The sequence below is a fragment of the Dendropsophus ebraccatus genome, chromosome 10 (assembly GCF_027789765.1).
Source record: "Dendropsophus ebraccatus isolate aDenEbr1 chromosome 10, aDenEbr1.pat, whole genome shotgun sequence".
In the NCBI taxonomy this organism is placed as follows: domain Eukaryota; kingdom Metazoa; phylum Chordata; class Amphibia; order Anura; family Hylidae; genus Dendropsophus; species Dendropsophus ebraccatus.
In genome coordinates this window covers 32636798-33790230 of record NC_091463.1, presented here as the reverse complement: position 1 = coordinate 33790230, position 1153433 = coordinate 32636798, and the positions used below count along the sequence as shown (strand labels likewise).

The 1153433-nt window shown below is 43.9% G+C and overlaps 18 protein-coding genes and 1 long non-coding RNA gene across 37 annotated transcripts; 13 read left to right on the top strand and 6 right to left on the bottom strand.

Moving 5' to 3' along the window:
- Positions 1 to 220833: 220833 nt before the first annotated feature.
- Positions 220834 to 252381, bottom strand: LOC138802741 (H(+)/Cl(-) exchange transporter 5). Of its 2 annotated transcripts, XM_069986364.1 has the most exons (14): positions 252284 to 252381; positions 252052 to 252119; positions 246550 to 246706; positions 236659 to 236804; positions 233787 to 233886; positions 232114 to 232301; positions 230437 to 230559; positions 229027 to 229233; positions 228019 to 228099; positions 227052 to 227594; positions 225873 to 226059; positions 223857 to 224255; positions 223253 to 223469; positions 220834 to 221753 (listed from the first exon to the last, which is right to left on the bottom strand). In XM_069986364.1, the coding sequence occupies exons 3-14, from the start codon at positions 246692 to 246694 to the stop codon at positions 221663 to 221665; spliced, it is 2427 nt and encodes an 808-aa protein (XP_069842465.1). In that variant the 5' UTR covers positions 246695 to 246706; positions 252052 to 252119; positions 252284 to 252381; the 3' UTR covers positions 220834 to 221662. The 2 variants fall into 2 exon arrangements, with proteins under 2 accessions (XP_069842465.1, XP_069842466.1); XM_069986365.1 differs by lacking the exons at positions 246550 to 246706; positions 252052 to 252119; positions 252284 to 252381 and adding an exon at positions 239241 to 239358.
- RPS4X (ribosomal protein S4 X-linked) lies at positions 224172 to 715028 on the top strand. 3 transcript variants are annotated; one of them, XM_069986367.1, is made up of 7 exons: positions 224172 to 224175; positions 707379 to 707457; positions 707871 to 708051; positions 709234 to 709331; positions 710133 to 710304; positions 712090 to 712247; positions 714882 to 715028. In XM_069986367.1, coding segments are annotated over exons 1-7 (792 nt in total). In that variant the 5' UTR covers positions 224172 to 224173; the 3' UTR covers positions 714984 to 715028. The 3 variants fall into 3 exon arrangements, with proteins under 3 accessions (XP_069842468.1, XP_069842467.1, XP_069842469.1); XM_069986366.1 differs by lacking the exon at positions 224172 to 224175 and adding an exon at positions 706685 to 706709 and having other exon boundaries at positions 707380 to 707457; XM_069986368.1 differs by lacking the exon at positions 224172 to 224175 and adding an exon at positions 706776 to 706794 and having other exon boundaries at positions 707380 to 707457.
- LOC138802561 (zinc finger protein 585A-like) lies at positions 256976 to 262087 on the bottom strand. Its single transcript, XM_069986000.1, has 2 exons — positions 262030 to 262087; positions 256976 to 258876 (listed from the first exon to the last, which is right to left on the bottom strand). The coding sequence occupies exon 2, from the start codon at positions 258818 to 258820 to the stop codon at positions 257747 to 257749; it is 1074 nt and encodes a 357-aa protein (XP_069842101.1). The 5' UTR covers positions 258821 to 258876; positions 262030 to 262087; the 3' UTR covers positions 256976 to 257746.
- Positions 268292 to 277931, bottom strand: LOC138802560 (uncharacterized). Of its 2 annotated transcripts, none has more exons than XM_069985998.1 (4): positions 277793 to 277931; positions 272358 to 273484; positions 271745 to 271942; positions 268292 to 269786 (listed from the first exon to the last, which is right to left on the bottom strand). In XM_069985998.1, the coding sequence occupies exons 2-4, from the start codon at positions 273469 to 273471 to the stop codon at positions 269614 to 269616; spliced, it is 1485 nt and encodes a 494-aa protein (XP_069842099.1). In that variant the 5' UTR covers positions 273472 to 273484; positions 277793 to 277931; the 3' UTR covers positions 268292 to 269613. The 2 variants fall into 2 exon arrangements, with proteins under 2 accessions (XP_069842099.1, XP_069842100.1); XM_069985999.1 differs by lacking the exon at positions 277793 to 277931 and adding an exon at positions 277541 to 277608.
- On the bottom strand, positions 522412 to 566247 carry LOC138802628 (TSC22 domain family protein 3-like). Of its 2 annotated transcripts, none has more exons than XM_069986140.1 (3): positions 565712 to 566247; positions 524491 to 524542; positions 522412 to 523708 (listed from the first exon to the last, which is right to left on the bottom strand). In XM_069986140.1, exons 1-3 carry the CDS (start codon positions 566041 to 566043, stop codon positions 523463 to 523465), a joined length of 630 nt encoding a protein of 209 aa, XP_069842241.1. In that variant the 5' UTR covers positions 566044 to 566247; the 3' UTR covers positions 522412 to 523462. The 2 variants fall into 2 exon arrangements, with proteins under 2 accessions (XP_069842241.1, XP_069842242.1); XM_069986141.1 differs by lacking the exon at positions 565712 to 566247 and adding an exon at positions 525377 to 525625.
- Positions 674273 to 688924, top strand: ERCC6L (ERCC excision repair 6 like, spindle assembly checkpoint helicase). Its single transcript, XM_069986740.1, has 4 exons — positions 674273 to 674452; positions 682380 to 684930; positions 685199 to 685342; positions 687559 to 688924. Exons 1-4 carry the CDS (start codon positions 674364 to 674366, stop codon positions 688828 to 688830), a joined length of 4056 nt encoding a protein of 1351 aa, XP_069842841.1. The 5' UTR covers positions 674273 to 674363; the 3' UTR covers positions 688831 to 688924.
- Positions 700783 to 704384, bottom strand: LOC138765776 (bone morphogenetic protein 15-like). The gene is made up of 2 exons (XM_069942828.1): positions 704144 to 704384; positions 700783 to 701588 (listed from the first exon to the last, which is right to left on the bottom strand). Exons 1-2 carry the CDS (start codon positions 704382 to 704384, stop codon positions 700783 to 700785), a joined length of 1047 nt encoding a protein of 348 aa, XP_069798929.1.
- A 9114-nt stretch (positions 715029 to 724142) lies between the features above and the next one.
- Positions 724143 to 860136, top strand: NHSL2 (NHS like 2). 2 transcript variants are annotated; one of them, XM_069986357.1, is made up of 8 exons: positions 724143 to 724769; positions 826408 to 826545; positions 835177 to 835328; positions 836486 to 836681; positions 845069 to 845254; positions 846428 to 848704; positions 849402 to 849531; positions 857033 to 860136. In XM_069986357.1, the coding sequence occupies exons 1-8, from the start codon at positions 724253 to 724255 to the stop codon at positions 857340 to 857342; spliced, it is 3906 nt and encodes a 1301-aa protein (XP_069842458.1). In that variant the 5' UTR covers positions 724143 to 724252; the 3' UTR covers positions 857343 to 860136. The 2 variants fall into 2 exon arrangements, with proteins under 2 accessions (XP_069842458.1, XP_069842459.1); XM_069986358.1 differs by lacking the exon at positions 724143 to 724769 and adding an exon at positions 794102 to 794619.
- Positions 860137 to 878041: 17905 nt separating this feature from the next.
- On the top strand, positions 878042 to 886909 carry PIN4 (peptidylprolyl cis/trans isomerase, NIMA-interacting 4). The gene is made up of 4 exons (XM_069986345.1): positions 878042 to 878174; positions 881111 to 881178; positions 884140 to 884259; positions 886721 to 886909. The coding sequence occupies exons 1-4, from the start codon at positions 878135 to 878137 to the stop codon at positions 886877 to 886879; spliced, it is 387 nt and encodes a 128-aa protein (XP_069842446.1). The 5' UTR covers positions 878042 to 878134; the 3' UTR covers positions 886880 to 886909.
- A 22060-nt stretch (positions 886910 to 908969) lies between these two features.
- Positions 908970 to 915467, top strand: LOC138802748 (thymosin beta-15A homolog). The gene is made up of 3 exons (XM_069986376.1): positions 908970 to 909048; positions 913576 to 913680; positions 915305 to 915467. Exons 2-3 carry the CDS (start codon positions 913581 to 913583, stop codon positions 915343 to 915345), a joined length of 141 nt encoding a protein of 46 aa, XP_069842477.1. The 5' UTR covers positions 908970 to 909048; positions 913576 to 913580; the 3' UTR covers positions 915346 to 915467.
- Positions 915468 to 935705: 20238 nt separating this feature from the next.
- LOC138802736 (death domain-containing protein CRADD-like) lies at positions 935706 to 941098 on the top strand. Its single transcript, XM_069986359.1, has 2 exons — positions 935706 to 935921; positions 939038 to 941098. The coding sequence occupies exon 2, from the start codon at positions 939050 to 939052 to the stop codon at positions 939635 to 939637; it is 588 nt and encodes a 195-aa protein (XP_069842460.1). The 5' UTR covers positions 935706 to 935921; positions 939038 to 939049; the 3' UTR covers positions 939638 to 941098.
- Positions 941099 to 950164: 9066 nt separating this feature from the next.
- Positions 950165 to 1015948, top strand: PHKA1 (phosphorylase kinase regulatory subunit alpha 1). 8 transcript variants are annotated; one of them, XM_069985835.1, is made up of 35 exons: positions 950165 to 950364; positions 950460 to 950563; positions 955851 to 956009; positions 959148 to 959195; positions 972674 to 972842; positions 985467 to 985549; positions 985628 to 985708; positions 985810 to 985908; positions 985986 to 986132; positions 986527 to 986586; positions 986984 to 987037; positions 987164 to 987286; positions 987377 to 987472; positions 987550 to 987657; positions 989594 to 989672; positions 991065 to 991199; positions 991717 to 991826; positions 992008 to 992152; positions 992683 to 992761; positions 993675 to 993754; positions 994507 to 994677; positions 996706 to 996800; positions 997547 to 997686; positions 998042 to 998198; positions 999278 to 999357; positions 999779 to 999857; positions 1000032 to 1000161; positions 1005441 to 1005542; positions 1007113 to 1007228; positions 1009591 to 1009629; positions 1012262 to 1012291; positions 1014143 to 1014310; positions 1014405 to 1014458; positions 1014600 to 1014800; positions 1015586 to 1015948. In XM_069985835.1, the coding sequence occupies exons 2-35, from the start codon at positions 950486 to 950488 to the stop codon at positions 1015757 to 1015759; spliced, it is 3669 nt and encodes a 1222-aa protein (XP_069841936.1). In that variant the 5' UTR covers positions 950165 to 950364; positions 950460 to 950485; the 3' UTR covers positions 1015760 to 1015948. The 8 variants fall into 8 exon arrangements, with proteins under 8 accessions (XP_069841936.1, XP_069841932.1, XP_069841929.1 ...); XM_069985831.1 differs by having other exon boundaries at positions 993675 to 993847; positions 1014146 to 1014310; XM_069985828.1 differs by having other exon boundaries at positions 993675 to 993847.
- Positions 1015949 to 1020236: 4288 nt separating this feature from the next.
- HDAC8 (histone deacetylase 8) lies at positions 1020237 to 1039719 on the top strand. 4 transcript variants are annotated; one of them, XM_069985556.1, is made up of 11 exons: positions 1020237 to 1020370; positions 1024749 to 1024801; positions 1025150 to 1025280; positions 1028289 to 1028430; positions 1029172 to 1029284; positions 1029368 to 1029445; positions 1031140 to 1031248; positions 1033005 to 1033177; positions 1034752 to 1034846; positions 1036489 to 1036594; positions 1039473 to 1039719. In XM_069985556.1, exons 1-11 carry the CDS (start codon positions 1020284 to 1020286, stop codon positions 1039493 to 1039495), a joined length of 1110 nt encoding a protein of 369 aa, XP_069841657.1. In that variant the 5' UTR covers positions 1020237 to 1020283; the 3' UTR covers positions 1039496 to 1039719. The 4 variants fall into 4 exon arrangements, with proteins under 4 accessions (XP_069841657.1, XP_069841658.1, XP_069841660.1 ...); XM_069985557.1 differs by lacking the exon at positions 1024749 to 1024801; XM_069985558.1 differs by lacking the exon at positions 1020237 to 1020370 and having other exon boundaries at positions 1024780 to 1024808.
- Positions 1039720 to 1053902: 14183 nt separating this feature from the next.
- Positions 1053903 to 1059646, top strand: LOC138766674 (uncharacterized). Its single transcript, XR_011358732.1, has 3 exons — positions 1053903 to 1054149; positions 1056662 to 1056767; positions 1058881 to 1059646. It is a non-coding gene; the product is annotated as an uncharacterized lncRNA (long non-coding RNA).
- A 3098-nt stretch (positions 1059647 to 1062744) lies between these two features.
- On the top strand, positions 1062745 to 1067107 carry RPL36A (ribosomal protein L36a). The gene is made up of 5 exons (XM_069943584.1): positions 1062745 to 1062832; positions 1063206 to 1063311; positions 1064764 to 1064831; positions 1066062 to 1066184; positions 1067035 to 1067107. Exons 1-5 carry the CDS (start codon positions 1062830 to 1062832, stop codon positions 1067053 to 1067055), a joined length of 321 nt encoding a protein of 106 aa, XP_069799685.1. The 5' UTR covers positions 1062745 to 1062829; the 3' UTR covers positions 1067056 to 1067107.
- Positions 1067108 to 1072026: 4919 nt separating this feature from the next.
- GLA (galactosidase alpha) lies at positions 1072027 to 1095085 on the bottom strand. 2 transcript variants are annotated; one of them, XM_069943582.1, is made up of 7 exons: positions 1094857 to 1095082; positions 1089259 to 1089433; positions 1087435 to 1087612; positions 1086448 to 1086539; positions 1084933 to 1085094; positions 1082248 to 1082445; positions 1072027 to 1072488 (listed from the first exon to the last, which is right to left on the bottom strand). In XM_069943582.1, the coding sequence occupies exons 1-7, from the start codon at positions 1095018 to 1095020 to the stop codon at positions 1072231 to 1072233; spliced, it is 1227 nt and encodes a 408-aa protein (XP_069799683.1). In that variant the 5' UTR covers positions 1095021 to 1095082; the 3' UTR covers positions 1072027 to 1072230. The 2 variants fall into 2 exon arrangements, with proteins under 2 accessions (XP_069799683.1, XP_069799684.1); XM_069943583.1 differs by having other exon boundaries at positions 1072407 to 1072488; positions 1082238 to 1082445; positions 1094857 to 1095085.
- Positions 1095086 to 1098979: 3894 nt separating this feature from the next.
- Positions 1098980 to 1110618, top strand: RENBP (renin binding protein). Its single transcript, XM_069986592.1, has 10 exons — positions 1098980 to 1099307; positions 1100995 to 1101070; positions 1101786 to 1101861; positions 1102211 to 1102383; positions 1102804 to 1103028; positions 1105292 to 1105373; positions 1105444 to 1105619; positions 1106534 to 1106665; positions 1108512 to 1108599; positions 1108757 to 1110618. The coding sequence occupies exons 1-10, from the start codon at positions 1099204 to 1099206 to the stop codon at positions 1108846 to 1108848; spliced, it is 1224 nt and encodes a 407-aa protein (XP_069842693.1). The 5' UTR covers positions 1098980 to 1099203; the 3' UTR covers positions 1108849 to 1110618.
- A 2006-nt stretch (positions 1110619 to 1112624) lies between these two features.
- NAA10 (N-alpha-acetyltransferase 10, NatA catalytic subunit) lies at positions 1112625 to 1121008 on the top strand. Of its 2 annotated transcripts, none has more exons than XM_069986057.1 (8): positions 1112625 to 1112706; positions 1114362 to 1114460; positions 1116167 to 1116225; positions 1116569 to 1116614; positions 1116741 to 1116856; positions 1117893 to 1117937; positions 1118456 to 1118540; positions 1119569 to 1121008. In XM_069986057.1, the coding sequence occupies exons 1-8, from the start codon at positions 1112686 to 1112688 to the stop codon at positions 1119812 to 1119814; spliced, it is 717 nt and encodes a 238-aa protein (XP_069842158.1). In that variant the 5' UTR covers positions 1112625 to 1112685; the 3' UTR covers positions 1119815 to 1121008. The 2 variants fall into 2 exon arrangements, with proteins under 2 accessions (XP_069842158.1, XP_069842157.1); XM_069986056.1 differs by having other exon boundaries at positions 1119566 to 1121008.
- Positions 1121009 to 1124161: 3153 nt separating this feature from the next.
- Positions 1124162 to 1137603, top strand: NUDT16 (nudix hydrolase 16). The gene is made up of 3 exons (XM_069986370.1): positions 1124162 to 1124376; positions 1127203 to 1127475; positions 1136467 to 1137603. Exons 1-3 carry the CDS (start codon positions 1124200 to 1124202, stop codon positions 1136647 to 1136649), a joined length of 633 nt encoding a protein of 210 aa, XP_069842471.1. The 5' UTR covers positions 1124162 to 1124199; the 3' UTR covers positions 1136650 to 1137603.
- Positions 1137604 to 1153433: the final 15830 nt, after the last annotated feature.

Sequence of the window (1153433 nt, the reverse complement as noted above, 5' to 3'; positions counted from 1 at the left end):
AGTCTTAATAAAAACTCATTTTATTGTATATACAGTACAGTATAAATATAACATACTTCATCCCCAAGAAACTCCCACATGAACACAACTTGTCAGGGCCATGTGATTTACAATCCATCAGCCTAAGTGAAGACTGAACAAAAGGCCTGAACTGGCGATCCTTCCCCCTGGGGAGTCACATGCTTGGCAGTTAGGGTACTATTACACAGGCCGATGAAGGCCTGATCAATATTGTAAAAGAGCACCAATAATCAGTAAGCAAGGGCTGCACAGATATCGTTAGCGATGTCCGTGCAGCCCTTGCCCAAACAGTTAATACTTCACCTGTCCACACTCTAGGTCTTCTTCTTGTCTGCATGCGGTGCCAGCCAGTGATTGGCCTGTCGGCTCTGACAGGCTGGACTGAAGCTGCAGCGCACAGTGCAGGGACACATAGAGAGCGCAGGAGAAGTATTGACTGTTTGGGTAATCGTCAATCAATGATTTTAGGTCTGGTCCTTATGAAATTATCGTTTCATCGGCTGATCATTATTTCTATTACACAGAGCGATAATCGATTAGGCCCATTATCACTCAGTGTAATAGGCCCTTTAGACTGTCACTCAGCATCTGTCTCCCATGCTGGAATCCTGACCTGATCCTGCAGAAACCTCTGACCATGGCGGTTTAGCTCCTTACTTGTCGCGGTCAAATCATGATCACAGCATGTAAGGAAACTGTTATATTTGGTATCACCATATCTGTACGACCCCCATCTATGAAAGAATATAACAATTTATCCAGCTTTGTACACTTTTTTCTTTTTAATGCAATCAAAAAGTCATATATACCCCAAAAAATGTACCTGACTTTCTGCAAAAATAAATAAATAAAAAAAAAAGGTCCCACTCAAGAAAATAATAGAACAACTCATGGGTATTCAATGTTGCTACACAACAAAAATGTTTTAAGGGGTGTGTTCACATGTACAGGATCTGCAGCAGATTTGATGGTGCAAATTTGAAGTTGCAGATTCAAAGCAAATATTCAGTTTCAAATCTGCGCCATCAAATCTGCTGCAGATCCTGTACATGTGAACGCACCCTAAAAGTCAACCTCCTCCCACCGCTGCACTTTTAACGTCATTGCAGCAGACATGCACATCAATCATAGCCCGGCACCCACTGCAACTGTTGGGACTAGAGCCACGCTCCGGTCCTGACAGCTAACCCTCCAGATGCTGCTGTCAGTGCAATTGCAGCATCTAACAAGTTTAAAAGAGAGGGAGGAATCTGATTGGTACTGTTGGTACTATGGTATATTATACCTGCATCAGGGGACATCACAGTGGAACAGTAAAAAAAAATGTATAAGGAAAAATTCACTGAAAACATAAACTTTCCCATTGTAAAAACAGCATACTTGTACATATTTACATATATGCAGGGCCGGCCTTTGGGGTGTGCGAGCTGTGCGGTTGCACAGGGCGCTCCACTCCCGGCCAGCTAGGGGGCGCTTCGGCAGACAGAGAGCTGCACTGCACATCTAACTCAGATATAGAAGTTAGATGTGCTGCCTGTTTGCCGGGGCGCCCCCTAGCTGCCCTCCTCCCCTGGTTCGGTCTGGGCGCTCCTGCAGACACACAGCACATCTAACTGCTGTTACTAAGTTAGGTGTGCAGTGCAGCTGTCTGCCGGAGCGCCCCTGCCTGGTGGTGGATACTGTGACCGGCGTCTCTCTGATAACAGGGTCTGTCTCATCTGAGAGGAGAGAAGAGGGAGAGGACCCTGGGGCTTCCACCAGATTGTGGAAGCTGTGTATAACCCTCCGGATTTCCTGGCCTCCTATTACAGGTGCATGAATGAATGGAGAACATGCAGCTTTCTAGTATATGCTGAACATTCTCCATTCATCTCCTGCTTTCCTCCGAAGCTTCCTGCTTCCTCCACTGTCGGGTCAGTGAGGAGGGGGAGGGACTAACAGTACGGCAGCCTGATGGGGCCAAACAGCAGCTCTGTACCCGGAAGCCTCATGCTGCCTGCTCTGTGCTGTGCCTTCCCTGTCTTCTCCTCTCTGTGGCCCCCTCATCTCCTCTCAGTGGCCCCCTCCTCCCCATAGTGCTGCCTGTGCTGACCCCCCCCCCCCTCCTCCTCCAGCTGCATTCCTGTCCCTGCTCCTGACCCCTCCATAGCAGCCTCATATTGGATGGAGAAGATCTGACAGGTGAAGGAATTGCATGACAGATCCAGCCCAGAGGTCAGTGTATTTTATGATTGTGTGTAAATGTGTGTGATTCTGTATGTAAGTGGTGTGTAAGTATGTGTGTGTGTGTGTGTGTGTGTGTGTGTGTGCCTATTGTATGTGTGAGAAGTAGGAAGATATGTTTGGGGTTGGGGTAGAGTCACTTGTGGTTTCTCTGCTGCAAATTTTGCACATAAAATATCTGTGTGCTAAGTCTGCCCCATATACAGGAGCAGCAGAGGGGATGAGAAATCCCACCTATACACTCAAAGGCTAGGTTCAAACAACGTATATTTTCGTAAAACCAGGGCCGTTGTATAACGGCCGTGATTTATACAAAGATATAAGTTACCTTGCTGTGTATGGGATCCCAGCCGGACTGTATATACATAGTATATTTTCCGCCCTGGATCCCTAGCGGCACCGTAAACAACTGACATGTCAGTTTTCTGCAGTCGCTATTCATTGAATAGCAGTCACAGAAAGCCATGTCAGTGGCCACTATGGAGCGAGCGGCTACTGCTGCTCGCTTCAAAGTGTGTTGTGGGGAGTTCTGATGCGGGCGCGTACGCATGCGCTCGCATCAGAACCCTGTGGCCCTAAAGATCATCTGGCCGGTACTGCTGTAGTCAGTCATGGAACGGCCGGTCTCTTGCAAATTGTACACATAGCCAAACACAGCATGTCAGTTTTCATCCGGGAAATACAGTGGATTTATTGCGGATTTTCCCATTTAATTGCTAAGGTTGTCAAAATATGCAATAAATCCTCTGTGCTGCACATTTTCCTGTAGAAACACTGCAGATCCACACTGCTAACAGATAACGGCGCAGAGAAAGGTATAGAGCTCTGGTGAGATCACATCTGGAATACTGTGTCCAGTTCTGGAGACCTCACCTAAAAAAGGACATTGATAAAATAGAACGGGTCCAAAGACGAGCTACAAAAATGGTGGAGAGTGTGCGGCATAAACCATATCAGGAAAGACTTAAGGATTTGAATCTGTATAGTCTGGAGGAAAGACGGGAAAGGGGGGACATGATTGAAACCTTTAAGTATGTTAAGGGACTAAATAAGGTTCAAGAGGGGAGTGTTTTTAGTAAAAAACTGAGCTCAAGAACAAGAGGACACAGTGAGAGGTTAGTTGGGGGAAAGATCAGAAGCAATGTAAGAAAATATTATTTTACTGAAAGAGTAGTAGATACCTGGAACAAACTTCCAGCAGAGGTGGTTGGTAAATCTACAATAACAGAATTTAAACACGCCTGGGATAGACATATATCTATCCTAAGATAATAAGGAAGAAAATACTAAAAGGGTGGACTAGATGGACCCAGTGGTCTTTTTCTGCCGACAATCTTCTATGTTTCTATGTTTCTATCCTGTTGGCACTGTCCATTTTTCAAAACACCTCTTAGTTCGCCCGTTTCTTCTTGTCCATCGACCCGATCTATGCACTAGAAGCAGATCCGGCACCCCCAGTGTAACACTATCCCCTCCCCTCAGCGATGCGCCTCCATCAGGATGAAGTCTGGCCGTGTCCCCAAGGGGAGGGGATATTGTTACACTGGGGGCGGAGGGTCCACTTCTAGTGCATAGAGCGGCCTTCTGCACATGAAGAATCAGTGGCGGAACTGGGCAGTGTTTAAAAAAAAAAAATGGACGCCATCACCGGATCTTCGCACCAACACTGACCAGGTTCCTTAAGGGGTTAGAACACATTTGGACACACATGGGGATTAGATTACTACCCACACCATGCATTAAAATGTAGTAGATGGTGGGGGTTGTAATTGAATTGTCATGTGGGCCCAAATGTGTGAACAGGCCAACTGCCCTGCTCTGGTGGTCCAGTATATAGACCACCAGTACATAACCTGTGACTAGTATACTGGTGGTCCCAGGACCTGACTAACAGACCTGGAGGTTGCTTTGTGCATAATGCACCTATAGTAAAGTTGACTTCAAGTTGTGCATTTTTCTAATGTAATTTACTTTTGAGTTAAGCGACAGAATATGTTTTTGATCGCTGAGTTTCTCTGCCGTGCATAACTAAGCAAAGGAGACACAGCTCTTCGCTCCATCAACATTGCACTGGTCTCCAACGCTTTGTAATTCTATGGCTCTGGGTCTCATGCTGGAGGCGGGTGATATGGAGACAGTGGAAGGCTCTTCCCCTAATGCATACGTGTGCTGGGGTGAATGAACGGCTGCTCAGAATTCCGGTGCCAAATTCTAAAATAAGGTTTATTAGTAAAGTAAATATTGTGCACAGTGCAGCATATGGCATATATATACATATATATATATATATATATATATATATTATATGATTGTGTGTGGCATATGACATGTACCCTGTGTGCTGGCCGAATATCAATGCATTACTCTATACATACACATAATATATATCTATACATAATATTTGTCCAGCATATGGGCCATTGTATATCATGGGATGCCCACAGCTGTGTGTTTTAAGCCTTACGGTACTCTCACATATACCATATCTGCTACAGATTTTACAGAGGCTTTAGGTGCTTTCTGTGATCTTTACTGCTTTAGAAATATTACAAGACTGATAGCTGATATATTATATGACTACAACCCCCAGCATACCCTGATAGCTGAAATAGAATAGGGCAATTTTAACAATTATTTAAAAACCGTAAACTTTTATTTTATTATTTTAAGGGTATAAACCCACACACCGTATATGCTGCGTATTTACTGCTGCGATACGCAGCAAATATGCAGCAAATACGCAGCAGATTAGATCTAAATAACTGAACACAGCATCAAATCTTCACCATCAAACTGCTGCGTATTTGCTGCGTATACGATGTGTGGGTTTTTACCCTAAAACTAAAGGTCGTTGTAGTTGTGTGTATGGGGGTAGTTGTTTGTGTGGCTGGGGGCTGAGGGGGTAGTTGTTTGTATTGCTGGGGGTCAGTTGCGCGTCTGGAGGGGTGGGAGGCTGAAGCAGCTTTATGTTACCTTGGGGGGGGGGCGCCGAAAAAAGGTTTCGCACAGGGCGCCATTTAACCTAAGGCCGGCCCTGCATATATGTAACTGTGTTTCATGTTACAATCCCTTTAAACCCCCAGGACATCTACAGTTCACACTTTCTCAGCGACACTGACACATCTGTTTAACATTATACCCGTTGTATAAGTGTTTCATTGCAATAATCCATTCGTTTTCCACATGATGCCTGGGAGAGTTGGCAGACATATACCGACATCTAACGATAAATGCGCTAACATAAGTTGCTAATATATACAACGCCTTAGGACTATTAATTATAATCATGTTTGAGTATTCTTAAGAATGAGTGCAGCCATGTGTGAAGGATATACAGAATCACTGCAGCTCCATACAGTGCCATATTATATTGCTGTTCTCGGCAAGAAGCAGAGCATTGTAGTATGGTGTTCAGTGGACTAGAACACAATTTTTTACTGTCTGATTTACTATGTATCTTAGTGAAATCATAAGGCAGTACAGTAGGGCCTCATAGATGTTTATGGGGGCCAAATTAGGGTTTGTCCTTCTTAGAGGCTGAGCGGGGCTGGAGTATGCTTCTATGCATGAGACCTAAATGTGAAGCGCACAGGAATTATAATGCTGTAATATCTGGCCATTAACATGACAATTTATAATTCTAAGGGGGGTACCCTCACACATAGTTTTTTTGTGCCATTTTTACGCCATAAAAAATACGCCACAAAAAACACCAATGCTATGCATTGCATTTTTCAGGCATTTTTGCAGAGCCTGGCACTTTTGTAGCTCAGTGTGCCAGGCTCTGCTGTAGAACGAAGACATCAGTTTGAGTGCCAATAGGGCCCTCCTTCACCCTCCAGCACTGCACCCATCCTAGCAATTAACCCCCTTTCTTGCTGGGATTGGTACATTGTGACATCAATGTGGCCCCCATAGGGTTAAGTGAGGATTGCATGCATCCTCATTTAACCCCCTAGGGGCAACATTGTATAGTCTTGCACACAAAGGGTTAAGTGTGAATGTCATGTTAATTGCCCCCCCCCCCTTCCCTGCTGGGATGTGTGCAGTTCTGAGGGGAGAAGGGGGGCCCTATTGATACTCACCCCAACGTCTTCTTGCTTTAGCAGAGCCTGGCACACTGAGATACAAATGTGCCAGGCTCTGTGAATCATCGGCTGTAACCAAGACATTAGTGCAGCCGATGATTGGAGATGATAATAGTGCGTTTACACAGAGAAATTTATCTGACAGATTTTGGAAGCCAAAGCCAGGAACAGACTATAAAAAGAGAACAGGTCATAAAGGAAAGATTGAGATTTCTCCTCTTTTCAAATCCATTCCTGGCTTTGGCTTCCAAAATCTGTCAGATAAATCTGTCTGTGTAAACGCACCATAATGCTCCAGCGTCAGAGTCACTGCTCCAGCCGCTAATTAGAAAAAGACCGGGAGAAGACCAGAGGGTAAGATAGAACGCCACAATTTGCAAAAAAAACACCAAACCCTCAGCATGCTGCGTTTTGCAAAAACTGCCACAGAGCCAGAGAGGAGAGGAAAATGGCAAAAAAAAAAGAAAACACCATGGGGACATTTTTTAAGCCCGGTGTTTTTTGCACCGGGCTTAAAAATGTTCCCACAGCGCCGATAGTACGCAGATTTATGTAGAGACGAACTGCCTTTACATAAATCCTGTGCGCACAGAGGGAAACTTATGCCAGCTCTGAGTTGGCGTAGGTTTCCTTATCATTTTTCTGTGCAAAAATCATAAATTCAGCGGACCTAGAGTCCACACCCCCGTTTTTTATTGGCGTTTTTACTAAAAATAGAGACAGTGTGAAGGCAATTTTAGTTATGTTGACCTGCATTAGATTTGGAGTGCAAGGAGGAACTCCTGTATAATATCCGACACGGTTATCTACCGATAGTTTGGTCATTGGTCAGTATTAGAGATGAGCGAGTAGTGAAATATTCGACTTTCAAGAATTCGAATCGAATAGGCACCGATATTCGACTATTCGAACGAGTATTCAATCCCATTATAGTCTATGGGAAAAAAATTCTCAGCACTTGGAAATCAAAATTCGACCATTTGGAGGTCACCAAGTCCCCCATGAAACCTCCCTAAACGATGCCAACACCTCTCAATGACACTGGGATATTAGGGGGAGCATGCCTGGGTGCACCCAACATCCTAAAATCGCAGTATAATGCCACTCTCGGCAGTTGCAAAGGAAAAATATTTGCGAACGCTTTACAAACATTTATAGCAATGTTCACACATTTTCTTTGTATTTCTTGCGCAGTGTTATGGCCCTATTCCACGGAACGATTATCGTTCGTTTTCGGACGATATCGACCGCTACGGACGATAATCGTTCCGTGGAATAGAGTGCAACGATCAGCCGACATCGTTCATGTCGGCTGATCGTTGCAGTCGCTTGTTTTTCAACATGTTGAAAAACAAGCGACTGATATAGCAGCGATCTGCTGCCGTCGCTCCGTTGAATAGGAGCATCGTCAGCAGACGCTGCTATATCCTATGGGCTGCCCGGACGATCTAGCGATCCCCCGGGCAGCCCCCCCGCAGCTCCCCGCCGCCCTCTCCTGCACTCACCCGCTCGCTGCAGCCGCGATGAATAGCGGCGGCAGCGAGCGGCGAACGAGGAGCAAACGAGCGCTGACAGCGCTCGTTTGCTCCTCCAACGACCCGTGGAATAGGGCCATTACATACATGATTTCAATGTGCGTCCACAGAGCGTCATGTTATTTGCGCGTATCACGCGTAATGCTGTATGAACGTTACTGGAACAGTATGTATGACGTGCCTTTTTCTGGGCTACTGGAACAATATGTATCACGTGCCTTTTAGTGGGCTACTGAAACAGCATATATCAAGTGCCCTTAGTGGGCTACTGGAACAATATGTATAATGTGCCCTTAGTGGTGTTAAACAGGGACACTATAAGTCACTTGTACACACAGGGTACTGGAATGAATACAGCTGCTGATGCAGCTGTATGCGCCTCACTACTCGATTGAATTCAAATCTTGCGAATACCGCAATATTCGATCGAATACCTACTCGATCGAATCATCTTTGCTCATCTCTAGTCAGTATACCTTGTGTATTTTGCTTTTATTTACCTACATTTATTGGCAGGCGAGCAGTTATACAGGTGTGTGATCTGCTGTTACATCCAGGACCTAGTGACTTAGGGAACCAACAATGTCTCATAAAAAGACATCTGTATTATCAATGACACTAGTAGAGGCCCCTGGAGTTTGCACGTCCACTTGTTGGGAAGTGTATTTGACAACCTTTTGTGTGGTTCCGCTGCCTGTTATATGCGCATTGTCCTATACCTCAGTCATTTCTGCTCATTTTGCCAATTTAGAATCTGATAAAATTTACTCCACTTTTGCAGACAGAACTGTCAGCTGGCAAAAACAACATGTTCTATAAATGTGCCCCATTGTATTCCAAAGAGCTGCATATAGTAATCCTTCAGCCTGAAACAATGAATATACTGGGTAAATCGGATGCTCCTCTAGCTGGAGACACCAGCTCGAAACTGATCAATGCTTCTAGTGTATTTAAAGCAATTTCAACTTTTTTTTATTTTTTTTCACGGGAGGGAATTGAGAGGATCTAGTAGCAATTTCCAGATAAGGGTCAGTAGCAAATCAAATGTTTTAAGCCACTAGAGATCTGCTGTCAAAGTGTATTTTTCACATCGTTTCACTACTTGCTTGAAAACATTGGTTGTGTTGGAAACCATAATGAATTTCTTTGCAGTCTTTGCAGTCTGTACCCTCATATAGTGGATAAGCACCCTTTGTGCCACCACATAGATGTCCTAGATACACTGATGTTGAGACACGTCATGGTGTCGCTGTGGTGTTTTGGTTGATCTCCCTGAGGTCAACCAGTGTCCTTACTAGGCGTTGCTCCCACTAGCCAGAATCCTACTCCACACTGATGAGGGGCACCCCCTCCCCCCCCCCAAAAAAAAACAGCTGTCTGTGGATTGATATCTAGCTTGGGTGGTTTCCTTGACTGGAGACATTCTTTGGCTCGGTTATTCCTTCCCGTAGGGAGGTCTGGCCAGCTCATTGACATTGAAAAACACGTGCGGTGTCTTAGCAGTATTTTTGAACATACCATATAGAAGACAGCACCAATATAGTACTTAGGTCCCCACTGTGAGTCTCATACAGAAGTTAGGTCCCTATGTCCCCTGTAGGTAGTCACCCCCTTGTAGGCATCCCCCCAGTATGCAGTTTTCCCTATGTAGGCATCCCTTCAGGGTACCCCCCGGTAATTAACTCCTCCTACCCAGGAAAACATCCCCTGAAGGTAATCCCATTGTTACTTAACTCCCCTTATATGTAATATAGTTGGGACTCCACAGTAGACATTCTCTTGTAACCTCCCCTTCCATCATGTTAGGCATATCCTCTGTTTTTTAACCCTCCCTCAACCATCTCCCAACTATGTAGGCACCCCCCCCCCATTTGTATTTAAAAAAAAAAAAAACAAAGCCATACTTACCTGCCTTCAACACTTTCCCGGCGACTTAGTTCCCACCCTCTTGTGGCCAAAATACTGCCTGCAGTTCCAGAGGTACTGTCAAAGAAGAGAGCCAATGGTTACTCCCTCCCTGTCAGTGCACTATTTAATTATAAGAACTCATTTGATGCATGGGGGGTGGGGAGTGGAGCTATCCCAGGGTAGGCCGGGGGCAGACCTTCCCGGGACATACCCAGGACATTATTTTGATGGGACTGTCCAAAAGGACAAAACCAGGACAAATCGCTCTAAAAATTGAGTTTATTTATTTACAAAGTAAAAAAGTAGAGAATTGTGATGTTCATTCTGTATGTAAATTGCCTTCCGCCTACCTGAGAATCGGCATCAGCAAATATTCACAATGGAAATATGTTTGCATCTAATTCCTGGGAATTTGTTATATTCATGCAACTATTTTTTATCTGTGTCTGATAATATGTAAATAAAAACAAATATGGGCCACAGATCTCAAACATTAACATTCAATACAGATTCAGTTGGAGGGATATTCTCATCATCTAAACATTGAGAATGCAAAAGAAAGCAACTTTGCAAAATTGCTTTCTTCTTGATTTTGGCTCCTTTCTCTCCCTATAGTGTTCACAGCTCATTGCCTAAGTTCCTGACCACTCTCAGAGTCATGGGCTGGCTTTGACATCACAGGGTGGGCAGGAGTTTTGGGAGCTGGTAAGTATGTTTTTACTCTCTCTGGGTATGTGCACACTAAGTAATTTTGACGGAAACTGCGTTGCGAAATTCTCAGCTCACGCCCGTTTGCGGACTGCGGAGGGCGCCCGTGTCTTAGACTCCATTCTATGCATTAGAAGATTCTTTTATCCGTCCAAAGAATGATCAAGTTCAAGAAAATATATGCAGGAACAGCATAGAACCCCACAGATGGGTCTCGGCCTCCAGACCAGGTCCTGGAAAGTTCTTCAGCAGGGGTAATCTCTTTTTTTCTGTGCTTTCTCTCACTTTGACTAAACCATAATTCACCCCATCTGCTCTACCTCACAATTAATATCTCTCACCGAGCTGTCTAATTGAGGGAAACACATCAAGAGACACAGAATCTAACCTCTGATAAGTTAGTGGAATAGAGGTGGGGCAACTGTGAGGGTCCCAGGTCAGGGATTGGATCTCAGTCAGCTTTACAGGCAGTGGTATACAGAGAAAATGACATGCAATCAGCCACATAGGCAGTTAACCTTTAACAAATTTTTCTTCAACTGTGCCATCTAGTGCATATAATATAGTGAGACATCTGGTGGTGGGAGTACAGAATGCGGGCTTTAGCCCATAGCATATACACTTAACAGTACTGACCTAAACACAAAATTGGTTCAATGAGAGAGTTAAAGGAGAATTTTGGTGATTTAAAAACATTTTCAAACGGCAGGGTCAGGGGGAACATAATAGACAATCATTAAGTACCTTTCCCTGTGACTTTGCAGCATGGATTGCCAGTCCAAGACTCCTGCCGGGCTCCAGGATCACCTTCACAGCTGACGTCACGACCCGGTTGACGGACCCCTCACTCAGCCAGTTAGTCCAGTGGGGGGCCCAGAGCCTGTGAGAGGCATGGGCATGGGGAGAGGTAATTAATAATTGTTTATTATGTTTCTTCTGCTGACAATTTTTTTTAAATCAATGGAATTCTCCTTTAATGGCAGTATGTGGATCGTCACAGCAATGTTAAGAAAGGGTTCTTCAAATGAAGGAGACAGACGCAGCCAGTTACAAACACAATAAAGTTTTAGGTTGCGGTGAAGCAGATACAAAACACTTGACAGTTCTGCACAGAGACACCTATAGCTTGAAGAGGTTCCTCACCCAAGTAGTGGAGGTACTATTTTTAATGCTTATTTAGTTTCCAGTTGTCGGCATATCCTTCTGCCACCAAGCATACTTTCCTTGCAGTTTCCAGTCTGCGCCTAGTTATTTAAAGACAAATGGCGGTTTTACCGCTACATCCGCACTTGTACCATGAAGTGCTGTGTGAATGTGTACCTGAGTTACTTGGTCGGAGGCTGTCGGTGCAAAGTGCAAAGGATTCACCTGGAGACCAACTGGAGCCAAAATAAAGCAAGAAAATGGTCCAGCACCACTGCCATCCATTAACAAAAATCCAATAAATAACAAACATGGTGATCAATCATGTCTGAGCAATCTCTATGGTTGTTATTTATTGGATTTTTGCTAAATAAAGGAAGGCTTTTATGGACATGGTACTTGACCATCTTCTTCCTATCCTACTCGATATTGTCTTAGCTCCAGTCTCTCTTTGGCAGTCTCTCTTTTCTATCACTTTGTGTAGTCAATGGCCTTATGAATCCCAAAGAGTCCGACTTCTCAAGTAAGTCCAAGTAGTGGACGGAATGCGTGGGTTGCTTACACCCTGACCTGAGACCCCCTGATTTGCCCTGATTGGTGATATAGTACCTATTTATTTAGTATTTATCTAGTTGTGTTTAAATCTTAAAATTTTCTGTACAATTTTTTTGTATTTATCATGATATATAATAAAATATTTTTGATTGTTGATTATCTTGGTGTACCAACCTTTGTTGCTATATACTGTGTTTTTGTATACATTAATGGCAGGCCTCACACTCCAGCTGAGTACAGATGAGTACACCCATCTCTGTCCTTCACTCTCCTCATTCATTCTGTGGTAATTACAGAGACTATAACATTTGTACTATAACATGGTAAACACATCTGGTGGATTATTTTTCAGCATATTGCTTCATAATAATATATCATACTGCAAAACAAAGCCAAATAACAAGTAAAAGAAGTAATAAACAAAAAACTTTTTTTTTTGGGGGGGGGGGGGGGGGATCTATTTAGGTAAAAGAAAACAAGAAACAGATACAATTACAGAACATAAAGTCACTTACTTTTGAAGTGAATTTAATTTGTTTCATGTGAACAGGAAATACTGGAGAACAACTAATTAAATAAATTAACAAGACAAAGCTAAGACTCTCCATTTAACTTGTTTCTTCTAAGGGACTGTTAAAATTATTTCCTATGGGGGGGAAAATAGAGATAAAATACAATAAGTTATGTTTTTTGGCAAAAGAAAAGAGTGAGGAAGCTGCTAATTCATTCTCGATGCTATAACTAAAGTCCCAGCCCCCAGCCACTTTTATGATATGATTGAACCATTTTAGCACAGTTGAAGCTTCTTGTTGCTTTTACAGGTCATAGTGTAATGGTATCGATCGATATATCTCGGTAATGAACTCGACAGCAGAATGTACAGTATACTGTATGGCGGAGAAATGTAACCTTTCCTTTTTTTGCTAAGCATGACACTGTCAGCTGTTCATACACCATTAAATAAAGTTAGAATATGGTCGTAATTTTGAGGTAAAAATACAGCTGCATTTTTAGTATAATAATGCACTCCATTGAAGTCAATGGTAAATTGGCTGGCAGTGCACACCGGATATAATAAAAACCATAATAGATTATGACCATCTAAATAATGAACATGCTCATTATTTACCATCACCATTGATTTTTATGAGACAAGTTCTACTGTTTTGGGCACATATAGCTTTTATTTTATTTTTCTAAGAAGTTTTCTGGGATTGTTTTTACTGTGCTATGAATAAAATTTAAAGGGAAACTAAGAAGCATCTAATGAGGATTTTCTTAGGTCGATTCTCAGTGACGTTTTTGTGTACTTTGTAGTTTAATCCATATGCTAATTAAGCAGTTTGGTGCACTGGGGGAGGGGCTACTGCTCTCAATGCGCCTTGGCCAGCCCACCCCTAGTAAAGAATATTCAGTTGGCGCTGTGAAGAGATGAGCACCATAGTGATGTCACTGCAGAGCACGGACCCAATATTCATTAGAAGGGGAGGATCTGTACACTGAGGGTGGTAGTCTCATCTCTAGTACACCAAAGTACCTCATTAGCATATGAATTAAGCTACAAAAGAATCCAGCAAACTACCTTCATCCTCAGTGCCCCGTGCGTTACAGGGAGATATTAGCAGGTTACAGCAGATGTTCTCACATTATTGAAATTAAATGGATGGCCATCATTTAATGACAAATTACAGACTTTTTTTTTTCTTTTTTAATTAAATGGCGGCCATCCACTTAATTTCAATAGTGTGTGAACATAGCCTTTCTGTGTTCTAAATCCACTCCTGGTTTCAGTGGAAAAATACTAAAATACTGAGTAAAAATACTGTGTGGGAACATAGCCTAAAATTGTTTTTCTTTGTTTTTAATTTCTCTGATTACTTATATACTACACTGCACTACAAAATACTCAATACTCATTGCAGTGTATTATTATTTTATTGTCAGGCAACCTAAAGAATCAGATATATTTACATGGTGGAACGCGGATGACAGCCTATCGGTATCTTGCTAATGAGGTTACAACCTTTTAGATACTGAAGGCGCTAGTGTCAGCATCATTGAACACAACAGACAGCCAAGATTGGAGTTGTCTCAGATCATGGCCATTATGATGATATGCCAGACCTCACGATGTGCAAAAAAGTTTTTTTTTTTTTACTTCATAAAAACATTATAAGGTTAGGCTCACACTGAGTTTTTGTTCTCCATTTATGGTAAAACAGATGTAAAAACAGATGCAATTGTATTCCATCCATTTTCCATTGAAGCAGATCAATTTTTTAGTAATTTTTTAGTGTGCACAAAAGCGTGGTTGACCACACTTTCCTGTACATTAAAACTAAACAATGGACAGTTAAATTAACAACAATCACTGACCCCAGGGAGATCAGAGGAGTAATTATTTAGGAGTCTATTGCCTTGTTAAAAAACAAACCACACTGATATGTACCCCTTAAGTCCCTCTCTGCTGTGAGTATTGGGAGGGATACAAATAAGGAAATACCAGGGTGTCCCTTTTATGTCAAAGTCTAACTCAGTTGCGAGTATTCATCATCCTCCAGCATCATGCCTCATCTTCCAGCATCATCTCCTCATCCTCCAGCATCACCTCCTCATCTTCCAGCATCACTCCCCTCATCCTCCAGCATCACTCCCCTCATCCTCCAGCATCACTCCCCTCATCCTCCAGCATCCCTCCTCTCATCTTCCATCATCACTCCTTCATCTTCCAGCATCATCTCCTCATCCTCCAGCATCACTTCCCTCATCTTCCAGCATCACTTCCCTCATCTTCCAGCATCACTTCCCTCATCTTTCAGCATCACTCCCCTCATCCTCCAGCATCACTTCCTTCATCTTCCGGCATCACTCCCCTCATCCTCCAGCATCACCTCCTCATCTTCCAGCATCACCTCCTTATCCTCCAGCATCCCTTCTCTCATCTTCCATCATCACCCCATTTTCTTCCAGCATCATCTCCTCATCCTCCAGCATCACCTCCTTATCTTCCAGCATCACTCCCCTCATCCTCCAGCATCACTCCCTTCATCTTCCAGCATCATGCCTCATCCTCCAGCATCACCTCCCTCATCCTCCAGCATCACTCCCCTCATCCTCCAGCATCACTCCCCTCATCCTCCAGCATCACTCCCCTCATCCTCCAGCATCCCTCCTCTCATCTTCCATCATCACTCCCCTCATCCTCCAGCATCCCTCCTCTCATCTTCCATCATCACCCCTTCATCTTCCAGCATCACCTCCTCATCCTCCAGCATCACCTCCTCATCCTCCAGCATCACCTCCCTCATCCTCCAGCATCACTCCCCTCATCCTCCAGCATCACTCCCCTCATCCTCCAGCATCACCTCCCTCATCCTCCAGCTTCACTTCCTTCATCCTTCTGCATTTCTCATCCTCCAGCATCACTCTCCTCATCCTCCAGCATCACTCCCCTCATCTTCCAGCATCACTTCCCTCATCCTCAAGCATCACTCCCCTCATCTTCCAGCATCACTTCCCTCATCTTTCAGCATCATTATCCCCACCCCTCAGCATCACTCCCCTCATCCTCCAGCATCATTATCCTCACCCCTCAGCATCACTCCCCTCATCCCCAGCATCCCTCTCCCATTTTCCAGCATAACGGACTTCCTCCAGCATCACTCCCCAGCATTGACTTCCTCATCCTCCAGCATCACCCCCTCATCCTCCAGCATCACTCCCCAGCATTGACTTCCTCATCCTCCAGCATCACCCCCTCATCCTCCAGCATCACCACCTCATCCTCCAGAATCCCTTATCCTCCAATATCACCCCTTACCCTCTAGCATCACTCCCCTCATCCTCCAGCATCACTCCCTTTATCCTCCAGCATCACTCCCCTCATCCTCCAGCATCACCTCCCTCATACACCAGCATCTCGCCCCTCATCCTCCAGCATCACCTCCCTCATACACCAGCATCTCGCCCCTCATCCTCCAGCATCACCCCCCTCATCCTCCAGCATCACCCCCTCATCCTCCAGCATCACCACCTCATCCTCCAGAATCCCTTATCCTCCAATATCACCCCTTACCCTCCAGCATCACTCCCCTCATCCTCCAGCATCACCTCCCTCATACACCAGCATCTCGCCCCTCATCCTCCAGCATCACCTCCCTCATGCTCCTGCAAAGCTCTCCTCATCCTCCAGCATCAGCCCCTCATGCTCCAGTACCCCCCTCCCCAAGTGGCAGATTAAAAAAAAAACTTCCACATGTTCCCCCTTAGCTGCAGGTCTCCCATCACTGCTCTACCGTTTCCACTTTCAGCAAAGGCAGACAACTGTCGCCTGCCTGCAGAAAGGCAGGACTTCTGGCACAGGCAGCATCTGTAACACACATTGCTTATGCCGGGAGACCTGCAGTGACAGGGAAGCGCGTGGGAGGTGATTCTTTTTTTTTTTTTTTTGCTTCTAGTGCACTCACTGGCCCTGCGGCTGCACATCACCTGAGGCCCACTGGAGAATCATCTGGTGGGCCCCCAAGTGATGTGCAGCTGCAGTGAGATTAGATTAGTTAGTGACGTAGCCCCTCATGTCTGGAATACCACCCAGGCAGGACTATCATTGGTGCCCTACTCTGCTCATAATGCTGTGTGTATGAGGATCGGGATCTATACAGATTGATATACATCTGTGTGGGTTTGCCTTGCAGCCCTGCTTCATTCTTGGCAAGGTTTGCCATAAACCATTAACCATCTAATGAACTCCCAGATCTCTATTATATATTGTACAAAGTGTCTCTAAATAACAGTAAAAGCGGAAGAGCAATTTAGGGCAATGTTATAGATACGCAGACACCGTATGTAATATCTATTTTACAAAATTAAAATGGTGCACGCCATGTTTCTTTAGATGGGTGAGCTTGACATTAATCATGGGGAGACTATTTGAAGGGCTCTTCTGGAAGCGCACCAGGGATTACCTGTCTGTCAATAATTCTATCAGCACAAGTCAGGGTCCGTAGCTTTATATGAGATTGATCTGTCAAACTCAATTAGTTGCTATCTAGGAGGAAACAGCGACCCAGAGCATTGTGGTACATGTTATCTAAACTCCGCTAAAACTTGCCACATTTAAAAGAAAAAGAATTGTCCCCTTCCAACATCACTGTTATTGCATATTTCCTATAGTGAATAGTAAATTGTTATGTAAAATTGTGGAATCCGAGGTTATAGAGTGTATACATAGTAATATAGGTTTAATGGTGATTTTATTTACAGAACATAGTTATTTAAAAATGTGAGCAATAATTTCCCCATTATTTACTCAGTCAACCATTTGACCCACATGTAATTAGATTATTAGACACGGCTGAATGAACACATCCAGGTTTGAGTACAGCCAGGCATGTTGGATTTTACATTGAATCGTGGGGTTTAGAAACACAATGCCTTATGGATTAGCTTGATTTGTGTTACCAAGTTGTGTTTTTCCATGAAGCGGACAGGGAACATGCACCAGAACAGACAAGTTCTGCAGTTACATGACAAGACGTGGAGGAGGTAAGGCTGGTATCACACACTGCAGTTTTTTGGAAAACTGCCACTGCAGTTTTTATGTCAAAACCAGAAGTGGATTCAAATGGAAAGGACATTACAAAGGGAGAACTTCTCTTTTCTGTTGGATCCACTTCTGGTTTTGGCAGAAAAACGACAGTGATAGTGTTCCCAAAAAGAGCTGTGTGTTTCCAGAGGGACGTAGCATTCAATGATTGGCATCAGAATTGGCAAATTCAACCAACACAAATCTAGTGGTATATGTGCTGTGGCCCAGGGTGCCAGATACTAGTGTTGTACCAGCTGTTGGGCTCTGGTGTTTTAGTGTCAACTTGTCATGGTGTCCAGGAGTGGTAATATCCACCCCAGACACATGGGCACCAGACCTTTGGTAGAACTTGTGTGAGGTGCAAGAGGTGGCAGAGTCCCCCTTAAACAATGCTTGAACTTTACATAAAAGTTTCAGTGCAAATAAAAAAATATAACAGTGGTTTAGGTACTTAGTGCAATAAAACAGTAGATTTCTCAACTGGCAACTTGAGGTAGATGAAGAATAGAAGTAAGGAGATAGGGGCCACATAGGGTCCCTTGCCTAATTAGTGCAGTACTCTGCTGGGATGTGTGTGAAGTGTATTTTGAAGAAATCCTCATACTCACATTTAGATAAATTTGTGTTATCTGACCGCTTCTGCCTACACAGTATAAGTGACCACCCTGTGAGGTAGTACAAGTCCCAGGCCTCTCTGGGTGAAAATAACTAGTGAAATTTTCCCACGTAGTCAAGCTTTATCAGCAGAAAGTGGCTAACTTGCAATCTTAGTTCTACTGTGGATCTGTCCCTCTTCCTAAAGAAAGTTTTACATGCAAAAAATGTTCAGTATACAACAGTATCGGTACAGCTGGCCATACAGTTACCAAACAATATCACTTTGCAAAGTACAAATATTACCACCATACATATTACCATCATTATGCAACCAAACAAAGCCACTCCCTGGTACAGGAACCAGAGGTTTATCTTTATTTTAAATGGGTGGACGCCTAATGTGAGGTCATCTCTGGCCTCCGAAGGGGCCGTTGATGGCCATTAAGATATATGATGTTCGCGATATTGCTTTACAATGAGAGACATACTTTTTGTTTTGTGTTCCATACTTTTATTTTCTGTGACTTATAACTATCACCTGTTTGGGCAATTGTTGTCTGCCCGATATTGTTTGCACATGACTGATTGACCGATTATCACAAAAAAACAATAAAACTTTTTGAAAACCAAACAAAGCCACTGTACTGAGATTAACATAAAACACCAAATAATACAACACAATGACAGCATTTTACCTCCTCATAGTGAAAAATAATGGCAATTTTACCACCACACCAGTGCATAAATTCCACCACATCCTAACCATGATCAAAAAATACCACCACTACTGCAACTGAATACAAACCACCATACAGAGTCCACCATTACCCCCCACATAGTAACAATATAATTACAGTGCGGTTACATCTAGTGACTCACATATGACATCTTTTCTCATCAGTTGTTCATTTTCCCCTTTCTTCTCCATTTGGTGCGGGCATTATGAAGACTTCCTATAGCCATGACTTGTGGCCGCACCATCTTTTGGACAAACATTTTAGGCTCCGCACATTTACAAAACCCTACTTATACCTTTACAATAGCCTATCCATAGTGCCCCAAACATGAATAGTTCCTCCTATTAAGGACCCACACAATAACTATCCCCTTTTTGTTCCTACATACTATACCTTCCTTTTTGTTCTCACACTCAAAATTCCTTCTGCACCTTCAAATAATTATAAATCACCCTTCTTTTGCCCCAAGCAGCAATAATCCCCCCACTGTGCTCCTAAGTAGCAATAATCCCCCCCCCCCCCTGTGTTCAGAAAAAGCAATACTCCCCTTTCCTGCTTCCAAGAAGTGCTACCCCCTTCTCCCTTTCTCCCTAGTACCAATAATCCACCTTCTGTGTCCAGGAATAGTATTAATCGCCTTTCCTGTGCCCCCCAATTAGTGATAATTTCGCCTCCTGTGCCTTTAAGTAGTGATAATGCCCTTCCTGTGCCCTCAGTTAGCAATAACTCCCTTTTCTGTGCCCAGAAATAGCGATAATCCCCTCTTGTGCCCCCCTAGTAGTTATAATCTCCCATTCTGTGCCCCCAAGTAGCCACAATCCCCCATATGTGCCCAGAAATATCAATACTTCTCCCAAGTAGTAATAATTCCCTTTCCTGTGTCCCCAAATAGTGATGATTACCTACTCTGGAGACCTTAGGCTTCCTGCTTCTGTACTGTAGTGAGCGGTTATACATACAATATATAAATATATAATATATGCATGGCTGCTCACTGTCTCACTGGGGCACCGGGTCTTACTGGGAGACCATTGGTAAAAAAAAAACTTTTTTTTTTTTTTTTTTTACTGTGTAGATGCCACCAATTAAGCCCCCCCCCCCCCCCCTTTCCTGCAAGGTGCAGCCTCAGGCACCAGAATATCAGCCAGGGATAGGAACAGAATTGACAAGCTGATTAGAAGGGCCACATCCCATCCCATGCTTGAGACCATGATAGCACTGGGCAGTAGTCAGTGACCGACTGCTTCACTAAAAATGCGAGAAGGATTGCTGTCAGGAGTTTTTTCTCCCCGCTGCGGTTAGGCTGTACAATCAACATCGACCTAAGTGGAAATCATTCCACACAGAGAATGGAAATATTTTTTTTAAACTTGTGATATCCTTTCTACCTTTGTATCTTTTTACCGTTTTTTTTTCTGTACCCAATGTCACTGTAATGCCTAGATTCTAGCCTTTTTTTTTTAACCTTATCCACTATGTAACTATATACCACACTGGCCCAGGAGGTCTAATTTAGGAAAACAGCTTTTCCATAGCCCATGACTGTAACTGGTGACCTTTTATTGCTGCTTCCAGCATCCCCCAGCACATAACCAGTTTGAACATACATAATGGTGAGGGATGTCTTTATTGGATTAAACACAGTGTAGGGATTGTGTTCTCCTGTTTTGTGTTTAGATTTGTGTTTACCACATTCTTGCATTAGTTTCTGTAATTTTGATGGACAGCTAACTATCAATGTGCAAATTCAGAATCCCCGGAGGGAAGAAGACAGCGCTGTGCTAACACAAGAAGTCAGTTCCACATCAGCTAAAGAACAAAACAGGTTTTTTTTCCTTGGGAAATAAATAGCGTTTCCTTCGGGGTTATCAGTAAGCGGTTGGGCCTATCATTAAACATCCTAGCTGTGAACATAATAGGAACATCACATTGACAGAACACTGTCAGTTCATAGTGATCTGTGACCTGCCTCAACTCTCAGTTTCTCAACAGCAGAAAGATAAGATGCTAAGTAAGATATTGATCTGGCAAGTGGTAAAAATAGCTATTGTCTCACATCTGGGTCTGTGCACAATCGTAACTCATGGTAGTAACTTCTTTAAAGTATAGTATATAGAGAGTGAGACAAAAAAATATATAGATTTCATTACTAAATAATTTCTAAACTCCCCAGGATACACCACTAATGGTCCACATGGAGCGATAATCTGCCCAATCAGGCCGATTCCACAGATTATCGCTCTGTGTAATAAAGACAACCCTCAGCTGAAGAAACAATCATCGGCTTATCGCTATGTTTCTGTTGAAATATCTTCAGCCAATGATTGCTCATTGCTATGAGTAACAGCAATGCACAGCCAATGGCTGATGAATGTATGATGAAAAAATAATAAACTTTTCACATACCTGCCCCCGCTCCCGGGTTTTCTGCTAGCTTCTGCCCTCTGCACGCTCCTCTCAGTCACCGCTGGAACGTCTGAGCATTGTCTTCTGTGGAGTCGTGGGAAATCATCACTCACCAATTGTAAGTCAACTGTAATATCAAAACTGTTAAAGGAGGTTGCTGGGCTCCTAGATGACCTGAGTCCAGCATTGGGTTTACTGCATATTGGTATTTGTGATGTACATCCCTCTCACAGGGCTTTATGTTGTAAAATCCTCACTATCTCTCGGCTGGTTATCACACGTAAGTGGAAAACACTCTCCGCACCTTTGATAGCTGAAGTTATCGGTGATGTGAAATACACTTTTGAGTTGGAAAAGCATATTTCCTATGGTAGAGAGCTCACAAAATCATTCCTTACACACTGGTCACCATGGATACATAGTAGGTATAATGTTTAAGGTTTATCATTATATATAGTCATAGTGTGAATCTGCATATTTCGGTATGTGCCATACCCTTTGGTGTGTTGTTCCTTTCCCCCCTGTTAATAGTTGTTACCCCCCCCCCCCCTTCCCCCACATGGGTCTCATGTACATCAATCTGATACACATACAGCCCATTTTATATGGGCAAATGGACTCCACTGTTTATTTACATCTGAAAAGATATGCATATGTGAATCACGGTGGAAACGACTGGTTTACTGATTACTGTTCAATGATATATGGGGACTCTTACATACTTTATAAACCTTTCTATGTAATCCTCGCACATTATTTAACCTCACTGCAATGACTCATGGGCTATACCCCTATCCCCTATGCCCTTACACCCTTCTTCTTTATTCCTTGTTTGTAAAAATTTACTTCTGAAAAATGCTTAAATAAATATATTGAAACATAAGTCAACTGTAAGTTCTAGTCTAAAAGGATTGGAATGTATTTACATTGTAGGACTGTACCACTTCCAAAAGTTTTGTTGTTGTAAAATAATAAACTTTATACACATACTTGTCCACACGGTCCTGTGTTCCTCTTGCTTCTGCCCTCTGCCTGCTCCCTGAGCCAGTCTCTGAAGTAACAGGCCACTTAGCCAATCACTGGTTGCAGTGATCTCCTGTCCCAAGCAGTGATTGGCTGAGCGGCCTGTTAATTCAGACAATGGCTCAGAAAATCCAACAGAGAACAGGTAGAGGGCAGAAGCTAGAACACAAGAGAGCATGGGCAGGTATATATAAAGTTTATTTTTTTACACTTAAGTATCTAAAACAACAACAACAAAAAAAAGCTTTTGGGAGCAGTACCGTCCTACAATTTGAATATGCAAAAAAGTTTTTCCGGCACTCACCCTATCTTCTACACACAAATTTATTATGTAAAAATATACTAGAATAGTTGAGAAAGTCAAAGAGAGACGAAACACGTCCTGTTTAGTGTGCTGTATTCATCGTGTATATTTGTACATAATAAATTTGTGTGCAGAAGATCGGGTGAGTGCTGGAAATACTTTTTTGCATAGACTGTATCCCGTCCGGGCACCCCCAGCCCTGAGTGCCGTCCAAACTTGCTTTCACTACAATGTGGATAGACTCCAATCCTTTCAGACTAGAACTTACAATTGGTGAGTGATGATTGACCACAGAAGACAATGCCCCAAACACAATTTCACAAACGGTTTGCTGCAATGCACGGCCACGGGCGCTAGGACCCAGGGACTCCGGCCAGCAGATGGGAAGATTGCGGCCAGGAACACGACCGCGGCAGAAGGTAGTAGCCGTGGCCGTTGCGATAATTTTTTGGGGGGAATTTTTCTCTAACAATCTATCCTCTATTATCTTACTCTGTGTGAAAAACACATCCTTTTTGGTACAATTTTTTCTTATTCGTACTATCTGGCCATCTTCCAGCTTTTTTGATGTTTGCTCCCGTTTGGGGCAATAGGTTAAAAAAAATCTTAGCATTAATCTTATCATCCTTAATGTAAATACTAAAATCCAATTAGGAAATTTCTGTTGGACTAATAGGACTTTATCCTATTATAACTTTAGGTATTTTATGATGTTCTAAACATATTTGTATTGATTGTTTGCAGATAGTCTCTATGTCGTTCTAGAATGACAATTTCATTCCAAGAGAATTAACCTATTATTGCAGGATGTTTTTAGAGTGTGTGTGTTGAAGGGGGGAAGTTATCCTATGGGAAGCCGATACAAGTACAAAGTGAAATTACAGGCCCCCGTGCAGATGTTGTCCTAGTTGTTGCTGCCCCCATGCAGTGCTAGCCATTGAGCCATACTAGTTGTGCTGTGTGGATATTACCTGCTTCATTATAAGAGCCTCTTAGAGAGCCGGAAGTAAATTATCCAAAATCATTTGCTTAATGTCCCCGCACTTTTTTTGTTGATTTTTTTTTTTTTTCCTTTTTTTCATTATAGCGGTTTGGATGCATCGTGACTCATTCCTGAATGCCTTTCTGACACAATTCTTTCTTTAAAAGCCACAATTATGTACTCAGTTTCTTGCTTCACCATTTGTCATATGCTTGTGCTCTCAGTCTCTGCTGCACTATAATAGCAGCTCTTCGCAGAGACAGAGCACAGATGTCTTGGTTATTAATGACCAGGCCAGTCATGGAGACCAGCAGACTGTGACTGACTGCTTGTGTTTGGAGCACCTCTTGCTCCCTATGCTGTTCTCAGTCTCTTACTCTTTCTCCGTGTCCTCCTTACTGCCTGAATGCTCTTTTCTAATTTGTCTTCCCCTAGCCTCCATAAAAAGACTTCATTGTTTATCTTTCTCTCTCTGCTTGTTTTTATGTTGTTTTTTTTTTTTTTTTTTTACCGAATATGTTTTTTTTTCTTACTTTGTGCTGTTAACTCATTGTGTTTCAGTCTTCTTTTTTCATTGGGTATCAGTAGTTGAATTGTTTGCATATTTTATTACATTTGTAACACAGTCTAAGGCTAGGTTCACACTGCGTTTTCAGCATCCGTTTAACGGATCCGTTTTTTTTAACATCCAGAAAAATAGGGTCAGCAACGTTTTTTGGTCCGCCAAAAAAAACGGATCCGTTTTTTTTATAATGGAAGTCAATGGAAAAACGGATGCACACAAATGAATCCGTTTTTTGCAATCCGTTTTTCATGCGTTTTTTCAAAAAACGGATGCGTTAAACGGATGCTGAAAACGCAGTGTGAACCTAGCCTTAGTGTCCTATTCCACGGAGCGATTATCGCTCCATGGAACAGAGACAATGATCAGCCGATGATTGTGTCATCGGCTGATCGTTTATTTAGGTTCAAGAAAAATATTTTTGCTGGAGTACCCCTTTAAGTAGCTGCTCCTAGTGCTAGGACTTCTCTTATATGGGCATATTCCTCCCAGTAATAATATAATAGAACAGGGGTGTCAAACTCATGGGTCTCCAGCTGTTCCAAAACTACAATTCCCATCCTGGCTGGAAAGCCAAAGCTTTAGCTTGTAATTATAGATTTGGAACAGCTGTAGGGCCCTGTAATAGAAGATTAAGGCCTATCAGCTATCAAAACTTTAAAATTAAATAAATCTCCTGGCCTGGATGCGTACACCAACAAATTCTATAAACAATACCAACACATACTTGCACCCTCACCAAAGCATTCAATCAAGCTATCCAAAGCTATCCAGAAATGCTACAAGCCTTGGTGGTCACTTTACCTAAACAACAAGCACCGAATCGGCTTATTTGCTGATGATGTTATCCTCTCATTGTCAAATCCCGAGGGTTCATTACAGGAAGCTACTAACATACTAAGTGAGTTAAGTTCTGTTAGCTTCTATAAGGTTAATACCACAAAATCCCTAATTCTTAACATGGGTATACCAGCAGCTATCCAGGCACGATTGCAAACTCATTTCCCATATCAATGGTCTAAGGGATGTAGTCCATATTTGGGTATAAAACTTACATTTCCCATATCTAACCTGCTTCTGTTCAATTGGAACACCTAAACTAGCATTATTTAGCAAGATATTGCACAATATTCTAAACTACCCATCTCCTGGTTTAGCCATATAGCCCCGACAAAAATGATGTTACCTCCTAAAATACTATATTATTTTTGTAACTTGCCAATTCCAATACCCATATTTAGGATCACCCAGTTGCAAAGGATTATTATGGTGTTCATATGGGAACACCAAAGGTCTAGAGTTCCCCTTAAAACTTTAGTAATGCCGCTGGATAGAGGTGGACTAGGTTGTCCTGATCTTAAAAAATATTATTTAGTTGCAATACTGGAACAACTTAAATCATGGTGGCATAACGACCTATCTAGGAAATGGGTTTCTATGAAACCCAAGTGAGAGGATATCCCACTCTTCGTGACCTATTATGGGCAACTAGGTTGCCGGGGATTACCTTCACATAAAGGAACGTTGTGTCAGCTCACCGATTAAGCAGTTCTCTGGTGCCCCGGACTCACATCTGGCCGATGCCTGGTACAATAATGCAGAAGAAAAAGGTCCATAGTCTAGCACTGAAGCAGAGAGGTATGCTTTATTTTTCAAAATGCAAAAAATGTACAAACAACACCTAAGTGCAGTGACCCCACAGGATGTGTTTCAAGCTGCAGCTGCAACTCTAAAATTCTGGAACCATCCCAGAATTAAGTCCACAACCATCCCGTCCAGGTACTTAAATGTGCCATTGCAATACGTGCACAATGTAATACCCAATATTTATTTGGATAACTGGATGGCGCACGGTCTAACTACAATGAATACGTTTTGTCATAATTTTGTGATAAGGACCTTTGACTCCTTAGCTCAAGAATTCTCCCTCTCCAATAGGGACTTTTTTTTTTTTTCGTTTTTTGCAAGTAAGGCATTTCTTTCTTTCTTTTTTTTCCGTTTTTTTTTTTTCGTTTTTTGCAAGTTAGGCATTTCTTTCTTAGGCATTATTTGGATAACTGGATAGTGCACGGTCTAACTACAATGAAGAAGTTTTGTCATAATTCTGTGATAAGGACCTTTGACTCCTTAGCTCAAGAATTTTCCCTCTCCAATAGGGACTTTTTTTTGCAGTTTTCTGCAAGTTAGGCATTTCTTGCAAGCATTACTAGAACCAACTAACTCTCCCCCTACAATGTATGTAACTTACATTAATAACGCTAAGCTAAAACTGAAGGGTATATCAAGAGCCCACACTGCATTGCAGGAGGAAGTCCAATTTCTACCTGCAGTTGCACGGTGGGAAGAAGACCTAAACATCAAACCTTCTAAGCAACAATGGTGTTACACTTTTATGATAACTACTAAAGTTTCGCATTGCGTCAACTATCTAGAAGCAGCACAAAAACTCTTATATAGGTGGTATCTCACTCTTTGCCGTCTATCTAAGATATAGCCATCCTGCTCCCCTCTTTGTTGGAGATGTGGCAAAGAAGTGGGTACTCTATTACACGCATGGTGGCAATGCACACTGATACAACCCTTGTGGCATAAGATTAGAGAACTGTTATAAAAACTCCTGCACTTCCCTCCGCCTTGGAGCCCTGAGGTAGCTCTTCTTCATTTATATTTTAACGATGTAAACATTCCTGATACTACAAACATTATCCATACCCTAATCACGACTAAAACAAAAATAGCCTCACACTGGAAAAGTACGACTTTACCAACTATTCCTGAAATAATAGCGGGAATCTCTTTAAATTGTGTTCTGGAGTTCTCTGTTGCTAGTAAAATGCATAAATTACTGCAATTTAAAACATACTGGGCCAAGTGGCTCGACTCAGATGTACTGTACACCCTCCGTAATGTCTATTATTTCCTTATTACTACTGATGTACCATTATTTTATACTTACCTAGTGGCATTGAATGTGTTTACCGTGGAGTACTAAGTTTTCCAAGTTAGCTTGTTCCCAAAAGTGGCCTCATGCCCAACTTATCATTCACCCTCCCACTAACCTTGCCCTCCCCTCCATCCCCTGTTCTTTTCTCCCTTTCCCTTGTTTGGTTTCCCCTTGTGTGCCATTAATGTTTTTTCTTAAGTCTGGCCTAACTATATGAAGCATAACAGCACTTAATTGTGTTTTTCACACTCTTATGTGTTCTACGATATTTACGATGAAGTGTACCCTATTGCCGGACTATGCTGTGTTATACTTAGATCATTGAACAATCTCTGTTTCCATGTATATTGTGTTGTAAAAATTTGTTACAGAAGATTAAGGCCTCATTCACACATTTAGTTATTTTTCAGGTGCTCATATAAGTCCGCTATTTTTACTCTGTGATCAATAAAAAGTGGTCAGTAATTACATCCGTAGTGCATCTGCATTAAACTGGTAAAAAAATGTAATTATCTTGCCTACATTTGACTCATATTGGCTATTCTGTACCACAATCATGATCCGCACTAGGACACGTCCTATTTTTATGCGGAACAGATTGCAAATCCGAGAAAAGGCGGATCGCATGAATAGAACAATAGAAATCAACGCGCACTAACTCGGTCCATGATTACAAATCCACACAGACAACTTTGCGGGACGTGTGAATAAGGCCTAAGGCTCCTTTCACACATCAGTATTATACTGTCCACAATTACGGATCTGTCATTGTGAACAGTGTAGTGTAGTTTCAATGGACCATGTTTACACATCTGGAATTTTACGGATTAAAGGGCAGCGATCCTTACCACAAAAACTACTGGCAGGCCATTATACAGCCTGTATTTGAACAGATCACCTATCACTATCAATGGGTTTGTGCAATTGCAGATGCCTATGGATGTGTGACTGTGAAGTGACTACACAAAGTGACTGGTGTAATTGGCTACAATATGGGACAAGTGTGCACCTCAATAGGTTGTTACTATTAAGCAAAAGGAAATAAGTATCTTTTCCACAGACCTACTCGGAATGAATAACATTACTAGCCATCCTCCCCAGGAACCTTACAACATACATTAAAGGAGAAGTCTGGCCAAAATTTATTTTTTATATGTTATTACTGATGGAAAGTTATACAATTTTCTAATTAATTATGGGAAATTCTCATATACTGCTATTTCCCTTAATTTAGTGTATCAGGAAGTGTTAGAATTATCTCTGAAGCAGTGACGTCACGACGAATGGTGTAATTCCTATGGAGTGTCCAGCAGGGGGCGTACTATATATAGAAGTCAATGAGTACCATTGACTTCTATTTATAGTGCGCCCCTGCTGGACACTCCATTGGAATTACAATGGATGTGTATGTAAATGTAATATACAGTGTTTTTGATTGAATACATTTATGAAATACTTTGGGGAGCAAGTGTCCTTGCTCCCCAAAGTATTCCATAAATGTAAGCAATCAGTACATCACAGTAAGCCCGCCGAACCGCCGCCGCCTGCTCGTCGCTACCGAACGCCCGCCGCTCTGGACTACACTCAACTACTACTCTCCCCACCTGCTCATAGCATGGGCAGGTGATGGGAGAGTAGTAGCCGGGTTATATCGCTGAGATCATCACTGCAGCCATCATCTCCCTCCGCTCCCTCCTTACTCTATCTGATGGCTGACTCGTCACATGTGCCGGTGGCCGGGCGGGGAGTCAGCCATCAGATACAGTAAGGAAGCAGCAGGAGGGGGATGATGGCTGCAGTGATGAGCGGCTCCCCTGCGCATCAGCGGCGGCGATCTCGGAGATATAACCCAGCTACTACTCAGCTAGAGTAGTAGTTGAGTGTAGTCCAGAGCGGCGGGAGTTCGGTAGCGGCGGGCGGGCGGGCGGCGGCGGGCTTACTGTTATGTACTGATTGCTTACATTTATGGAATACTTTGGGGAGCAAGGACACTTGCTCCCCAAAGTATTTCATAAATGTATTCAATCAAAAACACTGTATATTACATTTACATACACATCCATGGTAATTTCAATGGAGTGTCCAGCAGGGGCGCACTATATATAGAAGTCAATGGTACTCATTGACTTCTATATATAGTGCGCCCCCTGCTGGACACTCCATAGGAATTACACCATTCGTCGTGACGTCACTGCTTCAGAGATGATTCTAACACTTCCTGATACACTAAATTAAGGGAAAGAGCAGTATATGAGAATTTCCCATAATTAATGTACATTAGAAAATTGTATAACTTTCCATCAGTAATAACATATAAAAAATAAATTTTGGCTTCTCCTTTAAAGGAGCTCTCTAATTAAAACTTTCTTGTCCTATATCCAAATGATAGGGAACTAGTAAGAAATTGGGGGGGGGGATCCAACCTCTCCAGATCGCCCCCTGGTTCCTTTACTTTGAACATAGATGCAGTTCAGCATGTGACTCGCGGTTCTTATTATTCTCTATGGAGCCGCTGGAGAGAGCCGAGTACAGCACTCAGCACCTTCCAGCATCTCCATAGAGAAAGAATAGAGCCACAGGTCACATGCTGAGGCGCTGCTATATTCAAAGCAATGGAGCCAGGAGCCGAGCTGGAGATCGCTGGGGAAGGTCAGAGCCCTGTGATCTCTTACTTTTACAAGTAAGTTTTAATCGGAGGACCCCTTTAACATATGTTATCACCTTGTTACTCTTCAGCATTCTCCTAACTCATGGGTCTTAATTCCTTAGTAAATACAGTCTCTACAACAACGTCTATCAGATTATTTAGTATAACCACAAGAATTTCATCAATGGGAATAACTATTTATGATCCGGTAAAGCTCTTCTATACACGGTTGTCATTAGGTAACAGTAAATGGATGTGACTGACCCTTTTTCAGTACCGCACAGATAATCTACAATTGAATAGATGATTGTACGTGGCTGAAGCTTCTGGAAGGTTTTTAATGAAAACTGCTCAATGGCCTATTACACATAGCCTGGAACAGTATTAGGTAAACAGGAGCACAAGCCGCTTTCTACAAACAGGAATGACTGCATGAGATGAGCAGACTGGCTGTGACTGCCTATGACATGGTGTTTTCATGATGTTCATCTTTCCAGTGACTCACAAAAATAGGTCATAAAGAGCAACATTTCTTGTTCTTCCCTATTCAGACATATAGATAAAAGTATAACAATGTGAATTATGAAAATGTAATGCAAAATGCATCTTACTACTTAATATTTGAAGGTTTTTCACTAAAAGATTCATTTTGTTAAATGAGTCTCTACAAAAATAGCTACTTATGAGCTAGAGGTTACTTTAAGATAAAAGAAGTTGTACTCACCTACCCTGATCCCCCACCACTAACATCCCATCCCTACTTACTGTGAGCTGTAATTAAAGTATTTTTTTTATGGTAGCTCAGCATCATTAGAAGGTTTTCTTTAAGAAGTAAAGAGAATGACTTTTTCTATACATTACAAAATAATTAGTGGGAGCTTGCATATTACCTATGTGAACTGCTCCATATCTGTGATAGTGGTGGAGGACACTGGCAGGTTGAGATGTGATATTATACATAGAAGAGTTAATAAATATGTCTGGATTTTAGACCCAAATGCATCCTGTAATTTACTTATAGGTTACTTTGGTTCCTTTAGTATACATTTGACAGCTCAAATGTGATTTTCCAAAGGGAAAAATACCACAAAATAATGGAAGAACCGAACCATTATGTGTCTGATAAACCCCTGTGGGATGCTGCAGCGCACCCCCACTTTACTGGTCTTTGCCTATTGTGCTCTAGAGAATACGCTATAGATTAACTGTAACAAGTTGAAGCTTGTAAGCTCAACTGGTGTAGCTCAAAACTTTTTGGCAAGCTGATCATATTTTGATAGAAACCTATGTAATACTTTAGTTGCCATTAAAAATCCCATGCTCAAACCAAAATATTTACAGATTTTATTATATCAGATACTCTATGGTATTCACTAAAGATGAGAGAATTTTTCAAAGCTCGGTTTGGCAGGTTCACAGAATTTTAAAGCAAACTTTGGGTTCACCTGAACCGAACCTTAAACTGCACTAATACAACTGAACAATTGCAGTAATATAGCTATTTTAGTGTGGGTTATTTAGATTGCCCATCATACTTACCTGTCCCCACTCTTCCTCTATCCTCCTTCTTCGGTCTCCAGTATCACTGACTGAAACAGGACAGTGCCGCCAGTGACTAGCTGACCAGGCTGTCAGTCTCACCTACAAGCTGTTATTCTTGTCTCAGGAGTGACAGTCTGCACTACCAATCATTGGTCTTCATGCCGTCTCACTAGTCAGTGATTGGCTGAGTGGGTTGTTCCTCCAGAGATGAGACTGACAGCCTGCTCAGCCAGTCACTGGCCATGATGCTGTCCTATCTCAGACAGTGATTGGCTGAGTGGGCTGGAGGTGGCTGGGGGGGATACCGGAGACTGGAGAAGGAGGACACTGAGGGAGCACAGACAGGTGAGCATACTCTTTTTTCTTGTTTTTATGTATATTAAATTGTGCAGCCTCTATCTTTACTAACTCATTACGGACTTTACAAAAAGTGCAATGAATCCTGCTTTATAAGATTCGATTTGCTCATATTATTCACCTATTCCGAGTTCCATGTCCCAATTTAATATGCTGTCTCTCTATATCTAGGTGTGGTTCTCCTTTCCTCCCAGCTATTTGAGATTTATCCTCACCTTGCTCTTGTTCATGTGTTTCTGCTATTGCATTTGTCTTCTGATCCAGGCCTTCTGCTTCTGCTATCCCCTTTGGACTATCTGCCTGGTACCTGTTGTTTTACTCCTGGTTATGAGGGTTCTATTCTTGACCACTCTCCATTACTGTCCTATGGCCTGTTAAATTCTGACCACTCTCCTAATCAAAAATAGATCTTGGGTAGGTTTTTATTGTAATTCTTACAACTGTCGGTATTGTATTTTGTTGTTCTATGACACAGCTAGTGCCCCACGCCACCATTTACCTGTATGGGGCTGTGTCTTTGAGTTGCTGTGGCCATACCCAGTATAAACATATACAGCATCAAGGACTTTAAATAACATCCTGATGAAACGTGCGCACTCCACTAGAAATGCATCGCCTTTAGTTTTATCCCACAATGTGCTGCTTGCTGCAATGTTATAACCAGTGAACATATAGGCTGCATTTTAGCTTCAAGTACACTGGAAGATGTTGATGTGACTGTGATTCTGCATAATCAAAGAATCAGGAGTCTGTTTTGATTGCTTGCAAAGCCTGTAGTTTATTTGAATCTCAAGGTAAATCCAGTAATAAATTGCATTTGTAAGAATTTATTTCTTTTCTTTATAGTCAGATTATTCTGCAGCACTTGGGATAAATACAGTACAATATTGGCCTAGATGACTGAAGCTAGATCATTTCCCTATCAGGCTATATTTAAAGTGTCACTGTCGTTTATTTTATTTTATTTTTTTTTAAATCAATAGTACAGGTGATTTTAAGAAACTTTGTAATTGGGTTTATTAGCCGAAAAATGCATTTTTATCATGAAAAAACAGTTTGAAGCTCTCCCCCGTCTTCATGGCTTGCTTATGGAGAGGCAGGGGCATAGCTAGGGGTTCAGCCTAGGGGGGGCGAGTGAGTCTGAGTGGGCCCCCAACCTATTATGTTACCCATAGGGAACCTCAGTAGACCACAATGCTTTTCGAATAATAAAGGGTATATTCTGCTCCATTACTCAAAGTGATTAAAAGGGTTATCCAGTGCTACAAAAACATGGCCACTTTTTTCCAGAGACAGCCCCACTCTTGTCTCCAGCTTGGGCGGGGTTTTGCTGCTCAGTTCCATTGAAGTGAATGGAGCTTAATTGCAAACTGCACCTGAACTGGAGACAAGAGTCGTGTTGTCTCTGAAAGAAAGTGGCCATGTTTTTGTAGCACTGGATAACCCCTTTAAGGATTGAGAGCAGAGTAGGAGGCTTTCTAAATTTCACATATATAACCGTGTAAAAAAAAGGGGTTATTAGAAAACCATAGCCGCTTTGTTCCAGAAACAGCACCACCCATGTCCTCAGTTTGGGTGTGGTATTGCAGCTCAGTTCCACTTAAAGAGAATAAAGACAAATTGTAATACAACACACACAGCCTGCAGGTATGTTGCTGGTTTGGGAAGAAAGCAACTAATGTTTTATTTAATCCTGGAGAACCCCTTTAATCAGACTATCTTTGTCTACACTTAATGGTGGTATAGGTAATAAACTTTTAGTTATAAGAAGGTGTTAGCTGGTTGTCATCACCATATCACTATATCATCTATCTATCTATCTATCTATCTATCTATCTATCTATCTATGGATTGTGCTGTAGCTGATGGCCTAGCATTGGACACACATACTAGCTACAGGCTACAGCAAATTTTTGTATATATAAAGGATAATATTAATAACCTAAGAATTTTCTAATTCCAATTCTCTAAATAGCATCATAGCTGCCAAATAACACCAGTATACATGAAGTAAATATTCTCACTATACATGTTACTGCCATACTCACAAGAGGCGTCTTCACTACATGAATTACAGGTGATGTTTTTGATATTTCGCTTTTCCTTAGTTCTCCATCTGGCCCGGCCATCATGAAGATTTCTTTTACCATGACTCGTCCCCACAGAATCTACTAGAGAAACATTTGAGGCACCTCGTTCAAGCATCATCCTCATCTCCATACAAACTCCCCTGTAGTGAAGCCCCCTTTATGTAACCTCTTTATTGTATATCCCCCCATGTATATCCCCCCTCTGTGCAGTATAGGTCCCTCTGTAGTATACCCCCATCCATGTGGTAGTCGTACAAGATGTCTCTACTGGAGGCGCTGTCGTGGGGGGGGCGGGCCTCGGTGACGTGGTTTGCCGTGGCCGGCCTTCCCCCCGGCGCGCGCATCTGGTGACGTCACATCCGGAGGGACGATCCGGGACCGCACGCGGCATGACGCCGATTATTAACCACAGGTGCTTGTTCTGTCACATGTTGATGGTGATCTAGTATATAACATCCGTCCTGCTGTTATGACGTCACCCCCTGATGAAGGAGACGAAACGTACGTCGGGGTTTGGCGGCATCCAGGACGAGCAGTAACACTGCGTGATGGGTGTGCTCTGCACTTTGCTTTATTTATTTATATAGCACCAGTCACTTTATTATAGATAGCTTCATATATATTTCATTCATGTTTTTCATCCATTAGTAAGATTATGCATTTATGCATTTTTGCATGGTGACTTGTGCGATGGTCAGTCTTTATCTACCACTTTATAGCATTGTGCAGCCTGTATCATGAGGTTACCCTTAGCTGCTCTTCCTGGGTTGTTGTCTTCCATGTGTGATTCTCTGATTTTTACTGCGATTTCATTGTTATACATGATTATAGATAATAAAGGTATGGTTTATTACATAAGTATCTAGTTTATTTTGATTTATACTAGTACACTAAAGGTCTCTCTTTTTCTTTGGAGGATTATATATAGGTCCCTCTGTAGTATACCCCCATCCATGTGGTAGTCGTACAAGATGCGACTGGGAAAGCTGGGTGACCACCATTACACTGAGCAGGAGAGCTGGGTGACCCCCATTACACTGAGCTGGGAAGCTGGGTGACCCCCATTACACTGAGCTGGGAAGCTGGGTGACCACCATTACACTGAACTGGGAAGCTGGGTGACCACCATTACACTGAGCTGGGGGACCACCATTACACTGAGCTGGGAAGCTGGGTGACCACCATTACACTGAGCTGGGAAGCTGGGTGACCACCATTACACTGAGCTGGGAAGCTGGGTGACCACCATTACACTGAACTGGGAAGCTGGGTGACCACCATTACACTGAGCTGGGTGACCACCATTACACTGAGCTGGGTGACCACCATTACACTGAGCTGGTAAGCTGGGTGACCCCCATTACACTGAGCTAGGTGACCCCCCATTACACTGAGCTGAGTGACCCCCATCATACAAAGCACAGTGGCATTGACTGGGTTAATACCTCATGTGCTGTACAGCCAATCTCTCCTCCTCAGGTTTCCCACACTTCAGCAGTGATGGTCAGTCAGTATACAACCCGGGCTCGGACTGGGGGTGGGGCTTGTTGTCAGGGGGCGGGGCTTATCGGGCCGCCGCGGCTGTCCCCCCTCTGTGCAGTGAAACTTTCCCCTCCCTCTCCTCTGTGTTGTAGCCCCCAAGGTGAGAGTGAAAATAACAAACACCTACTCACCTCTCATCTGCAGCTCCTCTGGGGACTCCTCAGCTCCTCTTCTAGCTTCCGATGCAGGCAGCCAGACTAACATACAGAGGCTGCCTGCACAGGAAGCACCCTGCTCTCCCGCCTGCTATTCCTCAGCTGTGTATGTGGACGCACAGCTACAAGTCACTCTGGCCCGGGGATTTGGAACTTAGATTCCAGATCCCCGGGCAGGATTCCCTGAAGCTGAGGGGCGGGGCGCCGCAATAGGTGGCGGCTACAGCCCTAAACAGCTACTGGGGGACTGGTCCAAGAGGCAAATTTCACCCTGCCACCTGGATCGGCCGGCCTCTGTCAGTGGGCCCCAGCCTTGGTGGGCCCGGGAGCGACCGCCCCCTTTGCCCCCCTCTATTTCGCTACTGTGGAGAGGGGATGGGTGGAGAGAGATGAGGCACCAAAACAGGACAACAAAGAGTTAATCTACAGTTAATCACCCGGCTATCTCCTCTGACAGTCAGCACTGACCTCTCAGAATACTGCTGTCACCCACCTTCATGTTGTGTAATCCTTTGTTCTCTGCTCCCTGCTGCCGACTAATCTCCCTCCTTCCTCCTCCCCCCTCCCCTCTCTATAGAACAGACAGGATTGTGTCTGATGCAAGTCACAATTTCCTGATATTTTGCAGTGAATGGAAACGAGGAGGGAGGGGGGGGACCTGGGAAAAGGCTTTTGAATGCAGATAATGGCATATTTGCCTAAAAAACACAATTACAAAATTTCTTAAAACCGCCTAGACTATTGATTTCTGCAAGAAAAAAAAAAAAAAAATACGACAGTGACTCTTTAAGTATATGCTGAGGCTGAGTCTGAATTTTGTCGACATCTTCATGTTAAATGGAATCGGTCATGAACAATTCATGTTCCAATCTGCTCATACTTTTGGAAGTCTTCCCAAGCTAATGAAGTGTTAAGGGCTATAATGTATCCTTGCTCCCCCTACCATCCCTATCCCTGCTTGATTGATTGCTTTCAACACTGAGCAGTGCTTTTAAATCTTGTTCCTGTGCTGTAAATACATACTGTGTGCAGGTGTGATATATGAAAGCTGGAAACTGACTGTCAATCAAACAGGAACGGAAAGCAGAGGGGGAGCAAGGGGGCATTAAAGCCCTGAGAACATTAGGAGCTTAGGAGCTTTGGCATGTTGCAATAGAGAATAAAAGCAATGATCTATGGAAGCACAGACAGATATATGAAAGGTGCTGTGTAAATCCTTGATGTAAGTATGTTATGTGCTGGACAAGCTCTGGTCTATACTTATTTTCAGACCATCAGATGCTGGATGAGAGGACGGTCATTTTACAAAGAATTATATAAAACAGAAGATTTATCATTCTTTGTGATGTTATATACAGTATGTGTGTTCTAAAATAAAATAGATAAATTTTACAGAAATAAGGAATAATTATTCCCTTTACAGTGATACCTTGGTTTAAGAGTAACTTTGTTTAAAAGCGTTTTGGTTTAAGAGCTCACAGTTTTTCAAAATTGTGACTTGGTTCAAGAGCATTGCTTTGGTTTGAGAGCTCCCTGTACTGGATGGGAGGGGGAGTGGAGGAGGGTCTTGTTCTTTATAGCGGGGTCTACAGCCCTGTACCCTGACCCAGGAAGTCTCCCTCACAGTGTCGGACTGGGCCACCTGAGGATCCTCCGGTAGGCCCCAGCCCCCAACACAGTTAACACACTGTCACTGTCGGGCGGCAGGGCCCCCGACAGTGACAGCGCTGCCCATCTAGCAATGCGGTCACCTGACTGGGCCCTCACTTACTCAGTCAGGTGACCGCAAAGCTCCCTTGGATGACGGTGCCCCCCGGCCCCCCGTGGCGTAACTGGGCCCCCGCCACACTGCTCCCATTCTCTTGTGACCGCAAGCAGTTATTCGCTTGCGGTCACAAGAGGTACCCTGGCCCCTGGACGCTCCTGCTCGTGTCACGGGCGGCGCACGCATCAGCACTGAGTCAGTGCGTGCCGACAGCAGAGACTTCCGGCAGAAAGAGCCGGAAGTACCAGCCCTGGTGCACACTGACTCAGTGATGATGCATGCGCCGGCCAGGACACATGGAGACGAGCAGGAGCCATTGGAGAAGAAACTGGGGCGCGACTGGGGAGCGTGTTGTAAGGTGAATTGTTTTTTTTTTAAATTTTCATCTGCTTTGCACAGAGGGGGGAACCACCTATAAGGGGGGATAACAGGGGGGGAGACCATCTATAAGGGGGATAACACAGGGGGGGAGACCATTTATAAGGGGGATAACAGAGGGGGTGACCATCTATAAGGGAGATAACACAGGGGGAGACCATCTATAAAGGGAATAACACAGGAGGGGAGACCATCTATAAAGGGAATAACACAGGAGGGGAGACCATGTATAAGGGGGATAACACAGGGGGGAGACCATCTATAAGGGGGATAACACGGGGGGGAGACCATATATAAGGGAGATAACACAGGGGGGAGATCATCTATAAGGGGCATAACACAGGGGGGAGACCATCTATAAGGGGGATAACACAGGGGGAGACCATCTATAAGGGGGATAACACGGGGGGACATTTATAAGGGGGATAACATGGGGGGGACCATCAATAAGGGGGATAACGGGAGGGGAGACCATCTATAATGGGAGGTTAACACAGGGGGGAGACCATCTATAAGGGGGATAACACGGGGGGAGACATTTATAAGGGGGATAACATGGGGGGACCATCTATAAGGGGGATAACAGGGGGGGGAGACCATCTATAAGGGAGATAACACGGGGGGAAACCATCTATAAGGGGGATAACACGGGGGGGACCCTCTATAAGGGGGATAACACAGGGGTAGACCATCTATAAGGGAGATAACACGGGGGAAAACATCTATAATGGGGATAACACGGGGGAAACCATCTATAAGGGAGATAACACAGGGGGAAACCATCTATAAGGGGGATAACACGGGGGAGACCATCTATATGGGGAATAACATGGGTGGAGACCATCTATATGGGGAGTAACATGGGGGGAGACCATCTATAAGGGGGATAACACAGGGGGAAACCATCTATATGGGAAATAACACGGGGGAAGACCATCTATAAGGTGGATAACAGAGCGGGGAAACCATCTATAAGGGGGATAACACAGAGGGGGAACCATCTATAAGGGGGATAACACAGTGGCAAACCATCTATAAGGGAGATAACACAGGGGGGAAACCATCTATACGGAGGGTAGTACAGGGGGGACCCTCTATATGGGGAATAATACAGGGGGCATCAATAGGGGGGGCAATCTATAAGGGGGATAATACAGGGAACATCTATAAGGGGGATAATACAGGGGGCATCTATAAGGGGCATAATACAGGGGGATCATCTATAGGGGGATAATACAGGGGGCATCTATAAGGAGGCTATACGGGGGGGAACATATACTATAAGGGGGTCACATACAGTCAGCCTACCCACTAAACGAGGGTGTAAAGGGGCCAATACAGATGTGCCGTGTGTATAGAGATGAGGATGGTGCCAGAGTGAGGAGCCTAATAAGTTTCTCTGGCAGATTCTGTGAATTTATGGTTCAGAGAAGTTCTAATAACGGCCCAGGACAGATGGAGAAGATGAAAAGGAAAGAACTCTGATTAGAGAAGACGTCCCCTGTGAGTCACCTGATATAACTGCACTGTGATGTATATGGTGTACAAAATATGCTTTGGTTTAAGAGTGGATTTGGATTACAAGCACGGTCCCGGAACGAATTATGCTCGTAATCCAAGGCACGACTGTATATTATAGTGTGTGCTTAAAATATTCCCATAAGAGCCCTCCTTTTACACAACAATTACTACGTAAGTCATTGTCTTTTATTAAGTGATTTGATATTTCATTACAGTCATTTCTGAGTCAATGTCTACTTTGCTGTGCATTATATTAATTCTGCATCATAGCTACATACCCCACAGAGGCTAATAAACATCCTTCCTGCCCTTTATTAAATGTCATTGAACAAGCGGATATTGTTTACTTATTCTGTATAACAAAGTTTCAAGCAAAACACATTATTTTCAAAGAGTGACCTGTCAGCACTGCTTAAGAGAATAAGATCTGAAAGTCTGAGGACTGAGCCTGCAGGGAGACTTACCTGCACATCACAAGGAATTAATGACGAGGGTGTACATTGAGGTGGACTCAGCTGTGTATTATGTATATCTCATAAGGAATGCAGGGCCACATTAACCACACATTGCTAAACCTGCTACTCCTCAATATACATATCAAATGCAATATGATTGCTTCATTGTGCAGATCCTTCACTGGTGGATTATAGTCAGTGCTCTACATATAACTTACATCATAGCTTAATTTTTGTAAAATACTCCATAAAAAAAAAAAAAAAAAAAAATATATATATAATATATATATATATATATATATATATATATATATATATACACACACACACACACACACACACACACACACACACACACACTGGTCCAAAAGTAGGTGGACAGTATGTGTAATAGGGTTATGAAGAGGGAGATTTATCAATGGTGTAAAGTAAAACTGGCTCAGTTGCCCCTATCAACCAATCAGATTCCACCTTTCATTCCTCACAGACTCTTTAGAAAATGAAAGGTGGAATCTGATTGGTTGCTAGGGGCAACTGAGAGTTTCACTTTACACCATGTTTGATAAATCTCCTCCTTGAAGTTCATAACCCTATTACACATACTGTCCACCTACTTTTGGACCACCCTGTATATATAGTTGGATCCCTCTCATTGATATACTATAAGCCACTGCTTGGAGATCATGCACTATTAGGACTGGGTTACTCTATTAATGACTAGAGATGGGCGTGTAGGGAAATATTCGTTGGTTTAAAATTCAATTCAAATAGACCATGATGCTCGACTATTCAATCAAATATCGAACCCCATTCAAGTCAATGGGAAAAAAATGCTAATTTCTTGGAAACCTAAATTCGACCACTTGGATGTTGGAAGTCCATAATGACACCACTATCACAGGGAGCGGTATTAGCGATCCCCGGCAGTAATACAGCTCCTTGCAATAGTTAATATTTAATTATAACAGCATTTTCGTTTTTATATTGCTATTTTTTGTTTACAATAGCAGAACTGTTTCAATCAAATATACTGTTAATAAATAAATATTACATATATAGAGCATTTTGGAAGAACAGCTCACAGTTTTTCAAAATTGTGACTTTGTTTAAGAGCTCCCTTTACTGGGTGGGAGGGTGAGTGGAGGAGGGGCATGGTCTGCATAGCGTGGTCTACAGCACTGTACTCTGACCCAGGAAGTCTCCCTCACCTTCCAAAACATAGTAGATCCAGGCTGGGGCTGGGGCTGGGGCTTACATCAGAGGACAGGACTGTGAGGTAATCTCTTCATAGCTGTAACCCCTCTCTCCACAGACAGCAAGTGCTGCATTTATGTGCCCACATCTGCCCTGCTCATTCCTTTATGCTCCTTCCTTGTATAGTATGCCCTTACTATTCATTATATTCCACATGCTGATTGCTATACTGTACAGTAACATATAATATCACATATTCAGCTGTTTTCTTAATGTTTGTTTCATTAGTTTTACATTCAAACATAAAAAAAATTCAGAATAAAAAATAATTTTTGGGGTGTGGAACCAATTGTCTACATTTCAATGATTTTTTATGGGGAAATTTGTTCTGGTTTAGGAATGGATTTGGATATATCACAAAGGAAAACCGCACATCCAAGAAATGGTGAAGTGGGTGCTTGCAGAGAAAGTCCCTTGGCCGGGGATCCAAAATACAGACAGCAACAGTCTGCATACCTCCAATGTATAGTAAAAAGTTGTTTCTTCCATCAAAACAGGTGCAAGTACACATAGCTATGTTTCAACTCTCTCCAAGACAGAGGGCTTGAGAATGACTCTGGGAGAGAGTTGAAATGTAGCTATTTGTATTTGCATCTGTGTTGATGAAATAAACCACTTTTCACTATACGTTAGAGGGTTGCAGACTGTTGCTGTATATATATATATATATATATATATATATATATATATATATATACATACATATATATATATATAGTATATTTAATTGAAACAGCATTTTTTCGTTTCAGTTTTGCTATTGTAAACGAAAAATAGCAAAATGAAAACAAAAATTAGCTTGTTAAATTTAATATTAACTATTAGGATACAAACACACTGGGTGGCTCTGCAGCGGATATCTCACTGCGGATCCCTTCCCAGTACACTCCCCAAACAAACTCGCAGCAGGATGCACATCCCGCTGTGATTATGTCCGCAACCCGCCCCGTTAACCACCCCCACCCCCCCCGCCACCGATGCCTATACATCACCTGGTCACTGCCCCCGGCTTGCTTCAGGGGCTCCCGGCACGTCCCGCTTGGCCAATCAGCGCACTGATTGGCTGAGCGGGATGTGAAGACACCGGGAGCCCCGAAGCAGGCAGAAGCAGGGACCAGGTGATGTATAGGCTTCGGCGGCGGGGGGGTTAACGGAGCAGGCTGCAGGCTACTGACATACTCACAGCGGTATGTGCATCTCGCTGCGAGTTTGTCTGGTCATGAGTGTACTGGACAGGGATCCGCAGCGGGTCTCGCTGCGAATTTGCAGCGAGAAATCCGTTGCGGATCTGCCCAGTGTTCTAGTACCCTCACAGGGAGTTGTATTAGCTGATACCGCTAATACCGTTCCCTGTAATAGCTTAAATTTAATTAAGAGGATGCCGGGGGAACGTCGACGGGTAACTCTGGTATACTTTACTATTGTAACAATTGTTTAGCTGTTTTAGTAAAGCTCGTATCTTTTGAGTAGTGCAATACTCGATCAAATAACTAATTGAGTATTGCTCAGTCATCTCTATTAATGATGCTTTCATATATGTTTGTTTGTTTTGTAAATAACTTTCTAGCAATAATATCCAATTCTACAACTGCATGTACAGTAGTCGAGCCTATAGCTATTCCACTATGTAATTGTTGCATCAAACTAAATCTGTTTACACATTCCTTTGCTTCAGGGTTTTCTCAGTCCATGTGCCTCCGTTTTTTTCTATATCCCAGTGGACAACTGGCTGCTCAGAATGGATGTGCTAGTACAAGGAAAATTATGTACATGAGTTTATTTTTATACTGGAACTCCTCTTCAGCTGCCGGGCATATGATAAGTGAAGGTAGTTAGCTGAAGCATCATACTAGTATAATGAATAGTAAAGAAAAGAATCCTGGATTCTGGACACTCCTGATTAGTTTTGACCCTTGGATTCTACATGTCCTTACTAAATGGCGCCTGTGGGAATAACTTTGGCTTCATTCCTGATCAAGTTCATTATATGACCAGCTTCCTATGCTATCACAACGCTCTTGTGCTGTAAATATATTCCAGCTCCGGGCCATACTCCTGGACACTGTGTTTTTGTTTCCAGCTTCTGGATTATTCCTTGGTCATGTGTTCCTGGTTTCAGATCATGGTCTGTTCCTTGGCTTTGTGTTTGTGGTTCCAGCTCCTGGTCTGTTCTGGGCTTTAAAGGAGAAGTCTGACGAAAATTTTTATTAAAGTATTGTATTGCCCCCCAAAAGTTATACAAATCACCAATATAAACTTATTAAGGGAAATGCTTATAAAGTGCTTTTTTCCCTACACTTACTACTGCATCAAGGCTTCACTTCCTGGATAAAATGGTGATGTCACGACCCGACTCCAAGAGCTGTGCAGGCTGTGGCTGCTGGAGAGGATGATGGCAGAGGGATTCTCAGTGTCCTGTGTGCCTCAGTTTCCTTCAGTGTCCCTCAGTGCCCCCTGCCATCATGCAATACAATACTTTAATAAAAAATTTTGCCGGACTTCTCCTTTAAGTTCCTGGTCTGTTACTGGGTTCCTAATTCTTGGTTCCAGTTCTTGGTCCGACCCCTGCTTAATGTTCCTAGTTCCAGTTCTTATTCCAGTCCTATTACACAAAGCAATTATCATTCCGGACAATAATTGTTTGGTGCAATAGCTCATATTGAAAGGCGCCGATCAGCCAACATGCACAATGTCAGCTGTTCGTTGTCTTGCAGCATGTTCTAAATTCACGTCAACAATAGCAACAGTCTGCTGGTCACCACTCTGGGCAACAGGAGCAGCGGCAGCAGAACACCCCTTTCCTCTATAGGCTACCCTCCCGCAGCTCGCCCCCCCCCCCCACCCGCACGCGCGTTTCCCCACTTGATTTCTGTGCACAGACAGTGAGCGGGAAATGAGGGGCAAGTGAGTGCCAACTTGAGAGGTCAGCACTTGCTTTCTCCTTAAAATCGTGCTGTGTAATACGGCCCTTAGCCTTCTTCCTGTATTGTCCATGCCTGGTCTTCCTTCTAATGTTCCATTCTCCACATTTGGTCTTCCTCATCATGGTCCATGTTCTATCTCACCTTATCCCTCATCATGGCTGCTGTTCTGGGAAATTAATCCTTGGGATAGTTACAGGGGTTAAGAGTGAAAACCAGAGAGCCCTTATATTTTGCACCCAAATCTAGTCAGCACAAAGTCAGTTTCAGCCCAAGGGTCCACTATCTAGGTCACTCCTAATGTAACAGTTATGTAAGACTATATTGCAAAAAATCATTATATTGTTTGAATTTAAAGCGTAACTGTTAGGCAGAAAAGTAAAACGGGAATATTTAAAAAACGCAGCTGTAAAATTATTTAATTATATTCACAAATGTTGTTAAAATCAGGATTTACATCTAATTAGGGAATAAAAAAAAAATCATTTTCGCCCATGATTGGTTCTCTTTAAGCAGAAGCAGGATTTCTGCGTCCATTATTTTTCTAGGGAGAGGGGAGGGGCTGAGAGGAGTGAGTGAGCACAGAGGAGTCCTGCACAGCACACACCCTGCAATCTTCTCTCAGCAAATTCCTAGATAAGCACTGACCTTTCTGACCCCCTGTATCCAGTGTTTGAGGTGCCCAGACAGACTACAGTTGCCCTTCATGTCTCTTCTTCCTGCTCACTCATCTCCCTCGGCCCCTCCCCCCTCTATAGGATATAATGGACACAGCAGGACTCGTCTTCACTGGCTTCTCTGTAATGAGGACGGATTTGCCTGATAATGCACAGATAAGAAGTGAGGGAGGGAGGCTTGGAAATAACTTTTTGAGTACAGAAAGAGGCTTTTTTGCCTAATAAAACCTATTATAGAGTTTCTCAAAATCACTTATACTATTGATTTCTGTAAAAAAAAAAAATATATATGACAGTTACACTTTAAGCAATATTCTTTTCATGTGTATGCAAGCAATGATCAAACGACTAACAAAAATGTGTTTGTGTGTCTTTGATTGCATTGGAATTACGATTATGTAACTAACGACTATGGCTCCATGTACTTTGGTGAACAATTTCAGGTCGTTCACAAAAGCACCCCTTTGCCTTTGTTCATCATTAGTCATAGAAAACTAAAAATCATTTTGTCTTATAGCCACCTTTTTTTCAAAGTCAACAACAGATGTTTTCACCAAGTTGACTGTGCCTTTAAATAGCTTAGAAAGTTCTAGAAAATATTGTCATGGCTTTAGAAACTTCTGCTAATTGGAGCTGCTACCTGTAGCAATGGGTCTTCCAGAAAGACACTCACCCCAAGTATACTTCCAAAATTGAGGTAAAATTGCTTTAGGACAACAAACTGAAAGTAATAGAATAGTCAATGAAAAGCCTGAAAGAGCAGAGGAGAAACACCAAGAAGAGATGGGATGAAAATTAAGCAGCTGTTACCAGCCTCAGTATTATTATCAGCTACAGTTTTCTGTATATGCTGTTAATTATGTTATTTCCCCTAATCTTTCTTCTTGAAGCTGCACAGTCAGTTAACTATCTAGGGCATTGGCTTGGCCCCCTGAACAACTGTAACAGCAGATGTTTATGGTCAATTATAAATGTGGAAACATTAAAAATAGAAAATTCTGAGAATTGTCTAAGAAAAACTATTAGCCAGGACCACATTTATTTATAGCACTGACCTAAACGTTTTACCAATTGATACTTCTCTAGAGGTCGTCTAGTAGGTTTCAAAAATACCTACTACAGGATAGGACTGGGTTAAATTGCCCCTAAAATTGCTGCCCCAGCTCCACCACTGCTTTAGTGTTCTCCACCAGAAGTGCTGAAATTTGTGCATCATTAATGTAGTTTGTGCTATTTTTGAAATTTTTCTCTTTTTTTGCTCAAAGGGGGCGTGTTAGGTGCATGGTATATGTTGCCTACTTTTTTTTTTATCATGTGCGATGTTTTAATTTGCACTAAAAATACAACACAACAGTACTCTAGGCAGGACCTGGCGTAGTTTGTTAGCCATTTTTCAGCCCCCTAAAAAAACACAAATATTTTTCAATATCAATATTTTTTAAGGCCCATGCTCCTAACGATAATTTTTCCGCATGGACCGGAGATGTTTGCACAGCACGTGAAAAGTGCACTAGCAAACAGTTTTTAGAGCAAATAATAAATATGTAACTAAATAAGAGTCAAATAAAATGAAAGTTTTATAAATTACCTATCATTGTAATTGTACTGACCTGAGAAATATACAGAAGATAACATGTTGGTTTCACCACAGAGCATGTCACTGCAAAGTACAATTGGCGTTGCAAAAAAATAGGGGCTCATATGGGTCTGTAGATAAAAAAAATGCATGGTATGGCCTTTAAGAGGAGGAAAACAGAAGTGCGAAACAAAATTTTTCTTGGTCGTTAAAAGTTTAAACTTGTAGCAAACGTATCTCCTGATATGTTGCTCAAATGTTGTCCTCTACTTTGCCTGACTAGTATTGACTTGGCTTGTTTGACTTCTCTCCTCCCTACTGTGCACTTATCCCAGTGTAGGGACTGTCTGCGTTCACCATTTATGGTGGGTTATTAAAGTATATTCCATGGCACACGGCTAAAGTTCCAAACGTAGTAAAGTGTTTATTCCATCAAAGATGTGATTATAACATTGTGCAGCACAGCAAACTTAGGTATATGCGACGTTTCGACGGCCTCAACGCCGTCCTCCTCAAGCATGCTTGAGGAGGACGGCGTTGAGGCCGTCGAAACGTCGCATATACCTAAGTTTGCTGTGCTGCACAATGTTATAATCACATCTTTGATGGAATAAACACTTTACTACGTTTGGAACTTTAGCCGTGTGCCGTGGAATATATTTTGCTAACTACTGGGAGTCCATGGTCGGGACTTATCTACGGGCACCGGGACGTCTCTGTGACTGCGGGAGTGCTGCTCAGATATTATCCTGGGTTATTAAAGTAGGGACAGTGGCTGGGATGAAAGCTCTGATCTCTCTCTTATATGACACTAACAATTTGATCATGCTATTAACTATAGAAAGTCATACCTCCCTAAACGCTCAAGTGACCTTATTTGCACTGTAATTCCTTAAGAGCTTTGGTGGCAGATGGAGACTAAGTCTGCACAACCTCTGGACTCTGGTGGTCCTTTACCCTGGATTACAGGTTAAGTCAACTAAGCATGCTGGATGATGATTTTTCTGAATACATATGTGCTGAATAAATGAATATTATATAGGCCTGATTCACTTAGAATCCATCTACAATAATGTCTCTGACCCTTTGATGTAAAATGTGGATTTCATTGTAAGCCTGGTTCAAAGCAATAGTCGGTGCTGCTGGGCCCTACTTACAATTGAAATGGAATCTATTATTAATGAAATCCCAAGGAGTATAAAAGGATTGTGTATAACATGGAGACCTCCTATTGGCTTCTATCCATAGTAGTAAATCAGTTGATTAAGGAAGACGTAGCGCATTCTCAACTTTCACCCATTCACGGACTTGGGACCACACATGAAGCCTTTACAGATTTCGGGCACACTTAAACGTTCTCTATGCCAGGGGAATAGGAACTTTGGAATCCTGCTCATATCCACATGAGAACTGAAGTACTACTTTGGGACTGCTTCCAGGAACAGCACATTGACTGATGAGATCAATGTTGTTTCACGTGACTGTATTACTTTATTAGATCTTTATACATAATAGATGACGCCAAGATACATTGTTACAAAGAATAACAATACAGTATGAATATCAATTGCTGATGATCCTTTAGATAGATTAAGCACAATTTATGGATTGTGTTGAAATCTTGTATGATTCCTTTAAAAGTTATCAATTCTAAAGTAAAACCTTTCCAGGGAATTATGCATTTAGGTTAAAACCTTAAAAACAAAATTCTATCTGTCACAAGTATAGGACAGGGAAGGGCAGAAGCATTGGGAAGGTCCCAGTCCAAGACTAAGAACATCCATCAGAATGAAAAAGGTTACACAATTAGCCACAATTAGAACTAAATTGGAAGTGGCTCAATTAGATCTAAATTGGGCCAATTCTGCTGGTACTCATACATAACCTACAGTACAAGCAAAAGCTTTGGATTATCCTTGGAAGGTCCATGATTTTAAGTTATATTTCCAAATGAACATGGTTGTCCTTCAAAAATGCAACAAACTCAGTAAGGGTACAAACCCACTTGACGTATTTGCTGCGTGAATCAGTCTTAAAAATAAGCAGGCAAAACGCAGGTTGACTTTATACGATTGTTCTGCATTAAAATACGCAATTGCGTATTTTTGAAGCGTGAAGCTTGTTGTTAGCAAAGCATCAGTTGTTAACAACCTGTGCAAAAAACGCATGTAGCTTCACGCTTCAAAAATACGCAACTGCGTATTTTAACGCAGAACAATTGTATAAAGCCAACCTGCGTTTTGCCTGCTTATTTTTAAGACTGATTCACGCAGCAAATACGTCAAGTGGGTTTGTACCCTAAAGGACAACTCCAGCCAGAATTTTTTCCCGGGTAATTAAAAGACATTACAAAGTTATATAACCTTGTATATGTCATAATCACTAGAGATGAGAGAACTTTTCAAAAGTTTGTTCCGACCTGACTTTCAGATTTTTCCAGAAAGTTCGGTCCGAACGAATTTCGGATTTCTTCGGATTTCATAGTTTAAAGCATCTATATGATATGGGGGTAGTGTATTTGGTTGAATTTAGGGCTCTACATGTCAGTAACATCATTATCTTTTCGATATCTCAAAGTAAAATTTTTTTTTTAGACTTTAATATTCACCATTACATGGTCTATGCAGGAAATTCACCATTACAGGGTCTATGCAGGAAACTAACCATTACAGGGTCTATGCAGGAAATTCACCATTACAGGGTCTATTCAGGAAAAAGGTCACAAATGCAGTGAAGGAACAGCAGTAGTCATTGGAGGCCAGTGGAGGTCCAGCAATAGTCATTTGGGGCCAGTACAGGAGCAGCAGTAGTCAACATGGAGGCCAGGCAGGAGCAGCAGTAGCCAACATGGAGGCCAGTACAGGAGCAGCAGTAGCCAACATGAAGGCCAGGCAGGAACAGCAGTAGCCAACATGGAGGCCAGGCAGGAGCAGCAGTAGCCAACATGGAGGCCAGGCAGGAGCAGCAGTAGCCAACATGGAGGCCAGGCAGGAGCAGCAGTCTCTCAGGATAAGACAGATGTGATATACACACTTTCAATCAGAAGGGTCCAAGTATAGAAATTGGGTATATAGCACTTTTTTTTAGATACAATGCTCTACACCTGAACCAGGTATTTTAGTCTCTCAGGATAAGACAGATGTGATATACACACTATCAGAAGTATAGGACTTGTATATCTGTACTGCACGTTTTGGTTCCGTGCACCCTTTTCCAATGCCTAATCTATCTATCTTTCGCCCTCTCTATATTTCTCTCTCAATCACTTGATGTTTCTCCTCTCCGCTTTCCTAATCTTTCCTTTCCCACAATATCTTCTCAGTAGTCTGTAGTACACAACAGCAGCTTGCTTCCTCTCTCTCTCTCCCTCTACACACTGCGTGGTGCGGTCATGTGACCGCTCCTTTTAAAGCAATACCGACGTCACACAGGGGGTGGGCTAGTACAAGATCCCTGCTGATTGGATGTGTTCCAGGAATCATGGGAAAGCGCTTTTCCCGCACAGAACACTTCCTGCTTACTAGAATGGCGGCTGCCATTTTAGAAAGCAAGGGGAAAAAAATCGGAGCGGATTTCCCAAAATCCGAATCCGATCGGACTCGGATTTTTTTGGAAAATCCGAACTGGATCCCATAGAGGACGAACCGGTTCGCTCATCTCTATTAATCACCAGTCTGGGCCCCTTTCCTATTCCTCCCCCACTCGGCTACCTACCCGGAAGCATTAAAACATATACTTACGGGATCCCTGTCGACCATGGAGCTTTCAGCCACCGACATTTGAAGCATTATCAGATGACTGACAGCTTAATCAGCTCAGATTGGCTGAGTACGCTATAAGCCATGTGAGCTGCTGAACGGAGGGGCGGGAGATTCAAACGGCTGAACCAGGAAGTTGTGAAGAGCTGAAAACGGTGATCGGCATAGCGGAGTCCCGAGACAAATTTCAGGTGATGACAAGCTCTCCAGTGATGGTTAGTATAAAACCTTGCTTAGGGGGGCTATTCTCTCCTCCTCGTCCTTTAATAGTTTATAGAAATGAGAGAACCTTGAGCACTAGCGTGTAGCATTTGATTACCAGTGGCTGCAGTTGGGTGAGGCTCTAAGGCTGCCTGTAAAGCATAGGCACAACCATAGGCATAGGGCTGCATCCAACGTCTTCAGTTACCGATAGTCAAGTGCTCGAGGGTCACTTATCTGTAATAGTTAACCTAGATGCTGAGTTAGTCCCCCAACAGCTTTATCTCATGGTGGGATGTGGAAGACAGTAATTGTGGCCCAGATTTATTATACTGAATTTGTCTCTTTTTAGACGGCTGATGTAGAAACATTTTGGTACACATAATTTCCACAGATACTGTCCATTTGCACAATAATTTGTCCAAAATGTAGTGAGCCTGACCAGTTTTCCTTTAAATGTTTTAATAATATTGCTTTAAATATATATTTTTAAAGGGAATCTGTCAGCAATTGGAGCCGACCCGAAGTGCTGACAGTGTCCATTAAGTGACAGTTTCCTAGTTAGAAGGTGCAATAATATAAGGGAAAAGGAGGATTCCTAGACAAATTCCTGGCCCTGCCAAAAACACTTTCAGAGTAATTGTAAAAATGAAAAAAGCTGATTTATTGGTGAAAAACGGTATAAAATCATGCATAAAAAGCTGGAGTAATGCTAGTTTTGCAATTCCATGAAATGTGAGCGATTTTCACAAGGAAATCAAGAATATCATCCAAAATCTCAAAATCCCTTGAATAAGTTAAAGCATGCCAGAACCAATGGCGTAGCTACCATGAAGGCAGGGAAGGCAGTTGCTATGGGGCCCCGCACTGCAGGGGGCCCGGGGGCCCGCCTGGCCCGTCTCCCCTGTCTTCAAGGTAGCTACGCTACTGATAGCAAAGCACCCTGCCAGAGACGCAGAAGGGAGCGTCTGCGATCCCCTCTGTAACACCTCCGCACCTCCCCCAAACACAAGCTCAGAGCGTCCTGCACCAGTGTCCCCCTCTCCACAAGTGGAACAGTCCCGGGACGTTCTGCTAAGCCCCGCCCCCATCGCGGCAAGCCCCGCCCCCCAGCGCCCACCGCGGGTGGGATATTCGCTCATGGCAGAGTGCACAGGGCCTGAGGAGGAGACACAGCAGGAGGATGGTAACTATCACTGCCAGCTGGAAGTAACCAGCTTCCCTGGCATCCTGTATAATGGGGGTCACCAGCTTTCCTGGCATCCTGTATAATGGGGGTCACCAGCTTCCCTGGCATCCTGTATAATGGGGGTCACTCAGCTTCCCTGGCATCCTGTATAATGGGGGTCACTCAGGCTTAGCTTCCCTGGCATCCTGTATAATGGGGGTCACTCAGGCTTAGCTTCCCTGGCATCCTGTATAATGGGGGTCACTCAGGCTCAGCCTCCCTGGCATCCTGTATAATGGGGGTCACTCAGGCTAAGCTTCCCTGGCATCCTGTATAATGGGGGTCACTCAGGCTCAGCTTCCCTGGCATCCTGTATAATAGGGGTCACTCAGGCTCAGCTTCCCTGGCATCCTGTATAATGGGGGTCACTCAGGCTCAGCTTCCCTGGCATCCTGTATAATGGGGGTCACACAGCTTCCCTGGCATCCTGTATAATGTGGTCACTCAGCTTCCCTGGCATCCTGTATAATGGGGTCACTCAGCTTCCCTGCATCCTGTATAATGGGGTCACACAGCTTCCCTGCATCCTTTATAATGGGGTCACCAGCTTCCCTAACATCCTGTATAATGGGGTCACTCAGCCTCCCTGGCATCCTGTATAATGGGGTCACCAGCTTCCCTGGCATCCTGTATAATGGGGTCATTTAGCTTTCCTGGCATCCTGTATAATGGGGTCACTCAGCTTTCCCTGCATCCTGTATAATGGGGTCACCAGCTTCCCTGGCATCCTGTATAATGGGGTTACCCAGCTTCCCTGGCATCCTATATAATGGGGTCACCAGCTTTCCTGGAATCCTGTATAATGGGGTCACTCAGCTCCCTGGCATCCTGTATAATGGGGTCACTCAGCCTCCCTAGCATCCTGTATAATGGGGTCACTCAGCTTCCATGCATCCTGAATAATGGGGTCACTCAGCCTCCCTGGCATCCTGTATATTGGGGTCACTCAGCCTCCCTGGCATCCTGTATAATAAGGTCACTCAGCCTCCCTGGCATCCTGTATAATGGGGTCACTCAGCCTCCCTGGCATCCTGTATAATGGGGGTCACTCAGCCTCCCTGGCATCCTGTATAATGGGGTCACTCAGCCTCCCTTGCATCCTGTATAATGAGGTCACTCAGCCTCCCTGGCATCCTGTATAATGGGGTCACTCAGCTTCCCTGGCATCCTGTATAATGGGGTCACTCAGCCTCCCTGGCATCCTGTATAATGGTGGTCACTCAGCTTCCCTGCATCCTGTATAATGGGGTCATCCCGCTTCCCTAGCATCCTGTATAATAGTCAGTATAATGGAGGTCACCCACCTGGACTCACCCAGCTGCCCCAACCAGCATGGACTCAGAGCGGCCTGCTACCCCCCCCCCCCCCTTCAGCGTCTCAGAGCTGCCAAAGACAGCTCCATATCGCCGATAAAGGTAATATGTTGGGGGGCCCCATACACTTTTTTGCTATGGGGCCCCATGAATCCTAGTTACGCCCCTGGCCAGAACTATTACCATATAAAGTGAGACAGGTCAGATTAAAATAAAAATAGGCTCTAGTCCTTAAAGAGGCACTGTTGCAAAAATAAAAAATAAAAATAACTGGGTTTGTGATAGCAAGCGGTTTTTCAATATACTCGCTTTATTTTTTTTACCCATTTTTAAAGATTAGCGTTCGGGTTCGAGTCCATCCGAACCCGAACGTTCGGTATTTGATTAGCGGGGGCTGCTGAACTTGGATAAAGCTCTAAGGTTGTCTGGAAAACATGGATACAGCCAATGACTATATCCATGATTTCCACATAGCCTTAGGGCTTTATCCAACTTCAGCAGCCACCGCTAATCAAATGCCGAATGTTCGGGTTCGGATGGACTCAAGCATGCTCAAGGTTTGCTCATCTCTACCCATTTTTTAAGTTATCTATATGTAAATCAACAATATTATACATACATGTGGTGTCGCAGCACAGGGTGCTGCCATCGCACCTGAGTTAGTGACTCTCTCAGGTTCACACAAGTGGGAGTTGGTGCCACTGTACTATTGTGTTTTGTATGTGTGAAGAGCCAGCTGAAGGTACAAGCAGGGCTGTATTTACCACTAGGCACCCATGGTCCGGTGACTAGGGCAGCACCAGGGAGCAGGGGGAAGTAAACAACTTGTTTTGTTTTTATTTTTTAAATCTCCCACCTTCTGGGGGAGGGGGGGTATGGTGGTATTGGTCAGGTCTGGTGTGACGGTGTTATCCAGTCACAGTATGGCAGTATTTGTCAGGTCTGGTATGGCGGTGTTATCCAGTCACAGTATGGTGGTACTGTTCAGGTCTGGTATGGCGGTGTTATCCAGTCACGTCACAGTATGGTGGTATTGGTCAGGTCTGGTGTGGCGGTGGTAAATGTGACACCTGGAGCTATTACCTACCAATCTTCCAATCCTGTGGTGAGAATTCCTTCACACAATATGCAGACGGCTCTAATTATTGATTCAATGGTGAAATTTGTTTATGTCTTAAGCTGTCAAAAACCATGAAAACGTGATTCAATGTTTCTACATGTAGAGAAATGCATGTGGCCGAGACCACTCTCCCCCAAGCTCCCCAAGATGGGGCGTCTTCGTGCCTAGGGCAGCAACAGCTGTTAATACAGCCCTGGGTGTCACATATTCTGTATTGGCCAGTCACAGGTGCCAGTGCATTCTTTATCCTATCTTCTCTTTCTCACACACCCACTCAGCCCCACCACTCACAGGAGGGTTAACAGGAGGAGTGAGTTTTTGGTGGGAGGAAGTGTTCAGTTCTCAGTTAGGGACCTATTCCACGGAGCGATAATGGGCCGAATCTGCCCGATTCAGCCAATTATCGCTCCGTGGAATACAGAGAACGGTCAGCCGATGATTGTGTCATCGGTTGATCGTTCATTTAGGTCCAAATCTAAAATCATCAATCGCTACCCGCGCATCGCTATGTGGAATAGCGGGCACGGAGGGCGACCGACGATTTCACAAACATCATACATTACCTGTCCAGGCGCAGGTCGTCTCCTTCTACCGATCCCGTGCGGCAGCATCAGCTTCGGCACGGCCTGTCTGAGCTGACAGACCGCTCAGCCAATCACTGGCCAGGACCGCCGCGGCCGCATCGAAAACTGACATGTCAGTTTTGTGCGGCTGCTATTCATTGAATAGCGGTTGTACAAAACAAAACTGATGGTGCAGACAATGTAAAGTCCAGCTCCAGCTGCACTTTACATTGTCTACTATGAGTAATATGGATGTGGACACACCCGAATGTGCCCGCATCCCAATGAAAAAGAAATTAGGTCATCCGGCCGGTACTGCAGGTGAACCTCATTGACGCTAGCCGTTCTGTGACACAGCCATGTCACAGAACAGCCGGTGTCATGCATAGTGTGAACCCGGCCTAAAGGTGTATTGTCTCTTTAAGAATTGTTTAGTAAAGCTTTTAAGTGATTACGATAACCTGGTTGAGGTTCATCTGCACTACACCTACAACCCTTTTATAGAGTGTGTGTTTGGGACCTGGGGGGGGACATATATCACTTAAGCCCCATGGCAAATTCTTAGCGGCACACCAACACCTGCCCTTGCAAGATCTACCTAGCAACCAATGTAGTGGGAAAATGCAGCTATAAAGGTCCCCATACACTTCAGACAAAAGTTAGCAAACCCGGCCACCTGACTAAAGTGTATGCCATCCTCCTGACTCTCCTCTAAATGGTGTCAGGGAGAGAGGGTTAGAAACGTTGTATTTCAATTACCTGATTCTATTGTCATGGTAGCAGCTTACCCTTCTCTTCTCTCCATAGAGAACACATGAATTTGTCTCTGCCAAACATTCATGCATATGTGGAGATTGGGAGAAACATATAAGTGTATGGCACTTTTTAGAACGAATGGAATGAATACTATTGTTAATGGGGGATAGGTGGTGAGGAATAAAATGCTGCCAGTTCACAAGGGAAGGGGGGGGGGGGATGTCACTGTCAGTGGTGGAGAGAATGCTGCCAGTGGGGAAGAGGTGAGATGAATGCTGATGCCAGTGGGGAAGGGGTAGTTACGGGTGATAATGTTGTCAGTAGAGGAGACATGGGAATGGGCAATGCTGCTGCTAGAATGGGAGGCAGAATAGAAACACTACTGACAATGGAGAAGTTATAGGTAGGTGAAGAATACAGCTGACAGAAACATTGATAAAATGTTTCTACCAGTGAGGGAGGGATAGTTAGGGTTATATTACTGATGCCACTGGGGAAGATTAAGGTCTAAACTGAGGTCTGAGATTAATTTAGAGGGTCTGATTTAATATTGGGTTGTTTTCTAGGATCTGAAGTTGTGTTGCTATAGAAGGTAGAAACAGGAACAGAAAACAGAACACTCTAATCGTGTTATCTCAACCCAAGTTCCACACCCAGTAAAAGAATGAAATTACCTATGTTGTGTTACTGGTGCTATTACTGGTTTATAGTATATTGGATGGATGAAAGACATTGATGCATAAAGGGCCTCAGTGTGACCATATTACCCAAGGGCCGATGTAAACCTGGAGCTAGTCTGGTGTTTAAGTATTGTACACTAAAATTATGGATTACCAGAATAAAGTTGAGGAACTACATTACAGCTTCTCCAGATTAGTAAGTCTGTCTCAGATACATTTATTGTGAAATCCATAGTGTCTTCACATAATATCTTGTAACACAAAAAGAATCTGAAGGAGACATCTTTTTTTTTTACAAGGCAATTTTTTAACAATTTAGTACAGACATTTGTACAGAAAAGATTTCATTTGAAGAACTGAAGTTAGATCAAACCTGTTTTTATATAAGTTACTATCTTCTATAGAACACCACATTTATCTCGCTAAGTGAAGTTCAAAATGTTACTGTTATATAAATAAATAAATAAATACTTTTAACATGACATAGAGACATGTCAAAGCTTTTGATCAGTCAGGGTCTGGATGCTCTACTGACCGCTAGAATTTGTTGGGAGAAGCAACTCCATAGCAGGCTCCATAGCAGGCTCCATAGACTTCTATAGAATACTGCATCTCCTGGGGAGAGAAGCATTGAGCTAAGCACTTCTCCCAGCTTGTTCTAGCAATCACTGGAGGTCTTAGACTCTTAGAATCAACATGTTTTTTAATGACAGTGACACATTAAGGTTACGTGGGCACCATCATTAGGGGTGTAGAAGCCAAGGTGAAAATGAGGACCGCAAATAAGGGTTGGACCTTGCTGGATGTTCTTATTTTCACCTTGTCTTCTCCACTCCGGATGATAGTGTCCACTGTAATCTGCACTGTGTTCTAAAGATACTTTTACCCATCCATGGTGGTGTGTTCTTAGCACAACACATTAGGATGCATAGTAAAGACCCTTTGTTATTAAAGATATCACAGTATGGTGAGCCTATGTTCTCTTGCACCTGTTGTATATACCATATTTTTTAGGTGTATAAGACAACACCCAACTTTTCCAGTTAAAATAGAGAGTTTGGCTTATACTCGCCATATAAGACTATTCCTCTTCCACCAAATAAAAATTAATAAAAAAACATCAGACAGCAGCGAGATCTGAGAGGCAGAGAACGAGGAACAGTAATACCGGTAGGATACAAGGGTAGCCAGACAGGTTAAAGAGGTGTGTTTTTCTGGGCACAGTGCCACTCTACCGTTTCCTTTTTTGCATACCCCAGATGCCTACAGCTTGCTCTGCCCTTCATACGGTCGCCAAAAATAGAAAAGAAAGAAAAAAAAAAGAAAAAACTTTGGGAGCGGTAACGTCTTCTTTGTGAACTAGTCCTTAGAAATGGTGAACTTACACTTGGTGAGTGGTGAGGATTTCACCACTCCTAAAAGTAACACGCCCAAAGATAATTATGCACGGCTCGCTGCGATCCTCCCAGTGTGAACTCCCAGTTTCCCGATCTCCAAAATACCAAACAAAAAAATATAAAAAATAGGAGAGCGAACTTTACATCTGATAAAATCATAAATATGTACCGTTAAAAAAGGGAGCACAGATGTTACTCACGCTGAGGAGGGGAGTTTTGGAACGCTCCCCTCCACCTAGAGGTTCTCCTTCAGAAAGATCTCAGCAGGCATCCAGATCAGTCTTTGTTTCTTGTAGCTACCTTTCAGCATCTGGAGAGAAACACTGGGATTCCTGTATCGATTTCTCAAGTAAATTAAGGGTTCTGTATACACTTTACTAGGTTTTATTCATAGCCTTCATACGCCTTCATACGGTTGGCGCATACAGCGGGGATGCAGCCGTTTTTGAGGTCCGTCCATCTTATGTGGCGACTGATGATTCTCCAGTTGGTTTCAGCACCTGCCCTATAAGACGGCACCTGGCGACACCCTGACTTTTGAGATTTTCCTGGGTTAAAAACTAGTCTTATACACAGGAAAATACAGTATATGTAGAAAAAGAAGGATGTTACGTCAAGGAGGGTACAGTGAGCCCTATCTCTGCCTGGCCCTCTATCCCTGCCTACTTGACATGCTGGCTGTCCGGTCAGCGTTCGCTTGCTCTTCGTTCCCCACTCGCTGCCGGGGCTATTACATGCACCGACAGCAAACAGGTGTGCGGGGCAATACAAACCCCACTCTCAGAACAAACAGAAGCAAATGTGTGTGTTATGTCTTATCCACACGTCCCCCAAATCTGTCCGTAATTATGTTAAATTCATGTCCAAATTTACGTCTATAGATTGTTCTAGAGAATGCCCTTATATACAATAGCAGACAGACGGGGCAATGTATACATAGCCAGGTGGAGAGTGCCCCCACAGATATAATCTACAGATAGAAATAAGTATTCTCCCTACATTACCTTTTTAATAAATGTCTACTATTACCACTGCAGCCACCACTAGAGGAAGCTCAGGGGCTTACTGCATATAGATTTATTATTGAATTGAATAGCAGAGATACGCAGTACGCTCCGGAGCATCCCCGGTGGCTGCAGGCAGCCAGATCATTTAGAAAAGTATTCCAATCCTAATAACTGATGGGATATTCTAGCAGTATGCTCCTTCAGAAGCTTCTCCGCACACTGTGGGTCATAGTCATCCTCCATATGGTGCTGTATGGTGTTTTCCTGCACAATAAAGGGACAAGTAAAATTATGATGGACACACAGGACCCCTTTATTCTGAGGATCAGCAATATCCTGCTGATCAGGAAGTCATGGCATATACTATCAGTACAATATCTTATCACCTCATCTGGGGGGAAACCACTTTAAGATGTGCCTATCTGGGAATCAGAGATAATTATAGAAGTGTTTATTGATTATTTTGTACCAGAATTTATTAGCCAAAACCAGAAGGGGATCCAAAATATTGAAGAGAAAGAAACTTCCATCTCTTTCTGACTTGTCACTTGTATTGATGTGCACCTCAGGCTATTGTAAACTAGACAGTCCGTATGTAATACTGTCTGCCATCTGCTGGTGAACGGTTAACATTACATGGAAGATATCCACCTTTCATCAGCAGACTAGGGATAGAATCACTAACAGCAGTGTAGTTGGAGAGAAGGTGCAGCAGGGGAACAAACATTTTCAAAGCTTTAGCATTGGCACACACTGCTAACTGGAACAGCTCTGTCCTGCTGTGCCCAGACTCCTGTGTATGTCCCAATGTGAATGTGTGTCACAGCTTAGTGTGTTGTTTAATGTTCATAAAAATTTTAGTGGACTTAGATTAGATCCTTTGATTTTGTTTTTATCTAACTTATCCAATCAGTCACTAACAGAAAAAAATCAATGAATAGCGAAAAGCTTTGGATTTTTTTTACACAGCATGCTTTTAACTGTGCAATTCTGTGCTGCTGAAATAGCTTTCTTTAAAATATCAGTATGAATTTGGAAGGGGAACATTGATATTGTAGTTGTACAGATGCAGGCCATGACAGACAGTTCAGCATTGTAGCGTGTGACATGCCTAGTACAGGCACTGCTCTGGACCCATGGAATTCCTGCCATGCATACTGTACACTAAGCTTGAGATGTTTTATGCATCCCTGGCTTACTGTCGGCAGTTTTCCATGGCCAAGAACTTTTTTTTTAAATCAGGAATAAGACTGGATTCCTTCAGATCACAATGAGGGGCTTTTTGTCCCTACTATAGTTGGAAACTACAAGAGAGTACAGACATCTGTCAAAGACAAGTGTCCCCAGTCTTGTAAACCGTGCTACTTAAGCTACATATGTATGGATGACAAAATGGTAACAATAAAAACTGCATCTCACCCCCCCCCCCCCCCCCCAAAAAAAAAAAAAAACAAGTCCCGAAATGATTCTATTGGCACAAACATATTTAAAAAAACACAACAGAATAGAAAAACCAACCGTCCCCAAGCTATGGGGTCTGGGCTGTGTATCAGTACATCTCTGAACATGGCTCCTGCTCTGATTGGTCAGTTTCAGTGTGGCTTTGGCTGACGTCACACAAGGAGAGCCAATCACCTAGCAGGAGGTGTGTTTGGAGCTGTACTGGGCAGATACACAGCACAGGCCCTGTGACTCAGGGAAGGCTGGACTCCGCCCCTTTGACTCCTGATGGGTAATTTACATACTGCATGTATAAGGACAAAGTTTAATATCAGGACAACTGTGACTCAAACAGTCATGGCACTGGTATTGTTATAATGCCTTTTTAATTATCTACACCCTGCTGTTAGCAATTTTATATCAAAACTGCTGGAGCAAGGCTTTCTGTAGTCATCAAAATCCATGGGGACAACCTACAGTTTTATGCTGATACTGGTTTCCTCCTAAGAGGATTATTCCCATAATTGCAATATTCTTCTATCAAAGGGAGTCCTTGCTGGTTTGCAAATTCTCTATATTCAGAATTGTTGATTAATTAAATAGTTGTCTTATTATTTTCTTCTATATACCCGAGATCCTCTTCCTCTTCTAAAAACAAAACCTCCTTCTTTTTCTTGGTTCCACTTTTTTTTTTGCAAATGCAGGTACTACATGGGTTGAGGGTCCATTTACACAGAAAGATTCTCTGACAGATTATCTGCCAAGGATTAGAAGCCAAAACCAGGAATGGATTTGAAAAACGGAGGAATGTCCTGATGACCTGATCTCTGTTTATAGTCAGATAATCTTTCTGTGTAAATGGACCCTAAGGGTACTATTACATGGAACCAGGGGCGTAGCTAATGTCTCTTGGGCCCTGGTGCAAGAGGTCAACTTGGGCCCCCCCCCCCCCTTACCACATACTGACTAACACTGCCTCTGCTACCGAATAAAATCCTCTGTACATAGACCAATATCACCTCATCCAGTCATATAGAGGTGGCCCCAGCTCTACACAGGCTCTATACACCATATACATTACAGTGCAAATATATCAGGTGACTCACAGGGGACGTCTTCTCTGATGGGAGTTCTTCCCTTTTCATCTTCTCCATCTGCCCAGGGCCATTATGAGAACTTTTTGGAGCCACGAATCCACAGAATCTGCCAGACAAACATATTAGGCTCCTCACACTGACATCATCCTCATCTCTCTACAAACTACACATCTGTATTGGCCCCTTTACACCCTCATTTAGTGGGTAGCCTGACTCTATGTGACTCCCTTATAGTACATATCCCCCTATTGTATACACCCCCTGTGTGGTCCACCTTATAGATGGCCCCCCAATGTTTCTCCCTTATAGATGGCCCCCTGTGTTGTCCCTATTATAGATGCCCCCCATGTTATCCCCCATATAGATTGCCCCCATGTTATCAACCATATAGATGCCCCCCCATTTTATCCCCCTTACAGATGCCCCCCATGTTGTCCCCTCCTCCTGCCCCTCCATCATCATACTACTACCCCTTTCATCCTCCTGCCCCTCCATCATCATACTACAACCAACTCCACCATAATACTACTACCCCTTCATCCTCCTGCCCTTTCATCATCATACCACTTCACCCCTCATCATCCTCTTGTTCCAGCATCATCATACCACTACATCCTCATCATCCTCTTGTTCCATCATCATCATACCACTACATCCTCATCATCCTCTTGTTCCTTCATCATCATACCACTACACCCCTCATCATCCTCTTGTTTCATCATCATACCACTACACCCCCCATCATCCTCTTGTTCCATCATCATCATCATCATCATCATACCACTACATCCTCATCATCCTCTTGTTCCATCATCATCATACCACTACATCCTCATCATCCTCTTGTTCCATCATCATCATACCACTACATCCTCATCATCCTCTTGTTCCTTCATCATCATACCACTACACCCCTCATCATCCTCTTGTTTCATCATCATACCACTACACCCCCCATCATCCTCTTGTTTCATCATCATCATACCACTACATCCTCATCATCTTCTTGTTCCATCATCATACCACTACACCCCTCATCATCCTCTTGTTCCTTCATAATCCTCTTGTTCCTTCATCATCATACCACTACACCCCCCATCATCCTCTTGTTCCATCATCATCATACCACTACACCCCCCATCATCCTCTTGTTCCATCATCATCATACCACTACACCCCTCATCATCCTCTTGTTTCATCATCATACCACTACACCCCCCATCATCCTCTTGTTTCATCATCATCATACCACTACAGCCCTCATCATCCTCTTGTTTCATCATCATACTACTACACCCCCCATCATCCTCTTATTTCATCATCATACCACTACACCCCTCATCATCCTCTTGTTTCATCATCATACCACTACACCCCCCATCATCCTCTTGTTTCATCATCATCATACCACTACACCCCTCATCCTCCTCTTGTTCCATCATCATACCACTACACCCCCCATCATCCTCTTGTTCCATCATCATCATACCACTACATCCTCATCATCCTCTTGTTCCTTCATCATCATACCACTACACCCCTCATCATCCTCTTGTTCCATCATCATCATCATCATCATCATCATCATACCACTACACCCCATCATCCTCTTGTTCCTTCATCATCATCATCATCATCATCATCATCATACCACTACACCCCTCATCTTCCTCTTGTTCCATCATCATCATCATACTACTACACCCCCATCATCCTCTTGTTCCTTCATCATCATACCACTACACCCCATCATCCTCTTGTTCCTTCATCATCATCATACCACTACACCCCTCATCATTCTCTTGTTCCATCATCATCATACCACTACACCTCCATCATCCTCTTGTTCCATCATCATACCACTACACCCCCATCATCCTCTTGTTCCATCATCATCATCATCATAACACTACACCCCTCATCATCCTCTTGTTCCATCATCATCATCATACCACTACACCCCATCATCCTCTTGTTCCTTCATCATCATCATACCACTACACCCCTCATCATTCTCTTGTTCCATCATCATCATACATCTACACCCCCATCATCCTCTTGTTCCATCATCATACCACTACACCCCCATCATCCCCTTAAAAACAAAAAAATCTATACTCACCTGCATGATTTCTGTAGCCCCAGGTCACACGCGCTGGCGGGCTTCCCCCGGCGGGAGGCGGGGCTTAGCGCGGAGGGGGCGGAGCTTCGCGGGACCTGTTTGTTTTCTTAACGCGATGCTCCCTGCGCTGGAAGTACTTCCCCCCCCCCCACCGCACACAGAGCTCCCTGGGGGCCGCAAGACAGCCGGGGGCCCCTGCCTCTTGTGATCGCAAGCAAAACATTGCTTGCGGTCACAAGAGGGAATGGGAGGCGGGCAGTGCAGTGGTAAGGGGGGGCCTCGAGGGCCCCCCCTTGGTAGCGGCCCGGTCGCGGACTCAGCGGCCCGAGAAGCGGACTCAGGGGGGAAGTGGAGGAGCCCTAGACCATGGATAGTTAATGTATGCTGTTAAAAGCAAGGGCTGCAAGGACATCTGTAATGATGTCCATGCAGCCCTTGTTAAACGATTATCAGCAGACGATTATCAAAACGATTATCTAGAAGATTGGCGCTCGTTTACAGTTATTATAAGGCCCGTGCAATAGTACACTAAGGCTATGTTCACACAACGTATATTTTCGTAAAATCACGGCTGTTGTACAGCGGCTGTGATTATTACGAGAATATACGTTGCATTGCTGTCTATGGGATCCCGGCCTGAGCGTATACACATAGTATATGCTCCAGCCAGGATCCCTAGCTATGTGAACATAGCCTAAGGGTCCATTTACACAGAAAGATTATCTGACAGATTATCTGCCAAAGATTTGAAGCCAAAACCAGAAACAGACGGATCATAAAGGAAAGCCTGAGATTTCTCCTATTTTCAAATCCATTCCTGGCTTTGGCTTTAAATCTTTGGCAGATAATCTTTCTGTGTAAATGGACTGCAATGGTGCTTTTAGACGGAGTGATAATTTGCCCAATCGCACGATTAACGATTTTGAATGAACGTTGTGTTTTTTATAACGATCAGCGTTTAGACTGAACTATACATTGTATGGAAAAATAGTTTTGCGATCGTTTTGCGATCCCTTAAGCCTATCTCACACATAGGTTAAATCGGTGAATGACTGTTTACACGGAATGATCTGCGAATTTTTGCGAACGACGAACGACAATTTAAGAACATGTTGAAAGATCAAAATAAACGATTTCTCCCTCGTTGTTTGATCGTTCGCAGCGTTTACACTTACGATTATCGTTCGAATCCGATCGTTATCGCGCAAATTCAAACGATAATCGTTCCGTCTAAAAGCACCATAACTCTGCATGTTGCAATTTACTGAAATTGGTTTCACCTGCAGCCATTGTCATACATGATGCTTTGCAGTTTAACATCAGGGAGAGGAGGAGGAGGAGGAAGAAACCACTGAGACTCATTTGACTGATTTGTTTCCTCAAGCCAAAAAAAGGAATGCTTACACTCTTACCATTTTATCAAAAATCCCTTTTAGGGTGCCTTAACACATACTGTATCGCTGCGTACTTATCACACCGAACTTGCAGAAAACTCGCACGAAAGTAGTTGCATTTTTTGTGGTGTTGAACTTGCATGTAAAAATCATGTGAAAATCAAAATACTCGCATTTAAAAATTGCACCAAACACGCAGCGAGAATACACATACATTGACTTGATAGCAATCAGATTTATGTGCGAGAAGCTCGCAGCGATAAATAAGCAGTGAAGGCATAGTCATTTCTCCCCTTCTATGCTTTCAGGTTCTGCATCATGTCCGTCTCTTATCACTGCAAGTAGACTGGTTCCTGGTACCTCCCAAATCCCAATATCTAAGAAGTAGAAAAGGGTGAGTATAAGTAATAGGTATAAAAGATGACATTATACTGTTTGCACTAAAGCTTTGGCTGTCCAGGCATGATGGGAATTGTAGTTTTGCAATAGCTGGGGGCCAAAGGTTCCCCATCCCTGGTCTAGATCAGTCCTTAGCATTAGATTTTGTAAACAATAGCTCAGATAAAATGATAAAACTAAAACACTGTGACAGTAAATCATCTGTAAAACATGTAAATATAAAAAAAACCTGGGGAATCAGAGGCTAATGTCAATAAATCAATGCATAAACCACAGGGCCCCTGTGGCAAAATAAAAGAAGTGTTGTGTCCCACCACGGGTGTTGCTATTGGGATGGCAGGGTTGTCCTTTGTTTGTATGTCACTTGGATCTGTAGACCAATGAACATGTTCTCTTCTTCTGTCCTATCATTTCTCTCTTTACTTTTCACATATACACTCTTCACCCATTCACAGCACACTTTACAGGGGCTGTAGATAGGAAGTCACATGGGTAGAGGAAGTGTAGAGGTCTTTTGTCACTAGACTCTGTAGAGGAAGGTCACAAGCCAGAACGCTCTCTATAGCAGTCCAGTTGGGCCCTGGCCATCTGTCAGGTCCACAGTCTCAGTGTACAGTCTAGAACCAGACCCAGGCACATAAAATTAACCGTTCTTTTCAGTAGCACCACTCAGCACTATGTGTTAAACCCTTCACTAGAGAGGACAAGTCAGAGATAATCTCAGCCCACGCCTTGGACAAAGAGAGTCACAGTGCAGGACAGTATCCAGAAAGTATACGGCTAGGAACTGATCCGCATAGAGCAAAAATGCTAGAAGCCTATGAACTCTATCTCGCAGCGTGGGTGTCAGCAGGGAACCCTCAGCATTCTGCTCATCCCAGGTAACAAGGTATAGGGCTTGTGTCACCCACTAGGACGGGTCCCCCGACACTGGTAGGGCAATAGGTGGTGCAAAGACCCAAGAGTCAAAACACAGGTACAAGTATTCTCTTTTTCAGAGCACAGTACTGATTGGGTTGGGACTCTCATGACATGCCCCTCTCTACTCTTCTGATACTCTACTCTCAGCACGCAACTCAGTCCGCACGATTGTACTACTCCCTATCCGCTTACTACAGATCTGGATCCTAACTTATCAAGTGTCTTATTAAGTGTGAAGTATCATTTCAAGGCAAAGCTGCATGACTTGCTGTACACCAGTATTCTCAAAGTAAAGCAGATCTTATTCATGAAAAAGAGACTCTGTAATTCCTCACCCCACACCAACACAGCATAAGAAAAACATTCCTTTGGTAATTTCCCATAGACGGAGAGGTAACCTATATCTTCGTAATAATCACAGCCGCTGTACAACGGGCGTGATTTTACGAAAGTATAAGTTGTGTGAACATAGCCTAAGGCCGGGTTCACACAGAATATGACAGAACGGCCGCTGTCAGTGAAGTTTAAACCGGCAGGTGTGGGTGTGCTTGCATTCCAAATCACCATAGCAGACAATGTAAAGTATGGCAAGAGCCTTTACATTCTCTGCACTGTGAGTTTTGTGCAGCAGCTATTCAACGAATAACAGCTGCACAAAACTGACATGTCGTTTTTTTTAGACTCAAACTAATTTAAGTCTGGTACGAGACAAATCTGACCATCCCCGCTCGAAAGAATGTTTACACCCTTGTTGAATCTGTGCAAACAAATCAGGGATTTCTATCACTGAATATTATGCAAGGAAAACACAACTTGTGACACGTGTTTCATGCAAAGTCACTATATAGGACAATCAGAATAACCAGTTATAATTGAATTACTGTATATGCAGCAGCTCATCTGCCTGAGAAGCACAAAAGAAGACACAAGAGACAAGGTGCAGTCTGAATCCGACCTCACCTACGCTCATCCAGCATACAGATGAAAAACAAGAACAGAAAAGAGGCGACAAAGCAGCTTTACATCTTTATTTGATGTTGGCCTCATATAGAAGCTGCACTCAGCTAAACAGCATATATTCTATTTCATTAAACTTCAACTTTGCTTACAAAAGCAAAGTATGTGTCTAAGGTTTTTAAAGCATTGTTTCATTTTATTTGATGCAAACATTATAGTGACTATCCTGTCAAGGGGGTGTGATAGGCGGCTGTAGTGTGACCCACCTGAGTACCATGCCAAAGATAATAGACGTAGCAAAGAAAGTTAATCAGTTGGTCTAAATTCTGCCACAGGCAAGAAAATGCTGAGGAACGAGAGGAATTAAAGACTTAAACTTGAACGTACAGTACTAGAGCTTTTTAATTATAGATGAAGATGTAAAATTCTAATCATTTATCTAAATGTGAGCTGTAAACAGCCAGTAATACCAGCACATTACTTGGAGAGGCTTTCCAGCCGAAAACTATTGATGGTCTATCCACCGTATAGGCCATCAAGAGTTGATCTGTGGGGTTCTGACACCCAGCCCCCCTGCCAATTAGCTGTAGTTGTGGCTCTGGCTGCTGCAGAGTAGCTTCCATTCGGTTTAAAGGTGTTATCCAGGCATAGAGAAAACACAGTTACTATAGTACCCAGCACCACTATTACAAACAGTGTTTGGAGTTGCAGCTCCAGTTCTTGTACATTGTTCGTTTCCGGAGCCACAGATCAGCTGATTGTGGGGGTGTCACGGGTGTCAGCACCTAGATGATTACCTCTTGTTGGCCTGTCCTGTGAATAAGCCATCAATAATTTTTGGTTAGAAAAACCCTTTAAGAATATACAAAAGGCAAGAATACTCGAGAAATTTTGTGTAATTATAACTAGGGGTCTAATAAGAATACAAACCAATTGACTTAAATGGGCTACTCATCTTTACTCCAAGTTTAAAGGCCCTATTACAAATAGATTAAAGGGGTATTCCCCCCAAGAGCTAAAAAAATGTAATGCTCCCAAACCTAGCTGGCCTTCCTCCCCAAGTCCCCCTGAGTATTTTGAGCTGTCTCCCATCTTTCTAGCTGCTGCCATTCCTGAGTTACAAGTTTTTCTAAAAGCCAATCTAAGATAGAAAACTACATTTCCCATCATACAATGCTTATGCCTGATGATGGTGAAGTTGCAGAGCTGAAACAATGAAGGAGATGATGACGATGTAGCAGAGCTGAGATGGCGGTGTAGGTGTAGCAAAGCTGAGTTGGAAGTGACGGTGTAGCAGAGCTGAGTTGGGGGGGATGGTGTAGCAGAGCTGAGTTGGGGGTGACTGTGTGGCAGAGCTGAGTTGGGGGGACGGTGTAGCGGAGCTGAGTTGGGGGGGACGGTGTAGCGGAGCTGAGTTGGGGGGACTGTGTAGCAGAGCTGAGTTGGCGGTGACGGTGTAGCAGAGCTGAGTTGGGGGGAAGGTGTAGCAGAGCTGAGTTGGGGGGACGGTGTAGTGGAGCTGAGTTGGGGGGACTGTGTAGCAGAGCTGAGTTGGCGGTGACGGTGTAGCAGAGCTAAGTTGGAGGGAAGGTGTAGCAGAGCTGAGTTGGGGGACCGTGTAGCAGAGCTGAGTTGGCGGTGACGGTGTAGCAGAGCTGAGTTAAGGGGAAGGTGTAGCAGAGCTGAGTTGGGGATGCCGGTGTAGCAGAGCTGAGTTGGCGGTGACGGTGTAGCAGAGCTGAGTTGGCGGTGACGCGGGCGATTGCGAGGGACGGAGCTTGCCGCAGGTGATCGCGCGAGGGGGCAAAGCTTGTCGAGGGTGATTGCGGGAGGACTGTGTGCTGGACGGTGCGCCAGGAGGCTCTGGACACAGGGGGTGAGCTCTGGCCTGGGGGTGACCGGGTAGCTGCGCTGATGACTGTCTCCCTCTGTAACAGCAGCCACCCCATCAGTGTTCTCAGTCACTTCACTGTGCTGGGACTGAGGACACGTGATGCCGTCTCGGAGGGTCGGGGCCAGGAGCAGGGAGCGTGTCGGAGTGGACTGAGGTCTGATGATTCTATGCAATCCGTGGGGGTGAATGCAGCTGGAAAACAGCAAAACTGTGCAGAATCCATAATAACTTTATATTGGAAAGATGGAAAGCTACGGGTGGGCAGCGTATTAATGCAAAAATAATTTTGGGGGGAATACCCCTTTAACCTCTTAAGGACCCATGACGTACCGGCACGTCATGGATCACTGTCACTTAAGGACCCATGACGTGCCGGTACGTCATCCCTTTAAACGGGCGCCGCGGCCGGCCGGGTCCCGATCGGGGGAGATAGCCTGCTATAATCCATAGCAGGCCATCTCTCCCTGTCGGCATGGAGGGTTGTTAACCCCCCCCATGCCGACGATCGCCGCTATTGGCTGATAAGCCCATAGCGGCGATCGGAACCTTTCCGGGCCATCGGTGGCCCGATGACCCGGAAAAAAATGGCGGTCGGTGCTGTCCGAGGACGGCACCGACCGCCATTACTGTAAAAAGTAATGGTGGTCACGGTACCACCGTCCCGATCGCCGTGAACGGCCGGCCAGCCGGCCGGCCGTTCACGGCGATCAAAGTCCCCACAAGTAATAAATACCTGCTCCGGACCCCTCAGCTAGGTAGCTGAGGGGTCCGGAGCAGGTATTTGTACATTACTCACCTGTCCCGGGGTCCTGATCGGCGTCTTCCGGGTTCCCGGCGTCCACTTCCTCTTGTTGGGACTTCGGCTTCTTCCGTGAGTCCCGATCGTCTCTTTCCGGCTCCAGCGTCGTCTATTTTCGTATTTTTCCGGCTCCAGCGTCGTCTATTTTCGGATCTTGCGCTCTGCTGCCCCCTAGCGGCTGATAAGTGTAATACACGTATCAGCCACTACAGGGATGTTCAGAATGTAGTAAAAAAAAAAATTTTTTTCCCAATTTTTTTTTTTTCTATTTTCCGCACCCTATCGCCGCTGAGTGTTGATCAGCATCGCACGAAAGTGCGCTGCTAATCAGCAACTCCTCCTTTTTGGCGTAGGGTGTTTTTTTTTTATATCCTACTGCCACGGTCTGCTTATAAGTGCCGAACATAAGTGCGGCATTCATCAGCAACACCATTTTTGGCGTAGGTTTTTTTTGTATACTTACTGTAAAAAACACGTAAAAAAACACTACATTACACCACACTACATTGAATAAAGTTTTACACTACACCACTACATACCCCATATACCAATCCCCATATAAAGATGGCCCCCAGGGTGTTTTCGGTGTCGGACGCATACATTATTATTGCCTCCGACACCGAAACAGCCAGTGAGGATGAATTGGGGGGATCCTTCTTTCCTCCATTCATCCTCATCCTCCAGTGACGTGTCTGGGAGTAGCGTAGCGTACGCTGCCCCCCAGACACGTCTTTTCCGCCAGTACCGTCCCAATAAGAGATGACGGTATGGCGTGAAATTCTACAAACTCTTTGAGAGTACCTCAGGGTACACTTACAGATTTAGGGTACATGCACACTGCGGAATGGCGAAGGATAACCCTTCGTGCATTCCGCAGCTGGCACCCGCCGGCGGACTGATGCAGGGGCGCGTCTCCGCCTGTGTCATAGACTCTATCCTATGCATGGGCGGATTCCATTATCCGTCATTCCATCAACACGTTGGACGCAGAGCGGAATCCGCCCGTGCATAGAATGGAGTCTACGACACGGACGGAGACGTGCGCCTGCATCAGTCCGCCGGCGGGTGCCAACTGCGGAATGCACAAAGGGTTATCCTTCGCGATTCCGCAGTGTGCACGTACCCTTAGAGTGTATGAAGGAAGGGACACTCGAATCCAGCCGCCAGATGCCCCCCCCCCCCATCCTCGGAGTTAGTGGGGAGATCGTCCGGGAACTGATCTTCCCACTGCTGGATAAAGGTCACCACCACCCGTACGGGGATAACCTTTATACCAGCACCCCCTCTTCCGGTCCCTCGCTGCCCGAGCTACTGTAGCTTGCGGCACGATCCGAACATATCAGAAGCCGTAACAGAGCCCTAATATTTAGCAGCCATGGAGCGGACCCAGCGCTTCTGGATATGAAGGACCCCGTATCGCATCAGGACAACATTTTCCAGGTGACGTCCCCCACACTGGAGAACAGGAGACCCCAGAAGAAGTGCAGAGTGTGGGGTAACAGGGGGATCAGGAAGGACACCATTTACCAGTGTGACGCCTGTCCTGATCACCCCGGCCTCTGCATACTGGATCGCTCCAAGGCGCACTACACGTCATTGGGGTTCTACATTATCTAAATTCTGTCCCTTATTCCTATTTCAGGGGTCACGTTGATCCAGGGATTATTCTGATCGCCATTATGGAGTCGGGAAGGAATTTTTCCCCTGTGATGAGGCTACTGTCGTCTGCCTCACGAGGGGTTTTTGCCTTCCTCTGGATCAACACAGGTTGAGTTTGATGGACACCTGTCATTTTCAACCTTATAAACTAATAATTGGCCTAATACCCCCAAATAAATTAGAATTGTCCCTTTTCCCCAGCTAAATAGGTATGGCTGCCATTCCCATTAGAGGAGGCCATGATGCAATTACAAAGCCTCTGTGCGGCCAGGACAGTAGAAACCCCCCACAAGTGACCCCATTCTGGAAACTACACCCCATAAGGAATCTAAGAAGGGGTGCAGCGGGTATATGGACCCCTGGTGACGGCCACATTTGGGACGTGAAAATGAAAAAAATGGTATTTTTTATTTTCACGGCACATGTCCTACACATGTGCCCATCACTAGTGGGGTCCATATGCTCACTGCACCCCTTGTTAGATTCCTTATGGGGTGTAGTTTCCAGAATGGGGTCACTTGTCGGGGGTTTCTACTGTTCTGGCAGCACAGGAGCTTTGTAATTGCGACATGGCCTCCATCCCCCATTCCAGCCTCTAAATGGCGCTCTGTCCTTTTGGTGACTTGCCCTGTGCCCATATGGCAAATTATGTCCACATGTGGGGTATTTTCGTACTCAGGGGAAACTACCCTACACGTTTTGTGTTCATTTTCTTTTTTAACCCCTTGTGGAAATGGAAAAAAATCAAGGCTAGACCAACATTTAGTGTAATTTTTTTAAAATTTTTACTCTAAATCATTGATCTTGTCTTGATTTTTTCATTTTCACAAGGGGTTAAAAGATAAAAAAAAACACAATGTGTAGAGCAATTTCCCCTGAGTACGGAAATACCCCACATGTGGACATAAAGCGCCATGCGGGTGCAGGGTAAGCCTCCGAAGGGAAGGAGCGCCATTTGGTTTTTGAAGGCTGGATTTGGATGGAATGGATTTCGAGGGGCCATGTTGCATTCAAAAGGCCCCTGTGTTGCCAAGACAGTTAAACCCCCCACAAGTGACCCTATTATGGAAACTACACCCCTCAAGGAATGTAACAAGGGGTGTAGTCAGCATATGGACCCCACTGGTGACGGGCACAAATGTGGAACAATGTGGCGTGAAAATGAAATATTAAATTTTTTACACTATAATGTTGGTCTAGCCTTGAATTTATCATTTTCACAAGGGGTTAAAAGAGAAAAAAACACACAAAATGTGTAGAGCAATTTCCCCCGAGTCCGTAAATACCCCACATGTGGACATAAAGCGCCATGTGGGTGCAGGGCAAGCCTCCGAAGGGAAGGAGCGCCATTTGGATTTTAGAGGTTGGATTTGGCTAGAATGGATGATGAACGCCATGTCGCATTTACAGAGCCCTTGTGCTGCCAAAACACTGTAAACCCCCCACAAGTGACCCCATTCTGGAAACTACACCCCTCAAGGAATCTAACAAGGGGTGCAGTGAGGATATGGACCCCTGGATGACGGGCACATTTGTGCCATGAAAGTGAAAAAATGAAAATTTTCACTTTCACGTCACATTTTTCCACATTTGTGCCCGTCACCAGTGGGGTCCATATGCTCACTGCACCCCTTGTTAGATTCCTTGAGGGGTGTAGTTTCCAGAATGGGGTCACTTGTGGGGGGTTTCCAGTGTCTTGGCAGCACGAGGGCTCTGTAAATGCGACATGGCCCTTGAAATCCATTCCAGTGAAATCCAGCTTCCAAAAGCCAATTGGCGCTCCTTCCCTTTGGAGGCTCGTCCTGCGCCCGCTTGGCACTTTATGTCCACATGTGGGGTATTTCCGTACTCGGGAGAAACTGTGCTACATGTTTTGTGTTTTTTTTTTCCTTTTATCCCTTTGTGAAAATGAAAAATTGAAGGCTAGAACAACATTTTAGTGTAAAAAATACTTTAGTCTTTTTTCAAGCCATATTGTTTGGAAAATCTGTGAAGCACCTGTGGGGTCCAGATCCTCACCGCACCCCTTGTTACATTCCTTGAGGGGTGTAGTTTTCTAAATGGTGTCCCTTTAGGGGTGTTTTTTAGGTTTTGGCACCCCAGAGCCTCTGCCAACCTGAAGTGGTACAGTCAAAAATGACCAAAAATAACGGAGCCATTGAAATTCACTAGGCGCTCCCTTATATCTGAGGCTTGTGGTTGCGTCAAATAGCGCAATAGGGCCACATATGGGGTATTTCTATAAACTGCAGAAATGGGGCAATCAATATTGGGGTGCATTTCTCTGGTAATAGGTTTATAATTATGAAAAATATTGGATTACAATAAAATCTCTGCACAGAAAATTAAAATTTTCAAATTTCTTACACACTTAGCTTTTATTTCTGTGACTCCCCTAAAGGGTTAAAAAACTTTCTGGATGTGCTTTTGCAGAGTTTGGGGGGTGCAGTTTCTGAAATGGGGTGCTTCGTGGAGCTTTCTAACACACAGTCCCCTCAAATACACTTTAAACCTGAACAGGTCCCTAAAAATATCTGATTTTGAAATTTGACTGAAAATTTGGAAATTTGCTGCTAATGTTTTAAGCTTCCTATTGTCTAAAAATAATGAAATATAGTTTAATAAATGCCGCCAACATAAAGTAGACATGTTGCTAATGCTATTTAATATATAATTTATGTGATATAACCATTTTCTGTATAAGCAGAAAAGTTTTAAAGTTGGAAAAATGCATTTTTTCACAATTTTTCACGCTATTTTGGGTTTTTTCATAAAGATTCGTTATAAGTATCGACTCCAATTTACAAGAAATGTGAAGTACAATATGTCACGAGAAAACAATCTCAGAATCAGCCGGATAGGTAAAAGCATCCCGAAGTAATTAATGAATAAAGTGACACTGGTCAAATTCATAAAATTTGCTCCGGTCCTTAAGGCCATTTCAGGCCCGGTCCTTAAGGGGTTAAGCATATTTTTACAGCCAAAAGGTGGGTTCAGACTATGGAATTTTTGTGGATAAACTCCGCCAAATTCCGTTGCCTGTATGCGCTCACGGCCGCTCGCCTCTCTGCTCGTGCCATAGACACCATTCTATGCACGGGCAGATTTCCCATTCCGCCGACACGTTAATTCTTTCGGAGGATAGCGGAATCAGTCGGCCCATAGAATGGTGTCTATGGAGCCTGCAATTTGGCTGAATTTATCTGCGAGAATTCCTCAGTGTGAACCCACCCAAAGCCAGGAATGGATTTGAAGAGGAGAAATCTAGTCTTTCATTTATGACCTGATCTCTGTTTATAGTCCATTCCAATCTATCAGATAATCTGTCAAATATCTGTTGGTGTAATAGGGCCCTAAGGCTAGCTTGGAATTTCACTGGAGCCTTTTGTAGTGTCCCAGCACAGGTGTGCCACTAAGTCTTTATTGCACCAGGGCAAAGTAACTCGCTCAGGTTCCCACTGTGGGATATGGTCAGAGTGTGTTCTGTGTTTTCCCCACTAGGGGTCACTACTGTGTTCACTGTATGCCTTGTGTTATGCACAGCTGAAGGAAGCATTGGGTTAACTATGTTTGTCACATGTTTGTTGTTCTCTAATTTCAGATGCAGGCCTGTTTTCCCTCACTTTTCTACCTATTCCCTTTCCTCTCTTTTTGAGGAAAGGAGATAGCCCCACCAATCGCGAGTAAGCTAGTTTTGCCCCTATAAAAGGGAGATTAGCTCCTGGTGGGAGGGTTTCTTTCTAGTTCAATCAGGAGTTGGAGAAAGAGAGACAGTGTGAGAGCGTGTTCCTAAGTTGGTAGTAACTGCTAGCATGCAGTGCTAGACCCCTCAGGAGGAAAGGACATCCTCTTAAGTTCCCCTTGTCCATGCCAGGGATGCTCTCAACAAGATACATGCAGTATACCTGAGTTTGGTACTTTCCCCAGCAGGACAAAGCTGCAGATTATGACTACGTATCCTGCTGTAATGCATGGCTGTTCTGAAACGTTTTGCAGTCTGCTCAACCCAGCGCAGGGACCTAGGACCTTGTACGACCCTTATAGGACAGGTATCCGGACACTGTAGGGCATAAGGCGGTCAGATACGCGAGTACGAGTATCTTCTTCTTCTCCTATCAACTACGCTATCCCGGCAGAGTACACAGCTACCTTGGACAGGGCCCTCAAGACACTCACTACAGTTACTACTTCTTCTTCTATCTCTTGCCTGCACCTGCAGTTAATGAGGCTTTATTTTTTGTATTGCACTGAAGAACTTAAGTAAACGGACCTTATTCTGGTTAAGCTACTGGACTCTGTCTATCATTCTGCACCTACACCCCAGGTTACCCATAGGTTATCCAAACCTGGGGAAGCAGTGCCTGACCGAGGGTGGGTACCAACGCCACTCCAGGCATTTCAAGATAAGGAGGCTAGATTGTTAAATGAATCTACCCAACAAGTATAACAACTGTATGTTAGTTGAGATGGGAACACCCTTTAAGTAAATTTACTGTATTGTAATACTATTACTATGGCTTAAGTGCATTCCATTTACATTTATCAATTTTTAACTTAATCTGTCATAGACCTATTTAGGCTCTAGCTTGCCAAGGTCTTTCTGTAATATATTACCAAAATTTGTGCTTGAGTTGTGTTTTAATGTAATCCAGACCATAGGCGTTAGGCCTATATTTATTCTCAAGAATATTTATAAGCCCCCTTAAGAATGGCTTACAGTCTTCCCTTTGTAAGAAGTGATTCACAGAAGAGATTATGTCATATAAAATGTATGAAGAAGGGGAACAAGAAGAATGGAATATTGCATTGTGTTTTGGTTCATTTTTTATCCATTATTTAGTCAATTCAGAATAAACTTTCAATATTTAATCCATATTTATTCTGCCTTATTTCAGCATTTTGTAATTCACAGTGAAAACTTTCCTGTATATTGTGAGTTGTCTTGCAAGAAAACATATAAAAGGAAAATGCTTCTTCAAAAATGGATAAGTGGATTGAATAATACTCCTGTCTATTTCCATCCACTCCCACAGACTCACTGGGGAAAAAAATGAAGGAAAAAAAAAAGGGATGAGAGAAAAATTGGACTAATAATATGGAGCTGCATGGATCTTCTATACCCATTTACTGTAGGTTCTAATCTTATAGAAACGCTGTTACCTGTGCTGTGTGCAATTCTCTCCCAGTGACAGGTAAGATTTAACCTTTTCATAAAGTCTCTTATTTCTACCTACTGTTCTTCTTTCTTCCTTTGTGCTTTTTTCTGCATCATCTTTCTTTTAGCAGCACAGTGAGTCTCAGAAGAAAATCTCTTACATATACTCTTCTCCCATCTCTCAAAGCATAGCAAGTGGAAAGGATAAAGTAGAAATAAATCTATTTTATTTTTCTTAAAGGGGTGTTTTTTTTAATGCTGGGGCTGTAAAAAAATATAAAAAATAGAAAAAGTATACCCACCTACCCCTTCTCCTTTGCTGGTTCCCGCAGCTCCCCATCATCTTATCAGGCTGTTTCTGGGATGAAAACATCACCTGCTGAGCCAATCACTGGCCAAGAAAGGAATAAGAGAAACAGATCGCTGATCTCAGGGATACCAGCCAAACGACAACACTGCCGGCTGCTAGTGAAAGCGCTCAATGCAGTGAAGTCCTAGGTGCATTGCCCCCTAGAAAACATGAATATGCAAAAGAAGAGCCTGTGGAGCCTCATCAAAGAGTCTCGAAACACAGGACTAGCCAGATATCCCTCAGTGAAGGACCCAGTCAAGGGGTGGCTCCTGTACGGAAACAACCAAAAGCACCATTTTAAGTGGCCCTATAAGTCAATGTAATGACAAGGGAAAAACCAAGGCCAGGTATCCATCTACATACAGCTGTATCGGGGTGTTGCCCCTCATCAGTGTGGAGCAGGATTCTGGCTAGGTCGGAGCAATTTCTAGTAGAGCCATAAGAGAAACAAGTCGCTGATCTCAGGGAGACCAGCCAAATGGCAACACTGCCGGCTGCTAGTGAAAGCGCTCAATGCAGTGAAGTCCTAGGTGCATTGACCCCCTTGGAAACATAAATATGCAAAAGAACAGCCCGTGGAGCCTCATCAAAGAATCTCGAAACACAGGACTAGCCAGATATCCCTCCAGGAAGGACCCAGCCAAGGGGTGGCTCCTGTAAGAAAACAACCAAAACCACCATATTAAGTGGCCCTATAAGTCAATGTAATGACAAGGGAAAAACCAAGGCCAGGTATCCATCCACATACAGCTGTTTCGGGGTGTTGCCCCTCATCAGTGTGGAGCAGGATTCTGGCTAGGTAGGAGCAATGCCTAGTAGAGCCATAAGAAAGTGCTCAGGTTAAGTGATGGATGAGGTATTTTACAGTTTCACCACTAGTTGTCAGTATTTTTCATATACTTATGTATTATTATTTCTATGCACAGCTGAAGAAAGCAAAAGAGTTAATGTTTATATGTGTACCATGTGTTTTGTGCTTACCACTAGGAGGTCCTTTTTTCTACTATCCTATGCTTTGCCTGTGAGTGGTGGGGATGAGTGTGTGCAGAAGAAAGGTAGATTCTTTCTGCACACACTCATCCCCACCACTCACTGGCAGGCACACAAAGTCCCCTGTAGGAGGAGTTACTGGTGGAGGAAGTAAAGTTTAATTCTACCTAGATTCTCAGTGTGAGAGGACACAAAGCGAGCCTTTCCTGTAAAAGCTAAGCCAGGGCCTGGCTTATGCCAGGACCCCTGTCAGGGACAAAAATTTAGTTCAGTCTAGCTACCAGAGTAAGCAGATAAAGCTGAAGCCAATGACTTCTTCTAAAAACAAAACCACCTTCACTATGCAGTGCTAAGCACCAACAAGGGAGAGTAGCTACCAAGGAACACCCTAGCCCACACCAGGAACATGTCTAAAAAGAGCAGGGCAGTATCCTGAAGTAAGAGCAACCGACCTCAGTAGGAAAAAGCTACCTGTAAAGTAAAGGTGTATGCATCCTACTGTGCAGTGCAGGTAACTGGGACACCTTGGTTACCTATCTACACCCAGATAACCACAGCTGGGGCTCGTACTACCCTTCTGGGATGGGTTCTATGATACCAGAGGGCAGAAGTCAGTCAGTCTAAACGTGAGTATCACTTCAACACTAAGATATCTACCAAGGTTCCAGCAGTGAACAAGGCCGCATTGGGTTGGGGCTCCCCTGGCAAACTCCTCTACTCTACTCTCTACTCTTTACAAGCACTACTACAACTACTTCTCCAATTCCTCTCAAGCACCTACCTCAAACTCAAGTTCAGCACTAAAGTCAGTATCAAGATTATTCTCTGTGAAATGTATACAGTGAAACTGCAAAGCCTTACTGTCAGGACAGGGAGGTACAGATACGACAAGACAGTGGGCCCTAGTTCTAAACCCACCCACCGTCCCTGCCTATTTGCCTCATTGGCCCTAGGCGGCTGTGGACAACCACGTAGACTTTCCCTAAATACGTGCACATGGATCAAGACGGACAAACAAACACAAAAGAATAGTCAAACAGGCCTGGTCAAATCCAAACAGGCAGCGCAGAACATAATCAATAAACAATCGGATAGTCAAAAAGTCAGGCAGGAGGTCAGATAACGAGTCGAGCAAACAGAGATTAGGAACGGGGATAGCAGGAGAAGACAGGGAAGCTGGGACCAGGGGGTTAACCTAATAGCCAGTGCTGGGACTCTGCCTCAGCTTTGTTTTATGCTGATCAAGAGCCCGGTCCGGATCCCCATTGGACCGGCGCTCTGATCTACCAGGTTACAGACAGGCAGAGAAACCCGTCAATCACAGAGACAAGAAAGGTGCATAATCAAGTCCAAAAGCTTCTTAGCTTAACTCCTGCATTGCCGGAAGCTGGGAAGCAATCGGGTGTGGCACACAAAAGCAAACACCAGGCCCAGTTCACACCAGGCACATTCCTGACACTTACAGTAAAGTTATTATATTTTTATATAAACGCACGTGACTCTGTCATCTTCTGTCTGCACCTGTACACACACCACTGCACACCTTGGGTTATTTTTCCCCCTTCTGTGGGTGGCAGCAACGACAATCCGTGTGGGCCAGTTGCCACTCAAGGTTGCCGTGACAAGAGCCCAAGGGACCCACAACAACCTGGAAAGTTACTGACCATTTTGGTGAACACAGCCAGCCATACAAAACAAGCAGGTATCAACATCACACCTGTGTGCTGGACTAGCACTGGCATCACGACAACTAACATCACCGGCTGAGCTCACAACCAACACTAACTCCAAATCCCTACCACACAAGCATCATATAAAGTGTGCAAAAGAGTAAACAAACTGTAGACTCTTCTGTTCTTGGTTGTTAAAGTTGCTCTATGTTCTGTTCAGGCCCGGATTGGTAATCTGACAAATCGGCCAAATACCCACTGAGCTAGCCAGAGTACCAGTCTGTGTGCCGCCCAGGCGGCATGATAAAAAATTAACATTATAAAAAATGAACAGCACCGCCACAGCCCTCTGTCTATGTGCTCATTAATCAGCAGCTGATGGCCGCTGCCTGGGTGAGGACTGTGTGTGGTGGGCCAGGAGGGGAACATCAACTCACCTGTTACCTGTTCTCCAGCAGCTCATCTCCTGGAGCGAGCATCTACTCTGTCATCTTCCAGTGAAGGCAACGTGGTGCGGAGACACTGCCAACACGGCATGCGCTCCGCAGCCTCTATCATTAATGTGTGTGTGTGTCTTTTAGACGTACACACTGATGAATGATAGAGGCTAGAGAGACATCCGGAGCAAGCAGTGTCTCCGCACCACGTTGCCTGCACTGGAGGATGACAGAGGAGACGCTCGCTGCTGGGAGATGAGCTGCTGGAGAACAGGTGACAGGTGAGTTGATGTTTTCTTTGTTTTTTCCCGGTGTAGGCATTGCAGGGGGGCACAGAAAAAGTAATTAGGGCACAGAGGGGGCATAAAACAACTATATGGGACACAGAGGGTGTACTGAGAAACTAATTGGGGCACAGAGGGGACATATGAAACTATGGGGCACAGAGGGAGCATTTAAAATCTATTGGCCACAGAGGGGGCATATAAATACTATATGGGGCACAGAAAGGGGATATAAACACTATATGGGGGACCATATAAAACTATGCCATATAAAGGGGGTCATATAAAAATTATGGCTAAAAATTGTTCTGCTTGACACAGTTGGCACAATGGTTGAGGGGAGATATATATGTGGGCTAGTGGGGGTTTTGTGCCAGGACTGCTTTTCAGCCCCAGTCCGGGCCTGGTTCTATTATATGCTATGGTGGACAGTATGTTATGTATTTTAATACAGGATGCAGGTGGGCCATACAGTAACCTTAAGAAACATGAATGGAGATCACAATTACTAAGATTAATAGATAACATGTATATGTATATATTTCTTAGTTTATCTTGGCTGCACTAACAGAGATGCTTCTGTGCTTGATGTAACGTCCTTTTTTTCTTTCTAATGTTTCTTGAAGCTGTTAACATATTGGTGGTACTGCATGAAACAAAGCAGTGGTGTATAACATAATCAGAGAGGGCTTAGCGGAAAGAGATGACAGCACATGACATCACACAGTGCTAAAGGTCAGGAGAACTTTTTAACACTTTACTGGATGTAAGCAGTAAGCTCCTAGGTCCAGTAAGGTCATATACAGTGATTATGATAAGAACATGGGTGGCGTGCAGGTCTTTCGTGCAAACATTTGTTAGCAGATATGAAGAAAACATCATTTTAGTGAGGAAAATAAGCAGATTTCACACACCAGAGGCAGCACCGAGTTTAAAATTAAACCCCGCTGTGCTCATATAACACAAAGGAGATTAAACAGAGCTTGTTCTATTTAGAGCAGTACGGGAAGCAGAAAAAGGAAAATTGGAAAATAAAGTGAAATTTTTTTTTTCTGTATTTCAGGGGTTTGAGCATTTTTCTTTAGTTAAGTGATTTATCTAAACGAATAGCCAGTTCTAATACTATAGGGTGAAGTGGAAATTTGTAAACCTATTGAGAAGTAATAAACCTTACCTGTTACAAATGTCCTGTTACCACTATGATAATGTAAAGGCCAGCACTAGAAAGATATCACTCGTGTATTAGGCACGTAAAAGTGTATTTGTTGAATATTACCACATCTTCCCTGTTACAGAGACAGAAAACCTACATGGCTGCTATACGGCCTGGCGGACAGGGAGCCCAGGTCAGAAACCAAATGGCCACACCCCCAATTCACCCAGCAGATCAAATGTGGTAGGTTTGTGCAGCCACCCAGGGCCTGTGGCTCCAGGGAGCCTATGGCTATGAAAACCACCACCCATTATAATCAGACACACATGGCTAATGAGGGAACCGCCTGACTAATGTTGGGGACTACCTAATGAGGGGACATACCCATCTAAGGTGGACTAACTGCTGTGTAAAGAACAAATCTACTATATGGGGAACCTATCTACAGATAGGAGAGATTTTATGGGATGGGTGATGGAAAGGTGTGGACTCTACGGGTGGAAGAGTGTGGTGTCCTACCACGGGTGTTGGTATTGATTACACCCTTCGTAAAAGCCTGTACTTATTGTGAGTAAGTGGTGATGAAGCTAGTGATAAAGTTTCGCCACTAGATGTCGCTACTGCAGATGTATGTATACAGATGCTGCACGGCTGAAGTATGGAAAGGGTTATTGTTTATTTGTATGTCACATAGATCAGTAAACCTATAGGAGTCTTTTCTTCTTCTATCCTATCATCTCTCACTTTACTTCTTCTAATGCACTCTTCACCCACTCACAGCTCCCTTTAGATACGCTGGAGATAGGAAGTCACATGGGTAGAGGAAGTGTGCAGGTATTTTGTGTTGGACACTGTAGGGAAGGACGCAAGCTTGAAAGCTCCCCACAGTGGTCCCTTTGGGCCCTGGCCCTCTGCCAGATCCCCTACTCTCAAGGGACATTTCCCCTTTCTGTGGGTGGTGGTGCCGATAGTCCGGGAGGGTCACTACAACACTCCAGCCCACAGTCATAACAACCCAAGGGACCCCGTAGCAACCCAGCAGGTCACTCACCACAGGGGAACAAGGTGTAACCTGCCCTTTAAAACAAAAGCAGGTGTGCCACCATACCTGTGTGCCCAACTGGCACTGGCGTCACGACACAACATATCAGGGAGCGGCTACATCTTGGCCAACCACCACCGAAGTGGCTTCACACCTCACTATCAAGCAAGTGACCAGCCGTTCCTCCGCCATAGCACTGTGGGAGCTCACCACAAGAGGTCCACATGGCATTCTGTGCCAGATGAAGATGAAAAAGGAAAGAGAACTAGATTTGTATTTCCAGGGGAAAAATGCTTGAAAAGGACGCCCTTTTAACAGTGACTTCCTTTTAAACTTTAACCCTTGATACCCTCCCTGTAAGAGCGACTTTGGTACAGTCCCTTTATAAGCAACTTTGGTACAGTCCCTTTAAGAGCAACTTTGGTACAGTCCCTTTCAGAGCAACTTTGGTACAGTCCCTTTAAGAGCAACTTTGATACAGTCCCTTTAAGAGCAACTTGAGTACAGTCCCTTTCAGAGAAACTTTGGTACAGTCCCTTAAGGAGCGACTTTGTTGCCAACGCTTTGAGTGACCTATATACTGTCCCTTTAGGAGCAGTTTAAGTATTGTCCCTTTAAAAGAGACTTAGGTACCATCCTTTGAAGACCAGTATAAGTACTGACCCTTTAAAAGAGACTTGGGTACAGTCCCTTTAGAGCGGTTTGGGTACCGTTTCTTTAAGAGCAGCTTGAGTACCGTCCCTTTAAGAGCGACTTGCATACCGTCCCTATAAGAGCGACTTGGGTCCCGTCCCTTTAAGAGCGATATGGGTCCCATCCCTTTAAGAGTGACTTAGGCCCCTTTAAGAGCGACTTGGGTCCCTTTAAGAGTGACTTGGGTCCCTTTAAGAGCGACTTGTGTCCTTTTAAGAGTGACTTGGATCCCATCCCTTTAAGAGCGACTTGGGTCCCGTCCCTTTAAGAGCGACTTGGGTACCGTCCTTTTAAGAGCGGCTTGGGTATCGTCTCATTAGGAGCGGCTCTGCTACTTATATTGGTAAAAATCATTGCTCGGTTACTATGACCATCTTACTCATGTCAGTGAGACCAAATCGTTAGGGACCTTCCATCTTTTACATCTTCTATTGGCCAATAGTGGACATGTGACTGTGTGGATGTTGTGAGGCATTGACTGACAAGACCTTAGAATTTCTATTGGCTGCTCTATTTCAGCTATTTGCATATGTGCTGTGATTGGCTGTTAGTAGTGATGAGCGAGTACTAAAATGCTCAGGTGCTCGTTACTCGAGCCGAGTATTTCCGGATACTCGAGTGCTCGTTTCGATTAACGAACCCCATTGAAGTCAATGGGAGACTCGAGCATTTTTTGAGGGGACCCAAGTTCGGTAGAGGGAAGGTCGTGTGAAAACCTGTCAACCTCAGAAATTGATGGAAACACAACAGAAATGGACAGGAAACAGCAGGGGCAGCACATATGCATGCCTATGAGGCTGCCTAATGGCACCATTATGCCTAATTCTGTGCAACAGCCTGGTTAAAACAGAGGTAGGCATAGGGACCACCCAAAAACTTAGCCTGTCACAGCATGGCGGTGAGGACAGAGTGAACAAGGTAGAAGCGGTAGCCAGTCAGCCTTCCAGTATGGATGCCAGTAAAGGCCCAGCAGTAGTCAACATGGATGCCAGTAAAAGCCCAGCAGTAGTCAACATGGAAGCCAGTTAAGGGCCAGCAAAAAGGAGGCAAGGGCATGCACACCTAGTGAAGCTCCCCAAAACTAGGCCAGACACTGCAGGGCCTTGAACACACAGAGAGCCATTACAAGTGAGTGAGGAAGCTAGTGAGGCTCCCTAAAACTAGGCCAGACACAGCATGGCATTCGGCACACAGAGAGCCATTACAAGTGAGTGAGGAAGCTAGTGAGGCTCCCCAAAACTAGGTCAGACAGTGCAGGGCCTTGAACACACAGAGAGCCATTACAAGTGAGTGAGGAATCAAGTGAGCCCACCTAAAAATTGGAGTGTGTCCAGGGGCTGGGATATGTAGTGGACATGAACCCGGGTGCTAACTGGCTAGGTCTGCTCTCACTCACCACTCACCATCAAGAGTACACTTGATGCCTCTCGACCTGGGGTGGTGAAACCCCGGCCACGGCTAGACAAAAAAAAACAGCTGGCTGGTTGGCGGGGGCGCAATCGGCGGGCCCCCGGCAACCAGTCCCGCTCCTCTGCAGTTGTAGAGTGACGTCAGGCAGTGAGGACACATAGAACAATACAGTCTTCTTAAGAGGCCCTGGAATTTGAGAACACTGGGAACCATTAAAACAGAGGTAGCATATCATGAAGCACCCAAAAATTCAGCCTGACACAACATGGCAGTGAGAACAGAGCGAACAAGGTAGAAGCGGTAGCCAGTTAGCCTTCCAAAAATTATACCAGACCTAGCATGGCATTAAGCACACAGAGAATCCTTAAAAGTGAGTGAGGAAGCACGTGAGCCTCCCAAAAATTAGGGCAGAAGCAGCATGGCATTGAGCACCCAGATAACCATTACAAGTCAGTGAGGAAGCAAGTGAGCCTCCCAAAAATTGGAGTGAGTCCAGGGGCTGGGATATGTAGTGGACATGAACCCGGGTGCTGACAGCTAACTGGCTAGGCCAGTTGTCAGTCAGCACTCGCCATCAAGGGTACATTTGATGCCTCTCGACCGGGGGTGGTGAGGCCCCGGCCACGGCTAGAGCAAAAAAACTAAAATAAAACAGCTGGCTGGTTGGCAGGGGCGCGATCGGCGGGCCCCCGGCAACCAGTGCCGCTCCTCCGCAGACGTAGTGTGACGTCAGAGCATGGCAGTGAAGACAGAGAACAACCAGGCAAGGGCAGGCACACCAGTAGTCTACATGGATGCTAGTTAAGGCCCAGCAACAACGAGGCAAGGGCAGGCACACCAGTAGTCTACATGGATCCCAGTTAAGGCCCAGCAACAACGAGGCAAGGGCAGGCACACCAGTAGTCTACATGGGTGCCAGTTAAGGCCCAGCAACAACGATGCAAGGGCAGGCACACCAGTAGTCTACATGGGTGCCAGTTAAGGCCCAGCAACAACGAGGCAAGGGCAGGCACACCAGTAGTCTACATAATGCCATTTAAGGCCCAGCAACAACGAGGCAAGGGCAGGCACACCAGTAGTCTACATGGGTGCCAGTTAAGGCCCAGCAACAATGATGCAAGGGCAGGCACACCAGTAGTCTACATGGGTGCCAGTTAAGGCCCAGCAACAACGAGGCAAGGGCAGGCACACCAGTAGTCTACATGGGTGCCAGTTAAGGCCCAGCAACAACGAGGCAAGGGCAGGCACACCAGTAGTCTACATAATGCCATTTAAGGCCCAGCAACAACGAGGCAAGGGCAGGCACACCAGTAGTCTACATAGGTGCCAGTTAAGGCCCAGCAACAACGAGGCAAGGGCAGGCACACCAGTAGTATACATGATGCCAGTTAAGGCCCAGCAACAACGAGGCAAGGGCAGGCACACCAGTAGTCTACATGGATGCCAGTTAAGGTCCAGCAACAACGAGGCAAGGGCAGACACACCAGTAGTCTACATGGATGCCAGAGGTAGGCATATGGACCACAAATTATTTGGTACAAAATGGACAAAACAATGAGGCAAAATTAGGGACGCCAGTAAACTATAGGCCCAGCAGTAGTCGACATGTATGCCAGTTAAGACCCAGCCAAAAGGAGGCAAGGGCAGGCACACCAGTAGTCAACATGGATGGCAGAGGTAGGCATATGGACCACAAATCATTTGGTTTGAAATGGACAAAACCAAGGTTGACATCTGGCATTCCACAATGGCTCTGCGTTGCTGGTAAACCCTGGCTACCATCTGGAAGGTGGAATTCCACCTCGTGGGCACGTCGCACAGCAGTCTGTGAGCCGGAAGTTGCAAGCGCCTTTGCACTGCCCTAAGGGTGGCAGCATCCGTGGATGACTTGCGGAAATGCGCACAGATGCGCCGCACCTTGGTGAGCAAGTCAGCCAAATTGGGGTAGGTCTTAAGAAACAGCTGCAACACTAGGTTGAACACGTGGGCCAGCAGTGAAGTTCTATGCAGGATGTACTACAAATCCCAGCAATACAGTGTAGTACCCACTAGTTTTGGGGGGGCTGTACGGTACAATCCGGCTAGGCCAGCTGTCAGTCACCATCAAGGGTACACTTAATGCCTCTGGACCGGGGGTGGAGAGGCCCCGGCCACGGCTAGACAAGAAAAAATAAAAGAAAACAGCTGGCTGGTTGGCGGGGGCGCGATCGGCGGGCCCCCGGCAACCAGTCCCGCTCCTGTAGCAGTTGGGGTAACATTCCCTGCATCACGTGACTCCCCACTCCTACCCCAACCACCCTTTCGATTTTCAATTTGAATGTAGCAGTTGGGGTAACATTCCCTGCATAATGTGATTCACCACCTCTCCCCCCACCGCTTTTTTTATTTTGAAATTGACTTTGATCCTTGAGGATCTGGCAATTGTCTCACCATTACAAGTGAGTGAGGAAGCAAGTGAGGCTCCCAAAACTAGGCCAGACACTGCATGGCATTCAGCACACAGAGAGCCATTACAAGTGAGTGAGGAAGCAAGTGAGCCCACCCAAAAATTGGAGTGAGTCCAGGGGCTGGGATATGTAGTGGACATGAACCCAGGTGCTGACAGCTAACTGGCTAGGCCTGCTCTCACTCACCACTCACCATCAAGAGTACACTTGATGCCTCTCGACCGGGGGTGGTGAGGCCCCGGCCACAGCTAGACCAAAAAAACCTAACATAAAACAGCAGGCTGGTTGGCGGACGCGCGATCGGCGGGCCCCCGGCAACCAGTCCCGCTCCTCTGCAGACGTAGTGTGACGCCAGAGCATGGCAGTGAGGATACAGAGAACCATTAGAAGTGATATAGAAGCAACACAGTGCAGTGCCCACTAGTTTAGGGGGGGCTTGACGATGCTATCTGGTATGGGCAACAACTGTACACATTTTGTCACCCTAATACAATGAGCAGTGAAGTAACTTCTATGCAGGATGCACTACATATCCCAGCTATACAGTGCAGTACACACTAGTTTAGGGGGGGCTTGACGGTGCTATCTGGTATGGGCAACAACTGTACACACTTTCTGTCGCCCCAATACAATGAGCAGTGAAGTAAGTTCTATGCACTACAACTCCCAGCTATACAGTGCAATACACACTAGTTTAGGTGGTGCTATCTGGTATGGGCAACAACTGTACACACTTTGTCACCGCAATACAATGAACAGCGAAGTAAGCTCTATGCGGGATGCACTACAACTCCCAGCTATACAGTGCAGTACACACTAGTTTAGGGGGGGGGGCTTGATGGTGTTATCTGGTATGGGCAACAACTGTACACACTTTGTCACCCCAATACAATGAGCAGTGAAGTAAGTTCTATGCAGGATGCACTACAAATCCCAGCTATACAGTGCAGTACACCAGGACCACCAGCCCCAAAATCGAAAAGGAGTACACTGAGCACTTCTTAGGGGTGCCTAATGCCCCCTTTCTGCCAGCAGCCAGTTATTACAGTGTGCTGGTTAAATCGCGGTAGCAGCACTGCAGTTCCCAGCCAGCAGTCTGTAGTAATAGTATTAATAAAAGCTTTTAAGCCCTGAAAAGGGCTGTTTGTTTGTATTGCTAGTATATACCCTGCCTACTGGAACGCTAAATCCTACACTGACACTCTCCCTGACCAGCAGCAGCTCTGTCCCTGATCTCTCACAGCATGCGTCTGAAGCGAGCACTGCCGGCGCCGAGTTTTATATTCATCTGATCTGGCCAACCAATCGCTGCTATCGACATGTATGGGTCCCACGTCATCGCAGGATGTACCAAAGAGTCTCCTGCATGTTTATTGGCTGCGAAAAAGCACGCAAACTTACAGGAATCGGATGATAAGATTTCCTCGAGTATCGCAAGATGCTCGTTCGAGTAACGAGAACCATCGAGTACCCTAATACATAGTTACATGGTTACATAGTTAATATGGTTGAAAAAAGACACATGTCCATCAAGTTCAACCAAGGAGGGGATGGATACAGGGAAGGGGGAGGGGTGATAGGTTCTATACATATGCATTTATATTATTTTGCTCTAAGAACCTGTCTAGGCCGGTTGAAGCCCTCTACTGTTTTTGCTGTGACCAGATCCCGGGGTAGACTGTTCCACAGATTCACAGTTCTCATGGTAAAGAAGGCTTGTCGCCTGCGGAGATTGAACCTTTTTTTCTCCAGGCGGAGGCAGTGCCCTCTTGTCCTTTGAGGGGGTTTTACCTGGAACATCTTTTCCCCATATCTCTTGTAGGGGCCATTTATATATTTAAATAAGTTAATCATATCTTCCCTTAAACGTCTCTTCTCCAGACTAAACAAATGTAATTCTTTTAATCTCTCCTCATAACTAAGATGCTCCATTCCCCTTATTAGTTTAGTTGCCCGTCTTTGTACCCTCTCCAGCTCTAGAACATCCTTTTTATGAATCGGGTTCCAAAACTGGACAGCATACTCCAGATGGGGCCGCACCGAAGCTTTATAAAGCGGTAATATTATATCCCTGTCCCGAGAGTCCATGCCTGTTTTAATGCATGACAATATCCTGCTGGCCTTAGAAGCAGCTGACTGACATTGTGTGCTGTTCTGTAGTCTATTATCTACAAGTACACACAGATCCTTCTCCAGAGTACTCTCCCAGAGTAACTTCCCCCAGGACATACTCGAGTACCAAGCTCGGACGAGCACGTTCACTCATCTCTAGCTGTTAGCTTTTAGAGTGTGGCCATTATTTCCAATGGGCCATTATTTTCTAGGGGAAATTAGCGGTCTTTAAACGTAAATTTCTTAAAAATGACAAATCCGATCGGAACCAAAAATAGATAGCACACCTCTCAGCGTCGAGGGCTTCGAAACGCAGTTTGAATGGAGTCTGTGCACAAAGCGGTTCGGGCTGTATTAATCGCAGAAAAATGGCTGGAAGAAAAAGAAGAAGAAACGGAAGAAGAATACGGATTACAATATAGTGCTTTTTCAAGCACTATAATTACAATATAGTGCTTTTGCAAACACTATAATGTCATAATTAATAGTATAATCGTAGACATCATTGACGACATCACTGATAACAATCATTGACAACAATGATAACTTTATCGACAACATTACTGTTGACATCACTGATGACATCATTGATTACATCATCAATGACATCACTGAGGACAATCATTGACAACAATGATAACTTTATCGACAACATCCTCGTTGACATCACTGATGACATCATCAATGACACCATCGAATAGTGATAACATCATAGATTAAATCATTGAATAGTGATGACATCATCAATGACATCACTGATGACATCATCAATGACATCACTGATGACAATCATTTAAAACAATGATAGCTTTATGGACAACATCATCGTTGACATCACTAATGATCGTCAAAGAGTTACTTTGGTACAGTCCCTTTCAGAGCATCTTTGGTACAGTCCCTGTAAGAGCAACTTTAGTACAGTCCCTTTAAGAGCGACTTGGGTACTGTCCCCTCTGCTTTGCTACTTTACTGACTGACCTCTTCTACATCATGCTGGTATCGGCTCTACTACATCACTTACTGACCTCTGCTATTTATAATGGTAAAGATCATTACTCGGCTACCATGACAATCTTACTTATGTCAGTGAGACAAAATTGTTAAGGACCTTCCATCTTCTACATCTTCTATTGGCCAATAGTGGACATGTGACTGTGTGGATGTTGAGCAGCATTGACTGACAAGACTTTAGAATTTCTATTGGCTGCTATATTTCAGCTATTTGCATATGTGCTGTGATTGGCTGTTAGCGTATACAGTGTGGCCATTATTTCCAATGGGCCATTATTTTCTATGGGAAATTAGGGGTCTTTAAACGTAAATTTGTTAAAAATGACAAATCCGATCAATATCAAAAATAGATAGCACATCTGTCACCGCTGGGGGCTTCAAAGCGCACTTTGAATAAAGTTTGTGCGCAAAGCGGTTCAGGCTGTATTAATCGCAGAACAATGGCTGGAAGAAGAAGAATACAGATTACAATATAGTGCTTTTTCAAGCACTATAATGACATCAATAATAGCATAATCGTAGACATAATTGATGCCATCACTGATAACAATGATTAACAACAATGATAACTTTATCGACAACATCATCGTTGACATCGATGACATAATCATATAGTGATGACCTCATCGATGACATCACTGATAACATCATCAATGACATCACTGATGACAATGATTGACAACAATGATAACTTTGTCGACAACATCATCGTTGACATCATCGATGACATAATCGAATAGTGATGACCTCATCGATGACATCACTGATTACATTAGCAATGACATCACTGATGACAATGATTGACAACAATGATAACTTTATCGACAACATCCTCGTTGACATCATCAAATAGTGATGACATCATAAATGACATCAATGACATCATCAATGACATCACTGATGATGTCATCAATGACATCATTGATGACAATGATTGACAACAATGATAACTTTATCGACAACATCATTGTTGACATCACTGATGACATCATCGATGACATTATCGAATAGTGATAACATTGATGACATCATCAATGACATCGCTGATGACATCATCAATGACATCACTGATGACAATCATTGACAACAATGATAACTTTATCAACAACATCATCGTTGACATCACTGATGATCATCAAAGAGTAACTTTGGTACAGTCCCTTTAAGAGCAATTTTGGTACAGTCCCTTTAAGAGCCACTTGGGTACTGTCCCCTCTGCTCTGCTTTGCTACTGTACTGACTGACCTCTTTTATGTCATGCGGGTATCGGCTCTACTACATCACTGACTGACCTCTGCTACCTATAATGGTAAAGATCATTGCTCGGTTACCATGACAATCTTACTCATGTCAGTGACACAAAATTGTTAAGGATTTTCCATCTTCTCTATCTTCTATTGGCCAATAGTGGATATCTGACTGTGTGGATGTTGTGAGGCATTGACTGACAAGACCTTAGAATTTCTATTGACTGATATATTTCAGCTATTTGCATATGTGCTGTGATTGGCTGTTAGCGTATACAGTTTGGCCATTATTTCCAATGGGCCATTATTTTCTATGGGAAATTAGGGGTCTCCAAACTTAACTTTGTTAAAAACAACAAATCTGATCGAAATAAAAAATAGATAGCACACCTGTCACCGCTGAGGGCTTCGAATCGCAGTTTGAACGGAGTCTGTGTGCAAAGCGGTTCAGGCTGTATTAATTGCAGAACAATGGCTGGAAGAAGAAGAAGAATACGGATTACAATATAGTGCTTTTTCAAGCACTTAAATAACTATCATCAGAGAAGATGTCACCTGTGGGTCACCAGATATAACAGCACAGTAATAACTTATATGGCCTATAGTGGTATAATTTACGGATTTATAGGTGAATATTATCTTTATACATTGGATGTATTCAGTATAAGAATGTTAGCAATAACTATTTACTATGATGATAATGTGTGTTTTTGGTGTGACGGTATTATTTGGCCTTTATATAGTGGTAACGGTGGTAATATTGGTCTATTTATTGGTTATTTATATAGTGACAACATATTCAGCAACATTTTACAATTCTTGGTGTACATACTTAGACAAGAATCAGACACATATAGGCATTAGGTCAAACATGAGGATTGAGGGCCCTGCTTGCAACAGCTTACAGACTATGACGGTTGGAGAAAAAATTATCACTATGGAGGTATTCAGCAACTATGTGTTGGTAATGTGTGGTTCAATAGTATTATCCACTGTGTAGTAATAATATTGGCATTGTTATACTAGTTTGTCAGTAACAATATCATGGTAATATGTATGGTGATTATGTTTGCTCATTTAATACCTGTATTATTTGGTAATTGTATGGCTATTATTTAGAGTTATAGGGAATTGTTTTATAGCTGTGTGTGTGTGTGTGTGTGTGTGTGTGTGTGTGTTTTGTGTTTTTTGAGGTTGTCCAATGCTGCATTTATGTTAACCTAAGGGTCTAATGCCTAAAAATGCAGCATTTTTTCAGTGTTTTTTTTTTAAGTCATTTATTTCACCAAAGGCTATGTAATCTGGATCATAAACCATGATTATGTGGCCAACACAAAATATCAAAGAGAAGCATACAGTCTGTAGATTTGGTTCACAAAATGGCCCAAATGTGTTTTAAACCTTCTTACTCATAGCATGCTTATCGTTATATACCTGTAGTGTCCCGATACGGTTGGTCCACTAAGCTTTATTTTACCTGGGTAAAGTGCCTTTGTCAGGTATCGCACAAGTAGGGGATGATGATGGTGGTATTATGTGTTTCCCCACTAGGTGTCACTCTCTGTCTCTTGTTAAAGTACTTTGTGTGGGCACAGCTGAAGGAGAGCAATGGGTTAAAGTTTGTTGTAATGTGTTATGTTATTATCCTATTAGAGGTGCAGATGTGTTTCCCCACTCTTTTCCACATATTACACTTGTACTCTCTCCTGTTTCTAGCGTCCCCACCAATCAGAGAGCATCTTAGAGATCTGCTCTAGAATGCAGTGCTAAACCCACAAGGTAGCTGTCCTTTAAAGAAGCCTTCGGGAACCCTTCTCCTGAACTCTCAGAGCAGTTACCACAGCAAGGAACTGACCCCGAGCAAGACAAATAGCAATCCTCTGAGTTATCTTGCTGACTGAGCATGGCTATTCTGGGAAGCCTCAGAAAGTCTGCTACGCCCAGTTGTAATGGCTGGGGCTGAAGGCGGTCAGACAGCAGCCTGACTATACGTGAGTACGAGTATCCACTCTCTCTTCTACCTGTCTACTACTACCCCCGGCAGAGTACATTGCTACCTGGGCCAGGCCCCTCTGAAGATGGTCCCTACTTCTGCTTCTACCTCAACTTCTATTCACTCTTCACCTTCTGTCTCATCTGCACCTGTGTGCCTCTACCAGTATTGCACTGAAGATTTAAAGTAAAGCTATTCTTTTGGTTAAGCGCTGGTCCTATTTTTGTTGCCAAACCTGCACCTACACTTTGCACTTGGGTTATCCCCTTTTTTAAGGCACAGTGTCTGCGTGTCTGGGGGTGGGTTCCAACACCACTCCTGCCCATCATGACTAGTGCCAAAGTGACCCAACACCTACCTACCTGCCTCCACCACTGTGCAGCTACCCCAGGCCACTGCATACCTCTGCAGTACCGATGCAGTGAGAGATGGGACAGAATGTGGAGGGGGGGGGTCTGGGTCCATCATTTTCTCTGTGACCAATGGGATTCTAACTATGGCCCTGGCTCTGTCATTGCAGAGATCGGAAGCTGGTTATATAAGGGATATTGTAGCAGGAAGTGTGTCTATGTGTGGCTGAAACCACCTAGAATGCTAGAAGACCCTGCTCAAGTTCAACTATTGCTGCTTGACACTTTTGCACCTCACTTGATAAAGGCAATCGCCTACCAGAAAAGAGTATAACTTTGATAAATAAGGGGCATGTCTTGTACCCCAAAAAATTAGGAACTTTTTTTCTTACATTTTTAGTGCAACTAAGGCAACAAAAAGATGGTGTCAACTAGATCAGTGATGGAGAACCTTGGCACTCCAGCTGTTGCAAAACTACAATTCCCAGCATACCTTGGCAGCCAAAGCCATATCTCTGGTTGTCCAGGCATGATGGGATTTGTAGTTTTGCAATATCTGGAGTGCCAAGATTCACCATAGCTGGACTAGAGAGTCTAAAGATGTGCCAGATTTTAAAACAACCTAAGCCACCATCCTCTGATATGTTCCCAAAGTGGGAACATAGCCTGAGACCATCTTTTTGATTATCTCCCCAACCGAGTTTACAGATCATGTAGAAGTTGTCACTCTAAAGGCTAAATCTCCTTTAGCAATTTTCTATTAGACATTTTCACAGAAACTTGCGACAAGAAAAAACATCTACTGTATGCCAATCCCTTATGTAAACTCAAATATTTACCAGATCGATCCCCCATTCTTCTTCACGTCCACTGTGATGATTACGCTAGCAGCCTTGCTGCCCATCTGTGTGAATAATCCTGAAGATTGATCTTTTATGTTACTTTTGTTTAAGGAACCCAAGCGTCTAAATGAAATAATCTATCATTTACAGCATGAAGTCAATTGCATTTTCCACACCCATAAATCTATTTTTATATTTACACTTTAGCGGTGCCAACACTTTATATCTGCATCCTTGCAGAACGACTGTTTATTTACATACAGAGCTCCTTCTAGGAGGCACAGCGAACCCTGGAGTCAGCCCTGCTCCTCATAATAAGTCTAATAATAAGATTCTATTTGCAATTCTTCGGGCTACAGAATAATTGGATACAAAATTCCAGCAAGGCCTGAAATCCGGCTCTCTTTATCTCCCCGCTAATTAGGCAGCTCGTTAGTATCACAGCCTTCCTCCTGCAGCCCAGCAGATCTTATCTCCTATGGGAGACTGAGCAATGTCTTTGAGGTTTCTCCTTAGCGGAGATGGAGAATGCAGAGCACAGCAGGATATACTGAAGAAAATCTCTGCTCAAGAGTTATTTTTCTTTTCCCCTTTTGAGGTAAGATTGAGACCACAGAGTCGCTACAACCTCCTTTTTCCCGTTTTAAAAGAATAAATGCTGGTCGTGCACTGGTCATGTTCACATCTTTTCCTGATTTCCTTTGATAATCCTCTAGTAAGAATAAAGGTGATTAGAAAGGCTATGTTTACCTATTACAGACCCCCTAATATTTAGGTGGTGGTTGAGCAGTCTTAAAGCCCTTTAACACGGCCGAATGATTAGACAAATAAATGTTTCTACAAATGTTCATTCCCCATCATCGATCACGATTCGAAATTCCCGCCAGCCACAATCCCCGTCAGCCCCGTCCACGTCTTGGATCTTCTGCGCTTCTTGGTTCCTCTGGCATGAATTGGAGAGAAAAGGCTGCTGGCTTCCGGCTTGCTCAGCCAATCAGCACCAGTAGCCTTTTCTTCTCCAATTAATGCCAGAGCAAGAAGCTGAAGAGGAGAAAGGCCAGTACCCCCCCACCAACCCCCCATCTTCCCCCCCCCCCCCCCCCCCCCCCCCCCGCTTCACTTTGTGGCATTATTGATACAAACCAAAATGGCAGTAGGAGAAGTGAAGTGATGGTCGACAGTGAATAGCTTTTTTTCCTACCAGGAGGGAAGAAGAGGTGGAATGGCTCTAGGCAGCTGACCAACACACATTACAGAATTATATAAACTTTGTAATGTGTTAATTAGGGAGGGGGGATATTTATGTGTTCATATGTGGGCAGCCCTTTCCATAAGAACAGGGAATGTACCAATCCAAATTCGCAAAAAAATACCACTTGCTTAAATGAATTCGCGCTACAGTTATTATGAGTTATAGACACTTTTTAGACGCTGAAAAAAAGCAACGTGGCATCTGTAAAGGGCATGACTTTGAAAAAAAGGAATTTTTGGGCAATAAACTCCCTATGGCACCCTGGTTATATGTAAAAACTTACTGTCATTAGAAGTTTTTCAACTTTTGGTGTAGCAAAAAACAGGCAAGTGACTCGAGAGCAGTCTTCTGGTACAATTTACATGATATCACTGTCTTGTTCCCTTTGAGCACAGGTCATCTTTTTCCCTCCAACAGCTTTGACACTTGTCTCCCCCCTCACTCATGTCTCCTCACCTATAGGTATCATCAAAAAAGTGCATGCGCTGTTATGAAACAGGCAGTGATGTGGGCTGCCCCAGCTATGAATCCACCACACTGAATCCCTGCCCAGTTTGCTGCATGACAATGCATATTGTTGTGGTACTGAGGTGGTTTCATCACAGTAGTCCCACAGTCGGGGTGCAAGGATCCAGGGGTGCTAAGGTTGAGAGCACTGTAAAATTGTCACGGTAGCCAGGAGTGGGACCAGCTGGCCAACCCTGAATACGCTGACTTTGCACCACCACAAGTGCTAGGAGTTGCAGTCATTGCAGTTAAGTAGAGTAGTGAGTGTTGTAGAGCTGCATGTGTCATGTGGGAGGAACGACGAGTCCCTTATAAAATTTAACCATGACATAGTTAGGGCCCATTCTAAAACTGCGGTTCAGCTGAGGCCCTCAGAGAAATTTACTGAATCCATGGAAAAATACATCCGCCTATGCTAACATGTGGGCATGGAATGACACATAATCAGGGAATTCATGCCCACCAAGTAAGAAGAGCTAGTTGTCTGGGAGACCCTCTAGGCATACTCTAGCTACTTGCAGTAGAAGACTCAGCCCCAGTAGCGTAATTTGGTGGGGGCAGAGGGGGCAGCCGCTCCCGGGCCCACACAGGCAGGGGGCCCACTGAAGATTTGGCCAGTTAATGCTGTCCGCAAAAGCTATTGCTTTGAAGACAGACTTAACAAATGTCTATTGGCTGTAGGGGGGCCCTGGCCAGCAACCAGTGCTCCGGGGGGCCCACATGGCTACCAAATGTTGTGTCTGTCCATTTAGCTGCATAGGCTTGTATGTGAGGAGAACATACAGTTGAATGCAGCAGGGTGAGAGCATTGGGTCTCCACCCTGCCAATCACTGTTGTGGCCACAAGAGGCCGTTCCCTCCTATAGAGCTGTGGAACTAGAGTGATGTCACTCAATTGCTCACAGAGCAGGGAGAGAGTGGACATGAGAAGACTACAGTACTGCAACCGCACAGCAGGTAAGTATGTTTTTTTCCTTAGTTATGGAGGAGACCTATGTGGGTGGATGGGGCTAATGTTATCTGTGGAGGTTGGGGTATGGTATGTGCTGGCTAACTGAAAAGGGGGTACCTAATCTGGAGGTACAGTCTACTCACAGTGGTGGTGGTGGTGTTGTCTAGGATTACCAGGGAGGTTACTGCTGGGGAAGGGGGTGGCTGCATGAGGAAAAGATATGGGGGGGTTACCTACATGAGATGGTGCTAGAGGGGATGTCTACATGGAGGATACTTTCAGACAATGCTCTTTGGAGGAAAAGTATGCAAAATAGCTTTTGTGCTATCTTTTCCACTTATATTCCTCAGTGTAAACATAGAAATAAATAAGATCTGTCTGTGGATCTATCATGATTCATTTCTGTTGGACTGAAGGATACTGTGTACTGTCACTCTGCATTAGCTCCCAATAGTCCAGTGTAGTGTATAGGATGTTAAGTTCATCTTAATGATTTTGAACAATGGAGTGGTGCCCACCTGGTCATTCATAGCTGAGGACAGCTAAACAGAAAGTAGAATGTCTAAAGGGCCTTTTACATAGACTGACAGCTGTGCACTTAAAGGGAATCTGTCAGCTGTAATTCATGTTCCAAACCACTGACACTGTTAGATAGCTGTTAGGTCAAGGTGACACATGTTATTTTTCATATAGGTGTCTGTCCTTCCAGAATGTAAAAAATGCTTTTATTCTATACTAGAAAATATGCACAGCGCTGCCTGGGTAGAAAGTGTCAGTGGGTTAATTAGATTTCTTCCAAGGTCGCCCAGGAGGCCAATCTATGCCCTTATTGTTGTTTTTTTTGTTTATGGGGAAATCGCCAATACAATTTACAAATGTTAAATCAAAATCTCATACAGAGTGTCTATAAGTCAGTACTGATCTTGGTTTTAAAGGAACCAATCAGCAGAATTGTGCTAATATGGTTCCCTTGTGAACAGTATAGCCCTGTTGTGCAGTTCCCTGAGCATACCAGCCGCAGATGTATGCGGTAGCTTTACAGCAGGGAAGTAGTTTTATAACCCTGCGCAATGACAGAAGAGGGGCGGCAACTTGTCATCTGTGCGGGGGAACATAGTTCTCCCTGTCAGCACTCTTTGCAGGGATGATTGACAGGCAAAGAGAGCAGTTAGTTGCCGCCCCCTCCTGTCATCAAGCAGGGGAATACAACTACTTTTACCCTGCTGTAAAGTGACCGCCGTAGCCGGGCAGCTTCAGGAAGCTTAACAGCAGAGCTATGCTGTTCAGCAGGGAACCATATCAGCACAATCCTGCTCATTGGTTCCCTTTAACTTAGTGGGTCCAAACAATGCCTCTGAAGTCAGTAAGATCAACTGCAGGCTCACCCTTCTCTGTTATTAATGAAAACTGTAGAAAGTGCCCAAAGATAGAATGGCAGATGTTTTCAGATGGTTTTCCTTGATAATAAAAGTAGTAATCATTTTGGCTGATTAAGCTTCAGTGTGTGTGTGTGTGTGTGTGTGTGTGTGTGTGTGTGTGTGTGTGTGTGTGTGTGTCTAGTGGTGTGTGGTAAGACACTGACATCATCTCTGTGAGGTAAAATCTGATCTCCAGAACATTCTACCATTTAATTTCAGAGGCTTATTCTAGAATGTTGTCCCCAATGGAACGTTGAGTTACCACACAGTTTCTCCATCAATGAGAGATAAGACCAAGTATCTCATATAAAACCTCCCTGCTATTTCCTGTGTAGTGTTGTGTGTAGCTTAGCAGCGGAGAGAGAAGTGTATGCTACAAGTTCCGTTTTCCTCTCAAGATCCTGCCTACAGGATGATGGCCTGCTAAAGCCCTAAAGAGGGGCAACTACCGTTAAGGGGTTTCTACAACCTGCCTATGTCTGAGGTGACCAGTTCTCTTTAAATATTATCAGGAAGTCCTTTAGCTTACCAGGACTGTCCCCAGTGTGTTGGTTAAAGCCGAAGTACCCCACTGATACTGCTCAATCACCTAGAGTAATATTGAAGGATTAGCTCCTCCTGGTTGTTCAAGCCCAGGGCCCGTAGTCCTGGATCTGACACTCTGTGATTCCTTCCAGCAATAGGCAGTATTCTCCAAACCATGAGTACAAGTATTATATTAGGTCTTAAGGTCGCCCCGGCATAGTTCTGAACTGTCTAGATGGGTCCCCCTGGTAGCCCCCTATCTACTCTGCAAATCTCCTACTTAAAACCAACCAAAGAGACTCTTACAAGTAAAGCCACCTCTAACCAAACTATTCTCAATTATGACAATCATAGTGACATCATCAAGTGACAATCATATTCAAGTACAAGCTGCTGTATTCTAACTTGCTCTTACAAGTAACCGTGTACTGTCTCTTTAAGAACCCTTTAGTAATGCATTCAAGTAGTTAAGTTAACCTGGTCCATCTGCACTACACCTTCAACCCTTTTGAAGAGTGTGTGGGACCCTTGACAAGGGCTTTGCGGAACACCAACACCTGCCCTTGCTGCCCCCTGTTACCACAGTATTCCTGCTTGGGGCTCAGCTTGCTGGTGTCAATTAAGCACAGAGGAGAAGAGAGGAGACATTCCAGTTCACAGCTATTCAGGAGCTTGGTACAGCCTCTTTGACTCTTTGTACCAGAAAATAATAGCATTTTTCTACATTCTGGAAGCACAGACGGTTATATGAAAGGTACCACATGCCTCCTTGACCTAACAGCTTCTAAAAGTGTTAACAGTTTGGAACATGATGATGATTTAAAGGGGAACTCCACATAAGGAAAATGTGTTTTCTATTAAAATCTATTTTTCTATTAAAAGTTATATACATTTGTCTATATAATGTATTAACCTATCTGTATATAATGTATTACCCTGTCTAAACGGTTCTGCCACACTGGTAGCTGATTAAAATCCAGGAAGTGAAGAAAAATGGCCTCGGTGCCAATCCACATTGTCTCCTGCTCCTTCTGCCCTCCCCCCTTGGGAGACAAATATTCCATGCCTCTATGTCACATTGTGTGTGTTTGCTGAGTGCAGGAGGCAGGGGGTGATGTCACAGGAGGCTTGGCTGGATCCCCCCATCCCCTGAATGATTCACCATTTCTAACCACCCAGAAGCAGCTGCTGCAACTTCTCTGTGCAAAAGTCTGAAGTGAAATTAGGGCTATTTTCACACATGTTGGAGTTCCATTGCAGTACTGCAGAGTCTTCACAAAAATGATGCAGGAAGGAACACAATTATATGATGCTTAATTGCAGAGAGGATGAGAGCCGGCTCTGCCAATACCACCTGGACAAAAAACGAGGCATAAACAGTATATCCCATGTAAGATAATATCAGATAAAGTTCTTATTGTGGGGCTCAACCTCAAAGATAAAAGATGCTCGATCATAATACGTTGGTGGAGATGAAAAGACAAAAATTTAAAATTAAATTCAAAAAGTTTTTAACTTTATTCCACTTTTAACTTTAACTTTTAACTTAACTTTATTCCGTTACCGGGAGAGAATACAGCGTGCTGTGTGGGGGAGACTACAATGAAATGATAAAGTACTGCAAGTAATTCAGTAACACAATGAAACTGCAATGTGTGAACACAGCCTAGATGTTCTACAACAGGGAATGGGCAGGGTGGAGGAACCTGTAGTACTGTGTACAACTGCTCAAGCCACACAATACAGAACAAAGACCCCCAAAGCAAATGGTTTTGGTAGTTTCAAAACTGGGATAGATAAGTAAGTTATAAAACTACTTCCCTGCTGTAAAGCTACTGCATGCAGCTGCAGCTGGTATGCTCAGGGAGCTATGCTGTGCAGAAGGGAACCATATTAACACAATCCTGCTGATTGGTTCCCTTTAAATATCTTCACTAAATACACAATCAGTCAATGAACAAGTTTTTCTTTCATTCTACGATGGATTGCTGACCATATCAATAACCTTTGATCGTCTGTGTTAAGGGTATGTTCATACATATTGGAGTTTCATTGTGTTAACGCATTGAAGGGTGGCTGGATGGCAATTAAATGATTAATCACTGCAATGAAGTGATGCAGTAATACAATGAAATGATGCAGCACTGCATTTGAATGATAAATTAGTGCAATTAAATGATGCATTTACCTTGCATTTTCCTGCATGTGTAAATGCAACTTAAATCCTTAATTCATAAACTTAAGTTTTTCACCTGAACGCTGGGTACTCAGAAACCCCAGCCCCTCCATGACATGACTCCATTAGAATCAATGGAACCCTATCATAGAGGGGCGAGGGTTTCCTCCCACTAAGGGTGGGTCGGCCCGCCTCCAGTGCCTTAGCCTACACCTGGTGGTACAGTCACTTAAAGGAGCTGAGGTCTGGTCTATGTCTGACTTGCCAGGCTCAGCATTTTACAATGACTGTTATTACAGAGCAGAATAAAGTGACACTTTGTACAAACATTTAAGCAAATGAACCATCAGGTACATTCGCTTTTAAGTCTTGCACATGAATAGAAAGGCGCTGGTGCGGGGAAGTCGGTGCCACAGTCTTTTTTTTTAACCCTTAGGGGACACAGCCAGTTTTCATTTTTGCGCTTTCGTTTCTTCCTCCTCGTGTATATAAGGCCATAGCGCCTGCATTTTTCCACCTAGAGACCCAAATGAGCCCTTATTTTTTGCGCAACTAATTGTACTTTGCTATGGCAGATGTAATTTTTGCCTAAAATGTGCCGGGAAACCAGAAAAAAATTATATGTGTGGTGAAATTGAAAAAAAAAAATTATTTGGGGGGGGGGGGGTGTTTTTACTCTGTTCGCCCTAGGGTAAAACTGACTTGTTATATATGTTCCTTAAGTTGTTACGATTACAACGATATGTAACATGTATAACTTTTTTTTTTTATTTAGCAAACTTTTAATTTTCCATACCAGCTTAAAATCACATAATCATCAGCCCAAAGAGAACCAAGTAAAGGAACAATACAAGGAAAATTCACCAAAGTCTCTTTCCGAGACACTTTCATCATTTCAATACACAGGAGCCAAGGGGCCAAACAAATTCCAATCAATCTTTATGCCAGAGGACCTATTCCCCTGGGCACCCATATTCCACTGACTATTTAGCATTTATGCTTATTCCCTATCCCTTAATCAACTCCACCCAAAAAAAGGAAAAAAGTTACAACCTACAAAAAAATTACTCCACGGCAGCCCGGCCGCACCAGGGACGCCAGAGCACCCCCTTTACCTCACCATAATCTTTTTTCCATTTTCCCTTGGTATTTTACCTAGTATATATTTATTGGGACCTCAAGTAGACACCAGCACTGCCACACACCCATACCAGCAGAACTTTGTGGGCCTCATACTCCTTATCTAGGAGCCTCAGCACCTCTAAGTCCACTGTCTTCCACTTTATTCATGGCGCCCGTGACCCAGCAATAGCTGAGCCACTCACACCACCCCAACCCCCAACCCCCTACGATCCCCCCCAACCATCTACCATGGCCAGACGGACCGCCCGAGGGGGTCAGGTCTTACCACACACTTCTCTGGGTCAAAAATGAAAATACTATGTCCCACCTTCACCCTATTACTTTTGATCCGCATATACTATTCAGATATCCCCATTTCACATTGTAATAGTTTGATCTTTTTACGTTATCTGGGTGGTTGCCCCCATCATGCCCTGCACATCCGGGCCGCCCCGAAGCCCCCTCCCATTTTCTCTACACCCTCCAGGACATACTGAACTTCACTCTACCTCGATTTTTCGGCGCCCAGCGGAATGGTCCCCCGTTCACAGATTTCTAACGCCCCCTCTTTCCCTACTACTAATTTCCACATTACATTCTCCTCATTACTTCCATCCTGTATTGCTTTTTACCGGCCCTACCTTCAATTCCAAACCATTATAACCCCCTCCCTTCCCCGCACCCCCCCCCCCCCCAACATCGGTGTAGAAAAAAAAAAAACACATATATATGTATACCCATAAGGCGACACTAGCATGTTTGCCAATACTTAGCCCATATTTCATTATACTCCTTTAACTTCATATATGATTTTTTTTCCCTTATTATGCCATAATTCATATCTCAGCATTGTACTCCCTAATTCTTTCCATTCTTTACATGTTGGTGATTCTGACGAGGTCCAATTTCTAACTATTACCAATCTTTCAGCCAGGAATAGTTTATACAGAACTTCTCTCTTAACCTTCGGAGTCTGTTGACCCTCCATTGCCCCCAATATTGGACATAAATACCTATCATTAACCTTAAACCCATAAATCAAATTTATAACTTCAAAAATATCTTCCAAAAATTTACCCAATTTTTGACATGCCCACCAGTGATGATCAAGCTCCGTATTCTCCATACCACATCTAGCACATCTCATTACCTTATTTTTAACCCATTTATTCATATCAGCAATCGAATAATATAATCTGTGTGTAAAAAAAAACTGTGTAATCTTGTGCTTCTTATCTGTAATGTTATCCCTTGCATTCATATATATCCTTTGCCAAAATTCTTTCCCACTTTTTCTGTGAACTCATAACAATTTCATTACCCTGTGTTTCTGACAATAATTTATATATTTTCCCTATTATCCCTTTTTTACTGGTGCCCATCTCCACTATATATATATATATATATATATATATATATATATATATATATATATAATATATATATATGTATATATATATGTATAACTTTTATTTGATTTGATGGCTTGTAAAAAATGAAAACCTTTTGAAGAAAATATATGTTCCTTAAAATTGCTCTATTCCCATGCTTAAAGCGCTTTTATCCTTTGGTCTATGGGGCTGTGTAAGGTGTCATTTTTTTGCGCCATGATGTGATCTTTCTATTGGTACCTTGATTGCCCATATACGACTTTTTGATCACTTTTTATTACAATTATTCTGGATTTGATGCGACCAAAAATGCGCAATTTTGCACTTTGGATTTTTTTTTACGCTTACGCCATTTACTGTGTGAGATCAGGAATGTGATTAATTAATAGATTGGGCAATTACGCACGGGGCGATAGCAAACATGTTTGTTTATTTATTTATTTATTATTTATAAAATGGGGAAAGGGGGGTGATTCACACTTTTATTAGGGGAGGGGGCTTTGTGTTATTAAAAATAAATTTTTCTTTTACTTTACACATATACTAGAAGCCCCCCTGGGGGACTTCTAGTATATGCACTCTGATCTCTCATAGAGATCCATGCAGTATAGTTATACTGCATGAATCCATGAGATGAGTGCTGCAGCCGAAAGCAATAGAATGCCGAGTCGGGATCAGCGCCATTACGGATCGCCCCCCCCCCCGCAATCGCGCCACGGGGGGGGGGGGGGGCGATCCCCCCACCAGACCACCAGGTATGGAGATGAGCAAGTATTTAGAAGCAGCTGTCAACTTTGACAGCTGCTTCTAAGTACTTAATTAGCGGGCACGGCGATCGGACCGTGCCCACTAATAGCCGCGATCCCGGGCTACATGCGGCACCCGGGATTGCGGCAGTTCAGAGGGGGGTCGCCGCGCGACCCCCCTCTGAACTCCCATAGCGGCACTAGGACGTTCAGTAACGTCCTGGTCCAGCTATGGGTTAACCGCATATTGATTCCCGCACACGGCACTGGTCTATTACGGAGCTACAGCCCAGGTTGTGAGGAAACCCTCTCCCCTGTGTGATGTGGCTCCATTGATTCTAATGAAGCTGCGTCACAGAGGGGAGGGGGGTTTCCTCCCACTGGGGGCTGGCTGTTCCGCCTCCAGTGCTTCAGTGGTACATTCGCTTTAATTATTGGTAAAATTGATCCATTTGGGACATAGAACATTCTACATTCTGATTTCCAGGTTTACTTAGGGGAGCCTTCACACCTACCGGATCCACAGCAGATTTCACGCTGCGTTTTGCAGCTAAATCCACTACGTATCCTGGTATAGTGAAGTTCTATGGGGTCCCATACCCACTGCAGATATGGGACCCAGCCTCTTTAACCCCCGCAGCCCCGGCCTGCAGCATACAGTACCTACTCGGTGCCGGGTTGTGTGTGAGGCTCCCGGCTCCCCTCGCTTCTCATCAGCCAATCAGTGCTGTCATGCACTGATCGGCTGATGAGGAGCGAGGGTAGCCGGAAGCTTCACACAGCCGCGGTGCCAAGCAGGTAATGTATGCTGCGGGCCGGGGGCAGCCCTGGAGAATACATCACCTACACCAGGCTCCTGCTTGCTTCGGAGCCTCACGGCATCTCCCGGTGGTCAGCCAAACAGTGCACTGCGGGGGGGGGGGGGCAGCGCACTGATTGGCTGACCGTCGGGAGATCCTGGGGGGCCCTGAAGCAAGCAGGAGCCTGGAGCAGATGATGTATGGTCCAGGCCAGGGCGGCGGGGGTTAAAGGGGCCGGGTTACATATCCGCAGCATAATAAAAATTCTGCTGCAGATATGTAACCCCATAGACCTTCACATTACCAGGATCCGCAGCGGATTTTGCTGCAACCTCACAGTGTAAAATCCTCTGTGGATCCGGTACGTGTGAAGCGTGAAGCTACCCCCAATATAATTATCCACAGTGCCCAAGCTAGTTGGTCATAAAATTTAGGATTCTACCATAATACATCAACTGCATTAATTTTCAAAATGCTTTTGGAAGGGGTGGAATATGTAAAAAAGATATTCCTACAGTAAAAAAAAAAAAAAAAAAACATAGAAAAATCAATCATATTGTGGAAATAATTGTATGTTTGCCTTGCCTCACATATACTTTTCCTGAATGATAGCGAATATTCACTACTGACAACAAAGGAAATATATGAAGCATGAATAAGAAATGTTCTGAACAGGAGAGCAGATTTGCAGTTGCATTGTAGCTCTGAGCTGTTGCTATACAGTGTTATGTCACACTAACTACATACTATTAATGCTGAAGATAACAAACAGTGACTAATACACAAAAGACATACCGAGACACAGCTAAGGGACCTGAGGTGTGAAAAGGGACCTGGCGGCAGAATGCTCTGTCCCTTAATGACATACAGTCATAGCATTTTTACATCACCCGCCACCAGGAAGATGTTACTGCACAGAGGTTATAACAAATCCCACAATGTTCAATAGTAACTTTCTAAATCCAGTGTACTCACCCTTACCCTAGTGGTAGGTGCAAGCACACTACACACTACTCTTTGTTATGCAGTTCAGTTTAATGTCATACCAGTGGCTGTTTGGAGCTTGGCACGGCCCTTGGCTCAGGTTATGTGGCCGAGACTCTACCTGTAGTCATGTTTTGTGTTTGAGTTACATGTTTTTGCATTTGTGTGAGCTCTGTCTGAACACTGTTCTACTCCTTCTGCTCTGCTAATTGATTCATCTGGGACACCTGTATCTTTCCTGCTGAGTTCCTTCTGGCCACTTCTCTTGTGCCTAGGTTATTGACAGCTTTTTTTTCCTTCACTTTCTCTTGCTGAATTCTGAAATTCTGTTCAAATCACATTTTGGACCGGACACCTCACCTTATAAATACTTCCTCAGTCTGCTAACCTTGGCTAGCTATTAGTCTGTTTTGTAAAGCATGATACCGTATCTTGTGTTCTTTCTCTGTCTGGTTTTCTGACTTTGGCTTATCCTGACCTCGACTCTGTTACCTGACTATTCTCTTGGTTTCAGTTTTCGTACCTTGCTGCCCGTTTGGTTTTTACCTCGGCCTTGTAAATTTACATATCCCTTGTATGTTAGTTTCTTGCCTGTATTTTGTGTAAAACTTTATTGCAAGTGGAGAACATCTCGATGGTTGTCCTAGGACTTCTATGGCAAAGAGGCAGGGTCAGCTGGTGGGACTAGATTAGGGCTCACTGTATATGTCCTTCCCCGTCCCCCTCTGGAGCTACCCTTACCTACGGTTTTGACAGTTACTGTGTAGTTACAGAGGTTTGGTGGTGTGTGACAGGAGAGCTGACCATACAATGGAAGCTCTACCAGGATTCATTGCTACTAAATGTAAACGTGAAGCAGTTGTACTCATGCGCAGTGAAGACTTGTCCCGTTCAGTGAGTACTCAGGAATGACTGTCAATACCAAGCCATGTCTGTGAGAGCACAAAGGACTGGCACATCCTTTGTTTGGTCTCTATTCTTGAAACAGAGAAAAGACCAAACACACTAGACAATGAAAATTTTGCTTCTTGAAAACCTTTCGGTGTTAAGCTGCTGATCACGAAAATTGCCTTGAGATTTTCCTATCACTTACAATTTTTTTAAAAATCTCCTGTTCGAGTGCTTTGGGTTTTTTTTTGTTTTTTGTTTTTTTTTCATATTTTTAGTCTGTCCATACATTGTCTACAGTATATGTGCTGTTATGAAATTTACAGGTTATAATAGGCAGGAGTTCCTTGCATTTCATTGAAGTAGCAAAACTTCAGTGGAATAGTTACAGACTAGGCACACCTAGACATGTCTGGACCCTGCTGTAGTTTGGCTGGGTTTAACATAATCCTCTCATATTTTTAAGAAAGCAAAAGTTTCAAAAACATTTGTTGACCAGGGACATCAGCATGGAGGGAGCATGGACTACCGTGTGACAGGAAGGGAGACACCTAGTGGGCATGTGCATAATGTTGATTTAACCCCTTAAGGTCAAAGCCAATTTTTGTTTTTGCACTTTTGCTTTTTCCATTTTATGTTTAAAAGTCCATAGTTCTTGCATTTTTTCACCTAGAGACCTATATGAGCACTCATTTTTTGCAAAACCAATTTTACTTTGCAATGACAGCCATTATTTTTCCATAAAATATGCAGCGAAACGGGAAAAAAATCCTTTGCGCTGTCAAATTGAAAAAAAAAAAAAGAATTTGTTTTGATTTCGGGGAGTTTTGCATTTACGCCGTTCGCCCTATGGTAAAACTTTTGATGTGATGGCTTTTAAAAAATTCAAACCATTGTTAACAAATATGTTCCTTAAAATTGCTCTATTCCCAGGCTTATAGCGCTTTTATCCTTTGGTCTATGGGGCTGTGTGAGGTGTCATTTTTTGCACCATGATGTGTTCTTTCTATAGGTACCTTGATTGCGCATATACGACTTTTTGATCACTTTTTATTACATTTTTTCTGGATTTGATGCAACCAAAAATGCACAATTTTAGGATTTTTTTTCCGCTGACGCCGTTTACCGTGCAAGATCGGGAATGTGATAATTTAATAGTTCGGGCAATTATGTGCGCAGCGATGTTTATTTATTTGTTTATTTATTCATTTATATTTATAAAATGGGAAAAGGGGGGTGATTTGGACTTTTAATAGGGGAGGGGATTTTTTATTAATAAAAACACTTTTTTTACTTTTTTTTTTACATCAACTAGAAGTCCCCCTGGGGGACTTGTATATACACAGCACTGATCTCTCATAGAGTTGTCAGGTTTGACAACTGCATTGAAGTGCTTAATTAGCCGACACAGCAATGGGACCCGCGCCAGCAAATAGAGGCAGTGCCCGGCTGCAGATTGCAGCCGGGAGCCGTGCCATTCAGAGCGGGAACACCCCGCACGGCACCATGACGTACCAGGTACGTCATGGGTCGTTAAGGGGTTAAACATAGAAAATTTGCACACAAAAAAAAAGTATATTGCAAAATTGTTTGTGATCACAACCTCTGTTGATTTCTTATATATATATATATATATATATACATAGACTGCACAAGTGCCTTTTTAGGTTACTAAATATACATTCCTGCGTGCATGTATTGTTCCTTTTAGGATATCAGGAGGAGGAGCCTAGGAAATGTATGGCTCCAACCTAATTAATATAATTTTAAATATTTTCACAAGTAACAATCAAATCAAGCACTTTAATAAACAAATATAACATAAATTTCTAAACATAGTGGCCATTATACATTGCAATCTGATAACATTGTCAAAAAATCTTTAGACAATAGACAATGCAGCTACAATCTACCTGTGCTGTGTTGTTACTGTATGCCAGCAATCATAATGCATCTCATCCAAATGAATGTGATACATTCAACAAACACTACATTAACCCCTTGGGATAAAGCCCTTGAAAAAAAAATCAAATATGAATAAATATTAAAAATGCATACATAAACCATCTGTGCTTACACATGATTCATCATTAGTCAGTTAATATAATGTATATCCTTCCATCTAATCTCTACTTCAGAAACTAAAATATTGATGATGGTCTCATAACCACGAAAATAAATCTAATGTGAAAAATAAACCTTGAACAAGCCCATGCCATACATCACGTCTATACTCACTAAATATATATACTTCACATTTTGTTATGCTGTGGCATTTTGCTAAGATCAAAAAAAATCAAGTTTCGCCCCATGATTCTGCTCCACCCCTCTTCCATTTCTCTGTATCATCTCTGAGATGTTTAACACTTTGGAGTCACCTGTGCTAAATTCAGCTGATTGACCATGATTTAGAAAGACCAAGCCCTACCTATTGTTTCACTGCTGACCATATTCAGCATAACTCCACTCCGGACTATTGTGACAAGCACCCAAGGGACCCCCTCACATCTCTGGCTGAGCTATATTCCGACCAACCACCCTAGAAGTGGCGTCACCCATTACCATCTAGCAAGTGACTGGTCGAGCGTACACCACAAAAGCATGGTGGTGGCGGCATTATGCTGTGGGGGTGTTTGTCAGTGGCTGGGAATGAACAGGGTTGAGGGAAAGCTGTATCAAGCTACATACATTGCTTGAGAAAGGCTTATTCAGCTGAAACGTCACGCACTGGTGTGTCATTAAACACTTTTCATCTTCATTTTTGGACGTGCTGTCTTCTCCTTCATTTCAAGCTACATACAAGATATTGTTGATGAAAATCTGGTCCACAGAATTAAGCAAATGTCTCACTAGGTAATTCAATTTGTGTCTTTACATGAACACACTGGCGCCGGCATTGGGGATGCTGATGCCACAGTCCTTTTTTTGAACCACCGTCCAGTTCCAGTGCCTGTCTACCCCGGCACCTCTACCCCGGCACCTCTGCCTGTCTACCCCGGCCATGAAGCACTGAAGGTGGGCCTGCTGGCCCCGGTGTGATGATCTCCCCTCTTCTAATGGAGCCGGGTCACAGAGGGGTCTCGTTACACTGGGGGCCGGCAGGCCTTTCTCCAGTGCTTCATGCCCGGCTGGTGCTCGAGAATAGACTGGTTCAAGTGACGTGCCAAGTGGTACATTTGCTTTAAGCTTCACCTTCCAACACCACAGTGAACCATCACACAGCAAAGACAACACAGTAGCGGCTTAGGGACAACTCTGTAAATAACCAAGAAAACTAGAGATTGTATTCACTGGCAAAGTAGCTTAAAAAGTACAGAGAAAAGCGTCTAAACACTTTTAGTTTTTTTCCTTTTTAAATTATCAAAGCATTCTCTTTCTTCTTCTTTTTAGCACTAGGCTACAACATAACAAAATGTGAAAAGGTGAGAGGATCTGACGGCTCATTGTAGTCTAACAAAATCAGAAAACCTAAAATGTCACTAAAATTTCCACCACAAAAACACACTATCTGCATAAAACCCATAACCACACTATAACCTACCCTCCCTCCTCCTCACACCCTGCACCCCCTAAAACTCCCCTCCTACCGGCACCACTAAAAAAAATATGGATTTAAATAAAATTAGTAAAGGCTGTATTACATGGCCCAACCTTGCTTACAGAGCCTATAAGATGGCTCGATAATTGTGTGGTCAGGGCTGCACAAACATTGCTAGAGATGTAATGCAGCCCTTTCCTCTAATCAACTGTGGTCCTCGAATCTTCTATTACATGGAAACATGTGTGGCCAATGGAGGATTATTTTTTGACATAGACAGCGATCAGCTGTCAGCTAATTGATAGTTCTATTACAAGGGGAGATATCTGCCTGATTTGGTGGAATCACTGACTGTGGGACAGCACCAGGACCAGTAATTGGCTAGGAAGTGGAGGCAGGATAATCTTGGCGGGACTTGGGACAACGGTAGGAGGACACCGCAGGAGTGCGGAGAGGTAAGTAAAGCTTCTTTATTTTTTTTATACACACTTGCAATGATATAGATAATGTTTTCTGTATTCAGATCACCCCTTTAACTTTATTATAGTGCTTGAAAAGCACTATATTGTAATCCGTATTCTTCTTCTTCTTCTTCTTCTTCCAGCCATTTTTCTGCGCGTAATACAGCCCGAACCGCTTTGTGCACACACTCCGTTCAAATTGCGTTTCGAAGCCCTCGGCGGTGTGTGGTGTGCTATCTATTTTTCGTTTCGATCGGATTTGTCGTTTTTAAGAAATTTACGTTAAACGACACCAAATTTCCCATAGAAAATAATGGCCCGTTGCAAATAATGGCCACACTCTAACCGCTGACAGCCAATCACAGCACATATGCAAATAGCTGAAATATAGCAGCCAATAGGAACTCTAAGGTCTTGTCATGCAATGTATCACACCATCCACAGTCACATGTCCACTATTGGCCAATAGAAGATGTAATATATGGAAGGTCCTTAACAATTTTGTCTCCCCGACATGAGTAAGATTGTCATGGTAACCGAGCAATGATCTTTACCATTATAAGTACTCAGATCGCTCTTAAAGGGACCCAGGTCACCCTTAAAGGAACGCAAGTCGCTCTTAAAGGGACCCAAGTCTCTCTTAAAGGGACGGGAGCCATGTCGCTCTTAAAGGGACCCAAGTTCCTCTTAAAGAGACGGGAGCCATGTCGCTCTTAAAGGGACCCAAGTCGTTCTTAAAGGTACCCAAGTCGCTCTTAAAGTGGCGGGACCCAAGTCGCTCTTAAAGGGTCCCATGTAGCTCTTAAAGGGATCCAAGTCGCTCTTAAAGGGACGGGACCCAAGTTGCTCTTAAATGGACGGGACACTCCAAAAGGTATGGGACCCATGTCGCTCTTAAAGAGACCCATGTCCCTCGAGCGACCTGGGTCCCTTTAAGAGCGGCCCGGGTCCCTTTTAAGAGCGACCTGGGTCCTTTTAAGAGCGAAATATGTCCCTTCAAGAGCGACCAAGGTCCCTTTAAGAGCGGCCCGGGTACCTTTTAAGAGCGACCTGGGTCCTTTTAAGAGCAAAATATGTCCCTTCAAGAGCGACCAAGGTCCCTTTAAGAGCGAAATTGGTCCCTTTAAGAGCAACCTGGGTCCCTTCTAGAGCAAAATATGTCCCTTTAAGAGCGACCTGGGTCCCTTTAAGAGCAAAATATGTTCCTTTAAGAGCGACCTGGGTCCCTTTAAGAGCGAAATATGTCCCTTTAAGAGCAAAATATGTCCCTTTAAGAGCAACCTGGGTCCCTTTAAGAGTGAAATGGGTCCCTTTAAGAGCAAAATGGGTCCCTTTAAGAGCGATCTGGGTCCCTTTAAGAGCAAAATGGGTCCCTTTAAGAGCGAAATGGGTCCCTTTAAGAACGAAATTGGTCCCTTCAAGAGCGACCTGGGTCCCTTTAAGAGCAAAATATGTCCCTTTAAGAGCAAAATATGTCCCTTTAAGAGCAAAATATGTCCCTTTAAGAGCGACCTGGGTCCCTTTAAGAGCAAAATGGGTCCCTTTAAGAGCGACCTGGGTCCCTTTAAGAGCGACCTGGGTCCCTTTAAGAGCAAAATGGGTCCCTTTAAGAGCGACCTGGGTCCCTTTAAGAGCAAAATATGTCCCTTTAAGAGCGATCTGGGTCCCTTTAAGAGCTAAATGGGTCCCTTTAAGAGCAAAATGGGTCCCTTTAAGAGCGACCTGGGTCCCTTTAAGAGCAAAATATGTCCCTTTAAGAGCGAAATATGTCCCTTTAAGAGCGAAATATGTCCCTTTAAGAGCAAAATATGTCCCTTTAAGAGCAAAATATGTCCCTTTAAGAGCGATCTGGGTCCCTTTAAGAGCAAAATGGGTCCCTTTAAGAGCAAAATGGGTCCCTTTAAGAGCGACCTGGGTCCCTTTAAGAGCAAAATATGTCCCTTTAAGAGCGAAATATGTCCCTTTAAGAGCGAAATATGTCCCTTTAAGAGCAAAATGGGTCCCTTTAAGAGCGACCTGGGTCCCTTTAAGAGCGAAATTGGTCCCTTTAAGCGTGAAATTGGTCCCTTTAAGAGGGAAATTGGTCCCTTTAAGAGCGACCTGGGTCCCTTTAAGAGCGAAATATGTCCCTTTAAGAGCAAAATATGTCCTTTTAAGAGCGACCTGGGTCCCTTTAAGAGCGAAATTGGTCCCTTTAAGAGTGAAATTGGTCCATTTAAGAGCGACCTGGGTCCCTTTAAGAGCGAAATATTCTCCCTTTAAGAGCGAAATATGTCCCTTTAAGAGCAACCTGGGTCCCTTTAAGAGCGAAATATGTAGCTTTAAGAGCAAAATGGGTCCTTTTAAGAGCGACCTGGGTCTCTTTAAGAGCGACCTGGGTCCCTTTAAGAGCGATCTGGGTCCCTTTAAGAGCTAAATATGTCCCTTTAAGAGCAAAATGGGTCCTTTTAAGAGCGACCTGGGTCCCTTTAAGAGCAAAATTAGTCCCTTTAAGAGCGAAATTGGTCCCTTTAAGACTGAAATTGGTCCATTTAGGAGCGACCTGGGTCCCTTTAAGAGCGAAATATGTCCCTTTTAGAGCGAAATATGTCCCTTTAAGAGCAAAATGGGTCCTTTTAAGAGCGAACTGGGTCCCTTTAAGAGTGAAATGGGTCCCTTTAAGCGTGAAATTGGTCCCTTTAAGAGCGATCTGGGTCCCTTTAAGAGCGAAATGGGTCCCTTTAAGAGCGAAATGGGTCCCTTTAAGAGCGACCTGGGTCCCTTTAAAAGCCATTTGAGTCCCTTTAAGTGCAACGGGAGCCCTTTAAGAGCGACCTGGGGCCCTTTTAGAGTGAAATTGGTCCCTTTAAGAGTGATCTGGGTCCCTTTAAGAGCCAAATGGGTTCCATTAAGAGAGACCTGGGTCCCTTTAAGAGCGACCTGGGACCCTTTAAGAGTGACCTGGGTTCCGTTAAGAGTGACCTGGGTCCCTTCAAGAGCGAAGGGACCCACGTCGCTCTTAAAGTAACCCAGGTCGCTCCTAAAGGGACCCATGTCGCTCTTAAAGGGACGGGAGCCAAGTTGCTCTTAAAGGGATGGGACCCAAGTCGCTCTTAAAGGGACGGCACCCAGGATTAAAGTTAAATGGAAGTAACTGGTAAAGGGGCGCTCTTTTCAAGCACTATGTATTTCCCTGGAAATGCAAATCTAGTTTTTATTATTCTCCATGGGGCAACAAAATTAAACTGATAAATCCAATGTGATTCCACTCTCACCATTATAAGTGTTACATCTCCTCCTCTAGTATTAGAATAAACTAGCCTCATCTAGCAAACAAAGTGATCAGCCAACAATGGAGAGTTTGCTTCTACATCAGCTGATCACTGGATCCATTACACAAGACCAGTAATTGTTCTGTGTAATAGGGCTCTAAGACCACATGTGTTCTATGCTATAATCTGCTCTTACCTCATAGTTCCATATTGGATGGATTAAATAATCTTTTTTAAAGGCCAGTTGTACATAGTAATAAACTAGTTCTGGGTTTATTATCAGTTATAAACTGACAGGTCTTTCTGCGGCCGGAATTCACTGAATTCTGGCCGCAGAAAACTGCGTATGGGATCCCGGCCGGAGCGTGTACAATGTGTGTACGCTCCGGCCGGGATCCCATAGCTTAATAGGCTGTGTACCGCTGCACTAAAACTACGCCTGTTGTTGCCATCGGCAACAACGGCCGTTGTTTTACATAGTGTGAACATGGCCTTAAAGTGTAACTGTCATTTTATTTTATTTATTTTTTGCAGAAATCAGTAGTTTAAGCAATTTTAAGAAACTCTATAATAGGTTTTATTAGGCAAAAAAGCCTCTTTCTGTACTCAAAAAGCAATCTCCCAGCCTCCCCCCCTCACTTTTTAGCTGTTCATTGTAAGCAAATCCATCTTCATTACCAAGAAGCCAGTGAAGACAGGTTTTGCTGTGTCCATTATATTCTATGGAGGGGGGGGGCCCAAGGGAGATAAGTGAGCAGGAAGAAGAGATATGAAGGTCAGCTGTTTGTAGACTCTCTGGGACTTAAAACGCCGGATTCAGGGGTCAGAAAGGTCAGTACTTATCTAGGAACTTTTGAGAGTAGATTGCAGGGTGTTGTGCTGTGCAGGACGGCTCCGTGCACACTCACTCCTCTCAGCCCCTCCCCTCTCCATAGAGCATACTGGACACAGAAATACTGCTTCTTCTAAATTGAAGGGGGAGCTAGGGAAATAAAACCTATTATAGAGTTTCTTAAAATCGGTTGTACTATTGATATTTATTGTTTTCAGAAAAATGACCCTGAAATGACAGTTACGCTTTTAGGGCAGGATATGAATTATACATCGGTTTTGATTGGAAATGTTGTTTATAACTGATTGAGAAGTCTTGAAATGAATTGCAAAATTCCATTTCGGATACTTGTATCACGTACATCCTCCAACACATAAAAATATGGAATAGACATAAGTCAAGTAAATGACATAGCATCTGAACATGTCAGCGTGAGAGTATTGATAAATCTACCTCAGTGCGTTAAAACGTTGTCCTTGAGCTCTTATTTAGGAGCTGACAGTATTCCGGAGAGGTTTCCCCTGTATACATGCTCTTACAACTTCTCTGCATGGATATAAAATGCTGGCAGATAATAATGAGCACACCAAACAAAGACGTGATTGGGAATATGTATATAAACAGTATGGTGGGAAAAACACAATCTCTCAGGGATACGGTTCGTTTTCTTTAGAATATATTGGCATTTTATGCTAGAAAATATAGCACGGTCTTATTTATGCCTTAGGAAGGAAACTATACACTAAAGAGATGGGTAATTGATTTGTTTCCTGTCGGTATTTAAATACACATATTAGGTAATGTTTAATGTTTAAAAAGACTATGTCAGTAGGTTTAGGCTGTCCTATCTCAGGGGTAGCATAAACTGGTGACAGAGAAGCTGAACAGAATGATGCATCACTTACATTATTCTGTGCAGCTGATCCAGAGATATCCTCCTGAATTACATTGACATTATGTGCATGAGCCCAGTAGTCCTCAATATTCATGAGAAGCAGAAAACTCCGCTCACCAGATGCTGATTGGCAGTTATGTATCTATGCTGTGTATAGGTAGTCAACTGTCAATCATCAGCTGGAGGGCGGGGAGGGAGGGGGGTGGTAAGAATCCTATTCTCCTGCATATTAGGAGAACGGCTGAACAGAATGATGTAAGTAAAATACCAATCTGTTCAGCAGTTCTGTTAATAGTTTATGCTGCTCTCACTTAAGATTAAATAAACCTAGTGACAGATTCCTTTTAAATAACTGCATCTGCATTACTGAGAGCACACTAAGCATCAGTGACTACCCAAGAATCAACCAAAGAGCAATGATATCTTATGGAGATTGCTAATGTGTGACAATCCTCTACTGTGCCATGGCTCATTGTGTCATCCCTATACTGTCACGGTACATAGCACCACGGTACATAGCACATTGCACAGAATATGTCCCCCATGGAGCATCACCAGAAAAATGTAAAATTGTGCCAAGCATGGCACAGGGTTCCTTATGTTGCCAAAGGCAAAGTACCTGGTTTACCCAAAGGTTTAAAACTTAACTTTTATTGGTAATAAATAAGAAAGACGATACCCAGTTGTGTAACGTGTATATACAGTGCTCTTGTTAAAATAGGGACATCATAGTGCTCATTTATGTTTCTAGTAGTAGTATTGTAGTCTGCTGTGTTCACACAGTATACACTGATTAGTTAGGGATACAGTGTTACAATGATAATCTCTCTGTTGCTGCTCGCTAATACCTGGGGGTTGACTTCACCACCGCAGTGTATTTTGGATACGGAGCCCATATACTATCGCTGTTCAGCGTACGTTTGGGGAGAGAAATTGATTCTGTGTTGGCATCGCAAGATATGTATCACAAATTAACGTATCACGGCTATTGTGGTTCCCCGTGTCTGTGCACGGACCCAGGGCACCAGATCACCGTACGGTACTCTGTCAAGGGAGTAAACACTGCGGGTGACTCCCGTATAGTGGCAGAGATGAGTGAGTGTATGTGTATCTTAGGCGACGCACAGGTTAAGTCCTGTCTGCGGGCTGGCGGCGCTGGCCTCACTCGAGACTATGATCTCTAACAGCACTGATCTCTAACTCAGATACCATCACATATCATATGTAACTGACTCGTTCCCTCAATACATGTGAGCATACCTATGCTATGTCCCTAATTAAAATTGCCAAGCCTAGGGTCTAACTAGTTTCGTCAGATGCTCTGACTTTCTCAAAGTGATCGGCTATGGCGGGCGGCCGGTCAGAGGGATGCTTTAAACCCTCTGTAGACTGCATCACCCGTTGTCAAAATCCCTATCCTCCAATGGGAGACAAGATAGCATGATGGATGAGTTCAGTGGCAGTGACAGACAGCGCTATTTGTAATCTCATTGGGTTGAGGGAGCAAGCGTTTGAAACTAATCTTGGCGGGTATCACTCCCCCGTTCCTCCTACTGACAGTTAGAGTCCGTTGACAGTTTCGCGCATGCCCGCGAACTTAGAAAAAGAGCGAAGAGATTTGTGCGCGTGCGCAAGAACATAGAAGAAATCACTCTTAGATACATGGTTGATTTCGCGCATGCGCGCGAACTTAGAATTTGTTGTAGGGAATGTTCGCGCACGCGTGCAAACTTAGAAATTGAGGACCCATATTTTGTAATGTGATTCGCTCGTGCGCTCCATTCTTAAGTATGCATTGAGTGATTTGCTTGCGCATGCGCGCGAACTTCAACATCACATTAGGGTACTTCGTGGTCGGAGGAACCAGCGATATTATACTGGTGCTGCTGTGAGACAGATTTGTTCAAGACTCGATTGCCTACTGATAATTTGGTGAATATTGATATTGGTAAGTGATTTAAAGAACATGTTTATTGATAATTTATCATTGAAAAAATTATGATGGAGGAATATTGGGGATATTGACTTAAAAAGAGTACTGTCCATTACTGAACTGGATTTTAGCAGAAATTCTATATTAGTTACAGAAAGGGGGTGAAGGTGAAGCCTTCATTTAACCCTTGAGGCGCAAGTGTCTTCAGTCTGTGGATCCAGCGGGCTTCAGCCTGTAGTAGTTTTATATCAAGATCGCCTTTCCATTGGCCCAGTTTTATAGATTGTATGCCCCAAAACACAAGGCCCTGTGGGTTGCCGTTATGTTGTTGGTTAATGTGACGTGCAATACTGGTATCTGTTTTAGTTCTAATATTGCTCAAGTGAGACCCAATACGGTTACAGAATTGCTGGATAGTCTTGCCCACATAGATTAGATCGCATGGGCATTTCGCAGCATATACTATGCCCTTAGATTGGCAGTTGATAAACTGGCGTATTGTGTACGATTTTTCTTTCTTGGAATCAGTGAATGTTTTTATTTTCGTCAAAAATTTACAATATGTTCCGCAGGGGAAGGAACCTTTTACGTCTGATTTTAGCCATGTGGATTTCTGTACTCCAGGGTCTTCAGGTGAGAAACGACTATGAAAAAGATGGTCTCTTAGATTTCTGCCTCTTCTATATGTTACGCTGGGAGAGTTTGATATGACGTCCTTTAGGTCCGGGTCTGCCTGTAAAATAGGCCAGTATTGCCTGTCTGATTTTATAGGACCTGTCTGATTTTATGATGTGCTACATCGTACGTACCTATGCAGCGTATTGTTTTCGGTGTGGTGGTGGGGGTCACGTTTTTATTCAATAAGGTGTTTCTGTCAGTATTTTTGGCCCTGTAATATGCTCTATGTAATACTCTTTTGGGGTATCCTTTGTCGATAAAGCGTTGGTATAGGATATTGCATTCTTTTTGAAAGGCTACGTCGGAAGAGCAATTACGTCTCGCCCTAAGGTACTGCCCCACCGGTATACCTTGTTTTAGCAGTCTGGGATGATAAATCTGCCATTGTAAAAAGCTGTTCGTGGCTGTGGTTTTACGATGTATTTGGGTGGTTAGAGTACCATTTGTATCGATGGTTAGTTTGAGATCCAGGAAATTGATAGTGCTGTCATGAATTTCACTAGTTAGTTTCAGGCCGATGTTATTGCGATTGAGTTCTTCCACAAATAAATTAAAGGACGCTACATCTCCGTCCCACAAGAGTAGGACATCATCGATGTAGCGCCCCCAGAAAAGAATCCTATCTGTATGGTTTTGCATATTTTCACAGAATACCATGGTGGTCTCCCACCACCACCATCGCCGTGCCTTTTGTTTGCAAGTAATATTTGTTGTCTGGTGCCCTGGGTCCGTGCACAGACACGGGGAACCACAATAGCCGTGATACGTTAATTTGTGATACATATCTTGCGATGCCAACACAGAATCAATTTCTCTCCCCAAACGTACGCTGAACAGCGATAGTATACGGGCTCCGTATCCAAAATACACTGCGGTGGTGAAGTCAACCCCCAGGTATTAGCGAGCAGCAACGGAGAGATTATCATTGTAACACTGTATACCTAACTAATCAGTGTATACTGTGTGAACACAGCAGACTACAATACTACTACTAGAAACATAAATGAGCACTATGATGTCCCTATTTTAACAAGAGCACTGTATATACACGTTACACAACTGGGTATCGTCTTTCTTATTTATTACCAATAAAAGTTACGTTTTAAACCTTTGGGTAAACCAGGTACTTTGCCTGGTACATAAGGAACCTTAGAATATACCTCCCAAAAGGTCGGGATCACAACCCCTTAAGCATGGCACAGGGAGCTGAACAGGAATGTGCCCCTATTCTGATATATGACTGCTGACAGGGAGTGTATAATGCACCTTAGAGGGATTTTCCAAGATCCCCATGAACATTATATCATGTCTCATGATCATAAACCCCTTAATACTGCTAGTTTGCTGTAAATAAAAAACAAATTCAACAAAAGTGTAGATTTTTTTCCAATTTTTGAAGGACATCTGACACCATGACATTAGCAGCAGATCCTGTAAGGTGCTAGGTGGGCCCCCATAGACTGGATAGCCCTCTAAAGCCCTCTGCACTCTTTTCTTTCATAGCCAGAAAAATAAAGAAGTTATACTTACCTGTTCATGTGCCCCCATAGCACATTGTCACCCCCAGCGGCCTCCTGTCGCTTCAGGTCCTGCAACGTCATGACCCAGCACAGAGATGCCTCTCAGCCAGTCAGGGACTGAGACAGGACACCTATGCAGTCACAGACTGGCTAAGCGAGTACTTCCTGCCAGTTCATGACGACACAGGAAGCTAGGAGAAACTGGAGACAGGAGGCCGCAATTGAGCTGATGAAGCTGCGCTGTGGGGGCATAGGGACAGGTAAGTATAACTTCTTCAGTTTCACTTTACACCATGTTTGATAAATATTCCCCATAGTGTCCAAAACTTTTTAAAGGGACAGAGGGCTGAGAATGGAATCACATCAGTTTTGAATCAGTTGGACATGTGTTGCCGTATATTTAAAATTATATGCACACTGAAGTACACTACAATACCTGAGGGAACATTCTAGAATCAAGTGAGTAGCACAGCACCCACGAAACCACTATAAAAGACTGAAAGAGGTTATCCAGTCTAAGAAGAAGAGGGAGGGCAGTTGTTTTATATCTGCCCTGGTTGTGTTATATTCATTACTAAAGCACAGAATAGCACTTGCCATCATAACTAGCCTCTGGGATAATTTGTGGCGCTCTAATGTGAACTCATTTAGACTGTTTATACATCAGAACTCTTTTTCCTCGGGTAAACACACTCCCTTTTATATGCTCTCTCGGAGATTTGCATGCACATTATTACAAACCAATAACCACAAGTCTTTGTTATGATGGTACGATGTGAAAAGAACATGATGAAATTCATCTAACATGAAATTCTTCCATATGTTTGGATTGATGAGTCATTATCCAGTTATAGAGCATTACCATGAATTAGGAGCAAATTCTTCTGCAAATTCACGCGACAACCCAATTAATCATCCACTCCCTAATTAATGTCACTTTCCCTTGATAAATGGATCCACATCTCTCTCCACAGAGCAGAAAATTGGCTTGGTTAGTGTATATGACAAGCAAAACCAGTCATCATTGTTCTGTCATTGCTGGCGAAGCTTTATGGCTCCTTCCTGGGATCATTTCTAGAAGGGAGTGTTTTCTGTGATTAATCATCATTAGGTTTAATGGGTTTTGTTCATCGGTGAGGTGATAGTTTCAATCCTGAAATAATCATTGTACTCCTGTATGCCAACTATATAACAAACACAGTAAACAGAGATGTCAGAAATTCTCTGTTGACTATATTTATATTGGGCGTTATGTATGGGTAGAGCAAAGATTATCATACAGCTCACCTGATGGGTGCTGATGGGGGTATCTTAGTGCTCAAACATAATATAGTCCAAAGAAAAGGCAGAAGGTCACTAGGTATGATATGCATCATTGCTTATTACAGCACATTTACTGGAACAGGTGTGGTTTGCATCACTGCTTATTACAGTAAAATTATCGGATCAGGTGTGGTATCCATCACTGCTTATTACAGTAGCCTCACCGGGCCAGAAGTGGTATGCATCAATTCTTACTACAGCACATTTACCAAGCCAGGAGTGGTATGCATCACCGCTTGCTACAGTACATACACCGGACCAGGTATGGTATGCATCACTGCTTATTACAGTACATTCACCGGATCAAGTGTGGTATGCATCACTGCTTATTACAGTAGCTTCACCGGACCAGGAGTGGTATGCCTCACCGCTTACCACAGCACATTCACCGAACCAGGTATGGCACACATCACTGCTTACTGCACTACATTCACCAGGCCAGGTATGGTATGCATCACCGCTTACTACAGCACATTCACCAGACCACTCACAAAATGAAGATATACATCGCCGTTCACTTCAGTACATGCATCGGGTCACGTGAAAATAATTAGAAAATAATTTCCGTGGGAAAATAAAACAATATATGACTAAAATCCTACGCTTGCCACATCAGCTAAAAGAGGAACATATGAACCTCTACATTATTCTCCAGTAGGTGATGCTGCACTATATAAACAAATGATAAAAAGTAGGTACCAAAACTAACAGTAAGTTCGAAGAATCTAGCGCATGTGCTTATGATTTGGTGTCCCTTGTGATTTCAGTCTATTTGGACTATTTCTTGGTCTCCTGCTCTCCTGTTATCACGGCTCTCACCTATTTGCAGTAATTCTTCATCTCCTTTATGCGTCGTCAGGTTAATTGCTTGCAATTAATTGCAGTATGGCAGCCGCAAACACAAACCTGGAAGATAATTATGATAAAGGGAGTTGTCGGCTTTGTGACTATAAATTGCTCAAATTTTGTAATTGCCGTCCACAGCGAGAGTCCTAGCATTCAATAAGTGGAGATTTTCAATACACTATTGTGGGTGCATGTGGCCTGGAAGCCGGTAAGGAAGTTGTAAGGGTGCGTCGTATAATCCAAAATGGTTACCAGCAAAAAGACCAAGCCGGACAGAGAACTTTGGGTGAATAGCTTTTCATATTAATAGGTCAGACTATTCTCTGCCATTATCATCCAGCTTCTGAATAGAGAACATCTCAAAGCCAAATCATAATTATAGCTTACACATCACTATTCATACCCTCTGCATGATGTCCCAGTTACTGACTGGCACGTTATTATGAACGTTTCAATGAGCTTTAAAAGGAAACCCCACCTTTTTATTAACCTGTCATTTCTGCTGCCCGAGTCTTGTATTTACCGGTGTATATCATATTATTGATTCATTTGTTGGAGACGCTATTATTGTGTGTGGTCCTCTCTTAGGAAAAGTCTGGGCATAGTGTTATAGCTGTAAATGATGGACGCTACTGGTTAATCATGTCAGGTCCCCGGCTTCTTCTACAATTTCTGTCACAGAAACATTAGCGCTGACTCATCAATGTCCCATTTACTAACCTTCTGACCCATTCTGGAATTGTCTGTCTATTTACTGTGGCTTTATTTGCTGTCATTATTACTTCAGTGTTACTAATCCATTAACCTTTTGGCAGAACAGTTTGATGTGCACCTCCATTCTTCTGCCTAATAAATGAATCTCCACCTTTTATCATCCTGTTTATACGTCCAAAATACTCTGACGATTCAGTTTCTGATATACTTTATCTATGTAGCGGCTAGAGCGTGGTATTGCTGTGATGGATACGATTAGAGATTGTTCATCCAGCCTTTTACTTTATGACAAATAGACAAATCACAAGTGTTTGTTTCTCCGGTGGAACATTCTAGCTTTACAAAATAATAATAATAAATAATAATAATATTTTTATTATTATTATTATTATTATTATTATTATTGTTACAGGTAATGTCATGTTATCCAGGCAAAGAACAGCAAAAAAAAAAAAAAAAATGGAATCACCATGAAAAATTAGTGAGTTCTAGTGAGGAGTGCAAAGTGACCAATGTACTATGGAAAAGTAAAAACAGAAAGTTGGTTAAAGTGTTCAACAAGTACGTACACTCAAATAAACGCAAAGAACGATGAAAGAGCCAAACATCATGGGTAAGTAAATAAAAACTAACTACCAAACTGTCTGGCTTTCCCAGAGCAACCAATCACATGGCTCGTATATAAAAGCTGCAATCTGATAGGCTGCTGTGGGAAAGACAGACAGGTTTATTGCTAGTATTTATTTATTCATTCGTCCAACCAATGTCTATTGTCTTGTGCCAGTGGTTCCCAGGATGCTAATCCCTTAAACTCACCATCATTCCCTATATGTTTCCTGGTTCCCAGCAATGCTATCTATCTCCTTCCTAGTCCCTAACTAACTTGTTTATAAAAAAAAGAAAAAGAAAGCAGGTAAAGTAGGTTGACTGTCAAGGATCACCCTCTTGACATTGGATAATCTTGTCAGTTTCTAGGAAACCTGTTCCTTTGTTGTTAAAGTGAAGTGGCATACAAGTGGGGAAATAAAATTCTTACCATAACAAAGACAGGTTATAGAAAATATTGTTCATAAAAGATACACTAAAGCACTATAGAAATGGAATACCTAACCGAGAGTAATACTACAACAAAGACATTTTTTTTAATAGCGTAAATATTTATACTGTGACTTTTTATGTTCTGCATCAGTGTGTATGTGACTATACCAATAGACCTTACTGAATACTTTCATTAGAAAGATAAGAAGGACAGAAAATGTAAAGGAGTTGTCTCACTGAGCAAAGAGTACAACAACTCACATCCCTGTACTGTTCTCCCCATGGATCTGATTGCTTCCTTCTTTCCTTTCTGAACTGTGAACCTGCTACTGACATGCAACATTGCACACACTTTCCAACAAAATCCCCCTTGCTTACATACACAGGGGAGACCAATTAACTAGGATGTCCTTTTTGGAATCGCCGCCCGGTTCCCGTGCATGTCGCTGGTCTACTCCCAAGCACTGGTTGAGGGCACACTGGCCCAGAGTGTGACGATCTCCCCTCCCCTTTGTGACACGGCTCCAATGATTCTAAGTGCAGTGCATTCTTAGTGCAGTTAACTGCTGTGCCCTACTCCAACCACTAGGTGTCACACTCTCCCAAAGTACAGCTGCAGTTCACCAGGAAGGTCTATTTATACCCAGGCACCTATCTTGGACTCCACTTCCTATGGTTGATGAGTTGGTGCCTTGCTACAAGCCAGGCAGGATGTGTAAAGCTAGTAACCCCCACATTCATGTGTTGCTAGGCTCAACCCAAGGGTAGCTGGAGATAAGAGAGCAATCCCCCTTGCCTCCACTATGGATCCTTAACCTCAGGATAGACCCCCCCCCCCTAAAGTAGGAGAGAACAAAGGGACTGTCCCACAGTAGAGCAAAGTGCAAGATAGCCGCTCTCTACTGACTTACGCTCGGCTGAGTAGGAATTAAATTACTAGCTAGCTACCCCCAGAGACAAAGGCCTGGGACTGGTACTACCATTCATGATGGAAACTCGAAACTGAGTGGCAGAAGGTGGTCAGATGAGATAACTGAGACTTATCTATACATTTGTACTAGAACTTCTGCAATCCACTAGATACACTTCACCACATCCGGATAGGGGCCATCCTATCCGATCCCTGACACCTGCTAGTGTTCCATTCTTCTATCTACTCCTTCTCTACAAGTTGTTACTTCTGTTGTTGATTTTTGCACTAAGTACTTAAGCACTGCTACTTTTATTGCACTGAAGATATTTTTCTATGTAAAGTTGAATACTGTTTTAAGTGGGGCTCTGTCATCTCTACCGCCTCACCTACGCCTACACTCCACACCTCACATCAGTTCTGACCAAGGTCCGGTTGCTGTGAGTCAGGGGATGGGTGTTACCACTCCTGGCCACCGTGACACGTAGCCCCGAAAACACCAGAGCTCACCAGTAGGTTTAATACCAGTCCCAGTGACTTGGCCCACGGCCCTCATATAGGGGTTTCTTGGTACTATGGATTCCTCTGCCTTCTTCCTTCTCTTTTGGTCTGCATGGTAGGAGTGATCACTAAAACCCTAATGTATATGTATAATATAATATATATATTGTATAATTGTATAATATATACATCTTTAAGAAAAGATTTGTCATGGTGTTTTATTTGGTAAAAATTTTGATGCATTATTTTCTATACCAGTTATAAACATTTACATTTTTCTTTTTATAACTGTCACGACCAGCAAGCACAGACAGGACAGAGACAGTGGGCCCTAGATCTGAACCCACCCACTGACCCTACTTACTTGCCTCGGTCGACCCTAAACGGTCGCGAACAACCACAAAGGCAATCCCTACGCTGAACAGGTGCAACACATAAAACGCAGACAGACAGACAAACACAATAATGGAAGGTCAACTAGCCAAGTCAGAAACCGAACGGGCAACGCAGCACAGAATCGGGAAGAAGCGGGTAGTCAGGGGACAGGCAAAATGTCAGAATCCAGGCATAGCAATAGAGAGGGAATCGGGCAGAATGCAGGGAAGAACTGGGGAGCTGGGATCAGAACAACCAATAGCCAGCAATGTGAGCTGGCAGTGACTACACTTTATACTGGGTCAGGAGGCCGGACCAGCACACCATTGGTCCGACCTCCTGATCCCAGACACACAGCAGCTGGCATGCTACAGACCGAGTTGGCGGAGCGATCCGCTCCTCAGCCTGAGCGTGATGCCGTTCAGCTGCACAGTCTGGGCGGCCGCGTCGGCGCTGAGTCCCAGCGCCGACAGAAGGAAACGGGACCGAGAAGGAAGCCGCAGGAGCCCCGACAGGTGAGTTCCTAACAATAACTTTTTTTTTTTTTACATTTTAGAAAGCTAAAGTCTAGGCTTGGATAAGTTGTGTGATGTTTAGCATATCACAATACAGGTATAATATATGTAATATGCCCTTATGGTTAAAACTATATGAAACCACTGATAAAATCATTGCTAAATTATGCCCTTTCGCTTCCTAAATGCTGAAGGCTGCTAATCTCTGCTCTAATTCTTTTCTCAATATGTGACTTTGATCCTTTCATCTCAGACTAACAATAGCATTACTTAGCTGGCACTAAATGGCAGCCGAGATTGTGCAAATGATACATAAATAGGGCAGAGAAGTATCGTTTCTTTTAGTTAGTGATTTGCGCATTATACAAACTGCATATGTTGGCGTGGCTTAAATGTGCAGATATGACACAGGCCTTCTCTATCCCATGGAAAAGCTCTTTTATTAGAATTTCGCAGCCTGCAGCTATTGAAATAGTTCTGATTATCTCTGCAGGATTTGTAATTCCAGAAGGAATTTCTGAACACAATTGCTGTCATTCGCCTGTTTGCTATTTTCGGTCTTGATATTTTTCTGCTTCTGCAGAATTCTTTGAAAATCTGGCTCCTGAGGTGGTATCATGCCAAAGACAGTAGTGAAGAGGGTTTGGTGAAATGTTATCAGACGTTAGGATTGAACTCCAGCTAACATTTATCTGTATAAGAAAGATGTTTGGGATAGGATTTTCTTACTGATATTAAGGACTTTAATGTGCAGGTGAAGCCTTCAGAGGCACTTTGATGCGCTGACATTGCAGTAGGGATTGTAATGCTCTTATTTGTTACATGTCTCATACAGTAAATGTCATCAACCCTCAATGATTAGTTAAAGGGAATCTGTCAGCACTTGGATCCGACCTAAGGAGCTAAATGTGTTGAAGGTGGCTGTCCCCTAGTAAGCATGTTACCTTTGAGTAATGTGTCTGTAGAGGCAATTGCAGTTCTCCTACTGTAAAGAAGAGTCAAAGAGGAGTTGTGGTCTAGCGTTTGTGCTGTGCTCACGGCATAAAGACCTCACAATTGCTGCCAGATTTAGGATATTATAATATGTAACATGGTACACATTAGTAGGCACCAGCACATGAAACATCCATTTATTACTGCAGAAGTGTCATATACATTCTGCTTTCTCCCTTCCTATTTAGCACCACACAGTGTGACCAAATGTCCTATTTGATACCAAGGATAATAAAATGTTTTACTGCATGCTTAGGCTGTTCACACAGCATACATTTCATAATAAAAATGGCCGTTGTTTTCAATAAAATTTCAATTTCAATTAGTGAAATGTGTTGCATCGAAGTCAATGCAAACAATGGCTGTTGTTTACAAAATGTATTTCAATTATTTCCGTCCTTTTCTTTCAATGCAATTTTCAATGCAGCAACAGCTGTTGTTTTTGAGTGCCAAACGTTGTGTTAATATACTGTACGTCCTTAAAGAGAATTTGTAGGCAAAAATGATTGCTGGCCTATCCTCAGTATAAGCCATCAATTGCTTTTCTATGTTTCTATGATTGGCAGTGAGATACTTGGTTTCTGTAGCCACATAATATAGCAGCTGGATCCCTGTGTATTGCCAGACTCCCTGCTCCTGTACAGTAGTGACTGGTGACATACACCATATGCATTGCTTCTCACTTAATATTCGTGGTGCCAAAAACTCATGTACATATGTCTGTATGTGTGTATCCACCCTTTCTGGTTTGTGCACAGCTTGGCTTTGAAATGCTGTACATATAAGAATTTTCTGTCCAGTTGCCCCTGTGGTCCTACCCAAGCTATGTCACAGTAACACATTACTAGATTTTAAATGCAGTTGTTTTCTCTAAAATGCCACAGAATCTTTTGCGATTAAGGAAGCATGAAGCTGATGGCATGTGTCCTGGTTTCTGTTTACACTGCGAAACCAGAAAAAAATTCAATATGTGGTGAAATTGAATTAAAAAAAACCGCATTTCTTTTTATTTGGGGGGGGGGGAGGGGGATGTTCGTTTTTACCCCGCTCGCCCTGGGGTAAAACTGATATATATGTTCCTCAAGTCATTACAATTACAACGATATGTAACATGTATAAATTTCATTGTATCTGATGGCCTGTAAAAAAATTCAAACCATTGTTCACAAATATACATTCCTTAAAATCGCTCCATTCCCAGGCTTATAACACTTTTATCCTTTGGTCTATGGGGCTGTGTGAGGAGTCATTTTTTGCGCCATGATGTTTACTTTATATCGGTACCTTGATTGCTCATATACGACTTTTTGATCACTTTTTATGACATTTTTTCTGGATTTGACGTGACCAAAAATACGCAATTTAGCACTTTGGGATTTTTTGGCGCTTACGCCATTTACCGTGCGAGATGAGGAATGTGATTAATTAATAGTTTGGGCGATTATGCACGCGACGATAGCAAACATGTTTATTTATGTTTTTTTATTTATAACATAGGAAAAGGGGGGTGATTCAAACTTTTATTAGGGGAAGGGGCTTTTTTTCCCTGGGGGACTTCTAGTATAAGCACACTGATCTCTCATTGAGATCTATGCTGTATAGTTATACTGTATAGATCAATGAGATAGGCACCCGATTGCTTCCGGCTGCTGCAGCCTGACAATCGAGTGCCAACCCGGGATCAGCGCCATTACGGTGCAGACCCCGAACAGAGCCGGACGTGTGGATCGCTCCTCAGGGACAACGTCCCGGGGGGACGATCCACCCCACTAGACACCAGGGATGGCTGCATACAAGTAATCAGATGCAGCTGTCAATTTTGACAACTGCATCTGATTACTTAATTAGCAGGCGCGGCGATCGGACCGTGCCCGCTAATAGCCGCGTTCCTGGGCTACATGTGGCACCCGGGACCACGGCGGTTCAGAGCGCGGCCCCGCTCTGAACACCCGTAGGCGGCCCTAGACGTCTAGGGGTTAATCTGGGAAAGGTTAGTGCTGGATTTGCTTTAAAGTGAACCAGTCAGCAGGATTGTGCTGTTATGGTTCCCAGCAGTACAGTATAGATCTACTGTGCAGCCCCCTAAGCCAGCCACGTCTGCAGCAGTGGCTTTACATCAGAGAAAAAGTGTGGTTTCCCACACGGGTGTTCTTTTTTATGTACACCTGTCACAAAAGCTCTTAACTCCAGGTTAAGTGATGATGAAGGTATTCTATAGTTTCACCACAAGATGTCAGTATTTTATTTGTATGCTCTTATGTATGGCACAGCTGAAGCTACCAAAGGGTTATTGTTTTATGTATGCCATGTGCTTTTTCTGATCTATAGGAGATGCCCTCTACTCTGTCTTTCTTTCTTTCTTTCTTTCTTTCTTTCGCACACATTCCTTTCCACTACTCACAGGGTAGATAGCACATCCCCTGTAGGAAGTAGTTACTTGGTGGGAGGAGGTGTAGCTTCAGTCTTATTAAGATTCTCGTGGGAGAAGGACACACAGAGCAAACGTCCCTGCTGTAGCCATTCCAGGGCCTGGCTCTGCCAGGACCCTTGTCCAGGACAGTTCAGACAGTGTAGTGGAGTCTAAGACACATGTATACAGAAGCAACCAGAGATACTGATTCCTTCCATTCCACCTTCCATATCTATTATGCAGTGCTAGAAACTACAAGAGGGAGAAAAGTTGGGGATAATCGTAGCCCACCCCGAGAACAACTTTACAAGGTGCAGGGCAGTATCCTTCTTCACAAGAGCAACTAGCCGGGATAGAACAAAGCTACCAGAAGGTCTACATATTCTATCTCACAGTGCAAGTTAACCAGGAAACCTCCGACACTTACAGTAGCTTCACCCAGGTAACCAAGGCTGGGGCTTGTATTATGGCGAGTATTATGGCGAGTACTATTAGGGCGAGTACCTCGACACTGTAGGGCAGAAGGTGGTCAGATTATAGTCTATACACGGGTACAAGTATCTCTCACTCAAGTTCCGGCAAACTCCTCTCCTCTATGCTACTCTACTCTAAACTTTAAAGCACTGCTACAACTGCCTCTACTCTACGTTTTCAAGCATCTCCTTAGCATAACTGAGTTTAAGCACAAAAGTCTGTACAGAGATTTATCTATTTCTGCAAAAGTGTTTTGTACTATCAAGAGACTGAACAGTAAAGCTGTTCTATTTTTTCATCACTGGGACTCAGTCATCCTTTCCTCCGCACCAGCATCTATACCGGTTACATACCTTGGGTTATTTTTCCCTTTCTGTGGGTGGTGGTACAAATAGTCCAGGTGGGTCAATTACCACTGAGGACTACCGTGACAAGAGCTCAAGAGTACCACTACAGCCCGGCAGGTCACCGACCATTTTGGGGAGTACAGCCAGCCACCAAAACAAAGCAGGTACCACCACCATACCTGTGTGCTGGACAAGGACTGGCGTCACGACACTTACATCTCTGGCTGAGCTGTACAACAGAACCGACCAAACACCATAGAAGTGGCGTCACCAGTAACATCTTAGCATGTCATCGGTCGAGGTACCACAAAAGTTTTATTACGCTGCACGAGGCCAGATGAGGGGCGGCAACTAGTCATCTGGGTGGGGAGCCACCCGTGACTAATCACGGCTCTCTACCTATCAGCGATCTCTGCAGGGATGACTGCCACTAACGGGTCTCTTGACCTGTCAACCTGATGGTACATTAGCTTTAAAGCAGCAGTTTTTTTTTCCTGCAATAAGATGGCATGCCTCTTTGTGGAAGATCAGAGAGTACATACATGGATATTAGTAATCCAGAGCTATAGAGGCAGCCCCCCGTTTACATAAATAAAATACTTGTCAGCTCTTTTTTTTCTATGTTTCAATGTGCAAAAGCCAAAACTGTGCGATCAATATTATGGGAACAGAGGGCTGCAAATACTGAGCACAATTTTCCAGCACGATAGACAGAGATATAACATGCTGCTAACCCAAAACCGTGTCAACAGAAATTGACTGAGCACAGGCAATTAAAAACTGACAGAATCAGCAAAGTATGAGGCTCAGGAAGAGAGAGATCCATGTGATGTTTGCTTGCTATTATTATGTCTTAGGGACCCATAGGCACTCTATTTGCTGCCATATGGTTCCTCCATAATCCATCAAGAAAAAAAACTATATGTGTCTGCATAGAAAAACAAAAACATAATGAGATACCTTATGGGCTCATTGTAGCCTAGGGTAACATATTGTAGATCCATACAACACAGATCTATCATACAGCGCAGTTCCCGGTAGCTGGAGATCACAGCATATCATTAGGAGGTCGTTGTTTGTATATCAGCAGTTAGATTCACACTTTAAGGCTATGTTCACACAACGTATCAGACCGGCCGTTCCGTGACCCCGGCCGGGTCACGGAACGGCCAGTCTGTGCCCGGATCATCGCAACCGGTACTTAAGTACCGGCCGGATGATCCGTTCGACCGCAAAGCTCTGATGCGGGCGCATCAGCGCGCCCACATCAGGGCTTCCCATAGAGCACAGTGAAGTGAGTGGCTGGAGCCGCTCGCTTCACTGTGTGAACTGACAGGGCTTTCTGCGGCCGGAATTCACTAAATTCCAGCCGCAGAAAACTGACAACATAGTGAACATAGCCTAAAGCGTACCTGTCATCACAGCTCACTGGCGGACCAGCAGACATTTCCTCTCTTAGGCTGGGTTCACACACAGTATATTTGAGTCAGTATTGTGGTCCTCATATTGCAACCTCAACCAGGGTTGGATTGAAAACACACAATGTTGAAATTGAGTGGATGGCCGCCATTCAAGCATTTGCTGTTATTGAAAAACGGCTGTTGAATTGAAATAATGGCAGTTCTTTACCGTTATATGGCGGCCATCCACTCAATTTCACCATTGTGTGAACATAGCCTTTCTGTGTTTTCAATCCACTCCTGGTTGAAGGTAGGTTCAAATTGAGGAATTCTCGCGGATAATATCCATGGAATTCCGCTGTCTGTCCGCGCGCACGGCCACACGCCTTTCCGACGGCTCCATAGTCACTTCTTTCGGCGGATAGCGGAATACGCCGGCCCATAGAATGGTGTCTATGGAGCCGGCGGAAAGTCGCACGGACAGACAGCGGAATTCCGCGGCTATTATCCGCGAGAATTCCTCAGTATGAACCCACCCTGAGGTTGCAAAATACTGACCAAATACTAACTGAAATATACTGCGTGTGAACCCGGCCAGCACAGATGCGCCCACATCAGAACTCTGCGGCTGGAAAGATCATCCGGCCAGTACTGCAGTTACGGCTGGGATGATCTTTTCAGAGACCGCCCGTTCCGTGACCCAGCCAGGTCACGGAACGGCAGGTCTTATACGTTGTGTGAACATAGCCTATGTTTACACTTCGTAATGAAATTGGCGATAGGCAGACGTCTTGTTAAATAAACTTGTCATGGAGACCCAAAGTTTCGCATTAACCCCTTAAGGTCCGCGGGCAACCCCGCTCTGAACCGTCGTGGTCCTGGGTTCCGCATGTAGCCCGGGACTGCGGCTATTATCGGGCACGGTCCGATCGCTGTGACCGCTAATCAGGAAATCAGAGGCAGCTGTCAAAGTTGACAGCTGCATCTGATTACCTTATGCAGCCGTTCCCTGGTGTCTAGTGGGGTGGATCGCCCTCCCCCCGGGACGTTGTCCCGGAGGAGCAATCCACACATCAAGTTCGGGCCGGAGTCTGTGCCGTAATGGCGCTGATCCCGGCTCGAACCTTGGTTACCTCCGGCTGCAGCAGCCGCAAGCAATCGAGTGCCTATGTCATTGATCTATGCTGTATATCTATACAGCATAGATTTCAATGAGAGATCAGAGTGCTTATAATAGAAGTTCCCCAGGGGAACTTCTAGTATATGTGTAAAAAAAAAAAAAAGTGTTGTTATTAATAAAAAGCCCCCGCCCCTAATAAAAGTTTGGATCACCCCTTTTCCCATGTTATAAATAAAAATAAATAAAAAAAACATGTTTGCTATCGCCGCGTGCGTAATCGCCCAAACTATTAATTAATCACATTACTGATCTTGCACGGTAAACGGCGTAAGCGCAAAAAAATCCCAAAGTGCAAAATTGTGTATTTTTGGTCGCATCAAATCCAGAAAAATTGTAATAAAAAGCGATCAAAAAGTCGCATATGTGCATTCAAGGTACCGATAGAAAGAACACATCATGGTGCAAAAAATGACCCTTTACACAGCCCCATAGATCAAAGGATAAAAGCGCTATAAGCCTGGGAATGGAGCGATTTTAAGGAACATATTTTTGTTAACGATGGTTTGAATTTTTTACAGGCCATCACATAAAAGAAAAGTTATACATGTTAAATATTGTTTTAATCGTAATGACTTGACAGACATATATAACAAGTCAGTTTTACCCCCGGGGCGAAAGGCGTAAAAAATTCCCTCCAAATAAACAAAATGGGTTTTTTTTCCAATTTCACCACACATTTATTTTTTTTCTGGTTTCGCAGTGTACTTTATGAAAAAACTCAGCCTGTTATTGCAAAGTACAATTGGTGGCGCAAAAAAAAAAAGGGCTCATGTGGGTTTCTAGGTAAAAAATTGCAAGTGCTATGGCCTTTTAAGCACAAGGAGGAAAAAACAAAAACAAAAAAAAAAACGAAATTGGCCCGGTCCTTAACCCCTTAAGGTCAAAACCTATTTTCGTTTTTGCGCTTTTGCTTATTCCATTTTAAGTTTAAAAGTCCATAGCGCTTGCATTTTTTCACCTAGAGACGTATATGAGCGCTTATTTTTTGCGAAACCAATTGTACTTTGCAATGACAGGCATTATTTTTCCATAACATATGCTGCGAAACCGGAAAAAAATCATTTGCGCTGTCAAATTGAAAAAAAAAACGAATTTGTTTTGATTTCGGGGAGTTTTGCATTTACGCCGTCCGTCCTATGGTAAAACTGACTTGTTATGCATGTTCCTCAAGTCGTTACGATTACTATGATATATAACATGTATAACTTATATTGTATCGGATGGCCTGTAAAAAATTCAAACCATTGTTAACAAATATACGTTCCTTAAAATCGCTCCATTCCCAGGCTTATAGCGCTTTTATCCTTTGGTCTATGGGGCTGTGTGAGGTGTCAGTTTTTGAGCCATGATGTGTTCTTTCTATCGGTACCTTGAATGCGCATATGTGACTTTTTGATCGTCTTTTATTACATTTTTTCTGGATTTGATGCGACCAAAAATGCGCAATTTTGCACTTTGGAATTTTTTTGCGCTGACGCCGTTTACCGTGCGAGATCAGGAATGTGATTAATTAATAGTTCGGGCGATTACACGCGCGGCGATACTAAATATGTTTATTTATTTATTTATTAATTTATATTTATAAAATGGGAAAAGGGGGGTGATTTGGACTTTTATTAGGGGAGGGGATTTTTTATTAATAAAAACACTTTTTTACTTTTTTTTTTTACTGTAACTAGAAGCCCCCCTGGGGGACTTGTATATAGACAGCACTGATCTCTCATAGAGATCAATGCTGTGTATATACACAGCAAAGATCGATCAGATCGGTCATAGATTACTATGGCCTGCTGCAGGCCATAGCAATCTATTGCCGAGCCGGGATCAGCGCCATTCCGACGCTGAGGCCCGGCACGGGCAGAAGAACGGATCTCCCCCCCGCGATCGCATCGCGGGGGGGAGATCCGTCCTACTAGACACCAGGGATGTGTTTACCTAAGCCTCTAAGTGCAGCTGTCAAGTTTGACAGCTGCACTTAGAGGCTTAATTAGCCGGCGCGGCAACGGGACCCGCGCCGGCTAATAGAGGCACTGCCCGGCTGCACGTGTCAGCCGGGATCAGCGCCGTTCAGAGCGGGGTCCCGGCGGGACCCCGCGCTGAACACCCCGAGCGGCACCATGACGTATCAGATACGTCATGGGTCGCTAAGGGGTTAAGGGGTTAAGATTGAAAATCTCAGCTGATCCGGCAGTGGGCTGTGATAGGGGTATGGGTATAGGGTATGTTCACACTGCATAGTTGTCTGATAGCAAGAAAATATGCCATAAAATATGTGACAGAAATTTGGAAGGTAGTTGTGGACTTTTGTTGTGTTATTGACTCATTGTTATTGACATTGTTATTATTATTGATCGGCATCCTGCTTTTCTGATGTGTTTACCTGAGGATTATGTCACTCATTCCAGCATATATATAAAATGCATGCTCAATAAAATATACACTGGAGTTCTCCGAGAAACTGAGTATTCCAATTGAAAACAATAGGATGTAAATTAAATGGATTTTTCACCACATGATGCTTGCCAAAATGTATGCCAAAAAATGTGATTTGAACCTGACCTCTAAAGTGTGCTCAGTTTTGTGGCAACATTTTGCTGCAATTTAGAGAAAATCTTGGCAGCGTTGTGATCAGAGAGCAGTATGTAGCCTTACTTAAATCAAGAGTAAGGTGTGACCTCACTCACATCAAGAGCTATATGTGACTTCACTTATATCAAGAGCTAGGTGCGACCTCACTTACATAAAAAGATATATGTGAACTAATTCGCATCGAGAGCTAGGTGTGGCCTCACTTACATCAAGAGCTATGTGTGGTCTCACATCAAGAGCTATGTGTGGTCTCACATCAAGAGCTAGGTGTGGTCTCACATCAAGAGCTAGGTGTGGTCTCACTTACATCAAGAGCTAGGTGTGGTCTCACTTACATCAAGAGCTAGGTGTGGTCTCACATCAAGAGCTAGGTGTGGTCTCACTTACATCAAGAGCTATGTGTGGTCTCACATCAAGAGCTAGGTGTGGTCTCACATCAAGAGCTAGGTGTGGTCTCACTTACATCAAGAGCTAGGTGTGGTCTCACTTACATCAAGAGCTAGGTGTGGTCTCACTTACATGAAGAGCTAGGTGTGGTGTCACTTACATGAAGAGCTAGGTGTGGTGTCACTTACATGAAGAGCTAGGTGTGGTCTCACTTACATCATGAGCTAGGTGTGGTCTCACATCAAGAGCTAGGTGTGGTCTCACTTACATCAAGAGCTAGGTGTGATCTCACTTACATCAAGAGCTAGGTGTGATCTCACTTACATCAAGAGCTAGGTGTGGTGTCACTTACATCAAGAGCTAGGTGTGGTCTCACATAAAGAGCTAGGTGTGGTGTCACTTACATCAAGAGCTAGGTGTGGTCTCACTTACATCATGAGCTAGGTGTGGTCTCACTTACATCAAGAGCTAGGTGTGGTCTCACTTACATCAAGAGCTAGGTGTGGTCTCACTTACATCAAGAGCTAGGTGTGGTCTCACTTACATCAAGAGCTATGCGTGGTCTCACATCAAGAGCTAGGTGTGGTCTCACATCAAGAGCTAGGTGTGGTCTCACTTACATCAAGAGCTATGCGTGGTCTCACATCAAGAGCTAGGTGTGGTCTCACATCAAGAGCTAGGTGTGGTCTCACTTACATCAAGAGCTAGGTGTGGTCTCACTTACATCAAGAGCTATGTGTGGTCTCACATCAAGAGCTTGGTGTGGTCTCACATCAAGAGCTAGGTGTGGTCTCACTTACATCAAGAGCTAGGTGTGGTCTCACTTACATCAAGAGCTAGGTGTGGTCTCACTTACATCAAGAGCTAGGTGTGGTCTCACTTACATCAAGAGCTAGGTGTGGTCTCACATCAAGAGCTAGGTGTGGTCTCACTTACATCATGAGCTAGGTGTGGTCTCACTTACATCAAGAGCTAGGTGTGGTCTCACTTACATCAAGAGCTAGGTGTGGTCTCACTTACATCAAGAGCTAGGTGTGGTCTCACTTACATCAAGAGCTAGGTGTGGTCTCACTTACATCAAGAGCTAGGTGTGGTCTCACTTACATCAAGAGCTAGGTGTGGTCTCACATCAAGAGCTAGGTGTGGTCTCACTTACATCATGAGCTAGGTGTGGTCTCACTTACATCAAGAGCTATGTGTGGTCTCACATCAAGAGCTAGGTGTGATCTCACTTACATGAAGAGCTAGGTGTGGACTCACTTACATGAAGAGCTAGGTGTGGTCTCATTTACATCATGAGCTAGGTGTGGTCTCACTTACATCAAGAGCTAGGTGTGGTCTCACTTACATCAAGAGCTAGGTGTGGTCTCACTTACATCAAGAGCTATGTGTGGTCTCACATCAAGAGCTAGGTGTGATCTCACTTACATGAAGAGCTAGGTGTGGTCTCACTTACATCAAGAGCTAGGTGTGGTCTCACTTACATCAAGAGCTATATGTGGTCTCACCCACATCAATAAGCCTTTTCTCTTCATCCATTGGTTGTCACCTTCTTTCTAGATAAAATGTCTTTTAACAAAATAGATATTTTAGCAATTAATTTCTGAGGACGCAGATAAAATCTACATTTCATTTCTCTCCTGAAATCCCTATTTCATGGGTTTGTGCAGAGGCAGCAGCTGCTCTGAAGTGCTCATCAGCATATACAGGTAATGAAACATAAGCAGCTGTTCTCAATAGGACAGAATGAGTGTGTCCTTCTGCATAGTGCCTGTGGTAATAAGCATCTGCTCTGCCTAGCACACCACTGAGATACAGGAATCATAATGCCCCTCAGTGTATACAGTGACAACTCAGGAAACATATTGTCACATGGCCGTTATTTACACGCTTATTCTGCTACTTAGATGTGACAGAAGCCGACACATCTCTCTTACTTTGTGTATATGTGTTTCTTTTCTTATTGCTTATGTCACATTTGATATAAAGCAATGGACTACCAGGCAGCAGACTGGTAACAAATAGAGATGAGTGAACTGAACCTGTTAAAACTTGGGTTAAGTCCAAGCTAAAAGTTAGGTTTGGCATGAACTGGACCCTTGGTTCTGATGTGCAGTACCTGCTAAAATTGCATAGACTACTCGGCAGAAAGGAGAAGGGGAAGGATTACATGATCTCGGGGTGGTCCATAATGCATTGCATAATGCTTCTGGCTGATCAGGAGGCGGTGATAGGAGAAAATCTCTGAGGGGCAGTGATCAGTGAACAACGCAGATAAGATCACAGAAATACAGTAATCATGGTGCACTAATTGCTGTATAAAAGCAGTACATTGGGGGTTTTGTGTCAGCTTTGCGTTCAAAGTACTTAGAAACACTCCTAGGAGGCCGAACAGTGTTTTTTCCCCTTTAGAGGGTAAAAGACAACTCTGGCGTTACAGAATAAAAAACAACACAGACACGCACATTTTATACTCACCATCCCAATGGTGACTATCACCGCTTCAATATCCCATCGGCCTTGTCCCTATCAGCTCCAGTCAGCGACTTCGGATCTCTCTGCGGGTTCCATTGAAGTGAATGGGAGAGAAAAATTACCATGGATAATCCAATTCTTAGAAAATATTCTAGATATTGAGCAATACTAAAGGACTGAACTCATCCATAAATTCTGTGTTTGGTGCACTTGCACAGGCTACTGGTGCACTTGCACACCATTGGCTTGCTCAGCCAATCAGGGCTGAGCAAGCTGGAAGCCATGTGATGTGCTCCAGCCAATGAAAAGGCTGCTGGTGCACAAGTGCACCAGTAGCCTTTTCCTCTCCTATTCCCTTCACCGGAAGACACCGAAGCGGAAGAAGATCAAGCCCCTGCTCTAACGACATCAACACAATTGGCAATGGGAGAAGAGGACATGGTCGACAGTTATTAGGTATGTATGCTTTCTTTCTTTTAGAGGAGGGCGGCAGAGGGGGGGAACGGGGCCAGATAGCTTATTAACATACATTACAAAATGATATAACTTTGTAATGCGTGCCAATTAATGAAAAAACGCAAAACACCGTAGTTGTACTTTAAATATTCTAGTGCAAACACGGAATTTACAGATGAGCTCAGTCCTGCTCAATATCTGGGATTTTTTCTAAGAACTGGATTATGCATGGTAATCTTCTTAATTTATAAAATACAGTATTTTTAATCTACAAGTACTAAATTGGTTTACTTGTTCTGTGTATATGTACTTATTCAGAGCTGACCTACAATAAAATAAGAATAATTCAATCTAGTTCTAATGCAACAACAATACTATAACTAGATAAACCTAAATGTATTACTGTTTTACTGCTTAGCTGACCTATTTTAGAATAAAACTAAAAAAAAAGATTGAACAATTTGCCAAAATCTGTGTTTGGGGACTTAAATGAATTTTCATACAGCTGAAATTGACTGGACTTCCGTGAAATTATTTCATCCAATAAAGATGCACAGCAAACAAGTGAAAATACACACAACGTTTCGGCGTACCTTACGCCATTTTCACCTGAAAAAACCCTTAAGATGCAGCGATCACACTGCAGGAGGTAATAGAGAGGATATCACTGATAAAGGGTAAAAAAAAAATCTGAAGAAATAAAATACAGCTCGCCAAATATCCAGGTCACAATAGACTCTTTTAACATTGTAAGCCAAAGCCAGGAATGGATTTCAAAAGAGGAGATATCTCAGTCTTTCCTTTATGACCTGTTCTCTGTTTATAGTCTGTTCCTGGCTTTGGCTCAAAAATATCTGTCAAATAATCTGTTGGTGTAATAGGGCCCTAACCCCCATATGCAAGAGCGGGGACAGGTACGACACGGCAAACTACCATAGGGTATGTGTCAGCGGCAACCTGGGGAAACTCTTCAACAGCCTTCTAAATAAGAGGATCCTCAGATTTCTACACATCTACACCCTGCATCACCTCATCAAGAGCCACATACACAATTCAAAGCATGGAAACCTCTACACCTTTAAGAAGGCAATTTTTTTTTTTTTTTTTTTGCTGGATTTCCTTTGCTTAATAGTTAGATAGATAGGAGATAGAGAGATGTAAACTTTAGAAAAGAAGTGTAAAAAAAAAATGTAGGTTTAAATCCTCACAAAAGTGTATAATAATCTTCATCCATTTTGTAGTTCTCTATGTCCAGTCTGAGGACAGTTTGGGGTGTTATTTTAAATTGCAGTCGTATTATGTTTTTCCAGCAATTTTCCAGAATTGTTTCAAAGCTTCGGCATTTTGCTGAAATGTTTCTAAAATTGCAGCGTGAATAGGAGGTGTGTATATGTATATATATATATATATATATATATATATATATATATATATATATATATACAACGAATAGTCCGCAGCACTCCAAGTTGTGAAACAAAAAGTGGTATTTATTCCAAATATATCATAATATCAAAAATAGTGACATGCAGCAAATAGACGCGACGTTTCGGCAGCCTCTACGCTGCCATTCTCAAGCGTGTCTTCAGTGAAACAAACTCATATATTTATCCACACATGTGAAATACAAAAAAGCTTTCCATTGGTTCCTAAAGTGCATCAATTAGTCCACACTCGTGTGGACACATATGTGAATCTTAACCCTTTGTGTACATTACGATTGCATATACTGCAAATATACTAGTGAACAAGTAGTGAGTGCAGGCTTGAAAATGTTATGCGAGAGACTGGCTCTCTAATAGATTAACAAATGTCCAAAAATAAATGTCCAAAAATAAAAAGTCCAAATATGCATCCATGTGGTAATACCAGGAAATCACCCTTGCTTGTACTTGAGGAACGTAGGGCTCCGCATCAGATGGAAATCCAGCGAGCTTGTAGTTGCTTATATCATCCACCGGCTCAGGGGGGCAGTGTGGTCTCACCATTAAGGATCATTGTAGACACCGCTTCCTAGTCACATCATCTGATCCACTAAATAGGTGAATCGAGGTGTGCATCCCAGGTTGACACCCCTTCCACGCCGGACAAAAGTGCAGCAAGGAAACGCAAGGTCTCCAACAAGTGTGAATAATGATATGACGTTCCTCAATGTAGTTACTATATCATCCACCGGCTCAGGGGGGCAGTGTGGTCTCACCAATTAGGTTCATTGTAGACACCGCTACCTAGTCACACCATCCGATCCACTGGATAGGTGAATCGAGGTGTGCATTCCAGGTTGACACCGCTTCCACGCCGGATGGCCACTCCAGGCCGTATTACAAAAGTGCGGCAAGGAAACGCGAGGTCTCCAACAGGTGTAAATAAAAATATGAATATAACGTTCCTCAATGTAGTACTGGGTGAATTCTTGGTCCACAGGATCTACAAAACAAAAAGTATTCATGTAAATAAAGGTACAACATAAAAAATAAATGAACGTGAGTGCGTTTTCACCGAGCCCTCTCGTTGGGTGTGAATACTGTTCAGACTACAAAGGGCAATTAAATTACTTGTACATTCCACTTGTCACTTTATACTCTACATTTAGTCCTTTGGGAGTCAAAGATTGCAGTTTGTATATCCAGTGTAATTCACGACGTTTCAGAGTTGTTAATCTGTCACCCCCGTATTTTAAAGGTAAGACACGAGGTATGCGGTCAAAACTTAAACCCAACATGTTTATGCAAGATCTTGAGTTCAGGAATAAGTTTGAAATGATTTCCAACAGATATGCACTGGACATTATTATTTTACAGATGCAATGTATGCAAAAGCAAGTTAAAGATATAAAAACTAAAATTACTCCTACAGTGCAAATGTTACAGAATTTATTGACAACAGATGACTATGACAAATTTATCTCCAAGCAGAACAACTTTTTGGAGAAACATAAGAAAGAAATACAGGACGAAAAAAAACACAAATGGTACAGAGATGCACAAGATTACCTGTCTGGCAGGATTTACGTTTGGGGTGATGATGAATCTGGAAATGCCTATAGGAAATCCAAAAAGAAGGAATTTATAAAAACGACCAAAGTGAACAAAGATAAAGACAAAGATAATGATGTTTTTTTAGAGAACACCGACAAGATCGTGGAAGAACCCGTAGAGGAGGACGAAAAAGGAAAAGGACCAAGAAGAAACAACAAAAGCAGGAACACCAGCAGCACCAACCGCGTGGGAACATCACGGATGGGAACCAGAAGAAAACAACCATGAAGGTGGTGAATATTTCTTCAACTACTCTGACATCTGATCAGGTGACTTTATTATCCAAAGGCTTAAATTTTTGCCCTAGTACGTGTGTGAACTGGTTTGAGACTGATTTAGATCTCATTAAGTTTGTTAGAAGACTTAATTTACGTGTTTGGTTTAATAATGCATCCATGCAGAGTAAAGAAGCTAACCGTGGTATAACATTTGATATGCATAACTTGGGGCTTCGAACAGAGAGTGACTTTAATCCACCCATAACACCTGCACCCATTGAGACATTTTTTCACTTGATAAGACAGGAAATTAATATGATGAAGTCTGAATGTGTTGAGGGGGATGTTTTACATCCTAATATGACAAGTGGTGACATGACAGCGCTCAGGGCCCTGATCCATGACCACGATCTGGTTATTAAACCAGCGGATAAAGGGGGTGCGATCGTGGTCATGGACAGGTCACTGTACATGAACGAGGCCATGCGACAACTTACTGACGAGAGTGTTTATGAGAAACTTACATGTGACCCAAAATTTGAGATCATACGTAAAATAGATTCTATTTTGCAGGAAGGTCTGATGCACAACATCATTAATGAAAAGCTGAAAGAATTTTTGACTGTCCAATTTCCAAAAATGCCATTGTTATATTTTTTGCCCAAGATACACAAATCACTGACACACCCTCCAGGGAGACCTATTGTCTCAGGGAGGGGGTCAGTATTTAGCAACATTTCCATTTTCTTGGATAAAGTGTTAAGACCTTTAGCGATCAATGCAAAATCGTACATTCAAGATTCTACACAATTTTTGAATCAAATTAAAGAACTACAAATACCGGAGAACAGTTTACTTGTTACGTTAGATATTACAAGCCTATATACTTCTATTGACAAAGAGATGGGAATGAATGCAGTGACTAACATGCTACCACAATTAAACTTTGCAGCTAAGGACAATGATTTCATTTTGAGGCTTTTGGACATTGTACTGAGTAACAATTACTTTTGTTTTGACAATCAGGTGTATGTACAGCGACGTGGAGTCGCGATGGGCGCTAACGTCGCGCCCACGTACGCAAATATTGTTATGAATTATGTGGAGGAGAATTTTGTCTATGTGACGCCACTTTTCCAACATGCTTTGGTCTGGTGGCGTTACATAGACGATGCCTTCATGATTTGGACTGGTGACAGTAATACACTGGAGACTTTCTGTGACTACCTCAATACAGTAGATGCCACCATCAAATTCACGATGACATGGTCGCACACACATCTACATTATTTAGATGTTATGGTACACAAAGACCACAATAGACTCACAACTACTCTATATAAAAAACCTACTGACTCTAACAACTTACTGCACTTCACAAGTTGCCACCCGACTAAGATGGTTAGGTCATTACCATTAAGTCAAATGACGAGAGCAAGACGTATTATTGATGACGAGATGGAACTAGACAGTACACTAGAACAGATGATGGAGGATTTTAGGGAGAGAGGTTACCCTATTGATGTGTTGGCTGAAAGCCGTGAGAAAGCTACACACACCAATAGGGAACAATTATTGAGACAAAAGAACAAAACAAGACTGACAGAAAGAATACCATTTGTTTCCACCTATACACACTATTCACCTAAAATAGGTAACATCATTAGAAAAAATTGGAATGTCATAAAAAACTCTTTTCCCAACATAGCTGAGTTTCAAGTACCACCATTACTGTCTTATAGGCGCAGTTACAATCTGAGGGATAAGCTGGTGAAAACGGATATCTCTATCCCGAAAAAAGATCCACAGAGATACCTGAGTACCCCGAAAAAGGGTTCATACCCATGTTGCAGATGCATAAATTGCAAACATATGAACAAAGGCACCCATTTCATACACCCAACAACTGGCAAACAGTATAAAATCAATCATTTACTTACCTGTGATTCTGATTGGGTGATATATGCCCTCTGGTGCCCGTGCAAAAAACTCTATATAGGAGAAACAACATATGACATTAAGACTAGACTTACACAGCACCGATATACCATAAGAAAGAAAAAACTTGATTTACCTGTCCCAAAACATTTTGCTGAACATGCACATAGTGAAAAGGACCTTAAATTCATGGTCATAGACCGTGTCTTACCTTTAAAATACGGGGGTGACAGATTAACAACTCTGAAACGTCGTGAATTACACTGGATATACAAACTGCAATCTTTGACTCCCAAAGGACTAAATGTAGAGTATAAAGTGACAAGTGGAATGTACAAGTAATTTAATTGCCCTTTGTAGTCTGAACAGTATTCACACCCAACGAGAGGGCTCGGTGAAAACGCACTCACGTTCATTTATTTTTTATGTTGTACCTTTATTTACATGAATACTTTTTGTTTTGTAGATCCTGTGGACCAAGAATTCACCCAGTACTACATTGAGGAACGTTATATTCATATTTTTATTTACACCTGTTGGAGACCTCGCGTTTCCTTGCCGCACTTTTGTAATACGGCCTGGAGTGGCCATCCGGCGTGGAAGCGGTGTCAACCTGGAATGCACACCTCGATTCACCTATCCAGTGGATCGGATGGTGTGACTAGGTAGCGGTGTCTACAATGAACCTAATTGGTGAGACCACACTGCCCCCCTGAGCCGGTGGATGATATAGTAACTACATTGAGGAACGTCATATCATTATTCACACTTGTTGGAGACCTTGCGTTTCCTTGCTGCACTTTTGTCCGGCGTGGAAGGGGTGTCAACCTGGGATGCACACCTCGATTCACCTATTTAGTGGATCGGATGATGTGACTAGGAAGCGGTGTCTACAATGATCCTTAATGGTGAGACCACACTGCCCCCCTGAGCCGGTGGATGATATAAGCAACTACAAGCTCGCTGGATTTCCATCTGATGCGGAGCCCTACGTTCCTCAAGTACAAGCAAGGGTGATTTCATGGTATTACCACATGGATGCATATTTGGACTTTTTATTTTTGGACATTTATTTTTGGACATTTGTTAATCTATTAGAGAGCCAGTCTCTCGCATAACATTTTCAAGCCTGCACTCACTACTTGTTCACTAGTATATTTGCAGTATATGCAATCGTAATGTACACAAAGGGTTAAGATTCACATATGTGTCCACACGAGTGTGGACTAATTGATGCACTTTAGGAACCAATGAAAAGCTTTTTTGTATTTCACATGTGTGGATAAATATATGAGTTTGTTTCACTGAAGACACGCTTGAGAATGGCAGCGTAGAGGCTGCCGAAACGTCGCGTCTATTTGCTGCATGTCACTATTTTTGATATTATGATATATTTGGAATAAATACCACTTTTTGTTTCACAACTTGGAGTGCTGCGGACTATTCGTTGTATATGGACATTCATACCACTGGTTGGGGAATCTGCTGGCACCAAACTACGTTTTACAAGGTAGTGCTGCTTTTATATTCTTTTTCCTATATATATATATATATATATATATATATATATATATATATATATATATATATATATACACACACACACACACACACACACACACACACACACAACCTGACTAGTTTGTCTCCTTTGCTCTATTATTTGTTGATTTGATTAGAGTCATCTCTCGGTTTTACGTCTGGATTGGAAAATCATAGATTGTCATTTTAAAAAATATTGTTAGCTTCATAGAAGTTTCTTGAGATGATTTGAAATTGAACAAAGGAAATGTTTTACAGCCCTTCATGGTGGCGGACGAATCTGCTAGTAATCTCCAGATTACTAGTTAAATCAATGAGTTTGAGAGAGATTTTATCTCCGATTGTTGTGTTTTCTTACCTCCCAGGAGATGGATGCTATATCTCCAGCTATCTGCATTCAATTACTTGCCGCTTATAATTAAATCATTAATGTTTCTGTATTAGAGGTGAGCTATCATACAGTAAGTTCAGGTTTGTGCAAATCCAAACACTGAATATTTGAATCCCGATTGCTGGAGAAGATGGATGCAGCCCTAGGCTATGGCTATTTAATGTCTTTTTTGTTATTTTTCAGTGAGCATAGCCTTAAAGGGGAACTCCGGGTAGAGGTAAAAAAAATTAAACTTCTGCAGAAGCATATAACAATACTTACCTATCTATCCCAGTTTTGAAACTACTAAAAATCCATTTGTTTTGGGGGGTTTTGTTCTGTTTTGTGTTTCTGTATTTCCTGATTGAGCAGTTGTACACAGTACTACAGGTTCCAGAATGCAATGCTTTCCCTCAGCTGTTCCATCACAGTCCTCCACCCTGCCCATTCCCCGCCCTAAGCTGCTGCAGAACATCTAGGCTGTGTTCACACATTGCAGTTTCATTGTGTTACTGAATTATTTGCAGTACTTTATAATTTCATTGTGGTCCCACCCACACAGCACACTGTATTCTCTACCTGTAATGCTGATATTGGAATAAAGCAAAGAACTTTTTAAATTTAATTTTTAATTTTTTTTCTTTTCATCTCCACACAAATATTATGATCAAGCATCTATATTATCTTTGAAGTTGATTCCCACAATAAGGAAATTATCCCATATTATCTTACATAGGATATACTGTTTGTGCCTTGTTTTTTGTGCAGGTGGGATTGGCAGTGCCGGCTCTTATCTTCTCTGCCGTTTAGCATTATCTATTTGTGTTACTGCATCATTTTTGTGCAGATGCTCCAGTACTGCAATGACACTCCAACATGTGTGAACACAGACCTAATTTCTCTGTAGACTTTTGCACAATCAGGGAAAGTTGAAACACCTGCTGAGACGAGCAGACTGAGACTAGCAGACACACACAATGTGAGACAGAGGCCTGGAATATTTGTCTCCTAAGGGGGGACAGCAGAAGGAGGAGGAGACGATGTGGATTGACACAGAGGCAATTTTTTTTCACTTCCTGGATTTCTATTAGCTACCAGTGTGGCAGAACCGTACAGATACAGTAATACAATGTATAGACACATCTATATTACTTTTAATGAACTTTTAATAGAAAACAAGTTTTTCTTATCCAGAGTTCCCCTTTAAGGGAAACTAACAACAGGTTAGAAGACTCTAACCTGCTGTAATGTTCCCATAGTGCTGGAGATTCTGATGATTAATTTTTTTACCTTCATCCTCAGCTCTATTTTGGGGGAATCTTTATTTAATATGCACGTTTGGCACAATCGGGGTGGGGCTACCATCCTCCCCAATCTGCCCCCACCGGATGTTGGTATTCAGCTTACCCAGCTATTGATTGAGTCACAAATTATATACAGATATTATCCACCGTCACTTTGCATTTTCACTTGTACTCAGCACCATATGTGTATTGTTCATGATATGTTAATATGGTGCCCATTTATGCATGCCAATCCTATATGGGGGGGGGGGGGTATCAATGTGACACAATGTTAGGCTTTGGTTCTGGAACTTTGTATTAATGGGCTGTATATACATGATGTATGCAGAGTTATAGTAAGTTATATGGGGATAAGATCCATGAGGGAGAAGAACAGTACAGGGATGTAAGTTATTTAACTTAAAAAATATAACTTTTGCTATTTTATCACATATTTGTATGAGGTACATATCTTGCCAACTTTGCTTTATGGGATGAACACTTACTTTAATTTACATTATTTCAATTCCACTTACAGTATTCAGATGAGAGTGAGCTATCTGAATTTCTACTTCTCTTACCCCAGAGAGAAGGTATTTTGGTAATTCTACACCATAGATTTCAGCTATAATTTACTCCCATTTCTCGGATAAATCCTAATGAATATGCTGACGGCATGTGGCCACACCCCCATTACCTTAAGCCCTACCCACTTTTTAAAATGTACCCAGTGGCATAAAAAGTTTCTACTATCTGAGCAAGACTGAACATCTCCTATGGTGGCTGAGGTGGGACACCGCTGCAATGGTAAGTATAGCTTTATTATATTTACCACCTGTCGGAGCACCTTCATGGAGAATAGAAAATTTTCCCCAGACAATCCCTTTAATTCCACCAGAGTAATAGGTACAATTTCTATGTATGTATTACAGAATGACTCTCATTTATTCAGATCTAATGCTTCAGATACCCAATTTTTAAATCTAGGAGTGAAACATATTGTATTTATTTAGCTCGGTGAAATTGGGATTAATCAGAAAAGGTTAATACTTCTTTAGACTTAGGTTTTAGACGAGAACACTTTCCCTCTCAGCGTTGTCGGTCACATTCTCGTGTCACACTGGGTCACGCTGTAATGCAGCAGTTTCTATTTTGGGTTAGACTGACATGACCTTGATCTGCATTGCAATTTACTAATGGTTTTAACCTCTCAGCCTACTCACTGACAGGTGATAACTTAATGGCAAGTCACAGACGCTTTACAAATGTTTAGAGCCAGACACAATCAGTTCCATAGAAATAAACTACATTACAGTATGAAAGGTCAGTGCAATGGATTACAATACCTTATGTGCAGTTATTATATTAGTCTCATGTCCTGCTAGTGTTAAAGGTATACAGTGCTATCTATCTTGTGCGGTTATAGTAATAATAATTGTTGTGCATTACATGGGTTTTTTTTTCATAGTTAATACGGTTGAAAAAAGACACATGTCCATCAAGTTCAACCAAGGAGGGGATGGATACAGGGAAGGGGGAGGGCTGATAGGTTCTATACATATGCATTTATATTATTTTAGTCTAAGAACTTGTCTAGGCCGGTTTTGAAGCCCTCTACTGTTTTTGCTGTGACCAGATCCTGTGGTAGACTGTTCCACAGATTCTCAGTTCTCATGGTAAAGAAGGCTTGTTGCAATGCCCTCTTGTCCTTTGAGGGGGTTTTACCTGGAACATCTTTTCCCCATATTTCTTGTAGGGGCCATTTATATATTTAAATAAATTAATCATATCTCCCCTTAAACGTCTCTTATAGTCTATATAACATCTATTCATTCCTTAAAGGGAAGGTGTCATCAAAAAACGATCTGTTTAAATCAAGTTTTGACGCTAAACATATTTTTGATGATTTTAGAGTGATGACTGGCTAATGGCCACATCTAGTTTTGGCCTCCACTTCAGCCCATTTCCTCACCTCACCTCCAAAAGAATCAGGCGAAAAGTGCTAAAAAAATAAAAATCACATACCTCATGGCCATGTTAGAAACTACTGCAGCTCACCCAAAAGATGGCCTTACAAAGCTCCATAAATAGAATCAAAAAAGTATGACCTTTAGGAAAAAAGTGATTTTAAAAGATGCAATATATATGTGTATATATACAGTATATATATATATATATATATATATATATATATATATAACATTTTTTTTAATACAGTTAGCGTAAGGCTCTGTTCTTACTTCGTTGTTTTATAGAAAAGGAAGCACCACTCCACCCTGTCCATTCTTTTCTTTTAGGAAATTATGAGGGGTTATGGATTTGGCCCAAAATTTGTGACCTGGCTAAAGATACTGTATAAGACACCTAGCGCATCGTTGCTTGTTAACCCTTAGAGGACCGGACCAATTTCAATTTTTGCGTTTTCGTTTTTTCCTCCTAGTGCTTAAAAGGCCATAGCACTTGTATTTTTTCACCTAGAAACCCACATGAGCTCTTATTTTTTGCGCCACTAATTGTACTTTGCAATGACAGGCTGGGTTTTTGCATAAAGTACACTGCAAAACCCGAAAAAAATTCAAAGTGTGGTGAAATTGAAAAAAAAAAACCACATTTCTTTTATTTGGGGTTTTTTCGTTTTTACGCCGTTCGCCCTGGGATGAAACTGACTTGTTATATATGTTCCTCAAGTTGTTACAATTACAATGATATGTAACATGTAACTATCACTGTATCTGATGGCCTGTAAAAAATTCAAACCATCGTTAACAAATATATGTTCCTTAAAATCGCTCCATTCCCAGGCTTATAGCGCTTTTATCCTTTGGTCTTGCGACTTTTTGATCGCGTTTTATTACAATTTTTCTGGATTTGATGCAACCAAAAATGTGCAATTTTGCACTTTAGGATTTTTTCCGCGCTTGCGCCATTTACCGTGCGAGATCAGGAATGTGATTAATTAATAGTTTGGGCGATTACGCACGCAGCGATAGCAAACATGTTTATTTGTTCATTTATTTATTTTTATTTATAACATGGGAAAAGGGGGGTGATTCCAACTTTTATTAGGGGAGGGGGCTTTTTATTAATAACAGAACTTTTATTTTTACTTTTACACTTATACTAGAAGCCCCCCTGGGGGACTTTTAGTATAAGTGCACTGATAGATATGCAGCATAGATCGATGAGATAGGCACATTGATTGCTTCCGGCTACTGCAGCCGGAAGCAATCGAGTGCAGAGTCGGGTCCAGCGCCATTACGGCGCTGACCCTGGACGGGGAAAGACGTGTGGATCGCGTCTAGACCCCACTAGACACCAGGGAACGGCTGCATCAAGTAATCTGATGCAGCTGTCAATTTTGACAGCTGCATCCGATTACTTTATTAGCGGGCATGACAATCGGACCGTGCCCGCTAATAGCCACGGTCCCGAGCTACGAGTGGCACCCGGGACCGCGGCGGTTCAGAGCACGGCCGCCGCGCGGCCCCTCTCTTAACACATGGAGGCAGCCGTCTAGGGGTTAATGGGGCTCCACGGAGAGTTTTGAGCTGAATAAAGAGGCAAGATAGGGGTGTCCTCTCTGCCCCCTCATCTTTGCTCTGTTCATAGAGCCTTTGGACAAAAAGTTTACAGATATGGCGGAGTTTGAAGGGTTTGGATGGGGCAGGAGAGAGGACAAGGTCTCCCTCTATGGCAACAACAATTTTTTATATTTAGGTAATACAAAATACGGGCATATGGCGGCCGTACTTTACATAGTGGTCAATGGTTAATAAATAATAAAAAGAGACTGAGCCGGTAATCAGTCATCCACATTACCCACTAACAAGGATAGGATGAAGCTGCCGGATCTGCTCTGGAGGACTCGCATGCTCTTCTCCTTTACCTTTCACTTCTTTCTGCTCTCCATGACTGGCTGAGATTAAAGTGTAATGGACAGAAAAATAAGACACAGATCAGCCAGGCGAGGCCAGAAAATCTGATGGCAGAACTCAGGGGCGTAACTAGAAATGGCTGGGCCCCATAGCAAACTTTTGATTGGGGCCCCCCCCCCCCCTCTCGATCGACCACTATGCCATCAACACACTCAGCTCTACACAGGTTCTGTACACCATATAAATTACAGTACAGTTACATCAGGTGACTTACAGGAGACGTCTTCTCTGATCGGAGTTCTTCCCTTTTCATTTTCTTTTCCATCTGTCCTGGGCCGTTATGAGAATTTCTCCGGGCCACGAATCCACAGAATCTGCCAGACAGACATATTAGGCTCCTCACTCTGTCACCATCCTCATCTCTACCAACTGCACATCTGTATTGGCCCCTTTACACCCACATTTAGTGGGTAGCCTGACTCTATGTGATCCCATTTTAGTATATGGCCCTCCTCTCTGTCGCCCCTCCTTATAGATAGCTTCCTTATGTTGCCCCCCCCCGCTGTCCCCCTTATAGATGCCCCCCCATGTTGTCTCCTTATAGATGGTCCCCTATGTTGCCCCCCCTATAGATGGCCCCCTCTTCCCCTATATTGTCCCCTTATAGATGGCCCCCTTTCCCCCTTTATTGTCCTCTTATAGATGTTCCCCTCTCCCCCAATGTTGTACGTTTATATCCCCCTCTCCCCCTATGTTGTCCCCCTCTCCCCCTATGTTCTCCCCTTATAGATGGCCTGCTCTCCCCCTATGGTGTCCCCCCCTTATAGATGGCCCTCTCCCCCCCCCCCCTTCCTTATAGATGCCCCCCTCCCCCCCCCCCTTCCTTACAGATGTCCCCCTCCCCCCCTTCCTTATAGATGGTCTCTCTCTCCCCCCTCCCTTATAGATGCCCCCCTCTCCCCCCCTTCCTTATAGATGCCCCCCTCTCCCCCCCTTCCTTATAGATGCCCCCCTCTCCCCCCTTCCTTATAGATGCCCCTTCTCTTCTCCCCCCTTCCTTATAGATGCCCCCTCCTCTTCTCCCCCCTTCCTTATAGATGCCCCCTCCTCTTTTCCCCCCCTTCCTTATAGATGCCCCCTCCTCTTCTCCCCCCCTTCCTTATAGATGCCCCCTTCTCTCCTCCCCCCTTCCTTATAGATGCCCATGCCCCCTTCTCTTCTCCCCTCCCCCCTTCCTTATAGATGCCCCCTCCTCTTCTCCCCCCCTTCCTTATAGATGCCCCCTTCTCCCCCTTCCTTATAGATGCCCCCTTCTCCCCCCCCTTATAGATGCCCCCTTACCCCCCCCTTATAGATGCCCCCTTCCCCCCCCCCCTTATAGATGCCCCCTTCTCTTCTCCCCTCCCTTATAATGCCCCCTCCTCTTCTCCCCCCCCCCTTCCTTATAGATGCCCCCTTCTCTTCTCCCCTCCCCCCTTCCTTATAGATGCCCCCTCCTCTTCTCCCCCCCTTCCTTATAGATGCCCCCTTCTCTCCTCCCCCCTTCCTTATAGATGCCCCCTTCTCCCCCCCCCTTATAGATGCCCCCCCTATAGATGCCCCCTTCTCTCCCCCCCCTTCCTTATAGATGCCCCCTTCTGCCCCCCCCCCCTTATAGATGCCCCTTTCTCCCCCCCCCCCCCCCCGAGAAAAGCAAGTTTAAAAAAAAGAAAAAAACTCACCTAACAACACGCTCCCCCGTCGAGCCTTTTTCCTGTCACCCCGTCTGATACGCGGCTGCCGTCTGATGACGCGTCCTAGCCCCGGCAGCGCGCGTATCATAGAGTTCTGTGTGGGCCTGTAGCCGCGACTTCCGGCACACGTCTCTGTGCCGGAAGTCGGGGCCGCAGCACAAGCCCACACAGAACTCTATGATACGCGCGCTGCCGGGGCTAGGACGCGGCATCAGACGGCAGCCGCGTATCAGACAGGGGGTGACAGGAGCGCTGTGGACCGGTCCCGTGCTCCTCCTGGCCCAGTGACTCCTTTTCCCGAGGGGTGGGGAAAGGAGTCTCCGGGTCGGGAGGAGCACGGGACCGGCCCCCGGCTACAGCACCCGGGAGGCATGCTCAGCCACCGGGTGCTGCAGGATATGTATGCTCCAGGGGCCCGCGTCACGGGCCCCTGATGCGGCGGGGCCCCGTAGCAGCCGCTACGGCTGCTACGGCGGTAGTTCCGCCAGTGGCAGAACTGTAATATAATAAAGTCACAGAAAGAGAATTAGGACATAACCGGGATGTAGGAACTACTAGAGAAGGATGGTCTGGTAGTGGTCACTTTTGATCTGCGGCACAAATGGGATCATTCTGAATTGATCATAGCGAGTAATCCACAGGCTGCTGGTAACATTCCCTGGGAATCCTGCTCGCTGTGAACACTATGGGGGAAATGATCTTTCACAATTTTTTCACCCCTTAATTCACACTTGTACTCTGCACTTTATGAAATTCAGTTATGCAAAATGTAAATATATATGTTGAATCACCATGCACTCTGCTTCACTGTGCCAAGGCGGCAGCACTACTGACACCAGCTGCTTCCCCAGCTGTAATGTGTAATACTAGTGTACATTATATAAGATATTAGGGGAGATTCAGTATCACTAGCCCTCCATGCAGCAGCGTTTATGAGATGTAACCAGGCCGTATTGCCCATTAATGCTGACAGACAATGTTTGAAAAAAAATTACATTTTGTTTAATAAAGTTATATTACAAAGTTATATAACTTTATGTAGGAAATGTAAAAAAAAAACCTGAGTTCAATAGAACGCTAGCCCTTTCAGGCCTGAAAGAGGGGTAGCCTCCTCTGCCCATCCCATGTACCATCATTTACAACACATGGCATAAATTGAAGCTGAGGTCTACACAACAATGTAAGCTGTGGAGTGACCAGTTTATTAAAGGGGTATGCTGTATGGTTATGCAATTGTTATTGTATTATGTAAAAGGTTGTTGATCCAGGGATTTATTCTGATTGCCATTTTGGAGTCGGGAAGGGATTTTCTTCTTTTAATGGGGCAAACTGGCTCTGGCCTCATGAGAGTTTTCTGCCTTCCTCTGGATCAACACATTAGGGTAATACTGTTGGTGGAAATTCCTTCTTCTGAGGTGAAAATCACAGTTCTTCATCCAGGGTTATGGTAATCAAACCAGGGGCCCCATGGCAGTGACAGTTCTGCTTTACGGCAGTGCTGCTATCAGGGTGAGGGCCTGTCTGGGCGGTCTGCCCTCAGGAATGGACTCTTTTGGTTTTCTGAATGAAGGGTTGTGCTCCCCACTTGTGCTTTAATGATGCAAATAAAGAGGAGCAGATGCTGCACAATTTCCGCCAAAGTATCTTGTGTTTGTTTGTAAGGCATGGGCTTTTGGGTAGCTTTGGGAGTGGGGTTAGCAGGTTCACCCCTTATTGGTATTTAGATTATGCTAAGTCTGAGCCTATCTTCTTTAAGGTAATGACATAACTTGTTAGACTGGGGGAGGCGGTCTTAGATTTCTGGTGACACGCTGATCCAGAGATTTATTCTCATGCCATTGGAGTTTGGAAGGAATTTTCTCCCTGTAATGGGGCAATTGTCATCTGCCTAATAAGGGTTTTTGCCTTCCTCTGGATCAACACAGTAGAGTTTTTGTAGATTGAATTTGATGGACTCTTGTCTTTTTTACAACCTTATTAAATATATTACTACTATATGTATGTTACTATGTTAAATTCTCCACCAACCTCAAGTGTCTCAAACACAGAATTTGTTCTCACCCCAGAATGCTTACTATACAATAGAATACTATTACTAAGCTATTTAGTTTAGTCTGAACAATAACCAAAGCTCTTGATCATATATCAATCCTTTTATGTCATTTTTTTATTACCCTTTTAGGCTTTTATTGCATTGCTGCCCCCTGACCAGCCCAATTAATGTCATTAACTGGTGACCTATAGACCCATGAAAGAGATAAGGAAATATAGAGACGATCATTATGTGAATAAACATTGTTTAAAAAAAAAATCATAGTAGTAAATAAAACACAGGACAGGAGTAAAAAAAAAATAAATAAATTTAAAAAGCAATTAAACTGAATATCCATAGTACTGTATAGGAAATGTAGAAAGGAATCAACTCTAGCAAGATGCATTTACAGAAATTGAAGCATTCAATAACGCACATCACTTCCAGAATGGATTGCACTCATGGGGCTTCCAAGTAAATATACAAGTAATTTATTGTAGTCTACAGTGTGAAATCTATCACTTATACCTCCATGTAAAGCTCTTCGGAGTGCCATTTCTTCTGCATTGTAGAGGCAGAATATGACAGCGGTAAAAGACCAGTTGTCCCCACTAGTCAGCTACTTTGTCTAACCTCTTTGAACATTTCGGCATATATTTTATTTAGAACATAGATGGATTGCAGTAAAAAAAAATATTTCGGCTATTTTATGCAATTGTCGAGACTGAACAGATTTCCTACCACTTCTCAAAAAAGTCAAACCGACGCAGAAAAGGCCAAAGGCATTTATAATGCGGAGAGAGGCAGTAGTACGATTTTACATTGCTGTTCCTAAATATATACAGTATTGTCACAATGTATTCACGGTATACGCTCTGCAAGCAGTAAAGCAGATGACACACACACATAGCGAACATAAACATTGTATAAAAGAAACACAAAAATCTATGAAAATTGGTTTAATCTTCTTCATTATACATTAGGTTTATGTTTATTCTATGTAAAAATGAATAATATAATAGAATATTAGGATGTGTAGTTATAGTTACAGTGTACACTCAGATCAGACGTATCCATGCTTGTGGGCAACCAACTAATATACTTTTATTAGCCAAATTTACAGCAGGTAGGCAAGTCATAGGGCAATAAAATCATACTATATCAGACTATCAGACTATAGCCTGTATGACTATAATCATAATTTGCTGATGGACTTTAGGGAAAACTGCTGAGGATTTTGCATACAGTGGGTTAATTGCAGGAAATTTTTTTTTACAAAACAATGGTATCTGTTGCAAAGTGGCTGCAACGAATCTCCACAAAATAGGGCTCATGCACAGAATTCAGCTAGTGGGGGACATAGCCAACCTGGGCTTCTGCATGCTGATCAGGAGACAGCAGCTTTGTAATAGGTACCCTATATGACATAACTGCCATTTGGACTAACTTTTGCCATGACAAAAGTTACTGATAGCATAGGTTCTCATCCTGAGAACGGCTACAATCCTGTAATACAGCTGGGAGGAGTATAAGGCAGTGCACTTAAACCTCCACCGGCCAAGCATCTGACTTTTTTACTCCACAGATTGTAATGAAGCTAAGTCAGATTTGATTGACAGCTGGGGAGAGATGCGCACTGCCATGCACTCCTCTATTTTAGTATCACAGCTGGTCTCAGCAGTGAGGCCTGATGGGATCAGTAACTTTTGACATGTCTGATGACTTGTCAAAAGTTACAACAATTGACAGTAACACGTTAGCCTTGTAACCTCCAAAATCATCAAACATTATCACTCGGTTTTCATGTAAATTCTTCAAATCATTATGGAAATGAATAATTCAGTACAAAGAATACGAAAAGATCAAAACTGCTTCTCATATTCAAGATTGGGCCTCATGAAAGATTTTTAGTGGGATATATTAGATTTCAATCATGAGTTTTCATCTTTTAATGTAACAAGAATTAAATGATGTGTATTATTTCAAGAAACTTTAAAGGAGAAGTCTGGCGTAAACTTTTATTAAAGTATTGTATTGCCCCCCAAAAGTTATACAAATTACCAATATACACTTATTACAGGAAATGCTTATAAAGTGCTTTTTTCCATGCACTTGATGCACTGCATCAAGGCTTCACTTCCTGGATAACATGGTGATGTCACGACCCGACTCCCGGAGCTGTGCGGGCTGTGGCTGCTGGATAGGATGATGGCAGGGGGACACTGAGGGACACAGGACACTGGAGGGACACTGAGCATTCCTCGCCATCATCCTCTCCAGCAGCCACAGCCCGCACAGCTCTGGGAGTCGGGTCGTGACATCACCTTTTTATCCAGGAAGTGAAGCCTTGATGCAGTAGTAGGTGCAGGGAAAAAAGCACTTTATACGCATTTCCCGTAATAAGTGTATATTGGGGATTTGTATAACTTTTGGGGGGCAAGACAATACTTTAATAGAAAATTTCACAGGACTTCTCCTTTAATGCATAAATCAATGGTACAAGCAGATATAAGCTTTGAACATATATAATATATAATGTGCATAGTATAAATAACTTTGTACAATGTCTTTAGCACAGAAAAGTGCTTCTTTCTATTCACGCCCATGCTAAACTTTCATTCACAGACAAAACCCGCTCAATTACTTTGTTTACAAGGTAGACTAGTAACTGAGAGATCAAGTTACATGCTGCCAATACAAGTCTATTGAGAAGGGTGAAGAGAGATATGGGATGGAGAGTGATTTCAGAGAGTAGAGGGGAAGGGAGAAAATAAAAAACGCTAATTGTTAGTAATATACAATATACATCATCCTAGGGCTTGATTCTAGCTTACACTGTTCCTCACTACTCTATAATGTTATCCATGCTGATGCAGTTATGTTCAGTGTGTATAGAGACAAAGAAGAGCAGGATCATCCTTTGTGTGTATGTGGTATATGGTGGACACCATAGACGCTATGTTTCACCTAAGAGCTCAGAGACAACTGAAAATTTGAGAAGAGGAAATCTGGTGAAAATGCATTATACAACTAACAACATTTCTCTTGCTCCATGTACACCATATATTGGCCAACATTACATCTAATTCGCCATCTAAATGCCTGTTTTTCTGGCTTGTCAAAGTCTTCCAACTGAGCTCTAAAGTGAACATTTAATGAAATAATAATAATAATAATAATAATAATAATTAAAATAATAAATTTAAATAAAATAAATAAATAATAATTTGTTTCTAATACAATATTCTGTGCCGGTACATTATATAATATATCTTTCAGGGATCAGATAAAGAGTTGTTCTGTTACCAGAGCCTATGTTTGGGGGGGGGGGGGGGCAAACAGGGCAAATACCCAGGGCCCCCATCCCCAGAGTGCCCCCTGCAGCTGTATTGCCCTTTGGTCATTGCAGAAGATTGCAGCAAAAGTAAACATCTCTGCAGCTAATTGCTGCAGGGTGACGATTAGGCTAGGTTCACACTGCGTTTTCAGCATCCGTTTAACGCATCCGTTTTTTTGCAAAAAAACGCATAAAAAACGGATTGCGTACTGGCCGCAGCTGCTGCAGAAGCTTTATACCTGAGAAAAACGAGTTTTATTCCCCGGGCGAATTACATTTTTCTCCGGTATAAAGCTTCTGCAGAAGCCGCGGCCAGTATATATATATATATATATATATATATATATATATATATATATATATATATATATATATATATACAATGTGTGTGTGTATATATATATATATATATATATATATATATATATATATATATACTGTGCAATGTACACAAGAGCTATCCATTATAACAGGATGGCATACAGGAGATTACAACAGAAAATAATATCTCATGTCTCTAATAAAGTGGTCATTCAGTGTAGTTAAGTGCATCTGATGATAAATTTAACACTTTCAGTATCAATGGATTGGAGTGATATATATGATCAATGTATTGTTAGATCAAAGAAAATAAACTTGTGTCACCCACTTCACTTTCAAAGGAGTTGAGAATAATCCTGGAAACATAATACAAGGGGAGTTTATCATCAAACTAAGAAGGATAAATGGCTTCTCGCCATTGAGTTCGCCATTTTAAGTCGATACGTTCTGAACACTATGTACTAAGTTGGGTTCACCTTAAAGTAAGTTAATATTAAAAGGAAACTGTCGGGGCTTCCGGTTCCGGCGCCATGGTGTGAGGCAGCACAGGAGAGCATCTCTGTGTCCCTCTGGTGTAAACCTTCCCTAACCGCCCGCAATATCATACCGGTGGTGGCCCGATCCACGCAGCAGCAACCCAGTCGGTGTATGGACCGGTTTGTGCAAAAGATGGGGGTAAAATCCAACAAGAAAACGCCGGGCAAGCAGGCAAAGGCCGGACCGCACAGATCCAAGATGGCGGGCGCGAACGGCTCACAGGAGACAGGGCTGTCTGAGGAGGAAGCATCAGAGCCGGAGGAGGAACAGCCCCTCACCCAGGTGGACTATAAGCAGATTGCCAGAGAGGTAGCCCGGCAGATTGCCCCCGATATCCAGGAGACGCTGGCTAAGACCGTGGCCACTACTCTGCAGCAGCTACAGGCTGATGTGGCTAAGCATGGTGAGCGGCTGGAGGAAGCTGAGTCCCGGCTGCAGACCGTGGAGGATGCCATGGAGAACAATGATTCTCAAATAGCCACTCTGGTGAGTGATAATAAGAGACTGTGGGAGAAACTGCAAGATTTGGAAGACCGTTCCCGCAGGAAGAATTTGAGGGTGCTAGGGGTGCCTGAAAGTGTGGCTGCAAAAGACCTGCTGCGCCTGTGTGAAATAGACATTCCGCGGCTACTATATTTGCCTCATGATTGCCGTCCTGAGCAGGCACATCGCCTAGGTCCAGATATGAGACCGGCATCAGCTGCAGGAACTGCTCCAGACTTGGCTCATAGAGACAGGCCCCCCCAGGTCATAGTGCGTTATCTAAACTATGCAGACAAGATGGCGGTGTTACAAGCTTTTAGGCGCCGTAAAGAGGACCTCCGTCTGCAGGAACATAGGCTACTCATATTTAATGACTTCTCAGCGGAGACTACCCGTAAAAGGAGGTCCTTCTCCAATATATGTTCTGACCTTCATAATCGTCAGATTAAGTTTGCCCTTATGTACCCAGCTGTATTGAGGCTATTTCATGACAATGGATCGTTCTCCACCTTCCGGTCTCCGGAGGAAGCCGTGGACAAACTGACTCCCCTGCTTCATACCTGCCCTCCAAGACGCCAGGAGCTCATGGTGACACCCCGACGACATTTATCCAGTTTAAGTCCTAGAGGCTCACAAGGGCTGGAATGGGGGCCAGTGGAATTTAGATGCCCGTTTCCAGGACGAAGCCCTCCTAAAGAATAAAGACGTTGCAGGTCCTCCTTGCCGTCGACCTGAAGCTTCGGGACTGTTGCCGCATTTATACAGTGACGAACTGTGGGCGCTATAATACCTGAGCTAGAGATAATGGTGGTGGGCCACCGGACAACCACTGCGAAGAAAGTTTTGTTTCTATCCTTGAATAGGGATTGGTTTAGTTGATTGCTTTATCTTACTTAGTTTAACTCTCTACCACCAGGGGGCAGACGGTCTGCCAAGAGGGTGTGCATGTGATGGTGGCGGAGATGTTGGTTTATCTGTTGGTTCACATTTCTGCTTGGTCCTCACAACATTAGAGGAAGAAGGGAGTCTTGAGGCAATGTCTCTCCCCCCTGTGGTGGCAACAGGGTTTTATGTACAGGGAGAGTGCCTTCTCTATACGTTCTTGCTTTATGTCTGTGTCGTGTGTCAACCTGTCGGTCTTGTCTGTCTTGAGTAGGGGGAGGGATCCAGGGAGGGGTGGGAGGGAATTTATCCTGTGAGGGGGACCCTTGAGAACCACCAGATTATGTCTTTATCATCCTGTCAAACTATGCGATTAGTATCATGGAATGTGAAGGGGTTGCGTTCGCCCCATAAACGAATGTTGGTGCTAAAACACCTTAAGAAATTGCGCCCTGATGTGGCCCTTCTACAGGAGACCCATTTAGACACGAACGATTTTGACAGGATGAGGAAGATGTGGGTGGGAAAGGTGCTAGGGTCACCGGCGGTGAACCGGAAGGCGGGGGTTCTGGTGTTAGTCCATAAGCATTATGAGGGGGATGTGCAACTGATCTCACATGACACTGAAGGGAGACGCTGCTCGGTCCTGTCTTCTTGCATGTCTGATCAGATTGCAATTCATAATATATATGGGCCTAATGATAATAATAAGCAATTTTTCTTATGACCAGTTCTCATCCCCTACAACTGATTGCAGGAGATTTCAACTCTGTACCACGGGCACGGGAAGACAGGAAGAGAAAGGGCGTGGAGAGGGAACATCCTACAGCCAATGACACTGTCTATGGTAATTTCCTCACAAATACACGACTGATAGATACATGGCGACATCTACACCCAGATGACAGAAGCTATTCACACTACTCACACGCTCACGACTCGTGGTCCCGAATAGATGGTGTCTTGACCTCGGGATCTTTACTGTCTAGAGTCCTAAGTACTGAAATAGGGGACATGGTTATCTCCGATCACTCACCCTTATGTGTGACCTTATCGAATTCTATTGTCAGGGGCACAGACTTTCAATGGAAGTTCCCCATGTATCTGGCGAATAGTGAATCCTTCAGGGATATTATGCGAGGGTGGTGGCTAGAATATAAAACAACAAACACGGAACATGTCAATTGCCCACAGTTATTTTGGGATGCGGGGAAAGCTGTCCTTAGGGGACGTATTATGGCCTATGCCTTGTCCCAGAAGAAATTGATCCATAAGAAAATACTGCAGTTTAGCCAATCCTTGCATGAAGCATATACCAATTTTATTTCTGACCCTTCTGCCTCTAATAAGCAGGGGTGGGTCGAGGCTAAAAGGGAATACGATACATGGCTAGAGAGGAAGGAACAGATACATCGTTCCTACTATGATGCTCGTCTCTTTCGCCATGGAAACAAGGCGGGGAGACTTTTGGCACAGTTTGCTAGGGGCACGCGCCCCCCGGTGCATATTTCTAATCTTAAAGATAGCAACGGAGCATCTCAGACGCACCCGGCAGCTATCAATAAGGTACTGGCAGATTACTACTCGACCCTATATTTGGCCGCCCCCCCTCCCCCTCAGGGGTCCCTAGACTGGCTAAATCTCCTACCATCCTTAACAGAAGAGGAGGTGGCAATGCTTAATGCACCTGTTTCCTTGGAGGAGCTGACCGGGGTTATGTCACACCTTAAATCATTAAAGGCCCCGGGTCCAGATGGTTTCCCAGGGGAATTCTATAAGCTTCTGGTGGAGGATCTGGCCCCGGTGCTACTTCCTTTATACAATTCTTACCTGTGCGGTGAGGTAGTGCCTTCCCAAAGCAATACATCCCATATCATTGTGCTCCCCAAGCCGGGGAAAGACCTGTCACTGCCGGGCTCATACCGCCCAATTTCACTAATTAACGTGGACCTCAAAATCATCGCAAAACTAATGGCAGATAGGTTGGCGGTGTGTCTCCCCCGTTTGGTTTCTCCGATACAGGTGGGGTTCGTGAGGGGGAGGGCCGCTGTGGCTAATATTAGGAAAGTTCTGGCAGTACTGGATGAAATTCAAATGAGACCAGACGTACATCCATCCCCAGCCATGTTGTCCTTGGATGCTGAAAAAGCTTTTGACAACGTGAGCTGGGGATGGTTGTATCAGGTGCTGGGGGCTATGCGGTTCCCTGACGCATTTTGCAACCTGATCAGGGCCATGTACTCTCATCCGAAAGCACGGGTAACTACTCCGGGGTTTCTGTCAGCCCCTTTCCCACTAGATAAGGGTACCCGCCAAGGCTGCCCTTTGTCGCCATTGTTATTTAATTTGGCTATAGAACCCCTCTCCCGATTCCTAGTATCTACAACGACTATCAGGGGGGTTACCGTGGGAGGGGGAGAGGTCAAAGTAGGCCTCTTTGCTGATGACCTTTTATTATTTCTAGAACATCCGGAGCAGGATTTGCCAGCAGTGTTTCACGTATTGGAGACCTTTGGTAAACACTCCGGATATAAGGTCAATGTTTCCAAGAGCGTTCTACTTGTCCCCCCATAAGACCCTTTCTACAGCGTGTCTATCTGTACCGATGCAAGTCATGCACTCATCTATACGATACTTAGGGATTAACATAGGGAGGTCGCCCCACTCCATATATTCCCAATAATTCAAAAAGTGATTGGCGAACTACATTGGTCTCATTTGGTCTCATTTACCCTTACCTCTCTTAGCGAGATGCCATTTACTCAAAATGATGTCCTTCGCCAAGATGTTATATCCCCTGCAAACAATCCCGTTATTACTCAAACATTTAGATGCCATTAAACTGCAAAAAGCGTTCTCAGACTTTTTATGGGTGGGCAAGAGGCCACGTATAGCTTACCTTTTAGCAAAGGACCAAGGGGGGCTCAATATGCCGGATATCCGGTTGTACAACTTGGCATGCTTGATGCGACATGGGATTGACTGGCTTAGGGGGTCAGAGGGGTTTTCTTGATGTAGCTATTGAGAGCAATTTGGCCTATCCGTGGTCTTTAAACTCACTACTACACACTACTTTCTCAGCTCTCCCCAGTTATATAAAAAAGAGTGTTCTGTTTAGAGACCCAGTGGCAGCTTGGAAAACAGTTAGGACTAAAATGATGCTACCCCACAAAGTGAGCAAGTTTATGACCCTGTGGAACCATATAGAATTCCCAGCGGGCAGGGACAACAAACTATTTAGAGTATGGCGATCTAAGGGGATTCAGAGGGTTAGGGACATAATACACAATAATGATCCAAGGTTACTTACCTGGGATGAGCTCTTAGCCGACAAAGGGCTCCCACTAGGACATTTCTTAGCATACAACCAGGTTGTATCCTTTCTATCCTCAAGATTGCGAGACTGGTCGAGGGAATATGAGATGTCATGTCTTGGATGGCTATGTGGACTGTGAAAGTACAGGCCACTCGTTATCCCTCCTTTATCGTGACTTGAAAGACATGGACATGGTGTCAGTGTCCCGCTCAGTATTCCATTATTGGGAGGGGAAGTTGGGAAAATCCGACCTATTGAAGCCTATTCTGTCTGGGTGGGAGCCGGTGAGAAAGTCAGTCATGCTACTTATGGATTTTCCTTGCCTAAAACGCCTGCTCACCCAGACAGAATTACGGCTTGCCCGAATTGCTCCTCCCCAGGCACGGACCTGAAACATGGTCTGTTAGATTGCCCTGGAGTGTTCCAATACTGGAGTAACCTAGCCGATCTCCTGCACCGCAAACTAAACATAACATTGACCCTTGATCCTCTACCTTTGCTCTTACATATCTCTCCTGAGAATCAGCCGATGTCTAATTTAACGCATATCTTTATTTTAGTGGCTAAAAGATGTTTATTAGCAAAATGGTTGACACCCGAACTGCCCGCCATGTCCGAAGTCATAGCTCAGGTCAAACATTACTTGAGAATGGACCAACTGGAAACTGAACAGCGTAAAGAAAAACTGACACAATCTTTCTTTAAAAAATGGAAAACTTTTATTTGTGCCTTTCTCACATCTCAGGAAATTAAACAAGTGGTCTCTCCATTTAAGTTAACAGAGTGGTATCTAAAGGCTGCATTGGCGGGCTCTCTGGGTAGGCTGCAGATATAACTTAGAATGTCACACTTTGATATACTGTTTGTATGACATGACTGTGTGCTGGGTCAGGGGTTTCTCTCGCAGGATAAGGGTGGGGGGGAGTTCTGGGAGTTGGGGAGGGAGGGTATATGTTGTTTAAGGTTATGGGTTCACCAGAACATGAGATGGGATGCGATAGAAGAAGAATGGACGCTCGTCCCGGTTATCCATTGGGGGTATTTCTACTTAGCATTAACTGTATCTCGTGGAACTCTTAAGATATCTCATCTCTTATGTGGCACAACGATGATGTTTAATGGCAGCATGTAGCTGCGCTTTATGTCTCTTGTGATGTTATATAAAATTTATGTTGGAAAAACAATAAAAATATATTAAAAAAAAAAAAAGGAAACTGTCAGCTAGAAAAACTTCCTACATGGTTACACAGCTATGTAAGCAGTGAGACTATCCATACCTTTATTGTATTTGTCTGCAATCAGAGTCATAGAGGTGTGGTCAGAGCCATAAAGTGCTGTGGTCACGCCTCCATGACACTTCACAGCATCTTTTTGGGTGTTTGAAGCCTCCGACAACTACAATAAAGGTATGGATTTTTGCTTATATAAGTATGTAACCATGTAGGCAGTATGGGATTTCTTTTCTAGCTGACAGTTTCCCCTTTAAGCCTGTAGTCATACATATGCCTGACATATACAAAAACCTCCAAAGTCCGTTTTTAGAGAAGAAAAAAAAATCACAGTCCTTGCAATGTCTGTGATACTAGAAGTGAGTTCTAATATCTAAATGCAACATATATTAGCGTAATAGTTGTATCTGCTGTACCAAATGTGTCATTCGTAACACTACTCCTGTTTGACACTACAGGCTTTGACACTTGCCTTTGTCCGTGATCCATTCCTGCAGACATGTTCTAGTTATGTCTTTTCATCTGTGTTCATCTGCTAGTGCATCTGGCTGCCCAATGGGGACGATTCTGGGGCCTGGAGATAACATTCAGCAAAGTGCGAGTCAACTGAAGGGTTAAATTATGGTTTACAAAGATTGTGCGGAGCAGTGTAGCCAGTGTAAAACTGGTGTTGCCCTAAGAATCTACTATATTAGCCTGGAGAAAGGAGTTATTACTGCCTCCTGTACTAAAACCAGTTACATGTTTATGAATATAAGCCACGGTGAAATAAAAGAAAAGGCAGGAGGGTCATCGGAAAGTAAGGGCTCCATTACATAGGAAAATTCTCAGAGATACACAGGAGAGTGATTTCCCATCTATTCAAAAACGCACTGTGCATAGAAGAAAGTGATGTCACATGATCACACAGCGGGACTGGAGCAGCCTCTGAACTGGGAAATAAGGCAGTGCCAGGAGGCAGGGATCAGCCCAGGTGAGTAAGAGCACCACCTTACTCCTGGGCAGACAAAAAGTGGAGTGCTTCTTTAATAGTTCCTTTATTGGGTAGACTGTAGTGCCCTTAGTGATTCATAACATGGAAAGAGAGTATTTATAGGTCAAACACTGATTAGGATAGATATTGATTAGGATAATGAGGCTGTAGTTTATAGGATCATTACTCAAAATGTCATGACAAGAATTTGCCAAGAAATAACTTGACTACATTGTAAAGGAAGAAGCACTCACACAGGTTTGAAGGCTACATTTCAAGTATGTTGCTACCAGGGCCGATTCTGGGGTTTCTGCCGCCTGAGGCAAACCTCAGGCGGCCGCCCCGAGTGATGGCCGGCATCCCCCCCGCAGCCAGCCGCTCACCTGTCCCACGCCGCAGCCGGCCCGCGCTCTCCGCTGTCTCCACATCCCGTCAGGTCCCGCGATGTCACCCTGCAGCTGTCACGGACCTCCAGGCTGTGGTGAGTGAGTGGGGTGATCGGGTCGCGCAGGGCGGCCCCGTGCGACCCGATCACCCCAGCGCGTCCCCCACCGACCCCGGGCACTCACGACAGCCTGGAGGTCCGTGGCAGCTGCAGGGTGACATCGCGGGACCTGACGGGATGTGGAGAGCGCAGGCGACGGGACAGGTGAGCGGCCGCTGTCATTTTTGTTAAGTGATACTTAACAAAAATGACAGCAGGGGGGACATAATGCCGCCCCCTGCCGGACTGCAAAATCTGCCGCCTGAGGCGGAAGGCTCATTCCGCCTCATGGCAGAAGCGGGCCTGGTTGCTACATATGACATGTCAACAGCCATCTAGTGGCCTAGCTACCATAGAGGCAGGCCAGGCAGCTGCTATGGGACCCGTACCACGGGGAAGGGGGGGGGATACACAGGGAAGATAAGAGCCATCCTGTGTCCTTCTGCTTAACCTCTGATGTACTGCAGTGTGTAAGTGACCCAAAGTTCACTTACATGCTACAACACAAAAAAGGGTTAAAAAGCAGAAGTGCAAGAAGATCTCTGCTTCACTGCTCTGATAACCCCTGACCTCTGCAGGAACTTCGGAGAACAAAGGTCAGGGGTTAGCAGAGCAATGAAGAAGAGATCTCCTTGTCTTCTGCTTTTTAACCCTTTTTTTTGTTTTGCAGCATGTAAGCGAACCTTGGGTCACTTACACACTGCAGTACATCAGGGGTTTAGCAGAAGGTACTCTGCCCCTGCACCTATGTATTTAACTATAAGGGCTCCTAATGCAGTGCTTTGTGTTGTGCGTAGGAGGGCCCCCCTTTTTGTTTTTTGCTATGGGGCCCCATCAATTCTAGCTATGCCCCTGCAGCCATAATATATTTGTGCAGGCAGGCAATTTCAGGTCCAACCTCATTGCAGGAGATTTCTCAGTAGTAACTAAAACGAAGCCCATGGTATAATACATCTCAACCTGCTAGACACAGTTCTCCCTTATGCTGCGTTCTGGCTGGCATACACACTTAGCAGTAATCTGCAGCCATTACGCACATATTTAGCTGCATTATACAACAACTTATAGCTGCTACTTTCTCTTTGACGCTTTTAGAAATTTGCAAGGTGAAAGTAAAAGTGATAATAGCTGATTTGGCACAGACCATTTACATTTCTTATGGTTTCTGTTTGTGATATGATTCTGGTACATTTCCCTTGTAAATCTCTGCCAAGTGAGAATTGACGGCTCAGGAGTTGTGAGATTTCAGAGCCTTGAGAATCGTCCGCTCTAAGTTTCCCGCATTCAAAAGCACAAAATGACATTAGAGGATTTTATCACTGAATATTATAGTGATTGTGGAGAATATCACCAGAGACAACTATCTCCAATAATAGACCAAGAATTAGGGCTGTGAGGTGCTGTTAGCGTAAAAATGGGGAACTCCGTTATGAATTATTTAACCCCGTTAAATCCTTACCAGTAATGTAAGCTTGTGTGTATAATAGGTTTCTTTTATATGAATTGGGCCGTTTGTCTGCAGCACATCCTGAAGCTGCTGAAAATCCTCACTGCCTGGTCTATGATATCTCCACTCCTCTTTCCTCCCCCTCCATTCTGAGACCACAGTCACTTGATCTCTGTCTCTTTTGCTGCCATGCAAGCTGTAACACCTCATCTGTAACCCCGCCCACCACTGACATCACACCAATCAGTGAAAACCTGGCCAAGGGTGGGGAAACAAAAGTCTCTCCTGAGTAGTATAGGGGAAAGGAAACACTGTTGAAGTTGGATAAAAACAGACAGATAGATAGATAGATAGATAGATAGATAGATAGATAGATAAATAGATAGATAGATATCTGTGCGTTTGGGCTGCTATGGTATAATGATCAGGCCCCTGCACTAAGGCAGGGGTCTGATCGTGTAAATGAACTGTCAGCTGTAATGCTGACAGCTCATTCACTGGATAATACATTACAGCACAGATAATGTGCTGTAATGCATTATATGGCTATGTTCACACAACATCAAAAATATTAAAAAGGCGGCCGATTTTCATATTTAAAATAACGTCCATCTTTGCCGAGAGTTAACTGACTGCAATGCAATGCACTGAAGTCAATGGGAAGACAGACGTCCAATGCACACAGCATATTGAATAACGGACGTTTTTGCCGCAGGCATCAAAATAATGAACATGATCACTATTTTCGGACGTCTTTTGCAAACAGCGGACGTTTTTTATTTGTAGTTCACACATAGTTTTCCTTTTGTCACCGTTCTGTCTCCGTTTTTACTATTAAATTCAATGGACTTTTCAATTAAGCCACAGCCAAAGTCCAATTAGTAACTAAAACTAGAATAATGTGCAAACACCCGTCAGTGCACTAAGGGGAGGCCAGACAGCTAAATGACGTCCGTTAGTTTAGAATCAAAATGACGGACGTAATTTTAAACGGAGATGAAAAGACGTTGTGTGAACATAGCCTATACGTGAGAAAGTTAAAAAAAAAAACACCACATACACACATAAAATAAATAAATAAGTAAAATAAATAAATAAATTAATTAATTCTTTAATTAAATAAACTACTGAGTGTAACAACCAAAGTATACCACAGAATAACAGTGATAGTTAAAAGCCCCGCAGAGTTATCACTACAGGTCAGATTTGAAAAATAGACCTTGGGCATTAAAGGGGTTATCCAGTGTTACAAAAACATGGCCACTTTTCCCCTTACTGTTGTCTCCAGTTCAGGTGCAGTTTGCAATTAAGCTGCATTTACTTCAATGGAACTGAGTTTCAAACCCCCACCCAATCTAAAGACGACAGTAGGGGGAAAGTGGCCATGTTTTTGTAGTGCTGGATAACCCCTTTAAGGCCAAAACAGGCTGCAGCAGTAGTGCTTTATAATAGGTCCATTTCAGGCGGTAGCCCGGGGCCCTGAGCTCTTGGGGGGTCCATGGCCACCCAAAAACACTTGTACTTTCAGTAGTTTATTGTCTCCTGGCTACAGTTCTGCCATGATTTGCAAAAAGTTGCTGTTTTTTTTACCGTGATCTTGCACAAATTACAGCATCATGATATTATTTATCCTGTATTATGAACACTATAGTACCAGTTACAGTAGGATGGGGAGGCCCAGGCTTGGTTAACAGCCCAGGGCCTATGGTAGTGTTAATCCACCCCTGGGCTGCAGAGGCAAGGGGTTAAAGTAGCAATAGAAGGCAGATCTATGTATACTAAGGTCTATGATGTTTTTCCCCCTCAATGTCTTGAAAAATTACTAAATGGTTGCAGGTAGAGATGAGCAAACCTGGAGCATGCTCGAGTCCTTCCGAACTTTCGGCATTTGATTAGCGGGGGCTGCTGAAGTTGGATAAAGCCCTAAGGCTATGTGGAAAACACGGATATAGTCATTGGCTGTATCCATGTTTTCCAGACAACCTTAGAGCTTTATCCAACTTCAGCAGCCCCAGCTAATCAAATACCGAACAGTCGGGTTCGGATCGTCTCGAACCCGAACCCGGTTCGCTCATCTCTAGTTGCAGGCTGTGTATTTAGAGGACAAAATCAGAATGAGAATAATACAGTAACACTATAAAGATCCTGCCACTACAGAAAGCAGCATGCTGCTGGAATATTACAATTTTCAGTGCTACCAAAAATGAAACAGTAAATGTCCACCCAATTGGAAGTTCATAGTCCAGAACCGCTGTTCCATCGCTTTTATGTCTATAATAGGATTTCTCGATTACCGGGACCCTGACAATTGGACCATTGTGTTTGTGTAACCTTTCAATTGATGCTGTAATTGTTGGAATAATTCTGCATTGGACATAAAAGCACAGTGCAAGTGGATTTTGTTCATGTTCCGCTTCAATGAGCCAAATTTATGTGTCATATACACTATAGAGAACTACTCTAGTGGCATTTACATGTGACATATCAATAAGCTTTTACATACATACATTTCTTAGGGCTAAAATCTGATTCTGACTATCTAAGAAGTGACATTTTACAAATGCATTGATTTTCATTCTTTCATCATGGCATAGCTGAGACACAGGGCCCCGGGGTAATTAATACAGGAATGTCACCAGGACCTACGATATATCTCTCTATACTAAGGGAAGATTCGTGTAGATTTGTACATCAAAGAGCAACGCTAAGAATATCCATTAGTACAGGAATGAGAATTCGTGATTGCAATAGGCGTATAATGAACAGCCGCAATATGGGATAGTAATTGGCACTTGGATTGCAACACGAATTGCAGTTATTTACAGTTATTTATTGCAGATCCATTCATTTGCAACCTTTCCTATTGTTCCAGTGGTTGTAAAGTAAAAGTAACATTACAAATCGTCCTGATGACTGTTTTGTGTATACTTACCTTGTCTAGTCTAATCCTGCAGTTACCTTTTTGTTTTTCTATCAAGGCTGTTAACCTGTGCAGTGCCAGTGAGTGTCTTTAGCTAGTCCCTGAAATGTTCATGTCCCTGATGGGACAAAGAGAAATTACACCAGTTGGCTTCCAATGGTGGAAATAGTCCAAACCAACTGGAGGTCTATTTAAGGGGTTATCCAGCGAAAATATTTTTCTTTTAAATCAACTGGTGTCAGGAAGTTATATAGATTTGTAATTTACTTCTATTAAAAAAATCTCAAGTCTTCCCATACTTATCAGCTGCTGTATGTCCTGAAGGAAATGTTTTATTTTCAGTCTGACACTGCTCTCTGCTGACATCTCTGGCCGAGACAGGAACTCTGTCTTGGTTTTCTATGAATGCCCATAGAAAACCTCTTCTGCTCTGGACAGTTCCTGTCTCGGCCAGAGATGTCAGCAGAGAGCACTGTGTCAGACTGAAAATAAAACAACATTTTCTGCAGGACATACAGCAGCTGATAATTATGGGAAGAGTTGAGATAGTAAATTACAAAGCTATATAACTTTCTGACACCAGTTGATTTAAAAAAAAAGATTTTCGCTGGACAACCTCATGAATAGCTAAGAGGTCTTCTAAACTGCTACACTCACAGATTATAAAAGAGACGTGATGCTAGTCTTCTTTATTAGGCTGGGTTCACACTACGTATATTTCAGTCAGTATTGTGCTCCTCATATTGCAACCAAAACCAGGAGTGGATTAAAAACACAGAAAGGCTCTGTTCACACAATGGTGAAATTGAGTGGATGGCCGCCATATAACAGTAAATAACTGCCATTATTTCAATATAACGGCCGTTGATTTAAAATAACAGCAAATATTTGCCATTAAATGGCGGCCATGCACTCAATTTCAACATTGTGTGAACAGAGCCTTTTTGTGTTTTTAATCCACTCCTGGTTTTGGTTGCAATATGAGGACCACAATACTGACTGTAATATATGCAGTGTGAACCCAGCCTTAGACTGCAAAAGGGATGTCCCTATGGCCAGGGCAAAGCTACAGTATTACTTCAGATGTTAAAAGGGGTTATCCAGCGCTACAAAAACATGGCCACTTTTTTCCAGAGACAGCCCCACTCTTGTCTCCAGCTTGGGCGCGATTTTGTTGCTCAGTTCCATTGAAGTGAATGGAGCTTAATTGCAAACCGCACCTGAACTGGAGACAAGAGTTGTGTTGTCTCTGAAAGGAAGTGAAGTTGTCTCTGAAAGGAAGTGGCCATGACCACGCTCAGCTCCCTCCTCCCCCCACCTTTGTGGTCTGAGGACATGTGATCTCCTTTCTGGGGGCCGGGTTAGCTGTCTATTGACTTGGTGACCCGACCCCCAGGAGACATTATCTGTATCATCTCCATGCACCTGTGCTGCTTTTATAGACTTACATGTGTCCCTACGCCTAGGTTTCTGTAATATGAAACATTATAGTTCTATCTCTGCTTGCTGCTTGCTGGCAGTAAATGCAGGCATATGTACCTGTCTTTGTGTCACAGCTCTGTATATTGTGTTATAGATGTTCTTAGAGTATGGATGGAACTAGAATGTTTTCATTCATAGTCAGCAAGCAGAGATCTAAAATTACACTACACCCCCACCCCCTGGTAAACAGATGCCAGTTATGCAGCACATAGCTACACCATTCGCACATGTCAGCTCTGCTACATCATCAGTTAGTATGGAATACATATTGGGTGATGTGATGCAAAATCAGTGAAAAAAAAACAGTCCTGTGTTTACTGTGCAATAGTAATGACAGCAGTGGGCAGGAAAGAAAGCTAAGGGGGCGAGCACACAAATGGACCAATCAGGGAGATCCATGGTGGGAAATCTAGTTTCCTATCTTGGTTATACTGTAGATTGGCTTTTAGAAAAACTTGTAACTCAGGAACGGCAGCAGCTAAAAAGACCTGAGACAGCTTAATACTCAGGGGGACTTTGGGAGTAAGACCAGCTAGCATTTAAATTTTTCGCTCTTAGGTGGATAACCCCTTTAACATTGAAAAGGTTTATATAGAGTGTGATAAACACTCCCCTGCCAGAAAGTTCTCAACTCAACATTAATTGAGTTCAACTATGAAGAGACTAAGATGACATGTGTGTCAAAAATAAAATAAAATGTTGCTATCCTTCCAAAACAGCTCCACCCTTGTCCTCAGGTTGTGTGCGGTATTACAACTCAGCTCCATTCAGTTCCTATAGGGCCAGCAATGCTAAAAACGAAGGTAATTTTCTTACCTTCATTCTCAGCACTGTTTTATGTAAATCTTGACTTTATTTAATATACAGTATAGACGGTTTGGTCTATTGAGGACGGGACTAGTGCACTACTGCCTACTGCCCCCCACCCCCCATGTAAATAAGCAATGACCTGCAGTGACATTATTGAATATTTAAAGGGAACAAAGCCCGCTTGACCCCCCCCCCCGTGCAGCCCCGGATACTTACCCTTTCCTTCAAGTTCTGCTCCTGGAACCGGTCCCGGGACAGAGATATTGGCGCTGGAAGCTGAGCGCGCGCTGTATGCTAATCAGCAGAGATGAGTCCGATGCCCATAGAGAATGACTGGAGCGGTCATTCTCTATGGGCAACGGACTCCCCTCTGCATCGCACGGCTTCCGACTGGGATATCTTCGTCCGAGGACCGGTTCCAGGAGCGGGACTTGCAGGAAAGGGTAAGTATCCGGGGTTGCACCAGGGGAGTCGGGCGGGCTCTGCACCCGCATCCCGGGTGACAGGTTCCCTTTAAAAGGCGGGGTGTTCCTGAGGGGCAGATCACTGAACTGGTACAGTGGTATGATCAGTGCACAGTGATATGATCAGTGCACAGTGGTCCCATCTCCAGTGCACCAAACTGCCTAATTACAGCTTTGAATATGAAGTTAAAATGTACCTGTTGTTATAAAAAAACTCAACATGTCATGTCAAAAGTTTTCATCGGTCCAGGTCTGAGTGTTTAGGCCTGTACCGATCAGGAGATAGAGCGGGGAGAGGACCTCAGCTGCAGTGGACGGAGTTCTCCCCACTCTATCTTCCAATCGGTACGGGTCTGAGCACTCTGAGCACCTGGACCAATCAAAACTTTTGACATGTCTCTGCGACATAAAGAAAGCAAAAATTAGCAGCAACCCTATGCCTCTGTTCACACTATATGCTGTATATTGCATGTGGTTTAAGTACAGACAAAAAAAAACCACAGAAAATGCAACAGCATCATTATCTTTGCTTAAGCCACATGCAGCGTGCAACCTACAGTGTGAACAGAGGCATTGGAATGCTGCCAATTTTTGCTTTTTCTGTTTTATATGGAGGGGTGGCTACCTCCTGTTGGCTTGCACTCCACCCATATCTTGTGAGTGCTATAAATACAGATTTGGATCCTATCTGCCCAGTTGTAGGCTTATTGCCCAGGAGAGGCCGTTGCTAGTGTGAGAATGCTAGAGTAGGACCATGTCTGTGAGGACAACTTAATGTGGTGACATGGTACACTCTGTTTGATTAAAAATTTTGCTAAGATCCTTATTTTTTAATATTTGCAGAGCAGGTATTTATCGTGTATACGCTGGGGGGAGTATATACGGTAAGCACTTGCACCTGTGGGTTGCTGTTGCATTTTCTGTTTTTATATCTCTATGACATATCAATAGTTTTTTTTATAACAACAGGTACACTTTAAGAAAAGCACTCTGCGCGCTATGGAAACATAACAACGGGTTTGAGTCTTCTAACCTGCCATTAGTTTCCTATTAATCAACATGTAGCTCTGACAACATGGCACCTTTTAGTACAATTACAAAGTATAGATATGAGAAGCATAAATGTGCTTCAGACATTTAGGTTCATGATTCTAAAAATAATCCACAAGACAAGCTCTATAGTTTATTAAAGGCAATGTATCATCCGAAAATGCTTTATTTAAATCACCTTTTTATTGTAAATAAAAAAAAATATATATTTTATATATATTTTTAATGTTAAAATAATGAAAGAAAACTTAAATATCATTTATTGCATACTGCATCAGTTTTGTGGCATTTAGCTCCCATTACAGGGACAAAAAATATTTTTAAGTGGTGGTGTTAAAATAAAAAATTACTCATTCAACTCCAATCTACGAAAGTTTCTGGTTTGATATCACCTGGTTCCTGCTTATCACTAATTTTTTCTGATTTAGACTTGCTGTTTCAGCAGGATCTGCCTGCCAAGCCAATCACTGCCTGAGGCAGGACTGGCTGTACCAGTAATTGGCTGAGCAGGCCGTCCCTGCTGAGGTGGCTTGTCTCGGAACCAGAAAGAACCAACAACACTATCCCCAGCCATAATTAAAAAAATGTTTGTTAAAGGGGTACTCCACTTTACTCCACTTTTCATATGTTGCTGCCCATGGTGAGACTAACAATTCAATCCATACTTGTTATTATGTATTCAGTCTCCTTCCCTTAGTTTTGAGTTGCTGCTTTCTGCTGAAGACATGAAAATCTGTGTGTGAGTTTTTCTCTCTGTCCCCCCTCCTCCCTCCTCCCTTTCCAAGATGGCTGATGTAAACAATTTTTTCATCTTTATCTACAACTTTGTAAGTTATTTGTAGCTTATTTACAAAGTTACAGATAGAGACTTGTCTACATCAGCCGTCTCTGAAGGAAGGGGGTAGGAGGAAAAGATAAAGAGAAAAGCTTCTCACAGCAGCAGAGAGCAGCAGCTCAGAACTGGGGGAAGGAGACTGAATAGATTATAACAAGTATGGAATAAATATTGTTATACCATGGTCAGAAACATATGAAAAGGTATGTGTTAGGAATATGACTTTGCGCTCCTCGGTCCATGCTGGGTGGTCGAGGAAGCGCTGAGCTTGTCTGTGTTTTTCTTTTTTTACTCTGTCTGAATTGTGTTGTATTTGACAGCCACACCCACTTTTCCTGGCAGACTCCTGGCAGTGCAGGGGTTACTGCTCTGCTTGATCTTCTCAGCTGAACTTGCTGCTGGGATGAAGGCTGGTCCAATCATCTGCTGGACTTAGTCTCTGATCCCAGATAAAAAGCAGCAAGTTTCTCCCTTCCCTGCTGACTATTAGAGTTCACTCGCCTGCTCAGCTCCCTGTTTAGTTACTCTGATCTCTGTATTCTGGACCTTCTGCATCTGACCTCGACTATTCTCCTGTTTTGCTGTTTTTGTACTTTGCTGCCCGACTGTTGCTGACCTGGTTTGTCTGACACCTCTTATTGTGTTTTGTTTGTCTGTCCGTGCTCTGTGTGTCGCAACTATTTAGTGTAGGGACCGACTCCGTGGTTGTCCGGGCCGTTTAGGGCCGTCCGTGGCAATTAGGCAGGGTCAGTGGGTGGGGTCAGCTCAGGGCTCACTGTCCGTGTCTTGTCAGACTGCCTTCGCCATACTGACCATAACAGTATGTTTGAGCATAATACCCCTGCAGTAATACTTTAACTGCAGTAAAATGTATTCACACACTGTTGCACTGTCTATTCAGACAATAAATGGTAAGCAGAAAGTGTGCTTCCAATATGGCTGCCCCTATAAAAGTGTTAACGGGAACCTGTCACCAAGACAATGCAATCTAATCTATCACTATCATGTTATAGAGCAGAAACAGCTGAGGGGATTGATATATAGCTTTGTGGGAAATAATTATGGTAAACTTGCAACATGTTAATTGTAATCCCTGATCATTCTGTGATAAGGAGTCCAGTGGGCGGTGTTACTCAATGGACTGGACTCTTTAGCATAGAAATATCAAAGATTTCAGTCAATATATTACAAGTTATAAAGTATCTTTTTCCATAAAATATATATCAATCTGCTCAGCACCTCCTGCTCTATAACTTGATGGCAATAGCTTAGATAGCATTTTCATGGTGACAGGTTCCCTTTAACCCTTTAACGACATCAAGCGTAAATTTACGCCCTGATGCCGGTAAGGAAGTTCAGAGCGGGGCCGCGCGGCGACCCCGCTCTGAACCGCGCCGTTCCCGGGTGCCGCGAGTAGTCCGGGACCATAGGTATTAGCGGGCACGGTCCGATCGCCGTGCCCGCTAATACAGTAATCAGATGCAGCTGTCAAACATGACAGCTGCATCCGATTACCGGATTCAGCCGTTCCCTGGTGTCTAGTGGAGGAGATCGCTCCTCCGGGATGTTATCCCGGAGGAGCGATCTCCGTAACTGAAGCCGGCCGGGGACGCGTCCAAGATGGCACCGTCCTCGGCTCGGCACTCGTTTGTTTCCGGCTGCGGCAGCCGAAAGCAAACGAGTGCCGATCTCATGGATCTCTGCAGCATATCTATGCTGCAGAGATCTCAATGAGAGATCCAAGTGTATATACTAGAAGTCCCCAGGGGGGCTTCTAGTATATGTGTAAAAGTAAAAAAAAGTGTTGTTAATAGTAAAAAGCCCCCTCCCCTAATAAAAGTCTGAATCACCCCCCTTTTCCCAGGTTATAAATAAAAGTAAATAAATAAATACATAAACAAACATGTTTGCTATCGCCGCGTGTGTAATCGCCCGAACTATTAATTAATCACATTCCTGATCTCACACGGTAAACGGCGTCAGCGCAAAAAAATCCCAAAGTGCAAAATTGCGCATTTTTGGTCGCATCAAATCCAGAAAAATTGTAATAAAAAGCGATCAAAAAGTCGTATATGCGCAATCAAGGTACCGATAGAAAGTAAACATCATGGCGCAAAAAATGACACCTCACACAGACCCATAGACCAAAGGATAAAAGCGCTATAAGCCGGGGAATGGAGCGATTTTAAGTGACGTATATTTGTTGACAATGGTTTAAATTTTTTACAGGCCATCAGATACAATATAAGTTATACATGTTACATATCGTTTTAATCGTAACGACTTGAGGAACATGCATAACAAGTCAGTTTTACCCCAGGGCGAATGGCGTAAAAACACATTTCCCCCAAATAAACAAAATGCGTTTTTTTTTTCAATTTCCCCACACTTTGAATTTTTTTCTGGTTTTGCAGTGTACTTTATGCAAAAATTCAGCCTGTCATTGCAAAGTACAATTAGTGATGCAAAAAATAAGGGCTCATGTGGGTCGCTAGGTGGAAAAATGCAACTGCTATGGCCGAAAACGCAAAAATCGAAATTGGCTCTGTCCTTAAAGGGTTAAAAATCAATAACTAAAACAAAAAAACACTGTATTTCTCATAAAGACCGTGCAGTGGTAGGAAAGCCATGACTCTCCAGCTGTTGCAGAACTACAATTCCCAAAATGTCTGGAAAGTCAAAGCTTTGGCTTCCGCTGCCCAGGCATGATGGGAATTGTAGTTTCGCAACCGATAGGTCTGATGGACTGCCCATGGATTAGAATAATGGTGTCAAACCTAAGCGCACCCTGCTCCTGATTTATTGCGGCTGGATCAGGCCTGCCCACCTTGTTTGATAGTTCATACAATTAATTTAGAAGAAATAAGCACCATCTGTAGACCTGCATGACGGGAAAGCTGGCGCTCTCTCCACTGGCACTAGTTTGCAGCTTAACATTTAATAATGTTAAACAATGAGTGTAATGAATCTATGGCTTGAAATCTCAGCACATTCTGTAGTGATTTGTAAAATGTTAATTCAGTCTTGAATATAATATAAGGAAAATGTGTTCTCCATACCAAATGTGAATGAGATGGGAATCTATAGAATAATATATTCAATCCATAAAACACAGCTGTTGCAGCTGATGCTCAGGCCAGAGGCCAGCAGGACCCTCTGGCAGACAAAGCGCTTGCACAGTGTAAGCATAAATGTTCTTTTTATTTTACGGCTCCTGAAGTTGTAAGCTTTCTATGTAGGAAAACGAAGCAGAGTAATTGTTCACATAAATGATACATTTATAGTTATCAAGATTTCACAGCGAGGGATTGAATTTTTCAGCGCTGTTTAATGTGCAGTTGAACGCTCACTTCCTTTTACACCTCCTACAATCTGTTTCATAAGTTGTTTACAAAATATGGAGAAACTGCTTTGTGTGAATAATTGCTTCATGGTAACTTTGCACTGAAGGGGCCATATGTACAAAGACAATGCTCTGGAACGTCTGGGCCGTAACTCACAGGCAGTGAAAATAATGTCATGAGGTGAGCACAACGACCCCCTTCAAGCTCCAAAATCTACATATGTACAAAGTGATTTACCTCTTTTCACCAAAAACCAGCTGTTTTTCCTCCACATCCGTCAATGACCGGCTTTGTCAATCTGATGAGGCTGCAGGCTTCTAGCGAGCTTTACCGTATTTATTTTGCGTTTTGCAACCTGCAGAAATGTACAGTATAAAAAAAGCATGTCTACCTTCTTGCAGAAAACTGCACTGTGACTGAGCTGCAATACCAATTTGGAGGAAAAAAAAGTCCATGGGGAAGATTTATCAAACATAGAATTAGCTCAGTTGCCCCTAGCAACCAATTAAATTCCACCTTTCATTTTCCAAAGGATCTGTGAGGAATGAAAGGTGGAATCTGATTGGTTGCTCGGGCCATATAAGCAAGTTCTACTTTACAGCATGTTTGATAAATCTCCTCCTATCCAGGCTTATGACTAAGCCTGGATAACCCCTTTAAAGGGAACCTGTCACCCCCCGCGTCAGGGTGAAGGCCGCCCGACCCCTTCCTAGAGCCCTGGATACTTACCTCATCTCGCCAACTCCCACTCCTGGAGCCGGTCCCAGGACGGAGATATCCTTGTTAGAAGCCCGGCGTGCGCGCTGCATAGATGAGTCCAATGCCCGTAGAGAATGAATGAAGCTGTCATTCTCTATGGCCGTCAGACTCATCTCTGCAGCACGCGTGCTGGGCTTCCGACAAGGATATCTCCGTCCTGGGACCGGCTCCAGGAGCGGGACTACGCGAGATGGGGTAAGTATCCGGGGCTCTAGCGGGGGTCGGGCGGCCTTCACCCTGGCACGGGGGTGACAGGTTCCCTTTAAGTAGTTACAATAAGTTATAATACTCTGTCGATGCGTGGTGACTGCTGAATAAGATGTTATATGAAAAAGAAAATTAAAGATTTCTTGCAAATATCTTTTAGGCTATGTTTCCACTACGTACAAATGACGGCCCTTCTGCTATGAACGGCCATTGTTTAACACTACCTATGGCTTGAATTAATGATCGTGATCATTAATTACAGCCATAGGTAGCTTTAAACAATGGCCGTTCAGGGTGGAAGAGCCGTTGTTTGTAGAGCATGTAAACATAGCCTTAGGCAATTGCAGACAGTGTTGTAGCTATAAGGGTTTCAGCTGCAACTGGGCCCATAAATTAGACCCCTAACCCCCCTCTGAGGTTCACTTCTTATGCTATCTGATGTGCTAAAATTCAGCCCCAATACTCAGCAGCATATGGAGGTCAGAAGTAAACAGAAGACTGCACTGACAGGAGCAGAGGAGATAAGAAATGTGTCTTAATTTGGTAGCTGTCTATGCTGTTCACCAATAGGGGTTAAAAATAAATAATTTTAACTCTTTATTTTATAGTTTGGTTTTACTAATTATAGCTATGGCCAGGGCAAGATTAGCATTACAGCTCCGGAACCATCAGCTTCAGGCCCGCACAGGTACATAGCCTGCCTGTCTGCCTGTGCTGAGCTTCACCTTACCTCCTGTGGCAGCTTATTTTACCATGAACAAAATAATAGATATTCTTCCAGAAATCTAGGTATCCCCATGCACACTGCCTTCTCCACAAAAAAAAAGAGACAACCAGGCTCTTTTGTTTGCAAAGTTTCTTAGTGCCCTTCTATGATATGTTTGATGGACACAGAAGTGCTTCCAAGGAAAAACCCTTTAACTGACTCAAGTGATTTCATCCTGAATATAGACACAACATTATCTCTGGAGAGATGTAATTTCTCCTTGTATTCAGTAACAATCATTAGCCTTCCAATGACAGTAAAACATCATGTGCAATGAAAAGGGGCTTCACATACTCTCTGTAATAAAGTAGATACTCACACAGCCCGAAGATGGCAGACGGAATTATAACCTGGTAAGAAAAAATATCAAAATGATCCTGATAATTTCATTAAATGAAAGGTGAAAAGGAAATAACTGCGTGAGCTGAAAACAATCAGGATGAGAGCAATTACAAAAGTAGTATATAATCCTATAGTCTCTCGTCTTTTCTACTCCAGGTCAAGTGATGCTGATGCTGAGAAGGAGGATAATCTATAGGAAAACACTATATTTGGTATAGAGAATAACTTGACCTATATAAGACACCAAAATTGTATTCTCTTCCTAAAGGATTGTAAAATCTCATAGAGAGACAGTGATAAGCCGGCAGCACGGGAAAGAACATGGCAGCTAAAATGTAATGTTCATAAATGCCAAGTGATTCAATAATTGTAGAACTGCATATATTTTGAATGGAATATGGCTTAACTGAACAAAAAAATGTAACAGCTGTGAGAGAAGTTCCTAATACTAAGTGACTACTCGCCATCCATTAGGTCTCACTGTGGTACTCGGCTAGTCCAGCACACAGGTGTGATGTTGATACCTGCTTTGTATATAGCCAGTAGTGTCCCCAAAATGGTTGGTAACTACATAACCTGCTGGGTTATAGTGGGTTCCTCGGGCTCCTGTCATGGTAGTCCTGAGTGGCAACTGACAAACTCGGACTATCGGTACCATCACCAAAGAAAGGGGAAACATAACCCAAGGTGTGCGGTTTGTGTGTATGGGTGCTGGTGCGTATAGAATATGAGTCCCTGTGATGTAAAAATAGAACAACTTTACTGTCAAGTTCTTCAGTAATACAATCCACTTTTGCAGAATAGATAAATCTTTGACACAGACTTTAGTGCTTAAACTTTTTGTGCTTAAGGAGCTTAAAAATAAAGTAAAGGAGAGAAGTTGTAGCGGTGCTTGAAGAGGAGAGGAGTGAGTCAAAGGAGCCCCAATCCAATGTAGTTGTGTACTCTGCCGAAACCTGAAGATATGCTTTGTAGTGAATAGTTTACTTGTAGTTGTATTTAGACTTTGGTCTGAGCACCTTCTACCCTACAGTGTCAGGGTACTACAAGCCCCAGTCGTGGTTATCTGGGTGTAGCTAAGTGTCCGGGTCTTCCCAGTTACCTGCACTGCAAGATAGGATACGTGAACCTCCTTTACAGTAACTTTGTCCTATCCAGGCTAGTTCCTCTTGCTTCAGGATACTGCTCTGCTCCTTTTAGATGTGTTCTCAGCATGGATTAGGGTGTCCCGTGGTGATCCAGGTATAACACCACATCACCACCTGAGATGGCTTGAAGTATTACTAGGACTCCTCTGAAGAGCCTGAATCATCATGGATCTAACCATCTCTGAGGGAATAAGGGAGAAGTTAAAGACAGAGTTAATTTTCTGGAGATGTTTGTCAGGAACTTACCTGACTGGGATCCTGCACCGCTCTCGGCATGGCGCCGCCTCCTGACGTTCTCCCAAGTGACGTCACGTATACCCGATGGCGTCCCTGGTAACCAGGGACACCGTGAGCTCTGCTCCCACAGCCGCTCAGCTGAGCGGTGTTAGTGCTCACGGTGAGAGGCAGACGTCGCTGCCACTCACTCATCAGCGCTACAGCTGATCGTGGTCAGGACTCAGGAGTCCGGACTAATGGTGTCCTGGTCCGGGCTCCTGGTCCTGTATTTAAAGTGCCAGCAGTCACATCCTGATTGCTGATAATTAAGGTTCATACCCTGATCCCAGCTCCCCCTGTCTACTCCTGCGATGCCCGTTCCTAATTTCTCTGCTTGCTTGACTTGTTACCTGACCTCCCGCTTGACCTTTGACTATCCGTTTTGATTCCCAATTTTGTACTGCATTGCCCGTTTGGTTCTGACTTGGCTTGTTGACTCTCCTTTGTTGTGTTTGTCTGTCTGTCTTGTTCTGTGTTACACTTATACAGTATAGGGAACGTCTTTGTGGTTGCACGCAGCTGCCTAGGGCCGATTGAGGCAAGTAGGTAGGGACAGTGGGTGGGTTCAGACCTAGGGCCCACTGTCTCGTCTTGTCCCTACCTCCCCATCCTGACAACGTTTTAAGGTTTAGGCTATGTTCACACTACGTGAAAGACCTGGGGTTGCTAGATGGTAACAGCAGACAGCTAGGTGGTGGTGTTTTGACTGAGCATTTGTTACGGTGGCCAGGAGCGGTGATGCCCACCCCCTCGGCATACTAGCACTAAGCTTTGTAAAGGTAGCATCAGGGACGGCCTTAGGGTAGATGGCCCTGTTTTGCGGTGCCCCACCTGACTCTCCTCCAGCCATACAAATAATTACCTGACAAATGGGACACATTAATAAATCTGTCAGTTTGGAAAACTAAAAACCCTGAGATGTAGGGTTCCTGAAACCAGACAAACTTAATAAATCAGGGCCATCGCAGCTATTATATCACACATTTACTTCCAGACCTGCATCCCACAGTGGATATTGCAGCTCAACTATTATAAGTACCTTATAACTATATTATAAGTGATGTGTCCCTTCTTTGAGAGGAGAGCCGCCACAGTGGAGGAGCGTGCGCTCTCCCCTATCCTATGGAACACTGAGACAGGCGGGATTCAGCAACGTGAAGTTCCACTGCGCAATTCCGCCTGATTTACTCAGAGTGAACATACCCTTAGACTCAAATACCATGCCACGAAGCAACACTGCTGACAGCTCTCAGGTCTCCTCCACAAGACACAAGTATCCTAAGCTTTCTGAGTTTTTTAAAGGGGTCCTTCATTTTGGAAGCTCCCTACCTAAAAGGATCCTATGACAATATGCTGATCATGAAATGTCCACCTATTTGACCCCCAGTGATTAGCCTTAATTTGTGGCAAATTTCACTGCAGTGCCCCCACAGGAGAGTTTAAGTATTGCACAGCACCCATTCAAAATAATGTGCAGTCTGAAAAATAGGTGACAGGTCAGGTCCCTGAAGTAAGGGACACTTTTCTCCATTGTAGCCTAGAGATGAGTATCCTGAGTCATCTATTATCTCAGAATCCTCTAATAGATTTTATTTTTTTTTAAATGGTTTTCTAGACTGAACAATCCCTTTAAATCCAATGGGTTTCATCTTGTCCTAATGGGACCTTCAAGATTCATTGTGATAAGGTTGAGCTTAATACACACATTGTATGTACCTGTAAATTCCCATTTGACAAACCTAAGCTCTTCATATTCACTGTTACAGTCCTTTATTCTTATTTATTGACTTCTCAAGGACTCACTAGGTTCATATACTAATTATTATTTTTATTGCTTAGTCTCATAGGATTATGATATTAATAACTCTTTATGCTTTGACTTATTTTTTCAGTTTTTACAAGTTAGCCTTTGCAGAAATTGGAGCCATTACGGCTCGTCTCGGAAATGCACAGCCTGAATTAGTATGGCAAGCCGACCTGGTTGCTGTTTCTTATTCATATACTTCAGCATCAATTTGATAATACCCAGCAGACAGGCCGGGTGCTGCTGATGAATATATCTGCTCTGCCTCACTAATTTTAGCCCTGTCCCTGATAATATTGTATTTCACTACTGCATATATTCGGAGTTTCCAACATTCACAGAGTTTAATACTGTATTAATCATTTAGGGCATTGATAGATTTTTTTTGCCTTCGCAATAGAAAAAAAAAATCAGAATGTGGATCCAGCAATTTTAATGAGAACAGTTTTGATTTCTTTAGTTCACAGATGGAATACAGAGGATTCGGAAGATACACAAACACAAGAGTATGAGGCAATAGAGCTAAAATTACTCCCCGTGAGCATCACTGTATGGTATATAGTATATAAAGAAATGATGTTGTGTAGGCTAAAGAGTTTTCTGGTCAGTGGGGGTCTGACTCCTGGGATCCAACATGATCAACAGAACATGATCCCAAATCGGGCCAGCAGTACCAAACACAGCCACACTGGTACAGTGCTGTGCCTGGATATTTGGGCACACAGGGCTACTTAGTGTCCTTGCTGATTTATATTGGTATACATACAGTTGAGCATGCTCAAGTTGGATTGCTTGGCATTTGACTTGGTGGCTGACTTTGTTGCATGCAGCCCTAGGGAGTCCTGGAAAACATGGATACTGCCATACATTGACTCCCTAGGGTTGCTTTCAACTTCCTCAGCCACAGGTAACCAAATGCCAAGTGATCAGACTTGACCATGCTTGAGTCGCGCTCGTCTATCTTGGTCGAGCTTATCTCTTTTGATATACGATTTACCAGCTGTTTGGTATAGCACGGTCAGCAGTTATGTTCTACACAAAAACATAAAAAAAATATATTGTGCAATCTACTTTTTGTTTCTTGAAGGGGTTGTTTACAAAAGAATTTTTTTTTCAAATCAGCTGGTGTCAGAAAGTGCCAGAGATTTGTAATTTACTTCTATTAAAAAAAAAAAATCTCATGTCGTCCAGTACTTATCAGCTGCTGTATGTCCTGCAGGAAGTGGTGTATTCTCTCCAGAGCTCTCAACTGCCTCATCTGTCCATATCAGAAAGTATCCAGAGCAGTAGCAAATCCCCATAGAAGACCTACTGGCCAATATAATAGAATAACCAAATTTAAGGTCCCATTACACAGAGAGATAACCTGCTAAATCCGGAAGATTATCTCCCCGTGTAATAGAGCCAAGGATCAGTAGATGAGCTTGATCTCTGCTTTCCAACATGGTCAAAGATAATCTGCCACCAGGCACACATTTCTCCATGTAATAAGGAAAGGACTGCATATACACGACGTGATGTTCACACAGCCCTGGCCGCACGATTATCGAGCCATGTAATAGGCTTGGTAAGCGAGTGCCAACCTAGCAGATCAGCACTCGCTTGGGGTGTGGTTTGGGCCTTCTACCACAAATACCTGATGCCACTGGCCTTTCTATGCAAATACATAAAAATAACACAAAAAACTATGCTTGTTTAGTAGCCATACATTCAATAATATACAGTACCACAAATAAAAGTAAATCTTTTAGAAAATAGACTTCTACATATTCTACTTAAAGTTTACAACTTTCTTGTAGATAGATCAGCTTTGCAGAATGAAAACTTGTCATTGACCGAGTTTTAATAATTTACCATAAATTTTCAATCAGATTGAAACTCAAGCAGTTTGCTGGCCGTTTGATTGACGTGCTATACGGCTTTTACTGGAGAAAAGTTTGAAAACTCTTTGCAACAATATGCCTCATCCTGAAGATTTCCTTCATCATCGCCAAACTTGGTAAAATGAGAAAAGTGTCCATATAATAATTTAGTAGGGAAATAACCATTTTCCTCAGGCAGGTATTGTTATATGTTTTATTAGAAGACAAAAGGTATTGCATCAACCCTATGGTCAATGCAAATTTACAATTCATCAGTGAATATCACATTCATCCAATTTCTACACTCTATGGGGGAGATTTATCAAACATGGAGTAAAGAGAAACTGGCTCAGTTGCCCCTAGCAACCAATCAGATTCCACCTTTCATTTTCCAAAGAGTCTGTGAGGAATGAAAGATGGAATCTGATTGGTTGCTAGGGGCAACTGAGACAGTTTCACTTTACACCATGTCTGATAAATCTCCTCCTATGATTCTTTTCTTTACCACACAATAACCTTGTTTTTTGGTGTTGCTCTAGGTGATAATGCTGATTATAGTTTGACCTTTTTTACATGACTATCATTTAACTCAATTTTTTACATTTCTGTCTTTAAAGGGGCTCTCCGGAGAAAAATAATTTCAAATCAACTGGTATCAGAAAATTATAAAGGTTTGTATATTACTTCTACATAAAAACCCCAGGCCATCCAGTACTTATCAGCTGCTGTATGTCCAGCAGGAAGTGGTTATTCTTTCCAGTCTGACACAGTGCTCTCTGCTGCCACCTCTGTCTGTGTCAGAAGCTGTCTAGGAGAGGTTTTCTATGAGGAGTTGTTAAGGTGGCAGCAGAGAGAAAACTCTACTTTCTGCAGTACTTGAAGGTTTGAGTTTTTGAATAATTGTAGAAGAAGTAATTGCCAAATCTGTATAACTTTCTGACACAAGTTGATTTAAAAACTTTTTTCAACTTTTTTCCTCTGTAATATTTCTTTTTTTCTGTTATTTTTTATGTTTTCTCTATAACCCCCCTTCCCTCCCCTCCTACCCTAGTAGAGACACAATCCAGCGAAGGGAAAAAGAAAAAAAAACTCAGTTAACTAAATTACTTTATCATGTGTAATTTTTCAAATTTACTCGCACATTTTTCCCAATTTTGTATCATAGGGACTATAGGCGACATCCAGTTTCTAATCAATATCAATCTTGCATAAAACAATGACTTAATAATTTTATTTTTAACTTTCCTATCTTTATTCACTTTAGTAGTATCTCCCAAAATTGCAAGCCCCAGTGAAAGCTCCAAAACCCAATTTAATTCTTCCGATATCTTGTTAAATACTTGAGTCAAAAAAGCTTCTATGACGCCACAGGTCCACAGCATATGAGAAAAATTTGCGCTTCTCTCCCCACACCTCAGGCAGTTGTCATTATTCCTTTTTATTTTGTAAAGAAATTTAGGCGTATAGTATAACCTATAAACCACATTAAACTGTATAATCCTAAAATCTCCCGATTTTACCTTACCATTTTCCCTCAGAGTAACCCCCAGGGCATCCTTTAACCTATAATACTCAAACCAACATAGATTAGGCAACCTGTATTCCAGTCTAATTTCTTCCCAATTCTTAATACCACTTCCCTTACCTTTAACCTCTACCACTGTACGAATACCTGCCTTAACCAATAGAGGAGAGTCCCCAATTGTAAATAAGTCTGGTAAGTTCTTATTATGCAAAAGGGAGATTATTCCACGACAAATACGTAAAAACGCGCACTGGTTGAGTTTAGTTAAAGATAAAAAAAAGTTAGATAAAGAATTTAAATATATTTTAGATATAAATTGGGGTTCGGCACATGAATTCACAGTTTGGGAAACTATTATTATTATTATTTATTTATAAAGCACCTTTAATTCCAGAGCGCTATACAATAGATAGGCGTAACAAGCAGAATAATAAAAGATCAAAACAGGTTACATGAAGGCAAAAGACAGGGTGATACATGGGTCAAGAGGACCCTGCCCGCGAGGGCTTACAATTTATAACAAATAAATTAGTAATAAAAGGGGAATATTATAGGATTATTTGTAAATTAAAGAAGGGATTTTAAATATTAGAAATGAATTTAAGGGATAAAGTTAAAGTCACCGAAATAGAATTTAAGAAATCACGTTCAGTAGAGTGGGGGAATAAGTTGCAATACTGTCAGGAAGAGTTGGAAGTATTTTTGATAGAGAAGGCCAGGAATCAGGTTTGCCTTACAAAGGAGAGGAGGTTTTTGAGGTCAGGTAAACCAAATAGTAAGTAGCCTGATGGCTTTGATTTAGAATCAATGTGATAAGAGAAATATAACTGCTATTAGAAGGAAAGAGGGGTGACCAGTCACCCGGACCGAGTCATGGAAGCTTTTAGAGATTATTTTGGGGTATTATATACTGCAGAAAATAGACATGATATAAAGTTTTTACTTAGATAAAATAGAATTTCCACAGATAACCGAAAATCAAAAGGAGTTTTTAGATGCACCTATAAGGTTGAAGCTTTAGAAAGAACAGGGGGGAATTCAGCACCTGGTGGGGATGGATTACCATACAAGGTTTATAAAGTGCATAAAGATGTTTTAATCCCAGCCCTATATAAGATTATAAATATAGCCAGTGAAAGGGGAGAACTTCCAAACTCTATGGGGGAAGCTTTTATAACGTTGCTACCCAAGCCGGGTAAGGATTTACTGGAAGTAGAACAGTATAGTCCGATTTCCTTGCTTAATGGTGATGCTAAGCTATATGCTAAAGTTCTGGCCATGAGGCTTGAAAAAGTTATTGGTCATCTGGATCATAAAGACCAGAATGGCTTTATCCCAGGCCGGATGTCCAAATTTAATTTGAGACGTTTATATGAGAATATACAGTCGGTGTCAGACCCGGGGCCCCACTCCATCCTGTCTTTGGATGCTGTTAAGGTGTTCGACAGGGTGGAGTGGGACTATCTCTGGGAAGTATTGTGGCGTTTTGGACTGGGTGAGAAATTTATAGATATTGGTTGTTATACAGAAAGGCTAGGGCTGCTGTATGTGTAAATGGCAGAGTTTCGGATTATTTTAGCTTAAGTAGGGGGACACAGCAAGGTTGTCCACTCCCCCCTCTACTCTTTGCCCTGGGAATGGAACCATTAGCTATTAGGATTCGAGCAGATTCAGAAATAATAGGGTTTGGGGCGAAGGGTGGAGGGGATAGGATATCATTATATGCAGACGACCTGCTGTTGTTCCTTAAAAATCTGTGTGTTGCGATCCCTAGGGTTATAGCCATTATACAGGAACTGGATGAATATTTGGGTTCTTCAATTAATTGGGGAAAATCAGTGCTGATGTTTTTGAATAATGAGTTCAGAATACCTTTTGATACTTTGCGTATTTTGGGGAAGGGAGAAAGTTTTTGTTACTTGGGTGCAAAGGTGTCCAGGAAGATCGAGCAATTCAACGAACTGAATATAGAAAAGACTGTATATATTATAGAAAAGAAAGTAAATGTTTGGCAAAGACTACCGATTTCTAGGGCAGATAAGATCATACTATTAAAAGCGGTGGTTCTCCCAAAGTTGCTTTATCTATTTGGAGTGGCTCCAGTTTGGATAGAAGACAAAGTTTTGAAAAGAATACAAACAATATTTAATGCTCTTATCTGGGGAAGAAGAAGAGTACGGTTAAAATTAGAGGGTCTCTATCCACCAATGGGGAAAGGGGGATTGGGGGTTCCTGATATAAGGAGATAATTCTTTTCGTCACAGGTTTACTGGCTTACTAAGGAAGAGCAAATTCAAATTCTTAAATGTATTAAGTTGGGACAGGAGACTGAAGGTTTATATATATTTCAGTTACTGGAAACAGGGCATCTGGAAACAAAAGAGTATGTAAAATTAATCATGATAAAATCTTTAGTGAAAACTTGGGGGGAATTGAAAAAAGTTTTGAAAATAGAAGGGGTTTTAGATTTTGGCATAATAAGAACTCTGTAATACCCCTTTAACTGCTATTAAATTTTCCTTTGCTTTGTTGTGTTTTTCAGTTTCAAGTCAGATGGCTTTAAGTATTCTATTCTGATACTTCAACATCTTTCTTGGTTTTCTTACTTTAATAATCCTTTATAAGCTGTCTGGGAACAACCACCATCTTTAGCTACACCCTGTATTGATTGTGTCCATTGTTTCAGTTCACAATTGTCTTGTTGGGGTCATGTCCCACAGCCCAGTAAGGTCCGAATCTCTCCCTTTTACCTTCAGACATCAGCAGTTTTAAAGCTGTGCAGATATTTATGTGTTTGGAGTGTATTGTTGAGAGGCTGTGATAGTGGCGTAATGCTGCACCTTGGGCATGTTAGATGCACCCAGGTGTCATTGTCGTCTTGATGACCTCCAAATGGTCAAATTTAGGTTTCCAAAAAACAAGCATACAACTCCCATAGATTTCAAGGGGATTCAATATTCAATTAAATGTTTTGAGTCTTCAAGTATTTTACTACTCGTTCATCTCTAAAAAAATATCTGCCATTAATATAATTTACTTTTATTTGTTCTAGGTATGCTTAAGGAAACCTGAATGTCCAGAGATCAGAAAAGAAAGAAACCAGAACTCTAATATGCCAAACCAGGATGCTATCCTTAGTGTTAATTTATGCACAAAGTATCCGGAAAGAAAAACATAAAGTGTATGCACGCCCTAACAATATAAGGCTATGTTCACACTTCGTAAAAGTACGGCCGTTGTTACCATCGGCAACAACGGACGGACTTTATGCGCCTGTGAACACTGCCCTATATTCTATGGGATCCCTTCCGGAGCATATACACATCGCATACGCTCCGGCCGGGATCCCATGCGGACCGGCAAATAACTGACATGTCAGTTTTCTGCGGCCGCTTGCTTCATTGTGTGCTGTAGAGTGTTCTGATGCGGGCGCGTGCCAATGCGCCTGCATCAGAACACTACGGCCATAAAGATCATCCGGTCGGTACTGCAGTACTGGCTGAGATGATCTGTGCAGAGACCGTCCATTCCGTGACCCGGCTGGGGTCACGGAACGGCCGGTCTCTTACAGAGTGTGAACATAGCCTAATAGAGTAAACCTAATAGAGTTTATTGCTAAAATAAATAGAATAAAGGACATTTAGACTATGTTCATGTGACTTTTTCCTATCTGTTTTTAAAAAGAAAAATGACGCCTTTAGTCATTTCACAGCTGTTGGTACATTATTCTAGTTTAGGTAGACTGATTGGCCTTTGAGTGTGGCTTCACTTGAAAAGTCCATTGAGTTTAAAAGGAAAGACAGTAAAAGGACGGTGAAAAAAGAACAAACATGTGCAAACAACTAGAAAATAACGTCCACGGTTTGCAAAAGATGTTGGAAAATAACTGGGGTCCATGCAGTACAGTCTGATCCAGCAGCAGCTGTGCTGACAGTATGACAGTTTCAGCCATAGCAATGCGCTCCTGCCTAGTGTGAATGGTGTTCTAGGAGAGCTGACCAAATTTGTCCTTTTTCTGTGTTCCAGATGGGGGGATTGGCTGCCTCTACCTGGTCGTGCACTCCACCCATCCCACCCAGGTGGTGCAATTATTTTTGCAGGTATAAGACAGATCTTGCATGCCCAGAGCATGAGCGTATTGTACGCCATGGAGAGGCCATAGTACAGTGTAGGGTCCGCCCCGATATAAGGCCACCGAAACGTGGTGGGGTGGTTTACACTGTTTGCAAATGGTAACCAAAAGCCTCATTATTTTTGTGGGAATTTTTTTTAGCAGTTGGGGGGGCTGCTTTTAACTATTTTCATGTCTGTAGTGGGTTTGTATCTTGCCATTGCGGTGAGCTGTTGCATTTTTCTGTGTTTTTGTGTTTACAATTTCAGCCATAGCAATGCGCTCCTGCCTAGTGTGAATGGTGTTCAGGGAGAGCTGACCAAATTTGTCTTTTTTCTGTGCTGACAGTAACACCTTAAAGAAGAACTATCAACAGGTTAGACTATGTCCCTATTGTGCAGGAGACGCCGATGATGAAGGTATGTCTCATAACTTCATCCACAGCGCTGTTCCTGTGCATTTAATCCTTTACCCCATGGTCCGTTTGGAGCACTGGGGCACCATTAGGAGCATTGCCCTGCCCCCATAGCGCCGATATGCCCCAGGCAAGCTCGGCCTAATCATAATCAATGGAGTGGGCCGGATCGTTGCTATGGGGGCGGGGCATTGCTCATAACAGTCTTACCAGACTAAGGAGTAAACGACTAAGTGCACGGAAGTGTAAGAGACATACCTTCATCCTCAGCATCTCCTGCGCAATAGGGAGCTATCAGCAGGTTAGATCTGTCTAACCTTCCCCTTTAAAACCAGAATTCATATATACATATGCACTAATGTGCCTGCATGGAAAATTCAATCAATAGTCCTAAAGTGGAAGACAAATAGGCACACGCTTAAATACTTTGTACAAATCCTGTTATAACTCATAGAACGTATTGCCTAAGGAATTAGGAGCCTGCACAAACACTGTGAAGTAGAAATCAGGTCCTCATAGAAAAGTAATTTGCAATATATAACAAATAAGGCTCATAGATGCTAACAATAGCAAATAAGATGTAAGGAGGGGACAATTTCTTGAAAGATTTCCAAAAAAAATAATAAAATCCTAAACACATGGTGACAAATCTAGACAGTAGTGATTTCATCTATCGATCACTATCAAACGACATATAAAAGAAATATATGGACATAGTAAATAACATTGAAACCTTATGCCACCAAAGCCACTATCCTATAGATAATAATGAATCTGAAATAATTATGGAATCAGTACCTAATTCTGGCTGCCAGTACCATCATTGTGTATGCCAGTGCCAGATGTCATCATGAGAATAGCATTGTTAGATATAAAAGACATAAATGTCAAACATCAAAAGGTAAGTAAACCAGAAATTATTCCACCAATGCAAAATTACCTATTTCTTGTTATAATAGAGAAAATAGATTCTTATATAGTCAACCCACCCAAGTCATTAAAAGGGATAGAAATATCAATATCACGCCATTGACATTTATTAGTTAGTAATAGTGAATATTACACCATCATAGAAAAACAAGAGCTTAATATGAATGTTACATGAAGTATATAAACAAAAGCGATTAGATGGAGATAGTGGAATATAACAATAAGGATGGAACTAATGTGATTCAGCAGTGCATAAATTATTCACATTGTGTGGTGGATTATCAACAATTGGTATTCCAAGAAATTCATGAAAGTCTAAATTCTACCAAAGAAAGCATGCCATTAAGGTATTCCAGGGAAAATTTACTTTTCCCCTATCCACAGGATAGGGCAAAAGTAGGAGATTGCGGGGGTCCTCTGTACCCCCGCAGATCTCCGTATCAGTCCTTACCGGCTCTGCTATAAATGAAGCTGTGGGTACGGCGTGTGACCTGGGGCTCTATTCCTTCCTATGGAGCCAATGAAAAGAGCAGAGTATAGTGCTCTTCCGGTGTACTCAGCTCTTTCAGTCGCTCCATAGGAATGAATAAAGTCATGGGTCACACGCCATACTGACAGCTCTATTCATAACAGAGCCGATGAGGCCTGATACAGAGATCAGTGGGGGTACAGAGGTGGGTCCCCTATGATCTCCTACTTTTCCCCTATCCTGTGGATAGGAAAAAGTAAAATTTTCCTAGAATACCTCTTTAACCCTTTCCTGAAACCTATTCATATAATACCAGAAAGGATGTACAACACCGGCTCAGGAGCTGGCGGTGGTACACAGCTGACATAGGGCCCTATTCCACTGGACGATTATCGTTCAGATTATAGTTAAATCATTTGAATCTAACTGATAATCGTTCGGTTGAAATGCACTTAACGATTAACGACCGAACGAGAAATCGTTGATCGCTTTATAAGACCTGGACCTATTTTTATCGTTGCTTGTTCGCAAAACGTTCGCAAATCTTTTGCATTGAATAAGACGTCGTTCAGTCATTCGCAGTAGATACAAACACAATAGCGAAGAAAAAACTATCGCAAATAGCGAAGAAAAAACTATCGCAAATACGATCATAAGTAACGATTATCGCTCCATGGAAATGAGTGAACTTTTCAGGTCTTTTGCAATAGCGGTCGTTTGAGATTGTTCATCGTTAACGATTATGCGAATGATAATCATCCGGTGGAATAGGGCCCATACACCAAGGACCAGGATTGGAGATGACTCTGAACCTGGCTATTTAACTCCCTAGATGCCACAGTCAAAAGTGAAATCTAGGACACAGTGCCTGGATTACCTGTGAGATTTGGCAAAATTTGGGACAGTGACAAACAAAAGCATAAATAACATTGTAACAATAACAATTAACACAGTTCCTAAGTCGGATAACTTCATATACAATGGGCTGGTCAGTACAGACGTGGGTGGTACATACTGGCAAATGACATGGTCTCCACAGGGAATGATGCCTTATAGCTACAACCACTATCCAGCCTAGTAGTAGGGCTAGTAAAATGTCTACTGTTAGATGCTTTTAGGATAAATTTAAGGCAATTTATGTACAAAATGTTCCAGTAGGTCCTGAGGTTCCTGAGGAACCTACCTATATATTGGCTTATAGATTGTAGTCATTGTAATGAATCTCAGTTGAATATGACATGTTTAGTGTAGAGATTGCATTCGCAGCAATCCCTCTCCAATACAAACTTTAGCTTTCTCATTTGTCTGGAACAATACTTGATGCAAGACTAAGATAAAATTTAGAGAAATCCCTTTGTACCCTGAAAATTTGGCCAGTTGTTATTTCTTGACATGTAGCAGATGGAAATGGCAGATATGTAATAAGCTACTGGAAGCTGTGCTTTGTTGGTACGAAGGCTCCTTTATTTTTTATAGTTAACTGTAAGTCAAGAAAATCTATAACAAAAAATATGACAAATTAATGCGTACCTGTAATTTTTTTTTAAGAAATCATGTGGGGTTGTGATTGTAAGCTGTTCTGCAATATACTCACTTTAAAAAAAAAATGTTTTCTATTTTTAAATCAACGTTAAAGAAAAGAGACCAAACACAGGAAGTCTTAGTTCTTTGCACGCTCACGCAATTTTACAGGCTAATTATATTATTAAATTTTGCTAATTATATTTTCAGTTATACATGCGTACCAGGAGACAATGCTCTTTGTTATGCAACAATTTAGTCAGTATAATGTCACTGTGTGGTTACAGAGGTTTTGGTGCTGTGTGACAGGAGAGCTGACCATACAATGTGAGCACCCTTCAGGATTTTCTGTTACAGCAGCTGTACCACATGCGCAGTGAAGAGTTGTTCCCATCCGTGCGCCAACTCGACTGTCAATCCATACCAAGCTTTGCCTGTGAGTGTGCAAAGGACTGGGACTTTCTGTGTTTTTTTACAAGAAAAAGACCAAATATCATCATGGAGGGGACATAAAGCACAGTATGACAGGAAGAGAGACACCTAGAATGTATATCGTTGATTTAAGAGGAAACTATAAGCAGGCTCGTCCACACAAAGCTGCTTGATATATTTGTAAGAGGTAAGACGTCACATTGAGACAGTGAGGCAGACGGGATTCCGAGCCGCGGCACAAGTTCCACTCAGAATTTCCGCCTGTTTTGCTCAGTGTGAAAGGACACTTATTTCTACTCCCACTAACCTAAGATGGTAGGCCTAAGCTGCACCCATATACGTGTAAAATAAATAAATAAATAAAAAATACTATTTTAAGACAATTTGTATACCAGGAAAAAGGACTAACTTTTGCCTAACTAATTTTCTAAAAGAAGCTGGAAAACGATCTGCAATGTCACTGATCACAGACGACCGTGAATGCAACAGAACAAAGAGATTCCTAATTACCAGGGTTTTTACCAGGAGTCTCAGCTATTAAACATTGTTTTAGGTCATATCTGTGATTTGTTTGCTACAAAGTTAAAAGCGAGGTGACCATTCTGTAATTGTGGTGATACAAAGAGGAGAGATTGGGCCAGGGGTTATACCACATCCTGTCAATATAACATAAGGAGCTGTTGTGGCTTGTACGGGACTTATAATCGGCTTTTACTGCTTTTATTTGGCTAAAAATATAACATACATGAGGTTATGTCTCACCAGGTGCTCTACAAGCGCCTAATGTTCGTATATACAACATTACCATGGCGCCATGTTAGAGAATGGTTACATGACATTAGTTTTTACTCCAATCTAACTCTACAAAGAGAATGTTAGGACCAGTGACACCAAACACACAGACAGTGAGCCCTAAGCTCAGCCCCGCCCACTGTCCCTGCCTACTTGCCACTATCCGCCCTAAGATGGCGGTGAGAAACTGGGCGGCGGTCCTTGCACTGGCTAGGTGGAACATGTATGCATATATAGTTACGCATGTATGCATATATACTGTATACTTACGCATATATGTCTTTATTAGGAGAGTGAATAGTGCAATTTATTTACAACATGCTGCCTTTTGATGATGATGATACTGAAAAGGCAGACAGGGAGTGAATGCAGTGAATTCTGCAATAGTCTGCAGTGAAAAAGCAATGTATTCTTGGAATTGTAGTTCTGAGCAACTACTCAACCAGGAACTGCAACAATGAAATACGAACTAAGACCACAAAATAAATGGATTTGTGGTGGTTTCAGAAAAGGTAAACAATGTTATATGCTTCTGAAGCTATGCCAGTTCCCAACTAAATGCTGTTACAGAACATCTCATTTCAATGCAGACTATTGTATAATCAGTGAGTTTGCAGCACCTGCTGCATGTACTTCCTGTCTGCTCTTTCTGTAGCATCATTTAGTATGAGGCAGCATGCAGTCTAAACACACCTCACTCCTCCTAACTGTCCTAATAATGATATTTATATGTATCTGTGTATCTTGTTTGAGTTTTATATGATGCCCTGCATATCCATTTATTGTAAAACGATGCACTGTACCTTTTACCTCCAAATAAAATATTTATTAAAAAGAAAAAGCTATTATAGCTAAACCCCTAAAAATGAATGACGTCCTACCATAACACATCCTCCTTATAGAGATAGGCAGCTGACATCATAATCCGAGCTGTGAGTTATAAAGCTGGCTATAAAGCTGAATTTTTACTGGGCCATTCATCATATTCAGATCCTGAGATAATGACGTTATAATGACGGCCATTAAAATGTGATTTTGTCAGTAATTAGACATAGATTCTTCTGTTTTGTAGCCGTCCTGGCTTAGGACTCATTGCATGATGCAAAATAGTGGGCACAGAGCTAGCACAAATGATGCCTACAGTTCAGCATTATGTAGTTGTAGGCATTCTCCCATAGAAACATCACTTTTAGGGATGAATACTTCCATGATATGGTAGTCCTGCACGGCCTGCGTCATAGTGCTCCTGATATATTGCAGGCATGTGATCTACAATATGTAGGTCATTGAGAAAACATTTCTCAAAACACTTGCTTGACATTCATAGCACCAATACATAAGGGGCTTCCATACATACCTTCAGGTACTGTACTGTACAGTAATACTGATGCACTTAGCAATAGAATGGGATTACCTGGTATCTGTCACTTAGGTTATGCTGCCCTCACTATCCTTTACACCACAATGTACTGTAGGTTAGGAGAACCTACATCTAAAATCAGGCCAGACAGAGGTCACCAAAATAGGAAGAAATCCAGAAATCAATTCTTAATCTATGTTTTTAATCATGACCATCTTCCCATTGGAAAACCATTTCCTCCAATATGGCAGCTTTCAAGATGGTAGCCATGTTCTGGATATAGCCTGAAAGATAGCCGCCTTTACCCACTACTTGCCGAGGTATTTAGCTATATAATTTTCTCTTTCATTTCTGAAAAAAACAAAACTTATTCTGACTAGTGTTGAGCGAACCTGTCCAACTGTTAAGATTCAGCAAGGTTCTCCGAACCCGAACATTCAGCATTTGATTCCCTGCAGCTGCAGAAGTTGGATGCCCTTGGCTGTATCCATGTTTTCTAGGACTCCTTGCCAAACCCAAACAGTTTGAAAGGTCCGCTTAACACTAGCCCAAACACTTTTGACCCCCTATGCTATTCTGGAGGAATGGCTGGGTATGCACACACAAGGCAAACCTATGTGTCTTTATAAAAGCCACTCCCAGGCAACCACAACAGGATAGTAACAGCAACAAAAATCCTCCACACCACAACTGGGTCCAACGGGCGCAGGTCCAGGTAAAAAAAACAAGGCAAAACGGAGTCTTAAAAAACGACAGGACGTGTTTCAGGATCGCACTGATCCCTTCCTCAGGTGTCTTGGTAAGACACCTGAGGAAGGAATACCTGCGATCCTGAAACACATTGTGTTGTTTTTTTTAATACATTTTTTGTGTTGCTGTTTATAAAATTTAGGCTGCACTGGAAGCCCATCAGCACTCATTAGTCCAGTTTCTGGGGCATCAATAGGGTGATAGATAAGTCAGGAACTCCTTAGATAAGGGATTTGACTGCTGCATCTATGGAGTTATATACTGCCACGATTGGACGTTTCCCCCTTCCCAGCAGTAAATGTGGGAGCCCAGCTGTCATGTGACAGCCAAACCTCTATGTTACCCAACTATCAGATATCTGCCCACCATAAGGTGGCAGTGTAGCAGAAGGCTCGCGACCTCCGTAAAACAAGTTCGGCTGGTCACCGAGTGGTTAATGAGCCAGTCACCATCCGGTATCTGTGTGTTCTCACGTGGATAATACAAAAATAAGGCTCTGAAAATAAAGACAACTTGATAAACAGTTTAGCAGAATTTCCGATCAATAAAGCCTAGAACACCATTAAATGCAGCAACATTTGTCCAATTGCCAACAGCATCACAAAACCTTTCCAGCCATAGCCCCTTTTAAACAAGCCTGACTTGTAAGAAAAGCTATTATATTCAAAGTGCCTTATTCTGTAACAGCGCACCTTCCATCCGCTCCGAGGCCACAAGAGTTCCTATTAGAATCCCTGGAAGGGCTGAATACAATTTACAAGAGTCAGGTAATAGAAAACTTGTTATTTTTTTATATGAATAAAAGAAAAGAACATGAGCATAAGAAGAAAAGAACCATGACGGTTTCAAAGACAACTAAGCTCCTCCACATCGGCATATGTGGCTGATGAGTCCATTGGTGAATATTCTGAATTCCTCTTTGCTTTTGGAAATCTATAAGTTTCCTGGTTTTACAGATAAAGCTTGATAAATAAAACATGGCCAGATCTGAAATCCTTTTTTATCTTCTTTTTATCTTTTGTTGGGGGGGAAAATATATGTCTTTCAAAGGGGAAAAAAAATCTGTGCACCGGCTCATTCACAATCACAGAGTGAAGCTCCTATGAAGACAAGTAATGCAGCTTCACTGAGGTGGATATCCATGTTCCAGAATAAAATATCCATAGGGCTCAATTTACACAAAGTAATTTGCTGCCTTTCATGCAGTTTTTTTTCTTTTTTTTCTAGTTAAGAAGCTAAAATAAATACTTATATCACCCCATAGTAACTATATGTCCATATACAAATAACAAATATACAATAGAAACTACAAATATCTCAAAATATACAATCATTATTGATTTGATAAACTACATATATAAAAACGATTGAAATAGAGAAGCAATGTAAATCCGCAGATGGAAGCACCAAAATAAAGTGCAAATGTGCATACTGTATATTGTGAAGTGACACAAAGGCACAATACTATTCCTCTCGAATAGCGGAGGACAGTCGTGACTACTAAACTTCTGCGTATGCAGTCAAATGGTACACCCCATATTCACAAGATCACTACACGTGACACAAGCACACAACAATAATATAGAGGTCACAAGATTGGAAGATATGTGCACAATACCCTAAACCATGGACCCTCTGTGAGTATACTAAAATCAAGGTGAGAAAGTGTATAAGGTGCAACATTGAAAGTGCTAGGTGAACACGCAATACTTACCAAATATCGTGCAATAAAAAAATTAAAAAAAGGTGGTTATATGTGATACTAACACAAAATTAATGCAGTTTTTAACAGGAAAAAAATAATGGCAATGTTTGTGAAAAAAAAAGCCACTAACTTTCTATTGCAGCTAGAAAGCTGACACCTACCTCCCAAAATACATCACCAATTAAGAAAGCAGTCAGAAAAAAGCACTGCATAGTATTTTTACTTAGAAACTACAAAATCAATGTGGAAAAAAAAAATAGTAAAATTTAAATGTAAAGGGGGTAATAAATAACAAGAAAAGAAAGCATTTAAGATACTAAAACAGGGAAGCCGTTAAAAAGCACTAAAAAAGTTATAGAAAAAAAATAGATAAAAACTGAAAATAGTGGAAACATGAGACTCATCTTCAAAGAGAGTAAAACTAAACCTAAATGTCCTTCCATTATTTAAATTGTAAAAAGGTTAAAACTGAAAGCGTGTGGGGAATTGTGGAGGGTGATGAGGAAAAAGCCAATTTATTATACACTTTATTCTGCTGGTGAAATGCAGAGAGATAAGATAAACTTAAATGTTACTATTCTGTACTATTAAATGTACACTCTGTTTGATCAAATAGTTTGCTAAGATCCTCACTTTTTAGTATAAACAGAGCAGGTGTTTACCGTGTATACGCTGGGAGGAGTATATATGGTAGGCCCCTGCACCTGTAGGTTGCTGCTGCACTTTTTGTTTTTTGTCAGTACTTATGCCACTAGCAGCGTGCAACCTGCAGTGTGAACAGAGTCATAGATGTGCTGCCAAATTTTCCTTTTTTTTTCTGTTGAATGTGGGGGGTGTGGCTACCTCCTGTTGGCTTGCACTCCACCCATGTCCCAAGGCTGTTAAAAAAGAGATCATTTGGCTCCTATCTGTCCAATTGTAGGCTTATTAAAGCCCGGGAGAGGCCATTGCTAGTGTGAAAATGCTAGAGAAGGGACCATGTCTCGAGGACACCTTAACATTGGCGACATGGTACACTCTGATCAAATAGTTTGCTAAGATCCTCACTTTTTAATATCTACAGAGCAGGTGTTTATCATGTGTACGCTGGGAGAAGTATATACGGTAGGCCCCTGCACCTGTAGGTTGCTGCTGCACTTTTTGTTTTTTAAATGTTACTATTGTAGCATAGAAAAGAGTGCAACACCAGAAAAAAACACACAAACCTACCGATCGTGGCAAATACCCCAATTTAGGGAATATACTACCTATTCACAAAAAATGCTAACATTACTGGAAATCAGTTCATGTTACAAAACATCTTGCAAGTCAAATGCATCAGTAACCCCTTCTACCTCCACACGCTATCTATAGTATTGTATTAGTCAATAGCCTAGAACAGTGCAAACCTGGTCAGTGCACTCCAGCACTATAGTTACATAGTTAATACGGTTGAAAAAAGACACATGTCCATCAAGTTCAACCAAGGAGGGGATGGATACAGGGAAGGGGGAGGGGTGATAGGTTCTATACATATGCATATATATATATTTTTGCTCTAAGAACTTGTCTAGCCCTGTTTTGAAGCCCTCTACTGTTTTTGCTGTGACCAGATCCTGTGGTGACTGTTCCACAGATTCACAGTTCTCATGGTAAAGAAGGCTTGTCGCCTCCGGAGATTGAACCTTTTTTTCTCCAGGCGGAGGCAGTGCCCTCTTGTCCTTTGAGGGGGTTTTACCTGGAACATCTTTTCCCCATATCTCTTGTAGGGGCCATTTATATATTTAACTAAATTAATCATATCTCCCCTTAAACGTCTCTTCTCCAGACTAAACAAATGTAATTCTTTTAATCTCTCCTCATAACTAAGATGCTCCATTCCCCTTATTAGTTTAGTTGCCCGTCTTTGTACCCTCTCCAGCTCTAGAACGTCCTTTTTATGAATCAGTATACTGGACAGCATACTCCAGATGAGGCCGCACCAAAGCTTTATAAAGCGGTAATATTATATCCCTGTCCCGAGAGTCCATGCCTGTTTTAATGCATGACAATATCCTGCTGGCCTTAGAAGCCGCTGACTGACATTGTGTGCTGTTCTGTAGTCTATTATCTACAAGTACACCCAGATCCATTAGAGACTCTCCCAGTGTAACTCCCCCTAGGACATATGATGCATGTGGGTTATTAGTACCCAGGTGCATAACTTTACATTTATCCACATTGAACCTAATTTGCCAAGTGGACGCCCAAACACTCAGAGTGTCTAAGTCATCCTGTAACATCTGCACATCCTCCATAGACTGTACTGTACTACAAAGCTTGGTGTCATCTGCAAAGATAGAAACATTGCTGTTAATTCCATTCTCAATATCATTAATAAACAAGTTAAACAGATTTTGTCATAGTATAGCAGAGATCAGATGTGATTTGTTGTTCTGTGATTGGCTAAAGAAGTGAGAGAGGAAGCCCCTGTGTGTATTCTACTGGTTAACAGCCCAGCTCTGGTCCTGTCCCATAAAATGAGTGAATGAGACATATCTGTGCACTACTGATGAGCCCCAAAATCCCAGTTAAATATCTCCTAATGATTAATCTAATCAAACAATAATGTAAACACAATGTAAAACAATGCAGTTTTTTTAAAATAATTTAAACATCACTTCAAGGCCAGTTCCTCGTGTACCATATCACAGCAGATTTCCTATGAATCTGCCCAGTTAACACACCACTGCCGGTCTAATAGATTCCATGCCCATGCTCCTGGCTCCCTGACGTCCCGCTCAGCCAGGGAGTGGTTGCGGCATGACAACGCACTGATTGGCTGAGTGGGACACCAGAGTGGGGAGCCAAAGAAGCAAACTGGAGTGCAGCAGCGGGTTAAGTGGGCAGGGGCTAAAATGTAGATTCATAGGAAATGGACTGGACAGAGCATCACAATATTAGAAAAAGGAATGGAGGCTCATTGGAAATGAGCTGTAAAACCACACAGAAGCCAAGAGTATGCTCTTTCTGGACAAAAGCATTTGAGTCTTTCGATCCTGGATAAGCCTTTTATTTTTCACTTTGGGTAAAATGTTTGAAGGTTTTCTTAACCCCTTAACCACGACGGGCGCAAATTCACGCCCTGCGGCTGCCGTGGGGAGTTCAGAGCTGGGCCACGCAGCGACCCCGCTCTGAACCGACACGGTCCCGGGTTCGGCATGTAGCCCGGGACCATGGCCATTAGCGGGCACGGTCCGATCGCTGTGCCCGCTAATTAAGAATTCAGATGCAGCTGTCAAAGTTGACAGCTGCATCTGAATCCTTTATGCAGCCGATTATCTGGTGTCTAGTGGGGTGCATCGCCCCCGGGACGTTGTCCCAGAGGAGCGATCCACACATCCTTTACCGGCCGGGGTCCATAATGGCGCTGATCCCGGCTCAGCACTCAATTGCTTTCTGCTGCAGCAGCTGAAAGCAATCCAGTGCCTATCTCATTGATCTATGCTGTATAACTATACAGCAGAGATCTCAATGAGAGATCAGTGCACTTATACTAAAAGTCCCCCAGGGGGGCTTCTAGTATATATGTAAAAAAAAAAAAAAAGTGGTGTTATTAATAAAAAGCCTGCTTCCCTTATAAAAGTTTGAATCATCCCCCTTTTCCCATGTTATAAATAAAAATAAATAAATAAACATGTTTGTTATCGCCGCATGCGTAATGGCCCAATCTATTAATTTATTAAATTCCTGATCTCGCACGGTAAACGGCGCAAGCGCAAAAAAATCCCGAAATGGAAAATTGCGCATTTTTGGTCACATAAAATCCAGAAAAATTGTAATAAAAAGCGATCAAAAAGTCACATATAGAAAGAACAAATCATGCCGCAAAAATGACACCTAACACAGCCCCATAGACAAAAGGATAAAAGCGCTTTGAGGCTGGTTTCATACACAGTATATTTCAGGTAGTATTTGGTCCTCTTGGCAACCAAAACCAGGAGCTGATTGAAAGCACAGAAAGGCTCTGTTCACATAATGTTGTAATTGAGTGGATGGCCGTCATTTAATGGAAAATATAGCCTTTCTGTGTTTTTAATCCACTCCTGGTTTTGGTTGCTATGAGGACCTGACATGAGGACCAAATACTGCCTGAAATATAATGTGTGTGAACCCAGCCTAAGCCATTCAAACAATGGTTTGAATTTTTTACAAGCCATCAGATAAAATACATGTTACATATCGTTGTAATCGTAACGACTTGAGGAACATATATAACAAGTCAGTTTAACCCCAGGGCGAGCGGCGTAAAAACAAATACCCCCCAAACAAAATGCGTTTTTTTTTCCCCCCAATTTCACCACACATTTATTTTTTTTCTGGTTTTGCAGTGTACTTTATGAAAAAATTCAGCCTGTCATTGCAAAGTACAATTAGTGGCGCAAAAAATTAGGGCTCATGTGGGTGTCTAGGTGAAAAAATGCAAGTGCTATGGCCTTTTAAGCACAAGGAGGAAAATAACGGAAGAGCAAAAATCCAAATTGGCTCGGTCCTTAAGGGGTTAAGGGCCTTTTACATGGGCCAATTATCGTGCAATGGTTGAATTGTTTTCATTTAACCCGTTAAAAGACCAATGACATACGTCATGACGCCCTTAGGGGTGTTTAGAGAGCGGGTGCGGGCCTATCACTATGCCTGGCTTAAATGCATCTGTCAAAACTGACATAGTAATCAAGCACTAATCCCATGGATTAATGCAGTACATCAATGTACTGCATTGATCTTTATGAGAGATCATTGCTGTTATTATAGAAGTCACTAAGGAGGTGTATAAAAATAAAAGTTTTTTCATTAATAAAAAATCTCATCCCATAGTAAAAGTTTAAGTAACCCCCCCTTTTCCCCTTTTATAAATAAAAATAAATAAATAATAATAATATCGCTGTGTGCGGAATCACCCAAACTATTACATTACAGCATTCCTAATCTCACAATGTAAACGACGTAAACACCAAAAAAATGCTAAATGCTAAAAGTGCTAAATTTTTGGTCCCATCAAATCCAGAAATATTGTAATAAAAAGTGCTCAAAAAGTTGCATGTACACAAGCAAGGCACCAATAGAAAGTACAGATTATGGTGAAAAAAAATAGCACCTCACACCCCCATCCCACAGTAATTTTATGAACATTGTGTTTTTTAAAAAAGGTTTTAATTTTTTTTAAAAGCCATCAAATAAAATAAAAGTTTAAACAAGTTGCCTAGTGTTGTAACCGTTCTCACCTTAGTAAATTAGATAACAAGTCAGTTTTAGCCCTTGCTGTAAACAAGCGCCGATCTAGCGGTTCGGCAATCATTAACATTGCCGATCAGGCCCTACATCTTAGTTGAGTCTCCTTTCTGCTTGAAAATTTTTCAAAAAATATATAACAAAAGCAGCAGAAGTGTGGGTGAGCTTAGTTATGTGGGCTTGCTTGCAGACTTGGACAGATGATGGAGAGTGAGGGCGGGACTTCCCTCATGCAGTGTAATGGGGTGTGTCATACCAGCAATGGGAACGCCCATTCTATTTTTGAGAACTTTTAGTGAGACTGCTGGGGAAAGGAGGCTATAACCGGGACCGGGAGGGCAGAGTTTGAAAACAACCGACCAAAAAGGATGCAGGTAGTAAGTACAAGCCTGTATATATTTTTTCCCATTACCTTGTGACAAGTACTCTTTAAATTTCTGCTGCACAATAAAGATTAGATTATAAAAATACAGAGTATGGTATCTGTAAAGGGATCAGTATTAGACATAGTACAAACAGTAAGTATAAAACTAGCAAATAAATATGAAGTTAAACAGTTAAATTAGAATAAGACGATGTCAGATAAATGTGCAATTATTGGTACGGTAGTTAGGAAAAAAGGTTCCATGACAGGTTGTGTGAATAAGGAGGGGGGGGGGGATATTTTTGAAGATATTTTTAAGAAGGTGTTTTGTTTCTTCTTTTGTTCTTTTCTATTTCATTTAAATAATGTTGACTATTGTCAGGTCCATTACATAAAATCTGGAGAAAAAAAACACTTAATCACATATTGTATTCCAACGAAATAGTAGGGGGGAGGGGTGAATACTTCTGGAAATTACTGCATGTCTTTTTTCAGCGGTATAAGCAAAGTTACAGAGTTATCTGCAGATTTACCCTACTTCATCATGGTCCTTGTAAAATCATTCAGTGTGTAATATTGAGGGGGAGGAAAGGTTACGAGTACGTATATTTAGTACATAGTAAGGCTTTTAACATTAGTGCAATGTAGAATGAAGCGGGGATGTCTATAGGGTAGGCTATAGGTATTCTCTCTAGTAATGCATTATGACATTTCCACTAAGACGTGAAGAATGCGAGATGCGGCCATAACTTTGTGGAAGAGTAATCTTAAGCTGATTGTGCCCTTACAGTAGACTGCACATGTTATCATCTATGGGCTCATCTACATCCCAGCTCTGCCCATTTGACTAAAAATCAATGATCTGCAATATGATAATTACTTCTGGGAACCGGATGAATGTCTGCAAGTTACACTGAGCAACAGAGCCAAGTCTAGCACATTAGCAGGTTTAGTGCTGGTGTTAAGAACCTGTACTATGGGCACCATTGTTTAGTCAGGTGCATGAATATCTGGCAGCTCTAAAATAGGTGATGCAGATGGTACAGACTTTTAAACGCTGCTTTGCTAGGTTGTGAAATTACCTGGATTTATCAAATAGGGGCCAAGGAGGTTTAGGGATTTAAGACGGCAAATTTTAAAGGGGTTATCCAGTTAGATAAAACACATGTTCAATAATCTCCCCTCCTGGAGACTGACAATCTGTTCAATACTTGGTATTATCTTATCAGTCTCCTTCCCTAAGTTCTGAGTTTTCTGCCTTCTCAAGACATAGTAAATTGAATTATGCTGTTCTATCCATCTCCATCCCCAGTCTAACCCCCCTCCTCCTACCTCCCTTCAGGGACACTCCTGTAAACAGCCTCCCTGGCCGGCTGTTTCTGCACTCTGTGATGTCAGCCGAGGAAGCCCTGGAGGGTTATTTACAGAGTAGAGGTAGCTGGCCAAGGACACTGTTTACATGAGCGTCCCCCGAAGGGAGGGGAAAGAGGGACAGAAAGAACAGCTCACAGTTTTTTGTGTATTGAGCAGAAGATAGAAGATTTAGAACTCGGGAAGGAGACTGATAAAATAAGTATGGAACAGTATTCTCCAGTAAGGGAGATTATTAAACATGTATTTTACCTAACCAGATAACCCCTTACAGATAGAGGTCTAACAAAAAATGTTCTCGTTTTTAATGGAACCATACTGCTTTAAAAATAAACAAAGCATACTCACCTGTTCAGATCATCCGCCACTGCTGTTCCTACGAAACCTGGTCCCCAATGCTTTTTGCGTCATCTGGCATGCCGATACAGCAGGAAATACCCACTTGGTAAGTGACTAAGACAACATTTCTTGAAGTGTTGACACACTGGAGGAAGCACAAAGCGTCAGGGACCAGGTGAGATAGCAACAGCAACGATAGGGGATCTGGGCAGGTGAGTAATTTTCTCTTTGGAAACTTCTTTAAACCACATTACTGACTGTAGTCATTCACTATCCCCTCTTGCCCACACCACCATGAAACCTTCTGTCAGCTATGGTGCATCTCTTGAGAGTTTGCTGCCCAGGCTTTTCACTTTTATGGCACATACCTTTTATTTTATCAAAAAAATTTCCCTTCAACAGTCACAAAATCTGTCATGCCAGCCATTATGCCATCCCTTAGCCATTACGATGTCCCCATACTAGCAACAACATTCTCCATTCTCCACAATCATAAACCATCAATGCCCCCAATGCCCACCTTATATCTTAAGGAGAGGGAGTGGTGATTGGCAGTGGGAAAACAACAGGTGCCCTAGCCTATCAATGCTGCCAGCCAGGGGCGGATTAACTTTACTATGGGCCCCGGGCTGTTCACCAAGCTTGGGCCCCCCAGCCCACTCTAACTATGGCGGCACTAACTTAAAGTCTTTTTCCTCCATAGTGCAGCCTGTAAAGGACCTGTGATGACCTCATTGTCACATAATAAGGTCCTTCAATATATTCTCTAATGTTACTGCATTGTCTCCTGGCTGCAGTTTTGCCCTAATTTGTGCAAAATTGCGTTAAAAAGCAGTGATTTTTATGCAAATCATGGCTGAACTGTAGTCTGGAGATAATACACCACTGAAAGTATAAGTCTGTTTGGGGGGCCATGGGCCCCTCAGGAGCTCAGGGCCCTGGGCTACCGCCCGAAACGGACCTATTGAAATCCAATACTGCTGACAGCACTGCTCACTTAAACCATTCTTTTGCACCAATACATTTTATATAGGGTGTTTGGGGTAACAGCCCATATCCGTAGGCAAGCTGGCTAGACAAACTTTAAAAATCTTTTTCATCATGGTTTAGTTTTTCCCAGACAACAATCCAATTGTAAGAAAGATGCAGCCGTCACTGCTCCTGGACATACATGGTGCTGCACATATGAGGCAAAGGATACCGATGGTGCTCAGGGTTGCAGTAATGTAATAGCTTAACACTAAAGGCAGATCACAAGGCCTTGATAAAGTGTCATAGCATGCAAAGCAGCCCCATGGATTGTATATACCCACAAGGGGAGCATCAATATAGGACTGGGTATAAATAAATAACACTGAGAAAACAAGAGAAATTGCCATTTTGTCCTTAGAGATTGTTGAGCATGTGATTAAAATGTGTTTCCACTTTGAATATAGATATGTGCTGAATGGAGCTTTATTACCTGACCTTACGACTTTGTAGATATCTCTGGGTAATTGGGTTTTCATCTTTGGATTTAAGATACACAAGCGCCACCTGCTGGAAGGTTATAGAAGGGCTTTCAGATCAGTCTGGAGCTTATTGTAATGCTAATAGAAGAGATATAACAGTGTTTCTTCAAGATTTATACCTATATGGGGTTTTTTCCTAATTAAAGTCAGTGTGTTCTTCTTTGTATTTTTTTTACAGCTGCTTAGCAGTATGCCAGTATTTCATTGTACAACTCTATGAACATAGACAGAATATACAGCAGTGTTCCCCGCTGTTACAAGGCTACAACTCTCAGCATTGCCTGACAGCTGAAGTTGTAGTTTTGCAAAACCTGGAGATTCACAGTTTGGGGAATACTGCTGTATAGCATACATAGCCATGGACCCTGTATGGCAGACTCATACTAATGGTCCTTTTACACAAGAGATATATCATTTCAAGATCAATTGGTGGATTGTTTGTGGTTCAAACAATTGTTGTCCAACAGATCGGTTATGCCTTTAAGGCCAACCCACACACCATGGTGAATCTACATACGACTTTATACGAACCAACATGTCCAATTAGGAGATAGAGGTTGAAAGACTATGATTAACATTTATCGCTCGTTGTTAGCTGTATTACATCAGCAGATAAACGCTAAATTTTGATCACTTTCATGAATTTTTGAACGATAACCGCTACGTGTGAAATGACTGTTAGGCTATGTTCCCTCTTTGGGAATATATCAGGCAAAGGTTCCCATCTTGACGGCGCCAATAATGATCATGATGTTTGTTAGCTGCCATCTATAGATGGTCGCCTTTGTAAACTACTCATCAGGTTGAGGTTAGATGCACATTCATGTGGTTTGTACTTTGTATAGGTATTTGTTAGCCAAAACTAAGTTTCTTCATAGATAGGAACAATGATGGAAACATCTGCCCCTCTTCTGTGAAAGGGGCCCAAGGCCATAATACATGGTCTGGTAATCCGGGGGACCTGTCAGCTCAGCGCTCTCTTCTTCCTCGCTATTACATGCAGAGACATTGAGCAGGGAGCAGCAGGAAGGGCTGCCTAGGGTTTGTTCATGCAGCCCGTTGAAATTAGCGGCGGTCTGCTACCAGCGCTATTACACAGAGCGATGTGCTGCAGACTATCATCTTTCAACATGTTGAAAAACCACGATCAGCCAACATCAGGCATGTTAGCTGATTGTTGCCTTTCCACATTCCCTGTTAGGCTAGGTTTACAACATCAGGTGTCTATGAAAAAAAATGCCTGACGTGTAGCCCAGCGTGGAGCCGACAGCACCATTGACTTGAATGGGCAGGACGTAGCCTTAAACTGAATGATTTTTTACCTTAGGCCAATAATCGTTAATGTAATAGGGCCTTAAAGCGAATGTACCATCAGGTACATTCGCTTTAACACGACCCACGTATAGATTGGCGCCGATGCCGCAGTCCATTTTTTGAACCACGGCCCGATTCCCGTGCACAGCGCCGTTCTATCCACGGGTACCATGGGCCCCTCTATGACGCGGCTCAGTTAGAATCAATGGAGCCACGTCATGAAGGGGCACTCAATACTCCAGTTGTGTTAATTGTGTTATGTTTGCTATCCCTAAAAAGCTTTGTCCACACACTATTTTGGGCCATTTTCTGTACAATGAAAAAGCCATGAAAAACTGATTTTTTTTTTCTTTTTTAAGCTAAATGTGTGTACACAGCCTTAACATAGGACAATTATCTTTTATTTTATTTTATTTTTTTTAAATATGTGTCTCCCTCCACTAACTTTGACATACCTCTACACATGGGAAATAATCATCAGGACAGAAATTTGTTACTGGAGGTGAAAAGCAGATCGAGACGTGCAAAAAAAAAAGTGCCTAAAAGCAATAGTTTTACGTTAAGTGAAGCATATATTATGTATCAGGGCTGGATTGCCCATCTGGGCAAATGCCTGTAGGGGACTGTTTTTCCTAAACAACTGACTTTCAACTGTGTGGAAGGGTCACTGAGTACTATGGTGACCGTGTACCCCCCCCCCCCCCCCCCCCCCGGTCGCCCACTCAGGCTAGAAGAGAAACAGGGAGACCAGCCAAGCGATAACACTGCCGGCTGCTTGTGAAAGCACTCAATGCAGTGAAATCCTAGGTGCATTGCCCCCTGGGAAACATGAATATGCAGAAGAAGAGCCTGTGGAGCCTCATTGAAGAGTCTCAACACACAGGACTAGCCAGATATCCCTCCAGGAAGGACCCAGCCAAGGGGTAGCTCCTGTAAGGAAACTACCAAAACCACCATATTAGGCAGCCCTATAAGTCAATGTAATGACAAGGGAAAAACCAAGGCCAGGTATCCATCCACATACAGCTGTTTCGGGGTGTTGCCCCTCATCAGTGTGGACCAGGATTCTGGCTAGGCAAACTACTTACCTCTGAGTGGTGCGATCAGTGATCTTCTAATAAAGTCTGCTTCAGGGAAGATTGCAGATCACATTTATCAGAGCCTTTACCAATAACAGAGCCTATACTGCAGACAGAGCTCATACCGATAACAGAGCCTATACTGCAGACAGAGCTCATACCGATAACAGAGCCTATACTGCAGGCAGAGCTCATACTGATAACAGAGCCTATACTGCAGACAGAGCTCATACCGATAACAGAGCCTATACTGCAGGCAGAGCTCATACTGATAACAGAGCCTATACTGCAGACAGAGCTCATACTGATAACAGAGCCTATACTGCAGACAGAGCTCATACCGATAACAGAGCCTATACTGCAGGCAGAGCTCATACCGATAACAGAGCCTATACTGCAGACAGAGCTCATACTGATAACAGAGCCTATACTGCAGACAGAGCTCATACCGATAACAGAGCCTATACTGCAGACAGAGCTCATACCGATAACAGAGCCTATACTGCAGACAGAGCTCATACCGATAACAGAGCCTATACTGCAGGCAGAGCTCATACTGATAACAGAGCCTATACTGCAGACAGAGCTCATACCGATAGCAGAGCCTATACTGCAGACAGAGCTCATACCGATAGCAGAGCCTATACTGCAGACAGAGCTCATACTGATAACAGAGCCTATACTGCAGACAGGCCTCATACCGATAGCAGAGCCTATACTGCAGACAGGCCTCATACCGATAGCAGAGCCTATACTGCAGACAGAGCTCATACCGATAACAGAGCCTATACTGCAGACAGAGCTCATACCGATAACAGAGCCTATACTGCAGACAGAGCTCATACCGATAACAGAGCCTATACTGCAGACAGAGCTCATACTGATAACAGAGCCTATACTGCAGGCAGAGCTCATACTGATAACAGAGCCTATACTGCAGACAGAGCTCATACTGATAACAGAGCCTATACTGCAGACAGGCCTCATACCGATAACAGAGCCTATACTGCAGACAGAGCTCATACTGATAACAGAGCCTATACTGCAGACAGAGCTCATACTGATAACAGAGCCTATACTGCAGACAGAGCTCATACCGATAACAGAGCCTATACTGCAGACAGAGCTCATACCGATAACAGAGCCTATACTGCAGACAGAGCTCATACCGATAACAGAGCCTATACTGCAGACAGAGCTCATACCGATAACAGAGCCTATACTGCAGACAGAGCTCATACCGATAACAGAGCCTATACTGCAGACAGAGCTCATACCGATAGCAGAGCCTATACTGCAGACAGAGCTCATACCGATAGCAGAGCCTATACTGCAGACAGGCCTCATACCGATAACAGAGCCTATACTGCAGACAGAGCTCATACCGATAGCAGAGCCTATACTGCAGACAGGCCTCATACCGATAGCAGAGCCTATACTGCAGACAGAGCCCACATTTTTTTTTTTATTACATTTACCAATAAAACAGTATGCAACAAGTCACTAAAAATGATGCAGCTGACTACTTGTCCTCTTGAACACAATCCAGACAAATCCTTTTTATCGTACAACAGAACTCAGGATGCAAAAGGTTATGTGATCAATTGGATCCTGTTTTAGAGGTACTTTTTCCTTGTAATCTTGAAAAAAAAAAAAAAAAAACTTCTAACGGAGCAAAATTGTAGCTAACTCCCTACACATTTACAGCGACATCATCATGACAGCAATTACCCAAAGGGAAAGCGAGGGTTGGAAAATAACCGATTTCACCCCACAGCAACATCTGGGAATGGTGGAAATACCAGTCCTGGCCTTTTGACCCTTGAGATGCCACAATCAATGGCCATCAAAACAGGGAGTATCTACAGGCCATACAGAGAAGGCAGTGTACTTAGGCTCCATAAGACACCAGCATTACAAAGAGCACAAGGGGTCCTGTAAAAGATTGGGACAACTCTGCATAATAGGTTTTATATTACAAAGTGACTTTTTCATGGTGATACAGCTTTACAGGTTTAGAGAGTCTTGTTAATGCTGCGGGACGGCTTTCAGCAGTCAGTAGAGTATACTCCTTCTATGCAGATGTGAATGAATACAATGTAGTATATAAATACATGCTGTTAGTGAAGATAAATATAGCCAGCCACATGTCAGCCATTCACATGACTATATAACAGCCTTCATTATCTGATGGAGCAGAAATACATCATATGGTGCAGATTAAAGATTATCCGTGCAGAGAAACATCACGTGGGTAACGTCCCTAACTCATCGTCATGTGAAGAAGATTCTAGGAAAGTAATACAAAGTATTATGATCTAGACGACTCCTGTGCATGAAGAGAAAGAGCTACAATTGGGAGAAATCCATAACCTTGCAGGGTTTGTGTTACCCATAGCAAAAGCTAAAATCCGAAAAAGAAAATGTCACATGCCTAAGTTGTTCAGCATAAGTAAGAGGTTGTGTTAAAACCTACAGACTGTCTGCAGATTCTGCATGGAACAATTGCACAAATGATCGCTAAGGTCATCGGTCACATCCTGTTGTAGAGGTCCTTTTTTGGGGGGAGGGGAATATATAAAAACATGCAACAGGGTGAAAAATTGTAGCTAACCCCAACACTAACTGTTGACTGTATAATGGCCCCCAAACGACCAGGTGACCTTTATTTTTTGGGGGGGGGGTTGGGGCAGCAAATGACATCATTTTTGCCAGCCCCACTTTTTTCTTCACAACACCTTTTTTTGTGGATCCGCAAAAAAGCGGATAAAAATATGGAACACAATACAAGTGCAAAACGGATGATTTTTGGCGGATGAAAAATAGAGGATCCAGATTTTCATCCAGGAAAATATACTGACGTGTAAATGTGGCCTAAGGGCCTATTCACATTACAGAATTGGTGCTGAAATTCTGATCTGGGATCTGAAGTGATTTCCCATCACGATGACCCCAATCACCATCATCATCATCATCAATCAATCAATCAATAAATGGTCAAGTGAATCCAATACACCTTAGATTGACGGCCAAATCCGCCATGAGTGGTAGGTTCGGCCGACTTAAGTCCATGGTGTATGGGGACCTTAAAGGGGTACTCCAGTGAAAACCTTTTTATTTCTAATCAACTGGTTTCAGAAAGTTATAGATTATGCTTCTATTTAAAAATCTCAAGCCTTCCAGTACCTATCAGCTGCTGTATGTCCTTCAGGAAGTGATGTATTCTTTCCAGTTTGATACAGTGCTCTCTGCTGCCACCTCTGTCCATGTCAGGAACTGTCTGGAGCAGAAGCAAATCCCCATAGAAAGCTTCTTCTGCACAGTCCCTGACATGGACAGGCTTGGCAGCAGAGAGCACTGTGTCAAACTGGAATGAATACAACACTTCCTGCAGGACATACAGCAGTTGATAAGATAGCTCTATGTCTTTTAATATACACTCACCGGCCACTTTATTAGGTACACCTGTCCAACTGCACGTTACCACTTAATTTCTAATCAGCCAATCACATGGCGGCAACTCAGTGCATTTAGGCATGTAGACATGGTCAAGACAATCTCCTGCAGTTCAAACCGAGCATCAGTATGGGGAAGAAAGGTGATTTGAGTGCCTTTGAACGTGGCATGGTTGTTGGTGCCAGAAGGGCTGGTCTGAGTATTTCAGAAACTGCTGATCTACTGGGATTTTCTTTTTTTTTTTTCTTTTTTTTTTAATATAAATCTTTATTTATTTATCTTCATACATAATAACATAAATATAAATATACCCAATACTTCCCCTACCTCCCCAGATACCCCTCCCTCCCCTCCCCCCGAGCAAATGCCATTACAATACATAAATTAAGTATTACACTCAACATAAACAATTTCATCCATATCTCTTTTCTATTGCCTAGTTGACTGGGTCTATCTATTTACCTTCTCTTCCTTTTTCATAACTTCCATATAACCTGCATGCTTCTCTCCAGCTTGCCACACTCGGGATATTGGGGGAAATCCAATTTTTAACCACTTGCAATCTTGCTATAAAAAGTAATTTATTTAATCGTATTCTATCTTTCTTCTTTTTTACTTGGGAATCCTCTCCTAACAGCACTAGACCTGGTGTAAAGGGTACCTCAAATTTGACTTCTTTTACTATTTCCTCTATCACTGCACTCCAATACTCTCTTATTTTTGGACAATCCCACATTAAGTGCATCCAGTCTCCCGGACTTCCCTCACATCTTACACATTTCGGGGAATCTCTCTTTTTTATTTTAGCTAAGAAAGAGGGGGTATAATACAGTCTATTTACAATATTGAACTGTACCATTTGGTGGTTACTATTTACAGAGACAAACTTAATATTTTGCATAATTCTGTGCCATTCTTCCTCCGAGAATTTCCCCAGTTCACTTTCCCATTTATTCCGGCTTTTTATTGGCATATCTTTATATACATAATCTCTCATTTTAGAGTAAATTCTTGATAGCCCCTTTTTCTTATTTTCCATTCCTAATAAATGTAATACTTCAGGAGATTCTTGCACCAAGAATAGACCCTTCTCTTTTGATGACATATATGCGTGTTGTAATCTCCCATACTCAAGCCAACTTGTGCCTTTTAAGCTATATTCTCTTTGCAGCTCTGGCCAGGTTCGGAGATTTCCACCTACGAAGGCATCTTGTATTCTTTTTATACCCCCCTTTCTTAGCTCTTGCACATCTTTAATTTTATAAACTTCTTCTAAATTAGGATTATCCCACAACAGAGTTTTATTTAGTGACCCCGTTAATCTAAATATCTTCTTCAAGGATCTCCAACATTTAGTCCACAATCGGACTGTGGGGAAACAGTCCCATACTTTATTCTCTAACTGGCCTGACTCCAAACACTCAATTATATCAGTCCTATCTCCTTTTACACTCTTTAACACCCACTGTAGGAATGGGACGTTCTCTCCCTACAATTTGAGGTCTGGTACCCCAAATCCCCCATTATTCCGAGAGATACAAAAGTTTCTAAGGCGAATTCGTACTCTTTTCCTTCCCCAGATTAGTCTATTCAATAACTGTTCCATCTTCTTAAAAGAAACCATCAATCCAAACTGGGGAGGAATTAAAAAGGTATAGTAATTTGGGTAATACTACCGATTTTATTAGCATTATTCTATCAGCTTTAGACCTGATCAATTTGGTCCATATTGCAACCTTCTCTTTTAGGGATTTCATTACTGGGACTATGTTACTGGGACTAGGCTACAATTTGCACAAGCTCATCGAAATTGGACAGTAGAAGATTGGAAAAATGTTGCCTGGTCTGATGAGTCTCGATTTCTGCTGCGACATTCGGATGGTAGGGTCAGAATTTGGCGTCAACAACATGAAAGCATGGATCCATCCTGCCTTGTATCAACGGTTCAGGCTGGTGGTGGTGGTGTCATGGTGTGGGGAATATTTTCTTGGCACTCTTTGGGCCCCTTGGTACCAATTGAGCATCGTTGCAACGCCACAGCCTACCTGAGTATTGTTGCTGACCATGTCCATCCCTTTATGACCACAATGTACCCAACATCTGATGGCTACTTTCAGCAGGATAATGCGCCATGTCATAAAGCTAGAATCATCTCAGACTGGTTTCTTAAAAATGACAATGAGTTCACTGTACTCCAGTGGCCTCCACAGTCACCAGATCTCAATCCAATAGAGCATCTTTGGGATGTGGTGGAACGGGAGATTCACATCATGGATGTGCAGCCGACAAATCTGCGGCAACTGTGTGATGCCATCATGTCAATATGGACCAAAATCTCTGAGGAAGCTTCCAGCACCTTGTTGTATCTATGCCACCAAGAATTGAGGCAGTTCTGAAGGCAAAAGGGGGTCCAACCCGTTACTAGCATGGTGTACCTAATAAAGTGGCCGGTGAGTGTATATATATATATATATATATATATTGTATTTTATTTCTAAGATTTTTACCAGAATACACCTTTAGGGTTCCTATTAGATGGTCTGACATTTGCTCTTACATCGCTGATTGGTGAGCCACCATTTGCACAGGGCGATGTAAGCCCTCTGTAATAGAGCTCTTTCTGTTTAGGTGCAGCAATAAGTTAGGACAGGCGCAAAGTATTCCAAGGGTTCAATTACATGCATGGATAGTATTCTGCAGATTGGACCTCTGAGTTCCTGGCATCAGAATTCATTATGATGCTGGAAGCTCTGAAACGTTTTAAATATTCTTTACGCTACTGCACTGACACATTTTCAGTTGCACCTGAACTTGCCGCTGTGTAAACCCGCACGTCAGGATCACAAGCACTAGCCATAGCTGGTAGCCCTGCATGTAAAAGCACCTTAAAACACGGGTGGTATAACATTACTGTTACATTTACTGTATGTGAGCACATCTTCAGTGTGGCTATTGTATTCATCTCAGCTCCCTGTATTCTACAATTGTCTTCATAAAAGCTGTGATTACAATAGTGCGGCTGTCACGTCCTGTGCATACATTGCAGGCAGCAATCACTGTCTCAGCGGGGGCTTCCAGCCATTGATTACTGCTGCCAGTGATTGTGGCCACTTATTATGCAACCTATACCCATTAATAGCTCAGCAAACCCACTGCCGATAATATACAGTACGCTGTAATAACAATGGATGCATTTATAAGCTCTATGCCAACTCTAAAGCATCACCTCCTTGTTTTATCTCACAAGGTTATGATGTAAGCAATGATGTAAAAGAACAAAATATAAAGAAATCAAATAATAGATTACTTCTTACATTTAGGCCAGGACCACACAGACACTGTGGACGCACTGTGTGCACCATGTTGCGCTGCATCACAGCAAATAAGTGAATGTGGTAGCATTGTACCCCTGTAAGTTGCCAAAATGTGCAGGTTACAATCTGACCACATTCACTTTCATTAACTGTGGTGAGACATCAACCTTATTTTTTCCTATTTTTCCTTTCTTTCTGAGGCATCAACCTTTCCTAATACCTGGAAAGGGCAATCAAATGAATTCGCCTAGATTTTAAGAATCGATTTCAATTTGTTTGAAAATCGTAAATTCGATTTCCAAGTTAAAAAAAAGAAGAAAGAAGAAAAAAGAAGAAGGGCTCCGACCTGCAGGGGGAGCAGTGGTGCTCTGGGCAAGCTGCTCCTCCTGCAGGTAGAGCAGGACTGTCCGGCTGCCCGCACCCTGAGAACCGCTGCGGTCCGTTCGCGCCCGGAGCACCTCAGCTGCCAGCAGAGCACCTCTGCCACCGCCCACCCCAACCGGACAAGATGCTTACACGGACGGGGAGCGGCTCCCTAAGGCACCGGAGACTTGGAGCTGGTGCCTGCTTCATGGTGTAAGTAGTGGTGCTAGTCAGTGCAGTCAGTACTGCAAGACTACTCTACTACTACTACCCCCGATACTACTCTACTAATATCACCCTCATACTGTTCTACTACTACCCCCAATACTGCTTTTAATACTGCTCTACTGCTAGCACTACCATTGCTGTTACTACTACCCCCAATACTGCTCTACTACTACTACTATTCCCAAAACTGTTACTCCCCTTATCTACTACTACAAACTACATAAAATAAAAAATCAAGATTTTATTTTTTTTGGCCATATCGCTCAGCCCTACCTGGAAACCTAAGAGCTGTAGTGAGCATTGTTGTCTTGTAGCGCTGGGGTCCAGCATTCAAGTACAAACAGGGGCCCCACCTTTAAGAGGTTTGTAGCTTCTCCAAAAACATACGGTACTAAGTAAACCAACATAATACAAGGCTCTGTGAACACGACTGTAATAATAATGGCAATGATGAGACCAGATCCCATCACGGAAGATAAGGAATATTTGAGGAACAAAATCACAAAATATACTGCTCAGGAACATAAGCCATATAAGCCAGGAACATAAGCCATATTACTGCCGTGTGCACAGAGCCTGAATCGGTGTGTAAGACTAAGGAAAATTATATCGCAAGCCCACTGGGGACCAGAACTGCTGTGACTTCAATCTGTATTACAGATGTCAACAGAGCCACATTTAACTCTTTGGTGCTGGTGCCAGTGAAGTATTAAAGAAGTATTAAAGGTGTATTTGGAGGTATTAAAAAACTGGAGGAGCAGAAATGGCAGCGACTCCCAGCAGGGAGAGAGGTTGCAGCAGGGGGGCACTTCACTGCCCCGTCACACCTATTTCACTCTCCACAAGGGGGATTAAAAGCATCTTTTCACTTGTCATTCATTCAGTCTCTATGACATAATCGCTGTGCCACTACATTAGAAGTTTCAAAGCTATTTTCTAGATGTCAGATTTCCTTTGAAGGGAAACTATTAGCGGGTTAGAAGAATCTTCCCAGCTATCTCTTTATTGCGCACGGACTGCTGAGGATGAAGGTAGGTCTCTTACCTTCATCCTGTGACATTTCCATGCTATTAGAAGTTAAATCCTCATGCCAGTTAGATGTTCTGGTGCACTGGGGGCAGGACTACCACCTCCAGTGCACTGATCGGTGAACTATTGGCAGTATTCCCACCCCCAGTGCACCAAAATGCCCAATAAGCATGAGGGTTAAACACCTAATACCACAGAAACTGCACCAAGGAAGGTAAGAAACTTATCTTCATCCTCATTGCTCCATGTGCTAGAGGAACATATGAGCAGGTTATCTTCTTTTAACCTAAGCGTTTCTCTTTAGGTACCTTTACCCATTGTGTTAAAACTTACATAGTAACATAGTTAATAAGGTTGAAGGAAGACAAGAGTCATCAGGTTCAACCTAGAGTAATCCTACTGTGTTGATCCAGGAAAGCAAAATCCCCTTATGAGGCAGATGACAGTTTCCCCACCACAGGGTGAAAATTTCTTCCAGACTCCAATGTCAATCAGAATAATTCCTGGATCAATGTATCACCGGAAATCTAATGCCCATAACGTGGCATCCAGGCCTCCCTTGAACTTATTTAATGAATCGGCCATGACAATAAAAATATCACTAAAAAGATCTCAGTACTGTCCATTCATATATTTGTACATTGTGATCAGATCGCCCCTAAGACGTCTTTTTTCTAGTGTAAATAACCCCAAGCTTGATAACCTGTCCTGTAACCCACCCATTCCCTTAATGACCTTTGTTGCCCTCCTCTGCACCCGCTCCAGTTCAGCTGTGTCCTTCTTATATACCGGTGCCAAAAAACTGTACACATTATTCCATATGTGATAAGTGATTTATAAAGAGGCTTGGAGAAACTTGAAATTGTAAGAACCTACAAACTTCCACAAAGAAGAATTTGTAAGGCTGTATTCACACACGGTGCAGTTTCATTGCAGTACTGTTGTGGCAATACAGCAATTTTACTGAAATGATGCAGTATTGCAACAGTACCACAGGGAAACTGCAGTGTGTGAACACAACCTAAGGTTACCAAAAATCTTTACTACTTACCTAAAACACCTCTGTAAATTGTGTTTTTCTTTTTTTTTACTTCTGTGGAAAAACGCATAGGGGGAAACGCCAACACACACACTAGGTGTGAACAGAAAATTCTGCAGATCTCCAGTAACAATCCATTAGTCTATGATCACACACACACTTAGTATCATTTTTTTTTTTTCTTTTATTAGTGTGGCTTACAAAAGAATTATTTATCGACAGTATTGGCTGATGGGAAATTGCCAGCTGATCAAGTGGATAGCAAGGAAAGAAACCTTTACTACTTCTTATCCTCCTGTACTGTTGATAATATAGGTTCATTCTAGAATTTGGGACCTAATTTCATTAGAAAATACAAGTTAGATTGAAATCTGCTAGAAAACACACAGCGTCATGTGATGAAACTGCAATGGAAAGCAATCGGAGATAAGACGAGATTCTCTGAGGCAGAAGTTTACGTAGTGCATGTAGAAGTCATTACATGTTATAGATGGAGATTAATACAGTCAGCTGTACCTGCAGGTATGACAGTAGAGTAAGGCTGGGTAAGTGGTATCATCGTCACATAGTTCTTGGCACAGAATACTTGTATGAAGTCCTCCTTCATTGTTGCATACAGTGATATTAATTGACCTTTACAGACAAAGATGAATAAATATAGAATCTAACAGAAGGTGCATTGTCTGCCCAAGTTCTCCTTCTCTCCTTTATTCCTTAGTTTTCAGCTAGGTGCAGCCACTAAATAGACGGCACACAAAGAGCTGTAGCGAAGCCCCATGGGGCTGACTCAATGCAGACAAGGGCAGGTGACAGCATCCACAGAGACCTGCACGGAAGGCAATTTGCTGTCATTTTAGTGAAACGTCCAAAATAAAGTGCCGGTAGCTCCAATGCTTGAAGCAAGACACCTCTCTTCACAGTCTGAAGGTGTAAAATACACCATAAAGTACAGGAGTATGGCTTCCCAGGATCCACGCTTACATGAATACGTGTTCAGTTAAAGAGAATAGAGTCTGGATCTTGATTGGCCATCTGTGCTATGTGCTTGAGAACGTCCTTCTTTGTTATAATGCCCAATAATCTCCTGGAAGGGAAGAGGGAAGACACATAAGAATATAGAAAATACGATAGCTCCATGGATGTAATGAGTACCATCTTACAGCACACTTTATACAATACACATAAAAATGCTGAGTAACTTTGTTAATATACTATAGTTATAATATAATTATACCCCAGAGCTGCATTCACTACCAATACATCTCTGACATCTGTTATATTCCAGCACTGCTGCCGGTGCTTTTAGATTGTAAGCTCTTGCGAGAAGGGCCTTCACTCTTCCTGCTTGAATTTGTGTTGTCTGATATTAGTCTTTATTAGAGATAAGCGAACCTGGAGCACGTTTGTGTTTGTCCAAACCAGAACGCTCAGCATTTCATTACTGGTGGATGAAGAAGTTGGATGCAGTCCTAGAAGTCCTGGGAAAACATGGGTTGTATCCATGTTTTCCAGGCAGCCTTAGGGCTACCTCCAACTTCTTCATCCACCAGTAATTAAATGCTGAGCGTTCGGGTTTGGACAAACACAATTGTGCTCCAGTTCCCCTCATCTCTAGTCATCATTTGTACCCTTAGAACCATAAGTTGCTATGGAGTATGTGGGCGCTATCTAAATAAACATTATTGTTATCACAGAGTTCTGCAAAGTATATGCTTAGAAATGGACCAAACATATTCACCAGTAGAGATGTTCAGAAATGCATCAGGGTGGCATTGTCCCACTGCAGCAGTAGAACCATGGATAAGTGGGGGCAATATGTGCCTCACGGATTCTACCCAGTACAGAGCCTTTAATAATACAGAGCCACGTACTTGCCACTTATCGCTATAAGCCCACCCGCTTGAGACACGTACACTACTAGTACAAGTGTATATATTAAATGTATACACTTTCCCAATGTTGTATATGGTTTCCTGTATTTCAGGGGTATTTAGTGTATTATTCTATTACAGTTGCCAAAGGGATGGTCATTGAGCTATTCAAGATTATCTATGCAGTGACACAGCGCTACCCCATACTCTCAATGATCTAGGTAGACCTGCTTCAAACACTATGTATGTATAGCCAGCAACAAATCTGTGTGTTAAGAGAGTAAACCTTATATATGTGCACACAGTAATAAATCATACAGCATTATCTTTAGGCCATGTTCACACATGGCAAAACAGCGGACGTTCTTTGACATGGCCATATCACAGAATAACTGCTGTCTGGGATGTTCAACCAGGCGGGTACTGCAGTATTACCACTTCTTTTGAATTGGAATGCGGGAACATTAGGGTGTGCCCGCACTCCAATTAGCCACAGACAACAGTGTAAAGTACTTTACATCGTCTTCACTCTATTTCGTGTGGCCGCTATTCAATGAACAGCGGGCACGCAAAATAGACATGTCAGTTTTCTGTGCAGCCGCATGGAATACCAGCATGAGTGTATACAGTGTATATACACTCCGGCCAGGATTCCATAGTAACAGGTAAAACAGGTATCTACAATGAATGCAAATGACTGTCAATATCTCACCCATTATGTGTTACTAGGCACTGGCGGAGTCCAAGCTTACGGAAAATATCAACCACAATCTCCATTGGTGTCTGGTCTGTGATTGTGAAAGGACTAAGGTCCATAATACTGCGGAGCTTTAAGCTAGGTGGTGCTGTAGGCAGCTGCGGCGGAGTATGTTCCGTGAAGTAAATCCTGGAGGAGCTTACTATGCCATCTTGTTTCTTCCTGGCACTATCTGAAGAAAGAAACCCAGAGGAAAATATTAAAATAAAAAAATAAAAAAAGGCAATAGACAACAAGTTGTACTTTCTGTTCACTGCTCCAAGACATCAAGGCCAGTCCTGGCAGTTTCCTCTTGCTCTGGTAACCGTGACTGACAGATCTCTTCCTATCCACATATAGAAGAGATCTATCAAGGTTGTGCGGGTGCAGAGGAAAGAGCCGATACCGCTCCCATGATTCAGAGCCTCATTGGGTTATAATATAATCATCATTGTAACAGGCACCCTGGCTCAGTTTCATGCTGCCTCTAGTTTCCCACAACCTAAAAATGATGGCACATTGCCTCCCGCAATCTCGTGCCCCAGAACTGAAAGGGACTTTCTACAAAAAATCTTCTTACCAATGGAGATGATAAGGTCCCGCCTCAGGACGAAACCCATAAGCCTCTGAGACTCTCGTGAAACCACAACAGGGAAGCCACTATATGTTGTTTCCGTAATTGCCGCCTCAATGTCAGCCACAGTCATACTATCTTGAGTGAGGATGGTCAGTGATGGGTCATTACGTCGTGGTCGCATTACGTCCATTGCAAGGGTTTTATGGCTAAACTCCTCTTTGGCCTCCAGAAAAGGGTAACCATTCAAGCGGATATGGGCATCGTAGATACTTTCCCTTCCCAAAGCATCTGCCACCCACTTGCTGGTCATGGCCGCAGCCATTAGAGGCACAATGTACTCCAATCCACCGGTTAACTCAAACATGATGACCACAAGAGAGACTGTCATGCGAGTGGCTCCACCTAGAGGTATAAAAGTAATTGACACGATTTAAAGATTGATATATTTTTATTACAAAGAATCAGGTAAACTAGAACATGTGTAAAAAAATAAAATTAATGAGGCAGAGATGTGGAACGCTCCCTCTCCCTCATAAGATTCCACTGTACGCATTTGAAAACAGAGAGCCAAGCAATCGGAACTGTATTCTGGCACCAAATGCAAACTAGAACTACATTAGATGTAACTGGATGTACATAGTGTTGCACTGACAATCATTGCTCTGCAGGTACTGGCTGAGGCTGTAATTTACAGACTTCCTGCACCGACTGTTTACAGCACATAATCCAGCTACCCTCTGCTTAAAGGGGAACCTGCCATCACATTCATGCTGCCTCAAACAAGAGCCATCAGGGAGGTCCCCAGTGGCTTCTTCCCACCCCACCAGCCTTGGATTGACGGATCTGTCCTTATACCCAAACAGGGAGAGATCTATAAATCAAAGGCAGTGGGGTGAAAAGCGGAAGTCGGAGACTGACCAAATGACTCAAGGATCATTCGACCTTAAGGGTCCATTTACACAGTAAGATTATCTGATAGATTATCTGCCAAAGATTTGAAGCCAAAGCCAATGTATTTGAAAAGAGGAGAAATCTAAGGCTTTCCTTTATGACCTGATCTTTGTTTATAGTCTGTTTCTTGCTTTGGCTTCATATTTTTGGCAGATAATATGTCAGATAATCTTTCTGTGTAAATGGACCCTAAGTGATGACAGATCACCTTTATAGGGGTATTCTGGCCAATAACACTTATGTCAAGAGGAGGAACCCAGTTGTGTTTGTGCTTCACTGACTTATTCTGTCTATAGAAGCTGCTGGAGATTGTGAAGTACAGCACTTGGGTATCTCAAAAAGCTCCCACAGACAATGAATGGCGTGGCAGTGTGCATGTGTGACTCGCAGCAAATGACTTGGGTACCCCTTGTTGAGATTAGCGGTCCCAGCAGTCTGACCACCCACAATCCACAGGATTTGGGATAAATATTATGGGATGAAATGCACTAAGCTTCAGGTTGAAACCTCAATTTCTCTAATTATTTCAGACACCCCAGTATGCAGTTTACAACCTGCTCCTAGTTTTAACCCTTTCTTATTCAGCAGAGATAGCCAATAAATCACTGCTCCTGCCTATATGTTAGAAGCTGCAGAACAGCCAGCTAGGTAAAGGGATTACACATACTCTATAACACTGATGACCCATCCACCGGATAATGTCTGAACTGGCAGGGTGCCGACACCAGATATCCTGTCGACCAGCGGGAGTGGACAGGCAATCAATGTTATAAACATGGACAACCCATTTAATTATTCATTTAGGAAGCAGAAGAACTAACATCAAAAAAATTATACAGTGTTCATAGCTTCAGATCTCTTAGGATTATATATTATTGTTGTGTGTGATGCATTCAGAGATTACCATTCAGCCCTGAAGCAAAGTATTTACACAATGACCAGTCCCTCCGCGCTAACATGCAGTACAGGGGGTCTACAAATGGCAACTGTTAGGGCATGCTAGGATCTCGAGTTTTGAAACAGCCCAAGAGCCCCAGACTGGAGGTCTGGAACGGGTATTCCACTTACCTAGACAAGCAGCTGCTCCTACCATAGCATAAAGGCCTGGGGTAATGCAGTCTGCCCCCTGGCTACACCATCCCTTGAAGATAGGCCAGTCATGGTGATAGAATGCCAGCTGTTCCATACACACTCCCATGAGTCTTCCCATTATTGCACCCACAGCCATGCTTGGTATGAACAGTCCAGAAGGTACCTACATACAAATACAGCATGATAAGCTTCAACGTACTGAGCAGTATATAATGTATACTCAGGTAGTGACCTCCATCCACACAGAACCCATCACCTGTATCATATCTTTCTGATCCATAACAAGCATGCCTATTCTGCATGGATTGAAGAATACATTAAAGGGGACCTGTCACTCCCCCGTGCCGGGGTGAAGGCCGCCCGACCCCCCACTAGAGCCCCGGATACTTACCCCATCTAGCCAAGTCCCGTTCCTGGAGCCGGTCCCGGGACAGAGATATCCCCATCTGAAGCCCGATGCGCGCGCTGCTGAGGTGAGTTCGACGCTCATAGAGAATGACTGCTCCATTCATTCTCTATAAGCGTCGGACTCATCTCTGTAGCGCACACGCCGGGCTTCAGACGGGGATATCTCCGTTCCGGGACCAGCTCCAGGAACAGGACTTAGCAAGATAGGGTAAGTATCCGGGGCTCTAGCGGGGGGTGACAGGATTTTCTTTAACCAGTATTACCCGATGGAGCTGTTTGCAAACTCTTATTTCAATGTGTATGTATTTTTCAGTATACAGCATTGTTCTATCCCCATTTTCTCATATGGCACAGGACTGCTCCCCATGCATCATGGTATTGTAGTGATGTCACTTGAGGCATCAGACTTCCGGCAATTTCTGCTCTACCAATGTCAGGGTTAGACCAATACTCAACAATGAGCCCAAATTCTACTTTTCTACTACTTGGTGAAATGGAAGAAATGGATGCCCGGTTACCTTAGTACAGTTTTTCTCTAGAAATCTGCCTCCAACCTGTATTGTTCCCTGTAAAACTTTATAAACTACCGAACATAGCTAGTGATTTGCTAAGTACTTTTTAGTGCTATAGGTTTTGGCACATTGAGAGGAGATCATTTTGTAAAGTAGAACAAAAACACAAATGCGTTTATATATCATCCACAGACTAACAAGAAATGGAGGCAATAAGCGCCATCCGCTATCTCACCTTCATGCCAAATGTGAAGATGGTGATAACAGCTTTAAAGATCAAAGCTAAGGACAGCTGCCACAATGCGGTGTAGACACCACTACGGGCTGAGCGATCTGGCAGGTTGCCCACGTTTGTGCTGTTGAAATCGTTATTGTAGTCACAAAGTTTGGATGAATCCAGCAATCCACAGTCATTGAAGAGCTCCGATATCAGTTCACTAGAGCTTGTTCGCGTGTACTCATTAGGAAAGGCTATGACGGCAGTGATGGCAGTGACAATGAGAACCTCTGCCACAGGATAGCGGCCCAGCTTAGTGGTCTTTCTTCTACGGCACCAAGCAATATTCCCTCGAATGAAGAGAGCGCCCCATAAGCCTCCAAATATTCCCAGGAGAATGAAGGGGATGAGCTCGAGAAGATGCCACGGAGTGTGAAACTCAACATAAAAGAGGACTAAGCGGCTATTCCCAAAAGGGTTAATGGAGCGTAATGTAAAAGCTGCAACTAAAGCAGCAAAGAACGACCTCCATAGAGTCTTCAGTGGGAAGTAATAACTAACCTGCAAGAAACAGACAGCAAAGGGGTCAGGCTTGAGAAATGATTGTTCCATATTATCACTCATAACAAAACTTTTGACATGTTGTAAGGGCATGTAATACGTTTCGACCAGTCAGGATTTAGGTGTTCAGATGCTGAATTATAGATAGAATGAGCTGGGGGAGGGGAGAGCTAAGTGCATTCCCTTTATTGGCTTTTTGTTGCAAAACCAAGACAGAATCCTTAAGACCCTATAACACGAAACGATTGTCGGCCGTTACAGCCGATATTAGTCTTGTCTAATAGAAGACAACGATCAGCTAACATGAACGATGTTGGCTGATAGCTGTCTTTCAACATGTGGAAAGCCAAATGACTTTATTAATGACAGAATAAACAAGAGGAGACACACTCTGATAAAGAGAAAAGAATAAATGTATTGTTACCTCCTCCAGGCTGAAAAGAACTCCTCCAATGGGGGCACCAAAAGCCACAGACACTCCAGCAGCAGCTGCTGCAGACAGCACCTAATATATAAGAACACAGGGTCACCACCATGAACATGTACAGAGTGGTCCTAACTCTCTACAGTAGGTTTACTATCCCCAGGAGAACAGAGGGTTTCATCCAATAGAAGCTAAATATAGAGCTACAAAACTACCTTTACATCACCTCTAATCCCTTGTCCTCCATATTCCAGTCTTTTCTGCTTCCACCTACACACACAGCGGCTCAGGCGGACCCTCAGTAATGGACTGAGCATTGTGCTGCAGGCGCTTACACGGGTGTCTATTGTCTGAGGGTTCGGCTCTTAGCTTTACTGTGTTTTTAGAAATACTGCGTTTCAGCCAATATCTCCAAATTAGAGTCGTATTAAAAACACATCAATACAGAAATCCATGGGGGGGGGAAATGTTAGCAGACAAAAATATACAGTAACCACAGTCACAGTGGTTACTGTACAGAGTCTGGCCGCTCACAGTGTATGGTGGGTGCCATACTCCGGACCATCTTACACTATCTGTAGCATTTCCGTCACAGACCAGAATTACTACACGGGCGGTCCCTGCAGAACACTCCCTTAGTAAGAGGACAGGGAACGATTCCCCACTGCCGTTTCCTGGTATTAATTAATCCCTTGTAAGAAGGAAGTTTATTACAAAACCACAATAATCCTTATAAACATTAGGGGAAGAATATCCAGAAGGCAGGGTTTCACTTCAACAGCAACTTCTCAAAAAGAGATCTAAACCATCTCTAGCTGCACTGGAAACTTTTTGACTTTCTGCTCTTTGGATCTCCACAAAATAAGAGTATATGCCGACAAATACACCAAAAAAGTCACTAGTAAGCTATAATTGGTTCGTAGAACCATGGGCCTAGAAAGCAGGAAAGTGTAAACATAGGAAAAGGAGGGGGAAAGACTTTCTGCTCCTAATAACTCATCTTCTTACCTCTCTTCTCTTGGCTTCATTTTTACGATACTTGGTAAAAAGGTGGCACAAAATGTTACCACAACAGCATGCCACGTGAATCAAGGGTCCTTCTTTTCCCAAGCTAAGGCCAGAAGAAACAGCCAGGACCAGTGTCATAGTTTTGATCATCAGCGTCCACTTTCCCAGATATCCACGAATAATAAAGCCACTCAGTATGGTTTTAATCTTTAAAGGAAGAACAGATATCATAACGGAGGAATAACTATGTTCCATGACACAATCTGTACACTATTATGTAGATGCATTATACAGATGGACACGCTTCTTTTATTAACACCCATCAAGTAACGTCTACAAGCATTGTAAGCACAGCTATGTATGCATGACGTGAAACTGGGCTTACACAACTTATATCTAAATTATAAGTGTCAAAAAGTAGTAGTAGATGGAATTATAATGAAGCCTATTGAACTTCCGGTAGACACGACTGACAGAAGTTCTATATAGATTCCATAATAGTCTCCCCTGTAAAGTAGTGGTGGACGGAATTAAGATGAAGGAGCCTCAGGACCTGATGGGTCAGGAGAACAGCTCTTTACAACACGGCTGTCCCGAAGTGCTCTTCAATCTGGCTTCACTTACAGAGTGGAGAAAGTTCCATTTTTTTCACCATGGCAGTGACTATATTCCAATCATGACGAGAGGGTTAGAGATTGGACAATATAGTCAGGGCCTCAGCCAGATCTCAGGAAAACAGTATGGAAAAGTTGTCCTGATCGTTCAGGTCGTAGTACTAATTTGGGAGGCCCGACAGGTTCTCTTTAAAGTTTCGGTCTCCTTTGACACAGACAGACAATTGTTACATATGTTCAACTTGTCTGCAATCTTCATTCATGTCCAGATCCTGTGATATGCAGTTTACAGCCTGCTTCTAGACTAAGGTCTGTGCATTCAGGAGTCTAGAGTGTTCTATGTGTGTGCTCCGATTTCTCGTTACACTGTTACGCATTTTTTTGGCCTGTTTAAAGGGGCCCTTACACAGACTTGGCCGAATAATACATTGAAATCCAGTGTACATAGCCTGTAAAGGACTCAAGGATATCATTTAAAAAAATCTTTTGACATGTTACAGAGACACATCAATCTATAGAACCTGTCTCCCATAGCCAGCCATAGAGAGAAACGCTCAGTCCCACACTTATGTAACAATGAGTAGGGGCCTGAATACACAGACCCCTGACCAATTAAAACTTTTTATTGCTGGGACAATTAATATCTAAAGGAAAAAAAATTTATATACATATACATAAGCGCTAGGTCTTACCAATTTTATGTGTGTATATATACACACACCGATCATGTTAAAAAAAAAAAAAAAAAAAAGGTAATCCTTAATCCTCTCACATAATGAATGAGATAAGTTCTTACCTCAGGGATACCAGAGCCACAGGCATATGGCGCAAAGTTGCGAACCAACAAGACGGCAAGGAGAGAGAAAAGAAGGGCCCACAGAACATACATGAAGTAATCCAACATGTAGGGAAAGGCTCCCTGCAAACAGAGAAAGCTATGAGCCAAATATACATGGCAGACAAAAAGATACACCCAAACCCACCTTTATAACTAGGCTTACAAATAGAAACATCTCTAAACACAAAAAATATACTAATGATTTATTTCTTTTATGCAACAGAAAACCCCTGTAACCCCTTAACAGCTTTGCCTGTCCTGTTCAGGCTGAAAAGCCAAGGCCATTATAGTTTTGCCCGAACTGATTGATTGCCGGGGGGGGGGGGGGGGGGGATGAGTGCAGAGGCCTTACAATCAGCAGGATCTGCTGTAACTGTCCGGAAAGAGGCGGAGTCCGTTCCCCGCAGCTTAACCCTTGACATGCCATGGGCAGCATGTCAATTATAAAAAAAACGGATCCAAAGGAGGAGCATGAAGTCCATGGAAGAACGGGTCAAAAAAGATGCAGACAAAAGCATCTGTTTTTTCACCAGTTTTTTTGTGAATTCGGCAGGGTTTTTCCAATTTTTGTGTGGATGTTACAAGGTTAAGGCCAAGTTTACACAACACTTTTTGGGATTAAATGCATGCCCCATTGTTTTCAACAGGAACACAAGCCACAGTTCACAATTTGTGACACGTTTTCTTTTAAAGGGAACCCGTCACCCCTGGACTACCCCCAAACCCACCCTACCTCTGGATATGGCCCCTGATACTTTTCCTATCCTGTAGGTCCCACTGCAGAGATATGGCCGCCCGCTAATCTGCGCGCTACATGTGCAAATGAGTGGAGATGAAGACGTCCATGGGAAATGACAGCTCCAGTGGCCAGTGATTGGTTGAGCAGCCTTGTCAGTTCAGAGACCCGCTCTGAAACTACAGCAGCAGCCGGTGAACGTTGTCATCTGTTAATAGTTGTCTATTATGCTTCGTTTACACGGAATGATTATCGTGCAAATTTGCGCGATAACAATCGAATTCGAATGATAATCGTACGTGTAAATGCAGCGAACGATCAAGCGACGAGCGAGAAATCGTTAATTTTGATCTTTGAACATGTTCTCAAATTATCGTTGGTCGTTCGCAAAAAATTCGCAGATCGTTCCGAGTAAATAGTCGCTCACAGATTTAACCTATGTGCGAGATAGGCTTAAGCGATCGCAAAACGATTTTTCCGTACAATATATCGTTCTGTCTAAACGTTGATCCTTATTAAAAAAAAATTGTTACTTCGAAATCGTTAATCGTACGATCGGGTGAATTATCGATACGTGTAAACCCAGCATTACATGGAGTAATTATCAGCTCGATTTGCGCGTTTATCACTCAGTATAAAAGAGTCCTAAAAGGTGGATTCAAAAGTAATGGGGAATATAAAAGGAAGGACTTCTACTACTTTGTGCTGGATCCACTTCTGTTTTTGGCTCAAAATTGCAGTGTCAGTTTTCAAAAGAAAAAGAAAAAAAACTAATAAAAGTTGCTTGCCCAAACAATGTTTTTCCCCCCATTTTCTAATCTTGGATAACCCCTTTAACATACAATTCTTGGACTAGAGACTACTATATTACTATAGTAATAGAGTGTGTGATGCCTTACCTCCGACTGGCCAATAATGAGCTGAGACCAGTTCCTCCACTCTGGGCAGTTATTCCTGTCTTCATAGGTCTCATTAATGGATGTCCAGCAGCATTGCTCATGGTTAAACCAGAACCACTCCAAACATATGCCATCTTTCAGATCTGTCATCCAGTGAGAGGATATGTCAATAAGACCAGCTAAGGAGCCTACAAAACAAAAGATACCGCAATGTTAACCCCTGCTTTCAAATGACCCAATGTATTGTGAAGATCATTGGCTCAACAGGATCTGTCTGTGTTTAAAGAGAATCTGTCTACTACCATTCACGGTTCAAACAGCTGACACTGTTAGATAGCTGTTAGGTCAAGGAGACATATGGTACCTTTCATGTATTTGTCTGTACTTCCAGAACATAGATACATGCTTTTATTCTCTGGTGCAGTGTTAGAGACTTTCCTGAGACATTAAAGGACAACTCCAGCGGTAGATGTCCGGTTCTTCTGCACTTCCGGGTTCCTCTGGCATAAATTGGAGAGAAAAGGCTACTGGTGCGCATCTGCACCGGCAGCCTTTTTATTGGCTGTAACGCATCACAAGGCTTTCCCCTTGCTTAGACAATCAGAGCTGAGCAAGCTGGAAGCCATGTGATGCATTCCAGCCAATTAAAAGCCTGCCAGTGCACATGCGCACCAGTAGCCTTTTCTCTCCCATTCTTTACATAGGAAGGAGATGGAGGAGGAAGAAAAACGCCGGAGTTGTCCTTTAAATATCTCCTCACTCCCCCAACCACCTCTGTTCAGTCAGGGTTTGGCTTCTAGGTGACTGTCATTCAGGCAAGGATGGGAGAGGGAGCGAAGAGGCATTATAGACTTCAACAGTTCAGGAGCTTGGAAAAACCTTGGACTCCTGCATGAGCTTTTAGGACAAGCAATTCTTTAATTTATATGCATTAACATGAAGTTGGGAGCATACACTTGTCTTGTATGCTGGAGTGTTAAGATTTCCCTTTACTAGAACTAAGGGGCCCAGGCCAATCCCTGAGAATCCATAACATCCCCCTTTGCAATGCCCACCACTCCATCTGACACAAGTATTCTATCCAGTTTTTTTGTGGCATTAAAGAGTCACTGTCGTATTTTCTGTCGTCCAGGTGATTTTAAGAAACTTTGTAATTGGGTTTATTAGCCAAATCTGCCATTATCTGCATTTAAAAAGCCTTTTCCCAGGTCCCCCCCTCCCTCCTCTTTTCCATCCACTGCAAAAAAAAAAAATCAGGAAATTGTGACTTGTTGCATCAGACGTACCCAGTCTCTTCTATATAGAGGGAAGGGGGGAGGAGGGAGTTAGACAGCAGAAAGCAGATAACAGAGGATTACAGGCACTGAGCTGGGTGACAGCTGTAATCAGAGCTCAGAGAGGTCAGTGGTGACTGTCAGAGGAGATAAAGGGCGATGGATTTGTAGATGAACTCTTTGTTGTCCTGTTTTGGTCTTTTATTTAGCTCTCTCTATAGGAGAACAATGAAGACAGGGGGGAGAGCTTCAAACTGCTTTTTCATGATAAAAATGTATTTTTTGGCTAATAAACCTAATTACAAAGTTTCTTAAAATCACCTGGACTATTGATTTCTGCAAAAAAAAAAATTAATGACAGTGACACTTTAAGGTTTCATTATAGTTCATGTCTGTTACCTGCAGACAGGCCGATCAGCAGCATCAACAACCATCCAGAAAAGGCATCGCTGACGCTGTGCAGGAGAGCCCACGCCGACTCTTTACTTTTACTAAGAATCTGAAAAAAAGAGGTCACTGACATTACACGTTTAGGAAGTTACAGTATAACTATACCACAAATATAAAGGCCAAAAATATATAATGGAAATTCTGCTTGCCCTCAGTATTTGCACACCTGACATGCATATGAGCCTGATGCACTCCAAACTCCCCCTTTGTACCTATAACAGTATCCGCTCATCCAGGACACCGATGTTCCAGTTATGGATCATCCACTAACTTATTCCTCGTACCCCTCCGAGGTGGCTCTTCAAATGCTGCCTACACTTCCCATGATGCCTTTGGCTTTGCAGAGACAGAGGGGGTAGAGTCTGATCACTGCACTTTCTCTTAAGCCTTACAGTTCAGCAAGTCTGAATCTCAGGTAGTGGTACTGTATGAGAACTGGACACAGATTCCCTTTCAAATCAATAGGACACAGAACAAGAAGAATTGCCATGAAAAATTGATTGTGTGAAAATACCCTTGAGGCCACGTTCACACAATGTATTTTTTGATTTAAAAAAATGGCCGTTGTTTAATCACAGCAATCGATCGCATTAAAGGAGAAGTCCGGCCAAAATTAATTTTTGATATGTTGTTACTTATGAAAAGTTATACAAATTTCTAATGTACATTAATTATGGGAAATGCACATATACTGCTATTTCCCTTAATTTAGTAGATCAGGAAGTGTTAGAAATATCTCTGAAGAAGTGACGTCACGACCCAGGGTGTAATTCCTATGGAGTGTCCAGCAGGGGGCGCTCTCTATATAGAAGTCTATGGGACTTTATTGTTTCTATGGGTTTCTATGTAATGTAATGTAATGTAATGTAGTATTCATTCAATAAAGCACTGTACACATCTATGGAATACTTTGGGGAGCAAGTGTCCTTGCTCCCCAAAGTATTGCATAAATGTATTCATTCAATACATTCAATACACAGTAAGCCCGCCGATCCGCCGCATTTCCGCCGAATTTCCGCCGCATTCCCGCCGATCCGCCACACGCTGATCCGCCGCATTCCCGCCGATCCAGACCATATACATTGAACTACAGCTCCCATCATCTGCTTCTAGTATGAACAGGTGATGGGAGCTGTAGCTGGGTAATGGATATGACATGCCGCCGGGCGCAGGGGGGAGCCGCTCAGTACACAGGAGCGCTCCCCCCTCCTCCTCCTCCTTCCGTGATAACTTCCGCCTATACCAATGCTGAGTCCCTGCCTGGCCGCCGCTCTCCAGGCAGGGACTCAGCATTGGTATAGGCGGAAGTTATCACGGAAGGAGGAGGAGGAGGGGGGAGCGCTCCTGTGTACTGAGCGGCTCCCCCCTGCGCCCGGCGGCATGTCATATCCATTACCCAACTACAGCTCCCATCACCTGTTCATACTAGAAGCAGATGATGGGAGCTGTAGTTCAATGTATATGGTCCGGATCGGCGGGAATGCGGCGGATCAGCGTGTGGCGGATCGGCGGGAATGCGGCGGAAATGCGGCGGATCGGCGGGCTTACTGTGTATTGAATGTATTGAATGAATACATTTATGCAATACTTTGGGGAGCAAGGACACTTGCTCCCCAAAGTATTCCATAGATGTATTCATTCAATAAAGCACTGTACACTACATTACATTACATTACATTACATAGAAACCCATAGAAACAATAAAGTCCCATAGACTTCTATATAGAGAGCGCCCCCTGCTGGACACTCCATAGGAATTACACCCTGGGTCGTGACGTCACTTCTTCAGAGATATTTCTAACACTTCCTGATCTACTAAATTAAGGGAAATAGCTCTATATGTGCATTTCCCATAATTAATGTACATTAGAAATTTGTATAACTTTTCATAAGTAACAACATATCAAAAATTAATTTTGGCCGGACTTCTCCTTTAACCTCTATGGAATACACTCCAGCCGGGATTCCATGCGGCCGCACAGAAAAATCACATGTCTATTATGTGCAGCCGCTATTCATTGAACAGTCGCCGCATGAAACAGACTGTGCGGACAATGTAAAGTGCGGCCCTGGACTTACTTTACATTATCTACATTATCTACTATAGCTAATTGAAATGCAGACACCAGTAAAACCAGCAAATTCTCTGTTTCTCTATGGGAAAGCTTGCGCAGCTACGCTCTTCACTCAAAGAATTGACATGTCAATTCTTAGAGTGGACAGCCGCAAATAGTGAAGGCGTGCAAGCCATCCTATAGAGAAACAGTGTAACACTGAAGCAGGCGATTCCGCCAATTTTACTCTGTGTGAACTGGCCCTAAAAAGAAGAGATGTTAATCCGGCAGTACATCTCAGACAGCGGCTGTTCTGTGACATGGCCATGTCCCAGAACGGCCGCTGTTATGCCATGTTTGAACATGGCCTAAAGCTGAATGAAGCAACAGGCTACAAAAGGTTGCTGTGAGACCCTTCCAATAAAAGGGGATTATGCAAAGCAGACAACCCCTTCACTCTGATGGGCACTCTTTTTGGATAAGGTGTATACAGCTATAAAGATTCCAAAACATTTATAAGAAGTCATCTGAGATATAGGTCAAAGTGTTATCAGAGCTGCAAAAAGGAATCTAGGCACAAGACAATGAGATAGAACTACCAGTGCCTTGTGACATATCCACTGGCCCAGCGCACATACACACACACCTACAGGCATCTGCTAATATAGCAGACTAAATTTGGTGGTTTCGCTTTTACATTTATTATTTTACATTTATACAACAATGTATAATTTTTACACATTTATTTAGGTGTGTTTGTATTTTACCTCTCTGTGCCGGTCCCGGTCTCTGGATTTCTCCCGCACCCAGTCAATAGTGTTGAAGTCTTCATACGTCCCCACTCCGGGCACCTCCAAAAAGTCCATCACATTGCTTGGGCCATGTAAGCCATTCCCATTGTATGCAGTAAAACCTGGAAGCACAGTAAATGGTGTCACAGTAAATTACTATAGTGTCAAAGGGCTTATGGGTTTATATAAGACTGAAGTGGTCTAAGGGTGCCTTCACACCTACCGGATCCACAGCGGATCTCACTTCTGCGGAATCGAAGCGAGAACTGCTGCGGATCCGGCATTAATTCACCCCTATGATAGCACATATTCGCAGCCCCGCCGTCGCATTCCCCATCCCCGGCGGCGGCACATCCCCCCCATCCCGGCCACATTCCCCCATCAGCCCATCTCCGGCCCGCCGCGAGCATACATTACCTGCTCGGCGGCACGGCTGCAGTGAGGCTCCTGGCTCCGGTCCCGCTCAGCTGATCTGAGCGGGACCGGAGCCGGCAGCCTCACTGCAGCCACGGAATGCGGCCGGGATGGGGGGGATGTGCCGGGGATGCGACGGCAGGGCTGCGGGCACCAGGGAGTTAAAGCACATATTCACAGCGGGATGTCAATTCCGCTGCGAATATGTGCTATCATAGGGGTGAATTGATACCGGATCCGCAGCGGTTCTCGCTTCGAATCCGCAGAAGTGATATCCGCTGTGGATCCGGAAGGTGTGAAGGCACCCTAAAGAAGAACTACAGAAGACAGGGAGGTAATGAGGGATGGGGAACAGCGAATCTAATGACATGTCACAAGTCATTTCAAATGACAGTGACGCTTTAAAGAAAGAAAGGGGACAATGTTACTGCAGTGGCTATCCCACCAGCATACTACAATGACAATAGGAGACACTCCTGGCTGCAGGGTGGGCGGTCATGACACTGAAGTGTCCCAACACATGTTTAGTGGACTCCAGTGATCAATGCCATGCAGTACCATCCATCACAAACAGGCTATTATAGCTTTCCTTAAAGCGCAATGGTCAAGTAAATGTCATTTTTCAGACATTAATAAGTATCAATATAGTATAAGCAATTTTAAGAAACTCTGTAATAGGTTTTGTTTAAGCAAAGGAGTTTCCTTCTCCTTCAAGAAGATGTTTTTCCTACCTCCCCCCCTACACACACTTCAGAAGAAGCAGGATTTCTGTGTTCATTATGCTCTATGGAGGGGGGAGGGGCCGAGGGGAATGAGTGAGCATGGAGAGGAGAAAAGTCAGCCCTGCACAGCACAACATCCTGCAATCTTCTCTCACCAAGCTCCCAGATAAGCACTGACCTTTCTGACCTTTGAATCAACCATTGTATGTGCCCAGTCTCTAAACTGTACAGCTGCTTCTCTGCTCTCCCTGCTTACTCATCCTCCTGGCCCCTCCCCTCCAGAGGTTATAATTGACTCAGCAAACCCATCTTCACTTTGCTCCTCTGTAATGAAGACAGCTTTGTCTGATAATGTACAGAAGGGGGGGGAGGGGGGCTGGGAAACAGCCTATTGAGTACAGAAAGAGGCTTTTTTGCCAAATAAAATCTATTACAGAGTTTCCTAAAAATTGCATGTACTATTGATTTCTAAAAAAAACTAACATTTTATGACATTTACACTTTAAACAATGGTTTTGCTGGCTGCAGGCTATTTCCCTTTTTTTTTTTTTTTTTTTTTTTTTTTTTTTTTTTTTTTTTTTTTTGCAGGATACTGATGTATACCATTAAAATGAAAAAGCATTGGCCTGGACACATTAGTACGTACATGGTGTTAATGCTGAGTGCAGGATGCAAACCTGATGTGAACAGGCCCTTATGTATAACCTTCAGTTTTTATACTGATTAAGCTCCCAGATCCAGGTGACAGCCACAAGCCTTCTGCAGCTCTTTTGGCTGAGTGGGCAACTGCTCAGCTGGACGAGCCAGGTATGTGACGTACCCACATTTAAGTCGAAAATTACATCCAGAGTCTGTCAGCGGGACCCGGTAGTGGCGCTACAGAGGCACGTGGATGTGTACGTTTACTTTATTAATTCCTGTACCCCCTTCTGATTTTTCATTTCATGGTACTTCTCCTTTAAGGCTTCCTAATAACCACCTGACCTTCTCACCAGGAGCACATGAATGCTATATAACATAAAAGCTTCAAGAAACTTGGCATGGAGCAGGTCATGTGATCCCTCTCGGCACAGATTACAATGCAGCACACTCTCCATTAGAGCCTGAACCCTGAGCTCCAGCAATGCCCGTTAATAGAGCATCTAGGACAATTCCTTGCATCGGCAGTGTTAAACGATCTATTACAAGAATCAGGAGGGATCCGTATACTAGACAGTAGCAGTAGTGTAGATTTTATATTCTGATGATCGGAGTATGCTGCAAACTTGGTGGAGGCAATAAAAGTGACGGTAAGAGGCCGTCCACTGTAATGTCTGGCTTTGCCTCGTACACCAGGTTACTGTCAGACATTGCTGCGGCTTTACTTCTACCCGTCACTTCATCTTATTTTATAGATATGATATTTAAGAAGTCTCTGCTCACCTGGGTTCGGTGTATCCATAATCCAGACTGCTGCACTTCCTGTCTGACTAAAGGTTAATTCTCTCTCCTCCTCTTTTACTAATAATTTATTTCTGCTGGTCTCTCCTAGAAATGTCTCACGACTGGAGACGTTTCTCTTCTCAGTACTGCAGCTTCTATATTCTCTTCCCTATCACTGCATTTCTACATTGTGACTCTAGGCAATAATCTACCTACAGGCTAACCGTGCTGACCTTCAGAACAATTGAGTATTATTCAACTTGGTTACATTCAATAACTTTCTTCTCATTCTGCACATTTCCTGCAATATCTGACACTGTGCAGGTCCAGAAACACAAAAAGCACAAAAGATATAATCAGATCCAGCCATTGTGTAGAAGTATATACTGTATTATACATACACACACTGACTATATGCTGCTCAGAACTGGCACATATATCCAGATCATAAAGACCCTCTGGCAGATGTGGAGATCATCAGAGTAAGAAAAAGGCTACAGGATACTCATCACCATTATGTAAGTACATAGAAATATAGAAGATTTTCGGCAGAAAAAGCCCCCCCCCCCCCCCGGGTCCATCTAGTCTGCTCTTATATTATAACTCTTTTTTTTAAATCTAAGAATAGATACCGTAATTTCCGGCGTATAAGGCAACTGGGAGTATAAGACGACCCCTGACTTTTAAGCAGATTGTCAGGGGTATGCCTTATATGCCGGAAAATGTTAACCCCTGGGTTAACTGCAGCTAAAAAAAAAAAAAAAAAAAAAAAAAAAAAAAAAAAAATCACCTTTAACTCACCTGGGGCCCGTTCCCAGCATGGGCACGCCTCCCGTACAGTTCCCGGCACAGGCAGTGTGACATACACTACCTGCGCCGGTGACGGAGATCGCTGACCCTCTCCCGGGCGGCAGAGTGTCTCATTGGAGAGGCTCGGAGACGCTCAGCTGACGGGAGAGCTTCGGGAACTTCCGGCGCCTCTCTCATTGTCCCGAAGCTCTCCCAGCAGCCAAGCGTCTCCGAGCCTCTCCGATGAGACACTCTGCTGCCCAGGAGAGGGTTGGCGATCTCAGTCTCCGGTAGTGTAAGTCACACTGCCTGTGCCAGGAACAGTACGGGAGGCGCGCCGATGCTGGGAACGGGCCCCAGGTGAATTAAATGTTTATTTTTTTATAGTGGCGGCCATTTGTGAGCACCCCCCCACCGTATGGGGCAACCGTACCTAGCGTATAAGACGACCCCCGACTTCTATGAAGATTTATTAGGGTTAAAAAGTTGTCTTATATGCCGGAAAATATGGTAAATATATATTTATCACAGGCAGGTTTATATTCAGCTATTGTAGATTTACCGACCACATCTGTTCCAAGCATCTACTACTCTTTTAGTAAAGTACTGTGTTTCCACGAAAATAAGACAGTGTCTTATTTTAATTTTTGCTCCCAAAGATGAACTGTGTCTTTTTTTCAGGGGATGTCTTATTTTTTCATTAAGAATTCACAAAAAAATAAAATAAAGAACTTTTATTATATACTGTACAGTAGTTGTCATCACAAACCAGCATAACCGGACATAACCCTGGTGGCGGGGTCTTACATTTGGGGGGTGCCTGTACCTGTAGCGGCAGAGTAGCTTATTCTGACTGACGTACTAATTTACATATTGGCTTCTGCTCTAATGTTTCAAAAACACTGAGGGAAAAACAGACCGGCCTTGGAATCAGCAGCTCTGCCGCTACAGTTACATATCAGCAGTGTCGCATGTACAAATCTGCTGATTTCCCTTTAAATCTTCTTTCCTTCAGACTATTCAGGTTTAGATCCTTAAAGGGGTGGTGTCGTGAAGAACATTAGGTATATACTGCTGCATTATGTTAATTGAAACATATTTCAAATGTACAAGCATTTCTTAAAATGTATCATTTGAGAGATATAGACTCACTAATACACCATGTGCACTCATGCCTGCCGCGAAAACACATCTGTAAAACAGGCAAGCGATGAGGTCAGCACTCAGGAGAAATGACAGGACGGCCCCTTTGTGACGCTGCAGGCTCCTCCACTCCAAATTACGCCCAGAGAAGGCATGACTGCTTCGCTTCGGAGGAAGGCCCGATGCCTACATAAGGCTGATTTACATACGGTGCGGAGGGGGGGGGGGGGGGGTCAAAAGGCAAATAAGGTAAAATCAGATGTGTGCCACATGCATGTGTGCAAAGGAGATCAAATATGTTTTTAGTAAAGAAGCTTACATCACTGTGCCAGTTTTCTTCTCTATGCATCTGATTGTTCCCTGGTTTACGGAACTGTGAAGACACTTTCCCACAATCCCCCTTGCTTGCATGTGAAGTGAAAAACAACTGTGAGTACTGATGGGACAGATCAGGAGAGGAGACTGCAGCTGATCTCAATGACCCAACCTAGTGGAATCCTGGCATGCAGTTAACAAGGGCAACAGGTTTCGGAGTGGAGAAGCCTGCAGGGGCCATCCTGACGTTTCTCGCCATCGCTGGGCCATTTAACAGAACATTGGGCACTTGAGCCTTGTTACATTTACGTTAAAAAAAAAAAAAAAACCTGAGCTTCAACACCACACACAAACTGAGAAGAGTGGCACTGATTCTCAGTGTTATTATCTACATGTTTTCTAATCTTGGATAAGCCCTTTAAAAGGTGTTATCAGGGGTTCTCTCTTGCAGGAAGACCAGCACTCTTTCCTCAGTTTGGGTGTGGGTTTGTAACTCAGTTGCATTAAAGTGAATGGAGCTGAATTCTAATACCACACACAACCTAAAGGCAGGGGTGGTGATGTTTTTGCAAGAAAGAAGCTGTTTTTTTGCTAATCCTGGATAAACCCTTTAAGGTGACCATACACATAAAGCAGGTGTTCAACTAACTTAAAGGGGATATCTGGCACATTTGGACTTTCCATGCCTGTGGCAAATCTGCAAACTGAAAAGGTTTGTACTGGTTAAGCCGTACAGAAAACCAGCAGGTCTCACCCAGCGTCTGCTGGTTTAGTTCAGCCGTTGTTATTATATACAGAAAAACAATAAGATGGCCTTTGTCATTTGTCTTGTTGGTCTGAGAATCATGGGTGCCTGTGCCAAACACCAGTGAGCGGGCGGAACATTAAAGTGAGCATAATGTAGGAGCAGGAAGTGTCAGCATCCTGCTCCTACATTCACTCCCATAGGCTGCCGGCACTTCATACCAGCAGCCTATGGGACGCTGGGACGTGACCTCTCCGGCAGGCGTGATGATGTGACGTCATCACGCCTGCCGGATGTCCCATCCCCGCGGCTCGCAAGATGGAGCCAGAAGAGGAGGAGGAGAGCTGCTGCCTGCAGCCACAGTGCAGATAAGGTGAGTAGGAGGTTTGTTTTTTATTAGTTCATGGAGGGCACTATTAGTATATGGGGGGGCACCTCTGGGGGCATTATTAGTATATGGGGGGGGCACCTCTGGGGGCATTATTAGTTCATGGGGGGGCATCTCTGGGGGCATTATTAGTTCATGGGGGAACCTCTGGGGGCATTATTAGTTCATGGGGGGGCACCTCTGGGGGCATTATTAGTTCATGGGGGGGGCACCTCTGGGGGCATTATTAGTTCATGGGGGGCACCTCTGGGGGCATTATTAGTTCATGGGGGGCACCTCTGGGGGCATTATTAGTTCATGGGGGAACCTCTGGGGGCATTATTAGTATATGGGGGCACTATTAGCTCATGGGGGCACCTCTGGGGGCATTATTAGCTCATGGGACACCTCTGGTAGAATTATTAGCTCATGGGGGCATTATTAGTATATGGGGGCACCTCTGGGGGCATTATTAGTTCATGGGGGCACCTCTGGGGGCATTATTAGTTCATGGGGGCACATCTGGGGGGATTATTAGTTCATGGAGGCACATCTGGGGGCATTATTAGTTCATGGGGGCACCTCTGGGGGCATTATTAGTTCATGGGGGCACCTCTGGGGTAGGGCTGGGCGATATTGGCCTAAATCAATATCGCGGTTTATCGCACATGTAGTTGCGGTAACGATAATTGGACGATAAATATGACACGCCCCTTTGCAAGCCACACCCACTTAAGGTTAAAAAAAATGGAACTCACTGAGCAGCAACTCAAGGCAGTGAATTTAGTCTATTATCATTATTATTATTAGTCCTTATTAGGGGGTCTCAGCAGAGTTATACAGCTACATACACACAGGAGGGGGACAGATCTCTCTATATATATATACACACACACACACACACACACAGGAGGGGGGCAGGTCTCTGTATACACACAGGAGGGGACAGGTCCCTATATATATTATATACACACAGGAGGAAGAGGGACAGGTCGCTATATATACACACAGGAGAAAGGGGGACAGGTTGCTATATATACACTATGTACACACAGGATGGGACAGGTTCCCCTTCCTCCTGTGTGTACATAGTTTATATATAATAAATATAATATATAGGGACCTGTCCTCCTTCCTCGTGTGTGTGTATAGGGACCCGTCCCCCTTCCCCCTGTGTATATGGACCTGTCCTCCTTCCTCCTGTGTGTATATGGATCTGTCCCCCTTCCTCCTGTGTGTGTATATATAGCAGCCTGTCCCCCTTCCCCCTGTGTGTGTATAGGGACCTGTCCCCCTTCCCCCTGTGTGTGTATAGGGACCTGTCCCCCTTCCTCCTGTGTGTATAGGGACCTGTCCCCCTTCCCCCTGTGTGTGTATAGGGACCTGTCCCCCTTCCTCCTGTGTGTATAGGGACCTGTCCCCCTTCCCCCTGTGTGTATAGGGACCTGTCCCCCTTCCCCCTGTGTGTGTATAGGGACCTGTCCCCCTTCCTCCTGTGTGTATAGGGACCTGTCCCCCTTCCTCCTGTGTGTATAGGGACCTGTCCCCCTTCCTCCTGTGTGTATAGGGACCTGTCCCCTTCCTCCTGTGTGACAGCTCTGCTATTCCAGGTACAGACAGCCTGTGTGCACATGGGGAAACCACTTTCTCCTTTAACCTCTGCCTGATCAGTGATAAGATCTGGAGCAGCAGAGAGGAGTAAGCGGCTCCTCCGTGCAGTAGCTGCCACTAGTCAGACACCATCTCTTTCTCTGGCCAGTACACAACGGGAGGAGGTACAATGCTGCGGCTGCAGTGTGTTATCTCCTGGAGACCGGTGCCGGCTAGTTACGGGGGAGGGCTGTGTGGACGGCAGAAGCAGACAGTAGTAGGTTACCTCCTGAAGGCTGCTGCTGTTACACGGAGGGGGATATCTGTGGCAGCGTGACAGTGACTGGGGCCTGGGAACCGCTCTGGCTCCAGGTCACTGCTCTGCGCGGCAATTGCCCTGTTTGAATGGACGGCCCGGCAGTGACTGGAGGGGGAGGGGCAGAGCGGTCACCCCAGCAGAAGCTGTCCGGTCTGTGCTGCGCGCGCTGCCCGGGTAGGGGAGTGCAGGACACCCCGAGGCTGCGGGGCTCAGTGTCTGCCTCTTGGGGGTCCTGAGAGAGATCAGCCAGATCCCTGGACTGTAGTGTCGGAGCTCAGTGATCCCCCTCCTGTCTGGGGCCTGGGATACGACTCCTCTCTTCCGCTGCAGCCACGTCCTGCCTGGCTCTGGCATCCCTGCGTCTCTGCACATAAAGCACCCAAAACTGTGAAATACCGCAGATACCGTCCTGGCAAAGTTGAGGTCGGTTAACCGACGCCAGAGACGGTATCGGTATTTTCACGGTATACCGCCCAGCCCTACTCTGGGGGCATTATTAGTTCATGGGGGCACCTCTGGGGGCATTATTAGTTCATGGGGGCACCTCTGGGGGCATTATTAGCTCATGGGGGCACCTCTGGGGGCATTATTTGCTCATGGGGGCACCTCTGGGGGCATTATTAGCTCATGGGGGCACAGCAGGGGGCATTATTTGCTCATGGGGGCACAGCAGGGGATCCTATATACAGGGGGCATCCCACATTCCTACTCGTTTTACTGCACATAACACCAAACAGCGCAGTTACTTTGGGAGCCTACAGGAGGAAGAAAGGAAAGGAAGTTGCTAGAAATGTGCAGAGCCTAAATTGTTTGTCTCGCAGGTTCTGAAGAGATGAAACGTATCTGGAAGAAATCATCATCATCATGGAGGACTGGACGGGATGGAGAGGAAAAGGGAAAGTGACTCCTCAGATCAAAGAAGACGTCACCTGTGAGTCACTGTATGACGGTTTTCTAATTTTGTAGAACATTATTTAGTAGGGGTGCCCTGAGGAAATGTTTTTTTCCAAGGGGTGCCCGGAGGTGGAAAAGGTTGGGAAGCACTGGTATAGGCGACCACAGTATTCTAAGGGTCCATTTACACAGAAAGATCTGACAGATTATCTGCCAAATACTTGAAGCCAAAGCCAGGAATAGACTATAAACAGATCAGGTCATAAAGGAAAACCTGAGATTTCTCCTCTTTTTAAATCCATTCCTGGCTTTGGCTTCAAATCTGTCAGATAATCTTTCTGTGTAATCGCACCCTTGCTCTGTATGTGTCTGTCACAAGTCAATGTATACAGCAGACCATACACATTACACAGCTGTCTGCAAAAATCTGGTTTGGATCATCTGACATGGAGTACGGGGGCAACCCGTTTCCAGATGGGAGACTTCTAATCCTCAGATTCTTAGTCACCTAATGTGTAACATGAATATCCACTGTGGATTTCACCCGCTGCTACACTGAAACCAGGTAAAACTTGCCTTTTGCGAGAATTTGCAGCCTTGTCTAAAACCAATAGGGAATTTTAAAGACTTTTTTTTTGCTGATGGCCAAGAGGATCGGCACTGCAGTAACCAGACATAGCCACTACACAATGTATGGCGCTGTCTGCTTTAGTCTCTTTAGTGTATAGGCTTACATCATGGTAAAGAACTGATTGGCAGAGGTGCCAGGTGTCCATCGGATATTGATGGCCTACTTTGTAGTTAGGCCATCAATAATAAAAGTCCTGGAAAATCAGGGCAGGTATTTTCTGCTTTTATGATAGCTGATGTGTGCTACGACTGCTTGACTGGATCTGTAACAATAGTCTCTGTGTACACAAACATTACAGCTGGGACTACACAGTGACCTTTCGCTGCACATGAAAGGACAAAAGCAGCAGGAAACCAGGAGTTTAGGGTATACTGAAGGGATGACCAATGAACCTATAATTCTCTATGTAATATAATGTACAGTAATCTAAGGTAGACTTGGTATAGTGATATGCATTGAGGTGTGGGTTTATATGACCTGCATACAGGATAAGGAGCTATCAGTATCACACCTTACCTTCTGCCATTTCTCGGTCAATAGGTGGGACGTCATCAGCCATGGTAAAGTCCAAGGTGGCGTCTGTAATCTCCACCATATCTTCATCGCTCGTACTGCTCTGAAAACTGTTAAGGCTGGAGCGGCGGAATCCCTTGTTGTCCATCTCAGGGGCGACCTACAAGTATAGACACCAGTCATAAGCAGAAAACAACAAAACCCGACACTTCAGAGAAAAGAAAATACCTGCAACTTATACCACGGCGTAGGCATAGTCGTCTGAGGAGCAAAGTCCTGGGGTTTTCAGACAATGTATAGGTGCTGCCCGGCCTTATTTCCAGCTATACAGGAGAACATACACTCCCCAGTCAGTGCGCTCTGCTCCTATTACAGAGGAAGCAGCCCCATCCTCAGGCACAGTAAATGAAAACCATACTTAATGCTCAGAAACCACACAGTCCTGACCAAGATCAGAGGAAGGAAAGGCAGCTTCCTGCTCAGTCTTAAAACGCTGAGGTTGCTTCATCAGAAACAAGAGAAGAGCCGCACAGATTCCCCTGAAGACAACATTTACAGCTTTGTGTGACTCAGGCTTCCCCCCCTGTAAAGTCATCGCAGTGTCTCGGGCCGTCCTACTCCCCAGTCATGACCATCCTGTACTCCTGCCGCCACAGAGATCACTGAAAATGGGGAGGGCGGGCTTATTAACCCCTTCCTGCCACAGCAATCTTTGGTGACTTTGCTTCTGGGTTTTTTTCCCCTCCTTGCCACAACCTTTGTTATTGCCTGTAGGAAATATAGCTCTATATATTCTGTGTAACGTTCACACATGTATATTTGGCTGGAATGGTCTGTACATTCATTTAACCTATCCCCACCACAGCGACTACAGATAATTCTGCTTGCCTTCTATGATCCATAACTTTTACTTTACTTAAAGGGGGTGTCCATCTCGCATCTCAACCTCCCATCCGATTTTGTACATGTGATCTTGAGAACAGAGTAAATTATATATCCTGAGGACGTGCCATAAAGGTCAAATCTGGGACCTGCATCTATCTCTGGAATAAGCCCCCCAACCCACTTGTGGCAGACAGACAGAGTTGGTTTAGAAAGCTGAAAATTGTCAAATGGGCGGTTTACACACTTTTTGCGACTGAGGTTAATAGGAGTTGTAGTACTGCAGGCTACACTGTATCCATAGCTCTCGAGTTATACAATGAGCATAGCTTGTGGTGCCATCCGGTTAGGGAGGGATTGATAGCCCCCCTTGTCTGTAGGCTGCATCTGGAATTAAAGGGGTAGTGCGGCACTAAGAAATTATTCACAAAAGTTATACAACTTTGTAATGTATGTTATGTATGTGAATCGCCCCCTTCCTTGTGTTCCCCCACCCACGCTAGACCCGGAAGTGTAGTGTACCATACATACCTGACGTGAGTCGTCCCCGATCTTCTGTCAACGACGTAATCTTCGGGAGGCCGGCCGAATAGTTGCAGCCGTCCCTGATGCCGCGCGATTGGCTGAGCATAACTGTGCTCAGCCAATCGCGGCTAAGCAGCTGATGACGCGGCACAAATGAGTTATGTAAATTAAGCAATGTGTCAGCATCAGCTGTTATCAGCTTCCCGACCACCTCCAGCAGCCACAAACACACTAGAGGAGGCAAAGGAGCATTTGTTTCAAAGATAAATGTGGGTCACAGGGGTGGGATCCACATCTAGGGGACACGTATGGCATATACTGTGGACCCCGGATGGGCATATCCCTTTAAAGAAAGTGTCAATTAACGAATGTAACAGTCTCAGAGAACACGGACCACAATGACAACCATTCCTACTAGGAATGCCAGCCATATCAAGGGGGTGGGGGGTATCCATTATCCAAGATTAGAGAAAACATAAGCTATATTCCTCCAGAAACAGAACCACTGTTGGCTTCGGGTTCTGTTTGGTATTGCAGCTCAGTTCCATAGAAGTGAATGGAGCAGAATTGTAATAAAAGTTACAACCTTTACATCCAGGATAACCTCTTAGGGCAATGTTCAGACGTGGTAAAACAATGGCCATGTCACAGAACATCCGCTGTCTGAGATGTTCAACCCAGCCGATACTGCAGTACCAGCCGTGTTAACATCACTTCTTAATTGGAATACGGGCACATTCGGGTGTGTCCACACTCCAATTAGCCACAGCAGATAATGTAAAGCACGGCCGGAACCATACTTTACATTGTCTGCACAGTCTATTTCGTGCGGCTACTGTTCACTGAATAGAAATGCGAGTTTTCTGTTCAGCCGCACATAATCCCAGCCGGAGTGTATACAGTGTGTATACACTCCGGCCGGGATTCCATAGGGGTTAAGATCGGCCGTAATGACTTGCAACAACACCGATGTTTAATTAAAAAATACATTGTGTGAACGTGGCCTAAAAGGTACATTCACACACATACAGTATTCCAGTCTATGTTTTTCATGGTGTGTGCTTTGTCTTTTCTAAAGAAAGTACAAAGCATCAAACATGCTGTGAACACTGTATATGTGACTGTAGCCTTAGAAGTAGGACAGTCACTACAAGGCAGACTACGGTACCTATTGCTACAATATTACACTCACTGTAGGATCAATACATCTTAAGGACCATGGGCAAGAACTACCCTTAATACCATCACCGCACTGATCTTACCAGCAGGCATCGGGTACTAATATACAACAATGGTGTAAATAATGTTATTTATAACTAGAAAAATACCAGTACAGCTTACTATACATGTATGAAAAGAGTGCACAAGACAGGTGTCAAGGGTCACATGGATGGCTCCTCCATTTTCATGATTCAGGCTGGGATCACAACATGAAGATGACCACTATGATAGACTCTCTGCTTTCAACAGTCATAGGCTATGTTCCCACACAGTATTTTTGCTCAGTATTTTGCAACCAAAACTAGGAGTGCATTAAAACACAGAAAGGCTATGTTCACCCACTGTTGAGATTTACTGGATGGCCGTCATTAATGACAAATAATTATTGTTATTTCAAAACAAAGGCCATTGTTTTAAAATAACGGTAATTATTTGCCGTTAAATGGCAGCCATCCACTCAATTTCAGCAGAGTGTGAACATAGCCTTTCTGTGCTTTTAATCCACTCCTGGTTTTGGTTGCAAAATACTGAGCAAAAATACTGTGTGGGAACATAGCCATATAATAAAGACAATGGCCCAGATTTATCATCGGTCTAGATGTCTGATTTTTGTCTCATATTGAGAAACAAAAGCTGGGCTGTGATAGTTCCTCTGCTTCCCCCCATTCATAGAATACTGGCACTAGCGAGGACAGCCATGAGGATAGTCCCTCTGCTTTCTATAGCACACAGACACCATTCACAGAGAGAGTATGCTGGAAGTGCCAATGTAAGGACGGCCGTTAGGATAGTCCCTCTGCTTTCTTGAGTATGGAACACAGGCACCATTCAGAGGCAGCGCAGATAGTCACAGTATCCCGATGACCCCTATGACAGTCCTGCTGCTTCCTCCATTCAAAGAACGCACAGAATCAGTGCTGATGGTCACAATGTGTGGATGACCACTAGGACAGTCCCTCTGCTTTTTCCACTCACAGTATACAGACACTACAAGAGGTACACATACTTCTGACAGTATCTAAACCCTTCACCACACATACTTTAAAAGGGGTACTCCAGTGAAAATCATTTTCTTTCAAATCAACTGGTGTCAGACAGTTATATAGATTTGTAATTAACTTCTATTAAAAAAAAATTAAGTCTTCCCATATTTATCAGCTGCTGTATGTGCTGCATGAAGTGGTGTTTTATTTTCAGTCTGACACAATGCTCTCTGCTGCCACCTCTGCCCATTACAGGAACTGTCCAAAGCAGGAGAAGTTTTCTAAGGGAATTTGCTCCTGCTCTGGACAGTTCCTGTCTTGGCCAGAGATGTCAGCAGAGAGCACTGTGTCAGACTGGAAAGAAAACATTTCCTGCAGGACATACAGCAGGTAATAAGTATGGGAAGACTTAAAAGAAAACTACAGGAATTAGCATTTTTCGCTTATTTAACTCACATTACAAAGTTATATAACTTTGTAATTTGTATTAATAAGCTATCTGCTCCTTCCCCCCCCCCTCCGGAAGTGAAGTAAAGCATACAAACCTATTAACCGTCGACTACATCCTCTTCTCCCGGGCGCCATCCTGTGTCAATGTCTTCAGAGCTGGGGGCCGCGCCTGATCTTCTTCCTCCCCAGAGTCTACTAGTAAAATGAATGGAAGAGAAAAAGGCTCCCAATGCACTTGCCCACCAGCAGCTTTTTCATTGTCTGAAACGCATCACATGGCTCCCAACTTGCTCAGCCCTGATTGGCTGAGCTCGGTAGATGCCATGTGATGCACTCCAGCCAATGAAAAGGCTGCTGGTTCCCATGCTCACCTTTTCTCTCCCATTCACTTCACTGGAACCTGGAAGTGAAGGAGTTGCGGGGACACCGACTGGCGATCGTCACTAGAGGGATGGTGAGTATGAAGTGTGTGTGTCTGTTTTTTTTTTTGTTTTTTTTTTTAAATTCCATCGGAGTTGTCCCTTAAAATGTTTAAATAGAAGTAAATTTCAAATCTATATAACTTTCAGAAACCAGTTGATTTGAAAGTAAAAGATTTTCACCAATGTACCCCTTTTAAACAGAAGACATCCCATCGATCAGCTGATCTCTAAGGGTCTGGCTTCTTTAAAGGGGTAACCCAGTGCTACAAAAACATGGCCACTTTCCTCCAGAGACAGCACCGCTCTTGTCTCCAGTTTGGGTGGGGTTTGCCACTTAGTTCCATTGAAGTGAATGGAGCTTAATTGCAAACTGCACCTAAACTGATGATGAGAGGGGAAAAAGTAGCCATGTTTATGTAGCACTGCATAACCCCTTTAAATGGGTTATCCAGCGCTACAAAAACATGGCCACTTCCCCCCTACTGTTGTCTCCAGGTTAGGTGCGGTTTGCAATTAAGCTCCATTTACTTCAATGGAACTGAGTTTCAAAACCTCACCCAAACTGGAGACAACAGTGGGGGAAAGTGGCCATGTTTTTGTAGCGCTGCATAACCCCTTTAAGCCTAGGGTAGTGTTTCCAAACCTCCAGCTCCTTCAGTTGTTGCAAAACTTCATGTCCCAGGGTGGCATTACAGACACTCTGGCAGTTGTAGCTTTGCAACAGCTAAAGAGCCAAAAACTGGGGGAACACTAAGCTAGAAGAATGGCCGACACATGTGTGGGGCCAGCCTAACACGGCGGTCACAGAGGACACCACGCTGGGGATGATACTTTATTCTCTAATAAAACATACAGCACTGGCGGTCTATGTGATCTACCCCTTTAAGTCTTGGGGTACATGACATACGCCATGGTCACATGATCATGGTCAAACAACATTAAAGCGGCGAGGTGCCCCCGGTTGTAAAGGTGCTAGGATGGGGTGAAGACATGGAGAAGGCAGAGGGGTCCCTGCTGCTTACCTGCAGACCCTGTCCACACTGCGCTGCCTGCTCCTCAGTGACCTGTCATACCTGGAGGACACCACAGCCTACAGAGGGGGAAGACAAGGAGCACAAGGGGTTAACAAGCAGCGACCCGACAACTGTCCATGTATCCATAGTACAGGCAGCACAGTCACCTACTGGTGACGCACCTGCTCGCCGGATACAGAAGTCTACATTACAGTATATTAGCTATACATCCAGCGCTTACCTCCCTCACTAAGAGACGGAACTACGACATGTGACCTGCCCGCACCAACCAGAGGGCTACCCCCTCTGTCAGGCTGCACGGCTCCGCCCCACATTACGTCATCCCACCCCTCGACAGTTCACGGAGGGGCGTGCTTATCACTAGAGCGCGAGCTGTCCCCGTGCGGGCGCCGCCTCAGTCACATACAGTATCGTCATGTTTTTTAGGCTTCGCTAAAATGGCGCCCTGCTTAATAGGGAAAGGGTGACTCAGTGTTTGAGAGACTGTCAGCTGGTTATGTGTAATCTTTTAAAGGGGACGCTTCCTGTGTGTCTGGAAAAAAGCTGACGTCACTGCTTGTGGGCGGGTCCGAGTGCCAGAGCTCCTCTCATGAGTGCTGGTATATGGAATGAGCTGCAGTTTCCCTCTGGGGCTGTCATGGAGATGAGAGCAGACGCAGTTGCAAAACCTTAATGAGGCATGATGGGAATTGTAGTTTTTCAACATCTGGAGGCTGTCAGCTGATACCTCACACCCCCTAGATGCCACAGTCAGTGGCATTTAAAAAGCTTATGCCAGTTCCCTATAGCCTCCATGGCATGATGGTGGGGTGCTGGGCAGGTCTACCTGAGGAAGATCAAGAGGATGTCCAAGATGGTGAATGGCTAGGAAGCTCATCCCCATCAAAAACTGTAGAAAATGTTTTAAAAATTGAGGAAAAGTAAATTAAATGTAAAAAAAAAAAACAAGTCCATCCGCATAGTGTCAGAAATGTTGAATATTGAGATCACATTTTGCAGTTTGCTCAGTATGAATATGACACAACGCCTTTCTAAACCAATCCCAATTCTTTCTCAAGTGTCATGATGAGACTTGAGATATAGACCGGATCGGTTTAGAAAAGCGTTGTCACTATTTAACGCTTTTATATATTGTTTTATAATATATCATTTATTGTCTCTCATTTAGACCTGCAACCGTGGATACTTCTAGGTGGAGTGGAGATGTTTTCTATTTGCAATCTATCCCGCGTGGACAGACCTGGGGATCGGCTGCAGTCCTGCTGCATGCGATTTCGAGTGTTGTGCCTCACTTCGCACAACACAACCAGGTGAGAGTTTTTTAGCTATTGCTCTGACCTGCAGTATTGTCTGTGCTATGGAGCACTCTTTTATTTTCTCTTCATAGCAAGTTCAAAGTCATGTTAGGCCCTGTTCACACCATGGCACCCCTCATCCCACCAGTCGGGGCTTCTCTTTGCACCCAGGTTGTCAGGAGGAGGGGGAGCATGACTGGAAGCCGCCACATCTCCTTCCTACACCTCGTGCCTTGTTTAAAGCAATTTCTGTTCTATGCAAGGTCGCATACAGCAGAGAAGAACAGTATCAGAACCCTGTTCTCTTCCTCTGTCAGGTCCTCGGGCAGGTGCGTGAGCTCCTGCAGTCCTGATGGGTTGTGTTTATAGGGGTTTTCTAGGGAAAACAGATTAATGGCCTTTCCATAGGATCACTGATAGATATGCTGTGGACATGACTGAAATGTAAAGGCTGATGTCATCTAAGATATGAATTTATTTTTATTATAGTACATCAATAAACTACACTTATCAATAAGTCCCATACGCAGAACAAGAGCGAAGGGGAGCAGTCACACCGTGATTATCCCTTCCAAGGTAAGAATATGTTGGCACCCAGTCAAAATCTCATGCTTATGTTTCTGTGCACGGACTGGCACAGACCCCATTGGGGTCATTCCACACAAATATACAAGTTTTCACTTGGACTCAAATATGCAGCAAACTGCGCTTTGGAGTCCAAGTATGTTGATCTGCAGTTGCAGAACAAGGGGCAGCCTGATTTGAATCCTATGGTCTCTTGGATATGGAGGAACTACAAGACCCAGCAAGATCAGAAACAGCTTCTTTGTTCTATCCGGAAAGAAAAGAAATATAAAGACTGCCTGGATTCATTGATATACTTTTATTTGATTTTAGGACATGGATACTTTACACTCCGTTGTTATCTCAGGGAAACCTTTTATTGACGCATGAAATGTGGATTATCTAAAAGAGTAAGGGGTCCTAGATAGTGGATGGTCAACATTTTAAGACAGGGTAGATTCATACATACCGTATCTCCGTATCCAGATTTCACGCTGCAAGTTTCCCAGTGAAATCTATTGCGATACTGATTTCTATTAAAGTCTATGGCACTCCAATCCTGCAGTGGATTTAAATGCAAGAATATCTTGCAATAGACTTGTTAAAGTTAACGACTTAGCTATTGACTCCATGCTTACCTTCCCGAGTTCCACATGCTTCTCTAGGTCCCTACTCAGTGACGGCCTGCAGCGGGACAGCACAGTGATTGGCTGAGTGGGCTGTCAGTGTGCGGGGACCCAGAGGAAACATGCAGGAGCCCTCTACAGGTAAGCATGGAGTCAATAGCTAAAGTCGTTAACTTTTACTATGTCTATGGCACGATTTTCTTGCATTTAAATCCACTGTGGGAATGGAGTGCCATAGACTTTAAAGGAGAAGCCAACGAAAATTTTTTATTAATGTATTGTATTGTCCCCCAAAAGTTATACAAATCTCCAATATACACATATTACGGGAAATGCTTATAAAGTGCTTTTTTTCCCTGCAATTACTACTGCATCAAGGCTTCACTTCCTGGATAAAATGGTGATGTCATGACCCAACTCCCAGAGCTGTGCGGGCTGTGGCTGCTGGAGAGGATGATGGCAGGGGGACCCTGAGGGACACAGAGCACTGGAGGGACACTAAGCATCCAGGGGCGGATTAACTTTACCATAGGCCCTGGGCTGTTCAACAAGTCTGGTCCCAAGCAACCCACTGTAACTATGGCAGCACTAGCCTGGTGTTTGCAAATCATTGCAGAACTTTGGCCAGGAGACAGAACACAACTGAAAGTATGTCTTTTTTGGGTGGCAAGGGGCCCCCCAGGATCTCAGGGCCCTGGCCTACCACCCTAAAAGGACCTATTATAATCCGCTACTAAGCATCCCTCTGCCATCATCCTCTCCAGCAGCCACAGCCCGCACAGCTCTGGGAGTCAGGTCGTGACATCACCATTTTATCCAGGAAGTGAAGCCTTGATGCAGTAGTAAGTGCAGGGAAAAAAGCACTTTATAGGCATTATCCGTAGTGTATATTGGTGATTTGTATAACTTTTGGGGGGCAATACAATACCTTAATAAAAATTTTCGCCAGACTTCGCCTTTCATAGAAATGTGGTACGTGTGAATCCACCCGCAAAACAGCAGCCAATGTGTGACACAGGCGTGTCACAGAACAGCCGCTGTCTGAGAGGTTCACATCACTTTATTTTAATTGGAACATGGCACATTAGAGTGTTCCGGGAGCCGTGCTTTACAGGGTGGGGGCGTGGGGGACCCAAGTTCAATAATCCTAATTGTAGTAAATTTCAATATCCTAAATGTACCTCTTACTATAAATGATGAAAATGCCCACCGATAATAAAACTTTATGATTGCTTTGTACAGAAATATAAGTCTCTTAACAATAACGCCAAATGTATTGCATCTTTCTAATTACAAGATATTACACAAAACCTTCAGATAAATTAAGTTACAGATTTTAAGTATAAAGTGTCTGTATTTTAGTATTCAAGCTACAGGCTGCACTTTTGGACAACCCATCATCATTGTGAGTAAATCTTTATATTTCCCAGGAAATAACAATTCCGGAACCTCTTCTCCTATAGCTCTATCATGTGCCGTTCCTCTGTAATTCATAATAGAAGTCTATAAATCAATAAACAAGTGTGTGTTACCAGTTGGGGGCGTGTCTCTACACAGTGCAGCACTGTGATTGGATAATGTCAATTGGATCAGCTGTGATTGGATAATGTCAGACTGTGTAGGGACACGCCCCCAACTGGTCACACCCAGATGGTTATTGAGTTATACATTTCTAATCAGAATAAAACAGGAACGACACATCACAGGGCTATAAGAAAAGATGTTGCCGAATTTTTGGTTCATGGGCATTGTATGGATTTGTTATAACAGAGAGGTCAGGAGCAACAACAGGTCCTCTTTATTCCAGAGTGATAACATTTTAGTTAAAGAGGACCTGTCACCCCCCGTGTCGGGGAGACAGGCTCCCGACCCCCAGCTAGATCCCCTTATACTGACCTTATCTCGCCGAGTCCCACTCCCGGGACGGAGATATCCTGGTCAGAAGCCGGCGCACGCTGTGGAGATAGGTCTGGTGTCCATAGAGAATGAATGGAGCCATGGACGCGCTGCAGTGATGAGTCCGGCTCCATTCATTCTCTAGGGACGCCGGACCTATCTCCACAGCACGCACACTGGCTTCTAACCAAGATATCTCCGTCCCGGGACTAGTTCTGGGAGCGGGACTCGGCGAGATGAGGTCAGTATAAGGGGATCTAGTTGGAGGTCGGGAGCCTGTCACCCCGGCACAGGGGGTGACAGGTCTCTTTTAAATACGCCTCATATCCGACCTTTTTTTATCAAATCAAATGTCAAAACGTGTACAGTGTTATTGTTGTATACTTGTATAAAAATAATAAAAAAAAAATAGAGCCTGCGTGATCTCATTGTACTTATCTTCATCTGTGTGCTTCTTTTTTCACATTCCTTGAGCTCAGCTCCTTTATGGAGCTCAGTGGGTGACATATAGTTCCTTAAAGTGACAATGGCGCTGTTGCCATGAAGCCCCGCCCAATTAGCACAATCTGCAGTTGATAAAAGATCTCTTTTTACTTGAACAAGTACCATGACGTATGATATAAAATAAGTTATGGAAACTGCTAAATTTGCAAAAAGGGGGTGACAGTGTCACTTTAAGGTAAGGGGAGTGGGGAAAAAGAGTAAGGAGGCATTCACACATTTCATGTAGATGAGCTATGGAATCGCTGAGCTCCCCGCATCATGATTTATTATGATGCCAGGAGCGCAAAGTTTTAAACTGATTCAGAGTGCGTGGCCTCATAATGAATCATGACTCTGAGAGCTCTGCATTCTGTTCTGCTGCACATTGTCCGTTTATACAGAATGTACACGGTATGTGTGAATGCCCTCTAAAGTAGCCGGAACAACAAAGAGAAGAAAGATAACGGTATGCAGCTTCAGTGGCTAGGGTGAGTACACTGGGATCATATACAGGCTTCATTTTTAAAATCCAAGCATAATATAATCGTATATAAGTATACAATGCAAGTATTTAACTGCACTGTTGTCTCCCTGAATACCTTTTTAAGGGCCGTTTATACAGGAAGATTATCTGACAGATTATCTGCCAAAGATTTGAAGCCAAAACCAGGAACAGACTATAAACAGAGATCAGGTCATACGTGAAAACCTGAGATTTCTCCTCTTTTCAGATCCAGTCCTGGCTTTGGCTTCAAATCTTTGGCAGATAATCTGTCAGATAATCTTTCTGTGTAAAAGGGCCCTAACATTACTCTTTTTTCAGAAGGTGTCAGCAGTAAGTTTGGGCCCAGGATTGCTCTCTGTGTGCTGCGTCTGGTGGTTAATAAGATGACAGTGTTCAGAGAAAGTCTCCCCGCAGTCACTACACACATATAGAATTTCCCTGGTGTGAATTTTCTGATGTATAATAAGGTAGGATTTGCGCGTGTACCTCTTCCCGCACTCATTACATGCAAATGGCCGCTCTCCTGTGTGGATTCTTTTATGTAACACCAGCTGCAGCTTGCGGGTGAATCCTTTCCCACATTCAATACACACAAAAGGCTTATCCGCCAAATGAGTTTTTTGATGACTGGCAAACGTCAGCCGGTTACTCAGGCTTTTTCCACATTGGTTACAGATATAGATGGTGTTCTCCGTATGGAGTTTATGGTGGGCTACAAGGTTGGAGTTACTACTGAAGCTTTTCCCACACTGGGTACAGGTATAGGGCTTTTCTCCAGTGTGAATCCTCTGATGAATGACAAAGTGTGACCTATCACTGAAACATTTCCCACACTCTGCGCAGGAGTATGGCTTGTGTCCTGTATGGATCCGTTTGTGCAGTACAAGATGTGAGCTCTGGATAAAGTTCTTTCCACACTCTATACATGCATATGGCCTCTCCCCAGTATGGATCCTTTGGTGAGTAGCTAAAGTAGAACTCCGAGTAAAGCTTTTCCCACAATCTGTACATGCATAGGGTTTCTCTCCTGTGTGAGTTCTCTGATGTGTTGCAAGGGTTGAACTATGCGTGAAACTCTTTCCACAGTCCAAGCACACGTATTGTCTATGTCCTGGCCACGTTCTGCGCTTCATTCTCCGGCTTGGTTTATTGGCATTGCATTTGTACTTTACAGAGAGAACATCATCGACTCCGTATTTCTCCTTGTCTATAGTTGTGCTGCTGTTATGAGGCGTCCCTTGTCTTACTCCTGGTGGGGACATCTTTGTGTTACCCATCTCATCTTGGCTGGGGCTTTCTAATGCATCTAAAGCAGATTTTCCCCATTCGTGAGTCTGTAAACTTGCATCCAGCAAATTCTTCTTGTCAGATTCAGAATGTTCCTCCATACTTCAGGACGCCTTGAAATGTCCATGGAATATCGGGTTTTAAGAGTGGCTTTGACCTAACAGAGACATAGATGGTTGAAAAATTAGGTAACTTAGGCAGGTTAGGCAAAGTCCAGGACCCACCTGCCCCCTGCCCTGCGATAATTGGCTCGTGTAAAGACAGCGAACGATCAAGCGATGAGCAAGAAATCGTTCATTTTGATCTTTCAACAAGTTCTCAAATCATCGTTGGTCGTTTACTGAAAATTCGCAGATCGGTTCATGTAAACAGTCTTTCAGAGATTCACCCTATGTGGAGCTTAAGCGATTTTCTAACTTTTTTTTCTAATAATTTTTCTAATGATATATTGTTCCGTCTAAACACTGATCGTTATAAAAAACACATTACTTCCAAATTGTTAATCGTTCTATTGGGCGAATTATCACTCCATGTAAAAGGACCATAAGGCAACCACCATCTTCCACCTCAAGCAGCTGCCAAAACTGAGTAAAGCTTGCAGCCTCACAACAAGAACATTGTACCAACCATGTTAATAGCCATTCTAAGTGAAATTCACCAGCCCTCACCAGATTGCAGACTGTCAAACAGCTAAAGGATTAGCATCCCATGCTTCATTGACTCACATCTTCTCCCCTTATTTTGTTGAAATTGCTGGACTATGGGGGAGATTCATCAAACATGGTGTTAAGTGAAACTGGCTCAGTTGTCCCTAGCAACCAATCAGATTCCACCTTTTATTTTCCAAAGAGTCTGTGAGGAATAAAAAGTGGAATCTGATTGGTTGCTAGGGGCAACTGAGCCATTTTCACTTTACACCATGTTTGATAAATCTCCCCCTATGTCTTTTTGCAATTCTGTGACCCAAAGCCTAACAATTTTCCTACCTATTTTATCCCCAAACTGCTTCCCATGACCCTCGTGATCCACCAGCACCCTTCTCCTATTCTTCCCACAGGATTACTCTTATATTGCACCTATGCAGGTGCAGCCCAGATTTTTAGCCAGTGTAAACTTAAATGTAGTCTTCAAATGCAATAGATTCATCATACTGTATTAGACCCATTGACAAAAATGGTGTATTTGAAGACTGTCTAGTCTAAGTATAGATCAACTATTATTTGTCTTACTTAAAGGGTTTTTTTGGCCCAAAAGAAAACTGGTGAGCCATCCACAGAATAGCTCATCAGTCACTGGTGGGGTGCCAACCATTGAGCTGTTTGGCGCCCACTCTACACAATGAATTGGTGTGGTGGTGACCTGTAAATGCAGCCACACCGACATTTTTTATAAGGCCACTCCCAAGGTGACCCCCCCTTTTTTAGAGAGATCACACTTCTTTTGTCAAGTCCAGTATCATAGTATCTGAAATTTATAACAAATGTGGCTGAAAACATGGAATGCAGTTTTTTTTTGGTACGATATGCAATCTAATTTTGGAGCATTTGCAATAGGAATCTCAGCGTCAGAGACTATTAAGCTGGCGCCATCTTCCCAGCACCTTGAAAAATCGGAAAGAAACCTGTATAATCCTATCTGTATAAATAAATAGCACAAATACCCAATAATACAAAGCCTGTTGTGGCAGTAAGGAGTGGCAGAGGAGGACATGGGTGGATGAAACCAGGAGCTTCTATTTTGGGTAATGGTTATTAACATGTAACACCCATCTAATCTGTAACACAAGGTAGAACAAGGACATGAAGGGACTTTTATTTTCTTCTGTTATATTCTTGTTACTGTTATTTTGAGGACTTTTTATGGTTGCTTAATTTATATTTCACATGTGTGCCAAGCTATCCTCTGGTAGGAAAGATTTTCGCATTGCCGATACAGTGGTGCCTTCACCTATTAGCTAATACCAGTTGAAGTGATATTTCCATCTGAGCTTGTCATCCCTTATCCATAGACTAGGAAATGACGAGTGCCCAACACGGAATTGTTCTATGGCCCCATATGGACAGAAGATGACAAGCCCACATGGGAATATCTATGGGAATAGAAGGCCAATCTTTTGGATAAGTTATCAGTATTAGGTTGGGGGCATCTCCTCCCTCTCTACATATGCATTGCTGGGACACGTGCCTACTTATGCATAGATGAATATGCATAAGTAGGTGACATACAAGACAGCGGGCAGGACGGTGCACCGAGGGGCCGAGGAACGCTGCCAGTGCACCAAACTGACTAATTAGCATATTTGTTTTAGATCTAAATACTCTAAAACAGCACAACATAGGAAAAGAAGATCAACGCCAGAATGGTACAGGTCTGCAGGTTCCTATGTACAACCTGCTAATAGTTTCCCTTTAATATTAAAGGGTACTAGTCATTAAAAATAACATTGGACATGTCAGTACTGCTGAGACCCACTGTGATCAGGACACATAGCTGGGGAGAGACCACTCCCTGGTCACTCTCTTATTCTGACAATGAACCTATATCTCCTGATCACCGTGATCAATAACATGTCTGACATGTCCAAAGTTATTTTTGATGACAGGTATTCTTTAATTATCCCACTGATTAATATGGATACCATTTTATACAATACATAGCACTATACTTACCAAGTAATTGTGTCTGTGCGCCTCCCCATGGTATGTAGCAGCAGAGCACACACAGACAAGACTCCTTTACAGCTGCAAGCTATCATACCCATCTATCTCTGGGACAACCTGCTACTGCCATGACATGTCAAAAGTTTTTTTTTTTTTAAGTAACAGGACACCTAATATCACACTAAGAAGAGGTGAACAATACTGCACAACTAAATCACCATTGAAAGCTTAAAATGAGCCTAATAAACAGTGCATGCACATTTGGGCCACTACTCAATGGGCCCGGGCTAAGTTGTAAGTTTCATTCATTTTATTGTCATTCTGCCAATAGAGAACTGGCAAAGGTTTTATCCACCCATACTCCAATAATACACTGAGGTTATTTGAAATAACCTATGAAATTACTCTGTTTGAATCTACCATTAGATTGTGAGGGACTGATGTGAGTGTGGGCTGCAGGATATGTTGGCACATATAAGCCACAGCAAATACACACATATATAATCAGGCCACTATAAATCTATAGGATAAACACACGGTTACAGAATAGGTATTAGATGACACTTGCATATACTGTGTGCATCTAGCTGCTCAGCTTTGTGCTGAGAATAATAGAAGTCACATCTGCATCCCCATCAGTCTTTTCCTACCTGCTGCAGATGGGCCTTTATGTGTCAGCCAGCCTCTGACCGCAGCTCTCCGCTAACCACACAGAGAAAGAATGGAGCCCCGGGGTATGCAGGTAGTTGTAGTTACAATTCAATCCATGTGGTGTCATTGAGCAGGAATTAAACTACAACTTCCATCATGCTACAGGCTGGGAGGAGCCATCCTGTCAGACAGTTTAGGCCAGGTTAACCCTCAATAGTTCCCCGCTTGCGATGAGAATTCATAAATGACTGATGCTCAGAGTAAATGTGATTGCTTTACATAAATACAGAGATGAAAAGCAAACGATGTATACCATTCTTCTTCATCCTTATGTGCAAGAAATAATTTCACCTCGCTAAACAAAATTATATATTATATTAAATAAAAAAATAAAATAAAATTCTGTATTCCCCAAGCTGTGTCCGTCTAGTTGTTGCAAAACTACAACTCCCATCGTGTCCTGACATATTAAGGCTGCCTGTGCGTGATGGGAGTTGTAGTTCTGCAACAGCAAGAGACACAGCTTGGGAAACACTGTGTTACATAAAGGTTTATTATCTTATGGTGCTTTTACACGGAACGATAATTCGCCCGATCGCACGATTAACAATTTTGAATGAACAATGTTTTTTTTATAACGATCAGCGTTTAGACGGAACGATACATCGTCCAGAAAATTCGCTATGTGATCGTTTTGCGATCGTTTAAGCCTTTCTCACACATAGGTGAAATCGTTGAAAAACTTTACACTGAACGATCTGCGAATTTTTCGCGAACGATCAATGATGATTTGTGAACATGTTGAAAGATCAAATCATTCCATTTATAGTTGTTTATTTTAAATTTATGCAGTTTTATTCCCTACAAGTTTTGGGTTTTGTTCTTTGTACATTTATATAAACTGTATAAACTTTACACTTATTATCACATTACTTATTATTGACAGAATCCTTATTTGTCGTTATAATGAGGATTATTTTCATACATAGTACAGTCTGGGATATGGGTGACACGTTTCTGCTGTTTATGCGTCTTCCTGTTTTTTGTTTATCTTTTGCACTTTTGTTTTTTGCAGACATATGAATGGGGACAGTCAGCGGCGTAGCGACCACGGTCGCAGCAATCGCTTCCGCGACCGGGCTGCTACCAAGGGGGGGAGGGGCGCATGGTCCCCCTTGCCACCGCACTTCCTCTTTTCGACTCCCTCTTGTGACCGCAAGCAGTGTTTTGCTTGCGGTCCCAAGAGTCTGCCTCCCGGCTGGCGCGCGGCTCCCTGACTCTGTCCCCGTTCCGATGGTACTTCCGGCACAGAGAGCTTCTATAACAAGCGCCGCTGAGCGGGAAGTAACTTTCCCGGCGCACACAGAAATCAGTGTGTGCTGCCGGGGATGGGACAGAGCCGGGGAGTCGCATGTCAGCCGGGGACCGGACTGCAGAAGAGAGGATGCACGGCGGGGGAACGAGTTCTCAGGTGAGTTGTGTGACGTTATTTTTGCTTTGCAACATAAGGGTGCTAACATGGGGACAACAAAAGGTGGCTAACATGAGGGGCAGCAAAAGGGGGCTTACATGGGGGAGGGGCAGCAAAAGGGGGCTTACATGGGGGGGCAGCAAAAGGGGGCTAACATGGGGAGGGCAGCAAAAGAGGGCTAACGTGGGGGAGGGGCAGAAAAAGGGGGCTAACGGGGGGCAGCAAAAGGGGGCTAACATGGGGGACAACATAAGGGGGATAACATGAGGGGATTACATGAGGGGGCAACATAAGGGGGCTAACATGGGGGCATCTATAAGGGGGATAACAGGGGGTCATCTATAATGGGGACAACACAGGGGGGCCATCTATAAGGGGGACAACACAGGGGGGGCATCTATAAGGGGGATAATGGGGACAACACAGGGGGGGCATCTATAAGGGGGACAACACAAGGGGCCATCTATAAGGGGAACAACATGGGGACATCTATAAGGGGGAAACATTGGGGGCCATCTATAAGGGGGACTACACGGAGGGGGGGGCGTATACAATAGGGCATGCATAGAGGGATGCATGTACTATAGTGGTCTACACAGGGGGGGGGGTATGTACTATAAGGGGGTCACATAGAGTCAGCCTACCCGCTAAATGAGGGTGTACAGGGGCCAATACAGATGTGTAGAGAGTTGAGGATGGTGCTGGAGTAAGGAGCCTAATATGTTTGTCAGGCAGATTCTGTGGATTCGTGGCTCGGGGACAGAAGAAGATAAAAAGGGAAGAACTCCGATCAGAGAAGTTGTCCCCTGTGAGTCACTGGATATAACTGCACTGTAATGTATATGGTGTACAAAGCCTGTGTAGTCAGTATGTGGTGGTAATATTTGTTACTTGTAATCTGGTAGTGTTTTATTGGATTTAGTATACTGGATAACAATATGGTGGTGATGTTAGTGGTGTGGCGGTAATATTTGCCCCTTGTCTACTGGTATTATTGGTAATATTGGTCTCAGTATACAGGATTTGGTTAGTAACAGTATGGCGGTAATATGTATGGTGATAATATTTCCTGTATACTGGTATTTTTGGTAATATCGGTCTTGAGATATACCAATAGCATCGCTTGGTAGAGGAAGTCGGCCCAAGTTGACCTCTTGCACCAGGGCCCAAGAGACATTAGCTACGCCCCTGGGGACAGTGTAAATATGGGTTGCAACTGACATCATCAAGGGAATAAATCTGACATGATGCAGGTCATGGCAAAGCATGTTATGGAGGCTAATTTGTAAATTTAACACTTAGCATTTGTTTTCTTTTCTAACATCAACTTCTGTTAGCAGACAGGCCTGTCCTAGAACACAATGATCTGGAGACAGTGAAAAATGCAAGCTCTATACTCAGAAGTCATGTGAGTCACAGGAAAGACCCCAATAAACCAAGGGCTATTGTCTTCAAAAAAATGCATTGCTATATCAAGGCTAGTGTAAAAGACTTGATGCATAATCCCGGCCATAGTGCTCTTCTTGCCAAAGTCACGTGATCCCTGTTCATTGTAGCTGAGGAAATCTACACTGGTCAATCTGTCTGCTGCAGTAAGACATTTAGCTTAAAGGGGAATTATCAGCAGGTTAGATGAATGTAACCTGCTGATAGCTCCCTATTGTGCAGTGCACCCCTAGCAACCATCCAGCCCACGCTCTCCATTAATAAGCAATTAGAACTATGGGGGCAGGGCAGTGCTCCTAACAGTGCCCCAGTGCTCCAAACGGTCTTATCGGACCGTAGAGTGAATGACTAAGAGCATAGGAACAGTGACAAGGATGAAGGTTAGAGACATACCTTCCTCCTCTGTGCCCTCTGCGCATTAGGGAGATATCAGAAGGTTAGATTCGACTAACCCACTGATAGTTCCGCTTTAACATTAGAAATCTCCTCCCTGTTGCTAACAGGCCTGAATGAACCAGTGAGAAATGCAGAAAGTAGACAAGCCCATGCATCTGGCAACTACACCACTGGTATCTCCCTTAATTCTGAAACATAGACTAGAGTGAAGCTGCATTCTGGTTCTAAGATAGTCATCCCTTCTGTATACAGAACGATTGTTGGATTCGTTGCTGGAAGTGGACATATTGGACCCATTCTGAAGACAAGATGGGCTACAACAAGTACAGGGCCAGGTGAAGCAGCTGGATACATGTCTGTGGTGCGGCTATTAGCCCTGTAGAACATTCTTTGAAGATTGTAACTGGGGATGAAAAAATTTACAGTACTAAATTCTGGACTGGATCCAGCTTTTCCAGGAACCCGCAGCAGAGCGGCATGGAGTTCAAAGGCGGCTGAGCCTAGCAAAGAGATTCGCTTCGCTACTACTGAGGGTTCGCTCATCCCTAGTTGTAACCATCAGCGCAATGGTAAACCTTCAATTATCAGAAGAGATACTCTAGCTGTCACAATGTTGGTCTTATTGCTGCTCTTGGTTATACTGGTCATGTGTTCAGCATAAAGAACTATTAATTCATGTGTAACTTATCATTAAAGGAAAAAAATTTTTATTAAAGTATTGTATTGCCCCCCAAAAGTTACACTTATTACGGGAAATGCTTATAAAGTTTTTTTTTCCCCTGAACTTACTACTGCATCAAGGCTTCACTTCCTGGATAAAATGGTGATGTCACGACCCGACTCCCAGAGCTGTGCAGGCTGTGGCTGCTGGAGAGGATGATGGCAGGGGGACACTGAGGGACACAGGGCACTGGAGGGACACTGAGCATCCCCCTGCCATCATCCTCTCCAGCAGCCACAGCCCGCACAGCTCTGGGAGTCGGGTTGTGACATCACCATTTTATCCAGGAAGTGACATCACCATTTTATCCAGGAAGTGAAGTCTTGATGCAGTAGTAAGTGCAGGGGGAAAAAAGCTCTTTATGTGCATTTCCTGTAATAAGTGTATATTGGTGATTTGTATAACTTTTGGAGGGGCAATACAATTCTTTTATAATAATTGACGCCAGACTTTTCCTTTAACTTTTTAAATATATTATGTACATTAGGTGGCCTCTACGGTGGATTTACTACAACATACACCACAAATTGGTGGTAATATGCTGAAATCTACTTCAGCTTGTAGCAAGAAATTGTTTCCACCATCCCGTTAAAAAAATAGCTGCTGCATCCAAACAGAGAATACATGCAGAAGTGCTGGTGACTCTCCCTATTCACTTCTACCTGTTAAAAACTGGTGGAAAATTCTGTCTGGAAATCATTATGAGAAATCTACGTGGAAGTTGATGTGGATTTCACTTCGATGTGGATTTCACTTCCATGTAAAAACCCACAGATAAGTGACACTGTATTTTTTCCATGCTGAAAGATCGCTGATCCAGTATGGATTTTTCCGCTCAGTGTGGCTTTCCCGCAGAAGTCAATGGGAGATGGCTTTTAATGAAGAACCATGCTGCTGTGCTTGTGGAAATCAGGATCTTAGCTATGTGAACATGACTTTATCTACACTTTTCAATACAAAGGCTTCTAAGATTTTTTTTTTTCTACAACAATAGACAATGGGAATATGGAACTGTATGATGTGCTATGAGCCTAGTATTATGTTTTCACTATAAAGACCATATACAGTGGTACCTCAGTTCTCAAACTGCTTGGAACTCAGACAGTATTTTCAAGGAAAGTTTGCTTTGGTTCTCAAATTCTTGCTCGGTTCTCAAACACTTTTCGGGCACCCAGTACAGTAAAGCTCGGTTCACACTACGTATATTTCAGGCAGTATTTGGTCCTCATGTCAGGTCCTCATAGCAACCAAAACCAGGAGTGGATTGAAAACACAGAAAGGATCTGTTCACACAATGTTGAAATTGAGTGGATGGCCGTCATATAACGGTAAATAACTGCCATTATTTCAATATAACAGCCGTTGTTTTAAAATAACAGCAAATATTTGCCATTAAATGACGGCCATCCACTCAATTACAACATTATGTGAACATAGCCTTTCTGTGTTTTCACTCCACTCCTGGTTTTGGTTGCTATACAGCCTCACAAATACAGCCTCAAATATACATAGTGTGAACCCAGCCTAATACTGCGATATTCGAATGAAAATTTACTTTGAAGTAACGTTCAGAATTCAAACTTTGCTCTGTATCTGAACGTTTTTGCGAGTGTGGATGGTGGGTTGTACCTGGTAAGTATAGCACTGGTGAGGATTCACATACAGTACTGTATAAGACTACTTGAGTGCATATACAGTACAGTAGTAGTACAGTCAGTGCACCCCCATCTCCCAACCTGTACTGTATAAGAGTGCTGGGGTGTAGATACAGTACAGTAGTAGTAAAGTCAGTGCACCATCATCTGTCCTTTTTAGTGCTGGGATGGGGGGGACTCTATGCTCTATGAGTGAAGGGTTAGTGACTACTGTACTATAATTGCTGGTTTTCTTGCATGTTTTATTATTTATAATGTTCTTTACAGTATATAGTGCTGTTCTGTAATGTCCTGTACAGTATATGGTGCTGTTCTGTACTGTTGTGATTATACTGGGCACTTTTCAATTTAATAAATAAGTATTGAAGGTAATTATTGGTGGGTGCTGGAACAAATTAAAAACATTTACATTATTTCCTATGGGACACTGCTCGGTTCCCAAACTGCCTTCCGGAACCAATTAAGTTCGAGAACCGAGGTACCACTGTAAAAACAAAAGTGGCGCTTCATGTTAAAGTGGAGACATAAAGAAGAAATACAGAACACAGATGGAATATATAACATTGTACTTTTACATTAGAACAACATTTTGGTAAGCCTCATGTTTACAATAGTAAAAGAAAACTGAACAGGATGCAAGGATCAGAAGCCGAGCAGTGTAAGTGTGAACTAGTAACAATCTGCTTCGTATATTACATTTTAAAAACCCTTATTCATATTTGTGGCAGAACATAAAAAGCATCAAAACAAAAAATATACAACCTTATAATTTATAACACATGACTCCGATAATTTCACACCCCCATCATATAAAAAAAATCCATATAAAAAAAATCACTTATTAGTTGTATATACACATCTTATATGACACTTCATGAATGTTAAAAGGGTTATCCCAGAATCTATTTTTTTTTCTCTCAAAAGCCCTGTACCCTAATAGCATATCTAAGTAACCTAAACACACATTCTATATTCCTGCATACTGTTTTAGACTTCAGCGCCTCCGTGACTTTGTCTCTTCTCTATGTAAAGTGGGTGGTGCGTCAGGGGCTGCGGTTTACTTATGGGAAATTACATTTCCTGCATGCGCTTTGCCCCTTCTGTGCGCCACTGATGTTAGTCATTGTAATATTCATGACATGCATGTAATATCATAAAGAAGCTGTTATGCTTTTATGTTATGTTATGATAAAAGGTGATAGCAATGTACATACATATAATAGATGTAAAAACAGGGAGAGGAAAAGGGAAGCGCAATGCATTTTATTTGCAGGTTGGTCAGGTTTTAGCAACTATGGACATAAATATACAAATTTTAAAGATAACTTTCCACTGGTGGCTGGTTGGGCAGGTAATACTTTTCTGCTGACTTGGCTTTGTGTATCACATAGATAGAGAGATGGAACTAGATCAGAGGTGTCAAACTCCTTCCTAACTTTGGCTGTCCAGGCATGATGGGAATTGTAGTTCTGCAACAGCTGGAGGGCCACAAGTTTGACACTCGTGAGCTAGATCTCCATTGAGGGCAACTAGTGCACATCTGTACAGTGAGGACGGCATAATCGTACATGCTCATGAAGAATTATAGCTGTAGAGGATGAAATCTGGAGCAGCGTTTACTACTGAAAGTTATTTCTATCTGACAACTACTTAGATTTTCGCAGTGGGGAACAACGAGCCATGAGCAGAATTGTGGAAATACTCCGTTAAGGCAGCTGTGTGGATCAAGTCATATGATAAAGTAACAGTATATATATTATTGAAGGATATTGATGACCTCGTTCTTCAAGATGTCTCTGCATATTAAACTAAAGCCCCGATTTATTAAGCAGACAGGGTCAGTGATGATGGCTCCCTAGAATGGAGCTTGATATCCTCGCAGTGGAAACCTTGGTTAACATTCAGATGTGTCTTTTGAAGAATCTTGATCCATATTGAAGAGAATATAGCATGTTTCAAGTCTTTCTGGACCAATTCTATGCTCAAACTGTGGCTGGAGATCTTCTGGTGTTAAGCCCCTCAGGAAATGGTTGGAGATTTCATTGTATAGAGTCTGCCCCACATCTCCTAGGTAAAGACAAGACAAGGCAATTACATAACCTGAATAATATTATTTCCTACTGTAACCAGCAAAGCAAACAAGCCTAAAGTTACCAGCGTAATCTTCCAGCTCAGACCACAGAGAGACACACAAACACATTACCCCAATAAAGCAACTCCATTCAACTGTTTTAGAATTCACTGTCTGTGGTCCGTTTACTTTAACACTGATACAGCACTGTGAAACAAATAGGAGATTGTGCCAACAATTAAAGAAGTCCGGCCAAAAGCTAGAGCTGGGAGACAGGTACCGAGGGCCAGGAGAAGCTGTTCCTACCGGGCGAGTGTGTGGGGCTGCCCTGGCACTGGCAATATTATCCTGGGGGACGGGCACCACAACTGTACCAGGGGCAGGGAGAAGTGTGCCAGAAGCCTTGGGGGAAGACGCAGCAGCAGCTGCTGGGCACAGTCCTACCATCCATAGCCCTAGCAGCAGCCGCTGCACAACCCAGCCTGCACCTATGGGTCACCATTTTTGCAAGAAATTAAAGAGTTCATGCAGTAGTAAGTGCTTCCTCCACTTACTACTGCATGATGTCTTCTATTTCTTGCAAAAATGGCAATATATGTGCAGTTCCGATAATAAGTGTCTATTGGTAATTTGTATAACTTTTGTCGGGCAATAACATACTTTAAAATACTTTAACTTTGCTCTGGCGATTTGGGCTATTTCCACTAACCCTGCCTTGGATCCAGTTGGTGATGACGGCAACTCCCGAATCCTACTATATAAAACACTTCTGGATGTTTTGCCCATAGCATGACAACCGTTGATGATCACCCATCTTTAATAATTATATTGCATGTGTATTGAGGCGACAGTGGCCCATACATTGACTTTTCCTTTTTTTTACTATATAAATTATTGTCATTGATACTTTTTTTTTACAGTTTATAAAAATTAACCCAAGTTAAATGAAACCTACAGGTTGTTACAGTCATATGGATACATATTTTAAATTATATATGTGTGTGTGTGCGTGTGTATATATATATATATATATATATATATATATATAATGCTTTCTAGATTTGTTTAAATCCCATTATGGGATTACTGCTGTGTTTAGATATAAGAATATTCATGACGGCGGTCCACAGTGAGTGGCGGCAGAGGATGACATTACTGTGGTGTGCTATTATGAATATTCATAAGGAGGCATGCTGCTGGAGCTGACAGCTGGGCAGAGTGGTGCACTGAGGGCCACAGGACCACCTCCATCAAACCACCTATTTAAATATTAAGAAAAATAAGGTTATATCAGTGATGGAGCAGCGGACCTTCGGCAGGTTAGATCCTTCTTCACAATCACTTTGAGATTGGTAGTTGGGAAAAGGGGTTTTCAAGACACACACTTTTTATACCTTGTTTAAAAATATTCATACCTACCTGAGTCCCACACAGCTCCTGGTGCAACGTGCATCTGGTTCCCCAATAGTCACTCTTGCTTTTATTTCCGAGACGTACTTGTCCCAGCAGTGACTGCCCACTCAGCCAATGGGTGACTGAGGCTGGACACCAATGCAGGCGATCACTGACAGGCCTGTATCCCAAGTAGAAAGCAGAGCGACAACTGGGGAACCGGATTACATAACATATGGTGCAATATGTATATTTTATAGCAGTCCTAGAAAAGAAACAAATATATAGGCCTGGATAACCCTATGAGATAAAGATTGACCAGCCAGAACACTACATTACTGAACTGACAAAGCTGTGCTAGTTCAGAAGTGTAGTGTTCTGGCCGTTTGGGGATCTCACTGTCACATAATAAATTATGATGCTAAGAGACCAGTCACAGATAAGAGTTCAGTCCGTGATACGTGGCCAGCACATGGGATGTATATCACAGGCTGCACATGAATGTGTGGATGAGCCCTCGCACATCTTTATGACCATCAGAGTCTACGATGTTCTTTTGTACCTATGTACTGCTGACGTATTGTCTTGAGCGTCTTCGTCAATGAGTGTGCATCTCCATCTTCATTGTCATCTTGGAAGGTTTCATTATCAGCGGATAAATCCATAGCAGACCTGGCATGACTGACAACCATCTCCAGAGTGTTTCCTTCCACCTCCTCAAAATCATCAGGGTACTCAGGCACATCTTCATCACCGGAACCTTAGTGGGTACAAGTAACAAGTAAGTTAATAACTATACCATGCATAGTGTTGTGCTTTATTCTGTGATCAAGGTTTTAGTTCCTGAACAAAAAGAATATGACTATATGTACCCAATCTCATAGTCTCTCTATCTATCTAATAATGCATGCTTGTAAGTTATAAACAGTTAGTTTTTTCAGTCATTACACTATGAGTATATACCGGAGGCATACTTTTTTACATTCACCTGTTAATTACATGTACTGCATAATAAAGGTTTATCACAGCATATACACTATACTGCAGACAATAATACCCAACTCAGCAAAACTATCCTGACGTTTGCAGCCTCAGGTTCCTCAGAACTCCATGTAGAAGAGTATTGGATTGCTAATAACACAGAAAACATAACGTCCCTTTGTTTGGGCTCTTACCAATCTCCTCTGGAATGTCATCACTTTGGTGCAGAAGGCACGCGTCACCCTCAAGATCCTCTTCTATAGAAGAAACACTGTCTTTGTCAAAGTCCTCGGAGTAATCCGATCTATCGCTGGTAGTCGAGAATTCCTCAGGATCCCATATTTCACAAGAGCCAACATCAGGTTTATAGGAGGGAGGTGGAGCAGACTTACACCTCACCTCCACTTTGTTCATTCCGTGACTTGCTAGCGATGTTTTGCTCCGATTTGCCGGAGGAGAAACCTCTTTATTGTCCTTTTTGTAAAGGTGAAATTCGTGTTTTTCAATAAACTGCTTTAAATGTCCCTGAACAAAACCTAAGCTTAGTATGCTATTTGCACTAGGCCTTGATTCTGGACACTTGTCTAAAATGGTTTTAACCAATAGGTGTAACTCGTCTGAGTAGCAGTCCGGCAGCGGATGATAGTCTCCTCGGACAATTTTGTAGAAGAGGCTTATCAAATTGGTTGCATCAAACGCTGGCTTCAGGGCACACATCTCATACAGCAAACACCCCAGGGCCCAAATGTCTGACTTAGAGCTGTATGGAATATCCTGGCACAGCTCTGGGCTGAGGTAATACGGCGTTCCAACACATGTACTTGCCATATCCACCGTGCTGTTCATTACCTTAGATATGCCAAAATCCCCAAGACGAATCATGCCCTTTTTGGTGAGAAAAACATTAGAAGTCTTGATATCTCGGTGCAGGATTTTCAAGGAATGGATGTACTGAACGGCCATAGTCAACTGAATAAACCAGTCCATGATAACGTCTTCTGAGTCGAAATCTTTCCTCTGCTTGATGTGATCATCCAAAGTCCCTCCATCACAATAGTCCTGGACAATAAAAACATGCTCATCCTCAGGGTCACAGAAGTATTCATGGCAAACTACAATGTTTGGGTGCACAAGTTTCCGTAGGATGGTGGCTTCTTGCAGTACACACTCCTTAGTCCTCATTCGTTTAGAGGCGTCTACTTTAATCTTCTTCACAGCGTACGTCTTCTTCGTCTCCTTATTTTTCATTAGAAACACTTCAGCTGTGGCACCTCGCCCAATTTTCAAGATTTCCTCATAATTCTCCATGATGCGCCCACACCTAAATACAATAAAAGAAATTGTGACACCATCTGAACATATGTAGTATAGGCAGAAAATTCTGCCAGGAAGGGCCCCAGGCTAATGTCTGAATATAACATGTATCCTCTGCCAACTACACGATAATACACACAAACCTGGGGGGGAATGGTCTAGGGGCTATTTAAATAGGCAAGGTATGTAGATGTCTGAAAAAAACAATAAGGGTTATACATTAAAGGACAACAGTCATCTCCATACTGGCCCACAAACTTCTCCTAGTACCTTATAGAGGTGTTGATGTGCCTTCTGACCATGTCTCTATAGGTGCCAGCCGATGCCAGTTCAGTGAACCATTATTGGCGTTTGCCAAATGAGATGTATCCAGTCATGGAGGAGACATGGACACTGATAAGTCACTACTAGTCCTCCCTTCCAGACAGCCCTGGCCAATATCCCTGCGTGTAGGTGACATTCCCTGAATCGTGACCAACACTCAGGGATGTCAATGAGGGTGCTGATCAGACTGGGGCACATTTACAGATGTATAGCCTCCTTAAAGGAACACTGGGTTAAAATCTCTGTTTTAACGTTTCTGTTGGTTAATCTTCCAGGATGCAGCCATGGCTAGTAGTCACCTGTATATACTCACTCTTCCTACAAAGATGTCAGCTATCAGATGTCATAGATGTCAGCTGTCAGGTGCACACCACTAAGCCCCTCCTGAGCTGGGGAAATGTAATACTGCCAATTACAAAGAATACGTTAAAAGCTGACCTGACGTAACAGTGAGGCCCCATCATCACTCCTATCCTACAGGGAGGTTGTCACCATTGTACATGTGATGCTGTTTGCGTGTATGTTTCCTATACGGACTCCCGAGGGGCTTATGGCAGCACTCACCTGTTGTTATGGTGCTGTAGCCTGGCTGGGGATAGCAGGGGATCACTAGAAGGACACCCTCACAACACGCTATTCTTTCAGCCTTGTTTTACACTTGTAAAAATAAAATGGATGCCCCACATTTTTCATCGCATTTTTATTAACAAGTGCTCTTAGTTGCATTTTTTTTACCTTGTTACATGTGAATTATGCTTTTTTTCTGTCCTACAGATATACCTATGAAAACCTGCTCTACACTTACTGGGGCATTTTGGTCTTTAAAGAGGTACTCCGGGCTAGGGGTATTTTTACGGTATGGCCGGGGAGAGGGTGGATATAGATGCCGCCATCCACTTACCTCCCGGGTTCCGCCCCGTTCTCCCGTCCTGCTGCCCGTTCCTGGTCTGAGCTGCAGCTTGAGACGTGCGTCACATGACAGCTCAGCCATTCTGCGTCTGGATCCGGGACCCGATGCTGGAACCTGAGAGGTAAGTGGACGGCGGCGTCAATATCCACACCCTCCCCGGCCATACCGTAAAAATACCCCTAGCTCGGAGTACCCCTTTAACAAAATTCATATATATATATATATATATATATATATATATATATATATATACACATACACACACACACACACACACACACTATACTTATCTCCAAGTCTCCTGCAGGTGCCATTAAGGCTCTTTTACACTGGCTGATTATCGACAACAAGCTTTCCTAGCATCGCTCTATTAGCCAATAATCGGCCCATGTTATGGTGCGTTTACACGGAACGATTATTGTTTGGATTTTTGTCATAACGATCGCATTTGAACGATAATCGGCTCGTGTAAACACAGCGAATGATCAAGCCACAACGAGAAATCGTACATTGTGATCTTTCAACATATTCTCAAATCATTGCTGGTCGTACGCTAAACATTCACAAATCGCTTCGTGTAAACAGTCTTTCACCCTATGCGTGAGATGGGCTTAAGCGATCTTAAAACGATCGCAATAAAGATTTTTCTAACAATTTATTCGCCTAAACGCTGATCGTTATAAAAACCAAATTGTTGCTTCAAAATCGTTAAACGATTGATTGGGCGAATTATCGCTTGATGTAAACGTACCATAAAAGTGCCAGAGATAAACTGACAATCGAGCAAATATCATTGGCTGATTTGATTTATTGTGCACTAAAGTTCATCGCTATCAAGTGCACATCTGTGTACACAGGGGATGTGCGTCTGATGACAATGCATGTAGATGGCCACACGAACGATGCCTGCGGCCTGGCCATGCGGTAAACTGGACGTTGTAAATGGACCGCCAGCGTGCACTGATCTCACTGCGTCTGTACTCGGCCGATCAGCAGTGAGTACACGCTTTTTTTTTACTCCTCGCCCATGATACTTTTAACTATAAGAATTATCTGCACAATCCCAAAGTGATTATTATTGGAAATGTACAGAATATTTTTCAACTATGGGAACGTAGCCTGTATCTGTGTTTTTCGGACGCAAGGTGCCTAAAAAGCAGCAATTCTAACACTGGGTATTTTTTGTCTTGTATGCATTCTGTCAAAAAATATATTTCTTTGAGATTTATGGCCCTTCAACACATGCTCCCCTCCCTAAGGGTCTCTCAAGCATCACCTGTACAGTCAGTACACTGCAATATTAAAGGGGTAGTTCAGCAAAATGTTTTTTTTGAATTAACTGGTGCCAGAAAGTTATATAGATTTGTAATTTACTTCTATAAAAAAAATCTCAAGTATTCCAGTACTTGTCAGCTGCTGTATGTTCTGCATCTCTACGAAATTGAATCCTGCCTGCCTCAGTGTCTCTATGGCATGGCTTGCGTGCCTCCACTCCCGCTGCTCTCACACGTCAATTCTTTAAATGGAGAACGACGAAAATGGAGGCGCTCAAGCCATCCCATAGAGACACTGTGTGACACTGAGACAGGCGGGATACTTCCGCCTATATTACTTAGTGTGAACATACCCTAATACCAATGTATTGCAGAGTACTATCAATAGGGGTTGTTTAAGTGACAGATGATAAGGGATAAATAGCTGGTTAGTAGGACCCCCACTGATCCTGAGAATGGAGGTCCTTCGTCCCCAGAGTGGAGGGGACCTCCAAAGTGCAGCGTACATACTTGACTTTCACCCCATTCATTCTCTATGGGACTTCTGCACCTTGTCTAGCAATAATTGTGAATGGAGCTGTGGATGAGCGACCACCCTGCTGCCCCCCATTTTTAGGATTTGTGACCCCCCACCTCAACCATCAGCTCCTTACCCCCTGTCCTGTAGATCTCCATAGTGTGCACTGACAGGTTTTCAGCAGCCGCTATTCACTGAATAGCGGCCGCAGAAAACTGACATGTCAGTTTCTTGCGGCGCCGCTAGCAATCCCGGCCAGACCGTATACTATGTGTATACACTCCGGGCAGGATTCCTTAAAAGGTACTACTACGTAAGTGCCGAAGTAGTCAAGGCCATTGTTACAACAGCCGTGATTATCACGAAATTTACGTAGTGTGAACATAGCCTAAGGCTATGTTCACACACAGTATTTTTGCTCAGTATTGTGGTCCTCATACTGCAACCTCAACCAGGAGTGGATTGAAAACACAGAAAGGCTCTGTTCACATAATGTTGAAATTTAGTAGATGGCCGTCATGGCAAATAATTGGCATTATTTTAAAACATAAAATGACCATCCACTAAATTTCAGCATTGTGAGAACAGAGCCTTTCTGTGTTTTCAATCCACTCCTGGTTTTGGTTGCAAAATACTGAGCAAAATACTGTATGTGAACCCAGCCTAAGGCCATGTTCACACGTTGTATGAAACTGGCCGTTCAGGAATGGCCGGTTTCAGAAAAGATTATCCCGGCTGGTACTGCAGTAACGGCCGGATGACCTTTAGAGTGTGGCCGCATCCGAATTCCCTGCTTCTCACAGTGGGGTGTTTCTGACAGGGTTTTCTGCGGCCGCTATTCCCTCCGGCAGGCATTCCCTCAGCACAACGTAAGTTCCGTACTAATCACGGACGTTGATTAGTACGGAACGTACATTGTGTGAACATAGCCTAACACAGTTATAGCGTTCACCCTAGGGTCGGTGTCCACAACCTTTGGTTCTCCAGCTGTTACAATACTACATGGGCAGAACATGATGGGGGTTGTAGTCACTATACCTGAACACTGCCGCATGTAGGGGGCGCTATTTCTTGCAAGGCTTTCACATTTTGTACTGTCAAGCGTCAGTGTGATGTCATAGATGTGATGACGTCACAACGTGCAGGAGAGCGGAGCAGCAGTCCCAGTCAGCCCTGCCCCGTGTCCTCCCTCATCCCCCGGACACTGCACCACCTCCCCGCCGCCGCCTCCGTGCCTGGGCCTGCAGCGGCCGCCCCTCCCGGTACACGGGATCACTCCCCCGGTCCTACCTGTGCCCGGCTTCTCCGCACTGTCCCGCTCTCGTCCGCTCACATCCCCGCGCTCGGCCCCGGATCACGTTACTTCCCGGCCTCACTATTGTTATTCCGCTCTGGGCTGTTTCCAGTCTCCAGGGTAACGGAGTCCTGTACTGTGGGAGGGGGAGAGCAGCGCGGCCGTACAGCGGTGCCAGCAGCCAATCACGGCGCAGACAGCCGCCACCAATCACATCACTGCTTTCATTTTTCCACTGCAGATTACATAATGAAAGCGCTGATGTGATTGGTGGTTGCGGGCAGCACATTAGCGTCCATATAATGGCAGCAAGCACAGATCTAGTGAGCTGAACCAGCTGTATTATACAACTCTGTTCTGTATTCATCTAGGCTCTGTTCACATTGGCGGTTTTCCCTTAGAATTGGGTCATTCTACTGAACTCTACTGATACCAGCGCAGTACTGTAATAGGACATAGCCGCTATAACAACTTATATACAACTTCCTGAAATCTGACCCTCCTCCACGGCAGTTAAAGGGGTACTCCGGGCTGGGGTCATTTTCTGTGTACCCAGCGCTGGAACTGGGGAGGTAAGCAACCGGCGGCCTCTACATCCACCCCCTCCCTGGCCGTACACAGAAAATGACCCCCGCCCGGAGTGCCCCTTTAAATAGTTTACCAAAGCCATCACTACATTTGGGATGAAAATCCACTGTGAGAATGCAGGGCCATAGACTGTACCAAGTGTGCAGGGCCGTATTACCAGCTGCTGCTGCCCTGGGCACTAAACCTGAGGACGCCCCATCCTCACTCACCAATTAGCATCAGGATTTTCTAGTTTCTATACATCATATTTATATCTAATCAGTCTTAGGCCGCGTTCCCACATTTACTGTACGTCACCACATGCAGCCAAAACTAGGCACTCATGCGATAACCACTAGGCCAAAAATAGGTATGGCCAAAAATCCTGGTAAAAGCACATGACTACTGACCTGACCAATACCACCATACCCCCCTGAATGGGAGGTGGAGGACTAAAAAAAATAAAAACAAAAAAATGTTGTTTCCTTCCCCTGCTCCCTTGTGGTGCCCCCTGCAAGGTGCTGCCCTAGGTACTGAACCACCAGGGGCGCCGCAATCATGAGGCGACCTGAGTCGTCTGCCTCAGGCGGCGCCACCAGCTGTCTTCATGGGGGCGGCATTCAGTGGCAGATTATAATATGAGCGGTTCGGGCGGCCGCCCACATTATAATCCGCCACTGATTGTACCATGTACCGGATTCCCCTTGCGCCCGGACAGCATCTGTAATGAGATGCTGTGAGCGGGGGAGACTGTATTCATAAGCGCCGCACTGTAATGAATCAGCCGCGCGGTGCTGTTACTACAGCGCGGCGCTTATGAATACAGTCTCCCCCGCTCACAGCATCTCATTACAGATGCTGTCCGGGCGCGGGGGGACTCCGGTAAATGCATTCCACGTCCGTGATCCGGCAGGATCACGGAACGTGGGAATGCAGCCTTTAGTCCCCCGGCTGATGTGCGGCTGCCGGAGGTGTCCCATCCTGTCTCCGGCAGCGCGCGCATCAGAGAGATCCCCGTGCGCCGGAAGTCACAGCCACAGGCGCACAGGGAGCTCTCTGATGCGCGCGCTGCTGGGGACAGGACGGGACACCCCGGGCAGCCGCACAACAGCCGGGACCAGACCAGAGAGGCTCGACGGGGGAACGGAGGGCAGGTGAGTTGTGTGCTGTTTTTTGTTTTTGTTTTATCTGCTGTGCAGGGGGGGGGGGGGAGAGGGGGACCATCTATAAGGTAGGGGGGGAAGGGGACCATCTATAAGGGAGGGGGGAAAGAGGGGGACCATCTATAAGGGAGGGGGGAAGAGGGGGACGATCTATAAGGGGGGACCATCTATAAGGGAGGGGGAGAGGGAAGAGGGGGACCATCTATAGGGGGGGGAAAGGGACCATCTATAAGGGAGGGGGGAAAGAGGGGGACCATCTATAAGGGGGGGGCCATCTATAAGGGAGGGGGGAAAGAGGGGGACCATCTATAAGGGGGGGACCATCTATAAGGGAGGGGGGAAAGAGGGGGACCATCTATAAGGGAGGGGCGGGAGGGGGACTGTCTATAAGGGGGGGGGGGGAAAGAGGGGGACCATCTATAAGGGGGGGCCATCTATAAGGGAGGGGCGGGAGGGGGACTGTCTATAAGGGGGGGGGAGAGGGGGACCATCTATAAGGGGGGGGAAGAGGGGGACCATCTATAAGGGAGGGGGAAAGAGGGGGACCATCTATAAGGGGGCATCTATAAGGGAGGGGGGAGAGGGGGACCATGTATAAGGGGGGGAGGGGGACCATCTATAAGGGAGAGGGGACCATCTATAAGGGAGGGGGAGAGGGGGACCATCTATAAGGGGGGGGAGAGGGGGACCATCTATAAGGGGGGGGAGAGGGGGACCATCTATAAGGGGGGGAGAGAGGGAAGAGGGGGACCATCAATAAGGGGGGGGAGAGGGGGACCATCTATAAGGGGGGGAGAGAGGGAAGAGGGGGACCATCTATAAGGGGGGGGGAAGAGGGGGACCATCTATAAGGGAGGGGAAAGAGGGGGACCATCTATAAGGGAGGGGGGAGAGGGGGACCATCTATAAGGGAGGGGGGAGAGGGGGACCATCTATAAAGGGGGGGGAGAGGGGGACCATCTATAAGGGGGGGGACCATCTATAAGGGGGGGAAGAGGGGGACCATCTATAAGGGGGGGAAGAGGGGGACCATCTATAAGGGGGGAAGAGGGGGACCATCTCCTAAAAGATCAGCACCCTCCTCTCCTGACATCCTCTGTGCTGCTGGGACCTCTCCTATAGGATTAGCACCCTCCTCTCCTGACATCCTCTGTGCTGCTGGGACCTCTCCTATAGGATTAGCCCCCTCCTCTCCTGACATCCTCTGTGCTGCTGGGACCTCTCCTATAGGATTAGCCCCCTCCTCTCCTGACATCCTCTGTGCTGCTGGGACCTCTCCTATAGGATTAGCCCCCTCCTCTCCTGACATCCTCTGTGTAGAAAGGGACCAAACATTATGTTTATTGGGGACAGCAGTGGGGGGGGGGGGGGGCAGTAGTGGATTATAATGTGGGCGGATTGACGGGGGGGGGGGGGGCGTCATTCTATAGTTCGCCTCGGGCAGCAGAGAGGCTAGAATCACCCCTGTGAACCACAGGTGCCTAGTGGTAAATACAGCCCAGTATGTGTGAACCCACCCTGAAGGGGTCTCCCGAACAAAATAGACTGATAAGGCTAGCTTCACAGTGCTTCCACAGTGTGGACAGGCCCGCTTCTGCCATGAGGCGGAATGAGCCTTCCGCCTCAGGCGGCAGATTTTGCGGTCCGGCAGGGGGCGGCATTATGTCCCCCCTGCTGTCATTTTTGTTAAGTATCACTTAACAAAAATGACAGCGGCCGCTCACCTGTCCCGTCGCCCGCGCTCTCCACATCCCGTCAGGTCCCGCGATATCACCCTGCAGCTGTCACGGACCTCCAGGCTGTGATGAGTGCCCGGGGTCGTGGGGGACGCGCTGGGGTGATCGGGTCGCGCGGGGATCACCCCACTCACTCACCACAGCCTGGAGGTCCGTGACAGCTGCAGGGTGACATTGCGGGACCTGATGGGATGTGGAGACAGCAGAGAGCGCGGGCCGGCTGCGGTGTGGGACAGGTGAGTGGATGGCTGCGGGGGCGGGGGGAGGGGGGTGCCGGCCATCACTCGGGGCGGCCGCCTGAGGTTTGCCTCAGGCGGGCGAAACCCCAGAATCGGCCCTGAGTGTGGAAGACTATGCTTTTAAGTCCTGCACAAAGTAAGTATACGTCCAGGAAATCAGTAGCGGATTATAATAGGGGCGTTCCAGGCGGCAGCCCGGGGCCCTGAGCTCCTGGGGGGCCCATGACCACCAAAAAAGATTCATACTTTCAGTGGTGTACTGTCTCCTGGCTACACTTCCGCCATGATTTGCAAAAAAAATCACAGTTTTTTATATGGCAATTTTGCACAAATCAGGACATCATGACATTATCTATACTGTACTATGAACGCCAGGCTAGTGCTTCCATAGTTACAGTGAGGTGGGGGGGCCCAGGCTTGGTGAACAGCCTGGGGCCTATGGTAAAGTTAATCCGCCCCTGCAGGAAATGGACAGAACATACTCAAAAAACGCGATGTAAAGCTAGCCTTATCAGTCTATTTTGTCCATTCTAGTCAGGCAGTTGACTCCTAGCTGGGCAACATGATGGGCTTACTTCAGCGTCCTATTTCATTAATTCCCAACGTATAGCCTGCCGAGATGTGAAACTAGCCTAAGCTGTCCATATGATAGCCCATCAGTCACTCATCTGGCCTCAAAAGCAGTTGTTTCCCCTCATTGTGTAGTTGCCAGACTTGGTTACTGCAGCTTAGAACCAATCACTATAAAAGTATCACTTACATTTTCTTTTACTGATTAAAAACAAAAATTTGTTCTTTTATCCTAATCTGTGTCTATTTTCTGACTAATTTTTATTTTTTTCCGTTTATTGTTATGGAGGTTGCCATAATGCCAGGGCTGTGCTTAACAGCATTTTGTGACATGCTTTACAGCAAGACTCAATAAACAGAGTTTGTCTCCTTGAGATAAATGTTAAAGGACAACTCCCGTGCTAAGAAAAAAAAAACAATCAGAAACATAGTTTATATACTTATCATCCCTCCTGAGCTGTTACTGTTTGAATTTCCCACCGTCTGCATATCGCCTGATCTCTAGTCTTGGTCTTCATTTCTTCCCTACTTCCTGGTTTCAGCTTCCCATGATGCACTTTGGCTGCTGTGACGTTGCAAGTGCCTGCCCCTCCATTCACTTCAACTCCCATCATACACTAAACATGACCCCCTCTCTCTCTCTTCCATCAGGCTGCTGTATAATCACACAGGTTCTCAGTCCCTGCACTGAAGCTGCACACACATACTTTCACTTTGCAATGTAGTGTACATAGCAAAGTGACATCTGCACAATGGCCGTCCCTAATCAGGTCAGGACAGCAGGAGAGATAAAACTGGGTCTGTCACTGAGGGAAGATAAACAAGTGACAGGACTCTTTCACTCACTGAGTCCACTGGGCAGCAGGAGAGAGTATGAGGAGGGCTGCCTATGTGCTGGGAGTTTGTCAGGAGGGAAGATAAGCAAGTGACATGACTTGCAGTTTCTCAGCCAATCGGAGCTGAGCAAGCTGAGTCACCTGACAAGGCAGGGGAGGGGGAGGCTGGTGTAACAGGAGCTAGAGCAGCCCTCCTGCTGATGACTCATCCTCACAAGAAGGAGCTGAGAGAAGAAACTGGTGACAACAGTAATTAGGTATGTGTGAGTTTCTTACACTTCCTGGTGGGGGGTTGAGGGGGGAAAAGACAGGGAAGGAGGGCAGATAGGTGATTGAAGCACATTACAGAGTTATATAACTTTGTAATGTGCTTCAATTACTGGGAAAAAGTTTTTCATTGGAGTTTTCCTTTAAAAATTACTGAACGTACCCTGTGACCTTTGAAGAGGTCATTGCTTAGGGAGCTGCTATCGTCTTATATTGATGCTATCTATCTACTGGTTTCACATACCACAAAATGCTGTACAGATCAATTTAGAGCAGTCTCCTCTTATCACCACAGACAGAGCAGGAAGAGGTGGGAATTATAAAAAAAGAAGTTACACTTACCTGTTCTGGTGCCCCCACAGCCACCAGTTTACTGTCAGCCTGCAGATCTCCAGTTGCTTCCAGTTCCTGTGTCCTCACAACCCGGCAGAAACTATCTGCTCACCCAGTCAGTGACTGCTGTGGTTTGGTCATTTCTGATGTGGGTCGTGACATCATAGTACCGGGAGCTACAGAAGACCAAAGTGGGGGAGCGGATATGTATTACTTCTTTATCATGTCCCCCCCCCCCCCCCCCCCCCCCCCCCCCCCCTGCTCTCCCTGCTTTTTTAGTGTTCGGCTGGAGTTCTCCTTAAATGGGAACTGAGCTGCAGTTACAAGTCGCTACTACTACACAGTGATCAGAAACAACTAATTCTGGCACCGTTCACTATGTAGCCTGGACACCGAAAAGCTGATTTTCAAATGTGCTGTTAATGATAACACTATATTAGTAAGTTACATGTCTTTAGGTGACAGCTTTATTATAATAAAATTGTCTGATACTGGAATACCCCTTTAGGTAGGAAGGTTTATTTGCAAATCAGGTGTTATTTGGTAAAACGGAAGTTGGATGAGTACTGAGTAGTAAGGTGAAAGTTCATGCTGAACATGAGGTGCTCGATCTGTGACATCTGAGAGCGGTGGGATTGGCTGGTAGCTGGACAGGTGAACAGATTAGATATGTACAATGTTAGATGATTGTGGTTGTAAGATAGAGATGATATGCCAAGTGCTTCAAACTGGTGTAAGTGCTGCTTACTGATGTGGCCGCAGTACACGACCGTTTAAACTAATAAACAGCTAAACAGGAATTGCTTTTGGCTATTTACTGCTGGGGACAAGGAGGCATCAGAATATGGAGAAGGAAAGATCTTAGCAAAGAATGTGTGTAGCAGGGTGGTGTATTACTATTAAACTGAGTGGTAGTTTTGAGTAATTAGTGGAAAATCTTTGTTTGCTTGTGTTGCAGTTCTGCTTATTGTCAGTAGATGGCAGTATAGTTACATATACTAGATGAGGTCATATGTTCAGGCCTAGTACAGTGGTTACTGGGAAAAGAAATGTATATGCAGCAGTCAAGCAGCATGTTCAATCAAGGAGGGGATGTATACACGGAAGGGGGGTATACAAGGAGGGGATGTATACAGGAAAGGTGGACGGATTGGGGGTAGCTTCTATACATATGCATTTACGTTATTTTGGTCTAAGAACTTGTCTAGCCCTGTTTTGAAGCCCTCTACTGTTTTTGCTGTGACCAGATCCTGTGGTAGACTGTTCCACAGATTCACAGTTCTCATGGTAAAGAAAGCTTGTCGCCTCCAGAGATTGAGCCCTTTTTCTCCAGGCGGAGGAAGTGCTCCCTTGTCCTTTGAGGGGGTTATACCTGGAACATTTTTTCCCCATATTTCTTATAGGGGCCATATATATATTTAAATAAATTAATCATATCTCCCCTTGTACGTCTTTTCTCAAGACTAAAGAAATTTAATTCTTTTAATCTCTCCTCATAACTAAAGGCCCTATTCAACGGAATGATTATTGGCCGTATTCGGCCGATATCATCCGTTACTGGCAATAATCGACCCGTGAAACAGGAGCGTCTGCAGCAGAACGCCACTATCCTCTATGGACTGCCCAGACGATCTAGGGATCACCCAGGAAGCCCCCCCGCAGCTCAGCGCCCCCCCCCCCCCCCCCCCCCCCCCCGCTGGACTCACCCGCTTACTGCCGCCACGTGTAATAGCAGTGGCAGCGAGCGCTGACTCTGTTGGCCCGTGGAATAGGGGCTTAAGATGCTCTATTCCCCTTATTAGTTTAGTTGCCCATCTTTGTACCCTCTCCAGCTCTAGGACGTCCTTTCTATGAATCAGGTTCCACAACTGAACAGCATACTCCAGATGAGGCCGCACCAAGGCTTTATAAAGCGGTAATATTATATCCCTGTCCCGAGAGTCCATGCCTGTTATATACATGACAATATCCTGCTGGCCTTTGAGGCAGCTGACTGACATTGTGTGCTGTTCTTTAGTCTATTATATACAAGTACACCCAGATCCTTCTCCATCAGTGACTCTCCCAGAGTAACTCCCCCCAGGACATATAGTGCATGTGGGTTATTAGTACCCAGGTGCATAACTTTACATTTATCCACATCCTCAATATCATTAATAAACAAGTTAAACAGAAGAGGGCCCAGTACTGACCCTTGGGGTGCACCACTTATTACCGGGGACCATTCGGAGTAGGAATCATTGACCACCACTCTCTGGGTACGATTAGTAAGCCAACTTTCAATGCACTTACAGACTAAACTTTCCAAACCGATAGACTTTAACTTACCCATCAGACGCCCATGAGGAACTGAGTCAAACGCTTTTGCAAAATCCAGATACACGATATCCACAGCCGCGCTGCCATCCAGGCTTCTAATCACCTCTTCATAGAAATCAGGTTGGTTTGACAGCTTCTGTCCTTAGTAAAACCATGCTGGTTATCACTTATAATACTATTAGCCACTACATATTCCTGGATGTAGCCCCTTATCATCCCTCAAATAGTTTCCCCACAATGGGCGTTAAGCTTACAGGTCTATAGTTACCTGGGGAAGTCCTAGAGCCCTTTTTTTTTCGGCATTACATTTGCCTTACGCCAGTCCCTCGGCACAATACCAGTCACCAAAGAATCACTGAATATTTCATACAAGGGTAGAGAAATTACAGAACTGAGTTCCCTAAGAACTCTGGGGTGTAATCCATGAGGCCCCGGAGCTTTGGTTACATTGAGTTTATTAAATTTATCTTGCACCATATCTATAGTATACCAGTTCAGTACATTACATTTGATAGCAGCACTGGCCCCACCCACCTCAGTACTGGCCCTGCCCACTGCAGCTCCATCCTCTTCTTTTGTATACGCCGAGCTGAAGAACCCATTCAATAACTCAGCTTTCTCCTGATCCCCAGTTATTAACTCCCCGTCACCATTATTTAGGGGTCCAACATGTGTCATGAAAGGGTGAGGTTTAGCCCGTTGCCCCGTTTGTTTGTTTTTTAACTCTTCAGCAGATATGGCAGAACAGAAGCATCCAGTAGATGCTACAGGCACTACTACACAAAGCAATGTTTGAGGTGAGCATGGATGTGACCCTGTGACTGCTGAGACAGATGGACTGTAACCTGTAGTGATAGATACATATCATGATAGATACGTCTATTACCACTAGATGGCAGCGGAGACATAGTTAATGTAGGAATGATAGCGCCCACGCACTCAAATCGCTTAATAGTAATCCATCACAGCATATTCTACATCCAACCTGTGTCTCTGAAGGATAGGAGAGACCCCTATGTAACGCAGCGTCTGTACTCCTATTTACATATCATCATGTATTCAATTTACTTATATACTATTGAATAAAAATGCCACATAAATGTATACAGCTGCAGTTACTCAAAGTCGGTGTCTGTAAGTATATCCCTGTCTGTGGTATTGCTGTCAGCCATCTGTATTAAGCAGGTGAGGGATGTGATATGGCTGCTAGATCTGCAGTGCTGCATACATTCATGTCTTCCTGTAACAATGGCGGTGTGATCTGACACTGGTATTACATCTCATATAGCACATCTAGCACACAGCCCAATGTGTTATGCCCAGCGTGGCGGATGCCTTTGTCAGGCACATGAATCACGTGGAATATCTTGATCTAAGACTAAACAGATTAATACTGTCCTGAGTGAGTCCTGCATGCAGAGATCAGAAGATCAGTGACAGGACAGGGAATGCCCCCCCCCCTTTTTTTTGTTGCTTGACCAAGGCCTTGTATTGCCACTTTTTAATGTGGATATAAAAGTGAGATTTTTTTCTACCACAATATCAGTTTTGAGGACCCTGTGGATAAGTGTTGTTTAGTGCCAGAGCAGTGTCATATCCAGGGGGAACGTATACAATTGGTGGAGGGCGAAAGAGTTGTAACAACAGGGTAGAGGAACATCTTAGCTCTACCAGGACAGGACCGAACAAACAAAAATTGAGTAGTCTAGCAATAAATGTTATTTAAACATGATAAAAACATGATAAAAATACATAATAAGAAAAAGCAGGGTGGCAATCCTGGAGAGATATTAGATGTCACGTATATGTAAAATAACACTGGGACCGGGTATAAAGTGACAGTCTAGATGAGGATAAACCCCATATTCATCATAGAAACCCTTCCCACCCCATATCTGAACCACAATATTATTACCAGTATCACAAAAGTATCCTCGCTCTCCTGGACGCCACCACCCCAACGCGCATTTCGTGTCCTTCGTCCGGGGGTCTGCCAAGATAGTGTAGTGGTGAACAGAAGAAGAAGTAGATACTCATACTCACGTATAGATTCACTAATTTGACCACGTTTTGCCCTATAGTGTTGGCTTCCTGTCAGGGTAGTATGAGGTCCCAGGTCCCTGTGTGGTGAGCCCCCGGATGGTGTTATAGCGGTGGGACGGCCGGTCACTTGCTTGATGGAAGTGTGATGCCACTTCTTGTGGTGGATGACCGAGATACAGCCGGACCTTAACCCCTAGACGACCTAGGACGTACCGGTACGTCCTGGACGTCTGTCCCCAGACAACCTTGGACGTACCGGTACGTCCTGAGCTATGAAGCGCACTCCGGAGTGGAGCGCGCTTCATAGCAGGTGGGGGCCGGCAGCAATCAGCAGCGGGCACCTCACTGTTAATGACACGCTGCAGCGATCGCGCTGCAGCGGGACATTAACTCCTTAAACGCTGCAGCAGCATTTAAGTGTAAGTGACAGGGGGAGTCCCCTGTTACTTATCAATCGGGACCACCGCAGTGTGACTAAACCGGACCGCCGGAGGTCTCTCACCTGCCTCCGTGCGGTCCGATCGGCGATCTGCTGCACTAAGCCTGCACAGGTATGCTCAATAAGCAGAGCGCCGATAACACTGATCAATGCTATGCCTATAGCATAGCAATGGTCAGTGTAGTAAATGAATCTCATGTATGTACAAGTCCCCCAAAGAGACTTAAAATGTATAAAAAAAAAAAAGAGAATCTGTGTAAACTTGCATATGGTTGTGTTCAGACTGACCTATAGAATAATAGTATCATGTCGCCTTTACCATATAGTGCATTACGTAGACACAGGAACCCCCCAAACGTTACCATATTGCATTCTTTTTTACGATTTCACCTATTTATATCTTCATAAATAATATATTTGGGATTCCGTCATACATGTTATGGTAAAATGAATGACGTCATTACAAAGTACAACTATTCCTTTAACAAACAAGCCCTTACATGGCCCTGTAGATAGAAAACTGAAAGTGCTAGAGCTCTTAGAAGGGGAGGAGGGAAAAACGAAAGCGCAAAGATCAAAATTTGCGCGGTCCACTGGGTCATTTTGGGCCTGGTCCTCAAAGGGTTAAAGAGGTTGTCCAACATTTTTTTTCTTATTGGAAATGTGAATAATTAGCAACCTGTCCCTTTCCCTTAGAGGTTTTCTCTAACCTTTTTCCACCTCTCTGCAAGTCTATAGCTCCCCCCCTCCTTTCTGAATATAGCCCCGCCCACTCTACTTATAGGCAGGAAATGTCTGTATTACTACAAGTGTCCTTTGAGCAGCATGGTGACTCAGTGTCTGACAATTACTTATGTTATCAAATCAACTAGTTTTTTCACTCTTATCTGTTGTAGGACTACAAACCCCAGCACACATGTACATGATAGTAGTTGTAGTCCTGGATTACATATACACTGCAGTAGCCATCGTACAGGTGGGTGGGATTTCTATGAGCCAGGATTCTGTTACATGTTTACCTCAGCAAGAAATAGATAGAATGGTGACTGCCATGAGGTGAAGCAGCATCTCTCCTCTCCATATTACAGACAGCAGCAGCACTGACCTAACACTGTACAGCTTTACACTACAATAGTAACAATATAGGGGGAGATTTAGCAAAGCCTGTGCCGAGGGGAGCAGTTACCCATAGCGACCAATCAGATTGCTTCTTTTATTTTTTAAAAAGGCCTTGAAAAGAATCTGACTGGTTGCTATAGGCAACTGCTTCCTTGTTTCTCTGCACAAGTTTTAATAAATTACCTCCATAGTTCCTTTATTTACTGTTTATAGCTCCAACCTATGCTGCAGTGCTGTACAGAGATTGTAGTCTCTCTGTCATGCTCTCCTCACTGCTGCAGTTTCTTCTGGGCTCAGACACATAACTCCACCCACCTGGTGACTCACTGTTCCCTCACTGGCAGAAACAGGAAACAGAAAGGGAAAGTGACATCACAGGAAGTAAAGAAAACACAGGCAGAGTAGTCATGTGACTGAGCCTGAGAACACAGTAAGCGCTCTAAATAAAAAATAGAAGTGTATGTAGAATATAGAGCATCCGCAGAGGTCAATGCAATACTAGTCTATTAAAATATCCCGGACAACCCCTTTAAGGTTTTGTCACGTGACGCCAGTGCCTGGGGGGCACACAGGTGTGATTGCACTCCTGCTTTTAAGGTGTAAGGCCTGTTGTTCCCTTTTCCACTGCGGTCGATGTCCTGTCGGGCTGCTGCCGGGTCCCTTGGGATAGTGTAGTCACGGATAATATAGTCACAGGTGGCCAGAGCAGTGTATTGACCCTCCCGACTAGTAGGACCCACCACCCACAGAAAGGGGAGATGTCCCAAGGTTGCAGTGTATATTCTGTGTAGGTGGTAGTGAATAATCACAGATAACATTGATTTGCTTTACTATTGGCAAATAAGCAACAGGTGATACAGATGACCTCGGATATACACTTTGTAGAGTTCCAATAAATACTTAAACATAAAACCACCAGATCTGCGTGAGTAGAGAAGTGCTGAGTAGGATATCGTAGTGTTGGTAGTGTTGTACTGAGGCAGCGTAGTAGAGAGGAGGGTGCCGTGAGCGTCTCAACCCAAGTAGTAATGTGCTCTGCTGGGATGTTGGAAGTATATAGAAGAATACTTTTAGTAGAAGAAGTAAAATGAGAAAAACCTGTGCCTGTGCATTGACCTTTCTATAGTCTTCACACCACCTTATGCCCACTAGCGTTGGCTGAACCGTAGTAATAGGTGACACAGGCCCCAGACCTTGTTACCTGGGATGAGCAGTGCTGAGGGTTTCCTGGCTGACACTCGCGCTGCGAGATGGAGTCCATAGACATTTACAGTAACTTTGCTCCACCCGGATCAGTTCCTAGCTCTTTGGCTTCCTAGAAGATACTGTCCTGCACTGTTGTTTCTCCTAGTCCACAGCGTGGGTTGAGGTGATCTGTTGGTTAATCCTCTCCTGAGGGGTTTAACACTGCATCATGCAGGGTATAGGTACTGATAGAGAAGTTTGTAATAGAGCACTGTCCTGCATCCTACCCATGTGGGGTACTGCCTAAGACCACAAAAAGTACAGACTTTTGCGAAGGGTGTGAACAACAGTAACACCCCTAGTGGGACAAAAAACAGAAGGTGCAGCAGCAACCCACAGGTGCAGGGTCTCACCGTATATACTCCTCCCAGCGTACACATGGTAAACACCTACTCTGTAGATATTAAAAAATGAGGATCTTAGCAAACTATTTGATCAAACAGAGTGTACCATGTCGCCAACGTTAAGGTGTCCTCGAGACATGGTCCCTACTCTAGCATTTTCACACTAGCAATGGCCTCTCCTGGGCTGAATAAGCCTACAACTGGGCAGATAGGAGCCAATTGATCTCTTTTATAGCTCCCTTGGGACATGGGTGAAGTGCAGGCCAACAGGAGGTAGCCACACCCCCCACATTCAACAGAAAAAAAGGAAAAATTGGCCACACATCTATGACTCTATTCACACTGCAGGTTGCACGCTGCTCGTGGCTTAAGTACAGACAAAAAACAGAAGGTGCAGCAGCAACCCACAGGTGCTAGTGCAGTGTCCCAGAACATGCAGACTACTACTCCTATTATGGCCATTTCTCTTGCTGTGTCAATGCCTGTTCTGGTAAGTGTTTGCACTGCAACTGCTGCTGGTTTTCCCCTAGTATTCTCTGATAATGTGTATTCTCATGTGTTTTCTCATGTATTCCTGTGTATTATTGCATTGTACAGTGGTATGCAAGGCTGTTGATCACGTGACCTGTAACCATGGTTCCTCCAATGGCCGACTAGCTCTGGCCAGGAGCAACCATGTGACCTCCCACTTCCTGCTGACAAGTCAGTTGAGCCCCGGCTTCCAAGCAAGGAGGTTGTGTGGTTCTATCCTCTCCCACAGAAGAGTGACTAAGTCTGCTGCTATATACCAGTCTTCGGCTGTTTCTGCCTGCTCAAGTGACCGGATTCTTTTCTCTCATCTGGGTGTCATTCCGTTATTTCTCCTCATCGCTGCAAGGATTCACAGCAAGTATTATTCTCAAGCTAATCCACCCAGCACCGCTATTTCTCTCATACTCCTACTCCCATCATCCGGCACGTATTCTCACAGCCTATGCAGCACCACTCCTGCCTTATTTGTCAAAGCCTGCTATATACCCGGTTGCATCCGGACAGAACTGTTGCTACTAGTTACTTCATCTATAATAAAACCGCTGTTACTGAACCCTGGCATTGGTGTCCACTAACTGGTGCCCTGACTAAGTGCAGCGAAGAATCGCATGCCCATCATCACCCGCAGATTCCTCAGACCGGCCCTACAGCTGTGCTGCCCTCAGGCCTATACCGTGACAAGTATACACCCTGCAGCTGCCCCGGTCATTGCCCGCTCATAACACCAGCACTGCGGAAGTGGCCCCCAGGGGCCAGGGCATCGCATTTTTGGCGTCACGAACAGGATCTACCCGCCACGCGGTGTACCAGATCTACAGTTTAATATCGTCTCCAGAGACTGTGCTAAAATTGCCATGGGAGTTCTGATAACTGAGTCGCTGCACGGCTGGGACTGTACACAAAATGGCCGCTTCTTGCTGTTATTTCTACCTGCGCCATCCCCCAGTGACGAGGGGGTTAACTGCCATGCGGCCGAGAAGCGGGAATTGCTTGGCACCATTGATAATGACTGTGTCTCTCCTGATTGGCCGGCCGCTTCCACTGACGTCATTGTTGCTGGGCAGACTTTGGAGCCTGATCCTCCAGCCTGGCGCTCCTCCCCTTCCTGCTACAATTTCCGGCCAGTGGAACGCAAGATGGCGGCCTATGAAGAGCACCTGCCTGCAGCCCCAGCGCTTGTGATGCCTACACTGCCTGAGAGTCTGCCTCTGCTCAATCCTGCGTGCCTGCTAATGCCGCTACCCTCCGACAGCGATATCAGTTGGGGCTCTACACCAGTCTCCAACGGTCCGGAGGAAGAGCCTGTCTCCATTGCCAGCGTCTCGCCGGGATCTCGTTGCTCCAGCACTCCCGAGGTTGCCTTCTCTACAGGAGGATCGACCTCGCCAGAAAACTATGGATCCGTGAGTACCGGGGCTCCGGGCGCCCCTCTTCCTGCCTCTAGCCAGGGGGATAACTTTAAGGCCACCTGCTACGCCAGTCCCTGGAGGCTCCCCAGGCCCGGGACACCATCCCTGCCTCAGTGGGTGTTTGGGGACGACCCGGTTATCAAGAAGTTGGCGGATGAGATCAAGCAGGCCCTAACCTTGCTACCTCCGGTGGCTAAAGCCCCCCTCACCATGGCTACTACGGTGACTCCCCCTACCACTGCCGTGGCTAAAGCTGCGACCACCACCGCTACCTACCATGTGGCCCCTACTGTCTCTCCTGTGACCACAGTAGCCCCTACTGTCTCTCCTGTGACCACCGTGACCCCTAGCCTCGTGGTCACCACCGCAGCAGATGATGCTCCTGCTCCGGCTTCCTCCCGGTATTATCCCTGGGAGAAAAAGAGGGGTGCCACTTGGGGTCCTCCAGGACATTTCTGTTAAATGTCCTCCCAAGGGCTGGGTTCTATGACTGTTTATTTTTGTGTGGTTTCACCATTCCAGTTCCTGCAACGTTCAAGGTTCGTGCCTGGTCCTCCTGACCAAGTTCCCTGTACTAACCAGCCATGAGCTGATGGACACTTATCATAACAAATGGTTCTCTAGTGCCTGTCCCAGAGCCTTTTACATGGACGATGTCTAATTGCCTAAAAGAGACTCTACCTAACAGAGACACTTAACCCATTCCTTCCTAATGCACTTTCCTGTGATTGTGTGTTCCGCACAGGGTATTATTGCACTTATTTCATTATTGTACTTTTTCTACTATTGCATTCCAGTGTTATCGAAGTCTTTGTATTTCCTCCTCTGAGTAAGCACAAGGTTACATAGATTGCCTCAGAGTAGAGTGCCTCTTTTGTAAAACAGTATATTTTCCAGTGTCAAAGTCAGATAGCTCCTCCTCTGAGTAAGAGAAGTCAGTTTACATATACCTCAGAGAAAGTCCAGTTTATGTAGGAGTGTATTTTCTCATCCAGTCTCAGTATTGTGTATTATTATCGTATCTATAGCTGGAAAGATGTAGTTGAGCCAGTTCGTATGTAGATTTCTCTCAGATTTTCATTCAGATTTTTCTCAGATTTTCATTCAGAGTCATGTGAGCCAGTTCTCCTCAAGACCTCGCAGTATTTGTTGTCCCTTGTGTTTCCTTTCCTTTTGTTTCCAGTATTTGTTCACCTCTGTCTTGTCCCAACACAGTAGTTATCACACATAGTCATACCTAACCTTCACACTGATCCATACATATCGCACCTTGGATGCCTTTTCGTGTGTTTGGCCTGTGGAGTGCTTGTGTGTGTGATTGAGTGGTATGAAAGGGAGCTCCCCATGTATGTTTGCTTTTATTATTTTGTTCCTTTCTCTTCCAGGTATCCAAGACACTACTCAGACACGCCAAGGTAGCACACAGGTCTTCACAGTTCTTTTCCAGTAGGGTAACACATTTAACAGAAAACCTACTGTCTAACTGGCTGGAATATTGAGGGTCCCCCGCCAGCAGTTAAGTTGTCCTGGCTTACATGTCAGATGGTTCACGCACTAGCTACCTGGTCGCCAGAGTACGTTAGGCACCCCTAGGTGAAGTCCTGCCACTAGGGTTTCTCATCCTCTCTCTCTTCTCACCTGTGCCTTGGGCGTGGGAAACACACACCTCATCACACTCACTCTCATCATTCATTCCTGTTGTTTGATTGTCCAGTCTATTCATGTTTGCTGCCTTCTAGATTCGCCGAGGTCGGCTCAAATTTGCTAGGGAGGTATGCAGTGTCCCAGAACATGCAGACTACTACTCCTATTATGGCCATTTCTCTTGCTGTGTCAATGCCTGTTCTGGTAAGTGTTTGCACTGCAACTGCTGCTGGTTTTCCCCTAGTATTCTCTGATAATGTGTATTCTCATGTGTATTCTCATGTATTCCTGTGTATTATTGCATTGTACAGTGGTATGCAAGGCTGTTGATCACGTGACCTGTAACCATGGTTCCTCCAATGGCCGACTAGCTCTGGCCAGGAGCAACCATGTGACCTCCCACTTCCTGCTGACAAGTCAGTTGAGCCCCGGCTTCCAAGCAAGGAGGTTGTGTGGTTCTATCCTCTCCCACAGAAGAGTGACTAAGTCTGCTGCTATATACCAGTCTTCGGCTGTTTCTGCCTGCTCAAGTGACCGGATTCTTTTCTCTCATCTGGGTGTCATTCCGTTATTTCTCCTCATCGCTGCAAGGATTCACAGCAAGTATTATTCTCAAGCTAATCCACCCAGCACCGCTATTTCTCTCATACTCCTACTCCCATCATCCGGCACGTATTCTCACAGCCTATGCAGCACCACTCCTGCCTTATTTGTCAAAGCCTGCTATATACCCGGTTGCATCCGGACAGAACTGTTGCTACTAGTTACTTCATCTATAATAAAACCGCTGTTACTGAACCCTGGCATTGGTGTCCACTAACTGGTGCCCTGACTAAGTGCAGCGAAGAATCGCATGCCCATCATCACCCGCAGATTCCTCAGACCGGCCCTACAGCTGTGCTGCCCTCAGGCCTATACCGTGACAAGTATACACCCTGCAGCTGCCCCGGTCATTGCCCGCTCATAACACCAGCACTGCGGAAGTGGCCCCCAGGGGCCAGGGCATCGCACTAGGGCTTACCATATATACTCCTCTCAGCGTACACACGGTAAACACCTGCTCTGTAGATATTAAAAAATGAGAATCTTAGCAAACTATTTGATCAAACAGAGTGTACCATGTCGCCAACATTAAGGCGTCCTCGTTAAGGCCTTCCCCGAGTGGGACACCACACCTGCACTGGATTGAGTGACTTTACGAGACTTTCGAGAAAAGCCGTGCGTTACAGTCGGATACGTCAGCCTTTCACATTACTTGTACTACTTTGGCCAGTACATAACTCCATGTGACTGCCCTTTGTGTTGCAGAATGTATCCCTAAGAAGGACAAGGTTTTCCTCAGAGGACGTCAGTCCTTCCTAAGGGTCTAGCACTGCATGCCAGTGGTAGTAAGCAACAGGGAACAAGTAACTTGCTTGAGTGTCTCAGTCCCTCCCCACCTCTACTGACAAAAGACCCTTCAACCAGGAATAGATCCTTTTTGTAGGGGTACCTTAGCTAGCCTGTGATTGGTGGAGCTGTCTGTGGGTGAGAGAAAAGAAAGAGGATAGGAGGGAAATTTAGGCAAATAAGCCTGCACCTGTGACAGGAGAAAACACAACATATGACAAACAGTAACCCATTTCTTCCTTCAGCTGTGCATAGTACAGTACATACAATAAATACAACAGTGACACCTAGTAGGGAAATTTACACAATACATTCCCCTTCGTCCCCTTTTGTGTGAAGCTAAGAGAGTTACTTTACCCAGGTGTATAGAAACTTAGTGGCACACTTGTGCTGGGACACTACAATTTTCCTTATGCTCTTGAAGGTTCTGCGCAGAGCTCTTTTTGCAAAAATTCACTAACAGACGTGGAATTTTTTGGTAAATGTTGAGAAAAGTAAAAATATTGAGCATGGCTCCAGGTTATATCAGGGAAAAGTAGCCTAAGTCAGGTTCCTTTAGGTGATCTTTGGCCGTCTGTAGCCACAAACAAGCACCGATCAGAGAGATCGCACAGCATAAGCTTGTAAAACCTGATCCTTGTATTGTTCATGAGGCCATGAAAAGTGACAACACACATATCCATATATCCGTGCCCTCAGTTTCCAGATCACACAAGCAGTGCATACATACCTTCAACACTGCTGTGTGAACCGGCATCTTCACGTTCTTTATTCTGGGCTGGTACAGAGGCCACTCTCCGGCCACTGCTATGTGTTCAGGCCACCGCTCCGCCTCCTCTGGATGTCAACCATTCTGGAGGAGGCAGGGCAGTGGCCTGTAGATACAACGGTGGCTGGAGAGTGGGACGGGAGCTGTCAGTGTCACTGTCAGCTCGGAAAAAGAATGTGACAATGCTGGATCACACAGCAGTGCAAAAGGTATGCATGCACTGCTTGTGCGATCTAGAAACTGACCGCACAGATATATGCATATCCGTGCTGTCACTTTTCTTTTTGTCAGTTTACACAGGAAGATGTGCGGTCGATAGCCATAAATTTTAAAACCCGCACAAATGATGCGATTAGTCGAGGCTCAGGCATTTTCCTGCTCCCCTGCTAACCGCTGTCACTTTTACATAGGTCCTATTAAGGAGCGTTTCTAGCAGGACGTCTGATGACAACAAATTCCTTTTTGTGGCATTAGTTCTCTTTAGTTTCTGGTAAAAGAAGAATGCTGGACCACCTGAAGTATGTAAACCCAACCTTAGCTTTATTTAAAGGAGTCACTGATTGGTTGTACGGCCAGTCCATTAGCTGGGACAGGCCTCCCCCCAAGTTTTGACATCATCACAACTAAAGAAAAAAAGGCCTTCCAGCCGGGGTCCTGCAGCTGGTCCCGCACTCACCGCTGGCACGGGGAGAGGTAAGTCGGTACTTATAATGAATTTTTCCCCTTCCCCTGCCAGCTGCCGGATTTTTTTTATCTGCCAGACTTCTCATTTAAATACTTTTTCAAGTGGAGTGATACTAAGGATTAATATAGAAGTCAATGAATACACTGTTTCTGTGATAAGTTTTCCAATAAAGAAATACCTGAAATGCTTAAAGTACATATCTTTATCACATCTACATACAGTAATTCCACTATGCAGCAAACAATTACTGGGTTTTTCTTAATAAGATATAGGGGGATATTTACTAACAAATCTAAAACACGATTTTGTCAAAGATATTTTGGCATATTTTCCAATCTAATGTGTTTAGTCAAATTTATGTAAATTGTCTAATAGCATAGTAAATGTGTTTTAAAAATAATGGTCTTTTAATTAGTCTAATAAATTCACCTGGTTCGGAGCAGATGTAGCGATGCGCCAATATATGCGACTTTTTAAAAAATTGAGCAGTTAATAAATTTAGCTAAAAAAAGAATTCTGGCGTACTTTTGATCTAATTAACAACAAAAAATCTAATTCAAAAAGTTGCATCTAATTTGGATAGTCTTGTCTAAAAAAGCTTCATAAATTTATATTGGATTTATTTTGAGCACAAACTAGATATATTAGACTAAAAACAGGCGCAATTAGTTTGATAAATGTCCCCCATAGTGCTATTATTTTGCAAAGTTCACAAAAGGAAGTGCAGCAATATTACAACATACATTTCTCAGAATGCCCAAATAACGGTTAGCCATCAAGTGCCTAGAAGCTAATGTATAAAGCAGTGAATACCTGTATACCAGCCACTGTGGTGTAAAGTGGTTGGTCGACTACTCTCAGATGTCTTAAAGGGCAACTCCGGCGTTTTTGTTTTTTTTTTAGCTTATTTAACACACATTACAAAGTTAAATAACTTTGTAATGTATCTAAATAACCTATCTGGCTCCGATCCCCCACTTTCCACCCCCCTCCCCCTGGAAGTTAAATAAAGTATAAATACCCGATTACGGTCGACCCTGTCCTCTTCTCCCGGGCGCCATTTTGTGACGATGTCGTCACAGCAGGGAGGCGGGCCTGGTCTTCATCCTCTTCGGCGTCTTCTGCTGAAGTGAATGCGACATGAAAAGGCTGCTGGTGCACTTGCTCAGCCCTGATTGGCTGAGCTTGCTGGAAGCCATGTGATGCGCTCCAGCCAATGAAAAGGCTGCCGATGCGCATGCGCACTGGCAGCCTTTTCTCTCCCATTCACTTTACACAGACCCGGAAGTGAGGGAGTTCTGAAGACGGCTGCCAGAGGCGACAGAGGGGATTCAAGTGCCGTTCGTCACCGGAGGGATGGTGAGTATGATTTGTGTGTGTGTGTTTTTGTTTTTTTTCCCCTCCCGACGGAGTTCCCTCCCGACGGCACGATATAAGGGGGAAGTGAGTGCCGACCTGTCAGGTCAGCACTCTTTGCCCCTTGTTCCCAGCTCACTGCCTGTGCTATTACACACACAGACAGTGAGTGGGGAACAGTGGGAGGGGCCATGGGCAGGATTTCAAAACTACCCTTTTAAGGATGTTAATAAAAATAAAAAGTTCTTCACTGCCATCACTGGTGAGCTACATGTGTAAAGGAGGCAAGGAACATTGGTCACATAACCCTTTCATAAACAGCCTCTGTTAGAAGTGTGATCTCCTAAGGTCAACCTTTTTCCCAGGTTAAGGCCCTATTCCACAGAACGATTATCGTTCGTATTCGGCCGATATCGGCCGCTACGGACGATAATCGTCCGGTGGAATAGAGTGCAACGATCAGCCGACATCGTTCATGTCGGCTGATCGTTACAGTCGCTTGTTTTTCAACATGTTGAAAAACAAGCGACTGATATAGCAGCGATCTTCTGCCGTCGCTCCGTTGAATAGGAGCATCGGCAGCAGACGCTGCTATATCCTATGGGCTGCCCGGACGATCAGCGATCCCCGGGCAGCCCCCCCGCAGCTCCCCGCCGCCCCCTCCCGCACTCACCCGCTCGCTGCAGCCACGTTGAATAGCGGCGGCAGCGATCGGGGAACGAGGAGCAAACGAGCGCTGAGAGCGCTCGTTTGCTCCTCTAAACGACCTGTGGAATAGGGGCATTAGAATAAATAACTCCAAAACCAAAGTCCATTCTTCTCTCCCCAGAGGGCTGAATCGTTCTTATCAGTCCTGGCTAGGCCAGGGAAGGAATAAAAAAAAGCTTGCTTTGTACTGTGAGAAAGGGTTTAGGCCTAGTTTAATTCTCTTCCTGGCAAAGCCTGCTTCTAGGGAAAGTAACCAAACCAGTCAACTCCAGTTCCAGATGCTAAAGTTCAGCGGAGTCAGATGTGGGTCAGATTGCAGTAATATAGCACCTTGCCATTAGTCCACGCTGAAAGGACATTCATGTAAGAATTCTGTTCCTGCTACTAAATTCCCATTGCTCTTACTTTAGAAGTTTTTAACACATTAATTGCACACAGATCATCACGGAAACATTACCAGACAACTCACCAAGTGTACCCCTAGTCAAGATGCTGTCCCCCATTTACAAAAATTACATTGGTCCACAGGGGGATCTACAATGTTAGCCAGCCACAATATAACTATAGACTTTGCGGTTCAGGGAAGAAACAGAGTGCTACACCTCACACCTATGGCTGATACTAGTGCCCCTAGGCTAAATAAAAAACACATCAGAATTTTGTGTATGAATTGATCAAGCCATACTGCCCCATGTACCTCGTGCCGGTATCTGATACACATGGGTCCCTACACTAAGTCCACACCGTTTCAGTCAGTGGCCACCAACCCCGCAGGCACGGACAGTCAGGGAACGGGGGCCATGGGACTATAGACTTTCCTTGAGAAACTACTACCCTCAGCTTCCCTGCACCACTCCACCAATCCTCCGCATGGGCAACACACCAATTCATAACATTCACAACCAATATGCCAGCATTCCCCAGTCCTGCATACACAAATATGGCAGCATGCACTCTGTTTTATACAAAGCTACGTACGGTTGCTGAATACTGATCCTGCAGCTTTATATGGTTCCACCTCGCTGCTCTTCCAGTTTAGTACAGAGGGTGCAATGTTTTTTTTTTTTTTTCTTAGAGATCCATTGCAAATCTATGAGACAAAGTAATGTGGCATGTAGCATTACAAGGATATTGCAGAGTTTTTTCCCTAGGAGAATGCGTTTCTGCTTTTACAGCTTTTTTAGGCTTTTATGATTGTGAATACCATATGGTTCTGTCTTTATTCATTACTTATCTGTGTTATTCCTTGACATAATTGTAATTGACTCTTATTTATATTGTGGAGGTTACACAGGTGTTGTGCATTATCCTTTATTGTTTTCATTTTCATTTCTCTTCGTAGTATGTGGTTTGTATGCGAGCAGCCGGCATACACGCAACATTCTCATGCTAGATTTCTATCAAATCAATGGGTTTCTTAACAGTCTGTTAGTATAAAACACATGATGCACAAAAACGCAAAGTAATCGCCGACAGTGCCCTGACTGCTGTAAGGTACCAGGATGATATCCTGAGAGCCTCTGTCAGATCTCACACCAATGCAGTATGCCCCGGACTCCTCCATGTGCAGGATAATACCTAGCCTCCTGTGACCAGAATGTGTACACAGTTCCTGGACATTAAGTATCAACGCTGCTATGTTGAGCCACAGACAGTCCAGGAGCTTATCCTAATACAGGTTAAGGAGAAGATCTCCAAGACACTGTCACCTGCCGTCTCATCAGGAGCATGCACAGATGTAGTTGGGAGTGCATATAGATACATGAAGGCCATACACTCTACTGAGTCACATCAAAAAGGACCTGTCAATTAAGGATCCTGTCAATATGCAAATTAGGTGCAAGTGTCAAGGGGGCATTTCCCAGCATGGATAGAGCCCATAGTTTGCCAGTTGTCACGGCCGCGGCGGCGTCCCGTGCTCCAGGCCGCCGCCGCGACCTCTCTCTGCCCCATGCAGCCGCCGGGTTCCTTGTGCAGGGACCCGGCGCTGCTGCCTGTTCGGCCCCGGGGGGCGCCTTACCTCGCCCCGCTCCTGTCTCCGTCTGTGCCGGCCGGCGCGCGCGTCCCCGCCTCCTAGGGCGCGCGCGCCGGCTGTCTCAGATTTAAAGGGCCAGTCCGCCCCTAATTGGAAGTTGCACTTATCACTCCCTATAAATTCCAGCCCTGCCCAACTACAGGTGTTGGAGCCTCTGCATGCTTCCCATAGCGTTTGATCCAGCTCCCTGTTGTTCCTGACCTTAGTCCTTGTTCCTGTCCGCAGTTCTTGTCCCTAGTCCCTGCCCGCTGCCTTCCCATTGTTCCTGAGTCCTGTCCGCCACCTGCGATCACGCCTACAGACCTCAGCCTGCACTATCTCCTGCCTACTGCTCCTGCCACGCCTCACCTGCCGTCACTAGCAACCAATCCAGGGGTAGCGACCTGGGGGTCGCCTGCTGCAGCAAGTCCATCCCGCCTTGCAGCGGGCTCTGGTGAAAACCAGCGGCCCCTTAGACTCCGCTCCCTGGTGAGGTTAGTGCCATCGCTAGTGACGGTTCAGTGGATCCACTACTCCAGGCGTTACAGTAGGCTCCAACCATGGATCCCGGCGAGGTGCCTGATCTCCGTGACGTAGCCAGAGTGGTCGCTCAACAGGCTCAACAAATCCAGCAACAGTCGCAGCAGATCCAGCAACTGACTGCCGCCTTACAGCAGCATACTACAGCTCAGCGCTCACCACCTCCTGCAGCCTCTTCGAGACTTCGACTGGCTCTCCCGAGTAAATATGGAGGCGATCCCAAGTTGTGCAGGGGATTCCTGACTCCACCACCATGCATATTGAACTCTTAAATAGTCAGTTTCCCACCGAGCGCTCTAAAGTGGCTTTCATCATCAGCCTATTGGAGGGTAGAGCTTTGGCCTGGGCCACGCCGCTGTGGGACCGAGATGATCCCATTGCTGCCAATCTCCGAAACTTCCTGGCCGAGTTTCGCTCTGTCTTTGAGGAACCTGCCCGTGTATCTTCAGCTGAGACTGCTCTCCTCAACCTCTCTCAAGGGAGCTCCTCTGTTGGTGACTACGCCATCCAGTTCCGCACCCTGGCAGCTGAATTAGACTGGAATGAGGCCGCTCTAATAGCCACCTTCAAGAAGGGCCTATCCAGTCTGGTGAAAGACGTGCTCTCCGCCCGCGACTTCCCTACATCTCTGAACGATCTAATCCTACTGGCTACCAGAGTCGACAACCGATTTTCCGAGAGAGAGGAGGAGGTCCGGCAAGAACGGCGACTAAGCCTGCCCCATCGCCATCACCGCCTAGCACCGTTTTCCAGAATCCTGTTGCTCCTGTACCCCAGTCGACTCCTGAGGTTCCAATGCAAGTAGAACGAGTTTGCCCGACTCCTCATGAGAGGGCTCGCGACTAGAGCTGAATCTCTGTCTTTATTGCGGTGGCTCTGATCACTTCCGGCAGAGATGTCCCTAACGTCCTCAGCACCTAGGTCCGGTAGGAGAGGCCTCCCTAGGTGTGAATGCCACCTCTCCAAGATTGTATATGCCAGTTTCCATCCAGACACCCTCAGGACAAATTCACCAGACAACTGCCTTCATCGACTCCGGGTCTGCGGGCAGTTTCATTGCAGCTACCTTGGTCCAAAGATGGCGGCTACCCGTGATCCAGCTAGCCCAATCCCTGTCTATCTCCTCAGTCACGGGCGAGACTCTTGCTGAAGCTGTGCTCTACCAGACTGCACCTCTAGTCCTCCAGGTGGGCGCTTTACATCAGGAGAAGATCTCCTTCTACATCTTGCGCCATTCCTCTTCTGACATCATGCTGGGTCTACCTTGGCTGCAATTACATACCACTAAGCTAGACTGGAGAACCGGGGAGATTCTCAGTTGGGGTCTGGACTGTCCTAACCGGTGTCTGAAGCTTCCTCAGCCCAAGTGCTCTATGACGTCACCTGACTCCGTCAAGCCTCTACCCGGCCTACCGGCAGAATACCTAGACTTGGCTGACATCTTTTCTGCCAAAGAGGTGGACTCTCTACCCCCTCACCGGGCATATGATTGTCCCATAGACCTCCTTCCTGGAACTTCTCCACCACGAGGTCGGGTGTACCCTCTCTCCGTGCCCGAGACTGAGGCCATGTCTTCCTACATCCGGAAGAACCTACAGAAGGGTTTCATTCGCGAATCCACATCCCCTGCTGGCGCAGGATTCTTCTTTGTGCAGAAGAAGGACGGTTCTCTTCGCCCATGCATAGACTACAGGGGCCTAAATAAGGTGACAGTCAAGAACCGTTATCCTCTTCCACTTATCCCTGTTCGACCGTCTCCGTGGAGCCAAGATCTTCTCTAAGCTGGACCTCAGGGGAGCGTACAATTTAATCCGTATTCGTGAAGGAGACGAATGGAAGACCGCTTTTAACACCAGAGATGGGCACTACGAATACCTGGTCATGCCATTCGGCCTATGCAATGCCCCAGCGGTTTTCCAGGAATTCGTTAATGACATCTTCCGGGACCTCCTCTATGTCTGCGTCATTGTCTATCTTGACGACATTTTGGTCTTCTCCCCTGACCAGCAGACTCACGTGACACAAGTACGTCAGGTCCTACGAAGACTACGGGCCAATCATTTGTACGCCAAGCTAGAGAAGTGCGTTTTCCATCAGCGCAGTCTTCCGTTTCTTGGGTATATCGTCTCCGACCAGGGTCTACAAATGGATCCGGCCAAGCTCTCAGCTGTTCTCCAGTGACCACGTCCTGTGGGACTCAGAGCTATCCAACGCCTCCTAGGATTTGCCAACTACTATCGACAGTTCATCCTACACTTCTCTACCCTGGTCGCACCCATCGTGGCTCTCACTAAGAAGAAGGCGGATCCCAGGCATTGGCCACCTGAGGCCGAGCAAGCCTTCACTAGCCTAAAGTCATCCTTTGCTTCTGCTCCTGCGCTAGTTCGCCCGGATGCCACCAAGCCGTTTTCACTTGAGGTCGACTCATCTTCAGTAGGCGCTGGAGCCGTCCTCTCGCAAAGGGACGCATCAGGCAAAATCCGAACCTGTGGGTTCTTCTCAAAGACTTTCCCCCCTGCCGAGAGGAACTATACTATTGGCGACCGAGAACTCTTGGCGATTAAGTTGGCACTGGAGGAGTGGCGTCATCTCCTAGAGGGGGCTAGGCATCCGGTAAATATCTACACGGACCACAAGAATCTTCTCTACCTCCAGCCCAACGTCTCAATCCCCGGCAGGCCAGGTGGTCGCTTTTCTTTTCACGTTTCAACTTCATTATCCACTTCCGTCCGGCTGAGAAGAATGTGAAAGCCGATGCTCTCTCCCGAGCATCTGACGTTATGGGCCAAGAGGACTCTCCTCACCACATTATACCTCCCGATCGCCTAGTGCCAGTTGCCACATCCACTCTTCAAAGATTGCCTCCCGGTAAGACCTATGTGCGCCCTGCTCTTCAAAGACGGATCTTGAAATGGGGTCATTCCTCTATGGTGGCCGGGCATCCGGGAGTTCTAAAGACCGGGCAACTAATCTCCCGCCACTACTGGTGGCCTAGCCTACTCCAAGATGTCAAGGACTTTGTGACTTCCTGTACCATCTGTGCCAGAAACAAGTCCTGCCGTCAAAAACCTGCCGGCCTACTTCAGCCGTTGCCAGTTCCAGACCGCCCCTGGTGCCATATTGGCATGGACTTTGTCACAGACTTGCCTCCATCTGCGTGTAACACTGTCATTTGGGTTGTTACTGACCGCTTCTCCAAGATGTCCCACTTCGTGGCTCTTCCTGGACTACCATCAGCTCCTCGCCTGGCCCAGCTGTTCTTTCAGCATGTCTTTCGCCTACATGGTCTTCCTCTTCATATAGTGTCTGACAGAGGCTCACAATTCGTCTCCAGATTCTGGCGTGCTCTCTGCTCTCAACTCCAAGTGAAGCTGGACTTCTCATCGGCCTATCATCCCCAGACCAATGGGCAAGTGAAAAGGGTCAATCAGGTCCTTGGCAATTATCTTCGACACTTCGACTCCGCTCGCCAGGACAATTGGTCCAGTCTGCTTCCCTGGGCGGAGTTCTCCTACAACCATCTGGACTCGAGTTCCACAAGCAAGTCACCCTTCTATGTGGTCTATGGGCATCACCCTCGTCCTCCTCTGCCTCTATCTCCATCCTCTGAGGTCCCAGCCGTGGAGGAATTGTTATCTGACCTGCAGTCGATCTGGGAACAGACTCGACAATCTTTGCTCAAGGCATCTGACCGCATGAAGGACCAGGCGAAGTCTGGCTCTCGGCCAAATATGTCCGACTCAAGATTCCCAGCTACAAGTTGGGTCCTCGATTCCTCGGTCCTTTCTCGGTGCTAAAACGCATCAACCCTGTCACCTACAAACTCCGCCTACCCCCTACTATGCGGATTCCGAACACCTTCCATCAGGGGCGTAGCTAATGTCTCCTGGGCCCTGGTGCAAGAGGCCAACTTGGGCCCCCCCCCCCCCTGCTTGCAGTCACAAGAGTGATTGATCGGGAGGGCCTGGCGGGGCCACTGCCTTCCATGTTTCCCTCTTAAAGCCAGTGGTCCTCAACCGGTTCTCCAATAAGTCTTCGTTCACTGCTCCACAAGCCGTCTCTGACGACGTCTACATTGTTAAAGACATTCTGGCCATGAAAACTGTCAGAGGAAGACGGTTCTTCCTAGTGGACTGGAGAGGATTTGGTCCTGAGGAGAGGTCCTGGGAACCCGAGGCTAACATCCTGGACCAAGATCTCATCAAGAGGTTCCTGCAGGCAAGAAAGAGGGGGAGGCCAAAGGGGGGGGTACTGTGACGGCCGCGGTGGCGTCCCGTGCTCCAGTCCGCCGCCGCAACCTCTCTATGCCCCATGCAGCCGCCGGGGTCCTTGTGCAGGGACCCGGCGCTGCTGCCTGTTCGGCCCCGGGGGGGCGCCTTACCTCGCCCCGCTCCTGTCTCCATCTGTGCCGGCCGGCGCGCTCGTCCCCGCCTCCTAGGGCGTGCGCGCCGGCTGTCTCAGATTTAAAGGGCCAGTCCGCCCCTAATTGGAAGTTACACTAATCACTCCCTATAAATTCCAGCCCTGCCCCACTACAGGTGTTGGAGCCTCTGCATGCTTCCCATAGCGTTTGGCCCAGCTCCCTGTTGTTCCTGACCTTAGTCCTTGTTCCTTGTTCCTGTCCGCAGTCCTTGTCCCTAGTCCCTGCCCGCTGACTTCCCATTGTTCCTGAGTCCTGTCCGCCACCTGCGATCACGCCTACAGATCTCCTGCCTACTGCTCCTGCCACGCCTCGCCTGCCGTCACTAGCAACCAAGCCAGGGGTAGCGACCTGGGGGTCGCCTGCCGCAGCAAGTCCATCTCGCCTTGCGGCGGGCTCTGGTGAAAACCAGCGGCCCCTTAGGCTCCGCTCCCTGGTGAGGTTAGTGCCATCGCTAGTGACGGTTCAGTGGATCCACTACTCCAGGCGTTACACCAGTCCATCTAATTCACCACAGAGGATAGGTGTAACCCTGGGCTCTTTCCTTGCAGGTGAATGCTCCCTCGACACTTGAGAGGTCCACTTTAAGTGTTCTCTTGATTAACTCAACACAAATTGGACACCCTGAGGAAGGGAATTCTACCCCGAAATGCTGAATGCTGCTACAGCTTTATCTGTAACTCGGCTTCCTATTTTTTTACTGCACACAGTGACTTGTTCATGGTTTTGGATCATTAAAGTTTGAAACACAATAGCCATTTTGAAAAACTCACTTCCTGAGTTCTGTGATACCCTATGTGCCAGACACAGGTAATGCCCCAGTATCACATTTATTCTGCCTAATTATTAAACTGTACCTGGTACGATGGCCCGTATGATGCCGGATCAGCTGAGATTTCCTCTGTTAATCCTGAAGTTCGGGTCTCCATGGTTACAAACATCCCAAGAGACCATAATGTGCGCGACGACCCCCACTTGATCCAATCAGAGTCACGCGCATTATGTCATGTCATGTTCGTAACCATTGAGGCCCGAATTCCTGGATTAAAAGAGGAAATCTCTGCTGATTTGGCAACGGGCCATAATGACAGGTACACTTTAAGGTGCAATTTGAGAGAATTGGTAGGGGTTTAGTGGATCCCATTATAACATATTTATATATACTGTATTATAAAATATTTTGATGACGCTTGACTATTACATTAACTTAAAGCTGTACCTTTAGGTAGTAAATGTATACAACACAAATGAATCCTCTGCTGTACAGAAGAAGGATGCATAGATCTTACAATACACAGCATAAAATAAGAAGGTGCACAGAACACATTGGGCTGCACCATCTGTCTGCTTTTCTTAAACAGCGAGTATGGAATGAGGATTTTCGTGACTATAGGGTGAAGCCAGTACTCGCAGAACAAGATTGTCTTTTATTCCCAGAACAATCTGCTCCGTCTGACTTCCTTCAAGTGACTTAATCGAGAACACTGGTAGCGCACGACAGAGGCTTCTACTGCGTCTGAGAATCTTTATTGATCAGGCCTAAGGGCATTTTAACACGGGCCGATAATCGTTTACAAGCGTTCCTAGGAATGTTCTGGTGACCTGCCCACACAATTAATCGTGCCTTGTAAATGAACTGCAAGTAAGCACCAATCTGGCTGATCAGTGCTTGTTATCAGGCTCTATCAAAAAAACTTTAACCCTTAGAGGACTGGGTCAATTTCAATTTTTGCGTTTTTCGTTTTTTCCTCCTTGTGCTTAAAAGGCCATAGCATTTTTTTCACCTTGAAACCCACATGAGCCCTTAATTTTTGCGTCACTAATTTTACTTTGCAATGACAGGCTGAATTTTTGCATAAAGTACACTGCGAAACCAGACAAAAATTCAATGTGTGGTGAAATTGGAAAAGAAAAAAAAAAAACATTTCTTTTATTTGGAGGGTATTTTTTTTTTTACGCCATTCGCCCTGGGGTAAAACTGACTTGTTATATATGTTCCTCAAGTTGTTACGATTACAACGATATATAACATGTATAACTTTTATTGTATCTGATGGCTTGTAAAAAATTCAAACCATTGTTAACAAAAATGTGTTACTTAAAATCGCTCCATTCCCAGGCTTATAGCGCTTATATCCTTTGGTCTATGGGGCTGTGTGAGGTGTCATTTTTTGCGTCATGATGTGTTCTTTCTTGGTTGCCCATATGCAACTTTTTCATCGCTTTTTATTACAATGTTTCTGGATTTGATGCAACCAAAAATGCACAATTTTGCACTTTGGGATTTTTTTGCGCTTGCGTCGTTTACCTGCGAGATCAGGAATGTGATTAATTAATAGTTCGGGCGATTACGTACGCGGCGATACCAAACATGTTTCTTTCTTTATTTTTATTTACAACATGGGAAAAGGGGGATGATTCGAATTTTTATTAGGGGAGGGTTTTTTTTTTTTTATTAACAATACTTTTTTTTTTTCTTTTACACATATACTAGAAGCCCCCCTGGGGCATACAGCATAGATCAATAAGATAGGCACTCGACTGCTTCTGGAAGCAATCGAGTGCCGAGCCGGGATCAGCGCCATTACGCCGCAGACCCCGGCCCGAGCTGGACGTGTGGATCTAGACACCAGCGAAGGGCTGCATAAGGTAATCAGATGCAGCTCTCAACCTCGACAGCTGCATCCGATTACTTAATTAGCGGGCACGGCGTTTGGATCGAGCCAGCTAATAGCCGCGGTCCCGAGCTACATGCGGCACCTGGGACCGTGGCAGTTCAGAGCGCGGCCCAGCTCTGAACACCAGTAGGCGGCCCTGGACGTACCTGTACGCCCAGGGTCGTCTAGGGGTTAAAGGGGTTGTTCCTCAAAAATAATTTTCAAATCAACTGGTGCCAGAATGTGCCAGAGATTTGTAATTTTCGTCTATGAAAAAAAAATGCAAGTCTTCCAGTACTTATCAGCTGATGTATGTCCTAAAGGAAGTGGTATTTTTTCCTGCAGAGATGAGCAAATCACTCATCTTAATGAAGCGAAGTGCTTTATTTGATCAGTGCTCCGCTCCTTAAGCGTTCCTTTTAGCACTGCTCTGCTCCCTGTCGCTCGGGAAAAGCTGGATCCAATCCTGGGAAACTGGGGAAAGTTTTGTTTTGTTTGATCAGCGTTCCCCTGATCAAGCTGCTGGCCTTTCAGCCTTTTTAGTCACTACAAAGCTTAATTTTTTGGTTGAAGCATAGATTGGGTAAGCCACACTGTTATCTTTACTCACAAAGGTGCATTATGCTTTTTTGTGAAACTGTCCAGCCCTCTATTGTGGATAAGAGGGAAAATATATGTAAGCATGCAGCAGGAAAAGGACTGGAGGGCATCTCTATTTCACCTTAATTGTTAAAGACACTCTGTACCGACAATCTGACCCCCCCCCAAACCGCTTGTACCTTCAGATAGCTTCTTTTAATCCAAGATCTGTCCTGGGGTCCGCTCGGCAGGTGATGCAGTTATTGTCCTAAAAAACTACTTTTAAACTTACAGCCCTGTGTCAAATTGGCGTGGCCTAGAGTGTCTGTGCCCTAGGCCTGCGACACCTCTTCGTCCCGCCTTCCCGCCCTCCTCATCAATTAGGAATCATTAGGATTTCTCCTAATCACCACTTGTCTTAAACCGCACATATTCCTTACTATTCAGCACATGTCACTCTAGCCAGTGTAATTCAAAGCTAGAATCTGGGATGAACCCATAGTTACCCATACTAGAGATGAGCGCAACTGGAGCATGCTCCAGTCCAGTCATTCTGCATTTGAATACGGGTGGCTGAAGTAGTTGGATTAAGCCTTAGGGAGTCTGGAATAATGTGGATACAGCCATAGGCCATAGGTTGTATCCATGTTTTACCAGACTCCCTAGGGCTGCATCCAACTTTCTCAGCCACCCGTATTCAAATGCAGAATGATCGGACTGGAGCATGCTCCAGTAGTGCTTGTCTCTAGTCATAAGTTACTATCGGTTCATCCAGATTCTAGCACCACTTTTTTCCTTTTTGTTCAAGGTGTTATGGTTGTAACATTGCTCTATATATCATAACGTTAATGGGTTTTGTTTCTGCTAATTCAATATAGGATGATTTAATATGTGTTCTATATATAGAAGCTACAAAAGTACATTATGTTCTTTTATTTCATGCTTCATAACAAAGAGTTTCCTGCCTCGCGGTTGATGGCACCACATTTACATCATGTCCATGGAGTCGTTCCAAACCACCGGCTGGCATTACCACTGTGTAACACAGAGGGTGTACTAGTTACACCAGTGATCGAGTAATGCTGCTATTAGCATTGCCAAGTAACACATCTTGTACATACAATGAAAATTCCCTAACAATCAATGTCATAACTAGAGATGAGCGAACCGGGTTCGGGTTCGAGTCGATCTGAACCCGAACGTTCGGTATTTGATTAGCTGGGGCTGCAGAACTTGGATAAAGCTCTAAGTTTGTCTGGAAAACATGGGTACAGCCAATGACTATATCCATGTTTTCCACATAGCCTTAGGGCCCTATTCCACTGGACGATTATCGTTTGCATATCATTAACGATTAACGATCGCAAACGACCACTATTGCGAAAGACCTGAAAACGTTCACTCATTTCCATTGAACGATAATCGTTACTTATGATCGTAATTGCGATCGTTTTTTCTTCGCTATTTATTCGCTATTGCATTCGTATCTATTGCGAACGACCGAACGATGTCTTATTCAACGCGAACGATTTGCGAACGAGCAACGATAAAAATAGGTCCAGGTCTTATAAAGCGATCAACGATTTCTCGTTCGGTCGTTAATCGTTAACTGCATTTCAACCGAACGATTATCGTTTAGATTCGAACGATTTAACGATAATCTGAACGATAATCGTCCAGTGGAATAGGGCCCTTAGGGCTTTATCCAAGTTCAGCAGCCACCGCTAATCAAATACCCAACGTTCGGGTTCGGATCGACTCGAGCATGCTGGAGGTTCACTCATCTCTAGTCATAACATCATCATTTCTAGGGTTCCCTTATCTTTTGCCTACATTATCAGAATTCACTAATAGGCTATGTTCACACAATGTTTTTTCAGCTCCGTTTAAAATTACGTCCGTCATTTTGAGTCTAAAATAACGGACGTCATTTAGCAGCCTGGCCTCCCTTTAGTGCAATGACGGCTGTTAGTACATTATTCTAGTTTGGGTACTAATTGGCCTTTGGGTGCGGCTTAATTAAAAGTCCATTAAATTTAATAGTAAAAACAGAGAAAGAATGGTGACAAAAGAACAACTGTGTGTAACCAACTAATAAAAAACGTCCGCTGTTTGCAAAAGACATCTGAAACTAACGATCATGTTCATTATTTTGACGTTTGCGGTAAAAACGTCCGTTATTCAATACATTGTTTGCATCGGCCGGCCGTCTTCCCATTGACTTCAATGCTTTGCCATTGCAGTCAATTAGATCACGGCAAAAACGGACGTTTTATTAAGAGCAAAATTGGGACGGAAAAGGCTGCTGGTGCACATGCGCACCAGCAGCCTTTTCATTGTCTGGAGCGCATCACATGGCTTCCAGCTTGCACAGCCCTGATTGGCTGACGTTGCTGGAAGCCATGTGATGCGCTCCAGCCAATGAAAAGGCTGCCGGTGCGCACTGGCAGCCTTTTCCATCCCCAGGACCCGGAAGTCAGAGACATCGCTGGACGGCGGACGACGGTGACGGTGAGGCGGACGGCGGGCGAATGGAGTGGCGATCGTCACCGGAGGGATGGTGAGTATGGTGTCTGTGTGTGTCTGTGTTTTTTTTTTTGGGGGGGGGTCCCGCCGGAGTTGTCCTTTAAGTGCAGTACCATTCAGAAGTCAAGAATAGCATCAGGAACCTTAGGGGGGTTGTCCAGCGAAAATCTTATTTCTTTCAAATCAACTGGTTTCAGAAGATCAAACTGATTTGTAATTTACTTCTATAAAAAAAATCTTAAGTCTTCCCATACTTATCAGCTTGAGAAGACTTGAGATTTTTTAATAGAAGTAAATTACAAATACGTATAACTTTCTGAAACAAGTTGGTTTGAAAGAATTTTTTTTTTTTTTCGCTGGATAACCCCTTTAAGGGGGATATGGATGTCTTTGAGGGAGGTCCTCCTTGCTAGGTCATCCAATTTCCTCCAGATTCCACACCAATTCAGATTTGGCTCTACATACCTTAAGCCCCTATTACACGGGGCGATATTGAGGAGCAAACAAGCGCTGTCAGTGCTTATTTGCTCCTCGTTCCCCGCGTGTTGCCGCTGCTATTACACGCTTCTGCAGCGAGCCGGGGAGCTGTAGGGGGGGCTAGATCGTCCGGGCAGCCCATCGGGGGTAGCAGAAGTCTGCTGCTGCCGCCGCTCCTATTCCACGGAGCGACAGCAGCAAATCGCTGCTATCTTGGTCGTTTATTTTTCAACATGTTGGAAGACAAACAACAGCAACGATCAGCCAACATCGTTCATGTCGGCTGATCGTTGTCTTATATTACACCAGTCAATTATTGGCCATAATGGCCGATATCGGCCAAATATGTCCGATAATCGTTTAGTGTAATAGGGCCTTTAGGCCACATGCAGAGTGCCTGGCCCACAGAGTATAAGGAGTTACAATAAGAATAAGCCATTGTCATAGAAGTCTAGCAGTAACTAGCCTCTCATCTTTCTATTCAAAACACATAAATGCTTAACCAAGCCGTACGTGTATGTGTATGGAGGGAGAGATGGCCTTTATATATGCCTTTAGCATCCCAGCCCTTGAAACAGACTGAACAAAACTGGGATTTGCTTCTGGACTAAGCTCCTGCCTCCGGGCATTGAAAGAAATGATCACTAGGGATAGTTTTATTAAAGGCAATACAGCTCTCTTTACCCATCACCGGAACTGGTGTGAATTAGAAACGGCATTCAGGAAAATCTCTTGTGGTGTTGCAGGTAATGCGCCTTCTATCTAGACATAGCGTGCAATAGAGATTTGATAGCCGAGTGTGGTACACCCACGTGGTACTCCAGGGACACACAGTAGACGAAAATAAATCACAGTACTGAGCTTAGCTAATAGGACTGGAATAAGCTTATACCAAGCCCAGTGTATGTGCCCCAGACTGAACTGAGCTTCCTTTAATGGCATCCTGAAAGGTGACGACTAAGAGAGCAACTAGGCTATATTGATTTGTGTAAACCAAACCTATATACTACATAACAGATAGAAATAAAACAATAGGTATAGATTATAGTCTTTACAATAAAAAAAAAAATTAACACATTGTTTACACCTTTTTTCCTATAAACAAATGACCATTATACAAGAGTGGCAAGGCTGGCCAAGAGATAGGGGACAACCAACCCTATACATTGTCCGTAGATGAAAATCAGCATCTAATATATCACCGCCACTTATTTCAATGTAAATTATTATCAGACACTATAACAATGGAGTTTATATTTTAGTGGGATTACATCCTTTGTCTAAATATTGTTTTTGATCAATAAATTGTTACAATGTTAGCATGTGTTGGGCCAAGTGCAAAGAGACTAGTCCAACAAATATAGAGGAGTGAGTGGGCATTGATGCATACCACGCTGTATGTACATTGTATGCATTGCTGATCAGATTACAGGAGCAAGGACTGCTGTCTTTGACAGGAGTCCCTGCTCTTGTTCACACTTTCCTTGGTACACTATCATCATAGAGCACTACAAATTGTAGTGAGAGTCAATACACATGTATGTCTGGCAGCTCATTTGCACCTGTTCAGCCCATTGCTAATAGTTAAAAGCATTAATATGAATATCTTGGCTGTCATTTATTTCTTAATCTAAAATTATAAATTCTTTCCAAATTTTGCAGAAACCTATATGTCGGAGGTTTGGGCTGTCCTCAGGTAGAGCAGTATAAACGGAATAACTTGTCCCCTTTACAGTGGTCTATGTAACAGTATGGCTTCAAATGTACAGACATGTGCTGTCTGTACTGTCACTAAATCCCTAGAAATTAAATGATTGCGGTGGGAACAAAGTGAGCTTCTGAACTCCTTAATCCCAGATTATTTGTGTGTATTTTAAGACTGGTAGACGTCAGATTCCGGTGCCTGATTCTAAACTAATCTGGATTTACAGGCTGCAGTTATCTGATCTTCCCCACATGTATATTTTATCTAGAAATATTGTTAATTAGAAACTCAAGCTAAAATATTGCTGATTCACTATAAGCCGCTTCTTATGGCCACTGTAGTTATGGCTCTAAAAAATGCTGGGAATTTATACAGCGTAGCTTGTAGATCACAATGCCCCTATATATTTAATAATAAAATAATAAAAACAATAATAATAATAGTTTATGGCAGTGACCTACAGTGAGGATAATAAGTATTTGATACTCTGCCAATTATGCAAGTTTTCTCACCTACAAAGAATGGAGAGGTCGGTAATTTTGTATCGTAGGTACACTTCACCTGTGGCAGATAGAATCTATAAAAAAAAAAAAAAACATTTAAATTTAAATAATTATTTTAAATTTAATTGCATGAAATAAGTATTTGCTACAATATAAAAACAGAATTTAATATTTGGTACGGAAACCTCTGTTTGCACTTACAGAGGTCAGACGTTTCCTGTAGTTCTTGACCAGGTTTGCACACACTAAAGTAGGGATTTTGTCCCACTCCTCCATACAGATCTTCTCCAGATCTTATAGGTTTTTGGGCTGTTGTTGTGCAACATTTCAGCTCCCTCCAAAGATTTTCTATTGGATCTTGAAATGCTTCTTACGGAGCCACTCTTTTGTTGCCCTGGCTGTGTGTTTTGGGTCATTGTCATGCTGGAAGACCAGCACAGCACAGAACAGCACAGCCGTGTGCAGTAGTTTGGACTTGAACCAATCCAGAACTTTATCAGGCAAACCCCATTTAGCACTGCCAATAGAGTTTCATTCCCATAAATCTCTTGACCCAATGTTTGAAATGTATGGTCATTCAAGTCAATGGAGTGTTGTTCAGATGTCTCAGAGTGAGGCCCAATAGGTTTGAGCATTATGTAGCGTGCTGCATTGCCTTCCATATATGTGATCTTGTGACATGTATCTGTATCGGCAGATTATTTAAGATGAATTTCCTCTTAAATGTATAAGAGTGTCGGAGTAATAGCCTGTCTTAAAATTGAGAGTATCCTGAGTTCTTTAAGATGTCTCTTATTAAATCTGCCCCGGATCAGTATGAACACGACAAAGGCTTAATATAAACCTGATAGATTATAGCTGAAGAGGCCGAGAGATGAAAGCGTTATGCAAATGAGAAAGGTAAATGAAATACGTCGGGCTTATATCCCTGTATGTTTCATTCTAATAGTTAATGCTTTCTCTGATCGGATAATACGGAGCCTATTACTGAGAGCTGGGAGATGCCGCTCACTGCTGAAAGAATGATAGAAATAACCCATTATGTCTAATATATAATAATTTAAGAAGCGCATCTGTTCCATAGCCGAGAAAGGGTTTAGTCCTGCGGAGGATCTCGAGCCTGGTGACGTGCTTCTTTGATAGTATAATGTATGGTAAGTTAAACAGAGTTGATGGAATGAGGGGGCTTTTTGGAAATACATGAAGTTATTGGGGCAAATTCCATTGCATTAACTACAGTTACATTACGGCAGAGGTCTACAACCCATTGTAGGTCAAGAAGTGTGCAGCAACTCTTTTTTCCCTTTTATTATTTTATGACTCTTATTGCTGCTAAAGGGGTTTTACAGAACAGTCCAATTACATTGATGGCTTATGGTCAGGTGCTAACACCCCGCACCCCTGACAATGAGTTATTTAGCAGAGCCGTGCTCCAGCATATACACAATGAATGGGGACAGAGGCAGATGACACAGTTGGGTATTGGCCGCACTGGGTTTTTACAGCTCAGCTCCCATTAAAGTAAATAAGAGCTAAGCTGCAGTATCCAGCATGGCCATTACACAATGAATGGAGCCATGTTGACCCATGCCTATTCTGTGGATACACCATCGATGTAAAAGTCCCTTAAAATCCCTTTTACTGTCAATATATGATAGCATGACCCTGCTACCTATTTCTTTTACTATTACATGTATCATACCTGATGACTTTAGTACACAATAGGATCTGGAGCTACCAACAGCTGGGTAGGGGTACCCAGTGGGCCTGAGGGCCATGATTGTCTCCTCAACCTCTGGTTGGCAAACATTGAAGCCCTATAGTTTTAGAGTAATAAATAAGCATTTCTGTCTTTCAGAACAATCCACGTCATGACCACATAGTAACACCAAAGAACCATGTTCCCCAAACAGTGAAGTGATAGCCAAGGCAGGTTTAATAATATGAAGTGATCAGCCATAGACCCAACAGCAATCTTTAGACGGACATTGACGTGGAATGAAAGACTTGCTATGATGGTGGTAAGGTATGGGGCTTGCCGTTAGGTATGTGGCTGGGGTCCTATTATATTCACTGGACAAGTATCAATAACTGAACTATATATTCTTACTGCTATTTAGTTCCTATAGTCAGTGTTTAACTATACATATAAATTGTAAACCCCCCTTCAGTAGCTATAATACAAATTATTTCTTCTGCAGCTATTGCTGGTTCTATGCTGGATCATTAGAATACAGCTCGGTAGTAACATGTGTCCCAACAAATGGCCTTGCAGCCGGTTCCCTCTTGTGTACAGAACACTTTGTCTCGCTCATTTGCACTTTGTTGTCATGGTTATGTGTTGTTTCTCTATATCTATGTATTTCTCTTTATTTACCTGTTATTTTTTTTTCTTGCAGATTAACCGGATGATTTTAGCACAGACTGAATCTCCTTTTGCTTTATGAGGAAGTTCACCGTTCTCAGGGCTGAAAGGGGAAGCTGTGGTCAGCATAAGCCATCGAATGATTGAAACATTGACGTATGAGAGCGGTTCACATGGGGTGGGACGTACACTTGGTTACAAATTCTTGTTATGCCACTTCTGGTGATGCTAACTTTCCTTCCTGTGCAGTATCAGTGCGGTATATAAGGGTCAGAGTTTATATTTATCTAGCTCAGAGAAGCAGCAGACACCCTGAAGAACGTTACACTTCTTCTTCTGCCCCATATGTCTGCGTATTGCTAGTGACAGCATTGCTTCTAGGGGAGACTCCTTTTATACATATGACAGAGCCATATAGGTGAAGCAGCCTTGAATTGGGATGCAAGAGGTCCACCAGTGGGATTGACTCTGGGGGGTCCACCCCATAGTAACTGTACAGGAAGATATTACCTGATCATATTTAGGTCTTGTGCACATAAACTTATGCTCTTACCATCATTGATTAAATAGTGCCAATGACCATATGATCACCATGACCTAATAGTAAGTTGATGTTGTGTGTTTACTGTCTAACATCCTTGTGTTGCTATTATCAAGGTAGGGGGGTTTGCCCCTTAAAGGGGTGTTCCGGGAAATATTAACTTTTTCCCCCTAGCCACTGGATAGGGGAAAAGTAGGAGATCGCTGGGGATCCAACCCCTAACCCCCCCGGCGATCTCCGTATCGGACCCCGGCCAGCTCTGTTATGAATAGAGTCTCGGGTTGGCACACGACCTGCGGCTACAATTATTCCTATGGAGCGACGGAAAGAGCTGAGTCCAGCGCTCTTCCAGCGCACTCAGCTCTTTCCGACGCTCCATAGGAATGAATAGCTCTGCGGGTCACATGCCGATCCGGTGCTCTATTCATAACAGAGCCGGCCAGGGTCTGATACGGAGATCGCCTGAGGGTTCAGGGGTCGGATCCCGCACGATCTCTTACTTTTCACCTATTCTGTGGTGGGGGAAAAGTAAATTTTTCATGGAATACCCCTTTAATTGTGCAGCAAGTTTTTTTCCCTGTCATTACTTACTTTCCTGTCGACAAAGCCTTATGGGGGCTTGTTTACCAAATAGTATAGTGAGGAATCAATGTAGGCAAGCTTGGGTGAGGGAGAGCATGTCTGGTTTCCCTGTGAGTTCACGAGGGGGTCCAGGGCAGGAGAAAATAGGCCTGTAACTATGCTGACACAGGACACAAGTCGCAACATATCATCTTGCTGCCTTGCCATTTGCACAGTCAGTCAACCACAGAGACACAGTGTGTGAATAGTGCAGTGGTCCCAACCAGGGAGTAGAAGGTGGAGGTGGTTGTGGTGGGGAGAAAACTACCTGCAGAAGAAACCTATCTACTTAATTTGGAAACCTTATTACTCCTACCCAAACAACCTACCCCCTAAAACAGCAAAATACTTACTGTTTAATACTCTATAAGTGGGGAACAAGAAAGGAGGATGCTGGAAAAGCATGAAGGCTAAGATGTTTGTCTGACAGGTTCTGCAGTGATTAGTTATGCCTGAAAAAATTGTCAAGGCAGTCTGGGCCAGATAGAGAGTGACTGACTCCAATCAGAGAAGTCATCTGTGAGTCACTAGCTATGACAGCACTATAATTTCCATAGCAAATAAAGATATATGGGCATTGGGCATTGTGTCTTTTTAGCTGTTTGGCCTTTTTTAGAAAATTATTTGGTAGGGGTACCCCAAGGTAAATTTTTTTGAAGGGGTGTCCCAAGGTGGAGAAAGTTGGGAAACACTGGACTAGTATAAAACTATGCACAAGAGGTGGCCCGGGATAGCTTGGGGGCCCATCGGGGATTAATCCACTGTCCGTTGTGGGCCAGTCTGAGCCCTGACATAGATTGTCCATGACTAAGGACCTGTGAGCCTAAAACATGTTGGTCTGAAGTTTTTGGAGTTTGTTGTTATACAGTAAAGACGATTAGGCTACACTTAGATGCTGGATATCTCTTCCATTCTTGCTCTGGGCAACAGCTCCACCTTTCCTTTGCACAAGATTCGATAAATCTCCTCCTTTGTGTTTGTTTGTACAGGCTTTGCTGTCTGCCATGACATCTAAATCTCTTTATTTTGGTATTTTTGTGACTGACAGTAATTTCTGTATTTAATCTAGGAGAATATTGTGTAACGCCTGGAGTAGTGGATCCACTGGACCGTCACCAGCGATGGCACTAACCTCACCAGGGAGCGGAGTCTAAGGGGCCGCTGGTATTCACCAGAGCCCGCCGCAAGGCGGGATGGACTTGCTGCGGCAGGCGACCCCCAGGTCGCTATCCCTGGCTTGGTTGCTAGTGACGGCAGGCGAGGCGTGGCAGGAGCAGTAGGCAGGAGATAGTGCTGGCAGAGGTCTGGCAGAGGTCTGTAGGCGTAACCGCAGGTGACAGGCTGAACACAGGAGCAATGGAGTGACAGGGGAGCAGGAACCAGGAACAAGGACTAGGGACCAGGTAGCGGATAGGTATCAGGAACAAGGACTTGGGACCAGGTAGCGGATAGGTATCAGGAACAACAGGGGGCTGGGCCAAACGCTATGGGAAGCATGTAGAGGCTCCAACACAAGGGACAGGGCATGCTGGGATTTATAGGGAGAGATAGGTGCAATTAACCAATTAAGGGCGGACTGGCCCTTTAAATCTGAGACAGCCGGCGCGTGCGCGCCCTAGGAGGCGGGGACGCGCGCGCCGGCCGGCACAGACGGAGACAAGAGCGGAGGAGAGGTGAGGCGCCCCCAGGGGCCGAACTAGCAGCAGCGCCGGGTCCCTGCACAGGGACGCCGGCGGCTGCATGGGGCAGGAGGAGGTCGCGGCGGTGGCCCGGAACACGGGACGCCGCCGCGGCCGTGACATATTGTAACTACTGAGTAGGACTGCCCACTGGACCCCTAGTCGTAGCAGGGATTTAGGTGAATTAATTTACACTTTAACTAAATCAAAATTAAAGAAGAAGTCCGGCAAAACTTTTTTAAGTATTGTATTGCCTCCCAAAAGTTATACAAATTACCAATATACACTTATTACAGGAAATGCATATTTCCCTGCACTTACTACTGCATCAAGGCTTCACTTCCTGGATAACATGGGGATGTCACTTCCTGGATAACATGGTGATGTCACTTCCTGGATAACAAGGTGATGTCACAACCTGACTCCCAGAGCTGTGCGGGCTGTGGCTGCTGGAGAGGATGATGGCAGGGGAATGCTCAGTGTCCCTCCAGGGCCCTGTGTCCCTCAGTATCCCCCTGCCATCATCCTCTCCAGCAGCCACAGCCTGTATAGCTCTGGGAGTCGGGGTGTGACATCACCATTTTATCCAGGAAGTGAAGCCTTGATGCAGTAGTAAGTGCAGGGAAAAGAGTACTTTATAAGCATTTCCCATAATAAGTGTATATTGGTGATTTGTATAACTTTTAGGGGCAATACAAAACTTTTTTTGACGGACTTCTCCTTTTTAAGAAGTTTGCGGTACAATGACTATCACTATTATGGGCATCGTGTGAAGCACTAAAATGGATATGTGTGAAAGTATAAGCCACACTAGAAGGTGAGTGATGTGTTATATATTGTCAGTGACTATAATCTGAAACCAAAAATCTGTGACAGAGTAGAATACCATACATGTCAATGAGACTTTCCTCTGCTGTATGATTAATATGTTACGGATGTGATCTAATGCAAAGGGCAAAATCTATATAAAGACAGTAAAAAAAAAAGGAGAGCAAGGGCGCTCGCATGTGTGATTAAATCCTTATAAGGAACCAGCCACAATTAAGTCAGAGAATAAGGAGCCGCTCACCTGATAGGGTTGTGGGATAGACATGTGGCTCTATCGATAGCATCAGAAGAATTAACATAAGAAACAGAGGGAGGCCACCACCACCTGCTGAGGGTCTTTATGGACTCGGTACACCAATGGACACCGTAGAAGACAAGAGAAAACAGTGGTTTCATATGACCATTGGGATCTACAGACAGCTGGATCAAGTTTGGAACAACAGCAATTATATTTTGGGAAGTATTTTCCAGATTCCAGTCCAGAAAATACTTCCCAATAAAGAATCGCTGTTGTTCAAAACTGCATCCAGCTTTCTACAGATCCTGACGGCAGGAGCGACATATGGAACCACTGAATTCTCTTGTCTTCTCTTGTCTCCTTATGTACCCCCACTAATAAGGGGAACAAGTGAGGAGAAGAGCACAGCACCGCGCTTCAATTCCCTGCTCATCTCCACCCTGTGACCCCTTAGATCTACAATGGTGCTGCACTCATGTACTTCAGTGTTTTAAATCATAGAGAGGAATCCCGAGTAAGTTTGTGCACTCAAGTAATTGCAAGGATAAAAAAAAAAAGGAATATAACTATATTGGTGCAGTAGGGCCTAAAGAAGTCTGGAGTATAAATTACACACAATAACTTAAGGTCCTGTTACAGATTTTGAAATAGGGACTAAGAAGTCTGAACAAAACAAACACTGAAATCGAGAATCTTCCAGAATGTTGTTTCAGATGTTAAATGTTGTTTAGTAGCAATAATCAGAATGACCAGTAGAGAGCGCTACAGCTCCTTATAAAGCTAGAAACCATCTTCTCATGGCTGACACCTGTTATTTTGAAGAAAAGATTTTATGAGACTGCAGCTATGGTAAATCCGGTGTCTCTGTGGGATTACGGTTTATGTGGAGTTAAGTAACATCATTATATTGTGTGTGTTTTGGAGGCAGACAAGAGGGACCACTTGTCATTGTGAGAATGAAGAAGATATATGCTATTATTTATAGGCGTCCCTGGGTATATTAGCTTTTATTAGAGCATTGTAAAAAAAAATACAAACAAGTGGTGCCATGAGCGACATAAAGTGGGAAAAGTAAGAAAAGCCGAATGCGGGCGATAATTGGCATGTAATAGGATACATAACACTAGAGAGAGGCTGGAAGCCAAATTACTGAGAACAATGGAAGGATGGTGGCGGCACTGTGTACCCATGAAATCAGCTCAGAGGCTGAACAATGCACCAGGAATTAGGAGGCTAGTAAGGTGGTAATCCTGGGGAAAGTTTTAGCTAGCAATGCTGCTGTGTATACTCTGGGCATAAATATGGAGATAGGGGGGTCCAACCATTGACCTGCCGATCTATTCAAGACAAAGCAGTCGGGCCATTGTGGAGATTGTGGATGGAGGGGATTGGCTCTCAGCAGTCGAAGCCCCTGTGATCCCTTGTGCAAAATTAAATTCGGGTTGAATGTAACTTGCTTGGTGTCCACACTCTCTATAAGTTTTGTTACTTTTGTTACTTTACCACTATAGTCACACAACCTTTACCTACTAACTTCAGCCCATGTGATTCTAGATGGCTGGCAGTGGTCTGGGGTACATGTGACTCATCGCGACAACCTTTTTATGAAATGACGTCCACTGACCTTAGAGAACCCCTGGCAGCCGGCCATACACACTGCAGAGTAAGGCAAAATTACATGGTGGACGTTGATATGAAGGCTTAGCCAGGATGCAAGGATAAACTGGGTCTGACAGATTGGTTGCTGCTAATACGGAGCAGTAGTTCACTCCATAGGGCCCTATTACACGGGACGATTATCGTGTGAACAATCGTTATATCAATCGAATTTAAACGATAATCATTCTGTGTATTGGCAGGCAACGATGGAAAAATTGTTTGTATGTCGTATGTCGATCTGAACCTAAAATTATCGTTAATCGTTCGCTGTAATTCCACATTCGTTTGCTCAAGTTCCGCATTTTTTCACTAATCGTTTAGTGTAATTGCACATTGTCCATTGTTTTGCTGGGATCAAAAGGAATAAACGATCATAGCAACGATCGCAATAACGATCATAGTAACGATCGTATCTAACGACCATCGTTCTGTGTAATATGGTAAACGATTTCAGGTTATCGATAAACAATCTCGTTTGCGTTTATCTCGTTTATCGTTAGTGGTTAATCTTCAAAAATCACTCCATGTAATAGGACACATAGTCTCTGGAGGGTCCCAGGCTTAATAAAATACATTACTGACTCACAAATGTAAAGTAAGGCAACCATGTTCCCTATGAAAATACTGTAACATACATTTTTTTAAAGAGGTTTTCTGTTTAGTACATATAAATATCAAAGGCGAGAGGATCCTCTGCTTTTACCATTTAACTAGCAACCACAACAGCATATTTTATTCTGGCCGTGCCCTCTAAATGCACTGGGTGCTTGGCTACCAAAACAAAGACCACTATTCTAATAAGCTAGGAACAAAAGTGCAGGGCCTGTGCATGGAAAATGTTTTCTGACATATGAATTAGACATGGGTAAAGTCACACGATGATCATAACTTCTGCTTTGATATCAATGCTCTGTGTCTGTGATCACTGCAGTCCAGGATTGCACCACACTGACACCACAAATTCCCCCTCTGCAAAGATCCCATAACTGGTAACGATACAAAAATAACAGGAAAGACTTTGTTCTTTCTCTATGATAGTGTTAAGGGAAAGGGGTGTATACCTGCTGTACCACCTTATCTGTATGCTCCACTCCTTAGGGTGTGTCTAGGCAGCCCCCTGGTTTTCCCCCTTTAACCCCCATACAGGGGTATGCACTGTGAGGCAGGGGTTATCTAGAAGATGAATACACACCAGTGCAAGGCCCCAGGGGGCAAGCAAAGGCAAATCCAGGTTTAGGCCTGGGAAAGTTGGTTGGCAGCGTACAAATATAGTCAGACTTGGTGGACTTGGGTCAATCACTGCAATCACACCAATGTCCAGTGAATGGGGTTGTCTTGCAATCACAAATGGCTGCGACTGCAACAAGAAAGCCATCTCAGATACATCTCATTGGCAGGAGCAATCGTATGCCAGTGGAAGCAGATGACCAACTTTACAGGTACTTTCTGTGCCCCTTTTTTCCTCTAGTGATACTTGTGGAGGGTCTTTGTCAAAAACATTAAAGCAACTCTGTCCCCACAATCTGCCCCCCCCCCTGCCAAACCGCTTGTACCTTCGGATAGCTGCTTTTAATCCAGGATCTGTCCTGGGGTCCGTTTGGTAGGTGCTGCAGTTATTGTCCTAAAAAAATACTTTTAAACTTGCAGCCCTGTGTCAAATTGAAATGGCCTAGAGTGTCTGTGCCCTTGGCCTGCACTGACTCTTCATCCCTCCTCATCGCCCTTGTCATCATTAGGAATGCCCCTGGGCAGGATTTCTCCTATTCATCACTTGTCTGAACACTGAACATGTGTTGGATCGTTAAGGCCCATGTGCAGTGCTTAGACAAGTCATGAGTAGGAGGAATCTGGGGTAATCCTAATGATAAAAAGGGCGGCGCAGGCCTAGGGCACAGACACTCTAGTTCTCGCCCAGTTTCACACAGCGCTGCAAGTTTAGACATTATTTTTTAGGATAATAACTGCATCACCTGCTGAACGGACCCCAGGACAGATCCTGGATTAAAAGCAGCTACTCAAAGGTGCAAGCGGTTGGGGGGGGGGGGGGTCAGATTATGGGTACAGAGTCTCTTTAAGGCTGGGGCTACAGGGTGTCACGCTGCCTGGTTGCGTGAACCTTTCATTCATATAAGTGAATGCAACCGTGACCCCACAAAAAAATCCATGCAAATATATTTTACTGACAGAATGGGAACCTTCTTGTGTGTATCCAGATGTGGACACTGAGTACATAGTCAGTTTTGCTCTCAGCTGAGAAGTGGCCACAATTGTATCCAGTCTAGGCCATGATTGTGTACCTAGTGGTGGTTGTACAAACCTCTCTGGTACTTTGCCTGGATCCCAGACAGCTAAGCATACAGACACTGATTCAAGATAGATAGGCCAGCTAGGCAGAGGAGGAAGGGGCCAATATGTTTTGTCCATGCAGTTGCATGGAGGGTGTCTATATAATAGCACACCCTGTAAGATCCTACAGCCATTCCTATACAGTACATGATGTATCACTGGTAGATTGACTCAACAGTGAGGGTATAACCATTAATAATGTGCCCGTTAAGGTTGGGGGGTATGTACTGTAGCATGGTCTATTGTATCAGACACGCAAATAAAATGGGTTAAGGATAAAGACAGCAGGTCCAACACTTTCCATGTAGATGTTCTTCACCTAGTCTTTAACAGTAAGATGACTGCCTTCAGCTGCTTTCCCTTCACAGCTTCATGATACAGTATGTGCACTGACAGGAGCTACTATGCCGTGCTGCACTTCAAGAACCTGAAGGAGATAAGGCACATGACAAGGAAAGTGAAGTCGTGCATGAAACAGCAAGTCACCCACTCACTTTCATCACCTTCTTTTTTCCCCTGGGTAGCTGCAATAGAGACACTAACATATTTGTGTTGCTTATCATTACTCATTACACATGTCCCATACATTTCTCTGGTTTTAAATGTGTCATGTTAATTTTTTATCTTTGACACAAAGTATTTAAAGGGGATATCCAGAAAAAATCTTTTTCTTTCAAATCAACCGGTTTCAGAAAGTTATATAGATTTGTAATTTACTTCTTTTTAAAAATCTCCAGTTTTCTCATACATATCAGTTGCTGTATGTCCTGCAGGAAGTGGTGTTTTCTTTTCAGTCTGACACAGTGCTCTCTGCTGCCATCTCTGTCCGAGACAGGAATTGTCCAGAGCAGCAGCAAATCTCCATAGAAAACTTTTCCTGCTCTGGACAGTTCCTGACATGGACAGAGGAGGCAGCAGAGAGCACTGTGTCAGACTGAAAAGAAAACAGTATTTCCTGCAGGACATACAGCAGCTGATAAGTATGGGAAGACTTGAGATCTTTAAATAGAGGTAAATTACAAATCTATATAACTTTTGCGAAACCAGTTGATTTGAAATAAAAAGATTTTTGCTGGACAACCCCTTTAAATACTTTGTGTCAAAGACAAAACATTAACATGACACACTTAAAGAGGACCTGTCACCCCCGTGCCGGGGTGACAGGCTCCCGACCCCCTGTTAGATCCCCCTATACTCACGTGATCCCGCCGGGTCCTGCTTCCTGAGGCGGTCGGGTCATGGAGATTTCAGTGCCCGAAGCCCGGCGCGCGCGCTGAGAGATGAGTCCGATGCCCATAGAGAATGACGGAGCATCGGACTCCCCATTCATTCTCTATGGGCATCTGACTCTGCTGTCAGCGCGCGCCGGACTTCGGGCGCTGAAATCTCCGTGACCCGACCGGCTAAGGAAGCGGGACCCGGCGGGATCACGTGAGTATAGGGGGCTCTAACGGGGGGTCGGGAGCCTGTCACCCCGGCACGGGGGGTGACAGGTGTCCTTTAGAACCAGAGCAATGTATGGAGCATGTGTGAGTAATAATAAGCAACACAAATATGTTTTTGCCTTTATTGCAGCTACCCAGTTGAAAAAAGAAATCCTCTGCGGATACCTTCCCGTTCACTTCAATGGGATGACATACTCGCAGCAGGATTGTCATCCCACTGCGAGTATATCAAAGTCGGTGCTCTTAACCCCCCGTGTACATACTTTACCAGGTCCCTTAATCCAGCTTGCTTCGGACTTGGTAAAGTATGTACCCGGGCCACGGGGGGTTAAGAGCGCTGACTTTGATATATTCGCAGCAGGATGACAATCCCACTGCGAGTATGACATCCCATTTAAGTGAATGGGAAGGTATCTGCAGTGGATTTCGCTGTGAACTTGCAGTGTGAAATCCGCTGTGGATATGGTATGTTTGACCCAGGCCTTAGGGGTCAAACTGTCTGCCCAAGAATACCCATTGCAGTACAAGGATACCCTAACTAAAGGGGATCCCCTGCTTTATGTTCAACAAAGATTATGGTATACATGGGGTTGAGCAGCAGAGATCAGAGGGTTCTTTGATCTCCACCATTGGAGTCCTGTTACTATGGGTTTGTGATGAACAGACAATTCAGTACATGTTATGATGCTTATGGGATGTTCTGCTGCTCCTCATGTTATCAGATCTTCCATGTAACCAGACAAGTGATTCTAACACTGATCTTATAACCTCAGGCGGCTTGCGTACTTCTGTTTATATTTTTATTCCAGAAATTAATGTGCAAAGAATAACCAGAAAAATACCTCGTGTTTGACCCATTTATCTAAAACTGGATTGAACTGATGAGAACGGGTTGGGAGAAAAAGGAATAATAGGCTACATTCTGCTTCCATCTCAGCATTTCTGAAAATCACATGAAAGATGGGAAAGCTCAAGGGGACAAAGACTATTTATTACTTGTATAGTCCGTATAGTCAATATGAACATTAAAAGGGATACTCATGAAATACATTTATTTATTTTTTTTTACATTTATACATTGACTGGCAGCAGTAAGTTTCAACATGGTCCTTTTGCTGCCACCAATGGCTTTGTCAGGAACTGCAGGGCTGCTAACATATAGACCAGGAAGGGTTCAAACTTTGGTTGGAACTTTATTTTTCTGATACAATGCTCCAAATAATCAGCAAAAATCTTCAAAATATTTTGAATAACAAAAACATTATAGATAGTTCGCGGAACCACACAAGGCAAAAGGTAAATCAAACAGATTTTTGGTCAGGAGAAACACTTGCAACGTATGTTTTCAATTACCAACGGCCGTTGTTGCCACACCGGCTGCTATTTATTGAAAAAATACATTGCATTGTTTTCTATGGAATCCCGGCCGGAGTGTATACACTCTGGATTTCACTGGGCCACACAAAAAACTGACAAGTCAGTTTTGTGTGGCCCCTATTCATTGAATAGCGGCCGCAGAGAACTGACAGTGCAGACAATGTAAAGTGTGGCTCCGGACGGACTTTACATTGTCTGCAATGGCTATATGGAAAACGGGCACACCCATATGTGCCCACATTCCAATTCGAAAGAAATGAAGTTCACAGACGGCAGCCGTTCTGGGACAGGGCAGTGTGAACTTAGCCTTACACGGATAGCATATGCAATGCACAAAACTCACCACAACGGAAGGAAAAATTGATGGTGAAATGTTCAGCTGGGGTCATATGGTTTTTATGTTCTCTGGTGTCGTGCATTTCAGCCAGATGTATATTCACATTAGGGTTACAAGGTAGTTTTATACCAAACCATTACATGGGTTTTCACTAGAAAATAATAATACTTTGGTATTATACTAAATATGCCACAGCATTATATCAGCATTTAGTGGAAACAATAATCTATATTTAATACATTTAATAAATTAATAAAAATAAAACTATTATTACATAAAAAGTGGGTTGATATTGCAAAAGCATTGAAAAGTATATAGTGATAGGCGTCTATGTGTGCCGTAATACAACTGTATACAACTGGAAATCTGTGCAGAACCATAGAATAAGCATACCAAAAAAACTTCTGCGAGCATGACCATAAATCACAGCGGAGCACAGCGGAGTCTATAGAAACATGTAACATGAGAAAAGCAGAGAGGAGGCTTGTTAGTGTAATAATCAATGCTCTTTTCCATGACATGTTTGATCCTAATCCATATCATTGCTGTAATCCCCTGTACACATTCCCCACACCCACCTGATAGAATTAAATTTAGCTGAACATTGTTAAGCCATCACTTTTGCTGAGATTCCTTATTGCTCCGTGTAATAAAGACAATAATCAGCCAAAGAGCTGATCATCAGCTGATCGGTGTCTTTTAAACATGTTTAAAAATCATTGGACAACTGCCATTGCTACGTGTAGTGGTGCACGGCCGATGGCTGATGTGTGAAAATAAGTTTATACTTATCTATTCTCCCCCGGTGTCCTGGAGTCTTTTGCCCAAAGTGTCTTGTTCCCTGCTCACCACTGACACCTCTGGCCCCATCTTTTCAGTGACAGGCCGCTCAGTTAATTATTGGCCGCAGCGCTCTCCAATCTCAGCCAGTGATTGGCTGAGCGGTCTGTCACTGAAGAGATGTGGCCAGAAGTGTCAGTGGGGAACAGGGAACACAAACAAAAGGCTTCAGGACACCGGCAGAGAATAGGTAAGTGTAAATGTATTATTTTTCATGTAAAAAGCAAGGACTGCACAGTCATCGCTTACAATGTCTGTGCAGCTCTAATGCACAATTATCAAGCCATCTATAGCCTCGGTAAGCGAGCTCCAATCAGTCTAATATGGCCCTGGTTTTAGAGCGAAGGAGAACATACAAACTCCTAACAGATGTTGTCCTTGATGGAATATGAGCCCAGGACCCCAGTGCTAACCACTGAGCCACAACAAGAGAAACAACTAAAAACTAAACAAAGATCCAGAACAATCTTTAAAGTGTCTTGTTTCCTTAAGGGTAGAAAGAACAATGGATATGCATCGCAGACTTGGATCTGACTCAAGAATGTGAACTATTTGTTTTTCTGAGTCATATTCTATATCTTTAGTCTTAAAGGAGAAGTCCAAAGAAAATGATAATTTGACAGCAGACAGGGGGGAACATAATAAACAACCTATACTTACCTCTCCCAGTGCCTCCGCAACTCTGGGTCACAGGCTCCAGGACCCTTGCCAGAACTAATTTTCCCCCTGGTTGAAAAATAAACCAACCTGGCTGATGGATTGCTCGCTTAGCCAATCAGTGATTGCAGGAGTATCCCCCCCCAGTCACTGATTGGCTGAGTAGGCAATCCATCATCCGAGTCATGTTGTCGCTAAACAAGAAGATCCAGGAGCAGTGCAGGAGTCCTAGAGCGGTAAAGCAGCACTGTGGAGGCACGAGGTACGGTAAGTAGAGCTTGTTTAGCTGCCCCAAAACCTCAATAAAAATCCTTAACCTGTGCAAAAGGTTTATTCTTCTAACAGGTTTAACTATGTTGTTTTCAGTGACATACACCCATAGGCAACTTCTATTACACAAACATCCTGTGTTCTGAATAAACACAGACTTTGTATGTTATCATTTTATCACTTATGTTCTTTTCAAACTAGCTCCACCCCCCTTTTTTCACATTATACATTTCAAATATGTTTATTAAAAAATGTTGATAAAGTGACCTTTAAGTTTACCAAACCAACCATACACTTGCGGTAAATGGCTAAAACAGTCATTAGGTTAACATATGTGCATATAATAATATACTGTACAGTGATGTCTTGGATTACGAGCATAATTTTTTCCAGGACTGTGGAATCCTGTTGTAATCAAAATCTACTCTTAAACCAAAGCAAAACTTCCCATAAGAAATCACTGACATGCAGACAATTGGTTTCACAACCCCAAAATAATGATTTTTAAAAATTCAGAATAAAAGTTACTGCACAGTACAGCAATCATCATGTGGTGTATAATGTAAAGAAAGTGCATGCATAAACCTGAAAAAACAGCAGCAATTTGTAGTTACAGAATGGAGATGCAGATCCCCATAATGCAGGAGCGTAGTACAACAGCCTAGAATAGAGAAGCAGGGCTGCTGTCAGAGATCTGTGTGGTCACATGACAGAAATGGGGAAGGGGGATGTGTTCAGCATGGACCACAGTGAGAATCACAGAGCTGTGCAGGAGGACGGAGACAGAAACTTTATATACAGCAGTATGAATGGCTGAGTGTAAGTGCAGGCACATTATTCCAGCAGTGTGTATAGCTGAGTGTAAGTGCAGGCACATTAGAGCAGGAATGAAGAAGATAGGAAACACAAGGGCTGACAGAGACTGCAAGAAGCATGAAGGAATGAGCAGGGCAGATGTGGGCACATAAATGCAGCACTCTCTGTCTGGGGAGAGAGGGGTTACAGCTATAGAGAGATTACCTCCACAGTTCTGTCCCCTGATGTAAGCCCCAGCCTGAAGTGGGTCTGCTATGATTTGGAAGGTGAGGGAGACTTCCTGGGTCAGAGTGCAGTGCTGTAGACCACCCTGTGCAGGCCATGCCCCTCCTCCACTCGCGCTCCCACCTAGTACAGGGAGCTCTTTTTACTTTGAAACCAAGGTACCACTGTATATAGAATAGTCTTTGTCATGGAAACAAACCTGTCTCAGAGACATGCCTGGCCTCATAGATCACATGGAAACTCCTGATATCATTTATGTTTACCAGCGCTCTAGCAATCCAATTACATTGTGCTGAAATTAAATAAGAATAGATGAGGTTGTTAAGTTCTTTACATGTATCTACTTTGCAACAGATTGCTGTTCCTTAATAAGATATGTGGTTTATATTCCATCACGAGGTGTTAAATTTCACTTTATATTTGTCAAAAAATGTCAACTTAAGACTCAGAAGGTCGATGAAGAATAGATTAATAGCTGCCAGACTGGGTATTTATTCATCCTTTTGAGCTGCACTTTGTACATTTATATCATAAAATGAAATGGATTTGCTCATTAGTACAAGTATATAACATGGTGCTAACCCTCTGGGGCCAAGAAAAGAAACACTTTAATTTTCCAATGCTTGAGAGGTCATAATGGAGGCAGGCATTGAATATGCACCAGGTTCAGACGTTTTAAAGTGAGTACGATATTGGATCCCTTGAAAGAAAGGATATTCAAAGGAGCTCTCACGCTGCGTTAGGTAGATGGTGTCCCTTCAGGTCAGCGCTTTACTCCATCAAGGAGTCTTATGGTCCTATTAGACACAGCAGTTTTTACCGATTAACGATAAACAATCACAAATGAGATTGTTTATCGTTAACCTGAAATCGTTCACCATACTACACACAACGATACTCGTTGGTTATGATTGTTATAATGATCATTACTACGATCGTTTACTTCATCTGATCCCAGCAAAAGAATGAACGATGTGCATTTACACTTTACATTTTCCGCACGATAATCTGCCTATATAATAGGGACCTTAAAATGTTGACTAAGGATGAATGGCCATATAATGGCCCCCCAAACCCCTCAGGGGCCGCCGGTGGAGAAAGCGGCCACCAAGCACACTTGTGCACACTTGTGTTGCTTGGTGGCCGCTTTCTCCGCCGGCGGCGCCTGCGGGGTTTTGGGGGGGGGGCCTTGGGGTTTGATCCTGTGACAGTGGGGTTGCAGGGACATTCCATAGCTCCTCTTCCCGGCTTGCACACGCGTTGTGGGGTTGGCAGTCGCTGACTGGCACAGTGTTGTTTAGTTAGGGACCCATGTGTATCAGAGACCTGCACGTGGTACATGAGGCAATATGGTTTGATCAAATTATATACTAACTTCTGATGTTGGTTTTTAATGCAGCTGAACAGGCTTTGGTGTGATGTGTAGCCATTTTTGTTTCTCCAGGCTTGTGCATGTTAGTAATGTGTGTTTTTGTATGTTATTGGTGTCTCACGTAATTATGATCACTGACGTTGAGACACGTGATGGTGTCTCTGCAGTGTTCTTTTGCATACTCACGTGATTATGCATCATGGATGGATGAGGGGCCCGCTAAAACTCTGTTGCCTAAGGGCCCGCAAAAACCTGGAGCTGTCCCTGTAATACAGTGTATTAGTTCACTCAAAAAAAAACCATGGTGGAAATGGTGGAATCACCACAATAACGGACAGTGATTTATCAGATCATAAGTACCAATACTAAAACCACGCACTACAAATAAATGTGACCTTATGAATCACAGTCACATAAGGTCTTGTCACTCCTTTGCATGAAAGAGTGGTTGTGCCTTTGAGTCCAGTAATTCAATAATTCGTGAGATGCTAACAAAAATAAAGCATTTTGCTGAAATCCTCTTTTTTGTGTGACAGCTTTATATAAAATAAACTTCACTCATATTTCTCCCGCGTGATAGTTGTGCTAAAACTTGATGGTTGCAGGCTCAAAGGGCAGTACAATAAGCTTCATGGTTACAGAATAATCATCGAGACCTAGTATGTCTAATGGTCAGAAACACACAGGTGGTACAGGAACCTTAAAGAGACACTAAAAATCGTTTGCCATATCATAGATATATGTCAAAAGTTTTGATTGATTGATTGGAGTTCACACGGAGTAAAACTGGCAGAATTCTAATCCTGCCAGCCTCTGTGTCATACAGGCTGTCTAGGCTTGCATGCCTCCTCTCTCCACGCCTCTCCGCTCAGAAGAATCTTCATGCGGAGAGAGGTGGCGCGCAAGCCTCCCATTGACTGCCAGTATGACACAGAGGCTGGCGGGATTCCGGGGCGGAGAATTCCGACAGTTTTTCTCTGTATGAACTCTTCTTAAAGAGGATGTACCACCAGGTACATCCTCTTGAATTTTGCCCACCGATAGAACGGCGCCTTCATAGGGAAGCTGGTGCCGCGGTCCGTTTTTGAGTGCTCAAGCACTGGAGGCGGGCCGGCCCGCCCCCAGTGGGAGGGAATTCCCTCCCCTCTATGACGCGGCTCTTTTAGAATCAATGGAGCCGCGTCATAGAGGGGAGGGAATTCCCTCCCACTGGGGGCGGGCTTGCCCGCCTCCAGTGCTTGAGCTCCGTCCGGTACCGGTGCATAGAACGGCGCCATACACAGGAGCTGGGCCGTGGTTCAAAAAACTGACCGTGGCATCGGCTTCCCCATGGCGGCGCTGTTCTATCGTGGGCAAAATTCAAGAGGATGTACCTGGTGGTACATCCTCTTTAAAACAGTTATCCAGTGCTACATAAACATGGCCAGTTTTCCTCCTCTCTTGTCTCCAGATTGGGTGGGGTTTAAAACTCAGTTCCATTGAAGTAAATGGAGCTTAACTGCAAACCGCACCTAAACTGGAGACAAGAGAGGGGGAAAAGTGGCCATGTTTTTGTAGCGTTGGATAACCTCTTTAAGTGTTGGAAGTTATACTGGAAGGTTAGAAGGAAGACGCTAAAATACAGGAAGTGAGCACCAGGGAGCAGAAGGCTTGAGTCTTTTAATGCTCCCTAAAAACTCCTTAACCTAAAAGCTGTCACTTTCTATTCTATAGAGATCACTTTTCGGCAATCATCATGCTCAAGGTATTTATATATAGATCACACATATATATACCAGAGCCGACTCTGGCTATGTATAAAGCCATTTATTGCATATACTGTATACTGGAGCCATGGCTATGCTAAACAGCTGATTGGCTGCCACCTGTCCACCCCCTGCTGATCATATATTGGTGTCCTATCCTACTTGGACAGACTATTAATGTAAAATGGAGAGAAAACCACATTAAACTGAAAAGCAACATAGCTACAACCAAAGTTATAGTTAGTCTTTACTCTACTCAGAGGAAAGGTTCAGTTTTCTGCTCTAGCTTAAAGATTCTAGCCATGGAAAGGTGACTGAAGGCCCTTTTATATATGTTGGTGTTGGCTCCCCGCTAATCCAACATTGATAGCCTATACTGTGAGTAGGCCATCAATCTATCATGGTAACCTGATTTTCTGGTGTCAGCTGCAACTACAGGCCTATCAGGAAAGAGAATCATTATAACAGGTATCCTTTTAGTGTGCCGCCACTTTAATATCAATGTCTATATGCTTTAAAGAATGCTGCACCCTTTAAAATGCTCTTAAATGTATTGAAATGTTACAATGTATCAAATCACCCTGAGCTGTCCCAAATTGTAGAAATTATAAAACTGACTGGTTCGATGAGAAATATAAAAAAAAGAACAACAGCCCAGATCAGTATATCACTGTGAGCCGATAGTATACACTTTATTCCTGTCTGATGCCAGTGGCACAAGAAAAAATAAATTCCACTGATCACAACTTGCCTAACCCTGGCAGATCCTTTGGAGGTAGAAAGAAGGCTGTGTGTGACCAATACATTAATAATATTAGAATGACATGAAGGCACTGGTTGTCCTCACAAGTTATATTCCAATCAGTGCCATATTCTGAAGTGTGTTTTGCCCGGGCTATGACCTTGGATACCCTTACAACTTGTACAACTTGTCCGCTGTCTCAGAACATATTCACATCTGCAGTTTTTTTAGATAAGAAAGTTATGTTCTATGATATTCCACGAAAAGCGCCTGGCGGCTGATAAGGTGGACACCAGTCTCTTTGATATGTAGACCGGGTGATCATGTATGTGAAAAACACTTCACTGCTGCCTATCTCCCTGCACACTCGACTAAGAAGAGTGTGGTGAAAAGTATTTGCCCCCTTTCAGAAGTTTTTTTTTTTATTTGTCACATATATTGGTTTCTGATACCTAAACACAACATACTAGACAAGAGAATGTGAGTAAATAAATGAGAAATACTACTGCATTTAGTGTATTACAAAGTTATGTGCACCAACCCCTGGTTTCCATGCAGGAGCTATTTCTAGGTCTTCATCAGGTCTTTATTAGCATCTAGTGGGTCCTAGTCAGTGGTGACCAGTTTGTATGTTGTTCTTCTTCAGCAGCTAAATTTAAAATGGTTGTCCAGAATAAACACTGAATCTAGGATGCTGACCAGGCTATCACAACATACCAGTACGGAAAACAGGTCACTGATCTCAGGGAGACCAGCCAAAGAAGACACTGTTGGCTGCTGGTTAACCCCTTCAAGACAGAGCCCTTTGATGCACAAAAGTCCAGGTCAAATTAATGCAATGTTCCTCCCCGCCTTCTAAGAGCCATAGCGCTTTTATTTTTTAAACCTACAGGGCTGGTTGGTGTACGTTTTTGCGCCATGATCTCTAGTTTTTATCAATATCATATTGGTGTTACAGAAAAATTTTGATTGCTCTTTATTAATTTTTTTGTGATATATAATTTAATAAAATCAGCAATCCTGGTGCGTTTTTTTGTTTCCGTTCACCGTGGGGGAATAATAATGTTATATTTTAATACATCGGACAATTCTGCACACTATGATATGTAATATGAAATAAGAGAAGGTATAGGTCCTCAAGACTAACAAGAAATATTATGATATGGTGATAAAAATGATTGGTAAACATTTTTATCACCATTATTTTTAATCCACTATTCTCTACATTTCCCAGTAAATTGTTTTATATTTTCAGTCTATCTATTGTTTACCAATCATTTTTATCACCATATCATAATATTTCTTGTTAGTCTTGAGGACCTATACCTTCTCTTATTTCATATTTATACCTAAGTCTGTAGGGTACAGACACTCCATAGGTTAACCTCGACTAACTATTAGCAGTTGAACTCACACATACCATTTTTTTCTTTGTAGACAATGATATGTAATATATTTATATTTTTATAATGGGCAGAGGGGTATTTTAAACTTTTATTGTGGATGGGGGGTGGGTTTTAGGGTTTATAAGGTTTTTTTTAATACTTTTAAAAACTTTTATTACACTTTTTTTTTACTGTAAAATATGCAATCATTAGATTGCAAATACTGATCTATGCTATGCCATAGAATAGCATAGATCAGTGTTATCGGCGATCTATATATAGAGCCTGCCTGAGAGCCGACTTTACACATAGATTGCGGATCCGACAGGATGGAGGTAAGGAGCTTATCCCCGCCTGTCGGCACAAGCAATCGGGATGGTCCTGATCACTCAGTGACAGCTGACTCTTATTGTCTGCGGCCCCGGAGACTGATGTAAGCGGGATCGCTCCCGCTCTCTTTGCAGCGCTCCCGCTCACATCAATAACCCTGTCAGTACAGGGAATGATGATCAGCGATCACCCGGGCAGCCCCCCCCCCCAGCAGCTCCCTGTGCCCCCCCCCAAACTCACCTGCTCGCTGCTGTCATGTGAAATAGCGGCAGCAGCAAGCGGGGAACGAGGAGCAAACGAGCGCTAATAGCGCTCGTTTGCTCCTGTCAGTAGGCCCGTGGAATAGGGCCTTCAGTTACCAGTCTCAAAACACAGGACTAGCCAGATATCCTTCCAGGGAAGAACCTAGAAAAGGAATGGCTTCTGTACAGAGACCATCAAAACCACCATATTAGGTGGACCCTTCAGTCAGTATCAAACTCAATTCCGAGTCTGATGATATGAGCCATCCCACCAGGAACTAACTCCTTTTTATAGGGGTACCTTAGCTAGTGTGTGATTGGTGGGGCTGTTTGTAAAGAAGAAAAGACAGGATAGGAGGAAAAGGGAGGGACTGCACCTGTAAGTGGATAAAACTAAACAACAACAGTTTAACCCAATCCTTCCTTCAGCTGTGCTCTGTACAGTATACACATAATGAATACAGCGACATCTAGTGGGGGAAACACACATCAAAATCTCCTTCATCCCCTCCTGTGTGAACCTGAGAGAGTTACTTTACTCAGGTGCAATAAGACTTAGTGGCACACCTGTGCTAGGACACTACACTTACAAGTGTATAACTGGCTTATGTTCTCCATGGAGGTTAGGGAAGCAGGAATAATGGAATGGTATATGGATATGCAATGTGTGAAAACTACATAAAGCTCAAGGCAGACATATTGATCTATATTATATGATAGTAGTTTCATAGTTCAGTACTCAAGTGTGAGGCCTAGAACACAGAATCCCTCTCTACATAGGATTTGCTGGTAGCTTAACTTGTCATAAACATTCATAATATTCAATCAGATTGTCTCATATTTTGCCGCATGTTTACAAAGGGAATGGACTGTCCGCAGATCGTGTTTGTTGTATCATATTTTCCAGCTTAAAGAAATGAGAGAATTGTTTTTGACTGCAAAAAGGATTCTTGGCCTTGCTTGTGTCCTGGCTCTGTCTTGTATATACAAGTGAAACAAATTCAGTGTTCTGAACACAGTGTCTACTTACCATCTGCGTGACCTATAATGGAACAGAAGGGTTGGGTTTGGTAATCATTCCCATGTATCAACAGTAACAAGGCCATGCGTTTAAGGGGTTAATGTTCCTTCTGCAAATGATGCTCACAAGAGGAAAAGGAGAATAGGTCATAGTGTTTGTCATTTATAAGATATATATATAGTTTTAGACACGTGCGCACCAAAAATATGATAAATTGGCTTGCGGCAAATGTGCAAGAATAAAAAAATTATAATTGCCTAATGACATTGACGGTATAGAGAGAAACAGCAAATTTTATATGAAATGATCGCTCTATTACTGAACTACAGCCCACAGCTATCATGAGGCTGAATAAGTATATAGACCCAGGTACAGTGGCGTAGCTACCGTGGTTGCATCGGTCGCCACTGTGCCTCTGCGAACGTGCCGCTATCAGGGGGGACCCACGAGGCCCCCCCTTGCCACTGCACTGCCCCCCTCCCACTCCCTCTTGTGACCACAAGCAGTGTTTAGCTTGCGATCACAAAAGGCAGGCTGGGACTAGCCCCCGTCTCTAACACGCACTCCCTGTGCCGGAAGTAACAGTCCTGGCCACACTGAGCTCACTGGTGCTTGTGCTGCCGGGGATGGGATGGGACAGAGCCAGGGAGCCGCGCATCAGTCAGGGGCCAGACCGAGCCTGCAGGAGAAGAGAGAAAAAGAGCCACGATGGAGGAGCGAGTGGTTAGGTGAGTTGTGTGTTTTTTGGGGTTTTTTTATATGCTTTGCACAGACAGGTGGGCAACATAAGGTTGATAACATGGGGGGGCGTCTATGAGGGGGATCACAAGGGGGCATCTATAAGGGGGATTACATGGGGGCCATCTATAAGAGGGATAACATGGGGCATCTATAAGGGGGACAATACAGGGGGGCCATTTATAAGGGGACTACATGGGGGGGCGTATACAATAGGGCATGCACAGAGGGGTGCATGTACTATAGTGGACTACACAGAGGGGGGCATATACTATAGGCGGGTCACATAAAGTCAGTCTACCCACTAAATGAGTGCGTAAAGGGGACAACTTGATATAACTGCACTGTAATGTATATAAGTACAGAGCCTGTGTAGGGCTGTGTCTACCTCTATATGACTGGATGATGTGATATTGATCTTTGACTTTGACTTACAGGGGCCACCCTGTGTTTCCCTATTTAGGTCCCAAAGCTCGCAACAGAGTGAGGACCTGAGGGACTACGTATCAGGGTGGTTTGGTGCTCTCCCCACTAGTAGGCACCCTTTATCAATGGGCTTCCTTCTCTGGAGAAAGGGATATCTGGCTATTCCCGTGTTTTGAGACTCGCAACTGAGGCTCCACAGACCCCTTCTTTGCATATTTTGATATTAATCTTTGTAGAGTGGATTTTATTCAGTAGAAGCGGTGGTGTTAGTCAGTGTCTGGTGAAATTATTTGTTACTTATTTATTTATTGGATTTAGTATACTGGATTTTAGCAGTAACAATATGGTGGCTGCCCCTTGTATACTGGTAATATTGGCAATATTGGTCTTGGGGTATATATATATATATATATATATATATATATATATATATATATATATATATACCAATAGCATCGCTTGGTCAAGGAAGGGCCAAGTTGACCTCTTGCACCAGGGCCCAAGAGACATTAGCTACACCCCTGCCCAGGCACACTTAAAGGGGTTGTCCAGGCTTAGAAAAAGATGGCCACTTTTTTTTCAGAAACAGCGTCACTCTTGTCCTCAGTTTGGGTGTGTGTTTGCAGCATGGAATGGAGCTGAACACACACAACTTGGGGAGGGGGGTCCCTGCAAGAAATCCCTTTTCCTCTATCTAGTCACTGCTGCTTTATCTACTCTCTGTGGTGCCCTACACTAGGGGGCCATTTAAACTACCAACTGATGTTGAGGAATACATTGTGTGTCTCCCGCTCAGGTTGTCAAGCTATATGGTTGTGAAAGCACAATAAAAGACCTCATTGAAAACCAACCAAAGTGTGAACAGGGCTTTAAAAGGAACCCGTCACCAGGAAAATGCTATCTAAGCTATCAGCATCATGTTGTAGAGCAGAAGGAGCTGAGTGGATTGTTATATATCTTTATGGGGAAAGATTCAGTATAACTTGTAATTTATTGATTAAAATCTCGGATCTTTCCATGCTAAGGAGTCCAGTCCAATGAGAGACACCGCCCACTGGACTCCTTACCACAGAATGATCAGGGATTTCAATCAATATGTTACGTTATACTGAATTTTTTCCCACACAAATATATATCACTCTGCTCAGTTCTTCCTGCTGGATTGTGATGGCGAATAGATAGCATTGTTTTGCTGACAGGCTCCCTTTAAGGATGATAAAAGAACATACAAAGTGTGTAAACGTAGACCCTAAGTAATACTGCAGTGCCTGGGGAAGCCATGCTGACAGTGATACACGTTGGAGTCCATTTTCACTTGTACTTACAGAGACAGGAACCTTCTTTTTGATATGTATCTGTTCTGTACCCTCTGTTCTATACTCAGTATACAGCACAATGTGGGACATTGCAGCGGTAGGGGCTATTTTTATATACTGTACGTTACATGTCTATGTCCTTATAGGATATGATGTGGAATCATCGTAGCAGTAGAGGTTGGGGATGTTTGTACTCTTATCTTATCTTCACATGTTTTGTTGTATTGTATTAATGTTATATTACAGAACTGCATTCTTCTATGCATACGCTTTGTTTTGTTTTTAAAGTTTCTATTTTGCAACTTTTAAAATTTAAAATTTCCTTTTAATGTGCATCTCCTAGGTAACTGAGAGCAAATATTCTGTGTAGGGATGGTTCGAACCGAGTTCGGTTCGGGTTCGTACTCCGTAATGATTCCCGCTGTCTGCCCGCTCCGTGGAGCGGGCGGATCCAGCGGGAGGACCGCCTGGAAAACTGGGATACAGCCATAGCCATAGGCTTTTTCCCAGTTTTCCAGGCGTTACTCCCGCTGGATCCGCCCGCTCCTCGGAGCGGGCAGACAGCAGGAATCTGCTGCCGAGCGTTCGGGTTCATACGAACCCGAACCTCGGCAGGTTCGGACCATCCCTAATTCCGTGCTGAGTAGTCTTGTAGTTTCATACTTTCCTCCATTTTTACCTACTTACACTTCATAGGTAGCCAGAGGTTCTCCACAGGTAGAAGGCACTACAGCAGCAGGATTACACAGGATTATGTTTGTTTGAAAAATATCATCACGTGGATTAGTGGTTAGCAGTGTATCCTTGCAGTACTGGGGTCCTTGGTCCAAATCCTAACAATGTTGAAAGACAAACGACTCCATTGATCAGCTGACAATAATGTCGGCTGATCGTTGCCTTCTATTACCCAAAACGATTATCAGCCGTACTAGCCGATATCGTCCGAAAATGGCAGATAATCGTTCCGTGTAATAGGGCCTTGACTTTGGTGCAAAATGAAGCACGGACAGAGAAGAGGGACCGAGGAGAAAGGCGGCGGGTCCGCCAAGCCGTGCACCCAAAATGGCGCCGCAAGCGGGCAGTGCAACCAGAAGGCAGCTATACGGTTACAGAAATTCGCCAAGCACTCTGAATGGGCAGATGCGCACCCTTAAGAGGAGGATTCGGATTCCTCTGTACAAGACACAGGTACCGGGCAGAGTGATCCAGAGGAGGGTGCATATGGTCAGCAACTGATGGACACATGAGAGAGATAATACACTGGCTGCACAGCTCCCTCCTCCTACTGATAACCCCACCATCAAGGACGTTGATGCTGCACTAACACAGGTCAGTGCCTCCCTGCATACACATATAGGGGGCTTGAAAGAGGACATAAACTATAAAGTCATTGTTAATCATTTGCTAATCATTCGGCGCATGTGCACATCACACATTCATTCATAGTATAGAGTGTACAAACAATTGTAATATCGATCGTAATTACGATCATAACTAACGACTATCACTTCGTGTATTATGGTGAACGATTTCAGGTCATTCACAAAAGCTCATTTGCAATCGTTTATTATTAAGCAGAAAACACAAAATATTGCTTAATCTAATACAGGGGTGGGGAACCTCCGGCATCCACCGCATCCTCCTGTGCCTGTGACAGCTGCCAGGAGGATGCTGTGAGTGCCGGCTCCTTCCCCACTAGAGCGTCGCACGTCTTTCTTCTCCTGCGGGCTGTGCGCGATGACGTCATTTCATCGCGCAACGCCTGCAGGAGAAGACGGGCACAGAATAGAGGGGAGAGAAGAGGACCTGGGCAGCGTAGGAGCGGAGGAAAGGTGAGTGGGATGTTTATTTTTTTTATTTGGGGCAGACACTGGGGTTAACTATGCTACCAGGGGCGTGACTGGGGAGGGGGGGGGGGGTTAACTAGAGCCACCAGGGACATGCCAGGGGGGGTTAACTAAGCCACCAGGGACATGACTTGGGAGGCTAACTAGGCCAGCAGGGGCATGACTGGGGGGGGGGCTAACTAGGCCACCAAGGACATGACTGGGGGGGCTAACTAGGCCACCAGGGACATGACTGGGGGGGCTAACTAGGCCACCAGGGACATGACTGGGGGGCTAACTAGGCCACCAATGGCATGACTGGGGGAGCTAACTAGGCCACCAGGGGCATGACTGGGGGGGGGGGGGGGTTAACTAGGCCCCCAGGGACATGACTGGGGGGGGGGGGTAACTAGGCCACCAGGGACATGACTGGGGGGTTAACTAGGCTACCAGGGGCATGACTGGGGGTTAACTAGACTACAAAGGGCATGACTGGGGGTTAACTAGACTACAAGGGGCATGACTGGGGGGTAACTAGACTACAAGGGGCATGACTGGGGGTTAAATAGACTACAGGGGGCATCACTGGGGGTTAACTAGACTACCAGGGAGATCAGTAAGGGGTTAACTACAGCTACCAGGGGCATCACTGGAGGTTAACTCTGGTTACAGGGCATCACTAAGGATTCACATCAGGTACAAGGGGCATCAAACAGGGTTAACTACAATAGCAGGGGCATTAGGGGAACAATACTTTGCCTTGCCCCTGGTGCTGCAAACCCACGCTACTAACTGCCGTGCACAGTATGCAGCCCTTGAATGATTTTATTAATGCCCGACTGGCCCTCAACATAGAAAAGGTTCCCCACCCCTGATTTAATAGGACCCTAAGATTAAAATCGGCTAAACATTCTAAACTCACGATCTTTTGTCTAAGGGCCCCTATACACTTTATACTAGCGTCAGTATAAAGGTGGCCGTACACCTTAAGTAACAGTCACTTGACCGATTTTTCATTATGTTCAACTCCTATCTCCACCGACATCTGTGAGAGCTGCATTCTCATTATACTGACAGCTGAACCCATAAAGTGTGTGGGGTCCTTAAGGTGTATGAGTGCCTCCTGAATCACCACCAACATATGACGTTTGTAGAGATAGGGGTCTGGTGTGATGGATTTTTACTGCCCGAATCTTTTGTTCTTGGAGAGATAAGCCTGCTTAAAAAAAAAAATCAGGTCAACTGGTGTCAGAAAGTTATACAGATTTGAAAATTACTATTGTCTGTATGTGAGAGGAACTGTCCAGAACTCCAGAAATCCCCATAGAAAACCTTACCTACTTTGGACAGTTCCTGTCACAAAGAGTGGTGGCAGTAGGGAGCACTGTGTCAGACTGAAAAAAAAACACATTTCCTGCAGGACATGCAGCAGCAGATTTTTAAATAGTAAACTTTTTAACACCAGTACTTCTCTCTGAAGTACCCCCTTCACCTTCCCTACCCCTCCAAATGATTGTTCTGCTGACCGCTTTCACTCCTGCCCACCCCATACACATGCATGTTGTTGAAAAGGTATGGGCACCTTAAGACATATGTTGACTTCCTGACGTGACAAAGGATGTTGGTTGAGAGAAAGATTGGCCATGTTGGATTTTTACTACCTGACACTAATGTTCTTGAAGAGATAAGCTAACACCATAGTTGTCTGGCTGTAGCTTACCCCTTCCCATATAAAGGCCCTATTACACCATTACACACATTTGCTTGGGGGAGATTTATCAAACATGGTGTAAAGTGAAACTGGCTCAGTTGCCCCTAGCAACCAATCAGATTCCACCTTTCATTCCTGACAGACTCTTTGGAAAATGAAAGGTGGAATCTGATTGGTTGCTAGGGGCAACTGAGCCGGTTTCCCTTTACACCATGTTTAATAAATCTCCCCCATAGTGTGTGGGAACTGCAAGGACCTGCCGGACTCGCTGCGAGTCCGTTCGTGTGAATATACCCTAAAACTTTTTTTTTTATTTCACCCGACTAATCGTTATAAGTAAAAGTTTCCCCTCTTCTATCTATTGTATATGGGTACTTTTAGTAAGCAAAACTTGAGAGACATAACAAGGTCATGGTGGACAAACCACACATAACTCACAGAGAACATGGTTATGTTTCCATTCTTCTAGTTACACAATAACCTGTTTCTATTTTCCTATTATGTACAGTGTATTGTTCATCTGTCATGTACTGTATACTAGGTTCGTATAATGCAGCACAGATACAAGAAATACTGGGGCAGATTTGTAAATGCAAATGCGCCAGGATTTTGCCCTAATGTAAAGTCCCTATTATACGACACGAATATCAGCCTTACCTTGCCGATTACTGGCCGTTCAGGCCGACAATCGCTTTGTGTAGTAGTGCAGATAGAAAGGCAATGATCTTGTGGTCTTTCAACATGCTAAAAGATCCTAATCATGTCAGTGACGGTCTGTTGCTTGCGGGTCGGCAGTAGACCGATGCTGACTTCAATGGGCAGCCTGCACGATTTAAGGATTGTTCGGGCGGCCCCTTCCTGCTGCTCCCTGCTCGCTGTCTGTGTGAGTTATAGCACACATATGGAAAATTGGGCCGTGTAATACAGCTAAAAAAAACTATTCTTTGCCCACCAATTCACAATAAGGCTATATTTACACTAAGTAGGGGGGGGGAAAAAAGTACATTCAAGGGTCGCAGCACGGGGAAGCCGGTGCCGCTGTCCTTTTTTTGAACTGCCACCCGGTTCCCTTGTACAGCGACGTTCTATTCACAGGTACCGAGCTGGGGGTAAAGCACTGGAGGCGTGCCAGCCCGCTCCCAGTGGGAGGAAAACTCCTTCAATCAATGGAGCTGCGTCATAGAGGGGTGGGGGGACCCTCCCACTGGGGGCGGGCAGACCTGACCTCCAGGGCTTCACTGAATGTACCTTGTTTTAAGTGATGGAGGTTGTCTGCGTGGACCTCAAATAATGTTCATGGCAATTTTTTTCGGATGCCTTTTGCAAACAACGGATATTATTTTTCAGTTGTTCACACACAGTTTTTCTTTTTTCACCGTCCTTTCACCGTCTTTACTATAAAATGCAATAGACTTTTCCCTTAAAGACACACCCAAAGGCCAATTAATCCACCTAACCTAGAATAATGTACTAACAGTCGTTATTGCACCGATGGGCGGCCAAACCACAAAATGGCAGACGTTATTTTGGACTCATTTTTAAAAATTACAAATGGACAAAAAAAAAATGTTGTTTGAATATAGCCTAAGGGTTTTCTTTAAAATAGTGTGCTGGTAACTTGCTAGAGTGCCCTCCATTGCACATTTGTGTGTATGTGTGCACAAGATATGGAGATAACCCCTAAGGCTATGTTCACACACATAGTATTTCGGGCAGTATTTTTTTTCAACCAAAACCAGGAGTGGGTTGAAAACACAGAATCTGTGCAATTTTTTCCATTATAATTTTACCCTGTCAGATCCACTTAAAAAAGAGACTACAATAAATGAATTGTTAAACATGCGTCATACCATACATTACAAGTTAATCCCTGAATACCCCTAGACCATTCAGAGTATACATAGTCACAGCAAAACTCCTACCTCAGCCTTTCTCCCCACATCCGGTAAAGAGAGCCCGGTCACCCACATTAAGTTTAAGTAGGAAACTCCATGAACTGGAAGCCCCTCCAGAGTATCTGCTGCCCCTTTCATCTATTAATAGACTTTCCCGGTCTCACAATAGCTAAAGCATCCCATATGTTTATATCCTAGGACTGCTGCCAACATGCATCAACACTGTTTGGAACAGGCTATAAAAAAACTGAGATTGTGTTTTTTAGGCAAAGAAACAGGAAAAGGTTTCAAAATCAGAAACTGAAGCGTCCACGGCGAGGCTGGGACCCAGTATCTGCGCCGTAAGTTGTTGTGTCTAGAAGCTTATTTTAGGAACAATTAGGCTCTAGGCAGAAACCTGAGGTGAACGATTAGAACTGAGATTTTTCTAGTACAAACACAGTGTTACCAGACAGGATGAAAACAAGGTAAAAAGGGTCAGCCTGTGACTGTAGCCGCAACGCAGCATACAGTATGGATTAGGGTACAGACTGCAGCCCATACTCTGATGACAATCCATTGGCTATAACAGTGGCGTAGCTACCAGGGTCGCAGCGGTCGCCGCTGCGACCCGGCCCGCTACGAGGGGGGGCCGCGAGGGGACACCCCCGTTGCCACTGCACTGCTCCCCCCTTAAATTACTCTTGTGACCGCAAGCATTGATTTGCTTGCGGTCACAAGAGCGTGCTCGTCCGGGCCCCCGGCTGATGCGCGGCTGCCGGGGGTGTCCCGTCCTATCCCCGGCAGCGCGCCGCATCAGTGAGCTGCCTGGGGCCTTGACTTCCGGCACAGGAAGCGCACGTCAGAGACGCTTCCTGTGTCAGAAGTCACAGCCCCGGCGTACAGGGAGCTTACTGATGCGCCGCGCTGCCGGGGATCGGATGGGACACCTCCGGCAGCCGCGCATCAGCCGGTGACAGCGCCTGAAGAAGAAGAGGATAGCCGGGGGAGCGGGTTGTCAGGTGAGTTTGTGTGTTTGTTTTTTTTAAATACTGCTTAGCATAGAGGAGGAGGGGGGGGGCATCTATAATGGGGGGAAGAGAAGGGGGGGCATCTATAATGGGGGAAAGAGAACAGGGGGGCATCTATAATGGGGGGAGAGGGGGCATCTATAAGGGGGGAAAGAGAACAGGGGGGCATCTATAATGGGGGGAGAGGGGGGCATCTATAAGGGGGGAAGAGAACAGGGGGGGCATCTATAATGGGGGGAGAGGGGGGGCATCTATAATGGGGGAGAGGGGGGCATCTATAAGGGGGGAAGAGAAGAGGGGGCATCTATAATGGGGGGAGAGGGGGGCATCTATAAGGGGGGAGAAGAGGGGCCATCTTCAAGGGGGGGAGAGGGGGCCATCTATAAGGGGAGGGGGTATCTATAAGGGGGGGAGAAGAGGGGGCCATCTTCAAGGGGGGGAGTGGGGGCCATCTATAAGGGGAGGGGGGCATCTATAATGTGGGGGAGAGAGGGGGCATCTATAATGGGGGTAGAGGGGGTCATCTATAAGGGGAGAGGGGCATCTATAATGGGGGGGGAGGGGGCATCTATAATGGGGGGGGGAGAGGGGGCATCTATAATGGGGGGGAGAGGGGGCATCTATAATGGGGGTAGAGGGGGTCATCTATAAGGGGAGGGGGTCATCTATAAGGGGAGGGGGCCATCTATAAGGGGAGGGGGCCATCTATAAGGGAAGGGGGGTGCAACATGCAGTGGGGGCCATCTATATATACTATAAGGGGGTCACATAGAGTCAGGGCTACCCACTAAATGAGGGTGTAAAGGGGCCAATACAGATGTGCAGTGTGTATAGAGATGAGGATGGTGCCAGTGTGAGGAGACTAATATGTCTGTCTGGCAGATTCTGTGGATTCGTGGCTCGGAGAAGTTCTTATAATGGCCCAGGACGGATGGAAAAGATGAAAAGGAAAGAACTCCGATCAGAAAAGACGTCCCCTGTGAGTCACCTGATATATCTGCGCTGTAATTTATATGGTGTATACAACCTGTGTGGAGCTGCTTCCACCTCTACATGAGTGTATGAGGTGATAGTGATCTGTGTACAGTGGATCTTATTCAGTAGAAGAGGTGGTGTTAGTCAGTATGTGGCGGTGTTAGTCGGTATGTGGCGGTGTTAGTCGGTATGTGGCGGTGTTAGTCGGTATGTGGTGGTAATATTTGTTACTTGTTATCCGGTACTGTGTTTTATTGGTCTCAGTATACTGGTTTTGGTCAGTAACAATGTGGTGGTGATGGTAGTGGTTGTGGTGTGGCGTTAATATTTGCCCCTTGTATACTTGTATTATTGGCAATATTGGTCTCAGTATACAGTAACAGTATGGCGGTAATATATGTGGTGATAATATTTTCACTTCCTATATGCTGGTGTTATTGGTAATATCTGTCTTGGAGTGTGTATATATATATATATATATATATATACATACACACACATACACCTACCAGTAGCATCACTTGGTCGTGAAAGGGGGGGGCCCAAGTTGACCTCTCGCACCAGGGGTCACTTAAGGGGTCAATAACACGCGGCAGCGCGATCGCTGCAGCGTGTCATTACCGGTGAGGTCCCGGCTGCTCACTGCAGCCGGCCCCCACCTGCTATGAAGCGCGCTCCGCTCCGGAGCGCGCTTCATATCGGGAGAAACACCCAGGACGTAGAGTTACGTCATGGGTCGTCTGGGGACAGACTTCCATGACGTAACCCTACGTCCAGGGTCGTCTAGGGGTTAAACCAAAGCAAATTTTCCCATAAGAAATCACTGATATGCAGACAAATGGTTCCATGCCCCCCAAATAATGATTTTTTTTTTTAAATCTGAATAACATGTAAAACAATGAAACAAACATTAAGAAAGATAAATATATCATATTATAATTTACTGTACAGTATAGCAATCAGCATGTGGTGTATAATGTATAGAATGTGCATAAAAATGAAAAAACAACAGCAGTTTTTAGATACAAGATGGAACTGCAGATCCCCATAATGCAGTAGCGTAGTACAACAGGCTAGACTAGAGAAGCAGGGCTGCTGTCAGAGGTCTGTGTGATCACATGACAGCAATGGGGAAGGGGTGTGTGCAGCATGGTCCAATCAGGAAGTGAGAATCACAGACCTGTGCAGGAGGACAGAGGTAGAAACTTCTCTATACAGCAGTGTGAATGGCTGAGTGTAAGTGCAGGCACATTATAGCAGCAGTGTGTATAGCTGAGTGTGAGTGCAGGCACATTATAACTTCAGTGTGAATGGCTGTATGGAGAGTGCAATCACACTATAGCAGAAATGGAGAGGATGGGAAACACAAGGGCTGGCAGAAACTGCAGGGAGCATAAAGCAATGAGCAGAGCATACATGGGCACATACATGCAGCACTCTGTATGGGGAGAGAGTGGTTACAGCTATAAAGAGATTACCTCCAAAGTCCTGTCCCCTGATGCAGTCCCCAGCCTGAAGTGCATCTGCCATGATTTGGAAAGTGAGGGAGACTTCCTGGGTCAGAGTACAGTGCTGTAGGCCCAGCTATGTAGACCATCCCCTCCTCTGCTTCCCCTCCCACCCAGTACAGTGAGCTCTTTAACCAAAGCAATGCTCTTAAACCAAGTAACTATTTAGAAAAACTGTGAGCTCTTCTTGCAAAATGCTCTTAATCCAAGTTTTTGTTAAACCAAGGTACCACTGTATTCTCACACAGTCTCGTAAACTGCTCCCCCCACCCCTTCCCCCAAAGAGGTAGGTATCTTTGGCTCAAAAGGCCGCAGTTTCTTTTTTTTTTTTTTTTTTTTTTAAACAGCTATTAAATATTACAATGTGTACATTGGCAGATGTTTTATTCATTCCATTGAACTCAATAACTGGAAAAAGACAGGAAACAAATCATGGGTTAAAATAGTCCTAGGGTAGAAAAGAAATCACGCCAGACTAAGGCTATGCTTACACAGAGTTTCTGTTTATACTTAGAAAAGAGCAGCAGTTTTTCTGCAGCCATGTTTTTCTCAAAAGACAGATGTTTTTTCCAAAATAAACAGATATTTAATAATTCAATGCGTGCATTACAAGGAATTTTTCCATTGAGTTCTATTTAACTCAATATTTGGAAAAAGTTGACCGTGTAAATGACCCTCACTTGAGGGTATGCACAATCTGATGGTAAGGTTTAATTCACACTTTCAGTGATTTTTACGATGCATGGATGAAGTCCCCCATTTTTCTCTGTGATCCGTGAAATCTGTGCTTGCATCCATTGTGCATTCATTTTTTTCGTCCGTGTCTGTGTTTTTCACAGATTTGTTTAAGGGTGCGTTCACGCCTACAGGATCCGCAGCAGATTTAATGGTGCAGATTTGATGCTGTGTTGAGTTATTTAAATGAAATCTGCTGCGGATCCGCTGCGGATCTGCAGCAGAAAATCAGCTGCGGATTCGGTAAGTGTGAACGTACCCTAAAGCTTTTTAAATTACACTGATTACATCACATTTGTGTTTTTCATGGATTGAATGAATGTACACAGATGCCAGATCAATTTTACATTTTATGTTTTGTACAATAATATGGGGGCAGCCATCTTGCTTGAGCTATTATTAACAGCGTTTAGTCACATGCTTTACAATCAAGTCTCATGGACATAGGCGGTAAACAACAGAACCTGTTCCTTTGAGATTAATGTAAAACATTACCGGGCATGCTCTGGGACCTTTAGAAGAAGTCATTCCACTGGGAGTTGCTATTGTCTTATACTGGTGCTATCTATATAGTAGTGTCACCTGTTGGTGTAATTCTTTACAGGTCACTTTACAGCAGTTACTTTTATCACTGCAGACACAACAGGAAGTCTCAGCTTTACACCTAGAGGTGAGACTAAAAATTGCAAGATTTGGAGATTATTTTAAATATAGAAAATTAAAAAAAAAATCACAGAAAATGTTTTTTAACATAAAACTTTTATTTAAATATTAGGGGATCTACTGATGACACATTCCCATTAAAGTAAACTTCATTTTCCTGAAATCAGTATGGTAAATATTTCCATAGTATAGCTGCCCTGCACATATTACTTAATGAATTCAGTCTGCCTTTATGTCTGTAAAACCTTGTAATCTCTTGAGACTATAAGTATTGCTTGATGACTTGCTTGGTCACATGTGTTTCAAATATATAATGCAAATAATTCTATCCAGCCGTCATGTAGAATTGCACAACACAAACTTTGGGAATTCCACTGGGGAGACAATTAACTGTCTAGACTGGAGTCTTTATAGTAATACTGTCAGATACCTCAATGTCATGCTTGAGCAGAAGGGCCCACTCTAGTGACGTGCACAGGGGTTATGAGGTTTGTGTCTATGGATAAGTAATAAGTAGAGAGCGGCAATTAAAGATGTTTACAATAGGAGTAAATGTCATCATAATTATCAAGATGGTTGATGTAATATAATACAAAAGGCATAGAACATGGTATGGACGCACCTATAGATGACATCTCGTACATGTGCATAGTAAAATTGTTTTATCTACTAACAAATGTAACAGACATCTGTCATGAAGTGTACCAGTGCATTTGGCTGAGAGAAAGGTCAGGCTATCAGATTCACACATCTTCTAAATGTGACTAGTTATCAGTGCCCCTGTTCTTTATAAGGTGCTTTGGTGCACTGTGGGCAGGGCTAGCCCCCTTATGGCACCAATCTGCCTCGGCTAGTCCGCCCCTCGTAACACTATTAGTTAGAAGGGGCGGGTCGCTGGGGCAGATCGGTGCACTGAGGGCGGTAGACCCAACCCCAGTGCACTGAAACACCTTATTAGCATATAAAATGCACTATAGGGACAAATCAGATGCTTCCCTTTAACCTGTTAGTTGAGTATCTAGTACAAAGAGGGGACCAGACCAGAACAGTGAGAGTTGGTTGCCAAGGCCTAGTCAGGGACACATCAGGCCAAACCTGGTTCTTGTGAAGAATTTCCACAGGCACTCTGTGTATCAGCCCTGGCCTGAAGGATATTCTTCTGTGGCCATTGAAAGGAAGACCAGAGTCACTTCTTCTCCCCTTAGAGGGTAACCCTTGGTCAAGGACCTCCCAGAAATCTGTTACCTTTGTGGACCTTTCCCTAAGAGCCAATAAGTGTGCTTCTCCTCCCCTGAGGGAGTCTAAACATCCTAGGATCCAGCTCAGAACAACCCCTGACTCTCACAAGTTACAGTGGTTATATTTATAGTGCTTGAAAAGCACTATATTGTAATCCGTATTCTTCTTCTTCTTCCGTTTCTTCTTCCAGCCATTTTTCTGCACGTAATACAGCCCGAACAGCTTTGCGCACAAACTCAGTTCAAACTGCGTTTCGAAGCCCTCGGTGGTGTGGGGTGTGCTATCTATTTTTCGTTTCGATCGGATTTGTCGTTTTTAAGAAATTTACGTTTAAAGACCCCAAATTTCCCATAGAAAATAATGGCCCATTGCAAACAATGGCCACACTCTAACCGCTAACAGCCAATCACAGCACATATGCAAATAGCTGAAATATAGCAGCCAATAGGAACTCTAAGGTCTCGTCATGCATTGTATCACACCATCCACAGTCACATGTCCACTATTGGCCAATAGAAGATGTAATATATGGAAGGTCCTTAACCATTTTGTCTCCCTGACATGAGTAAGATTGTCATGGTAACCGAGCAATGGTCTTTTCCATTATAAGTAGCAGAGGTCAGTCAGTAAAATAGCAGAGCTGAGGCAGCCATGTAGCAGGTACGGGATCCAAGCTGCTCTTAAAGGGACGGTACCCAAGCCGCTCTTAAAGGAACAGTACCCAAGTCGCTCTTAAAGGGACCCAAGCCGCTCTAAATGGGTCCCTTTAAAAGCGAACTAAGTACCTGTAAGAGCGACCTGGGTCCCTTGAGGGGGTAAATGGGTCCCTTTAAGAGCGAAATATGTCCCTTTAAGAGCGAAATATGTCCCTTTAAGAGCGACCTGGGTCCCTTTAAGAGCGAAATGGGTCCCTTTAAAGGAAATATTTCGCTCTTAAAGAGACCCGTTTCGCTCAAACTGGGTTCCTTTAAGAGAGAAATATGTCCCTTTAAGAGCGACCTGGGTCCCTTTAAGAGCGACCTGGGTCCCTATAAGAGCAAAATATGTCCCTTTAAGAGTGACCTTGGTCCCTTTAAGAGCAAAATATGTCCCTTTAAGAGCAAAATGGGTCCCTTTAAGACCGACCTGGGTCCATTTAAGAGCGAAATATGTCCCTTTAAGAGCAAAATATGTCCCTTTAAGAGATAAATTGGTCCCTTTAAGAGTGACCTTGGTCCCTTTAAGAGCGACCTTGGTCCCTTTAAGAGCGACCTGGGTCCCTTTAAGAGCGAAATGGGTCCCTTTAAGAGTGATCTGGGTCCCTTTAAAGGAAATATTTCACTCTTAAAGAGACCCATTTCGCTCTTAAAGAGCGACCTGGGTCCCTTTAAGAGTGAAATATGTCCCTTTAAGAGCGACCTTGGTCCTTTTAAGAGCGAAATATGTCCCTTTAAGGGCAAAATGGGTCCCTTTAAGAGCGAAATATGTCCCTTTAAGAGCGACCTGGGTCCCTTTAAGAGCGACCTTGGTCCCTTTAAGAGCGACCTGGGTCCCTTTAAGAGCGAAATATATCCCTTTAAGAGAAAAATGGGTCCCTTTAAGAGCAAAATATGTCCCTTTAAGAGCGAAATATGTCCCTTTAAGAGCAAAATCGGTCCCTTTAAGAGCGACCTGGGTCCCTTTAATAGCGACCTGTGTCCCTTTAAGAGCGACCTGGGTCCCTTTAAGAGCGAAATATATCCCTTTAAGAGAAAAATGGGTCCCTTTAAGAGAAAAATATGTCCCTTTAAGAGCGAAATATGTCCCTTTAAGAGCAAAATCGGTCCCTTTAAGAGCGACCTGGGTCCCTTTAAGAGCGACCTGTGTCCCTTTAAGAGCGACCTGGGTCCCTTTAAGAGCAAAATATGTCTCTTTAAGAGCAAAATCGGTCCCTTTAAGAGCGACCTTGATCCCTTTAAGAGCGAAATATGTCCCTTTAAGAGCTAAATGTGTCCCTTTAAGAGCAAAATGGGTCCCTTTAAGAGCGAAAAATGTCCCTTTAAGAGATAAATCGGTCCCTTTAAGAGCGAAATATGTCCCTTTAAGAGCAAAATATGTCACTTTAAGAGCGACCTGGGTCCCTTTAAGAGCGAAATGGGTCCCTTTAAAGGAAATATTTCGCTCTTAAAGAGACCCGTTTCGCTCAAACTGGGTTCCTTTAAGAGAGAAATATGTCCCTTTAAGAGCGACCTGGGTCCCTTTAAGAGCGACCTGGGTCCCTATAAGAGCAAAATATGTCCCTTTAAGAGTGACCTTGGTCCCTTTAAGAGCAAAATATGTCCCTTTAAGAGCAAAATGGGTCCCTTTAAGACCGACCTGGGTCCATTTAAGAGCGAAATATGTCCCTTTAAGAGCAAAATATGTCCCTTTAAGAGATAAATTGGTCCCTTTAAGAGTGACCTTGGTCCCTTTAAGAGCGACCTTGGTCCCTTTAAGAGCGACCTGGGTCCCTTGAGGGGGGAAATGGGTCCCTTTAAGAGCGAAATATGTCCCTTTAAGAGCGAAATGGGTCCCTTTAAGAGTGATCTGGGTCCCTTTAAAAGGAAATATTTCACTCTTAAAGAGACCCATTTCGCTCTTAAAGAGCGACCTGGGTCCCTTTAAGAGTGAAATATGTCCCTTTAAGAGCGACCTTGGTCCCTTTAAGAGCGAAATATGTCCCTTTAAGGGCAAAATGGGTCCCTTTAAGAGCAAAATATGTCCCTTTAAGAGCGACCTGGGTCCCTTTAAGAGCGACCTTGATCCCTTTAAGAGCGACCTGGGTCCCTTTAAGAGCGAAATATGTCCCTTTAAGAGAAAAATGGGTCCCTTTAAGAGCAAAATATGTCCCTTTAAGAGCAAAATATGTCCCTTTAAGAGCGACCTGGGTCCCTTTAAGAGCAAAATCGGTCCCTTTAAGAGCGACTTTGGTCCCTTTAAGAGCGACCTGTGTCCCTTTAAGAGCGACCTGGGTCCCTTTAAGAGCAAAATCGGTCCCTTTAAGAGCGAAAAATGTCCCTTTAAGAGATAAATCGGTCCCTTAAAGAGCGAAATATGTCGCTTTAAGAGCGAAATATGTCCCTTTAAGAGCAAAAAAGAGCAAAATGGGTCCCTTTAAGAGCGACCTGGGCCCCTTTAAGAGCGAAATGGGTCAGTTTAGGAGCGACCTGGGCCCCTATAAGAGTTACCTGGGCCCCTTTTAAGAGCGACCTTGGTCCCTTTAAGAGCAAAATATGTCCCTTTAAGAGATAAATTGGTCCCTTTAAGAGTGACCTTGGTCCCTTTAAGAGCGACCTTGGTCCCTTTAAGAGCGACCTGGGTCCCTTGAGGGGGGAAATGGGTCCCTTTAAGAGCGAAATATGTCCCTTTAAGAGCGAAATGGGTCCCTTTAAGAGTGATCTGGGTCCCTTTAAAAGGAAATATTTCACTCTTAAAGAGACCCATTTCGCTCTTAAAGAGCGACCTGGGTCCCTTTAAGAGTGAAATATGTCCCTTTAAGAGCGACCTTGGTCCCTTTAAGAGCGAAATATGTCCCTTTAAGGGCAAAATGGGTCCCTTTAAGAGCAAAATATGTCCCTTTAAGAGCGACCTGGGTCCCTTTAAGAGCGACCTTGATCCCTTTAAGAGCGACCTGGGTTCCTTTAAGAGCGAAATATGTCCCTTTAAGAGGAAAAATGGGTCCCTTTAAGAGCAAAATATGTCCCTTTAAGAGCAAAATATGTCCCTTTAAGAGCGACCTGGGTCCCTTTAAGAGCAAAATCGGTCCCTTTAAGAGCGACTTTGGTCCCTTTAAGAGCGACCTGTGTCCCTTTAAGAGCGACCTGGGTCCCTTTAAGAGCAAAATCGGTCCCTTTAAGAGCGAAAAATGTCCCTTTAAGAGATAAATCGGTCCCTTAAAGAGCGAAATATGTCGCTTTAAGAGCGAAATATGTCCCTTTAAGAGCAAAAAAGAGCAAAATGGGTCCCTTTAAGAGCGACCTGGGCCCCTTTAAGAGCGAAATGGGTCAGTTTAGGAGCGACCTGGGCCCCTATAAGAGTTACCTGGGCCCCTTTTAAGAGCGACCTTGGTCCCTTTAAGAGCGAAATATGTCCCTTTAAGGGCAAAATGGGTCCCTTTAAGGGCAAAATGGGTCCCTTTAAGAGCAACCTGGGTCCCTTTAAGAGCAAAATATGTCCCTTTAAGAGCGACCTGGGTCCCTTTAAGAGCGAAATATGTCCCTTTAAGAGCAAAATCGGTCCCTTTAAGAGCGACCTTGGCCCCTTTAAGAGCAAAAGATGTCCCTTTAAGGGCAAAATGGGTCCCTTTAAGAGCAACCTGGGTCCCTTTAAGAGCGACCTGGGTCCCTTTAAGAGCGAAATATGTCCCTTTAAGAGCAAAATGGGTCCCTTTAAGAGCGAAATATGTCCCTTTAAGAGCAACCTGGGTCCCTTTAAGAGCAAAATGGGTCCCTTTAAGAGCGACCTGGGTCCCTTTAAGAGCGAAATATGTCCCTTTAAGAGCAGAATCGGTCCCTTTAAGAGCGACCTTGGTCCCTTTAAGAGCGAAATATGTCCCTTTAAGAGCGACCTGGGTCCCTTTAAGAGCTAAATATGTCCCTTTAAGAGCAAAATGTGTCCCTTTAAGAGCAAAATGGGTCCCTTTAAGAGCGAAATATGTCCCTTTAAGAGATAAATCGGTCCCTTTAAGAGCAAAATATGTCCCTTTAAGAGCAAAATGGGTGCCTTTAAGAGCGACCTGGGCCCCTTTAAGAGCGAAATGGGTCCCTTTAAGAGCGACCTGGGTCCCTTTAAGAGCGACCTGGGTCTCTTTAAGAGCGAAATAGGTCCCTTTAAGAGCTAAATGGGTCCCTTTAAGAGCGACCTGGGTCCCTTTAAGAGCGACCTGGGTCCCTTTAAGAGCGACTTGGGTCCCTTTATGAGCGAAATGATTCCAGTCGCTCTTAAAGGGATCCATGTAGCTCTTAAAGGGATCCATGTAGCTCTTAAAGGGACGGGACCCAAGTCACTCTTAAAGGGACCCAAGTCGCTCTTAAAGGTATGGGACCCAGGTCACTCTTATAGGGATGGGAGCCATGTCGCTCATAAAGGAATGGGATCCAAGTTTCTCTTAAAGGGAAGTCACTGGTAAAGGGGCGCTCTTTTCAAGCACTATGTATTTTTCTGGAAATGCAAATCTAGTTATTATTACTATGCTCAGGGAAGTGTGAAATTACATAAAAATTCCCATGTCTTCCTCACTCCCCCGCAGCCTACAGAATCCCATAGCTCTGGTCTATGCAGGTTTGTAGACTAGATGTCACAGGTCCGCTCAGTCAGTCAGTGGCTGCAGCGGCGTTCTGTGTGTGATGTCACATCTACAATCCTGAAAGATTGTGAGAAAGCTCCATGATTCTGGGGCAGTTGGGGAGTTAGGAAAGTGTGTACGTTTTGTGGTAGACGGCCGGGACGAACTTCACTGACACCGGCCATTCTGTGATATGGCCGGGTACCACCACACCACCTGTTCCTATTTCATCAATGTTGGAACTGTAAACCTTTTAGGAATTGTGCCACCATGTATGTAGATGCCCTGTTACTGAGAGTTACCCATTGAACTCTGGTCTTGTTCTTCAATTTTCCAGTGTCTCGCTTAATACTGCACCAGCTTAACACCATGGGCATTTTAAGGGCACCATCAGCTGCCACTTGATACACCAGTGCTGCCGACCAGCACTGGTGCAGTCTTCTCTTAGGCTACATTGGTCCATCTGCTCTAACGTGCAGCACTACATATACCAGCTGGCCCATGGAACAGCACCAGGCACCCTTCCATCTGTACTCTGCAGTCATGTATATGGTGCACAGCGCTTGTAGCATGTTTTTAATGCATCTTGTGCTGTTTATCTGGTGCATTTTGTTAGATAAATGTGACCTATTGTGTATATTTGCTCTTGCCCAATATCTTCTAAGAACACGATTCCCGCATGACCTTCAATGTGTTTTCTCTCTTTATTATAGAAGCAGTAGCGACAGCTAATGTTTACTGTCTATTTTACAACATTTGGGCGCAGACGAGAAAGAGCAAAGTAAAAGTTAAAAAAAAAAGTAAAAGTCTTGCTTTGGCTCAAAGTTTATTAACTTTGCCTTAACTAGAATTAAGCAGATGATGGAAAACACAGGCCCGGGCAATAACCCGTCTCCCTATACTGTGCAATTACATTATACAATCACCTACAGTAAATGGAAAATGTGCGCTGTTCAGGGCATTGGTGTCTGAGCCTCTGGCTGACTTTGTCTCTTCTGATGTTTTTTTCCACACAGAAGGAATCACTTGACAATTAAAAACACCATTTACTATATATAGGGCGTCCTGTGGGAAAAGAAGGCAGTAAAGGCAATGTATTTGTTACCTCACACAAGACGGCCTTGTCGGTACTTTCTCACTATACATAAACGTGTCCTCCCATAGACTACGACATGTATGGATTGTTCATAGTTTCCATGCAGTGCAGCTTATGGTTATGGCCGACACTTAATCCTCTACTGATCATGTCAAATCCAGGTACTATGGGGAGAAGTGTTTTACGTGTTTGGTTAAGACTGTGTCTAATCTTAGTAAGCTCAGTAAAGACGTTGTTGCCTGTAGGTGGAGTCCGCTAAGGAAAGGCTGTGGCGGGTACCTTTACCCACAGAAGCAACAGGACAGCAGACACTGCCTGTGGTCTGTGATGTAATATCTTTCCCCACTTCATGTATAACGTCACCCTTAGCATAGGAGTAGGCAATGGGTAGGGTGGGGGGAGGGGTCTTACTCCAGACAGTTTTGTTTTGCTTGGTTGGATGTAACAAAAAAAAAAAAAACAACAAGCAATATTTAACTACACCAATCCTATAAAGCTCTTGTTCCGTGGACTTATTAAAGTATAAAATAATGTACTTAATGTAAATAATTATTCACAACATTATTCCAGACCTCAACCAGACCCCTAAATACACTGGAACCCAAAATTAATTCAGACCCCAAATTACACCAAAATACCCACTTTCCTCACCCCCCCCCCCCCCCATTTATCATGATTTACCCCGTAAATCATCATCAAAATCTATACATGCTGGAAGCAGGTGTAGATTTTGCACGCCGGGCACTGATTCGGGTGCCCAGCCGGATCCACTAAGAGGTGTGCGCCTCTTAATGTATCCTGCCAGGGAAAAGGGGGCAGGGCCTAATAAAAGACCGGCGTACTTGTACGCCGGTCTTCGTAAATCCCCCCCTGGGACTTTGGAACAGAGTCTAAAATGAAAATATAAGTATAACATATAACTGCTGGGGAGACCCAAAATATGAGGTTAAGCAGGGGAAACCTACCAATGTGGATAGCAGCAGCATTAGCATGGCAATTGCGTCATGGTACAACAAAGATCATGCTCAGAAACCCAGGCCACTAGGTGGCAGAACTGCACAGACACTGATTGGCTGTGAGTGACCTGTAATAGCCGAACCCAAAAGTTCTGGCCCAGACCTGAGAAACAGCTCAGCAAAACAGCTGCCTCCCACCTCCCCCAGAGGAGTAAGAAATGTAAGGCAAATTGGCATCTGCCACATGAAGAAAAATGGAGGATGCTACTTGTAATTTCTGCCACCCTAGGCATCTGCCCTAAGGGGCCCTTATTATGACCCCACTATGGGCACCATATTATGATTCATCATAACCCAGTAATACGCATGAGGCCAAGAGTGAACTCTATTTGAGTTATCTCCCTTGTGGTTATACCTGGCACTTCTGGATAGACACATCATATAATATTTAGTTAATATCATTAGCTTCATTGTTTGTCAGTTCAGCGAAAAGGTAATGAGAGGTTAAACCCAGCGAGACATCCACAACAGTAATAACAGGCACTCTGTAAGCTGGAGATTTGGGAGACGGTCTCTGTATGATTCAGGAATATCCAAGTTCATCTCAAGACATTTACTACATTACCCGCCTTTACCTACAGTACAGTGATATACAATGTTATTAACAAGCAATATACATTTTATAATCAAGGAATTAATAAATTAATTAAAAAAATAAAAAACATATTAACTGTTGGGCTGGGTTCACACTGCCTTTTTGCACCTGTTTTTTAGTGTACACAAAAACAACACAAATGCATCAATTTTTTCCATTAAATTGATAGTATTAACAGACAGCAAAAACACAGTGTGAAGCCAGCCTCACCTAGTGTATGTATATTAAATCCTAGCAGCAGATCCTCCTTTGTTCTACTAAGTACATTTACACAGAAAGATTATCTGACAGATTATCTGCCAAAGATTTGAAGCCAAAGCCAGAAACAGACTATGCGATGCCCGGGCCCCTAGGGGCTACTCCGCTGAGAGGATGTTGTTGCGGGCAGGACCCGAGGCAGCTGCTAGCTAGAGGGTTGTCACGGTTTAGGCACGAGGGGTCACAGCTGGAAACCGGGCTCCTGACCGAGCGGAGACTAGGCATGCGATTCTTCGTTGTCCTTAGTCAGGGCACCAATCATCACACCAATGTCAAGGTTCAGAAATAGCGGTAGTTGTATATTTATTGTAACGGTGGTAACTAGTAGCAACAGACTCTCCAGATGCAACCGGGAATCAGGCAAACTTGAATAAGGCAGAGTAATGGGTGATGCTGCAATAGGCTGTGAGAGTAGCGTGCTGAATGATGGAAGTAGTAGTGGTACGGAAGTTGAGATGCTGGGTGGAATGAGACTTGGATGAATACTTGCAGTAGATGAAATGGAATGATGAGGAAGATAACGGAAAGCGACACCCAGATGAGGATCTTGAGACTTGAGACCGGAACACAGCCAGTGGATGGTAGCAGCAGAGCACACTGACCTCTCTCCTGGCAGTGGAGAGAGGACACACACACAACCCGTCCCCTGAAGGTGGAAGACAGGACTGAGGTAGGACAGGAAGTCACATTGTAACCCCAGCCAAAACTCGATGACTATTGGTGCTACCATGGCAACAGGGCACAGTCACGTGATACACCAGCCTTTGCATCATCACCCTTTGGGCATATACAAGAGAATATACATGAGACATGAGCATAACAGCAAACCTGAATACTGCAGGGGGTTACACAATACACAGTTGCAGTGGACCATAGCTTTCCAGAACAGGAATGGTTATAATAAAAGTGTAAAGACAGAATTGCAGACAAAATGGCCTGTTCTGGGACACTGCAACTATAAACAGAGATAAGGTCATAAAGAAAAGCCTGAGATTTCTCCTCTTTTTAAAGCCACTCCTGGCTTTGGCTTCAAATCTTTGGCAGATAATCTGTCAGATAATCTTTCTGTGTAAATGGACCTCTAGCTATCCATACACATATCTCTCCTGATCCATCCATAAATACACCTTATGGCTTTGTTATTGGTACATTATTCTGGTTCAGTAGACTGACTGGCCTTTGGTTGTGTCTTTAATTGAAAAGTCCATTGAATTTAAAGGGGTTATCCAGCGCTACAAAAACATGGCCACTTTTCCCCCTACTGTTGTCGCAAGTTTAGGTGTGGTTTGCAATTAAGCTCCATTTACTTCAATGGTACTGAGTTTCAAAACCCCACCCAAACTGGAGACAACAGGGGGAAAGTGGCCATGTTTTTGTAGCGCTGGATAACCCCTTTAATAGTAAAGATGGTGAAACGACGGTGAAAAAACTGTGTGAACAACAAAAAATAACGTCCACTGTTTGCAAAAGACGTCCAAAAATCATTGTGATCATTATTTTGATGTTATGCAGAAAACGTCTGTCATCTTATACACTGTGGGGGAGATTTATGAAAGGGTGTAAATATACACCTGGTGTAAACTGCCCACAGCAACCAGTCACAGCCCAGCTTTCAGCTCTGGTATAATATAAGAGGAGCTGTGATTGGTTGCTGTGGGCAGTTTACACCAGGTGTATATTTACACCCTTCCATAAATCTCCTCCTGTGTGCATTGGACGTCCATCATTCCATTTTCTTCAGTGCATTGCATTGAAGTCAATTTTATTGCGGCAAAAATAGACGTCTTTTTAAATAGAAAAAGCAGCTGCCTTTTCTCTTTTTTGAACGTCGTGTGAACATAGCTTATGTGTTAATTTTTTTTAGTAGACTTTAAAAACACAGGGGATGCATAAGGTGGCATACTGTTTAATAATATATATAATGTATGACTATATATTAGGTGCCGTATACCAATATAACAATATTCTCAGCCCTAAGCATTGCATTAGATGACCCAGAAATGTCCATCTCTTTAAAGCCTCACCTTTTGGATCGCAACTGTGGCACTGTAACGCCTGGAGTAGTGGATCCACTGGACCGTTACTAGCGATGGCACTAACCTCACCAGGGAGCGGAGTCTAAGGGGCCGCTGGTTTTCACCAGAGCTGCTTTCACCTGCTGCGGCAGGCGACCCCCAGGTCGCTACCCCTGGCTTGGTTGCTAGTAACGGCAGGCGAGGCGTGGCAGGAGCAGTAGGCAGGAGATGGTGCTGGCAGAGGTCTGTAGGCGTAACCGCAGGTGACAGGATGAACACAGGAGCAATAGTGTAACAGAGGAGCAGGAACCAGGAACAAGGACTAGGGACCAGGTAGCGGACAGGAATCAGGAACAAGGACTAGGGACCAGGTAGCGGACAGGAATCAGGAACAACAGGGAGCTGGGCCAAACGCTATGGGAAGCATGTAGAGGCTCCAACACCTGGAAGGGGGCAGGGCTGGAACTTATAGGGGAGTGATTAACATTCAAGCCAATTAGGAGCGCACTGCCCCTTTAAATTTGAGACAGCCAGCGCGCGTGCGCCCTAGGAAGCGGGGACGCGCTCGCCGGCCGACACAGCGACGGGCAGGAGCGCAGTGAGGTGAGGTGCCCCCCGGGTCCGAAGCAACAGCAGCGCCGGGTCCCTGCATATGGACACCGGCTGCTGCAGAAGTGGGAGAGAGGGTGCGGGGGCAGTCCGGAGCACGGGACGCCGCCGTGGCCCTAACAGTACCCCCCCTTTGGCCTCCCCCTCTTTCTGGTCTGCAAGAATTCCTTGATGAGATCCCGATCCAGGATATTAGATTCGGGTTCCCAGGATCTCTCCTCAGGACCAAAACCTCTCCAGTCCACTAGGAAGAAACGTCTTCCTCTGACAGTTTTCATAGCTAGGATGTCTTCAACAATGTATACGTCGTCAGAGACACAGGTAAGGAGTTAAAAAAATATTGTACGGCTGGTTATTATGTCAGGAACCGGTGACACCAGACACACAGAGACAGTGAGCCCTAAGCTCAGCCCCGCCCACTGACTCTACCTACTTGCCCCCCTAGGCTAAACCCTAGGGCAGCAACTGGGCGGCGGTCCCTGTACTGGCTTGGTGGGACAAAAAGACAAGACAGACAGACAAAACACAATAAAGAATGGTCGACAGTCCGGGTCACAACAATCGGGCAGAGCAGTACAAAAACACAATCCAAAAAGCAAGGTCAATAAACAGGCAATATGGTCAGAGGCAGGCAGCAAGAAAGCGAGGTCAAAAGAAACTAAGCAGGAGTCAGGAGAAAATAGAACACACAAGCAGGCAGAGACTAAGTCAATAACCGGCAGGCAGCAAGAAAGCGAGGTCAAAAGAAACTAAGCAGGAGTCAGGAGAAACCAGAAAACAGAACACACAAGCAGGCAGAGACTAAGTCAATAACCGGCAAGGCACAGGCAGAAGCTGAAATCTTAAATAGGAGACCAGGAACCAAGTCCAGAAGATGATAGCAGGGACCAGCTGTCAATCACTGAGGCAAAGGCAGGTTAACCGTTACATGACCAGGGAAGCTTAGAAGCACAGACATGGGTGGGGCAGGGAAAACAATTAGCAGACCAGAAGAAATAAGACACAGTTCAGACAGGGCAAAAACAAGGCAAACAAAACACAGAATAAATGGAAGATTATGGCCAAAATCGCAGTCTTTGGCGCAGAGGTCGAATCTTTGCAGCAGAGGGTGGCACTGATGCCTTTTCAGGCGCGATCATGACATTACCCCCCCTTTTATGAGGGGCCTCCGGACTGATGAGGGCAGTAGTCTGGAGAACTTGCCCTGAGGGTGTCTGGATGGAGACTGGCATAGTCAACCTTGGAGAGGTGGCATTCACACCTAGGGAGGCCTCTCCCACCGGACCTAGGTGCGAGCGTTTCCCGGACGCTGAGGACGTTGGGGACATCTCTGCCGGTAGTAATCAGCGCCACCGCAATAGAGGCAGAGATTCAGCTCCAGTCGACGGGCCCTCTCATCAGTCGTCAGGCAAGCTCGTTCCACCTGCATAGGAACTTCTGGAGACGACTGGGGCATAGGAGCAACGGGATTCTGGAACACCGGTGCCAGCCGGGGATGGCGACGGGGCAGACTCAAACGCCGTTCTTGCCGGACCTCCTCCTCTCTCTCGGAAAACCTGGTGTAGACTCTGGTAGCCAGTAGAATGAGTTTGTTCAAGGAGGTAGGAAGGTCTCGGGCAGCGAGCACATCTTTCACTCGACTGGACAGGCCCTTTTTAAAGGTGGCATTTAGGGCGGCCTCATTCCAGTCTTTTTCTGCAGCCAGGGTGCGGAACTGGATGGCGTAATCCCCAACGGAGGATGTTCCTTGAGATAGATTGAGGAGAGCAGTCTCAGCCGAAGATGCACGGGAAGGTTCCTCAAAGACAGAGCGGAACTCGGCCAGGAAGGTTCGGAGATTAGCAGCAACAGGGTCATCACGGTCCCACAGCGGTGTGGCCCAGGCCAGAGCTCTACCTTCCAATAGGCTGATGATGAAAAGCCACTTTAGAGCGCTCGGTGGCAAACTGACTGCTTAGAAGTTCAATATGCATAGTGCATTGAGTCAGGAATCCTCTGCACTACTTGGGGTCACCTCCATATTTACTTTGGAGAGCCAGTCGTAGTTTTGAAGAGGCTGCAGGAGGTGATGAATGCTGAGCTGTGGTATGCTGCTGTACGGCTGCAGTCAGTTGTTGGATCAGCTGTGACTGTTGCTGGATCTGTTGAGCCTGTAGGGCGACCACTCGGGCTACTTCACGGATATCAGGCACCTCGCCGGGATCCATGGTTGAAGCCTACTGTAACGCCTGGAGTAGTGGATCCACTGGACCGTCACTAGCGATGGCGCTAACCTCAACAGGGAGCGGAGTCTAAGGGGCCGCTGGTTTTCACCAGAGCCCGCCGCAAGGCGGGATGGACTTGTCGTGGCAGGCGACCCCCAGGTCACTACCCCTGGCTTGGTTGCTAGTGACGGCAGGCGAGGCGTGGTAGGAGCAGTAGGCAGGAGATGGTGCTGGCAGAGGTCTGTAGGCGTAACCGCAGGTGACAGGCTGAACACAGGAGCAATAGTGTAACAGAGGAGCAGGAACCAGGAACAAGGAGTAGGGACCAGGTAGCGGACAGGAATCAGGAACAAGGACTAGGGACAAGGTAGCGGACCGGAATCAGGAACAACAGGGAGCTGGGCCAAACGCTATGGGAAGCATGTAGAGGCTCCAACACCTGGAAGGGGGCAGGGCTGGAACTTATAGGGGAGTGATTAACATTCAAGCCAATTAGGAGCGCACTGCCCCTTAAATCTGAGACAGCCGGCACGCGCGCCCTAGGAGGCGGGGACGCGCGCGCCGGCCGGCACAGCGACGGGCAAGGGCGCGCTGAGGTGAGGCGCCCCCCGGGGCCGAAGCAACAGCAGCGCCGGGTCCCTGCATATGGACACCGGCTGCTGCAGAAGTGGGAGAGAGGGTGCGGGGGCAGTCCGGAGCACGGGACGCCGCCGTGGCCCTAACAGGCACAGATCACCATTCACCTATAAATAGGTCCATGCAGTTGTGGATGGATACAGATGTCCATCTATAGCGCTTGTCCGTAGCTACTGGTCTGTGGCTATGGACAGTTCTACGGACATGTGAACAAGGCCTCAATGCCAACGCTGCTAACATTTCATTTACATCATTATTAAAACTCCTAGGAGAGAACTGGTACATTACAAATGGATCGAGTTCACCTGTATATCTTCTTTTGCACCCCCTTTATTCTAATAAGCTCTTTAATAACTTGTAAAAAGGGAATCTGCAGCACTACGTGGTGGCATCTTCTCTCTACCAGACATACAACAAAGAATGCAAGAAATAGAATGGACCCAATGACCATGAAGCACCTATTCCTGCTAAATACGGTGGTTAGGTGTATCTATGTGATGCAGACCCATTTCCTATATACTAATCTCATATGTTTTTGCACTCTTTACTTACTTGGCTACAGCAACCCTGAGAGAAAGTAGTAAGTGTTCAGTTCATCTCTTTAGGAAGTAATTCTATGGTGTTACAGGGAAGTAGTGTTCTGTGCACATTTCCCAGGCATCAAAGTCTGCCTTTGTTTTGTAATACTTTGCTGGCTCTAAATCTGTAAGATTTCCACATTTCCAAGAAGAAGAAAAATGGTGTTCCTCTCCAGTTCTCTTACACAACTATCCAGGTGTTAGAATGACTCAGGGACCTGTAAGGTATCCTCTGGTTATCTAATGACTTGTATAACCTTGGTACCAACACTCTCGTCACTGCCCTGGGAACCTTTGGGCTATGTTCCTGCTGCGGGAACATATTGGACAAAGGCGACCGTCTCATTATATGGACAGCTGCTAAGAATGATCATGATCTTTATTAGCAGCCATCTATATAACAAGACAGACGCCTTTGTTTGATATGTTCCCAAAGGTGAAGTCCGGCAATAAATCAATACTTACCTCTCCTTGTGGCTCTGCAGCGCAGCGCAGGACCCCTGTAGGGCTCTGGGATCTTCTTCAGTGATGATATAACAAACCAGCTGATTGACTGCCCACTTGGCCAATCAGTGACTGGGATGGGACACTGCTGCAATCACTGATTGGCTGAGTGTGCAATCCATTAACTGGGTGAGGCATTTTCCCCTAAGTCTCGACATCATCGAAATTCAGTGAGAAATTCCTCTCTGGCATCGCGGGCACAGAGAGAGGTAAACAATGATTGTTTATTATGCTATGTTTATTTATTTATTTTTTAATTGCTGGACTTCTCCTTTAAAGTATACCTCCAGGCTATTGTAGAGTGTATCATACAGCACTGCAGTAAGTTCTAGTGTTCTGAGTGCTGCTCTGCACTGCATACAGTGAAACCTTGAAAGCTTTGTTCCATCTCCATAGCTCCCATCTCCAGTAAAAGACGCAGCCCCATAGACTTACCTGAAGCTGGGACCTAAGGTTCTATTCTATGTGGCAGAGAACAGGGAGATCATGGCTCAGAACACTATTCCCGCAGCAACCTCCCAATGGATGTACATTACAGCACTGTGCATGATTTCTGAAAAATACACTGGAGGTAGACTATACAGAATGTACTCTCATTTCCCAGCAATGTTGTAAGGTGGGGATCTTGGGAAATATTCCCGATTAACCTAAAGGTTTCCTATTTTATCTATGTATAAAATGCAATTTACCGTATATCTGTTTATTTTTATTATAGGTTTGCAGTTGGCATCAAGAGGCTGGGTAGTACTGAGTAGTGGCAGAGAAATTCCTCCCAGGACGCCATGTTCCTTGTGGTTGTAGTGTACAGGTGCGATTACAGAACATAGTAGTTACATTAGGGCAGGGGTACATTAGGGCAGCTGTTGAAAAACTACAACTCCCATCAGGGCCGTTTCTAGGTAATTTGAACTACTAAATCCTGCTAAAAGCGGGGGGTGCGGGGGGTGTTGTTACTAGGGAGAAGCAGTGTGTGTATTATGGCATAGAGCCATGTTCTTTAACCCTTTTCAACTTGGGGCAAAAAAAATCATTCAGTGACTCACAGGTGATGTCTTCTTTGTTCCCTTTTCCTCTCCTTCTGGCCTGGACCACCATGATGATTTCTTGCAGCAACAATTCGTCTCTTGTGAACCTGTCAAACAAACATTTTAGGCTCCGCACTTTTACAACTTCCACTTTTTTGTGTCATGTGCAGTAAAGTGAGTAGGTATGTGGGTTGCCCCCTGTATGTAGCATCCCCTGCTGTGCCCCCATATAGTAATATTGCCACCTGCTTTGCGTCCAAAGGCGGAACTACCGCCATAGCAGCCGTAGCCGCCGCTACGGGGCCCGCTGCATCAGGGGTCCCGGGGGAGCCGGGCCCCCTGAGATCTCATCATTTGTAGCATCCGGCGGCCTCCCGGGCCTGCTGGGTGCTGAAAATGGTGTCCCGGACCTGTCACTTTAACTGCGTGCGCTCCAGGTGAACGCTCGCAGTTAAATGCCGGCCCGTGATTGACAAGGTCAGGAGCCATTGGCTCCCGACCCTGCCAATCACTCTTGTGTCCGGAGGCAGCATTCTGCCTCCGGTCACAAGAGGCCGCTCTTCCTCCCCGCGCTCCGGAGCCTGAGTGACGTCACTCATACTCTGAGAGCAGGATGAAGGAGACGCTGCTGCTGCAGTTAGGTGAGTAAACTTTTTTTTTTTTTTTTTTTAAACATGAGGATGCTGACATGGGGAAGGGGAGGAGGAGGAGGATAGCTTCATTGGGAGGGGGTTAATTACCTTGGATTGTCTGCATGGGGGGGCAGGGGTGAAATTTACATGGGATTGCCTACATAGGAAGGGGGGGATTAACATGGGATTGCCTACATGGGGGGGGGGGGTAATTTGGTAACTGACATGGAACTGCCTTTATGGGGGGGGGGGTAATTTACATGGAACTGCCTAGATTGGGGGGGGGGTTGGGAATTTACATGAGATTGCCTACATGGGAGGGGGATTTACATGGGATTGCCTACATGGGGTGTTTAACTAGCAGGATTGCCTACACGGGAGAGAGGGGGTTAACTTACATGGGATTGCTTTCATGGGGGGGTTAACTAACAGGATTGCCTACACAGGAGAGGGGGTTAACTTACATGGGATTACTTGCATGGGGGGTTAACTAACAGGATTGCCTACACAGGAGAGAGGGGGTTAACTTACATGGGATTGCTTGCATGGGGGGTTAACTAACAGGATTGCCTACACGGGAGAGAGGGGGTTAACTTACATGGGATTGCTTCCATGGGGAGGGGGGTTAACTAACGGGATTGCCTACACGGGAGAGGGGGGGTTAACTTACATGGGATTGCTTACATGGGTGGTTAACTAACAGGATTGCCTACATGGGAGCGAGGGCGTTAACTTACATGGGATTGCTTGCATGGGGGGTTGACTAACAGGATTGCCTACATGGGAGTGCAGAGGTTATTTTACATGGGATTGCCTACATTGGAAGGGGGGGGATTAGCATGCATGGGTTTGCCCACATGGGGGGAGGGGGGTTACTTACACAGGATTGCTTACATTTGGGGGGGGGGGGGGGTGTTACTTACATGAAATTGGCCACATGGGGGGGGGGGGGCGGCGGTAACTTGCAGGTGGAAGCCTGTATGAGGGAACGAGTTAACCAAGTGAGATGACTACATGGGAAGGATGGAGCATAACTACCAGGGGAGATGCCTACCGGAGGGGGCTAACTATCCAAGATACAAGGAAATTACTACATAGGGGGAGATTAACTTCCAGGGGGGTAAATTACAGGGGGATGCCTACCTACCAGGGACACTAACTATGGGAGAAATAGCTACATGGGGATACTACCTACTAAGGGGGCTACCTGCACAGGGAGGCCTAACTACTATACAGATGCACAGCGGGGCATGACTACTATATAGGGGCACAGACGGGCCTAACTACTATATGGGGGGGTAGAGAAGGGTCTAACTACTTAATGAGGGACACAGTGGTCTAACTACTATATGGATACAGAGGGGACTACTATATGAGGGAACAGATGGAGCAAATAGATGTGTAGGATGATGGGGCATGAGTGAGGAACCTAAACTGTTTGTCTTGCAGATCCTAAAGAGAGAAGTCCTCATGGTGGCCCAGGCTGGATGGAGAAGAAGGGAAAACGTGAGCAACTCCAATTGGAGAAGACGACTCATGTGATGCACTCAAAGAACACGTCCCCTGTGAGTTATTGGCTATAACTGCACTATAATAACTTATGGTGTGTAGAGCCTGTGTGGGACTAATACATGCCATTATATGGCCACTGGTGATATTGGACTGTGGATTTTATTCCATAGCAGTGGTAGCATTATTCAGTATGTAGTGATAATAGTGAGAGGTGGTAATATTTGTCCCATGTAAACTGGGACTGTTTGTATTATTCATCTTAAAGTGACTGTACCACCAGGCCCAGGCTGAAGCACTGGAGGCGGGCCAACCCACCCTTAGTGGGAAGAAACCCCCGCCCCGTTATGATAGGGTTCCATTGATTCTAATGGAGTCACGTCATGGAGGGGCTGGGGTTTCTTCCCACTAAGGGTGGGTCGGCCGCCTCCAGTGCTACAGCCTGGGCCTGGTGGTACAATCACTTTAACATACTGGATTTGGTTGGTAACAGTATAGGGGTAATGGCAGTGGTCATGGTGCTATAATGCTTTTCCTAATATATACATATTGCTCTCTCTTCACGGCTTAGTGGTCAGTTGTTGGGGGGGGGGGGGGGCAAACAAAAGTTTGCTATGGGGCCCAGCCAGTTCTAGTTACGCCCCTGTTTGCCTCCATATATTACCCCCATGCTGCCCTCATATTAATAATCCCCCCCACCGCTCTGCCCCCCATAGTAACAATCCCCCCATGCTGTCCTCATATTAATAACCCCCTGCGCTCTGTCCCCCATAGTAACAATCCCCCCCATGCTGTCCTCATAATAATAATTCCCCCCTGTGCTCTGTCCCCCATAGTAAAAATCCCCCCTGTGCTGTCCCCATATTAATATCCCCCCGTGCTCTGCTCCCCATATTAAAAATTCCCCCCTATGCTGTCCTCATATTATTAATCCCCCCCTGTGCTCTGCCCCCATAGTAACAATCCCCCCATGCTGTCCTCATATTAATAATCCTCCCTGTGCTCTACAACACCCACCACCACCACCACCCCACACGCACACAAAAAAACATTATACTCACCTCAATAGTGCGAGTCCCTGTCTGTTCTTCTCCTCCAGCCTGTGAGGAGCGAGCAGGTCGCCGCCACCCCCGCACACATATTCTCCCTCCAGCGCAGTGATATGACGTCACTCTGGAGACAATGTGTGAGGGGGCGGCAGCAGCCCGCTGGGTGATGAGCGCTCGGCTCGGCTGAGCGCCGTCCGGGGGAGCGAAGCGGCGGTCCAGTGGGCGGTCCAGTGGTCGCAGCAGGTGATGGGGAGGTCAGGCAAGGTGATGGGGCGGGTGGGCTGACGGCCGGGGGTGAGCGCCGCTAAGTGAGGTCCTGGGGGTGCCACCAGCGCCCCCAAGCTGTCGGCGCCCCTAGCCCTGGGCCGCCTTCCTCTAGAAACGGCCATGACTCCCATCATGCCTTAGCTTTGGCTGTCCAAGCATGATGGGAGTTGTAGTTGTGCAACAGATGCAGAACCGGAGTTCCCTACCCCTGCATTAGGGTATAAAACGCTGGATAAGCATTCCCCGCTTATGTTGAAGGAAACTGACATAACTCAAACAAGGGCTATATCGAGGTATAAAAGTATACCTTGGGGAATATACCAACATAGTCATTAATAGACTATGTTCAGTATGTTAAAGTGAATGGTCCTGCCAGAGCTACACCACATTATACTTTCAAATATCTTTTGCCAATATCCCAATGTATATCCTGGATGTAGCCCTAATGACCCTGTGGGTCATTCTCATATACATCAAATCAATATATACATTTCCACACTAAAAGGGAAACTTGTTGCTGAAGAAAGATGAGAAGGAATAGACAGGCTCATACAGTCAGCTGAACACAAAACCATTTGATCATCGCTGCATCTTAAAGAAAACAGGTGCAGCACAGTGTGACAGGCATCAGTGGCAGCAGTGGGCGGCAGAGAGGGATGGCAAGGTAAGCTTGCTCCACCTGGTAGCACAAACCGCCATCTGTGAATATGGAGCTTCTCCGATTATTATGGCAGAAGGTCTGTGCTAATGGTGGCCAAGTAACATATGTGCAAGGCTTGATACTGCACGCCGCCTACACTATGTGAGCAGCACATTCTCCGCACAGGTTCTCAGCCACTGGTGGTATACAAGAAGGTTTCCACAAGGATCTGGATAATCCAGGCACAAGTGTATGAGAAAACTATAGAACACCATGCAGTGATTACGCTTATTTGAATACATTTGGGAAGCAACTTTAATGTCTCTATAGAGCAATATTCTATTTTGAGGGGCAGCAATAAAAATTAAGCTGCCTAAAATGCTTACTTGCATGAGATCACAGATTCTGTATAAGGGTAGCTTCACATGTAACGATGTCACGGCGGATTTCATGCTGCGAGTTTCAATAAGATTACATACTCACCGAAGAATTGTCATCCCATTGCGAGTATGTAAGTAGCAGCCCCCTTAAAGGGGTACTCCGGGGGGGCTTTTTTCCGATTGGGCTAGGGAGGAGGTGGCTGTGGGCAACGACGTCCACTCACCTCCCCGTTTCCAGTGGCGGGTCCCGTATCGCGGCGCTCCATTCCCCGCTGCCTGGCCGCTTCCTGGTGTCTGATGCGGGCTCGAGACGTGACGTTTCAAGTCCGCTCAGCCAGTCAGTGATGGGGGTGGGATCCTGTTAGTGCAATCGGTGCACTAACAGGAGGGGAATCACAGCAGATATCGCTGCAAACTCATAGCGTGAAATAATGCCCCCTGAGCCCCCATATAGTTATAATGCCCCTGTGTCCCCATATAGTTTTAATGCCCCCATTGCCCCCGTATAGTTAAAATGTCACATGCTGTGCTTCCATATAATTATAATGCCCTGTACCCATATAAAGCTATAATTTCCCCTGCTGTGCCCCCATCCCCTGCTGTACTCGGTGGAAAGGGGCGATTTGCAAATATTTTGTTCGCAAATGGTCGTTTTGCGAATAAAATATTCGCAAATCGGCCCTTTCCGCAAAAAAGTACGCAGTTTTCCCTTGATACATGTCCCCCTATGTGTTTCCCCATATATACTATTTTCCCAGTGCTCTATGTACTTGTATGATTATTCCAGAACTTTGTACAGCCACTGCATGTTTGTTATTCTCCCTGTATGTACAGAACATACTGTCATCTGCCACCAGTATTTGGGTCAATCAGTGTGCTACATGGCACAGTTATATTGCTCAGCTGACTGTATCTCGATAAGCCATGGTGTCCCCGCGTCTGGTGAGGACTGGGTTTTGGTGATAAGATTAAAAATCCTGACTCATGAGGGAACACCATTTGGCACTTCAGTCCGAGAACAGATAAAATGCCTTTAGACTTTGTCTGGTGTGTACGTTAGTATGTAGCCTGCTGAGGCAATACAGTTTGTTTGGCATATTCTTAAAGGGACCGTGAACTTAAAAAATATTGTGAGTCTATGGGAACATTCACCATTTCACCAGGACAGCCAAATGTAGTGTGAACAGAGGCTAGTTATTTACCTGCAGACCAGAGGGGGGTCACAATGGGAACAAGTTCAGAAGATAAAGATGAAAAAAGTGCATTGTACAATAAATTAGAGGTTAATAAAATAATCCTGAAATCTTGAAGTTTTTATTTTGGCCACTAGACTTAAAACTAAGCTAAGATTTCCTGTTCTATAGAGATCATTTCCCAGCAGTGTATTTCTTATGATCACAGACAGTGACAGGTGACCCCAGTATATAGATAACAGAGGTGCACACAATAGCTGTCGCTCAGAACGTAGCCCACCTCTCCTCCTCTCCTATACAAATAATGGGGTCTGGAGATGGTCCATGAGTCTGTGTCTATGAGGCTAGCCATAAAGCATGTCACTAAATGCTGTTATAAACTGCTTGATCAAGATGGCAGTCCACATAAGGCTATGTTCACACAATGTAAGGTTCATATTATCGGCCGTTGTTGCCGATTTGAACAACGGACGTGATTTATACGAACCTTACATTGTGATGCCTTCTGAGGGATCCCGGCCGGAGTGTATACACATAGTATACACTCCGGCCGGGATCCCTAGCAGTGCCGCAAGAAACTGACATATCAGTTAGTGGCAAGTATGGACCTGCACAAAGGCGCTATACACTTTTCTCTCTGGAAACCCCCTTTAAGACTGGAACATACAGAAAATGCTGTTTTTATGCATCTTCAACTGTGTGTGCTAGACAGCTGCTAGGCATTATTGTGGCCTTTAAAAGGTGGCTAACTTACTGGTATATTGTATGACCTCCAGGATCCTCCATGCACTGAATAGGAGACCTGAGGCTTGTGTCCTGGGCATCCTCTTCTAGTAATGTTACTATACCAGATAATGGCAACAAAGCCTGAATACAAGATGGGAGTTAGAAGGCATTGTTTTCCTAGCAATGCTAGTTTATATTTTTATTTCTTTCCTTATACACATTGTTATGCATTGTATATTTTATTGTTATTGTACATCAGAAAGAAGGAACAGTTTCCTTATGTCAGTGATTTCTTATGTGTCACTGTAGAACTTGTGATATAGAGTAAATCTTCCAACTTCCCCCTTCAGATTCTGCTAAATCATGTGATTTCTTACTGTATAAAGGGACTTTCCTGCCTCCTATCTCCAGGTTGTAGGCATTGTGCTGTACTTTACTCTAACTTCTTCTGTTCAGACACATGATTTCCTCTTGTCTGAACCCACTTTAACCATTTCAGGACCGTGCATGGCTTTTTAAAGGGTTTTGAAAGAGCTTAAGTACCTTGGATTACGAGCATAATTGGTTCCGGGACCGTGCTTGTATTCCAAATCCACTCTTATACCAAAGCAAATTTTCCCATAAGAAATCATTGAAATGCAAACAATTTGTTCTACACCCCAAAAAAAATGATTTTATATTCTGAATAACATATAAAACAAATGAAACAAACATTAATAAACAGCTGAATATGTGATATTATAAGTTACTGTACAGTATAGCAATCAGCATGTGGAGTATAATGTATAGTAAGTGCATAAACCTGAAAAACAGCAGCAGTTTGTAGATACAGGATTGAACTGCAGATCCCCATAATGCAGGAGCGTAGTACAACAGGCTAGAATAGAGAAGCAGGGCTGCTGTCAGAGGTCTGTGTGGTCACATGACAGCAATGGATAAGGGGGTGTGTTCAGCATGGACCAATCAGGACTGACAGAGACTGCAGGGAGCATAAAGGAATGAGCAGGGCAGATGTGGGCACAGTATAGCAGCACTCCGGCGAGAGAGGGATTACAGCTATGAAGAGATTACCTCCACAGTCCTGTCCCCTGATGCAAGCCCCAGCCTGAAGTAGATCTGCTATGATTTGGAAGGTGAAAGAGACTTCCTGGGTCAGAGTAGAGAGCTGTAGACCCCACTATACAGGCCATGCCCTTCCCCCACTCTCCCTACCACCCAGTACATGGAGCTCTTAAACCAAAGCAATGCTCTTAAACCAAGTTACAATTTTGAAAAACAGTGAGCTCTTAAACCAAAACGTTCTTAAACCAAGTTACTCTTAAACCAAGGTACCACTGTATTTCTGGGTCATGTTAGAAGCAAGAACTGTGTATCCCTTAATCTAAGAGTGCCTTTACACACAGAGATTTATCTGACAGATTTTTTGAAGCCAAAGCCAGGAATGGAGAAATCTCAGTCGTTCCTTTCCAACCTGTTCTCTGTTTATAGTCTGTTCCTGGCTTTGGCTTTAAAAATCTGTCAGATAAATCTTTCTGTGTAAACCACCCTTAGTCACGTCTTATTGCAATGTTTGGCGTAACTAGACGATGGGCTCTAGTGCAAAATCTGTCCCATGGCCCACATGCTTTATTTATAGTATTATGTGGAAGGGAGGCTTTATGGGCTCTCTCAGGCTTCTGGGCCCAGGTGAACCTGCACCTTCTGCCTCCCCTATAGTTACTCCTCTGAATACTATGTGATTAATAATAAAACTTTTATTTGCTCACAATCTAAATTCACCTCTCTGTACATAATTTGGGAAGAAACCAACACAAACACAGAGAACATGCAAACTCCTTGCTCTTGGTGGGATTTGAACCCAGGAGTGCTAACCAATGAGCCACCATGCTGCCAACACAGTCCGGATATCAATCTGCCTAAAACCAAAACCAATCTGGTTTTGCCTATAGTGACCAATCACATTTTAGATTTCATTTTATCCGAGCTCATCAAGATATGAAAATTGTGGTGTGATTGGTGGTTATGGGTTTAGGCAGATTGATAAAGCCGGGCCTATGAGGGAATCTATCATTGAGTTTGCATGTAAGAGTAATCCAGTCAGTTTACTGCTGTACAATGGTGTGGGCAAAATTTATCTAATAGTTGTTCTGCACGCTTCATCAGCTGGATAAGTAGACAAGAAGCCGCTGTGATTTATCATCTGTGCAGTAGTTTTAATGTTATGTAATATCTGGATGTATTTTCATTTTTTTGCCAGAATTTTTGCACTTTCCCACTTTGGAGCCAGAAAAAAAATCTCCTGTTAAATTTTGCACAATGCTGAACGATGGAAGAAGAAAAAAACTAAAAAAAAAGTTGCACTGTAGATAAATTCTTCCCTATCTGGACTGAAGCCAAACTAAATAGTGTAAGAGGAAGAACACAAAGGGTTATTCCCAGGACTGTGCTGAAGCTGACATAGAGGCTTTGCCATATGTATCAGTACCTAGGATTTGCTTACAAAGCATTTTTGTTACTAAATGTTTCCATTAAATGTTTTTGGATACAACATCTGATCTATATAATGTGGTGGTTTTATGTTATTTCTTTAATTCAGGAAAGACATTGACTTCAAAGTAAAAAAAACATATTCTGGAGAAAAGCTGATGAAACAGAAATACAAAATAAGTTAGGTTTCTGGTAAATTTGTGCTCTTAATTCTGCAAGGAAAGAAGAAGCCATAAAGAATGCCTAAAGGTGGGTCCTATACTACACTACCACACATTATCTTTACGGCTTATTCCCACATCTCGTATTCTACAGAAGCTACAGATGGGGAAGCCCTGTTGTGGACTCTTACCAGGCCCAGCATCATGTATCAAGCAGGAGCAGGGAAAGAGTTTAAATAGCCGCTCCTGTCATTCCCCACTCCTTACATTCACTTACCCCCCCTGGCTCCAGCGCTGCCGCCTGCATTTCGATAATCTGGTCCCCAAGTGTCCAGGAGCTTACTGGTCTTGAGATGTAATGCAGCAGGACCATTCGGCCATTCAGCATCTGTAGCAGTGTCCCACCTCCACCACTGAATGGCTGAGGGGCTTGTAACGTCCTGTCTCAAGACCCCAGAAGCGGGTGGCAGGACTGGAGCCAGGGAGGTAAGTGGATAAAATTGTTTTCACCAACGCCCTCCCTGGACTTTGCCAAAAGTTGTCCCAGCTGGAATACGTCTTTAAGGCTATGTTCACACTACGTAAAACTACGGCCGTAGTTCTCGCCGCAGAACTACAGCCGTAGTTTTGCGGGGTGGGACATAGCTTTATTTTTAATGGGATCCCGGCCGGAGCGTAATCACGTCATATGCGCTCCGGCCGGGATCCCGTGCGGCGCCGGAAAAAACTGACATGTCAGTCAAATTCAGTCAATTCCGGCCGCAGAAAGATCTGTCAGTTCACACAGTGAAGCAAGCGGCTCCGGACGCTTGCTTCACTGTGGGCTATGGGAAAAGATTACCCGGCCGGTACTTAAGTACTTAAGTCACGGGGTCACGGAACGGCCGGTTGTTCCCGTAGTGTAAACATAGCCTAAGGGTGCGTTCACACCTACAGGATCCGCAGCAGATCTGCAGCAGATCCGCAGCAGATTTGATGGTGCAGATTTGATGCTTCAGTATGTTCAGTTATTTAAATGAAATCTGCTGCGGATCTGCTGCAGATCCGCAGCAGAAAAGTGTGAACGTACCCTAAACATGTAAATAATACTAACCAATATGTAGCTGTAAAACGAGGCATGTATATAACAAAAAACAAAAGCGCAAAAGAGTAAAACATCCAGCAGGTCTCTTAGGCCCCCTTCACACGTCCGGAAAATCTGTCCGGATTTCCTATCAGGAAATCCGGACGGATTTCCGGACTCATAGGCTAACATTGGACACGGACACCCTTCCGGATTTTTCCGGAAGGGTGTCCGTTCCGGAAAATAGGACCGGATTTTTTAGATCCTGTCCTATTTTCGTCCGGAAATCCGGCACGGACGCCCCCATAGAAGTCTATGGGAGCGCCGAAATCACGGGCATTTTCCTGATGTATATCAGGAAAGTGCCCGTGATTCCGGAATGGTAGAGAGCCAGGACCTCACCACGGAGCCGCTCGCCCGCCCGCCCGCCCGCCCGCCCGCAAGCAAGCTCCGCTCGCTCGCCCGCCCGCCCGCAAGCTCCGCTCGCCCGCCCGCCCGCCCGCAATGTCCGCTCGCCCGCCCGCAAGCTCCGCTCCCCCCCCCCCGCCCGCCCGCAAGCTCCGCTCCCCCCCCCCGCCCGCAAGCTCCGCTTCCCCCCCCCCGCCCGCCCGCAAGCTCCGCTCCCCCCCCCCGCCCGCCCGCAAGCTCCGCTCCCCTGCCCGCCCGCAAGCTCCGCTCCCCCGCCCGCCCGCAAGCTCCGCTCCCCCGCCCGCAAGCTCCGCTCCGATCGCCCGCCCGCCCGCTCCGCTCGCCCGCACCCCGGACGGATTTCCGGACTCATAGGCTAACATTGGACACGGACACCCTTCCGGATTTTTCCGGAAGGGTGTCCGTTCCGGAAAATAGGACCGGATTTTTTAGATCCTGTCCTATTTTCGTCCGGAAATCCGGCACGGACGCCCCCATAGAAGTCTATGGGAGCGCCGAAATCACGGGCATTTTCCTGATGTCAGGCCATGATGGGAGTTGTAGTTCTGCAGCCTGTGGCCATCCAGGTTGCAGAAGTACAACTCCCATCATGGCTCTGCTGGCAGGCCATGATGGGAGTTGTAGTTCTGCAGCCTGTGGCCATCCAGGTTGCAGAAGTACAACTCCCATCATGGCTCTGCTGACAGGCCATGATGGGAGTTGCAGTTCTGCAGCCTGTGGCCATCCAGGTTGCAGAAGTACAACTCCCATCATGGCTCTGCTGGCAGGCCATGATGGGAGTTGTAGTTCTGCAGACTGTGGCCATCCAGGTTGCAGAAGTACAACTCCCATCATGGCTCTGCTGGCAGGCCATGATGGGAGTTGTAGTTCTGCAGCCTGTGGCCATCCAGGTACACTAGGGGTTGTGTGGGTACCTGTGATTTATGTTGGCATACTAGACCATCTCATCAGGAAATCCTGAAGGTTTTTCCTGATGGTTTCCTGATGGTAAAAACGGATTACTGTCAGGAAATCCTGATACTATCCTGATGACATTTGAGGTCTCCTGATCAGGATTTCCTGACAGTAAAAACTGACACGGACGTGTGAATGGGGCCTTAGAGGTGTACCTAGTCGTTTCTTGATTTCCAACATACTACCATATTGGAGAATTAGCTGGTGTGGCCCTTTTTTCAATCGGTCACATAGTTAAGGCTATTTTCGCCCTAATCTGAAATGCTAATAATGTCCCTTTGAGCACTGGAGGTGCAAGCAATTCAAATCTATTTCCACCCCACCCCCTCCTCTTCTGATTCAGGCATGCCTACAGTCTACCTCACAACCCCGCCTCCTGTTTCCTGCTTGGCTAGCCTATCATTACGTTGAAATCTTGAGCGCCGGCATTAGAGCAACTGCTGTCAATCACTCAATGGGAGCAGCACACCAGATCACATGGCTGCACTGAAGGTTTGTATGCACTACTCTTGTAATCGGCAATGGGAAATTGGCAGCACAATAAAAGCATAACCATTTTTTCAGTTTCCCTTTATGGACATGTTCACACAAACAAAAACTGTGCTGAAATACCATCCTAATATTAGCGTGGGCTTATCATGTGGATTTTGGTGCTGATTTTGATATGGACTTTCAGTGCTGCTTTTATTAGAGCTCCCACTGATTTCAATGGGAGCTTCAATGTGGAATTAAGTGGAATTTTCTGCAGACACATTAAAAAAAAGTGCATTTGTTTCCTTGTCCTCCTCTATAATCAAGGGGAGAAAAACAGAGCAGATGTTGAAGTGTAAATTTTACCTGTATTAGTTAGGTCTTAGGGCCCTATTACACTGGGCGGATATCATGCAAAAAATCGTTATATTGTTCGAATTCAAACGATATTCGTTCTGTGTAATTGCAGGCAATGATCAAAAAATCGTTGGTATGTCGTTGATCGTTGATTTAGATCTGAACCATAAATTCTTGTTAATCGTTCGCTAATCATTTGCTGTAATTCCACGTTCGTTCGCTCAAGTTCCTTATTTTTTCACTAATCGTTTAGTGTAATTGTGCATTGTTCATTGTTTTGCTGGGATCAGAAGGAATAAAAAAAATCAGAGTAACGATCGCAATAACAATCATAGTAACGATCGTAACTAACGACTATCGTTCTGTGTAATATGGTGAACGATTTCAGGTTAACGATAAACAATCTCGTTTGCGAACCTTTATCGTTAATCGTTAAAAATCACTCCGTGTAATAGGACCCTTAGGCTTTTTTCACAGTTGTGCCCTGGATTGTAGTTTTACAAGATCCATGATGTTGAACAAAATCTATTGTGATCCATTTGACTTATCTGTCATGATCAATGGACTACTAATGATCAATGTTGATTAATGGGTCTGGCAGGTTTTCATCAGGTTCTTACTGGATACAATACTGGAGCATTCTACAATATTCTATCAAAGAACAACTGGCCTTGATGTAAAAAAGAGAAACTAGTGTGAACAGAGTGTAACCTGTATCGTACATTAAGGCTTTATTCACACATGGGTATTAGCAGTCAGATAATTGAGATTTTCATCAAACATCCATCTATTTCACACAGCATATGTCATCCGTTTGTTAGAAGTGGACAATACCGATGACATTTTAATACACTGTCATTGCATCACAATTCTTTCACAAGCAGTGAAATGACTGGATTAGCAGCAAATACAGTGTCTATGATTGGCTCTATAGTTCCTGTTTCCGTAAATCAAGGTTGAGGTATTATGTTGTTTTTTTGCATGAGAAAACTAAAAGGATTAGAAGAAAAGATGTACTTGTATAGTAGATATAGCAAATAGCTGATACACCAATGGCTTCCATGCACCCTCTATACAAAGTAAACATTATTCCAGTAATGGTGAGGATACATAGGGCCTCACATATATAGCCCACTGATTTAGCATATAAGTATTGTTCTTTGTGGATGATGGCAACCCATGTAAAGGAATTGACAGTATACTGTGTCAGATAAATGTACAGATTTGGAATATGGGAATATGCATGATACCATTACATACAGGTAAACACAAAGGATGAACCTATAGGGCATAGCTGCACAAGACTATTACACGGGTTGATGAAGGCCTGATAATAACTGTAAGCCAGCGCCGATCTGCTAGATCGGCGCTCGTTTACTGAGCCTATTACACGGCCCGATTATTGTTTAAGAAGGGCTGCAGGTACATCGTCATTGCAGCCCTTGCTTAACTTTATACATTACTTTTCCAGGCTGCAGGGCTCCTCTGGTGGTCCTGGCCAGTGATTGGCTGAGCAGCCTGTCAGCTGAGACAGGTTGCTCTGAAGCTGGAGCGCCCTGCAGCCTGGATAGGTAATGTATTTACTTACTTACTAATCGTCAGCGCCGGCCGCACACCGCTATTACATGTAGCGATGCGTGGTCGGCGCCTACAATTATAGGTTCAAACCTATATCAACGATAAGCCGATGATCGTTGTCATCGGCTGATGGTTGTATTTATTACACGGAGCGATAATTGGCCGATTCGGCAGATTATCGTTGCGTTTAATAGTACCCTTAGTTCTATAACAACTCACAAATAGAGTCATATAGAATATTGTCCACAGTTTTGGAAGCAGACTTTGTTGTTGTTGTTAAAGGGGTATTCTCAGCTCCAAATGTTATCTCCCAAAAAATAACAAGTTGATTAGTAGGAGATGGTGATTGATTTTTTCATCATGATTTCTCGGCCGACCCAGCCATAAGCTAAGAATCATAGGACAGTGCTAACAAGTATTGAGTATAGTGACTCTCTTAGCATATCAATGCCAATAAACATCTGGTATTTATAGGTCATTTATACCAGAAGGAAAGACCCTTGTAACTCCTTTCCTTCACTGGGACGTCACTGACACGGTATGGTAGGCAGGCAAGCCTTTGCTCGGACATCTTCTGTTATAAAGGAGCTAACCTCAGTTTCCAATCAGACAAGGAAGTTAGGGAATCCCAGGATAGCGGGAGAGGAACGTGTTGTGCACAAGGAGATGCAACTGCGTGTCAGAACCTGACGTGTCAGATGTTTCATAGTCTGTCTTGCACATAGGGAAGTGTGTAGAAGGAAAATGAAAAGCAAATAAATAAGCCTAACTAGCCATGATGAAGCCATGACAGGACGCAGGAAACACTGAGCTGTGGTGGAAAGACAGGGCTGGTAGATGAGGAAACCATATGCCCAGGCCTACTAGAGAGTTGGGTTCAGGATAGGGAGCATCTGGTCTATGGGTAATAAGGCAGAGAGAAAGGAAGGACATAGTGGTATGGCTTTTTCTTCAAAGTTTTGAGGTATCATGATGTAACCGGCCCACTATCCTGGGTATTGCCAAAGACCAGAAGCAAAGTTTCATGTACAAAAGGAAAGAACTGAAAAGTGACATGCCAAACAAGGAAGCTGAAAGATAAAAGAAAGTCCCAATACTTACAAGCTATAGAGGCTCCTCTGCTCCTTTAGGACAGGAAAAATGATGGACCCACATCTATTGATAATCTGGCCTCAACCATGTGGACCAAACCTTTATTGCCCTGGCCATACTTTTATATTTGTATTCCCTGGTTCAAGTTTTTACAGTGGTCCATTACCTCATTTGGCCAATCCATTGTCTCTGACTGGACAATACAGTGGTTAGAAGGGAGGTACTTTAATGCCCCTCACTGTGGAGTAGAGCGATGCTCATTCTGGATAGGCAGATGTCCTTTTGACATGTGAGAAGACTTGTCAGATTGGTTTGATTGGTTGGGGTCTGACACCGCTGATCTCTGGATATAGTGGGGAGACGTGTGTGTCTATGCACTTATCTTACCGGCTTTCTGTGATCTCTGTCTAGCGGTAAGAGATGAACTCCTACAAGTCTACAGAGCTCATCCAATGCAGCAAGGCAGAAATGGCAGGGAATCGGGGAAAGAACCACTCCGCCATGTGCTATATTTGCCATGAATGACTATTAGCTGCTCCCATTATGTGCTTTATGAATAATATTTTTTTTCTTTATTATTAGGGTAAGCAGCATGACCCCCTGAGTGTTAGGCCTTGGACGTATACCTTATACTTGTTCTGAACCATAAGCAGTCACACCACATATCAAACAGGTCTTCACAGCATTAGGCCATGTTCACACTTTGTACAACACGGGCCATTCTGTGACATGGCCGGGTCACAGAACAGCCAGTGTAACTGAAGATCATCCTGGCTGGTATTGCAGTACCGGACAGATTATCTTCACTTCTGCTGAATTCGGGTGCATCCAAATTCCCTGCTGCAAACAATGGAGCGTGCGGCCGGAGCAGCACACTCCATTGTGTGAACTGACAGGTTCTCTGCGGCCGCTATTCAATGAATGTCCATTTTCGTGTGGCCGCTAGCGATCCCGGCTGGAGTGTATACTATGTGTATACACTCCGGCCGTGATTCCATAGACGGCAGCACAATGTAAGTTTCATATTAATCACGGCCGTTGTTGCAACAACGGCCATGATTAATATGAAACTTACGTAGCGTGAACATAGCCTTAATCTTTACGTCTTTTCCTGGAACTGTCTGTGTACAAGAATTGACAGGCAAAAAAGCGCTCCTAGTTTCCTGGCAGGTTTCATAAATGAACGGCTTCAGTGCAATCCTAACTGAACTGCATGACTCAGAGATACAGAAGACAGAGCGCTGTGTGCCATGGAGCAGCTTAAAGTAATCCAGAAGTATAAACTCGGCAGCTTTGTGTATATGCATCAAACGCTCCGGACTGAAAGGACTAACATAAACTTGGAAAGCGAGGTGGCTCTGACTTCAGCTTGTATTCTTTCACATGGCTTGTTTTAACTAGAATCAATAGAGCTGCAGCTTACTTCCAGTATTCAGTGAATAGCATGGATAAGGTTTATCCTATGTAGCATATTACCATTTAGAAGGTGGGGGGCCAAAGCTATGCTAGTATTTTGAGTGCCCAAGACATGTGGTATATAATAAAATCTCCTACATACAGTATTTGTCAGTATGGTAATTTAAAGTGTACCTGTCGTTATAACTTTCAAAATCTAAATCAACAATATATGTGAAATAAAGCAAGTTTGCCATATACAGTGGTACCTTGGTTTAAGAGTAACTTGGATTGTGAGCGCTTTGCAAGAAGAGCTCACAGTTTTTCAAAATAACTTAGTTTAAGAGCATTGCTTTGGTTTAAGAGCTCCCTGTACTGGGTGGGAAGGGGAGTGGGGGAGGGGCATGGTTTGCATAGGGTGGTCTACAGCACTGTACTGTCTACAGCACTGGACCCAGGAAGTCTTCCTCACCTTTCAAATCATAGCAAATCCACTTCAGGCTGGGGCTTGCATCTGGGGACAGGACTGTGGAGGCTATCTCTTCATAGCTGTAACCCCTCTCTCCCTGGACAGAGCTGTACTTACCAGAAATCCAGGTCCAGTCTCCTGAAGGCAGATTTTCTGACTTGTGCTAGTTAAAAAAAATCAGACTAAACACAGGAATTCTGGCCAGTACAGAGAGTCACAGCTCAATAGGGGATTTATCAAAGGGTGTAAAATTTAGACTGGTGCAAACTACCCACAGCAACCAATCACAGCTCAGCTTTAGGCAGTGCTGAAAGGAAAGCTGAGCTGTGATTGGTTGCTGTGGGCAGTTTGCACCAGTCTAAATTTTACACCCTTTGATAAATCTCCCCCAATGTGTCCATCAGTCACATGACTGCCTTCTCTGTGAGCACTCAGATGGCCTGGGATACACAGGACTTCCTGTTTTCAGACTCATTGAGAAAAAAAAGTGTCAGAACACAGGAAGTGCCGTGTTCTTCATGATAACTAAAAAAAAATATGCATGTAAATTGCAAACTTGCTTTATATCACATCTACTTTTGGTTTAGGTTTTGGGGGACATTTATTAAGTCCAGCGGGCTTACAAATGTTCCCGCAGAGCCGACATTACGCAGATCTATGTAGAGGCGCACTGCCCCTACATAAATCCTGAGCGCATGGAGGGAAACCTACGCCAGCTTAGAGCTGGCGTAGGTTTCCTTATAATTTTTGTAAGAGACTAATAGGATTACAAAGACTTCACCATGCACGAGACACTGGCCTTCATCCATAGCCTAGTGACAACACAGCAGAATAGGGAAAAATAAGCTGATCATTGGGGGACCAACTCACTGATCCTGAGAACGGTGACACAATCATTGCAAATAGTGTGCCCACCATGACTGTGTGCCCACCATGACTGTGTGCCCACCATGGCCTGCTCTATTTATTCTCTATTGATAATTGAACATCGGATTATTTATACTTTACATTTTACAACGAGGACCATAATTTATAAAGGATATTTTTTTTAACTTTTCCTATTCTAGAACTGTTCTCTGTATTGTCTGTAGTAACAATCACCATAACAAGGTTTACCACCAACGACAACAGGAAGTAGTGGATAAGAACATGGGGTCTGAGCGAGATCTGCAAGTACTCAAATGGTCTCATTTATTGATGGGACTAAAGTCTTTAGTGTCTATGGACAGGAATATGCCAGTAAAAGTCTGCCCAAACATAGCAAGTGTCACAATATAATAACATTGGGACTCAGGTACACAAACAATCTGGTGTAAGTGTTCTTCCAAGAACTGTGAACAGCGGCAGGTTGGCATAAAAGAAATATATACAACCCAAATACACTAACCTCATAAAACCTCACAGAACAAGATGTTCCCATACCTTTAAAGTGACTCCCAGCTGTATACTGTGAGAACTGTCACGGTGCGATGCTGATTTCTCTCATAGAAATCCTTTATAAACATATTTATAACAATACCTGATATGATGAAACTAAATGCTGCAGGCGGGTGAAGATTTTATGGCGGCGTGAGATTAATTGTAGGTTGGCCATTTACAGGGTTGGCACTAGTGACCCATTTTTCATTTAACCAGTAGGTTCAGATGAATAATAATGACGGCTCGCTGTTTCACCTCGGATGGCTTTGTTTTTCCTGCAAGTAAAAGGGACATAAACATTCTGTCTGAGAAGCATGACATAAGATCCTTATAGATACTAGTGCTCATCCACAAGCAACAATAAACAGGTAGGAGAGACTATAATATAGAGTATGATGAATGGCTTATTAGTACACGTACATCTAAGACTGTAATGGAACCCATACATCGCCTCTTGGATAAAACATCTTTTCACTGTTAATTAAAATATCCTTTTATTAGCCTTAGCCTGAACCAAGCAAGCTTGTGAAATCAAAGGTTGGAGAGGAACATTGTGCTGTGGATGGGACAAGAAAAAACGAACCCAACATCAATGGCCGGACAGTACAAACATTGCGTTGAATGACTTCAATCTCCCCATTTGGCATCACTCTGAGTTTCCTAAAAACATTGGCTGGCTGACTGGTTCACGCAGCTTTCGACAAGAATATCGCCATATACCTATTGTGTTTAGATTGTAAGCTCTTATGAGCAGAGCTCTCTCTTCTTTTGTCTCATTGTTTGTTCATTTGTTTAATGATTTGTCGTTGTAGCGGCGTTATTTGCCTAACTGTAAAGCTGGCCATACACCTTCAGGCTCGATTCACACGTTGTAAGAGTGCGGCTGTATTTGCGGCTGTAATTGTGCGGCGGTATTTTTGGTGGTTCGTGTGTATGCTTGGAAGTATAGGATATGCGGCTGCACAGTGCACACTATGTATGAATCTACGGCCCTATCGTAAACAGACCCGTAAAAAATGAACAAGACCATTGTTTGCGGCTGGACATGCGGCCGTGGATTGACAGGCGGTCCGTACGGAGTACTTCAAAAATAGCCGGCAATGATGCCGAATGCCGATGCCTCTAATAGTTAATATATTAAATTAATCAAACACATTTTCTTTGTAATCAAGACACTTTCGTTGATCAATAATTTATTTCTAACGAATCCATCATTTTGCAATTAAATATACTGTTAAAAAAAATAGATATATAAATAAATGTATATTTATCTATATATTTATTTTTTGACAGTATATTGAATTGCACAATGATGGATTCGTTAGAAATAAATTATTGACCAACGAAACTGTATTTATTTCAACGAAAATGTGTTTTATTCATTAAATATTAATTAGTACAGGAAGCTCTATAAGCCGGTAATTCATATGCCGGCAATAGAGCATTCTGTACTAATCATCACTTTACTTTAATGAAAACATCAAATGTTTCTTCTAATTATGTTATGACAATAGCATTATTAGAAGAAACATTTAGAATTATATGTGCGCTCAGCTGATTGGCTGATCGGCTCAGCGCACATATAATGAGCCGGTCCGCAGCACAGTGACTTCATTGTGCTGCGGACCAGCGAAGAGACAACATCGGGGTGAGTATAGAGCTCTCTCCACCCCCTCCCCGGCACTGCACCCCTCCCAGCAAGGAAGGGGGGTCACTTAACCCCTTCCTTGCTGGGATGGGTGCAGTCTGACATCAGTCTGGCCCCCAGGGGGTTAAGGGGGATGCAATACATCCTCCCTCAACCCCTTGGGGGCCAGACTGTAAGCAGCGATCTGTAAAGATGCTGCATACTGTAAGGTGCACAACACCGCTCACAATGATGGGTGTTGTGCTCCTGTTTGTGTGTTTTTGTGTGTTTCTCCCTTTTTGTTTTTCAGATATCGGTATCCTGGGGATTACGTCGGATTCCATGGACTACGTTGATGACCAGCGTTTTTTTTATGTTTTTTTTAATAAAATGGTCAATGAGGGGTGTGGGGGTGTTTTTATTTGAATAAAAAAAATTGTAAACTTGTGTCTTATCTTTATTTCTTTACTTTATAGACTTAGTAGTGGAAGCCGTCTAATAGACGGAATCCATTACTAAGTCGGGGCCTAGTGTTAGCCGGTATAAAATGGCTAACACTAACCCCCTATTATTACCCCAGTACCCAATGCCACCAGGGGTACTGGGAAGAGCCGGGTGCCAGTGGTCCTGGAGCGTCAAAATTGGCGCTCCTGGACCGGGCGGCAGCAGGCTGGTAAGATTTAGGCTGGGGAGGGCCTAAACCAATGGCTCTTCCCACCCTGGTGTTACCAGGCTGCTGTCGTTTGGTTTTTAACCCGGCTGGTTATAAAAATAGGGGGGACCCTATGCGTTTTTTTTTAATTATTTATTTATTTAAAAAAAAAACGCATAGGGTCCCCCCTATTTTTATAACCAGCCGGGTTAAAAACCAAACGACAGCAGCCTGGTAACACCAGGGTGGGAAGAGCCATTGGTTTAGGCCCTCCCCAGCCTAAATCTTACCAGCCTGCTGCCGCCCGGTCCAGGAGCGCCAATTTTGACGCTCCAGGACCACTGGCACCCGGCTCTTCCCAGTACCCCTGGTGGCATTGGGTACTGGGGTAATAATAGGGGGTTAGTGTTAGCCATTTTATACCGGCTAACACTAGGCCCCGACTTAGTAATGGATTCCGTCTATTAGACGGCTTCCACTACTAAGTCTATAAAGTAAAGAAATAAAGACAAGACACAAGTTTACAAATTTTTTTATTCAAATAAAAACACCCCCACACCCCTCATTGACCATTTTATTAAAAAAAACATTAAAAAAACGCTGGTCATCGATGTAGTCCATGGAATCCGACGTAATCCCCAGGATACCGATATCTGAAAAACAAAAAGGGAGAAACACACAAAAACACACAAACAGGAGCACAACACCCATCATTGTGAGCGGTGTTGTGCACCTTACAGTATGCAGCATCTTTACAGATCGCTGCTTACAGTCTGGCCCCCAAGGGGTTAAGGGAGGATGTATTGCATCCCCCTTAACCCCCTGGGGGCCAGACTGATGTCAGACTGCACCCATCCCAGCAAGGAAGGGGTTAAGTGACCCCCCTTCCTTGCTGGGAGGGGTGCAGTGCTGGGGAGGGGGTGGGGAGAGCTCTATACTCACCCCGATGCGTCCTCTTCGCTGGTCCGCAGCACAATGAAGTCACTGTGCTGCGGACCGGCTCATTATATGTGCGCTGAGCCGATCAGCCAATCAGCTGAGCGCACATATAATTCTAAATGTTTCTTCTAATAATGCTATTGTCATAACATAATTAGAAGAAACATTTGATGTTTTCATTAAAGTTAAGTGATGATTAGTACAGAATGCTCTATTGCCGGCATATGAATTACCGGCTTATGGAGTTTCCTGTACTAATTAATATTTAATTAATAAAACACATTTTCTTGGAAATAAATTCAGTTTCGTTGGTCAATAATTTAATTCTAATGAATCCATCATTGTGCAATTAAATATACTGTCAAAAAATAAATATATAGATAAATATACATTTATTTATATATATATTTATTTTAACAGTATATTTAATTGCAAAATGATGGAATCGTTTACATTTAATTATTGAACAATAAAAGGGACTTTATTAGACAGAAAATGTGTTTTATTAATTCAATATATTAACCATGAGAGACATCGGCTATAGTGCAGAGGATCGCAAACCCCGGTAATAGCGATTCATGTAAACTGTTTCCCTGCTTTCCCAGATGCATCCAGAGGTGTTTCCATCACTTTCTTAACATTTTATTTGATATTTTTAGTTGAACCAGATTTCCAAGTAAATGACCGTATGTTTTGAGCCGCATGTCTATTTTTTCCCACGGCCGGAGTTTCACCCGCACATTTACAGCCGCATAAAAAATACAGCCGCACAGTTACAGCGTGTGAATCCAGCCTCAATGAACATTCAGCAAACAGTTGTCTCCCCCTATACACAGCTTTGGCACGGCTGAATGTTTATATGTTTTCTATGGAAAGGGGAGGTGTAGGCTACAGCCAAAAAGCTTTAAGACCCTATTACACGGGCTGATCTGGAGGAGCAAGAGAGCGCCAACCTGACAGATCAGCGCTCGCTTGCTCCTCGTTTCCCGCTTGCTGCCGGCACTATTACATGCGCTGGCAGCAAGCAGGAAAGAGCTGGGGGCAGCGGGAAGTTGCAGGAGGGGCTCTCCAGACAATCTTTAGATTGCCCACGGAGCCCATAGGAGATGGCGGTGGCCGTTGCACAGAGCAGCGGCCAGCAGACCGTCATTATCATACTTTTTTTCAACATGTTGACAGACAAGGATCAGGTGACATTGTGAATGTCAGCTGATCACTGCCTTATGTATGATTGACAGATCTAGCTACCAATCAGAACACTGATGGGAGGGAAGTGATGAGGCATTACTACTTGCAGCATTTAGGGGTTTTGGAAAGCCTCTTTGTCTTTTTGCCTCGGAGAATAAGAGCATTTTTCTATGTTATGGCAGAACAGACAGATATATGAAAGGTACCATGTGTCTCCTTGACCTAACAGTGTCAGCAGTTTGGAACATGAATTGTAGCTGAGAGATTCCCTTTAAATGTATTCATATGAATGGCTCAACACAGTATAGAGTGGGTTGGCGGCTTTGCCCTTGTTGATGATTTTCTAACCTACCACTTATAATGTAGCTGCTTAGGAGTGATTTGTGCTTACATCCTATAGACATAGAAATGCTTTGTAAATGGTAGTAATTCTAATTAATGCATGATGTGAAAAGTGACTAATGAGTAATGGAAAGCTCGTGTGTGCCAAGATGCGTCTGATCCTGGCCCAGTAACCTGTATTTACCGCCCCTCCCATGTTCTCTCAAGACTTGTTGACTATAATTGAAGCTTTGTTCCTGCCATTGTAAAGTGGTTATGTTATATCTTGTCATTGTATAGCATGAATAAAATACATGAGTAACTTGGACAGAGAGCGCTTTGCAGGAAGAGCTCACAGTTTTTTTTTAAATTGTAACTTGGTGTAAGAGCATTGCCTTGGTTTAAGAGCTCCCTGTACTGGGTGGTCTACAGCACTGTACTCTGACCCAATCTCCTTCCAAATCATAGCAGATCCACTTCAGTCTGGGGCTTACATCAGGGGACAGGACCATAGAGGTAATCTCTTCATAGCTGTAACCCCTCTCTCCCCGGACAGAGAATGCTGCATTTATGTGCCCACATCTGCCCTTCTCATTCCTTCATGCTTCCTGCACTTTCTGTCAGCCCTTGTGTTCTCAACCACTCCATTCCTGCTGTAATGTGCCTGCACTCACACTTAGCTATATACACTGCTGCTATAATGTGCCTGCACTTACACTCAGCCATTCACACTGCTGTATAGAAAAGTTTCTGTCACTGTCTTCCTGCACAGCTCAGTGATTCTCACTTCCTGATTGGTCCATACTGAGCACACCCCCCTTCCTCATTGCTGTCATGTGACCACACAGACCTCTGACAGTAGCCCTGCTTCTCTATTCTAGCCTGTTGCACTACGCTACTGCATTATGGGGATCTGCAGTTCCATTCTGTATCTACAAACTGCTGCTGTTTTTTCATCATACATCACATGCTGCTTGGCTATACTCTACAGTAACTTATAATATGACATATTCACCTTTTAAATGTTTGTTTTACCTGTTATTCAGAATAAAAAAAATCATTATTTGGGGGGGGGGGGGGGGGGGAGCCATTTGTCTGCATTTCAATAATTCCTTATAGTAAAATTTGCTATGGTTTTAGAGTGATTTGGATTACAAGCATGGTCCCAGAACGAATTATACTTGTAATCCAAGGCACCACTGTATATAATTTAAGCCAACAGGTCTTATTTTTGCAATCCTAACAGTTACATGGAAGTAAGGGACCAGTCACACTACGGAATCTGCACGGATAAGCTTGAACCTCTTGCCACCCCATAGGCTCCATTCTATGGTCAGGCGGATTCCCCCGTCCGCCCAAAGAACTGACATGTCAATTCTTTTATGGGCGGATGGCGAAATCTGCCTCTATAGAATGGAGTCTATGGGACGGCCAGATGTATAAGAGTAAGCATACACGGAATCCACCGGAGCTTATCCGTGCGGATTCCGTAGTGTGAGCTTTCCTAATTAAGTCTGTAGATTTCATTGGGATCATGGCAATGGACTACCCTCTACTAAAGATGCTTTCTTGGCTGAGCAGAGCATGCACGTTTATGGTTCAATTGAATAAAATAGCCGTGTATGGCAAGCACTAAGGGATCTTTGCTACCATATCAAATTACTCTTGTCATCTCCAATGTTTAAAAGAAAAGAAAAAAAGAAAGTAACAACAATCTTCCAACAATAACAAGCTACCAGTTGTATTGGCAGGAGGACTGGGACCCCCACTGATTGCTAGAATGGGGTCATGCTGCTGCCACTCCATACCAAGCCCATGGATGTCACAGTTATATCTTCATCGGTCCTATAGACTTTGGAGTTATTGCAATCTGTGGATATAATGACATAAGAGATTTACCATAACCAATGCAGTGGTAAAATGGTAAACAAACCACATCTTTATTGATGCCAAGTGCCAACCACACATCACAAGTTAGACAAAAAGAGTAAATTTGCTGTTTTAACACTGGTGTACAGTTAAAGGGGTAGTTGAGCAAAAAAAAAAAAAGAAAAAAAAATTCTTTAAAATCAACAGGTGCCAGAAAGTGGCAGAGATTTGTAAATTACTTCTATTAAAAAAATACTTATCAGCTGCTGTGTGTCCTGCAGGAAATGGTGTATTCTTTCCAGTCTGACATAGTGCTTCCTGCTGCCATCTCTGTCTATGACATGAACTGTACAGAGCAGTAGCAAATCCCCATAAAAAACCTCTCTTGCTCTCCAGACTGCTAAAAATACATCACTTCCTGCAGGACATACAGCAACTGATAAGTACTGGAAGACCTGAATTTTTTTTTTATTGAAGTAAATTACAGATCTCTGTCACTTTCTGGCACCAGTTGATTTGAAAGCAACTTTTTGTTGTTGTTGGGTTTTAGACTTTATTGGGGTTTGTACTAAAACTGAGATTTGCGGAGCAGCAATGTGAACCGGTCCTTAAAAGATTGGTGGCGGTCTGAACACCCAGACCTCGACCCATTGTAGCTTTGTCTCTAGGATAAGTGACAGCGTCTATTTTAGAGATTAGTGCATACACAGTCGTGTATTGTAGCTTTTCTATTCTTTTTTGGGTCTGTGATGTTAGTTACGCCTTAAGCAAGAAACCGCTTTCAACATTTTTTTTTTTCAATTCTTTATTCGTTTTCAACATTTTTAGGATCTTTATCTGACGAGCTGTCAGCATTGTTTATAGATGGATTTGTCCAGGATGCATTGTGCACCTGACAAGGAGATTGTTCTGTCATTGGCTGTAGAATCACAAGAGGCTAGTTATAATAAATTATGTTTATTGTTACGTCATGCTTCGGATGATGTTATATACTGAACATATAGGCAGCTGGGATTCCACATGCAGTGGAAGGACATTAGACATGGCATAGAGTGGTATAGCTATAGGGTGCAGAGATAGTGGTCACACCCTGGCCCTGGGGCCAAAGGGGGTTTAAAGGACCCTTTGCCCCATAAAGGGCCACATAATTACAGAATTTTTATTGAGGCCCAGCATCTACAGTATATAAAGTAAAGAAGTGATGTAAAAACTTGATGTGTCTCTGCACAGCTCCTATTTGAGCTCATGATTAATCCAGTTAATGATATATAACATAAATTATGTATGAGCATCGGGTGATTCGCCTGTTTTGTCTCTTTGTCTACCACTTGCCAAAATTGTGAACCTGGCCCATTAACCTACATTTAATTCCCCTATAACCTGTTGTATATGGAAGAGAACCGTCAAGTGTAATTTCAGACTAAAAACTAATAATTAAAATATTACAATGAAAACGACAATAGTCAATAGCTGGCGGACCTTTGAAGGAGAATAATAGTCCTTAGTTATAGTGAAGCATAATAATAGAGAATTGCAGCATGCTTCTATGTGCTATTGGTACAGTGCACAAGTGCATGGAGAAAATGAAAACTGTATATATCTTATAAGATTACAAGACCTGGCCAATACGCTGTATTTTCTGTGGATTTCTTGTTTCTGATGGTATATGCTTACATTAATGTATATTGACCAGCCATAACAATAAAACCACTGACAGGTGAGGTGAATATTATATATTTCTCTGTAATTTACCAACTATGTGCAGGTAACTTTCAGGTATTCCACCAACGCATTAACTATTGTATGAATAATCACCAATTTGTGTAGAAAAAAGTTCATGAAAAATCTATATATACAAGTTTGTTCCAAAGTTCTATCCAGCTGTCATTATAATGGTGCCTGCCAAGGGGAGGAATACATTAGACAGCAAGGGAACAGTCAGTTCTTGAAGTTGATGCGTTGGACATACAAAAGGGGCAAGCATGAGAACATAGTTCTGCCTCTATATAGATCAGACAACACATGGCATATGGTATGCACCAACATTTAAGGGTGATCTGATCACAATATACAAATAGACCAATGGACAGTACAGAGATCTTTCTACCAAGGCCTGTATCCATGAGATGTTGTGATTGTTGATTTATTGATCACATTTAAAAGCGCCAGAATCCCTTCCTTTTAAAATATAATATTACAAGGTACAAGTACTATATTTCTGGAGGGGAGGCATTGATTCGGGGATTTATTCTGTCTACCTTATTAGTTACAGCTTATTGATCTGCTGCTAAAGTCAGAATATCAAAGGATATTGTAGAGCCTATTCCTTAATGGGTCTGAGCTGTTGTGATGGTAAAAGCGAGGCCTTGGCAGTATTTAGTAGATTGTTTCAATGTTATGACTGATTGGTGTATACATATATACTGTAGGCCATGTTCACACAACGTATGTTTTGCATAAATCATGGCCGTTGTTGCAATTTGTAACAACGGCTGTGATTTTCACAAAACATACGTTGTATTTTAATTAATGGAATCCCAGCCGGAGTGTATACACATAGTATATGCTCCGGCCGGGATTCTATCCAGCCGCACGAAAAACTGACATGTCAGTTTTCTTTGTTTGCTATTCATTGAATAGTGGGTGTACACACATGTCAGTTCACACAATGGAAAGTGCGGCTCCGCACACTGATGTGCTCTCATCCAAATTCAACAGAAATGAAGATTATCCGTCCGGTACTGCAGTACAGGCTGGAATGATCATCTCTGACACCTCTCTGATAGTGTGTAAGCTCATGCATGCGAGCAGGGATCTCACTCCTCATGTATGGATAATTATATATATCTCTCTGTAATGTCTATTTTTTGTTTATGTATGTACCCCCAGAATTGTAAAGTGCTGCGGAATCTGTTGGCGCTATAGAAATTTTAATTATTAAAAATGATTAACATGGCCTCAATGTGTACTGCAGCCCCATTCAAGGGATCATCTGATGATTGGCTTGAGGTTAGATACTGAACCATCATTGATAAGGCATCATAAGATTTGGTCTCCAAAGTAAACTCACCCGCCCCTGTGCCTTCGTTGCACCGCTCCCAGGTCTTCATCTACGCCTGGAAACTGGGTGCGTCACATACCCGGCTCTTCCAGCTACAACAACACGCTCCGAATGAGTTTTTGCCCGCACAGCCAGTCAGTGTCTGGGGCAGTGACCTACCCCAGTTACTGATTGGCTTGGGTGGGCACTCAGCCGGGTACGTGACATCAGCGGCTGTCAACGGGACCCGGGAGTGGCACTAGGATAGGTTAAGGCCCTATTACACGAATCGATTATCGGCTAATATCGGGCATTATGGCCGCTAATCGTTTTGCGTAATAGAAGACAGCGATCAGCCAACATGCACGATGTCGGCTGATCATTGCCTTTCAACAGGCTGAAATGCCACCAGTCAACCTGGCAACAATTTGCTGCTGTTAGGAGCGGCAGAAACAAAACGCTGCTGTCTCCTATGGGCTGCTCGGACAATCTGACAATCGCCCAGACAGCCCCCCGCAGCTCCCCGCTCCCTATTAACCGGGGGGGGGGGGATGAGGAACAAGCCGGCGCTGACCTGACAGGTCGGCGCTCGCTCGCTCTCCACATTGCCCCATTTAATAGGTGCTTAAGTTTACTTTGTGTGTTATTTTCCCGCAGACCCTTTCCCTCCGACACCTGTCTGAAATTTTTCATTTTGGTGGGACTTCACCTTTAATCCAATGGATACCTAAAGGCTCAGATTAATAAAGAATTGCATGTTTAACTCAATGACAATGATTCCCCCCCCCCCTTATTTTAATAATAAAAAAAAATGTTCTATACTCCCTGGGCAAGTTTATCTGTTGTAAATCTCATCTTTATTGAGCAACCCAGGATTACTAGATTCTTGTTCACATTACATAGACGTTTTGTTTTAACATGCACGGCTGGAATAGCTGAGACAATCGTGCCTTTCAATCAATATTGATGGCAGGTAAGCAAAACCAACATGCGTGCCGACACAGACCAGACCACACCCTTCGGGGAACACCAAAACATACATTCACCCATCATTACTATTAATAATGTCAAAAGTTAACTTCTATTTTTACTGAATCTTTGTGTTTGTAGTGAAAACAGATGACATCACGGCACATAATCCGGCAGTCTGGTGCACGTCTGTGTAACAAGGCCAACACCTGTCACTTACTTTCATCCAATTTAGTAAACAACATTGGCACAATCATGTGGGAACATTAGGCATTCAGGACTTCTGCCTTATTCCAGTTTGGCTATGTTATATAAGTTACGTTTTTTGACATACTGGTTGGGTTTATTTCCCCTTCTGACATCATATTTCTTATCAATTCTCTGAATATTGGTCCAGCAGCATGAAAAGTTAGTCGTGGATACGTAACCAGAATGAACTCAGTAGCATGGATTTCCTTTTGGATGCACATCCAGTAATTTTCCCATAGAACATACTGTCTAATTTTTCCATGTGACATCTGCTAAAATATGCTAGTACAAAAAAAAATCATTGTGTCATAGTAAAATATGTGAACAAGGTAATCAGCCAGAACAATCCATAATATCTCAAGAAAATAAAGCAAGGATAATTATAGACTGCCTAAAGGGGAAGCTTAGATGTGCAAAGGTTATACCGGAACCCTTCACCAGCCCCTAAAATATTTCTTATGCACGTAATAATGACATTTTATTCAAACAAATTTATAGACATTATAACTTGTATTATCCTGTACCCTGTAGCTGATATGTGGCCCATAGACATAGGGGACCCAGTTCAGGTTGCTCCTATCCACACCCATTACTTCTGCCTGGTGAAAAGGTCAAATCAAAAGGCAGGAAAAAGCCAAAGTAAGGCAAAGGGTCAAAATCAGGATAACTTTCCAAAAATCGAATTAGAGTCAAAACCAGAAAACACCCAACGGCCCATACACATATGGTAGTGGGGTAGAAAATCTGCAGGTGAAAGCAAAGTTGGGAAAACCAGCAGGCGAAAGCAAAGTCGGAAAAACTAGCCAAGGTCAGGAGCACTAGGGAACACGTCAGTAATATGATGCAGTAAAGACTAACACTTACACTCAGCTACACCAGGTAGGATGGCAGTCTGTTTTTTATAGCTATAGCTGGGCGGTGGAGAAAGGAAGCCCATAATGAATATTCCTCCCGATGCCAGCTCACAGCATTGAAGTCAGATGCAGCCACATTCAGTAGAAGTAGGGCACCATTTTATAGATGACACTCATGGCTTTAGGATATGCTGTGCACGTAAACAATAGGATTAAAGTCACATTCACAATGTGAATCATATGTGTATAACTTTGAACTAGTTTGAACCCCATTCTTTTACGTAAGTATATACTGTAAGTGCATCCACAGCAATTTTTTTAATTTTGTTTACATGGAATACCAGAACTGTATATAGTAAGGATTTGCAGTAAATGCAGTTCCTGTATGTTTAATGTATTAATATGGAGAAAAAATCCCACATCATCGAGCATTACTAGCTCTGCAGCCACTATAGACCATACTTACCGCCTCTCCCAATCACTGTACAGAGATGTACATGCTCTTATCACCATTATGTATATCATTATCTGTATAATCAGCGCTTTTACATGTACAACTTGTATAGTAACCCTATCATATCATTTTACATTACTGCTGTGTGCTGCACCTCCAGCTTCTGAACGTGATGCTACAGCAGAGCTTCTCAAACTTTTTCTACTGGAGCCTCACCCAACAGACCAAGGCAATGCCTGGGCCTCACCAGACTGACCAAGAGGGTGCCTGGGCCTCACCATCTGTGGTGAAAGTCCATTTAAAAGCTGTAATTAAATGTAAGTAATGCCAGGGCCAACTTTAAAGGGGTACTCTGGCGGGGGGGGGGGGGGCATTTTTTTCCTGGGAGTGGGGAGGAGGTGGCTGAAGGAAACGTCCACTCACCTCCCCGGTTCCAGAACTGGGGAGGTGAGTGGACGTTGTTTCCCTCAGCTACCTCCTCCCCGATGTCAGGAAAAAAATGCCCCCCCTCCCCCCCCGCCGGACTACCCTTTAAACCTATCTCCTAAGCTCTAGAAAATACTAAAGCAAGTATAAAATAAATTAATAATGTTGCTCAAATAGAGATTTTTGCAAACTGCAAAAAGAATTTTGCAGATCATAGTTACTTTTGTGAAAACTGGCTCCCCAGCTGGGCCTCACCAACAACTAGGGGGCGCCTCACAGTTTGAGAAGCATTAAACTACAGTATTACCGGTGGACTTGACCTGACCTCCCACCAACTAGTGATCAACTGACAAATTAGCAATTTCTCATCCGTCACTGGCCCTTTTACACTGAGGCCGATTATCAGCCAGGAACATTCCTCAGCCCATATAAAAGATTCATGAGTTGTTAAAAGTATTCTCTGGTAAATATCTTTTTCACAGTAATTGAAACACATTACAAAGTTATATAACTTTGTAATATGTTTCAATCACCTATCTGCCCCCTTCCCTATCTTTTCCCCCCACAATCCCCCACCAGGAAGTGGAGTAAACTCGTTCTTGCCTAATGACTGTTGACCCCAGTCTGCTCTGTGGCAGCCATTTTGTGACAATGACATCATCAAGAGGGAAGATGGTCTAAGCCCTGTTAGGCCAGCCTCCCTTTGTCAGATGACTCAGGTTGCTCAGCTCTGATTGGCTGAGCAAGCTGTAAGCCATCTAACAGTTCTACAAAGTCAGTTAGATATCACAGGAGACAAAGTGCATCATGGGAAAGCCCAATTCAGGAAGTAAAGAAAAATGACACCAACTGGAGCTTCAGCTCAGTTTTTTTTTTTTTAAATCACTGCTGGAGTTGTCCTTTAGGGTAGCTTCACGTGTACCGGATCCGCAGTGGATTTCATGCTGTGAGTTTGCAGCGAAATCTTCTGCAGATCCTGGTAGTGTAAAGCTGAATGGGTCACACACAGCCAGCGGAATTTTCATTCTGCTGCCTGTATGTGACCCGGCCCCTTTAACCCCCCGCATCCCGCCGCCCGCAGTATACATGCTCGGCGCCACGGCTGTGTGTGAGGCTCCTAGCTGCCCTTGCTCCCCATCAGCCAATCAGTGCACGGCAGCACTCATTGGCTGATGACGGGAGCCATGGGCAACCCTGGAGCATACATAACCTGGGCACCCTTAAAGTTGTTTTAGGTTTAGTACAGTAAAAAGCACAAGCATTATTGCTTTACAGTACTACGGGTTGAGTTTATATAGTCTCCTGCTTGTATATTCCGAAAAACATATAGGGGCAGATTTACCAGATTTTTGCCAGTGTCTCAGGCTGTTAAACGGGTAATTTGGTCAGAAGCCATTTTTAATATATGCCCGGGGATAGGTCATTTGGGGCTGTCACACTGCAGGCCCGCCTAGCCAATAGAACTGCAAAGTCCCCACACCAGGTCCTGGAGGCGGCCGAACAGCAGGATGGTTCGGTAAGATACCAGGAGCATATATTAATCCCCATGCATATATTAAAAAAAGCCCCTGTCTTGAAAAAGAATTTTTGTCATGTCAGAGAGACACAAACAGAAAAATTCTGAAGCATGTGCTGTTTCTGTCTGTATGTTAGTCACAGCAGCGTAGAACCTGCACAGTGTGAACAGTGGTATTCAAGAGCTGGCCATTGTTTCGCTTTTTATGTCAGAGACTTGTCAAAAGTTTTGATCGTGGTGTGAACATTCTGTGGTTTACAGTGAGGATTTTATCTCTAATCCTGATCCATTGACCATCCGTGGACAACATAGGACCAGAACCTCATACTTCTCTATGATGAACGCTAGGCTTTAGTGCTTTAGTGAGTAATCCTGGTGACTGTACTGTATGTGCCGTGTTTCTTCGTATTCCTATGAGAGCGCACTTTCCATATACACTTAGTGAAGTTAAACATTCTGAACGTTGAATATACTATCTTCTTTGATGGATTATGTGCCTGGATATGATTTCAGCATGCCTGTAACAAAGCTCCTGAAATGAAAGAAAAACTTCTAGAACAGACAGAAATCAGTGCAATATACAGAAGAGTGACATCACTCGCCATCATCATCATCCTGTCTGAGAACAAACACGGCTATTCTGCTGTTCCGGCCACTGCCAGGGCCTGTGTAAATTATTAATGACAATGGGTGTCCCCTGCGTGACTCAGAAACAGTAACGGAGGCAACGGCACCTCAACAAACAAACTGAGATTCTTGCTTGTTTCCCATTTATGGGCAGTCGCTGGCCTGTGTGGGAGAGAACCAGAAGAACAATTGTTGATCTTGATCTTTATCGCTGGGTAGTGGTGAACGCTGTTAGACATTACATAAGTGCATGGAAGAGATACTTGTGTGTGCAAAGTGCACTCCACCTGCCGCAGCACTAAACTCCCTCTATTCATCAGACATTACTCATCACCATGAATTCCATCAACTATTACTGATCACAGTGATTTAGCTTATTGATCATGAGCTGCCATAATAAATAGACTGTGTTCACAGTTATTTTACCACATAATTACCACATATTTGTGTCATGTGACCAAAACTGTTGCGTAGCCCTAACCTAAAAAAAGCTTGATAAACCACCCCCAGGGTGATCCCAGCATAAGTGTACACAAACTTGCTATATTCATAGTTAACACTGGGGTTATCCAGTTGGTAAAATACATTCTGAGAGTTGTAGCCTTCGAAAACTACAACTCCCAGTATGCACTGTCAAGATATGCTGGAACATCAAATGGTACTTTGCATACTTGGTTATATTAAGGTCCCGGGGGATGTAATTGTGGCACAGCTGTATTTTTACTTGTTTATTGTTTAAAGATGCATCCCTAATAAAGTACAGAAGTTTTATGTAGCTGTGAGCTGCTACTTTTTCTTGGATCTCAATTCGGATGACGGCCCGCGATATCACTCCTTTCCTGGGAATATCTGGCAACACACACGCTGTGCAAAGGGTGAGCTGATTTCTCTGTTCCTGTTGGACATTAGGGGCCTTTTACACAGAGAATGGCATGACACCTAAGAGATTTGCACATACCCACGGAAAACTAAGGGGGAGATTTATCAACATTGTAGGCCACCTTTTTGGGGTGAAAATGTCGCATAGGTGTATTTCACCACCTATAATGTGGAGCCGGTATGCTCCGTGGGTCCGATGCAGGGGAAGGGGCCTATCATCGAGGGGGCGGGGCTTAACGGGACACCCCTGGGACAGCTAGCAACAATGGAGGAAGCAGCAGCAGGTAACCCCCACCATCACCATTTTTCTAGGAGTGTTGTGTTTTCTTTCATTACATTACAGGCTTAGTAGTCGAAGCTGTCTGATAGACAAAATCCATTACTAAGTTGGGGCCTAGTGTTAGCCAGTATAAAATGGCTAACACTAACCCCCCCATTATTACCCCAGTACCCAATGCCACCAGGGGTACTGGGAAGAGCTGGGTGCCAGTGGTCCCAGAGAGTCAAAATTGGCGCTCCTGGACCGGGCGGCAGCAGGCTGGTAAGATTAGGCTGGGGAGGGCCTAAACCAATGGCTCTTCCCACCCTGGTGTTACTAGGCTGCTGTTTGGTTTTTAACCCAGCTGGTTATGGAAAGGGGGGGGTATCCGATGAGGGTTTTTTAAAATTATTTATTTAAAAAAAAAACTGCATAGAATCCCCCCTATTTTCATATCCAGACAGGTTAAAAACCAAGCAACAGCAGCCTAGTAACACCAGGGTGGGAACGGCCATTGTGTTTGGCCCTCCCCATCCTTAATATTGCCAGCCTGCTGCCACCCAGTCCAGGAGCGCCAATTTTGACGCTCCGGGACCACTGGTACCCTGCTCTTCCTAGTACTCCTGGTGGCATTGGGTACTGGGGTAATAATGGGGGGGGTTAGTGTCAAATAAAAACACCCCCACACCCCTTGTTGACCATTTTATTGACCATTAAAGTCCACTGGTCATCGATGTAGTCCAAACGAATCCGACGTAATCCTCTGCATGCAGGTATTTGAAAAAGAAAGGGAGAAGAAAATGCTCATTACCTAGGAGGCAAACCAGGGCCAATGAGACGATTTAGAGACAATTCTGAGCCAAACAAATCAGCACCACAGAAAATAGACCAGACTTAAGGCCCTATTCCATGGAACGATTATCGTTAGTATTCGGCCGATATCGGCCGCTACGGACGATAATCGTCCGGTGGAATAGAGTGCAACGATCAGCCGACATCGTTCATGTCGGTTGATCGTTGCAGTCGCTTGTTTTTCAACATGTTGAAAAACAAGCGACTGATATAGCAGCGATCTGCTGCCGTCGCTCCGTTGAATAGGAGCATCGGCAGCAGACGCTGCTATATCCTATGGGCTGCCCGGACAATCAGCGATGCCCCGGGCAGCCCCCCCGCAGCTCTCCACCGCCCCCTCCCGCACTCACCCCCTCGCTGCAGCCGCGTTGAATAGCGGCGGCAGCGAGCGGGGAACGAGGAGCAAACGACCTGTGGAATAGGGGCATTATCCCTGATAGTAAATTGCACTTTAAATAGACCAGTCTATTCTTGCCAAAGCAGAAATAGACCATAACTAGAAAAATCCCCTGTTGATAAATCTCCCCCTAAGTCTTTAAATTTCCTGCGCCATAAGCAAATTACCCTCAACTAGGGTGGGCATTCCTCAGTGCCGAACTAGTCACAGATTGCGCGCTTAAGTTGGCTGTTAACCCGGCCCTCTTGGAGGGTAGGCCCAGGGATGTCCCCCTGGGCGGGATCCTCAATGCAGGAGCCAGCTGCAAGTAACAGAGGGGCCATTCCTGAGCCACAACGCTCCCAGACAGGTGGAATTACAACCAACTATTATTGGCAGGGTTCTTCCATTCTTTTTTTCTTATTGTGTGTGCATATTATTATTATACTTTTTTTTTTACGAATTAGTGTTTTCTTTATATACAGTATCTATCTATCTATCTATCTATCTATCTATATATACAGTATATATATATATATATATATATATATATAAATAAGCAAGATTCTCTATAAATGTTTAATGTTCAAATGTTCAAAGGGGGGGGATTACTTCAAGTATATCCAAACTGAACAAAGAATGCACCACCTGAATTTGCTCTAATGTCTCCTCGATCAAGTTGAAGGTCTTCTTTTGTCTAGTATATATTGGTAGCTTTTGACCCAGAACATTTTGCCTGGGTATTGGCATCTAATAATTGGTGCGCAGACTGGATACTACAATACTGAATCCTGTTATTTATTCATTGGTCACTATGTAACACCACAAAATGTCTGCCTTCTCTCCAGGGAGCATTGCACCTGTAAGGCTATGTTCACACAACGTATATTTTCGTAAAAGTAAGGCCGTTGTTGAAATCGTCAAAAACGGACGTACTTTTTACGGAAATATATACGTTTCCTTATCTTGTATGGGATCCTGGCGAGAGCGTATACACATTGTATATGCACCTGCAGGGACCCCTAGTGGCGCCGCAAACAACTGACATGTCAGTTTTCTGCAGCCGCTATTCATTGAATAGCAGCCGCAGAAAACCATGTCAGTGCACACTGTGTAGTGAGCGGATCCGGCCGCTCGCTCCTAGCACGCTGTGTAAAGTTCTGATGCGGACACGCACGGATGCGCCCGCATCAGAACACTGTGGCCCGAAAGATTCGGCCAATACTGCAGTACCGGGTGGGATGATTATTTCAGAGGCCGTCCGTTCCGTGAACGGCCGGTCTCTTATGCTATGTCAACGAAGCCTAATACTGATGTGGTCTAAAAGGACACAACCTCAGAATAAAGCTTTGTTCTGTCCTAATCCAAAGCTTGAGGACAAAACTAAGTGTTAAGTGAATTAAAAATAAGTTACGATCACTTTCCCTTCCCACGTCTGTCCTGTTATAAAGATATAGTATTACTTACACCCAGGTGCTGTGACTTCAGTCTAAGTCACTCTTAACATCTATTTTAAGTACTGTATTACCGGTCAGAGTTCAGGACGGCTTCCTTCTTTATCCCAAGAACAGCTGTGGAACCTCTCAACGTGAATTACTTTCTTACAAAAACAAGTTTTTCCATCCTTGAGCTCACCGATGTAACTGTAGGACACACTACCTGTTAAAAAGCCTAGTTCTGGATTCACTCGAAAGGTTTGTTTTTAGATGGGAAGTCATTTTCTAGAGCCGGGTGGAGCTGGGACTTTCATATGTTTATCCAGGTGTTCATATATTTTGTTCGGAGAAAAACAAGTATTACCCTGTATACCGTATTGACACAGCGCTCCTGGAACGCGGACTTGTTTATGGAGATGAGGAAGAGGCTTGTAAAGCCGGCTCGAGCGTCCTGTCAGAATCCATGAAGTAGTCATTTTTCTGCCTGAAGCTATTAACAAATCTGAGTGAGTGAAGTAGTTAAAAGGGTTAGAATGAATGGTCCCATTGGCTCTACTGCTTGCAACGAGTGACTGGAAAGACTGATTGAGTACATACTGTAATGCCGGCTATGGAGTCCTGCTTTCTGTACTCAGCACCTGCAAATCAGTAGAAATTAGAACTGACAAATACCAGTTAAAAAAAATTATGGTAATAGTCCTGGTGTTGGAGTACCCATTTTTAAAGGGCAGTGTTAAAGGGAACCTGTCACCCCCCGTGCCGGGGTGACAGGCTCCCGACCCCCCGTTAGAGCCCCCTATACTTACCTAATCCCGCCGGGTCCCGCTTCTGGAGGTGGTTGGGTGATGAAGATCTCAGCCGCTGCAGCCCGGAGAGCGCCCTGAGAGATGAGTCCAACGCTCATAGAGAATGACGGAGCACTGGACTCTCCTGTCATTCTCTATGGGTGTTGGACTCATCTCTCAGCGCGCGCGCCGGGCTGCAGCGGCTGGGATCTTCATCACCCGACCACCTCCAGAAGCGGGACCCGGCGGGATTAGGTGAGTATAGGGGGCTCTAACAGGGGGTCGGGAGCCTGTCACCCCGGCACGGGGGGTGACAGGTTCCCTTTAAGCTTAGTGGCTAGCTGGAAAACCATGGTGTTTACATGTTCTCCCCTACAAAAAGGATTTAGATACTATCGAGACAGACCGTATGGCTGCTACCGGCCCCAGGGTCGGCTCCAGGTTTTTGAGGGCCCTTAGGCAACAGAGCCTCAGCGGGTCCCTCATCTATCCATCTACTACGCATCACTATCACTTGAGACACCACTAACATACACAAACACACATTACTTACACACACTTACTGACACACACATAGATTACTAACTGGCACACCATGGTATTGACTGACTGACACACACATAGCGCTTACAGCTCAGTCTTCTACCTCTTCCTTTTTGCCCGGCCGATCTCCACACTGTAGTATTGAGGACCTGCAGGTCATGTGATCAGATCCTTTATCACTCTCTCTCTCTCTCTCTCTCTATCTGCAGGATGCTGACAGGCCCTGTTCCCTCTCTTTTTTCTGATGTTCTGCGCTCACCCTGCACTAACGTGAGCAGCCTGAGCATCAGAGCTCTAGGTCCCTGGATGCGCTGGGGGCCCGGCACTTGCTCGGATAAGCCCTGTACTAAAGCTGGCCCTGACCGGCCCCCTGGGGTCCTGGTTGGTCCAATTCCTTTTACTATCATAAATGGATGGAGAGTTTTGACCTAAGGGGCATGAATGAAAAGCTAGGGGAAACAGCAGAGCTTTCAGTTCTGGGGGGGGGGAACCTTATCAATCTTTGCTTTGGGGCCCTCGTACAGCGCTGATCCAAGGATATTGTGATTATGGGGCCAATGATGGGAATCTTGGTGCAGAATGTTGGCACTATATGAAGAAAGAAAGGACCATATCAGATGTAACTCCATTTTGTTTAGTGTCTCGGTACCTTGTTGACCCCAGAAGTTATTCGTAAAAAATAACTAAGAGGTGGATAAAGTTTCTTTTCCTGACTCATACTGTAGTAGTTAAATTGCCTGGATATTGTTACCATGATGCCGTCTGGGCAGCTATATTTTCATCCAGCGTGCAGTCTATTATCCATACATAGAAAAATCTATTTTAGTATCTGGCCAGAATTCCTAGGACATAGCCTCTATCCTGATAGTTTAATCCGTACAAACATTAGACCCTCCTGGTTCTCAGCCTATTAATATCCCAGCTTACGTAGAAAAAAAATGTCCTGTACATATCAACACAAGAACACTGTGTATAAAATATATTCCATATTGTTCTTGGCTGTATATTAAGGCCCAGCTTTGTGGAGTTCCCATAGGTCCCTTTAATGGCCGCATATATACTAGTACCACTAGTGTGTTCAGACTACTGACATACTGTAAGTACAATATAAAATTCTCTAATTGTTGCGATATCTTGTTATATAATACTATTATAGTAGTATGCAAAAAAATTATCAAAATAATAATTATTTATTTTTATTTTTTTACATTTGCCCCCTATGTAAAATAGGCAGAAAAAAATAAAGTTAAAAATGTTATGATCTTTTTGTGGGATTCTGTTTATCAGGGGGACAACCTAATGTGTATGGGCACCAGCAGCAGGCCCCTATCGGGTCAGCAGCATATCTCTGTTTTCAAAAGCAGAATACAAAGAAAAAAAAACAACACTGATGGGCACCTACATTTCTTTGACATACTGCAAACTACTGATAGGATCACTAAAGGGATCTCGGGTTGCTGGGTTCCCTGCCTAGTCAGACTCACTAGGACTTTGAAGAGAAGAAACGTCTAGCACTGGCAATTCCTTATCTCAGACATCTTGATGTTTCTAACTTGTTTAAAAGTAGAGCTATCATTTTAACAAAGTCCTGATGTCATTAGTTTTGATTGATGAGGGTCTGGGTGCTAATGGGCAAAATCACTCCGAGTGTTGTGCCTGATCAGCACTGCTTGACTCTCCTCTCCTCTCCTCTGTAGTGTAAAGATTTATAGAAAGTCTAAGGGTACTATTCCATGAAGCGAATTTTCGACGATCAACGATTAACAATAAACGATCGTTTACCCAATTACACGGAACAATAATCGTTACTACTTATGATCGTTCTTGTGGTCGTCTTGTCGACTCTACTGTGTTTGTCGCTACTGGGAACGAACGAACTACGTCTTATTACGAATTTTTGTTGGTCATTTAATCGTTGTCTGCTATTACACTAAACGATTTTCATTCAAAACCTAACGATTTTTCAAACGATAATCGGCCCGTGTAATAGAGCCCTAAGACTAAAGATAGGCATACACCTTTAATAAATGTCGGCCTAATGTGTGGCTGATAGTTATTTCTTCTGTCCTTCCCACACATAGGAGCATTTGGTATGGCTGATCGTTCCTTTGTTGTCTATGGGGAGGAGAGGGATAAGCTGAAGCCAGACAGGTCTGGTGGTGGCTTATCTCTTTGAAAACAAAGGGGTCATGCAGTGCATTTTCCATCACGCCCGACCACCAGATGTTTATGGAGCATTGGGAAAGGCCCATACACTGTATACTAATAGGGAGCAGCAGGTACAGCCAACATAAGTGGGGACATTTATTAAGACCGTCCCTTTTCCCAGCATGCCTCTTAGTAAACCTGTTTGGCCCTGCACCCAACCCTGTGCATCTGGAAGCAGGTATAGATTAGTATCATGATTTATGCCTGCGAGCAGGTGTAAATGATAAAAAATGAGGCTGTCGCTGTCACCGTCGTTATAACTTTAAATACCTAAATCAACAGTAGATATAATATAAAGCAAGTTTGTAGTTATCATGGAAAACACGGCACTTCCTGTTTTTTGACACTTTTTTTTTCCAAAGAGTCCAAACACAGAAAGTCCAGTGTTTCCCACTTCATCTGAGCGCTCACAGAGAAGGAAGTCATGTGATTGATGGACGCATTGAGCCGTGACTCTCTATACAGCCATACTTTTACAGACTATCCATCTATATATTTCATACTGCAATATTCTTACACAACCACATTGAGTTTTTGGGCCCATACTGAGGATTTTGTCTACGTAGAATATGCCAACCCGTACATCTCGGATAATGCACAGTGAACCTGATATATATTGTACCATTACCCCAGATGACTTTTTACTTTGCCTTATAATTACATTTCCTGATGAATCCAAGACCTGGCATACTTCACCCTTCTTTTTATTACCCTGAAGGTGTCGGGAAGTAACAAGGGCCAGCGTTTCGCAAATGCCAGGTTATAAAATAACTTCCAACCATAGTAATGCACACATACAGCAATTAAACCAGGCCGTGTTGGCATCAAGGGCAGCTTTGGTCGGAATATATCCTCTCTTTATAGGTTCCCTTCTTAATTACTGTTTAATTTTCCATCCATTTCATCATATGTGAAGTGAAGGATGGAAAACTTGGGGCTGTGAAACATGTGTAAGACCGGCCTTATACGGACGCTGTATTCAATATCCAGGTCCCTGGGTTGCTTCTCTGGCTGACGATGAAATATGCAACAAGCATAACCAGAATAATTTCTACTACGGTAAGAGCACAACATCAGCTGACTCAATAGTCTTACAGGAAGACTTCGCAACACTTGTGTACTGTTTTGCTAACTTCTAGCACACCATGACAGAACCCTTTTTCGCACTTTATGTTTTCATTGCTTGTAAACTGATTAATCCTCAAGTACAATCTTGGCTCTGGCTTCCTGCGTTACATAACCTGTATACCGAGAACAGCTCCACATACTAAGTGCCTGGAAACCCAGCTACGCCGCACTCTATTGACAAGGGCCTTCAGGAATGTCGGCCCATCTATTTGCCTATTTTTAAACAAATATTTGCTGAAACGTGCCCGTGCATAAGCCGCAATTAAGTAATCAGCGCTCTTCCATGGAGTGAATGGCTGGTTTTAACACCTCCCTAACCAGTCTTCATTCCATTTTTCATGTTCTTAATCCTGCCTTAGCAAAAAACTTTGGTCACCAAGTTTGAATAAAAATTATATTGATGCATCCTTCTGAATTATTGATATTAATTATGTGTCTACCAACTCTAACATTATTGTCTGCTCATACTTTCATAGCACTTTGGATTTTCCATCAAAGCTTGAATTTGACCAGATTTTAAGGTGATAAAACGGAACCTATATAACATAGGTTGTGTCTGAACTTTGCTAACAGTTTGGTTTGGTGCAAATTCAAACCTCTGGAAGTTCATTTTGGTCAAGTTGTTAGAGTAGGGAACTGGACGACACAAGACTGGTTTAGTCCTGACACTGGCACCCACCCCACTGTCCCTGCCTATTTCCCTCAGCTGCCCTAGGCGGCAGCGGACAACTGGATGACAGTCCCTAACTTGAATAAGTAAACACATATATATATATATATATATATATATATATATATATATATTTATATGTATAGTATAACTACATATATACCAACCAGACCACTGCTTTTAGAGCAGAGTGGTGGTTAATAGCCTAGACAACGAGCTGTCAGCAATGGGAGGAAAAGAGCAGCCTACGAAGAGAAGGAGACAAGTAGCTAGACCCCCTTCACACTGTATTTTTGCTGTCCGCCACATCAGAATGCCATCAAAAAGGTATGTGAATATATATACTGCAACATGCCTGCAGCACAGCCTTAGGCTTCAGTAGACCAGATATAGTTGACTTGTTTGGTCTACTTGAGGGATAGTAAAGCACTATGACAAAAACAACAACAGTGCGATAAATCTGGACAGGAGAAAGACAAGCAGCAAAAGGAAGCAAACAGAGTAACAGGGAAGTGAGACATGGATATAGCGCTTCACTGTGAGTAATCTCCCTCTTCTTACTGTAAATGGCAGCAGTGCCAGCCTGCATGCGCTCCTGGACATATTTGTTGTCGTGTGAGCCCAGAATTAAGGGCAATCTGAAATGTTATAAAGAACTATTGTTGTAAGTTATGAGGAGCAGCATTGATGTCAATGGTAATAGTGTGCTGAGTATTAACAGACATCATGAGAGTCACAATGTCCTGTTACAGAAGTCTAGTACACGTAAAAAAAGATCATTGGGATGTGCACTGTAGATGACTTGAATTTTACAGGCTTCGGCTTGTACTGGATTTAGAGAAGTTACTGAGGCTATCATTAAAGGGATATTCCCAGCTTGAGCAATCGTGGCATATCCACAAAAATAATGGACCCTTTAATAGTTACTGGAATTGGCTATTGACACTGCAGCTCCAACAGTCAGCAACTCAGCCGCAGGTGTTCATGAAACCATATATGCGACCAGTTGTGGTACATGGCCTTTCTCGCAGGAGCATTCAAAGGAATGATGGTTGACCACAGGGAGATCAACCAAAACTCCAGGGAGACACCATTCCATGTTTCTCAATGTCAGTGAATCTAGGCACAAATATGTATAAGTATATGCAAAAATACTGAAGACATCATCACATGTTTTTCAACGTCAGTGAGCTAGCCAGACCTTCTACTGGGATGGTACAATCAAGCCAAGGGGAGTCTCTAGCTAAGAAACCACCTTCCAACAAGCCACTGTCAAGGATGACATGACTTGAGAGATACCCAAGCAAGGTATCCATCCACACACAGCTGTTTTAGGGTATTTGCCCTTCATCAGTGTGGAGCAGGTTTCCGGCTAGTTTGAGCAAAGCCTAGTAATAGCATTCAAAGGAATAATGGTTGCTCTCAGGGAGATCAAGTCGACAGAATCCTGCTCCAAATTGATGAGGGGGAAATACCCCAAAACATCTGTCTATGGATGGATACCCTGCTTGTCCCAAGTCATGTTATCCTTGACTTTGGTTTGTTGGAAGGTGGTTTCCTTAACTGGAGACCATCTTTGGCTTCTTTGTTCCTTCCCAGAAGAAGGTCTGGCTAGCTCACCTATGTTGAGAAACACACAATGGTGTCTCCGCAGTATTTTTGCATATTTTTCCCAGGAGCAGCACCACTGATAGTCTGACTCTCATTTCAGCAACCTTCTCCTCTTGTCCTGGAAATAAGAACCAGTTCATATCAGGTGACTTTCCATTGGAAAAGGGCATGCTGGAAGAAACACTCAAAGTGTCATGACTACAAACAATAGACAGAGGCTTCTAGCAAGTTCAATACATTTACAGCAAAGAAAAGCACTTATAGTTATTTAAAGTAACATTAACCTGAAAATAAACAATGACATTATACATTACTTTTTAAGTGCTTTATCAATATGATGGCTACTATATTAGTATCCACATTACTATGAGAAAGAATAGTGTATCTTTCTCCATGCATTATCACTTGGACCCTCTGAAGGCCTAAACTAGTCGTCCTAATGCACATAGCACTATAATCATCCATAAAGGTGCATAATACAGACATTGCTCTTAGCAACAAGCCACTGAAGTTAAACTTGGGAACTATGGAGTAGCATGCTTTGGGGATTCATACTATACATAGCTCCCAACAAAACAATAATCTGTGCCCTCTGTGCCACAAATATGTCAGCAAAATAGAATGCTGAGGTATCCAAGCACGGACTGGCACGGAGCCCATGGAATAAAGTCATAGTTATTTTGTTAATATTGACCTATGATAAGTTAAGGTTAGTATGTGTGGAGTACTGTTGTTTGTATACCGTATTGCTGTTGCAGTAAGTTGAAGTGAGTCAGTGGCAATATGATGGCAGGCATTGACTTTGCAGTCTAGAGGCACTGGGTAAAACAGACTAATGCAGCCACATGTGTAACGTCTAGGTGAGGCAGACATCTAAGTGAGGAAATGGACAGCCTTCCCAAGTGTCAACAGCAGCACTACAGTACAGGCATGACTCTTCTTCCAGCCACAACTTACCTCTGCAGAGTTGCTGTCCATTTCCATTATCTTCTCAACACAAGCTCCCTATCCTTGTACCCTTTAACAAAGGTCCCCCATTGTGCCCCTAATATTAATAGTGCCTACATGTGTCCCAAAATGTAATAATGCCCTCAATCTGGGTGACTAGAGCCTAATGTACTAAATAATAAAAAAAAAAGTCAAATACTCACCCAAGCCCTTTTCTTAAACACACAAACTGCTCCCACAACCCTGCTGTCTTGTATCCCTACCATCACCCCATACTGGTAACCCTGTCTCCTCCTGCCCCCACCCTAGACTGGCCACCCTGTATCCCCCTGCCACCACCGTAGACTGGTCACCCTGTATCCCCCTGCCCCCACCCTAGACTGGCCACCCTGTATCCCCCTGGCCACCCTGTATCCCCCTGCCACCACCGTAGACTGGTCACCCTGTATCCTCCTGCCCCCACCCTAGACTGGCCACCCTGTATCCCCCTGCCACCACCGTAGACTGGTCACCCTGTACCCCTCTCTTCACTGATTGTCCTCCCTGTCCCTTTTCCACATATTTGTAGTTCAAGTCTTCCTCCTCAATAGGTCAGGCTGTAAAGGACCTGTGGTGACTTTATAGTCACATGTTAAGGTCTCTGTTCTCTAATATTACAGAATTGTTTCTTGACTGCAGTTTTGCCGTCATTTGGGCAAAATCACGGTAAAATAAGCAGGTTTTTTTTTGCTAATCATGAAAGAACTGTAGCCAGGAGACCTCTGAAAGTATAAGTCTGTTTGGGAGGCCATGGGCCCCCCAAGGAGCTCAGGGCCCTGTGCTACCACCCAAAACGGATCTATTATAATCTGATACTGCTCTCCAGTCCTCCGGCTGTTTCTTCAGGTCCTGCCTCCTTCGGATTTCAATCATTCTGGAGGAGGTGGGGCCTAAATATACAGTCGAATTCGGAAGGTTCAACAAGGTGCTAGTTCGATAGAACCTACGATTTTCCGATGTTTGATCATCTCTACCGAGGATCAGTCCTCAGCTGACGACTGTCACTTCTATATAGGCCAATTATCGGCTGCAGTAACATTTCAAGCCACAATTCTGGCACAGAAGCCTTTGAAAGTCGGAGCCAGTGTGTCTAGCATAGTTTTCATTAGACTATTATAAATGGTTATTTACATAAAACAAGAATGATTCACTGATAAGAATGCATTACGGTAAAATAAACTCTCTGACCGAGCTTGGTGTACATTCGTTTTCTCCGTAGCGTTTTATGCCTGCGTGTAATCGCTGCACGGATTACTTCCAACAAATGTAAGCAGATTAGTGTCACGTACAACACGTTTCCTGATCTCCCATGAAGGGGCTTCAGAGAAAACAAAACAGAATACTGTCTCTGCCAAGCTAGTCTGGCCTACAATTACCAAGAAACATTTCAATGGCTCATACCGGCCGCAGCTGCCTTCTTATTTATACTCTGGAGCAGAGAATTTCACAGTATTAGCCAATAAAAGTTATTAGGTGCATATACCATATCTTATCTACTCTACTCTCTATCAGTTCTGCATGGTTTTAACCTCTAATTGACAGTCAAAATACTAAGAAGCTTCAATCCGCCTTTCTTACAGTTCTGTGGAATAAGACTGATACAGGCATCCCAGTTATTTAACCCTTACAAGTGGACAGGGCAGTTTCTAGGGCATCTTGGCAACAGGGCGAACCTTGATAAAAGCGCCCCCCCCGACCTCACTCAGTTCAGCTCTGGTAAAGGAACAGGGGCTTTTATCAAGATTCGGGTTACTAGGAAGAAGCATTGTGTGTATTGCGGCATAGAGCAGTGTTGCACCCCTGAAAAGCTTCATTTCTATCGCTCACATAAACCCTTGAAGGACATACTCTAAGTCTCTTCTGCATACAATATAATGCCCTGAAAGTGAGAAAGACCTTACAAATAATACCACTGCATGTCTAAATAATACCGCCACACCATGACCACTATCACTACAGACTATTAGAAAGAACAGTTACATCCAGTGACTCACAGGTGGTGTCTTCTCTGATTGTTGTTCACTTTTCCTTTTTCTCTCCATCCAGCCTGGGCCATCTTAAAGTCCACTCCTGGCCATGAATCTTCTTACCAGAATCTGTCAGAGAAACATTTTAGGCTCCAGTCACCATATAGTATCAGCCCCCCTCCAGTCACCATATAGTAGTATCAGCCCCCCCATATAGTAGTATCAGCCCCCCTCCAGTCACCATATAGTATCAGCCCCCCATATAGTAGTATCAGCCCCCCTCCAGTCACCATATAGTATCAGCCCCCCATATAGTAGTATCAGCCCCCCTCCTGTCACCATATAGTAGTATCAGCCCCCCCCATATAGTAGTATCAGCCCCCCTCCAGTCACCATATAGTATCAGCCCCCCTCCAGTCACCATATAGTAGTATCAGCCCCCCCATATAGTAGTATCAGCCCCCCTCCAGTCACCATATAGTATCAGCCCCCCATATAGTAGTATCAGCCCCCCTCCAGTCACCATATAGTATCAGCCCCCCATATAGTAGTATCAGCCCCCCCTCCTGTCACCATATAGTAGTATCAGCCCCCCCCATATAGTAGTATCAGCCCCCCTCCAGTCACCATATAGTATCAGCCCCCCTCCAGTCACCATATAGTAGTATCAGCCCCCCCATATAGTAGTATCAGCCCCCCTCCAGTCACCATATAGTATCAGCCCCCCATATAGTAGTATCAGCCCCCCTCCTGTCACCATATAGGTTATCAGCCCCCCTTTTTATTATTAACCCCCTTCCTGTAGCATCAGCCCCCCTCCTGCAATCACCTTATAGCCTCAGGTGTATGTCTGTCCCCTCCCCAGCAGCCCCAATAGTCTCCAGTGCCCCCTGTACAAAAATAATAAACACTTTACTCACCTAGCTTCCGCTTCCTCCAGACACTTGCTGCATCCCCTGTTCTTCTCTTCCCTGCTCTGTACCTCTCTGCTGCGTCGCACAGTGACGTCAGAGCGCCGGAGCAGGGGTACAGAGCGGCCTCTTGTGACTGCAGGCATTACGTTGCCTGTGGTCACAAGAGTGATTGACAGCGTGAGGAGCCAGTGGCACCTCGCGCTGTCAATCAGGGCGCCCTCTGTAACTATAAGCCTGCCATTAGGCAGCCTTATAGCTAAAGGGGGCGGCGCGGCACCTTGTGATTGATGGGGTGATGCGTCCTGTGCGGTAGCACAGGACGCACACCCCTAAGGCCGGCCCTGCGCTGCCTTCCGCCGGGAAGGGGGGCTGCCGATGCTGTGCGTCCGGGCGCTGTGGCGGATGCCGCAGGCCTGTGATGCCGGGTGGCCGGGCGCTGTCGGGCACCGCCGGGCGCCCCCTAGCTGTCGGCGCCCCGTGCGGTGACCCGGCCCGCCCGGTCATAGAAACGGCCCTGCAAGTGGAACTCCAGCGAATCCCCCCCCCCCCCCACCCAAATCAACAGGTACCAGAAATTTATATAGATTTGTAAATTACTTCCATTTAAAAATCGTGAGTCTTCCAGTACTTATTAGCTGCTGTATGATCTAAAGGAAATGGTGTATTCTGTTCTGTACGAGAGATGAGGAAACCGGATCAGCCGGTATGGGATCCGGTTCGGATTTTTCCAAAAATCCGAGTCCGATCGGATTTCGATTTTTGGAAATCCATTCCGATTTTTTTCCCCTTGCTTTCTAAAATGGCAGCCGCCATTCTAGAAGGCAGGAAGTGTTCCGGGCAGAAAAAGCGCTTTCCCATGTTATAGTATATAGACCACTATGTGCTCCTCCAGCAGTATATAGACCCCTTGCGTGCTGCCCCCAGTTACATATAGACCCCCTGTGTGCTCCCCCAGCTATATATAGACCCCCTGTGTGCTCCCCGTTATATATAGACCCCCTGTGTGCCCCACCAGTAGTATATAGACCCCCTGTGTGCTCCCCCACTTGACATATAGACCCCATTCTGCTGCCCCAAGTAGTATATAGACCCCTGTGTGCTGACCCAGGTAGTATATAGACCCCTCTGTGAAGCCCCAGTAGTCTATAGCCCCCCTGTGTGCTCCCCCAGTTATATATAGCCCCCCTGTGTCTTCCCCATTATATAGCCCCACTGTGTGCTCCCCCCATTTATATAGACCCTGCTGTGTGCTCCCCCAGTTACAAAAGCCCCTGTGTGCTACCCCTCCCATATAGTATATAACACAATAAAACAAACACTTATACTCACCTGGGTCCGGGCGTCTCCTCTTCTCTTCACTCTTGTGGCCGCAAGGGTTTTCCCTGTGGTCACAAGAGGCCGCGCTCCCCTTGTCCTGGCGCCGATGCTCCAGTACCGACACCACAAGGACAGAGCGTCCACTTGTGACCGCAGGGAAAACACTTCCTGCGGCCACAAGAGGCAATGGCCAATGGCTCCCGCCCTGTCAGTGCTGCTGCATGTAACTGTGAGAGCTCATTACGAGTGCTCATAGTTACAGTTCAGATCACAGCAGCGAGCGGGGCAGCGGCCCTGTCTAGCAGTCTTGAGCACAAGAGAAGAGCGGGGCGTGGGGGCCCCCTGAATGTTGGGGGCCCCAAGCGATTGCTTGGGGTGCTTGGTGCCAAAGACCGCTACTGTATACAAGTCCTATACTTCTGATAGTGTGTATATCACATCCGTCTTATCCTGAGAGACAAAAATACCTGGTGCAGGTGTATAGCATTATATCTTTAAAAAAGTGCTATATATAGACAATTTCTATACTTGGACCCTTCTGATTGATAGTGTGTATATCACATCCATCTTATCCTGAGAGACAAAAATACCTGGTGCAGGTGTATAGCATTATATCTTTAAAAAAGTGCTATATATAGACAATTTCTATACTTGGACCCTTCTGATTGATAGTGTGTTTATCACATCCGTCTTATCTTGAGAGACAAAAATACCTGGTGCAGGTGTATATAATAAAAGTCTTTTAAAAAGTGCTATATATAATAGACAATTTCTATACTTGTCCTATATATTACAAAATACTGTTCTCATCTACCAAGTGTAGCAATCAGAAATTGAAGATAAAGTCATAGCACTGCGGCAGCAGGAAACCTCACAAGAGGAAGAGGAAGTAGCGCAGGAAGAGGGTCCAGTGGCAGGCCTGAGCTTCCTTTGTCACACTAGGGTTGTGTCCACACGTCTAATTCCACAGCCAGGTATCTGTGGGTACCTCGGACACGACCCTGACTTGGCACGGGCACGCAGCAATTCCCCCACGTCCTCCATCTGACATCCTCAGCAACATCCCGCTAACTTTTGACCCGCCGACTGCAAGGGAACTGTTGGCGTCTATGAGCAGCGAACTGCTCTTTGATGATAATGAGCACGTGGGGAAAGAGACAGGGGACAATCAAGTGCAGGGCATAGCTGTGTCGGAGGCGATATCAGAGCAGGCCCATGTTAGGCCTGGCAGGAGAGCAATAGGCAGTAGACGAGAGAGGGCTGGGCAGGAGTCTGATGAGGATGATAGCATCATTCTGGAACAGGATGATGCTACATCGGATGTTACATGGGATCCACGGCAGGATTTGGCTAATTCGACGGATTCGTCAACTGGGAATCCGTCCGCCAGCAGGCCCGCCACAACTAAAAAGCAGACAGGCAGCAGTAGTCAACTAACAAGTCGGAAGTGTAGCCGGGATAAGCAGATGACCACTGGGGAAACCTCCTCCACTGCAGGTCCTAGTATCGGCAGCTCCTGCCCATCCTCGCAGCCTGTCGGTACTAGACTCTACACCTCACCTGTGTGGCAGTTTTTTAAAAAGTGCCCAGAGGATACCTATGTGGTCATCTGTCGCCTGTGCGACAGGCACATTAAAAGAGGCAAGAGTTGCCATCCTGGCACCAGCGCCATGGCTGCCCATATGAAGCGCCACCACCTTTCCGCCTGGGAGAAATGGGGTGATAGTGGGTCACAGCAGGCCCAGGCAGACCCGTGGTCAACAGCAGCAGGAAGCAGCAGTAGTCAGGGGGGCCTTTCACAGAGTCAAACCTCCTCTGTGGAAGGGAGTGTGGCTTCTCTCCCTTCTTCGGCTGGTGGCCCCTGTGTTGCTAGCAGTAGGCAGCCTGGCATCATGGAATCCCTATACCGGAGGCAGACATATGCACCCAGCAATCCTGCAGCAGTCAAGCTGAACGTCCACCTGGCCAAGTTGCTGGTGCTCCAGGCTCTGCCGTTTAAAGTTGTCGACACTACTTTTCCAACACAGCTATCCCGGCCATGTACAGCTATGTTCGCGAAAAGGTTGCTGACTCGCTGAGCCATTCAGTGAGCAGACATGTTCATTTAACCACAGACATCTGGAGTTTTAATTATGGGCAAGGGCAGTATATGTCCATTACTGCTCAGTGGGAAAATGTAATATGGCTGGCTCCACGCCATCTTAAAGTTGGAACGGTGGTGAGTGAAATTGGGAGCAACATTCTCTCCGCGCTGCGTCGAGGAGGTATAAGGCACGCCCCGTGTATGTTTTAAACCTAATAGTTACACACTTTCTAAAGTCTTCATCCCATTTACAGACTGTGCTGTCAATGGCTCGAAAGCTGTGTAACCATTTCAGCCATTCAAGTCGCTCTCACCACATCCTTCTCAACCTGGGAATGGTCTTCCCAACCATCGTCTCATTTGCGATGTAGCCACGCGTTGGAACTCCACCCTCCACATGCTGGACCAGCTCTATGAGCAGAGGAAGGCCTTGACTGATTTCCTCTTGATGCAGGCGGACACGGCGACTCCCCTGTGTAACCTGGAGCTCGGCCAGACAGAGGCGGGGACTCCTTCCCACTCCCTGGTGGAAATGGCTAAGCGCGTGTTGATATGCTTTCGGGCTGACCCACACTTGCAAAGAATTCGTCAACGGGACGAGTTCTGGCTGGCCACACTACTGGACCCATGGTATTGCAACAAGCTGTGTGACTACTGCTATGCCTGCTCTTGCCTACTGCTGCTCCTGTACTGGCCTCCATGTTGGCTACTGCTGTGCCTTTACTGGCATCCATGTTGACTACTGCTGTGCCTTCACTGGCCTCCATATTGGCTACTGCTGGGCCTTAACTGGCATCCATGTTTACTACGGCTGTGCCTGCCCTTGCCTCCATGTTGACTATTGCTGCTCCTGTACTGGCCTCCATGTTGGCTACTGCTGCTCCTGCCTGGCCTCCATGTTGGCTACTGTTGCTCTTGCCTGGCCTCCATGTTGACTACTGTTGCTACTGCCCTTGGCTCCATGTTGGCTACTGCTGGGCCTTAACTGGCCTCCATATTGGCTACTTCTGGGCCTTAACTGGCATCCAGGTTGACTACTGGTGTGCCTTAACTGGCATTCATGTTGACTACTGCTGTGCCTGCCCTTGCCTCCATGTTGACTACTGCTGGGCCTTAACTGGCATCTAGGTTGACTACTGTTGTGCCTGCCCTTGCCTCCATGTTCAATGCAATAAGTAATGGGACACTACAACTTCACGTTTGCCAAAAATTTGTTTCTCTTTATATATAATTTCTGCAATTTCCACAATAAAGATGAAAAAAATCTTCAACATACAAATAGACAAAAAAGAAAAAACGTCACCACAGTGTATCAGACAGATGCAAGATGATCGTCACACCCTGGTAAGGTGCTAGCAAGTCTCTGTCCTTCTAGGCTCTCACCCTCTGGGGAACGATGACGTTGACACGTACGCTACGTTTCGAGGGAGGAGCCCTCTTTCTCAAGCGCTGAAAAGTTCGCTCATCTCTAGTGACCAGTCTGGGGTGGGGGCAGTAGGATACAGGGTTACCAGTCTGGAGTTGGGGCAGGAGGAAACAGGGTGACCAGTCTGGAGTTTGGGCAGGGGGATACAGGGATGACCAGTCTGAGGTTGGGCAGGAGAATACAGGGTGACCAGTCTGGGGTGGGGTCCAGTTTGGGGTCCAGTGTCTGTATTTAGGTGTCTGTTTGAGGCCTGGAATAATGTTTTGAATTGAATTGGGATGGATGGGAGTAGGACAGTATTTTACACTTTAACACCTTGATGACAATCGTCTCCAGCCTTGTACCATACAATAACATTAGAATAACATTACACTTTGGCTCAAGCCGGAGAGGCTTTGCTTCCTAATTCACAGGTACAGACAGCAGGGAACGGAGACAATGGCGGTTGTGTTAAGATGTTTAGGCACCAAATTCAAAATGAAATGCAATTTGGAAAATGCCTGATAATAATTTCTCATTAAACTTTACAGGTACTTGGTAAATATGACATTATCTATCCTGTACTATGGAAACCTTGCTAACCACACTAATGCTGCCATAGTTACAGTGGGGCGGGGGGAGCCAAGCTTGGAGAACAGTCTGGGGCCTATGGTAAAGTTTACCCAGACCTGATTCCCAATTCAAATGTTTACACTGTATCCATCAGCAATAACATTCTGGGACCCTCACCGATCCTGAGAATGAAGAAAAACTGGACCCACGTTATTCATTTACTCTTCCTATATTTCCAGACACCTGTAACACTCTTTTTCCTCATTGTTTAACCTTATGGTGCCCATATATCCACCCACGTTGTATATACTAGGACTAAAGTGTTTATGTTATAATGTATACAAGTAACAAGTTCAAGTGGTTCCCCCCGCTATAAGCAAATGTAATATCCATAGGAATGCAAAACGAAACAGAAAAGAAGAAAGAGTTCCTCCATATTTCTATGGGGGGGAGGGGATAATTGCTGTATACTGTTACCTACAAACTGGAGGCGTCAAGGTTGCAAGTCCAATTAGCAAATCTGGTGACCCCATCTATGGTCTATGATAATGAATAACAAAGCCATAGATACCCCCACGTGTCCCTATTCTGGTTCCGGGCATGTGCCTCTGCCATGTGCTATCAGCCTAACGTTCAATCTTTTTCCATCATCTGCCCCGATTAGAGAATGAATTATACTATTAAGTCATTAAAACACACATTGTATAAATTAAAATTAAAAAGCTTTTTTTTACCCACAGATTCTATTTCAGGATTTTTTTAAATTCTTTTGTAGACTTAATATCATGTGCTTAATAAGTAAATTTACAAAAAAAAACACATTTTTAGCTTTGGGTGCAGTTGCTTTTCTATAATTTAATTTCCTTTGATTATGACATGACAAATATAGTGTTAAAGACAAGTTGTATAATAGTATTGTATAATAGTACTGTAAATACAAGATCCTGTATGCAAAACATTAAAGTCCTGGTTAAAGTTGCCCCCCCCCCCCATTCCTTTAGAAGCTTTAGAACCCAAACCCCAACGGACCCCCATATTAGCGCTGTGGCACATTGGGGTACCTTGAGAACCTTTCAGAGAGGCCATGGCATTCCCAAAGGCAACATGGCAACAGGATGCACTAGGACACCTGAGGCTTAGCAAAATCACAAGTGTCCCAGCACATCCTAGGCTTTGAAGTCTCAAGGCCACAGCCACCTCCATCTTATGCTCCCACTTCTGGACTGCAGGCAGCTTAATGCCTGTGGCCACTAGAGGACGGGAGCATCGTACACTAAATGCTCCCAGCCTCTGGAGGCTGTAAGAAGAAGCTGCCTCCTATCTAAAAGTGGGAGCAAAATATGGAGGTGGCTGTGGAGGAAAGGGGGTTGGGGGCTGGGAAAAAAGATAAGTATATTTTTGTTTTTTAGTGTTGGCGATGGGGTCCTATCTACATGCTACTTATAAGGAAGTCCTTTAAAAGGGGCAAACTACCTTCAGGGGCAAATTACATACAGGGGTTCTACCTACAGGTGTAAATCTTCATACTAGGAAGACTTCCTAAAGGAAACACCAGCATACTGGGGAAACTACATACTGGGATACAAAGAAATGTAGAGGAGACTGCACATCCAAAAAAATCTTCACTCTAATCACACCAGTGCAACATTTCAGCTATAGGAGCAGCCTTTCTCAAACTTGAAAAAGGCAGCTCCTATAGCCGAAACGTTGCACTGGTGTGATTAGAGTGAAGATTTTTTTGGATGTGCCATCTCCTCTACATTTCTTTGGATCTCTATACGGACCTAGGTCCGGTCCGGTGAGACATGCACCCAAGCTCATATATTGCCTAACTGGTGCTGCTTAGACTTTTTTTCATGGACTACATACTGGGATACCTACATACAGTATATAGAGACACCTACCTAATGGGGAAAAACTACCTACAGGAGAAGCCTCTGTACCTAATATGCGGAACGAGCTGGACTCTCTAAATGCCTTGGGCGTCTAATTAAAAGCGGCTTTGCCAGGATGTGAAGCTAGGGAGGAAGGAACCCCAGATATGCTAGGAAAAACCTGTTAAAACATCTATGTAGTGCTCCTGGGGGCTTACTTAGCACAATTGTTCCCTTTAAAGAGAGTCCCAAACTTTTGACTCCCCTTCTTCCTCTGCTGAGAGTTGTATGCCAGAGGTGAACAGTCAGTAAGCTAGCCATAAATAGCAAAATAATTTAAAAGAAATACGAGAAAACGTTGCTGTTTTTCCCTTGTGTATCACGTATGGAATAAACTTTTCACTTGTTTTTCATCTCGAAAGTTTTGATGTGCTGCAGTCGAATTTCTTTAATCTCTGAATAGACACATGTGGACCAAGGTGTGACAGCAGATTTTCTTTGAACCTGAGTGCTGCGTTAACTTTGCTTTTTCTAGATAGATAGATAAATAGATAGATAGATAGATAGATAGAAGAGAGATAGATAGATAGATAGATAGATAGATAGATAGATAGATAGATAGGAGATAGATAGATAGATAGATAGATAGATAGATAGATAGATAGATAGATAGGAGATAGATAGATAGATAGATAGATAGATAGATAGATAGATCTAGTAGCATTGTTTAGGTGGGCGAATATTTCTGTAATATGGAGCAGTAGAGGCACCATATGGCAGCATGCTGAGTGTGATGCTGATATACAGAGCCATAGGGACTCTATTTGCATCTATTCAGACCCCAGGCATGTGGCTCTGCCATGTGAATTGAGTGTAAAACACAATCTTATCGCAATTTATCTGTCTATTAAGTCATTAAAAACATATTTTTTTACATTAAAGCAGCTGTGTTGCACTCATAGATTCTATTTTGGACCCCCGTATTATATTTTTATATTATACATTATACCCTAACAAGTAATTCTAGGAAATAATTGAAATAATTGAATATGGAGCCATACATGTGATGTGATAGACAAGTTGTGTAATAGTGTTCTTGGCAAATACAAGATCTCTTATTGCAAATACCAAGTAAGGCTTTTCTTGAAATGAGATGATGAAAGTTTATTTGCTCAATATTGTTTGTTCTTTTATCTTTGCTGATGTCTATCTGTATTATTAGGTGACACATGGTGACCTGTAGACGGGGCTGCCATATTGGATGGTTCGGTATCATTTAACCTGAATGACCCCTGTGTGTAAATATTGAGAATGTTATTCCAGTGAATAAGTAGATGTATGATTGTATACATACCAATTTCTTAATAAACTTCTCTTTTCTGAATTACTCCAGCAACAAAGACATTAAGAAATCTCACATTGCCCACAGCGGTGACGCTTTTCTTTGTAAATGGACAATTTTACCAAATTCGTATTATCATTCATCTACACAGCAATCTATCTTCTGGTGATGGAATTGATGGTACTTTTTTTCCAGGTCGCTTACTTGTATCACAAAGCGACTGCTTACAATAATAAGTTATAATAATAATAGTATAGAGTATCCCAAGTATAAATTATATTGCCATATGGTACCTCAGTGAGAAGCAATGCTTGACTTTTTTTCCCAAATTCCCATATTTTCCTGTACAAACCTCATTGTCTTGTTAGTACATTAGTGTGGGTTCATATAATAGGGGTCTGTGGATGTTGCATTACAGATCTCTACATTACACATCTATAATATGGTCATGTGCATGTTGTCCATAACAATCACAAAATAAATTATGAATTATTAGCAGCTAGGTGGAATATACAACATACAAGTCACAGACGGAATCAGTAGGAATAGCCATTCTCACTGACATGTGGAAATAACAGGCTAACATTAAATAGAGATAATCATGTTTTTTTACGTCAACCCCCAAGAAGCTTTGTTTCTCAACATGATGCTGTGCAACAATCCGAGCATAGGTGCCCCAGCCATATAAGCCCACAGTCAACAGCAACTTTAGCACCTAAGTGATTTACAGGGGGAGGTGTTAACCCACTGGCGCAACCAGCACCAATGTGCCAATGAGTTTCTCTGGCAGGGGCTCTGGTCGGCCATCTTTGTATACCTAAAATATAGGGGGGGGGGGGACTTAACATAATTATAATGTTAATTTTTAGCCAATTTCAATAAGAAAAAAAATTAAACAAAAAAATGCACAAATTTTTGGTTCATCCTGCCTTCCAAATGGAATAAAAACATTATCAAAAAGTAGGATGGTGCCAGTAAAAACATCATTGTGAAAAAATAAAACAGATGCTGTTCCCCTGCCATAGGCAGATGTATTATCAGTCGCAATGCAAAATGAAACAGGAAAGAAGAAAGAGCTTCTCCACATATCTATGGGGCGGGAAATAAATACTGTATCCTGTTACCTACAAACCGGAGGTGTCAAGGTTACAGGTCCAATTAGCAAATCTGGTGACCCCATCTCTGTGGGTCTATGATAATATAATACAAAGCCATAGATACCCCCACATGTCCCTATTCTGGTTCCAGGCATGTGCCTCTGCCATGTGCTATCAGTCTAACGCTCAATCTTTTTCCATAATCAGCCCCGATGACAGAATGCATTATACTGTTAAGTCATTAAAACACACATTGTATACATTAAAAGCAGCTTTTTTTACTTACTGATTCTATTTCAGGAATTTTTTTATTCGTTTGTAGGCATAATATCATGTGCTTAATAAGTAAATCTAGGGAAAACGATATTTTTAGCTTTGGGTGCAGTTGCTTTTCTATAATTGAATATCCTTTAATTATGACATAACAAATATAGTGTAAAAGACAAGTTGTATAATAGTATTGCATAATAGTACTGTATGATAGTACTGTAAATACAAGATCCTGTATGCAAAACATGGTTTAAGTTCTGGTTAAAGTTGCCCCCCCCCCCCCCCTTCCAACTTTAACTTTTAGTTCACACAACATATTTTTTAAATTTATTAACGGCCGTTGTTGCACAATGAAAAATGAAATTAAATGAAAAAATACATTGCATTGATTGTAATGGAATGCCGTCCGGAGTGTATACACTCTGTATATATTTTGGCCGGGATTCTTTGTGACCGCACAAAAAACTGATATGTCAGTTTTGTGCGGTCGCTATTCATTGAATAGAAGCTACACAAAACTGACAGTGCAGAAAATGTAAACTACGGTTTCGGTCGCACTTTTCATTGTCGGCTATGGTCAATTGGGATGCAGGCACACCCGTATGTGCTCGCATTCCAGTTCAAAAGAAATGAAGTTCATCCGGCAGGTACTGCAGCACCAACAAAAGAACAGAAAGTGCAACAGCAACTTACAGGTGCAAGTGCTTACCATATATACTCCCCCTGGCATACAGACAATAAAAACCTGCTCTATAGATATTAAAATGCGGTTCAGGGAAGAAACAGAGTGCTGCACCTCACACCTATGGCTGATACTAGTACCCCTAGGCTAAATAAAAAACACATCAGAATTTTGTGTATGAATTGATCAAGCCATACTGCCCCATGTACCTCGTGCCGGTATCTGATACACATGGGTCCCTACACTAAGTCCACACCGTGCCAGTCAGTGGCCACCAACCCCGCAGGCGTGCACAGTCAGGGAACGGGGGCCATGTGACGGCCCTGCGACCCCCATGCCACAGGACCAGACCCAAAAACACCACACCAGAACCCGGCCAGCACCGCCGGCGGAGAAGGTCGCCCCCAAACAGCACAAGTCTGGATGAGGTATTGCGCTCACCATAGCTGCAGCAGACAGAATGGGAAAAAAACAGGAGGGATTAAAACCATGTGCACTCAGGTGTCTCCTGCTAATTGCGGTCATGTGGGTCTCACCAGGAGGAGTGCAAAACACGGAGAAAAGAGAGAAACAAAATGCGGTTTTTGGAAGAAACAGAGTGCTGCACCTCACACCTATGGCTGATACTAGTGCCCCTAGGCTAAATAAAAAAGACCCACATGACCAAAATTAGCAGGAGATGCCTGTGCTCACATGTCTGGACCCTATGTCTTCCCCATTCTGTGAGAGCAGCAATGATAAGTGTAATACCATATCCATACTTGTGTCGTTTGGGGGCAGCCTTCCCCGCCGGTGGTGCTGGCTGGGTTTTGGTGGGGCTTTTTGGGTCTGGTCCTGTGACATTGGGGTTGCAGGGCCGTTCCATGGCCTCCCTTCCCTGCACGTGCACGCTTTGCAGGGTTGGCGGTCGCTGACCGACACGGTGTGGAGTTAGCGTAGGGACCCGTGTGGACCAGAGGACCTGCGCGGTGGTACACGGGGCAATATGGCTTGATCAATTCATATACAGACACTCTGGTGTTGATTTTTAATGTAGGCCTAGCGGCATTAGTGTCAGCCATAGATGGGATGTGCAGCGGTTCCATTCTCTCCAGTTCGTGTTTTGCAATTCTCCCTCTCTGAACAGATAGCACTCCTTTATAAGACCCACATGACCAAAATTAGCAGGAGATGCCTGTGCTCACATGTCTGGACCCTATGTCTTCCCCATTCTGTGAGAGCAGCAATGGTAAGTGTAATACCATATCCATACTTGTGTCGTTTGGGGGCAGCCTTCCCCGCCGGTGGTGCTGGCTGGGTTTTGGTGGGGCTTTTTGGGTCTGGTCCTGTGACATTGGGGTTGCAGGGCCGTTCCATGGCCTCCCTTCCCTGCATGTGCACGCTTTGCGGGGTTGGCGGTCGCTGACCGACACGGTGTGGAGTTAGCGTAGGGACCCGTGTGGACCAGAGGACCTGCGCGGTGGTACACGGGGCAATATGGCTTGATCAATTCATATACAGACACTCTGGTGTTGATTTTTAATGTAGGCCTAGCGGCATTAGTGTCAGCCATAGATGGGATGTGCAGCGGTTCCATTCTCTCCAGTTCGTCTATAGATATTAAAAGTGAGGATCTTAGCAAACTATTTGATCAAACAGAGTGCACCATGTCACCACATTAAGGTGTCCTCAGAGACATGGTCCCTACTCTAGCATTTTCACACTAGCAATGGCCTCTCCTGGGCTGAATAAGCCTACAAACTGTGCAGATAGGAGCCACATCTCTATATATAACACTAACAAGACATGGGTGGCGAGCAAGCCAACAGGAGGTAGCCACACCAACCAAATACAGAAAAAAAGAAAAAATTGGCTGCACCTCTATGCCTCTGTTCACACTGCAGGTTACTGCAGTACCAGCCGGGATGAACCTCACTGACAGTGGCCGTTCTGTTACATGGCCGTGTCACAGGATGGTGGCTGTCATACATAGTGTGAAAGCGGCCATAAAACCCAGACCCCAAATGACCCCCTATATTATTGCCGTGGCACACTGGGGTGCCTTAAGAAGTTTTCATAAGGGTCCTGTCCTTCCAAAGGGCAACATGGCAGGATACACTAGGACATGTGTGGCTTAGCACAGTCACAGGTGTCCGAGCACATCCTGGGCTTTGAAGTTTTAAGGCCACAGCCACCTCCATCTTATGCTCCCACTTCTAGACTGCAGGCAGCTTCATTCAAGTGACCACAAGAGGAAGGGGGCGCCTCTTTTTCTGGGACTCACACGATAAGTGACATAATTGTATACCAAAGTTTGGAATTTGGGAGAAAAGTCCAGCATGGATAATGAATACCTGTGATACCACATGCTAATATTATTATTGCTTATTATTGTAAGCAGTCGCTATATGATACTAGAGCAAGTCAGCGGCATGAAAAAAAAAAGTACCATCAATTCCATCACCAGAATATAAACTGCTGTGTAGCTGAATGACTATAGTAATTTGGTAAAATAGTCAATTTACAAAGAAAAGCGTCACTGCTGTGGGTAAAAAAAAAATTCTATCATTTTTTGTTCATCCTGCCCTCTCCAAATGGAATAAAAAAAATGATCAAAAAGTAGGATGGTGCCAGTAAAAACATCATTGGTAAAAATCAGCTTTCATTGAAAAAAATAATAATAATAAAAATAATGCGTTTTGGAATGCGACGGAGAAGTCTTAAAAAATAGCAAACTCCAAAGTCTTGTCCTATCGTGTGGGAAGTCTATCTTCCTGCAAGATAGCAGGAGACAGCCGAGCACACTGGTATGTTTTTGTATGCTTGATAAAGACCCTTACAGTCGAAACGTTGCATTCTTTGTACCAGGACATGACAATAAACTTCACTGTTTGATTCACTACGGATGTTGTTGACTATGGAGACATGTCAAAAGTTTCGATTGGTCCAGGTCTCAGTGTATAGATCCTGATAGATTGTGAGAACAAGCGGAAAGAGAACCGCCTGGCAGCTTTCTCCCTGCTCTCTGTCAGTGAAAAAAGACGGCCTTATAGACTTTTATTATGAGCCCAACTTATCAAGTGACACAGAGACCAGGCCGTCATGTAAAGGAAACAGCAGTCGTCTATTGACAATGATTGCTGCAAATAATGTTCATGATTGCTATTTGCGGCCCTCATTATTAGTAGATGGGCATCATTTCATAATAAAATCCCCTTGTGGGAACATAGCCTAAAACAATAATTCCACCATGACAACAGATCCTGAATTTTTTGATCATATTGCTCCACTTGTTCACTGTGAAATCAGGTTCAGGGTCCTTAACAATAACAAGTAGCGGTGCCTGTTGTGTCTGCAGGACATGATCTCCAGCATAAGGCAGGCAATATTACAGCCATTTGCTTACAGAGCAGCAGGTACATTTCAGGTTAAGTTAGTTCAGTGCCAAGAGAGGTTTGGAATCCCAGCCAAGCGCGTGTGACGTCCATATTCTCTACTGTGCACAATTCTGTCTTGATATCAGGGCTGAAGTCATAAAAGCAAACACATCTCAGGGTGAGGGCAGCACAGGATGAATAGGTGTTAAAGGGAACCAGTGATGAGAAAATGTTTTGATTCCAAAACTTTACAAATCTATTACAATTACAATACAATATTGATATCCTTTCCCTCCCCCAACCCTGTCCCATTGCCGCTGGGATACAAAAAAAAATCCCATTAACCGTAGTATTTTTCATAAATCCTCCCAAAAGATTCCCAATTTTCAATACTTAGACCTGAGATGTTTCCTCACTATTAAAAGCTTTGCATAAAATAACGATCTCCAAATGATTTAATATCTTATGGCCCTTATACTAGAGGAATCACCCAGTAAGGCCACCACAGAGGCCACCACAGAGGCCACCATTTTCTGAAAAATTCTTTCATCTACAGAAACCCCAAAACTCTTCAGCTTCCCACAGGACCCCATCATACGGATAAAACCTGCTTCTGTTTCTTTATCATCAGGCAAGATTTTAATTTTTGAGAGAAAGACCGGTGTGTAGTATAATGTATGTTTCATATTATATTGGATTTTACGATGGATACCTGGTATTGATACCGCAGAGGTATTAACAATAGATTTTACCCACTGCTCTTCTTGAATCAATCCAATGTCTTCCTCCCATTTTTTTTACTCTTAAAGGAAACCTTTTTTATTTGCTCATTATCATTATATTACTTATATAATATATTACATTATTATATTTCCTTCATTTATATTTTCTTTTTTACACATTGCCACATTCAATTTTTTTATACTATGCTTTAGTCCAACGAGGAAATTTGAAGATGCCATCCTATCTGTCCTATGTGAGAATCCGCCGCCCCCATAAAAATTACAGGAAAGGAGAAATAGTCTTCTTGCTCATACCCACCATTTCTGCTAAAGTAACATCTTATATTAAGAGCCAACTAACAAACCACTGGAGCCTTTGACGTCCACTTTGTTTTCCAGCAGAGTTATAGATCTGCCATACCTGCTTTATTTCCAGTCACCACGAACGTCCTCTCTCATCCCTGTTTTCACCTAGTGCTCATATATCATCCACCCACATTGTATATACAGTGTATAAAGGAAATGGTAAGGTAAATGTATAATCCATAGGAATGCAAAGAGAAAACAGTCTCTCAGCTAGGCTAAGAAATATGTATGCTGCTACCCACAAATCGAGGATGTCCGTCTTGCTACCGTAAGAAAATTCTTTTTGTCCTTAGTTTAGGACTTGGCTTGGTGCTCTACAATGGTACAGGGGCAGATTACTTTATTGCCGTTGTAATACTTTACTGCAGTTGTATTTTTTTTTGTACAGATTAGTACAGTAGTGACCTCCCATATCATCTCTGTAGGGGGCATCATTTACTTGTGGCAGGGTGGGGCTTATTTTTCATAGTTTTACAATATATTGATCAATGTCTTGTCCAATGTTCAGCTATCAATTGGTAAATGTCTACTTTTAGGGCCCTATTACACCAACAGATTATCTGACAGATTTTTTTTAAGCCAAAGCCAGCAATGGATTTGAAAAGAGGAGAAATCTCAGTCTTTCCTTTATTACCTGTTCTCTGTTTATAATCCGTTTCTGGCTTTGGCTCAAAAAAGTCTGTCAGATAATTTGCTGGTGCAATAGGGCCCTTAGGCTCTTCTCACATCTACATTGGTGCCGCCACTTATAAAGAAAGCCATAAAGCTCTACTGGATCCTTTGCACAGTGGACACCAGTGGGACCTAACAGAGCTCAGACCAATAATGGGATCTGTTGGGTTCTGGGAAGGTCCTGCATCTTTCCCATAAAACATGGTGGATTATGGAAAATTGCTATGAACAGAGTCCCTGGTGCATGTGTGAAGAGTCTTGGCTGGAGATCACATTACTAATGACATTAGCTTACTGGCCTGATTATCCTATGCTCCAATAACCACTTGTGGCAAAAGTCTCAAACACAAGAACATATGGATAGGACCATATACATTCCTTTCTTTAGGTATTTGTCCAACTTATTTTGCCACCTATTGTATATTAGGGTTTTACCCTATTACTCAACAACACTTTCCATATTTAATGCAGGTGCCTGATCCAACTGTATACCCCTGATGAAGCCATGTTGATGCACGTAGGGAGTCTGTTCCTAGTTTTGTCAGCAGAGACAGGTTTTGTATTTACATTCATCTACTCTGTTCACTTTCTTTTTTTCCTATTTGTTTGAATGATGTTTTGTGTTCTTTTAATATTATTTTATGTGTTTGTAGTCTTTAAATTTGCTGGGATTTACCTATGTATTCATGTTTGATTAACATGTTATATGCCTGTCTTTTATAATTTACTCATTTTAGACAATATAGGAATATAGGAAGTCATTTCACTTTATCAAGAGCCAGAAACTTGAACTACATTCCCCAACATCAAAATTGCATCACCAGGAAAAGGTGACGAGCTGTAAGGTTATGCAAATGAAGGAAGTAGCAGGTGTCAATAGGATCTGCAAATGATCACATTTTCAAGCACCTAGCACCAATATGTGGCACGTGGGAGAGGTGTCAATGGTATAAAAGTCAGATCAAAAGTAAACTCTTCCAGCCACATGAAATCTCAGATATAAGAGTCAGTGCAAATAAATTTTCGCATCAGGATATTTTCCGCCCACTTCGCCAGGGTGGGTGGGGAGGAGGTGGACTCTGGGTCCGCTTACTTTGTAATTTTTCACGCTAAAAATGATAAGGAAAGCTAGTGCGCACAGGATTTATGTAGAGGCAGTGCGCCTCTACATAAATCAGCAAAGTGTAGGCGTGGCGGGGACATTTTTAAGCCTGGCGCAGAAAACGCCGGACTAAATAAATGTCCATCATAGAGTGAGATTTCACCAATGGTTAGTTTTGCGTGTCCTATTGAATTGGAGACCATTCCAATCCAATGCAATGGAGAGTGCGGCCGCATAAAACTGACATGTCAGTCTTTCTTGCGGCCACTAGGGATCCCAGCTGGAGTAAGAAATAAAGACAAAGCTTTTATTGTGGACGTGCTGACCCTCACTCGTGATTTCTACATATTCTGGTTTCTTCTGGTCGTGCACGGACTGGGTGAGCTGAGCTTACTAATTGCCTTATTCTCTAAACAAGGCCTGATGCTGTAAATGTTGGATACAAGGTGTTTCAGGACAAATTTACATAGAACCAGGTTTTACTTTTTATGACCAAAAAGCGACATCTGCTTTATGTGTGCAGCATAATAACTCAGGGGCCAGGACATTTCTGAGAACAGCTATAAATCTGTTTGTGCAATAAAACATTTACACATGCAGCAGTGGCTTACAGTGTACCAAGTGGTGATGGAGTTACTGGTACCTTAGTGTTATTCTCCAGCACCTTCTGAAGGCACAATAATTGTCTGGGACACAAGATTTGACAGAATTGTATAGTGCAGTGAAGGACTGATAGATAGATAGATAGATAGATAGATAGATAGATAGATAGATAGATAGATAGATAGATAGATAGATAGATAAGTTTGCCTACAGTTATAGCATACAGTTTATCAGCCCTGAACTTATTAATTCATTAAAGTATTAAGTCATTAAAGCACTATTTTTGTTTACAATAAAAGCAACTTTGTTGCACTCCCAGACTTTAATATGGGGCCTATGTATTCTCTATTTAGCATAATACATTATACCCTATGCCTGAAGTTCTAGGAAAACAGAATTTTCCCTTTTACATAAAGTTGCTTTTTTATAATTAAATATCCTCTTATTATGAGACAATACCCCGGATGTTATAGATAAGTTATGTAATAGTATTCTTAGTATATACAAACACTCCTTTTAAAATTGTTTACTCTGAATTTTCCTGCAGGTCATACATGTCTAGGATAGATAGATAGATAGATAGATAGATAGATAGATAGATAGATAGATAGATAGATAGATAGATAGATATTGCGAGAGAGAATACCACCATAATACGGAGTAATACAGTACAATACAGTACCATATGGCAGCATGCAGGTTGTCTATGATTCTGAGATACAAAGCCATTGGGTTAATTCTGGCTCCTGGCATGTGGCTCTGCCATGTGCTGTGAACCTAAATCTCAATCTAATTGCATGTAAATTATCAGCAGTGAATTTCTATTAAGTCACTAAAAAGAAAAATTTTTTACATTGAAAGCAGCTTTGTTAAATTAAAATTTTTAGGCATTATATATTATATTATATGCCTGATAAGTAATTCTACGAAAACCTAATTTTTGGGTTTGGGTGGATAATTTAATTCTCGTTTCTTATGGATGAATGTACAGTATATAGTGACTGTGTACTTTGGAAATACATAGTTACTTGTTACAAATGCCAAGCAAAGCTGTTCCTAGAAGTGGACGGTGAAAGTTTATTTGCTTCACATTGTTTGTTCTATTATCTTCACTAATGTGTATGTGTATTATTCAGTGACACACAGTGACCTGCAGATAGGACGGCCATAATGGACGTGTCTGTATCCTCTGCCCTCAATAATCCCTATGGGTGCCTTCACACACACGCACTGATGGTGCAGACTTGATGCTGTGTTCAGTCATTTAGATCAATTCAGCTGCGTATCTGTGGTGGATCCGCAGCAGAAAATCCGCTGCGATGCGGTGTGTGTGAAGCTGCCCTATGTGTGAATATTGGCCGAGGGTGTTAATCCTGTTGAATTTACAGAACCCGTCTCTTTTCTGAATGACTCCCCCAAAAAAGAGAAAAGGTGCCCCCTCCCCTTCCGGAATGACGAACGTCCAATGCACACAGTGTATAAAATGACGGACGTTGTCTGCGCAGAAGTCAAAATAATGATCAATGTCAATTATTTGTGGACGTCTATTGCAAATAGTGGGTGTTATTTTTTATTTGTCCACACACAGTTTTTTTTTCACCGCCCTTTTACCGTCAAATTAGGTAAATTAGTCCTCCTAATCTAGAATAATGTACTGTCATTGCACTGACAGGCGGCCAAACAGCGAATTTACGGACGTCATTTTAAGCGGAGAGGGAACACAGCAATAAAGACATTGATTATCTAACATCACCCATGGCAGTGGAGCTTTCCTGTGTAAGAAGGCTATTTTACCACCCTACTGCATCAAGGCTTCCCTTCCTGGATAAAATGGTGATGTCACGACCCGACTCCCAGAACTGTGCGGGCTATGGCTGCTGGAGAGGATGATGGCAGAGGGACACTGAGGGACACAGGACACTGGAGGGACACTGAGCATCCCTCTGCCATCATCCTCTCCAGCAGCCACAGCCTGCACAGCTCTGGGAGTAGGGTCGTGACATCACCATTTTATCCAGGAAGTGAAGCCTTGATGCAGTAGTAACTGCAGGGAAAAAAGCACTTTATAAGCATTTCCATAATAAGTGTATATTGGTGATTTGTATCACTTTTGGGGGGCAATACAATACTTTAATAAAATTTTTTGCCAGACTTCACCTTTAACCCCTTTAAGGTCAAAGCTAATTTGTTTTCATTTAAGGGAGTTTCGTGTTTACGCCGTTCACCCTGGGGTAAAACTGACTTGTTATGCATGTTCCTCAAGTTGTGACGATTACAATGATATGTAATGCTGCGTTTACATAGAACGATAATTCGTACGATTAACGATTTTGGAGTAACAATTTTTTTTAATAACCATCAGCGTTTAGACGGAACGATATATCGTACGGAAAATTCGTTTTGCGATTGCTTAAGCCTATCTCGCACATAGGTAAAATCGGTGAACGACTGTTTACACGGAACGATCTGCAAATTTTTTACGAACGACGATTTAAGAACATGTTTAAAAATCAAAATGAACGATTTATCGCTCGTCGTTTGATCGTTCGCTGTGTTTACATCTGTGTTTATCTTTTGGTCTATGGGGCTGATTAAGGTGTAATTTTTTGCGCCATGACATGCACTTTCTATCGGTACCTTGATTGCGCATATGTGACTTTTTGATCGTTTTTTATTACATTTTTTCTGGATTTGATACAACCAAAAATGCGCAATTTTGCACTTTGGAATTTTTTTGCGCTGATGCAGTTTAGCGCGCGAGATCAGGAATGTGATAATTTAATAGTTCGGGCGATTACGTGCGCGGCGATACCAAATATGTTTATTTATTTGTTTATTTATTTATATTTATAAAATGGGAACAGGGGGGTGATTTGGACTTTTATTACGGGAGGGGATTTTTTTTATTAATAAAAAAACATTTTTACTTTTTTTTCTACATTAACTAGAAGTCCCCCTGGGGGACTTGTATATACACAGCACTGATCTCTCATAGAGATCAATGCTGTGTATATACACAGCAATGATCAGTAAGATCTGTGATAGATTGCTTTGGCCTGCTGCAGGCTAGTGCAATGTATTGCCGAGCCGGGATCAGCATCATTGCGATGCTGAGGCCTGGCATGGGCGGAAGGAAGGAAGGACGGATCTCCCCCCCACGATCGCATCGCGGGGGGGGGGAGATCCGACCCACTAGACACCAAGGACATCGGGAGCAAAGCCTCTAAATGTAATTGTCAGGTTTAGAGCATTTAGAGCCTTAATTTGCCGGCGCAGCAACGGGACCTGTGCCGGCTAATAGAGGCGCTTCCTGGCTGCAGATATCGGCCAGGAGCGGCGCCGTTCAGAGCGGGGTCCCGGTGGGACCCCTCTCTGAACTTCCCCCGCGGCACCATGACGTATCAGATACGTCATGGGTCGCTAAGGGGTTAAGTTGAGTTTGGACTCCAGGTTGAACTTGATGGACTATTGTCTTTTTTTAACCTTATTAACTATGTAACTATAATAAATGATGAATTATTAGCAGCTATGTGGGGTTTCTGTGGGGTTTCTAACATACAAGTCACAGATGGAATTACCAGGAATAGCCATGGCTGTATTCTCACTTATGTGTGAAAATAACAGACTAACATTACATTTAACACTTTTTTTCTAATTGTAACTAATTACTGGTGAATTAAGTAACCAGAAGTCTATGGATATCTAGCAACTGAGAAACCTAAAGGGAAAGGGAGAGATTAAAAAAAAAAGTTGCCTGGTACATCTTTAAACCTTCTATTAAGGCCCTTATAGATGGGCTCCAAATAATGAACACCCATCTCAGTGATGACTGGCACATGCAAGTAAACATTTACAGTGCAGGGGGAAAGTAACTGAACCTTAATTTTACCAACCCATAGTTACCCTTTTTAGCAGCAAAATAACTCCACCAAATATTTCTTGTAGCTGTAAATATGTTTTGCACAATATTAAACTGATTTTAGCACCACCTTGCAATGGGACATGTGCTGAATTGGGGCGGCACCAAAGAAGATAGGACATGGACCGTGCCCTGAGACAGGACATGGATTGAAGGCAGTTATCTGATGGTATCAACAGTATACTGTTTTCTTGCAGTATAGTGTATATAGATAACAAATGTTTCCACTATTTACACTCCTACACCTCCCTGCACAGTGAATTCTTTACATGTCACATAGCATGCCTAGATAACTCTCCTATAGAAGTCAATAAGGCATAATCAGACTACAGGTTCCTAGGGTCAATGTGGCTGCAGTAAAGCATATCTATAAATGCTGTTTAAAGAAGCTCAGATGAGAAGGCTTCCCCCATAATCATGTACAGAAAATAGAATAAAACATCTACTTTTAGAAAATAAAAGAAAAAAAACAATATGTATAACTATCTGGTTATATTTATCAAAAATATGTGAGGATTCTCTTCAACAAGTAAAGATGAGGCATGAACCTTCATATGATCTTCCACATGATATGTACAGACTGTCCTTAATATTAGTTAGAGTAAATGTAACTTAATAACGTGTGTACTGAGAGCTATGTTTGTATGTTTACCTATGAGAACTTGCAGATATACACACACATAACACAATGACATATGTTGAATGCAAGGTGATAGAAAGGCTCAAAGCTCGCACTTAATCACTTCTGAATGTTGTAGTCTTCAGCATAAATGCATTAGGTTAAACCAAATGTACCACTAGGTACATCACTTGGTGTTTTTTACATGAACAGACCAGAGCTGGCACAGGGATGCTGGTGCCATGGTCCTTTTTCTGAACCACCACCCAGTTCCTGTGCACAGCATTGGTCTATTACTGAGCACCAGCCGGGCATGAAGCACTGGACGTGGGCCAGCTGGCCTTAATTATGATGGAACCCCCTCCCTTCTGTGACGTGACTCCATCAATTTAGCTGCGTCACAGAGGGGAAATCGTCACACTGGGGGCCGGCGGGCCCATCTGCAGTGCTTCATGCCTGGCTATTGCTTGGTAATAGACTGGCATCTTGCGTGGGAATCACATGACGGTTAAAAAAAAAAGCCGGTGGTACTGGAATCCCTGTGCTGATGCTGGTCTGTTAATGTAAAAAACTGCCTAGTGGTACATTTACTGTAAGGTCTTCTATTCTATGTTAAAAGTAGCTCTTTCCACCCATACTGGACCTATAATGTACTGGACCTATGTGTGTGTGTGTGTGTGTGTTTGGACTCTGTCTAAGCCTAAACCTCAGCCTCAAGTGAAAATTGTAGACAGAGCACATACTGTACACTACTGAAGCCTAAAGCATTAATTGTCTGCATACACCTTCTTCACATAAAGGAGGCCTTCATGTTCTCAACAAAAAAACAACATAATCTACCAGGTCGATATAAGGGAAAACATTACAATCTGACTTATCACAAGCAACTATCCAAACAAGACAGAACAGTGCACCAGGTTCTACAGCTTTCAGTTGCTTCAAAACTATCCACAAGTGGGGCTTTCCTATGAACTGCAAAAGGCTCCCACCTGGCCTACCAGAAGGGGGGGGGGGGACCAACATGTATCATAAATGGGGAATACCACTGCAGATCAGGTCCCTCAAACTGGTGGTTCAGTCTTCAAAAAACGGGATGGTTACGTGGTTAGTCTGTCCCATTTTTCACCTAATCTCACATCTAGGCAAAATAACAGATTATTTATGAAGCTTCCTGCTTACAGAGGGAAACTTCCTATTTCTTATTGTTACAGTGTCGATTCCCCACGGGCCAGTTATCAGCAGCATAATGATCATACACATACTGTTAGTTCCCCTTTTTAAAGGCAAAAACAACTATAAACCAATACCAGAGAGCGAGAATGTTTCCTCTAACATAGGTCTCTGAAACTTTACACAATGCACTTATTATAAACCTTGTCTATGTCAGGGGAAACCATCAGATACCTAGTCAGGACAATCCAAGCAACAAGGGATTAGTCTGTAGTGGAGCACAGTGCAAGCAAGCCAACGAACTCCATCAATTCCTGCTCGGCCTTCAAGGGGAACCTTGAGGGGTTAGCTACACTCAGTTTTTCAACCTGGGGACACTCTGTGGGTTCTTCTGGCATAAGGCGGTCCTTCTTCTTCCTTAGTCCTAACCGTGGTAAACCAGTCACACACAGTACAAGTTGCCCTGGCAGAGTTCTGTACTACTAGGCAATGCTTCAAGTAAGCCCTTTAGCCTTACTCTACTCAAGTAATACCTACTACCTACACTGCAAGCACTGAAGCCAAGTCTTCTGCGTTGTCCATCAAAGGAAAGGAAATTTTCTCTTTTCGTGATTATCTTTTGCGCATTTCACTCTTTAAGCTGTATTTTACTGAAGATTTCTAAGTAGAGTATTATCCTGTTTAAATGCTGGAATCTCCACACGTGCACCCACACCCTCACACACACCCAATTCTACCCTTTTCAAAGCCTAGTGTTAGTTTACCCAGGTGTGGGCATCCCACCTGGCCACCGTGACAAGTGACTAGTCAGTACACCAACACCTAGCCCACTGCTAAAGGCCCTATTCCATGGAACGATTATCGTTCATAAACTCGCTCCAACGACCACTCATTAACGGTCACTTTTTTTTTTAGTGAACGATAACACATAACACACGTGGGAACGTGAACAATATATGTAGTGTAATGATTATTTTCCGGTCGTTACATGGTCATTTAAAACTTTGCCGGGGTGATCGTGACCATACAACACACCTACTTTTTTAAACCTTTTTTAGAACGACTGAAAGATTTCTAATTTTACGAACCGATTAGCGAATTATCTTTCAAACACCAATGATTTTTTTTCGACACGCTAAAAAAAAACCATTTTGAATGACAATATAACGATTTCGCCTTTGTCGTTCGGCCGTTTACACCAATTCCACGAAGCGATTATCGTTAACGAGCGGTCGTTGGAGCAACTTTATGAACAATAATTGTTCCATGGAATAGGGCCTTAACATCACCTAGAAACTCCAGGTTACTGCACATATCTATCCTCACCCAGCTTCTATCATTGGGTATAGAAACCATTTCTAAAAGGGCTAGATTTAGATTTCTGACATATATTTATTTGCTAGATGTTTGCTTGCCAAAAATGAGAAATCTAACTCCTTTATTATACTGTTATACTCTGTGACAGAGTAGATCTTGAACCTTTGTTCATCTGATGGATTGTTTACTCTTAGAAAAATCAACTTTACAATCCTTTAGCCCTAGATATACTATTTTCAGCACATCTACAATGGTGTCTCCCACTATTATCAGATAATGACAGTGTCCATTACTACCGATGTAGTAAATGTATATATGTAAAATGTATATAGTGTGCCATGTGCCAAACCACAAAACTCACAGTGGCAAAGCAGGTCTCCCACATCAGAAGAGAAAACTCATATCAAACGCATAAATATAACGAAAAGGTTTGATCTCACCCATCCTGAACGATTTACGGGGTATCAGGAAATATACTCACCCTAATTCCTCGCAAAATGTGTCGTCCTAGAAAGAGTGACCTTAACCACGATCTACCCCTTTGAAACAATGTCCCTATTACACCCTACATGTATATCCCGACATGGCCCGTTTCTTTTGGGGTGCCAAAAATCATCAGGGGATAGAAAACAAAAATGGGTATCTGAGTATAAACAACTGGATACAAAAAGCGATTGGGGTACCTACTAAGCTGACCACACTGGTAACCAAAAGTGACTCATGCTATTGGCTAGCAAACACCTCTCTAAACTAAAGGGCCTTGGGCAGTAAACAACCTAAACTATCAGTTATTGCACTTGTATATAAAGTTTTGGGGAAAAATAAGCTACAGTCTGGTGCAGTGACACAATACAGGCTGTCATAGTGGGTTCCTCTGCAACAGTCTGTATTGTGCCACTGCACCAGACTGTGGCTCAGCATGTAGCTTAGGGATATACATGTAGGATGTAATAGCAACATTGTTTTAAAGGAGTAGATCAGGGTAGGGGTTCACACACTAACCAGGGGGAATTAGGGTGAGTATTTCCCAATACCTCGTGCGTGAACCATTCCAATGAACCAATGTGGGAGACCTGCTTTGCCACTGTGAGTTTTGTGGTTTGGTACATGGCACACTGTATACATTTCTGTGTGTAATACATTTTTATATTCAGTTTTGTGTGTGATATACACTGTATATAGTGGTTACCAGCTGGGTGATATTTATTGTTGTGGGGTTATTATTTTAACATATATAAATAAAATATATAGTTTTAATTGGCATTTCCCCCATTTTGGATATTTTTTTTACACTATCATCAGAAATAATTTATAAGGGGGGTATCCTTGTAATTGCATTTTTCCATTATTTTAGTAATTGAAGGGGAACTATCAGCAGGTTAGACAAATCTAACTGGCTGATATGTCCCTATTGTGCATCATGGAGGATGAAGGTATTTCTCTTACCTCCATCCTCAGCACTGTTCCTGTGCACTCTGTAGTGTAATCCTGTGTCCGGTAAGGCCATTTGGAGCCATGGGCCGTGGGGCTACCACCTCCAGGGCACTGATCCAGCCTATTTCACTGATAATCATTAGAAAGAACGGGTGAGTGCTCCAAAAGGCCTTACCAGACACATAATTTCATGATAACCTGGATGGGAAGAACGCAAAGGATGAAGGTAAGAGATCCTTGTGCACAATAGGGAGCTGTCAGCAGGTTAGACAAATCCCTTTAAAAAAAAAATATATAAAAACATAATAAATCAAAAAAGTTATAGACAGATGAAAGCACCATTTATTTGCCAATGACATGTCATTTTTCATCAGAAATTGGTTAGTAGTACATGAGCTCTGCAAGTCAATACAGGCTGTATTCCTTTAACAAGAATGTTTACTGTACTGTGCCTACCAGACAGACCCTGGAGCAACAGAACTGGGGAAAAACAAGCTTCCAGGAATCATTGTTCTGCTCAGTGTAAACCTTAGATCCAGAGACAAGCAGATATTAATAAACCATCCATAGTGTAAAGAATAATGGCTTACACATGATTGAATGAGTTCCACTGCTCGAAACCATTGTATACAGAATATACTGATCTATTGTTCATGCTCATTCCCTCTTAACATTGCTGGAATAGAGCTTGTCCTGCCAATTGTTACAGCCAAATAAATGATGTATTGGAGGCCCATTTGAACTTTAAAGGGAATCTGCCGTCTCTTTCATGCTACCTGAATCACAAGTCATCGGGCTAACCTGGCATTCCCTTGGGCTGCAAAAGTTCACAGAGTGGGTGTTTACAGTCATAGGCTATGTTCACACAACGTATTTATTCAATTAATAATGGCCATTTGTTAGGAATCGGTGACACCAGACACACAGAGACAGTGATCCCTAAGCTCAGCCCCGCCCACTGTCCTCTACCTACTTGCCACTATCCGCCCTAAGATGTCGGCGAGCAACTTGGCGGCGGTCCCTGCACTGGCTAGATGGGACACAAATACAAAACATACAGACAAACACAATGAAGAATAGTAAACAGTCCGGGTCATAACAGTCGGGCAGCAAAAGTACAAAATCAGGATCCAAAGGCGTAATCAGAAAACAGGCAATATGATCAGGGGCAGGCAGCAAGCAAGGGAGGTCAGAGATACAAAGCAGTAGTTAGGAGATGCAAATAAACAGAATCCACAAGCAGGCAGAGACTAATGGTGCATTTACACAGAAAGATTTATCTGACAGATTTTGGAAGCCAAAGCCAGGAATGGATTTGAAAAGAGGATAGATCCCAGTCTTTCCTTTATGACCCATTCCCTGTTTATAGTCTGTTCCTGGTTTTGGCTTCAAAGATCTGTCAGATAAATCTGTCTGTGTAAACGCACCCTAAGTCAATAATCAGCAATGATATCCCAGACTGAGGTAGTTATATAGGAGGCCAGGGTTCTGATCCAGAACATCATTGGACCATCCCCCTGATCTCCAAGCACAGACAGCTGAGAACAAAACAGATCCACTGGCAGGATGACCTGTCAGTCACAGCAGAACCAAAACACAGATTAACCCAGACATGGCCAGACAGAGCTCAGCAGGTGAAGTCGGGTGTGTCTCTCAAGGTGAGCAACTAACCAGTGTTCACACACTACAAAACAAAACACAGAAACGGAATGCAAGAAAATCAGCACCTTCTCGGCCGCACAGCACGAGCAGAGGGACGCATAACGCTCCGCAAAGATACCGTCCTGACACCGTTGTTGCAGATTGCAACACCGGCCATTATTAATTGAATATACTGTATGCATTGCATTTACTTCTATGGAATCCCGGCCAGAGTGTATACACCGAAAACTGACATGTCAGTTTTGTGTGGCTGCTATTCGTTGAATAGCGACTGCACAAGACTTACACAGCAAAGAATGAGTGGCCCATGCAGCCTTAGGGCCCTATTTCACGGGACGATTATCGTTCGCATAATCGTTAACGATAAACGATCCAAACGACCGCTATTGCGAAAGACCTGAAATCGTTCACCCATTTACATGGAACGATAATCGTTACTTATGATCGTTCTTGCGGTCGTCTTGTCGTCGTTATTGCGTTCGTCACTAATATGAACGACCGAACGACATCTTATTCAATGCAAACGATTTGCATGCGAGCAACAATAAAAATAGGTTCAGGTCTTATCAACGATTTCTCGTTCGGTCGTTAATCGTTAACTGCTATTCAAACGAACAATTATCATTTAGATTTGAACGATTTAACAATAATCTGAACAATAATCGTCCCGTGGAATAGGGCCCTTATTTATGTCCCCATTGCCAATAGTCAGGGCTGGTGCCCTGGATGCAATTTTCACCATGTAACTATTGTGTCACTTTTTCCTTTCATCTAGATTGTAAGCTCTTATGGGCAGGGACTTCTCTGCTTTAGTCTCATTGTCTCTTCATTTGTTTTCATTACGTGTCACGCTACTTGTTTGTTGGCACCTTATTGAAACATCTGTGGGATATGTTGGTGCTATATAAATACAGATTATTATCATTAATATCATTATTATTGTTGATGGCTCTAATGCAGAGGGTGTTACGTCATGATGGGGCTTAATTATACGTTGTTCCTGTGTAAATACTAATTACAATTACTAAGAATTTCTCCTTATTAAAAAAAAGATCCAAACAATTCTATGAATATGTCGCCTTCTGTTTTTAGTAATACATTCTGTGTCTTCATAACAACAGGCATGACGTCTAACCTCTGGACATCCGAAGAAATGATATGTGAGGCTTTTTTTATATCTGTATATATATTGTTATTCATACAGACTATAGCACTACCCTTTTGGAAATAGTTATACCTGAGAAGTCTTGGCTTCAATGCAAGACAATCTAAATAGATAGCTGTCTAAGTCTATGTTCACACAATGTCAAAAAAAGAGAAAAGGCGTCCTTTTTTCTAATTAAAAAGATGTCAGTTTTTGCCGCGATTTAATTAACTTCAATGCAATGCAATAAAGTCAATGAAATGATGGACGTCCAATACACACGGTGTATTAAATGACAGAACGTTGTCTGTGCGGCCATCAATATAATGATCATGACAATTATTTTGGGAAGTCTTTTGCAAACAGCGGACATGGTTTTTTTAGTTGTTTTAGTTTTTTAGTTGTGTATAAATAGCCTAAAACCAACTAGAAGTATATATGAAGAAGATGTCAATGCATACAAAGTTACACTAATCACTCGCCTTCAATGACTTTACATGGCACAATCAATCAAGCAGCCAGAAACACAAATGTTCCCTGTATCGTTTGTGCGTCCATTTTAACTGCCTTAGAGAAACAGGAGATTTGTGGCCACAAAGTACAATTTATAGGGCTGCATAAAAGATGCGATCAGCCAGTGAGCCAGTATTTTCCTGTTCCTCGCCTAATTGTTGAAACTTTTACACAGGGTGATTATCAGCTGAATAAGAGTTTCTAGCAACGCTCATTGCCGATAATCAGCCCATGTAAAAGGGCCCTTGAAGCTCAAGAAGAACTGAAGAAATTAAAGACACAATGGCCCTTTCCTAAAAGGTTTGTCCTGGGATTTAATCTTTTGTACTTATGGGTGGGATGGTGCACCTGCCATTTTGATTCTTCCCATTCCTCTCCTTTAATTGTTTCTCCTGGGTTCCTGCATCATCCACACAAAAACTACCCCTTTCAGCCATTCACTGGCCACAGTGATGTCCCACCTCATCAGTGACTGGCTGAGCAGGCAAGTCTTGCAGAACCAGGAAGAAGCAGTGATGAGCGGGGACTGGGAGAAGTTGGAACTCCAGCTGCAAGGATTGGAGTGGGTGAGTATCACTACTTTTTTTATTTCCCTTTATGAATTCTACATGTAACCAATTTTGTCCACATTTTTTAATCTTAATCAATGCTTTGTGCATTTCATAGGTTCTTCTTTTCACTCCTCCTTAAAGGGAACCATTCACCCCGTGGCCCCCGGCAGAAACTGACATACAGTGACATAAAGGTCAATATACTTATCACATCGCTCCCGGTCCCGTCCCGGATCCCGTTGTTGACACGGAGAAATCGACGATTCTTCTTCTTGCGCCCATTATGGTAATGAGCACCGCCAGGTCCGAAGTCCAGCCTTCTCCCCGCCTCCGACACTTGATTGACGACGGGTCCTCTTCCTCCTCGTCTTCTTTCTTCTCGCCGGATCCTGCGCAGGTGCCGTGACAGTTGTTTTCGGCGCATGCGCAGTTCACAATTAAAGGCGCTCCGCAGCTTCACTGTTTACTGCGCGTGCGCCGATTGTCTCGAACACGTATCCTGTTTACTGCACAGGCGCAGAAGAGGTGACGAGACCATCACAACGGCGTCTGCGCCGGAAATTCGTCAGAAGACTGAAGACGTCAATCAAGTTCCAGGAGGCGTGGATGGGCGGCGACGAGAAGAGGACCTCATGAATAAGTTGGACTAGTCCGTCGTTTCCTATGGACGTTGGACTCATCTCAGCTCATTACCATAATGGGCAGGAGAAGAAGAATCAGCGATTTCTCCGTGTCAACAACGGGATCCGGGACGGGACCGGGAGCGATGTGGTAAGTATATTGACCTTTATGTCACTGTATGTCAGTTTCTGCCAGGGGCCACGGGCTGAATGGTTCCCTTTAAGGATTCCATGTTCCAAACAAGTAAGCTACTTACTTGTTTTGTGTAGTTAGTTTTGCCTTCTGGGAAAGAGCTCCAGAAAATTACATAAAGTTACATACTCCAGCAGAAATAGCTGAACCGTGGGTTGCAATGTTCATCGATTGCCTTTTAAAGAAGTATTCCCATCTCATAAACTGAATGCTGACGTATACCACATCATGAGTGAATTTAAAGGCCTACATGGAGTCTGCTGGTATTTCATAAGTGTATACTTTATACTCAAAAGTGTAGTATAGCTTTTTACTGAAATCCCAAAGTATACTGTTGAGATAGACCAAATGCAAGATGAGAATAGGGGAAAATTGTAGAGAAGATTCTGGAATGTATATAAAAAAAAATAGGTAAACCTAGTATCGAAAGCCATAGCAATCAATATTTTAGCAGGTGCCAAATAGCAATCCAGCTACTGTATAACAGATAAGGAGAGCAGTGCAGACAGAGAACAGATTCCGAGAAAGAAATATGATCAACTTAAGCAGTGTGGGCTGCATAGCTGCCGTATCATTTTTCATACTTATATCTGTAAGCTATGCACTAAATGTACAATAAGACACAACACAGTGTCTGCATGTTTGGATTATTCTACAGTATTTGAGCCTGTGTTGATGTGACCATAGGAATGGGATTCTTTATCTGCGGGGACAACCGAGGGAGTAAGGGTCCTATTACACGGGACTATACCTACAGCAGCTCCCATTGAAGGTAAATGAAACAGCTTGTGCAACTCGCAGCTCCATTCATCACAAAGATTCCTGTCCAGATGGTGATTGTGGTGGGTCCCCGCTTTAAAGCTCCCTGCAATCTGACACATCTCTTATCCGGTGGATAAGTTATTCAATTTCTCTAATGTTGGAAGCACCAATTCAAAGACTGCATTACACGACCCAAGGTTTTTATGTAAGCGAGCGCCAAACTGCTAGATCAGCGCTCATATAATCGTGGAGCATGGATAGGTAATGTCTACTGTTTGCAGAATCTTCAGCCGCTAACCAAGCGTCACTATTACACGTAGTGATGAGTGGTCAGCGGCCGATAATTGTAGGTTTTGGCCTAAAACAATGATCAGATGATAATCGTTTCAACGGCTGATAGTTGTCTCTATTTCATTTAGTGATAATCGGCCGGTTTGGCCGATTATTGCTCTGTGTAATAGGGCCCTAACTGGAGAGCAGAGCAAGGGCATTAGGCTCCAGATGAACCAATGACTGACAACAGGTTTATTACATATTGTGGTTTGGTTCTGGATCTTACTGTAAGTTATAGCAACAACTTTAACAAAACTAATTTGTGTAATGGTCCCTGGCATGGATGTATGTCGCTTTAAGGTCTGTGTTAGTGTGAACTCAGAAATGTTTTGCAGCCCTATAGAGGGTAAATAGAGAGCAGAGTGTGGTTTTCTTGCAGCCATGGTCCAGGCAGGGGGGCACCACATGGTGTAAAGGGGTAATGGCCCCCACTGCAACAAATGTTCTTCAATTTGGTCTAAATTTTAATTAAACTCTATGCCAGCTGGGAGCTGACATAGATGCAGGATGCAGGAGAAGAAAGGATATGCAAATAGCTCTCACACCACTTAGGCAAAGTGATGTCACTACAAGTCAGTGTTTCACTGCATCAAATCTCTCCAAAAGGAAAGACTGCCCATCTGCAGACAGCTGTTTCGAGGTTGTTGCCCCTCTTCAGTGCAGAGCAGGGTGTTACCTGGCTAGTGAGAGGCCTATAAATGTGGGTCGAAGAAATACTAATTCTCTTTAAGGAGACTGAAGCACCAACGTTGTATATTTTTTCCAAAGGGAAATCGCCAAACCCCAGAGTCTTTTACATCCCCTGTGATGCCTAGCAGCAGACACAAATTCCCTTAAACCGATTACACCATGCAATTTAAGGCTATACAGACTGGTTCTATTTCTAATGCAACCCCTCCAGGTAAGAACTCACCTTTCATTATTTTCTATACATTCTAACTGGAAGCGCTGCCCCGTATGGAGCTCTGTCTATATTTAAGACCTGTACCAGTTTCTTCCCCATAGTTGGCTGCATTCCACATGATTCACCATCAAGCATCAGAGCCTGCATTGCGGCAGTCATCTAAAGCTGCATCCCTGCCAAGCATTTCAGCCTATATTGCTGCACAGTGAAGAAAACTGCATATCTGGATCCACCCCAAAGAATCCGCGCCAGGATACAACATTTGGAGGATTTTGCTATTCTGTGTATATATAAAGTAATAGGACAATACTGTACCTTACAGATATACAAGTACTGACCAGCACTAACCATGGGCAGTGGGATACTTGTATTCATTAGGCAGAGATGTAACTAAGCTAATGTATAGTGTTCATTTTTTCTGCCCCAATTCTATATCTAAACACCATGGCCATAATGTTTTCTTCCCCTTGACACTCAGTAATCATTGAGTATGCACCACAGTTCTGCCTGTACACTATAGGAATAGACCCAACACAAGCCAGGCATGAAGTCAGCGCATTGAGGATAGAATGACTATAAACTATAAATAGTTAAAGTGATACTGTCACCCCCCTTACTCTATGTTTGGTTCTCCACACCATCCACAAGCTTAGGCACTGCACATTCAATATATACCTGTATACCATTTGTCTGTGTCTTCTTACAGCTCTAAAATTGCCTAATTTTATCTATGGACAGTGTCACCTAGGTGGTGCTTTATGGCAGTTGGGCCATCTCTCCTATATGGACAGTAGCAGTCGGGCTCCATCTCCCGGGTGGGTAGAGTGCCCAACTGGCATAAAGCCCCAACTAGGTGACACTGTTCACTAATAAAATGAAGCAATTTTAGAGCAGAAAGAGGACACAGACAAGTGTTATACAGGTATATATTGAATGTGCAGCATCTAAGCTTGTGGATGGTGCGGAGAACCAAACATAGAGTAAGGGGGTGACACTATGACTTTAAAGTGATATCGTTACCCCCTTTCCATATAAGCAGTTCTTGGCACCATTCTTAACCCCTTAACGACAAAGGGCGTATATTTACGCCCTATTGCCGGTAAGGGCGTTCAGATCGGGGCCGCACGGCGACCCTGCTCTGAACCGCGGCGGTCCCGGGTGCCGCTTGTAGCCCGGGACCGCAGGTATTAGCGGGCACGGTCCGATCGCCGTGCCCGCTAATACAGTCATCAGATGCAGCTGTCAAACATGACAGCTGCATCCGATTACCGGATTCAGCTTATCCCTGGTGTCTAGTGGCAGAGATCGCTCCCCCGGGACGTTATCCCGGAGGAGCGATCTCCTTGTCTGAAGCCGGCCGGGGACCTCTCCAAGATGGCGCCGTCCCCGGCTTGGCACTCGTTTACTTCCGGCTGCAGAGATCTCTATGAGAGATCAGTGCACTTATACTAGAAGTCCCCCAGGGGGGCTTCTAGTATAAGTGTAAAAGTAAAAAAAAAAGTGTTGTTGTCAATAAAAAGCCCCCTCCCATAATAAAAGTCAGAATCACCCCCCTTTTTCCATGTTATAAATAAAAGTAAATAAATAAATAAACATGTTTGCTATCGCCGCGTGCGTAATCGCCCGAACTATTAATTAATCCCATTCCTGATCTCGCACGGTAAACGGCGTCAGCGCAATAAAATCCCAAAGTGCAAAATTGCACTTCAAATGCATCAAATCCAGAAAAATTGTAATAAAAAGCGATCAAAAAGTCGTATATGTGCAATCAAGGTACCGATAGAAAGAACACATCATGGCGCAAAAAATGACACCTCATACATCCCCATGGATCAAAGTATAAAAGCGCTATAAGCCTGGGAATGTAGCGGTTTTAAGTGACATATATTTGTTGACAATGGTTTGAATTTTTTACAGGCCATCTGATACAATAAAAGTTATACATGTTATATATCGTTGTAATCGTAACGATTTGAGGAACATATATAACAAGTCAGTTTTACCCCAGGGCGAATGGCGTAAAAACACATTTCCCCCAAATAAACAAAATGCGTTTTTTTTTTTTTTTTTTTCAATTTCACCACACATTGAATTTTTTTCTGGTTTCTCAATATACTTTATGCAAAAATTCAGCCTGTCATTGCAAAGTACAATTAGTGACGCAAAAAATAAGGGCTCATGTGGGTTTCTAGGTGGAAAAATGCAAGTGCTATGGCCTTTTAAGCACAAGGAGGAAAAAACGAAAACGCAAAAATCGAAATTGGCTCTGTCTTTAAGGGGTTAAGCTTACATTCTGGACATTTCATATCTTACATATCTTGCATAAAGGATTTCTTAATGGTCTCTCCCCTCAAAAATGCATGTTATTGTTGGTAGACAGGACTGTACGGCAGGACTTAATGGCCGTAGTGCCCCATACCTCTGCTCACATCGACGCTGTGGGTCCTTCCCCCTCTGCAGCCATTGGAATGGGATGACCTAGAGGCCTAGGCCCCGCCCCTCTAATCCAGTGGGCATAGAGGGAGCAGGGCCTATGCCTCTTGGTCATCCCATTCTTATCGGGGGAGGCCTAGATGTTGCTGGCATCATAAAGCAGGTGGGGCCTACCGTGCAGATGTGGGCAGAGATATAGGGCACTATGGTTGTTAAGCCTTGCCACTACAGCACTGTCTACCAACAATAACATGCATTTTTGTAGGGAGAGACCACCAAGAATTTCTTTATACGGTAAGATATGACATATCCAGAATATAAGCTTAAGAATGGTGCGGAGAACTACTTATATGGAAAGGAGAGGACACTAAACCGCCAGTGAAGAAGTGGAAAATTATAACAAGTAACCTGGAGAGTATGTAAATCCCACTTATGGCAAGTAACATACCAGCATTGACTATATGCCGTTCCACCATTTTGATGCATTTACTGTACTCCAGTGTTAACATAAAATAAAGCCTCTTCCTAATGTTATTTTAGTCACACTACGGCAATGTTCTGTACACTATCTTGTATAGCAGACATTGCTCCAGCAAACAACGAGTCTATAGACCCTGCTTTGCACTGGACCTTGGAAGTCTGTATGGAGGCCTCTGTGTTCCCTACTTCCTGAGAGACTGATGGACCGCAGGGCGAGCCAGCCAAAAAAAGAGCTGGACAAACAAACCTCTTCAAAGGCTCAGCTGAGCTGTCGTCTGACTTCATTAAATAATGAAATAATGTTTATAATGGCAGATTCAGCACCGATGGCTTCCTTCACCGACATGTGACCCCTTCAATACACTGTGCTACTGTTGTGCGAACATCTCGGTGTTTGCTGAGTATGATCACGTAAAGGCAATCTATCATGTAGAACTGCAGCTGCATCGTACAGGAACAGACAGGTGAAAGGTTACAGTAGAAGACAGACATGAGTTCTTAACACTCCCCTGTCATATTCTGATTCTCATTAACTTTTACCATTAGCACAGTTTGGTCCTAGAAGGGACTGACGTTTAAAACAAGCACCGACCCCTTAAACTAGCCACTAGTACAATCTGATCCTTGTAGGAACAATAATATATTCTGGACTATTGGGTAGACTGAATAAACTATAGAGTCTAGGATTAATATTACATTATCAACACTACTACAGTGGTCTTGAAAAGCACAAGCTATGGTATCCACTTACATAGATAGATCCCAATCACAAGAACTATTGCCACTGGGCCAATGCAATGTCACAGACACTTATTGGTGCAAACAAGTAATATTTATTTTTCTTTCTCTTGCAGCGGCATGGAAAACGAATGGTTACAGACACTTAAGGAGTACTCTGGCGCTGATAAAAAAAAAAATCAATCAAACTGTTTTTACATTTACCGTCCCTCCTGAGTCTGTCTCCGTTTAAAACTCCCACTGTTTGCAGGTCCCTGAAGCTCCAGTTGGTGGCTTCATTTTTTCTTTACTTCCTGGTTTGGGCTTTTCCATGATGCACTCTGTCTCCTGTGATGTCTAGGTTGCACCACCAGCTTGCCTATGTTCACTTGGTGTCCCTACACCACTCACCTCCTGACCACCCTCAGTTGGAAGTGTACAAATAAGTGTGTGAAATGTAACAGGGCATTGTTATATTTTATCATCGCAGCATTTTTTATGTGTATTGTGTTTATGTTACATTTAATTTATGCTGGTTTTATTTGTTTTATGTGGTCATTTTTGTTTTTCTGTAAGAATGAAGGTTAGAAATTGTCTTTTTTGTGTGTACATCTAATTTAGCTCAATCAGCTTCATCGGGTCAATTTCATAAAAAGACTCAAAAGCTCAAGAGTGTGCAAACAGGGCAGCTAGTCTACAGTAACAAAGAGTCAACGAGGAGTTGTGGCTCAGCGTATGTGCAGCACTGTAGCACTCCTCACCACTGCTTCCTCCTCCCTCTTCTTCATGAATAATTAATGCTGCCCAGCTTCCTGCTTGCTCAGCTGTCAGCCAGTATCTGCCAACAGAGGACTGATCTGCAAATAGATATAGTTAAGCCTCCTAGACTGTTGTTACAGCCATGGTCGTGACCCGCTTCATGGGCTGCGGCCGCACTACTGCCCCCCCCCCCCCCCCCCATGCAGGCTCTTTTCGCTGTGGCACGCACTAGGACCCGGCTCTCTACTGTAGCCGCGGCTTGTGTCACAGACCATGTCTACACTCATACCTGTTCCGGCAGTCACCTCCTCCTGTCCGCGGGTCTGTGGTCCTTGCCTGGCACACAGCCCCTGCCTCCTCGGGCACCCGTGTGCTCTGTCAAATTTAATTAGCTGACATTGGCTAATGAGTTGGCATCCCTGGCTAATGAGTTGGCATCCCTGTACATATCTTTAGTGCCTCTGCCTACTGAGAAAGCATTCCTTGCCTCTTTCTTGTACCTCGCTTCACATCAGCCACCTCTATAAGCACATCGCGCCAGGGGTAGCAACCTGGGGGTTGCCTGGCACAGCAAGTCCATCCCACCTTGTGGTGGGCTCTGGTGAAAACCAGCAGCCCCTTAGACTCTGCTCACTGGTGTTGCTTATACCACCACTTGCACAGGTACAGCGGATCCACTATACTCCAGCCATTACATCTGTGTAGGAGCTGTGGTATAGGGGTAAAACGCCTGCTTAGAGATGCTGCATTTACTAGCAATTAGTTTTTTTAATACAATAATGAGAAAAATAAACAAAAAATAACTATATATTTATTTTTTATTTTTGTCATTGTATTAAAAACTAATTTGAAAACTAATTTGGCCCTGATTGGGAATTCTATGCACTTTTAAAAATGCTACAATAATAAGAAAAAAATAAATAACTATATTTAATTTCATCAGGGAATGGAACCAAAGAAAACAAACTGTTGCTGGTTTCTAGACAGGTGATTTACCCCTAGATCATAGTTCCAACACAGGCTAGTAAATTCAACTATATCTGATTGCAGATCAGTCCTCTGTTGGCAAATGCTGACTGGCAGCATAAGCAGGAGGCCAGGCAGTATTCATTATTCATGAAGGAGAGTGAGGAGGAAACAGTGATGAGGAGTGCTAGAATTTGGCACAAACGCTGAGCCACAACTCCTCATTGACTCTTCATTATTCTAGGAGACCCAAGATTGTGCATGATCCACTGCATGGACAAATTACCAAAATTTACCATGCTCATTAGGGGACCGCCAGCTACAGCACACTGTCAGCATCTCAGGTAGGGCCCAGGTGCTGACTGATTCCCTTTAAGTAGAAGCACATACCATCCAGATACCAGCCTTAGTCAGCTCTAGTGAGGAGGAAAGGCTGCAAGAATGACAAGATGACAAGAATGACAGAATGACAGCTGCAAGAGTGACAAGTTAGTTGAGTGTCATCACATCACAAGTTATCATGATTAAAGGTTTAATTAATAAAATAATTTAAAAAAAGTTTGTTTACTTCTCCAATCCCACCACAGAAGCTCTGGCCTATGTTTACTAATGGCCAGTACGTCACCACTGCAGCCAATCACATGTCTCAGGAATGGGAGCAAATGACTATGGAGACTACTAAATTGGCTACATCTATAACATAAAAATGAAAGTCTGTCTGTCTGTCTGTCCTTCTGTCCCATATAGACTTCCAAACGCCTGAACCGTTTGACCCCAAATTTGGCACAAAGATACATTAGGTGCCCGGGAAGGTTAGAGCGAAGGTCCCGTCCCCGCCAGATGTACAGGAGGGGAGGGGGAGGGGGAAGAGCGGCACCCCATAGAGATGACTGGGAAAATCTCCTCACTGCACACACAGGTGATATAATTAGCTGCAGCAGCTTGCCAGCAGAAACGGCAGTTGGGAGCCTTAGCAACCAATAGGATTACTACTTTCATTTTCACAGGGAGCTGCCTCACAACATCCACAGTAATAACTATTAGACCCCCTTTTAACACCACCATACCATACCTGACCAATACCACCATATCAGACCTGACCAATACCGCACTACCAGACCTGACCAATACCGCCACACTGTGACTGGATAACACCGCCATACCAGACCTGACCAATACCGCCACACTGTGACTGGATAACACCGCCATACCAGACCTGAACAATACCGCCACACTGTGACTGGATAACGCCGCCATACCAGACCTGACCAATACCGCCACACTGTGACTGGATAACACCGCCATACCAGACCTGAACAAAACAGCCACACTGTGACTGGATAACACTGCCATTGGAGAGTTGCATAAACCTTTTTTTTGTTCTTTCACTACATTTGCTGCTGTTTTTTTTTTTTTTTTTTAACTTGGAAAATCCCTGTAAGTTTTGTGCCTTTGTGAGAAACATGTCTTACCACTAAGATGTCTGTATATAGAAACACAAGTGCAAGATAGTTCCTGAAATCCCATCTCATTAGATTTATTTATTGTGATGCATCACAGAACATTTATCAGGTGAGAGCAGGATAGCCGGGTGTACCCACTTTAATGTTTTGTACTGTACATGTTCTACACTTTCACCATCATGTCAGGCTCCTATCGAGTGACACTTCCCCCTTCTGCAGGATGTCATCAAGAAAGAAGAGTAGTAGCAAAGTCTAGTTAGTGTAGCTCCATTCCGCCCGCTCCATAGACACCATTTTTTGGGCCGGCTGATTCCGCATTCCGCCGAAAGAATTGACATGTCAGTTCTTTCGGCGGAATGCGGAATCAGCTGGCACATAGAATGGTGTCTATGGAGTGTACAGTCGGCGGAATTCCGCGGAGTTTATACGCGAGAATTCCGTAGTATGAATCCACTCTAATTACAACCAAGAAAGGAGAAGTAACGTCTCACTAACAAGTCACAGAAGCTCTGGCCTATACCTAAGTGAGATCAACAGTATCTGTATGTGCTCTGACATTGGTTCAAGTCTGTGCAACCAAACTTGGGAAGGAATAAGACTGCATTTTGTTATTCCAGTTGTAAAATCACATCTTTGGACTGTTTCCTCGCAACTTCCATTACACCGGCATTGCTGTCTGGTGCTTAGGAATCAGGGTTTCAAAGCCCTGCCTCCAGCCTCCTACAACATCAAAAGCCTGTTACAACTTGGTATAGGCAAGTATAGGCAAGAGGGAGGACAAGAAGGCCCCGAACTTCAGAAGCTCAGACCAGGCAGGTGACGAGGTCAAGATGGCACTGCAGTCACCTGGGACCGCCTTGGCAACACCATGGACATCTGGAATTAGTAGCAGTGAAAGCCAAATCAGAATATTAGAACTAGAGAAGTAATATTCTTTTTACTCCATGGACATAATCAAGCTAGTCGCCACCTGTATCTGCAGTATTTTCTTTTTGCATAAGTCAGTAGCACATGTAAAGTAAGCCTTAGATATCTACCATGTTTCCCCCAAAAATAAGCCAGTGCCTTATATTAATTTTTGCTCCCAAAGAGGCACTATGTCTATTTTTCGGGGGAAGTCTTATTTCTTTTCCCTCAGCTCTCCCCCCAGCTCTCCCCCCCAGCTCTCAACCCCGACTCTCTCCTCCCCAAGGGGGAAGTGAGCGCTGACCTGACAGGTCAGTGCTCGCTTTCCCCAGAACTTCGGGCAGTGTAATACGCCTTTAAGACATCAGTAAACCCTTGACAAGTATAATAAGAGAAATAAACATTTACAGAAGACCAAAGCTAGAGTGAAAAGATCCTAAACAGGCAAGTTACGCACATATACAGCTGCCTAAACACCCTTTAACAAAAGAAAACTAAAAAGAAGCCCAGGTTCCCGAGCACATGTAAGCCTCTCTACTATAGTCCAGACACATCAATAGAAGGGCAGGTCATTTTCCCTGATTAACAAATCCCAGTGATTTCTTGTCACTCGTTTAAAGTGGCTGGGTAAGCAAGGTCACTTGCTAAGAACCTATTAACCTCTATTAGTTTGGTGCCATAAAGTACAAAAAACAATTTTGTGTTCTTGACTCAGGACTACAGAGGACCACAGCATGGTTCCCTAGGCTAATCTCTCCCCTATGTGCATACAAAGTGTGTAAACACAATAGAGAACGAATGACCTGAAGAGAGCTGATGAGGCCCATACTGCCTGCTCTGCACAATCAGGTTTTTACCAGTTGGATCCACTGCTGAGACTCTTTGATCTTGGTTTTCTCGAGTTAGAACTAGAAGAATTGCCTTATTATAGCAGACGTCCTACAAGGAAAGAAGATTATAAGGTGATACCTTTTAGAAGCAAAATAAACTCGGATCTGTAAGGTTAAATTTGAAGGGTCTAATAAAGGCAAAAAGATTAAAGTAGATGTGCGCTCGTTGCTGTCTTATTGCAGCGTTTTTGTTTTTTTTTCTGAAATTCGTTGCACAACAAAACCATTACCTATGAAGGAGTATATCATTACAACTAATATGCATACTGCAACTCATTTACATGGCTTTGGGGCAATATTAGCAGTAGGCTGAGTCAGAGAATACTAATTTAAAAACAATACAAGTCATTGGGTAAGGGCCCTATTACATGGAGCAACAATCTGCCAAATCAGGCACATCTCTCTGTGTAATAATAAAGTGGTCATCGGCTGATTGTGTCTTTAGGTCCTGACTTAAAAGCTTCGGCCAGTGGGCACACATCGCTACATGTAATAGTAAAGGCTGATGACAGTGTAAAGAAAAAATAATAAGTTAATGTCCCTGATGTCCTGATAGCTTTGGCCCACTACCACAGTGTCTGAAGTGACATGCCGCTCAGCCAGTCATAGGCCATGGCACTGACCCGGTGATTGGCTGAGCAGCCTGTCACTACGGACAATGCAGAGAGAGGGCCGAAGCTAGCAGGACATCAGGGGGAGCAATAAGAGGTATGCATGACTTTACTATTTTCACTTATTAGGCAAGGGCTGCACAGGTATTGCTAGCGATTGTCTGTGCAGCCCTTGTTGCATGACTATGGGGTCGTACATGGGCACAGTAAGCAAGCGCCAATCTAGCAAATTGGCGCTTGCTTACATAAAGTCATCGGGCCTATCTTTGAATTGGTGCTTCCATCATTAGAGAAATTGAATAACTTAGAGATGGGTCAGATCTTTACAGATTTACAGCTGCGAACCACCACGATCACCAATTGGAAAGGAATCTTTGTGATGTGAGTTGCACATGCTGTTTCATTTACTTTCTATGGCAGCTGCTGAAGGTAGGCTAGCGTAGTACTTTACTGTCTTCGGCAGCTCCATAGGCAATTCCATTCATAACCAAGACTCTTAGCCTTGTTCTGGAGATGACAGTTAACCCTTCTTCATAAAAATATATTTATAGTTTTATAATTTCATTTGCAGTAACTTTTCATATGTCCTCAAACATTAAATCGTTTTTGATTGCACTGGGTCTCACTTTTCAGACCCACTGCAATTCAGAGATACAGCAGAGGGAAGTGTGTGGTGGTCCGCTCCACGTCCCAACTAGCAAAGATATGTGACTTGTTCACTCCATAATGAAGGAAACATGTCAGATTTTATTAAGAGCAAGGGAGAGACAGGAACTCTCAGGTTGGCAGTGGGTCTGTGGAGCAAGAACAGGTGTAATCAGTAACTTTTTATATGTCTGGGGACATATCAAAATATCCTACAAATGACAGTAATACTTTCAACTATTTAAATTCAGAATACCTGTCAAGAGCCGCCAGGCCAGTGTCCGGCTGCCCCCTTGCTGGCGGCACCCCTGCCAACCGGCCGCATCGGCATTAGTCGTTTATCATTGTAATTAACTGGCGGCCGGCACTGCCGGTCAGCCCTCTGATGTGTCCTGGGGCTGGAGACTCAGCCCCAATCACACCTGGACTCCAGGCCCCTTAAGTATCCTCCCCATACATGTGTTCCCTGCCTGCGTTAGAGCCTTGTACTGAAAGTGTTTCTTGACCTAGCATTTTGTTCCTGAGTTGCTATACTGGTATCCCTGGCTTCCTGGCTTGAAGAAACTACTCTTTTGCTGCGCACACCCTGACCTCTGACCCTGATTTATTGTATTTTGTATTGTCTTGTCTGCGTTCTGTGTTCACTTATACAGTTTAGGGACTGTCGACTAGTTATCCGCTGCCCGGGTGCCAGTGCCAGGGCAGCACCTGTCTATTGTTGTCCAGTTCCCTAACACTGACATTATCGCAGGCCCTTACCGAAGCCACTCTCAGCGGTTCAGCATGAACACCAAAACATCGGTCGCCGACTGCCTTGATGAGCTGGCTACCCAGCTCAAGGAGGTTGCTGGTTTGGTGTCTCAGTTGTCTACCAGGGTGGATATCCTGACCCAGACTGCCCCTCAGTCTTCCATGACCCTGAATCCTATGACTGTTCCTGTCCACATAGTTGATCATAAGCCTATGATGCTTCTGTCAGACAGGTTTCAGGGAAACCCTGACAGGTTCCGTACCTGGTCCTGCGACTTATATTTTAGCTTTACTCCTTTTACATTTGATGCTAAAAGGGTTGCAGTGATTGTTTCCTCCTTCCTTCAAGGCTCTCCTCAGGATTGGGCCTTGTCCCTTACCCCTGAGGCCCCAGTGTGGACCTCAGTAGACAGGTTGTTTCACTTGGTCAAGTGTATGATGATCCTAATCATGCAGCAGTGGTGGAATCTCAGCTTTTGTCCATCCAGCAAGGCCGCCACAGTGCCGAAGGCACACAGGTACCTTTAAACATTATTAATAAATTTCTGTTGCCTGTAACATTGTTTTCTGGTAATATTGCTTTCTCTTGTAGAGCTATGACTGACTAGGTGCTGCCCTGAGCTTTATGCGTACTTCTGTGGCCATGTCTATGGTACTTGAGTTGGTCCCTCTGTGTTTTCCTTTTTTAGTTGCAGGTGCTAATTCTGCCCCACTAAGTGGTGGGAAAATAAAGTTCCGTACCTCAGAGGTTACTATGAAGGTCGGGTGTCTTCACCAGTAAGGCAGCGCGACGTCCAAAATTTTTGTGAGTCTTGTGAGATTTGTGCCTTGGCAAAAACTCCATGGTCTCTGCCTGAGGGGCTGTTGCTCCCACTGCCACTGCCCAGTAGGCCCTGGTCTCATTTGTCTATGGACTTCATAACAGACCTTCCTCCCTATAAGGGTAAAACTTTAGTTTGGGTTATTGTCAATCGTTTTACCAAGATGTGTCATCTGGTTGCTTAATTACCAAATGCTAAGACTCTTGCCAGCCTGTTTGTTCGTCATATATAAAGACTCCATGGTATACCTGTAAACATTGTTTCTGACAGGGTTGTACAATTTGCGTCTGGGTTCTGCCGGGCCTTCTGCCAGAAATTAGGTATCACATTGTCCTTCTCCTCTGTCTTTCACCTAGAGACTAACGGCCAAGCTGAAAGGCTTAATCAGTCTCTGGAGTAATATCTTAGGTGTCACGTCTCAGATTGTCAAGTAAAATGGTTTGAGTATTTACCCATGGCAGAATTCGCCTTAAATAACCCCCGCAGTTCCTTGACATAGTTCCCCCTTCTATTGTACTTATAGGTTCCATCCCAAAATTCTCTGCCGTACCCAATCAAGAGACTCAGTTCACATCTGTAAAAGAGGTCGCCGAAAAACTGTGCACAGCTCTGGAGGGGGGACTCTGTCAGAAGCCAGCCAGGTCCCCAGAGCATCCGGCTGGCTCCTTGCCGACGGCGTACCTGGCAACCAGCCCAGCCCGGTGCAGGGAGCGCACCGACGGTGCCTCTGACAACTGATCCAGCCTGTTTGTAGGGGCGTGGTGGCGCTTTCTTTTGATGTAGCCGGGGCCAGGGCTGCACCCCCCCCGGCCGATTGGCATTAGGTGTTTATCATTGTAATTAACTGACTGGCCACTGGCACCGCCAGTCAGCTCTCTGATATGTCCTGGGGCTGGAGTTTCAGCCCCAATAACGCCTGGGGCTGGGAATCCAGGCCCCGTAAGTATCCTGCCCATACATGTGTTCACTGCCTGCGATAGAACCTTGTACTCCAAGTGTTTCTTGACCTAGCGTTTTGTTTTTGAATTGCTATACTGGTATCCCTGGCTTGACCTTAGACTACTCTTTTGGATTATGTTTTTGTGCTGCACTGACTGTTAGTTGCTGATCCGGACCTCTGACCCTGATTTATTGTGTTTTGCATAGTATTGTCTGCGTTCTGTGTTCACTTATACAGTTTAGGGACTGTCGACCAGTTGTCCGCCGCCTAGGGCAGTTGAGGCAAATAGGCAAGGGCGGGTGCCAGCACCAGGGCAGCACCTGTCTATTGTCGTCCATTTCCCCAACACTGACAGGGGCGGCTTTACTTTACCATAGGCCCCGGGCTGTTCACCAAGCCTGGGCCCCCCATCCCACTGTAACTATGGCAGCACTAGCATGATGTTCATAGTACAGCATAGATAATATCATAATGGCCTAATTTGTGCAAAATCACAGTAAAAAAGCAGAAATTTTTTGCAAATGATGGCAGAACTGTAGCCTGGAGACAATACACCACTGAAAGTACATTGTGATTGGGTGGCCTTGGGCCCCCCAAGAGCTCAGGGCCCCGGGCTACTGCCCAGAACGGACCTATTATAATCGGCTACTGAACACTGACAATACCTTTTTAAAACTGAATAAGCAGAGGTATGGGGCTTGTCTATGGCATATTCTCTATATACACAGACTTCATGGGTACCTGCAAAGTAAAACTCCCACTTGCATGGGGGGGATGCAGGACCAAGTTAGGCAGATGGGTTGGTGAAGTAAAATTGTGGTGTCCTACCACGGTTGTTGCTATTGGTTACACCCTTCGTAAAAGCCTGTACTTATTGTTAGCCAGTGGTGATGAAGTAAGTGATAAAGTTTTGCCACTAGAGGTCGCTATTACAGATGTATGTAAACAGATGCTACATGGCCGAAATATGGAAAGGGTTATTATTTGTGTGTCACATGGATCGGTGAACCTATAGGAGTCTCTTCTTCTTCTGTCCTATCATCTCTCACTTTACTTCCTCTTATGCACTTTTCACCCACTCACAGCACCCTTTAGATACACTGGAGATAGGAAGTCATATGGGTTGAGGAAGTGTGAAGGTCTTTTGTGTTGGACGTTGTAGGGGAAGGACGCAAGCTATAACACTCCCTACAGTGGTCCCTTTGGGCCCTGGCCCTCCTCAGTTCACTCTACACAACACTGTGCAGTGTTAAACTCCTACAGGAGAGGACATGTCAGAGATCATCTCAACTCCTGCCATGGACTAGGAGAGTCACAGTGCAGGGCAGTATCCACAAAAAAGCCAAAGAAGCTAGGAACTGATCCAGTTAGAGCAAAGTTGCTAAGAGCCTAGGAACTCTATCTCGCAGTGCGGTTGTCAGCAGGGAACCCTCAGCATTCCGCTCATCCCAGGTAACAGCTTCTGGGGCTTGTGTCACCCTCATAGAAGTGTTTTCTCAAGAGAAACGTATCCTGTCAAAGCACAGATGTATGTTCTGCTGCACACAAGTACTTTCCAAGTAAACAAGAGATTATTTAGGATAAAGAGACTCCTTGATTCTTCGCCCCACACCAACACAGTGTACACTACATACTTGGGACATTTCCCCTTTCTGTGGGTGGAAATACCGATAGTCCAGGAGTGTCACTACACCACTCCGGCCCACCGTGATAACAACCCAAGGGACCCCGTAGCAACCCGGCAGGTCACTGACCACAGGGGAACAAGGTGTAACCAGCCCTTTAAAATAAAAGCAGGTGTACCACCATATGCGTGCCCAACCCGCACTAACGTCATGACACAACATCTCAGGGTCCGGCTACATCTCGGCCAGCAACCACAGAAGTGGCGTCACACCTCACCATCTAGCAAGTGACTGGCCGTTCCTCTGCCATAGCACCGCAGGGGCTCACCACACAATCATACGGGTTGCCTCATCAACCCAAGCCTCCAGCATGGACCTGCATCTCTCTGCACTAACGAATACAGGAAAGTTTTGCTTTGCAGGTACTCTTTAACAACCAATATTCTCAGTGGTGTCATTTGTTCTATAAACATATGCGCTATCACACAGGCTATGTGAATATTTGTTCAGGCTAGATTATGGCTGAGTATGAGTTACTTTACCCTGAAGTTAGTTACATAATGCATTAGGTAGCCTGAACATTACGCATAGTTAATGCGATCTATTTTTTACCATAGTTGTTTTTATGTGTGTACTGTATACATCCTATGATAATTACATACAAACATAACCTTGTCTAACTTTCTATGTAGGCTCCAGTGTTTTCCTAACATCTCAGATAAACATGTCAACCTTGATTTAAGAAAGTTTGCCAAACATAAGTTCAACCCCCAGTCCTGACCTCAACAAGCGCTATTGATTCCATGTCTCTCTTCACACTACGCTGCCCACATTCTGTGCCAGAATAAATGGTCCCTGGTCTGAATCTGGAATGGACATACCGGCAAACATTTCCAAGGTCAGGGAAAGCGTCAAGGGATCTGGTTAATGTTTGACCCCTGTAATATGTTTCATTTGGCAGGTTGCTGATGGTAAGTGATTTACTGAATGAAAGAATCTGAATGTGGGAAATATCTGAATTACATTTTTGGGGGATAATGTAACATTACTTCATATAGCTGCTTTTCCTGCGTATTTTCATATTTAACCTGGAAGGTAAATAAATTGCATCACTATGCTATATTATTCCACTCACTTTGTTTTATATGCTTCATGACAAAAAACAGTGAGGGTACTATTACACGGAACGATAATCGGCCGAATCGGTCCTATCCGACCGTTTATCGTTCCATGTAATAAACACAATGAACAGCCGATGATCGTTGTCATTGGCTGATTGTTGATATAGGTTTGGACCTATAATTGTTTAATTGGACCTAATAATATGTGTAATAGCGGCGTGCGGCCGGCGTCTGACGATTAGCAAAGTAAATACATTACCTATCCATGGTCCAGGGCTCCTCCTGCGCTCTGCTTCTCCCCGAGTCCTGCGCACTGCAGCTTCAGAGCATCCTGTCTTAGCTGACAGGCTGATCAGCAATTCACAGGCCGGGACCGCCGCGGTCAGTGATTGGCTGAGCGGCCTGTCAGTTAAGACAGGACGCTCTGAAGCTGCAGCACGCGGGACCCGGGGAGAAGCAGACCACAAGAGGAGCCTTGGACCATGGATAGGTAATGTATGCCAGCTTAGCAATGGCTGCAAGGGCCAGGGGCGTAACTAGAACTAGCTGGGCCCCATAGCAAACTTTTGATTGGGCCCCCCCCAAACAACTGACCACTAAGCTGTGAAGAGAGAGCAATATGTATATATAGTATTAGGAAAAGCATTATAGCACCATGACCACTGCCATTACCACTATATTGTTACCAACCAAATCCAGTATGTTAAGATGAATAATACAAACAGTACCAGTTTACATGGGACAAATATTACCACCTATTACTGACTAAAACCCCCACATACTGAATAATGCTACCACTGCTACGGAATAAAATCCACAGTCCAATATCACCATTGGCCATACAGTGGCATGTATAAGCTCCACACAGGCTTTACACACCATAAGTGATCACAGTGCAGTTACAGGCGTCTTCTCCAATTGGAGTTGCTCACTTTTTCCCTTCTTCTCCATCCAGCCTGGCCACCATAAGGACTTCTCTCAGTAGGATCTGCCAGACAGTTTAGGTTCCTCACTCATGCCCTCATTCCCTCTGTTCCCTCATATAGTGGTCCCCTCTGTATTCATATAGTAGTTAGACAACTGTGTCCCTCATTAAGTAGTTAGACCCTTCTCTGCCCCCCCCCCCCCCCATGTAGTACCGTATTTTTCGCTTTATAGGACGCGCCTTTTGATCAACGCGCCCCTGATTTTAGGGGGGAAAATAGAAAAAAAATATTTTGCTCATTGTCACAGTTTGGAGATAGCAGCAGTGTGATTGGTGCCAATCCCCCCATATAGTGCCCCACATAGTAGCCAATGCCCCCATATAGTGCCCCACATAGTAGCCAATGCCCCCATATAGTGCCCCACATAGTAGCCAATCCCCCCATATAGTGCCCCACATAGTAGCCTATGCCCCCATATAGTGCCTCACATAGTAGCCAATGCCCCCATATAGTAGCCAATGCCCCCATATAGTAGCCAATGCCCACATACAGTGCCCCAATTGTAGCCAGTGCCCTCCATAGTAGCCAATGCCCCCATACAGTGCCCCCATATAGTAGCCAGTGCCCCCATATAGTAGACAATGCCCCCATACAGTGCCCCATATAGTAGCCAATGCCACCATACAGTGCCCCCATATAGTTGCCAGTGCCCCCATATAGTAGCCAATGCCCCCATACAATGCCCCCATATAATAGCCAATGCCCCCATACAGTGCCCCCATCGTAGCCAGTGCCCCCATATAGTAGCCAATGCCCCATATAGTGCCCCTCATAGTAGCCAATCCCCCCCCCTGCGACCAGAAAAACAACAAACAGGCTACTCACCTGTCCGCCGGCCCCAGCAGCTCCTCTCCCGACACTCCGGTCTCCCGTCATCCTCCGGGCACAGGCAGCGGGGGACAGAGAGACTGCCGCTGCAGAACACTTCCGGGACACAGGCAGCGTCTCTGTACCCCACTGCCTGTGCCCGGAGGATGACGGGAGACCGGAGTGTCGGGAGAGGAGCTGCTGGGGCCGGCGGACAGGTGAGTAGGACAGCGATCCCCTCCGCACGCCCAGCCCGCCCCCTCCATCGCCGCTTAGCCGATCAGGAGCCCAGGAAAGTGCTGCTCATTGCACTTTTCCGGACTTCTGATCGGCTCAGCTGAGCAGCGATAGAAGGGGCGGGCGGATGGCTCAGGGCCGCAAACTATGCATATGCATAGTGAGCGGCAATACAGGGGGCGGGGGCATACTTTAACGCGGGGGCCCGGGCCCCATAGCGACGGCGTACCCTGCCCCCATGGTAGCTACGCCAGTGGCAAGGGCATAGGTAACGATGTCCCTGCAGCCCTCGCTAAATAATTATCGGGCCGTGTAATAGGCCCAGTAAACGAGCGCCGATCTAGCAGACGGTGTAGCGGACAGTCAGTATAGGTTATATAACTATTGCCAATCCAACCCTGTCAATAAAGAAGTGAATCTATGACATTCATAAAACTAAAACTCTGTACCCACACAGTATGCTGGTCTGTTTTTTTAACCCTTTCAGGCTGAATAAAAAATATAAACCAAAAGATTAAAAAAAAAGGCTAAAAAACGGTGTTAGAACATAGCCTTATGCTAAAAATGGCTAAAAATGTGGACAGAATGGTAAAACATTACAGAGTGGGCCTTGCATATTAGAGACTATAAATATACATTTTAAACTTTTAACCCTTTGTATAGCTGTTATTGAAGTACTCAAAGCACTATTTATAGCACTCGCATCAAGGAGAAACCTTACCCCTTTATTCCCACATCTTAGGCCTCTCTGCAGCCAGCCACCACAATGCCCTCAGACTGACAAGGGGTAACAACCCTGAAACAGTTGTCTACAGATTAGTTACCTCAGGGGGAGTTTCTGGCTTGACTTCTTATACCACCAGTTATTTTATATTCACACAATGGCGGGAGATTTATAAAACTGGTGTAAAGTAGAATTATCTTAGTTGCCCCTAGCAACCCATCAGATTCCACCTTTCATTTTTCAAAGAATCTGTGAGGAATGAAAGGTGGAATCTGATTGGCTGCTAGGGGCAACTGAGCCAGTTCTACTTTACACCAGTTTGAAAAATCTCCCCCAATGACTTTAAGGGAAGCTGCCTCCAAAATATGGTGTCATATAGCTACCTTGCAAATCCTTCTTTTCAGAATTCCTAGTGGAACATAAATGGTTTATACAATTTTATGGTACTCTCTTCAGGGTTAAACTTGACCTCTTTGGACTGAGTACACATGAAACAATCTATGGCTAACTTTCTTTATTAAAGTAGACCTATTATAACATGTTTCAGCTGTTATGGTCCATGTCTGGCCAGTGTTCCAGTAATTTCTGGTCAGTGCCCAATATAAAAATTAAGGGGAAAGTGCTCAGGTTTATGATCAATTGTGAAGTTTTGTCATCTTGACAGTCTATGGGCTGCAGTACTTGGTGGTTACCATCAATGGTTAACATACCATTGACAAATGACCACCCAGTTGACAGTTTAGTATTAAACTAATGGCACCAATAGGTGTGGGCTGGAAAATGGCCCAAGAACCACACACATGACTTGGTGAGCATATTCTCCTGCAGATCTTGGTTGTGAATATCCTTTTTATTTCAGCTCTATGTGGTCATAGCTTTAGAGGAGTATTCTAGAGAACAATCACCTGGAATGAGAGGTATGTTCTAAAAGCCATATCCACCAACTACCCTCACTTTAGTCTCCATGACAAGGAAAGCGATACAATACAGGAATGAAGTCATACAAGGCTGACCACAGTCAGCAGACAATAATAAATCTAGACTTGTACAGATAATAACTAATAAAATGTAAGCATTTTTTGTTCTGGGACACTGGATACCGATTTGAAATAACTCATATAGTCATCCAGTTGAAAAGATCCGCTATTAAACAATGCAAAGATGAAGGAAAGTATTGATGGAACAAAAGTTGGTCTCCTTTTATAAAACTTTTACAGAAGAAGAGCCTACACCTGACTGACCCAGATTCTAGTCTGATGTTGTTATACTCGATAATTACTCCTAATACCCACAGATCACAGGATAGTCACGGATAATACAGACACTGTGACATTAGTCCGCTCCGCTTGTTACATTCTTTCCAAGAAATTAAACTTGAAGCATTTTAACAAAGTCTGTGCATCGTGCCTGAACTCTCATGTGGATCCACACAACACGTGCAGAATAAAATCTTTTCTCCTCTAATTTAGTTAGGCACAAAAAACAGTCACAAGAAATACAAGTAGGAATTGATAAAAATGGGTCACCCCTCACTGTACTTGGAGTTCACTCAACTTGATGAGATTTGATGCTTTCTTAGGCCTAATTTAGTTTTTGGAATATTATCAGACTGGGAATTGAATGTTTATTGTGACCATTTTTCTGTTGTGTCCATGTGTATCCATCTAAACACATGACAGGCCACTGCGTATAAACAAATGCAGTCATAATTTGGTTGGCGTCAATTTGGTGAATTAATGTTACATGGAACCATTTCAGCCGGAGGCAATACTTAAAGTGCTTTTTAGTTGAAGCAGAACCTTTAATATGCCCCCAACTGGACAGGGTTTGGAAATAATTTTTTTTTTAAGTTACGCTATGTTGCAGTGTCTGCTGCGGTCACTATATGTCAGGGAGAAGAGACCCGGAGACTATAAAAAGAGTTGTATCTAGTTAGTGAGTGGTTGAAACCACATGGAGTGGCTGGGGAAACTGTGCAACGCAGGGGACTGTAGAACCAGAACGTGTAGACTCAGGCTCAAATATTTCCTCATCTAAATGAGTGTTTTGTCTGTTGGAAATGTATTTTGGACGGACCGGAATGCAGACTCCCAGCATCACAATTCATTATGATGATGGGAGCTCTAAAATAGTTTAAGGCTAAGTTCACACTAGATATAAATTCATTAAACAACGGACATGTCAGTTTTGTGCGGCTGCTATTCATTGAATAGCGGCCACACAAGACTGACAGAACAGACAATGTAAGTGCGGCTCCGGCTGCACTTTACATTGTCGGTTATGGCTATTGTAGTGATACGCCATTTCTGAGCTCCTGGCATCATAATGAATCATGATGCCGGAGGTTCCACATTCTGGTCTGTAGCTCATCTTCCGTGCATGGACCGTAATCACTGAATGTGTGAATCACCATTAAAGGACAAGTGCCATGAAAAACTTTTTCCCAGTAATTGAAGCACATTACAAAGTTATATAACTGTGTAATATGCTTCAATCACCTATCTGCCTCCCTTCCCTGTCTTTTCCCCCCTCCACCCCCCACCAGGAAGTGTCCTAACTCACACAGACCTCATTACTGTCGTCACCGTCACCAGGCAGCTCCTTCTTGTGAGGGTGAGTCATCAGTAGGAGGGCTGCTCTAGGTCCTGTTACACCAGCCTCCCCCTCCCCTGCTTGTCAGGTGACTCAGCTTGCTCAGCTCCGATAGCTTGCAGTTGTTCAGCCAATGGGAGCTGAGCAAGCTGAGTCACCTGACAAGGCAGGGGAGGGTGGAGGCTAGTGTAACAGGAGAAGAAGCTGAGAGAAGAGCTTGGTGATGGTGACGACAGTAATCAGGTCTGTGTGAGTAAGGACGCTTCCTGGTGGGGGGTGGGGGGGAGAAAAGACAGGGAAGGGAGGCAGATAGGTGATTGAAGCACATTACAGAGTTATATAACTTTGTAATGTGCTTCCATTAATGGGAAAAAGTTTTTCATTGCACTTGTCCTTTAAGGATGACCTGTGTGAATGAAGTGGGTCTGAGTCCATCCAATGCCTGTAAGAGGTCTTGTGAGAACATAGACTTTGTTCCAACTAATAATTTTGGCGGAAGGAGGTCATCTCGTTAAATAGACGGCTGTAAAGAATGATCATGATCATTATTTACGGCCGTCTATCTTACAAGATGGCTGTCTTCCCTGATATTTTCCCACAGTGGGAAGATAGCCATACCATGAAGGCTGTCTGGTAAGGTCTAATGAGGCATATGAACAGTAAGTAGACTGCTAGCTGACCTATAAACCAGGGCAACTTTTGAGTGGGGACTGGAATAGTCAAAGAAAATTCCAACTTGGAACTTGGTGCATGCTATCACCAAGGTATTTTAAGCTGAACATACTAGCAAGAGTCAGTTCCAATTTCTGCTGGGGTAAAAGGGGTGTATATCTGAAGACTATACTCTCAGGTTGGGAGAATTGTACACCCAGTCCCCAAAGGAGAACTCTGCACCAGCTAAATAGTAGGCTGGCTACTAGTTTGTTGTGGTACATGGTTGCCCTGAGGCCAAGGCATAACCTGATGAGTTTGACCATGATCCATACAGAAACTTTATAAAGTGGGAGTGTTATAGGCGTTACTGGAGAGAGGGTCCGAGTCAGGTGGTGACTATTCTCCTGTTGTATTAACTGCATTACATTAACTGCACAACAACTGTGAAAACATGGTCTCTGTGGCATTAAAAGAGTTTTTCCCAGCTCATAAAGTGATGGCAAAAGTTGTCACTTTATTACCAATGTGGTTCTGACCACTGGGACCCCGCTGGTAATAAGAATAAATGTGCCACAATGGTGACATAGCTCTGCATAGGGCCATTTTTACTTGCCCAAATGGGTGGCCAGCGGTTAATAGGCAAAGAGAAAAAGGGATGCTTTAATACACCACATTCTACACCCTAAATTCTTACAATGGATGACCCCATTTTCTGGTATCCTCAAAACCAACTTAAATTTAGTGTGCAAAATATAATTTATTGAACCTTCTTACTATTCTCTGGGTCTAAAATTAACCGATTTGTGGCCTTTATATCATACCATATACAAATAACTACTTCCACAGATCACATCTATTGTAATTGATGTAGTCAGAACAATAAAATGTTAAGATATAGGGGACAAGTAAGGAGGAGCAAATGAAACACTTGGGAGAAAGTTGTGAAAAATGTAAATAGAGAACCCAATAAAACAATATTACACCTGTCCCACAAGTAAATAAGAAGCTGCTATATAACTAGATAAGGGAAAGACTGAACAATAGGAATGGATTAGTATGAATTTTAACCGGTTGGCAAAATACTTGGAGGAAGACAGGATGAACAGTTACAAGGACAAGAGGACTTCCAATGTACGTTGAAGCATCTCTCACTGTTATTATACCGAGATTCTTTTCCGTAAAGATCAAAGCACAATTGAAATGTAATCTTCAAAGGTGGCAGTGAAATGTACAACAAGCACTTGGTAGATAAAGTACACTTTAGCATGACATACTCAACATATGTCATATATTAATGGAGTATGCCTTATTTTTATGTAAAAGTCTCTGAATCCCATTTACAAGTCTTCGCTTGTGCTGCCCCAGTTCTCTGAAATGTGATGTGCAGAACTCTGCCAAACCCACAGAACCTGCAGAACTCTGCAGAACCCAGTTTGTGACCTTTTGGATTGTTTATACCATGGGTCTCCAAACTGCGGCCCTTCAGCTGTTGCAATACTACGTTTCCCATCATGTCTGGACAACCAAATCCAAAGCTTTAGCTGTCCAGGCATGATGGGAACTGTGGTTATGCAACAGCTGGGGGGCCGCAGTTGGGAGACCCATGGTTTATACCGTGCTTAAAAAGTGGGCAGAGAACAAGGTAAAATGGGCAGCCTCCCAGCTTTATGTGTCATCAGATCCGGCGGGAATGGCCCGCTCAGCCAGCCAATGACTGTTGCAGTGCCCCATCCTTGTCACTGACTGGCTTAGTGGACATTAATGATGTTGCAGGAGCTGGAGATCCAGGAGCCCGGCAGGGAGTCATTGAGTCTGTGACACGGTGCAGCAGGAGCACAGGGATGGGTAAGTAGACATTTCTTATGTTCCTGCACCCCCACCCCACCCTGCTTGAAGCAGATTTGCTATATGGCTATCTAGGAACTGTCTCATTTGGAGATGGGAGAGCACGTGTGTCCTGAACTGTTCAAAGACTGTTTAGACTTTGCTGCATCTTGGACAGTCCAGACATGTATAAAAAAGAGGACTAACACAGGTTTGCTTCCCTTCTCCCCTTTGTGTGCTTTGTCTTTCAATAAAGCTTAAAGGAGAAGTTTGGCACAGACTTTTTCTTAAAAAAAAAAAAAAAACAGCCGGGGAGGAGATGGCTGAACATAACAACATGCACCTACCTCCCTGGAGTTCGCTGGGGTTCGCTGTCCTCTGCTCTGGTTCATGGCTGCGGAGTGGGGACCTGGGATGAGACATCTTAGGTTCGCTCAGCCAGTCAGTGACTGTAGAGGGGTCCCACCTTGGCCACTGACTAGGCCCACTCCTCATCCCCCATCACTGTTTAAGGCTTTAATGCATTTTCATCTGTGGACCTGCCTGAAATTATGAAATGTTACTTTGCAAACTGACTGAACAAAGAATTCCTGGGCTAGTTGCATGTTGTTGGAATAAAAAATAAATTTGCTGATAAAAATGTTGATACAATCACTAATAAAGTAAACTATAAGAAGAAACATAACCTAAATTATTTTGTTCCTAAAGCAAATATTAGATAAAAAAAAGTTTATACTATCATCATGGTATGCAGAAAAAATGTGGATATCGATCTGTCATTTACATCTGTGATTTCCTCTCCCGTTATTTGCACTTCTCATTCCCATCACTGTCTCTAATGCTTTATTGTCTGACTTGTTTCTAATGTGTGCAGGAATGTTAGTGTAGCATGTGGTGGGATGTACAGTGTAAGGAACCTGTGCTGTATGTTGTACTGTCATGCTACGTACGTAATTACACATAAACTTTTCTTTAATGCAACCACTGGAAAGTGCAATGTTTTGGCAGCAGTAGGATTCCGTCACATGCTTGAGAAGGCACTGCTGCTAAAACACAGCATTTTGGGTGGTTACAAGAAAGAAACAACTTATATGTGACCAGACCAGACAAGGAACAAGTATTATCCCATACAAAGTACTGTCATACTGACCATATCCAGTATACTGACACCAATGAAGGCCAAATGATACCACCACACCATTACCAGGTATTACCTACCACCTGTTATTACCATTATATTCTTACCAAATAAAACCATTGGAACCATTATAACAAGAGCACACTAAAGGGGACAAATAATACCACCATACCATGACCATGTATTATCACAACCTAAGGGTTAATACCATCATACTGTATACAATACACTATATTCAGATCATAGTTGCCTATATACATTAAGCATATGTTACCAGCACAGTGACTGTACATCCAGTGCCTCACAAGCGACATCTTCTCTAACTGGAGTCTTTCACTTTGGTCATCTTCCCCATTTGGCCCAGACGACCATGATGACTTCTTCCGGTTACAACTCATGTCCATAGAATCTGCCAGAAAAACATTTTAGTATTTTTGTTCCAGCACCGTCCTCACCACTATGCAGAGTCCCCCTCTGTATTACTCCACACTGTAATGGTGGCCATTTTCTGGTCCAATGTAGACCTAATTTGGGTCTAAATACTTACATACTTACATAGTAGAAAGGCCACCATATGTGACTCCACATGGTAGTTAAACCCCTGCTGTGCCGCCATATAGTAGTCAGATCCCCCCTCTGCGCATCCATATAGTTGTTCAGCCACCCTGTGCAGGTAGGCCGCTCCAGTAGTATTCCCCATGCGGCTAATATCCTCCCCACCCCATAGGTAGTCTCCATGATAGGTAGAATCCCATGTAGGTACTACCCCATGTAGCTAATCCCCCCCCTGTAGGTAGCCTCTCTGGCAGGTAGGCATCCTCTATAGGTAACTCCCCAGTATGTAGTATTCCCCATGCAGGTAATCCCATCTGGTAGTTAGCACCCCTCTCCAGGCCAGGCATCCCCCCCTGGTAGTTATCAACACCTTCTCCAGCAGGTATCCCCCTGGCAGATAGTCCCTCTAATATGTAGTATCCCCCAATGTAGTAGGACCCAAATCTAGGTAGTCCGCCTGTTAGTTGCCCCCCCCCCCTTCCTCCAGTAGACCGCACCCCCCCCCCCCCATGTAGGCACCCCTCCATGTAAAAAGGAGAGAAAAAAAAACATACTCGCCTGGCTTGCTCCGTCTTCCAGCAATTTCTTCTTCTCTCTGCTCTGCAAACGCACAAGTGACGACACTCGGATGCGCCTGAGCACAGGAAACAACCCCTTGTGGCTGAAGGCAGGTTGCCGCAGCGAGGAGCCAGTGGTTCTTCCCTGTGTCAATCATGGCGCCATGTTTAACTGTGAGCTCCCATATAATAATCCACCACCGTTTCAAACCACAGGTTTCTATGGTCTATGCAGCTGCTGTAAAGAATAACTCTAATGTTGCTGACAGCAGTTTAGGCCCTATTATCATGTGCAGAAAGTAAAATAGAACATTCTAAAACCAAAAGATAAAAAGCTGATTAGAAACAAATGTTTTACTATCTGGTTCTAATAAAAATAACATAAGTCTAGGTGATATATTCCCTTTAATGCATTTTCTGCAGACTTATCTGAAGTTCTGCTACGCTGCTGAGCAAACACTGACTGCACAAAGAATTCCCGGGGCAGCTGCATGTCGCCAGCATAAAATATGAACTTGTAGATAAAGATTTTGATAAAATCACTTGCAAAGTAGAAGATAAGAAAAATTACCTAATTCTTTTGTCCCTAAAGAAAATATTTTATAAATAAAACAAATACATAATTTACCCAAGATCAAGGTATGTAGAAAGTATGTAGGATATCGATCAATGGGGTACTCTGGTGAGAAAACAATTGTTTTCATATCAACTGGTGTCAGAAACTTATACAAATTTATAAATTACTTCTATTTAAAGGTCTCAAGCCTTCCAGTACTTATCAGTTGCTGTATGACCTACAGGAAGCAGTGTACTCTCTCCAGTCTGACACAGTGCTCTCTGCTGCCACCTCTGTCCCTGACAGGAACTTTCCAGAGCAGTAGCAAATCCCCATAGAAAACCTTTTCTGCTCTGGACAGTTCCTAAGGTGGAAGCAGAGAGCACCATGTCAGACTGGAAAGAATTCACCACTCCCCACCAGACATACAGCAGCTGATAAGTACTGGACAACTTAAGATTTTTAAATAGAATATTTGAAAAAAAAAATTTGCAAGTGAGTGTCCCTTTAAAATGTTGTAAAGGGCCCTGTAGTCTCTAAATTTCCTTGATCTGAACCCAGTCATGTACAGTATCTACTTAAAACAGTAGTCTAATCCATGTAAACACCTTAGAATTTATGGCTCTTAAAGTGTCATGATGTACTCTGGCCTGATCAGCGTGCAGGGATCCATGGATACAACCACACTGGATTAGTCCCATGCATGAGCCCTATTAAGATCAATGGGGCTTGTGCTTGTGTAATGGTCGTATCCATCGATACCCAAACCTTCAGCGGCAGAATAGCCCATATGCTGATCGGGTCAGCATATATCCTGACACTTTTAAAGGGGTTATCCAGCGCTACAAAAACATGGCCACTTTTCCCCCTACTGTTGTCTCCAGTTCAGGTGCGGTTTGCAATTAAGCTCCATTTACTTCAATGGAACTGAGTTTCACAACCCCACCCAAACTGGAGACAACAGTAGGGGGAAAAGTGGCCATGTTTTTGTAGAGCTGGATAACCCCTTTAAGGATCTACTAATGGTGTCTTGTAGAGTCCATGTGTAAACAAGTCAGGGGTCTTTTGGTGGGCGGGAGGCGTACACAATATTAGCATGTAATGTTATGGCTGATGAGTGGTGTGGTGTATTTTATGTTAATATACAGAGACGCTTAAAATAAACTGAATTTTATTAAGAAATAAGGTAACATTATTCAATTCTACAGCCAGATACATTACCTAGGCAATCTGATTGTAAAGTTTACAAAATATCTATTGAAAACCGCGCCAAATTATAACTGGATTTTACTAAGAAATACCCTCTAACACAGGCAAGACCAGCAATATAGATCGGTCTGTGTTTGGGGGTCTTCACATTTTTATAAATATATTTATGGCAGCAAGACATATAGAATAGTGCAGATTCAGGGTACAAACCCACTTGGCGGGTCTGCAACGAGTCTCCTTGCTGCGTTTTTGCAGCGAGACTCGCTGCAGTTCCCAGCCCTATACTTTCATTAGCAGAAAAACTCGCAGCAGGGATGTACATCCCTGCTGCGATTTTGTCTGCAGCCCTCCCTATTAACCCCCTAGCCGCCGGACATTATACATTACCGGGTCCCCGTTCCTGCTTGCTTCGGAGCTCCCGGTGTCTTCATGGCCCGCCCGGCCAATCAGTGCGCTGCGGCAGGGCAGCCCCGATCGCCCGCAGCCCCGATCATGCGGCCGGGGGCTGGGGGCGATCGGGGTTGCGGGGGGCTATCGTACGGCCGGGGGGTGCGGGGGGGCTATCGTACGGCCGGGGGCGATCGGGGCTGCAGGGGGGGCGGGCAGGATATACATTACCAGGTCCCCGCTCCTGCTTTCTTCGGCGGCTCCCGGCACGTTCTGCCCGGCCAATCAGTGCGCTGCCCCGCCGCAGCGCACTGATTGGCCGGGCGGGCCGTGAAGACACCGGGAGCCCCGAAGCAAGCAGGAACGGGGACCCGGTAATGTATAATGTCCGGCGGCTGGGGGGTTAATGGGGAGGGCTGCAGACAAAATGGCAGCAGGGATGTACATCCCTGCTGCGAGTTTCTCTGCTAATGAAAGTATAGGGCTGGGAACTGCAGCGAGTCTCGCTGCATAAACGCAGCAAGGAGACTCGCTGCACATCCGGCAAGTGGGTTTGTACCCTTAGAGAAGTTATCTGTCACAGTTGCTACTATAAGGACTGTGGTTGCTAAGCAGGGTCTTCCTAGCAACCAGACTCACTCAAATGATCATGTGCTCAATTAATATAGCGACCTTGTACTGACTAGGAAAGTAGGCTCCCATTAGTCAGGCCAGGCCATTCACCACATACACGAATCTGAGTTCTCTCCATTTAGATAGAGAACATAGTTAAGGTAACATTATTCAATTTCACAGCCAGATACATTACCTAGGCAATGTGATTGTAAAGTTTCCAAAATATCTATTGAATTTATAAGCGTGTTCTGGCTTCTCCCAGTGCCTTATAATCTATTATACAATCGGCTTAAAGACTTGTTATAGCTGCATAGAGATGACATCAAGGTCATGACGGCGGCAGATTGCTTTGTAGTTTCATTGTACTTCATTTTAAAAGCCCATTGTCTGTGAGACAATTAGATAATATCATATGTGCCCTGTGGCTATATAATACAATACAGGCAAGAGGGCCTTTAATTTAACATGAAATAACAGGTAGGTGATATTATATGGAACCCAAAATGAGAGTTCCTTACTAGAGATGAGCGAACTGGGTTCGGGATCGAGTCCAGCCGAACCCGAACGATCGGCGTTTGATTAGCTGGGGCTGCTGAACTTGGATAAAGCCCTAAGGCTATGTGGAAAACATGGATATAGTCATTGGCTAATCAAATGCCGATCCTTCGGGTTCGGCTGGACTTGAACCCGAACCCGGTTCGCTCATCTCTATTCCTTACTCCTTGTCATAAGAGGAATAAAGGGCCCTGTAAATGGCCATGACACAGGGGGATATTGGTAGGCCTATTACACGGGGCAACATCAGCCTATGTGGCCTATTACCACCCTCTATAGTGAGCCCTAACTGGCCTTGTATTCAGTTTGGTAGCCTGAGAACGCCATATAAACAAAAAAAAAAAAAAAAAGGAATTCCTCAAGCAGCCTGACAGGTTATTCAGGCTCGGGATGCTGGTTTGAGTAGTTGTCCTGCTTAGCTCGTTCATAGCCTTATAAGGCTAAGTTCACGTCACGATTTTGCAATCCGTCTCACCGCATCCGTTTTGGAAAACGTACAGAAAATTGTAGTCAATAAAATGTTACAAAATGTAAAAAAAAAAAAAAACTGATTCATTTTCATAAGTTTGTTTTATAATGTAAGGCAATGGAGAATGGATCAAAACATATGGCATATAACAGCATTCATGATGTGAACCTAGCCATAGACTATGTTCACATAAAGTATTTTAATTAATCTTTTAGTCAGTAACCAAAACCAGGAATGGATAAACCCATGCACAAAATCACCATAGAAAATTTTAAAAAACACCAATAAAAATAAATATGTAAAATAAACTGCCATTTCTTCATGTGTTTTGAAATACTAGAGAAGCAGACAGTGTGAGGGATTTGTTACATTTCTCTGCTTTTCCAATTATTTCCTGAATTTTGCAAACAGTGGAATGTAGAGTGCCAGCCAACTGAATAGCGAAAAATGAAACTTCTGTATTTAGGTTGAGAGACTGGAATACCCTTCGGTGTTGTTTATAGAAGATACATTTTAACTTGACCTAATTAAGGAACATAAAATAATAATTTTCAATTTTACACATCATGAAGGAAAATTTTAACTCTTAAATGGGCAGCGTCATAAAAAACTTCAAAAGCTTTCATCACTTGCGTTTATAGATGGCTATGGCTTTATCCATGTTTTCCAGGACTCCCTTCTTTAGCCACCGGTATTCACATACCGAACCATCCGACATCCGGCATGTTTGAGTTGCGCTCATCTCTAATTGGGTTGCACAGCTTTGGTCTATGTGCCGCTGCAGTTTTACTTGTTTAATGAAAAACAGACATTTTGCACATCTATACCGGAGAGGGAGTGCCCCTGCTTTATACTTCTATTTCTACAAAATTACATGAGCTTTACGCTAAGTTGAGCACCACCTGAGAAGGAGCTGAATTCTATTTGGGCACAACGAACAGTGTGACTCGCAGGGTAGTGCTAGTTATTTATTTCTACTACTTTGCTTTTACAAGATTATTGTGTGACCCAGTACACATATGTCTTGTTTTACCAGGTTACACAAAGTGAAAGCTTTACCATCACTGGTGCTGTTGGATTCCTAGCCTAGGATTGGACTACAATTTATGGGCCACCTAGCCTGGGATTGCACTACGATTTTATGGGCTACCTAGCCTGGGATTGGACTACGATTTATAGGCCACCTAGCCTGGGATTGGACTACAATTTCTTGGGCTACCAAGCCTGGGATTGGACTACGATTTATAGGCCACCTAGCTCAGGATTGGGCTGCGATTTATAGGCCACCTAGTCTAGGATTGGGCTACGATTTATAGGCCACCTAGCCTGGGATTGGACTACGATTTATAGGCCACCTAGCCTGGGATTAGACTACGATTTTTTGGGCTACCTAGCCTGGGATTGTACTACGATTTATAGGCCACCTAGCTCAGGATTGGGCTACGATTTACAGGCCACCTAGCCTGGGATTAGACTACGATTTATGGGCCACCTAGCCTGGGATTGGACTACGATTTATGGGCCACCTAGCCTGGGATTGCACTATGATTTATAGGCTACCTACCCTGAGACTGGACTATAATTTTTGGGCCACCTAGCCTGAGATTGGACTACAATTTATAGGCCACCTAGCCCAAGATTGGACTACAATTTATGGGCCACCTAGCCCGGGATTGGACTACAATTTATAGGCCACCTAGCCTGGAATTGGACTATGATTTATGGGCCACCTAGCCCGATATTGGACTACAATTTATAGGCCACCTAGCCTGAGACTGGACTATGATTTATGGGCCACCTAGCCTAACATTGGACTACGATTTATAGGCCACCTAGCCTGGGACTGGTGGTCTCCATCAAATCAAATTGCCATTTACTTGGGAACTAAAGGTGCTGTTGGACTTTTGACTTTCTGCTATGTCCCTGTGAGATGACAAAGTTTTTTTAATATAGCAGTTACACTAATAAGAATATAACTCACTATCACATCTACCTGTTTTTAATTAATTTATAAAATTCAACTGATATAATACATTTTTCATTACATTTTATTAGTGCTATTAGTCGTCTTCTGTGAGAAAATCTCTGTTAAAGTGTCAAGAAAAAGAGAAAGCGAGAGGTGCAGTTGAGCGTACAGTGCAGCTACTTTACGTCCTTTTCCTGCAATCGCCTATACGCATGCGACATGCATGTTCTGGATGTTTTAGACTGGAATCTGCAACAAAAGCACCAAATGCAGATTTGAACATACCAAACAAGTAGTGAATAGGAAATAATAAAAGCTATTTTTAGAGTTATTATTAAAACCATTGTCAAAACATACTAAGGCAAACATATATATGGATGGAACCAGATCCACAACAGATTGCAAGGGTGGGATCCCTACACCTTGTAAAGATGATAACACAGAACCAAGAGACAGTGCTATGGCATAAATAAAGTGCAATTATGTAAGACGAAAAGTCTCATCAACCCTTTGCATGCCACAACACAAAAAGTATAACTGTACACAGTCCTAACAGTCCACACTGTTATCACATCAAATAGCTGAACGTAAGAGCCCAGCACAAATATACATACATAAAGAACTTAAGTAGGATACGCCAGAAACAGAAGAATAGTGTTAGAGGGGAAATTAATCAAAATCAGGATGCAGACATGGATGGCTTCTATCCGGGAAGAAACCATCTCGTGCAAAATGTACCTCTCACAATTTGCTTTTTTCACAGTCTACATCCTGGTTTTGATGAATTTTCCCTTGAACACTATTCTTTTGTTTTTGGGATATCACATTTAAACTGTTTATGTATGTACTGTATATTTTTGCTGGGGTATTACATTTAGCTATTTCATGTCATCTATAAATACATTATATAACAGCGTAGACTGTGCCAGGTCTGTGTATATTTATACTTTTTGTGCTGTGGCATGTGTTAATGAGATTTTTCACCTTACTTAATTGTACTTTATTTATGCCATAGCACTGTCTCTTGTTTATGTATAATCACCTTTGTGAGGTGCAGGGATCCCACCTTTTGTAGTCTGTTGTGGATCAGGATCCATATATAATTGTGTGTTATTATGTTTTTACAATGATTTTAATCATGACTCAATAATAGTTGTATTTATTATTCCCTATATTTTGTTGTATGCTTGGTTAAGTAATTAAATATCATATGGGTTATTAAAAGGGTACTCAGGGCAAAGGTTAAAACAGGAAGGGAAGTTATACTTACCTGTCCCAGTGGGGTACCATTTCAGTCTTTGACAAAGGGCCCATTCACACAGAGTAAAGCAGGCGGAATTCTGCGGCGGAGCTCCTGCCATGGAATCCTAGCTGCCTCAGTCCGTCAATGGGACGCCTTGCGCGCCTCTGCTCACTGCGGCTCTCTGCTCAAAGAATTGAAATGTCAATTCTTTGAGCGGAGAGTGGTGGCACAGGAAGGGAAGGTTAAAACAGGAAGGGAAGTTATACTTACCTGTCCCAGTGGGGTACCATTTCAGTCTTTGACCAAGGGCCCATTCACACAGAGTAAAGCAGGCGGAATTCTGCGGCGGAGCTCCTGCCATGGAATCCTAGCTGCCTCAGTCCGTCAGTGGGACGCCTTGCGCGCCTCTGCTCACTGCGGCTCTCTGCTCAAAGAATTGAAATGTCAATTCTTTGAGCGGAGAGCGGAGGCACAGGAGATGTCCCATTGACACATTGAGGCAGGTGGAATCCAGTGGCGGGAGCTCCGACGCAGAATTCCTCCTGTTTTACTCCGTGTGAACATATCCTGGCTGAGCGGCTATTTCTGTGCTGGACTGTGGCATCACAGGACTGGGAGATACAGGAGACCAGTGAGTGACTGTAAGCAATGATGCTGTGGGGGCACTGGAACAGGTAAGTATCATTTTATATTATGTGCCCACCACCCCCTGCCCTCCCTGTTTTTTTTTTAGCTTTGCCCAACGTACCCCTTTAAGAATATAATGGGCTATTTTACTGCCCATGTCAGAATTCACAGCAGCATTTAAGCTTCTGGAAATGGATATTGTTCCATAACGACTACTAGCCTAGGCCCTCGGCGTTCAGGGCCTAAATTATATTCAAACTGGTGTTGACAGAACCATAGGGCATTTATTAACTAGAGATAATCGAACAGGGCCGAGGTTCAGGTTTGTACGAACCTGAACCATCGGCATTTGACTTCCGCTGCCTTCCCATTCCATGGGAAAGGTGGAGACAGCCCGAGTACCCCCTGGAAAACAGGGATACATCCTAGGTAATAGGCTGTATCCCTGTTTTCAAGATGGTACTCCGGATTTCTCCACAGAACGGGAAGGCAGCGGGGGTCAAATGCCGATGGTTTGGATTCGTTCAAACCTGAACCTCGGCCCTGTTCGATCTTCTCTATTAATAACTGCACCCACTGCACGTATGTCACCACTATCTGTGTGTAACGCAGAGCTGTTGATAGTTCCCGATAGCCACTGAACTCCTCTTACCTTCACCGGTCTTCTCGCACTCTTAAGTGCCACTATTTTCATGATATTTAATGCTATAAAATATGCAAATTCACTGGCTATGAGTACTAGGGGTGTTCCTTGGCACTCCAGAGCACCGACTCCGATACTCACACCTACTTATACATACGCCCCCAGTGCTTCTAAGGAGGGAATTTGCATATGTTATAGCATTGAATATCACCAAAAAGGCGGCACTTAACAGCATGAGAAGACCAGTGACAGTAAAAGGAGTTCAGCGGCTACCGAAAACTATCGGCGGATTTCTGCAGATAGTTTTCCTATAACAGGTTCTCTAAATAACATGTCTTCTTATGTGGCAAGAGCGCCATTGGGCCCAGATGTAACCACTTCTCCTGTACTCCCTATAGCAAGGATGGGGAACCTTAAGTACTCTAGCTTTTGCTAAACTATAATTCTCATCATGCCTGAACAGCCAAAGGTTGCCATATTGCTTTGGTTTGGCTGTGAAAGTGAAATGGACAAGATATGCTGTCTGCCACACTAAATGCCAGTGAGGCTTCCTTCACGTCATATTTGCAGACTAATGATAAGTGAACATCCTGATGTTCAGTTCAGATCCTGAACATGAATATAAAAAAAATTATCGTGAGCAGTTTGTGTTCGCAGAACATTCACGAACAAATAACAAACATACCATAGAAGCGTACACTTCGGTCTACGCACATGCTTACAGATTATCAGGCGCAAAGCGTAAATTACGCAGTTGGGTACAGATTGCGTACGTTTCAGTCTAGAGTTACACACGTGCGTACAGATTATCTGGCGCAAAGTGTAAATTATGCAGTTGGGTACAGATTGCGTACGCTTCAGTCTAGAGTTACGCACGTGCGTACAGATTATCTGGAGCAAAAAGTGTACATTATGCAGTTGTATACGTTCACAAGTTCGAATATGTTTGAAAATTATCGTTAAAACCATTCCGATCATGTTTGTGATAGACGAACATACAAACATGTTCGCTCATCACTATTGCAAACTATATTATGTATGTTTTTGCATCCGCTATCTGCTAAAAAACATCTGTAGTTCCCATCAGTAGCATCTGTGTTGTTTTTTTTTTGCATATCCCCAGAAATTATAAAGTGTAGTCAGTTTTTAGTTAAGTTGAACTAGTTGTGTTTTTTTTCCCAGGATTTGCAGACGGTGTGCCGATGGTTTGCAGACATTTTGTGAATCGTGGAGGTTTTAATGGAATTCTATGGGGGAAACATGCTGCATTGTGGTCCGCACTGCAACCTGTCCTTTTATTGCGTCACGCAAATGCGAGGCCAAAACATGCAGATGTGTGAATGGCCCCCGTTGAAAGTAATGTGTTCTAAATATGACCACAATCGCAGATCCGCAACATGGACACATTTGCTGTTTACACGTACAGTATAGTGCTATCTTTTATCTTCTATTGCCCTGCTACCTATGCAGTACGAAAGAAAACTAAAGGTCAAAGTGAAATAACACATGAATATGAGCTGATGATTGTATCAAAAATAATGCTTCTTCAGGTTGAAGTTCACATTGATATAGAAAAGAAAACACATTCCTGAGAATGATAAATCTCCCAGATTATCCAGAACCATAAAGGGCTATGACACAAGGAAGGCTATTACTACCTGTTTATGGCCGCAATTACACACATAGTCCTGAATATGTTCAGCTGGATAAGTGTGATCACCATGGAAATGTTATAGGTTAGAAGGATATACTATCTGTGCTGATAACCTGACCTATTTTATCTATATTATTGAAAAACAAGTTCAGAAAAAAGAAAGTGTACTCTGGATTAACATCTTTTCCAGAGATTTCAGATCATTGCTGTGAGTTCTCTCTATGTAATCCTGTATGTGTGAATGGCACCTTGGGTCATGTTCACACAACAAATGTTTTGCATAAAACACGGCCGTTGTTGCAATTTGCAACGACAGCCGTGATTTAAACAAAACATACATTGTATGCGCATGAATGGAATTTTAACCAGCCGCACGAAAAACTGACATGGCAGTTCTGTGCGGCCACTATTCATTGTATAGCGGCCACACAGAACATGTCTGGCCGTACACTCCATTTTGAGCAGCGGTGAATTGAGATGCGGAGGCACACTGATGCGCCCACATCCCAATTCATCAGAAATTAAGATCATCCGGCCAGTACTGCAGTATCGGCCACGATGATCTTGTCCGGCCGGGTCACAGAATGGCTGGTGTTTTACAATGTGTGAACATGGCCTTAAAGTGTAAGCTGTCACTTTTGGTGACTGTTCTGTGTGTACATGAGGAGCAGTACTATTATTGGCAATTCTATCTTCAGTAATTAGGGGGGACTAGAAGGAAGCTTTTTTGCCTAATAAGTTGGTGAGTATGCGGGGCGAGCTAGGGGCGCGGGGGGGGGGGGGTGTTAGAGTTTGCTGGTGAAGGGATGAGCAGGGGGACTGGAGGTGTATGCTGGTGAAGGGATGGGGAGGGGACAGGTGGACTGAGGGAATATGCTGATAAAGGCACGAGGGGCCAGGAGGTGTATACAGGTAAAGGGATAAGGGGCCAGAGGGGACTGGAGGTATATGCTGGTGAAGGGATAAGGGGCAGGGGGACTGGGGGTGTATGCTGGTGAAGGGATGGGGGACCAGGGGGGACTTAAACTGTATGCTGGTGAAGGACTAGTGAAGGATGGGGACAGGTGGTATATATGTTTGTTGTTTAAACTATAAATATCACAAAATTAGGTTTTTTTTGTCGTAGTGACACACCACCCGAGTTATGCTTGTTTTTGTTGCCGAATTTTGACACACCAAGCTGAAAAGGTTGCCCATCACTGCTCTCAGGTGGCTCTTCTCAAAAGGCCGGTTTAGTTTATTATCTATACGTTGGACCCTTCTTTATTGTTTTGTGATACACAGAAAAACTTTTTTTCTCTGTGCTGTTACACGTTAGTGATGTCACTTCTTTATAACAGATTTAGCATTCCTTCCTTCCAACCAGCATGTGGATCTAGGTGAAAGGCTCCTGAGTGCGGACTGAGAAGCTTTACACATAATGAACTCAATTTACGATTGGGGTTGAGAAGGTTGATGTTATATAATGTTGGCAGGACATGATGAGATGAAGCTTATCTGAGGTTAAAATCATTAAGTTCTTTTTTTTAAATGTTTCTTCTTTTCTTAGTAATGGTTTATTACAGGTGCAACTTGCCAGGTACCTGCAGAGTCTCATGTAATGTTAGGTCTCATGCAAGCAGAATATTCTGTATGAATTCTGAGTCTGTGTGACTTTATTACAGTTATTAACAAAATATCCAAATCACAGAAAAGTAGCAAACAAGTCACACTTGCACACGACTTGCGTTGAGGGCACTGGTAGCAAAGTCACCTGCAACTTGTAACGCTTTGTGTAGCTCCAGCCTTATATTGATTGTCTCATGTAGGGGGGTTTTGTGTCATGGCCTGCCCTCTCTGGTCTAGACATCAGTATAATATATCATATCCTTTAAATCAACTGTAAAAACACATGAATAGTCACATGAATAGTATGTGTTAAAGCTGAAGCAAACTATTTTGTTCCACATAACAGGAAGTAAAACTTGCAATAGATAAATGTAAATAATGCAAGGCACAAAGAACATCAAGTGCCTTTATTAATTTTGTATGTAAAAGACATTTAAAGGAAACCTATACCGTTAGACAATAAGGCTACAAAAGCTGGAATACGTATGGGGTATCCAGTCTTGCTTTTGCCTTTTTTGGGCAAGGAAAAATCTCTAATGCCACTTGGTACATTGAAAATAAAAAGCAGCTATACTCACCTGTTCCCATCCCCTCTGCTCTCACCTGGTCATCACTTCAGTTCTCATCTTCCTAATTTCTGGGGCTTTGCACTCAGAAAGTAATTGCCTGCTCAGCCCACTGATTTGCTGAGAGGGTAGTTTCCGTGTGAACAAAATGTCTTAAGAACCAGGAAGAAGAGGACGGCAGTGGAGAATAGGAGTCCAAGCGAAAAGAGAAGGGGATGAGGGCAGGTGAGTATAGCTGCTTTTTGGGTCCACTGGGTGGCATTGGATCAAAAATACTTTGAGGCTTGCAAAAACCCCTTTAGGGTGCCTTTACACGTACCGTATCGCTGCGAGTTTCTCGCACATAAATTTACAGTGATACTGATTGCTATAAAAGTCAATGTTTGTTTATTCTCGCGGCGTGTTTGGTGCGATTTTGGTGCATGTTTGGTGCGATTTTTACATGTGAGTTTTGATTTTCACATGATTTTCACAGGAGAGTTTAACACCCCAAAAAAGCAGCTACTTTCGTGCGAGTTTCATGCGAGTTTTGTGCGATAAATACGCAGTGATAGGGTATGTGTGAAGGCACCCTTAAGATTATTTTTGTGATCTCAGAGGCTTAGCTATAGGGAGTGCAGAGGTAGCTGTCGCACCTTGACCCTGGTATTCCCCTTCGCTATCTCTGAGAAGATGCAAGTATCATAGGTGACACATTGTAAGTGAGATCTCATTGCAGGTTTTGCACTGGAGTCAGGGTAAGGGTGTAACGGCAGAGATTATATGTGCACCCTATCCTGCTTCCAGCCTCTGTGGTCCTATATACCAATGTTATAAGGACACTAAGCCTGGCAGGGGCTGCACTAGAGATCTTTTCTTTAGTCTAAACCCAAATGCCTAGCGTGTAACCAAAGCTAGAAAACAAGAAACTATAAATATGAACCAGAATTTATTTTCCAAGTTCTTTGAAAATGATTGAAGGGAGTTGATCCCAGTGAGTTATATAATGTAGGAGTCTGCCATGAAGCCTGCCCTTACATAACAGCCTGTTAAGTAGCATTGCTTTGTAAGGTCCTGTCATCATTGCAATTTTAAGAGAAACATTCAAAACCACTTTTCCCCTGAGGACAGAATGACTATTTGTTAAGCAATAGTATAAGCCTCTTAACATTCTCCAGATTTTAGAGCTCCTCATTCCAAGAACACAAATATACCCGGCTATCCCTCATATCAGGTGTCTATCCTGTATTAATACTTCTATATTATCACCATATGCCACAGACAGGCAGGGAAAAGAGTTCAGGCAAATCAGAACCTGCCTACATTGCCAATCCTATTTATCTACAAGAGACAATTCAATGTATAGTCATCAGATATAGCCATAGAGCAGGGATGGGGGGAACCTTCAACCCTCCAGCTGTTGAAAAACTACAATTCCCATCATTCCCATTGGACAGGCTTTGTCTGGTTCCCCTCCCTGCCCTAGAGGGTGTAGATGTTGCACCAAGGCTCTTGGTCTTAGCTGAGCCCTACTACAGTGTCGGTGTCGCTGAGGAGCAAGGTATGTAGGTTACCTTCCTTCTCAGCGCTGATCCCGCGCTGTTAGTCGGAGTAAACGCCGCTGCAAAGCACCCTTAGGAGCAATGCCGCATATCCAATTAACCCCCTACACTAATTATCATTAGAAGGGGAGGGCTGGATGACGCAGCAGTGATCTTAATGGTGCTCTGGAGCGGAGTTTACCCTAAGGGTACTATTACACCAATAGATCTGACGAAAGATTATCTGCCAAAGATTAGAAGCCAAACCCAGGAACGGACCATAAACAGAGAACAGGTCATAAAGGAAAGACTGGATTTCTCCTCTTTTTAAATCCACTCCTGGGTTTGGCTTCAAATCTTTGGCAGATAATCTGTCGTCAGATCTGATGGTGTAATAGTACCCTAACTAACAGTGCAGGACCACCTCCAAGGAGGAAGGTAAGACACATACCTTCCTCCTCAGCATCGTCGGCGCTATAGGGGGCTATCAGCAGATTAGATTAGTCTAACCTGCTAATAGATCCCCTTTAAGGGTACAGAAATCGCATCAAATCTCCAGTGTATTTTTGCACATCCATGTGTACGGCTGTCACCCCCATCTGAAAGAACTTTCTTTTTTTTATAGGGTTTTTTAAAGAGGACAGCAGGAAAAGGGTTGGTTGACATGGACTTTCCATCCGTAAAGCTGGATTCCCACTGCGTCTGTTTCCATCTCAGAACTGATCCATTTTAATCCATATTTTAATTAATGGAAACAAAAATGTAGTGTGACCCTAACTGAATTAGATGGTACAGGGATGCAAGTTATGGACCATCAGTAATTCTGAACAATGAGTGGAAATGATTGTAGTGAGTGTATCTAGTAGACCATGTTATATTCTTGTCAAGGTAATAATGGAACTCTGCATGGAATACAGGGGGGCGGGGGGGGGGAGGTATATATTTAGAGATATTTACACCTCATATTATTTTGGGCAGACATCTATACTAAATTGTTGTGTTATTAATTATCAATGGCATAACTTTCAAAGTGATGGGCCATAGAAGTTGAATGAGCCTAGTCCACCCATAAAGCATTGCTATAGAAGACTTATCATAGAACAACAGCAACCAGAATCAGCAATAACTCAATCAATTAACCCATTAGAGATTATGGTTCATAGTGATCAAGGCATCTAGGCAAAAACTGAATACCACAACGATCCAGTCTTCGTTACATGTTTCTTAAATGTAACTTGTATCAGAAAGTTAGAGAAATTTCTAAATTATTTTTATTTAAAAATATCAGCTTACCAGCTGGAAGTGGTGTATTTTTCCACTCTAACATGGTGCTCTCTGCTGCCACCTCTGTCCAGAGCTATAGCAAATTTCCATAAAAAACCTCTCCTGCTCTGGACAGTTCCTAACATGGACAGAGGTGGCAGCAGAGAGCATTGTGTCAGACTGGAAAGAATACTTCCCTTCCTGCAGGACATATAGCAGTTAATAAGTACTGGAAGACTGGAGATTTTTGTTAAATAAAAATAATTTGTCCGTTTTAATGCTCTGACTTGAATTTCACATAATTTTTTCCTTCAGAGTAGCCCTTTAAATAAATCCATCCAGTGACCACCTTTGCCACCTTTGTAACCTTCACTGACCAGATTTCACCTGCTGGGACGGGAGTCGTCTTGGTGCTTAGAGAATGGAAGATGGCCAGATCAGTTCTGCCAAACCAAGTTTCCTGTTTTGTTTTCGGCAAAGAACAGTCTGTACTTCCCTCTAACATTGAGGCGCTGCCAATTTTTCTGCAGAGTTTTTTCCAAGTGAAAATCTGTCAGATGTTAGCCTGAATAGGTCATGGGTAAATTCAGGCGATAAAACATTGTCTCACTACTAGAATAGATTCCGATGCATTGAAATCTATACCGAGGTAAATAAATAGAGATCACAATACATCCCTTGACATATGGAGGGTTCAGACGTTTCATCTGCGCAACTGGGGGCGGAGAGGCCATTTTCACTGACCCCTGACAAAACAGTTTCCAGTGCGTGAATTCTGCCCTTTAGTATCGGCGTCTCTGGCCAGAATATCTGCCTTGCAGCAGGAAATCTGCTTGGTCATTAGGGAACATACATATTCTAAACCTGCTGTTTACATTTGGTCTCCGCAGACGGTTTTCTAGGTCATGAGAACAAGGAAAAGGATGAGTTAATTTTGCAATGAGTCACATAAATGCGGAGAGAATAAGATAATGCTCTCAGCTCTTAGAAATCTGCAAGTGCAGACAATTGGCATCACATTGTATAGTTTATATTATCACAATCCTGCCATATTAAAATATAATGAATGGATTCGCCTAGACAACATTGGCGATGCAAACTGATATTAGACTTCATTTGCGTCATCACATTAGGCCCTTTTATTCGGCAGCTATTAGAGCCAACGTGGAGCGACGTTGCAGCAAGTATTAGCATACTGCTTATTTAGCGCTTTTATTATTTTGTTACTACAAGGATTGCTTCTTTGAGGCCAGAAAAAAGTCCATCTACTGCAGGGCTGTATGGGAACTTCATTTTCCCTGGCTTCCTTCCTATTAGTTCAGCAGATGACAGACTAATGTATGACCATCATAGCTTGGACCCCATTTACAGATCACAGAGCATGGTAAACTGGGGTTTGTAATATGCTAATGCATAAAAAAGTAAAGGGCTGTGAAAGTGCATTTACATAAGAGAGCTTGGCTAAGGTTGGATGTGATGACACTAAAGGGAACCTGTCAGCAGTTTACAGTTATTCTGGCAGCACTATACAGAGGTCAGGAAGGGGAGAGAAAATAGTGTGTAATGTATGGGCCGCTCTTCTGGCTACGTCTTCCAGTATTGAGGTTCCCTAGCTATGATTTACAGCTGTAGCATCCACTGTCTTATATGTAGGTTTAGTTGCTGAATTGTGACAGGCAAAATGGTATGTGGTATAGGATGATGCCACGTGTAAATGCACCACAAGGTCTTGCCTGGAGTGATTCCAAGTATCTCCAAGACTCTGTCTACATCGCCATCATGGTTTCGGTTATTATCAAAACTATTGGGAGATATATTAACACTTGTGTCTCATACGCTGGCACATGGGCATGTTCGAGCTACTGTTTGTAGAGGCGCACACCCGTACGTTGTCGCTGAAATGTGTGCTAGCTCCAGGGTAGCTACAATTGCGACCATGCCCGTTTCTGCCTCTTGAAGGATATTATGCAAGGTCTATGCCAGGCACAGCCTTGATGAACTCCCCACTAAGATGACAATGATAGATGCATCAAATGACAGACATTAAGAGGACCTGATGTACTCTATTGACTTATAATGGGTGCCCATCAGGTCCCATCATTTTGTCCAAGGACAGATTATAATTTGGGCAGTCTGGGTGTCCGTCCGGGGCCTGTGGTTCCTGGGGGTCCCATGGCAGTCCAAACTGGCCGTTATCATACTCAAGTGGCACTGCAGTGCAGCATATCACTCAGGGGCCCTCTGCACCTCCGATGGACCCCTGAATGATGTGTTGCACTGCACCCGGGATTACCAGGTGAGCGCACTATTCAGTTGTATGTGCGCCTATAAAACACACACACATTTGATGCTCTACCAAGGTGGCCAGGACTTTCAGGGCAGACAGTGTTTGTAGCATACATTGTGCGAAAAGACAGAAGACAGCTTATGGGGAGAGATGCATCCATGACTATAGAGGGCAACCCTATAAGATAAGCCATGTACTATAGGGTGACCACATAGGGATCTATCATCTATAGGGGCTGCACAGCGGGCCATCTACTATATGGGGACTATACAGAGGCTATCTATTTATGGGGACTGCAAAAGAAGGCAATTTACTACATGTGGGATGCACAAAAGGGGCCATATATTATCTTGTGCATGTGCTGATGCTAGTGAGGCAGCGCAGGCGCACTGATGCAAGCATGCTTGTCACTCTAGGGTCCCGCGCCACTGTGGTTGGCTGAACAACCCAGGGCCCAAGGTACATTTAATCTATCACTGGTTGTGTCTGTCATTTTGCTGTCACAGCCTAAGTTCAGAATATCCTGAGTTCTGTACATTATACAGTTATATAACTGATGTGCAGTTCATGTGTGAAGTTACTGATACCATCAAAGAGCTCTAACAACACTAATGCATAGTTCAGATACTTAGCATAACTTTAACAACTTTTAAGAACATCATGTACTTCTGGAGGCAAGTGGCACCCAGTCTAGACTGCTTCTAGCAGCATACCAGGGACCTGGACACAAACATATTTGCGCACAAAACATGGGGAATGTATGTGGATTAAGGCTATGTTCACACTACGTACGATTCCGGACGCATTTCGTACGCCGCCATACATGTGCAGCTGCAACTACGGGCGTGGGAAAAATCGACATGCGGCCGGATGTGTACGAACTGTGAACATACGCCCGTAGCACAGTTATGCTTCCCTAGCTTGTTTCGAAGCGATCTGAAACAGGTCATTTACTTGGAAATCTTCGCCCGGCCCAATAAAACTCACAGAACCTTTTGGATCAAAAAATCAAGTTCAATTTGGCTGAAATAAGTACTTCGTACGGGACCGCATGGAAATCCACGGCCATGAGTTGGAACATTTCCGTCCTCAAACAATGGTCTTGTTCATTTTTCACGGCGCCGTATACGATCCGGTCGTAAGTTCATACGAAGTGTGCATTGTGCGGCCGTATATCGTATACTTTCAAGCGAACGCATCAACCTCAAAACTGCGTGCGTATATTCGCGGTTCGCACTACGTCCGGAAACGTACGTAGTGTGAACCTAGCCTTATAATGTAAGTTTAGGCACTGGCTCATTGATGCAAAAAAAATAAATTGTTACACCAGAAAAAAACTTCAGGAACCAGAAGCGAACAGAAAAGTCTCCCACCATAGTAGAAAGTACCATAATAGAAAAAGATGATGTTAACATAATAGGACCTAATGTGACTTTACATGACGGAGCACAATGCCAAGTATCAGATGGAGTGGTGGGACCACTAACCTCTGGGGCTGTGTAAAATGTTTTGTGGAGTGATGGATCACATTACTCTATCTGGTATCTGATGGATGAGTCTGGTTTTGGTTAATGCCAGGAGAAAGTTTCTAGCCAGACTGCATTGTCCCGTGTGTAAAGTTTGGTGGAAGAGGATAAAACTGTGGGCTGTTTTCCAGGGTTGACCTTGGCTCTTAGTTCCAGTTAAAGGAAATCTTGATGATTCAGCATACCAAGACATTGGGGGAGATTTAACAAACATGGTATAAAGTGAAACTGGCTCAGTTGCCCCTAGCAACCAATCAGATTCCACTTTTCATTCCTCACAGACTCTTTGGTAAATGAATCTGATTGGTTGCTAGGGGCAACTGAGCCAGTTTCACTTTACACCATGTTTGATAAATCTCCCCCATTGTGCACTGTGTTTGCTTCCAGCTTTGAGGAAATGTAACGTGTAGGTATCCCAATACTTTGTCCATATACCCCTATAGATATTTATATAGCAATAGCAGAGCGGACAGGTTGCTACTATTTTTGCACTTATTTATATGTTACAATAAACTACATAAAAAATAAAACAATAAAAAAACTGTAAATATTTGTCTTTTCACCTTGTACAAGAAAGAAAAGGAATAAAAGTTAATCAGGCTCATATATGGCTACATCAACGGAAAAATAAAAATATTAAGACTCTTGGAAAACAACCATTAAAAAAAAAAATAGCCCACGTCCTGAAGGGGTAAAAGAAGAAATTAAAATGCAATATGCAAGTACTCAACTACATTTATGGAGAAGAGTAAGCTCCAGGCATATGGATTTACCATATGGAGAGCTGCTAAAAATATGGCAGAATAGTACATTACAGGAATAAAACAGCTGAAGGAACAAGTTTGTGTGGAAAAAGTTCAAATAAAAGTCAATGATTTAAAGGGCAGCTCCAGGTCTGCAGAGACTGATCATTAATAGAGATGAGCGAACCGGGTTCGGGTTCGAGTCAATCCGAACCCGAACGATCGCCATTTGATTAGCGGGGGCTGCTGAACTTGGATAAAGCTCTAAGGTTGTCTGGAAAACATGGATACAGCCAATGACTATATCCATGTTTTCCACATAGCCTTAGGGCTTTATCCAACTTCAGCAGCCACCGCTAATCAAATGCCGAAAGTTTGGGTTCGGATCGATTTGAGCATGCTCGAGGTTCGCTCATCTCTAATCATTAACAATCAGCTACATTGGGTTACAAGTGTTACTAACACCACCAGCTTTCAATAGCTGGAGGGGGGTCTCTGTACCCCCACTATCACTTCTTGTCTTGGAGCACTTCATGCACAGGCTGAGGTAATGACTAACTTCTATAAAAAAAAAAGAAAAAACACAATTCCATCTATTTGGGAAATGATCGTTGCAGTGATCCCGATCCGTAAAAGGTACTTTGACCATTTTTGATCCCATTACAAACATTACGTCCACAAAAACAATCGCCAGCATGGATAAAGACACAGATGCTTCCTGTTTTCACTACGTTACGGTGTTTGTCTGTTATGGAGAATATATAGTTGCAGAAAACTCCATAACTTTCTGGTGGATGTATCAGCCGATGGGATTGTCTCATTTGGGCGTCATAGACACAGACCCCTTCTATTAGATAGAAGAGAGAGACAGTGCTAAAGAGTGGTCGGCATTGCTTGTCCAGTCTGGACAATTAGCTGTTTGATATTATATTGGGTATTTCTATCAGTTTTAGGGGTGTCCCTGCATGGTACTGGGCCAAAGCTGAAAGATATCCTAAAATTTTAGTCACATTCTGGTGAATATGTGCAGGTGAAACCTATAGAGCAGCATATGCAAGAAAACACTCAGAATAAGATTCAGCGTTTTGTCCCCTTCATTATAAGGGGTTGGACCCCCAACAATCATAAAGTGATAACGCATCCAATCGATCTTTATTAGATGAGAAAAATCATTTTGGGTCTATTCATAAAAGTCAGATACAGTTATTGAGATGTATGGACTTCTACATTATAGTTCCCTTAAAGAATAGAAAACAATGTCATAAAAGTCAATAACACTCAGAAACAAGATTACGTGCCCACATGAATACAGGGGATCAATTTTTAGATGACTAGGAATAGGAAGTCAACAGAGAAAAACTCATTAAAATGTAAAAACAGAACAGACTCTTCCACAGGTAAAACAACTCAAATTAATAGTGAAATAAAATACTAAAACTTGTAGGCCATTTCCCCATAGTATGGACATTTCCCGAAACAGCCCAGACTGATGGAGGTCTCATATGGCTGTACTGTAAATAGCTGTTATAAGATCTGGTCTTGCTCATGAACAATTCCTGCAATTATTTATGGGACTATGAATATTATCACTGAATAAAAGACAAAACTGCTCACTATTCCAATAGTCACAAATAAAATTAAAAAAGGGTCAAGAACACAGTAACACGTATAGAAACTGTGTTACTGATGAGTTGTTTAGTGCAGGTACATAAAAGTCATTCTATGGCTGACACTTCACTTACTTTATCTGCCATGATAATAAATCTGCAGTTCACTGAGTTCACGCTCATACCTATCTCTTTACTGTGTATTCCAGGTAGGTATAATGTATCTACAGCTGTTCTGCTCAGCGGTTGATCAACACATGAACTTCCATCATTCCTCTCCTTTAAAGTGTCACCGTCATTACAGAACCTAAATCAACAGTAGATGTGATATAAAGCAAGTTTGTAATTTACATTCATTATTTTTATTTTTTTTCGTTATAAGGAAGAACACGGCACTTCCTGTGTTCTGGCTCTTTTTTCCCAAACAGTTAGAAAACAGGAAATCCTGTGTTTTTCATCTGAGCGTGTTTCATCTGAGCGCTCACAGAGAAGGCAGCCATGTGACTGATGGACACTATATATGAGCGAACTTTTCAAAAGTTCGTTCTGACCGGACTTCTGGATTTTTTAAAAAAGTTTGGTTCGACCTGATTTTGGATTTCTTCAGATTTCATAGTTTAAAGCATCTATATGATACAGGGATAGTGTATTTGGTTGAATTTAGGGCTCTACATGTCAGTAACATCATTATCTTTTTTTTAGACTTCAATATTCACCATTACAGGGTCTATGCAGGAAACTCACCATTACAGGGTCTATGCAGGAAATTCACCATTACAGGGTCTATGCAGGAAATTCACCATTACAGGGTCTATGCAGGAAACTAACCATTACAGGGTCTATGCAGGAAACTAACCATTACAGGGTCTATGCAGGAAACTCACCATTACATGGTCTATGCAGGAAACTCACCATTACATGGTCTATGCAGGAAATTCACCATTACAGGGTCTATGCAGGAAATTCACCATTACAGGGTCTATGCAGGAAACTAACCATTACAGGGTCTATGCAGGAAATTCACCATTACAGGGTCTATGCAGGAAACTCACCATTACAGGGTCTATGCAGGAAATTCACCATTACAGGGTCTATGCAGGAAATTCACCATTACAGGGTCTATGCAGGAAATTCACCATTACAGGGTCTATGCAGGAAATTCACCATTACAGGGTCTATGCAGGAAACTCACCATTACAGGGTCTATGCAGGAAATTCACCATTACAGGGTCTATGCAGGAAAAAGGTCACAAATGCAGTGAAGGAGCAGCAGTAATCATTGGAGGCAAGTGGACGTCCATCAATAGTCATTTGAGACCAGTACAGGAGCAGCAGTAGTCATTGGAGGCCAGTGGAGGTCCAGAAATAATCATTTGAGGTAAGTACAGGAGCAGCAGTAGTCATTGGAGGCCAGTGGAGGTCCAGAAATAATCATCTGAGGTAAGTACAGGAGCAGCAGTAGTCATTGGAGGCCAGTGGAGGTCCAGCAATAGTCATTTGAGGCCAGTACAGGAGCAGCAGTAGTGAACATGGAGGCCGCTCCTCTTAAAGCTATACCGACGTGACACAGGGGGTGGGCTAGTGCAACATCCCTGCTTATTGGAAGTGTTCTGGGCATCATGGGAAAGCGCTTTTCCCGCCCGGAACACTTCCTGCTTTCTAAAATGGCGGCTGCCATTTTAGAAAGCAAGAAAAAAAATTCGACTTCCAAAAATCCGAATCTGACCGGATCCCATACCGGCTGAACCGGTTTGCTCATCTCTAATGGACATATTGAGCTGTGACTTTCTGTACTGGCCGGAATTCCTGTGTTTAGTCTCTTTTTTTTTAACCAGCACAAGTCTGAAAATCTGCCTTCAGGAGACTGGACCTGGATTTCTGGTAAGTACAGCTTTGTTTTACAGCATGATAACAACAAAAAATAATGAATGTATATCACAAACTTGCTTTATATCACATCACACTGTTGATTTAGATTTTGAAAGTTGTAACGAAAGTGACACTTTAAGGATAGGTTCACGCCTAAAACTACACTATGTCTTTGGTATTTGCTGGCAATACGGCAACACAGTATACCGACATACACCGTGGCACACCCGGAGCAGATCTATTTAGTTCCATAAACGTAATGTAGACTAATAGTTTCGACAACAACATTCTGTCTTTAGAACTCAATAAGTCCAGTACAGGTACATACGTGTCCAGTATGTGTTCCATAATCATAGTGTGGTTTTAGACCTAGCCTTACAGGCAGAGGAATGGTGGAAGCTCATGTGTTAATCAACAAGAGCAGAGCAGCTGCAGATACATTATACCTGCCTGGAATGTACAGTACAGAGATATACATGAGCCTGAACTCCATGAACTGCACTTTTATTATCCTGACAGATAAAGTAGGTGAAGGGCCAGCTACAGGATGACCTTTATGCACTGAATATATAACAGCCTTATGTAAGCCTTACTCTATTTCTGATGCTTTTTTTTAAGATACCGGTTTATAGACATAGGCGGCCGCCTGCAGTTTTAGGTCACTCAAATAGAACTTTAGAGCCTTAGAAATGGACTGAAACATAGTCACTATTAAGGTCCCCATACACCTTACACGTTTGTCAGTATAAGGTGTATTGGGCTCTGCTGACTGTCCACCGACAGATGATGTTGGTGGAAATAGGGGTCAGAGTCATGGAAATAACGTCCCGACCCCTTTGTTCTGGGAGTGATAAGCTGCATTCAATGCTCTCAGGCTTCAAATTAACCCACCCCATAGAGGACACAGGAACGCTCGGCCATACTGGATGGGAGAAATAACTCACAACCAAAGGTTTATGGACACCTTTAGATTACTTTATGTCCAATAAACTCAAAAGATCTGGTGGAGATATATGCCTTGCTATCTATCAGTCTACCAGTTTGTTGACTCATACCACATTCTCTAAGGCTGACTTTACACTACAGTGACTGTCAGAGACATATGCTGAGGGGACTTTGGACAAAATCCAGTATCAAAGTTGTCTAAGAGAGACGTTCAAGAGGCCGATTGCAGCTCAGCCTGGAGTCCTTGGGCCCACCAGGGGAAACAATTTTGAGGATCCACCAAACATATCTATATCCTTTTTTATTGTCTTGAATATAGTAGATGCTTGTCATTGTTAGATAAAGTGTGAATTATCTTGCCCCAAGCAGCATGTGACTGGTTCCACACCAGTTTTACATTGAAGATGTCATCCGCTGAACCTTTGAAGGCCTCTATTGTGTGAAAACCTGGGTCTACCCGAGGATCCACTGGACCAGCATGACCCTGGATAAAGTACAGGAGGGGGATCAAGGGAAATCTGTCTGCTCTATACCATGTTCAGAGCTCAATTTTCAAGGAGATTGTGTTGAGCCGCAGGATGCACCTCTCCATCCTACCCCACCCTTACCTGCTCTGACACATTAACATATAGGGCCAGTCTTCCAGAACTAAGCTGTGCACGTCAATCAATCAATCAAGGCAGGGAGCAGTGGGGGAGGGAGGAGGCATGCATGCTGCCAAAGAAATGTCCCAGCAGTAGAAGCTGTGCATCTATTTAGTCAATGTTTTGTAGCCATATGGATTAAGGTTAGCAGAGCATAGTCCTTGGCAGCCACATCACAAGTGTTTCTTATTTCTGACTACCAAACCTGAACTCAGGTGTAAACAGACATTAAGTACACAGAGAAAATGAATATTTTATCACTCAGAACACCTGTCAGTACAACATATACAGAAGAATGGCCGTCCATGTAATACAAGTCCTCCGTCTGTCTAGCAGGAAGAATATAAGTGGCGTCCACACCTTTGTGACTTGTAGTCAGACTGTCTTCACAGACATAAGGTGTAACAGATCCTGCCAAAATTGCCCTTCAAAACTCTGTATCGATGGCCAGAGAAGATAAGGACGGAATGCTTGGTGCCAGGAGCTTCTATCTTAGCATCTATTCGCAGCTAGTCATGCATGGCATTTAAAAAATTCATGACTGTCCTTTATGTGTAGCCAAAAAAGTATCTTTTATTGGCAACAGGTGAAGGGTGAAAGACAATAACTAAATAAATGAGGCGGGACAAGTCTGTGTGTTGTGACTGCTATTCATTTACTCTTACTTACTTATTATTGCACATGGAGTTTGGCAGGTCATAGGTACATAGGGTTTTATTAATATTTGGGGGGAGGGGTAGTTAATTTGTAAACGCTACCATAGTTAAAGGGGGTTTTAAGGGGAACCTGTCATATTGCAGTACAATAGTCAAGTGGGCAGATCTAGTCAGTGATTGACAGCTCTTTCTATATACATATTTATAAACAGATAGCTGCCAATCACTGATTAGGACCGTCCACTGGACTATATTAATAAATGATGATGATGATGATGAAGTTATCCTGGAACAATACTTACAAAACTGACTGACACAGCTACTGAGACCTCTAGGAGTCTATTCCCGCTATTGCAGGGGGACCGCTTGGTGCAGTGGTGCAGAGGGGTACATCTGCTAGATGGGGTGCTCAGCCAGAAAACGGCAGTGTCCAAAGTAATACCAGTATAAAGAAGGGGCGACACTCACCATCAAATCGTGCAGAACATCGCGCTTATTTTATTTTAGTATGTCCACAGTTACATACAGCTCAGCAGGTAAGACGCCAATGATGTCAGGTGACAGCTGTTTCACGCTATCCAGCGCTTCTCCAGACCCATAGAGACATTATCCAATGTCTGGAGAAGTGCTGGATACAGCTGTCACCTGACATCATCATGGCTGATTGGCGTCTTACCTGCTGAGCCTTTTGTAACTTTTGACATACTGAAATAAAATAAGCACGATGTTCTACACGATTTGATGGTGAGTGCCGCCCCTTCTTTGTTCTGGTCTTACAAAACTATGTATCAATCTGCTAAGCTCCTCCTGCAGGTTCCCTTTAAGCTTCAGTTTGTATGTGGCATAATTATTGGGGCTTTTTATTATGCAATTCTATAGTACAATGTACAATAAGGTACAAAATGAGGTTTTAAAAAAATTGTTGTCAGTTTAAGGCCAAATTGACTGCACATAAGATTATACAATGGAACTGGTATTACATCATGAGTGTTTCTAGGAATAATTAAAGCAGTATATATATATCCATAGACCCTTTCTGTCAACAATACAGGTCAGTGTGTTGTATCAGTGTGGGAATTGTTTTCCTAGCACACATTGTGTTCCCCACTTCCTTAATGCCTGAATAACACTGTTGATGAAACACTCTTGCAGAACAGGTATATCTTGGTCCATGTGTTTCCTTGATCATGAGAATACTAATAACAGGACAAGCCTGAGGTGTCTCCAAAAAGGTACAATAAGCATCACAGATAGTATGCACAAAATACGCTCCGATCTTCCCAGTAAAACTTAACATATCATTGGGACCATGCAGGCCCGCTTCTGCCATGAGGCGGAATGAGTATTCCGCCTCAGGCGGCAGATTCTGCGTCCCTGCAGGGGGCGGCAAGATCCTCACCGCTGTCATTTTAGTTAAGTTTAACTTAGCTAAAATGACAGCAGCAGTCACAGCCTCACCGCACATCCTGACGCCTACGTTCCCCGGCATCCCCACGTACTGCCGGGTTCTCCGTCCTACGTTGCCCAGCAGCCTTCTCCCTCATTGGTCGCGTGCGTGTGCCGCAGCCGTCCGCTGCGGCGCTACGCATCCGCGGTCACCAGGTACCAGCAGTGTTGCCCTGTGCTCCGGTAAGTTCCGGGGAGCGGGTGCGCAGTGGTGCAGTGTGTAGCGGCGTGAGGGGTGTGTGTGTGTGTGGAGTGCTGTGGTGTGGAGCGCCGTGTGTGTGTGGGGGGGGTGTAGTGTTGTGTAGTGCCGCGCGGGGGGGGGGGGGCTGGGGTTGTTTGCAATCAACGCACGGTGGGCTGGGGGCGGCGGCAGCCCGGGTTTGCCTCAGGCGGCAGAAAGCCTGGGAACGGCCCTGGGACCATGGTGTTCTTAGTGACAGAGCTCACTATCAAGTCTGTGAAGTGGGCCAGGGTGGAGCGTGACCTCAAGTAGAACTGTATAGAGACAGTAATGGGATCCATTTAGGGCAGTCTAGTAGTCTACTCCCACTGAGAGACAGTACACTCTACAATGATTTCCAGGTAGAAAGTTCACTCTTACTTTGTAAATATAGTTTACAATCAATGAGTAACTTTGGAAAACCCCTCCGAATTCCAATTGGTGAGTTCTCAATTTCCTGTGATGTTCTCACTGCTGTTCTATAGGAATGATCATAAAACCTGCAAGAAGAGAACAGAAAATTAGAGTATGATCAAGATCACACCTGAAGAAGATCTATGGTCACGCAATATTACTGGCATACAAAATGTTCTTTTAATAGAGATGCTATTCTTACCTCACCATGCTTACCCAGTGTCCTCCTGTGGTGTCTTCGGGTCCCCACTGAAGACTTCCATCACCACTTTCAAGCAAGCCTAAAAAGCTCTCAATAAGTCAATGAATAAGCTCTAGACTACAGGTTTCTATGGTCCATGTGGCTGCTAAAAGGTATAGCTCTAAATGTGGTTAATGGAGCTATGGCAAGATTGTACTGAACATTTTCCCAATGGGTGATTCTCAAAAGTCTCCAATACATTATTATTGACTGTAAGGGTATATGCACACTATGGAAACATACACACTATGGAAATCATGCGGATCCAGCAGATTCCGTCGCTCCCCCCTCCCCTCTGCGCTCCCGCTTGAAGTTCCCATAGGCTCCATTCTATGCTCAGGCAGATTCCGCTGTCCGCACAAAGAATTGACATGACAATTCTTTGGGAGGATGGCAGAATCTGCCTGTGCATAGAATGGAGCCTATGAGACCGACGGAACTTCCAGCGGGAGAGCGTTATTTCCATAGTGTGCATATACCCTAAGGCTATGTTCACAGTATGTAACAGCCAATGGCAACAACAGCCGTACTTTATGTGGGGTGGAGCAATGCTTTACTTTCTATGGGATCCCGGCCGGAGCGTATACACATCGTATACGCTCCGGCCGGGATCCCATGCGGGGCCGCAAATAACTGACATGTCAGTTTTCTGCAGTCGCAATTCAATGAATTGCGGCCGTAGGAAACCCTCCAGCCGCTCGCTTCACTGTGTGCTATGGGAAGCTCTGATGCGGGCGCGCTGCTGTGCCCGCATCAGAGCTCTGCGGCCAAGTACCGGCCGAGATGATCCGGGCAGAGACCGGCAGTTCCATGACCCGGCCGGGGTCACTGAATGGCCAGTCCCTTACGTTGTGTGAACATAGCCTAATAAGGCTCTAAGGAAAAAGGCTGTAAGTCACAATGCTGAATTCTATGAGATCTTGACAAAAAAAGAAAAAAAAGACATATGATATTAATCATTGATGAAACTATAGTGATTTGGACAACAAATAAGAAACACCAGGTGTCGTCTGTGGTGTCAGTGTGATAAATACAGAAATCTGATCTCCTACGTTTCACTGCTTCCTACAGATTAAACACATTTACCATATAACCACAAACCTCAGTTTACAATGGGGACATTTTGTCCCGGAAACTTGTACCCAAATGACATATGTAAAAGCGGTCTCACTAGACATATGTAAGAGCGGTCTCACTAGACATATGTAAAAGCGGTCTCACTAGACATATGTTAAAGCAGTCTCACTAGACATATGTAAAAGCAGTCTCACTAGACATATGTAAAAGCAGTCTCACTAGACATATGTAAGAGCAGTCTCACTAGACATATGTAAGAGCAGTCTCACTAGACATATGTAAGAGCAGTCTCACTAGACATATGTAAGAGCGGTCTCACTAGACATATGTAAAAGCGGTCTCACTAGACATATGTAAAAGCGGTCTCACTAGACATATGTAAAAGCGGTCTCACTAGACATATGTAAAAGCGGTCTCACTAGACATATGTAAAAGCAGTCTCACTAGACATATGTAAGAGCAGTCTCACTAGACATATGTAAAGGTCTCACAAGCTAACGCTATATTTTTTCATTGTTATTCATGATTACATCCTAAACATAGAATCACTTGTAGATTGTAAGCCCTCACGGGCAGGGTCCTCTGTTCTTATGTACCGGTCTGCCACTTACCTTATTTAGGTTTTGTAATGTTCTGTTTGTCACCCCCTATCGCTTGTATAGTGCTCTGGAATCAAGGGTGCTTTATAAATAAATAATAATAGCTAGGAGAAGCATGCAGCTGGGCGCTTCTTTCCCCATCTCCAGGTAATCTCCATCATGCTGCACAAGACGGGCTCCATTATAAGTCTATGGCGCTTATCTCATGCAGTGATATGGAGATTGCAGGGAGCAGGGGAGAGAAGTGTTCTTCTTCCAGCTATATTTAACGATCAGTGAGGTCTAACCCCGACCAATCAAAACTGTTGACAGGTCTCTATGACATCTTAAAGGTTTTTCTTTCTCGATAAGAGGGTACTTACATTTTCAGGGTGCCTTCACACACACCGGATCCGCAGCAGATTTGATGGTGCAGATTTGATGCTGTGTTCACTTATTTAGATCAAATCAGATGCAGATCTGCATACGGTGTGTGTGAAGCTACCCTCAGAGTTCTCTTTAGTTTGGTAATATTACATATTATGCAGTTCCCTTAAATTTCCCGAGCATGTACCAGCTGCCTTGTCATACACAGTTTGTGAGCACAGTCCCAAATGTAACCAGGAAGGAAGCAGGTATCCAAATGGCAAACAGATAAATAAGGTAGCTGATGCGGTAGTATCAGAGTCTAAGGGTGCGTTCACACGTACAGGATCTGCAGCAGACTTAATGGCGCAGATTTGAAGCTGCAGATTCAAAGCAAATCAATTCTGGGCCATCAAATCTGCTGCGGATCTGCTGCAGATTCTAATCTGCACCATCAAATCTGCTGCAGATCCTGTACGTGTGAACACACCGTAAGGGTCCTATTACACCAACAGATTATCTGACAGATTTTTTTAAGCCAAAACCAGGATTTGAATAGAGGAGACATCTCAGTCTTTCCTTTTTTACCTGTTCCCTGTTTATAGTCTGTTCCTCGCTTTGGCTGATAATTAGTTAGTGTAATAGGGCCCTAAAATTTTGTGTCATAGAGAATCTCTAGTAATGGTCATAGAATGGGGAATTTAAAGTGATAGTGTCCCCCCTTTCCATGTAAGTGTCCCCCCTTTCCATGTAAGTAGTTCTCAGCAACATTATTAAGCTTATATTCTGGACATTTCATAAGTTACTGTATAAAGGATTTCTTGATGGTCTCTCCCCTCAAAAATGCATGATGGACAGTGCTGTAGGGGCGGGGCTTAATGGCAGTGGTGCCCCATATGTCCACCCCCTCTGTGACGTCATCACTGTCTAAGCTCCCCCCCACTCTGCATCCATTGGAATGGGCCGACGTAGAGATATAGGCCCCACTCCCTCTAGGTCGGCCTATTCCAATGACTGTGGAGGGGGCAGGGCCTAGACGGTAATGATGTCACAGAGGGGGTGGAGATGTGGGGCACCATCCCTACGTCACTGTCCACCAATAACATGCATTTTTCAGGGGAGAGACCACCAAGAAATCCTTTATACGGTAAGATATAAAATGACCAGAATATAAGCTTAAAGGGAACCTGTCATCCAGGCTGCCAGGGTGAAGCCCACCCGACCCCCCGGTGGAGCCCCTTATACTTACCCCTTCCTCGAAGTTCCGGTCCCGGCCCCCTTCCCGCCGCTGAGAAATGCCCTGAGGAAGCCGTGCACGTGCTCACCAGAGATGAGTCTGATGCCCATAGAGAATGACTGCTCCAGTCATTCTCTATGGGCGTCGAACTCATCTCCGGTAGCCGAGCTGACAGGTCCCCTTTAAGAATGGTGCTGAGAACTGCTTATATGGAAAGGGGGGGACACTATCACTTTAATTCAGGAGAGTTCCAGGCCTCACTCTCTGTTCGCATATTAGTGCACAACATGACTATTAATGCAGGTATGTTCACCTTTTACACAATCCATGGTTAACAGCATTGTGACTGAGAATCCAGGAACCATGTACTACGATATCTCAGATAGAAGTGAATCATCATAATAACTGGCCAGTGTAATCAGATCTTTACTGTAGATTGCAACTACATAAGTGCAGACCATGACTATACAGTACCTTATAGGGGTGTTCTGGTACCAGAAAATATAAAGATATATAACTTACTTATATACTGTAGTCTGTAATAGTACTGGCTTTAGCATGTTTGTGCTTTATCCCTGTGTAGTCCTTTAATTTTTAATGTGATATTGTCTCCAGTTCCCATCCCAACTCTTCCCTCCCTCCCGAGACAACACATCCTCCCTTACTGTCTCGGCTGTCCAACTTGGCTGGATCTTGTATCTGAGCTCAAGCCCCACCCCCCCTGAGTGATGTCATAACCTCCAGCCAGCCTTTACGGCCTACTTCACCACTTATCACCTACATACCCATCTCTCTCTCTCTCTCTCTCACACATGAGAGGTGTTTACAGCAGGCCGCTTTGTGGCAAACAATGCCACAGGCAGAGGAGCAGCCAGTGAATACAGCAGTTTTTGCAGATTTGCTGAGGTTCCGAACTGGTAGAGGTGTTGTGGGAGGAGAATAGGCAGGGTAGAAGTGATGAACAGCTGAGGGAAAGCAATGCATTCTGGGAATTGTAGTGCTAAGTAACTACTCAACCAAGATGCTCTTTATTTATTATAGAAAGAGACCCACAAAACAAATAAATTTTAGTGGTTTCAGAACTGAGCAAGTCATTTTTTACCTAACATCAGAGTTCCCCTTTAATTCTCTACTTCAGTCTCCATAGTCACCTATATATGAGAATGCACTTAGATGGTCACAATTTCATATTAGTGTACAATAGAGGACCCACTGATAAAATCCTTTGATCAATGGAAGTTTTAGATGTATTTGTACATACACCTGTCCTTGTCCTTCATAAGGCTTATATAATGGAAGCAATGCTGTCCAATATTGTCTGGACAAACTTCCTTTTATTAAAGTTTGTGACATTTACAGGGTCATATGAAAACCAGATTATACAATTGAGGTCTGGTGAGAAACGCTGGTGAGAGCCAGGTCACCCAGAAGACAAACCGGGCCCCGGCCAAAAGTGCGGTGTTTGTGATGTGCTAACATCCCTCAGTAGAAGACCTTATTATAAAGAGTGAACCAGCAACTGGAAATATTACTCTAAATAGCGGTTTATTTGTGTCACAGGGGAGCGCACTTGGCTGCCTTCTCTCCATAACACTATTCAGCCACTCAGCTCTCAAAGATCCATTGGCCAGTCAGCATTGGAGCATGAGTATTGCCAGTTTTAGAAATACACTTTTAAAAACTTCCCAGTTGCTCTGATTTATAAGCTGAAGTATAAAGACTAATATGACACCTGAGAGTACTGTACGGGAAAACCCACTTCCAGTTAGTATTGTACATTTCAGCAGCCCACAGACAGACACAGATGGTGAGGTGCCCTTTAAGACAGACATAGCCATTCCCCAATAAAAGTACGTATTTATTGAGCCTTTTAATAGAGCCTTGCATTCCAGCAAATTTATGGATTTATTTACTTATATAGTACAACATAGACCATTACCGAATGATCTAGAGGTTCTTGAGTAGGTTTATTTTAGTGTGACTTTTATGGGTTGTCTGACAGCTTAAAGGAGAACTCCAGGTAGAGGTTAAAAAAAAAGACTTCTGCAGAAGCATAACGCATTGCTTACCTATCTATCCCAGTTTTGAAACTACCAAAAATCCATTTGTTTTGGAGGTTTTTGTTTTGTATTGTGTTTCTGCACTTCCTGGTTGAGCAGTTCCCAGAATGCAGTACTGGTTCCAGAATGTAATGCAGGCTATTTTCACACTATGTAAAAACAATGGCCGTATTTCATAACAACGACCGTTGTTTAAAAAATAATGACCATTGATTGCACAACAGCGGCTGTTCTTATGAAATACGGCCATTGTTGTTACATAGTGTGAACATAGCCTCAAGCTGAATTTCACAGAGCGCTCAGGAGGTTAAGCAGCTTGAGACAGGGCAGTGTGAGCCAGTGGATTTTTGTAACTGTAGCCAATCATTGTATGGACTCATCTACTATATCACTGCTCTCCTTATACTTAAGATAGGACAAAGGTGATGTCATCAGCAGCACATTACATGAGCAGCCTCACTGTGCCTATAGGTTTTTAATACTGTAGTTTTATTTTATATAATAAATACAGTAAAATGTTTAAAGTTTCAGATCAATCTGAACCATGATGCACTGGGACAAATCTTTAGAAGCCAACTTCATGTTTTCTGTCAGAAATTAAGAGCTGCAGAGGAAATGAGATTTTAGCAAGGATCAGAAATTTCTGTTTCCTACAGTAAAAACTCAGCCATGTTTTCAGATGTTAGCGCCACACAATGAAGTAGCAACCAAGACAATGACCTATGTATTAGTAGACGGTGGTGGGCCAATGGTGGGCAGAGTAGGCAGCTGCCAAGGGGGCCATTAATGAGGTGGTGCAAAATATGAATTATAAAAAAAAAACACCTGGACTGAAAGATATATATAAATTCTGAAACTTTGGTCACCAAGATAGGCTTATATAATAGAACCAAATAAGATGGAGACAGTTGAAAATATTGGAGGACATAGCACAAGGGAAAAGCCTTGTTTTTCTTTATTTTATTGCTTTTTCAGCAGCCCAGTCCATGAAGACCGGGCAATCCAATTCCTCTAAATGAGGTAGCACAGTCTCCAGCTATTTATTACAAGCCTCCATTGATTATATTGTATTTTCATAACTTACTATGCCACATGAACAGCACAATTGTGCACGCTCAGTACATACAAACTGCTGAGAAAACATTGTGACGTCCTCTTCACCCGAGCGTTAAAATACCACTTTGTACACGATACGCCTTATAGCCCCCACATTCAACAGTGTATGAGTTCTGTAATCCACTGGGATTACAATTGCATTATTTCATTGTCTCTATTACAGTGTCTATGGATTGCCAGACCGTCCCCCATATGTCTGCCATCTCTTCCTACAGTAGGAAATATATCCCTAGAAATAAGCAGTATGCTCGGTCCTAGGTAGCTGCTCTTTTTCCATCACCTCGATTAAAGTATTATATAATGTAACCGCAGTATAGGGTCTATCTATACTCTATCCTTTCCTTATTTTCTATCTGTCTCTTTTTATTGTCTTCTGTATGTTTTAAAGCAAATTAATTCAGTTTAAGAAAAAATGTACATATAGGTCAACTAACAGCACTCTATTACTTATTAACCTGTTAGGTAACAGCTTTCACCAGATAAGAACGATACTTGCTTGTCTCAGCTATAGACCATTTCATATGTGGAAAATTCCATGTTCTTACAGGAATTTGCATGTCTGAAATAAAACTAAGACAAGGGGTTGGGTTGTATTTGCTCTGTCAGTGTGTATCTCTACATAGCCCCGCAGGAGGGTGAGATAGAACACTGGGTACAGATAACTGACGCATCGGATGAGGATTTGGTGGCTGTCCAACCTAATGAAATAAGCCTGTAAATAGACACAGTCCCGCCAGACACAGAGTAGTAAGCATTAGTAGTAATAAGTGACTGTCGCTTACAGAGCAAACAGGTGAATACAACTTTTATTTATATGCCTTAAAAATGCAACAAAGACTAAGTGCACCATGACAAACAATATATACAGACCCACTGCAGTCAGATATACAGATATCAACACTGCCTATGATCCCTTGGGGTGCGTGCACACTACGAAATCGCAATGGAAAACCTGTCACGGATTCTGCAGCTCGCACCCGCTCACGGACTCTGGCGGCCGTGCACGTCTCCGCCTGTGTCATAGACCTGTTCATTCTTTGGACGGAGGGCAGAATCCGCCTGTGTATAGAATGGAGTCTATGGCACAGGGGAAATGCATGAGTCCGAAAGCGGTTGCGAGCTCCAACGGGTTTTTCGTCGCGATTCCGTAGTGTGCCAGTACCCTTATTCTGTAAGTGTAGAAAATAGTGCTGAGCACACTTGCTGGGTTCTCTGAACCTGAACACTCAGCATTTGACTGTCGGTGGCTGGAAAAGTGGCCACCGGAAGTCAAGTGCTGAGCGTTCTTGTTCGGAGAACATTGCAGAACCCAAACAGTTCAGCAAGTCCGCTCAACACTAGTAGAAGGGGTTACTGAAAGATTTTCGGTGCAAAACTTTAACCAGGAGGGTGTGGGAGGGTGCCTAATTCTAGCCTAGTACTAGCCTTAAAAAAAAGGGGGGTGTGGGGAATAGCTCTGGTCGATCCTAGGTAGCAGTGCAGTAAGCAGGGACACAGACAGGATAACGTCCAATTTAAGTGTTTTTATTTCACACTTAGCGTCAAAACACAGAGCAAACCTTAACAAAGGCCCGTTACAGACCCAGGGTCGAGTCCAGCAGGGCCAGGACCTGGCGCCCTGCTACCGTCACCTGGCATAGGTGGCACTCATCGACAGAGCCTGGAATGGCAGCCGTATAAACCGGGGCTGCATAAAGGGACACCCTCCGTGCAGAGCTGCAGTCCATAGACTCAGTTACGTGGGGGCAATTGGCTGCAATATGGCCAGGCTCCTGGCAGAACCAACAGATAGGAGCCTCCCCCCTCCTCCTCCCCTGGGGTATCTCCCGAACATAGGGATTTGATCTGGCCCGGGAACTGGCAGATACCATGGGCCTTCGGGGCTTAGGGTTGGCCGGGGACTGAGAGGCCTTCTTTGTCAGTACCTCTCCACCATCCCCACCAGAGCATTATCAGTTGGGTCCCCATGCCCCACCCACTGCTGTATCTCCCCCGGCAAGGCCCTCAGAAAGCGGTCCAAGACAACCTTCTCCACCATCTGGGCCGGGGTTGATGTCTCTGGCTGAAGCCACTTGCGGACCAGGTGGATGAGGTGGTGCATCTGGGCCCTGGGTGGCAATGCCTCTTGGTACCTCCAGCTATGGACTCTTTGAGCCCGAAGGTGTAGATCAACTCCTAAGCGGGCTAAGATCTCTGCTTTCACTGTGGCATAATCCCGGGCTTCCTGCTCGCTTAGGTCAAAGTAGGCCTGCTGTGGCTCTGCGATGAGAAAAGGTGCCAACACCTCAGCCCAGTATTGCTGCGGCAGCCTTTCGCGGGTGGCCAATCTTTCGAAGCCCATCAGGAATGCCTCTACGTCATCCTCGGACGTCATCTTTGTCATGGCTTTCCGGACTTCCCTCCTGGCGTCATGTTCCGGCATTGCTGCACCCAGCTTTTGTTGTGCAGCCGCTAGTGCTGTCATCTGCTGTGCTAGCAGTCTGTTAGTTTCTTGCTGCTGTAAGTTGGACTGAACCAGCTGCTTAATCAGCTCCTCCATGGTTGTGGCTTTTTGCTTCAGCGCTGTTGAAAGCCAAGACATGCAACAAGTGTATGCTGAATACAAAAAACAGTCATGGGCATAGATTCTGAATCACTACAAAGTTTATTTATCACAATTATAATGATGACATGATAAAAAAATAATATAAAAATATCACTAAAAAGTATTTAAAAACAACCAGGTACAATACATATAAAATAGACAACAACATGGGTTAAATGGGTGGTCAATGTAAAAAATATGTCCCAATGGTATGTCCTCCCTTAAAGTAAACCTGCTATCCCAGCAATTTTATGGCTCAAGACACACCGGAGGTCATCATAAACCGTATCAACACTCACCCATTACTCCTATGAGAGTCACAGCTGTCCCTACGTACGTTTCACCACAACCGGGCTTCTTCAGGGAACTGTCCCCCTAAATCCCCCTCTCCCTTATATACATACCGGGCCTCATTATGGATTAACCCCGCTTCCGGGCTCGTCAACGCGCCAGGCCGGAAGTAAGGACCGCGTCACTTCCGGGTCAGCAGCTCACCCCACGCACGCACGGCCACGACGTATAACGTCACGGACATGGGCACTAGGAGTATTGAGGCCACCCGGAAGTGACCGCAGCGTCAACAACCGGCCGGGCGCGCAAACCCATCTGCGGTGGCTTCCCAATTTTAACTCAAAACTTACTGGAACAGCGGTGATCAAATCAACCGGGGTAATTGGACATATACTAATAATAAAGGCCATATTTATTCACATTCCCCTAACACACTCTACATAAATAATATCATAACATCAAATGTAAGTATACCAATTCATAGAATAAGTGATTTAATGATGAATACATTCATATCTATAAATATGTATAAAGTGACTGGTGCTAATTATAAGTGAATTATTACAAAATAATAAAAAAATACTACTTTTCCCTTCCATCTTCTTTTTTACTATATTTCTTTCTATTCTAAACTCTAGCATACAGTTTTCCTATCTATATTTAGGTTTCGGGTACCTCAAGAAGCTAAGAATATTGGACAGCGTTGCGATATCTTATGTTAATTGCTTAAGGGGATATTATTGGATATAAAATTTCTATTAATAAATAATATATATGAAATAATAGTATTTATACTGATATACTTTTCATAATTTTAAAAAAACAATTTTTTACACTTATTCACTTTACGCGTTTTTCGTACTTGCGGTTTTGATGCGTTTGTTTGCGCAGCACTAGTAACACTATTTGTATGTTTTATGGCACTAGTCATTTGTGTATAATATATAAATTGAGAGTATTTTTTGTGTAGTATTTTTTATTATTTTGTAATAATTCACTTATAATTAGCACCAGTCACTTTATACATATTTATAGATATGAATGTATTCATCATTAAATCACTTATTCTATGAATTGGTATACTTACATTTGATGTTATGATATTATTTATGTAGAGTGTGTTAGGGGAATGTGAATAAATATGGCCTTTATTATTAGTATATGTCCAATTACCCCGGTTGATTTGATCACCGCTGTTCCAGTAAGTTTTGAGTTAAAATTGGGAAGCCACCGCAGATGGGTGTGCGCGCCCGGCCGGTTGTTGACGCTGCGGTCACTTCCGGGTGGCCTCAATACTCCTAGTGCGCATGTCCGTGACGTTATATGTCACGGCCGTGCGTGCGTGGGATGAGCTGCTGACCCGGAAGTGACGCGGTCCTTCAGGCCCGGCGCGCCGACGAGGGTTAATCCATAATGAGGCCCGGTATTTATATAAGGGAGAGGGGGATTTAGGGGGCAGTTCCCTGAAGAAGCCCGGTTGTGTTGAAACGTACGTAGGGACAGCTGTGACCCTCATAGGAGTAATGGGTGAGTGTTGATACGGTTTATGATGACCTCCGGTGTGTCTTGAGCCATAAAATTGCTGGGATAGCAGGTTTACTTTAAGGGAGGACATACCATTGGGACATATTTTTTACATTGACCACCCATTTAACCCATGTTGTTGTCTATTTTATATGTATTGTACCCGGTTGTTTTTAAATACTTTTTAGTGATATTTTTATATTATTTTTTATCATGTCATCATTATAATTGTGATAAATAAACTTTGTAGTGATTCAGAATCTATGCCCATGGCTGTTTTTTGTATTCATCTTTATGGTGGGTTTTTCTGTTAATTAAGTAGAGTGACACCCATAGCTATAACTAATTAGTAAGCTATACTGTGATTAAGGGTGATTAAGTCCCTCTACCGTGAACCTTTTTGTATATAACAAGTGTATGCTTCACTGCACCATGCCCGCTCCGAGCCACCATATGTGGGGAATAGCTCTGGTCGATCCTAGGTAGCAGTGCAGTAAGCAGGGGCACAGACAGGATAACGTCCAATTTAAGTGTTTTTATTTCACACTTAGCGTCAAAACACAAAGCAAACCTTAACAAAGGCTTAAACACAAACAAACCCTGCTCGGCTGAGCACTTACTAGTACATAACCAATCCCTGACTATACGTGGGACCAGCTATCCAGCCCACGGGTACAAATAACAAAGTATGGTGTGGCCCATGCAATACCTTCAGTATTCCAGCAGACAGTTCTCCAGATATGGCCACACTCAGCACTGCAGTGAGCTTCTTTTTAAGGCCCTGATGACCCCCAGCTGTGGGCTATGGAAGCCCAGGACCGAAGCCCCGGTGGAGTGAGCGTCCCACTGCCAACCTCACTCACTCCAGAAAAAGCAGGTCCCAGTACGTATTTTAACAATCAGTCTATGTTAGCTATGGCCAACACAGACAACCAGGCTATCAATCCTGCTTTACCTGTGTCTGGGTTAACCCCTTGGTTACCAGAGACACACCCAGGGCTTACCAGACACAGTTTAACCACTTCAGTGGCAGATATCTGTGCTCCCAAACCATGCCTCTCTTACATTCCCTCCCCCTCAGTTTAGACCCACTGGGGCAAACTCCTGACATCAAACAATGGGTCCGGGACAAGGCATCCGCGTTGCCTTGCAGTCTCCCGGCTCGATGCTCCACTGAAAAACTAAAATTTTGCAGAGACAAGAACCACCTTGTGACTCTTGCATTTCTCTCTTTTGACCTACTTATCCAAGTGAGGGGTGAGTGGTCAGTTATCAGACGGAACCGTCGCCCCAACAAGTAATATCTTAGTGCCTCTAAGGCCCACTTTATCGCCAGACATTCCCTTTCTACGATGCTGTAATTTTTCTCGGCTGGTGTGAGTTTTCTGCTCAGGTAGGTAACGGGATGCTCCTCTCTGTTCACCTCCTGTGACAGAACAGCTCCCAGCCCTACCTCTGACGCATCTGTCTGCACACTTCTTGGGGTTTGCAGTGAGGCCAGCTGCCCTTAGAGAGTCCACTACGGCCTGTACTTTGGCCAAGTGACTCTCCCAGCCATAGCTGAAGATGATAATATCATCCAGATATGCTGATGCGTATCTCCTGTGAGGCTTCAGCACTATGTCCATTAGGCGTTGGAACGTCGCGGGAGCCCCGTGAAGTCCGAACGGTAACACGACATAGTGGAAAAAACCCTCAGGGGTGATGAAGGCTGTCTTTTCTTTAGCGCTCTCCGTCAGGGGTACTTGCCAGTATCCCTTGGTGAGATCGAGCGTAGTGAAATACCGAGTGCTTCCCAGTCTTTCAATAAGCTCGTCTACACGTGGCATGGGATAGGCGTCAAATTTGGAAACTTCGTTTAACTTTCTGAAATAGTTACAAAAACGAAGAGTCCCATCTGGTTTGGGAATCAGAACAATGGGACTGGCCCACTCACTTTTGGACTCTTCTATGACGCCTAACTGTAGCATGTTCCGTACCTCCTCTGCAATGGCCTGCCGACGTGCCTCAGGGACTCGGTATGGTCTTAGACGAATTGTTACCCCTGGCTCTGTGACAATGTCATGCTTGATTACAGACGTGTGCCCAGGTAATTCCGAAAACACGTCTGTATTCCTGGCTACAAATTCCCTAGCCTCTTGGCGTTGTCCTTTTGTGAGGGTTTCCGAAATTGTCACCTCTGCACCGGCCACCGTAGGCTTAACTGTAGCCTTAGGGGGTAGTACAGAAGGGAGATTAGCTGGAGACCTTTCTGTAAGCAGACTCTCCCTGTCCTTCCAAGCTTTCAGCAAATTGACATGGTACACCTGCTCGGGCTTCCTCCTACCAGGCTGACGTACCCTGTAGTTAACTTCCCCCACCTTCTCGATTATCTCATAGGGTCCTTGCCACTTGGCAAAAAATTTGCTTTCCGCGGTGGGAATTAGAACCAAAACCCGGTCGCCCAGGTTAAAGGTCCTTACTGTGGCGGACCTGTTGTAGACCCAGCTTTGGGCCCTTTGAGCAGCCTCCATGTGCTCCTTAACAATGGGCATAATAGCCGCCATCCTGTCCTGCATACCAGCAATGTGGTCTATAATACTTTTGTGGGGGGTGGGTTCCTGCTCCCAAGTCTCCTTTGCAATATCCAGCAGGCCTCTGGGATGTCTGCCATAGATCAACTCAAAGGGAGAAAACCCAGTAGAGGCCTGTGGTACCTCCCGAATGGAAAACATTAAATAGGGTAACATTACATCCCAGTCCCTCCCATCCTTGTCCACCACCTTTTTCAGCATACTCTTCAAGGTTTTATTAAACCTTTCAACTAGTCCGTCTGTCTGAGGATGGTATACAGATGTGCGTAGCTGTTTTATGTTGAAGAGTTTACACAGTTCCTTGGTGATTTTGGACATGAAAGGGGTACCCTGATCCGTAAGGATTTCCTTGGGTAGTCCCACTCGGCAAAACATGGCAAATAGCTCCTTGGCTATCAGCTTTGCCGATGTGTGCCGCAGTGAGATGGCCTCAGGATAACGGGTAGCATAGTCCATTACTACCAGTATATGCTGGTGCCCCCGAGCAGACCTAACCAATGGACCTATCAAGTCCATGGCGATCCTTTCAAATGGGACCTCGATGATGGGTAGAGGTACCGGCGGACTTCGAAAATGTCCCATGGGTGCATGCAATTGACATTCGGGGCACGACTCACAGTAACGTTTAACCTCACGGTATACCCCTGGCCAATAGAATCGCTGCAAGATACGATCCAGCGTTTTTGTGGTCCCTAGGTGTCCACCAAGCACATGTTTATGAGCCAACATGAGAACCGTTTGGCGATAAGGCTGCGGAACCAGTAATTGCTCACAGATCTCACCCCGCAACTTATCAACTCGGTATAGTAGGTCTTGGTCAACCATAAAGTGGGGAAATATTTGATCAGCATTGGCGTGCTGTGGCACCCCATTCACTACCACAACATTTTCCCTGGCCCGGACCAGTGTGGGGTCCTGGAGCTGTGCGGTGCCAAAGTTGTCACGGGATACCTCCAAATCCGACAACTGTGGCCCGGTCACAGACTCCTCAGACTCACCTGCCATTACCTCTAGGGGAAATACAGAATTCATTATTTTCTTCACAGGTCACCCCTACGGCAGGTACCCCAGAGTCTGGGTCATTGGGCTCAGGGTCTAGGTCTTGTCCTTTCTGTTTGGGGGGTACTCTAGGCGGTGGGCTCCCCGACCTTTGATTTCTCCGCCACAGAGTCCAGAACAAGGGGAAGTCCCGTCCCAAAATAAGGTCATGGGGCAAGTTCATGACAACCCCTACCTCATGTTGTCTCTCTCCACAGGAGGTCTGGATGGCAACAGTCACGGTGGGATAGACCTTTACATCTCCATGAATACACAGGACCCCTACTGTGTGGCCTGTTACAGACCCAGGGTCGATATGGGACCCATTAATTAGTGTCACCCAACTTCCAGAGTCCAGCAGGGCCAGGACCTGGCACCCTGCTACCGTCACCTGGCATAGGTGGCACTCATCGACAGAGCCTGGAATGGCAGCCGTATAAACCGGGGCTGCATAAAGGGACACCCTCCGTGCAGAGCTGCAGTCCAAAGGCTCAGTTACGTGGGGGCAATTGGCTGCAATATGGCCAGGCTCCTGGCAGGACCAACAGATGGGAGCCTCCCCCCCCCTCCTCCCCTGGGGTATCTCCCGAACATAGGGATTTGATCTGGCCCGGGAACTGGCAGATACCATGGGCCTTCGGGGCTTAGGGTTGGCCGGGGACTGAGAGGCCTTCTTTGTCAGAGCTTGGGTAGCCCAGTACCTCTCCACCATCCCCACCAGAGCATTAGCATCAGTTGGGTCCCCATGCCCCACCCACTGCTGTATCTCCCCCGGCAAGGCCCTCAGAAAGCGGTCCAAGACAACCTTCTCCACCATCTGGGCCGGGGTTGATGTCTCTGGCTGAAGCCACTATGCTTCACTGCACCATGCCCGCACCGAGCCACCATATGTGGGGAATAGCTCTGGTCGATCCTAGGTAGCAGTGCAGTAAGCAGGGACACAGACAGGATAACGTCCAATTTAAGTGTTTTTATTTCACACTTAGCGTCAAAACACAAAGCAAACCTTAACAAAGGCTTAAACACAAACAAACCCTGCTCGGCTGCACTTACTAGTACATAACCAATCCCTGACTATATGTGGGACCAGCTATCCAGCCCACGGGTACAAATAACAGAGTATGGTGTGGCCCATCCAATACCTTCAGTATTCCAGCAGACAGTTCTCCAGATATGGCCACACTCAGCACTGCAGTGAGCTTCTTTTTAAGGCCCTAATGACCCCCAGCTGTGGGCTATGGAAGCCCAGGACCGAAGCCCCGGTGGAGTGAGCGTCCCACTGCCAACCTCACTCACTCCAGAAAAAGCAGGTCCCAGTACGTATTTTAACAATCAGTCTATGTTAGCTATGGCCAACACAGACAACCAGGCTATCAATCCTGCTTTACCTGTGTCTGGGTTAACCCCTTGGTTACCAGAGACACACCCAGGGCTTACCAGACACAGTTTAACCACTTCAGTGGCAGATATCTGTGCTCCCAAACCATGCCTCTCTTACAAGGGGGCATAGCCTAACCCTTTTTTAAATGTCCATTTTGGACATCGCCCATGTTCACATTCATAAACAAATCCACCACATAATCCGCATGTTGTACATGCTGTTTCTCTTGCACTGCAAATGGTGAACTTTATAGCGCGTCTACAACAAATACCCATCCAAGTTAATGTCTATTTCTTTCAATATGCACAGTGTATCAGTCTATAACAGTGGCTGAAGCTTCCATCACAAAGAATTATACAAGAAATGGCTTTCTTCCCTTACATAGTTGCATCTGTATAAAAACCCATAGAGAAATCTGTTTCAAGACTGAACAACTAAAATAGCCGCTGAAGCCAAACAAACATAGCTGCTGCCTTATTTATAGCCATCTCATAGTACTGCAGGCGCAGCAAATATGGAAAAGATTAGAGGGAATCACCACGTCCTGTAACCATGGAGACTAACTATAAATAAACCCAGGAGAGGAAGGCCTATACGTGTGGAAATGATCACCAGTGTACTGACTCATCCAACCTCAACAGTCTGTATGACAACCCCATCATAACATAAAACGTATAGTGCAGATCAATAAAATAAGGGCACCGGAGACCGACCTCCATGGCATCACCTCAGTGAACGTGGGGACAACTGTTTTACTCAGAGATACAGATCCAATGAATCACACAGAATGAACTTTTTATCACCTGTTATCTACCATATATACTTTTTAGTGATGGCTTAGCAAATGTATATTCCACTTTATAAATATGACATACTTCCAGGGAGGGCCAAAGCGGGCGTAGCATAGCGGCAGCTTGTACATAAAGGCGTGGGCAGTAGGGGGTTATGCGTGCAAAGGTATTGTTTGGGCTGTGGGCTAGTTGCTAGATGCATGTGACTGGCATGTGATTAGTATCAGGAGATGGGGGGATACCAGGTTGGGCCAATTGGGCGTCAGGAGTAGAGATGATCGAACAGGGCCGAGGTTCAGGTTCGTACGAACCCGAACCATCGGCATTTGACTCCTGCTGCCTTCCTGTTCCGTGGGGAAGGTGGCGACAGCACGAGTACCGCCTGGAAAACAGGGATACAGTCTAGATTTTCCAGGCGGTACTCAGACTGTCGCCACCTACTCCACGGAACGGAAAGGCAGCAGTAGTCAAATGCCGATGGTTCAGGTTCGTACGAACCTGAACCTCGGCCCTGTTTGATCATCTCTAGTCAGGAGATATTAGGGAAGGTTTAAAGTGTGGGAGATATATAGGTAAGGGGGGGCTCACTCACTTGCTCCTTGTGCCCGGACCTGAAAGCGCCCACCCACCCTTTTTTAACCGTGTTTGGTCGGTGGATAGTTGTGCAAATCCTCCTGGCGGAGGGGTGGTCATGGATGGCACTGTGTGAGGAGGTGTTGGAGGTTAAATAAAAAAAGGTGGCAACCCCTCTTTTTTATATTGCAAGGAGGTTAGTAGCATGGTTGGGGGTGCTTACTGCTTAGGCAGAGTGATGCCAGGTTCCCTAAGAACCAGGGGAAGCAGTATTGGGCATATTTGCCAGCACCAGGTCGGCGCAGTGCGACTGGGGACCTATTTCATACTGCTGCTGGGCCGTCCATGACTTTCCTGATTATATGCTGGTTATGTTTGTTGAGAGTTATTAATAAAAGATGAATGTTATATTTTGACGTTATGTAATGTTTAATAAAGAGGCTGCTGTGACCGTTATTTTCCAATGTCAAGCAGGTGTCGTGTCCTTAATTTAGGTAAGCAGGGGAGGGGTAAGAAAGGGGGAGATGGTTATAGACACCACCGAAATCTGCCGTACCCCTAGTCATGACAACCTCATGGACATGGCTTCTATATGAGTTTTTTTGCTCAGTTTATGAAGATGGTGCATAATGAAGGCATTGACATAAATCTGTGGGGAACAATGTGAAACAACATACACCAACACTCCTGGTTTAAATTCACAGAAAATGTTAAAATATTCGATTAGGAAATCGGGCCTTTGTGCAGATTTTCCCCTTTGAGTTCAATGTGGAAGTCAAAATCTACAATCAAATACACAGGCGCATGTGCAAGTGCAAGGTAACGCACTTGTCCTCCCTCCCTTTTCACCTGTATCCCTGGACCTTGAATAAAGGAAGATTCATACTGAGCAGACGGGTGAGTGCCGCATTCCTTTTATTCTCTGCTGCCATTCAATCAAATCCACAAACAACACAAGTTGGTGTGTATTTTCCTATAGATTTTGGACAGAATAACTTCTGTGATTTCATCTTGTGTATCTGAGGAGGGCCCGATCAACGATGTAAACCGCCGCTCGTTTATTGGGCCTATTCCACGGCCCGATGATCGTTGAGCGTTACCGATGTCCTTGCAGCCCTTGCAGCATCATACATTACCTGTCCAGGCTTCTCCGCGCTGTCTTCATCCCCGGGTCCCACGCGCTCTATCTTCAGAATGGCCGGCGGTCCCGGCCTGTGATTGGCTGAGCGCTCCGTCAGCTGACCTGCCATTCTGAAGATAGAGAGCGCGGGACCAGGGGATGAAGACAGCGCGGAGGAGAAGCCTGGACAGGTAATGTATGCTGCTGCTGCTTGTCAAATCGTCGGTCGCCCGCCGCGCACCGCTATTCAACCGTAGCGATGCACGGTGGGGGAACAACGATTTTAGGCCTGGCCCTAAATGAACGATCAGCCGATGACACGATCATCGGCTGATCGTTCTCTCTATTTCACCGAGCGATAATTGGCCGAATCGGGCCAAATGGGGCCGATCCGGCCGATTATCGTTACTGTGGAATAGGGCCCTTATCCTAGCCAAGAAAATTGCAGTGCAGGCTGCACTAGATGTATGACATGTTCTCTTCTGGACTGGCTGTATATAGTAAAATATCAATAGTCATTTACGGTCACTGGAGTAAAATACACAGGATAAGAGAAACATATTGTCGTGTTTTTTCTGTCGGTTTTCTGGTGTACTTCTAACCCCTTTACAACACTGCACTAAGCTGCAATACCACACACATACTGAGGACAGGAGAGGCGCTGTTTATGGAAGAAAGCATCAGTTTTTTTCTGTCTATAAATCGGGATCTTGATTTATAGACAGAAACTCATCGTCCACACATCCGTTTTGAAAATGAAAATGAAAATGTGTGGCTGCCGATACGTTCTACAAAAAAGTAGGACCTGCATTTATATGGTTCGTTTTTGGAGGCTCCCATAGAAGTTGATGGGTCCACTTTTAAACAAACAACATATGAATGCACCATCCACGTGCTGTCCATATTTACTAATGCATTGCTTGGCCACCCAGACTCCTCTCAGCGGCCATTTATTACCCTTCCATCCATTTTTGTGGATCTGCAAAAACAGATGCAAAGCAGGTGCATCACTGATGCAAGGTGGTTGGTTCCTCCAAGATGTCACTGATCCTGATTTCTAAATTCCCAGAAGAAAAACTGATGTGTGGATGAGGCCTCAGGCCTCATTCACGCGATCTGTGCCGCAATGACGGGAGGAGCATCGCGCCATGGATCCCCTAATACTCCCCTACTCCCCCTGTACCGACCGGCTCACATGTTCACCAGCATGAGGGGAGTAAGTGAGTAGTTGTCTTCTGCCCTCCTGTGATCTCTGCTGCCAGGTGGAGGGGGGCTGCACATTGGGGGATCCGTGCCGCAATCCGCACTAGGACATGTCCTATTTTTTTGTAGTGCGGATCATGGTGGAGGTCGCGGCACAGATCGCGTGAATGGCTGCATTCATTTGAATGGTTCTTAAAATTCTATGAACGGGCGGCTGCCAGTAATCCATATGGGACACAACAAGACCACATTCTCTTTTATTACTACCAAGACACGGCCATTGTGGCCAAAGGTGCTGGATGTCTAAAATGCTAAAAAATAAAAAGTGTGTGAAATCAGGGTAAACTACTTCATGAGCATATTGTCCCGCGTCTCTGTTGCTTGTGAAGGGGATAGGAATCACTGAATGCATTCTCTGTAGTATACGTTTATTTACTATATACCCATCCTAATGTCATGTATACAATGATCAGCTTGTGTCTGATCGCTGACTCTAGACACCATTGTACATTGTGGGCAGGAAAGTAACATTTTCCACGCATTCCCTATTATCCCATGTATTACTAGCGTGACAGTGATGTCTGCAGACAAGTCCCTGCGTCCTGCACAAGTCACACGCTCCCGTCCTCTGCTTCACTTTAGGGCTTGTTTGTTCGTTTTACTGTGGGTGTGATCTCCCATTGCCCTGGTAACCAGGAAACAAACAGACAGATTATAGGACACAATCTGAGCGCTGATGGGCGGAGGAGTTACTGTGTAAAGTTTCACTATTTTCCTCGGTTGCACCACCCATATTCTGTGCTGACGTCAGTGTGGTCAGTGTGAACCACAGAGAGTGTCTGCCATAGTGATCCCGCACCACTACACAACACTGGGAGGGGAACACACACTCATCTATGGGCTGCAGGTGCTTGGGACCGTTTTATGTTCATTTTCACTGTTGTAGGGTTTTTTTTGTTTTTTTTTTACTATTAGGGTATAAAGAAAAGTAACAGACTATGAAAGAGAATGAATGGTACAAGCATTATGGGTTCCTAAATAGACGTATCTAATGAATGATATATATGAGTGTGTGTAGGGCTAGATATCCCATTAGAGCTGGCATAATCCCTGTGTATAAGGGTATTCTAGTCTAGTAGTATGTTTTATCCCTAACAAAGCCTTATGTTCCTCCAGAAGCACCAGCTGGATCCATATGGCAAAGACCCTGCACAAGGCTGCCCAAAAAAGTAAAGATGCCCCATGTTATAGAGAATCATTAATATCATGGTCACCTGCATGGACTCGCTGACAGTCGTAGTACTGACGTCTGAGCCAACAATGTCCTGGCCAATGAAGCTCATCTCCATTAGTCAGAGCTGCATGCTTTCCGTCCTATAGATGTCACTATGATATTTATTATAGACCATTGTTTGTGGCTGATGTAACTGTATCTAAACAATGGAATTCTGTATAACATAGATCCCAAATGTCGGGTTACTGCATTTCGCTTGGTCCATACACACCACCTACATTTAGTAATACACACATGCCGAGTACACATGAGGCCTTAACCTGATGTTGGACACTATAATGTATTAAAGTTAGGCCTTGTTTTGGCTATCGAGGCAAGATGAATGTGCCGCGTAACACTTTAGAATGAACCAAGATTAGGAAATGTATTCTATTCAAGGACTTTCTACAGCTGGCCATACACATAAGATAGACTTCAGGTGAACACTAGAGATGACAGGCTCTAGGGCATGGTCGAGTGTGACCGTTCAGCATTTGGCTACTGGTATTCAAATGCCAAACAATTGGACTCAAACATACTTGAGTCGTGCTAATCTCTAGGGAACACTCAGTCAGTGACACCTATCTCTCCCAAGCCTCAATATGCACGCTCAGGTGAGGCACCTGTATTACACCCGTTACTTGCCTGCTTGCCGCTTATCCCCAATGTCAGCATTTAAGGGGGCTGCAATGCAGATTAGATGATCACCTGGTCCCACTGAAGTTGTAATCTAATGTGTCCCCCCCCCCTTTGTCTTGCTAGATCCTACAGATGAAACTGACTATTATCTCAAATAGAGAAATAAAATTGCAATAAAACAAGATTAATATCTGTAAGAATGAAACCTTCTCGTAGGTATATATCAAAAGGTTTTATTGCAGGATCCATTGAGGTTATTTACAAGTCTTTTACAATAACATCAAACAGCAAAAAAGTACAGAATCCATTGAGCCATATAAGGTTATTGTCTGAAAATTTAGTCCTGAAGTCATTAATATTGCAGTATTAAAAAAAAGTCCGTCGTCTTACTTTTCCCAGTTTTTAAAGTGTCGTGTGAACTTTACAGGAGGCTCTTTGTCAGCCAATGTGCTTTAGCATGAAGACAAATGGAAATGAAGAAGAAAGTAAGAGAAATACAATCTATACTAGACATGTATAAAAAGAAACAAAAAAAGATAGAATGAAACAAAGATTAACAGTGTCCATGTTACATGTAGCATTATCCAAGCCTTCAAGGAGACTTTATAGCAACCGCTTAGCCAACATTGAACACTATCTGTGTAAACCCATGCTTATAGCCCTGTTACATGTAGAGATCACAGAAACCTCCACTAGGGGCTAGTATGTGCCATCTAACATCAGATATCCATTTCAAAGTGTTTAGGTGCATCTCAAGCTCGGCTTTATTCTCCAACCGTATGGAGCAAATTATCCTACGCCAGTCTCTACATTCTGGAGGTCACCAATCTCTGTTTTCCATCTCGAAGCAGTTTATGGACAAATCGAAACAGAGATGGTCCCTCTGACCAACTTTGTACTCCATGGTTAGAGAACTCTCAGAAGCGGTCTGTGGACGTCTTCAGCAGCTTCTGCTATTATCTCGGCTTTGCGTTATAAGCCTGACACCAAGAAAGGCAGGTTCCAAAGCGGACAAGCTCTGTCTTACTGGCACTCTTCTTAAAGAGTCCACGAATGGCTTCTCTCACTCTTCTTTTGAAGAAAAGACATGTGAGGAAGCCTGTTCTAGCCCTGGTACATCTCATGGTGCCAGTATAGGCTAGTCAACGACCCTCCAGGCCAAGGTGACACTTTAAAGAGGGGGGGAAAAAAATTACATTTTTTTCTCATTATCGAGGAGACGATTAGGTAAAGTTCAGTGGCTCTGTCCACTCCAAAGACAGAGCCACTTAAACTGCAGATCCGGCTGAGCGGGGTTGGGTTGCATGTAGAAAATCTAGGCTTGAGATCTCCCTTGTCTCATCTGAAGGTAGCCTAGATTGAAACTTTTTCATCTGCTCTGGGCTGGCCAGATTCTTTAGTAGACAATTCTCCTTTTCAAGCTGAGAATTTTTCTCCACAAGTTCTTTGATCTGCTCCTTGAGCACTTCCACCTCTTCCCGTACTGCGTACATGAGATGGTTCTTTACCAAATCCTGCAGGACAAAGCAAAAAAAAAAAACTTTAATGGAGATGCCCAATGCTATGAATTCACACATATTAGCACTTTAGAGTATAGAAGGGTATAGAAGGAAACATAACTGCTGCTCACTATGGGCAGGTCTGAACGTAGCATAGCATGCTGCGTAATTAACCCTTTCACTGTCACAAAGACCTGCAAAATAATAAAAGAGAAGGCCAACTAATCCTTATGGGGGTGTCCTTTGTTCTCATGGGAAATAAGCATTTACCCAAGGTGTCTGGCAGAGGCTTATTCTCCTCTCCTCTTTGAGAACAAAACACATTATTTTTTATTTATTAGGTAATTGTAGTGTAATAACCCTAAGCAGGTTGCAGCACCTCAAGCAGTACGCCAGCCATGTTGGACTGAGAGAGGAGAAGGCTCTATTGTTGGAACGTCTGCAGTTTCCTTCCTGAGAATGGGATTCCCATATCCCCAGCCTGCCACAGTCTGCAGCTTACACTGCAGTCCTACTCTGTCCAATAAGATCCCACAACCTCAGCAACCTGAGAAATCTGCTCAGCAACAAGCAGCAATACATATTCACATGGAACGTGGAGATGCCATTTACCATCCCCCAACACCTTCACGCTAGACTGATGCAACTGAGGTGCAAATGCTTTTGCACTAACTATTCACGACCATCATGTGGAATCTATATGGGGACCTTTACTTATCATAATAAAATAATCAATAAGAGCACAGTGCATAATAAAATGCTTATGTAAATGCTTTATATATAAATGCAATACGCACCATGGCTTGCTCAATCTTGTTATCGATCGCAACAACACTTGCACCTGAAGCGCTGTAAATAGAAAAAGACGTGTATATTAGTGTCAATGAATATATATATATGCACATATGGTATTATATTTACTATACAGTATCCTATGGTTCACCTCTTATGTAATAACGATACTAAAGCATGAGACTATGCAGCGTGTGTATGTACCCCCAGGGGTTAAACTGACAGCACAGACAAAGCAATAGTCTCTTGCAAGACTGACAAACAAGGAGGCGGAAACTCAGCTATTCCAGTCCAAACCAGGATAATCCTGCTGTAACCGACCAGCCGTCACTGCAACAAAGCTCAGGCATGTCTGCTGTGCTACAGAATATCGTGATGGGATGCCATTCACTATAATTATGGGAGGGTGTAATCGTATGATAGAGAAATGTAAGACTACATGTAATATCCCCAGGCACGCGCTAAATATAATATATAGAGAGTTCCCTATAACATATATATATATATATATATATATACACACACACACACAAATGCGGATTATATATATACTATTACTAGAATACAGATTTGCTATTAACAAAATTTATGTAATTTATAAAAAAAAATTTTTTAGAAAATCAAATATTACAAAAACAGTTCTAATTATTTGTGCATTGCAATGCTGGGGTAATTGAGATCCTAGACATGTTGCGTGCTAAAAAGCCATGAAATGAACGCTTATGTACTAAATATACGATCTCCCTTACGTGCATGCCTAAGAAGCAGAAACACAGCGGGCGGCAATCTATAGCTACACCTGCTGCAGTACGGTTCTGCTGAGGCTCGAAAAAAATTATAAAATAAAAAAAAGTCGTAAAAGGAAATATTCCGAAATAATTCGATATTTACCTGTTATCCAGTTTTACGGATACAACATCTGCCCCCAGAAGGGAGGAGAAGAAGGAGATGGAGAAATTGTGCAGCTCGTACACGGCCACCTCCATGGGGTATTTACACACTCCCGTGCTCATGTTTGCAGAATAATAGGACACTTTAGATTTCCACAAGAGAAGAAGCACTTGTAAGCAGGCTATACTGTATGAACCCAGATCAGGACTCCTGTGCTGATGCAACAAGCTCAGACTGAATGCTATTTCAGTGCTGCGCCTCCTTATATAGCAATGGGTGGTGACATCATATGGTGTCACCTCTGCTATGCAAAGTAGCTGACAGGGTAACCTCCCCCCCCCTCCAAACCACAGAGCTAATAAACAGCTTCAGTTCACTGCAATATATTGACATACATTTGCACAATGAGGCTCAGTATTTTTCCTCTGAACATCGATTTGTTTTTGAGGATCTGTCCATGAGATCTGAGCAGTTGTGCAAAAACATATTAAATGTCCGGCACATGATAAACCCTCCAATTCCCTCGCAGGGAACCCCCTGTGGCTTATTAGATTCTGCTATTCTGCACAACACTGGTAGCGGCTATAGATATCCCAGCATGTGCAATAGGCATCTATAGGATGAATTCTAGACTATACAGCATTCTTATTGTAACTGCAAAATTATGCATAAAGCAAATGAGAATATAAGTTAATTTACAGCAATGGACGCTCGGTTATTGGATAAGTGTTTAGGTAACGGTCATATTCGCTCCATTGGTCTCAGTAAATGCGTCTGTAGCTATAACACCGTGCCAGTTCCTCTCTATTATCACCAGTATTAACACTATGCCCGTTCCTCTCTATTATCAATAGTATTAACGCTATGTACCAAAATAACGTATATATATATATATATATATATATATATATACATATGTTGCGGGTATGGCCATGGTTCACTTTTTCTGCACAACCACACTTTACGCATAAATAAGAAAACCATAATGAGCACTATATATGTAATAAGTAATATATGTGTATGGGTCAGATACCGATACAGCATATATATTGGGACATGTACTGGCGTTTCTAGTACTATACCCTGCACCGTGTCAAAAAATCATAGGGGCACCAGTTTTCTTTGCACATATGAGGAGCACTAGCACCCGTACTGTATGCACCGCCATATACATACATGTGCCATCGGCATCCTTATGCAATGTGTTTTTCAGTACTGGAAAGTGTCATCTGCTACGATTATTAACATAGTTTAAGAAGATTTTCCATCTTCCATTCAACCTCTGAGATTCTCACTACCCTTGAGAATTAAGGGGATGCAATGACGGTTTAGCACTGCATGTTTTCCCTGCAGAGCAGCGCTCCCCCGATGTGCAGCCGTCTCTATCCGTAGTTCACCAAAAATTCTTTTCTTTAAGATCAACTGTTGTCAGAAAGTGCCAGAGATTTGTTATGTACTTCTATTACAAAATCTCAAGCCTACCAGTACTTATCAGCTGCTGTCTGTCCTGCAGGAATTGGGGTATTCTTTTCAGTCTGACACAATGCTCTCTGCTGCCACCTCTGTTCATGTCAGGAACTGTCCGGAGCAGTAGCAATCCCTATAGAAAACTTCTGCTTTCCAGACTGGAAAGAATACACCAATTCATGCAGGACATACAGCAGCTGATAAGTACTGGAAGACTGGAGATTTTTTTAATAGAAGTAAATTACAAATCTCCGGCACCAGTTGATTTGTAAGGCGGGAAATGCAGCTGATACGGTATCCCCTTCATTCTTGGACCAATGGGGTTCAAATGTAGGACCCCCAACGATCATAGAGGGATGTTATATTATAGCAATAGAAAGGAAAGCCCATCTAAAAGCAACATAAGCTGGCCATTAGTATGCCATATCAGAGACCTCATATAAACTATGGCAGGCTCAGGTGTGAACAGGGTTAGTTGTCCACCCAGCTATTCTGTATAAGAATGAAGCAAGAAGCTGCAGGTATCTGTGAAAACACCTTATGTCATACCTGCACAGCAGATCTGGGCTGTAGGTGTAGGTGTGCACTGTACTAACAGGTAGCTTACATAACTGACTACAATAGAAAACAATGCAATGTATCTGAGCTTTAAGCGGCAGGAATATATATATATATATATATATATATATATATATATATATATTTATATTCCTTCTTTCTGGAGTACAAGTTCTATGTTGTTCTGCAAGACAAGAGTTGTTGGCTCTATACACAGGAGTATGCACAGGATAGATAATGTGTGAAAATGCTGACGTTGCGTATTCTAGTGTAGGACACAGTTCCAGATGTTCTGGTATAAGACGGTATAGACTGGTCATGATATTTCATCTCACAGCACATATTTCAGTGTCCTCGCGCAGACACGTTTACTAGAGGTACAAGCTCCCCCCTCCCCCAGCAGCCCTGAGACTTCAGTTCCTGGACATCTGCATTCTCTCTGCACAGTATGGCTCAATGGCTCCCTCTGCTGGTGCGCCCCTGTCATTACCACTACAGTATCAGCTCCAAAGTCTTGTTTACACTGTAGAAGAAAAGAACACAATGTTCCCCTTAGATATGGTATAGCCAAAACAATCCACAGCTAAACCTCATTGTAGCTTTCCACCAGAATCAGATACGGTTTTGTGTTCACGCCAGTTCTCTTACAGAGGTGTGGTCACCCCCGATACGACCTCTTTTTTAAAGATCAGACTTTATGTAACTCATCCAAGGATTAGGCAAGATTATTTTTGCATTGTAGGCAGTTTTGTCAATTGATAATATTAGCACATAGAAAATTTTCCATCAGTACCGTATATTTGCACTGCAGAAGGAACAGAACAGTATGTTCATATTGGAATTACTATAAGAAGGGCGAGCCCGGTGTATGTACCATGAGGAGATTAAATGTCCCTGAAAAAGTTATAAAGTTGTCCTGGGATTGTGGCCATCCGATGGTAATGACATAAAGGTAACAACTACTGGAAATAAACAACCTAAAAAACATCACAGTCATGTGCTAAGGCTTCTTAATGGGGTCAAATGCTGACTTTAGGGATAGCTAATATACCTCTAGGTGGCGTCAGAGAGCTGCTTTACCCTGACGCAGACATATGCTAGAAGATTCTATCATTGGGGGTATATGAGCACACTTGAAAGTATTACTATATTATGCTGGTTTGACATCTACATTGTTTCTTCTGTTACATTGTTCTGTTGCTGCATGACAGCCCCTACAGACCACAGGTGACAAACTTGTGGCCCTCCAGCTGTTGCAAAACTACAATTACCATCACACCTGGACAGCTAAAGCTTTGGCTGTCCAGGCATAATGGGAATTGTAGTTTTGCAACAGCTGGAAGGCCACGTTTGACACCCTTGTTATAGACTTTTTAATACAAGTAAATTTTAAGTTGATTTAAAAAGAATTTTTTGTGAACTACCCCTTTAAATAGGATTCCAGTATGATGTCTAACAATGCATTGGACAAAATAGATATGTACAGAACAGAGCCTCCACCGCAGGTGTGAACCCAGCCCTATACCTACGGCATCAATAGTTACAGTAATAGCCCCTTGTCCTAGTAATCAGTGCAGCCCTTGGCCTCTGGACCGGAGTATCAGTGTTTTGTGTAAAGTATATTGTCCCAGCTCATAATTCAGGAATTATGCTGCAACACTGTTAATAACATACAGGCCGGTATTATTATGTGTGTGGATGTATGTGTAAGAGTATGTGTGTGTGTGTGTGTGTGTGTGTATGTTTGCATGTGTGAGAGTCTATGGATGTATGTGTGTGTATGTATGTGCATGTGTGAGAGTGTGTGGATGTATGTGTGTGTGTGTGTGTGTGTGTGTGTGTGTGTGTGTGGATGTATATGTGAGAGTGTGTGGATGTATATGTGTGTGTATGTGTATGTGTGTGGATGTATATGTGAGAGTGTGTGGATGTACATGTGTGTGGATGTATATGTGAGAGTGTGTGGATGTACATGTGTGTGTGGATGAATGTGCGTGTATGTGGATGTATGTGTGCATGTGTGTGGATGTGTGTGCATGGATGTATGTGCGTGTATGTATGTGAGTGTGTGGATGTATATGTGTTTGTGTGGATGTATGTGTGTGGATGTGTGTGCATGGATGTATGTGCGTGTATGTATGTGCGTGTGTGTGCATGTATAAATTAACCTTCATCTGAATGCTACTATTTGATATATTGTAAATGTAACATAAATATTTGTCCTGCGCCTGCATCTGACAGCTGTGTATGTACTTGTCTGCCACCTAGTGGTAGACAGGAGTGATGCAGTAATCTCTCTGCTAGGCTTACATTATATTTAGGTGCACATTAATTCAGCAATTATTCATTGACCTGATTTCATTGTGAAACACTTCGTATGACAGAGAGAACACAAGTGATCTAATGCTGCAATACTAATTATGTTATTATGCTATGCTAGACTAATGGCTTATGGGCAACAACAATACAACGACTGTATAATGCCGTGATCCCTAACCTGTGGCACTTCAGTTCTTGCAAGACTACAACCCCCAGCATTCCCATTTTGTAATAATATTATAGAATAAGGGGTATATGTATCATTCTTTTTTCCTTTTTTTTTGGAGTTTGCAGTATTTTTGCACCGGCTGCACCTTTTTTTCAAATTTTTGCCTTGGAGGGGGCATGGTTTTATGTTAGCTACTTTTTTACCCAGATTTATTATGAGCATTTTTTTTATTTTGCGCAAAAAAAAATATATAGCGCAGCAGTATTCCATCTAGTCCCTAGTTTGTTAGCCTTTTCTAGCCCCAAAAAAAGTGCAAAAATTCTGCAATATTTATCAAGGCCTGTGCTCCTATTGATAATATTTGCGCGTGGAACAAATATCTTTGCACAGCATGTGAAAAGTGCGCTAGCAGAAAACAGTTGCAATAATGATACATACTCCCTAACTCTATTATACATATCTAACCGTGCCTTGTGTGCCTGCTGTAAACTGGGGTAAAGTCTACCAAAATATGTCTACGGATAACACTTCAGTTCATGATGATGAATTTTTTACTTAGCATTTGTTCGTAGACCTATATATGTATTTGCTACTGTGCTGATGACCTAAGAGCAGGTAATACAAGGTGGTGCGCGGCCGGGCCGGGACACAGGCGTGCACAGGAATGAGTGCCAAGCAATTATATAATAACAGGCGTGTATTAGAAATCAGGTCATGCACTAACATGTAATTGGAGCAGCTCGTGAGCAAAGCCGGCAGAATGTTAATCTGCAGACAGAGAAATACCGGTAATGCTCATAATATCAATACCGCCATGTTGTCTGCTGACAGTGCACCATAAAGGTTTAGTTCCAGTTATTAGACAATCTGCCCTATACACAGGCTGGGCCAGAAGATGTGCAGTGACATTAGCCAGGGTCTGCCTCAGGTGATAGACACACAGTTGGCCTCTAACTAACCCCATCTTTCTTTATTCACCCAGTATACTCTAGAGCAGGGATGGGGAACTTTCGGCCCTCCAGCTGTTGCAAAACTACATTTACCATCATGCATGGACAGCTGTCGGCTGTCCAGGCATGATGGTAAATGTAGTTTTGCAACAGCTGAAGGGCCGAAGGTTCCCAATCCCTGCTCTAGATCAATCATGGCACCAATAGCAATATTATCATGGTATTTGACTACGTACCATGTTGCAGTATGATTTCCCCCATATGCAATCGCGATACATTACCCGTCTACCGAAGTGTGGAGGGTAAAGTGTTGGGGGAGGGAGAGAGAATAGCTAACAACCCCTTTAAAATCTCTTTATTGTAATTGTTTTTAAGCTGTATGTTTAAGCTGTTTTTTATTCTATGGCTTCCAGATGGGAAGGAGAAGGCATGATATAGTGGGAAGGGGGAAACAGGAGGAAAGTGTAAATGTCTGCATGTAGTCCGCACTGAGCAGTAAACATCTAGAGGTCACTAGCGTGTGAGGAGTCAAGAATAAAAACAGGTTATCTCTCATCACGCTGTCCCGCTCTGTGAGCGCAGATTATAAATAGCATTCGGCAGCAGGAAGGAGACCTATTAATGTTGTTGTTACTGTGCCTGTAGTCCAGGAATTCCCTGATGCATACATAGAAAGATACATACACCCACGCTACTCCTATATGCTTCATCTGCCCAAGACACGCAGACTGGTTAAAGGGATTATCCAGGATTAGAAAAAGCACAGCTTTCTTGCAAAAACTGAACCACCCCGTCCTCAGGTTGTGTGTGGAATTACAATTCAGCTCCATTCACTTTTAGGGTCCTATTACACGGAGCGATTTTTAACGATTAACGACTAACGATAAATGATAGCAAACGAGATTGTTAACCGTTACCTTGAAATTGTTCACCATATTACACAGAATGATGGTCGTTAGTTGCGATCGTTACTATGACCGTTACTATGATCGTTTATTCCTTCTGATCCCAGCAAAACAATGAACAATGTGCAATTACACTGAACGATTAGTGAAAAAATGAACTTGACCAAACGAACGTGGAATTACAGCAAACGATTAACGATAATTTTAGCTTCAGATCTAAATCAACGATCAACGACATACGAACGATTTTTCCAACATTGCCTGCAATTCCACAGAACGATTATCGTTTAAATCTGAACAATATAACAATTTTTTGCACGATAATCGGCCCATGTAATAAGGCTCTTAGGCTAGGTTCACACTATGTAGTGTACAAGGGCCATAATTAACGAAATAACAAACATTAATTTTTAAATAACGGTTGTTATTTGCACAATGACATCCGTTGTTATGCATCATTTTTACATAGTGTGAACCTAGCCTAATAGACAGGGATGGTACTGTTTTTGGAAGAAAGTGGCCATGTTTTTCGAAACCTGGACAACCCCTAAGTTCCATATTGAGTTGTGGATCCTTTTGTTGTGACCTTAAATGCTCAAGCCTTTCTTGTTCTGCGATGGTTCAGGCCTTCCACTTGTTACATAATGACAGGAAACAGGAGGTTGTGTGAAGCGCTCTCTGCCTTCGTTCCTGTGGTGTATTCCTGTGCGTACAGTATTAATCTCATAAATCAGCTGAAGTGCCCAGATCAGGCTCCCGGGTTTTGATAATGAGCTTTTCCCATCGTAGACTTGAAAGGAGAGCTTCCCTTTCATTGAGATTTCCTGCACGGCATTTCCAATTCTATCGCAGGCTCCTAAGCGACAGATTGCAAATGGAAAGTATGTCAGCATGAGCTGTAACTATCAGAGCCGCGCTCTGTAGTGATCTGATGGGATTCTGAAGGTCATTCAGCAAATTACATCTGTTGGGGTCCAGCAGGTGAAAGGGCGCCCCTCCCCCCCACCACCACCACCACCAATGCTGGTAACAAACAACTCCAGTGTTACTATTATGCAAGTGATATCCATGCATGTTGCAGATACCTCTCTAGTGATACATTATTGGTGCTATAAAAGTCTAGTCGTAAAAAGAGAATCGGTCGTAGGAAAGGGGGAAAGGGGTGATCAACCACCAGGAGACGCCAGATGTGTGATTTGGAGATAGGAGTAGAGCATAGTGCGAGATGTAGTCTTCTTTCCTAAAAAACAAGGTCCGTGAAGAGGTTAAGGAGTATAGTGGATCTTTTGTTGTATCTTTGGTAAGGATTCCCTTGGAGAACCAGTGTTTACTACTCAGCCTATTCAAGTACAAATACTTAATGTGTCTTCACTAGCACCCTGTCCTCAAAAGTTGCTTTAAGGGTTTGTCAGAGGAAGATTTTTAGATAGATATATAGTTAATGGTGCTATAAAATATATAAGTGATACTCACTTCTCCCAATCTCCTGCCGCAATGGTTTCCAGTCCTTGCTTGCCACCAATTTTCCTTGTTCTTGTGGTACATTATCTCTAGAAGGACTCCCCCCTTCAGCCAATCACTGGCTGCAATGGTGTTTACACCATGTAAGACACTGGCCGTCCTGTGTCCCAGAACGTCCGGTGTCAGAGAAGATCATCCCGGCCGGTACTGCAGTACTGGCCGGATGATCTTCATTTCTGTTGAATTGTGTCACGGCCACGGCGGCGTCCCGTGCTCCGGACCGCCGCCGCGACCTCTCCATGCAGCTGCCGGGGTCCATGTACAGGGACCCGGCGCTGCTACTAGTTCGGCCCCGGGGGGCGCCTTACCTCGCCCCGCTCCTGTCACCCGCTGTGCCGGCCGGCCCCGCCTCCTAGGGCGCGCGCGCGCCGGCTGTCTCAGGTTTAAAGGCCCAGTCCGCCCCTTATTGGAAGGTGCACTAATCACTTCCTATAAATTCCAGCCCTGCCCCACTACAGGTGTTGGAGCCTCTACATGCTTCCCATAGCGTTTGGCCCAGCTCCCTGTTGTTCCTGATTCCTGTCCGCTACCTGGTCCCTAGTCCTTGTTCCTGATTCCTGTCCGCTACCTGGTCCCTAGTCCTTGTTCCTGGTTCCTGCTTCTCTGTTACACTATTGCTCCTGTGTTCAGCCTGTCACCTGCGGTTACGCCTACAGACCTCTGCCAGCACCATCTCCTGCCTACTGCTCCTGCCACGCCTCGCCTGCCGTCACTAGCAACCAAGCCAGGGGTAGCGACCTGGGGGTCGCCTGCCGCAGCAAGTCCATCCCGCCTTGCGGCGGGCTCTGGTGAAAACCAGCGGCCCCTTAGACTCCGCTCCCTGGTGCGGTTTTGTGCCATCGCTAGTGTCGGTCCAGTGGATCCACTACTCCAGGCGTTACAGTAGGCTCCAACCAGTGTGCACCCGCATCCCGATTTGCCAATGAACACCATTGAATATTGGAGCGCCGTACTCTCCATTGTGTGACCTGTCAGGGATGTGCGGCCGCTACTCAATGAATAGCGGCGGTACGTAAGTATTGTATTAATCTCGGATGTTGTTGCAAATCGGCAGCAACAGCTGTGATTAATATCAAACTTATGTTGGGTGAACATAGCCTAAAACCACACAGAAAATGTGGCCCTACTTAAGTGTGTATTACTATGACTAATGCTGGTGATAAGTGATCATCTCCAGCCCTCTATGCCAATGGGCTATACACTCATATCTAGCACATCTCGAAGGACGTGCATACGCAGAACATTCCTCTTAAAGCTAGTAGAGGAAACAGTTCAAGGAGAAAGATCATTTTTTATTAAAGATGATGTTTAACTCCCTGTTTGACCAAACAGGAGAAACACCACTATCCACACATCCAGTTCTCAGTTTATCAGGGTCGTTTTGCAGTTAAAGACACACGTTTATTCAGCAACGTCGATGATGCGAACTATCTTGTTACCATCTACAATCAGTTTGGTGATTCAGTCATTTAGAAACAACATAGTAAATATTTATGTCCCATAGAGCAAATATTTTTGCCCCTATTTTTTTTTTTTATTAGAAAAGTGACGGAAACATTACCAGGTGTCAGCTGACAGGTAGAAGCATGCACTGTATTTTTGCCGCAGGTGTGAACCACTATGTGACATATGGTGCTAGCTGTGATTCTCTACAGACTACTGTGTAAGAGGGTGAACTGTACATGAACCTTTTCAGTGCAGGTGGTCTGGACAGCGAGTGGTGATTGCTGCTCCTGGCTACAGGAATGATGGCCTTCTAACCTGTAAGGCACAGGATGAGGTGCAAGACAGGTGATCATACCGATGTGCTGCACCACTACATTGAGAGGGAGGAGCGGCTGAGAGGAGAGCAAGGGAAGGAGAGTTGGTGACAAGCAGGCATAGTACTTATAATTTATGAGTTGTTTCAGACAAAGGGTTGTTCACTTCTGCAAAGAAAAGTAGGCCTGGGGCTGGCTCACTTGTGCTTTTGCAGTAGATGTAGAGGGGCTAAAGACCATGAGAGCAGTGAAGGACTAGACATCACGGGCAAGGAAGGTGTGCTAAGAGAGTAACCACTAATAATTGTGGGCAATGAGCATCTGACTATGTCCTGACTGTATGGCCTGCCTGGAAGTGGTAAACCCTAGACAGGTCTGCTGGGTCTGTTAATATAAAGTAAGCCTGGTGGGGGAAACCTGTAAGGAGTAAGTGCTCAAACCTAAGGAAACCTGTAAGGAGTAAGTAGGGGTGTGCTCAAACCTAAGGAAAGCTGTAAAGGAAGATCCCTCTTTTTGTTGGCCACTAGTTAAAGGAGTCCAGTGAAAATTCCAGTGAAAATTTTTAATAAAATATTGTATTGCCCCCTATGGTTATACAAATCACCAATTTACACTTATTATGGAAATGCTTATAAAGTGCTTTTTTCCCTGCACTTACTACTGCATCAAGGCTTCACTTCCTGGATAACATGGTGATGTCACTTCCTGGATAACATGGTGATGTCACAACTCAAATCTCAGAGCTGTGCGGGCTGTGGCTGCTGGAGAGGATGATGGCAGAGGGAAGCTCAGTGTCCCTCCAGTGCCCTGTGTCCCCCTGTGTCCCCCTGCCATTATCCTCTCCAGCAGCCACAGCCCGCACAGCTCTGGGAGTCGGGTCGTGACATCACCATTTTATCCAGCAAGTGAAGCCTTGATGTAATAGTAAGTGCAGGGAAAAAGAACTTTTGGTGCAGCGAGCCGGGGTAACGGGAAGAGAGTGAGGGGAGTGAGGAGAGGATGATGGTGATGGTAGTCTCTCCTGAGTGTGGCGCTGAGCTCCTCTGTGAGGGGATGCACTGAGGGCTGCAGGGGGAGAGTGTGCTATACCTGCAGGATGGCTGGAACTTTGTCACGGTCACAGGTGGGCACGAGGGCTTCTGCAGGTACAGGGGGACTCTGGCGCTTCCCTGGTATCTCTCTCTCTTCTGTGGCTGCTGCAGCGGTTTCTGTAGGGGGGCTGCACCCGTGTGTAAGGTGGTCGGTGGTGTGGACCTGTAGTTCCCCCGGGGCCAACCCCAAATACTGCTGTCCGGTAATATGGCCCTTGATGGTGGTGTGGTGCAGGTGGACCAGACAACAGGGAGACAAGGAGGGAGGCAGTGTAACAACAACTCCTTTACTGTAAGACTTGCAGGTGTTATACAGTCCTTTAGCATACAGTGGTGAATACTGGCGGCTTTGACTGAGCTACTGTGCTTGTGAGAGCCTGGTGGTGTGAAGAGAGACGACCTGCCTTAGGTCCTGGTCTGCCAGTACGTGTGGGACGCTGGTGAGCACTGTGATCCTGTGGACTTCTCCCAATGGCGCTTGAGTCTGCTTCTCCCCTCCCTGTCTGCCAGGGAGCTTCCTGCAAAATTACTGGGCCGGGCCTTAGGCCACAACTTTCGGGTCCCAGAGGATCCAGGGGTCCTAGTCAATCCTACCCCCCGAATGTCAGGAAGATGGGTGCCGAGGCCTACGTTAACTCGGCTCCCTCTTACAGCCAAGTCTCTCCACTGGGTGTCTGTCTTTAGGATTCCCACTGACTGTATATGTGCTGGCCCTTTCCTGAGGGGGCACCTGACAAACTGTCTCTCAGGGTCTCTCTTTCTCTCACCTCCAGCTGTCTGTTCTCTTGCTGCTCTGTGTAAGATCTTTCTCCTTGTTCCCCTCAGCAGCTTCTCTCTCTGTGGTGATCTCCTGAGGTGATGTTATCCCCTCTACAGCTGGTCACTTGTCTCACTGGTCTCTTGTCTCCTGTCTCACTTGTCTCACTTGTCTCAGCTAAGCTCTGCAACAGCCAGCCTTATATAGGGGGCCTATCTGCATAACCACACCCCCTTCTAGCAACTTCCTAAGCTTACCACACTACCTATAGCAGTTCCCACTACGGTCAGTAGATGTCGCTGTAGTGTGTTGTGTGCAGTGTAAAGCATGTAACCCATCTCTGCCTGCCAGTTACTGGTACAGAGAAATACACAGAATAGTTGCACATAAAACATGTTAAATATATAATAACACTTGTTGACAGGTGCCATCCTCAGCCCAGCCACAGGAACCATGCTCTGGTATACTACATATTCCCCCTCTAAAAATAAGCCGACCTCGGCGACGGGCTGGGGCGAGGATGAAAGCTGGAAACACAAATAAAAGGCACCATACCTGTATAAAAGTGTAAAAGTTTGGTTAGGCACATAGGCAAATATAGTGCAAACAATTTTGTAAACATAGTGGGCTCCTGCCCAACAGGGAACTCTTAAAGTCTCTCTATTGGCACTTAGCACAGCGTCCATATTAGAGTGCTCTTTTAGACAAGCAATACACATGGCTGCAATAACAGTGTAGTAGTGCAAACAAACTCTTTGGCACATGACCTGGGTAGCGTCCATTAGAGTTTCACTGAAAAAAGGCAGTCCATGGCATATGTGTGTCTTTTTAACACACTAAACCCCAACAAAAACATAACCCCCCCAAAACAAGAGCACTTTAATGCAATACTTTCATGGTCCTAAGACCAGGCACTTTTACTTAGAAAAGAAAACGTTGCAGCACACATAAAACTTTATAAAACCATATTTCAGATCATGGCAGATGCCAGGCACATATCTTAAACGTTGCAATAAACTTAACTTTTTGCAGTCTCTGAGGTAACTAGGGCATTCCTGCCAACAGTGGGTAAACAGTACCTCAGACGAACTCAGCGCTGCTGCATCTTGTAGAGAGCCAAGATGGCGGCTCTGCCCTTAGCGCTGGATAAGGGTGGTCGCTCTTCACCTGGTGTGAGTGGCGGAAACGCTGGTAGCTGTGCTGCTGCTACTCCTGATGGTGTGTGGGTGGAGGACTCGGCCGAGACCCCTGCAGGCACTGCTTTCTCCTCTCCGGTGGAAGTGCTAGGACCACTGAGCACCTTCACCCCTGGCGCTAAGTGCATATGCCAGGTGGCATTCGCCTCCACAATGGTGGTGGTGGCGACGTCCCGGACACCCGGAAGGCTTGTGGACCAGGTTGCCGTGGACACAGGCTTTGCAACCACCAGGGTGGCCTCTGTAGTTGCGGGTGGTACCTCTATGGTGACGGTGGGTACCGCTGGAGCTGTGACAGTAGGGACCGGGGCAGGCGGAGCCGCTTCTGCAGCTACTGATGGGGCTGAAGGGGGAGAAGGCGCTGGTTCAGCCATTTTGGAGCTGGGTGCACTCCCATCAGAGTCTGGGGGCGGTAGCGGCAACAGACGTAGGCCCTCTGGGGTCTCACGGAGGGCTACTGAGGGTCTGTGGGGGTCTTCTGACCAGTCCTCATCTAGGCCGCTATAAGGTGGGGGCGGTACCCTGGTGACACCCGCTGCCCACCACCCTCGGGGTCCCAGCATGGGGGTAAACTCCACCTGTTCTCCTGGGTACAGGGAGTGCAAGTGTTCCGGCAGGTCAGGGCATTTCACCGAAGCCCGGTTTACAAAATACCACTTGGGCCCGTGGTTGTCCTCAATAAACCCATACCCCCGGTCCCGGCTGAACTCACGTACAGTCCCTTGCAGCCGTAAGGGGCGTGCGTCCTTCTCAGTGGGCTCCTTCAGCCTCTGGCGGATCTCCCGCTCTCGGTCCATCCTCTCCTGATAGAACTGCCGATACTTCATGTCGGTGTCGGTGCTTGGCCGCTGTCGGGGCTGGGTCCCCTGGACTGTGTTGGCTTCCCGGATCTCAGTGAGGATCTGCTGCAGGCAGCCTTCGTCCCCAAAACACCATTTGGGGATCACGGATTCCTCTGGGCTCGGTGGCCGACCGTCCATCAAACGGGGTTGTATCGCTGCCCCTTCCTCCCAGGGTATGAGGGGAACTTGGCGCGGTGGAGCCTCCAGCGCCCCTGCCTCTTCTGGGTCGGCTGTCTCGAGCGCTGCGTCCGGAGGCATACTAATGCAGACCTGCTCCGAGGAGTGAGGGGCAGGCTGCGGCTCAGGCATGCCGTCCGGGTTGGCGGACATGGCGGATGCGGGAACTCCGGTCTCGGGTTGCTGCTTGCTCGCCATGCTGCTCGCTACTGAACCCCCTCCTCTTCCGGGCGGTCCAGGATCCGCCCACTTCCTGTGTGGGACGGAGGCGCTCTTTTTCCTATGAGGCTGGGACTCACCCAAGATGGCGGCACACAGTGGACTCCGGAAGCGCTGTCTGTGCAGACCTCTAGGAGACTTGGCGGGCGACCGTTGCTGTTGTGGTGCTGCGTAGCTGCTCTGAGGTGAGGCGGGACTTACTCTTTCCCGCGCTTCAGCGGAGCTGTAGTTAACCCCTTGAGGGGCGGTGCACTGCGGCTGTGACGCAGCAAACAAATCCTTCTTCTTTAGGATAGTGGCAAAGTCTCTGAGAGCACAGTAAAGGTGGCACAGTGAAACAAACATGGTGGCTTGTAAAGTCTCTTTCAATAAAGCAAAGTCCATGCTGTACATCTGTAAATCCACACACAGGGATATGGGTTCCATCTTCCCCCTCTTTTAAGCAAAGTTTCTCTCAGGCGAAACAGTTCAGTAAAACAGTAGCAGAAACACTTTAGCAGTCTTTTCACACAAGCAGCATACAGTCAAAGTCTCTGTGGATACAGGGTTCCCCCTCTTTTGCGGTTAGCACACACTTGAGGGCAGTTTTCTCACAGCTGAGGTGTTGGTACTTTGTGACAGGCACACAGCCTATCCTGTTCGTGACGCCAAAAGAGAACTATGCAGCGAGCCGGGGTAACGGGAAGAGAGTGAGGGGAGTGAGGAGAGGATGATGGTGATGGTAGTCTCTCCTGAGTGTGGCGCTGAGCTCCTCTGTGAGGGGATGCACTGAGGGCTGCAGGGGGAGAGTGTGCTATACCTGCAGGATGGCTGGAACTTTGTCACGGTCACAGGTGGGCACGAGGGCTTCTGCAGGTACAGGGGGACTCTGGCGCTTCCCTGGTATCTCTCTCTCTTCTGTGGCTGCTGCAGCGGTTTCTGTAGGGGGGCTGCACCCGTGTGTAAGGTGGTCGGTGGTGTGGACCTGTAGTTCCCCCGGGGCCAACCCCAAATACTGCTGTCCGGTAATATGGCCCTTGATGGTGGTGTGGTGCAGGTGGACCAGACAACAGGGAGACAAGGAGGGAGGCAGTGTAACAACAACTCCTTTACTGTAAGACTTGCAGGTGTTATACAGTCCTTTAGCATACAGTGGTGAATACTGGCGGCTTTGACTGAGCTACTGTGCTTGTGAGAGCCTGGTGGTGTGAAGAGAGACGACCTGCCTTAGGTCCTGGTCTGCCAGTACGTGTGGGACGCTGGTGAGCACTGTGATCCTGTGGACTTCTCCCAATGGCGCTTGAGTCTGCTTCTCCCCTCCCTGTCTGCCAGGGAGCTTCCTGCAAAATTACTGGGCCGGGCCTTAGGCCACAACTTTCGGGTCCCAGAGGATCCAGGGGTCCTAGTCAATCCTACCCCCCGAATGTCAGGAAGATGGGTGCCGAGGCCTACGTTAACTCGGCTCCCTCTTACAGCCAAGTCTCTCCACTGGGTGTCTGTCTTTAGGATTCCCACTGACTGTATATGTGCTGGCCCTTTCCTGAGGGGGCACCTGACAAACTGTCTCTCAGGGTCTCTCTTTCTCTCACCTCCAGCTGTCTGTTCTCTTGCTGCTCTGTGTAAGATCTTTCTCCTTGTTCCCCTCAGCAGCTTCTCTCTCTGTGGTGATCTCCTGAGGTGATGTTATCCCCTCTACAGCTGGTCACTTGTCTCACTGGTCTCTTGTCTCCTGTCTCACTTGTCTCACTTGTCTCAGCTAAGCTCTGCAACAGCCAGCCTTATATAGGGGGCCTATCTGCATAACCACACCCCCTTCTAGCAACTTCCTAAGCTTACCACACTACCTATAGCAGTTCCCACTACGGTCAGTAGATGTCGCTGTAGTGTGTTGTGTGCAGTGTAAAGCATGTAACCCATCTCTGCCTGCCAGTTACTGGTACAGAGAAATACACAGAATAGTTGCACATAAAACATGTTAAATATATAATAACACTTGTTGACAGGTGCCATCCTCAGCCCAGCCACAGGAACCATGCTCTGGTATACTACAGTGTTATTTCCTGTAATATGTGTATATTGGTGATTTGTATAACTTTTGGGGGGTCACCGGACTTCTCCTTTAAAGAAACTCTGTACCCACAATCTGCCCCCCACCCCCGCCCCCCAATCCGCTTGTACCTTTAGATAGCTGCTTTTAATCCAAGATCTGTCCTGGGGTCCGTTCGGCAGGTGATCCAGTTATTGTCCTAAAAAACAACTTTTAAACTGGCAGCCCTGTGCCAAACGGCCGTGGCTTACAGTATCTGTGTCCTAACTTTGCGCCACCCCTCTGTCCCTCCTCCCCACCCTCTTCTTCATCAGAAATGCCCCTAGAATATTTTCTCCTGTCTGAACATTGCACAGGTGCCTTAACGATCCAGCCCATTTGCCGGGCTGCCACAGGTGGGGAATAGGAGACAATCTACCTGGAGCATTCCTAATGATGAGGAGGGAGGGGAGGAGGGACAGAGAGGGTGTGCCAGCCTAATGCATACACAATCTAGGCTACGGCGGTTGGGCACAGGGCTGCCAGTTTAAAAGTTGTTTTTTAGGACAATAACTGGATCACCTGCCGAACGGACCCCAGGACAGATCTTGGATTAAAAGCAGCTATCTGAAGGTACAAGTGGTTTGGGGGGTCAGATTGTGGGTACAGAGTCGCTTTAACTTTGTCAGGTCTATAGAGTAGCCTGGACTGTTAGTCCTGCAGTGTACCCTAGAGAGTGGGACCTGAAACATGGTGTAGACTGGTCAGGCCTGACAATTTTGGAGAGAAGGAATGGTGAAGTGGGGCTCCTCAGAACCCTATTACACGGAACGATAATCTGCCAAATCATACCGTTCATCGGGCTCTATACATCAATGTATATTCATAATTTTTTGTGAATGTTATGCTATATAATATTTGCCTATCATGCCTAGAAGTCCATGGAATGTACTGTAATTCCAGAGCAGAAATCCAGTATCGGAACCTCCAACCGTGTAATCATTACTTTCCTCGAGTCACGACGTTGTTGAGATAAAGGGAACTGCATTGAATAGATGGGTAATTTTCTTTTTCTGCACTCGGCACAGATTCCATAGAAATACTTCCGGGTACACCGTGAGTCAAGTGTTCTACACAGAAGAAAAGACCATGGGGAAGGAGCTGAATCCACAGGAATACAGAGAAGCAACTAATCCAGAGAACAGTAATACAGTCTTCATAGCAGAACAAATATACATGTAGATAGAGAGAAGAAAGAAAGAAAATAAAGAAAAGATAAAGAAATGAGAAAGAGAGAGACAGCTGGCAAGCTCCCATCTCCAGCTGCCGGTCGATCTGCTTCCTTTGATAAAGCCCTTGGCAGAACTCCCAGTTCTTAATGTCTGGCATCCCAGTTACGCCCCAAACTAGAACGGCCCTTGTCCAAAGGCCTCCCCTTCTCTTACCCTGTCTTCTCAGGCCTTTCTACCGAGAGGACAACAGTAACAAACAAGAGGACAGAGCAAGAGAGTCCTAGGGGGTCCTTCTGAAAAGACCTCAGAGAACCCAATGTCCAGCCATGGACAGGGGATCCTAAGATTAGATGCATAATAGACCACACAATATTCTACAATGTTATATAATGTAAAATGTGCACAGTCTATCCGATTGCTGTCCATGTATGATCACTCACTATGCACAGAAAGCTTACTGCACGGAAACAGGGATAAAAGACAATCGCATACCTGTGTATGTGTATTGCAAAGTGCACAAAAGACCTCCACATCACTGTCCTCATCCTACTACGCAGGTAACTAGTCGTCATCAAATGCTACTTTACTTGCTCTATTCACACTCTTAGGCTATGTTCACACTATAGAATCTCGATTTAGAAAAATAATAATTTGACGATTCTTGATTTAAATCTCAATTTTTTTTTCTTTTTTGCTAAATAGAACATTTCTCTCCTTGCAGCGTTAGATACAATTTTAATGATGTTTGAGATAACTGTATTGCTTCCCGCTGTAACAGTGCTCCCGCCGTAATAGACAAGCCCCCCTCTGTGCCCCATATAAGTAGTTTTGCCAAATATGTGCCACTTTTTGCTCCCATGTAATATAGGAGACCTTCTTTGTGCCTCCATCTAGGTAGGGTGTAGTAGTGGAAGTATAGTGGATAAGGGGTGTAGTAGTACAAGTAGAGATGAGGGGAGTAGTAGTACAGATAAAGATGAGTGTGTGGTGGTTGTAGTAGTAGTAGTACAGGTATAGATTAGTGTGGTCGTAGTAGTAGAACAGGTATAGGTGAAGGATGTAGTAGTAGTACAGGTACAGATGAGGGGTGTAGTAGTAGTAGTACAGATATAGATGAGGGGTGTAGTAGTACACTAACAGATGAGGGGTGTGGTAGTACACAAATAGATGAGTGGTACAGTAGAAAGACAGGAACAGAAAAACAGTGGGCAACTGGAGCAGGGGCACTGGGGGGGGGGGGGGTGCGCAGTTAGAATTAGGGCACCTGGGAGCTGACAGGGGCAGAGAGGCAGCTGGGGCAGACTGTGGGTGACTGGAACAGACTGTGGATGACTGGGAAAGACTGTGGGTGACTGAGACAGACTGTGGGTGACTGGGGCAGACTGAGGGTGACTGTGGATCACTGGGGCAGACTGGGGGTGACTGTGGATCACTGGGACAGACTCGGGGTGACTGGGACAGACTAGGGGGTGACTGGGGTAGACTAGGGCAGGAGGGCACATACCCAGTTCACCCCCCTCCCACTCCACCTGGGCACACACCTCCTCCTCCTCTCACCACAGACACCCTCCGAGCTGCACATGGAGGTCCCTGGTCTCTGGAGGAGGCCGCAGGGACTGCAGGATAGCGAGACACTGGAGCTGTACAGAAGGATAGGGGGGCACAGTGCAGACCCTCGGTGCTGCTGTACAGCTCCAGCACCCACAGCAACGCTATCACCTTTTTTTGCTGTTTGGCCGCTCATCAGTGCAGTAACAGCTGTTGGTACATTATTCTAGGTTATGCTGCGTTTACACGAAACGATAATTGGTCCGATCGTACGATTAACAATGTCGGAGTAACGATTTTTTTTTTCATAATGATCAGCGTTTAGACGGTACGATATATCGTACGGAAAATTCGTTTTGCGATCGTTTTGCGAACGCTTAAGCCTATCACACATAGGAAAAATCGGTGAACGACTGTTTACACGGAACGATATGCAAATTTTTTGCAAACGACGAACGTCAATTTTAGAACATGTTGTAAGATAAAAATGAACGATTTCTCGTTCGTCGTTTGATCGCTCGCTGCGTTTACACGTACGATTGTCGTTCGAATTCGATCGTTATTGTGCAAATTTGAACAATAATCGTTCCGTGTAAACGCAGCATTAGGTGGAGTAATTGGCCTTTGGTTGTGTCTTTAATTGAAAAGCTATTGAACTTAATAGAACTTAAATGGAGATATGCACAAAGTGTTAATTGGTTGTCTGCATGGAATCTCTGCCATTGTTCACACTGGAAATCACATTAACAATTTTTTGGTGCCAAATTTAAAATCATGATGGAAATAAAAGAAGTGACATGTCACTTCCCTGAGGTGGACTCTGCACAGGTAACCTGTGCATGGATTAAAGGGGTTGTCCAGCACTACAAAAACATGGCCACTTTTGCACCACTCTTGTCTCCAGATTGGGTGGGGTTTGAAACTCAGTTCCATTGAAGCAAATGGAGCTTAAAGGGGTTATCCAGCGCTTCAAAAACATGGCCACATTCCCCCTACTGTTGTCTCCAGTTTGGGTGGGGTCTTGAAACTCAGTTCCATTGAAGTAAATGGAGCTAAATTGCAAACTGCACCTAAACTGGAGACAACAGTAGGGGGAAAAGTGGCCATGTTTTTGTAGCACTGGATAACCTCTTTAACTGCAAACCACACCTTAATTGTAGACGAGTGGGGAAAAAGTGGCAATGTTTTTGTAGCGCTGGATAATCTCTTTAACCCAATAGAATGGGGATACCTCCCATCTAGAACCTCAGCTTAACTCCCAGTATCCATGCCAGAAACTGCTAGTTATGCCTAGTATTACTGGTATTATGATATGACAGCCATAGACTTCAATGATTTGCTTGCTGCCTAGGTCTAACTGACTGTTTCACTATGACTCCAGTAATTTCCTGTACATTGAGGAAAGTTATATAACATAGACGAGAAAACTGCTGGTGCTCTGGGCCCTATAACATCTGTGTGTGCTGCACTTTCTCCTGTGGAACATACCTCGCAGCACTTTCTGTTAAGCCTCTTTGTCTATGCAGACATATTTACAGCATTTCTAGAATACTTGGTCTGAGGCTAAAAATCACGTCTGTAAACATTATATCTTGGTACTCAGCGCTGCCTACTATCATGTCTGACCACCTCAGAGGGGATAATGGGTGTAAATGAGGGGCAGCTGTGGGTGACAGGTGGTGGGGCTGAGGAATGGCAGAATTTTTTTTTTCCGTGTCTTATATACTCTCCCCTTTATGAACGTTTTACTGCCCACTTTTTTTACGCCAATATTGAGATTGAATTGTGGGAGAGACAGGCATAATATACTCGACTGTTAGGTACAAAAGCAGAATTTTGCAGATGGCAAACATCCGGGCTAGAATCTCATACATCACAAGTAAGACTGGAATTTCAGTATGATGTGACAGCTTCATATAGAAGAGCTAGAGATGAGTGAACCTCAAGCATGACGGGGTTTGTCCAAATCCGATCGCTCTGCATTTGATTACCAGTGGCTGCAGAAGTAGGATGCAGCCCTAAGGTGTCTAGTAAAACAAAGGTACAGTCTATGGCCTATGGCTGTATCCAAGTTTTTTTTAGGCAGTCTTGAAGCTGCATCCAACTTCTTTAGCCACCGGTAAGCAAATGCAGAGCGTTCAGGTTTGGACAAAGCCCAAAGTGCTCAAGGTTCGCTCAAATCTAGTAAGGGCAGGGTCTACATGTTATTGGCCTAAAAATTTTGCATATCTTTTTATTTAATTGGTGCCATAGAAATAAAGATTCAGATTTTTCAGGGAGCTAAGAGAGCAGTCCCCCCCCCCCCCCAGCACCTGGTGCCCAAATGGTCCTAATGCTATCTATGCAATGTAGGAAGACTACAGTAAAAGAGACCTAGTAGACGGGGGGGGGGCTTCTATGCACAGGAGCTGATTGGTGGTGGTGGGGGACCTCTTGAACACCATGATTTTGAGGATGGGGACAAAGTAGTCCCTGGAATAAATGTTAAGCACTATGCATGTGTGGCCGATGCCCCATTCCTTTACTATGAGGTCACCGTACATTTCTGAGCACCACGTACATGCACAATGCTGAACATTTATTTCCTATTGTGTCCATGTTGTTAGGATCAGTAGAGGTCTCAGTGGTCGGACCCCCATTGATCATATGGAGTTGATTTATATGGGATAACAAGTTAAGATGGGAATACCCCTTTAAGTCCCTTCAATTGGTGGACTGTGCGCGAGAAGGTGACTTGTGAATTTATCACAGAATAATAACCTGCACTATATACATAAGTAATCATTTCTGTTTTCTTGGAAGTCCAGCATAGAATTCAGCCAGAAACTTCTTGACAACATGTTGAACTATGTTACAGTAGATGGTAGTGTTATCGTCTATTACAGTTATATAACTTCTCATGCAAGTTGGCTCTCTGCCAGCACCGTCTGGCTGAATGATCTCAGCACTTCTTGCAGAGCTTGCAGGGAGAGGCTTCCGTGTGATAACTTGTGATGAGGACGCACAGCAAAATATGGCTGGGACTTCCCTTGGAAAAGGAAATGATATTAATAGGAGCAGACATGTTATAGGTGGAGAACACTTTTCCCATATAAACACACACATTGTACACAACAGTTGACTCTTATTTAAAGTCGAGGTCAGTATAAGAATTATATAAAGCAAAAAGGGCCAAAAAGGACAATAAACTGAACTGCAGCTCCGTCTACTGTCTACCAGACTGCATGTAAGAGCACTGGGTCATGAGTGCACGAAATTGCAATATAATGGAGTTAAAGGAAGTAAGATGATCATTTCACTCTTAACAGAGGAGAAAATTACCTAAAACTATTCCTGCCCAGGGATTCTTTGTCCCCTTATTACACAGAACCCTATTACAGAGAATAGAGACTTTAAAGTGTCACTGTCATGAAATTTTTTTAGCAGAAATCAATAGTCCAGAAACTTTGTAACTGGGTTTATTAGCCGAAAAATGTATTTTTATCATGAAAAAGAAGTTTGAAGCTCTCCCCCCTGTCTTCATTGTTCTCCTATGGAGAGACTTAAATAAAAGACCAAAACAGGACAACAAAGAGTTAATCTACAAATACCTCACCCTTTATCTCCTCTGACAGTCAACACTGACCTCTCTGAGCTCTGATTACAGTGTTCACCCAGCTCTGTGCCTGTAATCCTCTCTTATCAGCTTTCTGCTGTCGGCTAACTCCCTCCTCCCCCCTGCCCCCTCCCCTCTCCCTAGAAGAGACTGGGTACGTCTGATGCAATAAGTCACAATTTCCTGATTTTTTGCAGTGGATGGAAAAGAGGAGGGAGGGGGGGCCCTGGGAAAAGGCTTTTTAAATGCAGATAATGGCATATTTGGCTAATAAACCCAAATACAAAGTTTCTTAAAATCACCTGGACTATTGATTTCTGCAAAAAAAAAAAACCGACAGTGACTTTTTAACATAAAAGGGCATAAGACCTATCCACACAATAACAATAAAAGCCAAACCTAATAGGTACAGGACTGGCTATATGATGCTTCTAATACAGCACTGTGGCTTCTATTACAGACAGAAGTCACAATGCAAATGTGAACAGAGCCCGAGCATGCTATTACTTGCATGGTGTCAAACTAGCTCCATTCAAGAAGGAAGAAACCGTCTCTCTTGCCGCACCTTTTGGAGGCAGACACCCACAAAAGAGTTTGAAATCATAACCTGGATTTGCAGGTTATAATCTTCCCACAAATCAGGGAAGTGGTTAGGATGTTCAGATACAGATAATGTAGGTCAAGACTGTTGGATAGTGACGCATTAAGATTCCTTATGTGTTGATGTTGGAGAGGTCATTTTACACCGCCATATTGTGCACGTGATAATAACTACCTCAGCGGCTAATGCTCCAGTGCAAGTACATGATATTTTATTGTTTTGTGATCTTAGGAGAGTCATATTTCTTTTATATTTATAGCAGGTCAGCTTGTAATGCTGTAGCAATGTCCCGCTGGGCTGTTCCTGTCTCTTTTGTACTGTCCTTATGTCCTGCTGTGCCGTCCCCATGTCCTGTACTAGTCCGGCCCTGTTATGATTTTGATCAGCTCTTCTGGCCTTATGTTCTACAGCTCTGTAACTCCCCCCTGTTGCACTGTGACTGTGTCCAGCTGTACTCTGTCAGCCATAAGTCAACTAAGGATCCCATCTAAGCACTGGCAGAGACCCTGTAACTTTCCAGAATTGCATATCAACCTTTAAAAAGGCAGCAGGAGGCAAAGAGCTAGCAAACGGGTCTATTTATAATCGGCAGTGGCATTTAGAGACCTGCTGAGCTTTATTTTATTGCCCTATATACCTTCAGCACTTATATCAACTTTTCACTGACTGGCAGAAATACCTTCTGTAAGCTCTCCATCTAAGCTACTAAGCCTGACTAAATCACCTCTTCATGTCAATCTGCATGTAAACTAGCTACCAGGGGTGTAACAAGTCACCTCGCGGCCCCATAGCAAAGCCTGTAATAGCAAGTTCAGAAAATGGACACTGTAAGATTATTTCTCTCCTATTAACAGGAACAATGCACACAGGGACAATGCATGACGTCACATTACAGAATGTACATAGTGATATCACAGTAATGAGATAATGCACACAGTGATGTCACACTAATGGGATAGTAAGGTCACAGTAATAAGAGAATGCACACAACAATGTCACTGTACAGAATGCACACTGTAATGTCACAGTAGTGGGATCGTGCCAACCGTGATAGGATCATGCACAAAGTGACGTCACAGTACTGGCATAATGCACACTATGATATCACAGCATAGGGATAATGAACACATAAAGTCACTATGACGTGATGCCAATGATGCCATCTGCAGATATAATACAATAGTAATTCCGCAGAGAAGGGATGATGTGCACAAGTGGGATAACATAGTAGTCCATAGTAAATTAGGAAATGGCCACATTCAGTTTTCTACGTCCCCTTCTATCGTCCATAGCGTCAGTGGGAGTTGGCACTATAACTGCTACCCTTGTAGTTATAAGATAAAGTTAACAACTTGAAAATATTCAAGAACTGACGTTTTTTGGATTAGTCCAATCTAATGGAGTATAGTAGATAACCACTAATATGGCATCATTTACATCCATTTATACAAGAAGACAATGCAGAAATATTATTTTTTTTTGTACTTTGTGGTAGAATGCACTTTAGATCATAAAACTTCCTTCCTACATTGTTGATTAGTGTGCTATAATAAGAATGTACTATAACCATCAATACAATTATTATTTGGCAGGATAATTGTGCACATTCCCCCCTATGTGGGTGCTGGAATGTGACTCCCACCAACATTGTATTCCAGCTTTGTTTACATACATACCCACATCAATAGGAATTTATGTGACTACTCTAAGACTTACAACTAGCTGGCTTTGTTGTTGGTGTCAACCCCACTCAGCTGCCTGACTATTCTCACTGAATGTTTAACCACAAATTGGGAATTACTATCTTGATGACAAGGTACCATAAAAAGGCTTATGTATCTGTCTGGGGGATTATGGGTGCCCACAGACATAAAACATCAGGGGACCCATGTAAATACTTGCCGTTCACATATCCATGCAGTAGCTGTATCTTTACAGCCAACAGCGGGATCGGATCCTGTTTTGTATAATCAGTAAAGCCTTTCCGAACACACAACTTTTTCGGATAAGCTTTCCTGTGTGAGTACATGAGGAGTAGCACTGTTTAAGGCAATTGTAACTTATCTCTAAACACATACTAAGATGCAGAAGCAGTATGGAGGCCATTATAAAGCAGTAGTGAACAGTACCAGCTGTAAATAGAGCCTTTTACTTACAGTAGCCCCTGTGTAGTTCATTTGCTGTCTTTGAATATATGTACACAGAGCAATTCTGTTGGAAAACTCTGTGCGCAATCCACCGCTCGTCCCCACGAAATGTCAATTCTTTGGGCGGACAGCGGAATCTGCCAAAAGATATAATGGAGTCTATGGAGCTGGAAGCAGGAGCGCGCGGGGACAAGCAGCAGATTTTGCACAGAGTTTTTAGACAGAACTACTCAGTTTGCATATATACTCAGTAGCTTCTGGTTGCTCCTGTCACTTCCCATCTTATCTCCCTCCTCATCCCTTCCCTCTCTATAGACTTGTTTAGACAGCATGTCATCTGATCTCTAAGTGAGCTATAGGCCTATCTAGTAAACACCAAATGGAATTGAGCAGTTTTCTTAAAGTGAATGACGCTGACCTTTCTTGGTTCTGTAAAGTTTACAGTATTTTCATGACAAGAATAGCACTGCAGACTAAACCTTTGAGTCATCAAAATATCAGAAAGTTATCATAGATATAAGTTATATACACCAGTGTGAACAGGATCTAAGCCGACTGCAGATACAGTATAACTCTTGAATCAATGTTGAACATGCAGTGTTGTCTTCAGCTTTTAAGAACAATAACCAACAAAGTCTGGAACTGATTTGTGAAAATAAAGAACCAAATAAAAAAAAATTAACAAATGATATTATCTTCGTCTCCAGTCTCAAAAATCATTTCTTCACACGATATACATGCTTGACTGAAGATGTAATGTGATGTTTTAAGTGTCATGCTTGAATAAGCTGACACGCCTATGACTGTCACACATAATGTGAAGGTCTCAGTACTTACCTTGTCACTCCGGATTAAGATATTTCGGGCAAAATTGTTAAGATGATCACAACAACTGGGAAAGGCTGGAGTACTGCTTCCTTCCACTAAATATGGCGGACATATAGCTATGAGTTTGCTGTATTCTTTCAGCTAAAATGCAATTTTTCTTTTTTTTGCAATATATTTTTTAAATATATTGTAGCTGTGGCCTGTGAAGACTGGAAAGGCCAATGGGGAAATGTAAACACGCAAGGGATAGAGTAAAAAGCATGGTGATCCTGACTTTTCTTGAACTCCCTATTGGTGGTGGCCATGGAGAAATGAAGGAAGATCTGTTCATCAATGGTGACCAGTGTATGGCGTGGTCATCCATGTAATGCATGGACAGGCCAAGTCTGGGGACTCTGGTATATGATAAGGGGTTGTGACCTTGGTCTGAATGCTGATAAATGCATAGAGGTTACATAAGCCGGTCCTAACACAGTTCTCTGTATTCTGAGGAGAAGACTTTGGTGTAACCATGTTATGACACATACGGGAGGTGTGCTGATGCCTGGAAAACAAGATTTATGAGGTGTTGAAAGCTGATATGTGGTATGTAATGTTCTGTAATGTGATTCTACTTGCAGACACAATAATACTCCACAAACCTATCCAGTCTTAACCGTCCTTAACCTGTTGTCTCTATGGGTGGATCTCTAATGCTCTGCGGTCTGTTCTCCTTTTATTTGTCTATGCACAAAGCAAGTTCACAATAGTCCTAGAGCAGACATTGTAGTCTTCTTATTGAAGCCTTACAGGACAAAAGGATTAGCTAGGAGTGTGGTGTCTATACATCATGTCACTCGGAGTAATCTGTGGTATGTAATTACTATGTCTGTGTATGTGTATCAGTATCACACCTCTGTACACACCATGACCTCTTCTTCTGTCCTGTATGTAGGATCGCATTCTAGATTTCAGGCATCTTGTTTTAGTGCAGTCACTTCTATAACTGAGGGGTCATATGTACAATCTAGCTATACAAATTACATTAGTCCTTATAATATATCATCTCATCATAATGGCGTAAAAAGGATGTCCATTTTATTAGCCTCTAATGTGGTTTATAGAAATATCTGTATCTTCACATCTGTGCAGCTCCAAGTACAAATGATGCAGCTTCTTATGCCTTATACTAGGGGTGGGAAACCTTCGACCCTCCAGCTGTTGCAAACCTACATTTCTTTGTCTGTCTAGGCATGATGGGAATTATAGTTTTGTAACAGATATTAGGCCAAGGGTTTCCTATACCTGCACTGTACCCTGTGCTCATGCTTGTCCCGTAAGCATTTACAACCCCCTTTCCTACCTTAAATGAAACATCATTGTTTAATTTAGTTATACCGTGGAGTCCATCTACCAGTCCTCCTAAGAAATGGGACTAAATGGATCAGTGACATTGCAGCAGCCACAAATGGGACTGGGTCCCTAACACAGGGCGCCCATAGGACCCTCTTACCAGAATGACTCTGTTCTAACCACTTGACCCTAGTTATGTGGCCTTAACCCTTAAACTGTCCTCCACCAAGGAACTTAAAATGTACCATTTGTTTTTAAAGACCACCAAGAATCCTTACATTAACTCCATTTACTGCACTAGACCTAGGGCCGTTTCTGCCATGAGGCAAAATTACTCACAATGCATTGACTCCTGTATATATCAGGTGCTTTTATTCTTGGAGAAGCAATAAAGATTGAAGAATTGGCTACACACTGTTGGAATTGGAAATGTTGAAATTTTTTCTGTCTTGTCCTTACCAAAGATGGAATGGAAGGTAGTGCCTGACCAGGGTGAATAATGGTGGAGCTGGATTACGTATGCACCTCACGTATGTTGCTCACAAGCCTTACTTAGGGTACTATTAGGCGGAACGATAATCGGCCGAATTGTGCCGATTATCGCTCCATGTAATAAAGACAACGACCAGCCGACGATCAATGTCATCGGCTGATCGTTGATATAGGTTAGAACCTATAATTGTCGGGCGCAGACCGCGCACCGCTACGTGTAATAGCGGTGTGCAGCTGGCGACTGACGATATACATTACCTATCCACACTCCAGGGCTGCTGCTGCGGTCCGCTTCTCCCCGGGTCCCACGCGCTCTAGCTTCAGAGTGGCCTGTCAGCTGACAGGCCGCTCAGCCAATCACAGGCCGGGACCTCCGTGGCCTGTGATTGGCTGAGCGGCCTGTCAGCCGACAGGCCGCTTTGAAGCTAGAGCGAGCAGGACCCGGGGAGAAGCTGACCGCAACAGCAGCCCTGGAGCGTGGATAGGTAATGTATACCATCTAAGCAAGGGCTGCAAGGACATCGGTAACGATGTCCCTGCAGCCCTTGTTAAACGATTATCGGGCCGTGTAATAGGCCCAGTAAACGAGCGCCAATCTAGCAGATCATCGCTCGTTTACAGTTGTTGTCGGGCCCCAGGTGATCTAGGGCCCCTATGACTGCCCTAGATCACCTGGGAGGTTGAAACTATCAGTTTTTTGCTATGTTCACCCAGTTTTTTTGCCTCATTTAAAGCCACAAGAAGCTGAAAAAAAGTATCAAAAGCAAAAAAACTGCCAAAAAACAGTGAACCTTTAAATGACGGAATGATCTGTACTTTTTTTTTTACTTAGGGAGATGTGGAGTTAGCATGATCCAGGAAAGCAGTGTGGCTGCTCCTCTCGTGCCAGGTGGTAACATGCATGCCCGTAGGGCACTGCCTCCATCTGCCCCACAGACTTTCCCACCATTTTTATCATATACATTTCTGTAAGAGATTCTTCCCTGCACAATAGAGACCAGAATGTAGGCCAGCATTATTCAGGCTTTTTCATGTCGTTCACAGAAGCCTTTGTAAACCAATACCACACAAATGGCCTACTAAGTTCTAAAGCAAACAGAGCATAATACCGGACCTGTGGCTGCATTTGATGTACTGGTATCCATTTCAGCCCAGGAGCTTTTTTATATATATATATATATATATATATATATATATATATATATATATATAGCTTATATTGTGTTCAAGGGGAAATCAGTAATCCTGGCTGCTATAAAATAGTTTCAGTATCTGAACAGACGACACGGGTAATCATTCCTCTGAAATATGCTTAGCATTATCTAATAACGTCTCTGTTCTTTCATGATGATCTTGCAGTCATTTTAGAGACATAAAAGTATACAGGACTCAGAAGTATGGTCCATCTCCTATTCGGCACTGTGGCAAATCCAGATTTTTTCTTTTGCATTTGAAAAACTGCATGAAGTTTTACAACAAATACCCATGAATTAGTAATGTAGTTAAAGGGGTTATCCAGCGCTACAAAAACATGACCACTTTCCCACTACTGTTGTCTCCAGTTTGGGTGAGGTTTTGAAACTCTGTTCCTTTGAAGTAAATGGAGCTTAATTGCAAACCGCACCTGAACTGGAGACAATAGTAGGGGGAAAAGTGGTGGCCATGTTTTTATAGCGCTGGATAAGCCCTTTAATGGTAAAACATTTACACAGTGTTTCATCTGCTGTATAAAATGCTGTAAAACACATGTAGTTTTTTTAAAAAGCAATAAAAACACAAAAAAAACTGGAAGTCCAAGCTTAAAGGGGTACTCCAGATAATTAACATTTTTGATATTGTTTTCATAGAAAATAACTGACATCCTATTTTTATCTAACCACGCTCCCCTGGGGTCCTGCTGAGGCATCTTACAAGATGGACTTTTATAAAAAAAAAAAAATTATGCCTGGAATACCCCTTTATGCTATGTAAAAACAATGGCCGTATTTTGTAACAACGACTGTTGTTGTGCAAACAACATTTGTTACTTCTGAAACAATGGGTGTTATTTGCACAACAATGGCCGTTTTTATGAAATACGGCCGTTGTTTTTACATAATGTGAACATAGCCTTAAAAAGAATCTAGAACCAGGTTTAACTTTAGGATGGATCCGCAGGGCACTTTTCAGAATAGGGATTGGTACCTTTATAAACTTAATCCGCCACTTTATTGTCTGGTATAACCAATATGCAATTTATGTGTTAGGTGCACTGGGGGCATGGAGTTAACCATTGGTGCATGGCTGTGCCCACCCACACCCCTTCCATCCTCTGCTATAGCCAAGCCTAATGGAGAAGACTGAGCCGACCCCCAGCAGCCTAAACCAAGGACATGACAGGAGTTTCTGCACTGGAATGAGATATGGATTCGGCAGCTGAATATGTCACAGGCATATTCACAGGTTGACCACCACTTTTTGAGTCCCATTTTGGCTGAAAAGTGGACCAAAAGCAAAATACAGCAGTTTTTTTCAGCTTTTTTTATGAACAGACTGTGTGTTTTTGCTCAGTGCGTTACTCGTCAATGCATTTTCCATATACCCACAAAAGCATTTCTAGAAACTGCAACATGTTGAAATTCAATCTAATAATAAGTGATTTTGCATGCATTTATGTGATACTACAGTTTTGTTTTGTTTTTTATTTAGTGGTCACAGTACACCAAGAGCTGCGCAATAACCCTAGGTGTGAACATGACCTTAGACTATTGTTACACATCAGTCATATTAGGATCAACTTGCATTTGCCCTGGGGTTAAAGCATTGAACCTGGCGTCCATCCATGTAAAATTATAGACAGACAGAAGGATGTAGGCTCATCACTTGGAGGGAGCCAACTTGACAGCTCATGTTTTCAGCTCAATTGCGTGCCGACAAGTTGGTTTTGTCTCCTTGGTTAATGGCTGAGGACTATACTGGTTGAACAACATATTCTACATAGTGTTGTGCACATTCCAGCAAAGTATATTGATGCCACAGGCAAATAGCTGTAAATCTCCTTCCTCACCTAATACTATGTACATAGTCATTGGGTATTAGCATTTGCAAACAGAAAAAGGTAACACAAAATCAACTGCTTAACTTATATAACAAGCACCTGGTTGGAAAGCATGTCGCTGGGTAGACTGTGGTGTTGTCGGCTCTGGTAGGTGTGATCATATCTGACTAGTATAGAAAATAGGGGGTTATCAAGGCTTAGATAACAGCTCCACCCCTGTCCTCAGGTTGTGTGTGGTATTACAACTCTATTCAGCTTTATGTATCTACCATAAGCCTTCCTTACACCAGGGAGGCCTGCAGGTGCCTATCATTGACGTTAAGCCTGTCAGTGACGTTTTTATTGCGCTTTATTGTTTTCCTAAATACTCAGACCAAAAATATTTCCATACCCAGCATTTTGTTTTTAAGGTTAGCGGTAGCTCTATTGTGCTCGCTAAATGTCACAAAATAAAAAACAGCCAAGTAAAGAAATGCTAAGTACTTAGAAAAATGTTGTGTTTTGTTGTTGTTGTTTTTTTTTGCTTTAGGAACAGTGTTTGTGAGGTTTAAGGCATTTTCTCCATAGGTTAATTATAGGATGTCAAAAACACTGTAAATTAGGCTTTAAATAGAATGCGTTGTTAGAAAATGACCTACCATATAAATCAAGCTGTTTTGGTAAACATATTCTTTAAGAATTTAAATAATTTTTTTTTTCAGAATTTTTCATTTTACTATCTTACTATCCTAAAATCTTGCAGTTTTGTGCTGGCTACTAAGCCTAATAATAAGCTGACACTTCCTGTTCTGTACACATCACTTTATAAGTAAGCATGTCTGTACATGAGGTATTACTATTTCTAGCCATTATATATTACTTGTATATAGAATTTTTCACCAGATATTTAGTTTTTACTTGACCCTGTGCTAGTGGCTGGAGCCTATTCTCTATGATTCCACCTATACATTGTGCACACACAAAAGTGCTTTCCTATGTATTTCTAGATCTATCCAACCACTACCCTCTCTCTCCTTCTTTCCTTTTTCTCTCTCTATGAATATCATAGAACCTGATCCTTCAGGAATCTGACAGTCTCTCCTCTCTCAAGTCTTGAACAGTTTGAGTGAATAATTTTATTCACAGATTACATTTCTATTTATTTAAGAAAAGAGTGTTAATAAGACACTTAAAAAAGAGATTACTTTATATGCCTTCAAAGAGTGGATCAGTCAATGTTTGACAACCAAAATCTAATATGTAGGTCCAATAAGGAGGGTGTAAGTTTTGAAACTGCAAGAAATAATATTAAATTTTTTAAATAGTTTTGTAAGTGTGAATGGACCCTAACATGGAACATCTCAAATGATTGTATTATTTTGTAACCATTGTGAAATAATACATTCATTTCCTTGCTAAATATTTCCAGGGAAAACAGCTGATATACGGCAGGCCTCCTAATATAGCAGTGCCATCCATATTAATTGCCTCTGGTTCTTATTATGCATGCACACGCCTAGAATAACTGGGGACTAGACGGAGTCAGCATGAAATGCATCAGAGGGAGCCGATAACTGACAGAACTTAATTCTAGCAACGCCAAGGACAAATTATCTTTATTAGCAAGATTGGGTGATAGGAAAAAGTCCAGGTCAAAGTGTGGAGCATTGGCTATAATAAATAGTAGGTTATTGGTCTCTGAAGATAGGTCAAAGAGTGGACTATGCAGCCCTATGTTTTCTCTATCTCTGCAAATAAAGGCAGAAACCTTTCAACTACATATATTACTAATAACGCTAATAAGGTTACTGGCTACAATACAATCTATAAAGTAGCCCCCAAATTGGCCATAACCATGACCTGACCCCTACAAGGTCATCTTCTACTGCATGGGTATTTTGTGTGATCAGTCTTTCATAACGGATGTGTTATTTATTGCGTGCTGATCTGACCTCAGCATAGTGTAGCTATCATTTTAGACCATTTCTAAAAACAACATAGAGCTTTCTAAGAGCAGCCAAGAGACGTCAATGAGAACTGCAGGAGCGATAAAGGGAACAGGCATGGTGTCCCATTGTTGTCCTTAAGGGATTCCATTGTCAAACTCCACATGAATTCATGCCTTTGCACCGTGTATATTATCAACCCACTAAAGTAGTATTTCATCTGATGTGGGTTTGTTGGTTATGTTTTTCTGTAAAATGATATTCTCTAAACCTCCCACTGTCAGGCTGTGATCAGGGACTTTCTGTCAGTGGGTTATGAAAGCAAATCCAAATGGGTTTCTAATGTAATGTGACCTACTGCGATGGGTAATTTTACTTGGTATAACTACAACTATCCGATTCTGCCTGAACTTGCCCTTGCATGTTGAGCCACACCTGCCGGCTGGTGTCGTGAACCGAAATACCATCTAAATGCCACCAAGTGAACAATTGACTGAGCCAATACTGTACCTCCAGAATCACATCTGACAGAACATTATTGTACCGTAACACGACCTTACACATGATAAGTGGCCATAAGATACACATGAGCTTGGGGTATAATATTAGGAGGCCCTTTAAGTGACCTTGGGTTTGTATGTGATATCAATGATTCTACAGTACAGCTACTATTTCTAAGCGGTGGTTATATATCACATGAATATTTATCAGCTGCAGGGTATAGTTATGTGACAGATAATGGTAATTATGGCATTCACGTCTTCAGAGATTAAAGATAAAAAAAAAATCTATGGCATTAGATCTTGTTTGCATGGAAAATTTTCCATACAGAATCTGCAAAATAGTTAATAAGGTTTTTAGGTGATTTGAAATCAGAATTATGGCAAAAGTAACATGTCAAAAGTGGGGTGTTCAGACCCCCACCGATCAATGGATAGTTGGGGAGTGAGGTGCTCCTCTATCTTTCTCGTTGCAGGACTGAGGCTCTCTAGAATTACTATAGAACCTATTTAATGCAATGGGACTAGAGAGCCGTCTGTCTCTAGCAATTGGGTGGGGTCTGAACACCCAAAACAGGTCTGGTTGCTGATACCCCCAATGATCAGCTGTTACCACAAATGAAGCTGCGGATGACTAAAGTTTTGAAATGGGTGACTATGTTAGTGTAGCCATACCAGGTCCACTAGAGTGGCGGATGCTCTTTGCACAATCTCTCCACCCTGACTAAAAAGAGGGGTACTATATCACCTAATAGACCCAGAGGAACAAACTCTGTAGGAATAAAATAATTTCTCCAACATCCCAAAAATATCCAAAGCAGGGTATATAGGGAATTCTTGCTGATACAGCTACAGCATGCCATAGCACATCAGGTTAACAAATGGCACAAGGCTATCATTTTACACCACCAGGAACTATTGTATAATCTGAAACCACTATGGTAAATGAAAGAACGCCAGCCAACAATGATTAAGGCATATCATACTGATTTATTGCTTAAGAGATATGATATCTTTATAATAAAGTAGTCACCTTATGCAGCCTACAGTTATTGGTGAATCAAAACCGCTAGTGGCCACGACTTTGGATTCACCAATAACTGTGGGTTGCCCAGGTTTAAAGTAGCATGTCCAAGTCTTGTCTGTTTGTTTTGTAGCCGCCCTTTTAGATGGACGTCATTTTGAGACAAAAATACAACTGTGATTTGTATTATACGGTAATATTTTGATGGCCGTAAAAAAAGACATTGTGTGAACATAGCCCAAGATTATAAGTGCTAGCCATGGCCTGTAGTACTTATTACTTGTAGTTAGAACTCGTAGTTGTAGCACATCAAAATGGTGTAATGTAATAAAGTAAATGAAGCAGAAGCCGCCTTTGTCAACATTGACCTTGCACAAATGTTATTGCCTGCTGTCAATCACTAAGTATATCAGTGATCACCAGATGACTACAAAGAAATTTAGTTCAGACGTACATTTCAGAATAACCTAGTTTTCGAATTATTAGCACATTTACATCTAGAGTGAAATTTGGCACAGAAATAGCTTTAACCTTAGTTCACTCCAGGTTGGTAGATAGATATTATGTCACGGCAATTATCTCTGCTTACCATACGCCCTGAAAGTAGACTGGATAAAACCTGATGTCACTATCTGTGTTATATCGCCAAGTACAGCTGAAGTCATAGGTTTCCATACACCTGACATTATTAAAACTCCTATTTCTCCCCTCCACACATCAAAAAAACATCAAAAAAATCTAATTAAACAAATTGCCTTGGATATCTACTTTATATAGGACACAAGCAATTTCCATAACATACAGACCATTTCATTTATGATTTCCTATATCAGAATTACAATAGGTCACAAGTTTACATACACCACGATGACTGTGCATTTAAATAGCTTGGAAAATTCCAGAAAATGATGTCATGGCTTTAGAAGCCAAAGAACACCATTCCAGCACAGGGTGGAAGTATCATGTTGTGGGGGGCATTACTGCCGGAGTGACTGGCGCACTTCATAAAATACTTGGCATTATAAGGATGGAACATTCTGTGGAGATACTGAAGTAGCATCTCAGGACATGAGGCAGGAAGTTAAAGCTTGGACATAAACGTGTCTTTCAAATGGACACTGAACGCAAACATACTTACCTTTACTGCTGAGAATCTGAGACTGCCAGAAAGATATAGGAAAGGAGAACAAAGTAGTTTTCTTATTGCCATAGCAAACAGTAGAGAGGAGGTCATCCCCTTATTGATTGTCTACAGTAATGCTGTACTTCAAGGAACGGGGAAAGGAGGGGGCCATTTTGAAACTCATGCATTGGTCACAAAGATAGATAGACCCACCCCAGCTCATCTTGTCTCATGGACATAGTCCTCAAGGTCCCCATAAACATTAGAGAAAAGTAGGCTGAACACGCCAATTTTCAAAGGCATTGGCCTTATTTGTCATGAGGGGCTTGCCAAATCTTCCCTAAAAAAAAAAAAAAGAATTGGGTTTGTTGAATATTAACTTCCTGATCCTTTTGGTGTCAGGTAGATGAGTCTCTGCTAGAGAAGTCTGGCCATCTATTGAAGGGCCCATTACACAGGCCACTTATAAGCCAAATTAATGTTTATAAGATTTGACTGTGTAAAGGTGGCAGTGATCAGCCAACATGTAATGTTTGTTCATCACTGATCCTATCGTATATGCAAGCCAGAAAATCATTGCTCCACATTACCCCTTGTAAATGGAGGGTGTATGATCATCAATAACATTGGATAAATCCTCTCATTATATACACTGGATTGACTATCTAGTAAATAAGACTAATATGTTCTCCTTCCCTCTTCCTTGCAGAAATGAAGCAAGGTCCTTAGACTCCTTCCATAAATTATTGGTTGTACTACAAAGAGATTCTCTGAAGAAAACTTTACATTAATCCAGCTAAGCATTTATATTAGCAAGCCTGAGGCCTAAGAATTGACTCTGGCGCTGTGCAGGTGTTCTCAGGACAGGCTCCTGTTTAGCTTTTTACTCCCTGCTTGATCACTGTTAAGCACGTCTTCCTACTGTATATGTGCCAATAAATGCGTGCAAGGTTGTGGCTGCAGCTGTGTGGAAAAGTAATCTTATAGTGATGCTCCTAGTAGTGCATTCTAATGAACACCACTGCAAAGACATAGGCATAAGTTCACACTATGGGATTTTTTAGCTATCATTGGTGACAGCTGCCAAATAAAAGTCTGATATGTGCTAATGATGGCCGTCTATAAGATCATGATCATTGGTCGTCATTAGCATATATTGGATGAAAAATCCTATAGTGTGATCTGAGATCTGAAATCTATGACTGATGACAGGAGTAAGGGCTCATGCAAATGGGAAAGCCACATAGACAAGACCTATAAGAATCCCTATGGATCTACTATGCAGCTATAGGAAGTCCATGGACCATCCTATGGTGCCTCTGTGGGTCACTGTATACTGGCGCAATACGGCATGCTGGTTTAGGGTATGTTGCCACTTTGTAGAACGGCTGATGTGAGAGAAGATCATCCTGGCCAGTACTGCAGTACCAGCTGGATGATCTTCACTTCTAATGAATTTACATGCTGCCGCACACTCCATTGTGTGAACTGACAGTTACTCTGCGACCGTTATTCAATTAATAGTGGTCACAGAAAAATGACATGACAGTTTTTGGCGGCGCCACTAGCGATCCGGCCGGAGCGTATACTATGTGTGTACACTCTGGCCAGGATTCCCTCTAACCGCACTGCACAAAGGTTGTGTATTAATCACGGCCGTTGTTGCACATCGGCAACAACAGCCGTGATTAATACACAACTTACGTTGTGTGAACACAGCCTTATACAGAATCCATGAAAAGGAAAATATGCAATGCAGCATCACATATAAAAACCTATGGGAACAGCACAACACATTAAGGTAGTGTAGGTGTCCATAGCAGACTATAGATACTGTGCAGCACACATGCATAATATGACACATCCATGGGCCCTAAGGTTATGTTCAGACAAAACAGATGCAGACACAATGCAAAACAATGGAATGGGTTGTCTTGAAGACTTTATACGCACTACACATCCTATATGATATAATTTTATGCAAACGTTGGTTATTTTTTATGAACGTATATTTTGACTCCTGAATTCCTGCATCTAACATATGTGGGTTTTTTAAATCTTTTCTGGCACGCTATAGAAGTGACCAGTGTCACTGCTTAAACTTACCTAAAAAGACATATCTGCTGATCCCAAAGGTTACAGACTAGCTCCATTTGCAATAGAGGAATGGCTGTTAATTGTACATTTGTTGTATTTAAATGAGTGGTCCCATCAGAAAAACTCATTTATATGCTGCAGTGAAATGACAGAATCAGGGATTTGATCAAATCCCGGGAAATGATGAAATAACCGCGCTGTTCCATTATTTCCCCAGGGAATTGATCAAATCACTGACCCCTTTCAGGGAAATGATGGAAGAACTTTATCATTTCCCCTGCAACATAGAATTTGCTTACCGTATTGCCTGTCTGCGCCCCCTGGCCTGTCCGCTCTGCTCCCCGTCTGCCTCTGCCGCCTCTCTGCTCCCTGTTCCACTCGTTTCCCCTGCTACGCGCCTCCTGCTCCCCTGGCCTGTCTGCTGCACTCCCCTGTCCGCCCCGTCTGCCGCTGTACGCCTGCTGGCAGGTGTGCGGCTCCTCTTCCCGCCCACCCCGCCCTGCGATCCCCGTCCACCCCAACGCCGAATGCCCGCCGGGAGGTGTGCTGCTCTGCTCCCCTGTCTGCCCCAGCGCCATATGCCTGCCGGGGAGGTGTGCCGCTCTGCTCACCCATCCTCCTCCGTCGCCAAACGTAGAGCCGGACGTGTGGTGTTTCATGAACCAAAAACATTGGAAAAGACTGTGAAGACATAATCCCTTTACAACATACCTATTATTGGGCAGCTTTCCCAATCGGCGTGCAGTTGCTTCTGTCCCCAGAGGATTGGATACATATGGATACATCCATCCTGGGTGAGTTCTGTGCATGATCCCTGTTTTCATTCAATAGGGCTTGTGCACGGAACTCCCCCAGCATGGACATATTCACGGTTACCAAATTCTCCGGCGGTAGGAGTGACTGCACTTCGATCGGTAAGAGCTGCCTAATGACAGCTAATATAACCTCGAACCAGTTATAGTCCAGTGTTCTTCTATCATTATATCTTATAAACAGATTGTCATGTTGTTAATATATCTGCATTTGTTTATTACGCAATAATAAAATACACTTCACTGGTAGCGTTATAACCCTCTATAAACTCTCATTACAAGCAGCTGTGACCTGAGCTCCCATGCCAAGGACACAGGCTGTATATTGACTATATCTTTATATACCAGATTGGCATTCAGATTGGCATCCAAGACAAGGTGCCGAGTTGTACAATCATTGTTTAGTGATTCAATCATACAGTTAATATCCTGCCAAGGTTCAAAAGGCTGGGACATTCTGTATCCATACCAGACCTATCAGCTATGGGCTGTCCTCTCGCACAAAGTCAGATATTACAATGGGCCAGCCAAAACCTTTCATAATAAATGCATTATCTATTAATATTTCTGCTATTTCATAAGCCAGTAAGCCAATATTTCATAAGCCAATAAGCCGCTAAGAAGGTGTTTTGAAGTAACAAATCCTTTCTAAGAAAATGTAGCCATTAGTTTCTTTTTCTAATTAAATGTTACATAAGGTATTTATTGGAAGTGTGGGAAGCTCGGCATCGGTGGTGCCACCTGTAGGTGTGGCTGCATTGGTCAAAACTTGTAGAAAATCCCCCACACCCAAACTAAATAAACTGCAATTATGACCATTATATCATCATGTCACCTTGCTGTTCATATTAAAAATAATATATATTTCAGGGGATACCTCGAATTGTGAATTTCTGCTTCCACCATGTGTAAAGGCTGAAGTCTACAGATGTGGGCCCCCTAACCTCTTAAGCTGGCCATACACAGAAGATAGTTGTCACCTTAATTGTTTTGCTGACAACTATCTCTCCTGATCGTCTCATACTAATAAGGTAGCCATGACCCAAAATGTTTGGCTGACAGCTGATTCCCCCCCATACACATGCCTGCTAGGCTCACCCTGAACAAAAAGATCCAACACACCTGATACTTCCTTCCCCTATCGGAAGAATTGGGATTTCCCATGCACATCAGATGGTTAGTCAGCAAGTTTAACCAACACATATCTAACGTGCATAGTCTGTTTTACTGTACACTAGAAATCACTGACGTCGTATGTGTAAATCATGCTGGAACATAAAATAGACTGCTGTCTAAAATGTAAAATTAAGAGAAAAAAAAAGTTGATTTCTTTACATACACGACTATACTTTTTTTCTTGCACTATCGCTCTCCAGATGTTATTTGCTGTCTCTTAGATTTGTCATCCTTATGGAAGAGACATGGTTATGCCAAGTGCATAGAGGAGCAATGGTGGGACCTGGACCATGGTGGACAGGTGAATTAGTTTTTTTTGACTCACCTAGAATTCCATCCTAGACCTTACAGGGGGGTGAACACATAACATAACTTACACAAAGTCAATTGGTGTATGTTCACACTGCGTAAAATAACGGCCGTTGTCCGCGCCGCAAAACTACGCCCGTTGTTTTGAGGTTTCCTATAATGAGTGCAATGCAATGTAACTACGGCCGTTGAATTATTTCTGGATGGTAATACTGCAACAACGGCTGTGGATTTCAATGCGGCCGCGAACGTAAAACTTATATCTGCCGAATTAAACTTGATTTTGATGTAAAAAAAATTCTGAGTGGTTTCTCGGGCTGGGCACAGTATTTAAAGTAAATGACCCGTTTCATCCCGTTTATAAACATGCTAGGAATCAAAATTAAACAACGGCCATAGTTTCACGACTAGCCCGTACGATCGTAATTTTACGGCCGTAGTTTTGGTTGCAGAAGTCCGGCCGGTGAAAACAACGGCCGTTATTTTACGTAGTGTGAACATAGCCTAATATAGTGCTATAATCAAAAAGTGAGTTTAATAAAGATCTGTTGGGGATCTCTATAATTTGTTAAAGAAATGAGAAGGAAATGGACATTTGCTGTGTCAGAATGTGATGCTCACCTGTGGAAGAACAGAAGGATGGACAGCATGGTCTGGTCTATGTTGCTGTTGCAGATGCCTTCATTTAGAAGATAGCAGGGATCCTTTACCACCGGCTCTAGAGAGTCCTGTCTCATGATGGTGTTCAGCTTATCGGTGTTAAGATTCTCGAAAACCAGCTTCTCCCTTAGTTGACGAAAATTATTAACAGTGGGACTGGCCAGGTTGTTATTCTCTCCACTGCCTTCCTCCATCTCGCTCTTGTTGGCTAGGTCTAGGCAGCAGCTACAGCAGTCCAGACCAATGGGTGAACGGCAGCCTTCTTCTTCGGACATGTCTCTGGAAGTATCCATGAAGTCACACACAACAACCAATGCCCCTCAAATGACAGGCTACGAGGAACAGCTGCGAGGAAGTTTACAGCATGGAGTGTGGCCTCCCTCCTTGAGGTCTGGCTAGGACGGTGCACTCCTTAGTAGAGTCGAGAGAGAACTCAGCACTTGCTTATCTGGAGCAGTGTAATGTGCACACACCTCTGTGTGCTGTCTGTAGAAGCAGGGAAGATAGGCACATCCCAGTTGTGAAAGACCGAAACACAGTCCTCTAACTCCCCCAGAGGCAGAGCTAATGTGCAAAGACTTTACATAAGAGGACACAAGTCAGCGAAGGAGGGGACAGTCTCACGTGTGTGCTCTGCTGTTCGAGGGGAAAGGAACGGGATAGATTTTTGTATTATATTCGCTCCCTCTCTGAACATGTAACCGAGTCTTCTCATGTTGCTGACTTTGCAGCATTTCTCTGACAGGAAAGCCTAACACTGATATAATTCATGTTTCGCCACGTAGCCCCCTAGGAGTTCACACATGGATTACTATATTGTAAAATGAATGAATGAATAAACTTACGCTATGTTTAATAATATAAAAAAAGTCATACCGTAGAAGGATCACTCCATAACCTCATACTATTTACACAGGGTTATAAAGAAAGTTAGGAAGAAGTACAAAGAAATCATGAAGGGCAGCGGGGTACATGGAAGAGTTGGCACCACATCCGCCCTATGGCACTGCCTATAGGCTTCTGGATGCCATCTGCATACAATTGTGTGACAGCCAATCCTGTGATCAGTACTAAGGGGGTTTATAAGCCCAAGAGCGCCATTTTTGGGGTAGAAAACTTACCGTAATACAGCTTACAATTATATATAGTAATAAAGACACCTGTTTAGGTGGCAAAATATTCTTCACTACCTTTGGTTTAAAGCATGTTTAAGAGACAGTGGGGCCATTCCCTCTCCTCAGTAACTTCTATGTTTTCCTGCAAAATCAAATCATACACAGACTCATATAGAAAGGTGGACCACATACTCAGTGTAATGTGGAGGACTCCCTCCATCCATAACACTGAACTCTTCAGAACACGAGGGAAAGAGAACCATGAAAACCTAGATATCATTTTGGAAAACACCAAATAAGCATTAGAAATGATTTTCTATACTCATGGTTATTGTTTCCTCCTATATCAGGGATAGGGAACCTGCGGCCCTCCAGCTGCTGCACAACTACAGTTGCCGTTGTACAGAAATGATGGGAATTGTAGTTTTGTAACAGCTGAAGGGCAGCAGGTTCCCCATCCCTGTCCTGAGTGAATGATGAAGGCATCTGGTTCTGGGTAGATGTTGCTCCTATGTATCACTTGTTTTATCGGGTCGTCCCGTTTCATACTATCAACACCTAGCCAGAAAACATGAAGCTGAGAAGCTGACATGGAGTGATTTGTAGCATAGCACCTGGCAGCAGAGAGTTACTCGGCCCTACAAAACAGAAATGCCCCAGGATCTACACTGTCCTTCATGTAGAAGAGAGAGAATTAGTGCAATGACAAATCAGAACATAACCCAAAGCCATTGAACTGCCACCTTCCTAACTTCTAAAAAGCCATCTTGGCTAATCCTGTATGTGCTTCACCAGACAGAATGTGGGGAAAATCCCAGCTCTCCAAACCTGGCTTCAACCTTTCAGACAGATCCACCTTGAGGGTACGTTCACACATATTGTGTTTGCAGCGGATTTCACACTGCGAAATTCACTGTGTAATCTGCTGCAATACTGAGTACTATTAAAGTTTATGGCCCCCCATTCCCGGATTTTTGTTCTGCTGTAAATAAACAGCCCATCCTTACCTAGCCATACTCCCCAAGAACACTTCTGGTTGAGTCTCCGGGTTCCCCTCTCATCGACAGTCTGCTCAGTTAATCACTGTAGGGTCCTGTTGTAGGAGTTGAGCAGACCGTCACTCAGCAGTAGGGATAAGCGAACCGGCTGAGGTTCGGGTTCGTATGAACCTGAACTATCGGCTTCTGATTCCCGCTGTCTGCCTGCTCTGTGGAGAGTGGCTGTATCCCAGTTTTCCAGGCGGTCCTCAGGCTGTATCCACCCTCTCCACGGAGCGGGCAGAAAGCGGGAATCAGAAGCTGATAGTTCAAGTTAATACGAACCTAGAACTTCAGCCGGTTCGCTCATCCCTACTCAACAGGGAACCCAGAGACTCAAGCAGAAGCGCTCCAGGGTAGTGTGTAAGCATGGGCTGTTTATTATTTTTAACATCATGGCAGCTAAGTAGTTAAAGGTTTATTATGTCCCGTCCATCCCTGCCTAACCCAAAGTTATATAATTTATTAACACAGTAGTCATCCATATCCTCCAAGCTGGAAGTCACGGAACTCAGGCTTCTTCCTTCACAGTCGATCCTTGTTCTGACAGATTGGCTTCATTTTGTGTCATTGGCACACATTAGCAGGGTGGGAACCGTCCAGTCTTGACACAGGGAAATAAACCATCCCCCTCTGTGATGCGCGGCAATGACACCACTACTCCCTGCATATTTTGGCCGAGACCAGTCAGAGCGCTGTCAGGAAAGACAGGGCTCCATGAAGGGCGGGTGTGAAGGCCAGGCTATCAAAACTTGGTGGGTGCGGTGGGCTAGAGATCCAGGTCAGGACTAGAAGGACGGGAGCTAAACGGGGAGAGAGGGGAGAAGACCCATCTCAAACAGGAATTGCAGTGATATGTCGATTGGGTTAACAGGTGACATGGGGTGCAAAACCGGAGAAGATGGAGGCCGCAAGCTACTGTACACTAATGGTACATGGATACAATAACGTTCACTGATGCTTTGTTTTTATAGGCAACCTTGGATAAACAAAGCTATGGCACTATATTCTTCCAGCGGAATGAAAATCTAGTGCGAGAATAGGGTGTCATAGACTTAAATGGCACTCAATACTAGAGATGAGCGAACCTGGAGCATGCTCGAGTCCATCTGAACCCGAACTTTCGGCATTTGATTAGCGGTGGCTGCTGAACTTGGATAAAGCCCTAAGGCTATGTGGAAATCATGGATATAGTCATTGGCTGTATCCATGTTTTCCAGACAACCTTAGAGCTTTATCCAAGTTCAGCAGCCCCCGCTAATCAAATGCTGATCGTTCGGGTTCGGATGGACCCGAACCCGGTTCGCTCATCTATACTCAGTACCACAGCAGACTTCACAGTGAAACTCTCAGTGTGAAATCTGCTGCAATATGCTAGGTGTCAAGGCACCCTCAAGAGGAATAGGGTTATGTTGTAGTAGTATTGTAACAATAGTAGTGGTAGAGTAGTAGGATTGTAACAATATGTTATATGTTGTGTATGGCCTGGGTTGGGTTTGGTTGGGTTTCATCAGAAGTGGTGAGTGAACCAAACCTGAAAGCTCTGCATTTGACTCCTGGTGGCTGGAGAAGTTGGATGCAGCCCTAGAGCTGTCAGAAAAACATGGATCCAGCCCAGGAATGCCTAGGGGTGCATCCTTCTTCTTTAGTGGCTGTGAGTCATATGCTGAGTCTTTGGGTTCAGTCGAACCTGAATGTTCGGCAAGTTCGCTCATCACTAATTATCAGATAACCTGGTGAGTAATGGCGCCAATGTCTCTAAATAATACAATGTCTAGGAAGCAACTACTGTGTGTAATACCATTGGGAAGAAGAACTAACAGAAAGAACATGGTGGCAGCCTGGCACAAGTCGTGTGGGGATTCTGGGAAGCTGAAGTCACAGAATTCTGGCATATTTTCCACTTTTAGACACTTTTCCTTCAAATATGACAAAAAGGGCAGACAGCTTGTCCACAACACATCAAGAAAATACGCCAAATTTTTGGGCACGATTCTTGTTCAGATAGGTTATTAAAGGAGAACTCTGGGCAAAATGTATTTTTAATATGTTATTACATAAGCATAGTTAGAAAAATTCCTAATGTACACTAAGTATTGGAAATGCACATATACTGCTATTTCCCTCAATTAAGTAGATCAGACAGGCTTCAATTTCTCTAAAATAAAAAAGGTGGTTACGACCCGGTCGATATACTTGAAGGGTCCAGCAGGAGGTGCATTATATGTAGAAGTATATGTAAAAGTATAGAAGTAGAAGTCTAATTAGAAAGTATATGTAGTGGAATCATCCCAGTCCTCCCTCCGTGTGCTGCCTATGGCCTGTACATCTCTCTCCCTCCCCGTGCTGCCTGGTGCCTATGCGCTCATCTCCCTCCCTGTGCTGCCCAGTGCGTGAGTGGCAGATAAGTAGCGCTCACCTTGCTGCATGGCACTGGGCAGCAGGGGGCAGGAAGGAGATGCTCGGGCACCGGTCAGCACGAGGAGGGAGGGAAATGCACAGGCCCCGAGCAGCACGCGGAGGGAGATGCTCGGGCACCAGGCAGCATGGGGAAGGAGAGGACGGGGATGATTCCACTGCATATACTTTCTACATAGACTTTTACCTCTATACTTCTACTTATACTGCGCCCCCTGCTGGACCCTTCAGGTATATCGGCCGGGTTGTGACGTCAAGTTTTTTTTTACAGAAAGTGAAGCCTGCCTGATCTACTTAATTAAGGGAAATAGCACTATATGTGCATTTCCCATAATTAGTGTATATTAAGAAAAAGTCTCCTATAAAAAAAATATGCTCAGCCACTATTACTGCATGGTGTCACATAATATCAGCTATAACATTACAACATCATGACATTTCATATAATTAACTGAAAACATGCAAAATATATTACATTACACAAATACAAAAATATGGACTTGTCAGCGAGTAAATTAACCATGGGCAGACAATCCAGAAAACATATTGCCTGTATCAGACAAATGACAAGATTGGAACCTAAGCTGGCAGAACTATAGGAAGCCAGTGTCCCTCAAGAATATCTGTCTAGCTATCTCTTAACCCTTTCATGTACACATAAAAACAACATCACCCACTGACAGCCTTGATGTTGGATTGCTCCTTAATACTCAAGGAAACACCAAGCTGCTGTGGATGGGAAAGCGGAAACAACAACAGAGAATAGGTGAAAGACCAGTACAGCAAAAGGGTGAAGAGAACCAAGATCCTAGTAAAAAGCAGCCCCCCTACAAGATGCTGGATGCTGGATGTACTGGGGTAAGCACATAGCAACTTTTCCTTGAGTTACAAAAGCGCTGACATTTTCTCCCTTATAATGTCAGTGCCGCTGCACTGTTGCTTTCTCTCCTACTACGTCCGAGCGACAGAAAGGTTGTGCCTGGAGGGGTGGACACTTCCTTCTCCTCTATTCCTTAGTATATTTACCAATTCGTGTTTCTAGACTATGTTCCATCAAGCAGAGTCCAGCCATACTCCTGGACTTTGCTCTCTTTGACCACTCTTCCAACACCTGCACATTTAAAATATGTGGGAACCCAGAGGGGCTAGTTGCACTTGTCACCGGGCTCAGAATGGTGTATGCCGTCCCTGGATCCCAACACACACCTGTAAAAGCTCCTGGGGGACACTCATTAAGATGGGTGTACTCTTATGATGGTCTTAAATCAGCCTCTTAGGGAATCTGGTTGGTGCAGGATATGAGGTGCAGGAGGAAGCCACGCCTTCTCCCCGCCCTGTATTCACAGCTATTGCTGTCCAATAGTACAGGCCCCACTTAAGGGTGAGCCATCCATTGGGGTTCCCTGTTAGGTCCTGACGAGTTGCAGTGTGGTAATTCGGCTTTAGTTGCCCTTTCCAATCTGCTGACTAGACTGAAGCTCCTGCAAAAGTTGCAGAGCTTGAAAAGAAGGATAGCCCCTCAGCTTGGATAGTTTGTATTTCCCCTGTCATCAGTAGTAGCACCTGAGACGTACTATCCCTACATTGTTAGAATACAGGAATAGTTGAAGAAGTAGCAGAAACAGTAGTGGAACCCAGGGTAGGGCCGGCCAGGCCCAGGAAAGTCTCTCAGCAGGGACCAGCTCTTCCTTTCTCTGACTAGACTGATACTACAGATCTAAGAAATGAACACATGGCCCAATCCACCTCTACTTATAGGTTCTAGAGGTTGCTAATTGGTAGGACAGGATGTAAAGAGAAACAAAAACTATTGGTAACCTTTACAGGAATTGGATAGCACAACAACTCCCTAGTTAGTGGGAGACAGGAGAGACCTGTGCCTAAGCAAGGACACCATTAACCCTTTACACTTGTAGCTTCAGCTGTGCTTTTACAGAACATAAGAAATACAGGGAAACATCTAGTGACCAAAATGCAGTACTACCTTTACCATCCACAGAATACCCAAGCACATGTATACCTTCAGTGCTGTGCTCACTACAAGTAACCCATTGTCCTGTCTACACACTTGGACCCTAGTTTTCCCTTATGTGACAGGAAATTCTTTCAACTCATGTGTCTAAGATGCTCAGAGTAAAAGAATTACACGTTTGTCAACTACACTTAATACAATACCAGGAGTGTAATATATATATATATATATATATATATATATATATATATATATATATATATATATATACAGTATATATATATATATATATATATATATATATATATATATATATATATCACGAACTGGACCTGTGGATTTTATCTGTCACAATAATTAATTTATTAATTGTGGTCCATTGCCTTAAATTGTGAACTTGATCTGAAAAACTGTTACTATGAGGAATCCGAAGCCTATCTAATATGTACATTGATAGGATTAAGCTTTACTCTTTCCTAATGTACGTTGGCCAGAAAAATAGCTATGATCTCTGACAGGTTTAAGATGTATTTTGTTTGTATAAAAAGCTTAACCGGGAGCCAGGTATGTTATCTGAGTCACATGAACTCGCTTGTTTTTAATTATGAATACTATAGGGTTTTCCATGTTCAATGATATTCCGTGTTAAGCTGGACGGCTCAACTCCCACCACATTAATCCAACAATAACTGTGTGGACAAGGCTAAGTGATCAGACAGGTGCAAGGAGGCTGACACGAATATTTCATGATGACGGATGCTCAGCTGACAGTTTAAAACAAAATACAATACTCTATTTTGTTAGCTTTCAATACAGCAGAGTACCACAATGATAATAATAATAATTCAATAATTACACTAATTTCATATTACCCTTTTTTGTTCAGTTTTATAGAAATAATTTAGGAAGGTGGCCAGCACTACTGAACACAAGACTTTATACATTTATAGGCCACATTTACTCCTTTTGGAGAGAGGTGACAAGGGACCTTCATTCATTATACTTATGTTGGTGGAAACCACTGTTAGTATAAAGTATCGACCATCAGTATAAAGGGTATGGGACTCTCTCCACACTCCACTACCAGATGGTACTGGTGGACATAGGGGTCAGGCATAATGGGAAACAACTACCCTACCCTTTTGTTCTTGAAGAAATAAGTTGTCGCTGACTTCCCTCCCCATAGAGAACACAGGAATTCTTGGCTGTGCTAAACATTCAAGTGGATTGGGAGGACGGGAGAGAGGAGCGTTTGGCAAACAGTTACGGAAGGCTTTTGCCACTCTTTAGTCTTCCGCAGCTGGACAGAGGGAGCAGGAAGTTCTAACAATCAGGTAGAAAAGAGAACTCATCATAACACAAGTACAATGAAAGTCCCCTCCTAGGGGACTTTAAAAGCAATACCTTATACATAATTATTTAAAGAGGTTAAGTAAATATTTAATCATCGGGGTTCCAAAATGGATTCCCACTAGAGGCCTTCATGATCAGGGGGATCACACACTAATTCTATAGACGGTGATAAGTTTAAATTTTGGGATAACCCCGTTAATTTTCATGTCTTCTCTAACAGCGCTTATATGGCTGCTGACACCGGGATTCCTACACCAGCCATATCTAAAATTAATCTTGAAGTTCCTTAAATCTTTAAGGACAGAATGTCTGTAGACAGTTTCGTAAGGCTGCATGTCTCAAGGCGAATTAAAACACAATTCAGATTGCATAACAGCTTGGAGCATTACTATGCAACCATCAACATTACAATCACCTGATGTGGTAGCTCACTCAGCATTACTGCAGCAGAGTTATTGTAGGAGAATGTATGTAGTCAGGCCTCATTATATGATATTCTATGTACAGAACATGCAGCACATGTAAAACAATTCATGTTGGTCTTCTTAATGACCAGGAAGGCAGAAAATGTTCTACACATAGCTCTGTACATACAGTGAGTGTGGCTTACATGTAGTGATGGCTATAGTTATGATTGCTAGTATATGTCATAATATGATTACCAACTCCTGCAGAAAAACTGAGAAAGGGACACAAAGCTACACCAGCACTACATCTCCTCTATTGTGACAGTTCTTGGTGGTCCCAGAAGTGCCCAACTGATCATAAAGTGATAGCATATTATTGTGATATACCTCACTCTATGAGATGGTCATACCCCTTTAACTACTGATGATAACATAACAATCATTACACTTATTTATTTAAAAAAATAAACAAAACTAAAAATCGGGAAAGTCTGTACTAAAAACCTTCTATCATTTTGTACTTTTGTTTCTATGGTTGTTTTCATTGGCAACGATTTGGGGGAAACATGGCTACTTAAAGGAAACACTCTCTATTACATTCATCTGCTACTAACGCTACTCTCCTGTCTTCCTCATACACAGGATCAATTGGCACAACTTAACGTTCCTGTGTTCTCTATGAGTAGTGGTGAAGTAAGCCACAGCCAGACATCTCTTATCTCTCCAAGAACAAAAGGGGCCAGGCAGTGATTTTCCATCATGCCCGACTTCCATCTCTACCAACATCATCTGTCCAGGGGCGGATTAACTTTACCATAGGCCCCGGGCTGTTCACCAAGCCTGGGCCCCCCCACCCCACTGTAACTATGGCAGCACTAGCCTGGCGTTCATAGTACAGGACAGATAATGTCATGATGTTCTGATTTGTGCAAAATTGCCATAAAAAACAGTGATTTTTTGCAAATCATGGCGGAAGTGTAGACAGGAGACAGTACACCACTGAAAGTATAAGTCTTTTTGGGTGGCATGGGCCCCCCAGGAGCTCAGGGCCCCGGGCTGCCGCCCAAAACACCCCTATTATAATCCACTACTGCATCTGTCAGTCTAGACTCAGCGGAGCCCTATACACTTTATACTGGTGGCCAAACTGGGTGTATGGGAACCTTAAAGTGTCGCTGTTGTTTTGAAAAATGTTGACGTCAAAAGATTTAATCAGTCTGGGTCAGGGCCGTCTTACCCATTGGGCATGGTAGGCGGCTGCCCGGGGGCCCTTGCATCCTAGGGGGCCCCTGCCCCAGTGGCAGACCTATCGCATGTGCAGCCGGGGCCCCGAGGAGGAGAGGGGCCAGCTGCGGCCGCTGCTCCCTGCCAGGCAAGGTTTTTAAACAGGGGCCTGGGGCTGCTTATAAAGATCTCTGCAGCCAAACGTCCCCTAATCAATTAAAGCAAGCAGGCTGCGGCTGGCTACATTGAGGTACGCACGCACGCTCTGCAATTTCCTCGGTGCCTAAGTGAGCAGCTGGAGTTTGGTGGCCTCACAGCCGCCTCCCGACCTCCTAGCCCCGGGACACAGGACCTGTGCAGTGCACGTGCACAGCTGCTGGAGTCTGCTCTCCCCCACCCGGGCAGTAGAGTGGCCTGGCCTGTCGGAGGAAGCAGTAGAACAACCCCTCCCCCCGAGCCCTCACCCGGGATAGAGTATCAGAGTGGGAGTGTTCTTGAGTATGCAATGGGGTAAGTGTTCTCTGCTGAGTGTGCTGTGCTATGAAGTAAGGAGTGTGTGCTGTGTGTAATGGGGTATGTGTGCTGTGTGTAATGGGGTATGTGTACTGTGTGTAATGGAGTATGTGTGCTGTGCTATGTGTAATGGGGTATGTGTGCTGTGCTATGTGTAATGGAATATGTGTGCTGTGTGTAATGGCAGGCCCGGACTGGTAATCTGGCAAACCGGGCAAATGCCCGCTGGGCTGGCCGGATTACCAGTCCGGGGGCCGCCCAGACTGCAAAGAAGAAAAAAAAAAAGACATTATAAATAAACAGCCCCGCCGCAGCCCTCTGCCGCTGTGCTGCTTAATCAGTAGCAGAGGGCCGCTGCCGGGCTGAAGACTGCGTGGTGGGCCGGGAGGGGGAAAAAAAACAAACAACAACATCTCACCTGTCACCCGTTCCTGCCGCTCCTCCCCCGGCAGCGCGCGTCTTCTCGCTCATCTTCCGGCGCAGGCAGCATAGTACAGGAGACTCTGCCTGGGCCGGACGTCGCAGCCTCTATCAGACGTCAGCGTGTGACGTCAGCGTGTGCATCTTAAAGACACACGCACACGCTGACGTCTGATAGGGGCTGCGACGTCCGGCCCAGGCAGAGTCTCCTGTACTATGCTGCCTGCGCCGGAAGATGAGCGAGAAGACGCGCGCTGCCGGGGGAGGAGCGGCAGGAACGGGTGACAGGTAAGATGATGGTTTTTTTTTTCGGGGGTAGGGCACTATGGATGGGTCACTGCTGGTGGGGCACTGTGGGTGGTGGCAAAATACGGGGCACAGAGGAGGCATAGCATAACAAGGGCACACAGAGGACATAGAAAAGTATTTGGGGCAAAGAGGGGGCATGGAAAAAGCTATATATGGGCACAGAGGGGATATTTAAAAACCATATGGGGCATATAAAACTAAGGGGGCACACAGAAGTACTTTATACATTGTAGGGGGCAAGAGGGGGCATAGAACACTATGGGGCACAAAGGGGGCATTTAAAAACTATATGGGGCATAGAGGGGGCATACGAACATGGGGGCACAGTGGGGATATATATACACTATATGGGAGCACAGTGGGGATATATATATACTATATGGGGGCACAGTGGGGATATATATACACTATATGGGGGCACAGTGAGGATATATATATATACTATATGGGGGCACAGTGAGGATATATATACACTATATGGGAGCACAGTGGGGATATATATACACTATATGGGGGCACAGTGAGGATATATATATATATACTATATGGGGGCACAGTGAGGATATATATATACTATATGGGGGCACAGTGAGGATATATATATATATACTATATGGGGGCACAGTGAGGATATATATATATACTATATGGGGGCACAGTGGGGATATATATATATACTATATGGGAGCACAGTGGGGATATATATATACTATATGGGGGCACAGTGGGGATATATATATACTATATGGGGGCACAGTGGGGATATATATATATACTATATGGGGGCACAGTGGGGATATATATACACTATATGGGAGCACAGTGGGGATATATATATACCATATGGGGGCACAGTGGGGATATATATACACTATATGGGGGCACAGTGGGGATATATATATATACTATATGGGGGCACAGTGGGGATATATATATACTATATGGGGGCACAGTGGCGATATATATACTATATGGGGGCACAGTGGGGATATATATATACTATATGGGGGCACAGTGGGGATATATATATACTATATGGGGGCACAGTGGGGATATATATACACTATATGGGGGCACAGTGGGGATATATATATATACTATATGGGGGCACAGTGGGGATATATATATATACACTATATGGGGGCACAGTGGGGATATATATACACTATATGGGAGCACAGTGGGGATATATATATACCATATGGGGGCACAGTGGGGATATATATACACTATATGGGGGCACAGTGGGGATATATATATACTATATGGGGGCACAGTGGGGATATATATACTATATGGGGGCACAGTGGGGATATATATACACTATATGGGGGCACAGTGGGGATATATATATACACTATATGGGGGCACAGTGGGGATATATATATACTATATGGGGGCACAGTGGGGATATATATATATATACTATATGGGGGCACAGTGGGGATATATATACACTATATGGGGGCACAGTGGGGATATATATATACTATATGGGGGCACAGTGGGGATATATATACTATATGGGGGCACAGTGGGGATATATATACACTATATGGGGGCACAGTGGGGATATATATATACACTATATGGGGGCACAGTGGGGATATATATATACTATATGGGGGCACAGTGGGGATATATATATACTATATGGGGGCACAGTGGGGATATATATACACTATATGGGGGCACAGTGGGGATATATATACACTATATGGGGGCACAGTGGGGATATATATATACTATATGGGGGCACAGTGGGGATATATATATATACTATATGGGGGCACAGTGAGGATATATATATACTCTATGGGGGCACAGTGGGGATATATATACTATATGGGGGCACAGTGGGGATATATATATATATATATATATATATACTATATGGGGGCACAGTGGGGATATATATATATACTATATGGGGGCACAGTGGGGATATATATACACTATATGGGGGCACAGTGGGGATATATATATACTATATGGGGGCACAGTGGGGATATATATACTATATGGGGGCACAGTGGGGATATATATACTATATGGGGGCACAGTGGGGATATATATATACTATATGGGGGCACAGTGGGGATATATATATATATATTTACACACACTATATGGGGGCACAGTGGGGATATATATATAATATATATATGTATATACACACTATATGGGGGCACAGTGGGTATATATATATACACACTATATGGGGGCACAGTGGGGATATATATATACACTATATGGGGGCACAGTGGGGATATATATATATATATATATATATATATATATATATACACACACTATATGGGGGCACAGTGGGGATATATACACTATATGGGGGCACAGTGGGGATATATATATATATATACACTATATGGAGGGGCACAGTTGGGATATATATATACACTATATGGGGGCACAGTGGGGATATATATATACACACTATATGGGGGCACAGTGGGGATATATATATATATATATACACTATATGGGGGCACAGTGGGGAGATATATATATATATACACTATATGGGGGCACAGTGGGGATATATATATACTATATGGGGGCACAGTGGGGATATATATATATATACTATATGGGGGCACAGTGGGGATATATATATATATATATAAATATATATATACACTATATGGGGCACAGTGGGGATATATATATACACTATATGGGGGCACAGTGGGGATATATATATATATATATATATATATATATATACATACACTATATGGGGGCACAGTGGGGAGATATATATATATACATATACTATATGGGGGCACAGTGGGGATATGTATACCCTATATGAGGTCACAAAGGGGGCTATGTATACTATATGGGGGTGCAGAGAGGGCTATTATATGGGCACAGAGTGGGCACTATTACAGTGTGTGGCAATTCATGGGGACTGTGTATAGAAGTGAGGATGGTGCTAATGCCAGGAGCCTAAATTCTTTGTCTGGCAGATTCTGTGGAGATGAATTGTGCTCGGGAGAATAGTCATGATGGCCGGGCCTGATGGGAAAGAAAAAAGAAAGTGAGCGACTCTGATCACAGAAGACGCCACCTGTGAGTCCAGTGTAATCACTTATGTAGGGGCAAGAGTGGGGGGATACTTAGGTTATGGGGGGCTCAGGCACATCCTTGCACAGGGATCCTCTGCTGTCTGTGTCCACCCCTGCTGACAGCTAATATTGCATCTTCTGAGGACAGTCCTGCTGCTCACACACTATATAATAGTACTAATAGTGTGTGACATAGTAATAATAACAGCAAGTGTTTACTGTGCGAGGGATAATATATTTGGGAGTCTGATAGGCGAACAGCACAATGACAGGAGAGCGGACAGAGCCTCTGTAACTGTTCTGTATTCTACCTGTGACTGCGTTTGATAACTGCTGTATACTCTTCTATAGTCTGCAGGGTGTAATACTCTGCAACATCTGTGTACACCTGGTAGCTGATATCACTGCTATATTCTATTCTGTAGTCTTGAGGGTGTAATAGTCTGCTGCATCTGTGTACACCTGGTATGTAATATCACTGCTGTATTCTATTCTGTAGTCTTGAGGGTGTAATAGTCTGCTGCATCTGTGTACACCTTGTATCTGGTGACTATATGGTCAGTGTATGGCGGTATTATTAATTATATTGGTAGTGTACACTTATTTTTCTTCTGTGATAATTCTGGGCTTCACACATGTAAGAAAGTAATGTGACTAAGTAGAGCTAAAAATTCTTCTGTTGGAAATAGTTGGCAAAATGGGTGTGTGTGGGGGGGGGGGCAACAATATATATGGGGGCTGGTGGGGGTTTTGTGCCCCGGCTGCTTTTCAGCCCCAGTCCAGCTCTGTGTAATGGGGTATGTGTGCTGTGTGTAATGGGGTATGTGTGCTGTGTGTAATGGGGTATGTGTGCTGTGCTATGTTAATGGGGTATGTGTGCTATGTGTAATGGGGTATGTGTGCTGTGTGTAATGGGGTATGTGTGCTGTGTGTAATGGGGTATGTGTGCTGTGCTATGAAGTAAGGAGTGTGTGCTGTGTAATGCAGTATGTGTGCTGTGTGTAATGCGGTATGTGTGCTGTGTGTAATGGGGTATGTGTGCTGTGTGTAATGGGGTATGTGTGCTGTGATATGAAGTAAGGAGTGTGTGCAGTGTAATGGGGTATGTGTGCTATGTGTAATGGGGTATGTGTGCTATGTGTAATGGGGTATGTGTTCTATGTGTAATGGGGTATGTGTGCTGTGTGTCATGGGGTATGTGTGCTGTGCTGTGTGTAATGGGGTATGTGTGCTGTGCTGTGTGTAATGGGGTATGTGTGCTGTGCTGTGTGTAATGGGGTATGTGCACTGGGGTATGTGTGCTGGGGTATGTGCGCTGGGGTATGCTATGTGTAATGGGGTATGTGTGCTGTGCTGTGCTATGTGTGCTGGGGTATGTGTGCTGTGCCATGCTATGTGTGCTGGGGTATGTGTGCTGTGCTATGCTATGTGTGCTGGGGTATGTGTGCTGTGCTATGCTATGTGTGCTGGGGTATGTGTGCTGTGCTATGCTATGTGTAATGGGGTATGTGTGCTGGGGTATGCTATGTGTGCTGGGGTATGTTATGTGTGCTGGAGTATGTGTGCTTGGGTATGCTATGTGTGCTGGGGTATGTGTGCTGTGCTATGTGTGCTGGGGTATGTGTGCTGTGCTATGCTATGTGTAATGGGGTATGTGTGCTGGGGTATGCTATGTGTGCTGGGGTATGTTATGTGTGCTGGAGTATGTGTGCTTGGGTATGCTATGTGTGCTGGGGTATGTGTGCTGTGCTATGCTATGTGTGCTGGGGTATGTGTGCTGTGCTATGCTATGTGTGCTGGGGTATGTGTGCTGTGCTATGCTATGTGTGCTGGGGTATGTGTGCTGTGCTATGCTATGTGTAATGGGGTATGTGTGCTGGGGTATGCTATGTGTGCTGGGGTATGTTATGTGTGCTGGGGTATGTGTGCTGGGGTATGCTATGTGTGCTGGGGTATGCTATGTGTGCTGGGGTATGTGTGCTGTGCTGCTGAGAGACTGTTTTGTGAATTAAAGTTTGTGTTAACATTAATTTGTATTTTTTATTGCACGTAATTGTACTGGCTAGGGGCGGGGTTGCATAGATGGGGGGGTTTTGATGGTGGCGGCCAGGGGGGGCTGGGGGCCAAATCGCACCTCTGCCCAGGGGCCCATAATGCTGTTAAGACGGCCCTGGTCTGGGTACGAGTGTTCAGACCCTTACTGATCGAGAGAACGCACCGGGAGAAGATTGCACTCTGCGCGGTCCTCTCCCAGCAGCGTCATGTGATGAGTCAGGCTCATAATGAAAGTCTATGAGGCCGTCTCTTGACACAGAGTGGGAAGCAGTGTTCTCACATTTGGTCAGGGTCTGAGCACTCAGACAAGGACCGATCAAATCTATTGACATATCTCTCTGACATAAAAAGCAAAACAATGGCGAGCGCTCCAATACCTCGGTTCACATGGCTAACATAACAAACACAGAAAAATGCTGCAGCAACCTGCAAGTGTCAGGGCTCACCGTATATAGATTTTTTTTTTAAATGAGGTTCTTAGCAAACCATTTGATCAAATAGAGTGCACCATCTCACTACATTTAGGTGAACCTCAGAGCAATGGCTCCTAACACTGGCCTTAGTCAGACTATAAGCCTACAAAGCTGGGCATGAAGGATCCAAATAAACTCTGTTAAAACATTCACAGGAGATAAATGGAGTACAAGCCAAAAGAAGTTAGCCACACTCTCCACATATAACAAAAAATCCAGTACCACTGTTCACACTGTGCAGGTTGCACACTGCGATGGCTGACATACAAAATACAAAAACTTAAGGTGGTGAGATGGTGCACTCATTTAATTAAATGATTTGCTAAGAACCTCAACAGGTTTTTATTGTGAGTACTATAGAGGGAGTATATACGGTGAGTCCTGACACTTGCAGGGTGCTGCAGTATTTTTCTGTTTATGTCCCTCTGATATGTCATGGATATTCATAATGACAGTGACAATTTAATTGATCGACAGTATAAGGTATATTGGGCCGCTGGACTTCCAAAAGGAACACTTTTGCTGTGCTAAATATCCAAGTGTACGGGGAGGACAGGAGAAATAACTGTTGTCCCTATTGTCGACAATCATTGGAGGTATATAGGCAGTGTTTAGTATTACAGAAGAACCACATTGTTAGGGCAGGCCCATCCTTGTAACATTATGGGAGGGGGGATTACAATGATGACATTAATAGGTCAAAGATGCGAGTCAGACTACTGACATAACATGAGAACACGTCTCGGCAACACTATCTGCATATGTGACACAATATGTTTGTCTGTAACACTGGAACATATGGTTCCTTCCAGAAGTCTTCAGATGTAATTACTGAGTCAGCAGGAATACATGGTCTGTCCTATTGGCTGGAAGCTCACCAGCTCCTGCTCCTACCTAAATTGTTCTTAATCTTTCCATGCCACTGGGTATTTTAATTGTTCTTTATCTCCATCTCCAGATTCTCATATTGCCATTAGATACATGTCCAAGCAAGCAGAGACTGTTCATTGCTGAGTCTAGCTATATCACTAACAAAACTAACAATGAATATTTCTTATTAAATTGTCAAATTGTCCCTTTTGACATGTCATAAAGACAGCCAGGGTCTGCATGATCAGACCCCCAGGGATTGATAAAATGAGAAGCTAGGAGAAGTGCTAGGCTGTCTGCCTACCAACCGTTCATAACATAGCATGACATATCCGAAAATGTCTTCATTGACAGTGAAACACAGCAGTATCTTTAAAGGGAAACTATCAGCAGGGAAATTATACGTGCAAATGCTCTTTTCAGCCGCATACCTGATTTTTGCAACAACCTGCTGATAGTTTCCTTTTACGGCTGGAGCTTCATGGTTATTTGGGCACGCTGCCTGGTCGTGCCACCCCTTTTCTCATACAGGTATATGGGGTGCACTGCCACCCAGCTGGATGGGTCGCAGTTATGGCTCCATGTAGATTGCAGCACCACCTTATTAACTTGTATGAGTAATAGGGTTGTGACCAGTAATACACAGCAGTGGCTTATGTAAAGACCCATAGGTACCCTATGTACCACTGTATAGTGCCTCTGTGGTCGCGCAGTTATATTTCTCCATGGATTCTTTCTTAAAAATCGCAGTATTGGCCTGTACAATTCTAAGGCTTTTTCCAAGTTTAAAAAAAATGTATTGAGAAGTCAAGAAATAGGCTACTATTTAGAAAGATCCAAGAAACAGGTTACAATAGGGCCTATTATTTTCATTACAAATAACTATAGGCTATGTTCAGTGTATGTTCAGCACATTCTCATTATATCTACTGAGGAAAATGAAGCTAAAGATGTTACTTCATGCTCCATTTAATACAGAGAATCTTGCTGAACAAGATAGGGGAATAATATTCTTCATCTTATATTACTTGCCTACACTTTGGCGTCACTAAATGCGCTCAGAGATTGTTGTTCCTTACGAGCGTTATAAGACTAACGCTATGTCTCTGCATTTGGTCGGTTATGGCTGTAGAGTAGTTCATGTGTATTTCCCCATTGTGGCACACCACCACTACCCAAAAAATAACCCCAGTAAACATCTGTTACATATTTTTAACCAGTTCGATAGACTTCCTAGATTTGTTTCTGTGGGAAATCACCATCACAGTTTTTAGAAGTGATTTTCCCAATGAAGTCCTACACAATCTATGAAACAAGCTATAAAAAAATACAGCGTACCTTTTAAATACCCGAACATTTATAAAATGCAGTTTAATGAACTGCAGTGAAATACTATAGTGGCAAGAGAGGGAAGGACAAGCAATCTTAGAGTTAAAGGGTGGAGATTCAGAATGTTCCCTTTTATAACTTTAGTCCGTGAATTTCAAGTGTTACTGTCACTTTAAGAAAAAACTTTTGCCATGTCAAAAATGATGGACTGAATTTGCCTTTACGTTATTCAGCAAAAAGGCTGCTGACAGGTCCCCTTAAAGGTTGGATAAACCATTTAATACCCATAAAGTTAGCAAAGTGAGCTATCTGGAAAATGCCCAGGCTGGACCACCACAGGATCTCCTCTGTGCCCAAGTTATAAGGAAATTCCAGATTATTAGGTAGAGAAGCAAAGTGTGTGACAAGTGGAGTTGGCATTGTTGTGATAAGAAAGCCCAGATTGCTAAGATGTGAGAAAGTGCAGGGTCCCAGAGAGGGTCTGCCACTGCTGTGTCTTATGTATGTCGGTCAGTATTAGGGCCCCTTCACACGGAGCAAAAGTGGATGAATTTCAACCAGTGTCTGTGGCGCAACTTTTGCTCAGTGTGAACGGGCCCTTATCAAGTGTATATGATCTGGGCTGCAGGTCGTATTCTGCACTCCCTCCACTAGATGTCTCACTTTATATTTTATGCATTGCATGGCACAGCTAAAGGAAGGGTTATTAAGGGTTATCTAATCTTCCTATGTGACTGATTTCATGTATTTTTCTGTGTATGCCACTGCCTCCAGTGCTAGCAGTGCTGGGCTAGTGAAACCCGCAGTGAGGCGACTGTAGATGGGGAGTAGGGACTAGCCCACGCCAGGAAGCTATAATCTTCTTCTTCCTATTCATCAAGCCCTGATAACAGAGACAGGAGCTAAAGAGTCAGCAGTTAGGTAAGAGGCATGAACTCTGCTGCAAATGCGCTAGGTTTCCTTAGGGGTCTCCCCGATGGCTAGCTTTACCCTTGAGGTGGGGTCAGTGTACCTGCTAGGAAGCAGTGTCAAGTAATTTAACTAAGTCCAAAGTATTTTCAAGTCTCAGGTTTTTCAAGTACCCAAAGTATCTAAAAGGGATCTTTTAGCAAAACCTCAAACTATTGTATACCTGCAACATCATTTAGAGAACTGTTGCTTATTGTGTACTGTACCTTTAAGATGTTTTCTACAAGTAAAAGTTTCAACTGCTTAAGTCTATTCTGGACTCCGCACTATACCTGCAACTCACAACTTTTGTGTGTCTGGGACCCAGGGAGGGTGCATAAAACTCCCTGTGACGGGAGCTGAAAAGGTACACCAACCCCTGCCCTAGCTAACACCACCTGACTGACCTGGGTTACCGCAAAAGCAAAGAACATAGACTAGCAGTTCAGAGGGATGGGCTGCATTAGAAGGGTACCCAAATGGGTTCTGGCTTCTAAGGCTTCTAAGTGGGTTATGCAAAGAGAGTTCAGTTGAGCTACTTGATAATATTTAACTAGATGACGTACTCCAACGTCACGTGAAGGTCTGGGGGCAAAGAGAACAGACTGGCAGACTCTCTTTAGTTAGCTTTGCCAACTAAATGCAAGAATTTGCAATTACAACATAATGAAGCCATGTCTGGTTGCTGAGATTAGGATCATGAAACAGATGTAGAGAACACAAGTTAGCAGAGCAGAAAAGGTCTTACTGCAGTAACCTACCAGGTATAGGGGTACTAACTAGGCACTTGGCACGTTGGCCAAAAGTGGTATGCCAACCCCCAGGTATACTAACACTAGGCTTTGTAAAAGGTAGAACCAGGTGATTGTGAGGTTCAAAGCAAAAATGAACACAAGGTCCAGCACCTAACCAGAATAATTCTTTACTGAAGAAATCTGCAGTGCAATACACTTAAGGGTGTCTTCACACACACCGGATTCGCAGCAAATCCGCAGCAGATTTGATGGTGCAGATTTGAAACTGTGTTCAATTATAGATCAAATCTGCTGCGGATCTGCTGTGGATCCGCAGCAGAAAATCTGCTGCGATGCGGTGTGTGTGAAGCTACCCTAAAGGTGAAAGTGCGCAAAAGATAATCACAAAAACAGGCAGAACAATATCCTTTCTGTTCATGGACAAAACAGAAGACTTGACTTGGGTGCTTGTGGTATAGGTAGTAAGTGTTACATGAGTAGTGTTAGGTTAAGGGTCTGTCTTGGAGCCTTGCCTAAAAAGTACAGAACTCTACCAGGGCAAGTTATACTGTGTGAAGAAGCTCGTACTCACAGGACTGAGAAGAAGAAGAAAGATCGCCTTTTGCCAGAAGAGCCCACAGAGTGTCATGTCTGGTGGTATGAGTCCTAGGGGTGAGCAACTGGGTGTAGCTAACCCCTCAAGGTTCCTCGAGTAGGTCAAGCATAAATCAATGGAGTTCGTCGGCTTAGGCATTTTGCTCTACTGCAGACAAATTCTGAATATATGGATTATCCTGAATAACCTTTTAATATTTTATCCCAGGCTTAGGCAAGGTTCTTCCCAGAAGACAGTTACCACACTTTTGGGTTTAGCACTGCATAGCTATTTTCACAATAACCCAACAAACTATCTTCTGTCTCTTTCCAACTAACAGACTAGAAGACAACCCTCCCACCAGAAACTAAAAGACTTAAATAGAGGTGACCAGATCAAACCTATCGGTGGGAAAAGTGCCAGAAAGAAAGAGGTGTAAATGTTAAATAGGTAGAGACCTTCAGCTGTACAATAAGAATAGGGGAGAGTGAGATACCAAGTGGTGACCGTGCAAAACGGCACCCACCATCCCAATGTGGGACACCTGACAGAGATACCTTTTGACAGGTGGACTAAAGGGGTAGTGGCACACCTGTACTGGGACACTACATTATGTGTTCTGCTCTCTGGAACTTCATTCTCTCTCCCTGGCCGTCTCTGAAGTATACCTACTGAGACAAGAAGGGGGTGGGTGCTTCTCTATACAAGCTAAATTTAGCTCCGCTTATAAAGAAAATAACTACTGATCTAACTAGATGGAAATACCTACTGCTCTCTCTACTGGGTTTCCCTAAACTTTTATATCCCCTCCAAACTGCCCTCTCCTCCTCACCCATTCAAATGTAAAACCTTACAATCCACTTTCTCACTTTTTCTATGTTGACATAAATGACCTAGAATCGCTTACTCTACTCTGTGCCTCCCTAAAATTCTCAAGGGCGCTAAACTACCAAATATCCAGGGATTGGCTGCTAGACACCTCCCTATTCTCTAATCTGGGCGTTGAACAACAGTTAGCAACACCCTAGTCCTTGACGGCACTACTGCATGCCAAATTGAAGGACACCCCACAACGCTTCAGAACCATGACTATCATTATGGACATGGTAGCTGTGTGGAAAGCGGTCAGGAAACTCTTCAAGCTTCCCTACACAGTCTCTCCCTTCCTTCCTCTATAGCACACCATAGTCTTCCCATAAGGTAGACAGAATAAGCTTTTTGCACTTTGGAGAGCTCAAAATAAAAACATGATATGATATCAGTGACAAGGGGTCAGGGAAACTAATCATTTGGTGTTGCTCATAATTAAACAATGCATCCTTCACCATTGGATTCAGCCTACGATTGCCTCCCTTGCTGAAATCCAACTTGCTAGAATACACTGAAATGCTAAAATACAAATAACCAAAGCATTTTTTGTAAAATCGAGAGGGCTTATAAAGCTCCTTTATACAAGGGATGAAATACAATCCCTCATGCTTCCTCTCCGTTATACATCATGGTACTGCACGGAGGATTTACTCAATACACTGGGACCTCTTAAGCTTGATCCTTGACCTCTCAGTCATGCCTTACACTGGATTTGCATGTTTGTACTTTACTGCCTTAAGCTGTACTACATGGCACACCTGCTACTGCTACTTTCTTTTACTGTTAGACATATGGCAATGTTTTGTTATGTTGTTCTTCCAACTTTGTATGTTTTATGTTTTGCTGTTTGCTCAGCTATGTTTCTGTAGATGTATCACCAACTATTGCAGAGGTTGTTTTCATGTATTGTTTACAAATGGCTGCGTCACTCAAAAGCATATGCATGTCTCACGGACATTTCGTTTATGAACATTACTTCTCACATTCTGTCTTGATGCATCTTTGGTGCACAAAATTTTTGTGTATTTTGATTGTACTAAAAACCAATTAATACAAGTTTTAAAAAAAAGGAAGAAGGAAGAAGGGTCTGGGTGCATGTTGTGAGCAATGCATTGGACAAAACAATGCCCACATGCAATGTTCAACAGCTGCCTGATGTTTCTGATGTCACAGTGACATTGGACAGCTATTAGATACTGCTTCTGAGACAGCCAGAAGGAGGAAGAGGGGCGCTAGGGATCAGGTAGGACCTTTTCTGCTCTTTGGATTATCCCTTTAATCACTGGTGGGTAATAAACACTGTATGCCAAATCCCTAGAAGGTAGACTATGGATTGCCAGGCAAGGATGAAAGGAAGTGACCCTATGGAATTAAAATTAAAGGAGAACTCAGCGTAATGTATAAATCCATGGCGGACACTGCATGGTGGTAACATAATAAAGATGCCATACCTACTTGTGGCCCCCACAGCGCATTGCCACTGCTCACGGACCTCTGCCAGCCTCCTATAGCTCCCGATTCTGCAATGTCACAAACCGGCTTAGGCAGGACACCTGCAGAGTTGTGACACGGGAAGCCAGGAGAAACAGGAGCCCAGAGGCTGACAACGAGTGATGGCACTGCAGGGGCACAGAGACGGGTAAGTATAACTTCTTTATTATGTTACCAGCATCCCCTACCCGCAGTGGATTTTTATGTTTCATAAAAGAACGTCCATAACAGGTGCCTCAGGCTTACTACCATTTACTTGGTTGCCAGATAGGAGCCTAAAAATGTTAAACATTTAAAAAATGTTAGGGAGAGAGGTAAGCATGGAGGTAATGGACTTTTCAGCTTCATATATGTATCCCAAAATGGTGCCTTGAAAAATACAACTGGACCTCATATACAAGCCCTCGTATGGCTACGTTGATGGAAAAATAAGAAAGTTATAGCCCTTGAAATGCAGTGATGAAAAAGCAAACTAAATTGCTGTGTCTTCAAGGTCCAAAATAGCTGCGTCCTCAATGGGTTAAGATAGGTCAGACAGAACTGAGGCTAGCATATTTCCCCATTTTGTGAGGTCCATGTGATATCTGAACAAACAGAAGCAGCCAGGCGAACTAACACATTAAACAATTAACAGATTACGCTAGCAAACAAGTTCAGTTACTTGTGTAGGTGTGGGGATCTTGCTTCACTTAACTTATTTCATCTGGAACATGAAAATGAATTGTGCTTCAGGAGCCTTACCGACACTTATCAAGATGGGGCGTGAATGTAATATGCAGGGACCAAGCCTTGTTTCAGTCAGGCTCGGCACGCGTGATCACTTCATTGTTTGGTTAGGCTGTTCACTTAAAATCTTAAGTGTTCTTAATCTGTAAAAAAAAAAACATATATCCATAATTACAAGAATTTGCTTGTGAGCGGGACAGACAAACATGTTTAGGATTATTCCCGAACGACGTTTGGTCTGGTTTCACACAAGTGTCTACATGTGCATTAAGTCCTGTAAAAGCTCTGCATTAGAGTACACATTACAGCTGGGGAAGCTATCTGTATCACAAGCGCTGCAGCCACCACAGTGAAGCAGAGCAAACAGGGATAACTGACAATTACTGATTGCTGTGCTTCACTGTGCTGCAGCTTCAGCACTGCTGACAAACACAGCTTCCCCAACTCTTATGTCTAGTCTAATGCTAATATGCAATAGAATACTCGAGGCACACAGGGAGATGCTGACAGTAAGTGCAGTGAGTACACTTAGGGTGCTATTACACGGGACGATAGGGGCCCGATAATACCTGTGAACGAGCAACGATCTGCTAGATCATCGCTCGTTTACTGGACCTATTACACGGCCAGATAATTTTTGAACAAGGGCTGCAGGGACATCGTTACCGATGTCCTTGCAGCCCTTGCTTAACTTATATACATTACCTATCCACGTTCCAGGGCTGCTGCTGCGGTCTTCTTCTCCACGGGTCCCGCGCGCTCTAACTTCAGAGTGGCCTGTCAGCTGACAGGCTGCTCAGCCAATCACAGCCCGGGACCACTGCAGCCTGTGATTGGCCGGGCCGCCTGTCGGCTGACAGGTCACTCTGAAGTTAGAGCACGCAGGACCCGAGGAGAAGAAGACCGCAGCAGAAGCCCTGGAACGTGGATAGGTAATGTATATCGTCTGTCGCCGGCCGCACACCACTATTACACGTAGCAGTGCGCGGTCGGCGCCAGACGAAAATAGGTCCAAACCTAAATCAACGATCAGCCAATGATCGTTGTCATCGGCTGATCGTTGTATTTATTACATGGAGCCATAATCGTTCCGTGTAATAGTACCCTTACTTATACTGTACACTGAACAATTTTACTTTAAAGTGGCCAACCCCTTTAAGACCAGAACTGAACTGGGATGTAGTGTACTGAAGAATATTCTACTCACAGTTGAGATTAGTGCTAATTAAGTGTTAACTGCACTAACCTGGTGGAGTTGTGCTAATGTGCCGACACAACTCTACCATGAACTTGGATAATTGATCCACTGCTAGACTGGGGAAAAAGTGCTGACACATTGTCACACTGTCTCAGAAACATGCACACAGGAAATATAAGATATGGACCCCATAAGTCTTTGGCGCAGATTTAGAAGAAGGAGCAGATGCACATAGTGAAACCTTTCTTTTTTTTCCAAAGAAAGGGTTCATATGAAGCACTATGTGCACCTGGACTTTCTTTTAAATCTGCACCAAAGACTTATGGGGTTCATTATGTAACTATTTGCATGTTCTCTTGACAAGTCAATTTCCCTTGTCTGAAATAGGGACAAGAGCTTGAGGCAGTCTTGGGCGAAACTTCCTGACTCCACATGATGCTGTGAGCACCATGTCCGTGGCCCAGATCTGGACTGTAGCAAAGGCAGCAACTGGAACAGGTTGTACAATAACTTACTCACAGCAGGGGGATTAGTATTGTATCAGGTTCAAGGGCTCCAAGGGTAAAATCTTCTCTTTACTGGAATGGATTGGATTCAGAGGCCTGAAGAGGAAAATATGTCTCTTCCTATGGCTTGACTCCTCTCCCGCTTGAACTGTACAGCAAAACTGTAGATTGTTACTTGCTTTAGCAGGTTTGCAAGGAATTGTAAACTTGTCTAGGCCTAAAGCTTGGTATAAGGCCTCAGTATGGTATTGGTATAAAGCCTCAGTATGGTATGGTATTCCACAACAACTTTAGGCTGAATTACAAGTACCAGGACACTGCAAATACACAGTAGAATACAGTACAGGGCATGTGGATGAGATTTTAACAAATTCCACATGGTACAGAAAAAAATAGATGTGGAAAAGGTCCTGTTGTGCGAAGTTTGAAGGCATATCATCCCAAATATAGATTGGACAGGGACACAGGACACATAGTATCCAACAACATCCCATGTTCAGTAATTAAAGCTGAGCTGTGATTGGTTGCTATTTAAAATGCGTCCAATTTTTGTCTCATACATTGTGGATTGGCTGCAGATTTCACATGTAGTCTCCCGGCCTCTCTCTGTTCAGTCTGATTAACAAATCTTTCCCTATTTGTGTCTACTAAGAGAACTTATCTATCAAGCTGAGTTGGACACGGCAGAACCAGGGAGATTGCCTCCCAGACATATCACCCAGTGCCCAGAGAATTTGTTTTTAAAGAAATCAAAAGGGGTTGTGATTTGAAACCGTTTTGCAATATGCTTGTTTTACTTTTTTTTCCCCCCTACGTTTAAACCAATGTTATACATACAGCCAAACTGGGGTCCATGCTCCCCCCCTCCCTCCCCCGTGGCGATATTTGGTTTTTACTGTTCAAAAGAAGAGACCAAAAACAGGATGTCCCAGTCCTTTGCCTACTCTCACACAAGGGATGAAATAAACAATGGCCGATGTCTTACATGTTCACACGTCCGATACTGCAGTGAACATCACTTGATTTTATTTGCAATGCTGGCACATTCAGGTGTGCACGCACTTTAATTTGCCATAGACCACAGTGTAAAGTACGTCCAGGTCCCGTATTTTACACTGTGACTACAGCCTATTTCGTACAGCTGCTGTTCACCGAACAGCAGCCGTACAAAATAGACCTGTCAATTATTTTGTACAGCCACAGAGAACATGTATTTTTCCTAGGTTTATCTAGTGATTGGTTGGGGTCTAAACACCCAGGCCCTGACCAAAACTTGACTCGACATATCTCTATAAAATTTCAAAAGGTTTTTAAAACTGATAGTGCCCATTTAAGTTCTGCTGTCCGTTATTGTTTTTGTTTTTTGTTTTTTACAGCTGTGAGTTTAGATCATCAGACATCGAGCTTGAACCTTCAGAATTGTGCCTGTATTATCCATGAGTGAAACCGGCCTAAGGAAACATGTGAGGCTATAGTTGTCAGTCTAAAATGATAGTATTACTTTTTAGTTATGCTAAGGGATACGTGACCAAGGAACATATACAGTATATGTGTAGGTATAACTGAATTGAAATAGTCTTTCCATTTTCATTTTCGACCGGGATCATATATAACCATTGTAGCCTCACGCTAGCACTCAATGAATCGGACACATGAGGACAACAACAATTACATAACACATTGCAGTAAGGTGACTGCTTCCCTCTAGTGATATCTAACAGAAAGAACAAGTGAATCAGCCACAACAAGGTCATGTTTACAACCGGACTGAATAAAGGACAGACTGTTCTCCTCAAGTGTGGCATAGCCAAAACAACTGGAAGAAACAGAACTTAATTGTCTCAACAAGCCAATTCTTCAGTGTTTCAAAGGTGTGGTTATAAACAATAAAACCTGATAAAATAGTGGCCATGTGACCTGTCTAAATAGCAAGTAAATCATTTCTATACAGAATACAATTCTAAGGTTAGGTTTGCACGCTGTACTTTTCATCTTGGAAAAATACAACACAAAATACATGGCAAAACCCTGGGATAACCTCAGATTTCTGACAATTTTCTTTGGGGGTTTTTTTGGTATTTATCCACAGTTATGCATAGGACTAATACACATCCTGGCTTTGCTAAGCAGAATAAGTGACGTTGCTTATTTGTATGTATGCACCTACGAATTGTTCAGCAATTTTGCCTACATTTAATGTCTGGGCTTTGCCATGTGGTTTTGCTATGCCTTTGAATTTTAAGGGGTACTCCAGAGAAAAACAACTGTTTTTAAATTAGCTGGCACCAGAAAGTTATACAGATTTGTAAATTAATTCTGTTGAAAAAACTGAAGCCTTTCATTACTTATTAGCTGCTGTATGCCAGACAGGAAGTGGTGTATTCTTTCAATTCTGACACAGTGCTGTACTTGTACATGTTATGACATGCTGGAGAAAGGCTGTTATATGAGGGTGCCGCAGCAGTCCACTGCACATGTTAATAAATCATTTGTGTTCCTGAATTGATGGTTCATCTCTACTGAGGTACCGCAGCAGTCCACTGTGTTTATCATGGACTTTGGTACCCACTCTCCCCCTCACCTATGCTTGGGATTTCATAGAGGATCAAGTGACACGATAGGTCTGGATTGGGCCGTTCTGTTTTACATATTCCGGACGCCAGTGGTTACGGGAGGGGATTCGTCTTCCTTTGAGCTGCGGTAATAGTGTTGTGCCTATTTCTGCCCAAAAAGTTTACATGATGTTACACAAGACAAGAACATAAGTATATGATGTATCCTGGTAGATTAATGGCTGTTGTAAGACAAGGGCAAAAAAAAAAGAAAAAGGGCCAGACAGCGCCCGCGGGCTTCGAACCCCCGAAAGAATTACAGAATTTTAAGTCCTGTGTGTATTACTGAAGTAACCGCTGAGCTACAGGCCGACCCAACCCTCCTGCATGCTAGATGTGTATAAAACCTTGTAGTGCTACACGTCACCAGAGGATGGAGCCATGCCCGGATCTACAGGATCCCTGCCAAACACACACAGAATGAATGCTGCTGTCCTACTCGTGGCAAATCACAAGCACTTTAATATGTATGTAAAGATATTAAAGGTTGTTACCAGAGAGCAATAGCTTATCAATAGCTGCCAATCTTTTAGCTTTAGCCTACATAAACCCTGCAGTGTTTTCTCATTCATTAGCTCGTGGCAGGCACTTCTACACAGTTCAACCATTGGGAAATATTGCTACGAGTGTTCATTCAATCAATAATCGGCTCTTGTAAAAGTCGGCACAGATCACAGCAATGTCATGTATAAGGAGAAGATCAGATAGAAAAACTGAGAAATAGCTAGTGGAGATGCTGAGGGTAGTCTTTTAGTGGTCACAGTGGCAGGAGTGCTCTCTGGCAGTGAAGAAAGGGTTAGGCTTGGATAGGATGTACCCAATTGTTTCCCCACTCTCCTTGCCTCTATTAGTGATGCTGCACAGTTATGCAGTGACTCGCAATGGGAGTCAATAACTGGTGACGGTTTAATTTTTTTTTTTCTTTTGTATCTGGCCAAGAACTTCTACCAGCCACTAATCATCTCCGCTGGACAAACATTTTAGGCTCCTCGTTCCAGCAACATCCTCACTATACTAGCTCCCCCACAAAATAATAGTGCCTACGTTGTGCCCCCATACAATGAATTACTTCTACGTCCCTATATAGTAGTTAAAACCGCTGTGCTCCCATACAGTAGTTAGTTTTCATATAAACCCCAATATATTGTTAGTTCCCGTCTGTGCCCCAGTATAATAGTTAGGCTATATGTAGTATATTTGTCCCCTTTGTGCCCCTATTTAATATATAGGTCCCTTCTGTTCCAATATGTAATATACTGTATATGCAGTGGTGAATAGCTGCCATTATTTTCAGCACCAGATTTCAGGTGTAGGTACTTAGGTATAGACCTACTTATCTAGATGGCTAAGCACTTATGGTGCGTTTACACAGGCAGATTTATCTGACAGATTTTTTAAGCCAAAGCCAGAAACAGACCTAAACTGGGAACGGGTCATAAAGGAAATACTGAGATCTCTTCTCTTTTCTAATCCATTCCAGGTTTTGGCTTCCAAAATCTGTCAGACAAATCTGCCTGTGTAAACGCACCATTATTGTCTCATTTGAAGGGGAAGAGCCCCAAATGGGAAGGTTTTTACTAATAAGACTCTTAACATTATAGATGGCACACATCTATCTTACTCACAACATATACAGGTAATCCTATGGCAGTGCTGCTTGTCTCTCTGGGACTTGGTCTATTGAAAGAGCAAGGATTCGGAACCAGTAAATAACCAATGGTCTAAACAGATGCAACCTTAGTGAATACACAGCCTTGGTAAATAAATACACAGAAATTTATAAGAAACATGAATGAATGTTTATTGTTCACTGTTTGTCAAGACACTACTATGTAAGAATTTACAAGTAGTAACACCACAAAAGAATACAGCTGTAGGACTAATTGTGGTAGATTAGTATAACTCCAAAATAAATCACAAAAATAAAATGATACGTGTTATATTAAATGACAGAGAGAAGAAAAAAATAGATGATGCCTGTGAGAATGGAACCCCAAAAAAAGGATTTCAGAAACTTCCTATAGTTCTAAAAAAGTACCTGGTGAGCCACAAGTTGACCTGACGCTCTCTATAGCCCCAAGTGAGTCTGTGTTTGCAGTGCTGTAGACTAGGCCTGGCCAGAAGGCTACTTGGGTCTTAGTATAAAGTCATGGGGTGCATGATCATTTTAACCCCATAGGCTAAGCTTCATTCCTGTAGGTTAGTACAACTCTTTCACAATAAATTACCTAAATAACGTTTTACCTATAATGAAAGACAGAGGAAACAACAAAAAGGCCAGGTGGCGCCGGCAGGAAGAGAAACCTTTAAGGGATTTAAAAGAAAAATTCTGTAGTTTTGAAAAAGTAGCCGCTGAGCTTCAGGCTGGCCCGGCACTGTTCTTTGCTCTAAGTGTATATATATATGCACTGCTGTATACTAGGCCTGGCCAGTAGGCTACTTGGATCCTAGTATAAGGTTATGGAGTGCTTGATCATTTTAACCCCATAGGCTAAGCTTCATTCCTGTAGGTTAGTACAACTCTTTAACAATGAATTACCTAAAAAAAATAACATGTTTTGTAAGGAATTTCAGAAACAATTTTCTGTAGTTTTGAAGAAGTATCCGCTGAGCTACAGGCTGGCCCGCCACTGTTGTTTGCTCTTTGTGTATATACTGTTGCAGTGCTGGATAGTAGGCCTGGCCAGAAGACTAACTGGTAGGGCTGGGCGGTATACCGCAAAAATACCGATACCGTCACTGGCGTCGGTTAACCGACCTCAACTTAGCCAGGACGGTATCTGCGGTATTTTTGTACTTCCATCTTCCTTTCAGAGCGCCCTCTCCTGTCCCGTCAGAGTGCTCCCGCACACACGCGCGCTGCCCTGCATTAGCGCTGCACGTTATGTGCAGGGACGCCGGCATCCGAGCGGGAGGTGGGGGAGGAGGAGAAGGAGGAGGAGCAGGAGCAGCAGAAGCAGGGTCCAGGTGAGAATGCCCGCCCCCGCCACAAGTCCCGTCCGAGCGCCCGATCTCCCCACCCGTCTGGTCCCACCTCACCCGTCCGAGGCCCTCACCCCACTGGACCGGTCCCATCCGAGGCCTCCCCACCTTACCTCACCTGTCCGAGGCCCCCCACCGGTCCGGTCTCATCTGAGCGCCCCCCACATCCGGCCGGCAAGTGCTGCACATGTGTGTGTGCAGGGACGCCGGCATTTCAGAGCTGGAGCAGCAGCTGACCTGTAGTCCTCTCAGTAAACAGTACAAGGCTGTAACTTAGGAGGAATGGATGGGCTGCAACAGGCAGGATGTCACACACAGCAATGTCTCCTACAGCTTATCCTGCCTGCTGCAGCCCATCCATTCCTCCTAATTTACAGTCTTGTACTGTTACTGAGGGGAACTACAGTCATACATACACGCCTATCCACCCCTGTATAGTAGCACATCCCTGTCCCCCCGTACAGTCATAGACCCCTGTCCACCCTCCCCCTGTATAGTCATACACCCTGTCAGCCCTCCCTGTACAGTCATACACCCCTGTATAGTCATACACCCCTGTCCGCCCCCCCTGTATAGTCATACACCCCTGTCCGCCCCCCCCCCCTGTATAGTCATACACCCCTGTCGGCCCCCCCCTGTACAGTCATACACCCCTGTCGGCCCCCCCCCTGTACAGTCATACACCCCTGTCCGCCCCCCTTGTACAGTCATACACCCCTGTCCGCCCCACCCCTGTACAGTCATACACCCCTGTCCGCCCCACCCCTGTACAGTCATACACCCCTGTCCGCCCCCCCTGTACAGTCATACACCCCTGTCGGCCCCCCTGTATAGTCATACACCCCTGTCGGCCCCCCTGTATAGTCATACACCCCTGTCGGCCCCCTTGTATAGTCATACACCCCTTTCCACCCCCCCCTGTAAGTCATACACCCCTGTCCGCCCCCCCTGCATAGTCATACACCCCTGTCGGCCCCCCTGTATAGTCATACACCCCTGTCGGCCCCCCTGTATAGTCATACACCCCTGTCGGCCCCCTTGTATAGTCATACACCCCTTTCCGCCCCCCCCCCCTGTAAGTCATGCACCCCTGTCCGCCCCCCCTGTATAGTCATACACCCTGTCAGCCCTCCCTGTACAGTCATACACCCCTGCCGCCCCCCCCCCCCCTGTATAGTCATACACCCCTGTACAGTCATACACCCTGTCAGCCCTCCCCGTACAGTCATACACCCCTGCCACCCCCCCCCCCCCCTGTATAGTCATACACCCCTGTCGGCCCCCCCTGTGTAGTCATACACCCCCTAATAATGACAAATGATAATAATAATGATGATAATGATAGACTAACCACGGCTTGCTGCTCAGTGAGCTTTTTTACTTTTTTGATATCAAGTATGGCAAATGGGTGTGGTTTGCATAGCAAGTGGGTGTGGTTTGCAAAAGGGGAGTGTCATAATTATCGTTCAGTTATCGTTACCGCCGCTACATGTGCGATAAACCGCGATATTGATTTAGGCCCATATCGCCCAGCCCTACTAACTGGGTCCTAGTATAAGGTTATGGAGTGCTTGATCATTGTAACCATATAGGCTAAGTTTTATTCCTCTAGGTTAGTACAACTCTTTCACAATAAATTACCTAAATAAAATAACATGTTTTACATATAATAACAAAAGAGAGTGGGAAACAACAAAAATTCCTGGTGACGCCCATGGGAAGACAACCCTGTAAGGGATTTCAGCAACAATTTTCTGTAGGTTTGAAGAAGTAGCCGCTGAGCTACAGGCTGTCCTGGCACTGTTGTTTGCTCTGTATGTATATACTGTTGCAGTGCTGTAGACTAGGCCTGACCAGAAGGCTACTTGGGTCCTAGTATAAGGTTATGGAGTGCTTGATCATTTTAACCCCATAGGCTAAGCGTCATTACTGTAGGTTAGTACAAGTCTTTCACAATAAATTACCTAAATAACATGTTTTACCAATAATGAAAGAGAGGGGAAACAACCAAAAGGCCAGGTGGCACCTGCGGGAAGAGAACCCTGTAAGGGATTTCAGAAACAATTTTCTGTAGTTTTGAAGAAGTATCCGCTGAGCTTCAGACTAGCCCGGGACTGTTCTTTGCTCCATGTGTATATATATATATGCACTGCTGTATACTAGGCCTGGCCAGAAGGCTAACTGGGTCCTAGTATAAGGTTATGGAGTGCTTGATCATTTTAACCCCATAGGCTAAACTTCATTCCTCTAGGTTAGTACAACTCTTTCACGTAAAATTACCTAAATAAAATAATATGTTTTACATATAATAATAAAAGAGAGTGGGAAACAACAAAAAGTCCTGGTGGTGCCCATGGGAAAAGAAACCTGAAATGGATTTCAACAACAATTTTCTGTATGTTTGAAGAAGTAGCCACTAAGCCACAGGCTGTCCCGACACTGGTCTTTGCTCTGTGTGTATATACTGTTTTAAAAAAGTTAAGTGTCCACAGCTTCTGAAGTATAAATGTTTCTTTATTTAGCGCATCAAAACATAAAACCAACAAAACAAAAAGTGAATAGTGAGCTAAAAACGCCGACGCGTTGCGAGGTTCTCCCTCTTAATCATGGCAAAGTTAAAACATTAGTAACAGGCTTTTATGTTGCCACATGTGATGCAAATGGAGAAAAGAGGAATGCCCCTCTAAGGGGGGAGGAGGAGGGGATTGGAAGGGGAGGGGGGAAGGGGAGGGAAGGGAAAGGGAAGAATCACGTCAGATGGATCACATAGTTAGCTTACATAGAGTATGAATATATGTAAAATACATATGGTCAAATTGCAAAAAATATAAATATACATGAAACAACTGGCGGAAAATACAAAATAGGTATAGCATTAAATTGGTACACAGGTAATATTTATAAATGTGAAAATTAATAGATATACAAAAGATCCGTTTTGTAGTTCAGACCCTTTGGAAACCTTGTGTCCAAAAGAAGGATCCACAGAGCTTCTCGTTTGCGTAAAAGGGCTGTCCAATTTCCGCCCCTACTGGGTTGATTAACCCTTTCAATCGCACTAATACGGAGACTACTGGTATTGCCAGAATGACATTCTACGAAATGTTTGGATAGACCTGACAGAGATCTAGTGGAATTACCAAAAGTATGTGCTCTGATATCCGTCAGGTGTTCTCCAATCCGGATTTTTAGTTTTCTCGAACTAGAGCCCACGTACTGTATGTCGCAGGAAAGACATCGTGCAACATACACCACATGGGTGGTATTACAATTGATAAAGGACCTTATGGTGTAATTGCGGCCTGAGCTGCATGAGGTTATCGCATGACATTTTTCTGTATATTGGCAAAGGCCACATCGCGGTACCGCACATTTAAAAAATCCTTGAACTGCAAGCCAATTTTGAGTACTTCTACTCTGGGCACCGGAGGAAATATCGCTAGGTGCCAACAAATTCCCCAAGGTTACATATGTATTTTACATATATTCATACTCTATGTAAGCTAACTATGTGATCCATCTGACGTGATTCTTCCCTTTCCCTTCCCTCCCCTTCCCCCCTCCCCTTCCAATCCCCTCCTCCTCCCCCCTTAGAGGGGCGTTCCTCTTTTCTCCATTTGCATCACATGTGGCAACATAAAAGCCTGTTACTAATGTTTTAACTTTGCCATGATTAAGAGGGAGAACCTCGCAACGCGTCAGCGTTTTTAGCTCACTATTCACTTTTTGTTTTGTTGGTTTTATGTTTTGATGCGCTAAATAAAGAAACATTTATACTTCAGAAGCTGTGGACACTTAACTTTTTTAGGATGCCTTACGGGTTGCAGCCCGCAATATGCTCTTCCACGTGCTAGGAGATATCACTTGCCAACTGAGCCAACCATTACAGCAACTATAGGTGAGCGGACTCCCTTTTCTCTGTTTGTTTCATGTTGTATATACTGTTGCAGTGCTGTATACTAGGCCTGCCCAGAAGGTTACCTGGGTCCTAGTAGAGGGTTATGGAGTGCTTGATCATTTTAACCCCATAGGCTAAGCGTCATTCCTCTAGGATAGTACAACTCTTTCAAAATAAATTACCTAGATAAAATCACATGTTTTACATATAATAATAAAAGAGAGTGAGAAACAATGAAAATTCCTCATGGTACCCATGGAAAGAGAACCCTGTAAGGGATTTCAGCAACAACTTTCTGTAGGTGTGGAGAAGTAGCTGCTGAGCTACAGGCTACCCCGGCACTGTTGTTTGCTCTGTGCATATATACTGTTGCAGTGCTGTATACTAGGCCTGGCCAGAAGGCTATCTGGGTCCTAGCATAAGGTTATGGAGTGCTTGATCATTTTAACCCCATAGGCTAAGCTTCATTTCTCTAGATTAGTACAACTCTTTCACAATAAACTACCTAAATAAAATAACATGTTTTACATATACTGAAAGAGAGGGGGAAACAACCAAGAGGACGGGTGGCGCCCGGAGGAACAGAACCCTGTAAGGAATTTCAGAAACGGTTTTCTGTAGTTTTGAAGAAGTAGCCACTGCGCTTCAGGCTGGCCCAGCACTGTTCTTTGCTCTTTGTGTATATACTGTTGCAGTGCTGTATACTAGGCCTGGCAAGAAGGCTACTTGGGTCCTAGTAGAGGGTTATGGAGTGCTTGATCATTTTAACCCCATAGGCTAAGCGTCATTCTTGTAGGTTAGTACAACTCTTTCACAATAAGTTACCTAAATAACATGTTTTACCTATAATGAAAGAGAGAGGAAAAAACAAAAAGGGTAGGTGGCGCCCGCGGGAAGAGAACCCTATAAGAGATTTCAGAAACAACTTTCTGTGGTTTTGAAGAAGTATCCGCTGAGCTATAGGCTGGCCCAGCTCAGCTCTTTGATCTATGTGTATATATATGCAATGCTGTATACTAGGCCTGGCCAGAAGGCTACTTGGGTCCTAGTATAAGGTTATGGAGTGCTTGATCAATATAACCCCATAGGCTAAGCTTCATTCCTGTAGGTTAGAACAACTCTTTCACAATAAATTGCCTAAAAAAATTAACATGTTTTACATATAATGAAAGAGAGGGGAAACAACAAAATGGCCAGGTGGCACCCGCGGGAAGAGAACCCTGTAAGGGATTTCAGAAACAATTTTCTGTGGTTTTGAAGAAGTATCCGCTGAGCTACAGGCTGGCCCGACACTGTTCTTTGCTCTATGTGTGTATATATATATATGCACTGCTGTATACTAGGCCTGGCCAGAAGGCTAACTAGGTCCTAGTATAAGGTTATGGAGTGCTTGATCATTTTGACCCCATAGGCTAAGCTTCATTCCTCTACGTTAGTACAACTCTTTCACAATAAATTACCTAAATAACATGTTTTACCTATAATGAAAGAGAGAGGAAACAACAAAAAGGCCAGATAGTGCCCGTGGGAAGAGAACCCTGTAAGGGATTTCAAAAACTATTTTCTTTAGTTTTGAAGAAGTATCCGCTGAACTACAGGCTGGCCCAGCACAGTTCTTTGCTCTATGTGTATATATATGCACTGCTGTATGCTAGGCCTGGCCAGAAGGCTACTTGGGTCCTAGTATAAGGTTATGGAGTGCTTGATCAATATAACCCCATAGGATATGCTTCATTCCTTTAGGTTAGTACAACTCTTTCACATAAAATTACTTAAATAAAATAACATGTTTTACCTATAGTGAAAGAGAGGGGAAACAACAAAATGGCCAGGTGGCACTCGCAGGAAAAGAACCCTTTAAGGGATTTCAGAAACAACAAAATGGCCAGGTGGCCCCCGCGGGAGGAGAACCCTGTAAGGGATTTCAAAAACAATTTTCTGTGGTTTTGAAGAAATATCCGCTGAGCTACACGCTGTCCCAGCACAGTTCTTTGCTCTATGTGTATACATATGCACTGCTGTATACTAGGCCTGGCCAGAAGGCTACTTGGGTCCTAGTATAAGGTTATGGAGTGCTTGATCAATATAACCCCATAGGCTAAGCTTCATTCCTGTAGGTTAGTACAACTCTTTCACATAAAATTACCTAAATAAAATAACATGTTTTACATATAATGAAAGAGAGGGGGAAGCAACAAAAAGGACAGGTGGCGCCCGCAGGAAGAGAACCCTGCATAGAATTTCAGAAACAATTTTTTGTTGTTTTGAAGAAGTCTCCGCTGAGCTTCAGGCTGGCCCGGCACTGTTCTTTGCTCTATGTGTATACATATGCACTGCTGGATACTAGGCCTGGCCAGAAGGCTAACTGGGTCCTAGTATAAGGTGATGGAGTGCTTGATCATTTTAACCCCATTGGCTAAGCTTCATTCCTCTAGATTAGTACAACTCTTTCACAATAAATTACCTAAATAACATGTTTTACCTATAATGAAAGGGAGGGGAAACAACAAAAAGGCCAGGTGGCGCCCGCGGGAAGATAACCCTGTAACGGATTTCAGAAACAATTTTCTGTGGTTTTGAAGAAGTATACGCTGAGCTACAGGATGGCCCAGCACAGTTCTTTGCTCTATGTGTATATATATGCACTGCTGTATACTAGGCTTGGCCAGAAGGCTACTTGGGTCCTAGAATAAGGTTATGGAGTGCTTGATCAATATAACCCCATAGGCTAAGCATTACCTAAATAACATGTTTTACCTATAATGAAAGACAGAGAAAACAACAAAAACGCCAGGTGGCGCCCGAGGTAAGAGAACCCTGTAAGGGATTTCAGAAACAATTTTCTGTGGTTTTGAAGAAGTATCAGCTGAGCTACAGGCTGGCCCGACACTGTTCTTTGCTCTATGTTTATATATATATGCACTGCTTTATACTAGGCCTGGCCAGAAGGCTAACTAGGTCCTAGTATAAGGTTATGGAGTGCTTGATCAATATAACCCCATAGGCTAAGCTTCATTCTTGTAGGTTAGTACAACTCTTTCACAATAAGTTACCTAAATAACATGTTTTACCTATAATGAAAGAGAGGGGAAACAACAAAAAGGCCAGGTGGCGCCCGCGGGAGGAGAACCCTTTAAGGGATTTCAGAAACAATTTTCTGTGGTTTTGAAGAAGTATCCGCTGAGCTACAGGCCAGCCCACCACTGTTATTGTCTCTATGTGTATATATATGCACTGCTGTATACTAGGCCTGGCCAGAAGGCTTCCTGGGTCCTAGTATAAGGTGATGGAGTGCATGATCATTTTACCCCCATAGGCTAAGCTTCATTCCTCTAGATTAGTACAACTCTTTCACAATAAATTACCTAAATAACATGTTTTACCTACAAAGAAAGAGAGGGGGAAAAAACAAAAAGGCCAGGTGGCCCCCGCGGGATGGTAACCCTGTAAGGGATTTCAGAAAGAAATTTTTGTGGTTTTGAAGAAGTATCCACTGAGCTACAGGCTGGCCCAGCACTGTTCTTTGCTCTATGTGTATATATATGCACTGCTGTATACTAGGCCTGGCCAGAAGACTACTTGGGTCCTAGTATAAGGTTATGGAGAGGTTGATCAATATAACACCATAGGCTAAGCTTCACTCTTGTAGGTTAGTACAACTCTTTCACAATAAGTTACCTAAATAACATGTTTTACCTATAATGAAAGTGAAGAAACAACAAAAAGGCCAGGTGGCACCCGCGGGAGGAGAACCCTTTAAGGGATTTCAGAAACAATTTTCTGTGGTTTTGAAGAAGTATACGCTGAGCTACAGGCTGGCCCGCCACTGTTCTTTGCTCTATGTGTATATATATGCACTGCTGGATACTAGGCCTGGCCAGAAGGCTAACTAGCTCCTAGTATAAGGTTATGGAGTGCTTGATCATTTTAAACCCATAGGCTAAGCTTCATTCCTCTACGTTAGTACAACTCTTTCACAATAAATTACCTAAATAACATGTTTTACCTATAATGAAAGACAGAGAAAACAACAAAAAAGGAAGGTGGCACCCGCGGGAAGAGAACCCTGTAAGGGATTTCAGAAACAATTTTCTGTGGTTTTGAAGAAGTATCCGCTGAGCTACAGGCTGGCCCGACACTGTTCTTTGCTCTATGTTTATATATATATGCACTGCTGTATACTAGGCCTGGCCAGAAGGCTAACTAGGTCCTAGTATAAGGTTATGGAGTGCTTGATCAATATAACCCCATAGGCTAAGCTTCATTCTTGTAGCTTAGTACAACTCTTTCACAATAAGTTACCTAAATAACATGTTTTACCTAAAATGAAAGAGAGAGGAAACAACAAAATGGCCAGGTGGCGCCCGCGGGAGGAGAACCCTTTAAGGGATTTCAGAAACTATTTTCTGCGGTTTTGAAGAAGTATCCGCTGAGCTACAGGCCGGCCCACCACTGTTATTTGCTCTATGTGTATATATATGCACTGCTGTATACTAGGCCTGGCCAGAAGGCTACCTGGGTCCTAGTATAAGGTGATGGAGTGCTTGATCATTTTACCCCCATAGGCTAAGCTTCATTCCTCTACATTAGTACAACTCTTTCACAATAAATTACCTAAATAACATGTTTTACCTATAAAGAAAGAGAAAGGAAACAACAAAAAGGCCAGGTGGCGCCCGCGGGAAGAGAACCCTGTAAGGGATTTCAGAAAAAATTTTCTGTGGTTTTGAAGAAGTATCCGCTGAGCTACAGGCTGGCCCGACACTGTTTTTTGCTCTATGTTTATATATATATATGCACTGCTGTATACTAGGCCTGGCCAGAAGGCTAACTAGGTCCTAGTATAAGGTTATGGAGTGCTTGATCAATATAACCCCATAGGCTAAGCTTCATTCTTGTAGCTTAGTACAACTCTTGCACAATAAGTTACCTAAATAACATGTTTTACCTATAATGAAAGAGAGGGGAAACAACAAAAAGGCCAGGTGGCGCCCGCGGGAGGAGAACCCTTTAATGGATTTCAGAAACAATTTTCTGTGGTTTTGAAGAAGTATCCGCTGAGCTACAGGCCGGCCCACCACTGTTATTGTCTCTATGTGTAAATATATGCACTGCTGTATACTAGGCCTGGCCAGAAGGCTACCTGGGTCCTAGTATAAGGTGATGGAGTGCTTGATCATTTTACCCCCATAGGCTAAGCTTCATTCCTTTACATTAGTACAACTCTTTCACAATAAATTACCTAAATAACATGTTTTACCTATAAAGAAAGAGAAAGGAAACAACAAAAAGGCCAGGTGGCGCCCGCGGGAAGAGAACCCTGTAAGGGATTTCAGAAACAATTTTCTGTGGTTTTGAAGAAGTATCCGCTGAGCTACAGGCTGGCCCGACACTGTTCTTTGCTCTATGTTTATATATATATATGCACTGCTGTATACTAGGCCTGGCCAGAAGGCTAACTAGGTCCTAGTATAAGGTTATGGAGTGCTTGATCAATATAACCCCATAGGCTAAGCTTCATTCTTGTAGCTTAGTACAACTCTTGCACAATAAGTTACCTAAATAACATGTTTTACCTATAATGAAAGAGAGGGGAAACAACAAAAAGGCCAGGTGGCGCCCGCGGGAGGAGAACCCTTTAATGGATTTCAGAAACAATTTTCTGTGGTTTTGAAGAAGTATCCGCTGAGCTACAGGCCGGCCCACCACTGTTATTGTCTCTATGTGTATATATATGCACTGCTGTATACTAGGCCTGGCCAGAAGGCTACCTGGGTCCTAGTATAAGGTGATGGAGTGCTTGATCATTTTACCCCCATAGGCTAAGCTTCATTCCTCTACATTAGTACAACTCTTTCACAATAAATTACCTAAATAACATGTTTTACCTATAAAGAAAGAGAAAGGAAACAACAAAAAGGCCAGGTGGCGCCCGCGGGAAGAGAACCCTGTAAGGGATTTCAGAAACAATTTTCTGTGGTTTTGAAGAAGTATCCGCTGAGCTACAGGCTGGCCCGACACTGTTCTTTGCTCTATGTTTATATATATATATGCACTGCTGTATACTAGGCCTGGCCAGAAGGCTAACTAGGTCCTAGTATAAGGTTATGGAGTGCTTGATCAATATAACCCCATAGGCTAAGCTTCATTCTTGTAGCTTAGTACAACTCTTGCACAATAAGTTACCTAAATAACATGTTTTACCTATAATGAAAGAGAGGGGAAACAACAAAAAGGCCAGGTGGCGCCCGCGGGAGGAGAACCCTTTAATGGATTTCAGAAACAATTTTCTGTGGTTTTGAAGAAGTATCCGCTGAGCTACAGGCCGGCCCACCACTGTTATTGTCTCTATGTGTATATATATGCACTGCTGTATACTAGGCCTGGCCAGAAGGCTACCTGGGTCCTAGTATAAGGTGATGGAGTGCATGATCATTTTACCCCCATAGGCTAAGCTTCATTCCTCTAGATTAGTACAACTCTTTCACAATAAATTACCTAAATAACATGTTTTACCTACAAAGAAAGAGAGGGGAAAAAACAAAAAGGCCAGGTGGCCCCCGCGGGAAGGTAACCCTGTAAGGGATTTCAGAAAGAAATTTTTGTGGTTTTGAAGAAGTATCCACTGAGCTACAGGCTGGCCCAGCACTGTTCTTTGCTCTATGTGTATATATATGCACTGCTGTATACTAGGCCTGGCCAGAAGACTACTTGGGTCCTAGTATAAGGTTATGGAGAGGTTGATCAATATAACACCATAGGCTAAGCTTCACTCTTGTAGGTTAGTACAACTCTTTCACAATAAGTTACCTAAATAACATGTTTTACCTATAATGAAAGTGAAGAAACAACAAAAAGGCCAGGTGGCACCCGCGGGAGGAGAACCCTTTAAGGGATTTCAGAAACAATTTTCTGTGGTTTTGAAGAAGTATACGCTGAGCTACAGGCTGGCCCGCCACTGTTCTTTGCTCTATGTGTATATATATGCACTGCTGGATACTAGGCCTGGCCAGAAGGCTAACTAGCTCCTAGTATAAGGTTATGGAGTGCTTGATCATTTTAAACCCATAGGCTAAGCTTCATTCCTCTACGTTAGTACAACTCTTTCACAATAAATTACCTAAATAACATGTTTTACCTATAATGAAAGACAGAGAAAACAACAAAAAAGGAAGGTGGCACCCGCGGGAAGAGAACCCTGTAAGGGATTTCAGAAACAATTTTCTGTGGTTTTGAAGAAGTATCCGCTGAGCTACAGGCTGGCCCGACACTGTTCTTTGCTCTATGTTTATATATATATATGCACTGCTGTATACTAGGCCTGGCCAGAAGGCTAACTAGGTCCTAGTATAAGGTTATGGAGTGCTTGATCAATATAACCCCATAGGCTAAGCTTCATTCTTGTAGCTTAGTACAACTCTTTCACAATAAGTTACCTAAATAACATGTTTTACCTAAAATGAAAGAGAGAGGAAACAACAAAATGGCCAGGTGGCGCCCGCGGGAGGAGAACCCTTTAAGGGATTTCAGAAACTATTTTCTGCGGTTTTGAAGAAGTATCCGCTGAGCTACAGGCCGGCCCACCACTGTTATTTGCTCTATGTGTATATATATGCACTGCTGTATACTAGGCCTGGCCAGAAGGCTACCTGGGTCCTAGTATAAGGTGATGGAGTGCTTGATCATTTTACCCCCATAGGCTAAGCTTCATTCCTCTACATTAGTACAACTCTTTCACAATAAATTACCTAAATAACATGTTTTACCTATAAAGAAAGAGAAAGGAAACAACAAAAAGGCCAGGTGGCGCCCGCGGGAAGAGAACCCTGTAAGGGATTTCAGAAACAATTTTCTGTGGTTTTGAAGAAGTATCCGCTGAGCTACAGGCTGGCCCGACACTGTTCTTTGCTCTATGTTTATATATATATATATGCACTGCTGTATACTAGGCCTGGCCAGAAGGCTAACTAGGTCCTAGTATAAGGTTATGGAGTGCTTGATCAATATAACCCCATAGGCTAAGCTTCATTCTTGTAGCTTAGTTCAACTCTTGCACAATAAGTTACCTAAATAACATGTTTTACCTATAATGAAAGAGAGGGGAAACAACAAAAAGGCCAGGTGGCGCCCGCGGGAGGAGAACCCTTTAATGGATTTCAGAAACAATTTTCTGTGGTTTTGAAGAAGTATCCGCTGAGCTACAGGCCGGCCCACCACTGTTATTGTCTCTATGTGTATATATATGCACTGCTGTATACTAGGCCTGGCCAGAAGGCTACCTGGGTCCTAGTATAAGGTGATGGAGTGCTTGATCATTTTACCCCCATAGGCTAAGCTTCATTCCTTTACATTAGTACAACTCTTTCACAATAAATTACCTAAATAACATGTTTTACCTATAAAGAAAGAGAAAGGAAACAACAAAAAGGCCAGGTGGCGCCCGCGGGAAGAGAACCCTGTAAGGGATTTCAGAAACAATTTTCTGTGGTTTTGAAGAAGTATCCGCTGAGCTACAGGCTGGCCCGACACTGTTCTTTGCTCTATGTTTATATATATATATGCACTGCTGTATACTAGGCCTGGCCAGAAGGCTAACTAGGTCCTAGTATAAGGTTATGGAGTGCTTGATCAATATAACCCCATAGGCTAAGCTTCATTCTTGTAGCTTAGTACAACTCTTGCACAATAAGTTACCTAAATAACATGTTTTACCTATAATGAAAGAGAGGGGAAACAACAAAAAGGCCAGGTGGCGCCCGCGGGAGGAGAACCCTTTAATGGATTTCAGAAACAATTTTCTGTGGTTTTGAAGAAGTATCCGCTGAGCTACAGGCCGGCCCACCACTGTTATTGTCTCTATGTGTATATATATGCACTGCTGTATACTAGGCCTGGCCAGAAGGCTACCTGGGTCCTAGTATAAGGTGATGGAGTGCATGATCATTTTACCCCCATAGGCTAAGCTTCATTCCTCTAGATTAGTACAACTCTTTCACAATAAATTACCTAAATAACATGTTTTACCTACAAAGAAAGAGAGGGGAAAAAACAAAAAGGCCAGGTGGCCCCCGCGGGAAGGTAACCCTGTAAGGGATTTCAGAAAGAAATTTTTGTGGTTTTGAAGAAGTATCCACTGAGCTACAGGCTGGCCCAGCACTGTTCTTTGCTCTATGTGTATATATATGCACTGCTGTATACTAGGCCTGGCCAGAAGACTACTTGGGTCCTAGTATAAGGTTATGGAGAGGTTGATCAATATAACACCATAGGCTAAGCTTCACTCTTGTAGGTTAGTACAACTCTTTCACAATAAGTTACCTAAATAACATGTTTTACCTATAATGAAAGTGAAGAAACAACAAAAAGGCCAGGTGGCACCCGCGGGAGGAGAACCCTTTAAGGGATTTCAGAAACAATTTTCTGTGGTTTTGAAGAAGTATACGCTGAGCTACAGGCTGGCCCGCCACTGTTCTTTGCTCTATGTGTATATATATGCACTGCTGGATACTAGGCCTGGCCAGAAGGCTAACTAGCTCCTAGTATAAGGTTATGGAGTGCTTGACCATTTTAAACCCATAGGCTAAGCTTCATTCCTCTACGTTAGTACAACTCTTTCACAATAAATTACCTAAATAACATGTTTTACCTATAATGAAAGACAGAGAAAACAACAAAAAAGGAAGGTGGCACCCGCGGGAAGAGAACCCTGTAAGGGATTTCAGAAACAATTTTCTGTGGTTTTGAAGAAGTATCCGCTGACCTACAGGCTGGCCCGACACTGTTCTTTGCTCTATGTTTATATATATATGCACTGCTGTATACTAGGCCTGGCCAGAAGGCTAACTAGGTCCTAGTATAAGGTTATGGAGTGCTTGATCAATATAACCCCATAGGCTAAGCTTCATTCTTGTAGCTTAGTACAACTCTTTCACAATAAGTTACCTAAATAACATGTTTTACCTAAAATGAAAGAGAGAGGAAACAACAAAATGGCCAGGTGGCGCCCGCGGGAGGAGAACCCTTTAAGGGATTTCAGAAACTATTTTCTGCGGTTTTGAAGAAGTATCCGCTGAGCTACAGGCCGGCCCGCCACTGTTATTTGCTCTATGTGTATATATATGCACTGCTGTATACTAGGCCTGGCCAGAAGGCTACCTGGGTCCTAGTATAAGGTGATGGAGTGCTTGATCATTTTACCCCCATAGGCTAAGCTTCATTCCTCTACATTAGTACAACTCTTTCACAATAAATTACCTAAATAACATGTTTTACCTATAAAGAAAGAGAAAGGAAACAACAAAAAGGCCAGGTGGCGCCCGCGGGAAGAGAACCCTATAAGGGATTTCAGAAACAATTTTCTGTGGTTTTGAAGAAGTATCCGCTGAGCTACAGGCTGGCCCGACACTGTTCTTTGCTCTATGTTTATATATATATATGCACTGCTGTATACTAGGCCTGGCCAGAAGGCTAACTAGGTCCTAGTATAAGGTTATGGAGTGCTTGATCAATATAACACCATAGGCTAAGCTTCACTCTTGTAGCTTAGTACAACTCTTGCACAATAAGTTACCTAAATAACATGTTTTACCTAAAATGAAAGAGAGAGGAAACAACAAAAAGGCCAGGTGGCGCCCGCGGGAGGAGAACCCTTTAAGGGATTTCAGAAACTATTTTCTGCGGTTTTGAAGAAGTATCCGCTGAGCTACAGGCCGGCCCGCCACTGTTATTTGCTCTATGTGTATATATATGCACTGCTGTATACTAGGCCTGGCCAGAAGGCTACCTGGGTCCTAGTATAAGGTGATGGAGTGCTTGATCATTTTACCCCCATAGGGTAAGCTTCATTCCTCTAGATTAGTAGAACTCTTTCACAATAAATTACCTAAATAACATGTTTTACCTATAAAGAAAGAGAAAGGAAACAACAAAAAGGCCAGGTGGCGCCCTCGGGAAGAGAACCCTGTAAGGGATTTCAGAAACAATTTTCTGTGGTTTTGAAGAAGTATCCGCTGAGCTACAGGCTGGCCCGACATTGTTCTTTGCTCTATGTTTATATATATATGCACTGCTGTATACTAGGCCTGGCCAGAAGGCTAACTAGGTCCTAGTATAAGGTTATGGAGTGCTTGATCAATATAACCCCATAGGCTAAGCTTCATTCTTGTAGCTTAGTACAACTCTTGCACAATAAGTTACCTAAATAACATGTTTTACCTATAATGAAAGAGAGGGGAAACAACAAAAAGGCCAGGTGGCGCCCGCGGGAGGAGAACCCTTTAATGGATTTCAGAAACAATTTTCTGTGGTTTTGAAGAAGTATCCGCTGAGCTACAGGCCGGCCCACCACTGTTATTGTCTCTATGTGTATATATATGCACTGCTGTATACTAGGCCTGGCCAGAAGGCTACCTGGGTCCTAGTATAAGGTGATGGAGTGCTTGATCATTTTACCCCCATAGGCTAAGCTTCATTCCTTTACATTAGTACAACTCTTTCACAATAAATTACCTAAATAACATGTTTTACCTATAAAGAAAGAGAAAGGAAACAACAAAAAGGCCAGGTGGCGCCCGCGGGAAGAGAACCCTGTAAGGGATTTCAGAAACAATTTTCTGTGGTTTTGAAGAAGTATCCGCTGAGCTACAGGCTGGCCCGACACTGTTCTTTGCTCTATGTTTATATATATATGCACTGCTGTATACTAGGCCTGGCCAGAAGGCTAACTAGGTCCTAGTATAAGGTTATGGAGTGCTTGATCAATATAACCCCATAGGCTAAGCTTCATTCTTGTAGCTTAGTACAACTCTTGCACAATAAGTTACCTAAATAACATGTTTTACCTATAATGAAAGAGAGGGGAAACAACAAAAAGGCCAGGTGGCGCCCGCGGGAGGAGAACCCTTTAATGGATTTCAGAAACAATTTTCTGTGGTTTTGAAGAAGTATCCGCTGAGCTACAGGCCGGCCCACCACTGTTATTGTCTCTATGTGTATATATATGCACTGCTGTATACTAGGCCTGGCCAGAAGGCTACCTGGGTCCTAGTATAAGGTGATGGAGTGCATGATCATTTTACCCCCATAGGCTAAGCTTCATTCCTCTAGATTAGTACAACTCTTTCACAATAAATTACCTAAATAACATGTTTTACCTACAAAGAAAGAGAGGGGAAAAAACAAAAAGGCCAGGTGGCCCCCGCGGGAAGGTAACCCTGTAAGGGATTTCAGAAAGAAATTTTTGTGGTTTTGAAGAAGTATCCACTGAGCTACAGGCTGGCCCAGCACTGTTCTTTGCTCTATGTGTATATATATGCACTGCTGTATACTAGGCCTGGCCAGAAGACTACTTGGGTCCTAGTATAAGGTTATGGAGAGGTTGATCAATATAACACCATAGGCTAAGCTTCACTCTTGTAGGTTAGTACAACTCTTTCACAATAAGTTACCTAAATAACATGTTTTACCTATAATGAAAGTGAAGAAACAACAAAAAGGCCAGGTGGCACCCGCGGGAGGAGAACCCTTTAAGGGATTTCAGAAACAATTTTCTGTGGTTTTGAAGAAGTATACGCTGAGCTACAGGCTGGCCCGCCACTGTTCTTTGCTCTATGTGTATATATATGCACTGCTGGATACTAGGCCTGGCCAGAAGGCTAACTAGCTCCTAGTATAAGGTTATGGAGTGCTTGACCATTTTAAACCCATAGGCTAAGCTTCATTCCTCTACGTTAGTACAACTCTTTCACAATAAATTACCTAAATAACATGTTTTACCTATAATGAAAGACAGAGAAAACAACAAAAAAGGAAGGTGGCACCCGCGGGAAGAGAACCCTGTAAGGGATTTCAGAAACAATTTTCTGTGGTTTTGAAGAAGTATCCGCTGAGCTACAGGCTGGCCCGACACTGTTCTTTGCTCTATGTTTATATATATATGCACTGCTGTATACTAGGCCTGGCCAGAAGGCTAACTAGGTCCTAGTATAAGGTTATGGAGTGCTTGATCAATATAACCCCATAGGCTAAGCTTCATTCTTGTAGCTTAGTACAACTCTTTCACAATAAGTTACCTAAATAACATGTTTTACCTAAAATGAAAGAGAGAGGAAACAACAAAATGGCCAGGTGGCGCCCGCGGGAGGAGAACCCTTTAAGGGATTTCAGAAACTATTTTCTGCGGTTTTGAAGAAGTATCCGCTGAGCTACAGGCCGGCCCGCCACTGTTATTTGCTCTATGTGTATATATATGCACTGCTGTATACTAGGCCTGGCCAGAAGGCTACCTGGGTCCTAGTATAAGGTGATGGAGTGCTTGATCATTTTACCCCCATAGGCTAAGCTTCATTCCTCTACATTAGTACAACTCTTTCACAATAAATTACCTAAATAACATGTTTTACCTATAAAGAAAGAGAAAGGAAACAACAAAAAGGCCAGGTGGCGCCCGCGGGAAGAGAACCCTGTAAGGGATTTCAGAAACAATTTTCTGTGGTTTTGAAGAAGTATCCGCTGAGCTACAGGCTGGCCCGACACTGTTCTTAGCTCTATGTTTATATATATATATGCACTGCTGTATACTAGGCCTGGCCAGAAGGCTAACTAGGTCCTAGTATAAGGTTATGGAGTGCTTGATCAATATAACCCCATAGGCTAAGCTTCATTCTTGTAGCTTAGTACAACTCTTGCACAATAAGTTACCTAAATAACATGTTTTACCTATAATGAAAGAGAGGGGAAACAACAAAAAGGCCAGGTGGCGCCCGCGGGAGGAGAACCCTTTAATGGATTTCAGAAACAATTTTCTGTGGTTTTGAAGAAGTATCCGCTGAGCTACAGGCCGGCCCACCACTGTTATTGTCTCTATGTGTATATATATGCACTGCTGTATACTAGGCCTGGCCAGAAGGCTACCTGGGTCCTAGTATAAGGTGATGGAGTGCTTGATCATTTTACCCCCATAGGCTAAGCTTCATTCCTTTACATTAGTACAACTCTTTCACAATAAATTACCTAAATAACATGTTTTACCTATAAAGAAAGAGAAAGGAAACAACAAAAAGGCCAGGTGGCGCCCGCGGGAAGAGAACCCTGTAAGGGATTTCAGAAACAATTTTCTGTGGTTTTGAAGAAGTATCCGCTGAGCTACAGGCTGGCCCGACACTGTTCTTTGCTCTATGTTTATATATATATGCACTGCTGTATACTAGGCCTGGCCAGAAGGCTAACTAGGTCCTAGTATAAGGTTATGGAGTGCTTGATCAATATAACCCCATAGGCTAAGCTTCATTCTTGTAGCTTAGTACAACTCTTGCACAATAAGTTACCTAAATAACATGTTTTACCTATAATGAAAGAGAGGGGAAACAACAAAAAGGCCAGGTGGCGCCCGCGGGAGGAGAACCCTTTAATGGATTTCAGAAACAATTTTCTGTGGTTTTGAAGAAGTATCCGCTGAGCTACAGGCCGGCCCACCACTGTTATTGTCTCTATGTGTATATATATGCACTGCTGTATACTAGGCCTGGCCAGAAGGCTACCTGGGTCCTAGTATAAGGTGATGGAGTGCATGATCATTTTACCCCCATAGGCTAAGCTTCATTCCTCTAGATTAGTACAACTCTTTCACAATAAATTACCTAAATAACATGTTTTACCTACAAAGAAAGAGAGGGGAAAAAACAAAAAGGCCAGGTGGCCCCCGCGGGAAGGTAACCCTGTAAGGGATTTCAGAAAGAAATTTTTGTGGTTTTGAAGAAGTATCCACTGAGCTACAGGCTGGCCCAGCACTGTTCTTTGCTCTATGTGTATATATATGCACTGCTGTATACTAGGCCTGGCCAGAAGACTACTTGGGTCCTAGTATAAGGTTATGGAGAGGTTGATCAATATAACACCATAGGCTAAGCTTCACTCTTGTAGGTTAGTACAACTCTTTCACAATAAGTTACCTAAATAACATGTTTTACCTATAATGAAAGTGAAGAAACAACAAAAAGGCCAGGTGGCACCCGCGGGAGGAGAACCCTTTAAGGGATTTCAGAAACAATTTTCTGTGGTTTTGAAGAAGTATACGCTGAGCTACAGGCTGGCCCGCCACTGTTCTTTGCTCTATGTGTATATATATGCACTGCTGGATACTAGGCCTGGCCAGAAGGCTAACTAGCTCCTAGTATAAGGTTATGGAGTGCTTGACCATTTTAAACCCATAGGCTAAGCTTCATTCCTCTACGTTAGTACAACTCTTTCACAATAAATTACCTAAATAACATGTTTTACCTATAATGAAAGACAGAGAAAACAACAAAAAAGGAAGGTGGCACCCGCGGGAAGAGAACCCTGTAAGGGATTTCAGAAACAATTTTCTGTGGTTTTGAAGAAGTATCCGCTGAGCTACAGGCTGGCCCGACACTGTTCTTTGCTCTATGTTTATATATATATGCACTGCTGTATACTAGGCCTGGCCAGAAGGCTAACTAGGTCCTAGTATAAGGTTATGGAGTGCTTGATCAATATAACCCCATAGGCTAAGCTTCATTCTTGTAGCTTAGTACAACTCTTTCACAATAAGTTACCTAAATAACATGTTTTACCTAAAATGAAAGAGAGAGGAAACAACAAAATGGCCAGGTGGCGCCCGCGGGAGGAGAACCCTTTAAGGGATTTCAGAAACTATTTTCTGCGGTTTTGAAGAAGTATCCGCTGAGCTACAGGCCGGCCCGCCACTGTTATTTGCTCTATGTGTATATATATGCACTGCTGTATACTAGGCCTGGCCAGAAGGCTACCTGGGTCCTAGTATAAGGTGATGGAGTGCTTGATCATTTTACCCCCATAGGCTAAGCTTCATTCCTCTACATTAGTACAACTCTTTCACAATAAATTACCTAAATAACATGTTTTACCTATAAAGAAAGAGAAAGGAAACAACAAAAAGGCCAGGTGGCGCCCGCGGGAAGAGAACCCTGTAAGGGATTTCAGAAACAATTTTCTGTGGTTTTGAAGAAGTATCCGCTGAGCTACAGGCTGGCCCGACACTGTTCTTTGCTCTATGTTTATATATATATATGCACTGCTGTATACTAGGCCTGGCCAGAAGGCTAACTAGGTCCTAGTATAAGGTTATGGAGTGCTTGATCAATATAACCCCATAGGCTAAGCTTCATTCTTGTAGCTTAGTACAACTCTTGCACAATAAGTTACCTAAATAACATGTTTTACCTATAATGAAAGAGAGGGGAAACAACAAAAAGGCCAGGTGGCGCCCGCGGGAGGAGAACCCTTTAATGGATTTCAGAAACAATTTTCTGTGGTTTTGAAGAAGTATCCGCTGAGCTACAGGCCGGCCCACCACTGTTATTGTCTCTATGTGTATATATATGCACTGCTGTATACTAGGCCTGGCCAGAAGGCTACCTGGGTCCTAGTATAAGGTGATGGAGTGCTTGATCATTTTACCCCCATAGGCTAAGCTTCATTCCTTTACATTAGTACAACTCTTTCACAATAAATTACCTAAATAACATGTTTTACCTATAAAGAAAGAGAAAGGAAACAACAAAAAGGCCAGGTGGCGCCCGCGGGAAGAGAACCCTGTAAGGGATTTCAGAAACAATTTTCTGTGGTTTTGAAGAAGTATCCGCTGAGCTACAGGCTGGCCCGACACTGTTCTTTGCTCTATGTTTATATATATATATGCACTGCTGTATACTAGGCCTGGCCAGAAGGCTAACTAGGTCCTAGTATAAGGTTATGGAGTGCTTGATCAATATAACCCCATAGGCTAAGCTTCATTCTTGTAGCTTAGTACAACTCTTGCACAATAAGTTACCTAAATAACATGTTTTACCTATAATGAAAGAGAGGGGAAACAACAAAAAGGCCAGGTGGCGCCCGCGGGAGGAGAACCCTTTAATGGATTTCAGAAACAATTTTCTGTGGTTTTGAAGAAGTATCCGCTGAGCTACAGGCCGGCCCACCACTGTTATTGTCTCTATGTGTATATATATGCACTGCTGTATACTAGGCCTGGCCAGAAGGCTACCTGGGTCCTAGTATAAGGTGATGGAGTGCATGATCATTTTACCCCCATAGGCTAAGCTGCATTCCTCTAGATTAGTACAACTCTTTCACAATAAATTACCTAAATAACATGTTTTACCTACAAAGAAAGAGAGGGGAAAAAACAAAAAGGCCAGGTGGCCCCCGCGGGAAGGTAACCCTGTAAGGGATTTCAGAAAGAAATTTTTGTGGTTTTGAAGAAGTATCCACTGAGCTACAGGCTGGCCCAGCACTGTTCTTTGCTCTATGTGTATATATATGCACTGCTGTATACTAGGCCTGGCCAGAAGACTACTTGGGTCCTAGTATAAGGTTATGGAGAGGTTGATCAATATAACACCATAGGCTAAGCTTCACTCTTGTAGGTTAGTACAACTCTTTCACAATAAGTTACCTAAATAACATGTTTTACCTATAATGAAAGTGAAGAAACAACAAAAAGGCCAGGTGGCACCCGCGGGAGGAGAACCCTTTAAGCGATTTCAGAAACAATTTTCTGTGGTTTTGAAGAAGTATATATGCTGAGCTACAGGCTGGCCCGCCACTGTTCTTTGCTCTATGTGTATATATATGCACTGCTGGATACTAGGCCTGGCCAGAAGGCTAACTAGCTCCTAGTATAAGGTTATGGAGTGCTTGATCATTTTAAACCCATAGGCTAAGCTTCATTCCTCTACGTTAGTACAACTCTTTCACAATAAATTACCTAAATAACATGTTTTACCTATAATGAAAGACAGAGAAAACAACAAAAAAGGAAGGTGGCACCCGCGGGAAGAGAACCCTGTAAGGGATTTCAGAAACAATTTTCTGTGGTTTTGAAGAAGTATCCGCTGAGCTACAGGCTGGCCCGACACTGTTCTTTGCTCTATGTTTATATATATATATGCACTGCTGTATACTAGGCCTGGCCAGAAGGCTAACTAGGTCCTAGTATAAGGTTATGGAGTGCTTGATCAATATAACCCCATAGGCTAAGCTTCATTCTTGTAGCTTAGTACAACTCTTGCACAATAAGTTACCTAAATAACATGTTTTACCTATAATGAAAGAGAGGGGAAACAACAAAAAGGCCAGGTGGCGCCCGCGGGAGGAGAACCCTTTAAGGGATTTCAGAAACAATTTTCTGCGGTTTTGAAGAAGTATCCGCTGAGCTACAGGCCGGCCCACCACTGTTATTTGCTCTATGTGTATATATATGCACTGCTGTATACTAGGCCTGGCCAGAAGGCTACCTGGGTCCTAGTATAAGGTGATGGAGTGCTTGATCATTTTACCCCCATAGGCTAAGCTTCATTCCTCTACATTAGTACAACTCTTTCACAATAAATTACCTAAATAACATGTTTTACCTATAAAGAAAGAGAAAGGAAACAACAAAAAGGCCAGGTGGCGCCCGCGGGAAGAGAACCCTGTAAGGGATTTCTGAAACAATTTTCTGTGGTTTTGAAGAAGTATCCGCTGAGCTACAGGCTGGCCCAACACTGTTCTTTGCTCTATGTTTATATATATATATGCACTGCTGTATACTAGGCCTGGCCAGAAGGCTAACTAGGTCCTAGTATAAGGTAATGGAGTGCTTGATCAATATAACCCCATAGGCTAAGCTTAATTCTTGTAGGTTAGTACAACTCTTTCACAATAAGTTACCTCAATAACATGTTTTACCTATAATGAAAGTGAAGAAACAACAAAAAGGCCAGGTGGCACCCGCGGGAGGAGAACCCTTTAATGGACTTCAGAAACAATCTTCTGTGGTTTTGACGAAGTATCCGCTGAGCTACAGGCTGGCCCAGCACATTTCTTTGCTCTATGTGTATATATATGCACTGCTGTATACTAGGCCTGGCCAGAAGGCTAACTAGGTCCTAGTATAAGGTTATGGAGTGCTTGATCATTTTAACCCCATAGGCTAAGCTTCATTCGTCTAGATTAGTACAACTCCTTCACAATAAATTTCCTAAATAACATGTTTTACCTATAATGAAAGAGAGGAAACAACAAAAAAACCAGGTGGCGCCCGCAGGAAGAGAACCCTGTAAGGGATTTCAGAAACAATCTTCTGTGGTTTTGAAGATGTATCCACTAAGCTACAGGCTGGCCCAGCACAGTTTCTTGCTCTATGTATATATACTTGAACTGCTGTATACTAGGCCTGGCCAGAAGGCTACTTGGGTCCTAGTATAAGGTTATGGAGTGCTTGATCAATATAACCCCATAGGCTAAACTTCATTCCTGTAGGTTAGTACAACTCTTTCACAATAAATTGCCTAAAAAAATAACATGTTTTACATATAATGAAAGAGAGGGGAAACAACAAAAAGGCCAGGTGGCGCCCGCGGGAAGAGAACCCTGTAAGGGATTTCAGAAACAATTTTCTGTGGTTTTATAGAAGTATCCGCTGAGCTACAGGCTGGCCCAGAAACATCCTTTGCTCTATGTGTATATATATGCACTGCTGTATACTAGGCCTGGCCAGAAGGCTACTTGGGTCCTAGTATAAGGTTATGGAGTGCTTGATCAATATAACCCCATAGGCTTAGCTTCATTCCTGTAGGTTAGTACAACTCTTTCACAATAAATTACCTAAATAGAATACCATGTTTTACATATAATGAAAGAGAGGGGAAAGCAACAAAAAGGACAGGTGGCGCCCGCGGGAAGAGAACCCTGTAAGGGATTTCAGAAACAATTTTCTGTTGTTTGGAAAAAAGTAGCCGCTGAGCTTCAGGCTGGCCCAGCATAGTTCTTTGCTTGCTCTATGTGTATATATATATATGCACTGCTGTATACTAGGACTGGCCAGAAGGCTAACTAGGTCCTATTCTAAGGTTATGGAGTGCTTGATCATTTTAAACCCATAGGCTAAGCTTCATTCCTCTAGATTAGTACAACTCTTTCACAATAAATTACCTAAATAACATGTTTTACCTATAGTGAAAGAGAGGGGAAACAACAAAATGGCCAGGTGGCACCCGCGGGAAGAGAACCCAGTAAGGGATTTCAGAAACAATTTTCTGTGGTTTTGAAGAAGTATCCGCTGAGCTACAGGCTGGCCCAACGCTGTTCTTTGCTCTATGTGTATATATATATATGCACTGCTGTATACTAGGCCTGGCCAGAAGGCTAATAGGTCCTAGTATAAGGTTATGGAGTGCTTGATCATTTTGACCACATAGGCTAAGCTTCATTCCTCTACGTTAGTACAACTCTTTCACAATAAATTACCTAAATAACATGTTTTACCTATAATGAAAGAGAGAGGAAACAACAAAAAGGCCAGATGGCGCCCGTGGGAAGAGAACCCTGTAAGGGATTTCAAAAAATATTTTCTTTGGTTTTGAAGAAGTATCCGCTGAACTACAGGCTGGCCCAGCACAGTTCTTTGCTCTATGTGTATATATATGCACTGCTGTATACTAGGCCTGGCCAGAAGGCTACTTGGGTCCTAGTATAAGGTTATGGAGTGCTTGATCATTATAACCCCATAAGCTTAGCTTCATTCCTGTAGGTTAGTACAACTCTTTCACAATAAATTACCTAAATAAAATAACATGTTTTACATATAATGAAAGAGAGGGGGAAGCAGCGAAAAGGACAGGTGGCGCCAGCAGGAAGAGAACCATGTAGGGAATTTCAGAAACAATTTTCTGTTGTTTTGAAAAAGTAGCCGCTGAGCTTCAGGCTGGCCCGGCACTGTTCTTTGCTCTATGTGTATATATATATGCACTGCTGTATACTAGGCCTGGCCAGAAGGCTAACTAGGTCCTAGTATAAGATTATGGAGTGCTTGATCAATATAAGCCCATAGGCTAAGCTTCATTCTTGTAGCTTAGTACAACTCTTTCACAATAAGTTACCTAAATAACATGTTTTACCTAAAATGAAAGAGAGAGGAAACAACAAAAAGGACAGGTGGTGCCCGCGGGAGGAGAACCCCTTAAGGGATTTCAGAAACTATTTTCTGCGGTTTTGAAGAAGTATCCGCTGAGCTACACGCCGGCCCACCACTGTTATTTGCTCTATGTGTATATATATGCACTGCTGTATACTAGGCCTGGCCAGAAGGCTACCTGGGTCCTAGTATAAGGTGATGGAGTGCTTGATCATTTTACCCCCATAGGCTAAGCTTCATTCCTCTAGATTAGTACAACTCTTTCACAATAAATTACCTAAATAACATGTTTTACCTATAAAGAAAGAGAGAGGAAACAACAAAAAGGCCAGGTGGCGCCCGCGGGAAGAGAACCCTTTAAGGGATTTCAGAAACAATTTTCTGTGGTTTAGAAGAAGTATCTACCGAGCTACAGGCTGTCCCGCCACTGTTCTTTGCTCTATGTGTATATATATGCACTGCTGGATACTAGGCCTGGCCAGAAGGCTAACTAGTTCCTAGTATAAGGTTATGGAGTGCTTGATCATTTTAACCCCATAGGCTAAGCTTCATTCCTCTAGATTAGTACAACTCTTTCACAATAAATTACCAAAATAACATGTTTTACCTATCATGAAAGAGAGAGGAAACAACAAAAAAGCCAGGTGGCCCCCGCGGGAAGGTAACCCTGTAAGGGATTTCAAAAACAATTTTCTGTGGTTTTGAAGAAGTATCCGCTGAGCTACAGTCTGGCCCGCCACTGTTCTTTGCTCTATGTGTATATATATGCACTGCTGTATACTAGGCCTGGCCAGAAGGCTAACTAGGTCCTAGTATAAGGTTATGGAGTGCTTGATCATTTTAACCCCATAGGCTAAGCTTCATTCCTCTACGTTAGAACAACTCTTTCACAATAAATTAACTATATATCATGTTTTACCTATAATGAAAGAGAGGGGAAACAACAAAAAGGCCAGGTGCGCCAGCGGGAAGATAACCCTGTAAGGGATTTCAAAAACAATTTTCTGTGGTTTTGAAGAAGTATCCGCTGAGCTACAGGCTGGCCCAGCACAGTTCTTTGCTCTATGTGTCTATATATGCACTGCTGTATACTAGGCCTGGCCAGAAGACTACTTGGGTCCTAGTATAAGGTTATGGAGTGCTTGATCAATATAACCCCATAGGCTAAGCTTCATTCTTGTAGGTTAGTACAACTCTTTCACAATAAGTTACCTAAATAACATGTTTTACCTTTAATGAAAGAGAGGGGAAACAACAAAAAGGCCAGGTGGCACCAGCGGGAAGAGAACCCTTTAAGGGATTTCAGAAACAACTTTCTGTGGTTTTGAAGAAGTAGCCACTGAGCTACAGGCTGGCCTGACACTGCTCTTTGCTCTATGTGTATATATATGCACTGCTGTATACTAGGCCTGGCCAGAAAGCTACCTGGGTCCTAGTATAAGATGATGGAGCGCTTGATCATTTTAACCCCATAGGCTAAGCTTCATTCCTCTAGATTAGTACAACTCTTTCACAATAACTTACCTAAATAACATGTTTTACCTATAATGAAAGACAGAGAAAACAACAAAAAGGCCAGGTGGCACCCGCGGGAAGAGAACCCTGTAAGGGATTTCAGAAACAATTTTCTGTGGTTGTGAAGAAGTATCCGCTGAGCTACAGGCTGGCCTGACACTGCTCTTTGCTCTATGTGTATATATATGCACTGCTGTATACTAGGCCTGGCTAGAAGGCTACTTGGGTCCTTGTATAAGGTTATGGAGTGCTTGATCAATATAACCCCATAGGCTAAGCTTCATTCCTGTAGGTTAGTACAACTCTTTCACATAAAATTACTTAAATAAAATAACATGTTTTACATATAATGAAAGAGAGGGGGAAGCAACAAGAAGGACAGGTGGCGCCCGCAGGAAGAGAACCCTGTAAGGAATTTCAGAAACAATTTTCTGTTGTTTTGAAAAAGTAGCCGCTGAGCTTCAGGCTGGCCCAGCACAGTTCTTTGCTCTATGTGTATATATATATATGCACTGCTGTATACTAGGACTGGCCAGAAGGCTAACTAGGTCCTAGTATAAGGTTATGGAGTGCTTGATCATTTTAAACCGATAGGCTAAGCTTCATTCCTCTAGATTAGTACAACTCTTTCACAATAAATTACCTAAATAACATGTTTTACCTATAGTGAAAGAGAGGGGAAACAACAAAACGGCCAGGTGGCCCCCGCGGGAGGAGAACCCTGTAAGGGATTTCAAAAACAATTTTCTGTGGTTTTGAATAAATATCCGCTGAGCTACACGCTGTCCCAGCACAGTTCTTTGCTCTATGTGTATACATATGCACTGCTGTATACTAGGCCTGGCCAGAAGGCTACTTGGGTCCTAGTATAAGGTTATGGAGTGCTTGATCAATATAACCCCATAGGCTAAGCTTCATTCCTGTAGGTTAGTACAACTCTTTCACATAAAATTACCTAAATAAAATAACATGTTTTACATATAATGAAAGAGAGGGGGAAGCAACAAAAAGGACAGGTGGCGCCCGCAGGAAGAGAACCCTGCATAGAATTTCAGAAACAATTTTTTGTTGTTTTGAAGAAGTCTCCGCTGAGCTACAGGGTGGCCCAGCACAGTTCTTTGCTCTATGTGTATATATATGCACTGCTGTATACTAGGCTTGGCCAGAAGGCTACTTGGGTCCTAGAATAAGGTTATGGAGTGCCTGATCAATATAACCCCATAGGCTAAGCATTACCTAAATAACATGTTTTACCTATAATGAAAGACAGAGAAAACAACAAAAACGCCAGGTGGCGCCCGCGGTAAGAGAACCCTGTAAGGGATTTCAGAAACAATTTTCTGTGGTTTTGAAGAAGTATCAGCTAAGCTACAGGCTGGCCCGACACTGTTCTTTGCTCTATGTTTATATATATATGCACTGCTTTATACTAGGCTTGGCCAGAAGGCTAACTAGGTCCTAGTATAAGGTTATGGAGTGCTTGATCAATATAACCCCATAGGCTAAGCTTCATTCTTGTAGGTTAGTACAACTCTTTCACAATAAGTTACCTAAATAACATGTTTAACCTATAATGAAAGTGAGGAAACAACAAAAAGGTCAGGTGGCACCCGCGAGAATTGTTTTCAGAAAAAATTTTCTGCAGTTTTGAAGAAGTATCCGCTGAGCTACAGGCTGGCCCGACACTATTCTTTGCTCTATGTTTATATATATATATGCACTGCTGTATACTAGGCCTGGCCAGAAGGCTAACTAGGTCCTAGTATAAGGTTATGGAGTGCTTGATCAATATAACCCCATAGGCTATGCTTCCTTCTTGTAGGTTAGTACAACTCTTTCACAATAAGTTACCTAAATAACATGTTTTACCTCTAATGAAAGAGAGGGGAAACAACAAAAAAGCCAGGTGGCGCCCGCGGGAGGAGAACCCTTTAAGGGATTTCAGAAACTATTTTCTGCGGTTTTGAAGAAGTATCCGCTGAGCTACAGGCCGGCCCGCCACTGTTATTTGCTCTATGTGTATATATATGCACTGCTGTATACTAGGCCTGGCCAGAAGGCTACCTGGGTCCTAGTATAAGGTGATGGAGTGCTTGATCATTTTAACCCCATAGGCTAAGCTTCATTCCTCTAGATTAGTACAACTCTTTCACAATAAATTACCTAAATAACATGTTTTACCTATAAAGAAAGAGAGAGGAAACAACAAAAAGGCCAGGTGGCGCCCGCAGGAGGAGAACCCTTTAAGGGATTTCAGAAACAATTTTCTGTGGTTTAGAAGAAGTATCCGCTGAGCTACAGGCTGGCCCGCCACTGTTCTTTACTCTATGTGTATATATATGCACTGCTGGATACTAGGCCTGGCCAGAAGGATAACTAAGTCCTAGTATAAGGTTATGGAGTGCTTGATCATTTTAACCCCATAGGCTAAGCTTCATTCCTCTACGTTAGAACAACTCTTTCACAATAAATTAACTATATATCATGTTTTACCTATAATGAAAGAGAGGGGAAACAACAAAAAGGCTAGGTGGCGCCAGCGGGAAGAGAACCCTGTAAGGGATTTCAGAAACAATTTTCTGTGGTTTTGAAGAAGTATCCGCTGAGCTACAGGGTGGCCCAGCACAGTTCTTTGCTCTATGTGTATATATATGCACTGCTGTATACTAGGCCTGGCCAGAAGGCTACTTGGGTCCTAGAATAAGGTTATGGAGTGCTTGATCAATATAACCCCATAGGCTAAGCTTCATTCCTCTACGTTAGTACAACTCTTTCACAATAAATTACCTAAATAACATGTTTTACCTATAATGAAAGACAGAGAAAAAAACAAAAAGGCCAGGTGGCGCCCGCGGGAAGAGAACCCTGTAAGGGATTTCAGAAACAATTTTCTGTGGTTTTGAAGAAGTATCCGCTGAGCTACAGGCTGGCCCGACACTGTTCTTTGCTCTATGTTTATATATATACGCACTGCTGTATACTAGGCCTGGCCAGAAGGCTAACTAGGTCCTAGTATAAGGTAATGGAGTGCTTGATCAATATAACCCCATAGGCTAAGCTTCATTCTTGTAGGTTAGTACAACTCTTTAACAATAAGTTACCTCAATAACATGTTTTACCTATAATGAAAGTGAAGAAACAACAAAAAGGCCAGGTGGCACCCGCGGGAGGAGAACCCTTTAATAGACTTCAGAAACAATCTTCTGTGGTTTTGAAGAAGTATCCGCTGAGCTACAGGCTGGCCCACCACTGTTCTTTGCTCTATGTGTATATATATGCACTGCTGTATACTAGGCCTGGCCAGAAGGCTACCTAGGTCCTAGTATAAGGTTATGGAGTGCTTGATCATTTTAACCCCATAGGCTAAGCTTCATTCGTCTAGATTAGTACAACTCTTTCACAATAAATTTCCTAAATAACATGTTTTACCTATAATGAAAGAGAGAGGAAACAACAAAAAAACCAGGTGGCGCCCGCAGGAAGAAACCCTGTAAGGGATTTCAGAAACAATCTTCTGTGGTTCTGAAGATGAATCCACTGAGCTACAGGCTGCCCCAGCACAGTTTCTTGCTCTATGTGTATATACTTGAACTGCTGTATACTAGGCCTGGCCAGAAGGCTACTTGGGTCCTAGTATAAGGTTATGGAGTGCTTGATCAATATAACCCCATAGGCTAAACTTCATTCCTGTAGGTTAGTACAACTCTTTCACAATAAATTGCCTAAAAAAATAACATGTTTTACATATAATGAAAGAGAGGGGAAACAACAAACAGGCCAGGTGGCCCCCGCGGGAAGAGAATCCTGTAAGGGATTTCAGAAACAATTTTCTGTGGTTTTAAAGAAGTATCCGCTGAGCTACAGGCTGGCCCAGAAACATCCTTTGCTCTATGTGTATATATATGCACTGCTGTATACTAGGCCTGGCCAGAAGGCTACTTGGGTCCTAGTATAAAGTTATGGAGTGCTTGATAAATATAACCCCATAGGCTTAGCTTCATTCCTGTAGGTTAGTACAACTCTTTCACAATAAATTACCTAAATAGAATACCATGTTTTACATATAATGAAAGAGAGGGGGAAGCAACAAAAAGGACAGGTGGCGCCCGCAGGAAGAGAACCCTGTAAGGGATTTCAGAAACAATTTTCTGTTGTTTGGAAAAAGTAGCCGCTGAGCTTCAGGCTGGCCCAGCACAGTTCTTTGCTCTATGTGTATATATATATGCACTGCTGTATACTAGGACTGGCCAGAAGGCTAACTAGGTCCTATTCTAAGGTTATGGAGTGCTTGATCATTTTAAACCCATAGGCTAAGCTTCATTCCTCTAGATTAGTACAACTCTTTCACAATAAATTACCTAAATAACATGTTTTACCTATAGTGAAAGAGAGGGGAAACAACAAAATGGCCAGCTGGCCCCTGCGGGAAGAGAACCCAGTAAGGGATTTCAGAAACAATTTTCTGTGGTTTTGAAGAAATATCCGCTGAGCTACAGGTTGGCCCAACACTGTTCTTTGCTCTATGTGTATATATATATATATGCACTGCTGTATACTAGGCCTGGCCAGAAGGCTAACTAGGTCCTAGTATAAGGTTATGGAGTGCTTGATCATTTTGACCCCATAGGCTAAGCTTCATTCCTCTACGTTAGTACAACTCTTTCACAATAAATTACCTAAATAACATGTTTTACCTATAGTGAAAGAGAGAGGAAACAACAAAAAGGCCAGATGGCGCCCGTGGGAAGAGAACCCTTTAAGGGATTTCAGAATCAATTTTCTGCTGTTTTGAAGAAGTATCCGCTGAGCTACAGGCCGGCCCGCCACTGTTATTTGCTCTGTGTGTATATATATGCACTGCTGTATACTAGGCCTGGCCAGAAGGCTACCTGGGTCCTAGTATAAGGTGATGGAGTGCTTGATCATTTTAACCCCATAGGCTAAGCTTCATTCCTCTAGATTAGTACAACTCTTTCACAATAAAATAACTAAATAACATGTTTTACCTATAAAGAAAGAGAGAGGAAACAACAAAAAGGCCAGGCGGCGCCCGCAGGAGGAGAACCCTTTAAGGGATTTCAGAAACAATTTTCTGTGGTTTAGAAGAAGTATCCGCTGAGCTACAGGCTGGCCCGCCACTGTTCTTTGCTCTATGTGTATATATGTGGACTGCTGGATACTAGGCCTGGCCAGAAGGCTAACTAGTTCCTAGTATAAGGTTATGGAGTGCTTGATCATTTTAACCCCATAGGCTAAGCTTCATTCCTCTAGATTAGTACAACTCTTTCACAATAAATTACCAAAATAACATGTTTTACCTATAATGAAAGAGAGAGGAAACAACAAAAAAGCCAGGTGGCCCCCGCGGGAAGGTAACCCTGTAAGGGATTTCAAAAAAAATTTCTGTGGTTTTGAAGAAGTATCCGCTGAGCTACAGTCTGGCCCGCCACTGTTCTTTGCTCTATGTGTATATATATGCACTGCTGTATACTAGGCCTGGCCAGAAGGCTAACTAGGTCCTAGTATAAGGTTATGGAGTGCTTGATCATTTTAACCCCATAGGCTAAGCTTCATTCCTCTACGTTAGAACAACTCTTTCACAATAAATTAACTATATATCATGTTTTACCTATAATGAAAGAGAGGGGAAACAACAAAAAGGCTAGGTGGCGCCCGCGGGAAGAGAACCCTGTAAGGGATTTCGAAAACAATTTTCTGTGGTTTTGAAGAAGTATCTGCTGAGCTACCGGCTGGCCCGACACTCTTCTTTGCTCTATGTGTATATATATGCACTGCTGTATACTAGGCCTGGCCAGAAGACTACTTGGGTCCTAGTATAAGGTTATGGAGTGCTTGATCAATATAACCCCATAGGCTAAGCTTCATTCTTGTAGGTTAGTACAACTCTTTCACAATAAGGTACCTAAATAACATGTTTTACCTTTAATGAAAGAGAGGGGAAACAACAAAAAGGCCAGGTGACACCAGCGGGAAGAGAACCCTGTAAGGGATTTCAGAAACAACTTTCTGTGGTTTTGAAGAAGTAGCCGCTGAGCTACAGGCTGGCCCTCCACTGTACTTTGCTCTATGTGTATATATATGCACTGCTGTATACTAGGCCTGGCCAGAAGGCTACTTGGGTCCTAGTATAAGGTTATGGAGTGCTTGATCAATATAACCCCATAGGCTAAGATTCATTCCTGTAGGTTAGTACAACTCTTTCACATAAAATTACCTAAATAAAATAACATGTTTTACATATAATAATAAAAGAGAGTGGGGGAACAACAAAAAGTCCTGGTGGCGCCCATGGGAAATGAAAACTGTAATGGATTTCAGCAACAATGTTCTGTAAGTTTGAAGAAGTAGCCACTGAGCTACAGATCGTCCCAACACTGTTGTTTGCTCTGTGTGTATATACTGTTGCAGTGCTGTATACTAGGCCTGGCCAGAAGGCTACCTGGGTTCTAGTAGAGGGTTATGGAGTGCTTGATCATTTTAACCCCATAGGGTAAGCGTCATTCTTATAGGTTAGTACAACTCTTTCACCATAAGTTACCTAAATAACATGTTTTACCTATAATGAAAGAGAGGGGAAACAACAAAAAGGCCATGTGGCCCCCGCAGGAAGCGAACCCTGTAAGGGATTTCAGAAACAATTTTCTGTGGTTTTGAAGAAGTATCTGCTGAGCTACAGGCTGGCCCACCATTGGTCTATGCTCTATGCGTATATATATGCACTGCTGTATACTAGGCCTGGCCAGAAGGCTAACTAGGTCCTAGTATAAGGTTATGGAGTGCTTGATCATTTTAACCCCATAGGCTAAGCTTCATTCCTCTACATTAGTACAACTCTTTCACAATAAATTACCTAAATAACATGTTTTACTTAAAATGAAAGAGAGGGGAAACAACAAAAAGGCCAGGTGGCGCCCGCGGGAAGAGAACCCTTTAAGGGATTTCATAAACAATTTTCTGTAGTTATGAAGAAGTATCCGCTGAGCTACAGGCTGGCCCGTCACTGTTCTTTGCTTTATGTGTATATATATGCAGTGCTGTATACTAGGCCTGGCCAGAAGGCTACCTGGGTCCTAGTATAAGGTGATGGAGTGCTTGATCATTTTAAACCCATAGGCTAAGCTTCATTCCTGTAGGTTAGTACAACTCTTTCACAATAAATTGCCTAAAAAAATAACATGTTTTACATATAATGAAAGAGAGGGGGAAGCAACAAAAAGGACAGGTGGCGCCCGCAGGAAGAGAACCCTGTAAGGAATTTCAGAAACAATTTTCTGTAGTTTTGAAAAAGAGGCCACTGAGCTACAGGCTGGCATGCCACTGTTCGTTGCTCTATGTGTATATATATATGCACTGCTGTATACTAGGCCTGGCCAGAAAGCTATCTGGGTCCTAGTATAAGGTGATGGAGTGCTTGATCATTTTAACCCCATAGGCTAAGCTTCATTCCTCTAGATTAGTACAACTCTTTCACAATAAATTACCTAAATAACATGTTTTACCTATAATGAAAGAGAGGGGAAAAAACAAAAATGCCAGGTGGCGCCCGCAGGAAGAGAACCCTGTAAGGGATTTCAGAAACAATTTTCTTTGGTTTTGAAGAAGCATCCGCCGAGCTACAGGCTGGCCCAGCTAAGTTCTTTGCTCTATGTGTATATATATATGCACTGCTGTATACTAGGCCTGGCCAGAAGGCTACTATGGTCCTAGTATAAGGTTATGGAGTGATTGATCAATATAACCCCATAGGCTAAGCTTCATTCCTCTAGATTAGTACAACTCTTTCACAATAAATTACCTAAATAACATGTTTTACCTATAATGAAAGAAAGGGGAAAAAACAAAAAAGCCAGGTGGCACCCGCGGGAAGAGAACCCTGTAAGGGATTTCAGAAACAATTTTCTTTGGTTTTGAAGAAGTATCCGCTGAGCTACAGGCTGGCCCAGCTAAGTTCTTTGCTCTATGTGTATATATATATGCACTGCTGTATACTAGGCCTGGCCAGAAGGCTACTTGGGTCCTAGTATAAGGTTATGGAGTGCTTGATCAATATAACCCCATAGGCTAAGCTTTATTCCTGTAGGTTAGTACAACTCTTTCACATAAAATTACCTAAATAAAATAACATGTTTTACATATAATGAAAGAGAGGGGGAAGCAACCAAAAGGACAGGTGGCGCCCGCAAAAAGAGAACCCTGTAAGGAATTTCAGAAACAATTTTCTGTTGTTTTAAAAAAAGTAGCCGTTGAGCTTCGGGCTGGCCCGCCACTGTTCTTTGCTCTATGTGTATATATATGCACTGCTGTATACTAGGCCTGGCCAGAAGGCTACCTGGGTCCTAGTATAAGGTGATGAAGTGCTTGATCATTTTAACCCCATAGGCTAAGCTTCATTCCTCTAGATTAGTACAACTCTTTCACAATAAATTACCTAAATAACATGTTTTACCTATAATGAAAGAGAGAAGAAACAACAAAAAGGCCAGGTGGCACCCACGGGAAGAGAACCCTGTAAGGGATATCAGAAACCATTTTCTGTGGTTTTGAAGAAGTATCCGCTGAGCTACAGGCTGGCCCAGCACAGTTCTTTGCTCTATGTGTATATATATGCACTGCTGTATACTAGGCCTGGCCAGAAGGCTACTTCGGTCCTAGTATAAGGTTATGGAGTGCTTGATCAATATAACCCCATAGGCTAAGCTTCATTCCTGTATGTTAGTACAACTCTTTCACATAAAATTACCTAAATAAAATGACATGTTTTACATATAATGAAAGAGAGGGGGAAGCAACAAAAAGGCCAGGTGGCGCCCACAGGAAGAGAACCCTGTAAGGAATTTCAGAAACAATTTTAAGTAGTTATGAAGAAGTAGCCGCTGAGCTACAGGCTGGCCAAGCACAATCTTTGCTCTATGTGTATATATATGCACTGCTGTATACTATGCCTGGCCAGAAGGCTACTGGGGTCCTAGTATAAGCTTATGGAGTGCTTGATCAATAAATCCCCATAGGCTAAGTTTCATTCTTGTAGGTTAGTACAACTCTTTCACAATAAGTTACCTAAATAACATGTTTTACCTATAATGACAGAGAGAGGAAACAACAAAAAGGCTAGGTGGCGCCCGCGGGAAGAGAACCCTGTAAGGGATTTCAGAAACAATTTTATGTAGTTATGAAGAAGTAGCCGCTGAGCTACAGGCTGGCCCGGCACAATTCTTTGCTCTATGTGTATATATATGCACTGCTGTATACTAGGCCTGGCCAGAAGGCTAGTTAAGTCCTAGTATAAGGTTATGGAGTGCTTGATCAATATAACCCCATAGGCTAAGCTTCATTGCTGTAGGTTAGTACAACTCTTTCACATAAAATTACCTAAATAAAATAACATGTTTTACATATAATGAAAGAGAGGGGAAAGCAACCAAAAGGACAGGTGGCGCCCGCAAAAAGAGAACCCTGTAAGGAATTTCAGAAACAATTTTCTGTTGTTTTAAAAAAGTAGCCGTTGAGCTTCGGGCTGGCCCAGCACAGTTCTTTGCTCTATGTGTATATATATGCACTGCTGTATACTAGGCCTGGCCAGAAGGCTAGTTAGGTCCTAGTATAAGGTTATGGAGTGCTTGATCATTTTAAGCCCATAGGCTAAGCTTCATTCGTCTACGTTAGTACAACTCTTTCACAATAAATTAACTAAATAACATGTTTTACCTATAATGAAAGAGAGAGGAAACAACAAAAAGGCCAGGTGGAGCCCGCGTAAAAAGAACCCTGTAAGGAATTTCAGAAACAATTTTCTGTAGTTTTGAAAAAGAAGCCGCTGAGCTACAGGCTGACATGCCACAGTTCTTTGCTCTATGTGTATACATATGCACTGCTGTATATTAGGCCTGGCCAGAAGGCTACTTGGGTACTAGTATAAGGTTATGGAGTGCTTGATCAATATAACCCCATAGGCTACGCTTCATTCCTGTAGGTTAGTACAACTCTTTCACAATAAATTCCCTAAAAAAAATAACATGTTTTACATATAATGAAAGAGAGGGGGAAGCAACAAAAAGGACAGGTGGCGCCCACAGGAAGAGAACCCTGTAAGGGATTTCAGAAACAATTTTCTGTGGTTTTGAAGAAGTATCCGATGAGCTACAGGCTGGCCCAGCACAGTTCTTTGCTCTATGTGTATATATATGCACTGCTGTATACTAGGCCTGGCCAGAAGGCTACTTAGGTCCTAGTATAAGGTTATGGAGTGCTTGATCAATATAACCCCATAGGCTAAGCTTCATTTCTGTAGGTTAGTACAACTCTTTCACATAAAATGACCTAAATAAAATAACATGTTTTACATATAATGAAAGAGAGGGGGAAGCAACAAAAAGGACAGGTGGCGCCCATGGGAAGAGAACCCTGTAATGGATTTCAGAAACAATTATTTGTAGTTTTGAAGAAGTATCCGCTGAGCTACAGGCTGGCCCGCCGCTGTTCTTTTTTCTATGTGTATATATATGCACTGCTGTATACTAGGCCTGGCCAGAAGGCTATCTGGGTCCTAGTATAAGGTGATGGAGTGCTTAATCATTTTAACCCCATAGGCTAAGCGTCATTCTTGTAGGTTAGTACAACTCTTTCACAATAAGTTACCTAAATAACATGTTTTAAATATAATGAAAGAGAGGGGAAACAACAAAAAGGCCAGGTGGCACCTGCGGGAGAAGAACCCTGTAAGGAATTTCAGAAACAATTTTCTGTGGTTTTGAAGAAGTATCCGCTGAGCTACAGGCTGGCCCGCCACTGTTTTTTGCTCTATGTGTATATATATATGCACTCCTGTATACTAGGCCTGGCCAGAAGGCTAACTTGGTCCTAGTATAAGGTTATGGAGTGCTTGTTCATTTTAACCCCATAGGCTAAGCTTCATTCCTCTAGGTTAGTACAACTCTTTTGCAATAATTTACCTAAATAAAATAACATGCAACAAATTGGCCAGGTGGCGCCTGCGGGAAGAAAACTCTGTAGGGTGTTTCAGAAACAATTTTCTGTAGTTCTGAAGAAGTAGCCACTGAACTTCAGCCTGGCCCAGCACTGTTCTTTGCTCTATGTGTATATATATGCACTGCTGTATACTAGGCCTGGCCAAAAGGCTACTTGGGTCCTAGTAGAGGGTTATGTAGTGCTTGATCATTTTAACCCCATAGGCTAAGCGTCATTCCTGTAGGTTAGTACAACTCTTTCACAGTAAATTTCCTAAATAACATGTTTTACCTATAATGAAAGAGAGGTGAAACAACAAAAAAGGCCGGGTGGCGCCCACGTGAAGAGAACCCTGTAAGGGGTTTTAGAAACAATTTTCCATGGTTTTGAAGAAGTTTCCGCTGAGCTACAGGCTGGCCCGGCGCAGTTGTTTGCTCTGTGTGTATATATATGCACTGCTGTGTACTAGGCCTGGCCAGAAGGCTAATTGGGTCCTAGTATAAGGTTATGGAGTGCTTGATCATTTTAACCCCATAGGCTAAGCTTCATTCCTCTAGGTTAGTAAAACAAAATAAATTACCTAGATAAAATAACATGTTTTACATATAAAAATAAAAGAGTGGGAAACAACGAAAATTCCTGAAGGCGCCCACGGGAAGAGAACCCTGTAAGGGATTTCAGCAACAACTTCCTGTAGTTTTGAAGTAGTAGCTGCTGAGTTACGGGCTGACCCGATACCGTTGTTTGCTCTGTGTGTGTATATACTGTTGCAGTGCTGTATTCTAGGCCTGGCCAGAAGGCTACTTGGGTCCTAGTATAAGGTTATAGAGTGCTTGATCATTTTAACCCCATAGGCTAAACTTCATTCCTCTAGATTAGTACATCTCTTTCACAATAAATTACTTAAATAAAATAACACGTTTTACATATAATGAAAGAGAGGGGGAAACAACAAAAAGGCCAGGTGGCACCCGCAGGAAGAGAACCCTTTGAGGGATTTCAGAAACAATTTTCTGTAGTTTTGAAGAAGTAGCCCGTCAGCTACAGGCTGGCCCAGCACTGTTGTTTGCTCTATGTGTATTTACTGTTGCAGTGCTGTATAGTAGGCCTGGCCAGAAGGCTACTTGGGTCCTAGTATAAGATGATGGAGCGCTTGATCATTTTAACCCCCTAGGCTAAGCTTTATTCCTCTAGATTAGTACAACTCATTCACAATAAATTTCCTAAATAAAATAACATGTTTTACATATAATAATAAAAGAGAGTGGGAAACAACAAAAAGTCCTGGTGGCGTCCATGGGAAGAGGACCTTGTAAGGCATTTTAGAATCTATTTTTTGTAGGTTTGAAGAAGTAGCCGCTGAGTTACAGGCTGTCCTGGCACTGTTGTTTGCTCTGTGTGTATATACTGTTGCAGTGCTATATTCTAGGCCTGGCCAGAAGGCTACTTGGTTCCTAGTGTAAGGTTACGGAGTGCTTTATTTTTTTAACCCCATAGGCTAAACTTCATTCCTCTAGATTAGTACATCTCTTTCACAATAAATTACCTAAAAGTAATCACTGAGCTCCAGGCTGACCTGACACTGCTTATTTTTTTTAATATGCTTTTTTAAAATAAATAAATAATTAAAAAAAAACGCGTAGGGTTCCCCCTATTTTCATAACCACCTGGGTTAAAAACCAAGAAACAGCAGCCTAGTAACACCAGGGTGGGAAGGGCCATTTGTTTTGGCCCTCCCCAGCCTAATATTACCAGCCTGCTGCCGCCCCAGTCCAGGAGCGCCATTGTAACCCCTGGTGGCATTGGGTACTGGGGTAATAATGGGCGGGTTAGTTTTAGCCATTTTATACCGGCTAACACTAGGCCCTGACTTAGTAATGGATTCCGTCTATAAGACGGCTTCCACTACTAAGTCTATATAGTAAAGAAATAAAGACAAGACACCAGGGAAAAATATTTTTTATTCAAATAAAAACACCCCAACACCCCTTGTTGACCATTTTATTAAAAAAATATTCAAACAACCTCTGGTCATCAACGTAGTGCACCAAATCCGCCACAATCCACAGGATACCAATATCTAAAAAACAAAAAGTAAGAAACACACAAAAAAACAAACAAAAAGGAGCACAACACCCATCATTGTGAGCGGTGTTGTGCACCTTACAGTATTCAGCATCTTTACAGATCGCTGCTTGCAATGTGGCACCCAAGCGGTTAAAGTAGGATGCATTGCACCCCCCTTAACCCTTTGGGTGCCATACTGAACAATCTGGCCCCCAGGGGTTAAGTAGGGGTCCCCACTTAACCCCTTGGGGGCCAGACTGATGTCAGACTGCACCCATACCAGCAAGAAAGGGGTTAAGTGACCCCCCCCCCTTCCTTGCTGGGATGAATGCAGTGCAGGGCAGGGGGGGGAGAGCTTTCTACTCACCCTCCCAGGTCTTCTCTCTTCTGTCTTCTCTCTTTGCCGGTCCCTGAGCTCAGTGTGTCGGCTCCGGCTCTTTATATGTCCGCTCAGCCAATCGGCAGGGCGAACATATAAATCTAAATGTTTCTTCTCATTTTGCTATTGTGATTAAAAAAAATTTGCATAATTAGAAGAAACATTTGCTGTTTTAATTAAAGTATTAATTAAGTATTACATTGAACTGTATTATCTCCAATAGTAATTGCTCGCATTAATAAAGCTCCCTGTAATTGTTAATATTTAATTAATAAAGCACATTTTCGTTCTAATAAAGCTTCGTTGTACAATAGCATAAAGTTTTCATTGTACAATAGCATAATTAAAACAAATATATGCTTTTTTAATTAAATATACTGTAAATAAATATATATATATATACTTATTTATATATTTATTTTTTTATTAACAGTATATTTAATTGCAAAAGCATTGATTCGTTGTAATTATGCTATTGAATAACGAAAACTTTGTTTTATTAATTAAATATTAGCTATCACAGGGTGCGGTAATATTGCCGGCAATTGCTATTTGCTCATATCTAGTCCCGTGTAATCACTTACACCTCGGCTAATTTTTTTTCACTATTTTTGCACTGCAACTTAACGAAACTATACCCTATCAGACTCCCACTATTGTAGCTGCAATTATTCAGCTGTTATAGCAAGGTTCGTTTTAGGTTCGGTTCATACGAATCCGAACTTTTCAAAAAATCGCTTATCCCGAGTCACTAGTCATTCTGCTGCCAGAACACCACAGCTTACCTTTTTGACAGGCTGTCAATGTATACCTACAACACTGGGTTAATTGAATGTGAACCGAGCCTTAATGAATGTACAGAAATATCTAAGGCAGGGGCGTAACTACCACTATAGCAGCCATAGCGGCTGCTATGGGGCCCGCCGCATAAGGGGGCCCCATGGCCTGCTCCTGCAATACACTGGGCCCCCTGAGCCGTCATCATTTGCAGCACCGGGTGGCCCTGCTGGCGTCCTGGGTTTTGCAAATGTCCCTTTAACTGCAAGCACTCCTGACCAAAGCTAGCAGTTATGTAGTTATGACTTCACTTGACCGTTTAGTGGTCAGTCGGGGGGGGCAATCAAAAGTTGGCTATGGGGCCCAGCCATTTCTAGTTACGCCCCTGATCTAAGGGTGCGTTTACACAGAGAGATTTATCTGACAGATTTTTAAAACCAAAGCCAGGAATGGATTTGAAAAGAGTAGAAATCTCAGTCTTTCCTTTATGACCTGTTCTCTGTTTATAGTCTGTACCTGGCTTTGGCTTCAAAGATCTGTGAGATAAATGTCTCTTTGTAAATGCACCATAAGGGAACTGTATGTATTGTTCTCTGTCTGTCATTATACTAATGCACAAGAACATGTGGTAACAGAATGCAAGAATTTAAGAAGCATCATATAACTCTTTCACAATAAATCTCATAATTAAAATCATGTGTGTTATATAAAATGAATAAAAAAAACAAAAAGGCCAGATGGCGCCCGCGGGAAGTGAACCCCCAAAGCGATTTCAGAAACAATTCTGAACGTTTTGTGGAAGTAACCGCTGAGCTATATAAGCTGACCCAACCCACCAAGTGCTCTGTGTGTAAATAAGCTTCCACGGCTACACGTCACCTGAGGGAAGTGCTATACATAGATCTGTAGGATCCCTGCACAACGTAGACACTGAACAAATGCCGCCCCTCCCCAGGATAAAGAAAAAGCTCTTCACAGGGTAGAGACATTAGAGGCTGCTACCACAGAGCAATAAGGCAACAGCCCTTTTAGCTATTTCATATAGAAGCTTATCAGCTAATTACTGGAAATGTCCAGACCCTTTAAGGGTCCATTTACATAGAAAGATTATCTGCCAAAGATTTAAAGCCAAAGCCTGGAACAGACTATAAACAGAGATCAGGTCATAAAGAAAAGTCTGAGATTTCTCCTCTTTTCAAATCCATTCGTGGCTTTGGCAAATAATCTGTCAGATAATCTTTCTGTGTAAATGGACCCTTACACAGGACGATTATGGTTCAAAAAATCATTAGATCGTTTGAATATAAACAATAATCGTTTTGTGTAATAGCAGGCGACGATTAAACGACCAATGAGAAATTTGGACCTATTTTCATTTTCACAAATCGTTCGGTGTAATAACACGTCATTTGGTCCTTACCTGGTCTATCAGCCAGGAAAGGAAGAGCGCAAGAACAACTATAAGTAACGATCATCGTTGTGTCAAATAGGGTGAACGATTTAAGATTGTTTGTCATATCTGTTGTTTGGGATCGTTTATTGTTAATTGCCAAAAAATCGCCCATACCCTAAACCACCCACACCCTGCAAGGATCATGGCGACATCAAGTATAAGAAGTGAAAAACCTACTGACCTCTGGACTGAATTTCCCGCTATATCCTGAAGTAGTGTCTGTAGATAGTAACCAATAAAGAGAGTTATTGGGGTGTAAATCCCTATATATAGCATGTTTAATGTATATATAAAGTATATATAGTTGATATAGTATATAGTTGTTTCTAGATTCTGGTCTGATTATGTTGTGATTCATTCCCTTTAGGTTCACCTGTAAAGGTTAGAGCGCATTTTAGGTTCATCCTAAAATTTCACCTGCAAGCCAGAAATCCCTAACTTTTTGTGAGTAGTGTATATAATATATACAGAACATATACACCTAAAAGAACATATTAACAAGAACAGTAAGGGTAAGCCAGTCCCATGACACAAGTGCATGTAAAGTTTCTGACAAAGAGGATGTCAGCAGAGTTATGCAGTCTTAGGGTATATGCACACACAGTAATTCTTGCGGAAAACCCAGTGCGGAATCCCCCGCTTGTCTCCGCTTCCTTCTCTGACGGCTCCATAGACTGCATTCTATGGTCAGGCGGATTCCACTGTCCACCCAAGGAATGGACATGTCATTTCTTTGGGCGGACGACGGAATCCGCCCAAGCATATAATGGAGTCTATGTGACGGGCGAAACATCAAGTGGGAGCGAGCAGCGGATTCAGCACAGAGTTTTTCGCGAGAATTACTCCGCCTTCACACAACTCTAGGTCTCTATCAGTCCATAATTACGGATCCATCTTAGTCAGCTCCTTCTGCTCCACTCATAAAAAAATACAGAAGTGACCACTCGTCTGGCTTGGTAACATCAGGACCTATCCTGGAAGATGAATATAACTCTTTCCCAATAAATCACATAAATAAAATGCTGTGTATTATATATGAAACAGAGGGGGGGAGGAAAACAAAAAGGCCAGATGGCGCCCGCGGGAATTGAACCCCCGAAAGGATTTCAGAAACAACTTTCTGTAGTTCAAAGAAGTAACCGCTGAGCTAAAGGCTGACCCAGCCCACACCTTGCTCTGTGTGTATATAAGCTTACTCTGCCGTACGTCACCAAGGGGCGGTGCTGTTCTCTGAGCTACAGGATCCCTGCACAGCACAGATACAGAACCAATGACGCCCCCTTCTAAGGACAAAGCAGAAGTTCTTTACAGGGTTAGGCTATGTTCACACTACGTAAAAGTACGGATGTTGTTGCCATCGGCTATGTACGGTGTAGAACACTGCCCTATCTGCTATGGGATCCCGGCTGGAGCGTATACACATAGTATACGCTCCGGCTGGGATCCCATAGGACGCCGCAAAGAACTGACATGTCAGCTTTCTGTGGCCGCAATTCAGTGAATTGCGGACGCAGAAAGACCTGTGAGTTCACAAAATGAAGCGAGCGGCTCCAGCCGCTTGCTTCATTTTGTGCTGTGTTAAGTTCTGATGCGGGTGCACGCTGATGCGCACACATCAGAACACTGCGGCCGGAAAGATCATCCGGCCGGTACTGCAGTACCGGCCGGGATGATGTTTGCAGAGACCGGCCGTTCCGTGACCCGGCCAGGCCACAGTAAGGCCGGTTTCTCACGTAGTGTGAACATAGCCTAAGGCTACATTCACACATCCGTAGTGCAGCCCGTGACCCGCACTACGAATGTGCATCTGTAATGCTCCGTGCTGAATCCGCCCAAGCATATAATGGAGTCTATGTGACGGGCGAAACATCAAGTGGGAGCGAGCAGCGGATTCAGCACAGAGTTTTTCGCGAGAATTACTCCGCCTTCACACAACTCTAGGTCTCTATCAGTCCATAATTACGGATCCATCTTAGTCAGCTCCTTCTGCTCCACTCATAAAAAAATACAGAAGTGACCACTCGTCTGGCTTGGTAACATCAGGACCTATCCTGGAAGATGAATATAACTCTTTCCCAATAAATCACATAAATAAAATGCTGTGTATTATATATGAAACAGAGGGGGGGAGGAAAACAAAAAGGCCAGATGGCGCCCGCGGGAATTGAACCCCCGAAAGGATTTCAGAAACAACTTTCTGTAGTTCAAAGAAGTAACCGCTGAGCTAAAGGCTGACCCAGCCCACATCTTGCTCTGTGTGTATATAAGCTTACTCTGCCGTACGTCACCAAGGGGCGGTGCTGTGCTCTGAGCTACAGGATCCCTGCACAGCACAGATACAGAACCAATGACGCCCCCTTCTAAGGACAAAGCAGAAGTTCTTTACAGGGTTAGGCTATGTTCACACTACGTAAAAGTACGGATGTTGTTGCCATCGGCTATGTACGGTGTAGAACACTGCCTTATCTGCTTTGGGATCCCGGCTGGAGCGTATACACATAGTATACGCTCCGGCTGGGATCCCATAGGACGCCGCAAAGAACTGACATGTCAGCTTTCTGTGGCCGCAATTCAGTGAATTGCGGACGCAGAAAGACCTGTGAGTTCACAAAATGAAGCGAGCGGCTCCAGCCGCTTGCTTCATTTTGTGCTGTGTTAAGTTCTGATGCGGGTGCACGCTGATGCGCACACATCAGAACACTGCGGCCGGAAAGATCATCCGGCCGGTACTGCAGTACCGGCCGGGATGATGTTTGCAGAGACCGGCCGTTCCGTGACCCGGCCAGGCCACAGTACGGCCGGTCTCTCACGTAGTGTGAACATAGCCTAAGGCTACATTCACACATCCGTAGTGCAGCCCGTGACCCGCACTACGAATGTGCATCTGTAGTGCTCCGTGCTGCACGGAGCACTACATTGCCGCTTCATTAGCGTAGCGATCCATGCTGCACAATGCGGTCTGCATTACAACATGTCCATTTTTGCGGCATGGATCGCAGCCCCTTACACGCGTACGGACGCGTGAACAGGGCCATTAAATACCCTTGGTCCTATGTTCTGTACGCAATTGCGTGCCCGCAATTGCGGACAGAACAGAGGATGTGTGAATGTAGCCTAATGTATGTATAGATATTAGAGGCTGTTACCAGAGAGCAGCAGCTTAACTGCTGTTGGCGATCCGCCATATCTGGCTAGGTTTCCAATTCCCATATTACAGAAAAACTAGTCAGACTTGTTATCCAGAAGCCAGGAAAAGCTGAGTAAGAATCCCTGGAAAGCTGAAGCTGACAAATCTATCATGTTATACTAAAAGTACAAAACTCTAAATCTACCTAGAGTGCTGGGAAAGCTGGGTAACACTGTACACTGTCCATGGGGGGTTTGAAGTGAATGGGCTCTAAGCCCCTTTCCTTTCCTTTAAAGGGAACCAATCACACAAAAATTGGCTATAAAGCTAAGGAAACGTGCTGGTAGATCAGCCAGCACGCTTCCTAACCATCCCCCTGTCCCCTCCATCCCCTGTACATAGAGCCCGCAAAGTTAGTTTATTAGTCTCCTTAGCTTTATAGCCAATTTTTGTGTGATTGGTTCCCTTTAATTTCCAGTTTTGCTGGTGAACTCAGAGAGATATCAGCCGATCCCCAGCCGAAGATTGAATGAGGAGGTATCTCTTTGGTGTGCAAGAGAGGTAGATGGCAGATAGATAGGAGATAGATAGATAGATAGATAGATAGATAGATAGATAGATAGATAGATAGATAGATAGATAGATACTATCCTGTGAGCAGCACCATGTCTCCACACGTTATCGGGCAGGGTAGTACACTAGGATGGACTGAAAGCCATTTGGCCACATCAAGTGCAGAATCACAGTCACTACATCAGTTTTGAGTGTAAAAAATAAACCAGAGAATGAATAAATGAAAAAACTTTTGTAAAAATCTGATTTGTGATAAAAGTTTTTTTATGTGTGTATAAAACAAGATACTGTAGCAGATATCTGCGGTCTTAGTGCGGTTGCCACCTCTGCACCTCCTATAGCTGAGCTCCCGCTTTATTATTTAGATGGATCGGGCTCCGCCATACTGTGCAACTGTGTGATAACTTTATTAGTGAATGTACAGCCAGTAGAGATGAGCGAACCTCGAGTCGATCTGAACCCGAACTTTCGGCATTTGATTAGCGGTGGCTGCTGAAGTGGGATAAAGCCCTAAGGCTATGTGGAAAACATGGATATAGGCATTGGCTGTATCCATGTTTTCCAGACAACCTTAGAGCTTTATCCAAGTTCAGCAGCCACCGCTAATCACATGCCGATCGTTCGGGTTCGGATCGACTCGAACCCGAACCTGGTTCGCTCATCTCTAACAGCCATATATAAGGGAACTGTATAACCAGTAATGTTCTGTCCTTACATTACTACGTAAGAATGTAAAGGTAACACAACACAAGAATATAAGTATATGATGTATCCTGGGGGATTATTGTCTGTAGAGTCTCTGGAATGATGTGTATTGTATAAAATGAATGGAAGGGAGACAAAAAAAAAAAAAAGGCCAGAAAGCACCCGCGGGCTTCGAACCCCAGATAGGGTTTAGTCTACTAATTTGGAGAAAATCAAGAGAAGTAACCACTGAGCTAAAGGCTGACCCAACCCCTCTGCTGGCTGTGTGTATATAAGCCTGTACTGCTACACGTCACCAGGGGGTGGAGCTGTGCTCTCATCTACAGGATCCCTGCACAGCACAGACACCGACCAATGCTGCTCTCCTCCTCAGGAACAGAAACACTTTACAGGGTAACATGTATGGAAAGAAGATATTGGAGGCTGATACCAGAGAGCAACAGCTTATCTATAACTGATCACCCTATGCAAGCAGCACAACTACTGTACAAGTAATAGGAAGTCTGCAAGCACTTTTACATGGGCCGATTATTATGCAAAAATAATTGTTAAATCGTTCTGGTGTAAATGCGGCAACCATCATCTGGGAACACATTCAATAATAGGTCCAGCTGACCTCAAAATTATTGTTAATCGTTCTTAAATCTCTCAGTGTAAACACTGTAAAGACTGGACAACAGAAACTTTTAAAGCATGGGGGTAGGCCACAGCTGTATTTATTTAACTAAACATATCTCTGCAAAAGGAGGACCTTGCATGACATCTCGGATGGTACCTGGACGAAAAGGTCACCTCGCGTGCCAGGCCACCGCTCCCACGGTGGGCATGTCTTTGTTGGTTCGACAGGTGTCTTGCAGCGATTATTCCACTCCTACAAGGTCCTCCCCTGTGCCACAGGTGCGCCGTGTACCCCTACACTGTGCACCTACCCCCCACTCACTAGCATAAACAGTGCCCTCTCTATAGCATTCTGGAGGCCTGACAGAAAGATGTCTAAACCTATGTCGTTGAGATGGACTCTGTCTTGTAACATCAATCGCCTATTATGTCCTTCCAGCTGCCAGTGACGAATGACAACACTCCCTTTTGACCTAACAAAGCGCGAGATACGGGTGTTAAGCACTCTGCGCGCCCAGGGCCGTTTCTGTGGTCTCTGCCGCCTGAGGCAAACCTCAGGCGGCCGCCCCACACTAGCGACCCCCCCTGCCTCCCCCCCCCCCACCACCACCACCACTCATTCACCACTGTACCCCGCCGGGCTTCCGCGCCGTCAGCCAGCATCTCCCTTTGCCCTTCAGCCTGTGGTGAGTGTCGGCGAGGGCTGCTGTCGGATCGGTGCGCGCGGGAGCGCCGGGGGGGGGGTATTCCTATAAGGGCTGCATTCCCATGTCGAGGAATGCCTGTAACCGGAGTCTCCCCCGCCCGGACAGCATCTGATAAGATGCTGAGAGCGGGGGAGAACTCTATTGATATGTGCCGCGCTGTAATGACAGCACCACGCGCGGCTGATTCACTACAGCATCGCACGTATCAGTACAGTTCTCCCCCGCTCTCAGCATCTTATCAGATGCTGTCCGGGCGGGGGAGACTCCGGTTACAGGCATTCCTCGACATGGGAATGCAGCCCTTATAGGAATACCCCCCCCGGCGCTCCCGCGCGCACCGATCCGACAGCAGCCCTCGCCGACACTCACCACAGGCTGAAGGGCAAAGGGAGATGCTGGCTGACGGCGCGGGAGCCCGGCGGGGTACAGTGGTGAGCGCTGATGACAGGACAGGCAAGCGGCTGCAGGGATGCTGTCTGCCGCCCCCTGCAGGAGCGCAGAATCTGCCGCCTGAGGCGGAATACTCATTCCGCCTCATGGCAGAAGCGGGCCTGTGCGCGCCCTCTCAATGGCAGCTGGGTTCCTTGCCCCATTCCATACAGACCTAGGCACTATCTCCGACCAAACTATCACAAAACAAAGGGGGAGAGGCTTGGGGGAGCAGAGGTAGGCTGGGCAGGCTGTTCACCCCCCAATGCAGCGCCGGGGTCCTGGGCCGGGGGTGAGCTTCCGGCACAGACAGCCTGACAGAGGCCGGAAGCTCACAGCTGCAGCCCCGCGGTCCCGGACTTCTTCCCTGCTCGGCGGAGCTCACATGTGACATCATCACCGAGCAGGAGAGAAGTTCGGGCATCGCGGGGCTGCAGCTGTGAGCTTCCGGCCTCTCTCAGGATGTCTGTGCCAGAAGCTCACCCCAGCCCCGGCGATCAATACCCCCCTCTCCCAGCGCGGACTAGGCACCCGTGGGCCGGTGCCTATGGCGGCGGAGGGGGTAAAAAAAAAAAAAAAAAAAGTGTTCATTGCGGGTGCCGCCCCCCCGCAGAACGCCGCCCTAGGCACCGGACCACGGGTGCCTAGTGGCAAATACGGCCCTGGTCCCTGCAGGTAGATAAAAGAGTTTGTGAGACGCCTAGACCAGGGGTGTCAAACTCAAATTCACAGTGAGCCAAAATTAAAAAATTGGACAAAGTCACAGGCCAACTTTGATAACCATTGAAGAGTGAATGCGATGTTCCTGGAGCTGTCAGTGGTGTGCGTCTCCCAGCGCTGTGCACTATGATAAATGACAGGACATGATAAATTGCTATGACATGATTAAACCCCAACCCATGTACTAGCCAACCCCCCAATATTGCCTCATGTAGTAGCCAACCCAACCAAAACTGCCCCACATTAGCCAGCCCTCCCAATAGTGCCAAAATAGTGGCAAATTTTAGCCTGGGGGGCAAGCACACAGCAGTGGCTCATGAGAAGCTGGTTAGCGGCCCATCCTTCAGGGACCACTCTGTCCACTACCTATTATTACCCTCCCCACATCAGTGCAGGGAAGGTAGATGGCAACGTGGACCTGTAAGTCCTCCAGCAGCAATGTTCCAACAGTTCGGATAACATCTTCGGCCCTTCCAGTCAATTGTAAACAGGGAATTCCTACTGCTCTGTGTCCGTGACCTGGCCAGTGTCAGATAGGATCATCCCGGCCAGTACTGCAGGATAATGTTTAGTGCCCCCGTGCATGCCCGCATCAGAATTCCCCATTGCTCACAATGGAGCAAGCGACCGGAGCCGCACGCTCCATTGTGTGAACTGACAAGGTTTTCTGCGGCTGCTATTTAATAAATGACATGCCAGTTTCTTGTGGCGCCACTAGGGATCCTGGCCGAAGTGTATACTATGTGTATGTATATATGTACTATGTGTATACACTCTGGTCGGGATTCTATGCCTTCACATACAACGTGTGTTCTGTATAGATCACGGCTGTTGTTGCAATTTGCAACAACGGCCGTGATTTCTACAACAAATACGTTGTGTGAACATAGCCTAAGGGTATATTCACACTGAGTAAATAAGGTAAAATTCCACAGCGGAGCTTTCCACCGCAGAATCTCGCCTGGCTATTGGAGAGGGCACGCCCCTCCGCTGCCGCTGCTCTCTGGTCACAGAAGTGACATGTCACTTCCTCGAGCAGCGGCAGAGGAGAAGCGTGCGCTCTCCCATAGAGAAGCAGTGTCATACTGAGACAGGCGGTATTCCGCGGCGGAATCCCGCCTGTCTCAGTGTGACAATTCCGCCTGATTTACTCAGTGTGAACTAGGGCTGTGGAGTTGGTAAGCCCTGGTGTGAACATACCCTTATGTTACTTTTACACGGAGCGATAATTCGCCCGATCGCACGATTAACGCTTTTGAATGAACGATGTTTTTTTTATAACGATCAGCGTTTAGACGGAACGATACATCGTACGGAAAATTCGCTATGCAATCGTTTTGCGATCGCTTAAGCCTATCTCACACATAGGTGAAATCGTTGAAAGACTGTTTACATGGAACGATCTGCGAATTTTTTGCGAACGATCACCGATGATTTGTGAACATGTTGAAAGATCAAAATGAACGATTTATCGCTTGTCGTTTGATCGTTCGCTGTGTTTACACGTAGGATTATTGTTCGAATTCAATCGTTATCGTGCAAATTCGAACGATAAATCGTTCCGTGTAAAAGGACCGTAAGTATATGGGTCGGCTCATCACAGAAATGGAACCGTACCATAGACTTATATTGACAAAGTGACTTCTGGCCCCTTTCCAGAGCAGTAGGATGACCACAAATGACCAGAAGGGCTGGAGACCTTATCCGAACTGTTGGAACATTGCTGCTGGAAGAAGTACAGGCCCGGGGGGACCATCTACCGTCCCTGCACTGATGTGGGGAGGGTAATAATGGGTAAGGGCTGGAGTGCTCCTTTATAGGGAACCAATTAGCACAATTGTGCTGATGTGGTTTCCAGGTGCACAGTATATAGATCTACTATACAGCTCCCCAAGGCTACCAGCCACTGAGTATAAGATAATGGGAAAGCTGAGCGACTACATCATGCTGAGTATAAGATGCTGGGAAAGCTGTGTAACCTCCATCATACTAAATACTATACAGGATGCTGGGAAAGCTGTGTGACCTCCATTACACTGACATACAAGATACTGGGAAAGCTGGGTGACCTCCATTACACTGACATACAGGATGCTGGAAAAGTTGGGTGACTTTCATTACACTGACATACAGGATGCTGGGAAAGCTGGGTGACCTCCATTATACTGACATACAGGATGCCAGGAAAGCTGTGTGATCTCCATTATACTGAATACCAGATGCTGGGAACACTGGGTGACCTAAGTATACAGAGAGGGGACAGGGCACCCATGTACTGTTCAAGGCCTGGTGCCCATACAGACCACCCCCCTCCCCTGAATACATGGGCACCAGGCCCTGAACAGTACATGGGAAGGGGTACAGAATCCCCTCTCCCCTCACAGTACTGCTTACTAGGCCATGGTGCAGGGGAGAGGGGATGCTGTATAATTCATACTAAACATCCCACCCAGATACTAATCAGGTTTAATGGATGCCCCCGGCTGCGAGACTCCGCCCCCACAATTTTGCCCCCCCCCCCCTTTTACCCGCGTCGCCCCCCCCCCCCCCCCCTTATTTTCCTTACCTAGGCCATGGCCGACGGGGGTCCTCTCCTTCAGGCCCAGGCAGGAGGGGGTGGTCTGTTCTCTCTCCCAGGGCAGTAGGCAGCCCTCACAGATCCTTGCAGGGAGGAGCCTGCTCCTTCAATGAAGGAAGAGCAACACAAGTCAGCCTCCACACCCTTTCCCGTGGCTCCGCCCCCATGATCATGGCCCCGCCCACTCACTGGCGTTACTGACATTCAGCTGCCGCAGCCCATGATGTACTGGAGGCACCGGCCCGGAGGGCATATGCCACCCTGCCCCCCGGCCCAGCCCGCTCCTGTAGAGGCCAGCCCTCCCCAATAGTCTCATATAGTATCCAGCCCTCTCGCGTAGTCTCTTATATAGTAGCCAGCCCTCCCGCATAGTCTCATATAGTAGCCAGCCCTCCCCTGTAGTCCCATATAGTAGCCAGCCCCCCCGTAGTCTCTTATATAGAAGCCAGCCCTCCCCAATAGTCTCATTTATAGTAGCCAGCCCTCCCCATAGTCTTATATAGTAGCCAGCCCTCCCTCATAGTCTGTTATATAGTAGCCAGTCCTCTTCAGTCTCTTATATAGTAGGCAGTCCTCCCCATAGTCTCATATAGTAGCCAGTCCTCCCCATAGACTCATGTAGTAGCCAGCCCTTCCCCATAGTCTCTTATATAGTAGCCAGCCCTCCCCAATAATCTTATATAGTAGCCAGCCCTCCCTCATAGTCTGTTATATAGTAGCCAGTCCTCCCCACATAGTCTCTTATATAGTAGCCAGTCCTCCCCTATAGTCTCTTATATAGTAGCCAGTCCTCCCCTATAGTCTCTTATATAGTAGCCAGCCCTCCCCGATATAATCTTATATAGTAGCCAGCCCTCCCCGATATAATCTTATATAGTAGCCAGCTCCTATAACAGTTGTTAAAGGGAACCTGTCACTTGTGGGTGGCCGTTCAGGCATGACAGGTTGTCCCATTAGCATGGATGGTGGGCCAGATGTAATTCAGACTCTGAATTGCCTGGCGGGCCAAAAATAGTGGCACCACGGGCCAGAGTTTGACATGACTGGTCTATAACCTCTGAGCAGTCCCATTAGCTCTGACACATCACTCATATTACTGCAGGCTGCCCAATTTGTGAAAATAGCTGAAAGATGTAATAATGTCAGTGAGTTGCCAGAGCTGTTCTGGGGCTCCCCAGGGGGTTGGGGGGTCCAGGACATTTGCCCACAATGCATAATTGTTAACATCTGAAATATTTTTTTCAGGGACACATTGATCTTGACACTAAGGGTGCGGCTTATTGTAAGTGATCTACAGGATCCCTGCACAACACAGATACAGAAGCAATGCCACCCCCTCCTCCGGACAAAGCAGAAGTTCTTTACAGGGTAATATGTATGTATAGATATTAAAGGCTGTTACCAGAGAGCAATAGCTTAACTGCTGACCTTTTAGCTTCTGCATTTAATATACAAGCTTACCGGTAAGCTACTGAAAAAGTCCAGACTCTCATCCTGCAAGGAATACAGCAATGTCAGATATGAGAAGAGGAAAACCTACTATCTTCTGTGCTGCATTTCCTGCTCAATGTAGTGTCTGAAGATAATAACCAATAGAGAGGTATTGGGGTGTACATCCCTACATACAGGACATGTAATGGGGGTAATGGCCCTTCCTCAGACAGAGCAGAAATATATCATATATAATAGTATATAAATGCAGCAGGCCAGAGTATAGAAGAGAGTGAGAGGGGTAGTGGACAGGATGATGGAGTAGTAGTAGTGAAGGTTGGAGGCGGCTAGGCCTCTCTCCCCTGGTGTGTAGCTCTTTTAGTGGGGCTACACCAATGTCTGTAGTGGTCAATGGAGAGGACCTCTAGTTCTCCTGGAGCCAAGGGCTGATACTGCTGTCCAATAAGATGGCGGGGACGCCCTTGATGTTTGTGAGGTGCAGGTGAACCAGACAACAGGGAAATAAGGAGGGAGGTGGTAAAACAATAACTCTTTAATGACAATTTGCTGACACTCATAGGCACTCATAGGCAATTTAGTTATATGCAATTCTTAAAGGGGTACTCCAGAGAGGAAAAAAAAGGTTTTAATCAACTGGTGCCAGAAAGTTATAAAGATTTGTAAATGTTTCTATTTAAAAATCTTAAAGTGTCACTGTCGTTATAACTTTCACAATCTAAATCAACATTACAAGTGATATAAAGCAAGTTTCAAATATACATTCATTTGTTGTTGTTGTTGTTGTTATCATGCTGTAAAACAAAGCAGTACTTACCAGAAATCCAGGTCCAGTCTCCTGAAGGCAGATTTTCTGACTTGTGCTGGTTAAACAAAAGAGACTAAACCCAGGAACTCCACCAGTAGAGAGTGACGGCTCAATGTGTCCATCAATCACATGACTGCCTTCTCTGTGAGCGCTCAGATGGACTCGAAAACACTGGACTTCCTGTTTTCTGACTCTTTAACAAATGAAAGAGTCAGAAAACAAGAAGTGACATGTTCTCCATGATAAGCAAAAAAAAAAATAATGAACATAAATAGCAAATTTGCTTTATATCACATCTACTTTTGGTTTAGATACTGAAAGTTATAACGACGGGTATACTTTAAATCTACCAGTAATTATCAGCTGCCGTATGCCCTACGGGAAGTGTTGTATTCTTTCCAGTCTGACATAGTGCTCTCTGCTGCCTCCTCTGTCTGTGACATGAACTGTCCAAAGCAGGAAAGGTTTTCTATGGGTATTTGCACTGGACGGTAAGAGGGAGATTTATCAAAGGGTGTCAAATTTAGACTGGTTCAAACTGCCCAAAGCAACCAATCACAGTTCCTCTTTCCTTTCAGCACTACCTAAAGCTGAGCTGTGATTGGTTGTTGTGGGTAGTTTGCACCAGTCTAAATTTTACACCCTTTGATAAATCTCCCCCTAAATGTTTCAGCAAAAAGCACTATGTCAGACTGGAAAGAATACACCACTTCCTGCATAGCATACAGCAGCTGATAAGTACTGGAAGACGATTTTTGTGAAAAACATATTTAAAAAAATGATGGCCTTGAATGAGTTACTGTGTTTGCATGATTGCGAATTTATATGGTTGTCTGCTACCACAGTGCATCCGGGTGTAAACCCTGTAATACGGGTTTTTTTACCAGTAAGGGCATGAGCCTTTTCCTTCCTCTTAGGGTATGTGTACACTATGGAATTTGGGTCTGGAAATTTCAATCGGAGTCAACGTAGCGGTCTCTGCTTATAGTTCTGCTTGTCGCAGAGACCCAATGATATTCCGAAACGCCCTCCGCCCAAAGAACTGACACGTCAATTCTTTGAGAACACAGCGAATTGAGCTTCAGAATATCACTGAGTCTATGGGACATGTGGAAGTTTAAGCGAAGACGGCCACGCGGACTACGCTTGAAGTTTCAACCCAAGTTCCGTAATGTGCTCATACCCTTTGCTATGGAGATTTCTAAATAGGTATCTAGGCCAGGTCAGAAGCCAACTAAAAGGGTTCCTAGAAATGTGCACTGGTCACTGGAAACTCAACCCCTTAATATCTTAAAGAGATTGAGAGTAGTTAAAGGGAACCAATAACACAAAAATTGGCCATAAAGCTAAGGAAACGTGCTGGTACATCAGCCAGCACGCTTCCTATCCATCCCCCTGTACCCTCCGTCCCATGAACATTCAGCCCGCAAAGTTAGTTTAATCGTGTCCCGCGCTCTATGCAAATTACCATACAAGTAGTCACGGTGGGCGGGCGGCTGGTCAAGTAGTCACTGGGTCCTGGGCCGGCTCCAGCGCTGTAATCACGCCCCTCCGGGTGTGTTGTAAAGCAGCGCCTGGTGACGTCACTCGGGGGGGGGGGGGGGGGGGGGCGGCATTGCACGTCGGCCACGCCAACTTCTTTACTAAGCTGCGTATGCGCAGTACAGTGGGTGAAGCTGCTGCTGTACTACGCCGCGCAAGCACAGTACAGCAGCGTCCTCTCAGGCTGCACTGCGCATGCGCAGCTTAGTAAAGGCGTCGGCGTGGGCACAGCCAGTAGAGATGAGCGAACCTCGAGTCGATCTGAACCCGAACTTTCGGCATTTGATTAGCGGTGGCTGCTGAAGTGGGATAAAGCCCTAAGGCTATGTGGAAAACATGGATATAGTCATTGGCTGTATCCATGTTTTCCAGACAACCTTAGAGCTTTATCCAAGTTCAGCAGCCACCACTAATCACATGCCGATCGTTCGGGTTTGGATCGACTCGAACCCGAACCTGGTTCGCTCATCTCTAACAGCCATATATAAGGGAACTGTATAACCAGTAATGTTCTGTCCTTACATTACTACGTAAGAATGTACAGGTAACACAAGACAAGAACGTAAGTATATGATGTATCCTGGGGGATTATTGTCTGTAGAGTCTCTGGAATGATGTGTATTGTATAAAATGAATGGAAGGGAGACAAAAAAAAAAAAAAGGCCAGAAAGCACCCGCGGGCTTTGAACCCCAGACGGGATTGATTAACAAATCTGTGTTAAGTCAAGAGAAGTAACCGCTGAGCTAAAGGCTGACCCAACCCCTCTGCTGGCTGTGTGTGTATATAAGCCTGTACTACTACACGTCACCAGGGGGTGGAGCTGTGCTCTCATCTACAGGATCCCTGCACAGCACAGACACCGACCAATGCTGCTCTCCTCCTCAGGAACAGAAGCACTTTACAGGGTAACATGTATGGAAAGAAGATATTGGAGGCTGATACCACAGGAATAGTTTAGCTTTTTCACCTTGTAGCTTACGTACATGGCACAACTGCTGTACAAGCAATAGGAGGGCTGTAAACACTAGTCTGCATGATCACAATGTCATAAATGAGAAGGAAAGAAGGAACTTACTGACTCCTGTTCTGTATCCTCAGAGATGTTTATATGAAAAATGGGAAAAGGGAGTGAACTGAACTTTTATTAGAGCAGGATACTATATATATATATATATATATATATATATATATATATATACACACACTTTTTATTTCCTATTGTGTATGGGTGTCTTGAGGCTGTATAGCTCTGACCACATCCTCCATTTCAGAGCCCTGATGTCCTGTATCATCCCTGATATATCGTGTAACAGCTGCCAGTGTCAGAGCCCATAAGTCTATATCTCTGCACTTACAGTGGGGTTTACAGCACTGTACTCTGACCCAGGAAGTCTCTCTCACCTTCCAAGTCATAGCAGATCCACTTCAGGCTGGGGCTTACATCAGAGGACAGGACTGTGGAGGTAATTTCACCATAGCTGTAACCGCTCTCTCCCCGGACAGAGAGTGCTGCATGTATGTGCCCACATCTGCCCTGCTCATTCCTTCATGCTCTCTGCAGTCTCTGTCTGTTCTTGTGTTTCCCATCCTCTCCATTACTGTACAGTAACTTATAATATCACATATTCTGCTGTTTCTGAATGTTTGTTTCATCTGTTTTACATGTTGTTCAGAATAATAAATATTTTTTTGGGGTGTGGAACCAATTGTCTGCTTTTCTGTGATTTCTTATGGGAAAATTTGCTTTAGTTTAAGAGTGGATTTGGATTACAAGCACGGTCCCGGAACGAATTATGCTCGTAATCCAAGGCACCACTGTATATTAAATGCAGAAGCTAAAAGGTCAGCAGTTAAGCTATTGCTCTATGGTAACAGCCTCTAATATCTATAAATACATATTACCCTGTAAAGAACTTCTGCTTTGTCCTGAGGAGGGGGGCGGCATTGCTTCTGTATCTGTGTTGTCCAGGGATCCTGTAGATAAGGGCACAGCATTGCCCCCTGCTGGTTTACGGCAGTGCAAGCTTATATACACACACAGCAATGGGTAGGGTTGGGTCAGGCTTCTTCTTCAAAACTACAAAAAATTTCTTCTGAAATCCCTTCAGGTATTCAGTCCACACACTTAGGGGGACATTTATTAAGTCCGGCGTTTTCTGCACCGGACTTAAAAATGTCCCTGCTGCTCCGGCACTACGGAGATTTATATAGAGGCGGACTGCCTCTACATAAATCCTGTGCGCGTCGGTGCACACGTCAGGAAACCTACGCCAGCTGAGAGCTGGAGTAGGTTTCCTGAATATTTTTCAGGCTAAAAAATTATGAATAGCGCGGACTCTGAGTTCGCTCCAACCGCCCCACCGCCCCACCCCCCCGTTCCGCCCCCTCCACACACACCCCTGGCGTACCGGGTGGAAAGTGCCCATATGGGAATATTTTATTTGCAAAACAGCCATTTGCGAATAAAATTATTTGCGAATGGGCACTTTCTGCCGAAAAATAAGATTTTTCAGCTTGATACATGTCCCCCTTAGTGTTTTCCCCACTCTTTTATAATAATACACAATATCCATAATGTCAGATACTAGGAGATGTAGAGAAGGTTGATTGGTCACTGGGAATTTAACCTTGTGATGTCATTAAGGTGCCCTATAAATATTGGCCAATTAGGGTGTGGCATGGTCATAATCCCTCCTCCTGATGACGCCCATGTGTGGGTGAAACTAGCTGAGGGGCTATGCAGCTATTATTTTAAATACCACCCCAACTATTTAGTGAGTCAGGAACCTGCAGCAACCTGGACTACACTATACCCCAATAGGTGTGGTACGTGGTACTAGGTGGTTTTGTTAATGTCAGCTCAGCCAAAGGTGTTAGTGATGCCAGTGCTTGTCCAGCACACAGGTGTGATGTTGATACCTGATGTGGCTGGCTGTGTACCTCAAATGGTCGGTAACCTGACGGGTTGTAGTGGGTCCCTTGGGCTCTTGTCACCGAAGTCCTAAGTGGCAACTGACCATTTAGTCTTCCCCGTTTCCAAAGCCATAATTAGTAACTTGGGCCTACTAAGCCAAACGACCAGCCTACCCGTCTGTCCCATGTGATCTATCTATCCCCAGCCCCTGAAATGATGTATTTGGAAAGCTAACAAATAGATATAGGGGTTAGGGAGAGCCAAGCTGCCAGCATCTTTATGTCTCTAGAGCGTCTTCAGCCTAATCCATGGCGTCCATTTACGCCCAACTAAGTAACAGAATATACCCTATATCTTGTGGAAGAAGCGAGGAGTATCCGTACTGGTGAATTATGTATAACATTAAGGAGTTGGGGCATTAAAATCACTTTCAGCAGATTACCATGACATATAACGGACGGCGGTAAACGACACCAGGAGTCCACCTTAACAATGAATATAGAAAGTAATGGGAGAAGATTTTTGGTGATAAAATCTTTAACATGTGGGGTAATTATAATTCCTAAATATTTAACCTCACTATTTGTAAAGGCCAGAGAAGCACCCTCCGGAAGGGGCATGATGACAGATTTTGTCCAATTAATGGACAGCCCATAGTGTGTCCCGAACTGGGAGTGAGGTGAGTACATCACACTCATAGAAAAGCATGTCATCAGCATAGAGCGATACACGCTCTACCACATCACCCCTAGGGAAGCTACAAAAAGCCAGAGACATACCAGTGGCTCAATGGTGATCGCAAAGTGGAGGGGCGACAGCGTGAACCACTTTGATAGCCCTCCATTGGCCCGAACCCTCGCTCGCGGCTGCGTATATAATACGGCCCATAGGAAGGTCCACTTTTGCAGCGTCGAGTGAGACTACCGCCGGGCAAGGCTCATCTTCCGCCCCCAACTGGACATTCATACGCAGCCGACGCAGGTTAAGGTCGTAATTATTTGCAACAGTCTATTTGCCAGGGCCGGGGCCAAAATTTTAAATACATTGGTTAGCAAAGAAATGGGCCGGTAGGAGCCTGGCTTTGTAGGGTCTTTACCCGGCTTCCTTATCACGACAATGGTCGCCTCTCTCATAGAGGAGGGTAATAAGCCCTCCTGCAAGGAATCCTGGTAGACGTCCATTAGATGAGGGAGGAGAAAAGGTTGATGTTACTTGTAAAATTCAGCTGAAGGCCGTTGCAGCCTGGAGGCTTCTCATTAAAAGAGACCGGAGCGCATCTTCCAGTACCGCAACCATTAGGGGTCCCTCCTACAAATCTCTTTGCGAGGGTGTCAGTCATGGCAGAGTAACACAACTGAAATAATGGTCAATTACTGGCAAGCTTTTATATGAAATGCACAAGCAGTTAAGCTATTGCTCTCTGGTAACAGCCTCTAATATCTCTACATAATATCTCTACACCCTGAGGAGGGGCGGCATCTGTATCTGTGTTGTGCAGGGATCCTGTAGATCAGAGCACAGCACTGCCCCCTGGTGGTGTACAACAATGCAAGCTTATATACACACAGAGAAAGCTGCAGGGCCGGGTCAGCCTGTAGCTCTGCAGTTACTTCCAACAACCAACAGAAATTCTAAAACTTCTGAAATCTCTTTGGGGGTTCAATTCCTGTGGGCGCTATCTGGCCTTTTATCTTTTAATGATTCTTCCCCCCTCCAGTTTATATAACACACATCATTTTATTTATGGTGATGTACAGCAATGCAAGCTTGGGGTGAGCATGCAGAGCAATGGGGAGGGTTGGGTCAGGCTTCTTCTTCAAAACTATAGAAAATTGTTCCAGAAATCCCTTCAATTCAGGCATTTCGTTTTCCCCTCTCCTTTATTACATATAACACACATGATGTTGGGGAAGAGTTATATTCATCTGCCAGGATGAGTCTTATAGCAATATTCTCGTGTTGTGTTACCACATGTAATCTCTTATGTAGCAGTGTAATAACAGACAGAGAGCATTACTGCTCATACAAGTCTCTTATATATTTCTGGACATTCACTGGTACCACACTGCTTTACCCAGAGCGTTATAGGTATATATTGGCAGCCTGTAGAAAAGGGACGCTGATGTATACTGTGACGTGCCGGCAATATTTACATGTACCAACAAAACACAGTAATCACTGAACTCAGGGAGAACAGTGAAAAAAATTCCAATGAAGTACTCAATCAAGAGTCTCCACTGATGCCCCCAAAAATTTAAATATGCAAAACAAGAGTCCGTGGAGCCTCAGTTACGAGTCTCAAAACACGGGATAGCCAGATATCTCTAGCCTGTTGCCAACGGGGTGCCTCCATGATGGGGAGAGCACCACACCACCCTGATAAATAACCCCTTAAGTCCCACTCGGTTGCGAGTATTGGAACATAGACAGGGAAACAACAGGGTGGCCCCTTTTGTCAATGTCTAACTCAAGGTGCGAGTACTGCGATCATGACAAGGGCTTGCAAAGGCAGGCTTCCACCCACAGACAGCCGTTTCGGGGTTTTTGCTCCTCGTCAGTGTGGGGTAGGATTCTGGCTAGTTGGGGCAATGAAAAATCAACCAACAAAACACAGTAATCACTGAACTCAGGGAGAACAGTGAAAAAAATTCCAATGAAGTACTCAATCAAGAGTCTCCACTGATGCCCCCAAAAATTTAAATATGCAAAACAAGAGTCCGTGGAGCCTCAGTTACGAGTCTCAAAACACGGGATAGCCAGATATCTCTAGCCTGTTGCCAACGGGGTGCCTCCATGATGGGGAGAGCACCACACCACCCTGATAAATAACCCCTTAAGTCCCACTCGGTTGCCCTGTCTATGTTCCAATACTCGCAACCGAGTGGGACTTAAGGGGTTATTTATCAGGGTGGTGTGGTGCTCTCCCCATCATGGAGGCACCCCGTTGGCAACAGGCTAGAGATATCTGGCTATCCCGTGTTTTGAGACTCGTAACTGAGGCTCCACGGACTCTTGTTTTGCATATTTAAATTTTTGGGGGCATCAGTGGAGACTCTTGATTGAGTACTTCATTGGAATTTTTTTCACTGTTCTCCCTGAGTTCAGTGATTACTGTGTTTTGTTGGTTGATTTTTCATTGCCCCAACTAGCCAGAATCCTACCCCACACTGATGAGGGGCAAAAACCCCGAAACGGCTGTCTGTGGGTGGAAGCCTGCCTTTGCAAGCCCTTGTCATGATCGCAATACTCACACCTTGAGTTAGACATTGACAAAAGGGGCCACCCTGTTGTTTCCCTGTCTATGTTCCAATACTCGCAACCGAGTGGGACTTAAGGGGTTATTTATCAGGGTGGTGTGGTGCTCTCCCCATCATGGAGGCACCCCGTTGGCAACAGGCTAGAGATATCTGGCTATCCCATGTTTTGAGACTCGTAACTGAGGCTCCACGGACTCTTGTTTTGCATATTTTAATATTTACATGTAACACAACACAAGAACATAAGTATATGATGTATCCTGGTAGATTATTGCCTGTTATCATTATTCCCCAATATATCATATAAATCAAATAATGTTTATTGTATAAAATCAATGAGGGAAAAAGAAAAAAGAAAAAAACAACAAAAAGGCCAGATAGCGCCCGCGGGAACTGAACCCCTGAAAGGATTTCAGAATCAAATCTCTGTAGTATTCGCAGAAGTAACCGCTGAGCTAAAGGCTGACCCAGCCCCTCTGCTGGCTGTGTGTGTATATAAGCCTGTACTGCTACACGTCACCAGGGGGTGGAGCTGTGCTCTCATCTACAGGATCCCTGCACAGCACAGACACCGACCAATGCTGCTCTCCTCCTCAGGAACAGAAGCACTTTACAGGGTAACATGTATGGAAAGAAGATATTGGAGGCTGATACCACAGGAATAGTTTAGCTTTTTCACCTTGTAGCTTACGTACATGGCACAACTGCTGTACAAGCAATAGGAGGGCTGTAAACACTAGTCTGCATGATCACAATGTCATAAATGAGAAGGAAAGAAGGAACTTACTGACTCCTGTTCTGTATCCTCAGAGATGTTTATATGAAAAATGGGAAAAGGGAGTGAACTGAACTTTTATTAGAGCAGGATACTATATATATATATATATATATATATATATATATATATATATATATATATATACACACACTTTTTATTTCCTATTGTGTATGGGTGTCTTGAGGCTGTATAGCTCTGACCACATCCTCCATTTCAGAGCCCTGATGTCCTGTATCATCCCTGATATATCGTGTAACAGCTGCCAGTGTCAGAGCCCATAAGTCTATATCTCTGCACTTACAGTGGGGTTTACAGCACTGTACTCTGACCCAGGAAGTCTCTCTCACCTTCCAAGTCATAGCAGATCCACTTCAGGCTGGGGCTTACATCAGAGGACAGGACTGTGGAGGTAATTTCACCATAGCTGTAACCGCTCTCTCCCCGGACAGAGAGTGCTGCATGTATGTGCCCACATCTGCCCTGCTCATTCCTTCATGCTCTCTGCAGTCTCTGTCTGTTCTTGTGTTTCCCATCCTCTCCATTACTGTACAGTAACTTATAATATCACATATTCTGCTGTTTCTGAATGTTTGTTTCATCTGTTTTACATGTTGTTCAGAATAATAAATATTTTTTTGGGGTGTGGAACCAATTGTCTGCTTTTCTGTGATTTCTTATGGGAAAATTTGCTTTAGTTTAAGAGTGGATTTGGATTACAAGCACGGTCCCGGAACGAATTATGCTCGTAATCCAAGGCACCACTGTATATTAAATGCAGAAGCTAAAAGGTCAGCAGTTAAGCTATTGCTCTATGGTAACAGCCTCTAATATCTATAAATACATATTACCCTGTAAAGAACTTCTGCTTTGTCCTGAGGAGGGGGGCGGCATTGCTTCTGTATCTGTGTTGTCCAGGGATCCTGTAGATAAGGGCACAGCATTGCCCCCTGCTGGTTTACGGCAGTGCAAGCTTATATACACACACAGCAATGGGTAGGGTTGGGTCAGGCTTCTTCTTCAAAACTACAAAAAATTTCTTCTGAAATCCCTTCAGGTATTCAGTCCACACACTTAGGGGGACATTTATTAAGTCCGGCGTTTTCTGCACCGGACTTAAAAATGTCCCTGCTGCTCCGGCACTACGGAGATTTATATAGAGGCGGACTGCCTCTACATAAATCCTGTGCGCGTCGGTGCACACGTCAGGAAACCTACGCCAGCTGAGAGCTGGAGTAGGTTTCCTGAATATTTTTCAGGCTAAAAAATTATGAATAGCGCGGACTCTGAGTCCGCTCCAACCGCCCCCCCGCCCCACCCCCCCGTTCCGCCCCCTCCACACACACCCCTGGCGTACCGGGTGGAAAGTGCCCATATGGGAATATTTTATTTGCAAAACAGCCATTTGCGAATAAAATTATTTGCGAATGGGCACTTTCTGCCGAAAAATAAGATTTTTCAGCTTGATACATGTCCCCCTTAGTGTTTTCCCCACTCTTTTATAATAATACACAATATCCATAATGTCAGATACTAGGAGATGTAGAGAAGGTTGATTGGTCACTGGGAATTTAACCTTGTGATGTCATTAAGGTGCCCTATAAATATTGGCCAATTAGGGTGTGGCATGGTCATAATCCCTCCTCCTGATGACGCCCATGTGTGGGTGAAACTAGCTGAGGGGCTATGCAGCTATTATTTTAAATACCACCCCAACTATTTAGTGAGTCAGGAACCTGCAGCAACCTGGACTACACTATACCCCAATAGGTGTGGTACGTGGTACTAGGTGGTTTTGTTAATGTCAGCTCAGCCAAAGGTGTTAGTGATGCCAGTGCTTGTCCAGCACACAGGTGTGATGTTGATACCTGATGTGGCTGGCTGTGTACCTCAAATGGTCGGTAACCTGACGGGTTGTAGTGGGTCCCTTGGGCTCTTGTCACCGAAGTCCTAAGTGGCAACTGACCATTTAGTCTTCCCCGTTTCCAAAGCCATAATTAGTAACTTGGGCCTACTAAGCCAAACGACCAGCCTACCCGTCTGTCCCATGTGATCTATCTATCCCCAGCCCCTGAAATGATGTATTTGGAAAGCTAACAAATAGATATAGGGGTTAGGGAGAGCCAAGCTGCCAGCATCTTTATGTCTCTAGAGCGTCTTCAGCCTAATCCATGGCGTCCATTTACGCCCAACTAAGTAACAGAATATACCCTATATCTTGTGGAAGAAGCGAGGAGTATCCGTACTGGTGAATTATGTATAACATTAAGGAGTTGGGGCATTAAAATCACTTTCAGCAGATTACCATGACATATAACGGACGGCGGTAAACGACACCAGGAGTCCACCTTAACAATGAATATAGAAAGTAATGGGAGAAGATTTTTGGTGATAAAATCTTTAACATGTGGGGTAATTATAATTCCTAAATATTTAACCTCACTATTTGTAAAGGCCAGAGAAGCACCCTCCGGAAGGGGCATGATGACAGATTTTGTCCAATTAATGGACAGCCCATAGTGTGTCCCGAACTGGGAGTGAGGTGAGTACATCACACTCATAGAAAAGCATGTCATCAGCATAGAGCGATACACGCTCTACCACATCACCCCTAGGGAAGCTACAAAAAGCCAGAGACATACCAGTGGCTCAATGGTGATCGCAAAGTGGAGGGGCGACAGCGTGAACCACTTTGATAGCCCTCCATTGGCCCGAACCCTCGCTCGCGGCTGCGTATATAATACGGCCCATAGGAAGGTCCACTTTTGCAGCGTCGAGTGAGACTACCGCCGGGCAAGGCTCATCTTCCGCCCCCAACTGGACATTCATACGCAGCCGACGCAGGTTAAGGTCGTAATTATTTGCAACAGTCTATTTGCCAGGGCCGGGGCCAAAATTTTAAATACATTGGTTAGCAAAGAAATGGGCCGGTAGGAGCCTGGCTTTGTAGGGTCTTTACCCGGCTTCCTTATCACGACAATGGTCGCCTCTCTCATAGAGGAGGGTAATAAGCCCTCCTGCAAGGAATCCTGGTAGACGTCCATTAGATGAGGGAGGAGAAAAGGTTGATGTTACTTGTAAAATTCAGCTGAAGGCCGTTGCAGCCTGGAGGCTTCTCATTAAAAGAGACCGGAGCGCATCTTCCAGTACCGCAACCATTAGGGGTCCCTCCTACAAATCTCTTTGCGAGGGTGTCAGTCATGGCAGAGTAAGGCTGGGTTTACATATATAAGTTGGCATCAGTTGCGTTTTTTGCCTAAAAACTGACCACAACTGATGTCACAACTGATGCCAAAAATGCATCAGTTGTCATCAGTTTTTCTATCCGTCTTTTCATTAAAAACCATCAGTTGCCATCAGTTTCCATCAGTTGTCATCAGTTGTCACAAGTTGCGCTCATCAGTTGACATTTTTTTCCCCAGTATGTTTTCCTGTCATTTTCAATGGGATTTGCGGGGGAGCGCACGGGGGCTATATACTAAATTGGGGGAGCTCACAGGGGGGCTATATACTACAAGGGGAGAGCTCACAGGGGGGCTATATGGGAGGGGGAGAGTGCACAGGGGGGCTATATGGGAGGGGGAGAGCGCACAGGGGGGCTATATGGGAGGGGGAGAGCGCACAGGGGGGCTATATGGGAGGGGGAGAGCGCACATGGGGGGCTATATACTATTGGGGGAGAGCGCACAGCAATGCTGTATACTAATTGGGGGAGAGCACACAGGGAAGCTAAATATTACTGGGGGGGCAACATGGGGGCTATATACTACTGGAGGAGAAACAGGGGGGGTGATATACTACTGGGGGACCAAGGGGGGACTATAGGGGAGGGGGAGAGCACACAGGGGGAGATATATGTTTATTTTGTGTACTATTTGACTGAACGCCGGATGCCAGAGCCGAACGGCATGCGTCCTGCCCGGCGAGGCATCCGGCGCTCTATTCCATTGTATTGGTGCGGCGCCGCATCACCGGAGCGGCGGTCCGCCAGGACGCTGCAAGATGCGTCCTAACGCACCGACGGTCCGGCGATGCGGCGGCCACTATTTCCCGCCGCACATTTTGAACGATCCCATTGAAAACAATGGGATCAGTTCAAAGATGCGTTTCCCTCCGGCGCTTTTCTCCTGCGCCGGAGGGAAACGCCGCCGCACCGCCGGACATATGTAAACCCGGCCTAACACAACTGAAATAATGGTCAATTACTGGCAAGCTTTTATATGAAATGCACAAGCAGTTAAGCTATTGCTCTCTGGTAACAGCCTCTAATATCTCTACATAATATCTCTACACCCTGAGGAGGGGCGGCATCTGTATCTGTGTTGTGCAGGGATCCTGTAGATCAGAGCACAGCACTGCCCCCTGGTGGTGTACAACAATGCAAGCTTATATACACACAGAGAAAGCTGCAGGGCCGGGTCAGCCTGTAGCTCTGCAGTTACTTCCAACAACCAACAGAAATTCTAAAACTTCTGGAATCTCTTTGGGGGTTCAATTCCTGTGGGCGCTATCTGGCCTTTTATCTTTTAATGATTCTTCCCCCCTCCAGTTTATATAACACACATCATTTTATTTATGGTGATGTACAGCAATGCAAGCTTGGGGTGAGCATGCAGAGCAATGGGGAGGGTTGGGTCAGGCTTCTTCTTCAAAACTATAGAAAATTGTTCCAGAAATCCCTTCAATTCAGGCATTTCGTTTTCCCCTCTCCTTTATTACATATAACACACATGATGTTATTTATGTGATTTATTGGGGAAGAGTTATATTCATCTACCAGGATGAGTCTTATAGCAATATTCTCGTGTTGTGTTACCACATGTAATCTCTTATGTAGCAGTGTAATAACAGACAGAGAGCATTACTGCTCATACAAGTCTCTTATATATTTCTGGACATTCACTGATACCACACTGCTTTACCCAGAGCGTTATAGGTATATATTGGCAGCCTGTAGAAAAGGGACGCTGATGTATACTGTGACGTGCCGGCAATATTTACATGTAACACAACACAAGAACATAAGTATATGATGTATCCTGGTAGATTATTGCCTGTTATCATTATTCCCCAATATATCATATAAATCAAATAATGTTTATTGTATAAAATCAATGAGGGAAAAAGAAAAAAGAAAAAAACAACAAAAAGGCCAGATAGCGCCCGCGGGAACTGAACCCCCGAAAGTATTTCAGAATCAAACCTCTGTAGTATTCGCAGAAGTAACCACTGAGCTAAAGGCTGACCCAGCCCCTCTGCTGGCTGTGTGTGTATATAAGCCTGTACTGCTACACGTCACCAGGGGGTGGAGCTGTGCTCTCATCTACAGGATCCCTGCACAGCACAGACACCCACCAATGCTGCTCTCCTCCTCAGGAACAGAAGCACTTTACAGGGTAACATGTATGGAAAGAAGATATTGGAGGCTGATACCAGAGAGCAACAGCTTATCCATAACTGCTCACCCTATGCAAGCAGCACAACTACTGTACAAGCAATAGGAGGACTGCAAGCCCTTTTACACTGCAGTTACGAATATTCACAGTACAGTGGTGCCTTGGATTACAGGCATAAATCATTCGGGGACCAAATCACTCTTAAATCAAAGCAAATTTTACCGTCATAAATAATTGAAATGCAGACAATTGGTTCCACACCTCAAAAATAATGATTTTGAATAAAATGTTAAAAACAAATAAAACAAACATTTAGAAACAGCAGAATATGTGATATTATAAGTTACTGTAAAGTAATGGAGAGGAAGGGAAACACAAGGGCGGACAGAGACTGCAGGGAGTATGAAGGAATGAGCAGGGCAGATGTAGGCACATACATGCAGCACTCTCTGTCTGGGGAGAGAAGGGTTAGAGCTATGAATCGATCACCTCCACAGTCCTGTCCCCTGATGCAAGCCCCAGCCTGAAGTGGATCTGCTCCCACTCCTCTTCCCACCCAGTACAGGGAGCTCTTAAACCAAGTTACAATTTTGAAAATCTGTGAGCTCTTCTTGCAAAACACTCTTAAACCAAGTTACTCTTAAACTAAGGTACCACTGTATATATCACGTTATGTTTCTTAATAGGTAATCACAATGGCAAGATGTTAAATACATTTTCCCACAAACACTTGTCAACCTGCAGGAAAGATGATGGGTGTGAGGATTGATAGCAGGGGTTCTGTGGGGTCCTCTCCAGCTCTAGAGCCAGATGGAGATAGCCAAGTGCTGGATGTGCTTAGGCTGCTTTCACACGTCACACGTTTTGTCCGTAAAACATGGACAACGCGGACGTTCAATGCCTGACATGCCCTGTCATTACAGGCCCTGTCATTACAGAGCTGCAGAGGTTGAAACAGTACCCACTCCCGGCATGATATTGATACTTCATGCAGGGGGAGGGGGCATGGGGGGCTTATCCAATAAGCCTATGTTTAGGTCCCCTGTGCTGCCATCCTAGGTCACCTGATTGAGAGATGGTAATTGGGGCGCGCAGCTTGTACAAAATGAGATAAAATGGATTTGTACTCTCTGCACCATGGTCCCTAGAGGCCTAAACTAAACCCTCAGCTACGCCCCTTTTGTATAGTGTGTGAAGTGCTCCACCATATTTATGAGCATGTATACCTCTTCATTGTGCCCTTTTTTAACTAATGTTGTAGTTTGTTCTTAAACTTTGGTCAATCTTGTTATTAGCAGTTGTTTTTATTTCCATATTTACTTTTTCCTTCCTTTTAGCACAAGTTTTACAACTAATTCTACCCCATTTCTTTGCATCCCTTCGTATTCTCTTCCCCGGACCTGTTGGGAACATTTCCCTATTTAGTGAACAACCAACATCACTATCCCAATCCTACTATATCCGTCCTCACCTGGCTTCCATCCAGAGCTATTAGTATCATCAATACTATGCAAATTATGGACTTTATAGTGTCACTATCGTTATATCCAGGGGCGTAGCTAATGTCTCCTGGGCCCTGGTGCGAGAGGTCAACTTGGGCCCCCCCCCCCTTTCACGACCAAGTGATGCTACTGGTAGGTGTATGTGTGTGTGTATGTATATATATATATATACACACTCCAAAACAGATATTACCAATAACACCAGCATATAGGAAGTGAAAATATTATCACCATATATATTACCGCCATACTGTTACTGTATACTGAGACCAATATTGCCAATAATACAAGTATACAAGGGGCAAATATTAACGCCACACCACAACCACTACCATCACCACCACATTGTTACTGACCAAATCCAGTATACTAAGACCAATAAAACACAGTACCAGATAACACGTAACAAATATTACCACCACATACCGACTAACACCACCACATACTGACTAACACCACCACATACTGACTAACACCACCGCTGCTACTGAATCCACTGTACACAGATCACTATCACCTCATACAGTCATATAGAAGTGGACGCAGCTCCACACAGGTTATATACCCCATATAAATTACAGTGCAGTTATATCAGGTGACTCACAGGAGACGTCTTCTCTGATCGGAGTTCTTCCCTTTTCATTTTCTCCTCCATCTGTCCTGGGCCGTTATGAGAACTTCTCCGAGCCACGAATCCACCGAATCTGCCAGACAGACATATTAGACTCCACACTCTGGCACCATCCTCATCTTTCTACTAACTGCACATCTGTACTGGCCCCTTTACACCCTCATTTAGTGGGTAGCCCTGACTCTATGTGACCCCTCCTTATAGTATATATAGATGGCCCCCACTGCATGTTGCACCCCCCTTATAGATGGCCCTTTCTCCCCCCTCCCCTTATAGATGGCCCCCTCTCCCCCCTCCCCTTATAGATGCCCCCCTCTCCCCCCATTATAGATGCCCCCCTCTCCCCCCTCCCCTTATAGATGGCCCCCTCTCCCCCCCCCCTTGAAGATGGCCCCCTCTTCTCCCCCCCTTTGTAGATGCCCCCCTCTCCCCCATTATAGATGCCCCCCTCTTCTCTTCCCCCTTTATAGATGCCCCCCTCCCCCATTATAGATGCCCCCCTCTTCTCTTCCCCCCTTATAGATGCCCCCCTCTTCTCTTCCCCCTTATAGCTGCCCCCCCTCTCCCCCCATTATAGATGCCCCCCCTCTCCCCCCATTATAGATGCCCCCTCTTCTCTTTCCCCTTATAGATGCCCCCCTCTTCTCTTCCCCCCTTATAGATGCCCCCCCTCTCCCCCCATTATAGATGTCATGGGAGAGTAACACAACTGAAATAATGGTCAATTACTGGCAAGCTTTTATATGAAATGCACAAGCAGTTAAGCTATTGCTCTCTGGTAACAGCCTCTAATATCTCTACATAATATCTCTACACCCTGAGGAGGGACGGCATCTGTATCTGTGTTGTGCAGGGATCCTGTAGATCAGAGCACAGCACTGCCCCCTGGTGGTGTACAACAATGCAAGCTTATATACACACAGAGAAAGTTGCAGGGCCAGGTCAGCCTGTAGCTCAGCAGTTACTTCCAACAACCAACAGAAATTCTAAAACTTCTGAAATCTCTTTGGGGGTTCAATTCCTGCGGGCGCTATCTGGCCTTTTTTATGTTTTATTTTATTGTTTTATTTCTTCCCCCTTTCTTTCAGTTTATATAACACACATCATTTTATTTATGGTGATGTACAGCAATGCAAGCTTACAATATACATGCAGAGCAATGGGGAGGGGAAGGTCAGGCTTCTTCTTCAAAACTATAGAAAATTGTTCCAGAAATCCCTTCAATGATTCAATTCAGGCATTTCGTTTTCCCCTCTCCTTTATTACATATAACACACATCATGTTATTTATGTGATTTATTGGGGAAGAGTTATATTCATCTACCAGGATGAGTCTTATAGCAATATTCTCATGTTGTGTTACCACATGTAATCTCTTATGTAGCAGTGTAATAACAGACAGAGAGCATTACTGCTCATACAAGTCTCTTATATATTTCTGGACATTCACTGGTACCACACTGCATTACCCAGAGCGTTATAGGTATATATTGGCAGCCTGTAGAATATGATGTATCCTGGTAGATTATTGCCTGTTATCATTATTCCCCAATATATCATATAAATCAAATAATGTTTATTGTATAAAATCAATGAGGGAAAAAGAAAAAAGAAAAAAACAACAAAAAGGCCAGTTAGCGCCCGCGGGAACTGAACCCCCGAAAGGATTTCAGAATCAAATCTCTGTAGTATTCGCAGAAGTAACCGCTGAGCTAAAGGCTGACCCAGCCCCTCTGCTGGCTGTGTGTGTATATAAGCCTGTACTGCTACACGTCACCAGGGGGTGGAGCTGTGCTCTCATCTACAGGATCCCTGCACAGCACAGACACCGACCAATGCTGCTCTCCTCCTCAGGAACAGAATCACTTTACAGGGTAACATGTATGGAAAGATATTGGAGGCTGATACCAGAGAGCAACAGCTTATCTATAACTGATCACCCTATGTAAGCAGCACAACTACTGTACAAGCAGTAGGAGGACTGCAAGCACTTTTACACTGCAGTTACGAATATTCACAGTACAGTGGTGCCTTGGATTACAGGCATAAATCGTTCGGGGACCAAATCACTTATAAATCAAAGCAAATTTTACCGTCATAAATAATTGAAATGCAGACAATTGGTTCCACACCTCAAAAATAATGATTTTTTAATTTGAATAAAATGTAAAACAAATGAAACAAACATTTAGAAACAGCAGAATATGTGATATTATAAGTTACTGTACAGTAATGGAGATGATAGGAAACACAAGGGCGGACAGAGACTGCAGGAAGCATGAAGGAATGAGCAGGGCAGATGTGGGCACATACATGCAGTACTCTCTCGGGCCGGGGAGAGAGGGGTTACAGCTATGGAGAGATTACCTCCACAGTTCTGTCCTCTGATGTAAGCCCCAGCCTGAAGTGGATCTGCTATGATTTGGAAGGTGAGGGAGACTTCCTGGGTCAGAGTACAGTGCTGTAGACCACGCTATGCAGACCATGTCCCTCCCCCGCTCCCCCTCCCACCCAGGCTGTCTGTGCCGGAAGCTCACGGCGGCCCTGCATGGGGGAGACTTTCCCAGCCTGCCTCTGTCCCTGCCACCCAGCTGCTCTCCCTGCCACCCTGCTGATCCCTCGGCCCCCCCCGGCTGATTCCCCTGACCGCTCCCTCTTCCCCCCTGCCTGTCACCTCAGCTGCCCCCACCCATCCTCTCCCCCTGCCCCCCCAGCTTACCCCAATCTTCTCCCCCCTGCCCCGCCATCTTCTCCCCCTGCAACCCCAGCTGCCCCCCATCTTCTCCCCCTGCAACCCCAGCTGCCCTCCCATCTTCTCCCCCTGCAACCCCAGCTGCCCCCCATCTTATAGTCAACTAATGTATGAGACGAGAGAAGATAAAGCTTCATATCAAATAGAATGGGAGTATGAAGTCACTAAGGAGTTCATTCAGAAGTTCTTTCACCGTTGTCATAAGTCCTCAATTTCATGCAAAGCCAAGGAAACCAATTATAAAATAGTGTAGAGGTGGTAGAGTCCTAGCGATTTTGCATACCATTTATCCCTCAGTTTCTGATATTTTTTGGAGGTGCGGAGAGGTCAGGGGTGCCATGGCTCACATGTGGTTGGAGTGTTCAGGTATTAGAGACTTCTGGAAGTCTGTAATTGGTCTTTTACATACTATTACTGGTATCAAGTTGCAAAACGACCCATAGTCCTTCTACTGTTAAAGCGACTCTGTACCCACAATCTGATCCCCCAAATCGCTTATACCTTCGGATAGCTGCTTTTAATCCAAGATCTGTCCTGGGGTCCGTTTGGCAGGTGATGCAGTTATTGTCCTAAAAAACTACTTTTAGGGTGCCTTCACACGTAGCGGATTTTCCGCTGCGGATCCGCAACAGATCCGCAGCCGATTTAACTAAATGAATGAACACAGCATTAAATCCGCACTGTCAAATCTGCTGCGGATCTGCTGCGGATCCGCAGCGGATTTAATGGTGCGGATTAACTAGTAGCCCTAACTTTACACAACCTCTCTGTCCCTCCTCCCCACCCTCTTCATCATTAGGAATGCCACTGGAACATTTTCTACATGCTGAACATTGCACAGGTCCTTAACGATCATGGCCCATGGCTCCCCAAACAGACTTATACTTTCAGTGGTGTATTATCTCCATGCTACAGTTCTGCCATGATTTGCAAAAAAAATCGCTGCTTTTTACAGCAATTTTTGCACAAATCAGGGCAAAACTGCAGCCAGGAGACAATGCAGTAACATTAGAAAACATACTGAAGGACCTTATTATGTGACAATGATGTCACCACAGGTCCTTTACAGGCTGCATTATGGAAGAAAAATACTAAAGCTAGTGCCGCTATAGTTACAGTGGGTGGGAGGGGGGGGGGGGTCCAAGCTTGGTGAACAGCCCGGGGCCCTTGGTAAAGTTAATCCGCCCCGTTAACGATCCAGCCCATGTGCCGGGCTAACACAGGTGGGGAATAGGAGGCAATCTGCTTGAAGCATTCCTAATGATGAGGAGGGTGGGGAGGAGGGACGGAGGGGTGGTGCAAAGTTAGGGCACAGATACTCCCGTTTAGCACGGGGCTGCAAGTTTAAAAGTTGTTTTTAGGACAATAACTGCATCACCTGCCGAACGGACCCCAGGACAGATCTTGGATTAAAAGCAGCTATCCGAAGGTACAAGCCGTTTGGGGGGGTCAGAATGTGGGTACAGAGTTGCTTAATTGCTCCATGGTCAAATGAAACATAACAAGAAGAACATACTGCGCTTTCTTTTAGTGTCAGCCCATATGGTCATATCAAGAAAGTGGAAGTTAACAAGCTCACCCTTAATCTCAGACTGGTTCAACCCTTAAAGACAGAGCCTGAAATGGCCTTAAGGACCGGACCAATTGTCACTTTTGTTTTTGTTTTTTCCTCCTCGCCTTCTAAGACCCATAACTCTGCCTAAGCACAAATATAAAAATTAGTAGCTAGCTGAAAAACACCTTTAAAGCAAATATGCTATCACAGGTACTGAAAATTATTTTTGGCAGTACCTGCTTGGCACTAATGTGGGGATCCCTGTAGCGCGGCCCTTTTTTAAAAACACCGCCTGATTTCCGTGTTTTCTGCTTGAGCCCCCCAGCACCCAACAACTTTAAATATGTGATCATGTGGGGATCTGACCGCTGTGATCGACAACAATTTGGGGACCTGACTCTCCCAGCTAAATGAAGTGGCTAGGAAAATACCCAATTAGGCTAATGGATTGCCTATCAGCCAATGACAGAGTGACAAGCCAGCACTGCAGAGGCACACGGAGAGGTAAGTACTGACTGTTTATTATGTTCCCCCTGCTTCTGCCAAGTGACACATTTTAACAATCGCCGGACTTCTCTTTTAAACATTGCAACTACATGACTGCACACAATGCCCAGACATATAACTAGCTCCTCTGTTCCTGCAGAACCCGAACAATCAGCATTTGAATCCTTCTGTTTGGAAAAGGTGGATTAAGCCCAAGGACTGCCTAGAAAATATGGATACAGACTATGGTGTTGATAATCCAGCCTGTTCTGTAACTGTAGCACGTAGATTTAAATAGTTCAGGAGCTCCCATCATAATGAATGATGAAGCTGGAAGTTCAGGGGTCTGGTCCACAGTATACAGTCCATGTACAGACTGTATATTGTGGACGTGTGAATAGCCCCTCAGTTCTGTATTTTGTACAGTTCAGTATTACAAGTCCCTGAAGGCACTGTTTTCCCTCAGTCCTCCCACCATGCTTACTCCCTTCCCTCTGCACTCATCTCAGTCACCTGCCCAAAACATCTCATTTCACTACACACCACTGTATCAGTGAGGTTAAGTTTCATTGCAGTACTGTTGCGGTACTGCAGCATCTTCACAGAAAAAAAGCAATATCGCAAAATGATACAATACTGAAAGTGCAGTATGTGAGGTAAGGTAGCATTGTGTACTTCTCATGCTCCCGAAGGCTATTTTCACACATGGTGTTTTTGATGTGTTTTGCAGCTATTTTGCAACTGCAGTAAAATAGTGCCAATTGTGAAAATCTGGGAAAATAGCAGAAAAAACCCCAACACACCATGTGAGAACACATCCTTAGGGAGACTGAGGAATACTTAAACCATGCTGCACTCACATACATTGCAGTCCTGCATGATTTGATTGAGGTACTTATTTCTATGAAGACGCTGCAGTACCCTGACGGTACTGCAATGAAATCTCATTGTGTAATCACAGCCTACTGGTATATTCACACATTCGGGTGTTTTATTGCAATGAATGAAAACAAAGTCACATTGCTGTGTCATTACATTACAGAGATTCAAACACTTCCCTGCTCCCGGCATGATATTGATACATGATGCTGGGCAACTCTCCACTACAGGGATTCCCCATCAGGATGTGGAAAGAAGTACAGACAGATATATGGCATATCAGTTATCTAACAGCATCAGCACTTGAGTTACAGCTGACAGATTCCCTTTACAAATGTAACCCCCCCCCCCCCCCAAAAAAAAAAAAAAAAAAGCATTAAGCCAATACATATTTTATTGAAAAGGGTTTATTTGAAAATGTAAATATTTTATAAATACATCTTGCAAGTGAACATTTACAAAAATATATCTGTGACCGCCGATGCCCTCAATACCTTTGGAAGTGTGTTATGGTATATTTTTAATTTCTTTTAGATATTACACCCAGGATTTTCACAGAGAAAAAGCTTGGACATAGTAGATGGCTACATGAATATAAGAAAAAAAACAAAAAAATAATTTTATAGAGGAGTAGACTAAAATGAGGCCATGGGATGACTGACAGGGGATTACAATGAAAGAGTGACCCCTGCTGGCCGTAAGTATACCATTGATTTAAAACATCAACAAAAAGAAAAATAACCTAATCAGCGCACGTCTTTTTACCAATAAGTGGCAATATCTTGCAATCCAGTTGCAGCAACAGCTTGCATGGCGCTATTAACTATATCACGTCTTTGCAAAATATGGGCGTCCTCATCAAGTCCTAAAAGAAAAAAAAAGTGAGTACGTAAAAAAAGAATTTTGATTAGACAAAGTTATGGTGCATTTACATAGACAGATTTATCTGACAGATTTTGGAAGCCAAAGCCAGGAATGGATTTGAAAAGAGGAGAAAACGCAGTCTTTCCTTTAGGACCCGTTCCCTGTTTATAGTCTGTTCCTGGCTTTGGCTTCCAAAATCTGTCAGATAAATCTGCCTGTGTAAACGCACCATTAGAAAGGTGCTCTCTGGGTTACCTCTGTTACCGTGCCTCAATTCCCACCATTATACCAAGTCCTTGTACCCCATTATTATGCCATTATGACATATGACTTGATGGCGCGGAGATTCTGGAACCTCTGTCCGCGGACTCTGCGCAGAATCCCTCCAGCTATGTCTTTTAATGGGAGGGTGTGCGCGCCTCCGCTCAAATAACTTACATGTCAATTCTTTGAGCGGAAAGCGAAGGCGCGCAAGCCCTCCCATTAAAAGACATAGCAGGAGGGATTTGGCGCAGAGTCCGCGGCATCTCTGTACCAAATCCGCAGTGTGAACAGGCCCTTAGCTGCTGTCATCCTGGCCAATATAATCGGCCCGTGTAAAAGGACCAGGAAGCAGCCGGGGGACCAGAGCCACCCACTGCCCGGCCATTGTTAAAAAAACAAACACAACATCTCCCTCCTGGTGTACCCCTTTAGAAATGAACAGCAGAGCCCAGAATGTAACCCTCCATCCCCCGCAATGAACTGCAAAGCCCAGCATACCCCGAGAAGTGAACAGCAAAGTACCAGATTTCCTCACTCTAGCATGAGACGTCACTCACCCACTCTCTGGAGTGCAGGAGCCTGGCTATAGAGGGCGCTAGCGGGAACTCAGGAGTCACGTGGACAGCAGCAGCACCATGTGATCATGACATCAGACCTCAAAGCATCATGTGATCAAACCTCCTCCACGTAGAGTAGGCCCCGCCCCCTATCCCTGCCGCACTGCTCCCTGGGAAGAGATTTAAAATAGCAGCGCGCGCCCGGGCCGGCCGAGCAGCGCTGTGGTGGAGTTTTGCGCTGCTGTTTGCGATGGCGGAAATTAGCTCCCGGGATTCCGGGGATATCAGCACGATGTCCCGAGCACCGGAGGACCCAGAGCTGGTGGAGAGGTGTCAGCGGTAAGCGGCGGGGGGCACTGCACACAGGAGGGGCGCACGGGCTCACACCTCAGCGGCCGAGGGTCTAGTGACGTCTATGGTGACTTCTGTGACTGGGCTCCTGTGACCATAGGCTGTATGTGGGTCCGGCCGCCTGTGTGTATATGGGTCCTGCCGCCCTTGTGTGTATATGGGTCCTGCCGCCTGTGTGTATATGGGTCCTGCCGCCTGTGTGTATATGGGTCCTGCCGCCTGTGTGTATATGGGTCCTGCCGCCTGTGTGTACGGGTCCTGCCGCCTGTGTGTATATGGGTCCTGCCGCCTGTGTGTATATGGGTCCTGTGACCATAGGCTGTATGTGGGTCCGGCCGCCTGTGTGTATATGGGTCCTGCCGCCCGTGTGTGTATATGGGTCCTGCCGCCTGTGTGTATATGGGTCCTGCCGCCTGTGTGTATATGGGTCCTGCCGCCTGTGTGTACGGGTCCTGCCGCCTGTGTGTATATGGGTCCTGCCGCCTGTGTGTATATGGGTCCGGCCGCCTGTGTGTATATGGGTCCTGTGACCATAGGCTGTATGTGGGTCCGGCCGCCTGTGTGTATATGGGTCCTGCCGCCTGTGTGTATATGGGTCCTGCCGCCTGTGTGTATATGGGTCCAGCCGCCTGTGTGTATATGGGTCCTGCCGCCTGTGTGTATATGGGTCCGGCCGCCTGTGTGTATATGGGTCCTGCCGCCTGTGTGTATATGGGTCCTGTGACCATAGGCTGTATGTGGGTCCGGCCGCCTGTGTGTGTATGTGGGTCCGGCCGCCTGTGTGTATATGGGTCCTGCCGCCTGTGTGTATATGGGTCCTGCCGCCTGTGTGTATATGGGTCCTGCCGCCTGTGTGTATATGGGTCCGGCCGCCTGTGTGTATATGGGTCCGGCCGCCTGTGTGTATATGGGTCCTGCCGCCTGTGTGTGTATATGGGTCCTGCCGCCTGTGTGTGTATATGGGTCCTGCCGCCTGTGTGTGTATGGCTCCTGTGACCATAGGCTGTATATGGGTCCTGCCGCCTGTGTGTGTATATGGGTCCTGCTGCCTGTGTGTGTATATGGGTCCTGCCGCCTGTGTGTATATGGCTCCTGTGACCATAGGCTGTATATGGGTCCTGCCGCCTGTGTGTATATGGCTCCTGTGACCATAGGCTGTATGTGGGTCCGGCCGCCTGTGTGTGTATGTGGGTCCTGCCGCCTGTGTGTATATGGGTCCTGCCGCCTGTGTGTGTATGGGTCCTGCCGCCTGTGTGTGTACGGGTCCTGCCGCCTGTGTGTGTATATGGGTCCTGCCGCCTGTGTGTGTATATGGGTCCTGCCGCCTGTGTGTGTATATGGGTCCTGCCGCCTGTGTGTGTATATGGGTCCTGCCGCCTGTGTGTGTATGAGTCCTGTGACCATAGGCTGTATATGGGTCCGGCCGCCTGTGTGTATATGGGTCCGGCCGCCTGTGTGTATATGGGTCCGGCCGCCTGTGTGTATATGGGTCCGGCCGCCTGTGTGTATATGGGTTTGGCCGCCTGTGTGTATACGGGTCCTGCCGCCTGTGTGTGTATATGGGTCCTGCCGCCTGTGTGTGTATGAGTCCTGTGACCATAGGCTGTATATGGGTCCGGCCGCCTGTGTGTATATGGGTCCGGCCGCCTGTGTGTATATGGGTCCTGCCGCCTGTGTGTATATGGGTCCTGCCGCCTGTGTGTATATGGCTCCTGTGACCATAGGCTGTATATGGGTCCTGCCGCCTGTGTGTATATGGCTCCTGTGACCATAGGCTGTATATGGGTCCGGCCGCCTGTGTGTGTATGGGTCCTGTGACCATAGGCTGTATGTGGGTCCGGCCGCCTGTGTGTGTATATGGGTCCGGCCGCCTGTGTGTGTATATGGGTCCTGCCGCCTGTGTGTATATGGGTCCTGCCGCCTGTGTGTGTATATGGGTCCTGCCGCCTGTGTGTGTATATGGGTCCTGCCGCCTGTGTGTGTATATGGGTCCTGCCGCCTGTGTGTATATGGGTCCTGCCGCCTGTGTGTGTATATGGGTCCTATGACCATAGGCTGTATGTGGGTCCGGCCGCCTGTGTGTATATGGGTCCTGCCGCCTGTGTGTGTATATGGGTCCTGCCGCCTGTGTGTGTATAGGTCCTGCCGCCTGTGTGTGTATATGGGTCCTGCCGCCTGTGTGTGTATGGCTCCTGTGACCATAGGCTGTATATGGGTCCTGCCGCCTGTGTGTGTATATGGGTCCTGCCGCCTGTGTGTATATGGGTCCTGCCGCCTGTGTGTATATGGCTCCTGTGACCATAGGCTGTATATGGGTCCGGCCGCCTGTGTGTGTATGGGTCCTGTGACCATAGGCTGTATGTGGGTCCGGCCGCCTGTGTGTGTATGTGGGTCCGGCCGCCTGTGTGTGTATGTGGGTCCGGCCGCCTGTGTGTGTATATGGGTCCTGCCGCCTGTGTGTATATGGGTCCTGCCGCCTGTGTGTATATGGGTCCTGCCGCCTGTGTGTATATGGGTCCTGCCGCCTGTGTGTATATGGGTCCTGCCGCCTGTGTGTGTACGGGTCCTGCCGCCTGTGTGTATACGGGTCCTGCCGCCTGTGTGTGTATGTGGGTCCTGCCGCCTGTGTGTGTATGTGGGTCCGGCCGCCTGTGTGTATACGGGTCCTGCCGCCTGTGTGTGTATATGGGTCCTGCCGCCTGTGTGTGTATGAGTCCTGTGACCATAGGCTGTATATGGGTCCGGCCGCCTGTGTGTATATGGGTCCGGCCGCCTGTGTGTATATGGGTCCGGCCGCGTGTGTGTATATGGGTCCTGCCGCCTGTGTGTATATGGCTCCTGTGACCATAGGCTGTATATGGGTCCTGCCGCCTGTGTGTATATGGCTCCTGTGACCATAGGCTGTATATGGGTCCGGCCGCCTGTGTGTGTATGGGTCCTGTGACCATAGGCTGTATGTGGGTCCGGCCGCCTGTGTGTGTATATGGGTCCTGCCGCCTGTGTGTATATGGGTCCTGCCGCCTGTGTGTATATGGGTCCTGCCGCCTGTGTGTGTATATGGGTCCTGCCGCCTGTGTGTATATGGGTCCTGCCGCCTGTGTGTATATGGGTCCTGCCGCCTGTGTGTGTATATGGGTCCTGTGACCATAGGCTGTATGTGGGTCCGGCCGCCTGTGTGTATATGGGTCCTGCCGCCTGTGTGTGTATATGGGTCCTGCCGCCTGTGTGTGTATAGGTCCTGCCGCCTGTGTGTGTATATGGGTCCTGCCGCCTGTGTGTGTATGGGTCCTGCCGCCTGTGTGTATACGGCTCCTGCCGCCTGTGTGTGTATATGGGTCCTGCCGCCTGTGTGTGTGTACGGGTCCTGCCGCCTGTGTGTGTACGGGTCCTGCCGCCTGTGTGTGTATGGGTCCTGCCGCCTGTGTGTATATGGGTCCTGCCGCCTGTGTGTATATGGGTCCTGCCGCCTGTGTGTATATGGGTCCGGCCGCCTGTGTGTATATGGGTCCGGCCGCCTGTGTGTATATGGCTCCTGTGACCATAGGCTGTATATGGGTCCTGCCGCCTGTGTGTGTATATGGGTCCTGCCGCCTGTGTGTGTATATGGGTCCTGCCGCCTGTGTGTGTATATGGGTCCTGCCGCCTGTGTGTGTATATGGGTCCTGCCGCCTGTGTGTGTATATGGGTCCTGCCGCCTGTGTGTGTATATGGGTCCTGCCGCCTGTGTGTGTATATGGGTCCTGCCGCCTGTGTGTGTATATGGGTCCTGCCGCCTGTGTGTGTATATGGGTCCTGCCGCCTGTGTGTGTATATGGGTCCTGCCGCCTGTGTGTGTATATGGGTCCTGCCGCCTGTGTGTGTATATGGGTCCTGCCGCCTGTGTGTGTACGGGTCCTGCCGCCTGTGTGTGTACGGGTCCTGCCGCCTGTGTGTGTATACGGGTCCTGCCGCCTGTGTGTGTATACGGGTCCTGCCGCCTGTGTGTGTATATGGGTCCTGCCGCCTGTGTGTGTATACGGGTCCTGCCGCCTGTGTGTGTATACGGGTCCTGCCGCCTGTGTGTGTATACGGGTCCTGCCGCCTGTGTGTGTATACGGGTCCTGCCGCCTGTGTGTGTATATGGGTCCTGCCGCCTGTGTGTGTATGGGTCCTGCCGCCTGTGTGTGTATGGGTCCTGCCGCCTGTGTGTGTATGGGTCCTGCCGCCTGTGTGTGTATGGGTCCTGCCGCCTGTGTGTGTATGGGTCCTGCCGCCTGTGTGTGTATGGGTCCTGCCGCCTGTGTGTGTATGGGTCCTGCCGCCTGTGTGTGTATGGGTCCGGCCGCCTGTGTGTGTATGGGTCCGGCCGCCTGTGTGTATATGGGTCCGGCCGCCTGTGTGTATATGGGTCCGGCCGCCTGTGTGTATATGGGTCCGGCCGCCTGTGTGTATATGGGTCCGGCCGCCTGTGTGTATATGGGTCCGGCCGCCTGTGTGTATATGGGTCCTGCCGTCTGTGTCTGTATATGGGTCCTGCCGCCTGTGTGTATATGGGTCCTGTGACCATAGGCTGTATATGGGTCCTGCCGCCTGTGTGTATATGGGTCCTGCCGCCTGTGTGTATATGGGTCCTGCCGCCTGTGTGTATATGGGTCCTGCCGCCTGTGTGTGTATATGGGTCCTGCCGCCTGTGTGTGTATATGGGTCCTGCCGCCTGTGTGTATATGGGTCCTGTGACCATAGGCTGTATATGGGTCCTGCCGCCTGTGTGTGTACGGGTCCTGCCGCCTGTGTGTGTATGGGTCCTGCCGCCTGTGTGTGTACGGGTCCTGCCGCCTGTGTGTATATGGGTCCTGCCGCCTGTGTGTGTACGGGTCCTGCCGCCTGTGTGTGTACGGGTCCTGCCGCCTGTGTGTGTACGGGTCCTGCCGCCTGTGTGTGTACGGGTCCTGCCGCCTGTGTGTGTACGGGTCCTGCCGCCTGTGTGTGTACGGGTCCTGCCGCCTGTGTGTGTACGGGTCCTGCCGCCTGTGTGTGTACGGGTCCTGCCGCCTGTGTGTGTACGGGTCCTGCCGCCTGTGTGTGTACGGGTCCGGCCGCCTGTGTGTGTACGGGTCCGGCCGCCTGTGTGTGTACGGGTCCGGCCGCCTGTGTGTGTACGGGTCCGGCCGCCTGTGTGTGTACGGCTCCTGTGACCATAGGCTGTATATGGGTCCTGCCGCCTGTGTGTATATGGGTCCTGCCGCCTGTGTGTATATGGGTCCTGCCGCCTGTGTGTATATGGGTCCTGCCGCCTGTGTGTATATGGGTCCTGCCGCCTGTGTGTATATGGGTCCTGCCGCCTGTGTGGCTGCTGATTATAAAGCAGCCCGTCACTTCTCATCTTTGGCTTGATAATTAGTGTGTACAGTATTTCACTGTCTGATTTTTGTCTATGTGCTCCCAGAATTGTAAAGTGCTGCAGAATCTGTTGGCGCTATATAGATAAGAATTATCAATAACTGGTGACATGTTAATAGTTATTCTTGGTGACGGTACTGTCGTGTTTTTTTTTTTTTTTTATTGCAGAAACTCTGTAATAGGTTTCATCAGCCAAAAAAGCCGCCTTCTGTATTCAAGAAGCAATCTCCCAGCCTCCCCCCCCCCCGACTTCTTATCTGTGCATTATCAGGCAAACACGTCTTCATTACAGAGAAGCCAGTGAAGACGGGCTCTGCTCTCTCCATTGTAAGCCTATGAAGGGGGGAGGGGCCGAGGGAGATGAGGGAGCAGGAAGAGGTGACATGAAGGTCAGCTGTTTGTAGACTCTCTGGGTACCTAAAACACTAAATTCAGGTGTCAGAAAGGTCAGTGCTTATCTATGAACTTACTGAGAGAAGATTGCAGGGTGTTGTGCTGTGCAGAAATCCTCCATGCTCAGTCACTCCTAACAGCCCCTCCCCTCTCCATAGCCACGTAATGGAGAGAGAAATCCTGCTTCATTTGATGTGAGGGGGGAGGCTGGGAGATTGCTTTTTCACTACAGAAGGAAACTCTTTTAGTACATAAAACCTATTACAGAGTTTCTTAAAATCGCTTGTACTGTTGATATTTAATGTTTTCAGAAAAATGACCCTGAAATGACAGTTACGCTTTAATGATCCTACTGAACGGTACCACTGTCCTTTAACCCCTTCCTGCATCAGTCAGTACATGTACATCCTGAAGCGGGAGGCCTGGGATCAGAGAGGGGTCGTGCAGTGACCCGACTCTGAACCACCACGAGTCCGGGTGCTATCTGTAGCCTGGGACCGCGGATATTAGCGGGCACAGTCCAATCGCCGTGCCTGTTGATTATACATTTAAATGCATCTGTCAAAACTGACAGCTGCATTTAAATGTCTTATGCCCCCCTTCTTTCCCTGGTGTTTAGTGGGGGGATCTCTATGGGAGATCACTGCACTAAAAAGTCCCCAAGGAAGACTAAAAGTATGAAGTAAAAAAATTGTTTATTAATTTTAAAAAAATCCCCTCCCCTAATAAAATGTTTGATCACCCTCCAAACATATTTGGTATAGCCACATGTGTAATAGCCCTTTAAACACAAGGAGGAAAAAACAGAAGTGCAACAATGAAAATTAGTTGTCCTTAAATGGGTACTCCAGCGGGGGGGGGGGGGATATTTTGGGATCTGCCCGGGGAGAAGGTGCCTAAGAGAAAAGACGTCCACTCACCTCCCCGGATCCAGCGGCTGGTCCCGTACCGCGGCGCTCCGGTGCCCGGCAGCTTCCTGGTGTCTGACACGGTCTCGAGACATGACGTCTCAAGTCCGCTCAGCCAGTCAGTGACAGAGGCGGGAGGCGTTTGCAGTCCGCTCAGACCCCACCTCTGTCACTGGCTGAGCGGACTTGAGACATCATGTCTCGAGCCCGTGTCAGACACCAGGAAGCGGTCGGGGACCGGAGTGCCGCGATAGGAGACCCGCCGCTGGATCCAGGGAGGTGAGTGGACGTCTTTTCTCTCAGCCACCTCCTCCCCGGCCGGATCCCAAAATAGCCCCCCCCCCCCGCTGGAGTACCCCTTTAAAGTGTAACTGTCATTTAAATGTCACTTTTCAGAAATCAATAAGTATGAATAGTTCAAGCGATTTTAAGAAACTCTGTAATAGTACATCCTCTTTAATCTACCCATGGATAGATCGGCGCCGTCACTGGGAAGCCGGTGCCATGGTCTGTTTTTTTAACCGCCACTCAGTTCCCGTGTACAGCGCCGTTCTATCCACGGGTACCCAGCTGGGGCTGATGCACAGAAGGCGGGCCGGTCCCAATGGGACTGAATTCCCTCCCCTCTATGACGCGGCTCCATTGATTGAGGGGAGGGAATTCCCTCCCACTGGGGGCGGCCTGGCTCGCCTCTTGTCCTTAAACCCCGGCACTGTACCCGTGGATAGAACGGCGCTGTACACGGGAACCGGGCCGCGGCGATCTATCCATGGGTCAGATTAAAGAGGATGCACCTGATAGTACATCCTCTTTAAGCAAGAGTTCCCTTCTGTACTCAAAAAGCTGTTATCCTACCCCCCACCCCCCTACCCTGCCCAAAACATCACCCTGCAATCTTCCTTCACCAAGCTTCCAGGTAGGCACTGGTCTTTCTGACCTGTAAATCCAGTGTTTTATGTGCCCCCCCGCCGACAATAGGTCATAATAGGATTTTGTCGACCCATCTTCACTTTGCTTCTGTGATGAAGACTGCTTTGCCTGATAATGCACATATAAGATGGGGGGGTTGGTAGTAAAACAGCCTTTTTGGCGTAATAAAACCTATTATAGTTTCTTAAAATCGTGTGTACTATTAATTTCTGCAAAAAAAATTAAAAAAAAGGATAGTCTAGACTAATAATCTATGTAAAATCTTTTTTTTTTTTTTTTTTTTTTTTTTTTCCTCTTCTTCGCAGATACATACAAAAAGCTAAACAGGAGGCAAAGAATGGTAATTTGTTAAAGTCAAAAGAATATTTTCAAAAGGCTGATGCCTTGCAACCCAGCGAAAAGCTGAAAGGACGCATAGCAAAGCTTGAGGAGGCTCTCCAACAGCTGGATCTGGAAACAGAACAGGATGATGAATTTGTGGATGTATTAGGGAGCGGGCTGATGCTTTATAAAGAACTATTTAACAAGCTCTTTGAACACCAAAAAGAAGGCGTTGCGTTCATGTACAGCCTTCATCGAGATGGGAGGAAAGGTGGTATTTTGGCAGATGATATGGGGCTGGGAAAGACAATCCAAGTCATCGCCTTCCTCTCTGGAATGTTCGATGCCGAATTGACTAACAATGTATTATTGATAATGCCAACAACTCTGATTAGTAATTGGGTTAAAGAGTTTGAGAAGTGGACGCCAGGTATGAGAGTGAATGAATTTCATGGCACTAGCAAAAAGGAGCGGACCAGAAACTTAGAGAAGGTACAGAGAAAAGGCGGTGTTCTTATAACCACCTATCAAATGTTGATTAATAATTGGCAACAGCTCGCCACGTATAATGGCAGAGAGTTTGTATGGGATTACATAATTCTAGATGAGGCTCATAAAATAAAATCTACCTCAACAAAGACTGCCAAATCTTGCTATGCAGTTCCTGCTAAGAATCGCATACTGCTTACAGGCACACCAGTCCAAAACAACCTGCGGGAGATGTGGGCCTTGTATGACTTTGCTTGTCAAGGAACACTCCTGGGAACTGCTAAGACTTTTAAAATGGAATATGAAAATCCAATAACTCGGGCCCGAGAGAAAGACGCTACCCCAGGGGAGAAGGCGCTTGGACTAAGGATATCGGAGAACCTTATGAAAATTATTAAGCCTTATTTCCTCCGGCGAACAAAGAATGATGTTCAACATAAAAAGGTCTCTGAGCAGCCTACAGTCACCGAGTCGGATAAGAAAGTCTGTACTATGCCATCTCTTACAAGAAAAAATGATTTCATAATATGGGTCTATTTATCATCTATTCAGGAAGATGTGTATCGAAAATTTATATCTTTAGATCAAATTAAGGAATTGCTCATGACAACCAGGTCCCCCCTAGCTGAACTGAATATCCTGAAGAAGCTGTGTGATCATCCACGGCTTCTGTCTGCAAGAGCCTGTGTCCAGCTTGGATTGGAGGGAGACGGCACAGAAGAGAATGATATAGAAGCCGTCACTAAGTTTGATCACCTTTCTGATGAGGCTCTTATAGAGGAGTCAGGAAAACTGCTGCTTCTAATTCAGCTCCTTAATAAGCTCCGCGAAGGTGGTCACAAAACTCTTGTCTTCTCGCAGTCAAGAAAAATGCTTGACATGATTGATCGCATCTTGAATAACCAAGGCTTTAAGGTAATGCGAATTGATGGGACTGTGTCTCTTTTAGATCGAGAGAAAAGAATAAGTATGTTTCAGACAAACAGGAGTTACTCTGTATTGCTGCTGACCACGCAAGTTGGAGGTGTTGGGTTAACGCTAACGTCAGCTGACCGTGTTGTAATTTTTGACCCCAGCTGGAATCCTGCTACTGATGCACAGGCCGTTGATAGAGCCTACAGAATAGGGCAGCAAGCAAATGTAGTCATCTATCGGCTCATAACCTGTGGTACAGTGGAAGAGAAAATATATAGAAGGCAAATCTTTAAGGACTCTTTAATAAGACAAACAACCGGTGAAAAGAAAAATCCCTACCGTTACTTCTCAAAGCAGGAATTAAAGGAGCTGTTCTCTCTAGAAGACACTCGAACCTCCTCCACTCAGATTCAGCTCCAGAGTATGCATTCTTCTCAAAGGAAGACAGACACAAATCTAGATGAACATATAGCTTATTTACATACTTTACCCATTTTTGGAATTTCTGACCATGACCTCATCTATAACCATGAGATTTCCTCCCATGAGGAGGAGGGTGAGGATGAGCATGAAGTACAGTACATTCAGCAGCGGGTTCAGAAGGCTCATGAACTAGTACAGATGGAGTCTCAATTGAATGAACAACTAATGGAACAATTAAAGAAGGGGTCAGAAGGGGCATGGCTAAGACCTAATGTGTTCCCAGAAAAGCCTAAACAAAGAAGCCTTCCGAATACCAAACCACCAGCTCCTCCTGAAATTGTAGATCTAACGGAGCATGAAATCTCGAACATAAGTTGTCACATGACTAGTTTGGTGATAGAAGACTCTGAAGAAAATCTTCCCCCTGTTATATTTAAAAGAGAACCACAGAATGATGTAATTTCCCCTTCGAGCAGTTTGATAATTGAAGATGATCAGTCTCCAACTCCACTAAATTGTGAAACCTCAGCGTATGGCCATGCAACCAGTGAGCTGAGCAAGTCTTCTGATGAAGATTTTCCTCAGGTTCTACAAAAAAACAAAGTAAAGAGAGAGAGTGCAGAGCAGATGACTAACGTGAATCTGGAGGATTCTAGTGAAAAAGACGCTTCTGTTTCCATCCATTTTACAAAAGCATCATCCAGCATGGTAAGCAACTAGTGCAGCACTTAATACTAGAGGGAGAGAAATTACCTGTATTATGTAACCGTGCAATATTGCTGTGCAGATTTAGCAACACTGTCTGTCGCATTTCCCTACGTCAGGAGAGAGTGTTTTGTAAATATTAATATTCATTTAGGATTCCTGTGAGGCTTCTGTCCTAGCACCAGAGTTTACAGGTATAAACCTATTTTGATCATGTCATAATCACCCCTGCTTAATGTGCATTTGTTTTTGTTGTTTTCCCCCTTTGCAGGGAGTTGGAGCCTCTGGCCATTCTGGAATAGAGAATATCGCTTCACCGGTTCACAGTTTGGGGAATAATAAAAGTTCAAACCATTTACCAAGTTTTGTCATCAAAGCAGATGAACCTGAACAGTGGAGCATGGACGAAAGAAATGTAAGTCTAAAGGAAGACACCAGCTTGCCTGCAATCTATGTAACTGTAGTGTTGCTGTGCAGATTTAGCTACACTTTCCCACGCATCTACCGATGCTATGCATCTCTACACATTTACTAGATGCTATACTGATGCTAAAGCCAATGCGCTCTCCCTCTAGCATCTAACAAAACTATTTAGAGATGCAGATTGTTGAAAACAGCCTTAGGACCCTATTACACTAAACAATTATTGGATGTTAAAGGGAGCCTGTCACCGGGGACGCGGGCACAGAGCCCGCCCGACCCCCCGGTGCAGCTCCCGGATACTTACCCTTTGCGATGAGTCCCGTTCCTGGAGCCGGTCCCGGGACGAAGATATGAGCGCCTGAAGCCGTGCACGCGCTGTATGCAAATGAACAGAGATGAGTCCGATGCCCATAGAGAATGACGGCTCCGTCATTCTCTATGAGCGTCGGACTCATCTCAGCGGCGCGCGCGCACAGCTTCGGGCGCTCATATCTTCGTCCCGGGACCGGCTCCAGGAACGGGACTCATCGCAAAGGGTAAGTATCCGGGAGGATGACAGGTTCTTTTTAAGGTTAAATAATCGTGATAACTACATCAACTGTCTGCTGGCCATTGCTCTATGCAGTAGAGGCAGCAGGCCGCCGCTTTCTTCAATGGGCTGTCCAGACAGCCCCTCCTGCAGCTCCCCCCAATCCCTCACCCCTGCGTTCGATGTCTGTGCGTAGAGTAGCACAAACAACGAGAGAGGAAGGAGGAAGAAGCGAGGTTCCTCCTCACATCGTGGCATGTAATACATCCCTTATGCACAATGCAAGTGTGGCTTTGCCATTCCCTGCTGCTACCCATACTACTAACTAGGGATGCACCGAAATATCGATACTAATATCGAAATTCTGGGCAAAAAAACTGTTCGATAACAAGATTTCCTGGAATTCAATACTTAATGTTAAGCTGCATAATAGCGCAGCTTAACAAAATATAGTGCAGAGAACACAGCAGACAGCTAGCTAGATGCTGTCGCCTCCTCAGGCTATGTTCACACAACATGAGAGACTGGCCGTTCTGTTCGGGTCACAGAAGAGCCGGTCTCTGCACGGATCACTGCAGTACCGGCCGGATGATCTTTTGTCCGCAGGGTTCTGGTGTGGGCACATCAGCGTGCGCCCGCATCAGAACCTCCCACAGCACACAATGAAGCAAGCCGCTGGAGCTGCTCGCTTCATTGTGTGAACTGACAGAGCTTTCTGCGGCCGTAATTCACTGAATTGCGCCCGCAGAAAACTGACATGTCAGTTATTTGCGGCCCCGTACGGGATCCCGGCCGGAGCATATACGATGTGCATACGCTCCGGCCGGGATCCCATAGAGGAATAGGCAATGTTCCACATTGCATAAAGTACGGCCGCTGTTGCCGATGGCAACAACGGCCGTACTTTTACGTAGTGTGAACATAGCCTCAGCCCGCCCTCCCTCTGCTCAGAGCAGCTTCCTCCCAACTTCAAATAGCCAGTAGACAGCAATCGCTTGTGCTGGCTATTTTGCTGTGTCTATGCCGCTGTCACAAGAAGTGACCAGTGCAGGAGAGGTTTTGTATGGGAATTTAATACTGCTCTGGGCAGTTCCTGAGATGTGAGCAGAGAGCAACGTGTCAGATTGAAAAGAAAACATTTCCTGCAAGACACGGACACACGGAAACCTCTCATCAACTTATTACCTGGTGCTAAAGAACCGCATCCACTGGTTTTCTCTTCTTTCTTTTCTTTTCTTTTCTTTTCTTTTCTTTTTCTTTTCTTTCTTGTAAGATCAGTTCCGTTGCGGAATCCAGTCTGCCTCAGTGTCCCACAGAGTGTCTATGAAAGGGCTCGGGCGCCTCGGCTTTCGTCGCTCTCCGATCAAAGAATTGACATGTTAGTTCTTTGCGAGGGGAGCGGAGGTGTACAAGACATCCCATACATACACTGGGGCAGACGGAATTCTGACGACGAAAACTTGACTCTATTTTAAAGTATGCTGTAAAAATGAGTTCGTGCTCCAGAGTATCTAGAATAGATAACTAACCCATGAGGCCTACAAATTGAGCTTTTATGTAAAACGTGTTTTGGATATAAATATTTTGTTGGGGTTCCTGAGAGGCAGAATATTTGATCATGTCGTAATCCCCCTTTAATGTGTTTTGTTTTTTTGTTTTTTTTCTTTCTCACCTTTCAGGGAGATGGAACATCTGGCCATTCTGGAATGGAGAATATTGCTTCACCAGTTCAAAGTTTTGGGAATGATAAAAGTTCAAGCCATTTACCAAGTTTTGTCATCAAAGCAGATGAACCTGAACAGTGGAGCATGGACGAAAGAAATGTAAGTCTAAAGGAAGACGCCAGCTTACCTGCATCGAAGTCCCAATTGCAGTGTGACTTTAACTTGGTTTTAGAGGACTCTGTGGATAATGATAAACTTTCTGCCTCTGTGGATGTAATGGAAACTTCTGTGGCTCCAGTGAAGGAATCTGTACTAATTCTGGATGATTCTCAAGAAAATATGAGCCAAGAAGGCAACTGCTTAGAAAACTCTATGGAAGTTGAAAGAAAAAGTAGAAATAGAAGTGTAAACATGGAAGATTCCACATACAAATATAATGGTGGTCCTGACGTTATAAAAGACATACAGAATGGAATGGAAATGTTAAACTCCTATCAGAAAAATGACACTGACATTAGTATCATCGATGCAGAGGAGAGTGAAGAGGAGGAGGTTCTTTTTTTCAGTAATCGTAAGGCCACCAGAAGAATCTATTCTGAAAGTGAAGCAGAAAGCTCACTGTTTGTAAGTGAGGAGAATGAGATGGTGTTCTCACCTTTCAATAGCCCTTCGGTTAAAGTGGTAAGCGCCTCAACACCAAAGTTTGAAAGACGTTTGTCTGAAAAGCTGCTTCAAAGGAGCAGTGTAGGGAGACGCAGGTCAGTCGCCTCAAGAAGTTCTCTAGTTCCTCTGGCTGTAGAAGAGGCAATAGACGTTCAAGAAAATATTGATTACAGAGATGATGAAGACAGTGACCAAGAGGAGGAGGAAGAATTGGTAGCAGATGAAGCTCAGGAAGCTGATGATGAAGAGGAGAAAACAGAAGAAGAACCCCCTGGTGAAACACTCGCCCTGGAGGACAGCACGCCAGCATCAGAGGAGTATGAATCTGATAGCTTTGTTGTAAAGTCCTCTTCTGCTGAGGAGCTAACAGAGGAGTCTACTGGTGAAGTGGAGCTGCTTTCAGATGAGCGAGTTGACTTCCTGGCTCCTGGAGTGAAAACAAATCAAACTAAATGTTCTAATCAAGAAGAGAGCTACTCCGTACTGGTGAAACGGGGCAAGGAGCTTAGAGATAATGGACATGTGAAAGAAGCTTTAGACTGTTTCCTAAAAGCACTTGATATTAAAGCGGGAGACCCTGAAGTTATGATGATAACGTTAGGTTTGTACAGACAACTGTCTTAAGGTTAAAAAAAAAATGAAATCTATAATCCTTAATGCAGTATGTACTGTTCTTTTGTAAATGGAACTTAAATATAGAATGAACCTTTTAAAAACATTTTTATTTTTTTTATTTGCTCCTTTGTGATTGGAGTATGCTGTACTGGGTTGGTCAACATCCCAAAGATCCTCCGTTACAGTTGGCTCACTGGGCTATGACGCTTGTGCAACTCCCACTAACTCAATAAGTTATGCAAATTGCTTAAAGCAAATGTACCACTTCTCATAATTTTTACATAACCTGGTCAGTGTTGGCCCATAGATCCTGGTGGCATCACCCATTTTTCAAACCGCCACCCGGTTCCTGCTGTCTGTTGGTTTCTAGATATGCAAATAGGGTTGCTTGGTGCACTGGAGACGGGCCCAGCCCAGCGATATCTCCTCCCGTGGGTGACATTACTTCTTCAGAATACCACCTCAACGAGGGAGGGGATATCGATGCTCTGGGGGTGCTGGGCCTGTCTCAAGAGCACAGAGTGACCTTATTTGCATATTGAAGAATCAGGTGGCAGGTTGAAAAATGGACTGTGCCACCAGGATCTACCAGGTCGATTAAAAAATTTAATTACATAAAGTAGTACAATTGCTTTAAATTCCACGCTTCAGCTGTTTTTAACTTAATGACCACCTCCGATGGCTGTAAACAGGTTGGAGGGGTTCCGGAAACCTTCAAGAGATGGGAACACTCCTTCAAATCATGTATGCTTAAAGGGAACTTTATATATAATTTTCTAATGCAGGGGTTGCGTACAAAAAACAAACAGCATTTTCTCAACTACCATGCCCTTTTGGGAAGGGGGGGGAAGCCTCCTGTCACGCCTTCAGGTCCCCTGCTTAACACTCTGGCAGCTGCTAATTCCAAGACCGACTGCTAAGTGCTCTGTGTTGCTGCTGAGTTGAGTCAGTCTCTGAAGTAGCAACAAGAGCAACCCTAGCAAAGTCTATTAAAAAAATAAATAAATACAAAAAATTGGATGGCCAAATATGTCCATACCAGAACCACTTCCACCAGGGCTGATCAAGAGCAGTATAGTTATTCATTAGCGAGCTACCTTGTTGGGATCCCTATAATGTCTGCCTATATAGTGCTGAAATATTATAAGATAATCCTTTAATAGTTCCACCATGGGGAAATTCAGTAACATTTGTGCTTTATTAAAGGTATATTATCTTAACATAGTAAGGGTCCATTTACACAGATTATTTGCCAAAGATTTGAGGCCAAAGCCAGAAACGGCTATGTACAGAGATCAGGTCTTAAAGTAAAGCCTGAGATTTTTCCTCTTTTCAAATCCATTCCTGGCCTTGGCTTCAATTCTTTTGTAGATAATCTGTCAGAATCTTTCTGTGTAAATGGACCCTTACCCTTACACTTTTTGCAAATACATTCATTTATCAAGCTTGTTTCCTGATATGCTGCTCTTACCTTCCCATTGTTGGTAGCTTGTTCTTGTATTACAGACCACCACTCAGCTCTAAAATCAGTGGTCTGGCTAGTGTGTGTGTGTGTGTGTGTGTGTGTGTCTATATATGCTATCTTGCTATACGTGTACATTATAGCTCTGTATACACCATCCAGACCACTGCTTTTAGAACAGTGTGGTGGTCTGTAACCTAGATAACAAACTGTCAGCAATGGGAGAGAGAGAAGCATAGCAGGAGGAGACAAGTTTGCCAATTTAATGTATTTGTACAAATATTTAACTTGACGAGATGTACAAATCTAATTATATTAAGATGAGAACACCCCTTTAGGCTATGTTTACACTATGTGAAAACAGTTGTATTTTAAAACAACAGTTACATGTGAACATAGCCTCACCTTAAAGTGTAACTATTATTTAAAAAAAAAAAAAAGCTTCTGACTTCATATTGACTTGTCAGAAGTTTGCATTAGTCTGGGTGCTGAGACCCCTGCCATTTGCTAGAAAGAAGGGGCAGACGCACTCAACAACGTGCACTCTGTCCCTTCCTCTCTGCTATAAACTTGCAATATGAGCGATCTGTGTTACAATGGGATCCTATGGAACTTCCGGTATATGGAATTGCCAGAAGTTCCATAGGCTTCCATTATAATTCCTTAGACTGCTCACATTAGCAGTTACATAGTTCCACTTTTTAAAGAGGATGTACTATCAGGTACATCCTCTTTAATATGACCCACGTATAGAACGGTGCCGTCATGGGGAAGCCGGTGCCCTGGTCCGTTTTTTGAACTGCCGCCTGGTTCCAGTGTATGGCACTGGAAGGTGTTTGTGCATATTTTGGAATCCTTAGGGCTTGTTCCCGCGACCTGTATTTTGCAGACCCTACGGACAGGGAAGCCCTGTAATGGTGTGTTTTTCCCCTCCGGCCTTGATATCAATATCATGCTGGGAGTGGGGAAACTGAATTTACGCAGCAATGTCCTTTTACAGGGCTTTCCCCGTCCATAGGGCCTGTAAAATACATAGAAATAAGCCCTTATATCCAATACATATTCTGAGAAACCCCTGCCACATTGCCATAATCCTACCCAGCCCCCTTACAGACTATTAACATTTTCTGTTAATGCATAAAAATATGATCCATGCAAAGTCTATTTACACAGGCTGAGTACTATCAGAATAGGTGTGGTAGACCCAAGTAAATGTTTGTCCTGGTTATAGACCACAATCCTTATAGAAGTAATATAGAAATATAGAAGAAGATTGTCGGCAGAAAAAGACCACTGGGTCCATCTAGTCTGCCCTTTTAGTATTTCCCTTCTTGTTATCTTAGGATAGATGTATGTTTATCCCAGGCAGGTTTAACTATTGTAGACTTACCAACCACATCTGCTGAAAATTTATTCCAAGCATCTACTACTCTTTCAGTAAAGTAATATTTCCTCACTATGCTTCTAATCTTTCTCCCAACTAACCTCTTACTGTGTCCTCTTCAGTTTTTTTCCCTAAAAACACTTCCCTCCTGAACCTTATTTATTCCTTTAACATATTTAAAGGCTTCTACCATGTCCCCCCTTTCTACCATGTCTTCCCTTTCTCTTCAGACTATACAGACTATAAGTCTTTCCTGATATGGTTTATGCCTGACACCCTCTTTTTGTATCCCGTCTTTCCACCCGTTCTATTCTATCAATATCCTTTTTTAGGTGAGGTCTCCAGAACTGCACACAGTATTATCCAGGATTAGGAAAACATAGCTGCTTCCCCCCCCCCCAGAAACAGTGCCACTCTGGTCCTCAGATTGTGTGTGGTTTTGCAGGTCAGTTTCAGTGTGAATGGAGCCTACTTGTAGCACCACTTTTGTCCTTTCTGGAAGAAAGTAACTATGTGTTTCTAGTCCATTTTCTAGTTATTACGTCTTTAATGCAACACACATTTTTGCCTGTCAGCTCAGTATAAGATACATCTTTATTGATCAGTGAAGTTACCATTTGTTAAAATAACGACGATTGTACACTTAAAGTAGAAGCAAATGGAAATAAATGACACTAAAGTATTTGCATTTAAATTTTTTGGAAGAACATTCCAGGATGATCGTCTTCTGATGCCTTTTTGTGTAGTTTAGAATATCATTGGTTGTCAGAACAGCTTGTGCAGGAGGTAAGAACAGTGCCCTTTTCTGAAAGACAGATATACAATGCACTATTAGTGGACATTAGTGTATTAATAGAGGCAGCATTCTGTATTTCTTCATACCTGCAGACCTTTGTAGTACATTCTAGTCCCTGCTGGCAGTAGGCTCCTAGTGGTTTGTTTCCAACCATCCTCCAAAATGGAGTCATTCTAGGTCCCCTCAGAAGTAACGCCAAAGGCCAATCTGTTCTCTGTTCCATGTCCAAGTATAGGTTTGAAGACCGTGCTTGGGACATTGAGGTGGGCTTTGAAAGAACCTAGAACATATTATATATGTTCAATAAAACACCTACTGTAAATAGGACCATGTAGATACAAGGGGAAACAGAAGGATGCATTTGTAATATCTTTTGCATTAATGGTCATTAAGATGCTCCAGTATCTTTTGTTCTTTGGGAGAATATGAGTGAGCCTGTCGAAATGTTCAGGTTTGGCAATATTATCCGAACCGAAATGCTCAGCGTGTGATTCCCTGTGGTTGGATGCTGACCTAGGGCTGTCAGGAAACCATAGGCTGCATTGAAGCACGTCGTCCTACTGACCATACACATGCTTGGTTTACTGTATGTCTGTGATGGCTTTAAAGGAAGTCATCAGCAGGTTAGGTGAATCTAACTTGCTGATGTCTCCTTATAGCGCACAGGGCACAAAGGATGAAGGTATGTATCTTACCTTCATCCTCTGTGCCATGTCCATGCAGTTTAAAGTTAAATCTAAAGGCTAGTAATGTGGTTTGGAGCACAGTTCACTGATCTGCCTTGTCCTGCTAATATTCATTAGAAGGGGGGAGCTGGCTGGGGACAGATAGGTGGTAGCCCTGACCAGCCCCCCAGTACACTAAACAGACTAGCCTACAGATTTAAGTGTCACTGTTGTTTTAACAACTTTTTACATGTCTGATCTTTTTCAGGGGGAAAAAAATTATAAAAATAGTCGTGCTTATATTGGAGCATGACCTTCTCCCTCCCTTACACAGCAGCCACGCTGCAGCATGGTCCTCTCCCTGCCTGTACTCCCAATTGGTCTGGGTCTGAACACTCAGATCCGGACCGATCGAAACTTTTGACATGTCTCTGTGACACATCAAAAGCTTTTTGAAAGGACAGATACACTATAACTACAAACTATGCCAAGGATGAAGGTAAGAAATGTACCTTCATCCTCAGCACTCCATGCAGTGTAGAGAGATATTAGCAGGTTAAATTTGTCTAATCTGCTGATACTTTTTAAAGTAAAACTATCACAAAATGTAATAACTAATGGCAGTGGGGTTGTATGTTGGAATTAAAAGCCCCTTGTTATCCAGAGCATGTCCCAATGTCATCACCTCCCACACCTCTGGTGTCTGCCTATATAATACACCTTTATAAGAACAGATCCAACAAATCTGTTGGTGGCCCATATTTATCAATGGTCAACAATTAAACAATCTTATGCTACGTTTACACGGAGCGATAATTCGCCCAATCGATCGTTTAACGATTTTTAAGCAACGATTTGGTTTTTATAACGATCAGCGTTTAGACGAATAAATCGTTAGAAAAATTTGAACATTTTTAAGAAAAATCGTTATTGCGATCATTTTAAGATCACTTAAGCCCTTCTTTTACATAGGGTAAATCGGTGAAAGACTGTTTACACTAAGCAATCTGCGGCTATTTAAGAACATGTTGAAAGATCAAAATGAACGATTTCTTGCTCGCCCTTTGATCATTTACTGTGTTTACACGAAACGTTCCGTGTAAACGCAGCATAAGATTTATCCTAGTGGCTCGCGTCATTTGATAAAGCTGGTGCAACCTTGGACTTACACTTTATTGCCAATTAGAAGCTGACTTAAAGAGGAACTCTAGATAGAAATATATATATATATATATATATATATATATATATATATATATATATATATATATATATATATTTTAAAATCACCTGTGTCAGGAAGTTATACAGATTTGTATATAACTTTTATTTACAGAAAAAAAAAAAGCTGCCATGTGCTTCACAGGAAGTGAAGTATTCTTTTAAGTCTGACACAGTGCTCTCTGCTGTCCATGTCAGGAACTGTCCAGAGCAGAACATCCCCATAGAAAATCTCAACCGCTCTGGACAGTTCCTGAGCACTGTGCCAGACTGGAACGAATACACCACTTCATGCAGCAGCTGATAAGTACTGGAATACCTGATTTCTTTAAATAGAAGTCATTTAAAATTATGTGTAACTTTGACACCAGTTGAGTTGTTACGAGTTTACCTACGTTTTTTTTTTTTGCATGGTGCCCTGATGCTTTGTGTTTGATAAAGCAATGTTAGGGCTCCGTGTAACATATCTGGAATGGTGAAATAACTTGGCACATAGGATACAACACTACAGTTGAGTATGTACACTGATGATAATGAATCAATACAGCCCACTTGTCAGTAGATATGTACTATTCACAGTAGTCACTTATTACATGTGAGAAGTGTAGATATAATTTCCCAGTTAAAATACATCACTAGTATTCACAGCACATTCACAAGTTATGCTATGTAGAACCTATTTGCCAAGTGTATGGATGGATGAAAGCCCATGATGGAAGCGGCTTACCTGCGTGTTACACAGAAGAAGACCGATGCACAGAAATCCTCTAATGGAAACCATGGTTTGTTCTGCTGAAAATAAATGAGTTTCTTCAAAGGAGGTTGTGTTCTAAATGGTCCCTACAAGGAGCGAGTTCACTTTTCTTAATCTTAAATCTGCGTCATCCTTTGAAACCACTCGAATGGAAGCTGCTAAATCCTTCAAATATTTGAGGAGGAATAGTCATAGAGCTCTATGTCCAGGGGGAATGTATATGGTCTGGTCTTCTGGGAGCGCCCTGAGATTAATCGCCCTTTATGACTTTCAGATGGAAAAGTCTTCTGTATAGAATCCACCAATAAAAAGGTCAGACTATATCTGTGAGCACCCCAAGTCCAGGAAGATGGCTCTGCAAATAACTGAGATGGTACCTATAGGTCTACATACAGTATAGACGACAATGTGAATTAATAAGAGATCCGTACACTTTACCTGTAGCATCACTATAAGTAATAGGAGCTTTTTATAGGTCCAGACCCCTGCGGTGCATATACATGTTTTAAGTAGTGTACATACATCCGTATCCATACGAAAATGCTCTGAAACTGTACCTATTGGGGATCATGCTGCCCGATTTTCACAGGCTTTATCAGAGTTAGGGCTCATGTGCATCTGCTTCATTACAGCATGGCGCTCATCAATATAGTTCCCAGCATCATGTCAGAGATGCTATCCGGGCAGGGTGGGGGTGGGTATTTCATTAACAGGCATTCCACATCTGTGTTCCATGTGAATGCAGCCTTAAGGCCCTATTCCACAGAACGATTATCGCCCGCTAATCGTTCCGTGGAATAGAAGGCAACGATCAGCCGACATCGTTCATGTCGGCTGAATTGTTGTTGTCTGACTTTCAACATGTTGAAAGACAAACGACTGATATAGCAGTGATCTGCTGCCGTCGCTACGCGGAATAGGAGTGGCGGCAGCAGATCACCACTATCCTCTATTGGCTGCCCCCAGCAGCTTGTTTGCTGCCCACAGTCGGCCCATGGAATAGGGCCCTTAGACTGAGTTCACACTGAGTTTTTGCAGTCAGTTTTACTTTTTTCATCTGTTTTATGCAAAAATAACTGATGTATTTGTGTGCATCAGTTTTGATCCATTTTTCCATTGACTTCCATTATTAATAAACAGATCAACAGATTTTTTTTAGCATACACAAAAATGTTGTTGACCGTGTTTTTATGAACACGAAAAAATGTACGCGTTTTGATCCCTTTTTGGATTGGAATGGAAGTCAATTGAAAAATGGTTGCACACAAATACATGTTGTTTTTTTTTTTTTGTTTTGTTTTTTTTTTTGCATAGAACGGATAAAAAAAACGGGCTGCAAAAAAGCAGTGTGAACTCCGCCTAAAGAAGATGATGCATCGCAAACAATACATTTCTTTTACTGATTTATTGTAAATTTTAATTGGGTCCACAATTAATCCACAGTGTATCTACAACAGAAATTGACAAAGACATTGTTAAAGATTTACATGGCTATTCCCAGAGAATACTCAGGTGCAGGTGAACAGAAAAAAAAAATCCTATACTTACCTTCCTCACTGGCTGTCACAATGTCAGTCCTCACTGCGAACCACTTCCTAGTGTGGGTGTTGGCAAAAGACTGGTAGAGTGAATCACCTTGACAATATCACCCGCCAGGATGTGGGATATATTAGGAAGAATAATGTGTCTAGTTAGTTTTTGAGGTTACCGTAATGTGTTGGATGCTGAAAAAATAGGCGAGTGGAAGGATCTGATTGACTGTGATGATGGCCAAATTGTAAAGGGAAATGGATCACAGCATTTCCAGATCATATCCTGTCTAATCTCTAAAAAGAAACTATTGAAGCACAAGTTACTGATTGATGGTTATGATAAAATATGTCACATAAAAGATATCAAGAGATCGCACCAGACAATGTGATGGGCAAGGTTCTTTTAGGAAACATTGAGTCCTTGCTCAGGAATGGTTTGAGGAACATGATCCCCAGATCTCAATCTGATCTAGGATCAGTGGGATTTTCTAGATGCTTCCAAACAATATGCAGCTGCTAACATCGTGATACTAAATATCACAGGACACCTTTAGAGATGCTGTGGAGTCTATGCTTGGATGGTGGCACCTAGAATAGGTAGATTGTTTTACACTGTTCACACATTGCGATACCACTGCGTTTTCACCACAAATGACCAAGTTCGGGTTAAGACCATGTGATTTTACAGCGATCTGCACAGGTGGAGTTGAACTATTTTTACCATGATTTTGGTCACAGCGGGACCGCGATGTGTGAGCGATTATCCAGTAAAAATCTTTTTCTTTCAAATCAGCTGGTTTCAGAAAGTTATATAGATTTGTAATTTACTTCTATTTAAATATGTCAAGTCTTCTCATACTTATCAGCTGCTGTATGTCCTGCAGGAAACGTTTTCTTTTAAGTCTGACACAGTGCTCTCTGCTGCCACCTCTGTCCAAGACAGGAACTGTCCAGAGAAGCAGCAAATCCCCATAGAAAACCTTTCCTGCTCTGGACAGTTCCTGACATGGACAAAAGGTGGCGGCAGAGAGCACTGTCAAACTGGAGAGAGTATACCACTTCCTGCAGGATATACAGCAGCTGACAAGTACTGGAAGACTTGAGATTTTTTTTTTATTAGAAATAAATTACAAATCTATATCATTTTCTGAAACCAGTTGATTTGAAAGAAAGATTCTCGCTGGATAACCCCTTTAATGTTATGGCTGATCTATGTATATTGTAAAAGGCAAATGAAATTAATTCTATCGGTTACAAGGACCTAAGTCTGCTTGCCAAAACCATGGCTTTAGGTTATTAAATTGCCCTTTCAGTAGACACTTTAAAGGTTAATGGATTCAGCAGTGAAAGATGACATCCTTCTCTACATATGCACAGACTATGTATTTCTGAAAAGTAGAACATGTAGATATAACACGGACGGACATTCATATCAACAAGTATTTAAGAGCTGGAAGAGCACTATAAAAGGCTTAACCCCTTCCTAGCTGCATATCTATGAGTGAACAAAGGGCTCTTTGGTAGATACAGAAAAGCAGTATAGCACACAGACGAATCTAACCTGCTGATAGCTTCATTGTCAGTGCCCTGTTCTGACTAGGGAGCTATGTCTGTTAGAGATGAGCAAACCGGGTTCGGATTCGAGTCGATCCGAACGATCGGCATTTGATAAGCTGGGGCTGCTGAACTTGGATAAAGCTCTAAGGTTGTCTGGAAAACATGGATACAGCCAATGACTATATCCATGATTTCCACATAGTCTTAGGGCTTTAACCAAGTTCAGCAGCCCCCGCTAATCAAATGCCGAAAGTTCGGGTTCGGATAGACTCGAGCATGCTCCAGGTTCGCTCATCTCTAACGTCTGTTACCTTCATCCTTGACGCTGTTCCTGTGCTGTTTATTCTCAAATCTTCTGCCCAGTAAGCTGCTAGGAGCTCTGGGGGCAGAGCTACCACTTCCCAAGCACCGATCCGGCTGGCCCCCTCCATTTATATTATGAGAAGGGATGGTTGGCCCCAAATGATCATCAATGAAGGGGGCCAGCCGGATTAGTGCTCAGGGGGGGTGGTAGCCCCCCTCCCTTCCAGTGTTTATAACAACTTACCAGGCAGAGAATTTCAGAATAAACAGCACAGAAATGGCGCTGACAATGAAGGTAGCAGATATACCTTCTGTGCCCTGTGGCCACTAGGGAGCTATCAGCAGGTTAGATTTATCTAACCTGCTTATAGTTCCCCTTTAAAGCAACTCTGTACCCACAATCTGTCCCCCCCACACCACTTGTACTTTCGGATAGCTGCTTTTAATCCAAAATCTGTCCTGGGGTCCGTTCATGGCAGGTGATGCCATTATTGTCCTAAAAACAACTTTTAATCCTACTGTGTCTAACGGCCGGGGCTTACATTTGTAAATGCATTAGGCTGGCACACCCTCTCTGTCCTTCCTCCCCACCCTCCTCATCATTAGGAATGATCCAGGAACATTTACTGCTGTTTGAGCTTTGCACAGGTGTAGTAACGATCCAGCCCACGTTTATTATACAAACAGGTGGGGCATAGGGAGCAATCTGCCTGGAGCATTCCTAATGATTAGGAGGGCAGGGAGGAAGGACAGAGAGGGTGTGCCAGCCTAATGCATATCGAAATGTAAGCCCCGGCCGTTAGACACAGCGCTGCCGGATTAGAAGTAAATTTTTAGCACAATAACTGCATCACCTGCCAAACGGACCCCAGGACAGATCTTGGATTAAAAGCAGCTATCCGAAGGTACAAGTGGTTTGGGGGGGGGGGGGGCAGATTGTGGGTACAGAGTCACTTTAAGGCTATTTGGCCATTTGTCAAATAAAGAGGTTGAGTGATCTATGCCAAACCTATTACTAGGTGCCTGCCCCTAAATTGGTCGCATTTAGTGCGATTTACACAAAAATGTGCTTTATTTCTTATGATACAAATTTCCTGGCAGTTTTTCTGGCATTTCTTCTATTTAGTGTCGATTAATATAGAATAGTTTTTATTTGGCACACCAACAACCAACATGCATAAAGACGTTCCGTTTTTCCATTCCCAGAGCATGGTTCTATTTTGCCACAGACCGTAAAACGTAGTGTAAAAACAAAACAAAAAAAAATCACAGGTATGGGGTTTCAATTTTCCTACCGATGCTCAGTTGACTTCTACCAGCTGTGTTTTTGAGCAAAGATAATTGTGATCCCAGTCTAGGATTACATGCAGATGGTGTATTTCTGGTTGTATTTTCAGGGGTAATACAAATTCCCCTATTTTACATTGTTGGCCAAGACTTACCGTTGAAGTTCAATAGTAAGTAAACGTTGCTTGAGTTGGTCTTCCAACTTTACCTGTTGATAATCCCTGCAGAGAGTGCAGGTAGGCAGAGAGCAGTGACTAGTCATTGCCTGGATACTGCCCAAATGACTAGTTCTGGCCTCATCTCCTCCAGACGCCGCTCCAGTCACTGACTGGATGAGCGGCTGTTGAGTTAAGATAACAGCCATTATATGACAGCTGTCCAATAAAAATAAAAAACCAACTGATAGATAACTAGCAGATCTGTGGGGGTCCAACCACTGGGAACCTTACCAATCCCAAGGATGCTGGACAAATGTTGCTCCATATGAACAGGCTAGCCAGAGCGCCTTTCATTTGTGGCCACAATTTTCCAGGTGTCCCAGTGGGTGAACCCCTTAAACTACTACTTATCCCCCTTCTACTGGGATGAATTTGTAAAATAAAATACCCCTTTAGCACCTATGGCCAGACACAAGAGGCCTAGACACTAGAGTTAAATATATTTGAAAAAAAATCATCAGATTTAACATACAGATAGAAGCCGATGACTGCAATTCAACTTCATGATAGCAGGGATCCTAAAATATACCGGGGAGTCCTACACCAATAAAATTTATACATAGAATTACAAAAAGTGAAAAAAGTTTTATTTTCAGTTTGGGGTGGGAGAGGAATAAACTTTTACAACCATAGAAAAAGACCTGCTCATAAGTCACATCTATAAGCTTGACGCATTAAATAACACACATATTTACACACACACATCTTCAAGTAGGTTAATAAAGTGGCTTTATAAAGTGCTTGATTTTCCTCTGCTCTCTTAGCTGACAGTCTCTGTTCTCTTACCGACAGGTGCACGATTCGGCAATCATATTTTCATATTCTTTAAACAGGATATTTCCTCCCGGTTCAATCATAAGGACACTGATTGGACCATAGGAGTAAGGGACACAAGAAGGACGTGGGATGTTTCCATCAATCACCTGGTTTATAAAGTTCTGAATAATGGCATGGTTGGGTGAATTATACCCTGCATGCAGAAGTCTGGGGCAATCTCCCTTGCAGTAGCCAGGGTTGTACCTGTGTGGGGCAATAATCCAGTGATCCCATCCCAGTTGATGAAAACTAACCCAGAATGGACGCAGGGAGCAATGATTCTTGAGTTGTTCGCTTTGGTTGGAAATTTTCGGAAGCTTAATGCCAAAAGTCCCTACTTGCCGTGGTTTCCTCCTCAACTCACGTGGCACAGCCTTTCCTGAATCTGTAGTTAAAATCTTCTCAGTGGACGGATTATGGACTTTAGGGTTGAAGTAGATGAGTAAGAAAGGGATATGGGAGGCTGAAACAGCCAGCGATCTTGTGCGTTTCCCAATACTCCGGCAGAGGAGTTGGACATGTAAACTTTGGTTTGCATCCTCCGGTAGAGATCTGATGTGGGAAGTGATATCGGTCTCAGCCCACACCCAATTTCCAGGTGGAACTCTTGTCTTGGAGAAGAGATCAGCATTCGGCAGAGGCTCCACCTTACATATGTAAGAACTGTCCCCAAAATACATTGTTCGGGGATACATCACCGTTGCCTTTACCAGCTCCTCCTTTTTTAGGTTATGTAGGATAAATTTAAGATTTTGTATCCTCCATTTCTTTTCTGGAAAAAAAAAAAAAAACAAGCGCTTATGGTTTACCCATTATGTTGTAAGGTAAGTCACAATGTATAGCAAAAAATATGGCACCGAGCCAGTCAGTAAAATCTATGGGATCACAAACAGTAGAAGGATAACGGGCAGGGCAGCCATAGTGGTCATATATAATACTCATGCAATGAACATCCTGCAGGAAATTGCTGATTGCCATATTTCACAAAGACAAGAGATGCAAATAATTTTTCTTAGATTTAGCCCTCTTTGAATGCAAATAGCCACCAAATCTGAAGGGTCCCAGACCCGCAAGTCCTAGCCTGACTAAGGGGCTATTCCATGGAGCGATAATCGGCCGATTATCGCTCGGTGGAATAGAGAAAAAGATCAGCCGATGATTGAGTCATCGGCTGATCATTTATTTAAGCCCAAACCTAAAATCATTGGTCACCCACCGCACATCGCTACGCTGGAATAGCGGTGTGCGACGGACGATTTGAGAAGCACCATACATCGCCTGGCAGGACTTCTCCTCCGCTCAGTCTTCCTCCCTGGGTCCCGCGGTGCAGCATCAGCTTTGTTGCGGCCTGACTGAGCTGTCAGACCACTCCGGAGTTGATGTTGTGCCGCGGGACCCGGGGAGGAAGATGGAGCGGAGGAGAAGCCCTGCTAGGTAATGTATGCTGCAAGGACATCGGTAACAATGTTCCTGCAGCCCTCGCTAAACGATCATCGGGCCGTGGAATAGGCCCAGTAAATGAGCGCCAATCTAGCAGATCGGCACTCGTTTACACTGTTGATCAGGCCTGTGGAATCGGACCCTAATGCTGCATTCAGACGTCCGGGAAGGTGCTTTGAGTTGCTGCGGCTCTGTCACTACAGTGCTGCATCGCTTCAAAGAGATTCCTTGCTGGAACTGCAGGTAGCCTCGGTAAGGGGAGCATCGTCTGAAATTACATTTATTGTGCAGGATCTGAGCAGACAGAAAAATAAATAAAAATACTGCAAGCAGGAAATTTTTGTCCACTCAAATTCTGCAAAAGAAAAAAAGCGCACACCAGACATAAACCATTGAAGTCAATAGGATCTCTTGGGTATCCTTTTACATCAGTGAATGTCTTATTGAATGGACTCCCCATCTCTGTTCTGTAGCGTCAATAAGACTTACTGATGGCGCCCTGGCAGAAATGTGAACCTAGCCTAATGCTGCCATTGGGACAAATATGCCGCAGTCTTCCCCAGATAAAGCCACAATAATATATTTGAGTTTCCTTTTGAAGTCAGTGGGGGAAAATCCACAACAAACCAACAGTGTAATAGAGATATAAACCAATCAGTTTCACCAGCATGTGGAGGAGATTTGATAAACTCTCATCCATGTTGCCGATACTGTAATACACTGGGTATCTGCCCCATGTGTACATACACTTAGGGTAAATGCACACTAGATGGATTTGCTGCAGATTACACGGCTGTATAACAGCCAACTCTGCTGTCCTCCGCTTCTTGATCATCTCTGGAAGGCCAGAAGGGGCCAGGAAGTCACGTTTTTATACTACATCACTGGTAGTTTTTCCAGTGTGTCGGAGCACAAGCACTTACCTCTGCAGTGTGCTTGAGCTTAATTAAAAAAATATATATATTGAAATCCTAACAATCAGCCAATGGTAAAAATGACACTCTAGTCTTTATTGGGGTCTATATACGGGGGGGGGGGGGGGGGGGGGGGAGTCAAAAGTCTCAAGACAACTTTTATTTCAGGAATCTATCTTTTGAGCCATGTCTGGAACATAGCAGCCATCTTGGACACGTTTATCAAAGACGACAAGACATTGTCTCAGAAATCAATTGCCAAAATCAAAGTTTTGGTTTAAAACGTTATCAATGTAGAAAGTTCCCTTTGATGCACAGCTATTTGATGTGTTGATCACTTTTGAACCACAAGATTGCAGCAATTGATTTCTGAGACAATTCTGTTCTTCTGTGATATGCTACATGACCACCTTCCATTTGGAAAAACTTGCCCTTGATCCAATATGGCTGCTATGTTCAAGACATAGCCAAAAATATAGCCCCCTCCCACATTACTTGCTGGGGTATTAGATATGCCATTTTCATTTCTGAAATAAAAGGGTGTCCAGCAGGGGCATAGATAGGATTCATGGGGCTCCATGAATCTTCTAGGGCCCTTCCCCCATACTGCCTCCTGCCACAAGAAAGACTGGCAGGGGATGGAGCCCTGCCTGTAGGTGCTGTGAGCTTTAACTACCATGGAGGCAGACCACATTTCATCAGGGGGACCCAGGCCCCATAGCAGTTGCGTGGTCTGTCTCCATGGTAGCTACGCCACTGGTGTTCAGAGACCTTTGACACACCCTGTATACAATCATCATATATGCTAAAAGGTTTCCCAGTGCATGCATAAAATGTTTGGACTGGTGTGAAAACAGCCCTATCCATTACGTACCTTGCAATAAGCAGATAATAAACCTAAAAACATAAAGCAGAAACACTAGTGTGAATGAGGCCTTATATAACTTTATACCCCAAACCCTATTGCTCTTACCCATAATATAAGGTGCTTGACTGACAGGCCTTACAAGTCTCACCGCAGCTCCAACTGGCCTACTTGCTTTGGGTCTTCCATCTCCATCCGCTGACCTCTTGTACAATTGTAGCATAAAGCGTAGGTGCTGCATACTCAGGTCCTGTTTGGCTGCCATGCCAGACTTCAAAGGCCCATGGTCCATCAAGGTGCGAATTAATGGCAGAGAATGAGAGCTGCTAATCGCACCTAATCCATTCATCCCTATAGCAGGGGGCAACGCAACCATAAGCAGCCAGAGGAGCAGCAGGTGTGCAGGTGCCGGCATCATTGCAGCAGTCTATCATGTGGCACTCTCATGGAGGGGAGTATAGTGAGCAGGTCTTAGCAGACTCATGAACAGGAGAGACTGTGGGTGCAGCAGCATCATTGTCTCACCCAGGTGCAGCCATTACTTAAAATGGGAGGAGTACAAAGTAGCGGCTGTCCCATACACTGACTATAACTGTGGCCTGCTCCACACCAAGGGACTTTCTCTTATTTTAACAATGCAGAAGAAAACCAAGGGACTAGTGTAAATTCTCCAGGATGAGGAGGGACGCTGTCTTGTCCAGTCTTATATAGAATCTGCCTGCTTTCTAATGAGAACCTGGACTGGACCTCCCACTTACTTAACCCATTAAGTTCTACAAAATTACTAAATACCAAAATGTGCAACTATTTGACATCTGTATGTAGAAAAAAACATGGCGGCGGCCTAGTGAAGGAGGGCCCTGGTGTCTTGTGGTGTATTTACTATTAGGGCGGGTTCAGACTACAGAATTCTCGCGGATAAATTCCATGGAATTCCGTCACCTGTACTTGCTCACGGCTGCGCGCCTATGTGCCGGCTGATTCCCGCGAAAGAATTGTCACGTCAATTCTTGTGTACAATATTGTGATGGGCGGCACCTCACAGGACAGGAAAATGGAATGGAGTCAATTGGATTTAAAGTGGTCTATAGGTACAGTAGTTGTTGCCCATGGCAACCATCAACGCCTCTGCAAAGATTCTATGAAAGATGGAATCTGATTAGCTGCCATGGGCGAGCACTCCTATTTTTTTTAAATCAACTGGTGTTAGAAAATGATACAGATTTGCAAATTACGTCTAATTTATATATCTCAAAGCTTCCAGTACTTATTAGCTGCTGTATGTCCTGCAGGGAGCGGTGTATTCTTTCCAGTCTGCTCTCTGCTGCCCCATAGAAACCTCTCCTGCTCTGAACAGTTCCTGACATAGACAGATGTAGCAGCAGAGAGCACTCTGTCAGACAGGAAAGAATACACCACTTCTGCAGGGCATACAGCAGCTGATAAGTACTGGAGGATTTCAGATTTTTAAATAGAAGTAATTTTCAAATCTGTATAACTTTCTGGCACCAGCTAGTTTGAAAAAACATTTTTTTTTACCGGAGTACCCCTTTAAATTTGTCCCTGCAATGACAATCTTCACCCCCTAAGCGCAGGGGTAAAGTTTTATTTGAATTCAGGCCATTTTTTTTCAGTGTGAATAATTGTAAGAGTGTCAGAGTGTGTGTGTGTGTGTGTGTGTGTGTGTGTGTGTGTGTGTGTGTGTGTGTGTGTGTGTGTGTGTGTGTGTGTGTGTGTGCGTGCGTGCGTGTGTGCCTGCCACAGGGGTCAAATCTGCTGCCCCCCCAACTGTTGCTAAACTACAATTCCCATCATGCCTAGACAGCCAAATCCAAAGCTTTGGGTGTCCTGGCATGATGGGAATTGTAGTTCTGCAACAGCTGGAAGGCTGCTGGTTTGACATGCAACTAGGCCTACCTTTAGGAAAGGGGGGGGGGGGGGAGGCAATTTTGTTTGCATAAAAATTGTGGCCTTGGCAATAAATGGTTGTCTGCCTATGGTTTAATGCGGTTTTTATGCATTTTTGATGCATTTCTGCTGTTTTTCCCTTTATTGTGTTATGAATTGCTGTGCTTTTACCAAAATCTCAGCAAGATTGCGCTATTTTACCATGATTGTGCAATTTGCAGCAAGACCACAGGAAAAGAACGGCAGAACCGCATATAAAAAATACTACAAAAACGCCATGCAGTATTTTTCGCTCCACGGATTGTGGCCCTTTTATGGATCCACAGCAACTACAGAGGTGTAAAAGTGTCCATAGAAATCAATAGGTACTATACTGTCCACAGTAATAATACTGATGTTTGTTAGAAACCAAAACTGTATAACTGTAGAGAAAATCATTCATTCACATTCTCAGATTCAGGGGTTTTTTTAATGAATAAAATAGATCATAGCTTTCCCTAACCTGTGGATGTGTTGCAAAACTACAACTCCCAGCATGCCCTGACACGGGTTGGGGAACACTGGATAAGGTGGATACATATCTCAGCTTCTGGCAGTTGGATAAGCAGAAACCCTATATAATGCAGTACCACCCCAGGCCAGCAGAGGTCACTGCACGAGGTAACACACACGGAAGTCTTGTCCCTGCTCGCTCGCCGTCAGTGGCGCAAGGTTATCCCGCCCGCCCCGGAAGAGGGAGGTCCTTTCCATTGCAGACGCAGCCATGGTGAGACTTCTTCTCCGTTATCCCGTAGATCCCATCCAGCCCCATCCTCCGTCCTCCCCCCGGTCCCTGCCCCGGTTTCTCCATGGTAATGTAGTATAAGCCACAGACACTCGTCCCCGTCCGTTATTGACCCATCAGGCACTTCCTAAAGTGCTAAAAGTCCACGGGGGGCCCGGGCCGCCATTGCTGCCGGAGACCTAGCAAGGTGTCATGGCCTCGGCTGGTGGGCTGTGTAGTGCGGCTGGTGAGCGTTACCGCTCCGGTGTGAACACTGTAGTGAGGCGGTCAGGCCGGTTCTTGTTGTCCGGGATGGGGGAAGTGTTATATGGTGTGTGGCAGCACTACAACTCCCAGCATGCCCTGCCAGCACAAGGCTGGGAGTTGTAGTTCTGCCCTGGCTGGAGAGTCTCAGCCTGGTTATTGCAGCAGTGTATATATACTGACTGCATGTGTCCCATTCACTGCTATGGGGAGGAAGGCTGCCTGCTGTCAGGGCATGCTGGGAGTTGTAGTTCTGCCCTGGCTGGAGAGTCTCAGCCTGGTTATTGCAGGAGTGTATACTGACTGCATGTGTCCCATTCACTGCTGGGCGAATACAGTGATGAGATGTGTGTGCATATACAGTGACTGTATAATGTAACCTAGAATTTTCTTCTCTCCCCTTATACAGGCTCGCGGACCCAAGAAGCACTTGAAGCGTGTCGCGGCGCCCAAGCACTGGATGCTGGATAAGCTGACTGGTGTCTTTGTGAGTATCTGCTATACTGTGATGTGGAGGCCTCACCCTCCAGTGTCTATAGCTCCTCCAGAAGGAGGAATCTGTAACCGCAGTGCCTTCTAGACTAGCATCTGGTTGTAGATAGAATGATCCCTGTATCTTCTATACTGTGATGTGGAGGCCTCTCCTCCTTCTGGAGGAGCTATAGACACTGGAGGGTATCTGTAACCGCAGTGCCTTCTAGACTAGCATCTGGTTGTAGATAGAATGATCCCTGTATCTTCTATACTGTGATGTGGGGGCATCTCCTCCTTCTGGAGGGTATCTGTAACCATGGTGCCTTCTAGACTAGGCGCTGGTTGTAGATAGAATGACCCCTGTATAGTGTATGATGAGTCCTGTATCCGCTATACGATGTAATGGTTTCATCAATCCACCTCCAGGCACCACGTCCGTCCACTGGTCCCCACAAGCTTCGGGAGTGTCTGCCCCTCATCATTTTCCTGAGGAACAGGCTGAAGTACGCCCTTACCGGAGATGAGGTCAAGAAGATTTGCATGCAGCGCTTCATCAAGATTGATGGCAAGGTCCGCACAGATATCACCTACCCTGCTGGATTCATGGGTGAGAAATGGATTAGTACTGTCTATAGAACTCATAAGTGGGGGTAAAGGGGTTCTCAAGGGGGTAAAAAAAAAACAACATCTCCTAAGCTCCTGCAGCAATGCCAATGCTACCAGCCCCCTCATCACTGCCACGTCCTAGTGGTATGGCATCCCCACAGGAACTCTGTGCCACTGTGGCCACTGGCGGGATCCCAATCTAGTCTGTGACTAAGTGGTCACTGGTCTTGTCAGCATGGCTACTGCATGGGCTCAGGGTAGGTGAGTATTACTACTTGATCAGTAATCCTACATGTCTCTGCATCTCTGCATTTGAGCTCTAGATGCAGAAAAAATAGTGAAATACATTCACTTTACTAATCCTGCATCAGAACCCTGCTCCTGTGCTGTATGGAGAGAACATCACTGCTGGGGGAGACATTGGTCACTGTGGCAGCCTGATATGGTTTGTCCATGGACCTAATATCATAGTGTGCAGGGTGGGGAACTTTGCACAAGAACAGCTAAGTGCTAAGGTGTCTTAAGTGTATGGGGAAAATCCCTCTAACTCGAAGGAAGTGACTGCTGGTGTCTAGTCAGTTTTCAGAATTTTTGTTTACTCCATTTTGTTATGTTATCAGGGTTGTAACCTGATGTACCTAACAGATCCCAGCAATTAGTGATTGCAATGTTGGCCTTACAGTCACAGGTTACTATTGGCTGGTAACATGCTGGAGTAGTCTTCCCTTTTGTCCTGTTGGACTAGGTGACTACTTTCATATAGAGGGTTACATATTCTAATTTCACTATAGAGCCAAATAATTCCAAAATGTACCAGGCAATAGATGCAGAACAGTTACTTTGTGTGATCAAGAGAGATCCACGGTTAAAGAACTAAGGTGGTACAAGCCCCATATAGTGACGCTGTAGTTAAGGCTGGTAACTGTTTCCCATGTTTATTTCTCCTGAGGAAACCTGACAGACACAGAGCGCTCAGTACAGTGCATGTACACCTATTCACATTAGTGGAGACTTAGATGTGGTCGTCATAGATGTGAAGTTTATTCAAATAGTGCAGCTTTTCTGCCTTCTGTTAATTCACTAATCCGCTACTGTGTACAGTGTCATAATATGAAATCTGACACCATGTCTCTTCAGTCCTCTTAACTGCATGTAAGATTCATCCTCTTGTGGTGTTTTACAGATGTCATCAGCATTGAAAAAACTGGTGAGCACTTCCGTCTGGTATATGACACCAAGGGTAGATTTGCAGTGCACAGAATCACAGCTGAAGAGGCAAAGGTAATGACAACTAACTTTGGGGTCCTTGCAGTACCATATCAGCGGGATTCAGCTGTTACCAAGTAAAGTGCAACATTAAGTCCGAAAATGATGATAGAATTGGTTCCCCCGTTAAAGGTACTGCTTGGTTAAGGGTGGGTTTACTCAGCGTTTTGAGCCTTCATCATTGGTATTTGTTGGCATGGGATGCTGACGTATACTGTGACGAAGAGCAGTGGATTCAGTTTATTTCTGTGGCTCAATGGAGTTGCATAGTGATTCGACTCGTGCCAGATATGCAAATTATTAGCAGGACTTAATTGTGGCATCAAATCACTGAAATAAAAAGCATCAGCTGCTCTTAGTCAATGTGTACATAGGCATCCAGTTCTTGACGGGAAGCTGACAGATCCTGTGGAGACACAAAACGCAGTGTGAATGTACCCTAAGAACTCTGGGCTGTACCTTGTTTGTTGGGGATCTGGATTACCTCGGGCTCCCTGTGGCACTTTAGGCCATGTCTAGATGTTATATACTTCTGTAATGTAAGATTATTATATACACTTTTTATTAATTCTGTAGCTAGTTTTACCTTTTTGGCCTGTTAAGTTTGCATTTATATTTGTGCTTGTGGATTTGGTGGCCTGTTCTCTACTTGAAACCTTAGTGTGTGAATATGGTGCCTGAATAAAGATGGCTTAAAAAGTATATGATAGAGGTACTTTAGAAGAATGCATAGATACTAGAAATGACTTGTATTGGTATCACACAGCTTCAGTATTCCTATTGCTAGGCATTGATCATTAACTTTACCTTCTCCAGTACAAGCTGTGCAAGGTGAGGAAGACCTGGGTGGGAACAAAAGGAATCCCTCACTTGGTGACCCATGATGCCCGCACCATCCGTTATCCTGACCCCCTCATTAAGGTCAATGACACTGTTCAGATTGACCTGGAAACTGGCAAAATCACAGACTTCATCAAGTTCGATACTGGTGAGTGACACTGACCACATAAACACTTTTTCACTTTATATTTCAGAAGAGTCAGACCATTTTTGTTGTTAAATTTCTTAAGAACTACATCTGTCCTGCTGATCATTATTGGCTTGATCTGTCTATCGGAGTATAAACAGCCATCAAATGTTCTTGGTATAGTGGAATAGGTTTTTGAGGGCAGGGATGTCTGTAGGGTTTTTCCCGCAGGATGGAGGCTTCTTTCTAGGTTCTTTCTAAGAACTGTGATCATAGCCCCATTGGGAAGCAGCTGCGATCTTTGCACCATACATGCTACTTGTGCACAATTATCTTGGTGTAGGCTCTTATAGCCTGAATGTAGTGACTTGTTCTGTCAGGAATACTACAGCAAGCAACAATTATTTAGCGGCCTGTTAATACCAAATAGCGGTCACTTCAAAGAGGGCATTTCTGGCAAAAACCCAACTGTCCTAATGCTGTGACCAATATTGTAATCCTCTACAGGATACTATAGGCACTACATGTGTGTACTATGGTCTATTATAGAGGAGATAATCTGAAGAACAGCCTTCAGTGTTATGCATTAAAGGGTTTGTTCAGGGGGGAAAAATATCAGATCAATTGGTGCCACAGACTTGTAATCTATAAAAAAAAATATCAAGTCTTCCAGGACTTATCAGCCGCTGTATGTGCTGCAGGAATTGGTTTATTCTCTCTTGTCTGACATGGTTCTCTCTGCTTCAACCACTGTCCGTACTGTCCACTGTTCGTCAGTATGAGCAGTAGCAAATACCCGTAGAAAACCTCTCCTGCTCTCCATACTGGAAAGAATATGCCACTTCGTGCAGGACATACAACAGCTGATAAGTAATGGAGAAGAGATTTTTTTTTTTCTCTTTAATATAAGTAAATTACATATTTCCGTCACCAGTTGATCGGAAAGAAAACATTTTTTTGAGTGAACTACCCCTTTAAAGGGGTTATCCACCACTTAAATGTTCTATATGTTACTGTCCTAATTAAAGAGGACCTGTAACCCCCCCCCCCCCCCGTGCTGGGGTGACAGGCTCCCGACCCCCCCATTACAGCCCCCTGTACTCACCTGATCCCGTCGGGTCCCGCTTCCTGATCCCGTCGGGCCACGGAGATATGAGCGCTCAGCGCGCGCGCTCACAGGACAGTCCGATGCCCATAAAGAATGACGGAGAATCGGACTCCCCATTCATTCTCTGAGCGTCGGACTCTCCTGTGAGCACGCACGCCGGGCTTCGGGCACTCATATCTCCGTGACCCTGCTGGTATGTGGGTTTTTCCTATGAAATTCTGGGACATTGATCCTTGTAGCGATTTTACCATTAATAGAAATGTATGCATAAAGGGCCAACTAGGTGGTGGGGGGGCAGTCTGTTCTTGCAGTCTGGCACTGTCCGCTTTGACTGCATAGGAACACACCTCACCTGGTATCGCCAGGGGGCTATTTTAGCCTTACATTTCTAAAATGACAGACTGCACAACACAGAGCTATAATAGATTTTTCAGAATTATTTTGTAGCGAGTACAAGTATTTACCAAACCATCGGTCAGGAGAGGACACAGCTCTTTTCTGATTTTACACAAACACACTTAAACAACTAAATGAAATGATTAAGCCCCTAAGAGTGCTTGTGGTGTACTTGCGTATACCGCAACATCAGTAGGTTTCTGTGGTACTCACATATGGCAGGTGTCTCTTTTTTGCTTAACTTTGAGTCTGCAACAAATGGACATTGACATAATTATACTAATTCTACTGTCCTGTTACAGGTAACCTCTGCATGGTAACTGGAGGTGCTAACTTGGGTCGTATTGGAGTCATCACCAACAGAGAGAGGCACCCAGGCTCCTTTGATGTGGTTCACGTCAAGGATGCCAATGGTAACAGCTTTGCCACCAGGCTGTCAAACATTTTCGTCATTGGCAAAGTAAGTTCCTATAACCTTTGAGATGGAGGTTTTCTCCCTTGTCTTGAAAATTTAAAGTGTGTAAGATACTTAAAGGGGTTCTCCAGAGGGGAAAAAAGTCTTTAAATCATCTGGTTTCTGAAAATTTTTCAGATTTTTACTTCTGTTTTTTTAAAAAAAAAGTCTTCCAGTGCTCAGCTGCTGCATGTCCCGCAGGAAGTGATGTATTTTTTCCAGTCTAACACAGCGCTCTCTGCTGCAATTTGTCAGTAACAGAACTGTCCAGAGCAGTAGTAAACTCCTATAGAAAATGTGTTTATTTTTCTGAACCCAGTTCATGTTTGCTAAGTACCCCTTTGGTGCCCATCACTGACAATGGTGATGTTTGTTAATATCATGGCATCTTGTGCTAACCACTGTGGTCTAAGCCTGGGCAAATCTTGTGTCTTCCAAATCTGGCATGTAAGAAACATGTCTATGCAATGGCAACATCTACTTGAAGTGTGTTGTCTTTTCCTATGTTACATTGTCGTTATGCTGGATTTTATTTTTGTTCTGTGTCTTATATGCATATGAGCCCAGTTGGTTACTGTCAGTCTATGGCACTGCAGAAAGTCAGCACTGTGTAAGCAGCAGAAATCTAAAAAACATATATCCAGGTCTAGAAGTTAGAGTGTATACGGTATCTTAGCCCAGGGTCTGCATGTTCATTGCAACACATTCAGGTTTTTTTTTTTTTTTTTTTTTTATTGAAGCTTTCATAAAAGGTTAACAGCAAAGGGGAAAATAACATACAAAAATTAAATACTGGTAGAAGAAAAGGTTGGACAGGGGTTAAGGGAGGGAAGGGGGAGGCGGCAGTATGTATAAGAATATACATTGGTAATATGAGAGACATAGATAACACCCAGATGCAGGGGCCACAAATTGTAAAAGAGAAAAATGTATCGGTATGGGAATAAATTATAAATGGCAACAATCAATCAGAAAAACTACTGGGCAACTAATTCATGTTGCTTTTGCACATTATTCATTCTGTTCTGTTGGGTATGTAGGCTTGTTGAACTAGTAATATTTTTTTTCATAAAAATAGTTATTTGGTACTGCTGCAATTATAATCCATAGATCAATTTAAAGGGTTATTCTACTCAAACTTAACTTTTAATGTTGCTGGCTGCCCTTGGGGATAACCTGAACAGCTTTTATTACCTGTCCATGCTTCCCAGGGTGCTTGTACGTCCTCCTCAGGACCCAGCTGAACAATCAGACTTGTCTAGCTGAGCTGGCTGTCACTGGATGCTGTCCCATCTCAGTTGGTGATTGACTTGTCTGGCTGTGACAGCCTGCTCAGCCATGCTGAAGTGGAGATGGGATTGTTCAGCCAGGACCCAAAGAGGACACTGAGCACAGAAAGGTAAGACTAGGCTGTTCATGTTCTCCCCAGGAAGCAACATATTGCAAGTTACATTTGTTTAAACCCTTTCAGGACCAGAGCCCAACCTGTCTCATTTTATGCAGTCATAGCCACAAGATGCTTTAACTTATCTTACTGACTCTGAGAGTGTTTTGTATTTTCTTTTCGTGACATATTGCACTTAGATGGAACCTGTCACCCCCCCCCCCCCGGCACAGGGGGGTGACAGGTTCCTTTTAAGGTTAGTGGTTAATTTTATTGTCCCAGCAGACTTCACTGGGGTATTGCCTGATTACATGTGCATTACATTGCAGTGCTGATCTTCCTTAGATTGAGCCTGATCAGCTTTCATAGCTATGACCTCAGGGAAGCCTCCTGTTATAGTAACCATCGGGGCTGTGCAATCACTCTGCACAGCTGGGATGGGGAATAGAGATCAGTGCTGTGATTGCACTGATCGCAGCACCTATAAGGTTAACTGCAGCTACCGGGGTCGACTCTGGTTGTGGCGGGTGACCGGCTCAGGCGCAGTCACGTACCTGGATGTCCATCTGTCGGAACTGGGTGCAGATTAGGTCGTTATGGGATTATGCGTAAAGGGTTATTCTACTCAGTTATCTCCCTGCTTTTATGGCACATGTACTGTCCTTCTGTGGGCCTTCACTGGGCTCTGATGTCAACAAAAGAGGAAAACAATAGGCTTCTGGTAGATATGTAGCTGCTGCTTATAAATATGTAGTCGGGTAGATCAGGAGGCTTGTTCTTGATACCATCCTCTTTCTGACATGTTGGTTAGCTTTTCAACACTGAAGGCAAATCTAATGTGCACTGTAATCGCACTTCTGTCTAGTGCTAAAAGAAAGATGACTATTTCTTCAATAGATTCTCAACCTGTCTAATTCTCTAAACACTGACATGGCCTCAGTGGGTTTTTCATTGTATGATGAAGAAATGCAGATAAACAGACTTGCTGTATTTTAACCAGTGGCGACACCCAAACTGGCTGTGTGTGTAGGGTGTGTAATACCCGTGTGTGTGTCTACATTCCAGGCAGTGGGAGTGATGAGGAAAGCCTGCATTCATGTAAGCTTCATCTGGATTTCTGTAACTTATCGAAGTACACTTCATTGTACACCATACTGTGCCAGGTTTTATGGAGATCTGGGGAAGAACTAGCATCCTGCATGTCATAAGTTCAGTATATTACATTATTGTAAACATGACTTTATTTTCTTGTATAGGGTAACAAGCCCTGGATTTCATTGCCACGTGGAAAGGGTATCCGCCTTACTATTGCTGAGGAGAGAGACAAGAGACTGGCAGCCAAGCAGACCAGTGGTTGAACCCAGACAGAAGGAAACTTTATTAAATAAAACCTTGTTCTGACATCACTGTCTATTGATTTGTTTTTATATTTGGTTAATATCACAGTAGTCACTGTATCAATGGGGATGTTGGTGGCAGCTTTGGGGGGAAAACCATCAGAACTCTACTTTACTGCGTCTTCTGTTGCTGAATTGTTACTATGTAGCTCCCTACACACTCACTCTCCCCCCCCCCCACCCCCATATGTTCAACTTCTTATAACTACATATGGGGAAACTAACAACTCTTAGGGGGACATTTAAGTCCGGCTGACTTCCTCTACATAAATCCCGTGCGAGTCGGTGCGCACGTCCGAAAACCTACGCCAGCTGAGGACTGGAGTAGGTTTTCGGCGTATCTTAAAAAAAAAAAAAAAAGATAAATCGCGCGACTGAGTCCGCCCCGCCCCCCCCCCCCCCCCCCCCCCCGGCGTAAAGAGCCCATTTGCTATTCGGCTCTTTACGCCAAAAAAAAAAAAAAAAACGCCGGATGATACATGTCCCCCTTAGTGTATTTCTAATGATTGATACCTACTAACTCTAGAGATGAGCGATTTTACAATGAAAATGAAGTGAATCGCTTCGTTAGCTTGGCAGTCTGTTTTTCAGCCTGCTCCCTTCGAAGTCTGTGCAGCTCTGCACAGCTGGATCCTGTCCTGGGAGAATTTTCCCAGACACCTGGAGTGGAGCGGCGCAGACTGATTGCCGAGCTAACAAAGCAACTTCCTTTCATTTGTACTGTAAACTACCTCATCTCTACAGATCACAATTAAAAGGCACTTCTGGACTCGGGTGAGGGTGCCTGGAGGCTGCAAACACACAGGTTATTTTGGGAAAACTGCTGAATAGGGCCTTTACACAAATTTATCTGACAGATTTGTGAAGCCACAGTCAGGAATGGATTTGAAAAGAGAAATCTCAGTGTTTTTTTAATGATTTGTTCTGTTTATAGTCTTTTCCTGGCTTTGGCTTCAAAAATCTGTCAGATAAATCTGTGTAAAGGCATCTTAAGAGCAGTCAATATAGTAAATGACCGCTTATGGGCTAGATTGGCGCTCGGTTACTGAGCCTATTACACGTCAAGGTTATCATGCAGCACTTGTTTTAAAATTATATTAAGTTCTTACGCTACCGCTTCCCGGTGCCAATTTTAGGTCAGGACTTTATTACACAGAGCGATGATCTGATGAAGTGGCCTGATTCGGCAGACTATCTCTCTATATAATAGGGCCCTTATGGTGCGTTTACACAGACAAGTTTGTCTAACAGATTTTTTTTTTTTTTTTAAGCGAAAGCCAGGAATGGATTGGAAGAGGAGAAATGTCAGTCTTTCCTTGATGACCTGTTCCCTGTGTATAGTCTGTTCCTGGCTTTGGCTTCAAAGATCTGTCATTAATCTCTGTAAACGCGCCATAAGTGTCAGAATTTGTCTGAATGATCTGCAGATGTCACTGTAGTTTACAAGAAGGGGTTGTCACTTATGTTTAGCTTTGCAGCTGTTTCATACTGGCAGGACTTGCTGTGGGTGGAACAACCAATGTAAAGAATTACAATTCCCATGTTTCTTCTCACTGTAGGATTGCCACAACTTACAGCTGCTTGCGTGCACTACACTCACAAAGTTTTTGTTTTAATAGAGATGAGTGAATATTTACAGTAAGGGCGAAGCGCTTCGTCCCTATCTGTATTCCACTCATCGGGCTGCGGTGCTCCTTCCCAGGTGCTGGGAAAAGATGGATCCCGTCCTAGGAATCTTCTCCCAGGACAGGAGTACATTTACATGTACCGCATAAACTGGGTGTTACTAATTATAGACTGATGGGTCTGCAAAAACTGGAAAATCCATCACTATAGCAGGTTTTTTGCTGACCCATTGACGTCAATAAATTGCAAAGTCTTCAGAGGACAAGCCACAGTGGATTTGGCACTTCTGAATGTACTGCTACATAACCCCACTGTAGCTTGTGGTCCTGTGCTGTTTCTAAAATGCCAATAGACTTTAATGGGAGTCTTATAAAGTGCTGTTGAAAAAAATGGAGGGTTGAGCTGTTGATGTCGAGTGGGACCTGCATCCTGTAGATATGCCAACATGGGAATACTCCTTTTGAATGGGCAATGTCAGAATTTTCTAAATCTTAACAGTAGATGTGATATAAAACATGTTTGCAATTTACTTTAATTTTTTTAAAGTGTCATTAGTGAATTTTTTTTTTTTCAGAAATCAATAGTCCAGGCATTTTAAGAAACTTTGTAATTGGGTTTATTAGCCGAAAAATGCATTTTTATAAATCGTCCACATGACAGCACCACATGGAGGATGTCACCCTTGACCTAGCAGGAACAGGAAATACAGATAGAGGTTAAAAGGGCACTCCCCCAATCCCACCTCAGTGTTTTTCCTGTTCCTGTCAGGATCAAGTGGAATACAGAGTTACCTCTGATCTTTCCAGGTCATGGGTTGGGACGATAACCCTCAGGAGTGGTCCGGAGTATGCCTCTGTACCCCCTGCAAATGCTGGTCTTTGGCTTAGGGATCCCCCAGTCTCCCTGCGGCGCTCGACTGGAGTTGATGCAGGGAGACGTTCATGGTGCCGATGCCCTCGCTCGCCTCGGCGGATGTGTCGCACAGGTGAAGTCAGACGCCGGCATACGATCCTCCGCATGGACTTCCGTGATCGGGGCTAGGCGTTTTTGGTGCCAAAATTCAAACCTCTTCCTCTCCAGCAAGTGTAGCGAATCCCCTGGTGGCTCGGACAGTGTACGGAGGACAGACCGGAAGTTTGGCAGCAGCGTCCGGTGACTCGTGGGCACCAAAATTCAAACCAGACTCAGCACTACTTAAGCGTAAGATATACCTGTCTCTCTCTCTGCCATCATGGATTCTCCTGGTGCTACAGGAGAGGCTGCTGAGTCTACTGCTGCTGCCAGCTCTGAGTTAACCCTTTGGGGTCTCCTATACTTAGGAAACGATCTTTTCTTTTGAGTTCCTTTCCTATGATTGTCCTTTGGGTCTCTTTTAGGGAGAAAAGGTGACACAAAAGAAAGCAAAAAGTAGAAGATGTGTGGGCTGTAATGATAAATTACCTGATGATTATGCAAAGCAGTTTTGTAAAGTATGCTACAATAAGCTGCATCCCCCTTCTCGTGTTTCCATATCAGAGGAACTGCGCAAAGTTATCCGCCAGGAAATCAAATCCTCTATGTCCAAATTAACCCCTGCTGCTTCTGCTACCTCACCAGCTCGCAAATCTCCGCCTCCACCTAAAAAGCGTAAATATGTTATTTCTGAGTCTGAGGAAGAGAAGGAAGCTTCTGAGGAGGGTGAAATTCCCGCTGATCCTGCTCCCAAGGAGTCTGGAAAGTTTTACTTCTCCTCTGAAGACTCAGACACCCTAATTAAAGCCATAAGAAGTGTAATGGGTATTGAAGATTCTGAACAGCCTATGTCTATTCAAGATGCTATGTTTGGAGGCCTTAAGCCCAAGAAAATGAAGGTTTTTCCCATACACGAAAATATTAAAGACCTTATCAAAACATAATGGAAAGAACCTGGAAAAAGGTTGTTTATACCTAAAGAGTTTAGTAATAGGCTGATATTTGACGAAAAGGATGCTGAAACTTGGGCCAATATCCCCAAAGTAGATTTTCATGTGTCAAAGATACTAAAAAAGACTATGCTTCCATTTAAAGACACCTCCCAGCTAAAGGATGCAATGAATAGGAAGATGGAAGGGCTACTGAAAAAATCCTGGGAAGCCTCGGCAGCTGTTATTAATCCAAATATAGCAGCTACAAATGTATCCAGGGCTCTCTTCATTTGGTTGGAGCAGTTAGAAGCACACCTGGGAGGTACTACCTCTAGGGAGGAGATACTAAAAACAATATCTATGCTCAAGTTAGCGACTAGTTTTTTGGTAGATGCTTCTGCCGAATCAGTTAGGATGGGCGCCAAGTCAGCTGCCCTTTCTAACGCAATTAGAAGAGCTCTTTGGCTAAAAAATTGGCAGAGTGATGCAACATCAAAAATAAAACTATGTCAAATTCCCTTTGAAGGTGATCTGCTCTTCGGTTCTTTCCTTGAAGAAATCATTGATAAAGCGGCTGATAAGAAAAAAGATTTCCCTACACCTAAACAAGAAAAAGGTAAGAAACCTTTTTGTCGCTATACCCAGTATACCCAGAGGAAGGACGACTTTAAGGCAAAGGAGGAAGATGGTCCTATCCTAAGGGAGGACGCAGCAAAGGTTTCCTCCTTAATCCCTCTTCGGAGGGAAAAAATAAGTCACAGTTCGAAGGTGGGGGTAAGGTTGTCTCTTCCACAATCAATGGGAGAAGATTCCGGACAACCAGTTCATCTTAAACATCCTGAACAGTGGGTATTGAATATACTTCTCCTCCCTTCCCCCCTTAAAGTTTTGTATAACCCACTTCAATTCAAATCTTCTGATGGATCGTGTGACGAAAGGGGTTCAGGATCTGCTGACATTAGGAGCCATCATTCCTGTTCCCTGGGAAGAAACAGGCTTGGGTCACTACTTAGCCCTCTTCCTAGTCCCAAAACCCAACGGGACTTACAGAACAATAATCAACCTCAAACCCCTAAACCGATCTATCAAATACAAAAAATTCAAGAAGGAGACAATAAACTCTGCCATTCCCCTTATCCATCAGGGGACATACCTAGCAACTTTGGACTTGAAAGATGCTTACTTTCACATACCCATTCATCCTGCTCATCAGAAATATGTCAGATTTGTAGTCCAGACACAGCATCAGTTGGTTCACTACCAATTCCAAGCCCTGCCCTTCGGGATCTCATCAGCCCCCTGGCTGTTCACAAAAATTATGTTGGAAGTAGTGGCCTATCTAAGGAAACAAAGGGTGACTATCATTCCATATCTGGACGATCTCCTATTAGTCGCTCCATCTCCATCAATCCTGTCTGTACACATTCAAATGACTATTTCTACCCTACAGGATCTCGGCTGGATAGTAAACCTAGACAAGTCCGACTTGACACCAGCCTGCAGGAAGAAATTCCTAGGGATGATCCTGGACTCAGACCAACAGAAAACATTCCTACCTCAAGACAAGGTGAATGCTTTAATGACAAACATTGCCTCTTTCAGGAAGAAAAAGACCCCTACAATTCAGAAAGCCATGTCCCTCCTGGGTTCAATGACAGCAACTATCCCGGCGGTACCTTGGTGCCAACACCATGTTCGCATTCTACAACCCGACATACTTCATGTGTGGAACAGATCCCCCCTGATGTTGGACAGACGAATGTCCATTTCACAGAAAGTGAAGACTTCGCTCCTTTGGTGGCTGAAATGATCCAACCTACGGAAGGGGTGCCCTTGGATCCTGGATCCGGTGATTCCGGTGACCACGGACGCCAGCCAGTCAGGTTGGGGCGCCCACATTCAGGGCTTCCATTTTCATGGTCGTTGGTCGGAGGAGATCAGTGTACAATCCTCAAATTTTCGGGAACTGGCTGCAGTCTGGGAGACTCTGAAGATGGCAGAATACCTTCTCAACAGCCATGTAAAGGTCTATTTGGACAACTCGACAGTGCTGGCCTATCTTCGCCACCAAGGAGGGAGGAGATGCAAGCTTCTGCAACTATTATCCAGAAAGATTTTCTCTTGGGCAGAGGGAAAGGTAAAATCTATCTCGGCAATCCACCTGAAAGGAGTAGACAACAAACTGGCAGACTTTTTAAGTCACAAGACAATACACCCTGGGGAATGGGAACTCAGTTCCCAGATCTTCTATCAATTTACAGACATATGGGGTTGTCCCCAGGTGGACCTATTCGCCTCAAGGGGCAACAGGAAGATGGAAAGATTCTTCAGCCTGAACCCCTTAGACTGTCCGACGGGATTGGACGCCCTCCAAGAGGACTGGAAATTTCATCTAGCTTATGCATTTCCTCCTCTGCCTCTCATCCCAAAAACCTTGCAAAGGATCCGCTCCAGCAACATCACGGTAATCTTCATAGTTCCCCACTGGCGAAGAGGAGCTGGTTCAGTCTTCTATCCTCCGTGGCGATACAAGATCCTTTTCCTCTTCCTCTCCAAGCAGATCTCCTGTCCCAGGGACCTCTTCATCATCAGGACCTGCAAAACCTTCACCTAACCGCCTGGTTATTGAAAAGTCCATCCTCACAGCCAAGGGCTTATCCTCAAGAGTAGTGAATACTCTTCTAAAAAGTAAAAAAGGCATAACATCGACCATAAACCTTAAACAATGGAAGAAGTTTTGCTCCTGGTATGGAGACCCTCCACCTGACCTAACCCAGCCAGACATTCCAAAAATACTGGACTTCCTTCAAGATGATTTAGACAAAGGTCTCTCCTTGAGTACTTTGAAAGTACAAGTCTCGGCATTAGGATGTTTCTATGATACCAGAATTGCAGATCGTCAATGGATAAAAAGGTTCTTTAAAGCAGTATCTAGAATCAAGCCTAAGATAAAAAAATCTGACCGCTCCGTGGGACTTAAATACTGTTCTACTAGGCCTCTCAGATAAACCATTTCAGCGCCTACACGAGATTCCACTCAAGTTACTTAACATCAAGACTGCCTTTTTTATTGCTATAACAGCAGCAAGAAGGGTAGGAGAGATCCAGGCAATGTCTATTATGAAACCTTACTGTCCCATTTTAGATGACAAAATAGTGTTTAAATTGAATCCTATTTTTCTTCCAAAAGTTGTGACTAACTTTCACAGGTCTCAGGACATCATAATCCCTTCATTCTGTGATAATCCAAAGAATGAGAAAGAAGAATCATTTCATCACCTGGACGTGAGACGTGCTATCCTTCATTATCTTGAAACCACTAAACCGTGGAGAAAGGATGAAAATCTTTTGGTCCAATTTCAAGGCCCTAACAAAGGTAAAAAAAGCCTCCAAAGGTTCCATAGCTCGTTGGATAAAGACTATCTGTGACTCTTACTCGGCCAGAGGAAAAGAAGCCCCATCGGGTCTCAAAGCTCATTCTACCAGAGCCACGGCAGTCTCCTGGGCATTAAAATCAGCAGCCTCTCTTGAACAGATCTGCAAAGCTGCTACCTGGTCCTCGCCTCACACTTTTTTCAGGCACTACCGGCTGGACGTAGGCACTTCCCAAGACATGGCTTTCGGGAGAAAGGTGCTACAAGCTGAGGTCCCGCCCTGAAAGTCTAAGTTGGTATGTCTCCATGTGGTGCTGTCATGTGGACGATTTATAAAGCAAGAATTATGACTTACCGATAATTCACTTTTTATGAGTCCATCATGACAGCACCCTTATATTTCCCTCCCCTATGTGTTATTGATCCTATGGTTTCGTTATAATAACACTGAGGTGGGATTGGGGGAGTGCCCTTTTAACCTCTATCTGTATTTCCTGTTCCTGCTAGGTCAAGGGTGACATCCTCCATGTGGTGCTGTCATGATGGACTCATAAAAAGTGAATTATCGGTAAGTCATAATTCTTGCTTTATCATGAAAAAGCAGTTTGAAGCTCTCCCCCCTGTCTTCATTGTTCTCCTATGGAGAGAGCTAAATAAAAGACCAAAACAGGACAACAAAGAGTTAATCTACAAATACCTCACCCTTTATCTCCTCTGACAGTCACCACTGACCTCTCTGAGCTCTGATTACAGCTGTCACCCAGCTCTGTGCCTGTAATCCTCTGTTCTCAGCTTTCTGCTGTCAGCTAACTCCCTCCTCCCCCCTCCCTAGAAGAGACTGGGTACGTCTGATGCAACAAATCACAATTTCCTGATTTTTTGCAGTGGATGGAAAAGAGGAGGGACCTGGGAAAAGGCTTTTTAAAAGCAGATAATGGCATATTTGGCTAATAAACCCAATTACAAAGTTTCTTAAAATCGCTTGGACTATTGATTTCTGCAAAAAAAAAAAAAGATAAAAGATGACTTTTTACCAGACCAAGCACCATGACGTATGATATAAAATAGGGTATGAAAACGGCAAAATTTACCCTTCACACCTGTGTAGATAAGTCATAATGCAAAAAGGGGATGACAGTGTCACTTTAAAAGAGAAGTTTAAGGTAAATTTTTATTAAAGTATTGTATTTTCCCCCAAAAGTTATACAAATCACCAATATACACTTATTACAGGAAATGGTTATAAAGTGCTTTTTTTCCCTGCACTTACAACTGCATCAAGGCTTCACTTCCTGGATAACATGGTGATGTCACGACCCGACTCCCAGAGCTGTGCGAGCTGTGGCTGCTGGAGAGGATGACGGCAGAGGGACACTGAGGGACACAGGGCACTGGAGGGACACTGAGCATACCCCTGCCATCATCCTCTCCAGCAGCCACAGCCCGCACGGCTCTGGGAGTCCGGTCGTGACATCACCATGTTATCCAGGAAGTGACATCACCATGTTATCCAGGAAGTGACATCACCATGTTAAGTGAAGCCTTGATGCAGTAGTAAGTGCAGGGAAAAAAACACTTTACATGCATTTGCCGTAATAACTGTATATTGGTGATTTGTATAACTTTTGGGGGGGGGGGGCAATACAATACTTTAATAAAAATTTCCGCCTGACTTCTCTAACACGTACCCTTTAATACTTGGTAGAATTATTGCACAACATTCTGCATATGTATAGGATTAACAGAAATACATGTGCGCGCTGCAGAAGTAATTTTGGATGTATGGAACAAGATTCTGCAACTGAAAATCTATTGGGTGTTAAAGTACCCCTATTGTCCGATTTAAGTGTCACCCCCCCCCCCCCCCCCCCCCCACTGGTATTGTATCTTTGTGGTCCATATGAGATGTACCACACTTTCTACATGCTTCTCTGCAATGTCTCCACTATTTCTCCCTGTGATATATTGCTTCTAAAGTAACTAACACTGATGGTGTGGCTGAATCTTGGATGTGTGCTTTTCCTGGATTTCAATAACTTTATGGAAAATACAGAAGGTGGAGTTCAGACCATTGGGGAATTGATAATGTTTTCTGAGATTCAGCGGTTCCACCTCTTCCCAGTTCGGCCCCTCTCAAAGACAATATGCTGTCTTATGTCTTCGGCAGTTCTTGCTGTGACTGTCAGAGGAGCACAGAAGGGATTGCTTTTGCATGGAGTAAAGTCAAGGCATTCCGTCAGATCCAGGAGTCTGTCTCATGATGGGTGTGCAGAGAGACTGACTGTAGGACGGACACTTTTTAGACTGTTTGGAGTTGATAGATTCTGTCCTCACCTCTGGTATCCAGATGCCTTTTCATAAGAGATTAGTGAAGCCACAATCCCCATGGGGCAGGGCACAGTTTGGGGTACGGTTACTGTTTGATGATATTGATTCCACAAATCTTGGAACAAATACGCTTATTGTAAACGGCATTGGGATTGTGCTAAACCTAGGTGGGCAAAGACATATACCCGCCTACAACAGATCTCCTCTGCCTTGGTCTTATAGTAAAGATGATGGCTTCACAGTATGTGATCAATCTCAGCCCTTCAGATCAGCGCGATACCTGACAATGTATCCAAGCAGCACTGTTCCAGTTCAGGAATACAAAGATATCTGTCACCGCAGCCTGATAACATTACTACTTCAGCTATCGGATTTAAGCCGCCTGTCACTGTCAATCTTTGAAGAGCTGGAAGAGGAGTTACTGCTTTTCAATAAGCGAATTACAGATCTTCACCGCCATACAGGAGCAGTTTACTGGGGACTCTTAAAAAGCAATTGGAAGAGGGCACCAGCAAGAAACTGCAGCCTGGTTGAAGGTAAGTAGATCCTTTCTGTTCTCAAATAGGTACAGTTTTTTTTTTAAACAAACTTAGCATATATAAATAGTACAAGCAAAAAAAATAAAAAAAATAAATATATATATATATATATATATATATATATATATATATATATATAAACTTTGTAATAAATCTTATCAGACAAAAATGCTATCCGAACCCGAAAAAGTCCATCCGAACCCGAACGATCGGCATTTGATTAGCGGGGGCTGCTGAACTTGGATAAAGCTCTAAGGTTGTCTGGAAAACATGGATACAGCCAATGACTATATCCATGTTTTCCACATAGCCTTAGGGCTTTATCCAACTTCAGCAGCCACCGCTAATCAAATGCCGAAAGCTTGGGTTTGGATGGACTCGCTCATCTCTATTTAACATCTCTTTAAAAAAAAAAAAAACAGCTTAGTGACAACTTTTGTTTACTGGTTACTTATAGGTAGCCCAGGGTTCAAATTTCAAGCAGTACAAGTCTACGGGAGGGAATATGGAAGGGACTAAAAGACAACTTGAAGAGCAGAATTTATCTCAGCTTGTCCTATAAAGTTATTTGAATCGAGATGTACACTTTAACTGGTGGTAACTTAATAATGAAATTCAATAAGCATTGTAGGTATAGAGCTTCATCATTTCCTACTAAAGGGGGAACTCTGATGAAAATGTTTTTCTTTCAAATCCACTGGTGTTAGAAAGTTATATAGGTTTGTAACTTAATTCTGTACTTATCTGCTGTTGTATGTTCTGCAGGAAGTGGAGTAGTCTTTCCAGTCTGACGCTGCTCTCTACCGTCACCTCTGTCTGTGAGGGGAACTGTCCAGAGCAGAAGAGGTTTTCTATGTGGATTTGCTACTGCTCTGGACAGTTCCTTTCACGGACATAGGTGGCAGCAGAAGGCACTGTGTTAGACTGGAAAAACTACTCCACTTCCCACAGGTCATACAGCAGCTGATAAGTACTGGAAGGCTTGAGATTTTTTTTTTTAATGGAAGTAATTTTCAAATTTATGGCAGTTAATTTGAAAGATTTTTTTTTTCTTTGCTGAAATTCCCTTTTAATTTGCATATCTTTCAGGGCGTTTTTTTTTTTTATAAACTGCCTGGTCTAGTGAAACCACCCACAGGATGCTGTTAGACTAGCTCATTAAAAATAACAATAAAACATCCCAAGTATTCAATAGGGATATATGAAACACCATGCCCACATGGTTTTGTTTGGTGCTTTTTATGGGTATTTTTTTTTTATTTTAAATAGTGCCTTTTTTCCCTATAGACAAGGGGGGGAGATTTATCAAACATGGTGTAAAGTGAAACTGGCTCAGTTGCCCCTAGCAACCAATCAGATTCCACCTTTCATTCCTTAGATTCTTTGGAAAATGAAAGATGGAATCTGATTGGTTGCTAGGGGCAACTGAGCCAGTTTCACTTTACACCATGTTTGATAAATCTCCTCCACTATGTGTATTGGAGAGGAATTGTTCGGCCTGTCTTTTTCCCACAAATTTTCAATAAAAATCCTGGAGTCACATGACTTAATGACATAATAAAAAAAATGCATAGAATAGCAGGGAGAACAAAGCTGGTAGTTCTGTTTTTGTGGATTTTTTTTTTTTTTACCCCTCCCCAAAAATACTGCCCCCTTCTGGACAGGTTAGTAAGCAGCTCAGAGTCATACAATAGAACTGTTGGGCCATATTCACACTTTGCATTGTCATGGATAAAATTTGCTTCAAATCATAAAAAGCGGGACATGCCACAGATATGAAAATCCCAGAACGTTTCACTGATATCTTTATTTTTTATTAGTATGTGCATAAGATTTTGAACAAAAAAACTCACGCATTGTACTGTACTAGATTCCTGCAACACATATGATAATAATAATATTTATTTGTATAGCGCCAACAGATTCCGCAGAGCTTATTTAAATATATAAATACATATGCGTCATGCTGCATGTGCCCAAAGGATACAATAGTCTCATGATTTCCGTTTCACGGTATACGCCGCAGGTGGCAGATCTGTACTTGTTCTCTGAGGTAAATCCCATAATAAAGTAGAGTAATAACAATAAAATCTCATATTAACAGGTGTTAAAACACTTTATGTGGTTTTTCTGATGACGTTTGATGGGTTTAGGGCACTGGTGTCTGACAGGGAGCTTCTTTATGCAGCAGCAAGACTGTATAGGAGCAAGTGCTGCAGATAATCTAACCACATCCATATAATACATTAATAACATAATAGTAGAAGAGCCTGATAGGGTTAATATAGACATGAATACCCACAGGAACTGCACTTATCTCATAGCTAGAACTGAGGTTTCCTCCCCAAGATAATCTGGTATTTTGTATCTTGGGAATAGTGTGTAACATCATGCTGATCCACTGCAATAATACATAGGCTGAGGACCAACTTTATGTGAGAAACTGCTTATACGACATTACATACCACATGTGGCTATGGGAAAGCAATCTGTACAGCTGTTCTTCTGAGACAAGATATTAGAGGGTTGTACTGTAAGTACCCTACACTTTGTTCTGATCTGTTACTGATGCTACTGTACCTCACTATCATACTGTTTCATTTCATGTGCCCCATGTAGTCCATGCACCCTCCATAGCCGGGGATTCTATACCTCACTTTATTATATGCGTGTAAAGTAGAAAGGTGTACTCTCCTTGGCATGTAAAACCAGTTTATTATTCAGTATGGTGTGTATGATGACCAGAAAGTTTGTAAAATGGGGCACTCCTGCATTAGGATTGCTAGCTTTTCATTACCTATACTATATTTATCACTAGACCCTTAAAGGGGAATTTTCTTACAAATCAACTGGTGTCAGAAAGTGTAATTTACTTCTATTTAAAAAAAAAATCTTAAGTCTTCCAGTACTTATCAGCTACTGTATGTTCTGCAGGAAGTGGTGTAGTTTTTCCAGTCTGACACAGTGCTCTCTGCTGCCACCTCTGTCCGTGTCAGGAACTGGTCCAAAACAGTAGCAAATTCCCACATAGAAAACTTCTGCTCTGGACAGTTCCTGTCAAGGACAGAGGTGCCTGCAGAGAGCGCCATGTCAGACTGTAGAGAATTCCCTTTAACAGCTCAGGATGTGAGGACATCTCATACAAAGATCACTTGTGGTGATGCCTGATAAACTCATTAGAATTATATTACCTGTAAATAGAGATGAGCGAATCTTTCGGACTATTGGTCTGAAAGCAGTTCGCTCTCCCGTCACGCCTGTGATCCCAGCCGCATAGTTGCGCTCACAGGAATATGCGGCCAGGATATTCCAGGGAATCAATCTGGAATTCCCTGGAATATCCTGGCCGCATATTCGCGGGAGCGCAACTATGCGGCCGGGATCACAGGCATGATAATAGAGCGCAGATGCTCCGCTCATCACTACCTGTAAAATACTACAGCATGACCAGTTGGGGGGACCTGGGGACCTAAGAACTTGTAGCTGTCCATCAAAACGGATGTGTAAAAGGAGTCTAAGAATTAGACAGTTGTACAAATCTGGGCCAATGTATGCAGATCTGTGCCATGCTTAGGTCTCCTTTGTAATGCGGTTATTATTTCGTCAGGATTTGTACTTCCAGCAGGCAATGTGCCAGAACAAGTGGTGGGAAAAGAATCTGTCAAAACATTCAGTTTCCCTATTTTTTACCCAGTAATCTAAAGGATGTGTGGTCTGTTTCCAAAGCAAGCAGTAGCTGTTGGCAACATCTCAATCCAGGATGTTTCCTATGTATCATTGATAACGGCAGTATTATCAGAATAAGGGCCATCCCACAAAGCTGCTGTTAAAGTGTAAAGTATTTCAGGGTTTTCTGTTATCTGCCTCTTATTGTTGTTCTGACTCATTCTAGTGTTGATTCCCATAACTCATTATTATACAGTGTTCCCCCTCTCCAATCTATCCTGAATCCAGCAGCCTGGCTCATCTTTCTGCCCAACCTCCCCCGACAGTCACTGCACTGATTGCCTGATCCCTTTAGAAGACCATATAAACTCCTGTCTCTCACCCACAAAGCTCTCCTCAGTGCTGCACCTCCCTACATCTCCTGCCCCATCTTTGTCTAACATCCTACCTGGAGTCTACTTTCTGCTAAAAGATTTAGGGCAGGGTTTACACCATGATTGGCCCCCTGTCAAAATAGGGTGTTAACATATCTGTGCACGGGTCCGTTTACTTCTATGGCCCAAACATAGCTAGTGACTATGTTCAGGTCATTTCCCACATAAAAGTTTTAAAGGAGTTATCTAGCGCCACAAAAACATGGCCACTTTCTTCCAGAGACAGCCCCACTCTTGTCTCCAGCTTGGGCAGGGTTTTGCTGCTCAGTTCCATTAAAGTGAATGGAGCTTAAAGGGGTTATCCAGCGCTACAAAAACATGGCCACTTTTGCCCCTACTATTGTCTCCAGTTCAGGTGCGGTATGCAATTAAGCTCCATTTACTTCAATGGAACTTCAAAGTTTCAAAACCCTCCCCAAACTGGAGACAACAGTAGGGGGAAAGTGGCCATGTTTTTGTAGCGCTGGATAACCCCTTTTATTGCAAACCTCTGAAGGCCATATTATATTGCATGATAATGAGGGTTATCACTCGCTTCTCTCTCCTTTTCCGCTCACCGTCTGTGCTATTATATACAGAGAACTGTGGGAGGGGCCGTGGGGAGCACTAGGATGGACTTCTACACGGAGCAACGAGCAGCAGACAGTTGCTGCCATCATCAGGATTTTTACCATGTTGAAGGACCATGATTAGCCATGTACGGGTCTTTTAATATGTGCTATTACTAGAGATGAGCGAACCTGGAGCATGCTCGAGTCGATCCGAACCCGAACATTCGGTATTTGATTAGCGGTGGCTGCTGAAGTTGGATAAAGCCCTAAGGCTATGTGGAAATCATGGATATAGTCATTGGCTGTATCCATGTTTTCCAGATAACCTTAGAGCTTTATCCAAGTTCAGCAGCCCCCGCTAATCAAATACCGAACGTTCGGGTTCGGATCGACTCGAACCCAAACCCGGTTCGCTCATCTCTAGCTATTACACCAAATTATTATCGGCCAAGTACAGCCAATAATCATTTGGTGTAATAGTGCCTTAGGACTCTTCCCACAGAAATCTACTAGAATGTGATACCCCAGGCAATCCTTCCCAATATCCATAGTTTTAAGAGTTCCCTAAAGACCTCTTTTTAGGCAGGCCTGCCACATTCCCTAATCTGTTTCCTTTACTTCTTATGGCCCTTTTACACAGAAAGATTATCTGACAGATTATCTGCCAAAGATTTGAAGCCAAAACCAGGAACAGACTATAAACAGAAACCAGGTCATAATAATAATAATCATAATAATATTTATTTGTATAGCGCCAACAGATTCCGCAACGGAAAGGAAAGCCTGAGATTTCTCCTCTTTTCAAATCCATTCCTGGCTTTGGCTTCAAATCTTTGGCAGATAATCTGTCAGATAATCTTTCTGTGTAAGGGCCCTATTCCACAGTAACGATAATCGGCCGGATCGGGCCCATTTGGCCCGATTCGGCCGATTATCGTTCGGTGAAAGAGAGAACGATCAGTCGATGATCGTGTCATCGGCTGATCGTTCATTTATGGCCAGACCTAAAATCATCGTTCCCCCACCGTGCATCGCTACGTTTGAATAGCGGTGCGCGGCGGGCGACCGACGATTTGAGAAGAAACAGCAGCAGCATCAGCATACATTACCTGGCTGCAGGGCTTCTTCTCTGCGCTGTCTTCATCACCGGGTCCCGCGCGCTTTATCTTCTGAATGGCCGGTCAGCTGACGGAGCGCTCAGCCAATCACAGGCCGGGACCTCCGCAGCCTGTGATTGGCTGAGTGTGGCCTGTCAGCTGACCGGCCATTCTGAAGATAGAGCGCACGGGACCCGGGGATGAAGACAGCGCGGAGAAGAAGACCTGACAGGTAATGTATGATGCTGCAAGGACATCGGTAACAATGTCCTTGCAGCCCTCGCTCAACGATCATTGGGCCGTGGAATAGGCCCAGTAAACGAGCGGCGATCTAGCAGATCGCCGCTCGTTCACATCGTTGATCGGGCCCTCCTCGGCCTGTGGAATAGGACCCTAAAAGGGCCCTTTACCCTCCTCTACTTTATACCTCACAACCTGATCCCCACTATTGATCCTATTTTCATTATGGTGACTGGGATAATTGCACAAATCAAGGACTTTAACCTATTGTTTTACTCCTGCGTCCTCATACATTGTAACCTCCAATAACCTTACATCTTCTGCCTAATTCCATCCATTCCTAGGGGTGTGTTTACACAGCCAAAGAAACGGACCATAAACGGGGAACAGGTTATAAAGGAAAGACTGAGATTTCTCCTCTTTTCAAATCCCTCCCTGGCTTTGTTTTCACCAATTGCAACCAAAAATCTGTATGTGTGAACACACCAATAGACTCAGGTGCAGTGATGTCCTATGAACATATAAGTAGAGTAGAGCAAAGCTTCAGTGGGATTCACCAGTGAATCAGCTATGCATTAATTTAGTCTAGTAAAAGTGTCCTGATTTCCCTGGAGAAGTCTGGAATGAAGCTCTTGCAAAACTACAATTCCCATCATGCCTGGGCAGCTAAAGCTTTGGCTGTCCAGGCTTGATGGCAATTGCAGTTGTGCAACAGCTGGAGGGCCGAAGGTTTCTCATCCCTGCTCGAGACTCTAGTCTTATTCCAGACTTCCCCAGGGAAATCCAGGTCATAGAGAAATGACTTTTACAAGACAAAATGAATCAATGACTGATGTGTTCAGATCACCATGCCTAAGTTATTAGTTTCTTTTGTTGTTGTTTGTATCCACATCCATGTATTTGTCCTGTGCAGAACTTGTACCTAATTTCTTTAAAACTGAGAATTTTATATTATTTGAAAAAGGGGCTAGAATAAGTGTTTTTTAGTCTCTAGAGAAATCTATTAGAAAGATACAGTAAATGTGCTCACCACCACTAGCAGTAGTAATCCACACCCTAAACATCTGTGGGATCTATGAGCAACCACTAAGCAACAGTTCCCACACTCTGAATGTCAAATGTCCTATAGACGAGTCTTCTGGGCTGAAGTCTTCCTGTACGCATACACTGTCTGTATCACACTGAGTAGTTTATACAGATTTATTATTATCTTCCTATCAAAAGTTATAAGGGCTGTGGAATTTTATGTAAAAAGTCACCATCAGTTTATTACATATATAAATTCCACATTTTCAGTGATTAACACTACAATATATTTTAATAGGTTCCTCGGTCCTGTGTATTTGCCAGGAGCATCAGTTCTATGTGTGGGCAGTCTTCTTCTGCAGCACAAGACTGTCAGGGTGGGTTCACACTGCCTTTTTGCAATCCGTTTAACAGATTGCTTTTATTTTAACGGACAAAAAAAATAGTGTCAGCAACATTTTTGTGTCCGTCAAAAAAAACGGATCCGTTTTGATCCAGTTTTTTTATGATGGAAGTCAATGGAAAAACAGATCAAAACAGATGCACACAAATGCATCCGTTTTTTGCAATCCGTTTTTTATCCTTTTTTTTTTTTTTGCAAAAAACGGATTGCAAAAACGCAGTGTGAACCCAGCCTTACCTGGGTAGGCATGCTGAAGATTGATTCATACTGCTTCACTGAGCTTAAAGGGGTAGTGCGGCGGTAAGCAATTATTCACTAAATAACACACATTACAAAGTTATACAACTTTGTAATGTATGTTATGTTAGTGAATGGCCCCCTTCCCCGTGTTTCCCCCCACCCACGCCACCCCCGGGAGTGTAGTGCTCTATACTCACCTGATTCGTGTCGACCCCCGTCCGCCATCTTGTGACAATGATGTCATCTTCGAGCGGCCGGCCGAACCGCTCCGACCATCCCTCATGCCGGCCGCCCTCTGCCGCGTCATCAGCTGCTCAGCCGCGATTGGAGTGGTTCGGCCGTCCGCCCGAAGATGACATCATTGTCACAAGCTGGCGGACGGGGGTCAACACGAATCAGGTGAGTATAGAGCACTACACTTCCGGGTCTGGGTGGGTGGGTGGGGGGAAACACTGGGAAGGGGGCCATTCACTAGCATAACATACATTACAAAGTTTTATAACTTTGTAATGTGTGTTATTTAGTGAATAATTGCTTACCGCCGTACTACCCCTTTTAAAGGGGTAATCCACATAAAAAATAACTACTCATATGTTGCTGGCCATGGTGAGACTAAAACAATTCCTTTAATACTTGTTATTATCTGTTCTGTCTTCTTCCCTCAGTTCTGAGCTGCTGCTTTCTGCTGAAGACACAAAAATCTGGGTGAGAGCTTCTCTCTCCGTCTCCCCTCCTCCCCACTCCCTTCCAAGACTGCTAATGTAAACAAGTCCCTATCTACAACTTTTTAGTAACATTATAATGATGGGAGGATTAATCACAGAGAGGTTATTAGCAACTGGACCTCAGATTAACCCTCCCAGCATTACAAAGAAGCTACAAAGTTGCATTAAATCATTTGTGTGTCCATTTAAATATATTGCTGTGGGCCGTACATCCCGTTTACACAGGGAGATGTGCGACTGATAGCAATAAATTGTAAAGCTTGCACAAAAGATGAGATCAACCGAGGATCGGGCACTTTCTCGCTCCTCTGCTGATCATTTTTAGCAATGCTCATTGCCGATAAACAGCTGTGTAAAAGGGCCTGAGGTGCCAGTACTTCCTGGAGATTGCAGTTGATCTGAGCATGCCTGACCATCTAGGTAGGTCATAACCAAGGGCAACAGATTTATTTTCATCTTCCTGAGTTTATGTAAAACGTCACCATCCGTTTATTCCATATATAAATGCCACATAACACTGTAAAGATATGCCGGTCTTGATAAATTCTCCCCCTGAACACCATATTGAATCACACAGTCACTAAGCCTTTCCCTTAAGGTTGGCTTTTGTTGTCTTGATGTTAGAAGCATATGACTAACTTATGATCAATCTGGATGTCATTCCCTTAACCTAGATAACAGAGCAATAACATACGGAGGCTATGAGTAACTACTATCCTGTTTTTATTCCCAGATCAGCAGAATAATACATTTATTCATCAGGGCACAGAGAGTTCTTATGTTACACCTCCATATTTGTGAACGCACAGGAGTTTAACATTACTAGCAATGTTAATAGAACTCAAATGGCTGTGGTCTCACCGACTGTCAGACCCCACCCTATCTTCCCCCAGTAGTATTCCACCTTTTCTTCATAGATATAACTGGCAGGGGTACAGAGTCATGCACATGCAGAGATTCAGGATGTTTCCAAATGGAATGACAAGTTTTTAATTAAAATAAAACATAGTTGAAGTCATAGGTTTACGTACACTTAGTGTCACACTCGTTTAAATTTTTATTGCAGAAATACAGGCGATTTTAAGAAACTTTGTAATTGGGTTTATTAGCCGAAAAATGCATTTTTATAAGGAAAAAGCAGTTTGAAGCTCTCCCCCCTGTCTTCATGATTGTCTATGGAGAGAAGAGGGGTTGAGGGAGATGAGGCACCAAAACAGGACAACAAAGAGTTGATTAACAGCTACATCACTGGGCTAGCTCCTTTGAAGTCAGCACTGACCTCTCTGACCTCTGAATACCAGCTTCACACAGCTCCCTGCTGTGTAATCCTTTGTTCTCTGTTATCTGCTGCTGACTAATCTCCCTCCCTCTTCATAGAACAGACAGGGCCCGACTGATGTAAAAGAGTCGAGATTTCCTGATAATTGTGAATGAGACAGGGTGGGGGGGGGGGGGGGGGGGGCTGGGGAAAGTCTTTTTGAATGCAGTTAATGGCATATTTGCCTAATTAACCCAATTACAAAGTTTAAAATCGCCTGTACTATTGATTTCTGCAATAAAAAAAAAAAAAAGTGACTTTAAGGAGCCAATACACACATTCAATAACAGACAGCTCTGGCTGCGGCTTATCTTTTTAAGGGGATCAGCAGTGAAATTCCATCACGTCCGACCTCTATCTCCACTTAGATCATCTGTTACTGGAGAGTTGGGAGAGCCCCATACACTTTATACTGACAACTGTACCCACCACTAGCGGCACTTTTGGCCAAAGTCAATATAAACTGTATGGGCCATTAAAACTCCTACTACTTGTCCTCACTTCACGTGTGGTTCTGCAGCTGAATAAGTAACTGCTTTTTCGAATTCTGGAAAACCCCTTTAAATAGGATGGCTTTTGAAGTTTGATTGGCTGACTGGCATCTGCTTGACATTTATTGGTTCAAATGATAATATGCTCCATGGGAACACGCAGCCATTTAGGGGGATAGTACCTCATATTTGTGACTATTAAATTGTTTGGCTTTTGGTGTAGATATAGCATTGTGTACCTTTTTGATGCAGTGTTTTTTTATCTGTAGTAATTCACATTTTGGGCACCAATGATGTATTCTATGAATCCCTATTTTCCAATTTGAAAGAACATGAACATGCTAGTATCAATTGTGATAGGTAATAAAATAGTTACATGGGACTGGACAGCTCTCCTATCATGTCTCTTAGCAAATATTTCTATTCTTCATAGAAAAAGACTAGAGCTAGTTCACATTGTGCCATTCCTCCTGGAAATCTAGGAATTACTGGACAGCTGGATGTCACCATTCCTCTTGCCTGTGGGGCTCTATACAAGCTAACATTGTTTAGTCAGTACTGGTGGCAGTAAGAGAAGAAAGCAATGTCCTCCTCCTCTCCCTGATGATCTCACACCAGGAGGCAGGTAGTGCACACACACGTTACATATATGCTGGAGTCTATATTTGTTTATATGGTGCTGTTAAAAAGTTGTAAAAACAATAAAGAAAATGGGTAATGTAATACAAAGTTTCTGGCATATTGGGTGAATTATAATTTTTTTCTTCCTTAATCGTTGAGATCAGAAGCCTTAACTATGTGGATGATTAAAAGTTAGAATGTGGGAATGTTATACGGTAGGAGGTCTTCATGTCAACATTTTACTGTCCCCAGGAACCATGGGAAATAACACATGTCCAAACATTACTCACTAGGGGGGACCACTGATCTGTTCTGGAGGGACTCCATGCTTGAGCACATAAAGACCTAAGTTTCCAGCTTTATAATAACGGTCGTTATTTAGATGGCCACCCCAAAAGATGGCTGTCTAACGGCTTAAAAAAGACAGTGTGTGAACATAGCTTTATGCTGTACATTAAACCTAAAGTAATAGGAAGAGGAAAGGCTCTGTTCACACTAATGGTATGGCAGATGATGTCACTTTTTTTTTTAACAGTTCCCACGGAATCCTGATGGATTTCATTGACTTATAATAGGGTTTGGCATGTTTCTGTTGGAAATTCCAACATTTGGGGATAATTTAGCTATAGGATATGATATTCTTGCTTTAAAAATATTCTAGTTGTGAACAGAGGGTAAAGCTGCTAGTATTATTCTCAAAATACCTAAGTAAATGTTTCTGGCTGGGATCTCCGGGGAAAGATCACTACAGTATTGATTTTTTTTTTTCCAAATGGTAGGTTACATTCAGTGGCCCAATTAAGTATAAACATAAGGAGATGGCCTCCGTATCCAGTTGTCAGGGAGTCCTGGGGTCCGGGAAGATGGCAGTCCCTTCACTAGACCCGCAACCCCTGTCCCTACCTGCTTGCCCCCCCTAGTCTAAACCCTAGGGCAGCAACTGGGCAACAGTCCCTAGCCTAACTAGGGATGCGGGGAGGTAGACAGAACACACAGACAGGTATATACAAACAGGTCCGGCAGTCCGAGTCGGCAACAGGAGGTAACGTCAAAATCCAAATCGGCAAGCAATGGGTTAACAGAGTCCAGTCCAAGGTCGAGCACAGGAGGTATCACAGTACAAAAGGATAAGGCAGAGGCAAAGTCCGAGTCCAAATCACAAATACAGGTAACACAATAGACCGCTTGGGTAGCTGGAGACCAACATACACTGGCAACTACAGGGTGTAAATCACCAGCTTAAATGCTACCAGAGCTCCCGCCCCAGCCCCTGATAGGAGCAAGGAGTCTGACAGCAGCATGAGACACCAATGGCAGCCAGGGAGCCCTCCCCTGTACTCAGACAGGAGCAAGCCTCAGGAGAATGCAACACCTGAAGGCTTAACCCCACGAGCACCAGAGAGGAGTCAGGAGAAGCATGAAGCCAGGTGTTGGCTCCCTGTCAGCATAGTATGAAGTGTGTGAATCAGGTCAAAGGGATAGGGCGTCGGCTTGTTCTTCCAGCCGAATTCACACACAGGGAACGAACTCTAACACCAGTTTCCCAGTGCTGGAAAATGTCTAAAGAAAAACTCCAGGTAGAGGTTAAAAATTTTCCTTATGTGGAGTTCCCTTTTAAGGCTATCGCCTATATCACCTTTGATTTGTAACATATTTGTAAATCCCTTCATTTACAAAAAATGACTCCTTATCCCCCCAAAAAAGCTCTGAAGTCTTTGCTGCTAGGTGTCTCACTTCTGTGCAAATCTGCCTCTTCCAGGAGGTCCAAACCGTACCTGAAAGGTAAATCAAGGCTTCACTCTTATCATGGACCGCCCACTATTCCTTGTGTAAATACTTGTATGTTTCCCCTCCCTATAGCTTATCATCATTATTATAAGCAGTGCTGTTTTTATAATGTAACTCCTTCCTTGCTGCGATCCTGCTACTGTTTGCTTTCTTCCAACTCACATAGAACCCAGTGCATTAGTCTAGGTGCCCCCCATCGACACAAACAAACACACACACACACACCATCTATAGTGCAGTACTATAACTTATCCCCAGCACAGTGCAGCTTGTTCAGTCTACACAGTGCTCTTTTCTCTGGCACTATGTAGCAGCATGGCAGAGAGAAGGAGGGCTTATAAGAAAGTGCCTTCCTGTCATTGGCCAGAGAAGTAAGGGAAAGCAAGTCCATGTGTGAGTACTGCTGGCAAATAGTGATATAAGAATAGCCATGAACCATGCTCCATTTCTCACCATAGGATTTAATATAACAACACCAGACACTTTTTTTTTTATTCTTTTGAATGTATCATTATGCTTTAATGGGTATTATGTGATGTGGCATCTGCCATGTACTACTCTTTGTAGGCAATTTGCCTTCTGTGCAGTAAATCGTCTGTCTTTTTTTTTTCTTTTTACAATTTATTTTCTTGTTCAAGAATTGTTATTCATCGGCAATCCTCCCTGGCAGGGTTACCCAAGGTAACAAAACTACATAGACATAGATGCTTGATTAGAAGGGTTTCACCTCATTAACCCTGGGAGGGGGGGGGTACTTCTTAGAAAACCAACATTTGAAGTCTCATAACATTGCACTTATAAACTGTACTTATTTTTAACATAGATAACAATCCAATATATTTTTATCGTCTGTATTTCTTAGAAGAAGCAGGCAATTGTTTTCCTACTAAGGAGTTAACCTATCTGTATCTTCTCTAACAAGTACAAAAAATATTTTATATAATACTGGCCTCCCTTCCAGATTTTCTGGCTGAAAGCCTAGAACACAAGACACTGAATGTATTGGTTGGAAAAGGCATGTGCAGTCCATAAAAGACACAAAGCAAGTTTATTCAGGACCTCAGAACCCTATTAAGAAATGTAGGGGGTTATTTCCCATGCACCATCTCTGCATTACACCAATTCTATGCCTGGTTCATACTGATGTCTCTGTGAGGCTTAGGTCTAACTAGACTGGATGCTGGTCTCATATTCGGCAGCCATCACAGGACGCTACAGGTAAACATTTATTGTGTGAACATTTACTTATTACCGAGCATCCGTGTCATTTACATAAGATGGTGTGAAGTCCATTAGGAAAACTATCATGAAGCTATCTTTAGATTCGGCATTCAGGGTTCGTTCAATGCTCTTGGTTATATATTGCCCTCCCTTCATCAAACTCTCACTTCTCAGGGCTTTTTCGCTTCCAACCATCAATAACCCATTTAACTAGCAGAGACGAGCAGAATCTTATTTCCAGGTGCAGCCCGGAGATTCTTAAAGGGTTTATATCAGATAGAAACCATACATAGAATTTTTTGTTATACATTGATGTATCAGAATTTTTCTTGTTATAGGAATCCTTCTTTTTTAAAAGATAAAAATATAACCCAACCATAACATACAAACCTGTATCTTTCCCTCTCTCTTTTTCTATATATCTCATTTTGTGAGATGTAAATGCTTGTTTTTGCTTAACTGTTAGGCTGGGTTCACACTGCCTTTTTGCAATTGTTTTTTTCATCCATTTTTGCAAAAAACATTTGTGTTTTTCCGTTATAAAAAAAAGGATTAAAAAGCATCTGTTTTCTTTACCGTACACAAAAATGTAGCTGACCTTATTTTTGTGTATGTTTAAAAAAGATGCATTTTGATCCTTTTTTTTATAATACATGTCAATGGAAAGATGGATGCACACAAATGCATCAGATTTTTTCAAATATGTATGAAAAAAACTGACAGCCTTACATAGGTTTATATAATTTTAAATAAAATTTACATTATAAATGATAGGCGCAATGGTCATCTGATTCACCACTACTACTACTTTTAGGAGCTTTCAAATATGCAACCTGAATAAAACTCAGAAGGCTAAAGAAAAACCCAAACTCTACCAATATCCAGGATTAGAAAAAAAAACCTGCTAAAAAAAAACCCTGTAAAAACAGCACCACCCCTCCCCCCCCAGGTTGTGTGTGGTATTGCAGTTCAGCTTCCATTCAATGGAAATGAGCTAAAAATCACCTCCAAACACACACACACACACACACCAGTAAGCTTTTGTAGTTGGTGGTATACATTCTGATCCATGAAAATCAAATGTAACCATCAGAATAACAGGTGGTAAGTTTAGGGTTAATACAAGTCTAATGCTCAAAGGCCTGGTAGATATATGCTAACACTAGGGGTCGCTCTTGTATACAGATATGTACAAATGCCTGGTCAATGAAAGCTAACCTGTGAAGCCCCTTGTCATCATACATGTGCTAAGGAAACATAGATTTGTATACTGGTTGCTGGAGCACATTGTGTTATAGACTTTAGCCCTTAGACCTGCTATGTACTTTTCCAACAGTAAGGGCCTTATTACATGGGATGTTTATCTTGCGAAAAATCGTTATATCGTTTGAATTTAAACTATAATCGTTCTGTGTAATTGCAGGCAAGGATCGAAAAATGTCGTTGATTGTTGATTTAGATTTTGATTTAGATCTGAACCTAAAATTATTGTTAATCGTTCGTTAATCGTTTGCTAATCGTTTACTGTAATTCCTCATTTGTTCGCTCAAGTTCCGCATTTTTTCACTAATCGTCCAGTGTAGGATGGTCCGAACCGAGTTCGGTTCGGGTTCGTACAAACCCGAACCCTCGGTAATGATTTCCGCTGTCTGCCCGCTCCGTGCAGCGGACGGATCCAGCGGGAGGACCGCCTGGAAACTGGGATACAGCCATAGCCATAGGCTGTATCCCAGTTTTCCAGGCATTCCTCCCGCTGTATCCACCCGCTGCGCGGAGCGGGCAGACAGCGGGAATCTGCTGCCGAGCGTCCGGGTTCATACGAACCCGAACCTCGGCAGGTTCGGACCATCCCTAGTCCAGTGTAATGGTGCGTTTACACAGAGAGATTTATCTGACAGATTTTTGAAGCCAAAGTCAGAAATGGATTTGAAAAGAGGAGAGATCCCAGTCTTTCCTTTATGACCTGTTCCCTGTGTTCAGTCCGTTCCTGGCTTTGGTTTCAAAGATCTGTCAGATAAATCTCTCTGTGTAAACGCACTGTAATTGCATTTTATCCATTGTTTTGCTGGGATGAGAAGGAATAAACAATCATAGTAACGATCGCAATTATGATCGTAGTAACGATCGTAACTAACGACTATCGTCCTGTAATATGGTGAACGATTTCAGGTTAATGGTAAACAATCTTGTTTGCGATCGTATATAGTTACGCCCTATTCACACATCCTGTTCCTGTCCGCAATTGCGGATCCGCAGAAAAATAGGACCAATGTATTTCAATGGACCCATACAGACATCCGTGTTGTGTACTGGGCTGCAATCCGTTCCGCAAAAAAAAAAGGACAGGCCCTAGTACGGACAGTAACTGACACACCCAATACAACTCTATGGGGTCCGTATTTTTTTACGGATGCAATACGGACTGAATTTGCGGATTGTTACTGACTGAAATTTGCGGATTGGAAAAATATACTGACGTGTGAATAAGGCATTAGTCGTTAAAAATCACTCTTTGTAATAGGCCCCTAAATCCATTGTCTTAAAGCCTTAGTGATGACTATTGATAATGTAATATTACATGCAGCGCCACTCTATGTTTTACCATAATGCTATTATCACAAAGAACATGGTGAGCTCCTGTGCTATAATATCATGGTTTGTATTGACTCTCTAGTGGCGCAATACTGTGCGCATTATTCCGTCATTACTGTGTGTCAGTTATCTCTGTGGAGCTGCACCCACACTGTGTATATTCACTGTAGTTACATTATCCATGTACTTGGACATCACGCTGTGCATTATCCCTGTGCATCAGGGAGACCAAAACACTGATATTATTCTATTATTCCACACTTTTTGGTGAAGCTGGTTATGGTAGAGTCAGGGGCCAGCGTATAGAACAGTAATTCAGTGTCATTATCATGACAAGAAACAACTACATGCTATTTTCTTGGAACACAGTGAGATGCAGATGTATTCTACTAGATTAAAACTTGAGAAAAGTTGAAAATGCCTTTATTTCTCTTGATCTCATTTTAATAGCATTTTATTTTTTTCAGTTTTAACTGCATCCGGTATTTTTTTCAACTACAATTCAAATTGCAACAAATTTTTATGTTCACCACTAGGGGGAGCTGCAGTTAAGAAACTAACAGGTTGCTTCCTGCAATACTATATAAATGACAAAAGAACTGGCTTTATATCTGATGATGAATATTACCTGAATTAAAGGACATCAATCAAAAATATGGCATGTAACCTAACAAATATTGCTAATAAAGCTAATTACAGACTATTCTAACATATATCTATTGCCTTTAGGCGTGTATGCCGTATGCTTTTGGGGGATATGTGCCGTATGCTAATGAAGTTTAATTAGGCATCCGTGACTAGCCTACTGTGACGAGGCCTGGCTGTACTGTGCTGTAGGCGCGCCCTATGTGGCACTGGTAGAGAGTCGTGATTAAGGCGCAGTGCAGCCTCAACAGCCATGACTAGTTGGAGAAAAAGGACCACCCTGATGCCTAGTTGGACTTCATTAGCATAAAACGCCAGAGATTATGAAAGTATGTTTGCCAGGGGTAGTAGGCACGCTCAGAGGCAATAGATATATGGTAGGACTGTGTGTAATTAGCTTTATTAGCAACATTTGTTAGGTTATATGTCATATCTTTGCTGATTGACTACCTTAGATAGCTTTTTAAATAAGCTGAGTGTGTGTGTGTGCATGCGTGGGTGCGTGCGTGCGGCCTGCTCCCACCCTTCATTTATCATGATATACGCCAGGCATAAATCATTGTACAACCCTACACCTGCTGGAAGCAGGTGTGGATTTGTTGCACCAGGCTCAAGGCAGGGCGGGGAAAAGGGGATGGGGCCTAATTTAAGACCAGTGTACTCGCATGCCGGTCTTAATAAATGTCCCCCAAAATGTCTATTATTTGTTTCTTCAGAGATTAAATGTGGTCTGCCTCTTAAAAATTTTTTTACATATTGCTGCTCTTATAAAGAGACTGTCCTTAGCTCACCATGCTCCTCCAGGGTCCTCCTGTGGCATCTCAGGGTGGCTACTGAACGTTCCTACCATCACTTCCAGGACAGACTCGTCTCAGCAGTGACAGCCTGCTCAGCCAATCACTGACTGAGATGGGAGAGCCCCATGGAGAGTCATTGGCTGTCACTGCTGAGACAGTTAGGAAGTGGTCGTGGGAGTGTTTAACGGGGGAGCCGGCAATGCCATAGGAGGACACCGGGGGAGGGAGGGGAGGTAAGAATAGGCTCCTGTCCGCTCAGTATCTTTTCCAGAAAATACATTGATTATATACTGGAGACAGGGGCAGTATTATCAGATGTTCTGGATTACTAATATAAACTAACTAAAATACCGAAAATCAAGTGTAGCATAAAAATAGTCAATAATCAATATTCCAACATAATTACAACCAGACAGTGGTGGGAATACCTGGATCATAAAATACAACTAGATAGGCATAAATATCAGCATGCAAGAAATACAGAAAAAAATATGCACTGGGCAGAAATGAATCTGTCATAAAGCAGGATACATGTAAGCAAATCACAATAACCAAAATGCAGCGTAAGCACAAACCCCTCCCTGTGGTATAGATGATTTAGTGTCCTAGCAAAAACTAATAGACATAGACTGGGTAATACAGCACTGAGCTTTGTTAGTGAGTGCCATGTAATTCTACATATCCTCTTTAGTAGCCTTTGCTTGGCTGGTTTGTAGCCTGTGGGGATATCAGGAGGACCAGGGACCTGGAGCCATCTGATGAGAGAACCCCTTTAAGAAAAGACTTCAAGTGACTGATTTACCCTCCTGTGCATCGGGTTATCGATGCATTGTGAATTTTTTACTAACAGTGTTTTAATGTAAAATAATACAATACAATGAGGTACTGAGATGTATATAGGAGGGGGTTTACTATAAGTCTCCTACCTGTTGTCTCAGACTTTTCTGTCCTCATCTCATAGTCACTAGCCTAGGAATAACAGTGCAATATAAGATGGGACTGGATGAGCTTGGAGGGAAGGTCACAGGTCCAATATTTGCCCTTGGGCCCATGTGATTCTAGTTGCACCCCTGGTCTGTTATTATGACATGGTTACCTTTGGTGTAAGGGATGAATCCATGCACTACACATAGGTCTATGCGTTTTCATAGGGAACTCTCTGGAGTGGCAGGAGCTTGCTCTAGCTCTGTCTTTTCATAGAGAGGAAGGTAAGAAGAGTAGAGTAGAAGGAGGAAAAGAGAGAGACTTAATGGTAAGTTGTACAGGAACTCCACCACAACCCTAGGACCCTTTAGGGCATCAGACCAGGCCTAGAGACTAAGTGGATGTCCCATCTACACAACATTGGAGGAACATGTACCTTGCGGAATCAAAGTGAGTGTCACGTCCGGGGCAGGGAAGAGTGAGCCCTATTCTGAACCCAGACCCCTATCTCTACCTGCTTGGACGACCTGCCCTAAACAGCAGTCCCCAACTGGGTGGCGTTCCCTACACTGGCTAAGTGCAGGAGGGGAGATGAAACAGTACAAGTCTGGAGGAAGCAAGGGCAACAACAAAAACAGGAGAACTACAAGTCCCAGAAGACCTAACCGTTAAGGCTAGACAAAGGAGAAAGATAAACCAAATACCAACAAGCCAGGTCAAACCAGGAAGTCACGTCATACACAGAATCACAATCCAGACGTACCACAAGTCCAAGCCAGAAGTCAAACAGAGAAAGCAGTCCAGGGAAACAAAGAACAAACCAAACAAGCCGAGTCAGAACCAGGAGGTCACGTCAAATCCAAATCAGAATCCAAAAGGCAAGTCCACAATATAGATGAAGAGGTCAAACACAGAAAGGAGCACACAATAAACGCACCAGCCATCCAAAAGACTTGATCACGGGCGAGGCATGGAAGCCTCCACCTGTTTAAATCAGAGCAGGGAGGGAGTAAGGAGGCAGCATCAGATTGGACCGGCGTCTCTGTACTCTGACAGGATGAACAGCATGCCTGTCAGACAGTCCAGACGCCTCCCCCCTTTCCAGCTGGTGTGCTGAGAGAGCAGTGGAGGCATCAGCAGGTATGTTCATAACAGTGAGTAAGCACATTTCAGAAATTCAGTGGGAGACAACCAGCCTCCCATAGAATAGAATTCATGACTGCCATAACCTGGGGTTGCTAGTTGGTGTTTTAAAGGAGTACTTGTCATGGTGACCAGAAGTGGTGATGCCCACCCCCAAGTATACAAGCACTGGGCTTTGTAAAAGGTAGCGCAGTGTGTGGGTGTAGGTGCCACGGGAAGCAATGAGTCCAGCACTACCAGAATTACTTTTACTTGAAAACTCTTCACTGCAATACAGTTAATACTTTTTAGTAGAAAGTCAGCCAAAAACAATAACAGCAATACAGTGTCCTGCCCCTTGATGGACAACACAGAATGGTTATCTTTGGGTGCTTGAGGTGCAGATACTTGATTGAGAAGAATAGCTGAGTTGAATAGGTTATAGGTAGGTATAGCTGAGTTGAGTAGGTTAGGTAGGTGTAGCTGAATTCAGTAGGTTAGGGGGCTGTCTTGGGGGCCTTGCCTGAGTAGTGCAGTACTCTGCCGTCATGGGTTGTAGAGGCTTTGTGTGGAAGAAGACTCTCGTACTCATGATTAGAATCAGAAGACAGAAAAAGAAGACTGCCTTATGCCAAACAAGTCAAGCAAGTGTCAGGTTTAAACAACTGGGCGACGTTAACCCTTCAGGATTACCCAAATAGGCCAAGCAAGGTTCAACAGAGTGCTTTAGCTGATGCTATTTGCTCCACTGTGGATCAATCCTGGCTTTCGATTGTTTTGACTAGTTCTGATCCCTGGTATTGGCAAGGTTGACCCCAGGTGACAGTTACCCCACTATTGGGTTTAGCACTGCATAGTAGTTTTCTGAAAGTCTCTCATAGGAATCTGTAGGCTCTGTTTCTGCCAAAGGCTCTGGCCTTCAGGCTGGGTATACACTATAGAAACTATGTTTTGTTTGACTTCACCATCCAGTAAAAAAATAAAAAAACTCCCACCAGGAACTAACTTTCCTATATAGGGGTGACCAGGACTAACCTCCTATTGGTGGGAAATGTGCTAAGGTTGAGGTGTAAGATTATGATAGGACAGAACAGTGTGTGGCACCCAAGCTAGTGATTGGTAAACAGAAAAACAGGGAAACACACAAGTTAACCCCTTTTCCTTCTTCAGCTGTGTCAACAGACAGGGGACAGTGAGACACCAAGTGGTGATTTTGTGAAAAGGCACTCATCATCCCAGAGTGTGACAACTGACAGAGATACCTTTGGACTATAAGACTACACCTGTATTGTGGGCTAGAAAAAATGTAAGATATTCCTCACACCCCAGCATTTTACCTCACTTCAAAAAGTGTGATCCCCTTGCTTCAGCTACTCAAATGTGTTGTGCTACCAAAAGTTAGTTAACTAAGTAGGGCGCCCCACTTACTAACTGACCAGACCCATTGCTGGATGTGACCCAAGGGAGCTATGACCATCTACACCTGATGTGCAGCTTCCCTTTCATTGTGCCTGCCCATAGACATTCTTCTACCTTAAGTATCAACTGCAAATATTGTATTCTATACCATAGAGAATCTGTAAGTGCCAAGTTATATTTATTGTGTTACAGGTGAGGGAGCACCAATGGAGCTCATATGCCAAAGGAGGTGTCAGAATAAGTGTTGCATCTGCCTGTTATGAATACAACCAAACTGACACAGTAAATTTACCAGGCCAGGATCACAAGAACAGCTTTAGCCTCCAGGGATGACATTTGGACAGATACACATACAGCAAGAACATGCAAATACTCTAAAAGCACACAAACAAAAGACATTGTGGAGACTTTAGTCTGGATGACGACCAACTTTTATATTAGTTGTCACTGTACATTGCTGAAGATATTGTAAAAAGAAAAACATCTGCCAGCACAGTTCACTCTGGTGATATCTGGAAAAACAACATCATAAAATCATATATATAAATAACCGGCAAGCAAGTTCTAATCAACTGGTGCCAGAATGTTATACAGATTCGTAAATTACTAAAAATAAAATATTGTTTAAAAAAATTGTAACGCTCAGGTACTTATTAGCTGCTGTAGGTTCTGCAGGAAGTTGTGTATTTATGTTCTGAGACAGTGCTCTCTGCTGCTAACTCTGTCTAAATCTCCTTAGCAAACCTCTCCTGCTCTGGGTAGTTCCTGAAAGGGACAGAGGTGGCAGCAGAGAGCACTGTGTCAGGATGGAAAGAACTACACTACTTCCTGCAGGACATACAGCAGCTGAAAAGAACAGGAAGGCTTGAGATTTATTTTATTTTTTTTAAGTAGAAGCAATTTACAAATCTGTATAACTTTCTAGCAACAGTTGATAAAAAAAATCACAATAGACAAACAGTGATAGTACTATGGGTCAGTGACACTGTCATAGGATTGTGAGATCTATGCCTCTCCGTTTCCTCTTCTCCAGCAGTATTTTTCTGGTTGTCCTCTGCACCAGGTTGGCACTTGCTAGTGATCGCTGTTCTGCCCTTCCTGGCTGCAGTTTTCCTTTTGGCCCTCTATCTGTTGGGTTGCCATGAAAACTTCCCTTTCCTCCTCCTGAACACCACATTGTGGTTAAAGTGGATTAATGTGGGCACACCACCACAAAGTCTTGTATCTGCTATGCTTTCTGTACAGAGCCCATGTAAGCTGTCCTCCAGGGGTTTTCTCCCCCCTCCCACACTAATCTTACCTTTTTCTGAGTGGCAGCTAAATGGTAGTACAGTGAACCCTCAACTTACAATGGCCTCAAAATACAATATTTTCAACATACAATGTTACTTTCTGTACCATCGTATCTTGAGACCAGACACAACATACAATTCTACAGACTAAAAAAAAACTAGCTGATCGATCAAAAAAGTGGCCATGTTTGGTAAAATCCCAGGATAAGTGAAGTGCATGCACTGGTGGCTGTCTAGTATCTCCTCTCTACAGTACAGTGTGATACTACTTGTCCTGTAATGCTGTGTGTAGTATCTCCTCTCTACCGTATAGTGTGATATTACATGTTCTGTACTGCTGTGTGTCTAGTATCTCCTCTCTACCGTATAGTGTGATATTACATGTCCTGTACTGCTGTGTGTCTAGTATCTCCTCTCTACAGTACAGTGTGATACTACATGTCCTGTACTGCTGTGTGTGTCTTGTATCTCCTCTACAGTACAGTGTGATACTACATGTCCTGTACTGCTGTGTGTGTCTAGTATCTCCTCTCTACAGTACAGTGTGATACTACATGTCCTGTACTGCTGTGTGTGTCTAATATCTCCTCTCTATAGTACAGTGTGATACTACATGTCCTGTACTTCTGTGTGTGCCTAGTATCTCCTCTGTACAGTACAGTGTGATACTACATGTCCTGTACTGCTGTGTGCCTAGTATCTCCTCTCTATAGTACAGTGTGATACTACATGTCCTGTACTGCTGTGTGTGCCTAGTATCTCCTCTCTATAGTACAGTGTGATACTACATGTCCTGTACTGCTGTGTGTGCCTAGTATCTCCTCTCTATAGTACAGTGTGATACTACATGTCCTGTACTGCTCTCTCCCTATGCCAGGATGAGTTGCACCTTTGGGCACCAATTGAGGGCGTCTTCATTTTATTTTTCTGAGACCCCGTGTGATCTGTACAGGACCTGAAACGTTCCAGTCATCTACGTTGAAAGTAATTTAAGTCTCTTGTAGCTCTATCTGGCTGTTGTTGTAAGAATTGCTGTATCCATATTAGTTAGCTGCTTATTTTCCTTTAAATTGTAATTTTTCTCATTTTGGGGGATTTAGAACCAATTACCAGTTTTCCATAGAGTTTCGGTTTCAACGTACAATGGTTTCAACATACAGTTGTCATCCTGGAACCAATTAATATCGTATGTTGAGGGACCACTCTAATTTTTTTTTTTTTTTAATAAAGACTACATAGAAAGTTGCTTAATTTAGCATTTTGGAAACATACAAAAAAGTACAAAGGTGCCTATGGGCCATTCCATCCAAACTGAACCTTTTGTAACACCTAGTTAAACATTTTTTTTAACAGCTAATTTACATACATTAAATATACATTAAGGGGGACATTTATTAAGTCCAGCGTTTTTTACGCCGGACTTATAAATGTCCCCACATCTCCGGCGCTACGGGGATTTATGTAGAGGCGGACTGCCTCTACATAAATCCAGTGCGCTCTGGTGCGCACCGCCGAAAACCTACGCCAACTGAGGACTGGAGTAGGTTTTCGGCGTATCTTTTGGCGGAACGGATGGTGAATCGCGCGGACTCTGAGTCCGCGCCCTCCGTTCCGCCCCCTTCATACCCCCTCCCCGGCCCCCAGCGTACTCGGCGGAAAGTGCCGATTTGAAAAATTTTTATTCGCAAATTAGCCATTTGCAAATAAAATAATGCGTAAATCGGCACTTTCCGCCGAAAATCATTCGTACCCTGGATGATACATGTCCCCCTAAGACTCTTAATATATATTTATAACTTTAGTGTTTAAATTGCAGTTTTACTAGGTTTAACTAGGTGTTACGGGTGTTACGGAAGGTACAGTTTGGATGGAATGGCCCCTATGGCTTTTAGCTATTTCCCTCCTGGCCCTGTTTTCGGGTATGGTATCCTGTTGCCATTGATTCTAATCCTGCTGCTGATCTTGGCCGTATTGTCTAATTATACTCCTTTCTAGCCTGTTTGATACTATGCATGGTGCCTGGTACTAATGCTGAAAACTAAGGGGATTCCCTGGACTCTACACCACAGTCTAGCATGCATCTAATAGAGTATAGCTTAGAGAACCCACATTCTGATTCATCCTCATCCCAGTAAAATATAAATGTTATTATTGTAAATTAGAAATGTATAGTAGTAGCAATGGCCCAGTAAGTGCTGACGCATGTAGCCCATTAATAAATCTTACACTATTTTATATCACTATTATCTTCCAAAGTGGTTGTGCAAGTGAGCAAAATAACTGAGCATCAGGAGCTTCATGGAATGGGTTTCCATGGTCAAGCAGCAGACTTAAAGGGGTATTCCTATCTCAACTAATATAGTTATATCTGTAGGGTTCATCAAATTGAACATTTTGGTAATTACACTCAGGCTTTTTTCTCCTAATATGCCCAGTCTTTATGTATATACTTGGGTTGGGGTAATTAAAAAAAAACAACATGCACACAATACTGGCTCCCGTGCCACTGCCAATATTATGCTGCCTCATCACTGCTGTGCAGCCAATTCCAGGATTGGGGTCGTAATGTCACAGCCCCCCCCCCATACTGCTGCAGCCACTGATTGGATGGTGGGCTGAAGTGTCACAAACCTGACCCTGGAAGCGGAAACCCAGCAGGAAATCATATGGGTGTAAAGGTTGGACTTTAGAAGACTTGGACTTTTGAAGACCTCTGACGCTGTCCTGTGGCTTCTGGCACCAATATGTCAGCAGCAGATCCTTTAGCTTCTGTTAAGTTCTGAGGTGCGGCCTTTATGGATTGAACTTGTTTTTCCAGAACATCCAACACATGTCTGACCAGACTGAGATCGGAGGCTTTGGAGGCCAAGTCAACACCTCGTACCTTTTGTGATTTTCATCAAACCATTCATGAACATTTTTTTCAGTGTTACATCTGCATCATCCTGCTGAAAGACGTTATGTTTAGGTAGGTGGTACATTTCACAAGAACAACAACAACACAGGTTTCCCTGCACAACATTGTCAAGTGTATCACATTGCCTTCTCGGTTTGCCTACTTCCTATGGTAAATCCTAATGTTATCTTTCCCCCTGGCTCTCACCGGATTACCTTTTTACATTGCTCCATGGCCCAGTTCTAAAGCTCACATGGCCATTGTAGGGCTTTCAGCAGTGGACTGGGAATCAGCATTGGCACTCTGACTGGTCCATGGCTATGCAAGCCTATACTTTATGTAGAAAGCTGAAATACACTGTGTGGTCTGACACCTTTCTAATATGCCATCCATATTAAATTGGTGGGGATCTGACCCTGGATGATCAACTGTTTGAAGGGGTTACGACATCCACACCATCCTGTTCTATAGATAGACATGTGATGTTGTGAATATTACCCGCAATTGTCCATGTTTATTGTTCTGACCATTGTTACAACCTGACCTTCTGACCTTAGAGATGATTCATTAGCTGGATCTAAAAATTACTTTAAATTTTTTTTTTTAAAGTCATCCTGGATGTAGGAAAAAGGTGGGATGGGGATGTGGTATATGTTATAATTCTTATTGTAAGGGCTACGACCCTATACTTTGAGTGAATTTTTTTTAGACTATCGTTCTATTATAATTAAAACATTTTTTTTTTAAATTGAAAATTCACTGGGTATCTGGGTAAGAAAAATGTATGACCCTAAAAAAAGCTACATTATGTTGCCTTATAACTAAATGCCTTCTTTATGTAAACCCAAATAATTTCTGGTAAGGGTGAGGTTTAAACCCCCCTACCCCCCCCCCCCCCCGACCACCCAAGTCTTCAAGGACTCTAAGTAGCCTCAGCAAAGTACTTCAAGGCATCATGCCGCGTTTTTATCAGATTACACCCAAAACTAAATTTTGAGAATCTTACTAAGAAAAACAATAGTTCAGCTGAAGGTGAGTGATTCGCAGTATGTCCACATTGTGTAGCACAGCATTCATCCTGAAATGCACAGCCTGACTATGTGAGGGGTTAGGTTATTACAACATTTGTAGCATCAGGAGGTAGCAATGAAACACTACACTCCTCGCTTTCCTGGGAGGTAAACAAATGTATAGAAGATGGGAAACAATGAGGTTGGAAGGTAAGAAATCAAGATCTAAAGACGAAGAAAGAAAGGTGAAGAATCAGAGTGTAGATACGACACATGGAATGAGCCCAACTAGTGAGTGTGAGCTGAGAATAACACAAAGAGAACTTGCACTTGGGAATGTTTTTATAGTAGCACATGGGTTAAACTGCGTGGAGAAGGGTGGGGGACTGACTGTGCTGCAAGGGGGAGAATCTGGATTGAGTTTAGGGATATAAGCTGGGAGGAAGAAAGTTATGTACAGCCTCAAACATTCATGCATCCCCTCCCTCTCTGGAGAGACAAATGCACTTTCTTAAATCACAGGACTTTGTGAAACAGATGTTCTGGGTCGGATGCATTGGATGGTTCCAGACACCGTACACGAGGATCAGGTATGTACATTGCCTAGAACTGATGCAGGGGATTTCTGGGAGTAGTTAGGAGGAACAATAGAACACTTAGGAAGAAGTTTTGTGGATCGAGAGGCAATGGGTATAAACATTTCATACAATGATGTACACTGGTGTATACAATGTAAGGGTAAAGTCATTGCATGTAGAACGGATGTGACTGTGTCTATGATGAAAATTTGGAGAAAAGAGAATTTTAATACGCGTCAGTATATGGATGACTAAATGGCTGGAGTCATATACAGAGCTGAATGCTACAAGGATCACTATGGTGAGAGAGGTTATAGCTGTTGTTACAATTAAGCTTAACACACATATATATATATATATATATATATATATATATATATATATATAGCTAAACTATATAAGGACTGGCAGGCTAGGTTGCTGTTAGGGTTGGATTCAGGTTGGATTCTCGCTGCCCTATATTATTATCTATTTATTAAGAGGTGCTTGGCAGCTGCTATTGTAATGTATGGAACGACCGTAACTAAATCTCTATAGAAATAGTAATTTCTTTAAACCCTAAAATGCTGTTGAAGTCGTGTACTTATTATATAGACCAGAATTTGTTCCCTTGCAATGCATGTAATTATGTTATCAGGAGAAAGATGTTACCTCATATTATGCAACCTAAGATTTTACAGAATCAGACGTTACCTATTTTAATCCTTTTAAAAGACAATTTCCCCAAATATTGTGGACAAATTTGAATTAATCGTAAACCTTCAGCGCTCCCCGTCTGTTCACACTCGCTAATCAGCTGCAGTGTGGGAGCTGCGTTTCAGTATAGTTGTTACCTGCAACCAACCTCAATGTGTATAAATAGAGTATTAAGTAACTGATCGCTCTCCTAGAGGTATGTAACTAATAATCACAATGTTGCTCACAAGCCGTCAGATATTGTGCATCAATCAAAACCCAGTCTCTACAAAAGAAATTAACAGTACGCCAGCACTAGCTCAGAGTCAACATAGTCCGTAGTCCTTCACTGAAAAACCTGTGCGGATACTAGAGTCCACTGGACTCAGGGTGGTGGTGATCTCAATAAACTTGAAAGCTGAGGGTGGAGTAGGGAGAGCACATTGCCACCCATGGGCCATCATGCATGTGGAGCCAGTCCTGTCTGGTCTGTTTTTAAACTTTCTTGGACAAATAGGCGCTGGCTTTACAAGTGACAGCCATTAAGATGTTCACAATTGCCAACTGTGGGTGTAAAAGAAAGAGAAGTTATAGTGGAAAGACATAGATACATCTCACTTCTATTGTATTCAGTCTTTCAAAAACTGCATCAAAATTTGTGAATCCAGCTTCACGGTTCTGCAGTCTGGATTTCTCTTCGTAGTTACACAGGAACGTGTCCATCCAGTCCAACCTTTCTCAGATCAATAATGTACATCATTCATTGCTAAACTATCTATAATCCCTAGTGTTATGTGTTATGAGATAAGATCTGGGCATTTTGTGAATGCTGTCATTGTGTCGGCCATTACTAGCTCTCGGGGCAGGGCCTGGCTTAATGTGACAACTGTAGAAGACATTTTCCTATGCTGATGTCTAGAATGCCTTTCCTACCTGTACAGAATGTCCCTTTGTACGGTTCCTGGAGTGAATAAATCATGGGCCAGTTCCTTGTGTTGACCTCTCATTATTAGAGAGCTACGATTCCACCTAATGTCGCCTACCTGTGAACCGGCTCGAGCTCTTTCATATCCTTTTTTAAAGTGTGGAGATATCTTTCTGAATAACATCGACAATATGTAGTCCTTTCTATTATAAGCACGAGCCTAGTAGTCCTGGATATTCATGAGAAGCAGAAAACTCCGCCCACCAGCTGCTGATTGGCAGTTATCTATCCATGCTGTGTATAGACACTCAACTGTCAATCAGCAGCTGGAGGGCGGGGGGAGAGGTGGGGCAAGAATCCTATTCCCCTGCATATTAGGAGAACAGCTGAACAGAATGTAAATAATACACAGATCTGTTCAGCATTTCTGTTACTAGTTTATGCTGCCATTTTAAGGCATCATACACTAAGTGACAGATTTATATACAAAAAAATTATATTTGCATTTGCAGTTGCAGCTTGGCCCCATGTATTTCATATTGGGGCCCATGTCACCAGTGTATATCAGGTTACATAAAAAAAAAATATTCTGATGTATCACGGCATAACCATGGTGCATCTATAGACTTTAATAAACCAAACATCTTCTAGTAAAACATACCAAACATAATCACTGGGCCAATTAGTACACTTGGCATATTTAGCTGTATAGGCAAGGCATGAGTATTTCAGGGTAAAGGTCTAAATATACAACATAGCTTCAAAATGTAAAATAAATGAGGCCTAAGTATATCCAAATGGCTCCATTATCTGAATGGGGGCCAAATGAGTATTCTTCTGACTATCACTGGGCCAGGACATAACTGTATACCACAAAAACAAAGTGTAGTATATAGTATATGGTATTCCCCAGAACAGCATGCAGTAGAAATATATGCTGCACAGTATACAACAGTACTAAGCTTAGGGCCTCTCAGCTATTATTTTCTGATAAAATAAACTCCATGATGGAAATCTGACAGACTCCATTTGGGTTATAGTCAATTGGGTTTGATGGGTGCCATCCATTGGTGTTCATCATGTTGTAGATTCAGCACCACTGTCAATGTAGCTGTAGCCTTATGTTTTCATAGGTTCCATAGGCTAAACATACAGTATGACAGGTGCATTTGACAGTAGTGATTCAATGTACAGACATGCAGAGCATCTGACGGGAATCAGTCTGGATAATTTTTTCATCAGTCTGAAGAAGAAAAAAAACCACATCCTCGTATGAATGGTGCTGAGCTCCCACTGGCAGGAATAGCGCTAATCTAATATAGCCCCTGCCTTAAACCACTGACATTCCACCTAAAGTGCAAGGGACTGGGTGATTTTCTATTTTACACCCTTTTCACATGTTACAGGAAAAATCAATGCACAATAATAAACGCACTGATTGTAAAATCCGCATGTTCACTATTCCATGGATCCTACATGAAATAGCCAGAAATTAGTTTAATTGAATTACAGATCTGCATTAGAATCCACTAAGAGACTCTCTAAAGGGATTCACCATGTACTTGTCTAAGGCAAATCTGACCTGTGTGAACATACCCTAACAGCATGGGTCCATGCAGGCTATAGGTGGTGGCATAATATAGACCAGGGATAAGCCCATGTGTCCTTAGACCCTTACAACCTACTGGACATAGATGTTTCTAGGTTTTCTCTTGATATAGTTGTATTGACCTTTCCTTCTTTTATTAGATTTTCTTGCAATGAAAATGAAAGTTTTTAGGCTATTTACTGGGAAGGCAGAAGCAAATTCATTACAGGGTATGTGGACAGGAATAGCTGAAATCACAGCATTCAGCTTATTGAAACATCCAGCACTTCATAAGGGAAGAAGAAGCCTGTGCACGTCACCTCTGCTGGGTTTTCATTTTGCAAACGGCTCCCATGGACAGCAAATATGGAGAATGCACAGTGTTTCCACTGGCAGATGTTTTACAGCTTCTCACAGCTGCCTCTGTCCATCCATGGCCCCAGTCAGGCTAAGTAAATAATGCAGCATGTCTCCATGTAACTGGCCCTATCATATATGATGGTCTAAACCCTTGAACATGATAAAAACACTTGTAGAGCGGTTTGTAAGGTGCCTTGTATGATCCATGTCCATATATACACATTTCTGGCCTCTTTAGCATATGGCACAAGACCACAGAGGCTGAGATTGGCTGCAGCCGTCATGTCGGAATACAGACACATCACAATTGCAGCCATGTAAGTGAAATGCTGGATAGGTATATATACCTTCATCACCAGGCCTGTATTTGGATCACAGCATTGTCACCTAACCCCTTGGGGCCAGATAGTAAGCAGGAATGTATACAGATAGATTGCTGCTTACTGTAGAGGATCAGAACACCTGTCAGAATTACAGATGCTCTGCTCCTTAGCCAGGACTTAACACTTAATCCCCCTTACTCCTTACCTGCACTGCTGCTTCTCTCTGGTGACTATCACAAGATCACTAGAGGCTGCAGTGCAGAGGAAGATGCAATACAGTCAAAATCAGGGAGGGGTAAGTGTTAGGCTGTGTGTTGATGTGCAGTGGTTGGCACATGTGCTTGTGAACTGTGGGCAGGACCAGGACAAGCACAGGGCAAGCACAGTCGCTAGCTATGGCAGTTAACGCATTAGGCAAGAGTGCTCTTCTCATTTCCATGTACTCTTTAAGGCCTGGTACCCCCCCCCCCCCCCCCCAAAGTATGGGCACCAAGTCCTGAACAGTATATGGGGTAGAAGGTATTACAGGGTCTCCTCCCCTCTTCTTGTATACTCTTCACTAGGCCCTGAACAGCATATGGGGAGGGGGCATACCTCTAAACTTTTGCTGAGAGCAGCGAGAGACATTTAATGCAATGTGTAATGCCCCAAAACTACGCCCCCATAGCAATGTCCCCATAGCCGTGGCCAAACACTTTTCCCACAGCTGTTCACCCAATCACAGGGTAGCGCCATACACTGCAGATTTTTTTTTTACCAGCAGAAAGGCAAAAGTGGATTCATACCATACCATCTCACTGTTACTGACCAAGTCCAGTAAACCAAGACCAGTAATACCAGTATATAAGAAACATATACTATCACCACATAGTAAATAATACCCTCAAATACCATTACTAAAATTTAGTATACCAAGACCAATAATACCAGCAAATATAGGAAAAAGGATCTAGTGCTGATTAGAGTAATTAGAATGACTAATAACATCCACTATATAAAGACAAGTATGCCTCCATACACACTGACCCAAATAGAGGTAGATACCAATAGTACACAGGCTCTGCACTCCATATAAGTGATTACAGTGCAGGTACACCTAGTGACTCACAGGGGGCATCTTCTCTGATTGGAGTCACTCACTTTTCCTTTCTTCTCCATCTGGCCTGGCCATCATGAAGACTTCTCCCGGTAACAACTGTTCCCCACAGAATCTGCGAGACAAACATTTTAGGCTCTTTGCTCTAGCACCATCCTCATCTCTATTGCTCCAGACTGTAGCAGTGCCCAATTTGAGCTCACATATAGTATTTAAGCCCAATTTGGACCCTCAAAGAGTACTTAGGTCCCCTCTATTCCCTCTGTGCCCCCATATAGTACCCCCCTATAGGTAATTCCCTTGGTAGTTAGCCCCCCGAAGAACATAGTATCCCCCAATTTAGGCGTAACCCACTTTAGGTGAGTTTGATTGTTGGCTGAAAGTTGGATAGTTACCAGTTACTTTTTACCTCCAGACCTGATTCTACATAGATCATCTACATTGTGGACGTTAAATGTTTTGCTGAGCATGCCATTAAGTCTTCATAAGATTTGACCATAAAATGGTGGGCATACCTTACTATCTTTAGTACTTTCCACATGTTTCTCATATAATACTCTCTCCAAAGAGAAAGATATTATGGGTGACTACAACTCTGATCAGTTGTAGCATTGGCTCGATTATCATAGGGAGATTCAAAGACCCAAAAGACCTTCAAACCTTTCAGGACAATAGTCCTCTGACTCAGACTGCAATCTCGCAGCAAGTGGAACAAAAACAGAAAAGATGAAAGCATCAGCTATCCTCTTGGACTCCTTGTTTTGTGCCGTTCAGTCTGGATTATAGCATATTCTTTGTGTGTCTATACCTTGTGTTTCTCGTATTTTTGGTTTTCGTCCTTGCTCTTAGTTCCTTAGGTTTTCATGGTTCATGTTATTTATCTTGGTATTGCTTATGTAGAACTAGCTGGTGTTTTGCTTAGTTTGTTTTGTAAGTTTCAATGTTTCAGGTTTGGCTTAGAGAGAATTAGAACAGTGTTTCCATTGCAGGGCCAGTGAGGTTAAGTTTTTCAGGTCAGAATTTAAGTGTCACTGCCGTGAAAATATTTTTTGCAGAAATCAATAGTCCAGGCGATTTTAAGAAACTTTGTCATTGGGTTTATTAGCTGGAAAATGCATTTTTAACATGAAAAAGCAGTTTGAAACTCTCCCCCCTGTCTTCAGTGTTCTCCTATGGAGAGAGCTAAATAAAAGACCAAAACAGGATAACAAAGAGTTAATCTACAAATACCTCACCCGTTATCTCCTCTGACAGTCAGCACTAACCTCTCTGAGCTCTGATTACAGCTGTCACCCAGCTCTGTGCCTGTAATCCTCTGTTATCTGCTTTCTGCTGTCGGCTAACTCCCTCCTCCTCCCTCACTTCTCCCTAGAACAGACTGGGTACGTCTGATGCAACAAGTCACAATTTCCTGATTTTTTGCAGTGGATGGAAAAGAGGAGGGAGGGGGGGACCTGGGAAAAGGCTTTTTAAATGCAGATAATGGCATATTTGGCTAATAAACCCAATTACAAAGTTTCTTAAAATCGCCTGGGCTATTGATTTCTGCAAAAAAAAGAAATTTGACAGTGACTCTTTAAGAGAAAAGATCTAGGGAACGTATATGGATGGTTTGTTTTCACTGTGATGCTGTCTTGTCATGCGACTTGCTTTTATTGGGAATTGCTAAAGGATGTGGATCCAGTCCAGTGAGTGCATTGAACAAAGTATTTATATGATATTGAAAGGGTGTTGCTGAGCCTGATTAACGGTGAGTTAGTAAGCTCCAGTCTTTGGATTTGTTCCCTTTTTGTCATTCCTGACTGCCATCATTATCCTTCATTTGTGCCATCATTCATTCCATCATCTTTGAATTTAGTCATCTAAAATAAGTTGCTCAGTTTGTTTTTTGTTAATTTCCTGTATTGATATATGCCTACTATGTTTCTCATGCAACTGCTCATCTTTCATAGTATTCAGTTCTCCTGTAAGTCCTGGGGGCATCTCAGTCACAGGCAGGGCCCAGAAAATGTCACTGCTATACATGAAGCCCAGTTCCGTTGTCTAGTGGTCAGTAACAACTTTATTACATTGTATGGGGATCTATCATGTATACAACATACACGTCTGTTGTCATGATACCGCATTCAATGTTTTTTTTTTATGGAATCTTTTTTTTTTTTATATATTACTGTCAGAATCAGATCACAATCAAGCTGATGGTACTCTGCAGTATTATTATTACCAGTGCGCCCTCCCCCCCTTTATTTTTTCCTTGACTATTTTGCCCCCCCCCCCCAGGAAATTGAGATAATATATTATTTTGTGTTGTTTATACAAACCTTTTGACCTGACTCTTCTATTTAGAGTCTGTTATAATCCAATGTCTGGTTGAGTCCTGGTTGTGGGTTCCAGCTGCTCTTTTTCTTCTATTCTAGAAGGTTTCTAGTTCCATAGTATTAATAAGTGATGTAACATCTGTTTTATCCTGAAAGAGTTCCTGTATTCGTACCGTGTGAAAGACCCCTCCATGTCGCCGCACAGATCTGCCTCATCGGGAGATAGGACGTCAAGAAGAGATCAGGAGGAACATGTATGCCGCTTATACTGTGCATTGTTTTATGTATCAGATGTATCTGAATCATGGATTTGGGGGCATCTCGGAGGGAAGCAGATGAGTGTGTTGTGTTAGTGAGGGTGGGTGGGTCGGAGGGTGTATACAGAGTGCAGTGGGCGCTGGTTTCTGGCTCCTAACTGCAGCAGAGATTAGAACTTGATTATATCATTGAAGTCCACTGTAATGATGCAGCTGCTCATTGATACTGTGGGCTCTGGCAGTCAGGGACTAAAAACAGACTTTGCACTTACAAGTCTAGACCAGCGCTTTACTGTCTTGTCCAGCCAACTATTGGGTTTCTAAGTAATTTTCTTTCTGTTAGTGAATTGCTGGCATTATTATTAATTTGTAATTAGATTTTCTCTGTAAATGAAATAATCCTATCCGAATATCATTAGAAAGTTCCCACGCAGCACCATTAACCAGCAAATCATGACTGGTCTCAGGCAATGTAGTCTGGGGGCAGCGATGTATGTATTTTATGTACCCAAAGCCGGTATTTTATAACAAGGACAGGAGAAGTTATTCCTTTTTTCGTTGTTTTTTGCTAAAAATCGTTTTTTTTAAAATGCGTCTAACTGAACTATTTGAACAAAGTCTTATAGCTGTACCTCTGCTGATTCTGTATCCACACTGCTTGACATTGATATGCTGTATGAAAATACCTAAGAATAATTGTAGGTTCAAATGCTCGGTAGGTTAAAGGAGAACTCTGGGCTGGGGGGATTTTTGGCCAGGGAGTGGTAGGATGACAGAAGTAACATGCTCTCACCTTCCCCGCTCCATCGCGGATGTCAATATCCCACAGCTCCGGCCCCCGGCCTCTGGCCATTTCCTAGTAAAAGAGCGGGCCTGGCACATCATGTCCCAGCCAGTCAGTGGCTGTAGCGGGGTTTCCATTCACCGGATCAGACATTGATCTCTTCACTGTCCTGAACCATCAGACTTGCAGGTAATAAGCCCTTCACAGCCCTGGCCCACCAGAGATGCAGTCAATAACCTACACTATGCCAGGCCTTGGTGCTGTGTAATATTTGTCCTGTATATCTGGCTGCTCTATGGCTAGTTATTGGGCATTGTACAATTATAATTATTTCATGGGGTTCTGTATTATCTGGCTAAGAAGGAAAACAATTCAAGTCCCTAACGGTGTTGCTCACTATTTATAAAAGGCCTAGGGGGAACATTGTCCACAATATTAACTACAAATGCCTGCTTGGTGCTTACGAATGGTGTATGGCTTACAAATTTGGGCCTGTAGATACCGCACACTTGTAGGTTTTCAAAGGTGACTTACCATAACCATGCTCGATTCATAATAAAGCTGAAAACTGGGCAGCCAAGAAAGTGTTGCAATATGGTGGAAACATTACTGGGAACCCCGTCTGTGTGTGGGCGAGCATTATCCTGCTGCAAAATGACAGCTGGGAGCCATGAGAGGAAACACATGTAGCTACAGTATGTCCTGTATAATGAGCTGTTAAGGGTCCATCATATCACTATTGTGGGCAGTGAGTCTTTTGGTGATACGGGGATTATTCTGATTGCCATTGGAGTTAGGAAGGCCTAAGTTGGCCCCTTATCCATCCATCCATTCATCCACTATGCACAATCAGTTCAGACACAACTAACATACACAAACACACATTTCTGACACACATACACACACATTACTGACACAGACACTGACATACACATTACTGACTGACACTTAGTGACTGACACACACACATACACACAGCACTTACAGCTCAGTGTTCTCCCTGATCCTCTCTGCCTGGCTGATTTCCACATTGTAATTAGATTTAGGGCCTGCAGGTCATGTGGTCAGGTCCTAACACTTCCAATGGCCACCCTGCCCTTCACAATGTCTGTCAACTGGGTATGTCTAGCAGTCATGTCTAGCAGTCATGGATCTCTCACCAAGAGGTACACTACCCAAAGGTAGCCTCTGAGAGCCTTTTTCAGGACAGCAGGGGAACCACATTTACTTCCTCTTCTGGCCAGACTCAGTGATATGTATATTACAGTGCAAAAGTTGTAGGCAGGCAAGGAAAAAATGTTTTAAAAAATATAAGTGTTAATAGATATTTGTATCTATTAAAGGGAAACTTTAAGAAGCATCTAACATGCTGATATGTCCCTATAGCACTTGGGGTGCTGGGGATGAAGCTAACTGTCTTAACTTCACCCCTGGCACTGTTTTCGAGTATTTTGTAGTTTAATAGATATGCTAATGGATGGGAACACCATCAATGCACTAATCAACCCTGGCTGGCCCTTCTAATAAATATTGGGGCGCTGCTCTGCAGTAACGTCACTCCAGTGTTCATCACTGCAGAGCATTAGATACATATTCATTAGAAGGTGTGGGCCAGTTGGGGGGGAGTACGCGAAAATGGGGTCACGGAGGAGAAGAAAACTTACCTGTGGGTGACATATTAGCGAGTTCTTACCTGCTGTAACAAAATGCAGAAGAAAAATCTATATCCCAATCTATACCTTTATCTTATGTCTAGGCAGTGGGGTAGCTATCATAAAGGCAGACCATGCCACTGCTATGGGGCCCGTGGCTCAGGTTCACAGTTAGAAGCTGCAGTGCTCTGACTTACAGAGCAAGAAACCGTCAACGTCCTGCCCTGCCAGTATCTCTTGTGGCCAGGAGCAGCATTGCCCCTACAGCCACAAAAGCCCAATACAAATAAAAATAGTTGTTTTTTTTTGCTATGGGTACCCATGGATCCTAGCTATGCCCCTGTCTCCAGGGTCTGTACTAGTGTGACACATAACACATACTCCTTTGAAGTCACATACATTACAGATATGCATAGCTGTTCCCTGATATCATGTTATTGTTGGCATTTTCCTCTTTCACCATGAGAACATTCCACTAATATCTCACAGGTCTTTGGGGATTTGTAAGTTCCCTCCAGGCCCGGGACACAGAATACAGGCTGCTATTTATGTGTCTGCTTATGTGACTATGTAAAATTCCCTGATGATTCTTGCTGGATTATTCATACATCTTACATCGAATGTCATTGCAACAGGGAATGGTCGCTCATGCAATACTGTAACGTATTAAGGTGTTATAATGCATACCTCATGTTACCGGGTTGCTATGTGAAATGTTACCATTAACCCTATCAGCCGCCTGATGTCACCTGGCGGTGGACTTTTATTACGCTACTAGAATAAGGATGTTTTTTCTGTACTGAGGGCTGTAAGGGGAGGAGAGAGAGAACAAGGGAAGAGAGGAAAGAAAAAATCTACGAGGGAAAAGAGCACAGAGGCAGGGACCAGACTGCATCTCCCAACTGTGCTCACATCAGCATCACTAAGGCACATCCCTGCGGCAGAACCCTCCACCTCTGGCTAGAGGAAAGGAGACAGGAACCAAGGAGAAAATTCATAAGAGGAAGGCGAGATGGGGCAGGCGAAGCACGAATGGCACAGAAGAAAGGAAGATGATAAGAGGGAAAGGGTATAGATGAGATGCACACTGCTGCCTGCTGTGTGGTACAGCTTCATAGAGGAGAGGGCTAGTGAGAAGCAGAGAGACTGAGTCAGGGAGGGAGGGAGCTGTATGCAGTGGTGATATGAGGAGGGGTGTCAGCAGAGACGTATGTGCACAGAATAAGGCAGTGAGATAAGAGGCTACCAGATACATAGGGAGGGGAGTGCGAATGGACCATTGCTGGCTGCTTGTTCGCTGCATAGCAAGGCCAGAGCAGGGTGAGGGTGCAAGGGAGAGGGACAGCACAAGGAGGCAGAAGTCTTAGAACCAGGGCTGAGATACAGAGAGGTGTGGGAAAGAGGGCAGGTGGGCTACCAGCAAGGTGAACGTGACTGACAAGCCAAAGATATTGATGGGGGAAATACTGAGCAGGGAATTGGATAAGGATAAAATAAAAGAGAGTTAGAAGGGGAAAAGCGGAAAGAAAAAAAAGGGGAAAAGCGAAGAAGAAGAAAAAAAACCTGGGGGGTAGACATAATGGGCGAGAGAGAGAGGGCGATAACATTGGGGGGTTATAAAGGGTAGGGAGGAAAAGTACGTGACATCAAGAAATAAGAGGTAGAGGGAAAAGGGATTGGAGGGTAGGAAGGGACGGAGAGGGAGGGAGAGATGGTGAAGCCTGCAGACAGACAGAGGTGATGTAAATACCTGGAGGGGGGAGCGAGGGAGCGAAGAAAAGAGGGAAGGAAAAGAGAGGACAAGCTCCTGCTGCAGAATGATGGGGAACTCACCGCACAAACAGAGGAGCAAGAAGCATCACAGAATGCAGCCGGCAACAGGTACAAGTCTCCATCTTGCTCTGTCCCCACCCTACACCCAAATCTGGATGCCAGTTACTTACCCTGGAAAGATCTTACTGACAGGAGGTGGATTATTGCAGACGCTTGTGTGGGAAGAGATTGCAAATACTGTCATATGTGTGAAAATGTGATGCTGGAAAATGCTGCTGCCATGGTAAACACAGCATTGTGCATAGGCTGCTCCCTATCCTCTACCTTTCTATTCTAGGGTGATGTAGGTAGCATTGGGGAAGAGCACAGCATGGCATGTTAAGAGTTCTGCCTCCGGATGCTGTATGTCCATCCCTATCACTCATCATTCATTGTCTTGCACACTATACATCAGCTTCTGTGCTGCAAACAGCGACAGCTCATAAAATTGCTCATTTCGCCTTGTGTTTAGTAAATGGCCCATCGCTGTGTGATCTATTACATTGCAGGCAGCAGGAGCACATGTACAGCACAGTTCACACTGAGGTAAACCGCAGGAAACATGGCTAAACATAAGAGAGAGTTGATGGTCCTAATACCATAGTCAGGTATAATACATCAACCACAAGGTATTGTCTGATTTTACACCATTTACATCTTGTTTTGGATTTTTCATCTGTATTAAGAGATTAGTTTCATTTATGTAGGGAAATGGCTAGAGAAGCCTTGTTCACATAGGGCAGTCTTATCGGAATCTTATTATCAAAATTTTATACTTTTCTCCTGCTCTTAAAAAAACTGGGGACATACTAAAAAGAATGGGGAAAGATGTAAAATAAGGTTTTAATTAGTTTTTTTTACGTTTCATAGACCTGGAATGAACAGGATATATCAGTAATATAAAGAGGAATTAGCATATACACCATAAAAACAGATGTGTAATACTTTACCTGTGCCAGATAGACCTGGAATGAACAGGATATATCTGTAGTGCATAGAGAAATGAGGGTATAGTCCATAGAAACAGATGTGTAATACTTTACCTGTGCCAGATAGACCTGGAATGAACAGGATAGTCCACTATACACTACAGATATATCCTGTTCATTCCAGGTCTACGAAACTCATAAAATTATTTAAAACCGTATTTTACATCTTTCTCCACTGGAAATAATGTTCATTCTTTTTCTTCATTCTTTTTAGTATGTCCCCAAAAAACTGCCCCAAACTTTGTGAATGTGGCCTAAATGTTGTTGGCTTAAGTTGTTACAAATGATGGCTAACTATTCTTTACTTACCATACATCTGTCCATTGTCAGGCTTGGGTGCCTTAGGTCTATCAGAAAAAATTATTCTGGGGCCTACCATAAATATATATTGAAGATCTGCGCTAAAGGCTTTAAATGCTATAGACTTACTGCACAAGTCAGATCATTATAAATACATACATAGTCAGATCATTATATATACATAGCTCTACATACATACATACATAGTCAGATCAGCATACATACATACATACATACATACATAGTAAGATTAGTATACATACATACATACATAGTCAGATCAGTATACATACATCCATAGTAAGATTAGTATACATACATACTTACATACATACATAGTAAGATTAGTATACATACATACATAGTAAGATTAGTGTGAAGGAAAGAGTCCAGCACCAGTGTAGCGGATAAAAACGTCCTTCTTTATTTAGGCAAACTTCACATACAGGAAACAAACATGCGGTAGGTTGATGCGTTTCGGCGTATCTCACGCCTTGTTCACAACACAATATACCATATACTGTTTTCCCACAAGTTTATATGGGCGGTATCTGACATCACATGACACATAATTAAAAATCACGAACACATGAATTTAAAAACAGGCACAAAAGTTGTACAAAAAACAAACCAAGTGAAGTGGGAAAACCTATGGCAAAACCATTCTTAAACATATATCAATGACATAAACAGAAATAATATATATTAGATTTTAGTATGTCATAATAAGATCGTGTCTAGAGTTTAAACCACCAGGAAATCTACTCCCCAACCTAAAGATCCAAAATGACTCTCTGTTCAATAATTTTCTTTTAAGGGAACCCCCTCTTTTGGGGGGTTCCCTTAAAAGAAAATTATTGAACAGAGAGTCATTTTGGATCTTTAGGTTGGGGAGTAGATTTCCTGGTGGTTTAAACTCTAGACACGATCTTATTATGACATACTAAAATCTAATATATATTATTTCTGTTTATGTCATTGATATATGTTTAAGAATGGTTTTGCCATAGGTTTTCCCACTTCACTTGGTTTGTTTTTTGTACAACTTTTGTGCCTGTTTTTAAATTCATGTGTTCGTGATTTTTAATTATGTGTCATGTGATGTCAGATACCGCCCATATAAACTTGTGGGAAAACAGTATATGGTATATTGTGTTGTGAACAAGGCGTGAGATACGCCGAAACGCATCAACCTACCGCATGTTTGTTTCCTGTATGTGAAGTTTGCCTAAATAAAGAAGGACGTTTTTATCCGCTACACTGGTGCTGGACTCTTTCCTTCACATGTGTTGCCCTGGCTCCGGGCTTTGCCGTGCACCGTGAGTGGAAGTAGCAGGTGAGCTGACCCCAAATCAGCATTTGTCCATAGTAAGATTAGTATACATACATACATAGTCAGATCAGTATACATACATACATAGTAATATTAGTATACATACATACATACATAGTCAGATCAGTATACATACATATTGGGCTATTTGTAAATATTTCTAAAAGCACAAAAGGGAAATGGCTCCAAATCTGCTTCTGCTGGACCCTTTGGGCCTCATAATATGTTAGAACCTGGGCCCACTAGTATTATGGCGGGCCAATTTATACCTGGCTATATGTTCTAAATGCAGGGATGGGGAACCTGTGGCCCTCCAGCTGTTTCGAAGCTACTATTCCCATCATGCCTGGACAGCCGAAGCTTTGGGTGTCCAGGCATGAAGGGGACTGTGGTTTTGCAACAGTTGGAGGGCTACAAGGTCCCCATCCCTGCATTTAGAACATATAGCCACTAACAGTGACAAAGCAATGAACATTGACACAACAATAGAAAAGCTCCCATAGGAGCTGTCAGTCATTATCACTCCTTATAGGTAAATGTGCTTTTTTATTTTGCAACCCCCCCCCCCCCCCCCCCTTCCCCTTAACCTCTGCAAGGAATTAAGTGAAAAAATCTGCAAACAATATAGGCACACAGGACCCAAATAGCTTGTTACAATGTCTGGCATCATAATTCATATGATATATGTCATTTACTTACCAACAACATACAGTGGTCCCTCAACTTTCAGTATTAATTGGTTCCAGGACGACCATGGTATGTTGAAAATATTGTATCTTGAGACCAATTGTCTATAGAAATACAGTAATTGGATTTGAAGCCCAAATAACATTCCAAAAATAAGAATTTTTTTTTTTTTTTTAAAGTACCTATTATGGATAAGACAAGTCCTCATACACAACAGTGCAAAAGAGCTATTTTTTTTCAGGGTCCTGTGCCGTACACACAGGGTCCCAGAATAATATATTGGAATTTCCCTTACCTGGTGTCTCGGAGCAGCTCATTAAATAGTAACCCCTCATTGAGTGAGGAAAGAAGCCCATGACATATAAGCTTCTGGCACATGGTCAGAGTTAATTCCAGGTCCCCAGAGCTGCAAGACCACTAGGTCACCATGCTGACCCCATTGGCATGTTGCTTGGAAGAATGCTGTGTCCCTCTTGTGATTTATTGTGCATTACCATCAATGCTATATTTTCTATCTTCTGTCATAGGTTCACATTCACTTGATCTTACCTCTTTGTCTATATATGCACAATACAATATATGCAGATGAGGTTTTCAAAAGTCCACAATAAAGATCCACAATAGGTGGACTACAGTGTGGACCCTCTGGAGGAGGCTCAGGTGCATGCACACAGTCTCTCCTTCTCCCTCCCCTGCACATCACTATCTAAGCCTTGCCCCTATTTTCCATGTTCTGCTGCAAGAGATGGAATTCCCCTAACAACCGGCACTGGACAGCAGTTGGCCGTAAAGTGAGACACCTAGTGGTCAAGACGTAAGAGAGAACCCCCTGGATTCTGGGGTTAGCATTACATACATGGATACAAGATACATGGACACTTTCTTCCAGAGACAAAACAACTCTTGTCTCCAGTTCAGGTGTGGTGTGAAATTAAGCTCCATTTACATAAATGGAACTAAGTTGCAAAACCCTACCCAAACTGAAGACAAGAGTCGTGCTGTTTCTGGAAGAATGTGGCCATGTTTTTCTAACCCCTTTAGGTCTTGGCCATATTAGGCCAAACTTTGAGGTTCAGAGAGAGTTTAATTATGATGCTTTACATTCAGATATGTGAATACCCCTTTAAGCAATATACATACATGTTAGAACCCCCATAGGATATGAAATGGAGGGAAGATATTTGAAACAGCGGTGCAGAAGGCCAATATAAATGACACTGTGTGAAGCGGAAAGTGAAGTTTGCAATTGCATTGATACAAAGATCTTAAAGGGGTATTCCACAGAAACATAACTTTTGATATGTTGCTGCCCATGGTGAGACTAACAATTTCTTCCATATTTGTTATTATTTATTTAGTCTCCTTCTCCCAGTTCTGAGCTGCCTGCTGCTTTCTCCTGAAAACACAAAAAACTGCGTGTGAGCTTTTCTGTCCGTCTCCCCCTCCACCCCCCTCCCTTCTGAGACAGCTGATATAAACAAGTCCCCGGAAGGCTTTATCTGCAACATTGTAGCAACTCTGTAATGCTGGGAGGAATAATCACAGTTAGTTCATCAGTAACTTGACCTCATAATAATCCTCCCAGCATTACAAAGAAGCTACAAAGTTGCAGATAAAGCCATTAAGGAACTTGTTTACATTATATGTCTCAGAAGGAAGGGGGCAGGAAGGGGAGATGGAGAGAAAGGCTCACAAACAGACTCTTGTGTTTTCAGCAGAAAGCAGCAGCTCAGAAATGGGGGAAGGAGACTGAATAGCTAATGAAAAGTATGGAATAAATTGTTAGTCTCACCATGGGCAGCAACGTATCAAAAGTTATGTTTTAGCGGAATATCCCTTTTAAATATGTTATGACTACATAGCACCCACCAGTGATATAGATCCTAGATTATACTCCTGTCATAGGTTATGTTCCCACATTGTATTTCGGTCAGTATTTTTTCAACCAAAACCAGGAATGAGTTGAAAACACAGAAATTATGCAAATGTTTTCATAATATTTTTTGTCTGTCGTTTCCACTTCTGATTTTGATTACTGAGCAAAATACTTTGTTTGAACATATCCATATACTGAATGTGTTTGCTTATGGATACTATTCCCCAGCACTAGAGCCAGAAATACGAAGATTTTAGCTTTTTTTATATATATATATATATATATATATATATATATATATATATATATATAAAAATAAATATATATATATATATATATATATATATATATATATATACACACAACTTTGGTAGGGCTAAAAATAAAGGGCAATGGTAAACCAGCAGGGGGAATTTTGTGTATTCTCTTCTATAACATGGTTCTATAACATGGTGGCGGGACTATTGAGAGATTCTGGAGAGTTTCTATCCTGCTTCCTATAAGGGCCAGTTCACACGAAGCAAAAGCGGGGGAATTTCAGTGCTAAAGTTACGCCCATAAAATTGCTGCAGAGCCCATTTCCATTGAGTTCAATAGAAATTCCGCACTGCACTTCACACAGCAGAATTATTGCGCGGAATGTTTCGCGGCGGATCTGCTTTCCGCCAGTAGAATGGACATGTTCATTCTTTTGCTGGTGGAATCCTAGAAATCAATGGGTCTTTGATTTTCCTCTTTGAGATTTTTCAGCGTGGAATCAGCGTGTGAACGCACCCTAAAAGAAGCTTAAGTCTTCTAGTACCTATTAGCTGCTGTATATCCTACAGGAAGTAGTGTATTCTTTCCAGTATGATAAGTACTGGAAGACTTGAACTTCCGAAATACAGAAGTAATTCGGCCAAAGACATTGCTTGTCAACCAGTCAGAGGTTTTAGTGGGTCATTTCTGCAGCCACTGATTGGCTGACGGGCAAAGTCTTGTGCCGACCATTATCCCAGAAGTGCAGAGGAGGGGGGAGTTCTTGTAGTAACTTATATTATTACTGTAATTTAAAAAAACTTCTGACAATGTAAGTTTTGGTGGGTTGGGATCTGGGTGCTCAGATCTCTACTGATTGCTAGAACTATCTCCCCATTTTACTGCAAAAGACAAATTCTATAGCCGGTGTATATTTCCCCACTCCTGCAACAGGAAGGGGAGAGAAGGACTCATTTATAGTGATTGTAGGGGTCTGAAAACCCAGACCCTGACCAATCAGAAATTTTGACTCGTTTTATCTCTGTAGCTCCTATGCAGACCTATGAGTCTCCATATGAAGTAACCCAGAAGTCACAAGATGTTCGGTGAGCTAAGGATAGGCTATCGAGGGAACCTTGCCTAAGAAGTAGCAGAACTCTGCCTGGTTCTGGAAGCACGGGCCTGGGCTTTCACAACCGGGAGTAGCTAGCCACTGAGATTACCTGAGATGACTGAGTGAGGACCAATGGAGTACTTCAGCTGTAGTTGAACTTTGCTCCACTGCAGATGATCCAATAGCTGTGGGATTGCCCTGACTTGAAAGAAGGAATATCACCCCAGACGTAGGCAGGTAGGTTATCCCTTAGTGGTAGTTACCCCACCTTAGGCTTTTAGCACTGCATACTCTGACTGTAGCACAAACTAGCTAGAACTCCACTCTAACCACCACTAGATTAGTTCTGACTGACTCCAGGAATCTTCACGGAGGTTAAAAGAAGAAGACAGAACTGCTCACCCATTGATGGGGAACTTTCTGTAAGGACCTAAACCCTGGTGTGTGATAGGTGCAGAAATGTGAGGTACCCAGCTCAAGGATTGGATAAATACAGTAGTAAACATACATAACACCAGTGCAGTGTTAACCCTTATAGTACAAACAGCTGTGCTAAAGAAGTAGAAATAGTGAGACACCCAGTGGCAAAACAATAGATTGCAGACCTTAAAGGAGAAGTCAGGCAAATTTTTTATTAAAGTATTGTATTGCCCCCCAAAAGTTATACAAATCCCCAATATACACTTATTACGGGAAATGCTTATGAAGTGCTTATTTCCCTGCACTTACTACTGCATCAAGGCTTCACTTCCTGGATAAAATGGTGATGTCACGACCCGACTCCCAGAGCTGTGCGGGCTGTGGCTGCTGGAGAGGATGATGGCAGGGGGATGCTCAGTGTCCCTCAGTGTTCCCCTGCCATCATCCTCTCCAGCAGCCACAGCCCGCACAGCTCTGGGAGTCGAGTCGGGTCAACATCACCATTTTATCCAGAAAGTGAAGCCTTGATACAATAGTAAGTGCAGGGAAAAAGCACTTTATGTGCATTTCCAGTAATAAGTCTATATTGGTGATTTGTATAACTTTTGGGGGGCAACACAATGCAGTGGTGCCTTGGATTATGAGCATAATTTGTTCCAGGACCGTGCTTGTAATCGAAATCCATTCCCACACCAAAGCAATTTTTCCCATAAGAAATCATGTAAATGCAGACAATTGGTTCCACACCCCAAAAATAATGATTTTATATTCTGAATAACATGTAGAACAGATGAATCAACAGCTGAATATGTGATATTATAAGTTACTGTACAGTATAGCAATCAGCATGTGGAGTATAATGTATAGTAACTGCATAAACCTGAAAAACAGCAGCAGTTTGTAGATACAGGATGGAGCTGCAGATCCTGATAAGGGCTCATGTGGGTCTGTAGGTGTAAAAATGCAAGTGCTATGGCCTTTTAAGCACAAGGAGGAAAAAACGAAAACGCAAAAACGAAAATTAGCCTGGTCCCGAAGGGGTTAAACCAAGTAACAATTTTGAAAAACTGTGAGCTCTTAAACCAAAACGCTCTAAAAACCAAGTTACTCTTAAACCAAGGTACTACTGTACTTTAATAAAAATTTTAGCCAGACTTCTCCTTTAAGCCTAGAGTATACAAATAAATCACTAAACCCACAGGCACTAGGCCTGGGGTACAATACCCCTTTAACTTACAACTAAACCCTCCAAGTAATAAAACTTAACTTTTATATATTAAAAATGATATTATAAATTAAAAAATAAGTTGAATACATGGATGTCAATGGTTATAACCACAACACATTCAGTGTATTCTAATATGAATATAATGGGTACTTCCCAAATGGATATTACGAATCAGAATGCCAAGTTAGGTCTGCAGTACCTAACTACTATCCTTATATAAACACTGGATGTTATGCTCAAGGGAGGGGAGGCCTTTTTTATTTTTATTTTATTTCAAAGAGCATAACATTGGGGTATACAACCTTGATTAAAACGATTGTTTTTTCCTACACTGAGTGGAATACATAGGAAGAGGATAATAGGTTAAAAGTTGCTTATAGTTAAGATGCAATGATAACTGGATTATTACCTCTCAATAGACAGGCAGTGAACATCTGTAAATGAAGGAGGGAGCAATATTCACGTATGATATGTCAGTATAGTAATGAATTCATACATGTATCTGATAATGCACTGTCTATAGTAAATTATAAGATTATTAAAAATCATCAAAGAGTTCAGTGGCCATATAAAACCAGGAGTCTCCAGGCAAGTTCTTTAGAAGTGATCACAGACCAAGGTGACTTCTATCATTCTTAATAATTTATAGAAGAGAGTACATTATCCTTTCTAATACATATCTTGGTTGCTGCAGAAGCTTATTTGATCGACATGCCGCAGTAGGCGATTCCCCGTACAGAGAAAGTCACACTGTAAACTACCATATATTAAGTGGCCCTATACAGCCTAGCCTAAGCCTGCCTACTAAAGCCAAACAGCGAGGCTTTCTTCTCCTTTGACAGAAATCATCGGGAATATAAGTGATAAGTTACATCCTGCTGCAACCATAGTGCCCCCTATGTAGTGGCTGTGCTGGAATACTGCAGCTCATATTCACCTCAATGAGAGTTCCACTGCAGTAACCCAGCATGGCTACTATGGTGGTGGGCACTGTCTGCTGCCCTCTGTGCATGCTCGCGGGGTGGAGTGCCAGCTGTTGGCACCCACTCATGATAATGAAGACCTAACACTATCTGCAAGGGTTATTCTGAGGTCAAGTTACTAATGAACTTACAGTTAATATTCCTCCCAGCATTACAAAGAAGCTACAATGTTGCAGATAAAGCCTGACAGGGACTTGTTTACATCATATGTCTCAGAAGGGAGGGGAAGACAGAGAGAAAGGCTAACACAGATTTTTGTGTCTTCAGCAGAAAGCAGCAGGGGGGAAGGAGACAGAATAGAAATATGGAAATATGGAAGTATGGAATGAATTGTTAGTCTCAGCATGGGCAGCAACATATCAAAAGTTATGTTTGAGTGGAATACCTCTTTAATTTAGGCCAGGAAAGCCCTCTAGAGGGGTATTCCAGATTCTGTACATAAATTGCTTTCTAATATACATTGTGCATCCATTCAGAAGATTTCTGCTTGTGCAAACACATTTGGAAGCTTCCTTGATAACTTTCACAGCTTGAATACTTTTCCTGGTCATGTGATGACACAGATACATGGCCCACTCCCTGTCTCAGCTATGATAACCACAGCAAGTGGAAAGAGGACTGTTCTCGTCTCTTTCCGTCGGCTCCATAGGATGGATAGAGCCGCAGGTCACGCACCGTACCCACAGCTTTATTCATAACAGAGGCGGTGGCACCCGATATGGAGATGGGGGGTACAGAGGTCGGACCTCCCGCAATCTCCTACTTTTGCCCATCCTGTGGATAGAGGAAAAGTTCATTTTTCCTGAAATACCTCTTTAAGACTGTTAAATTGTAACATTATATAACTTTTTATATGGAATGAATGAGCTTTTTAAGCCAATATTGTATTGTGTTTCCCTGTAGATAATGGAAAGCCCCTTAAATGCGGATACTTATCTAAGGATAGTTGGGGCTACCCACATACTTTTTGTAGTACGACTCTTGAGATGTTTTGACCATCTTTAATCTACTAGAACATATACTATATATACACCATATAATTATATAGAGGGTTCTAGGCTGGAATAAGCCAGACAGTGATGCTAGAAGAAAGACAAACAAGTGGTAACAGTCCAATATGATACATGTACAGATCAGTTTAATCTGGTGTAACACGCTAACACAACATATGCTCCAGCACTGTAGTTTCTCCTAATACACATATATATTCTTGATTTGCTTAAACATTTGTTTAATGATCTTATATACACCTCGGGCAGCGCTTCACAAGCGTACAGTCGGTTTAATTATCATCAGGGCCTCCTTGGGAGTCCAAGTCTTTATACATATTTATAAATGATTCCCAAGGGCCTGACATTTCCAGGCTGTGTAACCAACGCAGGTTTGTTCGTGACAATAACCAAAACCTTTTCCAATGGATTTTATTGCTTAAGGATAGTGACAAACACGAATGACAATGTGTTAGTTTAAAAAGAACAGATGCTTTAAAAAGTCTAACATGGTTGTTAAGGAGGTAAATGTTACTTCTCCCCCTTATGTAGTAGACTGTTGGTGCCTTACCTTTATATAGAGTAATTTTCATTCTAAAATGACATCATGGAATTTTACACGACTCATTTCTAATTGGCTGTTTGTCACTCCTCGGTGTACCAAATGTGTGGTATCTAGATCTATAGAAAATCTATAGAGACCATACGCTGCTTGCTTGGTTCTCTGCTGAGAGCTAACTGAAGATGATCAGCACAGCACAGAGCTCTTCTGCCATTCATTTTAGCAATTGGTGGGGGTCCAGGCACCTAGAAATCCACTGATGAAGTGTCTGCAAGATGTGCAAGGAGAGCCCGCTATATAAGGGTCGTTTTACATATACAGATAAATTGCTTAAATGTTTGTTTACTGACAAGTGTTTTTTTTTTTTCTAAATGATAGACATGTAGACGAGAAGATAAATCAATTAGAAAAGTTGTTAATACGATTGTAATTACAATTGCAAATATGATTAAAATTGTATATACAGTGATCCCTCAACTTACAATGCCCTCAGGTTACAATATTTTCAACATACAATGTTTCTTTCTGGACCATCGTAACTTGAGACCAGACTCAACATACAATTCTACAGACAGGATCTGCAGCACATGTGAATAACTAGATGATCAACCAATGAAAGTAGCTATTTTACTGGTATTACTGGAGTGCCTGCACTGATTGGCTGTCTAGTATGTCCTCTGTACAGTACAGTGTGAGGCGATGTTAATACAACGTATGTTTTATATAAATCGCGGCCGTGATTTATACAAAAAATATGTTGTATTTGAATTAATGGAATTCCGTCCCGAGCGTATACACATAGGGGGAGATTTATCAAACATGGAGTAAAGTGAAACTGGCTTAGTTGCCCCTAGCAACCAATCAGATTCCACTTTTCATTTTCCAAAGAGTCTGTGAGGAATGAAAGGTGGAATCTGATTGGTTGCTAGGGGCAACTGAGCCAGTTTCGCTTTACACCATGTTTCCATCCAGCCACACAAAAACTGACATGTCAGTTTTCTGCGGCCGCTATTCATTGAGCCGAGTCACAGAATGGTCACAGAATGGCCAGTGTTATATTTAGTGTAAACCCAGCCTGATACTACATGTCCTGTCCTGTACTGCTCTTTACCATTGCCAGGATGAGCTGCTCCTTTGGGCACCAGGTGAGAGTGGCTTCAATTAAGGCTATGTTCACACTATGTAAAACTACGGCCATAGTTCTCGCCGCAAAACTACGGCCGTAGTTTTGCGTGGTGGAACATAGTCTTATTTTCAATGGGATCCCACCTGGAGCGTACACACATCTTATACGCTCCGGCCGGGATCCCGTGTGGTGCCGGAAAAAACTGACCTGTCAGTCCACACAGTGAAGCGAGTGGCTCCGGGGAGCTCTGATGCGGGCGCACACTGATGCGCCCGCATCAGAGCTCCGCGGCCGGAAAGATCATCCGAAAGATCATCTGGCCAGAGACCGGCCGTTTCGTTACCCGGCCGGGGTCACGGAACGGCCGGTCTCTTACCCAGTGTGAACATAGCCTTAAACCGTTTAACGATTTATTACATGATAATTGGCCCACGTAAAAAGGCCCTTAAGAGTGAGAGAAGGCCTAGCTTGTCATTGTAAGAACCTTTGTGAGCTGGAGAACAGTGGGGCTTGTCTACAGTAGGAAAGCTTTACAATAACTTATGTAGCCTATATCGTGACGTAAGTGTGCTGAGGTCCTGTGAGTTAGTGATTAGGGCACAAAAAGGTCAGGTTAGTTTATTTTTCTTTTGCATTGTTAGCAAAATCTAACTTTTTTTTTTTTACAATTGGAAATCACATAGGAAGCCCAGTATTAGCAAAAATCAGATCAGACAGATTCCTTTGTTCAAGAACAGCATATTGATCCAACACAACCAGAATTGCGCTATAGCATTCACAGCTTTCAATGTTGATCCAAAGGAAGACTAAAATAAACCCTAGGGGTAAGTCTACACAGGAAATCCACAAATACATGTTGAATCCTCAGCAAAATATATGATGGGTGCCTGCTGTTTATAACAACTGATACCCACCAGTAGTGCCTGGGGTCCTAGATCTCGCCGGCTGTTTATTGGCATTTCTACTTTTATTACACCCTGTATGTAATAGGATCACAGGTATAGCCCCAATACACTACAATATGTTAATATTGCAAGATACTGTACACCATGCACCTCTTATTGTTATATAGTGAGGTTAAAAAAACATATATATAAAATATTAAAAGTTTAAAAAAAAAAGATAAACAAAAATATCATTGGTATCAATGCATTTATTAAAAATAGAACTACGGTACTTTCTACCAATCACTGCTCAGACCATACATGGAATACTGTGAACAGTTTGAGGCACCTGTATATAACAAGGACATGGCTGACCTGAAGCATGTGTAGAGGAGGGCGACCAAAGTAATTAAAAGGATTGTCCAGGCTTAGAATAACATGTCTGCTTTCTTCTAGAAACAGCACCTTTCCTGTCCCTAGTTTGGGTGTGGTTCTGCAGCTCATTTGCACTGAAGTGAATGAAGCTGAATTATAATACCACAGACAACCTGAGGACAGGGGTGGTGCTGTTACTGCTATAAAGTAGCTGTGTATTTTCTAATCTTGGATAAATACTAGACAACAGAGCGGGCACTACCAATAAAGAAAGCAGTTTAGCATATATGGACCATGTACACACAAGGAAAGAAGACGCTATATGCTAAAATGAACACCCTTCAAAACAGTACTAGAATAATATATAGAAGATTTATTGTATAAAATAAAAAATCAATTAACAGTCACCAGAAAACCTCATGGTTACAAACAAACAAAATTTAAAGTGACTCCCCTTCCAAATCAACCCTCCACTTACTTACTTTCAATAATTCCGGGCACTCTCTCGCAGTGTAGAAAGGGCATCACTCGCTTCTTACTCCTGGCAGCCAGGACCGTGATCCCTAGGAAATGGAAGTCGGAGACCCCACCCTCAGTGTCTGAATGGTTTGCAGAAATTCAGCACCTCCATCGTATGGAGGAGCTCTGGGCGGACCATATGGGCGCGCCCCCAACCACTACGGCCATGTGGGCGCTATGGATGGCGTTCATGGACACCCCCCAATACCGCTCCTACGGGTCGCCTCCGGCTGGCATCTAGAACTGCTGAACTCCAAACATGTATGGTCTCTCTTTTAGTGGATTCTACATAGACCGGGCCCTCTCTCCTTCCCTACCCCTTCCGGGGACTGTGCTGGTATCTCCTACCTTTTCTTCTTTCTACTGTACTTTACTCCCAACTTCAGTTTTGCTGTGTTTTAGTTCTTTTGCTTTGGGTATATAGCTAGTCGATTTACGACGTTGTGTTTTAAAAGATACTACCGCTGTTTCACCCGCTAGGGTCCTATGCATCATGACCCCTATATCGGGGACTCCGTACTATTATCCAGCACAGCGTTATTTATGTAACAACATGATCCATAGACGCATAACGTCGTTCTCTATGTACTGTTTACATGCCTTACTAATGTACACTTAGGTTTGTACCCGATGATGTTTTCTAATAAAGCATTTGAATAACAAAAAAAAATCCAAAGCTTGAGAGCCATGCTGACTATCACAAAAAAAACAAACAAAAAAAAAACAAAACTAGAAATAAAGTTAACAACCTCTAAAAGTGAAATGGTAGTTTATATAGCAAAGATATACAATGATTATAATTACCAATATTCTTTGTATGATAAATTACACATTTTATAATATATTAAAAATCATTCGCTCAAGTAACTCTGAAAAAAAAAAAAAAAAATTTAAAGTGACTCTGTACCCACAATCTGACCCCCCCCAAACCACTTGTACCTTCGGATAGCTGCTTTTAATCCAAGATCTGTTCTGCGGTCCGTTTGGCAGGTGATGCAGTTATTGTTCTAAAAAACAACTTTAAAACTGGCAGCCCGTCCCCTACGGGAGTGGCCTAGATTGTGTATGCATTAAGGCCCTATTACACCAACAGATCTGACGACAGATTATCTGCCAAAGATTTGAAGCCAAACCCAGGAACAGACTATAAACAGAGAACAGGTCATAAAGGAAAGACTGGATTTCTCCTCTTTTCAAATCCACTCCTGGGTTTGGCTTCAAATCTTTGGCAGATAATCTGTCGTCAGATCTGTTGGTGTAATAGGGCCATTAGGCTGGCACCACCCCTCCGTCCCTCCTCCCCACCCTCCTCATCATTAGGAATGTTCCAGGCAGATTGCCTACTATTCGTCAGCTGTGTCAGCCCAGCACATGGGCTGGATCGTTAAGACACCTGTGCAAATGTTCAACATGGAGAAAATGTTCCAGTGGCATTCCTAATGATGAAGAGGGTGGGGAGGAGGGACGGAGAGGCGGTGCAAAGTTAGGGCACAGATATTCTAAACCACACCCGTTGTGCACGGAGCTACAAGTTTAAAAGTTGCTTTTTAAGACAATAACTGCATCACCTGCTGAACGGACCCCAGGACAGATCTTGAAATAAAAGCAGCCATCTGAAGGTACAAGTGGTTTGGGGGGGACAGATTGTGGTTAGAGAGTCGCTTTAACAGAAAACCACTAAACCCTATGGTCTGTCCTGCATCCAGACACAGAGGTCCACTCACTGGGCAAATAACATATAATCCAATATGTAACCTACATGTGGTAATCTCCATGTGACTTATAGTATGAACCGCCAGTAGCTTAACAATGTGTAAGCAATATGAAATAATACATTTGTACAAGTTAGGGTTTGGCATGTCACTGCTATGGGGCTTGTGGTGGAAGGCAGCTGGCATTGAGCAGTGTATATACATATACAGATTGACAAAAGCCTACCTATCACTTTTTTCTTATTTCAAAAGATTTTTTTATAAAACTGCATGGTGCACAGCTATTTCTCATTCTTTGCCTTTCAGGAGATGACACCAAAGCTGAGCTATTTGCCATCAGTACACACACAGGTACTTCCTTGCTCTCTTCTCTAGCCAATCACGGCACAGTATATCCCCCTCTGCTATACCATACAGTAAAGTACTAAATAGCATGTGGGGGTGAGAAGGGGTTACTGATGCACTGATGAGTTTACAAGGTGCTATGCGAGAAGTCCTGGACTGGTGTTGGTGTTGGAAATTGTTTAAGGTGGTTTTTGGTGCAATTGTGACAAAACTACTCCAAAGTTCTTCAAAAAAGAGACTTAAGTTAATCTGTGTCACTTCTCTTTAGCTGCTCATTTACTCACCAATAAAGGCTATGCTTACTTTGACACTGTCTTAGAGGCTACCAGGAGCAGCCACTGTGGGGAGCTGACTGCACAGGGATTTAATCAGCTATGAATGAGTTCAGTACTAGTTAATTCACCCTAGCAGCGGTTCCATGCACAGAGAATAACATAATTATCAGTTTAAGCCTATGATCACATATGTTGCTTCCGTTTATAATAGTTTGATGCCAGTCATGTTGATGGGAAAAGTAGCGCTGTGTGCAGTATTATTACTTCTGTCAAATCTGACGGAGGCTTCAATGCAGATAAGAGATAGAGGATCCTAGCTTCTCTATACAAATACATTATTCTTCTAATCCGCACAGAACTTTGCACCTCAGAACTTAAATTGTGAACAGTAAGAGTAATAAATGTACCGTCCCAGGATCTTGCACAGTAACACTGATGAAGTCATCCTATGGACTCGCTCCAGGGTCCTGTTTACTTCTACTTTTGCAGCTTGAGTCTAAACACGTTGCTTAGTTTAATGCGTCAACTGATGAGAAATGTTACATTATAAGCTGCTTGGATGTTGGATGCTGTGACCTGCCACCCAGCTGCTATCCAGATGCTTAGTGTTGTCAAACAGAAAACATCTGTTACACACATTAATACAAGGTTTATAAAACGTATCTAACCTCTGTGGCCGAGGAGACATGGACTCCCAGTCTAAGGACGAATACTTTAGCAATCTAGCCAAATGTTTGCACTTGTGCACATACTAATGTTTTCTGAAGTGCTTGCACCTTGCAACACTTGCTCCAACCCTATTCAGGACCCCAGCAGCTGTAAAGCAAGTAACTGTAGAAAGTACCACCTACAGGGGCAGCCGCACTGAAATTTTTAATTTTAAGAAAAAGGAAATGCAGTCAAGACTGGACTGTTAAAGGGGTACTCAGAAGAAAAAAAAAGTTTAAATTAACAGGTGTCAGAAAGATATACAGATTTGTAAATTCTATTAAAAAAACAAAACTCAAACCTTCAAGTATCAGCTACTGTATGTCCCGCAGGAAGTGGTGAATTCTTTCCAGATTGACACAGTGCTCTCTGCTGCCACCTCTGTCCTGGGAAGAACTGTCCAGAGCAGTAGCAAATCCCCATAAAAAACCTCTACTGCTCTTGACAGCAGGTGGCAGCAGAGAGCACTGCATAAGACGAGAAAGAATACACAACTTCCTGTAGGGTATACAGCAGTTGACAAGTCCTGGAAGGGACTTCTATTTTTATTTTTTTTTTTAAATAGAAGTAATTTACATATCTTTATACCTTGTTGACACCATTTAATTAAACAAAATTCTCCAGAGTACCCCTTAACAGTGGCAGATCTGTATGCCAGGATCAATATTTATTATGTATTGCTGTAACTTATATAGCATCGTACAGAGACTGCAGCCTTTTACATCAGACCCAGTCCAGTTTGGGACTCACTGACTAATTTCTTTATTTCAGGCACCTACACACACTCAGAGGGGTTGTCCAGACAGGTGTCTTTTAATCTGTATGGAGATGATTGAAAAATACAACCTGTACTTACCTCCCTGGTTCCTGTGGTGCCATCGAATTCATCCTGCTTCAGTCCCTGTTGTGTAGTTGCTCTTGGGTTCTGGGATGTGACCTAGCAGCCGCTCAGCCAATCAGCAGCTGTAGCAGTGTCCCGCCTCAGTCACTGATTGGCTGAGTAGGCCTGCTACGTCACAGCACCAAACCTGGATGCAGAGGCACAAAAGGGACTGAAGCAGGATGATACTGGTGGCACTGTGGGAGCCCTGATGGTCACAGCAAGGTTTTCTCCCCGTTCTTTCACAACACAACCTCTCACCATATTTTCTAATGTAGGAGTCTCCAGTGGTGCAGCCTCTTTCATATGAAATTTCTGTCTACTGACAGCCTTTGTGTGTCATCTCTGCTTGGCAGAACAGTTCTTTAACTGACTACTCTGAATTCCACTCAGCAAGCAGAGCTAGTGGTTATATTGTACTAGAAATGTGCTGACTTTTCAGCTTACAATGATTAAACTATATACACATACAGTGGTGCCTTGGATTACGAGCATAATTCATTCTGGGACCGTGCTTGTAATCCAAATCCGCTCTTAAACCAAAGCAAATTTTCCCATAAGAAATCATTGAAATGCAGACATTTGATTCCACACCCCAAAAATATTGATTTTATATTCTTAATAACATGTAAAACACGTGAAACAAACATTTATAAACAGCTGAATATGTTATATTATAAGTTCCTGTACAGTATAGCAATCAGCATGTGGAGTATAATGTATAGTAACTGCATAAACCTGAAAACATAGCAGCAGTTTGTAGATACAGGATGGAACTGCAGATCCCTATAATGCAATAGCGTAGTACAACAGGCTAGAATAGAGAAGCAGGGCTGCTGTCAGAGGTCTGTGTGGTCACATGACAGCAAATGGGGAAGGGGTGTGTGTTCAGCACGGACTAATCAGGACTGACAGAGACTGCAGGGAGCATGAAGGAATGAGCAGGGTATATGTGCACACAGTATAGCAGCACTCACTGTCCGGGGAGAGAGGGGTTACAGATATGGAGAGATTACCTCCACCGTCCTGTCCCCTGATGCAAGCCCCAGCCTGAAGTGGATCTGCACTCTATACAGACCATGCTGCACTCCCCCACTCAGGCTCCCACCCAGTACAAGAAGCTCTTAAACCAAAACAATGGTCTTAAACCAAGTCACAATTTTGAAAAACTGTGAGCTCTTAAACCAAAATGCTCTTAAACCAAGTTACTCTTAAACCAAGGTACCACTGTAAAGCTAAAATTAAAAAAATAAATAAATAAAAAAAAATGGGGCTAGATGCCCTCCTTTAGAGCTCTAAGTAAACAATAAACTGTAAGAAGTACATACTTATGGCTTCAGTATTCTCAATGTCATTATTCTCCAGAATAAATATTGCAATACAAATTTTATGAATTCATCTATAATTTATAACCCTAAATTTAACATTAACTTCCTGAGTTCTTAAAATGTCTGCAGCCTGTCAATTAAATTAAATTAATTATTGAATGTTAAGAAGGTTTTGCTTTTATTAATTTTTTTTTTCTTTGTCTAAAGCAAACTTTTTGGTTTCTCGTTAAGGACGGACTGAGGACGGACTACCTTGTTATATACATACAGATATAAGTTAGGAAGATATAGATACCTTTATTGCTATTTTCAAGTATCTCACTACATTAGCTCAGACATGTGATTGGTTTAACTTTATACTCTTATAATATTTCTATGTATTGTTGCTATTATAACTCAACGCAATTATATAGGAAGCAATGATTGTATGTTACTATATACTGATTTTAATACCTAGAGGATGTATCTGTAGTTATTCAATGTACTGTGTTATCTGTAGAAGTTAGCTTAGATGAGGATGTATATGATAAATTTGAGCTGTTACCACTACTATTTTCTTGGCTTTACATTCTTTAATTCGTGAATAAGATCTTTAATGAGTTCATGTGTTAACGTGTTCATCATTTACAATAGATTTGTGTGAAATTTAGCAGTTTAGTAAGTGCTCCCCTTTTGTTCAAGGTACTGTTGTAAAGAAATAATATGTTACATTTATTTCCATTTATCCAGTATGCTGTGTGCATTTTTAGGACGGGTTCACACTACGTATAACACCGGCTGTTCTGTGACCCAGCCTGGTCACAGAACAGCCGGTGTTCCTGAAGATCACTGCAGTACCGGTCGGATGATTTTCATTTCTGGTGAATTTGGATGCGAGCGGCCGCAGAAAACGGGATTCTATTCTTTCCAATACAACGTATGTTTTGTATAAATCATGGATGCTGTTGCAAATTGCAACAACAGACGTAATTTATTTAAAACATATGTTGTGTGAACATAGCCTTAATCTGCGTTCAGTAGTTCACTGGCCTAGTGAATTTTGAGCTGTGTATTTGTTGTATTGGTATATGTTGCCCAACCCCTTACTGAACCCCTAAAATATTTTTGGCTCAAGTTTTCTTCCTCCTTATCTTCTAAGACACCTTGTTGATTATTTGAGGTAACTGTAACCTGGTTAGTACAGAGCAGGGTGCTGGATGGCTTCTCAGAGGTCCAAAGGGGTAATGTTTCTCCTTGGGGAGAGAGTGATAAGGATGCCACCTTACCCCTTTGGTCCCAAAACAATAGGCCTCTCTGCAGACAGCCAGCACCCTGCTCTGTACTGACAAGGGGTAATAACCCTGAAACAGCTGTGCACAAACAGATAACCTCTTCTTCTAGAGAATTGTCTGGCTTGGCTAAAATCCCCTGTCAGGTTTTAAGGCTTTTAACTGGAGCCAAACACTTACTTGAAGAGAAAGCTGTATCCAAAAGGTGGCGTTAGAGAGCTGCTTTGCATATCGTTCTTCCCAGAATTCCTATTAAAGCATGAATGACCTATAGATCTTCACACCCAGAAGTATAGTGTACAGAGGGCACAACCCCGGTATAATGCTGGGTGCTACAAGTGCTATTCTAACACACCATGTGAAAAAAGAGAGTGAAAAAAATAGTCCTATATGCTAATCAGATTTTTACAGCCAAAGCCAGGAATGGGTTTGAAAAGAGGAGAAATTCCAGTCTTTCCTTTATGGCCTGGTCTCTGTTTATAGTCTGTTCCTGGCTTTGGCTGTAAAAATCTGTCAGATATCTGTTGGTGTAATAGGCCCCTAATGCATTCACTAGAGACCACTGTGCAAAAGTGCAAAAAATTCCAAAGTGCAAATACAGCGCACGGTAAGCAGCGTAAGTGCAAAAAATTCCAAAGTGCAAAATTGCGCATTAAAATCCAGAAATTTTTTTTATAAAAAGTGATAAAAAAGTTGCATATATACGCAAGTAAGGTACCGATAGAAAGTACAGACCATGGCGCAAAAAATTACACCTCACACAGCCCCATAGACCAAAAAATAAAAGAGTTATATGATGGTAATAGAGCAATTTTAAGGAACATTTAAGTTTTGATCTTTTAAAAGCCATCAAATAAAATAGGGCGAATGATGTAAACACTACCCCCCCCCCCCCCAAATAAGAAATATTGTGTATTATTTTCACTGCGTGTATAATTTTTTTTATGGTTTCACGGCATATTTTATGCAAAAATTAAGTCTACCATTGCAAAGGACAATAAGTGGTGCAAAAAAATAAGGGCTCATGTGTCAGTAGGTGAAAAAATGCAAGCGCTATGACGCCACCTTCCCGGGAGGATTTAATAAAATTGCTAATAACATTGATTATAATGGAATCACGGCCTTAGTGTATGCACGCTGTATACACTCCGTCCAGGATTCCTTGCGGCTGCAGAAAAAACTGACAGCGGCTGCACAACACTAGGGTTCGCACAATGTAGAGTGCGGCTCCAGCTGCACTTGTCGGCTATCCCAATTGTGCCCGCATCCCAATTCCAGAGAAATTAATCTTATCCGGACGGTACTGCAGTACTGGCTGGAATGAACTTTACTGACACCGGCCGTGTCACATAACGGCCGGTGTCTTATGCAGTGTGAACCCGCCTTTAAATGTATCCATGTTTTCCAGGACTCCTTAGGGATGCATCCAATTCTGCAGACACTGGTAATAAAATTCCGCATGCTCGGGTTCGGGTGAACGCCAGCGTGCTCAAAGTTTGCTCAACTCAATCTGCCCATCCAGGGAACAGAAGAAGTAGCGCTTCTGGACACCTTATGTGAGGGGAACTACAACACAGCTGCTTTTAAGTAAAATAGTAAAAGATCTGTATTGCTTAGCTCATTCTGATGATCATGGGGATCTTATCATCACTAAGGCATGACGAATCCTAGAGAAATGCCATCTCTAAAGGGAAACTCCCTTTAATAGCCAACTCATTTTATTTATAAGATTAAAAAAAATGGCTCTCCGTATCCCAAAATTCTACTGAAGTAGTAAAGCAGATCTCTCTATAATCTGATTACATATGTTTGCAATGGACTAAAGCGGATTCTAAATATCACAGATTATAGACTGATCTCTTCACGCCCACACAGGAAAACTTTCAGCTACAAATGTAGGCTTTAAGCAGCAAATTCAATTCCCATAATCATGTGGTAATCCACCAGCATTGTCATCTTTGTTTTATTCTCCAGATATGTGACGTTTGCAGAGGAGATGGAATTATTAATTCCTATTTATCAGTTTTTGGACATTTAGACGTGACCTGCCGAATCATATCCTAGCCGCATAGTAACAATTACTATTAAATGTCCAAACAGAAGCAAATTAAAAGCTTACAGATCCTGCAGAGGATGCTTATTACCTAGCAACAGCAGGAGTCTTAAAGATGCCATAAAGAAGAGCAGCCTATCACGGCAATAGAATAATGTTGGAATTTTCTTCAGTTTTCATACCATCCAGGTGTTATCTGCTGTACTGTCAGATGCTTTTGGCATCTAGTTACTAAAGGTAAGGATCATGAAGTCCCACACTGTCCCTTCGTTTCTATTCAGCCCAGACCACCGTGTAGACTCTTTCAGCAATTTCTCTGCAAAATTTGCAGAACAACATTCGTAGGCTTTGCTCTTTTCTAGCTCCCTACCTACCTCTTCCCCATTTATAATTCCCCAGATGGTAACAATGCCCCCTTGGTGTCCTACAGAGTAAGGCCATGTCCGCACAATGCATGTTTAGCATAAATCACGGCCGCGAACGGCCGTGATTTATGCCAAACATACGTTGTACTGGAATGAATGGAATCCCTTGTGTCAGTTTTGTGCGGCCGCTATTCATTGAATAGAACTGTACTGTGACGGACTGTACTGTGACCCGGCCGGGTCATAGAACGGACGCTGTTATACTACGTGTGAACATGGCCTAATAGTACTTTTGTGCCCCACAGTAGACCACACACATCACCAGTGCTTCAGTAATATGGTTCCCTCTGTACCCCCATATATCAATAATGCAACTTTGCTACCCCCATACATCAATAATACCCCTTCTCTTCTCCAATACATCAATAATGCCGCCCTCTCTGCCCCCATACCTCAATAATGCCCCTTCTCTGTCCCCACACCTCAATAATGTCCCCTCTGTGTACAACCCTTGCTGTGTGTGACTAGACTGAGAAATGTGTGATGTGTACAGTATACACATTACAGTGATATTGGAGGGAATAGGGGATGGCAATAATCCGTACACCTCAGATTTACTAAATGGAGTACCACAGTCCTTGTTCTAGAAAGACGTGGAGGTCAAAGGTAGCAACATCCACCAGTGACATCTTTTGACTTGTCATAGTTATATAGAGGTTGCTCATTTCAGGGGTCTCTTCCAAATGATATACAGGATTCTCAAAGGATTTGAATACTGTATAAACACTAGGGGAGATAGAATCCTATACTTATCATATTTGTTAAAACATAGGCTTGGCATAATTTGCTTTTTCACAAGCTCTCGATACACACAATATTGGCCCAGATTTATCAATCTGTCAGATTTTTATCTCCAAATCACAGATCATCTTAAGAAACGAAAGCTGGGCTGTGATTGGATGTTATTTGTCTGAGACAAATATCAGACAGATTGATGAATCTTTGGCCAATGTTGCATATACCAGTCTACTAGTCAGAACATAGTACATAGTCAGCTAATAATACATGTATTAAACATAAGGCTTGGGACCTTTATGCAAACTTGGACCAATTTACATATTATTCATGTACGTTTTCCATTTTTCACACTTCCCCCAGACACTGTATTTCTGTCCTGTCCTGGATAGAAGGTGTTAAATGTAATGTATAGTTCAACAAATATAGAAAAAAGCACCTGTGCACTCACTTCTATATATAGCAGAAGTGTGTTGTTGTGGATACGAGTGTGACAGCTGTCATGCTTGACAAGTGCCAAATGTCTCCAAGGCACATCTTTGCTTGAAAATTGTAAATTGGCCATGGTGAGATCCCTGTGTGCTCTGCTGCCTGAGGATACCATCCGGTTATTGCTGTGACCTACAGTTCCTTCTAGATGGGTTCAAGAAGAAGCTCAGTTTCAGCAGCCATTGATACCCACTATAGGGTTATCAGCCAGGCTTCCTAGAAATGCATATTGTATAGTAGTGGAGAGGGCACTTCTGTAGTGGTGGTACTCGTGGCAGGAAGACGTCACTGATGTAGTGGATAAGAAAGTCCCGGCACTCACCAAGTTGAATATTGCTTGATTATTATGTGCAAAACATCATAGGGTACAGAAGGACGCGTTTCGGCATATAGCCTTCATCAGCTGATAAAGGCTAGATGCCGAAACATGTCCCCCTCTACCCTATGATATTTTGCATATAATAAACAAGCAATATTCAACTTGGTGAGTGACGTGACTTTCTTATCCACTCCTAGAATTGCATAGTCATACTCCGGCCTGTATACTGGATTTTGTGAATAGATATCTGTATACAATGCACTTGATAGTTTTAATTATTATTTATTATTAGCACCCTTGATTCCACAGCACTGTACCATGAGGAGTTAGTATACAGAATGTAACATACAGAACATATCAGGAACAAGCAACATAACACGAATAACGTTAATGACAGTACATAGGGAGAGAGGACCCTGCCTGTGAGGGCTTACAATCTACAAGGTGATGGGAGGGGGACAGTAGGTGAGGGGAGTAGCAGGTCACCATGTGGTGAGATGGCAGCAGGGTTATTGTAGGTTGTAGTCTAATCTGCAGAGATAGGTTTTCTAATGGTTTTGAAGGTTGTGATGGGTGAGAGACGGATGTGTCATGATAGTGAGTACTAGAGTATGGGAGATGCTCTGGAGAAATCTTAGAGGTGGTTGTGTGAGGACAAGGGGAGAGCACAGATAGAGTTCTTATGAGAATCAGAGATCATGTGAGGGGTGATATCTAGAGATCAGGTCATAGATGTATGGAGGTGACCTTGTATGGAGGCCTTGTATGCCATTGTTAACAATTTAAACTGAATTTATTGGGCAACGGGATGTGAAGGGATTGTCTCTGTCAGTAGGTTTATGCTGCTGTATGTCAGGCTAGCATAAACTAGTGAAAAGCTGAACAGATTGATGTATCATTTACATTGCTCTGTGCAGCTGATTCAGAGATATCCCCCTGAATATTATGGACAATAACTAGTCCTGTTCATTGTGTGTGTGTGTGCTGAGTAGTCCTCTATATTTATGAGCACCAGCACATTGTATACTGTACATTATGGGGGCAGCCATCTTGCTTTAGCTCTTTTTACAGCATATAGGGGGACATGTATCAAGTGGCTTATCTTTGTTTTTCGGCGTAAAGTGCCGATTTGCGAATATTTTATTTACAAAATGGCTGTTTTGCGAATAAAATATTCGCAAATCTGCACTTTCTGCCTCATACGCCAGGGGGGCAGGAAGAAGGTGTGGAGGGGGCGGAACGGGGGGCGCGGACTCAGAGTCCGCGTGATTTATCATTGCTTTGTGTTAAAGATACGCAGGAAACCTACTCCAGCTCTCAGCTGGCGTAGGTTTCCTGCTGTGCGCACCGGCGCGCACAGGATTTATGTAGAGGCAGTCCGCGTGCAAAACGTCGGACTTAATAAATGTCCCCCATAGTGTTATGCTTTACAGCAAATCCCATAAACATACATACAAGGAACATCTCCAAACCCTATTCTTTATATAAGACACGTTTTTAAGCAAGCACTTTGATCCATGTGGCTACACATTCTACAGACAAGAGGACGACGTGCTCCTATTGTCTTCTCCATCTACTGGTGTCAACTCTCACTGTAGTTCTGTACAGATCACTTTCTAGAAGCCTCCTCCTTATCAACACAGAAAAAAAACAGGAAGTCTCAGCTTAGTTTTAGGCTTCAAAATTACAGAATTATTTTTAAATATAGATAGTAAAATGGAAAATTAGAAAAACCACCAAAAATTCTTTATGTTTAACATAAAAACTTGATTTAAACAGGCCGATTTCTGATGCATATGATTTTTTTTATTGCCATTAGCCCACTCTGATATAGGCACAGGTATAGCCAGTTTACATGACTTAAAATAGTCACAAAAAGAACAAAAAATGTATTAACATTCATTTAAGTATAGTGTACAGAAATAACTAGATTTCTAGAATGTCTTCTATTGTCGACTATATTGGAAGGGGACAAATTTGCTTTCCAACTTTAGAACCCGCATTCTTCTAGCTGTTAACAAGCGTGCATTGTTTATAGTGCGACATGCAGTGTTGTTCCTCTGTACTTATTGATGGTACAGAACTTGAAACTAGGTCATGACTGACAGCTGACAGGGAGTACTTCCCATGGTGTATTTAAGCTCTAGCAATAAAAAGGGTCAAACTTTTCAACAAGCCACATATTACAATAGGATTTCATGGGATAAATAGTATAAAAGCTATGATCTTCCTTCAACCAATTCTGTATGTAACACCGAGTGCGTCATTAGATTTTCAGCAAGTGGTTAAATTCTCGCTGCTTGTTTTCTGGCAGTTCAATAAAGTTTTTCTATGTTAGTTGCTAGGATACGTATTCGATTATGGCGTGGGAGGATGCCAAGCGGGGACAGGGATCAGAATAAAAGAGAGAATGAGGTGTGAGAGTAGATGTCTTACATTTGTCGCACATGCAGTAAGTGCACTATTCATCCCTTGTATAACCCCTGGCAAAATGTATGGACTCACCGCACACATACAGATTACAGACATACAGACACAGAACAATGGGTGTGTAATACGCCAACATTCTAGATTGTGAAGCATACTACAGTGAATAAAAAGTAATTTTTAATTATTAGACATTATTGTCCAGGTAAAATAGATGAAGAAGATGGGGCCTCTATACTCTATGCATTGTCTACCAATTCTTGAGGTAATGACCGCCATCTCCCCTAGCCCTATACACGACATGTGACACCATATCATATGGAAATGTGATCCTTGACCAGTGTAGATTGGTGATTGATCAGTAAATATCACTTTGATCCATTCCCCCACAATCCATGATCACTTCTCTTTAGCCTCTTGTAACCTTGTTTTCTTCTGTTTAGGTGTTTATTTGGCTTTTCTATAAGTAAATCCTACTTAATTCTGGAGATTTCTTTAGTCTCAGGTGAAGGTCTTAAAGTGTAACTATCATTTTATGCTGGCGTAGGATGTGCTGTTAAAATCCTTCCACTGGCTTGTCTGTTCAGGCGTGCGCCAAGGACGGAATTCATATGGCAGCGCCGTTGACTGCCTTTTGAGTGTATACAGTCATCAGTGCTGCCGGATGAATTCAGTCCTCTGTACGCCTGGTCAAACATGCCGGCAGCAGGATTTTAACAACGCTGCCACCAGCGTAAAATGACAGTTACACTTTAAGGCTACGTTCACACACTGTAATGAGTTCAGGAAACTATGGTCGTAGTGGTCATCGATAACAACGACCATAGGTTTCTGAATTCATTGAGTTCTATTGATTTTAATAGAACAACGGCAGCTGTTGTGCACACAGTGCATTAACTAAGGACGTCGTTTACTGCCGCTGTACAAAAAAAATTATCAAGTCTATTTTCTACTCCCACAGTTCACGAACAATGGCAATAATAATGCAATATTGGCCAGAGGAACATGTAATACAGAAATGTGGAATTCACATGGTACCTTTCATTAAATCTGTCTGTACTTCCAGAACATAGAAAAATACTTTTAAGTGTCCAATAGGCTTTCCTAAGCCTCTGATCTTCTGAAAGTTGTAACACCTCCTTGCTCCCCCTGCCATCGTTACCCTTGCTTGATTGTCATTCAGCTGGAAGCAGACCGCTGACTGACAGTCAATGAGAGTCAAGGAAGGGAGGGGGAGAAAGGAGGCATTACAGCTTGCAGCACATAAAGGGCATAGAAGCTTGTTTGACACTTTGCACAGTAAAATAAAATTTTTCTATGTTCTGGAAGCACAGACAGTTGTAATGAAAGGTACAAGGTGTCTCCTTTCCCTAACAGCTATCTAGCAGTGTCAGCTGTTTGGAAAGTAAATTAGCTGCTGGCAGATTCACTTTAAGGGCCCTATTACACCAACAGATTATCTGACAGATTTTGGTGAGCCAAAGCCAGGAATCGATTTGAAAAGAGGAGAAGTCTCAGTCTTTCCTTTACGACCTGTTCTCTGTTTATAGTCCATTCCTGGCTTTGGCTCACCAAAATCTGTCAGATAATCTGTTGGTGTAATAGGGCCCTAAGTAAAACCTTGCCAGCGTACAATTGCACCGGATTTATCTAGAGGTGCATGTAGCTTAACAAATCCAGGCACAACTGTGGCTGCCCGTGGCGCACCTTACTAAAATCTATGCCAGCTATACCATACTTAAGCTGGCTATAAACATTACATATGCAAACTCAAACAACAATTTCAGCAGAATCAGCAAACCATCTTGTGTATGGGAGACTATCGGCTTAGGTAGAGAAGGACAGGGTATGCTGTATATGAGTTATGTGATTCTTTTGATCTCAGGGAGATAAGTCATCACCAGAACAGCCTCCTCCCTATCCTTGCACAATTTGGAGTATATTTTCTGCTGCGGACTTCAGTGTGGAAATGCTGTGGATTTTCTATTTTCGCTGTTTGCAGCCGTACCCTGATACTACTCAGTTTGGCACTGCTACAATATATAATACATTTACTTTTCTGAAGCTATAGAGATGTCGATTTTACCTAATAACATTGATGGGGTATTTGTATAGGCTACATAACTGGTACAGTAGCTCTATGGGAGCCTGTGTAGATGTGAATGTGTGTTCTCACCTATGAACAAATGAGGCAGTTCATTAACAAGGCGTCGCTCATTAGGTATAATGAAGCATCGGAATGTGTTCTTGCAGTTTTGGAAGTGTTACTGAAAGCAAGTGTTTAACAATCCCAAATGGTTGTGTGAATGAGCCTGGAATGGTGTCATTGCAATGACAATTTTCACACCCATCTGCAAATATCTTCAGGATTTGTCCATGGGAAGCATAGGAGAGTCACATTTCTATAGGTTAAGCAAAGGACTTTTGCATGTAGGGATTGTTTGCTTGACTTGCTCCATGCATTACAATTCAGGAGAAATCACGTTTTCTATTATTTAGTTGTGTAGGAGTATTCCATTTATCATAAAATAATAGATAGGAGGTCAGCATGCAGATATAGGTGGCCATACCCCTTCAGCCAAACTTTCTGTTTCTGTAAAATTTACTGCTATTGGCCATGTGATTAAAGGGCAAATACAGCAAAATGTTTTTTTTTTTCTATCAACTCAACTGGTGTCAGAAAGTGCCAGAGATTTGTAATTTACTTCTGTTAAAAAATCTCAAGTCTTCCAGTACTCCAGCTGCTGTATGTCCTATATATCTATGTCTGTCTATGACATACAGAAGCTGATAAGTACTGGAAGACTTGAGATTTTTTTTAATAGAAGTAAATTACATTGGCACTTTTTAGTACCAGTTGATTTGAAAGAAAAAACATTTCGCTGGAGTACCCCTTTAATCATTCCTTCTAAAGCCACTGCAAATCAGCGCAGATCTCATTAATCGCTTGCGTGCTTGCACAACCCCATATCGGACCATGTAAAAGGACCCGTAGTAACTAGTGTTGGCTCCAGGCTGTCAGTTCACGCTTTCATATGTTTGATCTGTTTAGTTTACAGTGTCAGTACCCTTCTACAATGGGTGTATTAATAGTGTTTTAGGTGCATGTTTCAAAAGATCTGTATTGATCTTAGTCCATAGAAGTCAATAAAAAAATGCATATCCCACTTTCCAGATATAATACACAACCAAAAACAACAGATTCTAAGTAAAAAAAAAAAAGATCTTCATTGACCATCTGTATTTGATCCATATTTTCATACTGAAGTGTGAACAAGCTTTTCCAAGCCTCATTTCCACTTCTATATAAAATATGAATTAAATATGAAAACATAATGGATTGCTCTTTCTTTATTTTCTTTATAGTTTGTTATTTGGTTCCATATTTATCCGTTTTTCAATCTGCAATTGTTCCATCTTTGTTAAAATTTTGTAGTCGTTTCGGTCATTGCATTGAAATGAATGACGTACAAAACCAAGAGCAAATACAGACGTATGTATGTTTTTTTTTAATTCGGTGGTTTTAGGATAAGATGCTAAATACAAATTTTTTTATTATAATATTGCAGTAAAATAAAAAAAAAACTGCAAATGGGCAGTTTTTTTTTTTCTAAAAGCACTGATGCTGTGGAAAAATCTGTCTCACCATATATTGAAACCAAGCTAGGCTTTATCACACTGGAGGAAAACACTACGTTATGTGAAGGAAGGAAACATAGGGAGGGGGAAACAATAGTTAGAGAGAGACGTTTAATAAAACACCAAGTTCCTGCTCCCTTCCTCTCCTCCCCCCATGTTTTCTCTGTACGACTGAAATATCCCTCTCGCTGCTCTCACAAAGCAGGAGTAATGTTCAGAAGACAGTCACACTAAGTACTGTACAGACAGGGAGGACGTATTCTCTGCCTCTGACTTTCTCATCTTCCCTGATGTCTGAGCTTCAAGGGCCCGGCTCTACAGGAGTCCTACACCACATATGGATTTATAGGGTCCCTGGATTTCTGCATATGACAAATGGCAGCAGTCACACAAAATAATGGAGCGGAGCAGTCACCATTCATTTAATCATTTCTGTTTTTAATAATCATTCCTGTACTCACCCTATGATCTGGTCCATCGTTTTTCTTTATTTTGTTTGACATCGAATGATCCATCCATCCACCCTCCGGATCAGTGAGCGCAGGAGGTATGTACAGCTGAACAGCTGTCCTTCCTGTCAGGATCCTCCTTTTGGGGATCTATCTTTGGAAGCCAGTTTGGAGGAAGAGCAGAGAAGACAGAGAGCAGCGGGGAAACCTTGGGATTTGTTAGATTTGGATTTCATAGGTGTCATACAGGATGGATAAAGCATTAACAAGCATCACACGTGGTAAAGGTAAGAGGTTTTTATGCCTAAACCTAGAAGCCGACACTCCGATAATATTCTGAAATATTTACCGCACGATGGAGATTCTATGGTTATATATTGATATTGATTTTACACCCAGATGGTTGGGAAATACCGTGTGTGCACTTATAGTCAGAATCATCATTGCTAAGACTATATCCAAGAAGTAGCATTCGCCTATCTGGGACAGGGTTTGGGGCAATAGCGGTACCCGTCTATTCTTAGGTATCAGTGTTATGCAAAGCGATGGATGCCAATTCTCATGGATTTTCATGATTTTTAGTCACAGGTTTCTGAGACTCGATATGTAGGACAATGTATGTTTGGCATTATATGTACAATACATGGTGACGGTATATGTGGGAGAGAATGCAAGTGAACTACACCTACGATGCACAAGACTAATGCTGGAGACAGAGGTTAGAGCAGCGTTACGTTAGCCTAGATAATGTTACATATCATGTATCCAGTGACGGGCTGGAATAATTCTAGAGTCATCTATCTCGCTCTATATATTGCACCTTGATAGCCATCCCGTTACCATCTTATTTTCCTAACCGTCATCCATGTTAGCCTATGTAAGCGGCATTGCTTGCCTCTAAACACATGGAAGTGGGAGAAGTGGGAAGATATGTTTCACTCATCTCCAATTACATCACTAGATGAGGAGGAGAAGAGCGCTAGGTTCTGTTGCCATAGCGATGCTTCAAGCTTCTCGCTGGATTCTCGACATTACTGAACTGAAAGGAAGACATAAAACCTATATGGATTTTTCCACTGAACCTGTGTCGCCTTTAGTTGTTTTTGCAACAGGTCAAAAATAAACCTGATTCCAAACTCCGCTCTCTTCACACCATGATTTATCTTTTTTTTTATATTACAAGCATATATATCTGATATAGAGGCAAAGCCTTGTTGGGTTATACCGAATTAAGAATTATTATCTTTTTTTTTTTACGAAGCCTTGCCTATGGTACATAGCATATCAGTCTGTAGTAGCAAATTTCAGTGCAGGACGCTAATGTAATGTCACAATATCTGTGAAGGAAAAATTCCCACCATGGCTTGTCTTAGGATGATATGTGCCCCCTCCCCCCCAAGCCCCCACCCCCACCCCACTCATAGTGTTTCATATGATGCCCATTTAGATTATAACTATGTGGTGTAAAATGTCTATAAACCCATACTAGAGACAGACCATGGGGCCATTGGAAAGAAGGCACCCAACACAGATTGGTCCCATTACTCTTGTTATTTGTAAGAAACTTGACAGGACTCCTCTCCACTGATCCACTGGAAATATGGATTGGGGTATTCATCTATGGATCATGGAAATCAAGGAAAAATAAACCCATCATATCTTTCTGTCCTGGGACTTGGCAAAATCAGTCGTAATAGGAGGCCCACCTATCTTTGCTATGGGGCCCCCTTTTCTTGTTTGTATGCCACTGTCTAAAGTCTAGACTATCAGCACCAGTAGCCCTATTGAGCAAAGATGCACCCCCATAAGTGGCTTCCAATCCCCATTCATGACCATTATCTATAGGTAAATAATGGAAACTGCATGCAATACAATGTAGATAGTGCCCTGTATAATACTACACTTAGATGAATAAGCCACATCTGTTCTAATGTAAAAGTATACCCGGTAACCTCCCAGTCACATGTACTGTGGGTGATGAAGACGTGCAGAGAAGTTCCAGCAGTTCTGCACATCTCCTGGCTATGGGACATTGTAATTTGGACAGAATGAATTTAGAAGCAGCCTTGTGTAGTTACCATAGCAGCAACGTCTGCTCTTCTCCCCGGATTGGTTCATACACTACAAATGAAAAGGGAGAGGCTACAGGAATCAGATGTAAGGAAGCCGCTCTGCTCTCGGAAAGCCAAAGTGCAGCTTGTAACTTGATGCTTTACATGCAGCCAAATGACAGGAGGCACACAGTCGTATAGAAGCGGGGGCTGCTGCATTTGGTTGTTATTTGTGTTATTTGCTTAGTTGTCAATAAAGCTTATTATTAAAGGGAATGCGTCATTAGAAATTGACCTATTGTTTGAATCATGTTTTTATCCTAAACATATTTTTATTAGTGCAGGACGTTATCTGGCCGTTCTATTACTAGTTTCTACCATTTTATTCCCCCATTTATTACCATCCTGCAAAGTCCATCTCTTTGCGTCTTTTATGCTTAGTTGTAGTGTGGATTTAGACTAGCCTCTGTGCTGCCTCCGTTAAACTATACAGACACCAAAAACAGGACCCGACAATTTTACCTCACTGTAGCAAAACTTCAGAAGTTCCCAGACTGGCATTGAGCAGTCTAACATGTAATTCCAGAGTGTGACCAGAAAGTCTGTATATTGCACAGGCTGTTTGTCTCCTCTTCCTGCTCACTTATGCCCCCTTGGCTTCTCCCCCTCCATAGGCAATAGTGGGCAGTACAAACCTGTCTTCACTTTACCTCTCTGTGATATAGACAGCTTTTTCTTCAAATGAACAGATAAGAAGTGAGATAATAGGACTTATACTATTGATTTCTGCTGAGTTGTTTGTAATGACAGCTACACTTAAAGCTACCTACAGCCAGCCTAATGATCATGAATTCCAGCTGTAGGTAGCGGTAAACAACGGTCATTCACGTGGGATGGACATTGTTTATACAGCGGTTGAACATAGCCTAAGGATGACTAGGATGATAAGAATCCTTAATTCTATACCATCAACATATTGTGCAGCACTTTACATTTCAGATGGTCCATGTACAAACCAATTCAGACATTATAGAGTAACAAACTAATCTATTCTTCAAACAAGAGGAATGAGGGTCCTTCCCAGAAGAGCTTGCAACCAACAGTGATTTGTACAATGGTCCAGCCATCCTTTATAAAAAGAAAATGGGGTAGAACATGTAAAGCTACACAAGCCAGTCACCAGAGTATAGGTATTCCATGGTTTATATGTTCCAGAGAATTGGTGCAGCGCAAGACAAGTCTTAAGGCCCTATTACACAGAGCGATTATATGCTGAATTAGACCAAATCAGGCAAATATTGCCCCGCGTGGTAAAGACAATGGTCAGCCGAAGAGCGAGCAATTATTTGCTTTCCATAAGTTTAAAAATCATCATCCACCAGCTATGTCATAGCTGATGCGCAGCCAAAGGCTAATTAAAGGGATACCTCGGCGTTGGTATATAGAAAATATTAAAATGTTATTCTTACCTCTCTTCACTCCCTAGTGTCTTCCTATCATGTCTCTGGTTCCCTGGCTTACCGCAGCCAGCACCTCACACAAACCCATCTATGCAGTGACAGCTGTTCAGCCAATCACTAACCGAGATGGTACAGTGCCTCAGCCACAGCTGTCATTGCAGAAACAATTTAGTCTGAGGCAGTGACTGTAGTCAGTGGGGGACCCAGACACAGGACAGAAGAACACTGGGGGAGCTTGGAGAGGTAAGAATCACATCTTTATTATTTTCTATATATGGATGCCGGAGTACCTTTTTAAAGCAAGCGCTGCTCTGACATTGCTAATGATGTCCATGGAGCACAAGCCGTGTAATAGACTTGGTAAGCAAGTACTGATCTAGCAGATTGTCCTTTGCTTACCTCGTGTGTCAGGCTGTTTAATACAGCCCTTAGAGAGAAGGGCGTGGGGTTCAGATTATGGAGGAAGTTCGTGTCAGCTCATTGGCAGAATGTATAGCCTCGGTAAGGTGATAGTATTTTATTCTATAGGTAAGGCAAGAGAGGCATCATGTAGAGGCTGGACAGAAAAACAAGCCTGTCTGCTACATCTGGAAAGGTTGGAGAGAGGGCGAGTTAAGCACTGATGTAATGAGTTTTGGGAAACAAGACGTCATAGTATCAATATAAGTTTTGGCTGTTCCCACAGTAAGATAAGGCCGGATTCCGGAGATATTTTTGAGACATAGCTGGTATATACAGAGCAATGGACGATCTGAGCCAACTTAAACCTAAGACAGCAGGCGTGATGCTTAGGCACTGTATGGTTTATAGGGACAGACCCCCATCTATTATAGAGTGAGGGCATATTCTAGTTTTATGACATCACTGTATAAGATGGGAATCACTTGTTAGGAACAAAATTTAAATTGTTAAAGTAGGCAAGATACAGAAGTATCACTCCATGCACTGGTACCCTGGTGAACTTGTGCTTACCTATAGCTGTCAAGCTAAAACACCCATTGCTGCAGTATAAAGTAGACAGGTAGATTTCAGACTACCGGATATGGTGATTAAACAATGCAGATTTAGCACTATTCACACAATGTACATTTATTTTAATAAATAATGGCAACACCGGTCACTATTTATTAAAAATTAAAGTAACATTGAGTCCTATGGAATCCCAGTCGGAGTGTATACACTCGTGCCGGGATTCCATGCCGCCGCATAGAAAACTGACATGTCAGTTTTGTATAGCAGCTATTCATTGAATAGCGGCCACACAAAACTGACAGAACAGACAATGGAAAGTGCGGCTCTGGCCGTACTTGACATTGTCTGCCATGGTGATTTGAAATGCAAGCACATCCGAATGCACCCGCATTCCAAATCGAAAGAAGTGAGGTTCATACGGTCGGTACTGACATACCGGCCGGTGGAACTTCACTGACATCGACCGTTCTGTGACACGGCCATGTCACAGAATGGCTGCTGTCTTACACTGTGTGAACCCAGCCTAAAAGAGTATTTATATAAATTTTTAGCATACTCCCAATTTGGGGGACCCCATTCTAGACACAGGTACAGGACACAGAGGTGGGATCTGCATTTAACATGCCCCCATTAACAGTTGATTATCTTGTAACATGTTGAAAGACAGCTATTTGTCAATTTGTCGCTCATCTGCTGATTTCTGGCTCTATTACATGGGGAGAAATCTGCCTGATGTGGTAGATAATCTCTCAGTGTAATGGGAGATTAAGAGGAACTGTGACTTTTTGGTTTCTTTTCCATTTCCACTTCTGAACATTACAGAACAAGGGACAAGCATGTATACTGCCACTTCATTTACTCAGGGAACATTTGACGTCCATGTGATTGGTGGAGGTCCTAGCAGTTGAACCCACAACAATCAGCTTGTTATTCCCTATCCAATGTAAGCAGTGGGTCATTGTAGGAACACTTCTACTATATAGTCTGTAGGCATGTAGCTGGTACAGTGAGAACTGGGGGTGGTGTTGGGGGTGCTGGAGTTCAAGAAAGTTGGTTTTCCAGGCTAATTAAAGGAGAAGTCTGGTGAAAATTTGTATTGAAGTATTGTATTACCCCTCAAAAGTTATACAATCACCAATATACACTTATTACAGGAAATGCACATAAAGTGCTTTTTTCCCTGCACTTACTACTGCACCAAGGCTTCACTTCCTGGATAAAATGGTGATGTCACGACCCAACTCCCAGAGCTGTGCAGGCTGTGGCTGCTGGATAGGATGATGGCAGAGGGACACTGAGGGACACAGGGCACTGGAGGGACACTGAGCATCCCTCTGCCATCATCCTCTCCAGCAGCCACAGCCCGCACAGCTCTGGAAGTCGGGTTGTGACATCACCATTTTATCCAGGAAGTGACATCACCATGTTATCCAGGATGTGAAGCCTTGATGCAGTAGTAACTGCAGGGAAAAAAGTACTTTAAAAGTGCCCCTTTATAAGTGTCCCTGTCTTAATAACTTTCAAAATCTACGGTAAATCAACATTAAATGTGATATGAAACAAGATTGCAATATACATTCATTATTTTTTCTTAGTTATTATGTGACACACAGGACTGTGTTTAGACTTTTTTTTCTCTGCCTTCAGGAGACTGGACCTGGATTTCAGGTAAGTATAGCTTTGTTTTAAAGCATGATATAAAAAGCAATTATGAAGGTATGAAGGGTCCTTTCACACCAGTCATGCCATTATTTTTGGCCCGCCAGGCAATTCAGAGTTTGAATTACATCCTGCCCGCCATGGCTACTATAAACAAGACTATGGGGAGGGCAGGCTACTATATGAGCCTATGGGGAGGGCTGGCTACTATATAAGACTATGGGGAGGGCTGGCTACTATATGAGACTACAGGGGAGGACTGGCTACTATATGAGACTACAGGGGAGGGCTGGCTATTACATGGCTATTACATGCGTTGGGGTTTAATCATATCATAGCAATTTATCATGTAATTTATCATAGTGCACAGTGCTGGGAGACGCACACCACTTACACATTTGCGCTTCAATAATTATCAAGGTTGGCCTGCGACTTTATCCAGTTTTTTAATTTTGGCCCACTGTGTATTTGAGTTTGACACCCCTGTTTTACACGCACAGATAAATAGCTTAATCTACGATTTTTAGCAATGATATTTTCTTTTAAACGATTTAGACAAGAAGATAAATCGCTATGAAAAGTCGTTAATGCGAATGTAATTGTGTTCGTATATTTTCTGTGAATATGTGTAATTGCGCTTGTCTCTATATACTGTGACTGGTGAGTGTTTACATTGAAAGACTTCAGAACGATTAACAATGGTTTTAAAGCTAAAAAGATGCATTTTTTGTTCGTAGTTTGAAGGTTGCTGCATTTACACCAGAAGATTATCTCGAACGACTTAGCGATTTTCTGCACAATAATTGTCCCGTGTAAAAGGTCCTTAGATTGCAAACTTGCTTTATTTCACATCCTGTCAGGAATGCACAGTGAGTTTTTACTTTTTGTCTGACACACCCACTTGCCTTTCAGCCTCCTGGCAATGCAGGAGTTACACTGTTCACTGCTAGCCTTGATCGCTGCAGCTGCGCAGTGTTTTTTGATTGACACATGCCTCTGCCTGTCCGGAACCTTGAGGATCAGAGCGCCGATCCAATGGGGATCCAGACCGGGCTCTTCAAAATGAAACGAGAGCCAGTTAGTTCCCTGCTGGCAATTAAGGTTCATACCCTGATCCCAGCTCCCCCTGTCTATTCCTGCGATCCCCGTTCCTAATTCCTCTGTTGCTTGACTTACCTGACCTCCCGCTTGACCTTTTGAAGATACGTTTGCTTCCAGATTTTGTACTGCGTAGTCCGTTTGGTTCTGACCTGGCTTGTCGACTCTCCCATATTGTGTTTGTCTGTCTGTCTTGTTCAGTGTTACACTTATTATGTGTTAGGAACGTCTTCGTGGTTGTCCGCAGCCGCCTAGGGCCGACTGAAGCAAGTAGAAAGGGACAGTGGATGGGTTCAGCTTCAGGGCCCACTGTCTAGGGTTGTCTCATACCTCCCGTCCTGACACATCCCCTGTTGATTTAGACTTTAAAAATTATGAATTGCTCTGTTGTGCTGTTATATAAAGATTAGAGGAGAAAACCTACATTTAGTTGAAGCCCAGATTAGGCGGGCTTTTATATTGTATGTTTATGCGCGCTGTTCTCGATATCTACATTGTCAGGCGTTGAAACTGGAATTTGCACATTGATTGTGTACATGACGGAAACACCCACATAGGAAGATCTCCACAAGCCAACATCTTGACATGAACAAGAGCTATCTCAGAAGTCTAGTTAGGAAGCAGCTCCTGTTACTTCTTTTACAGCTTGTTTATAGCTTGTTTACTTTACGCGACTGGAACTGGAGTTCTTAGTATTTTATTGGCTTGTCTGACTCCCTGGTGAACCATGCACTGGAGATTATTAAGGAAGATGAGGCCCAACACGTGGCAGCAGCATAGATGTAATGGATTGGAGGTGCCTAGACTAAAATCTAAGACATGTATTGTAGTGTTCTAGCAATTTTATACTGTACGTATTTCATAGCAAATTTTTTAACCTGCTAGCACCACTTCTAAACATCACCTCCTAACCAGCAGGTAAGCATATGGATGGGAATGTCCATGTTATTTCACATGAAACATTAGTGCAGGGAGGGAACCAGGAGGTGGGTTCCTGACGTCCCGGCTGTTTTGTTCTCTTGGCACTTTTTCTTCTTCTGTTTTTTGGATTTTTCTATCAAAGATCGCCCTGTCAGACCTAACGCTGGTAATCCAACAGTTCCAGCAGAAAATTTTGTTCACTCACATCAAATATTGATCGTCTATTCTATGAACTGGCAATCAATTTAATAATATATAAATCTTTTCTTGTGTTTAACAGTCCTGACAGGAGAATCTTCGACATGAATAATAGACATGTAATTTTCATGTCTTGGATGTAATGATCTGCCCTGGTTTGAGAGAATTCAGATCTACCGATATAATTACTACTTATAATTAACAAAGGAATATCAACATAATTACATAAAGTGGAGATATAAAGAAGTATGACCATTATCATTGACATTCTCTATATTTTTGGTGTGGTCAGAAACAACTACAAAGTTTCTGGTATTCCAACAGGGAATAACTATTTTATTAATGATCTTATTGCACTAATTCCCTTAATAAGTCGTGCCTCTGTATACTAATCCCTAGTTATAGCTGCTCTTCTACAACACATAGAAGAGCCTGCAAAACATCACCTTTGTCCGCAGTCTAATTTCCTAGAACCTTGCATTCACAATTGGGGTTAAACACCCTGTTCATGTGGCTTAGGACTCATTCTACTGGATTCAAGTAATAGTTTTAGAATACAACACATCTCTGACCCTTAAATTGGTTATACATCCAAATGCTAGTTTGGCTAGAAGTAGTATCTGCCTTTACATTAAAATTTAATTTAATATAGATATTTATTTCAACGAGCAGAGGTAGATAAGATGCTGCAAAAACAAAACCAAATGTACCTTGTCCCTCTCTAAGGCTACATTGACATGTCCATAGCGCGTACGCATGTGTGAACGGGGCCATTGAATAACATTGGTCCTATGTTCTGTCCACAATTGTGGATAGAAAATCGGACGTGTGAATAAGGCCTAAGGGGACAGATCTGGCATTGACATAAGTTATGTTACTAGTTCTAGGCTGGATTTTCTTGTCTTAGGGTTTGCTTGGGAATAAGTGACTAGAATAATGAGTGAGGTAAGGCCAACTTTTACATGTCAAACATTTCCTTGGGTACTAGCTATTGCTCTGGCTCAGGATTTGATCACCGGGGGCGAATGCAACTGCAATCCTTTATTAACTATCCCCACAGAAATAGAAGGGCAAGAAAGCCCTGTCTAGATGCTTTGTAAAATAACATAAGGGTCACTTAGTTGTACCTGGTGAAAGACCATGCAAACATTATTTAGGGGAGAGATTTTAAACTGCTCCTATTTTTATAGATAGGTTGTATTCATTTTACTAGGGCTTGCTGTGAAATTACCTATATAAAATACTATAGTATCCATGATGCCTCTCTGGTCTCAGATATTGCCTCCATTTACAGCTGCCTGCATGCCCCTCTAAGGTGGCGCTATAATTACTTACTGTCTTCACGCACAACATAGATCTGTTACTGAAACTGAAAAATCTGTTGCCCAGCATGGAAAACACCATCCTTTCAAAGAAAATGGAGGGAAGGAAAAGAGTCATGTGCTGTGTGATATCCTTATACTACATGGAGGGAGAAGAGGGGCGATAAACACTCATTCACTTACAAGACGTCACAGCACCAAACACCAGGATTATGGTCATGTCACTGCACCTAAACCCGGTTTAAAGAGGCATTTCAGCTATGGACGGTACATTATTAAGTTAGTAGTCTTGCTGTAATTATACTATTTACAGGAAATTTGTAGAAATTCAATAACAATTAAAGCATTTATCAAACAGCTAAACAAGCAGAGCTTCCTATTCTGAGCACATCTACAGTATGTACCTCTGATCTGGTCCCAGCTGCTTTGCAATTTTTTAAATTCCAGTGTTACATCCCGCTCTGTGTACCACTATATATAGCTCCCATTGACCTAAATAGGGTCAGTGACGCCCATAACAATACATCAATATCATGCATAACTCTGAGTATCATGATGGCTTCGATTTTTTTTCTTCTACCTTGACCTAATTTACCATGAAAAGTTTCAGTATTGGAAAAATTCAGGCCCGGTACTACCAATAGTGACTGGTGTCAGTGGCGTAGCTATAGTGGTCGCCAGGGTCGCCATGGCGACCGGGCCCGACGCCGGTGGGGGCCCGCCGACTCCCCCTCCCCACCCCCTGTCACTCACAGTTCTCCCCAATCAGCTGCGATAATAACAGGCGGGTTTTGAGAACAGCATTAATCAGGCTGCATATTAAAAAACTCACAGGCAGTGCAGCGGACACCCTCCCTCCCAGGCCCCCTGCTTTCTAAAGCAGATGCTGAGGGCCCTGACAGACTCTTCCACTGACTGTGCAGCAGCAGGAGGCCCCAGCCGACCCTGTTACATGCTCCAGGAGGAGGAACAGGAACGATCTGCTGCTGCATATCTCATGCTGCTGATCGGTGGGGAGAGGACAGGATACAGCATACAGGGGGTTACAGAGCAGTCCTGTCCCCTGCAGAAGAAGCTCCTCCCACACAGTACCTAGAAAATACAGGAGAGGAGGACTTTGTAAGTGCTTCAGTGTAAAGAACTGTGTGTGTCTGTATGAGTATATATATATGTGGCTGTGTGTGTCTGTATGAGTATATATATATGTGGCTGTGTGTGTGTGTATGAGTATATATATGTGGCTGTGTGTGTGTCTGTATGAGTATATATATATATATATATATATATATATATATATATATGTATATATATATATATATATATATATATATATGGCTGTGTGTGTCTGTATGAGTATATATATGTGGCTGTGTGTGTGTCTGTATGAGTATATATATATATATATATATATATATATATGTGGCTGTGTGTGTCTGTGTCTGTATGAGTATATATATATATATATATATATATATATATATATATATGTGGCTGTGTGTGTCTGTATGAGTATATATATGTGGCTGTGTGTGTGTGTCTGTATGAGTATATATATATATGTGGCTGTGTGTGTGTCTGTATGAGTATATATATGTGGCTGTGTGTGTGTGTCTGTATAAGTATATATATATGTGGCTGTGTGTGTGTGTCTGTATGAGTATATATATATGTGGCTATGTGTGTGTGTCTGTATGAGTATATATATATGTGGCTGTGTGTGTGTGTCTGTATGAGTATATATATGTGGCTGTGTGTGTGTGTCTGTATGAGTATATATATATGTGGCTGTGTGTGTGTGTGTGTATAAGTATATATATATGTGGCTGTGTGTGTGTATGAGTGTATATATATATATATATATATATATATATATGTGGCTGTGTGTGTGTCTGTATGAGTATATATATATATATATATATATATATATATATATATATATATATGTGGCTGTGTGTGTCTGTATGAGTATATATATATATATATGTGGCTGTGTGTGTGTGTGTGTGTGTGTCTGTATGAGTATATATATGTGGCTGTGTGTGTGTATGAGTATATATATATGTGGCTGTGTGTGTGTGTGTGTGTATGAGTATATATATATGTGGCTGTGTGTGTGTCTGTATGAGTATATATATATATATATATGTGGCTGTGTGTGTGTCTGTATGAGTATATATATGTGGCTGTGTGTGTGTCTGTATGAGTATATATATGTGGCTGTGTGTGTCTGTATGAGTATATATATATATATATATATATATATGTGGCTGTGTGTGTGTCTGTATGTATGAGTATATATATATATATATGTGGCTGTGTGTGTGTGTCTGTATGAGTATATATACATATATGTGGCTGTGTGTGTCTGTATGAGTATATATATGTGGCTGTGTGTGTGTCTGTATGAGTATATATATGTGGCTGTGTGTGTCTGTATGAGTATATATATATATATATATATATATATATATATATATACGGCTGTGTGTGTGTGTCTGTATGAGTATATATATATATATATATATATATATATGTGGCTGTGTGTGTGTGTCTGTATGAGTATATATATATATATATATATATATATATATATAATGTGGCTGTGTGTGTGTGTCTGTATATATATATATATATATATATATATATATATAGTGGCTGTGTGTGTGTCTCTCTCTCTGTCCCTGTATGAGTATTTATGAAGCTGACTGTATGTGTACATAAGACTGTATGTGCCTCTGTGTACAGTATGTATGCATGCATGCCCCCCCCCGTATGGGTATGCCTGACTGTATGTGAACATAAGACTGTATGTAAGTGCCTGTTATACAGCGTCTGTGTGTCTCTGTATGCTTATATATGTGCTTGACTATATGTGCCTGTGTATATGTAATTGTATGTGTCTCTATGTATATCTATGTCCGTATGTGTATATGGGACTGTATGTACGTACCTTTGTGTACAGCATGTATGTGTATTGGTATATATGTGACTGTAATATGTATGTGCTTGTGTGTATAGCATATGCATCTCTAAATGGGTATATACGTGCCTGACCATATGTACTTATGTGACTGTATGTGTAAGACATAGTCACATAGAGACACACATATACAGTACATATACTCTGTACACACACACATATATATATATGCCTGATTGTCAATTCTTTGAGAGGACAATGGGACAGGCGAAATTTCAAGCAGCGTCTCCTGTGGGGACTCCGCTTGAAATTCTGCATCTTTTGCTCTGTGTGAACAGGCCCTAACAATATGATGATAATGAGCATAGATAGATAGATAGATACATAGTCAGCCACATTGCTGATCAAGCCTTATGTTACTATGTGAGCCAAACCAACAAACTTCACTGCCTGACTGTGCCTCATCAGATGGCATAGGGGGGGCCCCAAGCTAAAATTTGCACCAGGGCCCATCAGCCTTTAGCTACGCCCCTGACTGGTGTCCTTATGCTAATGCTTGAATTTCCTATACACCACAGGCAATGTTACATATCATAGCATCACACTGTTAGACATGGGTGTGCATTGGTGCATTGGTGTTAGTACAGCTCTTTTTGTGTGCCCGTAAAGTTACTGGAGCGCAGCGCAGACTGTAATTATTCCTTGTTCTCCTGTGCAAGTGATGTGCTGTGAAGAACGGCATGTTTATACAGTCTAAGTGTATAGATATAAGTGGGTATATATTCAGACCGCACAGTTTCCATGGATACCGGCAGAGATGCTGAGGTTATTGTGTTAATTCCAAGAATGCATCTGACAAATAAATACTTTACAGTACTAGATCTTGGCTATTTGGATGTTTTATTGAGCTGAACTTTGATCATCGGGGACTCCTGGTTCGGAGCTAATTAGATGGAGGGTGATAGGAACATTAGGAGAGGTCGGAGCTGCATTGCATTGTCTCCTTTAGTGCAAGCACTCGCCTCCCATTGCAGAAAACAGTATTTTTGCAATGCAGCAAATTTTATTGAGCTTTAGTGTCTCCTGGAACTATAGTTATTTTTATACCGAAAATTAACTAAAATACAGATTTCAAAATGTTTCATACATTACAATGAAGCATGAAACATTATAATGTGGAGCTGCGTTATCAGCACTTTTATTGGAATTGCTCTCCTTACACATGGGATTTATTCCAGTAATAGTGCAGGGTTGCCATGCTGAATCCTGATTCCTCACAGCTGCCCTGAATATTACTTCACTATGCAGGAAACATATATACACATATATAAGGGAGCTTATGGTAACCAGTTTCTGGAAAATTAGGCAACATTCTGATTATGTGTGATAGAGTCTGTAATAAAATTGTTTCAAAAAGTAATTTTTTTTTACTTTACACTTTGATATACGGTACCAGTCTGCCCATAAGGCACACACTGTACTGACCTGATGAAAGGGTTATGTATTTTTAACTATGCTATGTACTTTCTACTTCTTAAAGGGGCTTAGCCAAATAAAGTCAGGATTAAAAAAAACAAACAAACAAACATACTCGCCTGCCACAATCTCACCACCACTTCCCGCTTTTCAGTATTTCCTGGTCTAAGGAAGTGCCCACCACTGTGGTAAGCAGGGGCTGGCTGGCATATTTTAGCTTGGGGGGCAAGCACACAGCACTGGCCCATGAGTAGCAGGCTAGCGGTTGATCCTTCAAGGACCACTCTGGCCCTTACCTATTATTAAGCTCCCCACATCAGTGCACAGAAGGTAGATGGCCCCCCACTCCCATACTTCATCCAGCGGCAATGTTCCGACAGTTCAGATAACATCTTTGGCCCCTTCAGTCATTTTTGACCAGGCAATTCCTACTGTGCCCTGTGGAGGGGTCAGAAGTCACTTCCCTGTATAAGTCTAAAGGATGGTTCAGCACTGACACTGAACCGTCCCATAGACTTACATTGACAAAATGACTACTCGCTCCTTCACACAGAGCAGTAGGAATTCAGTAAGGGCTGAAGATGTTATCCGAACTGTCACAACATTGCCGCTGAAAGAATTACAGGTCCGGGCTGCCATCTACCATCCCTGCACTGATGTGGGGATGATAATAATAATAGGTAAGGGATGGGGAGGTCCTTTAAAGGGAACCAATCATCATGATTGTGCTGATATGATTTCCAGCTGCACAGTATAAATCTACTGTGCAGCTCCCCAAGGCTTCCAGTTGTGTCTACAGACGTATCTTTACATCGGGTGCGAGGCCGGGAGAGGAGCGGCAACTAGTTACTCGAACTGCTTGGTATTCGAATGAAAATTTACCCAGAAGTAGTGTTTGGAATTCAAACTTTGCTCGGTTTTCGAACGTTTTTCTAACGTTTTTGCGAGCGTGGATGGTGGATTGTACCTGGCGAGTTAAGCAGTGGGGAGGCTTCACATACAGTACAGTGCTGTATAAGCCTGCTGGAGTGCATATACAGTGCAGTAGTAGTACAGGCAGTGCACCACCATCTCCCATACATTACAGTGCTTGGATAGGGGGGGACGCTATACAGTAAAGGATGGGTGAGGAGTTGGTGACTACTGTACTATAATTGCTGGTTCTGATGAACATTTCTTATGTTTAATGTCCTGTACAGTATAGTGCTGTTCTGTACTGTACTGTAGTGATTATACTGAGCACTTATCAGTGTAATAAATGAGTATTGTAGGTAATTATTGGTGGCTGCTGGAACCAATTAATCACATTTACATTATTTCCTATGGGAAGACACTGCTCGTTTTTCAAACTGCTTGGTTCTCAAACTGCCTTCCGGAACTAATTAAGTTCGAGAACCGAGATACCACTGTATTTGGTTGGGGAGCCACCTGTGATTAGTCACGTCTCTCTGTCTGTCAATGTAGAAAGCTCCTACCTAATTTTGGGGCCCTGGGCACTCTACGCAGCAGACTTTCCCAGGCTATAGGCAGGGGGACAGCAGTGGTAAGATCACACTCTTACAGCCTGCCAGCCAGCAGGAGTTCAGTGGGGCTCTTTCCTCCTAGTGCTTCTCTTTGGTGGGGACAGCTGAAGCATAGTTGCTAGCATTTAAAATCTTTTTCCAGGGGCACTTAGGCTTTCCCAATGAGGGTTGTGGCCTATTGTGGGTGTGGTATGTTGGGTGTGGCCTGTTGTGGTTGTGGTATGTAAGGTGTGGCCTATTGTGGGTGTGGTATGTAGCTTGTCATTAGTCTTGATTTTATTTCAAAATTTTCCCTATTCTTTTCATTGTATGGACCTAACACATGAGAACAAGATGCTGACCTCTATTATACTGAGTTCAAGATGCTGGGAAAGCTGGGTTACCTCCATCAAACCATATGAAATATACTTGTACTCGGATAGTGCCATTGTCTTTCATTATATTTTTAGATCCATTTACATAGTTCATACTTACATATAAATTTATAGTATTGATAGAGATAGTTCCATTGAAGTGAATGGTGCTGAATTTTAATAATACATACAACCTGAGGACAGGTGGGGTGCTGTTTTTTGCAAGAACTAATGTTTCTCTAATCCTGGATAACCCCTTTAAATATTCTCAGCTTTATGTAAATATACACTTTAAGGTGAAGTTCACACGTGCATTGGAAATTCCATCGTGCAGATGGACCCATCAGAGTCATTGTGGTTTGTCAGGCACTATCATTGTCCATTGTGTAATGGTTTCAACACTGTTGTTATTCTCCTTTCTCTGTCCTGTGACATAAATAAGAGGGCAGATGTGAACCAAGCCTAATCTACTACCCCATGTTTAAGAGTAGAAGTCACTGACACCAATATACTCTCTGCACCAGTTGTTATAAATGGCCTCTTATACATTATGAGAAAAGATAGGCTGCTGTGATACCAAATGGTATCTAAACATAACAGGATATATTGCAAAAAAAAAGATAGACAGATTGTGGTAGAGGAAGATACTCATCCCGCCTCTGCATGCAGCTGAGTATTTGTGTTGTGTATCCATAGCAATTCTAGTGTCTCGTAAGAAATAAGAACTGGTGCCGTCTAATAACGCAAATAACTGCTGACCCTGTAAGAGGTCTTATTAGTTCCTCAATACGGCAAACTGTACGCGATTATTACATTCAACCTTAGGGCAAATGAAGTCCTAACCCAACTAAAAATGTGAAAAGCCAGATGTAACTGATGTCTCCAGCTTGTTATACTTTCAAGGGTCCGGGGGTCTGAGCTATGAGGCGTTTCTAGGTGGGACCCTCACAATGGCGAGCTGCATTCTCCTCCACAGGGAGACATAGGGGTGGGTAAAAGGGTTTGCCCCTCTGAATTGGCTTTAGTCATAGCCAGTCAGTGATTCTGATTTCTAGTCCTCAGCTATCCCCAATAAGTCATAATGTGAGGATAACCCATACAATGAAGATCTATAGTGATACACTCATTATATTATATCACCTGTAAAATCAATCCCTAAAACATCAGCTGTGCGGACCGGGGGTAGCAAACGCATAAGTCAATCCGGGGTCAAGGATATTTAAAGGGATACTCCTGAGAAGAAAAGTTTTCAAACCAACTATTTAAAAACTCAAGTCTTTCATTGCTTATTTGCTGCTGTATGCCCTGCAGGAAGAGCATATTCTATCCAGTCTGACACAGTGCTCTCTGTGTCCACCTCCGTCTGTATAGAGCAACAGCAACTTCCCATATAAAACCCCTTACTGGACAGTTCCTGACATGAACAGAGGTGGCAGCAGAGAGCACTGTGTCAGACTAGAAAGAATATGCTACTTCCTGCAGGACATACATCAGCTGATAAGTACTGGAGGGATTGAGATTTAAAAAATAGGAGTAATTTACAAATCTGTATAACTTTCTAACACCAGTTGATTTGAAAACTATTTTTTCAGAGTCATACATCCAATATCATCACATGACTTTTACCCTGGTAAACTGTATAAATTCTTCTTCCACTTTTGAGGTCAATTAGATTACAAGCACCGTGTGTATATTGCAAAATGTTTGGGGCACTTCCTGCTACCTAAAGGTTTGCACACAGCGACATTTGTCTCGTGTCCATAATTCTGGTTTCAGGAATATTTTTAATGTTTCTCAACATTTTGCTGAGATTCCTTTGCTACATACCTGTGAGCCCAATAGTCCTAATCATTGCTTGGATCTTATTTTGCATTAGTAAAATATTATTTATTGCAACTTTATATTTTTATGGAATTAAAGGGGTATTCCTGCAAATATATATGTTTTACATTTCTTGAATTAAGTTATATAACTTTATTATTACATAAAAATGGATGTCATTTTAAAAATTAATAAACAGACATGAAAAAACGTTGTGGTAACATGGCCAAGGGCAGCAGTACGGGGCAACATGGCCCCTATGCTGCCAATGGCTGTGTTGGGAACTGCAGGGCCCAACACAGCTACATATCTCTAGCCCTAAGGGCCCTATTCCACCGGACGATTATCGTTCAGATTATCGTTAAATCGTTCAAATCTAAACGATAATCGTTCAGTTGAAATGCAGTTAACAATTAACGACCGAACGAGAAATCGTTGATCGCTTTATAAGACCTGGACTTATTTTTATTGTTGCTCGTTCGCAAAACGTTCGCAAATCATTTGCATTGAATAAGACGTCGTTCAGTCGTTCGCAATAGATACAAACGCAAACGATTGCAGTTACAATCATAAGTAACGATTATCGCTCCATGGAAATGAGTGAACGTTTTCAGGTCTTTCTCAATAGCGGTCATTTGAGATTGTTAATCGTTAACGATTATGATTATGCCAACGATAATCGTCCGGTGGAATAGGGCCCTAATAGTACTTTTACACGGAGCGATAATTCGCCCGATCGCACGATTAACGATTTTGAATGAACGATGTTTTTTTTACAACGTTCAGCGTTTAGACGGAACGATACATCGTACGAACTAATCGTTTTGCGATCGCTTAAGCCTATCTCACACATAGGGGAAATCGTTGGAAGACTGTTTACTGAACGATCTGCGAATTTTTTGCGAACGATCAACGATGATTTAAGAACATGTTGAAAGATCAAAATGAACGATTTCTCGCCTCGTTCGCAGCGTTTACAAGGAACAATTATTGCTCAAATGCTATCGTTATCGTGCAAAAACTAACGATAATCGTTCATTGTAAAAGGACCATAAGTCTCCCCTTATGTGTATTCCAATGCATGTTAGCATTAGAATAGACATTACACTAGGGGGGGAAGCTGTCTGTATCTCCAGCACTGCAGGTGTGCCAGCCTATAGCAGAACGAGTAGTGATTGACACTAGAGATAAGCAAATTTACAGTAATAACAAAGCAAAGTGCTTCATTATCTATGGAATCCACTCATCAGCCTGCTTCCATTTAACTGACTGCCGCTCTGTGCTGCTCCTGCCCGGATGCTGGGAAAAGCTGGATCCAGTCCTGGGAAACTAAGAGAAGGTTATTGAGAAGCTGATGAGCAGATTTAAAAAATAACAAAATGCTTTGCTTACTAAAAATTCGCTCATCTCTAATTGATACTTCTGCTTCACTGTGCCGTGGCTGCAGTGCTAGTGACACAGGCAGCTTCCCCAAGTCTGATGTCTATTCTAATGCTAATATGCATTAGCATGGACATCAGGGAGGTTCAGTATCGCTAGCGCTATCTAAAGGCTCTTTTACACGGGCTGATCTGAAGGAGCAAGCAAGACCTGTCAAATCAGCACTCCTCGTTCTCCACTTACTGCTGGCAGGGGCGGATTAAGTTTACCATAGGCCCCGGGCTGTTCACCAACCCTGGGCCCCCCACCCCACTGTAACTATGGCAGCACTAGCCTGGCGTTCATAGTACAGGACAGATAATGTCATGATGTCCTGACTTGTGCAAAATTGGCAAATCATGGCGGAAGTGTAGCCAGGAGACAGTACACCACTGAAAGTATAAGTCTTTTTGGGTGGTCATGGGCCCCCCAGGAGCTCAGGGCCCCGGGCTGCCGCCCGAAACGCCCCTATTATGATCCACTACTGACTGCTGCCGCTAGTACATGTGCCAATGGCAAGTGGGTGAGAGCGGGGGGGCCAGGGGACCTGTGGGAGGGGCTCCCCGGATGATCTTTAGATTGTCCAGGTGGCCCATAGGAGATAGCGGTGGTCTGCTCCCAGCATTCCTATTACATAGAGTGATGGCCAGCAGACCGTCACTATTGTCGTAATTTTTTTCATTATGTTCTAACACAAGGACCAGCCGACATTGTGCATGCCGACTGATTGTTGCCTTTTAACACTAGCTATTATCAGCCGTAACAGCCTATATGCAACTAATAATAGTTTGGTGTAAGAGGGTCTTAACTGTGTTGGGACCAGGGCTTGCCTGGACACAGCCATCGGTGACAGAAAAGTGACCATGTTGCTCCTTACAGCTTACACCACTTTAAAAATGTTAAAAAGTTTTTTTTTTGTTTTTTTTTTAATTATTTGCCAGAATACCCCTTTAATTATGTGTCACAGTTCTATCTTTCATTGGTCTCTATGGATTTGGTAGGGGTTGAGGGAGATGAGGCACCAAAACAGAACAACAAAGACTTAATTTACAGCTACATCACCGGGCTATCTCCCCTGAAGTCAGAACTGACCTCTCTGACCTTTGAATACCAGTTTTCACACATGTCATGCTGTGTAATCCTTTGTTCTCTGCTCTCTGCTGGCGACTAATCTCCCTCCTCCCCCCTCCCCTCTCCATAGGTTAGACAGGGCTCGACTGATGTAAAAGAGTCAAGATTTCCTGATAATGAGCAGTGAATGAGAGAGAGGGGGGGGGGGACCTGGGGAAAGTCTTTTTAAATGCAGATAATGGCATATTTGCCTAATAAACCCAATTATAAAGTTTCTTAAAATTGTCTGTACTATTGATCGCTGCAAAAAAAAATAAAAAAATACGACAGTGACACTGCGGATTAAACTGGATGTATAACTAAGTTTAAAAACTTTGTTTTTGTCAGTCGGCCTGGATGCTGATTCCCCTTACTATCACCAGAACAAGCAGGGAGAAACACTCATCTAAGCGATTCTCTCCCCATCTCTGCAAGAGACAGGCTCCATAGACATACTATAGAATCCACCTCCTGGAGAGAGACAAGGAAAGAAGCACTCAACTTAGCGTTTCTTCCTGCTTGTCCTAGTGATCAGTTGGGGTCTGATCACCCAGACCCCAACTAATCAAAGCATGTCTCTATATTGTGTCAAAGTTTTTCTTGACAATGACACTTTTTAAAAAGTTTTTTTTTTTTTTAAATAAAGCTTTATTATGTATAAAAGAAAGTTTTGGGATGGCTTTGGGGAGTGTTTATGTTTTTGTACTTATCACAGACTTCCCATTATAGTCATATGGTGCCATATGACCACCAGCACAACACATGGTAGACAAGAGAGTGCTGTGCAGTCCGAGTAATAGTGCAGATCTGTTAGTGATGCAGCAGAGACCTGAGATATAAGACGGCTGGGTGTAAGGGAATAATGCTGAATAATCCTGCCCCGTAATGCTCATTTATGCCTTCCTATTATATTTTCTCCTTTTATACCCTGACTCATAACTCATAGAAAAAAACATGCTGCAAACAGATGTAAATACACACACCCTCTCTTCTTAACCACAACCACAGGGCATGTCCTCTTCCCTGACATGGAAGGCGGGTGTGTGCGGTGAGTTATATTGAGCTGTTAGAAGTTTGGGGACACTGTCACTGCGAGGAGGCGATGCTTTAAGGTAGGAGCTCTCAGCCCCTTAAGTAGCCAATTTATTCTGAAAATAATGGTTACTCCCTGACAACAAGCTTATAGAATAGGGAAAGCCCAATGGCAGCAACATCTCTACCTCCAGTTGGTTTCATGTGACAACAAACATAATGACAATTATGGAGTCAATCAGCGCAACATAAGAAGAGCCTGGAGGGTCAATAGACAATGACTTGTTACCACAAACGTGCTTTAAGTGGTCAGGGACGTTGTGTCTTGTCTTACAGCTGTAAGATGTTAAGTGTTAGTTTCTGTTAATCTGGTGAAGAAGTGTTGGGTTACATGTAAAGCAGCTGCGTACTGTCATATTGGGTGATGCCTGACTGTATTATCAGTCCTGTATATACTGAAGAGGACATGGACTGTTCACATATAGAACATACTCAGCTCTGCTGTATCTAAATAAGGGACTGGTATTTACTGGGAGCACAGTCTATGAGGAAAGAGTTCCTGTAAAGAAATGTATAACTATAGCAATATGAGTAAGTGTTCTCTTTATTTTCGTCTGTGTTGACTGATATAATAGAACAATTCTTGAAGGGATGATATGGTTAGACAATAAAGGGTTTTACATGAAAAATACTGAGGGTCTCATAGGTAGGAGTCTGACCGCTGGAATCCTTACGAATCATGGGGGGTCCCTTGTCTACTTTTTTTATCCATATCAATATCCTCTCCCATCCCTTCATGAACATGTGTCTTTTTGAACCATACTATGGAGCGGTGCTCAGACAGTACAACACTGATCCATTCTACTCTGGGGGCTAGAAAAATACAGCTGAATACAGTGCACAGCTTTGTCCAGCCCATAGAGGTGAATAGAGAACTAGTGTGCAAGTCCCACCACCTCTCCACTCAAACAGGGGGACAGGAGACCTCTGTTTTGTGGTCAGTGGGGGTCCCAGCACTCTCATAACCAGCAGGTTAGTATCTGCAGGTTAGTATCTTTCATGGGAAAAAAAATTGTCAGCCTCATAGACATTAAGGGGCACATTTATAAAATGCGTACACTATGGGAAAGGTGGTGATTTTTGCACAGACCACCCGGTATGCCACATAGACAGCCTTTTTCTATAGCCCTAAATGGACTGGTCATTATACACTGTTCCCAGACAGTCTAATAGTGATTGGACCTATAAGTGCAGTATTTGGCAGGTCTGGGCTCCTAACTCTCTACATTCAATATGAAGACCCCAGATAACACTAATAACAAGAAAGTTTCACTTGCTGCTAATGAGACATTCTGTTCTGTTCACATAGAAACTGCCCTACTAGGATTCCCAGTGAGGACGCAGGCGTAATATAGAAGCTGGGGTTGTTATGGGAACTGAGCATAGATAATAGTAGAAATAACCCTAGGGATGTAGTACCCAATTCTTTTAGTGATGGACTGTGGCCTTGGAATATACTTAGAAGTATCATATTACATTTAGTGTTCATTTACAATATATGAACAATGGGGCAGATTTATCAAACATGGTGTAAAGTGAAACTGGCTCAGTTGCCCCTAGCAACCAATCAGATTCCACATCTCATTCCTTACAGACTCTTTGGAAAACGAAAGGTGGAATCTGATTGGTTGCTAGGGGCAACTGAGCCACTTTCACTTTACACCATGTTTGATAAATCTCCCCCAATATCTATTACCTATTAGAGTCACCCTCCCCTTCTATACAAAACTATCTGGTCAGCAGTATAATAAAGTCATGGTAGGCACCATCACATATTGTAGTCAAGGGTATAAATTTATTGGGAGTTAACTGGGAGTTATATATGACCACCCTCTGACTTATATAGGGGGATCTAATACTAATGCAAGAAGAAATAGGGTCACTGCCCCCACTTTACTCAGATGATGATGCACTTATTTTATGTACAGCCCCCTATGTGTAGTGCTGCATCTTATCCTCTTTCTTTAGACCCACTACCATGAGTATAGATTGGTTACGTTTCCGAGCTAAGGCAGAACTTAGAAGTTCTCTGGAATCATTTTCTTTATATTTAATGAAGACATTGTCCATTCTTCCTCACAAGAAAGTGCAGGTTTCTGATTCCCCAAATATAATGATATATAAGAGACTGCTGCTTTACAAGATGGGACAAGTCAATAATACGATTCCTCCCTGTTGCCCTGGAGGGATGAGAATACAAGAGCTGAGCGCTCATATCGATAGCATCAATTCTAGAGATGCACGAAGGGCGTGTATGGGAAAACGCATGTCACCTTTACTTCACTGTCTTCTGAGGAATTGGACATTTTATGGTATTTTTAGTGACATGTTGTACAACAAGGAGTAGGACAACCTTATTATGTAATTAGATATAGAAAAAAAACAAAGCAGGGTATAAACAATGGAGTGAATAGATGTCCATTTGTTTCAACCAACCTTTGTTTTCTCTCCCTTTGCATAGAGCTGATGGCAGGATTCCCTGAAACATAGCGCCCTGCAGTCAGGTTGTAGTCGTAGGCGACAATCTAGAAATGCGATCTGAGTCTATAACAACATATTAATAAAAATATGACCAACTTCAAAGGTGTTGTGCGTGGTAGAGAATTCCATTTTATATGCTGTATTATGACATATAAAGACAGCAGAGGTGGGAACACCACTTAAGACAATGCTTGCTTAGTGTCTAGAAAAAATTCTAACAATTTGTTACCGGTCAACCCAAGGATCTGGGATTATATTAATCTAAAGAAATTGTCAGGAGCTGTCCGGCTCCCGCACCACCAGAGCCAACGGCGTCCCTAGTTAACGGCAGGGTTGCTAGGGGTGCGGCGGCATCCTACTGTATAGCCATGGCCGGGGCTTTTCTGCACCTGGCTGAGCGGCACATGTGTTTAGCATTAGCTGTCACTGACTGGTGGACGTCACCGCCAGTAAGCTTGTGGTTTTTTTCTGGGGCTGAAGTCTCAGCACCAATCACGCTTGGGGCCCCATAAGTATCCACCCCTGTCTACCATACTCTGAGTGTTATCTTGACCTAGCATTATCTCCCTGATTTGTTATACTGGTATCTTGGACCTCCTGGCTTTGACTTTTGAGCACTATTTTGGAATAAGTTTTTGTGCTGAGCTGACCGCTAGTTATTGACCCAGACCTCTGACCCTGACAATGTCGCCCAGTTGTCCGCTGCTGTCAAGAGCAGTCGAGGCAAATAGGCAGGGACATTGGGGCGGGTGTCAGAGCCAGGGCTTCACCTGTCTTTTGTCACCCAGTCCCCAAGACCAGACAGAAATGTTCTAAAAACAAACACTACTTACCTCTTAAATCCCCCATCACTCCAGCTCTGATGCCCAAGTGCTCCCTGCAGTGATTGTATATTCTCCTGCAACTGCTCATGCTGTGTCATACACTAGGCTTGTGACCACCATTTGGCACATCGTTGCTCCAAGAGAATAAGCAAAGACTTCAGCGACCCCCAGAACACTGGAGTGGTGGGGGATTCTACAGTAGGGTAATGTCTAGTCTATAACGTTCCCTGCTGTTACGTTAATTAACTCCTGATAACCCCTTTATTTCTAATTGTAATTTGCAGTTTGCACCGAACTAGGGTTCATTAAAACCAAAGATAATAATATGGGATTCAGACAATGAACTAGAAGTAAAGGCTCGTAGTTATAGTAACATCAGCGGTAAATGGCCAGTGACGGAAAATTAAAGCAAACCTGGTTTCGTTTCCCATAGTAAAACCAATGACAGCTCAGCTTTTATTTAAAATTAGCAATGTGCATTAATAGTATGACCTAAGATAGGGACATGAAAAAGCTTATGCATGCCGGTATTTTCAAAAAGAGTCTGTTGTGACCTTAAGGCAAAACTTTTAGAACTGGTAAATTCGCTCCACTTACAAAAACTACATTTTACGTTGGGTATGCAACTGGAAGCCACTGGGTGTTTATGTCATGGCAAAAGTCCAGGTTGCCCAATGTCTTTAGAAAAGGAGCCAAGCCGAAGATGACTGTATTGCTAGAAAGTTGACCAGGCTGACCAATATGGAACTACAGGTGCCAGTTATTATGGTGTGGCATGTCAATTTGAATCGTAAGGCATACAGATTAAGTCTTCTTCGGGAGATAAAAACCAAACAAGAAACCAAAATGCTATGAATTTTCATTGACTTGAGGGACAGATTCGAAGAGGACAAATTTACTGACCGGCTGGTGTTCAGCAATGAGGCCGCCTTTCACTTCAGCTTAAAGGTTGTTTGCCGCAGCATTAGAATTTGAGACTCAGAAAAACCCATATGTCCTTATTGAGCACCAAAATAAACGTGTTCTTTGCAAGTCTATAGTCCTCCCTTTTATGTTGAGGATACTGTCACTGGCCACTCCTGCCTCTACTTGGTAAAGGAATGGTTTTTGATCTGAGGCAACACATCGCTCAAGTAGTGGAGTCCATATCCAAGGATATGCTCACATATGTCTGGACAGGACTAGGCTACCGCCTGTTATGTTCTTTCAGTGATGAATAGAGGGCCATAATTTTGCACCATTCTTTTTGAATCACCCTCTATGCAAAATTTGCATGAGTAAAAGGGTCAATATAAGGCTTTGGGAAGAATTATTCACTGTACAACACTGTAGCACTTCATTGATTTATTACTGAAAGGCATTTCTATCATTGGTATAAAAAAGACTCTACAGTAAGTGGTTATACAGTAGAAAGCTTTAACACACTATCTATAATGGATATTAACAATGGAGAAGACATTAGTCTCATATGTATTTGTATTGAGAGTTAAAATTTGGAGGTTTATTTGGTCCCTCACTAAGTAAAACTGGTCACTACTACCCAGGGAGGATAGTTTTGCCGTATCTGGGAATAACTAGGTCTGAGAAATATAAAGACTGACAAACATTTTTCCTTTTTCAACCATTGTATATGTAATTGCTGGGATTGATTTGCTGTTTTTCCTTCATATTAAATATTTTTTCTTTAGTGAATTTCTTAGTGTAAATAGTTACATCCAAAAGCTTAGAAAACAGTCTAGAGCTGATCCTCCTCCAAGCTCTCACATATTCTCACATGGTTCCCACGCTTTTTATAAGCAATCCAACTAATACCGTCTTAGGCCATGTTCACACGGAGTGGCCAGTCTCTGAAAAGATCATCCCGGCCGATACTGCAGTACCGGCCAGATGATGCAGGGGCATCCGTGTGCCCCCGCATCAGAACTGCCCACAGCACACAATGAAGTAAGCGTCTGGAGCCGCTCGCTTCATTGTGTGAACAGACAGAGCTTTCTGCGGTGCTATTCAATGAATAGTGGCTGCAAAAAACTGACATGTCAGTTCTTTGTGGTGCCGCAAGAGATCCCGGCCGAAGCGTATACTATGTGTATACACTCCAGCCGGGATCCCATAGAAGGCTAAGCAGCGTAGCTTTTAGTAAAAAGTACGGCCGTTGTTGCAAAATAGGGTGAGGATGCTAGGCTCAGGGGGTCTGACTAGGAGCTTCATAATCACACTCCACTAAACATGATTCATGCCCCCTTAGCCTTCTGATTACCATTCCTCCAAGCCTAGCATTCCTCCCCATTATGTAATAGAGTTCCCACCCATCTGACTAAGCTGACTAAAGTAATGTATGGTCAACCAAATAGTAAAAACAATATACTTAGGGAAATGGGGGGGGCATCCTTTTTTAAAATCCTCTGAGGCTATAAAATAATTTTTGGTCAAAACTTTTTAGACTGGCTACTGGTACGCTTTAAGTTACTAGTACATATTGATATGTAGCTCCAAACAAAGCATTGCTCTGAGAAGCTGTGCTATATATATATATATATATACTCTAGAAAAGAGGAAGGCTTGCTGACAGCTGAGAAAACTATACAGTTACACCCAAATCCCAGCGGGGTCATGTGTGTATTCAAGGGTCACGCCGTAATGTTCAAAAACATATGCAAATTGGTGTCACATAGGGGGGCTCTTATAAACCAGAATATCAAGCCCCCTCTGAATTTATAATATTGGTAACACTTGATGTGGTCGTTCGATATCCGAATCAAGAAATGACTTGAGTGCTAGATGACTAATAACGAGGCTACCAAAATCTGAATGAAAGCATCCCGGCCTGTAGAAATACCATGCTAGGGAACTAGGCTATAATAGAGCTTTCTATGATGGATGGATAGATGGATGACACGGTTTATAATACCCAACAATGATAATTCGCTGGTGTATATGTCCTGACACAGCATCGGTTACATTACTCTGCCATAACACACTTCCAGAATGTTTCATTTATACAGGTGACACATCTTCGTATTATTAGCCACACATATTACCATCTCTCACTCGGTGGTGCCCCAGTTATATCACTTGTATAAACTGTTCTGCACGATGGTATACATTCCTGCAGTAATAAAATTGAACAAAAGGGGAAGCGATTGTTTTCTGTTGGCAGTTGCTTAGATCTCAGGAAACTAATTTCGTAAAGGAAATAGGATTATGAAACTATATTTCTCCATAAGCGACCTACCCATGTGCCCTGTACCCTTCATTAGCTCATATTGTTCTGCTTTATAATATATATCCTCCTAACATATCAAAGAAACCCTACTATATAAAACACCAACATATCCTGCCGTACTTTATGATCAATGAATCAAAAACATACAAAATATTAGGAAAATCTAACAAAATGAATAAACAATGAGATAAAAAGGATCCTGCCTGCAAATGGCTGCAGTCCACAGGAAGGGGAAAGGGGGGACTGGGGCATGTAGACGGTCCCTATCTACTGTTTCAATGGCCGGTTTGTTGCCTAAGGTCTCCTAATATGTCATTTTAAGTAAAACCTGCATTCCCTATGAATCAGATAAGTCTTAAGCATCTTTTTTGAAAACTCTGGACCAGATTTATAAAGCGTGTAAAATATACACTGGTTTAAACTGCCTGCAGCAACCAATCGCAGCTCAGCTTTCATTTTACCAGAGCTGAAAGCTGAACTGTGATTGGTCGATATGGGCAGTTTACACCAGTGAATATTTTACATCCTTTGATAAATCTCTTAAAATCCTAAGTCTTCCAGTACTTATCAGCTGCTGTATGTCTTGCAGGAAGTGGTGTATTCTGTCCAGTCTGGCACAGTGCCAAGGGCGTAACTACCACTGTAGCAGCCATAGAGGGGTAAAACAGCAGAGGCACTGGACAACCAGCATAGGTATGGGGGTGGGGGTAGATGTTTGGCTGTCACTGTTATATAAGGCACATGTGGTATGGGTTCATTGGTATGGAAGGCATCTGTGGCTGCCAGTATTATGGGGGAATGTAGCTGTAAAGGTTTAGCTTTGGCTGTCCAGGCATGATGGGAGTTGTAGAACCAAGATTCCCTGCTCTATGCTCATAAGAACAATAAAATGTATAAGAAATAAGAACAACCTCATATAGTGCCTGTCTAGCAGTGTGCCACATTGCTTTACCCTTCATTTGTTCCAGGAAAAACATGTGAAGTTCATGGATAAATATGCACCAGGGGCTATTTTCATCTCTAACATTTATGTGTGGTCCTGGTTCAGACCCCTTCATGCATCACCTAGCGTAACAGGTCATCCACTAATAGAGTTCACCATAGCAGCTTTATAGGAACCCCCCACGGTACTTATGTGTGAATGGGGGCAGTAGAGACTTGCCATTCATTCTGCACCATGAATTCTAGGCTGAGATTGCTCCTTAATCCGAATCTTAGAGGTTCTAGAGGCAGAAATAGGAATACGCTTTTTTAGTTTTTAACGTTACATTGTATTTTGTCCACACCTCACTGATTTTCATATGGGTGGGGGACATGACAACGACAACAACAGAAAGTTCACACCGCTGACACAAAGTGAAGAAAATACTGTGTGAGGCAGGCAGGGCAGTTTCATGGTGAAGAAATAGTGACAAACAAGAAGTAACCATAAACGGCAAAAGTAATAACATAAGTGATTCTGGATAGCAACCACAACGACGTTACATCTGTATCTGAGCGAGCTTTATCCTCTCTGCTATAGGACTGGAGGCTTGGCAGACACACCCCATGTGATCATTTGTAGCCCTTTGTATGCCAATGTTGTTACTTTCATATTAAGGATAGCATTCATTCTAAATACAATGGTACCTTGGTTTAACCCTTTAATGACAGAGTCAGTTTTCATTTTTGCGCTTTTTGTTTTTGCGTGTTTAAAAGGCCATAGCACTTGCATATTTTCACCTACAGACCCACATGAGCCCTTACTTTTTGGGACACCAATTATACTTTGCAATTAAAGACTTCACTTTTCCATAAAATATGGTGCGATACCAGAAAAAAAATTATTTGTGCAGTGAAATTAGGGAAAAAAAAGGTGCAATTCTTTTTATTTTGAGGGGTTTCGTGTTTACGCCGTTAGCCCTATAGTAAAACTGACACATTAGCTATGTTCCTCAAGTCAATAAAATTACAATGATATGTAACTTGTATAACTTTTATTTTATTTGATGGCTTTAAAAAAATTAAAACCTTTAAAAAAAAAACATAAAATGTCTTTAAAATTTCCATCCTTATAACGCTTTTATTGTTTGTGGGGCTGTGTTAGGTGTCATTTTTTTTCGCCACAATCTGTTCTTTGTTTCGGTACCTTGCTTGCATATATGCGACTTTTTGATCAGTTTTTATTACATTTTTTCTGCATTTGATGTAGACAAAAATGTGCAATTTTGCACTTTGGCGGGTTTTTGAGCTTACGCAGTTTACAGTGCAAGATCAGGAATGTGATAATTTAATAGTTTAGGCGATTACGCACACGGCGATACCAAATATGTTATTTATTTATTTTTATTTATAAAATGGGGGAAAAGGGGGGTGCTTTAAACTTTTATCAGGGGAGGGGATTTTTTATTAATAAAAACACTTTTTTTCACATACAGTAATTAGAAGCCCCCTGAGGGACTTTTATATACGCAGCACTGATCTCCCATTGAGATCAATGCTGTGTATATAATAGAGCAATGAGCCATCAGATCACATTGACTGCCGAGCTGGGATCAGCGTCATCCAGACAAGGGATCTCCCCTCAGCGATCGCATCTTGGGGGGAAATAAGGGAAGACACCAGGGATAGGGAAGCAAGCACTATTTAAATGCAGCGGTCAGCTTTGACAGCTGCATTTAAATATTTAATTAGCTGGGAGCGGCGATCGGCTGCGATGGCTAATACCCTTGGTCCCCAGCTGCACATAGCAACAGGAACAGGAGTGTGGAGGTAATCTCTTTATAGCTGTAACCCCTCTCTCCCTGGACAGAGAGTGCCGCTTTGCTGTGTTCACATATGCCCTACTTATTCCTTCATGCTCCCTGCAGTCTCTTGTCTGCCCTTGTGTTTCCCATCCTTTCCATTCCTGCTATAATATGCCTGCATTCACACTCAACTATACACACTTCTGCTATAATGTGCCTGCACTCACACTCAGCTATACACACTGCTACTATAATGTGCCTGCACTTACACTCAACCATTCACACTGTTGTATAGAAAAGTTTCTGTCACTGTCCTCCTGCACAGCTCTGTGATTCTCACTTCCTGATTGGTCCATGCTGAACACCCCCCCTTCCCTATTGCTGTCATGTGACCAGACAGACTTCTGGCAGCAGCCCTGCTTCTCTATTCTCGCCTGTTGTACTACGCTACTGCATTATGGGGATCTGCAGTTCCATCCTGTATCTAGAAACTGCTGCTGTTTTTTCAGGTTTATGCACTTACTATACATTATACTTCACATGCTGATTGCTGTACTATACAGTAACTTATAATATGACATATCCAGCTTTTTAAATGTTTGTTTTACCTGTAATTCAGAACAAAAAAATCATTATTTTTGAAGTGTGGAACCAATTGTCTGCATTTCAATGATTCCTTATGGAAAAATTTGCTTTGGTTTAAGAGTGATTTGGATTACAAGCACGGTCCCGGAACAAAATATGCTCATTATCCAAGGCACCACTGTATTCTAATTTTACATATTATTCTAATTTTTGCAAGCAAAATGGATAGGTTGACGGGAATCTGCCATGGAGATCCTGGTATAATGACTCGGTGACAGGTCCATTGATTATAATCAGCCATGTTTAGAGAAAATATAACCCCAGTGTTATGTGCCAGCCTTGGGGAGAAGCGTCTGCCGGACAGCTCCACTTTGCTTATCTTGCTATGATTGACAGGCCTCTCGCTATTTTTGTATAGAAGGAGACCTGTCAATCATGTTGAGCCAGATGGGAGAAGCTTAAGGAATCTGCTATAACCCACTGTTATAGCTATGTTTTCTCAAAAATACTGCATTGCTTTAGACGTGTACATAGTGTAGGTGATTATAATCATCCAACCTGTTGCTAAATTATTCTGCAGTATGTTCTTGGCGACAGATTGTGTTAAATTCATGTGATTTTACGATTGTTTGTGAAAGAAGGAAGAAGAAATTATTAAAGAGTTTTACAATTGGACATAGAAGGCTAAGGTCGGAACTCAGTGCAAAACCCACACCCAACCTGAGGACAGAGAGAAAGTAGCTATGTTGATTTAAGCCTGGATAAGCCCTTTAAGTAGAAAAATAGGATATGTGGCAAGCCTGCCAATAACATGTTGTATATTTCCTATCTTTTCTTATAGCTGCCTCAACTTTAGACCACTCCAAGCTGAGCAATTGGCAACAGCAGCCTGTAAACGTATTCCTGACATCGAAACGTCCTCCATGTGTAGAGGAGCTTCACCAAGAAGCTGAACTCAACCTACAGAGTCTACTTCAAGGTAAGAGAGACTATATCCATTCATTATGTTGCTATAATAAGTCAGTTATGTTATGTGCTCCTTGGTCATCCACCATATACATGTATCCCCATTCATATCATGTCATAAATTCTTTCCACATTTGGACAATGCCATACAAGATGCAGAAGAAGACTGGCATTCCTGCTGATCCCACCACCTACCCTCTGAGCATGGTACCCTCAGCCCCTTCCCGTAATTTAGGAGAGCTATATGACCCTCCAGCTATTACCCAACACAGATTTGCTAACATTGCTGTCAATGTGGAGTAGGGCAGTCCTGTGTATAGGAAAGGATAGCTCGACCTGATCATTCTCCTCTATAGTATACATACTCTTGCATTTGGAATAGGAACAGGGTGCATATCTGTGGCAAGTAGAATAAGATTTTGTTCACTAGATGACATGGTTGTCAGATATAATTGCTGCTGTAAAGAAGGGACATTTGTATATGAAAACATTTTATCTTTTACATGTATAGTAATACTTATATAATAAGCTTATAGGAGATGTGACCAGCCTGTTGGTGTCTATTAAGATTTGTCTACACCAGGGATTTGTCTGGAGACATGAGATGCCTTCATAGTGGCTGCACTGAACCATGCATTACCTTACATACTATGTTATGTACATGGGCAGCTGGGGAACGCACAATATCCATCAATCATGTAACATAGGTCCTATTAAAAAAGAAATAATTCAAAATAATAAGTATTACTTTCTTCAAGATCTGAGAACTTAAGGACCTAAGTAATATACCATCAATGCCATTGCTATAGTATAAAAATAATTCTTTTACAGTCATTACATGTGTTCCACAGAAACCATCCCTTTACTAAGAATTTGCAGGAAACGAACTACAGGAGTTATTTTGCTGAAGCACAACGCTCAGCCTTGGTTATGGGTCTCTGGGGGGACGCGATGTTAAGGACACAAGCCACATTTCTTCCTTTCTCACCAATACAGTCAGCAGTTTTTCCAATCAGTAACTTTGCCAAGAGGCCTCATTCACATCCGAACTCCCCAGTAATTCTCTCCTTTGTTTTCACTGTGCTGTATATTATAGCTAATGTTCTGCAGGGACATCATAAAAGAGAATAGCATGAAACTGAGAACCTATAAGACATACATTAATGAACCAGATGTGTGAAATGGGCCGCCAACTGGACAGCCCGAAAATAAATAGAAGAAGCCAAAAAAAGTGGCAATTATACAGCAAGTGCTAAGAAACCAAAAAGTGACTTTATATACTGTAATATACATTCATGGAAATAGATCTTCAATCAGTGTAAGTGTCAGCTCATTGGCAATTTCTTGTACATAACATACAGGAACATACAGTGTATTATGTAGAACCAGTGCTGGACTAGCCCACCGGAGGACCGGAGAATCTTTTGGCAGGCCCCCAGATTAGAACCTGCACAAACACTGACTGACACGTTGTTTCTCACAGGTTCTTCATTGGTGGGCCCCCAAGGATCATTTTCTCTGGTGGGCCCCAGATACCCCAGTCCGACACTGTGTAAAACCTTCTTGTAGAAAATGTACCATTGCACATTCAATGAGGCCTCAGATCTATGGCTGATGAACAGGATTTTAGAGGACTGAAACAAATATAGCCCAACGTTAGTCAGAACAGGGGGGTGGCAGGGGCTTCAGATGAACAGAGCTGAAGTGCAATCCCAGTAAGCACAGTTGCTCCTTCATTCTGCTGATTATCAGGGGATCCTGTAGTCAGACCTCCGCCACTTAAAGATTGATAACCTATCCTTATGCTGCGTCTACACGTAACGATTATCGTGCGAATTTGCGCGATAACGATCAAATTCGAACGATAATCGAACGTGTAAATGCAGCGAACTATTAAACGACGAACGAAAAATCGTTCGTTTTGATCTTTCAACATGTCATCAAATCGTCGTTCGCAAAAAATTCGCCGATCTGCGTAAACAGTAGTCGAGCGATAGTCCGGCCGCCCGCAGCTCCGCCCGCAGCCCCCTTCGCTGGCTTAATCGCCACCCCCGCCGCTCTGATCGCCGCCACCGCCGCTATGATCGCCACCCCCGCCGCCGCTCCGGTCGCCCCCCCCCCCCCCCTGCCGCTCTGATCGCCACCCCTGCCGCCGCTCCGATCACCCCCCCGCCACCGCTTCGATCGCCCCCGCCGCGAGCATACATTACCTGCTCCGCGTAGCAGGTTTTCCGACATCCCCGGCTCCCCTCTTCAGTGCACTGATTGGCTGAAGAGGGGAGCCGGGAATTTCAAATGGCTCCTCTTCAGCCAATCAGTGCTGCCTTGCATTGATTGGCTGAAGAGGGGAGCCGGGAATTTCAAACGGCTCCTCTTCAGCCAATCAGTGCTGAAGAGGAGCACTGATTGGCTGAAGAGGAGCGGTTTGAAATTTCCGGCTCCCCTCTTCAGCCAATCAGTGCACTGAAGAGGGGAGCCAGGGATGTCGGAAGACCTGCTACGCGGAGCAGGCAACGTATGCTCGCGGCGGGGGCGATCGGAGCGGTGATGGGGGGGCAATCAGAGCGGCGGCAGGGGTGTTGATCGGGGTGGCGGGGGTGGCGATCAGAGCGGCGGCGAGGGTGGCGTTCGGGGCGGCGGGGGTGGCGATCGGGGCCGGGCTGCGGATGAGTGGGGGACTGGGCTGCGGGCGAAGGGCCGGGCTGCGAGCAGGGGGCCGGGCTGTGAGCGGGGGGCCGGGCTGCGGGCGGGCGATCGCAAAACGATTGCAAAACGATTTTTTCCGTACGATATATCGTACCATCTAAATGCTGATCGTTATTAAAAAAAAATCGTTACTCCAACATCGTTAATCGTACGATCGGGCCAATTATCGTTTTGTGTAAACGCAGCATAAGTATAAGATATTTATAAATGTCTAAAGGGTCACTCCAGCATGGGTAAACTTTTGATATAGTACTGCAGTTATATAGAAAATAATAAAGAAGCTATTCTTATCTTCTTGGTGATTTAATAAAAACTTAAAGATTCCATAATTTCTGGATGCTGTCAGATCTCCTTTCTTGATGTCTCTGTGACATGCCAAATGTTCTTTTTAAATGACAGAGACACTTACAATTTCAATTACTGACGGCTAAATGTTCATACATTAAACTGATATGTCTTCCTACTGCTATGTTAAACTGCTTTGTCTTCCATAAACATGTGCCCTGAATGTGAAAAAGATAGTATCCCACTGCCAGACAGCTCTAGCAACAGCTTATGTACATAATGTACATGGTGTATGGGGTTTCTTTAGTTTTGAGAAACCCCTTTAGGTTCAACATCATGAATACTTCTCCTATGTTTAATACCAGGGCCGGACTGGCTATCTGGCCTTTCGGGCAATTGCCAACGGGGGCCACTCCCCTGCTTGGGGCAGGCTCCTCTGCCTTCTTGATCCTGTCTGCACCTAAGTCTGTAGAGGGCTGTGTAGTACAGATGCATGCATTAGTCCTCCTTAATACAGGGGGTGCTGCGGGGCCTCTCTGCAGCTTCTACCGTGGAGTGCTCTACACAATGGACGGAGCCTACATCTGCCCTGTTTATTACTGTCCTGCAGTCTGGATGGGAGAATGGAGGATGTAGGGAAGGCTTCAGCAGGAGCAACTCTATTTGCAGTCCCATCCGCTTCTGGAAGACCAGTGACTTCTGTAACTATTCATGGGCTGCTGTCTTTAGAAGACTGTGGGTTCAGCAAGGAAAATAAGTGTATACATGTATGTGTAAATGCAGAGTGCATATGAATGTATGTATGTATGTATATGTAGTGCATATGGATATGTATGTAGGTACGTCTGTATATGCATTGTGTGGCTGTGTTAGTGTGCGTATGGATGTGTGTGCACATGCAGTGTGTGTATATGTTTGTCTAAGTGTGCATATGGATGTGTATGTATGTGTATTGCAGTTTGTGTAAGTAAGCAGGATTAACAATGTTAAATTCTTACCTTCTCTGTGGCGCACGCCGGCCGTAACCCACTGATGGGGGGGCGCAGATTACTGCGCCATGCCTGAGCTAGAAAAAAGGGCTGGCCAGCTTTACTAACAGGTGTGCGCCTCTAGTAAATCCAGCCTGGGAAATAGGGGCAGGGTTTTATTTGGTGGATAGTGGATAGATACCATTACGTGTAAAATGTAAACTTACCACCTCTGTAGTGTGAGTAATACGTAGATCATTGCTGCAGCTTACCTAGAGTTTACGCAGTCAGTTCGACTAGTTGGAGAGAAAATTAGCTGGGAACTTCTTATAGAAAACTGGTGTTTATAACTAGTGCTGATCCTTCTGGGACAAGGCTTCTCTTATCGGGCTAAATCTGGGTTCTCATTACATTTTGTGTCTGTGTTTCAAAGGTTTACACCTGATAAGCCCTCTCTGCGTTTTTCTTAAGTTTGTGTTATATTGTATCCGAAAATTGTGCCCAAAAACAATGAAAAATTGTCCTGCAAAACAGGAGCTCCTAGCTAAAGCAATGTACAGCAAAATCAAACAACGTTTTTGGTTCACTTTGTATTTCTAAGCTCTTCCATTCATTTCCCATGATAATCTCTCCTTCATCCACAAATATTTTGCAGTCCGACACCTGTGAATATTTTGTAAGACTTCAGCCAGCTTTGTGTTTCCCTGGTGGAAACATAAACTAAAGATAAGTATAGGAGAGATGCAGGCGACGTAAGCGGTCGCTCTGACATTTATAGGAACTTGCAGCATTCAGCAGTTGTTTGTTCTTCTTCTGCCCTGACAATATCCCTTTGTCATCATCTCTTGTCATTTCATGTCCAAAGGCAGCACAGGCCATACGACACATCAGAAACAGGTTGTGTAGGCAGACCTTCCAGGGAGAATAGGGGGTGGGGTTTTAGCCAGAAGTATTATAGTCAGGAACAAGCGCACAACCTTGGAGTATCCATAGTCCAGTAGTAGGGAACCTTGGCTCTCCAGCTGTTGCAAAACTACAACTCCTATCATGCCAGGACAGTTAAAGGTCAAGGATGGCGCTGTTTCTTGCATAACCCCTTTAAAAATTACAGCTTAGGGCTCAGTCACACTAGCGTTTTTCTTTCTTTCTAACGGATCCGTCCATATTAATTAAACGGATGAGCATAAACTGATTGCAAAATGTTCATCTTTTTTTAATGGTCCGTTTGTATTTTGGCTTAAAAAATCTGACTTTTGAACATCAGTTTGCATCCATTTGCATCAGTCAGCATCCGTTTTTCTATCCGTTTATTTTTCTTCTTTGCTTTCTTGCTGCTTCTGCGCATGCTCAGTGCAAAAACGGATGAAAAAAACGGATGTGAACGGAAATACCTTCCGTTTTAGATCCGTCCTCATTGACTACAATGTAAAAAAAAAAACGGAAGTGCACTTTCCGTTTGTGATCCGTTTTTTTAAGCGGAAAGAAAAATACTGCAAACACTATTATTCTTCAGTTCAAAAAAACGGATCTTGAACGGATTGCATGCAAACGGAGCACAATTAGGGCAAACGGAGCACACTAAAATATCATGGGAATCTATGGGGATTTTAACGGATCCGGACAGTTTCCGTTTTGCTTACTCCAAAACGGAAAAGGTAGACGGAATGGTGCCGGATGGTCAAACGCTGATGTGAACGTAGCCTTACAGTGCAAAAGACATCACACTGCTTCATGGATGAAAACATAAGATCTATATGGTTTACAATCTGGTGATGGAAAGCAATGTTATCTTAAATATAGGTTTGTTTGTTTTTTTATTTAGTTAAGCAAAACAAAATTGATAGAAAGGAAGAAAAAAAATTTAAAAAAAAAATAAAATCATTGCAGCGTGTACCTTTTAGTAAATAAGGGGTAAATGAAGGCGGGGTCTAAGTTAAGACTGGCATACGAGTACACCAGTTTTAATAAATGTCCCCCATAGAGTAAAATTTGAGGAAAAGTGATATTGAAATCATAAGATTGTATGTGTTGTCCAAGACTAGGGGTATCACTTAAGAAGAATAGGGATGCTAGGACATGGCTTTGAGGGACGTCATCAGAAAGTGGCCATGCGGATGTGGTGAACTGGTGTGGGAACTGGTGTTATGTTGTACAGAGCTAGCTGAGACAGTAGTGTTTTGGATATGTCACGTGGTCGGGTGACGTCACTAGCCTAATGTCTCTAGAGTAATCCACATTCTTTGTCACCAAGCTGTTTTAGTGATACAAAATTCTATACCCAGAGGGATACATATACAGGATCATGATCACCACCAAAAAGCCGATCAGCACAGTGCTAAGAAGAGATTGGTAGATACTTAAGTAGAAGGAGATTGTAGAAAGTTGCAGTGTGGACTGACAGTAGTGACCTGCTTGTCGCAACCTAGTGAAATGCTGACAGTCACCTTGGAGGCTCTCAGAGGCAGTCTTTCTTGCTTACAGCTCGTCTTACAGGTACATGTCCTTCTTGCAGGAACACTTGACTTGGGCAGCAGGTTCAGGGGCCTCAGGGGCCTCAGGGGCAAAACCTTCTCATTTAACTTGACCTCTACAGACTAGAAACTTCACTGTGAGATGGCACTCTGAACAGATGGAGGCGACATCAAGAGACAGAACACTTTGGCTCAGTAACTATCCCCTTATTTACGTGTCTTTCTTTTTCCATCCTTTACACTTATCCTGTACACGAGATACAAAGAAAGCTAAGTAGCTGACTGACTAATTTTCCTTCAGCCAGGTGGCAGCTTTAAGCTGAGATACAGGTAGAGGGCGCTGCAAAGCGAAGGTGGTGTGCAAGTAAGAGATGATAAATGTTTAGTAGATTAGTGATGGAGGAAGGATGATCAGCTGACCACACCTGCACGTATATCCCCTCCTGCTGGTGCACGGAGGTGCGAGCAATCACCAAGGAACAGGCAGCAAGGATAGTTCCAGCACTCAGATTTGGACGACTGAGTGCTGGAACTATCCTTGCTGCCCATTATCTAAGTGATGATCCAGGAAAGTCAAGGGACAAAAGGATTTGTAACAGCAGAGAGTGGGTGGCAGTAATGGGATGGCTGACAAGATTACTCATATGAAGTCCACATCTCTCACCCCCCAAGGCTCCCGTCCCTTGAACCCCTGTACATGTTTACATATACATTTCAGATTTCTTTTTTATTAACTGCCCTTTTTTGAACAGTGATCTTGGGGAGGGGGAGGAATCTATCAAGAATGGAGTATTACACTCCGGTCGTAATATTTAAAGCAAATGTACCATCAGGTCCATCGCTTTACGTTTTTTACATGAATGGATCAATGTCGGCGCAGAGATGCTACTGCCCCGGTTCTTTTTTTTTTTAACCTGCATCGGCCTATTCCCAGGCACCGGCCCAGCCTGGCCTGAAGCACTAGAGGCGGTCCTTCCGGTCCCCAGTGTGACGAAACCCCGTTCCCTCTGTGACACAGCTCCATTGATTCTAATGGAGCTGTGTCACAGAAGGCAGAGGAGATTGTCACATTGGGGGACGGTGGGGCTACCCCTAGTGCTTCAGGCGGGGCCAGTACCTGGGAATAGACCGGCACCATGCGCATGAAATTGTAGCCGGTTCAGAAAAAGGACTGTGGCATTGGTATCTCCACGCCGGCGCCGATCTATTTATGTAGAAATCCCAAAGTGATGTATCTGATGGTACATTCACTTTAAGTGTGCTACTTTGTGCTACCATAAACTGTGATAAATCTGGCATTAACAAAGGCCACTCTTCCTGTTGTCCCCAGGTTATGTCAAGGTCTGTTCACTTTGTGAGGGAGGTGGAAAGTGTAAAAAGTTGCAACATCTTACAATCTGTGCTAAGAGAAGACAATGATAGATTCCTCCCTAAGTCTTCTGGAATGACTTCCTTTCCCTAAGTCCATTCCTTACCCTCCGTACTCCTTTTTTGTGTACACTTGTGTTAACAGGAAAACTATGGCACACTGTTATGCCTCCTGTGAAGTGAATTCCTTCCTGTATAACCTTTCATCGGCTTCAGTAATGGCTTTCATAGAAAGCTTTTCATTGTTAAGTGTTCTAAAACTTACTATTATGTAGTAATAACAAAATGATATGATAATATCAAAAGAAGGGATTACAATCTGGGGATTATACAATGGTCAAGGGCCAGTTGGGTTTAGTTGGGTAAGAAATCCTTGTTTCATTGCTGCATCTCGTTGTGTAACAGGGGGTGTACAGCCTAGACTAATAAAAGTAGGGGTCACACAAACAATCTAGAGACCATTTGTGCATCCCTGCCTGCACAACAGTCAAGTCATGTAATAGGCTCCAGTCTGGTAGGTGACGCCCATTTAGTGCATGCATCAGCCAATTTAAAAGTGGTTTTACACATAAGTTCCCACTGGGATGTAGACAATGTTATATACAGTAGGTGATGAACAGTCATCTATATACCCACCAGTCATTGACATACTGATTAACACTAATTGATACACCTACCATTCAGGAGGGCGGTGGCTAGTTAGTATAAGGTGCTTTAGGTTTGTTTAGGCTTTAATCGGTTATCGGCTCCTGGTTTTGGTTTCCAAAATCGTTGGTTTCCAAAACCCGATAAAATCCTGTCCACATCAGTAATGCATTAATATGTATCACTCTTCTTTATTCCCAGGAGACTGTTTTGCAGAAGAATTTGAAGATCGGTATTTAGATACTAAAGTAACTGGTCAGACTTTTCGCTACTCTGCTCTATCACAGTCTACAACTCTTCCTCCAGAAACACCCACAAGGAGCACACCAAGGCGTCTTGAATTTGTCTACCTGGTAAGTAACCAGAATTCTCCAAAAATAAGATGTGCCTGTGCCATTATGTTAAAGAGTCACTGTCGTATTTTTATTTTTTTTTTGCAGAAATCAATAGTCCAGGCGATTTTAAGAAACTTTGTAATTGGGTTTATTAGCCAAATCTGCCATTATCTGCATGTAAAAAGCCTTTTCCCAGGTCCCCCCCTCCTTCCTCTTTTTCATCCACTCTGAAAAATCTGAAAATTGTGACTTGTTGCAGGAGACGTCCCCTGTCTGTTCTAGGGAGAGGGGAGGGGGAGGAGGAAGGAGGGAGTTAGCCGGCAGCAGAAAGCAGATAACAGAGGATTACAGGCACGGAGCTGGGTGACAGCTGTAATCCGAGCTCAGACAGGCCACTGGTGACTGTCACAGGAGATATCCCGTGAGGGATTTGTAGATTAACTCTTTGTTGTCCTGTTTTGGTCTTTTCTTTAGCTCTCTCCATAGGAGAACAATGAAGACAGGGGAGAGAGCTTCAAACTGCTTTTTCATGATAAAAATGCATTTTTCGGATAATAAACCCAATTACAAAGTTTCTTAAAATCGCCTGGACTATTGATTTCTGCAAAAAAAAATTTCACGACAGTGACACTTTAAGCACTTCAATTGCCATGATACATAATACAAGTCCTAAACAAATTCCAGTACTACCACTCCCTGTCTGCTTGGATTTATGTTCCTCTAAGCAAACTAAATTTAAAGAGAAACTATCAGAAGGTTTGTTGCAAATGAACCTGGTGGTATGTCCCTGTACTTATGCATATTCAAGTCTGGTCTTTGAACAGCACGTGCAGTAACAGTGCCTGGTGATCCTGCACATATATACATACATACATACATACACCGTTCATACTATGTTCCTAACAGTGCACTGTTACTGCAAAGACTGGCCTGCTTGTGCATACTTGAGAAAGTAAGTGTGACCATAGGAGGTGGTGGGCTGGACACATAGATCTGCATAGGCTCCGTACACACTAAAGATTGGAGTATTTTCACTAAATGTTTGCAAATTAGCTTCATTACCTTTTAAGAATTTTTAGCACTAGACAAACCTAGTGATACAAGGATGTGTTGGACATATTGGAGTGAAAACCTATAGGCCATTGTGTTAATAACTACAAGTGTGATATCCACAGCCAACCAACCGAAGAGTGAGTGAAGATGAAACAACCACAGTAGGAGTAAGACCTCGGGAGACTTGTCTGAGTCTACCAACCACTCCAGATAAGCAGGTGGCCTGGATCAAAGCATTCCCATTTCCTATCCCAGAAGAGAGGCGGTGGCATCAGTCAAACTCCATACAGACTAATATTGTACCTATAAATGTATCAGGTATGTGATAAACCTCTTGACGTCATGGTCTACGAGCCTCTGTTGTATCACTAGATTAATGTTTTTAGTCATTTTTTTTTAAAGATGAGTAGAAATAAACCCACAACTAAGGCAGAGAAAAGTACAATATCCCATGATCCCTGGTTAACTTTTTAACTTTAAAGGGATTCTTTTACTAGGTGTTTGCTGCCTTAAATGAGGACAGCATAAACTAGTGACAGAAGTGCTGAACAGATTGGTGTATTACTTACATCTATGCAGCTGTTCTCCTAATATGCAGGAGAATAGGATTCTTGCCACACCCCTCTCCCGCCCTCCAGCTGCTGATTGACAGTTGGATGCCTATACACAGCATGGATAGATAACTGCCAATCAGCAGCTGGTGGGGGCGGAATTGTCTGCTTCTCATGAATATTGAGGACTACTGGGCTCATGCACATAATGTAGAGGGCTACTTATTGTCCATGTTATTCAGGATATCTCTGGATCAGCTGCACAGAATAATGTAAGTGATACATCATCCTGCTCAGCTTCTCTGTCACTAGTTTATGCTACCCTGAGATAGGACAGCCTAAACCTACTGACAAAGTGTCTTTAACTATGGTCTTGTAACTCTATGGTGGGACCAGCCAACTATGTAAACTGTATGGTGCCAGGGAAGGAAAGAAGTTGGATTTAAGCTCCTCTTTTGTTCTCTCCATTGAGAACACTTGAACATTCATCCTACAGCTGTTGAAAGTGTATGGCCACCTCTCCACTGTAAGAACTTAGTACACTATCAGAGTGTAACAGCTCTTCCTCACTCGGCTGAGGGTCTCAGCAGGGGGGACACATTTTGTGACCCTTCATACAAGCAGTTTGTACAATAAATAGGTTTATACCTTTTTCACATGGTTTCCCTAATAACCTTATGAGAACATGTGATCATGCTGCAGTAAAATGCAGCATCAGACCCAGTTCATGTGGTTGAACTCAATTATGCTAAATGCAAAGAGGAAGAAAAGATGCTGAATATAAAAAAATATATGTGGCAGCACTTGCCAAGTCTGATAACGTTATGATAATACATGACACTTAGCCAAACTTTCTCTATACCTCTCTTAACGTTTTATGATAGATACATCCATCATGATGGCATTGAAGGAGTAGTCCAGGCAGTACCCCTTTTTTCAGAATGCCTGGGGTTGGTTTTAAAGGAAAAAAACAACATCCACTTACCTTCCTGGCTATCGTGCTGCCAACCCCTTTCGGCTGCTCCAGCCCCCTGGTGTGCGGCATCTTTCTGGTCTTGAGACATGACATGGCAGTCCCGTTCACATGAACAGACCCTGTTTCCACACACAGCGCCAGTCTATTATGGAGCAGCGGCCTGGCATGAAGAACTGGAGACAGCCCCCAGTGTGACGATCTCCCCTGTGTGACGTGGCTCATTTTATTCTAATTACAGAATACATTTTATTCACATTACAGAAGGGAGAGGGTTGCAGTACACTGGGGGCTGGCAGGCCGTCCTCCCAGTGCTTCATACCAGGCCGGTGCTCGGTAATAGACCGTCGCCATGTGCGGGCAGTTCAAAAAAAGGACCATGGCACTGGTATCCCTGTGCCCCCGCCGGTCTGTTCATGTTAAAAAAAAGTAGCTGGCTGGTGGCTAGTTGGATTCTTTCTTTGGATCTTCTACAACTTTTCATATGTTCAGAGGTAATAGTTATCACAGCTGGTTGTAATTTGATTGTAGCCACCATTTCATTAGGATATAATCAGGCGTGTTATTTCTCATTTGTCATCATCCCGGGATTCTGTCACACATTATCACATTAGTACATGTTACGCTGAGTTATGGGAGATCCTTCAGCTTCTTTATGAATTTGGTAACGGTCATTTATAAAGCCATTAGTGATGAGCGAATACTGTTCGATCGAATAGATATTCGATCGAATAGTGAGATATTCGAATATTCGATATTCATACGAATATCCCGCGAATATTTGATAAATATTCGATAAGCGTATATTTCCGGTTTCACCCTCCAAATGGTCAAATAGATGTTTTTCACTAATCGAATACTTGTTCCCATAGACTTTAATGGGATCAAATATTCTATCGAATATTCGAATATTCGCGGGATATTGGTACAAATATCGAATATTCGAATATCTCACTATTCGCTCATCACTAAAAGCCATAAAAGCTTAGACTTGTAAAGTGTTTACGATGATGAGGAATAATTTTATCATCTGAACCTATTTATTCTGAGGACCCTGGACAATGTGTCAGCGGTGGGTTTCCTTGTATATCTACACGGCCACATGTATGTGGAAAACACAAACTTTGGATCAGTCAGTTCTGGCTGCACATCTGATACGCTAACCATAGGCGCTATGCTGTTCTCCCCCCTCCATGCTACCACAGCCACCACTCTTCTCCAGTTCTCCACTATATTTTAGAACAGGGGTCAGTCATTCAGTGAGGATCAGCTCAGCTCACTCTCAGTCAGTATCAGTAAAACAATGACCTATTGAGTAAATCTAGTTTTATGGTAAAACTATTTTTACATCTATGAAGTTGTTGTTTGTTCCCCCAAAAAAATATCTAAATAAAAATGCAGTATTCACATTGATCATTGAACCCACAATAGGCTGACACTTTCTTTTCTATAGAGATCACATCGCAGGCAGGATTGCACCTCTATTATAAAGCTGGAGGCAGATGATGCAGGATCCACCACTGATAATATTTACTATTTTCCTGACTAGATTTCACTGTTAAATATTTGTTATGGCGCCCCCTGCTGTTTTTACATTTCCTCTCAGAATATCCACACAATTTCTGTTCAGAACAGCAGGGGGCATAAGGGTAAATGCACACTAGATTTACTTGCTGAATTTACACAAGCTTTGGTTTAGATGTTGTTACAGATTTGGAGCAGATTTCACTTTCCACATTGACTTAAACTGACATGCTGCTTTCCTCTATGTGCAGATGAGATCCCAAAAATTACATTTACTGTGGATTTTCTGGAAGGAAGATCTGCAGCAAATCAGTTAAATGTGTATTTACCTAAACAAGAATAAAAATTACTTCTTTTGCGTGACCTAATATAATAGTAAAGGTCCTCACACACTTTATACTTTAGCTGGCAATGCCCGATGCTCACAGTATAGGGTGTATGGGGCTCTCTTAACCAATCCACTGACACATGATGTTAGTGGAGATAGGGTTCGGGAGTGAGATAAAGTCATTGCCCGACCCCTTTGTTCTGGCAGAGATAATCTGCAGCCAGAGCTGTTAACCTGAAGGGATCTGGCCCACCCCATTTATTGTGATGCACACCTACACTTATTTATTGTATGCACACATACACACCTAAGGGCCCTATTCCACCGGACGATTATCGTTCAGATTATCGTTAAATCGTTCGAATCTAAACGATAATCGTTCGGTTGAAATGCAGTTAACGATTAACGACCGAACGAGAAATCGTTGATCGCTTTATAAGACCTGGACCTATTTTTATCGTTGCTCATTCGCAAATCGTTCGCATTGAATAAGACATCGTTCGGTCGTTCGCAATAGATACGAACGCAATAGCGAATAAATACGGAAGAAGAAACGATCGCAATTACGATCATAAGTAACGATTATCGTTCCATGGAAATGAGTGAACGTTTTCAGGTCTTTCGCAATAGCGGTCGTTTGAGATCGTTAATCGTTAACAATTATGCTAACGATAATTGTCCAGTGGAATAGGGCCCTTACACAGTTGAAGATTTGCTTCTCCGGTGAACAGACAACCAAACTATGCATAAATTTTATTAGAAAGCTTGCAACTTGTTTTTAGATTAAGAGCAGCGTCTATTATCGCTGTGATGGTTAATGTCTTTGTGCCATGAACAAACCAACAAACAGGAAGATATAAAGCAATAAAGTATACTTCATTCTTTCGCACCATGTAAATATACATAGCTTATTTTACAGAACAATAAAACCTGATATTGTTCCCATCTTACTCACTAGTCATATCTTTGACCTAGAAAGAAGGTATTCCGAATTAAGGAAGAGACCTGGCATAACCTATGCATTCCTTTACCTTTCCTGTTATTCTATCAGGAGAAAACATGAAATAGTTATTATTAGGGAACTTGCACTGTTTCCTGAAACACAATCCAGACATAATGAAAATACCTTCCTGTCTTTGGGTCCCATCAGCCAAGGCGCTGTATACAAGGCCGATCCTATGCGGCACTCTACCTGGGTTTATGATAGAAAGGGCAATCTATGTAAATTGTTGGAGTTGTGTTTATTAAGCCCTTATAGTCTCTGCTGACCGGTCACAATATCAGCTGACTCGAGAGGAAGGTTAGTACAGCTCTGAGACTTTTATATAACCCTGTGTGCAGCATCACTTTCTCGTTCCCTCTATTGGACCAAAGTAGGCCAAACTGCTTTGTAATGCTAAGAGGGTGTGAATCCATATGGAGATTTAGCGCCCTCTAAAATCTTTATAAAAAAGACAGATTAAAGTTCCTTAGATGCGTACATTTTATTGAAGGATGTTTATCAATTAGTAAAAAGATGCATAAATACTGCAATTACTTTAAAGAATTTTCTGCTGTTTATATATATATATATATATATATATATATATATATATATATATATATATAAATTGTAATTTTATTTTAAAAACTTAATTCCAGCAAAGTCTTCAAAGGGATTAGAAAAACAAGATAGCTTACTTCTATAAACAGCACCACTCTTGTCCTCAGTTTGAATATGGTATTGCAGCTCAGTTCAGTTAAAGTGGAGCAGAGATGTAATACCACACACAACCCAAAGACAGGTGTGGTGCTGTTTTTGGAAGAAAGCAGGTGTGTTTTTCTAATCCTTGTAAATGAAACCTAGTATTAGTAGTAAAGTCTAATGTAGGCAATTCACATTAGATATGTGTTTGATTTTGGTGGGATGGGCCAAACTTCTAATATGTATGAGGACCTCCAGACTCTCCCTTAACAGCATATGTAAGCAAGGTCAGAGATTTCAACCACCAAATCCTTTTGTTCCTGAGGAGTCTTGCAGCTGCTTTTTCTCTATTCTCTATTCAGAACACATTAAGGCGATGTTTACATAGCGTATGAGACTGGCCGTTCCGTGACCCGGCCGGGACACGGAATGGCCAGTCTCTGAAAAAATCATCCCAGCTGGTACTGCAGTACCGCCCGGATGATCTTTGGCGCTGCAGAGTTCTGATGCACCAGCATCAGAACTCCCCACAGCACACTGTCCAGTCCGCTCGCTTCATAGTGTGCACTGTCATGGTTTTCCGCGGCCGATATTCACTAAATAGGGCCCGCGGAAAACTGACATGACAGTTGTTTGCGGCGCCGCAGGAGATCCCACCCGAACGTATACTATGTGTATACGCTCTGGCCAGGATCTCATAGAAGAATAGGCAATGTATCTTTTCGCAAAAAGTACGTCCATTGTTGCCGATTTCAACAACGGACGTACTTTTACGAAAACATAGCCTAAGCTTGTATGTGTATGGTGTCTTCATTGATGGCTGTGGACCCTCCTTAGACTGTATACTCACAGAACAAATAACTGCTATGGAATAAGAAACAACTGAATAGTTACCTATAAAAATGGGAGATTTTGCCTTGGATTCTCCCTTTGCATAACAATAGGATAAATGTGGCAAGTGCAGGAAAAAAGTTCAGACCCCCACCAAACTCTAGGTGGAAAAGCACTCAGCTAAGCTCTTCACTTCCTGGCCTGCTGTCTTTTCCATCTCTTTCTGCAGGATATGGGCTCCATTGTAACTCTATAGAAAGTGGAAAGTTTTAGGGACAATAGAAATGTAGGGTCCTTTTAGATGCAGCAATATTTGGCTGTGCATAGGGGCAAATGAGCGCCAGTCAATGAGACCGGCATTCATTTGCAGTAGATTTAGACAGCACAATTAAAGATTAGCTGGGCCTCACGGACGATCCCTGTATCCCTGTATTAGGCAGCCATTTATAAACTTTGTCATCAGCTGCACATCCCCTGTTTACACAGATATGTGGCTGGTAAACATTTTCTTATTTTTTAATGGCCTGCTCAAAAGATGTGATGAGCCGACGAAGAGGTCACTGACACTTTGACATGGGACGATTGCCGTGGCCCGTGTAGCCGTGGCCCGATTGCCGTGGCCCTGGTGTTGCACCAGCCGGTTGGCTCTGGTGTTTTGGGGGCGACTTGTCACAGTGGTAAGGGGTGGCAATACCCACCCACATACACACGTCACCGGACCTTTGGTAGGACTAGTGTGAGGTGCAGGTGTAGGTGCAGTGGCAGAGATGACAGACTTAACCAGATGTTAATTTTTGACTTCAGTGTAATACAGACAAAATATAAGGACAACACTGCTCACGAGTGCTAGTGCAAAAAATGTGCATCACAATACTTAGACAGACTATGGTAGCAGGAGGTAGAAGAAGACAGTTTTATTTGTCAGGCTAGTGCAGGATAGTGCCGGATAGGAGCCCTTGCCTAATTAGTGCAGTACTCTGCTGGGATGTGTGGGTATAACTTGAAGAAATCCTCATACTCACATTTAGATAAATCTGTGTTATCTGACCGCCTTCCGCCTACACAGTATCAGTGACCACCCTGTGAGGTAGTAACGAGTCCCAGGCCTCTGTCTCTGGATGAAGCTAACTAGTGAAAGCTTTCCCATGTAGTAGAGTGTTGTCAGCAGAGAGCGGCTTACTTGCATCTGTGCTCTACTACAGATCAGTCCCTCTTCCTCTCTTTTTTAGGGGGTGACTGTCCTGAAGTGAAGATCCTCAGCATAGGCAAGGATGTTTCCTATTTCTCCTGTTACCCCACTGCTAAGGTCTAACAGTGCATAACTGCTGTGGTCTTTCTCTCTGGAACTGGAACTAGACTGATATGACTTCTCACTGGTCTAGGGCCGGACTACAACTAAAGGCCCTATTCCACGGAACGATTATCGACCGTATTCGGCGGATATCGGCCGCTACGGACGATAATCGTGCCGTGGAATAGAGTGCAATGATCAGCCGACATCGTTCATGTCGGCTGATCGTTGCAGTCGCTTGTTTTTCAACATGTTGAAAAACAAGCGACTGATACAGCAACGATCAGCTGCCGTCGCTCCGTTGAATAGGAGCATTGGCAGCAGACACTGCTGTATCCTATGGGCTGCCCGGACGATCAGCGATCCCCCGGGCAGCCCCCCCCCCCGCAGCTCCCCGCCGCTCCTCCCGCACTCACCCGCTCGCCGCAGACGCGTTGAATAGCGGCGGCAGCGAGCGGGGAACGAGGAGCAAACGCGCTCGTTTGCTCCTCTAGACGACGCGTGAAATAGGGCCATAACTCCTAAGACAGGAAATGTGTGAACAAAGAAAGGGTAAAACAGGCTAAAACTTCTTTCCTAAACTGCAGCTGTGCACAGGGGGAATGAGACACCTAGGGGCTGGAATAGAGCACAGCAACTAAGTACACTAGCTGTGGCACCTAAGTGAACTAGTTTTACCTAGGTGTATAAGGACAAAAGAACCACCCGTAATTGGACATTACACAATTATTGGCTGAATGAGCCTTTCTGGCAACACTCATTGCCGATAATCAGCCAGTGTAAAAGGGCCTTTAGTTCACATGCATTGTACTGTATAGAAGTATAGAAATGAATGTAGGACGTAATGAAATGGTGAGGTAAGGGATGTATTATTTTAGATATACATATGGCAAACAAGAAATTCCAATAACTAAGACGGATTGTGATCACCATAATCTTACCTTTCTAAAATAGTAAGGGAATACACTATGGAAACATACTGCCGGAATGTTCATTCTTCAGACAGTGATGGAATTGTACAGTGGGTAAGCTAGGGGTGGGGCCACCAAATCTTTTTGCATTGAAAATTTTGATACAACCCTAATAAATTGAAACTTTGCCACAACAGAAAGTCTAGCTCCAACCCAATGGATATATTGATGTTTGCTATTTGTCCATCATCATCATATAAAAATATACTTTACTTTTCCAGAAAAGTATATGACACTTCTAAGCCCTTCCATTAAAAAAAAAAAAAAAAGAGTTTCCATTAGGCACTTTTATCATACGCATGCTTCTATGTTCCTTCTTATGTGCATTGAAGCCTTGGAAAAAGCACTTCTTGTGAAGAGTACAGTATAATTGACAGCGCGGAGGAGCATGCAGGTAGTACAGGGAGGTAATAATGGAGACACAAAGAACAGACATTCATTTACAATATAGGTTTATACTTTGTACTTTTTTGTCCCATTTTTCAGTTTTGAGGCACATTTTAAGCATTTGTAGCATTTTTTTAATGTACCTCCCTATGTTTTCCCCTACAGGAGAACTATTTGACAAGCATGCCAGCTCCCACCACTCCTTGTTCAACACAGAGACTGCTGTGAACCCAAAGACTACTCTAAGACGCAGAAGGACGATAATTGGCTTCTCTCATCACCAGACCCAAGATCAAGAAGAACGTAAGACATCTGCGGTGTCTGAGTCAACTCCAAAAAAGACCCCAGCAGGTATCTGCCCACATCTCTCAGTTTTCTTAAATCTATTATAGTTCTTTCTATAGGGATTAGTAAGGTCTAATAGAACTATAATTAGATAGTGAGGTCTGACAGTGGTGCCGGGCAGAATCATGCTCCGTAATTCATTTCTTTAGTCATTCAGTGAATTCAAAAAAATCTTGTTTGTAGAAAACATTAAAGGGTTTTACCAAGGAGAGAAAATTTTAAAGGGTCGAAGGTGCTTTAAAAAAAAAAGTTTGGAGTATTTACCTGCCATTACAATGGTGCTCATGTACCCATTGCTCAGTGCTTCCTGGTGGTGTGCCAGCACCCAGGAAAGGCCAATACAGCTAGGGGGCTTACCACCGCAGCCAGTGATAGGTTGAGTGTGCAAGTTCTGCATGCTGACACATCACCAGAAAGTATAAAAATGGCCAACACTGCAATGCTCCAATGCCTCTGTTCACACTATGCAGGTTGCACACCGCTGTGGCTAAAATACAGACAAAAAACAGGAAAGTGCAACAGCTGGTTAGGGTGATTTTAGTGCTTGCACCACAGATATTGATTTCCTAATAGCTGCCACCATGGTACACAGCCATTTTCTCCATTTCAGGGGGTCAGAGCTGGGTTGTATGCCAGCAGTACTTACAAAGGGATTTCCTTTCATTTACATCCCTGACAAACTACAGAACAGCATTTATTTTTCTGTGTTATGCAATGACGTACTGCTGATAAAAAAGCATCGGACTGAACAGGCTGGAGATGATTTACACAGTACAATACTATGGTTGGCATGGGGGGAAGGGGGTTATTGATACACTGAGTTTGCAAGGTGCTGTGTGGGAAGAAAGGAAAGTAACAGCAGCAGCAAAGCAAGGAAGGGGTTACACTAAGCTCTGAACTGCTAATAATAATGACAAGTCTGCAGCATGCCTAAAATGAGAAGAGAGGGAGAGATAACTTTTAAGAGACAGCACTGTGTGGGTAACTACACGCGGACTGGACAGGGGATATCACAGCTCATTATTGCCTGATATATCCTTGGACTGGTTATGCTAGCATCATTAGGCTATGTTCAGAAGCTGTAGAAGACCGTCCGTTCCGTGACCCAGCCAGTACTGTATTTCAACATAATGCAACTGTATAGTCATTAAAATTTGTGCTTCATTTTCCATTATATAGGAAATGTCAATGGAGTGACAAGCAGTGAACAGCCTCCCCCTCCACCAGATTCTCCACCTGCAAAATCAGAGTCATCCCATGGGAGACATCCAGGAGGAAGAGCGGCAACACCTCATCCTCAGCAGCTGCCATTAAGAAAGACTTTTAGTGATCTTGGTCATATATTACAATCGCCAAGCAGTATGGATAGTACAAGTATGATATATTCTACCCCACCATGTAATGGATCCAAGGACACTGCAAACTGGCAGGGAAATTCATTCAACTATATGACACCATCTAGCCCAGTAAAAAGTCGACAGGCCCATGCTGCTGAACAAGCAAAAAGTTTCACCGCAACCACAGCATCTCCTGGAGTTAGTAAAAGTGGCTCTTTCAAAATAAAGAAAGAAAACACAAGGACCAATTTAGTAAGTTCTTGTTCAATTACAACTCTCCCGTCTCCATCTGTCGAACAAATAAAAAGTGAGAAATCGAAATCTGTTTTCTATCCTAACTATTCTGGAGCGAGCAACATGACTAACTCTTCAACCTTACCGACATCTTCTAGTGAGTGCACATTTAGAGAAAGGTCACTGTCAATGCCCACGGACTCTGGTTCCATGTCTTCAGTAGACATCACTTACACAGAAAACCGGAGAGGAAGTGGGGACTATGCGCTCAATTATCCCAGTGGAAGCTCTGAGGAAAGCACAAGTACAGAAAATGTTTCTGCCATAGCGGATCAAGACAACCTAGAGCGTAGAAGATCCAGAAGTATCTCACTGAGAAAGCCAAAGAAAAAGCCTTCTCCTCCTGCACGTAGCGTTTCCTTGATAAAAGATACATCTGATCAAAAATTACAGCCGGTAGCTACAATGCCAAAGGACCAAAGACCTAAAAGCCTCTGCATTGCATACGATAGTCAAGGAAATAGCTATGTCCAGACATCAATGCAAGGTAATGCCACTATGCCAACATCAAGAAGCATGCATTTTAATCAGAACTGGAATTACAATGATTGTAGACCCAACAATTTGCATAGGACATTATCTGGTTCAAGTACGGCAACAGGCACCACGGTGATAGAGTGCAAAAAGGTACAGGGGAGTTCAGAGTCACTTACGTCTCTAACCAATTCAAGGGCCACAACCCCTTCTCAGGTCTCTACAGAGACAGATTTCAAGATGTCATCACCTGGGAAGCCTCCAGGACTGATGTCCCCATCTAGTGGATACTCAAGCCAGTCAGAAACTCCGACTGCAATACCAACATCTTTAATTTTAGGTCACTCTCCCTATCAGACCAATAAGATAAGGCCCATGGTTCCTGAGAGAAAATCATCTCTTCCTGCTGTTTCTCCAATAGATAGAAGTCCTAGTGTCCGACAGTCTTTTGATTTACCTCTGACCCCACCAACACATCTGGATTTGACTGGGACAAGAAAGTCTTCGAAGAATAAGCTGAGGACTAGCAGAAACCATTCTGAGTCGACTTTTAGCTCTAAAAACCAGAGTCAGAAAACCAGTCCAGTGCAACCCATCATGCCAATGGTAACTCAGTCAGACCTACGGTCAATTCGTCTTAGATCGGTCAGCAAATCAGAAACCGATGATAGTTTGGACATTGTAGATCACATTGATGAACTGACCGATGAGGCTTTCCCCTTGCCAGAAAAAAAGACAAAGCCGCCAGTTGCAGAAAAACCTCCAATGTCAAGAAGGCCGAACAGCCTTTCCTACCGGTCTACAGCGGTGACACCTGAATCACCTGTAATGTCACCATCTTCACCAGGAAAATATCTTAGAGAGCAAGTCTCTCCTCAAGATGCCTATATGGTGATTGGAACAATGCGTCCCAGAAAAAATTATGATATTGATACTCGTGTGGAAACACCACCATCCTTGGACCCATCCCCACCTCCAGACAATTACTTTCAAACTGCATCATCAGAAATAAGAAGCTTCTCTCAGAGCAGCGGTGAAGAAGATGAACTCTGCAAGGGAAGACTATTTCCAGAAAGAATAACCATTCAGAGCTTAACATATGTAGATAAAAAGAGAATAAAGGTCCCACCACCTATTCCAAAAAAGCCTAGTGGGATACACTTGCCAGTTGCCAGTCCACCACCGCCAAATCAGTCTGCATCATCTTCATCTGAGCAAAGGTTATCCCCCATTGCCACCATGGGTTCTGGAGCCAGCTCTTTCCCTGATATTATTGAGTTCCAGAAATACTGTACAGAAGGAGCCATTCATGGTGCCCAGCCAGATCTTGTATCTGTAGACACATACCCAGGTAAACAACTCCACCATAATAAGACTACAGTTATCGGGAGGGGGGATAGAGGCAGCATGCTAGAATTTAACACCACTAACAGCTGAAATTTGAGACTTTTTATGCCACTCCTGTGCCAATAAGCTGTAAAGTGCTCCTGTCAATAAAGTGTTACTGTCTTCTTAGAAAACATAGAGACATCTGAAAAGTTTTGATCGGTCCAGGGCCTAGTGTTTAATCTTGTACCGATCGGGAGAACAAGCCGGGTGAAGAGTGCGCTAAGCATGGTCCTCTACTGGCTCCGTGTCGTGTGATCAGTCTGGTTCATAATGTAGGTCTATGGAGCCCAACTGAATATTATGAGTGGGGAGCATCATCCCCAGGGACTCCAAAATCTCCCACCTAAAGCAGGATGCTCTTCCTGCCTCATGGCAAAGCCTATAAAAAGGCTGAACACTCACTTTTGTTGTCATACTAACATGTTTTATTGCCATTTTACTGCAATGGGGAAAACCACAGCTTTGAAAATTGCATCAAAAAACACAGTACAGATATGGTGTTTTCTATAGCAGCAGTTCCGTACAAAAATTCTAGAACTGTCTCTGTATTTAGCCATAGTTTAAAAAAAAATTCTGCTACAATTTTCTGTCTAACCCATGGATTGTACCATAATTTTGCCATAGTTGTTGTCTGATCCCATTGTATGTTTGTACTATAGGAAATCACATAGAAATGGCGGAGGAAAACAAATGTGTATCAAGCAAAACAGCAGAATCCATCATTGAAGATGACGATGAGGTGTTTGTGAGTTCACGGACCACAGAGGATTTATTTACAGTCATTCACAGGTATCAGCTTTGCTGTTAGGAGTAGTGTGCACACTTTGTTGTTGTTGCATAGTGTAAATGGCCTTTTACAAGGGCCAATAATCAGCCAGGAGTGTTGCTAGAAACGTGACAGCCATCAACCAAACACCGAGCAAACCTATTATCGTCTGATCATCTGTTTAATTTATCTTTATCAGCCACTTATCTCCCTGTGTAAACGGGTTTGAGTAGCCAATAAAAATATAGGGGAAACTAACAGCACGGATATGTAAATATCTGTGCTGTCAGTTTCCAGGTAACAAGCAGTCTATACTTACCACACTGCTTGTGATCCAACATCTGGCTTCTCCAGTCCTCTGGTTGCTGGCTATATCATTAGGCCACCATCCCTTCGGAATGACTGTCTTCTGGAGGAGGCAGCAGCCTGAAGTTACAGCCGGAGGACTGGAGAAGCCAAATGCCATAATCACAAGCAGTGTGGTAAGTATAGACTGCTTGTTATCTGGAAACTGACAGCACAGATATATACATAAGACTGTTGTCAGTTTCCCAAGCTGTAGTGATACAAAGATTGGTTGTGCAGCCCGGCTGCTTGATTTGTTGTGCCATGTGCCAAGTGCCAATCTTGCAGCGCTCTTCGTGGCCCCTGCGGACAACAAATCTGTAGGTCTAAAAGGACACTAATACTTTCTCCCCCTCTTCTCCTTTGTAATGCCTATATATAGCTAATGTATATTGTGCCTACTGTGTTCTACTGGCATCTAGTGGTTGTTGTGTAACAAGCAAGAGAAAGTAACTTTAATGTTATTACTGCAATACACACCCATAGGTGGTTAGAAAGTTCAACAAAGTGTGCGATGTGCCTAGTCAGCCACTATTCCTTTCTCTATCTGAGAGTAGGATATTTTGTCGTTTGAGGAGGGGTCTAGTTCAAAGTATAGAAGAAAGTGTGGAGTCTGTAGATGGCTTGGGCAGTATAGGCTTGAACCCCACTAAAATAGATAGATCCCAGGAATTACCAATCCTACCAGGCAGGGGCGTAACTAGAAATTTCCAAGGGGGCCCCCCCCCACTTCCCGGCTACTGGGGAAGAAATGGACGTGTGGTTTCGGCCACATACATTGGCTGAATCTTTCTTTTTCTACATGGTTTTTAAATGCTAAATATATATAAACAAGTTTGCACATTAAATGATCTGCATATTGTCTGTAGCGATTCTCGCCATAGGATTGGTAGGTAAAAGCTTCAGACAATGTACATTTAACATATACAGCCATACCAGACCTAATGAACAATAACGCCATACTGTGACTGGATAATACCACCATACCAGACCTGAACAATACCGCCATACTGTGACTGGATAATACCACCATACCAGACCTGAACAATACCGCAATACTGTGACTGTATAACACATCCATACCAGACCTGACCAATACAGCCATACAGTGACTGGATAACACTGCCATACCAGACCTGAACAGTACTGCCATACTGTGACTGTATAACACCACCCCACCAGACCTGACCAATACCGCCATACTGTGACTGTATAACACCACCACACCAGACCTTACCAATACCGCCACACTGTGACTGTATAACACATCCATACCAGACCTGACCAATACCACCATACTGTGACTGGATAACACCGCCATACCAGACCTGATACCACCATACTGTGACTGGATAATACCACCATACCAGACCTGACCAATACCACCATACTGTGACTAGATAATACCACCATACCAGACCTGAACAATAACGCCATAACAGAACTGAACAATACCGCCATACTGTGACTATATAACAGCACCATACCAGACCTGACCAGTACCACCATACTGTGACTGGGTAACAGCACCATACGAGACCTGACCAATACCGTTATACTGTGACTGGGTAACGGCATCATACCAGACCTGACCAATACCACCATACTGTGACTGGATAACACCGCCACACCAGACCTGACCAATACCACCATACTGTGACTGGATAATAACACCGCTATACCAGACCTGACCAATACTGCCTTACTGTGACTGGATAACACCACCATACCAGACCTGACCAATACCGCCATACTGTGACTAGATAATACCACCATACCAGACCAGAACAATACCGCCATAACAGAACTGAACAATACCGCCATACTGTGACTGTATAATAGCACCATTCCAGACCTGACCAATACCGCCATACTGTGACTAGGTAACAGCACCATACCAGACCTGAACAATAGCGCCATACTATGCTGGATAACAGCCTGGTACTGCACTATAAATCCTGTCTGTCACTGCACGTGTGTGTATATGTAGATAGATCCAGCCCGGTACAGCATATACAGTATATATCCTGTTTGGCACTTCACTTGTATACTGGTACTGCACATATATATCCCGCCTGGTACTGCATGTATATATCCTGTCTGGCACTGCACGTGTGTGTATATGCGCGTGTGTATGTAATTATATATATATATATATATATACATACACATACACACACATATATATATATATATATATATATATATATATATATACACACGTGCAGTGCCAGACTGGATATATACATGCAGTACTATACATATATGTGTGAATATATATATATATATATATATATATATATATATATATACAGGGGCGTAACTAGAAATGGCTGGGCCCCATAGCAAACTTTTGATTGGGCCCCCCCCCCCGCCCGCCCCCTCTCGATCGACCACTATGCCATCAACACACTCAGCTCTACACAGGTCCTGTACACCATATAAATTACAGTACAGTTATATCAGGTGACTTACATGGGACGTCTTCTCTGATCGGAGTTCTTCCCTTTTCATTTCATTCTCCTCCATCTCCTTCTCCGAGCCACAAATCCACAGAATCTGCCAGAAAAACATATTAGTCTCCTCACACTGGCACCATCCTCATCTCTCTATACTGCACATCTGCATTGGCCCCTTTACACCCTCATTTAGTGGGAAGGCTGACTCTATGTGATCCCATTTTATTATATGGCCCTCCTCTCTGTCGCCCCTCCTTATAAATAGACCCCTTATGTTGCCCCCCTTATAGAAGCCCCCATGCTGTCCCCCTTATAGATGCCCCCCATGTTTTCCCCTAATAGATGGTCCCCTATGTTGCCCCCTTATAGATGGCCCCCTCTCCCCCTATATTGTCCCTTTATAGATGTTCCCCTCTCCCCAAATGTTGTCCCTTTATAATATCCCTCTCCCCTATGTTGTGCTCCTCTCCCCTATGTTGTCCCCTTATAGATGGCCCCCTCTCCCCCTATGTTGCCCCCCCCTTATAGATGTCCCTCTCCCCCCCTTCCTTATAGATGTCCCCCTCTCCCCCCTTCCTTATAGATGGCCCTCTCTCCCCCCTCCCTTATAGATGCCCCCTTCTCCCTCCCTTTTAGATGCCCCCTCCCCCCCCCTTCCTTATAGATGTCCCCCTCTGCCCCCTTCCTTATAGATGTCTCCCTCTCCCCCCTTCCTTATAGATGCCCTCCTCTCCCCCCCTTCCTTATAGATGTCCCCCTCTCCCCCCTTCCTTATAGATGTCCCCCTCTCCCCCCTTCCTTATAGATGCCCCCTTCTCCCTCCCTTATAGATGTCCCCCTCTCCCCCCTTCCTTATAGATGTCCCCCTCTCCCCCCTTCCTTATAGATGCCCTCCTCTCCCCCCCTTCCTTATAGATGTCCCCCTCTCCCCCCTTCCTTATAGATGTCCCCCTCTCCCCCCTTCCTAATAGATGTCCCCCTCTCCCCCCTTCCTTATAGATGCCCTCCTCTCCCCCCCCTTCCTTATAGATGTCCCCCTCTCCCCCCTTCCTTATAGATGTCCCCCTCTCCCCCCTTCCTTATAGATGCCCTCCTCTCCCCCCTTCCTTATAGATGTCCCCCTCTCCCCCCTTCCTTATAGATGTCCCCCTCTCCCCTCTTCCTTATAGATGCCCCCTTCTCCCTCCCTTATAGATGTCTCCCTCTCCCCCCTTCCTTATAGATGTCCCCCTCTCCCCCCCTTCCTTATAGATGTCCCCCTCTCCCCCCTTCCTTATAGATGTCCCCCTCTCCCCCCTTCCTTATAGATGTCTCCCTATCCCCCCCCCTTCCTTATAGATGCCCTCCTATCCCCCCTTCCTTATAGATGCCCTCCTCTCCCTTATAGATGCCCTCCTCTCCCCCCTTCCTTATAGATGTCTCCCTCTCCCCCCTTCCTTATAGATGTCCCCCTCTCCCCCCTTCCTTATAGATGCCCTCCTATCCCCCCCTTCCTTATAGATGCCCTCCTCTCCCCCCTTCCTTATAGATGTCTCCCTCTCCCCCCCTTCCTTATAGATGTCCCCCTCTCCCCCCTTCCTTATAGATGTCTCCCTATCCCCCCTTCCTTATAGATGCCCTCCTATCCCCCCCTTCCTTATAGATGCCCTCCTCTCCCTTATAGATGCCCTCCTCTCCCCCCTTCCTTATAGATGTCTCCCTCTCCCCCCTTCCTTATAGATGTCCCCCTCTCCCCCCTTCCTTATAGATGCCCTCCTATCCCCCCCTTCCTTATAGATGCCCTACTCTCCCCCCTTCCTTATAGATGTCTCCCTCTCCCCCCCTTCCTTATAGATGCCCTCCTCTCCCCCCATTCCTTATAGATGTCCCCCTCTCCCCCCTTCCTTATAGATGCCCTCCTATCCCCCTCTTCCTTATAGATGTCTCCCTCTCCCCCCCTTCCTTATAGATGCCCTCCTCACCCCCCCTTCCTTATAGATGCCCTCCTCTCCCCCCCCTTCCTTATAGATGCCCTCTTCTCCCCATCCCCCTTATAGATGCCCCCTTCTCTCTCCTCCCCCCCCCCCCCGGAAAGCAGGTTTAAAAAAAAAAAAAAAAAAACTCACCTTACAACGCGCTCCCCCGTCGAGCCTTTTTCCTGTCAGTCCCCCATCTGATGCGCGGCTGCCGGGGGTGTCGCGTCCTATCCCCGACAGCGCGCGTATCATAGAGCTCTCTGTGGGCTTGTGCTGCGGCCGCGACTTCCGGCACACAGAGAGCTCTATGATACGCGCGCTGCCGGGGATAGGACGCGACACCCCCGGCAGCCGCGCATCAGACGGGGGACTGACAGGAGCGCTGTCGGTCGGTCCAGTGCTCCTCCTGACCCAGTGACTCCTTTTCCCTATGGTTGGGGAAAGGAGTCGCCGGGTCAGGAGGAGCACGGGACCCGCGTCACGGGCCCCCTGATGCGGCGGGGCCCCGTAGCAGCAGCTATGGCTGCTACAGCGGTAGTTCCGCCAGTGTATATATATATATATATATATATACACACATAGTACTGCATGTATATATCCTGGCTGGCACTGCAAGGAAAAATGGGACAATTCAAATTATTCTATGACTGTATGTAGGGTGACTATAATACAGTCCTACAGGAGCTGCAGTCACAGGGTAGCTTTGTATATTGACAGTGTGGGACTACAACTCCCAGTGTGATCTGTCTGTGCAATCTGTGTCTCCATTTAGTCTGTGAGGAGGATGGGGGTACAGACAGAAGACAGACCACACTGGGAGTTGTAGTCCCTCCCCCCCGCCCACACACACACACACACAAACTTATGCAACATGGCAGCCACCATACAACATCCCCCCTCCCCAACCACACACACCTTATAGGTGACAGTATATACTTACCGAAGGGGGAAGGAGCTGTCATGCCTGAGGTCCGGCAGGAGAGGGCTGGGGGTCGGAGGATATCATGCTCCTCCGTGCAGGCAGCTGACAGGCCAGACAGGAGAGCGGCCTCTATCTGCTGCTGCAGGAGGAGAGGAGTCTCCTGTCAGGGCTTCTTCTCAGTGACCGGGACAGAGAGAGAGAGGGTGCATCCGTGTTTTATTTCCCCCTCTCTTGCTCTCTCTTCTGTGATGCCCTGGCTTCGACACAAATACCCGTTCCCCTCACTCAGGCAGCCCCTGCCGGGCCCCTTGTTGTGCCGGGCCCCGTAGCAGCAGCTACGGCTGCTACTGCGGTAGTTCCGCCACTGCTACCAGGGTTTCTACCTACATTTACTCTTTAAGTCTTATCCAGAAGACCATTTCAGTTAGTCAGTAAAAGTATGATTGCACAAGTTTCTCACTGCACAATGAACAGTACAGGGCTTCAGGCTGGGCCTGGTTATAAAAACAGGCTAAAGTGGCTAAAACTGGCTGTCGACACCCGGCAGTTGGTTATTGTAAGTTATCTGTGGAACTAGTCACAGGAAGATCTAGTGGAAGCCAACCATTGCAGTGCCTATTTATTCCCTACTTTGTGACTGAGCAGAGAGAGAGAAAAACTTAAAGAAGAAATCCAGCAAAATCTATTTTTAAATATGTTATTTCATATGCAAAGGCTATTTCCCTCAATTTAATGCATCAGACAGGCTTCAATTTTCTAAAAAAAATGTGGTCACGACCCGGTTAATATACCTGATGGGTCCTGCAGGGGGCGCAGGATATGTAGAAGAATAGAAGTAGAAGTCTATGTAGAAGTTTAGGTAGAAAGTATATGTAGTGGAATCATCCCCATCCCTCCGTCCCCCAGTGCTCATGCGCTCCTAATACTCCCTCCCACCCTTCCCATGCATCTCCCTCCCTCCCCATGCTGCCCGGTGTCATGCAGCGGGTAAGTGGCAGATAAGGAGCGCTCACCCCCCTGCACGGCAACGGGCAGTGCGGTAGGGAGGAAGATGAGCACATAGGCACCAGGTAGCACAGGGGTGGGGAGACAAAGATGATTCCACTACATGTACTTTCTACATAGACTTCTACATAGACTTCTACTTCTATACTTCTACATACCCTTCAGGTATATCGACTGGGTCGTGATGTCACGTTCTTTTAGAGAAATTGAAGCCTGTCTGATCTAGTAAATTGAGGGAAATAGCACTATGGGTGGCATTTATTAAGTCCGGCGTTTATTACGCCGGACTTATAAATGCCCCCGCAGCTCCGGCGCTACAGAGATTTATGTAGAGGCGGACTGCCTCTACATAAATCCTGTGCGCGCCGGTGCGCACCCCCGAAAACCTACGCCAGCTGAGGACTGGAGTAGGTTTTCGGCGTACATTTGGGCTTAACAGATGGTAAATCGCGCCCTCCGTTCCGCCCACTACACGCCCCTTTCCGCCCCCTGGCGTACTCGGCGGAAAGTGCCGATTTGCGAATATTTTATTCGCAAATCGGCCATTTGCGAATAAAAAAATACGCAAATCGGCACTTTCCGCCGAAAATCATCAGTTCGCCGGATGATACATGTGGCCCTATATGTGCATTTTCCATAATAAATGTACTTTAGGAATTTGTCTAAGTTTGCTTATGTTATAACATATTAAAAAATAAAATTTGCCCGGAGCTCTCCTTTAAGGTCTGCCTTGACTAAAAAAAAAAAAACCTCAGGTATCCCATTTCAAGACAACAAAACATTTTGTCATGCCAGGCTGTCTAGTGGCTCTTGACCTGTAATATTTTTTTTTTCTCAGGTCAAAAAGGAAGTTACTGGGTTGGAAAGACTCTGGAGACTTTGGGAGCAGACAAAGTTCAGTGTCGCCAGTTAAGAATTCCTCAAGCTCAAATAGTGACTCTTCATATGGAACCTTGAGCATAAGTCGGACTTCCAGCAAAAATGAAGACTTTAAGGCTCTTCTCCAAAGGAAGGGCAGCAAGAGCAGCCTGGGCAGCCGCCCCTCAGCCGCTGAGCTTTTGAAAACCACCAATCCTTTGGCAAGAAGAGTCATGAATGAGTTTGCTCCAGAAATAGAGAAAAGTGGCAACCCAAAAACTTTGCCCTGATAACTTGCACATAAGCTTGAAGAACAAGCATGGCATAATCTTACATACAAACATATTTGCCAAATCCACATCCTTGTAAGTCACCCAGGGATTTACTTACCATCTGTAGACACCTGGCCTGGCACAGTGCATGAACTGAGGAGTGCTTTAGGCCATTTTCTTAAAGGGATATATGATGAACATGTTCACAGGAAACCAATCTGTATCTCTCTCTGAATTGTGATCTAGAATACTCTAAACGGACAGTAGTTTCTAAGCCATGTTGTGAGACTTCATTTGTTATAATAATGTGACATCGACCACAAGTCCTTCCTGGAAGGTACAGGAATATGTGCATGGAATCCAGATATTGTTTTGCAATTACTATAAGCTTTGCATTTTGTAGTATATATTTCATTTTATATTTATCTCTTCCATCCAAGATGGGGGATTGGAAACCAACATGAGCTATGACTTGGCAACCATTTGTTTTTTGTACTATGTTCAAGTAGTAGAACATAATGCTCTGAAATTGTACAGTATATATCCAAAATACCAATAGCTTCATATGTATCTACCCACACTAGATCAGACTTACAGTGCAAATTGAAAAATGACAAAAAACTATTTTTCGGAAAGGTTTTTGAGCTACAGTATGTGGCAAGGGCCAAACATATTGTTAAGGGATCCCTTACATATGTATCTATGAATGTAACCATTACGCTTTTTATTTCTACTGGATTAATCTTTCATTGGTAGTGGTCCTTTAAATACTGGCATATGTCACACCTTGGTGGCTCAATCTCTATCCTAGATTTAGTGGCCTTTTAATCTAATACAGTCATGTAAAGGGAATATGTGTGGGCTATATTCTGCAACCTTTCTCAGACGCAAATTTAACTATTTAGTGTAAGAGTTTGTACAACTACTGTATACCGGTGGTGTTAATGTACATGTAGATACTGCCAGCTAGTCATCGACTATTGTGATGTATTGCAAGTCACTGTATCTTCTTACATTTGGCCTACACCTGAGCCATGACATAAGCGCTTTCACAGAATCATTTACTAAGATGGCAATGTGAATATTCTACCATCTGTGAATTGACAATCATAAGTCTGAGATAAAGTCCTTGTGACATCATGACTGTGTACAAAGTCCATGGAGCTTGTATATAAGATGCACAGCTAGTTTAATGTACGCATATGGACTATAAAGAATGAAAACCTGAGAAAATACAATAGCACTGCTCGTCATTCTTCTAAGAAGTGGCGCTTGATACAAGCATCAATAATGCCAGCCATGTAGGGAACTTTTGATAAACTATAGGAAGACTTTCATTTTTTTTATATCAGTCCTTGATAGGTCTACTATGTAGGTGGTGAGGACATATCGAAATTACTCAATGACCACAGTAACACAGTAAGGGGATGTCCAGTGATAGAAATATTTTCTAAAAGGTTCTGGCTGGCTAAACAATATAGAGCATACTCATCAGCCTGATCCTCTGCAGCTGCTGTTTCAACTGTGTCTCCAATGGATAGCCCTTCCTGGCTTTGTCTCCAATGGATAGTCCTTCCTGGCTTTGTCTCCAATGGATAGTCCTTACTGACTGGTTCTTCATGATAGTGATTGAAATTTAGAGATTATCTGCTGATGTAAATACAGCTAACGATTAAACGACAAGCGATAAGTCTTTGGGAAACAAGGGGACCTACCTTCTAGTGATCGGTGATCCCAGCAGACAAACCCCCACCAATCAGGTACTGTGGATTGTTGATAAGTTATGATTTGGGGATAACCGCTTTAAACCTAACTGTTCCAGCCAATATCACTGCAGCATTACATGCCACCCAATGCATAGTTGCATTGAGTCTGCTAGAGAAGCAACTGCTCTTTGCTGCTGCACCTTAGGCTAATAGAGGGAGGGTGTCCTCTTTCATATATCCTAATCAGGACAATCCCTTTAATAAATTTGTGTTAAAGGTTAAGGAGATTCTAACATCAAAAACACATTGTTAACGGAACGTTATACTCATCTTACACAGCTACAGCTAAACATTATTACTTTCTAAAAGAATGAGCACTTTTATGAAAACCTAAGGCCTGAAGCTAAAGCAGGTTCATGGGTCATGTCATGAACAGGATTTATTATTATATTTATACATTATGTTTGCCGTACATTTGTATACGGCATAAATGTATGTATTAGGGCAGAGATAGAACCTATGAAGGATGTTCTGTAAATGCGGCCCAGACTTTTTTGCAGCCCTTGAGAAATGGGATTTGTGTTTCCCCAAAATTTTCACCCCTTAAACCAGATAGTTTCACAACAGGCAACATTGCTCCATGGATCTGGCTAACTGTATAAAAAAGCACTGTTCAAATAGCTGTGGATTACAACTGTGCCATCACACTATACTACTTGTTAATCCGCATCACTGTACAGTAAGGTATCTTATAAATATATACATTATAAATATATATATATACATGTATATCTGGATGTTGTACTATGTAATTACAAGACACACGGATCTCAGTTACTATTGGAAACATTGGAGCCTGGTGCTATGATGATGCTTTCAATCGCTGTTTATTCATAAGCTTTCAATTATGAAGAAGACCACTTCTTCCCAGCCTACTTAAGGGTGTCCTTATGCTAGCAAGGAGAATATTGCATACTCCAGGACTGTTCTTCAGATCTGAGGATGACGACGATGATGATGAGAATTTGTGTATAATTTCAAATGTATTCATTCGTGTTGCCTTTTACTTTGCATCCAGGTAATAAAATGTATTGGTTTACAAAAGATATATACATTTATATATATATTGTTGTTTGTTTTGTTGTGTCAGTAACAAGTTTTCCGTAGTACCATACAAAGCAAGATGAGGTCAACTTAGAATAAAGCTCAGCAATATGGCCATAAAATAAAATCTTGATTAAAAATAGAAAAATTATTGATTTTTCGAAGTCGAAACCAGAAATGGATTTGAAAAGAAGAGAAATCTCAGTCTTTCCTTTATGACCTTTTCTCTGTTTATGGTCTGTTCCTGGCTTTGGCTTCAAAATTTGTCAGATAAATCTCTCTGTGTAATCTCTGTGTAAAGTCACCCTAAGAGGAAAAGGCTATGGAATCATCAACAATAACAAATCCCAGCTAGTACTTTGCCGCTTCTCCTCAGGCTATTATGATGTCTGAATTCTTTGAGACCTGGACAGCAAGGATAAACAATATTCTACATCAAGCTGGTTCCAACTTTTTCATAGAGCAGTAAACAGATCAGATCTGCGGGATGGGGCCATGGCCCAGTAGTTTTCCACGAGAAGTTTTCAATTGGAATCGGATCCTTTTAGCTATCAAAGTTACAATGATTTTTCCTAAGGAAAAACATAATGTACATTCGCTCTAAGTGTTGCACATGAATAGAATGGCACTGGCGCGAGGGAGCCGTGCCGCGGTCCTTTCATTTTGAACTGTGCACAGTGCCAGTCTATTACTGAGCACCAATCTGGGCTGAAGCACTAGAGGCGGGCCAACCCACCACCAGTGGGAGGAAACCCCCTCCCCTCTATAACAGGGCTCCAATGATTCTAATGGAGCAATGTCACAGAGGGGAGGGGGTTTCGTGACCTGCTTCAGCCCAGGCCGTGTCGGCGCCGTTCTATTCATGGGCAATATTTAAAGCGAATGTACAAATCGCTTTAAACTCACTTTGCTCTGCGGCAAGGTACATCCAGAAAAATGAATTTCTCACTAAAGCAAGGTAATAATTGCCACTACCCCTTGTCTGTTTCCTGACATATAATATTATATCATAAATAGGTAGGAAACTTGATTCCTTCATGTTTCATAGGGGATGCAGTCTGATCACAGTGCATCTTCTGCCCCATAACTTCCACTATACATTATCATAAGATGCAGCTGTAGCCTTTATGTTCTTTTCTCCATCAGCTCTAAGGGCTAATGCACAAGTCTGTAGAACACTGTCCGTGCACAGACAGAATTCTGTGGACATTTGTATTACCCCTTACACACAGGAGAGTAATGTCCGACTGCATTACACAAGACATAGTAGTGAATCTACCCAAAGCAGATAGACTCAAACACTACTGTATATCACTGCTCTCCTGGTCCCACTGAGCTAGCAGCATACCATAATACCTAAAGATTGGAGGAGAGATTGGGAAGCTGATAGGTGATAATATAATCCTGTAGTTTACAGCACGTCACTGAACAGAATGATGATGCAGACAGGGGTCAAGGCGTGATCTCACAGCAGGCTTGGCTGGATCCCCCAATCCCCTGTGTGATTCACCATCTGTGACCTGCCAGAAGCAGGTGCTGTAATTTCGCTGATTGTGCAGTGAAATTAGGGCTATGTTCACAGACGTTGGAGCTTCATTGCAGTACCCCAGTGTATTCACAAATATGATGCAGTAACACAAGTAAATGATGCTAAACGGCAGAGAGAATCAGAGCCGACACTGCCAATCCCACCTGCACAACAAATGAGGCATAAACAGTATATTCCATGTAAGATAATATGAGATAAAGTCCTTATTGTGGGGCTCAACCTCAAAGAAAAAAGATGCTTGATAATAATATGTGCGTGGAAAGAAAGAAAAAATTAAATTCAATTAAGTTCTTTACTTTATTCCAATATCAGCATTACAGGTAGAGAATACAGTGTGCTGTGTGGTGTTACAGGTAGAGAATACAGTGTGCTGTGTGGTGTTACAGGTAGAGAATACAGTGCGCTGTGTGGTGTTACAGGTAGAGAATACAGTGCGCTGTGTGGTGTTACAGGTAGAGAATACAGTGCGCTGTGTGGTGTTACAGGTAGAGAATACAGTGTGCTGTGTGGTGTTACAGGTAGAGAATACAGAGTGCTGTGTGGTGTTACAGGTAGAGAATACAGCGTGCTGTGTGGTGTTACAGGTAGAGAATACAGTGTGCTGTGTGGTGTTACAGGAAGAGAATACAGCGTGCTGTGTGGTGTTACAGGTAGAGAATACAGCGTGCTGTGTGGTGTTACAGGTAGAGAATACAGCGTGCTGTGTGGTGTTACAGGTAGAGAATACAGCGTGCTGTGTGGTGTTACAGATAGAGAATACAGTGTGCTGTGTGGTGTTACAGGTAGAGAATACAGCGTGCTGTGTGGTGTTACAGGTAGAGAATACAGTGTGCTGTGTGGCGTTACAGGTAGAGAATACAGTGTGCTGTGTGGTGTAACAGGTAGAGAATACAGCGTGCTGTGTGGTGTTACAGGTAGAGAATACATTGCTGTGTGGTGTAACAGGTAGAGAATACAGTGTGCTGTGTGGTGTTACAGGTAGAGAATACATTGCTGTGTGGTGTTACAGGTAGAGAATACAGCGTGCTGTGTGGTGTTACAGGTAGAGAATACAGCGTGCTGTGTGGTGTTACAGGTCGAGAATACAGCGTGCTGTGTGGTGTTACAGGTAGAGAATACAGCGTGTGGTGTGGTGTTACACGTAGAGAATACAGCGTGCTGTGTGGTGTTATAGGTAGAGAATACAGCGTGCTGTGTGGTGTTACAGGTCGAGAATACAGCGTGCTGTGTGGTGTTACAGGTAGAGAATACAGTGTGCTGTGTGGTGTTACAGGTAGAGAATACAGTGCTGTGTGGTGTTATGGATAGAGAATACAGTGTGCTGTGTGGTTTTACAGGTAGAGAATACAGTGCTGTGTGGTGGTACAGGTAGAGAATACAGTGTGCTGTGTGGTGTTACAGGTAGAGAATACAGTGTGCTGTGTGGTGTTACAGGTAGAGAATACAGTGTGCTGTGTGGTGTTACAGGTAGAGAATACAGCGTGCTGTGCGGTGTTACAGGTAGAGAATACAGTGTGCTGTGTGGTGTTACAGGTAGAGAATAGAGCGTGCTGTGTGGTGTTACAGGTAGAGAATACAGTGTGCTGTGTGGTGTTACAGGTAGAGAATACAGTGTGCTGTGTGGTGTTACAGGTAGAGAATACAGCGTGCTGTGTGGTGTTACAGGTAGTAACTGTGTGCTGTGTGGTGTTACAGGTAGAGAATACAGTGTGCTGTGTGAGTGGGACCACAGTGAAATGATAAAGTACTGCAAATTCAGGAACACTATGAAACTGCAATGTGTGAACACAGCCTAGGTGTTCTGCAACAGATTTGGGCGGGGAATGGGAAGGGTGGAGGACTGTGATGAAAAGCTGAGGGAAAGCATTGCATTCTGGAACCAGTACTGCATTCTGGGAACTGCTCAACCAGGAAGTACAGAAACACAATACAGAACAAACTCCCCCCAAAACAAATGGATTTTTGGTAGTTTCAAAACTGGGATAAATAGATAAGTAATGCTTTATGCTTCTGCAGAAGTTTCATTTTTTTTTACCTCAACTTGGAGTACCCCTTTAACACCTGAAATTGTAGTGGAAATCTATGACTGCTGAGAAATATGAGATTTCAGAGGCTGCAGCACTGATAGTCTCAGATGTATCTGACTTTATTAAGAAGTGTGAGCACCTTGATGAATTTCGTACAATCTTACACCGATGGGGGTTTACCTAAAGTGAATCTGTATCGACCCAACCTCCCCCCCACACACAAAGCACAATCCCCCAGCAGGCATTGCACCTCATAACCAACTACCTGGTTCCCGCGCCTCCTCTCCCACACTACATAGAAGTCTACGGGAGGGAAGGGTTTTTATGACTATGCAAAACACTATCAATATGTATATTCTTAATAGTTATGTTTTACAAGGCTATGGCACTACATTCTTGCGGCGGTATGAAAATCCACTGCAGGAATGCTAAAGGCTTTAAAGGCATGCTCCTTTCAAACATAACTCTTCATATGTCGTTGCCCATGGTGAGACTAACAGTTCATTCCGTACTTTTTATTATCTATTCATTGTCCTTCCCCCAGTTTTGAGCTGCTGCTTTGTGTGTGAGCTTTCTCCCCCTCTTCCCCCTCCCTTCTAAGACAGCTGATGTAAACAATACCCTGACAGGCTTTATCTGCAACATTGTAGCTTCTTTGTAATGTTGGGAGTGTTAGTCACATGGAGTTCATCAGCAACTTGATCTCAGAATAACCCTCCTTACAAAGGGGCCTGTGCAACGTGGGGGCTACACAGGAACCTTTGCTATGTGTGGGCTATAAAGAAGCTGCAGTGATAAACTGCTGGGTCAGCTGGTACGATAGTGTGGTAACTGAGTGGGTCTAGGGTCACTTGGGCACTTATCACAGTAGCCTGGAGCGGTGTAGGACACACTCGGACAGTTAGGGGCCCCGCCAGCAGAGACAGGTTTAGCCCAAGTGTAGGTGGGTATAGGTGCTGGTGTGCAAAAATAGGCCAGAATCCAACACTTGAAAAGTAGAACAGTTTATTCATAGAAACTCAGTGCAATACAGGTGTATTTGGTAAAAAAAAATACAGTTTAGTGCAATACAACAAATGCTGGCGGTTACTCAGGTGGTTGTGGTTGAGGTAGAGACAAAGTGCTTGTGAGAGAAGGTTTTGCAGAGGAGAGAGGGTGCCTGATGTTTATTTGGAATAAGACCTGGGTCCTAGGGACAGACAGGTTTCTGGGTGGTCAGGTGATCTCTCTGCGGCATCGTTGGCTGGCCGGCATGATGTTATCGGCAGCACAGCCATGTACGTGCCCTTCTCTTGTCAGTACAGCCATGTACATGCTCTTTCCTGCAACTTTTTTCTCTGGTTTCGCCTTTTACTGCAGTTTAGTGCAATACAACAAATACTGGCGGTTACTCAGGTGCTTGTGAGAGAAGGTTTGGCAGAGGAGAGAGGGTGCCTGATGGTTATTTGGAATAAGATTTGGGTCCTGGGGGCAGGCAGGTTTCTAGGTGGTCAGGTGTTGTCTCTGCGGCATCGGTGGCTGGCCGGCCTGGTGTTATCGGCAGCACAGCCATGTACGGGCCCTTCTCTGCATTTTTTTCTTCCTCTGCTTTGGCCTTTTTCTCTTCCTCCACCAGGAGCGGACCCCTCTGATTTTATTGGATCTTTTATGCTCCTCTCCAGATGTCCACGGCTCGCAATCAAATTTCATTGTTGTTTCCTCTATCAGAATATCATCCTTCTCCATCTTTTTTTGCCTGTATTTGGTGATGTCACTAATTTTGTAGGGTACAAATATTATCCTCTTCTCCTCCTTTATGATATTAAGTCCATTCTCTCATTTTTTGTCCACTGCTGTTACCTCTGTAAAGTAAAAGAGAAGACATCAGAATCATCCTGTGCTATCAGCCTCTACCTGCTGCTCCATAGAAAAAATACAGGTCACAAAGGTCAACAAAGGTATAACACTAACAGAAGGTTAAATGTGAGGACCCTCCATTATCCAATTTCGATTTTCTTTTCTTTCAAATCAACTGGTTTAAGAAAGTTACATAGATTTGTAATCTACTTCTATTTCGAAATCTCCAGTCTTTCAGTACTTATTAGCTGCTGTATGTCTTGTACGGAGTGGTGTATTCCTTCCAGTGTGATACAGTGTTCTCTGCTGCCACCTCTGTTTATGTCAGGAACTGTCCAGAGCAGAAGAGGTTTTCTATGGAAATTTGCTCCTGTTCTGGAAATTTCCCAACATGGACATAGGTGGCAGCAGAGAGCACTGTGTCACACTGGAAAAAATACACCATTTCCTGCGCGACATACAGCAGCTGATAAGTACTGTAAGACTAGAGATTATTTTACAAATAATTTACAAATCTCTATAACTTTCTGACAAGTTATTTTGAAAGAAAAAAGATAATTCGGAGTAACCCTTAACCCCTTAACGACATAGGGTGTATATTTACGCCCTGATGCCGTTAAGGACGTTCAGAGCGGGGCCGCGCGGCGATCCCGGGTGCCGCTTGTAGCCCGGGACCGCCGGTATTAGCGGGCACGGTCCGATCGCCGTGCCCGCTAATACAGTAATCAGATGCAGCTGTCAAACATGATTACCGGACGCAGCACTTCCCTGGTGTCTAGTGGGGAGATCGCTCCTCCGGGATGTTATCCCGGAGGAGCGATCTCCGTTTCTGAAGCCGGCTGGGGACCGCTCCAAGATGCCGCCGTCCCCGGCTCGGCACTCGTTTACTTCCGGCTGCAGCAGCCGGAAGTAATCGAGTGCCTATCTCATGGATCTCTGCAGCATATCTGCAGTAGAAGAGGTTTGCCCTAAGGACTTGCTGCTGCTGTGGACAGTACCTGTAACAGACAGAGGTGGAAGCAGTGAGCAGCTTATTAGATTGAAAAGAACTACATGACTTCCTTTGGGGCATACAGAGGCTGATAAGTACTGGAAGGCTTCCGTTATTTGAACAGATAATTTACAATTAATATTTTTCTCAGGAATATCTTTTAACATGCAAAAGAATATGTACAATTATACAATGTGTCATCCATACCACCTGGTACAAATGACTAGCTCCTGGAGCCTGAACAGCTGAGGGAAGGGAAGGCCACAAGGTTGATTGACTTTATCATGGCAGAGTCATGGCAGAAGTGAGCAGTTTTTAGAGTGATAGGTGGGCATCTGTAGGGTCGGGAAATGTAAAAGTTATAGAATAGTGCTTTTCATTGAAGAAATAGTGTATTGTTTCCAGTCTGACACAGTGCTCTCTGCTGTCACCTATGTCCATGATATCCCAATCTGAAGCAAATCCTCATAGGAAATCTCTCCTAATTTGGACAATTCCTGAAACAGACAGAGGTGGCAGCAGAGAGCACTGTGCCACTTTGTAAGGAATACACCACTTCCTGCAGGGCATACAGAAGCTGATAAGTATGTTTTTTTTAAATAAACGTAATTCACAAATCTGTATAACTTTCTGACACCATCTTTTCTCCAGAGTACCCCTTTTAAGCCTAATTTTGGCACATCTTGAGGTGCTTGATGTTGCACTTTAAGCCACACCCCTTTATAACCAAGCCTACAACCTCTTTGAACCTGGATGAAAAGTGTTTCAGACGTATCTAAAATACATAATAAATGGAGAAAAGTCCCAGTTTTTGGACAGAATTTCTGGCACAAACACATAAGTACATATGGAGCAGAGTGTTTAGCAGTAGATGTTTATGACACATAAAATACAGAAGATAAATTTAGAAGAAATAAACATGAATTTGTCTATTAGACTTGGCAGTCGGGTACTGACTACAGACTGGTATAACTTGCTGCTCTACTAATGCTCTATCACTGCACCCCCTGGTGGCAGTAAGCACAAATGTACAAATACTGGAATAGGAAAATCAAGATCCTCTAGGGCAGGGATGGGAAACCTTCGGCCCTCCAGCTGTTGCAAAACTACAATTCCCATCATGCCTGTTTTTCTGGCCCATATATTCTCGCTTAATAGTTACATAAAATGTATCTACAAATATGCCATCATTTATGATTGATAAATATTATAGACATAGATTTTGAAATATATTATCAAATAAAAATGCCCTTTTCTTTGCATCAGGCTCCTTTTCTTAACTCATCATCATTCACTCTGAAAAACTGCTCAAGTTGTAGGCTACAGTTGCCCATAGGAGTCGATGGAGAGAGAGGGGGGGGGGGGGGAGGCCAGAGAGACACAGTGCTTGATTTAATTTAAAGTTCATACTGCTCAGTTTTGCTTTATAATGCCCTCCCTACTATTGCAGCTTCTGAGGTTGTGCTGCCAAGATATAGGAGAGAAGATTCCCCTCTTCTCTGTGTGCTGTGTATGCAGGGTCAGTGTTAAGGGAAGGCAAACTAGGCAATTGCCCAGGGCCTCTGGGGATCTGGGGCACTGGACGTTTGGGATTCCTAGACTTTCAAGAGGGGCTTTTAATGGTATGCACTTTGTTAAGACACTTATACAGCTTCTGATGGTGCGTTTACACTGACAGATTTATCTGACAGATCTTTGAAGCCAAAACCAGGAGCAGACTATAAATAGAGATCAGGTCATAAAGGAAAGACTGGGATCTATCCTATTTTAAATCCATTCCTGGCTTTGGCTTCCAAAATCTGTCAGATAAATCTTTCTGTGTATACGCACCCTAATGCTACGTTTACACGGAGCGATAATTCGCCCGATCGTACGATTAACGATTTCGAAGTAACGTTTTTTTTTTATAACGATCAGCATTTAGATGGAACGATATATCGTACAGAAAATTCGTTTTGCGATCGCTTAAGCCTATCTCGCACATAGGTAAAATCAGTGAACGACTGTTTACACGGAATGATCTGCAAATTTTTTGCAAACGATCAACGACGATTTATTGACATGTTCAAAGATCAAAATGAATGATTTTTAGATAATCGCTTGATCGTTCGCTGCGTTTACACGGAACAATTAACAATCAAATACGATCGTTCTCGCGAAAATTCGCCCGATAATCGTTCCGTGTAAACATAGCATTAGGGTACAAACACACACACCGTATACGCTGCGTATTTTCTGCTGCGATACGCAGCAGATTAGATCTATATAACTGAACACAGCATCAAATCTGCTGCAGATCTGCTGCGTATACGGTGTGTGTGTTTGTACCCTAATGGTGCGTTTACACAGAGAGATTTATTTGACAGATTTTGGAAGCCAAAGCCAGGAATGGATTTGGAGAGAGGAGAAAACTCAATCTTTCCTTTATGACCTGTTCCCTGTTTATAGTCTGTTCCTGGCTTTGGCTTCCAAAATCTGTCAGATAAATCTCTCTGTGTAAACGCACCATGGCAGGGTCCATTTACACAGAAAGATTATCTGACAGATTATCAACCAAAGATTTGAAGCCAAAGCCAGGAATGGATTTGAAAAGAGATCTCTGTTTATAGTCTTTTCCTGGCTTTGGCTTCAAATCTTTGGCAGATAATCTGTCAGATAATCTTTCTGTGTTAGGGTACAAACACACACACTGTATACACAGCAGATGCGCAGCAAATACGCAGCAGATCTGCAGCAGATCTGCAGCAGATTTGATGGTGCAGATTTGATGCTGTGTTCAGTTATTTAGATCTAATCTGCTTCGTATTAGTTGCGTATTTGCTGCGTATCGCAGCAGTAAATACGCTGCGTATACGGTGTGTGTGTTTATACCCTAAGGGTACAAACACACACACCGTATATGCAGCAGATATGCTGCGTTTACACAGAGCAATAATTCGCCCAATCGATCGTTTAACGATTTTGAAGCAACGATTTGGTTGTCATAACGATCAGCGTTAATACGAATAAATCGTTAGAAAATTCTTAAGAAAAATCGTTATTGCGATAGTTTTTAAGATCCTTTACCCTTTTACATAGGGTAAATCGGTGAAAGACTGTTTACACAGAGCGATCTGCGAATTGTTAGCGAACGACGATTTGAGAACATGTTGAAAGATCAAAATGAACAATTTTTCGCTCGTCACTTGATTGTTTGCTGTGTTTACACGGAACGATTATCGCTCAAATGCGATAGTTATTGCGAAAATTTGAACAATAATCGTTCCGTGTAAACGCAGCATAACTCTTGTAGGTCACAGGTGGCCGTGTAGGAGACAGAGAGCAGGCATAGGCTCTACTGATTAAAATCACTCATCACATGCAGCTGCATCAAAATAGGGAAGGAGAATTCCCCGCTGTCCTAAGTGGAAGAAGGGAAAGGGTGCCTTCACACGTAACGGATCCGCAGCGGATTTCACGCAGCGAAATCGCAGCGCTATCCGCTGCGGATCCCTGCCCTGTCCACTTTATGGGCAGACAAACTTGCATCGGGATGCACATCCCGCTGTATGTCAGCAGCCCGCCCTGTTAACACTCCCCCACCCCCCTCCGCCGCCGGAGCCTATACTTCACCTTCTCCCCACGCCGGCTTGCTTCAGGGCTCCCTGCATCTTCACGTCCCGCTCAGCCAATCAGTGCGCTGCGGCGGGGCAGTGGACTGATTGGCCAAGCGGGACGTGCCGGGAACACCCGAAGCAAGCCGGAGCGTGGAGAAGGTGATATATTGGCTCCAGCAGCCGGGGGGTTAACATAGCGGGCTGCTGACATCCTCACAGCGGGATGTGCATCCCACTGCAAGTTTGTCTGCCCATAGAGTGTACAGGGCAGGGATCCGCAGCTAATTCTTAGCGTGAAATGCGCTCCGGATCCGTTACGTGTGAAGGCACCCAAAATGTAAGTTTGTTTTTTTATTTTGTAATTTACATCGGTGCTAAGGTAGTCATTGTTGATCAAAAATGGATAGTGTTCTATTATCGCAGACATTACATTGCGGTTCTCCCCCCCCCCCAGTACTGACAAACATGGCTGACATACTGTATCTCACGCTAACATGATGCTCTGGAGCTTTGACCGCAAAGCATTTTAAACTTGATCTTGGTTTTATTACCTTTCTTTTCAACACAACGGTGGGTGCAACCATGCTCTTCAATCCAGTGTAATATAAACGTCAGAAGAAACTACATAAAGTTCCCTTTAAGGAGAAAAAAGATTCCCTCACATTTCTGGGTACATGATAATCCTTCCCTTCAATAGAGAGTGGGAGGCAAATGGAACATTTTGATGTCGCTGTCACCATAATTACAGTGAGAATTATTCCACCCACGTTCATGCACATTAGACCATAGGAAAAGACAGTCATAAATTGCCTGTTTACTCTGTTCTAGACTTGTTAAAATCTACAATTGTTCGGGGTCTGTTCCCGAACATGGTACATAAATAAAATTCTGTGCCAAATGGACTCTAAATACTATGTTCAGGAGGCGCTACGCTCCAGTTTTAGGATCAGAACAGCAGCTGCTTTGGTCAGCAAGCTATAATTACATGCAAGTGATCAGAGGAAATGGGCAGGCTGGGCACCCGCACCTCTTGTGATGGCAGCCTTTGTTATGTAGATATGACATGGGAATATCAAGATTAATGACTGTATGCTGGTTATAGAATTGTTGTGTTCTAAATACATTTATTGTAAGACAATGAATCTTTACCTTTTCATACCCTCAATGGTTACCTCAGGATTACAATCCATTATGGATTTAGAGGGGAAAAAAAACAGCAAAAATTATAAGTGACTTATTAATGCTTATTAATGTGGTTTTAACAACGTACATAACTGATTACCGGCCGATAATTATTTGTTGTAATAGGTCATGTTAAAAGGCAACGATCTGCCAACATGCACAATGTCAGCTGATCGTTGTCTTTAAACATGAGCTATCAAAACTATCATGATAGCAACGGTCTGCTGCCCGTCGTGCAGTGCAATAGAAGCGGCAGTAGCAAACCATCGCTCTCTTCAGCGGGCCACCCCTAAAGCTCATCCGAGCTGCCCCTCCCACTTGTTGTCTGTACGTGTAATAGCACAGACAGTGAGTGGGGAAAGAGGAGGAAGCGAGCGATGACCTGACAGGTCGCCGGTCGGCACTTGCTTCCTCCTCAATATCGGGCTGGTTTCAAATTATTATATTACAGCCACATTTTTGCATCCGTATTAAGGCTGAAAGTCTGAGCCAGGACTTGTGGTGGTAAGATAGTTGCAAAAATGTGGCTCTATTATTTCCTTGGAAAACTAGCTGAAGGAAAAACAGACATGAGGGTGAACTGGACCCAGTGAGGTGAGTATGGGATAGATTGTTATTGTACAATCTCCACGGAGAGAGGAGACTAGGTTTAATTCCCTCTAGGCCAAGTCTGTCAAACTTGGGCTCTCCAGCTGCTGCTAAACTACAATTCCCTTCATCTCTGGACAACCAAAGCTAATGGTACTTTTACACTGAGCGATAATTTCGCCCGATCGCACGATTAACGATTTTGAATGAACTATGTTTTTTTTATAACGATCAGCGTTTAGACGGAACGATACATTGTACGGAAAATTCGCTATGCGATCGTTTTGCGATTTCACACATAGGTGAAATCGCTGAAAGAGTGTTTACACGGAACGATCTGTGAATTTTTTGCGAACGATCAACGATGATTTGAGAACATGTTGAAAGATGAAAATGAACGATTTTTTGCTGGTTGTTTGATCGTTCGCTGCATTTACACGTACGATTATCGTTCGAATTCGACCGTTATCGTGCAAAAACGAACGATCAATCGTCCCGTGTAAAAGGACCATAAAGCTTTAGCTCTGTAGACATGGTGGGAATTGTAGCTTTACATAAGCTGGAGAGCTGCAGTTTGACACCTGTGCTCTAGGCCTTTACCTTTTATCCCACTCCAAGATACAATAGTTGGACTTCTGCAACTAATGGTGGTTTTACACGGAGCGATAATTCGCCCAATCGCACGATTAACGATTTTGAATGAACAATGTTTTTTTTATAACGATCAGCGTTTAGACGGAACGATACATCGTACGGAAAAATCCTTATGCGATCGTTTTGTGATCGCTTAAGCCTATCTCACATATAGGTGAAATCGTTGAAAGAATGTTTACACGGAGCGATCTGCGAATTTTTTGCGAACGATCAACGACGATTTGAGAACTTGTTGAAAGATTTCTCGCTCGTCGCTTGATCGTTCGCTGCGTTTACACGTACGATTATCGTTCAAATTCGATCGTTATCGTGCAAATTCAAACGATAAATCGTTCCGTGTAAAACCACCAAAAAAGCTAACTGGTCACTTAACAAGCGCTCAGCACCGTTTTCTGCATGTTCACAGGCCCAGAGCACTGGAGAAGGGCCCAGCGCAGGTGTGACAATAACCCCTTCCTCTGTGACACATCCCTGCCTGCTTGATTCTAAAGGAGGGGTTATCATCACACCGGGGGATGCCAGGCCTGCCCCCAGTGCTCTAAGATGGAACCAGGCGGCGTTTCGAAAAAATGGCAGCGTCACCAGGATCCCTGATCCAGTGCTGAGCTCTCACTGCAAAAAAAAAAAAAAAAAAAGGAAATTATTTGAATGGTCCCAGACTTGACATAAGAAAGTACCGACTACCGAGGAGGCCCTTTCTTATTTCTAGACTAAGGGTATAAACACACACATTGTATACGCAGCGTATTTACTGCTGCGATATTCAGCAAATACGCAACAAATACGCAGCAGATTAGATCTAAATAACTGAACACAGCATCAAATCTGCAACATCAAATCTGCTGCGTATCTGCTGCGTATACGGTGTGTGTGTTTGTACCCTAATGGTGTGTTCACACCTACAGGATCTGCAGCAGATTTGATGCTGTGTTCAGTTATTTAAAAAATGAAAGCTACTGCAGAAAATCAGCTGCAGATCCTGTAGGTGTGAACGCACCATAAGGGTACAAACCCACACACCGTATACGCAGCAAATACGCAGCAGTTTGATGGTGAAGATTTGATGCTGTGTTCAGTTATTTAGATCTAATCTGCTGCGTATTTGCTGCGTATTTGCTGCATATTTGCTGCGTATTGCAGCAGTAAATACGCTGTGTATACGGTGTGTGGGTTTATACCCTTAGGGTATAAACCCACAGACCGTATACGCAGCAAATAGGCAGCAGATGTGATGGTGCAGATTTGATGCTGTGTTCAGTTATTTAGATCTAATCTGCTGCGTATTTGCTGCGTATCGCAGTAGTAAATACGCTGCATATACGGTGTGTGGGTTTATACCCTTAGGGTATATTCACACGAATGGACTCGCAGCGAGATTCTAGCTGCGAGTCCAGCAGGTCCTGGCAGTTCCCACACACTATATACTCGCTGCGGTCTAAACGACCGCAGCGAGTATGTAATTCTACCGCCCTTAACCCCTTCTGCTCCCGCCCCGGCTCCCTCACTGTAAGCATACATTACCTCTCCTCGCTGCACAGGTCCGGCGTCCTGCTCTCCCGTCCGGCCAATCAGTGGCTGTGGTTGGGCAACACACTGATTGGCCGGACGGGAGAGCAGGACGCCGGACCCGTGCAGCGAGGAGAGGTAATGTTTGCTTACAGCAGGGGAGCCGGGCAGGAGCAGAAGGGGTTAAGGGGTGAACGACCGCAGCGAGTATATAGTGTGTGGGAACTGCCAGGACCTGCCGGACTCGCAGCGAGAATCTCGCTGCGAGTCCGTTCGTGTGAATATACCCTAAGGGTAGCTTCACACATACCGTATCGCTGTGTTTTTAACGCTGCGTTTTTTACATGCGCATTTTGCTTTTCACATGAAAATCATGTTAAAATCAAAACGCGCATGTAAAAAACTCCGCAAAAATGCAGCGTTTAAAACGCAGCGATACGGTACATGTGAAGGCACCCTTAGGCTATGTTCACACTACATAAAAGTACGGCCGTTGTTGCCATCGGCCTTATCTTCTATGGGATCCCGGCCGGAGTGTATACACATAGTATACGCTCCGGCCAGGATCCCATACGGCGCCGCAAAGAACTGACATGTCAGTTCACACAATGAAGCGAGCGGCTCCGGCCGCCTGCTTCATTGTGTGCTATGAGTGTTCTGATGCAGGCGCGCGCTGATGCGCAGTAACGGCCGGGATGATCTTTGCAGAGACCGGCCGTTCCGTGATCCAGACGGGTCACGGAACGGCCTGTCTCTTACAGCGTGTTGTCAGTTGTTCCCATACACTCAGCAAAAGACGGATTGAAAAAACGGATTGCAAAAACGCAGTGTGAACCCAGCCTAAGGCATACAGTGCAGAGCTGTGTATGTATAGGGCATACAGTGCAGAGCTGTGTATGTATAGGGCATAGAGTGCAGAGCTGTGTATGTGTAAGGCATACAGTGCAGGGATGTGTATGTATAGGTTATACAGTGCAGAGCTGTGTATGTGTAAAGTATACAAAGCAGAGCTGTGTATGTGTAAAGTATACAAAGCAGAGCTGTGTATGTATAGGGCATACAGTGCAGAGCTGTGTATGTATAGGGCATAGAGTGCAGAGCTGTGTATGTATAGGGTATACTGTGCAGAGCTGTGTATGTATAGGGCATAGAGTGCTGAGCTGTGTATGTATAGGGCATACAGTACAGAGCTGTGTATGTATAGGGCATAGAGTGCTGAGCTGTGTATGTATAGGGCATACAGTACAGAGCTGTGTATGTATAGGGCATACAGTACAGAGCTGTGTATGTGTGAGGCAGAGGGTGCTGAGCTGTGTATGTATAGGGCATACAGTACAGAGCTGTGTATGTATAGGGCATACAGTGCAGAGCTGTGTATGTATAGGGCATACAGTGCAGAGCTGTGTATGTATAGGGCATACAGTGCAGAGCTGTGTATGTATAGGGCATATAGTGCAGAGCTGTGTATGTATAGGGCATACAGTGCAGAGCTGTGTATGTATAGGGCATACAGTGCAGAGCTGTGTATGTATAGGGCATACACTGCAGAGCTGTGTATGTATAGGGTATACTGTGCAGAGCTGTGTATGTATAGGGTATACAGTGCAGAGCTGTGTATGTATAGGGCATACAGTGCAGAGCTGTGTATGTATAGGCCATAAAGTGCAGAGCTGTGTATGTATAGGGCATACAGTGCAGAGCTGTGTATGTATAGGGCATACAGTGCAGAGCTGTGTATGTATAGGGCATACTGTGCAGAGCTGTGTATGTATAGGGCATACAGTGCAGAGCTGTGTATGTATAAGGCATACAGTGCAGAGCTGTGTATGTATAGGGCATATAGTGCAGAGCTGTGTATGTATAGGGCATACAGTGCAGAGCTGTGTATGTATAGGGCATATAGTGCAGAGCTGTGTATGTATAGGGCATACAGTGAAGAGCTGTGTATGTGTGATGCACAAGGTGCAGAACTGTGTATGTATAGGGTATACTGTGAAGAGCTGTGTATGTATAGGACATATAGTGCAGAGCTGTGTATGTATAGGGCATACAGTGCAGAGCTGTGTATGTATAGGACATACAGTGCAGAGCTGTGTATGTATAGGGCATACAGTGCAGAGCTGTGTATGTATAGGGCATACTGTGCAGAGCTGTGTATGTATAGGACATATAGTGCAGAGCTGTGTATGTATAGGGCATACTGTGCAGAGCTGTGTATGTATAGGGCATACAGTGCAGAGCTGTGTATGTGTAAGGCATACAGTGCAGAGCTGTGTATGTATAGGGCATACAGTGCAGAGCTGTGTATGTGTAAGGCATACAGTGCAGAGCTGTGTATGTATAGGGCATATAGTGCAGAGCTGTGTATGTATAGGGCATACTGTGCAGAGCTGTATATGTATAGGACATACAGTGCAGAGCTGTGTATGTATAGGGCATACAGTGCAGAGCTGTGTATGTATAGGGCATATAGTGCAGAGCTGTGTATGTATAGGGTATCCAGTGCAGAGCTGTGTATGTATAGGGCATATAGTGCAGAGCTGTGTATGTATAAGGCATACAGTGCAGAGCTGTGTATGTATAGGGCATATAGTGCAGAGCTGTGTATGTATAGGACATACAGTGCAGAGCTGTGTATGTATAGGACATATAGTGCAGAGCTGTGTATAATGTATAGGGCATACAGTGCAGAGCTGTGTATGTATAGGACATATAGTGCAGAGCTGTGTATGTATAGGGTATACTGTGCAGGGCTGTGTATGTATAGGGCATACAGTGCAGAGCTGTGTATGTATAGGGCATACAGTACAGAGCTGTGTATGTATAGGGCATACAGTGCAGAGCTGTGTATGTATAGGACATATAGTGCAGAGCTGTGTATGTATAGGGTATACTGTGCAGAGCTAAGTATGTATAGGGCATACAGTGCAGAGCTGTGTATGTATAGGACATATAGTGCAGAGCTGTGTATGTATAGGGCATACAGTGCAGAGCTGTGTATGTGTGAGGCATACAGTACAGGATGTGTATGTATAGGGCATACAGTGCAGAGCTGTGTATGTATAGGGCATACAGTACAGAGCTGTGTATGTATAGGGCATACAGTGCAGAGCTGTGTATGTATAGGACATATAGTGCAGAGCTGTGTATGTATAGGGTATACTGTGCAGAGCTAAGTATGTATAGGGCATACAGTGCAGAGCTGTGTATGTATAGGGCATACAGTGCAGAGCTGTGTATGTATAGGGCATACAGTGCAGAGCTGTGTATGTATAGGGCATACAGTGCACAGCTGTGTATGTATAGGACATACAGTGCAGAGCTGTGTATGTATAGGACATACAGTGCAGAGCTGTGTATAATGTATAGGGCATACAGTGCAGAGCTGTGTATGTATAGGACATACAGTGCAGAGCTGTGTATAATGTATAGGGCATACAGTGCAGAGCTGTGTATGTATAGGACATATAGTGCAGAGCTGTGTATGTATAGGACATACAGTGCAGAGCTGTGTATAATGTATAGGGCATACAGTGCAGAGCTGTGTATGTATAGGGCATACAGTGCAGAGCTGTGTATGTATAGGGTATACTGTGCAGAGCTAAGTATGTATAGGACATACAGTGCAGAGCTGTGTATGTATAGGGCATACTGTGCAGAGCTGTGTATGTATAGGGTATACTGTGCAGAGCTGTGTATGTATAGGGTATACTGTGCAGAGCTGTGTATGTATAGGGCATACAGTGCAGAGCTCAGTGGAGCAGGCAGCAGGGATGTGTGTGTAAATACTCATGAGGAGACACATATGACAATTGCATGAATCAGTATCAGCAAATTAGCCTAGTTGTTGACTCCTCCTTCTTATGTGACTGATCACATGATCATGACATCATCAAAGGTCCTTTAGTTCACTAAAATATCTTCCTTTCCAGTATGACTGATCACATGGCGATGACATCATCAAAGGTCCTTCATCCATCTAGGTTCTAGCTAGCTACTTGGAAACCATGTGACTTATACGTCATCCGATCCTACCTGGAGCTGCTGGAGTTTTGAGACCTCTGTGGATCCATGCCGCCCAAAGGGAAAGGAGGGAAAGGAGGGGCAAAGGGTGAGTATGCTCCAGGTATCTGGTCTCCTCTTCTCTTCTGGGGTTGGCTTAGCTTCTCAAGCACTGGAATGGATGGACGGCAGTGACCAGTGCTGTAAACAATACAGAATACAGTGCTGTTTATATATAAGTGTCACCACAACCCTTCACAGTCTTCACCCTGCAGCAATTCACACATCATTGCACCACCCTGTGTGTACATATACATCACAGCCTTTAGTAATATTTACCCACTGTGGACCGCAGCACCTCAGGAGCACTACTAGATCCAACTGATTTGCTCCATTATACTTTACGGATCAAATGAGTCCGATCTTCACTCTTCTATATCTTGTGATATCTCTCTTTCACTTTTGACATGTCTGATAATGCGTCAAAAATTAAAGGGGTACTCTGGGCCAAATGTGTTTTAAATATGTTATTACATAAAGTTATACAAATCCCTAATATACACTAATTATGGGAAATGCACATATTCTGCTATTTCCCTCACTTTAGTAGGTCAGGCAGGCATTACTTCCTCAAAAATAATGTGACGTCACGTCTCAAGTGTATGCAGCAGCAGGGGGCGCATGTATAATTATAGAAAGGGAATAGACGTCTATTCTCCATTCCTCCCTCCCCTGGCTGGTAATGTCCCCCGCCCTATGTCCCACCCCCCTGCCCGGTCCTATTATACTTGCTGCAGTGGCTCACCCCAACTAGCTGCCCCCTCTGAGCCCATCTCTCCCCTGGCTGGTCCCCTGCATGAGCACTCACCTGCCGCCCCGTCCCGGCGGGCTGAGCGCTTATGCACCTCTTCCCAAGCAGCTGCACCTTCTCCCAAGCAGCTTGCTTCACCGTGCACGGAACCGGGCGGCCGGGTGAGCGCTGAGATGAAGCAATCTGAGCCAATCTCAGTGCTCACCCTGTTCCGTGCACGGTGAAGCAAGCTGCTTGGGAGAAGGTGCAGCTACTTGGGAAGCGGTGCATAAGCGCTCACCCCGCTGGGACGGCATGGCGGCGGGTGAGCGCTCTGCACGGGGCCAGGTGGCGGGCTGTGATGGAGGGGAGCAGACTCGAAGGAGGAGGTGCATGAGTGCTCACCCGAAGGGCGGCGGGTGAGTGCTCGTGCAAGGGACCAGGCACAGTGCTCAGATGAGGGGCGGCAAGTTGGGGGTAGGTGCAGGAGCTCTCACCCCGCCGCAACGGGGCAGCGCGTGAGTGCTCATGCAGGGGACCGGCCAGGGGAGAGATGGGCTCAGAGGGGGCAGCTAGTTGGGGTGAGCCACCGCAGCAAGTATAATAGGACCGGGCAGGGGGGTTGGACAGAGGGCGGGGGACGTTACCAGCCCAGAGAGGAAGGGAGGGATGGAGAATAGACGTCTATTCCCTTTCTATACTTCTACATGCGCCCCCTGCTGCTGCATACATTTGAGACGTGACGTCACATTTTTTTTGAGGAAGTGAGCCTGCCTGACCTACTAAAGTGAGGGAAATAGCAGAATATGTGCATTTCCCATAATTAGTGTATATTAGGGATTTGTATAACTTTCTTTATGTAATAACATTTAAAAACACATTTTGCCCAGAGTACCCCTTTAAGTTATTCAGCAGTAATGCTTTAACACACAGGCTGTCATGATGAGCATTTAACTTCTAGATGCGTCATCTTTAGAGTTTTTTTTTTCATCCAGAAATTACACAGGAAATAGGGAGCAAAACATATAGAATTCTCCCCAGCTCCTGCCACAGCTTCAGAGTCCTATGGCAGAATATGCTCCTTTATAAATGGCCAGTCATATACCAGGGGAGTTATTTATCACACTGGCTCAGCAGCTTCTCCCTAATGTCCTACATGATCCTGGGGCGATTTCTGAGGGAATAAGGAAAGATAAAGCATCTTCTCCTGTGTGTGCAGTGGATGCAGCCAGTCTCCAGCCTCCATGTCCTGAACAACTCACAACTAGACTAGAAGGAGCAGATGGTCTTTTCCTGCTGACAATCCTATATGTTTCTAACTAAATATTCACCGTACACACAGAAACACTGCTAACAATGCCAGATACCTGTAATATAGATGTCAGCCATAGTGATATAGAGGGGTCACTGTGGGTGTGGGGGCACGACATTACACGCACACACACATACACACACAGAGTAAGCTGCATCCATAGAACACTGAAGAAAAACACCACGCTGAGGACTGCGGTTACTGCTGCACTACTTATATCTTCTTCTCCTCCTCTATATTACACAGGATATCTCCATATTACACTGCTGCTCATATACAGTCATCCAGCATCCAGAAAGAGAACAGCACAGAGCTCCCCCCACACAATGGACTCTTCCAGCTCAGAAACAAACTGCCAAATAGTGACCCACAACTTTTCCTTGAACACCCTTATCTAATAGGGCCAGTGTCCTATTAGAATGTTGCTCATAATATATATTGATGAGCAAAACTTATAAAATTCATATCAAAACTCATTTTTTCCGACTCCAGGCAAAACTATTTCCGACTCCGACTCCACAGCCCTGGTTACCTCTGCTGTACACTGCAGCTGTTTACAGTATAAAGTGATGCTTCAGCTTTCCATTAAAGGAGAAGTCCAGCCATTTGAAAATTTTTCAACAGATTCTGCAGCACTTTAGAATTCTGGAGGTACAATCATAGACAAAAATCAGACATTACAGAGATATACATATAATTATCCATACATGAAAAGTGAGGTCCCTGCTCGCATGCATGAGCTTACAGACTATTAGGAGGGGTGCGAGACAAAATGGCAGAGGGGCAAAGTGCTTCATTGTACAACTTACCCCATGCCGTTGCAGTGCTGGATTGATGCTCCAGTTCCTTCAACTAGTAGAGCTTTATTTATCATCCTTTACACTGTAGTGAGATCTCTCAGGTGACTTATGACATTTAGACCGCTTCTCTTTATTTTGATCAGGTGGTGCCACTGGAGGTGAAGCTACAGAGAAGAAAGCCCAAACCCCAAAAGGTGGAAATGCTGTTAAGGTAACGCTTATGGTTGGCACTAAATAAGGAAGATATTAATGTGAAATATGTGATACCGTAATAATACATCAGCTTTATACTTTTGTAATTTATCAGCTTTGGACGTTAAAGGGATGATATTCGCACTATTCCAAGGGATAATAAATTGATTGACATAGGCCTGACCACTGGGACCTCCAGAATGGGGACAAAATTCTCCCTGAAATGAATAGTGCTTGTGCGGCCAGCATACTTTGTTCTCCTTGTGGCTGCTGAATCAAAAGTATACACTGGCCCCATAGAGAATGAGAGGAGTGCAGGCCCCACACGCTCAGTGCACACCGTTTATTCCAGGGAAAATGTTATCCCAGTTCTCTGGACAGTGGTTGGTGATTGGCTCTCTGAAGTTCCCAAGCGGATTTATTAATGTGTGCATGGGTGGTCATTTTTGGGTCATCAGTTATGATAATTTGGTGCACAGACAATTTTCTGGCGCATTCACCAATATTTGCAGGACATTAAACAGGGCGGCTGGCCAGCTTTAACTGACAATCACAGCAGGTCTCATGACCTATCATTTCGATCACACAGCAGGACACCCTTTCAAAACACTGGCAGGTAGTTAGTTCTTAAAGCGAGCTGTGAACACCTGCAATGCAAGGCTATGGCTTTTGGCAGTTCGTTACACCGCTCCCATTAGGAGCAGTGTATGTACTTGCTGGTGGTAACTTTTCACATGACTGAGCAAAATGTTGCTTACCCACCCGCTCCCATTCATTGTTCCGCACAATGTTTTTTCACTGATGACATGTCAAAAATTAAAGAAGTTTGGGGGATTATAAAATCTGGCAGGAGAGAAATTGATTACAAGTACCAACTTACCTCTCCCCTTGCCTGTGATGAGCAGCAGGACTGACCACGGGACCCCCTGCTGGTTTCTGGATCTCCGGAGCTGACATGTCACCACTTGGCTTATGAACTGGCTTCTCAAACAGTCAGTGACTGGGATGGAACGCTGCTCCAGTCACTGATTGGCCGAGCCAAGCAACCAGGACAGACCTTTCCCCTAAATCGTGACGTCATCCCAGCTCTGGGGAAAATACCTTCCCGTGTGGGTCCCGGGATCCCACCACAGGCATGGGGAGAGGTAAGTTAGTACTTGTAATCAATTTCCCACCTGTCGTATTTTATAATCTGCTTTACTTCTACTTTAAAGGGGGGTTGCAGTAAATAAGGGTCCGTGGAGTCTCAGTTACGAGTCTCAAAACACGGGAATAGCCAGATATCCCTCCAGGGGAGGGAAGCCTATTGCCAAGGGGGTGCCTCCCAGTGGGGAGATCACCAAACCACCCTGATACGTAGCCCCTTAAGTCCCACTCGGTTGTGAGTATTGGAACATAAATAGGGAAATACCGGGGTGGCCCCTTTTACGTCAAAGTCTAACTCTGTAGCGAGTATTGCGACATGACAAGGGTTTACCAAGGCAGGCATCCATCCACAGACGATCATTTCAGGGTAGTTGCCCCTCGTCAGTGTGGAGTAGGATTCTGGCTAACAGGGACAATGAAAAATAGACCAACAAAACACAGTAATCGCTGAACTCAGGGAGAGCAGCGACAAAAAAATCAATTGGAGTACTCACTGAAGAGTCTCCACTGATGCATTGCCCCTATAAATGTAAATATGCAAAAGAGGGGTCCGTGGAGTCTCAGTTACGAGTCTCAAAACACAGGAATAGCCAGATGTCCTTCCAGGGGAGGAAAGCCTATTGCTAAAGAGGCAATGCATCAGTGGAGACTCTTCAGTGAGTACTCCATTTGATTCTTTGTCGCTGGTCTCCCTGAGCTCAGCGATTGCTGTGTTTTGTTGGTCTATTTTTCATTGCCCCTGTTAGCCAGAATCCTACTCCACACTGACGAGGGGCAACTACCCTGAAACGATCGTCTGTGGATGAATGCCTGCCTTGGTGAACCCTTGTCATGTCGCAATTCTCGCCACAGAGTTAGACTTTGACGTAAAAGGGGCCACCCCGGTATTTCCCTATTTATGTTCCAATACTCGCAACCGAGTGGGACTTAAGGGGCTACGTATCAGGGTGGTTTGGTGATCTCCCCACTGGGAGGCACCCCCTTGGCAATAGGCTTCCCTCCCCTGGAAGGACATCTGGCTATTCCCGTGTTTTGAGACTCGTAACTGAGACTCCACGGACCCTTCTTTTGCATATTTAAATTTATAGGGGTATGCATCAGTGGAGACTGTTCAGTGAGAACTCCATTTCATTTTTTTTGTCGCTGGTCTCCCTGAGCTCAGCGATTGCTGTGTTTTGTTGGTACATTCATACATCAGCATCAGTAAGAGGCGACACAATCCAATTGCTGCCAGCAATGGAATGGCTGTGTCGGGAGCTACAAGCCTGCACAGGCTTTGCTTTGGTCCCAGCTACATATTGCTAGTGCTGCTTAGTGATATGTAGCTGTGCATTAAGCAGCTTTGCAGTTCACGACACAGCGATTCCATTGGTGGCAGCAGAGGGACCTCTTACAGCTGCCACTCAATGTACTTTAACGTAATCTTATGACAGTGTAAAAAAATAAATAACTTATTTCCCAAAATGCCCTTTTAACTCATAACCACGCTTCTGGTGCTACCTTACAATTTACCAGGGTTTCTAAAAGAAAAGCTGTAAATCATCCTGTCGAAGCTGGAAAAGTGGGACTTGAATGCCTTCTGTAAAAGTCCTGGCAGCATTTATACACCTTCTTAAAAAGTTAACAACCCCTTCAAAGTGAACGAGGCTGAGTTGCAATATCACACGCAGTCCGCAGTCTGGGGACAGATGGGGAACTGCCTTCAGAGAAAAAAAGAAGATTCATTTTCTAATTCCAGACAACCCCTTTAAGCCCATTTACATTCACAAGTAATCAACATACAGCATCAATAATAATATTAATAACCGTGTAACTTTTTTTTTTTTTTTTTCAGGTGAGGCACATCCTCTGTGAGAAACATGGGAAAGTTATGGAAGCCATGGAAAAACTGAAATCTGGAGTACGATTTAGTGAGGTGGCTACTCAGTACAGTGAGGACAAGGCCAGACAAGGGGTAAGCTGAAAATGTTACACTTACCATACAATGTATCTTATGAAGTCTCCTTTTGTGTCCACACTGCAGTCAGTGCAGATTGTGGTGAAGCAGCAGTTTAACAGTGGGGATCAGAGTTTTCTCTTATCCCCGCCATTCGTGTGGGAATGCTCCTGGTCTTGATCATGGGGGAACGGCTGTTATGTCTGCTCAGTCAGCAATGGTCCACATGGACGCCATTGTGCTGGAACGTAATCCTGCTTGTTTGTTTTTTATGCAGATATTGTTATATAATTTATTATTATATAATATAATAATAATAATGCGGTTCAGGGAAGAAAGAGTGCTGCACCTCACACCTATGGCTGATACTAGTGCCCCTAGGCTAAATAAAAAACACATCAGAATTTTGTGTATGAATTGATCAAGCCATACTGCCCCATGTACCTCGTGCCGGTATCTGATACATATGGGTCCCTATACTAAGTCCACACCGTGCCAGTCAGTGGCCACCAACCCCGCAGGCACGCACAGCCAGGGAACGGGGGCCATGGGACGGCCCTGCGACCCCCATGCCACAGGACCAGACCCAAAAACACCACACCAGAACCCGGCCAGCACCGCCGGCGGAGAAGGTCGCCCCCAAACAGCACAAGTCTGGATGAGGTATTGCACTCACCATAGCTGCTGCAGACAGAATGGGAAAAGACAGGAGGGATTAAAACCATGTGCACTCAGGTGTCTCCTGCTAATTGCGGTCATGTGGGTCTCACCAGGAGGAGTGCAAAACACGGAGAAAAGAGAGAAACAAAATGCGGTTCAGGAAAGAAAAAGAGTGCTCCACCTCACACCTATGGCTGATACTAGTGCCCCTAGGCTAAATAAAAAACACATCAGAATTTTGTGTATGAATTGATCAAGCCATACTGCCCCATGTACCTCGTGCAGGTATCTGATACACATGCTGGCCGGGTTCTGGTGTGGTGTTTTTGGGTCTGGTCCTGTGGCATGGGGGTCTCAGGGCCGTCCCATGGCCCCCGTTCCCTGACTGTGCGTGCCTGCGGAGTTGGTGGCCACTGACTGGCACGGTGTGGACTTAGTGTAGGGACCCATGTGTATCAGATACCTGCACAAGGTACATGGGGCAGTATGGCTTGATCAATTCATACACAAAATTCTGATGTGTTTTTTATTTAGCCTAGGGGCACTAGTATCAGCCATAGGTGTGAGGTGCAGCACTCTTTTTCTTCCCTGAACCATAATAATAATAATATTATATATTATATAATATGCAGATATAGGTCTATATGAACAATATACATCAGTTAGTATGCTGTAATACGTTTATTTTACCAAAGACGGCAGGTTTTTCAGTACGAATTTATTCTTCCTTTTACATATGGCCCATAATGTAATGATCCCACGCTTGTTGCCTAACAACTTTCTGGTTCTCCAGTTGCCATGACAACCTGTATTTGAATGAAAGATCATGTTCGTTTGTTTATAAAAGCTATATATTAGGCTGGGTTCACACTGTGTTTTTGTGTATGTTTTTTATCCTGTTGAAAGTAGTAAAATTATCCACATTAAAGAAATGACACCTGGCCCAGCGGTAATTCTGCCAAAACCAGCAATCATGGATACAGAGGAGCGGTCCTCCTTGTATAGTGCTGTGATTGTAATGCTGACAGTGCAGACGTTAGTGTTTTCTCTAATGGCAGGAGCTGTGGTATAATTCATAGGATCATCATGACTGATATATCATAGATTTACATATGTCACAGAACAGGAATAGTTAGAGGGGTTGTCCAGTGAAAATCTTTTTCTTTGAAAGCAACTGGTGTCAGAAAGTTTTATAGATTTGTAATTAACTTCGATTAAAAAATCTCAAGTTTTCCCATACTTATTATCTCCTATATGTCATGCAGGAAATGTTTTATTTTCAGTCTGACACAGTGCTCTCTACTGACATCTCTGGCCAAGACAGGAACTGTCCAGAGCAGGAGAGGTTTTCTATGGGGATTCATAGAAAACCGAGACAGAGTTCCTGTCTTGGCCAGAGATGTCAGCAGAGAGCATTTCCTGCATGACATATAGGAGCTAATAAGCATGGGAAGACTTGAGATTTTTTTTACAAATCTTAATAACTTTTTGATATCAGTTGATTTGAAAGAAAAAGTTTTTCGCTGGATAACCCCTTTAATAGCCCTGTCTGTTGTAAGGCCGTCGTCTCATATATATTTACTGTTTTATTACAGTGCTTTGCATGCCCCTGCCTTTCAACACTTTCCTCTTAGTTTTTTTCCATCATTTTCTCGTATACCAAATCCTCCAGCAATCCCCAAATCCTTCTCCAGCAATCCCCAAATCCTTCTCTCCTGGGAGCTCCAAATGGAGTTTTATCTCCTATGCAAGCTGGTTTTTCTGACATGCAAATTTTCTCTCGTCACATTGTAAAACCTAATGTTTTGATTCTTCATAGGGAGATTTGGGTTGGATGACAAGAGGCTCGATGGTCGGTCCTTTTCAAGAAGCTGCTTTTGCTCTCCCTGTAAGCACTATGGACAAACCTGTTTACACCGATCCCCCTGTAAAGACCAAATATGGATATCACATTATTTTGGTTGAAGGAAGGAAATAAATACTCCTACAATAATAAAAAAAAAAATTTATTTCATGTGTAACAAATGGAATTTCTGACTTGATGAATGTTTGTCTCCAGTTCTGGTGTGGTTTGCAATTAAGCTCCATTCACTTCAATGGAACTGAGGTGCAAAACCCTGCCCAAGATGGAGACAGGTGCGGTGCTGTCTCTGGAAGAAAATGTCCATGTTTTTCTAATGCTGGATATCCCCTGGACTTCGTATAACCAGACATAGTCACAATTTCTTTGCATAGATAAAATCGAGGGAAACAACAGGCACTATCAGACAGACCCCAATAAAGTCAGTAGGGTCTATGGCTCCTTTGGTGTCCATTGTGCAGCAGACTGACTAGTTCTGTTTACCGCTGCTAAACTGAATTTCTGATAAAGTTTCCAATGCAAAGTTGAACCTAGCTTAACATGAAGAATATTTTGAAAAAATTATGTGACATTCCATAGGAAAGTCCAAAAGCTTAAGGAGAACTGGGTAGGCTACATTTACATCTGATAAGCAGTCTATGTTTGGGGTATACATCAGCATACCAGCAGCTCAATATGCCATTGTATAACCAATGACCTCTATACACTTGGAAATGGACCGCAGTCGCCACTAGACTACACTTGGTTCATTTGAATCAATGGATCTCGATCTTTCAAAGATGTGAAGCTTAATTTCAAGAAAATTGCTTTGCTGAATATCCAAGTTACTTTTGTTTAAAATGTCAGGTAATGACATGTCACGTGACTATGCCAGCACCGTGATGAGTTTTTTTTTTCCAAGACTTTAAGTGGACATAAAGGGAATGTGTCATCAGCAAACGACCTTTTGCATGTTTTTGTTTTTTTTTTAAATAAAATTTTTGGTGACTTAATACTAAGCTGAGGCTTCCCATTCTATACAGATCATTTCCCAGCCGTTCCCTCCCTCAACAGAGTAGTACATTGACAGGTAAAACCAGTCCGTAGATAACAGAGGTGCACACAATAGATGTTACTCTCAACTCAGCCCCCTTCTCCTGGCGAGAGATCATGCTCACAAATGTGTCCCATACGAAGAATAGAGTCTGGAGATGTTCATTGTGAACTATGTCTATGAGGCTTGCCGTAAAGCATGTCACTAAATGCTGTTATAAAAAACACTTTGGCAAGATGGCAGCCCCAATAATGATCTACAAATAAAATGAAAAATTACATTCAGAAACTCTAATATTACTCTAATAATAAAAACAGATCTATTTTCTGACCGAACAGTAAGATGTGTTTCTGAAACTCATCTGGTTCTCAAACCCTTTAATACATTTAAGTATTTTTTTTATAAATGTTTTTATACATTTTTTTTCCTTCATTGTTACCCATGTTGCTTAAGACCTGATGGGGCAACCTGGACCTATTATTTAGGTCACTTTTTTTTTTTTACATTTAGCATGTACACCGAGGAAGCTTTTTGTGTACACTCTAGGTGTGTCCATGGACTGCCATTGCCAGAAGGAGGCCAAATTAATACCTTTTTGTAGGTATCAGTAGACAGACAAGAGTAGAGCTAACGGCAGGACATATAACCAAAAAGATAGGAGCCATAATATGCTCCCTCTGGCACCTGAAACTGCTCGTCTGGACCTTTACAACTCACCAGCTACTGGAAAGCATTGTGGAGAGAATACGGGGCAGCTGTGTCACTAGCTGGATCACACGACAGGAAAAGAGTGCAGTATATGGCTTGTTGATTTGTGAGTCCATTCACAGCCACCTCCCAGAGCCAGCTTAGCAGCATTATGGATCTCTGGGCAGAGCTGAGAACAGCCCACCCCCTCCCAACCTTGTTGACCCCTCCTGCCTTCCCAGCCACATCCGAAGCCACCCTACTTCTTTCCCCGGACCGCACAATGATGCAGTGCAGTGCGTGGGTCCGTCAGCCTCTCGTCGCAGGGATTTGTGAAGCATAGCCTCTAAAGGGGGGGGGAGGGGAGAGAGCTCCCTGCAGTGTGGTCTGTGGCCCCGTTCTTACAGGAGAGAATTGCCCATCAATGTTTTACAGTGTCAGTGTTTTGCTGTCAGTTCAGAGCGCAGAGTCGCCCTTTATGAGTCATTTGCCCCCAGGCAGCTGCCAACCCTGCCCACTGTAAAGATGGCTCTGCTAGCTCCACCCCTGAGGAGCCTACAATGGGCACAGCACTTCTGCCCTTTTTATCACTGATCAGTGGAGGTTTTATAAACAGGTCCATCACCTCCCAACACCTCTGTCATGTCTCTATTACATGTTGAAAAGTTTTTTTTCGTACACTTTTACAAAAGCATGAACAATACACTTCTTCTAACATAAACATTGGACATTGCTTTAGTTGACTGCCATGTCATACTTATCTCGGGCATTTAAATTCTGACACCCAATGCTAAGAGTTATGTTGTTTGATCTGCTGAGACTGTTCAGATGAAGGGAGTGCCTGCTTTAGGACTGTACCTACATGCAATGCCAGCAAGCACTATGATAAAGTATTACCAATGTATCTGCTGCCAGTGTATAAACATGCCAAGAAGCTTAGTGCCACCGCCTGCATCCTTTTGTACACGGATGGGGAGTGCTTTCTGCTATTGTGCAAGCCAGCTAATAGAATCATCATCTAGAAGCAGCTTTTTCTCGGCAGCACTGGTGGATGTTTTGAGAGGGAATTAAAAAAAATTATATATTTCTGCGTGATGTAACAGAAAAATGTTTAAAATGCTCACAGAAATTTTAAAGAAACTTTGCATAATTGTACAGGCAAGTATAAGAAGCTTGTGCAATATATCTTCAAGAAAAAAAGGACTCTCATAAATTATCAGGTTTCTTTCTTTCTCCCTCCCATGTGAATTCCACTCTCATGTTGGAAAACTGGAAATTCGATAATAGAGGCAGAGAGCGATACAGAAACATGGCAGTAGGGGGCTATGTAAAAACACCTTATTACAGCATCAATTGACTTCAAGGAATTGCACTGAAGTCTATGGAATAGCGTCCTTTCAGCGTCCTTACTATTAAATGTAAAATTAAATGGACTTTTTAAAAATCAGATTGATTTTATTGAAATTTTTTCCAAAACACAAAAAAAAAATGTGCCACCCCAAAGGCGGTAACCCCCCTCCCAATAACCCTTAAGGGCACTTAGGGGTTTTTGGGAGGGCATAGGAGAGGCGAAATGCCTTTGAAGAAATAGGACAGGCTGAATTTCGAGCGGACTCCACTCGTAAATTCAGCCTCTTTTACTCAGTGTGCAAGCGCCCTAACAGACAAAACTCATTTGCAAGTTAGTCACGTGGAGGTAGTACAAATCCATGTCAAATAAAATAAGACATACAAATGATGGAATTTCACGTGACAGTCCCCTAGCTATATCCAACATACAAAAAAAAAATTAAAACTTAAAAAAAAAAAAGTCATGGCATATATCCCCCCTCTTACAAAAGGGGAAAGAGCGACACAAAGTGCGTTTTCTCTATAGTGTCCTCTAGAACAGTGCTTCTCAATTCCAGTCCTCAGGCCTCACCAACAGGTCACGTTTTGAGGATTTCCTTAGTATTTCACAGGTGATATAATTATACTCAGGTTCATCAGGTATTAGCACAGGTGTTCTTTGTATGGGAAATCCTGAAAACATGACCTGTTGGTGAGGCCTGAGGACTGGAATTGAGAAGCGCTGCTCTAGACTATAGCAGAGCTTGTGTTTTGGTCAGCTAGCAAGAGAAAGGCCTCGATAGGCGTCCGCTGAAGAAATCTAGAAGGGATTCCTGGCATATCGATTTAAGCACCCCAGATGGTCTCAACTTTTTTCAAAGCCTTCCTCTTTTGATAGACTTCCTTCTCCAAGCGAACAATAGCATTAATCCTAGTGATTAGGTAGGTAGTAGGTGCAGTCACCTGAATCCTGTACCTAGTGATTAATTTACGTGCTTGGTAGAGAATTCTACAAATGGCTATTGGGTTCCTCCTCTGCACATACTAATCCCAAAATACATTTTAAGGGCTCTACTAGTATCACTAACCCATATACTCTCTTTATTAGCGCTTACGCATCCTGCCATTAACCTAATTCTACACAGCTCCACATTAAATGTATAAGATGTGCCTCATCTGATCTGCACCGTGGACATTTGGAATCAGAACAGACCCCTATTCTATTTAAAAACCTGGGTGTTCTATACACCTGGTGTATTAGAAACAATTGTGAAATTCTATGGGCCTCAGAGACTGCTAGTTTGGGTGTTAAGGCCAATATATCCTACCATTGCTCAGAAGTAGGGATGGTCCGAACCTGCCGAGGTTTGGGTTCGTATGAACCCGAACGCTCGGCAGCAGATTCCCGCTGTCGGCTCGCTCCGTGGAGCGGGCGGATCCAGCGGGAGTAACGCCTGGAAAACTGGGATACAGCCTATGGCTATGGCTGTATCCCAGTTTTCCAGGCGGTCCCCCCGCTGGATCCGCCCGCTCCACGGAGCGGGCAGACAGCGGGAGTCATTACCGAGGGTTCGGGTTCGTGCGAACCCGAACCAAACTCTGTTCGGACCATCCCTACTCAGGAGTTATCGGGCCCACATTTTCTTCCCACTGTTTCTTAATCACTAAGGCTCTACCTGTAAGATAGGAGTCCAAAGAGTCTGTATAGGTCAGGGATTAGATGCCTTAAGAACCGTATCCATCAGGGAATGTGATAAAATGTCTGGGGGAACTCTCCCAAACTGCATCTCTAGTGCGTGCCGTAGTTGCAGATATCTAAACAAGGTCAAGTGTGGTAGCTCAAAGTCAGTTTGGAGTTGACCTAAAGTTTTGAAAGACCCTTCACTGTACAGTTGTGAGAGAGTTCTTAATCCTTTATGCTCCCAGAACTCAAGTCCTTCTAAAGCACATAAAAGTGGAGAATCGGGGTTATGCCATAAAGGGGTATATTTTGTATCAAAAGCAAAATCTAGAACCTCTTAATCTGAGCCCATACCTTTTTTAGCATAGGTAATAGAACTGGTATATCTGGGGTCTGAGATGTAATCTCCAACAGAAATACCGGAGTTCTTCCCTCAGAAGCACACTTAAAAAGTAGTCCTGTGGGAGCTGTGCCCCTTGATCCACCCCATCCTCTAAGCTGTTGAAATTGCGCATCCAGATAGTACAAATATGGATTAGGAACTGCAAGGCCACCAAAATCTTTTCCCTGCTGCAGCGTGTGTAACCTGATTCTGGGTGAGCGCCGATTTCAGTATTAACTCACAAAATAAGGATTGTATTTGTTTTAAATGCACCAGTGGTACCCCAACTGGTGCGTTATACGAAATGTAAAGAAACTGCCGCATCTTTATCATTTAGGTCAGGCACCAATGACAGAGGGAGTTTGTGCCAAACCTTCACCTTATGTACAGACCGTGCTAAAAGTGGAGACAGATTCAGCGCCAGGTACCGAAACCGAGTAACAATAGGGACATCTATACCTCCCACCACAAGTCAAGGGGCACAAATGCCGATTTGTCCCAGTTTAACAGGCCCGAGTATCTCCCAAAGACAGAAATAAAAATTCATGACAGGCGACATGGAGCGTTTCACATTTCAACTAGGAGCATATCATCAGCGTATAACACTATGCGATCTTCCATGTCGCCATGTCTGAAGCCTTCAATCTCCCCAGAGGCCCTGACCAAACAGGCTAATGGCTTGATTGCCATTTCCCCTTTGGAGGGGAAACGACTCGGATAGTAAGCCATTCACTTGTTTTGCAAGTGCTAATATCTCTTATTAATAGACCCGGACATAACCTTTCAGGGAATCCCAGAATACTAGGGAAGCAGTACCCTTGTTAGTGGTAAGAAAAAAAATAATATTATCAGTCAAAAGAGGGGTAGATCGAATGAGGTGCAACTAATATGGGTTGCTCTCAAAGTGCCCTGTTGAGTACCGCATCCCGCGTCTACCCTTAAAGGGTAATGATCCGACAAGCCACGAGGCGTGCACTCTATTTCTAAGACCATCGGCCTCATGAGAGTGTTTCCAACTGCTAAGTCGATGCTGAATAACAAGAGAGTTGTGCATGCCAAAAGTCAAACTGCCCACATTCATCCAACAATTTAGCAGCCATACTAGTTGGGTTAGGTATTGGACGAGCATAGGAAATATTGAGACTATCCAACTGCAAATCTATGACATTAATAAAATCCCCAACTATAAGTGTTGGGACAGCTGGCACTGATAATATAAAGGTAAGTATAGCACGTATTATACCATGTGGGTGGAGGGATATAGACTGCTATAACTATATAACGCACACAATAGATTTTTACAATAGAAACATACTGTACATATCGCCCTTCAGCGTCCACCAGAGAGTTTAGTAAACATCAGATTCCTATGTATCAGCATGATGACACCCCTGGCATGAGAAGAAAAGGTAGGCTGATATGCATGTCCCACCCACACCTTGTTAGGGACCTCTTTGGTGTCATCCACTAGATGCGTCTCTGAAAAACACAGAATAGCATGTTTAAACTGATGTAAAGCTTGTAAAACTGGTAGCCTTTTAGTTAGAGAGCTTAGCCTACGCACATTCCATGCTATAATGTTAACCTGTTTCACTATTTTAACGGTAAAAGAAAGGAAATGAGCCCACCTGGGGCCATAGCTAGGGGAAGAATATAAAGATAAAGAAAACAGAGAGTAATGTACCTCCCGTATGTCTTTTGCTCACGGCCGCGCATCTCTGCATCTGCCATAGAGTCCATTCTATGGTCGGGCCGATTTTACTGTTCTCCCAAAGAATTAACCGACCTGCCTGTGCATAGAATGAAATCTATGGCACGGGTGGAGATGTGCACGGCCACGAGCGGGGGCAAGCTGTGGGATTCCTTAGTGTGCACATACCCTAAAAGCAAGCTACCTCCAATAAAATAAAGTCCCGTAACTGGTAGTGATTGGGGCCAGAACAATAGTCCCAAAAGTGGAAGAGACACAAAAAGACCATAGACACGGTCTTATACATATACAAAGAGGTTGGTAACAGATCAGAAATCTCCTCTCACGTTCACTTGCAACATCTCTTTCCTACAGTTAGCAAATTATATGTAGTTTAAACGTTGTGGCTCATATGCAGCAGAGATATAACAGCATGCCAAAAATAAATGCCTCCATCCTCCCCCATCGTATAACAATATATTAAGCGATCATATAGTCAGTGCAGGATACCACTGTCCCAACAGATTTCAGTCAAGATGTTTAGCTCAGTCCGGGCTGCGTCTGTTTGAGGGTCAGTCTGATCTGGGCCCACAGCACAACCCTCACTGGCGCGTCCCTCACCTCCTCCCACCGGAGCAGATGCCATGTCGGAAACCAGAGCCCCCGCTGGATCAAGTGTGAGCCAGGCTGACTGAGCTGCCCCCAGATCACTCCAGTCGTGGGGGTGAGCTGCTTTCTCGGCAATGCGGGCGAATCTCTGCAGCTTTGCTGCTATAGTGGCAGCGGAATCGGGATGCAAACATGGCGTCTGAGCAGTAGGCCCCAGCACGCCACTGCCTTTCCCCGGCTTGTCTTTGGTTTCCGTCTTTGTTTTATGGCTCATTTCACTGCTGACAGCAGGATGCCTTCTCCCCCTTTCTATACAGGGCATCAAAATTAGGCAGGTGGCAGGATGCCCAGGATGATTGTAACATAAAAATGAACAGCGCTCCATAGTGTAGAAATCAGGCAGAAGGGTATCAGGTAAAAGAGAAAATGGAGATTCTTATCTGATGATGTTGTGCAAATACAAGGCACAACACTTGACTACAGCAGGTTTATCAACCGCAGCCACTCCCAGGCAACCACAACGTGAGTGACAGCAACAAAATCCTGCACTCCACAACTGGGTTCAACGGGCGCAGGTCCGGGTTAAAAAGCAGAGCAAAATAAAGTAATAAAAATGTATTAAAAAACGACACAACGCATTTCAGGATCGCACCGATCCCTTTCTCAAGTGTCAGACACTTGCGAAAGTAATCGATGTGATCCTGAAACGCGTTGTCATTTTTTTATAAATTTTTATTACTTTATTTTACCTTGCTTTTTTACCTGGACCTGCGCCCGTTGGACCCAGTTGTGGAATCGAGGATTCTGTTGCAGGATAATTGTAGGATCACTGACCGGACCTCCCAGAGATGCGTCTGCTCACATTGCAGGCCCATCACAAGTCACGCCCCCTTCAATGGACTTTCTTAATTAAAGACACACCCAAAGGTCAATTAGTCCGCCTAATGCTGCGTTTACACGGAACGATTAACGTGCGAATTCGCTTACGATAACGATTGAATTCGAACGATAATCGTACGTGTAAACGCAGCGAACGATCAGACGATGAGCGAGAAATCGTTTATTTTGATCTTTCAACAAGTTCTCAAATCGTCGTTGATCGTTCCCAAAAAAATCGCAGATCGTTCCGCGTGAGCAGTCGTTTGCGGATTTAACCAATGTTTACGTACGAATTTACGTAGATATATCATACCGTCTAAACACTGATCGTTATGTAAAAAAAAAACATTACTTCGACATCGTTAATCGTACGATCGGGCGAATTATCGTTCCGTGTAAACGTAGCATAAACTAGAATAATATACCAACAGCCGTTACTGCACTGACAACTGTTGGATAAACAGTGGAATCACAGACATGATTTTAAACAATTATAAATGGACAAAAAAAAAATGTTATAAGAAAGAAAAAGAGATCCTCTCCAGCTCAGATAATGTTGAATGCTTTATTAGATGTGCATATAACACCGACGCGTTTCAGACCCCACTGGGTCCTTAGTCATGGTTTTCTGCAATGTATTCTGCTGTATGCATAGCATCCAAAATACGGACAGATATAATTATTACTCATGAAGCATCCTGTAGGGAGTGTGTGGCAGACGCCAGGCGCTGCTTTACAATGCTTTACAATGTCCTTCATGCCTCTTCTGTCGAACTATTGGTAAGTAGAATCCACTTTTCTGTCTGTGCATTGTATAGGAGACATCATAGCAGCTAGTCTACTAGCTCAGGGACAACTGTAAATACAGTAAATAAAGGCAGAGACAGCATTGCAGCCAGTGATTGGCTGAGCAGCAATATATCAAAAGTTGCCTATTGCCTTTAATCCCTTAAAGGGACACATTGTTAACCCCTTGGGTCAAGTTCACACACTGTATTAAGTAGTAAATCAGGCTCTCCAGGATTAGAAAAACATAACTGCTCTCTTCCAAAAAAAAAAAAAAAAAAAAAGCGACACCCTTGTTCTTTGGTTGTGTTTGGTATTACAACTGTGCTTCATTCACTTCTAAGAAACTGAGCTGCAATACTACACACAAACTGTGGAGTTGTTTTATGAAGACAACCCCAGTCTACATGCAGTAAAGACATATGGACCTCATAGGGGAAGGTCTGCTATTTGTAACCTCCTCTGTGAGCGAACAGGAGCCAACCATGTACTACCATATGTGGCTTTTATATAACATATGTATTTTATTCCCCCAAAGATGGGAACATTTCAGCTCTCAGCATGCAGCTTTTGTCACATACAAGTGTAGAGTATATAAAGGCAGTGTCATAAAGAAATACAATTACATCCAATTAGGTTGTTAAGTGTAACTATTAGGAAAATTGCCATTATAACAAAATACATGTATACAATGTGAATATATGTCACCATCATTACAGTCTATAAGACGGTAATTTACACTTGCAAATTACTCATTAACATATGAATATATAATGTTTTACGTGTTATATATTCACATAGTATACTGTGTCACCGTTTCGTCATTGTTGTAATTTTCAGAATGGTTAAAATTAACAACTTAATTAGATGTAACTCTATGGGTACTATTACACGGAACGATAATTGGCCGAATTGGCCCGATTCGGCCGATTATCGCTCCGTGTAATAAATGCAACGATCAGCCGATGACAACGATCATCGGCTGATCGTTGATATAGATTAGACCCTATTTTCGTCGGGCGCCGACCGCGCACCGCTGCGTGTAATAGCGGTGCATGGCCGGCGACTAACGATATACAGGGCTCCAGACTAAAAAATTTACCTGGGAGCCATTGGCTCCTAACCTGAAAAATTTAGGCGCCAAATAGAATATTTGGTCGCCAACATTTTAAACCATGTAAAATTAATGTTATGTTAAATGGGACTTACTGTGTGCAGAGGCCGCGGCAGCATCCTCCTCCTTTAGATCCTTTCTTTTCTTAGTTTGAAAACGTTCAACATGGAAACTTGCAACTTGACAACCATATACAGTCTGACTCAGTACTTCAGCTTCACTTGGCTAGCCTTTTAATGAGGCTTACTCTTCTGAACTTGAACTTAAAGGGAACCTGTCGACCCCCGTGCCGGGGTGACAGGCTCCCAACCCCCCGTTAGAGCCCCCTATACTCACCTCATCGCGCCGGGTCCCGCTTCTGAAGATGGCCGGGTCACGGAGATCTCAGCCGCTGCAGCCCGGCGTGCGCTGAGAGATGAGTCCAACGCTCATAGAGAATGACGGGAGAGTCCAGTGCTCCGTCATTCTCTATGAGCGTTGGACTCATCTCTCCGTGACCCGACCATCTTCAGAAGCGGGACCCGGCGCGATGAGGTGAGTATAGGGGGTTCTAACGGGGGGTTGGGAGCCTGTCACCCCGTCACCGGGGGTGACAGGTTCCCTTTAAAAGCTTGCAACAGTCTATACATACTGAGCTAGACTTATGACTGCAGCCATAGTGACCCCCCACAAGATGTGTATATAAATAGATATATCTCACCTAGTGACTAATGCAAGTGACCTCCTACAATACAGACACCTGAGGGGCCCTGATAATAATAATTGTGCATATATCTATCTCCCAGTGTCTGCAGCCAGTTTGCCCTACACTTATAGATGGCCCCCTTTTATAGATGCCCCCTCCCCTTATAGATGACCCCCTCCTTTTATAAATGACCCCCTCTACCCCCATTATAGATGCCCCCTCCTCCCCCCCATTATAGATGCCCCCTCCTCCCCCCCATTATAGATGCCCCCTCCTCCCCCCCATTATAGATGCCCCCTCCCCCCCCATTATAGATGCCCCCTCTTCTCCCCCCTTATAGATACCCCCTCCCCTTATAGATGGCCCCCTCTCCCCCATTATAGATGCCCCCCCTTCTCTTCCCCCCATTATAGATGCCCCCCCCCCCCCTTTCCTCTATGCTAAGCAGTATTTAAAAAAAATAAACACACAAACTCACCTGACAACCCGCTCCCCCGGCGATCCTCTTCTTCTTCAGGCGCTGTCCCCGGCTGATGCGCGGCTGCCGGGGGTGTCCCATCCTATCCCCGGCAGCGCGGCGTGTCAGTGAGCTCCCTGTACGCCGGGGCTGTGACTTCTGACACAGGAAGCGTCTCTGACGTGCGCTTCCTGTGCCGGAAGTCAGGGCCCCAGGCAGCTCACTGATGCGCCGCACTGCCGGGGATGGGATGGGACACCCCCGGCAGCCGCGCATCAGCCGGGGATACTTAAAGAGACAGCGCGCCGCCGCCGGGGCCAGTCGCAAATGGTGCCCAGATTAATAAATCTGGGCGCCATTTTCAAAATGTCAGTTGCATTGGCGACCATTTTGGTCGCCATCTGGAGCCCTGATATACATTACCCATCCACGTTCCAGGGCTGCTCCTGCCGGCCGCTTCTCCCGGGGTCCCGCGCGCACTCTAGCTTAACAGAGGCCTGTCAGCTGATAGGCCGCTCAGCCAAACACAGGCCGCGGCGGTCCCGGCCTGTGATTGGCTGAGCGGCCTACCAGCTGACAGGCCGCTGTGAAGCTAGAGCGCGCACGGGACCCCGGGAGAAGCGGACGGCAGGAGAAGCGGCCGGCAGGAGCAGCCCTGGAACGTGGATGGGTAATGTATGCTGTATCTAGCAGATCGCTGCTCGTTTACAGGTATTATCGGGCCCTGCTCGGCCCGTGTAATACCACCCTATGTCTGAATGCGCTGCCTTTGTATTATCCATTACTGGGGAACCCAGGGTGATGTCGGATACGTTGCTTTATTAGAAAAATACAAAGACTTTCATTTATCAACATCTGTTACCTTCTTCATTGATGGAGTTTATGGATTGCGATTCATTGGTGGCCACATGTTTCTTTACTTTGGGCTGCTTTCTCTACTGTTTTGGAGTATGTAAAGACCTAATAAATGCAAGATATTCACATTTTTTTTTTTTTCTCAAATCAATTGGTTTCAGAAAGTTATAAAGATTTGTAATTTACTTATATTTAAATTGTCACTGTCGTATTTTTTTTTTTTTTTGCAGAAATCATTAGTACAGGCGATTTTAAGAAACATTGTAATTGGGTTTATTAGGCAAATATGCCATTATCTGCATTCAAAAAGACTTTCCCCAAGTCCCCCCCTCCCTCCTCAGCCCCAGTCACTGACTGGCTGAGTAGCCAGTCCATCAGCTGGGTCGTGATATGTCAGCACCGGAGATCCCGGAGCCCGGCAGGGGTCCCAAGACTGGTCCTGCCGCTTACCGCGGGCACGGGGAGGGTTAAGTTTGTACTTGTAATCAATTTCCCTCCCTTCCCCCTGCCGGCTGACGGATTTTAGAAATGGTCAGACCTCTCCTTTAATATTCATTCTCTTCATAATATTTATAATAACTTACATACCTGATGCACGAGGCTTACCATAACATATGTCACAATGCACCAGTGCCTTTTCTGCAGTTAATATTTGTAGAAGCACAGGTCTCTACACAGCGAGCTGTCAGCATCAGGCATTTAGCTTCAGGCAGGATTTGGTGACATTATCTCCACTAGGACATAATAGAGAATGCTGGGAAACTGGTGGAGCACAATATGCTGCACCCCTTCAGCTCTGTCACATATCCAGTGGACAAGTTACTATTGTTGGCAGATTGATAAATCTTAGTATTGTTGTGATGGTTACAGCATGCTCTGGGTGTGGCATTTTAGCCCCCTAAGTTTGGGATGTTTCTCTCCCCTAGAACCCTATATATTTTACCTTCTTAAAGAAAAAAGTTGCATCTTATTCCCCATATCTTTACGAGAAATCCTTGAATTACATGATTAAAGGATCATATGACTTGTAACATTAAAAATGCACAGAAACAAAACCAATTAAAAAAATGCATGTGTTAGCTCCTAACCGTCAGCCAAACAGCTATATACTCTATAATCAGCTGACGTGAAAGGGTGAATGGAGCAGGCCCCACAGTGGGGGTTGGCTGCTATGTGCTAACATGCTGCTAATGACTGACACCAGTGATCCCCCGACATTCGCTGCTAATGACTGACACCAGTTATCCCCCGAGACCCGCTGCTAATGACTGACACCAGTGATCCCCTGACATTCGCTGCTAATGACTGACACCAGTTATCCCCCGAGACCCGCTGCTAATGACTAACACCAGTGATCCCCTGTCATTCGCTGCTAATGACTGACATGTTTTCCCCCAACATTCGCTGCTAATGACTGACACCAGTTATCCCCCAAGACCCGCTGCTAATGACTGACACCAGTGATCCCCCGACACCCGCTGTTAATGACTGACACCAGTGATCCCCCGACATTCGCTGCTAATGACTGACACCAGTGATCCCCTGACATTCGCTGCTAATGACTGACACCAGTGATCCTCCGACATTCGCTGCTAATGACTGACACCAGTGATCCCCTGACATTCGCTGCTAATGACTGACACCAGTGATCCTCCGACATTCGCTGCTAATGACTGACACCAGTGATCTCCCTACACCCGCTGCTAATGACCTACACCAGTGATCCCCTGACACCCGCTGATAATGACTGACACCAGTGATCCCAACACCCTCTGCTAGAGACTGACACCAGTGATCTCCCTACACCCGCTGATAATGCCTGACACCAGTGATCCCGACACCCGATGCTAATGACTGACACCAGTGATTCAGCTGGTAAGTCCTAGCACTTGCAGGTTGTTGTTGTACTTTTCTGTTTTCTTTATGTATATTAGCCACTGCAACCTGCATAATGTATACAGTATTGGAGTGCTGACTGTTTTTTGTGACTTTTATGTGATGAGGCATGTCTAAAGTTACTGATCAAAGCAGGTCTCTGCTGAGACCAACTGTGATCAGGAGATATAGCCGGTAGGAAAGCGTAGCAGCAGCAAGATCCACTCCTGGTAGAGATGAGCGAACCTGCCGAGCAGGGCCGGCGTCAGCACCAGGCATACTCGGGCAAGTGCCGGGGCCCACAGTGCCTTAAGGGGCCCCCCTGCACTTGCCCACCCATTTCTTCCCCTCTCCCTCCCCTCTCACTGCGCTCACACACTGACACACATCAGGTGGTGAGCGCACACATCATTACCTGAGGCTGTGGGGGGAGGGGGGATGAGCCGGGCGCAGGGATGAGGGGGGCGCTGGTGAGCCACTTAAGTCATTTTGTGGCTCCTCCAGGCCTCAGTCTCTCAGCGTCGGACCAGAGGAGAGGGGGGCGGGGCTCACTGCACGGCAGCCTGTAGAGGCCAAACAGCAGGTCAGGGCCCAGAAGCCTCCTCACAGTGCTGCCTGTGCTGTGCTTCCCTGCCCCCTCCTGTATTCCTGGGTCTCCTGACCCCTCCACAGCGGCCCAGGACAGAGGGAGAAGATGTAACAGGACTGCCAGATACAGAGGTGAGTGTAACAGGACTGCCAGATACAGAGGTGAGTGTAACAGGACTGCCAGATACAGAGGTGAGTGTAACAGGACTGCCAGATACAGAGGTGAGTGTAACAGGACTGCCAGATACAGAGGTGAGTGTATGTGTGACTGAGTATACATGCATATGTGTGCAAGTCTGTATGCAGGTGTTGTGTGTGTGTAAGTCTGTATGCTAGTGTTGTGTGTGTAAGTCTATGCAGGTGTTGTGTATGAGTATCTGTCTATGTGTGCTGGGAGTAGGAAGGTAGGGTCACCTGTGGCATATCTGCTGCAGTGGATTTATTGCAGATTTTCCCCTTTACTTTCCATGGGGAAGTCACAATATGCAATAAATCCACTGTTGTATTGCTATTTTTTTCTCTCCATTTAGTGTAGGTGATCAGCAGTGTATTATAAGTATATATATATATATATATATATATATATATATATACACACTCATACAGGGGGGGATAATAAGTATATAATACACTGCTGATCACCTATACAGAATGTATATATATATATATATATATATATATATATATATATATATATACATACATATACACACACACACACACACACTCATACAGGGGGGGGGATAATAGGTATATAATACACTGCTGTATACCTACACAGAATGGAGAGACATATACTTATTATCCCCCTCCTGTATGAGTGTGTATATATCTCTCCATTCTGTGTAGGTATACAGCAGTGTATTATATACTTATTATCCTCCTGTATGAGTGTGTGTGTGTGTGTATATATATATATATATATATACACTGTATATCTCCATTCTGTGTAGGTATACAGCAGTGTATTATATACTTATTATCCTCCTGTATGAGTGTATATATCTCTCAATTCTGTGTAGGTATACAGCTGTGTTTATATACTTATTATCCCCCTGTATGAGTGTGTACAGTATATATCTCCATTCTGTGTAGGTATACAGCAGTGTATTATATACTTATTATCCTCCTCCTGTATGAGTGTGTATATAATACACTGCTGTATACCTACACAGAATGGAGATATATATACACACTCATACAGGGGGATAATAAGTATATAATACACAGCTGTATACCTACACAGAATGGAGAGAGATATACACACACATACAGGAGGATAATAAGTATATAATACACTGCTGTATACCTACACAGAATGGAGATATACAGTATATACACACTCATACAGGGGGATAATAAGTATATAATACACAGCTGTATACCTACACAGAATGGAGATATACAGTATATACACACTCATACAGGGGGATAATAAGTATATAATACACAGCTGTATACCTACACAGAATGGAGAGATATATACACACACATACAGGAGGATAATAAGTATATAATACACAGTTGTATGCCTACACAGAATGGGGAGATAGAGACCCTCTAAAAGTGATGCCACATGATTTACTATACAAAGGGGCCCGCTGAGGCTCTGTCGCCCAAGGGCCCACCAAAACCTGGAGCCGGCCCTGCTGCCGAGGTTCGGGTTCGTATGAACCTGAACTCTCGGCGTCTGATTCCCGCTGTCTGCCCGCTCCGTGGAGAGGGTGGATACAGCCGGAGGACCACCTGGAAAACTGGGATACAGCCATAGCCATAGGCTGTATCCCAGTTTTCCAGGTGGTCCTCCGGCTGTATCCACCCGCTGCACGGAGCGGGCAGACAGTGGGAATCAGATGCCGAGAGTTCAGGTTCATACGAACCCGAACCTCGACAGGTTCGCTCATCTCTACTCCCCGGCCATATCTCTGTAAAGGCTAATTCTGACAATGTAAGTCTATGAGGCTACATTGTCGGAATTAGTGAGCAACCAGCTGCTGCCACACTCTATCCCCACTTATATCTCCTGATCACATCCGGTCTCAGCAGTGAGACACGCTATGATCAATAACTTTTGACAGACTTGATTTTTAATGACAGTAAAAAAAAATACGGTATGTAAAAAAAAAATGTAAAAAAATATTTAACGCGAATGTAAAAAATAAAATATACACACAAATCATACAAATCACAGCAGCTTTTAGAAGCATTTTAATTTTTATTTTTTTTAAGCCAAAAACCATGAAAAAAGTATTTGTGGAGGAGGCCGTAAGGCTGCTTAATTCCTTTGTGTTTGTCATCTGGCTTGTGACAACCTCATATCGTAACTACATTGAAATTATACATTCATCCACTCAGCTTTCCCGGAGAACAATAAACTGTCATTTCAGTCCTCCACCTACTATTATACCGAGCTTGTCTTTCAGATTATCTCTTTCTAGTTCAGTAAGTTGTAATATGAGTTTAGCCTAACCTTTAATTCAGGTGATTTTTTACATTTCTTTATTTACTGATTAGTGCCAGAAACGGAAACATGTTTTCTCTAATCCATCTCTACTTTCTGATTTGGCACGTTAAAGAAGAAGTCCGGCACATTATAAAATCTGGCAGGGGCAGGGGGGAAACTGATTACAAGTACTTACTTACCTCTCCCTGTGCCAGCGGTGAGTGGCAGGACTGGCCACGGGAACCCACGGACCCCTGCAATATAGTATTTTTATTATATCCCCCACCCCCTGCCCGCAGTGTAAGGCTATGTTCACACTACGTATATGTCCGGCCGTAGTTAATACGCAGCCGGACATGTGCGGCTGAAACTACGGCCGTGGGAAAAATAGACATGCGGTCAGGTTGCGAACATGCGGGCGAACCACGAACATACGCCCGTAGCACAGTTATGCTTCCCTAGCTTGTTTCGAAGCGATCTGAAACAGGTCATTTACTTGGAAATCTTCGCCCAGCCCAATAAAACTCACAGAACCTTTTGGATCTAAAAATCAAGTTCAATTTGGCTGAAATAAGTACTCCGTACGGGACCACATTGGAATCCACGGCCGTGAGTTGGAACAGTTCCGGCCGCAAACAATGGTCTTGTTCATTTTTCGTGGCGCCGTATACGATCCGGTCGTAGGCTCATACGTAGTGTGCATTGTGCGGCCGTATATCGGATACTTTCAAGCGAACGCATCAACCTCAAAACTACGGGCGTATATTCGCGGTTCGCCCTACGGCCGGAAATATACGTAGTGTGAACTTAGCCTTAGTATGAATTTTGCTGGACCTCTGCTAAAAACTTTATTTGCTCAGCCTAGACAAAGTACCTGATATTTGGATAGAATTAAACTTAAAGTGTACCTGTCGTTATAACTTTCAAAATCTAACTCAACACTAGATGTAAAATAAAGCAAGTTTGCCATAGACCTTCATTATTTTTTTGCTGTTATCCTGCTGTAAAAGAAAGCTGAACTTACCAGAAATCCAGAACCAGTCTCCTGAAGGCAGATTTTCTGACTTGTAATGGTTAAAAAAAAAAACGGACCAAGGGTGGGTTCAGACTATGGAATTCTCGCGGATAAATTCTGCCGAATTCCATTGTCCGTACCCGTTCACGGCCGCGCGCCTCTCTGCCCATGCCATAGACATCATTCTATGAACGGGCAGATTCCGCATTCTGCCAAAAGAATTGGCACGTCAATTCTTTCAGCGGATAGCGGAATAAGCCGGCCCATAGAATGGTAACTATGGAGCCGGCGGAAAGGCGCGCGGCCGTGACCGTGTTCTAGCGATGGAATTTGGCTGAATTTATCCGCGAGAATTCCGTAGTCTGAACCCACTCTAAGGCCATGTCCACATTGCGTGAAACACCGGCTGTTTCACGCAAGTGAAGATCATCCCTGCCAGTACTGCAGTAGCGGCCAGATCATCTTCATCTCTGATGAATTGGGATGTGGGCGCTCAATGAAGCTGGATGGAATCCCGTCCGGAGCATATACACATAGTATATTCCATTAATTGAAATGCAACGTATGTTTTGCAAAAATCACGGCCGTTGTTGCAAGTTGCAAGTTTTGTGAACATGGCCTAACACAGGAATTCCAGCCAGTACAGAGAGTCCTGGCCATCAATCACATGACCGCCTTCTCTGTGAGTGCTCAGAATGCCTGGGATACACAGGACTTCTTGTTTTCCGACTATTTAAGGGGAAAAAAAGTCAGAAAACAGGTTTTCTCCATGATAACTAAAAAAAATAATGAATGTAAATTGCAGACTTGCTTTAAATCACATCTACTGTTGATTTAGATTATGAAAGTTATAGCGACATTGACACTTTAAGAGTTGTCCTTTCTCCCAATTGACCAGTCTTGGATCGCCACAATCACAGATACACAATGGGCGTTCTTCACTAATCAAAAAATCTAATTACTTACAATGGGAAAACCTGTCAAGCAAGAGGCCACATTTCTATGCACCTTTATGAGCCCAGAAAAGCTTTAAACACTGCTGAAGAGGCCACATCTGTCTGAAGACCTAACTCCATGGAATCTATCTGTCACGGCTAGAAGATATTGTAGCACACGCACACACACATCTTCTCCCATGTCCCTTGTGTATGATTGTTGGGATTTGCTGGTTCCTGAGGCTTGCAAAATTCAGCTTATCCAAAAGAGACTGCAGGTCTTTGTAGACCTTTGACTATCGGAAACCCTTAGATCCTTTTGCACATTGACGTGGTTTCTTCCATCTGAATCCATCTCGATACCCAAGGTAAGGCAAGTTGAAACATCTGCTGTGTTCTCCATTGCCATAGGTATGCCAAATCTATTAGTTACTATCAAGGTTTTCATCAAGGCCTCTAGGCAACACATGTAAGAAACACTGAAAATGTGGCGGCCATCACAACCCAAGCACTCATCATGGAAGCAACTTTCTGAATCGATTTTACACTCAGAACAGTGGCCCAAATATTTAAACAGTTTTAGAGCTCCCGGCATCATAATGAATGATGATGGCAGGAGTTCCGAGGTCTAGTCTGAAGTATACAGTCTGTGCACGGACTGTATATTGCAGACGCGTGAATGGCTCCTTACTTTTGTAAGGGGAGTTGCAACTACTACACCTCTCTGGTCAGAATCACTAGTCTCAATCTCCTCTTGCACACACTGCACATAAGTGAGGTGCGGTGGAGACACAAAAAAATGAGTTTTGCTGTAGTCAGTTCTAGTCTTAGCGCCGTATTACACGGCCCCGTATTCCAGTTCAGTAAGTGCTGATCTGCTAGATGCGCTTACTGAGCCCACTAAAAGGGTCAATAATCGTGCAGCAAGGGTTGTGTATTGTTAGTGATGTCCATGCAGCCCTTGCCTTAAGTGTAAAATAATAAATGTTATACATGCTCCCGGTGTTCTCCTATTCTTTGCCCGCAGCCGCCGCTGAAATTTCTGAGCTGGTCTCTGAAATGACAGGCCGCTTAGCCAATCACTGGCCACAGTAGTGTGCCATCTCACACAGTGATTGGCTAAGTGGCCTGTCACTTCAGAGACCGTCTCAGAAGTTCCATTGGCGGCTGTGAGCAGAAGCATGAACACCAGGGAGGGTGGACAGGTATGTATGACGTTTATTTTTTTTTTACACATTCATCAGTGATAATTGTTTTCATAGGCTTATTGTTGTCTTTATTACACTAAGCCATAATCTGCTAAATCGGTCTGATTAACGTTTGCTGTAATTCCACATTCATTCGCTGTAATTCCGCATTTGTTCCCTAATCGTTCAGTGTAATTCCAAATCGTTCCTTTCTTTGCAGGGATCAGATTGAGTAAACGATAGTTGTAACAATGGTAACTAACGACTATCATTCTGCGTAATGGTCCTTTTACACAGAACGATTATCGTTTGAATTTTCACAATAACAATCGCATTTGAGCAATAATCGTGTAAACACAGCGAACGATCAAGCGACGAGCGAGAAATTGTTTTTCTTGGTCTTCCAACATGTTCTCAAATCATCGTTGGTCATTTGCTGAAAATTCTCAGATCGCTTCGTGTAAACAGTCTTTCACATATTCATCCTCTGTGTGAGATGGGCTAAAGCGATCTTAAAACAATCGCAGTAACAATTTTTTTCAAACGATTTATCTTTTTGTCTAAACGCTGATCATTGTAAAAATAAAATCGTTGCCTCAAAATTGTTAAACGATCAACTGGCTGAATTATCGCTCCGTGTAAACGGACCATAATATGGTGATCAATTTCAGGTTAACAATAATCTCGTTTGCGTTCATTTATCATTAAAAAGAAGCTTCATCTAATAGGACCTTAAAGGGGTTGTCGAGTGAAAATCTTTTATTTTTCAAATCGACTGATATCAGAAAGTTATATAGATTTGTAATTTACTTCTATAAAAAAAAAATCTCAAGTCTTCCCATACTTATCAGCTGCTGTATGTCCTGCAGGAAATGTTTTATTTTCAGTCTGACAAAGTGCTCTCTGCTGACATCTCTGGCTGAGACAGGAACTCTGTCTCGGTTTTCTATGAATCCCCATAGAAAACCTCTCCTGCTCTGGACAGTTCCTGTCACGGCCAGAGATGTCAGCAGAGAGCACTGTGTCAGACTGAAAATAAAACATTTCCTGCAGGACATAAAGCAGCTAATAAGTATGGGAAGACTTTTGTCATTTACTTCTATTAAAAAAATCTAATCTATATAACTTTCTGACACCAGTTGATTTTAAAGAAAAATATTTTCACTGGACAACCCCTTTAAGATTCTTTCCTCTGGCTCTCTCTGGGAATCCTAGAGCAGTGGCTTCTTCTTTGCTGACCTTCTCTTCGGGTCATGTCGATATATGACACGTTTAACTGTTGATCTAAATACCTTTGTACCTTGTTTCTCCAGTCCCTTCACAAAGGTATTTGCTTTTTCTCTTGGACTGATTTGTATTATTTGCACAAAAATATATGAATCTTGAGAAAGAACGTGTTCCCTTCCTGCTTAGTATGATGTCGGTGAGGTCTCATAGAGTTTACACTTTGAAGACGGGACCTTCATTGTTTGTTTACCACACTTGTGGAGGTCCATAGAGTTTGTTTTCTTAGAATTTTCATAGAATTTTTTTTTATTTTCCTGTAATGTAAAGCAATTACCTTACACGACACGTCACTGATGTTATGATATCAGAAGCTTTTAATCCATGACAATGTCTTTTTGCCATTTTCCAAACTATTAAAAGTCACCTTGTATGTAAAATTCTGACCTGCTGGAATTCTGATATATTGAACTGTAAATGGAATGATCTGTATGGAAGTATTTGTTGGAAATTCGCTTGAGTCATCTACAAATTATCCTAAAGAACTTGCTAAAACTGGAGTTTGCCAGCGAGGAATCTCTGGAGGCGGGAAAAAAAAAAGAGTTTTGATGACTTTCGGTGTTATCTGGATCTGTCTATTTGCATGAAATGTAACCAGTAACAGACAGTGGCTGGAGGCTGAATTTTTTTTAGTTTGTTAAGGCGGGCTTTACCTGGGTGTGTGAACTGGACCCAATAAACATTGGAAGGTGTGTATTAAGCACAGCATATAAGACTGACGCCCAGCTCTCTGTGTGTTTTTTTGTGCTGGGCACAGAGAAAGCATCGCTGGGTAAGTGATATACATGGGACTGTTCTGCAGAGGACACTGTATATAGCTCATACACATATGGACTGATCTCAGACACTGAGAACGCTTCTTGCTGGGCTTTGTGGTTCATGCTGGGGCTGTGCTATATTGGTTATAGTAATTGTGGTCTGATTATGATATTATTATCTGACTAGTCCTGTACTTTCTGACATTAATACCTGGAGTGGACCTGTATCTGCTGTCTACAGACTCTAATCTAACACGTAAGCTAGCAGAGAGGTACGTGTACAGCTGCAGGGCGCGGCTGCCACCTGCCTCTGGATCTGTCTGTACAGGCAGCTAACTCCATTCTCTGAATACCAGGAGTGGCTATATATATATATATATATATATATATATATACCTTACTGTCTAACTGGCTTATTTGACTAATTTTGACTAATTTTATCTCATTGTTCTGAAGTTACGATGACGCTGCTTTCTGGGTATTATAGTTCCTCATAGCTAGAGCTGCAGGCTATGGTTTTACATTTTTATAGTGCAATAAGCTATTTTACTTGAAATTGGTTATGGGTATGTTCACACGTGTAGATTTTTTGGAACAGATCTGCAACTCATTTTATATACACTGATTGATTTTGGTGCAGAATCACTATATTTTCTGCATACTACAACAATATGTTGTAATTTTTCACAGCAACTTGGATTTATGTCATGTATTTTACTTAAATGGTATCTGGGCTTTTCTGACTATTATGCTCGGTGACATGTCACATGTTTTTATTTATTTGAAAAGTATATATATTTGTGTGTGCCACAACAGAGGGAACTTTGGTGAATATGGGGAAAAAGGGGCAGCACATTGAATGCGTATTTTGGTGCATTTTGTATTCTGAAAAACTCTAACTTGGCAGCAGTACATTCCTTGTGCAATTGTCATTTGTTAAAATTTCATGCACCAAACATGGGACTATTCAAATTGTCTCTGTATGGATAAAAAAAAATTCTGTACGGCCTCTTCCACAAGCAAATGGCAGTGCAGAGATTACCAGATTACATGTTACCATCACTAAAGCAAAACCTAAGGAATAGTATTCTAAAGGGTGCCCCCAGACACAGTTTTTTTGGCATTTTTCTAGCCTCCAAAAAACACCAGAAAAAAGATTATCTTGGCCTTTTTGACTTTAGGTGTGATTGCCTTTTTTTTGCCTTTGGCGTTTTTGAAGGCTTTACATTTTAACAAAAAGGCCAGAAAAATGTCCGCAGCCAGATGTTAGTAGGAAGTCAACCGAAATTTATAAAATGCCATACTTTATTCTTTTGTGGTGTTTTTCTCTCCTCTCTGGCGTTTTTTTGGCTCCGTGGTAGCTTTTCCAAAATGTAGCATACTGAAGGATGTGGCATTTTTTTCTGAGTTCATTGGAATCTCTTCTGTTCGTCTCAAAAACACCACTCTTGGAAGCTCACAAAAACTCCAAAGGCAAAAAAAAAGTAAAAAAAAATGCAATGCATCTTTGGCAGTTTTTCTGGCATTTTTTTAGGTTTTTTTGGGGGGGAGGCAAGAAAAACAACACAAAAGCTGTTTGCCACCCTAAGAGGTACATTCAAAATACTGGGTGTGACCTGCAAATCACACAAGCCATTAAAGAAACTCTGTACCCACAGTCTGACCCCCCCCCCCAAACCGGATAGCTGCTTTTAAACCAAAATCTGTCCTGGGGTCCATTCGGCAGGTGATGCAGTTATTGTCCTAAAAAAACAACTTTTAAACTTGCAGCCCCGTGCCCAACAGGAGTATCTGTGCCCTAACTTTGCACCACCCCTCCGTCCCTCCTCCCTACCCTCTTTATAATTAGGAATGCCACTGGAACATTTTCTCCTGTCTGAACATTGCACAGGTGCCTTAACGATCCAGCCCATGTTCAGTATTCACACAGCTGATTATTAGGAGGCAATCTGCCTGGAGCATTCCTAATGATGAGGAGGGCGGGGAGTAGGGACGCAGAGGGTGTGCCAGCCTAATGCATACACAATCTAAGCCCCGACCATTGGCCACAGGGCTGCCAGTTTAAAAGTTGTTTTTAGGACAATAACTGCATCACCTGCCGAACGGACCCCAGGACAGATCTTGGATTAAAAGCAGCTATCTGAAGGTACAAGTGGTTTGGGGGGGTCAGATTGTGGGTACAGAGTCACTTTAATATCTGTGGAAAAGTAACTGAGGCTTTGAAAACACAAAACTACCCAGCTTCTGTACTGTGACACTGTACTCTATCAGGGACATTTAAGATTGCTGCGCCCCTTGCTTACGCCAAGGAGAAGGTGCAGATTTGCCCCTTCTCCCTGGCGTATGCCAACTGTATCCTCTGCTCACCTGATGGGTGGGCAGTGGGAGATCGGCAAAGTGGGGAGGAGTTGTGGCCTTGTCCCACTCCAGGTTTACGCCGGGTTTAAGAACATCTGGTTAGACTTGACACTGCACACTACACTATTTTGTTATTACCACTGAGGTGGGGCATGTATATACATGTACAGTAACATGTTTTCGTCAGATTCTATAGCAGCTTACAGTTGACATTAAAGGAGAAGTCTGGCGAAATTCTTTATTAAAGTATTGTATTGCCCCCCCAAAAGTTATACAAATCACCAATGTACACATATTACAGGAAATATACATAAAGTTCTTTTTCCCTGCACTTACTACTGCATCAAAGCTTCACTTCCTGGATAAAATGGCGATGTCACGCCCCGACTGCCAGAGCTGTGCAGGCTGTGGCTGTTGAAGAGGATGATGGCAGGGGGACACTAAGGGACACAGGGCACTGGAGGGACACTGAGCATCCCTCTGCCATCATCCTGTCCAGCAGCCACAGCCCACACAGCTCTGGGAGTCGGGCGTGACATCGCCATTTTATCCAGGAAGTGACATCATCATGTTATCCAGGAAGTGAAGCCTTGATGCAGTAGTAAGTGCAGGGAAAAAAGCACTTTATAAGCATTTCCCATAACAAGTGTATATTGGTAATTTGTATAACTTTTGGGGGGAAAAAACAATACTTAAATAACATTTTTTGCTGGACTTCTCCTTTAACTCCTTTCAGGCTGCCATATATGTTTACTCTTATTTTATTGAGAAAGGTAACAAAGCCAAGACTGTCATATTATAAATTAACAACACAGATTAGGAAGGGGTAAAGAGAGCACGCTCAGGAGCTCAGGCTTCTCCATACATGGTGGGCGCCGGCTGCCACTAAAGACCAACATCAGCTATCACACTGATGCCAGCCATTAAACCCATTATACAGTATGCTCTGATCAATAGCAACTGTCAGACCTCTGATTGGCACCCCTGCAATGCAATTGGGGGCTGCTGATCCATTACCAAGACCTCCTTGTCTTCCATAATTGTACTGCCCGTACAGCCAGTCTGGCTGAAATACTGACGGCACACTGGTAACGTTTCATCTCTAATACGTTTGTATTTCAGATTCATATTATGGATTTATACTAAAACACTCCTGGTAAATAGGCCTTATGCCAAGTTTCTATATGTTGCAAAATAAAACCAAAACATATCATCCAGTCCCTCATTGCCAATCTGCCTAATACTTTTGAGATGGACTTGTCTAGGCATGGCCAGCTTAGCTAATCAGTGTGTACAGCTTCAGTTGGTGATTGGCTGATCAGGCTGTAACTACTGAGACAAGTCCGTAGGAAGCAGACAGGCAAGTATGGGACCGGACAATATCATTGTGAGAACTTCAGGGGACCCAGGTAGGTGAGCATGCCTTTTTTTATTCAAAAGCAACCACAACAACATAACTTGTAGCTCCTGGTTCCTAATGCAAAATCAGTAGAGATGAGCGAACCGGGTTCGGGTTCAAGTCCATCCGAACCCGAACTTTCGGCATTTGATTAGTGGTGGCTGCTGAAGTTGGATAAAGCCCTTAGGCTATGTGGAAAACATGGATATAGTCATTGGCTGTATCCATGTTCTCCAGACAAACTTAGAGCTTTATCCAAGTTCAGCAGCCACCGCTAATCAAATGCCGATCGTTCGGGTTCGGATGGACTCGAACCCGAACCCGGTTAGTTTATCTCTAAAAATCAGTAACAGAGCCCATATAATACTGGGATCATCTCATGTGGCAGAGAGGCCTTGAGACCTCCTCAATCACAAGGGCCCAGGTATGACTGCTACCTCCACATTTCCCAGAGCTGGAATAAAAATTCAGGGTATCTGCCAGAAAAGCACCCATCATGTATCTTGAAGATGGACTGTCAGAAAAATAAATGATCACTTACCAGCTTTTACGTAAAGGGATCTGTTTTTTAAAAGCAGAAAATGCTCTTTTCTAGTGTAATGGGGACTTTTTTTTTTTTTTTTGTTAATACGCTAAAAAAAACAACTTTGGAAGCAGTTTTCTTTTTTAGTTGTCCTGTTTGATGTGTTGTAAAGTAGGTATATGATCTGTCCTGTTTGTATATGTTTGTATACAATATACATCTGTGCTATGTGAATTATAAATCGATGTGGTTTTATTATAGTGACAATGGCCGATAAACCTGATGTATCCGAGGTGGAAAAATTTGATCGTAAGAAACTCCGTAAAACTAACACAGAGGAAAAAAACACATTACCTACTAAGGAAGGTGAGTACATCTGTGTGTAAGTTCTCTTCACATATCAGTAATGTTCATATCAATTTCTTTATGTTACTTTGGTAGCCTGTACGAAGTTCAACATTTTTGTTCACTTCCTGGCAACAAATTATAATACAAAGTATAAAGTATATAAAGGTGTGTTCCTAAGCAGGGCTGTATTAGCAGCATGCTTATTGCAGGGTAAAGGCTCAACCATATGTTTAAGGCTGGGTTCACACTATGTATATTTCAGGCTGTATTTGGTCCTCATGTCAGGTCCTCATAGCAACCAAAACAAGGAGTGGATTGAAAACCCAGAAAGGATCTGTTCACACAATGTTGAAATTGAGTGGATGGCCGCCATATAACAGTAAATAACGGCCATTATTTCAATATAACAGCCGTTGTTTTAAAATAACAGCAAATATTTGCTATTAAATGGCGGCCATCCACTCAATTACAACATTATGTGAACATAGCCTTTCTGTGTTTTCAATCCACTCCTGGTTTTGGTTGCTATACAGCCTCAAATATACGTAGTGTGAACCAGAGCTGATACTGTACGAATGAAATTCATGCATTGAACTAAGATTTTCCAAACCCCTGCAATATTAAATGTAAAGTCCCCCCCCCCCCCCCCCCGCCATAATTAATATTATCGGCAGGACCAAATCGCAACCTGATGGAGCAGCTGTACACATGCTCAACCACAACTCCCTTCACTATCTATGGGACTTCTGAACAGCAATGTTTGAAAGCCCCATAGAGAATAAATGGATGGGCTGTTAAGTATGTGTGCTCTCATTCAATTCACTCAGGAGACAATCACCGTAGTCTTTGATGTATTAAAAGCTTTCCTTCATCTGTTCACCATCTCAGCCTTATGTCTTAATACTCTCTTCCCCCAGCCCCTGTATGAACTATGTTTATATGGGAAATAAAGCTGTCTTGTATCTTTGAGGGAAAATTTCCAACCCCCCCCCCCCCCCCCCCTCAACCTGCACGCAATACCCCATCATGAGAATGTAAAACAGATTTTTTTTCTTTTCAAATTTATTATTTGCATGGAAATAAGTATTCAGACCCTTTACTGTGGTTTTGAAATTCACCTTTGGGGGCCTCCCATTTGGCTTGATCATTGTGTTTTTCTTTTCTATCTGGCCCAAGTTAGGCCTCTATGTGTCCCCATATAGTAGTTAGGCCCCTATAGGTCCTTGTATAGTGTTAGATATCCCCTTGTAGGTAGCCCCACTCCTAGTAAGCCCCCCCCCTTCAGGTAGTATTTCCCATGTAGGCATCCACCTATATGTAATTCCCCCCGGAAGTTAGTTCCCAGAGAATCTAGCGACCCCCATGTAGGCATCCTCTCCTTTGTAATTAACAAAAAAAACACACACCCATACTCACCTGTTCCTGCGCAGCCCACAGGCATCTTCCCTTTCTCCCTTCTCTGCAAGCATACGAGTGATGAGTGCCAGTAAGTATAAAGAAAGGAAATGCAGGTTAACAGAAGAATTTTCAGAAGTACTGCATAATTCCAACCACAATGTAGCTGCAACACCAATGTACCATGTATACTTACCCTACCATTATTTTAGCAAAGTTCTAATATATTGTTTTGTATATTTTACAGATATTGAACAGGAAAAAGGAGAAAAACCATGTGACTCTTAATCTCTTATGACTGTTTCTCTACTAAACCTGATGGCTTTGGAAAGCTGCCGAGCAACATGATTCTGCCAGAAATGAATACTCTGTAAACTTACTTTTATGTGATTAAATTTTTTTTTATTCAACTTTTTGGCATCTTTTTTTTCAGTGGTTACTTTACATCAATGTATTTTACAACTGAGATTAGTGAAGGAGAGAACCGCATCAAATCTCACAACACAAGTTTCAACACTAGCTGACTGTCTTCTGTAAGATAAGGCCCCATGCACATGACTGTATGCTTTTTGTAAATGTCTGCAAATACCGATCCATAGTCACCGGATTCACGCCTCTAGCTGTCCACTAATGTAGTTCTATGGCTCATCTATTGTATGCCGCAGTTGTGGATAACAATAGGGCATGTCCTATATTTTGTGGATTATTTCTATGGCACAGAAACACATTTGTAGATATATGTCAAAATTACAACTGTATAGGCCCACAAAACTATCTGTAAATAGAGCAATAGAGGCCTTAGAGGGAGACCAACTATCATTTACCCACCATTACCATACTTATAGTAAAGAGGTTATTCCAAAATAAAACGTTATCCCCATCTACAAGATAGGCTGTAACTGACTGATCAGTGGGGTCAAGCTGCTGGAACCCCCACCATTCACAGTGGGGTATGAATGCCCTAGACTGAGCTCACACTGCATTTAGTATTTTTATCTAACCTTTTGGTCCAACCACCGATAAATAAGCCGAAATCCGTAGCACACCATGGAGTTCAAGTCCAGTCGAACAGTGATTTACTCAAAGATAAAGCATCTAACAGTGACGCAAAGTTTCAGTCCTCACAATAGGACTATTTTCAAGCTTGAAAATAGTCCCGCTGTGAGGACCGAAACGTTGCATCACTGTTAGATGCTTTATCTTTAAATAAATCACTGTTGCCCCCCCCCCCCCCCCCAAAACTGCTTGTACCTTCGGATAGCTGCTTTTAATCCAAAGTTTAATCTAAAGTTATTGTCATAAAGAACAACTTTTAAGCTTGCAGCCCTGTGTCAAATTGGTGTGGCCTAGAGTGTCTATGCCCTCGGCTTGCACCACCCCTCCATCCCTCCTTTCTGCCCTCTTCATCATTAGGAATGCCCCAGACAGCATTTCTCTTATTCATCACTTGTCTGAAAACTGCACAGGTGCCTTAAATACCAGCACATGTGCAGTGATGATTAGGAGAAATGCTGCCTGAGGGCATTCATAATGGTGAAGAGGGCAGGGAGGAGGGATGGAGAGGCGGTGCAAGCCTGGGCACAGACACTCTAGGCCACGCCAATTTGACACAGGGCTGCTAGTTTAAAAGTAGTTTTTTTTTTTTACGAATAACTGCATCACCTGCCGAACGGACCCCAGGACAGATCTTGGATTAAAAGCAGCAATTCAAAGTTACAAGCGGTTTGGGGGAGTCAGATTGTGGGTACAGAGTCACTTTCAATCTCATGGTGTGCTGTGGATTTTGGCTTTTTATTTTAATGAGGTTATACTGCAAAATAATATAACGTTAATAAATAAATGTATTAAACCCTTCACGTCAGCCATACAGCTATATATGTCAGCTGAAGTTAATGGGGGAACGGAGCGCAGCTGGAGTTGTATACTTACTGTACCTTCTGTCACTGCCGAAGTCTATGTCACGGCTCAGACAGACTATTAGCAGAGTACTGATCTCACTGATCTATGCAATGCTATAGATTGCAATTCATTGCATAGCTCAGTATTAGCAATCTAACCATTGTTTTGAATGAAAAAAAACAAACAGAAAATAACATTTTTTTTAAATATATAAAAAACCATAAAAGTTCAAATCACCCCATTTAAAAAAAAAAAAAGTAACCGAAAAATTTGCCAAATATATCTGGTATTGCTGCATGCAGAATTATCTGATCCATTAAAATATAATGTTGTTAATCTCGCATGAAAAATGGCATAAAGAAAAAAAAATGAAATGCTAAAATTGCTGATTTTTGGTTGTATCATACATGAGGAAAACAATTAATAAAAAGATTAAAAAGTCCCATCTAAACCAAAATAGTAACAATAAAAACTGTGGATCATGTTGCAAAGATACAGCCCTCATATGGTTCTGTATGTAGAAAAACAAGAGTTATGGGTTTTAGAAGGCATGGAGGAAAAAATGAAAATGGAAGAGTGAAAGTAAACCCGGGCACAAAGAGGTTAAAAGAAAAAGAAAACAGTAGTACCTCTGAAGTACCTCTTTAAGACTGGCATCTGCAGCATGCCCATTCTTGCAGCATCCTTTTTGCAGATCCACTGTGGATTTACTGCAATTTTTTCCCTCTACTTCAATGTAGTCCAAATTCAGTGTTATGGATTTGGCTGCAGAAATGCTGCTGATTTGCCATTGCAGATTTACATGTAGTTGATGAAAATCCGTGGAAAAAAGCCTAAGGCTGGGTTCATACTACATTTTTGCAATCCATTTTTTCCATCGTTTTTTTGCAAAAAATGGATGGAAAAAAACGCATGCAGTTGTGTGCATCCGTGATGATCTGTTTTTCCATTGACTTCCATTATAAAAAAGGATCAAAACTGATGCATTTTGATCATTTTTTACATGGAAGTCAATGGAAAAACGGATCAAAATGGATGCACACAATTGCATCTGTTTTTTTGCAAAAAAAAAAACATTGCAAAAACGTAGCGTGAACCTATGGGTTTACTTTATTTCATTTCAGAACTATTGGATCTTCCTCAACCCAACATGGGACTTGCATGTATAACAGATGTGGGCACAGTGTGGTGCCCAAAAGGAAGATGGGTGGAGTAGTAAAGGGCAGCTGAGGCTGGTAATCTCTCAGGTAAAATATACTGTGATATCACATGAGGCTTTGTGGTTGGTTAATCTGGTAGACCTGTGCAACTTTTAAAACAGAGAGGTCAGCACAATATAGTAAGTCCTTGACCTGGGGTTCATTTGTTGAGGTGTCTGGAGATATATTGGCATGGCCAGCCTTAGGCTTCATGGTGCCCTGTGCAAAATTCAATAAGAAGCGAGACATGCGGGGGCAATCCTGGAACAGTGAGACCAGTGTTCCCCAAGCGCCGCCTCTCCGGCTGCGGCAGGTAATGTTACAAAAGGTATCTGATTTGCCCAAAGCACCAATCACAGCTTGGCTTTTAATTCTAAAACTACAAATCAGATTTCAGTTTTGTCCTCAAACTTATTAACCTGCTCAGTGATTGTATACAGTATGATGTTCTATCTCACAAACATGGTGGTTGCCTGGATACTAGTGAGGCCTAATACCTGTAATTGCCTGGATACTAGTGAGGCCTAATACCTGTAATTGCCTGAATACTAGTAAGGCCTAATACCTGTAATTGCCTGGATACTAGTGAGGCCTAATACCTGTAATTGCCTGGATACCAGTGAGGCCTAATACCTGTAATTGCCTGAATACTAGTAAGGCCTAATACCTGTAATTGCCTGAATACTAGTGAGGCCTAGTACCTGTAATTGCCTGGATACTAGTGAGGCCTAATACCTGTAATTGCCTGGATACTAGTAAGGCCTAATACCTGTAATTGCCTGAATACTAGTAAGGCCTAATACCTGTAATTGCCTGAATACTAGTAAGGCCTAATACCTGTAATTGCCTGGATACTAGTGAGGCCTAATACCTGTAATTGCCTGGATACTAGTGAGGCCTAATACCTGTAATTGCCTGGATACTAGTGAGGCCTAATACCTGTAATTGCCTGGATACCAGTAAAGCCTAATACCTGTAATTGCCTGAATACTAGTAAGGCCTAATACCTGTAATTGCCTGAATACTAGTGAGGCCTAGTACCTGTAATTGCCTGGATACTAGTAAGGCCTAATACCTGTAATTGCCTGAATACTAGTAAGGCCTAATACCTGTAATTGCCTGAATACTAGTAAGGCCTAATACCTGTAATTGCCTGGATACTAGTGAGGCCTAATACCTGTAATTGCCTGGATACTAGTGAGGCCTAATACCTGTAATTGCCTGGATACTAGTGAGGCCTAATACCTGTAATTGCCTGGATACTAGTGAGGCCTAATACCTGTAATTGCCTGGATACCAGTAAAGCCTAATACCTGTAATTGCCTGAATACTAGTAAGGCCTAATACCTGTAATTGCCTGAATACTAGTGAGGCCTAGTACCTGTAATTGCCTGGATACTAGTAAGGCCTAATACCTGTAATTGCCTGAATACTAGTAAGGCCTAATACCTGTAATTGCCTGAATACTAGTAAGGCCTAATACCTGTAATTGCCTGGATACTAGTGAGGCCTAATACCTGTAATTGCCTGGATACTAGTGAGGCCTAATACCTGTAATAGCCTGAATACTAGTGAGGCCTAATACCTGTAATTGCCTGAATCATAGTGAGGCCTAATACCTGTAATTGCCTGGATACTAGTGAGGCCTAGTACCTGTAATTGCCTGAATACTAGTGAGGCCTAATACCTGTAATTGCCTGAATACTAGTGAGGCCTAGTACCTGTAATTGCCTGGATACTAGTGAGGCCTAATACCTGTAATTGCCTGGATACTAGTGAGGCCTAATACCTGTAATTGCCTGAATACTAGTGAGGCCTAATACCTGTAATTGCCTGGATACTAGTGAGGCCTAGTACCTTTAATTGCCTGAATACTAGTGAGGCCTAGTACCTGTAATTGCCTGGATACTAGTGAGGCCTAATACCTGTAATTGCCTGAATACTAGTGAGGCCTAGTACCTGTAATTGCCTGGATACTAGTGAGGCCTAATACCTGTAATTGCCTGGATACTAGTGAGGCCTAATACCTGTAATTGCCTGAATACTAGTGAGGCCTAATACCTGTAATTGCCTGGATACTAGTGAGGTCTAATACCTGTAATTGCCTGAATACTAGTGAGGCCTAATACCTGTAATTGCCTGGATACTAGTGAGGCCTAATACCTGTAATTGCCTGAATACTAGTGAGGCCTAGTACCTGTAATTGCCTGGATACTAGTAATGCCTAATACCTGTGATTGCCTGAATATTAGTAAGGCCTAATACCTGTAATTGCCTGAATACTAGTAAGGCCTAATACCTGTAATTGCCTGGATACTAGTGAGGCCTAATACCTGTAATTGCCTGGATACTAGTGAGGCCTAATACCTGTAATAGCCTGAATACTAGTGAGGCCTAATACCTGTAATTGCCTGAATCATAGTGAGGCCTAATACCTGTAATTGCCTGGATACTAGTGAGGCCTAGTACCTGTAATTGCCTGAATACTAGTGAGGCCTAATACCTGTAATTGCCTGAATACTAGTGAGGCCTAGTACCTGTAATTGCCTGGATACTAGTGAGGCCTAATACCTGTAATTGCCTGGATACTAGTGAGGCCTAATACCTGTAATTGCCTGAATACTAGTGAGGCCTAATACCTGTAATTGCCTGGATACTAGTGAGGCCTAGTACCTTTAATTGCCTGAATACTAGTGAGGCCTAGTACCTGTAATTGCCTGGATACTAGTGAGGCCTAATACCTGTAATTGCCTGAATACTAGTGAGGCCTAGTACCTGTAATTGCCTGGATACTAGTGAGGCCTAATACCTGTAATTGCCTGGATACTAGTGAGGCCTAATACCTGTAATTGCCTGAATACTAGTGAGGCCTAATACCTGTAATTGCCTGGATACTAGTGAGGTCTAATACCTGTAATTGCCTGAATACTAGTGAGGCCTAATACCTGTAATTGCCTGGATACTAGTGAGGCCTAATACCTGTAATTGCCTGAATACTAGTGAGGCCTAGTACCTGTAATTGCCTGGATACTAGTAATGCCTAATACCTGTGATTGCCTGAATATTAGTAAGGCCTAATACCTGTAATTGCCTGAATACTAGTAAGGCCTAATACCCGTAATTGCCTGGATACTAGTGTTAAGGTTAAATTTATATGTTGACCTCTTTCTATGGAGAGAAGCCAAAAACCCAGGTAAAGGATGGTTTTTTAATTATATCTAGAGGTGGAACCTGCAGTGTTCCCACTCGTTACTTATACGTCACTGACACAGATAAGACATTGTATCATGATTATAAGCCTGGAGAAAATGGCCCAAGTTTTATTATGGTAATCACATTTTATAGACAGATAAAATATAGGGTGTTAACAAATGCTAATAAGGCATAGATGAGGCGGTGCTAGTGATTTAGATATTCAGTCATGCGCAATGGCATCTATATTAGTATTCATTATTATTATTCAAAAAGGTTAGAACAATACATTCTTTGCAATGATACTTTCACATTATTCCCACTGTAACAGACAGGCAACTTTCCTCTGAGAATGGCCTTGAACGCTGATAAACATGTCTCTGAGTGAAATAGTTCTTGAGACAAAACATTCTTTCTAGTGTCCATATCAGAAGTTTTCCAAGGTAAGAAATGTTCTAACTATACGTTAACCCTATCAGGGACTCTCTAATGTGCTGGAGCTTCTGAGCAAGAGGCCTATATATATGTGTAGTCATATAGGTACGGTGCAGGTAGGTAAAATCGCATATCCTGGCCTTATCAGTCCCCCATTTGACATCCGTGAAGCCTTGGACTGGAATCACTGTGGTTGGTACATAGCCAGAGGTTCCAAAGATACTGTCTGAGCCGCGGGTTGCTCAGGGGTCACATCTTCTCCATAGGGTGAACCCATCCTCCAAGTACTTGTCCAGCATCCAACCTCCAGAAATGTCCAGGCGACACAGATTTCAAGAGAACCGGAAAAGGAAGAGAAAACACAGTTAGTTACTCTTTATCTAAGAATTGATCTTCTCCTCTTTCGAGGTTTTATGTGAAAGAAAATACACATGAACACTTTTACTGACAAACAGATCAGTATTATGCATAAGACCACTTGGATGAGACCCTGAAGGACTCCCATTAGTTTATGGGCATCACCATAGGATAGACAAAAATAGTACCATGCATTTTATTGAAAGTTATAGATGGCGGAACAAACTTACAGCAGATGAGGTAGGTAGATCTGCAATAACCGAAAGAAAATACTAAACAATGGGTGAGTCTGTACAGTATACATCAATATACAGCTTAGTTACAACAAAACGAATAAAAGCTTATTATCAATACCCAAACTAATATATGTATATATGACAAATACCTCTCTTGATTTTTTAATATCCAAAATAACCAAACCTTATTGTCTTATTACTGCATATAACAGACGTGACTCTATCACAAGGACTCTACCACTTCGGTATCATGTGGGGTTTGGAAAGTCACAACAACTAACTTTAAAAAGTTTTTGAAAAGAAAAAACTTTAGATGTGAGCAAGTCTTATCTCATGGCAAAAGCAAAATGAAAAGTTGATTGATACATAAAAAATGCAATAAAATCTCCACAATGTGACCTACTATGTAACCATTAGATTCACTTATAATAACCAATTAGTGAATTCACACTCTTCAATAAGGGATTCTCAAAATTTCCACTTCTTTTTAGTCTTTTTACTTCATTTTGTACCTAGAAAACGTCTTTATGATTAGATCACACAGGTCTAATGACTGGTCGCATGGTCACATCTCTTCCTGTAAATAATCATATAATATAATACATACACCAATAATATGAAGTAACTGGGCGCTTATTACCGATATAATATTTGGATCCTACTGAATTGTCTCTTGTCTCCCTGAGATCATTACATATTACACATAAAATAACCACCATAGAAATAAAAGCAAAGTGTAAACAATACATCACCTAAGGTTTCAAAGCCTTTTTATGAGAATAATATATATCATATGATCCTTTTTGTAATAGTAGCATTGGTATGGATCCTTTATCCTTAAACCTATCTTTTGACTGACAGGCCTCTTTACAGACACTTGGACTCTTGGCCTCAGTTATATCGCTTCTTTTAAGGCCACTAGTATCACCTCAGACATTGGCTTTGTTTTCTCCCATAGCTTTGGCTGACCTGTAAAGAAGACACCAGTACAGACAAGGACATACCTATATGGACCACCTGTGGCAGGTGGATGACGTCCACTTACATTCCCTGAAACGGGCAGGAAGATGACAGACTATGCAGACAGGCACTTTACGGTGTTACTTACAGTAGGTTATGACAGGTGTAGATAATACAGCCGTACACAACCCTCTCTGCTATATTTGGTGTCCCCTGGGCCGCCCAATGTGAGGATACTATACACCACATTACACATGGCTTCCTTCTGCTGGTTTTGTCAGATAACTTACAGTGGGATACAAGGCAGGCGGCAAACACAGTTACTTACTGTCTGACGCCATCTTTACCCTGTACCTCCTCTCCATCCGCTGGTCTCACAGCTTGTCACTGATTGTCTCTGGAAAAGACTTAAAAACAAACAGATCCACATCTCCCCTCCACCTGTACACTATGTACGGTTACCTCAGGAAGAGACCGGAAACATCTCCCCATTCCCTTGTACGCTTTGTACGCGGTTACCTTGGGAAGAGCACAGAAACCACCACATCACCAGCTTCATCCATCATCCATCACCCTTTTTGGCATCAGGGTTTGTCTGCGTGAACGTTGCGTCAGCCGCTCTATGGCAGCTTTTCTTCTTCTTTGAACAGTTTTTTGTTTTTTCTACAAGTGTTTTTGGTAAGCCCAGGGATCAAACAAATCTCTAATTTGCCAATTAACCCATAATAGTGGGCTTCATATAGACATCTGCACAGTTACCTCCAACCATCTTACATGTCTCAGTGATTGTCCTCACCTCCAGCTTATGGCAGGAGCGGTTTCTGCAGTGGAACGTCACGCTGCATGGCGGTCACCAAATATCCTTGCGTCTTGTGTCATCCATCTTTGAAAAGTCTGGTATAATCTACAATGAAAACTTTTAAACTTTCATTAATATTGGGCTTTCAATTACATTTTCATGTTTCCCAATTTAAAATATCAAACACAATAAGTTAAAAAGTTTGTACGGTGTTTAAAAATTTTTTTTTAAAACAATTTAAAAACATCAAAATGGGCTACTCCCATTTCCATTTACATCTATCCCCTCCCCCATTTGAATCTACATCAAGAGTCAACAGATATGCTGGATTCAATGCACTTAGCACAAGATATATATATATATTGGGGGGCATAAGGAGTGCAGACTGGAGCCATGGATATGGGTTTGGCTTTACTAGTGATAAGACAATATATAAATATAGTCATGAGCCAGTTTGCTATAATCATCACAAAACTGTTACCCCTAAAAATAACAAATAAAAATAATTAAACATTGTACACTCGTCCCATATTAACCTTCTTTTGATAAAAAAAATTAAATAAAACACACCTTAAAGATGAAATGTAAAACATACAGTATATAGAATAATTCTTTTTGTCAGAACCTTCAGCTTAATTTGTACCATCATTAGCTGAAATGAATCCATTCCTCCTGTAAGCGTCTCTTATCAGTAAGCAGAACGCTCTGTACCTCACTTCTAACCTTGAGCAGTGAGCAGTAAAATCATAGATACAAGAGTTAAAACTTCTTGGAAGTTTTTTTTTTTTTTTTTCTAAACATCCTTGAAGTTACAGAAGATATCAGATGTGCTCCTATACACCAGACTGTAACCTTGGACAGTGACACACATACTTATTACTTAGTAGGAAAAAAAACAATTTGCGTAGAACTTATTAGGATAGATGTGATGTGTACACATATATACACACACACATATATATATATATATATATATATATATATATATATATATAAAGACTTGTTAAATAAAGTTACATAGAAATATATATTACAGTAGTAAGTTACTACTCCGGGCTCTTAATAAGTGCACAAAATTCTGCGTTTGATCTTTACCAATTATCACTTTTCTCTTGACATTCCTAATAAAACGTGCTTTTTCCCTCTAACTCCTACTGACACTTCCGTATAACAATCTTATACAATAATAGGTCTACTAGACCTGATTCCTTCAAACAGTCTCTATACTTTTCCTTTCATCAAACCTTTGTCTAACTTTCTTCACCATCAGGTAATAATATTTATTAATAAATGTGCAAAACAGTTGTTAGACTCTATCGGAGAGTCCTGTGCCCGCCCCCTCAGTGACACTAAGCAGTATGGGCGGGGGACAGAAATGCCAGGAGCTAAAATGGCCACCGGACTAGATAACCGGATATAGGGGTGTTGGCTTAGGGCATGGTTTTGAGACGTCACAATTATAATACAGACGTGGATGATATGGGGAGTGGTTGGCTTTCCGTCGCCATCTTTGAGGGCTGATTACAGAAAAAATGGCGTACACAAATAAGCAAATGTTCCACGGTCGGGACAACAGAAAATGATCAACATTTTTTAACACGTAACATATTTCTAAAGGGGAACACCAACTTAGTAAAACTGGCTGAAATACAACAGTATATAATGTAGGAGAGGACATTACACTCCCTTTGTAGCCGCTTAAGGGAGAGACCTTGTACAAATCAAAATAAAACAAGACAAAATATCTCATGTGCCAAATCATTGTATGCTGCTACACTATGCAGCCTTCATTAACCTCTTCAGCTCTCTCAGTACTGTATCTAGCAATGAGCTGGACTGTTCTCCTTGTCTGAGTACGTGGCTTTGTACTCAGACACTTACATGGCACTGTACACTATTTGAATTTAGGCTGCCCACTTCAAAAGGCATTGGTCTTACTATCAGGTCAGGGGCACTTTAAATCAAAGTAACTACTTCAACAGCCGACCAAGGGGAAGATTCCTGCAGAACAAAGGGTCTATACGCCACCATTGGAGGTAGGTTGGCTTTTTGCAGGGTCTGGGGTTTGTATACAGATATAAACTGGGTACAATGGTGTAACATAATGATGTGGCTTGGGCCGGCCACACACACTACAATATTCTGTCTTATCTAGATATTGTTGGTCACCGGCACATGTCCACCCAGCTGGACCTGTGCTTCCCACCCATTATCCTAAATGTTTTCCTTCTATCTGACCCTCTGGCTCTCATCTCTCTACTCCACACCCTCCTCTCTTAGAACTCTAATCCTTGATTCCCCCTTAGGGATAGTACTTACATTGACCCTAAGGTTCCTGGAAATTCCAAGGACCCATTTGCCCTGCATGTTACATGTAGGTCTGGTTACCTACCTACAAGGCAAAAATAAGTGTGCACAGGAGTGTAAGGGGTTTCCCAGGTATTGGTCAGAGAGCCAGAGGTTGGTGGGGCTAAGGCATGCATCTGTCTTCATATCAAACCTCCTAAAGATCTGTTCTAGATCTTGCACTGCATCTTCTCATGCCCATCGCTAACTATCTTCCTTAGCTTCACATCAGCTTCACATAAACTTCTTCTGGAGACTGGTGATCCCTTCTTTTAGTGAATAACTGTCTCATCCTTGCTCAGCTAATCCCTAGGTAGCGTATTGGGGAACGAAACCTAAACCTTAGGTCTTAACAAGCACAGCCGCTATAGGCCCAGTGACACACTATGGCGACGCACTACAGCAACCTACTGTCCCTCGTTGCTAATTCCTCCTAGGGGGCAAGGGGGTAAGTCACAGATCTTCTGACCTGCTCTCTACCACAGTACAAGCACAAATAATGGGATCAATACAAGTATTGTTCCCGCTGCTCGAGACAGATATCACTTATCAGGAACCCGTTCACTCCAAAAGTTATGCGCCTTCTGTCTGTGACCTTGCAGCTGTTCTCGATGTTATGCTGTATTACAGGGGTTAAGCATTAATCACAGCCTCCCCGTAAGGACGCAGAAGTGATCATGTTCGGCAATCCCTTTCCTTAATTCAGCATAAATACAGCAACAGCTTATCTCAATCACACAACAGTTTGCGACGGCAATGCAGCACTTTTACCTTGTCCTATCCTGGGTTACAACAAATAACAAATAGACTCAGCTTTACAAATATATAGAGAACACAGGTGACGGGAATCTGATTAGATCCGTTCCCCTGAGGCACAGATAGTACGTAAGAAAGGAAAGTCTTTCTTACCTGGCCAGTTATATCTGCGCGTCCGATGACGGATAAATCACCACATCCCGTCTATCTGCGTTCTGGTTTGCAAGAGGCTGAGTCCCTGCCAAGGGCGCCAAATGTTAAGGTTAAATTTATATGTTGACCTCTCTCTATGGAGAGAAGCCAAAAACCCAGGTAAAGGATGGTTTTTTAATTATATCTAGAGTTGGAATCCTGCAGTATTACCAGCTCGTTACTTATACGTCATGGACACAGATAAGACAATGTATCATGATTATAAGCCTGGAGAAAATGGCCCAAGTTTTATTATGGTAATCACATTTTATAGACAGATAAAATATAGGGTGGTAACAAATGCTAATAAGGCATAGATGAGGCGGTGCTAGTGATTTAGATATTCAGTCATGCGCAATGGCATCTATATTAGTATTCATTATTATTATTCAAAAAGGTTAGAAAGGTTAGAAAAATACATTCTCTGCAAAGATACTTTCACATTATTCCCACTGTAACAGACAGGCAACTTTCCTCTCAGAATGGCCTTGAACGCTGATAAAGATGTCTCTGAGGGAAATAGTTCTTGAGACAAAACATTCTTTCTAGTGTCCATATCAGAAGTTTTCCAAGGTAAGAAATGTTCTAACTATACGTTAACCCTATCAGGGACTCTCTAATGTGCTGGAGCTTCTGAGCAAGAGGCCTATATATATGTGTAGTCATATAGGTACGGTGCAGGTAGGTAAAATCGCATATCCTGGCCTTATCACTAGTGAGGCCTAATACCTGTAATTGCCTGGATACTAGTGAGGCCAAGTACCTGTGGTTGCCTGAATCCTAGTGAGGCCTAATACCTGTAATTGCCTGGATACTAGTGAGGCCTAATACCTGTAATTGCCTGAATACTAGTGAGGCCTAATACCTGTAATTGCCTGAATCCTAGTGAGGCCTAATACCTGTAATTGCCTGGATACTAGTGAGGCCTAATACCTGTAATTGCCTGGATACTAGTGAGGCCTAATACCTGTAATTGCCTGAATACTAGTGAGGCCTAGTACCTGTAATTGCCTGGATACTAGTGAGGGCTAATACCTGTAATTGCCTGGATACTAGTGAGGCCTAATACCTGTAATTGCCTGAATACTAGTGAGGCCTAATACCTGTAATTGCCTGGATACTAGTGAGGCCTAATACCTGTAATTGCCTGAATACTAGTGAGGCCTAATACCTGTAATTGCCTGGATACTAGTGAGGCCTAATACCTGTAGTTGCCAGAATACCAATTAAGCCTACCACCTGCTGTTGCCTGGATACCAGTGAGACCTAGTATCTGTAGTTGCCTGGATACGGGTAAGACTTTGCACCTGTAGTTGCCTAGATACCAGTGAGACCTAGTACCTGTGGTTGCCTGGATACTAGTGATAAATAAAATACAAGGGGACAGCGCTCCATAGCGTGGATCAATGATATACAAGAATAGGGAGGAATCAGTGTGTCAGGAGACTCTCACCTGGTGGGGTTGTGCTATAGATAGAGGCACAACACTCATCAAAGCATGTGTGAAAAGGACCGCAGCCACTCCCGCTATCCCAAAGGAATAATCAATGTAAAAACCTCCAACACCACAAATCACGGATCAAGGGGCGCAGGTCCAGAGAGAAATGATGGAAATAGGGTATAGGAAAGTTTAATAAGACCCCATATTGAGGCCTAGTACCTGTAGTTGTCAGGATACCAATGAAGCCTACCACCGGCTGTTGCCTGGATACCAGTGAGACCTAGTATCTGTACTTGCCTGGATACAGTGAGTCTTAGTACCTCTTGTTGCTTGGATACCAATGAGGCCTAGTACCTGTGGTTGCCTGGTTACCAGAGTGACCTATTACCTGTGGTTGCCTAGATACCGGTAAGTGTTAGTACCTGAAGTTGCCTGGATACTGGTGAAGTCTAGTACCTGTGGTTGCCTGGTTACCAGTGAGGTCTAGTGGCTGTGGTTGCCTGGTTACCAGTAAGGCCTAGTACCTGTAGTTGCCTGGATACCGGGGATACCTAGTACCTGTAGTTGTCTGGATACCAGTAAGTCCTAGGACTAGAGATGAGTGAATTTACAGTACAAACGAAGCGCATCACTTTGTTAGCTCGGCAATCTGCTTATCAGCCGGCTGCCTTTAAAGTGTGTGCCGCTCCACTCCGGGTGCCTGGAAAAGCTGGATCCAGTCCTGGGAGAAGTTTCCCAGGACTGGATCCAGCTTTTCGAGGTACCTGGGGTGGAGCAGCACGGAGCGATATAGACTTCAAAAGCAGCAGGCTCATGAGCAGACTGCCGAACTAACGGAGCAATTCAGTTTGTTTGTAGTGTAAATTCGGTCCTCTCTCCCTAGGACCTGCAGTTGCCTCTTATGCTTATATGTGGTTATAAACCAAATTGCAGCAAATAATGGAGTAATATAGATATCAGTTAGGAGATGGATACATGGCCTCTGTGACAATACAGTAAGTGAATCGGCGCATCTAATTCTCATGTCTAGAAGAGGGACATAGGGGAGGTATGTCTATGCACATGTCATTATATAAAATACAAAAAATATCTAAAAAACAAAAAACAGCCAACAAAAAAAAAATTGTGTGAAGGTCTAAAGCAAACACACACATACACCTGCCATTGGACTCTCCGGGCATGCTGGGAGCTGTAGTCCTGCATAGCTGGAGCGGCACAGGTCGGGGGGTGTAGTAATAAACCATTCACAGTAGAGGTCGCTGTTCACTCCTCAGACCTTCACACGACAAACCCTCTGTGAGCCCCGCCCCTTTCTCGCTTTATAACCAATCACATGATCACGCCATCATGAACGGTAGAGCCTAGAATGTATCCTCTCCTTTGAGTTTCTCACTGTAGGGGATACATTCTAGCATCTTCAGTAGTGAAAACGCTAGAATGTATCCTCTCCTTTGAGTTTCTCACTGTAGGGGATACATTCTAGCATCTTCAGTAGTGAAAACGCTAGAATGTATCCTCTCCTTTGAGGCTCTCACTGTAGGGGATACATTCTAGCATGTTCAGTACTGAAATGGCTAGAATGTATCCTCTCCTCTGAGCCATCCTCTCCTTTGAGGCTCTCACTGTAGGGGATACATTCTAGCATGTTCAGTACTGAAATGGCTAGAATGTATCCTCTCCTCTGAGTTTATCCTCTCCTCCGAGTCTCTCACTATAGGGTATACATTCTAGCATCTCCAGTACTGAAATGGCTAGAATGTATCCTCTCCTCTGAGTCTCTCACTATAGGGTATACATTATAGCATGTTCAGTATTGAAATATTTAGAATGTATACTCTCCTCTGAGGGTATACATTCTAGCATGTGTAGCATTGAAATGTCTAGAATATATACCCTCTTAGTACTCAACATGCTAGAATAAATCCCCTATAGTGACTCAGAGGAGAGGATACATTCTAGCCATTTCAGTACTGAAGATGCTAGAATGTATCCCCTGCAGTGAGAAACTCAAAGGAGAGGATATACTCAGAGGAGAGGATACATTCTAGCCATTTCAGTACTGAACATGCTAGAATGTATCCCCTGCAGTGAGAGACTCATAGGAGAGGATACATTTTAGCCATTTCACTACTGAGCATGCTAAATGTATCCCCTACAGTGAGAGACTCAGAGGAGAGGATACATTCTAGGCATTTCAGTACTGAACATGCTAAATGTATCCCCTGCAGTGAGAAACTCAGAAAGGAGGATACACTCAGAGGAGAGGATACATTCTAGCATGTTCAGTACTGAAGTGTCTAGAATGTATCCTCTCCTCTGAGTTTCTCACTGCAGGGTATACATCCTAGCATGTTTAGGGCTATGTTCACACATAGGGAGGCATTTATTAAGTCCGGCGTTTTTTACGCCGGACGTAAAAATGCCCCCGCGGACTGCCTCTACATAAATCCCGTGCGTGCCGTTGCGCACCGCCGAAAACCTACGCCAGCTGAGGACTGGAGTAGGTTTTCAGCGTACATTTTGGCGGAACGGATGATAAATCGCGCGGACTCTGAGTCCGCGCCCTCCGTTCCGCCCACTCTCCCCCCCTTTTCCGCCCCCTGGCGTACTCGGCGGAAAGTGCCGATTTGCGAATATTGTATTCGCAAATCCGCCATTTTTGCTTAAAAAAAGACGCAAATCGGAACTTTCCGCCGAAAATCATCCATTCGCCGGATGATACATGTGGCCCATAGTATTTCGGTCATTCTTTCTTCAACCAAAACCGAGTGCTGTGTTTTATGTGTGAACATAGCCTAGTAATGTAAAGTCCATCGAGTATCCTCTCCTCTGAGAGGGCATACATTCTAGAATGTTTAGTACTGAAATGTCTGGAGTGTATCCTCTCCTCTGAGAGGGCATCTCCACCAGGTGTACCCTCTCCTCTGAGAGGGCATCTCCACTAGGTGTATCCTCTCCTCTGAGAGGGCATACATTCTAGCAAGTGCAGTTTTGAAAGGTCTAGACCACAGGTGTCAGACTTCATCCCTCGGCTGTTACAAACTACATTTTCCTTCATGCCTTACTTGTCCAGACATGGTGGGAATTGTAGTTCTGCAACTGCTGGAGGGCCTGAGTCTGACATCTCTGGTCTAGAATGTTCTCTTTTCTAACTGCAGGGTATACAATCTAGTATGTATCCTCTCCTCTGAGCGTATCCTCTCTTCTGAGCTTCTCCCTGAGCGGGTCATATTATACAGCATGATTAAGAGGTGAAAGCGAGCGGTGATGTTTTAGATCAGTGCTCGCTTCCCCTTTGTTCCCTGCACATTTTCTGTGTTATTACACACACAGACAGTGACTGGGGGAACTGCGGGCAGCTGCGGGAGGGGCAGCCCAAAAAATCCTTAGATTGTTCAAGCTGCCCATTGTAGACAGCAGCACTATCGTGATCTGGATTACTCGACCAGTTTGAAGACCACAATCAGCTGATAACATGGATTATTACACCAAATGATTATCAGACGTAACGGCCAGGAAACCTTTGGTGTAATACACCATTGTCTGTACAAGGAACAGGACTGGTGTGTGGGGTCTGTATACAGGGGGAGAGGACTGGTGTGTGTGGTCTGTACACAGGGGGAAAGGACTGGTGTATGGGGTCTGTATACAGGGGGGAGAGGACCGGTGTGTGGGGTCTGTATATACAGGGGGGAGAGGACCGGTGTGTGGGGTCTGTATACAGGGGGAGAGGACTGGTGTGTGGGGGGCTGTATACAGGGGGAGAGGACTGGTGTGTGTGGTCTGTATACAGTGGGAGAGGACTGGTGTGTGGGGTCTTTATAATGGGGGAAAGGACTGGTGTGGGGGGTCTGTATACAGGGGGAGAGGACAGGCGTGTGTGGGGTCTGTATACAGGGGAGAGGACTGGTGTGTGTGTGGGGGTATCTGTATACAGGGGGAGAGGACTGGTGTGGGGTCTGTATACAGGGGGAGAGGACTGGTGTGTGGGGGGTCTATATACAGGGGGAGAGGACTGGTGTGTGGGGTCTGTATACAGGGGAGAGGACTGGTGGTGGGGGGTCTATATACAGGGGGAGAGGACTGGTGTGTGGGGTCTGTATACAGGGGAGAGGACTGGTGGTGGGGGGTCTATATACAGGGGAAAGGACTGGTGGTGGGGGGTCTGTATACAGGGGGAGAGGACTGGTGTGTGTGTGGGGTCTGTATACAGGGGAGAGGACTGGTGTGAGGGGTCTGTATACAGGGGAGAGGACAGGTGTGAGGGGTCTGTATACAGGGGAGAGGACTGGTGTGTGTGGGGTCTGTATACAGGGGCAGAGGACTGGTGTGGGGGGTCTGTATACAGGGGAGAAGACTGGTGTGTGTAGTCTGTATACAGGGGAGAGGACTGGTGGTGGGGGGTCTATATACAGGGGAAAGGACTGGTGGTGGGGTCTGTATACAGGAGGAGAGGACTGGTGTGTGGGGTCTGTATACAGGAGGAGAGGACTGGTGTGTGGTCTGTATACAGGGGATAGGACTGGTGTGTGGGGGTGTCTGTATACAGGGGATAGGACTGGTGTGTGGGGGTGTCTGTATACAGGGGATAGGACTGGTGTGTGGGGGTGTCTGTATACAGGGGATAGGACTGGTGTGTGAGGGTCTGTATACAGGGGAGAGGACTGGTGTGTGGGGGGTCTGTATGCAGGGGGAGAGGACAGGCGTGTGTGGGGTCTGTATACAGGGGAGAGGACTGGTGTGTGTGGGGGGGTATCTGTATACAGGGGGAGAGGACTGGTGTGGGGTCTGTATACAGGGGGAGAGGACTGGTGTGTGGGGGGTCTATATACAGGGGGAGAGGACTGGTGTGTGGGGTCTGCATACAGGGGAGAGGACTGGTGGTGGGGGTCTATATACAGGGGAAAGGACTGGTGGTGGGGGGTCTATATACAGGGGAAAGGACTGGTGGTGGGGGGTCTGTATACAGGGGGAGAGGACTGGTGTGTGGGGGGTCTATATACAGGGGGAGAGGACTGGTGTGTGGGGTCTGCATACAGGGGAGAGGACTGGTGGTGGGGGGTCTATATACAGGGGAGAGGACTGGTGTGTGTGGGGTCTGTATACAGGGGCAGAGGACTGGTGTGGGGGGTCTGTATACAGAGGCAGAGGACTGGTGTGGGGGGTCTGTATACAGGGGAGAGGACTGGTATGTGGGGTCTGTATACAGGGGGAGAGAACCCCTGTACACAGACACCCCACACTGGTCCCCTCTCCCCCTGTATACAGACCCCACACACTAGTCCTCTCCCCCTGTATACAGACCCCCCCACACCAGTCCTCTCCCCCTGTATACAGACTCACACCAGTCCTCTCCCCCGTATACAGACCCCCCCATACACCAGTCCTCTTTCCTGTATACAGACCCCACACACACCAGTCCTCTCCCCTGTATACAGACCCCACACACCAGTCCTCTCCCCCTGTATAGACCCCACACACCAGTCCTCTCCCCCTGTAGACAGACCACACACACCAGTCCTCCCCCTGTATACAGACCCCACACACACCAGTCCTCTCACCCTGTATACAGGCCCCACACACACCAGTCCTCTCCCCTGTATATAGACCCCACACACCAGTCCTCTCCCCCTGTAGACAGACCACACACACCAGTCCTCTCCCCCTGTATACAGACCCCACACACCAGTCCTCTCCCCCTGTATACAGACCCCACACACCAGTCCTCTCCCCCTGTAGACAGACCACACACACCAGTCCTCTCCCCCTGTATAGACCCCACACACCAGTCCTCTCCCCCTGTAGACAGACCACACACACCAGTCCTCCCCCTGTATACAGACCCCACACACACCAGTCCTCTCACCCTGTATACAGACCCCACACACACCAGTCCTCTCCCCTGTATATAGACCCCACACACCAGTCCTCTCCCCTGTATATAGACCCCACACACCAGTCCTCTCCCCCTGTAGACAGACCACACACACCAGTCCTCTCCCCCTGTATACAGACCCCACACACCAGTCCTCTCTGCTGTATACAGACCCCACCAGTCCTCTCCCCTGTATACAGACCCCACACACACACCAGTCCTCTCCCCCTGTATACAGACCCCACACACCAGTCCTCTCTGCTGTATACAGACCCCACACACACCAGTCCTCTCCCCTGTATACAGACCCTACACACCAGTCCTCTCCCCTGTATACAGACCACACACACCAGTCCTCTCCCCTGTATACAGACCCTACACACCAGTCCTCTCCCCTGTATACAGACCACACACACCAGTCCTCTCCCCTGTATACAGACCCTACACACCAGTCCTCTCCCCTGTATACAGACCACACACACCAGTCCTCTCCCCCTGTATACAGACTCCACACACCAGTCCTCTCCCCTGTATACAGACCACACACACCAGTCCTCTCCCCTGTATACAGACCCCACACACCAGTCCTCTCCCCTGTATACAGACCCCACACACCAGTCCTCTCTGTATACAGACCACACACACCAGTCCTCTCCCCTGTATACAGACCCCACACACCAGTCCTCTCCCCTGTATACAGACCCCACACACCAGTCCTCTCTGCTGTATACAGACCCCACACACACCAGTCCTCTCCCCTGTATACCCCTCCATGCTACTATGGATATTGCAGCTTCCTTCACTCTGTTTCTGCACAGTGAATGGTGCAGCAGCTCACTACTTCCTACTTCCGGTCGAGGCCCCGCCCCTCCTGGTGACATCACACCTCAAAGGAGAGGATACACTCTAGCATCTACCCATCATGAACGGTCCCACAGCCTCTTACTACCTAACGAGTAATCATTGCTGTCTAGCACTCGCGGTACCGCACACAAAACGCTGCAGTCACATACAGTTTTTCTGTGCAGCCCATTTACCCTGAAGGTTTCGTTCCTCTCCGTAAAGGCGCAGCACATAAACATCCACCGTCCTAGAGAACTATGGGAAAAGGAAAAATCACGTGATCCGCCCATATCACGTGACGTCTGACCAGCATACCGGGCGGTAGGCGGCTTAGGTCAGTGAGTTGTCATTCCCTTGTTTTCCGTGTGAACAGTGGCAGAGTGGAACGATGCGTTTTCTTACCTGTCCGCCCGTGTCCTGTCTGTGGTTGTAGAGGTAGAAGATGTCAGACTAATGCGATAGGTGGCGCTGTACAAAAGATACATGGGCGATCTCTGCTGTCTCCCTGTAGTCAGTCATGGCTGATCAATGCTGTGTTTATGTTTATCAGTATATGCCACATATAGGAAGGCTCCATCATAGTGTCACCCGACCACTTTATGTTCCATAAGATCCATGGTACTGTTATAGATAGGAGACTGGATGGATGTAACAAAGCCCCCACCATAATGACCTCCAGGACAGGGCCTGACAGCTATTAAGGTCTCACTGGGACTTTAAAAAAACTTTCAAAAGTATTAAAAAGTTGGGGTCTGGGTGTCCAGACCGAGGAGGAGAAATGCTTATCTCTTATAGACTTTAGATGTCCTAACCCACTGATACCATCGTGAAGGCATGGCTGTGCCGAACGTTCCTGTGGATGGGGTAGATGGGCTGTGGGCTGGAGATACAACTGGACAGCCGTCAGTTATTTAACCCTTTGAGGACCAGGCCCAAAATGACCCAGTGGACCGCGCAAATTTTGATCTTAGTGTTTTCGTTTTTCCCTCCTCCCCTTCTAAGAGCTCTAGCACTCTCAGTTTTCTATCTACAAGCCATGTAAGTGCTTGTTTTTTACAGGAATAGTTGTACTTTGTAATGGCGTCTTTCATTTCACCATAACATGTATGATGGAATTCCAAATATATTATTTATGAAGATATAAATAGGTGAAATCGTAAAAAATAAAGCAATTTGGTAACGTTTGGGGGGTTCCTGTGACTATGTAATGCACTATATGGTAACAGCGACATGATACTATTATTCTATAGTTCAGTCCGAACACAACCATATGCAGGTTTACGCAGATTCTCTAATGTTATATATTTTTTTATGAAATCCTTTTTTTTTTGGCAATTAAATATTAATAAAATGGGCCTATTGTGACGCTTATAACAGTTTTATTTTTTCACCTACGGGGCTGTATGGGGGTGTCATTTTTTCCGCCATGATCTCTAGTTTTTATTAATGCCATATTTGTGAAGATCGGACGTTTTATCACTTTTTATAATTTTTTTTATATATAATGTAACATAAAATCGGTAATCCGCGCTTTTTTTCCCCCTCTTTTCGTGTACACCGTTCACAATGACGCTTGCTATATTTTAATAGATTGGACAATTACGCACGCTATGGTATATTATATGTTTATTTATTTATTTTTATGTTTTATTTATATAATGGGAAAGGGGGGTGATTTTGACTTTTATTGGGGGAGGGGTTTTGGGGTAGTGCGTTAGTGATTTTAACTTTTTTTTTTATACATTTTAAGTCCCTTTGGGGGACTTGTACATTCTTGTACTTCTACTTTCATTTTATACACTGATCATTGCTATACCATAGGCATAGCATTGATCAGTGTTATCGGCGCTCTGCTCATTGAGCCTGCCGATTGGACCACGCGGAGGCAGGTAAGAGACCTCCGGCAGTCTGTTTTAACGATCGGTGACAGGGGACTCCCCCTGTCACACTTAAACGCCGCAGCGTTTAAGGAGTTAATGTCACGCTGCAGCGCGTCATGAACGGTGAGGTGCTGGCTGCTGATTGCAGCCGGCCCCCACCTGCTATGAAGTGCACTCCGCTCGTCTCGGCACAGACTTCCAGGACGTACCGGTACGTCCTAGGTCGTCTAGGGGTTAAAGGAGAAGTCAGGCGGAGTCATTGCCTCCCAAAAGTTATACAAATTACTGATATACACTTATTACTGGAAATGCTTATAAAGTGCTTTTTTCCCTGCACTTACTACTGCAGCAAGGCTTCACTTCCTGGATAACATGGTGATGTCTCTTCCTGGATAAAATGGTGATGTCACGACCCGACTCCCAGAGCTGTGCAGGCTGTGACTGCTGGAGAGGATGATGGCAGAGGGATGCTCAGTGTCCCTCCAGTGCCCTGTGTCCCTCAGTGTCCCCCTGCCATCATCCTCTCCAGCAGCCACAGCCCGCACAGCTCTGGGAGTCGGGTCGTGACATCACCATTTTATCCAGGAAGTGACATCACCATGTTATCCAGGAAGTGAAGCCTTGCTGCAGTAGTAAGTGCAGGGAAAAAAGCACTTTATAAGCATTTCCCATAATACGTGTATATTGGTGATTTGTATAACTTTTGGCGGGCAATACAATACTTTAATAAAAAAATTTAAGTGTATGGGGACCTTTAGTGTCAGTGCTTGCCTTGCTGGGATACACCATCATTGTATGATCCATGAGGACCAACCATTCTGACCTTTGTTATTAATAAGAGTCATTACACTTTATAATTTCTTTAGTGCCACATGACTTCCTCCAGAGGATCCGCACCAATTGGACTGGTGTTCATTGCAGAAATGTTCTGTGTAGATGAATGGTTTCCATTGACCTTTTACTATACAAGAACTGTTTGTACATCTGGGTGTTAGTGGAGCCAGTATTACCAACCTTTAAATGACAATAAATCTCACAAAACATTTTATGAACCTTTAGGCCATGTTCACACAGCGATTTTCAAAAAATATTTTATACCCAAAATAACATTCACTCAAGTATTTGATACTCAAAATAATGCCTGTTGTTTAACATACTATGGCGGCCGGCATTGCAATGACAGGCATTGGTACATTACTTAAGTTTTGGTTGAATGATGGCCGCTTTTAACACTTTTTTGGGTGTGGTTATTTTTAAAGGTCCATTCCATTTTGTTGAAAAAATGATAAAAGGACGGGCCCAAAAAAAAATCTGTGTGTGAACAACTTAAAATAATGGCCGATGTTCGCTAAATAAGAGCGGCCAATAAATGCCCTGAACTTTAATTTGACGGCCGCTGCTAACAATGGCCATTATTCTATTCAACGGCCATTGTTTCTATAGACTCCATAGAAATGATTGAAGACAGAAAACAACAGCTGTTATTTTAATAGAAAAGTCAGTGTGTGAACATGGCCAAATACTGAGTGTAGACACAATATAAGTGACGGATCTGCTTGTATCCCTATAGGACCAGCGCTGAATGATGGATCCCAGGCACCGGGACATTCTGAGAAGTTTGCGGCTCGAGCTGTGCTCGCAGGGCCTGGCTGATGGACTGGTGCCTCAGTACTTGTTTCAGGAAGGTGTCATCACAAGCGAGCAGCTCGAGGAGATCACCTCCCAGGCCACCAGTCAGAGGCGAGCTATGAAGCTTCTAGATGTTCTTCCCACCCGAGGACCCAAGGCATTTGACGTTTTCTTGGAGTCCTTATCTGAATTTCCATGGATCCGCACTAAATTAGATCAAATATGCAAAGAGAATCCAGTGGGAAAACCAGTAGATCTGCCTAATAACATCAAGGAGGTCTGCCCCAGCGATAAGCAGCTGAGCCTGCTGGCCCATCAGCTGGGTGGCGAATGGGAGAAGGTACTTGGTTATCTAGGACTGGATCATGTGGAGCTCTACAAATGTAAAGTGCAACATCCCTACTGTGTGCAGTCACAAGCCATGGAGGGACTGGTAAAGTGGAAACAGTACATGGGCCGTAAAGCAACAATGCAGCGCCTCTGGGAAGCTCTACAGGCTACAGAAGTGGATCCCTCAGCATTAAAAACCATGATGCAATGATCCGCAGGTTTTAGAAGCCAGCAAGGCAGTCAACCTGAAAAGTGGCTGATTCATTGTTTTCTGTCACTACAAAAAACTTTTGACATGTTGTAAAGATATATAAAATGTTTTGATCGGTCAGGGTCTCAGTGCTGAGGCCCTCATTAATTGCCAGATATAGCTGGGAGAAGATGTCGCTACGTGTGTTCTCTCCTAGCTGCTGACTCCTATAGACAGTGTATGGGCCCATCTCCTGCCACATACACAGAGCAGAGCATTCTGCCATCTGCTTCTCCCCATTCGTTCTAGTATCAGTGGAGGTATGAACACTTTTCGATCAATTTATCAAAACTTTCAGTGCGTCTCTAAGAAGTGTTCAGTTTTTTTTTATATTAAAATACACTGTAGCTTTTTAATTTCCCCATCTCTGGGTCTATGTGAGGGCTCGTTTTTTGCAGGGTGAGCTGTTGTTTTTATCGATACCATTTTAAGGTCAGTACGACTTTTGGGACTCAATCAGACCCGGTACTGAATTTTTTTTTTTTCTTTCTTTCTTGGCGGTCATAATGTGGGATAGGTAATGTGATATTTTATCAGTTTGGATGTTTCTGAATGTGGCAATTCCAATGATGATTACTTTTTTTTCCGAATGATAAATGGCAAAAGGTTTGTCTAGATTTTATAATTTTTTTAAATACTTTTTCAAAACTTTTTTTTGTACATTCTTCTTACCTTAAGAGGTACTCTGGGCAGGAGCCTTTTTTTTTTATATATGCCTGGGGATAGGTAGTTTGAAAAAATTAAAGTGCATTTACCTCCCTGGCGCCAGCAGCAGTGCTGGTATCTTACCAATCTGTCCTGCTGTTTGGCCACTTCTGGGTACTGGGGCTGTGAGGCTGCAGGCCTGCTTAGCCAATCAGCAACTGAGGTGGGACACCGCTGCAGCTGCTGATTGGCTGGACAGGCCTGCAACGTCACAACACCAGGTCCCAGAAGCGGACAAACAGCATGAGAGATTGGTTATCAGGACTGTGGTCAGTCCGGGACTTTGTATTATTTTACATGGGCATGAACCCAGCTTTATTCTTTAAATCCATTTAGAGGACTCGCACAAAACACTGCAGTATATCTGTATTGCAGTGCTGTATGGCGATGTCTTCAGCATGCTGTACTAGGAGCACTACAATAGCTGGCCTAGTAGCCTCCACAATACCGGCATGAGGGGGTTTAACAGCAAGGATCAGCAGTATCTCCAATCCCAGCCACTGGCGGTTTGAGAGTGCTGCTACCTCTTCAGTGTTTACTGGAGATGAGCGAATCTTGAGCATGTGGCCATTGATTATCAGTGGCTGAGGAAGGTGGATGCGGCTCTAGGCAGTCCTGGAAAACAGGGATATGGCCTATGGCTGTATCCATGCAGCCTGTATCCAGGAGTGGATTAAAAACACAGAAAGGATCTGTTCACACAATGTTGAAATTGAGTGGATGGCCGCCATTTAATGGCAAATATGTGCTGTTATTTTAGAACAACGGCTGTTATATTGAAATAATGGCAGTTATTTACTGTTAAATGGCGGCCATCCACTCAATTTCACCATTGTGTGAACAGAGCCTTTCTGTGTTTTTAATCCACTCCTGGTTTTGGTTGCAATAGGCTGGGTTCACACACAATATTTTTGCTCAGTATTTTGCAAACAAAACCAGGAGTGGATTGAAAACACAGAAAGGCTATGTTCACACACTGCTGAAATTTAGTGGATGGCTGTCATTTTATGACAAATAATGGCCGTTATTTCATAACAACGGCCAATGTTTTTAAATAACGCCAATTATTTGCCATTAAATGGCTGTGTGTGAACAGATCCTTTCTGTGTTTTCAGTCCACTCCTGGTTTTGGTTGCAATATGAAGACCAAAATACTGAGCAAAAATACTGTGTGTAAACATATTCTTAGACTGCATCCAAATTCTTCAGCCACCGGTAATCAAATGCTGCATGCTCAGGGTTTACTCATCTCTAGTGTTTACCAGTGCTTGTATCTGTATCACTGTACTTTTAGTAACAGTTGCAAAGTACTAGAATAGAACAAAGATACAGGAGCTTGCACCACTGCTACTAAAAGTACAGCAATGCAGGGGCAAGCACAGGGAAAAAATTAAGTTCTGGTGCTTGCACAAGCACCACAGCCCTTCAGCAGCAGGGGTACCGGGAGCCAGAACCACACCCATCTAATATTGATAGTCTATCTTGAGAAAAGTCAGCGAATCTTTTTGACACTTTGCCAACATAAACCATTTAAATGTGTGAATAATGTTTGTATTTTAAATGATATTTTCTGCTATTAGTTTAATAATGAAAGGAAAACTTTGGTGCAGAGACTGGACTCCTGTCAGTGAGCGAGGAAGTGATGTCCTGTGATGTCACAGGCTATGACATCATGTATGTACAGATCACAGGATCATTTGTCAATAATGTCTAATTAAATCAACTTATACAACTATTTTAATTAAAAGAATTGCCTCATTGGTTCTTTGAGTTTAGTGTTTAGTGAAAATTCACAAAAACAGGCTTGCACAAAAATGTCCAACACAGGGCCGGCCTTATGGGTGTGCGAGCAGTGTGGCTGCACAGGGTGCCGTGTACTCCCAGCAGGAAGGGGGCGCCACCTGCGCCCCCTGAGCCCTTATATCCGTCCCCCGCCTCGGCACAGCAGCCTTGCTGAGAGTCAGCAAGGAGAAATCCTCTCTCCCAGCATGCCCTGACAGCTTGTGTATAACTACAGCTCCCAACATGCCCTGACAGCCTGTGTATAACTACAGCTCCCAGCATGCCCTGACAGCCTGTGTATAACTACAGCTCCCAGCATGCCCTGACAGCCTGTGTATAACTACAGCTCCCAGCATGCCCTGATAGCCTGTGTATAACTACAGCTCCCAGCATGCCCTGATAGCCTGTGTATAACTACAGCTCCCAGCATGCCCTGATAGCCTGTGTATAACTACAGCTCCCAGCATGCCCTGATAGCCTGTGTATAACTACAGCTCCCAACATGCCCTGACAGCCTGTGTATCACTACAGCTGCCAGCATGCCCTGACAGCCTGTGTATAACTACAGCTCCCAGCATGCCCTGATAGCCAGTGTATAACTACATCTCCTAGCATGCCCTGACAGCCTGTGTATAACTACAGCTGCCAGCATGCCCTGACAGCCTGTGTATAACTACAGCTCCAAGCATGCCCTGACAGCCTTTGTATAACTACTACTCACAGCATGCCCTGGCAGCCTGCGTAGGACTACTACTCCCAGCATGCCCTGACAGCCTCTGTATAACTACTACTCCCAGCATGTCCTGACAGCCTGTATGTGTATAACTACTACCCCCAACCTGTATGTGTATAACTACAGCTCCCAGCATGCCCTGACATCCAGTCACCCCCAAATGCCCCTCAGTTACCCCCGGTCTGCCCCAGTCACAGGGGGAGCTCTGTTAAACTGGGAAGCAATACAGTTGTTGTCTCAAACGTCATTAAAATAGTATCTGACGCTTAACGATAAAATCGAGATTTAATTGTCCAAATTTTTTTTAAATCGAGATTTTAGATTTGGGCCATATCGCCCAGCCCTACTCCCAGCATGCCTCTGTGTGGCTGTGGTAGAACAACAGCTCCCAGCATGCTCCTGTGTGGCTCTGGTAGAGCAACAATTCCAAGCATGCCCCAGTGTGGCTGTGGTAGAACAACAAGAACTCCCAGCATGCCCGTGTGGCTGTGGTAGAACAACAACTCCCAGCATGATCCTGTGTGGCTGTGGTAGAACTACAACAACTCCCAGCATGCCCCTGTGTGGCTGTGGTATAACAACAACTCCCAGCATGCCCCTGTGTGGCTGTGGTAAAACAACTCCCAGCATGCCTCTGTGTGGCTGTGGTAGAACAACAACTCCCAGCATGCTCCTGTGTGGTTGTGGTCGAACAACAACTCCCAGCATGCCCCTGTGTGGCTGTGATCACATTGTGTGTACAAACAGTGTGTGACTATGTAAGCAGTATATACATTGTATGTATGAGTGTCTGTATGTATGTGTATATGTGCCTGAATGTTTGTCTGTGCTTGTGTCTATATATGTGTTTGTGCATATGTAACTGTATGTATGTGTGTATATGTCTGTAAGGCCTCTTCAGCTTCCTCACACCCTCCAGCCCACCCCCAGCGTAGCTCTTGAGGCCCATGTGCCATGAGGTGTGATGGTGGCTGACTTCTCTTCACAGTTTCTCTGACGATCTGTCATGTCCTCTCTCCACAGTTCTACTGTACATCAGTAATACTTAAATATTGTAATAAAATATTATTGGGAATATCATCATTGTCAGTGCTGAGAGAAGAGATGACAGATCCTGTGCGGTGAGACACAGAAGTAGCTGCAGAAACTATGAAGGTTACCATACTGTCACCACCACATCTCACAGCACATGGGCTCCAAGACATGGGATGGGATGGGCAATCAGCCGGGGGGGAAGGCTGGCGCCAAAAGAATATTCTGCACAGGGCGGCATCTACCCTAAGGCCGGCCCTGATCCGACACCAGACGCATTTAGGCACAGGTGCCTTGATAAATTCCCTCCATTGTGTTCTACAGCAGTTAGGGCTTATTCACACGTCCTGTAAATTACAGGCCCTACGGACAGCCCTGTAATGGATCACCATAAAATACAAACATTGGGGGGGGGGGGGGGGGGGGGGGGGCTGTTATTAGAGAAAAGTCACTGCAAAGTGGATGCAGTGCTAACATCCCTTAAAAGCAGAAGCATAATGGTAAGAAGTCTTCCTGTTTATATAGGCAGTATGCATACATGAAGGAAGCCCAGGGAGAGAAGAAGAGTCCTGGAAAAAAACTGTGGCCATAGGTTGTATCCATGTTTTTCCGGACTCCCTAGGGCTGCATCAAACTTTTTCAGCCACGTATTCAAATGCCAAACGCTCATGATTCAGCACATTCGAGCTCATCTCTAAGAGAGAGCTAAACTCTTGGGATGATGATGTATTCATGGCATGTCATAAGAAAAAAATAAAAATTACGGCATAAAGGAGGGATCACACGTACTGTAACCACAGCGGATTTCATGCGAGTTTGCAGCGAAATCTGCTGCAGATACCAAACTACCATTTGCAATCAGAGCACATACTTGCAGCCGGATTGTCATGTAAAATGCTGCCCCCCCCCCCCGCACCTGGAGCATACTTTACCTGGTCCACGCTCTGGCCGCATCTGGTCACAATACATTGGGACAAAAGACTCATCTCAGATCATTTGCATATTGGGCGCGCAGATGAGCCACGGGACCAGAACACGCAGGAGCAGGAATGTATGCGGGGCCCTGGCCAGGGTGACAGCTTCCCTCTAAGGCTTCCCTCAGACACCAAGTTTGCACTGTACTTTTCTAGGCTGAAAAACTGCCAGCAGTTTTTCTCTGCGCTTTTTTTAAGGAAGCATTTTTATAGGCGTACTACTAGTACATCCTAAGAGGAAACTGAGCAGGTTAGAGGCATGTAACCTGCTGTTCTGTTTCCATAGGCAGTGCTCTGCTGAGACCTCATTCTGGCTGCAGGGCACCGGATAAGGGCTGTAGTTCTGCCCCCAGGGCACCGGATAAGGGCTGTAGTTCTGCCCCCAGGGCACCGGATAGGGTCTGTAGTTCTGCCCCCAGGGCACCTGATAAGGGCTGTAGTTCTGCCCCCAGGGCACCGGATAAGGGCTGTAGCTCTGCTCCCAGGGCACCGGATAAGGGCTGTAGCTCTGCTCCCAGGGCACCGGATAGGGGCTGTAGTTCTGCTCCCAGGGCACCGGATAAGGGCTGTAGTTCTGCCCCCAGGGCACCGGATAAGGGCTGTAGTTCTGCCCCCAGGGCACCGGATAAGGGCTGTAGTTCTGCCCCCAGGGCACCGGATAGGGGCTGTAGTTCTGCCCCCAGGGCACCGGATAGGGGCTGTAGTTCTGCCCCCAGGGCACCTGATAAGGGCTGTAGTTCTGCCCCCAGGGCACCGGATAGGGGCTGTAGTTCTGCTCCCAGGGCACCGAATCACCTACAACATAAAATACAACGGATTTAGGAAGATGCTGCTTTGGATGATGGTAAGAAAATCTCCTTCCTCACCAGCTCTATTGACACATAAAAGCAGGATAAATTTTTCTACAGAGAAGTCAGCTTCAGTAGATGGCACCAGAGAGCACACTGTGCCATGCTGTACAGCTCCAGTAGGTGGCACCAGAGAGCACACTGTGCCATGCTGTACAGCTCCAGTAGGTGGCACCAGAGAGCACACTGTCCCATGCTGTACAGCTCCTGTAGGTGGCACCAGAGAGCACACTGTGCCATGCTGTACAGCTCCTGTAGGTGGCACCAGAGAGCACACTGTCCCATGCTGTACAGCTCCTGTAGGTGGTACCAGAGAGCACACTGTGCCATGCTGTACAGCTCCTGTAGGTGGCACCAGAGAGCACACTGTCCAATGCTGTACAGCTCCAGTAGGTGGCACTAGAGAGCACACTGTGCCATGCTGTACAGCTCCAGTAGGTGGCACCTTTAAACGACATATTCAGGCCCTGACCACCTCCTGCCGCCTTCACCTCAAAAACATTTCCAGAATCCGCTCTTTCCTCACCCCTGACTCCACCAAACTGCTGGTCCATGCTCTCATTATCTCCCGCTTGGACTACTGTAACATCCTCCTCTCTGGCCTTCCAGCTAACTCCCTTGATCCTCTCCAGTCTATCCTTAACTCTGCTGCCCGACTAATCCACCTTTCCCCTCGCTTTGCCTCTGCCTCTCCCCTCTGCCAATCCCTCCACTGGCTCCCCATTGCCCAACGTATTGACTTTAAATTGTTGACCATGACATACAAGGCAATCCACAACCTGTCCCCTCCGTACATCTCTGACCTGATATCCCGCTACCGTCCCTCACGCAACCTTCGCTCCTCCAGTGACCTCCGTCTGCGCTCCCCCCTTGTTCGTACCTCGCACAACCGCCTCCAAGGCTTTGCCCGAGCCTCCCCCATACTCTGGAACTCACTACCCCAACACCTCCGTCTCTCATCCACCATCAAGTCCTTCAAAAGTAACCTGAAAACCCATCTCTTCAAACAAGGCTACAACCTACAATAACTCTGCATCACACTTGAATGGCTGCATTTTACCTCCTGTTTCTCTCCCTATACCCCATAGATTGTGAGCCCTCGCGGGCAGGGTCCTCTTCCCCCATGTACCAGTCTGTCTTTTGCCTTCATGTAATGTTTTCTGATCTTATATTGTTCCTGCCTGTTGCCTATCTATTGTATAGCGCTCTGGAACTAAGGGCGCTTTATAAATAAATAATAATAATAATAATAACCAGAGAGCACACTGCCCCCTGCTGTACAGCTCCAGTGGGTGGCACCAGAGAGCACACTGCCCCCTGCTGTACAGCTCCAGTAGGTGACACTAGAGAGCACACTGTGCCATGCTGTACAGCTCCTGTAGGTGGCACCAGAGAGCACACTGTGCCATGCTGTACAGCTCCAGTAGGTGACACTAGAGAGCACACTGTGCCATGCTGTACAGCTCCTGTAGTTGACAATAGAGATCACACTGTGCCATGCTGTACAGCTCCTGTAGGTGGCACCAAAGAGCACACTGTGCCATGCTGTACAGCTCCAGTAGGTGGCACCAGAGAGCACACTGTGCCATGCTGTACAGCTCCAGTAGGTGGCACTAGAGAGCACACTGTGCCATGCTGTACAGCTCCAGTAGGTGGCACCAGAGAGCACACTGCCCCCTGCTGTACAGCTCCAGTAGGTGGCATCAGAGAGCACACTGTGCCATGCTGTACAGCTCCTGTAGGTGACACTAGAGAGCACACTGTGCCATGCTGTACAGCTCTAGTAGGTGGCACTAGAGAGCACACTGTGCCATGCTGTACAGCTCTAGTAGGTGGCACTAGAGAGCACACTGTCCCATGCTGTACAGCTCCAGTAGGTGGCACCAGAGAGCACACTGCCCCCTGCTGTACGGCTCCAGTAGGTGGCACCAGAGAGCACACTGTGCCATGCTGTACAGCTCCAGTAGGTGGCACCAGAGAGCACACTGTGCCATGCTGTACAGCTCCAGTAGGTGGCACCAGAGAGCACACTGTGCCATGCTGTACAGCTCCAGTAGGTGGCACTAGAGAGCACACTGTGCCATGCTGTACAGCTCCTGTAGGTGGCACCAGAGAGCACACTGTCCAATGCTGTACAGCTCCAGTAGGTGGCACTAGAGAGCACACTGTGCCATGCTGTACAGCTCCAGTAGGTGGCACCAAAGAGCACACTGCCCCCTGCTGTACAGCTCCAGTAGGTGGCAACAGAGAGCACACTGTGCCATGCTGTACAGCTCCAGTAGGTGACACTAGAGAGCACACTGTGCCATGCTGTACAGCTCCTGTAGGTGGCACCAGAGAGCACACTGTGCCATGCTGTACAGCTCCAGTAGGTGGCATCAGAGAGCACACTGTGCCATGCTGTACAGCTCCTGTAGGTGACACTAGAGAGCACACTGTGCCATGCTGTACAGCTCTAGTAGGTGGCACTAGAGAGCACACTGTCCCATGCTGTACAGCTCCAGTAGGTGGCACCAGAAAGCACACTGTGCCATGCTGTACAGCTCCTGTAGGTGGCACCAGAGAGCACACTGTGCCATGCTGTACAGCTCCAGTAGGTGGCACCAGAGAGCACACTGTGCCATGCTGTAAAGCTCCAGTAGGTGGCACCAGAGAGCACACTGCCCCCTGCTGTACAGCTCCAGTAGGTGGCATCAGAGAGCACACTGTGCCATGCTGTACAGCTCCTGTAGGTGACACTAGAGAGCACACTGTGCCATGCTGTACAGCTCCTGTAGGTGGCACCAGGGAGCACACTGTCCCATGCTGTATGGCTCCAGTAGGTGGCACCAGAGAGCACACTGTGCCATGCTGTACAGCTCCAGTAGGTGGCACTAGAGAGCACACTGTGCCATGCTGTACAGCTCCAGTAGGTGGCACCAGAGGGCACACTGTGCCATGCTGTACAGCTCCAGTAGGTGACACTAACTAGAGAGCACACTGTGCCATGCTGTACAGCTCCAGTAGGTGGCACCAGAGAGCACACTGTGCCATGCTGTACAGCTCCAGTATGTGGCACCAGAGAGCACACTGTGCCATGCTGTACAGCTTCAGTAGGTGGCACCAGAGAGCACACTGTGCCATGCTGTACAGCTCTAGTAGGTGGCACCAGAGAGCACACTGTGCCATGCTGTACAGCTCCTGTAGGTGGCACCAGGGAGCACACTGTCCCATGCTGTATGGCTCCAGTAGGTGGCACTAGAGAGCACACTGTGCCATGCTGTACAGCTCCAGTAGGTGGCACCAGAGAGCACACTGTGCCATGCTGTACAGCTCCAGTAGGTGGCACTAGAGAGCACACTGCCCCCTGCTGTACAGCTCCAGTAGGTGGCACCAGAGAGCACACTGTGCCATGCTGTACAGCTCCTGTAGGTGACACTAGAGAGCACACTGTGCCATGCTGTACAGCTCTAGTAGGTGGCACCAGAGAGCACACTGTGCCATGCTGTACAGCTCCAGTAGGTGGCACCAGAGAGCACAGTGCCATGCTGTACAGCTCCTGTAGGTGGCACCAGAGAGCACACTGTGCCATGCTGTACAGCTCCAGTAGGTGGCACCAGAGATCACACTGTGCCATGCTGTAGGGCTCCAGTAGGTGGCACCAGAGAGCACACTGTGCCATGCTGTACAGCTCCAGTAGGTGGCACCAGAGAGCACACTGTGCCATGCTGTACAGCTCCTGTAGGTGGCACCAGAAAGCACAATGTGCCATGCTGTACAGCTCCTCTAGGTGGCACCAGAGAGCACATTAACCCCTGCTGTACAGCTCCTGTAGTTGGCACCAGAGAGCACACTGCCCCCTGCTGTACAGCTCCAGTAGGTGGCACCAGAAAGCACAATGTGCCATGCTGTACAGCTCCTGTAGGTGACACTAGAGAGCACACTGTCCCATGCTGTACAGCTCCAGTAGGTGGCACCAGAGAGCACACTGTCCCCTGCTGTACAGCTCCTGTAGGTGGCACCAGAGAGCACACTGCCCCCTGCTGTACAGCTCCTGTAGGTGGCACCAGAGAGCACACTGCCCCCTGCTGTACAGCTCCAGGAGGACACTATACTACAAGCTGCTATATTGCCACTGTTACCATCAGCCATAGATGTTACCAATCAGTCCCTCATAGAGAATGAATGGGGGGGGGGGGCTTCATTCACCGTTGGGATCAGTATGGGTCCCAGTAAAGTTGGGCCACCACACACCGCCACATGTAGCTCAGTCACCGTGCACACACTAGGTGATATAAAGCACCGTACGAGGCACCGCTTCTCTTCGGTTACCACGCCCACAACGCCTCGTCCAGCCAATCACAAGTTGAGTGCAGCGCTCCGGCCAGGCGTCTCAGCCAATCAGCGGGCGAGGAGGGCTCGCGCCCCGCACAGTGTGTGAGTGAGCGGAGGGCGCAGGGAGGAAGTGCTCAGTCACGGCTTGTGCGGCTCTCACCCGCTGAGGGGCGGGGCCGGGTCACCCTGAGGGCTGGGGGCAGGGCTGTCACTCACCAGCCTGGGAGTTGTTGTGGTGCTGCTGCTGTAGAGCGCTGGGCACTGCCAGGAGTCAGGCAGCAGGATGAGGACTTGTCACATGTGAGTACAAGCTGTGTGTGTGATGTGCTGGAGGAGGACAACTACTCCCAGCATGCTCTGACAGCTGCTTTGACCACTCACTGCCTCAGTTACAGGTGCTAGCATCAGATCACTGCCAGACATGAGGAGCCGCAGTAATTCCGGGGTTCGCTTGGATAGATACGCCAGACTCGTCCAGCAGACCATCCTGTGCCACCAGGTGAGTGGGCGACCGTATTAATGTGGACCTGGTGCCACCGTATTGTACTGCAGTGTCCTATGTGCCGGGTGCCATCGCTATGTGCCACCCTTATACCGCCATACACTGGGTAACCGTATTGTACTGCAGTGTCCTATGTGCCGGGTGCCATCGCTATGTGCCACCCTTATACCGCCATACACTGGGTAACCGTATTGTACTGTAGTGTTCTTCTCTGCTGCGTATCATCGCTATGTGCCACCCTCCTACCGCCATACACTGGGTAACCGTATTGTACTGCAGTGTTCTTCTCTGCTGCGTATCATCGCTATGTGCCACCCTCCTACCGCCATACACTGGGTAACCGTATTGTACTGCAGTGTCTTAGGTGCCGCCTGTCATCGCTATATGCCACCCTCCTACCGCCATACACTGGGTAACCGTATTGTACTGTAGTGTTCTTCTCTGCTGCGTATCATCACTATATGCCACCCTTATACTACCATACACTGGGTAATCGTATTGTACTGCAGTGTCCTATGTGCCGGGTGCCATCGCTATATGCCACCCTTATACCGCCATACACTGGGTAACCGTATTGTACTGCAGTGTCTTATGTGCCGCCTGTCATCGCTATATGCCACCCTCCTACCGCCATACACTGGGTAACCGTATTGTACTGCAGTGTCCTATGTGCCGCCTGTCATCGCTATGTGCCACCCTCCTACCGCCATACACTGGGTAACCGTATTGTACTGCAGTGTCTTAGGTGCCGCCTGTCATCGCTATGTGCCACCCTCCTACCGCCATACACTGGGTAACCGTATTGTACTGCAGTGTCTTATGTCCCGTCTGTCATCGCTATGTGCCACCCTTATACCGCCATACACTGGGTAACCGTATTGTACTGTAGTGTTCTCCTCTGCTGCGTATCATCGCTATGTGCCACCCTTATACCGCCATACACTGGGTAACTATATTGTACGGCAGTGTCTTATGTGCCGGCTGTCATCGCTATGTGCCACCCTTATACCGCCATACACTGGGTTACTGCATTGCACTGCAGTGTTCACCTCTACCTGGTGTCATCGCTATGTGCCACCCTCTTACTGGCATACACTGGGTAACTGTATTGTACTGCAGTGTCTTATGTGCCGGCTGTTATTGCTGTGTGCCACCCTTCCACCGCCTAATACTGGGTATTTGAATTGCACTGCAGTGTTTACCTCTGCTGGGTGTAATCGCTATGTGCCACCCTCCTACCCCCATGTGATGGGTAACCGTATTGTACTGCAGTGTTCTCCGGTGCCAGGTGTCATTGCTATGTGCCACCCTCCTACAGTCATACTGTGGGTGGCCGTGCCAATGTGCACAGGGACATGGAGGCTTGTAGTCCGTACTCTGGACAGATCCCACTATAAGGGAGCCGGCAGGGGGTAACCACAGCTCTGCATTCTGCCCCCTATAATGGTAATTACCCCAGTGTAGATGGTGCAGGGCGGTATACTGGGAATTTGCTGTGATCATAGATATATTATAGATCCATGAGCTGATCCTGTCTGTGATGTCTGTAATCCTGGGAGCAGAAGGGCTGTATACGGCGCTGACACCTCTGACCCTGGCCGGAGATTCCTCTCCCTGGAATCTGAGGGCTCATTGTGAGGAGACGACCTCTGACCTCTACAGACCTCTGTGTGAAAAGTTTATATTCAGTAACAGGGATTTTCATGAAGACTATTTATATAGCGTTCATCCTTCCTGGAATCAGAGGAGATCTGACAGCTCAGCAATGTTATTACAGATCTTCATACATGTCAGGGCTTTGGCTGGGTACACACAGGGCCGGGGATCCAGATTGGATGCAGCAAGCTTGCTGTATAGGGCATGGTGCCCAACCTATGGACCTTCTGGCATACCTGCCCTCTGGCATTGTTACTCTGGATTAAAAAACACTGCATGAAATGTTTTGTGATCTGTCACAATGGTGGCGCATGGCAGCTATGTCAGATCACCGGACGTATAGGAGCCCTGCTTTATTTTTTCCTCTATCACTTATAATAAAAGCAAAATAGTCTTCCTGCCTCCGACACATGCCTATACTACAGGAGGGACTTAGGATGTCACTGCTTAAAGGGTGCATTTACACGTACAGGATCTGCAGCAGATTTGATGGCGCATATTAAATGCAAAGCAACTCTGGGCCATCAAATCTGCTGCAGATCCTGTACATGTGAACGCACCCTAAAGGGTTCTTCCCATCTGGACATTTATGATGCATATAAAGGCTAGGTAATGAATGTCTGTGGGTTTCACCTCTGGGACCTGTCTTGGGGTCGATGCCAGAGGAGGCCTGGAAACTGAAAATAGTCAAACTAACTGTGTAACACACACAACTCAGATAGAGATGAATGGGAGTTACGTGAAGAGTGTAGCTTGGTGGAGTTACACAAACAGCATAAAACAGCGCGCTTAGCTGCTCTTCTTGACCACAGCTGGTGGCTGCAGGCAGGGAGATGGGGGCTGCTGATCTCTAGATGATAGGACCTGCATCTGTCAGGCATGGGCCATAAATAGTGTGGAGCCGAGAGGTCAAACTGTGGGCTGTGTCTATATGTTCCTGGCAGTCCTAGGGCGGCATCCAACTTCTGCAGCCATAGGGAGGCAAATCCCAAGTTTGGCCTCTGCATTCAACACTAACCATAAACTTTCAGATAGTAGTACCCCTTTAAAGTGTACGTAAACTGTCATTCAACTTTGTGTCACAGTGATATGTCAGAAGTTGTGATTGGTGGGAGACCCCCATGGTTGATAGAGAAAAGGGACAGAATCGCTTGGCTGAGTGCTGCGTCCTTAAAGGGGTTATCCAGTGCTACAAAAACAGGGCCACTTTCTTTCAGAGACAACACAACTCTTGTCTCCAGTTCAGGTGCAGTTTGCAATTAAGCTCCATTCACTTTAATGGAACTGAGCAGCCAAACCCCGCCCAAGCTGGAGACAAGAGTGGGTCTGTCTCTGGAAAAAAGTGGCCATGTTTTTGTAGCGCTGGATAACGCCTTTAAGATTTTGCTTGGCTTCTTTTTTGAAAGCTGAGCACAAGGAGTATACATGCTGCTTCATAGAGGCTTTGATGGCGTCCATACGCCTTGTGCTTTGCTTTTGGAGGAAAGTCAAGTAGAAACAAAGTGACAGAGTGCTCAGCCAAAAGGTCCTGTCACTTCTTTCCTTTCACTGATGAGATTCTCAGCATCCGGACCACCACCAGTCACAACTTCTGATATGTCGCTGTCATGTTGAATAAAAGTTTAAAAGGGTTATCTAGTGCTACAAAAACATGGCCACTTTTGCACCACTCTTGTCTCCAGATTGGGTGGGGTTTGAAACTCAGTTCCATTGGAGACAAGAGTAGGGCTAAAGTGGCCATGTTTTTGTAGTGATGGATAACCCCTTTAAGTTTTCTTTAACTCCTTCTCACAAATGGGCATATAGTTTCACCCACAGGATGGCAAGGGCTTAGGAGCAATGGCTGTGCGATCTACGTGGGAGCTGGTTGTCACTTGTTGCTGAGCTGCACCTTGATCCTGACAGTTAACCCTATAGATGCTGCGGTCAGGGCGACTGCAATGTTTAACAGGGTGACAGAACAATGAGGCTCTGTTCTGTAAAGTTCTAAAAAAGTAAAAGGTTGTTTAAAGCCTTACTAAGATTTGCAATAACTTTTGACGGCAGTCATCTTACATGTCAAAAGTTATTGATGGCAGTGGTTCTCTCTCCCTAAGACATAGCTGAGGAGAGAGTACGTCAGCCTGCATCTCTCCCCGAATGCCAACCAAATCCAACTCTTTCAATTCAGTATCATCTATGAAGTGAACGGGTGTGATCTTTGACCAGCCGAGGTATCTCTGGATTGCAGTGGGTTTTAGGAGTGAGACCCTTGTCAATCAATAACTTTTGACATGTCTGATGACTGATTTCAAAAGTTATTACACATGACAGTAAGGCTTTGACAAATGATGCCAATGTATATGAGACCTATAGTTAATGTGATTATAATAGCTAGTTTATAGCATGATTATCTTTCTTATAAGCAGAGTGTTTGACATATAGAAAAATCTTGCGGATCTGTAGGGGAAAATGAGGACAGAGAGTGGCCACTCTCAATGAATTCTCCCCTATGTGTGAACCCAGCCTTATGTTAGGATAACGGGGGGCTGTTTACTGTTAATCCCTGGTCACTGCCGGCTTATAGATCACTGGCCTCTTCCTGGGCAGTGCCCGCTTTACTAAAATCTATGAGCGTTACAGAAAGGGACCAAGCAAGTAAAGCAGGACGTTAATAGCCTGAGCCCCATTCTCCTGAAATATATCCTAACATGTGAATACGTCTATAACAGGGATTACACAAAGTCTAAGCTTGCTTCACCTGCTGACAACAGGGACAGTATAGCTGCTTATTGCACTTATATACAGCCCCATTCTCTTGTGTTAATAGGTTTTTTGATGTTGTTTGTGGAGTTTCCAAATCCTTGGCTTTCTATGTGCATGTGTAATATTAGCAGAAGCGGATGAGACAAGCCCAAGGCTCAAAATAGCCACCGAAGGCGAAGGTTCAGTGCCTACATTGGCACCATGAGCTGTGTACTTGTTAGCTGCAGCCTGGCATCCAGCACACAGGGGCTGCTTCTTATCAAAGCTTCCACGCTCATAAGTGACATTATATAAGAAGCTTAATGGATATTTTTAAGCATGAAAAATATATAATCCTGCATCAGTAGGAAGAAATACTGGTGTCCTTGCCAGGTTTTAGTACATAGAACTAGACAAGCACAAACTTTGTAAATATAACCTAGTGGATCTAAGCACCTAAAATGTCCCGTCCCATTGACCTGCAGTGTGGCTGCGATATGCCAGCACTGTGCCTGATACTAGAGTGGTCTGCCAGCGGCTTATGTCTCCATTCCCACTGGGGAAAAAAGGACTTACTGCTGATGGTCAGATGATCGTATGGTAGGCAGCTATATTAAAGGGGTACTCCGACGCTGGGTAAAAAAATAAACATGCTTCCTGAAGCATTTCTTAACTTTCTGCCCAGTTCTGAAACTACCAAAAATCCATTTGTCTTGGAGGTCTTAGTTCTGTATTTCATGGCTGCACTTTCTTGTTGAGCAGTTGCTCAGTACTACAAGTTCCAGAATACATTGCTTTCTGAGAACTTAGACCCGTGCCTCAGTAATGTGTGAATAGGGCTATAACCCTTATGTTGTAACCAGCCGTTGTGCTCATATATTTACTTTCTTGGTAACTTTTTCAGAACCCGGTGACCGGCCTGCTGCCCGCGAGCTGTGAGCACAAAGATGCCTGGGTACGGGACAATGTCTATACCGTCCTTGCCGTGTGGGGCCTGAGTCTGGCTTACAGGAAGAATGCAGATCGGGATGAAGACAAGGCAAAGGCATATGAACTGGAACAGGTTAGATAGATGTGATCTGATCAGGAAATCCTGACAATATATGATACAGTGATAATGTGGCTAGTAACAAAATGCATGCAACATGAATTGGGTGAATGTGCATACAAACTGTACATGTGACTCCTACATTATAGGGGGGTTGTCCAGGCTTCCGAAAACAATTTCTTCCTCTTATGGTGCGTTTACTAAGAGAACAGCCAGGAACAGACTATAAACAGACAACGAATCATTAAAGAGTCACTGTCGTATTTTTTTTTTTTTGCAGAAATCAATAGTCCAGGCGATTTTAAGAAACTTTGTAATTGGGTTTATTAGCCAAATCTGCCATTATCTGCATGTAAAATGCCTTTTCCCAGGTCCCCCCCCCCCCCCTCCTTCCTCTTTTTCATCCACTTCAAAAAATCTGAAAATTGTGACTTGTTGCAGGAGTCGTACCCTGTCTGCTCTAGGGAGAGGGGAGGGGGGAGGAGGAAGGAGGGAGTTAGCCGGCAGCAGAAAGCAGATAACAGAGAATTACAGGCAGGGAGCTGGGTGACAGCTGTAATCAGAGGTCAGAGAGGTCACTGGTGACTGTCCAAAGAGATATCAGGTGAGGGATTTGTAGATTAACTCTTTGTTGTCCTCTTTTGGTCTTTTCTTTAGCTCTCTCCATAGGAGAACAATGAAGACAGGGGGGAGAGCTTCAAACTGCTTTTTCATGATAAAAATGCATTTTTCGGATAATAAACCCAATTACAAAGTTTCTTAAAATCGCCTGTACTATTGATTTCTGCAAAAAAAAATTTCACGACAGTGACACTTTAAAGAAAGACAGAGATTTCTCCTCTTTTCAAATGCATTCCTGGCTTTGGCTTCAAAAATCTGCCAAGTTAATCCCTCTGTGTAAATGCACCATTGCTTCCAGAAACAGCACCACTCCTGTCCTCAGTTTGCATGTGGGTTTTGCAGCTCCGTTTCATTGGAGCAGAATACCACACACAACCTGAGGACAGGGGTGGTGCTGTTTTAGCAAGAAAGTAGCTGTGCTTTTTCTAATCCTGGATAATCCCTTTAAATTCATGCCATGTATTTGTAGCTGGGCAAGTCCTGAATAAGTACAAACACGTTGCTTAGTTTAGCATCCATCCAGAGCTGTCGGTTCATGTACCTGCTGTTAGGTGTGTCTTTGTCTCTATAGCCTGTAAGATTTGTGCTGTTAGTTCTGGTGTAGTGTATGAATTGAATAGTATTTTGTCCTTGCCATCTTTTCCCACATGACTGTGCTGTTAAAGGTTCTGCTGTCCTAGGCTAAGTATAGGGTTTCGTGTCCGTACCCCCGCTAAAGGTCATTCTCCATCTCCTGTGTCAAGCTGTGTGACCTGTAGGTAGACAGATGTACAGCATGATGGAAATGAGATGGCTATTTTGTCACAGCAGCCAGATAGGTAATGTTTTTTTCAGTCATTTTGATTTATTTTTTTGTGGCTGTTTTTGACTATGTTTTCAGCTATTTCTGCTAACATGTTTGTATTTATAACTGTATAACTGTATCCTACAAATGACTATTCTAATTTGGGTCTTAAAGTGTACCTGAAATCTTACAGTTTTGATTCTGGCCAATAAACCTTTATAATAAGCTGTTCTACAGAGGTCCGTTATCAGCATTCTGCTCACTATCATCACAGGCAGGATTGGAGGGATAGATGTCACAGATAGATAAAGATAACACAGGAGCCACCATTTACAATACAGTAAGCCGTGCAGAGAAGGGAGTGCGATGCCGAGGGTGCACACTTCCAAAGTGGAGTGTTTGTGGCGCAGGGAGGTCTCAGGACACGTATATATTAAAAGATATTTAATTATGCTAATTCTCTCGGCTTGAAAAAGAGGCTCCGAAGCCTTGAAACGCGTTGCCTACTATGCGATTAAATATCTTTTAATATCTACGTGTCCTGAGACCTCCCTGCACCACAAATACTCCACTTTGGAAGTGTGCACCCTCGGCGTCGCACTCCCTTCTCTGCACGGCTTACTGCATCCTGATACCCCTGACGTGAGGCACCCCGTCCTGGGCTCCGGGAGCGGCAACATAGAGGTCTTCTTTCCATTTCATGCACATACAGGTGTTGTGCTCTCAGTGCAACCCTACCAGGTGAGCACATTCCTCATCACTTTCATGCATATGTGACGAAATCGATTCACCCAGGGAGCGCCTATCCTTTGTGTTTTCAGCCTCTCCGCATTGACCATTTACAATACGTAATGGTCACAGCACATGTCTGCAACACTCTTCCATAGAAAACAGTGAGTCAGCTCCAGACTACAATCTTTATAGTATGGTGTCTGTGTGGCTGCTATAAATTAAGTTGAGCAGTGTCAGAACTGCCTGCTTGTTTATTGTTTTAATGCAAAGGAAGGTAGTAAGGCAAGTTTCCCATTTGCTTGGAAAACCTTTAAGCCCTGTTCACACCAAATTTTAAATAGCACTTCAAATTCGCTGAAATGGGCAGAATAGCAGATTATAGACAACCCATTTACGTTGCCTATGTATTAAAACTTTAAATGCTTTAACCAACGGCTCATAAATGGACGACATGTATAGAGGAAAGACTGACACTTCTCTTTTCAAATCCATTTCCAACTTTGTATTTAAAGGGGTTATCTCGTCTCTCTACCTCTTGTGACTGAGAACGGATGCACAGCGCTCTGTAATGTCTATCTTCTAGTGCAGTGAGAAAAACTTCTCCTTTTTTCTTGCATAAGTCTATGTGGGCAATGAGCAAATGGAGTGACATTAGCGTCCTTACTGACTGCAGCAGAGAACCACAAGTGCATCATCTCACACCAGCAAGCCTGTGGTTATGTGTTGTAATTTTTAGCTTTATCGATTGGATCTCCATATAATTCACTATGGAAATGTTATTTGTGTGCAGAGTTGTCTGCGCTGAAACAATACAGATATGCGGTCCTGGTATCTGACTCTTTTGACATTATTGTGGGGGTCCTGGAGGTCAACACTACACCGATCAGCTAGTTATCCACAGGATAGGGGATGGCTTTAAGTGTTGGAAGAACCCCTTTAAAATTCAGGTATGTTAGTATGTGTTCATAGTTGCTTTCTTGTACAACTAACAATGAATGTGTATTTTGCTTTTACAGAACGTGGTGAAACTGATGAGAGGCCTTCTTCAGTGTATGATAAGACAAGTAAGTATTGGTTACAGCAGCAGCAGAGGTGTGTATACAAAGAAAACTACAGTATGAGCATGTCACACTTGCATCTAAGCATCAGTAACCTCCTCCACCTTTATGGACTCAATGGACCTAAAGGGAAGCTGTCAGCAGTTTTGAGCTTCCAGACAACCCAATAAAGACATCAGTAGGTGAAGAAGAAGCATACATTAGGTCTTGGTCATGCCATACCATAGACACAAGTGTCAGAGAGGCAGGTTGTTCTTCTTCGGAGAATGCATTAAAAGCTTTCTTTTCTCTCATGAATGATTGACAGCTCTAGCATCCAATAGATTGCTAGAAGTGTTAATCGTAGCTGTGGGGAGAGCTGGGAGCAGAGAGCTTTGTGCATGGAGGAAGAACAGCCCACCTCTTTGACACTGGCAGCAGTGGTGGCTGGGGCTCAGAAGAGTTTATCTTGGTCATGCAAGCTGCATGACTGAAGGCCCTATTATATAAAGCCATTATTGTCCATATTCGGCCGATACAAGACAATGATCAGCCGACAGGCGCAGTGTCGGCTGATCATTGTCTTTGAACATGTTAAAAAATAAACAATAAGGATAGCAGTGATCTGCTGCTGTCACACTGTGTAATAGGAGCGGTGACAGCAGACCACCACTATCTTCTATGGGCTGCCTGGACGATCTAGCGATCACCCAGGCAGCCTCCCACCACCACCCCACGGCTCCCCTAGCTCTTAACCACTCTCTGCCGCCATATAAAATAGCACCGGCAGCAAGAGGGGAACGACAGGTCTGTCCTCACTTTCTCCCTCTCGTTACCCCGTGTAATCGGGGCTTAAGACCTAAAGTATGATTCCACACCTGCTCCTGACATCTTTATGGGGTGCTCAGCAGTCAGACCTGTCAGCAGGAAAACGGGGGTGTAAATGAGGCGAACTGGAGCTGTTGATATCCTGTTAAAGATCAAAATCAATGCTCTTAAAGGGAACATATGATATCCAAACAGGGCAAGATCTATCAATCATGGCAGTTAAATGGTGCAATGCTGCTGTGGGCCCCCCCAGTGACTGTTGGTTCAGGCAGCAGGATGACAGGTTCCCTTTAAGTGATTTCAAGGTTTAGCTGCAATATTCAGGGCGCAGCAAGTCGGGACACAAGATGAATAGTTCTACATCCTGGTTATGTGTGTATAGAGAAGGGGCGGTGGAAATCTGCAAAGAAAAGAACAAACTTAAAAGTTTACTGATGTCTGTATCATGGAGACTTTTGGTCTGTTCATTTTAGATGATTTTGTAAAGATCTGTACCTATAAATGTGCAGACTTTCTTCCTCCAGAAAAAGGCCAACAAGGGTCTTTTAACCTTCAGAATTAGGCTAGGTTCACACTGCGTTTTTGCAATCAGTTTTTTTTCATACGTTTTTTGCAAAAAACGTATGAAAAAAACGGATGCATTTGTGTGCATCCGTTTTGATCCAATTTTCCATTGACTCCCGTTGTAAAAAAAGGAACGGATCCGTTTTTTTTTGACGGACACAAAATCGTAGCTGACACTACTTTTGTGTCCGTTAAAAAAAAGGGATCCGTTTTTTTTACAATGGAAGTCAATGGAAAAACGGATCAAAACGGATGCACACTAATGCATCTGTTTTTTCATCCGTTTTTCATCTGTTTTTTTGCAAAAAAAAAAAAAAAACGGTTGAAAGAAAACGAATTGCAAAAACGCAGTGTGAACCTAGCCTTAGAGGTAGAGGAGAAAAGTGTAAACAAGAGCCATAATCTTGGGTCGTGACAACATGTCTACCCCTAGTGGTTTGTCTTTTGGATCTAGATCTGCCCCTGTATTTTCCATGTAGTGAAGAGAATGGCTTGTGGCTTTGCCTAGACCTGACCCAGATGAAGGTAAACATCTTTCTCCAGAGACCGCTCCCTGCTCCTGCAGAGGAAATCCACCACTTTTGTTTCCTGACCCCCTCATATGTACAGCAGGCAGATCCAGCAGGTTTACCTCTGCCTGGGAATTATTTTAGAGTATTTAATCTTAAATCTTTTTCCTCCTAGCAGCAAAGTTCAGCGACTATCATCATATTGTCCAAAAGTATATTAACATACTGGCTCTGTAGAGGGGAGGAATTATTATTTTGGTTAAGCAAAACAGTAATTCTCATCATCATTCTCCTATTCAGAGAAAAGCATCCTCCGCCTTATTCATATGGAGAGAATACCCAAGCTCCGCATCTTGTTCACAGGGAGCAAGAAGAGATGGGTTCTGGTGAAAAAGTGAAGCAAGGGAAGTGCACTTTTATATGTGGCGGTATCGGCTACAGCTGTCGCATACGTACCTTAATTGCAGATGGCTTTAAACAGTGATAAGTCCAGGTGCCGCCCACAATTATCAAAGAATCCCAAGCACTAGTGGCTCCCTGCTTTCACTACCTCTTGCAATCCACTTCTAATTTCAAGCAGCACCTGGTTTTGCCACCATTTAAAGCCGCAAGTCCTGGTGCCGTCTGCAGTGCCAGAGTGCCACAGTCGTGACTGATACCGCTGCATATGAGAGCACATTTCATCATCTAAGATTTTTTTGTCTCAAATTGCCCTCACATCTCCTTTGCTGACAACACATATGCCATTTGATCCTGGTGGCTTATTCAGTTGCTTCTATTCTGTTTCTGACACACCCTGTTACACCAACAAGGCAATAGTTAACCCTGACTCTGCACTTCTTGTTCTGCGCGGTTATTCCTAACAGCTTATTGGGATCCTCTATAAAAGCTTTGTTACTGCTGCCAGTCTTGGGCTGAGGGCCAGCACAGTATAACCTATGTTTAGTCTCCATCCAGATTTAGTATTCTGTGGACCCTGTTCCAAGTCTGATTCCAAATTGTCTTTTGTTTAGACCTGACTTACTTCTGCTCAACCCTTCTGGATACTCCGTCCTGTACTTATTGTTGTACTGTGTTTGTGCTTACCAGTCTTTTCCTGCCAGTCCTCCGGGGACTATTTTCCAGTTCTGCTTCTTCTTGGGGCCACAATTTAGGGATACTCTCCCTTAGACCCTGTGCCCCAATCTGGCTAGTGTCAAACTGGTTGAAGTTCAAACGATGCATACCCATTGTGCAGTGACACTAAATAAACATTTTGGCCTGTTTTGTGTGTTTCAGCTTAAAAAAATAGCACATTAGTGGATGTTTTTGACGTCAGACATTAGTAGGCTATTGCACTAAAAGGGGGGAAATGAGAGAACAAATAGTGCAGTATAGGCAATAGTAATTGTAATAAGGGTTTTCCCCAAAACTCCACTGGAGCGAACACTCAAGATAGCATCAAGCCCATGGCCAAATGGAAAAACCATTGAGATCAGAAAGGAGCATGGCTCATGCCTATGATCCCCTATTGCAGCGTATCTTCCTGATATCCCAGACATTGCGCCTGACTTCATCACAGATCACTCCACCGCTTCCCGGTGTCACTTTCATCCCGATCCATAGCTCATAGGTTGGCACTTGGTATTAGCTGCATGAACCTGCCAAGCAAAAGTTGTACACCATGACCCTCTTCCTCCCCCCCCCCCCCTTGGATTTAGGCTTCTCTATCCCCAGGACAGTTAAGGGGGATGTATGGCTGCATTGATTCTAAAGAGAATGCAGGATGTTGTGATTATAACCACCAACCATAGTCTGGAAACGCTCAGACCCCCTTTAAAAGAGAATCGACCAATGGTAGCCTAACCCCCTTAAACCGGTATTCCCATCTCAGCTTGTTATAAGCAGCTAATTCGCAGAGGTCTGACTGCTGGGACCCCCACTAGCCCAAGAACAGGGAAACAATCGTCCCCAGAATGCAAGGGCACAAGGCCTGGGGTGTGTTCACTCTCTATAGATCCGCAGATTGAGAATTCATAACTCTGAAGCATTTGCAGCCTCATGGAGAATGAACGGAGCGGTGGTCACGCAGGTGTGTTTTGCACTCAATGATGATTGTAGGAGTCCCAGCAGTCAGATCTCCACCGATCAACTTGTTATCCCGTTTTCTTTTTTTTTTTTTAAATCAGATAATTTTTATTAACACGTACATTGCAGTGCAGTCACATAGTCATTATGCATCAGATATACAACTTTTGGACATCATATCAGTTCAAGTACATAACAATTTGAAATATACCACATACAGTATCTAGTACACAATATATGTGGGCAGGCAATAAACGACATCTGCAATGTAACCACCATTTTCTACATTTTCCTACTAATCAAAACCAAACAAAACTTAACATAAAGAAAATAAGTAACTCCCCCCCCCCCCCCTCCACATGTATGTGGTGATATTATTGAATATAACATATCCCACAGATTGCTCGACACCCCGTGTCGGTATTGCGAGATGTCAGATATGAAAAGAATTTGTATAGTGAAAAAACACATAAAGCTAATTCCCAAACAGAAAATTGCTATGGGTCACACTGTACGTCATGTATAGCTATCTATACTCCCTACAAGGGGTTTCCAAGCCTCTTTGCATACCTGTAAAAAACCTCCTTATGCCCACCAGTAGCTATCCGGTTAAGGAGGGAACATACAATCCTACAGTCTTATTCTACCATTATTATATGAGCTATCTGGCCATTGCATTAAGAAACTGCTGAAGGGGGTTCCTGCACGTTTGTAGTAGTATTTGGGTCGGTATGCCCGGCGTGTCCAACCATCTCCCCCAGATTTGCTCAAACTTGCGAAGACATTTCCTTTTAACATTTCCATTTTTCCTTTCTAGCCTAACATTTCCATTTTTCCTTTCTAGCCTAATAATATTGTTCATTCTGTTCAAGAAGTCAGGTATGGTCGGTGGTTCCCTATTGATCCATTTAGAGGCGATGCATTTGCGTGCCTGGTACAATATCCTTTGCACCCCTAGTACCGTATAGTCATCAAGATGCAGAGCACCAAGCAACCCTAAAATGTAGTGTTGTGGTGTAAGTAGTATAGAGACACCAAAAACCTGCCGAACTATATCCTTCACCCCCTCCCAATATGCAGTTAACTCCCGACAGTCCCAAAACATGTGAAGTATATGTGCATTCTCCTCATCACATCTTGGACATTGGGACGTCGACCTGTACCCTATCTTGTGCATAAGATGTGGAGTTTTATATACTCTGTGTAGCAAAAATAGTTGTAGCATCCGTTGGGCTTCACATAGGGACAATAGGGGGACCTATTCCAACACCTCCCGCCATTGATTTTCATCAATGGGTCCAACATCCTAAACCCACTTATCCCTGATTGTTAGAGGGACTGCAGAGAACTTTGCTTGTATCAATGAGGAGTAGGCCAAGGATATAGCCCCCCGTCGTACCCCCTTATCTCCCACAGCGTCTAGAAGGTGATGAGATGACATAGTCAGTGGCGTTAGATTATTTTGGGTCTGCAATGCATGGCGAATTTGCAAATACTTATTGAACATTACATTTGTGAAAAGGAAGGATTCTTTAAGTGTCTTAAAGGAAACAATAGAGCCGTCCCTCCATACCTGCGCTACGTAAAAGACTCCAGCACGTTTCCACGGAGAGAAACCCTCCAGCCGAAACAATTCAGGCAGCTGAGGGTTCCTCCATAGCGGAGTGAGGTTAGTAAAGCCAGACACACCCAACACAGCTTTTAATAAGCGCAGAGTAGGCATAAACCTGCCCTTACCCACAACACAGGCCGTATCCACTGACGCCAAAGGAGGCGTGTGTCCGGTCAGCCAGGAAACTATCCGACCCACTACACCCGTCTCTTCCGTTTGCCCCCACCCTTTCATATGCTGCAGTTGGGCTGCAATAAAATAAAGGAAAGGATCTGGGATTCCCATGCCTCCCTCAGTCTTGGGTCGCTGAAGAGTGTCAAGTTTAATTTTAGCTGATTTCTTCTGCCATATGAGCTCTCTGAACAGGGTATTTATCTGTTTAAAATATTCGGAATCCAAATGGGAGAATTATGCAATATGTATAGTAATTGTGGCATAAGCACCATTTTAATGAGATTACCCCTGCCCACTGCCGATAAGGGCAATCGGCACCATGTATCCACCTTGGTTACACTTTTCCTAATAATAGGCACTAAATTATCCTTAATATAGTCTCCCGCCTGTGCCGACACCACCACCCCTAGATATTTAAACCGTTCTACTCTCTGCAGCGGGATAAGGGGAGATCCTAAGGACAATAGCGAAGTTGTCAAGGGCATAACCACAGACTTCCCAGTTAATGGTAAAACCTGATTTAGATCCAAACTGAGTGATGACATTCATAATAGGGCCAATAGAGTTATCATAGTCATCTGTGTAGAGCAACATATCGTCTGCATATAGGGAGACTTTTTCCTCTTCCCCCCCCCCCCCCTCCCCCCCCCCAGGGAAACCCCTTTATATCTGCAGATGAACGAATCAGTGAGGCCAGGGGCTCCACCGCTATGGCAAACAGCAGGGGCGACAACGGACAACCCTGCCTAGTTCCCCTATATAAACAAAAGCTATCCGATAAGCCCCCGTTAGCCCGTACCCTTGCTGTCGGATTGGTATATAACAGCCTAACCCATTTCATATAACCCTCTCCTATGCCCATTTTCTGCATCACCGCCCATAAGTATTCCCACTCGACGCTGTCAAAGGCTTTGGCAGCGTCAAGTGAGATCACAGCCGCGCGACTCCCCCCCTCCCCCCTCATGTGCCTGAAGGTTCATATATAACCGCCGAATATTCTGTGAAGTAGATCGATTAGGCATAAAGCCTGAATGGTCTGGGTGGATTAAGCTATCTATAACCAGAGTTAGTCGGTCCGCCAGCGCCCTCGCTAGGAGTTTGACGTCAGCAGTTAGCAAGGATATAGGCCTATAGGAGTCTGGACGTGTTGGATCTTTTCCCGGTTTTGGAAGGACCACTATAATTGCCTCCCTTTGCGACTGGGCCAGACTACCAGCCAACAGTGCTTCATTAAACATTTCCAGAAGCTGTGGGAGCAGGATATCACTATGTTTTTTGTAGAACTCCCCCGGCAGTCCATCCACCCCCGGGGCTTTCTCATTCGCTAATGATTGTACAGCTCTCTCCAGTTCCTCTAATGTTAGTGGTTCGTCTAGCACTCTCATTTGATCAGCTGTCAGCGAGGGCAAGGGTATATTAGCCACATAGTCTTCTATACTATCCCAATCAGACGGAGTTAACCTGGATACATATAGCGATTTGTAAAAGTCATAGAGACACGTCAGAATGTCAGCATCAGTCACCACCCTCCCTTTATCAGCGGACATAAGCTCAGCTATATGTGAGGACCCCGCTTGCGCCCTGATTACCATTGCCAGCATATGTCCAGCACTTTCCCCCTCCTGATAGTGTGCCTGTTTGCAGAAGAAGCGCTTATGAACAGCAGAACTGATTTGGTAATCTTTAAGCAATTTTTGTGCCTCCTCCCAACTATTCAAATGCTGCGCAGACGGGTCAGAGACATATTTAGTTTCAGTGTCCAATACTCTCGATTTACTTTTATGTCTGCTAATTTTCTGAATATAAAGACCTCGGACATATGCCTTCATGGCATCCCACACCACGGGTCGTGCAGCGGAACCTATGTTATGTGCAAAAAACTCACTAATAGCCGCCCCCATGGACCCATCAGTGTCCACCAATTGTAGCCAGAAGGGGTTTAAGCGCCACACCGGACCCGCCCCAGGCGGCCTGTAACCCCACTGTAGCTGGACATGTATCGGGGAATGGTCTGACAGACTGCGAGGTAGATATGTTACACTATGGACATATGGTAGAAGCGCCACACTGCCCACTGCCAAGTCTATATGTGATAGGGAGCGATGAGAACTAGAATAATGGGAGTAGTGCAGTGTCGCTGGGTTACGCAGTCTCCACAAGTCCATCAGACCGGCCTCCTCAAGGGTTCTAGCCATGGGTGTCGGTGATGTTGGCAATGAGGCCAGGTTAGGGGCAAATTTATCCAGGCTGGAGGTTAACATATTGTTAAAATCGCCAATTATCAGTGTTGGCAGAGGTGTTAAACCGGCTAGAACAGTCAGCATTTTCTTCAGAGTAGTGCCATTGTATGGAGGAGGGGTATAAATTGCTACTATAATAAAGGAGATTCTATAAATCGTACATTGTAAACACACATATCTTCCATCCGGGTCTACTTGGGAGAATTGGCACGTAAATGGAAGATCCTTATGGACAAGCACCGACACCCCCCTAGAATATGTAGTGTGCACTGAGTGGTAAGCATGTGATATCCATCTACGGTTGAGAACGGGCATAGTGCCCTTAGTTAAGTGTGTCTCGGATAAGCAAATAATACCTGGCAAATATGTCTTTAGAGCACTGAAAATGGCACAACGTTTAGTGGCATCTCCCATTCCCCTGACATTCCAGGCCGTAACATGTACTTTATACGCCATTAGTAGTTGCGGTAATCATTCCCACCTCCCCATCCTCTCCCTCCACCCATAGGGGAAACACCAACAGGTATAGTAACATATTACCATAGGCATATGAAGTAAAAGTGGCATTATACATCATAGTGAGGCATAGCAGTTGACCCAATAACCCATAACAAACAGACCAAACATATAAACTTAAAACAAACAGCGTCTCATATCCGGAGACGGTAAGGCACCTGGGGTTCATACCACAGTGGAACATTCCACCGATTGCGGCGGCACAGCACTGGAAAATGGGCTAGTGATCAAGTCAACTATGCAGTTCGCCCATACGGCCACCCGCCATATTCAGGTTTCAAAATATATATATCACAGCCCGCTAACGTTAATCAAGAAGAACTGGCTGGCAACCGTAAAGAACAGAAGGAATATCAGAACAGGGCCCCCATGCAGGCTCTCCAGAGCAATATGCAGTAAGGAGCAAAGAATATTAACTTCACATGAACGGTTAGGTGTTTCTGGCGTCCTGCTTGATACGCCTCTCATTACTGTCGAGCCATTCCATTGCACTTCGCGGATCTTCGAACATGTGCACAGAGCCCAGGGCCACAATCCTCAGCTTAGCAGGGTACAACATGGAGTACACGATGTTAAGTGCACTTTTATGTCAAGGAACTGGGCTCTCCTCCTCTGCACTTCCGCAGAGAAATCCGGGAAGATAGACACCCGACTTCCATTGATGACCATATCTCTGCAGTCTCTGGCAGCTCTCAGTATGGTGTCCCTATCCCGGAAGTGCAGTATCTTTATCAAGATGGGTCGTGGTGGTGCCCCTGGTGGTGGCTCACGGAACGGCACCCTGTGGGCCCTTTCAATAGCAAATAGTTGAGACAGTCTATCTTTTGCAATTTTTTCTTTAAACCAGTTCTCAAAATAAGTGACTGCATCTCTGCCCTCTGCTCGTTCAGGGACTCCAAGGCGTACATTGCTCCTGCAGAGCCTATTTTCCAAGTCATCAGTCTTGTCAAAGAGTATTGAGACATGGTTAATGACCCTCTTGAGATCTCTAGCAACAGGAGGCAGTTGGTCCTCTATATCACTTTTTCTGGTTTCAGCTGCTTTAACACTCTCATTTGTCACTTTAAGATCTTGTCTGATAAGCAACAGTTCCTCCTTTAGAGAGCCCATGTTATTATGCAGTGAGAGGACAGCAGCATACACATCCTTTAGTGTGGGGTCTGCTATAGCTGTAACAGACTGCTGTCCCTGTGAGCCAGCACTCCCATCATCCACAGAGAAGACTGCTGCAGCAGGCAAAGTGTCCATGTCCTCCTCGGGGGGACCCCTTTCCTCCTCCTCCACCCCTACAGCCTCTGCCCGCTCTGGTGCTGGTGTTACTGAGGGGACATGTACATACTGTTCCAGCTTTGCCTCCACCTCACGCACCTCAGCGCCCGCGGCACCATCTTGTTTCAGCGTCGTCGCTGTGCCGGCGTCCTTTACTGCCTTTCCCCGGTCCGTTTCGTGACCACCCTGGTGTCAGGAGGTGCAGGCAGTGTCAGTGGGGTCTAGCGATCCGTTTGCGGCTCTGTAGGCAGGATATTGCGGGCTGTACCGGATGAATTACAGGAGGCTGCGGCGGGAGCTCCGGACCATGCGACCTCTCACATCTCCGCCCAGGCCACGCCCATTATCCCATTTTCTTTGGATAGGGGATAACAAGGTGAGATGGGAATACCCTCTTAGGGTCCATTCACATGTACAGGATCTGCAGCAGATTTATTGTCACAGATTTGAAGCTGCAGATATCTGTGTAACTGTATAATAGAATACAGCATCAGATCTGCGGCAGATTCTGTAGGTGTGCGTGTGACACCTTTAGCGCGTGTCTGAGCTCTGCTTTGATCACTATTTTTTCTCTAATCATGAATTTGTGTACATTATTGCTAGTAAAAAAATTATCCCTGCAGCAGTGGATTCCAAGCAGAAGCAACGATAGCTTTGTGAACAGAGCCGTAACATATTACTATTTCGATACTTGCTTTGTACCTCTGAATGTGAGGTCATTGTCGCTTCACTGTTGCAGAATACACTGATATTCGGTGTACACTATTTAAGGAACCTGCCAACGTACATTCTGTAGGCTTCTGTTTCCCAGTCTGTGCATTCTGATCTCTCCTGCTGAGCCGTCTGCTTCTCCTGGTTCGGCCACTTTGCCCTCATCACTCAAGAAAGTGGCTAGTAGCTAGAAACATGGAATATCCGTCTTTTCACATAAAGTACATGTGCATAGTGAATATAGAGGACATTTTTTATTACCTTTTTTTTTAATATCCTACCCTGTTTCTCAGAATATTAGGCAGGATCTTATAGTATTTTGTTCCTTTATTTTCAGATTACGTCCTATTTTCAGAGAAACACAGCATGCTTACACAGTAGCTGACACTATATGGTAGTTAGCTGCCATAATGTATACCCCGCTGGCTCATGTACTGAAGTACCCTATTACACAGAGTGATAATCAGGCAAATTCGGCAGATATTTGCTCCATGTAATAAAGACAATCAGCTGATGCAGCAATCATTGGCTGATCGTTGTAGTTTATTCCAACCTAAAAATCATTGATTACTGGGCACGTATCGATACGTGTAATAGTGGTGCACGGCTGACGGATGATGACTGTGTAAAAAAAAAAAAATTACATACCTCTCCACACTCCCATTATTCTCCTCGCTTCTGCCGTGTTCCGCAGCTGCTGGTGGAACTTTAAAGCCGGTCTTTGAAGTGACAAGGCTGCTCAGCCAGTCACTGGCTGGGACGGGACCGCTATAGCCAGTGATTGGTTGAGTGGCCTCTCACTTTAGAGCCCAGTTCTGAAGTTACACTAGCAGCTGCAGGCAGAAGCTAGTTGAACAACAGGAGCGTGGACGGGTATAAATTTTATTATTTTACACTTTTAAAGCAAGTCATGCTCGGACATTGCTAACGATGTCTGTGCAACACGATTATTGAGGCTCAATAACAGATTGGCTACATTACTGATCGGACAGTGTTATACGACCCTAAGTCCCCCTGTAGTTAGGCCTCCATACTGTATACCCCCCTCTGTAGTACTTCCCCCATACTATATACATCCTTCCCTGCAGTAAGGCCCCCCCGCCATACTGTATACCCCCCCCTGCAGTTTTCCCTTACTGTATACATCTCCCCCTCTAGAGATAGTCCTGATACTTTTTACCTCCCTCCCCCCTCTGTAGTTGATCCTTGTGTACATCTTCTTACCACTCCTGCCTTCCCTGCGGCTTGTGTTGAGCAGATGGGGGCGGAGCATAACAAGTCTGGCCCTGATTGGCTGATGCTCAGCACCCAATGTCCCAATAGTCTAACTAGGGCTTATTTTTGGAGTAGGGCTTACCGTATTTTTCGGACTATAAGGCGCACTTAATATACTATGATTTTCTAAGAAATTGTAAGTGCGCCTTATAGTCCAGTGCGCCTTATATATGGACCGGGACAGCTCCGGCCTCCATGGCGCAGATAGGCTGCCGAGCTCACATCTCCCCGCCACACAGAACAGCGCAGCGCTCCCTCACCTGGACTCCCGGCCCATGGCTCCGCAGGCCTTTCCTGCTGTCCCGCTCTCAAGGTGTCCCGCTCTCTCCCGCGCTCTCCAGCAGTAGTAAGCTGAGTGTCAGGGATGCACAGATTGTCAAAGGGATCCTCTACAGGCAAGGACTTAATAGGAGCGGAGGCAGGCAGAAATGGATGCAGAAGAGGGCCTGAGCGCTGCTGTGCTGAGGAGCTGTCTGCATTCCGAATGGGAGGGGGAGCCCGAGTGGAGGCAGAGGGGAACTGATTCTGCGGCTAAAGGCCCTATTCCACCAACAGATCTGATGACAGATTATCTGCCAAAGATTTGAAGCCAAACCCAGACTATAAACAGAGATCAGGTCATAAAGGAAAGACTGGATTTCTCCTCTTTTCAAATCCACTCCTGGGTTTGGCTGTAAATCTTTGGCAGATAATCTGTCGTCAGATCTGTTGGTGGAATAGGGCCTTAAGCCCGGCAAGGGTCCGGGGAAGCCGGTATTTGCAGGGAGGCTGTTCCGATTGTTACCTCTGTCAGATGAGGGAAGAGTACGGGTTGCCATGGGCTCCCTGTGTGTCCCCGCTGATGCTGTGTGTGACGGAGCAGTCTGCCACACCGCTCCGTCGCCGGCATATGAGCAGGAGGGAGGGGGAGCCGCAGGGACTCCAGCGCCATGTTGCTTTGACCGGGCAAAGGGGAGAGAGGCTTCCAGCTTCCTCCGCCAAACTTATACACTATAATGCGGTGCGCCTTATAGTCCGGTGCGCCTTATATATGAACCTAGATGGCTTAGCAGGCTAAAATTGGAGGTGCGCCTTATAGTCCGAAAAATACGGTATATTTCAAGCCTATTCCAGAAATCCTGCAAAATGAAGTTAGGTCTTATTTTTAGAAAACCAGTATTAAGCTAGTTGTGCTATGAGACGTTGTAGCTGTCTGAAGAAGAGTTGTAAAAGTGATGGTTATAACATAAAATCACAAAAAAACTATATGAATAAAGTAAATGACAGATTGTTACATAGGAAAAGAGGACCCCACCCATGAAAGCTTACAATCTACAGAAATAACAAAGAAACATAGAATACCATCAGTGGTAAAAGGCTACCTGGTCCATCTAGTCTGCCCTTATATTATTATCTTATATGTTTATCCCAGGCAGGTATACTGTAGATATAACAACCACATCTGCTGGAAGTTTGTTCCAATCATCTACCACTCTTTCAGTGAAATAAGATTTACTGACATTGCTTCTTATTTTACCATTTTGCCCAGAAAACCACTTTAAAATCCAGCTTGTCCAATCCTTAACCTTCTGCCTTCGGTCAGGTAGGAGACCTGTTGGTCTTGATAGGCTTAACCTACTTTCTCTCATACGGATGGTGAGGCTTATATCAGACTAAATACCTGATACTATACAGATAAAGGAACAGTACTGTGTTGTGGTTGTAATAAGAAATGAATTTCAATGATATGTCTTTATTTAGGTGTCCAAAGTAGAAGAATTTAAATACAGCCAGAGCACGAAGGATTCTCTCCATGCCAAGTATAACACCAGCACCTGTGCCACCGTGGTTGGGGATGGCGAGTGGGGTCACCTGCAGCTTGATGCTACTTCCATTTATCTGCTCTTCCTGGCACAGATGACGGCATCTGGTATTGTATTATGTTTTTATATTGGACTGCTGAGCTGAATGTGCTAAATCACAGACTGTTTGTTTTCTGGTGGCTTTAGGGCCCTACTACATGGGACGATTATCGTGCGAATAATTGGTACATCGTTCGTATTTAACCCCTTCACGTCAGCCATCTGTATATATACGTTCCTATTGCACATGCCCCGTGCAGTAGGAATGTGCATATACATTCCTACTTTGACGGGGGTTTGTGATGAGAACTGGATCGCTGCAGGGACAGCGATCCCGCTCTCATCTGAGTGAGGCACCGGAGATAATGAGAATCAGCTGCGATCCCGCAGCTGACCCCCATTAACCCCTTAGTGACCGCCGAAACGGCGGTCACTAATGGGCCGGTGCCGCCGCTATATTTCATCTCCCCCCACCGTGAATCCAGTTAAAATCAGACCCCAGACCAGCCCCCCTAGTGCCCCGGTATCTAACCCCCCCTCCCCGCGGCGGCCATCAGATCCAAGATGGCCGCCGCGATCACTGTGAACAGACTAATGTCTGTTCACAGTGATCTCTTTGTAAAAATGAATGAAAACCCCATGCTCTCCGCCACCGGAGGTAGCGGAGAGCATGGGGCAGTCATCGGGGACCCCCCCTGTGGGGTCCCGGTACAAGCGATCAGCGGTATATACTATATACCGCTGATCGCTTGTGCCATGTGCCGCCGGAACATTTTATCCCCTGTCACCATGAATGATTGGTGACAGGGGATAAAAAGTGATGTCCCCCGTCCCCGAGTCACCCTCCCCTACCCCATATACTCACCTGATCCTGGAGCTCCTTCCTCCTCGGTGTCCTGGCTGGTTATGAAGTGCGCATGCGCTCCACAACCAGCCAGCTCTGAAAATTTAAAGTGACAGAGACCAATTTGGTCTCTGTCACTAAACTATGATTACTGTGATAGAAAATATCACAGTAATCATAGTAATACAGTGAAAAAGAATGTGAAAAGTACAAAAAGTGACAAACATACAAAAAAATAAAACACACACTTTCTATTATAGTAATAATTGCAGTTTACTCCCAAATTACCCCTAACCCCCCCAGATTACCCGTAACTACCGCAGCTAGCCCGTAACCACCCCAGGTTGTCCGTAATCACGTCAGATTGCACATAACCCCCCAGATTACCCGTAACCACCGCACGTTGCCCGTAACCACCGCACGTTGCCCGTAACCACCGCACACTGCCCGTAACCACCGCACGTTGCCAGTGACCCCCTCCAGATTGTCCGTAATCACCCCAGATTGCCTGTAACCACCCCAAATTACATGTACCCACCCCAGATTACCTATAAGCACTTCAGTCTATCCGTAACAATTCTAGATTGTCTGTAACCCCTCCAGGTTGCCCGTAACCACCGCAGGTTGCGCATAACCACCCCAGGTTGCCCGTAATCATGCCAGATTACATGTAACCCCCCAGATTGCACGCAACCACCGCAGGTCGCGTCTGACCACCGCAAGTCGCATCTGACCACCGCACCTTGCCTCTGACCACCGCACCTTGCCTCTGACCACCGCACCTTGCCTCTGACCACCGCACGTCGCCTCTGACCACCGCACGTCGCCTCTGACCACCGCACGTCGCCTCTGACCACCGCACGTCGCCTCTGACCACCGCACGTCGCCTCTGACCACCGCACGTCGCCACTGACCACCGCACGTCGCCACTGACCACCGCACGTCGCCACTGACCACCGCACGTCGCCACTGACCACCGCACGTCGCCACTGACCACCGCACGTCGCCACTGACCACCGCACGTCGCCACTGACCACCGCACGTCGCCACTGACCACCGCACGTCGCCTCTGACCACCGCACCTTGCCTCTGACCACCGCACCTTGCCTCTGACCACCGCACCTTGCCTCTGACCACCGCACCTTGCCTCTAACCACCCCAAATTGCCAGTGACCCCCTCCAGATTGCCCGTAATCATGCCAGATTACATGTAACCCCCCAGATTGCACGCAACCACCGCAGGTCGCGTCTGACCACCGCACGTCGCATCTGACCACCGCACCTTGCCTCTGACCACCGCACCTTGCCTCTGACCACCGCACCTTGCCTCTGACCACCGCACCTTGCCTCTGACCACCGCACGTCGCCTCTGACCACCGCACGTCGCCTCTGACCACCGCACGTCGCCACTGACCACCGCACGTCGCCACTGACCACCGCACGTCGCCACTGACCACCGCACGTCGCCACTGACCACCGCACGTCGCCACTGACCACCGCACGTCGCCACTGACCACCGCACCTTGCCTCTGACCACCGCACCTTGCCTCTAACCACCCCAAATTGCCAGTGACCCCCTCCAGATTGCCCGCAACCATGCCAGATTACAGGTACCCACCTCAGATTACCTATTAGCACTTCAGTTTATCCGTAACCACAGCAGGTTGCCTGTAACCACCCCAGATTGTCTGTAACCACCCCAGATTGTCTGTAACCACCCCAGATTGTCTGTAACCACCCCAGATTGTCTGTAACCACCCCAGATTGTCTGTAACCACCCCAGATTGTCTGTAACCACCCCAGACTGTCTGTAACCACCCCACGTTGCCCGTAACCACAGCAGGTTGCCTGTAACCACCCTAGATTGTCTGTAACCACAGCAGGTTGTCCGTATTCACCCCAGGTTGTCCGTATTCACCCCAGGTTGCCTGTAACCACCCCAGGTTGCCTGTAACCACCCCAGGTTGCCGTAACCACAGCAGGTTGCCCGTGACCTCCCCATGTTTTTTTTTTTTTTTTAATAAACAATTTATTATTGCAGTACAATGACAGCGTACAGAGAATATGAGCTGGTTACAGATCAACTGCAGTTTTCAAATACAGTAACATGGCATGACAAGAGGTGCGACTTCGCGCACCAATCATAGAGAGAAGCTGTTCCGAAGTACCTTAAAACATGCATCAAAACTAAAACAAACATAAAGATAAAGTATATTATAAAGAATAAAGAATAAAGACCTGCTATGAGTAACTTGTAATGTATACCTCTGAGGAGGGAAGGGCAATGTACCAACCAAACGTGCCTAGAACCGTCCAGCATCTCAGGGAAAGCAAAAGGAGTTGTGTAATCACAATTATGAAATAATCAGAGACCATGAGATTACTGCTTTGACATGGGGACAGTGAAAGGCAAGAACATGTAAATGGTCTCTTACGGAAGTATACAAAAATACAAAAATGAAGGCAGAATCCGACCAAACACGTGGAGAGAGGAGATGAGATGAGACCGAGCGACCTCCTACTTTGTCTAGGTATGTATAACATCTGAGATTCAAAGTTTCAAGACTCCCAGGATACCTTTAATATCTTCCGTACAGTACCAGCCGGTAAGTCTGAAATGTTGCATCAGTTGTACTCTTTCTGTTTGTGAGAGTGTGTTTTCCACAAACCTCCTCCACTTCCTGAAAAAATGTTTCGTAGCAAACTCTTTTGTTTTCAGGGTGTGGAGTAGTTCCCAGTGTAGTGTTTCTTTGAGGACCTTAATAAGTTCCTCTATTGGGGGGAGAGTTGGTTGCAACCATTGCCGCAGAATACTCCGCAGAGCCAATAGGAGAGTTAAATGGACCCCTTTGTGCGTTACTAGACTATCAGTAGAGTCTCCATCAGGGGAGTGCGGAATGTAGTGGAATAACACACCCAGTGGGTCCATGGGTAGGTCATAATGCCATATATGGGCTATAAGGTCTCGTACCCGTCTCCAATATGCTTGGGTATCTGGGCAGGTCCATAGAGCGTGGAATAGGTCCGCTGCCTGTAACTTACATTTAGGACAGTGGGGTGTATAGGGTGTGGAGGGGGCATGAGTTTTAAAGTTAAATGCATATATTGCTTTATGGATCAGCTTCAGGTGTGATTCACGTAAGCGTTCATTTGGGGTAGCCGATTTCACATATGATAGTCCCTTAAGGATCTTTAAACCTACGTCTTCCCCGCCCAAGTTAGGTGTCCATCGTCTCATAGTTTTGTCTATAAAGGTCTGGGAAGTGTGCTCGATGAAGAGAGAGTATATGTATGAAAGGGGGAGGTGGGTGTCAGAAGGGGCCAGTAACTGGTCAAAGGGGCCTGGTTTTTCTGTCTGAGGGAGGCTTTTAACTCTAGATGTACTGTAGCTGCAGATTTGTAAATATTGCCACTGCTGTGAGGCGGGGAGACTATGTCTGTCGGAGAGGGTCTGCCAGGGCAAGTATGTGCCCGCTAAGGGGTCTAGTAGGTGTTCCATAGTACGTATTTGTGTAGATTTCCACGCCAGGAAAAAGGGATTATTGTCACCTTGTGGAAAGGCAGGGTTATGCCAAAGAGGGAAGAATTTGGACAGTTTATAGGGAAGATGATAAAGCTTACGTATGGCTTTCCATGCTGCCACTGTGTCTCTGAGCAACACACAGTTGCGTAGGTGTGATGGAGTCTCTTTGTACGTCGTGTGGAGCAGAGCCGGAAGGGCCCAAGGGGCCGCTATTTCAGACTCCAGGCTCAGATTGGAGAAGTAGCTGGTGTTTAAAATCCAGTCCCTCGCATGACGAAACAAGGCCGCCAAGTTGTACAATCTTATGTTTGGTAGTTTCACACCCGCCTGATGTGTCGGGAGACACAGTGTAGAGGAGGCAATACGCACCTTTCTATTTTGCCAGATGAATTTGTTAAAAATAGATATGAGTTTTTTCACGTCAGAGTGTTTTAGTAGGAGGGGAACTGTCTGGATGGGATAGAGTAGTTTTGGAAAGCTCATCATTTTGATGAGATGAATCCTGCCCAAAAGAGACAGGGGAAGAGATGCCCATCTACGAAGTTCGTGTTCTATTTTATGGATGAGGGGAGGGTAGTTTAAATCGTAGAGTGAGTTTGGGGTTCTACCAATTTTTATGCCTAGGTAGGTCATACTGCGTTTGACTACTGTTACAAGAGGGGGCGTGGGGAGGCCAGCAGAGGTAGGGGTTAAGTACAACAGTTGGCTTTTGGTCGCGTTTATCTTATATCCTGTAAAAGTTCCAAAGTATTCCAGGGTATCAAGGACAGTTGTGGTATGAAGCTCCGGATGTTCCAGGAAAAGGAGAACATCGTCGGCGAAACAGGCGACCTTAACTTCCGTTGCGCCCACTTGGATACCCTGGAATACCGTGGAAGAGATAAGATGGCGGGCCAATGGCTCCATGGCAAGGTTGAATAGCAGCGGGGATAGCGGGCAGCCTTGCCTCGTCCCCTTCTGCAGAGGGAAAACGGGGGACAAAAAGCCTGGGGTATGGATCCTAGCCACAGGAGAGGTATAGATTGCGGTGATAAAATCTCTAAAAGGACCCACAATCCCAAACTTGTCTAGGGATAGATCCAGCCACTCCCAGCTTACGTTGTCAAAAGCTTTTTCAGCATCTATCGCAAGCAGAGCTGGGGAGTGGCCGGAGTAACCCCTTTTTGAGATAGCATCTTGAACTGCTAGGACCATACGTAGGTTCGCAACCGCAGATCGGCCTTTTACAAAGCCAACCTGATGCTGTCCTATCAAGGCAGGGAGAGTCAGTGCTAGGCGATTAGCCATTAGTTTGGACAGGATTTTCAAATCAGCATTGATCAAGGATATCGGGCGATAGGAGCTGGGCAGAGCAGGGTCTTTGCCCTGTTTATAGATAACCCTGATCAATGCTAGATTTCCAGTTGGCATCATTGTTTTATGTTGTATAATGTCGTTGAATACTTTTAGAAGGGATGGGGTAATCTCCGCGACCAGGGTTTTATAAAATTCATTGGTATATCCGTCCGCACCCGGTGCTTTATGGTTAGGGAGATTCTTAATGACGGAAGCAATTTCTTCCGTAGTAATAGGGGCATTTAAAGATGTTAGAGCCTCCTCACTCAATCGAGGGAGCTGTAGCTGTTCTAGAAAATGTTGCCCTTCCGTCCGCTGCAGTGGCTGGGCCGAGTATAGTTTTTTATAATAAGTCTGTAGGATGTCTGTAATTTTTATTTGGATTAGTGTGTTTCACACCCCCGTTGTCCGTTAGTTCTTTTATGTATGACCACTTCCTCCTGCCCTTTGCCAGGTTGGCTAAGAGGGAACCTGATTTGTTTCCAAACCGGTATAGTTTGGCAAGCTGCTGGTCCCTATAGAAGTTATCTAATCTCTCCTGGGCCACCTCAAATCCCTGTCTAGCTGTCACCCAGTTTAGTTTGGTCTGTGCGGAGGGATTATTTATGAAGAGTGTATATGTCTGTCGTAGGTTTGTTGTCAGTTTGTCATAGTTTTCTTTAGCTTTCCTTTTCATGGCTGAGGTGTGCGCTATTATCCTTCCCCTCACTACTGCTTTCGCCGCTTCCCAATGTATGACCGGTGGGGAGTCTGACTGAGGGTTATTTCCAACGTATTCCAGCCACCAATGTTTGACTAGTTGTTTAAAGTCCTCATCGGACGCTAGCGAAGCCGGATACCTCCAGATGATATCTGTTCCCTTCGGGTGTTCCCTCCTAAAGGAGATACTAATTGGAGAATGATCTGAGATCACTAGGTCGTGAATTGTCGCGGCCTCTACCTTGCCCAGCAAGGTTTGAGATGTAAGAAGATAGTCCAATCTAGCCCATGACATACTGGCATGGGAGTAATGGGAGTACTCTCTCCCCTCCGGGAACAGATATCTCCAGGCATCAACTAAGCCAGTGTCTGTAGTGAAGTCAGCAAGCGTCTTTTCCTTCCCTTTCCCACTCTTAGGGGTCTGTGTCCGTTTCCTATCCTCGTCATCTGAAAGTACTAAATTAAAATCTCCACCTAATAGTTTTAACGGTTCTACATCAGCAAGTATTTTCGTGCGTAGGGAATCAAAAAAAGGGGATTGTTTAGAGTTTGGGGCATAAATATTATAGAGCGAAAGACGCCCAGCTGGGGTGTTTATGACTAAATGTATGAGTCTCCCCTGATCGTCTATGGTTGTGTTCAAGACCGTGTGGTCTAGTTGTTTATGTAGTAAGACCACCACCCCCCCCTTGCCATTCACTGCCGGGGAGCCGAGTACCTCTCCCACCCACCATTTTTTCAGTCTGCAAAAATCGGTGTCTGTTAAATGTGTCTCTTGTAACAGAGCTATGTCTGCCCGTAGTTTTTTCAAGTGTTTGAGTACTAACGATCTTTTCCCAGGAGATTGCAACCCGTGTACATTCCAAGAAAATATTTTCATACCTCTAACCCGGGTCAAAAGAGAGGACATGGCTCCCTGAGAGTGTGAAGCATAGAGGTCGGTCGGTCTCATCCATGTGTAATGGTACTAAAGTACATTCATAATGAGGCACTGCGGAGATCAAGACATATCGTAAGTTAGTGCACCATAGCAGGGGAACAAAACAAAAAATCAAACTATGAAACATAAACATGTACGAGAAAGACAAGTTACTAGACTTCACTTTTTTCACGTCTAAGCGTTGAGGGCTCTCGTCATGCCCTAACATTGCAGAATCAGCAAGGCGTGACTAACAAGTCAACAAGTCTAATGAAAGCCTTAACAGAGGTTTTGGAGCCGTCCTACTACAACTACGTAATATATTTGGGGCGTCCAACCCAACAGTTGCCCAGCCGCAGGGGGACTAGATAGCTTCTATAGGTATCTATAGGATAAGCGTAAATCCCTTGGGCTCCTATATGGGGAATCAGATATCACATATTTTCTTGATCTCATCCCATCCAGACCTACAGTGAACTTATGCACTAGCACAATATGAATCAAAAGTGGGAAATTAGACGACACATAGTCGAGAGTGGGGTGTAGATTTGCAGGTCTGGTGAGGAGAGAGAGAAGGACTAAAATGAAAAGATATAAGGAGGGGAGAGGGGGGGGGAGGGGAAAAAAAGGGGGGGGGATAGGGAGGGAAAGGGAGGGGGGAGGGAGGGGGAGGAAAGGGAAGGGGGGGAAGGGGGGAGAAGGGGGGGGGGAAAGGGAGAGGGAGAAAGGGGAGGTAATTACAGAGGAAGAATAATATGAGCGGTGTCCATTAGCCAAGAGGATTCAAGTCTCCATTAACCGCTGGAGGATAGGGGCAGAAATAACTGTCCCGGAGAAAAAGCAGTTAAGCGCTGAGATACCAGTTCTTTTCACGCGGTGACTTCCATAGTTGGGTCTTTGGGCGGTGATTCCGTTCTGCGACGCTTGGAGTTATCTGCCGGTGAGTGGTGCGGGTCGCTATGTTTCTCAAGAAATGCTTGGGCTTCCTCCGGCGAGCGGTAGATTCTGGTTAAGCCATCTTGCTGAAAAATCTTGAGCACCGCAGGGAACAGCAGGGTGAACCTAATCTGCTTACGAATTAGAGCAGAACAGATAGGGGAGAAGGCTTTTCGGAGTTTCACCACTTCGGCCGAGTAGTCATTAAAAAGCAAAATCTTATGGCCTCTCAGTGTGATCTCTGTATTAGCTCTCTTAAATGACTGAAGCAGCAAGGTTTTATCCGCATAATTGAGGTATTTTGCGATAACCTGCCGCGGCTTAGCATCTGCACGTTGCTTACTAGCAGGTTGTTGTTGTGGCGGGGGACCAATCCGGTGTGCCCTCTCTACTGTAACTGCTACGTTCAGTCCAAGAGATAAAGGCAGTTCTTTGGAGCATAGTTCCATCAATTGTGATGGCAGTATAGATTTGGGGAGACCGATGACACGTAGGTTGCTCCGGCGGGAGCGATTCTCGAGGTCATCAGTCTTTTCCCTAAGAAAAGAGTTCTGCCGCAGGGTTCTCTGTACCTGGTTTTTCATATTGAACAATTCATCCTCCAGTACATTCACCCGGTCTTGTAGTTCCACTATTTGTGAGGAATGCTGTTTTAGTTCCCCTTTCAGCTGTGTCAGGGATTCAGCTACTGTGGCTCCCAGTGAGGATTTTAGGTCCGGAGCTAATATCTTGGCGACTTCTATGGCTAGCGCCTTGCATGTGAGGTTAAGGCCGGGAAGCAGCGGGTCACCGTCTGGTCCCAATAGGCACTCACTCAGGGGTGTATGTGGAAGGTCTTCCTCCTCTTCCTCATTCAGGCGTTCTGCCGGAGCGGAGTTGGTAGCTGCGCGAGGCTGAGGTATCGGCGCCATTTTGTCCCTCACCTTCTCCTTCACTCGGGATTGTTTCATCTGGGAGGACGCGCTCGGCTCCGGATCCCCTCCGCGCCGAACAAACTTGTCCATCGGTTCCCGTTACACTAAGGGTACCGACGGGGGTCGTACAGACCCGGTTAGTGGCAGATATTAGCGCGGGGGGCAGCTTTTACAAGCAGGACGGCTCGGAGCTCAGCTAAGGTGCTGCCATCAGGCGTGCGCCGGAACCGGAAGTCCTTGACCTCCCCATGTTGATGGTAACCACCCCAGATTACCCGTAACCACCTCAGACTGCCCGTAACCACACCAGACTGCCCGTAACCACCTCCAAGTTACCTGGAACCACCCCACATTACCTGTAATCTAATTTTTTTTATTTTATTTTAGTAACTGCGCTATTCTAATAACTATTACTAGCTACTGTTTTGCTCCAGCAAATTGGCACTCCTTCCCTTCTGAGCCCTGCTGTGTGCCCATACAGTGGTTTATGCCCACATATGGGGTACCGTTGTACTCGGGAGAACCTGCGTTACAGATTTTGGGGTACGTTTTCTCTCATGTTCCTTGTGAAATTTAGAAATTTCAAACTAAACCAACATATTATTGGAAAAATTCAAGTTTTTCATTTTTACTGGCCAATTTTGAATACTTTCCTCTAATACCTGTGGGGCCAAAATGCTCATCCTACCCCAAGATGAATTCTTTGAGGGGTGTACTTTCCAAAATGGGGTGACTTTTGGGGGGGTCTATTCTGTAGACATTACAGGGGCGCTGCAAATGCACCTGGCGCTCAGAAACTTCTTCAGAAAAATCTGCACGGAAAATGCTAATTGGCGCTCCTTCCCTTCTGAGCCCTGCTGTGTGCCCATGCAGTGGTTTATGCTCACATATGCGGTACCGTTCTACTCAGGAGAACCTGCGTTACAGATTTTGGGGTGGATTATCTCTCCTGTTCCTTGTGAAATTGAGAAATTTCAAACTAAAGGAACAAATTATTGGAAAAATTCGAGTTTTTCATTTTTACTGTCTACTTTTGAATACTTTCCTCTTATACCGGTGGGGTCAAAATGCTCACCACACCCCAAAATGAATTCTTTGAGGGGTGCACTTTCCAAAATGGGGTGACTTATGGCGAGATTTTACTCCGCTGGCACTACAGGGGCTCTGCAAACGCACCTGGCACTCAGAAACTTCTGCAGCAAAATCTGCATTGAAAAAGCTAATTGGCGCTCCTTCCCTTCTGAGCCCTCCTGTGTGCCCATACAGTGGTTTATACCGACATATGAGGTACCTTTTTACTCAGGAGAACCTGTGTTACAAATTTTGGGGTACTTTTTTTCTCTTGTTCCTCGTGAAATTGAGAAATTTTAAACTAAAGGAACATATTATTGGATAAATTCGAGTTTTTCATTTTTACTGTCTACTTTTGAATACTTTCCTTTAATACCTGTGGGGTCAAAATGCTCACCACACCCCAAAATGAATTATTTGAGGGGTGTACTTTCCAAAATGGGGTGACTATGGGCAAGATTTTACTCCGCTGGCACTACAGGGGCTCTGCAAACGCACCTGGCGCTCAGAAACTTCTTCAGCAAAATCTGCATTGAAAAAGCTAATTGGCACTCCTTCCGTTCTGAGCCCTGCTGTGTGCCCATACAGTGGTTTATGCCCACATATGAGATTTTCTCTCCTGTTCCTCGTGAAATGGAGAAAGTTCAAACTAAAGGAACATATTATTGGAAAAATTCGAGTTTTTCATTTTTACTGTCTAATTTTGAATACTTTCCTCTAACACCTGTGGGGTCAAAATGCTCATCCTACCCCAAGATGAATTCTTTGAGGGGTGTACTTTCCAAAATGGGGTGACTTATGGGGGTTTTTCTCTCTGCTGACACTACAGGGGCACTGCAAATACACCTGGCGCTCGGAAACTTCTTCAGCAAAATCTGCAATGGAAAAGCTAGATGGCGCTCCCTTCCTTCTGAGCCCTGCTGTGTGCCCATACAGTGGTTTACGCCCACATATGGGGTACCGTAGTACTCAAGAGAACCTGCGTTACAAATTTTGGGGTGCGTTTTCTCTCATGTTCCTTTTGAAAATGAGAAACTTTAATCTAAACGTATATATTATTGGAAAATTGTAATTTTTCATTTTTTTACGGCCTAATGGTGAATACTTTTCTCCAGCCCCTGTAGGGTTAAAATGCTCATTATACCCCTAGATTAATTCTTTAAGGTGTCTAGTTTCCAAAATAGGGGCACTTATGGGGGTTTCCAGTATACAAACCTCCTAAATCAACTTAAAATAAGAACTGGTCCCTAAAAAAATCAGTTTTGGAAACTTTTACGAAAATGTGGTAATTTGCTGATAAATTTCTAAGCCCCGTAACACCCTAAAAAAGTAAAATATGTTTATGAAATGAAGCCAGAATAAAGAGGACATATCGGTAATGTGACTTAGTAACTAATTTATGTGATACGACTTTCTTTTTTAGAAGCAGAGAATTTCAAAGTTCATAAAATGCAAATTTTTTCAATTTTTCATGATATTTTGATGTTTTTCACAAAAAACACACAAAGTAGTGACCAAATTTTGCCACTAATATAAAGTGCCATATGTGACGAAAAAACAATCTCAGAATCGCTAGCATACGTTAAAGCATCACTGAGCTATAAGCGCATAAAGTGAGACAGGTCAGATTTTGAAAAATGAGCCTGGTCTTTTAGGTGCAAATAGGCTTGGTCTTGAAGGGGTTAAACGAGAATCGTTCTGTGTAATTGCAGACAACGATCGAAAAATCGTTCGTATGTCGCTGATCGTTGATTTAGATCTGAACCTAAAATTATCGTTAATCGCTGTAATTCCACATTCGTTTGCTCAAGTTCCGCATTTTTTCACTAATCGTTAAGTGTAATTTCACATTGTTTTTCTGGAATCAGAAAGAATAAATGATCATAATAACGATCGCAATAACGATCCTATTAATGATCGTAACTAACGATTATCGTTCTGTGTAATATGGTGAACGATTTCAGGTAAACGATAAACAATCTCGTTTGCTATCTTTTATCGTTAGTTGTTAATCGTTAAAAATCGTTCCATGTAATAGGACCCTTAGAAGCAGCGGTATCTGCTCTTTCTCCAGAGCTGCGGGTGATCATATTACAGAATGAAAGTGGAGTAAATCCTAGGGCAAAGGCATATTTTAAAAATAAAGAAATAAATATTGTTTTGAAAAAATTGTGATTATTGCATTAGGGGTCATCCGGTGGTGCCCCACCTCAGTTAATGATTGTAGGAGTGGACATATACATGTGTCAACCAATAGCGGTTGGGTTTGATGGAAAATCACTGCCAACCCCTTTGTTCTGGGATAGATAAGCTTAACCCTCACGATAGAGAACACTATATATGGAGGACAGGCACAAGGCGAGGGAGATAACTCATGGCCAAATGTACAATCGTTCAGTCGTCGGTTACTGAAAGTGTATGCGCCATTTACATTACTGTTCCTTCTTCTAGGTCTCCACATAATCTACACATTGGATGAAGTGAACTTCATACAGAATTTGGTGTTTTACATAGAAGCAGCATATAAAACAGCAGTAAGTGGGGGATCACAGTTTACACAGAATAACTGGTTACATACTGAGGATCCTATGTAATGTCATGTTTTTCTGTAGGATTTCGGAATGTGGGAACGTGGTGACAAAACTAACCAGGGCATCGCTGAGCTGAACGCCAGCTCTGTTGGAATGGCCAAGGTAAAGAGATGAGCATTTTGTCTCCTCTTATTCACAGTCCTGTTGTATTCCGTCTTCTTACTTTGTTTGTCAGTCCTATAAATTATTCTGTTTGATTCCAGGCAGCTCTTGAGACTTTAGATGAACTGAATTTGTTTGGCGCTAAGGGCGGTCCTCAGTCAGTTATACATGTGTTGTCCGATGAGATCCAGCATTGTCAGGTACATTACTTAGTCTTGTTCTGGATTCTTGCAGTTCAGTAATTGCATATAGTGATTGTTTCTTTCTTTTCTTCTAGTCTATTCTGCAGTCAATGCTTCCAAGAGCTTCTACATCAAAGGAGATTGATGCCGGAGTCCTTTCTGTCATTTCATTTCCAGCCTTTGCGGTGGAGGATCCTCAGCTGGTTCAGATTACCAAGCAGGAAATAATAGACAAGTTACAGGTATCACATAACCGAAGTACAGACATCTGGTTTTATCACCTTCTCAGCTGTACAACCATCAGTGTAAGGCAGGACTCCTCAGACTATTTTCAGCTATTCCATGGTGATTGTACAGCCTCACTGGTAGGAACCCCCCATATAATGCAGCATCAGATACTGCAAGACAGTACAAAATACCTCTCTAGAATTGCCAGATACCACAAAACATCACACAAAATGCCTCCCCAGCAGCTTCAATGTCCCCATTCCCACCCACTACTCCACTGGCAGCAGCACGTTCCCCATTTCCATCCTTTCTCTCCCAACATCAGCATTGACCTTCCCCAGCCCTCTTCTTTCCTTTGCTAAAAAAGTGTTTGTTTTTTTTCCCCTTAAAAAAATCCTACCCCATTAGCAGCAACATTTCCCAATTCCCACCCTGGTCAGACTGCCAGAAGCACACAAGATGCTGGAGGTGAGAGGGTGAGCTTTTACTACTTCTGCACTCCGCTATATTCTTTCCTACCCCCTTGTTATAGCCTGTGCACTCAGAATTATGTGACCGTGATGTCATTGTATACCCTTTACCCATTATGACCACAGAGACTGCACTAATAAATTCACAAATAATAAATCATTGCCCGAGCTCCAGCTAAATCTATTTTCTGAGGATTTTCCTGCAGTACACATTCACATGCTGTATTACTATTACTATTATACTTTGGCTTTTAGGATAATGCAGTGGATGGAATCTGCAGCAATGAGTAGGTCATACTACAGAGTATATTTCTTATTGTTTTCCTGTAAAGCTTTAGTTGTACTGTATTATCTTTGGCTGCATTCTCATGTTTTTTTCCCCCCACATTGTATAGGGACGGTATGGTTGTTGCCGGTTTTTACGCGATGGTTACCGCACACCAAAAGAGGTATAAATGCAGTCCATATCATCAGTGTATTATTATAGAATTGAGAAATGAATTGATCCTTGGGATTGCTTATTATCAGACATAGAGATTCTCCATAATCAATGCTATACTGTTGTTTTTTACCAGGATGCCTCCAGGTTATACTATGAACCAGCAGAGCTGAAGCTCTTTGAGAACATTGAGTGTGAGTGGCCTCTCTTTTGGACTTACTTAATCCTAGATGGGATTTTTTTCGGTAACTTGGAGCAGGTAAGACCTGGAAGTCGTGAAACACAATATCTTGTGATTTTTTTTTCTTATTTGTGTGTAGTTTTATTACTTTTGTGTTCTTTTAATCAGGTACAGGAATATAGAGAGGCAATAGAAAGTGTTCTCATCAAGGGACCACATGGTGTTCGCCTAGTTCCTGAACTGTACAGTGTGCCAGAGAACATGGTAAAGCATCCTGCACTCCAGTCAGTGTACTGCCTATAGGTGCTGAGGTTTGATTTGATTTATACTTTGGTTTGCAGGTTGAAGAAGAGTACCAGAATCCTCACACAGTGGACCGCATACCCATGGGAAAACTGCCACACATGTGGGGGCAGTCGTTGTATATTCTAGGTTGTCTAATGTCTGAGGTGAGTAGGAGTATGTCATTTCCTTTTAATGGGTTGGTCGCTTAAGGGCCCGTTTACACTACGGAATCGGTACCAAGATGGAAGAGGCTCGGAGAGCGGAGGAGCGCAAGCTCTCCCATTCAAACAAATAGAAGGCAGGATTCTGCACGAGTGCGAGCAGGGGGTTCCACACGGAATCTCTCTGCTGTTTCTGTAGTGTGAACGGGCCCTTACTGTGAATATAAGGAAGTGATAGTCCCTGGCTAGTACATACTACTAATTCAGCCTCATTTTCTGAATAGAACACCAAGAAAGAAAAAAATAGTGACATAGTGGTAAAACCTTCAGGATGAGTCAATAAGAAAATGGTTTGGAGGGGCTTAAGTCCTCCTCCTTGTCCTCCTTGTTTCTGCTCCTTCTCTCCCCTGCCTTGCATGGATAAGCAGTCCCTTTGGTTTTCAGTCGCATCTGCATTTAAGCAGCACATCTCCTAACATCAGACATCTCTAAGAAAGTGGCATGTGGGTGATCCATGGATGGGCTTGAATGCAAATAATACAGCTAGCTGAGCCCCCAGAGATTATATAAATGAAATGCTTGTCTTTGGCACAAGGAGGGCACATTGCTGGGACTTTGGTGGGGTGGGGAGTCCTCCAAAGCCTAGAAAGTGTCTACTATCAGGAACAACAGTATGTTGATGACTTTTATATTTTTAAATGAGCATCAATTATGTGAGCCTGAATTACCCCTTTAAGTGGTTTTATAGCCTGCCAGTAAGATATTCTATAAATGTTTTATCGCTGTGTTTCTTCACTTGGCTGATTCTGTATAACACTTGAGGCATACAGATATTACATGCTCGGGCTTCTCCATTCTCCCCAATGTAGACCTCAACTCTTCAAACATTTATGGAATCTCCTATCAATGTTTCATAAATATTTATCATAAAAAGCATTTTTAAGTGATTTCTGATGTATTTGTTTATTTCACATAGACGTTTCTTAGCACAGCACTACTGTCTCTGTAAGATGAAAGTGATACTGTCACTCATGTTTTCATGGGTGACGTTTGCAGCAGTCGCCGCCACAAAAGTGGCTGCTGCACAGTTACAGTCAAACGACTAACGATTTCTCGTTGGTCGTTTAATAGATGCCTGCTATTACACTAAACGATTATTGGTCAAATCCGAACGATCTAATGATTTTTCGAATGGTAATCCTCCCATGTAATACCGCCCTTAGTCTTTTTGCAGAAAAATGGTTTTAAATGTTGGTGCCACTGGAATGACAGTCACCAAGACAGGGATTCTCTGACGTTTAGTCCCTTTTCTTTGACACTTGTGTCACTAGGGTCAGGTTGCACCCAGCCCTCTATCTGCCTCTCCCCTGCTGTAATTTATGCCCCACCTGCATTTAAATCCACGCCCCCCCCCCTTCACTGTAATCTGCGCCCCCCACCTCCCTTTGTGACGTTGTGCGGGTGGCATCCTGACCCTAGTGAAATAAGGACTGACCCGGTGGCACCAATGCTGCACCTCCGAGGCGACCAGCCTTCTTTACCATAAGAACAGTGAATCTGTGGAACAGTCTACCCCAGGATCTGGTCACAGCAAAAACAGTAGAGGGCTTCAAAATAGGCTTAGACAAGTTCTTAGAACAAAATAACATTAATGTATATGTGTAGAACCTACCCATCATCCGTACCCCTTCTCTGTATCCATCCCCTCCTTGGTTGAACTTGATGGACATGCGTCTTTTTTCAACCATACTAACTATGTAATGTTTTAAAACCATTTTTCTGCAAAAGGGCGACACAAACTATACTAACAAAGATAACTGTACAATGTGCAGCAGCCATGGCTATCACCAATGGGTGACAGTATCACTTCAGCATCCCTGTTACCTGCTTTAGTGTAACCTTTCTACTCTTTACTGTTCTGCACCATCTCTATACACAGGGTTTCCTGGCTCCTGGAGAAATTGATCCCCTTAATAGAAGGTTTTCTACTGTCCCCAAACCAGACGTGGTTGTCCAAGGTTGGTTAATAGATGCCCTGAGCTCATACTTGCATTGCATGAAAGAGTGATTGGTGTGACTGAATACTAGTGCTTCTACTGTGTAAAAATTCAGACACCCTTAACTTTTTTTTATATTTCCATCAACAGAGCTGTCTATAGTTGGCGGGTGACCATATAATAGCAGTTCTGGCATTCTGGCAGGGACTAGCTGTAGGACACAGATGGCACCCTTCTTGTTCGTAGTGAGCTTAGCACCCAGGTTTGCACCATATTTCTCCTGTGTGCTTCCATATAGCCAATGGGTAAAAATTTCGGTTTATCCTTAATCGAGCCAAGATAAGCAACCATTTTCTGGGTGCTGAAAAATAACCATAGACCTGGGACAAATAGAGACTATGTTGGATTACATTTTTCTGTTAACCCTTTCAGGACCAAGGCAAATTTTATGAATATGATCTGTGTCACTTTATTCATCAATAACTTGGGAATGCTTTTACCAATCCTTCTGATTCCAAAATTGTTTTTTTGCTACATATTCTACTTTATGTTAGTGGTAAATTTGAGTTGATAGCTTTAGAATTTTTTTGTGAATAACTCCAAAATGTTAAAAATATAAAAAAAGCGCATTTCTCTACATTTGAAAGTCTCTGCCAATAAGGAAAATAGTAATACTACATTCATTATTTATTAATTCATATCTATAACATGTCTACTTTATTTTAAATGCATTTGGTGAACATGCTTTTACTTATTTGGGATGTTAGAGGCCGTAAATGTTTAGTAGCAATTTTCTAAATTTTCGTGAAAATTTCAAACTCAGAAATTCTTTAGGCACCAGTTCAGTTTTGGAGTATATTTTAGAGGCTAAAAAACTAAAAAAAAACACAATTCAACCCATTTTGAAATCTTCACTCTTTCAAGTGTTTAAATTTACATTCATTCAGTTATGTAACCCTTTGGGCATTTCACAGGAATAACTGCAAAGTAAGAGTGAAAAGTTAAAATTCGCATTTTCTTTCCAGAGATTCCAATGTAATCCTATGTGTTTTTTACAAAACCAATTACCGTTACTTATCCACCAATGCCGGCAATTGCCGATGTTGGACCCCCTCTTGAGGTCCAGTGGCAATTACACTAAACTGTCAGCTATCAGCTGAAAGTTTAGTTGCAGCTTCCGGTCATTGTTTGTGTAAACAGTGAGCATCTGAAGCAGGTCAGTAAATTTACTGACTTTTGCTTGAAAGGGTTTTAAGCTACTATATTCTATGCAGGTGGTAGTGATAACTTCTACATACAACACCATATAAAATTACATGTAATATACATAGTCGTGGCAGATAGATGTCTAATTGTTGGGGGGTGGGGAAGAACATAAGTCAGTATAATAATTTGATCTCCATCTTTTTACAGTTTGCATCCTAGCAGAGACTGAAGAAATCCGAGATATCCTTCATAAGCATGAATTTGAGGTGGAGACAGTGGCGGGAGTGAACCCCATCAGAGTGCAGCCAGCTAGGATTCTGAGCCACATCTATGCCCGGCTTGGTGAGTAGATCTGTGTATGAGCATTCTTATTTAACCAAGGTATATTACTTAGATTGTATGAACCAACATACATATGAGATTCCAGTTTAGTCACAACATCGGTAAATACCCTTGGGCCCAAGCGATATTTTTCTTGGTTGTTCAGGAGACTGTGGTATTGTTTATTGTATTGGGGGACACATTACAGCAAATAGAAACCTATAATATAATATATACTAAATAGAAAAAAAATTACACAGTTAAGAGTTAAAAAAAAACAACAAAAAAACCCCACTCCTAATGACAGCTTGTCACTGATGAAAAGCACACCTAGGTATGGGCTGTTTTTGTGTTATTTGTAAAAAAAAAAATGTACTAATATAAATAGCTGAAGTAAAGCCCTACGTATGACAAAAAAAAATATGGATTTCAAATCCACGTGTACTGAAAAATAAAAATAGAAAATGTCAGATAAGGAAACTGGCCCTAGAGCCCGGCAGTGGTTAAGGAACTTTTATGTTCTTTTTTTTTAACGCAGGTCGCAACAAAAAAATGAAACTGACCGGAAGACCCTACAGGAACATGGGGGTCCTGGGTACCTCAAAATTGTATACCATACGCCAGAACATTTTTGCTTTTACTCCACAGGTATTTAAATAGACATATGTTACAGCCCTATAGCTGGCATATATCATTTCTCTATGGCATATAGCTGTAATATTCTCTCCAGTACTTGCTTATTATAAACTTAATATTGAACCTATTATATAAAAACATTTATATGTATGTACTGTAATGTGAACACTGACCTAGCTTTATTGCAATATAGTTCATAGATCAGCAGCAGTTTTACCTTGCTCTGGATAACCGGATGATCGTGGAGATGCTGCGCACTGACTTGTCCTACCTGTGTAGTCGCTGGAAAATGATAGGAAGACCAACCATCACTTTTCCCATTTCACACACCATGCTCGGTAATCATAAGCGTGGCCATTACTACCATCACATTCTTACAAGGGAATTTTGTTACAAATAATACTGTAATTAGTTTTTTTTCCCCTTTATACAATAAAAGGGATATTACCAGGACAAAGGGGTAATAATCTAAGCAGAATAAGATCCCTTTGAGACTGCACAGAAAAGCCGTCTAAGCAAGTGGCTATTTATTTGTGTAGTATCATGCTTGCATTTATGTCCAGTTTTTAATAAAAGAAATCTATGCACAGCTAAGGCAATGTTCACATTAGAAAATGGCTTTATGTTCCAGGCTTATGCCGACATACTGGCAGAAAGGCCTTCCCATGTCAAACACATTTAATTTTAATGGAACAAATGCAGTCTGCTAGTCACCAGAGCAGTCTATTTTCCATGGCCCTTTTCTAATGTGGATATAGCCTTAGATAGTTTGAATGCTAACTTTATTCTACAAATCTTTGGTGGTCTAAGAACGGAAATCACCAATGTCTTCTTATATAGTTGTACTATGCCCTTATCATCCCCTTAGATGCATCAGGCACGGCCCTGGATCCAGCTGTACTCGCCACTCTCAGGAAACTCCAGGATGGATACTTTGGTGGAGCCAGGTATGATATACTGGTTTGATTTGGTTCATTGTGCTAAAGCTTAAGTTCTGTAGAGGTTAGATACAAAACCTACTCTTTATTTTAGCAGTGATAGAATTATAGTTAAAGGGGTATTCCAAGTTTAAATAGGTGTTCGATAACAAGGTTTGACCACTTGGATCCCCTGTGATACTCAAAGCGGCGGCTCTTACACATAGAGGCTGCGTTCACACTACGTATATTTCAGTCAGTATATTTCAGTCAGTATTGCAACCAAAACCAGAAGTGGATTAAAAACACAGAAAGGATCTGTTCACACAATGGTGAAATTGAGTGGATGGCCGCCATATAACAGTAAATAACTGCCATTATTTCAATATAACAGCCGTTGTTCTAAAATAACAGCAAATATTTGCCATTAAATGACGGCCATCCACTCAATTTCAACATTGTGTGAACAGATCCTTTCTGTGTTTTTAATCCACTCCTGGTTTTGGTTGCAATACTGACTGAAATATACATATACTGACTGAAATATACGTAGTGTGAACGCAGCCTAACCGCACCACCCTATTAATTTCTATGGAGCTGCCAAAGGTAGCCGAACGTTGTGCATGCATGACTCGCTGCTCGGTTGGTAGCAAACACTCGCTCTGTTCTGAAAATCAATAGAACTCCCTGCGGTCCGACCCCACCCATCACCATCCCACCCCCAATCTTGAATTATGACCTATCTTGTGGATAGGAAATACCCCTTTAGGGTACATTTACATGCATAGGATCTGCATAAGATTTGATGGTGCAGATTTGAAGCTGCAGATATGAATGGAACTAATAGACTGAACACAACAATAAATCTGCAGCTCAAAATCTGCTGTGGATCCTGTATGTGTGAATGGACCCTTAACTGGAGTATTTTTCCATCTGATTACAGAATTCAGACAGGACGCTTGTCAGACTTTCTGACCACATCATGCTGCAAACACCTTAGCTTCATGGACCCTGGTGTGGAGGGTAAGATCGGGGGGAATGGCTACCTCGGGGGCCAGTCAATCATCGTGCAGGAGCTGGAAACGCCTCTGCATGCGGCTCCGACAGCCGATGATGGTAAGAGAGGTGGAGAGGAGTGACGTGGACACATGCTAGATAGAAGGAGGGCTGGCGCAATCAGGCAATACTAAAACAAGGAATAAGTAGCATTCTAATGTCCTTATACGAGAGGCTGTCTGTTTTTTGTTACGCCTTTGCATCTTAGTAATAATGATCATCATATTGATAAAGTTTTGGTAGATTAAAAGTATGCCTCAGGCCATATTCACATTTCCCAGTGTACATAGGAGGAAATTCTGCACAAAGCCCAGCACACGTTCTATTTAAGATCAAGCAATATGGCAGGACCAGTGATGGCAAGGCTGTTTTAGCATCTTATGCAGTCAGCCAATGTGGGAGAAAAAAATGGTGATCATCTCTTGGAGGGAGGCTCCTTGTGTCATTATGTTTCAAAGTGCAGGATGATAAGTTTCATCATTTGGGAAGATGGGTTGTTAGTTAAGAAAAAAATTGGAAGACGCCAGATCTGAGTGTCATGAGCCTAAACATGTAACTGGCTGGAGTGCATTGCCTGACACTAACATAGCTCCTTAGTGCTGCATCACATCCTCTAACTCTGTTGCTGTCATTGTGTGAGCCACTACTCCTTGGTAGCCTTAGTTTTCAGATTTGTTATCTCTGACATTTTTTCATACACGTTTTTATACTTATTGCAGAAGACTCTGAGGATGAAGTAGCTCAGTATCTTAGCCATCTCTTGGGAACCACTGCACCTCGACCAACACCTGTGGCACAGAGGGGGGGACTGCATCGATTTCGTGCTGCAATTCATAGCACGCGAGATATTATATCCCTCCGCACTAAAGCCAAGAATCTCAATATTCAGGGTAAGATATTTTGTCTCTACCTCTTTGCTAGCTTTTCCATGTTTACCTTTTATTGAGACTGCTTATAGGCACTGTCTGGCAGTGGTGTCCTCCTCCTCTCCGCACCAAGATCACATTGATGTTTAAGTGTGGGCTGACAGCTATGGAAACTGTATGGCCACCTAACCTTGCAATCAGCTTTTCCAAAATGCTTCTTAAGAAAAGTTTACTGCCATGGCCAGAACTGGTTGACAATATAATAGGCACTCATTTACTTTCATTTCATGGTCCAATGGTCCTGACAGTGTTTTGTCTGTGTGGTCTTTTCTATAAACCACTTCACAATATTGGCGTAGCATATTCACTGTTTACACAGCAAACAGTCATTTCTGTGTCTGGATAATAGATGTGATCCATGATGAACTGGTGTTTGAACATTTATCGTTTGATCGCCAAGCGTGCTTACACTGGGCAGTGATCGGGAACATATATTCATTAGAATGATCATTCCGGCAAATGCTCAATGCCTCCAACAGAGCTCACACATATCAGGAATTAAATTAAAGGGAAACTATAGGCAGGTTAGGAGCATCTAACCTGCTGATATCTCCCTTTTGTGCACAGAGCACTGAGAATGACAATAAGTTTCTTGGTGCTGTTTTCATGTACTTTAATCAATATGTTAATAAAGAAGTTTGGTGCCCTGAGGGCGGGACTACAACCCTCACTGATCTGCCCGCCTTATGAACAATTATCCATCACTCTGCAGCAATGAGCACCGGAGTGACGCCAATGCAAAGTGCCACCCAAATGTTTATTAAAAGGGGTGGACTGAGCGTTGTAGTCCCGCCCCAAATGCACTAAACGACCTCATTAGCATATGAATAAAACTTCAGAGTACACAAAAATTAGCTATAGGGACATATCAGCAGGTTAGATGCTCCTAACCTGCTGATAGTTTACCTTTAAAAATGTTTACAAGTATCCATCTTTTCTTATTTAAGAGGCCGTATTACACGCGAAGATTATTATTCGAAAAATCGTTTTGTGTAATAGCAGGCAACGATTAAACGAGAAATAGTTGATTGTTTGATGGAATCTGGACCTATTTTCATCTTTGATCGTTAACAAATCGTTCGAACATAGTTCGGTGTAATAACACATTCAGTTGTTCCCTGGTCTATCAGCCAGGAAAGGACCGTTTATGGTTAATCGTTAATCGCCGAAGAATCGTCCAGTGTAATACCACCCTTAGTCTCTAGTTGCAGCCTCACAATGTACTATAGGTGCTTCTTCACCATGTCCCTTTTTCACCCTATGCAGCAAATACAAAGAGAGCATTCTGAAGGCTTATAGAAAAGCCACTTTAGCTTAGGGCCCTATTCCACCGGACGATTATCGTTCAGATTATCGTTAAAGCGTTCGAATCTAAACTATAATCGTTTGTTTGAATAGCAGTTAACGACCGAACGAGAAATTGTTGATCGTTTAATAAGACCTGGACCTATTTTTATCGTTGCTCGTTCGCAAAACATTCGCATTGAATAAGAAGTAGTTCGGTCGTTCGCAGTAGTGACGAACGCAATAGCGACGACAAGACGATCGCAAGAACGATCATAAGTAACGATTACCTTTCCATGTAAATGGTTGAACAATTTCAGGTCTTTCGTATTAGCGGTCGTTTGAATCGTTTATCGTTAACGATTATGCAAACGATAATCGTCCGGTGGAATAGGGCTCTTCACTCCAGAATAGTGTATGTAGTTTATTTTCCGTTCTGTTTAGTAGAAGCAGTGTCCCTCTCTGACGGTTGTGAAAACACTTCTGGCCCCTAACTCTGGGCAGCATTGTTATACAGGATTGCTATTCCTGTCCTATATCAGTATCCACAGTGACTGCTCTGCTATGAACGTTAGCAGGCGTTACCATAGAATTCAGTGCTATATGGCTCATGGCTTTTTATTCTAGATAGCCATGGACCATTGGTTACTTTTTATTTCCATTAAAGTGAATCACGGTCTTCACTATCCTTTGTACATTACCTTCTAGATGTACAGATGTACCTGCCCACCAAGTTGTTTCAGGCTACACAGCCTGCCCTCGACCTGCTGAATGTTACACCCCAAAAACAGCAAACCAGCAAGGTAACAGTCATTTACACTAGGGGGTAAGAATCTCCAGGTAAATGTCCCCATCCTTTGTTTCTTATAGAACAGGGATTCATTTTCATGTACTGAATTTTGCCATTGATTCATCATATTATGTCCTTAAAATGTACCTCCAGTCTGAAATCTTTTTGTGATTGGATGTCTGTGAGCTGGGACCGCCACTAATTGCTGGAGGGACCCCCTCTCATTCTCCATTAACAGGCATCATTGAACTTATATTGTCATTGACTTGAGGAGTGTAGAACTTCTGCCTGTTCTCTCATGTGATAGTGGGGGTTCTAGTATACGGTCCGTCACCAAATAGTCCTCGTTTACATGGCTTAAATATGCGTTGATTTTAAAGCATAATCCAAAATATTTCTGTGCGGGGAAAAAAGGGACTTTCTCGCCCACGTCAATGGGGCACACAGGATAGTGGGCATAGGCTGGTGCCACTAGTAGGTGTCACTTTTCTATACATTTCTATTTCTATCAGTGGATGGTTTTAAACCCATCTAAACCTGCACTGCGAATTTTGCATGGATTTTTAGGGAGACTTTTTAGGCCACATTTCAGCCATGTGAACATGCCCTAAAAGTTCTAGGTGTTATGAATGATCTACATATGGTGGTTGCTCTGCATGGTCCCTAGCTGTATTAATACAGGTATTTATCTGGAATGTCTCTGATGCTGTTGCATTGGTGTAGTTGCTTTGTATAAGTTTTATTTATATTCTTTTCAAGATGCCAGCCAGCCTTGCAGAGATGCAACTTCCTCAGGACACGTCAGGGAAAACAGATTTTACTGCCCTGGTTGATGTCTTCCGGGATACAGATAATGTCCATGAACAAGCAAACATCCTGTATATCTTATATTCCATGAAGTGAGTTTATGTACTTTCTCACAATTTTATTACAGTACTAGCGAAGTGGTTGGTTTGTCAGCTGGCTGTCTTTGAACTCTATGCCACTCCATGCCGCTACGCTCCGGTTTCCTGGAAAAGCTGGATATAGTACTGGTAAACTGGGAGAAGTTTCCCAGGACTGGATTCAGCTTTTCCTGGCACCTGGGGCGTAGCGGCATGGAACGGCACGAAGTTCAAAGGCAGCCAGGTGACAAGCCGACCGCCGAACCTAGTGAAGCGCTTTAGCTTTGCTAGTACTGGAAATTCTCTCATTCTTAGACTTAGTGTTCGCTTCTTTTATTTCTCACTTTGCTTTACTTTCCTTTCTTGACAGAGGACTGGATTGGGACACACATATATATGGACAGCCTGGTGTGACTGTAAAAGATCTGCTGATAGAACTCTATGGGAAAGTTGGCGCTACACGGCAATGGGCACTCATACGTTGTATATCAGGCATTCTAAAAAAGAAAGTTGAAGCTTTGGATGAGGTATGTGTGGAACAATCCTTAAAGCTTTATTGTCCTTGTTTGTGAACAGAACATAGGGACCAGCTTACCAGACATGTTTCTTGTTTGTTCCTTTCCTGTCACCTCTTTTTCTACATACTTTTTAGCAGTGTTGACTCCAGTCTTGGTCTTTGAGGCTTCATACGTAGCCCACCATCAGCCTAGGTAGACAGATTCCACAGCAAAGGCAGCTGACTGTTCCAGGTGATAGGAATAGAGACACTTGGGGGGGGGGGGCACAGACTGTTTCCCATGAATCTCCTGTCACCATTACCCTCTTTATTTTTAACACTGGAATATTCTTGCCAGTTATGTTCTTAACTCAACAGTGTTTATCTGAGAACACACCATTATTAAATGGTATGTGTCAACATTGTCATGTAAATTGTAAAAGAAAAAAAAATCTTTTGACATGTCTGAAGTTTTGACTGGCGGGTGCCTGAGTGCTGTGACCCCCAACAATTGCTAAAACAGGGAGAAGTAAGCAGTGGGGGTTTTGGCACCCAAAACCCCACTGATCAAAACTGTTGACATATCTGTTGTTTTTTTTTTTTTTAAACAACCTCAAGAGCTTTTTACTGACATTTTGAACCTGCACGTTCCTCCTTTCTTGTTGTGCTATGGTCTGCGAGCCTATGCCCTGCTCCCCCTTCACCTTACACTGACATGTCTGTGCAAGCTGCGAGAAAAATGCAGCTCCTAAGTCTCCGGGACATACACCATGCTGTGCATGAATAGCTCTAATCTGCTCTGTCCTGGCGCAGGTTAGCAGGGGCAGAGGGGAGTAATGCGGACTACAGGATGAGAATACCGAGGGATTTTTGTTGCTTTAAGCCTAGGTCTTCAAAGGAACATTGTGCACAAAATAGCAGAAGAGCACATACCCTTTAATGTATGCTGTGTATAGACCTAACCTTTACTAATGATTACAGGCACACTGAAATCCCTTACATCACCGCTTCTATCAATGGTTTGAACCTGTATCCTTCCTATATTTTAATTACATTTGTCAGGTTACACAGTCTTTCTCATTGCTTGCCGTATTGCTTTGTCTCCCATAGGCCTGCACAGATCTTCTGTCTCATCAGAAACAACTCACAGTGGGGCTGCCTCCTGAACCTCGGGAAAAGACCATTATTGCGTATGTTCTTTATGTTCTTTAGCCTATCAATGGAATTTATTCCTTATGCAGTTGATACGGCAAAAAAGCACCACAACATGGTGAATTGGCATTATGCAGATTTTCTTTAAATATCCTCTCTACAGTGTAAAAGAATCAGAATCAAAGAGGTTATAGGCCATCTGTCAGCAGTTGTTAGAACCCTATATAGCTGACTGGTCAATACAAAGGATAAGGATAGCAGCTCTGGGAACTTATTGTAAAGGATCTGCCTTGTGAGCAGCCTTTTGATAGCGGTGCCCCTGATGCTACAGGGGATTTTTTCAGGCATACAACCTTGAGATATGTTTTAAGGCCCCCATCCTCTGTATGGAACTGGCAGCATTATTGAGTGCTCAAAGCTGCTGAAAGATTCCCTTTAAACTGGGTTTCTATATTATAGGCCACTCCCATATGACAAGCTGATAGCTTTAATTGAAGATGCTAGTGAACAGAATATGACTATATCTATCCTCACGCAGGTAAGGAAACCCAATAATATTGGGAGAACTTTATATTATATTAACTGTATTATGCATTTTCTTTATAGATGGTATGAATTTTTTTTACTTTTGTATATACAAAATGTTTTTTAAAATATACAGTGGTATCAAAGTGAAAGGGAATATAGGAATGATATATGTTGTTAACCACAGGAAATCATGGTGTATCTGGCCATGTACATGAGGACCCAGCCTTCTTTGTTTGCCGAGATGTTCCGTCTGAGAATTGGGCTCATCATCCAAGTGATGGCAACTGAACTGTCCCAATCCTTGCAATGTTCAGGTAAAACAATTAGGGATAAGTTGATGGGATTTTTTCTTTCAACATAATTGGGAATGGGTTTAAATAAAATATTTTTAGTTATCCTCTCTAACCATTTCTAATGTAAGAAAATAAAGTCTAAAATCTGCTGCTTTCTATCAATGTCATACACCTGCTCTTGTTGACATCCATTTGTAGGGCGTTCTTAGACATGGTGGTAATGGGAGTGCAGCTGCCGCATGCGTCCGTCACTGCAGATAGCACCAGGGGTTGTTGCTTTGACTTTATAAATCTCCTCTACATGCTGTGGACTTTTTTTCTTTATGGAGACAAGAATGCTATAGATTTTAAAATCGGCTTAATCACTTGCGGATTTGTTGATATTTCTTGCAAAATTTCTGTCCATAAGTGAAATTTACTGAAAGGTTTGTGGCACAAAATTTCCTCTATGTATAGACATAAATTTACAGTGTGCAGAGCTGAAGCATAGAGGTTGGAACGTAATATAAGTTCAGGAAAATTACAGTGTAAAAGAAATCAGGATTCCCGTTGATATTTTTTTTTTGCGACTCTTAGCAACACAGTAGCTTCATTCATGGGCATGATGCTATTATTGTGCCTGCAAATTCTCTGGATCCACAGGGATTAATCCAGATAACAGCAGTGCACACAGTGTAGTTAGTAGTTAAGCTTTAGCTTTATGGAAATAATAGGAACCTTAATGGGGTACACCCATCTCAAATAACAGTTGAAGTGTACCTGTCATGACAGCCGCTGCAGGATCAGCAGAGATTTCCTCTGTTAATCCAGAAGTTCTGGTCTCTATGGCTGCGAACGTGCCATAAGACTGTGATGTGCACGACCCCCATTCTGATCCAATGGGATCAAAAGACTATGGGGGAGATTGTGTTATAGTAAGATTGGTGCCCATAACAATCACAGGTCCGCTTTCATTTTACCACAGAAATATGAGAAATGAAAGCGAAGCTCTGATTGGTTTGATATCAGCATCAAAGAGAATTTTACTATAAGACAGAGCAGTAAACCTTCCCCTATATGTGAACAATGATCCTATGAGACTCTGCCTGAAGGCTTAGCAGATGGACTTCATGGCTTAGGCTAGGTTCACAGTGCGTTTTCTGTTTCACTGTTTTCATTTCAGTACGTTTGATTTTCATGTACAGAAAAACATAGTTAATCATAATTTTGTGTACAGTATGTAAAAAAAAAAATATACTTGGCAATCCCCCTTTCTGTGTGTGTACACAATTTAGGAATTTACCTTTTAGGTATTGTTTATGTGTTTTCCTTTTTAACAAGTAAATTAAAGTGTACCTGTCAGGAAGTCTGGACCTGACGTGGCAGGTTCTAAGGCTTATCACTTGGAGACAAGGCACCTCCTCTTCCCATATTCCTAAATGGTCTGGGTGGCAGGACTATGTCAGTTTACACACACCTTAAGTTTATGGGCCCTTCATTGTCTATTGAATATTGATGTTTACTTGTTCCGTTGATTTATTTTTATGTTGCTGTGTTGATTGGGCGTGGATGATTCTTTTGCTGTTTTGATCCTGAAAATGTACTAAAAAAAACTGTTGACCTGTTCACACCTGCAAGTTGGTTTCCCTCATTAACTTGACTTATAACTGGTCCATCAAGTTCTGCTGTGGTGTCTGTTGTTTTGACAGGTGGAATAACATTGTATGTTGTGTCATTCTTCCCATCAAACCTGACAAACTATGTGATGGAGGATCCTGGTGGTGAACGAAACCTTATATCTACTGTGCAGGTTATCGTTGCCCAAGAACTGCCATGTTACACTTTCTTTTACACAGGCCAATATACAGTTGTAAATGGTATCTGTGTTCCTTTACAGTGCCTTGACAAGACCTGATAAATCGCACCGCACGAACAATCACTGTATCGCTCATGCAGCCCTTAACATGGGCCTTTAATAGCTGCAGAATAAGGCCATGTTAACACTCTGTAAGAGACCGTTCACAGAACAACCGGTGTCAGAGGAGATCATCCCACATGTGTGTGCGCCCACATCCGAATTCCCCGCTGCACACAATGGAGCGTGCGGCGGCCGGAGCACTGACATGTCTGTTTTTGCGGCACCGCTAGGGATCCCGGCCAGTGTGTATACTATGTGTATACACTCTGGCCAGGATTCCTTAGAAGGCAGTACTACGCAAGTACCGTAGAAATCACGGCCATTGTTACAACAGCCATGATTACTAAGGTACTTACACTACCGTTCAAAAGTTTGGGGTCACATTAAAATGTCCTTATTTTTTAAGGAAAAGCACTGTACTTTTCAATGAAGATAACTTTAAACTAGTCCTAACTTTAAAGAAATACACTCTATACATTGCTAATGTGGTAAATGACTATTCTAGCTGCAAATGTCTGTTCTTTGGTGCAATATCTACATAGGTGTATAAAGGCCCATTTCCAGCAACTATCACTCCAGTGTTCTAATGGTACAATGTGTTTGCTCATTGGCTCAGAAGGCTAATTGATGATTAGAAAACCCTTGTGCAATCATGTTCACTTATCTGAAAACAGTCTAGCTCGTTACAGAAGCTACAAAACTGACCTTCCTTTGAGCAGATTGAGTTTCTGGAGCATCACATTTTTGGGGTTAATTAAACGCTCAAAATGGCCAGAAAAGGAGAACTTTCATCTGAAACTCGACAGTCTGTTCTTGTTCTTAGAAATGAAGGCTATTCCATGCGAGAAATTGCTAAGAAATTGAAGATTTCCTACAACGGTGTGTACTACTCCCTTCAGAGGACAGCACAAACAGGCTCTAACCAGAGTAGAAAAAGAAGTGGGAGGCCGCGTTGCACAACTAAGCAAGAAGATAAGCACATTAGAGTCTCTAGTTTGAGAAACAGACGCCTCACAGGTTCCCAACTGGCATCTTCATTAAATAGTACCCGCAAAACACCAGTGTCAACATCTACAGTGAAGAGGCGGCTGCGGGATTTTGGGCTTCAGGGCAGAGTGGCAAAGAAAAAGCCATATCTGAGACTGGCCAATAAAAGAAAAAGATTAAGATGGGCAAAAGAACACAGACATTGGACAGAGGAAGACAGGAAAAAAGTGTTGTGGACGGATGAATCCACGTTTGAGGTGTTTGGATCACAAAGAAGAACGTTTGTGAGACGCAGAACAAATGAAAAGATGCTGGAAGAATGCCTGACGCCATCTGTTAAGCATGGTGGAGGTAATGTGATGGTCTGGGGTTGCTTTGGTGCTGGTAAGGTGGGAGATTTGTACAGGGTAAAAGGGATTCTAAATAAGGAAGGCTATCACTCAATTTTGCACCGCCATGCCATACCCAGTGGACAGCGCTTGATTGGAGCCAATTTCATCCTACAACAGGACAATGACCCTAAACACACCTCCAAATTGTGCAAGAACTATTTACAGCAGAAGCAGCAGCTGGTATTCTATCCCTTATGGAGTGGCCAGCGCAGTCACCAGATCTGAACCCCATTGAGCTGTTGTGGGAGAAGCTTGACCGTATGGTTCGCCAGAAGTGCCCATCCAACCAATCCAACTTGTGGGAGCTGCTTCTAGAAGCGTGGGGTGCAATTTCTCCAGCTTACCTAAACAGATTAACCTCTTAAGGACATAGGACGTACCGGTACGTCCTATGTCCTCACTTGCACTTCAAAGCGGGGCCGCGCGGCGGCCCCGCTTTGAAGTGCCGCGATCCCGGGTGCCGCGTGTAGCCCGGGACCGCCGCTATTAGCGGGCACGGTCTGATCGCCGTGCCCGCTAATTAGCTAATCGGAGGCAGCTGTCAAAGTTGACAGCTGCCTCCGATTACCGGAGGCAACGTTTCCCTGGTGTCTAGTGGGGGAGATCGCTCCTCCGGGACCTTGTCCCGGAGGAGCGATCTCCGTTACTGATGCCGGCCGGGGACGCGTCCAAGATGGCGCCGTCCTCGGCTCGGCACTCGTTTACTTCCGGCTGCAGCAGCCGAAAGCAAACGAGTGCCGATCTCATGGATCTCTGCAGCATATCTATGCTGCAGAGATCTCAATGAGAGATCACAGTGTACATACTAGAAGTCCCCCATGGGGGCTTCTAGTATATGTGTAAAAAAAAAAAAAAAAGTGTTGTTAATAGTAAAAAGCCCCCTCCCCTAATAAAAGTCTGAATCACCCCCCTTTTCCCAGGTTTTAAATAAAAGTAAACAAATAAATAAATAAATAAACATGTTTGCTATCGCCGCGTGCGTAATCGCCCGAACTATTAATTAATCACATTCCTGATCTCGTACGGTAAACGGCGTCAGCGCAAAAAAATCCCAAAGTGCAAAATTGCGCATTTTTGGTCGCATCAAATCCAGAAAAAATGTAATTAAAAGCGATCAAAAAGTCGTATATGCGCAATCAAGGTACCGATAGAAAGATCAAATCATGGCGCAAAAAATTACACCTCGCACAGCCCCATAGACCAAAGGATAAAAGCGCTGTAAGCCTGGGAATGGAGCGATTTTAAGGAACGTATATTGGTTAACAACGGTTTGAATTTTTTACAGGCCATCAGATACAATATAAGTTATACATGTTATATATCGTTTTAATCGTAACGACTTGAGGAACATGCATAACAAGTCAGTTTTACCCCAGGGTGAATGGCGTAAAAACACATTTCCCCCAAATAAAAGAAATGCGTTTTTTTTTTCAATTTCACCACACTTCGAATTTTTTTCTGGTTTCGCAGTGTACTTTATGCAAAAATTCAGCCTGTAATTGCAAAGTACAATTAGTGACGCAAAAAATAAGGGGTCATGTGGGTTTCTAGGTGGAAAAATGCAAGTGCTATGACCTTTTAAACACAAGGAGGAAAAACCGAAAACGTAAAAACGAAAATGGGCCATGTCCTTAAAGGGTTAATAGCTAGAATGCCAAAGGTGTGCAATGCTGTAATTGCTGCAAAAGGAGGATTCTTTGACGCAAAGCAAAGTCTGATGTAAAAACAATGTTATTTCAAATACAAATCATTATTTGTAACCTTGTCAATGTCTTGACTCTATTTTCTATTCATTTCACAACGTATGGTGGTGAATAAGTGTGATTTTTCATGGAAAACACAAAATTGTTTAGGTGACCCCAAACTTTTAAACGGTAGTGTACGTAGTGTGAACATGGCCTTATTCTGCACAGTGAATTTCTAGATGTAAAGTTGTATTAAATATTAAAGGGCTACTACAGTCCTGAGAACCATGACATATAGCTATGATCTTTCATATTATTGATTGTCTCCTTATTTTACAGCCGAAGAAGCCACAGAAAGCCTCATGAACCTCAGTCCATCTGACATGAAGAGCCTTTTGCATCACATCCTAAGTGGCAAGGAGTTTGGTGTGGAGAGAAGCGGTATGTGCACTGTAAATTAATCAGACACTTACTTTTAGGTAAATTTGACAATTTGGTTTGTGCGATTACTTTAAAAGGGGTATTTCAGTTAAGAATTTCTTTAAGGTATTAAATTCAGATTAAAATAAATCCTACTTCCTAATATGCTTCTATAATGGATATGGCGCTGTTAGCATACAGCTGCTGCTCTGCCCCTCTGAAGCTGCGTTAATGCTGTGGTGCCTGGTCCTCTCTGTCTCACTCCTTTGTGCTCCCCCCTCCCCTTGGAGACGGAGAGCACATGATCTCTGTCTCCTCTGTGGGCCTGGTTTGCTGTGCTATGCTACGCTTTGCAAACTAGTCTCACAGCTGACATCAAGCTGAAGTAAACTGTGATTAGTGTTAGCGAAGAGAGGGTTTGGCACACAGTGTTTAGACATCCGGCGAAAATTTTTATTAAAGTATTGTATTGCCCCCCAAAAGTTATATAAATCAACAATATACACTTATTACGGGAAATGCTTATGAATTGCTTTTTTTCCCTGCCCTTACTACTGCATCAAGGCTTCACTTCCTGGATAAAATGGTGATGTCACGACCCGACTGGAGAGGATAATGGCAGGGGAATGCTCAGTGTCCCTCCAGGGCCCTGTGTCCCTCAGTGTCCCCCTGCCATCATCCTCTCCAGCAGCCACAGCCTGCACAGCTCTGGGAGTCGGGCCGTATCCAGGAAGTGACATCACCATGTTATCCAGGAAGTGAAGCCTTAATGCAGTAGTAAGTGCAGGGAAAAAAGCACTTTATAAGCATTTTCCATAATAAGTGTATATTGATGATTTGTATAACTTTTGGGGGGCAATACAATAGTTTAATAAAAAATTTCACCGAACTTCTCCTTTAAAGAAGCAGTTCACTTTTTATTTTTTTTCGCCCCCCCCCGGGTGGCTGCTGTCAAGTATACTTACAAAAGATGATCGGTGTCCCGTTCTCGTCGGTCAGTTCCGTCCCGCGGTGCCGTTCACATCGGGCGCGCGCTCACTTCCGCCGGCGCTGTGACTCCTCTTCTCTCCCTTGTCATTTGAACGCCGGAAGTCACGCGCTTCCATAGCGAATGCATGGAAGCGAGTGATTTCCGGCGTATAATCACTGGTCAGAGAAGAGGACTCGCAGCAGCCGGCGGAAGTGAGCGCGCGCCCGATGTGAACGGCACCGCGGGACGGAACTGACCGACGGGAACGGGACACCGATCATCTTCTGTAAGTATACTTGACAGCAGCTACCCGGGGGGGCGAAAAAAATAAAAAGTGAACTGCTTCTTTAAGTAATGCCGTGTGCAAGATATTGCAGCATTGTCCCGTTTCCTCGAAAGAGACAAGGCTAGGGCCCATTGCACTGCCACTACTAATGGTTTAGTGCTTGCGAGTACAAACTGGCCTTCAGCCAACGTAAACATTGAAGAGGACTCAGAGCTCACATGAGTACAACAGGCCTTCATTTTATAAAGCCTGGATATCTCCTTGCAAAACTGATGATGTTGTTTTGCCATTAGTTGTAGAATAGAAGATGAGAACTCTTTTTCTATTTCTCATAGTGCGATCTACGGACAAGATGGCCAGTCCTGCTGTTTCCATACACGAATTGGGAGCAGTTGGAGCGACCAAGAGTGAGCGAGCTGGAATCACACGTCTAAAGAGTGAGATCAAACTGGTGAGCTGAGAAAAGTGAATGAATAAGATGAATGCGTTATATCTGTATCTCCCTGGATGCAGTGTAAAGTTGACATTTATAGTTACAGATCTTCTATCTCTTCTGCATTTCTCAGTATAAGGAAAACAAGCTAGTAAGGCTTCACCACGATTCTTGTTGCAATTTCCTTCTTCACTTCTGTTTCGTTTCAGAAACCGGCTTGTACTTATCTTTTAATACTGAGTGAAACATTGCTGATGAAATCCAGAATACCTGTGACTGACGGCATTCACTAATAATATAATACTGTGCATTATTTATTGTGTCTGTATATATGTGTGTATATATATGTATATGTATGTGTATATATATATATATATATATATATATATATATATACAGTATATCATCTTTTGCCTACAGCCGACATTTCTTGGGGTCTCTTTGCCTTGTTCTCTTTTTCCAGCCTAGCATTCTTGTAATAGCATAGAATAAATCAGGACTCTCCCAAACACTAGGTACCTGGAAGATTTCTTGGTTATCTTGTAACATTACAGTACAACTTATAGAGCACCTTCCCCTTAATGAACATCAGATGTTCGGTGGTTTCATTGTAACGCCTAACATTTAGTTGCTGCCATCTGTACCTCTAGATTATTGAGGATCAACTACAAAGACTAGCAACCTGCTAACCGGATCAAACACTGTTGAAGACCTCAAGCAGTCTTTTTAAAACTCTTCTTTCTTTGTAAGACAACACTCTTAATGCGTTTGCAGAAGATTGGCGGCAAAATAAAACATACATTGAACCCACTGAAGTCTTACGGATCAGAAGTGGTAGGGCACATGATGGGTTTGGCTGTTGAACTTAAAGGAGACCTGTCACCCCCCGCGTCGGGGTGACAGGCTCCCGACCCCCAGATAGATCGCCTTATACTCACCTCATGTCGCTGAGTCCCGCTGCCGGAGCCGGTCCCGGGACGGAGATATCCCGGTGAAAAGCCGGAGCGCGCGCTGTGGAGATGAGTCCAGCGTCCATAGAGAATGAATGGAGCCGTGCGCGCGCAGCAGAGATGAGTCCGGCTCCATTCATTCTCTATGGACGCTGGACTCATCTCCACAGCGTCTTCTCACCGGGATATCTCCGTCCCGGGACTGGCTCCGGGACTCGGCGACATGAGGTAAGTATAAGGGGATCTATCTGGGGGTGGGGAGCCTGGGGTGACAGGTCCTCTTTAATCTTGTAGGGCAACAACTACCTCTTACTATACTATCTGGACACCAACTCAAAAGTTCCAACTCTTCTCTGCTGGGCGAGTCCTGGTCGTGGGTAACTACAACCTTTTGCTTGTTAGGCCTCAGTTGCTTTTGTATGCTTAAAGGCCAAAATATGCTAACTTCACACGATGGCTGTAATGGATATTCTACCGGCATACCTAGACTTCAGCAGCTAACAGGATAGGGCCAGGATATGATGTACTGAACAGAATGAAATTTGGATGATGATTATAGCTGAATGTCTCTGACTGGTATTACACCCAGTTGTCTTTGGTGGTGAAGAACAGGACGAGCTGTTAACTAGTATGTTAGGATGAGTATATGTAACAATGCAAGAGTGCTATGGCCCTTTTAAACAGTAGATCAGCAGGGGTGCTGGGAGTCAGACCTCTACCAATCTAATATTCTTGGCCCGTCCTGAAAATAAGCCAGCAATATTTAAAGATTAGATTAACCCTTTAATGCACAAGGTGTTTTTTTCTCTTCTGAATAATATACAAGGCAGCTAGCAGGACTCTGATATTAAAGGGACTCCAATAGCAGAAGTTAGTCATATTGGTAGAAATAGAGATGTTATTCCGCCTTATTGGGTATTTTCATAGCATGTTTTCAGTGATTTTTCATGAATCAAATAATCAGCAAGTGAGGTACATGCCCTAAAAGCTTTATATCATTTTGTATCTACAGCTCACATGCCAAACTATGTGTCTCCGTAGTAACAGACTACAACTGAACCCTATGTAGTCTGATTCTGTAGTCATACTTCTTTTCATTTGTCCCCTTCTTCCCGCAAGCATACAGTATATCTGGCAGGTTAGCGAGACATAGGTTATGAAAGGAAGGGGGGGCTTGGCGCAGAACCAGAGCATGCAGGGCTTGTTTGTAGTCTGCACTTATAGAGACACAAAGTTGCATAAAATGCTAAAATATGTGAAAAACCTGACCAGCTTAGAGGTTGTCTGTGAAGTGAAGCTTGTCTAGTTTTACTTTCACCATAGTTCTGTTTAATGTATTGAATGTCTTTCTTTCCATTATTAGTATGACTGATGATGATTCTTCATTTCATCATGTTCTGACGTGATGCCAATAACTCTTTGTTTTCCAGCTGGATAAACGTAGACTGTCTCTGGCTGCAGATGGCCAGGTGAACTGATGGGCACTTGTATTTGTTCACACATGGCTGCTCCATTCACTGCATGGGCTCTTCTCTTGGGCTAATTCACTTAATTGTGGGCCACAATGGTGCTTACAGTAACTGGCAATGGTCGGTGTCACAGTTGTGGGGGACCTGCACATCTACATGGAAAAGGAGTTTGTCACTTCAAGGATCTGTGCTTAAAATCTTAAGATTTAGGATTTTAATACTATATTTATTTCAATTCTATTTTAGGAAGCAGAGAACTTTAATATTAACCACTATATATATTCTTCATTTGTCTTCCATTACTGAACAGTGATTTTTGCCCCTTTCTGTCTTTTTATTTACCCCCATTTGCTTTGTTCCTTCCCTTGCATCCATGTTGCACAGAAGTAAGCAGATATATAAGTGCAGTGTTGAGGCCTCAGGTACATAGCAGAGTTGAGTGCAGGCCGCTTAATGCGCCACATGGATTCCTGTGCTGTTCCATACCACAAAGCCGCGGAGAATGCATGCGAGGCCATATAGGTGGTCATTCACATTCAAAATGATCGTTAATTTCCATTAAAAACATCCACACCATTTGGCCAAGTGTGCATTTCAATAGGGAGAGGGGAATAGGCCACTGTCCGCTTCTGATGATGTCCCACTCCTCGCTCAGCTGAAGTTAGCTGAATGGGAGTGTAGCCAGGACTAGAAGATCTGACTGTGGAAGCAGCTAGGGAGGTAAGTATGCAGTCTTTTATTGGTTTAAAGCATGTGGAGAAAGTAATCTAACTTTTCTATTTGCCAGGAAAAAATCCTTAAAGAGCTTGTCACGGGGAAAAAAAAAATCTACAAGCTGCCAAACTGATACCCTTGGTCTACCACTGGTCTCTGTCTCTTTCTGGTTTCTATGTTGTGCTAATCCTACATGAGCTGCCCCACTCAGCCAATCAGTGATGAAGGCAGAACACTGCTGTGGCCACTGATTGGGCTGAGAAGGCAGTTTCTGTTGGATTGTCCGGTCACAAGAACCAGTAAGAAGCAATGAACAGCTGAGGACCAGGAGTGTCAGCACGGCAGCTGCGGGGGACCTAGGTAGTTGATTATAACTAGTTTTTATTATCTATAATGCATTAATTATTTTATTAATAATATATGTGTTAATTTTCACAACACCCCTAGCTTATATAATTGTGTTTCTTGGACAACACCTTTAAGTCCTATTAGAGATAAGTCATCTGAACTTTTGGGGGCCTCACAACTCTCCCCTATAAGTTGATCTCCGGGAAGAGAACGATTGGACATGCTGAATTTCAACACCCTACTCAACTGCTTTAACTAGAGATAAGCTGCATCAGAGGAGTCTAGCTGTGGTCTCTTCTCTTCCTGTTGAAACCATATGCACACTTGGCCAAAGCTGCATGTGTTGGGTGCCAGCTGTAGTTGCAGAAGATGTATGGCCAACTTTTGGAACAGGATTCATCTCTGATACCAATTGAATGTTATCGAGTAACATAACTTGCGTGACAAGAATCATAGCCCCCCCCCCCCCCCCCCAAAAAAAAAATAAAAATGATGTTCAACACAATCTTTTTTAACAATTCAGAATTTGATTTTGGAACACTTGCACTTCCGAGGTGATATGAGTGGTGGAGAGGAGGCATGAGGTTAAGTTTGTGGTGGTGCTTGTGTATATACACAGTAAATAATAGGGGTCACCCACTAAGTCAGGTCACTATAGTGATCTTGTATCACCAAAGCCTCGTAGATGTTTGGAGATTTACCTATATCAGCAGAACCGACCAACTAACTAGATGCTTCTTACATCTTGGGATGCCTGTCTGCAGGTGCGAGCTTTAATAGCATAACATAATCTGCCAAAATGTATGCCAGGAGCTTTGATTATATTTAGCAAATCTTAATATATGAAACAACTCTGATTTTATTCATAAATTACATCATTAATGTTTTATTGTTAAAAGTAATTTTATTGGCAATGCTGCATGATATAATTGGTAAATTTCTGCTTCATGGGACATTATTACCCTGCAATCACTTGATGACAGTGAGTACAGTGCTGTGAGTTTAGGTGGGGTTTACACTGTGTATTTTTCTTGTTTTTTTTTTAACATGCGTTTTCTGTTTTGATCGAAGTTTCCAAAACAAAAAAGGCAAGTTACAAGCGCAGCAAAAATGCATAGTCTGAACACTTAGCGGGCATCTATACCCTTTTGTAAATGTGGCTCAATTAACAGATGACATCTGGTGATATAAGTCCAATCATATACTGCATAGATTCAGATCCTGAGGGGCATGCTTATAGCAGTTATTATTTATCTTGCGCATCTTACATTTTGAATGCTCTAAATATGGAACATAATACAGTATGCATATGGCATATGTAACCAACCATGAAAATAGTACAGTATGTGCTTGGAGACTGGAGCACATATGTATGCTCTGTTCTTTGAGCCTTGTTTACCACAGCATACTCTGCACTTAGGCATCCGAGGATCAAGGCCAAATATTGCAGCTGACTAATGCTGTAGTCGTAGTCAGACTTATATTCCCACTTTACAAACTAACTGAACAGCAATGCTGAAAACACGGATTTTAAATGCTAATATATTTTATTTTATGTTTCCCAATACAGGATGTAGATATATTTTCAGCTGCATCACTGGTAAATATACTTTTGCTTCTACATATTAAAGTTATATAAGTAATGTATTGCTATGGATTTTGTAATGAAATATTATCAAAAGTACAAAATAATTTCACTGAAGCACCAGGGGAAGCATTACAAACCGATATACTTGAGAGAGACTCTTTATAGCGTCAGTATGCTCTAAAAGGGTATAGGAACAAGGATGGACTGAATAAAGAAGCCTTTAGAGGATTTTATAAAGAATTGAAGAACTTGACTATTAAGCCTTAAAGGGAAACAAATCTAACTTGCTTATATGTCCCTATTGTGCACAGGGAGCTGAGGATGAAGGTAAGTTTCTTACCTTCATCCTCCGCGTCATTTCCGTGCAGTTAGTAGTTAAATCCATAGGCTAAAAAGGCGGTGCCGCCAGTGCACCGATCCGGCCGGCCCGCTCCACCTGATAGGGATAGGTGGAGGAAGAGGAAGAAGTTTTAGTGAAGACAGCTAAAGTCTGCTGCCCACAAGACAACCCCTTTAATCATAGCCTACATTTTGTTCAGTATCCAAGGTGGAAATACTGTATCTGAAAGTCTAAGGGGCAGATGTATCGGGGTCAAAAAGTCTCAAATTTTTGAGCAAAGCCCCTGCTTACACAAATTGTGCTGCTTTTTGACATTTTGTGCGCTGCTCCTCCCCATGTACACAATGTTTTATGATTTTTGGCTGGATTTTGCAAGCTTTAGATGTAGAGTGTATGCCAGCTCGGAGCTGGTAAAATTTAAAATTAGAGCTGTGTAAAAAAAAAATCAGCTCTTAATCCATTTGCCCCTAAATCTGTTTGATGAATGCCACTATGTGCCCCAACCTTTCTAGATGTTTTTATTGGACAGAATAGCATGGCATTCTAGGCTGTTCTGATTGTTAAACATAACTTCTCCTTTTCAAGTCTTTGGGGCGGTCCCCGGCAGTGTCTACCTGTCCCCCAGCCTTGATTGATAGATTTTAGAGATGAGCGAACTGGGTTCAGGTTTGAGTTCATCTGAACCTGAACTTTCGGCATTTGATTAGTGGTGGCTGCTGCAGTTGGATAAAGCTCTAAGGCTATGTGGAAATCATGGATATAGTCATTGGCTGTATCCATGTTTTCCAGACAAACTTACAGCTTTATCCAAGTTCAGCAGCCCCCGCTAATCAAATGCCGATCAATCGGGTTCGGATGGACTCGAATCCGAACCCGGTTCGCTCATCTCTAATAGATTTCTTTCTATTTGGGTATAAGGAGTGATCCATCAATCAAGGCTGACAGGGCTGGGAAAAGCCGCTGGGGACCGCCCCAAAGACCTGTGGTTCTGGCTGCAGGAAAAGAATGACAGGTTCCCTTCGAACAGTAACATAAACCTGATGGAGAAGACCAGACTTTTAGCTAGTTGTCCTGTTCTGTGGCAGGTTTATTCTAGACCTAAAACTACAGGCTGCCCCTTCTTGTAGAGGTCACTTGTATGTGTACATACAGTAGCATAGGCTATTTTATAGATGTGAACGTTCACTAAGAATGTTTTTTTGCAGATTTATTATTTGGGGTATACATGTATTTACTGAAATAGAGATAAGGTCTTCTTTGTGATTTATCTATGTTTGTACTGCTGCAGGCAGAATTAGAGAGTGGAAGCCATGGCTGCTTACCAGATTAGGCATCATCAATATCAAAGCTCAATCCTATTCAGTTCAGAAAGGCTAAGCTGCAGTACCAAACACATTCATGGGCAATGTGAAAAGCAGACAGAAATATGTATATCAGAAGGCTTTTTTTATGTAATAGGCCACCTTCTTTATATGGCAGCAGGATTTTTGTTGCACGCTATCATGTCTTTTATTCTAATTCAGAAGCCTGGAGACCCGCTTTCCTCCTCTGGGGATCTCTCTAACATCTCAGATAGCGACATCACTTACGACAGTCGGCAAGGCCAGTGGCTCAGAAGGCGGCGACTGGATGGCGCTCTGAACAGAGTTCCAGTAGGCTTTTATCAGAAAATCTGGACAATCTTACAAAAGGTAAAATATTACAAAAGTTCACTTGTGTGGAAAATGTAAAAGCAATTTCATTCATTCTGTTATATATATTGATTTTTTTTTTTATTACTTTTAGTGTCATGGATTGTCTATAGAGGGCTTTGTCCTGCCGTCCTCCAGCACCCGCGAGGTAAAGGATCTCCTTCTTAAATATGTCTACCAAGCATAAACTTTATATGTATGGCAGTAAACTCTACAACAAATACTTCTGTCTTGATGCTGGAAATGCTTTGATCCTAGAATATTCCAATCTTTTATTTGCTACATACAGATGACCCCAGGCGAGCTGAAATTTTCTGCTCATGTAGAGTCCGTCCTAAATCGTGTGCCACAGCCAGAGTATCGCCAGCTGCTAGTTGAAGCCATATTGGTTTTAACTATTCTTGCCGATGTAGAAATCAACAGTGTAGGTGGCATCATCCACGTCGAGAAGATCGTGCAACTAGCTAATGAATTGTTCTGTCAAGAGCAGGTATGTACGGTGACAACGCTTTGTGCATTAGGATAACTGTAATACTGTAATCCTAACCTTTCATGTTCTGAACTTGTTGCTGAAGTTGATTATGATATAGTGAGGTCCCATTTTAGGTTTTGTTATGGGGTCCTTGTAACATTTAGGCTATGTTCACACAATGATTTTGAACAGCTATTATTTGATATTCAAAACCACGGCTGATATTTTGAGGTATCAAATAACGGCCGCTAATACATTTTTCAAGTTAATGTTTGCCATGGTCTGCCTTTTCACACCCTTTCGGGAGTGGTGTTTTTAAAGTCCCATTTAATATAGTGCAAATTACAATGAAAAAACAAAAATCAGTGCGTGAACAGCGTAAAATAACAGCCGCTGTTTGCTCAATAACTGGTGCAAAGTAATTACACAAACATTAACCTGACGGCTGCTGTGAGCATTGGCGTTATTTTATACATCGTGTGAATCAATGTTTCCATAGACTTCAATGGAAATCATTGAACAATAAAAACAATGGCCATTATTTTAAATTCAAATGGCGGTCGTTATTTCAGTGTGTGAACATAGCCTTAAAGTGTACATGCAGAGTTGGTCTCCCTTCCATCCTGAAAAGATCAATGCGGGGAGATGCTGAGACAACACCCAGCAAGTTCCGTGCAGGAAACCTTTCCTGAAAACCAACTCTGGACATCAGTTTCTCTTTGACATACTCCTACAACTGACTATATAGTCTCATGTTATCACATGATGGTTACTTTTTATATCCTTTTTTCTCTTCTTTGCAGAGAGCCCTTGGTGCAGATGATGCCATGTTAAAAGTAGATCCTGAAACTGGAATTTGTGCCCTGCTGTATGATAGCGCTCCCAGTGGGCGCTTTGGCACAATGACATATCTCTCCAAAGCAGTGGCGATCACACTGCGGGATTCCCTCCCACACGGGGGTTGTACCATGCAGTGACCACACATCAGAACATCACAGAGCGGATGAACCTGTAACGCACTACACAAGTTTCATGTTGCCATTTCATGATGCCTACTTACTGAAACTTTTTTCTTTTCTTTTATTTTGCAAAGAACCACAACAGCCTACTGAATGTTTACAGACCATGTAGTAGTGTAAATTGCTTTTAAAACTACAGTTTAGGCTCTATTCTTTATATCTTTAGGCTCTATAGTAGTATCATGGTTTCTGATTGAAGATTCTTGACAGATCTTTCACCATTTTCTTTTTGCAACAGAACACATTAAAGGGGTTATCCAGGGCTACAAAAACATGGCCACTTTTCCACCTACTGTTGTCTCCAGTTCAGGTGCAGTTTGCAATTAAGCTCCATTTACTTCAATAGAACTGAGTTTCAAAACCCCACCCAAACTGGAGACAACAGTAGAGGGAAAGTGGCCATGTTTTTGTAGCGCTGGATAACCCCTTTAACCTATGTGGGTTGATCGGCTTTCAGATTTTTTCTTTTCTAGATGGAGTACTGCAGCAAGCTTCGCTCTTCTAGGTGTCGACAAGCAATGGAAACCTGATCATATTAAGCTACCGTTAATGTGACCTTGCCTGACATGGTTTCACCTGCCTTACTTTAGCAGAGATACTATAATGATGCCCACCCACTGAAGAAACATGTTGTTTCTGGTATATTTTTTTTAGTAGTCTTATGTTTTTTTTTTTGCTGCTCCATGGGGAAAATATGCTCCCAATAATAAAAAAGTATAGTTGAAGCTGATATTAAACTGCATATAACCAGAATGGATTTCATTGACTATTATAAGGAGAAGTACCATATTGTTCTAAGAAAATTAATGGGGTGATCCTGTTTGTTTTATTAATGGAGAAAAGTGAACAGTTAATAAATTTCCAGCAATCTCATAGTCTCTTATAGGGGATCTGTCAGCAGTTTTGAACCTTTGAAGCTTCTGTCAGTTCCATGAAGAGGATGGGGAGATGATTTCAAGCTTTAATGTGCACGAACAAACAAAATGTCTTGTACAGTTATTGCAAGTGACCAGAGGCAGATCCTTCATGATGCGTACCCAGAGTTCTGTGCACTTCCTCTCAGCTATGAGCTTAAGCGTCCAATCAGCAGGCCTCTAGCGCTATCATTCATAGCTGAGAGGGGAGCCATTGAAGCACTTAGAGCCAGCGCTCTCTGTATTTATCAGAAAAGGGGTTGTCCAGGCTTAGAAAAACATGGTCCCTTATTTCCAGAAACAGTGCCACTCTTGTACTCCGTTAGGGAGTGGGTTTTACCGCTCAGTTCCATTAAAGTAAATGGAGCTGAACTGCAATACCACATACAACCTGGGGACAGGGGTGGTGCTGTTTTTACAAGAAAGCGTCTGTGCTTTTTTTTCTAATCCTGGATAACTCCTTTAAAGTGTCACTGTCGTTATAACTTTTAGAATCTAAATCAACAGTAGATTCATTAATTTCTTTTAGTTATCATGCTGTAAAACAAAGCTATTCTTATCAGAAATCCAGGTCCGGTCTCCTGAATGCAGCTTTTTAGACTAGTGCTAGTTGAAAAAAAAAACCTAATCCTATGGGGGGAGATTTATAAAACATGGTGTAAAGTGAAACTGTCTCAGTTGCCCCTAGCAACCAATCAGATTCCATTTTTCATTTTCCAAAGAGTCTGTGAGGAATGAAAGGTGGGATCTGATTGGTTGCTAGGGGCAACTGAGCTAGTTTCACTTTACACCATGTTTGATAAATCTCCCCCATGAAGTCTGACCTGTACAGAGTCACGGCTCAATGTGTCCATCAATCACATGACTGCCTTCTCTGTGTGCGCACAGATGGCCTGGAAAACACTGGACTTTCTGTGTTTAAACTCTGAAAAAGAAAGTCAGAGCAAAAAAAAAAGACTGTAATTTGCCAACTTTCTTTATATCACATCTACTGTTGATTATTTAGATTTTGAAAATTATAACGACAGGTACACTTTAAGGATTTGCCTCCTGGGCACCAGCGATCACAGTGCCAGGGATGCCACAAAAAATGTAGCATAACTGCTACATCCTATTCCTCTTCATTAACTGATGACATATAATAACTCTCTTTCATTGATAGATATCGAAGGTCGGACACCAATATCCTAATCATTGCACTATGTTTCATTGAATGTTAGTTAATTTTAGTTAAAGAAAAATATTTTATTTAAACAGAATTAAAGTGTTTTCCTCAGAGCAGACATTAAGGTGTGTAATAAGTGACTGACAGATGAATATATATATATATATTCAGGGAGACCCCGTAAGTGTCCTTACTACTTTCCTGTTTACATAGAGGGATGTACTATTGATTTGTATCAAAGTTTGTTTCAGCTTCAGTTTCTTTTCATGGCCCTTTTATATCACTTACATGTGGTACGTAGACTGTGGGCTTGTAGAGGACACAGTTTGTCTGGCTTCTGTATTTGCACTTTTATGTATTTGTACTACTGTATAATTGTGTCACTATATTTGCATAGTAGTTAAAGAGTGTTATTTAACAGAATTAAATATAACTGCAGTGTCCTGTGACTCGAACCTGACTTACTTTTATTAAATGTTATATATACTTGTATTGCTAAGTTCTGACAATGAATATTTTTTTTCATGTTAAAAAGTACCTGTCACAAAAAAATTACTTTTGACATGTCATCAGACATTTCAAAAGTTATTGATCCCACTGGGTCTCAGCGCTGAAGCCTGTTGCGGTTATAGCCGGGGAGAGCACAGTCCACTCTCTGGCCGCCTAGGTAGCCTTATAGACCATTGACAGAGTCAGCCGTAATGGTGATAGGGCCAGGGAGTGAATGACACAGCAGCTGCAGCCTCTCCTCGGCTGTGTCTCCTGATCCTAGCCATTCTCAGCAGTAAGATCCGCTGGGATCAATAACTTTTGATGTATCAAAAGTTATTTTTTGTGACAGGTACTCTTCAAATACAAGTTTAAAGTGACTCTGTGACCCCCAAGTGCTTATCAAGCTGGTGGCACCACTGGATAAATATCAATGAAATCATTCAGAACACATAGTTTTTTTTCTGTTTTCTATTTTGGATGTAAATAGCGTCAAAGAGGCGGAGACTACTGTTTCCTGGGCCCTGGCATCACTATGCAGCACTGTGTTGTATGCACAGTGTATACAGCTGATTATGCAAGGGGTGGGCATACATTATGGTAAAGTGTAGCGGTGCTAGGGCCCAGGAAATACTAGGCTCCGCTTCTTTGGTATTTTTGTGAAAATAAAAACAGATAGAGGCAACAGAGGGATGTTCTGAATGCTTTGATTTATACCTATCCAGTGGTGCAGCCAGCTCAGTAGGCAGGTGCAGTCACAGATTCCCTTTTGAAACCCTGTATTTGCTGTGGATTTTCTGTGTGGAATCTCCATTTACAGTAGCAGCAAAGTGAATGAAAACTCTTCCACTCCTCAAAATCTTTGTCGAAATTATCAAGTCCTTGGCATGTCAGTTGGTTTTGGATCCGCTGCCAATTTATTGTAGATGTTCCCTGTTTACTTCAACGGCTTAGTGATAATCCCCCAAAATTATCACTATGTGGGAGGTACACAGCGGGGTCATAATTACTATGGGGGAGGTACACTGCGGGGAGCATTATCACTTTGTGGGAGGTACACAGTGGGGGGCTTTATCACTATGTGGGAGGTACACAGCAGGGGGCTTTATCACTATGTGGGAGGTACACAGCAGGGGGCTTTATCACTATGTGGGAGGTACACAGTAGGGGCATTATCACTATGTGGGAAATACAGAGCGGGTGAATTATCACTATGTGGGAGATAAACAGCATGTCACATTATCACTGTGTCAGAGGTACACAGCATGGAACATTATTACTATTTGGGAGGTATACAGCAGGTGCATTATCACTATGTGGGAGGTACACAGCTGGGGGGCATTGTTGCTATGTGGGTAATGCACAGTGTGTGTGTGTGTGTGGGGAGGGGGGGTGCACACCAAGGGGCATTATTACTATATGTGGGTCACAACAGAGAGCATAATTACTATATGGGGAGCAGAGGGCATTATTTCTATAAAGCGGTCACAGGAGAGGACATTATTACTATATAGGGGGCACAGCAATGGTTCCTACATACAGGAGGCACAGGAGAGGACATAATTACTATACAGGGGGCACAGCAATGGAGTCTACATTCAGGGGGCAACTCACATACCTATTGACTTTACTGCAAACAGCAGAATTATCTGTGCCGTAGATGCAGCAGAAGGGAATACTCATGTTACCTGTCTATAAACTAAAGCCAGGACGCAGGTGTGAACAGAATTTGCCACCGCTGCAAACAGGGAAACCGGCACTTTGGTCTCCGTGAGGCAACGATATCTGTGCGGACGCTATACGGCGGGCCGGAATCACCGCGGAACGTTTGTGCGCGGCATTGTTATGCGGGGAAGCGTTAGGCAGGAGGACAGTGCCGGAGCTGTACACTAGAGCTGTGCGCTGCTGAGCGGCATGGAGGAGGCGCTGCGCCCGGTCTACATCTACAGCCCCGAATATGTGGAGCTGTGCGACATTATGCTCAGCAAAGTGCCGCGCCGGGTGAGAGCTGCTACCATGGTGGTCAGTGGGAGGGAGGAAGCCGCCATACACTGTAGTAGGAAGGAGAGCCATAGGGGCAGTCATACCTGGAGATCAGCAGTGTAAACAATAGATCGGTGCTCGCCAACTGCTGCACAACTCACATCATCTATGAGGGCATGATGGGGGTTATAGTTCTACACTAGGAGGAGAGCCACAGGTTGTAAAACACTGCCATACCCTGTACACTGTATATAGTGGGGCCCCAGATCCATACAGAGTCCTGTACACTGTATATAGTGGGGCCCCAGATCCATACAGTCCTGTACACCGTGTATATAGTGGGGCCCCAGATCCATACAGAGTCCTGTACACTGTATATAGTGGGGCCCCAGATCCATACAGTCCTGTACACTGTATATAGTGGGGCCCCAGATCCATACAGTCCTGTACACTGTATATAGTCGGGCCCCAGATCCATACAGAGTCCTGTACACTGTATATAGTGGGGCCCCAGATCCATACAGAGTCCTGTACACTGTGTATATAGTGGGGCCCCAGATCCATACAGAGTCCTGTACACTGTGTATATAGTGGGGCCCCAGATCCATACAGTCCTGTACACTGTATATAGTGGGGCCCCAGATCCATACAGAGTCCTGTACACTGTATATAGTGGGGCCCCAGATCCATACAGTCCTGTACACTGTATATAGTGGGGCCCCAGATCCATACAGTCCTGTACACTGTATATAGTCGGGCCCCAGATCCATACAGAGTCCTGTACACTGTATATAGTGGGGCCCCAGATCCATACAGAGTCCTGTACACTGTGTATATAGTGGGGCCCCAGATCCATACAGTCCTGTACACTGTATATATAGTGGGGCCCCAGATCCATACAGTCCTGTACACTGTGTATATAGTGGGGCCCCAGATCCATACAGAGTCCTGTACACTGTATATAGTGGGGCCCCAGATCCATACAGGGTCCTGTACACTGTATATAGTGGGGCCCCAGATCCATACAGTCCTGTACACTGTATATAGTGGGGCCCCAGATCCATACAGAGTCCTGTACACTGTATATAGTGGGGCCCCAGATCCATACAGTCCTGTACACTGTATATAGTGGGGCCCCAGATCCATACAGGGTCCTGTACACTGTATATAGTGGGGCCCCAGATCCATACAGTCCTGTACACTGTATATAGTGGGGCCCCAGATCCATACAGGGTCCTGTACACTGTATATAGTGGGGCCCCAGATCCATACAGAGTCCTGTACACTGTGTATATAGTGGGGCCCCAGATCCATACAGAGTCCTGTACACTGTATATATAGTGGGGCCCCAGATCCATACAGAGTCCTGTACACTGTATATAATGGGGCCCCAGATCCATACAGAGTCCTGTACACTGTGTATATAGTGGGGCCCCAGATCCATACAGTCCTGTACACTGTGTATATAGTGGGGCCCCAGATCCATACAGGGTCCTGTACACTGTGTATATAGTGGGGCCCCAGATCCATACAGGGTCCTGTACACTGTGTATATAGTGGGGCCCCAGATCCATACAGGGTCCTGTACACTGTATATAGTGGGGCCCCAGATCCATACAGGGTCCTGTACACTGTATATAGTGGGGCCCCAGATCCATACAGAGTCCTGTACACTGTATATAGTGAGGCCCCAGGTCCATACAGAGTCCTGTACACTGTATATATAGTGGGGCCCCAGATCCATACAGAGTCCTGTACACTGTGTATATAGTGGGGCCCCAGATCCATACAGGGTCCTGTACACTGTATATAGTGGGGCCCCAGATCCATACAGAGTCCTGTACACTGTATATAGTGAGGCCCCAGGTCCATACAGAGTCCTGTACACTGTATATATAGTGGGGCCCCAGATCCATACAGAGTCCTGTACACTGTGTATATAGTGGGGCCCCAGATCCATACAGTCCTGTACACTGTGTATATAGTGGGGCCCCAGATCCATACAGAGTCCTGTACACTGTATATATAGTGGGGCCCCAGATCCATACAGAGTCCTGTACACTGTATATATAGTGGGGCCCCAGATCCATACAGAGTCCTGTACACTGTATATAGTGGGGCCCCAGATCCATACAGTCCTGTACACTGTATATAGTGGGGCCCCAGATCCATACAGAGTCCTGTACACTGTATATATAGTGGGGCCCCAGATCCATACAGAGTCCTGTACACTGTATATAGTGGGGCCCCAGATCCATACAGAGTCCTGTACACTGTATATATAGTGGGGCCCCAGATCCATACAGAGTCCTGTACACTGTATATAGTGGGGCCCCAGATCCATACAGGGTCCTGTACACTGTATAAAGTGGGGCCCCAGATCCATACAGTCCTGTACACTGTATATAATGGGGCCCCAGATCCATACAGGGTCCTGTACACTGTATATAGTGGGGCCCCAGATCCATACAGAGTCCTGTACACTGTGTATATAGTCGAGCCCCAGATCCATACAGAGTCGTGTATATATAGCAATCCAATACAGCAGATGGCACTGCAGTTTTGCGGCGGACGGCGCTTGGTCAGTCCCTCAGAGGGTCTGACAAAGCGACGTCAGCTGCGAAACTGCGGTGACCTGAATCCCTCCTCTCCCCGCTCCTCACATGTCCGAATAAAGACGGATTTCCACGTATGATAGCCGGGTGAGTGCCATATATACTACTTTTCACTGTGTACCCATATACCCTGTACACTGTGTATATAGCAGTAGGTAGTTTTTCACTTGCATAATATAAAGCAGAAATTTTACAGCAAATCTGCATCAAACTCTTCACCTTTCCTGCTGACCTCTGCTCTGGATTTTGTTGGAGCCATGCTGTGGATTCTCTGCCCTGAAAACCATTGCATGTGGCCATATCCAATGACTTGTATTGTACATTTCAGTTTAGTCAAAGCCCCCACTTCTAGCTAATAATTCACCATCACCTTTGACCATGTTCATACAGTCAACATCTCATTCTTCCTGAGTTGGCAGCCCACTGTAATCTTATAAATCAGAAAGGTGATCTGATCCTTGATGTTTTGACTGTCCGGATCCAGAAAAAAGAGGGACCACAGATCTAGTTAAAGCGACTCTGTTCCCACAATCTGACCCCCCCCCCCCCAAACCACTTGTACTCAGATAGCTGCTTTTAATCCAAGATCTGTCCGTTCCTTTCGACAGGTGATGCAGTTATTGTCCTAAAAAACAATTTTTAAACGTGCAGCCCCGTGGCCTAGAGTGCGTGCGCGCTCTAGGATTGCACCACCCCTCTGTCCCCCCTCATTACTAGGAATGCCCACAGGCAGGATTTTTCCTATTCATCAGCTGTCTGCACACTGCGCAGGTGCCTTAAAGATCCAGCCCAAGTGCAGTGTTCACACAGGTGATGAATAGGAGAAATTGTTCTAGGGGCATTCCTAATGATGAAGAGGGTGGGGAGGAGGTATGGAGAGGTGTCGCAATCCTAGGACATGGGTACTCTAGGCCACGCCAATTTGACACAGGGCTGCAAGTTTAAAAGTTGTTTTTTTGGGACAATAACTGCATCACCTGCCGAACGGACCCCAGGACAGATCTTGGAGTAAAAGCAGCTATCTGAAGGTACAAGCGGTTTGGGGGGGTCAGATTGTGGGTACAGAGTCACTTTAAGCATTGCCCCTGGCTCCCTGTGTGCAGAATGAAAATTCTCGGGATCATCCAGGGGGTCACACCCTACCGAGCAGAAAGTGGTCCCAACAATTATACTCTACTGACCCGAATGTGATATGTGTTCTGTACTAGGTCTGTTTGCTCCCCCTGCTGCAGTCCGTGTAAAGAACATCCGGCCCCACTTGCCAAAACTAGCAGGAAAACCAGCCATATTACACTGATCACCTATATTAAAGTAATTCTTCCCAGATCCATACAGAGTGCTGTACATTATGTGTATAGTGAGGCCCCAGATCCATACATGGTCCTGTATATTATGTGTACCTATGCAGACTTGTTCATGTTGTGGTTGATGGATCATTCAGTTTGTATGGATCCTGTGCTGTTCACAAAATTTCTATGGAGATTATGTATTATGCCACATTACATTTGCTGGTCACTGCTGATGTCCATCATGTGAAGCATCCATCACTGCTGTTGTTTTCACAGTTCTCTGTCTGTGTACGGTGGAAATATCCCCACAGATGTGTGTATAGATCATCTATAGTGAAAAGTTACAGCTGAGGACTCCGCTCGCCTTCCTCTATACACTCCTTATGTCTTGCTGAACACATGTAGATGTGCAGAGCAACGAGGTGTTAGATTATATATATAATCATGGTTTGTGTGACTATAATCATGGTACCTGGTAACTTTTACTCCTAGGCCAGCATGGTGCACTCCTTGATAGAAGCTTATGGACTGCTCAGGGAAATGAGGTGAGACGTAAGTCATGTCAGTGGAGCTTCTGTATGTACAGTAAAGATATGTAAATATTTTAACCAATGATGTGCTGTGCTTTATGGTTTTTTCCCCATAAAGAATACTTATAACCACAGTTTAATATCTGTAAACTGAGCAGGGCTTCTCAAACTCTTTCAACTGGTGGCTTTAATAGTGATGCCCGAGCCTCATCTCAATGGACATCTATGCTAAATTCAAAAGCATCTATTTTTACCTTGTAGCTGTATCTGCACCTCTAACAACTCTATACACATCGCTTGTTGTCTTTAGTCCATATCCTTTGGTTTTTTGTTTTTTTTTTATCCGATTTTCGTTTTTTTAAGGGTGGTCAAGCCTAAAGTTGCTACCATGGAAGAGATGGCAGCTTTCCATACTGATGCCTACTTACAGCACCTCCGTAAGGTGAGCGAAGAGGGAGACAATGATGACCCTGAAACTGTGGAGTATGGACTAGGTGAGTAGTAGAGCCCTGGAGTGTAAGAATTGTGTTGTTGTGTGCACGCTAATAGTTGCACAATGTCATTTTCATTTATCAAAGGGATTCTCTTCAAATGGCAGTAACATCTAAAAACATTTGATCAAACCAATGGTTGACCACTGATCTATTTACCTTCCCAGATTGGGTATCCAGAACACAATGCCTATGTAGATCTTGCTTTAATAACATATTGGGTGGTGGTGCTGCCAGACATGACTCAAATTTGGATGATTCTTAGGAAACTGCTTAGAATATCTGTAAAATGATTAAAAACAAGTCTGAATACTTCTGCTGACACCTCCATCCACTGTAAGGGTATGTTCACACTGAGTAAAACAGGTGAAATTCCTTGACTGAAAGTTCCGCTGCAGAATCCCACCTGTCTCAGTGTGCCATAGCCTGTCTATGGGAGAGCGCGCGCTCCTCCACAGCCGCCGCTCTCCGCTCAAAGAAGTGACATGGAGCGTGTGCCCTCACATTCACTCACATTGGTACACTGAGCACGGCGGGATTCCATGGCGGAGAGCTCCGCCGCAGAATTCCACTGTATTTGCTCAGTGTGAACATACCCTAATACTTTTTTCTAAAAAAAAAATATTTTTTTTTATGTTTTGAAGTTTTAGGGGCACATTTATCATTTGCACACACATTTTTGCACCAGCGCACATTTCACGCACTGCGCAAATTTTTTTTTCTTGCTAATGGCTTGGTGAAAAAAATGCATTAGAGTCTGACTGAAGTACTGCCGTACAATTAGTTTTGTGCAAAACAAAAATAACACAAGATAAATCTGGCTAAAAAAGTAGCTAACATAAAACTACACTCCCACTAAGCAAAAAAATTAAAAATGGTGCAGCCAGCATAAACTGCTGAAAAATAGCGCAAACTGCTTGATAAATGCTGAACAAAACTTTATGCCCCCTGGGCAAAAACACCAGTGGCGCAAGGAGAATGATATGTGTTTCACGTGTATTTTTCAAAGAGGTTTGTCTAACCTCAAAATGTGGTGTCTTTACACTGTACAAAAAGTAGTATTCTCCATGATTCAGTGGGCGGAGTAGTCAGAGAACAACCTCTCTACAATAACTTTGGTTGGTGGCAAAGCAGTAGCCGCACAAGCAACGGTTTTGATGATTTCAAGTGCAAGTGGAAAATTGTTGTAAAATGTACTCTCTGTGTTCTCATGTGATAAATGATATTTCTATAGAGGAACACTTTCCATGGCCCTTGTGATCAAAATCAAACTCACCATCACCCTAAATACTACTTCCTCCTGACAGTCCTGTAACCTGTTCATCCTAACTGCATTCTCAAACAAAGCTTCTTTCCCTTTAGTCAGCTATTAATCATTCAACAGAATCCAATGACTTGGGTCTACAGAAACAGCCGTCAGAAAGGCCCTTTTTTCTAATATCATGTCATTTTATTGAAGCAACAATGGCACTTGCAACCCTCCTCGTACAGGCGAATTATCTGTTAAGAAAATACCTGGAGAATGGCCCTATGATACAAAGCGATTATCAGCCGTACGTGGCTGATTACCGACTGGTCTGGACGATAATCGCTTGGTGTAATAGGGCTTGTTGAGAGGTCACAAAGTCTGCTGATTGTGATCTCTCAACATGCTGAAACAAAAGGATCACCGCAACCTGCTGCACGTCGCTCCATGCAATAGGACCAGCAGCAGCAGACTGCTGTTCTCTCCTATAGCGCACCTAGATGATCTAAAGATTGCCCAGGCAGACCCCCCCCCCCCCGCAGCTTCTCCGCTGGATGCATGTGCGTGTAATAGCACAGACAGCAAGCAGGGAAACAAGGAGGAAACCAGCGCTGATCTAAAAGGTTGGCGATCGCCTCCTCCTCAACATTGGCCCGTGTCACTGTAAAGAGGGGGTGAAGCAATTAGAACTGATTAAAGCTTTTGACGCGTCAAAAGTTGTTGTTTTTTAACTAGTGACCATTCGCATTTAAAGAGTCACTGTAGTTTTTTTTTCTTTTTTGCATAAATCAATAGTCCAGGCGATTTTAAGAAACTTTATATTTGGGTTTATTAGGCAAATATGCCATTATCTGCATTTAAAAACCCTTTTCCCCCCTCCTCTTTTCCATTCACTGCAAAATATCAGGAAATTGTGACTTGTTGCATCAGACACAACCCTGTCTGTTTTATAGAGAGGGGAGGGGGAAGGAGGGACACGGAGCAGAGAACAAAGGATTACAGGCACAGAGCTGGGTGACAGCTGTACTCAGAGGTCAGAGAGGTCAGTGCTGACTGTCAGGGGAGATAGCCGGGTCATGTAGTTGTAAATTAACTCTTTGTTGTCCTGTTTTGGTGTCTCATTTCCCTCTCTCCGTTGGAGAACAATGAAGACAGTAGGGAGAGGTTCAAACTGCTTTTTCATAATAAAAACTCATTTTCGGCTAAACAACCCAATTACAAAGATTCTTAAAATCACCTGTACTATTGATGCGCTATGTGGTGTGTGGTGCGCTATACATACCTGTCACGTGCCGACCCCCTTCCCTGATCTTCACAGTTATGCTCAGCCAATCGCGGCTGAGCATCTGTGAAGCGGCAGAGGGTGGCCGGCACTCAGGACGATCGGAGAGCTTCGGCCGTCCAAGATGACAGGCGCGACACGGATCAGGTAATGTATAATGCACCAACACTTCCGTGTACACGTGCGGGGGTGGGGGGACACAGGGAAGGGGGCGATTCACAGACATACAGCAACATACATTACAAAGTTGTATAACTTTGTATTGTGTGTTATTCTGTGAATAATTTCTTAGCGCCGCACTACCCCTTTAAGCCATTTTAGTATAAAAATTTTGTAGGGCCAGAAAATCCCTTTTAAAGGAAATTTCTAGTAGCCGTTTAGGCATCTTTCTAGTAGCTGTTTAGGCATCTTTTCATTCATTTTTATGTACTATTGTAAAACACAGCCCTAATAACTTCTGGTTTTGTTAATGTAACTTTTCAGGCTATGACTGTCCCATCACTGAAGGGATCTATGACTATGCTGCCGCTGTAGGAGGCGCCACACTCACTGCAGCTGAACACCTAATGGAAGGCAAAGCCCGCATTGCCATTAACTGGCCAGGTGGTTGGCATCATGCTAAGAAGTAGGCATTGTGGGAGCCCTGGGTAAATTCAACTGGAATAAGTCTATAGTAACTGAAATGATGTATCAATCTAGAGATTCTGTTAGTAGTCAAAACTTGTATTCTCCTCCATGACATCTTTATGTGGCTGTTAGTAGACAAAACTACTGACAGCCACATCAAGACGCCAGGGAGGGGACTAGAAGCAAACCGTAGGTCTCGCTCACACAGCTTTCACAAGAGAGGAAACTGCTATTTATTTTTCAGCTGCTGCAAATGTCCTTGAGGTGGGGTCTTGTGCCATGCATAGAGCTAACTTCATAAGCAGCTTTTGCAGCCCCTCCCCTTCTCCAACATGTTGATGACTCTAATGGTCTTCAGATTGGACATTCCAGCTATCAGTCATAACTAAAAAGAGAGGCCCGAAAAGCTGGTAATACAGTGTTCTCTGTACAAAGAACAAGACCCCACCTGGACCCTTGCAGCAACTGAAAGAATAAATAACTTTTTCTTAATCCTGTATGATATGCTTCCACCCCTTCCCCAGTGTCATTATGAGCCTGTAGAGGTTTTTGTTGCCTCTAAACTACCGACAGATTCCCTTTCGAGTTTGTCCGTGGGGCTAAATTTGGTTTCACTGCCGTTTATTTGTATTGATGCAAGGAGCAATGAGCGCTTTGTCATATGTTTCCTTTTTGGGATGAGACACACTTTTTTTAGCCGAACCTTTTCAGCTTTTCCATCTGTGCCTTCTTTTCATAGAGATGAAGCCTCTGGATTTTGTTACCTGAATGATGCCGTTTTAGGCATTTTGAAACTGCGGCAAAAATATGACAGGGTGCTGTATATCGATCTGGATCTGCATCATGGAGATGGTAAGACGTAAAGCAGCTCTTTTAGTGGTGCTAAACCTTCATCACATTCATAGACCCATTAACCCTTTGTTTTTCTGTTTCAGGAGTCGAAGATGCTTTTAGTTTTACATCTAAGGTTATGACTGTTTCTTTACATAAGTTTTCTCCTGGCTTCTTTCCAGGTATGTCATTGATTCATCTTCTTTATTTATTGTTGTCTTATTTTCTGTGCATGATCCAAATCCACTTTCGTCCATCTGGCCGTCAGCTATGAAGCCTGAACCATCACTACCGACGTCATGCTCCCACTGCCCCAGTCCAGGGCTTTAAAGGAGAATTCCGGGCAAGGTTTTTTGTTTTTGTTTTGTTTTTTACAAAGTGCCACGGACATCAGGGCGACTCCAGCCCTGATGCCCGTATACCGCAGCTCTGGTCTCTGGATGCTTCCTGGTTAGGGAGAGGACCTGGGGCATGACGTTCCAGTCCTGCTCGGCCGCTAATTGGCTGAACTGGCCTGGAACATCAAGTCCCAGGCCTCTCTCTAACCAGGAAGTGCCTAGGGGACCGGAGCTGCGGTATACGGGCATTAGAGCTGGAGCCAAGTGCATGTTATTTCTTTCAACCTCCCTGGCTCTTTGGCAAAAAAGCCCCCTGCCCGGAATTTTCCTTAAAGGCCCCTTTACACAGAACAGTTATCAACCTTACTTGGCCGATTACCGACCGTTCAGACCAGTAATTGTTTCATGTAATAGTGCATGTTGAAAGACTACAATCAGCCGACACGCACAATGTTCGTTGATTGTGGTATTTCAACATGCTGCAAAATCCTGATCATGTCCGCTACAGTTTGCTGCTCATCGCCCTGCGCAATAGGAGCGGCGGCAGCAGACCGCTTCTATGACTTTAATGGGCAGCCTGAACAATCTAAGGATGTTTCAGGCAGCCCCTCCCTGCTCTCTGTTTTTGCTTTTAATAGCACAAGCAGTGAGGGTGGAAGGAGAGGGAAGTGAGCGCTGTGTGGACATGACGGCACTTCCTTCCCCCTTATTATCATGCCGTGTAATACGGCCTTTACATGATTCTGTAGTGAGTGAGGACACACTTGATGGCCTGCCACCTTGTGGCTGAGCTGTTGTTACTCATAGATGCTCCCACTTCACCATAATAAAACTTACATTTGACCAGGGCAGGTTCAGAAGAAATGGCAGCAGACGTGACATCCCATGGCAGTGCTACATTTAATGTCACCAAGCTCCTCAGTACGACCGATACTGCTCCCAATGTTAATCCATGGAGATTGCATCTGTTTGCAGTGGCTGTGGCTAAAACACCTGACCTGTCAGTACTAATAATATTACAAGGTTCAATGTATTGCTTTTTCACTGTTTGTGATTAACATTGAAAAAAAACCCCGTATGAACAGAATCTCTACAGTAAATGTGCTATATTAGTCTATAAATGAGATGCAATAAACTCTCCACAGCAGAGTCTCTGATTCAAGACGAGAGTCCAGATTTCTGCTTTATCTTCCTAAGCAGGATTTCACTCTCTGACATTCAGCCCAGAGATCCTGAAATCCTGTGAAGTTCCAGCAGATAGCAGTCAGGGATTCGGATGTCTGGGAACAGAGCAGCCTTTCAATCTTCTTTCACGAGAAATCACTTTGTTTCTGCTTCAACACTGGATGCTATTATTGGCTTTCTGTGTGCCCCGCAGTGGGTGCCTGGCATGTATTGTCCTGTGTCGTGCTATGTCTCAGTAGGTTTTCCACCTAAATATCTTCTAGCCAGTGCCACATATATTGTTGTTAAACTGAACACTGGCCGGGAACAGGGATGTAAAATTCCAGTCTATAATTCCATGTATTCTCTTCTAGGGACAGGGGATGTCAGTGACATTGGCCTAGGAAAGGGACGCTACTATAGTGTAAATGTCCCCTTACAGGACGGAATCACAGATGACAAATATTATCAAGTCTGTGAAGGGTAAGAAATTTCTGTTGATTAACACACACACACACACACACACATAAATATATATATACATACACATACCCTAGATGCAGACATGGGAATGATGCCTGCCTCCCCTTAGTCTACTTATTTTTCTATATTCATAGTGGCTTTCCCACAAAGGACATTTATGACCTTTGTCACATAAGTGGTGGGTGCCCCACTGGTTCAGACCCACACAGACACATTTGTGGATAGGTACTTTGTGGGTAACCCCCTTTAAAGTGAATGTACCACTAGGTGCCGGTCTGTTCTTGTGCATCGGCCGGGCATGAAGCACTGGGGACAGGTTTGCCGCCCCCCAGTGTGACGGATCTCCCCTCCTGTCTTTGACATGGTTCCATTGATTCTAATGGAGCCGCATCAGAGGGGAGGGCACATCGTCACACTGGGGGTTGGCGGGCCAGCCCCCAGTGCTTCATGCTGGGCCAGTGCTCAGGAATATACTAGCGCAGTGCGCCTGAACCCGGCAGTGGTATAAAAAAGGACCACAGCACCGTCATGTTGGTCTGTTCATGTAAAAAAAAACAAAGCAATGTACCTAGTGGTACATTTGCTTTAAGTTCCTTAACCATAATAGCAAGACCATCAATTAAACCAGCTGTTTAAGTGGAGGTGAGTGGATGGTCTTTTGTACCTTAGAATTCATATTGGCTTGTGAATAAACTTCCCCCCTTAATGTACAATGTTAGTCCTTTTACACGGTCTGGTTGTGGGCAGGCAGCCTATGTTAAAGTGACGGCTATCAGTCCTTATCATTCATCAGCTGATCGCTTTTTTGTGTGGCCATTTAAATCAACCAACCGCACATTTTCCTGTATAAAGTAGAATGTGCGGCTTACCATATGACGTCAGTAGGCTAAGTGGACGATACATCGATGGATTGAGCCCTGGGAAGGCTCCCCGAGCTAACACCGATCTTGTGTATGGTGCTGCATCGGTCCTCGTAAAAGAGCCCTTAGTAGTCATTTCAGTCACTTAGAAATAAAACACAAAAACACAGAAAAATGCAACAGCTCACCGCAATGGCAGGATACAAACCCACTACAGACATGAAAATAGTTAAAAGCAGCCCCCCCAACTGCTAAAAAAACTTCCACAAAAATAATGAGGCTCTTGGTTAAACTGCCCCACTATGTTATGGTGGCCTCATAACGAGACAGTCCGACACTATACTAAGGCCTCTCCGTGGCATGAAATACGCCTATACTCTGGGCATGCAAGATCTGTCTTAGGGCCCTATTCCACCGGACAATTATCATCGTTCGGTCGTTAGCAGTAGATACGAACGCAATAGCGAAGAAATGGCGAAGAAAAAACGATCGCAAATACGATCATAAGTAACGATTATTGTCCCATGGAAATAAGTGAACGTTTTCAGGTCTTTGGCAACAGCGGTTGTTTGAGATCGTTAACAATTATGCGAACGATAATTGTCGGGTGGAACAGGGCCCTTATACCGGCACAAGTAATTACACCACCTGGGTGGGATGGGTGGAGTGCACGACCAAGAAGAGGCAGCCACTCCCCCATCTGGAACACAGAAAAAAAAAAAAAAAGACAAGTTTGGTCAGCTCTCCTAGAACACCCTTCACACTAGGCAGGAGCACGTTGCTATGGCTGAAGTTGCAAACACAGAAAAATGCAACAGCTCACCGCAATGGCAAGATAAAAAGGATGCATCATTTTTTTAATTGCTTTCTTGCATGACATGTCCTCTCTGTTACAGAGTCCTGAAGGAAATATTTACAACATTTAACCCAGAAGCTGTTGTCCTGCAGTTAGGGGCCGATACCATTGCTGGAGACCCCATGTGTTCATTTAACATGACACCGGAGGGCATTGGGAAGTGCTTGAAGTACATCTTACAGTGGCAGCTGCCCACTCTCATCCTAGGAGGAGGTGAAGACATTATATTCTTATACCGTCACTACCAGCATCCCACTATAGTTTATTTGTCTACACTCAGCAATTTCCCCCTACCTCTCTCTCTCTTTGTGTGTGTGAGCCACCTGAAATAAAATGAGTATTTCCATGTTTGGATCTCTTGTTACACTCCAGGAGATCACTTTGTTGGAGCTCTGGGAGATGAAACACTTGACAACGCTGTGACTGAGCAGGTCCCATGCTCTTGTATAGCAGAGGGTTGGCCATCTGGCCATTAAAATTCTTAACATAATCACTGGACTGTGCTAAGATCTAGGATGGGGTTTGCAGACTTGTTCAACCATCCTATCATGGTAATACTTAAAAAAATAAAACACTAATAGAAACTAAATTTAAAGCCAACATCTGATTGCACATACAGTTTTTTCTTTTTATAAATGTATTTCGATTTTTAACCTTTTTTGCGGAAAGTGTGAACTAGGACCGATTCACTTCACACTTGAACCAGACATTTATGACATATGTCAGGGTACTGGCAAAAAAGATATGCTGGTGGCCCATTAAAGGTAAACAGGAAATTAGGTAAAAAAAGAAAGCTTCAGATATATGTAGCATTGCTTACATATTTCTTACAGTTCTTAAAATTCTCAAAAATCTATTACTTTTCTGGGGGTGTATAATCCTTTCCCCTACCATATCCTCTCACCAATTCCTGATTGAGCATTTGCCCAGTACTACAGTTCCCCAAGTGTTGTTTTCCCTCAGCTCTTCATCACAGTCCTCCCACCCTGTATACTCCCCTCCCACAGCACTCCTACCAGTTCCCTCCCAGAGCTGTTGCAGAATATTTCAGTACATATCAGACTGTTGCAGCACCTCTGGCATTCATTGCCTGGCAGCTTCTCTGCATGTGGCATTATTTATTACAAGGCAGCATGCTGTAAATACATCTCATTTTTCCCTAAATGTCCCAATAAAGATATATATGTATATGTGACAGGGATGATACTGTAGGTTGCAGGGTCTGGTCAGATGTTGGGCCTAGAGCTCAGAGACAAATTCCAGCCAAGTCTCCTGAGACAGCAGGATATGATGTGATGTCTCGGGAGGAAGAGAATTGCTGGGGAGCTGCTGAGGCAACACTACTTTGGAAATTAAAGGACTACACAACTTCCTGTCAGGGGTAATTCATGTTAAAACACGCTAAAGTCAGTGCTATTAGTAATTATTATATAAGTTATATATCTTAGGTTGATAGTTTTGTTTAAATATCATTTTACCAGAATACCACCTTTAACTTCAGTGAGCCATAGGTTCACTATTACTGACTACATTCATGCAGGACCCAAAAGTGTGGTTGTCATCAGTGTACTTTGGGGAAATGTAGTCACTAGCAAACTAAGTTTTGTCCATTAAAGTCAATGGGTCCACCCAGACTACGCTGCAGTATATGTTTTTTTGCCAATATACCGGTATACTGATGTAAATGGGACCGTATTCGACCTATCTGATCAAATTATTTCCCCTGCTATTTAGTACATAAAACCTCAGTGCTTCCACCTACTATACAAGTATTTTTTTCATTTTAGGGGGATACCATCTTCCTAATACCGCTCGCTGCTGGACGTACTTGACTGCTGTAATCCTAGGCCGGACCTTATCTTCTGAAATCCCAGACCATGAGGTACACAATATTCCTGGGCCACTTTTCAAGTTTTTTTTTTTTAAGAGGGTAGAGACCTGAATGATACACATTTACTCTTGAATCACTTTAGCCCTTCTAAGCTTGTGAATGCTTGTTTTGTTAGAAGACACTATAAAACAAAGACTCCTCTGTACGTGACTTACATACAGACTCCTTGTTCTCCTGGCCTGGTCGTCTACCTCTTCATCATATCTGCTGGCTGCCCTCCTTGCATTTTACTTTTTTTTTTTTCACAAAGTCCGTCTTAAGCTAATATAACTTTGGATTCTTTCATAATTGCAAACTGGTATTAGTTTCACCTGCTGAGTTGGAAGAGGCTTGTGCAAATATCTCGTTTACAGCTAATTGAGGACACAATGAACGGAAAAGAACAATGGGTGAATACAACCATAATTAAAGGCAATATACTGAGCTTGTGTAACATATGGTGCCAAGAAATATAATAGATCATTCCAGCAAGCCACAATATCCACTCATACTTAATATAATACATACATGTTGATGTAATCTAGCTAGGATAAGTCTATGAGAAGGGAGGAAGGAAGAAGGACATAGCAGCTTATAGCGCTACGTCAGAAGTTTTCATAGGGTCCAATTACTGACCCCCGCACTGATCACTAAAACAAATAAGTTTAGAGAATCGTGAGCAGTGTAATGGTTCATCTACAAACCATAGAAAGGCTTTCTTTAAATCCATGAACCGCTTGCATCAATCTTTATGCACAATGCTCAGCTGAGTACTGCTGCCAGTTCTTAGCATTCAGTGGCGGTCTTAACATTCAAACCGCCTCAGATGAAAGCTTTGACATGTCAGTATTATGTATCTGAAATTTTTTAAATGATTTGTTTGGAAAAGTAGTATTTTTGAAGCAGTACTGCCATTTCAAGGTAACTTGTGACTACAGATGAGCGAACCGGGTACGGGTCCATCCGAACCCGAACGTTCGGTATTTGATTAGCTGGGGCTGCTGAAGTTGGATAAAGGTTGTCTGGAAAACATGGATACAGCCAATGACTATATCCATGATTTCCACATAGCCTTAGGGCTTTATCCAACTTCAGCAGCCACCGCTAACCAAATGCCGAAAGCTCGGGTTCGGATTGACTCGAGTATGCTCGAGGTTCACTCATCTTTACTTGTGACACATTCTCAGACACGTCAATAGGTACCACATTGGTTCTCACTCTGTAGATGAGCTGCAAGGAGATCCTACTCGTTCACTCCATAGACTCTAGTAGAGTAAACAAGATTTTATTTTATTAACAGCTAGGGAGTGTGAAGCACATTGTCATGCACTCCTCTCAGCTGTATCTCAGGATTGCAGTGGATCTCCAGAGTGAGACCCGTTGCGATCAGTAACACTTGGTTGAGGATGTGTTACCCGAAGACGTTGTCCCAATATCTTCATGGCTTTCATAGCACAGTCAACTTCCAGGTAGGACATGGTACTATATAGTGTCTCCCTATGTCCCATTGAAGTAAGTGGAGCTTAATTTCAAACCACACCTGAACTGGAGACAAGAGTGGGGCAAAAGTGGCCATGTTTTTTTAGCGCTGATAACCCCTTTAATAATGCTAAGATGAGAGGCAGCAGTATACCTGAGAAGATTTTTCTTTTAGTTCTTCACAGAGTATGGGCCAGATTACGTACTGGAGATCACACCAAGCTGTCGGCCTGACCGAAATGATGCTCAAAGAGTGCAAGAGATTTTGGCATCGATCAAAGGTAAGCGCTGGGGAAAACTGATCTATAATGCTATTAGTCTGTACTTTTCATTTGCTTTAGCTTTTATAAATCTTCTCTTTATATCTAATAGTTTTATGTTCAACCATTTTATAATATACTTTGTATCCATTCTTAATAGCATTTAAGATAACTGTTTGCTGTTATTTGTAGAAGTACCTCCACCACTAAGTTCCCGAAAGCGAGAATTTGTCTGATTGTTTCACTGTCTCATTTAGAGCACTCTGGCTTGTTTTTGCACAGGTTTCATACACCTGTGATCACCTGACAATGAATATTCCCATACAATGAAAGCAAGCAGAGTAAAGTGAACCTATCACCAAGTCAGTGCTATCAATAAATTACAAGTTAGGCTAGGTTCACATCACGATTTTGCAATCCATCTCACTGTATCTGATTTGAAAAACTTACAGAAAAATGTGATCAACCACGTTATTGTGTACATTACAAAATTTAAAAAGGATCCGTTTTTATATATATATATATATATATATATATATATATATATATAATGTAAGTCAATGGAAAACTGTTCAAAAGGTTTGGCACACAAAAGTATCCTTTTTTTTCCATAGAATGGATACATTAAAGAGTAGCGAAATCGTGATGTGAACCTAGCCTTATACTGAATCTTTTGCTATAAAGATATATACAGTGCTGGCCAAAAGTATTGGCACCCCTGCAAATCTGTCTGATAATACTCAATTTCTTCCAGAAAAGGATTGCAATCACAAATGCTTTGGTAATAATCTCTTCATTTAATTTGTCTTCAATGGAAACCCACAAAAAGAATTGTCAAAAAGCCAAGTTGGATATAATTCCACACCAAAAGTGGACAAAAGTATTGGCACCCTTAGAAAAATCATGTGATGTTTCTCTAATTTGTGTAATTAACAGCACCTGTTACTTACCTGTGGCACATAACAGGTGGTGGCAATAACTAAATCACATTTGCAGCCAGTTGAAATGGATTAAAGGTGACTCAACCTCTGTCCTGTGTCCTTGTGTGTACCACATTGAGCACGGAGAAAAGAAAGAAGACCAAAGAACTGTCTGAGGATTTGAGACAGAAAATTGTGAGGAAGCATGATCAATCTCAAGGCTACAAGTCCATATCCAAAGACCTGAGTGTTCCTGAGTCTACCGTGCACAGTGTCATCAAGAAGTTTTCAGCCCATGGCACTGTTGCTAACCTCAATTTTTCTTTTCCGTCCACATCTAGATGTGGATGGAAAAGAAAAATTGATGAGAGATTTCAACGAAAGATTGTGTGGATGGTGGCTAAAGAACCTTGACTAACATCCAAACAAGTTCTATCTGCCCTACAGTCCGAGGGTACAACAGTGTCAACCCGTGCTATCCTTAGCCGTCTGAATGAAAAGGGACTCTATGGTAGGATACCCAAGAAGACCCCACTTCTCACTCAGAGACATAAAAAAGCCAGGCTGGAGTTTGCCAAAACTTACCTGAGAAAGACAAAAATTTCTTGGTAGAATGTTCTCTGGTCAGATGAGACAAAAGTAGAGCTTTTTGGGAAAAGGCATCAACATAGAGTTTACAGGAAAAGAAAAGGCCTTCAAAGAAAAGAACACGGTCCCTACAGTAAAACATGGCGGAGGTTCCCTGATGTTTTGGGGTTGCTTTGCTGCCTCTGGCACTGGACTTCCTGGACCGTGTGCATGGCATTATGAAGTCTGAAGACTAACAACAAATTTAGCAGCATAATGTAGGACCCAGTGTGAGAAAGCTGGGTCTGCCTCAGAGGTCATGGGTCTTCCAGTAGGACAATGACCCAAAACACACTTCAAAAAGCACTAGGAAATGGTTTGAGAGAAAGCACTGGAGACAAGTGGTCAGCAATGAGTCCAGACCTGAATCCCATAGAACACCTGTGGAGAGATCTCAAAAGGGCAGTTTGGAGAAGTCACCCTTCAAATCACAGGGACCGCGAGCAATTTGCCAAAGAAAAATTGTCTAAAATTCCAGCAGAGCATTGTAAGAAACTCATTGATGGTTACCGGAAGCGGTTGTTCCCAGTTATTTTGTCTAAAGGTTGTGCCACCAAGTATTAGGCTGCCAATACTTTTGTCCACGCCATTTTTGTGTAAAATGATTAATGTTTTGACTTTTTTTCATTCTCTTTTGTGTTTTTTCATTGCAAGCAAAATGAAGAAATTATTACCAAAGCAATTTGTAATTGCAATCTTTTTCTGGAGGAAATTGAGTATTATCTGACAGAATTGCAGGGGTGCCAATACTTTTGGCCAGCACTGTATAAATCTACAAAGCTCCTTCTGCTTTATAACAGAATTTCAATAGCTTAGGTAGCATTTTCATGGTGTCGGGTTCCTTTTAAAAGTTACAAGGAAATTGGTAAAGATTATTTTTTTTAACCAGAAATTTTTCATTATAAAACAAATAATCTTTATTTCTTGAAACTATTAATTCCCTGTGGGTCAGCTTAAAGGGAACCTGTCAACACCCCCCACCCCCCGCCGGGTCCCGCTTCTGGATCTGGTCGGGTCATGGAGATCTCAGCCGCTGCAGCCCGGCGCGCGTGCTGAGAGATGAGTCCAACGCTCATAGAGAATGACTGAGAGTCCAGCGCTCCGTCATTCTCTATGAGTGTTGGACTCATCTGTCAGCGCGCCGCGCCAGGCTGCAGCGGCTGAGATCTCCATGACCCGACCGGATCCAGAAACGGGATCAGGTGAGTATAGGGGGCTGTAGCTGGGGGTCGGGAGCCTGTCACCCCGGCACGGGGGGTGACAGGTTCCCTTTAAGCATTTGTAGATATCCCATTTGAGGAACAACATAAATATTCCAAATGTCACTTCTCTTTTTTTTTGTTCCTTTTCAGATAACCTGAAGCGTATGGTTTGAATTGTCCCTGACGGATTTATTTCCTCTTGCCCAATTGCTGTCTGTGGTACAATTCCATGTACAGGGTGCAGAACTGACAGGTGCACCATAACCACACTGTTACAGGATTGTGCCGTCGCCACATCTGCAGATTGATGCCTACAATAGATATATATATAGGTTTTTTACGTGCATTCTTTTAAGGAATTTTTGTATTGTGAATATTAAACATTGTTTACAAAATATTTGCATGTTTTCATCTTTATTATTTTTTTGTGTCTAGTCTGCTGTTAAAGCTGTGTTCCAGAGGGGCTTTTTTTTTTTTTAGTGCTTTAAAAATGATTTAAAAAAGCATACTCACCTGCCCTTATCCCTGAGAGCTGCTGTTCTAACTGCGACCAGTCCTCAGTGCTCCTCGCTTCCTGTGTGTCCACACTGTAGAATATACCCACTGAGCCACTCCCCAGTTGGGGAGCGGGCAACTGGGTGTCATCAGAACGTCAGCTGCAAACTATCAGGGCAGGTGAGTACGCTGCTGGTTAATTTTTATTTTTTTAAATATAAATTTAAGTGTTAAACTAGACTTAGAAGTGTCTGTATGAAAAAGGGAGGAAGATGTACAAAGCAGCTAAAAGTGGAGAGTAGGGAGAGCATTTATAGAGGGCAGCTCATACAGGCTTTAACTAGGGAGAAAAACGCACAAAAGCTTTAAGGGGAGAATCACATGGGCCCTGGGGCAAAAGGTAAATTTTACTTTGTCACACCAATGTGATGTTACACAGCAGACGACACAGGAGAACACAGCACTGATCAGATGCAGCATACATAGCATTCCTCCAAGAAATGTATAAATACATTCACAGCTGCATGGGGCACATAAAAGAGTCATTAAAAATGTTGGGAATTGTATTAGGCTACACTATTTCATGCACATACACACTAGAATTGCACAGAATATCTAGCTAGGGGAAAGCGAAATGTGTGTTTATAATTAATAGAAGCTTTTGGAGCCACAGATTAACCCATATTATCATCTAGGCACTGCTTTATTTCTGGCACATTAAGGATGCCAGCTAGCTAGCGCTTCCATTTCGGCATTGATGTTATATGGGCACAGCTAAGGCTCTGTTCACTCTGTGTTGTGGTTTTTTATTACGGCAGTGCCAGACCTGTCAAACAACAACAAACGCCAACAACACTCTTACTAACCTATACTGAGATTTGTCATGATGTCTATCACTTTGACTGCAATGGTAGTGCGAGCATAGTGTCTGGAATCAGTACCAGATAGAGACGTTCCCACATACTATCACAAATCAGACAAGCTGCACGGTATCCATTGTACTATACCATACCACTTATACAGTAGGGCTTGACCAAGAATATACAGATAATTCCTCAACGACAGTCACACAGGCACTGCTTAAATCTGGTGGGCAAACAGAGGTTGAGTTGAGGAGTGGATTCGCTCACTGACTGACTGCCAGTGAGTAAGCCAGGACACACCGGGGGAGCCTACTGTTCATCTCTACGCAGAACGTAATCATTGTTTATTATAGGTCACAGGCCCCACAACCTGGTGAGCATTAGGACCTTGCCACCAGGAATCTGCCTAGTAGGGTAGATTGTCAGTCTAGGCCAGGGGTCTCAAACTCGCGGCCCGCGGGCTAACTGTGGCCCTCGGGACACTAGTTTGCGGCCCCCACCTCACCCAGTGTCCCGCATTATATGTGGCTCAACCCAGTGACGTCTCTAGGCATTAAGATTCGGGGCCAGTTCCCCGGACAGGAAAGTCACTGCCCCGAATCTTTTGCCTACCGACGTCAAACTATAGGAGGCAGTGCCGACACCAGGCAGCGATCGCCCCCAGAACATCCCCCCCTGCCCCGGCACTCACTGCGTCAGCACTGCCTTCTCTCCCCTGAGGCCGGATCCCACGGACGTACAGCATGCTGAGGACACGCTGCTCAGTGACGTCATCCGGCCCCTCATTCATTGGATGGACGGCCGTGGCGGCTCCACGCTCCCGCAGCGCTTCTCTTCTGCCTCTAGTCTACACGGGCTGGAATGACGTCACCCGGCAGTTGTGCCCCACGACCGGTGATAGCGGATCCAAGCTGGTGAGTATTCTATTGTAACCCAGGGGATGGCGGCCGGGGGGTGGGAAGGCTGGGGGGTTGGCAGTGTGTGTGTGTGTGGGGATGGTGGCCAGGTGGGGTAGTGTGTGTAGGGGGGGAGTAAGGTGAGATAGTGTGCTTAGGGGGGTCACGTGAGGTAGTGTGTGGGGGGGTCAGGTGGGATAGTGTGGGCACTATATGGGGGCATTGGCTACTATGTGGGCACTATATGGGGGCATTGGCTACTATGTGGGCACTATATGGGGGCATTGAATACTATGTGGGCACTATATGAGAGCATTGGCTACTATGTGGGCACTATATTAAGGCATTGGATACTATGTGGGGCATATATGGGCGCATTGGCTACTATGTGGGCACTATATGGGGGCATTGGATACTATGTGGGCACTATATGGGGACATTGGATACTATGTGGGCACTATATGGGGGCATTAGATACTATGGGGGCATTGGATACTATGTGGGCACTATATGGGGGCATTAGATACTATGTGGGCACTATATGGAGGCATTGGATACTATGTGGGCACTATATGGGGGCATAAGATACTATGTGGGCACTATATGGAGGCATTTAATACTATGTGGGGCATTTATGGGCGAATTGGCTACTATGTGGGCACTATATGGGGGCATTGGATACTATTTGGGCACTATATGGGGGCATTGGATACTATGTGGGCACTATATGGGGGCATTGGCTACTATGAGGGGCACTATATGGGGGCATTGGCTACTATGTGGGACACTATATGGGAGGATTGGTTACTATGTGGGGCACTATATGGGGAGATTGGCTACTATGTTGGTGTTAGGGCCACGGCGGCGTCCCGTGCTCCGGACCGCCGCTGCACCCTCTCTCCCACTTCTGCAGCAGCCGGTGTCCATATGCAGGGACCCGGCGCTGCTGTTGCTTCGGCCCCGGGGGGCGCCTCACCTCACCGCGCTCCTGCCCGTCGCTGTGCCGGCCGGAGCGCGCGTCCCCGCCTCCTAGGGCGCGCGCGCCGGCTGTCTCAGGTTTAAAGAGGCAGTGCGCTCCTAATTGGCTTGAATGTTAATCACTCCCCTATAAGTTCCAGCCCTGCCCCCTTCCAGGTGTTGGAGCCTCTACATGCTTCCCATAGCGTTTGACCCAGCTCCCTGTTGTTCCTGATTCCTGTCCGCTACCTGGTCCCTAGTCCTTGTTCCTGATTCCTGTCCGCTACCTGGTCCCTAGTCCTCGTTCCTGGTTCCTGCTCCTCTGTTACCCCATTGCTCCTGTGATGCAGCTTGTCTCCTGCGGTTACGCCTACAGACCTCTGCCAGCACCATCTCCTGCCTACTGCTCCTGCCTCGCCTCGCCTGCTGTCACTAGCAACCAAACCAGGGGTAGCGACCTGGGGGTCACCTGCCGCAGCAAGCCCATCCCGCCTTGCGGCGGGCTGTGGTGAAAACCAGCGGCCCCTTAGACTCCACTCCCTGGTGCGGTTTTGTGCCATCGCTAGTGTCGGCCCAGTGGATCCACTACTCCAGGCGTTACAGTGGGGCACTATATGGGGGCATTGGCTACTATGTGGGGCACTATATGGGGGGATTGGATACTATGTGGGGCACTATATGGGGGGATTGGATACTATATAGGACACTATAATTGGGATTGGATACTATATGGGGTACTATTCAGTCAGCAGCATGTGGTGACTGTAGGGGAGTGGATATGGAGGGTTGCTATCTTGTTTTTCTTGTGGAAACCCTGATGCGGCCCAGCCTCACCCAGACTCTACCTCCATCGGCCCCCGGGTAAATTGAGTTTGAGACCCCTGGTCTAGGCTCTACATGGATGTACAGATTATCTGCCAAAGATTTAAAGCCAAAGCCAGGAATGGATTTGAAAAAATCTCATTCTTTCCTTTATGACCTCATCTCTGTTTATAGTCTGTTTCTGGCTTTGGCTTCAAATCTTTGGCAGATATTTTGTCAGATAATCTTCCTGTGTAAATGGACCCTTATGCTGGGTTTACACGGAGCGATTATTGGGCGAATTTTCGCGATAACGATCGAATTTGAACGATAATCGTACGTGTACACGCGGCGAACGATCGAAAAATCGTTCATTTTGATCTTTTAACAGGTTCATAAATCGTAGTTCGCCGATCACAAAAAATTTGCCGATCGTTCCATGTAAACAGTCGTCGCGCGATAGTCCGGCCGCCCGCAGCCCCGCCCCCCGCTCATCCGCAGCCCCCTGCGCCGGCTCGATCGCCACCCCCGGCGCTCTGATCGACACCCCCTGCGCCCCGATCGCCTCCCCCGCCGCCACTCCGATCGCCACCCCCGCCGCCGCTCCGATCGCCACCCCCGCCGCTGCCGATCCGATCACCCCCACCGCCCCGGCCAAGAACATACGTTACCTGCTCCGCGCAGCAGGTCTTCGGACATCCCCGGGTCCCCTCTTCAGCGCACTGATTGGCTGAAGAGTTGAGCCGGGAATTTCAAACGGCTCCTCTTCAGCCAATCAGTGCTCCTCTTCAGCACTGATTGGCTGAAGGGGAGCCGTTTGAAATTCCCGGCTCATCTCTTCTGCCAATCAATGCAAGGCTGCACTGATTGGCTGAAGGGGAGCCGTTTGAAATTCCCAATTCCCCTCTTCAGCCAATCAATGCACGGCAGCACTGATTGGCTGAAGAGGGGAGCCGGGAATTTCAAACGGCTCCCCTTCAGCCAATCAGTGCTGCCGTGCATTGATTGGCTGAAGAGGGGAGCCGGGAATTTCAAACGGCTCCCCTTCAGCCAATCAGTGCTGAAGAGGAGCACTGATTGGCTGAAGAGGAGCCGTTTGAAATTCCCGGCTCATCTCTTCAGCCAATCAGTGCGCTGAAGAGGGGAGCCAGGGATGTCCGAAGACCTGCTGCGCGGAGCAGGTAACGTATGTTCTTGGCCGCGGCGATGGGGGCGATCGAAGGAGCGGTGGTGGGGGCGATCGGAGCAGCGGCGGGGGTGGCGATCGGAGCGGCGCGGGGGGGGGCGGGCTGCGGGCATACGATCGCGAAACGATTTTTCCGTACGATATATCGTACCGTCTAAACGCTGATCGTTATATAAAAAAAAAATCGTTACTTCGAAATCGTTAATCGTACGATCGGGCCAATAATCGCCTCGTGTAAACTTAGCATTAGGCTACATTCACACTTTCAGTAGTTTTTCAGGACCGTACATGATGTCTGCAGTCATCCGCAATCTGCAAAAAATTTGTCCATAGTGCATCCGTAAGAGGAAGGTAATAGTTAAATAAGTGGGAATGTTTTAAAATGATCACTCATTCATATTTTTTTTACAGATGTGTTGACGTTAGACATTTCTTACAAAAATTACAGATGTTACCATAGAGTTCTATGGGACAATCTGTGTTGCAATTATGACCCATACTAGAGCTTGTCAGTAATGTTTGTGGGTCCATAAAACACGGATTACGGATCTGTAAAACTATGCACAGTGTTAACAGCACAATAGAAATCAGTGCGTCCTAAATTTGTCCGTAATTGGGGTCCGCAAATACAAACAAACTTACAGAACATGTGAATGTTACAGAGAAAGTGGGGGGCACACAGCAAACTTTGACACATATCCCGCATGTAATTCAGAAAAAATTCATCCATCAAAAAAAAAAATCTATATTAACCATTTCACCACCTGCTGTCATTGATACATCAATGCCCAGGTTGTTACTGGACATCAGCTCTCCTCTGTCCCCTGCCGCTGTTACAATCTTGTGACAGTGGCAGGGGAGAGAGGGCAGGGGGCAGAGCTCACGGCCGCGCATCCTCCTTCCATCTGTATCCCCCGCCGGCCTCCGTTACAAGGAAACCAGAAGCCTGAGGCTTTTGGTTTCCATGGCTACCATTAGGGCTCTGCGATCACTTCATAGAGCCTCGATGGACAGCGGAAAGATAATTCTCCCTTTAATTCTTTACTTTAATAGAACCGAGTTTCAAACCACAACCAATATGGAGACAAGATTGGGGGAAAAGGGGCCATGTTTTTGTAGCACTGGATAACCTCTTTAACCACTAACAAGTATCATGGGGACTTAGGTCCCTGTTCTTGAGAATGGACAATTATGTTTTATCCTGTATCCTATGGACAACTTCCAGTGGTGGAATAATCTCTGTAAACCATGTCTGGAAGATCAGCTGGCCTATGTATCACTCTATTGGAGCTTCAGATACTAAGCTTCTCCCTTATGGGAATAAATAGGCCCACTAATATGACCCAGTAGGTTTCACATTCTTCATTTTTGTTTTGGTTTTTTTTTTGCCTAAAAACAGGAATCCGTAAAATCTTTCCTATAAGAAATCTTTAGTTCAATCCAATCCCATTTTTGGAAGTTAAAGCTATGAAAGAAAACCGGGAGCCTGGATCCGGTTGTGTAAAGGAGCCGCAATGCATCTGTAAGCCCAGCACTCCCTGGGTCTGTTCCCTTATCCTGAATATACGTGCTGTTCTCAGAGCCAGGATAATATTGCTGTTGGCAGTAAAACAAGTGAAAAGCTACTTCATTTCTGGCTGACCTAGAGAGATAACCTACAAAATCTCTCTCTTTTTTTTTTTAATTAACCTCAGACAATTTCCCCTTTGTTGTGGGACCCTGGAGAATTGGGACGAGGGGGGCGGCTACACCCCAGCTGCATTCTTCTCTAACAGCCGCAGTAAACAATTCGTCTTTTCATGTCCTTCCCCAGCCACAAACATCACACACTGGGCTCCTGTCAGTGTCACCATAAGGAAGGTAGAGCCGCCCTGGTACAGGTGTCTGTCCCTGTCCTGCCTGACTCCGCTCGCCTCTACAGGATAAACCTTGATCCTCAGACTCCAGCCTACAACTTGACGCCTTTTGGGAAGATCCATATGACCGGTACTTTGGCGGACGCTCAATGTAACAATGAAAGGAAATGCTTTCCTAATCACATAATAAATATCGTCTCTGCATAGTCTCCATATTTTCCCTTTTGGAACCAAGCCTTCATCTGCCCCAGTACAGCGAGGTAAGGTATATGAGCTCTTGGTTTCTACTAAACAGCACTGTGCACAATTTTTAGGCAGGTGTGGGAAAATGCTTTCAAGAATTGCTGTATTAATAGTTTTTTTTTGTCATCAATTAACAAAATGCAAAGTAAATCTATAGAAATGTAAATCAGATCAGTATTTGGTGTAACCGTCAACAGCAGTTGACCTCTCAGTACTTGTACACAGTGAATGAATGAAATCGTAGGGAGGTTGTTCCAGACATCTTGGAGAACTAAGATCTGTTGATGTCAGCAGCCCAACTCCTTTCTGTAATCCCTGACAGATCTAAAAGGATTAGAAAAAAACAAAGATGTTTTCTTCTACAAACAGCGTCACTCTTGTCTTCAGTTTGTGTGTGGTATTGCAGGTTAGTCTCTTTAAACTGAATGGAACTGAGTTGTAATATTAGTCACCACATTAAGATGAGGGTTGAGTTGTTTTTGGAATAAAGCAGCTATGTGTTTTTTTTTTCCTTAGCCTTGGATAACCCCTTTAATTATGTTGAGATCAGAGCTCTGTAGGGGCGATATCATTACTTCCGTTGCTCCTTGTTACTCTTTAGGATGAAGATAGCCTTGGTTGGATATTTGGGGTTGTTGTCCTGCTGCAGAATGCAGATTTTTTTTTTTGTCTGAAGCTTTTACACCTGACTATGTACAGTCAAACCTCTTTGGAAAGACTATTTGAAATTACATGGGGGTGGTCTTCTCAAAGAAATTTGCCACTATGCAAGCACTATTGAGCACTAAAAAGCCATTGTGCAAAATCCGGATAAACGGCTTGTGTTCCTACAGAGGTGGTGTTTTGCAGCGCGGTCCTATCCTTGCTTGTTCTTATGATAGGTATGGGCCTGAACACTTAGACCCAGACCGATCAAAAGTTTTTTTATGATGACAGTGACACTTTTGTGCATTAGGCCCCTATTATAAACTTAAATTTGTGTTTTTTTTTTAAATCTATCTTGTGATATAGAAGTTATCAACACGAAAAGTCGCTTTTTGTTCAGTTTCAGCTCTGTGTTCAGCACCAGGGACAACATATTAAACATGTGCTTTAAGCTGTGCATGTTCCAGACATAGCCTTAAAGATATTCCCCCTTCACCCATTACTTTCTGTTGTATTCAAATATGTAATTTTCCCTTTTGTTTCTGAAATGTTTTCTACATTTAATGAATATAATATATATATTTTTTTACAGATTCTTTTGCTAAAAAGCCTGGAGCAAGAATGAAAGACAGAGAAACAGTAGCAATAAGTCATTACCCCAAACCAGCTATAAGTGGTAGCAAGACAGCAGCTATAGGGAACCCTTCAATACCTAATGCCGGACTGCTGACATCATCAGGTGTGACAACACCCAGGCCGAATACCTTTGGATTAAGCCCATCCCAACACTTTCGAGCCAGTGTGCAACTTCAGAGGCTCAATAGCCAGTACCAAGGATCCGCTGAGGCACAGCACTGGGCACTGAGCAGTCAGGTATCCATTACCAGTGGAGCTTCAATATTTGACTTGGATCGAGTAGATGAAGAAGTCCTCAAATCTTTGGTTTTGGAGATGGGTCTAGACACAGCCAATGAACTTCCAGAACTATGGTTGGGGCAAAATGAATTTGAATTTGCCCCAGAACAGTTACTGACACCAGAGAAATGAAAAGTATCCGTACATTGGAATATTGCTATCAAATGACACAAATACAATATATTGAATAGGTCATAGCACATATATATCTTATATGATGAAACTACACAAGAAATCAGGCATCTAGAAGCAAGTTCCTTTCAAGCCGTGTGATTTTATGATTTCGAGACTTTGTAAACCTATTTTATATTCACAGCCGCTTAGTTTATGACTGTATGGCCACACTACAGAATAGTTACACAGGGGCATAGCTATAGGGGGCTGAGGACATGCTACCGTGGGGTCCCTTTTACAGAATTTGCATTGGGCCCAGCTCACATATGTACAATTTCACATTACTCATAAAGCAGTCACTTATGTTAAATTTAAATCAATTCCCTATAATGTAATTTTATTATTAAATACTTGGAAATTGGGGTGAATGTAAGCACTTTATATACAGTAATGGCTGTAGACATTTGATACCTATATATCTGGTGACGGTTGACAGTATAATAACAATCTATTATCATGCTGTGCATGAGTCCCCAGGTTGTCACTGCTCACAATTCATTAACCGGGCGTGTGAATGTAGGCTTCCAAATAAAGTAGCTCTGTCACTGACGAATATGGCTGAGTGTATTCTCTGCTTCCAGGTTAAAGGGCTACATGGCCACTTTTGCCCCGCTCTCGTCTCCAGATTGGGTGGGGCTTGACACTCAGTTCTATTGAAGTAAATGGAGCTTAACTGAAAAACACACCTGACCTGGAGACAAGAGTGGGGCAAAAGTGGCCATGTTTTTGTGGCGCTGGATAACCCCTTTAACTACATTGATTGTTATTCCCGCCTTGCAATTAAAAGAGGTTATTGGTTGTCATTAAAGGGAGAATCCAGTGTACTAACATTAGTGATATATTGCTGGGGCTAGTAAAAAAAGGTCAAAATATTTATTATTATTACCTACCCCTTGTCCCCCAATCTCATGACCATTTCATTTTCCAGATGCTCGTTTTTTCTCCCAGCATTGAAGACGAGAGGCCCAGGCAGGACCTGTCTGCTTAGCCAAACAGTGCCTGTGATGGGGGTGATGAGCGGACAGGTCCTGCTTCAACCTCTCATCTCGGAAGCAGACAGAAGAGATTAAAACCCCTTTAAATTCTTTATCATGTTCACCATATCATTCCTAAACATTTTTTACTCACTATCCTGCTGAAAGAGACAACTACTATTAGCAAATACCATTACCATTACCATGAAGGGGTGTAATTGGTCTACATCAATATTTAGGTAGGTAGTACTAATCACAGTACCAAGAATGCCAGGCCAAAAACTTCAGTCTACCTCTGCTGACCTACCTTTTTCCCATAGTCCATGGTCCCATCTACTTTCGCAGGTAAGCAATGCACACACACACTCTTTCATCTACATGATGTAAAGGATAACGTTCATTCCTCCATATACGTCTATTGTAATTGCTTTTGGCTGTGGACAGGGGTCAGCATGGACAGTTGTCTGGTTATGACATGTAGGTAAAGATCTCTCAGATCTGCAGGTTATAGTCACAGGGTACAATTGTCCTGCAGTTGTTTCATCACAGTAATAAATGTATTAAGTTTTACCCTCACTTGCCATGGTTTTGTGATTTTTACACTTTCCCTGTGCTATTGGTGGAAATGCAGCAGTTGGATGTAAAACCACAGGGTAACCACCACTTTATAGCTAGAGCAAGGGCTCAAAAAATAAAAGTGGATCGTACCAAAAGGAAACAGCTAGAGATGAGGGCAACTTAAGTGCGCTCGTGTACATCCAAACCTGTAAGTCTCGGCATTTGAATACCGGTGGCTGAAGAAGTTGGATGCAGCCCTAGAGGGCCCTAGGGAGGCTGTGTCCATGATTCCCAAGACTCCTTAGGCTTTAGGGTTCAGACTAACTTGAGCATGCTGCACCCACTGAAAGATCAAGACTAGAAAACACAACTAAATAAACTGCATATTTTGAAGGATTTTACATATCAATAGGTAAAAGTCAAGAAAAAAATCTGGTAATACACAGGAGCAAGCTATTCCACAATTCCGAGAACAGTCAGGTCCCTACAGGAGTTTACAATCTGTGATGCAAGAGGTGATAGTGATTTATTCCTCTTTGTACAATGACCTGCCTTTTATATAAACAGGTCGTGCAAAAAAAGGTGAATGAGCCACTCACCAGCCAGAGCAAGGATACAGGACCTGTTTGGCTCCAGTCTGAGGGTAGGTTCACACTGAGGAATAGGTGAGGAATTGAAGAGGAATCCGCTCTTAGGGTGGGTTCATACTGAGGAATTCTCGCGGATAATGTCAGCGAAATTCCGCTGTCTGTCCGCGCGCCTTTCCGCCGGCTCCATAGACACCATTCTATGGTCCGGCGTATTCCGCTATCCGCCGAAAGAAGTGACATGTCAATTCTTTGGGCGGATTCTGCTAGAGGAATCCTATAGAAGTCAATGGGGGCTTAAATTTGGCTTGCATTCTGCTCCTATCCTGCTCAAATTCAGCTCCTATCCTGCCAGAGCTGAATAGGCGAGGAATTTCAAGCAGAAAACTTTCCTCTACAATTCCTCGAGAGTTCCTTAGTGTGCACATACCCTTAGGGTCCTATTCGACGGGCCGAGCAGGGCCCGATCAACTATGTAAACAAGCGCCGATCTGCTAGATCGCCGCTCGTTTACTGGGCCTATTCCACGGCCCGACAATCGCTAGCCAGGGCTGCAGGGACATCGTTACCGATGTCCTTGCAGCCCTTGCAGTATACATTATCTAGCAGGGCTTCTCCTGCGCTCCGTCTTCCTCCCTAAGTCCCGCTCGCAGCATCAACTCCTGTCCCGTCCTGTGATTGGCTGATCAGTCCGACAGCTCAGTCAGGCTGCACCAAAGCTGCTGCTGCACTGCGGGACCCGGGGAGGAAGACGGAGCGGAGGAGAAGCCCTGCTAGGTAATGTATGGTGCTTCTCAAATCATCGGTCGCCCCCCCCGCACACCGCTATTCCAGGCAGCGATGCCCGGTGGGTGACCGATGATTTTAGGTTTGGGCCTAAATAAACGATCAGCCGATGACACGATCATCGGCTGATCGTTTTCTCTATTCCACCGAGCGATAATCGGCCGATTATCGCTCCATGGAATAGGCCCCTTAGTCTGGTCATCAAGGCTGCTGAAGTGGTTACATACATTTTGCTGTTGTCTGCAGTCGGGCATTTCAGAGCATCAACTGAAACTACAAGATTGCAAAATAAAAATAACCGAGAAGGGCCGCGGAGGGGGAAAAGACCCTTTACAGAGAGCAAACCCAAATTAAAGGGAACCAATCAGCCCACTTGGGCTAATTTGGTTCCCTGGAACAGAGTATAAAGCTCCTGTGCAGCGTGCGACATGTAATGGCCCTGGCTGCAGAAGAAGTTTTATACCGGAGAAAGTGACGTTTTAATCCGCCGACACGAGGCAGGCAGAGACGGGCAGGTGGTCATCTGAGTGGCTCCCCGTCCGTGTCTCCTCACTGCTTTCTGGCTGTCAGTGTGCTCGGAGGGGATAAGCAACAGGCAGAGAGGCCCGTTAGGGTATGTGCACATTTAGTAAATCAGGCGGAAATCCCGCCTACCTTAGTGTGCCATAGCATCTCTAAGGGAGAGCTTGGGGTCCTCCGCTACTGCCGCCCTCCGCTCAAAGAATCCGCCGTAGAATTCCGCCTGATTTACTCATCGTGAACATACCTTCACTGGTCATCCCCACCGAGCAGGCTGGCAGGGAGCCACCCAGATGACTAGCTGCCCACCTCATGCCGGCAGTACTCCAGAGACAGAGACGGGCTGCTGTTCCTGCACTTGAGCGGTAAAGAGACCAACCTGCTTACACATACCTGAATATAATTAAGTGGGCATGAACGTAGGAGGCGAGTGTGTGGAACGGTGCACTGGGGGGCAGAGGAATGCATAACACATGTCTTTCAGGCGGTATGTCGCAAAACTGGTGGGACATACAAGTGTACCAAAAGCGGTACTGGAAAGGGGAGGTAATTGGCTACAGGGAGATAACAGCTGGGTTGTATTGAAGAACCTGCTGGCAGTTTTCCTTGTCTTTCAGTTCTTATCAGCTGCTGTATGTCCTGCAGGAAGTGGTGGTCCTGTTTTCAATGCCCTTATTTTTAAGAGACAATGAGTGTTACCAAGTACATCTTCCCTACATTACTTAAAGAAGCATTTCACAATTTTATTTTTACTCGTCCCCCTGCAGCGCGCTGGAGGATATACTTACTAGTGGTTCAAATCTTGTTTAAACTATCATTTTAGTTTAATGGGTACCACGTACCTGTCGCTTTATAAAACCTTTGGCATGTCGTAGAGATAAGCCAAAAGCTTTGATTGGCCAGGATGTGAGTGGTCTGACCATTTGCTAGAATGAGAGAGGAGGGAAGCACAAAGCTGAATGCTTCACTCTTTGTGCATGCAAATAACATGGTCCCCAATGGTCCATTTACACAGTAGGATTATCTGACATTATCTGCCAAAGATTTGAAGCCAAAGCCAGGAATGGATTTGAAAAGAGGAGAAATCTCAGGCTTTCCTTTATGACCTGATCTCTGTTTATAGTCTCGTTTCTGACTTTGGCTTCCAATCTTTGGCAGACAATCCTTTAGTGTTAATCAAGAAACCAATTTTAAACGATTAACGATCACAAACGAGAGCTACCTGATATCGCTCACCATAGTATACAGAATGACAGTCATTAGTCCGTCTGATCCCAGCAAATGATCGTGGAATTACAGTGAACTGTTAATAATTTTAGGTTCAGCTCAAAAGATGTGATCAACGATATAGGATTGAGAGGAATGAGTTAATCCATCCAAAGTTTGAAAGAAAAATAAATCCTTTTTCATCCAAAGTTTGAAAGAAACAATAAGACTTTTTCTCATGGAACTTTCACTGAACTTGTTCAAGGATATACAGCTGGTCTCGAGATTATGGAACTCTCCTATGTGACTGAACCTGTTCCCAGCAGATAATAAACCTGTTCCCAGCAGATAATAAATGTTATTCTATAATTCTCATAAGCAGATAACAAATGTTTTTTAGCATCCTTATGTATGTATCAACATCCTTATGTAAACAATTTATCTGTCAAAATATATCCATAGTTATTAGTTTTTTGAAGTTGATGACGTATATAGTGTATGACTTTGCATTTTACATTCATATCCATTGGTTTTTTTCTGTATAAACAAAGGTGGGTTCTCAGAGATAGTTGGAACATTGCTTACCTTGGAAAACTTCTGATATGACACTAGAAAGAATGTTTTGTCTCAAGAACTATTTCCCTCAGAGACATGTTTATCAGTGTTCAAGGACATTCTCAGAGGAAAGTTGCCTGTCTGTTACAGTGGGAATAATGTGAAAGTATCATTGCAGAGAATGTATTGTTCTAACCTTTTTGAATAATAATAATGGATACTAATATAGATGCTATTGCGCATGACTGAATATCTAAATCACTAGAACCGCCTCATCTATGCCTTATTAGCATTTGTTACCACCCTATATTTTATCTGTCTATAAAATGTGATCACCATAATAAAACTTGGCCCATTTGCACCAGACTTGTTTGCAAGATACGTTGTCTGTGTCTTCATTCTAAGTGCATGGTGTGGGAGAGGGGATCCGGACCCATTCTCCAACTTAATTAGGAGACAGCCAACAACAGCAGGCCTTCTTTGGGAAGGCACCTCGACATTATTGGCGCCCTTTGAACAGGGACACGCCCATTACATCGGGAGATCGGATGACCTGCACTGCTGTACCAGGGGAGAGAGAGGTGAACAAGGAGACCACAAAACCTGGCCAGGTAAGAGTAAAAATTTGTTTGCTCTTTTCTGTGCTCTCCTCCTTCACATCTTTCTTACCTACCTCTGCAGAGTAAGTTATCAAAGTGAACTCACGATAGGCGTGTTAATTTGAACTTTGTTCTCCTCTTGTTGGCTGTTTTATGTCTGTTTGTCCTAACCTGTGAGGGATAGTATATAGTAGGCGAAGAATTGCTCATTCAGGCTAAAACTGTTACTCAGGGCCCGGCCGTGGTTGTCACACAGGTCCTCATAGACACGGAGCGTTGTGCGGTGGGAACAGTGCCAGTGCTAAAACCACTTTGGAATGAGCCTAGTAGCCTAACTATACAAGGACGCTGGACAGTGGTCTGGTTGTTTCCAAGGGAAAGATCTGTGATATGCCTATTACTGTCCTCTGTATACTTGGGGTAACTTGTTTTGCAATCTACATAGCAGCAAGAGTGTATTTCAACATAAGAGAAGGAAGCCCTGAACCGTGGAATATTCTAAGTCCCAGCTTTTGGTAGTGATCCGTGGTCATAAGTGTACAGGACACAAGAAAGAAAATCATCAGTTGATCATTCTGGGTGCCTCCTGTTATACGTACAGGACACAAGAAAGAAAATCATCAGTTGATCATTCTGGGTGCCTCCTGTTATACGATCACGAAGTAATATAAAATGGGACACACAGAATCAAAAGGGGTTTCTGCAACCCACATAGTGACCTGCCGATATGGCAAAGAACAAGCAAAAAGGGCAAAAGCAATGTTGAAATATTTTAACATCCAACACGATGCTGTTTTTAACCCCAATACTTGGACTAAAGTCCAAGAAACAAGGGGAGGATTAATAATTGATAATGGGTGGACATGTCATGTGCCGGTGACCAGCAATATCTAGATAAGACAGAATATTGTAGTGTGTGTGGCAGACCCAAGCCACATCATTATGTTACACCATTGTACCCAGTTTATATCTGTATACAAACTCCAGATCCTGCGAAAAGCCAACCTACCTCCAATGGTGGCGTATAGACCCTTTGTTCTGCAGGAATCTTCCCTTTGGTCGGCTGTTGAAGTAGTTACTTTGATTTAAAGTGCCCCTTACCTGATAGTAAGACCAATGCCTTTGTGGAGGTGGCAGCCTAACCTCAAATAGTGTACATTGCCATATAAGTGTCTGAGTACAAAGCCACGTACTCAGACAAGGAGAACAGTCCAGCTCATTGCTAGATACAGTACTGAGAGAGCTGAATAGGTTAATTAATGCTGCGTAGTGAAGCAGCATACAAAGTACATAATGTGTGTTATTTGTTATGTTTTGTACAAGGCCATCAACCAGCTCTGAGGGCTGCAGATCACATGCAAGCAGCATTAGGAAAAAAAAAAGAATCAGAGCTGTTAGTGTAATGTAATGTACGCTCCTACATTATATACTGTCGTATTTCAGCCAGTCTTACTAAGCTGGTGTTCCGCTTTGGAAGTATGTTACGTGTTACAAAATGTTGATCATTTTCTGTTGTCCCGACCGTGGAACATTTGTTTATTTAGCTACGCCACTTTTTTGTAATCAGCCCTCAAAGATGGCGACTGAAAGCCAACCACTCCCACATATCATCCACGTCTGTATTATAATTGTGACGTCTCAAAACCATGCCCTAAGCCAACACCCCTATATCCGGTTATCTAGTCCGGTGGCCATTTTAACTCCTGGCATTTCTGTCCTCCGCCCATACTGCTTAGTGTCACTGAGGGGGCGGGCACAGGATTCTCCGATAGAGTCTAACAACTGTTTTGCACATTTATTAATGAATATTATTACCTGATGGAGAAGAAAGTTAGACAAAGGTATATTGTAAGCAGATTTTCTTTAAGTGTGTGTCCCCAACGTATGATATTTCTAAGGAGTAGTAACTTACTACTGTAATATATATTTCTATGTAACTTTATTTAACAAGTGTTTTTATATATATATATATATATGTGTACACATCTATCCTAATAAGTATGTGTGCCACTGTCCAAGGTTACAGTCTGGTGTATAAGAGCACAGCGCTGATATCTTCTGTAACTTCAAGGATGTTAAAAAAGAAAAAAAAAAAAAAAAAAACTTCCAAGAAGTTTTAACTCTTGTATCTAATGATTTCACTGCTCAAGGTTAGAAGTGAGGTACAGAGCGTTCTGTTTACTGATAAGAGCAGCGGATTGAAGGAATATTCCTCTCAGCTGATTTATTTACTTTTTTTAATCAAAAGAAGGTTAATATGGGACAAGTGTACAATGTTTAATTGTTTTTTTAATGTCTTTATTTTTAGGGTTATGGCAGACTAGCTCATGAATATATATGTATTGTTTTATCCCTAGTAAAGCCAAACCCATATCCATGGCTCCAGTCTGCACTCCTTATGCCCCCCAATATATATAGCAGCCCATTTTGATGGAGTAGCCAATTTTGATATTTTAAATTGTGAAAGATGAAAATGTAATTGAAAGCCCAAATATTAATGAAGGTTTAAAAGTTTTCATTGTAGATTATCTCAGACTTTTCAAGATGGATGACACAAGACGCAAGGATATATGTTACCGCCATGCAGAGTGACGTTCCACTGCAGAAACCGCTCCTGCCATAAGCTGGAGGTGAGGACAATCACTAAGACATGTAGGATGGTTGAAGGTAACTGTGCAGATGTCTATATGAAGCCCACCATTATGGGTTAATTGGCAAATTAGAGATTTGTTTGGTCCCTGGGCTTACCAAAAGCACTTGAAAAAAAGCTGCCATAGAGCGGCTGACGCAACGTTCACGCAGACAAACCCTGATGCCAAAAAGGGTGATGGATGAAGCTGGTGATGCTGTGGTTTCTGTGCTCTTCCCAAGGTAACAGCGTACAAAGCGTACAAGGGAACGGGGAGATGCTTCCGGTCTCTTCCTGAGGTAACCGTACATAGTGTACAGGTGGAGGGGGAGATGTGGATCTGTTTGTTTTTAAGTCTTTTCCAGAAACAATCAGCAACAAGCTGTGAGACCAGCGGATGGAGAGAAGAGGTACAGGGTAAAGATGGCAGTCAGACAGTAAGTAAGTAACTGTGTTTGCCGCCTGCCTTGTATCCCACTGTAAGTTGTCTGACAAAACCAGCAGAAGGAAGCCATGTGTAATGTGATGTAGTATCCTCACATTGGGCGGCCCAGGGGACAACAAATATAGCAGAGAGGGTTGTGTACGGCTGTATTGTCTACACCTGCCATAACCTACTGTAAGTAACACGGTAAAGTGCCTGTCTGCATAGTCTGTCATCTTCCTGCCTGTTTCAGGGAATGTAAGTGGACGTCATCCACCTGCCACAGGTGGCCTATATAGGTATGTCCTTGTCTGTATTGGTGTCTTCTTTACAGGTCAGCCAAAGCTATGGGAGACGACAAAGCCAATGTCTGAGGTGATACTAGTGGCCTTAAAAGAAGCGATATAACTGAGGCCAAGAGTCCAAGTGTCTGTAAAGAGGCCTGTCAGTCAAAAGATGGGTTTAAGGATAAAGGATCCATACCAATGCTACTATTACAAAAAGGATCATATGATATATTATTCTCATAAAAAGGCTTTGAAACCTTAGGTGATGTATCATTTACACTTTGCTTTTATTTCTATGGTGGTTATTTTATGTGTAATATGTAATGATCTCAGTGAAACAAGAGACAATTCGGTAGGATCCAAATATTATATCGGTAATAAGCGCCGAGTTACTTCATATTATTGGTGTATGTATTATACTATATGATTATGTACAGGAAGAGATGTGACCATGCGACCAGTCATTAGTCCTGTGTGATCTAATCATAAAGACGTTTTCTAGGTACAAAATAAAGTAAAAAGACTAAAAAGAAGTGGAAATTTTGAGAATCCCATACTGAAGAGTGTGAATTCACTATCTGGTTATTATAAGTGAATCTAGTGGTTACATAGTAGGTCACATTGTGGAGATTTTATTGCATTTACCTGTTGTGCTGTTTTTAATTTATGTGTCAATCAACTTTTTATTTTAATTTTGCCATGAGATAAGATTTGCTCACATCTAAACTTTCCTTTTTCAGAAACTTTTTAAAGTCCTTGTTATAGAGTCACGTCTGTTATATACAGTGATAAGACAATAAGGTTTGGTTATTTTGATAAAATCCGGAGAGGTATTTGTCATATATATATGTTATTTTGGGTATTGATAATAAGCTTTTATTTGTTTTGATGCAAACTTGGGACAAATTAGTTGGAGCCACAGACTATTTAGATGATCAGATATTTGACATACTGGATATACTCAATACCTCAGTAGCAGTACAGAGGCAACTTATGGTAGTTACTAACCAGCACACTGTGGTGCTTGATTTTCTGACTGCTGCTCAAGGGGGGATGTGTCAGGTAGTTGGCCCTACATGTTGTCATTATGTAAATGATCAGGGAATAGTGCAAATCACAGCAGGACTGGATAAAATTGCACAACTAAGGAAAAAACATGATGAGATGATTCTGTCAGACCAGGATAAATGGTGGTCAGGGGCATTAGCTAGCTTAAATCCTACAAATTGGTTCAATGGTATGGGAGGATGGTTCATGGGAATACTACAAACAGTTTTTCAGATCATGTTGTTTCTTTTATTGGTCTATTGTATAATCAAAGGATTATGCTGTTGTTGTCAGAAAGTTACAAAGACTAAATCTTATACTCTATAAGTAATGATGTTTGTTTCTTTTCCTTCTAGATTGGCGTTATGATGAGGAAATTTCTTGGAGGAGGATATGCCCATGTGGCTCTAGGTGATGGTGTTGGACCCAGAAGCATCCGCACCCTGACAACCCTCGCCGGTCAGAGAGTGTTTAGGGTGCATACTGGGATTTAATCCTGTCCAGGACCCAGATTTCTTCATCATCGCCAAAAAGGGGGGACACTGAGAGGAATGAGTTAATCCATCCAAAGTTTGAAAGAAAAATAAATCCTTTTTCATCCAAAGTTTGAAAGAAACAATAAGACTTTTTCTCATGGAACTTTCACTGAACTTGTTCAAGGATATACAGCTGGTCTCGAGATTATGGAACTCTCCTATGTGACTGAACCTGTTCCCAGCAGATAATAAACCTGTTCCCAGCAGATAATAAATGTTATTCTATAATTCTCATAAGCAGATAACAAATGTTTTTTAGCATCCTTATGTATGTATCAACATCCTTATGTAAACAATTTATCTGTCAAAATATATCCATAGTTATTAGTTTTTTGAAGTTGATGACGTATATAGTGTATGACTTTGCATTTTACATTCATATCCATTGGTTTTTTTCTGTATAAACAAAGGTGGGTTCTCAGAGATAGTTGGAACATTGCTTACCTTGGAAAACTTCTGATATGACACTAGAAAGAATGTTTTGTCTCAAGAACTATTTCCCTCAGAGACATGTTTATCAGTGTTCAAGGACATTCTCAGAGGAAAGCTGCCTGTCTGTTACAGTGGGAATAATGTGAAAGTATCATTGCAGAGAATGTATTGTTCTAACCTTTTTGAATAATAATAATGGATACTAATATAGATGCTATTGCGCATGACTGAATATCTAAATCACTAGAACCGCCTCATCTATGCCTTATTAGCATTTGTTACCACCCTATATTTTATCTGTCTATAAAATGTGATCACCATAATAAAACTTGGCCCATTTGCACCAGACTTGTTTGCAAGATACGTTGTCTGTGTCTTCATTCTAAGTGCATGGTGTGGGAGAGGGGATCCGGACCCATTCTCCAACTTAATTAGGAGACAGCCAACAACAGCAGGCCTTCTTTGGGAAGGCACCTCGACAGGATCATTGACTGCATGCACACAAAATGATTCTTCTTTAAATTCAAACGATATAACGATTTTTTGCCAAGTAATAGGGCCCTTAGTTTAGTCTTCTGTCTCGGTCATGTGGTAGAGCGGGAAAGGAAGGTGCTTAGTATGCACTTCTAGCTTATTTTAGTGATGAGTCAGGGTGTGAACCCATCAAAAGTTTTGAAACATCTCTGTTACACAGTAGAGCACAGTATATGGTAGTACTGTATATGGCATACCTACCAACTTTTGCAAAGAGCAAAGAGGGACATGTGCGCCGCGGTCCCCATAGCCACGCCCCCATAGCGACCCTCCATAGCCACGCCCCCATAGCAACCCTCCATAGCCACGCCCCCATAGCAACCCTCCATAGCCACTCCCCTACAGTCACCACATGCTGCTGACTGAATAGTGCCTTATATAGTATCCAATCCCCCCAAAAATGCCCTATATAGTATCCAATCCCCCATTATAGTGCCCCACATAGTATCCAATGCCCCCATATATGCCCCACATAGTATCCAATGCCCCCATATATGCCCGACATAGTATCCAATCCCGCACATAGTGCCCCACATAGTGTCCAATCCCCCACATAGTGTCCAATCCCCCACATAGAATCCAATCCCCCATATAGTGCCCCACATAGTATCCAATGCCCCCATATAGTGCCCCACATAGTAGCCAATGCCCCCATATAGAGCCCCACATAGTAGCCTATGCCCCCATATAGTGCCCCACATAGTAGCCAATGCCCCCATATAGTGCCCCACATAGTAGCCAATCCCCCCATATAGTTCCCCATATAGTAGCCAATCCCCACATATAGTGCCCACATAGTAGCCAATCCCCACATAGTGCCCCACATAGTAGCCAATCCCCATATAGTGCCCCACATAGTAGCCAATGCCCCCATATAGTTCCCCACATAGTAGCCAATCCCCCCATATAGTTCCCACATAGTAGCCAATCCCCACATAGTGCCCCACATAGTAGCCAATCCCCATATAGTGCCCCACATAGTAGCCAATCCCCACATAGTGCCCCACATAGTAGCTAATGCCCCATATAGTGCCCCACATATTATCCAATCCCCCATATAGAGCCCCACATAGTAGCCAATCCCCCCATATAGTGCCCCCCACATAGTAGCCAATCCCCATATAGTGCCCCACATAGTAGCCAATCCCCCATATAGTGCCCCACATAGTAGCCAATGCCCCCATATAGTGCCCCACATAGTAGCCAAACCCCATATAGTGCCCCACATAGTAGCCAATCCCCCCATATAGTGCCCACATAGTAGCCAATCCCCCCATATAGTGCCCCCCACATAGTAGCCAATCCCCATATAGTGCCCCACATAGTAGCCAATCCCCCATATAGTGCCCCACATAGTAGCCAATGCCCCCATATAGTGCCCCACATAGTAGCCAATCCCCCATATATGCCCACATAGTAGCCAATCCCCCATATATGCCCCACATAGTAGCCCATCCCCCATATATGCCCCATAGTAGCCAATCCCCCATATAGTGCCCCACATAGTAGCCAATCCCCCATATAGTGCCCCACATAGCCAATCCCCCATATAGTGCCCCACATAGTAGCCAATGCCCCATATAGTGCCCCACATAGTAGCCAATCCCCCATATAGTGCCCCACATAGTAGCCAATCCCCCATATAGCGCCCCACAGAGTAGCCAATCCCCCATATAGTGCCCCACATAGTAGCCAATACCCCCCATTAGTGTGGCCCCAGCGGAAAAAACAATAAACCAGTAACTCACCTGTCCGCCGGCCCCAGCAGCTCCTCTCCCGGCAGAGCGCGCACTCCCGTCATCCTCCGGGGCGGGCAGCGGGGTACAGAGTCACTGACTGTGCCGGAAGTGACCTGCAGCCTCTATATGAATTACTTCCGGTACTGTCAGTGACTCTGTACTCCGCTGCCCGCCCCGGAGGATGACGGTAGTGTGCTCTCTGCCGGGAGAGGAGCTGCTGGGACCGGAGGACAGGTGAGTTACTGGTTTATTGTTTTTTTCGCTGGGGCCACATATATTGCGGGACACTGGGGGCCGTTCCGGGACTGCGGGACAGAACCGCAAAAACGGGACTGTCCCGCGAAATCCGGGACGGTTGGGAGGTATGGTATATGGTGATGGCATCAGGGCAATCTTATTGGGGTCCAGGGGCAAGCACAGGGACCCAGGCAAACATACTGGGGGAGATTTATCACACTTATGTAAGGTGAAACTGGCTCAGTTGCCCCTAGCAACCAATCAGATTCCACCTTTCATTCCTCACAGACTCTTTGGAAAATGAAAGGTGGAATCTGATTGGTTGCTAGGGGCAACTGAGCCAGTTTCACTTTACACCATGTTTGAGATATCTCCCCACTGTACAGCCAAAATGGCCTCTAAAATGCACTGTATGTGTGTTATACAGTGAGGACATGTACTAGAACTAGTGTGAAGGGTGTGCCTTCTGTTTCATGCACGAGCTTCTGGAGAATGAAGCTGTAATCTTGCTGGTTGCTATGGTAATTACTAATTCTGTGCATTAGGCTATACTAGCCCTCACAATGCTGATGATTTCATAAGGTAACATAGCAGCGTCCCTCAGCCTGTGGCATGATGGGAAGTGTAGTTTTGCAATAGCTTGTGAACCAGCAGCCTCGGAACTCCGCCTACACTCTGCTCTACAGTCCTCCAAGACTAGTGAGCCACCCTTCCGTGAGTGTGCAGCAGACGCTGTACTCTCTACCCTGCAGTGCTCTCTATGGTGGCTGGACGCGTATGATAGAACTTCCGCTTCCTGTTCTTTCCTCTTTTCGCCGTCAGCCAAGATGGTGAGTGTTTACGATTGGGCGCGCTGTATTTCCAATCTGTCGGCATCCCGCCTCTCTGACGCTGGTTCTTGCCGGTAACATCTAGGTTTAGTTCCGCCGCAGACAGTTGATCACAGCTACGGGTGTATTGCGGACTGTCGCTGTTATTTATCGGTGATGCCGCTGTTAGGTAACGGGGCCCGGTAGAGGCTCATTCCCTGTAGTGAGGTGTCCCCCAGTTTATGGCTGCGGGCTACAGTGCCAGGCATGCTGCGAGTTGTAGTTTTGCAGCTAATGGGTTGCAGGGTTACTGTTTGGGGGCCCTGCTGCAGAGTGTGGCGGCCCTAGGCGGAGGGCTTGTGCACATTATCTCATTGCTGCTGCTTCTCCTCAGGTGAACGTCCCGAAAACCCGCAGGACCTACTGCAAGAAGTGTGGGAAACATCAGCCGCACAAAGTGACGCAGTACAAGAAGGGGAAGGACTCCCTCTATGCCCAAGGTAAGGCTGCCAGGCTGTGTGCAGGGGTGCGGGGGGCCCGTATATACTGCCAGGGTGTGTGCAGGGGTTGGGGGCCTGTATATACTGCCAGGCTGTGTGCAGGGGTGGGGGCCCCATATATACTGCCAGGCTGTGTGCAAGGGTGGGGGGCCCATATATACTGCCAGGCTGTGTGCAGGGGTGGGGGCCCCATATATACTGCCAGGCTGTGTGCAGGGGTGGGGGGGCCCATATATACTGCCAGGCTGTGTGCAAGGGTGGGGGGGGGGGCATATATACTGCCAGGCTGTGTGCAAGGGTGGGGGGGGGCCCATATATACTGCCAGGCTGTGTGCAAGGGTGGGGGGGGGCATATATACTGCCAGGCTGTGTGCAAGGGTGGGGGGGGGCATATATACTGCCAGGCTGTGTGCAAGGGTGGGGGGGGGGGCCATATATACTGCCAGGCTGTGTGCAAGGGTGGGGGGGGGGGGCATATATACTGCCAGGCTGTGTGCAAGGGTGGGGGGGGCCATATATACTGCCAGGCTGTGTGCAAGGGTGGGGGGGGCCATATATACTGCCAGGCTGTGTGCAAGGGTGGGGGGGCCCATATATACTGCCAGGCTGTGTGCAGGGGTGGGGGGCCCATATATACTGCCAGGCTGTGTGCAAGGGTGGGGGGTCCCATATATACTGCAAGGGTGGGGGGGCCCATATATACTGCCAGGCTGTGTGCAAGGGTGGGGGGGGGCCCATATATACTGCCAGGCTGTGTGCAAGGGTGTGGGGGGGGGGGCCATATATACTGCCAGGCTGTGTGCAAGGGTGGGGGCCCATATATACTGCCAGGCTGTGTGCAAGGGTGGGGGGGGGGGGGCCATATATACTGCCAGGCTGTGTGCAGGGGTGGGGGCCCATATATACTGCCAGGCTGTGTGCAAGGGTGGGGGGGCCATATATACTGCCAGGCTGTGTGCAGGGGTGGGGGCCCATATATACTGCCAGGCTGTGTGCAAGGGTGGGGGGGTCATATATACTGCCAGGCTGTGTGCAAGGGTGGGGGGGCCATATATACTGCCAGGCTGTGTGCAAGGGTGGGGGCCCATATACTGCCAGGCTGTGTGCAAGGGTGGGGGGGCCCATATATACTGCCAGGCTGTGTGCAAGGGTGGGGGGCCCATATATACTGCCAGGCTGTGTGCAAGGGTGGGGGGCCCGTATACTGCCAGGCTGTGTACAGGTGTAGGGGCCTGTACACTGAAGTGCTGGAAAAAAAATGAATGTAAATTTCAAACTTTCTTATCAGATGTACTGTTTTAAAAGTTAGTTACACTTCAACAAACTGTCTGGGAAGAGAATGGGTCTTTTCTTCTGTGTTTCTTACGGGATTTTTTTGTGGTAATAGTTGATGTGACATGAAGGAGCATTTTTATTTTTGTCCGGTTAAACAGCTAAGTTCTTCTCTCTTAGGAAAGAGGCGATATGACCGCAAACAGAGTGGTTATGGTGGACAAACCAAGCCTATTTTCCGGAAAAAGGTGAGTATTGTCTGAATGTTTAGAGCTGGCTTGTTGGAAATGTAGAACTTCTAATAAAATCCATCCAGGTCTGATATGATCTTTATAGTGTATCGGCTCCAGTAGAAACTGAGTGATTTGGGTTTAAAAAAAGTGAAGCAAAGTTCAGTGCCGTTTTGAACTTTTAATTCCCTGACAATGAGCTAATCAATGAGAGGACCAGACAGTATCCACTGGCTATCAACATGGCAGTCACATAGATCTTATGACTTGCTTGTATGTTACTTGGTGTATTCCTGTGGACTTCAGCCGTCAAAGGAATTTTCAGGCCTAAAAAAAAAATAAACTACAAACCACTTGACATGTCAGAAGTTTTGATTGGTTTGGGTCTCAATGCTGAGACGCCTACTGATTAGGACGACAAGCACAGTGACGCACTTCATTTCCTAGCTCCCAGCGTCTATTAAGGCAGCTCCATTATAACTCTATATAGGGGCACCTGGATGAAGATGACTAATGGTAAGGAAATGAAGCACGCTACAACATGCACCACCACACTTGTTGCGATTGGTGGGGGTTATAGCAGTGGGACCTCAATGGATCAAAAATCTTTACGTGTAACATCTGTACTTTAAAGGGAACCTGTCTGCCCCTGTGCCGGGGTGACAGGCTCCCGACCCCCCGCTAGAGCTCCCTATACTCACCTAATCCCGCCGGGTCCCGCTTCTGTAGGTGGTCGGGTGACTGAAATCTCAGCCGCTGCAGCCCGGCGCGCGCGCTGAGAGAGGAGTCCAACACCCATAGAGAATGACAGGAGAGTCCAGCGCTCCGTCATTCTCTATGAGCGGGACCCGGTGGGATTAGGTGAGTATAGGGGCTCTAACGGGGGATCGGGAGCCTGTCACCCCGGCACGGGGGGTGACAGGTTCCCTTTAAGTACACTTTAACAAGCAATTGCAGAGGTGCAGGAATTAGAAAGGACAGTGGTGGTGCATGAGTAAGTTCTTATTTTCCCTCCCTCTTTGCCCTGTGTCAACTGGGATATGATGCTGTAATGAACAGCCATAGTACACTTTATCTTTGCAACTGATCAAGAGCCAGGAGACTTCCAAGCTTTACGTGTCCCCTTGTTCATCATAAATAATATCAAAGCTCAAGGTGGTGGTGCTGAGCTACTGTGCTTAGTATTGAGGGTAGCTGTGGTGTTCAATTGAGAACAATTTAATCTAAACTTTTCTCTTGCTTGTTTAGGCTAAGACCACCAAGAAGATTGTGCTGAGACTGGAGTGTGTCGACTCAAACTGTCGCTCCAAGAGGATGTTGGCCATAAAGAGATGTAAGCACTTTGAGCTTGGTGGAGACAAGAAGAGGAAGGTGGGTTGTGTGTATAATTTTCCTTTTACCGACTCTTCACGTGTATAAGGGGATCAAAGCAGAAACCTGATGTTCTTTTACTATACAATGGTTGCATGTTTTAATACACTTGAAGGTTTAGGTTCCTGGATGTGTAAGGGCCCTAATACACTGAAAGATTGTCGTGCGAAAAATCATTATTGTTGAAACTTAAATGATAATCTTTCAGTGTATGGAGGCAACCATCAAGCGACTACTGAAAATTTGTTTTTAATTTATCGCATCTTTTGTGCCCACTATAAAATTGTTAATAGTTTGCTAATCTTTCAGTATGTAGTCATTGTTCTTTTGTAATTAAGATTGCTTGTATACAAGCAATTGTAATTACAATCGAACTGCAACAGTAACTAATGATAAGCTCTGTGTATTATGATGAAGAATTTCCCAATAGCGCTTGCAATAGTTTGTTAATCGGTGGAAACAAAAAGACTTTACATAGTTTACATAGTTTGAGCCTTCAGGACCAGTCTGTAGCGCATAAGTGGGAAGGGACCCTATAGCAATGTCATAACTATAAGGAAGGGATTCCCTAGTACTGCTCACATAGGTTACTAATATAGCTGTGCACCTTCCTGGTAGATTGGAAAAAGGTGTATTGTGAAGAGATCTTTAGTGACTTTGTTTCTATTGCCCAAAGAAATAAAAGTTGGCAAATGGGTCATGGATCAGTTAACAGTTTACCATAACGTAATTTCCAGATATTATTAAAGGTCTTAATTTTGATTTACTTAAAATTTTATTTTCTGATCTTTACTATTTAAGTGTTGTCTGTTCCATTAATTGGCTAAATTCATGTTTTCTTTCTTTTCAGGGACAAGTTATCCAGTTTTAAGCTCTCCCTGTAAATGGCTTGAAATAAACATTTGTCACAAGAAATCTTTAAAGGTGTGAAATGTTTCCTTTGGTAGTGAGCTGCTCCATTATTCTAGGAACAAACACTTCATCTTGAGGACATGAAAGTAGTTAGTAGAGAGGAGTGCGACTCGAACCGTGCTCCTCTCTAGTAGGTTGCTTTCCACAAGACTTCAGATGTCCAGACACTCTAAAAGGGGTCATTTCATTTTAAAAATATTCAAAGCAGTCTTATAGTAGGAATGTCCTTTGTTGCCCATAGCAACTAATTAAGTTCTGGTAAAATAAAAGCTGCAATAGGCAACAAAACATATTCATCCAAAGCAATGGTTTGAGGTGTTTCATCAATGTAACTCCTCACTGTTATTTTAATGAGCCCATATGGATTACTCAGTCAGCGGTATGTATTTTCTGCTACTCCTAGGCTGCAATCACAGGCAGCACTACAGACCCATTCATTTAAATGGCTGCATTTACACGTTCTGTACATTTTACAGGGCTGTGATCCATGCCACAAGAATAAACATGTAGATCCTAGTACAGACCTGCAGTGACACAGATCACAGTTCTTATTGAACAGGTCCATGCATTGCGATACCTGTGAATGCATGACTGTGGCCTTAGGCTGTGTTTACACTGTGCAGTAGTTCAGTGAAACTGCAACCAGTGAACACAGCCTTACAAGGAAATTTACCTTCTAAAAATCACTTCTACCAAAAATGTTGAATTATAATAATTAAAAGAATGTAAAAAAAAAAAAAGTAACTAAAAACGTTCTTGTACATTTGGTCTTTATTTCTGTATCTGGTGCTGTATAACATTGCATTTCATTTTTTAACCCCTTTGCGACCCATGACTTATCTGATACGTCATGGTGCCGCGTGGGGTGTTCAGAGGGGGGTCCCGCCGGGACCCCGCTCTGAACGGCGCTGAACCCGGCTGACATGTGCAAACCTGACAGCTGCACTTAGAGGCTTTCCTCCGTGCATCCCTGGTGTCTAGTGGGACGGATCTATTATAGCAATCTATCACCGATTTGATCGATCTTTGCTGTGTATATACAAGTACCCCAGGGGGACTTCTAGTTAAAGTAAAAATGTATTTTTATTATTAAAAAATCCCCTCCCCTATTAAAAGTCCAAATCACCCCCCTTTTCCCATTTTATAAATATAAACATATTTAGTATTGCCACATGCGTAATCGTCCAAACTATTAATTAATCACATTCCTGATCTCGCACAGTAAACGGCGTAAGCGCAAAAAAATTCCAAAGTGCAAAATTGCGCATTTTTGACTGCATAAATCCAGAAAAAAATTTAATAAGTGATCAAAAAGTTGCATATGCGCAATCAAGGTACCGATAGAAAGTACAGATCATGGCGCAAAAAATGACACCTCACACCATAGACCCATAGACCAAAGGATAAAAGCGCTATAAGCCTGGGAAGAGAGCAATTTTAAGGAACATATATTTGTTTACAATGGTTTGGATTTTTTACAGGCCATCAGGTCATATAAAAGTTATACATGTTATATATCGTTGTAATCGTAACGAATTGAGGAACATGCGTAAATGTAAAACTCCCCGAAATCAAAACAAATTCCTTTTTTTTCAGTTTGATAGCATAAATGATTTTTTTTTTTCCGGTTTCGCAGCATATGTAATGGAAAAATAATGCCTGTCATTGCAAAGTACAATTGGTTTTGCAAAAAATAAGGGCTCATATACATCTCTAGGTGAAAAAATGCAACTGCTATGGTCTTTTAAACATAAAGTGGAAAAAGCAAAAGTGTAAAAACGAAAATTGGCTTTGACCTTAAGGGGTTAATATAAAGGGCTTCTTGGTTCTGGTAAGACTAAGGGCCCTATTACACCAAGTGATTACAGTCCATGCCGGGTGATGGTTTAATACGTTATGTTAAATGACAACAATCAGCTGACATGCACAGTGTCAGCTGATAGTTTTCATTCATCATGTTGATAGACAACGATTACTACTGTCTAGGTGTGGTGGCAGCAGACCGCCACTCTCTTCTATGGGCAACCTGGACGATCCAAGGATTCAGGAGGAAGTGAGTGCTGATCTCACAGGTTGGCACTTTCTTCCTATTAATCGTGCTGTGTAATATGACCCTAAGGGTCCATTTACACAGATTATCTGCCAAAGATTTGAAGCCAAAGCCAGAAACAGACTATTAACAGATCAGGTCATAAAGAAAAGCCTGAGATTTCGATTTCCAAATTCATTCCTGGCTTTGGCTTCAAATCTTTGGCAGAATATCTTTCTGTGTAAATGGACCCTTAGGAAGATTGATTTAATTCTTTAGTCAAATATAAGATGGTGGATTTTCCAGATTAATGGAAACCAGTTTTGGGTATTGGGCTCCATGAAACCACTTCAGTATAGAAGTTAATAAGTGCGTCTACCTTGTCTCTTAAATTTTACATGCCTGCAATCACCTGAGATTGAAACTTCAGCCTTTCCCATTCTGCATGCAAACTATGTTGGCATTGGCTGGGGAGCATACTGCAACTAGTCACTAGTGTGACAGGCAAAGAGCCCAATGTGTTATGGCAGTCAGTCTCCTAGAAGCCTTTTTACCTGTCAACCATGCCTGCTGAGTGTTACTAGTTGTGCTCTGATGCCTACATTTTTCCTGTGTTACATGCAAATTAACACTTTTTATTCTTAGGTAATTACAGAAATTTAAAATTAAGATGAAGAAAAGATAGGAACATGCCTAATATCTAGAGTGTTGTTTTAGGGGGATTGAACTCATTAACCAGAGCGGAGCAGTCTGGTTGCAGCTTACCCCTCCATAGCAGCATCTTTAGACTGCTAGTAAATTACAAGGAAAATGAAACGATACCCTATCAAGAACAACCACTATAGGTAATATGACAATTTAGCAAATCTGTGTAACGGTGTGTTTACACAGGCAGATTTATCTGACCAATTTTGGAAGCCAAAGTCAGGAATGGACTTGGAGACAGGGAATCTGTCTTTCCTTTATGACCTGTACCCTGTTTATAGTCTGTTCCTGGCTTTGGCTTCAAAAATCTGTCAGATAAATCTCTCTGTATAAATGCACCATAAGAGTACGCTGGTCTAATATAGCTTCCCCTGTGGATTGGATTTACTAAAGACCCTATTACACAAACAGATCTGACAGATTATCTGCCAAAGATTTGAAGCCAAACCCAGGAATGGATTTGAAAAGAAGAGAAATCCAGTCTTTCCTTTATGACCTGTTCTCTGTTTAAAGTCTGTTCCTGGGTTTGGCTTCAAATCTTTGACAGATAATCTGTCGTCAGATCTGTTGGTGTAATAGGGCCTTAAGTGCTTAGTAAAACTGGTCAGCCTGAGGTGGGCACAAAAGTCTTAGAATGCCCCAGTGTCTGCAAATTGTTCATATCTATTCCAGAGATGTGGTCAGCTACTGTGCTCTGATTCGCCAATAACCTAAACCCTACTTGATCAGGAAGAAGAGGTGCATGGCAATAACATTGGTTAATAAGTGTGTAACTGGTTTCTGCCCCTGTGTACATACCCCTAGGCCTCAACATATATTATGTTGGCAATCCATAAGTTTGTAGTGTATCTTTTGCGATTGTTTTTTTTTTTTTTTTTTTTTTTCCTTCAGGTCTGCAAAAATTGGGAAATGGATGTTTGTTTTTTTTATGGATTTAACATCCATAAAATGCAGAGTTCATAGATTTCTATTGGCTAACTGTTCTGCAATTAAAGCACCAGTCCATTTTTTTTTTATAATGGAACAGACTGTAGATCTGTAAAGTTACCCATAGTGTAAATAGCCCAATAGAAATCAAGGGGCCCTTATTTTTTCTGTAGTTGTGAACAGGGCTGTGGAGTCGGTAAGCCGCAGCTCCGACTCCAGAATTTTATCAAGTCCGACTCCTTCATAAATGGCCAGTCATATACTAGGGGAGTTATTTATCACACTGGCTCAGCAGCTTCTCCCTAATGTATTACATGATCCTGGGGTGACTTCTGAAACATACAAAGGAAGCTTCTCCTGTGTGTGGTAGATGCAGCCAGTCTCCAGCCTCTATGGCCTGAACAACTCAGAACTAGACTAGATGGAGCAGGTGGTCTTTTCCTGCTGACAGTCTTCTATGTTTCTAACTAAATATTTACCATACACTAAGAAACACTGCCAGATCCCTGTGAAATAGAGGTCAGTCATAGTGATATACAGGGGGTCATACAGCGAAATAGAAGGTCACTGTGAGGGCATGTAATAGAGCGCGCGCGCGCGCACACACACACACAGCCTTCTGCAGCCATAGCACACACACAGCTTGCTGCAGCCATAGCACGCACGCACGCACGCACACACACACACACACACACACAGCCATTAAACACTGAAGAAAAACACAATCTTCTCCCAGAGGGAAAACACCACACTGAGGACAGAGGTTACTGCTACACTACTTATGTCTTCTCCCCCTCCTCTATATTAAACAGAATATCTTCATATTACACTGCTGCTCATATACAATCATCCAGCATCCAGGAAGAGAACAGCACAGATCTCCCCCCCACACTATGGACTCTTCCAGCTTAGGAACAAACTGCCAAATAGTGACCGACAACTTTTCCATGACCACCCTTATGTAATAGGGCCAGTGTCCTATTACTGATATATTCCCCGACCACCCGTATGTAATAGGGCCAGTGTCCTATTAGAATGTTGCTCATAATATATATTCATGAGCAAAACTTGTAAAATTCATATCAAAATTCAATTCTACATTTTTAACAATTTTTTTTAAAGCTGATGTCGGTACTTTTCCAACTCCAGTCAAAGCTAGCTCCAACTCCAGCCAAAACTAGCTACGACTCCGCAGCCCTGGTTGTAGATCTACAATACACAATGCTGATGTGCAGGAAAAAAAATTTGGGCTTCAAGCTGAAAAGTCAGTTTCTGAGAATTCTGATGCATATATTTTCTTTTGTGTGGTTTTATTAACACATGAACTTGTTGCTGCTCCATCACAATACCAACCCATTCTTGATATGTCGGCATGAGCTGGTTTCCAAAACCAATCACTTCTTCAATGATCATCCTCCAAGCTGCAGTGTCCTTGACCTGGTCACCCTGCTTCTTTAATTACTGAAAAATAGCTTACTCCACCCTCAGCAGTACAGTGCCTGAGGGATTTACTGGTAGTTGCAAGATGAAGGTTTCATTGAAGCAGCCATACTCGTACCGTGTGGGAAGCAACTGTGTCAAGCAACACTTGTCTCCACAAGCTAATCCTTTCCACAGCATGCCACGTGACAGATGGAATTGTCGAGCACCACCGATCTCTTGTCTATTTGTCACAGAAACTGCGAGAGATCCTCCGGCAAGGGGCTTTTCCCACAATTCAAAGCTGTCAACCTGAAGGAACAAATTATTATGGTCATTTAGTGACAAAAATGCTATATGTTAATGGCAAAAACTAAAAGGCTACAGTCACCTTCAACATGTAAATTTTTTTTCTTTGCATCTTAGTGCAACATTCAAGGTAGCCACTAAATTTTAGTTTACAACCCCTAAGGCTTGGACTTTGAGAGAGTCAAAGTGAACCCATACTTACTGTAAATCTGCTTATCTAATTTATTCATGTGCAGACCATGGTACATGTAGTTTACAAGCTCTTTCTAGATAAAGATTCTAATGTGGGTGCGGTTTGGGCATTCAAGAGGAGTTTGTTGTGTGATCTGTACTTTTTCTCCATTAATACACAGTCCATGTGATTCTCTGCTGTAAACTGCCCCATGTATTATCTCCCAGCTACTATGTACAACCTCTTCCCACTCCCTGCTGCCATTCCGAACAGTGTAAGAAACAGATGACGCAAAAAGCCCATCAGAAACGCACAGCTTGACTTTTCTCACACTCAGGATAACAACTTCCCAGGTATCAGAAGCAAAATGAAAGGGAATTTTTAAGGAAGGAGATAAAGTTGCTTAACCCTTTGAGGACCAGGCCCAAAATGACCCAGTGGACTGCACAAATTTTGATCTTAGTGTTTTCGTTTCTCGTGCGTCTTATTGGGGGACACAGATACCATGGGTATAGGCTGCTGCCACTAGGAGGCGCTGACACTAAGAAAGAAACAAAGGAAGTGACTCCTCCTGAGCAGGATATACCCGCCCACAGGCACTGAGGTAAACCAGTTTAGCTTAGTGTCAGTAGGAGGCAGACACAGGTCTGGGTTCTCCAGGCCAGTTTCTTCCTTTATGTTTAGTTAGTTAGATTTTCTTTTTCCTTCTAGGTCTTATGGATTCTTGGGCACGGTGGGTAATCTAGACCCACCCTGATCCCCTCACTATGCGACCAGGGAACAGACCATAAATATAGATGGACTGTCTACCCTCGGTTGCCACCGGCCGGCAACGTGACACCATGGCACCAAATCAGTCTGACTGTCTGGTCGCCTTTCTGCGGACTCTGTATCCGCACAGCCCCTTCCCGCCTCGCCCCCCAGAGCTTGGCGCGTAAGGTGAGGCACCCACCGGCTGAAGACGGCAATGGTGAGTATGGGCTCCTACCTGGTGAGTATATTCCCCCTGCCCACCCTCCCAGGCCACCATTGTATTCTTATAGACAACCCCCGGGCCATGCTTTCCTCACACAGGGATTTCTCCATCTCCCCATGCTCCACTCCCTCAGGGTCACTGTACCTCTGTGGCTCTCCCCTCAGTCAGTAACAGGCCAGCCCCCTCCTCCATTTTATTTTGTACTGGTGCCTCTCTGGGTGCCATGGGGTGTACAGTGAGGGATTGCCCACTCCTGTCAGTGCTGTGCAGGCTGCAGTTTCCCGCCTTTTTTCCCTATTGTGGCTATGTCTGGAGTACCTGCTCTAGAGGATGCTCCGCCTCCTCCGTTAGGCCCCGCCCCCTGTCGGCCGCAGCACCCCGCCATTTTTCTTAGGTTGCTGAGCCTGCACTACTGCACTGTGGATGCCCCGCCCCTCCCGTTAGGCTCCGCCCCCTTTCGGGTGCCGCGTGGGCCACAGCATCCAGCCCTGTATCTTATGTGGCTGATTCTGCACCCCGGGATGCTCCGCCCCCTCCCGTTAGGCCCCGCCCCCTTCGGGAGCCACGCAGCCCGCAGCATCCTGACATTTTTCTTAAGTTGCTGGGACTTACTGTGGGATGCCCCGCCCCCTCCCGTTAGGCCCCGCCCCCTTTCGGATGCCGTAAGGGCCGCAGCATCACCATTTTTGTTATCTTTTTAACTCTGTGGAGCCTTCACTGTGATGCCCCGCCCCCTCCCGGGTTGCCCCGCCCCTTTTCGGGTGCTGCGGACTGCAGCATCCTGCCGTGTCTGTCTGTGTGTGTTCGTGTTCTCTCCCGGGAGAGCTACCACACACACTGTTCTATTCCCAGCAGCTTCTCCTGCCACCTACTGGTGGAAGTGGTTATTACACCATTACATATATGAGAATGGCTTGCATCATGTTTTCTTATGGCCAATGTTCCATATAATGTTCCAGCAACCCTTGGTCTGCAGATCCAGCATTTTTGGTGCTGGTTGACCCCTCTGTGTCAGATTTTATATATTTAAGATTACATTAATACTTATATACACATTCTGGTTCCCCTCCAACCACATACGCACAGACACATTCCCCATCACCATACGGTGTTTCTGTGTCCTCAGTGAGATCCTTCTGCTACATGGTGTCACAAGTAGGACACTGCACCAGACACGTTACTCGCAACTAGACGGAGCTTACTGTGCTCTGAGCAGAACCCTCTGCTACATGGTGTCACGAGAAGTACATGGAACCAGACACGTTACCCACTATCCAGGTGGTGTATCTGTGCTCTGAGCAGAAGCCTCTGCTACACGGTGTCACGAGAAGTTCATGGAACCAGACACGTTACCCGCTATCCAGGTGGTGTATCTGTGCTCTGAGCAGAACCCTCTGCTACATGGTGTCACGAGCAGGACACGGATCCAGACACGTTATCTGTTTCCAGGCAGTGTATCTGGGCTCTGAGCAGAACCCTCTGCTACACGGTGTCACGGTAAGTACACGGAACCAGACACGTTACCTGTTTCCAGGCGGTGTATCTGGGCTCTGAGCAGAACCCTCTGCTACACGGTTTCCCAACCAGGAGAACCGTCTGCTACAGGGTTGGTCATACAGGTTATGGGACCAGACACATCACCCATTGCCAATCATTGTTCCTGTGTTACTCAGAGCTACCCCCTCTGCTACAGGATGTCACAAGCACGACACATGTCCTGTCATTCACATCACCCCTTAGCGGGCGGTGCTTCAGACCTGCCTCTCATCTTCATGACATAGATTCCTTTACAACATGATGTCAGAGACATAGAACTGGACACGTTATCACCTCCCAGGTGGTGGTACAAGGTGATTCAGAGCTCTGCCCTCTGTTGCATGATATGGCTCCAACTACATTACCTGTAGTTTGGTGTGCACAGGTTGTGGTATTCTGTTACACGATGTAATACACCTTCTTCAGGTCCACTCATTATAGTGCATTATAGTGGTGATGCTTGGCATTTCTCGTGTCCAGTTCTCGTTTACATTGGGACTCAGTCCTCTTCTCTTCCCTGCTCCCAGAGCACACCCTGTAGGCTTCTGTTTGCTTGTCTAGTTTACAGGTCTGACCAGGCACATTACCTGCTTCCAGTCCAGGGATTTGTATCTCTTGAATGCTGGTCCTTGGTTACTTACTGCTTGCAGCTACTCTGCTCGTGTTACCCTGTATATTACCTTTCATCCTCGTAGGACTCCCATGATCGGTGCCTGTCACTTCAGGGGATCATCATAGGGTAACTTGTTACTACGTCATGGTTGTATTTGCCTTTTTTCTGTTCTACCTCAGAGTAAGTCCCTGCCGCCTGTGGTCGCCTACTTGGCTGGGCGTCTGCTTTTTTCCCCACATCTAGCCTACTAGTTCTGTTGGACTCAATGTTACATCATGTTGCTGGCTTCCAGGAAGGCCACAACCCACTCTGCAGTGCAGCACGTTGCTCCAGGGACTAGACCCGCTTTCCTTTGCCGCGGACCTGTCGGGGTTTTCTCTGACGCATTCAGCATCAACCCTTGCTCTATTCCTATTTGATGGTTGTGTTGGTGCTATTTTGTGGCTTCTCGCCAAGCGCTCTTGTCTAGCGGTTATCTTTCCCACCCCATGGACTGCTTTTGGACGTCCCATGGTATCTGTGTCCCCCAATAAGACGCACGAGAAAAGAGGATTTTTTTACTCACCGTAAAATCTCTTTCTCGTAGTCTTCATTGGGGGACACAGCACCCACCCATTTTCTTTTGGGGTTTTTCATCGGTATGGTAGTTTTCTCAGTTTTTGGTGTTATTCCTACTTTACCTGTTCTTGACTTCTCCTACTGCTCTGGCACAAACTGGTTTACCTCAGTGCCTGTGGGCGGGTATATCCTGCTCAGGAGGAGTCACTTCCTTTGTTTCTTTCTTAGTGTCAGCGCCTCCTAGTGGCAGCAGCCTATACCCATGGTATCTGTGTCCCCCAATGAAGACTACGAGAAAGAGATTTTACGGTGAGTAAAAAATCCTCTTTTTTCCCTCCCCCCCCCTTCTAAGAGCTCTAGCACTTTCAGTTTTCTATCTACAAGCCATGTAAGGTCTTGTTTTTCACAGGAATAGTTGTACTGTGTAATGGCGTCTTTCATTTTACCATAACATGTATGACAGAATCCCAAATATAATATTTATGAAGATATACATAGGTGAAATCGTAAAAAAGAATGCAATATGGTAACGTTTGGGGGGTTCCTGTGTCTACGTAATGCACTATATGGTAAAAGCGACATGATACTATTACTCTATAGGTCAGCCCGAACACAACCATATGCAGGTTACACAGATTCTCTAATGTTATTTTTTTTAATTGAATGATTTTTTTTTTGCAATTAATTATTAATAAAATGGGCCTATTGTGACGCTTATAACGGTTTTAGTTTTTCACCTATGGGGCTGTATGGGGTGTCATTTTTTTCCGCCATGATCTCTAGTTTTTATTAATACCATATTTGTGAAGATCGGATGTTTTGATCACTTTTTATAAATTTTTGTTTAATATATAATGGTATCCCGCGCTTTTTTCCCCTCTTTTCGTGTACGCCGTTCGCCGCAATGCTTATTATATTTTAATAGATCGGACAATTACGCACGCTACGGTATATTATATGTTTATTTGTTTTTATGTTTTATTTATATAATGGGATAGGGGGGGTGATTTCAACTTTTATTGGAGGGGTTTTGGGGTAGTGTGTTAGTGTTTAACTTTTTTTTTTTTTTTTTACACACATTTGAAGTCCCTTTGGGGGACTTTTAGATACATAACTTTGATTTCTACACTGATGAATGCTATGCCATAGGCATAGAATTGATCAGTGTTATCGGCGCTCTGCTGATTGAGCCTGCCTGTGCAGGCTCAGTGCAGCAGATCGCCGATCGGACCACATGGAGGCAGGTAAGAGACCTCCGGCGGTCCGTTTTAAAGGGAACCAATCACACTAAAATAGGCTATAAAGCTAAGGAAACGTGCTGGTAGATCAGCCAGCACGCTTCCTAACCATCCCCCTGTCCCCTCTGTCCCCTGTACATAGAACCCGCAAAGTTAGTTTATTAGCTTCCCGGGCTATATGTAAATTACCATCTAAGTAGTCACGGTGGGCGGGCGGCTTCTTCAAGTAGTCACGGTGGGCGGGTATCTTCGTCAAGTAGTCACTGTCCTGGGCCGGCTCCGGCGCTGTAATCACGCCGCTCTGGGCGTGTGTAGAAAGCGCCGCATGGTGACGTCATTAGGGGGGGGCGGCATTGCACGTCGGCCTGGCCTACGTCTTTAAGCTGCGCATGCGCAGTGCAGCCGGAGAAGACGCTGCAGTACTGCGCCTGCGCGGACTAGTACAGCAGCGGCTTCACCCACAGTACTGCGTATGCGCAGCTTAGTAAAGACGTCGGCCAGGCCAACGTGCGATGCCGGCCCCCCCTAATGACGTCACCATGCGGCACTTTCTACGCACGCCCAGAGGGGCGTGATTACAGTGCCGGAGCCGGCCCAGGACAGTGACTACTTGACGAAGACACCCGCCCACCGTGACTACTTGAAGAAGCCGCCCGCCCACCGTGACTACTTAGATGGTAATTTGCATATAGCTCGGGAAGCTAATAAACTAACTTTGCGGGCTCTATGTACAGGGGACGGAGGGGGACAGGGGGATGGTTAGGAAGCGTGCTGGCTGATCTACCAGCACGTTTCCTTAGCTTTATAGCCTATTTTAGTGTGATTGGTTCCCTTTAACGATCAGGACCCCCGCATTCACACTGCGGGGGTCCCGATCGGTAAGTGACAGGGGACTCTCCCTGTCACTTACACTTTAAGGACTTAAAGGGAACCAATCACACAAAAATTGTCTATAAAGCTAAGGAAACGCTTCCTAACCATCCCCCTGTCCCCTGTACATAGAGCCCACAAAGTTAGTTTATTAGCTTCCCGGGCTCTATGCAAATTACCTTGTAAGTAGTCACGGTGGGCGGGTGTCTTCGTCAAGTAGTCACTGTCCTGGGTCGGCTCCGGCGCTGTAATCATGCCCCTCTGGGCGTGTGTAGAAAGAGCCGCATGGTGACGTCATTAGGGGGGCCCGGCATTGCACGTCGGCCTGGCCGATGTCTTTACTAAGCTGCGCATGCGCAGTACTGTGGGTGAAGCCGCTGCTGTACTAGGCCGCGCAGGCGCAGTACTGCAACGTCTTCTCCGGCTGCCCGAACTATTAATCACATTCCTGATCTCGTACGGTAAACGGTGTAAGCGCAAAAAAATCCCAAAGTGCAAAATTGCGCATTTTTGGTCGCATTAAATCCAGAAAAAAAAAAAAGCGATCAAAAAGTCGTTTATGCGCAATCAAGGTACTGATAGAAAGTAAACATCATCGCGCAAAAAAAAAAATGACACCTGACACAGCCCCATAGACCAAAGGATAAAAGTGCTATAAGCCTGGGAATAGAGCGATTTTAAGGAACGTATATTTGTTGACAATGGTTTGAATTTTTTACAGGCCATCAGATACAATAAAAGTTATACATGTTATATATCGTTGTAATCGTAACGATTTGAGGAACATGCACAACAAGTCAGTTTTACCCCTGGGCGAATGGCGTAAAAACACATTCCCTCCAAATAACCTTAAGACTGGACCCATTTTCGTTTTTGCGTTTTCGGTTTTTCCTCCTTGTGTTTAAAAGGCCATAGCACTTGCATTTTTCCACCTAGAAACCCACATGAGCCCTTATTTTTTGCGTCACTAATTGTACTTTGCAATGACAGGCTGAATTTGTGCATAAAGTACACTGCGAAACCAGAAAAAAATTAAAAGTGTGGTGAAATTGAAAAAAAAAAATGCATTTCTTTTATTTGGGGGGTATTTGTTTTTACGCCATTCGCGCTGGGGTAAAACTGACATGTTATGCATGTTCCTCAAGTCGTTACGATTAAAACGATATATAACATGTATAACTTATATTGTATCTGATGGCCTGTAAAAAATTCAAACCATTAACAAATATATGTCACTTAAAATCGCTCCATTCCCAGGCTTATAGCGCTTTTATCCTTTGGTCTATGGGGCTGTGTGAGGTGTCAGTTTTTGCGCCATGATGCGTTCTTTCTATCGGTACCTTGATTGCGCATATAAGACTTTTTGATCGCTTTTTATTACATTTTTTCTGGATTTGATGCGACTAAAATGCGCAATTTTGCACTTGGGATTTTTTGCGCTTACGCCGTTTACCGTGTGAGATCAGGAATGTGATTAATTAATATTGGGTGGTTATGCACGCGGCGATAGCAAACATGTTTGTTTGTTTGTTTATTTATTTATTTTTATTTATAACCTGGGAAAAGGGGGGTGATTCTGACTTTTATTTTATTTTAGGGGAGGGGGCTTTTTACTAATAACAATACTTAATTTTTTAATTTTTTTTACACACATCTACTAGAAGCCCCCCTGGGGGACCTCTAGTATATACACTTTGATCTCTCATTGAGATCTTTGCTGTATAGATATACAGCAAAGATCAATGAGATCGGCACTCGTTTGCTTCCGGCTACTGCAGCCAGAAACAAACAAGTGCCGAGCTGGGGACGGCGACATCTTGGAGCGGTCCCCGGCTGGCTTCAGTAACTGAGATCGCTCCTCCGGGACAACGTCCCAGAGGAGCGATCTCCGCCACTAGACACCAGGGATGACGCTGCGTCCGGTAATCGGATGCAACTGTCATGTTTGACAGCTGCATCTGATTACTGTATTAGCGGGCACGGTGATCGGACCGTGCCCGCTAATACCTGCGGTCCCGGGCTACAAGCGGCACCCGGGACCGCCGCGCGGCCCCGCTCTGAACACCTCTTACGGGCGCATGACGTACACAGCTACTTTCATGCGAGTTTGATGCGAGTTTTACACAGTGAGTCTGTACGTGTGAACAGACCCTTAGGGGAGAGACCAGGATGTCACTCTTATCTGCAGGCTTGTCATCAGAAGCAGCTCAGGGTTTAAGGTAATTTCTTTCTTGATAACACCTTGCAAACACCAGTAACCCCATCTCTCAAATGCACCATCTATAGTAATGTACTGTCTGTGTGAATCCCCCAGCACGCTACTGAAGCGTAGTAGTGCTTAAAAAAAAAAAACAACACCTCAGGATGGGTCAGGTATATTGGAGCATGGCATGTAAAGTTTACATCTGCACATACACAGTATTAGCACTTTATTTGGTTGCCTTGCAATAGTTTATAGTATATTGCTTGGGCACTTTTGTATTATACTACACGAGTTATAAATGATAGCTTATCAGCATTAGTGCCAGCTTTAGATTAGATAATTTATCTATGTGTGACTCATTTTGGTTACATACATGTTTTATGCAACTGCTTAATAATGTAATATATTTTCTAATTAACCTTGTGACCATATGTCTTTAAATAATTTAATATAGGATAAGAAAGTAATGATCTAGCGACAAATGCGCTATATTTCACTCTGCTTTATTATTCCATGTTGCTTTATTGTGTAACATATGACAGACATCACAGTCATACTAAGGGTATTTTCAGTGCCACAATTGCATCACTTTCCTGTGTAAGGATGGGTTCGCACTACGGAATCCGGGCTGATAACCCGCAGGGGGTTCCGTGGCAGATGGCAGAATCCGCCCAACCATAGAATGGAGTCTATGGAATGGGCAGAGATGCCTGCGACGGGTTATCCGTCCGGATTTTGTAGTGTGAACCCACCCTAAAAATGAAGTAGTGTGAATTACTATTTTTTTTTATCCCATACCTTGTGATCATGTCCTAAGTGCCACATCATGCGGCTCACCTGGGCAGCTTCCACTCTGCCCAGGTGAGCCGCATACTACAACATACTCTGGCTCATAGCGACAGCTATTAATATGTAGCAAATACAACTGATGTTAAAGAGTCACTGTCGTATTTTATTTTTTTGCAGAAATGAATAGTCCAGGCGATTTTAAGAAACTTTGTAATTGGGTTTATTAGCCAAATATGCCATTATCTGCATTTAAAAAGCCTTTTCCAGGTCCCCCTCCTCCCTCCTCTTTTCCATCCACTGCAAAAAATCAGGAAATTGTGACTTGTTGCATCAGACACAACCCTGTCTGTTCTAGGGAGAGGGGAGGAGGGAGGAGGAAGGAGGGAGTTAGCCGACAGCAGAAAGCCGAGAACAGAGGATTACAGGCACGGAGCTGGGTGACAGCTGTAATCAGAGCTCAGAGAGGTCAGTGGTGACTATCAGAGGAGATAAAGGGTGAGGTATTTGTAGATTAACTCTTTGTTGTCCTGTTTTGGTCTTTTATTTAGCTCTCTCCATAGGAGAACAATGAAGACAGGAGGGAGAGCTTCAAACTGCTTTTTCATGATAAAAATGCATTTTTCGGCTAATAAACCTAAATACAAAGTTTCTTAAAATTGACTGGACTATTGATTTCTGCAAAAAAAAATTTCACGACAGTGACACTTTAAGTACCATTTTTAGTTGATCACTGTAGTAGGTTTCTGATAACTTTTGTATAACTTAAAAGGAAAGATTTATGTAAGAGCAAATTCCACCTTGTGTTACCTTGAGCACTCTGTACCCCTGGACACCAAGGGGGTCTTGGTTGACGGCAATGACCTCTTGGTTTTGTAAAAGTTCTCTGGATCTTGGATGGATGTCTCGCAAATCATTAGACATTAGCAATGGAGCAGCCATGATAGACCAAAGAGCCATTTGTGTGACTTCTTGATTCCAACTCAAACCAAAGTTACCGATGACAAGCTGGAAAGTCAGGAAAACAGAAATTGTTAGAAAGACATACAACAATGGAAACACAAGAAATGTAGGAGGAGTATAGGCCCAGCTGTAATTGTGGTAACAATTTTGCTTAAGTAACAATAGGTAGTGCACCATAGTGGTTGTAACTTTTTAAGTATTTTAATCTCCAGTTTCTTAAAGGAGAAGTCCGGCGAAAATTATTTTTTTTATATGTTATTACTTATGGAAAGTTATACAATTTTCTAATGTACATTAATTATGGGAAATGCTCATATACTGCTATTTCCCTTAATTTAGTGTATCAGGAAGTGTTAGAATTATCTCTGAAGCAGTGACGTCACGACCAACGGTGTAATTCCTATGGAGTGTCCAGCAGGGGGCGCTCTATATATAGAAGTCAATGAGTACCATTGACTTCTATATATAGTGCGCCCCTGCTGGACACTCCATAGGAATTACAGTGTATGTAATGTAATGTAATGTAATGTAATGCACTGTACTGTTGTGACTTTATGAATACATTTATGGAATACTTTGGGGAGCAAGTGTCCTTGCTCCCCAAAGTATCCCATAAATGTATTCAATGAATACATTTGCTGGGCACCGAGCAGGGAGGGAGAGAGGTGCCATCTACCTCCCCCCTCCCTGCTCGGTGCTGGGAACATATACAAAGCACTACTCCCCCATTATCTGCAGATAATGGGGGAGTAGTACCTGTGCTATCCCTATCACCGCCGCCGCCGCTCACACAGGGGCTGCTATTCATCCCGCCGCTGATTCCCCGCCGCCCGCGCCGCTCCTAACTACCCGCCCGCTCGCTCGCCCGCCCCGTTCCTGGCCGCCGCTCTCTGCTCATGACGGCCGCGTCAGCCCACCCCCACCCCGGCCGGGGACACCAGGAAGCGCCGTGCTCCCGGCCGGGGTGGGGGTGGGCTGACGCGGCCGGCATGAGCAGAGAGCGGCGGCCAGGAACGGGGCGGGCGAGCGAGCGGGCGGGTAGTTAGGAGCGGCGCGGGCGGCGGGGAATCAGCGGCGGGATGAATAGCAGCCCCTGTGTGAGCGGCGGCGGCGCGGGCGGTGATAGGGATAGCACAGGTACTACTCCCCCATTATCTGCAGATAATGGGGGAGTAGTGCTTTGTATATGTTCCCAGCACCGAGCAGGGAGGGGGAAGGTAGATGGCACCTCTCTCCCTCCCTGCTCGGTGCCCTGCAAATGTATTCATTGAATACATTTATGGGATACTTTGGGGAGCAAGGACACTTGCTCCCCAAAGTATTCCATAAATGTATTCATAAAGTCACAACAGTACAGTGCATTACATTACATTACATACACTGTAATTCCTATGGAGTGTCCAGCAGGGGCGCACTATATATAGAAGTCAATGGTACTCATTGACTTCTATATATAGAGCGCCCCCTGCTGGACACTCCATAGGAATTACACCGTTGGTCGTGACGTCACTGCTTCAGAGATAATTCTAACACTTCCTGATACACTAAATTAAGGGAAATAGCAGTATATGAGCATTTCCCATAATTAATGTACATTAGAAAATTGTATAACTTTCCATAAGTAATAACATATAAAAAAATAATTTTCGCCGGACTTGTCCTTTAAGGGGCCCATACATTTTTAATAGTTTGTTCAAAAACTCTCTCCCCCCCCCCCCCCCCCCCCCCCCCCTTCCCATATGAATGTTTGGCTTAGTCAAGTGTTCATAACTAATGGTCCTTTTAGACGGAACGATTATCGTTTAAATTTGCACGATAACGATTGCATTTGAGCGATAATCGTTCCGTGTAAACACATCGAACGATCAATCGACGAGCGAGAAATCGTTAATTTTGATCTTTCAACATGTTCTCAAATTGTCGTTGATCGTTAGCAAAAAATTTCACCTATGTGTGAGATAGGCTTAAGCGATTCGCAAAACGTTTTTTCCGTACGATGTATCAAACCGTCTAAACGCAGATAGTTATAAAAAACACATAGTTCATTCAAAATCGTTAATCGTGCGATCGTGCGAATTATCGCTCTGTCTAAAAGGACCATAACGGAGCAGGTAAGCCGCTGCTAGACTCCTCTTATCAACCGACCCTCTGTGAATAAAAGGGATGAGCACTTGAAATTAATCCTTCTCTCCCCAACATCTTCTGTCAGGGAACTGTCGGATGGCCCACAAACACATTAGACCAGGGATGGGGAACCTTTGCCTTCCAGCTGTTGCAAAACTACAATTCCTATCATGCCTGGACAGCCAAAGCTTTAGCGCTGGCTGTCCAGGCACGATAAGAATCTTAGTTTTGCAACAGCTAGAAGGCTGAAGGTTCCCCATCCCTGTATTAGACAGACAGCAGGTCTAGCCGAGGTCTTTGTGTTTAACTTATAACAAATGTGTAAGGGAACCTTTAGAAGTCAATTCAATCATCTGAAAAACCTAGGATCCAGGAGTGGATCTAACAAATGACTAATTATTTACTGACCATGTCTGGATCGTTCCATCCTCCTGGTCCGGCTGCAGGAACCAGCTGATCCTGTAACGCTGAAGTGAAGTCTATCACAGTCTTCAGACTTGTCCAAGAATCTTCAATATCATCAAAATTTCTCCATGAATTACAATACTCAGCAACTTCAGTATAATTAACCTAAAGTATATGAGAAAAAAAATTGCAACGGACTACTGTAATGATAATGTATGACACAGTACATCGCACCTCAAGAGCAGTCCCATGTTATAGACATTGGGGCTGACTAAATTGCTGCCATTTCCCCTTTACAAAAAATTCCAACAATCTAAACTACAGATTTAACCACCTTTCATTAACTTCATAGGAAACTGTACTATTAAATTAAATGGGGCACCCTGATCTGTGTAAATATGTAGCTCCTGCATCGGATTATGTGACAATGCACATCACTCGAAATTTAAAAACTGACTTCCTCTTCATACACAAGGCCATGTGTGAAAGAGCTGTTCATAGTACAGTGTGTCAGGTAAGCCAGGTGACTAGCAGGGGAACTTAGCCATGCACATGGCTGTTTAGCCTCACCTTGCCAATAATGTGTGGCTGAAGTGTCCCTTTAATCTCCTAGATGCTGCCAAGGGAAGAGTACAGGAGGTGGTTTATTCTCTTCCTGGGTGCATGAAGCTCAGTGCATTGCCTTTGCCTGTCCCTCCTCTCAGCTATAATTGACAGTTCTAGTGTCCAATCAGGAGACCACTGTAGCTGTTGTCCTGTGGGCTTCTGTCTTAGTAAGGGGCCTATTCCACCGAGCGATAATCGGCCCGTGGAATAGAGACAACGATCAGCCGATGATCGAGTCATCGGCTGATCGTTTATTTAGGTTCAAACCTAAAATCATCGGGCACGGCAAGCGACTGACGATCTCACAAACACCATACATTACCTACACATGTTGCAGGGCTTCTCCTGCGCTCCTTCTTCCTCCCAGTCCCGCGCGCAGCAGAAGCTTTGGTGCAGCCTGTCTTAGATGACAGACCGCTCAGCCAATCACTGGCCAAGACTGCTGCAGCCAGTGATTGGCTTTGCGGTCTGTCAGCTCAGACAGGCCACACCAAAGCTGCTGCTGCGTGTTGGAACGGGAGGAAGAAGGAACGCAGGAGAAGCCCTGCAACATGTGTAGGTAATGTATGGTGTTTAAACAAGGAATAGGCCCAGTAAACGAGCGCTGATCTAGCATATCGGTGCTTGTGCACATTATTGATCGGGCCCCCATCGGCCCGTGGAATAGGACCCTAACTCCACAGCTCTAAAACCATTTGTTCAAGATTTTGAATGAAACAACAGTGGAGAAACATTTGGACAGGTTTCCCTTGTTCCTCTAAAACTTTTATTTGTACAATACATGGATTTTAGAGCGAATTATAAAGTATATTTGTACAATTACAGATTGTGGAGAGAAAACATCAATAGTTGTTAATTCACTTTTATCGGACACATCTTTTTGCTGTATTGCGAGAACTATTTTTTCCTTACCTTTGTTAAACGACGGGCATAAAATGGCCACTCACAAGAATAAACTATATTTCTACCTGTGCGGTTCAGTGCTATAGACATACGGCGATAACCTGTAGAAATAAGGTTTTGTATGATAAATTAAAAAAAAAAAAAAAATCTCCATTCATTCAGTGCTTGTATGTAGCAGTCACCTCATTGGGTTGCATGGGGACCCCATTCTCACACCTGTGGTCCCTGGATCTATTAGACAGCTATGGTGTATCTTGTAGAAATGTCATATATGTGTAAGATGGGAATAACCCTTTAACATGCAACTTAGGGTGCGTTTACACAGAAAGATTTATCTGACAGATTTTGGAAGCCAAAGCCAGGAATGGATTTGAAAAGAGCATAGATCCCAGTCTTTCCTTTATGACCTGATCCCTGTTTATATTCTGTTCCTGGTTTTGGCTTCAAAGATCTGTCAGATAAATCTGTCTGTGTAAACGCACCCTAACACCATGGCCAAAGAAGACACAATGCACCAACTTGATGCACTCGGTACCTCCACCTGACTTTCAGCTACTGGTGCACATTTTGATGCTGTGAATATCAGGATAATAGATATCTAAGGAAATCTGATTTGACCAATCCTGGGATAGGATAAAATACTAGCTAACTGCGTCCACCGCTGGGGTGGTCAGGACAGTGAGGAAGGTGGTAGGGGAATTGGAAGAAGTACCTGTAAAACAAAGCTGCCTTGAGGGACAGAAGGAGCTCCCTCTTTTTGTCTAACCACTTAGATGCCACGGTCAATAGCTGTGTGGCATTTACAGGGTTAAACAACCAGGACTGGATTTCTTAACTTTATTGATCTCTATTTGAAAGCTATTTTTTTTCTCTACAGAGTTACCACTAATATCTAAATCACCATATATTAATGAATACTTAATCCTTTTCGGCAGTCCTACATAATAAAGCATTTTATATACAATAACAACTTTTCAGCTATTTTTCAGCTCTTACCATCTTCCAGCATAGTCAGATTTCCATAATTACAGCCGTCAAATTTAAGTAAATCTATACCCCAGTCGGCAAAAGTTTGAGCATCCAACTCATAAAATCCCTGGCTTCCTGGGTATCCAGCACATGTCTTTGTGCCCACATCTTGATATATTCCAAGCAGCAATCCACGGGCATGAACCTAAGTGTGTATAAAGGCGACAAACACCAGTGTTGTGAACCTTGTCTCTTTCAGTTTAATCTTGTACTAGTACAAGGCATCTTTTAGCTAATAGGCAAGCAGGAGAGCGTGGCAAGACAAGAATAATCTTTTTAACAATTTAAAGTTGTGTAATCTCCAGGCCACTGTTACAGGGGATGCGCCACTCCTGTCCATAGGTTGTGTGTGGTATTGCAGTTCAACTAAACTAAGGTGAACAGCGGCTGATTTGAAGTCTAAAAACTGCTGACAGACTCCTTGTAAATGGTTGTGTTAAAACGTAACTGTCAATTCAATGTCTCTTTTCGGAAATCAATAAACATCAATAGTACCAGTGATTTGAAGAAACTCTGTAATAGGTTTTATTAAGCAAAAGGGTTTCCTTCTGTACTCAAAAAGCTGTTTTCCTACCTCCCCCCCCCCCCACACACTTAAAGCGACTCTGTACCCACAATCTGACCCCTCAGACCATTTGTACCTTCAGATAGCGGCTTTTAATCCAAGATCTGTCCTGGGGTCTGTTCGGTAGGTAATGCAGTTATTGTCATAAAAACAACTTTTAATCCTGCAGCGCTGTGTCTAACGGCCGGGGCTTACATTTGTATATGCATTAGGTTGGCACCACCTCTCTGTCCCTCCTCCCCACCCTCCTCATCATTAGGAATGCTCCAGGCAGATTGCCTCCTATTCATCAGCTGTGTGTGTATAATGAACATGGGGTGGATCGTTAATACACCCGTGCAAAGCTCAAACAGCAGTAAATGTTCCTGGAGCATTCCTAATGATGAGGGTGGGGAGGAAGGACAGAGAGGGTGTGCCAGCCTAATGCATATACAAATGTAAGCCCTGGCCGTTAGACACAGCGCTGCCGGATTAAAAGTTGTTTTTATGACAATAACTGCATCCCCTGCCGAACGGACCCCAGGACAGATCTTGGATTAAAAGCAGCTATCCGAAGGTACAAGTGGTTTGGGGGGGGGACAGATTGTGGGTACAGAGTTGCTTTAAGAGGAAGCAGGATTTCTGTGTCCATTATGCTGTATGGAGAGGGTAGGGACTGAGGGGGGGGGGGGGGGGGGGGGGTGTTTGAGCACGGAGAGGAGAAAGCAGGGCTGTACAAAACTACATCCTGCAATCTTCTCTCACCAAGCTCCCAGAAAAGCACTGACCTATCTGACAGAAAGTACAGAAAGAGTTTTTTTGTCTAATAAAACCTATTACAGAGTTTCTTAAAAATCACTTGATTTCTGCAAACAAAATTTAAATGACATTTACACTTTTAGGGGGAGCTTTATGAAAGGGTGTAAATATACACCTGGTGTAAACTGCCCACTGCAACCAATCACAGCTCAGCTTTCAGCTCTGGTAAAATATAAGAGGAGCTGTGATTGGTTGCTGTGGGCAGTTTGCACCAGGTGTATATTTACACCCTTTCATAAATCTCCCCTTTAGTCTTGTTGGAGTAATGCTCCCTGCAACAATAGGTAGACATGTGTACCAAGTGGGAGTTATCTAGTTAGAACAACCTCTAAATTGCATGGTTCACTCATAAGATGTAAAAGTCATTAGTTACCCTCTCTATATACCATGTAGCTACATATATGAATGCACAATGCAGTATAACTTACATAGTCAGCTAATTTCTTGATACCCCCAGGAAATCTTGTGGGATCTGCTTTTAGTCTATTGTTTGCATCCCGCTTTGTAGCCAGCCAGCAGTCATCAATGCACAGGTACTTGTATCCAGCTTTTAACCATCCCTCTGCTGCCATCAAATCTGCCATCTGCATGAAGAGCTGTTCGCTAGGAAAATAATCGCATCATCAGAAACATGAAAAATGTTGAAAAAAAGTGACGGTGGTGGAATAAGGATTTCATTATACGCTCCATATGTGAAGGTGCGATCTATACATTCATGGCGCCGTGATGGCACATGCTCTGAAGAACGGAGGTGGTGTCAATCCTAGCCATTTAACTCTTTAGATGCCACAAACCTGGCACCCAGGTGGTTGGACAAAGGCTGCCATGATAATACAGCTGTCAGTAATACGTTCACAGACATATACTGGAGTACAGAATTAAATGAATATAGAAGTGCTGACAAAAATTATACCCAATAATAATACCGCCACCATGTCTGATGCTATATATTTCAGCTCATAAACCTTTCTTTTTCTTCTTTATGTTGTTCTCTTCCCATTTTTCTGGTGGAGGGTGTAACTATAGAGGGTGCAGAAGTAGCATGAGGGCCCTAGTGACTGAGGGGACTACTCTGCCACATACAAAGACATCAGTGACACAAATAGATGGGGAGCATTGTTACAGATTTTATGCTGAGGCACAATAGCTACACGTTATATCTCTGATTCTGGTGCAAGTTAAAGGAATTATTTGGGGAGCAGAAGAGGTCACTCACTACACCTTCTAATACAAGAGGGGGAGGATGCCTGTCGTGAGAACCTGTGCTGGCATAAATGGGGCCCAAAAGCTGCAGGCCTTTTCTGCTTCCTGGAAAAACCCTTTAATCTAAGTTCTCTCTGGCCCTTATGTTCTTGACTGTAAGATAAACCCTCTGTATTTACATTGCTGAAGACTGCTAAGTCAACCTCTAGCTCTTTGACAGTGTTCTTTATGTTGTGTTTTTTTTTTTCTTTTTATTTAAAGAATTCTGTAGTCACATACGTCCGTTTTCTTCCTCATACTTGCAGGTTTATTGGTATTGCAGAGAACACAGAAAAAACAAAACTCCTACACAAAGGGAACAAAAACAAAGAACAGAATGACCCATACCTTGCAATGAGCTTTTGTTTATTTGGCAGCTTCTCACCTTTCTGCAACCTCTCTGATAGATTAGTTTGTTTCCAGTCTTATGCTGCGTTTACACGTAACGATAATCGTACGTGTAAACGCAGCGAACGATCAAACGACGAACGAGAAAAAGTTCATTTTGATCTTACAACATGTTCTCAAATCGTCGTTCGCAAAAAATTCGCAGATCGTTCCGTGTGAAGTCGTTCGCCGATTTAACCAGTGTGCGATATAGGCTTAAGCGTTCGCGAAACGATTTTACGTACGATATATTGTACCGTCTAAACGCTGAACGTTATGAAAAAAAACAAAAAACGTTACTCCGACACCGTTAATCGTACGGTCAGGCCAATTATCGTATCGTGTAAACGCAGCATTAGGGTGGAGAATATGGGACAGGTGGAGATGCGCGGCGCCACGAGCGGGGGCGAACGACGGAATCCACAACACATTATCTGCCCAGATTCCGTAGTGTGAACCCACCCTTAGGGTATCTTCCCACTAGGAAATATGCACAGAATTTTCAAGTGGAGGCAGCCTGGCGGTCTCCGCTTGAAGTTCTGCGTGTCCCATAGACTCAATGATATTCTCAAACTCAATCCACGGTATTCTCAAAGAACTGATTTGTCAATTCTTTGGGCGGATGGGGGATTGAGCTTGAGAATAAGGGAGAGTCAATGGGACAGACAGAACTTGCATATTCTGTAGTTGGGACATACCCTAATGCCTCCTTCTCTCTTTGCATTGATCTCTTTTCACCACACTAGGAGAGTTACCATGACCAGCTAGCTACCAAATCCTAATTCAGCACTAAGGGTGCATTTACACAGAAAGATTTATCTGACAGATTTTGGAAGCCAAAGCTAGGAATGGATTTGAAAAGAGGAGAAATCTCAGCCTTTCCTTTATGACCTGATCCCTGTTTATAGTCTGTTCCTGGTTTTGGCTTCAAAGATCTGTCAGATAAATCTGTCTGTGTAAATGCACCATAAGTCAACTCAACATCTTTCACCTTCTTAAAGGGAACCAATCCGGACAATTGGGCTGATATGGTTCCTAGCAGCACATTATAGATATGCTATGCAACTCATGGAGCATATTAGCCGCTGCTGCAGCAGTAGCTTTACAAAGGGATAAAGGGCATTTTACTACGCTGTGTGAGGCTGGGAGAAGGGCGGCAACTAGCCATCTGGGCACGGAGTCGCCTGTGACTAGTCACATCTCTCTGCCTGTCAGCAGGCAGTGCAAGGATGACTAACAGACAGAGGGCACTAATGGGTCTCTCTGCCTGTCAATCATCCCCACACTGACAGGCAGAGAGCCATGGCTAGTCACAGGCAGCTCCCCGCCCAGATGACTAGTTGCCGCCCCTCTCCCTGTCTGGCGTGGCATAATAAAACATATTTTTTCCTTTTGTAAAGCTACTGCTGCAGCCGCGGCTGGTATGCTCCATGAGCTTCGCAGTAGATCTACTGTATACTGTGCTGCAGGAAATCATCATGATTGTTTCTCTTCAAAGCAGTTTACCAACCCTTGTCAAAATTGGACAGGGAAATAAAAACCCAAAGCCCTCCGCTCACTCCCAACTATAATTCACTCTATACTGCACATTGGAAGCACCCCGGTAACATCACAATGAGCACAGGGCGCTGGCGCCTAGACTACTAGAACAAACCTGCCCTGAGATAACTGTGCGGCACGCTGTACTACCCTCTGAAAATAGGTGTCACACAGTAAAAGTTAGGTGTTGCAATAGTGCAATATATATGGCCCATAAATATAAGTGCCACGCATGTCCCAACAAAGGTAGCAGACCCCTATGCTTAGTGCTTTTGAAGATGTAGAGCCATTGCCCCCACCAATAAAGAAATACTCACCTCTCCCTGCTCCTACACCATCATTTGTATGGAATGGTGGCGGCAACTACATTATAATAGGGTGCTGATAGGCAAGGGTGGAGACCCTAACAGGGAAGGGAAGCAGGGGTAATATGGGTTAGCACTGCACAGTTATTCCTCCTACAAATTTATCTTGTCAGTACCGAGAGTCTCTACACAGTCTGCTGACATCAGAAACTCCAAGTATTTAATTATGCCACACATAACATAGGTGTGGCTGAACGCTGCTTCAGCTGACAGCTTCATCTGGTGGTTCTCCCATGGACAGGCACAACCGGCTTAGTGGTTATATACTTTGAATGGGGAGAAAGACACTGCCAGACTCCTCTGGTTGCAGCTTATCTCCCAGATCAACTATGGGGACAAGGTAGAAATCCTTTTACTTGGGTGAGGTTAAAGTTACATAGGAGTCAGAAGTAAGGTGCGGCCACGCTGTGTACCTAAAAGTGTGGCAACCTTGGCTTACAAGCTCAGACACGCACCCCCTAATCCATCTAGTACCCAAAAGCTAGTGTTATCTGAATATAGACATAATTTGGACACCATCAGGTCTGCCTGAACCCAGATACTCCTGTCTGATATTCGTTGTTGTTGTTTATTTCCATCTCTATAATCGACTCTATAATCACTTCCCTCCCCTCCCTACCTACTTACGGTTTATTATTGCATACTACATCTGTTATTTTCATCACCAATGATGTTGCCGCCAATAGACTCCTAGATGTACCTACACCGCATTGATGTACTAACGACCCACATGGACTACTTCAGCACCGGATATACAGTGCCAGGAAAATTCTTGTCCACAACCCAACAGGGACTCTCTCATTGACTTCCTGGGCTGTTTCGTCTGGATTGCTGAGACCACACCGTTACTTACTCCAGCACCATCACTTCCCTCCTGCTCTCCCCCTTTATGTTATGTTGCTTCTTTACTGCATTTGTAAAGCATTATATAGATGCTATTATTCCTTGTACTGCTAACATTATAAAATCTCCATCAAAACAGATTTAGGATCTGTTCACACGTACAAGATTTGATGGCCCAGAATTGATTTGCTTTGAATCTGCAGCTTCAAATCTGCACCATCAAATCTGCTGCAGATCCTGTATGTGTAAATGCACCTAGGGGTGCGTTCACACCTACAGGATCTGCAGCAGATCTGCAGCAGATTTGATGCTGTGTTCAGTTATTTAAATGAAATCTGCTGCAGAAAATCAGCTGCAGATCCTGTAGGTGTGAACGCACCATTAAAGTACAATAAAAAAAACAGAATTAGGGTGCCTTCACACGTACCGTATCGCTGCCTATTTATCGCTATGTGTTTGGTGCGATTTTTACATGCGAGTTTTGATTTTCACATGATTTTCATGTGAAAATCAAAACTCGCATGTAAAAATCGCACCAAACACGCAGCGATAAGGTACGTGTGAAGCTACCCATAAAGTAGAAAGCTGCAGCCACAGTGCAACTTCTCCTAGTCTCTAGGTGTCCAACATGGGGCCCTCCAGCTGTTGCAAAACTACAATTCCCATCTGCTTGGACAGCCAAAATGAAAGCTTTGGCTGTCTAGGCATGATGGGAGTTGTAGTTTTGCGGCAGCTAGAGGGCTGCATGTTTGAGGCCACTGCTGTAAGGGGAGGATTGTGTATGCTGTAAGGGGAGGATTCTGTATGCTGTAAGGGGGGGGATTGTCTATGCTGTAAGGGGGGGATTGTCTATGCTGTAAGGGGAGGATTGTCTATGCTGTAAGGGGAGGATTGTCTATGCTGTAAGGGGAGGATTGTCTATGCTGTAAGGGGGGGATTGTCTATGCTGTAAGGGGAGGGATTGTCTATGCTGTAAGGGGAGGGATTGTCTATGCTGTAAGGGGAGGGATTGTCTATGCTGTAAAGGGAGGGATTGTCTATGCTGTAAGGGGAGGGATTGTCTATGCTGTACGGGGGGGGGATTCTGTATGCTGTAAGGGGGGGATTGTCTATGCTGTAAGGGGAGGGGGATTGTCTATGCTGTAAGGGGAGGGGGATTGTCTATGCTGTAAGGGGAGGGGGATTGTCTATGCTGTAAGGGGAGGGGGATTGTCTATGCTGTAAGGGGAGGATTGTCTATGCTGTAAGGGGGGGATTGTCTATGCTGTAAGGGGGGGGGATTCTGTATGCTGTAAGGGGAGGATTGTCTATGCTGTAAGGGGGGGGGATTCTGTATGCTGTAAGGGGAGGATTGTCTATGCTGTAAGGGGAGGAGTGTCTATGCTGTAAGTAACCTGTGACCTAATGTAATCCTATAAGAAGTTCCATTATTCCCTGCAGTCATATAGCATATAGTCATATGGTCTGTATGGGCAGCTGTCACTGACTTTATTGGGACTTAGTTATAAAGGTAACATTGTATTATACAGAGCAGGGTGTCCCAAACTGAGCACCACCAGCTGCTGCAAAACTACAACTCCCATCATGCTGTGTCTGCCAGTGCATGCTGGGAGTTGTAGTTCCGCACAGCAGTAGCAGTCACTTCCTCACCTGATGCAGTTGCTGGGATTCTTCTCACAGTCCGTCTCACACATGAACCTCTCCCAGTGTAACCAGCCCATAGGAGGGGTGCGGGCCAGGCCATTGCTGAGGCCGGGCACTCCGGGCACCCACAGCACAGCGCCCGCTGCCAGCAGCCACCACACACCCAGCATTGCTTCTCCTCACACCGAGCACGGGACTGCCGGAGTCACTGACTGTCCAGCCAATCAGCGCGCTGCTTCCGGGATAAACCCCTCCCCGGGGGACGGTAACCATGGTAACCACATGTGACAGAGGGAGGGACTGAGCTGATGGACCTTCAGAGGGATTTATTGTGGAAATGACACAAATGTGCATCAATGTTCTCACCAGAGCAATGTCCTCAACTCTGAGGTAGTCAGAGCATGATGGGAGTTGTAGTTTCTGAATAGCTGGGGAGCCACAGGTTGGGGCACATTGCTCTACTAGACAGAGCCTAACACAGGGATGTCAGACTCATGGCCCGCCAGCTGTTGTAGAACTACAATTCCCATCATGCCTGGACAGTCAAAGCTGAAGCCTTTTGAATATTATGTCTAAAACATTTAAATAAAGCTTTTTGAAAACTTATATCTGGAAGGCGACCCCGAGCACGGAGAGCGCTGTGCGCTGCGTATCAACAAAACTATTGGACTGTGTTATTAATAGGCATCAGAGTCTCTGAGACAAATCAATATTGTGGGCGCTGCCATAATACTTACCAGTCCAATATGCATATAGATGAGTAATAATGCAGATCCAATGTCAACCAGTAGGGGGCATTGTAGCATTTTGCAGCTATTTGAACTCTTGCAAAATCACAGCTGGCTTCGCTAAGTGTTTGGGTGGCGTATCACAGAAATGATGTCCACCCAGGCTCGGACTGGCCCACAGGGGAGCAGGGGAATCCCCCGGTGGGCCCTACCCAATGGTGGGCCCCTGAGCAGGAGGTCTGCATCCCTGTTTAGCAGCTTCAGGATGACATATAACCCCCCAGTTAGTTTCATGGGACTTTACCTTTCAAGAAACTTAAGTGGACTACTGTGCTGTTTGCATAGAGCAGGGATGGGGAACCTTCCACCCTCCAACAGTAGCAAAACTACAACTCCCATCATGCCTTGACAGCTCCTATACACTAGAACAGGGATGGGGAACCTTCGGTCTTACAGCTGTTTAAAAACTACAACTCCCATCATGCCTGGGCAGCCTTCGGCTGTCCAGGCATGATGGAAATTGTAGTTTTGCAACAGCTGAAAGGCCAAAGGTTCTTCATCTCTTTCATAGAGTGTCTGACCAGTTACTAACAGTGAGCGAGCATTGCCGGTCACATACACAAAGTCGCTATAGTAATGTTTAGGGCTGGGTATATCTGGTGTATGTAGGGTGGGCCCCTAGAATAAAATATTCCCTGGTGGGCCCAAGATACCCCAGTCCGACACTGTGTCCACCAACCTTTATAGGTGTAAAACGCCATAAAAAGTTCCTATATGCATATTGGTGGTTTTTCTCCATACTCCATTCTCAACACTTCAAGAGAAATCCTTGTGATAGAGAATCGCATGAGAAATAAAAACGCAAGGAATTAACCACCAGACATAAAGCCACCTATACTAATTTACACTTAAAATGAGAAAACTGGCGGAAAAACTGCTTTTTTGGAGGCATTCCATTCAGTCACCCAGAAAAGCACCATGTAAAATTTTTGTCTTATGGAAGCACCCTCACCCTTACCCTGGGGGATAGGGCTGGAGCTAATTTAGTGTTATATCTAACATAACCCTAATTAAGGGGTGCCTATCATTTAAACAAACTCCTAAAATGTCACAGCAACATGTCAGAGGTTTCTATCAGTCGGGGTCCAGGTCCTGAGACCTCCGTAGATCATTAGAATGAAGGGGGAGATGCACGCAGCAGCGCACGCTCTGCCACTCATCCTCCGTCTGACAGCTAAAGTAGCGGTGGATGGAATTATAATGGTGCCTTATAGAACTTTTGGTACATCAATTACCGGAGTGTTAGGGCTGGTGCTAAGGAAGACCCCACTACCAGCAGCCAATCACATCTGCTCTAAGTGTCTGGTTACATGATGCTATAAGTCTAAGCATACAGGTGTCAAACTCACAGCCCTCCAGCTGTTGCAAAACCACAGTTCCCATCAGGCTATTCCCAGTTTCCTCCTGCGTCATCCCAACTGAATGATCCCACCTCCACGTCTGAGATGGTCTCGTCTTAGCAGTGACAGCCACCTCAGCCAATCACTGACTAATGGCCCTATTCCACGGAACGATTATCGTTCGTTTTCGGACGATATCGACCGCTACGGACGATAATCGTTCCGTGGAATAGAGTGCAACGATCAGCCGACATCGTTCATGTCGGCTGATCGTTGCAGTCGCTTGTTTTTCAACATGTTGAAAAACAAGTGACTGATATAGCAGCGATCTGCTGCCGTCGCTCCGTTGAATAGGAGCATCGGCAGCAGACGCTGCTATATCCTATGGGCTGCCCGGACGATCAGCGATCCCCCGGGCAGCCCCCCCGCAGCTCCCCGCCGCCCCTCCCGCACTCACCCGCTCGCTGCAGCCGCGTTGAATAGCGGCGGCAGCGAGCGGGGAACGAGGAGCAAACGAGCGCTAATAGCGCTCGTTTGCTCCTCTAAAACGACCCGTGGAATAGGGGCATAAGACAGGACAGCGCCGCTGGGGCCCAAATATGATGCAGGAGGAAAACCAAGGGAGCAAGGAAAGGTAAGAATATCCTGTTTGTTATGTTCTGTACAAGGGCAACAACAACAATTCATTTCAGCGGAATACCCCTTTAAGTTAACATACATGACCCAAACTGATTTACTGAATCATAGTTCATATTGTGTCTGAAGTGTGGGTGTAATCACCCATACAAAAAAGATTACAGGGATCTATTATGCATCATTACCAGAACTTGTAGCTGTCATATCGACACATAAAGGTGTTAAAGGGGTATCCCCCCCAAAGAAATTTTTTTTGCATTAATACGTTGCCCACCCATTACTTTCCATCTTTCCAATATCAATGTATTATGGATTCTGCACAGTTTTGCTGTTATCTATATGCATTCACCCCCACCAAACGCATAAAATCATCAAATCTCAGTCCAACCCGACACCACTGCCTGCTCCTGACCCCCACCCTCTGTGTCGGGATCACGTGTCCTCCGTCTCTTCAATGGGCCGGCTTAGGCTTCTAACCCAGCTCAATATAGTAAGGGAGGACACTGAGACAGTGACAGCTGCAGCTGTTCACTGTCCCACTTTGACACTGTTTGTTCCCCAACAGTCCCCCCCCCCACCTGTTCTCACCTCAGCTCTGCTACATCATGAAACAATCAGTGCGTGGGGGGGGGGGGGGGGGTTGAACTTGGTCAGTAAGACCAGCTAGGTTTGGGAGCATTTAAATTTTTTTTAGCTCTTGGGGGGAATACCCCTTTAACTTCACATTGTCTTTATGCAGTTAAAGGGGTGCTCCATAGAATTAGTTGTTAATTTATATATTTTTTAGATTAACTGGTGCCAGAAAGTTGTAGATTTGTAAATTACCTCTATGTTAACAAAAAACAAAAAAAAAACCTTCAAGTGTTCCTAGACTTATCAGCTGCTGTATGTCCTGCAGGAAGTGGTGTATTCATCCAGTCTGACACAGTGCTCTCTGCTGCCACCTCAGTCTGTGTCCGGAACTGTCCAGTTCCTGACACAAACAGAGGTGGCAGCAGAGAGCACTGTGTCAGATTGGAAAGAATACACCACATCTTGCAGGACATACAGCAGCTGATAAGTACTGGAAGGCTTGATATTTTTTAATAGAAGTAAATTACAAATCTGTATAACTTTCTGACAGGAGTTAATCTTAACACATTTTCCCCTTTAACCTCTTATTGATCACAAGTTCTTAGAAGGCGTTTAGGAAGCACAATGACATAGGTGATATACTATTGTACTTTATTTTTCACCCATAACTGCTGAACTCGCCAGATGCGCTGTAAGCCGGACCTGCTGTTCCTTGTTTATCATTCATCATTTCCTCAAGACTCAGCATTTTCTCTCCGGTACATTTAACTTGTTCCAAGAATACATCACATGACTGGCAGTCAGCTGACTACTTCTGTGGTCTTCACACTTGATTTCCTTCCCCAGCTGCAAAGTTCCCAGCAGACAGGGAATTGTGATTGCAGAATATAGAGGGGGAAATCTGTCTGACATTGGGGATCACTGTAGAGAGTCCGGCAGTCAGTATATACCTGTGGGACAAGGAGACGGACACAGCACTGATTGTGGCATCACTGCGAGTATAGGAAACGTCCAGGATGGGGGAGAAGAGTCGCCTGCAGCAGTGGAGAGACCAGATCACTACAGAGCTGGACAAAGTCATGGACTTCTGGACTCAGCACTCCGAAGACAAGGAATACGGGTAAGGCTACGTTCACATTAGCGTTCGTCCTTCCGGCACCATTCCGTCATCCTTTTCCATTTTAGAGAAAGCGAAACGAAAATTGTCGGATCCGTTATAATCCCCATAGGTCTTAATGATATTTTATTGTGCTCCGTTTGCATGCAATCCGTTCAAGTTACGTTTTTCTGAACGGAAGAAAATATTGTGTTTGCAGGTTTGTTTGTTTTTTCCGTTTTCAAAAACAGAACTTAAACGGATTGATGCAATCCTTTTGTTTGTTATAATGATAGTCAATGGTGACGGATCGAAACGGAAGGTTAATCGGTTTGCGTCCGTTGTTCAAGTTTCCGTCCCATTCTGTTTACTAGTTGGAGCATGCGCAGAAGGGGAGAGAAGACAGGAAGTTCTGGGAAGGAAGGGGAGGAGCTGAAAAAACCCCTGTGAAAATAGGAATTACAAACAGATGACAACGGAAGCAAACGGATGGCAAGCTTCCGCTAATTTTATTAAAATAAACGGATACACTAACATTTTAGGCTATCCGTTTGCATCCGTTGACATCCGTTAGCAAATCCGTCATAAAAACGCTAGTGTGGCCCAGCCCTAAGAATGAGTGTGGTTTGTGTTCACACAGTATATATCCTGCAGATTCTATCATTGAGGTACCAGCAGAGAATCTGTAGCGTATTTAGTATGTGTGAACATACCCTTATATACCACCAACATATTCCATGGCGATGTACGCATAGGGTCACTATAGTCAACAAGTGGTAAAGGAGTAGCGACCAGTCAGAATAGGGCCTCAGGCTATGCTCACACTGTCTTTGGACAGATTTTCAGGTAAAAGCATCTATATAATATCTACATTTTAAATGTTCTACACATAATTTTTTTTAACCTTATTTGTGAGCTAATAAGGTTCATAGACATGTTTAATAAATCTCCCCCTACGTGTTTGCAATCAATTTTTGTAAAAAAAAAAAAAAAAAACGTATGGAAAAACTGATTCATTTGTGTTCATTCGTTTTGATCCATTTTTATCCATTGACTCTCATTTAAAAAAAAAAAAAAAAAGGGATCAAAACGCACCCATTTTTTATTTTTTTTTAACGGAAACAGAAACGTGGTTGATCACATTTTTTGGTACATTTAAAAATGGATTTATTGCACACAAATGCACCTTTTTTTTTTATTTTTTTGCAAAAACGGATTGTAAAAACGTAGTGTGAACCCAGCCTTATTCAGGATTTGTCGAACATAGTTGCTTTTTAAAAACAAAACAAAAACAAAACAGCAGCAACCCTATTGTCACGTTGTGTGTGGTACCACAGCTCAGCGCTATTCATTTTAATGGAACTGAGCTGCCCTAATACACACAAACTGAGGACAAGTATGGCGCTGTTTCTGGAAGAAAGCAGCTATGTTTTCTTTCTAATCCTGGATAATCCCTTTATTGAGACTTATACCAGATAAAGTTCATGGTTAGGGGTGCTGCTGTTTCTGGAATAAAGCAGTCACTTTTTTCTAATCTCATCCAACACTGTTAATATATGGAGGGGAATGTTTCCTGACGATTGCTTCACGTGAATGGGTTTTTGGTGTGGTGTCATATAGATAATGAGATGTTGTGGGGGTATGACTATGTCTGTATACACTGTATATTACCATCTGTACTTACCTGTATCACTGTGCTTGATGTTGTCAGTGGGTTCTTCACTTGCCTCAGTCGGGATGGAGCAGTATATGATCAGCTGAAATACATCTGGTTGCAGGGCAGACAGGTAAGAAGCTATTGCATTACAGACTCCTCAGAATAGTAGGCTCACTCCACATATGCTATAATGGCCATCTTGTCCCTGATTCACACTGATGTTACGTTAGGTTTGAGAGGTAATCCCAACAGGACAGTACCTTTCTATATGCTCTACAAGGGCATTTTGACATCATAGAGGGTCCATGGTCAAGAACCCCCCAAAAAGCCTTAAAGGGATTTCCCACCAAAATCATTTTCTTTTAGATAAATTGGTGTCAGAAAGTTATATAGATTTGTAATTTACTTCTATTTAAAAATCTCCAGTCTTCCAGCACTTATTGGCTGCTGTGTGTCCTGCAGGAAGTGGTGTATTCTTTTCAGTCTGACACAGTGCTCTCTTCTGCCACCTCTGTCCATGTCAGGAACTGTCCAGAGCAGGAGAGGTTTTCTATGAGGATTTGCTACTGCTCTGGACAGTTCCCGACATGGACAGAGTTGGCAGCAGAGAGCACTGCATCAGACTGGAAAGAATACCACTTCCGGCAGGACGTACAGCAGCTGATAAGTACTAAAAGACTGGAGATTTTTTTTAAAAGTAGAAATAATTATTAAATCAATATAACTTTCTGACACCAGTTGATTTGAAAGAAAAATTATTTGACTTCTTTGGCTGTGTTCACATGACAAAAAAATACCTGTTCCTTTATGTGTACATGACCACTACTGTTTCGGGTTTACTCTAGGTGTGGACATATTGCCGTCTTTACAGGAAAGTGCCCAGGTTCCACAGAGAGGAATTGCTTAATTCTGCCGTTGCAGGTAGGTTTCAGATTCATAACTGTACACAGTTACTTTTAAGACATGTTTACCTAATTGAGGGTGCCAAGCTAAACTCTGAAAATCTAAATATTAAAAGTGTAGAACAACAAGTTAAATGAGGAAAACTTTTATTGTTATGTGGACAATTCCCCAGCCATACCAATGATTTAAAGTGAATCTGTACCAGCATGTAGCTACCCCCAAACCGCTGGTACCATGTTGTACATGTTCTCACGCCATGTCCAGTTCGGGGATTGGACTTTCTCTCTTTTATTTGACTTGAAATACGTTTTTCTTTGTAAAAAGAAGAAAGCTGTACTTCCATTATATGGTTTCCCCCAATATTTAGGAGGTGAGTTCCTTATTGCTCATGCACGACCATCATCAGACTCCCAAAAGTGTGCCTTTGTGGTGGCGCGTGATGGCAGAGCGGTAAAGGTCCAACGCACCATCTTCAGTGAGTGTTTCTACATCATGGCAATGGATGAACTATGGAGGGCAACTCACAAGGAGAAGTACAAGGTGAAAGAGAGAGGTGGGAAGCCTCCTTACTAAATGATAGCGGGAACTAATTTCAAGTTGGATATATAAGTCTGTGTACCAACAGGGTAGGTACACCATGAGAAATGTTACTATTCCCTTTGATTTTATTTCAGGCATCACATATTATGTTTGTGACACCTGCTTTGTTGACCTCCATGTTTGTAGAAATGCTAGAAGAAGGATCACCACCAGCCCCAATTGAATGGCCATGGCCAACTATTTTTTACACCAGTATTACAGTCCTAGAAAACATCTTTGTAAATTAAACTATAGAATACCATACATTATGGTACCAGTTATAACTCAAGCATAAAGCTCAGAGATCCCTGTCTTTTGGATATAGTAGAAATTTTTATTGCAGTCTATAGACATATTAATGATATAGTCTGTGTTCTTCAGGAAGAGGCACGCAGGATGATGGATCAAATTGTTCATTGGGTGCAAGTAGACCCATCTGACTTAGGGAGACCAAAGCTGCCTGGGGCTGAACCAGTGAACTCTATGGCGGTGCCCATGATGCTGTTGAACCTGGTCGACCAGCTATGTGAGGATGATGAAGAGGCAACAATGAAGTATGCAGAGGTGGGAGCATGGAGTGTGGAGAAGATCCTGCAGCACCAACAGGTACCATAAACAGAAAATGATTAGATGTTATGACAACCATGGTGGTTTTCACCTCTTCCAAAGTAATGTATTCAGCAGCTGAAGTACTGCAGTCATAGCTTGGTGCTTCTCCTACTTTCCATATCAGGTTCTCCGCTTCAGACAATCGCTTTTTGTCAAATGGGGTACCCTAATTTTTAGGCTGGGTTCACAGTACGTATATTTCAGGCAGTATTTGGTCCTCTTGTCAGGTCCTCATAGCAACCAAAACCAGGAGTGAATTGAAAACACAGAAAGGGTCTGTTCACACAATGTTGAAATTGAGTGGATGGCCGCCATATAACAGTAAATAACGGCCATTATTTCAATATAACAGCCGTTGTTCTAAAATAACAGCAAATATTTGCCATTATATGGTGGCCATCCACTCAATTACAACATTATGTGAACAGATCCTTTCTGTGTTTTCAATCCACTCCTGGTTTTGGTTGCTATACAGCCTCAAATATACAGCCTCAAATATACGTAGTGTGAACCCAGCCATATTTAGATGTATTCCAAATTAAAATACCTATCACCTATTCACTGCACAGCCTATAAGTGTTAGATTGCAGGGGTCTGACCGCTGGGATCCCACATGATCTCGAGAACGATCTTTGCACCCATGATCTGTCCTAACTAATTGATGGGGGCATAGCTGCAGAGGGTGCAGAGGTAGGCCTTAAAGTGAATGTACCAGCTTTAAAGGGGTAGTTCAACCAAAAAAAATTTCTTTCAAATCAACTGCTGCCATGAAGTGCCAGAGATTTGTAATTTACTTCTATTAAAAAATCTCAAGCCTTCCAGTACTTATCAGCTGATGTATGCCCAACAGGAAGTTGTATTATTTCCAGTCTGGAGAGCAGGAGAGGTTTTCTATGGGGATTTGCTACTGCTCTGGACAGTTCCTGACATGGACAAAGGAGGCAACAGAGAGCACTTTGTCAGACAGGAAAGAAAACACCACTTCCTGCTGGACACACAGCAGCTGATAAGTACTGGAAGATTTAAGATTTTTTAATAGAAGTGAATTACAAATCTCTGGCACTTCATTGCACCAGTTGATTTGAAAGAAATTTTTTTTTGGTGGACTACCCCTTTAAGATCTTAACATCAATAGACTGGCGCCAGTGTGGGGATGCCAGGAGTGCTGTCCTTTTTTTGAACCGCGGCATGGTTCCTGCGCATGGCGCCAGTCTATTCGCGATCACCAGCCCAACCTGAAGCACTGGAGGGAGGCCTGCCCCTAGTGTAAAGTTCTGCCCTCCCAATCTGTGATGCAGCTCCATTAGAATCAATAGGAGGAGGAGTTTAGTCACACTGGGGGCGGGTGGGCCTGCATCCAGTGCTTTAGGCTGAGCCTTTGACCTGGATCGGTGCCGTGCGTGGGAAACGGGCTGTGGTTCAAAAAAAGGATGACAGCACCGGCTTCCCCGCGCCGGCACCAGTCTATTGATGTAAAGATCTTAAAGGGGTAGTGCGGCGGTAAACAATTATTCACAGAATAACACACATTACAAAGTTACACAACTTTGTAATGTATGTTATGTCTGTGAATGGCCCCCTTCCCCATGTCCCACCACCCCCACCCGTGTACCCGGAAGTGTGGTGCGCTATACATACCTGTCACGTGCCGACTCGTCTCCGATCTTCAGTCTGCGATGTCGTCTTCGGATGGCCCGGCCGAATCCCTCCGAGCGTCCTGAGTGCCGGCCACCCTTTGCCACGTCATCGGCTGCTCAGCCGCGATTGGCTGAGCACAGTTATGCTCAGCCGATGACGCGGCAGAGGGCGGCCGGCACTCAGGACAGACGGAAGGATTCGGCCGAAGACGACATCGCTGACTGAAGATCGGAGACGAGTCGGCACGTGACAGGTATGTATAGCGCACCACACTTTCGGGTACACGGGTGGGGGTGGTGGGACATGGGGAAGGGGGCCATTCACAGACATAACATACCTTACAAAGTTGTATAACTTTGTAATGTGTGTTGTTCTGTGAATAATTGTTTACCGCCGCACTACCGCAATGTAGCTGCTGGTACATTCGCTTAGGCCCAGGCCCTGGTGCCTAAGTGGGCCCAAAGGTCTTTTTGCAACAAAGAGAAGACACTGTTAATATTTAGACTAAATAATAAATATGTGGGGGTGGGCAATGTGGTACTTGAAAACCCCTTGTGAACCACCATTGTTGGCCAACTTATGCATATTATACATATGACTATTTCATAGTATTCTTCTGCAGCGTGATGGTCAGGCCATTTTGGAGAATGTTTCAGAAGATGGAAAAGAACTGCCAGGATGCATGGGCAGACATCAAAATCCTGGTATGACCAAGCCATACGTTGATACTAAATATAATGGAAACTGCTCCTTCTTTACTTGTTTGGTTAACAGGACATGCCATTGAAGCTGGCTGGTTTCTTTTACGTCGAGCCTTCACAATTAACGACCATAACTTGGGGAAGATCGCTGTGGACAAGTTTGTACATCTACCTTTTGAATCAGGATGGGACCAGGAGTATGGGGGACTCTTTTCTTTTCAAGACGTGGATGGACATTGTCCTACACAGGTGAGTAATGTTTTGATGAGCCAATCCAAACATATGGTTTATAATTTACATTTTTGAGCCTCAAAGTTGCATATGGATATTTTATCAAAATGTTTATATAGCTCATCTGCCATACAGTGCGGCAAACAATATCCACCCTAATCTGCCTCAGATAGTAATGCTATACTGATTGACAGTAAAGTCTCTGGGGGTCTAAGGCAGTACAGGTTAGTAGAGTTCTGGAAAGTGGGTGGAGCCTGCCCTGGTTCAACCCTATTTCCCCTAAATAAATTACTTTTAGTCTAAAAGGGAAAAGATGAAAGGAGTGTCCAATGTCCCTTTTTTCTGTAGAGTTAACATTTAAAGCCTCTTTATCCATGAAAGAACCAGCGTCATGGTAGAGGACCAGCATTATTGCAGCCTTCATACCAAAAGGAGGACCCGTGTTATACTTTTTACCTGAGAAAGTTCAGGAAAAAAGCTTCTGCAAAGAAATAGGCAAATTGATTACAGCTTAACCACAGGACCTGCACCAGGCAGAGTAAAAAATAGTTTTTTTAGGCGGCACGTCTGTGTCAAGGGTGGTGCTCGTAGTAAGTAAAAAAGCCCATTGCACTATAAAAAGTTCATTCTCGGCACTCACCATTTCATGCTTTAAATTTTTGAAGCATGAAATGGTGAGTGCCGAATGAACTTTTTATACTGCACCAGGCAGAGGGCATTGCAGTGCAGTCAGCAAGAACCCCTCAAGGAAGAGACTTTGGGCCAGAGCAAAGCAGAGTACAGGGACCCGCTTCTTCAGTTCCACATATCCTACATAGTGCCCCTCAGATCCAGACACCTGTTTGTTGTAATAATTGTACCTTGTACTTTGTGAAAGATTCTGGATCACTACATGGAATTAATATGTAATAATCATATGTTGTCTTTTCCAGCTTGAATGGAGTATGAAATTGTGGTGGCCGCACACGGAAGCTCTGATCGCCTTTCTTCTTGGCTACATGCAAACAAAGGATCCACGTCTGCTCAACAACTTCCAGAAAGTCTATGAATATGTGTTTAGCCGGGTTTGTAAAATGCAGGGAAATTTATGCAAAAATGGTTATTGTAAAAAGAGCTTAAAGTGTACCTGTTGTTATAGCTTTCAAAATCTAAATCAACAGTAGATGTGATATAAAGCAAGTTTGCAATTTACATTCATTATTTTTTTTAGTTATCATGGAGGACACAGCACTTCCTGTTTTCGGAATGTTTTTCTCTCAGAGTCAGAAAACAGGAAGTCCTGTGTATCCCAGGCCATCTGAGCGCTCACAGAGAGAAGGCAGTCATGTGACTGATGGACACATTGAGCCGGACTCTCTGTACTGGCCGGAATTCCTGTGTTTAGTCTGTTTCTCTCAATCAGCACAAGTCAGAAAATCTGCCTTCAGGAGACTGGACCTGGATTTCTGGTAAAAAAAAATAGTGAATGTATATTACAAACTTGTTTTATATCACATCTACTGCTGATTTAGATTTTAAAAAGTTATAATGTCATTGATACTTTAACATACAGCTTTTTGTTGACTGGGATGCAAAAGAAACTATTCTCATAAATTAACAAAAACTAATGGGATCTATGTATCCTTCACTATCCTAGACAAACATCACTGCCAAATAAGTATTTTATGACTAACTCTCGTTTTTCTTAGTTTTTCCCAACTCCTGGTGCCCTTTCCAGAAAATACTGCCAATAATCTCACTTTCTCCCCTTTTCTCCGCCAGCTGTCCTACAACTCTGAGATCTTTTTAAGAATGAGAATCAAATACATAATCTAGTCCATGCATATACTAGGAAGGCCAGTTATGGTGCGTTTACGGAGAGAGATTTATCTGACAGATTTTTTAAGCCAAAGCCAGGAACAGACTATAAACAGGGAACAGGTCTTTTGAAATCCACTCCTGGCTTTGGCATCCAAAATCTGCCAGGTAAATCTCTCTGTGTAACCATTAGTTTTCCTTTGATTATGTAGGAGAATAAATGCCTCCCCCCACCACACACACAGTTGTAACAATGGTAGTCATTATGGTAGAGATAAGCGAACCTTGAGCATGCTCGAGTCCATCTGAACCCGATCATTCGGCATTTGATTAGCGGTGGCTGCTGAAGTTGGATAAAGCCCTAAGGCTATGTGGAAATCATGGATATAGTCATTGGCTGTTTCCATGTTTTCCAGACAACCTTACAGCTTTATCCAACTTCAGCAGCCCCCGCTAATCAAATACCGAACGATCGGGTTCAGATGGACTCGAGCATGCTCAAGGTTTGCTCATCTCTAGTAGTCATGTCATTGCTTTGTTTTATATTTATCTTCTACATATGTTATCAGTGCTGATTAATAATGACCCAGTTTTCCACACAGCCAGTGGCATATTATTTTTTTGTGCTAAATTTACCCTTCCTTTTACACCCACTTCTTTGTCTGTGTCAGTCATTACTGCATTGGGGCTTGGGCAATATGAAAGGAAGCTGTGATGCTACTGCTGTTTCTTTCATCTCTGTTCTCATAGCACCATGCAGAAACCCAGCGCATCAGTAACCCCTTCTCATCCCAACATGCCATCTATAGCAGTGTACTCTATACATCACCAGCCCATTACTTTTTCAGTGTACCTTCACCAGCACTATGTTATGGCATAGCATATGTTAAGAGGACTATGTGATGTGTTCTGCTGTGATTATGTGTGTACTGCTGGCAAACAGCCCAGCCCAGGTCCTGCCCCTGAAATGGAAAAAATACCAAATGGCTAAATGCACTAAAATCACCGTCATCCCTCCGATAACTTCATGCAGTTTTATAAAACATGTTTGAAATAACAGGTAAGCTTCAAATAATCTTCTCACCGTACATCCTGTATCGCTTATAAACTCAGTTTTCAGACCCAGAACATGGAGAATGGTTTGGTTACTTGACTCAAGAAGGGAAGGTGGCACTCACCATCAAAGGAGGGCCATTTAAAGGTAACTTATTATAGTATAGTATTACATTATAGTATTACCAGTATATTATCCTCAGCATTGTAGAGATATAGACATATGAACCTATACTGATACACCGGCAGATACTCCTCTTAGCTTGTGCTACATGTAAGTGACAGTAGCATTCCTTTTTTTTAAGGGTGTTTCCATGTGCCTCGTTGCCTGTACATGTGTGAGGAAATGCTGAACAAGCTCATAGAAGAAGACGACAATGGAGCAAGAATCCAATAATTTGTCAGCTATATTTGCTCACCCTAAACCAATCGACTAAAACCTAATTGTTTAATATAAAATTAGTGTGTACGCTACTGCTATATATCTAACATAGAGACTGAACGTGGTCTGTTGTGCCCCTCAGTTGGTATCTACCCTGGGCACTGATGGCAGCTACGCTCTCTAGGAAGTCACATTACTCAGTAGCAGGCTGGTTGATGCTTATGAATGATGTTATAGCCTCTACTAATAAGGCAGGGTTCACACCACAATTTTTGGCTATTGAAATTGATGGGGCTCGTGCTACTCTGAGCAGGTGTATGCTGGCATGTGATTTTGGCAGTTGCCGTGCAGATGATTGTGGGGGATCTCAGCAGAAAGGTACACCTTTTCACTACAGCCTTAAAGAGTGCCCATTTAAATCAGTGGGCATCTATGTAATGCAATGTCATAAGTTCATATTTAGAAATGTTACACAATTAAAAACTTCAAGACTATGAATACTTTTTTTTAATCATTATATACTTATAGTAATGTCCGAGTAGTTAAAGGGGGTGTCAGAAATCACATGAAAATACTGGTGTTGCCAGAAGCATAGAAACATAGAAACCCTACCAGGGACAGCAGCTTTAATCTGTCTTGCTGGATCTAGGAAGACTGGAAGGCATGCAGAGGTATAGTATACTTGTAGTACCACCATCGTACATGGATTTGATTTTCTCATTTCTGTTGTCTCCTACTTTTGCTTCTTTCCTCACTGTACTTCTAGCTCCATACAGTGATTGGTCTGCACTGCAACAGATGCTAGATTTTTTTTAATGCATTTGTAGTGTCCCAGAACTGTTGTGCCACTACGTTTCTATGTCACCTGTCGCAAGGTACTTATGTCAGGTGTCACACTGGGCTGCTGTTTGCACTTTCACCACTTGGTGTCTCACTCTCCCCTACTCTCTTGCACAGCTAAAGTGTATAAAAGGGTTAACTGTGTTATATGTTCTGTCTTCCTTAACCAATCACACTGATGCCTATTTCTTCCAGCAATTCCCCCACCAATAGGAGGTTAGTTCTAGTGACCCCCTATTTAAGCTTGTTAGTTCCTGGTGAGAGGGTCTTCTCTTAGTACATGGTGTTGGGAGAGAAGAAAAAAGCTAGTGTTCCTGAAGTTCAAGACTGGGCCTGGCCTGGCCTACAAGTATTTATGTAGTAGTTGGAGAAAATTAGTTTTGTTAGTCATCTGAGAAAGAGAGTATGCAGTGCTAAACCCACAGGTGAGGTAACTGTCGCCTGGGAAACCTTGTCTACGCCTGGGGTAACCATTCCTACACCTAGTCAGGACAATCCATCCCAAAAGGATTTGTTTGTAGCGAAACAAAGTGCAAGCAAGCTGACTCCGGTAAACCTTGCTCCACCTTCTCTGGAAACCTTGAGAGGTTAGCTTCACCCGGTCGTCTAAACCCAGGACTCGTGCTACCAGACCTAGCTCTCCATGGGCTCTTCTGGCAAAGGTGGTCCTTATCTTCTTTTCTTAACCATGAGTATGAGATTCTTCAAGCAAGTCACTAACTTACAGTACTAGTTGCTTGGAAGAGTTCTGCACTATTAGACAAGGGCCCAAGACAGCCCCTTAATCTTGCTCACACAAGTAACACTTACTACAGATACCACAAGCACCCATGTTACCTACTCTGTGGTCCACCAGGTCAAAGGACTATTGTTGTGCCTAGCTATTTCACCTTATCTTTGAGTGTATCTACTGTATTGGACTAAAGATTTTTCTAAGTAAACCGTTCCTGTTTAAGTCCCAGACTCTGTGGTCATTTTGCACCTGCACCTACACACCTTGTTCTATCTTTACAAAGCCAGTGTTAGTGCCGTAACCTGGGGTTTCTAGGTGTTTTTAGCAGTGGGCTAGGTGTGCTGGTATCAACTAGGCACTTGTCACGGTGACCTAAGGTGGTGATGCCCATCCCCTGGTATACAACTTAGTACTTCATGTAATAGGACCCTTAGGCATCAGTGAGGCAGATCAATCACCAGGGTTTTCTGTCCAACATGAGGTTTTTAGCCAAATCCAAAATCCAGTACTTACCAGCTGCTGTATATCCTGCAGGAAGTGGTGTTTTCCCAGTCTGGAGAGCAGGAGAGGTTTTCTCTTTTAATATATTTTATTTGATTTTGACAAGTTTGTTTTATAAATGAATGTACAACGTTATACAACACATTGTACAGAGTAGAACTGCTGCTCTGGACAGTTCCTGACATGGACAGAGGTGGCAGCAGAGAGCACCCTCCTTGTCCAGTGATTGGCTGAGCTGAGATTTTCAAGACAGAGACCAGGAAGAGGGGATTTCAGTTTAGTATCATCTGCAAATATGGAGATTCTACTCGATAGCCCCTCTACAAGGTCATTAACAAACAAATTAAAAAGAAGTGTACAAAATACTGAGCCCTACGGTACCCCATTGGTAACTGTGACCCAATCAAGAGTATGTTCCATCAATGAGCCCCTCTGTTTCCTATCACTCAGCCAGTTACTTATGGTACGTTTACACAGACAGATTTATCTGACAGATCTTTGAAGCCAAAACCAGGAACAGACTATAAACAGGCATCAGGTCATGAAGGAAAGACTCGGATCTATCCTCTTTTCAAATCCATTCCTGGCTTTGGCTTCCAAAATCTGTCAGATAAATCTTTCTGTGTAAACGCACCCTTAGGGTCCATTTACACAGAAAGATTATCTGACAAATTATCTGCCAAAGATTTGAAGCCAAAGCCAGGAATGGATTTGAAAAGAGGAGAAATCTCAGGCTTTCCTTTATGACCTGATCTCTGTTTATAGTCTGTTCATAGCTTTGGCTTCAAATCTTTGGCAGATCATCTTTCTATGTAAATGGACCCTTACCTGTTTAGGCTGTGTTCACACGAGTCCTGCAGCGTTATGACCAATGAATCTGCATTCCTGCAGCAAGAATGTAGCCACATCCTAATTAACTAATCATCTGTCAGGCCTTTAAACCAGCTCATACATTACCTGTCCGCTCTCCTGTCTGCTTCCTGGCGCCCCGCTTGACCAGTGAGCTGTCCCACCACAACGCACTGATTGGCTGGAAGCTGGAAAAGCAGATGGGAGCGTGGACAGCCGTACGTATATTTCTCCTAGTCCCATCATCCTCATTATATAGACCAACCTTTCATGCGGCACAGTATCAAATGCCTTAAAGGGGTAGTGCGGCTCTAAACAATTATTCACTAAATAACACACATTACAAAGTTATACAACTGGAGGGCCAAAGATTCCCTATCCCTGGGTTACAACATAAGAAACAGTGCCACCTTCTGACAGAGTACAGACACTGCAGTACCACAACTAGGAAGACAGAAGTGTCAAGCATAGTAACAAACCGCCGGCCCTTTACTGTTTCCTCTATGTCTTTCCTTGTGACTGAAGCGCAGAAACTTTTTTTTACCAGGTATTTCAGTGTCTTTACGCCAGTCCTTAGAACGGTAATATTCATCACAACGAACCGCGAGATGTGAACACAGCCTTACAGATTTGCGATTACGAAATCTGGAGGCGCATTACTACGACGTGCAATAAAAGCCGCAGTTCGCTTTACCATATGTCAATTAACCAGACAGCCCCGCCCACAGCAAGTTCATTGGTTAATGTACATGTCAATTAGAACAACTGCTGCGCTGATTGCCGCAGCTTTCAGAGAGAACCCGCCTCCATATGTCGATTACTGATTGGCTACCTATCTTAGTAACTGGCTTGTGATTGGTTATTCGCCGTTGCTTCGAGATTCTTGCTGCGCCTGCGCGAGAGGAACGTGAGACAACGAGACCTTCGCCATGAATATCCGGAACGCACGGGTAACCGGCGAATTAAGGATGTATTATGATACGGGAAGGACCGTGTGAGGGGGGTCAGTGCGGGGGGCTGCGGGCGATATCGCTGTCACTAGTCCTGGCTGCTCATGTGTATGACTTCAGATTGGAGATAGTAAAAGGCTATGAGGCTATGGCTGCATTTCCCATGATGCTCCGGGCAGCCGGCCACCCTGCCGTGTGATTGGACGGACATGATGGAACGTTCAGCGCTGTAGAAGTAGGATGGGAGAATAAGGAAGCGAGGAGCTAATGACTGACAGCACTGAGGGCAAAGCATGCTGGGAGTTGTAGTTTTATACCAACTGGAAAGCCACAGGATGGGGGACATATGGCTGTATGTGCCGCCTCTTCAGGGTGTGAGGGCATGTTGGGAGATTCCCATGTCTTATAATGTAAGGGCATAACCCAGCATGATAATTGTGTCCCCCAGCCTGTCCTCCTCCAGCTGTGGCAGAACTACAACTCCCAGCATGCCTGGTATGATTGGAATTGTAGCTTGGCAGTAGTGGTCAGTGTGGGGGTATCATTCTGTGGAGAGGTGGGAGTTGTTGATCATGTGTGGAACACCCCTTTAAATCTGTATAAAGAAAAGATCCTCATGTATCATTATAAAGATATGTTTGCAGTCAAAGCCATTGCTGCGTATATCCTGAGACCAGACCTTATGCTGCTCAGCAGGTGGCTACAAGTGTATGGATTCCTTAGGGTCCTATTACACCAACAGATCTGATGAAAGATTATCTGCCAAAGATTTGAAGCCAAAGCCAGGAATGGATTTGAAAAGAGGAGAAATCCAGTCTTTCCTTTATGACCTGTTCTCGGATTATAGTCTGTTCCTGGGTTTGGCTTCAAATCTTTGGCAGATAATCTGTCATCAGATCTGTTGGTGGAATAGTACCCTTACAGTCTTCAGCGAGCTGAACACCGCAGCACAGGTCTCCTCTCTTGGGTCCTCTTTGCTTCATGGACCAGTGTGGAGTCCGGGCTGTGTAACACACAGAGCATGGATAAGACTGCATACAGTCTCTGCTGTGAGATCTATGAGGGATGTATCGTCTGTATGTAAACAAGGATATCCAGTTAAATGTAGTAATAACACAAAGCCTAGAGACCCCCTCTGACTGTTATACACAGAGATGCTCAGCCGAGCTTTTCCCTCCCCAGCTGGTTTTCCGTCTTGCTGCAGCAGACAAGCTCCATTGTAAGTCTGTGAAGGAAATCAATCTACTCTTTATTCTGCTGCAGACGTGGCCAGATAGCTGATAGGGAGATACATTATACCTGTCTGTCAGGTGATGGCTGTTTGCTTAGTAATAACATAATGTTCTTCTTCTTAGCACAAGTGTGCTTGAGGCTGAGCTGCTGCATGCATGCCTCTTCTCTCCCTGCTCTGCTTAAAGTGAATGTACCATCAGGCCAGGGCTGAAGCACTGGAGGCGAGCCAACCCACCCCTCTATGATACGGCTCCATTGATTCTAAGAGACAGGTATCATTTGTCTCCTTAGCTGTCTGGGCAGTTCTGGTCATGATGTAGAGGTGACCGATCCCTTTCTAGCTGTTCACTATGGTACCTGGGTCCATTTATTCTTATGTATCACCAGTCGCCTCTTGATTCTCTTATCTCCTTTATTTGCAGCCTGAGGACCTGATGAACATGCAGCACTGCAACCTGCTGTGTCTGCCAGAGAACTATCAGATGAAATATTACTTCTACCATGGATTATCGTGGCCGCAGGTGGGTGTTTTTTCAGCAATCCTTTGTACATTTTCCTATAAACCTCCTATTGCAGGGTTTATTTTCAGAAAGTAGTTCCCTATCCACAGAATAGTAAGCTGAATGGTGGGGGTCTGACTGCAGTGATCCTCACCGATCACAAACAGAGTAAGATTGTCCCTAGAATGAATAGAATGCACTATACGCTCACACTTGGATCCCTGCTTGTCATCTTTGTTCTATATTATTATTATTATTTTTTTTACATTGGAAGTCAGTGGGCAATATATGCTTGTCTATGACTATAGCAGGGGTGGGGAACCTTCGGCCCTCCAGCTGTTGCAAGACTACAACTCCCATCATGCCCTGGACTAGATGGGCATATATTGAAGCTTTTCATACACATTAGGTTGTATTATTTTCATATTCAGTACTGTGCAAAAGTTTTAGCCAGGTGTTGGGGGAAAAAAGCTATAAGAACACTTTTAGAACTAGAAGTGTTAATAGTTTACTTTTATCAAGTAACGAATTTCAAAGTGAATGAACAGAATAGAAATCGAATCGTTATTTGATGTGATTGCTCTTTGCTTTAAAAATTGCCAGCTGCATTTATATCACATATGCACAAAAAGACAGAAATGGCTACACATCGCACCCATGGCTGACATGAAAGCTTGTTCAGCTACATTAAAAACCAACATCAGAAGTTAGTATATCATTTGATCAAACCATATTGCCTCATGTACCAATGTGCAGGTCCCTGATACACATGAGTCCCTAACCAAATAACATCACTGTGCCGTTCAGCGAACACCGTTCCCGCAAAGTGTGCGCAAGCAGAGGTAAGAGCTTGTTCATACTTGTGGTGTTTGGCGTCCACTCTCTCCGCCGGCGCTGCCTGCAATGTTCGGGGGGGCCCTTTGGGGTTTGGTCCTGCGACATTGGGGTTGCAGGCCATTCCGTGGCCCCCCTTCTCTGCTTGTACACGCTTTGCCGGGATTGTGTTCGCTGACCGGCACAGAGATGTTTTTGGTTAGGGACCCATGTGTATCAGAGACCTGCATGTTGGTACATGAGGCAATATGGTTTGATCAAATAATATAATAACTTCTGATGTTGGTTTTTAATGTAGCTGAACAGGCTTTCGTGTCAACCATGACTGCGATGTGCAGCCATTTCTGTCTTTTTGGCTTGTGCATTTATATCACCTTACTGCACACCATTACTGGTGCAGTGAGACCCAATGCACTCATTAAATTGATTATCTAGGCTTAGAAAAACATGGCCGCTTTCTTCCATAAACAGTGCCACTCTTGTCCTCAGCTTGGGTGTTGTTTTGAGGCTCAGTTCCATTAAAGTGAATAGCACACACAACCTCAGGGTTTTTGCTTGAAAGTAGCTGTGCTTCAATGGAATTTTATGAAATGCCTGTTTATTTAAAAAACGCCAAAGGCAAAAAAGAAGAGCCAATTACACCTAAAGTCAAAAACACCAAGATAATCTTTGGCAGTTTTTCTGATGTTTTTGGAGGCCAGAAAAATGCCACAAAAAAAAGCTGTGTCTGGGGGCAACCTGACTTTGGATATATCTGATGATACGCCAGAAGTCAGTATTGAGCTGAAAGCAGATTCATCTGTATTTGCACATTAGACATGATTGTTATACAGTTTGAGTATTCCCAGAGTTTGATGCTTATTATATGTTGTCGTCTTCTTGTCTCCTCACAGCTGTCATACATTGCAGAGGATGAAAATGGAAAAATTGTTGGTTATGTCTTAGCAAAAATGTGAGTTATGAACTATACATATGGTGATCACTTTAAATGGGCACTGCCACTTTAATAAACTTTTCACATGTCAGAGGTTTTGATTGTTGGGGTCTCCCCACTGATCTCCCACTAATTGTTAGCATTAGCCAGGAGAAGTGTGTGCTAAGCATGTTCTCACCCAAGTTGTAATACTACCTTTTGTTAGTTAACCTATTTAACGTTTAGAAGCAACAGCTGTTGCAATGTGTAGTACGGAGGTAGTCCTTCATGAGGGAATTCCTTTAATTATTTTTAGTGTAGGGTTGGACAATTTAGAATATGAACGATTCCTCCCTAATGTTTGCCCTCTTCTCTTGTGCAGGGAAGAAGATCCAGATGATGTTCCTCATGGACATATCACCTCTTTAGTAAGAGAACCTTTTCCTGTTTATTGTACTTTCCATATGTCCATCTGATGGTTAATGACAATTTGCTCTTCAATGACTATAAGACTCATTGTAGCATCTATAGAACGTTTCTTTATATTTGTCCAGGCTGTAAAACGCTCACACAGAAGATTAGGCCTGGCTCAGAAGTTGATGGACCAGGCCTCCAGAGCAATGATTGAGAACTTCAATGCCAAATATGTATCTTTACACGTGCGGAAGAGGTAGGAGACTAATACTTTCCTGCAGCATGTTCTCGTTCCATACTTCTTATGGTTACTAGAAATGTCTAGTCATGTATTCTGGTTCAATACATTAATGCTTTTCTGAAACTGAGATATTGAGGGTCTATCCTTATGGTGTGTTTACACAGAGAATTATCTTGACAGATTTTTGAAGCCAAAGCCAGGAGTGGATTTGAAAAGAGGAGAAATCTCAGTCTTTCCTTTATGACCTGTTCTCTGTTTTATAGGTTCTTGGCTTTATTCTCAAAGATCTGTCAGATAAATCTCTTAGGATCGGCAATATCATGTGCAATGGAGTCCAGCTCTCTGCACCATAACCGATCAGCTGGCTGATGGGGCCAAAAAAAGCTTGTCTTTTCATTGTTTACAGGCGCAGCTCTCATATGTCTGGTAGTGACTGTGCCTACAAGTAAATTGGAGTGGCTTACATGACTTCAACCCTTGATGGAATTGAGTACCTGAGCTTCATTTAGACGAATGACCTTGATTTATTAAAAGCGTACCTGTCATGTCCAAGACGCAATCGGTCAATAAATGCGCATAATCCCTTATTGGATCTCTTTGTATCCATGGAACTTCTGGATTTTGCCACTAATCTGGAAGTCCCTATCATGACAGGTACACTTTAAAGGGAATATTCACGTTTAAGAAAGACACAGCTACTTTCCTACAAAACCAGCACCACCCTTGTCATTGGGTTGTGTGTGGTATTGCAATTCAGCTCAAACTGAGGACTGAGTTGCTGTTTCTGGAAGGTAGCAACCATGTTTTTCTAAGCTTGGGCAACCCCTTTAAGGCCGTTGTGCCACAATGTTGGCTTCAAATCAGACAGAATTGTTACTCTAACCAATTATAACGTGTTTTATTTGCAAAGTATACCACATAGTCTAAGTGTGCACTGTCTAAGAGTTAGACAGTATTAGTAAATTTCCCCCCCCTGCATTGTTTCCAGGCTGTGCAATCTGTTTTCTTCCTCCATTGATGCTAATTTCTTCTATGTGATTTCACTTTGCAGCAATCGAGCGGCTCTGCATTTATATTCCAACACACTGAATTTCCAGTAAGTAGGTTCCTTTTTTTTAGTTGGAGTATATGTATATATGTGTAATGTTGGAATCATGTGTTTCTAACGGGTTAGGTATTTGGAGTTTAGCTATAAGCATGCCTGACTGTTCTTTCCTCCGACTTTACTTGTTGGGAGATCCCCATGCACATTAGTGGACTGGTCCCACTGATAATGCTTGTTATGCTCCCTGGCCAACAATGGGGACTAAAGGTTTTTTTTTTTTTTTTTTTTGTGTGAGCCTTGATTGAGAGGTTATAAAAGTGAAAATTAGGTTGTCATGGAATACCCCCCCCCCCCCCCCCCCCAGCCTCTTATAGGGTGTCCCGAGAGTTAACACATGACATATTCCTGGGGCATAGCAACAATGTGAGATCAGTGTTGTTCTGACCACGGGGCCTCTGCCAATCTGTACATGGTAAATGTAGTATTTTATTGGCTCTATTCTGTTAGGTTATATAAGTGGAGGGTTATTTTTTAGAGGATTGTTTAATTCACATGACTGTAATCTACAGAATCAGTGAAGTGGAGCCTAAGTACTATGCTGATGGAGAAGATGCCTATGCTATGAAGCGGGATCTCACACAGATGGCTGAAGAGGTGAGTTAGTATCATTGGGCAGAGTATGACATAAGTTCTATGCATTGGCAAGACTTTCTCCATCATTATGCCAGAGGTGGTAAAAAAAAAAAAAAAATAGTGATACTGTTACTGAAACGTTTGACATATCTGAGACCCCACTGATTTCTAGGTATAGCCAGGAGAAGTAGACAGCAGTGCGTTTCACTCCCCAGCTGATTGCTCACACCACCTCATTGCAGGAGATGGACTCTATAAGAAGTCTGTGGAGCCTGTTTCCTGCTGTAATACTGTGTCAAGACAGGAAGTGCACTTGTCCTGGCTAAATCTAGAGATCAGTGGGGTTCCAAACCTTTGACATATTTGTGTGTCTCAAACATTTCCAGGGCTGTACTAATAATTCTGCTGATTGTTCGTACTGTAAAGGCACACACTTCGGTTATCAGCCAAAGCCTACAAGTGTTGCCCACTTGTAGATCACAGCCTGACTCCATTCTCATAAATCAGTTGCAATGCAGCACAATTCTGTGCAGAACTATAATTTCTAGTCACGTGACCCATGTCATGGTCATAGTTGTTGCATAGCCTTGGCCTACCTGGGTGAAATCAGTTGGAAACAGGTAACACATTTTGGAGTCACTGTTCCGAGTGAACAACCCCATTAGATTGACCTGTTGTACAGTTTGTGACACATTGTTAGTTTCTATGGCCTTTGTTGTACCTGTCATGTAGTCCGCTGACTTGGCAGTGAATTACACTCTGTGGCCAGAAGTTCAGGTATCCATGGAGATGCACACGGCATGATGGTAATGTGCGCGACCCCAATTGGATCAGAATGGAGGTCGTGCACATGACCATGACATGGTTTTTTGGACCATGGATACCCGAACTTCTGGCCACAGTGGAATTCACTGCTGATCGGGTCGGCGGGCTTTGTGACAGGTACGCTTTAACTTTTTTAGAAATATTGTTTGATAAACAGGTCCTCAGTATTTTCTAGATAGATGTATCTACATTATTTCCGGTTTGTCTTTTGTTTCTTACAGCAGCTAAGGAAACTGATGGAGTTGAAGGATAAAAGTCGGCCGCAGCCCCTGAGTTCCATAGAGAATAAATCTGACAATCGATCTGGGCACGTGGGGGACTGCTGCCGCGATGAGAAGTGTATAAGTAATGCTGGCAAGCGAGATGGCACTGAGGACAGCGGAGACAGCAAGGATGTTAGCGAAGTCAGTGAGGCTACAGAGAGTACTGATGTTAAAGACAGCTCCGAAGCCTCAGACTCTGCCTCCTAAACGGAACGTCAGCATGGTGTTCACATTTACATACAGCAACAGAGAAACCTTACAGTGCGTGCCCTGCTGCTACAGTATAGTATTAAGATCCTTCCCAGCTCTCCACAAAGAAATAACTCCCAACTATTGTGTCCCAAAAGACAAATTTGTAAATACCAATGGATATTAGAATACGTATCCTGACAATGTCATAGTCACTGACTGTTGTATGGATTGAACTTTTTAGATTGGTGAGATAGATCTCTCTCTATACTCAAACAGGAAGAGTTATATCGGTTAAGGCCTGCGGGGTAGGCAGAAGCCCCCAGAGACCGCCTGATCACTTTTCAGGTACTGTGAATGTGATGACAGGTTTTTTATTTGAAGGTAACCAATTAGCATGATTGTGCTGACATGGTTCCCTGCTGCACAGCACAGTCTTGTTTTGCAACTTCCTCAAGCTACTAGTCGCAGTGGTAGCTGTATAGCAGGGAAAAAGGAGTTTTATTCCCTTGCACGAAGACATGAGAGGGGTGGCAACTAATGGTCTCTCTGTCTGTCAGTCATCCCCACAGAGCGCGCTAACAGGCAGATGACTAGTTGCCGCCGTTCTCCTGTCGTCGCCCAAGGGAATAAAACTCCTTTTTTCCCTGCTGTAAAGCTACTGCCTCAGCCATGGCTAGTAGCTTCTGTAAGCTTCACAGCAGAGCTATGCTGTGCAGCAGGGAACCATATCCGGACCATATGCTGATTGGTTTCCATTTAAAGTGTCACTATGGCCCGCTGACGGATAGGCGAGTTCCACTGTTAATCTGGAAGTTCGGATCAGTCAGTGGGGCGTCCTTGTAGGTACACTTTAAGAGCATTGTGCAAAATAAGAAAAACATTGCTACTTTCTGTCTGAAAAGAGACCTACTTGGGTCATAGGCGGTGTTGCTGCACTGAATAAATGGCATTGTGCTGCAACACCTAACTATGTCCAAGAGTGGTGCTGTTTGTGGAAGAAAAGCTAAGCTTTAGTTTTTCTATTTAATGTCTCAAACCCCTCTATGTATTTGACTTATGTTCATCAAGGATTCCAGCATGTTACATCTGTCTAGTAATGTACATTCTCTTCTGTAGTATGGCTGTATAGATACTGTAGATAGATACCTTTTGCTGGGTGCCAATCACGGTGAGCTTTGCCAGAAACAGGACAGACAAATAAAAAAAATCAGGATCTTAAACTTGACTAAAGATTATTTCCATTTTTATCTGTATGCTTCACATCCACAAGACAGCCATATGTTTATATACTCCTCTACACAACCTTGTCAAATTGCTGAGGACTGACGTACATTTGGGATCTTGATGTCACATGTCTGCTGTATCAGTTCACCACAATTTGGTGGTCTCTAGATTTGTGGGAAGCAGATGTTGGACTTGTATTCATCGGATAGAAGGAATCGGGATTCTGTCTTAGGGCCCTATTCCACCAGATGATTATCGTTAAATTGTTCGAATCTAAACGATAATCGTTCGGTTGAAATGCAGTTAACCATTAACGACCGACCGAGACATCGTTGATCGCTTTATAAGACCTGGACCTATTTTTATCATTGCTCGTTCGCAAATCGTTCGCATTGAATAAGACATCGTTCGGTCGTTCGCAATAGATACGAACGCAATAGCGAAGAAAAAACGATCGCAATTACAATCATAAGTAACTATTATCGTTCCATTGAAATGAGTGAACGTTTTCAGGTCTTTCACAACAGCAGTCGTTTGAGATCGTTAACCGTTAACGATAATGCAAACTATAATCGTCCGGTGGAATAGGGCCCTTAATGGCATGTCCCTACTACAGGTGACTGGAGTTTATGCTGTTCAGATGTTCCAAAACTCTTAGTCCTAGTTCACACATCCATACTGCTGTCTAGTTAAAATAACGGGAGTTGTTGCTGCTAAAAATCAGGTGTTCTGGCCATAAAACATTTATCACCACTTTTAAATGACACAAATTCAGCTCTACTACATCTTTAGGTTGGTGCACTGCTCTGTTGCAGCTGTGGATAGTGTCATGGTATATACATATAAAACCTTCGGATCTCATAACAGTGCAGAGAAGAAACGGAATTGCGTAAATTTTGGCTGTATCCCCCATCTTTCCTATCTAGTATAAAAAAAATTAGGACACTGGTAATGCTGCTCTATAGTACCCAGAAAGGTGTGAAGCTGTGTTCAAACCATGATTTTGTGGTGTACCCTAAAATGCTCCTAAGGCTGTAATTCTACTCTTACAGGAGTAATGTCTGACCTGTAGTGGTTATTACATGCCATTTGGATGGAGATATATATATTATATACATGCCTTACAACTTGGTCTTCTCTAAATGCTAACCATGGCTAGTGAGTGCACCAAATACTATTGAAAAATATCCCAAGACTTGTACAGTAGGTGGTGCTGTGCAGGGCTGTGGAGTCGGTAAGCCGCAGCTCCAACTCCTGAATTTTATCAGGACTGACTCCGACTCCTGCTCCTTTATAAATGGCCGGTCATATACCAGGGGAGTTATTTATCACACTGGCTCAGCAGCTTCTCCCTAATGTCCTACATGATCCTGGAGCGATATCTGAGGGAATAAGGAAACATATAAAGCAGCTTCTCCTATGTGTGCAGTGGATGCAGCCACACACACAGCTGCAGCCATAGAACTCTGAAGATAAACACCACACTGAGGACAGAGGTTACTGCTACACTACTTATGTCTTCTCCTCCTCCGCTATATTACACATGATATCTTCATATTACACTACTGCTCATATACAGTCATCCAGCATCCAGGAAGAGAACAGCACAGATATCCCCCCCACACAATGGACTCTTCCAGCTCAGAAACAAACTGCCAAATAGTGACCCACAACTTTTCCTTGACCACCCTTATGTAATAGGGCCAGTGTCCTATTAGAATGTTGCTCATAATATATACTGATGAGCAGAACTTCATATCATAGCAAAACTCAATTTAATTTTTTATTTTTTCTTAAACTGGAGTCAGAGTTGGTACATTTTTTCCGACTTCAACCAAAACTAGTTCCGACTCTGACTGCACAGCCCTGGCGCTGTGTACATAAGTTATGTAACTTGTCAGAACTGTCCAGGTAATTCACTTTCTTGGGTAAATTTCTTACCCCTTTTGCTTTTGCTTCCCTCAGGAAGGAAATAGGTTGTTGTTTACCCTGACCAGTCAAAAATGCAATACAAAATACAGTGATCCCTCAACTTACAGTCGCCACGGTCACAACATTTTTAATATATTATTCCTTTTCCTGGGAATAACATTAAACTGTATTCAGGGTACAGTACAATGCAGGACCCTAGAGATTCTCCTGGTATCTACAATGACAGTGATTCAGCAGCTATCTCTGATATATACGGGGCCCTTCTACACAGGGCAGCTATTGTCTGAACAGGCTGATATCACTCTGTAGAAGAGTTCCAGTGATCAGTCAACAAACAACATAAACTCATTCGTCAGCTGATCACTTTTTCTCAAGGTCATAATCACCACGTCATAGGAGTTTGGCCATCTAATAGGGCCTTTATGATGAGCTCCGCAGAGGCAGATGAGGAAAAACATGTCTCTATTAGTAAAAGGATTGGGCAGTTAACATCCATTATGGCTGATCCTTCTCCCTATAAAGGCATGTTCACACCGGACTGATATACTGCTAAAGGTCTGTGACTATCCTGTTCCAATAAATGGTGCTTGCAAAAATCCATGGACATGCTGCAGAAACAACCTGCTATGATGTATGGATCTGATTTTCATTGGTTGAAATATTAGCAACAAATCTGTACGTGTGAATATATCCTAAAGGCCCGACCATGCTATAAAAGATTGCAGTACCTTCACAAGGTGTGTGGGGCTGCACAAACGATCACTGTATTGTTTGGGCAGCCATTAACATTTATTGTTATCGCTGTACTTTTTTTTTTGTTGTTGCAAAGAGAGACATGGGGCTAATAACGATAGATTTTATAGCTGCATTAAAGGTTCAATCGGCCGGCGAGCGTTTTCTCGCTCGTCGACTGTTTGCTGTCACTTTTACACAGGCCAAATTAGCGTTTCTAGGAATATTCGTTGCTGATGATCAGCCCATGTAAAAGGGCCTTTATAGCTCTGCTGCTACACGTTACACAAAAACCTTTACTACGCACAAATGTTCATGACGTACAGATTTTTTTGCATTGCACGCGCACACTCAGCTCTGCTGCATGCACATTAGACGTAGTACTAACATTGACTGCAGTCGAACAATTAAGAATAGCACAGCCCAGGATCCGACTCCTCCCAGGCACATGACTGATCACATGATTATGACATCATCAAAGGTCCTTTAGCCCACAGAATGTAGCAGCTATCATGGCTCAAGCTGGGCAGCAGATCCGATCGTCTCCGGAGGATCGTCCACGACCTCGCAATGTGGCCAAGGAAGAGGCCTTGCAGCTGGAGGGCTATAGACATGCCTGTCACGTCATGCTGTATTCCCCCACTACAGCGAAGCTGTTTGACCGAATCCCTATCCGATATGTCATACTGGTGAGATCCTGAGGCTCTGCAGGGAAAGTTGGGTTTAGCTTAAAGGACGACTCCACTTATTCACAACAGATCTATAACCCATTACAGTGTAACTCTACATAATATATTGAGTAGCTTTATGTATACTTTTCTTTACTTATTTTGAATCGATTTTTAGTTAGTTGATGTTTTATTCTTCATCTAGACAGAAAGCTAAAGTAAGAATTCTACTGGCTTCCTGTTACCAGGGAGCTGTGCATTGTGGGTGGTCAGCTGCTAGGTCACATGACTCATGATAAAAACCACATACACATTGCATACTAGAACGGTTATCTGCCTGTGCTGCACCTGGTTACTGAGGCTTACGGCGGATATTACAATAAATCATAGTAATGAGTTCAATTAGTGTTGAGCTTAGTCTATTAAGTCACTCCTAAATTTTCAGGTTTAGAGAACAGTTCATACACTCCTTATACACTTTTTTAGGGTATTCTGAAATAGAGGGGGTCCTATGTTCAGGATTCTTATTTCTTGGTCTGTGTGGAAAATGGTTACAAAGAGATTTGCTTGTGCTGGAGGATCTGTGTTGTATTAGGGCCCGTTCACACTAGGGAGGCGTGTAAAGCCTCTCATTGAAAGAGATAGCAGACGGGATTCGGCGCTGATTCCGAGGTGTGAACGTACCCTTATGGTGCGTTTACACAGAGATTTATCTGACAGATTTTTGAAGCCAAAGCCAGGAATGGATTTGAAAAGAGGAAAAATCTCAGTCTTTCCTTTATGACCTGTTCTCTGTTTATAGTCTGTTCCTGGCTTTGGCTTTAAGGGTACGTTCACACTTAACGGATCCGCAGCGTATTTTCTGCTTCGGATCCGCAGCAGATTTCATTTAATTAAATGAACACAGCATCAAATCTGCTGCAAATCTGCTGCGGATCCTGTAGGTGTGAACGCACCCTAAAGATATTTCAGATAAATCTCTCTGTGTAAACGCACCCTTATGCTGGGTTTACACGGAGCGATAATTCGCCCGATCGTACGATTAACAATTTCGAAGTAACAATTTTTTTATAACGATCAGCGTTTAGACGGTACGATATATCGTATGGAAAAATCGTTTTGCAATCGTGCGCCCACAGCCCGGCCCGCCCCCGCAGCCCGCCCCCCCGCATAACCGCAGCCCCCTGCGCCGCCCCGACCGCCACCCCCGCCGCCGCTCCGATGGCCACCCCCGCCGCCGCTCCGATGGCCACCCCCGCCGCCGCTCCGAGGGCCACCCCCGCCGCCGCTCCGATGACCGCCGCCGCTCCGATGGCCACCCCCGCCACCGCTCCAATCGCCCCCCCTGTCGCCGCTCCGACCGCCCCCCCCCCCCGTCGCCGCTCCGATCGCCCCCCCCCGTCGCCACTCCGATCGCCCCCCCCCCGTCGCCGCTCCGATCGCCCCCCCCCCCCCGTCGCCGCTCCGATCGCCCCCCCCCCCCCCGTCGCCGCTCCGATCGCCCCCCCCCCCGTCGCCGCTCCGATCGCCCCCCCCGTCGCCGCTCCGATTGCCACCGCCGCTCCGATCGCCCCCGCCGCCCCGACCACGAGCATACGTTACCTGCTCCACGCAGCAGGTCTTCCGACGTCCCCGGCTCCCATCTTCAGCGCACTGATTGGCTGAAGAGATGAGTCGGGAATTTCAAACGGTTCCTCTTCAGCCAATCAGTGCTCCTCTTCAGCACTGATTGGCTGAAGGGGAGCCGTTTGAAATTACCGGCTCATCTCTTGAGCCAATCAATGCAAGGCAGCACTGATTGGCTGAAGGGGAGCCGTTTGAAATTCCCGGCTCATCTCTTGAGCCAATCAGTGCGCTGAAGAGGGGAGTCGGGGATGTCCGAAGACCTGCTGCGCGGAGCAGGTAACGTATGACCGTGGGCCGGCGGGGGCGATCGGAGCGGCGGCGGCGATCGGGGCGGCGATCGAGCCAGCGCAGGGGGCTGCGGATGAGCGGGGGGCGGGGCGGCGGGCGGTGGGACTATAGCGCAACGACTGTTCACACGGAACGATCGGCAAATTTTTTTCGATCTGCGAACGACGATTTATGAACATGTTAAAAGATCAAAATGAACGATTTTTCGATCGTTCGCCGCGTTTACACGTACGATTATCGTTAGAATTCGATCGTTATCGCGAAAATTCGCCCGATAGTCGTTTCGTGTAAACGTAGCATTAGGGCCCTTTTCCACAGAAAGATTATCTGACAGATTATCTGCCAAAGATTTGAATCCATAACCAGGAACAGACTATAAACAGAGATCAAGTCATAAAGGAAAGCCTGAGATTTCTCCTCTTTTCAATTCCATTCCCGGCTTTGGCTTCAAATCTTTGGCAGATAATCTGTCAGATAATCTTCCTGTGTAAAAGGGCCCTTACAGAGACCCACCTATTGCTTTAAATAGACACTGCGTAATCTTCTCCTGAGATGGTGCTACAGGGAAAATTGAACACTTACTGCCAGACTCTCCAAAGATTATGGGGGGTCTCAGCAGGTGTACTTCAAGACATCAATTTATTACTTAAATACTTTACACAAAAGTTGGCTGAACCCACAGAATTTGGCACGACTGGGCTACTATGTAAAGTATATGCCCACTTTTAGGGCAAAACTAACACCCTGTGTTATGCCTAGTATAGAGCCTGATTGGGTAGTATATAATGCAGGGATCCCGTCAGGAACTGCACTACACATGATCAGCTTTGCACAGTGTTTAGGAATACTGAGTTGTTTAGTGTAAATGGATAACTGTATATGATACCTAGAAAACATTTAGAAATTGTCACTCATTGTGTCTTGTCTTCACAGATGATGATGCGTTTTGATGGGCGTCTTGGTTTCCCAGGCGGTTTCGTAGATACTCGAGACGCAACCCTGGAAGATGGCCTGAACCGTGAGCTGCTGGAGGAGCTGGGCTCCACCTTTAACACCTTGAAAGTGACAGAGAAAGACTATAAGAGCTCACAGGTCCGAGAGTTCCCGCAGAAAGGGGTCACACACTTCTACACAAAGGAACTGAAGCTGGAGGAAATTGCAGCCATAGAAAAAGAAGGGGTGTGTGCAAAAGATCATGGATTGGAGGTGAGAGGCATCTTCTTAGATGTCTTGTTAGAGTATGTTCACACTTAGCATGTACGCTGCAGATTTTATGCTGTTTAATTATTTCTTTACGCCCAATTGCACGGCATAAAATCTGCAGCATATACAGTATGTGTAAGAATACCCTAAATAAATAATTGAATGCTGCGTAAAATCCATAGTGTATACCCTACGTGTGAGAGTTGTAATCTGTAAATGGGTTTTATCAAGATGTGACCAGAACAGTGTTCATTTTAGGGCTTGTACACACCTGTGTATAGACCAATGCCGAGTGTTTGGTGTTTTGCGAAATGAAACTTGCTGTAGGAGAAAGAGGACATGTTTCTTTTTATGTTATACCGCAAATGATCTCAGGAATACTTGTTATACCTCGTAACGTAATCATTTTATCACATGTTTCTCTTCTCACCTTCACGACGGCACCATAGGAGGATGGGTTGTACCCTAGGGACAGGAAAAAGCACGAGAGGTTAAAAGCCCCTCCCCTTCCTCCCAGCACCAGTGCTTTTTCCTGTCCTGCTAGGGCAGACACGAGAGGGGGGGATCCGAGTGAAGGTGAGAAGAGATCCCCCAAGAAGATGGACACAAAGGGCAAGGGTCGATCGGGGCTTAGGTCTCCTTCCTCCCTCATCCCCTTACCAAACGGATCCGTCGTCTCTTGAGGCCTCGCTCCGGGATCGGGACTCGCGCGGGTAACCGTGGGCTAATGGAGTCCGGCAACACGAGGTAACCTGGCGGGTTGCGCTCCTGCTGCAATGTGGTCAGACGTCTCCGGGGAGCGTAATCTGTCAGGATTCCCGGAAGTACGTCATTACGTGGCGTCTTACGCCGGACCACTCAGGTGACGCACACACGCCGGAAGTCGCGTCACAGCACTTCCGGTGGGGCGCCATCATTCAAAAGGATGGCGTGAGCGGTTCGGATCGTCTTCTATGGAGATGGATTCCTCCGCTTCAGAAGAGACTGCCTCGGCGGTAACCGTAAGTAAACCCCCCTCAGTCATGCTTCCGTGTGCCGATCTCTGCATTCAGTACGCTTCCAATGCCAGCTCTGCATCGGGACCTACTTGTTGTTTCACTGTCTGGTTCACCCTATGGCTTATATACAGGGGTCACCAAGGGTGATAAGTACACTTCTAATATATACTGGTATAGGGGGTACATTTATACTGATGGATTCTTGGCTCTCATACCTAGGAGACTAAAGAATCTACAGCAGCATCCTCCTCTGCAGGCAAAAAAGGGACGCAAACAAAGAGATGTGTGTCATGCAACAGCAAAATTCCTTCAAATTATAAAAAGAATATATGCGCAGGATGTATAGGGGATATTATTAAGAAAGATAGATCTTCTTTTCTTAAAGACATCAGAAAGATGATGAGGGATGAAATCTCAGCATCCATAGCCAAAACCCCGGCAGCCACTCCACCTCCGGCTATTCCCCCTCCAGCTATCCTGCCTCAAGACATACCTCCAGCGTCCCTTCCTACGCCTCCTGCTGCCCCTATAGGGAACAACACACCACCTATAGTACCAGAAATCATAGACCCTGTACCCTTGGCATCGGGCTCTATAGATTCAGGATCAGTTATATCTATAACTTCCTCTAAGCGTAAAAGACATTCATCCGCATCCTCATGTGAATCTGGCCAGATTTCCGAAGCTCTAGATCTAACGGCAGATGAAACTGAATACAAGGAGGAAACTAAAAAATATTTATTTTCCTCTGACCATACACTCCCACTTCTTAGGGCAGTAAGGAGTGCTTTGGGATTTGAAGAGATTCAAGAAGAAGTCACATTGAAAGACCAGATGTTTCAGGGTCTTAAACCTAGGAAAAAGCTGGTCTTTCCAGTGCACGAAACACTTCAGTCCCTTATCTCAGATGAATGGGCGGACCCTGAACGTAAATTACAGGTTCCAGGTGAAATCAAGAGACGCCTCCCATTTAGCGAAGAAGATTCCGCTAACTGGAGAGAGATTCCGCTAATCGATGCCCAGGTTGCCAAGGTAACTAAAAAGACCCTCCTGGCATTCGAGGACTCGTCACAATTAAAGGACCCTATGGACCGTAAGGCAGAAAGCCTACTCAAGAGGTCCTGGGAGACAGCATCATACTCAATCAAAAATAACATAGCATCCACTTGTGTGGCAAGGGCACTACACCTTTGGATAGGCCAGTTAGAAGAACACCTGAATAGTGACTGTTCTAGAGAAAGAATTATAAATTCTCTTTCTCTTCTAAAAGATGCAACGGCGTTTCTATCGGATGCCACGGCAGAATCTGTGAGGTTTGCCGCAAAAGATGGGGCACTAACAAACGCAGCACGTAGGGCTCTCTGGTTAAAAAACTGGACTGGAGATCCCACGTCAAAAGCGAAACTGTGTGGTATTCCCTTTAAGGGAAAATATGTATTTGGATCTGCCCTTGACACAATTATTGAGAAGAGCGCAGATAAGAAGAAAGCAATCCCTGAGAACAAAGCTCCCCAAAAGAAAGAGCAGTTCAAGAAGCCTAGATACCAAGAACCGTATCATGGCAAAGGGAAGGGGGGCCGTTGGAGCTACCCAAAGGGAGGCAAGGGGAAAAATATTTTTTTCAGTCCCCGGCCCTCCCAAGATAAGCAATGACCTCTGTCCAGTAGGGGGGAGACTGTCGGAATTCTCAAAAGCCTGGAACACCATCACGGAAAACAACTGGGTGTTAAACATCATCAGGGACGGCTACCAAATAGAAATTACTCACCCCCCTTCAAAAAGATTTGTCATATCCCGACAGTCTCCAGGTCCCCTACAATCAGAGATGGTGGCAAGTGTGCTAAAGCTCCACCAAATGAAGGTCATTTCGCCTGTCCCTCGAGAAGAGAGAGGGTCAGGACATTATTCAAGTCTCTTCCTTGTCAAGAAGCCGAACGGATCGTACCGTCTAATAATAAATCTAAAACCACTAAACAAATACGTAAGGTATATAAAGTTCAAGATGGAGTCAATAAAATCCACCACTCCATTGATAGCCAAGAACGCCTGGATGATCTCACTAGATCTCCAGGATGCATACTATCATGTGCCAATTCATGCCCAGTCCCAAAAATACCTAAGATTTGCCATAATGATAAACAAAAAATTATGCCATTTCCAATTCAGGGCCCTCCCATTTGGGATATCATCAGCGCCCAGGATATTCAGCAATATTATGTCAGAAGTAATATCCCTTCTCCACTTACAAGGCATAAACGCAGTAGCATACTTAGACGATCTACTGATAATAGCGGAGTCCCAGGAGAAAATAAAACTGGATCTAGAAAACACTCGCAATCTGCTCCAGTCTTTGGGGTGGATTATAAACGACAAGAAGTCGGATCTAGTCCCATCTTCCAGAAAGATCTTTCTAGGGATCCTCCTGGATTCAGATCGCCAGATGTCCTTTCTCCCAGAAGGGAGAATAAAGGATCTAAGGGAGAAAATTCGGAAGTTCAAGGGGAAATCACGAACTTCAATCCGAGAAGCAATGTCCGTTTTAGGGTCAATGACAGCCTGTATTCCGGCGGTACCTTGGAGTCAGGCTCACTCCAGGACCTTACAATCTCAAATATTGAAGGTATGGAACAAAAGACCCACGGGCCTCGAAAACAAATTTTGCCTTACTCCTCAGGTCAAATCCTCTCTCCGCTGGTGGCTTTCCCAACAAAATCTGGAGAAAGGGACACCTTGGAATCCTCAACCAAAACGCATTATGAGAACAGACGCAAGTCAATACGGTTGGGGAGCCCAAGTAGGAACACAATTTTTTCAGGGTACCTGGAACCAAGAAACCCTGAAACAATCCTCAAACCTGAGAGAACTCAAGGCAGTACAGGTATCCTTAATTTCAGCGGTAAATATCTTGCAGGGTACCCACGTACACATCCTATCAGACAATATGACAACTGTGGCACACCTGAGACATCAGGGAAGCGCCAAGGAAAATCGTCTATGGAAAATTTCTCAACAAATATTTTCCTGGGCAGAAGTCAATCTATTGTCCCTTTCAGCAACACACTTAAAGGGAATGGAAAATACCCAGGCAGACTTCCTCAGCAGGAACAAAGTTCACCCTGCGAATGGTGCCTGAAAGACCACATATTCCAACAACTAGTGGAACACTGGGGCCAGCCCCAAATAGATCTATTTGCCAACAGACAGAACCGAAAGGTAAAAAAATTTTTCTCTCTAAACCCAGCAGATCACCCTACAGGAGTGGATGCCTTAACTCAGAGATGGCATTTCAGGATGGCATATGGGTTTCCTCCGATCCCCTTAATCCCAAGAGTTCTCCAAAAGATCCGGGAAGAGAACCTGAAAATAATCCTTATCGTCCCGTACTGGCCCAGAAGGGGGTGGTTCGGGCTTCTCAAATATCTAGCGATAGAGGACCCAATTCTTCTTCCACAGATTCCAGATCTACTAATGCAGGGCCCAATAACACACCCGGATCCACAGAAATTCCATCTGTCCGCTTGGATCCTGAAGAGTCCATGCTAAGAAGTAAGGGACTATCAGAACCAGTAATCTCTACCCTCATGAAAAGTAGGAAGAAAGTTACTGCTTCTATATACCTCAAAGTATGGAAAGTTTTTAACTCATGGTGCCAGTCTCCTCCTCAGTTCCCTGCAGAACCAAATATAGCCCAGATCTTGGACTTCCTACAAGCAGGGCTATCTAAGGGCCTCAAGCCTGCTACGTTAAAAGTTCAGGTTTCGGCACTATCAGCAGTCTATGATACGGATCTGGCCAATCACCGGTGGATCAAAAGATTCATTCGGGCAGCTACAAGAGTAAATCCCACAGTTAAAAACACACATCCACCTTGGGATTTGAATGTGGTTTTGGAAGGACTAACAATGTCTCCCTTCGAACCTATCGAGGAAGCAAATCTAAAGTCCCTCTCCTACAAGACAGTCTTCTTAGTAGCTATCTGCTCAGCCAGAAGAATAGGAGAGATTCAGGCCTTAACGATAAGGAAACCTTACTGTACAATCTCAGATGACCGTATAGTTTTAAAGACTGACCCCTCCTTCCTACCTAAGGTGGTCTCCAGCTTCCACAGGTCCCAAGATGTCATACTTCCCTCCTTTTGCCAAAACCCTAGAAATCCTTTAGAGAATAAATTCCATACTCTAGACGTTCGTAGAACGGTCCTACAATATATCGAGTCAACCGCACCTTGGCGGATAGATGAAAACCTCTTCTTACAATTCCAAGGGAAGAATAAGGGGAAAAAGGCATCTAAGAGTACAATTGCCAGATGGATCAGGAATGCCATCTCACAGACCTACCAGTCTCAAAATCTTTCTACTCCAATTAAAATACGAGCCCACTCCACGAGATCGGTCTCAACCTCTTGGGCTGAAAGAGCATCTGCCTCTATAGAGCAAATCTGCAAAGCAGCAACATGGTCGTCTCCTCATACGTTTATGCGACACTACCGGCTGCAACTACAAAGCGACGAAGACTTGTCATTTGGACGCAAAGTTCTTCAAGCTGTAGTCCCTCCCTAAGGTAAATTGTTGGTATTACTCCTATGGTGCCGTCGTGAAGGTGAGAAGAGAAAATAGGATTAGTCCTTACCGGTAAGCCGGTTTCTTTGAACCTTCACGACGGCACCAGTAACCCTCCCTGTATTGTATACGTTATATGATACTCACGTGGTGCTAGAATTACTGTTACAAAGGCACTGGTGCTGGGAGGAAGGGGAGGGGCTTTTAACCTCTCGTGCTTTTTCCTGTCCCTAGGGTACAACCCATCCTCCTATGCAGGGGCGTAGCTAATGTCTCCTGGGCCCTGGTGCGAGAGGGCCAACTTGGGCCCCCCCCCCACCCCTTCTTTCACGACCAAGTGATGCTATTGTTGTGTGTGTGTGTATATATATATATATATATATATATATATATATATATATATATATTATATATATACACAGTGGTGCCTTGGATTATGAGCATAATTCGTTCCAGGACCGTGCTTGTAATCCAAATCCACTCTTAAACCAAAGCAAATTTTCCTATAAGAAATCATGTAAATGCAGACAATTGGTTCCACACCCCAAATATATTTATTATTCTGTACTGTACAGTAATGAAGAGGATGGGAAACACAAGGGTGGACAGAGACTGCAGGGAGTATGAAGGAATGAGCAGGGCAGATGTGGGCACATACATGCAGCACTCTCTGTCCGGGGAGAGAGGGGTTACAGCTATGGAGAGATTACCCCCCCACACACAGTCCTGTCCCCTGATGTAAGCCCCAGCCTGAAGGGGATCTGCTATGATTTGGAAGGTGTTTAGAGTACAGTGCTGTAGACCCCGCTATGCAGGCCATGCCCCTTCTCCACTCGCGCTCCCACCCAATACAGGAAGTTCTTAAACCAAAGCAATGCTCTTAAACCAAGTCACAATTTTGAAAAACTGTGAGCTCTTCAACCAAAACGCTCTTAAACGAAGTTACTCTTAAACCAAGGTACCACTGTATATATATATATATATATATATATATATATATATATATATATATATATACACATACACACACACACACACACACACCAAGACAGATATTACCTATTACTGCCATACTGTTACCGACCAAATCCTGTATACTGAGACCAATATTACCAGTAATACCAGTATATAGGGAGGAAACATTACCGCCACACCACAACCACTACCATCACCACCATATTGTTACTGACCAAATCCAGTATACTAAATCACCTCATCCAGTCATATAGAGGTGGCCCCAGCTCTACACAGGCTCTATACACCATATACATTACACTGCAGTTATATCAGGTGACTCACAGGAGACGTCTTTTCTGATCGGAGTTCTTCCCTTTTCATCATCTTCTCCATCCGTCCTGGGCCGTTATGAGAACTTCTCAGAGCCACGAATCCACAGAATCTGCCAGACAGACATATTAGTCTCCTCACTCTGACACCATCCTCATCTCTCTACACAATGCACATCTGTACTGTCCCCTTTACACCCTCATTTAGTGGGTAGCCCTGACTCTATGTGACCTCCTAATAATATATGTCCCCCTATGTTGCCCCCCCAAATAGATGGCCCCCTCTACCCCCTCCCTTATAGATGGCCCCCTCTACCCCCTCCCTTATAGATGGCCCCCTCTACCCCCTCCCTTATAGATGGCCCCCTCTCTCCTCACCCTCCCTTATGGATGGTCCCCTCTCCCCCCACCCTCCCTTATGAATGGCCCCCTTTCCCCCCACCCTCCCTTATAGATGGTCCCCTTCCCCCCCCCCCCTCCCTTATAGATGGTCCCCTTCCCCCCCCCCTCCCTTATAGATGGTCCCCTTCCCCCCCCTCCCTTATAGATGGTCCCCTTTCCCCCCCTCCCTTATAGATGGTCCCCTTTCCCCCCTTTATAGATGGTCCCCTTCCTCCCTCCCTTTATAGATGGTCCCCTTCCTCCCTCCCTTATAGATGGTCCCCTTCCTCCCTCCCTTATAGATGGTCCCCTTCCTCCCTCCCTTATAGATGGTCCCCTTTCCCCCCCTTTATAGATGGTCCCCTTCCTCCCTCCCTTTATAGATGGTCCCCTTCCTCCCTCCCTTTATAGATGGTCCCCTTCCTCCCTTTATAGATGGTCCCCTTCCTCCCTCCCTTATAGATGGTCCCCTTTCCCCCCCCCCACCCTCATAGATGGCCCCCTCCTTTCCCCCCACCCTCATAAATGCCCCCCTCCTTTCCCCCCACCCTCATAGATGGCCCCCTCCTTTCCCCCCACCCTCATAGATGCCCCCCTCCTTTCCCCCCACCCTCATAGATGCCCCCCTCCTTTCCCCCCACCCTCATAGATGTCCCCCTCTTTCCCCCCACCCTCATAGATGGCCCCCCTCCTTTCCCCCCACCCTCATAGATGGCCCCCTCCTTTCCCCCCACCCTCATAGATGGCCCCCTCCTTTCCCCCCACCCTCATAGATGGCCCCCTCCTTTCCCCCCACCCGTACAGGCTGATAAAAAAACAAAACTTAACTCACCTGACATCGCGCTCCCACGTTGATCCTCACTCCTTCGCCTTCGGTCTGTCCCCGACTGCTGCGCGGCTGCCGGGGGTGTCGCGTCTTATCCCCGGCAGCGCGCGCATCCCAGAACTCCCTGCGCGCCGGAAACCGGAAGTCAGGGCCCAAGGCGCGCAGGGAGTTCTGGGATGCGCGCGCTGCCGGGGGTAAGACGCGACACCCCCGGCAGCCGCGCAGAAGCCGGGGAAAGACGGAGCCAGTCTCTTGTGACCGCAAGCAAAACAATGCTTGCGGTCACAAGAGTGATTGATCGGGGGGCCCCGCGGGCCCCCCTTGTGGCGGGCCCGGTCGCGGCGGCGACCCCCGCGACCACGGTGGCTACGCCACTGCTCCTATGGTGCCGTCGTGAAGGTTCAAAGAAACCGGCTTACCGGTAAGGACTAATCCTATTTTCTAAGTTTGTAATATCTTTATATCACTTAAAAAACTTTCAGTAAAAAATTATTGAACAAGAAACTTACTGTAGATTTGCTCATCTCTAGTGAGAGGACATTGCCCAATGCAGCCCAGGCTAGTTCAACATCACAGGAAAATTATCTGGTCCCTCTTTTAAGTGATCCTTATCAAGGGTACGTGCACACTACGGATTCTGAGCGTAGACCTTCAAGCGGATTCCGCTGCTTGCCCCCACCTGAAATGCGGCAGAATCTGCATCGTGCACATACATACCCTAGCTTAGTGCGGCGGAATCTGTAGTGTGCTCATACCCTAATGTAGTGCGGCAGAATCTGTATCGTGCACATACATACCCTAACGTAGTGCAGCAGAATCTGTATCGTGCACATACATACCCTAACTTAGTGCGGCGGAATCTGTAGTGTGCTCATACCCTAACGTAGTGCGGCGGAATCTGTAGTGTGCACGTACCCTAACTATTGTCTTTGCCTCCCCCATAGGTGATGGGTTTAGTACGTGTTCCCCTCTACACACTACGGGATGGATTTGGAGGTCTTCCAGCGTTTCTTTCCAACAACTTTATTGGAAACTCAAAGAGCCAGCTTCTCTACGGGCTGCGTACCCTGCGGCTGCTCCGAGAGGACCAGATTCAAGATGCCATGTGGGCTAGTCAGAACTCTTAGTTATCTTCTTGTCATCTGTGTGTGCGTCAGAGCACGATCCTTGAAGAATGTTTAGTATCGGAGCTGAGTCCCATCAAACATCAGTTTCCTACTGAATATCTTCAGTGTTTAGTCTCTGTCCAGCATCACGTGTGATAAGAAGCCAAAGCAGATTATGAGTGCCCAGTAATGGATTCTTTCAGTTGTGATTGTTACATGTGTTCATAGTCTTAGAAAGCAAAATCTGTTTAATTTATGCAAACGTTTTATTTGTTTTTTTAAGCTGCATCAATGCAGTGGCTATGCTGAGACATTATACCAGATCTCTGGAAAAGCATAGTTGATTTCCTTTAATATGGGCCGACTAATTATGTTACTTCTTATTGATTATAGAAAATGTTTAGAATGTATAGAAAATTCTTTATGCCATCAGCTTTATAAATGTTGAAGTACTCGTCATGAGATGGGTCGCACTGGATATGTCCTAGCGGGCAGAAAAATGGTTACTAGAACGCACCCTAAGGGGAGGCATCTGTAATACGTCTGCCAATCCTGGCCCTCTGGTCTGATAATCTGAACTGACAGCTGTCAGATTGGGTCATCAAACTTGTAGCGGCAATATAGACCTAAAAAGATGTCCATATCAGGCTTGTGCAAACCCAGCCCAATAGTGACCTATGAACTTTCACTATGTCTCTTTACCCGCAGTTGAGCTGGAGCTTGCACATATAAATGTATCCTAGGTAAAAAGATTGGTGCGAGAACATGGCTGCCTGCACGCTAGGTTAGCCCTTTGTGGGCACCTTGTAAAGGCCCTCAGTTAGCATGCACCTTCAGGTTATTAGATTGCATTAGAAATGCCTATATAATTTTAGTTTTGGAGTAAATCCCTCCATGTTTAGATAATATAAGATGATGCCTTATGTGAGTTTGTGCTTCAATATATTTCAGTATAAATGATTATTTTGAATGAAATTCAATTTGTGTCTTGTATTGCAGATCTCTGCACGTTTGTAAACCTGTAATGGAGATGACTAGAGATTATCTATATCCATTTTTTTTTTCCGGCCATGAAAATCATTGTTATTGGCTGCACATCTCTTTCGTAATGGGATGTGCAGCCGATAAAAATGTATCTTAATGGCCGCATGAACGAGTTAGTGCGGCCTGGCCACTCAATAAGGTGTGCTGTGTAAATGCACTGCAAATGAGCGCTGATCGGTGCACAACCGCATATCAGGTGCTGGTAAAAGCTAGATCCAGTCCTGGGAAACTGGGAGAACTTTCCCAGGATTGGACCCAGCTTTTCCCAGCACCTGGGGAGGAGCGGCAGTGAGTTAGAAGGCAGTAGGCTGATGAGCGGATTTCAGAGATAAGGAAAGGCTTTGCTTCGTTATTAATGTAAATTTGCTCATCGCTATTTGTGACTTTTCTTCTCCATAAAAGTGTATAAATAAAAGAATTTTGTGTTTTACATTCAACACATTGCCGATAAAACCCCATAAGCCCTATTACTGCTTACAGCTGCCGATTTATTACAATGGAATCCAATGTAGATAAATACATCAGCAGCACAACTCTCTTATAGGGTGCCTTCACACGTACCGGATCCCCAGCGGATCCAGTGTCATTCAACCCTATGACAATACATACTCGCAGCGGGATTGACGTCACACTGCGAGTATGTAAATTAACCTCCTTGGCGGCCGGAGCATAACTTACAGTCCCAGCGCACCCATCCTCCCGCCCGCACAGACCATTGTTAGATCGTGCAGGCTGAATCAAGCTCCCCTCCAGAGTGCTCAGCGCTGTTCTGCTGCTGGGCATGACTCTCTCCTCCTAGCTAGTGGCTCTGGATGCTGCACACACACCGCTCCAGCTTTCTTCGAGGGGGACAGGCAACTGCTGGGTGTGCTGTCACTGTAAGTTATGCTCCAGCCGCCGAGGGGGTTAATTTACATAGCGGGATGCCAATGTATTGTCATAGGGGGGGATGACACTGGATCCGCAGTGGATTTTGCTGCCAATTCGCAGTGTGAAATCCGCTGCGGATCCGGTACGTGTGAAGGTACCCATATACTAATAGTGGCTTGCAGTTTATCCGTTTTAATAAAAGTCATCAGCTGTTTAACTCATAGGGCAATGCCTAGGCACCAGGTATACTGTAGCTGGGGGTAATATGTGGGCATCTTACTGGTAAAACCCCAGTATTAGTTAAGTGTATGCAGTGATTAGCTGCCTAGTATCTCCCCTCTACAGTATAGTGTGATACTACATGTCCTGTACTGCTGTGTGTGTCTAGTATCTCCTCTCTACATTACAGTGTGATACTACATGTCCTGTACTGCTGTGTGTGTCTTGTATCTCCTCTCTACAGTATAGTGTGATACTAGACACACAGCAGTACAAGAAAAGTAGTATCACACTCAGGGCCGCCATCAGGAATTTCGGGGCCCCATACAACCAAAGTGTCTGGGCCCCCCACATTAATAAAAAAAAAAAAAATTGTGTGTTCGCCCCACGCCTTGCTGGGAGGTATAATTTGGTTCAGATCAATTCTAGAGAACTGGCTCATATACCCCATTTTCCCCAGTGGCTTAAAATGTAACCTCTGTTATACAGTTATAAAATTGTAGAAATTAAATGTGAACAAGGTGCAATTCAAATAGACACTTACTTGTATAGCTGCCTCTTGTGCTCTGTATGCAGTGTATTATATTCACCCTTGCAACGTACAATTTATAGCGCGTCTACAAGCCCAGCGGGGCTCATTATGATGGAGACTAAAACTTATACAAGAGTGGGGTAGGGGTTCCCCTGTATTCAGAATGCTGTTGAGTACTAGGCAATGCCCCGTTTGGGGTTATTGAATTTCGAGGGTCTGGGGGGCTGTTTGATTTGTATATGTTCACCAATATCCCCCCCCCCCCCCCGGTATGCTCACTAACATAGAATATGTTGATAAGGCTAATATAATGAGGCTGTTCCATGTTAGTGAGCATATACAAATCACCCCCCCCCCCCCAGGCAGACTAGTTTAGCTCACCCAAGCCAGTGATAGCGAATACATGGCAGTGAGAACGCTTTCTAGGAGATCCTGTTTGTGCAGCAGAGGTGTCTTTATCCTGCTCTGCATAGACCCTCGAAATTCAATAATCCCAGACGGGGCATTGCCGAGCACTCAGCATTCTGAATACAGGGGAACCCCTACCCCACTTTGTATAAGTTTTAGTCTCCATCATAATGAGCCCCGCTGGGCTTGTAGACACGCTATAAATGGTACGTTGCAAGGGTGAGTATAATGCACTGCATACAGAGCCCAAGAGACAGCTATACAAGTAAGTGTCTATTTGAATTGCACCTTGTTCACCTTTAGGTTCTACAATTTTATAACTGTATAACAGAGGTTACATTTTAAGCCACTGGGGAAAATGGGGAATATGAGCCAGTTCTCTAGAATTGATCTCACACACAGACACCAGCACACATGTATACAGACACCAGCACACATGTATACAGACATACAGACACCAGCACACCAGGGCACGATGAAGTTTGAACTTCTGCAACCTGGAGAAATCACCTGATATCACCTGCAGTCCTATGTAACACCACATAACACAGTGGTATCTCTGAGTACAGATAATGTAGTAGATTTCACCTGCAGTCCTATGTAACAGCACAGATAACACAGTGATATCTCAGAGTATAGATCATGTAGTAGATGTCACCTGCAGTCCTATGTAACAGCACAGATAACACAGTGATATCCCTCTGAGTACAGATAATGTAGATGTCACCTGCAGTCCTATGTAACACCACAGATAACACAGTGATATCTCTGAGTACAGATAATGTAGTAGCTGTCACCTGCAGTCCTATGTAACACCACAGATAACACAGCGATATCTCTGAGTACAGATAATGTAGTAGTCACCTGCAGTCCTATGTAACACAACAGATAACACAGTGATATCTCTGAGTACAGATAATGTAGTAGCTGTCACCTCGGGGCGCCCCTACTAAATGATGTTCTACAAAATAAGAAAAGTGTCATACAGTGACTCACAGGTGACGTCTTCTTTGATCTGAGGCGTCACTTTCCCTTTTCCTCTCCATCCGGCCCAGACCTCCATGATGAGTCCTTCCAGATACGTTTCATCCCCTTAGAACCTGCGAGACAAACAATTTAGGCTCCGCACATTTCTAGCAACTTCCTTTCCTTTCTCCCCCTGTAGGCTCCCATAGTAACTGCGCTGTGTGGGATGCCCCCTGTATGTAGGATTCCCTGCTGTGCCCCCATGAGCTAATAATGCCCCTAGAGGTACCCCCATGAGCTAATAATGCCCCCAGAGGTGCCCCCATGAGCTAATAATGCCCCTAGAGGTGCCCCCATGAGCTAATAATGCCCCTAGAGGTGGCCCCCATGAACTAATAATGCCCCCAGAGGTACCCCCATGCACTAATAATGCCCCCAGAGATGCCCCCATGAACTAATAATGCCCACAGAGGTGCCTCCATATACTAATAATGCCCCCAGAGGTGTCCCCATATACTAATAATGCCCCCAGAGGTGCCCCCATATACTAATAATGCCCCCAGAGGTGTCCCCATATACTAATAATATAATGAGGCTGTTCCATGTTAGTGAGCATATACAAATCACCCCCCCCCCCCAGGCAGACTAGTTTAGCTCACCCAAGCCAGTGATAGCGAATACATGGCAGTGAGAACGCTTTCTAGGAGATCCTGTTTGTGCAGCAGAGGTGTCTTTATCCTGCTCTGCATAGACCCTCGAAATTCAATAATCCCAGACGGGGCATTGCCGAGCACTCAGCATTCTGAATACAGGGGAACCCCTACCCCACTTTGTATAAGTTTTAGTCTCCATCATAATGAGCCCCGCTGGGCTTGTAGACACGCTATAAATGGTACGTTGCAAGGGTGAGTATAATGCACTGCATACAGAGCCCAAGAGACAGCTATACAAGTAAGTGTCTATTTGAATTGCACCTTGTTCACCTTTAGGTTCTACAATTTTATAACTGTATAACAGAGGTTACATTTTAAGCCACTGGGGAAAATGGGGAATATGAGCCAGTTCTCTAGAATTGATCTCACACACAGACACCAGCACACATGTATACAGACACCAGCACACATGTATACAGACATACAGACACCAGCACACCAGGGCACGATGAAGTTTGAACTTCTGCAACCTGGAGAAATCACCTGATATCACCTGCAGTCCTATGTAACACCACATAACACAGTGGTATCTCTGAGTACAGATAATGTAGTAGATTTCACCTGCAGTCCTATGTAACAGCACAGATAACACAGTGATATCTCAGAGTATAGATCATGTAGTAGATGTCACCTGCAGTCCTATGTAACAGCACAGATAACACAGTGATATCCCTCTGAGTACAGATAATGTAGATGTCACCTGCAGTCCTATGTAACACCACAGATAACACAGTGATATCTCTGAGTACAGATAATGTAGTAGCTGTCACCTGCAGTCCTATGTAACACCACAGATAACACAGCGATATCTCTGAGTACAGATAATGTAGTAGTCACCTGCAGTCCTATGTAACACAACAGATAACACAGTGATATCTCTGAGTACAGATAATGTAGTAGCTGTCACCTCGGGGCGCCCCTACTAAATGATGTTCTACAAAATAAGAAAAGTGTCATACAGTGACTCACAGGTGACGTCTTCTTTGATCTGAGGCGTCACTTTCCCTTTTCCTCTCCATCCGGCCCAGACCTCCATGATGAGTCCTTCCAGATACGTTTCATCCCCTTAGAACCTGCGAGACAAACAATTTAGGCTCCGCACATTTCTAGCAACTTCCTTTCCTTTCTCCCCCTGTAGGCTCCCATAGTAACTGCGCTGTGTGGGATGCCCCCTGTATGTAGGATTCCCTGCTGTGCCCCCATGAGCTAATAATGCCCCTAGAGGTACCCCCATGAGCTAATAATGCCCCCAGAGGTGCCCCCATGAGCTAATAATGCCCCTAGAGGTGCCCCCATGAGCTAATAATGCCCCTAGAGGTGGCCCCCATGAACTAATAATGCCCCCAGAGGTACCCCCATGCACTAATAATGCCCCCAGAGATGCCCCCATGAACTAATAATGCCCCCAGAGGTGCCCCCATATACTAATAATGCCCCCAGAGGTGTCCCCATATACTAATAATGCCCCCAGAGGTGCCCCCATATACTAATAATGCCCCCAGAGGTGTCCCCATATACTAATAATGCCCCCAGAGGTGCCCCCATGCACTAATAATGCCCCCAGAGATGCCCCCATGAACTAATAATGCCCCCAGAGGTGCCCCCATATACTAATAATGCCCCCAGAGGTGTCCCCATATACTAATAATGCCCCCAGAGGTGCCCCCATATACTAATAATGCCCCCAGAGGTGTCCCCATATACTAATAATGCCCCCAGAGGTGCCCCCATATACTAATAATGCCCCCAGAGGTGCTCCCATATACTAATAATGCCCCCAGAGATGCTCCCATATACTAATAATGCCCCCAGAGATGCCCCCATGAGTTAATAATGCCCCCAGAGGTACCCCCATATACTAATAATGCCCCCAGAGGTTCCCCCCATGAGCTAATAATGCCCCCAGAGGTGCCCCCATACACTACTAATGCCCCCAGAGGTGCCCCCATACACTACTAATGCCCCCATACACTAATAATGCCCCCAGAGGTGCCCCCATACACTAATAATGCCCCCAGAGGTGCCCCCATATACTAATAATGTCCCCAGAAGTGCCCCTATATACTAATACTGCCCCCAGAGGTGCCCCCATATACTAATAATGCCCCCAGAGGTGCCCCCATACACTAATAATGCCCCCAGAGGTGCCCCCATACACTAATAATGCCCCCAGAGGTGCCCCCATATACTAATACTGCCCCCAGAGGTGCCCCCATACACTAATAATGCCCCCAGAGGTGCCCCTAAAAAAACAAACATCCTACTCACCTAATCCGCGCTGTGTAGCTGCAGGCAGCAGCTCTCCTCCTCCTCTTCTGGCTCCATCTCGCGAGCCGCAGGGACGGGACTTCCGGCAGGCGTGATGACGTCACATGATCACGCCTGCCGGAGAGGTCACGTCCCGGCCTCCCATAGGCTGCTGGTATGAAGTGCCGGCAGCCTATGGGAGAGAATACAGGAGGAGGACGCTGACAGGTCCTTCTCCTGTATTCTGATCGCTTCAATGTTCCGCCCGCTCAATGTGCTCACAGTGCGGGCGGAACATCAAAGCGATCAATGCATCCGGAGAAGCTGCGTGGCCGCAGCTTCTCAGGATGCTCAGAAACAGGTGACAAGGGGGGCCGTGCGGGCCCCCCTAGCGTAGCGGTGGGGGGCGGCGGCCGGCGGGCCCGCCGGGCCCCCCCCCCGTGTCTCTTAGGGTCCGGGCCCCATACGGCAGTACCACTTGTACTGCCCTATCGGCGGCCCTGATCACACTATACTGTAGAGAGGAGATACTAGACACACAGCAGTACAGGACATGTAGTATCTCCTCTCTATAGTACAGTGTGATACTACATGTCTAGTATCTCCTCTCTACAGTATAGTGTGATACTACATGTCCTGTACTGCTGTGTTTCTAGTATCTCCTCTGTACAGTACAGTGTGATACTACATGTCCTGTACTGCTGTGTTTCTAGTATCTCCTCTGTACAGTACAGTGTGATACTACATGTCCTGTACTGCTGTGTTTCTAGTATCTCCTCTCTATAGTACAGTGTGATACTACATGTCCTGTACTGCTGTGTGCCTAGTATCTCCTCTCTATAGTACAGTGTGATACTACATGTCCTGTACTGCTGTGTGCCTAGTATCTCCTCTCTATAGTACAGTGTGATACTACATGTCCTGTACTACTGTGTGTGTCTAGTATCTCCTCTCTACAGTACAGTGTGATACGACATATTCTACCCTGCTCTTTCCTTGGCCAGGATGAGTTGCTTCTTTGAGGACTGCTCCATTTTATTCTTCTAGGACCTTGTGTGAGCAGTACAGAACACTGAAAATGCTCTGGTCCTCTACATAGAAAGTGATGTACGGCTTCCAGTAGCTCCTTCTGACTGTTGTATGTAAGGACTTGCTTTATGCATATAAGTTATCTGCAATTTTCCCCTCATTTTTGGGGCTTCAGAACCAATTATTAGTTTTCCATAGAGATTTGGTCTTAAGATTTAAAGAGGACTTGTCACCCCCTGTGTTGGGGTGACAGGCTTCCGACTCCCGCTAGAGCACCTTATACGTACCTGATGGCGCCGGGTCCTGCTTCTTGACACAGTCGGGTGACGATGATTTCAGCGCCCGAAGCCAGGCGCGCGCGCTCCTGAGATGAGTCCAACTCTCATAGAGAATAATGGAGCGTCGGACTCACCAGTCATTCTCTATGAGCGCTGGACTTAGGAGCGCGCGCACCGGGCTTCGGGCGCTGAAATCTCCGTCACCCGACCGTCTCAAGAACCGGGACCCAACGACATCAGGTATATATAAGGTGCTCTAGCGGGGGGTCGGGAGCCTGTCACCCCCGGGGATTCCCTTTTAATAGTTTTAACATACAATGGTTATCCTGAAACCATGGAATAAAAATTCTGAGGCTCCTATTCCTCAGTTATTCTTCCTAGAAATGTATATTTGCCCTTGTCAATGGGGTTGACTGACCCACTATTATACATGTCCATCACTGATGTAGAGTGTATGGAGATGTGTATAGGCCGTGCAATGCTCCATGGTTAAAGTATGTGACCCTGTTTACCCGAAAATAGGAACAAATAGAGGTTTTGCTGAATTGCTAAATATAAGACCTCCCCTGAAAGTAAACATTTTTTTAGAAGCATGCCTGCTGAAAAGAACATTCACCGTCTGTTGTACAGGAGCTGCATGCAGGACGTGAACACTGTCACCTGCCACCGACCCTGATGTTTCCTTCCACGGTCGTCACTCGTAAATGTGTAGGCAAGGCTTCAAGAGGCCTGCTGTCATCCCCGTTGTCCCCTACCGTCAGATATAAAACTGCACACAGTCTGCCGTTATCGCGTCGCTTGCTGCCATACTGTACGCTGCCGGTGTACGGTGTGCTGTGATGAGCTCCCCCTGGTGGCTGAAAGCTGGAGTACAGTCCCTGCTGTACAAGTGGTCAAGGAACTGCTGTGGGAGGTCGTTACAGTCTCCAGACTGTAAAGTATAATAAATGTTCTTTTTTTTTTTTTTTTGTTCAACAATAAATGTGAATTCTTTTTTATGGAAAAATAAGAATTTATTAAAATAAGACCTAGTGCATCTTTGGGAGCAAAGATTAATATAAGACACTGTCTTATTCTTGGGGAAACAGGGTTAAGTAGCTCTCCTCCAGAAGCAAAAGAGCTTGCTGTTCGCTGCCACCTATTGGAGAAGAGCTACTTTTGCATACGTTTGTAAGGGTCCTATTACACAGGGCGATTATCTGTCCAATCAGGCCGAAATCCCCCCAGTGTAGTAAAGATAACAATCCGCTTATCATTGTCTTTCAGTGAGTTTAAAAATCATTGTCCACTGTCCACACATCTTTGTGTAATAGGAGGTGCGTGGTTGGTGAAAGAGTATAGAAAATAAATAATAAAGTTATATATCCCTTTCCAGGCTCCCCCCGTATCCTCCTGCCTGTTCCTCTCCCACCGCAGCCGCCCTAACCCATCTGTGCAGTGACAGGCCGCTCAGCCAATCACTGGCTACAGCGATATTGACCAGGGGAACAGGCAGGAGGATGGCCGTGCTGCACGGTCATCGTTCTTGCTTCATGATCACCAAGCCGTGTAATAGGGTCGGTAAGCAATCGCCAAGCTAGTAGAATGGCACTCGCTTACACAGAAAATCGGGCCATGTGATAAGGCCTTTAGTAATAGAAAGGTTACTGGTAAATTATAGGTGTGTGATAACTCACTCTAGACTCTTTTGCAAAACTACAACTACAGCCTGAGACTGTCCAGGCATTATGGGAATTGTAGTTTTACAACATCTGGGAGGACCCTAGGTTCTCCATCCATGCTCTATTCTAGACCATTATGTTTATGGTGGTGCCACCATGCAGCCTACTAAGTTCAGCCCAGTGTGACCTATACCATGTGCCCCTGCACAAACCTATGCATACTATGTTTGTATTCTGAACCGGTATAATAAATGCCCACCTGTTCCTCTTAAAACAGATGCACAATGACTTGTAAGTCTTGGTATGTGACATGGACATGTCAAGTTTAGGCACACATACACACAACTTTGAAAAACTGTAAAGTGTCTCTGCAAGTTAGTTACTTCCAGCAGATGGCGCCACTCATGCAAAATATTGCAAACAGCACAGACTAGTGGTTCTCAACCAATCTCTTTCTAGCTGTTGTGAAACTACAACTCTCAGCTTGCTTGAACAGCTATTGGCTGTCTGGGCCGGCTGGGTGCTCAAGCTGGGAGAGCCATGAGTTCGAGAACACTAGTATAGACAATACCTGGCCTTGACTAAATTATATTACAGAAATGTGGACCGCTCTATTATAGGAGATACAATTCATACATTTTCATGTCATTACTACTTTTTACTAGAGCCTGGGTTGCTTTGCTGCTGGGGCACTTTAAGTAATCTGTATGGTAACCCAGCTACAAGTGTTTAATCTTCCTACAGCGCCACCACAGGAGAAATAAAGCATTGCACGGTGTCCCCAATATCAATATGTGGAATGTGGAATGTAGAGGCTCCTTCTGAAGGGGTAAAATGACTCAGTAGGGTAAAGGTAAATTAGCCTTAGGGCGCTATTCCACCGGACGATTATCGTTCACATAATCGTTAACGATTAACGATCTCAAACGAAAGCTATTGCGAAAGACCTGAAAACGTTTACTCATTTCCATGGAACGATAATCGTTACTTATGATCGTATTTGTGATCGTTTTTTCTTCGCTATTTCTTCTCTATTGCGTTTGTATCTACTGCGAACGACCGAATGACATCTTCTTCAATGCGAACGATTTGCAAATGTTTTGCGAACGGGCAACGATAAAAATAGGTCTAGGTCTTATAAAGCAATCAACGATTTCTCGTTCGGTCGTTAATCGTTAACTGCATTTCAACCGAACGATTATCGTTTAGATTCGAACGATTTAACGATAATCTGAACGATAATCGTCCAGTGGAATAGGGCCCTAAGGCTGTGTTCACACTCAGTAATAATGTCACATTTTGGTTGCATAGAGTGCCAATACCCCTGTGCTAGGGAAAAAAAAAACTCGGGGGAGGGAAGCTATAACATTCACTTCTGAATTGTGATCTGCAGCTAGCACATGAGACTGGTCAGCTTTCTGCTGCAGAGAGCCACAAATATACCACTTAACACATCAATCTACTATACACTACCTAGGAGTGCTACTTTCTGGCAGTTATGTTTTACAGGTAATCAATAATGCATAGGGCTTAGTGATCCTTAGGGGTCTCTAGAAGGATACACTCTGTTTGTTGTTACTCTTGTCTCTGGCTAATAGATGACAGGACCCCCTCTTATTAAACCTCAATTTCCCAATAGGGTTTTTGAAAATCAGTTTTGTACACTAGATCACTTTGGGGTCTGAAAATAATATGGTTGCTTATGGGATGTTAAAACTTTAGGTTCTGTTCACACCTGTGTTGTGGCTCTGTTAGGTCAACTGTATGTCCTTCAGTATGTTGGAAATATATATGCCATCATGCTTCTTCGCCACATCTAAATCAGTAGTACTTGCATAGTAGAATAGGTAAAATAATATGCATCTTGTAGTATCTATACTCTGCCCCATCTGAGGTGGGAGTGAGAGGTTCTGATTATAGAAGATGTTAGGGTTAGATCATTAGCAGAATGCAGAGCACGGGTAGGGTGGCAGGTGGAGATGAGGGAGGACATGTATGGAGGGGCAGAGTTGTGAAGAGCCTTATGGGTGAGTGTGAGGAGCTTGTCACTGTATTCTGGATTTAAAAGTGACTCTGTACTCACAATCTGACCCCCTCCCCCCTCCAAACCACTTGTACCTTCGGATAGCTGCTTTTAATCCAAGATCTGTTCTGGGGTCTGTTCGTCAGGTGATGCAGTTATTGTCCTAAAAAACAACTTTTATACTTGCAGCCCTGTGCGTGGCCTAGAGTATCTGTGCCCTTACCTTGCACCATCCCTCCTCCCCACCCTCTTCATCATTAGGAATATCACTGACAGGATTTTTCCTATTCCTCTGCAGTGAACACTGCACAGGTGCCTTAACGATCCAGCCTATGTGCTGTGCTCACACAGCTGATGAAGAGGAGACAATCTGCCTGGGCCATTCCTAATGATGAGAAGGAGGGACAGAGAGGTTGTGCCAGCCTAATGCACAGACACTCTAGGCCACACTAGTTTGAGACAGGGTCAGATTGTGGGTACAGAGTAACCAGTGCAGTGACTGGCACAGGGGGGAGTATATCAGTATAACGGCTGGAGAGGAAGATGAGTCTGGTTGCCACATTCAGGATAGACTGAAGAAGGGAGAGTTTAGAGAAGGGAAGACGGATTAGTAGTGAGTTACAGTAGTCAAGACGAGAAAAGATCAGGGTGACAGTAAGGGTATATGCACACCGAATAAATGTGGCAGATAACTCCGCAGGGATTTTGCCGCTCGTCCCCACGTGCTCCTGCTTGTCTCTTCGCCCTTCCCATAGACTCCATTCTATGGTCAGGCAGATTCCGCTGACATTTCAATGACCCGTTCATTTTTTTAAAGGGCTACACGGACATTGTTACTGATGTCCTTGCAGCACTGGCTTAAACAGTATGCATTACCCATCCACGCTCCAGGGCTCCTCTTGTGGTCTGCTTCTTCCTGGGTCCCACACAATGCAGCTTTAGAGTGGCCTATCTGAGCTGACAGGCCTCTCAGCCAATCACTAGCCTTAGCGGTCTTGGCCAGTAATTGGCCGAGCGGCCTGTCAGCTCAGATAGGCCACTCTAAAGCTGCAGCGTGCAGGACCCGGGGAGAAGCAGAGCGCAAGAGGAGCCCGTTTGCAAATCGTCGGGCACCGGCCAGGCATCGCTATTTCACGTAGTATTGTGTGGTCGGCACCCGACGACTTTAGGTTCAAACCTAAATCAATAATCAGCCGATGATCACAGAGCGATAGTCGTCCATATGCGGCCGATTCAGCCGAATATCGCTCTGTGTAATAGGGCCCTAAGAGTGTAAGCTGTGTCAATGCTAAGAAATGAGCGGATTCTGAAGATGTTTTTAAGGTATAGGTGACAGGAGCGTGCAAGAGCTTGAACATAGGGAGTAAAAGACAGATAAGAATACAGCCTAACCCAAAGACATTGAGCTTGATGCACAGGAATTATGTTAGTACCACAGACTGAGGGCGAGATGTCAGGTTTAGGTTGGTTAGAGGGAGGGAATACAAGTTCTTCAGTTTTGGAAAGATCGAGTTTGAGAAATAGAAAGGTCATAGTGTTGGAGAGAGCGGATAGACAGTCACTGGTGTTTTGCAGCACTGCAGGGGTGATGTCACGGCAAGGGGTGGGGTGATGTCACGGCAAGGGGTCTATAGCTGGGTGTCATCAGAGTAGAGATCGATCAGCTGCGTTCAGTATTCATGCCAGCGCCTATTTTTTGTGAACTGCTTCTTTAGGGTATAAACCCACACACCGTATACGCAGCAGATATGCAACAAATACGCAGCAGATTTGTTGGTACAGATTTGATGCTGTGTTCAGTTATTTAGATCTAATCTGCTGCGAGTTTGCTGCGAGTTTGCTGCGAGTTTGCTGCGTATCGCAGCAGTAAATACGCTGCATATACGGTGTGTCGGTTTATACCCTAAGGGTATAAACCCACACACCGTATATGCAGCAGATATGCAACAAATACGCAGCAGATTTGTTGGTACAGATTTGATGCTGTGTTCAGTTATTTAGATCTAATCTGCTGCGATTTTGCTGCGAGTTTGCTGCGTATCGCAGCAGTAAATACGCTGCATATACGGTGTGTGGGTTTATACCCATTTAAGGTGTATTGTTGTCCAGCGGTGACTGTCCACCCACGAGGTAAGACTGACTCCACTCTGACAGTTTTACTGACAGTTCTTTTACATCTTCAGTGCCTCCTCTACTTACTGTGTGCCTGTGTGAGTATTTTTAGAGTCTTTTTCTCTTTATTACTAAGTGGAATTAACAGGAAAATAGATTTTACATAGTCACCTCACAGTGCATGCAAGAGAATAGTAAAGCTGAGCGTTAATAGCCTAGTGTGGCATGGGAGGGCTCCAGAGAACCTCCTAGCTACGGGGCCCAGTGGCAACCCTCCTATCCACTTTCTGCAGTGCTTCTTCCTTACAGTGAACTCCTTTAGGTTAGCTTCATACACATGGAGTGTGAGGTAGTCTGAGACACACCTCCTGTTTCCTCATTGGTTTAAAGGAGAAGTCCAGCAAGGGGGGGGGGGGGGGTGACAATAAAAAAAGACAATATACTTCTATAACTACTATACTTCTATAATAGTATAACTCTAGCCTATCACAGGCCCAGGAAGTCAGTGCATGACGTACAGATTACTAAATGATAAGGGTACGTACTATATATTTATGCTGGTAAGTCAATGATAAAATCCACAGCCTATATAGTATGTGTGAACATACCCTTAAAGAGAGGGAACTATTATGAAGTAATTGCTGCACATATGGTGAGACATGGGAGTCTTAGTAAGGAGGAGCCTATGCTACAGATCCCTGTAGGGAGATCCTTGGCATTGTAAAACATCATTTGCACCAATCTTCTATGTGTCATTGTATGTGTGAATATGATATTTTGCAGTGCTGATGCAGCCAAAACCGAGGTATAAACACAGCAACACCTGCAGAGGAAGTGAAGAGAATACAGCAATCTACACAACATTATTTGCTAACATCTCCTGGTTCAATAGATTTTATTAAATTTTTCAAATAGATAAACAATATACCATTACATTTTCATTAATATGTAACATTCAGTATAGTGTTTTAGAGAAAAAATGTGTAATCATGTTGTACAATCACAATAATCCACTCTAGTAACTTGTAAGGTATAGTTCCATTAACTTATTATAGTATTAATAAACTTTTTAATTAGTAGCCATCTGACAGCAGATGGTCATTTCAACAACTAATATAAAAATCATAACAACAACATCCAACAGGTGAAATTATAATTAGATGCTTACATATGTAAGATTTCCGAATATGGAGGAGATGAGTTGGCGGTATTTTGTTTCCAAGGTGCCCATTCCTTATAAAATTTCTTTAAAGTATTCACTAACATCTACTGGTGTGGCCCCCTGAGTAAACCATGTTGGGGTAGACACAGCAGAGATTACACCTGCAAAAACAGTATATGGGCCACTTGCTATTATGCGCATTGGACTTATAAAAAATAATAATAATAATAATAATAATAATAATAATAATAATAATAATAATTATTAGTATTCTTATTATTAATAAATATATAAAATATATTATAATTTCACAAAACCTATGACAGGTCACAAGGAGATGTCGGAATTTTCTTATCATTGGCGATCTAGCAGTTAAGACCCCCACTGACTGCCAAAATAGGAATAGGAAGAAGTGCTCACCTGAGCTCTAATTCTCCTAGCTCACTGACGATGGGCCCGAGACCCCCATCAATCAGAATACCAAACTGGGAGTGCCGTAGATGCTTTCTATAGAAAGTCTATAAGACCGCCTATAGCGCTCCCAGTTAATTTTTCTGATTGATGGGGGTTTCAGCACCTGGATCCCACTGATTACACTTCTGATATGTCTTTGTGACAGTAGTGACCCTCCCCCACACACCAAACTTGGCAGCTGTGCAGGTTGTACATATGTTATTTCTGACCCTAGGTTCCTGGATAGTTTAAACCAGGCATGGGGAACCTTTGGCCCTCCAGCTGTTGCAAAACTACAATTCCCATCATGCCAGGACAGCTTTGTCCTGGCATGATGGGAATTGTAGTTTTGCAACAGCTGGAGGGCCAAAGGTTCCCCATGCCTGGTTTAAATGGTAAAAATCTGTATCACATTATGAACATTTCCCTTTTATTTTACATTATTAAATGGATATCGTTCTTTGTGTCTACTAAAGTAATTTTTATTTTTTCAAAAATTCTTGATCCAGGATAGCAGTTTCCTCTAGAGACACGTCTGTGCCTTTAACTCCTCGAGCTGGCGCTTCCTGTGGGTGGGTGTGTGAGCCTGTGAATAGAAGCATCCTGTGTTCTACATCTGAGTGTTAGTAATAGTGTGAATATTCATAGGTGTGAAGAGCTGGAGGATGAACCATGAAGATCTCAATACTAAGATTTCTATTTTTAAAAATGTGATTTTTTTTTTTCTGCAGAAAGCTGAGGGCAAAATGCCGGGACATTAATAATCACTAGCTGAGCCTAAATAGGTGAACAGATACAGATCCATGAACTGGAGCAAAATCTATACAGGGGCCTAATAATATACAACCTACAATGTTACAAGCCACTGGGTTGTATAGGGTTTATAGGAAATAAGGAGTGATTGATGGGGAAATCACAGTCGTGGCATATTACTGCTATGTCACTCAGCTATGGTTTATACCAACATATACAGTACTGTGCAAAAGTGGGGAAAATGCTGTAAAGTGTGAATGCTTTCAAAAATAGAAGTGTTAAAGGGATTATCCAGGGGGAAAAAAAAATGTCCGCTTTTTTCTAGAAACAGCACC

Coding starts and splice junctions, on each gene's coding strand:
- RPS4X (XM_069986367.1), top strand. Junction 709,332..710,132: donor TCACAGCTGAAGAGGCAAAG/GTAATGACAACT, acceptor TACCTTCTCCAG/TACAAGCTGTGCAAGGTGAG. Junction 710,305..712,089: donor CTTCATCAAGTTCGATACTG/GTGAGTGACACT, acceptor GTCCTGTTACAG/GTAACCTCTGCATGGTAACT.
- LOC138802741 (XM_069986364.1), bottom strand. CDS start 246,694: ATGGACAACAAGGGATTCCGCCGCTCCAGCCTTAACAGTTTTCAGAGC. Junction 223,470..223,856: donor GGACCTTATCATCTCCATTG/GTAAGAAGATTT, acceptor TTCTTTCTTCAG/ATAGTGCCAGGAAGAAACAA. Junction 221,754..223,252: donor TGCCTAGTAACACATAATGG/GTGAGATATTGA, acceptor CTTCCCTTCCAG/GAGATTATTGGGCATTATAA.
- LOC138802561 (XM_069986000.1), bottom strand. CDS start 258,820: ATGGAGGAACATTCTGAATCTGACAAGAAGAATTTGCTGGATGCAAGT.
- LOC138802560 (XM_069985998.1), bottom strand. CDS start 273,471: ATGGAGAATTATGAGGAAATCTTGAAAATTGGGCGAGGTGCCACAGCT. Junction 271,943..272,357: donor TGACATTCCAGAGGAGATTG/GTAAGAGCCCAA, acceptor GTACCCACTAAG/GTTCCGGTGATGAAGATGTG. Junction 269,787..271,744: donor AATACGTCAGCAGTACATAG/GTACAAAAGAAC, acceptor GTCTTTACCTAG/GAGATGTGGGGCAGACTCTA.
- LOC138802628 (XM_069986140.1), bottom strand. CDS start 566,043: ATGGATACTTCCAGAGACATGTCCGAAGAAGAAGGCTGCCGTTCACCC. Junction 524,543..565,711: donor ATCCTTCTGTTCTTCCACAG/GTGAGCATCACA, acceptor TTCTATTTACAG/CGCTTCAGGTGCAAGTGTTG. Junction 523,709..524,490: donor ACAAGATTGAGCAAGCCATG/GTGCGTATTGCA, acceptor TTTGTCCTGCAG/GATTTGGTAAAGAACCATCT.
- ERCC6L (XM_069986740.1), top strand. CDS start 674,364: ATGGCGGAAATTAGCTCCCGGGATTCCGGGGATATCAGCACGATGTCC. Junction 674,453..682,379: donor CTGGTGGAGAGGTGTCAGCG/GTAAGCGGCGGG, acceptor TCTTCTTCGCAG/ATACATACAAAAAGCTAAAC. Junction 685,343..687,558: donor GGAGCATGGACGAAAGAAAT/GTAAGTCTAAAG, acceptor CTCACCTTTCAG/GGAGATGGAACATCTGGCCA.
- LOC138765776 (XM_069942828.1), bottom strand. CDS start 704,384: ATGAATGGATTAGGTGCGATTAGCAGCTCTCATTCTCTGCCATTAATT. Junction 701,589..704,143: donor TCAAGCACCTTATATTATGG/GTAAGAGCAATA, acceptor TTTTTTTTCCAG/AAAAGAAATGGAGGATACAA.
- NHSL2 (XM_069986357.1), top strand. CDS start 724,253: ATGCCTTTTCATAAGAGATTAGTGAAGCCACAATCCCCATGGGGCAGG. Junction 724,770..826,407: donor AAACTGCAGCCTGGTTGAAG/GTAAGTAGATCC, acceptor CTTTTCTTATAG/CTGCCTCAACTTTAGACCAC. Junction 848,705..849,401: donor ATCTGTAGACACATACCCAG/GTAAACAACTCC, acceptor TTTGTACTATAG/GAAATCACATAGAAATGGCG.
- PIN4 (XM_069986345.1), top strand. CDS start 878,135: ATGCCGCCCAAAGGGAAAGGAGGGAAAGGAGGGGCAAAGG. Junction 878,175..881,110: donor AGGGAAAGGAGGGGCAAAGG/GTGAGTATGCTC, acceptor TATTTTGATCAG/GTGGTGCCACTGGAGGTGAA. Junction 884,260..886,720: donor AGGACAAGGCCAGACAAGGG/GTAAGCTGAAAA, acceptor GATTCTTCATAG/GGAGATTTGGGTTGGATGAC.
- LOC138802748 (XM_069986376.1), top strand. CDS start 913,581: ATGGCCGATAAACCTGATGTATCCGAGGTGGAAAAATTTGATCGTAAG. Junction 913,681..915,304: donor CACATTACCTACTAAGGAAG/GTGAGTACATCT, acceptor TATATTTTACAG/ATATTGAACAGGAAAAAGGA.
- LOC138802736 (XM_069986359.1), top strand. CDS start 939,050: ATGATGGATCCCAGGCACCGGGACATTCTGAGAAGTTTGCGGCTCGAG.
- PHKA1 (XM_069985828.1), top strand. CDS start 950,486: ATGAGGAGCCGCAGTAATTCCGGGGTTCGCTTGGATAGATACGCCAGA. Junction 950,564..955,850: donor AGACCATCCTGTGCCACCAG/GTGAGTGGGCGA, acceptor TAACTTTTTCAG/AACCCGGTGACCGGCCTGCT. Junction 985,909..985,985: donor ATGAGATCCAGCATTGTCAG/GTACATTACTTA, acceptor CTTTTCTTCTAG/TCTATTCTGCAGTCAATGCT.
- HDAC8 (XM_069985556.1), top strand. CDS start 1,020,284: ATGGAGGAGGCGCTGCGCCCGGTCTACATCTACAGCCCCGAATATGTG. Junction 1,033,178..1,034,751: donor CACTCTCATCCTAGGAGGAG/GTGAAGACATTA, acceptor TTTTCATTTTAG/GGGGATACCATCTTCCTAAT. Junction 1,036,595..1,039,472: donor GATTTTGGCATCGATCAAAG/GTAAGCGCTGGG, acceptor GTTCCTTTTCAG/ATAACCTGAAGCGTATGGTT.
- RPL36A (XM_069943584.1), top strand. Junction 1,063,312..1,064,763: donor GGACTCCCTCTATGCCCAAG/GTAAGGCTGCCA, acceptor CTTCTCTCTTAG/GAAAGAGGCGATATGACCGC. Junction 1,064,832..1,066,061: donor AGCCTATTTTCCGGAAAAAG/GTGAGTATTGTC, acceptor TTGCTTGTTTAG/GCTAAGACCACCAAGAAGAT.
- GLA (XM_069943582.1), bottom strand. CDS start 1,095,020: ATGCTGGGTGTGTGGTGGCTGCTGGCAGCGGGCGCTGTGCTGTGGGTG. Junction 1,087,613..1,089,258: donor TCAAGAAATTAGCTGACTAT/GTAAGTTATACT, acceptor ATACACACTTAG/GTTCATGCCCGTGGATTGCT. Junction 1,072,489..1,082,247: donor AGGGGTACAGAGTGCTCAAG/GTAACACAAGGT, acceptor TTGTTCCTTCAG/GTTGACAGCTTTGAATTGTG.
- RENBP (XM_069986592.1), top strand. CDS start 1,099,204: ATGGGGGAGAAGAGTCGCCTGCAGCAGTGGAGAGACCAGATCACTACA. Junction 1,103,029..1,105,291: donor AGATCCTGCAGCACCAACAG/GTACCATAAACA, acceptor ATTCTTCTGCAG/CGTGATGGTCAGGCCATTTT. Junction 1,105,374..1,105,443: donor GGGCAGACATCAAAATCCTG/GTATGACCAAGC, acceptor TTTGGTTAACAG/GACATGCCATTGAAGCTGGC.
- NAA10 (XM_069986056.1), top strand. CDS start 1,112,686: ATGAATATCCGGAACGCACGG. Junction 1,114,461..1,116,166: donor ATGGATTATCGTGGCCGCAG/GTGGGTGTTTTT, acceptor GTCTCCTCACAG/CTGTCATACATTGCAGAGGA. Junction 1,116,226..1,116,568: donor GGTTATGTCTTAGCAAAAAT/GTGAGTTATGAA, acceptor TCTCTTGTGCAG/GGAAGAAGATCCAGATGATG.
- NUDT16 (XM_069986370.1), top strand. CDS start 1,124,200: ATGGCTCAAGCTGGGCAGCAGATCCGATCGTCTCCGGAGGATCGTCCA. Junction 1,124,377..1,127,202: donor CTATCCGATATGTCATACTG/GTGAGATCCTGA, acceptor TTGTCTTCACAG/ATGATGATGCGTTTTGATGG. Junction 1,127,476..1,136,466: donor CAAAAGATCATGGATTGGAG/GTGAGAGGCATC, acceptor CCTCCCCCATAG/GTGATGGGTTTAGTACGTGT.